The 1,121,392-nt window shown below is 40.1% G+C and overlaps 7 protein-coding genes and 4 long non-coding RNA genes across 34 annotated transcripts; 2 read left to right on the top strand and 9 right to left on the bottom strand.

Annotated features, from left to right (window-relative positions):
- Positions 1-5,087: 5,087 nt before the first annotated feature.
- Positions 5,088-21,978, bottom strand: TNFRSF9 (TNF receptor superfamily member 9). Its single transcript, XM_020974755.2, has 8 exons — positions 21,877-21,978; positions 20,883-21,355; positions 20,290-20,415; positions 18,343-18,480; positions 17,644-17,710; positions 15,918-16,048; positions 12,432-12,563; positions 5,088-10,275 (listed from the first exon to the last, which is right to left on the bottom strand). Exons 2-8 carry the CDS (start codon positions 20,977-20,979, stop codon positions 10,136-10,138), a joined length of 831 nt encoding a protein of 276 aa, XP_020830414.1. The 5' UTR covers positions 20,980-21,355; positions 21,877-21,978; the 3' UTR covers positions 5,088-10,135.
- A 30,377-nt stretch (positions 21,979-52,355) lies between these two features.
- On the top strand, positions 52,356-80,861 carry PARK7 (Parkinsonism associated deglycase). Of its 2 annotated transcripts, none has more exons than XM_020974737.2 (7): positions 52,356-52,464; positions 59,848-60,052; positions 61,083-61,184; positions 62,766-62,825; positions 63,106-63,175; positions 75,839-75,925; positions 80,365-80,861. In XM_020974737.2, the coding sequence occupies exons 2-7, from the start codon at positions 59,963-59,965 to the stop codon at positions 80,523-80,525; spliced, it is 570 nt and encodes a 189-aa protein (XP_020830396.1). In that variant the 5' UTR covers positions 52,356-52,464; positions 59,848-59,962; the 3' UTR covers positions 80,526-80,861. The 2 variants fall into 2 exon arrangements, with proteins under 2 accessions (XP_020830396.1, XP_020830403.1); XM_020974744.2 differs by having other exon boundaries at positions 52,365-52,464; positions 59,913-60,052.
- A 16,137-nt stretch (positions 80,862-96,998) lies between these two features.
- On the bottom strand, positions 96,999-114,989 carry ERRFI1 (ERBB receptor feedback inhibitor 1). The gene is made up of 4 exons (XM_020974728.2): positions 114,800-114,989; positions 100,973-101,163; positions 100,743-100,819; positions 96,999-99,707 (listed from the first exon to the last, which is right to left on the bottom strand). Exons 2-4 carry the CDS (start codon positions 101,092-101,094, stop codon positions 98,509-98,511), a joined length of 1,398 nt encoding a protein of 465 aa, XP_020830387.1. The 5' UTR covers positions 101,095-101,163; positions 114,800-114,989; the 3' UTR covers positions 96,999-98,508.
- Positions 114,990-191,049: 76,060 nt separating this feature from the next.
- Positions 191,050-211,145, bottom strand: LOC110199753 (uncharacterized). Of its 3 annotated transcripts, XR_013482556.1 has the most exons (6): positions 210,923-211,145; positions 209,677-209,762; positions 204,657-204,767; positions 199,612-199,667; positions 198,294-198,372; positions 191,050-193,443 (listed from the first exon to the last, which is right to left on the bottom strand). It is a non-coding gene; the product is annotated as an uncharacterized LOC110199753 (long non-coding RNA). The 3 variants fall into 3 exon arrangements; XR_013482555.1 differs by lacking the exon at positions 199,612-199,667 and having other exon boundaries at positions 210,923-211,139; XR_002322038.2 differs by lacking the exon at positions 199,612-199,667 and having other exon boundaries at positions 191,050-193,412; positions 210,923-211,138.
- Positions 211,146-227,929: 16,784 nt separating this feature from the next.
- Positions 227,930-228,750, bottom strand: LOC144454504 (uncharacterized). The gene is made up of 2 exons (XR_013482940.1): positions 228,294-228,750; positions 227,930-228,113 (listed from the first exon to the last, which is right to left on the bottom strand). It is a non-coding gene; the product is annotated as an uncharacterized LOC144454504 (long non-coding RNA).
- Positions 228,751-247,129: 18,379 nt separating this feature from the next.
- Positions 247,130-257,853, bottom strand: LOC110199747 (uncharacterized). Its single transcript, XR_002322035.2, has 3 exons — positions 257,670-257,853; positions 254,362-254,484; positions 247,130-247,883 (listed from the first exon to the last, which is right to left on the bottom strand). It is a non-coding gene; the product is annotated as an uncharacterized LOC110199747 (long non-coding RNA).
- Positions 257,854-278,100: 20,247 nt separating this feature from the next.
- On the bottom strand, positions 278,101-314,784 carry LOC110199734 (uncharacterized). 2 transcript variants are annotated; one of them, XR_002322026.2, is made up of 4 exons: positions 314,658-314,784; positions 314,385-314,536; positions 313,842-313,948; positions 278,101-280,841 (listed from the first exon to the last, which is right to left on the bottom strand). It is a non-coding gene; the product is annotated as an uncharacterized LOC110199734 (long non-coding RNA). The 2 variants fall into 2 exon arrangements; XR_002322024.2 differs by having other exon boundaries at positions 314,691-314,784.
- Positions 314,785-344,279: 29,495 nt separating this feature from the next.
- Positions 344,280-400,760, top strand: SLC45A1 (solute carrier family 45 member 1). 9 transcript variants are annotated; one of them, XM_020974650.2, is made up of 12 exons: positions 344,280-344,532; positions 351,359-351,491; positions 352,072-352,909; positions 360,019-360,271; positions 371,450-371,877; positions 378,742-378,834; positions 379,056-379,280; positions 383,077-383,816; positions 390,338-390,491; positions 393,750-393,926; positions 396,523-396,647; positions 400,280-400,760. In XM_020974650.2, exons 5-12 carry the CDS (start codon positions 371,478-371,480, stop codon positions 400,544-400,546), a joined length of 2,181 nt encoding a protein of 726 aa, XP_020830309.1. In that variant the 5' UTR covers positions 344,280-344,532; positions 351,359-351,491; positions 352,072-352,909; positions 360,019-360,271; positions 371,450-371,477; the 3' UTR covers positions 400,547-400,760. The 9 variants fall into 9 exon arrangements, with proteins under 9 accessions (XP_020830309.1, XP_078001828.1, XP_078001829.1 ...); XM_078145702.1 differs by having other exon boundaries at positions 360,019-360,219; positions 396,442-396,647; positions 400,280-400,759; XM_078145703.1 differs by having other exon boundaries at positions 371,477-371,877; positions 396,442-396,647; positions 400,280-400,759.
- Positions 400,761-406,591: 5,831 nt separating this feature from the next.
- On the bottom strand, positions 406,592-970,680 carry RERE (arginine-glutamic acid dipeptide repeats). 6 transcript variants are annotated; one of them, XM_020974543.2, is made up of 23 exons: positions 970,408-970,680; positions 757,825-758,294; positions 709,986-710,056; positions 691,358-691,483; positions 638,853-638,958; positions 635,356-635,452; positions 623,284-623,388; positions 583,095-583,143; positions 577,276-577,400; positions 574,876-574,975; positions 553,468-553,566; positions 483,001-483,081; positions 424,168-424,330; positions 423,100-423,192; positions 422,254-422,453; positions 420,351-420,512; positions 419,191-419,313; positions 417,289-418,625; positions 416,751-416,973; positions 415,329-416,052; positions 411,545-411,691; positions 410,050-410,230; positions 406,592-409,574 (listed from the first exon to the last, which is right to left on the bottom strand). In XM_020974543.2, the coding sequence occupies exons 2-23, from the start codon at positions 758,147-758,149 to the stop codon at positions 409,541-409,543; spliced, it is 4,671 nt and encodes a 1,556-aa protein (XP_020830202.1). In that variant the 5' UTR covers positions 758,150-758,294; positions 970,408-970,680; the 3' UTR covers positions 406,592-409,540. The 6 variants fall into 6 exon arrangements, with proteins under 6 accessions (XP_020830202.1, XP_078001824.1, XP_078001825.1 ...); XM_078145698.1 differs by lacking the exon at positions 970,408-970,680 and adding an exon at positions 822,297-822,938; XM_078145699.1 differs by lacking the exon at positions 970,408-970,680 and adding an exon at positions 822,297-822,938 and having other exon boundaries at positions 415,329-416,049.
- Positions 970,681-1,022,926: 52,246 nt separating this feature from the next.
- On the bottom strand, positions 1,022,927-1,042,671 carry ENO1 (enolase 1). Its single transcript, XM_078145696.1, has 13 exons — positions 1,042,654-1,042,671; positions 1,041,927-1,041,979; positions 1,038,173-1,038,285; positions 1,035,912-1,036,006; positions 1,033,246-1,033,304; positions 1,030,472-1,030,541; positions 1,029,403-1,029,536; positions 1,028,646-1,028,868; positions 1,027,005-1,027,202; positions 1,026,217-1,026,418; positions 1,024,833-1,024,941; positions 1,024,505-1,024,563; positions 1,022,927-1,023,373 (listed from the first exon to the last, which is right to left on the bottom strand). Exons 3-13 carry the CDS (start codon positions 1,038,274-1,038,276, stop codon positions 1,023,304-1,023,306), a joined length of 1,323 nt encoding a protein of 440 aa, XP_078001822.1. The 5' UTR covers positions 1,038,277-1,038,285; positions 1,041,927-1,041,979; positions 1,042,654-1,042,671; the 3' UTR covers positions 1,022,927-1,023,303.
- Positions 1,042,672-1,077,300: 34,629 nt separating this feature from the next.
- On the bottom strand, positions 1,077,301-1,113,115 carry LOC110199627 (alpha-enolase-like). Of its 7 annotated transcripts, none has more exons than XR_002322013.2 (14): positions 1,113,015-1,113,084; positions 1,112,540-1,112,580; positions 1,107,130-1,107,223; positions 1,100,512-1,100,607; positions 1,092,783-1,092,841; positions 1,088,623-1,088,692; positions 1,085,272-1,085,405; positions 1,084,774-1,084,996; positions 1,083,568-1,083,765; positions 1,082,567-1,082,768; positions 1,081,434-1,081,542; positions 1,081,012-1,081,070; positions 1,080,543-1,080,870; positions 1,077,452-1,077,528 (listed from the first exon to the last, which is right to left on the bottom strand). XR_002322013.2 is itself a non-coding variant. In XM_020974535.2 (14 exons), exons 3-13 carry the CDS (start codon positions 1,107,212-1,107,214, stop codon positions 1,077,674-1,077,676), a joined length of 1,257 nt encoding a protein of 418 aa, XP_020830194.1. In that variant the 5' UTR covers positions 1,107,215-1,107,223; positions 1,112,540-1,112,580; positions 1,113,015-1,113,084; the 3' UTR covers positions 1,077,460-1,077,528; positions 1,077,653-1,077,673. The 7 variants fall into 7 exon arrangements, 6 of the variants coding, with proteins under 6 accessions (XP_020830163.1, XP_020830178.1, XP_020830172.1 ...); XM_020974535.2 differs by lacking the exon at positions 1,080,543-1,080,870 and adding an exon at positions 1,077,653-1,077,695 and having other exon boundaries at positions 1,077,460-1,077,528; XM_020974504.2 differs by lacking the exon at positions 1,080,543-1,080,870 and having other exon boundaries at positions 1,077,301-1,077,528.
- Positions 1,113,116-1,121,392: the final 8,277 nt, after the last annotated feature.

The following is a 1,121,392-nucleotide window of genomic DNA, read 5'->3' as shown; positions in this document are numbered from 1 at the left end:
TCGCACAAAGCAGTATTCAGTAGTAAGTGTTTGACACATGCTTGTTTTTAAGTTGCACAGAATGATAGAGGTAGAAGGGACTTCTTGAGATGGTTTGATTTAACCCCCACATTTGCTAGATGAGGAAACTGAGGCTCAGAGAATGAAAGGGATTTGCCCAGGGTCACACAGGCACTCAGTAGCATTTAAACGTAGGTAACTCCAAATTCAATCCAATTCCACTTTTCTACTATGGCCTAAGATTTATAAGATCGTATGGCTAGAGCTAAAAGGGACCTCAGAGGCCATCTAGAGGCCAGCCCCTTCATTTTACGAAGGAGGAGGCCCAGAGAAGTGTCAAGGTCAAACAGGAAGAGTCAAAGGTAGGGTCTGAATCCAGCTCCTCTGCACTCTGAATCCCATTCCTATGCCACTATCACAATAGGTAGTGGAAATGTCTTTATCCTCACTTTATTAAGCAATTTGCTAAGTGCTGTGGGTATTTGAGTTATTGTTTCCCTGGGATGTTTTTCCTGGAGGAGAAGATTTATGTAGAGGCACAACAGCTGGAAAGATATGTTGGGACCATTTTGCCTGAGCAACCCTAGGGCCAGGAGCCAGGAGCCAGGTGGGCCCCAACCTTGCCACACCCCAGAAAGAGGAGCCTGAGCATCTTTTGACAGAAACTGGAGAAAAGAAGCAGGACAGGTAGCAGTACTATTCATAAGAGAGCTGAAGAGGTAAAGCTAAAGGGCAAATATTCAAGCCTAGGACTGGAGGTGGGGGCTGTGACTTTCTCCAGAAGGGCCAAAAGCACTTTGATGCAGGAGATTACAACACTGGGGCCTCCACGTTGGGAGTGGGTCAGCCATGTTGTGTTCCCCTCCTGGCTGTGCTGCTGAGGCTATGATCTTTGTCACCGTGACTCAACTCCCCTTTCATCCTAGGAGTTCCTGGGGCCTTCTGAGTCTACAATAGCCCTCTGCCACGTTTGCCTATTGGAGGCCTCCATTTTGGACATGGCCCCTGTGTACCCATACTTCATTCCCCTCCTGGCTGGGCTTCTCTTTGGGAGTCCTCTTTGTTTCCATCCTTTTCTCGTTCCTTCTAATGCCTTGTCATTCCCACTGGCATGTAAGATCGTTGACGGCAGGAACTGGCTTTCTTTTTGCTTTGCTTAGCACAGTACATAGCGCTTCATGAAAGCTTATTGCTTACCTACCGTATGCCAAGGGCAGAACTGGATTAGAACCTGGTGACAGGTGACCATGTTACCCACTGCAGAGAAAGGCCTCATTTGCCATGGGCAAGCTCGTGGTTGGCCACGGCCAGCGATGCTTCCCAGGGCTCCTGTCAGAGCCTGAGAAGCCCTCCTCCAAGCTCCTGGGCTGGCTTTTACTTCTCTCTGGCTAGGGGGTGAGGCAGAAACCCTTGCCAGCTGTGTCCCAGATCATGAAAGTCCTTGGCTTGAGCACCAACTCTGAACCTTTTATTGTGGTTTATTTTCCTAAATAGCTACTGGGGGAAATCCCTATAAAATCCTGGTATGAGGTAGGGGTGAGAGTGGGGGATAGAGATGTGGCTACATAAATTGATGCTGGGGGCAAAAAAAAAAATTGCTACCTACCCTTTTTCAAGCCCATAGTTGGCTCTAATTGGGTGTGGAAGTTTCTGTGGGGGAAATGGGGAAGGATCTGCAGTTTCATTCTATAGAAGAATGGCTTTTATGCTGGGGTTGTCTTCAAGTCAGGGAAATGGGCTTCCCATCTAGATCTGACCTCTGCAGGTACAGCTCCCATCTTTGTAAAGCAGACTGGAAATTTAACTTTAAAAGCATTGTTCTTGAGAACTGCTGGCCTTTGAAAGTGGAGCCTACTGTGTGTGGGGGGACTGGGGCAGCTATTTGGGTTGGGGTGGAGCAGAGATGTGGGGAAACTCCAAACAGCTTAGGGAACTTTCCCGGTATTTGAAATTTTTAAAGAGAACCACAAAAAACACACAACAGAATTCCTCAGGAAGGGAGAGTGATGGAGACACAAAGAGATAGAGAGAGACAGAGGGAGAGAGAAAGGAAAAGAGAGAAAGCAAGAAAGAAAAAAGAAAACTGAAGAAAAATAGAGAAAGCAAGAGAGAGAGAGAGAGAAGGAAAGAAGAAAGAATGAGAGGGGAAAGAAGAAAGGAAGGAAGGAAGGAAAGAAGGAAGAAAGAAAGGAAGGGAGGGAGCAACTAGGTGATGCAGTGGATAGAGCACTGGCCCTGGAGTCAGGGAGACCCTGAGTTCAAATCCGGCCTCGGACCAAACACTTGACACTTGCTAGCTATGTGACCCTAGGCAAGTCATTTAACCCCAATTGCCTAAAAAAAAAAAAAAGAAAGAAAGAAAGGAAGGAAGGGAGGAAAGAAGGAAGAAAAGTTGGAGCTAAATTTTAACAGGCCTCAGAAGCCAGGATAAGGAGTTTGGACCTTGTCTTGTCATGCTAACAATTTAACAAGTCATATTTATAGTGTGGCTTTGAGATTTATAATAACGATAATAATTCACATTTTATAGTGTTTTAACATTTGCAGGGCACTTTATATACATTATCTCATTTGAACCTCACAACAACTCTGGGAGGTATTATCCTAATTTTATAGGTATAACTTATATATATAACTTCTATTGAGGCTTAGGAAGCATCTTGCCTAGGGTCACATAACAAGCTACTGTCTGAGGCAGAATATGTTCTTCAAGTCTAGTGTTCTATTGACCATACTGTGCTGCCTCTGAAAGCACTTTTCTCCCAACCCTGCAAAATAGGTAATCCAAGTACTATTGTCCCAATTTTATAGATGGGAAACTGAGGTTCAAAGAGGTGATCTCAAAAACAAAACAAAAACAACAACAAGAACAACAAAAACAACCAAAGGTCTCCCCATGGTCTTATCAGTAGTAATTATTAAAGGCAGGATTCAAACCTAGGTCTTCCAGTCTGTGTCCTCTGAGAACAGAGTATCACCAAGAGGAAAAGAAATGACATTGCTGCAATAAAAATATGTCAGAACTTCAAAAGATCTGTGGTTTCCTTTGTGTGGGTTGTATTGGTGTCAACAAAACTATGTACCGCAAGATGTTCCGTAGTATATGACTTGTATAACCCTGACCAGAAGTCTTGTGAGACGGTGTGTTCTATTTAGGACTTTTGTGATTATAAAAATGCCTGTCTCTACAAGTGTGAACACTCCAATATTGCTCAGTGGAAAATGTATACAAACTCAAGGAATTGGAATACAGCTGAGATAGATGCCTTCAGAACAGAACGAGAGATCCCCACTGTACTCTGGTCAAAGTACTAAAGTCCATGGAAAGATAGTCTTCAGGCAGGAGAACGGAGGTTTCATGAGAATAGTGAAGGAAGCTTAGGACTAGAAAGGCACAACCAGAGGGTTGTGGGAGAGAATCAGAACGTTCAATAAGTGGCTGTGCTGGGTCCCCGCTACCATTGTTTTTTCTCTGCTCGGGCCCTACCAGGAGTGTAGGAAAAGACTAATTGGACAACTTGAGACTGTCCAGAGCCAGTGTAAGGTTGTGGTTCACTCTCAATCCGAAGAAAAAAACTACCCTGACCCATTGCTCACTTGACCTTGTGCTGAGCCTATATCCAGTTTCTCATTTCAAATGACTTAAAATGTATAAAGTGCTTTACAAACTTAACATGCCAAATAAGGTTGGTTATTATTATCAATTTTTTAAAGCATCTGTTTGCTTTCTATATTTGCCATGTGGCTCAAATAAAAAAAAATAGTTTCTCCAAAGTATTTTGTTCATTGTATGTATGTACTTGGAGGGTCAGGACAAAAAGCAGCTAATTTCAAGACTATCATTACTCAATGACACACGGAGGGAGAGAGAGATTCTCCAAATACTAGACTCTTTCCCAGTCCGGGGCTTGAGGTGAGCAAAGGAGAAAGCAAAGGGAAAAAATCAGATTAATCTAGACCACCTGGAAAAGATGATACAGCAGCTTTCTGGTGGGAAAAGATGGTAAGTAGAAAGTAGGGACAAAGCTTCCCAGAAGCAATGAACTCAGACCACTTACCTTCTATTCATTCTTGTGGGTTTTAAGAGCCCCAGTCCTCCTTGTCTCCCCTGCAGGGGCAAGTGATTACCAAGGGAGAAGTTACCCTGATAGAGATGACTGACGGGAAGAGTTAGACAGATTGGCCCTGATCCTGCTAGAGTGGAAGCCAGGGAAAGAGAATAGCTAGTTCTCTTGGGAGCAAAATTCCTTCTAACCTCAAGCACTTTTAGACATGTAAATTAGGAATACAGTTTTAATAAAATTGATTTCAATGTATTTCATTTTATGCATTTAAGAACAGTATTCTAAGAAGAGGGTCATCATATTGTCAAAAGGGGTCCATGACATGGAAAAGGTTAAGAACCTCTGTGGTAGAATGACCTTGAATTTTTCTCTCAAGTGAAGAATCAAAGGCCTTTTAGAAATGTTTATGGTCTTGGGATTCTGCATGTGAAATTCTAAGAATCTATGGTAAGTTATGTTGTAGAAAACATACTTACTCAGATACAGGCTATGTGAGATAGCCTCTGAGGTCCCTTACACCATGGGAATTCTATGTGTATCTGGAATTCTAAACCCTCTACAATTTTTTAGTTATTCCTATGCAATGGGAAAGTAGCTGGATTTGGAGTCAGGTAACCTGGGCTTGAATCCTGGCTTTGTCACTTACTACCAGTATAACCTTGGGCAAAATCCATTCTTCTTCTGTTGTTGTGGTTGTTATATCTTGTGTTCTAATTTGTCTCTCTTCTTCCCAGCTCCTCTTTAGAGGTCAACATTATATATATATATATATATATATATGTGTGTGTGTGTGTGTGTGTGTGTGTGTATGTGTGTGGGTGGGTGGGTGGGTGTGTAGGTGGGTATGTGTGTGTGTGTGGGTGTGTGTATGTACGTATATATGTGTGTGTGTGTGTGTGTTTCTATACATGTCCATTCCTTTTTTATACTTCAGTTTCCTCCTCTGGAAAATTAGGTGGTTGGGCTAAATCAGAGGGGTCAAACACACAGTCACGTGTAGTCCATCCATAACACTCTCAAATATTACCCAAACCAGATTAAGATATAATTGAGAAATATTGATGAAAATAAATAAAAATACAATAAAACATAGATTATAATAATATGTGGTTTTCTAAGTCAATATACAGGCCCCAGAGATCCTTGTGTCTGGTTTAGAGGCCCCCATCTCTACTTAAATTTGATACCCCTGGACTAAATAGTTTCCAAGGCCCCTTCTAGCTCTAAGCTCTAAGCTTCTATTTTCCTATGACTCCCTCTCCTTCCATGGAGATGAAGTCCATTACAACTTTTGGGTAGGTCCAATTACTAGGAATTCTTTTCCTTATATCAAGTCTAAATTTGCCATTTTGCAAAGTCTATCAATCATGCCAAAAATGGGACATAAAGAAAACATTTTTAAATGCACAAAAGAAAAAAGAGAGGAATAGACAAGGACACAAATAACACTCTTAAATTATTAAATTAAAAATATTTTAAACTACCTAAGTTTATAGTTTCTTAAACAATCATCTTTCCTCTTTTGTATATTGAAACGTTTACATTTGCTTACTAAGTTCACCATAAAAGATAAAGATAATTTTTTACAAACATAATCAAAATAAATACAAGATAATTTGGGAAGGCGGGCACTAGGGCTTAGGTGGGGAGGGTCACAAAAGCCTTCATGTAGAAAGTAGTACCTGAACTGAATCCTCTGGTAAAGACATCGTACTGTACATAAAATCCATGTTTGGCATAGTGTTCTCTCTGCAGGGCATATCTGCTATTCTTGTGGTTGTTGAGTTCTGCTGGCTTTTATCTCTTTAGACATTTGTTGGGCTCTCTGCTTCCCTCTACACATTCCAGAATTTAGCCAAGCAGTTAACAAATGCCAATACAATGTCTCCATGCTAAGATAGTCTGGTTTTTTTTTTAAAAAAGGTAATCAAAGGACATAGACCCAGACAACCATTTGACTTAAGGTTAGAAAATTTCTTGTAACTCCCATTTAACCCTTGATTACAAGTCTGTGTTATCAAAATCTATTTCAAAAACCTTGTCCAAACAAAACAAAACAAAACAGAGGTGTGTGGAGGTTGGGGCAAATAAGTTCAACTCACTTCCAAGATCCTCTGATTGGCATGCAAATCAAAAAAGGACAGAACCAAAGGCCAGGTATAGCACCTGGGTCACATTCTTCCATTTATGAGATCTTCCAGCAAGAAAACAAGTTTTGATTTTCTTTTGGGTACCTCTGCCCAGGACAGAAATGCCTCTTCTCTTTACACACAGATATACACAACCCCACAAGATACCTTAGTTCTGGAAATCAGAAGTAGAGATTTCTTTCGTTGCTGTGGTAAAACTTTTATATCTCTTAAAGTCTTTGTGGTCTTCTTCAATTTTTTTAAGCATCATGCTCTGTAGAAAGGAACATGGTCCCTCTAATAGAAAGCAATTTGTATCTGGATCAAGTTTATGAGTTGAAGCTGTAAGTAGATGGCATATACATAACAGGAAGAAGTTGGTTTTGTCTCTTAGTTCCCCCATTCCTCACCCGAACCAGAAAAGGAGGTCAGAGATAGAAGTCAGATGGCTGGTGGAAAGAACCTTTTAGTTGGAGAAAAGGCAGTCATTATGACTATGGTTTTTCTCTCTCTTTCTCCTGTCCCTGAGAGGAGGGATAAGAAACTTAGGAGCAGAGGGAACAGAGGGATGGAAAGGCTATCCCTTTATAATTATCTATTCCCCTAGGAAAGAAGCAGTCTAGATAGAACAGTTGATACGTCTTAGTCCTAGACTTGCAGTCAGCAAGACCTGAGTTCAAATCCTGCCTCATTCACTGACTAGCAGTACGACCCTAGGCAATTCACTTAACCTCTCTGGGCCTCAGTTTCCTCATCTGTTAAATGGAAGTAATAATAGCACCTATCTCCCAAGGCTGTTGTAAGGATCAAATGAGATGACACATGTAAAGTGTTTTGCAAACCTATAGAAATGATAATGTTGATGAAAGAAAGAATATTGACCTTGGAGTCAAGACCTGGGTTTGAGCCCCAGTGTTTCCACTTAATTGTGTGACAACCTGTATAAGCCTCAAATTCCTCATCTATAAAGTGTAAATAACTTACTAGCTATGTGACCCTGGGCAAGTCACTTAACCCCAATTGCCTAAAAAAAGTGTAAATAATACACAGGGTTATTGTGAGGAAATTGCATGGTTAGCTGTAAATTGCTATGTAAATGTCAGTCTACTGACGATTCAGTTTAATAAACATTTATGATTTACTTATTATGAATCACAGAAGCAGTCTGGTAAGTAGACAAATATATTGGATTTGGAGTCAGAAGATGGGTTCCACCAATTTCTATGAGTCATCTCAGAGAAATCCCACGATCTCTCTGGCTCTCTGTTTCTTCATCTATAGAATGAGGGAGTTGGACAACTCTAAGGTCCCTCCCAGATCTGAATCTACGATTTGCTATTAAAATCTATGACCTTCTATTAAAAGTCTTCCTGTTAAGCTACTTGGCCTATGATTCAAAGACAAAAAACTAGTCCTTGTCCTCAAAGAATTTACATTCTTTTGGGTGAGTTTATATTCTACTTAAAGTAAGGAAAGTTCCAAGTAACCAGAAAATTGAATCCATGCTGCTTGGGGGTAGAGTGGGAGTGGATGGGTAAAGAATTTTGATACAAAACTAAAATAAAGTTCCTAGAACTGTCCATACAGGAAACTGGGACAAAAATTCGGTATGAGCTAGAATAAAGATACAAGGAGAACTTACATTCTACTGAGGATTGGGATGCGGAGAGATACAACATTTAATAGATAATTTAAGGGTGATCAGAAAAGGCTTCCTGTTGGAACCTGAGCTAAGCTCCTGAGCTAAGCCTTCAAGGCTTACCTTGAAGGAAGGTAAGGATTCTAAAAAGAGGAAATAAACAGGGCGTGCATTCCAGACATGGGAGACACAACCTGTGAAAAGGCCTAGAGGTGGAATGCCAAGTTCAGGGAACAATGAGTAGGGCAATTTGGCTAGAGCATGTGAGGGAGGGTAAACTGAGGCTGCCACTGAAAGGCAGGTTGGAGGCCAATTGTGAAGTGTTTGAAATGCCAAGGTGAGGAGTCTGATTAAGCAGTGTGTCATTGGGATTAGTGAGCACAGCACCAAGTCATAGCAATTTTCACTAATAACTTACTCTTGAGGACTACTTCACTCTTTAGTGCCTAAACTTAGCTATTTTCAGGAGGGTAATGACTTTTTAAAGAGATGTACCTGGATGGAAAAGTGTGCTACTTGTCTTCTGGTTAAGAATCCCTGTGGTGGAATGACCTCAGGTTATTTTCTCAAGTGAGGAGTCAAAGGCCTTATAGAAGTACTTATGGTCTTGGGATTCTGCACATTAAATTCTGAGAATCTAGTATTAGGTACGTTATAGAAAACATTCTTGCTCATAGACAGGCTGGACGAGATGGCCTCTGAGGTCCCTTCCACTTTGGGAATTCTATGTGTCTCTGGGATTCTAAGCCAGACACTCTACAGTTTTTTTTGGTTATTCCTGTGCAATGGGAATATAGTTTGATTTGGAGTCAGAGAACCTGGGTTTGAATCATGGCTTTGCCACTTAATATTGTGTATGTATAATATGGATCCATATATTATAATATATATCCATATATCCATTGCTTCTTTTCTTTTCTTTAGGCAATTGGAGTTAAGTGACTTGCTCAAGGTCACACAGCTAGTAAGTGTCAAGTGTTTGGTCTGAGGCTAAATTTGAACTCAGGTCCTCCTGATCCTAGGGCTGGTGCTCTATCCACTGTGCCACCTAGCTACCCATTGCTTCTTTATACTTCAGTTTCCTCCTCTGGAAAATTAGGAGGTTGGGCTAGATCAGAGAGGTCAAACACACAACCTATGGGCCACATGTAGCCCATAACTCTCTCAAGTATTGCCCAAACTAAGCTAAAATGTAATTGGGCTAACCACACTTAGGAAAAATGTGTCTTTTTGGTGCCATATTTAATCTATAACCATAGTACCATTGCCCACTGAATGGCAGTGTCTCCTAATCATGGGCAAAGTAATAGGAAATTCCCTATACTGATAAAATCATAGGTCCAGTGACATCCCACTCACTCATGGTTGAACTATGGGAGAATCAGCGAGCAGCTATCAAAAAAGGGATGGGGAATAAACAGGCTAGGAGATGATGTGTTTGGAGGCTCGCTGATGAGGGGGTGATGAAGAACAATGCATGAGATGCAAGGTTTTATAGATACAGTGTTTTATAGAGGAGTGAGAAGTAGGGAAGAGGTAGAGTAAATGGGATGGGTGGAAGAAATTCGGCTCAAGGCAAGGAAGAGTGGGAAGTATAGAGAGTGGGAAGGGTGGAATATGAGAAAATTGCTCTGATGGGGAGGGAACAGGAGAGAAGAAAAGGACCACAGGCTGAGTAGAGATGGATAACTTTGCAGACTATCCCTGGGGCCCTTTGTTGTTTCTGAACAATATTTATGAGACTCCTGCCTCTGTTTCCCTCATCCACTAAAAGATCTGGTAATAGCATAAGCTAGAGACAGTGTCCTGTGCTGATAGGAATAATACAGATTTACTTTGAGATTTCTCACCTTTTAAAAAAAATTGCTGACATATTGTAGCACAGAAAAACTGTCTGGATATATAGTGACTGAGCTTGAATCAGGAAGAGGCAGTCTCCAAAGTCTTAGTGGAGTTTTTAAGCACTAAGACTTTGAGAATGCCCTGTACAATCAATGAGGAGCTTGAAGGAAGGTGCCCTTGAAATGTCAGGGGAAAGCAGTGCAGGCTTCTAGCTCATTGGTGAATGTGGGACAAGAGTCAAACATCATGGGCAGCTATGGATGGGTTATAATCTGTACTGTTGAAGGGGACTGCCCTCACCAGACAGTTCTAACTCAGAGCCCATTCCGAGACATACTATATCCAATAAAAGGGCTTATGTCTCTCTTTTTAACCAGCACAGTCCCTTTCTTAAGCCCCTTTCCAAGTAGCATCAGCAGACAAGTTTTCTGGTAGTGTCTGATAATGGCCCCAAAACCTTACTACTTCGAGTCTTTTAAAAACAGCTCCAAATGCAGCTCAGATTGGAACTTAATGATTTCACGATCTCCTTGTTCTTCTTCAGGAAACCCACAGCTACAGGCATCTTCTTCTTGGGCAGTCTGCACTGGTTTTATAAAAGCTAAAACAGAAAGAGATAGATGGTTACCTTTGCTTCTCCACCTGGGTGATTCTCCTCTGTTTCTCTTGAATTGGGATATTAAAACAGGTTGGCTTTCTTATTCTCTCTCTCTCTCTCTCTCTCTCTCTCTCTCTCTCTCTCTCTCTCTCTCTCTCTCTCTCTCTCTCTGTTTCTCTGTCCCCCTGTCTCCTAGGCTAGAAGGGCAGTGATCACTCACTGACCAATCCCACTAAAATCAGCATGGAAGCTCTGCCCTGCTCCATTTCCAATCTGGGCTGCTTTGCCCTTCCTCAGTCAGCCCACTGGCCCTTTGTTCATGGAAGGGCTCACCACATCACTGCAGGACTTTGTGTGGACACTTAATCACCTTTAGCCTGACTGCATCTCTGAACTCCTAGACTCAAATGATATCCATCATCCACAGTCTCCCCAGAAGCAGGGTTTTATAGGCCTGGGCCACCAAGCTTGGCTACACCCCAACTTTCAGAAAGGAGAGAAGCAAGCTTTCTCACCTACAAGACTCACTAGTGAAGGGAGAAATTTCTCTTAATTCTTTTCTTGGATTTAAGAATTTTATTTGCTCATCAATCCTTTCTGTTGTGTTGTTCAGATATTTCAGTCACGTTCACTTTTTGTGACCCCATTTGGGGTTTTCTAGGCAGACATACTGCAGTGGTTTGCCATTTCCTTCTCCAGCGTATTTTGTAGAGGAGAAAACTGAGGCAAACAGGGTTAAATGACTTGCCCAGGGGGATTTAAACTCAGGAAGACAAGTCTTCCTGACTGAAGGCCAGTGCTCCATCCACTTCACTGCCTAGCTGCCTTTGGCCCTTTCTATAAGTGACCAGAAGAGAATCCAACCTGGTAAATTGACATGCTTTCCATGTCCCACATGCAGTTGCTACCTGCTATGTTTCAAAGAGACATCTATTTACTTTTCAGGGTATCCTGGACCTCAGACCCCCCCATCTTGGTTAAATGATGAAAGCACCAGAAATAAAAAGCAAAAGCAAAAGTGAAAATTATTGCTTCGCAACCCTAACCCATTCACCAGAGAAAAACTGCTCAAAATAAGTCTAGCTTGGTTTTACACCATTGGGAGAATTCCTCATTTTATTAAGAGCACCCCCTTTTTCTCTTCAGTAGGCATTTTAAAAAATTCTCAGTCTGATTGATGCCTTTGTTACCAATTGATATAAACTGATTTTGTATCACCCTTATTTCTAAATTTTAGAGAGGTTAAGCAGCTTGCCTGTGAACACAGCCAGTAAGCATCGAAGGGGAGATGTGAACCTAAGTCATCCTGACTCCAAGCCAGCACTGCTAACCACTAGACCAAACTGCCTCTCAGTTCTGAAATCCTCATATCAGGTCATCTCTTTAGACCAAGCCTCAAGACACTTTCAGCCTTACTCCTGAATTCTAAAGGCTTCCCTGGCTTTTTTCATTCCCCTCTCAAGGCAGGTGTCTGTTTACCTCGAGGAAGGAAGGAAGCAAACACTTATTAAGCGTCTCTTATGTGCCAGGCATTGTGCAAGGCACTTTGAAAATATTGTCTAATTTGGTCTTCACAACCCTAGGAGGTAGGTGGTATTAATGATAACAATAATAATGATAATAATAGCATTTTTATATTTTATATAGCATGTGCCAGGCACTGTGCTAGGCACTTTGCAAATATTGTCTCATTTGGTCTCACAACACTCCTGGGAGGTAGGTGATATTAATGATAATAATAACAATAATAATAATAGTATTTGTATATTTTATATAGCATACACCAGGCACTGTGCTAAGCACTTTGCAAAAATCATCTCATTTGAACCTCACAACATCCCCAGAAGATAGCTGCTGCTAGTATTATCCTCACTGAACTAATGGAGGAAACTGAGGCAGACAGAGGTTATGTGACTTGCCCAAGGTCACACGGTTAGTAAGCATCTGAGGCTAGATTTGAACTCAGGTCTCCCTGGCCTTGGGCTCTATGAGCCACATCCATGTAGAGCAGAAGCAGTGATGGTTTCAGAGTTCATGGAGGAGTAAACATCTGATCATTCTATTCATTCCTCCACCCTGCTTCTGAGCTCATACTACCATGATCTCACCCATGGCCACCACACTCACTTATAGAAGGGAAGTCTGGGGTGGGTTCTTACTTTGCTTGAGCAGGTAGGGCAGTTTCTTCTTGTTTCTGATGCCACAACAGAACCATGACAAGAGGAGGAGCACAAAGAATCCTGTAGCCATAGTCAGAGCCAGAGTAAAGATAGCTAGTTGACGGTCCTTATCTTCAAAAAAAAAAAAAAATCAGAGGGTGAGAGAACAGAGAGTGGATAGAAAACCTTTGCATGGGGAGCCTGGTTACAAATTTATTCCTAAGCATGATGGAGGATGGTAAACTTTTGCACATTTCTAATATGTTAGCTTTGGGAATTAGGACCCTAAGAAGAATTTTGTGATAAATGAGCATTTTTCCAGACATAGAAATTTAATGGGCTCTCACTCACACACATGATCATATCATATACATTAGACTGTGAGCTTTTAGAGGGCAGGCACTATCTTTTGTCTTTTTTTTTTTTTGGTATCCCTGGTGCTTAGCACAGTGCCTGGCACATAGTAGGCACTCAATAAATGCTCGATGAAAAAAACTCCTAATGACTGATGAAAAATGCTTATTGATTTTATCAATATAGATCAAGGTTCTTTTTATATGGCATTGAAAAATCAGTACCTGCCCACATGTCGAGAAGAATGTTGAAAAATAGGGTAACTGACCATGGGGAGGGGGAGGGGCAGATATGGAGGCGGCAAATGCTAAATTGGCTTCTCTCTTCCTAGGATTCTAACATTCCTGAGCTTCTTCTCTTTCATTGATGCTAGCAATAACTATGATCTTTGTTCTACTGAGATACTCGAAGTGTAGCAATCAATCAATCAATAAGCATTTATTAAGCACCTACTGTGTACTCACATCAGATAGTATGCAAGTAGGTGCTGGAGATAGAAAGTGAAACAATCCCTACCCTGAAGGAATGTACATTCTATAGGACATATTGAAAAAGCCCTTTAGAGGCAGCTAGGTGGCCCAATGGATAGAGCACCAGCCCTGGAGTCAGGAGGACCTAAGTTCAAATCTGACCTCAGACATTTACTAGCTAGCTGTGTGACCCTGGGTAAGTCCCACTGCCAAAGGGAAAAGAAAAAGAAAAAGCCCTTTGAAGTCGGAGAAAAAAAATATTTGAAAGTTCAAGGTAAGATATTACTTTAGAAAGACATTGCTTGAAACACACTGCTTTATTTTTTTTTCTACATTATGTGGCATCCAATTTTCTAATTTATGTAGTTTTTTGTTGTTTTGTATTTGGCATTTTTTTAGATGAGACTGTTAGGAGCTCTAGTCAAGTCTAGTCTAGTCTTCAGTCAAATTAAGTTAACAAGCATTTATTAACTATCTGCTGTGTGACAGGCATTGGGCTGAGCACGAGGGATACAAAGAAAGGCAGAAACAGTCCCTGCTCTCAAGCACGACACGGTTTAATGGGGGAAGCAGCCTATACACTACTATGTACAAGAGATAGCTACACATATATGTATGTGTGTATGTGTGTCTAAATAGTATATATATATATATACATATATATATACATATATATATATAACATTTTATAAGTGTATATCTACATATTCATGAAAAATTGGAGGTACTATCCACAGGAAAGCACTAGCAATAAGAGAGATTATGAAAGGCTTCTTGCAATAGGTGGAATTTTAGCTGAGACTTGAAGGAATCCAGGGAAGCAGAAGGCAGGGATGAGGAGGGAGAGAATTTCAAGAATGAGAGAAAACCAATGAAAATGCCTAGAATTGGGAGACAGAATGTCTTATGGGAGCATTAGTAAGGATGGCAGTGTCACTGGGTTGAGGAGTACATTATGGGTGAGTAAAAAAACTGGAAAGGTAGGAGGGAGCCAGGTTATGAAGGGTTAGGGTTAAAAAGTCAAAAGATTTTATTTATTTGATTCTATAAATAATAGGGAGCCATTGGAATTTATTGAATAGGAAGACACATGAGCAGATCTACTCTAAGATCAATTTGACAGATGCATGGAGATCAGACTGAAGTGGGGAGAGACTTGAGGCAAAGACACCAATGAGAAGATTATTGAAATGGTTTGTTGGTTGGTTTGTTTTTTGGTTTTAGGCAATTGGGGTTAAGTGACTTGCCCTGGGTCACACAGCTAGTAAATGTCAAATGTTTGGTCTGAGGCTAGATTTGCACCCAGGTCCTCCTAACTTCAGTGCCGGCACTCTATCCACTGCACCACCTGGCTGCCCCTAAGATTACTGAAATGGTACAGGCATGAGGCGATGATGTCCTGGAGCTGAGTGGTGGCAGTGTCAGAGGAGAAAAGGGGGGAGTATATAAGAGATGTTACAACAGTGAAACCAATAGACCTTGGCAACTGATTATATATGGGGATGGGGGAGAGAGTGAGGATGGAGTGAGGAGTTAAGGATGACATGTAGGTTGTGAGCCTGGGTGTCTGGGAGGGTGGTGGTGCCCTCAGCAATAATAAGAAAGTTGGGAAGAAGAGAGAGCTTGGGAAGAAAGATAATGAATTAGTCCTTGACAGTTTGAGTTTGAGGTAGCTATAGGACATTCAATTTAAGATGTCCAATAGGCAGATGAAGATTTGAATCTAAAGGATAAAGAGATTTAAAAATCATCTGCATAGAGATGATAACTAAATCCATGGCAGCTGATGAGATCGCCAAGTGAAATAGTATAGAGGGAGAAGAAAAGAGGGCCCATAACAGAACCTTAGGGTACACCCACAGTTAGCGGGCACAACTTGGATGAAGATAAAGAAAAGGAGACAGAGAAGAAGCCATCAGTGAAGTAGGAGAAGAATCAGGATGGGAAAGTGCCATGAAATCCTCAAGAGAAGAGAATATCAGGGAGAAAAGGGTGATCAACAGTGTCACAGGCTGCAGAGAGATCAAGAAGGGTGAGGATTGAGAAGGAAAGATCCTTAGATTTGGAAATTAATTAAATTGCTGGTAATTTGGAGAGACCAGTTTCAGTTGAATGGTGACAATGGAAGCCAGACTACAGAGAGTGAGAGAAAAGGAAGCAGAGGCATTGATTGTAGATGGCCTTCTCAAGGAGCACCTTTTCAGCAACTTATCATCTTACAGAGTGGCCTAGGACACTGTTAAGATGTTAAGAGACTTGCCCAGGGTCATACAATTTGTGTCAGACAGAAATTAAACCTGAGCCTTCTTGACTCTGAGAGCAGTTCTCTAACCACCATGTCATGTCACCTCTCAAGATATATAATAGCTGTATACAAATCAGAATTCTTATTAAGTTTTTTTAAGGCAATTGGGATTAAGTGACTTGCCCAGGGTCACACAACTAGGAAGTGTCAAGTGTCTGGTCTGATGCCGGATTTGAACTCAGGTCCTTCTGACTCCAGGGCTGGTGCCACCTAGCTGCCCCTCTTATTAAGTTTTGAATCTTGGAGGCTCCACTGGGTATCCTTGCTGAGACAGTGCGTGCCAGATGGACTGAGCTACAGCTAGTACAGAACAGCTATGACAGATTCCTATTAATTAGATATTAATCAACCGCTCACCAGTACGCATGAGAGAAGCAGGAACTGTTACAGAGATTGCACCCAGAGTGACATCTGTTTTGGCGGGTCCACATACCACATCTCTTTTATTAGTTCCATTTACAAGCACAACTAATCCATTCAGAGAGCAGCTGAAGTTAAATGAGAAGCAATCAAATAATTAAAACTTGCACGTGATTAATTTCAGAAACCAAAGCAATTACTTCTTTCTATTTGATTTCATGGAAAGTTAATAATAAAATGAATTTGAAGTTAACCTTCAATAAATACTTCACAGGATCATGTAACCTTAGACTTGGACATTAAAGGCTTTCTAATCCAACTCAGAATCCCATCTACACTACCCTCCAATACAGGAGCATTCAGTTTCTAGCTGAATACCTCTAGGAAGGAAGAACTCATCCTCTCCTGAGACAGCCCATTGCTCTCTTGGATGCTAACTGTTGGCAGGTTTTTCCTTCAATTGACCCCCAAGTATTTCTTAGGTTCTGGGAGAATAGATTTGAAATCTCCTACATAATATTAAATGTTATGGAAGATACAAAGAAGATAATAACAGCATCCTTACTCTCATGGAGCTTACAATCTGGGAAGACAAGGACACAAATAACTATAATAACAACAACAACAATAATAAGTGACTCACACTTGCATAGTTCTCTACCTTTTAAAAGCTTTTTTCCTTACAACCCTGTATCTTCATTTTACAGACAAGAAAACTGAAAGCTTAGAAAGTAACATGGCAAAAGTGGTGGTGCAGGGCTTTATATCAAGCTCTAAGACCAGAGCTTTCTATACTATATTACACTGTTTCTCCAATGCAAGATAAGATGTGAAAATGTAATGAGAGATATAGAGTTCTGTGTCACTGAAGCTGCAATCATGGCTGAAATGGCCAGAGAGAAAATGTAGGCAGAGACAAGTACCATGGACAGAACCCAAGGAACCATCAACATTCTTCCAGGGATGGGAGGAGGACATATGGAAGGAGTCATAAATGAAGCAGAGCTATAGGAGAAGTAGGATATTATCACAGAAGCCAAGGGAAGAAAGAGTTTCAAGGACTTGGTAATCAATAGTGTCAAATGCAACAGAGAGATCAGTGAGGATGATGACTGAAAAAAAAAACATTGGATTTAGTAATTAGGAGGCCACTGAATACTTTAAGAAAGAGAAGGTGATGGGAAGAAAGGAGAAGAGATGGAGTGAGTTAGAGGAGGAGGGGAGAGAGGAAGGAAAGGATGGAGAGAGGGGCAGGGAGAGGGAGAGACAAACAGAAAGGAGAGGGAGGGAGGGAGAGAGGAAGGAGAGAAGGAGGGAGAGAGAGGGGGAGAGACAGAAAGGAGAGGGGAGAGAGAGAGAGAGAGAGGGAAGGAGGGAGAGAGACAGATACAAAGGAGAGGGATGAAGAGACAGAGAGAGATGGGGAGAGAGGGAAAAGGAGGGAGAGAGGAAAGGGACAAGGAGGAAGAGAGAAAGAGAGAGGAGGAGGGAAGGAGATGAGAGAGGGAGAGAATTAAGTCAGCAATAAAAGCTGCAAAAAGTGAAGGGTGAATGGGGAGAACTGGTGATATCATTTGTGTTACCAAAATAATACTTTTCCAATATATGGCTTTACCTGATGTACTCTATTAATATGTAAAACTTTAACATTTCTTATCTTAAAATATAAACTTAATCTAGAACAATCATTGAATATATCTAAAGGAAATAATGTTATACATACTTTGTCCAGTGTCTGCAGTTCCCCTGTGTCAGATCATTAAAGGTACCAAAGCTACAGTCCCTACAACCTTGAAAAAAATGAAAACAGAGGTGGAGAAACATAAGTATTTTCATCATTTTAAGTTTCTTTTTTCTTGATGTAAACATCATACTGATTTTTTAATGTGTGTAACTATTTACCAGTTCTTAAAGCCCTGTGATTTGAAATAGCCTTGAGGTTTTCATTCTGATGACAAGCATTTAAGGAAACTTTATGGGAGTGAATATGTTTGAAAATATTGTGATGTAGAATGGATGACAAATATTCAAATTATGCTTTATTAAAAATAATTCCTGATTTACTAGTATGCTTGACTCAGTCATTTATACATATACATCTCATTAAATGTTACATGCAATAGGATCATAGGTTTAGAACTAGAAAAAAAACTTAGCGGCCATCTGAGTCCAGCCCCCTCATTTTACAGATGAGGAAACTGAGGCCCAAGGAGGTTAAATAGCATGCCCAAGATCATACAAGTAGTAAATGGCATAGTCAGGATTTGAATCCAGATCCTCTGAGTCCAAGCCTAGCATTCTTTTCATTCTACCATGCTGCTTAGGAGTCTACCTGTGTAGTTTTGGAACAATTAACAAGTTTATAATTTCTAATAGCCTTTGGGGGTGAGGGTGGGGGGTGGGAGGGTGGAACAAGACTTACCTTTTCCTATAAATTCTTGCCCTTGCTTGCAATCTGGTTGACATCTAGAACATCCTGCTCCAGCACAATGATACCCGGACATACAATCACACTCCGTATCACTTGTTGGAGTACATTCTCTCTTAGTTCTGAAAATACCTTTAAAAAATCCAAACCCATTTGAAAATAGGATATAAATGCTTATTGACAAATTCTATAATGAAACCTTTCCCTCACACCGTCCCCCACTGCACTAGCAGAATGTAAACTTCTTAGGTCACAGACTGTTCCATTTTTCCCTTGTATCTCCAGCACCTCCTGGTGTCAAGCACATAAATGCTTGTTGAGTTGAAATAAAATTGAATATATGACTATAGTAATAAAGTTTCTTGTGACTTTTAGTGCTAAATTAACTCTAAGAACATAATTCCTTCATTTTGGTTAGTAGAAGCATATCCCCATCAACTGTGAAATAGCATTTCACCTGGAATAAACTTTCAATAAAATGCTACTCCTCACATTTTTTTAAGAAACCCAAATTACAAACAGGAAAATGATAAATGTTGGAGAAGATGTGGGAAAATTGGAACACTAATGCATTGTTGGTGGAGTTGTGAAATGATCCAACCATTTTGGAGAGCAATTTGGAATTATGCCCAAAGGACTATAAAAATGGGCATACCCTTTGACCCAGCAATACCACTTCTAGGGCTATATCCCAAAGAGATCATACAAATGGGAAAAGGACCCACATGTACAAAAATATGCATAGCAGCTCTTTTTGTGGTGGCAAAGAATTGGAAATTGAGAGGATGCCCATCAATTGGGGAATGCTGAGCAACTTGTGGTATATGAATGTAATGGAATACTATTGTGCTATAAGAAATGATGAACAGGCTGACTTCAGAAAAACCTGGAAAGACTTGTATGGTCTGATGCTGAGGGAAGTGAGCAGAACCAAGGGAACTTTGTACACAATAACAGCCACCTTGTGCGATGACTAATATTGATTAACTTAATCCTTCCTAGCAACACAAGGATCTAAGATATCTCCAAAGGGTTCATGATGGAAAATGCTATCCACATCCAAAGAAAGAACTATGGAAGTTGAATTGCTATTTTTTTTCTCTTCTGTTGAATTTTGTTTCCTCTTTCTGATGGTTCCTCCTGTTGGTTTTAATTTTTACGTACAACATCACTAATGTGAAAATATGTTTGATAAGAATGTATTGTGTGCTGTCTTGGGGAGGATGGTGGGGAGGAAGGGGGAGAAAAATTTTAAACTCAAAAGCAAATGGAAGTGATTATTGATAAATCAAAATAAATTAATAAAAAAATCCAAAATTAAAAAAAAAGAGAGAATTGTATGCAGGGGAAAAAAAAAAGAAACCCAAATTACTCCATGTAGCTACCACTACAGTAATTTTTAAAATTTCTCAGCACATATAGGAAATAGCATTCATGACATTTGAGAAGTAGTGGGAATGGAGAAGAGGCTAGAAAATGAACATATTCTCTCTCTCTCTCTCTCTCTCTCTCTCTCTCTCTCTCTCTCTCTCTCTCTCTCTCTCTCTCTCTCTCTCTCTCTCTCCCCCTCTCCTTCTTTAACTCCCTCCATCTCTTCCCCTTTCCTCCCATCACCTTCTCTTACTTAAAGAGAACTTAGGGTGTGGAGCATTGTATATACTGTCATTTCTGCTGAATATGTTGCTTGGTTTTGCTGAACTGATTTTTAAAAATCATTGTCATAAGGGATGGCTCAATAGGTAGTATTGGGGGAAAGATATATTTGTAAATGAAAATGGTCTAAAAACATAAGATAATTTTAAGTAATTTAAAAATCATGGGCACAGAGAGAGGCATAATACAACAGAGAGTGAAAGTCTGCCTAGTTCATCACTTCTCTGAAATTGACCCTATATGCATACACACATATTTGTAGATCCATATGCATGTATGAGATCCTACCTTCACATCTCTTGCATATGTCACATGTCCTCTGTTCACCAGCTGTACTAGAGAAACTATTTGGGGGGCACGGGATGCAAGCCTGATTTTTGTTTTTTCCGCAGTCTGTACCATTCCAGAAAGTACCTAAGGGATAAAAGAGAGGAATCAAGGGATTCTGGTAACTTTTGGCACTTTACATTCTTCACTGTAGCGTTCAAAAATATTTAAAGACACAGGGGAAATAAAAATGTAGAAAATCTAGTGGTTCCCAAGTGCTACTGTAATGGAGTTATATTTTGATTAGTGATTGACTGGCTTTTAAAGCTGCACCCTCCACAAGCATGCTTTGGGAATAAACACAGAATCAAAAAGAACAAGACGTAAATAAGACAGAGTTAAAATAGATTATATACATCTTACGGCTAAATTAGAATAGAATCCCTGCTTATTCTGATGACTGAATCCACTAAGAAAGGAATTTTCCTAACTATTCCACTAAAATTATATTCAGAATGAACCCAAGAAGTTAATTAAAATCAGGTAGAGCGGCTCTGGAATTAAGAATCAGTCTGTAGGATAGACACAAACACATCCTTAGTTTTTGTTCTTACCTGCTGGACAGCTGCCGCAGGAACCTCGGACCAGAGTTATCCAGAGCAGCATGACAAGAGTTAGCATTGCCTCCAGTTTATTGTAGCTGTTCACCATTTTAGGGTCTTGGAGAAAAGTGATCCTCAGCAGGTCAGTTCCCACAAAACTTTAGCCTGTTTCCACAATCTTCACTCTCAAGGAAGCACTTTCAGGTGATAAAGCTAGGTTGTGTGTCTCATGAACTAATCGTCCATCTGGAAATTCATTGATTACCTACAAAAATCCACAGATGTCAACCCAGCCTTGTTCTGGAAAAACAACAGAAGCAGCTGCCCTGGCAGGCGAGAGATTCCACAATGCCTATCCTCTTTGGTCTAAGTTTGCCTGGGTTTTCCTAACTGAAAAACCCCTTTCACAGCATCACCTTGAGGCAGGTCCAGTTTCAGAGTTCCCTGGCGATGGCATCCAGAGTTCAGCAATGCTTTCTGCATACCTAGAACAAGACATGCTTGGTCATTTGATCCATCCATCAACAGGCACTATGCAAAGCTCTGGAGATACAAAGACAGAAGTGAAAGCAGTCCCTGTCCTCAAACAGCTTCCATTCTATCAGGCAGAAGTTCCTGAAGAAGGGAGGGGAATAGCTTATCAATGACTTTTTATTTTTTGGAGAAACTTGGTTCTCTCATTGACACTGCTGATCACTAAAGCCTAGAATAAATAAACCAGAAGTTTCAAAATCAACTAAAGTGATCGTTTGGGGGTGGGGCAGCGTCCCTGTGCTCAACCTGTCCTGATACTTCTCGTCCCCTTTGCAGACATGGATTTTTTCTGACATCTGGAGCAAAGCAAAGGAAATGTTAAGCAAAATTGATATTCTCTTCTATAACATCTATTTTATGCTAGGCTCCCAGGACCTGATTGAAGGGGAATCACTGAATACAAACCATAAAATGAGAAGGAAACAGGAAACTCAGAAAGGCAAAAGACGAGGAAGTTCTACCGAAAACAAACCTGTGCAAGTTTCGGGGCTGCGTTCAGAGAGTTCAATTTCTCGATCTTCAGGAACAGAGAGCATTTTTATAGCTAGTGCATTCTAAACCTTCCTCACAAGCTCGGGTGACTCAGTAGGGGCGTGGGGGGGAGGAGGAGCCTCTTGGGAAATCCCCTCAATGATTTTAATTAGAGCTTTATCAAGGCTGAAGTTGGCTGCCCCCAAAATCCCCTAGGGCCCCTATTACCATGGTTAACAAGGTCTCAGTTCATTTCTTGGAAGCAGTCTTTAACTCTCTATTAGGATTTTTCTTAGGTCTCCCTGAGAAATCAAAGGATTTTGTCACTTCAAAGAGCCCTGTAACACCACCTTTTACCCTGCCCTCAGAATGTTTGAGGCCCAATAAAGGCAATCATCTTAACCCTGAGATATCCCCTTGAAACCTGTCCTATCACATGCTGGGGAACTTTGGGAATTTTGTAAGAATAAAAAGGGATGACTTTCACCGTCTATGTCAGCACTGAGCTAAAGCAATTTCCTATAAGTGAGGATCACAGCTATGTGGCATAAATACTGGATTGCCCAATGAGCACTAATATTACTCAGTAAATTTTTGGCGGGAACCTACACCTATGATTTCATCAATATGGGGAACTCCCAGTGTGGAAATTCCCTTTGATGAAGCAGAAGGCAACCTATCTGAAGCTTCATGTCATAGAAGGTAGCCTAGGGCCCTGAGGGGTTAAGCAAGCTGCTCCAGGTCATATAGTCTAGATATATCAAAGGTGGACCATGAACCCTAGTTTTCCTGACTCCATGATCCACCCTCCACCCACTATCACTATGCCAGGCTGTCTCATCCTTATTAAATATCTATAGAAAATGACCATTTTATTATTTTAAAATTTGATTGTTATCTTTTGTTTCTATATCACCTTCATTTCCCAATGTATCTCTCTCCCCTCCCCAACCCAGGGAATGATACCTTGTAACAACCATTTATTAAGTGCCTACTATGTGCTAGGGAGAAACTTGCAAGAAACAAGTAGAAAAGTGAAATCTTTCTCTGTTTTTTCATCTACATCTCTTAGGATCATAGAAAATGGGAAGCTGGAGCTAGAAACCCTGGTAGAAGGATGGATGGATTAATGGATAGAGAGAGAGAGAGAGAGAGAGAGAGAGAGAGAGAGAGAGAGAGAGAGAGAGAGAGAGATTGATTGATTGATTCACAGATAGATACATAGTAGATAGATACATAGATACATAGATACATGCACAGATACATAGATACATAGATAGATAAAATGAGTGAGTGAGTGAGCATACCTTAAGTGCTTACCATGTTCCAGGCACTATGTTAAACACTGGGGATACAAAGAAACAGGACAGTGTCTGCCCTCAAGAAGCTTACATTCTAACTGGAAAAGAAAAAAACATAAAAACACATACTAACTTCATCTCAGTACAGAGCAATGTTATAATAAGGGCCTAGGACACTATTTGCCCTATAAAATATACAGTATTAACAGCTTGGTGGTATAAGGCATTCATATTGAGCATGTCTTGGAAGACAGACTACCAAATATTTTATAAATTCTGTAGTTATTTTGAATGGAATTTCTCCTTTTATCTCTTTTCAGCTGTGTATTCCTGGTGATATACAAGAATGCTGGTGATTTATGTGGATTTGTTTTCTATCCTGGGAATTTTCTGGATTTATTATTTCAATTAGGTTTTTTTTTTTGAGAGCTCTTTAGAGTTCTTTAGATAGACCAGGGGGTGGGGAACCTGTGGCTCGAGACCACATGTGGCCCTCTAGGTCCTCAAGTGCAGCCCTTTGAGTCCAAGCTCACAGAACAAATCCCCTTAATAAAAGGATTTGTTTCATAAAACTTGCACTCAGTCAAAAGGCCACACCCAAGGACCTAGAAGGCCACATGTGGCCTTGAGGCCACAGATTCCCCACCCCTGAGATGGACCACATAAGCATCTTCAAAAAGTGTTTCTAAGTGATTCTGTAAGATTATGTTACCTAGAAGGTTGCAATCTGCATTGATAAAAGGACTCTCCTCCTCTAGGAGTTCCTTCTACTAATGAAATCACAACTTTAGTTCTTATCCTTATTAAGGACAGAGCTAGTAAGATTTAGATTTTTCCATTTCTTAGAATGGATTTTCTTGATGTCAAGAGAAAAGGGAGAGCCTCCCGCTACACTCCTCTCACATGTTGGGTGAGCTGTCTCCTGGGAGGACATGGATCAGATAGACACAGTCAAGAATGGCTTATTAACTGTGTCATTGGATACACTGAAAGAGTAGAATATTACCTAGAATAATCCCTCCAGTCATCCATACCAGGTAACAGGCAATCTGCCTGACACTGTTCTCTGCTCTTCTTTGCTCACCTAGAGCAGCTTGGTCCAGACAATACCTCCAGAGACCATGTTTACCCTCCTCTACTTTCTGCTTCCTTCCCCTCCCTAACAGTTATTCAATCAGCTTTGGAACTCCTACCCTGGGAATGAACAGTCCTGATAGATGAGTGAGTACAAACTCACCTAACCCCTAGTTCTATTTCTCATCCTATCCATCCATTCACCCATCCACCCTGGCCATCCTGCTTCCTACCCTGCTGCCTCACATGTATTTTGCTCCTCTCTCCCTCTCCCCGCCCTTCCTACTCTTGCTCTGGAAACAGCAATTAAAGAATATGATCATTGCTTCTGGAAAGGGCATTATCAATCAATTCACCATTCCTATGGCTTATTCTGTTGAGTAAACTTGTATCCCAGATATAGAGCCAATGTAAAGAGGTATAGCATCTTCAAATAAATGCTTACAGACCTGGCAGAATCATTTCTAAAAGGTCCTTGGAGAATTCCCCTCCCCCTTTGCCTTACATTTTAGTTCTTTAAAAATGGAAATTATTTGGGACAGCGAGGGGGCGCTGTGGATAGAGCACTGGCCCTGAAGTCAGGAGGACCTGAGTTCAAATCCCGCCTCAGACCAAACACTCGACATTTACTAGCTGTGTGACCCCGGGCAAGTCACTTAACCCCAATTGCCTTAAAAAAAAAAGGAAATTATTGAAGAAATAAATAAATGAATGAAAAGACATTTATTAAATGCCTACTATGTGCCAAGCAGTGTTGAGGATATAAATACAAAAGTGATACAGTCTCTGTCCTCAAGGAACTTACATTATGATAGGGGGAAAGTAGCATGTGTGTGTGTGTGTGTGTGTGTGTGTGTGTATGCATATGTGTGTGTGTCTGTGTGTGGATAGGCATCTAGTGGCTGTGGATAGAGCCACCCTGGATAGAGTGCCATCCCTGGAATCAAGAAGACTTGAGTTCAACTCTGATCTCAGACACTTACTAGTTGTGTGACCCTGGGTAAGTCACTTTACCCTCTTTGCCTCAGTTTCTTCATCTGTAAAGTGAGCTAGAGAAGGAAATGGCAAACCACTCCATTATCTTTGTGAAGAACACCCCAAATGGGGTCATGGAGAGTGAGACATGACTGAAAAACAACTAAACAACAACACAGAGACGGTATAGAAAATAACAAAGGAGATGAAATGAAAAGCACGGGAAAAGATGAAATTGTCATAACAGCTCACTCTCACTTTCCTAAAAATCAAGCAATCAATGAATATTTCCTAAGCTCCAGTGGAGAAACTGAGGCAAGAAGTTGTGTCTTGCTGAAGGTCACAGAGGTAGTCAGTAGTAGAAGCGAGAACCCAGGCCTTCTGTCTTCTAGGAGTTTTCCATTTCTCACCCTTAGCCAAGAATGGGAAGTCCAGCAGTAAGCTCTAATGTTGCTTAGCAGATGGTACGCCTAAAATACATTCGTAGTTTCTGGCCTAGCAAATGATAGTCTCATAATCTGGTCCAAACATTTCTTTCTATTTTCTGTTTCTCTTCTTACTAAACAGTACTCTCTGAGGTTAAAAATAAAAAAGGAAGGGGGTTGAAGGTCAGCTTCACCAAAAAGGCATTGTAGACAAGAGGTTAAAGGTTTTGTGAAAAATGCAAAACTGGAATTAGACATATTGTCCAATTTGTAAGCTAGGAGAATGAGACAAGCCAGAGTAAGATGGCAACTGTTTTTAGCATGGGCATGTGTGGGTTGAATTCCTGAATGTGGATGTGAAAAAGTATCTAAATTGATGCTGGAGTTGGAGGGGGGCAGCAGGGAAGGACAGAGGGGAAGGGCACAAGTTAGAGGGCAGAAAAGAGTCCCAATGATTCATGATGGTACTATTGGGTATAGCTGTGAAGAGTTTGTGAGAACTCTGCAGAAAAATGGCTTCAAATAAAAACTCAAAGTTAGAATTATATTTGAGTCACAGTTCTATCACTTCCTAATCAGTCGACCTTGGGTAAGTGAAAACTTCTTTGAGACTGAGTTTCATTACAGCCTAATGATAGCCGGTCAGGGAGCCTTCAGTCTGTTTTGGGGAAAGGAGGTGTTCTGTTCCATTGCGGTCTACAGGTTACCAAAGGTTTTGTATGGGAAGAGTATTATATTTTTCTCAGTATAATATTCTTCCCATACAAAACAACAAAAAAAGAAGAATTCAGAGAAGCTTGGAAAGACGTGTAAACTAACTGATGCAGAGCAAAGTAAGTAGAACCAAGAGAACATAGGGGCCTAAAGGGGAAAAAACATTATAAGACATCAGAATTCTGCTCAGTGTTAATGGTCAATCTTGATCTCAGAGGACTGACCATGAAACATGCCTCCCTTTCTCAGCAGAGACATGGTAGACTCTAAGTAGGGCAGTTAGGTGGCACAGTGGATAGAACACCAGCCCTGGACTCAGGAAAACCTGAGTTCAAATGCAGCCTTACACACTTACTAGTTGTGTGACCTTGGGCAAGTCACTTAACCCTGTTTGCCTCAGTTTATCATCTGTAAAATGAGCTGGAGAAGTAAATGACAAACCATTCCAGTATCTCTGCCAAGAAAACCCCATATAGGATCATGAAGAGTCAGACACGACTGAAATAACTTACCAACAACCAAGACTGTAAGTACAAAATGATGTACACATTGTCAGATGTGGCCAATGCATTATTTTGCTTTACTTAACTGTAGTTCTTTGTTACAAGGGAAGCGAGAAATTAGAAAGGTGTAATACTAATAGCTAGTACTTATATGGTTCTTTAAGATTTGCAAAGTTCTTTACAAATATTATCTCATTCTATCCTCACAATAACTCTGGGAAATAATAGGTACTATTATCGTCCCATTTTTTTTTTTACAGATTAGGAAAGTAAGGGAGACAGAGGTCAAATGATTTGTTCAGAGTCATATAGATAGGAAGTATCTGAGGCTGGATTTGAACTCAGGGTTTCCTGATTGTAAGCCCAGTGCTCTATCCATTATACCAACTAGCTGCCTCAGCAGTTGAAAAGTGCAGAAAGAAAGAAAGAAAGAAAGAAAGAAAGAAAGAAAGAAAGAAAGAAAGAAAGAGAAAGGAAGGAAGGAAGGAAGGAAGGAAGGAAGGAAGGAAGGAAGGAAGGAAGGAAGGAAGGAAGGAAAGAAAGAAAGAAAGAAAGAAAGAAAGAAGGAAAGAAGAAAGAGAAAGAAGGAAGAAAGAAAGAAAGAAAGAAAGAAAGAAAGAAAGAAAGAAAGAAAGAAAGAAAGAAAGAAAGAAAGAAAGAAAGAAAGAGAAAGGAAGGAAGGAAGGAAGGAAGGAAGGAAGGAAGGAAGGAAGGAAGGAAGGAAGGAAGGAAAGAAGGAAGGAAGGAAGGAAAGAAAGAAAGAAAGAAAGAAAGAAAAAGAAAGAAAGAAAGAAAGAAAGAAAGAAAGAAAGAAAGAAAGAAAGAGGAAGGAAGGAAGCAAGGAAGAAAAAAAGAAAAAGAAAGACAAATGGAGATAGAAAGGGGAGGAAATAAAAGGAAAGGTTTGGTCACAAATATATCCCTGAATTGTGGAGAGATTTCTGTGCTTTAACTTTGCTGGTGATGGGAATCTCCCCATCTCAACACACTGAGCTTAGTGTAGGAGTGTTAGACCATAAATTACAGTACTGATCACTCTCTTAACACCATTTCAAAATCACCACCCTAACCAAGCTGACCTCATTCATCCGTCATACCAAATACTCCACCTCATAGTGCTGACATTTAAGCATTCTGTTTTCATTTTGCTGAACTTGACTGACATTTTGTGGCTGAACTCTCTACATGTGACAGATCTGGTTTCCCAGCACTATATTTAGCCCACTTTTCAAACTGAGCCAGAGGCAGGAGCAAATTTAGTGCTGGGCTAAAAGCTTATCTATCAAGGATTATTGGTCCAAAATTAAAGAATCAGCTGTTTTTGCACTGTTCTGATTAGAGGCTGGGCTCCACTTTGCAGGACTATTGTGAGAGTTCATAGATCATAAAACCAGAGATGCTAGGGGCCTTATGTCTTCTGGTCCAACTCTTTCATTTTCAGATGAGGAAACTGAGGGCAAGAAGTGGCAGAGCCAAGAGATAAACCCCAGTCCTCTGTCTCTAAATCCGAATTTTTCCCCATTGTACCCCACTTCCCTGCAATAATACAGTCTGTATTCTTACTTGATTGGCTCATGAGTTAAGCTTGAATCCAAAAGGAAATAAAATATATTTTATCACAAACATGATACTGCCTCAACTAGTAAACACATAAAATTCTGCTGTTGGTATACAGTAAAGTCCTGATTCATGTGGATAATGAATCCCAAAGAGGTCATGTGTATTCAAATTCACATTAGTTGAAGTTATGATTATGTAAATATGGTTATTGGTTCCAGTCCAATGGAAATATGCAGTGAGAATTCTAATTATGTGACCACTTCAGAGGGTAAATTACTCACACTAATCCAGACCTAGATGTATAAGGGGAAGATTCCCCCTTAAAAATATTATTTTTATGTCAAATCATACTCTATCAAATCATGTTCTCCCTGTCTGTTAAAATATCAAACCCTCACTTCCTTCATTAAACCTTCCTAGACTAACCCAATATATACCATTCCCAGTTAGTGATCACGTAACCCTCACTGAAAGACCCCTAGGGAGGGCAAGCCTAATGCCCAGTACTTCTAGAGAAAGAGCATTCCTCTTTGGGATAGCTCTCATTCTTAAGAAGTTTCTCCTTCTGTGGCATCTGAATGTGCCTCTGAAGCCTCCATCCTCTGGTCCTAGTTCTGCTCTCAAGCATAACATGCCTAATCTTACTCCTATCTGACACCCCTTCAAATACTTGAAGGAGGGTATTCTGGGACCCCTTCAGTCTCCTCTTTTTCCAGCTAAACATTTCCCTCCTGGCCCTGCTTCTGAGTATCTAGACATCACCACCATGGCTCAGCTGCCTTTTCACCCTGAAACATCCTCCACCACACTAGACCTCTTCTCCCACTGGTGAGTTCCACCCTGGGCCTCCATTTTGGGAGGAGCTCGAGGTTAGCCAATGCTCATCGCTAACTTTCTGGACTTTGAAACCAACTCCAACAGGTACCTTTCCCCCAACCCCAACACTTCTCAGCTACCTCTTATATGTTGTCTTTCCCTATTAATGATAACAACAGCTAACATTCATATCACATTTACTATGTGGCAGGCACTGTACTAAGCACTTTGTAATTATTATCTTATCTGATCATTACAACCCTTGGAAACAGGTGCTGAAGTTATCCCAGTTTTACAGTCGAGGAACCAGAGGCAAACAAAAATTAAGTGACTTGCCTAGGGTCACACAGCTAGTAAGTATCTGAGGCTATATTTGAACTCAGATATAAGCTCCTTGAGGGTAGATACTGTCTTTCTTTTTTGCCTGTATTTGTAACACCAGCATATAGCACAATGCTTTGCACACCATAAAGTATTTATAAATGTTTGTTGCCTGCCTAAACATCCTCACTTCCTTCAACCAGTCCTTATAGATCATGGTTTCAAGGACTCTTACCAATCCATATGCCCTCCCCTGAATGAGTCCAGATTGTTGATGTCCTTCCTAAAAATGTCATGCCCAGAACTGACCATAATTGTTCTAGAGACTATGCTTCTTGATGAAGTCTGACTGAGATCAAAGAAGCTTTTTGATTGTTAGGTCATACTGTTGACTCATCTTAATTTTAACTAACGACCGGAAATAGATTAGCAATGAGAAAAAAAAAAGATTTCATTCTTGAATTTTTGAAGAAGAGCCCAATCCTCCACCATCTGTAGGACACCCTCGCTAGATCCTGCCATTCCTTGCGAGCTTTCTTGCAAAATTTCTCTTCACTTTCTCTGCCAAACTCCTAGGGAAAAACTGTCTATATTCCCTACTTTCATTTCCTTTTCTACTTCTTAATTCTTTGCACTCTGACTTCTATCCTCAGAGCTCAAGTGAAACTGCTTTTTCCAAAGTTACCAGTGATTCCTTAGTTGCCAGACCTGATGGCCTTTTCTGTCCTCATTCATCTGGACTTTTCTATATCATTTGGTGCTGTTTCCGTCCTTGTCTTGTGGATACTTTCTCTTCTCTGAGCTATTTAAACACTGCTCTCTCTTGGTTCTCCTACCTGTCTTTTTGCCTAAGTATCATCCATATGACATCCCCTAACTATGGGTGTATCCTATGGCTTTGTCCTGGATCCTCCTCTTCTCTCTCACCATCTCTCTCTCCTTCCTTCTCTCTCTGTCTCCCTCCCTCCTTCCCTTCCTTTCTCCCTTCTTCCCTCCTCTCTTCCTCCTTACCTCTCTCTTTCTCTCCCTCTCTCTCTCCCTTTCTCTCTCCTTCACTCCCTCTCTCCCTTTCTCTCCTCTCTCTCTTTATCTCTCTCTTTTCACCCTCTCTCTCCCTCTCTTCCTCCTTATCTTTCTCTTTTTTTCCCCCTCTTTCTCTCTCTCTCTCTCTCCCTCCCCTCTCTTTCCCTCTCTCTCTCCTCTCCTCTCTCTCTCTCTCTCTCTCTCTCTCTCTCTTCCTCCATCAGCTCCAATGAGTTTAATGATCATCCCTATACAGATAACTTCTAGAGCTTTATATTAATCCTGAGTCTCTTTACTAAGCCCCAGCCCCACAATACCACCTATCTATAGGACATTTCAAATTCTATGTCCTGGAAGCCCTTTAAACTCAACAAGTATAAAATAGGATTAATCATTCTCCCTCTCCACCCCAAACCTGCTCCACTACTAAATTTCCCTGTTCCTATTAAGGCCACCACTATCCTTCTAGTCACCTGGATTCACAACTTCACTGCCTCACTCTCTCCCGACGTATCCAATTAATTGCCAAATCTTGTTGTTTCCACCTCTGCAAGATCTCTGACATCCATTCCCTTCCTTGTATTCCTATGGCCATCATCTTAGCTCAGGCCCTCTCATCTAGACTACTGCAACAGCCTTCTCATTAGACTTGCAGTCTTGTCTCTGTCTCTTCCCAGCCATCCTCTACACAGCTGTTACTGTGATTTCCCTAAGGTACAGGTCTGACCTCATCACTTCCTACTCAATAAAATCTAATAGTTCACTATTGTCTACTGCACCAAATATAAACTCCTCAGGTTGACATTAAGCCCTTCATGACTTGGTTCCAAGCTACTTCTCCAGATTGTTTCATGTTATTCCCCTTTGGGTACTCTACAGCACAGTCATTTTTATTGTGCCTTACATACTACACTCTCCCATCTCTCACCTTTACGTATGCTACTTACTCCTCTGGCCTGGAATTCACTTTCTCCTCACCTCTGCCTGAGAGGTCTTAGTCTCTTTCAATTTTCAACTCATGCCATCTCTTCTGATTAGTGTATTCTGTCTGCCCTGATCTGCCCCACCCTTCAATTATTTTATTTTTATCTTGTAAATGTACCCATACACATACAAGTACATGTTGCACCCCTCACTAGAATATAAACTCTTCAAGGGCAAGCACTGTTTTCACTTTCGCCTCTATAGCCCCAGTACTTAGCATAACACCTGGCCTGCAGTAAGTGCTTACCAAATACTCATTTGTTGATTGAATAATTATATCATTTTTAGAGGGTAGAATGGAAACATGCTCAGATATGCCCTGTTTGATTTCCAGTTCTTAGATCACAAGTAAATATTCTCTGCTTGCTTCCAATCCAACCACACCATGGGTAACTCAAGGTTTGGTTCTCTGCAGTGATGAACAGTCTTCTAATGGGCTGCAGAAACAGACCATCTGATGATGCAGGAGTTGCTGGGCCAAAACTGCTTGTGTGTACAAAAGTACCATGGTGGGGTAGGGGTGGGGGGCACAGAACCAAGATGGTGGAGTAAAGGCAGGGACTTACCTGAGCTCTCCCCCAAACCCCTCCTTTAAAAAATTACTCTAAATAAATTCTAGTACACAGTAACAACCACATTGTATAATGACTAACGTTGATAGACTTAGCCCTTCTCAGCAATATAAGGACTAAGACATCTCCAAAGGTCTCATGATGGAAAATGCTGTCCACAGCCAAAAAAAGCTATGGAGTTTGAATGCAGATCGAAGAATACTATTTGCTATTTTTTTCTTCTGTTTTGTTTTGTTTCCTCTTTCTGGTGGTTCCTCCTATTGGTTCTAATTTTTACTTATAACATCACTAATGTGAAAATATTTAATAGGAATGTATATGTATAGCCTATATCGGATTGTGTGCTGTCCTGGAGAGGGTGGTGGGGAGGGAGGGGGAGAAAAATTTAATAGCTTATAGAAGTGATTGTTGACAAATCAAAATAAATTAATTTAAAAAAAACAAATTCTGAGCGGTAAAACCCACAAAAAGACAGAGTGAAACAAATGTCTAGCCCAAGACAACTGGGAAGTCAGCAGGAAAGGTCTGTTGCACCAGGCTGAGAGAGGAGTGCTGTACAGCACAGGTTCTGCTAGTACAGGCCAGGCTCCAGCAAGCCCAGAGCAGACCTTGGGACGACTGAATCACCAGCAGCTGGGACAGTTTCTCGACTTCTCAACCCCTAGATGCCAAAGACAACTTAGAAGATCAGCGGGAAAGCTCTGTTGCACCTAGGTGAGAGTGGAGCTCAGTCTAGCACAGGCTGCACAAGCACAGCCCCTCTCCCCCCTCCCCCAGCTACAGCAAACCAGGAGCAGACCTTAGGAGTGCCTGAATCAGCAGCAGCAGTGGCTCAGCCCACAGAGTGTAAGGGAGTTGAACAACTAATCAGAAGGAGATGACAGGGGTCTCTTTGCTAACACCGAGGCAGGATTCTGTTGCTTTGCCCATACTGGGATCTGGGACACAGTCCTGGACGGCAGTCCCAGGACCAGGAAGAGCACTAGCATAACAGAGCTTGCAGCAGCAAAGAGGGACCCCTCCTCACAGTTGCAGGGCAGAAAAGAGTGCTTGTGGTCACTCACAGACAAGAGCATAGGCCAGGAGAGTAGTAAGCACCTCTCCTTAGATCATACCACCTTGGAGGAACTGAAAACTTACAGGTCCCTAGAAGTATCTCTGAAAACAGCTGCACAAAAACCCTAAAGCATGGGACAATACACTCTTTACCCTAGAAGTAGAGCCCTACTTTAACAAACAATTAAAAGTCAAGCAATAAGGTGGGGAAATGGGCAAACAATGGGGAAAAACTCTGACTATAGAAAATTTTTTGTGGTGCAAAGGAAGATCAAAACACACACTCAGAAGACAACAAAGTCAAAGCTCCTACATCCAAAGTCTTCAAGAAAAATATGAATTGGTTTCAGGCCATGGAAGAGCTCAAAAAAGGATTTTGAAAGGTAGAGTAAAAATTGGGAAGAGAAATGAGAGTGATGCAAGAAAATAATGAAAAACAAGTCACCAGCTTGGTGAAGAAGACACAAAAAAATACTGAAGACAGTACCACCTTAAAAAACAGAGTAAGCCAAATGATAAAAGATGTCCAAAAAGCCAATGAGGAGAAGAATGCCTTAAAAAACAGAATTGGCCAAATGGAAAAGAATGTCCAAAAGCTCACTGAAGAAAATAATCCCTTAAAAATTAGAATTATTACTTCATGAGAAATCAAGAAATAACAAAACAAAGCCAAAAGAATGAAAAAAAATAGAAGACAATGTAAAGTATCTCATAGGAAAAATAACTGACTTGGAAGATAGACCCAGGAGAGAAAATTTAAAAATTATTGGACTACCTAAAAGCCATGATCAAAAAAAGAGCTTAGACATCATCTTTCAAGAAATTATCAAGGAAAACTGCCCTGATATTCAAGAACCAGAGGGTAAAATAGAAATGGAAAGAATCCACCAATCACCTCCTGAAACAGATCCCAAAATGAAAAATCCCAGGAATATTATAGCCAAATTCCAGAATTCCTAGGTCAAGGAGAAAATATTGCAAGGAGCCAGAAAGAAACAATTCGATTATGGTGGAGCCGCAGTCAAGATAACACAAGATTTAGCAGCTGCCACATTAAAGGATAGAGGGCTTGGAATATGGTATTCAGGAGGGCAAAGGAGCTAGGATCACCCACCCAGCAAAACTGAGTATAATCTTTCAAGATTATATACAAGATATACTACCCAAGAATCATCCACCCAACAATACTGAGTATAATCATTCAGGGAGGGATATGGATATTCAATGAGATAGAGGACTTTCAAATATTCTTGATGAAAAGACCAGAGTATTAGCACAGTTAGAGGGATTATATATAGACCAGGGCACAGGTATGCATTGAATATGAAGGTATGATATCTAAAAAATAAAATTAAAGGTTGAGAAAGGGATGTACTGGGAGAAAAAGAAAGGGAGAGGTAGAATGGGGTAACTTATCTCACATAAAAGAGGCAAGAAAATGCTTTTACAGTGGAGAGGAAGAGGGGGAAGATGACAGAGAGTGAAGACCTTACCCTCATCAGAACTGGCTTGAAGAGGGAATAATATAATTATGCAATTGGGTATAAAAATCTATCTTACCCTACAGAAAAAGTAGGAGGGGAAGGAGATGGGGGGGGTGGTAGAAGGAAGGGCAGACTAGGGAAGGGGGTAGTCAGAAGCAAAACACTTTTAGGGAGGACAGGGTGAAAGGACAGAGAAAATAGAATAAATAGGGTGCAGAGGGAGGGAATAGGATGGAGGGAAATACAGTTCTTGTGGTTTTTCCCTTCTGTTCTGATTCTTCCTTCACAACATGAATAATATAGAAATATGTCTAATAGGATTGTACATACATAGCCTATATCAGATTGCATGCCATCTTGAAAAAGGAGGAAGGGGGGAGCAGCTAGGTGGTGCAGTGGAGAGAGCACCGGCCCTGAATTCAGGAGGACCTGAGTTCAAATTTGGCCTCAGACACATAACACTTATTACCTGTGTAACCCTGGGCAAGTCACTTAACCCCATTGCCTAGCCAAAAAAAAAAAATTTAAATTTTAGAAAAGAGAAAGGAGGAAGGGAGGGAAGGAGAAAAATGAATGTTGAAAACTATTTTTATATGCAACTGGGGAAAAAAACTACTATTAATTGTGTGATGACAGATATTGATAAACTAAACCCTCTCAGCAATACAAGGATCTAAGACATCTCCAAAGGCCTCATGATGGAAAATGCTATCCACATCCAGAGAAAGAACTACGGAAGTTGAATTGCTATTTTTTTCTCTTCTGTTGAGTTTTGTTTCCTCTTATTGGTGATTCCTCCTATCAGTTCTAATTTTTACTTACAATATCTCTAATGTGAAAATATGTTTAATAGGAATGTATATATATAGCCTATATCAGACTGTGCACTGTCTTGGGAAGGGTGGTGGGGAGGAAGAGGGAGAAAAATTTTAAACTCAAAAGCATATGGAAGTGATTGTTGATAAATCAAAATAAATTAATAAAAATTTTGAAAAAAAAAGAAAAGTGAAAAAGTGGGGAAAAAAGTGCCATCCACCAACATCCTATTCTCTTTCCTTGGAGGCTTCAAGTGAGGAGAGTATTCTGGGTATTCAAGGGAATCAATGACACTGGGTAAGGAAGAGGCAGCTGGCCAAATTCCCCCCATCTAGTGGCTGTGGGGACATACCACCTCTGTTTCTTTTGCATTTACTGTTTCTAGCTCTTATTCAAACAAGTGTTCCAAGTACCCAGAAAACCTGGTAAGTTTGAGATATCCAGAAATATTGTCAGAAATCCCACCAGTGACCAGAGTTGGTAGAAGCCATAGAAGTAGGAAAGTGACCAGAGAGCAACCCTGACATTACCTTGCCTAGGCAGTCTGGGCCTTTCAAAGCCTGAAAAGACTGCAGGGTAGTAGCTGAGTTAGGCCAGTGACCAAATGACCGGCTTGACCCAATCTTCCACATTGTACCTTTTGAGGAGCCAGCCCAGTTGAGCAACAGAGCAATTTTTTTCCCCTTCAATGACCACTTTCCAATGGCAAACTTCCAAAGACTCTTCAGAGGCCCTGTAGTTATGGAGTTGTGAACTGCCTTCACCACAAGTGTTCTCTACTTGAGTGCCTCATCACCATTGTGCTTTATATTCATGCCTACTCTTCTACCCCCATCCCCATAGACTCTGTGTGTATTTGTGAAAGATTAGGCCCCAGAGTATGGGGGAAATACTTTGTAAGTACTTACTATGTCGTTTAAGTAAATGCCTTTGCTAAAAAGCGAGGCTACTGGCTGATGATTAAGGAGAAGCAGACATGTGGGGGCTCCTGAGCTATAGTGATTGGAAGGTAGCCACTTTTATCCCTAGAATCCTAAGGTTAGTATCAGCTGCCTCTCTGGGAACTCAACCTAGCCATGCTAATTTAAGTTGGGGGAATGAGCCCAGAGGGATTAACACATACGTATTTTTAAAAATTATAACCTATCATTATACAAATTTTTATAGTATATCCGTCTCATCAAGCACATTTAAACAATTGTAAAGATCAGATATATTAAAAGGAAATCATTTGGGTGAAAGGATATGACCACATAATTCATAAAAATGGGAAAAATAAACAAAAGCAATGTTCAACCTCACCAATAAAGATATACAAATTAAAACAACTAAGAGTTATAAGTTCTTGCCTGTTAAAATGGCAAAACAAAAAAATATATATAAATTCAAGTGTTGATAAGGCTGTGGGGAGAGAGATCTAATCATAGGGTCCTGGTAGCAGTATATATTGGGACAGTTTTTAAGGAAAGTTATCGAGCAATACGAGTCACAGAATGGGTGATAACCTTTGACCTGGTAAAACCACCATTTAGAATCTGTCCTAAGAAATAATTAAATAGAGAAAAAGAAGCTTTTTGTGCACAGATATTTATATCTATGTTGTTAAAACACAGCTATATCAACTGGAAACAACCTAAATACCCAGTGTTTGAGTAATGCTAAACAGGACTGCAAATATCAATGCCATGGAATAAAATAAATAAAAAGCTCAATTTTTAAAATGACAAGGAGTGGATAAGAATGGAACAGGATAAGATGTGACTTTGTTTGACTATTTAGGAAAGCAATTTGAATTCTACAATAAATTGTACATACCCTTAGACCCGGTGATACAATACTTAGGCGAGTATCTCAAGAAACTCAAGGAAAGAGGAAAATGCCCCACATGTACAAGAACACTTTCTGGCAAAGAAGTGTGAACAATGTGAATACACATTGACTGGAGGATGGCTGAAAAAATGGGATATGGATATGGGAAAGGGGCAGCAAGGTAGCATCTTGGATAAAGTGCCGGGTCTGAGGTCAGGAAGACTTATCTTCCTAAGTTCAAATCCAACCTAAGATACTTACTAGCTGTGTGACCCTGGGCAAATCACTTAACCCTGTTTGCCTCAGTTTCCTTATCTGTAAAATGAGCTGGAGAAGGAAATGGCAAACCACTCCAATATCTCTTGCAAGAAAACCCCAAATGGAGGGGCAGCTAGGTGGCACAGTTGACTCCTTGGAGTCAGGAGGACCTGAGTTCAAATCCAGCCTCAGACACATGACACTTACTAGCTGTGTGACCCTGGGCAGGTTACTTAACCCGATTGCCTCACTGAAAAAAAAAAAGAAAAAAAAACCAAATGGGGTCATGGAGAGTTGGGCACAACTGAAAAATGACTGAACAACAACAAACAGTAAAGAGTTACTTCACCCTAAGAAATAATGGATATGACAGATTCAGAGAAACGTGGGAAAGCTTGTACAAACTGATACAGAGGGATATAAGCAGGAGCAGGAGAACAATTTGCTAATGGCAACAGCAATAATATGAAGAATAACAACTTTGAGGGCAGCTAGGTGGCGCAGTGGATAGAGCACCAGCCCAGGAGTCAGGAGGACCTGAGTTCAAATTCGGCCTCAGACACTTGACACTAACTAGCTGTGTGACCCTGGGCAAGTCACTTAACCCCATTGTGTAGCAAGAAAGAAAGAAAGAAGAATAACAACTTTGAAAGTCCTCAGAAATTTGACCAAAGCAGCCTGGTAGAGTGGACTGAGGGCTGGAAGTCAGAACAGGCCTTGACTCAACTTTGTCTGACATCCTGGCTCTATGATCCTGGGTGACCTACTTTACGCCTCAGTCATCTAGATCAGTGGGGTCAAACTCCAACGGAAACACTAATCCCTACCTGAGGCTCACTGCCCACTACATATAGATTTAGTTTTCCAATAGAATATTATCTATATTTTACTGTATTTTCATTTTGTTAGATATTTCCCAATGACCTTCTATTTTAGCTTAGACAACTCTCAAGAATGTTGTGGGCTGCATGCGGTTGCTGGTTTTTGACTCCTCTTCCTATATACAACTTTCTAAAACCCTAAGTTGAGAAGGTGCCAACCTGCATTGGTAGATATAGTTTCCTCCCCTGGAAGTTCCCTACACCAGTGAAATCTCAGGTCCAATCCCTCTCCCTGTCTCTATGGAGAGCTCCTCCTTGGAGATGTACATCATCACCCAGGCTGAAAATAAGATTCTCATCCTCCAGTTCCTTTGTCTGAACCTATCTTAGAATCATTGGCTTCTGATCCCAATCATTATAATTTGAATGTTTAATTCAATAAAACACAGATAAAGAACTTTCTATGAACAAGAAGTGTACATGTTAAGGTCAGTTGAGAGGTGACATGACACAATGGAGCCTGGAAGACCTGCGTTCAAGTCCCACCTTTTGACACATACTGGCCACAAGAATCTGGGCCAGTCATTGAACCTCTCAAGGCAGGGGTGGGGAACCTGTGGCCTTCTAGGTCCTCAGGGGCACCCTTTTGACTGAGTCCAAGTTTTACAGAACAAATCCTTTTATTAAGGGGATTTGTTCTGTGAAGTTTGAACTCAGTCAAAGGGCTGCACTTGAGGACCTGGAGGGTCACCTGTGGCTTCAAGTCTGCAGGTTCCCCACCCCTGTCAAGGTAACTTCCAAAAACTAGATTCATTAATTAGGCATACTTTTAATCAAGGCCACTAGGTGGTGCCATAATGCACAGAACACCAGCCTTGGAATCAAGAAGACTCCTCTTCGTGAGTTCGAATCAGGCCTCAGACACTTACTAGCTGTGTGACCCTGGACAAGTCACTTAACCCTGTTTACTTCAGTTTCCTCATCTGTCAAATGAGCTGGAGAAGGAAATGGCAATCTACTCCAGTGTCTTTCAAAAAAAAAACCCAAGGGGCAGCTAGGTGGCGCAGTGGATAGAGCTCTGGCCTTGGAGTTAGGAGGACCTGAGTTCAAATCTGGCCTCAGACACACAACACTCACTAGCTGTGTGACCCTGGGCAAGTCACTTAACCCCATTGCCTCACCAAAAAAAAAAAACAACCCAATATGGAAATCTGTCTTACCCTACAGGAAAATAGGGGGAGAAGGGGACAAGAGAGCAGGGGGGTGATAGAGAGGAGGGCAGATTGGGAAAGAGGGTAATCAGAAGCAAATACTTCTGAGGAAGAACAGGGTCAAGAATAGAATAAATGGAGGGCAGGATAGGATTAAGGGAAATAGAGTTAGTTTTTCACAACATGTCTACTAAGGAAGTGTTTTGCATAACTGCCCATGTACAACCTATATTGAGTTGCTTGCCTTTTCAATGAGGATGGGTGGGGAGGGAGGAAGGGAGAAAATTTGGAACTCAAAGTTTTAAAAACACATGTTTTAAAAAAAATGTTTTCACATGCAACTGGGAAATAAGAAATACAGGAAATGGGGTACAGAAGTCTATCCTGCTCTACAGGAAAATAGAAGGGGAAGGGGATAAGAGAAGGGAGGGGGGAGAGATAGAAGAAAAGGCAGACCAGGGGAAGGGGTATTCAGAATGCATGCCATCTTGGGGTGGGGGAGGGGTGAGAAATTTGGAACTCAAAAACTTGTGGAAGTGAATATTGAAAACTAAAAATAAATAAATTTATATTTAAAAAAACCTATTACACTAGAGGGAAAGAAGGGAGGGAGATGAGCATTGTTTGAACCTTATTCTCATCAGGTTTGGATCAAGAAGGGAAGAACATAATCATTTAGGTAGTAATATTGATAGACTTAACCCTTCTCAGCAATACAAGGATCTAAGACACCTCCAAAGGCCTCATGACGGAAAATGCTGTCCACATCCAAAGAACTATGGAGTGTGAATGCAGATCGAAGCATACTATTTGCTGTTTTTTTCTCTTCTGTTGTGTTTTGTTTCCTCTTTCTGGTGGTTCCTCCTATTGGTTCTAATTCTTACTTACAACAGCACTAATGTGAAAATATGTTTAATAGGAATATATATGTATAGCCTATATCAGATTGCACGCCGTCTTGCGGAGGGAGGCAAGGAGGGAAGGGGAGAAAAATTTTTAAATTCAAAAGCTTATGAACTGATTGTTGATAAATCAAAATAAATTAATTAAAAAAAAACAACCCAAACCCAAATGGGGTCATGAAGAGCCAGACACAACTGAAAAACAAATGAACAGAAATAAACAAAAAACTTTTATTTAGTACCTAGATTGTCAGAGTGAGAGACAGAGTGAGAGGCCAGTACAGCCTTGGATTCAGGAAGACCTTCCTTTGGTACCTACCTGCAGTGTGATCCTGGGCAAGCCACTTACTTAATGTCTCTTGACTTCTAGGCATACTCTTTTTTTTTCTTTTTTTATATTTTTTTTATTAATTTATTTTGATTTATCCACAATCACTTCCATATGCTTTTGAGTTGAAAATTTTTCTCCTCCTTCCTTCCCACCATCCTCCCCAAGATGGCTCACAATCTGATGTGGGCTATACATTTACATTCCTATTAAACATATTTTCACATTAGTGAAGTTATAAGTAAAAATTAGAACCAATAGGAGGAACCACCAGAAAGAGGAAACAAAACTCAACAGAAGAGAAAAAAAAATAGCAAATACTATGCTTCGATCTGCATTCAAATTCCATAGTTCTTTCTTTGGATGTGGATAGCATTTTCCATCACGAACCCTTTGGAGATGTCTTAGATCCTTGTAATGCTGAGAAGGGTTAAGTTTGTCAATATTAGTCATCGCACAAGGGTGGCTGTTACTGTGTACAACATTCTCTTGGTTCTGCTCACTTCCCTCAGCATCAGACCATACAAGTCTTTCCAGGTTTTTCTGAAGTCAGACTGTTCATCGTTTCTTATAGCACAATAGTATTCCATTACATTCATATACCACAACTTGCTCAGCCATTCCCCATTTGATAGCCATCCTCTCAATTTCCATTCTTTGCCACCACAAAAAGAGCTGCTATGAATATTTTTGTATGTGTGGGTCCTTTTCCCATTTGTTTGATCTCTTTGGGATAGAGCCCTAGAAGTGCTATTGCTGGATCAAAGGGCATGCACATTTTTGTAGCCTTTTGGGCATAGTTCCAAATTGCTCTCCAAAATGGTTGGATCATTTCACAACTCCACCAACAATGCATTAGTGTTCCAATTTTCCCACATCTTCTCCAACATTTATCATTTTCCTGTTTTGTCATGTTGGCCAATCTGATAGTTGTGATGTGGTACCTCAGAGTTGTTTTGATTTGCATTTCTCTAATCAATAGTGATTTAGAGCATTTTTTCATATGACTGTAGATGGCTTTAATTTCTTGATGAAGGGAAGGGGAGGGAAGGTTAACACAGCTGCTAAATGTCTGAAGTGAGATTCAAATAAAGGTCTTCTTAACCCCCAACTCCAACACTGTCTATTATACCAAGTTCCCTAAGGAGTGTCTGAATACTAGTAACCTAATCATGAAGATCTAGGGGGTGGGGAAGGAAGGAAGATGATACAAGCAAGTCTAGGCATAAAGAAGATTAACCTGGTAATGATGTGAAGGTAAGATTAGAGAGGGAAAGAGTAGAGATCAGAGATCTCCACTATAAGTTAGATGTTCATATATAAATTTGCAAAACCCCATTCAATCTTCACAGAAGCATAGTGAAACTAATAAAGATGTGGTTTGAGAGCTGCTGAGGTCAGAAACACAGAGGCAAGTGTCAAAAATCACAATAGTTTCATCTATTTAAATGAATATACAGAAACCAAAAGTCAATTTACATTTTTAGAAAGGTTATGAATGGTATTATATTTTTATACCAGATCTGACACGCAATGCTTCATCTGGTTATCTGCCTAGCACTGGAATGAGGAGTTCAATATTCTTACCTAGTTAGCTTTATTTTAGAGAGATATTTATAAAAGTTTCCACTCTATGTATGATAAAAGGAAGACTGGATTTGGAGTCAGAAGACATCAGTTGGAGTCCTGGCTTAGCAGTTTCCCTTTTGCCATCTCAGCATCCTCTTTTAGTGTGTTTCTACCCCTATAAACTGAGGCTGTTGAAATAAAGGATCCAGAAGGTTCCTTTCAAGATCTCATAGTCCATGATCCCATAAAGCTTCTGGAAGGTAAGTGGTTACAGAGTCAGAGAATTCTGAGCCAAAAAAGATTTTAGAGTTATCTCTCATAGTATCATTTATGATTTTAAATCTTCCTTAGGACCCTTCAACTTAAGGCTAGCTTGGCTCTTGCTCTCACTTGACCCTTGCAAAGATACTACAATGTAGCATAGGTCCAGCTAGAGGAATTATCATCCTTGTTTTTACAGATGAGTAATTGGACTCCAAAGAATCCTATGGGACCTGCCCAAAGCCATGCCTCTACTGAGATTTGAACCCTCACTCAAAATGTCAATTAAAATCCTTCAAGTCCACATTATGAAAGAATTAAGAGGAGGGAATAAAGACAAAATGGGAAAGAAGTGAAGGGAAAGAGTGACAGTCACAGCAAGGTAAAGGAGCTCAGTAAATCCTGCAGTGTGGCATGTTACTTTTGAGAGAAGACCCTGTGGAGAATCATTCCAAGTCACCAGTTGACTAGCAATTAATTAATATGTGTTCAGACAGCTTTTATAGGACCTCTGTTGGACATCATTACCAAAGTATGGCTGTAGATTTACTCATTGAATTGAAAATGTACCTACTATGTACATTGTGAACAGCAGCATGAACTAGTGGGTATTTTTTTTTTGAGAGCTAGCCTTCCAGTTGTTAATGGGGGAGGGGAGCCCTTAACATAGTTCTGCTTCTTCCACATTCTGACTGTGGAATGCTGGGCAAGTTACTTAAACTCTCAGTGCCCCCAGACAACTATATAAGACCATAAGTGGCAGAACAGGTACAATTTGGCATTGATAAAGGGAGTTTCCTTACTGGAAGTTCCCTAAACCAGTGAAATCACAGGTTCAGTAAACACCCACCCCCCACATTAATTCGCCTTTCTCACACTGTAGTTTACCAGGGCTGGTGGGAACCCCTGCCCTTCAGTATTCTAATGACCGGCAGTAAGCCCTGCTTGTTCTTTAGTTGACCTTTATTCTTAAAACTTCATAGTGCATTGAGTGGTAGAGCCTTTCACCAAATGTTTCTTTTTTAAAAATTTTTTAAAAAGAATTTTTGTTACATTTTGAACTCTGAGTTGTCTCCCTCCCAGCCCCAAATTAGAAAAGGCCAACATTTGACATAGATGTATATATCAAACCATACAATACATACTCCCACATATCACTTCTTTCTCTAGAGGTGAATAGCATTTTCCTTCATAAGTCCTTCATAGTTGATGGGAATGTTCATATTACTCAGAAGAACTTAGTCATTCCCAATTACTCTTCAAACAATATTGTGGTATGTTCTTTTGGTTCTGCTCATTTCACTCTTCATTATTCCATGCAAGTCTTTTCATGTTTTTCTGAAAACATCTTGCTTGTTGTTTCTTACAGCACAGTAGTGGTCCATCACAATCATATACCACAACTTTTTCAGCCATTCCCCCTTTGATGGACATCCCTTCAATTTGCAGTTTTTTGCCACCACAAAGAGAGCTGCTATAAATATTTTAAAACATAAAAGTTCTTTTTCTTTTTTCCTGATCACCTTGGGAAACAGACTTAATAATGGTGTTTGCTGGGTCAAAGGGTATACACAGTTTTATAGCTCTTTGGGTATAATTCCAGATTGCTCTCCAAAATGGTTGAATCAGTTCACAGTTCCACCAATAGTGTATTAGTGTTCCAATTTTTCCACACCTCCCCAGCATTTGTCATTTTCTCCTTCTATCATTTTAACCAATCTTACAGGTGTGAGGTGGTACCTCAGAGCTGTTTTAATTTGCATTTCTCTAATCAATAATGACAGAGTATTTTTTCATTTGACTACAGACTGTTTTGATTTCTTCTTCCAAAAACTGCCTGTTTATATCCTTTGACCACTTATCAATTGAGGAATGACTCATATTCTTATAAATCTGATTCAATTCTCTATGTCACCAAATGTTTCTTTAATTTTTACGGTGGCACAATGGTACTCATTGCAGTGGATGGAGCTCTAAAGTCAGAGATACTTGAGCTCTAATCCTACCTTTGACTCTTAGTGGAGGTTTGGCTTCAGCCAAGTCCCTTAGGACCTCTCTGAGCCCATTTACCCATCTGTAAAAATAGGGACAATAACTCCTCCAGCAGAACCTGTGCTACATCTTAGTGTCTTTGCAAGGGTCAAGTGAGAGAAAGAGTCAAGCTAGCCTTTAAATGATGGGTCCTAAGGAAGATTTAAAATCATAAATGATACCTATGAGAGATAATCTCTAAAATCTTTTTCAGCTCAGAATTCTCTGATTCTGTAATCATCTGCCTTCCAGAAATTTATAAGATCATGGACTGTGAGAGGTGGAAAGAAACCTTCTGGACGCTTTATTTTGATAACCTCAGTTTATAGAGGGAGAAAACAGAGTAAAAGAGGATGCCAAGATGGCAAAGGGGAAATAGGCAAGCCAGGATTCCAACCCATGTCTTCTGACTCCAAATCCAGTCTTCCTTCTTGTTCAGCAGTGTCCAACTCTTCATGACCCCATTTGGGGCTTTCTTGGCAGTGATCCTGGAATGATTTGCCATTTCCTTCTCCAGCTCATTTTACAGATGAAGAAACTGAGGCAGAGTTGAGTGACTTGTCAAACAACTAGTAAGTGTCTAAGGTTGGATTTAAACTCAGGTCTTCCTGACTCCAGATCCAGTGCTCTATCCACTGTGCCACCTAGCTACACTTCTTTCTGCCATATGTATATACAAAAACCAAAACAAAACACAATGAATTCATGGTCAGCATGCCGAGCAGCTGGTATAGTAATTCTCTTCATTTATGAAACGCCTCTACAACTTTTAACTCAATCCTGGGGATTTGCCTTAGATTTTGAGAAGTTAAGTGACTTAACACATGGTCACAATCCTAATTCAAGTCCTTGAGATTTGAACTCAGGTCTTCCTGATTCTAAGATCAGCATTGACCTTCCCAATGCTGCTTCCTCCCACAAAATTCTATTCATATACTATTTGTGAATGTCTACAGAATCTGTTCAGTCCCAATTAGTTTTCAAATAAAATTACTCCTACTTTGATCTTTTTTATTTCTTCTTAACTATCTCCTATAAGCACATAGATTGGAAGCTGAAAGGGAATAGAGAGATGGTATAGTTCAGCTCCCACTGTTTTAAAGGCAAAGCACCAGAGGTTGAAGGAGAATAAGTGACCTACCCCAGTTCACACAGGTAGTTTATAGGGTGACATGGATCTATAGACCTAAAATGGATCTCAGAAACCATTTTAAAGGTGTGGGATTTGAGACAGAGGAAGATTAAAAAATGTGTGCAAGGTCACACATTTAATTGCCAAAGGTGAGGGAGGTTTGAACCAGAGACTGTAGTGGACAAAGAATAAGCCTGAAAGTGAAACAAAAAATGTATTAAGTGCTTTTCATGTGCCAGGCATGGGAGATACAAATACCAGCAAAAAAGTAAGACACTTCTCCCCTCAAGGAGTGCACATTCTAATGGAGGAGACAGTACACAAAGGGGGAGGGGAACAGCATCCCAACAGGAATGGTATCAGAGTTCTGGGGTATCAGAAGCAGAGTCAGAAAAGGAATTAAGGATGGCTGACCTGGGCTCTTCCTCAAAATGGAGGTTCCTGGAGGAATTCACCAATGAGAGAAGGAGGCTAGGAGAGAGAAGTTCCAGAATGAGAAGGTCAAGAAGGCTTTGGATTCAAGCCCCAACTCTGACATGTATTGGCTGTATCACCCTGGGCACATCACTTAATCTCTGTGAGCTCTAGGCAGCTCTCCAAGATTATAAAATGCAGAAAATGTGCCCACCTGCATTGGTCCAAGGAGTTCCCTCACCTGAAAGGTCCAATCCCAACTATACTAGCCCTCTCCTGACTCCTGAGCTAGGGTGCCCCTGCCTCCTCCTCTTCACACCACAAGGACTCCAGGTACTTATATTCACTAAACCAGATGCTTTAAAATAAAGCTTCCTGGGGGCAGCCACTGTTTTGCTTTTTCTTTACAGTCCCAGTGCTCAGTTAAGCAAGGGCTTAACAATGGTTGCTAATTGATTATAAAGCAGAAAACTGAGAGTGGGGAAACTCCGTGGAAACTTGCAAAGAATGAGAAGAAATGTCAAGTCATTGAAAGTTTTGTGTTCTCTCCCCTCAGTTCCCCACAGGACCACAGACATCACCACTGCTCAAAGAGTCCGAAATATGTTTGAGGTTTATGCAAAAAAGCAGTCCAAGCCCCAAGGTGAATAGTAAAGGTATATCTGCCTGAGAGGTATCTCTTCCTAGAACAGTTCCGCTTGGGGCTTAGGTACGTAAATGAACAAAGACGCCGTGAACCCACACCACATTTTAAAGAAACACTGGCTTGGCTATTTACCTAGGGCCTCATACTTCTCTGAATTTAAAGCTGAAAGTATTATTGAATCAGCTGTTTATAGTAAAGAAAGAGTAAGAACTCATATATATATGTTTAGTATGGGGATTAAAAAGATTTGAGAGACACGGTTTCTGAGTAATTTAATCATTTTATTAATAAGGGCAGCACATTATTAATAAAAGAATGGTCATTTGGCCGTCTATCTTGGACCAAAGATAATCATGGCAAAGGGCTCACAGTTTATATACTCTTCAAAAAGTAGATGTTCCTGAGGGGTAGCAATCAACTTTGATTGGATAACACAATGGAAGGTGAGCTGTATTAAAATGAGGGGCTGAGAGCGATATCATGCCATCCTTGGACAGAGAAACTATCTCTATTCTCAGACCACCCCCAGCCTTGGGCTATCTAGACAAGAGGATTTGTCTCCACCCAAGCTGGATGGAACAGAATTCACCTGAGACTAGAGATTCCTTGTAGAGTTGGGATGGGTCAGATAGAGAAGTTAATTCAATCTGATCATCAGTAACATCTTTCACAAGACTGAACTTTTAGGGACAGCTAGGTGGTGCAGTGGATAGAGCACTGGCCTTGGAGTCAGGAGGACCTGAGTTCAAATTCCAGACACATAACACTCACTAGCTGTGTGACTCTGGGCAAGTCACACAATTGCCTCACCAAGGAAGAAAAGAGCCTGAACATTTTGCTTTTTAAAATCAGGACTTTAGGGGCAGCTAGGTGGCACAGAGAATAGAGCTCCAGCCTTGGAGTCAGGAGGACCTGAGTTCAAATCTGGCTTCAGACACTTGACACTTAACTAGCTGTGTGACCCTGGGCAAGTCACTTAACCCCAATTGCCTCACCAAAAAAAAAATCAGGACTTTAAAAGAAGGGGAGAACTCTGGATCTCCCCCCAATTATTCGTTTATTAATAATCATTTCTGTCGCTAGACATAAGAACATATCTATATGTAAAAGCATCTTTAGCAAATGGTTTATGAACTCATAAAAAAATGGAATCCTTTTTTTGTCTGTGGAAGATCTCAGATAAACAGTGATATAACCAGCAGTGACCTAGGAACAGTGCAAGAGTTGGAAAATGTTTACCAGCAACTTTATTAAACAATGATGCTTTTAGTACATTAGGCAGCTAGGTGGCACAGTGGATGGAGTGCCACGCCAGGAGTCAGGAAGATTCATCTTGAATTCAGATCTGGCCTCAGATATTTTCATGCTGTGTGACCCTGGGCAATCACTGTATCCTGTCTGCCTCAGTTTACTCCTCTGTAAAATGGTCTAGAGAAGGAAATGGCAAACCTTTCCAGTGTCTTTGCCAAGAAAACACCAAATAGGGTCATGGAAAGTTGGACACAACCAAGTACACAAGTTAAATGTCTCTGTACGTTTTCCAATAGGCCAGTTTTAGAGGTGGGATGAAAAGAGCTTTGAGTCTAGACTCAGAAGACTTGGATTCCAACCTTAGACTTGTCCTTTATTACCTGTGTTGACCTTTGGCAAAAACTATTTCCTTTACCCAAAGTTTCAAAAACAAATGCTAAAAAATTGTTTTCACATGCAACTGGGAAATAAGATATACAGGCAATGGAGTATTGAAATCTATCCTGCCCTACAGGAAAATATGAAAGGAAGGGGATAAGAGTAGGGGGTGGGGAGGTAGAAGGGAAGACAGATTAGGGGAAGGGGTATTCAGAATGCACGTCATCTTGGGGTGGGGGGAGGGACAAGATAGGGAGAAAATTTGGAACTCAAAAATCTTGTGGATGTGAATGTTGAAAACTAAAAATAAATAAATTAATGAATATTTAAAAAGAAAAGAAAAGAAAAGAAAAAACTATTTCCCATGCTCAGGGCTTCATTTTCCTCTACTGCAAAATGAAGGTGCCCATGTGGTTGACTTGAAGGTCCCTTCTGTCTCTATATCGATGCTCCCATTGGAAGATTTAAAGACAGAGCAAGTCTGGATCTGAGGAACTAGTTGAATTGTCATTTTATTTTGAAGTGACAAAGTGTTTCAGTCTGAGAGGTTGTGACCCCTCAAAGACTAGAGTATAGGAAGGGGTCGACTGGAATGAATATTCACAGACTCAAGCATTCTTTAAGTCAAGTTGGCAAAAAGTTTATTGTTATGCTTTTCAGCAGGCAAGGATTCTTAAGGATCCTGCGATCTTAGAGGGGTACTGTTAAGGTTTACATAGGATAAAATATAATAAAACATGTGCCAAATATGCTAACTAGGTGATTCAGGGTGGGATCAGGGAGTGGTTAAGGAGTGGTCAGTTCTTAAAGGAACATGCACTTCTTGTACCTACTGTGCAGGCATTTTACCCAGAGTTCACTAGGAAAAGCCCACAAAGGGGGCCACTTGGAGTTGTGGTTTTAGGCCTGCTACATCACTAAGTTAACTAGAGTTCAGTGGTAACTGAGAGTCGTCCAGTCTGCCACCAGTCAATGTCTTGTTTGACAAGATAGAGGTAGGGAGTATACATATGTCTTAAGTCTAGAATATAGATAATGAGGCATCCAGGATGTAGATAATGAGGTAGGACAGTAGTATAGATAGTCCAGTGGGTCAGGATATCTTTATGACCCAGTGCAATGCCAGTTTAAACTAATAATTCCTTTGGGTGCTGTTTGTAACTGCACCAGGGAAAGAGATAAGGGTCTTGCTGGGGCCCATTCATGAGTAATTGCTAGGCACAGTGTCCTTGGGCTAGGGAGAAATCGTCAGAGACAGTATTTCTGAGACGAGGGAGAAATTGGGGTCTAAGTACAAGCACCCAAACACAAGTACCCAAGCACCCCATCAAGAGTAAACATCATCTGATCTACCTTTGATCGTATCTGTTAATAAAGGATTTTATTTCATTAACTCTTGAGTGGCAAATGTTCACCTCAGAAACCTAGAATGAACAGGTGAGGTGGTGTTTTAAGAAAGCAGTTGATACACAAATGAAGCGGTTACAAATTAAAACTACTTTGTGATGCCACCCTGTTGCAGTGTGAGAGGTTGAGAGGTTGTGACCCCTCAAAGACCTGAGTACAGGACGGGTCGTCTGGAATGAATTCACAGACTCAAGCATTCTTTAATTCAAGGTGGCAAAGATTTATTGTTACGCTTTTCAGCGGGCAAGGGTTCTTAAGGATCCTGCAAGAGACTGAGAATGCAGCTAGGGTTTACATGGAAAAGAGCATGGGAAAGAAATGCCAGGGACACTGATGAGGTAATGTAAAGGTGCAGGTGTCTTTGGGGGCTATGGATGGGAAAGTACAGGGAGTATACCAGACAGGGAGGGAGATGACAGAGGTATGGATCTTTGGAGTCTGGCAGCAGGCAGAGTTCTTGGGCTGGGCAAGGCACCCCTCTCCCTCTGTCTTGATGAGAGAATGTTCTGCAACAAGGGAAAGCTTTCTTACAAGACAGGAACTACTAAGGAATTGGGAGACTTCCAGAGACATGATCTGAGGGCTGGGGCCTGAGCAGCCCAGTTCTGTGTAGCTGTACCAGGGAGAGAGAGAAGGGTCGTGCTGAGGCCCATGCATGAATAACTGCTAGGCACAGTGTCCTTGGGCTGGGGAGAAACTGTCAGGGATAGTGTTTCTGAGGCTAGGGAGAAACTGGGGTACAAGTACAAGCACCCAAACACAAGCACCAAAGCACCCCATCAACCCCACACCCATCAACCTGGCAAAAATGATTAAAAGCAGTGAATTTCATTCTTGGGGTGTAATTTGCAAATCTGTAGACTATTATATATAGGAGAGAAAATTGGTGGTAGGCAGTGCAAGTTTCAGAGATGATACCCTTTGACCCAATAATTTCATTACTGGGAACATACCCTGAAAAGGTCACCAAGAGCAGAAAAAGTGAGATCTGTTCAAAGATCTGTTTAGCAGCCTTATATGAAATAACAAAAAAAAAATGGAAACAATCTAAATATCTAACAGTAAACTAACGGTTAAATAAATTGTGGTATAGTACTTTATTATAATTCAATTAAGACAAAGTATGAAGAATACAAAGAAATCCGCTACTGCTCCCCTCACCAAAACCACCATGTATTTATTTTGTATATATCCTGTGTATGCTAATATATGCATACATTGACTCTTCTATTGGAATGTAAACTCCTTGAGGACAGACACCATACAATTTCTTTCTGTGGGATGGGGATACAAAGGAATACATGAAACAATCCCTGTTCTCAAAGAGTTGAATAATAATAACTGACATATAATTTGAAATAATAATAATAGTGACTAGCTACATAGTGCTTTAAGATTTATAAAAATAGTAATAGCTAATATTTACATAGTATTTTGAGGTTTGCAACAATAATAGAAAACATAGAGAGCTTTAAAGCTTACAATCAAAATAACAGCTGATATTACATAGAGAGCACTTTATGGTTTGTAACAAGAGCTGACTGATAGACATCGCTCTAGGGTTTTCACTAAAAATTGCCAACATAAAGCCACGTTAAAATTTGCAATCATAGCTGACACATATAGCAATTTAGGTTTATATTAACAATAGGTCCCATTAGGGCATCAAGATTTTCATTAATAATAGCTGACATTTAGACAGTGTTTTCAAGTTTGCAATGATACTGTAGGCTGACATTTAAATAATGCTTTAAGGCTTGCAAAAATAATGATAGTTGATATTTACCTAACACTTTGAGATTTTCATATGACAACTGATATACAATGTTTTAAGGTTTGCAATGATGACAGTGGATATTTATATAGTGCCTTAAGTTTTGCAGTAATAATGATAGCTGTTAATTATATAATGCCTTAATATTTGCAGTAATACTAATTGTTGACATTTATGCAGCGCTTTAGGTTTGCAATAATGATATCAGCTGAACACCTTGCATACTTTTTCGATAACATTTAGAAGGCTGCTTAAGTTTGTGCTTTTAATAAAACATTAAAAAAAAAGAGTGCCGTTCAAAAATAGACATTTAAAAAGTAAAGTAAAAATTGGCCCTCCCGAGGCGCCCTGCCACCCCCACCCTAGACCATGGCCCTCTCCCAGTCAAAGGTACAGCCGTCAGCTCAGGATTCTAGGCTGCACACACGTGCCCAAGGCCTGCCCCGCCTTCCCCCGCCTTGCAGTCTCCAGCAAGCGCATGCGCAGATATAGCCACGCCCCCTTCACCTAGCCCTTCGCTCACCGGCTGACCCGGCTGAGCTTTTCTCGTCCCGCCCCCTTGACCCCGTGGTGGGCTCGCGCCTGCGCTCGGTAACACGAGACGGGATGGGGAGAGGGGGCGGTTCGTGCTGCCCTTAGAGCGAGCGGGCCGCGGCGACGTCACCGCTTGCGTCACTTCCGCTCCCTCCAGAACTCTTCAGAAGGCGGTGGGTGTGGAGCTGCGTTCGCCGTGCTGGTCCCGGGTCTTCCGCCTGCTAGGCACCTGCGAAGCGGTGAGAGGCGCTCAGGTCGCGGCCCCTCGGCTCGCCCTGGTTGTCAGAGTTTTCCGGCCGCCGCCGCCCACTTCCCAGCCTCAAATGTCAGAACGCTCCGTCCATCGCTTCTCAGCCCCCGCCCCGGGCGGGGAGGCCAGGACGCCCCCGGGGCTAGGCCTTGTCTGCCCCGCGTGACCGTGGGCGGCAGCAATAGTGGGAATAGTGGCCCAGGCTTAACGGATCGCGTCCGGGACTGTAAAGAGCGTCTCGTTAGGTCTTTGGGTCTCAGTTTCGTTATCTTTAAAATGGGGGGAGGTTAGCATTGGATGACCTTCGAAGTCATTCTCCCAGCCCTCTGACCCCATGGTTTAGGGATGCACGGGAGCCCCAGAGGGCCTCGAAGCATTATCCAGCAGGGAAGGAAATAGACCCCAAGAAGCAGCAGGGAAGGATTTGAACCCAGGCCCCCTGACTCCAGACCCAGTTTATCTTTGCTCATGACTAAAGAGTCCTTTTATAGCACCAGAGTAAGCAGTGTTAGTTGATAGGGAATGCCTGGCAATTAACTTGTAGAAGCAGAAAGAATAGCTAGCGTGTGCGTGTGCGTGTGTGTGTATTATACAATATATAATATATTGTATTATACAATATCACATACACATGTACAGCTAGTAAATGCCTGATAGAATTTGAACTCGGGTTTTCCTGACTCCTAAGTCTAGCACCACCTAGCTGCTTCAGCCTGTAGCCTTTACCTTCTGGCCTCTTTTCTTTTTTTTTGAGGGAATGGAGAGGATTGGAGTGAGCTTGGTAAGTGTATGTATGGTTTTGCAAGGGTGGTTAGTGATCTTGTGATTTCACTGCCATAGGAAGTTCCTAGTAATAGAGGAAGTTCTCCACCAGTGCAGATTGGCAGCTTCTCTCACTTTTGGCCTCATAGTTGCCTGGGACACTGAGGTTGAGTAATTTAAATGTGGTTATGCATCTAGTATCTGTCAGAGGCAGGATTTGCAAAGTAATGGGAGCTCAGTTCAAGGAATCAACAGCAAGTCTTGTTAGGCTGAAACATAACCAGGATCAAGGAGAATGTGAAGAATAGATAGAGCCCGATTGTCTGGGCTGGTCTTCCCTGAAGTTGCTCACATAAGGTGGCTGAAGCTGGTCTTATTGGTAGAAGAGAGAATAAGAGAGCCAAGTAAGATTTCTGTGTGGTACTAAGTGTGGCTCTGAGGAAGTCTGCAATGTCTTTATTCACTCAGCCTCTGGCTGCTTTTCTTGTGTCTGTGATCTTTTCGTATCTCTGGAGCAAAGTTTGTGCTATTCGGTTGTGTTGCAAAATGTAGTCTTAGGGTGTAATAAATATGCCAAAGCAAAGTATGGTAATAACTGTTACAAAGTCAGAGGAAATTATAGCTTTCAAGTACTTATCATATTCTCTGTCAGTTGCTGGTCCCTCACAACTTGAAGGGTTCCTAAGCAGTAGTCTAAAATCACATGAGAGGACCCTACACCTTTATGGCTGCTAGATCTGTTCCTTGATGTTAATAATAGCTGGTATTTTTATAGTGCTTTAAGGTTTGCAAAGCACTTTACATAGATCATCTCATTTGATCTGTTGTTATCACCAGAGGAAACACCGTCTTACCGTTAATTGGATTCTAAAGCCCTTAAAGAAAGAGTCCAAATTTATTTTTTGTTAAAGAATCTAGTGCAAGAAACATTTGCCATTTTATATGCAAGACACTGTTGGATGATATAAAGACAAAAACATAGAGCAGTCTCTGTCCTCCAGGAGTTTATTAGGGGTTACCATATTTCACAAGTAAGTAAATGCTACATGACTTGAGGGTGGAGATTAGGGAAGGACTCTTGTAGGGGTGGCATTGAAGGAAGCTAAAGATTCCAAGAGGCAGCAGTGAAGCCAGAGTTCCTTCCAAGATTGGGGGAAAGGTATAGCCAGTGTAAAGGGTCAGTGATGGAATGATCAGCTCAAAGAATGACAGAGTCATCCTGTTAGACTGAATGAAGGAGAGTATGAAATCAGTCTGGGGCCAGAGTGGGAATAACCATCAAATTCCCAGACCCCCAAGTCCACTGTTTCCAGTTTTGGTGTGAGATCAGAAAATCATTTAGGTGAGTTTACTTCCTTTTGTCCTGCCTCTTGTCCTAGGTGCTCACTGTAGCAGGTAGCGCCTTCTGGCTTTGCTGGTGGTGCTTTTACCCAGAGGTATTGATTACTATACTTGGGGACTTGAAATTATTGCCAGTGATAAAATATTAGGTATATTAGCACCTCTTCTATCCGTGTCGTCTTCCATTCTCCACCATCTCTCACCCTAAATATCCAGTCAGTTGCCACATCTGTTCCATTCTGCCTTCCCAGCATCTCTTGCCTCCTGCACCTTCTGAGCTCACACAGTTCCCACTTTAGCTCAGGTCCTCATCACCTTTCACCTAGACTCTTGCCGTACTCTATGGATAGGCCTCCCCAATCCCGTCCTTCATCCACAAGGCTGCCTCAGTGATTTTCCGAAAGTACAGGTCTAACCATGTCATTCCATTGTCTCTGGTGCCAAATAGCTCTTGTTGGCATTGAAAGCCCTTCACAACCTCACCCTTACCTCCCTTTCCAGTTTTTTCTACATTCTTGCCCCTCTGGTACCTGATGGTTTGGCCAGACCTTTCTTCACACACAGTGTTCGTGTCCTCTCTGTGCCTTTGCACTGGCAGTTCCTCATGCCTGGAATTCCTTCCTTCCTTATTAGAATCCCTGACTTCTTTCAAGGCTCAGCTCAAGCACTGCGTTATGCATGAAGTCTTCACTGATCCCCACAGCTGCTAGTATCTTCCCCCCAAAATTACTTCGTATCCACTTTGCATATGCCTACATATGCATCAAGCCTGGCATATAGTAAGTGCCATATACATGGTAGCCATTATTATTGTCAGTGCTAGCTAGAATTTAAACTCCTTGAGGGCAAGGACTATCTGACTTTTGTCTTTGACTCCACAGTGCCTAGAACTTCAAAGATCCTTAATAAATGTTTATTGGTTGGTTAATTCCCTACACAGGGGCATTGCCCATTCTTGCCTACTAGCCACTTTTTTGGGGGGCACATTTCCTTTCCTCCCCATTGTGAACCCTCTATCTGAAGATGTGTATACCTCCCTTCAAGGCATGTATGGGTTCTCCTTTTTGGAACCCACCTATCTGCAACTTCAGTGCTTAGCACAGTTTTGGTCATACAGTAAGTGCTTAATAAATGATTTTAAAAAGTTACCTAAGAAAGGTAGTATAATAGGAGGATCATTTAGCTTCAGTCTTTCTTGGAGAAATAGACTGACCTACATCCTGTTTTTTAAATGGCAATTCTGTAACAGTACTTTTTGATGAATGAGTTGTTTCTATCGTTTTTATTTGTTCTGTGGAAGTCTGATGGGAGTTTTATTCAAACCACTAAATTAAGACATCCTCATGCTAGTGACTCATTATTAAGAAGAACTTAGATGACTATCTTCTTAGAGATAAAAAAAAATAAGTAAAAATGTAACTTCAGTACTGAAACTTTCAGATACACTGACATAAGCATGTAAAACATTGTTCAAGATTATATTTTAACTGCCAGACAGGTGGTTAAGTGCTTGTCAGTCTGGTCAACTGGATTGAGTTTTGAACTTGAATCAAGAAATTCAGATTTTGTTTCTGACACTTAACTGTGTGAACATGGAGAAGTCCCTCAATCCCTGTGTTCCTGACAAGCTTTACGTTTTGTATGGGTTGTGATGCACACAGATTTTTGAGAAGTCTGCAGGTTCACTGCTGGGTGCCATGAGGCAGCTGACAGAAAGGCGTGGTCTCTGCCTTTGGATGCTTTTTGGATAGATACGTATCAGCAGAGAAGAGGATTCGTAGTAGCTAATAACTGACATTTAGGATTTGCCAAATGTTTTGCATGCTTTAATTATACCAGCAGCAGGTGATTAGGGCTATTTAGTGTGGCCGTAAACTCTGAGTGTTTTGAGGGTTGATGGAAGGATTTGAAAAGTTTTGATTTTACAGATGGGTGAACTGAGGCACAGAAGAGGAAAGCAACTTGCTGAAGGAAGCAGCTGGTGGCTTAGCAGTACCCAGAATGCACATTTTCCCTACTCCCAGCCCCGGGCCCTTCCGACTCTGCCACCTTCTTCACAAACTTGATTGGGCCTCGAAAATTTTTCTGTGGTCTTTGCTCTCAATCTCCTAGAGCAACCCCATGAAGTAAAAGGGGAAGAGAACTGTCAGCAGTCACAGAACTTGGTACAGCTGGGATAAGAAGAAAAGATTCTCATGAAGGATGTAGGTCTTTAACTGAACCTGTAAGAATGGATTGTTTTTATATGCAAAAGAGAGTTTAATTCCAGGCACAGGAAAAAGGTAAAGCCCAATGAGGGGGGTGGCTTTCCACTAGGTTTGTGTCACCCAGGAGGCACTTGATGTTTGCTGAAGTAGAAAAAGCAGCATATAAGTACGTAAGAAAAGGTTCTATTTTGTGAAAATGTCAATATAAAACATCAGCACAGATGACAGTGTGACATCAGTAGAGAATCAGCTTAGTATGATGGAAAAAAACCTGACTCTAGTGTCTGAGGAGCTTCACAACTTCTTGCTTATGGGAATGGGCAAGCAGCAGCCCCATTTGAGACCTCAGTTTCCACATCTGCAAAATGAGAAAGGGATTGAATTAGATGATCTCTAAATCCCATGATCTGTTTCTCAGGATTAACAATAACTATAGAAAAAAGCAAGGGGCAGCTAGGTGGCATGGTGGATGGACATTGGCCTTGGAGTCAGGAGGATCCGAGTTCAAATTCAGCCGCAGACAACTTGACACTTACTAGCTTTGTGACCCTCGGCAAGTCACTTAACCCCTGATTGTCTCACCAAAAAAAAAAAATAATATTTACCCTAGGGTTGAACTTTTCTCTTGTATATCTTTAATAGTTAATATACTTTATATCAATTAAATTCCCACTTTGAGCCAGATATTATGCTAGACACTGGGGATAAAAAGACAAATGAAGCAATCTCTGTTCTCAAGGAGCTTACATTCTATCAAGGGAGACAACAGGACATATATAATACAGAAAAAAGTACGAGGAAAAATATCAGTGAGAAGATCCAGAAGGGCTTTATGTAGAAGATGATGCTTGAGATGTGTCTTGCTGAAACAGATTTTATGAGATGTAGGAGACAAGGGAGTGTATTTCAGGAATGGACACAGGAGAGGGGACTGTGTCAGGACTGAAAGAAAAAGCCAGTTTAGTTGGGTTATAGAATATGGGAAGGGGAATATAGAATATATAACAAGACTGTAAAGGTAAGTTGAGGCTAGTTTGTGAAGGGTAGAGGCCTTTAAAAGCCAGAAAAGCTTATATTTTACCCTAGAGGCAGTAGGTAGCCACTGGTGTTTATTGAGTGGGGGAGTAACAAGGTCATATCCGTGCTTAAGGAAAATCAGGTTGGCTGTTATGTGAAAGGTAGATTGGAGTGGGGAGAAACTTGAGGAGAGAGACTGATTAGGGGCCTGTTAACACAGTCTAGTCCAGAGGTGATAAGGGCCTCCAAAAGAGTGGTGGCTTTGTGAGTAGAGAGAAGGGGTTTGGATTCAAGAGATGTGAAAGTAGAAGGGATGAGATTAGTTGGTTGGTTGACTGTGGCATGAAGGAGAATGAGGCATACAGGAAGACACCAAAATGATGAGGTTGGGAGACTGGAAGAAACAGTGTGTGAAAAGACTGAAATAATTGGAATTTGTCCTTGGAATTTTAAGAGGGAATACTAGTATAGTGTGAGATAGTCTCTTCTTTCAATTTCTGTTTGGCCCAAAGTGGGAAACAGATTGGAGTATTCCATTCTTTCCAGTTGGGGAACCTAAGTGTTGCTGATGTAAATCATTTGATTCCGTATATAAAACCATTCAAAAAAAATTTTAAGAGGCGTATTTAGACATGAAAGGAACAAGTTCAATATCAAATGATTCTCCTAAGTCTGCAAGCAGATAAAAAGTAGCCAGTATGGACGTGACTAATGCTTTCCAAGTCAGCATGAGTCCTCTGCCTGTGCCCTGGGGAGGTAACAGGCTGCCTCAAGTTGCCTCAGATTTCCTTTTGCCGTTAGGTAGACTGAGCTGGATAAAATGCAGAGCATTCACTAATGCCAAGTATGACAGTCGTAAATTTGTGAGAAGAAATTCATGCTGGTTGGTGAGATTGCCAGCTTGTCTGTCTTCTCAGAAGGGGAGCAAGGAGAGTGTAGGGAATTCAAGAGCTCTTCACTGCCTGGGGCTCTAGGGGCTTCTGAACTGTATTGGGGGAAATTGAGAGGCGGGGGGCTCATTTTGACCATTGAAAGTTTGGATTCTGTTATTATTGGAGAAGGGCCTTTTTGTGTCATTACATAAAACATTAAATTCGAACTTGGATTGACCTTTACCACTGTCTTGGCTGCTACTTCAGGAATATCTAACAGACCGCTTACTTATACAGATACAGTATGACTGGCATTTTGTAAACAAAAAGTGGAGAAAAACTGGTGCAGCCAAATTGTGAGTGCTGTTACCTTTTTAATATTGCCACCCTTGAGATAATTAAATTGAATTAAAAACCAAGGTTTTGTATTTTGGGAGGCTGGATTTCTCACCTTTGGTATCCTGTGAGTAAATAAGCCCAGATGTTACTTACACTTTGTTGGAAGTACTTCTGGTATAAAAGTTATTGTAGTTCTTGTGACTGAAAGTGTTTGTTTGACAAGTTAACAAAACCCTTCAGAGCTAGAAAGAAAGTAATTGGGTTAAGAACTGGGTTAGAAGTGACTTATAAGTAAAAAACATTTTTTAAAAAATTATATAGTTCACCTTAGGGCTTGATATAAGAGTAATGCCCTGTCTTTTTTTAAAAGTAGATGTGTTATAAAATACTGTCATTGATATAAAAGAGATTCAAAGATTAATTCTAAAAATTCCCCTCTAAAATCTCCAGAGAGAAGTCCTATATATTTTTGGTCCGCGTAATAAAGTTTAGTCACGTCATATTGTGAAGTAGAATTTTCTTCCTTGCTAAAGGAGAAAACCACCCTCTTCTCACTGAAAGGGCATGTCTATTAGTTTTAGTAAGTTTCACTTGCAACAAAATATCTAGACAATGAATTTTTTAAATTGCATTTAAAACTCAGTTGAACTTTTCTAATCTGAGTTGCTCCTATCATGATTCATAAGAATATATTCACTAAACTTGATTTCACTTAGAAATACATAGTAGATCGATTAGTTGACACAGTATTTTGTAAAAAGCATGTGCTTTCAAAAATGTTAATGGATGATAATGTTTACTAGGGTCTGACTGCTTAAACTGTCTTTTCCTTAGGAGGTGTTTGTTCTACTGTCCAAGAAGCTTCGCAGATTTCAGTTTTGTCCATTCTTTGGTTGCAGTAACAGGTTCAGTGGAGTAATTGTGTTCATTAAAAAATAATATTTTTAAAATGGCTGCAAAAAAAGCATTAGTCATCCTGGCTAAAGGAGCAGAGGAGATGGAAACCGTTATCCCTGTTGATCTGATGAGGAGGGCTGGAGTAAGTATGCAGACCATTTCTGTCCATTTATTTGTGGATTTCTTTTATGTCTTTTGACCAAAATAAGATTCCAAACTTGATGGAATTTTAAATAAAATTTAAATCTCCACAGCTAATGTAAGGCTTATTTATTATTCTGCATTTGGTGTACTTGCTGGGGCTGGGGAACAGGACGTTAGGTGGACTTCCTCTGTGAAGGAGATCGTGGAGGTTTGCCCAGATGAGAATGCATGGCTAGGTTTCTCTCTGTACCGCCGGAGGGAGTGCTGCCCCCATTGATGAGGACACAGAGTAATCAGAGGATGTAGTGATCAAAGTGTAAGGCAGTATAGTGAAATAAAACATTCACTACAACTTTTGGCAACATATTTAAACATAGTAAAAGAAGTGGATCTCTTAAAATATCCTTTGCAACTCTGAGAAAATTGTATCAGAGGCCATTGAGTCCAGCGCAAGTTTCCATGACCAAGAATCCCATCTACAACATCCCTGACGAGAGGTTCTCCTGGGAGAGGGACCCTGCTATCTCTGCTAACAGCCAGTCCCACTTTTAGTCTTGTCAGGAAGTTATCTTAGGCAAGACTAAATTGTCCTTTTCTAAAACTTCCATTAATTTCTTGTTCTGTACTCTAAAGTCAAGCAGAAGTCTACTCCTTCCTTCAAATGATATTTCGGATACTTGAAGACAGTTATCATTCCATATTCCTCTTCATCTTGAGGCTAAACCTCCCCCATTCCTTCACCTGAACCTCATATGGCACAGTCTCTAGTCCTTCACTGCCCTGTTTATCCTTCCTCTTTCTAAAATGTGACGGCCACAACTGAAAACAGTGTTATAGAGGTGGCCTGAATAGGGCAGAGTAGAACCAGGTCAGTCACCTCCCTCATTCTGGACGTGAGCCTTTCTTACCGTAGTTTAAGATCTTTGCTTTTTAGGCTGCCACATCACATTCTCGATTCATAATGAATTTGTTGTCCAGCACACTGTCGATTTTCTTAACTAGGTATGGGAATTGTTTTTGTTTTTCAGATGAAAGTCATTGTGGCAGGTCTTTCTGGAAAGGATCCGGTACAGTGTAGTAGAGATGTACTCATTTGCCCTGATGCCAGTCTAGAGGATGCGAAAAAAGAGGTTTGTCCTTTTTCATCAGATACAGTCCTTCAGACATCTTTCATTATGTTCATTCTGTAGTAGTTGATTAGAGAAATTCAGTCATGGCTTGTTCTTTGTTCAGAGGAAGTTTTCTATTACGTTATAAAACATTATCAGGTGTTATCTTGTTTATTACCATGTGTAATTGCACAAAGCTTGCTCATTTTTGTGTTTTCTCTATCTGTACAACAACATAACCTTGTTATCTTGCCTGCTGTTCTGCTCCTTTCTTATTTGCTACCAAAACAGAACAGGGGCCAGAGTGACAAGGATTAGCACTTGATCTCCTAAACCTTTGCTTTTGTCATAATCCTGTATTCCCTTTTCAGAGAAGCAGAAATAGTCACATGTTTACTTTAGGTGGAACATCTGATAAGCCTCTGATTGGAGGAGAATTAAATTGATTGACATAAATTCATCCTCACTATCATTTTCTTTAATTTGATGTGAGAATTTAAATGAGAAAAGTTTCCAGATTTTTCATATTGACCTGGCTAGTGATGTCATCATCAAAATGAATTTGCAGAAACTCGTCATCTGGAAGTTTGGCCAGGGAGATTGCTTTTTTTGGCAGCAGCAACTGATAAAGGAAATCTAAGGGGGATTAGCATGCACACAGGAAATTTTGGGTGCCTTAAATTTGGGGCTGGGACTCTAGTTGAGAATATTTAGTCAATTTTTAAAATGTTGAGAGAGAAAATCAATCTTTTTTAAAAACATATTAATGATAGGGAATGTAGGGAATTTGTATACTAATAATCAAATATGAAGCTTGTTGATGATTTTAAAAATGAAATGCTTAAAGTGAGAAGGAAAAGTCGGTTGTGATTTCTGTTTCTCAGGGTTTTTTTCTGCTGTACTTTGGACAATTTAGGACATTTGACTCATGTTTTTGTACCCAGTGCTACTGGGACAAAGAAAAAGAATTATATCTTTCTGATATTGTTTTTCTTTGTTAGATTTTTTTTTAAAATACAGAAAAATAAGGGTCATGAAAATAATGTTGGTTGCATCTCAATACATTATATCACAGTATTTGCCGTATACTCAGGACTTTGCTAAAAGTGCTATTAGGCCAAATTTCTAACTTTGTAGTTTTAGCAAATTGCTAAGTGGAATATAGTGGAGAGAGTACTAGACTTGGAGTTAGGAAACCCTGAGTTTAAATCCTGCTTCTTACACTTTGTAGCTGTATAATGCTGAGCAAGTCCCTTTACTTTTGTCTGCCTCAGTTTCCTCATAGGTAAAATGGAGTTAATAATAGCACTTAACTTCATAAGGTGGTTGTGAGGAGCAAAGGAGATAATGTGTGTAAGACACTTAGTGAACCTTAAAGCGCTTCATAAATGTTAGCTAACATTATTTTTTGAAAACTGCAGCTTTTGAAGGCATTGAGGACATTAATACTTTTCTCTAAATTCTTTTAGTACATTAGTCACTTTTATCTCAAATTCTATTTTTTTCTGAATGTCCTGTTCGTTTTAGCTCTCACTTTTAGAATATGAAAATATCATTAGACTGTTTCTCTTTAATGCACTTTCTTGTTTTTGAATGTTTTAGGGACCATATGATGTGATTGTCCTACCAGGAGGTAATCTGGGTGCGCAAAACTTGAGTGAGGTAAAGTCTAATGAAAGTGTTCAAGAATATTTACATTTCATATTTTTGGTGTCATTAAAGTCTTGGAGGGAAAGTGATATGTAAAGTGAGACACTCCATAATAATGTGGAGTTCTAAGTTTGCGCATGTCTTAAAAGTAAAAGAACATTTAAAAATGATCAGTTTCTGATTTTTGTACAATATTTCTAAATCCTAGTTGTTTTAGGTTCTCCTTGCATTCTTTATAGAGAGGATTGATTTATGAATTAATGGCTACTTTATGTTACTTTTCTTTTCGTAGAGTGCCGATGTGAAAACACTGCTGAAAGAGCAAGAGAAAAGAAAAGGCCTCATAGCTGCCATTTGTGCAGGTCTGGCATTTTTATCATGCTTTTAAAATGTTAGTTTTCCAAAAGCTCTATGAATAGTCTTTCAGTTTTACAGATTTGTTCTTAAAGGTCCCCTTACCTTTTACAAGTCATAAAATAACTTATTAGGGACAGCTAGGTGGTGCAGTAGATAGAGCACTAGCCCTGGAGTCAGGAGGACCTGAGTTCAAATCTGGCCTCAGACACTGGATACTTCCTGTCTGTGTGACCCTGGACAAGCCACTTAACTCTGATTGCCTAGCCAACAAATAAATAAATGAGTGAGTGAATGAATGAATGAATGAATGAATAAGTAAAATAACTTATTAGGTAAAATACCTTGTACATTCATTTTGGATACATTATGTATGTAAATGTTCTCTCTGTTAGATGTAAACTCATTGAAGGTAGGGACTGTTTTACTTTTGTATGCCCAGTACTTAGCATAGAGCATTCCACTTAATAGTAATGTGTCGGTTGATTGATTTTGATTTCAAGAATAAATAGAGTTGGAGTTTTCTGCTGTTTTATAAGTTAGCATAGTTGTTTTCTGATTCTAGAGAATTCTTCTCCCATTCCCTTTATCATCTTTATTTCCATGTCCTTGGCAGAGGTTCTTTGAAATTGAATAATTCTTGTATTTGGTCAAGCACAGGAAGAAGTTGTGTCACTGTGGTATTAATTAAAGTACTCACCCCAGCAGATGATCTCTGTGCCAAAAAATTCAGCATGAATCTGCTGAAAGTAAATTCATTAGCTGCCGTATATGTGACCTTTAGTTTCATGAGTCTAAGTTGTAACCTTTCTAATTTTAGTGACTTCTCAATGGAATTTTTCTGATTGCTTGGAGCTGCTATTTTCTGATTACATGCAAATGAAAATGATATTGAAAACATTTCATGGTCATACAGTAAACCAGACTTTGAGAGTTGCTTTCTAATTCTGCCCTTGACATTTATGATCCTAGATAAGTGGCTTCACCTTTCCGAGCCTCGGTTTTCTCCTCTGTAACATGGGTATGATAACTGTAGTTCCAACTTCACAGAGTTGTGAAGAGTAAATGAAAGAAAGGATGCACAGACGCTTCGTGAAGTGTCCGATGAGGGTCAGCTGTCATTACCACCCACAATAATGGAGGCAGAAAAACTATGGCCTCTCGTCTGGTAGCATGCATTTCAGTGAGAAGAAGCTACAGATAGCCATGAGGTCTTTTAACTTTTTGATTTGGAAGAGATGCCTAACAATGTCTACAAAGCTGGATTCCAAAGAATAGCAGCTTCAACACAGGAAGAATAATAGTAATAGAGACACCCGGTAATTCACAGAAGACAAAATCCCAAGTCTTATTGATACCAAAGAAGCGTGTTAGGATTTTGTCCTTTGCAGTCAGTCCACCTCAGAAATCATCAAAAAGTAGATAACAGATACCTTGTATTTGTATATAAACTTCAGAGGTGGAATGACAGCAGAGGACAAAATAAATACAGCTAGTAGGCAGTTAAAACCTACAGTAAGCAAGGAGATTGGTGGTAAGGAACCCCTGGCCGCCTTTGATGAGTTCAGGTCAGCAGACCTTGGATTGCCCAAAGTGATAGCTGGTGTTTTTGTTAACTGTCAGTGATCTTTGCAAGATTATGGAGAATAGGAGAGAGGCCATGGGGCTGGAGAGGGGCTGATGACCCCATTTTCAAGGAAAAAAAAAAGACTAGAAGTAGAACACTTTCGTCTAGAATGTATGCAGATTAGAGTGAGCAGAATTGTAGAACCCCCAATCAAAAGGCTGGGTAGTGAGTATCTTAGCAAAGAAGTGGTTCTCACTTGACGGTCTAGACGGAAGCCCTTCATCATCCTGCTTGCCCTTCCTTTGACATCTTCCTACACATTATGAATTGTCCTTCCTAAAATGTAGGCCCAGAAAGGAGCTGGATGCTCCAGATGTGGGGTGAGCGGAGCAGAGGGCGGCGGAAGGGTTATTTCCTTCCCTCTGGAAACTCCATCTCCTTTGAGGCAGCCATGGTTGTTTTAGCTTTCCAGCTGCTTGGTTGTACCGTTGGTCAGTGTTAAGCTTGTGTTAACCTAAAACTCCCTGGCCTTTTGGATGAACTTCTGTCTAGACATGTTTTGGTTTTTTTACTCTCACATGTGTGAAGCTGAGTATTTGACCCTAAGTTTAAGATTTTAATCTCTTTTTAAATTTCATCTTACTAGGTTTGGCCCAACATTCTAACCTATTGGGGTCTCTTTTGATCTCAAAACTGTCAACCAACAGCTTTGTATAATTTGTCAAAGCATGCCTGTCTGCTTTTATTCTAGTCCCTGATTAAAATGTTAACACAAGAATAAGGGCAGATTTTGATCCCTGGGGCCACTACATTAATGACTGTTTTTTGGGCACAGCCATTTAACCAGTTCTGAAAAACAAGCTGTTAAAACAAAAAAATAGTACCTCTGCATAAAGACATTAACAGGTCAGACGGTGCAGTGGCCTTTTACCCTCCGAGAATCAGGAAACATTCAGAGAGATGGTTAGTGTAGAGAAGAGTTGTAGAATACACACCCTGTGCTCCTAATCTGGCATCCTTAGACTTCTATTTGTAAGGCACTCAGCAATGTCTTTGCATCTCAGTAATACTTTTTTTTTTCCAGGCAGTTGGGGCTAAGTGACTTGCCCAGGGTCACACAGCTAGTGTCAAGTGTTTGGTCTGCGGTCACATTTGAACTCAGGTCCTCCTGACTTCAGGGCCGGTGCTGTATCCACCGAGCCACCTAGGTGCCCCCTCAGTAGTACTTTCCATTGTGCAGTATCACTTAAAAATCCACTTAGGTTGCCTGAGTATCAGCTGTGATTTCTACTTTTTCATCCATGTGGTACTGGGTCCAGTCATGTGATATTATTAATACTGACTAGTGATTGTAATATCACACAAAAGTATCATTTCAACTTCAACATTCAAACATTTTATCAAATGCTTTGTATTGAGAAGCTGTCTAATGTGCATGAGTACTGTCAAGTTTGTTGAATTATTCAGTCTCCTTAAGGAGATTTTCATTTAGATGCTAAGGCAAGCCATAGGTATGAAGGCTCAGTTGCCGTAGAAGTACTAAATAAAACAGGAATTGTTAAAAGACACCTGTGTGTAATGAGTCCAGTGAGCGTTTGTGAGGGGAAGCGAGCAGTAGAGATTGGAGAGGGCAGCCTCAGCCTTGCTTCATGCCCTCCCATTGGGAGAAGGAAGCAGATGCTGAGGGAAGAGTAGCAGGAGGCAAGCTGATGAGTGTTTGAGGAAAAGGAGTGCAGTCAGGAATGAGAACTAAAGCCAAGGGGTCCAGAGAAAGAGACAGCTCAGACTGCGGGCTGTGTCAGAAGGATGCTTGGGTTTTCTAATGGCTTTATGAGAATCGCCACAAGGTGGCGCTATGAAACTTCAGGTAATGGTCCCTTTTGTTCAGCTCTGCTTTTCGTTCAGTACCACTGGTGTGCTGGGGCTCCACTTATGTTTGCAGAAAGCACATGTTTAAAGATAACATTGATCTCTTTTCTTTCATTTTTATTCATTCAATTCAGCAAGCGTTTACTAAGTGCCTGCCGTGTGCAGGACACTGCTAGATGTTGGCTGGATAAGATGCAAAGTTAAGGTAAAAAATGTTTTCAGGCATGTTGGACTTAAGTTACAAATTTGCATATTTCAGAACACTGATTTCTTTTTGAGATATTTGCATTTTATGGCTAAATGGAACCAAAAAAATGTTTTAGTATTCCAGTGAATTTAGTAGGAAGAACTTGGAATAAATTTACTCCCAATCCAAAAAATCAAACATTTTTCCTGTCCTAGTCATAGGTTCATAGCTGATTAGAATAAGAAGGAACCTTAGAAATTATCTAGTCCAACACCCTTATTTTTTTTTAAATGAGAGGCAGTTGACAGATGAATAGATTTCATCTTTAAAGAGCTTCGTATGTGTAATAATTGTAAATCAGGGCCTATTCTTGCAGAGAATGTAGCTACTTGGGCATTTGTATGATCTTCTAAATCTGAGAATCAGCTGGTTTTCAAGTAACTTGTAAGGATATTATGTAACTACTCATTTTCCTGGGAATTAGATTGAGATATGAAATATTAATTCACCACAGTAATTCACATTTCTAGCATTTTAGTATTTGGAAAGGACTTTCCTTGCCACAACCTTTTCCTCATTTTAAAGATGAGAATCCGGAAGCTCTGAGACATTGGGTAACTGGCCCATAAAATCACAGAGATTAATGATGGTTTAAGTTGGGATTTTGAACCCAGGTCCAAGGCCAGTGCTCTCTTTGCTACAGTACCTCCTCCTTATGGATAGCTCTTCTAACTTACACTGAATATGAGTGGTATGAGAGTGAGAATGTATCTTAGGAACTTAGAACCATTGCTTGAGAAGGAAAAATACCACGTCATTGTATTTATTTGGGATCCCAGGCCTTAGATGGACACGAGAAAATGTCAAAGAGGATATTTGTAAGTAGCTAGAGAAAAAAAATAATTATACCATTCTGCCCTTCTATAAAGTGCCTTAAATAGAAAATACCAAAACCCATTCTTTGTGATTCCATGAATGACAAAAATATCGAGCTCTAAATGTCCTTTCTAAGAGATGCTTGTTGAATCCCAGGATTGGGAAGCACCTTAGAGGCCCAAAAGGGCAGTCCATAATTGAAACATGAAACACTCAAATAGTATCTCTGACACAAGTATTTATCCAACCTTTGTTTGAACTCCCCAGTGATAGGGGACTCACTATCTTCCAAGTTATTCTATTACATTTTTGGACAGTTATATCAAGGAAGTTTTCCTTATTTTGGCTTGAAATCAGCCTCCGTAACTTATATCTGTTAGTTCTAGCTCTGTTTTCTGGGGCCATGGAAAACAAGTATTAGCCTTTCATATAACATCTCTTAAAGTGGTCTGTGACAGCTGTTGTGTCTTCTACCCCCAAAGTCTTCTCTTTTCTGGGTTAAATGTCCCTAGTTCTTTCAGCCAGTCTTCCTGTGGCATGGTGTAGCGTGACCCTGTATAAGTCACTTAACCTCTACCTCAGTTTCTGTATTTGTAAAATGAGAATAATAATAGTACTTACCTCCCATGGTTGTTGTGAAGATAAAATGAGACAGTATCTGTAGTATTTTGCAAACCTATAAGTGCTAGTAATAATGATGAAGGTGATAAGAGCTGGACTTGGAGTCATGAGAGATTTGGTTTTGTATCCTAACACTTCATGACTGTAACCATGGACCAGTCTTTGTGCCTCACTTTCATCACCTCAAAAATGAAGATGATAATAGTTGGAGTGGCCTAGAATTGCTGTGATGGTCAGATGAGATCGTCCGTGTAAAGTGCTTTGTGAACCTTAAAGTATTCTATAAACGCTAAGCATTATTTTTAGTCCCCTCACCCAGTTGGACTTGGTTTCAGAGGACTTTAAAAAATAAAATTCATGTTCATGTCTTCTATACAAGCTATTTAATTTTTATTGATTTTGAAGGTAGTAGTTTTGGTAGTATGATTTCTGTTTTGAACTTCCTGATATACAAACATGGTAATCAGAAATTATATGTGCAGAGACCAGTTCAAAATGGGATTCATACAGATGGCAAGATCCTCTAGATGTAAACGTTCGCAGATGTTATTGTGCAGATTGTATCAAGTCCCAGGGCACTACTGAGCTTCTTCATTGAATTTTATAATCACTGAAGAGTTCAGTTTTAAAATCTGCAAAGGAAACCCAAGTGGTTGAAAAATGCTTGTTATCCAGACTATGATAATGCAGCCAGACAGGAAACACCAAATTAATATTGGTCTCAGAAGGACACAGAAGATGAAAAATGTGCTGGACACAGAATTGGAAACAAACAATCTGGGAAATTGCTTACTTGCTGCTCTCTGAAACAGAAGCTCACCTTTTAAATGCCAGGATTCTCTCAATAATCTGATGACTAATAGAACATCACTGTGAACTCTGAAGAATCTCAATTGCAATTGACCTAAAGGGTCATAGGGACACGTATGGCAGGTGTGAGTGAGCTGCAGTCTATTAGCAACAGTGACTTGTGTGCAAGAAGCCATATAAGAGATATCACAGAAATGTATGATCAGTAAAGAAAGTGAGCCCATGTTGTAGTGAGAGCAAGGAATAGCCTTAGTGATTGAACGGTAAGAGAGGAGGTAGAAGAGAAGGCCACCTGCAGGTGGATGGATCTTTGAAGCAGGATTTAGGGGAGGACATGCACCAAGAGCTGCATGTGAAGAGAAACTATGAGAGGTTCTTGGGTAAGAAACTGAAAGCTTTGAAGGGACAGATGATATTTTTATCACTGCTACCAATTGTGAGCAAGGGATTCAGAAGAGAGGCAGATTTGGGAAATGAACAGCTGGTTATAAAGATGGTATCTGAAAATGGGATCAACATTTGTGGATCGTGGCTTAAAATACAGGAAAGGGCAGCTCTTGGCAAGAGATGGAATGCACCTCAAAGAGGTTGATAAAAATATGTTTGCCTGGAGTCTTGAGAATCTAACCAGAGAATGACAAACTAAAAAGGAAGAAGAGGAAAAGCTGCCTTCTTTTCTTCACTAAGCTAGGTATACCCCATATTAGCAGAAATTCACAAAAGACAAAATCGAAAGAAATTGGTATCTGCAAAACCCATAGCCTCTGAGATCTATGAAAATGCCCCACAGATATGCGTGATGTACAAAGTGACTCGCCGGGAATGTTTGGGAGAGAGCTGCCTTTGGCACCTGAGGAGTTGAAGTTGGAGCCTACTTCTTTTACTTGTGTGACCTTGGGCATGTCGCTTAAATGCTACTTCATTTTCCTGTGAAAGGATTAGCAGAGGATTCGTGGAAAACATGTTGGAAAATATGGTTCATGATTAAGAAATGAAAGAGGCCAAAGGCTTGTAAACTGCTCAGAAGCTTCACACCTATGTATTATGAATACATTCTTCAGGAAGAGAATGGAAAGGAGGGAGTGCCCTAGGCTGATGAAATCACAGATCCTTTGCTTATTCATGTAAACTTCTAGAGGAAATGATTATCAGAGTTAGTGCCTTTACACTTATTCACAGTTTTTCAGTCAGTGGCTTGTTTGAATAGGTCAGGTTGAATCTGCTGTAATTGTTTGCAGTGTCATCTCATTTTTATTCTTTCTCCTAATTTGATACTGATTTTGACTGTTGCTGTAACTGGTCTCTGTGGTCTAACTGCACCCAGTCAGCTGATTCTGAAATTATATCCTAATCAGTAATCATTGGTTTCCTGTCAAGATGTAGTCTTTCTGTGTGATATTGTTCAGCATTTGCTATGCTTAATATTCAGGCATGAGGCTTCTTAGTGGTGTCTGTAAACCTTCAGTCTTGAACCATTTTTCATAATTCTTTGTTGTGTCCACTTTCACAGTGAAGTCACTGAGTTGTGAAGCCATATATTGTCCAGATTTTTCTTTTATTCAAGATCTTTGTAGAACTTCTTTACTTTTTGCTTTGGCACAAATGTACCGATCTGATCTGTTGAGTTTCAGCATCAGCGACTACTAACTTGTGTAACCTACCTTCTCATTGCTTTAAAATCTTGATGAAAACGGTTGCTTTATGTGTATGTCAGGGATATATTGTTTAAAATATGAGAGGGAAACAAGAAGGCTTTTGCAGGTTATTTTCTCCAGCAAATCACATCTGTGTGTTTGCACAGTTGACTGAAAGGCACAAAGAAAACATAAGGTCTTGCTGTTCTTTGATTTCAAAATCAAAACACAGTGGAGCAAAATGTAGCTTTAAAGGCCTCCTTTGTCTAACAGGGTCTTTTCCCTGCATATGTTAAGAGCATGGAGAAGAGTCCATGATAGATGCAACCACAGAGATAACTCTGTTCATTGCCCCTGATTACCAATATTAAATGAGGAATTAAATGGAGACACATGCTTCTTAAAGGGGTTTACTATTCTCATAGAGGAGGGCCTGCTCAGTCCATGTGAACCAATTTACCATAGATGAAGAAATCCCCCTACTGCTTCTGATTGTGGCTTACATTGTATGGGGGGGGGCTCCTTTAGGAGGTCCAAGACCACTCCAAAGAGATCAGCCTAACAGGTTATGCACAGTCATCTAGGTAGATGTCAAATTACACATTTTCCAAATTATGATGTGCAGTTAGATGTGCCTTCCATCTAGCCCTGCAGTCCATATCCTGTGAGCCAGCATGTAAACTTTGGACGTTGACCTGGGCCCAGAATGAAACAGAAGAGAATGGACTGGATTGCATTTGGAAAGTAAGATGCTGCTTTCTGTAATCACAGGCTGCTCCCTAATACAAAAACTCATCCTTTTAATGACCCAGAGGGTAATCGTGACACACGTGGAGAATAGCAGGAGGCTGCAGAGTATTACTGACCATGACATGTGCCCAAGAAGCACCGTGAATTAATCAGGGATGCTCAGGAGTGCTGGAGGGCGAGGATGGCTGCCTGAACGGAGCAGGTTTGCCCATCTTCTCCTTACCTCATCTAGCACAACCCCGAAATTCATGCCTGAATAATGATCAAGAAGCTACACTAAGAACTCCTACCCCAGAACTTCACAAAAAGTGAACCAGTAACTCCTGGACAACAGCAAAAGGAACTTGCCAGTAAAGTCGGTACCAGCACAGACAACAAGCCTCACCCTCCCAGGGCAACCAGAAACATGTCCCCTGCAGGGCTTTGACCCAAAGCAGCAAAAAACTGGAGGGCTTCTGCCAAGAGAGCCCTGGGGTAGTTGCAAACCCCAGCAGGAACCTTGGAAGTCCAGAAGTGTGCCAGTGTATAGGTGTGGCAGTGACCTGTGCAGGCATGGCTTGGACCAAGACGAGGCTTCAGGGTCCTCAGTGCACTTTCCCAAGATGCCAGAGAGGGCCCTAAAGATCAGTGCTCTGAATGTCAAAGGTCTAGGGTGGAAGCTCACCCTAGGGTGGTGGACATCGTCACAGGGACCCAAGTGACCCACGGTGATACCAAGCAGGGCTGAGCTCTCCCCTCAAAAGGCAGTGAAAGTCTCAATTCAGAAACTAAAGCTGAAGAGCTAAACTAAAGAAAACACCAACCATCATAAAAATGTATTGCAGATCTCAAGATCTCTCAAGGAAAAAAAAAAAAAGAAGGGAGTAATTCCTTAATTGCAAGCAGGGAGAAAATGAATTTTCCACAAGGCCTACATGAATACCTGGAAGAAATGAAGCAAGAAATTAAAAAATCAAATCAAAGCTTTTGAGGAAAGAAACAGGAGAATAAGTAACTTAGAAGAGAAAGTGACCCTTATCCAAATAGCACATTTGCTGAAAAATTGAGTCTACCAAAGAGAAATTAATGACTTCATGAGACAGCAAGAAATATTAGAACAAAATCAAAAGATTGAAAAAAATAGAAGAAACATAAGATATTTTATATCAAAAACAATTCGCCTTGAAAACAGGTCAGGGAGAATTAATTTAAGAATCATTGACCTCCCTGAAAACAAAAACTTGGACATGAATTTCAAGACATCATAAATGAAAACTTCCCAGATCTATTAGAACTAGAGGGCAGAGTGAAGATACAAAGAATCTACTATCACTTCCTGAAAGAAACTCCAAAGAAAAAGTCCCAGGAAGGTCAAAGCCAAAATCCAGAGCTCCCGCATCAAAAGAATTCAGGCATCCAGAAAGGAGCAAATCCAAGTACTACAGTCGGGACCAACCAGAGTCAGAATCGCACAAAATCTAGAAGCTTCTACTAAAAAAGGTGGTCAGCTTGAAATGTGGTGTTCCAGAAGCCAAAAGATACAGGCTGATAACCAAGAACAACTTGCCTGGCAAAGCTGCTTCCTTCAGAAGGGGAAGAAATGGACCTTGAACGACAGACGGTTTTCAAGCATTTGTGATGAACAGAACTCTGCTGAGCAAGAGCGTTGACATGCACACAGAGCTCCAGAGAAACCTGGAAAGGTAAATTTCTTTGAGAATTGGAAGAAGTTGTACGATTTTCTTGTGCTAACATTCTAACAGGGGAAAAGAAACAAGTTTCTCTTTAGGACTCCTAAAATCTGCAACGTATGGAGGGGAAAACAGGTCTTTGGGGTTCTATTCTGAGCATTTTGTAAAAGGGGAAAGAGAAGGGAAGATAAAAGGAGAAATACACTAGGGTAGAAAGGAGAGAGAAGGGGGTGAAACTGACTCCTCATAATCAGGGTTTATACCAGAAGCATATAAAAACATGACGGAAGGGGTGGGGAAGTGGTCTTCAAATAAACCTCACCATCATCTGGAATGGACAAAGGAGGGTTGACTCATTTGGGAATAAGGAACAAATTGTATGTGACTGTAATGGAATATTATTGCTGTGTAAGAAATGATGAAAGAGACAGTTTCAGAGAATCCTGAATATGAACTGATACCAAGGGAAGGCATCACAACCAGGAGGATAGAAAGATGTGTACAAGGACAACCAGATTGTCAAGAGGACTTTTACTGCAGCATGTTATCTACTTCCTGACAGAGAGGTGGTGGACTGGAGTTCCACAAAGAGACGTACATTTTTGGACATGGTCATTCTGTGGATGCATTTTGCTTGGCCATGCTTAATTGTTAGAAGATTTTCTTTGTCTCTCTTTTTAAAATTGTGTGTAGATTGTTGGCAGTAATGATTCCTCCCCCCCCCCAAAAGAACCATTTAAACATTTTTAAAATGTCTATAAGAGAACAGAAGGAAACAGACAGGACAGTTTTGAAAGTAATGTGTATTTGTTTAAAAAAAAGCAGTATGAAATGCAGATTTGTCGTTTCATACTTTTTTGTTTTGCTGTATATATGGAAATGCTCTTTGGTGTTTTAAGTTCTGAATTAAAAAAAAATTTAAGTATGTACTCAGAAAAGGAGGTCACATATCGAGACTGGGAGACGGATAACACCTGACCAACTTGAATGTTGCATTCTGGCACCCAAGAAATGGTCAAAGTTTGGAGGAGGACCACTAGAGCATTAATGGGTCCTCTGGGGAGGGCTCCCGGCGGACATGAGGATGGGAAAAGGATGGATGGTGAATCTGTTTCTAATATAGACAAAGTAGCCACATTGAGATAATGAATCCATTAAAATCAGTTTGATCGTATTAAATTTGTTCCATCTTGTCATACAGATAGCTAAAAAATTGATAGGCTTGTCTTCATCTAAATCAGGTGCTTAGTCAATATTTTAATCATTATATGTATTATGTTTTTGTTAGATGGTGTAGTGGGTAGAGTGCTGGATTCGGAGGCAAGTCGGAAAGGCCTGAGTTTGAATCCTATCTCCCACACACTGATTAGCTGTGCAAGTCTCTGAACCAACTCTTTTAGTCTAGGTTTCCTCCTCTCTGAAAGGAGAATAATAGTGACACCTATTTCATAGGGTGCTTGTGAAGATCAAGTAAGATTATATATGTAAAGTGCTTTGCAAACTTTGAAGTGTTTATAGATGTATGTGTTTGTATAAAAATATTAGTTACTGTAATGTTGATATAGATTAAAATATTAGCTATAAATCTTACTGCCTGATTTACTTAAAAAACTTGTCTGTATCTCATCCTAAGAAATACATGGTTTTTCTCCTTTTAAATTTTAAAAGTAACTTAGGACACTATGTTTTAGGCTCTGAAATTCTTTATTTTTTTTCTTCTTACCGTAAACTTAATCACCAGCAAGCATTCACATTTATACCCAAAAAAGGATTATATACAAAACTATGAACTGTAAATAGTTTTGAATTTTTTAAAAGTATATATTAAATATAACATGGAGTAATAGTAATGACTGTCTCCCTTGTGTCTCTTTCTGAACTTTTTTTTTTCTGTGCATTTAAAAAATTTTGTTGATGTCCTTTTTTCCCTTTTGGGGGGCATCTCTATCACTGTTCACTAATTAGCATCCCTGTCTCTCCCTCCATTGTAACAAGTGTACTGAAACAAAATAAATCAACATGTTGACCTTGTCTCATGTTGCACCTTAAGTCCCTCACCTGTTTGCCCAAGAGCTGTTTCCACTTCAGTCTTCTGAAGTCTGATTGGGCTCTGGTGATCAGAGTTGTTCTGATGTCTTTCAGACTTGTTTTCCTTTTCATTATTGTGATCACTGTGTAAATACTTTTTTGATTATTGCTCATTGTGCTCTGTATCAGTTCCTACGTCTTCCAGTTTCTCTTAATTCATCATGTGTCATTTCTTACAGCTCAATAAATATTACATTGAACTATTTCCCAAATGAAGAAGCACCTGCGTGGTTTCTAGTTCTTAGCAGACAACAAAAAAAATGCTGCTGTGACTATTTTTGTGCATGTACAAGTGGCAGTGCAGCATAGTGACTTCACTGGTACACTTCTAAATTATCTTCTAGGATGGTTACATCAGGTCCCAGCTTTGCCTACAGTGCATTAGTCTGTCCATCTTCCCACAACTAGTCCAACATGGGCCATTTTCATCTTTTGTCATCTTGCCCAGTCCCTCTAGAATCAAAACTTGTTATGTTCAGAATTCTTGATCTGGGCCTCTGGCTGTTTTGTTTTGTTTGGAGTCTTGATGCTGCAGTTTCAAAAATGGTAGTTCAGCACCTGTGCTTAGTAATCCTTTTAAAAACGTATCTGTTTTATAGGACCGACAGCTCTCTTGGCTCATGAAATAAGTTTTGGAAGCAAAGTTACAACCCACCCACTGGCCAAAGACAAGATGATGAATGGAAGTAAGTACGATTGTAGATTTAGTGCACAAAATGCCTTCTCACAAATTCATAATGGAGTGTATCCAACCAGGATCTTAAGCAATGAGTATTCTCTGGGAGTTCCTCCTGTTCAGAAATGGCTGAACTTTCTTCTTTCACCTTTGTTAATTTTTCTTTTTTTTTGAAGGCTGTACAGGTTATAGTATGTGGGTAAGGGATGGAGTGTTTCTGTAGTAAAATGGAAGGTGAAAGGGGGTGGCTGAGACGTGGGTGGAAATATGACAGGATGCTTTCCTGTAGTTGGTTTTAACAAATTTACAGCTATGTTGCAGACTAAAAATAGCTGGGCAATATTGGCTTAGAGTTTTAGCTACTTGAATATTCAAGTTTAAATTCTGTAACCCCCAAAAAAAATTCAGAAAAGGCCACCTTATCATTCATTAGTTAAATTGCAGATAAATGGATCTCTCTCAGAAACCAGTCTTCTTTAGTAGGCCCTTTGAAATTCGGGGGATTTGGATGGAATTTATGCCTGTGGCTCAAGCCTGTTTTGTAAACATTATTTGCCCTTAGGAGAGGAAGTATAGTGATCAAATCAGAATATACCTTAAAAATGGAGTCTCTCCTTCTCCCCACTTCCCATGGTTGCAAGATTAATTTCTTCTCTGCTATTACAACTACAGTTTGTTAAAGGGAGAATTTTAAAGTTTTTAAGTTTTTAAAGTCATGAGTTTAATCTTTAATCTTAATGAGTTTTAATTTTTTAAAAATATTTTATTATTAACTTAATCACTGTCAATAAAAAAAAATTGCACATGGACTAAACCCCCTCCTCCAAAATAATAACTGAAAAATAGTCATAGACACTTTAAGAATTATGACACTTTGTTTTCTTTGTATCCTTTTCCAAAAATTTGCTCCACCAAAAATGGTGGAGTGGGGGACAGTGCTCAGCAGTGTTCATTTGATAACATCCTTGGGATAGGATCCTTGAATTAGTTTTTTTTTTCCCCAGTTATAGTTTTAAGTTCCAAACTCTATCCTACCCTCCCCTTCTGAGATGGTAAGCTGTCAAGATAATGGTTATACATATGCAATTATGTAAAACATTTCCATATTAGTCATTTTGTACAAGATGACTTGAATAAAAGAAAAAAATTGAAAGAAAGTGAAAAATAGCATGCTTCGATCTGTATTCCGTTAATATCAGTTCCTTGGATTAGTTCTTAGTAAGAGCTGCAACAGCAGTTGCAGTGTTGGATTCCTTACAAAATTATGTCAGGGTATAAAATAGAGAAATGCTGTCAAGAAGGATTTTAATGATTTGTTACTTTATTAGCCTGGGAGCCCCCTGCCTGAATGCAGGCTACAGTCCTTTTATGTCTCTGAGAATTGCTTTGGTTAAAAATTTGGTCACTCTGTGGCCCACTGTATGGAAGCTCCCTCTCCAGACTTAGTGAGACTGGGCCTCAGACTGTAGGCCTGGGCTTTGTCACCAGCTTGTACTTGTGCTCCAGGCCTGGCAGAACCTGCCGGAGCCTGGGCTATCCTGGCACAGCCTTTAAGAACCAGGGTCTCCTCCAGGCCACGCCTTAGAAGGCATCGGAGGAGGACTTTTGTGGAGGAAGGTGTATCATAGTTGCCCCAAATTTATAATGATCTGAACTAATTTGGCATGTATGTGATTAGTCAAATTAGGGATTAAACAAATACATGCTAAATTCTGTTTCTCCAGACTCACCACTAGATAGTAGTTAATAGGGAATTTGGTTTTAATTTTAAAACCAAGGTTTAAATTTTTTTTTGTTTTAATTTTAAAGTCAAGTTTCTTATTACCCATGTTGACTCTAGAAAAATAGAATTTAGCATGCCTTTAATTTATACCTAATATTACTAATCACATGCATGCCAAATTAGTCCTAAAACTTGGTCTTAAAACAGTAAATGTCTAAAAAATTATGGGTTTTTTTTTTTAATGAGCAGTTGAAGCTTGATTGTTTAGTATCGAGGGGGGTTTTTTAGGCTTGAGTAGTTAGTAAATTGCATCTAACAAAATGATAGCTTCTCTTGCCTGCATCAGGGTTTTGGGGTTATGTCAACAGAGCAAACTCACAGCTCCAGGAGCCGATTTCTAGTTCTCCATATCCAACTCTTTGTTTTCCTGTGTTGCTAAAAGAATGTCACTGAGGAAATTGAAAAATTACTAATACAGTTTTTATTCTTAAGTAGTTTATTACTTTTACTTCCAAGAATGAGTTTTAAGGTATTCCATGTTGCTCTGGAAATTTTGAACTTTATTATTTTAATGAGTGTTTTTACGTTAAGATAATGAGAAATAACTTTTGTTTACAGTTAATTCTGTTTTGACAAAGTTGAGGAACATAAAACTTATATTTTGTTTCTGAGGTTCTTTAAACCTAATGTATAATGAATAACTTTAGTTCTGGTCAAATGTTTGGGAGGGTGGCACATGAGAATGCTTATTTATCTAAATTCACATAAAGTTATTCAACTCCAGTGGCCCTAGGATCAAATGTACAATCCTGTGGTTGACTCTTAAAGTCTCCGTACCGTGGCCCCTTCCTGCCTTTCCAGTGACTCTGGCCTCCTGGCTGCTCCTCACACACGCCCTCCACCTCCCTGCACCCCGCCTGGATGCGCCCCCTCCTCCTCTCTGCTTCCTGGATTCCTTGGCTTCCTTTGGCTGTCTGTCTCCAGGAAGCTCGCCCCAGTCCTCCACAATCCTAAGGCCTCCATCTTAGCCTGGGTGCCGGGGTTTCCTGTCGTCAGGTGGTGAGCTTCTCAGCTGCTGTTGGCTCACACAGTAGGCACTTGAGTGCGATCTGCATTTCTGAGGAAAGACTGATTAGGGAGTTCAAAAAAAGAAGCAACACCAAAGACACCAGTACTCTAGGAGATAGTCCTGCAGTAGTTGATGTTTTCTAAAATGTTTATTTTGGGGAAGGGGGCTTGCTGAAGTTTTCTAGTATATATGGTTTTTACCTCCCAGCTCCTCCCTATCCCAGCCATCTCCTATGACAAACACTTCAAAGAGTCTGTGGTCCCATTTGGGAGGCAGGTCTGCCCTGTCCAGGAATCAAATGTGGGGATTAAAATTTGATCTTAGCCAATTTGCACTTTAATCAATAGTGGGAAAGAATGATTATTATAATTTTTTTTTAAAGCTACACCATTTTGAGACAGGTCAGTACTATTAAGAACATAGTGTAGGTAATTAAACACATTGAACAAACATTAATTGTGCATTCCTGTGCAAGGCACTCATGGTAGGCCCTGTGGAGAGTCCAAGTGAGAAACCTCTGATTTTGTGGCACTTACAGTTCCATAGGGCAGAGAAGACGAGTGCCCAGCAACAGTGAGAGGAGTATGAGGAGAAATGCAGGAAAAGGTACAGAGTGTGGCCTTAAGTTAGAGAAGGAAGAAATCATCTCCTGTAAGTGGGAAACAGGGAAAGCTTCAAGGAGGGGGTGGCATTTGGTTTGGGTTTTGAAAGATGATGGCAGAAGGGCATTCCAGGCAGAGAACAGAATGAGCCCTTATCCACAGAGGTGAGAAATGTGCTAAAAGGACAACGGCTTTGTTAGTTCCTGCTTCCCACCTCTTCCCTCGCTGATCCTTCCTGCCCATCCTGCTGGCTGCTGGAATCTATTCCCTGTTCAAAACCCTGCAGTGTCTCCCTGTTGCCTGCAAAGTAAAATAGAACCTCTTCAGTTTGGCCTTGAAAGGCCCTCTACAATTTGGCTTCAGACTACCTTTCCAGCCCAATTTCATATATTTACATTCACACACTTAAGTTCCAACCAAAGCTGGGCCCCAAATCAACATGCCGTATCTTGCCTCCAGGTATTTTCCTCTCCAGTGGCATCTCCTTCCTTATCTCTTCTTCTTAGAACATTTCATAGTCCTTTCTAGGTCAACTCTGAGAGTCCCTACTCCTCATAATATTTACTGGTGTTCTCCCCTTCCTCAAATTACTTGGGTTTTTTTAACTTATCTTGCACCCAAGTTGAATCCCCAGTAGAGTGTGTGCTCCTTGGGTGCAAGGATTAGTGCCCATCACAGTCCCCTGCACACAGGAGGCCTTAGTGATGTAGTCATTGGATTTAATTGGCTGTTTTAGAGTTCATTTCGTCATTAATGATTAGCAGTGCTTTGGGGGCGAGTCTTTGGTTATGTTTCTTTCTGAGTTATATATCTCTTCCCATCCCCTAATCTGTATCTCCTCTTTTCTTCACTCTCTTCCCACAGTACTTAGTCTTCTTCAGGCTATAGGTGTTAAGCAAATGATCTTGGCTGACACAGGGTTTTTTGTTCAGTATTTGTTAAGAACCATCCCTCCTAGAACAAAGAATAGAGCAGGCTGGCACTCCCTGTTAGCTGTGGCGTTCTGAGTGATCCAACTTACCACCCTGTGTCCTGTCTTTATTTTCCATTTAAAGATCATTATACCTACTCAGAGAATCGTGTGGAAAAGGATGGCACCCTTCTTACGAGCCGTGGTCCTGGAACCAGCTTTGAGTTTGGCCTTGCGATTATTGAGGCACTCATGGGAAAACAAGTAGCAGATCAAGTAAAGGGCCCGCTTGTGCTTAAAGATTAGAGCAAAAAGCTTTCTTGATTAATAACTTAACAGTCCCTTAGAAATTGCTAATATTTAATTTTTTTTTTGAAGTGTGAAAAGCAGTGTAACATCATTTGAAATGTAGTTGTTCTCAAGGATTGTGTATGTGTACCCATTGCTTTTCATTAAGTTATGTTGAAATTAAAGGACGGCTTAGAAAAATGTCTCCCTGCTTGATGATGTGACTGCAGTGGCAGTTGCCCGAAAGACTGAAGACAGCTGTATGCACGTGTAGCTGCTGCTCAGCCTCTCGCTTTCCTGTTCACACATTTCTGAACCCTGTTGGCTAAATAAAATACAACATTTGGGAAATAATTAGTTGTTGCTTGGCTTTTGTGAAACATGGAGCCTGTTTACAGCAAGCTTGCCTTTCTCCTTTATAGCATTCTTTCTCAGAAGCAAAATACACCGATTCACTAGCAAGCATATTTTTTACATAAACATTGGCTGATGAGAGTAAAGCATAAGTTTAGATGCTTGAACAATGAAATATTTTGTTATAAAACAAAGGACTTTAAAAGACTTGATTAAATTTTCAGTGACTAGCTGGAAAAAGTTATCTCTTACCCCTGCATGGAATACGTGCATTTCAGCATCATTGTACATTTTTGTAAAACAAATTGTGTTTTTCCATTACTTATCTTGAATTTGAATACTAAACTGTTCTCTACCCCCTCCTCCCACATCATTTCCCTCAGTTCTCTTCAGGTTGGATTGAAAGCTTTTGGTGAAAAAAGTGGCTATGGGGCAGGTAGGTGGTACAGTTGGATAGAGCTTCATTCAGCCTTGGAGTCAGGAGGATCTAAGTTCAAATCTGGACTTAGACACTTCACACTTACTAGCTGTGTGACCCTGGGCAAGTCACGTAATGCCTATTGCCTCACCCCCCCCCAAAATAAAGGACAAAAAGAAAGGGGCTGAAATGGGGACCAAATTATGACATGGTCTATATTACCACACCAAGAATTCTGTTAACACTTAGAACAACGTTTGGATTCATTTCATGCAAATAGTATCTTTGCTCCTCTACGACCCCACCCCCATCTCACACCTTCTCTACTGAATTAAAGGGAATATTTTATTCCTGAGAAATTTCCGAGTCCATATTCTCCTGAAATTTAGTTCCTCACCCTGCCTAGCCCATTTCACATGTCTGATAGACCGAAGCTAGTTTCCTACTGCACCATGAGTAAATACAGAGCCTGTGAGTCTGTTGTTCAAGGACCAGCCTAGCTGATTTCTGAGACTCATTACCAGGTTGATGTAAGGTTTTTACACACACACACACACACACACACACACACACACACACACACACACACTTTTTTGGCCACAGCAACTCTTAAAAATTGTCTGCTGTCATATATAGGTTATAATTGGTATCCGTGGTAGGAATGCCCACGTTGAAAAAAAAGTATTGAGCTTTGAAATTTGGAGGCATCCTTACTCAAAAATGAAAGATTATCAATAAGGAAGTAGAAATTAGAGGGGTTTTGCTAATGTCACAGAATTTTATAAATAATTTATTGTTATCAAACATTTATAAAATGCCCTCAATATTGATACCTTGTACTAAATCTAAAACCACTTTGTGATATACAGCAGTTTCTGATGTAAGTGAAGCTGTTCATTGAAGTAGTATCTGCTCTAAGTGGAGACAAAACCTTGGAGAGAATAGAGTAGAGAAGGGAAGTGAAAGTGAATGTATAGAGAAGAAAGAAAATTAATCCTTTGAATGTTTGTCCCCTAAGAGCTGGCAGGAAAGTCCTTGGAGATAGCTCTTTTGGAGAACAGAATTTCAAAGAGTTGTCACATCCCAAACTAATGTTTGTTTTTCCCCAAATCCAATCTAAATTGTTCTGCTACTTGTCCAGAAAACTAGTCTGCAACCCTGTGATCTAAGCTGAGGTTTGTAGTCCGGCATAAGAGGAATGATTCTCTTTTTAGGCATGTAAATAAAATTTTAAAATCTTCTTTATTCCCTTCTCCACCCTGCCCTGAACCCCTTGGGCAGTGTGGCGAAGCCTATGGATTCTTTCTCAAAGTAATGCTTTTAAATGTATAAAACAAAACATGTAAGATTATGAGGGAAACCCTTTATACCAAAATAGTTATTAATTTTTTTAAGTTCACATCCCTGCCTCTCCTCCCTGCAGCCCAAGAACTGATCAGTAGGGGTTCTTAGGACAGCTATAGCTGTCATTTGGACATCTTCTACAATGGTAGCAAACACTTAGGAAGCATTCATCTCCCTAGTTTATAGCTCACTTTATAGTCAAGTGGTTGTAGAACAAAGTTACTGGCTTTCCCAAGGAATATAATTGTATATTTTTAATATATGTTACATATTTTAATTAAATTTCTTGTATAATTTTTACACATAGGGAAGACTTGTCAAAGGAGCACTCTTCCAGAGTAGCATTTAGGGGCAGCTAGGTGGTACAGTGCATAGTGGACCCTCCTGGACTCAGGAGGATCTGAGTTCAAATGTGGCCTCAGACAAATAACACTTATTAGCTGTGTGACCGTGGGCAAATCACTTAACCCCATTGCCTAACCAAAAAAAAAAGTGGCATTTATCTCTGCTTAGTTGAGTTTTTTGTTTGTTTTTTAAATAATCAACAACCAGTAAGCACAGAAGGACTTTTATTCCCTGTACTTTTAAAAGTCAATTGTGTGACCGCAGTGTCTGTCGTGGAATATTATGTAGAGTGTTAACCCCCAAGTCCAGAGGATTTACCACTAGCCAGGAAAGTGATGGATTTAAAATCCAAAATGAGACAACTTTTGGATGTGGTCAAGATGGACTATGGATATTTGTTGGGGGAGGGGGGGCACGAGAATAAGAATTTATTACACACCTACTATGTGCCAGGCACTGTTCTAGTCTCTTTACAAGTATCATCTCATTTGTTCCTCACCACCCTACAGGGTAGGTGCTATTATTATCCCTACTTTACAGTAGAGGAAACTGAGGCAAACAGATGACTGCAGATGACTGCCATCACCTGCTCTCTTGCTGGGGGCAGGGGGGAGATAATAAATGTTTGTAAAAATAATTTTTGAATGCAGACCAAGATAAGTTTTTGGATGATCAGCCCATACAGCTAGTCCATCATTAGTACATGTCTATTGGGCTTTTAGCACAGTGCTGGACACACAGTAAATGCTATATAAATGCTAGCTATTATGTTAATATAATAATGTTATTATACATTTGGGAAACTGAACAGGGCTTTGACTGACATTCATCTTCTTGAAACCAAGACGCAATAATCTAGTGATGGGCTGGCTGCAAAATGTGGCCTGAATACTGGTCCCCAAAGACTTCAAACTGTAGGTCATGGAAAGGCCATGGTGGGTGTGAGCAGGCCACAGCATATCATCAGCAAAGAATTCTGCAGGAGAAGCAGTATAAAAGATAGGATCAAAGAAAGGCATGAGCAGGAGACAGGCTGGTCATTTAGCAAGAGTGAGAGATAATTGATGGACAGCCCATCTGCGTGACTGAGCAGCAGAGCTCACAAACACAGTAGCAGGAGACCTGGAAGAGTGGCCCTTTGTGGAGGACTTAGGACATGGATGAAAGTGAGCCTTGCCTGAGGAGACACAGATGGGTTGTGGTCGGTACTGTTGGAGTGACGCTAACAGGTTCACCACAGCCTTGCTAGCTTTGGCTTTGTGGTTCTATTTGTCACTTTAAGGTATAGTGATATTACATTTTATTTTTTATGCCATTAAAAGGTTCTGATAAATGTGATGAGGGTGAATTGCCCAGTCCGAGAGTCTCTGACCCTGCAACTAGCCCATTGCCCTCCGGGGCAAATAAAACAAATTGAATCCTGCTTCCATATAGCAGCCCTTCACATTCTCTTCCCCAGATTTATTGGGAGGATTGTAGCGATGATTCTTGTATTTGATGGCTTCTGAGGTCCTTTCCAAACCTGAGATTTTTATGATTCTGTGGAATACTCAGACAGCAATGGTGTTCCCACTACACCCCATACTTCCGTCCCATCTAATCTGGCCAAGTGTCCCAAGTTCCCTCAGCACGCTACTCACTTTTCGCTGGACACACTCCATCTTCTCAGGGTCCACCCTAACATTCGCACTGAGTACTGGCCACAACATCCCTGATAAGACCTAGCCAGGGCATTTATACCATCCCTCTTATGTGAATCCTGAACGTAGCCACCAGTAATGGATGTATGTAGTTAAGGCATCAGAAAGCCAATCACCACCCTGTGGCTACTTCTCCTAGTTCCTTTAAGCAGTCCTGGAACTCGCAATGATGAGAATCGCCAAGGAACAGATACTCTTGGGAGTCCATGGGTCGGCCAACGCCTGCAGATGTCACCCCAGGAGGCTCTTTTGACATGGGTCGATTCAGTATTGACTCAGAAGGGCTGCTAATTATTGCTTCAAAATCATCGCTCCCTGCAGTACCAAGTTGTAGGAGAGAACATGTTTACAATCTTCTCTAATGTTAGACTCTAGGGTAGGGTGGTCAGGCTCCTTTTTCTTCCTTTTGTAAAATGTGTGATTAAAAACTCAGCTTTTCCTTACAGCAATTTAAAAAATATACACCTTGTCTACTGAGCTTCTCTGTCTTTCATCCCACATCTCCGGTTGCCAAACGTTGTCATTTCTCATTTCTTTCCCTGTAACATCCCTTGTATATGTCCCCTTCTCTCCACTCACACAGCCCTTATCTCAATTCAGGCCTTTATCACCTCTTAGCCGGACTATTGCATTAGCTTCCTCATTGATTTCCTTGTCTCAGCTTGAATACTGTTTAGAGTTAATAGTGCCTGAATTCTCATCGAAAGGAACAGAATCTAAACTTGTAACAGCTAGGAAAAGCTAGAAAATTAAACAGGAATAGGAAGGCATCATTCTCTTCCTTTCCCTCCCCCACTCATTGAGAAGGTAATAAAAACAAAACCTATTGCAAATACATATAGTCATGCAAAACCATTTTCTGTATCAGCCATATCCAAACAAAGAAGAAAGGAGAGAAAATAAAATATAATATGCGCTCCTGAGCCCATCAGCTCTCCATCAGGAGGTAGGCTGCATGTTCCATCACAAGTCCTTTGGAATTTTTGTTGGTCATTGTGTTGATGACCAGAGATCCTAAGTCTTTTAAAATTAATTATCTTTACAGTGTTGTTGTCATTGTGTAAACTGTTCTCCTGATTGTATTCCCTTCTTTCTGCATCAGTTCATACAGGTCTTCCCAGGGTTTTCTGAAACCATTCCCTTCAATCATTTTCTTACAGTACAATAGTATTCCATCATATTCACATACCATAACGTGTTTAGCCATTCCCCAATGATGGCGTTCCCAAGGCTATTAGATGTGGCAATTAAGAGATAAGGGGTAACTTTGGAGACCACATTTTCAGTTGAATGGTGAGATTGAAAGTCAGATTGAAGAGATTCTAGAAAAACAGAAGAAATGGAGGCGCTTGAGTATAGATAGATGGTTTTTCAAGGCATTTAGCTGAAAACAGATGAGATGACATCTCATCTGGGGTGACAGCTGGGGGTCATGGCAATATCTGGGAGGGTTTTTTAAGGATGGATGAAAGACTTGGGCATGTTTATAGGTAGCAGGGAAGGAGCCAGTAGATAGGGAAATATTGAAGATTAAAGAGAATAGAGATGGTAGTATGGACAAATTTCTGAAGAAGATGGGAGATGATGGGGTCAAGGGTGCATGTAGAGGAACTGACCTTATCAAGTAGAAGGTCTATTTCAGTGTGAAAGAATGGAACCAAGGAGGAGATTGTGGGGGATTATATCAGAGGGCTGGAAGAGGGGGAGAAGAGGAAGCTCTCTAGGAATGGCTTTTAATCTTTTCAGTATAGTATGGGTGAGGGCCAGTTTCCAGCTGAGAGGGTGGGAGAAGGAGATGGCATGGAAAGCTTGGGAAGAGGAAAGAAAGTTTGGAATATCCACTGTGGTAAGTGGGATAGGGAGTCAAAGAGGAGTGGGATTGCCTTGTTGGGGAAGGGACCCATTTGTAGTATTCTCAGATTCTCTGAGAAAGAACATAACAATACTTTCTAAAGTAGGAGCAATATTTTTTCTGCAGGTAACTTTGCCAGATCCCAATGATCATCATAGCATGCATTTTAATGAACAGTTTAAAAAAATTAAAAAAGCATTTTCAGGTACTTATGATGGGTCAGGCACCATGCTAAACCCTAGGGATATGGATACAGAAGCACAGATAGCCCCTGACCTCACAAAAGGGGAGTGGCCGCGGCCAGGGACAGGCATTTTTCCCTGAAAGTTAGCAGGGTGGTGAGTGAGGATCCTAGGGAGCAGATTGACATGCCTCTTTCGAAAATAATGGCTGAGCTGATTTGACCGTGGTTCCCAAACTGGATAAATGAGAGGTGGAGGAGGGAGAGAGGTTTGCAAGGTTGTTGGAAAGTTGGCAAGGCTGGAATCTGGACCAGGTGGGGCAGTCATTGGTTTACACAGTGGGATCCCAAGGTGGAATTTCTGGAGATGAAGGGATTAAAATCTCCAGGGCATGATTTCTGGCCCAGATAGTATTGTCCTCTTTTTTTTTTTTAAGAAATTAAGAAACTTCAGCTCTAGAAGCCCACGGGTGGGTCATATGGGAATAGAATCAGATTTCCTGCCTCTCAGCATAACAGCTATTATACTGATCCATCTTGTCATGTGGACAGATGAGTTACCTACTCACCTGGATCAAACATCACATGGTACAGCTGGTTGCCTTTTGCCCCACAGCCATTTCTGGAGGAATAGGGAAGAAGTCAAAGTAGGGCCATTAGCGGCAACCTGGCTCTGACCTTTATCACCCTTCCTGCCACCTGCCATATTCCTACCAGACTGAAATCCTGGCAGCTGTTTACAAAAGAACTGTATGTCTGAAATTCTGCACCTTTAGAAGAATATGCAGCTCCTTCGAGTTTTCCTGTTAATTAAAATTCACTGCATTTGTCAGACGGCCAGATTGCCAGTCTAGGTTCTGGTCTCCCAAAGTTTTATGCTATTTCAGAGTTTGGTGAAAAAGGAAAACCTGATAATTTGACATTCCACTGAATTAAAAGGAAGAACTTTAGAATATGAAGGTAGGATTATAATCCTGAAGCCTGTCTGAAAACAGACAATTTATAAGAAAAAAAAATTTGGACTAAGTCCTATTTGGTGATAGTGATGGAGTAGGGGGAAAATTCCAGGATTTGGGGGATGGGTGTGGGGATGAGGAGCCTCAAACTTGAAAGCCCAGGTACTGCATGTTGGTTCAAAATGCGAAAAGGAAGATTTACTAAGATTTAAAAAGCATTAGGAGGGAGCAGTCCCAAACACAAACCTTGAGAAGCAGTGACGAAACTACAAGAGACTGCTGTGATATAGCTGATTAAGGGACGTCATTCAAGTCTGCATAGTTGAGTTAAAAAAAAAAAACCTCAACCCAAACAACCCTTAAGCCAGATAAAAATACATTTAAATAGGGCTTTTGAGTATTTTTGTCAGGTTTCTTCTTTCAGAAACAGAATAATATTACATAGAATTTATGGAGGGGAGAAGTTTCCTTACAAAAGGAATGTGTAAGGAGTTTAATCCCATTATCCCCATTCCAGAATCTAACTTTTCTCTCCCTCCCTCTTTCCCTCTTCTCCTTCTTAATTCCCTCTCCTTTCCTTTCCTCTCTCTCTTTCCCTCTCTCCCCCTCTCTTTTTCTCATTCTCCCCTCCCTCCTCTCTCTTTCTTTTTCTCTATCTCTTCCTGTCTCCCTCCCTTCCCCCTTCAGAGCACCCATTGCACACTCATGTGCACTCCCACAGTGTAGGAGGGAATTCCTTCCATCACATACTCAACCAATGGTTACTCCAGCCTTGCCCGAATTGATCACTCAGCACACCTAAAAGTGTTTACTCTGTACCCCATAGGCATCGTGCTAAAATCTAGGGATTCAGTGAGAGAAGACAGAGACAGACAGAGATAGAAACAGAGAGAGAGAGAGAGAGAGAGAGAGAGAGAGAGAGGGAGGGAGGGAGACAGAGAGAGAAACAGAAAGAGGGAGACAGAGACAGAGAGAGATAGAAACAGAAACAGTGAGAGAGAGAGAGGGAGGGAGGGAGGGAGACAGAGAGATAGAAACAGAGAAACAGAGAAAGAGGAAGGGAGAGAGAAAGAGAGAGAGAGAGAGAGAGAGAGAGAGAGAGAGAGAGAGAGAGAGAGAGAGAGAGAGAGAGAGAGAGAGAGAGAGAGAGGGAGAGAGAGAGGGAGGGAGGCAGAGAGAGAAACAGAAAGAGAGAGACAGAGAGAGTCAGACACAGAGAGAGGCAGAAGAAAGAGGAGAAGCCGCCTCCAGTACAGCTTCTACCCAAGGAGTTTTCTATTCCAGTGGAGGAGACCACATAGAAATAAATAAATAGGTCACTAAAAAGCCCCCCCAGGGGAGCTCTCTGTGTTGGGGGATCCAGGCCTTCCTAAGACAAGCCATTCCAGGTCAGGGTAGCTCTGATAATTAGGAAATTTTTCTTTGCCTCTTCCATAGATTTACATTTTTGCAACATGAAACAGGGGCCTTGCAGAAAAAACTTAGCCCTTCTTCCGTGTGACAGCCTTTTAAATAACTTGGAGACAGCGAACACATCTCTCCCCCACCCTGAGACTTTTTCTGCAGGTTCAACATCCCCAGTTCAGGTATTTTCCCCATGGCATGAAGTCAACCCTGGTTGCCTACCTAACAGTGTTGCAGCCAGCTTGGCATCAGGAAGACATGAGTCCAAATGCAGCCTCTGACACTGACTAGCTGTGAGGTTCTGGGCAAATCATTTAACCTCTGCCTCAGTTTCTTCATCTGCAAAATGAGGGTAACAATAGCACCCACTTGTTGGTGTGAGGATTAAGTCATTCAGTGAACATTTATCAGGTACCTGCTACATGCCAGACATTGTGCTAGGCACTGGGGTTACAAAAAGAGGCAAAAGTCCCTGCCCTCCAGGAGCTTACAGTCTAAGGGAGATAACACGCAAATAAATATTACCGACAAGCTAGGTACAGGATAAATAGGAAATAATTAACCGAGGGAAGGCAGTAGAATTAAAAAGGATTGGGAAAGGCTAATTGAGAAAGGTGAGATTAAGAATATTTGTAAAGTACATGACAATACTTAAAATGCAAAATAAATGCCAGCGATTATCATTACTATTGTTACCTCTCTGGACACTCTCCAGCTAAAATAAGATTCCTGCACCTGAGCTCAGTGTGGCAGATGTGGTCTGAACGGGGCACAGGACAGACGGTTGGACTGTCACCTCCCTTGGCCTGGGCCAGTGCCTCTCCCCAGCCCAAGATTGTCATCTGGAGCATTTTTTCCTGCTATCTCACCCTCCTGAGTCATGGAACCTGTTGAGTGTTTTGCAGCTTCTTTCGGAATAGGCTCTTACAAGTCTTTCTCTCTCTGCTCTCTTCTGTTGGGACGTTTCTCCAATGCTCCAGAGCTATGGGAAGGGGGAAGGGTTTGTATTACAAATTCGTCACCTTATATTACTTAATAATCATTTAGTTGTTACTCCAAAACCCGAGCATGGGGTCAAGACCATATATTGGGACAGATTAGACATTCTCCTTAGCCTCTGCCTCCAGCTTTTATTAAATCAGCACTAAAGGTAGTCTACTTCAGCTAGAAAGAAAGGAATCACCTTAATTTTATGGTAGTTAATTTAAATCCCAGTATCCCGCAGCTCAGAGAAACCATTCAGCCCATTTGCTACAGGACAAATTAGCAAGTTTCTGCATCATGTTCTTCTATCCTAAATGTATCCAGTGGCCTGTAGTGATACCCAAATGAATGGCCCATGTACAGTCTTCTCTCTGCAAGCCCAGTTGGTGACTGAATAGCCTTCTAGAAAGTGGTAAAATTATTTTTGTTCAGTTCAGTCATGTCCAACTTTCTGTGACCTCATTTGGGATTTTCTTGGCAAAGATACTGGAGTGGTTTGCCATTTCCCTCTCCAGCTCACTTTACAGATGAGAAAACAGGCAAACGATGAAGTGACTTGTCCAGGGTCACACAGCTAGTAAGTGTCTGAGGTTGGACTTGAACTCAGGTCCTCCTGTTGATAGATAGTAGATACATAGATACATAGATAGACAGAAAAATAGATGGATGGATGGATATAGATATGTATAGATATACGTATGTATGTATATACATACATACATACATACACATTTTTAAAATTCATTTCCTTTGTACTCTCCTATATTTTATTTTCTGCATCTGAGAACAGGTGCAGAGGCTTCCCCAATACTGCCAGAGGGGTCCATGATCCCAAAAAAGGCAAAGATATTCTACAACAGGTACCCCACCTAAGAAAAATCTTTCAGGTATTTTCTAAGTAGAAATAAGTGGTCTTGGGGTATTGTTGTGATAACAGGCAGTATCAGCGAGTGTAGAACTACCCCCCTTTTAAAATTAAGCTACCACTAGTTTTAGTGCACAGTGATGTATAAATAATATAGCCACATTTTATATGCAACTCCGGGTGTGGCATTTCTGTATGATTCAGACAGAATAATATGAGTTTGTATAGATGGAAATGGGCATTTGGGTGGAGATTAAGTAAGGACAGAATTATAATGCAGGATGGGTGGAGGGTAACACCTTTTTTTACTTAGACAAAGGCTATTCACAAGGTCCATATCCAGAATGCTATGGATTTATTTGGCTATATTACTAAGTGCAGGACCTATAATCTTAAAGTCATATGCTGTTTCCAGAAAAAAAAAATTCCATCACAGTAAGAATTGCCAGCCAGCCAGATAGGGTTAGAGCTGCACTGCTCAAAACAGACGTTTGTTTTCTAACGAGCAAGTCAAACAAATGTCCTATCCCCCAGGTTCCTGTAAATAACCAGAAGATGATGTAAATCTGACCGGTTTGTTATTCAGTTTTGTGAGTTCTTGATAAAAGAGCAGGAGCTGAACCAGCGTCACCGTAATTTATCACTGTTGCTCAGTCATTTTCAGTTCAGTCATTTGGAGTTTTCTTGGCAGAAATATTGCAGCGATTTGCCATTTCTTTCTCCAGCTCATTTTACAGTTGAGGAAACTGAGGCAAACAGGATGAAGTGACTTGCCCAGGGTCACACAGCTAGGAAGTGTCTGAGGCTGGATTTTAACTCAGGAAGATGAGTCTTCCTTTCTCTAGGCTCAGCAATCTATCCACTATACCACCTGGCTGCCTTAATAGAAGACAGTAAATGCAATTAAAAAAAATATATATATATATAAGGGGCAGCTAGGTGGCACAATGGATACAGCACCAGCCCTGAAGTCAGGAGGACCTGAGTTCAAATCTGGCCTCAGACCAACCACTGGACGCATACTAGCTGTATGATGCTGGGCAAGTCACTTAACCCCAATTGCCTTAAAAAAAATGTGTGTGTGTATACACACACACACACACACACACACATATACATATATACATACATACATATACATGTCTATGTACACACACACACACACACACACACAAATAACTTTCATCCTCAAGTCCTTCTGCTAACAGGATCAACAGTCGTGCTGCCCTCTCCCCCAACGTTGCCGTCGTTTACTGTGTCTCAACTGCGGGCTCTCACTTCAGGGACATGGGGCAATGACCCTCCACAATCACTGTGCTGACAAATTTCTCACTTATCTTCGGGAACTTGACTTTGGGGTTCTAAGACCAGGTGTGTCAATGGCAATTAACCACAGTGTTTGAGCGAGGGAGGGATTTCAAACTTTGTCGCAGGGTTAAAGACTATGCAGACAACGTAAGGCAAAAGTTTCACTAAAATCCCTGAGTAACCAAAAAGCAACCTGGAGAGAGACAAAATTCAAGGTTATATATCAGGGGAGGGGGCAGGGGGGGGAAAGAGCCGTGTCTTAAGATGTAGAATCTTTGTCATTTTCCCCCTTTGGGTCTCACTTGGTCCAGGGAAGGCAGGACAGTCAGTCAATAAATATTTATTAAGCACCTGCTATGTGCCAGGCATCATGCTAAGCACTGGGGCTAAAAAGAAAGGCAAAAGTGGATAGAGCACGGGCCCTGAAGTCGGGAGGACCTGAGTTCAAATCCAACCTCAGACCAAACACTTGACACTTACTAGCTATGTGACCCTGGGCAAGTCACTTAACCCCAATTGCCTAAAACAAACAAACAAATAAATAAATAATAAAAAGAAAGGCAAAAGACAGCCCCTGCCCTCAAGGAGCTCACAGGCTAGTGGGGGAAGCGATAACTAACAAAGTATAGACAGGGTAAATAGGAAATGATGACCTTCATAGGGAAGGCACTAGAATTAAGAGGGGCCGGGGAAGGTTTCCTGTAGCAAGTGGGATTTTAGTTAGGACTTGAAAGGAAAGAGATGGTTCCAGGTGTGGGAGAGAGCCAGAGAAAATGCCCAGACCCGAGAGACAGAGGTTTCGTGGAGTAGCCAGGAGGCCAGTCACCGGACTGGAGAGTTCGTGTCTGGGAGTCACGTGTGAGAAACCTGGAAAGGCTGGAGGTGGCTAGGCCATGAAGGGCTTTGAATGCCGAAACAGAGGATTTTGTTGATCCGGAAAGTGACAGGGAGCCAAGGGGGGTTATTGAATTGTGAGGATATATGGCAAGTTAACATTTTTGGAAGAGAATAAATTAAAACTGGATCTGTGATTTTATTGAAACGGAACTCCCAGGTAAGGAAATTCCCTCTCTTGTTGCAGGTCGGCAGCAAACCGTCTTGGCCTGTTGTTCAGACCACTGAGAAGTTAAGGGACTGGCCTAAGGTCACACAGTCAGTCTGTGTTAGAAGCAGGTTTTCCTGGCTCCAAAGCCAGCCCTCTCTAACTCTTACACCATGCTAGCTTTCCAGTCTAGAACAGACTTAGAGGAGTCAAAAATTGGAGCATTTCATTAAGAAAATATGAATAACTATTGAAATGTAAGCAGGAATAGGTTAATTGTCACATGGTTAGGCTCATCACTTATTAAATCAAAATTAGGCTGAAATAGTTGTAAGCATCATTTTGCAGAGCAGCGAGGCAAGACTGGAGTTAGGAAACCTGAGTTCAAGTCTAGCTGTGTGACCCTGGGCAAGTCCCTTAACCCTATTTGCCTCAGTTTCCTCTTTTATAAAATGAGCTGGAGAAGGAAATGACAAACCATTCCAGTATCTTTACCAAGAAGACCCCAAGTGGGGTTACAGAGAGTCAGAAATGACTGAAAACAACTAAATAACAAATAAGAAAATGCAAAATAAACCTGATTTAAAAAAGAAAATCCAAACACACATCTCCCCAGTGCTTAGCACATAGTCGGTATTAAATAAATGCTTGTCAACTTGCCTCATCTCCAGACTTGCAGATATTTCTTGTACTTCATGAAATCCATTGTGGAACCTTGGGAAAATTTTTTTTTAATATAGGTCTGTTATAAAGAGTCATGCTTTTCTTGTAACTTGATATAATTTGTATAAAAATGATTCACTTGACTTCAGAATTGTTTATCCCCCTGGGGGTAACTTTGCATATGTAATGAGAACTGAGCCAGTCTACAGTTCTTGGACCATGTGAGTCCATGCCACCCGAGTTCTTCTAAACATTCAGACGTGTAATTAGAGGCCCTTGTGTGAGGATGACGTGGCACACTGACAAGTCTTATCATGTGTCTGACGGAGGTGCTGTGGCTGAGCCCAGTTCCCTCTGCAGCTTACAGGGCTGCCCCTGGAGCCTACTGCATGGCATTAACCCATGGGAGGTGCTATCAGTTTAGCATCTGGGCGGCCTGGAACTCTTTTATCAATTACCAATCAGAGACAGCATGTACAAGAACACCTGTTCACCCAAGAACATTCGGGACAGTCAGGAATTCAAAACATACAGAAAGTGTCTTCCTCGTGCATGCCCAGAGGAAGGAAGACCTAGGTTTTCTAGAGACAGTGTGGAAAGAGCCCAGACTTCCAGAAGCAGCACCCAGTTGCCCGTAGTCAAAGGAAGGCAAGCTGAAGAGCTGTGTATACTGCATGTGATGAAGATGCCTCTGTGCTCCACTGCTGTTCCCTAACTAGACACAATAACACGTAGGGGGCTCCGAGATCTGAATTTTTGGTGGTGGCTGACACACCTGTAAATAATAGCCCAGAGTTAAGTGAATTGGCATTCTATTGTTGAATAGTTCATTATATAATCGAGCATAGATCTAATTTTTTGGCTGGGGGATGTAGGAGAAAATCCTAAGGAGAAACCAACTTACTTAACAAAAGAACTAAGGTTTTTCTGTCAGCAGTCACATGCTTTCCAAAATTTGCTCTCCTGGGTAGGTTTATTTTCGGGAGGTCACCAGTAAGGTGTCTAGAAGAAGAGCTATGAGGAGCATAATAAGAGCTAACTTTCCATAGCACCTACTATGTGCAGGGCGATTTATAATTATCTTATTTGATCTTCACAACGCCGTAGGAAGGGTAGTATGATCCTCATTTTACAGATAATAACTGAAATGTATACAGTGCTGACTATGTGTGCTAAGCAATTTATAATTCTCATTTGACCTTCACAACAACACTGGGAGATAGGTAGCATTATTATCCATTTTACAGAGGTAAACTGACTTGCGCAGGATCACATAGCTAATAAGTGCATGAGGCTGAATTTGAACTCAGGTCTTCCCAACTCCAGGTCTGGCACCCAGTGGCATGTCTTTACAATGAACTCATTTCCTTGAAAAGTCTGCCTGCTTCTATATGGAAACTGATGAGTGAATGGCAGTCACCCGGAGTCTGTACTAGCAAAGATTTCTTTGCAGGTATGTGCAGTGTTGTGAATGTTCTTTGCATAGATAAGGTGAAAGAAGGCCAGAATCTTGGTGCCCCACAGCCGTTATAGATTAGAGCAAAGCCTGGTACAAAAAGATGGGCATGCAAGTTCCCACCCTTTTATTTAACAACCAGATTTCTTCAGACATGCCCAAGTCATGTTATTTCACTTTGCCCAAAAGTAGTTAGGAACTGAAAAGCTTTGAACTACCCAAGTACAAACACATTTAAAAAATGGGTTGCCCACTCTCCCTCGCCCTGCCCACCCACACACAACTCAAAACAGACCCTTTTGAAAATTTTATGGTTGTGTTTGGAAAAACACTTCTAAACCAGAGGGGACAAAACATTCCAGCCAAGCTTCTTATGGGGAAACAGTGGAAAGAAGGGCACGGAGCCCACATTGGGACAAGCACCCCTACAAACACGATGCTCTGGTGTGGGGATGGTTGTCAATCTACCCTTTGCCTTTTGGTTTGCATTCTTCACATGACTCATTTCCCAGAGACATGAAGCCTCGGGCAGCAACGGGGTGGGGATGCCAAATCCTTAAAAGAACACTGTCTCATTAATCCACAAAGCTTAATTATTGTCTTCACCCATTAGATGTAAGCTTCTTGAGGGCAGAGACCAGGTCTTGAGTACCTAACACATATGTGGCCCTTAATAAGTGCTAACATCTACATGTAACTTTGGTATCAAATACTTTTTTTCTCTCCCGTTGCTGACATTTAGTCTGGGCAGACAGAATCAACGCCTGTTAATTCTACTTTGACCATTTCCAATCAGTTACCACTATTTGTCAACATTTGTGTCCAACATCTTAGAAATGTTAGTATCTACTAACTGTGTGACCGTAGGCAAGTCACTTAACCCCAATTGCCTCACCAAAAAGAAAAAAAAATGTCAGTATCCAAATAAAAGCTACCTTGAAATTCTTAAGAAAGGAACAGAATACATGGCAGTGATCTTGGCCAAAGTACGAAGTTTAGAAGGTTAAAAGGAGAAAGATGGATAGATATAAGAGATGCAGGTCAAAGAACCTCTGGATAAAGAGGATAAAGAGAAAGTTTCTTCCTACATTACACTTAAAAGTAGAAATGAGTGAAAACAGAAAAGTGCTGGGAGTAGCAGGATTTCACTGAGAGAACCAGACAATGACTGCAGAAGGTAAAAAGACTATATTATAATGTACCAGGTGATTCTGGATAAAGGGCAACAGACTAAGTTCTTTTGAAGTTTTAGGACCTAATCAGCCTTCTCTGTGCCTGCCTTATAAGAGACAAATCTTATCTCCCAATGATCTGTAACAATCCATTTTCCTGGCACTAAATTTAGACCCTTGCTGGGTGTTAAGCTTTAGAGAAAACCTTCCTGGACATTCACCTTGTTAACAGCTTACACAGATGGGAATCGTTTCCAGTTAGCTGTGTCTGCTGACAACACCAGGTTAACTATCAAAGAGAAATCCAACATAGTAGCTTCCAAGGTTCTTTCCCATTAATCTGAGAAGGGAATACATTCCCAGTGTCACCCCAAGGACATAAAAATATATCAAAATTTACATGAGAAAGTTCAGATAACCCAGAAGCAAGAAACATGACAAATGGTGTCATAAATATTATAACTTTATTAAAATGAAAAGACATATTATTCAAAATAATGCAACAAAATGAATAAAATCCTTTGTCCAATACTGTACACATGATGCAGAAATCAGTGCATTTTCTATCGAATGTTTTCACCTTCATTTAGTCTGTACTAAAATATAATAAGCTTTAAATAGCTCAAATAATATCATTCAGCAGTTTTAAACTGTAAACAGCTCGTTTTTACTGTTAGGAGAACACCATGAGCACCTTTCCTCCTGTGCTTCTCCAGAGAGGAGAAATACACGGAAAGCACGAGAGAAAGGCGAACACAAGCAACACGTGCAGACTCGGAAGCAGTGAATCAGACCTTTTGCTCGGGGTTTTACTGTCAAGGGTGGAAAAAGAGAATGATTCGACCTCTTGCATTAAGACGTACTGTGCTGTTGGTCAGTGGAAGCGTTTCACTTAAAAAAGCAAAACCACCTCCAGAAAATACTGAATAGAAACCAGCAACACAAGGCCAGCTTGTGTTGTACTTCTGGTTATTAATACAGTCTGAAGTTTAAAAAAAACAACAACAAAAAAAAACAAAAACAAAAACCCACCCACCCCAAAATGAGAAGAGTGTCTGGATCTTAATCACTGTTTCATTATTGGCCATTAATTGACAGTGTGAACACCTTGGTGCCTTTCCATCAGGGAGAGGCTAATGCATCTTTCTGCCTTGGGGAGAGAAACTGGCTTTTTTTTTTTTTGTAACGTGCTGTTTTAGTGGATAAAAAGAACTTAGAAGGCACAATGAAGAAAAAAAAAAGAAGTCTAATTCTATGTGACCATTACCTACTCATTTTGCTTTCTTCATTTTTTCCAAGTGTGGGAGATACATACAGGTAGTATAATGTTTCCCAAAAGAAGCCAATCAGACTTTGCGGATGATTTTTGAAATGGGCATAGTACATCCCAGCTCACGCTTCTTGCTAATGTAGGCCCAGGTTTTTGTGGAGAAGTCAAACTCAAAAGAGGAAAAAGAAATCAAATGTCAAAGCCCCCAGTGCCACTAAAACAAAACCTTCTGTGGTTCTGAATGAAACAATACTGTCCTTTCACTTGCTCAGTTTTCAGTCTGGCAGCACAGTCTGATTTCTCCAGCTTGAATTTTTTTATTACTCTGAATATATATATATATTACTCTAAGATAGTAACTAACTGGTTAACCTGTAACTATGGTTATACCACAAGTTCCTATATAGATATATATATAGATATATATAGATATATAGATATGTTCCCCCTCCCCCCAACATCACATCTTTAAATTATACAGACTTGAATAAAAAGACTTTTCTCCAAAAGAAAACTGAGGGATTCTCATAACAACACCTTACAGTTGATTTACCGCCTTCTCTTCAAGGCAGAGACTTCAGCTGTTTACTTTGCCACGAGACCTTCGGCAGACTCGCCAACACTAAGCTTGCCCCAGAGAGCTCACTGCGCTCGCTCTGTGCCACTGCTGAATGATATTCCCAGAGTCTAGGGAGAAACCACATAGGATAAATGCTTGCGTTTCCCCTGGCCCTCAAGGTCCATTTTCGCTCTGGAGTCCAGCTTTTCGGTCACTGCAGCTGTCCTGCAGTCACTGGACGGCAGCTGAACGGGGGCACTCACAGCACTGGTTTCTTCTGTTTCCCTAAAGAACTTCTCGTATTTGTCCAGATACGGCGGCCTCTCAGGTAGTAGGTAATAATGCGTTGAACTCACCTTCTTTCCATTTTCAATGATGGGCAGGATGCAAGGACCCTTGCTAGCAGACCCTTCACTGTTCTGTCTTTGCAACGCTTTGCTGCTGACGTATTTGGGATCGGGGGCAAAGCTCTGTGTAGGGGGCATGACCCCATTGAGGTAAGACGGGAGGCTTTTAGGACTCGGCGTCCGGGAGTTACTCCGTGATAAAGGTTCTCTCGGAGGCACTTTGGGAGGCCTGTCTTCGTCACTGTATGTGCTGGAAGTAACTTCTGCTGACCACCTTCTGTAATCTGGCTTAACTGGCCTGGGAGGTATGGGAACCCTGGGGGGGACCTCGGGTTTATCTTCATCTGAATTAGGAGAAGCACGATGTAAGTGGCTGGCCAGCCTTGGAGCTGGCTTGTTAAAGGATCCAGCCGGTCCTGAATGGGACCTTCGTAACTTCCGGTGGGACTGCTGAAGAAGAGGGGTTGAGTTTTGTACATTTTCGTTTTGGTCAGATGTCGGCCTCCCATCTTCTATAGCTGGGGCATCAAAATATGCGTAATTGATCTGCCCACACCCACGGAAGCTTCGTCTGCCTGGAACCCCGTACTTAAAGACAGAAAGCGAACAGTCTTCTAAGAGGAAGTCTGTGTCTGAGCTCGTTATAAATTCCACCTCACAGTCTGTGTCATCTGGAGAAAAGTCCTCAGAGATAGGCAGGGGGGGAAGGGGCCTGGAACCCCGCTCCCCAGAAGTCACCGAGGAGAATAGGGAAGGCCCGTTTTTTACGGGTGTGAGAGGGGGACTCCTGGAAGCAGCACAGACCCCATTCACAGAGAGTTTCTTAACACCACACGCAACATGGTCCTCTTCACTCTTTCCAAAGTGTTCACTGGGGGAAATAATGAGAGGCGGCAAGCCCGACTTCATCTGAGAGGGAGTCCGGAAACAGTTTTCGGCGAAGCAATGGCCATTCACTGGGACAGGTTTTGAAATGTGCCCTAGAATAAACAGGAGACGTTAATACGAGATCTCGTTTTCCCACTGTGTGTGGTGGAGCCTCAGCTATCTCCACCTTGGGTAGCTCTCTGCCTAACCAAACACCTCTATTAGTGAAATACTTTCCTGGTGTAACCCTGAGAACACTCAGTCAACGATGGGTGTAATTAGAGAACAGAAGATTGTTCATGTGCATGAACTGGTTCAAAGAACAAATTATCTTCTCTATCTCCTTTTGGACATGAGCACAGTGCACACCCACACATCTCAGGCAAACGGTGTGACGTGTGCACAATTCGCAGAAGATGAGCAGCATATAATTTATATGAACACCACACAGCACCGCCTCGCCATTTCAGGCGGGTGACAGCACAAGGCACGCGGGGCATGAGGGAGATAAGGAGAGGACTTGGCCGCTCCAGCCTAAGGACTATGACAGGGATCCCTGGGCTTGGCCCGATAAGCAGCTCTTGACAAAATCTGCAGACCAGGATGTTCACACTAAGTGGACTCTATACCCATCTCTTACTGGCAGAACAGACTTAACCCTCCTGAATCTTTAGCTCTCAAACATGGCGGTGACTCAGGCCAGCACCGTTCCCATGGGAGAGATAAGGAAGCTCATCCAGGCTTCTTCCAGGTAGGGCAGCATCATCGCTGGGATTGGAACTGAATTCCTGACTCTAATAAGCCCACGCTTCAGACTCAGGTTAATAAAATCAGTGGCTGCAGCCTGCCCAAGATGGTGGGTCCCCTTAACTGGAATGTGAGCTCCTGGGAGATCAAGGATCGTCTTGACTTCTAATTCTTCCCCCTGGTGATCTGTAGTGAGCGTTTAATAAATATTTTCCTCATTTCTTAAGGGAAAAAGCCATCTCTATTTCCACCCAGCTGTTGCCACTAGAGGTCAGACGACTGTTTCAAATGTTTCAGACTTCCTCATTTTTTTTACATGAGGCCACAGGACAAAACACTCCTCACCCCCACCCCCAAATGCTTAATTCCACTTGACTCCAACTATCAGGAGAGATACATACCAAAGGTTGTCAGGTGCTGCTGGGTGGTAGAATTCAGGTTGTAGGCCATGGTTATTGGGTCAATATTTAAAAAGTTGCTAAAAAGAAAAACATGTCTCAATTAGTCACAAAAAAGCAGTTGGAGCACTCATGTCTCTTTTAAACAAAACAATGCCAAGGTGGAGCTCAGATCAGGCAGGCCTTGCAGGTACAAGGCAGATTAGGAGGGAGCTCTCTCCCCACTTACTTACTTCTCAAACCCTTTGCGGCTTCCCCAACAGGTCTTCAGGCTTCCCATGGCTTGGCCATTCCGCAGAAATCCAGTCTTTAATGGGACTCTGATTTCCTGAGCAGCAACTCCTGCTGATGACATCGTGCCTTACTCTCAATGCCGACGCTTTTGCACCTCAGGGGTCTTCAGTCAGCCAGCAGCTTTCATTCCCTTGGAGAAGAAAGAGAAGTGAGGAAAGGAATAGCAGAAACGAAGCAATCCCCATTGAAATAGCGCCTGTTTATGGGGCTTCTGAATTTTTCAGGGGAAAATATTTATTCATTCAGGGACAGAGTGATTAGCTAAATGCCCAAGAAATCCCAGATGAGAAGTACTCCTCAGGACTGACGTCACAATCAAAGTTACTGGAGTGAGGGGTAGTAAAGACCATGTTGGTAGACCCCAGGCGGAGGCTTGAAATATTTCAGCAGAGGGGGAGAGAAACAGGGGAAGGGAGGTGGTGCCAACAAAAGCAGACCTGGTAGATCAGCCCCCCTCTGCTGATGGACTTTTTCCTTCCAGTCCATCCTGCCCTTCTCCTCCCCTCCAGGGAAAGGCCCTCTGGAAAAAGTCTTTCACCTCAACATCATCAAGACGGGCACTGGTCAGCAGGGCCTTCATCCAGATGCCCCAACACTTGTAGCTGCGTGACCCTGTGCAAGTCCCACAACCTTTGTGGCCCTCAGCTTCCCCCCTGTTGCGCTGAACTCCCTGGCTCCTGAAACTCCTCTCCAGCACAGATCTATCACTAAGACTTAAAGTCTGAATTAAAGACATATGACTGATTACAAGGCATGGCACCAGGGCAACCTATACAAGAGCACTGGTTTTGACTCAATATTTGTTTGGGCCATGGGACAGGGAGAGAGGTAAGCTATCCAGGGATTTCCTTACTTAAGACTGCTGTTGTTCAGTTAGGTCTGACTCTCCATGAACCCACTTGGGGTTTTCTTGGCAAAGATACTGGAGCAGTTTGCCATTTGCTTCTCCAGCTCATTTTACAGATGAGGAAACTGAGGCAAACAGGATGAAGTGGCTTGCCCAGGCTCACACACAGCTAGTAAGCGTCTGAGGCTGGATTTAAACTCAGAAAGAAGAGCTTTCCCGACTCCAGGCCTGGGGCTCTATGCACTGTGTCACCCAGCTGGCCCTTTCCTTAAGACACCAGTGGCTATTTCTGCAGACCGTCTCATTTCCAGGATCCTGTGAAAATCAAGTTCTGCAGGTTTACTGGCTTTAGAAGAGCTATACTATTCTGTGACCTACTCCTTGCTTCCCTCCCCCACTTTAAAAAATAAAAGCACACAGATGTAAAAGTACATTCTCCACATTCTCCTTGGTGGAATGCTGGAGAATTCAGGCCTTGCCTAGCTCTAAGGCATGAGTTACACAGGATGTAAGTAAATTTTGCCTAATCCAGGGGGTTCCAAACTTAAGGCTGCCCCTTTACTAACTCTGGGGTCCCACTCAGCCCTTTCAAATTTGCCCTATCCTCCCATGGCTCCCCACTCCCCAAGTCATTTGTTCAAAGTTCCCCAGTTACCTGGAAGGTGGATTATCCCTTCGGGAAGAAACCTAACGTCCATCTCATTATCAAGCACAAACTTTACTGAGCACCTAACATCTAATTATTTCACCTAAAGGCCTTAAAAATGCTCTCACATGCTTATTTCATGTCAGAAAGACTGCACGTGTATTGGCGTTCTATGGGTCACAGACTGGAACAGGTCAAAAGAAATCAGTGATGACCTAGCAAAGAGCGTCTCGCTCTCTTTAAACACAAGACCACGATGCAACATCAGCGTTCCTCTTCCAAAGCCAGATTCCTGTGAGCTCACTGCTATACAAGGTAATAATCTGAGCGGCATGCTGGAGACCCATTTCAGAATGAGGCCTGTATTTCCTCCCCCATTTCAGTGCCCAACAAATACCACTTGTTTAAAGTAAAACTACCCCGGAATTCAGCTGGCCTAGGTATGTGTATTAATACTTGCTTGTGGATCCTGAGCAAATGTGTTTTCTCTTCATTTACTATTTCTTGAGTCAAATGAGGCTGGAGAAAGGGGGGAGGGGGACTAGTTTGCCTGTCTTCAGACCAGCTGTCAGCACACTGGTCCTAAGTAGACATATGCTGGTTTTTCTAAGCATACTACAAGCACTGGTGAGACCATAGGGAAAGTATCTGTGGTAATATAAAAATGAAAGGCAAGATAGGAAGGAGAATATGGTATTTAAGTAGTTTGAAAGCACCCGTATGAAGATCACTCATTCAGATTACAGGAAAAAGCCCCAGGCCATTGGAGGAGGCCCAACCCCCACCTGTATGGCCGCCAACAAGCACTCCTCGTAATTACTGGGTCAGCCTCCGTGCCATCTAAATCTTAGCTTTCAACAGAATGATTGTGTAACTATTCCCTGTTCTGAAACTGCCTTGGAATTTTAGGCTTACATTTCAATGGACACTTAAAACTATTTACACATTCTAGGAAAAGTTATTTTTCAATCATTGTTTCCATCACCTACTTGTTAGCTTTCTGAAGGAAAAATTTTTTTATATATATAAAAGAATTGTATTCACTGAGCCAGCTCCTTCCTAACCACAATAGTGCCTTTGTGTATTCATAGAAGGTTGACCTGCCTCTAAATTTCAATGGGGAATTGTGAATGGGCCGTGTTATGAAACTGTCCGAACTTCCTACTTGCTTGAATGGCAGACGTGAGGAAGGCAATATCATTGCATGTTCTCCCCAAATGGAAAATAGCCTTGGATTGTGGATTCAAAAGGGCAATGTGCCACATGTGAAGAAACAAACAATTTAATTTGTGTTCATCGTAGATTATAAGCTCCCCAGGGTCAGGGCCATACCTCACGTTAAAAAAAAAAATCTCTCTACGGCACCTAGCATGTAGGAGAAACTGAATAAATATATCATAGCATGAAACAGATGGATAAGATCTCAGAGACCAGCTGATCCAAAGCCCTTGTTTGACAGGCGCAGACCCCAAGGCTCAGGGAAGTTAAGGGACTTCCAGGTCGCTCAGGAGGAGGTCTGGGATGCAAATTCAAGTCTTCCCAGCAGTGAGCGCTCTTTCCCCTACGCCAGCCAGGAAACCTTAAGGAAGATGAGCCACCACCCCTCCCACTAAATTTTATATTCTAATGTTCAACATCAACAAGGTGAAACCTCGAGTTTAGTAAAGAACCGACCTCAGTTTGTCTAATTAATATTCACCAAAGTGGGCTCCTGAATGGTTCCGTTTCAAATTCAGTTCTGGTTTAGAATTCATTGGAAAGCAAAGATTATTAAGAAAAAAAAAATCTCTGCAGAGAAATTAACACCTGAAAATACAAGGTGTACCTTTTCTACTGCTATGAAATGACAAAAATACGATTAGATTAAGAAGCGCTGGGCAGCACAATCTAGGCCCAGGTCCAAATAATCCAGGCCACAAAAACTAATTTACCAAGCAGCAGTCAAAAACCCAGCAGATCCCGAGGTCATGCTGTCTCAGTATTGTAATTCATAGGCAGCTGAAAGGGGCTCCTGAGAGGTCAAGGGCCTCACCCCTGGTCATACACAGGCATCTGATGGCACCACGGCCAAGCCCGGAGCCGCTTCCACCACACCATACTCTGCCATCATCACATGATCAAAAAGGCCTACACGAGAAAGCGCCATATAATTACGGCCAAATTAAAAGAAAATGTGCTTCCCATTCTTGCCTCTTTTAAAAATAATTACTAGACTAAGGCTCACCGGTTTAGACCCACATGTTGATGGAACCCAGAGAAGGTCTGGATGGAAAAGGACTGGTTTTAAATTGATGTTAATGACTGGCATCAGAAAAGATAAGGCTGAGCAGCAATTCCAGGGAGTGTTGAATTTGAGTGTTATCCTGCTAATTCTACTAATTCTATATTTGAGGTGATTTTCCAGATTCTAAAATGGAATATTTTTGTAGACTGAGTCAAAATACAATGACCTAAAGAGGCAACCCTGGCTTAGAATCTACCATTTCCAGTGCTACATCCTAGTTTATTTGGAGAAATTAGAAGGTACTACAAAGGTCATTTCCGGCTAAATGAATTTCAGGCTTCCCTAATCTTTTGCTTCCTAGTAATGATAAATGTAAAAGGAATTACTATGAATGCTTTACAATTTACAAAGGGCCTTCATTTTATCAATTCAAACATCTATTAAGCCACTAGGATAGGCAAAAGATGTAGCTAAACATGGGGGATTGAAACAAAGATGAATAAAATACCACCCCGGCTTTAAAGAAGTTTACAATCTAATCTGTAGGCTGTGGAGACTCAAAACTGCAATGCAAATGAGGGGATTAGTGCCCAGGGGAAATCCAAGTATTCTCTTCCACCAGGGATACCGCAGGAGAAAGCTTCAGGGAGGGGTCAGCTCAAGGGCCCTCAGGTTGGAAGGCCCAGGCCAGCATCTGGGGAGTAGCTACAAATCCAAGTTCATGAAAGCAATGGAATCTGTGCTGTAAGAAACAATGAACGGCATGAATGAAGAAGCCTGGGAAGACCTACTGGAACAGATACAAAGGGAAGCAAGCAGATCTAGGAAAAACAATTCCCACAAGGGAAAAAGGGGGGGAAAGGCTACAGTGTAGTTCTGGGGAACCTGGCTTGTGGTCTACCTGCCGTTCTTGGTTATGGGGGTGGCCCTGAGGCCAAAGATGGGTAAGGAATAGAGAGAGAAATGAAAATCATGTAAAAATCAAGTCATTTCCAAAATTAAGATATGCTAAGGAAGAAGTTTCAATTGACAAAGGTGGTAGACGGTGTGTATTCTTGGAGTAAGACTATTAGCAAAGGAGAGGTCGAGAAAGAGGTAGAATGACCCCTACCCCAAGGCAGGAGAGGGAGTCGGGGGTCAAAATCCATGGATTTTTAACTTCCGATCTTGAGCTGGAAGACTGCCCTGGAAGACTGCCCGGTGCTGATCTAATCAGTCTCCCATTTCACAGATGAGGAAAGTGAAGTCTGGCTTCTGTAAGGGACTGTAGTAAGTAGCAGAGCAGGGATCCAGTCCCACTTATTCTGGCTCTAAATACAATGTTCTCTTCATTATATCGAGCTGTCCCCTTCAAGTAATTTTACATTAGAAAAACAACAACAAACTTAAGCCTAATACTATGTACCCACTTGAGAAGGATCTAGTTTTAAGTTTATAGTGTTTAGAAAAGCCCTTAGTGAAGAAGGAACTGACATTACTTTAAGACATTAACCTAGATTTGCTCACCTGGCCACCTGATCTCATTAATGAATCTCAGAAGCAATTGGGAGGGGGAGGGGCACATTTTTGTCCTACAACTCACCCACTTCTGCTTGGTGCTTCCTTATTTGAAAGTGTGACGTAATTTCCTTTTTTCAATCTGGTTTTAGAACCTGATTTCTGTTTATTCAGAGTGAAAAATGGTCTCCTCAGACTTTTCAAACATTTCTCTACAAAAACTACTTCCCTAGCTATGAGATTACATACCATACTTAAAGTATCACGGCTACACCTTGGAGAATGGAAGGAGCTCCTATAGGAAAGAACTGAAGTGGCTTTGGACACGACAAATTCCACGGTTTCTGACCCTAAGAGGCTCAATTTTAGGAGACCCCAGACATGACCAGTACTCGTGATTCATATTTGACCTCTAAAAACAACTATTACTGGATTGAAGGCCTCTCGGTACAGTTCAAGAGTTTAGGGGTTTTTTTATCTAAGAAATGATACTCAATACCTACAATTTGTAAAACATTTCCTTCGTAATATCCAAGTAACGTAGGTAGAGCGATTACGCTTCTCATTCTGCAGATGAAGAGACTGAGGCTCAGGGGGGTTAGGACATGCTGATGGTCACACTGGCTAGTGAGCTACAGTCAGGACTCAAGAGCTGGTCTGACGCCCAAACGAGGGCTCTTTGACCATACCACATCTGTTCTAATCAGAACTTGGCTTACTGAAATCAAAAGCTCTGACTTTAGGCTCCTATTGAGATTTTCTTTTAATATAAGGGTTTTTAACCTGGAGTCCATAAACTTGGTTTTTAAAAATATTTTGACAACTGTATTTCCAAGTAATTGGTTTCCTTTGAAATCCTCTGTATTTTACTCAATGTATTTAAAAACGATTCTAAGAAGGATCTACAGGCCTCCCCAGACACTGCCCAAGGGGTCCAGAGCACAAAAAGGGTTAAGAACCTTGGTTTCAAGGAGGCTACTACTAGGACCACTGAGGGAACAATACATGGAATAGCTAAGTCACTGAAGAAGTCTCCTCCACAATAGTCAGCTTGAAATGCCTCAGTCTGTCTGCATTATACAGGATTTAAAGCCCAGTCTTCCGATGCTGTACCCTGGGGTGGAAGATTTGCCAGGGAAGCCCACCTTCTGGCTGGAAGGTTTTAAGAAGACCGGTGATGGGCAGCAAGCACATCTATGAGTCAAGGATCAGCCTCAGCAAAATTCTTTAGGCTCCACAGCAACTCGTGAAGGCCATCTCAGGAAGGCCTACAGGAATCTGGATCTGTCCAAGCAAGAAGCACCCAGATCCTGGGTGGGGATCTTTCCGCCTGAAGGCCCCATGTGGCCCTCTAAGTCCTCGAAGTTCAGCCCTTCAGGGACCACCCGGGGCCTCGAGGCTGCAGGTTCCCGACTCTTGACCCAGACAGATGAAATCACAAATGCCTAAAATACACAATAATCTTTACATCTGATGGTGGTACAAAGATCAGGAAGTCTGAACTTGTGATAATTTACACTTGTGCAGTCATGAAGCTACTTTTCTTCAGGTTTTGAAGGGTTACTGTACAGTGCTGTCCCAAGTTTACAGATGGAAAAAAATGAGGCAAAGAAAGAAGGCCAAACCTAGGACAAGAGGCTGCATCAGTGCAAGCACTTAGAAGCAGAATTAAGCAAAACCTAAAATCCTAAGTCTGATGCTGTTAACCATCAAATCAAGGTTTCTGTGATCATTCTGAGAGATTTAAACTTGGAAATTTAGAGGCACTTTGTTTGGAGAAGTGTTCTAGATTCAGTGTTGGTCAGGAAGACTTGGGTTGAAATCTGTCACTAACTAGCACATCTATGGATGAAGAAGTTACTTAACTTCTCTAGCTTGCATCTTCATCTGTAACAGGGGGATAAATAACACCTGAGTACCCACACCTCACAAAACTGTTAAAGCTTAAAGAAGAATACATACAAAGAGTTTGGAAAACTTCAAAGTACCATATGAATGGTGACTATTATATTATTAGATTTTTTTCTTCAAGAAAAAAAAACAAACCCCAAAATCCCTCAGTTTGACCACCCTAATCAAACCATTAGGTAATAGTTTTACATTCTATAGCCCTCTGTAGTCACTCTACCCATACGTTAGGCCAGCCAAATGACTGGACTTCCAAAGAACAGAAATACAGAATGAGATCTGGCTGCTGCATTAGCTTTCCTTTTATTCACAGCAGAGAGGCCTTTTAAAACCTATTTAATCACTAGATTGTAAACTCCTTGTGGGCAGGGGACTGGGCTTTATCATTTTTATCTTATCCAGCTCCAGTCTAGCACAGTATTTTGTACACAGTGGCCCCTTAAAGTAAGTCAGCATAAAATGAACAGGTGCAGGAAAGGGCATGGGCTGTTATGAATGACCCAATGGGGATGGACCTGCATGTTAACATGAGAAATTCTTTGGAATTATCTTATAGATTATACCAGTATGTTACAGATTTACCAATCAATCTCTCACCCATTGCCAAGACATTGATTATTTAACCTTAATTTTAATTTCATTTATCGATTACTGATACAAAACCACTCAACTGCTATTCTAGGTTCTGTGATTTCTTAGCTATGAATACCAAAGCAGATTCCTGGACTCCTCTGCTTTGCAGTTTTGTAAAAGGTCCTTGGAGTGGAAGGAAGGGGAGGCAAGGGGCTCGTTATCTGAGCTCTGCAAGACCCTTCAATCTTCGTTAAGACCTACCAGTGATTGTACTCTTTGGAATTTAAAGTCGCCGGAGAGCTGGTCCTCTGAAAAGAGACTTTACATTTACTGAGAAGAAAGGATGGGAGCAGATAGGTGTGCAGTGGATAGAGCAGCTGCCCTGGATTCAGAAGGATCTAAGTTCAAGTCCAGCCTCTGACACTTACTAGCTGTGTGACCCTGGGCAAGTCACTGAAACCCACTAGTGTGAGAGAGAGAAAAGAGAGAAAGAGAAGGAGAGAGGGGGAGGGAGGGAGAAAGAAAGAGAGAGGGAGAAAGAGAGAGAGAGAGGAAAGGATGGCAAGAACTCATAAGAAAACTATTTCTGCAACATAAGGCACAACTTTAATGGCAAAAAAAAAGGATTTTTAACTTAGCAATACAAAACTGACTTGAGCAACACTTGGAATGTGCTTAATTTCTCTTGGTCCCTCGAGCTTTAGTATGGTCAGAAGGTTTTGGTTTCTGCATCCACTAAAAAGGATCTCCTTACATGCCAAATCTACACTTTAATTAAAAGAACTTCAAACATGGTTCTTCTCCAGTTCTGCCGGATGTATCAAAGTCCTTCCATCTGGGGCACTTGGCACAAGCCAGGCTCACCCTGAACCCAGGGCGTACCCAAAGGATTTCATTCTAACTCTACTGCACAGTGTGGATCTACGTTCTGCCAAGTCCTTTTGAAGGACCCCAAGCTTCGCCCTGAGACGAAGGCTCACCTTTCTACCACCAGTATTCTTCCGGTGAGGCCATAAGTCTGGCTGCAAGTCATGGAATACTAGAGTCTCTGATGAAGCAGGAATTGAGAGTGCCCCCAAAGGGCAAAGGCAAGGTGCCTGTGCCATGAGCAAGGGCCAATCAACACAGTGCAAGCAAGGAAGTACGTGGACATGGGTGCAGGATATTGGAGACCTGTGTGACCAGTGATGTGCCGGCTAGCTTTGCCCGATGGCTTTCATGGGATGATGGATCACTGGGGGAGGAGAGAGGCAAATATCTGAAACTGAGTATGATACAATCCCCCCGCCAAAAAAAAAAGCCAAGAGAAAAAAAAAGAATGAGCTAGTATAGTCATTAGGGAGAGCAACGGATGCCTGCTCAGACTGTCTGCGTGATCTACTGTTGCCCACCCCATGGTGGAGAAAACGGATATAAAGCTCCTGATGAGTTAAGGAAAACACATCGGGCCAAATCTGTGGAAGGATTAGACCCCCGACGCCCCCTCCCCATGGGCAGGCATGTGCTAGATAGGTTGTAATTTTGTCCATCCATGGCATGACTGTCCCCTGGGCCAGGGCCACTCAGCTGGCATCTGAATCTTGGTCTTCCTGTCTCCAAGGCCAGCCCTCTCTCTACCATGCCATGCTTTATAGATTCAATTCAGCTTACAGTCACAGGGGAGAAATGGAAATTTTAAAAACTGACAACTGTTCGTCTTTGGACTTCTCCCACTACCAAAGTGATTTTAGAAGATGCATCTAAGTGCATAAAGTTCAAAGAAATGCTAACACGTGTTCACACTGATCTAAATCAAGTGTAGCACTGCACAGTCTAAAGCAGTGTGAGTGTGTGTGTGTGTGTGAGATAATTTCCTCTGCACACATTTTTATGGCAAAAGAATTTAGTGACCTGTGGATGTGAAGGTCACTGCAGGGCAAGACCACTTAGTAGAGCTCTCATACCAAGCCATTCCACTCCAGCAGCTTTGGACTAATGGTATTTAATAGGTGCCCTGGCATGCTCCATGTTCTAGAACTGTCAGTGTGAAAGTGTTAGACAAACAAACTGCAAGGCCTAGTAGAAACCCACAAATGGGAAGGGGTTTAGATTTCCTCTGTTCCATGGACCCCCCCCCCCAAAGTTATTAGAGCCACCAGCCCTACAAGGGAGCCAGAAATCTGCTTGACTTCTCATAATTTACTTCAGTAAAACCTCCAAAGACCAAAATCCAAAGAAGAAGAAGGTGCCCAAACCAAGGCCAGCTGCATTTTTTTCATTTGACATTCACAAACACCCCAGGTGGTAGCAGAATAGCTACCAAATCCAGCTTTCCTGCCTCTCCAGGCCGTGTTTTTTCCACTGCAATGCAGGCCTTATGTTTATAAAAAGTACCTTCTTTCTTCTAAGGATCTGGGTCATCATTTATCCTTATAACGCTCTTCTTGTAGATGGTGAAAGGGAGTTAGAGGAAGGTTACTTGATGACTGGCTGAGACCCTCGAACAATGTAGAAGCATTCAGTCCCACAGTAATGTTTGTTTCAGACCCTAAGCTCTTAGAAAGCAAGGAGACAAATCTGTTTGGAATGATCTGTGATGTAACCAATACATTGAGAGGGCAGAGAACTGAGTATTGGGGCTGGAGTAAGGAAGCTGTTGTCTGGTCATTTCAGTTGTGTCTGACTCTTTGGGGTTTTCCTCGGAAAGATACTGGAGGCTCTTCCACTGTGCCATCTGGCTGCCCCAAGTCAGGAAGACCCAAGTTCAAATCTAGCCTCAGACCCTTACTAGCTGTGTGATCCTGGGCAAGTCACTTCCCCCTGTTTGCCTCAGTTTCCTCATCTGTAAAATGAGGATAACAGCACCCCCTTCCCAGGGTGGTTGTGAGGATCAAACCAGATAATTGTACAGTGCTCAGCACAGTGCCTGGCACATGGCAGGTACTATATAAACATTTCTTCCCTTCTCTTTCCTTCAGACTGACATGCTGAAGACATAATAAAACCCTTTCTGTGACTATTGTTCCTAAGTTCTATTTCTACATGAATTTTGCTCTATATCTTACTTGCTCCATGGCATCTCTCCACTGATACCAAATTCAACCCCTCTGATTTAGATCAGCTTTGTGGTCCTCTGGCCAAAATCCATGAGAAATGATGACAACAAAAACTGACCATGACCAAAAACAAACAAAAAAACCCCAACCTCAAACTTTACTAACCTGTTTTCACTCTAATCCATACCACTAGAGCTATTTCAGTTATGACTGCCCCCAAATCTTAATCTTTCTTTTTGTACTCTTTCCTCTTGAAATCTGCTATGCTGCCCATATTTAGATTTCCCCCTGTAATCACAGGATCATAGATCTAGAGCTGGCCACAGAGTTCAACCCAGACATTTTAAAGACAAGGAAACTAAGGCAGAACTGGGATTCAAACCCAGGTCCTCTGTCCCAATCCAGCATACTTCCCACTGTTTCATAATGCCTCTAGGTCCAATCTGACTAGGCCAATAACTTACATTCAGGACCCTGAAGTCACCTGTTTGACCTGCTGCTAAAAGCCTATATTTATGTTATGTGAATAATGCCAGAAGAACACAAGGAGACTGTGTTTATGTAGGGAGTCAGTCATTCATTAGCTTTTGTGAAAGCCTGCCAAACCTCCCTGCCGAAGTGTGTTCGACTAATTCCGACCGGGGAGCATCCTTCCAAATGATTTGGATTAACAGAAGTGTTGTTTCCTTGGTGTAGATACTAAGCTGATGACATTCCAATTCCTGGAATTACCCTTGGCACCACCTTTCCACCCCTCTGTTCAGGTTCACCCTCTAAAGCAACCTGCCAGCATGCAGACAATCAAGTCCATTTCAAGCATGTTAATTTCACCTTTAAAGCTGAAAGGAAGCACCAGCCCAGTTTAACTTCTCTGAAATAATAATAGCATTTTCACACAAAAGTCACCAGTGTTGAGACAAAAGTTTTCTATGGTATGACTTGCTTTCATTCAAGTAATCCATACTTTTCTGTGATCAGAAACCATGCTGGCCAAAGCCAGTCATTTTTACCTACCCTGTTCAAACACTGAAGAAGGGTCAGAAATCTCTTAAGACTAGCTCATCAAAAACGGATATGTATTTGTCTTGGGGTCAGTCAGGTACCCTCCCTTTCTCTTCTGAGACTGTACTAGGGCTTGTCTCATGGACAATTTTATTAAAAAAAATATTAAGTTTCTACTTTGAGGGCACTGTGCAGGACTCAAAAGACCAAGACATAGTCCTGGGCCTCGGGGAGTTTACCATCCAGAAGATCTGATAAATTATATAATTTGTTGGTCCAACACCTCCAATCCCTTCCTCTTGGACACAATTAAAAATAAATGCATGCATGAATTGAGCTGAATGATGGGTACTGAATACTAATGTCAAAGACACATGATAAAGGCTGCATTCGTTTGTGTTCAAATTTGCTATTATCTAGGAATGATCTTGGGTTAGTAGCACACTGGTAACCAAACGAGAGTCGGCATGTTAAACTCAGCCAGATCCTCTGGCTTTGGTCTCCTGCCAGATCTGGTAGTTGTAGCTGAAAAATGGCATTCTAGCTTCAGGGAGGGCAACGTGCACGTCCTGCTTAAGAGTAATTTCTACCTAAAATTGCATTATCACAGAAATGTAAACAGAAAGGCAATAAAAGAAAAGTACCAACGAGTTTGGTTGGATGAGGGCTTCCAGACTACAAAAATACTTATGCTGACTACTTTCTTATGGCAGAATTACCAAAACTTAAAGCTAACTAGTTACTTGCTCTCCTGAAGTGAGAGAGAAGAAAAAAAAAAGAATTTTAACCTCACCTTTCTTCACCCCTGACAGTTGCCTAGAAACCAGTCCTGCCCTACCTGTGTTACAGGTGTACCTAAAGTCACCAACACACCTCCTTTAAAGCTACAGTCTCTTTTCTGACTACACTCAAGTTTATGACTAACAATCTATTCATATGTTATCAAGTAAGAGACTTGTTTCTTTCAAGCAATGATGAAATACTAATAAAGACTTAGCAAGCACCAATCATAGTAGTCGTTTAATTTGTACAGAGCTATGGACCTCAAGACATTGTTTTCTATATAAACACCGCAAATACACAATCGACAGATAAATTAATCGTCCACCTTGTAAGAGCTCCCTAACTCTATTCCTTTTGAATCACAAGGCCAGGGAAACAGTTAGGCACCTCTACAGAAAAGAATGAAACAGAGACACTAAAATAGTATAGAATGTACCATCAGGGTAAAAAAAAAAAAATCACAGACTCCTAAGTACAGGAAACGTGAGCAGAGATTCCTGAAGCTGATCTCGAATCCGATCAGGAGCAATCATGCGCAGGCAATTACCAAATGCCTCCTAGCAGCCTCCCACCAAAGCTTTTAAGGTAGGATTTATGGGCTATAAGGCATTTTAACAGTGTCTAATGCTATAAATAAAACAGTTCTGACTCAAAAGGAAAAAAATACCCCGACCAGAACCCTCAGCCCGCTAATCACTGACGGAGGAGACCTAAAGAAGGCAGGAGACAGGATTTGCTGTATTCCTGTCTCCCATCACGCACCACCTCCGGGCTGGTGCAGAGGAAGGAGCGCGGTCAGGGGGTTCGGGGGGTCCTCCGATTCCCCGCCGGTAAAGCGAGCGGGGGCTGGGCTGCGCGGCCCCCGGGGTCGCTCCCCCACCTCGGGCAGCCGCGGGGTCGGGGTGTGCCGGTGCAGGGCAGTGCAAGGCTGCACGGGCTGCACGAGAACAATAGTCAATGGAATGAAAGGAGAGCCGGCCGGGGAAGGCGCACCGGGCTCCGCAGCCTCGGCGGCGCCGGCTCCCCCACGCGCCCCGCGCCCGCGCCCCTGCCCCCAGCGCGGGAGGGGCCCCGCGCCTCTTTCATCTCGCACATCTGGATGGAGGACCCCCCCCGCACATCTGGAGGGAAGTCACCGCCGCCAGGCCCCGCGTCCCTCCTCCTTCCCGGGGCTGAGAAGCGGGGCCGCCCTCGCAGCGCCGCCGCCGCCGCCGCCCTCCAGCCCCGACTTCAGCTCGAGGGCCCCCTCACCTCAGCGGAGCCGCGGCGGCCACCGCCGCCGCCGCCGCCGCCGCCGCCGCCGCACGGCCGCCAACCTCCGTCCCGCGCATGTCCGTCCCGGCTGGCTCAGCGCCGCGGACAGAAGGGCCGGGACATTGCGCAAGCGCAGACGCCGCTAGCCTGCCCCGAGAACGAGACCCCGTCGATTGTAGGCTTCTGAGCGCCGGCGCCGCCGAGCGCCTTATATAGCGAGGAGGCGGGGGTTGGGGGGCGGTGCCGTGACGTCCTCGCGTAGCCGGGCTCCTCCCTCCTCCCCCACCGCCGCAGGAGCTGCGGCTTAAAGCGGCGATGCCGCGGGGCCCGCGCCGCGGTGGGGTCGAAGCATATGCGCCTTTGTCTCTGGGCTGCTGCTGCGGCTGCTGCGCGCGGGCTCTGCCCACGGCTGCCCTTCGGGGCCGGCAGGGGAGCTGGGGGGGACTCTCCAGGCCAGTCCGGCCCGGGGAAGCCCCGTAACCCGAGTTTTCCGCGGAAATGTGTCGTGGAATTTCCCTCCGTTCCCCCGCACCTCCCGTTGTCAGGGTGGTGGTTGTTTTGGGGAGCCTACAGACTGCTCCCGATGGGTGGAGGATGGAGTGGCGGAAACCCGGGGGAGCACCTTGGGGGTGCCTTGCAGGCTCGGAGCGCAGATGCATTGCCAGACCTGGTCGTCATGCCCCCTCCTCGCTCGAGAACCTGCGCTGGCTCCCTATTCCCTCTAGAATAAAATACAGTTTTCCCTAGAGCCCTTCACCTTGCGGCTCCAGCCGACCTCGCACATCACTGTGGCATCTCAGCCAAACGAGCCTCCCTCACTTAGGGTCATAGCTCAGAGCTGAAGGGGACTCTGCCGTCGATCAATCAATAAACATTTATTAACCCCTGCTAAGTTCTAAGCGCTATGCCAAGCGCTGAGGATACAAAAGAGGCAAAACACGTCCCTGTCCTCAAGAAGCCTACAATCTAATGGGGGGAGACACCATGCAAACAAAGCAGGTTATATACAGGATGGGGATGTTCTCCTTTCTCATCTCATTTCAAGCCTCGGCTCAGATATACTTTCCTAGAAGGGACCTTTCCTGATCCCTCCAACCCCCTCCCCGAGTTGTTAGTGCTATTCCCAGTCCCCCCCCCCATTACTTTGTATTATCTATGCATATCTTTCCCCGAAGTGCAAGCTCCTTGAGACGAAGAATGATTTTTGTTTTTATTCTTCCTATCGCCGGAGCGCCTGGTATAGGCAGTCTTCATGGGTTACTTTGGTCCAGGCTGAGTAAGGCAACAACACCCTCTGCCCCTTTTCCTATCCTTCAGTTGCTAATCCTTGTTACCAAAACAAGACTGTTCCCCTTGGAAAAAGAGTTCTGGTCCTTCCGGATGTGGTGGAGTCAGAAGGAAGTGGTGAGTGAGTGAAGCCCCCACCCAATGAACGCCCTCCTTTGAGGTTCCCAGCTCAGCTGAACCGCAGTCCTTGGGGAAAGCCTGTGGTCCGCTCACTCACTCCAGTACCATTCACCCATTCATTGGTGGAGATGCTTGGATCTTTACTGAAGATGAAAGAAATCTGTTGGGTTTTTTTAAATTTGAAAAACGTTTATTTCTTGTGTTAGGCCTGGGGCTACACATTTTCCCCCCTTTTAAGAGTCCTTGCCCTCTAGGAGCTTCTATTCTACTGGGGCATTCAATGAGTCACACACAGACCTGGGACCAACCTCAGAAACTCACTAGCATTTGAGACTCATATGATCATGGATAAAGTCACTCAGTCTGGGTTTCCTCATCATTCAAACAATCACCAGGCATTTTTAAATCTCCTGCTATGTGCCAGGCCCTGTGCTAGGCATAGAAAGGGCATGTAAATAACAGAAATGAAGCAATCCCTGCCCTCAAGAAGCTTACTCTCTATCAGGGGAGACAATTCTTATAATAACACGTAACAGATGTAAGGAGATTTTTGTGGGAGAAGTTGGGGGGGATCAGGATTAATAACTTCTAGTTGATCTCTGTATGTCCTCGTTTCTTTTCCCATTAGAAGGGAGGTGACTTTTGAGTGGAGATTGTTTCATTTATTGTATTTTTATCCCCAGCAGTTAGCACAGTGCTCAGCACACATTAATAAATATTTAATAAATAAATTTAAATATTTAATAAATAAGAAATTAATTAATATGATAGCAAATATTTAATAAATGTTTAATGAATGCATGCTGATAGATTGATCTATGGGCAGCCAGGTGGAGAGGTGAGAGCACCACCAACCAGGCCTGGCATCAGGAAGACCTGTTTTCAAACCCAACCTCAGATGCTTACTAGCTGTGTGATCCTGGGCAAGTCACGTAACCCTGTTTGCCTTAGTTTCCTCATCTGTAAAATGAGCTGGAGAAGGAAAAGGTAAACCGCTATAGTATCTCTGCCAAGAAAACCACAAACAGGGTCTCAAAGAGTCAGAGGTGACTGAAAGATGAAAAGACTGATCCATACAATGGATTGTTTAGTCATCAGGACCTTAGATGCCAACAGGAACAACTCATTCAATTTACAGATGGGGAAACTGAGGCCATTGGAGGTCAAGTGCACTCGACCAGAGTGGCACAGCCAGTAAGTACATGAGGGTGAGATATGAACCCACTTCTCCCCCAGCTGGAGGCCAGTACCCTGTCCATTCCCTGCTCTAAGGTCTCCCTCACAACTGTGTTGTAAAGGGACTCCTTTTCAAACTTGAAAGTGCTATATAAATAGGAGCTATATAAATAATCAATCATTTCTAACATTCCAAAACCCACCAGAGACAGCAGAATCATGCTTGGCATTTACATAGCTCTTTATGATTTATAAAGCATTTTACATGCATTGTTTCATCTGATCCCCACAGTGATATCAGGTAGGTAACCTCTGTAACTGTCATCCCATTTTACAAATGAGAAAACTGAGGTCCAGGGCGGGCAAGCCTCAGAAGCTGGAATTGAATATATCATCTTGACTCCAAAAATACTTCTTACCCAAGTCGTCAATCTTGTATTTATTTATGATTAATTACTTGGACACTAATGGGCTCTAGCACCTATGGTGAGCTATTGATATTGATTGGTTGGATACTGCAATGAGGATCCCTTTCCTATATTAAATAACCCACATTTGGTTATATTTCCTCAGGTAGTACAGTGGATAGAGCAATGGATCTGGAGTCAGGGAAACTTGAGTTCAAATCCAACCTCAGCTGTGTGACCCCTGGCAAATCATTTAAACCGTCTCCATTTTTAGTTTCATCACCAGCAAAATTGGGATAGATGGCATTGTGGATAAAGTACTGGACTTGGAGTCAGGAAGACTCATCTTCATGAGTTCAAATCTAGCCTCAGACACTTTGCCAGCTGTTGTGACCCTGGACAAGTCACTGAACCCTGTTTGCCTCAGTTTCTCCATCTGTAAAATAAGCTGGAGAAGGAAAGGGCAAACCACTTCAGTATCCTTGTCAAGAAAACCCCAAAATGGGGTCATGAAGAGTTGGACGCTACTGAACAACAAAATGGGAATAATAACAGCATCTACCTCTCAGGGTTATTATGAAGATAAAATGAGCTAACATTTGTTAAACAATCAGTCAACAAGTATTTATCATTGTTTGTCCTTCTTTTTTGAAGAGTGACCAATGATGACTTGTACTTGTGAACTGGATTTAAGTGAGGCAGACTTGTACAGTCCTCAGCTTCACTCTCCTAGAATCTTCAAAGTCCAGTGGCAAGGCAAAAGTATTTATTAAGTGCCTAATCCCTGCTAAGCTCTGGGGATACAAAGGAAAGACGAAAGCCAGTTCCTGCCCACAAGGAGCTCACTGTACAATAGGGGAGAGAACATGCAAACAGCTTGGTATAAAGAATGTGTAATTACCAGATAAATTTTGCGGATAATCAGCAGAGTTAGGAAGGGCTTCTTGCAGAAGATAGGATTTAGCTGGGACCTGAAAGAAGCCTGGGAAGCCAGGAGGCAGAGATGAGGAATGACAGCATTCCAGGCACAGGGGGATGGGAATGGGGATGGAGGGGAGGGATAGCCAAAGAAATGCCAGGAGCCAAGAGATAGAGGGTGGTGATGCAACTGGCTGCATTCTCTCTGGCCTCTGGTGATGCAAGGGAAGCTTATTGTTTAACCGTAAAATAAATAGCACCCTTGATAACAAATCAAGGGGATCAAAAGTAAGGGAGGTGGAGGAAAAGAAAGTAAACAGACAAAATCCCCTCCAGGTCTGAGTGGATCAAATTCTCTGAAATACAGAACATCATGTTGAGCAGCATGGATCCAAGGCCATAGAGAGCTTGCTGCCCTTGGCCTGAATGATGCCCAGATCCAGGTAGACACAGGAAGTTAAGCATTTAGCATGGCACAGTTTCTTCCTGTTTCATATAAAAAATGAAATTCTGCCGAGATTATCAGTGAAATGTTAACTTTCCATTCTACAAGATCACCGACATTTATTTCCCCCTTAACCTATTACTCACTCTTAGAGTTTTAAATTTAATTCATTAACATCCCTGGCCCTTAGGTTAAACATTCTGTGAACATTCCCTAGTTTTGAGTCAATGACAGCATAAATATTCAGCCAGAAAGGGGTCTGGCTGTTATCATGGAATCAGAGGAGGTGAGTTCAAATTCCTTCTCTGCTACTTATTACCTATATGACCCTGCCCAAGCCTCAGTCTCCTCATCTCTAAAATTCAAGGAGAGGGCTAGATGACCTCAAAAGTCTCTTCCGTCTCTAAATATCTTGTGTCTCCTTTTTGAGTTACATAAATTGGAGCCCAGATACTACTCGAAAGACTTTATGCTTGTGTAGAGACTGGTCCAGAGAAGTCCTGGGTCAGGGGTGGTTGAAGACATTACTCTAACCAAGGCAGGTCAGCATTTTCTCTTCCAACTTATAGCTTCAAGAGGGAGCACTGAGAAGTGATCTTGCCTGGGTCATACTTCAACGGGGGAGGACTTGAACTCAGTTCTTTCTCTACTCTCCCCATCTAGACTGATCAACTTATAAATAAAAAAAATTAAAAAAATATTTATTTAGCACGTGTTGTGAGCTGATTCGAGGACATAAAAGGAAATAGTCCTACCCACTAGGAGTTTGCATTCTGGGGTGGGGGTAGGGGTGGTGTGGGGAGATACAGCAAATAAGTATAATTTGGAGAGGAAAAGAACTCTTATCAACTTAACAGAATCAGGAAAGGAAATTCTAGGAGGAGATGCCTAGAAAGAGGCTTTGAGGATACAAGAGACAAAACTCAACCAATGCCTGCCTTCAGGGAGTTTTTGTTCTATTGGGATCGATTTCAGAAGTGGATGCTAAATGTAATCCAACAGGAAAGTAAAATACTTGGGATTTACCTCTTAGCTGTCATTCAATTATTCTTTATATCCCTATGCCTTTCTGGCCCAGGCCAATACTTTCATTAGTGCCTGCAATTCTCCCTGAGGAGGCTCCTATTCCTCAAATCAAACAGCACATAGTAGGGATCCTGTTAGCATTGTAAATTTAGAGCTGGAGGAGATCTTAGAGAGCTCCCAGCCCAATGCCTTCATTTTACTGAAGTGGAAACTGAAGCCCAGAGAGAAGTTCAATTTAATTCGATTCAATAAACATTTATGATATGCCTATGTGCCAGGTACTGTGCTACAATGCCAGAAATACAAAAAGAAGCAAAAGACAGTCCCTGTCCTTGGGGGCAAGGACTATCTAATGGGGATATAACATGCAAACAAATACATACAAAGCAAACCATTTACAGGATAAATAGGAAATAATCAATTGAGGGAAGGCATTGTAATTAAGAGGTATTGGGAAAGGCTTCCCATGGAAGGTAGAATTTTAGTTGGGACTTAAAGGAAGCCAGGGAGGTGTGTAGTTGGAGCAGAGGAGGGAGATCATGTCAGGATCATGTCAGGGTTGGGGGATAGCCAGAGAGAATGCCCTGAGCCTAGGGATGGAGGGTGTCATTCATGGAAGAGCCAAGAGGTCAGTGTTGCTAGATCTAAGAGTGTGTGGTAGGGATGAAGGTAAAGCAGGCTGGAAAGGTGGGAGGGGGCTAGGGTATAAAGGGTTGGTTGCTGTTGTTTGTCCTCTGTTCTCCAACAGGACCACGACTTGCAAGTGAATTGGATTGAAGTGAGGCAGGGCTGTGCCAAGTCACCAGCCTCACTTTCTCCTCTGGAGCCATTTGGGTCCGGTGACCAGATATAGATCAGGATGAGGAGGATGCAGTGGGAAACCCTGGCCTTTTTAAGCTAAGGTTGTTAACAGGTTTCAGTTTGACCGAGGCATTGCTTGTTAGAGAACTGAGATTATAGAAGGCCTGAAGAAGCTAATCCAGCCTCTCATAGGACTTGAACCCAAGCCGATTTCTGACCTGAGGTAGGCAGACCTTCTCTCCCCTGCAAAAATCTCCCTGTCTTTTTGTAAAAACTGTTACCGCTACCTAACAGTTGTTGCCTTACCAAATAACTTGAGATGCCAGTAGAAGCTCTACCCAATTCCTGCTATCCCACCCCCCCATTTATAAAAAACATTCCATGAATAGCTTTTGTCTTCCATGCTTGCAGTATACCCATATGCTATTCTCAGTGGATAAAAAAGGGATTCGATTCAGACTCTGCCAGAGGACACCTTTTGAGCCCATACAAGTCTATCTTTTACTGAATGGGGACATAGAGGAAACCTCAAGTTTCAGCAGGAAACTTGAGCTATTCCAAGTCTCTGAAATGCTGTTGTAACTTGTGATTTGGCCTCCTTGGCAGGATTTTATTCTCCCCTATTCACAGCACAATGATAATCACCAGAGCAACCTTCAAACACGCCCCTTCTTTACAGAAATAAGATGGACAGGATATTTGCCATACATACAGCTGGAGGTTGCAATGTCTTGGTAAGCCACTCAAAATCCAAAAGAAAATTACCAGAGTGAAGAGAACTCACTCAATGAGCTTGATGTCTTCCGTCTCATCCAAGTCTAACATGCAAAAAAAAAAAAAAGGCAGCAAATTGGTTCATTTATGCTGCTGTCAAGACAGGGCTCTTGGAAATCCACTGTGGCTAATAGCTTCCTGAATTTCACCTTTCATAGACTCATAGAGACAGAGATGGAAGGGACCTCAGAGGCCATCTAGTTTAACCTTCTCATTTCACAGATGAGGAAATTGAGGCCAAAGAGAAGTAAATTATCTAAGGGGCAGCTAAGTATCATGGGGGACAGAGTGCTGGACCTGGTGTTAGGATGACCTGAGTTCAAATCTGACCTCAGACACTTCCTAGCTGTATAATCCTGGGTTAGTCACTTCACTCTGTCTGCCTCAGTTTCCTTAAATGTAAAATAGAGATAATAGCATCCACCTCAAAGGGCTGTCGTTAAGATCAAATGAGATAATATTTGTGAGGTGCTTGGCTCATAACAGGCATTATGTAAATGTTTTTTTTTCTTTCCCTTGGCCTAAAGTCACACAGATAATCAACATCAGAGGTAACATTTGAACCCAGGTCCCTGAATTGCAGAGGCAATGCTCTTGACACAGTATCGTGCTTTGAATAGTATTCCATCAGTAATGGCAAATGACCAGATACAGTTTTCAGTCCTTCTTCAGTCATGTCTGACTCTTTGTGACCCTATTTGGGGTTTTCCTGGCAAAGATATTGGAGTGGTTTGCCATTTCCTTCTCCAGTTCATTTTACAGATGAGGAAACTGAGGCAAACAGGGTGAAGTAATTTGCTCAGGGTCACGCAGCTAGTAAGTGTCTGAGGCTGGATTTGAACTTAGGTCTTCCTAACTACAGGCTCTATCCACCCGACTACCTAGCTGCCCTAATGACCAGGTAGGTAAATAATATATTTGAGCAGTAATCTAAAGAGCTTACTAGGAGAAGGCATACTCTGTACATTTCTTTTAGGTAATGTGCTAATATTCGGTTCTGTGGGATATCTTGGGGATGAGCTTATAAAGAAAATACCTCCCTTGAAATATTCCTTTAGTGGTCTTCCAAATCTAATCTGTGTTCCTATACAAGCACCAATGGACTTGACGGAGGTTTCCTTCCTCACTTTAGCAGTTCAGAACAAAAACTAGTCAGGAACAAAGAGGGAGAGGCCAGGCTGAAGTTCTGGGGAAATGTTCTTAGTTTCCTATTTCTAATTTGGTTCAGGATCTTTTAAAGGGGGTTAAATTCAGATTTTAAAAAAATTGTTACACTATGCCTGGAGGTCTGTTTCCAAGACAAAAACAGTATTAGCTGACGGTTTTCTTTTTTTTTTTCTGATTTGAACACAGAAAACTAAAAATAGCTGCTAAAATGCTTAATTTCCATGATAATGGACCAGATTTCTACTTCTGCCCTTACCCTACTTACTAAAGCTTCTTTGAAATCAAAAGAAGCCGTCTAAGGGAGGCTGCCCTTGGAGTCAGGACAGGGATGAGAATCTAGCCCAGACAATTGGCAAACAGAGGGCTTCTTTTCTGAAGGACGTTGAACCTCCTTCGCTGTCTTTTCAAAATTAGCTCTTTATCATAAATTTTTAAAAATGTATCATTTCACATTGTTGTAAAGGCTGCATTAGAGCATGTAAAACTTAGTTTTATAGAGTATATTCTAGCTATAGAGAGTCACAACTTAATTCAGCAAATAGGTAGTAGATGCTTACTATGTGCAAAGCATTGTCTGTTCCTGCCTATAAATAAGACACAATCTGTGACCTCAAGAAGTTTACTGTGTACTGGAAGGGGGGTAGGTAAGACAAGCACACAAATTCAATGTAATTAAACATATATTAAGCACCTAATAAATTCAAGGGCCTGGGCCAGGCATTTGAGAGCCCATATTTTAAAGGGCTGGAGTCAGGGGACCTGGGTTTAAATCCTTCCTAGATGTAAATGGAACAAGGGGCAGGCAGGGTCTGCTCCTAGCTCTTTCTGCTGTGTAACCATGGGGTAAGTCATTGCCCTTCTGTGTGCCTCAGTTTCCCTACCTGTAAAGTTAAAAGATTAGACTACATAGCCTTCAAGGTGTCTTTAACTCTAGAACTATGATCATAGGTGTACAAGGTAATTAACAAAAAGTTATGTCAAGAGGTTGAGATAAGTTATGGGATCAGCTGGGTTCCAAAAGAAGCAGGGGATTTTACAAGGCAGAAGTGAAATACTTATAATATAAAGAAAGATTAGAATAGAGGTATGAGCAAAAGGCTGTGGAGATTTACAGGGTCTGAATGTCATATCTGGGTTAAGGGGAAGGAGGTAGCATTAAGAAAAGCTTCATGAAGGAGATGCCGCTGGAGTTGAGCTTCGAAGGATGAATCCTATTCTGACAGGTAAAGATGAGCACCGGAGCCTTTTTTAGAAGGAGAGAAGAGTGAGGATGAAAACATGGAGTGTGTTTGGGGAACACTGACCAGTATAGCTTTCATTGTCCTGCCTTCCTTTTGGAGCCAGTAGAAGGCTATTGAAGGTTTTTTGAGAAAAGGAATGACATGATTAGGGCTGTGCTTTTAGAAGGTCATTCCAGCAGAAGTAGGTAGGGGAAAGAATGAAGGTGGGAAGATCAGTTAGAATGCTATGAAAATATTCTAGGCAAGTGTGGGTAATGGGGACCAGAACCAGGGTGGTGGCTGTGGAAATGGAAAGGAAGGGACCAATTTAGAGGCAGTATTAGTCAGCAGGACTTAGTGATGACTGGGTATGGGAGGCCAGGGAAAGGAAACATCAAAGATGCTGCCAGGGTTTTAAGCCTAGATGACTGGTGGAGTGGTGGTATCCATGAAAGAAACAGGGAAACTAGGAAGAAGGAAAACCACTGGAGAGCCAAGGTCTCTGACTCCAAAGGTCCCCCCCTTCTGGCACATAGCCCCTATTGGTCTTGAGCCACAGATTCATCACCGACAAACCCTTTGGTGGTCTTTATTTCCAAAACCTCAAGCATCTCATAGTGCAGCCCAGACCTCAAGATTTAGGATTTTGAGCTGAAAGAGATGTTATGTTCCCAAGTCCATTTCCCTATGTCTTCTCCTACATGGTATGAATCTCTATAGTAGGATAATATAGATAGTATATATATATATATATTTTTTTTCCTCGTGTGTGTGTGTGTGTGTGTGTGTGCGCGCACGTGTGCGTGTATAGGTATGGTAGAAAAAGCTCTTGAGTTTGGAGTCAGAGCATCTGGGTTGAGATTCTGGTTCTGATGCTTACTAGCTATGTGACCTTGGCCCGATTACTTCCATTTTCTGAGGCTCAGTTTCCTAATCTGTAAAATGAGGAGGTTGGATTAGATGAACTCGGAGGTCCCTTCCTACTCTAAAATTATAATGACCTAAGATTCCCTTGTAGCTCAAAATCCTGCGATTCCTATGAAAACAGCTACTCTCATAGGAGATATGCCTTCTCCAAAAGCCATTGATTTAGAGCTGGAGGGAACCTCAGAGGTTGCTGCTCCAACCACCCCATTTTATAGGTGAGGAAACGGAGGTCAGAGAAGGAAAAGACCTATCCAAGATCAGAGAGCTCAGATCATAGGCCATCTATGATGGTGGGTTGGAAGGGCTTAAGAGATCATCAGTTTCCACTTCCTCATTTACAGATGAGAAAAGCCAGGCCTGGAGGGATGAACTGATTTGCACAAGGACACATAGATAGTAAGTGGCCTTCTGGTCCAATCTTTTCATTTTACAAATAGGGAAACCAGCCCAGAAATAATCAACTTACCTAAAATCACACAGCTTGTTAACATAAGAGCTAGAAACAAACCCTGGCTCCACTGCTTACTACCTCTCTGTCCTTAGGGATGGGGGCAGCTGGGTGGCACGGTGGGTAGAGCATCAGGCCTAGAGTCAGGAAGACCCTTACTAGCTGTGTGAGCCTGGGCAAGTCAGTTCACCTTGTTTGCCTCAGTTTCCTCATTTGTAAAATGAGCTGGAGAAGGAAATGGCCAACCACTCCAGTATCTCTGCCAAGAAAACCTCCAATGGGATCACCAAGTGTTGGGCATGACTGAAAAACAACAACAACAACCCTCAAGGAGATTATTTCAACTCTCTCATCCACCTCTTCCTCATCTGCAGAATAAAGCCATTGTATCAGACTATTTCAAAGGGCTCTTCCATTTTGCAATGTGTTTTAAATTGGAGGCCGCATGGTATAGTGAACAGGGTGCTGGCTTTGGAACCAGAGGATGTATTCAAATCCCTTCTCTGTCACTTATTATTGGGTGACTTTGGACAAGTTACTTCAAGGGGCCTCTATTCCCTCTGTAAAATGAGGAGGTTAGACCACATGGCCTCCGAGGTCCCTTCCAGCTCTGGAGGTAGGATCCTATAAAAGTTTCATTGACTCACAATTCTACATTCATGCCTCTTCTGCCATGACCCAAACTTCTAACCAACCGGAGAAGGCAAAGAGCCCATAGATGGAATTACTTAACTTAAAGGCATTTCTTACAGCTTAATTTGTGCCAAATTTCTTTTCAACTTTAACCGGCATTTGTCTTGAATTTTAATATTTTCATGAATTTTCCCCAGTTCAATCCCATATTTCCTATAAGCTGGCCAGTAGGGTGTGCTCTCTCCCCTTGCCACATAAAAAAGAAAAAAAAAGTTGTAGCCTGAACTTTTCATTAAGGGATTTTTGTAATTAGAGGTTTCAGTTCCATACAGAAGTAAATCAAAACATAACATCCATAGATCTCTAGATACATGCACATAAAAATATGAAAAGCCAAATTGTCAGGCGAAGGAAGAATGCTTTGAAAAATGCTATGTCCTCGCTCCCCTTAACTTCATCCTGAATTCAGTCATATTAGTCCAAGTATATTCTTGTATCTTGGGGGAAGTAAGAAGGAAGACCAGTTTTTTTAGAAGAAAAAAATGAGATAAACTACATTGATTTTTAGAAATTCAAAATGGTTACTTAAAAATCGAAGAAAAATATTTCAGATGCCAACTTTTTATATTGCAACATCAATTCTATATTTTAACAATAAATTGAGTATGTATGACCTTGCCTCATTTCATTTTTTGGATATGGTGCTTGAAACATGGTCAGTAGTACTGCAATTCTGCAAATAAGAAAATAATTTTCTAATGAATAAGTTCATAGAATCATAGATTTGGAACTGGAAGGGACTTCAGAGGCCATTCAGTCTGACTCAGTTTACAGACAAGGAAACTGAGGCCTAGGGAGATCATATGATCATAAGTCTAGAGCTGCAAGGACTCCAGCGAACCTTCTGTCCAACCCCCTTTTTGCAGAGGAAGAAACTGAGGTCCAGAGGGGTGAAATGATTTACCCAAGGTAAGTCATTTTGGATTTCTTTTATTATAAATCTCTAAGGCATCATCGATTCAAAAAGCATTTGTTAAGTGTCTGTTATATGCAAGACACCCACATTGTCTCTGTACTTCATGGAACTTATGTTCTCCTAGGGAGATAGAGTATATATACCAGTAAGAGTAAAACAGGACAGAATGTGAGGGGGGAAAAGGAGAGAACTAGACACAGTACTCTGGGAAATTTGAGGGAAGAGAGAACACAACATACTACAAAGATAAGGGAAAGCTTCCTGGAGAACAGAGCACCCTAACTGGGCCTTGAAGGGAGAGGATTTTTGGCACGCAGAGATCAGGTGGCTGTATATTCCAGGCATGGGGGTTGTATCATATCCCCCATATCTGTTTGAGAAACGGCAAGTAGATCAGCTAGGGTGGAATGTGGAGTATTTGAAGGGGAATATGAAATAAGGCTAGAAAGACAGATAGGAGCCAGACTGTAGAGGGCCTTAAATATCAGTTTACATTTTATTCTGGAGGCAATAGGGAGCCATTAAAGGCTTTTGAGCGGAGGAGTGACATGGTCAGACCTTTGCCTTAGAAAGATTATTTTTGCAACTGTGAAGCCCCACTATTCCAGAGGGGAAAGACTTGAAGCAGAGAGAACAGTTAAAAGACTGTTAAAAATCGTCCAGGGGAGAGGCGATGTAAGTTTGAGGGAGAGAAGTACTGTGGAAATGGGATATATAATACTTGATAACTAATTGGATGTGGGGAGACAGTAAAAAACGGTTCCAAGGCATCTTTTATTTTCGAATATCTATGAATAAGAGAGTACTGTAATTTTTAAAGTTTGAGATCTTAGAATAATAATTAGTAATTTCCTTTTAGCAGAGTTAATTTAACTTAAAATTTTTTTAATTGATAGTCTTTTAAATATATCTCTCCCTCTTCTATTCAATCAGCTATCTCTTATGATAAAGAACAAAAAAATCAGTTCAGCAAATCGAATCACCATTTCAACTATCTAGGGCTCTTTGCAATATTCCACAACACTAGTCTCTGCTTCTGCAAAGAAGGAGGGCAGATATAATTGCTCAATTCTTCTAGTCAAGTTTGGTCATTCTAATTCTACAATGTTTATTTGCGCTGCCCCACCCAAGTTACTGTGTGTAATCAAAGTCATTTTGTAGATTGTCTTCCTTGTTCTTCTTACCTCACTCTGTATCAGTTCATATAAATTTTCTCATAATTCTCTGAATTCTTCTCATCACATCACTCTTAAGAATTAAAAAGTGAAGTCCCAGAATAATAGCTGATTATTGAAGAAATCCAAATGGAAGTTGCCCTTCATAAATAGCCAATTCAATTCAATATGTGTTAGGCATTAGGGATATTATGATGAAAAAAAAAACAGTACCCCACAAGAAGGTTATATGCTAACCAAAGACACAGCATGTACACAAGATAAGTAAATAAAAAGCAATTTGAGGAAGATGAGAGCCCTGATAACTATAGAGATTAGAAAAGGGATGATAAATAAGCTGTACTTGAGTTGACAATTTAAAGGATGAAAACAATCCTGGCACAGAGACATCAGCGAGACATGATTCTAGTTACTGGGAATGGTCTTTGCAAATGCATGGGGATAGCAGATAGAACATCACATTTGGAGAACAGCTAGGTTAGAAAACAATATGTGAAAGAGGGGAATATGAAATAAGAAAAGAAAGGTAGGTGCAGCAAGGTGGTGCAGTAGATAGAGCACTGGCCCTGGAGTCAGGAGAACCTGAGTTCAAATCCAGCTTTATACACTTGACACATACCAGCTGTCTGACCCTGGGTAAGTTATTTAACCCTGATCACCTCGACAAAAAAAAAAAAGAGAGAAAGGTAGCTTGAGGCTAGGTTGTAGAGGGCTTTAAACACTGGCTTTAGGAGTCTGTATTTGATTGTGGCAGTAATAGGAAGTTGAGAGACTTTTTGAGGCAAAGGGAGTAGTATAGTCATATCTGAGCCTGAGGAGGATGGCAATTGCAAGAAGGATGGGAGGTTTTGGCAGCTACAAGGAGGATTATGTTGTCTCTGGTGGGCTTTGAAATATTAGAAACAGATTAATTAAGAATCATAGCTCCCATCAATATTGCATTTTAAAGTTTGCAAGTTCAACAAGTATTTACTAGATGCCAACTGTAGGCCAAGCACTATGGGATATAAATAAAAAAATGAAGCAGACCCTGAGCTCAAGGGGCTTACATTCTACACCATTTCATACACAGAGAAGTCAATTAAAAATATATATATATATAAATACACACACACGTACACACATACAAATTAAATATGGAGTAACTAGTAGTGGGGCAGAAAACTAAAAACTAGATAAGTAAAGAGAAGCTTCTGTAGGAAGTAGCACCACAGATGAGCTCTGAAGTAAGGGAGGTAAAGCGCCTCCTTATTTATCATATGTTGCAGCCAGTGTGCTCCATTGTTTATCCTTCAGATGTCAAGAGGTTTGAGGAAGGCCTACAGCACACTGGGCCAAACCCCTGTGGCTAATTTAATGGGAAGACATGAGCAAGAGTCACCCAGGCTGGCCAAATATGATGGTTTGGGATCTGTATTGATGGAGAAAATACCTGCACTGATGAGAACAGAACCACCGGAGTTTTTGAAAATGAAACTAAGCTAGAAGAATGAATCTCTAATAGTGAAATTCCAGGCATCACCAATTCATGGGATTTAGAAGGAAGAGCTTTCCGTAGCTCCTGATAAGACTTAGCCTTCTTAAAATAGTTTCACTCAATCAGTAAACATTTATTAAGTTCCTCCTATGGATCAGGCATTATGCTAAATGCTGGGAATACAAAAAGAGGCAAAAGATAGTTTTTAACCTTCCAGGAGCTCACAATTGAATGGGGAGATGATATACCAAAGGCAATATTTACATACAGTTGCTGGGTTTTTTGCTGTTTTTGACCTTGAGTGCTTGCAAAATCATTTAAGATTAAGAGATTTAGACTTAATGTTCTAACCTAGAAAATAATCCTTTGTCCTCAGGGCAGGGACTGTGCATCTTTGCATCTTTGGATCCCCAATATCTGGATTAGATATTGATTAGTACCTTATCCAGATAGGCTTTTAAGAAATGTTTGCTCGACTGACTTAATTTGTGTTCTCAGAAGTGCCAACTGAAGCTTCCCATAGCCAGATAAAGTCACACTAGGAAAGAATTGCTAGGTTCATCCAAAATCCTTAGCATTTCTCTGAGGCACAGGTTTCTTTCTGCAAGTCTTTTTAATATGTCTCAGTTTCTCCACTTGCAAAGTGGCATAGTCTAGTCCGGATTCCAACTCAGGTCCTTGGACTCCAGATTTAGAACTCTTCCAGTATTCTATATCGTGATTTTAGATTAGGGGGTTTACTATATAAATCAGAATGATCTTCTAACATTTAAATTTCAGTTTATCATACTCATATTTAAACAGCTAAATCTTGCTTAAGATCTAGAATAAATCTATTGAGTAAATATTTATTAAGTACCTATGAGGGTGTATATGTGTTTATGACAGAGAGGGAGCTCTTAATTTTCTGGAATGATTTCCAAAGCTGTGTTGAAATGACACGTCTGCCTGATGATGCCGATGTCCTCATTCCAATTAGCTGCGTTGGGTTTTTTGAACAGTTGCTCGGTCTGATTTTCCATATCCCACGTTTTATAATTTCCAGGAACCAATAAGAAGTGAATCTTAATGATTTATTTGTGCAGAAGGAATGAGTTTCCTCCTGGTCTCACATCCGCCGCCCACATGATACCTCATTTGTGATGCTGGGAAGGAACATTTGCAGGGGAAACTTGATGCCCAATTAGTACGTTTTAATCGGAGAGTTGTCCATGGAATTTCCCTCTGGCTTCCTCACGGCTTCTGGAGGGTAGTGGCATAGGGCTGAGGGAAATATTTGGGTTTTGAATGTTGGGGCCCCAGGCCAAAGCAGGGGCTCAAATAGGTGGCATTTTCCAGGTCCTGAATGCAAGACCTCTCTCAGAAGATGTATCATAGTTTTATAGCTGAGAGAGATCTTTGAGACCATCTACTTCCATCCCTTCTCTTTACAGATAAGGAAACTGAGGCTCAGAGGTATGGCTAAGTGACTTGCCCAAGATGACACAGGCATTAAGAGGCAGAGCTAAGATTTGACCCAGGTCTTTATGATTCCAGTTCTGATGTTCTTTCCAATGAACCATACCGTCTCTTTTTTTTTAATTAAAAAAAATTTTTTTTAAGGCAATTGGGGTTAAGTGACTTGCCCAGGGTCACACAGCTAGTGTCAAGTATTTGCTCTGAGGCTGGATTTGAACTCAGGTCCTCTTGACTTCAGGGCTGGTGTTCTATTCATTGCCCCACCTAGCTGCCCCTACACTGTCTCTTTTCATAGTTCCAAAGAGAGACTGAGGACAAAGACTTATCTTACACATTCTTGAGTTTAAATCTATCTATCACAAGCTATGACTTTCTGTGAAGCAGAATTAAGGTAAATTTGCCTAATTTTTTTTTAAAAGACATTTAAAATCCTTCACCTCATTCCTCATACCCTTAAAACCTCATTCCAACCTATCTTTCCAGGATTATTACACAGTACTCCCCTTTACATAGCATTCCTTATGCTCCATCCCCCATCTCTATACCTTTGCACGGGCTGTCCCTGCTGCCTGGAACGCCCTTCTTCACCTTGTCCTCGTGGAATCCTTAGCTTCCTTCAAAGCTCAACTCAAACAACCCCTGTCACAGGATACCTTTCCTGAATCTTTGCAGGCACTCCCTCCCTCTTCCCCCACCAGACTCCCTCATGTTTATACTGTATGTATTTTGTATACACTGCTATGTGCATATATATTGTCTCCCTAGCTAGAATGTAATCTCTTTAAGGGTAGAGACTGTTTCATTTTTGTCTTTTCATGCCCAGAGCCTGGTGCAGTACCTAGCACATAGCAGGCAGCTAAATAAATGCTTGTCGATTGATATTGTAAATCACACCCAGAGATCCATAGGTTGGTAAGACGTGTTTATTACACACACCCATACACACAGCACAGCACTTTATGGCTGCTTTAGAGAATTGAGTCTAACTTAATTGTCTAAAGCAGCTATATTATTATGTTTCATTATTAATACTATTTTCATTTACATATTCACACAACATGAGATCCAGCTTTGGAAGCTTTCTGCTGCTCATCCCTCTGGAGTGCATTCTTACGCCACTAATCTAAAAAATTAGTAGAGAAACTGATCTGTCATGAACAACTCTAAGAAAAGATCTGTAAAGTGAGACATTTAGGTTGCTCTGTTCCCTTTCAGCTCTAGGTCTCATATTCTACCACCTGATGATGCTCGGTTTTTTGTTTTGTTTTGTTTTTGGTGAGGCAATTGGGCTAAGTGACTTGCCCAGAGTCGCACAACTAGTGAGTGTTATGTGTCTGAGGTCAGATTTGAACTCAGGTCCTGCTGACTCCGGGGCCCATCTTCTATCCACTGCACCACCTAGCTGACCCATGATGTTCTGTTTAAAATGAGGACATTTTCCCTAAAGATCTGTTTAGTGCAGGTGGTTTTGGGTCTGAATCTGTGTCTCTGAGCTTCAGTTTCTTCGTTTGTCAAATGGGGATAATAATATTTGTAGGGTCCACCTCATGAGGTTGTTGGGAAGCTCAAATGAGATCATGAGTGTAAAACACTTATAAATCCTAAAGCTCTCTATAAATGTCAGTTATTAATCTATACTTATATTGATTATTATTTCAATACCCTCCAATTTCAGATATTTTTAAAGTTTTTAGCCATAGCTTTCTTTTTTCTTCCCCTTCTCTTCCCTTCCCTTCCAGTCTTCCCTTCCTTGCCCTTCCCTTCCTTTCCCTTCTCTTCTAGCTTCCTTTTGCCTTCCTTTTCTCTTCTCTTTTTCTTTTCTTTTCATCCATATTTGTGCTTTTATCATTATAACAGAACTCTTAGTATGGAAATTCCCTCTCTGATGCAGATTAACTCCAGAGTTTCAGAGAGTGGTCTGAGACCCAGAGAGGTTAAGGGATTTGCCCAAAGTCACACAGCCAGGAGATGTCAGAGGTAGCATTTAAAATTAGGTGTTCATGACTAACAGCAGTTTTTTCTTTCTTTTTTGAGGGATAGGGAGACCTGTGCTTTTATCATTGTAGAGAAATTCCGGGTACATAAATTCCCCCCACAGCTACAGATCAAGAATTCAATGTAAGTTATGGAGAGTGGCTTGCACCACTGAGAGCTTAAGTGATTTTGTCAAGGGTCACAGAGTCAGTATGTGTCAGAGATGGGACTTGAACCCAGGTCTTCCTGGCTTCAAGGACTGTTTTCTATCCGCTACGTCATGCTGCCTCATATGGTTTTCACAACTCACAGTGATTTTTCCTTCTTTGATTTTTCCAAATAGCTAAAGGCAAAACATTTTTCTTGGACAGGATGACTGGTCTACCAGTAAAACACATAACTTAACTCTGACCTTAACTAACACATGATTTCAATTTTGTGTGGCAAAAACTACTAATGTATAAAAGCTACTGCTAAAAAGTTCATTTACCACGACGACCGTAATTCTCCTCTTGCCCGTAAGTTACCAGTCTCAGGATGCCTATGGCCATACAATGGGTCCCAGCTAATGTACATTTCCCAGATGGGGAAAATGCCCATGAAAAAAACTTTGCAATTGCGAGTGGTTAGTCACATTACATTTCCTGTGCTCTCTATTCCTTTTCTCTGGCAATAACATCTAGAATTTAAGTTGCTGAGGGGTATTCGGGAAAACCCACATAAATGTCTAGGATGAGGTTTGGCAGCCTGTGAATCTTAGTGACATAACAGAATGTTATAACTTGAGGTTTCATCAAACAGGGATGAGGCAGGAAATCCCAACCTCTGCCAAACACCCACTTGTTCGTGGCTTGGGTCTCAGGGTCTGAGTTTCAGTTAAAATGGATTTTCTGCCATTTTAATTTTTAAAAAACAACCTTTACTTTAGGGGCTACTTTTTAAAAAAAAGATATTTAAAAGAGTAGAATCTAAGATAATATCTCTCTTCTCTCCCTACCCCTGACATCTTGTATGTATGTATCTAGAGATTTTGTATGTATCAAGAAATGTGTGTTTGTCTTCTCTGATAGACTGTAAGTTCTATGAGGGCAGGGACTGTTTCACTTTGCCTTTGTATTCCCAACACCCGGCATACTGTTTGGCACATAGCAGGTACTTAGTAAATGCTTGCTGATTGATTTATATCTGGAAAGGAACTTAAAGACCAGTTAGTCCAATCCTACCATTTCACAGAAGGAAGGAAGTGAGGAATCCCAGATTTGAACCCAGGCCCTCAGATTCCAAATCTAGGGTTATTTCCCTATAATCAATCAATCTATCAATCAAAAAGTATTTAAGCATCTACTATGTGGCCTGACATTGCACGAGGCACTGGGAATGCAAAGATAGAAATGAAACAATTCCTGCCCTTATCTTAAACCAGGAGAGATATAGTGTACACACACACATACAAGCTTAAGTCTAATACCCAGCTATTATTTTCATATTTTAACGATGTTCCACTGTTTATAGTTTTTCTGGTACATTAAAAATGAGACTAAATGATTTGACTTCTTTATGTTGGAGATGGAAGTGAACAGGAAAAGCAATAATAACACATTTCTAGACCTCTTTCAAGGTTACAAAGCTCTCCTCTCATAACAAACCTGGGTGGAGTAATGTATGGAAATATTACTATTCCCATTTTATAGATCATAAAACTGAGGTTTAGAAGGTCTGACAGTGGCTAGTGGATTGCCTTGTATGTAGTAGGTGCTCTGTTGATATTTGTGGAACTGCTGCATGACTGTAAGTCATAGAACATCACAGTCTCCAAAGAAGTAAAGTTGAAGGTCATAAGGGGCCATGGAGAGATTTATGGATGACTGAGTAAGCTGTAACACATTATACTGGGGAATTACTTGTACAAGCAAAGAGATAGAAAGGATGTGTCAGAGACGCATATAAGCAGAAAGAGCCCAGGAACATAGATCTAGGGATGGAGGGGGACCTCAGAGACCACCTGATTCAATCCCCTCATTTTGCACAGAAAACATAGGGCAGTTAAATGATTTGTCCAAGGTCACACAGATGGTAAGAATCTAAGGCTGGACTTGAACCCAGATCCTCTTACTTGAGAGTCAGTGAGTGCTCTTTTCACCGTTCAGTGATGTCTCTGCAAATGAATGAATGAATGAAGTAATGATGGAAGGAAAGGAGAAAAGAAAGAAGGAAGAAAAAAGAGAAAGAAAGAGGGAGGGACAAAAAGGAAGGAAAGAGGGAAAAGGGAGAAAGAGAGAGAAAGAAAGAAAAGGGGAAAGAAAGAAAGAGAGAAAGAAAGAAGAAAGGTAGGAAGGAAGGAAAGAAAGAAAAGGAAGGGAAGGAAGGAAGATAGGAAGGAAAGAAAGGAGAAAGAAAAGAAGGAAGGAATAAAGTGAAAGAGAAAGTAAGAAAGAGAAAGGGAGAAAGAAAAGAAGGAAAGAAAGGAGAAAGAAAAGAAGGAAGGAATAAAGTGAAAGAGAAAGTAAGAAAGAAAGAGAAAGGGAGAAAGAAAAGAAGGAAGGAAAGAAAGGAAGAAGAAAGAGAGAAAGAAAGGAAGAAATAAAAAATAAATGAATGAAAGAAAGAGAGAGAAAGGGAGGGAGGAAGGAGGAAAAGTAAGGAAGGAAGGAAGGGAGGGAGAAAGAGTCTTTTCTGTGGTTCCAAAGCATTTACCTCACAGTGACTCTGTAAGGTAGATTGTATGAGTACTATTATCATCATTTTGTAAAAGAGGAAGCTGAAACAAGCAGAGATGAAGTGACTTACCTAGGGTCATGCAGCTAGTATGTGTCTGAGGCTGATTTTGAACCCTGTGCCACCTAGTTGCCACTCTGTATTTTGTAATGCTATGTATTTTATTTTACGCATTTAAAAACATGAATTTGGATGGAGAAAATATGACACCTTTATTTTTGCTAACCTCTAATTGAAACTTAGCATTTCCTTAAATTATTTTAAAACATTCTGAGGAGCCCATGGGTTTTGCCAGACTGCCAAAGGAGCCTGTGGCATGAGGGGTCCTTAATCTTTTTTGGGTCATTGACCTCTTTAGCAAACTGGTGAAGCCTATGGATGCTTTTTCAGGGTTTTTTTTTCCTGGGGTGATATTTTCTAGGTTTTCAGAGGTTGATAGGGGAGAGTGAGAGCGACTACCTTTTCACTCCACCATCTTGGCTCCCGGAAGCGGAAGTCCTATGGATGCTTTTTCAGAATAAAGTTTTAAAATATAGAAAATAAAATACATAACATTATGGAGTAAACTAAAGAGTAGTGGAAATAGAGATGTCCTTTTTTTTCCCCATCCGAGTTGACAAAACCCTAGATCTGTGGGTCCCTAAGGTACAACAAGGGTTAGCACCCCTGGAATGAGAGGGAGACAAGACTAGGGACATGGGAAAAGGTCATAAGATCATGGGACAGGATTGGAGGTAGTGAGAAGGAAGGGACCTCAAAGACCAGATTACTTCAACCCCATCATGTTACCACTAAAGAAACTGAGGCCCAAAAAGGTTAGCTGACTTGTCCAAGGTTACAGAGGTAGTAACTGTCCGAGGCAGCATCTGAAGCTCTGACTCTGGATGGACTGTTCTTTCTACTCTCCCACACAGACCATAGATTCAGAACTAGGGGGGACCTTTGAGCTCTCCTGGACCATTCCCTCTCTTTTACAGGTGAGGAGCTTAGCGACGACGTGCCCAAGACAGAACAGTGGAGAGAGCCAAGATTCTAACCCAGGTCCTCTGCCCCCGATTCTGATGTTCTTTCCATTATAGCACTTCACTTTGCCTTTGATGGCCAGGTGCTGAAATGGGAGAAAAGTGATTATCAGGAATACAAAGGTTTCTCTTGTCAAAATATTCAGACAGGAAGGCTCTTTAGGCAGGATGTTAGACTTTTATAACCACGTTTGCTCCAGCGAGGATATGTTATTGGGATCACGGCGTCACTAAAGTATCATCTCGGCATTTTAGCTTGGAAAAAAAAAAAGGAAACTCTTTGTATTTTCAGCTTTGACATCTTACGTTTCGATCCAAGGCGATCCTTTACATACGAGTGTTTGCTTCAGGGACTGGTGGGAGAGACACTCTCAGACAGGGTTGTCCAGCAAATTATAATTCCAGCTTTACCTTTGCCTCTCTGGGGAGGAGATGGAGACAAAACCCCATTTTCTCCAGCTAATTGGACTATAATTCAACCTTATGGCTGGGGAGGTCGGGACATACAGTTTCAGCTGGGTTCTGTATCCTGTCTTTGGAGAACTGGAGAATGTCACATGATTCTCCAGTGGGCCCTTGGTGCAGTATTTAATATGGAGATTTCAGATGCTGCTTTTTCTCTCTCCAAGAGTATCTTTTCTTTTTCAAAGACCCTCATGACTGATTTTAAATACATATTTATTGGTTCCATAATGTAACCAGTCTTTGAAAAGTATTCTAATAACTCTTTAACCTCAAATTAGAGCCCAAGTTACAGTTTGAATGTGGAAAAAGTACATTTCATTACCTACTAAACTATTTAACCAAGTTATTGACTTATCTTCCTGAATTTAAAATGAGTATTTAATCCCGTAGAGATGATAGAAGCATAAAAATCTCTCCATTATGTCTAGTTTTTGTTCAGTTGTGTCCAACTCATCATGACCCCATTTGGGGTTTTCTTGGCAGATATATTGGAGTGGTTGGCTATTTCCTTCTCCAGCTCATTGTACAGATGAGAAAACTGAGACAGACAGGGTTAAGTGACTTGCCCAGGGTCACACAGTTAGTAAGTGGCTGAGGCAGATTAGAACTCAGGAATATGAGTCTCCCTGACTCCAGGCCTGGCACTCTGTCCACTGTTTCACCATATCTAAGAGGGCACTAATTTCAGATCATAGCCACTTGCATTATTACTGGGTAAGCTAAAATTTTTTCTTTGTTTCATGAACTGCAGAGAAAAAAAAATTTAAAGCATAACTGAATACATCTTCCCCTGTCCCTCCCTATACACTGCCATTCAAATAAAATTAAGATTTAGCAGTCTGTGGTATTCTGTTACTTTCCTCATCTGTAGATGTGGGAATTGTGCTAGATGACTTCTAAGTTTACATCTGGCTCTGATTCTATGATTCTATTCATAAACTTATTTTACGTTTTAGCCTAGAAGTCATAGTGAGTCATGGAAGTTTCTTGAGCAGGAGAGTGACACCATCAGACCTGATTTTTGAAAATGAAAGAAGACACATTCAGAGAAATCATTTTCACAGCATCATTGATTTAGAGCTTTGAAGGTACATCAGACACCAATGAGGCTAATCTCCTCATTTTACAGGTGAGGAAGCTGAGTGAGGTTAAGGGACCTGCTCAGGACCATACAGCTAGTAGATGTCTAAGGCAAGATCTGAACCCAGGTCTTCCTGACTCCAGGCCTAGCACTGTATCCACTGCACCCCGAGAGTAATATCAATAAGGATCTATATTTCTTGTGCTAACTTAAATAATTTCATTTCTTTTTTTAAAAAAATCTTCATTCTGACCTATTAACTTTATCAGTGGAGCAAGGATTGGATTGGAGAACCCTCCCTAGGAGCTGGATATGCAAGCTTCTGCTTGGTGGGGGAGGACACATAATCTCATCATGCATGTTCTAAAGGAAGGGGACAATTTACGATCCCCAGAGAAAGAACTGATGGTGTCTGAATACAGACTGAAGCATATTTGTTTTACTTTCTCTATTTTTCTTGAGTTTTTTTCTCTTTGTTTTCTTTCACAACGTGACTATTATGGATATGTTTTGCATGACTACACATGTATAACCTATAGTGAATTGCTTGCCTTCTCAATGAGGGAGGTTGGGGAGGGAGGAAGGGAGAGAATTTGGAACTCAAAGTTTTAAAAACAAATATTAAGAATTGTTTTTTACATGTAACTGGGGAATAATAAAATACTAAATACAAAAAGTTAATTAATTTAAAAAATAAAGGAAGTGGACAGTGTATGTGTCCATTGCCAATTTCATGGGAGGTGTTCTAACCTAACCCTTTGCAGCAATAATAGAGTAAAAGGAAGTTAACAAACTTTTTTTTAAATGATGTGATATAAATTAGTGCTAGAACTATAGGTTCTTATTATTCTAGAATTACTCAAAATAATTTGCGTTTTTAAGATGGTTTCTTACTTTCTCAAAAAACCAGCTCTGTCACTCCCTTGCCCAACAACCCTGCATGGTCCTCTGTTACGTCTAGGATAAGATATAAAATCTAGATTGTGCACAAAATAATCCACTCAGAGCATCCATCTATCCAGCCCCCTTCTTTTGGCAGATTAGGAAATGGAGGCCAAATAAACTAGAGAGGAAATAGGAAAGGTACATCATACTCAGGAAATTTGGAGTCTTATGTTTGTTACTATAATCTTTTGTCTGGATGGGGCTGATGGCTGCAGACAGGAAGCCAGGACTTCAGTGATTTGGGGTGTGTGAGCTTTAAGGGCCAGAAGGCCAGCCATTCAAGGGATAACACAAAAGAGTAAGTGGTCCAAGTGATAAGGGAGGCTGTACCTTATGCAACATGGAAGCCTCTGAAGAATGGAAAATCCCTTGGAGGGAAAGATGCATGGTAGGTGGGAACTGGAAGACTGTACATAACAAGTAAGGAAATGTGAAAAAGAACCAAAAGCATTGAAGAAATGCAAGATCAAAGACAGTAGGCTGCTCATGTGCAGAGAACAAGACAGATAAACAATGGATAACCTGTGTGCCCATCTGGTGTCTTTGGGAAGCTAGGAAAGTGCCCAGCACACACTGGGCAGACCCTGTGGGGCAAACCAATGGATGGACATAGACAAGAGTCATACAGGATGGGTGGGCACAGGTGGGTTGCCATCTGTATCACTGGAAGAAATGTTCATGTCAGTGAGATCCCAGATCCACTGAAGCTTTAAATATGTCCTCCAGTGCCTTGAACAGTGCTCTGTACACCCTTACTTCTGTGCCAGTGCATATTGCAACCCCTCACTTTTGTGGTCCCAAAAGTTCATCCCCTTGTGGCCAACCCTCAGTTCATGAGCACCTATCTTGACTACTTTCCCCAGATTACAAATAATTTGCCCCAGGCAGAGCTGTAACTAGGGCAGGTGGTTGGTGCTTTGTTTCAGGGCACTGAAATTCAGAGGGTGCTAAGGTTCAGTCCTTCAGCAGTTTAGGAAAAAAAAACAATTTAGTAACTACTTAGCCAGAATAATTAGTTCAAAGAAGAAAGTTGCAAATGATGGTTCCCACTGCTGTCCCTCCTCACAACTCAGGCGCATACCTTCTGAGAGGAGGCTGGAGAAGTGGCCTCCCCAGTTGTTTCATCCTGCCCTTCAACTGAATTGAGCTTGTATTTTATGTTATTTACTCTGGGTACAAACGTTGCTACTTATAGCAATTGTCTTTAATTATAATAATAGTTAATATTTATTATATATAAAATTATGTATTATATAAAATTAATACTTTAAGGTTTGCAAACTGCTTTACATATGTGATCTCATTTGATTCTGGGAGGTAGGAGCTATTATTATTTCCATTTTATAGGTGAGGGAACTGAGGGAGAGAGAAGTCAAGCAAGCTGTCCAAGGTCTTATAGCTAGTTAAGTTTCTGAAGCAGGATTTGAACTCAGGTCAAATTTCGTGTTCTACTCACGATGATACTCAGCTGCCTCTCTAGTCCTCTATAAAACCCTGACGGTTTATATATGCCAAAGCTTCTCTTCAAATCGTTGACCATTATTCAACACCCACATGCAAAAAGCTTTGTGCTAGGAGCTAGGGATACAGAGATGACAAACAAAATGATCTACTTCCTGTCTTTAAGGAAGCTGGGATCTAAGTCTTCTGTTGGCATGACTTTGAGAGCCCAGAGTCACTTCTGTACTGACATGAGCCATTGGAGTAGGTAAGTCTTTATTGGAGGGCTCTGTAGACAATAAACACTTAATAAACATTTGTTGAAGTAAAAGGATGGTTAGTAGGTAATTAAGGATGAAAAAACCTCCTAGCTAGCACAGCCACGTTATTAAGTTAAAATTAAAATTTGTTCTGTCAGACAAAAGCCTGCATTCATTTGAGGAAATGCAGAGTTGAAACTGGGAACTTTCTCACTTGGGGTAAGGGAGGAGGGCAGCTTTAAGGACAGAGGGAAAGGGTAGTTCATGGGGAGCCTCTTAGAGGAAAAAGTATATCCCAGAACAGTGTTGTTGGTGTCTTCTAAATCTCGACAACCTAGCCCAAAGCTCCAATCACCCCACCTTAGTTGTGCCTCTAGTGAAATGGTGGTCAGCATTCACTGTCAAACCAATCACTATTTAGCCACCATTTTCAAACAGAACTTTTTGAAAGAGTTGTCAAATCTTTATTGTGGAATTTACTCTAGAAGTGGAGAACTTTTAGAAAAAGGAAATAAAGGATCATGGCGGGATGAAAGAAACCTATAATCCATGATTTGTCAAATTTTAGTGTGAGAGCCTGAGAGCTTTGCCCTAAAGGTACAAAGTCTCTGTTAGCAATTATTCAGATCACTTCTAGAGATTGCTTCTCAGGCATGAAGAGGTTAAGTGTTTCATCTGAAGTTAACTTGTCAGTTCCAGAAACTGATAAAGTACAAGATTTATGACTTCTGGTCCTCCTGACTGTGCTCTTACCTCATAAGACACGATCCATCCGGTCACTCATTACTATGAATAATGTAAATATTTTGCATAGATTTTGAATCAGTACCATAGAGCCACAAAGCCACAAGAACACTGGACTGCTGCTTGGTAGACCAGTACCCCAGTCTTGTAACTGATTTCTAGTTGTGACCTTTGGTACGTCACAGCCTCTCTGCCTCAGGTTCTTTGTGAAATAAGGGAGTTGAGCCAAACGATCTCAAGCCAGACCGTATTCTCCTCCAAATTCCTTGAACTCCTACAGCAACATTTTATGCCAAAACAGAATTTATTAAATTTCAATTTCATAAAGCTAATGACAGACAGCTGCAAAGTAAATGCTTTTTGCCAGCTGAGTTGGATAACTTTAATGGTTCTGTCCTCATACCCAGCCCACTTTTTATTTTCCTCCATTTTTCTCTGCCGAGGAGAAATCACAGACCAGTGATGGGGAGCAAAGAGCTGTTGCCCAAGGTAAGAAAGGAAATGACAAGAAAGCCCCTAGCTGCCCATGATGAATTCAAGTCACATGGGAATAGGGAGGGAAATAAGCATTTATTAAGCACCTACTGTGTTCTGAACTCTCTTCTGAGCACTGTATAAATATTATCTCTCTTTTTTTTTTTGGCTAAGCAATGGGGTTAAGTGACTTGCCCAGGGTCACACAGCTAGTAAGTGTTATATGTCTGAGGCCGGATTTGAATTCAGGTCCTCCTGACTCCAGGGCTGGTGCTGTATCCACTGCGCCACCTAGCTGCCCCTATAAATATTATCTCGCTTGGTCCTTACAGTAGATGGAGTGCTGGCCCTGGAGTCAGGAGGACCTCAGTTCAAATCCAATCTCAGACAATTTACTGGCTGTGTGACCCTGGGCGACTCACTTAACCCTGGTTGCCAATAACAACACCAATTTTAAAAAAATGAAAAACCAACAACAACCACCCTGGGAGGTAGGTACTGTTATCATTCCCATTTTACAGTTGAGAAAACCAAGGAAGAGGTGGTGTCTTGCCTAGGATCACATAACTAGTAAGTATCTGAGGCTGGATTTGAACACTTCCTGACTCCTGGTCCAGGACCCTTCTATCCTTGGTGCTATCTTGCCACCAAGAAGTTGTGTCCTCAGCTACTAAAAGAAGTAGGCGATGTCATAACTGAGTCATCATTAGTGATATTTAACAGTCCTGAAGAAGAGTTGAAGACATTTGTCTCTTTACCTTCTGTGGAGAGTAATGGGACTACGGGCGGCAATATTGCGTATGGCTTCACGGGAGGTTGCTTGGTTTTGAGTCATCTCTTCTTTTCTCTTTCCTTTTTTTCTCCTTTGTCAACTGGGTAGGGAATGGGGAGAAGGATTTACATGGAAATGAAGGTGATGTAAAAGCCAAAATTAGCAATGAAAATATTTAAGTAAATGCTATTTTTAAAATCGAGATTGTGTAGAGAATGAGAGAAAGCCAGGCGTCCTGATTTTCAAAAAAAAAAAAAGGAAAGAAAAATAGCAAACTACAGGCCAGTGAGCTTAACTTCTATTCCTGGAAAAATTCTATAATTGGTCCTGAGCGAACATTGGGAAAGGAAGCAGTGAATATAAAGAACCAGAATGACTTTGAGGACAGATCAGAACTAACTCATCTGATTTCTGTTCATCAATAGTTAACTGATAGATCAGGGGTGCCATAGATACACTGACCCTAGATCTCAGTAAAGTCAATGATGAATTTAAGTGCCTACTGTATACCAGACACTGACCTAAGTTCTGGGGAAGTAAAGAAAGGGAAAAAAATGATTCCTGCTCTCAAGGACTCATAGTCTAACGGCGGAGACAATGTCCAAACAATTATGTCTAAACTATAAGTGGCATAAATTTCAGATTACTCAGTCGAGGCGGGGGGGGGGGCGGGGCGCAGGGGGAGAAAGCATGTGAAGAAGATGGAGAAACATGGGCTGGATAATAAAACAATTAATGAATTTGGAACTGCTTAAATAGCTTAGCTCTAAAACAGGGGGTGGGGAACCTGCAGCCTTAAGGCCACATGTGGCCTTCTAGGTCTTTACATGGGGCCTTTTGACTGAATCCAAATTCTATATTCTAAGGCTGTCCTTAAGGCTGCAGGTTCCCTACCCCTGCTCTAACAGAAGCTATTAATGGTTCAGTGTCAGTGGGTCGGGTGTCTTCAGTGACGTGATGCAGGGATCTCTGCTTTGTCTGGAGTCTGTTGAACATTTTTTCAGTCACTTGGACAAAGGCTTAGATGGCTTGCTTACCAAACTTGCAGATGACACAAAGCTAGGACAGATAGCAAACATAGTAGCCAACAGAGTGATTACCCAAAAAGACCTTCGCAGGGGAGAGCAGTGGGCTGAATGTAAAGGAGAGGAAATTCCAGAGGGATCCATGTGAAGTCTTACAATTGGGTTCAAAAACAATCTTCATCACAGCTACAAGACTCTGGAGGCATGGTGAGATAGCAGTTTGTCTGAAAAAGACCTGGGGTTTATAGAGCACGCAAGCTCGCTATGAGTCAGCAGTATCACGTGATAGCCGATAAAACCACTGAGATCTGGAGACGCCTGAAGAGAGATTTAGCTTTCGGGAATAAGGAGGTAAGAACTATCCTTCTGTCCTCTGCCCTGGTCAGACTCCATTTGGATATTGTATATAGTTCTGAGCACCAAGGGGTGTTGTGGTTTGTCCTTTGTTCTAGAAGACCATGATATCAGGGAGGTGATGCCATGACACACAAGTGAATTGGATTTAAGTGAGGGAGGGCTGTGCAAAATCATCAGCTTCACTTTCTCCTCTGGAGCCAGCTGTGTCCAGTGGCCAGATATAGATCAGGATGACTGGAGATGGCCCAAGTTGCAGTGGGGAACCTTGGTCTTTTCAAGCTAAGGTCTTTAACAGACCTCAGTTTGACTGAGGCAACACCCATTCAGTGGTTAAGGCTTAATAAGAAATGAGGCAGAAAATGGCCTCTTTACCTAGTCAAAAAACAAAAAAACCGTCAAGGGTAAACTAGCTGATAAGGGTCTTTTATTCCCCCTACCAGCTGCACTCCTGGGATTGTACTCTCCCAACCCCTCAGCAAACTTGTCATCCTTCAAGACTGCGTGAGCTTGGTACTTACACCTCAGCACAGTAGCCTCAGTACCCTCTGCCCCTCTGATTGGAGGGCTGGAAGGCAGAGCTAACGACTCCTACCAAAGGCTCCATTTAAAGGCACTCCAAGAGCAGGTACCTCTTCATTTCCCATCAGCTGCCTCCTTGAACTGGACTCCACCATCCCCTTGCCAATCACCTTCTTCCTCCTCTCCCTTCATCCCCCTCTTTTAGCTTCCTTTGTGCATTGCCTTCCCCATTAGATTGTAAGCTCCATGAGAGCAGGGACTGTCTTTCTTTTTTCCTGTTTATATCCTGAATGCTAAACACAATGCCTGGAATATAGTAGGTGCTTAATGAATGTTATTGATTATTGACTAAGATGGAAAAGATAGAGAGTTAGCAGACTGGTGAAAAGCTGAAAGGCTTTGAGCCCATGTCATAGGAAGATCCACTTGAGGAACTGGGAGTGTTTATCCTAAGGAAGAGAAGAATGTGGGGAGTGGGGAGGGTGATGATACCTGTGTTCAAGCATTGAAAGAGCTGTCATGGGGAGGATTAATGAGGAGAATTAGGCAGTTAGATATCCCAGTGGTTATGATGAAGTCTAGAGGTTTAGGGGTACTGGGACCCCAAGATCACAACACGTGGGTCCTCCCAAAAGAATTTGACGCAAGCCTTCCTTCAGCCAGAGACAAGGTTTATTAAAGATCCACCATATTAGCTAGACTCTTAAGGAATCTGAGCATTTGTGAGCTATTGGCTAGATTGTAAAAATCTGAGCAGTGGCTAGATTATAAGAATCCGAGCCCCTTAATGCAGACAAGATGGATCTTATATACAGAAAGCCTGTGGGAAGGATCTAGGAGTGGCCAAGTAGTTTGGGGTGACTGGAGGAGGGGTCTAAGGAGATCTAGATAGGAGTGGCCAGTAAGCTGGGGTGAACAGAACACCTGGAACCTGGACCACATGGCCAAGGGAGAATGGAGCCTATTTAAGATTAAGGGTGGGCAATGACAGTAGGGAGGTAAAACAATGGAGGGCCAGGCTAGGTTTAGGTTAACAGATTGGGCCTAGGCACAATGACAGGCCAGTTGATGGGATTATAGCCTCAGGCAAATGCCAGAGATCTGACCATGTGGGAAAGTCCAGGGTTTTTCCTTTATGGGGTCTAGCTCCTCAGAACACTGGATTTGGGGTAAGTTCAAATCCGTCTTCAGACACTCACTAGCTGTGTAATACTAGGAAAGTCACTTAACCTCTGTCTGCCTCAGTTTCCTCATCTATAAAATGAAGGTAGTTATGATAGGACTTTCCTCCCAGGGTTGTTGTGAGAGACTAAAATGAGGTAATCCATGTAAAGTGATTTGTGAACCTTCAAGCACCCTATAAATTTGGGCTATGGTGATGACGTTTGGGCCGGGAAAACTGAGCTAGGAACAGAGAATGGAACAAAGCGGCAACTTTAGCCTCATGCTTTCTCTCCTCCAGCCTTCACCTCCACTTCTGCTCCATCAGAACCCTGGACTCTGCCCCAGAACCCCACTGTACTCTCACTGGCCAACGTTAGCCTTATCTTGCCTGGCTCCCAGCCTCCATCCCACCTCATGGTCATCGCCATGCCATGCTGCAATGGGAATGTCTCCCTTTTAATCTCCCTCTTTACGGGGAGGGGGTTATCTTCTTCCATTAGAATATAAGCTCTTTGAGGGCAGTCCTGCTTACTTGTATTACTTGTATTTGTATCTGGTACACGTTAAATGCTTAATATATGCTCTGCTTAGCTAATAGGTCATTTATTAAGCACCCACTACCAACAGTAGGTCCCAGCCCAAGCCTCACTTGGTCTTGTTTGGGCCCTGATTGGCTCAGAGCGAATGTAAATAGCAATTCCAGAAACCCTGAGGTTCCCCTTCCCCTCCCATAGTTTGTTTATTTGTTTGTTTGTTTTTGACTAGGTAAAAGAGGCCATTCTCTGCCTCATTCCTTACCTAGTCTTAATCACTGAATTGGTGTTATCTCAGCCAAAAGGAAACTGTTAAAGACCTTAACTGGAAAAGGCCAAGGTTCCCCACTTGCATCTTGGGCCATCTCCAGTCATCCTGATCTGTATCTTGCCACTGGACCCAGATGGCTCTGGAGGAGAAAGTGAGGCTGGTGACTTTGCACAGCCCTCCCTCACTTCAGTCCAATTCACTTGCATGTCACGGCATCGTCTTCCTGACGGACAAACAACTATGTGTCAGGCACAGTGCTAAGCATTGGGGATACAAGGAAAGGCAAAAGACAGTCCCTGCCCTCAAGGAGTTTACAATCTAATCTCATCTTATCTACCTACATATCTATCATTGATCCAACCAGCCATCAGAGGTGTTGCAATGGGATGCCTCTAGGTGTAGTAGGTTCCTCTTACTGCACTTTCATTTCTTATGGTCAATAAATGACCAGTCATGTAGCCCTGTAGATTGCTGACAAATCATGCTTCTTACCTCTTGGAAGAGAGGTGATAATCCAGAGGTGCAGAATAAGAGAGATACTTTCAGACATAACCAATGTGTGGATTTGTCTCGCTGGACTATAATTGATGTTATAAAGCTGTTCCTTTGGGTTGGGGGCAGATAGGGAAGAGTTAGTAGAAGAAATAGGGAGATAGGGAGGAGATAGTTAGTAGAGAGATAGGAGGAGACAGTAAGAGTAATTCCAAAAAAAGAAAAAGAAAAGAACATTAAAATTTCATTAAAAAGATACACTGAGTAAATAGAAGGAACAAAAGACATCAGTGAAGTTGGGTTTTTTTTTAAGACATCAATGATTTTCTTTTAAAAGAAAGAAAGCAATAAACTTCTGAAGAGAACAGAGATTAGCAGGTCAATGTTGAAACCACCATAGGAGATGGGGGAAAAAACCAAGCTTAATATAATATATATAACATAGTATAATAGTATAAGATAATAATGTTATGTAATATGTCATTATAATATAATAGAGTTGAGTTTAGTATCAAAGTTTCAAATGCAATTCTCTTTTTCAGTTCTTTGCATGGGAAAATATTAATATTTGTCTTCTTAATGATAAAAATGAAAAAAATGAACAACCTGTCCTTCTGCTTTAAATAGCCCTGTTCATATACAGACTCAAGTGACTTCAAGTGGCAGTGAATCATGAGATTTGTTATAGTCTCTTTTCAGGGACCTTGATTCATACACAGGAAGGAGAGCCTCACCTGCTCAACCTGGAAAAAGGTCAGCATTGGGAATGCTAAAGGCAGGATGGGTGGGGAGAAAACATTTAGGGTTTTTTTTTTGTTGTTTGTTTGTTTTTGATGGAATCAAACCACCTTTGCCTGGCGTTGCAGGTTAGCAGCCCTTGAGACTGGAGGGAAGGAAGAGGTTAAAGTCAGGAGCAGAGGGAGGGTTGATGGGACCTCCTGCCTGACTTCTAATTAGCAAATCTGGTCTTTCAGGTTGGGCTGGACCTGGGGGATGGCTGCTCCTTTGTTCCCAAGAGAGGGAAAAAAAAGGCTTTAGATGAGCCTGCTCTTTCTCACAGACAGGCCTGGGGTGGCGCATGAACCCTCGACTTTGTTTAATGCTGGAAAGTGTGGCGCAGGGCCTTAGAACAGACTTCACCCTGTGAGGCCAAGACAACAGGATTCCTATTTTCCTAGGGAGATTATTTCTAATTACAGACATGAAAAGTGAAGGGCCTGGCACTATGGGCGCCCAGAGGAGCCTCCAGAATGGGAATCAGAAGGGCGGTGATGGGGAATCTTCATTATTCAATTCCATGAGCACAATGCCTGGAGTATAGTAAGCGCTTAATAAATGATTATTCAAGTGCCTATTATGTGCTATTTGCCGGGCTAGGCCTTGGGGAGAGGGATAGAGGTTTGGGCCTGGACTTGTATGACCTCACTGGGACTGGAAACTCCCAGGTGGGGAAGCTTCCCTCCCAACACTCAGCGGCCGATCTCTGCAAGTGGCCTGGGACACAGGGCTACAGAGGCAAAACTTTAGACTGGGAGCTCCCTAGGGAAAGCAACTACCTGAAGCGTTTTAGTGCTTAGCATAGTGATTTTGACACATAGTAGATGCTTCTTAAACGTTTATTGGCTGTCAGAAATGAAAGAGGGCTTAATCTCAACAATCTTATCCTTCTATTACAGGGGAAAAGCAAAATGTACCCAGATCAATTTATACAAAATCTATACAAGGAGAAGCTAAAGTATTTTTGGTTGGGAAGTGATAGATACAGTATAGATGGAAGATACATTGTTGTTGTTCATCCTTTGAAGAGGACCAATGCCATCAGGAGGGTGCCATGACTTGCAAGTGAATTGGATTTAAGTGAGGCAGGGCTGTGCCAGGTCACCAGCCTCACTTTCTCCTCTAGAGTCATTGGAGTCCAGTGGTGAGACATAGATCAGGACAGCTGGCGATGGGCCCAGATGCAGTGGGAAACCTTGGCCTTTTTAAGCAAAGGCCTTTCCCAGGTCTGTTTGCCTGAGGTAACACCTCTTCAGCAATCAGCCAGAGAAGGGAAGGCACTTACAATTGGGGAGAATAGGAAAGGCATTCAAAGCAACCCTCAACATTAATTGCCTTTTTGAAACTTTCAGGTGGTTTTTATTTTTCCCCTCATTTCATTTGAAAGGAGCCAACAGGGTGTGTGGTTTGACTCCCACTGAGACGCTCGCTAACCTTGCAACTCCCCTAGCCTCTGTGTACCTCAGTTTCCTTTTCTGTAAAGTAGGGAAGAATGATATCTGTGGAACAAACTCCACAGCGTAGTGACACTCCAAGGAGATCTTGGCTATGGTGCACTTTGCAAACCTTAAAGCGTGATGTTAATGTCAGTTTTAGGGTCTTTGGGGGCCTCAAGAGTGCGTATCCCCCTCAGCTGTCTGGTGCCTTGAAATGGATTTCCTACAATTCCTTATTTGTAACCTTCGATGCAGTGGGCAAAGAAGTATGGTCCTTCACACCCTCTGGCAGTGGGTGTTGTCTAGATGGAAAAAGGACAGAGAAATGGACTCTGTCTTTCCGCTGTTTCTTGTCCCTCTCTTCCTGCAAAGCCTCTGGGTTGACCCCAAGGAAGTCTTGTAGCCCCTGGACAAATGCAGAAAACGTTGTTGAAGAGAGTAGATAATACTGAGTGTGTAAGTGCCCCAGGTGGGGGCAGGGAACACCAAGACCAGGAGCACCTCAATCCCTTTGCACTGATTACTCTTAAGTCTTTTGCATTAGTGTGGCAGCTGTCAGAGCCCTGGTCCTGGAGGGAAATGATCTGGGTTCAAATTCTGCCTAAAGGGCTTTCTACACTTATTTGTCTTCCTCAAGTTCCTTTGTGGTAATATTAACCAATAGAACCTGGGTCTGATAAAAGGGAAGATGGTGGGAAAGTCAATCAAGAAGCACTTATTAAGCATCTACTGTGTGCCAGGTACAGTGTTAAGCACTGGGGGTACAAAGGAAGAGAAAACAGAAGGGAAAGGGGACGAGAGAAGGGGGAGATAGAAGGGAGGGCAGATTAGGGGTCGGGGTATTCAGAATGCACGCTGTTTTAGGGTGGGGGGAGGGACGAGATGGGGAGAAAATTTGGAACTCAAAATCTTATAGAAGCCAATGCTGAAAACTAAAAATAAATAAGTAAGTACAAAGAAAAAAAATGGTCCTTGCTCTTGGAAATTCTAATGGGGGAGACAATGTGGAACTAAGTACATATGAGATGTAAAAGGAAGGTAATGTGAGAAAGGAATGGAGGAGTGGGGAAAGGGGTGGGGAGACTGGGGTAGATCTGAATAAAGTAGGATTTGAATTTGCTCTTGAAGAATGCCAGAGGAAACCAAGAGGCAGGAGTAAGGAGGGAATGCATTCTAGGCATGGGGACAGCCAGTGCAAAGGCATAGAGGTGAGAGATGGAGGGTTCTCAAGGAATATAATAATTGCAGGCTTACTGAGCTATAATAGAGGAACACGAAGGGAAGCTATGTGATCCTTACAGTTCGCCCTTGCCTTCTCTTGCCCGGAATCTAGGCCACCTGTTGGAATATAAGCTTCCTGAGGGCCCCCAACTGTCTAGCTTGTGTTTATATCCCCAGCATTTAGCACTGTGCTTAGCACTGTACTAAGTGCTCAATAAATCATACATTCATTGGACAGAGCACCGGCCCGGATTCAGGAGGACCTGAGTTCAAATCTGGTCTCAGACACATAACATTTCCTAGCTGTGTGACCCTGGGCAAGTCACTTAACCCCATTGCCTAGCTTAAAAAAAAGTTGTAAAAAAAATAATAAACCATACATTTATGCATTCATTCATTCATGCATTCATTCATGCACATTGAGATAGCTTGGGGGGTATTGGCAAGTTAGGAAATCCTAGATGATACAACTGAATGCCTAACTCTAGATACATCACAAGTTCTCAGTGTCCTATGCAACTCTCTAAGACTATATGTTACTGGAAAAGGGCCCATCTACCCCCATGAGAGGAAGTTAGTCCCTACACATATGAGATCACAGGGCTGCTCAAGAAATATCATACTAGCTAGCATTGATACAGTGCCTTAAGGTTTACAAGGCGTTTACAAATATTATCTCATTTTATCCTCACAGTAACCCAGGGAGGCAGATGCTATTGTTACTCCCATTTTACAGAAGAGGAAACTGAGACAGGCAGTGGCTAAGTAACTTGCCCAGGGTCGCACAGGTAGTGTCTGAGGCAGGACTTGAACTCAGGTCTTTCTGACTTCAGGATCAATGCTTTATTTAATGCACAATCTTTGCCTTGTTTTTTGAAAAGTCACCTCTGACTCTTTGTGACTCCATTTGGGGTTTTCTTGGCAGAGATACTGGAGTGGTTTGATATTTCCTTCTCCAGCTCATTTGACAGATGAGGAAACTGAGGCAAACAGGGTGAAGTGACTTGCCCAGCCAGGTTCACCCAGCTAGGAAGCCTCTGAAGCCAGATTTGAACTCAGAAGGTGAGTCTTCCTGACTCCAAGCCCAGCGCTCTGTGCACTATGGCACCACCTAGCTGCCTTTAAATGGACTTTGACTATCCCTGGTGAATTAATCCTATGGGGAGAAGCTCAGCACCATAAATGCAGTAGTGAATAAGGTGTTGAATCAGTCAGAGCCTAAAGAAGACTTAAGACAAGGGAAAACCTGTTGGATTTGGAGTCAGAGTACTTGGGTTTGAACGGTGACCTGCCACTTGTTAGCAGGGCCCTAGTTTCCTCATCCGTAAAATGAGAGCGTTAGGCCAGGTCAATTGCCAAGCGTTTATTAAGCACCATGTTCTAGGCACTAAGCAAAGAGATGAGGAAGCCAAGGCCTTGGGGAACTTACATTCCAAAGCAGGAGACAGCGTAAAAATAACTTTGGAGGAGATACCCACAGAGTGGATGGAGGAGACCAATGGTCTCTGAGGTCCTTCCAGCTCGACATGTCTGGTCCTGTGGCACGTAGCTGGTATTGGGCATTTTAAAATTTGATTTGGGGATCCCATGATTGTTATTCCATTGGATACAACAAGCATTCAGGTCAACCCATTAGTTCAATGGATTTGAATTTATTTTCTTTATATACACCCCCCCCCCCCATTGATGGTTTGTTAAATAAACCTTCCTACTTGTAAGGAAAAAGTCTTTTTTTACCATTCTATTTTAGGTAATTCTGTATCTGTTTGTAGGGGTGGCTAGGTGGCTCAGTGGATAGAGTACCAGGTCTGGAATCAGGAAGACCTGAATTCAAAGCTGGCTCAGACACTAGCTGTTTCACCCTGGGTAAGTCACTTAACCCTTTTTGTCTCAGTTTCCTCATCTGTAAAATAAGCTGGAGAAGGAAATGGCAAACCACTCTAGTATCTTTGCCAAGAAAAGCCCAGTGGGGGTCATGAAGAGTCAGATGAGTGACGAATAGCAAATACACATTTGCAAAATAAAACTAATAATAGGCAGCATTTTTATAGCACTTTATGGTTTACAAAGTACTTTACAAATATCTCATTTGATTCTCACAACAACCGTGGGAGGTAGGTGCTATTATTATCCCCATTTTACAGATGAGATAACTGAGGCAAATAGAAGTTAAGTGACTTGCCCAGAGCGGGGGTCACACAGCTAATAATCATCTGAGGCAGCATTCTAACTCAGGTCTTCCTGACTTCAAGTCCATAGCTTTAACCACCACACCACCTAGAAGCTGTCACAAAGGCACATTTCTTTGACTAATCCAATCCCATGCCCAGGCACAATCCTTATCTCTGTTCTCCCTGTATATGTGACCATGTTGTTTGATGCCTTAAATCATGAGGTTTTGGGAAAAAATAAAGATAAAATTAAATCTGTTTCAAATGGTTTTATAAACAATTATTAATTTGTTATCTCCTGCTCAAAAACAGGCATGACTTTTAAAAATCGGATCATGGGAAAATAGTGCTGATAGAGCCCTCAGAGGTCATTTACGCCATCCCTTCCTCCTACCTCCTATCACAGATGTGTAAACCTCCTGGGAGGTTGAGACTTGCCCGATGTTACATAGGGATTTAGTGGGAAAATCAGGATTTGATCCCAGGTCTTCAGACTCCAAATTCAACCCTTTCTGCCACTGCCCCATGAAAAATATATTGTGTTTTTTCATGCATGCTTCCTGCTCTGTTCTTTGACATATTTACTCTAGGGGATAACTGTCTCTTGCATGCATTTTAAATAAGGTGAAATTCCATTAGGCTATTTTTGCTCATCCATCTATTTAGTGAAAATGTTTCTATTTAGTGAAAATGTTTTGGTGAAAAGTAAAATGCTTAATGAAAATCTCTTGCTCCAAAGCAAAGTGCTACCCTTTCAGAGAAAATTCAACAATTTAGCCCTTCCCTGCTAGGGCATTACAGAATTCCTACATCTTGATTCAATAACGACTCAGGTTCAGTAATTAATGTTTTGCAGCACAATTATCAGGGAAGTGTTTATAAAGAAGGACCAGCGTTTCTTAAGTCCAACTCAGAAAATGTTATTTTCAAGAAATTAAGAACAGGCATTAAAATTTGATGAGGATTTGTGACTCATCTAGAGAAATTTATAGTACAGTGACACCTCATTTATCCTTCTTCACAGAGACAAGGATGAGTGAGTAGGCTTGTGACTTCATTGGTAGTCGGAGTCACCAGATGAAGGAACTCTCTCTCCCAACTCGGGTCAGCACCTTCTCTACAACTTAAGAGTCTTTGAGAATTGTGACTTGCCCAGGGTCACATGGCTAGGAAGTGTCAGAGGTAGGAGCTAAGCCCAGGTCTTCCCACGATGCCAAGAAAAGCTGATCTGATATGTAACAGAGAGCTTCCCAGGAACTGTCAAATCTGACCTAACTGCCGTCCACTTTGGGTGATTCATGTGGGGACAAATGATACCACCAGAAGAAACTTAGCCTTGCTAAGGATGATGAAGTCCTTGGTTAAAGACTGAGGACCGTGGGAGCCCAGATGGTATTTTCATCTGCAGTGCTAATTTAGGACAGGGAATTCAGAACAGAAAGACTAATGCGAGAAGCAAATAGCTGGCTAAGAAGGTGATGTCTGAGGATGGACTCTGGGTCTCTAGACCATGGCTTAAACCACGGGAATATTTTGTTCTTAGTAAGATATAGAGTTCACCAAACAAGGATTGGTAAGGGCATATTTGGGGTTTTAAACAGAAAAGGGAAAGGGAAAAAGGAAATTATTAATGTTGATCTAATAAGTCACACAGAAGAAAGACTGGAAGAAGAGAGGACCATTCATTCATGGAAGACAAAAGTCAAGAAGGCCAAGAGCAATAAATCCAGTTTCTCCATATTTCTCCATATTAATGAATAAAGTAAGGGTAATAAATGATATAAATCAGATACCAGAAAATTTTACTTCATAGGTATCTGAGACTTGATCAAACTTGATAGGCTCATGACTGGAATTTGGCTCCTAAAGCCAAATTCAAAAGGATTAGAACAGATAAGAGGGGTTGGAGTAGGTGAACCAGAAATAGTTGAACTCAATAATTCAGTGTCCAATACACTTCCCAACATAAATTATCTAGGAACAAACTTTCTATTTGACAAGAATTGTTGGGAAAACTGAAAGGCACTAAGGCAGAAATAAGCTTTACCAAATTTTCTTGAGCTTTTTTTGTATCAAGGACACTTTTGGTCCTCTGATAAAGCCCTTCTCAGAATAGTGGGTTGGTTTTTTTTAATGTATGATATAAAATACATAGGATTCACAAGGAAACCAATTATATTGAAATAAAGTTATCAAAATATTTTTTAAAAAGAGTTCACCAGTTAAAAACAAGATACCAGATTAAGAAAACCTGCTTTATGATACTACTACTAGATCTATACCTAGTAGATTTTTATCACCAGAAATCAAAGAAAAGGACCCATGTGTACAAAAATATTTATTACAGCTCTTTTTATGGTGGCAAAGAATTGGAAATTGGGGGGTGCCCATCAGTTTCAGAATAGCTATCTACCTCCAGAGAAAGAACCTATGAACTCTGAGAATAGATTGAAGCATATTTTTTTCACTTTCTTAATTTTTCTTGCTTTTTTTTTGCACATTGTTAATGTGAAATATGTTTTGCTTGACTTCATATGTATAATGACTATCATATTGCTTGTGAGGACTGGAGGGAAGAGAGCTTGGAACTGAAATTTTTAAAAAATGAATGTTTAAAAAGTTTTTCTTTTAAAAAAGGACCCCTGTTTTAGGCTAACATTTTATAACATATCATAATAAGCTCAAAATGAGTATTATGACCTGAATATTAAAAATAATACTCATATTTCTTGCCTTCTCAATGAGTATGGGAGGGGTAGAAGGAGGGAGAGAACTTAGAGCTAAAAATACAGATTAAATTTAATTAAAATTCAAAAAAATTATACCATAAAACAATAAATAGCTAACATTTATACAGTGCTTACTATGTGTCAGATAGGCAGATGGGAGATCATATATCTTTTACATTTTTTTTTACATATATCTTTTACAGTTAAGGTTAAAGGGTCAATTTGTAATCAAACAAGGGATAGAAGTAGTTAGAAATGATAAAAGAGATTATTTCAATGACATGAAATTAGAAAGCTTTTTCATGAACAAAATTAATGCAACTAGGATAAGAAGGGAAGCAGTCAACTGGGGGAAAATTCTCATATCAAATATTTCTGATAAGGACTTGATAATATCCAAGATATATAGAAAACTAAAAGAAACACGGATGACCCAAGTCATGCCCAAATAGATGAGTAGAGCCAGAGGATATGAACAGTTCTCAAAAGAATTGAAAAGTATTAATAGCTACGTAAAAGAGTAATGTCACTAATTACAAGAGAAACAAACATCAAAATAACCCTGAAATTTCACCAACTATTCAGTTCAAAGATGCCAAGAGCTAGTCAGTGTTGGCCAGGCAGTGGAAAGACAGGTCCATCCAAGTCCATTGTCTGATGGAGCCGTTAAAATAAAGCACTTCAGGGGCAGCTGGGTGGTGCAGTGGATGGAGTAATAGCCCTGGAGTCAGGAGGACCTGAGTTTAAATCCAGACTCAGACACTTCACACTTACCAGCTGTGTGACCCTGGGTGAGTCATTTAACCCCATTGCTTGACAAAAAAAAAAAAACCCAAAAAACAAAGCACGCCACATATGCCTCAAGGAGGTCAATGCTTATAAGAAAAGCTCCATATATAACACAGTACTCAGTGCAGCCCTTTGTGTGGCAGCAAAGAACTAGAAACAAAGATGTCCATCAAGTGGGGGCAATGACTAAGTAAATTGTGGAACATGAAAGTAATGAGGCAGTAGGGGGCAGAGTGGACAGAGTATAGGCCTGGAATGAGTAAGACCTGAGTTCAAATCCAGCCTCAAATGCTTACTAGCTGTATGACCCTGGGCAAGTCACTTAACCTCATTTACCTCAGTTTCCTCATCTGTAAAATGGGATCCCTACCTTCCAGGGTTGTTATAAGGAAATTGCTTAGCACAGTGCCTGGCACATAGTGTGTTAGGTGCTTAACAAACATTAGTTATTATTATTGTCATTATTATTAATGGAATAATAGTGTGCTGTAAGAAATGATCAATGTGGCAAACATAGGGAAACGCAGAGAGACTTGTATGCAAAGTGAAGTCGGCAGAACCAGGAAAACAATATAAACAGTGACTACAACAATGAGATGAGAAAGAACAAGAAAATAAAATGTTCAAAACCATTATCTTTGGCCCCAAAAACAGATGTGAGCAGACACCTCGGGGCCTTTCTTTATAGAGGTGGGGGACTATGGAGGGGGAACACCTTATGTCTTATCAGACTTTTTTTTTATATGTTGTTTTCTTTTGCTGACTTTTTTCCTTTCTCTTTTTAATTCTCCATTAGAAGGGATGGCTCTCAGGAAGTGAGAAAGTAGAGAGAGATAAATGCAGTTGATGTTAAAGCAAAGATAACAGTAAAAATTTATTTTAAAAAAATCTTCCTCAAAACTCACCTCCAGGAAGTCTTCTACGACTAATCATTAGTAAACAATTAATTGATCAACAAACATTTCTTAAGATCCTACTCTGTGCCAGGAACTGGATAAGTGTTTAGGAGAGCACTGTAGTTAGAGGGTCAGAGTTCAAATTCTAGCTGTGTCATGGTCTGCCAGCTTGACTTTGGGTAAGTCATTTCTCTTGCGGCCATGGTTTCCATGCATGTGAAAAAGGGGGTAAGAAGCTCAGCACAGTGGAAAGAGCATGAGTTGTAGAGTGAGGAAGCTTGGATTCAAATGATGCATTTACCACTTGCCTACCTTGGGCAAGTGTCTCTACCACCTCTTTCCTCAGTTTCCTCATCTGTAAAATGACAGAGTTAGACTTGGTAACCTTTGATTTCTCTTCTATCTCTAGAGTTACGACCCTATGATTAGATGATCTCTAAGAGTCCTTCTAGTTTTCGACACCTTGAATCCCACTGGGCCTGGCACACAGTAGGCACTTCACAGACACTTCTTGGCTGACTTACTCCAAGTCCGACCCTGTAACACTTAGTCTAAAACAGGCATTTTTAGTCAACAAACTAAAGAAGCTAATATTGAACTAAACTTAATTTTTAAAATGAATAACCTGATGAGGTTCAAGGGCACCTCAAAATGTTGGGGTATAAGGTCATCGGGAAAGAATTCCCTCAGGCTGCATCCAAATCAAGTAGAGGCATTTATTGGGGTAACTCACCACACTAAGCAGGCTCCTGCACCCATTAAGAGAGAAGGCAGATCAAGAGAGAGTAGTAGCCCTCTAAGGGAGAGGAGCCCACCAAGGGAGAAGGGGCTCCCCTAAGGGAGATGCTCTTTAAGTGGGACACCCTCCGGTTAAGGAAGATGCCTGAGTAAGGAGGATGCCTCCCCCCCCCCGCCCCATTTAAGGGAGGGGTGTCACTAGCCAGGGGAGGGGAGAGATTCTTATAGAGAAAAAACCTGCAGTGGGCGGGGAGACTAAGGTAATCCTGGACTGTAGTCTCAGGCATTATCTATTATCATCATCATCATCATTATCATTATTATTATTTCATTGTTCAACTGGGGGTGGTGTGGTGTGGCAAAAGTCTGTTAGTTTCAGTTTTTCTCAGACCAGCCTACTTGAATCTCACTGTCTCCTAAAATGGCTTTAAGTGGTATTTGAGATAATGGGCTTCTCAGGGACTACTCTATTTGAATCTCATTAATGCAATTTAACTTTAAATATAAATAAATAAATGTTCATTTATTTATATATTTATAAACATATAAATATATATTTTGTGAAATGCAAAACATCAAAATTTTATTTTGAACTTGGGAAATAAAACAAGCATTTCGATAACATAGTAGAATAGAAAAAGGTGATTGCTCATGAAACTGCAAATCTATTAGGTACAACTTGCTATTCCTTTTAAATATATGAGAAAGTTATCATGTAACTTTTTTCCTTTTTTTCTTTCCCCCAAGATGGCTACCATTAGATACAAATATATATGTGTGTGTATATATATATTATATATAGATGTAAAATTATTCTATACATTCTTCTATTTATCAGTTCTTTCTCTGGATGCAGATGGTGTCTTCCTTCATTGGTCCTTTGCAGTTAATTTTCAATTGAATATCAACTTTTTTTAAAGACAGTAAGGTCTTAAAACTAAGGTCTTCCTACCACCACAGTGCAGACCAGGACTTATTCTGGAACTCATAAAGTTGCTTTGAGCATTTATTGTGCCCTAGGCACTGTGCTAACTCCTGGGAATACAATTTTGAGCAAAAAGAAAGCCAGTCCCTGCCCTCAAGAAGCTTACATTCTAACAGAGAAGGGACACACTTAAAGGGAGATAAAAAGGGGGTGGAGAGAAAAAACCTTCCAGGGCTTGGTCAGAGTCTGGAGCAGAGCTGTTTGTCCTTCCTTCTTGTAGAGGACTATGACTTGAGGAAGGTGATGTTGTGACTTGCAAGTGAATTGGATTTAAGTGAGGCAGGACCTTACAAAGTCACCACCCTCACCGTCTCCTCTGGAGCCATCTGGTTCCAGTGGCATGATGTAGGTCAGGACAACTGGAGATGGCCCTGATGCAGTGGGAAACCTTGGTCTTTTTAAGCTAAAGTCTTTCCCGGTCTCAGTTTGTCTGAGGCAACACTCATTCAGTGACTAAGGCTAGGTAAGAATGAGGCTAAAAATGGTCTCTTTTACCTACTCAAAAACAAACAAACAAAAAATTAATCTGGCAGACAGAAACAGTTGCTATATACACTTACTTTGAGCCCAAACAATGACCAAATGAGACTTGGACTGGGACCTATTGTTGGCCAATCAAAGAGAGCCAGAGTGATTTGGGTTTAAAGCATGGTCCTTAAAAAGAAATGTAGCCCATAAACCCCAAGATATCTTGTGAGGTTCAGCGATCAAAATTTATATTCCTTTGGGCAGAGCACCTGCAGGTAGGGGTATGATTCCCTATGTGGACAGAGGGAAAGGAGGGGGAGGAAGGAAGGAAGGGAGGAAGGAAGGAAGGAAGGGAGGAAGGAAGGAAGGAAGGAAGGGAGGAATGAAGGAAGGAAGGAAGGGAGGAATGAAGGAAGGAAGGGAGGAAGGAAGGAAGGAAGGAAGGAAGGAAGGAAGGAAGGAAGGAAGGAAGGAAGGAAGGAAGGAAGGAAGGAAGGAAGGAGGAAGGAAGGAAGGAAGGAAGGAAAGAAGGAAGGAAGGAAGGAAGGAAGGAAGGAAGGAAGGAAGGAAGGAAGGAAGGAAGGAAGGAAGGAAGGAAGGAAGGAAGGAAGGAAGGGGGAGGGAGGCAGGATGGGGGAACTCTGTTACCCAACTGGAATTGCCCTACTGATGATCACAGATTGTCAGGAGAAGAGCTGGGAGACCAGTGAAGGATGGCTGACCTGAGCACTTCCTCAAGTGGAGGTCATGGGGTCAATTCACTAATAGGAGAAGGAGGTCACAGGGTGGAGGGATCTTCCAGGGTAAGAAAGAAGCTGAGGCATGGCAGTAATGTTTTCATGGGGCACCCAAAGTCCCTGGAGTCGGGCTGAGCTGGGAGAGACGAGCTCGCCCAGGGTTGGACGGGTAGTGTGTGATGGCGAACTCTTAGACCCCTCAGGAGGTTCCCGTGCTGCCTCCTGGGCACTTTAGTTCTAGGCACTATCTATGGCTTTGTAATGGATCTTGAATCTTTTACTCACCCTTGGGAGACAGCTTGGTGAGAGGAAGGACCACTGGACCACAGAGCCAGAAGACCCTGGTTTGAATCCATGGTCCTCATGAATATGTACAAATTATTTCACCTCTCTCGACTCAGTCTCCTTTTCTGTAAAATGTGGATTATAATTTTTTTGTAGTAACTTCCTCCTGGGGCTGTGCACTGTACTCAGTGGGCACTGAATACCCTGTGCTGATTACACCAAATAGCTTTTCAAATAGTAATGTAAGAGGGGCCTCTGTGGCAGAAACACTCAGGATTCGAGGTCTACCTTTGGTACATACTGGCTGTGTGACCCTGAGGAAGTTATTTGACCTCTCAAGCACCAATCCTATTACCCAACAGAGTCCTTGATCAAGTCAGAGTCAGGCGGTAACATTTATTAAGCACCTACTACGTGTCAGGCGCTGTGCTAAGTGCTGGAGATAAAAAAAAGAATAAGACAGTCCCTGCCCTCAAGGAGCTCACAGTCTAATGGGGAAAGTCACTACCTGGGCCTTAGTTTTTTCATCTGAAAAATGAGACGGTTGGAGAGATGGCCTGTGAGGTCCTTTCTAGCTCAAAATCTAAGGTCTTAGAAATCACTTACCTCCCTGGGCCTCGGTTTTCTTACCTGTAAAGTGAAGGGTTTGGAGTAGATGACCTCTGAGGTCCCCTTCCAGCTCTAGGCATAGGATCCTTTGAACTTAGGTCTTGTACAGTTGGAATTAAAATGAAAGGGTGTGTGTGTGTGTGTGTGTGTGTGTGTGTGTGTGTGTGTATGTGTGTGTGTGTGTGTATGTGTGTGTGTCTGTGTGTCTGTGTGTCTCGCTGTCTCTGTGTGTCTGTGTCTATGTGTGTCTATGTGTCTGTGTGTCTGTATGTGTGTGTCTCTGTGTGTGTGTGTGTCTGTGTGTGTCTGTGTCTGTCTGTCTGTCTGTGTGTCTGTGTCTGTGCGTCTGTGTCTGTGCATTTAAAGGCCATTTCAATAAATAGGTGACACCAGCCATCAGTTCTTTTACAGCCAGGCCATGGAAAATACTTCTGAGAAAACAAGACAGTGATTTCCCTGTTCCTAAAGTGTGGTGACCAGCAACGGCTTCCAGGAGACATTCCCAGGAGGATCGTTGGCTTCTAAAGTGATCCAGGTTTGCATCAGACGCAAGTAAAGACTGCCCATTCCTCATTCTCTTATTTGACCAAAGTTCGAGAGCTGGAAAGGACCTCAGAGGCACTCTAGTATAACGTTCTTGGTTTACAGATGGGGAAACTGAGGCACAGATGGGGGAGTGACATGACCTAGTCAGGATTTGAACCCAGGTCCTTTGACTCTTAGGCCAAAGCTCTTGCCTCTGTCTTACACTCTCTTCCAGGAAGTATTAGATAGTAATCTTCCAGATTTATAGAACGAGGTTAATGATTTCATTTTCTCTCTTCAGAGGCAATCAGGGTTAAGTCACTTGCCCAGGGTCACACAGCGAGCAAGTGTCTGGACTCCAGATTTGCGCTCAAGTCCCTCTGACTCCAGGGCCGGTACACTATCCTCTGTGCCACCAATGATGTCATTCTTATTGCACAGGTGACACAATTATATAAGGATCTAAAACTGACCTGGCAAATGGGGAAATCTTTTGCATTTTACAAGTTAATAATTTTTTAAGAGAATGAAGCTACTTTACTACAGGGTGAAGAATCTGGGGGCACACACGCTCTATATCCAGGAATTTACAGGTTAATATTGATGAAGAGCCCAGGCTCAGGAGTCTGAATCCCCCCTCTAACATGGGGCAACCTTGAGCAAGTCACTTATCCAATGTCCCTGCAGGCTTCAGGTTCCTTATTTATAAAAGGGGGGTGGGGTGGACTAGATGGACTCTGAGGTCCCCTCCTACTCTAAATCTAAGATTCCTGTATGACCTTGGATAAGTCATTTAACCTCTGTGGGCCTCAATTTCCTCACCTGTAAAGTGAAGGGATTGGCTTAGATGGCTTCATTAGTCCCAGCGGACAGGGACTGCTCTTTTTTCCTTCCTTCCTATCTCCAGTGCTTGGCACCTGGGTATGTAACAAATACTCATTGCCTTGACTTCACTCTGAGGTTCCTTCCATCTCTAGAGTTATAGTCTGCATAGTTCTTGGGTCTCATCGGCTGAATCTGATCTATATAAAAGGAAAAGAGTAATTAATTTAAACCTTTAAAAAAATTCGACAAGCTATTCATTTTTAAAATAATTTTTCTAAAGAATTTTATTCTAAATGATTTTTAAAAGTCAGAATTTTGTTGTTGTTTGTTTGTTTGTTTTTTTAGCGTGGCTGAGTTACTGAAGGGTTAACAGAAAAGGAGAAGACAAGAATTTGGAGGTAAGGAAAGCCTCCATTCTTCGTGGGCCTCCCATCTTTCCAGGAAGGGAAGTGCCTTGACTGCAGCCCCTTCTGAGCTGCTCAGGAGGGAATTCATTTCCCAGCTGTTTCTATTCATTTTTGTTAGTCTCTGCTCCCACGGTCTAATGGCAAACACCGGATCTGAGCGCCTACAACGCTGCTCCCCAACTGCATAGCTTGGCTCATGGGTGACTCATAGGCAGGATACGGTGAACCACCTCCTGTAACAGCTGGCCAGATGTCACTGCCCATCGGCTGGACACCACAGCATCTGGAGCTTCAGACAGCAGCAGAGAGGAGGAAAACGGGCTGAGCTCTGCTTTCACGGGGAAAGGGAGGGGAACGGTGGAAATTGGGCTTAAAGAAAGTCCTTTTCTTTTTTTTTTAAAATAAGATGGTATTGATATCTTTTGTTTTTACATCACCTACACATCTCCATGTCTCCTTCCCTTCTCCTCCCAGAGTGACATCTCTTAGAAGGAAAGGAACAACATAAAAAAAAAGAATCATTCAGCAAATCTAACCAATATATATAAAAAAAAAGTCCTGAAGTTACTGGCAATGTTTATTTCACACCCAAACCTCCTTGTATCAGCCAACAAACCGGGGAGGCAGCTTTTCTTATCTTCTTTACAATCAGCCGAGTGTAGGAGTGGATAGAGTTCTAGACCTGGTGTCAAGAAGACCTGAGTGCAAATCCTGCCTCAGACACTTAGTCATGTAACTCAGGGCCAGTCACCTAACCTCTTTCAGACTCTGTTTTCATCATCTATAAAATGGATATAAGAATATTTATAGAATAATAATGCTTGAGGCCGCTGGACCTGGAGTCAGGGAGACCTGAATCTGTATCCTGACTCAGACACTTACTAGTCCCTTAGGCAACTCATCTTAGCCTTTCTCAACCTCAGTTTCCTCATCTGTAAATTGGGCATAATAATAGCCTTTCCTTGCAGAGCTGTGGTGAGGAATAAATGAAATAACCTATGTAAAGCACTTGAAGACCTGAGGTATTACTATCCTTATTGCATCTTCGTTTTATAGTTAGTAGAACTAAGACCCAGAGATATGTGACTTGCCTGAGGTCACTTGGGTGGTGAGTGATGGAGCCTCAGAACATTCTGTCTGCCCACAGTAAGCACTTAAATGTTTGTTGACTGACTGTTAATATGTTGTGAGAGATTTCAGAACGATAAGACACAGGTCATACTCTGAAGGCCTTTTTTTTTTTAGGCAATTGGGGTTAAGTGACTTGCCCAGGGTCACACAGCTAGTAAGTGTCAAGTGTTTGGTCTGAGACCGGATTTGAGCTCAGGTCCTCCTGACTTCAGGGCCGCTGCTCTATCCACTGTGCCACCTAGCTGCCTCCTCTGAAGGACTTTTAATCTAGTTGCAGTTACAATACTAACATTTAATAAGGAATTAGAGAATATTTGTTTGGTTTACAGTCATGTGACCCCTTTTTTGGGTTTTCTTGCCAAAAATACTGCAGTGGTTTGCCATTTCCTTCTCCAGCTCACTCTACAGATAAGGAAACTGAGGGAAACAGGGTTAAGGGACTTGCCCAGAGTCACAGTTAGTAAGTGTCTGAGGCTGGATTTGAACTCAGGTCTTCCTTACTTCAAGTTTGGCGCTCTTTCCATTGCGCCACCTAGCTGCCTTAGAGAATACTACACAACCATGACTACTACTCAGAAGGAAGAGATTATTTGGTGTCAGGCTCCACAGAGGAGATAAAAATTTCTTTCAAATTTAATTAACTACTTACATAAGCATTTATTCTCTTTCCTTCCCATTGCCTCTAACTTCTAACTGAACAATTAAAAAAAAACACCCCCCCACACACAGAAAATATGCATAATTAAGCCCAACAAATCCCTACATTTGATGTGTCCAAAAACATATGTCTCATTTTGCATTTGGAATACGTCACCTCTCTTACCAAAGCGTGGTAAGGAAATCTCTCTGAAGGGAAGTTGGGGGGTACAGTGGATAGAGCCCACTCAACGTCCTCCCTCTTAACTTGTAGCTTCTTATTGTTTTGAACACAGCTTTCAAACCTTTCAAAGCTCACAGGTTTCAAGTCAGAGGAAATCATCTAATCCTTGTGTTCCAAGCTCCTTCCCATAAAGACAAGCCCAGAGGGGTCACCCAGGGTAGCAGGTAGGAGAAATGGAGTTGGAACCCCTGTGCTGTGAATCCTAATCCAGTGGTCTACCCATTGCGTCTTACTGCCTCTCTTACCATTCTGTGTGTGTGTGTGTGTGTGTGCATGTGTGTGTGTGTGTGTGTGTGTGTGTGAGAGACAGAGAGACAGAGAGAGAGAGAGACAGAGAGAGACAAAGAGAGACAGAGACAGACAGACAGACACATGTGGGAATCACGATGAGACCTCTTAGGGCACCCACCCCTTTCTTTGCTTTGCTACATTCACCATAGTTTTTCAGCCTCCTCATGACCCAGGGAGCACCTGGGCTCCCCAGCTCCAAACTATACTTTGCAAACCATAATACACAACACTCTATAGGATATCTTCCTGGAGGACAGGGTCATATCAGAGCTACAACTAGGGCAGGTTGCTGGGGACTTTGTCCTAGGAAGCCAAAATTTAGAGGGCAAGGATCATGCTTGCAATTCAGCAGCGTAGATACCATTAAGCTTAACAGTAGCTAGTGATAGTAGATATCACAGTGGGAACAGTTATCACTCTCCGTGCTGGGCACTTGACCAGTAAGCTGCTGGGTGACCCAGTCCAATGTTGCTCCACTCTGCCCCTTCTTGCAATTAAGATGCAGCTCAAACATAGGCATGAGGCTTTCCTGATCCCTTTGACCTCTTCCTTATATTGATTTTCTTTTTTTTCATTCTGTATATAATTATCTGTGAATGTAATATCTCCTGAGAGAATGGAAGCTTGATGAGAGTAGGGGCTATTTCATTTTCATCTTAGTAACCCTGGCACTCATCAAGGTGCCTGGCACATAGTAGGCGTGTAATAACTTGTTGATTTTTTTTTTTTGGAATATTTTTGAGTGTCTTCTGGTGGGGCTCAGGCTTCCAGGTCACTTCCTGCCCACACCGCCTCTACTTGGACTATCCATCACCTCCGTCTCTTCTCCATCAGTAAGCTGGGCTCTGCCCCTGAATCCTTGACCTCTTGTAAGTGTCTCTTTGAGGGCTAGGCCTCTGTAGCCTGTCCCTCTCCATGAGATGTCTCAGATTACTGACCAACCTCTCTTCTTCAAGTGCTTAATAAATGCTCTCTGTTTTTGTCTCTGTCTGTCTGTCTCCCTCTGCTAGGGTCTAGGGATAACAGGAAAACAACAAAAAGAGCCCTACCCCCAAGAAGTTTACATTCTCCTGTGGGGGAGGAAGAAACAACAGGTATATAAAAAAAAAATACAAACTATATACAATCATGAGTTATAACATCAGACTCCTTTGATATTTGAAATCAGACTTTTTGATGTGAGGTGAAACAGTGGATAGAGTGCCAGGCCTGGAGTCAGGAAGATGTCAGTTCAAACATAATTGGGAAATATTTAGCAAAATAAAAATACAAGAAGAGGTTACATTTTTTTAGTTAATTAATTTTCAGTTTTCAACACTCACTTCCATAAGCTTTTGAGTTTTAAATTTTCCCCTCCTCGCTCCCCAAAATGGCGTGTAATCTGATACAGACTCTACATATACATTTATATTAAACATATTTTTACATCAGTCATGTTATAAAGAAGAATTAGAACCAATGGGAGGAACCACAAGAAAGAAGAAACAAAACAACGAAAGAAAAGGAGAGCAAATAGTATGTTTCAACCTGCATTCAGACTCCTTAGTTCTTTCTCTGGATGTGGATAACGCTTTCCATCATGAGTCTTTTGAAGTTGTCTTAGATTCTTATATTGCTGAGAAAAGCCAAAAAACATTGCATTTTAAAACTAAGCCAATACGTATACTGCAGGGATGCTAATGTACAGATTAGTAGTCCCTATTTCTAGTTGAGTGTGACATGACTGCTCTGGGTAACTCTTTTTTTTTTTTTTGGTGAGGCAATCAGGGTTAAATGACTTGCCCAGGGTCACACAGCTAATAAGTGTCACGTGTCTGAGGCCAAATTTGAACTCAGGTCCTCCTGCCTCCAAGGCTGGAGCTCTATTCACTGCGCCACCTACCTGCCCCCTGGGCAACTCTTTAAGAAGAAGATGACAACCTGCATTGGTGGAGGGACGTTCCTCCACCTGGAAGTTCCTTTTTGCCAACGAGGATAATTGATTCAGTCCCTATCTCCCCTAAGAGGTGGCTCTCTGTCTCTTAAGAGATGGAGCTCTGTCTCTTAGGGTAGGTGATAGAGTTAGGGGAAAGCAGCAAGAACTGTATTAAAACAAAACCTATCAATGACAGTTTATTTTAAATAAAAAATAAAATAAATACAAAGTCATTTCAGGAGGGGGAAAGAAATAACAGCTGGGGGATCAGGCGAGTTCTTGCTGATAATATCCTGCTGCCTCCTTACACCCACCATGTTTCTATCTGTTTCCCTTTGAGTCACCTACAATTTTGATTATTCAGAGATGATGGTTTTCCATGATTCACAGACATGTGGCATCACTGAGAGAATTTAGAGGACTGGTTTTGAGGTCAGGGAGCAGTTTGGGATAATTGGATACCCTGAACAGTTTCCTGACTATGATCCCCCTCCCTTTCTTCCTCCCATCCAGTTCAGGGACCAGCCCATACATAATCTTTCTGTAGGCTTCACCAAAGCTACACCTCCAGGTGGATTAGCTCAATGGACCAATTGTATGCTGTAGTCTGGACACAAGTATTCATCTTCATCTGTTTATATTTTCTGGTGTAGATGGTTCATAGGGTCATAGATTTAGAGGAAGAGACCTTAGAAGTCACTGAATCCAACCTCTCCCTTTTACAGTTGAGGAAACTGAGACTAAGAGAATAAGTTGACTTGCCTGGGATCACATAGCTAATAAAATGTCTGAGGTAAGATTTGAACTCAGGTCTTCCTAACTCCAAATCCAGCATTCTATCCACTACAGTGTATACTATGCTGCCCCTCTTTTCAGCATCTGCAGCTCTTTGAAGTGGCCCTATATGTGTGTGTGTGTGTGTGTGTGTGTGTGTGTATGTGTGTGTGTGTATATATATATATATATATATTTGTAGTGAGGTAGCTAACAAGTATTAAGCTTCTTACTATGTTCCAGGCAGGCAATCTGCTAAGTGCTAGGGATACCAAAAAAGGTATATGCATATGTATAATAATGTATATATTAATGCATATGTGCATATATGTGTATATACACACATATCCCATGCCCTCAAGCAGCTTAAATTCTAATGGCGTAGGCAACATGTAAATAACTAGGTACATACAAGATATACACAGAGTGGATGGAAGGAAATCTCGGAAGGAAAGGTACTAGCAGCTGGGAGGGTGGGGAAGGAAAGCTTTGCTTGCTGCAATCAACACAATGTAATCTGAAAAAAAAGACACAGCTAGCTAACCTCACCATCTGTGAAAAAATGAAAGAATCCCTCTTTCAGTCCAACTTTGACTCTGTGGCAGAGGCAAAACCCTTGCACGAGCCTCTGCCTCGCCTCCCAGTTTTATGTTTCATTTGATATTTTTTGCAGGAGAGATTGTTTCATTCTTTCTACTTGTACTCCTAGGGCCTCGTGGAGCATCTGACACACAGAAGGCGCTTAATTAATACTTGATTGATTGCTAATCAGTGCGTCATCCAACAACATTATCTCTGTGTTTGCATCTCTTGAGTAATCTTGTATGCTCTTAACACATGTACCAGAGCCAACTTGCTGGAGGAAAGCCTTTGAGCCTGCCTTTTATTCTTTGGAGCCAAATTTGTTTTGTTTTATTAAAGCCTTGTATCTTCTTCATTTCAAAATATCCTTTCCCCCCTGTAACAAGGATTAAAGAAAAAAAGAGCCCATCAGAACCAACACTGATTATGCCTGATAATATATGCAATATTCTACACCCATAGTCCTCCACCTCTCCAATGAAACAAGTGAGGAGTCATTTTTTAAAAAATTAATCAACAAATGAGAAACAAATGGAATCTTATACTCTATTCTCATGACTGAAAATGTAGTTTGACATAGGAAATCATGTGCCAAAGCTTGTCTGCTTTTCATATGTTTAACACATATCCTTGATATGTATATAGAGTGTTCTTTTTTTTTTTGCGAGGCAATAGGGGTTAAGTGACTTGCCCAGGGTCACACAGCTAGTAAGTGTCAAGTATCTGGTCTGAGATGGGATTTGAACTCGGGTCCTCATAGATTGTTTTTATACCTAAAAGCTAACATTTATGAAGCACTTACTAGTTATCATTATCTCATTTCTTTGATCTCACAAAGATTTTATAGTGAGAAAAAATCAGTCAAGCAGGTTGGAAGTTACTGATAACCTTTCAAAAACTTTTTTTTAAGGCAATTGGGGGTAAGTGACTTGACCAGGGTCACACAGCTAGTGTTAAGTGTTTGGCCTGAGGCCAGATTTGAATTCAAATCCTCCTGACTTCGGGGCTGGTGCTCTATCTACTGCACCACCTAGCTGCCCCTCAAAAACATTTTTTAGGAGGCAGTTAGGTGGCTCAATGAATAGAGCACCGGCCCTGGATTCAGGAGAACCTGAGTTCAACTCCAGCCTCAGACACATAACACTTACTAGCTGTGTGACCCTGGGCAAGTCACTTAACCCCATTGCCTAACCAAAAACAAAAAACCAACCAAACCAAAAAAACACAGCACATTTTTTTCAGAAGCAATAATGCTACAGGCTTTTGTGGAGGGTTGAAATCATTGGTGTCTTCTACTTTGAGATTTATTTTAAAAATCAATCTTTTAGTGTTTTCAAAATTGTATTGCTTCCAGCACAGATTTATTCACTGTGTACTTGGCCCAATTTACCCTCTCTCCCTAATTTCCTTATCTTACATTCTCTCTGCGCATTGCTTTCTGGGAAATTAGAGTTTAGATATGGTATTTCCACTATCCCTCATGATAAGAATAGACTTCTATAGAAATATTGGCAAATCTGTTCCATTTTTCATCTTTTTGTTATTGTCCCTCCAATTTTATCTAAAAATGCTCTTTGTTGAGTCTGATGACAAACTTTCCATAGGCTTGTCTTGCACTCTACATATCGGCACTGGTTTATGCGGTAATATTCTTTGTAATGTTCTGCTATTCTCCAGTTTTTCAAGAGTTTAAATGCTAAGCTGATCTTGCCATGGGCTGCCATGTAGAGCTCCAACATTTGCTAGCTGAGGAGGTTTCTGGGCTCCCTTTTCCTTCTTGGTGTGGTGATTGCTTTGCTTTGGTTAAACTTTCCAGGAGACACTGACAATCAGGAAATCAGTTTTTCTCTCTTTCCACTTTCCATTTTCCAAAGTCAGCAGTTTCTGTAAACACTTTGGATTGTAGCTGTCATAGTCACATTCAGTGTTTCCTCATCTTATTCCTGGCTTCTGATTTGATATGATTTTTGACCTTCGTTCTAACTAGTCAATAGTCTGGCTATACACACACAGAGCTCACTTGGAAATGACTCCCACACCAGTAACTAGTCATTTCCTGTCTATTATAATATAGTTGGTTTCTTTTCTTCCTGCTGTCATTTTCGTTTCTTTTAATTGTGACATTGTTCAGTGTTTATCGTGTTCAGTAACTTCCAACTCTCCACCTGAAGAAAGAATTCATGATATACAGTCAAGAGGCTTCTGACCAATCTACATATTTGTGCTGTGTTTCCTTTTAAAATCCTAAACCATATTTTCTTTTAAAAAATTTTAATTTATGGAATAAAACAAGCATTTCCATAGCAGCACAATAATAAAAAGATTGATTGCACATTAAACTGTAAATCTACTATGCACGACTTGCTATTCTCCTCAAATGCACCACAAAATCATCGTGTAAATTTTTTTCCATAAACCCTATTTTCCAATAACCTTAGTTTGGAGTATCCTGGCAAGTTCTTTATAGACTTTCTCTCCTCCTTCACCCTCTGTAACAAACCACAGGATCGTAGCTTTGGAGCTGAAAAGGACTTTATAGGATATAGAGTCTAACCTCTTCATTTTACAGATGAAGAGACTGAGGCAGAAAGAAGTGAAGTGACATACACAGCCAGTAAGTGTTTGAGGCAGGATTCTTTTATTAACTCTATAGGGTTTTATTTTTTAATTAATTGTTTCAATCAACAAAAAAACCTGTCCTTTCCATTTCACCTCCCACTGCCCCCCACATCTCCTACTGAGTAAGAAAGAAAAATAAAACTCCTGTTACAAACATGTTTAGTCAAGCAGAACAAATGTCCACATTGGACACGTCCAGAAAAATATATGTCTCAGTCTGCTCTCTGAGTTGGGCAGGATTTGACCCCAAGTCTTCCTGGCTCTGAGCCTAGCATTCTACTCCTGTTTCATTCACTCGCCCCAGATGTTGGTGTGTAAGACCGTGGTGGTCTCTTTGCTTCTGTGAGTAGCCCCTGAGGTCCCATCAGGTGTCAGACCTTTGATTCAGTGATAATTTGTACTGCAAGACAAAATGATCACGCATCCCATCAAATGACAATTCATGTTGCCTTTGGGTGTGTGATGAAACCAGCTCTGTCTACTCCTGCATTTGTTTCTCCAAGGAGGGAACCTGTGAGCTATGCTTTCTCACCTGTAAAATTTCCTCATCTGAGGAATCTGACACCACCCCCTCACCAGCTGTTAATACTGTCTCCTTCCTTAGATTTACCTTGAAATTACAGTGTGGTACAGAGGAAAACATGCTGGGTCTGACGTCAGGAGAGACTTGGGTTGGAATCTCACCATGGACGTTTCCCAGCTTCGTGACCCCCAGCAAGTCACATCACCTCTATTACTTTTGGTTTCCTCATCTGTAAAATGAGGATAATAATATCTATCATCTTTTGCCTACTTCACAGGGCTGTTGTGAGGATCAGAGGAGAGAATGCATGTAGCCCTTAAAGGACTTTGTAAATGCCAAGCGTTATCTGGGCACATGCTGTATCTCCCCAGAATATAATCTCCTTGAGGGCAGGGACTGTTGCATGTTTATCTTTCTATCACAAGCACCTAGCATAGCTGCTTGTACCTTCGCGTCTAATCTGTATTTATTTCATTTTTTTCATAGACTGATTTATACATATTATCTCCCCTATTAGAATATAAGCTCTTTGAGGACAGGGACTGTTTTTTACTTTTTCTCTGTATTCTGAGGGCTGATCACTACGGTTGGCACATAGTAAATGCTTAATAAATGCTTATCGATTGATTGATACATATTGAATTGATCTTCAATTTTCTTATGTCTTCTGGTTTCCTTTGAAATGAGAATATCCACATTAGTTTTAATTAGTTCCTTCGGGAATCTTTCAGCTCATTGGCCACTGGACACAATTTCCTATTTAGAATACCAACAGTTAAATTAATGGTCTTTAAAAAAAATCCAAACCTATGATTTAATTGATTTAAGAAGTTTTCTTTATCAATTCTGCAATCTATAGCTGGGGGAACTCTGAGATTAAGTGACTTGCCCAGGGCCATACAGTCAATCTCTGTCAGAGAATCTGAGGCCAACTCTACCTATTGTGGCACACTGCCTCTCTTTTTACAGGTAGCCTAAAAACTGATTCAGGGCAGGTGCTGCCCACTGCCCCCCTTTCACCGTCTTTGAAGAAAGGAAAGGAAGTTAGTTGCACAGGATTGAGAGTCATTTTGCGTTTTTCTTATTTGTCATCAAATGACCATCCTCTTAGCCATCATCAACAACAATAATAACTGAAATACAGAGAGACTGCTAGACTTGGAGTCTCAGGAAGACCTGAGTTCAAATCTTGCCTCTGAAATTTACTTGCTGTGTGACCCAGGGCAACTCACCTTGCCTCTCTGTTTCCTTCCCTGCCAATTGAGGGGAGCTGGACTCCATGGCCTCAAGGGTCCCTTTTAGCTCTAGATATATGATCCTGGGTAATAAGCCCCTTCCTCCTTAACTAAGTGGCTCCTCAGACAGCAGACACACAGCCTTTTTCTAGGACTGTACTTGAAACCTGTGCAGCTGAGTAGACCCCACCAGAGCTTATGCTCCAGGAACAACAGAGCCTTTAAGAATTTGGGCAAAAAAAAATATTGCATCAAATATCTCTGATAAGTGTTTCATAATAGCCAAGATATACAGACAACTAATAAAAGTATGTAGCATCACAAACATTGCCCATCAGAGGAGTCACATGTTATGAATACAAAATTCTCAAAGAAAGAATAGCAAATGATTAACACCTACATGAAAGAATACTGCAAATCACTAATTATAAGAGAAATGAAAGTTAAAACAAGTCTGAGGTTTAACCTTATACCCAGAATGGCAAAGATGATAAAAAGATGGGGATAATCAGTGTTGGAGGGGTGTGTGGGAAGATGGGCACACTAATGCACTTCAGGCTGCTGTTAATTGGTCCAACCATTACAGAAAGCAATTTGGAATTGTGCAAATGAGGTGATTAAAAAGTCCATGCTCTTTGGCCTGGAGATTCCATTACCAAGTGAATATCTGAATGTGCAAAAAGAAAGGTTCTGTATATACCAAAATATTTATTATAGCAGCACTCTGGGCAAAGAATTGGAAATAAAGTAGATGCTCATATCAATTGAGGAATTACTCAACAAAGTGAGATATATTAGTGTAATGAAATACTACTGTGTTGTAATAAATGATGAATGTGATGGCTACAAAGAAGTATGAAAAAATTTGCATGAACTGATGCAACATAAGACAAGCAGAGTCAGGAAAACAATGTATACACAATGATCGAAACAAAATAAATGGAAAGAATGATGATGAAACAATCAAAATTGAATGCTGTGAATTTATAATAACCGAGGTTAGCCCCAAAGAAGAAGTCTGAGAAGACACCTCTCCTCACTTCTTTGTAGAGGTGGAGGAATATGTCTGTGGAATTCCCATGTCTGTGGAATATGACATAGAATATCAGATTTGATCAACATGTTGATCAGATTTGCTGATTTTTTCTTTTTGTACTATTTAAAATTCTTTGTTTTAAGGAATACCTTTTTGAGATGGGAGAGGGAGGGATACAGGAAGAAATCTAGGTGAGGCAAAAACAAAATGCAATCAATAAAATGTATTATTTGTTTAAAAACTCAAATGAATAAATGAACCCAGTTTAATCTCTGCTGTGAAGAGGCATTGGAGTAGGATTTCTGTGGTGGGCCTTGAAGATAATGAATATTTCATTAGTCAATCCTCAAACATTTCTTAAACACCTGTTACGTGCCAGGTACTGTAATGGGCACTAAGGATACAAAGAAAGAGAAAAAGCCTTAATCAGCGTTTGTGAATAAATGCATCTATGAAATACCCAAAGAGTAAGAGAGCTTTTGTGATGCTTTTTCCCATCTTTCCAAAGAGGAGGAGGATGCTTAACATCATAGGAGTATTGACAACGAAGGACTGTGAGTTCTATCAAAATCAGAAGCATGGTATGTATTTTTGGTGATCATGATAAAGGACAGTAAAGAGTCAGGGTGAATAAAGTCACTCTTATGAGTTATTATTACAGCTGAATTTTATATAAGGCTCTCCTGTTTAAAAAGCACTCTCTCTCTCTCTCTCCCTCCCCCCGAAGTATCCATCTTGGTTCTTATAAGTTGTCAGTGGAACGACCCTGTGAACTGGTACATAGAGAGCTAATTTTAGGTCAGGAAAACCTGGATTCCAATTCTGCTTCCAAAACATGCTGTTTCTGTGACCATCACTTAACCTCTGCTGTCTCAGTTTCCTCAGCTGTAAAATGGGGATGATAATAGCACCCACCTCCCATCGTTGTCATGAGGGTCAAATGAGAAAATAATTATAAAGTGCTTAACAAAGGGCCTGGCACATAGTAGGCACTTAATAAATGCTTGTTTCCTTCCTTCCTAAGACTATAAATGTTGCACAGAAGTTAGGACAGGTTCCCTCCAAGAGCTAATAGTGAGCAGTTGGCAAAACACTTTTTTTCCTCAAACAGTGCTGGGAGGTAGGTACCATTATTATCCCCATTATACAGATAAGGAACCTGAGGCAGATAGGAGTGAAGTAGTCATGCAACTAGTGGGTGGCTGAGGCAGGATTTGAACCCAGTATGCTCTACGCACTGTGCCACCTGGCTGCCTAATAATGAACATCATTGTCTGTGGTGTATAATGATATACAGGTCTAGTGCTCAGGTAGGCTTTTTCTTGCTTAAGGAAGTAGTTGCTTCTCTAAAGATCAAGTAGATCACAAGGAAAGAGGACAGATCTTTCTCCTTTTAGTCTAGAAGCACCAAGAAAATAAAAGAGATAGAGAAAGTGCTTTTCTGATTATTTTTTTAAACCAGACCTTGGGGGCAGCTAGGTGGCACAGTGGATAGAGCACCGTCCCTGAAGTCTGGAGGACCTGAGTTCAAATCCGACCTCAGACCAAACATTCAACCCTTACTAGCTGTGTGACCCTGGGCAAGTCACTTAACCCCAAATGCCAAAAACAAAACAAAACAAAACAAAAAACAACCCAGACCTGGCAAAATATTGGAAATTGAGGGGATGCCCAGCAGTTGGGGGGAACGGCTCAACTAGTAGTGGTATAAGAATGTAATGGAATACTATTGTGCAATAAGAAATGATGAGCAGGCAGATTTCAGAAAAACCTAGAAAGACTTGTATAAACCAATGCAAAGTGAAGTGGGCAGAACCAAGAAAACATTGTACACAGTAAGAGTGATATTGTATCATGATCAGCTATGAATGACTCAGCTCTTCTCAGAAATACAATGATCCAAGACAATTACAAGGGCTTCATGATGGAAAATGCTATTCACATCCAGAGAAAGAACTGATGGAGTCTGAACGCACATCAAAGCAGACTATTTTCACTTACTTTATCTTTTTGTGATTTTTTCCTTTTGGTGTGTTTCTTCTTTCACAGCTATGACTAATAAGGAAATATGTTTTACATGATTACACATATATAATCTATGTCAAATTGTTTATCATTTTCAGAAGGGGGGAGGAAGAGAAGGAGAAAAATTTGGAACTCAAGATCTTGTAAAAATGAATGTTAAAAATTGTCTTTACATATAATTAGAAAAAAATAAGATACTATCTCAACAAAATAAAAAATTAAAGAAAAAAAAAACCAGATCTACTATCTCTTTGTTGTAAGGAGTTTCCAGTGAGGAATTGCCTCTGACAAGAGATAGCAGCACCTTCTCTGCAGTTTGCAGTTTTGGAGATTTTTCTGGGATGCTGAGGGAGGTGTCACACAGTGGGTAATACGATAATGATGATAAAAATAATAGTCACTAGCATTTATATAACCCTTTTATTGTTCACAAAATGTTTTACAAATATTATCTCATTTGATCCTTACAACAACCCTGGGAGGTAGGTGCTATTATTTCCATTTTACAGATGGGGACACTGAGGCTGGCAGAGTAATTTGCTCAGAATCACATAGCTAATAAGTGACCGAGGCCAGACTTGAACTCAAGTCCTCCTGATTCCAAGCCTAGAACTCTATCTGCTATAGGTTCCACCTACCTGCCTGTAACCCAAGTGCCAAGCAAGGTGTTTATATACCTAATCAAAAATTAATAGATTGGTAGATGTCCACTTTAGTTTTTATTCCTATGACCCCATCATCTGATTTGGAGGGAAGATATTTCTCTCTCTAAGAGTAGTAGTCTGTAAAAAGGAAGGCAAGAAAAGGAAAGCAAAGAAGGCAAAAAATAATTACAAGCCTGATGAACTAAGACTGAAGTACATTAAAGGAGGTGGCGCAGTAAATAGAGGGCTGGGCCTGGAGTCAGGAAGATCTGTCTTCCTGAGTTCAAATCTGGTCTCAGACACTAACTAGCTATGTGACCTTGTTGGCCTCAGTTTCCTCATCTGTCAAATGATCCGGAGAAGGAAATGGCAAACCACTCCAATCTCTTTGCCAAGAAACCCCCAAATGGGGTCAGGAAGAGTCAGACACAACTGAAAATCAACAAATTTAGAGAAGGGGCAGGCAGGTCATTTCCTCCCCACCCCCATCTAGTCCCTCTCCTAGTCCCCATCCCCATTCAGAGATCTTCAAGTAAAAACCATTGGTGTTGTATTGTTTCAGCCTTGTCCAGCTCTCTGTGATGCCATTTGGGGTTTTCTTGGCAAAAATACTGAAGGGGTTTGCCATTTCCTTCTCCACTCATTTGACAGATGAGGAAACTGAGGCAAACAGGGTGAAGTGACTTGCGCAGAGTCACACAGCTAGTCTGAGGTGAACTCAGGTCCTCCTGACTCTAGGGCTGGGCCTCTACCCATTGTGCCACCTAGATGCCCACTTACTGGGCTGAGTGTGGAGGGGGAATCTTTTCCCTTTACGGACTGGCCTAGGTCCCTTCCAGGTCTGAGTTTGGGTGATTCTGTGACTGCTGCTTCCTGAGCACTGGAGTCCAAGCAGGATAGCATCAGAGTTGTAGCAGGAGGCTGGGGGTGGGGAGAAAGGGGCAGGCAGGTGACACAGTTACCACCATCTGAGTCACTTTAGGAATGTGGGTGGATGCTCATTTCCAAGGCCAATCTATCTGTTTGTCTCTATAATGTACACACAAATGTGTCTATTTGTGCCCAAATCTGTGCATGTGTTCGTGTGTGTACGTGCACAGGCAATATCTCTTCCTCATGGTGTCTCACAAAGGAAACTAACATTATTTCAGAGGGGAAACGGAGGCAAAAGAGTTAGTTAGTTAGTTTGTTTGTTTGTTTTCACTGGGACATCCAAGAAGGGATCATGGCTGCATTCGGGTAAGCCCTTCTGCCTGACGGTCCTTGTGGCCTGCCAAGCTTGCAAGGCTCTTGGACTGTGATTTGGCAAGGTGGTCCTGGAAGGATGAGGAGGAGGTCTGCAACCAGGCTCCCCGGAAAGCTCAGGAGAGCTGGCTAATTAGCTTTCCTGGAGTCTAGGTAGGAGTCCTTTGCCTACACGCTGTTGCAGATGGCATGTTAATTTCCATTGTAATTTGCATTTTGTGCTGATCAGACAGCCCAGCTCAGCTGCTGGAGCGCCAATGCTCCCAGACTAGCTTGCCTAACATTTGTCAATGAATTAATTGAATATGAAGGGGGCAATGGGATGTGGGATCAGAGATGCATAGATTTAGAGCTGGAAGGGCCCAAGAAGCAGGCTGACCTCCTTGTAGAATCATTGTATCACAGATATAGGGCTAGAAGGGTCCTCTGAAGCCATCTATTCCAGCTCACATCTTGCAGAGAAGGAAATTGAGGCTAGGAGAGGATTGTAGAATCATAGATCTAGGTCATGTAACCCAGCTCCTTCATTTTTACAGAGAAGGAAACTGAGGCTAGTAAAGAATTGTAGGATCATAGATGTAGGCCATATAACCCAACTCCTTTATTTTATAGAAAAGGAATTTGAGGCCAAGGGAAAGGAAGGGACTTACCCAAGGTGACCCAGATAATAACCTAGTGCCAGGATTTGTATCTGTGATCTTTTAACTCCAAATCAAGCATTCTTTTACTATACCACCTTGCCCCCTTCCATGGGAGGGCCCCAGAAAGTGTAGGGGCTTTGAGTAAGGGGCTGAAGAGATACACCAAATTCATGTCACAGAGGTTCTGAATGAGTCTTTACTTTTTAGGAAAGCTGTGCGCCTGTTTAAGCCACATGATCGTAAGCTTGTCCCAGAATTAATTAAGTCAAGAAACTTCAGTGGCTCACTATTTTTTCTAAGATAAAATACGGATTCCTCTGTTTTGGCATCTGAAGTCCTTCACAATCAGTACCTCCAACCAATCTTCCAGACACCTACTTCCCCTCATCTATTTTATGGCTCAGCCCAAATGGTCTACTTATAATTCCATTTATAGGACATTCCCATCTCCCACATCAGAGCCTTTACGGTCTGTCCACCATACCTGGACTGCTTGGAGGGCAGGGCTTTCTCTTCGTAGCCCTTTGTATCCCTTGCACAAAGTAGGTGCTTAAAAGATACTTCTTGAATCAAATCTCTCCGTAGTCTCTAGTCGCTAAGTATCAGAAAGGATGTGTCGTAGAAACAAGTCACGCAAATCATAAATTAACATGCTGTGCTGGTAGGAGAACCGATGCCAATTCCAAAATCCATGCAGCTGGATTCATTTTCAGGACAACCCTTGGCAAGTCTTCTGAGTTAACAGAATGCTGTGGAGGTGGCTTTAAGCTGTCACCCAATAGTTCACGTCTTCTCTGGCTCCCATTCCCGCCCCCGTCCCTGGCCCAGGAAGAAGAGATTAATGCTACTTATCATCTGTAACTTGCTGGGGTAAACATTTATCAAGTGCCTACTATGTACCTGAGTATACAAAAACAGACCAGTCTTCCCCGAAGGAGCTTATAGTTTACTGGGTTCATCTTTAATTTCCACTCATTTCTTATAAAACTATTACATTCATGAAAGCAAGACATTTTACCAGTGTCATTGGTAGAAATGGGCCATTTTTTAAAAAACGGTTTGGGAAAATTGCCATCATTTCTGTTTACACGGAGAATCACCAGGATTATGTGCGTCCAACAAAATCAGTTTTCTATCCAAGGACTCTCTGTTTTCATTCTAGCCTGGGCCATTCAGGAACTTTATGAGGCCAGGCTTTATTACAGAGGAACTGTATACAACAGGGAATATACTATACAACCTGCCACCTACTATGTAAACTCTACTTGACGAATGTGGAAAAAACAAAACAAAACTGTGTAGAGCCCAGTAACGGGAGACTAGGAAGCCTTGGGAAATAGTAGCTTCTCCCCTTAACCGAAGGCATTCTAGTAAAAACTGAAAGATCATTTGTTGAGTCTGTTGAATAGGGATTTTTTTTTCAGATACAGGTTGAACTATATGGTCACTGAGGTCCCTACCAGCTCTGAGATTCAATGCCAATATTCCCAGCTCAACATCAGGTACCCCCATTGACATTAGAGACTGACTCTGTTACAAATGGAAGTTTTTCCATAAATCCCAATTCCCTCAAACATCCAGGGCCCATTTAAGTAGAGAAGCAGATGGATTCTCCAACTTCTGAGTTGGAGTCTGTCTTCAGTTCCCGGGAGGCCTGAGCTCTGGAGTTTACCCTGAGTGTCTATCCTTCTAGGGTAGAGTGGGGCCTTTGGTGTTTCCTGTTCTATACAGGGAACCATAAGCTTTCTGAATTATCTCACAGGACATTTCCTGATCTGTGAATCTTGAGACCAGGAGGAACTTATTCCTTCATCATCCCCTGATTCCCAGTCTCCAAGGAACATGTGTGTATTCCATTATTCTCCATGGCTTCCCATGCTCCATGGTCAATAAGTCTGTGAATTCCGATGGAAAACCAAAGGTTAACAGTTCAGATTTATGACATGTTACATCATTTTATTGGAGGGACTGACTCATTAGATCAGTTTATTTAGCAATTAAATAGAATTAAATAAGGGAACTGTACCAACTTACACCATCCCTGGCCTGGCTAACATCCCCTCCTCCCTTTTCTAATCTATAGTCTGATAACAGATATCTTCACTCCTAGGGACAGGGCTAGAATTAGAGATGTAGCATGAGTCTCTTAATCTCTAATACATATATATATACACATATAAAATATTTTACATATAGCACGTGGCACTATATAAGATGCATATGTTATATTTATGCATAATTATATACACATGTAGTATATTATATATATTATATACTATCTATGATATATAGTATATATACTATATATCATAGATAGTATATATGCTATATATCATAGATAGTATATATACTATATATCATATAGATAGTACATATACTATATATAATATCTGGTATATATACATACAATGTGTATATATGCTATATGATATACATATAGCGTATATAACACACACATGTATGTATGTGTGTGTGTATATATATACACATGTGTGTGTAAATATATGTATACACACGCACACACACACACAGGCAGTTAAGTGGCACAGTAGATAAAGCAATAGGCCTGAAGTCAGGAAGCCTCATCTTCTTGAGTTCAGATCTGATCTCAGACACTTACTAGATGTGTGATCCTGGGCAAATCATTTCACCCTGTTTGCCTCAGTTTCCTCATCTGTAAAATGAGCTAGAGAAGGAAATGGCAAACCACTCCAGTATCTTTGCCAAGAAAACCCCAAATGGGGTCACGAAGAGTCAGACACAATTAAAATGACTGAACAGATATACACATACACACATATAATATATAGTGTATGTTATATATTATGATTTAATATATATTGTCATATTATATATGATGTGTCCTATATAATATGTGATATATTATGTGTGATATATGTATACATGTCACTTGACAAAGTACTTCCTTCACAATGATCCTGTTGGTAGGTAATATGAGTATAACTAACCCCCATCTTATGGATGAGTAAACTAAGGCCCGGAGAAAGTGATTTGTCCACGGATCATGAGTCTGATGGGACCTCAGAGATCATTTAGTGCAATGCACTGATTTTTACAAGTTAATCTACAGGCATTTATTTAGTGCTGACTAAGCCCAGGTCCAAGGAAGTCAGTCACTGGATCTTAGAGGCTACCTTGTCCAACCCACTTGTTTACAGATCGGGAAACTGTGGCAAGTTCTATGACTTCTCCAAGATGACGCAGGTATGGTCAGAGGTGGGATTTGAACCCAGTTCCTCTTGCTGTACAGCCAGGGCTCTTCCACTGTTCCCCTCTGCCTCCTAAGCTAGGAAATAAAACAAATCTTCTGATTCTGCATGTCGAGAATTAATTATTGTGATCCCAATCAAAATAAAAGGTATAATGTGTGTTTAGAAATTGTTTCTATTACTCAAGGCTGCTTCTCTCTGGAATTTTCTGGGGGGAAAAATCAGGGTCATTTTTCTCATTTGTCCTTAAAAAAAAAAATTCTCTCTGAGGAGGGGCCTGCAGTGAAGGCTGACGCGGCTGGCAGGCTGGTCATTTGTCCTAAATGTTGGGTCACTTAGGTGTGGGGCATAGTGGTAATAAGGGAGTGAATATGAAAGGTAACAGGAGAGAGGAACACGGAACCCTTAAGGAGACCAAGGCCACTTCTAGCTTAGTCACAGGGAACATTTGCTCCAGAACCCAGGCTCGTGGAGGCTTCTGCTGAGATGTCGATGAGAGCATAATTCTACTTTCCTCCATCCCCACGTCAATCCAGCCTCCATGCTAGGGGCCTGCTACACAGTCAACACATCCCGCCTCGAACACTTGCCACCTGTGTGATGCTGGGCAAGTCACCCAGCCTCCTCCAGGCCTCATTTTCTTCACTTATGAAATAAAAGGACTGGACTACTTGGCCTATGCAAAGGGTCTCTGATATTTCTTATTCATCTATGGGTAAACTGAGGCAAAGTTCTGAATTTTGAGTGGGCATTTTCATTCTTGGTCCCATTTTCTCAGCTTAATGAATAAAATTTTAAAATGTTAAATGTTTAAAAGAAAAATTCCCTCCTGAAACTGAAATAGAAGCTATTTCCCCCCCCCCGAAAAAATACTTGAAAGAAACATGTTATTGGCCTGTAGAATCTCACTCTGAGTGAATTAGAGTACAGTAAATCTGAAAATACCTCCTGAACTGTGGTTGTGGCTTACTAAACAGCAAAATTACTTTAGCAGCTTGGCGCGTCTCTCAAAGGAACCACTTCATGTAGCTGGTCTTAGTATTCCAAAAACATCTTCCCTCATTCCCCTCCAAGCAGCAGATTTCTTGGAAGAGCTCCCCGGAAATGAGCATCTTGAGCTGCAAATGAACGCAGATCCTGGCCAGCCCTCAAACAGCTGTTCTGTTGGGAGGGTGGCTCAGGGAGGATTGATCACGGTTGATCACAGCATTTATCTCTGCAGTGGGCAGCAGTACCATGCAACAGAGTGTACATTCACCCCGGCTTCCCATGTTCAGGTTGGGCAAGAGCATCCTGGGAGGTGTGTCAGTGTTCCTAATATATCCGGCCACCTGAGCCTCACTCATTTTCTGGGCTAAAGGGGAATGTCGGTTCTCCCCCAGCACCTACGGCACATAGTATGTGTTGCCTAAATATTTGTTGCTTGATTAAAATTTGGAAGGTAGAGTTTGAGAATATACCTATGGGACTCAACTTGGCAAAAGAGAGATTGTTTGACTTGGGAATCAGGAAGACTTGGGTTCAAATCTCTCCTTGGACATTTTCTAAGCTGTGTGACCTGGGCAAGGCACTTAATCTCCTGAGCCTCTGTTTCGTCTTCTGTGAAATAAGAGGATTGGACTAGACGTGATCTCTAAGCTCCCTCCCAGCTCTAAATCTGTATTTCTATGACTCAATTGGCAGGAAGGGAGCTGGATTCCCTCTCTGCTACTTTTTGACTAACAGAATAACTAGAGTCACAGTTGAAGAGAGTTGGACTGTCTGTCCAGGCTTATTATTACATGGTACACCTCCCCACTCTTCATTCCAACCCAACTGACCTGCTAACTGTTCCCTGTATGCAATATTCCAATATTCCATTTCCCACAGCCCCTCCAGCATTTTCCTTTGCCAAGCTGATGAGTGTGAGGTAGATTGCCAGAGCTGCCTTAAATTGTACGTCTCTAATTATTAGTGATTAGAGACGGCCCCTCTGTCTTTGTCCAGGCTTTGTAGGCAGAGATGAGGAAGGAGAACATTCCAAGGATGGGGAGAGATGGAACAGCCAGGAGGCCATTGTCACTGGGTCAAAAAGTGTATGCTATTATTATCCTCATTTTACAGAGGAGGAAACTGAGGCAGACAGAAGTGAAATGACTTGTCTAGGGTCACACACCTAGTAAATGGAAATTCCTTGGTACAAGGAAAAGCCTATTCAGAACAGGTAGAATTTATAGCCAGATCTTGACATAGCTAGAGCAAAAAACCAAAAAATTATCTAGCTAGCTGAGACAAAGCTGACGGAGTCATAGACTCAGGGCTGGAAGGAGCCTTGGAGGTCATTTAATCCACTCACTTCATTTTATAGAGAAAGAAAGCTGATATTTGAACTCCTACGCTTCAGATTCCAAGTCTGACATTCTTTCTGTTATACTACATTAATTCAGGCAAGTTTTTAGACATCCCTGGGCCTCATTTTTTCATCTGTAAGTGGAAAGAATTGACCCGGAGAACCTCTGAGATCCCTTATGGCTTTAAATCCAAGATCCCATAAACTCCATTTTTACCTGTTGGAAATGAGAGCACTTTGGTTTTGGCACTGACTTCGCAGGTAACATGGTACCAGCTTCAGTCTTCCTGAGCCTGGCTGAAGAGAACAATTCTAGCAGGCCCATGGGGTTATCATGTTAGTTAATAACTTCATGTCTATGGAGTATCCTGAACCTTCTTGAAATAGTTATATCACAAGAATAAGAACCATTCCCAATTGATAAATGGTCAAAGGTTAGGAACAGACAGTTTTCTAAGGAAGAAATCTAAGCTATCAAAAGCCATATGGGAAAATACTCCAAATCACTAATAATTAGAGAAATGCAAATTAATGCAACTCTGACAATCTACCTCACACCCATCAGATTGGCAAAGGAAAATGCTGGAGGGGCTGTGGGAAGGCAGGCACACTAATACACTGTTGGTAGAGCTATAGCTTGGTACAGCCATTCTGGAAAGCAATTTGAAACCTTGCTCCCCGAATTACTAAAATGTGCATACTTTTTAACCTAGTGCTGACAGTGCAAAGCTTATACCTGAAAGAGATCAAAGAAAGAGAAAAAGAACCATATGTACAAAAATATTTAATAGCAAATCTTTTTATGGTAGCAAAGAACTGTAAACTAAGGGGATGCCTGTCAGTAGGGATATAGCTGAAATCAATTTTCAGAATACTAGTGTGCTTAAGACAATGCCAGGCACATAGTAGGTGCTTAATAAATGTTTATTGATTGATTGACTATAAAGAATGATGGGGGGATGATTTCAGAGAAATCTGGGAAGACTTATATGAAATGATAAAGAATGAAGTGGGCAGAACAATTTCTATGGTGACAACACTGAAGAGAAAGCAATTTTGAAAGATTTAAGAAATCTGATCAATGCAATGATCAGCCTCAGTTTCAAAGGACCAATGATGAAACATGCTATCCACCTCCTGACAGAGAGCTGATGGACTTGGGATGCAGAATGAGATGTTTTGTTTTGGACAATTAGGGAATTTGTTTGGCTTGATTACGCATATTTATTACAAGGCCTTGATTTTATATTTTCAAGGAGTGGGAAGAGATGGGAGAAAGAGAAAATAGATTTTTGTTCAATTTAAAAATTCAAATGAAAAGGAAATAAAGTTATGGCATTGGTTTTATCGTCAATTTTTACTAGGAATACAGAACATCAAAACCTCAAGTGGCCATGGGTGGGAAGACTGTGGGTGTTTGGGAGGATACAGCTGTGGTCTTGGAGAAGAAATGAGTAGCTAGGGAAAGGATATGTGACTTCAGCTGCATGAAGGGGTGGTCGAGAGGTATGGTTGCTATGGCTCTCTTAAAGAAATATGAGAGCTAGATTAGAAGAAATGGAAAGAGTCCACAAAATACACAGCTGGTGTCTACAACAGGAAATTGGGGTCTAGGTGTTTTAAAAACTCTACAGGTATATCATAAAGAATCCCAGAATTGTACTGGACCTGGGAGGTCATGTAGTTCAACTACTGTCTGAAACAAAAATCTCACCTTTGTCATGTCCCAATAGGAGTCATAGAGCTGGAATTCTGAATTGGAAAATGCTAAAATGAGAGAGGAGGGTCGCCTAAGTCCAACCATGTGTCCTCCATGTCACATTCAATAAGCTTTTGCTTGAAGAATGAAAGGGGAGCCCAATACCTCTCCAACACTCCACCTTCCAGCTCTGCGCCTTTTCCCTGGCTGTCCCCCATGTCTGGAACGCTCTTCCTCCTCACCTTTGCCCCCTTAGTTTCTTGGAGTCTTTCAAGACTCAGATCAAACACCATCTTCTGCAGGAGGCCTTTCCTGTTTGCCCCAGCTGCTAGAAACACCCTCTCTCGTATTGCCTTCCACCTAGTCTGTTTGTATGTACCTAACTTATCCACACTTTGTCTCTCCCGTTAGAATATAAGTTCCTTGAGAGTGAGGGTTTTTGGTTTTTGCTTTTCTTTGTATGAGATACTTACTCCCTGTGTGAGCCTGGGCAAGTCACCTAACATCTCCCAGCCTTAGTTTCATCATCTATAAAATGGGAATAATAATAGCCCCTACTTCCCAGAGTTCAGAATCAAATGAGATAAATACCTGTAAAGTGTTTAAGCACAGCCCCTGGCACACAGTAAGAGCTTAATAAATGCTTGTTGACTGGCTGAGCCTCAAAGGCAATCCATTCCACTTTTGGACAACTTTGACTATTGAAGTTCTTCCAGACTCCAAGCCTAAATCTGCTTCTCGGCGTCTCTCTCCTCCACGCCCCCATTCCAGTTTTCCCCTTTGAGGCCATAAGACTAGTCTGCCTTCTATATTACAACCCTTCAGATGCCCTTGTCCATGCCAATGACAACATCGTTCTGTTTCTGCTTCACGCCTTGATTGTCCACTTCTGGTGCCTGGATTTTCTCACGTGAACATATCTTGTAAATTTTACTATTTAGTCTTTCAGTCCTGTCCGATTCCTTGTGACCCCATTTGGCATTTTCTTTGCAGAGATACTGGAATAGTTTGTCATTTTCTTCTCCAGCTCATTTGGCAGATGAGGAAACTGAGGCAAATGCGGTCAAATGACTTTCCCAGAGTCACAAAGCTGGTAAGTATCTGAGGCTGGATTTGAACTTAGTGAGATGAGTCTTCTTGACTTCAGGCCCAGCCCTCTATCCACTGGGCCACCTAGCTGTCCCTTATTTTCCTCATTCTCTTTTTTTTTTCTCATTCTCATTTTCAAGATGAAAAATGAGACAAAAACAAAAAACTGCTGCTCAAGATGACAGAATTACAATTAGAAGATACCTCAGGGTATCTACTACACACACACACACACACACACACACACACACACACACACACTCACACACACACTAACCCCTCTTATTTTATAGATGAGAAAAAACTAAGGCCCAGGGACCTAAAATGATTTGCCCAGGCTCACACAGGAATTAAGTGTTGGGGAAGGGGTGGGGGGGTGAAATCTGAACCCAGGTCCTATTGTTGCTGAGTTGAGTTGAATCAAGTCCAATCTAAGTTAAGCTCTGTAATGGCAGGAATTGTTTTCTTCTCGTCTCTGAATCCTCAGCACCGTGGTACAGTGCTTGGCATACAGCAGACACTTAGCAAACGCTTGTTGGATTAGAATGGACTAGAAAGAAAGCATGGTGCAGCGGAAAGAACGCTAGATCTGAAGTCAGAGGATCTGGGTTCAAATGTTACCTCTGCCATTTGCTATCTCTGTGCCATTGGATCTCAGTTTCCTTATCTCCACTAGACGGCCTCTGATGTTCCTTTTGGTCCTGAACTTGTGAATCCTGTGACTTGGGTTTGAGGTGGAGAAAGTCCAATTCCCAGATTTCTGTTTAAGGTCAAGAGAACTGATTGAATCTGAAGGGAAGGGAAAGTGATAGTTGGTGAGCCCAACATGACCCAAGGTTTTGAACCTTGGCGACTGGAAGAACGACAGTATCATTGATAAGAAGAGGGAAGGTCGGAAGGGTGGACTGGGCAGCCTTTATCTGTGACCTGGTCATTCATTAACAAGCCTACCTCTCAACTTGAAAACTGGGAGCACTGGCCTCAAGCGCTCAACCTACTGGCCCATTCAAAATGGCAGCCCAGCACCCATGATGGGGCAGTCTGCCAATGCCCGTGTTCCTCAGTACCATCTAATATTGCAGAATTTGGTCAGATGTCTACTTCTTGTCATGTCCCACGCTCTCTTGGTATATGTGTGTGTCAGCATGGAAATGGACATTCGTGTGGTGGTGGATAAAGGTCACACATATACGTGCTTATTTATAGATAGCTTGCAATTACATCCGCCTTGCTGGACTCAGTGACTCACCTCTACCCTCATTAACTCAACCTTCAGAGTCGCCCTTTAAAATAAAAAAATCAATAAAGAGATGGCTCATCCCCTTCACTTTCCATGCTTTGACCAAAGACAGCCCAGATTAAGATTGAATTGAAAGACCTTTTGAGAACAACACAAAAGCATAGGCCTCAGAATCCCAGCATCCCTCCACCTCCCCAAACCCACAGACCGAAATGAACATTAATGGACATTTGTGAATGCATTTCTAAGGGAGACATTAGAGATTACCTCTACATCAGCAGCCCTGGTAAAGAAAAGGGCAAAGTGTCTGGAGGTGGTATGGTTGAGACACTGAACTTTAACCCCAGATTAAAAAAAAAAGTGGTTAAAATTTTGTTTTCTTAGTCTTAAGGAGAATCAGAATTCCAACTGAAGAAAGAAGGTCAAACAAGTAGAGATGGGAATAGCAGCCTATTTGAGCCCTGTTTTGTCGGGGAATAGCTAAGAGGACCAGTTAGAAGGTCATTCAGAGCTGGCTCCCTGTTCTTTGGGCAGGGTGAGTAATATTTTCCCCAAGAAAGTGGGTTGAAGTTAAGAGGAAACACTGGGATGTCTGCCAATCTGCCAATCCTCAGTCATCCCAATGGCAGGTGTCAACAGAAGGCCCACTGTGTATGGACAGACCAAGAAAAAAAAATAACCCCTGTGTTGTAGAGGACTTCACAACCGAATTTATAACCAATCAATCAACATGCATTTATTTATTAAGTGCTACTGTATGCCAGGCACTGAAAATGAGAAACAAGCATTGATTAAGCACCTATTATATACCGGACACTGTGCTAAGCGCTTTACAATATTATCTCATTGGATCCTCACCACGACCCTTGGAGGTAGGTGCTGTTATATTCCCATTTTGCAGTTGAGGAAATTGAGGCAAAGAGATGTTAAGTGACTTGCCCAGGGCCACACAGCTAGGAGATGTCTGAGGCTGGACTGGAACTCAGGTCTTCCTGATTCCATGCTCTATCCCCACCTAGTTGCCTCTAGCTGGGCAGGGATTCCATGAAGGAGACACACGAAGCTACCCCTCTAATAGAGGGAACAATGAGTGTACATCTCAGTGCGCAAAGTACAAATGGAGAATAAGGAGAAAACAAATCCTAAGCAGTGGGAGAAATTGGGAGAAAGGGAGTTAGCATTTGGGGGATGATGAAAGGCTTCAGGCAGAAGGTGAAGCAAGAGGGGGACTCCATGCAAAGACTAGAGGAGAAAGTGCACTCTAGGCCGCCGGGATGTCCAATGCAAGTGGAATTGGGAGCCAGGCCATGAAGGGCTCTCACAGCTCAACAGAAGAATTTGTATTTGCTTCCACAGAAGCCATAAACTGATGTTTACTGAACAGGACAATGACCTGGCTAGATGCAACTGAAGACTTTCTAGCTTGGATGCATATAGGTCCAGAGTCATAACGAAGGTGGAGATAGCTATGGGTCCCTTTTACTAGGGGACCTGAGTTTAGAGGGCGTTGACAGTGTTTGAGTCCTTCTGCAGCAGAGAAACCACACAGCCTAAGTACCTGGTTAGCCAAGACCATTAGCCTTGTTAGAACAGGAAATGACCAGATGGCCCTTCTTTCTCCACCCCTTGGTACCTGCACCCAAGGAGAACGCCTCCTCCCCAGCCTCCTTCCCAACTCCCACAACCCCAGGGCTTGGGTAACTTTTGCTCCTATCCCAGGAGTGTTTTGTAAAGTGCAAAAAAATGTTAGTTATTGCTGCTTCTGGGTATGCCCCACCAATTTGGCACTGGAATATAGGCTCTTCAAGTCACCATGCACTATTGACCTCATTTTTCTTCCAAAGAATTTATGGTTTGCAAAGATTCTTAATCATTATATAGCAGGTAATCGAAATAATTCTTCCCATTAAGCTTTAAGAGACGCTTGATTGACTTGCCCTGAAGTTTAAGTAAATTGGTGTTTCCTACCAACACCCTGAAGGCAGATTTGAAGTTTTCCTGGGCTTTGGGTCATAAAGCAAATTCTTTCATGGTTTGCTTCCCTTCTCCAGGCTGATACAGGACCAGGCAGCAGCAAGGGTGTAAAAAGCCAGGCCATTCTTAGAAGAGATAGTAACATCCTTCATATTTATGTGGTCTTCTGGATAAGTTTTCTACATGTTACAGTGGCCTCTGAATTGGTTTCTCTGCCTCCAGCTTCTTTTCCCCTTGATCCATCCACACAGCTATCAAACAGTGTAATGGCAATAGCAACCCCCTCCTTCCCCAGGAGAAGATTTTCACTGGCTCGCTACTGCATCTAGAACGAAGTACAAAGAGTGGGACGTGACTGAACAACAACCATCAACTCTTGGGGGCAGCTAGGTGGCACAGTGGATAGAGCACCGGAGAACCTGAGTTCAAATCCCGCCTCAGACACATAACACTAGCTGTGTGACCCTGGGTAAGTCACTTAACCCCCATTGCCCGACCCAAAAAACAAACAAACAAAAAAACCCCATCAACTCTGAGATCATGTGAAGGTAAAATAATATAGTAGATAGAGAAACAAACAGAATCAGACAGACCCAGATTCAAGTCCTTCCTTTGACATATACTGACTGTGTGACCCTGGGTAAGTCACTTAACATCTCAGTGTCCCAGGGAGATCCTATAAATTGCTGAGCAGTTGTCAGCAATGAGGCACAGGGAAGAAAGAAAGTGTTGGCTTTAGAATAGGAGGACCAGAGTTCAAATCCTTGGTGACTCTGGCCAGGTTACTTAACCTTCCTTGGGACTCAGTTGCCTCATCTGTAAAATGAGGGCGATTGGATTAGTTGGTCTCTGAGGCCCATTCTATATCTATGACCTTTATTGATATTTGGTATTTTTTCACATCAATCAATCAATAAGCACTTATTAAGTGCTTACTGTATGCTCCACTGGGGATACAAAGACAAAAAGCAAATATAATTCCTATTTACACTCTAATGGGGAAAGGGGGGGACAACTGGTCCATATAAATGCACATTACAAAACATATTTATAAATATGTGATCAGGCCTTCCTTCTACGCACAGCCAGGAACTTTTAAAGCCTCCTTCTGACTACGTATGAATCATCCACTTAGAGTCTTCTAATTGGTTGCCGGATGGGAAGAGCTGATGATATGGGCTACCACACCTGGTTAAAATGGAAGCTCCCAGATAATGGTCTGGCTTGGACAAAGTCCTCTAGGTGGCAACATATGTTGGTCCGTCTCCACCAGACATGATTTCAACAATTATCACCATAGATTCAGCTAGCTAGGCTTATACCTGGCCTCTAGTTACCTTTGCCTATCTGGTGTGGTTCCTCCTTTTGCATCAACTTCGTAAGCATCAAAAGATTAGTAGCCATAGAGATTAACACAGCAACACTAAGGAAGAGATCGTTCCAAGCAGTGACAAGAGTCGGATAGCTGGAGAGGGGTTACCAAAAGGAGGTCAAACTGGGCTATTTGACAGTTCGATGCCAGTAGAGATGAGTAATTGGTAGTGCTGCAAAAACTATTTTGTGTCCCAAAGAGGCTTCAATATTAATTAGCCTCTCAGCTGATTGTATTACCACTAATAAGTTACTGAATCTTGTTTGAATCATTCTGTTAATGTACACTGTGTTTCTCTTATGTTTATTGTTAGTCGCCGTGTAGGAATAAATAGCCTGTCATATACTTGTGCATATTGTGCACATCTTTCACTTTCCCCTTTTTTAGGGAAACTTGAGGATTGTCCACAGAGTGGCTAGGGTGGGAGTGATGACTCAATGAGTGTAAGAATGGGAAGCCTAATTCCCTCATTGAGAAACTGGGCTTTCCCAAAGCTGAATCCAAGCTAACCACAGCGGCTACATAAAGGGTGGTGATACAGATCACCAGTTCCTGTGGACATATTAAGAGATTCCTCTGGCCTCTAAGTTAGAGAGATACATACAAAGCATCCACATAACAATGAAAATCACAGGTCCAATAAAAATAAAATAAAATAAAATTTACCTCTGTCCCACTATCAATCTTGCATGACCACTGCCATATGTCAATAAGGACTAAAGTAGGTAGGTAGGTAGGTAGGTAGGTAGATAGATAGATGTTAAAAGCTCAATAAGTACTTTATGTACCATATACTGTGGTAAATGCTGGGTTACAATTAAAAGCAAATGAGATAGTTCTTTCCCTCTCAAAGAATTTGTATTCTGTTGGGGGGAAGACAATACACAGAGGGGATCTGGAAAGAGAGTGGGGAGGGTCCGTATAAAGAATATGGCTGTTGTTGAGAAGTGGAGAGGGAGTGGAGTCAGGAACAATGTTAATGACTGAATCTTTTACAATTTGCTAATACTCATTTCTTGGAAGTAGGTTTCCTATCAGCTTTACAGCCTTGAACAGAACAATATGGTGTCCTTGACCTGGAGAAAATTCTGTTCCATGTTTTCCAAACTACCCTAGCTAGTTTGAAACAACCAATCACCAATGGTAGCTGTCTTCTTTCCAGTGTTATTTCTCTTCAATATCTATAGGGTTGAATGTCAGGGTCAATGCTTCCTGGCTCAAATGACTGCTCAAACCAGATGGTCTCTTTTCAAGTTGGTGACTCATTATTTTCTGGAGTAGGACCCGGGCACATGCACACACACACACACACACACACACACACACGTTTCTATTAAAAGAGGGGAGTTGGACTGCATACTTGTCTCCTAGTTAAACCTCCCTGTTTATATTCCTATTTCTCCAGGCATAGATTTTTAGCATAATTGGTCCAGCTACAGTGAACACCAAGTTTCTGGAATGATTCATCTCACAGTGACTTGGAGCCCCATCTGGCTTTTAAACAAAGATTTCCAAGAACAAGATTTTGGAAGGAAAAAAACCCCACACACAACAAAACCCGTCCTTATTATGATAGCACTAAGAGGTTATTTTAAATGAATGAGTAAGTATGTTAATGAACAACAGAGAGACTTTAGAATCTATTCTCGTTGAATCCCAGGAAGAAGACTCAGAATCTGGGCGATTTCTTTGATGATTCATCTTTTTTTTTTTTGGTTGCAGTTTAAAAAGTGGTACATGAATCACTGGTGAATGGTTCTATTGCCTCCAGTTCCTTAGGAAAGAGCTTATTTATCTGCTGACTTTGAAACTCAAGTCCGGAGCCCCAATCTATCCTTTTGGTCTTCCTCCTGGAGAGAGTCAAAACCTAAAAAAATTATTCTGAAAAAGAGAATTTGTGAAGAAAAAGAGAATTTGTTCATGTGAACAGAAATAGTTATAGTCAACAAGCATTTATGAAATACCTAGTATGTACCAGGCACTGTGCTGAGCACATTAATAATAATAATAAAAACATCTAATTTGATCCTTACCACAATTCCAGGGGATAGGTGTCATTATTATCTTCATTTTACAAACATTGGGGAAGTTGGGAAAGCCAAGGTTACAAAGCTAATTAAGTGTCTGAGGCTACATTTGCACTCAGGTCCTTCCTGATTCCAGAGCCAACACTCTGTCCACTACACCACAGGATACCTGTACAGAGTAAGGCAAAAAACACTGTCCTTGTTCCCAAGGAGCTCACAATCTGTAAGTGGAGACAATATGCAAACAATTAAGTACAAACAGGATTTAGGATAAAATGGAGATAATCCATTGAGGGAAGGAATTAGCATTTCCCAGAATGGAAATTAAGGTGATACCCACTTACTGAGGAATAGTTAAACAGACAAATGAAGGTTGAAGGTAATGGGATATTTCTGTGCCATAAGAAAGAATGAAATGGACTGTTTCTGAGGAAGAAATACTCCACATGCTGACACAGAATGAAACGTGCAAAACGAGGAGACTATACAATGACAATACCATGGTGAAACCAAACAACTTTACAAGACTTTAGAACTCTGATCGTTAGAACGATAAAACACAGGTTGAGAGAAATAAAGATGAATCATGCCACTCACTTCCTGCCTTGGAGCTGAAGGATTTAAAAAGCAGAATGACACATTTTTGGGCATCGTGGCCAATACATATTTGTTATGAAGGTTTTATTCATTTTTTTTGTCATTCAATAAGGGGGTGGGGAGGAAGTAGGAAGGAGAAGCAATAAATGTTTGTAAAATAAAATAAGTAAATTTGAAAAATAAACATGGTTCACTCATTTTGTAAATGAAAGAGAATGTGCATTCAATAAATGTTAATAGCAGCTTTTTTTTTGTGGTAGTGGCAAAGAACTGCAAACCAAGAGGATGTCCATCAACTGGAGAATGGTTGAACAAGTTACAGTGTTTGAATGTAATAGAGTATTATTGCATCCTAAAAGAAATCTTGGACAGTATGAACTGATTCAGAATAAACTGCACAGAACCAGTGGACAACTTATTCAATAACAACATGAAAGAGACAAACAACTCTGAAAGACTTAAGAACTCTGATCCATGCAGTGACCCATCACAATTCTAGAGGGGTGGTGATGAAATATGCCATCACCTCCTGACAGAAAGGTGCAGCTTGTGTAACTTGAGTGGCCTGGACAGATGAAGTTTGGCTCCCAGAGAAAGGTTATAAGCTCCCTTTTAGAATGTGAGTAGCCCCGAGGAATCAGGGCATAAGCATGGCGGATGTATATCTAATCTGTGTTTGGCTCCTGATGCAGACCCTGCTGCCACCTTCTGCCATCCCATGGAGAAAATCCTAGGATGCTTATCAGATGGGAAGTCTCAAATCCCTCAGACCCTTCAGAACTTGTAGATTCCTTCTCCAATTCAAAGCAGGATGGGGGAAGGAGACCTAGGACAAAGCCAGAGGAGAGAGCTTGCCTTTTCCTCCAAGCGAGATTAGTTGGAAAGTCAGGGAGGTTAGCTGGAAAGTCACAGTTACTCCAGTTTTTGGACTGCCTAAAATTCTAACTAGCTTGATAATTTATAGATAAATGACCAAATTTCCGTGGTGTCTTGGAAAACTATTCCTGTGCAACATCTCTCCAATTCGCTCCAGTTGGAAGAATTTTCCACGTTTAGTCTAAAACCTATGGTTGACTGAGCATCTTGTCACTTTAATGGGGTGGGGTGACTTTATTAATTTACCCAGTCATCTTACTCTTACAGAGGTTATAGACTCAAAGTACAGAATGAAACCTACATTCTCAGAGACCAATTTGTTTTGCTTGAATATGCATATTTGTTACAAGGGGGTTGTTTTTCTTTTTTTCTTTTCCATTAGGGATGGAGAGATGAGAGGCAGAGGAGGAATAATATTGGGGTTGCCAAGAAAGGAAGAAATTAAAAAAGGGCCATAGAATCATTTTTACAACACACAGAAGAGAACAGAAGAAAGGCAAGAGGGAAACACAGATAAGTAGGATAGCCCTGAAAGTTACACATTGAATTTATTATATACTTAAAAGGTCATCATACTAGAGGCACAATTTCATGTGTAATTCTATTTTTCTGTTCTACTTTGCATTTGGAAATGTTCATTTTATTTGGAGTTAAGTTCAAAAGAAAAAAATATTACCATTGAACCTTGACCCTTCCTCCAGGAAAACCTTCAGGTAAGAAAGTTTAGGAATAACTCCATTGATAAAATGTAAATCAGTTGAGGGCAGGAACTGTTTCATTTTTTCCCTTTTGTATCTTCCCTACCTAGGTTGCCACATAAGGCATCACTTGTTGATTAAATAAGGAAAGACATGACCACAGCCTATTTTTGTCATAGGATCACATAGGTCAGAGCTCAGAAGGAGTTTGGAAACCATCCAGTCACAGACTGAGAAATGAAAGGGACCTCAGAGCTCATCTACTCCAGCTCCGTCATTTTACAGTCAAGGAAACTGAGGCCCAGAGGAGATTACATTCCTAGCCCAAGGCCACACTGCTTACACTTGTCAGAGAGAGGATTTGAACCCAGGTTTATCAATTTTATTTGCACTCGAAAGAAACAGAAAGCTTATAGAAAGAACTGAGTTTATCTTTGAAATTCAGTTTTGTGGATTCCCATATTTCAGTCATTTTCTTGCCCAACAAACTCAGTGGATTTGAGATATCTTTAGGGGAAAGGAGTAGGGAATAGGGGAAGGAGATAAGCATTTATTAGATGTCTACTACGCCATAGGCACAGTGCTAAGCATAATTTGGATCTACTGGCCAGGAGGGATATCTTTTCCTAGGACAAGAAAGAGTAGCTTGGATCAAATGTTCTCCGTTTTCAAAAAAAGGAACTTCTTAACATTTTCTGGAGGAGTGATTCCCAACTTGTGAACTGCAGTTAAAGGATGGGGTCTGGGGAGAGAGACTAAGGAGTTCTTTTTTTTTTTCCCCTTGGCAAGGCAATTGGGGTTAAGTGACTTGCCTAGGGTCACTCAGCTGGTAAGTGTTATGTGTCTGAGGCCGGATTTGAACTCAGGTCCTCCTGACTCCAGGGCATGTGGGGAGAGGGGAGCTCTATCCATTGCACCACCTAGCTGCCCCCCCTGAGGAGTTCTTTTAAGGGCTCCATCCGTATAACCACCAAATATCTCCAACAAAATATGTAGATGACAAGCCGTGAGGAGGGTCGAATTTCTGGCAGTTCAGGAAGAAGAAAAAGAACAACAGTGCTTTTCCTGGCTTGTTTACTGCCTTTGAACACCCTTACCACCTAAAGTCTGAGGTCTGAGGCATGTGTTGTGAGTGTTTATTTATGGGTCTGGTTTTGCTGACAAGTATTAAATATGCATTAAACAATTAAAACATGCAGCGTGACTCAGGATCATAAACACACAAACCTTCCTTCTGGTAGGCTGAAGGTCTCATGCATGTGTACAAACGTATGTTGTATGTGTTGTTTCAAGACTGTGATCTCATTAACGCTGGGAGCCCATAGTACAGAAATTGATCAGCATCTCACTGTGCCCTTACAGAGTTGCCTGGGGCACTAAGAGACAGAATGAATGGCTGACCCAATCAATCAGTAAGCATTTATGAAGCTTCTACTAGGTTTTTGTTGAGTTGGCTCAATCTGGTCTGAATCTTCATGACCCCGTTAGGGATTTTCTTGGCAGAGATACTGGAGTGGTTTGCCATTTCCTTCTCCAGCTCATTTTACAGAGGAGAAAACTGAGGCAAACAGGATGAAGTGACTTGCCCAGGGTCACACAATTAGGAAGTGTTGGAGGCTGTATTTGAACTCATGAAGATCAGTCTTCCTGCTTTCAAGGCCTGTGCTCTACCCACTATGCCACCTAGCTGCCCAGGTACTGGGTTCTAAACACTGTGAATATAAATAAAGGCAAAAACAGTCCTTGCCCTCAAGGAGCTTATATTCTAATGAAAGAAGCAACATATAAATTGTTAGGTACCTATGAGACAGATGCAGAGTAGAAAACTGAGAAGAGGAGGTGAGGGGGGCAGAGCATTCCAGGCATGGGAAAGATCCAGTGCAAAGGTGCAGAGGTGGGAGAGGAGCCCCATGCTAGAGGAGCAGCAAGTAGGAGAGTGAGGAGGGTCATATAGTGTAAGAAGACTAGAATGATTGGGAGGGGCCAGGTTGTAAACAGACAACATGCAGCCGGGCCACCTCCTACTTTCCAGTCTTCTTACACCTTCTTGCCCCACACATACTCTTCCAGCCAGTGATGCTGGCCTCTTGGCTGTTTCACAAACAAGAACCTCCATCTCTGGACTCTGGGTGTTTCTCTGACTTTCCCCTACGCCTGGAATGCTCTCCCTCCTTCACTCCAACTACTGACCTCTCTGGCTTCTTTTAAGTCCCAATTAAAATTCCCCCTCCTATGGGAAGCCTTCTCTGACCTCTCTTAATTCCACTACCTTCCCTCTGTTAATTATCTCCTATTTATCCTGTATATAGCTTGTCCATACCTATATGTTTGCATTAGATTATAAGCTCCTTGAGGGTAGAGGCTGTCTTTTGACTCTTTTTGTAACTCCAGGGATGAGCACAGTGTCTGGCTTAATAAATGGTTATTGAATTGAATTATTGAATTGAACTTAGTCTTATAGAGTTGTCTACGGTACTGATAGTAACTTGTCCAGGGGTCCATAGATAGTGTGAGATAGAGGATTTGGACTTACATCTTCCTGGCAACCAAAGATGGTGATCAGGCTGTGTCAAGTGAGGATGAATTGAAGGAACTGGGTATGTTTGTTTAGTCTGGAAAAGAAAAGATTTAAGGGAGACCTGAGAACTGTCTTTACATCTTTGAAGACCTGTCATGTGGAAGAGAGATCTGACTTCTGTTTGGCCCCAAAGGACAGGACCAGAAATAAGGGTTGGAATTGCTTGGTGCCAGGAAAAACACACACACACACACACACACACACACACACACACACACACACACACACACACCCCTTCCCAACAATGAGAGCTATTCATAAGTGGAATGAGATTCTGAGAGACGTGGAGAGAAAGGAAGAAGAGGGTTCCTTCCTTGGAGGTCTTCCATCAGAGGCAAGATGGCCCCTTGTTATGTATGTTGTAGTGGGAATTCCTTTGGGTACGGGTTAGACTTGACAGCTGCTGGGGTCCCTTCCATCTCTCAGATTCTGTGATTCCTGACTTCTCCATCCTCTATAATGGGATACTTCCTCTCTCCATATATTGTAATTTATATTACTCTTCTTCATACATACACAGTAATAATAATAGCTGGCCTTTTTATAGCACTTTAAGGTTTGCAAAGCATTTCACATGCATCATCTTATTTGATCCTCACAACAGCTCCGGAAGGTAGGTGCTGGTATTATCCCTATTTTACAGATGGGGAAACTGAGGCTGAGGAAGGTTAAGTAACCTGCCCAAGGTCACACAACTAAATAAGTGCCTACAGCAAGATTTGAACTCAGTGTTCCTGACTAATTGCAAGGTTCTATCCATTGCCTAGCACAGATGCTTTTGTTATCAATAAAATGGAAATTCATATAATGTATATTTGTTAGTCCTGGAGAGCAGGGACTGTCTTCTGCTCCCCTTTTTTAGCACAGTGCCTAGAACTTAGTAGAGCTTAATAAATATTTATTGATTGATTTTCCAAGTGTTTTTTTTTTTCCCTTCTAAATGTAGTAGGTGGAGGGGAGGGTCAGGAGGGAGCGAGAATAAATTCCTGTTAACTGGAAAATAAAAAATCACTGGGATAGTTTTCAATATCAATGAAGATTTTCAACTGTTCTGATGCCTTCTTAGGTTGAGTGACTTGCCCAGGGACACGCAGCCAGGTATGTCAGAGATGTCTGTTTCTGACTCCAAAGCCAGATCTCTTTCTACTTTGCATGCTTCTCCTCATACAATGACTTACATATAATTACAACAAATGCAACTGGACCTCATAATGAATCAAACAGCCCATCTCAAATCTTTCAGGTGACCATGGATAGAGTCACCTTTGCTTACCTGTTTTTCTTCATCACAGAGGAGTTTTCTGGTTGGGGGTGGAGAGGGATAGGACTCTGGGGTAGGAAGCATATAGGAAAATTATCAGGATGTAAAAATATAAGAATGTCAATAAATATTTAAAAGGAAATTCACTCGAAAGCACTACTCAATTCATATTGACCTTTTTTTTAAAGCATTACGTCTTTTTTATAATATGAGGGATCCTTGATGCTTAAAAGAAGGAAGGAAGAAAACAAGCATTTATTAAGTGCCTACTATGTGTCAGGCACTGTGATAAGCATTTTACAGTTAGTGTCTCATTTGATCCTCACAACAGCCTTGGGAGGTAGGTGCTATTACTATCTCTAAACGAGGAAACTCAGGCAGATAGAGATGGAGTGATTTGCCCAGGGTCACGTGAGTGAGTGAGCTAAGATCTGAACTCAGGTCTTCCTAATGCCAAGTCCAGAGCTGTGACTTTAGTCACTGAGCTGTGCTGGAAAAGATTGGAAATCTGTTCTCCAGAGAATGCTTCTTATTGAGGAAGTGATACAGAGGAAATTCTGTGAACTGTCTGGAAGAGTACTAGCTCCTCCTTTCAGATCCAGACCGGCTCTTTTTGGGGTTTTTATTTTGGACTTTGAGATTCCTTCTCTTTGACCAGGAAATCAGTAACAACATCCTTATAGGGAAAGGTTCATTTGGGGTCACAGGTGGGGCTCCTTCAGTGAGTGTCTATTTCTCAGCCCCTATTAGGTAATAGGAACGGCCTGAAAGGCATTTTTTTTTTCATTCTGTGTCATTCAATGTAAGTGAGTCAGTGGTAATGTTATTTACCAAGCTCTGCCTTAGTAAAAGCTAAAATCATCTATTCTTTATAAACCATTACTATGCACAGCATTTTTTTTTCTTGGTGCTAGGTCAAGGTTAAGGTTTGTTTTTTTTTTTCATTCACAGTTGTGCATGGTTGGATTATTAATACCAAAACCTCATGCCTTTACATCCCATTGTTTCAGAATTTATGACCATTTGGACCAGAGAGAAGTTTCTCTTCAAACTGCCTATGGAAAAAATGTCTATGGTGAGAGCAAGAAAGGAGAAAATTCTAAAGCTTATGGAAAATAATCAATCAATCAATCAATATCCATTAAATAAATACCTACTAAGTGACAGGCACTGTGCTAAGTGTGGACATATCATGAATCCAGCTGTCATTTCCCATTTCCTCTTTACTGAAATATGGTTAAAAACCAGGAAAGAAATTGACTTAGCTGTCACACCACCTGTGCATTCAAATTCTTGCACTTTAGTCAGAGGAGAGCCCTTTGGGCTCTTACTCAGAGCTCTATTGACTTTTATTTACTCTCCTATCCAGCCTATCTTTCCAGGCTGATTACACACCACTTCCTTTCACACACCGTTCTCTTCAACCAAGCTGGTCCACTTGCTGTTCCCTATACACATACCATCTCTCACCTCTGTACCTTTGCATACATATAGAACGATCTCTCTCCTCTCCTCCGTCTCCTGAGGCTCCCATCTCCCTCCAAGGCTTAGCCTGATCACCATCTCCTTCAAGAGACCCTTCTTCAATTCCTCCAGTTTCTGGTGCCCCCTGGACCCACCAATAGCTTTGTATTTATTTTATATGTAACCTATATTTACCTTTCCTGTGAAGGGTGCTGAATCCATCAAATTAAATCAACTAGCATTTATTAAGTGCCTGCCACATGTCATGAACTATATTAAATTCTGGGTATATAAAGAAAACACACACACACACACACACACACACACACACACACACACACACACACACACAAACTGCCCAGTTACTTGAGGTAAGGACCGATTTCATTTTTCGATCCTATCCTCTGTTCCAGGCACAGCTTTTCAAAATATTTGTCAAGTGATTTAACTTATATATAACTCCAATAAGCTTAGTTATCAGGTTTCTAAGCCCATAGAAGATTAGAAACAACACCTCGGAAGGGAGATGAGTATCTGGTAATACGTAAGCAAATGGAAACGAAGGACAGGTTGACAGTCTGGCATTAAGGGAGGAGACAGATAATACCAACAAAAAAATGTAGAAAAAAATACTGTAATTTGGGGCCATTTAGTGTAAGAGAAATAACCCTAGACATCTCAGTAGGCCCTAAGGGCCTGTCTCTATTACGACACAATCCAATAATTGATGTTCTTGAGAACCTCAGAAAAGGTTAAATTCAGTTTAGGAAAGAAGGAAAGTAAGAAGTTTTAGAAAGATTTCTATTCAAAAAGGCAGTTAAAGGTGAGGAGTGGAGAAGGGGGTGGGGATGGCTGCAGCACACAGCTATATATAGGAATTTGATATTAACTTCTACTCAGAGTTTTTCTATCTTTTTGTTTTTGTGGTGACCCAGGTCTTTACAGAAGATAATCTGTCCCTACTCACTTTATCCAGTCTGGTTGCTTTTTCTCTAATGCCTGATAATACAGTGGATCAAGATTGGCAGCCTTCTAACTCTGTCTCTGTCTGTGTCACTGTCTCTCTCTGTCTCTCTCTCTGTCTCTCTCTGTCTCTCTCTCTCTGTCTCTCTCTCTCTGTCTCTCTCTGTCTCTGTCTCTCTGTCTCTGTCTCTCTGTCTCTCTCTCTCTGTGTCTCTCTCTCTGTGTCTCTCTCTCTGTGTCTCTCTCTCTCTGTCTCTCTCTCTCTGTCTCTCTCTGTCTCTGTCTCTCTCTCTGTCTCTCTCTCTGTCTCTGTCTCTCTCTCTCTCTCTCTCTCTCTCTCTCTCTCTCTCTCTCTCTGTCTCTCTCTGTCTCTGTGCCTCTGACTCTCTCTCATTTTCAGAACTTCCATTTCATTTGCCGCCTTTGCATAGCTATCTCTTCTCTGTGGTTTACCCCCATCTGTATTTGTATTCCCAGAATCCACTAATCTCCTTGCCTTTAGGAGTTCAGGACCTGGCCACAGCCTGCCTCTCTATCCGAACTACAATTCCCATTCTTGAGGGATTCGGTAAACCATTGGTCCCTTGAAAACCCCGGACTCCCAATTCTACCCTTTCCAACTTGTCCAATCTACAGCTGCTATCCACCTCAGTCCTGATCAGGGATGGTCGCTCCTAAGATCTCCCGTTGTGGTGGCCCCTCCATGATCTTGGTGCTGAAATTGCAGTCTCCAGTGCTAATCTCCCATCTTTCTTTCTCTCTCTTGGTTTTATTTCTCCTGAGCCCTCTCTTTCCCCTCTCACCTCACTCCCCAATCTCTCTCCCCTTTTCTGCTCTCCCAGGCCAGCTCCTGGGCTCTGGTCTGATTTTCCCCCAATCACAGTTTTAATCCTAGAGATAACTGATTCAACAGTGTGTTGTCCTCCCCCTTGTCTCCCGGGCTCCCTCTTCCTTCTGCTCCTAAAGCCCTTCCAGTCTTTGACCATGGATTGCCTTTGCTATCATCTTTGCCTGCTTCTATTCTTGCAATATGGAAGGAAGTCATGATTCAGTTGTGTCCACATTTGTCCCATCTATTTTCAGCTGGGTCCTTGGCTGCTCGGATGGCATCCTTTGTCTTCTTTGATTGACTCTCTATTATGCACCCTGCCCCCACCCAACAGATGTTCTAAACCTACTCTGGTCTCCTGAAGCCTGCAAGGCTTCCACCCCCACCTCTCAGGAGATGACCCATGTTTTTACTGAGTCCCTTACTTTATTGAGAAAACTTGAGTCCAGTTGTCCTCTTCATCTATAAAACACATTGTCGATTCCCTGCAATCCTCTCTCTTTATTCCAGTCTCCAAGACAGAGGTGACCCTTCACCTGGCTCTTAATCCCATGCTCTTCCTCTTTCAGTAATCCCGAGACCCCACACAACACACACACACACACACACACACACACACACACACACACACACACTCCTATCAAGATAGATGACTAATAGATGGGTAGATAGAACTCCCATTTCCATTCTCTCCATATCTATTGCTCTTTCCTCTAGGCTACAGACATATTCAGTTCTACCCTATCCTTTAAAGAAACACACACACACATTCACTTGACCCTACAGACTGCCACTGTCTATTTCTTATCCTTTCACTGACAAATTCCAATAATTTTCCACAGTCACCTGATGCCTTTACTTTTTCCCCTCCCACCCCCTTCTCAGCCCCTTGCTTCCAACCCCATCACTCTACTGAAACTGCCATCTCCATCATTATCAAAAATCTCTTAACTGCTAAACCAATGGCATTTCCTCCACCCACGATGACCTTGACCTCTCTGTGGCTCAGCCGGGATTCTCTTTCACGACCTCCTGAATACTCTCCCCTCCCTTGACTTTTGTGACTCTTTTTGGGCAAGATTGTCTTCCTACCTGTCAGACCACTCCTTGTGAGTTTCCTTTGATGAATCATCCATTCATTTCCGGTCCCTTGAGCAAAACTCAGTCCTAGCCCTTTTTTTCTCTATACACTCTCCCTGGGTGATCTCACCAGCTCCAATGGGTTCATATATCACTCCACAGATGACTCCTTATTCTTTACGTTAGAATTCTACATGTTAGAATATCTTATTTCCTCTTTCGGATTCCAGTCCCAAGTTTTCAGCTTCCAGCTCTAGACATATCTTGGAATGTCCCAAATAGAAGTGATTGTATCCACCACCCTTCCCTTAAACCTATCTCTTCTCCAAACATCTCCCAGACAACATAGTTGGTCTAACATACTCCCAGACAACCAGTTGGACTCATCATCTTGAAGTCATCCTTAATTCCTTCCTTTCTCTCAGCTGAAATGTCCATTCAGTTGCTAAAACTTGGGTAGCCTGTTTCTGTAACATTTCTTGCATCTATTCCTTTTTCTCTACCCATGTGAATTAGCAACCCCAGTTTAGACATGAATCACACCTGCCCTGGATAATTGTATTAGCCTCCTAATTCCTTATTCTGCTTTCAGTCTCTCCTTCTTCCCACAGTTACTGAAATTAGCTTCCTAAGTCACAGGTTGGACTATAGTATGGTTTAGTGCAAGAATATTGTTGCTTTTTGTTTGTTCATTTTAGGCAATTGGGGTTAAGTGACTTACCCAGGGTCACACAGCTAGTAAGGGTTGAATGTTTGGTCTGAGGTTGGATTTGAACTCAGGTCCTCCAGACTTCAGGGACGGTGCTCTATCCACTGTGCCACCTAGCTGCCCCTAGTGCAAGAATATTGGAATCATAGCATTTGAATCTTGGCTTTGCCTCTTACTACATTTTTAACTTTGAGCAAGCCTATTAAACTCTCTGGACCACAGATTCCTTAATGACAAAATGAGGACTTTTGACCAGGTCAAAATCAAAGGATTATAGATTAGAATCAGAAGGAACCTTAGAGGCCATTGAGTCTATTTTACAGATGAGGAAAATGAGGCAGAGAGAAGTTAAGCAACTTGGCCAGGGTCACACAGCTAATAAGTATCTGAGGCAGGAATTGAATGCAAATCTATCCACTGAGCCACCCAGAAGCTTCTAATTCTACGATCCTATAACAACCTCTGGTTCAGAAGTTAACAAGTCAGTGTTTTGTTTCCTCTTTCTGGTGGTTCCTCCTATTGGTTCTAATTCTTACTCACAACATCACTAATGTGAAAATATGTTTAATAGGAATGTATATGTAGAGCCTATATCAGATTGCATGCTGTCTTGGGGAGGAAAGGATGAGAAAAATTTAAAACTCAAAAGCTTATGGAAGTGATGGTTGATAAATCAAAATAATTAATTAAAAAAATAAAATCAATTTAAATGTAAATAGTTATTTAGCAAATTTAGTTGGTGGTATTAATGCTGAATATTGTTCTAATTTTTTAAACAATAAAAGACAGATGCATGAAAAAAAAGAAGCCAAGTCAACTAGAATTCATATATTTATTTTCCTATATACATTCTCTCCCCAATATGTTTTTGTTTCACTAAATATTTCTCAGTTACATGTAAATTTTTTAACATTTGTTTTTTTTAATATGAGTTCATAATTCTGTCTAATCCTACAAAACATATTCCCATATTAGCCATGTTGCAAAAGAAAACATGGACCAAAAAAAGAAAACCAAGAAAAAAAAGTTTAAAAGGTATGCTTCGATCCACATTAAGACTCCATCAGTTCTTTGTCTGGAGGTGGGTAGCATTCACAGTTGATCACTGTTACTGGGTACAACATTCTCCTTGTCCTGCTCACTTCACTTTGCATCAATTCATGTAAGTCTTTCCAGGTTTTTCTGAAATCTGCCTGCTCAGCGTTTCTTACAGCACAATAAGATTCCTTCACAATCATGTACCACAACCTGTCAGCCATTCCCCAATTGATGAGCATCCTCTCAGTTTCCTGTTCTTTGTCACCGCAAAAAGAATTGCTATAAATATTTTTGTACAAATAGGTCCTTTTCTTTTCTCTTTGCTCTCTTTGGAATACAGACCTAGTTCAAGTAGAATTTATTAAGCACTCGTTATTTGCCAGGCACTGAGCCAAGTGCTAAGAATACAAATATAAACAAGAAGAAAAACAGTCCCTACCCCTCAAGGAGCTTACGTTCGAATGGGGGGAAGATAGTGTATAAAATCAAGTTAAAAATGGTGTGTGTGTGTGTGTGTGTGTGTGTGTGTGTGTGTGTGTGTGTGTGAAAGGCACTCCTAGAAAGGGCATGGAGGAGAAATTCAAAGAGTCTGAAATAGAAATGGGAGAAAAGCAAAGGAATGAACATGGGGCTGGCCTGGCCACTTTCTCAAAAGGAAAATGGTGCAGTGGATAAAGGGATCCTGAATTCAGATGCGGCCTCAGACACATATTAGCTGTGTGACCCTGAGCAAGTCACTTAACCCTGTTTGCCTCAGGTTCCTTATCTGTTAAATGAGCTGGGGAAGGAAATGGCAAACCACTTCAGTATCTCTGCCCAGAAAACCTCAAATGGGGTCATGAAGAGTCGGACATAGCGGAACCACAACAATAAGGGACCCAGCTTTTATCTGAGTTTATAGCGTATTCTGCAGGTAAAAAGGAAAGTCCTTAAAGGAGCTCACTCTCATAGGCTCACAGAGGAATCTTTTACAGGTGAGGCCCAGAGAGATAAAGAGACTTCCCCAAAGTCACCCAGGTAGTAAGTGTGACAGACAGGACTCAAATCCAAGACCTCGGACTCATCTTTGTCTTTCCTAACACAGGACCTTCCTTAGACATCGTGTTTGTTGACCAGATTTCACAATGTTCCAGCCTAGAGGGATGACTTGGCTGTCTCAAATACTCCACATTCCTTTTTGAGCTCAGACTCTCCTAACCCTTTACTGACTTCAAGGCTCAGCTCAGGTGGTACATTTTCTGGGAAACTTTTCCTGAACCCCCTCCCCCTCTCAGTTTTTAGTGCTTCCTCAAATTACCTTGGATTGACCCGGGGGGGGGGTTGCTGGTAAACATTTAACAACTGGCTCTGGGAGGGGAGAGTACACAAGACTCACTTTTGAGTTAAATCTGCATTGTTTGTCATTTTCTCCATCACTTTCTTTAATTTAGAAAATCAACAAAACAATAAATGAAGCCCTGATTTGGAGTGTTTGAGGACTTGTGTAAAAGTTTGCTGAAAATCTAACAATTGGTTTAGGGAGTTTTCCAGCCCTAGGCAAATTATTTAACTCCTGTCTGCCTCAGTTTCCTCATCTGTAAAGTAGGGATAATATCACTTACTTCCCAGATATATACTATATCAAATTATATAGTATATGGAAAGGGCTTAAACCTTAAAGGAAACCTTAAACCTTTAAGGAAAACCTTAAAGCATTCTATAAACACTAGCTATTATTATGAAGATATCCTTTTTTTTTTAATGGGTCAGCACAGTGGATAGAACACTGGGTTTATAGTCAGGAAGACTTAAGTTCAAATTCAACCTCAGATACTTCCTAGCTGTGTGACTCTGAGCAAGTCACTTCACTTCTACCTGCCACCATTTCCTCAGCTGTAAAATGGGAACAATAACAGCACCCACCTCCCTGGGTTGTTGTGAGGATCAAATGAGATAATATTTATAAAGTTTCTAGCAGTGTCTAGCATGTAGTAGGAATTTAATAAATACCTGACACTGGCTTTAATGTTTGCAAAGCACTTTACATTGTTTCATTTGATTCCTACAACAACCTTGTGAGGTAGAACCTATTATTATCCCGATTTTACAGACAAGGAAACTGAGGCTGATGTGTTAAGAGACTTGCTTCCTGTCACGTAGAGTTTAAAGAAGGATTTGAATCTCAATCTTCCCCATTCTTTTTCTAGCACTCTATGCAATTTGTTTGAAAAAGATCTGAAGGCTTTAGTGGACTTCAAGCTCAATACAAACCATATTCCATGTGGCAGCCAGGAAAGTTAATCTGATATTGAACTGCATTTAGAAAGGCAGGGCTTCCAGGAATAGGGAGGTTAAAGTCCCTCTAGCCTGTCCAAGTCAGACCATATCTGGAATGGAGTGATTCAGCAATTAGCACAGTGCCTGGCACACAGTAGGCACTTAATAAATGTTTATTCACCGATTTTAATTCTGAGCAGCATGTTTTAGGAAGGACATTGATAAGCTGGGGAGTGTTCAGAGGAGATAATAGTGAAGGACCTTGAATTCATATCACGTGAAGATTAATTTAAAAGACTGGAGATATGTAGCTTGGAGAAGACTCATATGGGACATGATTTGAAAGGCTGTCGTGTGGAAGGGGGGTTATATTTGTTCTGTTTCCAGAGGAGAAAACTAGGAGCAATGGATCGGAGCTGCAGGGTGCGCTAGATGGATCGCTGTGCCTGTGGTCAAAAAAGACCAGAGCTCAAATCCAATCTCAGACACATACTAGCTGTGTGACCCTGGGCTAGTCATTTGACCTCAGTCTGCCTCCGTTTCCTCAGTGGCAAAATGGGAATAATAATAGCACCCACTTTTCAGGGTTATTGTGAGTATCATATGAGATAATATTTGAAAAGTTTCTGGCACATAGTAGGAGCTTAATAAATACTTGTTTCTTTTCCTTCCTCCCTTTCTTCCTCTCTTCCTTCTTCTCTTCATTCCTCTCTCCCTCCCTTCCTCCCCCCCCTTCCAATCTGAAAAGGAATTGTACTCCGAGGAGGTGGTGGATATTGGTACCTCCCTGGAGTTCTTTCATGGATGGCTCACTTGGCACAGGGATTCCCATTCAGGTATTATGAGTTGGACCAGATGGACCCCCTTCTTATTCTGAAATTCTTTCCCTCCTATTTGGGTCTGTCCAGTCATGCAGTTCCTATCATCTAGCCTATGAGAGTAGCATGAGAGAATTTGTCACATGCTTGGCTAAAATCCAGGTAAACCATAGTGTCATCATGCCCTAGACCTACTTATCTAATCAGCCTCTCAAAGGAAAAGAGGAAATGCCCTTAATTTAATATGTTCTAGAGTTCTGCTGAGAACTGAAGTCAAATGCACTGGCCTATGGCTTGCAGGCTCTAGTCTTCTCCTTTAAAGAAAAATTGGGACATTCGTCCTTCCTTTGTCCTGTGGCACCTCTTTCTTCACCATTTTCCAGATTGGCAGGTGCAACTATTCATAATAATAGCTAACAAGTTTGCAAAGCACTTTCAACAACTGATCTCCCCAACAAGTCTGGGAGGGAGGTGGTGTTGTTATCCCCATTTCACAGTTGAGGAAACTGAGGCTGAGAAAGGTGAGATGATTTGCCCAGCTTCACATAACTAGTAAGTATCTGGATATGAACTTAGGTCTTCTGGCCTTCAAGTTCCCTTCATCACCCAGCTGCACTAGGATACAGCTTTTCTGCATCTGATGACTTGAGCTCTGGTGATAACTCGGATATTATAACTAGGTGATCTCTTACACCTTCTAGCTTTTCTTAGGCTTTGATTTCCTGAGAACCATGTTAGTTATGTCTTCTCTAAGTCCATACACTAAACTCATTGGCAGAGGGAAAAAATAGAAGCAATATTGAAGTTGGTCATCCACAATCATCATTTCATCTGCCCATTCTCTGCATCAGCCCCCTTCCAAAAATTTTTAAAATCCCCCCCCTTTTTTTTGGTGAGGCAGACACGGTTAAATGACTTACCCAAGCTCACACAGCTAGTAAATGTCTGAGGCTGGATTTGAACCCAGGTCCTCCTGACTCCAGCCACTGCGCCACCCAGCGGCTCCCTACAAAAAGAAAGTCCCTTTTTGTTGTCCATAGTAATCCTTGCCAACCTCAGCTCCCCGTGTACTAAACGCTTCCAAGAGATTCTTACGGCCACTTCCACTTCAATTCTGAGCACTCATCACCATATCCTCCTAATTTGTCTCTCCGATTCTGATTTCTCCCCTCTCCAATTCATCCTCCACATACCCACCAAATCAATACTCCTAACGCAAAGAACTGACCATGTTACTCCCTTGCTCAAGAAGATTCTGTGGTTCCCTATCGCCTCTAGGAACAAACTCAAGCTCTTCTGTTCACTGTTGAAAGCCCTTCCCGAGTTGCCTCCAGTCTACCTGCCCAGACTAAGCAAACTCCTGAGTTCTGCCAGACTGTCCTATTCGTTTATCCCCTCTGCATGGCATTTCATCTCTCATCTCAACGCCTTGGGACAAGCTGTCCCTCGTGCCTGGAGCGCTCTCCACACTCACCTATGATTTTCGACTGTCTAGCTCACTTCAAAGTTCAGCCTAAGAAGCATTGCCTAAATACTCCTTATTATACCCTAAGGGTCTCCCTCTTTTTCACGTTTACTTTATGTGTATGCATTATTTCCTCCAATAGAACATAAACTCCTTGAGGGTAAAGATGGTTTCATTTGTGTCTCTGTTCCTCCAATGCCTAGCCCAGTGTCTGTCCTGACCCCAGGTATATGCTCAATAAATGCTCATTGAATGAATACAGCGCCATCCCACACTTGTGGATTCAGTATATGACTCGAAAATATTGCTTAATGAGTTCTCTGGGTGCCTACCTCAGTCTCTTTAGACCACTCTCCCTCTGTCCTCCAGGGAATTATTTCTCTTTGTACCTTTGGAATTTCACAGTTTTATCCTTCTCCTGGGCTGAATTCCGTGGGAGAAATTTTAGCGTTTTTGATTCTGCCTATCCTTTTCTCTGGTCTCTTCAAATTCTGCTCTCTGGAAACTGAGGCTGCCGCTTTTGCTGGCTTCCTTCTCCTTAACCTCCCGTTCCAAGATGGGAATCCCCAAACTTCCTAGTACCTTTCTTTGTTGATAAACTCCCCATCTGTTGGCCCCAACTTCAGAAGGTTATTATAATTATCATTAATTAATTATCATTAATATAAAATTATCATTAAAGTGGGCCAAGAAATTCTTACCTGCCTTGCTTTTGGTGGAGGGAGAACTCTAATCAATACTGGATCATTGAAGCACCCCTCCGTATGCCTCCGTGCTAGCCAGACTAGCACCTTGCTAATTACACAGCTGCTGCAGGGTGTTTTGAAAAATACAAATGTAGTTCACTCTCAGCAGGTCATTGCAAAATATCCCTTGTCCTTCATACCTGCTAGAAGCCAAATGGACAGGAAACGTGTTTTTGCAATTATTTTGATCTTCATGTAGTAGGCACTTCATAAATGCTTGTTGATTGACAAATCATTTGTTTTCTTTTTCAGAGGTTTTCAGAGGTACCAGCTAGGTGGTACGGCCAGGAGTCAGGAAGACTAGAGCTCAAATCCAGCCTCAGACACTTACTAGCTGGGTAATCCTGGGCAAGTAATTTAACTTTCATTTGCCTCAGCTTCCTCAGCTGCAAAATAGGGATAATAACAGTACCCACCTCCTGGGGTTTCAATGAGGAGCAAATGAGATAACTCTAAAGCACTTAGCACAGTGTCTGGCACATAGTAAATGTATACAGCTATTACCCTCATGTTCAACTGTCTACTTATATGCACAAGAATATACATCAAACTGATCCGTCTCCTGAACTCATGTATATCTTCCCTGTGTTCATGGGTCTGTCGTATACTCTATGGTAAATTTTGTTAATGCTTCTCCCTCTATTGCCTTTCACCCAAATACCCTCTTCCATGCTTACCCTTCTCATATTCCTGGATTTCCTCAGGTTCATATTTCTTAATATACAATGCTACTCTACTGCCTTTTTATTATTTATGATCTTTTTGAAGATGATATACTCTTTCAGGGCCATATTTCTCTAGGTCTCATTGATGCTAATGGGATCAATTTGCTTCATTGCATTGGGACCTCTAGCTCATTACCCGGCTTGTTACACTTATTTTGTATTTGTGTGTAGACATCTGAGGCCATTATAGGGTTCACTGGTTGTTCCTACACCTACGTAGGAATGAAGATACAAAGAGGAGGTAGTCCAACTCCAGACACCGCCTTGCCCAGGAGACCAAGGGCTCATTCACTAGCCTGGTGGGGGAAGGGCACTTATCTCTCCAAGGGCAGAAGCTCAACTTTCCTACACTCAGTGGCATTCTGGTAAATATTTAACAACCTTCTGTCCAGAAAAAAAAAGTATACATACTTTTAAGTTTAATCTGCATTAACATTTTTTCCTCACTTTCTTAAGTCTAGACAATCAACAGAGCAATGAATCAAGCCCTGATTGTCAGTTTGCCAATTTCTGAGGTGGAAATGCTCACCCTGAAAATTTAACCACAAGCTGACTCCAGCACACCTCAAAACCAGCAGAGAGCAAAGGTGTGAGAGGCTGGGTTTTCCCGTTTAGTATCTTCAAGGTCAGCAGCTAATTAAAAGTATCCTTAAAGAAGATAGGAAATAATCTAAGGATGTCTGCACCTGCTCTGAAGTGGCGGGGAAGGAATGGCCCCTCTAGCATTCAGTGCTACTCACACCTTCGAATTAAATATGTGTATGAACATATATACATTTTAATGTATACATAGTGTATAGAAATTGTTTTGTAAACCTTAAAAACCCTATCAAAAGGTGAGCTACTAACAACCTGGATAAGAGGCACTGTGGTGTCATGGCTAGAGATTTAGCTTTGGAGCCAGAAAGACCTGAGTTCAAATACTACCTGAGTCAAGGTGATTTCCACCTCCACCCCCCATTTGGGGAGGGCCCTCATCCCTGCTACACAGCTTTTACATTAGGGAGGGGTTCCCTTCCTCTTTTCTATGGTATTATTTCACCCTCCAAGCTTTTGTTACTGGTGAGAATTTACCTTTTCTTACTTTCCACTTCTTATGCCCTTTGAGTCTTACCAAAAATACTTCATCCCCCGTGATAACCTGAAGAGCAGAAATGCATTCCTCCCCTAGGGTAGAGATCCAAGGCAGTAAAGTTGCACCTTCTTTACCTACAGAGCTACTGAGGGGCATTCAGGGAAGCAGAAATCTAGCCCACTCACCGCAGGTCACTGAAAAATCTCCCTTGCCCTTCGGTCCTAAGTGAAGACAAATTCATAGACAGTCGTCTTCTTTTTAGGGAGCTCTCCTGGCATAGCCTCATGGCTAATGTATAGGGTAACCATCTTGTTTGTGAGCTGGAGAAGCAAACTTGGGAAAGGCAGTGTGGTCCAGTAAAACCAGGACTCAGCTCCTCCTCGAGGCATCTATTACTTGTATGACCTTGAGTCACAACCTTTCTGGGCTTCAGTTTGTCATCTATAAAATGCGGAGGTTGGACTTTATGGCTTCTAAGGATCCTTCTGTCTCTGAATTTAGAATCTAGCATCCCATGGGATCCACACATTGCCTAACCTCGCTAGTGCTGCTGATCTCCTGATTCTTCCTATGATTGCCCTGGACACTGAACTCTCTGCCCATCTGTGTATGTGCTGGGGTGGAGGGGGATAGATAAAAAGTTAAGTGAACAGACAGGACAGGGCGAAAGTAAACTGTCTAATGAAATCTGCCCGCTTTGTTTTACCTGTCCCACTAAATCCCACCTTCTAATTAATTTATTTTGATTTATCAACCATCACTCCCATATGCTTTTGAGTTTAAAATGTTCTCTTCCTCCCTACTACCCTCCCCAAGACAGTGCACAATCTGATATAGGCTATACATATACATTCCTATAAATCCTACCTTCTAAAGGAAGTCTTTCCCTTTCTCTTAATTCTCTTTCCATCCCTCTGTTGATTATTTGCTATTTACCCTGTCTATAGCTTGTTTGAATATATTTGTTTGCTTGTTGTCTCCCTCTTTAGATTGTAAACTCCTTGAGGGCAGGGACTGTCTTTTGCCTCTTTTTGTATCCCCAGCCTTTAGCACAGTGCCCTGCACACAGTAGGTGCTTAATAAATGTTTCTTGACTGACTTCTCTCTACCCTCCGGACATAATAGCTTTTGATCCTTTTTTCTAGGTTGTTGGTTGGGTTGGGTTTGTCAGTAAGTAATCCTGTGACTTTTTCTTTCATCACTCTCAAGTATTGACTTGGCTTTCCATTAGCATAAATCACCCGAGGTCAATAAATTGTTGATCATAGCCCTGGACCAGTCAAGTGATGATTTTAATTATTTGTTATCCCTACACTTATGGCAGAAGTTGACTGGTGGCTGTGGACACAGGAGCAATGGAGGATGTCGGCTAAAGAGCCACATGTTACTTCTTTCTCTGGAGATGTCTGGATTTATTTCTAACCAACAAATATTAATTAAACATCTACTGTGCACCAGGAGCTCTGGTAGGCCCAGGGATACAAAGACTCAAAAAAGAAACAGGAGCTGTCCCCAAGGACGTTGATTACAAAGCAAGCTTGGAGGTGAAGACCTGAGTTCAGATCTAGTCTCGGACACCAGCTGTGTAACCCTAGGCAAGTCACTTACACTCTGTGTGCCTTGATTTCCTCTTCTGTAAATTGGGGAAAACAATGGCATCTAGCTCCCAGGGTTATTGAGAGGCTCAATAATAATAATAATGAGCAGTAATACATCACTTACTGTGTTCCAGGCACTGTCAAAGCGCTTTACAAATATTATCTCATTTTATCTTTGCAATGACCTTGGGAGGTAACTGCTACTACAATCCCCATTTTACAGTTCAGGAAATCAAGGCAGACAGAGGTTAAGTGACTTGTTCAAGATCATACTGGCGGTAAATGTTTGAAGTTGGATTTGAACTCAGGTCTTCCTGACCCCAGGCCCAGTACTCTATTCGCTGTACCACCTAGCTGCCTATTAATGACATTAATATCAATAATAATTGAGATTAACCACCTCTAGATATCAAGCTAGTCAACTATTTCTCTTCCTTATCTTTTTTCTTCTTTTTTCCTCCCTCCCTCCTTCCTTCCTTCCTGTGTGGGATGCCACTCAAATTAAAAAAACACAGAGGTATCCAAGGAGAAACAGAAAATTAATTTTTATTTGCTATTCTTGAGAATAGGGTGTCCCTCCACCAGAATGTTCTGATGAGGGGAGACAGAGACAGAAACAAAGAACCAGATTAAATAGCCCTAATGGGCAAATCCCCCCTCCCACCAACTGTCCATTACTCGAAACTCTACCATAGAACAAAGGAAATAGTATACATCTCTATATTTCTCAGTTTGCTGAGATAATGTCAAAGAAGCAATTAAAAATGTGCAGTCAAACTAGATGTTAGCCAGGTCACCATGACAGAAATACAGCTTACAAACGTAACAACTAAACAGACTTTAACTACTGATACATGTTGTACTGTGAAGCCGGCACCATGACAGAAAGATAGTTTACAAATGTAACAGCTAAGTGCAGGGAAGGTTTCAAACTTTAGCTACTGATATGGCACTAAAAAAAAAACTTACAGAAATCTATATCCTACCTCCTGATCTTATTACCAGATTTAGAATAGTCTCATCCCAAATTTTAGTTACACTGAGAAGCCTTCACTGGGACATCCCATTCATTCCTTTCCTTCTTTCTTTCCTTCTTTCCTTCTTTCTTTCCTTCTTTCCTTCTTTCCTTCTTTCTTCTTTCTTTCTTTCTTTCTTTCTTTCTTTCTTTCTTTCTTTCTTTCTTTCTTTCTTTCTTTCTTTCTTTCTTTCTTTCTTCCTTCCTTCCTCTCTCTTTCTTTCTTTCTTTTTCTTTCTTTCTCACGGCTAATTTGAACATTTGTTGTATGTGTGTGTGTGTGTGTTTGTATTTGTAATGGATTATGTTTTTCTTGCCTTCTCCATGGGTGTGGGAGGGGGAAAGGAAGGGAAATAATTTGCAACTGAAAACAAAACTGAATTTTAAAAAATAATAATGGTATTAAACGAGATAATATATGTAATGTGTTTTGCAAACCTTAAAGTGCTATATAACTAGCTATTATTATTGTGAGAAAACATTACAAAGTAATTTAAGACCAAAAACTTTCACTAATACTATTGAGTCATTTTTCAGTCACGTCTGACTCTTTGTGACCCCTTTTAAGGTTTTCTTGGCAGAGGTACTGGCGTGGTTTACCATTTCCTTCTCTGGCTCATTTTGTAGATGAGGAAACTGAGGCCAACAGGGTGAAGTGACTTGTCTGGGGTCACACAGCTAGTAAATGTCTGAGGCTGGATTTGAACGCAAGAAGATGAGTCTTCTGACTTCAGGCTGGGCAACCGTACCACCTACCTGCCCATCAGGAAACTGGGGCTCTGGCAGCTGAAGCACCTCACCTTGGGTCAGACCGGTAGTAAGAGGCAAGAGGGAAGATTCAAACTCAGCCTACTCTGGGCCCAAACCCAAAGTTCCTTCCACCATGCTGAGCTGCCTGCAATTCCAACATACCTCAGGAAGTTCCCAAGAGCTATCCTATGGTGCAGCAGGCTGCCTCAGGCAGGAGGTGGGAGGTTTGCTGTTTCCCAGAGGCAAAGACTTGATGACCCTTTGTCTGGTGTGTTATAGTGATGGATTCTTTTTGTTGTCTGCTGGGCTGCAGATTCTGCAATAGATTTCTAATAAACATGGCATTCAACCAACCAATATTTATTAAGTACTTTCTAGTGCCAGGCACTGTGCTAAGAGCTTTGGACAATAATAACTGCTGATATTTATATAGGTCTTGCTACGTGCCAGCCACTGTGTTAAGCGTTTTACAAATATCATCTCATTTGACCCTCACAACAATCCAGGAAGTTAGCTGTTGTTATTATTTCCATTTTACAGATGAGTAAACTGAGACAATCAGAGTGAAGTGACTTGCCCACACAGCTAGTAAGTATTGAGGTTGAATTTGAATTCAGGCCTTCCTGACTCCAGGATGTCACCTAGCACAAATTAAATAGTTCCATCCCATCAAGCACTTAGCACAGTGCATGGCCCGAAGAGAGGCTTAATAAGTGTTTATTGACTGAATCACTGAAGGGATTTACATTCTATGGGGAAGAACATTCCATACCTAGAAAATGTATACAAACTACACGTAAATTCAAATTAATTTGGGTTGGGGGGAAGACATTAGCAGCTAGAGATAGTCAGAAAATGCTTCATGTGGGAAGAGATCTGGCAGGGACTTGGGGCAGAGACAAGAAACGGGAGGCTATTGCATTAGCCCAAGCAAGAGGGTGTCACCTTGGGCGTTAGAGTGGTGGTCATGTCAGTCAGTCAATTATCATTTACTAAGCACCTACTATGTGCAGACACTGGGCTAAGTGCTGCAGATGCAAAGAAAGGCAAAATGCATAGTCCCTTCCCTCGGGGAGTTTACAATCTAACTAGGTACAAACAGCTACTTACAAAGAGTGTGCAAAATGGAAGTATGCGTGGTACACTGGGGCACTGAATCTAAGGAGGACTTCCGCAGAAAGGTGAGCCTGAAGCTGATACTTGACGGGATGAGTGGTGTTGGTGTAGAACGGACAACCGATTGGGTATGTTGATCTTCTGTTCGACAAGCATCTGTCAAATGCCGACTGTGTACTTCGGAGGATACAAATGTAAACCAGCCCCTGCCCTCTAGGAGTTTCCATTCTTCTGGAGAAGCTTCCAGGCAGCAGCCTTTGGAAATGTCTGAGCAACAGCAGACTGGCTACTCCCATGGGCTGGTGACCTTGGAGGTAACCCCAGGGACAGACAGTGGAGGTGGGAGGGCAGCCATCTCCCTGGGCACTCTGGAACGGGCCGATACTGCGCTCCTCCATGGGTATAGCCCTGGGCAGACCGCGGGACAGCTGATTGACTCACGTGGGCGACTCATTCTGGAAGGGCTCTCCATAGCTCAGGGTTCTGTTTTGCTTTAGCATTATAAAAACCACTGCCAAACGACAGCCACTGGGAAATAAATGATGCTATGTCAATGGGATAACAAGTTTTGATTTCAACCTGTTGACATAAGACCCAGGATTCTGAGAACTCATCAGTCATGCACATGGAAGTTTGGCTTTCTTCTGTGCTTATTTTGTCCTGTTATTGTCCTTATATTGTCCTGTTATTTTATTGCATATTACATTGTCCTTATTTTGTGCTCTTATTGTCCTACTATCATATATTACATTGTCCTTATGTTGTCTTTATTTTGTCCTCATATTGTCCTATTATTTTATTATACATTATATTGTCCTATTATTGTCCTACTGTCATATATTACATTGTCCTTATGTTGTCTTTATTTTGTCCTCATATTGTCCTATTATTTTATTATACATTATATTGTCCTATTATTGTCCTACTATCATATATTACATTGTCCTTACGTTGTCTTTATTTTGTCCTCATATTGTCCTATTATTTTATTATACATTATATTGTCCTATTATTGTCCTACTATCATATATTACATTGTCCTTATGTTGTCTTTATTTTGTCCTCATATTGTCCTATTATTTTATTATACATTATATTGTCCTATTATTGTCCTACTATCATATATTACATTGTCCTTATGTCATCTTTATTTTGTCCTCATATTGTCCTATTATTTTATTATACATTATATTGTCCTATTATTGTCCTACTGTCATATATTACATTGTCCTTATGTCATCTTTATTTTGTCCTCATATTGTCCTATTATTTTATTATACATTATATTGTCCTATTATTGTCCTACTATCATATATTACATTGTCCTTATGTTGTCTTTATTTTGTCCTCATATTGTCCTAATATTTTATTATACATTATATTGTCCTGTTATTGTCCTATTAATGTCCATAGGAGAGAAAGGTTAGTTATTAAGGACCTGGGACCTGGGCCAGCGCTCAGAGGCTTGTCTCTGGGGTAATCAGCAGCCTTGCCAGCCAGTGCCGGGAATCCCAGGGGTCACTCAGAGCTTCTTGCTTGCTCAGGCTGACATTTGGACTGCCAGCTAAGCAGATTAAATAAACTCTTACAGGCTAATAGTAAAAGGTTTGAAAAAACAAACAAAAACCAGAAATCACCCCAGGTTTTATAGCAAAGTTTCTGCCTTTGCTTTTTTGTTCCTTTATTATAATTTCATTTTCACATCATATCATGTCACATTCATTACAGTATATATCATGTGAAATTAATTGTATTATATTATGATGCCACATACTGCCATATTACATTTATATTATATGTCATTTTGATTATATTGTTATATATTATATTCTATTAATTATATTATATCCTATTAATTATACTATGTTATATATTGTTGCTCATTCATATCTAATTCCTAGTGACCCCATTTGTGATTTTCTTGGCAAAGATACTGGAATGTTTCTGCCATTTCCTTCTCCAGCTCATTTTACAGATGAAGAAGCTGAGGCAAACAGGGTTAAGTGACTTGCTTGGAGACACACAGCTAGTTAGTATTGAATCCAGATTTGAATTCAGGTTTTCCCAATTCCAGGCCCAGCACTCTATCCACTAGGCCACCTATCTGCCCCATATTTTATATTAATTATATATTATTTTAGGTCATGTCATGTTATATTATATTAATTACATTATAGGTTACATTAATTATATTATATATTGTGTTAAATTATGTGATACATAGGTGTTATATTACATGTGTTCATTAAAAGTTCTTCACTCCTTTCGATCGAGCCCAGTATTCAGCCAGTCAATCAACAAACATTGTTAAGGGCCTACTGTGTGCCCAGCACTGTGCCAAGCTCTGGAGATACAAAGAGAGGAGAAAATAGTCCCTGACCTCCGGGAGCTCACAGTCTATTGGGGAGACACATCACAAACACAGGGTGAGGTGGATATTCTTATCAGAGGGAACAGCAAAATGTATACTCTTTGAGGGCAGGGGCCATCTTAATTTTGTCTTTGTGTCCTCAAGGCTGAGTACCAGAGGCCAAGCTTCCGTCCAAGTCTTACTTCAGGAGGCCTACCACCTATGTGATCCTGGACTATTATTACCCCCATTTTACAGATGAGGAAATTAAGGCAAACAGAGGTTAAGTGACTTGCCCAGGGTCATACAAGTCCCCCAAAGCAGTGCTTCAGGTGACTCTCTAACACTAAGTTAGAATAGTTGCTTTTCCCCTGTGGTCACTGGAGGTGCTGTAAATCAACTCTGGTATTAAAAAAAAAATCTCAAAGGCCTAACACAAAGCAGAGCTTTTATAATTGCTTGTTGAACTAAATCCCAGAAGTTGGAGGAGTAATGGGAGAGCTGTTTCATGAACAGAACTAAACATTAGAAATGAGCTTGGGGAACCATAATTTTTGACCCACAGAATGAGGCCTTCTTCCTGTCTTGGCAAAAGAGGTTGATTTAATCATAGGTATTAATAGCAGGATGAGAATTTCTCTTGGTTTGTCTAGCCTCACCTTGGATTACTTGAACTGCTAAGGCTGTTGGGTATAAACAATTGAGAACTTCAGTTTGAATTGATGGTTGCCCATAACCACTCCGAGACATAAATTTCTTAATTGTTCCCAACTTAGAGGAAGACATAGCTTTGTTTGGGGCCTGGAGTACTAAGGAAGTAGGTGGTGTAAACACTTCTCTCAATTTTTGTTGTGTGTGGCTGGTGACAAATCTATGGTCTTTGTACCACCATGATTTCTGCAGGTTGAGCCTTTAACTCTGTATATAGTAAGTACTTAATACATGCTTGTTTTCTTCTATCTTTGGGCCCAGTCGTCCTGATCTGTATCTTGCTACTGGACCCAGATGGCTCTGGAGGAGACAGTGAGGCTGGTGACCTTGTACAACCCTCCTCACTTAAATCCAAGTCACTTGCAAGTCTTGGCATCACCTTCCTGATGCCATGGTCCTCTTCAAGAATGAAAGACAAACAACAACCCTCTTTGGGCACTGAATATTTCCTAAAAGAAAAAAGAAAAAGCAACGCCCACAATGATGGTCATTTCTAGAGTGCTTAAAGGTTTGTAAAGCACTTCATAAATATTATTTCATTGTGTTATCAAAACAATCCTTCGGTAGATACTATTATTATCCCCATTTTACAGATGAAGAAATTAAGGCCAAGAGAGGTTAAGTGATTCCCCCAGGATCATACAGCTGGGAAGTATCTAAAGCAAGATTCAAAATCAGGTCTTCTGGACTCCAGAAGAAGTGCCTGATTCATGGCTTGTCCATGCAACTCAAATCCTGCGGAATCCTGGACAGAGTGCCGGCGTTGGAGTGAGGAAGCCTCACGTTCAAGTCCACATTCAGACACTCACTAGCCATGTGCCTATGGACAATCGCGTAACCCTCCTGAGTCTCAGTTTCCTAATCTGTAAAATGGGGATAATAATAATAATAGTACCCACTTCAGAGTGGTGTTGTGGGGCTCACATTTTACAATATCTCTTTGTAATCTTTAAAATATTATGTAAATGATACTTATTGTTATTTTTTTTACATCCTTACAACAACCTTATGAGAGAAGCTCCATGACAATTATGATCCTCATTTTACAGATGAATAAACTGAGGCTTGAGGGCAATGAAGTGACAGTCTAGAACCCCCCCACCTCACTTAAGCTAATAAATATCTGAGGCATGATTTAAACTCCAGTCTTCCTGACTTCAACTCTCACTACTTTATATGTACTATGTCATTTTGAAACCTTACCTACAATTCATGACCTTCAGTCAGTGCACTGGAGCTTGCTTTTACTTCACGGTTATACTCCGTAAGTAATTGGGGGTGGAGGGTACATTGAGGCAGCTAAGCGGCTTTGTCCATATAGGGCTGAGCCTGGAATCAGGAAGACTCGAGTTCAAATCTGGCCTCAGATACTTACTAGCTGTGTGATCTTAGACAAGTCACTTAATGTTTCCTTAAATATACAATGGGGATAATAGCAGCCCTTATTACTTTGAAGAGTTGTTGTAAGCCTCAAACTAGATAATATTTGTAAGGCATTTAGCCCAGGGCCTGGTATATAATAGGCACTTAATAAATGCTTCTTCCTCTCTTATTCACATTCCATGTGTAAGCATTTCTTATTTACTATGCATACATTTGTATGCTGAAACAAAAGTTATTTTAGTATGTTCCTAAATGAATTCAGCAAATGTTTATTAAACATCTCTATGTGCCAGGCATTATCCTAGACACTAGAGCAAGACAGATAAAAAATTTAAAAAGAAAGAAAAGAAAAGAAAAAGAAATAGTGCCTGCCATCAAGGAATTTACATTCTACTGGGAAAGAGAGTAGTATATCACATGTCCACAAGTATAGTTCAAAGAAAATTGAAGTGGGAGAAAGCACTAAAAACCATGAATGCTTTTATTGAGTTTTTACTATGCACAAAAACATCTCCCTGAGGGTGCTTGAATAGTTACAAGGAGATGAAAAATGCTATTCGCCTCCAGAAGAAGTGATGGAATCTGAATGCAGATTGAAGCACATCGTTCTTTTACTTTCTTTATTTTTCTTGGATTTTTTGTCTGTGTTTTCTTTCACAACATGACTAATATGGAAATATGTTTTGCATGACTGTACACATATAACTTTTATCAAATTGCTTGCCTTCTCAAAGAAGGGGAAAGGAGGGAGGGTGGGAAAGAATTTAGAACTCAAAATTATAAAAACAAAAATAAAAACAAAAATGAAGGTTAAAAATTGTTTTTATGTGTAATTGGAAAAAATAAAATTAAAATTTTTAAAAAGGAAAAAAGAGAGTTATAAAGAATACAGTAATTTGGTTCCTGGAGAAAGTAGGACAAAGGTCACCAGCCCTTTTCAGTCTTCTCCATCCCATTTCCTGTGATGGTTTTCATAGACCACAACTGGTATTATGGAAATGGAAAACAATTGAAAGGAATTTTCTTACTCTTAGTCAGAATTTAGTCTGAGACACTACCTTCCCTCCTTACCTCAGTCAAGCAGTAAAGGAGTTTAAAAGTCAGGCTTAAATGCATGAGATCTTTTCTAGACAGCAGACTGGGCACTGCTGGCCAATGTCTACATCTTAAAAGAACTGAAAGAGATTGAGGCAAGGAGATTTTTAGAGCCTGAGAACCTAGCAGCTGCAATAACAGCTGAAGAAGAAGAAGAAGAAGAAGAAGAAGAAGAAGAAGAAGAAGAAGAAGAAGAAGAAGAAGACAGTGCAGATAAAAATTCATAAATAAAAGCAGAAAACAATGGCATCCCCAAAGGATGTGGTTTTCTCTATAGAATATTACAGAATCTTAGAATTAGAAGGGTTAGAGGCCATTCAACTAAATCTGTACCTGAAAAAGAGTCCTTTCAATGACATACTTGACAAGTGGTCATCCAGTCTTTGCTTGAAGTTCCCTAGTAAGGGGGAGCCTCCTATCTCCCAAAGGTAGTATATTATTATTGTTATCATCACCTTCATCATTATCCCAAAGCAGTTCAGGGCAGGAGCCTAAGCCGGAGAACCTTCATTCCCCTCCCATGTAATCTTCTGACTTTTCAGACTTTGCCACCATGCTTCAGCTGCCATCTCACCCTGGAACTTGCCTCCTCACCCTGGAATATCCATCCATCCATCCCAGCCTTCTCACCATGGGACATCCTTCCACCATGCTAAACCCTTTCTCCCAGTGGTGAACTCCTCCTGGGGCCTCCATTTTGAGGAGAAGTCTAGACCAGCCAAAGGTCACTTCTCTTCTGGCTTGGCTTCTGCCTCCCCTTCCCATTTTTTAGCTTTTATGTGTTATCTTCCCCCATTAGAATGTAAGCTTCTTGAGGGCAGTGACAGTCTCTTTTTTCTTTAGGGCTGTACCCTCTCGTGCTTCGCACAAGGCCTGTCACCTACTAAGCACTTAAAGTAATCTTTTTTTTTTCCTTTTTTGGTGAGACAGTTGGGCTTAAGTGACTTGCCCAAGGTCACACAGCTAGTAAGTGTCAAGTGTCTGAGGCCGGATTTGAACTCAGGTCCTCCTGACTCCAAGGCCAGAGCTCTATCCATTGCACCACGTAGCTGCCCCTTAGTAAGCACTTAAATAAATACTTGTTGCCTTGCCTTTGAATTGCCCCTGGCCATGCATGTTCCCTGATTATATAAGCTCCCTACACATGTCCCTTTCATGAATGTTCCCTGTATAAATCATGTCCCCTGCTGGTGGTGTGGTAACCTGTGTGTTTGTGGACATTTTTTGTCACTTATTTACCTCTACTGCTTGACTAAATGTTTTTTGCTTTGTACTGCTATGCTTTCTGGTTTAAACAAAGTAACACATCGGTGGAGTCTCAGGGTCCAAGACTTTGAACTGACACTGACTCAGAAATACCTCAAAGCTGGGGCAGCTTTCTGAGGGTCCGTGCATTAAGGGAGGTGTCAGGTGTGGCACAAAGATTTTCAGTCCAGAATTCAGGACCTTTTCCATTGCTTTCTTCTATCTAATCATTCTGCAACTGCCATAAATTAGCAATCACGTGCACTTAATGACCTAGTGCCATCCAGTCATCAGCAGCTCACACACTTGGCAGCAGGGACTAATTACATATTGTACCAGATGAGGTGAGAAAGCCATAATCTGTAGTTACTACTTTGAAGTGATTAGGTGCCAAAGGTGATGATTGCTGTTGCTCCACGTAGACTGGGTATCTACGTTTTGCTAGCTACTAATTATGAGCCTTAAATTGAAGCTTGGGATGGAGAAGCAACATGACTGGAGACAGTACCCCTTAAAATCCCACGCCGATGGGAATAAACCTCAGGAATATTTCTTGAGGCTTTGGGAGTGGGAAGAAAAGCAGAAGATAACCTTGGTAACACCTCTCGTAACTGCCCTCTCCTCTCCTCTCCTCTCCTCTGACGCTGTCGCTGCCTGGGTGCAAGTCCTCAGCATTTCACGCCTGGCCTGTTGCAATGGCTGCTGGTGGGTCTGCCTGCCTCAACTCTTAACCCACTCCAGTCTGTCTTCCACTCAGCTGTCAAATTGATCTTCCTAAAGCATTGGTCCGGCCACGTCATTCCCTCTCTACCCATGACTCCCTGTTGCCTTTGGGAGCAAATTTAAAATCCTGTTTGGCATGGAGAGCCCATCATAACCTGGCCACTTCGTGCCTTTCAGGTCTTCTTACACCTTACTCCCCTCCAGGGGGCACTTACCTGCTTGCTATCCGTTCCTGCCACAAGACAATCCATCATGTGACTCTGGGCATTATTCCTGACCTCCGTGTTGCCTAGAACTCTCTCCTTCCCTATCTCTCTCTCTCTCCCTCCCTTCCGCCCCGCAGCCCCCCCCCCTCATTTCCATGGCCTTTTTCAAGCCTTAGCTTAAGTCCCACCATTTATAAGAAACCTTTCCTGGTCCTGCTTAATCATCGTGCCTTCCCTCTGAGACTATTCCTAATTTATCCTGTCTCTATCTTGTTTGTAAGTAATTCTCTGCATGCTGTTTCCCCATGAGACTGTTTGCTCCTTGAGAGCAGGGACTGTGTATTTTGTCTTTGTGTCCCCAGAGATTAGCACAGTACCTGGCACACAGTAGGTGATTAATAAGACTCAGTGACTGAATCAGCACCTCTTGTCTAGAGTTTGGCAGTGACCGCTTAATTGACCTTGCCCTGGGTCACTCCCTTCTGCAGTCCATTCTTCACAGAGTCGCCACATTGATATTCCTAAAACATAGGTCTGATCGTATCACTCCGCTGCTCAATGAGCTCCCGGGGCTCCCTATTACCATCAGGATCAAATGCAAACCACTCTGTGTACCAGCTGGCTCTAACCTACCCTTATAGCTGGAGATGACACTGTCCATCTCTCTCTCTCTCTCTCTCTCTCTCTCTCTCTCTCTCTCTCTCTCTCTCTCTCTCTCTCACACACACACACACAACACACACACACACACACACATGCACACACACAAAATCAAAAGTGAATGTTGCCATATTATCAAGAAGAAGCATGGCTTGAAAGAAGAGAGATGAGAAAACACTCCTACCCTGTCCCTTAGCAGAGGGGGAGGCTCACAGGTGTTGGATACTGCACATGTTTTCAGACTTTCTTGGTGTCCTGGATTAGTTATGCTACTTTTCCATTTCCTTTTCTTTCTTCTTTTTTTATTTAAAAAAAATTTTTTTTTGTTATATGAGATAGCTCTCTGGGAGGGGAGATGGAGGGATTCTGGGGAAAACTGTAACGATGTTTAAAGAAAGACATTAAAATAAAAACTTTAAAAACTCATCCTGGGGGCAGCTAGGAGGTGCAGTGGATAGAGCACCAGCCCTGAAGTCAGGAGGACCTGAGTTCAAATGTGGCCTCAGACCAAACACTTGACACTTACTAGCTGTGTGACCCTGGGCAAGTCACTTAATCCCAGTTGCCTAAAAAAAATCATCCTGAAGCCCTCTGCCCCCCTCTATTTCTGATATTCATAGGAGCATTTTCATCCCACTGGTTAGAGCACTGACCTAAGCAGTGGTGTCAGCTGCACCAATTGGCCAGCATTTCCAAGTTCATTCCAGGCCTTTAAAGCAATCTTTGGAAGTGTCAGGGCACAAAGTCCCCCTCCTTCACCCCCAGCCCCGGCTGTCCTCCTCCCCTTGCTGTTGTGTCCCTGACATTGATGATGGGTTAGACTTCATGTGGACCGTTCTTAGGATGGTAATAAGATGTAGCAGGCAGAAGGAAGCAGGCAGAGCGAAGAAGACAGAACAGATGCTAACTGCAACAATGTAGCTAGTTATCATTGCAGTTCTCATTCTCATCTTAGCTGTAGCTCCGATAACAACAGCTAATAGTTCAATGGCATCTACCATATGCCAAGCACTGTGATAAGCACATTACAGATATTATTCTAGTCTTCCTCACAATAACTCTGAGGGGTAGGTGCTCCTATTATCCTCACGTGATAGATGAAGAAACTGAGGCAGTGTCTCAACAAGGCAAACACTGATTAAGCACCTACTATGTGTCAGGTGCTATATCCTGGAGATACAATAAAAGGCAAAGACAGTCCCTGCCCTCAAGAGGCTCACAGTCTAATGTGGAAACAACTATGTGCAAACAAGCTGCATACAGGATAAATAGGAAACAATCAATAGAGGGAAGGCACCGGAATTAAGAGGGATGAGGAAAGCCTTCCTGCCCCGAAGGAGCAGTGCCTGGCATAAAGGAAGAAAGTACTCAGTATAAACGCTTGTTGGCTGACAACTGTTGTCAAGGCAGACAAAAGAGTTGCTTTTTGCAATTGAAAAGAAATATTATTTTATTGGTGTTATTACTGTTACTATTCTCAAGCAAGGCCATGTTGTTCATTTTAATGGGCGAAGTGGACGATAATGTTTCCCAATGACACAGTACTTTGCTGAGCTCCACCATTCCCTTGGCTAGTCAGAACATGAGACCCAAACTCTCTGACTAGTGACTATAGGAGTTCAGGATGGATAAAAGAGTCCATGCTTTCCCCCTCCCTCCACCACCTGCCCCACACCCAACAATGAAGAAGTTAACATGTTATTCCTAATAACAATAAAACGTATGTACACACAATAAAAGGGGTATCTTTCTTTAAGATGTTTCAAAGTTGACTCCGAAATCCAGATCCAGCTTCTGGAGAGAGCCGGTCTGCTGGAATATTTACAAAAGCTCGCAGGGTTTTTCCTCCCACCTGGAGATGAAAAATGAGCAGGTCAGTTGTCCTGTGGGCAGCATGTTAAGCGAAGCTGGCCGTCCATGCCCTGTTTATTCTGGAAATAAACCCTGGAAAATGCCTTACACTGTTCTCCAGAGACCTGGATGAGGGCCTGATTCAGGGCATGACAAATGAAAACAAACCATCCTTTTGCAAAGTTGAGTCAAATCCATTGAAAAAGAAGGGAAAAAAAGTATTTTCAGAGACCATACCTAGGCCTGGAAGATGAAAGTGTGGGGAAGTCATATTACAAAATGGGTAGGACCAGACAAAATAATCTAATACATTTTGTAAATTACTTGGAAGATGAAGATTTCCTATAACCATAAGGTTCTCCTATGAGGATCTTGCCTGTTTTCATAAATTCTAAATGCCCTGGTCAAAGTCACTGATTGAGAAGAGTAACAAAAGATGACAGTTGTTTAAAGAATATATATGCCCAAAACAGCTTTATTTATTTTGTCAACCATGACAACGATTCTCAAGAGTTTACTTTCTTTTCTTCTCCACACCCAGGGATTTTAAGCCTGAAAGCAGATATAACCAAGGGGCCTTGAGAATCTCCAGTGTAGCCTGGGTGCATACTGGGTAAGCAACTGGAAAATTCTTCTTTGTAGACTGAAAAAGAAATGAGTGGTTAACATTGAAAAAATATTATTTGAAATAAGGCCTTTACTGATTCAGTTCCAGGTATTCCGCTCCTTTCCCTCTTAAAATTACTCTGTATTTTCTGTATTTTTCCAATGCTTAACAGAATGCCAGTACTTATTGATTTGACTTTGTAAATAATTTACTTACTTGTGTAATTGTGTATCTCCCAGTAGATTGTAAGCCCCTTCAAGGCAGGAACTTTTTTTGTATCTTGATGTCTACTACTCTAGAGCTAACTATTATGTAGATAGTAGACACTGGGCTTGATTGGATTGAATCAAATGATTTGCCCAAGGCTGCTAATAATAAAGTTGGCAGCCAGGTGTCGCAGTGGATAAAGGTATAGAGCCTGGAATCAGAAAGATTCATCTCCTGTGAGTTCAAGTCCAGCTTCAGACACTCCCGTGGGGAAGTCATTTAATCCCATTTGCCTCAGTTCCTCATCTGTAAAATGAGCTAGAGAAGGAAATGGCAAACCACTCCCATATCTTAGCCAAGAAAACCTCAACTGGGGTCACGGACAGTTGGGCATGACCAAAATGAGTCAACAACAAAGCTAACAATAAAAATGGCCAGAATTTATATGTGCTTTGAGATTTACAAGGCAAACACCTCATCTGACTCTCACAACTGCCTGCTGGAGTAGATGCTATCATGGTGTTTATTTTACAGCTGAGGAAACTGAAGCTCAGTGATTTTCCAAAGATCAATACAGCTCATAAGTGCAGGAGACTTGATTCAAACCTAAGTCCCCCTTGACTGCGAGGCCAGGGCGCTTGTCATTGCGTCACCTTGCCCTTCTCTCTCAGATTTTAAACAAACAAACCAAAAAACCAACCCGATTCTTGTGGATTGCTTGATCAGGCAGCCCTTTCCAAATTTTCAAGTCACTGATTCATCATTAGTGGGCTCTGCTTAAATTTGGGTAAATCAGCCACAATCTACTAAATGTCTATATTGGAAGGTTGCCTTGAAAAGAAATTGGATTGTTTTCTCTCTTTATTAGATTTTAACTTCGCCAAAAGGAGAGAGCTCTCATGCCTTCATTTTCCCGGCTGTCACCCATTCCAGAGCCCAGTGTGCTCCCCCAATAACTTTGCCTTTTTTCTACCTAAAGCTAAATGCTTGATAAATTTTTAGAAAGGCAGGATAATGATCTGTTTCTGAGCAGTGACTGTGAAATGGAGGGGTGGGGAAAGCAGTGTAATTTCCTCCCTCCACATTCCCAGTCCTTCACAGCCAGTGATTATTTATCTGCCTAGAATTTGTTAGGTGTGGAACTTAAACCATTCTGATCAGATAAGAGACAACTATTTTTTCTTCACTTTTTTTCACAAGGTGTAGCAAAGCTTTTTAGGATCACTTCTGTTCTTAACCAGTCTGTCAGTTAATAAGCATTAATTAAGTGCCTACTATGTGCCGAGCACTGTGAGAAACATTAGAGATACAAAGAAAGGCAAAATCAGTGTATGCCTTCAAGGAGGTCACAGTCTAATTGGGAGGGTGAGGCGGGGAGAACAACATGCAGACGACTGTTTCAGTCATGTGCAATTCTTTGTGACCCCATGAATTTTACTGTCCATGGGCCTTCCTCGGCAAAGATACTAGAGTAGTTTGCCATTTCCTTCTCCAGCTTATTTTACAGATAAGGCAAACAAGGTTAAGTGACATGCTCAAGGTAACACAACTAGTAAATATCTGAGTCTGTATTTAAACTCAGGGTCTTCCTGACTCCAGGCCCAGAACTCTATCCACTGAGCCACCTAGCTTCAGATCATTTCTAGACATGTAAACAGTATGCAGGATAAATGAGTACTAAACAGAGGGAAGGCACTACTATTAAGAGGGATTGGGAAAGGCTTCCTGTAGGAGGTAGGATTTTAGCTGGGGCTTGAAGGGAGTCAGGGAAGCCAAGAGGTGGACAAGAGGAAGGAGAGCATTCCAGGCGTGGGAGATGGCCAGTGAAAATGTCAGCCACTTTCTACATGTGGCTTTTCATGATCCCTCTCTTCCCCAGCTTCTAGTATCCTCTTTGCCCCGGGAGACCTGAGTCAGGAAGACCAATTCAAAAGCTCTTGCAATAGTCCAGGCATGAGATGATGGGGGCCTGCACCAGGGTGGCAATTGTGTGATTGGAGAGAAGGCAACATATATGACAGACATTGTGAAGGTAGAAATGATAAAATTTGACAAGAATTGGATATGTAGGTTGAGTACAAGAGAAGAGTCAAGGATGACACCTTGATTGCAACCAGGATGACAAGAAGAATGGTGTTGCCCTGGACAGTCATAGGAAAACTGGGGAGAGGAAAGGGTTTTAAGGGAAGGAGAATGAATTCTGTTTTGTACGTGTTGAGTATAAGGTGCCTCTAGGACATTTAGTTCAAAATGTCCAAAAGGCAATTGATGATGCTGATTCAGTGCTGAAGCTCAGAAGAGAGACTAGTGCTGGCTATGTAGTTCTGGGAATCATCTTCGTAGAGATGATAATAGAATCTATGAGAGATGATGAGATGACTAAGAGAGATAGTATAGGGAGAAAAGAGAAGAGGGCCCAGGAAAGAGCCTTGGGGACATCTCTCATTAAAGGATATGACCTAGGTTGAGAAGGAGGGGGTCAAAGAGAGGGGAGAAAAGCTAGGAAAAGGCAGTGTCATGGCAACCTAAAAGGAGAGAGTATGAGAAGGAGGTGAACAATAATCAAATTGTGTAGCTAAGTGAAAAAAAAATAGACCCAGAAAAATGGCGTACACACTAATTAGAACACCACCAACAATAATAACGAACATTTATATAGCATTTAAAGGTTTGCAAAACTCTTTACAAATATTATCTCATTGGATCCTTACAACCGATCTAGGGGGAGATGCTGTTATTATGTCCCATTTTACAGATGGGGAAAAAAAGGCAGACAGAAGTTAAGTGACTTGTCCAGGGTCACACAGCTAATAGGGGTCTGAGGCCATATTTGAACTACAACCATATGAGGAAAATTGAAGGAGGAGGATCAGAGAATCCAAGAACCATTTAATCTCTCTAGGCCTCAGTTTCCTCATCTGTATAATGAAGGGGTTCAACTAGATGGTCTCTGAGGACCCTTCCAGCTCTAGAGCTAAGATCCTATGGTGACCTAGAAGGAATGCTAGACAAATTGTTAGGATACTTCAAGCATAGAAATGAACTGATTCCAATGTAAATAGCTATTAAGCAAATTTAGTTGGTTACATCGATGTTCAGTTTTAAGCTTTGAATAAAACATGAGGCATGGGACAATAAGAAAGAACAGTACAGAGGACTTGGGTTTGAATCCCAGCTCTGCCTTTTAATATGTGTGACCTTAGGCAAGTCACCAGGCTTCTCTTGGTCCCTGGTTCCTCATCTGCAAAATGAAGGGAAGGGTCTAAAATGAACTCTAGGTCCCCTTTCATCCCTATAGCCATGAGCTTATGCTCCTTTGACGTTTAAGGTACCTTCTTACTCTCAATCCATCAAACTATGATTAATATAGATTATAAAACAAGAGGCAGATGGGACTCATTAGCCATGTAGTTTAAACCTCTCATTTTACAAAAAGAAAGAAAGAAAGAAAGAAAGAAAGAAAGAAAGAAAGAAAGAAAGAAAGAAAGAAAGAAAGAAAGAAAGAAAGAAAGAAAAAGAAAACTGAGGGGGTAGGAGGGTTAGTCAAGCAGATATTAAATCAGAGGTGGAATTTGATTCAGGAGCCCGTAAATAAAAAGAAAAAGGATGGAAGGAAGGAAGGAAGGAAAGAAGGAAGGAAGGGAGGAAGGAAGGGAGGGAGGGAGGGAGGGAAGGAGAGAAGGAAGGAGAAAGGAGAAAGAAAGGAAGGAAGGGAAGAAAGGAAAGAAAGAAGGGAGGGAAGGAAGGAAGAGGAAGAAAGGAAGGAAGGGAAAGAGAGAGGGAGGAAAGGAGGGAAGGAAAGAGGGAAGAAAGGAAGGAGGGGAGGAAGGGAGGGAAGGAGAAAGGAAGAAGACTTAAGAACTCTGATCATCTTAGTGATCAGTCATGGTTCCAGAAGACTGATGATGAAGAATGCTACTAGCCTGCTGATGGAGAAGTGATGGACAAATAGGTAGACAAAGACATATTTTTGGAGACGGCCAATATAAGATTTTTTATTTTTGCTTGATTGTACTTAGCTGCTACAAGGATTTTGTTTTCCTTTCTTCCCCGTCCCCCACCCCCACCCCGCCCCGCCCCTCGTGTGAGAGATAAAAAGAAATTAATGTTTGATTATTGGGGGGAAAATTTTAAGAAGAAAAAGAAAAAAAATGAAGGAAAAAGATAGAAAAGGAAGGTGGGAAAAAAAGAAAAAGGGAGGGACGAAGGAATAATAGTGATAAAAATAATAGTAGTAGTTAATGTTTATATAGTGCTTATGACAAAGAAAGAAAAATTTGAATTTTTCCAAAACTCCTTCATTTTCAAAATTCCTGCAGCATTTTTCAAGTAATCAAGAACTGATAAGGCCTCATTCCTTTTCTGATATTCTTCAGGAAATTGTCACGTAATTGAGACAGTTCCAGGAGTTCAAAACACAGAACCTAAAGATTTTAGCTAAGTGCTCATTTCCTATCTGACGTTATTTACTCCTGAGAGCAACTAGAAACACCAGCTAGTCTTTTGCTCCAGTCTTGACCTGAGGGGGAAAAGATGAATGAACCATCTTGGCTCTGCCCTGGGCCTCTCAGATTGCCGACTTCCTGTTAGGTTGTGAAATAGAAAGGTAAACATTTAATTGAATGTGGCTTGCAAGTAACAATCAACCTTATTGTGGAATGAATTCTGGTTTCCTTCTTTTTTTTTTCTCTCACCAACCTTTTTTTGGGTGAAGACAAGGGACCAGAGGAGAAAGTCTTGGCCAGCCCCAGGTATTTTAGCCAGAGGTCAAAGTCAGAACCACCAAGCGAAGCATGCCTTCGGAGTCCCAGGCCCAGGGGCTGGGTCAGTGAAGTTCTTTGTGGAGTGTCCACACCTCTCCTTGTTAGCTTGAAGTGTCCTCAAGGTAAGTAATGGCATGCCTTGAAGAAAAGCCACTAGGAGGGCTTCAAAGGCTCCAAAGTTGAGTTACTTTACAATTTGAGTGAGGAATTAAGGATTGACATAAGTTGATGCAATTCTGAATTCTAGGATCAAAGATCGAGAGTTGGAAGACACTTGGTTGTTCTTCAGTTGTTTCAGTCCCATCCAACTCTTCCTGACTACATTTCGGATTTTCTTGGCAGAGATACTGAAGTGGTTTGCCATTTCCTTCTCCAGCTCATTTTACAGATGAGGAAACTGAGGCAAACAGGGTGAAGTGACTTGGCCAGGGTCACACAGCTAGGAAGTGTCTGAGGCCCAGATTTGGAGTCAGGAAGATGAATCTTCTCACTTTGGGCCTATAGCTGTCCATATAAAATTACCAAGGAAACCAATTACAGTGAAATATAGTTATCGAAATATTAAAAAAAAAAAAAGACGAATTCATGGTTTGTTTTTTCTTCTGATACTTAGCTCCAGCTTTCATTCTCAACATTTCTGATTAGACAGACAGACAGACAGACAGACAGATAGATAGATAGATAGATAGAGATAGAGAGATAGATGGATAGATAGATAGAGATAGAGATAGATGGATAGATAGATAGATAGAGATAGAGAGATAGATGGATAGATAGATAGATAGAGATAGAGAGATAGATGGATAGATAGATAGATAGATAGATAGATAGATAGATAGAGATAGAGAGATAGATGGATAGATAGATAGATAGAGATAGAGAGATGGATAGATAGATAGATAGATAGAGATAGAGAGATAGATGGATAGATAGATAGATAGATAGATAGATAGATAGATAGATAGATAGATAGATAGTAAGGCCCCTCTGTTGCTTGATACACAAACTCTGAATAAAAATTCATAAAGTATATGAGCGGGAATGGTGTTCCTTACTTGCAGAATAGTTTAGTGTCTAAAAAGGTTTCTGTAAGGAACATTTTATTCCAATATCACATTGACTTAAATTGTAAAATTGGATTGGTGTTCTGATGACAGTACCTGGCACGTAGTAAGGGCTTAATAAATTTTTTTCATTCATTCATTCACTTATTTATTCACTCCTCTGGAGAAATTATTGGCCTTAAGACCATAAGGTCATTTTAAGGTCATACTTAAAAATTAATCAAAGCTTTTCAATCCTATATCTAAGGGAAATACGATATTTAAATAATCGAATTTTAGAGCTCAAAGAGACCTTTGAAATCATCTGTTTCACCTCTCCCTCCTAGGTTAGAAATGAGGAAATCAAGGTCAGGAAGGAAGGAAACAAATATTTATCAAGAGCCTATTATGTGCCAGGCACTGGGGTACGTGCCCTATAAATATATCTCATTTGATCCTCACAATGACCCTGGGAGGGAGGTGCTATCATTACTCTTATTTGACAGATAGGAAACTGCCCAGGGTCACCTAGCTAGTAATTCTTCTTTTTTTGGGGGGGGGGGCAAGGCCATCAGAGTTAAGCGATTTGCCCCGGGTCACACAGCCAGTAAGTGCCAGGGGTCAAATTTGAACTCAAGCCCTACTGACTCTAGGGCTAGTATTCTATCCATGGTGCCACGTGGCTGCCCCTAGCAATTCCTTTAGATGGGATTTGCACTCAGATCTTCCTGACTCCAAGGCCCAGCTCTATCCACTGCACTACCTAATTGCCTTGGTGTAAGCTAATGAAAGTTTCTTACCCGAACTATTTGAATGTGAGTTAGCCCCTACTAGTTTGAGTGAGTTATTCAGATATTTTGAAGAAACCAAAAAGAATCCTCGGCATCTTGAGTACCCTCCAGAATACTTAACTAGGTTTGTCTTCCATGAGTGGTGAGTGTCTGAGGTCAGATCTGAACTCAGATTTTTCTGATTCTAGTCATGGTGCTCTATTCACTGCACTGTCTAGTTGACCTCTGTTGGAGTGTTCTTGGCAAAGGTACTGGAGTGGTTTGCCATTTCCTTCTCCAGATCATTTTACAGAGGAGGAAACTGAGGCAAACAGAGGTTAAGGGGCTTGCCCAGGGTCACACAGTTAATAAATGCCTGAGGCTGGATTTGAACTCAGGTCTTCATGACTCCAGGCCCGGTGCTCTGTCCTCTGCACCACCTAGCTGCCTTACCTATTGATTGGGGAATGACTTTTTTAAAAAGGCATATAAATATTGCACAGTATTATTGCTTGGTGAGAAACGATGACTCTAAGGGATTCCGAGAATCATGGAAAGATCTGTATAAACTGATGTTGAGTGAAGTGAGCAGAACCAAGAGAATAATATGCCCAACGTCTACAACAACATGAATGAAGAGATCACTGACAGAAAGCTGAACTCAGGGCAACTGAAAAACCAAAGATGGTCTTGGAGAAAAGATAATGAAACTGCCAGGTAGGGAGGTGGGTGTGACAAGGACAGAGTATTACCTACATTGTCAAACGTACTTACTGTAATCAGACTGTTTTTTGTCTTATTTGTTTTTCTTTGTTACAAGAGAAAATTTAATTGGGTAAGAACAGAAATGACTAAAAAAATCAATTAATTAATAAAATATATTGAAGTGGAATGAAAGTATCTGGAGAAAATGAGTTAGTTTAAATCCTTTAATATTGTATTAAATTGCAGATTAGATATGTCAATGACTCATCCCTTTAAGATACTTCACTTTCATGTGGAGCAGTTTGGTATTATATGTACAAAGAAGTCATCATTCATTCATTCATTCATTCATATTTTGCTGGACCTGTCATCTTTAACAACATTCAGAAATAATTTATTCCTGATAGACAAGACCAAAGCATTGTTCCTCTCATTCCCATATATCAGCCACCATGAGTCAAACCAAAAATATGACCAAAAAGGTATTCATTTTTCTATCTTCAATACCTTCTGCCACAGTCTCCTGCTTTGTGGATGATACATGTTTCCTTTATATTGTTTGTATCATTACAGAACAAGGACTCATGAAAAAGACCACGGTCCAAGGATTTTGAGGTCATTTGTTCCTACAGAAATTTTTTTTTTAGGCAATTGGAGTTAAGTGACTTGCCCAGGGTCACAGAGCTAGTAAGTGTCAAGTGTTTGGTCTGAGGCTGGATTTGAACTCAGGTCCTCCTGACTTCAGGGCTGGTGCTCTATCCACTGCGCCACCTAGCTGCCCCTTTCCTACAGAAATTTCAAAAGGGAATGGCAGTGTTTTGTATCTCTGTCTCTCTCTCTGTCTCTCTGTCTCTCTCTCTCTGTCTCTCTCTGTCTCTGTCTCTCTCTCTCTCTCTCTCTCTCTCTCTCTCTCTCTCTCTGTCTCTGTCTCTCTCTGTCTCTGTCTCTCTCTCTCTCTCTGTCTCTCTCTCTCTCTCCTTCTCCTTCTCCCCTCCACCCAGAGGATAGCAGAAGGATGGCAGATGATGAAGCCTGAGGTGGGAGGGAAGCTTTAGTAGTAGGGATATGAGGAAAGGCCTCAGGCACCAGGTGGGACTGCAGAGTATCCTAGGGAATTAGGGTTCTAAGAGCAAGACATGAGATGGAAGGAGGGCACTCCGGTGAAAAACCATGAAGACAGAAGTCAAAGAAAGGATGGCAAAGACTAATATCTGACCACACCTAGAAGAGACCATAAAGATCATCAAGTCCAAACCCATCTCTTTACCTCTGAGGACACCGGACTTTAGAGAGGCTGTCACGTGTCCATGGTCAGCAGCTTATTATCAACAGTTGGGGACAGACTCCAGATCTCATCTTCCTTCCCATTTATTCTCTTTACTCTTCCACGGCCAAGATGTCAGTTGAATGATATTTCCACAATGGTTCTACTGTTCCACTAAAGGAACATCTCAGGAAGGGGTACACTGGGAGAGCTGACTGTTAAATTTTCAGTGTGAACATTCACACCTTGGAAATTGGTAAACTACAAATCAGGGTTTGATTTATTATTTTGCTGATTGTCTAGATTGAAGAAGGTGATGGAGAAAATGTTATTCATGCAGATTGAACTTAAAAGTATGTTATGCTTGCATTTTTTTCAGAGAGCTGATTGTTAAATATTCACAGGCACTCTCTAGAATCACATGATTATGCAAATAAACAAAGACCTACAGAATAAGATATCTGTGGTAGAATTCTCTGTCCAACTCATCCCACTCAAACAATCCACCTATTTAGAAACTCATGACCATGATCTTGGGTTTAGTGTCAGAAGAGACCTTAGAGGTCATCTAGCCCAGTGTCTTTGCAAATGAGGAAACCAAAGGCCTAGCAAGATGAAATTACTTGTCTAAGGTCACACAGTACTAAGAAGAAGAGACAGGGTTGAACTCATGTCTTCTGATTCCAAATCCATCGGTCTTTCCATTGAGCCATTATTTTTCTGTGTATTTTGATTTTTAAAAAATGGCGTATAAGGAAATACCAGTTCAATATTGTTACATAGATTCAAGAGGCAGCATGGAATATTGAATAGAATCTGGCAGACTGCATCAGGATGACATGGATTCAATCCTTCCATGAAATGAAGATGAAATGACATGTTATACTATAAACTGGTGAATATATTATGTGTGGTCCAATTTATCAGACTAGCTGTCCCAGCCTAATTCACTTTATTTCCCCACCATCTTCTCGCCAATTGTCTTGCCAACATAAACCCTCTGCCACCCCCCCCCCAAATTTCCAGCCCTAAACAGCTAAATGTCACAGTAGGTAGAGCATCGGACTTGGATTCTGTGTAACTGAGCAAGTCGCTTAATCTCTCTGTACCTTGGTTTCTTGATCTGTAAAATTAGGGTAATAATAACACCTACCTTCCAGGTTGTGATGATGTGAAATGAAATAATAATATTTTTAAAGTGTTTGCAAACCTTAAAGTGCTATATAAAAGCTAACTATTATGATTATCAAATCAATATTGCCACTGTTACTGGAAAGGAAGGCAATCTATTCTCTTATTCGTTCACTTGCCATTCCTATAATTTTCCAAACTACAATATACCTCCTTGGCAACTAACTCTCCCGTATACCATGAAGGCAGGGACTATATTTACTTTTGTTTTTTTATACTTTTGTTTTATACTATGTGTAAAGTATGTAATAAATGCTTTTTCATTCATTCACTTTGTAAATGTGGGCTATTATTAAATATATATATATATATATATATATATATAGACACACACATACATGTATATGTGTGTGTGTGTAGACTGTAAGCTCCATGAGGGCAAGGACTATCTCATTTTTGCCTTTGTATCCTCAGGATCTTGTACAATGCCAGAAAGTGCTAAATAAATGTTTGTTGAATTGAATTAAAACTGAAATTTAAAGCAGGTTGTGGTATCGTTGTTGTTTTTAGGCAATTGGGGTTAAGTGATTTGTCCAAGGTCACACAGCTAGTAAGTATCAAGTGTTTGTTCTCAGGCCAGATTTGAACTCAGGTCCTCCTAACTTCAGGGCCGGTGCTATATCCACTGCACCACCTAGTTGCCCCAGTATTGTTTTTTTTTTTTTAAAGTAACCTGTGGTACCCACCCACTGTCCACTGTCCTGGCTCACACTCAGTCTCCCAGGTTGAAGTCTCCAAAGAGTGGCTGCTACTCTTAGTATTCTAGGGTCAACCCTGAGGGACTGTGCTTCTAATACTGTAGTTCATATGCCCTCATCATTGTGCTTTCCATGAACAATCAGCCAGGAGACTATAGTTAGTTTTTTAAAATGGTATTTACCAAATAATTGTAGCAAGATCATTGGTATAAAACATGACCTCCAAAAACCTGGGGCATACTCTCCCACAATACACAGTTTCCACAGGGGGAATAGGCTCAAAATTAGGTACCATGGCAGTGAGGCACATATGTAGAGACCGTTTATGGTAGAGAGGTAACTAATTAAGTCCTTTTACATCTTTGTTGAGTCCTCATTAAGTTCCCTTTAGGGGTAGCTCTCTGCTAAGCCCTAAAGGTCTGTGCCTTTCCAAGGCCTTGAGGTTCTCTCAGGCACAAGGGATCACAATCCCTGAAGTTGCCTTTCTCACACATTCTGGTACTAGAAATCCTTTTTCCCTTTGGATTACTATTTCAGCATATCCATTTGTCTGTGGTATGTTCCTCTACTGCCAGCTGAAGACATTGTCTGCTACCAGTCCAGTCTCTCTGACCCCAGCTGGGTGCACTGTACGTTAGTGGTCTAGGCTCTCTGAGGATATGAACAATGAGGCAGAGGGAGGGAGTATGAGGGAGAGATAGAGAGCTGGGGGAAGAGAGAGACACAAACAGAGAGGGAAGGGGGAGAGAGAAAAAGCGAGGTGGGGAGGGAGAGGGAGAAAGAATGACAGAGACCGAGATAGAAAGAAGAGGGAGACAAGGGAGAAAGAGGGGGAAGGAGAGAGAGAGAGAGAGAGAGAGAGAGAGAGGAGAGAGAGAGAGAGAGAGAGAGAGAGAGAGAGAGAGAGGAGAAAGGGAGGAAGAAGGGAGAGAAAGAGAGACCAGGCAGAGAGAGAAAGAGAGAAACTTTCTCTTCCCCACTCCTCAAGGATTCCCCCTAAGAGGCTTGGCTCCAATTCTCCAAGAAGAATCTTCAGTTTCTTCTTCCGCCTCTGGATTAACTCAATTCCTCCAAGCATTTGAAGCCCCCAGGAGCACCGCTAGCTCGTTTGATTAGCTAATCACAGTTCCCTTCACTTTCTAACCAAAGAGATTTGCACCTCATAAAAGGTGCAATTTAAAACCTCTTCCTGTCCCTTTGAGGGTAGAGTCAGTTGCAGCGTCTGGGCCTTCTACTGTTATTTTAATTGAAGAAGGGGAAACAATCACCTCCTCCCTATCCATACACTCACAAGTGTCTCAAACCATCCCAAGGAACTCAAATTATAAACTGCCCAATGAAACTAGAATAAGGTAAGCTCTTTGAGGGCAGAGGCTGGTTTAGTCTTTGTCTTTGTAAACCCAGTGCTCAGCACTTTGCTGGGCACATCACAGACCCATAATAAAGAAATGCTTGTTGAATTCAGTAAAACCAAATTATTTGTAGTTTTGTCCAATGACAAGGACACAAGGGCCACGTCACAGATGTTGGCAGCTGGCCTTGGAGTCAACAGCTGGGCCTGTGGTTACACTTCAGTGGATAGTCAGCATAAAGAAATTGTGACCCCTGAAAAACAGTGTTTCTCTTATTCAGCCTAAAAAGGAAATGATTACACTTCGGACTGACATACAAAGTGAGGATAAAGAATGGTCTTATTAGGATTGCAACGCCGTCAGCAAATTCCTGCTTGTTATTGTTTTAGCGCCCCAGCTCTTGGGTTCTCACATTCCTGGTGGGTGTATTTATTTTGGCTTCATGGAAGCAACAGGGTCACTTCAAGTATGAAATTCATAGCTGGCTCTAATACAGTTTTTGTAAGGAATTGTTGCTAGATCTTAACTGGGCTTTGGATACTTCAGAAAGAGATATGGATGGGCACTCCTGTTCACCAGATTCCAAACTGGGAGGGCCCTTAGTTTCCTCCTTTGTAAAATAAGGGTTCATCTCTCTGATCCTTTCAAGTTCTAAAGTTACTGTTAAGGGATTCAGTTCTTTCCCCTACCATACACTGCTCCCTCCACTGAGAGAGATTGTAACCCATGCAATCCTTTTTAAACTGCCTTCCAGAAGCAGCCCCAAAATCCCCCCATCATTTCATAACCAGGCTTCTGGCAATATTGTGTCTCTGGTTCTAAGCCAGCAACTTCAACTTCATATAGTGACCTCCACATGCTGAGAAAATTAAAAAACAAAACAAAACATTATTTGAAAAAATTTCTGGAGTAATTATATGATTTCTATAAAATTGTGTTCAAATCAGAACATGAACGTTTAATTCAACATTTATTTATTTGGGGGGGGGCAATCAGGGTTGGGTGACTTACCCAGTATCACATAGCTAGTAAGTGTCTGAGGCCACATTTGAACCAGATCCTCCCGACCCCAGGGCAAGTGCACTTTCCACTGTACCACCTAGCTACCCCTCCTCCATTAGATATTTATTAAGAGGCTACTATGTGCCAGAAAGGGGGCTAGGTCCTGGGAATGCAAATACAAAAATGAAATGCCTCCTTACCAGCCTTCTAAGAGTTTACATTCTATTAGGGGAGAACAGCATATGCAGAGATAATGGAGTCACTGATAAAGGGAACTTTCTCTACCAATGCAAAAGGACACTTTCTCTGCAGTTTATATAATCTTAGAGAAGAGTCCCTGGGGTACTGAGATGTTAAGTGATTTGTTCAGGGTCACAGAGCTAGTATATGTCAGAGGCAAGATTTGAACCCAGAATAGATTGGAGTAGGGAGAGACAGGGAGACCAGCCTAGGCTAGGAGTGATGAAGGCTTACCCTATAGGGATGGCTATGTTAGTGGAGAAAAAGAAGAAGAAGAAGAAGAAGAAGAAGAAGAAGAAGAAGAAGAAGAAGAAGAAGAAGAAGAAGAAGAAGAAGAAGAAGAAGAAGAAGAAGAAGAAGAAGAAGAAGAAGGAGAAGAAGAAGAAGAAGAAGAAGAAGAAGGAGAAGAAGAAGGAGAAGAAGAAGAAGAAGAAGAAGAAGAAGAAGAAGAAGAAGAAGAGGAGGAGGAGGAGGAGGAGGAGGAGGAGGATAGAGCCTTGGGAGACAACCTGTTGTTGGTGCCATGGCAGAGTTGATTTGACTCTGATTCCAGAATTGGAAAAGGAGAGAAGATGAAGGTTACATGTCTGAGAATAGGAAGAAGAGGGAAGCATGGCTGAGGCCTGCCTGAAATAGTGGGCCAGGTGGGTCAGTCCCCCAGGGTACAGCAGGACTTGGAGATGGGAATGGGGGTGGGGAAGTTCTAGAGATAAAAGAGTTTTTCACCCTCCAAAGTATGATGTAATCCTGGGGAAAAGGAGGATGGGAAGATGTCCAGAGAGCAGGGAGATAAGAATGGGGAAACAAACTTTCTTTTAATTAGACTTGCATACTATGGCATTTTCTCTCATTCACTTTCTTCATCAAATAATGACAGAAGTGTGAATCAGTGAGAGGAATGATGGCCTTAGAGTCAGAGGCTCCCTGGGTTCAAATCCCATCTCTGCCACTTGATACTTGTATGAATGTGAGAAACTCATTTTCACCTCTCTGGAGCCCCAGAGGGGTAGATCGGGTGGGTGGGGATCAGAGGCTGAACTAGACTATATATAAGGTCCCTTCTAAAATCCTTGGTCAAAGATCCTGCTGTATCAAGAGAAAGCAACTGATCTAAAATGTAGTCAATGAGAAATAATGTCAACTTGGAAATTGGGATAAATGGAAATATGCTGAAAGGGGGATGTTGTGTTTGACAAAAGCAAATAGAATTATTGGTGTGCATGCATGGAAAGCATCTGCCTCACCAGCCCTGACTTCTTTGGGGCTCCAGTCCCACATTTCCATGTGCCAAGTAGGGTTTTGCCATCTGGTTGCCTGTTGTCCCCCTCAATACAAACACAGCAAAAATCTAACTGATCATTTCCCCCCTCAAGTTTGTCTTTCCTCCTGACATCCTAAGAAAAGCTTAGATTTTTCTGGTGCTGGAAGGCATGCAAATGTTTTGTCATATATATATATATATATATGTATGTATGTATGTATGTATGTATGTATATGCGTATATACATACATACATATAAATACCCACTCATACATATGTATATATGAAAAACTTTGCACACCTTCCATTATATGTGTGCGTGTATATGTATATATAAGTGTATATATATGTGTATTTATGGGTGTATATATATCTAGATAGATAGATAGACGTGGCCTCATTTGTTCCTTTCAACAGCCCTGTACAGTTGCAGTTTCTATTTCTATTTTACAGACGAGGAACTGAGGCTCAGAGAGATTAAGGGATTTGCCCAAAGTCACACAGCTAAATGCCTGACGCACAATTTGTCTTCTTGGCTCCAAGTCCAGTGAAGTATCCACTATGTCACATTGACTTTTGTATTTCTGCTTTTTTGGGTCTTCAGAGCTTTTTTTTTTTTTCAGGAACTGTTGACTAATCATGCCTTCCCTGTCCTGTATTTGTGAAGCTGATCTTTAAAAATGGAAATGTAGAATTTTACATTTTTTTTTTACTAATAAAGACAATCCATAGCTAGCATTTGCGTGCGTGTGTGTATATATAAATATGTATATATGTATATATATATATAATATGCAAATATATATGCACTACAAGGTTTATAAAGTACTTTACATATATTACCTTATTTTGTTACCAGATTGACCCTCTGAACTTACAGGAACTGATTTGAAACTGAGACTGAGACTCAATACCTGAGGCTGAGGTAAGTGATTTACCTGGGGTCACTTAGCTAAGTAAGGGTCTGAGGCAGGATTCGAACTCAGATTTTCCTCATGCTGAATGTAGCACTCTGTCTGCCAAAAGCTAGTACATTTCCTCTTCTTAGATTTAGTCCAGTGAGATTTCTTTTGTGTGGGTGGAAGGACTCTTCATTTATCACCTGACACATTAATTATCCCTCCCAGCTCTGGGTCATTCACAAATCTGCCAAGACTGCCTTCTATGCCTTTATCCAAGTCCTTGATTTTAAAAGGTGAACAACCCAGGCCCTAGCATAGATCCCAGAGGCACTTCACTAAGACCTCCCTCCAAGCTGACATTATTAATCCATTTAGCACGCTCAACGGGAATCACAGTAGGGCTAACTAGCAGAATTTGAGAATTGTAAGAAGTTAGTCCAACCTATACATGAAAGGAAACTCCCTGATCACAGGTCGTTGTTAAGCCTTTTCTTGAATACCTGCAAGGAGAGGGTAGGGGAGAACCCACCACCAGCCTATTCCACTTGGAGATGGCTCCTCATTGTTAGAAAGTTTTTCCTGACACCAAATCTAAATGACAAACTTCCACCCGTGGAAGAGAACACATCTAATCCCTTCTCCACTGACAGGCCTTCAGATATTTGAAGACAGCTCTCATGTTCCTCGTCCCCACCCCACCACCCACCCTCAGTCATCTCTTCTCCTGACTAAACATGGCAGATCGACATGTTGACTAGGAGCAGAATCATCCGAGGGTGACTGGGGAATGACCCAAATGGTCCCCCAGTCATCTAACTGTACTGTCATCTAGATTAATCTTTCTCCATCTGCCCCTAATGATCACACGAGAGACATTATCTAATGCTCTGTCAGAATCTAGGGGCCCATATCTACACCATGACCTTGACTTACCAGTCTGGTAACACTGACAAAAACGGAAATGAGGTTAGTCCAGAATGACTTGTTCTTATGAAGCTCTTGCTGATGTTCCGGAATGGAGCTGCCAAACCCCAGAGAATGACAACCCAGGCTGCAGAAAGGATTTGTGGGTGTGATTGTTGAACTAACAGCAAGGAATCTTTGAACATTTGTGGAGAACCAGAGGGGCACTGCAGGATTGTAGAGAACCAATGAGGCTTTCAGTTTTTAAATAGGTAGAAAAAGACTCCCGTTTGGGTCCTGGGAGCTTGATTTTGATTACTGCGAAATAGACTGTACTAAAAATAATAAATGGGTTGGGTTTTTTGGGTTGCTTTTTGGTTATGGTTTGTAAAGCACTTTGCAAACATCTCGTTTTCTTTTTCCCAACCACCCTAGGAAGTAAGTGCTATTCTTAGCCTCATTTTACAGAAAAGAAAACCGAGATAGAAAGAACTTAAGTGACTTGCCCAAGGTCACACAGACAGTAAGTGTCTGAGGCAGAATTTGAATTCCGTTCTTTTTAATTTCAAAACCAGTATTCTATCCGCTGCACCTCTGAGCACATTCTAGGTAGCTGTTTTTTTTTTATTGTTGCCCCATCTCAAGGACTTTCCCCTCCCCTTCCCCCAGAGAACTTTCCCCTGTAACAAAACAAAACAAAGTAACACATTGACCATGGCTGCCTTATTCTGCTACCATGGATCAAAGTTCATCTTGTTTGCCCCTCACAGAATGTCAGCTTCTGGAGGGAAGTGGTTGGATTTTACTTATCTTTGTACTTGTAAAACCTCACACAATACCTGGGTCATCCATTTAATAAATACGTGCCAAATTGAGCTGAATCGACTATCATAAAAAGGAAAAAAATAGTCATACACACAGAAAGAAATCAATGAACCAACAGACTTATCTGGAACCCACTCTGTGCCTGGCTCTGTTTCGTGCACTAGGGTCACGGATCAAATAAACGAAAGGATCCCCACTCAAAAGGAACTTAGGTTTTAATGGCTGAAACAACAAAGAGTAATCAAGCAGAGACGTGCTAGAGCCAGCTCTTACCGGGTTACAAAAGCCCACTATTAAATTTTCATCGTGAGTGTTCATGCCTTGGAAATTGGAAAACGTTACAAATCAGCGCTTGATTTACTGTTTCTTTGACTTCCTCTAGACTTAAGGAAGTGGTAAAGAAAATGTTAAAAATGGAAGTTAAACTGAACAGTCTCTTGCATACGTTTTTTTCCCAGAGAGCCAATTGTTAAACACTTATCAGCACGTTCCTTTTATAAGCATATAAAGGACAGTTATATATAATACATACTTAAATAATATATAATGTAACTTATATGCAATACTTATGTATAATATACATATATAATATTAATAAATACAGTAATTAAATACAGGTAGTTTGAAAGAGAGGGTGCTAGCAGCTGGGAGGGAGGATTAGGAAATGCTTCATGTAGAAGGAGGTGTTTGAGCTTGGTCTGGACAGGGAGTCTATGAAGCAGAGGTAAGGAGGGAGTGAATTCTAGCGCATCTGTGGGATGACCGAAGGAGCAAAGGCATGAAGATGAGGTGTGTAAGGAACAGAGATGGCCAGTGTGGCTGGACTGTAGAGTGTGGGAAAGAGAGTAATATACGAGAAGCCGGGAAAGATAGGCTGGTGTGTGTGTGTGTGTGTGTGTGTGTGTGTGTGTGTGTGTGTGTGTGTGTGTGTGTGTGAATGGGGGGACTTGAGGGAGGAAGAGGTTTGGGATATCTTCTATGGGGAATGAAAGGAAACCAATGAAGGAGGAATGAAAGGACTGCCTGAGTACCCAACCGAGGTTAGATAACTCTTTTCTTACTATTGGGAGGAAATGGATGCCTTAATTGTAAAAAAAAAACAACTTTGAATAAACATTTCCCTCGTGGGTGTACGATGGGGATGGGGGTGGGGGGAAGTCAATCAGGGGCTTCCCGGAACAGAAGACATTCAATTTGGATTCCTAAGATGTGATGCTAACGGGTCATCTCTGTTAGGTTGCCTGGTACATAATAGACGCTTAACAAATGTTGGTTGAATTGAGTTAGATTTTTTTTTTTGTTCTTTGATGTGGTCTAGAGATTATACCATCTGAAAATGACTGTGTGGTGGAAAGATTACTGCCTCAAGAGTCAGAGGTACTGGGTCTGGCTCCCAAAACTGCTGCTTACTCCTCGGGTAATCATGGGCCCTTGTTTTCTCTTTGTAAAATGAGGGGACTGGACTCAATGGTCTGTAGAGTATACCCTCTGCTCCAAATGTGCAATCCTATGAGACCATAGAGCCTAGTGTGTGTATTTTGTACAACGGAATTTTTTTCTTCTTGTTTTCCTGAAAGTTCAGACATAAAATATTAAGGCCTGTTTTCCTTCATTTAGATAATTGAGTATTTATTGAATCACCCTGAATCGATCCCTTCTGCCAAGTTTTGTCTCTCCCATGACCTCCCTCAATTCTTTACCATTCAGCCTCACTTTGTTTTTTTTTTTTCTCAATATATTCTACTCTTCTATGGGCTTTATATTTACAAATGTAAATAGGTCAAATCTCAATTATCCCTTTAAGAAAAATGCCCTGCCAAAGTCCAAGTATGTAGTGTCTACAATATTTTCTTTATCTACTAGACTAGTAACCTGTCATAAAAAGGGAAATGAGATTAGTCTGGTATGAATGCATTCATTCATTCATTCATTCAATAAATATTTATTAAGTTCCTGTTGTATGCCAGGCAGTGTACTAGGAGAGAGCAATATAAAGAGAAAAACAAAACAATTCCTGCCTTCAAGAAGTTTATATTCTACTAGTGGATATAGATTCCCACAAAATGCATACAAAGTCATTTCAGAGATGAGGGAAATCCCTAACAGCTGGGGGAGTGGGGATCAGGAAAGGCTCCATTTCCAGTAACGGAGAGAAGGCAGAAAAACTCTAGTTATCTCTTCCACATTTTGAGGGTTAAGGGTGTGGGCCCCAATGATCTGGAAAATCCATGCAAAAAATTTTGGCCCTCCCTTCATACCAGAGAAGAAGCCTGAATTATTATGGTATTGAAAGATAAAATGTGTTAATATTTTACAATACTATAATATATTTTATGCATTTCTGAGTTTCTAAACCTTTTCTGTGTTGTCTGCAGCTTCTGCAAACCCCCCCCACCAAAACTGCCATTTAATTGCTTATGCCAGCCTGAGATATATTGAAACCACCATGGGAAAAGCCATGATGTGGAAGGGATAACTGTACTTAAAAAAAATTTTTAAATTTGATCTCATTTACTTTTTTATGTCACTGACATTTGCCAATATATCCTTCCCCATTCCCTTATAAGAAAGTAACTTTAAAAAGAAGAGAAAAACAAAGCAAAACAAAAACAATTCAGCCAAACCACCAGGTACAATGAAAAAGTCTGATATGTATTGTTCCACATCCTTAGTCACCAACCTGTAAAAAGAAGGTAGAAAGGCACCATTGTTTCTCACAATAAATAAAAACAATCAGAACCCACAAACCTCTGTGACTAAGTGTGATAGTGTTTAAGCTGATTTCTAGTGTTTTTTAAAAAAATTTTTTGTAATATAAATTACTGTATCATTTAAATTATATATATATATATATATAACATGGGGCAGCTAGGTAGCTCAGAACATAGAGCACTGGGCTTGGAGTCAGGAAGATCTGAGATCAAATCTGGCCCCAAACACTTATTAGCTGTGTTACCCTGGGGGCAGGTCACTTAACCTCTATTTGCCTTAATCCACTGGAGAAGGGAATGGCCAACCACTCCAGTATCTTTGCCAAGATATGGACACCACGGACAGATTGGTGTGCTATGGTCCATCGGGTCACAGAGAGTCAGACATGACTAAACAACAAAATTATATAATGCACATGCAAATTTAATTTAAACGACTGTATTATTCATCCCGTATATTGTTCTCTTGGTCCTGCTTTCTTTTCTCTGTACCAGTCTATACAAGTCTCCCCATGTTTCTCTGAGTTGTACCCCAATACATTCATATACCACAATTTACTTGTTCAATCGTGTCCTACTCTTTGTGACCTCATTTGGAGTTTTCTTGGTAAAGATACTGGAGTGGTTTGCCATTTCCTTCTTCAGATCATTTGACAGATGAGGAAACTGAGGCAAAAGGTTTCGACTTGCCCAGGGTCACACAGCTAGTAAGTGTCTTGAGGCTGGATTTGAACTCAGGTCTTCCTGACTCCAGGCCTAGCATTCTATCTACTGTATCACCTGTCTGCCTTTGCCCCACCTCCTTAAAATGTATTTCTCAGGAATGAATACAAGATTCTAAATTTGATCTGATCAAGGCAGAGCACAGAGGACCTCCCTCACCTCCCTAGGCCTGGATATTGTGCCTCTCAAAGCAGTCTAAGATGACATTAGGATTTGAACTCAGGTCTTCCTGACCCGAAATTTAGAACTCTATCTATTGTGCCACCTACCTGCCTCTGTATCTAATTCATATTCTATGAGTACATATGGGTTGGATTTCATTTACTAGGCTACCATTTTTGTGAGAGCAGTGATCCTGTGTTATTTATTTTTGCCTTAAACGACTCTCATTATGTTTAAAGGACTCTCAGTAAATGTTTGTTGAATTTCCTGCTATTTGGATTTGGTATAAACAGGATTCTGATGGCTCCCATAGTGCAACCTGAACAGAATGAAAACCAGTTACTTTAAAATGAGAGGCCACATAGCCTAGTGGGTAGTGCTGGGCTTGGCATCAGGAAGGTGTGGGCTCCAATCCTGTCTTGGACACTAGCATAAGCAAGCCACATAACTTCATTTAGCCTCGGTTTCTTCATATGTAATTTGAGAATAACAAGGGCACAGAGGATTGAGGGCTGAACTCCAAGTCAGGAAGGTTGGGTTCAAATCCTGCCTCAGTTGCTGGATGTGAGACCCTGGGCAATTTGCCAAGTGGCCAGCTTCTTCCGTTTCCTCCTTTCTCAAATGGGGATCGTAAGACCTATAATAGTCATTGTGAGGGGCAGGAGACATAGTGTAGGTAAGGTGTGACATAAATGCTGATTATTTTTCTAAGAAGGAAGAAAGCTGTAGCCTTATTGATGGAGCTTGGAAAGGGAAACAGTAGGACAATTTATTAGCATTAAAAGAAAATCTTAACATTACTGGTCTTGCAGGCGAAATCATTGGGAAGCTACAGCTATGGGACACAAAAGAAAAGAAAAGAAAAAGAAAAACATGTTGTCCTAAATGTCACGGTGCAGTTTTAATAAGCTACTGTAGCTGCATACTACACAATATGCATGTGAAATATATCACGTATGATATACATAGATTAAACACCTATGTATTGTATTATGGATTTGCATAGAAAGACTTAAAACAGCTCTAAGACTTGGATACCATAATGTATTACAGATAATATGTGTATATAACAAAATATAAAGATATAATATAGTATAAAACACATTATATACTAAATAAGTATCTTTATTTATGTTTCAGGGGAATGAAATCACATTTGTTTCTAGATATGTGATTTCACTGATAGAGGAAACTCCTAATAAGGCATCTCCCTCTATCAGTTCAAATCAACATCTCTGCAACTTTGAGAGCTGCCTAGGACCCCCACCCCCCACCCCCCGAAACCCAAGGTCAGAGAGCAGGTGTATGTCAGAGGAGGGATTGGAAAGGCAGGTCTTTCTGTCTGGGAGGCCAGCTCTTTATCCACTACATGTTGTTTCTCAAGGCATTTATTATTAATGGTTGATTACTGTTTAACAATTTAATTTATTATTTATTTTACTATTATTATTTCACAATTGTGCTGCTAGACTCAAAAGTTACTATGATAAAGAATTATTCCGGTTCCCACAATGATCCTCAAAATTCATTCTGATAAAACCAGGCAAGATGGGATGAGATAGTCTGGGTAGCAAATTATATTGAGAGTATGTCTCATGCTCGATTTAGCCTTAGCCTTGCCTATAAGAGGGGAAATGTGTGTGTCACTCTTGGCTTCACCTCAGTTTCCTCATCTGCAAAATAAGGGGGGGCTGGACCCAAAGATCTCTGAGGTCCCCTCCAGCTCTGAATCCCATCACCCTTTCACTTACAGGCAAAAACAAATACTGGCTGTCATTAACAGGAAATCAAATGCTAATTGTCATCATTAACCTGCAGGTGCCCTTGAGCCCTCACTTGGGAAAGCTAGCTAATTAAAATCAGATTAGTGAGGGTGGAAGGGAAGATGTGAGCTCTGAACGGTCTTGATTGGTTTACTACATGCAGACAGTGAAAGTCATACTAGGCATGAAAAATGGTTCTAAATATCTGTGAAGGGAAAGAACCAGAAAAACAAACTCAGTGACCACAGGAAAGTGGGGGAAGAAAGAGAATGATGATGGAAATACGAAGCCATTTGGAATGTCACAGCCACAAACCTTTGCTGCTTATTCAATGCTGTTGCTCAGTCGTGTCCGACTCTTCATGACCCCATTTGGGGTTTTCTTGGCAAAGATACTGGAGTGGTTTGCCATTTCCTCTTCCAGCTCATTTTACAGGTGAGCAAACTGAGGCAACAGGGTGAAGTGACTTGCCCAGGGTCACACAGTTTGTAAGTAGCTGAGGCCAGATTTGAACTCAGGGAGCTGAGTCTTCCTGACTCTATGCCCAGCACTCTATCCAGTGTGCCACCCAGCTGCCTTATACAAATGTGAGCCATTAGATGGGGAAACTGAGGCCAAGAGCAGTTATATATGGTCATACATTAGTTAGCAGAGACATATCCTCCATGAGTAAGGTAATAACCCCCATCCCTGTCCTTGTATTTACAGACATAAAATCTCATAGTTGGAAGAGTCCTTGGAGGCCACCCAATTTAACTTATACCCTAACAAGAATCCTCTACAATATAGCTAATGCAAAGTCACCTAACTTTCCTCCCTTTGGTGAGTTCAGATACTCGATCATAGTTACCATGTCCGCACCTCCTCACCCCACCTACACCTACTGTCAATCTTGTCTTTTCCAGTTATCCTCTCCCATTTCCTTCAAATGATCCTCCTGTATGGCATGAGACTCTTCACCACCCTGATTGCTCTCCTTTGGATACTCTCCAAAATATATCAATGTCCCTTCTAAAATATGCTACCCAGAGAGGACATTAGTCCTCTAGATGGGGGTTTAACCAGGATGGAGTACAGCACCTCCTCATTCCTGGAAGTCAGGTCTCTCCTAACGCTTACTAAGATGTGAAGGAAACTTCTTGCCTCATGTCAAGTCTACAATATAACCCCAAAGAGGTCATCTGTCCTCTGCTTGAAGACCTCCAATGGTGGCACCATGGGGAACCAGAAGCTTTCAGTCCAATAATCATCTCTCCCTTTTATTTTCAGGAGACCCAAGCATTTTAGCTCAATAGGGGTCAATGGTGTACTCCACTGACCAAGAAAGCGAATCATGTTACATATTGCTAGCTTCCAACGGACAAAACTGGTCTGCTCTTTCTGATTGTAACACTTTCCATAGCTTTGTTTCCCATAACTGCCATTCTCTCCTTCCCTCTCTCTCTCTCTCTGTCTCTCTCTCTGTCTCTGTCTCTCTGTCTCTCTCTCTGTCTCTCTCTCTCTCTCTCTCTCTCTCTCTCTCTCCTCTCTCTCTCTCTCTCATTTTTATGCTGACTAGTAGTAATTTGCTCAAATTGTTTTAGGACTCAGGAGCTGAGTGAATTCCAAGATATTGCTTGAATGACTCATGGGCTTGTCAAGGAAAAAATCATCAGAGTGATTTTACTTACTGGTGCTCAAAGATAAATGGGGGGTGGGAGAAATTAACGTGTCCCAGCAGGGAGCCCATTCCGTCAATGGTGGTGATGGGGGAGGAACAAAGGCTCCATTGGGGTGGCTGGAGGTGTTGAAACCTCTTCCAGATGTGCCAAAAAGGACAGGTGCGGGTGTTTTCTCTGCTAAGGGGCAGGGGAACTGCTGGGTTTTATGGGCTGCAAACTGCTATCAGCAGTTGATAAGCAAGGTTCTGAGTCATTGATTCTCCCGTGATTGAAGAAGAGCAATTGCACAAGCTCTAAGCTGTGAAACACGTAATCGTGAATCACTGGCATGGGCCATGATTCCCAAGAAAGCTGGAGCATGATGTTCAAGTTTGGTTGCTCCCTTCCAGGAAGGACACTGACTAGCTGGAGAGACTGTATCTACAGGAGGTGGACCTGGAGACTGGGTACGTACAAGGCACAGGTGAATGAACAGAAGATGCTCAATCTGGAGGAAAGGGCTTCAGAGGAAAACTAGACACAGAAGCCTAGATCTAGGGCTCAAAGCAGCCTAAGAGATCATTAGATTGTGAGGGCAGGGAATGTCTTTTGCCTTCCTTTGGATCTCTAGTGCTTAGCACAAGGTAGGTACTTAATAAATGCTTATCGATTGACCAATTTAATCTAATTTATTTTACTTTTATTTGAAGTCAAAGAGGTTAAGTGACTCACCCTAGGTCATACAGGGAGTTAAGTGTCAGAGGTGGGATTTGAACACAGAGCCTCTCCCATTTTACAGATTGGAGAAACTAAGGCCCATAGAGGCTCAAGGGTCATAGGACCATAGATTTAGAGCTGGGAAGGACATCAGAGTCATCTAGTCCAATCTTTCCTTTTACAGATAAGGAAACTAAAGACCAGTGAGGCTAAGTCATTTGCCCAAGGTCACACGGGTAGTTGGTGATAAAGGCAGGATTAGAACCCACATCTTCTGACTCCAAAACCAGCACTCTTTCCAATCGTCCAATCTATACATGAAAAGAATTCACTCTATATGTATCCTCAAAGACACCATCTATCTTCTGCTTAAAGACCTGGTCTTGGGGTCTTAGGGAACCTCTAATTTCATGTGACTCAATGGTGTGTCCTGTCCACCATAAACACTAATCCAGTCCCAGATTGCGGTCCCTGGAGAGCCCTTGTTGGGGGAAGTTTTTCTGTTACTGTCAAACTGACACCTTAAAAAGGTCAAGGTCTCCCACTGTGTCTGGGGCCATCTCCAGTCAGTCTGATCTATATCTGGCCACTGGACTGATGTGGCTCCGGAGGAGAAAGTGAGGCTGGTGACTTTGCACAGCCCTAGCTCACTTCAATCCAGTTCACTTTGCAAGTCATGGCCTCACCTCCCTGATGTCATGGCCCTCTTCGAGAGCAAAGAACAAACACCAAAGATATTCCTTCTAAATCTGCGACTGAGTTTTATAAGTTGCAAATGGCTACCATTCTGAGACAGGATGATAGACGCAGAGCTCGAAGGCCCTTTGTTGTTGTTCAGTCATTTCAGTCATGTCTAACCCTTCATGGCCCCATCTGGGCTTTTCTTGGCACAGCGGTTTGCCATTTCTGTCTCCAGCTTTTACAGATGAGGAAGCTGAGACAAACAGGCTGAAGTGACTTGCACAGGGTCACACAGCTAATAAGGGACTGAGGCTGGATTTGAACTCAGGTCTCCTTGACTTCAGGTCTTTCTATCTATCTACTGGCTGGCATGTGGAAGAGGGATTAGCCTTTTCTGGTTGGCCCCTGAGGGCAGAGCTGGAAGTAATGGTTAGAAGTTGCAGAGAGGTGGACATAATGAAGAAAAAACTTCCCAAACCTGGAAATTATCCCAAAGAAGAATGAGATACCTTGGGAGAGCTTTCCCGATTCCCCCTTGAATCTACATATCCCCTTTTGTGTCTACTTATCTGTATACATGGTACCCCTCACTCTGCCCCCAGTGGAATGGAAGTTCCTTGAAGATGGGGAATGTTTTGATACAATCATAGATCTAGGTTTAAAAGGTACCTCAGAAGCCATCTGGTCTAGTCCTTTCATTTTTACAAGTGAGGAAACTGAGGTGCAGGGAGTTTAAATGACTTGCCCAAGTCAATACTTACAGGTAGTAAGTGTTAGAGGCAGGATCTTGAACCCAGATTCTCAGATTCCAGGGCCAGTGTTTCTTCCACAGTACCATGCCACTGCCTTGTCCAACTCATTTGTACAAATGATGAGACTGAGTCCTGGTGAGGTAACCCAGAGGTTGCAAGTAACAGAGCTGAGATTTGAACTCAGGTCCTGTGGCTTCCATGCTCTTACATGCTCTTCCTCCCTCCCTCCTTCCTTCCTTCCTCCCTCCCTTCCTCCTCCCTTCCTCCCTCCCTCCCTCCCTTCCTTCCTTCCTTTTTGCCTTCCTTGGCAATTCAGATTAAGTGAATTGCCCTGGGTCCTCCTGACTCCAGAACAGGTGCTGTCTGTGTCTGTCTCCCTAGGGCTTAGCACAGTGCCAGGCCCATAGAAGCCACTTAAAAAACATTCATCGAATTGAATTGAATTATGCCCTGGTCACTTCTGACAGGCTTCCTTCTACTCTGCACCCTTGCTAAAGGATATGTGTGACTAGAGGCCCCCGATTCATGGTCCCTGAGGGTTGTGTCAAAGATGATTGATTGGCAGCTGAGGAAGACAGGTCACCCACTTAGCAAGCTTTTAAAGAAAAGAACAATGTTCATTCTAGTTCTTTGCTCTCCTCTTTTGAATATGCGGCTTGAGACTCCTACAGCTCACCTTTCAACTTTCTCTCCCTTCCCCTCCACAACAGCAGCTCAGGAGGCTATATAGCCTCCTGTGACAATGAGTTCACATGCTTGTCTAGGCTGGCCTGAGACTGGTCCTCAGGTCTCTCAATGACTCCTTTGCTCTATGTCTTCTCCTCTGAGTACAAGTGACCTAATAGCAATGCTGAGATGGATGTTTTTAGCCTTGGCAACTACCTTAGTGAGATCAAGAGTTAAAACATTCCCGAATCAGGTCCTGGCTGACCTGTACCCTTCTCACAGGAGAAGATGACTACCACCAGCACGTTTGACTGGCCAAAAGAGCTGAACTTTGAATGCATGCCTGGAAAGTACTTTGTACTTGTATTACCTCTCCAGAACCACTTAGATTATAGAAATAAGCCATATTTAAGCTTTACGTAAGACATTTTCCCTAGGGCTCTGGTATGGGGGCATAAGGAATCATAGAGTGCCCCTCCCAGAAAAAGCCTGAATCCCTTCTCTTTGGGGACCACACTGCGCTAGGACTGAACCTATGCCATGTAAATCCAGAGAAGGAGCCCCTTGTGAAAGGGGGCTGCTCCCAGGATACAGGTGACATTATCTATCTATCTATCTATCTATCTATCTATCTATCTATCTATCTATCTATGTCAATAACATATGTACATATATATGTATATAATTTATTCATCTATATACATAATTTCTCTCTGATAGACCACATGCTGTTTGAAAGAAAGGACTGTTCCTTTTATCTGTCTTTAGCACCTAGCCCAGTGCATGGTACATAAAAGATGCTTAATAAAAGCTGGTCACTTGCTTGATTGTGAGTAAAAAATGCTAAATATTAGAAAAAAATACTTATAGACTTGGGCCCCTCTATAAGGGCCTCCTATTGTTTCTTTTTAGCTCTAAACAACTCCCTCTGAAATTCACACCCTACCTTTAAACTAGCCTTGGTCAATTCAGTCCATCCATTCCATTCCAATTCAATCAATTCCATTCAATTAGATTCAACAAGCATGACTGAATTATGGTCCTGCTGCTCCAAGCATTGTGTTAATAACAGCTAGAGCTTTCAGGTTTGCAAAGTACTTTCTAAATATCTCATGTTATCCTCTCAACAACCACAGGAGATAGGTTTGGTTATCTTAATTTTACAGTTGAGGAAACTGAAGCAGACAGAGATTTAGTTTCTTGCCCAGGGTCACACATCTAGGAAAGGCCACCTAGCTGTGCTAGCCCCTGGATATACAAAACCAAACTCTGCCCTCCCTCAATCCCCACCCTCAAGGTGCTTCCATTCTATTGGAGGAAAACACACGTGGACAGATAATTCGATGGATGCAGAGATTAAAAAATCAAAGCTATCTCTACCTTCAAGGAGCTTCCAAAACATGCACGCATCAATAACCCCAAATAGCTACAAATTGAGTACAAAGTAATTTTAGGGTGAGGAAGGACTAACACTTGAGGGTAACAGGTAAGGACGAGTAGATAGAGGCAAAATGACTATTGTGATGACCATTTGGTTGGGACTGAGAGAAGAATTGTCTGGGGCACTAAGATATCAAGTGACTTGTCCCAGCTGACACAGCGACGATGAGACAAACTCAGAGGTCAGTTCTTTTTCTCTCTCTCCACTCTGCCCTTCTATTCCTCCAAATACAAAATGCATACAAAGGAAGAACCAAGAAAGAGAAGCATGGGGGTTTAACAAATATGTAACTGGCCTTGCAGTCAAGAAGTCCTGGGTTCAAATCCTGCCTCAGGCACTTAATAGTTGTATAACCTGGGTAAATGATCTAGCTTTTCTGTGCCTCCATTTCCCTATTTCCAAAGAAGGAGAATTGTTGGATTTCATAGCTTGATCCCTTTCAGAGGATCTATAAAAAGCTATGTTCCCATGATAATTTTTGGAAGGGAGCTCTAATCCCTGGGATTTTCAAGAAAAATGGACTTGCAGAGCCTTGAAGGGAGCTGGAGATTCCAAAGGCACGGGTGGAGGAGAGAGAACATTCCAGTCTCCTGTGCAAAGGCCAGGGCAAAATCCTGTCTCAGTGAAGATGGGAGTGAGAATAAAAGCATTGTCAACAAATGATCACGATGATGGTGATGATGGTGGTGATGATGATGATGGTGATAGTGATGATGATAATGATAAAAAAAAAAAAGAAAACCTCCTGACCAGCTCAGATTTGACAACCAACTTTTAAACTATGTAAAACAGAAAAAAAAAAAACCAACCAGCAGCTATTGCTTGGCATGAGTCCAAGATACTTCGCCCACAAACTGGTTTGGACCAGTGAGACAGGATGTTCTCTGGAGCAAAGATCATGTGATTACACCGTGTGAACAAACAGATGGTGTATCATTAACAAGGTGTAAGGCTGCATTTTGGAGACCTCGCCATGGTTAGTGACCCAGACAATTTAATCAGAAAATGGCACAAGGCAAAGGTTTATTCTGTTTGGAACAGATTTCATTATTTAAAGAAAAACAAAAGCAAGAAACTGTGCCTTTCATATTTCAAAAATGTTTCATTAATGGGTTGGTTTTTAAAAAAAAACCATTGTTACTTCCCAATATTCCTCCCCCTCCCTGACAATAAAAACCTATTTTAAAGGGAAACAAACCAGTATACTCACCATGTCTGTTTAGTCATTTTCAGTCAATTCTGACTCTTCATGACCCCACTTTGAGTTTTCTCAGCAAAGATACTGGAGTGATTTGCTATTTCTTTCTCCAGCTCATTTGACAGATGAGGGTGGAAACTGAAGCAAACAGGCTGAAGTGCCTTCCCCAGGGTCACCCAGCTAGGAAGTGTCTGAGGCTGAATTTGAACTTAAGATTAGTCTTCCTGACTCCAGGCCCAGCACTATCCACCGCAGCGCCACCTAGCTGCCTCTGTACCCATAGTCTATCACTTTTGTATCAAGAGGAAGGGGCCAAGTGTGACATTTGAAAAGACGTTGGCTCTGAAATTGGAGGCTCTGAGGTTCAAATGCCCCTAAGAAGCTTGGACAGATCACTTAGCCTTTCTGGGTCTCATTTTCCTTTTCTGTAAAATGAGGGGGTTGCACTAGGTGACCCTGATGTCCCTTCTGGCCCTAAATTTATGATGCTATCATCAGTCCCCTGGAGATGTAAGCACCATAGGGTCATACATTTGGAGGTAGAAGGGAACTTTAAAGACATTATACAAATGAGGAAACTGAGGCAAAGAGATGGCAAGTACCCTCCCTTTGCATCATCCTACAGCAGCCTGGAGTGTTGAGGCAATGGGGATTTGTGTAAAGGAGACTTGACTCAGCCTGAAGGTCCCAGGTTCAAATTCTGACTCTACTTGCTTCCTCCCTGTGTGATCCTGGGCAAGACCATTCTTCTTTCTAGTCTCCTCCTTTGTAAAGTGAGGGGTTTGGATCAGATGACTTCTAAGGTCCCTTCCAGCTTTGGTTCTATAATCCTAGCATCTCTCTGGCCTCAGTTTCCTCATCTATAAAATGAAAGGATTGCATTGGATGACCTCTAAGGTTCTTTACAGCTTTCACTCTATGCTTCCATGAGTTCTCTGGATCTCATTTTTCTCATCTGTAAAACAGACTCCATAGCCTTTTTTTTTGGGGGGGTGTTAGGCAATGGGGTTAAGTGACTTGCCCAGGGTCACACAGCTAGTAAGAGTTATGTGTCTGAGGCTGGATTTGAACTCAGTTCCTCCTGAATCCAGGGCCAGTGCTCTATCCACTGTGCCACCTAGCTGCCCCTTATGGCCTTTAACATACATCCTTTCTAGTTCTAAACCAATGAGCTATTGTGCTCAGTTCTGGGGACCACATTTTAGGAAGGGTCCCAATAAGCTGGAGTGCTTCCAGAGAGGAAGGTAACCAGGACGATGAAGGGTCTTGAGTCCATGCAACAAGAAGATGGGGGGATGCTTAGCTTGTGTAGAGACAAGACTCAAGTTCTTGAAGGTGATTTTTGTGTATGAGCGATCTATTCTAGCAGGTAGCTAGGGAGCGCCATAAGTGCATAGAGTACCCAGCCTGGAATCAGGAAGACCTGAGTTCAAATCCAGCCTCAGACACTATGTGATTCTGGGCAAGTCACTTCATCCTGTTTGCCTCAGTTTCCTCATCTGTAAAATGAGCTGGAGAAGGAAATGGCAAATCACTCCAGTATCTTTGCCAAGAAAACTCCAAATGGGCTCACAAAGAGTTAGACATGAGTGAAACAATTGAACAATGATGCTCTATTCTAGAGATTTGCTGATATCCCTTCCAACTTTCAAATTCTGTGATTCTGCTATGTATTAACCTCGTTCCTTTTGGGGCAGAACCAGGATCCATGGGTGAAGGTTGCAGAGTTGAATGTAGGCTAGATGTCAAGACAAACTTCATCCCAACTAGAGAAGTCCCTAAGTGGAATGAGCTGTCTGAAGAGCTGGTGAGCACCCCTTTCTTGGAGGTTTTCATGCAAAAGAGGGCTGTCTGGCTGTCAGAGTTTCTATAGAGGGGATTGTTTGTTTTAGGCACGAGTTAAACTATTTGGCTTCTGAGGACCCTTCTAGCCCTGACTTCTGGAGATCATTCAATCCTCATAACACCTCTATTAGGCAGATGACAAAGCAGATAGAAGGACCAGCCCTGGAATCAGCAAGATCTGGGCTCAAGATCTGCCTCTATTGGCTGGGCAACTCTGAGCAAGCGATTTAATCTCTCAGTGCCCCCATCAACTCTCTAATCAAGCAACATTTATTAAGTACCTGCTGTATGCCAGGCACTGTGCTAAGCACTGTGGATACAAAAAGAGGCAAAAGACAGTCCCTGCCTTCAAGGAGCTTACAATCTAACTTGGGAGACAACATGCAAACAAAAATATACAAAGCAAGCTGTATACAGGATAAATAGGAGATAATTAACAGAGGAAAGACACTGGAATTAAGAGGGGTTGGGTAAGGCTTCCCAAAAAAGGTGGAACTTAAAGGAAGCCTGGGAGCTGGCTAAGACTATGGCCAATCTACATCTGTGGGGCTAGTTACACTGTTGAAATTATAGGCCTCAGACCTGCTCCTCCACCCCCCCCAAAAAAAAAACCCCAACCCATAACTCTGTGAAGTAGGTAGGGCAAGTATTATCTGTCTTGTACAGATTAGGAAACTGAGGTTCAGAGATGATGATTCACTTGCCCAATGTCACAGAGCCAGGAAATACAAAATTAAGACTAGGCCCCAGATCTTCTGACTTCTTGGGCAGCAATTTTCTCATTCCACTCTCATTTCCTCTCAAAATAAAAAGCACAGATTTGCACATCCAGTGCAAATCCTCTTCAGAGAAGAGACCTCAGCAGACACCTAGTTTGAACCGTACCTGAAAAAGAGTGCCCCCCTCCATGACATACCTAACCTCTGCTTGTAGACCTCCAATAAAAGGGAACCCACCACTCCAGGCAGCACACGCCTCTTATCAATAGGAAGACTTTCCTTATATCAAGCCAGAATTTGTCAGTCATTGTTTCTACTTATGTCCCCAGGAGCTACACAGAGCCACTGAGCCTTCTTTCTTATGAGACCCCTCCAAATACTTGAAGACAGCTCTCACGTTCCCCGAGTGCTCTCTTCTGCAGGCTAGTGTTCCCATATGGTGTGACTCCAACGCCCTTCTCCATCCTGGTTGCCCTCCTCTGGACCTTCTCCAGTATGTGAGTTTCCTTCCTAGAAAATGGTGCCCAGAACTGGACCCAGTATCGAAGGGCCATCACTAGGGAAGACACTGGTGGGGGCTTGTGGACATTTGTACTGACACACATCCCCAAAACCTCTTAGAGCTATCTCTGGATCTCTGAAGCAGCATTGCTCTATGGACCAAACATCAACTCCTGTGAATTCAGTGATCACTTCTACAAAGATGGTTCTCAGATCTGTATTTCCACCTTTATTTTCCTGAGCTACAATCAAGAATCACCAGCCTCCTCTTGGATATCTCTAACTGGACATCCTATAGGTATCTCAATCTTAGCATTTCTGAAAGAGAATTCATTTTTCCTACATAGACTTTGACTCTTTTCACCTTCCCTATTACTGTTGAGCAGACCACCATCCTTCCAGTTACCCAGGCTCTTAACCTGAATGTAGTCTTTGACTTCTCCCTCTCACTCACCCCAAATATCTGCTCTGGTGACAAACAGTGTTATTTCTACCTTCATGGTATTTCTCATCTAGAAGGCCCCTCTCCTCTGTATATACAACTGCCACTTAATACAGACCCTCATCATCTCATGCCTGGACTCTATTATAGTTAATCTTCCTTAGGTCTCTCCCTGCTCTGATCCATCTACTCAGCTACGAATGTAATTTTTCTAAAGTTTGGTGTTCAGTAATTTCAGTCTTGTCCAACTCTTCATGACAAAGATACTTCTCGGCAAAGATACTGAAGCAGTTTGCCATTTCCTTCTCCAGCTCATTTTACAGAGGAGGAAACTGAGGCAGACAGACTAAAGAGACTTTGTCCAGCATCACACAGCTAGTAAGTGTCTGAGGCTGGATTTGAACTCAGATCTTCCTGACCCTGGGCCAGGTGCTTATCCATTTTGTCACCTAGCTGCGCTGTTTTCTAAAGTTTGGCTCTGACTGTGTCAATCCCTTGCTTAATGAACTCCAGTGACTTCCAGGACCAGATACAAACTCCTTTGTTTGGCATTTAAGACTGCGTAACCTGTCTCCCTCCTCCCGTTCTCTCTCCTTCCATACACCCTACAATAGCTGACTCACATTTTTCCATCTTCCATCTATCTCCATGCTTTGCGTTGGCTGTCTCCCATGCCTGGAGTGCATTGGCCCCTTATCTCTACCTCTTTGCTTCTCTGGCTTCTTTCAAGATCCAGCTCAAATCCTACCTGCCCCAAGAGGACTTTCCCAGCTGCTAGTGCCTTCCCCTCTCAGATTTCCTTCCATCTACCCTGTATATATCGTGTACATACCTAGTTATTTTTCTACTGTCTCTCTCATCCTAATGAAGCTTCCTGAGGGCAGGGGGTGGCTTTTACCTTTCTTTGGTTCTCTCGTACTTATGAAAGTGCCCAGCTGGGACTCAGTCTCCAACTGACTTTGTCGTCCTCTGGGCTATCTTAGGCAGCAGAAAGCAGGTGCTGGCTAGACCAGACATAGCGGTGCTATCTTTCCTCAGCACTGTCCTCATCCTGAGGGGTTTCTTGGGCTTCTTTTCTCAGAGTGAGTGCTTAATTAAATGTTTGCTGACAAACTGACATTAACATAGTGCTTTAAAGTTTGCAAAAACCTCCACACAATTATCCCATATGAGTCTCACTGAAGCTCTATAAGAACAGTATCACTAGTGTCAATACTCCCATTTTAAAAATGAGGACACCGAGGCACAGAGCAGTTAAGTGACTTGCTCCGGTCCAGAGGCAGGCCCCCAAGTCCACCCCTGTGTCCATTAGGCTGCCCTGCCCCTCATTCTTTGTACTTCTCAAATCTTGCCTTGCATCATGGTTATTTGAGCACCTGTGTTATTCTTTGCCCTATTAGATTGACAGTGTGACCTGTGGCTTTACAAACATTATTTCACTTGGTCCTCATAATCACCTTGGGAGATGTTATTATTATTTCTACTTTACAGATGAGGAAACCAAGGCAGGCAGAGAGTTAAGTGATTTGTTCAGGGTCATTCAACTTGTAAGTTCTGAGGCTGGATTTGAACTCAGGCCTTCCTGACTTCCTGACAGAGTTCTGTCTACTGAGCCACCTGGCTGCCTGCAGGAGAAAAATGGGGAGAAGAGAGGAGTGAACGCTAGCCAGCCTGGAAACCTTTTACCTGGGTAGATTATCCTTTGGCACACTTGCACCATTTTTGAAGCATTCAGAGACCTGCCATATTTGGATCTTGGCTTATGTCTTTTTAAAAAAATTATTATTTTTTTTAAATAGTTAATTAATTTATTTTTAGTTTTCACCACTTACTTCCATAAGATTTTGAGTTTTAAATTTTCTCTCCTTCCCTCTCCTCCCTCCTCCCCAAGATGGTGTGCAGTCTGATATAGGCTCTACTTATACATTCATATTAAGCCTATTTTCACATTAGTCACGATGTAAAGAAGAATTTGAACTAATGGGAGGAGCCATGAGAAAGAAGAAACAAAACAAAACAACAAAAGAAAAGGAAAACAGTCTGCTTCCCTCTGCATTCAGACTCCATAGTTCTTTCTCTGGGTGTGGTTAGCATTTTTCATCATGAGTCTTTTGGAGTTGAGAAGAGATAAGTCTATCCAAGTCAGTCATTGCCCAATGTGACTGTTACTGTGTACAGTGTTCTCCTGGTTCTGCTCACTTCACTCAGCATCAATCCATACAAGTCTTTCCAGGTTTTCCAGAAGTCTGCCTGCTCATCATTTCTTATAGCACAATAGCATAGCATTACATTCATATACCACAGCTTGTTCAGTCATTCCCCAATTGATGGGCATCCCCTCAATTTCCAATTCTTCCAATTCCAATCCAATGCCACCACAAAAAGAGCTGCTATAAATATCTTTGTGCATGTGGGTCCTTTTCCTGTTTTTATGATCACTTTGGGATATAGCCCTGGTAGTGGTATTGCTGGGTCAAAGGGTATGCACAATTTTATAGCCCTCTGGGCATAGTTCCAAATTGCCTTCCAGAATGGTTGGATCAGCTCACAACTCCACCACCAATACATTAGTGTTCCAATTTTCTCACATCTTCTCCAACATTTATCATTTTCCTGTTTTGTCATATTAGACAATCTGATAGGTGTGATGCGGTACCTCAGAGTCGTTTTGATTTGCATTTCTCTAATCGATAGTGATTTAGAGCATTTTTTCATATGACTACAGATGGCTTTAATTTCTTCCTCTGAAAACTGCCTGTTCATATCCTTTGACCATTTATCAATTGGGGAATGACTTGTATTCTTATAAATTTGACTCAGTTCTCTATATGTTTTAGAAATAAGGCCTTTATCAGAGACACTGGTTGTAAAAATTGTTTCCCAGTTTTTTCCTTTCATTCTAATCTTGGTTGCATTGGCTTTGTTTGTGCAAAAACTTTTTAGTTTAATGTAATGAAAGATATCCATTTTGTATTTCATAATGTTCTCTGTCTCTTGTTTGGTCAAATATTCATCCCTTCTCCATAGATCTGATAGGTAAATTATTCCTTACTCTCCTAGTTTGCTTATAGCATCAGTCTTTATATCTTAATCGTGTACCCATTTTGACTTTATTTTGGCATAGGGTATAAGATATTGGTCTATTCCTAGTTTCTGCCATACTATTTTCCAGTTTTTCCTGCAGTTTTTGTTAAATAGTGAGTTCTTATCTCAGAAGCTAGAGTCTTTGGATTTATCAAATAGTAGATTACTATAGTCATTGACTGTTGTGTCTTGTATATCTAACCTATTCCACTGATCCACATCTCTATTTCTTAGCCAGTTCCAAGTAGTTTTGATGATTGCTGCTTTATAATACAATTTAGGATCTGGTACGGCTAGGCCACCTTCCCTTACATTTCTTTTCATTTGTTCCTTCGATATTCTGGACCTTTTGTTCTTCCAGATGAATTTTGTTATTGTTTTTTCTAGCTCTATAAAACAATTTTTTGGTAGTTTGATTGGTATGACACTGAATAGGTAAATTAATTTAGGTAGCTCAGCCTACCCATAAGCAACTGATATTTTCACAATTACTTAGATCTGACTTTATTTGTATAAAAAGTATTTTGTAATTGTGTTCATAGAGTTCCTGTTTTGGGAGGTAGATTCCCAAATATTTTATAATGTCCACAGTAATTTTAGATGGGATTTCTCTTTCTATCTCTTGCTGCTGGGCATTGTTAGTAATATTAGAAATGGCAATGATGTATGTGGGTTTATTTTATATCCTGCCACTTTGCTAAATTTGTTTATTATTTCAAGTAATTTTTTACTTGATTGTCTAGGATTCTGTAAGTATACTGTCATTATCTGCGAAGAATGATAGCTTAGTTTCTTCTTTGCTTCTTCTAATTCTTTCAATTTCTTTTTCTTCTCTGATAGCTAAAGCTAACATTTTTAGTACCGTGTTGAATAATAGTGGTGATAATGGACATCCCTGCTTCATCTCTGGAGATCTTGGCCTCTGGAGAGGATTTCATTCTTATTAGGACAAAAATTAGGATCATAGATGTTGAATTGGAAGGGACCATATGGATTATATCGCCCAATCCCCTCATTTTGCAGAGGAGAAATAAGGTCACCCAGGTCCTCTGACTCCAATGCCAATGTTCTTTCCACAGTAAGGATGCAATTCAATTCATATAAATCCACAGACATTGAGTAACCATTGACTACCTGCCAGTCATCATGCTAGAGAGTAAGTATAAGAAGATAAAGAAATGAAGTGGTGCCTGCCCTCAAAAAGCTTATGTTCTGCTGGGGAGATGCCCAATCATTTAGAGAACTGGTGAATCTAGAGAATCTCTGTACTATACCTGTGGTCAGGACCTTTCTCAGAATGTTGCCAATCGAGCTGTAACTAGGGCAGGGTGGCTGGGGCTTGGGCCCAAGGATAGCAAATATCCAGGGGGCACATTTCCTTTCTCCAATCATTCCTGTGCCTCCCAGTCCTCCTCCATCCCTGCAGAGCCTTAGCTCACCCCTGTTCCCTTGTTTGACCTTGGGCCACCACCACAAAGTGGCATGGTTGGGGCATAGTCTGCTTCAGTTGCTTACAGTCATGCTTGAGGTGGGTGGTCTAGCCCCACCCAGACCCCCAGTTGAGTTTACCCTGGGGGCCAGAATTTCTAGCTATGGCTGTGGTTTCTTGAGTACAGGTTTGATGATCTGGAGCGCATTCCTAGGATGTTGGAGCTGTGAAGTGGCAACTCTGTCATCTCCTCATCAGTAAAAACCCCATCAGCAAAATGATGGGGTTGGCCTGGAGGGCCCCTGAGGTCCCTTCCAGCATTAGCTCCATAGTCCCATGAACCTCTGGCATCACCTTGTCTTTGAATCATGTTGTTTCTTGTAAGAGGTCATTAACTTCCATGCAAAGGAAGGCTTTGGACTCCCCAGCCCACAGACATTTGTAAAGCAATAAACTGCTTCCTTTCATCAGCCTCTTGTGTGTTCCTGTGATGTCAGGTGACACTGGCATTGTATTTCAGGTAATTAGTAGTGTTGGGGCTTCCTGAAATCTTTTGTTTGCATATCTGGATCAGAGCAGCAGATCAGGGCAGTGAATGATGTGACTTAGCAAGAATTCAAAGGACTGAAAACCATGGCTTGGGGTGATGTGGAGGGAAAGAACTCTGGTTTGGAAAGAAAAAAACAAAAACCTAGAATAACCAGATCATTAACCCTTCTTTCCTTTCTCCCTCTTCCCTCCCTCCCTCCCTCCCTTCCTTCCTTTCTTCTTTCCTTTCCTCCCTCCCTTCCTTACTTCTTTCCTCTTTCCCTTTTTCCTTCCCTGCCTTCCTTCTTCACTCCCTCCTTCCCTTCCTTCCTTCTCTTCCTTTTTCCTCCTGTATTATTATTGTCAGTCAATGAATAAGCATTTAAGTACTTGCTATAGGCCAGGCACTACTCCCAATAAACCCTGGGAATGCAAATACAAGCAAAAGCTTACATTCTAATGGAGGAAGACAACACACACATCATCATTGATCTAACTTGTAAAGGATTTGAACTATTTTTTGGTTCACACCCTTCATTCTGCAGATCGACCTGACCAAGTTTCCACCGCCTCTGACTCTAGATCTAGCATACAACCCACCACACCATGCTAATTTGATCTTCACCATAACCTATGAAGTGGGCTGCTATAATTGTCCCCATTTTGCAGATGAGGAAACTGAGTCCCAGAGAAATGAAATGGTGGTGTAGCGTCTAACAGGAAAGAAGATGAGGATTCAAAGCTAGTATGGTACTAGTCACTGAGCCCCAAACAACTCTGGAAGTAGTGGGGCTTAACCTTCTTTTGGTCATGGTCCCCTTTCGCAGTCTGGTAAAACCTATGGGACCCCTTCTTACCATAATGGTTTGTTGCCTATGTTCATAACTGAAGAAAATGCTAAATTTCAGTTAGCTAGTAAAAAATAAAGATGGAATATTTCTTCTCTCATCTGTGTTCATGGATCCCCTAAAAGAGCCCTGACTCTAAGATTACCTGGTAAGTTAGAAATGGGTTAATGGAGGGTTTCCCACAGTGACAAACATTCCAGTTGTTTGATGAATTAAGCCATAAATTAAACATTTTCGTGTCTCTTCCCTCAAACTGCAGAAGCCCTGAAATCTGTTGCCTAAGCGTTGTTCAATAGAGGGCTTTGACATTCTCCAGGCAGATGTGGGATAGACAGCACCTCTATGTCACCTGTTTACTCATTGATCAAGATGGAAACTGACGCCAGCTCACTGAGCGTGTGCCCAAACAAACCTGGCCCCAGCGACTTGACCATGTTTGGGGTCACTTCTTACAAAGGTTTCTTCTGGCATTCCATGAGCATGATGCCACTTCCTCTGGTCTCCTTTATACACCTCAAATTTCCACATCTTAAAAGGAGAAGGGGGGCAGCTCAGCAACTATCCGGGGTGGAGTGGATGAGCATAATTTACACAAAATTATGACATAATATGGCAAAGTGACAATGGTCTGAGAAAGCATTTCCTGGTGGGGACAGTGGCTTTTCTATGAGAGTTGTTTTTGAAGGAAGTTGAAATATAATCCAAATCTACTTACTAAGACATCAGGGAGGTGGTTCAGGCAGGGAAAAGAGGAGGCAGGAAAGGGGATTCGATTTAATGTAAATCAGGGAACTAGTACTAAGTACCTAGTTGGTTGGGTATGGTGTGGGAGTTAGGGAGACTGGGGCTCAAGTTCTGCTTCTGATACACCCTGGCCGTGTGATTATGGGCATGGCCTCTAGGCAATGCTCTAACACCAGTGTGTTCCCTGCCAATCAGTCAGTTAAGAAACATTTGTTAAGCACCTACTATGTACAAAGCAGCTAGGTGACTCAGTGGATAGAGCACAGGGCCTGGAGTCAGGACAACTTGAGTTCAAATTTGGCCTCAGTCACTTACTAGCTATATGACCCTGGACAAGTCACTTAACCCTGTCTGCCTCAGTTTCCTCACCTGTAAAATGAGCTAGAGAAGGAAATGGCAAGCTACTCCAGTATCTTTGCAAAGAAAACCTCAAATGGGGTCACAAAGAGTCAGACGTGACTGAACAAGAACAACAAATATGCAAGGCACACTTCCCTCGGAGAAGTCTCCAGTTTATCCTGTCTATAGCTTTGCATTTAGTCATTAGACTCTGAGCCCCTCGAGGGCAGGAGCTTTTCTAAAAGTCTTTCTTTGTATCCCCAGCACTTAGCAAAGGCCTGGCACACAGTAGGGGTTTAATAAATACTTGTTACCTTGACCACAAGAAAAAGCAATAGCAAAAGATAGTGGAAAAGTTATCCTCCTTCCTTTTCCTTCAATATTTCAACCGAATGCCATCTTTGTCCACTGGTAGGTGATGGAATCCATGGAAGTAGTATGATATAATAATAACAGAGCTTTAAGGTTTGCCAAGTACTTTATAAATATGATCTCTTTTGCCCTCATAACAACTCTGGGAGGTAGACGACATTATTATCCTCCTTTTACAAATGAGGAAACTGAGGCAAGATAGAAGGTAAGGGGTTTGCTCAAGGTCACATAGCTAATAACTAATAAGTGTCTGAGGCCAAATTTGAACTCAGGTCTTCCAGACTCCAACTGTGATGGTCTATCAAATGCATCACCTAACTGCCCCATAGTGACTAGAGCACTGAACTGCTTGTCAAGAAGAACTGGGTTCGAATCCTGTTTCCAGTAATGGTTGGCTTTGTGACTGTGGGTAACTTAATCAACTTCTCCATAAAAAGGGAATGCGGTGTCTGTAGTGCCTGCCTTCCCTCAAGGGGTTGGTGTGAGGATCTACTGCAGTGGGCCCCCTGGCAAGGCTTGGACTGGCTTTGCAGACCCTGGGAGTTGTAGTTCTCTCCAGTTTGGAAAGAGGAAGCTGACACTGGATCAGGACTGGAGGGCAGGAGTTCTGAGCCTCTCCCAAGAGGAAGACAGAAGTGGAGGGGTTCCCCCACCCCACCCCAACAGCCCATACAGATAAAGCAGCAGACTCATCATGGTGACCTGTGGTGGTGATATTTACAGCTATCTGTCCAAGCCTTCATGGAACTCCATAAGAGATTACCACCAAACAGACATGCAGAGGAGTATATGACTGTCTTTCTTTCTTTCTTTCTTTCTTTCTTTCTTTCTTTCTTTCTTTTTCTTTCTTTCTTTCTTTCTTTCTTTCTTTCTTTCTTTCTTTCTTTCCTTTCTTTCTTCCTTCCTTCCTTCCTTCCATTTCCTTCTTCCTTCTTCTTTCCCTTTCTTCTTTCCTTCTCTTCCCTTTCTTGTTCTCATCTTTCTTTTTCTCTTCCTTCCTTCTTTTCTTTCTTTTTCTCTCTTTCTTTCTTCCTTTCTTTGTTTCTTTCTTCCTTCTTACCTTTCTTCCTTTCTTTCTTTCTTTCTTTCTTTCTTTCTTTCTTTCTTTCTTTCTTTCTTTCTTTCTTTCTTTCTTTCTTTCTTTCTTTCTTTCTTTCTTTCTTTCTTTCTTTCTTTCTTTCTTTCTTTCTTTCTTTCTTCCTTTCTTTCTTTCTTTTTCTCTCTCTCTCTCTTTCTTTCTGCCTTCCTCCACACCCAGAGTGCTGAGAGAATAGCAGACCAGAGGACCTGGAGGTCCTCACCCTCACTTCTTGCTTTACTTCAGTGGGATGTGCTGGGCACTCGTCATTTCTAAATAAAGATTCTGTTAAATTCTGTACTTGTTAGAACTCATCTGATTTCTCATGAACACCTGTGGCTGAGCCTGTCCTGTTTCCTGATGTTCCTTTGTTCATGGCATGAGGGTGTGAAGCGGCCTCAGGAGACACCAAGGATAGCATGACCTTTCCTAGCATAGGCTTGGGATCTCAACTGCCAAGCCCATTGCGCCCTAACTGGGGGGGCAAAATCACAAGCCATTCATGACTACGCTTCCAGGGACAGAATTACTATAACCTTGGGTTGTTTAAAAATCATCAGATACAACTCAACATAATGACAAAGGATTACCCTAGCATGTTTCACTGGAATACAGATCTATACTCAAAGGGGAGCTCAGAAGTCATCTAGTACAACTCTCTTATTTTCACAGGAAAGGAAACTGAGGCCCAGGTTCAGTGATTTGCCCCACATCACAGCATGGGGGATTGACCCCTGGTTCTCCAATTTTTGAGCCAGTATTCTTTCCTCTGTACCATATTTTGACAAGAAGATAGCATCCTGACTTAGACTGGGTTCTTGAGCAGTGGAATGACATGTAAATGCAATATATCAGGAAAATTTGTCTGGCAGCAGGATGAAGTATGGACTGGGTAGAGAAGAGACTCAAGGCAGAGAGACCAAGAAGGGAGACGTGACAATGATCTGGTGATGAAGTAATGAGGATTAGGAAAAGAGCAACAGCCGTGTGGATGAAGACAAAGAGTGACTCTAAGAGCCATTTCCAAGAAAGACTTGGTGACATTTAAGACATGAGGTGAAGCAAAAGGAAAAGTCAGGGGTTTCTTTATGGTTTTTAGCCAGTAAGGCTGGAAGAATAGTGGTATTGGAGACAAAAATGGGGCATCTTGCTTTGGGAGGAAGATGATGGGTTCAGTTCAGGACACATAGTTCGAGATGATTATGGGATGTCCAAATGGAGATCTCTTACAAAACAATTGAAAAGAAGGGTCAGATATGTATATTCAGAAGTTATTAACATAAAGGTGATGGTTGAAGCCATCACCTCATGAAGAGATGAGTCTATGAGAATGAGAATAGAGTGATGGAGGCAGAATCTGAAGATGGAACCGTGAACATTCAGCTTCTATCTTTCCAGGTTGAGTGCACATAACTCCCTTTCATGAACTGGCTATTCCACATGCATGAAATTCCATTTTCCATCTCTGTACCTTGGCAATCACTGTCTACCATGCCCAGAATGCCCTCCTTTCTTAATTCTTCCTCTTAGAATTTCTGACTTCCTTTTAGGCCCAGATCAGGTGCCTTGTACATGAAGTCCTCCCTGATGTTCTACCCCCTCTAGGGATAATTTCCTGACTTCCACTCACACTGGAAGGCTGGAGCCCAAGAAAGTGGCTGATTGCTTCTCCCCTCAGAGTTTCAGGGCAATTGCAAAGGGCTGAAGTTTCTAACACTGTAAATCTTGAGCCCCTACTGGTAAGCCCCCTATTGATTATCAGCCAATCTTAATAGCTTTTAGAAAGGGTATTTACAAATGTGGTATAGTAAGAAGTGTTGATATAAAACATCTCTCTAAAAATCAAGGGCACATACTCCCACAAATACACATATATTCATGAGAATAGTGGGATCAGGATGGTGTTAAAGCATCTGAGATACATACGTGACAAAGAGATAACTTGAAACCACTAGATACTAGAAGTTCTTTTTTGAGTTATTAGTCAGCATTCTTTTCTGGGCAAGGAGTCCCATTCCTTGAAGCTTCTTCCCTCAAGTGGCTGATTTTCTATCCATGTGTTTTTATGTTTTTCCTTGGTATGTTTCTTTGTTTCAAGATGAATCATTGTCTCCTACTAGCCTCTCCAATGACATGGCCAGGGGTGGAGGAGAGAGGAGAGGAGGGAGGAAGAGAGAGGGAGAAACTCAGTCCTTTCCCTCCCCAAGAAGATCCTCCCTTGAGAAACTGACTCCAGATCTTTACCTGGAATACTCGGCTCCCAAATACGAATCAGAGTTGTCTATTGCTAAAGAACTCTTCTACTTTTCCAGGAGGTAGGAAAGGCTTCCAAGAGACTTAGGAGCCTGCTGAAGAGCTTTCACTTTTCTCTTAGTCATCTAGAGGATAATCTGGAAGGTGAGAATGAGAAAGAACATGCCATGGTACTGTAAGTTACGGAACAGTTGCTGGTTGGTACTCATAGAGGCAATTTTCTCATTGGGAGCTCCCTAGATCAGTGGAATTACAAATCTGCTAAAAAAAAAAAAAGGTAAAGGAAGTAGGTGAAGAAATTTGGCTTTCACAATGAAGGAGAGATTATATATAATTTTATATATATATGTGTATATATATATATACATATGTATGTGTGTGTGTGTGTGTGTGTGTGTGTGTGGAGAGAGAGAGAGAGAGAAACAGAGATAGAGATGGAAGGAATGGTAAGGAAAAGTAAAGTGGGGTGTGTGTGTGTGTGTGTGTGTGTGTGTGTGTGTGTGTGTGTGTGTGTGTTTTAAGATAGTAGAGGTTTATGGGGCAGCTAGGTGGCACAGTGGATAGAGCTTCAGCCTTGGAGTCAGGAGGATCTGAGTTCAAATCCAGCTTCAGACACTTGATACTTACTAGCTGTGTGGCCTTGGGCAATTCACTTAACTCTGATTGCCTCACCAAAAAGCAAAAAAAGAAAACAAAAGATAGTAGAGGTTCAAACATATTTAAAGGGGAGAGGGGAAAAAGTCTATGGAGAGGGAATTTGTAGATGCTAGTTAGAAGAAGGGCAGCCTGGCCTAATGAATAGTCAGCCTTAAAGTCAGGAAGACCTGGATTCAAATCCTGTCTATGACAAATACTATCTGTGTTACCTTGGGTAAGTCATAACTCTCTAAGATGATAAGTTGGATCTAGATCAACAAGGGAAGTTCTCTACACCAGTGGAGAACTAGGTCCAAAAGTTAAAAGGGGAAAAACATAGAAAGAAAGAGGGCAAGGTTTGTAAAGGGTTTGCCCGGATAACTTAGGCAAGCTGGGTAGTGAGTCCAGAATCAGCCTAGAGGAAAGAATGATCCTAGCTGATCCTAAAAACACAGTTAGTGTTCAAATACAAACAGTAGTTAGTTCATAAGAATCCTTCTTTCCTTCACACACACACACACATATACACACATATATATACAAATATCCACAGATACACATGTGTGTATATAAATACATACATACATGGGTTAGAATTGGCAGGTCCCCTTTTATAATCCTGCCACTTTCATTTTCCTCCCAATCCCAACTCTATCCTCTCAGCCTACAGGTTATCCATTTCTGATTTTTTTTTCTCCTTCAAGAATATTCTCTCCTTCATGTTTATAAAAATGTCAGAGATTGAAGAGCACATGGCATGATTTGATTCAAAATATTAAACAGGTCAGGAAAAGATGGTGAAGATCACAGAAATCACAAACTTGGGACTTTTAGACCCTAACCCCCCTAGAAATGGCTCCAGGGAAGAGACACTTGTGGGAACAGATCCTAGAGATGAGAATCTACTGCCTATTTTTGAGTCTACATGGTAGTGTTTGTTTTAGAGAGGAGAGAAACTTCTTTGGAGTCTGGAAGAAGGAATGATGAGGAAGAGGGGGAGGATGTAACAACAAATTCTTACTACATATATTTTTCTACAACATTTTACATTTTATATTATTTCACTTGATTCCTGTAACAGGTAGGAAGCTCAGACACCATTTTCTTGATTTTATAGATGAGGAAAGAGGCAGCTGGGTTCGTACATAGAGTGCTAGGCCTAGAGTCAGAAAGACCTGGGTTGTAATCTTGCTTCTGACATATACTAACTGCGTGACTTGAGAAAGCTTTTCAATCTCTCCAAACCTCAATTTCCTTTTTTGTAAAACGTGAGCCCTCTGAAATCCCTCATAGGTCTAGCTCTGTAATCCTAAAATGACCTTAATATGTACAGTCTGGTTGGTACATCATGAACTCAAAAAATACACCAGTAGAAGTAATAACACCAATGAGTAATTCACAGAATGATTCTTAAGTTATTTACAGAGTAAGCCTGTAAAACAAGAAGTCATATTCTAAGTCTGCGCTTCTCATTCCATGGTTCTCCCCCTTCTTCCCCCACCCACATAATATTTAATCTTTACCATTACATAACTACATTAAACCAGTGCTCAGTATGTGACATCAATGTAAACAAGTTATTGATGCTTCCAAAATAGGAAATGAAGGGTGGAAAGGACACAGGCTCCAATTACAATAATTTCATACAGAAGTTTAACCAGAGTAAATAAATCGCCATAACGAGGAGACCAAAAAAGCCTAGAAACCGACTCAGTCAGGAAACCCTTGATCTCTTTGCCAAGAGTAAAGATATGGCAGCCAAGATCAACAAAAGATTAGAATGTTACAGGGAAGGATAGTGGAAGATTATAAGCTGTATTACCTTGTGAAGTAGAGACAAGTAGTGGAGGGGAAAACAAATTTAAAGAGAGACCTAACTAATCATCTCAGGGTACTTAAGGATGAAACAGGAAGAAGGACAACACACAGATGAAAAATAGAAAAGATCTGTAAATTTCATTATGGTAAACTCTTTTCCCCCTTCAAGAAGAGTTAGAGCCATAACATTAGGACTCTAACCTTACAGTCTTTGAAGTTTTGCCAGAAGGAGTAGAAAAATGGCATGGGGTTGGGGGGAACACCACAAAGGTGGGACAGACAGTTGAACTGGACCAAGTCCAAGTACACATGGTAGGGATAGGAATGTAGAGGACATGTAGTTTTAGGGTCATTGAGGGATTCAATCTCCAGTTATAAGAAAGAAGGGAAAATACCAAAGCAGCAGGAGGAAAAATTTGGAGTTTGTTAACAACAACAACAAATGCAACTGAGAGAATGTCAGTAATCGTTTAGTTCTGTTTTCTCAGGTGTACACATTTTATAAGAATAATTTCCATACGTATTGAAACATCCTTGTTGAGGGTAAGGAAAAGACAGACTTTCATAAACCATGTTCCACCGTAGGCCACAAAATTACAATCACACAATTAACATGATTAATCTGTAAGGAATGCAAAAGTAAGGTCTAGCTGATGTCAAGCCCACAAGGAACATAAAGAGCAAGAAGAAGGGTTTGAATCTAAGTTGTTCGACTAAATCCAACACTTTCCACTACCCACTTCTGTAGGATCTGATGAGTTGTATGGCATAAACACAGACAAAAACTCATCTGGAAAAAAAAACTCATCTGTACATAGTACAGATTGAAGGGGTCACCATTAGACAACAGTTTGAAAAAGGTAAAGGGATTTTAAGAAATGTCTATGAAGCCAATCTATGAAGCAAAGTCAACCAAAAAAGCTTTTGCATATATTACTAGAAACACAGAGTCTGAGCTGAAGGCGCTTTAAAGAGCTTCTCACTGAGCCCCCTCATTTCTGATGTGAGGAGACCCAAGCCCAGGGTCACCCAGGCAGTAACAAAGCTAGTTCCTTTGAGGTCCCATCCAATACTTTCCCCAATAAACCACATTGCTTCTCTAGGACTCTGGTGCCCAGAACAAGAGAGGTGAAAATCTTATTGTACTCTGCCTCAACCAGATGACTAGAAAATCTGAATATGGTGTTTGGTTCCAGGCATCACTTTTTAAAAAATTAAATTTTATTGTTCTCTTTTGTTTTTACATTACCTTAATTTCCTAACATGTCTTTCCCCAGAGAGTCATCCCATATAACAAAGGATTTTTAAAAACACACAATTCAACAAAACTAACTGATACATCACCTGAGTCTGGTATCTCATGAAGCGTCCTACTGCTATAGTTCCTCACGTCCGCAAAGGAAGGAGAGAGGTACATTTTCTTATTTTTCTTTGGGGCCAAACTTCATCTTCATAATTTTATAACATTCAGTTTGGGCTATTTTTTCTCCTGATATAGTGATTGTTCTTTTTTCTTGGACATTGTTAAACTCATTGTGTGTTCTTTCCCTGGTTCTGCTTACTTCACATTGCAACAGTTCAGTCAATTGACCAATCAATAAACATGTATTAAGCACCTACTATGTGCCAGGCACTGGGCACAAATCCTCCCAAACTTCTCTATGTTCTTATTAGTTCTTTTTTCTTATAGTGCAATTAAGAAATTTAAGTCCCATTATGTTCATGTGCTACAATTTATCTTGCCATTTCCCGATCAGTGGGCATCTATTTTGTTTCCAAGTCTTTGCTACTACAAAAAGTGCTGCTGTCGATATTTTGATACATACAAGGCCTTTGTTTTTCGTCATTGACTTCCTTGGGATTGACCACGCCTGGCAGTGGGAGCTCCTGGAGGTTGATGAATATGGAAATCTCAGTCATTTGGGGGCAAAATTTCAAATGGTTTTCCCAAGGGGTGAGACCAATTGACAGATCCTCCAGCAATGTCCCAATGCCAGAACCACCGTAATGTTTTAGAAAGACATTGACACACTAGAAAATCCAGAAGGCGACAAAACTGGAAAACATGTTACTTGAGAATCAGATGTAGGAACTGGGAAGGGTTAGCCTGGGGAAAAGAAGACTTAGGTGAGGCGTAAGAGAACTGCTTTCAAGTATTGGAATGGATGTTGAGGGGAAGAGCAATGGGACTTCGGCTCCGTTTGTCCCTGGAGGGCAGAACAAGGACCTGGGAGCAGAAGTTTCAAAGAGGAAGACCTGGACTAAATGGAAGCAAAGGCTTCTTCCCAGAACCACCCAGAAGTGCAATGGGGAAGCCATTAGCTAGATGTCACAAGCAGAAGCTGTTGGGCATATTGAAAATAATATTCCTTCTCCAGGTTCCGGGTGGAATAGATAACTTCTAAGGTCCCAGCTCCCCCATTGGATTGTAAGCTCCTTGAGGACAGGGACTGTCTTTTGCCTCTCTTTGTATCCCTAGTGCTTAGCACAGTGCCTGGCACATAGTAGGTGCCTAAAAAAAGTTTGCTGACTGACTTTCCATCTCCCAAGATTCTGTGGTGTGGTTTGGCATAGACTGTAACTTTCTATAATCCAAGAACATCCGAAGATTCTGTGATTTCATCAGCCTGGGGAGATCCTGGTGTGGAACTCAGCTTACCAATGCAGATCACAAACTGTCTATAACTTAGCAGATGAATTCTAGGAAGTTGTCGGAGGCACAGAAAACTTAAATGACTTACTTAGGGAACACAGTCAGTCAGTCAGTCAACAAGCATTTCTTAAGGATTTATTTTGTACAGGGCATTATATAAAGTGCTGTGTATACAAAGAAAGGCAAAAACTCACTTCCAGCTTTCAAGTATCAGTATTCTAATGGGGGAGACAACATGCAAATGATTCTGCAGATACAAGGTGTAAACTGTGCAAACAGAAGGATGTGGTTGTGTTGTGGTTTGTCTTTTGTTCTGAAAGAGGACCATGACATCAGGGAGATGATGATATGACTTGCAATTGACTTTGATCTGAGTGAGGGAGGAAACAGAGGTATTGGGTGGTGACCCAAGCTAGGCTCACGGTACAGCAAGATTGGCATTAGGATTTGTAACACTGATTTATTATACCATTTCCAGTCAAGTGAGCCTTGGTCACTTGGCACAATCAGATCTTTGAAGAGCAAAGAAAGCTAAGTCATGATTCCTTCCACTGTAGAACTGCCCCTACAGAGTGGTGGTTCTCTGAGCAACTGGAGGAGGCTTCTGGGAGATAAAAAGAGACTGAACTGGAGATACCTTTCGAACAGCCTTGGACTTGCAGCCCTTCTAAATAAGCCAAACCCTACATTCTGTAGAAAGAAGGAAATGTTTTATTGCTAAATTCTCAGAATTTAGTCAGGAAATCATTTGTGACTCAGAGGGAATGATAATACTATCTGTCTTGAACCACTTTCTGCTTCTGATCATTCTTATGCAATCTGTCAAGGTTGAAGTGAACTTCTCAGTTTTTATCTCTCCCTCCTTTGGGGTGTTTGACCGAGGCTGCCTTCCCCTTTGCCTGGCTTGGTTTGATAACTCCTCTGTGTCAGAGTCCAGAAGGCAATGCTCTTCTGTAGACTAAAAAAAAAAATAACCCAGCATTAATAATCAGGCCCCTTTGGGCGAGCTTAGGAGACTCCTCTCTGCTGCATAAAGTCAGAGAATCTCATCTAGTATTTCATCCTGGGAGGATAAGACACAAAATTTGGGGATGTCCATGCCTGCCAACCTCCCACCAATTTAAAGCAAGACGCCTAGAAGAATCTTTTTCTAATAAGACAAATAAAATAAGGTTTTTGCTGTTTCAGTGAGTATATTGACCTATTTGCTGTTCCTCATCAAAGAGATTCCGTTTCCCCACCTCCACAGGCTGTCCAGCTTGCCTGAAATGCATCCCTTTCTCACCTCAATAAGAATCTGTTCAGTCACATAGATTCTTTGTGACCATAGCACACCACTACCGTCCATTGGATTCTCTTGGCAAAGACACTGGAATGGTGTGCCACTTCCTTCTCCAGCTCACTTGACAGATGAGGAAACGGAGGCAAACAAGGTGAAGTGATTTGCCCAGAATCACACAACTGCTAAGTGTCCAAGGCTGGACTTGAACTCAGTTCTTCCTGATTCTAGGTCCAGATCTCTCTCCACTGAGCCTCCTGTCTCTTTTCAAAGCTTGGCTTAAGTGTCACCTCCTACAGGAAGTTTATTTACCCTTGGAAATGACTTGGACTCTCCTTAGTATCTACTCTGAAATGATTTTATTGGTATATACATTGTTGCCTTCCAACAAAATGGCAGTAGCTTTTTTCACTGGTATCCCTAGGGTCTAACACACAGTAGGTGCTTAATACGTGCTGGGGGGTTTCCTAACACATAGTAGGTGCTTACTATGTGCTTTTTGAGTGAATGAATGGTCATTGCTCAGGTCTCAATGGTGTGAGTTTTCTTTCCCTGTATTAGCCAGGTAAACTGGCTTGGCTTAGATTAAATTCAACACTTATCCCAGATATTCCCTGACTTGATGTGCTTGTAACATTCAAATATCAGTTTGGTCAATGGGAAAATTCCACCTGGGCATTTGCCTCCCTCTTTCCCACTTGACTGGCCATGGGGAAGAGGCAGGTCTGTCACCTGACTGACTGGCCTGCCCTCATAGGGGTACCCAAAAAGGTGCCTTGAACTGTGTTTGGAGATGCTGCTGTGACCTCTCTAGGAATATTATGACCACACTCAGCAATATTATGAACACCTGAGTAGGTCAGGTGATAACTCCCTGGCCTGTGCAGTTTCCGGCCTGGTGTATGGGAGCAGTGCAAAGCGGACGGTATCTCATCCACAGAAATGGGTGTGGGCTGGAACCCGGGGGGGCAATGCAGGGATTCTCAGCTAAGGGACTGCCCTAGAGAGAGGTGTCCTCAGCCTGGACAGGAGAACAGAGCATGTCAAACATCATTCCCTTTGCTGCAGCAACTTTGGGGGGTAAGGAGGGGGGAAAGGGGGGAAAAAAAAGATCAAATTAGATACTAAGTGTAAAGCACTTAGCACAGTCCCTGGCACATGTAAATGCTATATAAATGATAATTATTACTATTGTTGGGGCAGCTTGGTGGCGCAATGGATAGAGTCACCAGGCCTGGAGGCAGAAAGCCTCGTCTTCCTGAGTTCAAATCTGGCCTCAGACATTGACTAGCTGTGTGACCCTGGGCAAGTCACTTCACCCTATTTGCCTCAGTTTCCTCATCTGTAAAATGAGCTAGAGAAGGAAATGGTAAACCACTCCAGTACCTTTGCCAAGAAAATCCCAAAAGGGGTCATCAAGAATGGGACACAACTGAAAAATGACCAAACAACAAAATGATTATTGTTGTTATTGTTATTATTAAAATGTAATTGGGAAGTATTTAACGAAGCCAATAAAATACAATAGAATATAGATCATGTAAGTAACTATGCTGGCTGCAGCAATCCTTCCATACGGTTTTGTTTCCGCCTTCCATTCAAGTTTGACACCAATGCCTGAGAACATTGAAGGCATGGCATGTGTTGACTGCACATGAACTCTGCTCCTACTGTAGCCCATCTTTATAGTCTGGAGTCAGTGGGTGGCACGTACCTATGTAACCCATGACTGGGTGGGAGTGGAGAGCAGTCCCCTCCCACAAGGGGAGTCAGGCTTTTCTCCTACTCTGGCTCATTTACCCCACCCCAAAGTTTCAGAAAAAAATCCCCACAACAAAGCTTATCTGTGACTCACATTGAAGGACTCTGTAAAAGGGATTAATAGGGTTTTTGCTCAAAAGGTATTTGATGTACAACTAGAAAGGTATTTGATGTACAACATAGATAAGGTATAGAACATTATTTATTTCCTCTACTTCAAGATAAATGTTCAAAATACAAAAGATGATAAGCCATCACCATCATTATATTCTCTCCCAAAGGTAAAAGCACTTCATGGGACTGCAAGACAGATGCTTCACTTTATCTCTGACCTGTACTGACCTTCTGGATAGACAGGTCATGTGGCTTGGGGAGTGGGAGGGGGAGGAGGGGGAGGAGAAGGGGAAAAGCCTTTATCGAGCACCTACTATGTACTAGGCACAATGCTGAGTACTTTACCAATACTATCTCATTTGATCCTCATAACAACTCTGGGAGGTAGGTGCTCTTATTATCTCCATTTTCCAGTTAAGGAAACTGAGGCAGATAGCAGTTAAGTGACTTTCCTAGGGTCACACAGCTAGTGTCTGAGGCAGATTTGAACTCAGGTCTTCCTGACTCCAGTTCCCAGCACTCTGTGCACTATGATGCCACCCATCCACAGAATCCTTTGTGCTTTCGGAGTCCTTTCTGAGTCAGGTTGCTTCTCATGGCAGTGACATGACTTCTTCCCTCAGAAGTAGTTAGCTTCAGGAAGTCTCTCCTGCTGGACAACCACCCCCAACTCAGTAAGCCACTTGGAAGGTGGCCACCAAGACTGGAAATGTCCATCTTTCAGGGTCACTTCTCAGTCACCTGCGCTTAGGGAAAGAAACACAAAGCAGACGAGAAAGTCAGGGATTCGAGGTTCAGTCTCAAAACCTGCTTCCACTGTTTTCTACTCTGATTGATCAAATGAGATAAAGTACTTAGCCTAGCGCCTGGTGCTATACAGGCTTGTTCTCTTCACCCTCCCTTCTCAGCGACATATTTTAGGAAAGACATTTATGTGTGGGAGAGAATTTCCAGAGAAAGGCAACAAGAAAGGTGCAGGACCCAAAGATCTCCATTCTATGCCCTACTACGTTCTTATACACACCATACATGGGCAACAGCATGCAGCCTGGAGAAAATACTATGCTGCCTTTCCAGCACCTCTCAAATGAAAGAGAGTCTAAGGTTCTCTCCTTTCCTTTCTAACCATAGCTCGCCCCCCTCCCTCAGCATGTTCCTTCCCATAAGGTTTAGATTTTCAGGGTTTTCAGTGGGTGCATAGACTTTTAAAAGCCCCAGAGGCAGAATGAGGTCTACATTTTCAGATAGGGCCCATGGATCAGTCTGTCATATGTACTTGGCTGCCATGGCTGCAGAGGGGAAGGGAGAGAAATACCTTCCTTCCTCATCTCCTAACAGAAGTTCAAGATAGAACTGGTAGAATCCCAAGCTGCAAGTTCAAAATGGTGTCAATAGAGAGACGGAGCAATTAGCCTCTCTTTTTGTAGCCTATCCATAGGGAGGCTCTGCTAATCATCTCTAACGCAGACCCCCCAGTCATGGGAGTCTATAAGGGGTTGCTAAATCATCCCCAAAAGACTCCTTGCCCACCCCCACAGAACCGGAGTGTATCCTCCAGGGAGGTACCACAGCCCAGAAAATCAGGAGATCTTCCTGGATTATCCTCCTACACATACCTCTTCTTCTGTGACCTCATGGATGTGTGTATACATGCATATATATATATATATATATGCATACATATAAATATATGCATGCAAGTACACATGTATGAAATATGTATATATATATATATATGTGCATGCTTGGGTGTATATATGTCTGGATCCGTGATTTCATCATCAAAGAAATTCCCCATACCAATGCATATTGGCAATCACTCAGACAACTTAGAGTTGTCTGGGGAGACATGTGGGGTAACAAGAGAGTGACTTGCTTGGGTCACATGACCAGTTTGTGTCAAGCTAGATTTGAGTCAAGGTTATGGTGATTATGAAGCCTCCTGGCTCTCTGTGCCCTCTGCCATTAGGATTTTCCTATTCCCCCTTTTCTCTTCCCTTCTCCCACTCCTTCTGATGCCTTTTGTCTTTGTATACCCAGGCCCTACATAATCCCTGCACTTAGTAGGTGCTTAGTAAGTACCAATTAGCATGGCATGACAAACATGACATGCACAATGATTTCTAGTAACATCCAAGATATTTGCTCCCAGCAGGGCAAATGCTAGGCAAAATTACTTTTCCCAGCATCACCAGCTATAAAAGCCAAATTCAAAACTTATTTCCAAGGCAGCAGCTCATAAAAAAAAAAAAGATCTGGTGGTTTTAGTGGACCAAAAACTCAATATGAGTCATCAGTGTGACATGGTCACCAAGAAAGCTCATGTAACCTCAGGCTGTTAAAGAGAATCATAATACCCAGGCTTAGGAAGGTGACAGTCCAGGTTGTACTCTGCCCTAGTCAGGACAACATTAGAATATTGTTTTTACTTCCCATTAATCAAATAAAATAATATTCCTCAAGTGCTTAGCACAGTGCTTAGAACACAGTAAGTGCTATATTAATCCTCATTCTCTTCCCTTCTCAGCGACATTTTAAGAAGGACATTTGTATGGAGGAGATAATGCCCAGAGAAGGGCAGCTAAGATGGTAAAGGACCCATAGCTTAAATATTTCCCTTTTATGCCCTGCATCTCTTGGCAGAGAGGTGGTAGACTACAGGGGCAAAATGAGGCATACATTTTCAGACAGAGCCCAAGGACTAATGTTTTGCATAACTATTTCAAAGGCAGGGATATAGAGGGAAGACATTGGGAAGTGACAGGAATATTTTTTGAAAGAATATCAATAAAACCCTTTTTGAAAATAAAACCAAATTTCCTTTTCCCCACTCTAGTGCCCCTCAGAGGCTCAGAGCCAATGATTGCTAATTGCTAACATAGGATCAGATTTCTTCCTGGGGTGGAAATTCCCTGTGTAATAGCTGAAGGATTTATTTACTAACCTGGCCTCCTTTGCTTGTCAAGAAAAGGCTATGAGATGCTGTGAAAGCCCATGTAACAGAAACCCTAACTGTAAGGTAGAGCTCAGACATAGATACTTTTTAAAAAAAAAAAAGCTTGCTTGCTTGCTTTCTCTCTTTCTCTCTTTCTCTCTTTCTTTCCTTCTTTCTTTCTTTCTTTCTTTCTTTCTTTCTTTCTTTCTTTCTTTCTTTCTTTCTTTCTTTCTTTCTTTCTTTCTTTCCTTCTTTCTTTCCTTCTTTCTTTCTTTCTTTTTCTCTTTCTTCTGTCTGTCTGTCTCTCTTTCTTTCTTTTTTTCCAGTTGCCACACAAACATACCTTGTCCAGATTGGTCTTAGGGAAATGGTGACATCCTGTGGCCATCTGGAGCACGATAGTTTCAGAAGCAGCCACCATGAGCTTCCTCATTGCTAGAAGCCTTATTAAAAATCTAGTATTTTAGAGTCAGTTGGGCCAGGAGGTTTAGTGGTAATTGGAGCATTGGAGCTAAAATCAGGGCACCTTGTTCAAATCCTGGCTGTCCTCCTTATGATCTGTGTTACCTTGGACAAGTCATGTCTTCTCAGTACCTCAGTTTCCTCAACTGTAAAATGAGGTGTGCCTCTGAGGTACCGTCTGGCTTTAAATGTGTGATTCTGTGTTAGCAAGCTTCTACCATGACCCTTTATTTAATAGATGAGAAAGAGAAGCCCAGAGAGGAACAATTATGTGAGTTGAGTTAGAGTCAGACTTAACTTTCCTCTAAAATAAATTGTCTCTGAGTAACAGCTGAGTCCCTCTCAGGCCGTATAAAGATTCAGGTTATGTATATTTGGTATATACTTACATGTGCACATACTGTGTCCTCCAATAGAATCTAAGCACCTTGAGGGCAAGGATTGTTTCATTTTGGTTTTGTATTCTGAGCACCTAGTCTGGTACCTGGAACTCAGTAGGTGGTTAATAAATGCTAGTTGATTGATTGCTTGATTGGTTCAAAACCTGCCTTTGACACTTACTAGGTGTGTGATCATAGGCATATCATGACCTCTCAGAGCCTAAATCTTCTCATCTGAAAAATGGGCATAATAATACCCAGGGTAGCATTGTTAAGGCAGTATAATATAGTGAATAGAGAGTCAGTCTTGGAGACATGAAGCTCTGGATTCAAGTCTTCTCTCTGACACATACTGGCTATGTGACCTTGGGTAGGTTACTTAATTTCTCAGTGTCCCAGGCAATCCTCTAAGACTCTAATTTGTGATGAAGGTACCAACTTGTATGGATAGAGGAAATTTCCTCTCTGGAAATTCCCTGTATCATTGACATCACAGGTCTTGTCTAATAATTTTTTTAAAATGCTTGCAGTACCTAACTCACTGGATTGTTGTATGGCTCAAATGAAATAATGTGTGCAAAGTAACATGGACTATCAGTTCCTTGAGGGCAAGGATTATTAATTTTTTTTTGTCTTTGCATTCTGAGCACAGAGTCCAGCATACAGTAAGTATTTAATAAATGTTTCTTTGTTCATTAATTGATAAAGGGCTTTGCAAACTTAAAGATGAGATAAACATGTGTAGTAGCAGTAGTAGTAGTAGCAGTAGTAGTAGTAGCAGTAGTAGTAGTAGTAGTAGTAGTAGTAGTAGTAGTAGTAGTAGTCTAAACCTGTGATTTCATTGTTGTTAGGAACTTCTGGTGAGAAAAAGGTTCCCTTTGTTAGTGCAGATGGCCACCTGCAGGTGGACAAAATGCAGATGGACACCTGCTCTGCAACGTAACAGTTTTAGAGAGTTTTCTGGGGCATTGAGAGGTTAAATGATGTGCTCATCACATGGATAATGTGCCAAAAATAGGATGCCAACTTCTACTCTTTACCCATGTTTCAATACCACCTCTCATTTAAAAAACTTTTTTCCTCTTTCTCCTCTTCCTCAGTTTCAAAATCCAGGGCTTTAAAAAATATATGTGCCCCTGAAAACCCTGCAAATCTAAACCTTATGGGAGGGAACATGCTGAGGGGGATTATGGTTGGAAGGGAAAGGAGAGAACCTTAGATTCTCTCTCATTTGAGAGGTGCTGGAAATGCAGCATGGTATTTTCTGGAGTCTACATGTTGTCGCCCATGTATGGTATGTATAAGAACATAGCAACTCTACTTTCAAATGCTGAGCACCACAGTACATCAGAAATCTCCCTGTTGAGGGTCATCCTCCCTGCTAGGTGAGCCAGTTTGACCCCTGTTTGCCTCAGTTTCCTCATAGCAGACAGAGTGGTAGACCTGGAGTCAGGAGGACCTGAGTTTAAATCCAACCTCAGATATTGACTAGCTATGTGACTCTGGGCAAATCACTTAAACTTCTGCCTCAGTTTCCTCAACTGTAAAATGGGGATCCTGGAGAAGGAAATGGCGAACCACGCCAGTATATTTGCCAAGAAAACCCCATAAAAATGGGGTTATGAAGAGTTGGATGTGATTAAACAACTTAACAACAGCAACTGTTCTGAACTTTGAAAGGAAGAGATAGGGAGAGGTATTGAGAAAGGGAAGTGGTGGAACTCTTTTTAAAAAGCGATTTCTCGTATCCATTAAAGTAAATAATTTGATTTCCCCGTTTCCAGTTTCACCATTAAAGTTGATACACTATCAGAGCCATAACTAGGCAGGGGCAACTGGATCTTTGTCCCACAGCACCCGATGTCCGAGGAGTACATTTCCTCTCCATTCCCTCCTCGCCAGTTGCAGCCTCCCCAACAGTGGCCCCAGAGTAACTACAAAAGTAGTCATTATACTCTACAACAGACCACCTGGACAGGAGGAAATAGATGAGGATTTTGGGAAATAGATCATAAAGGTGGATTGGAGCCATGATGTAGTCATGATAGGGGATGTCAACTATCTGAACAGCTGCTGTGGTACTCTCTCTGCCAAAGCAGAGCAGCTAGGGATTTCTTGGCTTGATTTAGTGATAATTTCATCCTTCCAAAAGTGGGGGAAGGACAAGAGGAATTGCCTTTCTGGACCTAATTCTCATCAACGAGAAGCAATTCATTTTTTAAGCTGAAATGATGAGAAGCTCGTGGGTGAAGCGACCACCCCATCTTTAAATTTTTTCTGGAGGAGAGGAAGCCAGCCATATTCTAGCACAGATTATAGATTTTTGTCAAGCAGATTTCACAGGGTTTAGAGACAGGCTAACCAGAATGCCATAGACTCAAATTCAGCCAGACAAACTAGCCCAGGAAGCATGGGAAATCCTCAGAAATGAAGTCCTGAAGACAAAAATAGAAATAATTCTAATGAGGAAAGGGAGTAACTATCTGATGTGGTTGCATAAGGAATTCTTCAATCAACTTTTAAATCGGTTTTTAAAAATCATGGGCAACTGGGTAGCACAATGAACTGGGCTTGGCATCAGGAAGTCTCATCTTTCTGAGTTCAAATCCGGCCTCAGACACTTACTAGCTATATGACCCCGAGCAAGTCACTTAACTCTGTTTTCCTTAGTTCCTCATCTGTAAAATGGGCTGGAGAAGGAAATGGCAAACCACTCCAGTATCTTTGAGAAGAAAACCCCAAATGGGGTCACAAAGAGTCAGACATGTCTGAAATGACTCCGCAACAACAGAAGATGAAGGTAGGGGCAGGTATTGGGGGAGTATATAGAAAAAGGTGGTATGTTTTTTAGGAATGGAGTGCCAAAGTGCAGAATAAGTTGAAAAACAGTGTTTTGGGGGGGAGCTAGGTGGTACTGCAGACAGAGTACTGGCCCTAGAGTCAGGAAGACCTGAGTTTAAATGCAGCCTCAGACACTTACTAGCTGAGTGACCCTGGGTGAGTCACTTAACCCTGATGACCTCCCCCCCAAAATAGTGGGGGTTTTTTAAGCTATATTAGGGAAAAGAGACAGATTAGGTCAAAGAAGACATAGTATTGCTGCTTCGGTGTGGATGGAATAGTGATAATTGGTGACAAAGACAGGATAGAACTCAATTCACATTTCTTCTGTTTTCTTTGGTGAAAAGAAAAACCTTTAAACTGGAAAAAAAAGAGAGAGAGCAAAAATGACTAGTGGGAATTCATTAGGGATCATCTAGATGATCTTGATGACTTCCCATTACCTGGCCCAGACAGAATAGATTCCAGGTACTGAAAGAACTGGAAATGTGATTGCCCAGCCCCTATGTAAAAGATCTCCAAGACTACAGATAAAGGGTCAGGCAGAACTGAAAGAAGGAAAATACTTTCCTGATTTTTAAAGAAAGAAAGTAGCACCTACACAGCTCATGAGTTTGACTTTGATCACTAGTAAAATTCTGAAATGTATTAATTAAAGAGATGGTGAATATCTGGAAAAGGAAGTGGCTTCAAAAAGAGCCAACATGACTTTATCAAGAGCAGGCCAGGCAAAGTTAATCTCATTTCCTTTTTTCTTTCTTTTCTTTTCTTTTCTTTCTTTCTTTCTTTCTTTCTTTCTTTCTTTCTTTCTTTCTTTCTTTCTTTCTTTCTTTCTTTCTTTCTTTCTTTCTTTCTTTCTTTCTTTCTTTCTTTCTTTCTTTCTTTCCACAGAGTTACCAGACTGATATATCAAGGGAATGATGTGGATAAAGTTTACCTAGATTTTAGTGACGCATTTAGCAAAATTTCTCATGACTGAGGACAAGATGAAGATTATGTGGGCTAGACTATTGCAGGTGAATTTTGAACTCCTTAAATGATAAGATTCAAATTGCTGTTGTTGTCATTCAATTGTTTCAGTTATATCTGGCTCTAGGTGACCCCTGTTTGCCTCAGTTTTCTCATCTGTAAAATGAGCTGGAGAAGGAAATGGCAAATCAGTCCAGTATCTTTGCCAAGAAAACCCCAAATGGGGTCACAAAGAGTTGGACATGTCTGAAATGACTCCACAACAAATCATTGGTTTAGATAAAGGCATAAGGAGAAAAAATTGCAAATCTACATTTTGTTGTTGTTATTCAGTCACGTCTGATGAAATGTAGTAAGGATAAATGCTCTATCTTACACTTAAGATCAAGAAATTAGCTTCACAAGTATGAGATGGGGGAGATACATCTAGATAGTCATTCTTCTGCAAAAATCTGGGGGTTTTAGTGGACTCCAAGCTTAATATGAGTGAACAGTGTGTTGTGGCGATCAAAAAAGCTAATACCTTCTCAGGTTAAGAGAGGCAGCATCTAGGACTAAAGACATCACAATCCCTTTGTCCTCTGTACTGGTCAGACCATGGCTGCTTATTGTGCTCTGTTCTGGACAACATAGCTTAAGAAGGACATTGATAAGCTTCCATTTTGGACAACCTCCTCATCTCCCTCTCACAGGAAATTTGGACTCAGTTATTGGGGCACTGATAAATGAGTTTTCACCTTATCTTGACTTATCTATGCTACTTTCTGTCCATTTCCAAACCACAGGCATGGCTCCCCCTTTTCTAGTTCCCCTTAATGTGTTGTGCTCTACCATTAGAATGTCAGCTCCTTGAGTGCAGGGATGGTCTTGCTTGCTTGTGGGTTGTTATTTTTTTTCCCTATCAGAGCCACCGCTTGGTACAACGCATTGTAATGCTTAATTAAACACTCCATTATTTGTCATTATCATTCATTCATACACTGCAGAGCATCCAGAGAAGGGCACAGCAAATAGTGAAGAGCCTTTAGTCCACATCATATGAGAATTTGTTGAAGATCTGTAGATATCTTACTAGCTGTGTGCCCTGGGCAAGTCACTTAACTTCAGTTGCCTAAAAAAAAAAAAAAAGAAGGAAGATCTGTAGATGCTTCTCCTGGAGAAAAGAAACCTTAGTGAGGACATGACAACCGCCTGTCATGTAGAAGGAGGATTGAGCACATTCTGCTTGTCCCCAGAGTGGTGGGGATGGGGGCAGAAGAGCTAGGAGCAATGGGTCAAAGTCCTAGAGAGGAGATCTAGGCTAGATATAAAGAAAAAACTTACAGCACCTAGCATTTGGCACTTTCCACCTTAGGCAGGAGTGGGTTCCTCCTCAGTCAAGGCTGCCTACCAAAGACTGGGTGATGACTCTCTAGTTCCATTCTAAAGAACATTCTTACTCAGATGACCTCTGAGTGTTCTTCCAACTCTAGAATTCAGTAATCTTGTGAAAAATAGTGATATAAAAGCAATGGCAGAATAGTATAAAAAACACCTGTATCTTCACCCTAAGCCACATAGAAAGAGGGCTATTTGTTGCAGTAATTGATTACAGCTTATTTGTTAAAGTAAAGGACTCATGATTATGTTGAAGGATTCATCAATCTGTCACCCCAACAGTGATGGAGACTGAAACCCAACCACACTTTCTCGTCCTATGTAATTCATCTCTAGGTTCTCCATAAAGGATCCAATCACCATACTTGAGTCCATCTTCTTGCTCTTGTAGTATCTTGAAGGTATCAGCACACTACTTGGACTGTCCATGGGAGGTCTTTCTGTTTTAGTCTTTGGCTGGCTCACTTCCTTTTCCAATCGTGCATTTCCTGGATGATGCCTTTGAGACCACTTCTTGCATACTAATCATCCTTGGGAATGTATTACAGTCTACTTACACCCACCATTCATCTCTCCCCCATTAGTCACTCACGACTGTTACTTTTTGGAGATTGTGGTGTGCCATGATTCTCAGCCATACAGTATCACCGGTACTTTCCTGTTAAATTGAAGGGGTTTTGTGTCAGATAGTAGCAGAGGATGGCTTAGCATGGCTGGGAAGGTTCCTAAGTGCGATCCAGCCTGCCTTCTTCTTTTGGTTCCATTCTGGGTCCAACTCATTGTTCATTCACAGTCTATTGAAGATATAAGGGCCATCTCAATAGGTGATGCATATATTTATAATGGTTGTAGGCTATGATAGTCATCAAGGTCAGTGAATCCAACCCCTACATTTTGGAGATGGGAACCTGAGGTCCTCAGTTCCTCAATCTCTCACTCCACCACTCCATCTAGTTGCCAAGTCTTCTCATTTCTACGCATTCTACACATTCACATCTCTCATATCTATACCCTTCTCTCCTCTGACACTGCTACCACCCTGGTCTAGTCTTTTGTCACCTGAATCCTGGACTATTGCAATAACCTGCTACCTGGTCTTCCTGCCTTAAATCTCTCCCTACTCCAATCCATCCTTGGCTCATCTGTCAAACTGATCTTCCTAAAGTGCAGGTCTGACCATGTCACCTCCTCCTATTCAACAAATATCAGTGATTCCTCAAACCTCCAGGATCAGATATAATATCCTCCATTTGGCTTTAAAGCCCTCCATAATCTGACTCTTCTGCGCCTTTCCTGCCTTCTTATTTCTTACACCCTACCCACCTCTACTTACTCTGCAGTTCAGTGATACTGATTTCCTTCTGTTCCTCAAACGAGACACTGTATCTCCCACCTCCTGAAATTTTTACTAGTTGTCCTCTATGCCTGGAACTCCCTCCCTATTCATCTCTTAACCTCCTTGGCTTCCTTCAAGTCCCAGCTAAAATTTTACCTTTTATAAGAAGCCATCCCTGATTGCTCTTAATTCTAGTGCCTTCTCTGTGTTGAATATTATAGATATGATGTGGTTGTTTGTGTGCTGTCTCCCTATTGGATTGTGAGCTCCTTGAGAATAGGGACTGTCTTTGCCTGGCACTGTAAACATTTTGGTAAATATCTGTTGACTAATTGACTTGACTCAAGTATAAACATCTCTATATCATGGTCTGGACCAGGGGTGGGAACCAGTGGCCTCACAGGACAAATTTGTTCTATAAAATTTGGATTCAGTCAAAAGGCCACACTTCAGGACCTAGAAGGTCACATGTTCTGTAAAATTTGGATTTCATCAAAAGGCTGCACTTAAGGACCTAGAAGGCCATATGTGGCCTCAAGGCTATAGGTTCCCCACCCCTGGTCTGGACAACAGCCATTCTTCATCCAGGTGGTTTTTCCTGCCTAGCTGATCAGGCTGAACTCTTCTGAGAGGCTGTGGATCTCATGAGGGATGCTTCGCTGGATTCTAGAGCCTGGGTATGCCATTGCAAAGAGGCAAGGTTGGCTTGATGGAAGGAAAACTTCTCGGCCATTAGAGTTGCCCATAAGTGAAAGGAGCCACTTTGGGAGGAAATGGGCTCCCCAACTTCAGGTTCTTCAGAAGCTGGAGGAGGGCTCACCTATGTTCCTTGCCTTGTATCCAGAATTCCTTTTCAGGGATGAGTTGGATTAGGTAGCTGATAAAATCACTTCTAATGTTGAGATTCTGTCATTTAATTCAATCAGCCCTAAATCAGTCCCAAACAATGAGCAACTAGATGAGGTAGTGGTTAGAATGCTGGAATTGGAGTCAGGAATACCTGAGTTCCTTTGTAAGCTACTGTATTTTATTCTATGAATTAAAACACATGATGCCAAGAAGGGGCCCACAGGCTTCATCAGATTGACTGCCCAGGGAATCTATGATACATGGAAAGAACCTCTGGTCTACGAAGAGCTGCCAGGCCCAGGGCATCCTCTTTTTCTTTTGGTCTCTTGTGCTTCACATCCTCCATGAGAGTGGCCAACACCTTTGGGGAACATACTTCTCCCTGTTGTATATCTTGCTAAAATAGTTCCATTTGCCAAAGTGTCTTGTGTGATCTTAACAAATAGGTAGGAGATACCTCAAGGGAGGTAGCTTTATCTTCCACTGAATAAAATTGGGTTTTCCTGCCCCTCACTGCTCTGGGCAACTAACTCTCTGTGAGTATCAGTTGTGAAGAAGATTCCAATCCGCCTTGGTAGAGGGAATTTTCTCATCTGATAGTTACCTATGCTAGTGAAATAATCATTGGTCCTGTTCTTATCCCCTACCTCCTCATACATGCACTGGCTCCCCCCTATAGGTCAGGTACTATTTCACTTTTATCTTAGTATGCTCATTGCATAGCAGGGTATCTACTACATGGTGTTAAGAAGACTTGAGTTCAAATCCTCCCTTAGTTCCCCTGGGCAAGTCCCTTCAACCCTGTGGGTTTTAGTTTTCCCATCAGTAAAGTGAAGACAATAACAGCTCCTGTCTCACAGGATTATGGTGGGAATCCTATGAGAAATCCCATGTAAAATGTTTTACAAATCTTAAATACATGGTTGCTGTTGATTTTTTTAAAAACCCTAATTTGTACTTGGGTTCCATTAAGGGAGGTATAGTGTCCAGGACTAGGAGGTGGTAGATCCACTGTACTCCGTCTTGGTCAGACGACATCTGGAACAGTATATTCGGTCTACGAAGAACACTGGCCAGCTGGCCAGTGTCCAGAGGAGGGCAGCCAGGGTGAGGAAGGGCCTTGAGTCCATGCCATGTAAGGAGCAGCTGAAGGAACTGGGGCTATTTACCCTGGAGAAGAGAAGACATAGGGTTCTACTATTCCCTGTCTATTTACTTAATCCACATGGTTCAGAATGTTCCCGGGCTGTTCCATCAGCCTGTGTGCTTTTTGCTCCAGCTACCAATCCCAGGAAAATCAGGCTCAGATGTGTTCTTGGCTCCCCCAGAGCTGACAAATCCTCCAGCAATGCACTCATGGAGAGATACTATCAAGGCATCTTCACTGGAAATCCAGAGTACTTTCGAGTACTTTGTCCTAGTTAGAATGCCTCCTTCTTAGGGCTCGATGTGTTCAGAGGCAGCAGAATTCTGAGTCATTCCTCCTTCCTAGTCATGACATATTTCTGGGAATATGAAGAACGCTTCAGAGACGTGACATTCCTTAGCCTGGAGTTGTAAGTCAATTCCCCACTTCCTTTCTAGTCATGTTGCATCATCCGTGAGAACAGGACTGAACAGATCTGTTTGAATCCGACATGCCTTAGGAAAGAAACGCGGGCAGGCACACACCATGGGGCTCCACCCCTCCCATTGGAGGCAAGTCTGATTTCTCCTGCCCAAAAGAAAAATGGGTTACAGCTGTGCTCTGTACTAATGATGACATAGACTTGGACCAGCACCCTCTTAGACTAATCCATCAATTAATGTACCTTGCACAAGAACTGAAGATAGATGATGAACTGGACCCAGAATCAAAGAGGAGGAAATAGAATGGACTGCTTTTTGAAAAATTATCTTATAGTTTCCGCAGCTCAAGAAGCCAGGTGTATTGTACAAAATTCCACCATCACAGTAAATGACGAGATCATGTCTAAGATACGTTGAGAAGGAACTATAGTTCCCTTAACATAGCCCAAGAACAAATTAGGGGTGTTTTTTTGGTAAATTACAACTTAGGGTTTGTAAAAATAGCAATATTGATAATAATAGTCAGGTAAGAAGAGAAACAAGGGAGAACAGAGTGAAGGAAGCTATCAGGGGGAGAAAATGCAAATTCTTTGAGCTTAAGAACTATTGAATTCTTTTTATTTATAACCCCAGCACCTAACACAGTGCCTAGCACATGGGGGTGTTCAGTAAATGTTTCTAGATTCATTGATGGATTGCAGAGGGCACCTAGGAGGAGGAGATAATTAACCATGTCAAGGAGGATGAGTACTAAGAAATGTTGGATACACAGGAACAGCTAGTGGTGCATTGGATAGAGTACCAGCCCTAGAGTCAGGAGAACTTGAGTTCAAATCCAGCCTCACACAACTTATTAGCTGTGTGACTCTGGGCAAGTCACTTCAGCCTGTTTTCTTTAGTTTCCTCATTTGTAAAATGAGCTGGAGAAAGAAATGGCAAATCACTCCAGTATCTCTGCCAAGAAAACCCCAAATGGGGTCACAAAGAGCCATCCAGATGTAACTGAAATGATGGAACAACAAAATTAGAGACAGATGGACAAAAGATTTGAACAGACAGTTTTCAAAAGTAGAAGCACCAGTTTTCTTAATCATTTGTAATCACCTGTAAAAAATGCTCAATCTCATCTCTATGGGTGGTTAAGATGGCATAAAAAATGTTGAACATGGGAACTGAGGAAGCAGGAGGCCCCAAGGATGAAATCCAGGGTTGAAATGAGAGGGAGATGACAAGCCAGGTCCTGGAGAAAGGAGGGGGAAGCACCTGATAATCAATAAATCACAGCACCAAAGGGCTCGACCATGTGATTGACAGAATTATAACAATAGCAATAGCAGCAACAACAATATCTCCACTGTATAGGAGATATTTCCCTGTTAAGTTGGGTACCATAAAGGAGTGTGAAGGCTTGAACCCAAGGCTAGGCTGCTGGCTGTGCTCGCTAGGACTGCCCGAAGTCTCCTGGTGCTGCTATAGACCAGAGCTGCCACTCAGCTCCTGCAGCTAGCTCTTCTGCGGTGCATGGGAGCCCAGGCCAGGCTGCACTGCAGGCTGCCCGTGAATTTGTGGAAATACATTCCCAAGCACAGGAAGTGGATGCAGCAGGGACCTGGCAGGGCTCTCTCCTGTAGTTCTAGTTTCCATTCCTTTCCCGTGAGCCAGACTTCTCCAGGCCCTTATCAGTTTTATTTTGGTGCCTTTAGATGTTTTCAAGTGCACACTTGTCTGTTTGCACGCTCCCTCTTGACTGCCTTGTGCCTGGGAGAAACTCACATGATTATTTATAACCCGAGTTTCTTTTTTAACTTCAGCCTATGAAGTTGGGACTTCCTGTGCTGCAAAAAAAAAAGCGAGTCTGAACAGTGGCAGGTCTGGTGGGGTAAATCCAGGCCTTCCTGCTGTCTGATCCATTGAGTCTGTCATCTTGTTTTCCTCTCAGATCTGGCTGGAAATTCTTTGGCTCCAGCCAAAGGAGTTAAAAGGGGAGAACGGCAACTTGGTCCCTGGGCAGACTTCTGCAAAAAAGGAACATAAGGACATGGCCTCATGATTTCTTTTTTAAATTTTAGGGGTGGCTTTGGCCATACTGTGTCAAGCCCGGAGTCAGGAAGACCAAAGTTCAGATCCAGCCTCTGTCTGCCTCAGTTTCCTCATCTATAAAATGGAGAGAATAATAGCCCCTACCTCCCAAATTGTTGTGAGGGTCAAATGAGATAATAATTATAAAGTGCTTAGCACAATGTCTGGCTCATAGTAAGTGCTATACAAATGTTAGCTGTTGTTACTATTATTATCATTTTAAAGGATGGGAGATGTCTTAGAATCCATCTTAACTAAGAAATGCTGATTTTAACAGGTTTTTTTCCTTGAGCAATGATAGATCTAGGACAGGGAGGGACCCTAAAGTTAGGATCCTACATCACAGGACCAAAGCTGAAAGAGAGCACAGAGGCAATCTCATCCAACCCCCAATCCTCTCATTTTTCAGATGGGGAAACTGAAGCTTAGAGGGGTCAAGTGACTTGCTTAAGTTCACCCATCTGGGGAGTATCAGAGCCAGAACTAGAACCCAGCTCCTCTGCTTCTGGATATAACATTTCCCCCCCCACTCCGTGGAAGAATTTCCTTAAAGATGATGAGGGTCAGAGTCACAGTCCAAAAATGCTGGATTTGGACTCACTTACTACCTATGTGACTGTTGGCAATGGACTTCATTTCTTCAGGCCTCAGTTTCCTCATCTGTGAAATGAAGGAATTAGACCAAATGGCTTCTGAGGTTCCTTCCAGATCTTAATCTATGACCCTGTGTCCCAAATATTTTAATTTGCATGATAAAGGAGGCTGTGGAGAACAAATCTGTAAGTAGCATAGTAGATAGGATACTGGGCTGGAAGTCAGAAAGATCTGGATTCAAATCCTCCCCTCAGACACTTACTAACTGTATGACCTTAAGCCTCAGTTTTCCCATCTGTAAAATGAGAACTGGATGACCTCTGAAGTCTCTGCCAGCTACTGCCCTTTGCTATACAGATCATAACATTAGAACTGAAAGATATATCAAAGACAGTAATAATTGCTAGCATTTATATAGTACTCTAAGGTCTGCAAAGCACTTGACAAATATTATCTCATTCTATCCTCACAACAACCCAGAGAGGAGGTAGATGCTATTATTTTCTTCCATTTTGCAGATGAAGAAATTCAGACAAATAATGGCTGAGTGTCTTGCTCAGTATCCTAATGTCTGAGGAATGATTTGAACTCAGATCTTTCTGTCTCCAGACCTAGAGCTCTATCCACTGCACTACCTCAGTGGAAGAATATTAGCACTGAAAGGAATGGAAAGAGAATCTATTCCCCACCCTTAATTTTATAGATAACTGAGACGTAGAAAGTTGAAATGACTTAATTTTGGTCATATACATAGTAAGTGGCATACTTGGGATTAGAACCCAGCTCCTCTGATTACAATACTTGGGGGCTGGGACTTTCAAAATAACCCCTATTTACTAGTTTATCTAGGGGTAGAAGAAGTTAGCTAGGAAGAACATTTTTAGCCACTGGTGGCCCATGGCTTATGAATCTATTGTAGCCTACTTTAATAAAGAGAATGGAGGGATTAGGTGACTTTCTTTATAGGAGCAAAAAACTGGGAAACAAAGGAGATGCTCTTCTATTGCAGAACGCCAGTGATACACAAATGTAGTGGAATGTTATTGCACCAGCAGAAACAGTAACTGAGGAATTCAGAGAAGCATGAGAAGATTTGTGTGAATTTATGCAAGTTGAAGTTATCAGAACCAGAAAACCAATAGATACAATGTTCACAATGTAAATGGAAAGAAAAACAAAATAACCAAACCCAAATGTTGTAAAGACTGCAATGATTAAGCTTGGACCCAAAGAAGAGAGATAAGAAGGTTTTTTCATTGTCTTCTTTGCAAAAATGTAGGATTACGGGTATAGAACATTACATATAACATCAGACTTGAATGATATGCTTTTCAGTTTTGCTGAATTGTTTTTCTCTCTCTTTTTAATTCTTTGCTATAGGTCATGTTTATAGGGTGAAGAAAGGGATATGTTGGAAACCGTTGGTAATGTAAAAATAAACACGGCAATAATTTTTCTTAAAGTGATACTGTTTTTACACATTAACTCAATGATGCTAGGCATATATCCCACAGAGTTCAAAGACAGAAAGTAAAGCTCTATATACACCAAAACATTCCTAGCATCAGCTTCTGCAGTGGCAAAAAAAAAAAAGTGGAAGTAAATTAGGTATCCATCAGCTGGGGAAATGGCTAAATGAATTGAAATATATGGATGTATGAAATTGTATCACCCTTTAAGAAATGACAAATTTGAAAAATTCAGAAAAACCCAGGAAGCCTTATATGAACTGATGCAAGTGAAGAAGAGTGAGCCCCCCAAAAAACCCCACTATAAACAATGATCATATTAGTTACCTATAAAAAATACTAAAAGACATCCCAACCCCATTTCATTGTAATGACCAATCATTGTCCTGCAGAACAGAAGATAAAACATCCCTCTCTCCTCTTGGTAGAAAGGTGAGGGAGTATTGGTGCAAGATATTGTCAGATGTGGTCACCGTATTTTTTGGCTTTGCTTAATTGTTTTTTGTTGAGAGAGGATTAAATGATTTGGATAAAGTACATTGGGAAAAGATGGTGGTATAAAAAATGGTATCAATGAAGCTTTAAAAATAAATGGTTTTTTTTAAACTCAGTAACACTTTTAGTAAGGCAGTTAAGTGGCACAAAGACAACTTGGTGATGCAGTGGAGAGGGTGCCAGGCCTAGAATCAGGAAGACCTGAGTTCAAAAATGACCTCAGATATTTACTAGCTGTGTGACCCTGGGCAAGTCACTTAACTTCTTTTGCCTCAATTTCTTTATCTGTAAAATGATCTGGAGAAGGAAATGGCAAACCACTCCAGTATCTCTGCCAAGAAAACCCCAAGTGGAGCCATGAAGAGTCAGACACAACTGAACAAGAAAAACATTTTTGCTAGTTGAACAAAGATTTATCCTATTAATTGCACAATGAAGATTTTCCCTCAATTCATTCATGTTTGTTTGGGATTGGGTCATGATGTAGTGGAAAAAATGCTGAATTTGGAGTCAGAAGACATGCACATACAAAGACAAATGCGACACAGGCCCTGCCTGGACTTTAGAGGCCAAGTTCAACCCCCTCATTTTGCAGATGAGGAAACTGAGCCCCAGAGTAATTAAGTGACTTGTCCAGGATCACACGGATCTTAAGTATTTGAGATAGGTCTTCCTGATTCCAAGTCTAGTGCTCTATCCACCATTACTTGACTGAGGGTAAGGAAGGCTGGAGGGAAGTTGAGATGTAGTATTCGAGTACTCATGACTCCCAGAGAGATAGGAGATAGAATATCATGTGTTGAAGGACACAACATAGGCCGGTGTGGCTGGCCAACAGAACTCTCAAAGAATAATATGTAAGAAATATGGAAAGGTCAGCTGGAACCTGGTTGTAAAGACCTTTAGATGCCAGTTAAAGGGTTTGTACTGGATCTTAGAAGCCACTGGAACTTCTTAGGCAGTAGAGGGACCTGGTATCCACTGAAGAACTACAGATCCTTGAAATATCAAAATGTTGAAATGAAAGATGCAACTCTGTCTTCACTCTTATTCACTCCTCTAAGCTGAGAAAGTCTTATTGAAATGTATAAATATGAGAAATGTTAAGAGATACCCAAAGGTCAAAGAGGAGTTATATGGTGGGTATAAGAGAGCTGCAATTCCACTATTCCAGGAAAATTCCCAGCCATGCTGCACTTAATTCTAGATTTTCCAGCCATGTCCTTTTTTCTTTCCCAGATGCTTTGTCCCATCAAGGAGAGCCTTTCTCACCTTTCTCACCCATTCTTCCCCTCTGGAACTATGATCACATCAACTCTGCCTGGACAGCTTGGGTCAATCTATACCCCACAGCTCCATTCAGCCTCTCTGTAACTTTCTAGAACAAAGCGCCCTCCCTTTCGCCACCATTTTCCTTTATCTGTTATATGTAAGCTCTTTAAGGGCCAGGACATTATCTGTGTGTTTATGTTTGTATCCCTACTAGGTGTCTCAGTGGATAGAGTTTCAGGCCTGGAGTCAGGAAGACCTAAGTTCAAATGCAGCCTCAGACACTTATTAGCTGTGTGACCCTGGGCAAGTCACTTAACTCAGTTTACCTAAGTATCTCTGCCAAGAAAACACCAACTTGGGTCATGAAGAGTTAGATACAACTGAAATGACTAAACAACAAAATACTAAATTTGTATCCCTAGTACCTAGCACAGTTCTTGACACATTGTAAATACTTAACAAATGGTTTTTCACTCATTCACCAACCAATAAATTGCATAAGAGAAGCAAAGTAAAGAATGCCATCATGGGAAAAGAGCTGGCTGATTATATGGTGAGAATAAGGGAAAACTAAAGGGCAACCCCCATATATGCATTACTAAAGATGGGGCTCCATTGATTAGCCTGCTCACTTAAAAGGATTTTTTTTTATTGTTGTTCAGTTGTTTCAGTCTGTCTGAATCTGCACGATTCCATTTGAAGTTTTCTTGGCAAAGATACTGGAGTGGTTTGCCATTTCCTTCTCAGCTCATTTTATAAATGAGAAAACTAAAGCCAACAAGGTTAAGTGACTTGCCCAGGGTCACACAGCTAGTAATCGTCTGAGGCCAGATTTCAACTCAGGAAGATGAGTCTTCCAGATTCCAGTACTGGCACTCAATCCACTGAATCACCTAGCTGACCTAAGATGAGATAAGAACATTTCTTGATTGAATCAATTAGCTGAAACCAAGTGTGGAAAAAGGCCTGTATATCTCCTTGAATCAATCAAAGTCATTGTGTGAGAAAATTGGTCATGCCCTGAGGAATTAGTGTAAAAGAAAGGAACTATCACAATAACTGGAAGAGATTCTGAAATTCTGGAAGCATGGAGTTAAGCAAACTAAACTTCTAGCACAACTCTGAGGAGCAAAGCTAGTATGGACCTGTGGCAAAAGGAAATGTGGGATGGGGTGGGGCAAGGGATGGTCATTGGGTCTCCAGGTACCTTAAAGCCAAAGACCTAGGCAGGGAGAAGTCCCTAGAAAAGTTTGTCTCTTTCCCTATCTTCCTTCCCCCCCCCCCCCCCCGGGGTTTGTCTAACCACAGGCGCTATAATATAATCAACCTTTTCTTTACCCAAACATTTCCAGTAAATTGATTTTTGCCTCAACCACAAAGAGACTAGGTTGGAGTTTATGAGAGACTGTTATAATTGTAGGCAAAGAGCCCAACTTCTGCCTGTTGGGAATTTTCCAAACTGGAGGCTCAAAGTGATTGTGACTGGACTGAGAACTTTTTTATGTGAAATGAACTCCCTAAAGTTACCTGCCCAAAGAGGAGGTAACTATGTGAGCCTTAAGGTCCATGATATTCTTCCCTAGACTTTAAATGTGGTAATTATTATAACAGGATGTTAAGTTTGCAATGTCAAAAGAACTCAAGAAAGACACCCAATATGTTGGGTGGACCCCTCTGTGAAAGAAAAGTCAGTCCCAAGAATGAGAGGGGTGGTTAGGTCACAATCTGCATCACTGGGGTGAAAACTCACATTGAGGAGGTCACGGATCTATCAAAGTATTTCTATGTTTTGCAAAAATGTTTCAATATAAAAACTGATTATAAAATCATGTCATGAATTCATTAGTTGTTCAGTCATGCCCAACTTTTCATGACTCCATTTGGGGTTTTCTTGGCAAAGATACTGGAGCAGTTTGCCATTTCCTTCTCCAGCTCATTTTACAGGTGAGGAAACTGAGGCAAAGAAGGTGAAGTGACTTGTCCAAGGTCACCCACCTAGTAAGTATCTGAGGTTGGATTTGAACTCAGAAAGATGAGTCTTCCTGACTCCAGGCCCAGCCCTCTATCCACTGCAGCACCACCTAGCTGCCCAGTTTACTGGCAGTGCTATGCTAATATTCTTTTTGAAACATAAGCTCTTTGAGGGTAGAAACTGGGTTTTTTTTCCCTTTGTTTTCTAGGTATCTGTTGTGCCAGGCATATGGCACAATTTTTTAAATGGAGGCTGTGATTTCATCAGCATGAGGAACTCCTTGATGGGGAAACTCTTTCCCTTTCTGGGGATAGTGACTTGAGGTCTTAGAGAATTGCCTAGGGCCAAGAGTTTAATGACTTGCCTAGAGTCACATAGTTAGGATGTGTCAGAAGAGAAACTTGAACCCAGCTGTTCCTGACTCCAAGGCCATGCCTGTAGCCATATTACCCTGCACTCTCTTGGAGCTGGAGGCATGTTCCTCAAACTGAATCAACTTGAAAGCCAGCCCTTTCTTCCAAGGCTTTCTGAAAAAGGGTTGAGCTCAAAATTCTGAGAAGGGTGGCATGTGTGTGCTTGCCTGAGGGATTTCAATGTCAACATGTCCTCAGAGATTTCCATCTTTTTAAGGTTCGGATGCCGTTTTCAGAGGGTTTTTTTTCCTCCCCTTCCATGGTCATTTTGAAGGCTTTGGTTAATTGGCGATGTGTCTCATCTTGCATCAAAAAGCCAAACACGGACCCTGAATAAACATGTCCTGGCTCTATTTCCATGGACCCAGAATAGACAGACTGTTATATTATCTCTCATGAATCATGGGCTTTTGAATTTATTTTACATTTATTCTGAAACAACACAGATCTGCCTCAAGTCATTAATCACCAGCTTTAGATGGGCAGGGTAACTGTAAAACCCCATTAGTTCTGCAGCTCATTAAAAAGGGGGAAATAGAATCAAAAGCTCTTCTTGTTAGGTCTCACGTTCTTTCTTTCCCACCTTCCAGAAAATGGGGTCCAGGGTAGCATGAGTGGATGGCTTGCAGATGGAACAGTATATGGCAGTAAATATTCCAGTAATGGGAGAGCCTTGCTTAATCAAGCCACTATAGACACACCTTTAAGTCACATTGTGTTTTGTTTTAGGTAAATGGAGAGGAAAAGATCAGGGGAGAAGCACAGAAGGAGAGTATTACAGTCTCCTACAGATATCTATATCTAGATAGATAGATAGATAGATAGATAGATAGATAGATAGATAGATATCCTTCTCTAATTCCCCCAGCTGCTAGCACCCCTTCCCCAAAATCGTTGTTGCTGCTGTTCATTCCTATCTGACTCTATGACCACATTTAGGGTTTCTTTCCAACGATACTGGAGTGTTTGTCATTTCCTTCTACAGCTCATTTTACAGATGAGGAAACTGAGGCAAATAGGGTTAAGTGACTTGCCCAGGGTCACCACAGCTAGGAAGTGTCTGAGGGCAGATTTGAACTCAAGGTCTTCCTAACTGCAAACCCAGCACTCTATCCACTGAACCACCCAGTTGTGATAGCTTAGGTGTGAAGTACTGAGGGCCTGTAGCAGGAGTGTGACATCTGAGAAGAGAGAAGGGGACAGATACAAAGTGAATGTAGGAGGGACAAAACTTGGTCACAGATGTGTTAGAACGAGTGAGAGGGAGGAGTTGAGGATGACAGGGAAGTGGTGAACCTGGATGATTTGGAAGATGGTGGCATGCTTGACAGTAATAGGGAAATTTGGAGGAGGGGAGGGTTTTTTTTTTCCCGGGGGGGGGGTGTTGGTGAAGATACTATGTTATGTTTTAGACCTGCAGATCTGACCATGTCATCCTCCCCATACTCATTAAACTCCATGCAACTGATGTGGTTTAGAGGTTCAGGGGTGCTAGGACCCCAAAATCACAACATGTGGGTCCTGTCTGAAAGAATTTGACCCAAGCCTTCTTTCAGCCAAAGACAAGAACATTATTAGAACATCCATCACATTGGGCAGACTCTTAAGGAGTCTGAACATTAGTAAACTATTGGCTAGATTATAAGAAACTGACCAGTGGCTAGATTCTAAGAATCCCAGCATCTTAATGGAGACAAGATGGACCTTATATACAGAAAGACTTTGGGAGGGATCTAGGAGTAGCCAAATAGTCTATGAGGTAATAGAACTCCAGGGGTGGCCAAGGGAGAATGGAGCCTAGATAGTATTAAGGGTGTGAAGTGGCCTGGGGCCATGGGGAAGTATGAAATTATAGCCTCAGGAGAACACCAGAGATTTGGCCATGTGGGAAAGTACTGGGTTTCCTTTTTGGGGTCTAGATGGTCTAGATCCCAACCCCATCACAACCAGCCTGCTAGGGGGAAGAAGACATTGTGCTAGGCCCTAGGGAGAAAGAGACAAAGCAGTCCCTTCCCTCAAGGAGATTATGTTCTATCAGCAGAGATAACATTTACATAAATGTAAATGGAACATTTACAAAATAAATACAGAAACCAAAGTGGCTATCTGCATACTATGTGGTTTATGGAGGGGAACTAGTTTACATAAATATCTACTCATGCTCCAAAGTCTTTCCAAGACAGCCCTGATCCCAGCTCTCCTGGTAGCAGGCTGCCCAGCCTCTTCCACACAGGGAGACACTGCCTGAGGTCCTCTGCACATGTATGTGCCAGGCCCTGTTACACTGCTCCTTTTGGATCAGGGGAAATCAAAGGTACAAATACTGGATTCATACAGGCAAGGCAGACAGAATGGATTTGAATATGACTCCATCATCTTCCATCTGTTTTATATTACAAATCTAATGAATTGCCTGATATGTGTACCATTAAAAAAATAAATACAGAGTAATTTCGGAAGGCAGGGCTCTAGTACCTGGGGTGGGAGGAGGGGATTAAGAAAGGTCCAGAGTTGGAAGTAATGCTTGAGTTGAATCTTAAAGGGGGAAAGAGATTTTAAGAGGTGGAGGTGTGGAATGAGAGCATTCCAGACTTGGGAGAGGCCCAGTACAAATGCCGAGAGATGAGAGATGGAGTGTTGTGTATGAGAAACAATGCACAAGCCAACCTGGCTAAATTGAAGAGTTCAAGAAGAGGCTGGAAATGTAGGCTGACACCAAGTTATGAAGGACTTTAAATTCTAAACAAAGGAATTTATCCTAGAAGCAACAAGGAACCTGAATATATTGGGTAGAGGAGTAACGTGGTCAGATTCATCCTTAAAGAAAATCTCTTTGGTATCCATTTGGAGGGAAAGAAAAGGCTGGGAGACCAATTAGAAGGCCTTTGGAATGGTCCAGGCTAGAGGTGGTGAGGTTCTGGACTAAAGTGGTGGCTCTGTGAGTAGTCAGCTGGGATTATATTTAAGAGGCATAGTACAAGTAGACATGAGATTTTGCAACTGAACACATGTGGTGTGAGAAAGAGTGAGATCATCTACTCTAACTGGACCTCACATATCTTGTATGTACATAGCTATTTGCTACTAGGTGGCCCGGTGGGTAGAGTGCCCTGCATGGAGTCAGGAAGACTCATCTTTCTGGTTCAAATCTGGCCTCAGACACTTATGAGCTGTGTGACCTTAGGCAAGTCACTTAACCCTATTTGCCTCACTTTCCTCATCTGTAAAAATGAGCTGGAGAAGGAAATGGCAAACCACTCCAGTATCTTTACCAACAAAACCCCCAAAGGGGTCATGCAGAGTTGGACAAGACTGAACAACACATAGCTATTTACATCTCTTTCCTTTTAAAAAAAAATTTAAGGCAATTGGGGTTAAGTGACTTGCCCAGGGTCACATAGCTAGTAAGTATCAAGTGTTTGGTCTGGGACTGGATTTGAACTCAGGACCTCCTGACTCCAAGGCCAGAGCTCTATCCACTGCACCTTACATCTCTTTCCCTGCCCCTTTAAAATGAGAACTCCTTGAGGACAGGGGCAATGTTTTAGCCTTTCTTGGTATGCCCAGCACTTGGCACAATGCCTGGCATATGGTTAATGCCTAATTTTTTTTATTAATGCCTAAGGGTAATCCTAGAAAACTGAGAGAATTTCATCTACAGAGATGAAGTTGGAGGGCTCTAGCCACTCATTAAAGCTGTCGGCTGAGAAATGGAGGGTATATGATGTATGTCAGTGCTGCCTACACCCATGATAAAACCACAGATCATTTAAAGAAAAAGTAGGAGGGCAAAGGGAAGCAATTTTTTCTCTATCAGAGATATCGAGCAGATTTAGAATTTCACAGCAGTTACATTTGATTTGAAGATGTCAGCGTCAACATCAAAACATGAGTATCCCTTAGCCAAATAATTGTTTATAAGTTCACAATGTAATCCAGATGACCTAGGACTCCAAATCCCTGGCTGATTCCAAAGGGTGAAGCCTTCTTAGACATGAACATTTTTGACCAGCCTTCAGCACATTGGCCAGTGCGTGGGCTCCTACCCAAAGCCAATGTCTCCTTTCAGATGCCCAGAGTGGATCTGATGAGGTTGGGATCTAGATCCCAGAAAGGAAAAACCCTGGACTTTCCCACATGGACCTCATGGACTACTTGGCCCGTCCTAGATCCCTCCCACAGTCTTTCTGTATATAAGGTCCATCTGGAACCCCTAAACCGCATCAGATCCATTCACTGTCCAGATGACTTCCAGGATACCTTTTGGATAGCATGACTAAGATATTATGTATGTGGAGGAAACAGGTCACTTGTTTGCATCCTCGGATAAGTATGTGGCATTTGATAGAAAGGCAGTGTAATGTGTGGACTGAGAGAGACCTTGGGGTCAGGAAGCCCTGGGTTCAAATCCTTCCTAAGACTATAAGTGGTAAAGAGAGTGTCATTATGTACTGGTGGAGTGAATTTACTCAGTGGGAGGTCCCCAAAACCAATGAGTCAAAGGTCCAGACTAGGAAAAATGTATAGATAAACTACAGGGGTGACATCCTTCTGATACATGTTCAGCATTACTTTTCACCATTTGTTTTTCGTACTTGACTGATTGATGAATATATCTGGGTTGTTATCTTTTTAGTAAAATGTCTGGAAAATTTCTCAGCCTAAAGAACAATGATAAAATAGATAATTCTACAAATTTCATTCGACAGCAAAAGGCCACTCTGAGAATCGACAGCTCTTTGTAATGCTAAGAATGAAGGGGATGTTTCCTAGAGTGCCCTCTAGTTCACATCAACCTGCATTTATTAAGCATCCATTACGTTCCAGCTGCTGTGCTAAGTGCTGACACAAATTAAAAAGTGAATCAGGACCTGCCTTCAAGGAATTTACTTTCTTTGGACAGGAGGAAGAAAACATGTACATAGACAAACAAATAAATGTAAGGTAATACAATATGCCTCTATTTGAGGCAGAGGACAAAGTGCAAGGCCTAGCGTCAGGAAGACCTGAGTTTGAATCTAGTCTCAGACACCTGCTGATCAAGTGACTTAACCTCTGTTTGTCTCAGTTTCCTCATCTATAAAATGGGTATAATTATAGCACCTACTTCCCAGGGTTGTGAGGAGCAAATAAGATATTCATAAAGGGCTTAAAACAGTGCCTGGAGCGCAGTAGGTGCTTATTAGATGCCAATTTCCTTCTTACTTTCTCCCAACTCCAGTGAAAGAGCAGCCACCACCTTCCAAAGCAATCTATCCCACATTGGGACAGCTCTTATAGTTAGGAAATTTCTCCTGTTATCAAGCCTTTTTGCAGATCCATCCTCTCATTCTGTATTTCTTTTTCCTCTCCTTCAACACCTCTCCCCTGAAGGACACAGCCATCTCCTGCAGTCCCAGAAAGTGATCTCAGAGTCATTAAACCTTTGAGCTGAAAGGACCACCTAGTCTAACTTATATCAGAACAAGAACCTCCCCCAACCCATATAATACACAAATCTAGGGGCACCTAGTCTCTGCTTCAAGACCTTCAGGGAAGGGGAATCTTCAGTCTTTCTCTGAAAGCAAACCATTACATCTCCAATTATTATGATCTTTCTTCCTAATTTACCACTTTGCAACTTCCACCTGTAACTCCTAGTTCTGTCTTCTGAGGCCATGGAAGAAGAAGAAGAAGAAGAAGAAGAAGAAGAAGAAGAAGAAGAAAGAAGAAGACTTCCTCCTAAGTCTTCTCCTCTCCAGAATAAACAATTTGTGGATCACTTAGCCAATCTTCACGTGTGATGGACTCAAAGCCCTTCACCATCTTGATTCATAGGATCATAGATTTAAAGCTGGGAGAAGCCTTAGTGATTTTTTTTCCCTCTGGATGCTCTCAAATGTATAAATATCCTTCCTAAATGGTGGCATCCAGAACTGAACACAACACTCCATGTATGGTCTAACCAGGCCAGAGCATGATGGAACTCCCACCTTCTTATTCCTGTAGGCAGAGAACCTTGGTTCCAATACAGCTCTTACTATGTCTGCAAACATGGGCAAGTCACTTAGCCCCTCCGGCACTTAGTTTCTTCATCTGTCAAATGGGAGCTTTGGATCAAGTCGCCTCTAAGTCTCCCCCAGGTCTAAATCTATGATTTTGATTCGGCCTAAGACTATGTTACTTTCTATGGTTGTTCTATCACACCATCAACTCACAATAAAGTTGTACTATATCTGCTAAGATCTTTTTCAGACAAGTTGCGATGCAGTCATTCCAAAGAACAACTTTAACTCTACGTAAATCCTATTTGCAATGATTCCTACCTGTTCTTTCATTTACACTGTCTCAAATTAGTCAAAACATTTAGTACCCAGAAAACAAGGGAACTTGAAATGCCAGCTAAAGCAAGGGCCAATTTGTCAGCTTAGAAAAAAAAAGTGGGCTTTCTGCTTTTCTCAACCATTCAGTTCTGAGATGGTTTGGTTATCTTCCCCCATAACCAATATTTAATCTTTCCAGGCAACACCTGGAAATCTCCACTCTCCTCATATCAGCTAGTTTGCAGACTGTGTGCCCAGGGGCTGTTTGCCTAGCATCCCTGTGTTTTGATTCTCAGAAAAAGAGGACTGGGACAGAACACTCTGTCATATCAACAAGTCTCCTCCAAGGTCTTGAGTAAGAGAAATTGGGACAGGAAGCAGACAGTGGCCTCCTTGCCCCAGGTAACTGCCTGATCATGTAAACAAACAGGGTACAATGGCTCCCTGTCTATGGGGTGATAAATATTTATATGCCAAGCCTTGTGTTTGGGAGCACTAAAGCCATTCCTCAGATCAAACATCGACCTTTGGGATGCAAAACAGGGGGCTTGATTTTGCAGGTGATGTAATTAATTTCTGTGGCTTAAAGGTGTACAGTGAACAAGAGAAATGAGTGTTTCTTTTTTGTTTGTTTTTGTTTTTAATCACTGCTTGGATAGTGACTCAGCAAGTAGGCACAGTTTAGAAGAAACAGTCTTCCGAGGCTGGGACTCATTTAGAATCAAAGTGCCAATACCTAGCCCTAGCCTTTTCTTGGTGGCAGCTAGTGGATGTCTCTAGAGTTTATGAATGCCCTGCCTAAGCTGTGGCACCCAGAACCAAGCACAGATCACATGCGTGATCTGATCAGGGCAGAGCACAGTGAAACTTTCACTTCCTCTGAGAAACCAAATGGCCAAGTAGTTTTGGATGAGTCTAAAAACCATGTTTTCTTGATGTTAGAGGAATCAGTGTCTATAGCATCATAAAATCACAGATCTACAGTCACAGAGAGGCTAAGTGTCTTTCCCAAGGTCACACAGCTAGTAACTGACAGAGCCCAGAGGCTGATTTTCACTTTGTTTCTCGAGCTCCAGAGCCGAACACAGACCCTTTTGTGTAGTAAGAAGGAGCTTAATAAATACTTGTTGGTTTAAGTAACTGAGGAGAATATAATAGATGATGAAAACCAGGGGAGAATAAAAGGATCGCTGTACAGCAGTGAGAGCCCAGCTGAAATTAAATAACAAAAATTTGGAGTGATTCCATTGTTGTATGACTTCTCCAAGAGTGTTCAGCCAGCAGTGAGCAGGAACAGAAAAGGCAGATGATGATGGCAGTAACCCGAGGGTGGGAGTTGGCAAGATGTGACTGGTGATAAGACAAGGGGATGATTCCAAGAGAGCTGATTGTATATCATTGAATTGGTCACCCAGAACATTCAGACTGTGGTGGGAAGGAAGAAGAGACACAGGAAGCTTATATCGTACTATCACAAAGGAGGGGTGGAGGGCCTGGAGGCCACAAGGAAGATAAACAATAGGCTACCAGGGGTGAGTCAGAAGGAGAGATTCAAAGTTCTGGATGAGAGAGGTGGAATTATCCAATCAATTGATGTGCTAAGCTCTGGAGACCCAAAGACAAAAGTGAACAGTTCCTGACATCAGGAACTTACATTGTAAAGAAGGAGACAACACATAGGCATAGAATATAATGGGGTTGGACTGACCTGTGTGGCCCAGTCCTTGGAGAATAAACAGACATTCCCTGCCTGGTTTCAATCTACATGATAATATGGAAGCTTGAGGGTGAGCCTAATTCCAGGCATGAAGACTTAGGGGTTTGTACTATGTGATGATGATGAAGATGATGATGATGAAGAAGAAGATGATGATGATGATGACATTTCTATGATACTTTAAGGTTTGAAAGCATTTTACATATACTAACTTATTTGATCTTCACAAAGACTTTGGCAAGTAGGTGCTTTATCATCTCCATTTCACAGATGAGGAAACTGAGGCTGAGAAGTTAAGTGATTTGCTTTGGGTCACCCAGCTAAAGAGTGCTTGAAGTAGGATTTGGACTCAGTTCTTCTAAGTCCTGCACTCTAAGAATAGTCTAATTATTGGTAGAAGCTGGTAGAACTAACTGATGCCTCAGGGTTGCTGAGCTGGTTCAGTGGGTATGCAAAAAGGGTGACCCACCTCTTCTTCAGTCTCTTTCCTTTGTGGCTTCAGGTGAGGGAAGACTCCTTAAAATTTCCTCCCTGAAAATCAGGAGTAGGGGTGGGGGTGGAGAAGGTATCTGCCCTGTCTTCCACCTGACCACAGTGGTATGAGCACATGGCTGTCATTGTCTTTGTGTTTCTTCTTTCCTGATCTTAGGTGGGTGGATATTCCATGACTGAAGTGTCCAAGCAACCCTGTTAATGCAAGTCTTCCAAAGGTCCTATTAGAGTTAAAAGCTGAATGGCAACAGTAATTGTAGGCTCTGCTGGAGGGGCAATGGATAAATGCAGATGAGTCTACAATAAGAGTGGAGAAACATATTGAGGGCAAATAGACATGGAGCCAACCACAGAAAAGTAACTTCAGTACAGGAGACTCTTCATGGCTGAGAGAAATGCTGTGCTCTAGAAAGCCAGTGACTTCGGAGCCCAGCAGAGAGCTTAATAGAACTTCACAATGATGCTACAAAGGGAGAAAAGTACTTCCATGGAAGGAATTTTGAATTACCCCTTTGTATTCTCTATACAGGTGCCTCACTACCATCATACATCAGGTTTTGGCTCATTCTGCTCATGGGTATTGTATGTATTTGTGGAAGAATCTGCCCCAAGTTTTGGGGAAAATGTTTTTGTACCAACAATTCTTACTATACTTTCTTAATAAATATCTTTCTGAAAGCTAATGCAGTCAACTATTGATTGTCAATGAGGAACACATCAGTGGGGGCTTACAAATTAGAGTGGTAAAATACATATTCCCTCAGAATTATTCCTATAACCCTAAGAGTAAGTATCAAATAACATTCTGTGTACCCCAAATCTCTAGTGCAAGTACAGATTAGTGCAAGTACAATGAACATCTACAAGATGTATAAAAAAATGAAATAATAACTTGGGTAATTGTCATATCAAGGGCATGATCATCTTTGTGTGTGGCTGATGTAGAGAGAAGATGGAAATCAAGGTTGTTTAGGAAGCTGATGAGTTTGGAGAAAAGAGTGTTTAAGGGGACTTCAATGGGCATATTAATTTTTCAGATTGGAGGGCTGGGGTAGGGATGGAGAGGAAATCCATGAGAAAGGAGGGAGAATGAGCTTGTCATGGCAAGAACTAGAAAGCGTCATGGCGAGAACCACAGTTCACAACTTGGATCCATGTCAGGAGTTTTCTTTGATCGCTACAGGGGAACTCAGAAAGAAGAGTCCCCCCAAGCCAAGCATACAGGGAACTTTAACACTCCTAGACAAACAACTTGCTTTTGTCTCCAGTTAAGCTTGCAAATGAAGCAGGGCAATTTGTTTTGCTCTGTGGTTGTGATGGGGGCAGGGCCCCAAGCCAAAATCTTCGCCCCTTGACCCAAAGGGAATCTGACTCCCATTTGTCTACAGGCCCCAGCCCCTCATCTCCCTTACCTTTTCATCTTATTCAGATGTGCCTTTGCCCCTTGACCTAAAAGAATCTGGCTCTCTTTTGTCTATGGGCCCCAGAAAGGACTTACTCTGGTCTCAAATGGTTCCTTATCAACTCCCCTTATCTCCCTCTGAAAGCCCTAGCTCCAACCTTTGATCTTGTGCAGATGCCTTTCAAACTTCTGCCTTCCTGTTCCCTCCATTAGCTATTCCCATTCAATCTCTCAGACCTTCCAATTGAAATTCTCACCTAGACCCTTTTCCCAGCCCCCTTCTCTGGCCACCCGAAGTTACTTCAGTGTATAAAAATTCCACCCTGGCCCCCATTCAGGTGCAGAGAATCTCAAGCCCAAAAGGCTAAGACTTTCTCATGCCCGCTCATCCTTATGGGCATTACCTGGCCTATGCAATTTACCACTAATAAACTTTTCCTCTGGCTGGAAGAAGATTTGAGTTGAATTCATTCAGGCAGGGCCTGGTACCGTGATCTTGGGGTGTCCCCCAGGAGCACCCCAAAATTCCTAGACCTCTTCAGTTGGCCTTGCAAGCAAAGTGAGGTGACTGTTGACCTTGCAAGTGTAGCAGAGTAAACCTTTAAAAAAAAAACAAAACAACTTTTTTTAGCACGGCATGAGGCCAAATTCTGAGAAATGTATGTGGCTTCTTATTTTTGCTGAATTGAAGGATAGTTTTAAGATAGCATCACTAATGGACACTCTATGGGTGTCCATAATCTAAAGGTTGGTTTATGATGGCAACAAGGAGATGGAAGGCAACATGGTGTAGGAAATAGAGTGTTGGACTTGAATCAAGAAGACCTGGGTTCAAATCCTACCTCAGACATTTATTTTCTGTGTGAACCTCTATAAATCTCTTAATCTCTCTGGGCTTCGTTCCCTCATTTGCAAAATGAGGGAGTTATGCTAGATGACTTATAAGGATCCTTTCAGTTCTAAACCTGGGCTCCTATGGACTGGAGATAAACATGGATAGATGGGCAAAGGGACAGTCTAGACATGAGTGATGTGCAAGACAGGACTAATTTTATTCTTTTCCCAGAACTTCAGGAAGCATATAGGAAGGAGCACCTAGTTAGAGAGAGTAGCCAGGGATAAATCATCTTTTAGGATTTCCAGTATCCCAAGAAGATAAAAACAATTTTAAGGGAAGAGATTTAGGATAATGGAAGAGTTTGTTAGCAATGGACCGAGGGGCTATGGGATATAATAGAGCATGAAATGGCATGGAACATGGAAGGGAAAGGGACAAGAGAATGAGGAGAGATAAGAGACAGATGACAGGTAGACAGAAAGAGGGAAAGAGGGAGGGAGTGAGACAGAGACAGAGAAGAAGAGGAGAGAGAGAAGAGAGAAGAGAACAGGAGAGAGAGAGAGAGAGAAGAGAGAGAGAGAGAGAGAGAGAGAGAGAGAGAAGAGAGAAAAGAGAGAGGAGAGAAGATTGAGAGAAGAGAGAGATGATTTTCACTTCAGCAAACGTTGACTCTAAAATATGTTAATAAAGAGAGTGGGAAGTGGTCATTGTCTTCCACTGAATGAGAAATGACCAGTCTTTAGGATCAGTCATTGTCTAGGAGCCTGCAATCATTGAGCATGAAGTCAGTGCAGGCCCTCACTGCCTCTGACTTTCAGAAGGCTAGGACCCTTGTGGCAGAGAAAGAATAAAGTGGTGACTAGGTCCCTGGGAACCAGGCTGAGCTCATGTTCTACATCCATTTTGGAATCCTATCCCAAGATGACAGGGGATGAGACAAGCACTGGAAGTCCCTTTTGCATGGTTTAAGCACTCCGCTTCCAATCTCTGAGCCCCAAAGACCTCCTCACCCCCGACCTTGGATGCTTGGGATCTGGGATGGCTTGAACTCAAGCCGGTACTGTTGCCCTGTATGTGTATAAGCTAAGATGGCTAAGACGAACCCAAGACCACAGATGACATCATGTCATAGGACGCTTGGACATTTAAGCCTTGCAGGACACCCACAAACAGACACAGCAAAGATAGGTGTATCCAATCTCCCATGTCTACTGCAAAAAATGTAGGAGACATCTTGAAAGAGCTTAACAAGCTCCCCCAGACACATATTCAGTTGACTTCCATTAGAAGGTGGGCGCAGTGCAGGATAGTGAGAAATACATTGGGAAATAGGAGTCAGTTGAATGCAAGCCACCGGGGCTAACATTAGCTTCCTCAGGACAGGGGTTGGGGTTTCTTGGCGTTGTTTGTTTCGCTGCCACACCCCTACCCCAACCCCTCTTCCCAGGCATGCCAGCCTCTTTGCTGCTCCCCCAGCACTTGACATTCATCTCATAACTCTAGTTCTTTAGCCTGTGATTCCAACCTTCTCCCCTCAGCTTCTTAGGATTCCCTGCTCCCTTCAAGGCTCAGATCAAGCACCCCTCCTTCCACAAGGTCTTTTCTTATCTCCCCTATGTCCTCCCATGACATTCACTTAATACATATTTTCTGTTGGCTGATATGTGTTTAGATTACTTTCCTCAGTCCCTGGGGCCTTCTCCCTCTGTAATATCTCTCTGTCTGCCAGCCCCCTGCTTCCACTGATGAGTTCTTTTCAAGGCTTCCATTTTGGGGATAGACCCAGGACAGACATACTTCATTCTTGATTCTAAGGCCTTTGCCCACATGCTCCCTCCACCTTCCCTTTCATGTGTTATCTTCCCCCATTAGAATATAAGCTCCCTGAGGGCAAGTCTTTCTTTTTACTTGTATTGGTGTTCCCAATGCTTAGATTGGAACATAGTAAGCTCTTAATAAACGCTTGTCATCTACTCACCTTACCGTAGAATGTAAGCTCCTCGAGGGCAGGGATGATTTTCATTTTTGTCTGTATCACCGATGCCTGGCTCATCGCACGACTGATCAAATGTTCATTGGACTGAACTTCGTTCAGGGTGAAGAAACGAAAATGGCCAAAGGCTTATGGTCTATTCAGAAGAGTCACCTCCACCCCTACCCTACCCCCCACTCCTATCTGTCCTGAGTACCTCAAGAGGAAGGCCAGAACTTATCAAATGTTGCAAGTGCCAAACTACATCATGGAAAGAAAAGAAAAAAAGGGGAAAAAATGGATTTTGTCTTATCCACCAGGAAACAGCTGATTGCTAACATGGGAGTCATCTCAGAATCAGTGCACAAGCAAATTATCAACAGGCTAGATAGAGCCAAGGTCAAAGTAGATACCAAGTTAGAAGGAAAGATAAATAGAAGAAACTGCATGCAATCACAAGGACTTGACTATAGCCTCTTTGCACAATGGAACGAGCAAATGAGTGAATGAGTGAATGAATGAAAGAAAAAGTATTACTTGAACACGTACTTCGTGCCAAGCACTGTGCTCAGCATTGGGCTTGTGATCTGGTTCCTAAACTGGTCTTGTGTTTCCTCTTTCTGCCCAGGTGGTGTGTAGACTTCGCTCTTCACCCAAATGCTCTCCACCATCCTTCCTCATTCTGGCTTCTGTGCTTCCTCCTGAAAGTACACGTTCTTATTATACAGCGCCTTCCCCTTGATCTATCCTGTTTGTACCGTCTGTACCTTTCAGAACCTCTATTCCTATCATGAATGCCATCCCCCCAAATTTCAGGTGTACCTCTGGAGTTGGTTCTCCCATCTGCCTGAATACCTGAGCAATAGCTGATTACAAGGTTTGGGACCTCTGGGGCAGGGGAAGAGCACCCATTCTACCTGTAAGATCAGATTTGCCCCTTTGCATCAGGATCTCGAGGGTAACTTGCTTATTACCTGTACTTTGTGCATTTTTGTACAGACGTCTGAGGTCATGGATTTTCCTGTTCCTTCCTTTCTTGGATTTTGTCTTCTAGGAATTCTGGCCCCCTCTAGGTCTTGGGGGATGGGATGAGAATGGGCCATATGGCCTCTGAGGTTCCTTAGATGATAATGATGATGGCTAGCACTTATATAGCATTGAAAGGTTTGCAAAGCACTTTTATATATGTTAGATCATTTAATCCTCATAATGACCCCATGAGTGTCCAAGTGCTATGAATATCCCTACTTTGTTATTGTTGTTGTTGGGTCATTTCAGTCGTGTCTGACTCTCTGTGACCCCTTTTGGGGTTTTCTTGGCAAAGATAATGAAGTGGTTTGCCATTTCCTTCTCCAGATCATTTTACAGATGAGGAAACCAAGGCAAACAGGGTTATATGATTTGCTTAGGGTCACACAGCTAGTAAGTGTCTGAGGCCAGATCTGAACCTGGGTCTTCCTGACTCCAGGCCTGGCATTCTATCCACTGCCCCACTTAGCTGTATTATTCCTATTTTACAGGTGAGTAAACTGAGGATCATAGGTGCATGATGTGACACTAGTCACTGTTTCATTGGTTTTCTTGCCTCTATTATTATCCACAAGAAACTTAATTTGCTCAGTGAGACATGAACAGAACTCTGAAGATTTTTTTTTAAAGTTTAACATTTGAAAATGATAAAACTCTGAGTATTTCCAGGTGCAAACATTCTTAGTCATTGATAAATATCAGAACTTTGGAGATGAAAGCATTTCCTCCTAGTAGAGTCCAGTGACTCCAAGAATAGCAAGAAAGAGGGAAATGTTCCCTGTGGACAAAAGCAGAGGCCTTTAAGCCAACAGACAAAAACTTCCAATGTGGTAGAAACATCTTTCTTCTGATTTACCAATTACCCTTTGAATGCAGATGAAACATGGGTTCCAGAGGACAAGGAGAACGGGAATAAATCCTTTTCTTTCTTATGCCTCTAATAGAATGTCTCTCTTGCTTGGACCCCACTGTTTCCTTTGCTGTCCAGAATTCTGCCCCAAGAGGTGAGGCCTGGACTTCGTCAGTGACTGGCCAGCACACCATGGAGATCTGCTGGAAGAGTGTGTCCTCTCGTTTTAAGGGTAAACAAATGGCATTGTTGCCAGGAAATGGCCTCCATGAAAAGAAGCTTAGGGAACCTGGAAAAGCTGTTTGAGCAGGCAATCTTTTCAGGCATAATCTCCAAGTCCATTAGCCTCATTAGCTAGAGTTAATGGCATGAAACATTAAGCCTTTCAAAAGACTCATAAAATGTGAAATAGGGTCAATCCATCTCTGAGTGTGGAATCATTAAATCTCTCTTCTTTTCTATTATGTCCAGGGCTTTGGCTACAGTCCTCCCCAAAATCCCATCTCCTCCCCCTCTACAAATACCCCTTGTTTCACCCCTACTGTTGGCTCAGTATAAATCTCTTGTAAGACAGAAAAGAAGTTGAAAAAAGAGACAACCTTTTTTTCTTGTCTTAAATATTAATACTTAGATTCCTTCAACTGTCCCATCCTATGGAACGCATTCTGTTTCCCCTCCCCCGCACCCCCCCCCCACACCCCATCCCTGCTCCAAGCCTCCTTATTTCTGCTGAAGGAGGGCAGCACCCAGGCTTGCAGCCTTAAATAGTCTCACTTTTATACTGGTAACTCGGGAGCCTAGAGCAGAGTCCGGTACATGATAAGAACTTAGAAAATGTCTAATTGATTAATTGATCATTAACTCCTCCTGCTCCCTCAATCTCCATATCCATTCCATTGCAAGCCTGGTTGATCTGACTTAGACAACACCTTTCCCATCCATCCTCTTGTGTTTAATCACACAGCCCCAGTCCTAGTTCAGGGCCTCAATATCTCTCACCTTAACCATTGTGATTGATATCCTTGTCTCCAATTTCTCCCCTCTCTGATCTTTCATCCACATTTCCTCCATATCCACATAGCTACCAAATTGATATTCTTAAAACAGAGATTAATCATGTCACTCTCCACAATGAAAAATCTTTGCTAACTTCTCCTGTGATTTCTAGAATAAAATATAAAAATCCTCAGCCTAACATGTAAATTCCCACACAATCCAGCTCCCCCTTATCTTCCCTTTCCTGTTGTACATTACTCCCCTCCACGCACACTGTGACCAATGCAGACTAACTGTTTTTTACAAATAATACTTTGTCTCCTATCTCCATCCCTTTGCAATCTGTCAACCCCACCCTAGAAAGCTCTCCTGCCTCTTCTTTGGGTTCTAGAGTCCAGGGTCTCCTCCTTCACCACTAAGCTCCAGGGACACCTTCTCTCTGAGACCTCTATGGATTTCCCCTGGCTATTAGTACTTTTCTCTTGCACAACTACCTTGAAATAATTTTTGTATGTTCTGAAGGTACTTATACATGTACACGTCTCCCTTGTTAGAATGTGTGCTCCTGGAGAGTACAGACTGTTTCAGTTTGTCTTCACATCCTCAGTATTTAGCATGGTGACTGGCACACAGTAGGTGCTTAATTAATGATTGTTGCTTAATTGACTGATTGCCAAGTTTTATGAGTTCTGTTTGGCAGGTGATTATCAGACAGCTTGTTGTCTGCTCAGTTCAGTCACGTCTGACACGAGATCCCATTTGGGATTTTCTCAGCAAAGACACTGATGTGGTTTGCCATTTCCTTCTCCAGCTCAGTTGACTGATGAATGAGGCAGACAGGGTCAAGTGACTTGCCCAGAGTCACACAGCCGCTAACTGTCTGAGGCTAGATTTGAACTCAAGAAGATGAGTCTCCCTGACTCCAGGCTTGTCACCTACTGCCCTCTCATCAGATAGCTACATTCTCCCCTTTTTTGGCCCTGCTTCTAATACGTGTCTTCCTGATCCCTCCACCACCACCACCACCCCTTTTTTTGGCTGTGAATCTGAGATGGGTAGTATCTGTCCCTTCTACTCATTGTTTTCTGCACTTCGCAGTTATGTGGAGTCAAGATTCTATCCCATTCACATCTGAAGATCTAGGAAGGAAATGGGAAGAGGGAGTGACTGGAAAGGAATGTCTCCATCTAGGATTGTTTCATTTCTATTTCACTTTATCCTATGTACAAGAAACTATTATTCTAGAGATGTTGCAGAGATCAAAATAACAAGATTTGACACCTGCTTGCTTATGTGGGGGGAGGCAGAGTGAGGAGTCAAGGAAGAGACCAATTGCAAATCTGGGCGACAGGAAGGAAGGCTGATGGAGCCTTCTGGCTCCCAGAACATGTTTTCCCTTTGAAAGATGCCAGTTTATTGGAATTTCCACAATAGCTCCTCTCCTCCTTCCTCCTATTGACTTACCTTTCAAACACAGACAATTCCAGTGTTCTCCCCACTGGATGGCATGCATCCCACAACTCCCCATCCACCCCCTTTGAAGAAGAGGAGATTATCTTCACAAAGCCTGACTAGCCAGAAGAATGACTCAAATGAGAGATATCTTGAGGAAGGGGGAGTTTTCTAAACCAAATTATAACTAGGTTAGAGTGATGGAGACTTTTCCCCAGGACACCAAAATTTAGAGGCTGCTGACAATAATATAATCGTTTAGCAAATAGAAACTACTAAGCGTAGCCCCTAATTAGCAAGAATAGTTAGAACAGGAAGCTATCAGATGGTATTTTTCCACTGATCCATCAGTCAGTTATTAAAATTTTATTAAGTGCCTACTACGTGCCAGTACTGTGCTAAGCACCCGGGCTACAAAAAAGGTCAAAGCCAATCCCTGTTCTCAAGGAGTTAACACTAATGGAGGAAACAACATGCAAAGAACTATGTAGAAACAAGCTATAGACAGGGTGAATTGGAAATAACATGGGGACTGGGAAAGGCTTCCTGAAGAAGGCTGGATTTTGGCTGGGATCTGAAGGAAGCCAGGGAAGCCAGGAAGCAGAGATAAGGAGGAAGAGCATTCCAGGCATAGGGGAGAGTCAAGGAAAATGCCCAGGGTCAAGAGATGGAGCATCTTGATCATGGAACAGCAGAAGGCCAGGGTCACTGGCTCCCTGAACAGATTAGAGGGTTTGCGGCATGCTGGAAGTGAGCTACTCCCTTCCCTGGCCCTGCTCTGCTGCCACACCCCCTCAGTCTCCACTAGTGGCCTCCCCAACCTCAAGGTGAACCAAGAGCCTCTGTTTTCTCCTTACAAGATGGTGTTTTGGAATCCTCTTTTATCTTCCCAAGTCCAAAGTCTCCTCTATGTCAACTGTCCCAGCCCTGGCTCAAGAATTGCTAGTGGTGGCCCAATTTTTAGGCATATTTTAAGTGTATAAATTCAATCCCCTGGAAGTGCATATAGGAGCCGGTAAAAGCACCAGCAACAAGAAACCACAGAGACTTTACCCCTGCTCTTTTCTGTTAGATTAAGCCCTCCCTTTGGGCCATGCAAAGCCAAGTGCAGAGTGTGGTCCTGTCCCCCAGAGCCCTAGTTCACCTGTTCTCTCCATTTACCTGCTCTCCCAACTCTCCTATGTTAACCTCTCACCAAAAATGAAAATTCCAACCCCCCAAGTCAGACACGTAGGATCATAGATTTGGAACTGGAAGAGGTCCGGTCCAGACCTGTTATTTTACAGGGGAAACAAAAGCCCAGAAAGGTTGAGTAAGTAGGTGTTGAGTAAGGTGCCACAGCGAACAAATGTCTGAGGCAAGATCTGAACCCAGCTCCTTCTCACTTCCAGTCTTGTGCTCTAGCTACAACACTGCATCACAAGAAAGGAGATGACTAGCTTTGTACAAGGGGACACTCATCCTGGCAGGCCTGTCTATGGCTTTAGGACTGAGAACTGGAGAGATGTCCTCGCTGTAATCCTGGGTATTGAAGAGGAGTCAATAGAGAAATCTATTCTTCCAAAAATCTATTCTTTTGGTGGGAAGACAATCAGGGTTAAGTGACTTGCCCAGAGCCACATAGCTAGTGTCTGAGGTTAAATCTGAACTCTCGTCCTCCTGACTCCAGGGTGAGTGCTGTATCCACAGCACCACCTAGCTGCTCCCTCCATACCTTTTAATGTGGGTGAGCTTTTTTTCTCTCTTTCCTGAACAGCCAACCTCATTCACTCAGCAGAATTTTCTTTGCTATCTTTTGGAAGATGCTAGTGAATAGACAATAATTAACTTGTCCTCTTCTATATGGTTCACGAAGCCAAATTTTGCTCTTCCTCTCCTGCCAGGAGAGGAAGGACATAGTCCGTAATCCCAGGTCACTAGTAATTAGCAACCAGCATGTGTCAAGAATTTCATGGTCAATAGGGACTGTATTTCTATAAACATACACACACATAATCTCTGTGCCATGTAGTAACCCCAAGTCAGTCCAGGAAAATCTTATTCGTATTAACCGTGAGTCATAGGGTCACAGATCTTGAGCTGGAAGGGCCTTGAGAGAACACCTAAGTCCATACACCAGAGTTATGAGGGCTCTCTCTCCCCTAGCCACAGACAACTGAAATGACATTTTATTTACTTTGTAGATAGATTTTGTATTTAATAAGTATGGTTATCTAGCAATTAATTATAGTTATCGGTAATTAATAATGGCTATCATGAATAGTTAATAAGTCATTTAAATAGTTAATAATAGCTATGGTTAATAAATAATGATTATTAATAGTAATAACACTTATATAACATTTTGAAGTTTGCAAAGTGCTCATATTATCCCATATTTTAAGTTTTCATCAGTGTTGTGTTTGTGAGTCTTTTGTGTTTTAAGTCTTCTTAAAGACTTAAATAAAGTCTTTTATTTAAGACTGGGGGAAATAAATAGCAGTCCTATATCTGAACTACATTGTACATTGAGTACCTTTTTAATTCCTTTTGGACAGAGCTTGAACATAAACTGAAATTAAGCTTTAAGTGATTTTCCCTGGGGCTCTAAGTTGGGGTTATAAAGATCCTAAAAGTGTGGGGGGAAAGGTCCTCCTGGACTGAACCTAGTCTGACATTGAGGCCAGAGCTAGGATCGCAGTGGGAAAAGGTACCCCCCAGCACTCGGGCCAGAATCAATCTGTTGTTACGCTTAACTGTATAAATGTTATGAAATGGGGAAACGTTGCAAACATTGTAATGTTAAAATAGTTTATACTGTGGGAAGAGAAAAGAGATGTTTCCTGGTAGTAGAATGGAAACTTCTTGAGAGCAGGGACCTTTTCCCATTTTTGTCTTTGTATTCCCAGTTCCTAGTACAGTGTCTGGCACACTTTAATTAGCGGCAGGCTTGAATGTGAGTCACATTTGAACTATAGTTTTATTTTTCCCAGGAATGACTCTGGGAAGGCAAACAAAAGGATCATGTTTTCAGCGCCCACGTCTCCAGAATGAGCCTGTCCATGGAAACTCAGACCTTGGGAAGCTAGAGCATGGGTACTCAACACTCCTGAGTCTTACATCTTCCCAGTTCTTATAAAATGGTTGGGAATAGGTACCCTCAATAAAAACCATAAGATCATCGACTTAGAGCCACAAGGGACCTTTGAGGCCATGTAATCCAAACCCTGGAAGGGGTAAATGACTCAACCTAGAGTCACGCATAGAAAATGGCTATACCAGGATTTGAATACAGTTTTGCTGGCTCCAAAACCAGGGATCTTTCCATTATACCACATTACTCACTATTCTCTATCAGACTTTCCTAAGGTGATCATTGTCCAGAAACGTTCACACATTAACCGTAATTCTTTCCTTAGAGTTTAATGTACACGAGGAGAAAAGTCCCACCATCTGCTCCCCACTTTGTATCCTCCAGCCCATCAAGGTTTATACTTGGACCAGAGGTGACATGGTATGCCTGCAATGCTAGACCTGGAGTTTGGAAGACCTGGATTCAAACTCTATTTCCAGTACTCACTAGCAGTGTGACCCTGGGCAATTCACTTAACCTCTCTGGGCTTCAGTTTCTTTATCAGCAAAATGGAGAGAATAATTGCTGTAATACCGACTTCAGGAAGTTGTTGTAAGCATCAGATGAGATGTGCATAAAATGACCTACAAACTGTATAAGGACATAAGGGTTGAATTTTGTGACTCCGCGGGTGTTAGGAACTCTCAAATGAGGAGACACTATCGCCTCATGCAACATATGGTCTTAAAAAGTTTCCTATAGTGCTCACTGAGTGGTTAGGTGACTTATTCAGGGTCACACAGCCAATAGATGTCAGAAGCAGGACTTGAAGCTAGGCTTTCCTGGTTCTGAGACCTGCTCTCTCCATCATGCTCATACTGCCTCTGTAAACCAGAAATTACTGTGTAAATGTCAGTTATTTCTTTGTGTTACATGCCTTTTGTGAACAACTAGGTGGGGCATGATAATGATAATAATAATGATAATAGCTAGCATTTGTATAGCACTTTAAGGTTTGCAAAGTGCCTTACAAATATCTCATTTGATCCTTTACAACAACCCTGGGAGGTAGCTGCTATTATTATCCCCAATAAATGGATGGGGAAACTGAGGCAGACAAGTTAAGAGACTTACTCAAGGTCACACAGCTGGTAGGTGTTTGGGATGAGATTTGAGCTTAGATCTTTCTGACTCTGGGTCTAGAACTCTATCTACTGTGCCACCCAATGGCTTACCATAGCTTGGAGACAGTTTTTTTGGGAAAAAAAAATCACCCCTAGCTAGAGGGCGGAGCCAAAATGGTGAAGAAAAGGCAAGAACTTGTCTGAGCTCTCTCCCAAACTCTCCAAATAACTTTAAATAATATCTCAAAATAAATTTTGGAGTGGCAGAACCCACAAAAAGATGGGGTGAAAAAATTGTCCAGCCCAAGACAATTTAGAAGGTCAGCAGGAAAGGTCCGTTGTACCTGGGTGAGAATGTAGCACAGTCCAGTGCAGGCCAACAAACCAGCAGTAGGCTCTGTGTATGTGTGTGTGTGTGTGTGTGTGTGTGTGTGTGTGTGTGTGTGTGTGTGTGTGTGTGTGTTTGTGACTGAATCATTGGTAGCATTGACGGTTTCTGGACCTCTCAGCCCACAGATGGTAAGGGGATCAGACAACTGGTCAGAAGGACTACAGGGGTCCCTTTCCTGGCACCAGGGGCAGGACTCTGTTGCTTTGCCCATATTTGGATCTGGGTCACAGTCCTGGGTCTCAGTCCCAGGATGAGGAAGAGCACTAGCACACCAAAGCTTGCAGTTGCAAGGGAGCAGGGACCCTGGTCACAGTTCTAGGGCAGAAAAGAGTGCTTTTGGTCACTCACAGACCAGAGCAAAGGCCAGGAGAGGAGTAAACGCACATCTCCCTAGTTCATACCACCCTGGAACAACCAAAAACTTACAGGTTCTCAGAATTACCTCTGAAAACAGCTGCACAAAAAAAATTAAAGCTTGGGACAGTGCCACCTCCACCCCAGAAGTAGAGCCCCACTTTAGCATAGAGTTAAAAGTCAAGAAATAGGCTAGAAAAATGAGCAAACAGTAGAAAAAGATTCTGCCTATATGCTGACCAGTTATTCTCACAATAGGGAAGACTAAAACATAAACTCAGAAGAAGACAACAAAGTCAAAATTGCTATATCCAAAGCCCCAAAGAAAAATATGATTTGGTTTCAGTCCGCGGAAGAGCTCAAAAAGGATTTTTAAAATCGAATAATAGAGGTAGAGGAAAAATTGGGAAGGGAAATGAGAGTGATGCAAGAAAAATCATGAAAAAAGAGTCAACAGCTTAGTAAAAGAGGCACAAAAAATACTGAAGAAAATAATACCTTAAAAAACAGAGGAGGAGGGGTCAGCTAGGTGGTACAGTGGATAGAGTACTGACCCTGGAGTCAGGAGGACCTGAGTTCAAATCCAGCCTCAGACACATGATGCTCACTAGCTGTGTGACCCTGGACAAGTCACTTAACTCCAATTGCCTAAAAAAAGAAGAAGAAGAAGAAGAAGAAGAGGCCAAATGGTAAAAGAGGCACAAAAATCCAATGAAGAGAAGAATGCCTTGAAAAGAAGAATTGGCCAAGTGGAAAAAGATATACAAAAATTCACTGGAGAAAATAATTCCTTAATAATTAGAATTGGGCAAGTGGAAACTAATTACTCCATGACATACCAAGAAACAATAAAATTAAATTAAAAAAATGAAAAAGTAGAAGGAAATGTAAAATATCTCACTAGAAAAACAACTGACCTGGAAAAGAGATCCAGGAGAGATAATTTAAGAAGTACTGGACTACCTGAAAGCCATGATCAAAAAAAGAGCCTAGACAAGAACCAGAGGTTAAATAGACAGGGAATGAATCCACAGATCACCTCCTGAAAGAGATCCCTAAATGAAAACTCCCAGGAATATTGTAGCCAAATTCCAGAGCTCCAGGTCAAGGAGAAAATATTGCAAGCAGCCAAAAATAAATAATTCAATTGTCATGGAGGCACAGTCAAGATAACACAAGAGTTAGCAGTTTCTACATTAAAGGATCGGAGGGCTTAGAGTATGATATTCCAGAGGGCAAAAGAGCTAGGATTACATCTAAGCATCACTTACCCAGCAAAACTGAGTATAATCCTTCAGTGGAAAAATAGATATTCAATGAAACAGAGGACTTGTAAGCATTCCTGATGAAAAGACCAGAGCTGAATAGAAAATTTGACTTTCAAATACAAGACTCAAGAGAAGCATAAAAAGGTAAACAGGAAAAGGAAATCATAAGGGATTTAATAAAATTAAGCTCTTTACATTCCTACATGGGTAAATGGTACTTGTAATGCCTAAGAACTTTCTCATTATAGACAGAAGGCATGGGTGTAGATTGAATATGATGGGATGATTCTCTAAAAAAATGAAATTAAGGGATGAGAAAGAGGAGCACACTGGGAGAAGGGGGAAGGAAGAAGTAGAATGGGGTGAATTATCTGACCTAAAAAGGCATGAAAGAGCTTTTAAAGTGAAGGAGAAGATGGGAGACACAATGGGAGTGTACACACTTAATTAAATGGTCAAAGGATGTGAACAGGCAGTTTTCAGATAAAGTAATCAAAGCTATCTATAGTCATATGAAAAAGTGCTCTAAATCACTATTGATTAGAGAAATGCAAATTAAAACAACTCTGAGTTATTACCACACACCCATCAGATTAGCTAATATCAGAGAAAAGGAAAATGACAAATGGTGGAGGGGACGTGGGAAAATTGAGACATTAATGCAATGTTGGTAAAGTTGGACATTGATTCAACCATTCTGCGGAGCAATTTGAAACTATGACCAAAGGGCTACAAAAACTGCATACCCTTGAATCTAGCAATATTATTACTAGGTCTGTATTCCAAAGAGATAAAAAACAAAAAGGAAAAAGATCTATATGTATAAAAATATTTATAGCAACTCTTTTCATGGTGGCAAAGAATTGGAAATTGAGGGACTGTCCATCAATTAGGGAATGGCTGAACATGCTGTTGTATACCATTGTGGTGGAATACTATTGTGCTATAACAAATAACGAGCAGAATGCTATCAGAAAAACCTGGAAAGACTTACATGAACTGATGCAAAATGAAATGAACAGAATCAGGAAAACATTGTATATATAACAGCTGTATCATCTGATGATCAGCTGTGAATGACTTAGCTGTTCTTGGCAATATAAACAATCCAAGACAATTCTGAAGGACTTATGATGAAAATGTTTTCCATCCCTAGAGAAAGAACTAATGGCATCTGAATGCAGATTGAGGCATACTTTATTTTCTTTATTTTTCTTGGTTTTTTTTCTGTTTCCTTTCACAAAATGACTAACATGGAAATATGTTTTGCATGACTACACATGTATAACCTATATCAAATTGCTTGCCTTCTCAACGATGGGAGGAAGGAAGGGAAGGAGAGAGAGAATTTGGAACTCAAATTTTTTTTTAAAAAATGAATGTTAAAAATTGTTTTTCATATAATTGGGGGAAAATAAAATATTAAATTTACAAAAAAAAGGATATGAAGGACTCAACAAGAAAAAATAGAAATAGAAAATAGAAAAAAAAAAAGAACCTCTAGCCATAAATATGGACTAGGCCATGTGTTCTTTCCTCCAGAGAGGATTTGTCAGACTGTTCTGGTTTCTGAGTGTTGAGAATGGAAACTGTGAGCCAACAGAGTGTAAATTGGGCAGGCCATCACTCATTTCATTGGCTGAATTAGAAGTACAGATGAATCACAAATACCATGGAGATGTATCTATTTTTTAAGCACTAACTTTTTTTTTCTTTTTAATGGAATAACCAAGGATTTATAGAATGCAGGGGCATTGGGAAAGGTGCACCCAGGGGACATGAAACAAAACCGGTGAGCTGTCCCAGGCACAGGCTGACTCCTGGCATTTGTCGAGCCAGCAATTTTCTCAGTATCTTGGAAGCAGTTAAAGGACAAAACACTGGTCAGGAGGGAGAGGGCAAGCTGACAAATAGTAATTACAAAATAGTCTGTGATGTTTTAGGACAAGTTTGTTGAACTTAAAATAGATTTTCTCCCCTCACTTTTTTTCCCTTCAGTGGTCATCAGGCTTAAAAAACACATATCCACATATATTCTTGTTTGACACCAACACCAAGAATGAGGTCTGGGCCTTGGGAGATGGTGGGCTGTGTACTCTCCTTCATCGTCCTCCATTATGATTTTGGTGGGGTTTTGTGTTATATTTTCTTTTTAGGCAATTGGGGTTAAGTGACTTGCCTAGGGTCACACAACTAATAAGTGTCAAGTGTTTGGTCTGAGGCCGGTTTTGAACTCAGGTCCTCCTGACTTCAGGGCCTGTGCTCTATCCGCTGTGCCACCTAGCTGCCCCTTTTCTTTTCTTTTTCTTTTTTTTTTTTTGAGTGAGGCAATTGGGGTTAAGTGACTTGCCCAAGGTCACATAGCTAGTAAGTATCAAGTATCTGGTCTGAGACTGGATTTGAACTCAGGTTCTCCTGACTCCAGCCTCTCTTAACTTTGCATCTGTGCCTACCGGCTGATTTCAGCCTGTTCCATGGGGTACAGCCCTAGCTATATTTGTACCAACACATTCATACTCATATTCATAGGAAGTAAGATCTCCAGGAACCCAGAAAACTGTCACATAGCTTTGAGACATAACAAAATTAGTGTTGGAAAGAATCTTGGATATGGACTCTGAGAACTTAGATCTATATATGCCTTCTTTGCCACTTCGGTGTTTAATGTAAGGCCTGGCATATAGCAGGAGCTTAATAAATGTTTATTGACTGACTTATTGACTTTCAACTGTGTGACCTTGGGCAAGTCACTTTACCTCCTTGGGCCTCAGTTTCTTCATCTGTAGAATGAAAGAGATGGACCAGATGACACTGGAGGTCCCTTCCAAGTCTAATGCTTTGTATACAGTATATTTATTCACATGTTTTCTCTCCTATTAGATTGTAAGCTCTTTAAGGGCAGGGACTGTCTTTTGCCTCTTTTTGTATCCTCAGCACATAGAACAGTGCTTGGCACATAGTAGGTGCTTAATACATGTTTACTGATTGCGTGATTAAAGCTCTGCTCCCATGCTGCCACCAGCTTATCAACAACTCTGTTTCTTTAATATTGGAAGCTGTACTTTCCAGCTTCTGAAAAAGTATGTCCCAATCCCCATTTGGTGCAATCTTTATAGCAATCTTCTGTGCAACTATGAGAGAGAGCAGAGAAAATTTGTTCCAAAAGAAGTCTCCTTTGTATCACTCTGTGCCCTTATTGTTTTAAAACCGGCTCTGAGGATTTTCATTTCCTCACCTCGAGGTCTTTAACATTCTTTCACAGACTTCTCACCAGTTTGAATGAGCCACATTGTCCTACAAAGCTGGAATTCCGAGATATAATGATTATACAAGTCATGCAATCAACAAACATTTATTGAGTCCTAACTAGGGAGAGAAAGGAGAGCTTAGAGTCAGCAGGAATTCTGGACAAAGTTCACCAGCTCCACCCAGTGCTTCTGGCCTTCATGAGTGAAGGTCCAGGGTAATTTGTATAGAGCTAGAGGCCAGGAGCATGGAAGCTTAAAGGAATTTTCTCACCCCAACACAAATGGCAGAGGGGCCTGAGGGAGTTGAAATTAGGAGGAAATAAAACAGTGTAAGAGAAGGACTTGACCTAAAGGCTTTTGCTAGATGATTGGGCATGGCTGTGGATATGATACACAAAAGCTGAAATACCCTTGGGACTATGTGCTAGCAAGCACACAAGAGTTGTGCTTGCTCTCTGAAGGAAGAGGCCCCATAAAAGCTGCAATTCAGTTAATAGCCATCAGGTGACGGTATAGTGGAGAAAATAGCCAAGGCTATATAATGCAAGTAGCTCCCATAGAACAGAGAAAGCAGCCTACAAGTTGACCAAACTAGCAGGTGATCTTAAAAGCTCTGCAATGAAGCAGCAAGTGGAAATTTTAGGGGAAAAAAAAGTGTTCTGGATGGGAAACATCAGGAGTGCTTGGTTGCTATTTGGAGACTTGCTTCTTTCCCAATGCGATAAGATTACTCAAAAACCTACTACTGGCGAAACAAAGATAAAAATGATTAATTTTATCCTTAAAGAACTTCCTTGAGGGAGGGAGGGAAGATATGTAATAGATATGTAAATACCATCTATAAATACAATCCTTTCCAACAACCCAAAAGGTACATGGACATCACCAGATGATCAACATTGAATTCTGATTCATTATATACTTTGTAGCCAAAAGTGAAGAAGCTCTATACAGTCACTTAAAATGAGACCTGGAGTTGACTGTGGCTCAGATCATGAGCTTCTTGCTGAAAAATTCAGGCTTAAATTGAAGAAAGTAGGGAAAACCCTCAGACAGGATAGGTATAACCTAAATAATATTCCTTATGAATATGAAATGGAAGTGATGAATAGATTTAAGAGATTAGATCTGGAAGATAGAGTGCTTGAAGAACTTTGGACAGAGGTTCGCAATACTGTACAACAGGCAGCAACAAAAAAAACATTCCAAAGAAAAAGAAGAGCAATAAAGCAAAATGGCTGTCTGAGGAGGCTTTACAAAAGGCTGAGGAAAGAAGGAAAGGGAAAGGGAAAGGAGAAAGGGAAAGATATACCCAACTGAATGTAGAATTCCAGAGAATAACAAGGAGAGATAAGGTTTTCTTAAATGAGCAATACAAAGAAATAGAAGAAAACAATAGAATGGTAAAGACCAGTGTTGGGGAACCTGTGGCCTTGAGGCTACATGTGGTCCTCTAAGTCCTCAAGTGTGGCCCTTTGACTGAATCCAAACTTCATAGAACAAATCTCCTTAATAAAGGATTTGTTCTGTAAAACTTGGACTCAGTCAGAAGGCTGTAGCTGAGGACCTAGAGGGCCACATGTGGCCTCAAGGACACAGGTTCCACACCAAGACAAGAAAGCTCTTCAAGAAAATTAGAAGTAGAAGACATTAAAAAGAGCTGGCAAGAATATACAGAAAAATTATATAAGAAAGATCCTAACATGACCGATAGCCATAATGGCTTGGCTACTGATCTAGAGACAGACATACTAGAGAATGAAGTCAAGTGGGCTTACTAACAATAAGGCTAGTGGAGGTGATGGAACTCCAGCTGAGCTATTTAAAATCCTAAAAAATGATGCTGTTCAAGTGCTGCACTCAATATGCCAGCAAATTTGGAAAACCCAACAGTGACTACTGGATTGGAAAAGATCAGTTTATTTCCCAATCCTAAAGAAGGGCAATGCCAAAGAATGTTCAAATTACCAAACAATTGCTTTTATTTCACATGCTAGCAAGATTAGGCTTAAGATTCTGTAAGCTAGGCTTCAATAGTATGTGAACCAAGAATTACCAGAGGAGCAAGCTAGTTTTCAAAGAGGCAGAGGAACTAGAGACCAAATTGCCAACATTCACTGGATTATGGAGAAGCAAGGGAGTTCAGAAAAACATCTACTTCTGCTTCATTGACTACATTAAAGCCTTTGACTGTGTGGATGATAATAAAATGTGGCAACTCCTCAAAGAGATGAGAATACCAGATCATCTTACTTGTCTCCTGAGGAATCTGTATGCAGGTCTAGAAGCAACAGTTAGAACCAAACATGGAACAACTGATTGGTTTAAGATTGGAAAAGGAGTATGGCAAGGCTGTATATTATCACCTTATTTAACTTATATGCAGAGTACATCATGTGAAATGCCAGACTGGCTGAATCAAAAGCTGAAATTAATGTTGCTAGGAAAAATAGCAACAATTTCAGATAAGTAGATAATATCACTCTGATGGCAGAAAGTGAAAAAAAATTAAGAAACCTCTTGATTGGTATGAAAGAGGACAGTATGAAAGCTGGCTTGAAGCTTAACACTAAAAAAAACCCCTAAGATCTTGACAACTGGTCTCATCACATCCTGGCAAATAGAGAGAGAAGAAATGGAAGCAGTGTTAGATTTTGTATTCTTGGGCTCAAACATCACTGCAGATGGCAAATGCAGCCATGAACTAAAAAGATGCTTGCTCCTTGGAAGGAAAGCTATAACAAATTTGGACTACATACTAAAAAGTAGAAATATCACCTTGCTGACAAACATCTGTATAGTCAAAACTATGATTTTTACAGTAGCAATGTACGACTATGAGATCTGGACTATAAGGAATGCTGAGTGCTGCAGAATCAATGCTTTTGCATTGTGGCATTAGAGAAGACTTTGAGAGTCCCTTGGACAGCAAGGAGATCAAATTAGTCGATACTTAAAGAAATTAATTCAGACTATTCACTGAAAGGCCAAATACCGAAGCTGAAGCTTAAATACTTTGGCCACATAATGAGAAGACAGGACTTACTGGAAAAGACCGTAATGTTGGGAAAGATTGAAGGCAAAAGGAAAAGGGGATGGCAGAGGATGGATGGATAGATAGTGTCATGGAAGCAATGAACGTGGGCTTGGACAGACTTTGGGAGATAGTGGAGGACAGAAGGTCCTGGCATGCTATGGTCCATGGGGTCATGAAGAGTCAGCCACAAATGAAAGACTAAACAACAAAGAGACAGTCTGAGAAATAGGCAAATAAATCTAGAAAGGGAGTGAAAAGTAACAACTAGGGAGATCAGAAGAGGTTTCCTATGGGGTGTGGTACCTGAGCTGAGCCTTAAAGAAAACCAAGGATTCTAAGACGAGGAGGGAGTGAATTCTAGGTGTAATGGGAATCCAGCAAGGATGGTTATGTCCTTGAGAGAAAATAGGTCCAGGGACTCTGGTCACTCCCCCATAAGGCTAGAGTTCAAGGCTTCACTACTACCTCCCATAACTACCACTTCCCAAAGACATGCAGTTATTTCTCTGGGAAGTCTTGCAAAGTTCTCTACCTACCCTCTCAGAGGCTTGAAGGTTGACACGTGATGGCTTTCTGGAGATGGCTGCATAGATATGGAGCCTGCCTCCTCAGGGACCCAAGTCTGCTTCCTGGTCATCAGCATTGGGCCATGTTAAGCTCTCCTTGGCTCTCCTTCTCTTGTAGATCTGTGTCTTCTCTTTTTCCCATAGGTTTATACATGGAAGACTGGAAGTGACTTTAAAGACCACCAAGTCCAGATTAGATCAGGGGCCAGATCTACAATAGCCTGATCTATTCAATTCTTCCCTGAATGCTATGACTCTATCAGCCATCCCCAATGAAGCAACATGTACCCATGCCAAAAGGACTTTATGTCTCCTTTGAGGCAACATGATCAAAGCCCTAAATAAGGTGGTAGTCATTGGGAATGTAGACTTATTAGCTAATCAACTAGTCAGTCAATAAATGCCTACTGTGTGCAAGGCATTGCTCTTGATAAAAGATGAAGCAATCCCTACTCTCAAGGACCTTGCATTTTAACAAGGGAGACAGTGAGAATATATATAAGTACATAAGGGTAAATATGGTGATGGGAACTGAAATCAGGATTTCACTGGTATATAGAACTCCCAGATGAGAGACCTCCTAGCCCCTTCCTCATAACTTCTCATCTTAGATAGAGTTACTGAGAGTGCTAAGAAGCTAAGTAATTTGCCTGTTGTTGTTCAGTCATTTCAGTTGTATCTGACTCTTCTTGACCCCCTTTGGAGTTTTCTTGGCAAAGATGCTAGAGTGGTTTGCCATTTCCTTCTCCAGCTCATTTGACAGATAAAGAAACTGAGGCAAACAGGGTTTAAGTGCTTTGCCCAGGGTCACTCAGCCAGGGGCTAGATTTGAACTCAGGTCTTCCTGATTCCTTATCTAGATGCCTGTGCACTATGGCATCACCTAGCTGCCTTGTTAATTGATTAACTAAAGAAGAGAAAATTCATGAGAGTACAAGAACTGTCTTCCAGTCTATGAAGAGTTGCCAGCTGGAATGGGGCCTAAGCTCCAGTGTCCTGATGGGCCCCAAAGGACAGAAATAGAAGAAATAGGTGGAAGCTTCAAAGAAGGAAATATAGGATTGATGTCCTAATGATGAATGCTATCCCAAAGTGGAATCCAGGCCAGTCTAATCCATCAAACATTGATTAAATATCTATTATGTTCCAACACTGTATCAGACACCAGGGATATACAGACAATTAAAAAATAAATAATCAATTCCTACCCTCAAAAAAGCAGTTCCCTACATTTAAAGCTAGCACCATTTTGTTCCCTGCCCACCCCCTCAGGTATAGGTTGGACTAGATGGTTTCTGAGATCCCTTCAAGGTCCAAGATCTTGTGATTTTTTCCCCCCCAGTTGTCTGTTTCTAAAGACTAAGCCTAAATAGGAGCTGCAAATACAGGGTGATGCAATGCAAAGAACACCAGATTTTGAGTCTGAAGAGAGCAGTCTGATTCTTAGCCTTTCTACTTACTAGCTGCATGGCCAGAGGCAAGTCACTTACTTACCTTGCCTGGTCCTCAGATTTCTGATCTGAAAAATGAGAGTCATGTCCTTCTTGCTCTTCTCAGGTTCAGTGTGGCTATTTTAAGTGATTAGTTATTCAATTTATAGCTCAAGGAATGCAAACTTCCTTTCTCTTGCTAGACTATACACTTGATACATGGAGCCAATAGCAATAATAACAAGAAGAAGAAAAAGAAGAAGGAGATGAGAGAGAGAGAGAGAGGAGAAGAAGAAGAAGAAGAAGAAGAAGAAGAAGAAGAAAGACAGGAAATGATATAACAAAGAAGAGAGGAAGAAAGTCAAGGAGTGGCCCCATCCACAAATGGGAAACGTCCTCCTATACCTCCAGGGAAGATATAATCTATTATTGGGTTATTTCAGTCATATCCAACTCTTTGTGACCCATTTGGGGTTTTCTTGGGAAAGATAATGGAGTGGTTTGCCATTTCTTTCTCCAGCCATTCTGCAGATGAGAAAATTGAGGCAAACAGGGTTAAGTGACTCACCCAGAGTCACACAGCTAGGAAATGTCTGAGGTCAGATTTGAACTCAGGAAGATGACTATTCCTGACTCCAGGCTAGGCATTCTATCAACTGCAGCACCACCTAGCTGTCCAAGACATAATCTAATTTCCTTGTAATTTCCTCTGATTCCCCTACCCAGAACAGGTAGGAGTCATAGAATAGCAGATACTGAGCTCTTTAAGACTTATTTTGATTATACAATAGCCCAGCTGAGATAGGAACAGAGATAGGTGCTATCATTCTCATGTTTCATAAATGAGGTGCACCAAGGCCCAAAAAAGAACCATGATCATGCAGATCAGAGATCTGTCAGAGAAAGGATTTGAACCCAGATCTCCCTGTTCAGGATTCTTTCCACTATACCACTATAGACTTGCCTCTCACAGATTTAATCAAGGTACATTTTAATGTTTTTCCTCAAGGAAAGACCTTTGGTCTATTAAGAATGGAACCTTTTGTCCACCATGAGGCAGTTATTTCCAGGGTAGCTGGCACACAGGTAAATAGCACTCTTGTAACAAGGTACCTTTGTCCTGGTAAACACGAGTGACCTTGGTGACCAGGAGAGTAGGAGGTGTAGTTCTGGCATTATTCCTCAGTACATCGGGAGAGATGGAATGTTTTCAGTAATTATTAACTGCTCTGAAAAGGTTACAAAATTACATATGGCAAAAAAAACCCAAAATCTTTCAATAAAATTTTTTTCAAATGCCCAAAGAAGTTATTGCTAGTTGAGAAAGCAATTGGTGCTTATAGAAGAAGTGGAACGATAGTGAGAATGCTGGGTATGGAAATAGATACCGTCTAGGATATTTACTAGCTGTGAGACCCTGGTCAAGTCACTTAATCATTCTCAGCCCTCAGCCTCAGTTTCCCTCTCTGTAAAATAGGAATAATAAATGTGGTGTAATGGAAAGTCAAGAAGATGTAGGTTTGGGTCCTGTATGTGGCACATACTAGCTCCATGACTGGGTGAGTGATTCAATAATTCTCAGTAATCTTGCCAACTGTTGTACTATAAATTCCACAGCAGCTGCCTTCCTGTATTGATAGAAGAGGTTCATTCATTGGGAGTTCCCTGTGCCAATAAAATCACAGGTCTGGTAAAAAAAAATAGCATTATAACTTTTAGGATTATTGTCAGGGTCAAATGAGATATGTTTGTAGTGATTTGTAATCCTTAAAGCTCCATGTTAATGTCAGATATTAGGATATATGTCATAGGCAAGGTGCCAGGCACTGAGATAAAAAAATAAAATAACGAACAGCCCTATCCCTCAGTGTTTACCTTCTAAAGAGGAAAACACTATATACACATATAAAGGTAAACACACTATATTGATCCAAGGAGATTTTGGAGGGGGAGGGAGGGAAGAATTTATTTGCTAGAGTTAGGGTAAGGAAAAGCTTTGTGTGGGAGGTGGCATTTAGCTGAACATTGAAAGAAGCCAGAAAGAGGCAAGGAAGGCATGCATTCCAGGCATGAGACACAGCTTATGCAAAGGCAGGACAGTGGGGAAAATAGAGCATCACATGTCAAGAACAGCAAGCTCCGTTTTGCCAGGCCACAAATTGTGGGAAGCCACAATTGACTTCAGAAATTCTGCTTCCCAAGGGACATCCAGTGTTAAGGAACTTAAACCCAAAAGTCCAAGGGCAAGTTTGTCTGTCAATCAGAAGGCACTGAAAAAGCTCTAATGTGGATTTGGAAATCCATACCTACTATTAAGCACTTACTATATAGTGGACACTGTGTTAGGTTCTGGAAACCAAAACCCGCCTGGCCTTGTTTCCTGCTTTCCAGTCGTCAAAAGCCCTGCCTTCTCTAGTGCTGGCTCATCCTACAGTCTGCTCACCCTGGAATGTGAAGGTCTCCTCTGCAGGGCTGGCCCCCCTCCTTCTCCCATTGCTGAGTTACTCCTGGCGCCTGCCTTCTGTGGAAAGATCCAGGTTCACCTGCTTTCCTCACCCTCCATCAAACCCTCCCCTCACACTGAGTATCATCATTCTCCCCCATGTCCCCAGTGCTTTTCAGCTCCCTTTTTTTGTTGTCTTCTTCCATTGGAATGAAAGCTCCTTGAAGGCAGGGGGTGTCTTCTTTTTGCTTATATTTCTAGCCCTAGCACTTAGCACAGTGCCTGGAACATAGCAAGTGCTTAATAAATGCTCATTTCCTTCCTCGTAAACCAACTCAAGTCAACAAGCATTAATTTAGCACCTACTAGGTCCTGGCCACTGTGTTGAGTGCAGGAGATGCAAAGAAAGGCAAAAACAGTGTCTGTTTTCAAGGAGCTCATAATCTAATTGAGGGAGAAAGCATGCGAATAACTATGTATAAGCAAGATATAGACAGGAAAAATGAAAGATAATCTCAGAGGAAAGGTGCTAAGACTGAGGAGGACTGGGAGCTTCGTCATAGAAAGAAAGCCAAATTAAGTATCTGTGTATTGGACTTCTTAGAAACCGCAACATTTCTTTCTTTATATTTTACACACACACACACACACACACACACACACACACAGAGATACACATATAGTCTATATTGGGCAACTAGGTGGTGCTATAGTGCATAGAGAGCTGGGCCCGGAGTGACAAAAACTCATCTTCGTGAGTTCAAATCTGGTCTCAGACATTTACTAGCTCTGTGACCCTGGGCAAGTCACTTAACCCTGTTTGCCTCAGTTTCCTCATCAGTAAAATGGGCTGAAGAAGGAAATGGCAAACCACTTTGCCATGAAAACCCCAGATGGGGTCAGAACAATCAGACATGACTGAAAAATAACAAAAGGAATGCCAAGGCCACTAGAGTTGGAAGAGGACCTATGGCATCCCTTGCTTGTGAATTGGATTTTAAATGAGGCAGAGCTGCACAACATCCTCAGCCACACTGTCTTCCAGAATCTTCAAAGTCCAGTGGCAAGACACAAGTCAACACCACTGGTGAAGTCAGGGATATGGGATGCAGTGGATGGCCTTGGCATCTTCAATGCCTGACCAAGCTATAAGCGCTCCACAGCAACTGTTTCAGCCACCCTCAAGACCGTTGAAACAAATTGTTCTCATCCACCCATCCCACTGGGGGATGTCTTCACGTGCTTGGGGTAGAAATCCTCCTAACTCATCCACTGGCGGAAGGCCTGTTGGTTCTCCTCAGCCTGGTTTAGCCTGTCGGCTGAGACAACTTTGGGGTAACAGTTTTGGTTTGGGGGGTCTATGTGGTGTTCGGGGGGACTGAGCCCTTTTTAGGGCTGTTCTTCTACCTTTGGTGTCCACCTGTCCCTTAGTTCTCATCTGTGGCTCCCAGAAGCTGTATAGCATGTTTAGTGGCCCCATCCCTAAAAACCTTCTAGGCTGGCAACTAGTGAAGGGTAGGTCAAAAGAATAGATTTAATCTTAGCCTAAGGGCTTCTTCTGACTTTAACTGGCTGCCCAAAGGCATCCTATCCTCTGGGCAGAGGTTAGCAAACTACATTTACATGTCAAAACTATTCTTACCTCCAATAGGCTGGCTGATGTTGGCTCATAGACCATGGAGGATTAAAAGAAGCAACTTTGCCTAGCAAAGAAAAGGCTTGCCATGTTTATGTGTGTGTGTGTGCATGTACATTTATATGTGTACATACATGTGTAAGTATACACACATGTAATATAATAAATATATACATATATAAACCAGGGAGTGTGTGTATGTAAATGGCGTCCTCTGATAAATGTGAGCTCGTGTTTGGCTGGGATTGTTTCATTTTTGTCTCTGTATCCCCAGTAGCCTAACGCAGTGCCTATCAATCAACAACATTTATTGAGAACCTAGCAGGTGGGCTCAATAGTTGCTTGCTTGAAATGTGTCTGTTGGGAAAATAGGGGGAGAAGGGGGACAAGAGAGCAGGGGGATGATAGAGAGGAGGGCAGATTGGGAAAGGGGGTAATCAGAAGGAAATACTTCTGAGGAGGGACAGGGTCAAAAGAAAGAATAGAATAAATGGGAGGGCAGGATAGAATTAAGGGAAATAGAGTTAGTTTTTCACAACATGTCTACTATGGAGGTGTTTTGCATAACTGCACATACATAACCTGTATTGAGTTGTTTGCCTTTTCAATGAGGGTGGGTGGGGAGGGAGGAAGAGAGAAAATTTGAAATCTAATGTTTTAAAAGCATATGTTTAAAAAAATGTTTTCACATGCTACTGGAAAATAAGAAATACAGGAGATGGGGTATAGAAGTCTATCCTGCCCTACAGGAAAATAGAAGGGGAAGGGGATACGAGAAGGGAGGGGGGAGAGATAGAAGAGAAGGCAGACTAGGGGAAGGGATATTCAGAATGCATGCCATCTTGGGGTGGGGGGAGGGGTGAGAAATTTGGAACTCAAAAACTTGTGGAAGTGAATATTGAAAACTAAAAATAAATAAATTTATATTAAAAAAAAAAAGAAATATGTCTGTTGATTGATTGCTTACCAGCGATTTCACCCTAGTAGATGGTAGCAGAGGGCAGTAGATGATTAAGGAAAGGGAAGGGAAGAGAAGGGAAGAAAGGGAAAAGAAGGGAAGGGGAGGGGAAGAGAGGAAAGGGGAGGAGGAGGGGGAAAGAAGGGGAAAAGGGAGAGGAGGGGAGGAAGGGGGGAAAGAAATAAACCTTTATTCGGCACCTGCTATGTTCTAGGCACTGTACCAAGTGCTTTTTACAAATATCTCATCTGGTGACCAAAACAGGCTGAAGAGCAGAAGACCAGCATATGGTAGCAGAGACTGGCTCAGGAAACATCCCAGCTAGGGACCCAGAGAAATGATGTGACTCAAAGCAGAAAGTATAGCCTCAATGACCAGCAGAGAACTATGGGAATCAACAGAGTGATATCATCAGGGAACATCACTGGCTCTGAAGTGTCAGGGGTGTGAGTTACCTGTGCCTGGCCACACCTATTCCCATGTGAGTGCTCTTCACACATGTAGCTAAGTCACATGTTACCTGCATGTGTTCTCATCTCCTACTCCGTCTTCATGAGTGAAATCTCCCACTGGTGTCATGGTAGATAACCTGTGGTAGAACATGCTCCTTTGAGTATGAAGAAAATCTTCCTGTTACTTAATTCGCTATCGTTTTTGATCAAATGTCATTTCCTCTGAAATATAATATCCCTTTTGGCCAGATTAGTAAAAGTAAACACAGCAAGTTACTTCAAGTTTGAGGTACTTTGTAAGGAAGCACCCATTCGGTGTTCTAGCCACAGCCTGCCTTTCCAGACATTGCACATTACTACTCATTATGTACTCTATGTACCAGGCAAACTGGCATCCTCGTTATAGACAATCATAAGCCAGGCTGTCACCCATGTCTAGGACACTTTCCCTTCTTCCCTCTGTCTCATAGAGTCCCTGGCTTCTTTCAAGACTCAGTTCAGTTGCTACTTCAAACAAGAAACCTTTCCTGATCTTTCCTTCCCTGGTCATTAATCCTCTCCCAATATTCCCCAAACTCCTTTGCATATATTTTGCATTGAACTGTCTCTGTACATGTGATTCTCTACCACTGCCACCCTACTCTAGAATGTAAGCTCCTTGAAGGCAGACATTGCTTTTGTTTTTATCTTTGTATTGTGCTTAGCACAGTGCCTAACACACGGTTGCTGCTTGATAAATGTTTGTTGAACAGAATGGAATAGAGTTCCTGAGTATTTCCTCCTACCTTTTAGAATTAAGACAAAGAATGGGCAGCGAGGTGGCACAGTAGAGAGAGCGCCAGCTCTGGCATCAGGGGGACTTGTGTTCAAACATAATCTCAGACACTTACTAGCTGTGTGATCCTGGGCAAGTCACTTCATCCTGTCTGCCTTAGTTTCCTCATCTGCCTAATGAGCTGGAGAAGGAAAATGATAAACTACTCTACTCTCTTTGCCAAGATAAACCCCAATGGAATACTATTGTTCCATAAGAAATGATGAGCAGGCAGACTTCAGAAAGACCTGGAAAGACTTACACGAACTGATACTGACTAAAGTGAGCAGAACCAGGAGAACATTGTACACAGTAACAGCCACATTGTGTGATGATCAACTGTGATAGACTTGGCTCTTCTCAGCAATGCAATGATCCAAGACAACTCCAGAAGACTCATGATGGAAAATGCTGTCCACATCCAGAGAAAGAACCATGGAGTCTGAATGCAGATCGAAGCACACTGCTGGCTCTCTTTTTAGTTGTTGCTGTTTCTTCTTTCTCGTGGTTTTTCCCTTTGGTTCTAATTCTTATTTACAACGTGATTAATGTGAAAATGTCTAATATGCATGTATATGTAGAGCCTATATCAGACGGCATGCCGTCTTGGGGAGGGGGAAGGAGGGAGGGGAAGGAGGGGGAGAAAATTTAGAACTCAAAATCTTATGGAAGTGAATGTTGAAAACTAAAAACAAACAAATAAATAAATAAAAAGATAAACCCCAAAATGAGGTTGCAGAGTATCGGACAAGACTGAAACTCAACAACAGGAAAGACAAAGAATAGCTCCAGTGATGGGTCTCTGCCCAAGACTGAAATGGGAAAAGCAAACCACACTCCAAGCTCCAAAGGGCTCTGCCTTTTTGCAGGCAAGAGTGTAGGAAGCTCCCTCTCCTTTTGTGCAGCCTGCAACACGTCCAGTCCCTGCCAACCTGATCTCTGGGTTCCCTAACCTCCTGCCTGATTCCCCAGGCTCCTTTCCCTTGCCCCAAAGCTCCTCTTCCCAATTAATGGGGTCCGTTGCCTCCACTCTTGTAGCCCTCGAGTAAAGAATCTAATTTCATTTGAAAAAGACAACGGCTGCTAACCAGGTGGCTTCTGAATGGACAAGCTGGATCCATTGAGCAGAGCTGAAAAAAACAAGTTAAATGGGGTTTAAAAAAATTTCTCTTCAGGAAAGAGAACAACACCGTCTGTGTCGGTGCTATCGGAGGAATTTCACTCAGCAGGAGCGACTGTTTTCCTCAGAGAAAGGGATTATGGAGCCCTTGAGAGGAGTTTCCAAGAAACAGAAAGAGTCCCCATTCAAGGAGAGTAAATAATGAGGTGTCTGTCTGTTGGCCACTGAAAGGCTAAGGCCCACGTGAAGCTGGAAGCAGAGAAGGCGATGAATGTGCTGTCTGAGGCGGCCTTGATGAAAGACTCAAGCAAAAGGCCCTCATCCAGCAAGGACGACAGAGCAGGAGGGGACAGATGATTTGTGGGAGAAGAGTGTCACCTAAAGCCACCCTCCTGGGGCCCCAGCCAAGTGCAAATGGGAACCGAGCTCCCTCTGCATCCCAACTCCATTCAATATGTCGAAAGCACCAGCCGAGAAAGAAAAAAGCTTGGTCACTTCTGTTCTATTTCAAGGGAGAAAAATCTTAATAGTGCAAAAGCTATACGTTAGGAATGATGATAATAATGATAGGTGACACATGTAGCAATCTAAGTCTTGTCAAGCACTTTACCTACATTATGAAAGATACATACATAAATGTAATGAGATATATTTTCTCATCTTTTAAAAAAATATACACAATATGTATATTTGTACAATATGAATTGTATATTATATGAGTGCATATGTACACATAAACACATGAGTATATATTCATATATACACCCCAAATATGCATATATGTATATGTATATATTTACATTCATAAATACACTTGCTCATATATGCATACATACACTCACATATACATAGCTCGTATATGTACATGTGTGTATGTATAGATACACTTATAGATACATTCTCATGTACACAATCATATATATGTATATGCGTGTGCACACTCATTTATACATGTGTGTGCATATATATTATAGATGAAGTGGGTATAGGTTTCAATGTACTGATTTGTCTGATGTTAGATCAGATACAGTGCTAAAAAGGTGCACTCTGGGACAACTGCACCTACATACACACACACACACACGGCTCTTAATTTCTCTGTGGGTTCAAAGGTAATCTAACAGGTATGCTTTGGAACATATTTGAAATTACCAAAGAATGCAAAACACATTTTTTTCTCTCTACTTGGAACCCTCATTTTCCCCACAGGGCTTTCTTTCCCTCAATCTCACCAATTTTAACTTAAAAGATTTGAAAAGTCATTAGTCAGTCAATCATTAAGCAATTATTAAATGCCTACTGTGTGCCAGGACTGTGCTGGGGATACAAAAAAGGCAAAAAGAAGTCACCTCCCCTTAAATATTTCACAATCTAATGAGAACAACAAGCAAACAGATACGTACAAATAAATTATATACGGGATAAACGTTTTTGTTATTTTTGTGTCCAACTCTTCATGATCCCATGGGTCATCGAATGCCAATACTATTCATGGGGTTTTCTTGGCAAAGATACTGGAGTGATTTGCCATTTCCTCCTCCAGTGGACTGAAGCAAACAGAGGTGAAGTGACTCGCCCAGGGTCACACAGCTAGTAAGTGTCTGAGGCCACATTTGAACTCAAGTTCCTAACTCCAGGCCCAGCATTCCATTCATTGAACCACCTAGTTTCCTCCAGAATAAATAGGAAATAATTAAAAGATGGAAGGTACTGGAATTAAGAGCCGTTGGGAAAGGCTTCTTGTAGAAGATGGGATTTTATTTTTTTTATTCATACTATATTTTATTGCAACTATCACTATGATACAAAGATCATGAACATGGAATTAAAAAGAGATATGAAAATATGAATGGTAATTTGATTATTTGTAAGGATTTTATTTTGTTTTAAAGTAGAAAATATTGCTCAGACAGTTTTACTCAAATGATTGCATATGGTTGTTTTATTTTAATAATTCAATAGATTAATCATGTTAAAAACATTTTGATAGATTAAAGCTAGATCAGACACTGAAACACACCTTTAAAAAACACAATCATTTGCATTTACTATGGAAGATACCTCTTCTACACAAGTTAAGGGAAAAAATATTCAAAGTTGTAAAACAGGTAATAGAGCTGTCTTTATCTATGGAATTTCTGAGGCAGGGTCTGAAAAAGAGTTAAGTAGGAAGTAGGCTGAAATAAAGGAGAAAGGTTGAGTTAAGAATAGAAAGCAAAGGGGCAGCTAGGTGGTACAGTGGATAGAGCACTGGACCTGGATTCAAGAGGACCTGAGTTCAAATGTGGCTTCAGACACATAACACTTACTAGCTGTGTGACCCTGGGCAAGTCACTTAAATCCATTGCCTAGACCAAAAAAAAAAACCCCAAAAAACAGAAAGCAAGATTTGAATATAGAAAGCAATGAAAAGGACACAGGGAAGGGACTTAAGACCCAAGCATGGTGTTTAGAGGTCTTGGAAGGAGAAAAATAAGCAAAATCTCAGGTCTTTGACTCCATGTCCTATCCCAGCTCTGCTGCTTACAACTTTTGGGACCCTAGACAAGACACTTAACCTTTCTTCCTCATCTGTAGAATAAGGAGCTTGGACCAGATGACCTCTAATGCCAAGAAGATGGGATTTTAGTTGGGACTTGAAGGAAGTCAAGAAAGCAGTAGGCTGAGGTGAGGAGGGAGGGCATTCTCATCATGGGAGATAGAGAAAATGCTCAGAGCTGAGAGATGGAAGGTCTTGTTCCTAAAGCAAAAAGGGGGCCAGTGACACTGTAATGAAGGGGAGAGGGAAGGGATAAGATGTAAAGACTGGAAAGGTTATGAAGGACTTTGAAGCTAAGCAGAACACTGTGTATTTGCTCCTAGAAGTGATGGGGAACCACCGGAGCTTATTAAGCAGGGGGTGACATGGTTGGAACTGTGCTTTAGGAAAATCCCTTTGGTGGTTGAAAGGAGGATGGATTGGAGCAGGGAGAGACTTGGGGAAGGCAGATCCACCAGCAGCTATTGCAACAGTCCAGGTGTAAGGTGATGATAAGGGTCGGTACTAGGGTGGTGGCAAATGCCAGAGGAGAGAAAGTGGTGTATTCGAGAGACTATGCAAAGGTGAAATCAACAACAGCTTGGATGAGGGGTGGGGAGAGAGATAGTGAGGAGTCCAGGATGAATCCTAGGCTGGGAGCCTGAGGCACTGGGAGAATACTGTTGAACTTGTAACTGGGAAGTTTGGAGAGGGGAAAACATGCTTAGTTTAACATGTCTACTGGACAGCCAGTTCAAGATGTCTGAAAGGCAGTTGGAGATGAGAAAGTGGAGATCAGCAGAGAGGTTAGGGCAATGTAGCTAGATTTGAGAATCATCAGATGGTAATTAAATTCAAGAAAGCTGATGAGATCACCAAGTGAAGGAGTACAGAGGGGGAAGAGAAGAGGGAACAGGAGAGTCCTATGGGACACCTAAGTTTGGAGGGCATGATCTGGATGAAGACCCAGAGAAAGAGACTAAGAAAGATCATTCTGATAGGAAGGAAGAGAACTAAGAGAGAGGGTTGCCCCAAAAATCTAGAGAGAAGAGAGTATCAGAGAGAATAGGGTGATCAACAGAGTCAAAGGCTACAGAGAGGTCAAGAAGAATGAAAACTGAGAAAAGGACCTTGGATTTGGCAATTAAGGGATCCTCGTAACTTTGGAAGAACGCAGTTAGTAGTTGGATTGTAAGGGGTTAAGAAGAGAGTGAGAGAAAAACAAGTGAAGGCACTTATTGTATATGACCTCAAGGAGTTTTAGCCACAAAGGGCGTAAGAGGTGTAGGATAATAGTTAGCAGGGATAGAAGGGGCAGGTGAAGATTTTTTGAGATTGGAGGAGACTTGGGCATGTTTGTAGGCAGTAGAGAAGGAGCCAGAAGAGAGGGAAAGATGGAAGAAAAGTGAGAGAGAGAGAGAGGGGATAACAGACAGGAGACAGGATAGAATAGGATTACTTGTGTAGATAATGGGGTTTGCCTTGTAAGAAGTAAGGTCACCTCTTCATGTGAGATAGGGTGGAGGAGGTAGTGATAGAAGGCATCTGAGTGACTGAAGATGAAGAAGAGAAGAGGGATCTCATGGCCTCAATTTTTCTGTAAAATATGAGTCATCCTTCTTACCTGAAGAGGACCCATGACATCACCATGTCAAGGTCAAGGTACAGTGTGTTCATCTGTGGCTGAGCAGTCCAATACAAACTTGGAAGGCTCTACCACAGGTTAGGCATAAAAAGCTCCTTTCAACATTTGGGATAGAGATGTCTCTAGATTTGCGCATCTCACGTTTCCCTTTGTGCTACCACAATCTACTTTATTCATAGAGCACCACACCTTCTTTGATGCAAGCAAGCCATGCCCGTGGTCCTGTGCCAGCATCTCCCCTGTCTCATGATCAATGCTAAAGGTCTTCAGGGAGACCTTGAGAGTGTTCTTGTGCTGTTTCTTCTGACCTCCATGTGAGTGCTTGTCTTATTAGTCGGTGTGGTGGGGGGTAGTCATTGGAGTTTTGAAGAGGGATGAAAAGGTTTGGAAGAGCCAATGTAGAGAGTGGGAGAGTGACTTGATAAGGAAGGTGTAAAAAGATTGCCTACCAGCAGTGAGGGCCCAGTTGAGCTTGTGCAACATAAATTTGCCATACACTCAGTCAGAATGGTTGTGTGATTTTCTTCACCATTGTTCAGCAGCACATGTATAGGAGTAAAGACAGCAGACCATAGGAGTGATCCAAGTCTAAGGCTTGGAAAAATGCAATTGGCGCTATGATAAGGAAGCTAAGAACTCAAAAGAAGAGAATGCAGAGCTGAATTGGTTCACCAAGGGGTCAAGATAGGGGAAAGAGGAGATAGTGGCTAGTACGGGGGTGATGGTCTGGGAAAGAACTGATAGCTGAGGAGTTGGGGGTCACAGTATGGACAAAGAGTAAGGTTTGGTTAGGGAGGATAGAGGTAAATCAGATAAACTGGTGCATTTGTAGGTGATGGTTAAGACAAAGGACATGACCATCTTTGTGTGTGGCTGAGACGGGGTGGAGGAAAAGGTCATGGGAAATGAGTAGGTTGGGGAACTGTAAGGTTAGGGTGCGTGAAGGAGAGTCAGTATATATGTTGTTGTCTCCTCCTTGAGGGCAAGAGTTGGGAAGGAGAGAAAAATTGTGAGCCACGTACTAAACTCATTAAAGAAGGAAGGAAAGTGAATTGGGGTTCCTGTAGACAACAGTCACCAGGATTTTGATCGAGTGGTAGATAAGGATTGAGTGAACCCTAAAGGAGAAGAGGTTACTGAGTAATGGAGATAAGGCGAGAACCTGGAAGTAGCAAAGGGGAGTGAGGAGCAGTCCAACTTAGTGGAATTCCAACTCTAAGTCATTGGTAATGGTTTGCAATATGTCTTCACCTCACACCATTGTGCTGAAGCTACTGTCTGCAGTGTTACCAACAATCTCTTAACTGCTAAATCCAATGGCTTTTTCTCCATTTTCATTGACTGCTGCAACTTCTCACATTGTTAACTACTCCCTCCTCCTAGACACTTTCCTCCCTTGGCTTCTGTGCTTCTCCGCCTACCTGTATTACACTTTCTTTGGCTACCTATAGGAGTCATCCTTCTCCCATTGTCTAAGGGTGAGCATTTGGCTAGGCTCTGTCCTGACCATCTTCTATTTTCTCTCAGTGACCACCATAATAGGTTCAATCACCATTTCTTTATTTTTTCTTTTAGAGTTTTTTTTATTAATTTATTTTTAGTTTTCATCATTCACTTGCATAAGCTTTTGAGTTTTAAATTTTCTCCCCCTCCCTCCCCATCTTACTACCCAAGATGGCTTGAAATCTGATATAGGCTCTACATTCCTATTAAACATATTTTCACATTAGTAATGTTGTAGGGAAAAATTAGAACCAATAAGATGAACCACAAGAAAGAGGGAAAAAAACAAAACAGAAGGAAAAAAAAGAGCAAATAGTATGCTTTGATCTGCATTAAAACTCCACAGTTCTTTCTCTGGATGTGGATAGAATTTTCCATCATAAGCCTTTTGGAGGTGTCTTAGATCCCTGCATTGCTGAGAAGGGCTAAGTCTGTCAACATTAGTCATTGCACAACATGGCTGTTACTGTGTACAACATTCTCCTGGTCCTGCTCACTTCGTTCTGCATCAGTCTATACAAGTCTTTCCAGGTTTTTCTGAGGTCTGCCTGCACAATAGTATTCCATTACATTTATATACCACAGCTTGTTCAGCCACTCCCCAGTTGATGGGGATCCCCTCAATTTCCAATTCTTTGCCATCATAGAAAGAGCTGCTATAAATATTTTTGTACACGTGGTTTCAATCACCATTTCCAAGGATATGATTTATAAATCTACTTTTCTAGTCCTAATCTAAGCTAGCTCTGTGCCTGAGGTGCAGAGATAGCTACTGAGTCTATGAATGGAGTACTGGGCCTGGAGTCAGGAACAACTGAGTTCAAATCTAGCTTCAGGTACTTCTTAGTTGTGTGATTCTGGGGAAGTCACTTAACCTCTATCTGCCTCAGGTTTCCCATCAGTAAAATGGGGATATGATAACCCTTACGAGTCTTGAACGAGACAATATTGGTACAATGCTTGTCACATGGTAGGTGCTGTAGAAATGCTCATTTCCTTCCTACTCTCTTCTAAATAGCAATCTCACACTATTAGCTGCTCACCATGTCCACCTGGATCTTCAACAGGCATCTCTTAACTCAACACGTCTAAAGCAGAACTGATGATATTTCCCTCCAAACCTATCCTTCTTCCAAATTTCCTTGTTGATATTGTTCCAATCACCCATTTTCCCGATCTCAGTCATCCTTACCTCTTCCTTCTTCTCAGTCCTCACATAGGATGTCTGAGTTGTACTAAGACTTTTGGGACACCCTGTAATCAATCAGTTGCTAATACTCCCTCCACAGCATTTCTTGCATTGCCACTCATACTCTCCCCAGCCTTATGTAGGCCGTCATCATCTTTCACTTTGACAACTACAGTAGCCTCTTAATGAGACTGTTTGTACCCTGTCTCTCCCCTCGACAATCCTTCCTTCCCACAGCTGCCAGATTGATATTCCTAACGATGTCACTCCCTTGTTCAAAAAATGTTTCATGGCACCTAGGATAAATACAAGCTCTTACCTTGACATTTAGAGCTCTCCAAAATCTGACTCTTACCCACCTTTCCAGAACTACTCTGTGCTATTCTTGTCAGTCATTTTTCAGTCATGTCCAGTGCTGTGTGACCCCATTTGGGGTTTTCTTGGCAAAGATACTGGCGTGGTTTGCCACTTCCTTCTCCAGCTCATTTTATAGATGAGGAAACTGAGGTAAACAGGGTTAGGTGACTCACCCAAAGTCACTTAGCTAGTAAGTGCCTGAGGTCAGATTTGAACTCAGGAAGATAAGTCTTCCCTACTCCAGGCCAGCCCTCTATGCACTATGGTGCCCCCTAGCTGCCCCTTCATACTATTCCCCTTTATGCGTTGCTCAGACCAGGCAAACTGGCCACCTGTTCCCATACGTCTTCTGTCTTTGTGCCTTTGAGTGAACAGTCCCCATGCCTGGATTGTACTCCCCTCTCCCCCCATTCCCTTCCTTCCCCTTCCTTCAAAGCACAGTTTAGGTAGCATCACCTACATAAGATCTTTCTCTACCTCCTTCAATTGTTATCATTCTCTCCCTCTTAAAATTACTGCCTAAACTTGGTTGTTACTTACTCGTATACAAATTGTAGTAGATTATAAGTTCCTTGAAGGTGGGAATCATTTTTACTTTTTCTTTCTATCTCCAGCCTCTAGTCTAGTGACTTGAACATAGCAGGTGATTAATAAATGTTTGGTAAACTGGTGAGAACCATGAAACTTGGTGTTGTTTTCAGGGGCCCATGTGGCTGAGGGGGTCTAGGCTGCATTTGTATTTACAGCACCACCCAGGGCCTTATCTAGTATTTAATAAGCATTTTATGTAGTTGTTCAATTGTTTTTCAGTCATGTCTGACTCTTCATGATCCCATTTGAAGTTTTCTTGGCAAAAATACTGGAGTTGTTTGCTATTTCCTTCTCCAGCTCATTTTATAGATGAGGAAACTGAGGCCCAGGGTCACCCAGCTAGTAAGTGTCTGAGGCCAGATTTGAACTTAGGTTTTCCTTACTCCAGGCCTGAGCTCTACCCACTGTGCCCCCCTAGCTTCCCTTACAATTATTGTCTCATTTGATTCTCACAACAACCCCGAGAGATCACCCTGCACAAATGTTTGAATTGTTTTATTTTGTCCGCAAAGGGGACAAAAGAACTCTACACTCAAATTCATCATTGCCTTTTAGTATGTTCAGGGTTTTTCCTAACACGTATGTTTTTCACTGAGGTCTGCCTCCTAGATCAGAGAGGCCGCAGGGGATATTTAGTCAGGGAGAAGAGAAGGTTCAGGTGGGGATGTGGTCATTGTCTTCAAATAGTGAAGGACTGTCAAATAGAAGAAATATTAGCCTTGCTCTGCTTGGCCCCAAAGGAAAGAACAAGGAGTATAGGATGAGTTACACAGAGGCAGATTTGGGTCTGGTATGGGTGAAAACCTTCCTAGCCAGTAGAGTTCAGGAGGAGAGGGCTCCTCTTCCCTGGAGGGTTTGGGGTGAAGGCTGAATGAAATTAGAGAGGGAATTCTTGATTAGATCTGGGTTGGACCAGTTGGCCTCTAAGGTGCTGCCATTTCTGAGGTTCTCAGACTCTTCTGGTTTGTAGTCATAGAGAACGGAGAAAAATAATACATGGAGAATCTGGAGGGCTAAAGACTCAGGGGCCTCTAGATGGCACCAGAGTGCATAGAGCACCAGGCCTGGTGAGTTCAAATGTGGTCTCAGACACTAATTAGTTAAGTGATCCTGGGCAAGTCACTTAACTCTGTTTGCCTCAGTTTCCTCATCTGCAAATGGCAAACCATTCCAGTATCTTTGCCAGGAAAGCCCAAAAGGAGTCATGAAGAATTGAACACAACTGAAAAATGACTCGACAACAAATATAGGCAGTGGAAATACAATAGGGAAATACCATAGATGGTGTAACACATGAGGCATTAAGTTGGGGAGACCCGAGTTCAAATCTGGCCTTTCTAGCTGTGTGGTTAAATCACTTAACTTCAGGACAGCTAGGTGGCACAGCAAAAAGAGCACTGGCCCCGAAGTCAGGAGGACCTGAGTTCAAATCCGGCCTCAGACCAAACACTTGACACTTACTAGCTATGTGACCCTGGGCAAGTCACTTAACCTCAATTGCCTAAAAATTGAAAAAAATTAAAAACAAATAAGCAAATAAATCACTTAATTTCTATCTGCCTCAGTTTCCTCATCTATAAAATGGTGGTCATAATCTACGTGTGCATGTGTGTGTGTGTGTGTGTGTGTGTGTGTGTGTGTGTGTGTGTGTGTGTATCAAACCAAAAAAGGTTTCATTTTCTTGTAGTAGTTTTGTTAATTGCACAAAATCATATTCCATTAGCCTCTCAGGGTGGTTGTGAGGATCAAATGAGACAATATCTATAAGGCACTTTGTAAACCTTAAAGAGCTATATAAATGTTAGCTATTATTATATCATTATTATTTCTATAGCTCAAAATACTCTAATAGGAGGAGATAGCAAATCACGTTTGCTACAAAGATCATTTTATTAATTGGAAAATTTATGTGAAATGTGTCTCAAGTCAAAGAAGAACCTAACCTTGGAGATGAAGAACCTTGTGTGCATGTGTGTGAGTGTTTGGGGTTCTGGAAAAAAGAATAAAACTGTAGTTAAATGCTTCTAATTCACCAGTTTTTTTCAAAGACTGAGTAAATTCTAAGCATGAAAGGGGCTAGTCTCAACAGAAATTGCCAAATGAATATGTCCCTCGGGCGCCACCTTGTGAGCAGCTGCAAGATCACAGCCAAGCCTGTTAACCCCTAATTCATCCTGACCAGTATTTCTTGATAGAAATGGATTCCTTTTTTTTCTATTCTGGGGTCAGCCACAATCAGCTGTAAATTATATCTTTTTTTTAGTGCCCAAGGCAAATTCAATGAGACATAAATCAGGGATTCTGAGGGCAAGCGATATGAAAAGTGCCTTCCAGTGTACTTTCTAAGACAAATTGAGTTGGAAGGGGAGACAGAAATGTTGGAACACAACAAGGCCAGAATGGGGGAGCTAATCTATGGCACAGTATACTGCTGAGGGAATGTAAATACTGACAGTGCCTTCTATATTGTGGTAGCAAGGTGAAGGGCACATAGTAGGTACTTGATAAATATTTATTGGTTGATTGACTGGTGCCCTGGGGCAAAGTATCAGTCACCTCATTCTAGTTACAACTCTAACCACAGTCAAACGTAGATTGGCAGAATTGAAATTGACTTCCATATCACATCTAATTCATCTTTCTATCAATCAATCAAAAAGTATTTAGTGCCTATAATGAGGTAGCATTGAATATAGTGTGAGTACTTGCTAACTGTTTATGGAACCCAGGTTTCCAAAAGGGCTGTTTTTTTGTTTTTCGTTTTTTGTTTTTGGGGTTTTTTGCACATTGCCGCATAAGTGTGATCACAGACTGGTAGGGAGACTAATGACCTCCTTTGTTCCTACCTGAGGTAGTGGAGCTTTAGAAATAACAGACATTCTTCATTCCTTCTCCAAAACAGAGACACTTCAGTTCTAGAGTTTCTTGAGAGACTCACGGAGAGAGAAGAAAGACTTTGGAAGGCAAAGGGTAGTGGCAGGGAGCCTGCAACATATCCTTAGATTTCCATCTTGCCTCTGTAGAGACTTTGGGGGATTTCTCCTTGGATGAGATCGGTCTCTTTTTCCAAGCAGAAATGAAGAATGTCTCTTCTCAACAAATTCTCGCACCCACTCTGCCCCTCACAGAGGCAAATCATTATTCTCATTGCCAATCCAAAGTCACACCTAAGCAGTAGCATGTTTGAAACTCAAGCTATGTCCAAGTGCACAAGAAGCCTTTGTAGAAAACCATCATGATCTCATTGGAGAAACAGTTCTGACCATACTGGCCCAGAAAGCAGTGTGGAGACATATAGTAAGGGGGCACCTCTCAGAGGCAAGAATTTTAAAAAGAAGGAAAGATATAGTAGAGAGGAGAAAATAGCTGTTCTCTGCACTATGAAAGCCACATCCTACAGAGTTTGAGACATCAAGGGTTTACCTTTCCCCATATTATGCAGACTTTTATCATGGAGGTAGCAGCCACAATTTATATGTGAGTTTTGTCTCCATGTCTAGCTTGGGACTCAACGTGGACACATTCTTTTTGACCTCGGGCAGATGTCATCCCATCTACACCAAGAGGAAGTGGCCAATTCTAGATACCCCAGCAACTCATAAGATAAACAGCAATTCCAATCCAGAGGTAGAGGTAGGTCACCTTTATACACCATATAAACAGGCAGGCAAGTCCTACACTCTTTTGGCTCTAAGATAGTACTGGGGAGTCGTGGAAGAAGTTAGCTTGGGGTGATTGTACTGAATATACTTTTAACTGTTTGTCTTGATGTATTGTGTTTGGTAAAAATGAATTGTTATTGATGTTAATTGGGTCATAATTTCAATCAATCAATCAACATGTGTTTTGTTCCAACTATGTGCCAGGGCACTGTGCTAAGCACTGGGGATACAAAGAGAGGCAAAAGACAGTCCCTGCCCTCAAGGAGCTCACAACCCAATGAAGGAAACAACAGGCAAATAAATATATACAAAGCTAGCTATACACAGGATAAATAGGAAATAATTAACTGAAGGAGGGCATTGGAACTAAGAGAGGTTGAGGAAGGCTTCCAGTAAAAGACGGGATTTTAGTTGGGACTTAAAGGAAGCCAGGGAGGTCAGGAGGTAGAGCAAAGGAGGGAAAGTATTCCAGGCATGGGGGGTGGGGTGGGGAGGGGACAGTCAGAAGGAATGCCCAGAGCTGAGAGAGAGTGTGTGTGTTTTGTTTCTAGGAGGAGGCCAGGCAGGAGTCAGGGAACAAGGTGTAAGAACACTGGAAAGGTTGGCTGTTGTCCTTTCTTCTCAAAGAGGACCAAAATGACATCACTGCACTAGACTCAAGTTATGGTGTGTCTGACTACGGATGATCAGACTGATACGAGCTTGGGATGCTCTACCACACGTTGGGCACAACCAGTCCATGTGGACATGTGTGGTGGATTCTCTAAATTTGGCCGTCTTGCATTTCCTTTGAGCTACTTCAATTCTGCTTTGCTCATACAGCCCAGCACCCTCTCTGAGGTGGGCACACCATGCTGGGTGGTCCCATACCAGTGTCTCCCATGTCACATGATCAATTCCAAAGTTCTTAAGAGACCTTGAGAGTATCCTTGCGTCACTTCTTCTGACCACCATGTGAATGCTTGCCCTATGTGAGTTCTCCATCAAATAGTCTTTTTGGCAAGCATAAGTTTTGCATTTGAACAACGTGGCCAGCCCAGAGAGTTGTGCTCTCTGAAGTAGAGTTTGAACGCTTAGCAGCTTAGTTCAAGAAAGGACCTCAGTGTCTGGTATCTAATCCAGCCAGGTGATCTTCAGAATCTTCCTAAGACAATTCGAATGGAAGTGATTCATTTTCCTAGCATGGTGCCAGTAGACTGTACAGGTTTCACAGGCATACAGCAATGAGGGTGGCACAACAGCTCTGTAGACCTTCAGTTTGGTAGTCGGTCCAATACCTCTTCTCTCCCATACCTTCCTTCAGAGTCTCCCAACCACTGAGCTAGCACTGGCAATGGGTGCGTCAACCTCATTATCAATGTGTACGTCCCTGGAAAGTACACTGCCACAGTAAGTGAACTTATTCACAGCATTCAAAACTTCTCCATTTGCTGTAACCAATGGTTCCATGTATGGATGGTGTGGTGGTGGCTGATGGAGCACCTGTGTTTTCTTGGTGTTAATTGTTAGGCAAAAATTAGCACAAGCAGCAGAGAATTGATCCACACTTTGTTGCATCTCTCTAAAAGGAGACTGGAGGTAATAGGGAGTCACTGGAGTTTTTTTCTTAATAAGAGAGTGAAATGACCTGACCTGAGCTTTAGGAAAATCACTTTGACTGCTGAATGGACAGTGGAGTTGAGTGGAGTGAGAGCCCTGAAGCAGGCAAACCAACCAGTAGGCTATTGCACTAGTCCTGGTGTGAGATGATGAGAGAAGAAAAGGGGGGCATAGTTGAGATCTAAAAGATGCAATCAATTTCCCTCAGTATCCCTCCTCCCTCCTCTCCCAAACAGCCTTCCCATAGAACAAATAACACAATTTTTTAAAAATAGGGAAAAATCATTATAGCTGATCAATAAATCAAGAAAATGTGAAAATATGTGGAACATACCACAGCTGTGCACCTCCTACCTCTGCAAAGGGCAGGGGTGTCCTCTCCTACCTCTTCTTTGGGGCCATATTTGTTCTTGGTGATTTTCTAACATTCACTCTTGGTCTTTTTGTGGCTATTCTTTCCACTGATGTTGTCATTGTGTAGATCGTTTTCTTGGCTCTATTTACTTCACTCAGCATTCGCCCGCATAGATCTTTCTATCCTTCTCTATATTTATCACACATCTTTTGTTACAGCACAGTCAGATTCCATTACATTCATGTGCCATAATTTGTTTAGCCATTCTCTAGTCTACGGGCATGTGCTTTCTTTCCAATTCTTTGCTAGCACAAAAAGCGCCAATATAAACGTTTTGGCACATATGGAAACTCTCTTCTCACCAATGGCCTCCTTATCAATGGCCTGTCAATCATATCCTTATGGGATATAAGACTAAAACTGAAATCTCTAGGTCAAAGGGTATAGACATTTTAGTCATTTTGTTTGCATAAATCCAAATTGCTTTCCAAAATGGTTGTACTGATTTACTGATTTACTCTACTCACAATGCCCTTAGGGTGCCTATCTTCCCATAATCCTTTCCAACACTAATTATTCCCATCTTTTGACAATTTTGCCAATTTTCAGGGTGTGAGGTAAAACCTCAGGGCTATTTCTTTTGACATTTCTCTTATTATTAGTGATTTAGAACATTCTTTCATAGGCAATCATTCATGATTCTTCTTTTGAGAACTGTTTGTTCATAGCTTTTGACCACTTATATATTGAGGAATAGCTCTTGTGTGTGTGTATGTTAACATATACATATGTATGTATATATATTATATGCTAATTGTTTATTAGCTTGGATGCCAAGCTCTTATAAGAGAAATTTGATACAAAGATTTTTCCCCATTCAACTCCTTCTCTTATTGTATACATTAATTTTGTTTGCACAGAAAATTTTCAATTTCCTGTAATCAAAGTCATCTATTTTATTTTTTTCAATTCCCTCTATCCCTTGCTTGGTTAAGAATACATTTCCTACCCATGGTTATGAAAAGTATGTAATCTGTTTCTCTTCCAAGGACTGCACCTTCATTGGACAGTTCCTCCATCAAATGAGTACTTGGTTTGGAGATATCTATTAAAAATGTTGTTCTTATGTATATATGTATATATACACATATACACACACACACACAAACACACACATACACACACATTTGTGTGTGTATGTGTGTGTATGTATATGGAGAGGTATATATATTTATATATATAAAGATTATATATATATATAATATATGATATATATATATATATATATATTATATATATATATATATATATATATAATATATATATATATATATATATAGAGAGAGAGAGAGAGAGAGAGAGAGAGAGAGAGAGAGATGTGGAGAGAGAGAGATTTGTTCTTCAGTCTTTTTCAGTCACGTCCAACTCTTCATGACCCCATTTGGGGTTTTCTTGGCAAAGTTTCTGGATTGGTTTGCCATTTCCTTCTCCAGCTCATTTTACAGATAAGGAACTGAGATAGACAGGGTTATGACTTGTCCAGGGTCACACAGCCAATAAGTATCTAAGGCCAGATTTGGACTCAGAAGATGAGTCTTCCTGACTCTAGGCCCAGCACTCTATCCACCTGGTTGCCCATATATGTATATATATTTTTATCTATACCTATCTATCTAAAGTTAGATACAGCTATATATTTTTTGATGTGGTCAATGTAGAACTTTGCTTTGCCAGACTATACATATTTATTATAAGAGTTTTCTTTTTCTTTTGCAGAGAAAAGAAAAAGAAAATAAACACTTTTTTATTTTTTTTAAATTAAAATATAATGGACCAATGCCACAGCTGGATAATTGTGTCCAGTAGTTCTGTCTACAATGGTGCTCTGGTTCCAATACAGCTTATACTGAATTCTCAAGGGTATCTGGGGGTTTGTATTTGTAGTCAGGGGATTTGTCATTCATTCATTTATAAAGTCTGGAGGAAACTGAGGCAAACAAAGGTTAAGTGACTTTCCCAAGGTCACACAGCCAGTAAGTTCTGAAGCTGGATTTGAACTCAGTTCTTCTTAACTCCAGGCCCAGATATCTAGCTGCCTTATTGTATTGATGGCACGTTTTAAATAAAGAACAGTTTTCTATGTGAACACCAACTATTTAAACATCCTCACTATGCTTAGATCTCTCGTATAGATTTGCAGTGTGTGACTAAGACATGAGTGAAGAATTGAGTCAAAAGCTTTGGGGTAATGAATTAAGAGAGTGTAAATGTTCTGGTCCTTTTTAGTGACTTATTAAATTATCACTGAGTCAATAATGACCTGGTCCTTACTACCACCCAACTCTTATAACCTGTTTGTGTCTTAGACAATATATAATTTTCTTGCATTGTGTGTGTGTGTGTGTGTGTATGTGTTGTGTGTGTGTAGAGAGCGAGCAATACAAGCTGTGAGTATTTTATATACAGCACACAAAATGTAATTGGCTTCTTTGTGGTGTTGTGTGGTGTCTTTGGGTAATAAATAGGGGCTTTTTGTCCTTTGTTTTTGAAGAGGACCAGTGACATCATGGGGTGATGTTGTGACTCGTAGGTGAGACAGAGTTGCACAAAGTTGTCGGCCTCACTCTCCGGAGTCATCAAAGTCCAATGGCGGGACAAAAATCAAGACTGGAGATGGTCTGGGATGCAACGGATGGTCTTGGTGTCTTCGATGCTAAGCACTCCACAGCAGGATAAATGCATGACAATTGACATTAGGAAAGATGAGATAGAAAAGGACTCATATAGAAGAAAATTTTGCAGTAGCTTTTTTTTATTTGAAGAAGAAAGAATTGGAAATAAAGTAGAAGCCCATCAACGGGGGAATAGCCAGAGCTGTGCTGGAGCCAGCTCATGCCTCACAAGATCTGATAGTTAAAATTCCAGTGTGAACATTCACACCTCAGAAGTTGGCAAATGTTACAAATCGAGGTTTCATTTATTGTTTTGTTAGATGTCTAGCTCTAAGAAAGTGACGGCAAAACCATTAATAATGCAGATTAGCCAAAACTCTGATGGAATTGAATCCACTAATACAGTCGTAGAACTGCTACAATAGGACTACGATGTAAGAACACTGGAATCTAGAGTACAGAATGTTATAAAACGTCCAGGTAAAAGAAAAGGGCAAAGTTGTATCCGTTTTCTGTGGTTTGCAAACAATCACAAGGAATGGAAGGTGTTACAAAAATAGAAACAGAGCTGCTCAGATTGAGGATTGCAATAAGAAGCGCCTACCTCTCGGCAGAGCAGCCATTCCCACAAAAGCTTCAAGTTTATTTAAGGCAGTGAAAGAAATGGAAATGAAGTGGGCAGTGAAGAAACTTTTAATGTGCGCATTGGCCAGATTGCTTGTTTTAAAAATCAGGTTCCATTACATAACTTTAAAATTACCAGAAAGGCCAGCCAGGACATATAAGGACATACAAGGCAGCTCGGTGACAGGGTGGATAGAGCACCAGACTGGAGCCAGGAAGACCGGCTTCAGACACTTCCTCCTACCTGGCTGACCTTAGTCAAGTCACTTAAATGACTCAGTTTCCTCAACTATAAGATGGAGATAATAATAACCCCTACCTCCCAGGGTTGTTGAGAGAATCAAATTAGGTAATAATTATAAAGTGCTTAGCACAACATTTGGCTCACAGTATTTCTTTTTTAAAATTTCAATAGCTTATTTTTTCCTCCATTACATGTAAAAACATTTTTTAATATTCATTTTTAAACACATGGTAAGCATGATGTAAATGTTAGTTTTTAGTATTAGCTAGGGCATTTAGGTGGCGTGGTGGACAGAACTCCAGCCATGAAGTTAGAAGGGCTTGAGTTCAAATCCAGCCTCAGACACTTACCAGCTGAGTGACCCTGAGCAGCTCATTTAACCCTGTTTGCCTCAGTTTCCTCATCTGTAAAATGAACTGGAGAAGGAAATGGCAGAGCACTCCAGTATCTTTGCTGAGAAAATCCCAAATTGGGGTCATGGAGAGTCAGATGTGACTGAAACAATTTGACAACAATAAATTAGACAGCTCAATAGTCTGATGTTTTGTAGAAAATAATCAAGGAAGGTAGATACATTGATTAACAAACTCTTAATGTAGGTGAAACAGGCTTACTCTGGAAAAGAATGCCTTGTAGAACTTACACTTGTAAGAAAGAAAAAAATTCCATCTGGATTTAAAGAGTCCAAGGATTGCCTAACACTTTTATTGGGAGGTAATGCAAAAGATGATTTAAAAGTAAAACCACTGTTTGTTTATTGGCCTCTAAATTCTTGGGCTGCTGCCCCCATCGAGATGCTTTCCAGGTCTTTGAGAGTCAAAAAATAAAAAAGCACGGATGACTAAAGCTGTTTTCAAAGACCGGTTTGCCCCGCTGTTAAAAAATATTATAGGGACAACAATATTGCATTTAAAGCATTGCTGATTTAAGATAATGCCCCCAGGTCATCCAACTATACTTGGTTCATTGTGTAAGAATGTAAGCATGTAAATTTCCCAAGATGTGTGTGTATAAAGATTGTTAAAAAGAGAAAACACTGCAGGGGTGGGGAACCTTTGGCCTCAAGGCCATATGTGGCCGTCTAGGTCCTCAAGTGGGGCCTTTTGACTGAGTCCAAGTTTTATGGAACAAATCCTTTTATGAAAGGATCTATGCTGCTAAAATATTTTGAAGACAATAACAGCATTTTAATTGTATCATCAGTGTAGGCTCATCTTTAAATATGATATTCATTATTTTTATTTTAAATTTTAAATTTTACTTTAAAATAAAGTGCTTTCAAATATTTTTAATATTTTCTTTACATCTGTTTTAATAGCAGATGTATTTTGTAATTACTTTGTAATAAATTAACCAGAAATGCATTTTTCATGTCCTTTGCTATTCTGTTAAATGAATAAAGATAGATTATTTTAAGTTTTCATTGTGTATTTCCATTGGCCTGGAACAAATTGCCATATTTTACATATAATTATAACCGAATAGTACCGCCGCTTCATGGAATTCATTATTTGCACTACTCAGGACTTAGCTATAGAATTAAATTTAAAAAAAAAAGAAACTGGAAAAACATGTTGCTAGTAATTCATGCACCAGCTCGAAGCTTTTCAGACAATCATCATGGATATTGTCCCACCTTCCACTTTCCGATTTGTAGAGAAGTTACTCTTTCAATCACCTTCTCCCTTGACATAACCACTCTGTTGCTCATTATATTAACACTAATGAGTTTTCTAGCTTCCTTTGAATCCAGTGGCAGTTTCATTGTGTTAGATTTCTTGCAATCACATGAAGATCTCTCATCCCATTCCCGCATGCTTTGACCTTCACCATTTCACAGGCTCCGGCCAGAGCAAAACCGCTTTTGGTCAAACTCCACAAATCCACTAGCAGCTCTGTATTGGCAGCTTCTGTTATTTCTCTGGGAATTAATGTGTGTTTGTTCCAGAAATATTTCTGTAAGCACTTAGGCACGTAGTGAGCACTTAATAAATGCCTAATCATTCATTAATTCCTTCATTCATTTTTAACCTGCTGTGTGCTCTGAAAATATTCATAGCAGAGTTCTTTATCTTTGTAGTGTATCCTAGAACCTTGGGCACTCTGGTAATGCCTCTGGGCCCCTTCTCAGCAAAATGCTTTTAAAAGTATAAAATACATAGGATTACATGTATTGAACTATATTAAACTAGTTATCGTTATCTATCTATTTATGTCTCCATATATATATAATCTATATCTATCCATCTATTGACCTATCTATCCAACCATCCATCCCTCTATCATCTCTCCATCCATATCTCTCTCTGTCTCTCTGTCTCTCTCTCTGCCTCTGTCTGTCTGTCTCTGTGTGTGTCTCTCTGTCTCTGTCTCTCTCTGTCTCTCTGCCTCTGTCTCTGTCTCTGTGTGTGTGTGTGTGTGTGTGTCTCTCTCTGCCTCTGTCTCTCTGTGTCTCTGGCTCTCTGCCTCTCTCTCTCTCTCTCTCTCTCTCTCTCTCTCTCTCTCTCTCTCTCTCTATGCCTCTCCCTGTCTCTCTGTCTGTTTCTGTCCCTATCTCTCTCTGTGTCCCTGTCTCTCTCTGTCTCTGTCTCTCTCTGTTTCTGTCTCTGTCTCTCTTTTAAAAACACCTCAGGTTCAGAACCCTTGACCTGTATTATTAATCTTCACATTCCTCTTGGAATCAGGAATATTAACCCTAGCATAGTCACCCTAGGGTGAGCAACACTGTTTTTCATTAATATTGTACAGGTTTTTGTTAGGATCCAATTCCACATCTTTCGTGATCCATCTCATGCTCCCCAAACCCATGTTCAGGCTAGTGTTACTCAGGTGTTCATTGCTTAAATGCCTTGCCCCCAGTAAGCTGTGAGTTCTGGATGCCAGCCTCTGGAACGCACACAATTACAGCTTTCTCCTCAACAGCATCGGTATTGTTATTGCTGCTGTCGCTGGGTTTTTGTGGCTAGCCCCAACACAGCCAGGTTCACCATCTCCCATCTTGCAGTTGCCCCTTTAAGGAACCGGGCCCAGACCTGCTGATGCTTCTGCAGAAGCTCCCCTGGGCCGAGAGGCAGGAGGACCGGAGCAGTGATGTCATCGGCAGCCTCCCCAGCCACCACGCAGGCTCCTTGAGCCGGAGAGATGATGATGCTGCAGGAGGGACAGCAGCCAGAGCCTGGGCCTAGGAAGCACAGCCTGGGATAAGGCAAGTCAGTCAAGCAGCTCTTGAGAAGGGATGCTGCCCCCTTTCATCACAGGTACCACCATTTCCTACTGCACCGACCACCTTCCCCAACCCCCACCCCAAGCTTCCGAGGATGCCAGGGGGAAGAATGATGCTTCCTAGCTAGGCCCCTGAGCAGGAAAAAGCTACCCCCAAAAGGGGGGACTGGAGCTTTGGCAGGGGGAGATCTTTGTCTTTTGTTGATTATTTCTAGCGAATTTCATTGTCAGCAGAGAGATCTCCCAGCAGCCCTCTGCCGAGCAGAAATATTCAGCTAGGAGAGACAAGGAGCCTTCTGGGGACAGCTGTTTTTTACACCAGGAAATTAAAGTCATGGGGGGATGGCACGATAGAAGGAGCCGGGAGAGTGTAGCTGTGCCTCATGGGTGGAGCAAGAAGTTTCTCCCATTGCCCAGCCAGGTTAAGCTGGCTTTGAACCCTGCAACCTCAAGTTCACCCAGGGTCCTTTGATAGACAGTTAGACAAACCTCCACCACTCCCCTCCTTTTGCCGGCATCTCAGAGCTGAGCTTAGCAAATGTGATCCAGTTTTGGTGATTCCTTGCGTTAAGAATAGCAGAAAGGCTGGATTTTGGCTGGTGAAAAAGAGGGCGTGTGTTGGGGGTGGAGGTGTGCGCCCATCTGTGATTTTCCGAACATACGGGTCTCCAAATTCAATTTAATTTATCGCCAGGTAGAAAGAGTGTCTCTAAAATACTGGATACTTTCATAGCTATCTTTGTTTTCCTGTTGACCTCATTACTCAGCATTTATTGGGGAGGCAGAGAAAAAAGGGTACAAAGTGCTCCACAAGACAGAAGGAAAGATCGCTAAACAGGAGACTCTCCGAGTGAATTGACTGACGTGTCTGGAAGACCCAGGGCAAGGGAGAGTGACGTCCCCAAAGGAGAAGTGAACTACTGACCACAAAACGGCCAGTCACCACTTCTGCAAATCTTACCTGCACTTCTCTTTAGGCACCAGAGCTGATCTGGGAAAGGTTTCTTAGAAGGAACTTTTGAATGAGGCTTGGCCATAGGAGGAGGTGACTCAAGTGAAACAGCTACCCGTGATGGTGTAGTGTGAGGGTACAAGGGGGGGTCTTCCCCGTTTAAGGAGACAGTTGGGGAAGACATAGAGAAATGGAAGCAAAATTTCCTTTCAGGGCAATTTTAAGCACACACACACAAAAAAGAGACAGGTGCGGCCCACTTCTATTAATACGGTTTGAGATGCTGGCTTCCTCCAATAAATCTTAAGGCGTTTTATAAGCTCAGTGATTTCCTTGTACTGAGAAAGAGTTCTCCCCAAAGTGTCTGACTTCTCCGGGGCCAGGGGCTTCAGTGTGTTTCCTGTTGATTGAGGAAAGGCAATCTAGTATTTCTAGGTCTGCAAAGGGCTTTTTCATAGGTTCCTTGTTCGATCCTCACAAAAAATCCTGTGAGGTCAGTGCTATTGCTAACCTCGTTTTACGGACGAGGAAGAGGAAGCTCAGAAAGTTGAATCGACCTGCCCCGAATCAAATTGGTAAGGAGTATCCTAAGGCAGCATTCGAACTCAGACCTTCCCGATGTCAATTCTGGGCTCTATACAGTACGCAGCTCCCCCTCCTACCCTCCTGGGATAGCTTAATGAAGACGATCTGAAATAGGAGACAAAGGTTAATTTCGGATTTGAATTAGCATGTAGAATTCTGTTTGGGCTTTGAAAAGATGTCAACATAGACGAGTTCTAATCTGATTAGATTTGTGGTGGATTTCCACTCCCACTTCCAACCACCATGTAGTTAGATTCAAATATGAAAAACTGTAGGGTTTCTTTTTCCAAGTAAACTTTCTCAGGTATAGCTTTGATCTAGTAAGGATGTTTTATTATCATCATAGGATATTATATTCCCCCTATCACCATAGGGTAGCTAGATGGTACAGTGGTTAGAGCACTAGGCCTGGAATCAGGAAGACCTGGGTTTGAATTCAGCCTCAGACGTTTATTAGCTTTGTGACCCTGGGCAAGCCACTTAACCTCAGTTTCCTCATCTGTCAAATGGGGATGATAATAATAGTGCCTACCTCCCAGGGTTGTCATGAGGATGGATCAAGTGAGATAATAACTGTAAAGTACTTAGCACATAGTGTTTTACTATTAATGTAGCTATTATATTAGCTATTGTTACTCATCCCCAGGTAAGAAGAGTAACCCAACGATAAAAATCTCACTTCATCATAGGATCCTAGAATGAGAGCTACGAGAGGCCTTGGAGATCAGTTCCAACCCCCTTCCTTTTACAGATAGGGAAACTGAGGCCTAGGGAGATGACTTAGGGCAGAAGCAGGATTAGAATGCAGGTGCTGAGATTACAAGGTCCCTTTCCTTTCTCACTTAGGCTCAACCTAAAGTCTCGTTTGTTTGACGTGAGAATTTGGCCTCTAGGCGTAAGTCTAGTGAGTTTCTAAAATGGTTTAGCACAGAATATCATGGAATCTAAGGACCGTGGCATTGGAATAATAAAAATGACTAGCATTTGTATAGTGCTTTACAAACGATCTCATCTGATCCTCACAACACTCTCCCTGAGAGGGAGGTACTATTGCTATTTCCATTCTGCAGATGAGGAAACTGAGGCAAATAGAGGTGAAGTGACTTGCCCAGCATCACACAGCTAGCAAATGTTTGAGGCTGGATTCAAACCTAGGTCTTCCTGACTCCAGGCTTAGAGCTCTATCCACCGCCATCTCGAGTTCTTAAGGTCCTCGGAAAGGACCATCTAGTGCAGCCTTCTTTCACACACCCAGAAGTAGCCACTGAATCTTTGTGAGTGAAGGGGAGCTCCCCGTTTCCCAACACAGTGAAGTCCACTTTGAGGCGACTCCCCCTCATTTGAAGCTCTTCCTTCCACTGAGCTGAACTTCGCCCCTTGGTTTCTACTGCTCACAGCAGCTTCCAACCAAGCAAGACAAGTCCTATCCCTTCCTCTCCCGGTCCTTCAAATGTTCAGTAAAAATTGCTCACATTTATAAGCGTTTGGAGGTTTGTGAAACACTAAATAGAGACGATTTTATCGAATCCTCACAGCAGCTCTTGCTAAAACCCCCATTTTGCAGATGAGGAGACCAAGGTACACAGTCAGATCCCTTGCACAGGCTCACACAGATGAAAAGTGTCAAACCCGTCTCTCTCACAGCAAGATCACGCTTCCTTCTCACTTCACTGGTCCTTTTCACCTGAGAAGAGCTATCATTGTCAGTGGGGAGATCTCCTAGCAGCCCTCTGTGAACAGAAGTCTTCAGCTAGGAGAGACGGGGAGCCTTCTGGGGATAGCTATTTTTTACACCAGGAAATTAAAGTCATGGGGGCGTAGAGAGGGAGAATGGAAAGGTAGAGGAAGGAGCTGAGTTTGTGAAACAAAAACTTTAAGATTTCTACATCGGCTCTGAAGGTCAGCCTTGCTTTTAGACCTTAAGGTACCCTAAAACACTTAGCAGGCACTTTTAAACTTTAAACTACTACATCAATGTGATGTATTATTACTGTAAGTTTCATCCTTGTGGGGGAACTCCCACTGTGGGAACCCCATCCACCAAAGCAGACTGCCACCTCAATTTTCTTTTTCTTGGAGACTTGCATGGCGGCACCTAAAGGTTAAGGGACTTGCCCAGGGTCACACAGCCAGTAATTGTTAGAAGTGGACTGAGGAAGGCCTGCTTATTTATACTACACTGCTTCTATTATGTAATACCATTTCATATTATTATGATTAATTAGTAACCACAAATAGGGTCAATATTATTACATTCTTAATGTTAGGTAGCTAATGGATAGAGTGCTGGGCCTGGAGTCAGAAAGATCTGGGTTCAAATCCAGCCTCAGACACTTACTAGCTGTGTGACCCTGGGCAAGTCACTTAACCCTGCTTGTCTTCATCCACTGGAGAAAGAAATGGCAAACTACTCCAGTATCTTTGCTAAGAAAACCATATAAAAAGTATTGGCATGCTATGGTCCATGGGCTTACGAAGAGTCAGACATGACTGAACCACAACAGTCATGTTAATACGATTATAATAATATGATGGACATGATATAACAATGTTATAATTATATACTATATTATGATTCATAATAATATAATATGTGATTGATATAATAATGATTTATATTAAGATAGATAGCAATGTTAGAGATGACAATACTGTTTTATTATAAACATATTAACGTGATTACAATAATAATTATCTAGCTTAATGTCAGGGTACTTAGAAACTTCTATGCCCCCATATTTCCCTGTAGGTTTGATAATGCTGGGGAATATGAGGGAAGGAGGGACAAGGAAGCAGTTGGAATCCAAGGCAAGGAAGGCTAGGGTGGGGTGGGGCTGAGGGACTGAAGAGCTTTGCCTACTGAGAAAGGAGAGTGGGGGTAGGGTGCTTAGCTGTCCCTGCCTCCCTCCTACAAAAGGCCTCCAGTCCACTGGATGTGGCTTCTGAAAAGACATTGGGCAATTTTATTCCTTTGTTGTTTTCTTTAGTCATTTCAGTCATGTCTGACTCTTCATGACCCCATTTGGGCTTTTCTTGGCAAAGATTCTGGAGGGGTTTGCTGTTTCCTTCTCCAGATCATTTTACAAATGAGGAAACTGAGTTAAATAGGTTAAGTGACTTGCCTAGGGTCACATAGCTGGTGAGTATCTGAGGCCACATCTGAACTCAGATATTCCTGACTCCAGGCCCAGTGCTTTATCCACTGAGCTATCTAGCTGCCCCATTTTTATTCCTTACTGGCAGTATTAATCTGATCCAGATAAATCTCCCATATGGGTCAAGAGAGTCACTGGTATCTGAAAATGAAACTGATCACTATGGAAAATAGTGGCAGGGGGGGATGACAAATATCATAGGATGCAAATAAACTGAAGACACAGTTAAGTTGAAGGATTAAGGCCCGTGCGGGGGTGCAGTTCTCTTAAATCGGCAGCCACAGGTTTGGGGTCAGAGGAAGTGGGTTTAAATTCTGGCTCTTTCACTTACTTTGTGGGCAAGTCTCCTAACCTTGCTGAGCATCAATTTCCTTACCTTCCCCTTATGAAATGGCTGGATGACAATAGTAATGTCAAACTCAAATAGAAATGGGTTCACTAAACTATGAACACCCCAATGCTTACTGACTTCGGTTTTGTTTTGGATTTTGGAGGCAACCCGCCAATTGTGATTTGCCCTGGGTCACACAGCTAGTGAGTGCCTGGCACCGGATTTGAACTCATATCCTTCTGACTCCAGAGCCAGTGCTCTATCCATGGCATACTGACTTTGAAAATCATATATGAACATTATCTATGTTCTATTGCATTTTTTTTATTTTAAAAAATATTTCCCAATGCATTTTAATCTGGTCCCACCAGGAGAGTGTTGCCGGCCCTATGCTCATACCTCTGGAATAAATAACCTTAGATATTCCTCCCAGCTCAAAATCTATGATTTCATATGGCTTAGCAAGCACCCCTCCCTTAGGTCTAGCCCCATCCTTATTTTGCAAAGGGAAGGGGGTAAGTGCCTTGTCTACGATCTCCAAACCCATCACTTATAGAGCTGAGATCAGAATGTAGGTCTAGGGTCTCTAAACTTCTGGTCTGTGAGACAGCTCCCTGGGTCTTCCCTGGTTCCAATACTTTTTTTCTAAGTAACTTTCTCTAGTGGAAGTTAATGGATTTGAGTTGAAGGATCAGATTTAAATCCTAGCTCAGCGCCTCATCTCGTATGGCTTTGAGCAAGTCACATATGTATGGGCCTCAGTTTCTTCATCTGTAAAATGCTCAACAACAAATTAGATGTTCTCTAAGGTTTCATTTACCTCAAAGCCTAGTTTCCTATGTTTCTTTCCATAATGGATGATAAGGATGGGACAAAAAAAGGATTCAACCTTGACAGAAAAAGTCTGGAATGAGGATTTGGGAAATATTTGTGTACAAATTATAGAAAAGATGCTTTGTGCCCCCTAGAGATCAGGACTCCAGCAGCTGATATTAATATGAAAATATTATCACATCATATAATAATTATATATTATTAATACAATATTAATGTAGCTCTTTAGGGCTTTGAAAGTTTTTCACTATGGTATCTTATTGGATCCCCATAATAATCTAGTGACATAATTACTACATATATATTATCATTATTATCAGCATTTTTATAGATGAGGAAATTGAGGCTCTGCGAGGTCTAGCATAATCACGGCAGCTAGGCGGCACAATGGATAGAGCACTGGGCCTGATCTGAATTCAAATCTGACACTTATTAACTGTGTGACCCTGGGCAAGTCACTTAACTTCAGTTTGTGTCAGTTTCCTCAACTGTAAAATGAAAATAATAATTATACCTATATCCCCTAGGTTGTTGTGAGGATCAAATGAGATAATATCTGTTATGCCCTTAACACAGTTCCTGGCATGTGGTAGGTGCTATATAAATGCTATCTATAATAATAATAATTATTATTATTATTGCTTGAAGCCACTCAGCTTATGTCAGAGGCAGGATTTGAACCTGTCTCCTCTAGTCACTTGTTTCTAGTGATAAAGATATACAGTCACAGTGGAGCTTACTTCAAAGTTTATAGCTTTGAAAGAAAGATGAAAAGAGACACTCTGTTAAGCTGGGAGTTCCTCGAGAGCAGCGATAGTTGGGTTTCGGGTTTTGGGGGGTTTTTTTGCCATTGTATCCTCAGCACTTAGCACAATGCCTGGCACATAGTAGGTGCTTAATAGATGCTAGTTGACTGACTGATTAATGGACTTTGGAGTAATTTACAAGTGTTATTCCCCATAAAGAAAGGCAACACTGGGAATAACAGAGAGAGAACTAGCCTTGGAGTCGGGAAGAGCTGGATTCAAGTCCTGCTTGGGACTCACACGAGCTCTGAGAGCCTGGACAAATCACTGACCTGTCATTGCTTTTCCAGTACAGAACAGCTGGGCTTTGAATCAGAGAAACTGGGTTCAAGCCCCATTCTGTCCCTTCATAGCTCTATGATGTTAGCCAGTCTGTTTCCCCATCCATGAAGTGATTTCTAAAATCCCTTTTAGCTCTGCCTCTATGGCCCCATCATCCTATAATCCTTACGTAACCCAGAGCAGAGCCTTCCATCTCTGCTGGCCTCAGCTGACTCACACATAAAATGAGGGGGTTTAACTGGACCCTTCCAACTCCTTCATAAAACCATGACCAAGGAAATTTCCGTCTTTGCTTAGATGCTGGACAGCTTTCTCTAAAGTGAAAGGATAGAGAATTTGAAGGGTGATGCTCAGGTAGATTAAATGACTTGTAGACACACAGCTTAGGTTGGAGTGGGATTTGAACCCAGGACTTCCTTTCACGATTTGAACCCAGGATAATAACAGACAGCATTTTGTAGCACTTTACGGTTTGCAAAGTGCTTTGTATATATTCTCTTCTTTGACCTGTCCCTTTTCCTGAGCTCTTACTGTGCTATTTATCTTTTGACCAAGTCTTAGTATTAAGAGTAGCTCACACTTCTGAAGTCCTTTGTAAGCCCTGTGAAGTGCTCACTCTTCCAGTGAAATTAAAATATTGATTAGAGAGACAAGACGGGCAGCTAGCTGGCACAGTGGATAGAGCTCCAGCCTTGGAGTCAGGAGGATCCGAGTTCAAATCTGGCCTCAGACACTTGACACTAACTGTAACTTCACAAACAAATCTTTGACTTTGTTCTGTGAAGTTTGGATTCCGTCAAAGGGCCACACTTGAGGATCTAGAGGGCCACATGTGGCCTCAAGGCTGCAGGTTCCCCACCCCTGGTCTAGACAATAAATGCTTAAATTGAGAAATGCTTAAAATTCTTGGACTCCACATTCATATCTCTTTCCACTCTGTATCTCCCCATCTTCAGGGCACCATGGGAAGTCAGGGCCCTGGGATCACAGATTTAGTTTGTCATGACTCTGTAAAAGACACGCCCTCCGGCTTGGCTCCCAACAACCTCGTGGCTCTCCTTAGCTGATGGATGGGTAGGATGTTTGGGGCCTCCTTCACCTCCTCACCTGAGCAGCTCTAGAGCACAGGTGACGACCTCGGGTTTTAGAGGAAGGCATGGGCTCTCTCACAGGCATGTCTGCTTGGTTTTGCGTCGTGATGTCATAGTCAGGGAGACCCTGGGGATTGATCGGTGATTATACAGGTGTAGGGTTCGGAAGTTTCCAGGCATAGAAGATTCCAGGAAGGGGCAGGAGGAAGGAGAAATTAGGCAGGAGAAGGGACGTGTCTATAGCAGAGAGCTCCTGCCGCTAACAAGCCTTATGGATTTCAGACAGGCCCAAAGTATCAGAGAGGTTATTTTGGACTATCCCACACAATTTTTTTTCCTACTAGAATCATCAGGAAATGTTGTTCAAGTATCACTGGGGGTAAGTCCACGCTGTGGACCCCTTCCTATGCCTGTTCCTAACTCCTTTCTAACCCTCCTCACTCTCCTGCCTCTCACCACCACCAGTACCACTTTATTCTACAATGTCACCATATTGTTACAGAATTTCTCAATTTCTGTTTCTGGGTTGGGAATACGGAGATGCTTAAAAGGCACCACCGAGTCATGGTGGTCTCAGATATGAAATTAAGATATCAAAGTGAGCAATGAGCTTGGAATCACAGGACCTAAGGTTGAATGTTGGGTTGGGCAAATCATGCCCTTCTCTAGGTTTTTGTTTCCATAAAATGAGGGGGCTGGGCCAACAATCTCTAAACTGGTGCCTACAGCTATGATCTCATGTAATTAAACGTTGAAACTTTTTGTGATTTTAAGATTGAATTTATTACTAACTAAATATGGCTCTCATCATAAGATAAATGATTCATGAAGGATTTTGTCAGCTTGGGGAACTCAGTATAAGAATTCTTTCCATCAGCCCAGATCATGACCCAGCTGTGACTTAATAAATAAATCTCTAGCACCTAGTAGGCATTTAATAAGTGCTGATTGATTAGTAACAGGCTCACAATAATGGAACAACCCCTGTGCCAGGCTACCTCTAGGTGGGGTCCATGCAGTGGGGAGAAGAGAGAAATAAATGATGAATGATGAATTGAAATGGAATCAGTCAGCCAGATAATCTTATGGACCCTTGTAACTTGCCAGTCTTGGGTAGATACAACACCATAACTAACTTTTTAAACTTCTTTCTCTGGGTTGTCTCCTGTATTCATTTTCTACAGAGAAAATTCATTTCTATCAGAGAAAGGTGAACTAGATTGCAGAGTAGTGGGTTGAGTGGCTCACCTTGAATCTAGGCAGACCTGGCTTCAGTTCTGCCTCTGATCCTTACTAGCTATGGAAAAACCATTTGGATCCCCTGGGCCTCAGTTTCCTCATCTGTAAAATAACGGGTTTGGGCTAACTGACCTGTGAGGTCCCCTCCAGCTCTGGGTCCAGGATCCTTGCCCCCTCTGGGGTCTACCTCTCCCTTCCGACACTAAATAGATGCTCTCTGAATCTGACCACACAAGGTCCCTGAAGGCTCTCTTTTGACATTTTTGCTCATGGCCAGTGTTGATGGGAGAAGGATGACAAGGGCTTGATTCAACCTGCCTTGGTCATCTTGGAGTTGTACAGAACCTCAGAGTAGAAAGGGACCTTGGTCCATTCAGCGTAACCCTTAGCTGAAGGAATTCCCCCTCCCCAACAACAACCAGGCCCTGCTGAAAGCCATCCTGTGAGGTCTTCCCTCCCACTCACCCCCCAGGTGGTTCGATGTCTTACTCCCCCTCCCAGCTGGCCTGTGATTTTGCCTGTCTCTCTAATGTGAACAAACAGATTTTTTTAACCTAAAAGGAATAAATGAACACTACAGGGAAATATTGGAAATTATTCAGACGAGTTAAATAAGATGAAAACATAAGAAGCTCCTGCTGACTTGAGAATTTTCTTGATCAATTAATCCACAAACAAGTATTAGGTGTCTGCAGGACACTGGCCTAGATTAGTCCATGGAGATACACCTACAAAAGTGGAACAAGGGAAGAGCCACCACATTCACAGAGAAGTGAATGCAAGATAAATATGCAGCTTTGGGGGTGGCCCTAGGATTATGAAAGGCCTTTTGTAGGAAGCAGAGGTGAGGAGGAGACACATTCCAGGCATGAGGGGACAGCCCACAGGGAAGATCAGAATACTGTGTTCAGAAAGTGATCCTTGGCTGCCAGAGCTCCCCCTCTCCTCGCCCCAAAATGTTCTTGGATTTACTTTGCATATATTTAGAATCAAGAGCTGGAAGGGACCTCTGAGGCTATCTAGTTCCACCCCCACCCCCACCCCCTGCCCATTTTGTAGATGCGGATGCTGGGGCCAAGGGACAGGGAGTCAGAGTGGATGTACCTGTTGCTTGCCCCAATAGAATGTGAACTCCTGGAGGGCATGGAAGGTTTCACTTTTGTCTTTGTGTCTTCCACACCTAGCACAGTGTCTGACACTTATAAGGCATTTAATAAATACTTGTGGATTGATTGACTAATGGATAAATTTATGGATGGATGGAGGCAATGGGAAATGGATAGATGGATGGAGGCAGGGAGGAATGGCTGAATGGATGAATAGAAGGATGAATGGATGGAGGCAGGGAGGAATGGATGGACGGATGGATAGATGGATGGATGGATGAAGGCAGGGAAGAATAGATGGATGGATGGATGGATGGATGGAGGCAGGGAAGAATGGATGAATGTTTGGATAGATGGATGGATGGAGGCAGGGAAGAATAAATAGATGGATGGATGGATGGAGGCAGGGAGGAATGGATGGATGGATGGGTGGTTGGATAGTTGGATGGATGGATGGAGGCAGGGAAGAATAGATGGATGGATGGATGGATGGATGGAGGCAGGAAGAATAGATGGATGGATGGATGGATGGATGGAGGCAGGGAGGAATGGATGGACAGATGGATAGATGGATGGATGGAGGCAGGGAAGAATAGATGGATGGATGGATAGATGGATGGAGGCAGGGAAGAATAAATGGATGGATGGATGGATGGAAGCAGGGAGGAATGGATGAATGGATGGAGGCAGGGAAGAATAGATGGATGGATGGATGGATGGAGGCAGGGAGGAATGGATGAATGGATGGATGGATGGAGGCAGGGAGGAATGGATGAATGGATGGATAGGTAGATGGATGCCAGTGCACACATCTGACTTCTCTTTCCCACAGGAACATCCACTGACTTTCCTTTCCTAGGATGATCCCTCCTACGACTGGGACCCCTCCTCCAAGTGAGGTTCTCTTCCCTACGTTGACTTCTCAAGAATTTTGGAGGTCACAGGTCTCTGGTTACACAGGAACTGTGACTCGGCACATCAGTCATCGGGCCAACAACTTTAAGAGACACCCTAAGAGGAGGAAGCATATCCGGCCCTCTCCACCCCCACCTCCAAACACACCCTGTCCTATAGACCTGATTGACTTTGGAGACCTGCACCCTCAGAGGTCCTTCCGGGAGCTGCTGTTCAATGGCTGCATCCTCTTTGGAATTGAGTTCAGCTACGCCATGGAGACAGCATATGTGACCCCTGTACTGCTCCAGATGGGGCTCCCTGATGAGCTCTACAGCATGGTCTGGTTCATCAGTCCAATTCTAGGTAACCATTAATTTCCAATATTCTTCTGGTATTTTCAGGTCTTACACAATAAAGGCAATAGCTAGCATATTTATACAGCATTTTAAAGTTTGCAAAGCTTTGTGTATATTAATTAATCAATCAATAATCATCAAGTGTCTACTATGTGCCAGGCACTGTGCTAAGCACTGGGGATACAAAAAGAAGCAAAAGGTAGTCCCTGCCTTCAAGGAGCTTACAGTCTAATGGGGGGGGAGACATGCAAATAAATACATGCAAAGCAAGTTATATACAGAATAAATAGGAAATAATTAACAGAAGGAAGGTCCTAGAATTCAGGAAGGTTGAGGAAGGCTTCCAGTAAAAGATGGAATTATTGTTGGTACTTGAAGGATGCCAGGGAAGTCAGTAGTCAGAATGGGGAAGGGAGAGTATTCTGGGCATGGGGGACAGGCAGAGAAAATACTGGAGCCAGGAGGTAGAGTGTCTTATTCATGGAGTAGACAGGAAGCCTGAATCAGAGAGTGCGTGTTGGGGAGGAAAGTATAGGAAGACTGGAAAGGTAGGAGGGGCCCAGGTTGTGAAGGGCTTCTAATGCCAAAGTATTTTGTATTTTCTTCTGGAGGCTATAGGAAGTTGCTGGAGTTTATTGAGTAGTGACCTGAGCTTCAGGAAAATCCCTTAAGGAGCTGAATGGAGGATGGATTAGAATGGGAACAGACCTGGGGCAGGCAGAGCCATCATCAGGCTATTGCAATAGTCCAAGTGTGAGGTGATGAGAGCCTGGACCGGGAGAATGGCAAGGTCAGAGGAGAGAAGGAGATGTATTTGAGATTCTGCTAAGGTGAATTGGCAGACCTTGGCAGCAACTTGGATGTGTGTGTGTGTGTGTGTGTGTGTGTGTGTATGAGAGAGATAGAGAGACAGAGAGACAGAGACAGAGAGGAATCCAAGATGACCCCTTGGTTGTGAGCCTGAGGGACTGCGAGGATGGACTAGGAGGATGGTGTCACCCTCTTTGGTACTATTATGATCCCTGTTTTACAAAACAGTCAGCCAAGGCTGAGAGAAATTAAGTGATTTGCCCAGGGCCACACAGTAAATGTCTGAGACAGGATTTGAACTCGGGTCTTCTTGACTCCAAGTCCAGTGATCTACCCACTGGGCCCCCTAGCAAGCTACTTTTATAATTACATCGCATTTATATATACATACATACATATATGTATACATATATGTATGTATGTATGTGTGTGTGTATATGTGCACACACAGATAAATGAGTCTGTATTCATGGTAGAGGGAGCTATGTGATTATTGATGACATGGTGGGAAAAGTACCAGCCCTGGATGTAGGGACTCGGGTTCAAATCCCATTTCTGCTTCTTACTCCCTTTGGGACCTTGAGCAAGTCCCTTCCCCTATTTGGGCCTTGGTTTCCTCATCTGTGAAATGAGCTGGAGAAGGAAATGGCAAACCACCTCAGTATCTTTGCCAAGAAAACTGTATACTGGGTCACGATGAGTCAGACCTAACTGAAAAGGACCAAACAACAATAAACTCTACATTGATGACGCCCAGCTCAGGTTACCCTGGTAGTCACAGCATCAAAGATGGAGGGGGAAGACACCTCAGAGGTCATCTGTTCAAGCCACCTTGACTTGACCCAGGCAGGTAGGTGGCGCAATGGATAGAATGCTAGACTTACAGTCAGGAAGACCTGAGTTCAAATTGTGCTGCAGACATTTACTAACTATGACCCTGGACAAGTCACTCTCTCAGCCTCAGTTTCCTCATCTGTAAAATGAAGATAAAAATAACATCTACCTCCCAGGTTATTGTGAAGATGAAATGAGATTATATTCCCAAATCACTTTGCAAACCTTAAAGTGCCATATAAATTCTAGTTATTATTATTACCCAAGGTCACAATGGTGAAGATAATTACAATAGCTGACATTTATATGATGATTTAATATATGCCATGCAGTTTATATATGCTATGTCATCTGTATTTTGTTGTTCAGTTGTAACCAACTCTTCATGACCTCGTTTTGGGGTTTTCTTGGTAAAGATACTAGAGTGGTTTGCCATTTCCTTCTCCAGCTCATTTTTAGAGATGAGGAAACTGAGGCACACAGGGTTAAGTGACTTGCCCAGGGTCACACAGCCAGTAAGTGTCTGGAGCCAGATTTGAACTCATGAAGCTGAATCTTCCTGATTCCAAGCCCAGTGTTCTATCCACCTCATGACCTAGCTAGCCTTATCACCTGTATTACATATATACATTTACCATACATGTCATCTCATAGCCTCTTAACCCTTTGACTAGATACTACATGCATCATTGTCTCCATTTTGCGGTGATTGTTATTCAGTCATTTCAGTTGTGTCCAACTCTTTGTGACCCCATTTGGGGTTTTCTTGGCAAAGATACTGGAGTGGTTTGCCATTTCCTTCTCCAGCTCATTTTTACAGATGAGGAAACTGAGGCACACAGGGTTAAGTATCTTGCCCAGGGTCATACAGCTAGGAAGTGTCTGAGGCCAGATTTGAACTCATGAAGTCTTCTTGACGCCAGGTGGGGTGCTCTATCCACTATGGCACCACCTAGGCTCAGAGATTTGAAGCGACTTGTCTAGAATCACAAAGCTAAATAAGTATCAGAGATGAGATTTGAACCCAGGTCTTCCTGAGAAGTCCAGTATTTTATCTAATATGCTTTCCGTGACCTTTGAGGTCTCTTCCAACTGCATTCTGATTCTAGCTTTGTCATCTTTGTCTTAATCTCAGTTTCCTTCCCCTTAAATAAAATGATGGGATAAGACCAAATCAAGTCAACAAGGATTTATTAAGGCACTGTGCTAAGTGTTAGGGATACAAAGAAAGGCAAAAACAGTCCCTGCCCCTTTGGCTTCAAGCAGGTGTGAAGGGCAAGGGGGAATTTGCAGTTCCTGCCCTCAAGAAACTTCCAATCTAATGAGACAGAAAATATGAAAACAACTTTTTACAAAACAGTTATAGACAGATAAATTGGAGATAATCACAAAGGGAAGTCACTAGCAAGAAAGGGGATTGAGAGAATCTTCTTGTAGAGTGTGAGATTTCAGCTGGGGCTGGAGGGAAGCCAGGAGGCAGGGATGAGAGGAAGCCATCCAGACATAGGGAATAGTCACTGGAAATGGCCAGTTCCTGGAGATGATGGAGTGTCTGTGAGAGGCACAGCCAGGAGGCTAGTGTTGCTGCATCACAGACTGTGTGGAGGGGGAGTGAGGAGACTGGGAAGGCAGGAGGGAACCAAACAGAAGCAAACAGAGGGTTTTCTGTTTGATCCTGGAGGTAATTCAGACTTGTGCCTTAGATGACTTTGATGGCTGCATGAAGGATGAACTAGAGTGGGGAGATACTTGAGGCAGGAAAGCAGTCAGCAGTCCTACACCAGGGGATGACAGTGCCAGAGGACAGAAGGGAGCGTAGACAAGAGATGTTATGAAGGTAGAAATGTTTAGGGGGCAGCTAGGTGGCGCCATGGTGCATAGAACACCGAGCCTGGAGTCAGGGAGACTCATGTTCCTGAATTCAAATCTGCCCTCAGACACATAGTAATTGTGTGACCCTGGGCAAGTCACTTCACCTTATTTGCCTCAGTTTCCTCATCTGTAAAATGATCTGGAGAAGAAAATGGCAAACCACTCCAGTATGTCTGCCAAGAAAACCCCAAATGGAGCCTCGAAGAGTCAGACACAGCTGAAAAATAACTGAACAACAATAGAAATGCTTATTTAGACTTGGCCGCAGATTCTATCCTGGTGCGGTAGGGGGAGGAGTCAGAGAGTGAGGAATCAAGGATGACCCTTGATGCAAGATGGGGTGACTGGGAATATGGTGGTCTTCTAGAGAAGTTTGGAGGAGGGCAGGGATTGGGGGGGAGCGAGCAAGTTGTAGTTAGAACATGCTGAGTTTGAGGTGTTCATTGGACGTCCAAGATGACCAGATAGATAGCCGGAGATGCAAGACTGGAGGTCAGGAGAGTTTAGGGCTAGATAAATAAGTCTGAGAATCATCAGCATAGAAAAGGTCTGTCTAAGATTCCTTCGAGCTCTGATGTCAAGACCTGGGGTTCTGCTGAAGATGTAGAATCATTAGATTTAGGGCTGAAAAAGATATGATACATCAACCAGTCTTACTGCCTCATTTGACAGATGAGACAGCTGAGGTCCCCAGAGACCAAATGACTTGCCCAAGGTCTCATAGGTAGAAGAAGACAAATCTGGGTCCTGAGAAAAAGGAAAGCAGCAAGAAAAGGCAGTAAAAGACAGTGTAAAGAGCATTAGCTTTGAAATCACAGGTTCTGTGTTCAAATCCTGATTCTGCTATTTACTACCTATAGCACTCTGGGCTTAAGCTTCTCTTCTTTTTTTTTTCTTTTTAGTGAGGCAATTGGGGTTAAATGACTTGCCTAGGGTCACACAGCTAGTAAGTGTCATGTGTCTGAGGTCAGATCTGAACTCAGGTCTTCCTGACTCTAAGGCCAGAGCTCTATCCACTGCGCCACCTAGCTGCCCTAAGCTTCTCTTCTTTCAAATGAGGTGGCTGGTCAAGATGGTCTCCTGCAGCTCTGTATTTTAAGGTTCTTTCAGCTTTTAATTTGCATTGTCCTGAATTAAGTTTTGTTTTGTCCAGACAAGACCACACAGCTGCTGTGTAACAGTCTTTTTAAAAAAAGTATTTTTAAATTCTGAACTTAACAAATACCCAATAAAATGAACATTTCCGCATATAAAGTAGAATAGGAAAAGAAGTTTGTACATAAAACGATAAATCTCTTATTAGGTACAGCTTGCTATTCCTTTTATATAACAAATCCAATATATAATTTCTACAATAAATTATTGTATTGCATATAATTATATTATCATATTATTGCAGTATAATATGTAATCATTGAAGGTATATATTATATATAATTATATCATAATAAATTAGACACATCGCAATATAATAATACATTAGATATTATGATATAATTATATAATTTCTGATTTTGTTATATAATTAATACAATCATATATTATATACTTTATATGATTATATATGTCTATCATTTATATAATAAATTCAATATAGTATTACATAATCAATAATGAATTCAACATGTCACTTTCAAAGCTGTCCTGCTAGTCTATGTTCTATCTCCTTCTGTTCTCTTTTTGTGCTTTGGGTGGGGGGAGGCATTAAAGAATGTTTCAGTGACCCTCTTTTCTTTCTTTTTCTTTTCTTTTTTTACAGCCCAATCACTTTTCCCCTCCAATCTTTTGCCCAAATTGATTTTTTTTTTTTAGCAAATATGCAGTCAAGGAAAACAAATCCCCATAGCGGCTGTCCAATTCAATATATTGGGCTCTTCAGAACACAACATAGATTGTGAGCTCCTCCACCGAGGCCTTTCTTGATTCTATTCTGCCCCGGTCTCACCTGCTATATTGTTAGTCCAAAAATACATGTGCCATTTTGCATCTTGAGTCAATCCCTCTGCAGACAGAGGTGGGTAGTGTGCTACATTGGAAGAACTATTGATTGGTCATTGAATTAGCCAAACACCTTGTCTTTCAAAGTTGTTTTTAACACACAATCTTAAGGAGTTGTCTGGGACACCGGGAGGCTAAGTGACCAGTGCCACCTGGACCATCTATGTCAGAGGCAGGATTTGACCTCCGGTCTTCCTGACTCTGGATCTAGCCCTCTGTCTACTATGCCATGCTATCTTAAACTTGCTTATGTTCATTTTGTTTGGTTCTAAAGGTGGGCCAAGTGGGGGTTATGCCTTGTTTTCTATTTTAAATTCCTTATTTTAGACCCCAGAAGGATCACTAATCTAGGAGGCTTTACAGCTAATAGGCATCCTGGACCGCTTTGGGAAGACAAAGCAATAGGGCTGAAAGTTCTCTGGGAGTGGGTGACCCAAAAGGAAGTGATTCCTAGGAATCCTCTGAGCTGTCACAGCTACTTAGGAGAGGAGGCTAAGTAGAAACTTTAAAGGAATTCTGAGAGAATCATCTTTATTCCAGAGCTCATGGTTTCTCTACTGACTGACATTTCAGGTGTTCCTTTCACCCAACCCCTCAAAATAATAACCAAAATAACTAGCATTAAGGTTTTCAAAGCACTTTACAAATATTATATTTTTCTTACAACAATCCTGGCAGATAGGTATTATTTTTATCATCCTCATTTTCAGCTGGGGAAACTGAGGCAGGTTAATTGGCTTGCCTAGGGTCACATAGCTAGGAATGATCTGAGGCAGGATTTGAACTCAGGTCTTCTTGGCACAAGATCCAGTGTTCTACTCCCTGTACCACCCAGCTGCCTAGAAGCCACACGGTTCTTTAAAACACAACTCAAGTATGACCTCTTACATCAAGGCCTTTCCTAATTCTATCCCACCCCTATCCTACCTCCTACTGTTAGCATTATTTCTTCTTACAGTTACTTTGTGTTTAGTTTACTTATTTATGTATGAATTTTTCTAAAATAAAATATTTTAGGGCAGGTTCTAAAACTCTGTCCCTCTCTGTCTTTCTGTCTGTGTCTGTCTCTGTCTGTCTGTCTGTCTGTCTCTGTTTCTGTCTCTCTTTGTGTCTCTGTCTTTTTCTGTGTCTCTGTCTCAATGTCTGTTCCTATCCCCCTCTGTATTTCTCTCTCTGTCCCTGTCTCTCTTTCTGTGTGTGTGTGTGTGTGTGTGTGTGTGTATGTGTGTGTCTCTGTCTGTCTCTGTGTCACTGTCTCTGTCCCTCTCTATCTTTCTCTCTATCTCTCCTTCTCACCGGCTCTTTTGGACGCCAGATGTGAACACAAGTGATAACCACGGCCATCTTTCTGTTGCAGGCTTCCTACTGCAGCCTTTGTTGGGTGCTTGGAGCGATAGGTGCACTTCAAAGTTTGGAAGGAGACGGCCTTTCATCCTGGTGCTGGCTATAGGTTTGTGCTTTTGCTATTTTAATTCCCCCTCCTTGACTCCCCAGGGATCTCCAAGGATCAACCCTCTGATTTCAGAAAAGCCTAACCTGGTGACGAAAGCAGCTGTTCGGGGAATCCCCACCTGCCTTACTCAGGGAGCAGCTGGTTTGACTTTTGTGTTTTCACCTTCAGACACTCTCCTGGGCTGAGATGTAAATCTTTTTTTCCTTCTTGTGTTCTAGGTGCACTCCTGGGACTTTCACTTTTACTGAATGGGAGAGACATTGGCCTAGCTCTGGCAGACACTGTCAGTAATCATAAATGGGGCATCATTCTCACAGTGTGTGGAGTGGTCCTCATGGATTTCAGTGCTGACTCAGCAGACAACCCGAGCCATGCCTACATGATGGACGTATGCAGTCCTGTGGATCAGGACAGAGGACTGAACATCCACGCCCTCTTAGCAGGTACTGTATTGCTTTCAAAAGGCCAATCATGGCCTTGCTCAACATGGTACCATGACCCTTATACACTGAAGGTTGTTGAATGTGATTTAATTGAATTAACTTCTTACATAACAAAAGCTTCTTAACCATTAAAACTATCTCAAACTTGAATGAGGGTAGGAAGTAATGGGAGGGTCTTCAAGCAAAGGTTGGGTGATCATTTATTTGAGGAATTGTAGAGAACAATCTGTTTTGGGCGCCTGTTAGACTAGCTGTTCTCTGATATCCTGTGATTATGCCTCAGTTGGGGATGAAAAGCAATTCTTTGTAGTCTGGTGGAAAGGGATGATGATTTGCACCAATGGAAGGAATTGCCCCACAGATGAGAAAAGAGGTTAATCCAAGTGGGAAAACGAAGTTCTTGTAGTGATTGAGTTCCACAGAATGCCTGAAAGAGTGAGGCCATTTACAGGTCAGAGGATCATAAAGTTGGAAGATGTCCAAGAAGACATCAAGTCCAACCCTTTCATCTTACAGAAGAGGAAACTGAGGCCCAAAGTCATTAAGTGACTTGCCAAAGGTCAAACAGGATTTCAATTCAGCACTCTTGACTCCAAATCTAACACTCTTTCTTCAGTCAAGGAAAAGAAATAGCTACATGGCTTATTTTAACATCTGTATACTTCTAATGGAGCAGGAGGGGTAGTACAACATAGTGGATAGAGCCTCAAAGTTAAGCCCCAGGCTCAAGTACCACTTCTGACTCACATTGCACGGATGACCCTGGGGAAGCCCCTCAGCCTGCCTCAGTGTCCCCAGACAGCTGTCTCAGTCTGTAAGTCACAAAGCAGATGCTGATCTGCTTTGTGGGAGGGAGTTTACTCACAGGGAGGAAATGCCAATGAAATAGAAGGTCTAGACCGAAAAAAAGAATTTTCTAATGAGAGACAGCAGGTCTCACTTTGCATTCAGGAGGATTTGGATTTAAGATCTGCCTCCAATACATGTAGGATCAGAGGGAGTTTCAATATTGCTAGTTCTGATACTGGTGAAATCATAGATCTGGACCAAATGAACAATACTTTTAAGGTGAAGAGTATTAGAAATGAAACAAACAAAAAAGGAGCTGTTATGTACAAAATAAATACAAGGTGACTTGGAAGAGGGAAGACCACATTCAATGGATGGGGGCAGGAAGGTGATGCTTGAACCAAGCTCTGAAGGGAAATTCAAAATTTCCAGAGACATATAGCAAGAGGGGTGACCAGGGAAGGGAGGTTTAATCTGGGGGCGAGGGGGTTGTCACAGGAACAGTGAGTGGGGAGACGGGACAATCCATTTTCCTGTCCTTTCCAGAAGAAATGGTAGTACTGATTTGATGATTGTTTTCAGAGCAAGAGATGAAAAGGGGGCATGTGTAGGGCAAGGAGGTGTACTCCCATGGCAGGACGGATGGTGACATGGCCCAAGACATCATGGATGGATGGATGGGTGGATGGATGGATGGTTGGGTGGATGGGTGGGATGGATGGATGGATGGATGGATGGATGGATGGATGGATGGGTGGATGGGTGGGTGGATGGATGGGTGGTGGGTGGGTGGTGGATGGTGGATGGATGGATGGGTGGTGTGGGTGGGTGGATGGGTGGGTGGGTGGTGGGTGGGTGGATGGGTGGATGTGTGGTGGGTGGATGGTGGGTGGGTGGGTGGGTGGAGGTGGTGGATGGGTGGGTGGATGGGTGGGTGGTGGTGGGTGGTGGGTGGTGGGGTGGGGTGGTGGGTGGGTGGATGGGTGGGGGATGGATGGGTGGTGGGTGGATGGGTGGGTGGGTGGCTGGGTGGGTGGGTGGATGGATGGGTGGGTGGGATGGGTGGGTGGATGATGGTGGTGGGTGGATGGATGGATGATGGGTGATGGATGGATGGGTGGGTGGTGGGTGAGTGGATGGATGGATGGATGGATGGATGGATGGATGGATGGGTGGGTGGATGGGTGGGTGGGTGGGTGGATATGAAGCATGGTCTGGGGCAAGTTATTCATGGTTTTTAGGTGATTTTACATTCACTCAGTAGCCAATCAAGCTCCGCTTGAGTGGAGGTCTGAGCTGAACAGATTAACTCACCCAGGGAAAAGAGGAATGGTCTCTGGACCCTATGGGGTTATTCCACGTAGGAGAGCAGGAGCAGTGAAAAGACAGCAAAGTATTCAGGCTGGATGGATGATTACAGTCAATGAGGATATTAAGGGCTAACATGAAAAACATTAGATCCCAGAATTTTAGGTTGGAAGACACCATTTAGCCTGAATCATAGATGAAGAATTCCTTTACTATGTACCTAACAAGTGTAAAAAAAAAATTAACACTGTATTCTTTATTTCAAATACAGCTCTGTTGAAAGCATTTTGTTTAACAATTGTTCTATATCCCAGTCATTGCTAACAAATGGAAAAATGTCCAAATTGCACCTCCCTTTCTCCTCATTGCCCTCCAACATGGGTATACCCCAAGATGATTTCAGATAAATTTTGTAGGATTCCTTCACAGGAAAAAAAAATCATGATGTATTAAAATGGAATTTGTGGTTAACATTCTAGAATAATAGTCACTACTCAATTCCTTCCTGGACCACCACCCCCATCAGGGATTGAAAGGAAAGTGATCCTGTGATCAATATCACAATACCTTCTGATAGCAGAGGAAGGCCCTTCCTCTGAGCAGCTTAAAGGATGCTTGATTCAGGGAATGGGGAAGGCAAGAATCTAAACAAGACATGACAAATTTGGTCACTGTCCCCACTCCATTTCTTTCTTTCTTTCTTTCTTTCTTTCTTTCTTTCTTTCTTTCTTTCTTTCTTTCTTTCTTTCTTTCTTTCTTTCTTTCTTTCTTTCTTTCTTTCTTTCTCTCTTTCTCTCTTTCTCTCTTTCTTTCTTTTTTATTTTTGCTAGGCAGTAGGGTTAAGTGACTTGCCTAGGGTTACAATGCTAGGAAGTGTCCAAAGTCACATTTGAACTCAGGTCCTCCTGACTCTATATCATGCTCTATTGGGGCTGCAAGGTGGCACCATAGTGCACAGAGTGCTGAGCCTGGAAGCAGGAAGACACATCTTCTTGAGTTCAAATCTGGCCTCACATACTTACCAGCTGTGTGACTCTGGGCAAGTCACTTCACTCTGTTTGCCTCAGTTTCCTCATCTGTAAAATGAGCTGGAGAAGGAAATGGCAAACCACTCCAGCATCTTTGCCAAGAAAAACCCAAATTGGGTCATTAAGAGTTGGGCATGATGGAAACAAATGAACGACAACAACAGAATCATGCTCATATTCGTACCCTGCCATTTGTTTAGACATTTTCCAAATGATGTGGTCCTGCTTTATTTCCATGTTGTTGCTACCACAAAAAGTGAATATTTTTACACACATGGGACCTTTCCCTCCACCTTTGACTTCATAAGGAATATAAACTGTTTTCTCCTCTCCTCCCCAACCCTTCCTTTCCTGCCTTTCTTCCTTTCTCTCCTCTCCCCTCCCCTCCCCTCCCCTCCCCTGTCCCCTCCCCTCTCCCCCTCCTCCATTCTCCCCTCCGTTCTCCCTTCCCCTCCCTTCCCTCCTCTCCTCTCCTCTCTCTCCTCTCTCTCCTCTCCTTCCTCTCCTCTCCTCTCCTCTCTCTCCTCTCCTCTCTCCTCTCCTCTCCTCCTCTCCTGTCCTCTCCTCTCCTCTTCTCTTCTCTCTTCTTTTCTCTTTCTGTCCTCTCCTTTCCACTTCTCCTCTTCCGTCCTTGGCAAGGAAAGGGATTTAAATCCTATTTTTCTCATCAGGTCTTGGAGGAGGCTTTGGATATGTCGTTGGCGGAATAAACTGGGACAAGACCAGTTTCGGCAGAGCCCTGGGGGGGCAGCTGCGAGTCATTTATGTCTTTACTTCTGTCATCTTGAGTATCACCACAGTGCTGACACTCATCAGTATTCCAGAGAGGCCCCTGAAGCCCTTTACCAAGAAGAAAACTGTGATGAAGAGCCCAAGCCTTCCTCTTCCTCCTTCTCCCCCTGTTTTGTTCGAGGAAGGCACCACTGACAATCTGGGCTCTCAGAATGCAACTCATTTATATGCCAGTTTTTCCAGCCCTATTTCTCCTCTCAGCCCTCTCACACCCAAATATGGCAGCTTCATCAGCCGGGACAATTCTCTGACCGGAATTAATGAGTTTGCTTCTTCCTTTGGAACTTCTAATATTGACAGCGTACTCATAGACTGCTTTACTGCGGGGCACGATAACTACCTGGCCCTACCTGCTAGCTTACCCAGGCAGACCATCAGTGTCAGCTTTCCAAGGGCCCCTGATGGCTTCTATTGTCAAGAAAATGGAATTCTGGAAAGAGGGGCAGTCTCAGTAAGTCATGGGCCAGAAGGAGATACGTTAAGGGTGGGCTCTTTGGATGCTCCAAAGCCTCGATCGTCTGGGATACTGAAAAGGCCTCAGACATTAGCCATCCCAGATGCTGTAATAGGAAGTTGTCCAGAAAGTAGCAGGAGAAGGAATGTGACCTTCAGTCAACAGGTAAGAGCAAATAAAGGGAGGGGAGAGGAAGATCTAACAGCATTTGTTAGTGAACATGATCTACTTAGAGCTAGTATTTAGGAATTACTGCAGATGAAGCATGGGTGGAACTTAAAAAGAGGGAAAATGAGCTTTGATATGGGGGAAAATTACTAATCGGAGCTGTCCAAAAGTGAAGGTCTGCCTTAAGAAGTAGTGGGTTCCCTTCACGAGAGGTCTCAAGCAGAGGCTGCAGGCTCATTTGTCAGGCATAGTATAGTGGGAATTCATTTTTCAGAGTTGAGTGGGACCAGAGAATGGCTGAGGTCTTTTCTACCTCCACAATTCTATGAGGCTGTGAAAGTAGCATGAGCTGCTACAGGAGGTAGTGAAGCTCCTCCCTGCCAGTCCTTGAGTGAAGGAAGTCTGGCCCGTCAGCTGTTTGTTGGGTATATTGGAGAGGCCAGAACAAAAACTAGGTTAAATTTTTGGGATGTGAAAGCTGATGCCCTCCTTCAGCAGCTAAGAGGAATGGAGTTTAAAGCACTTGGTTGAAATTTTTTTCAACTAAAATTCAATTTTCTCTCCCTCCCATCCTGTACCATAGGGAAAAACAAAACAAAACCTTTATGACAATATGCATAGTCAAGCAAAACAAATCCTTGCATTGGCCATGTCCCAAAAGTCTTGTATCGATCTCACTCTGCACTTTGAAGGATCACCGCTCTGTCAGGAGAGCATTTGGCTAGATTTTAAGAATCAGAGCATTTGGCTAGATTTTACCACCTTAATGGAGACAAGATGGACCTTATATATAGAAAGACTGTGGGAGGGATCCAGGAGTGGCCAAGTTGTCTGGGGTGACTGGAAGATCTGGATGGGAGTGGCCAGTAAGATGGGGTGAACAGAACCAGGGAGAATAGAGTCTAGATAGGATTAAGGGTGGGAAGTGGCCAGGGGCTATCAAGAGGTAAGGAACAGAACTGGGAGATTGGGAGTAGACACAATAAAAGGCCAGTTGATCGATTATAGCCTCAGGTGAACTCTAGAGATTTAGCCAGGTAGGAAAGTCCAGGGTTTTCACTTTTTGGGGTCCAGATCCCAAAGACATGGTCTTTTCCTTTTAGGGGTTCAGATCCCATCCCCATCATTCTCCCCCTCAAACAAATGGGACCCAAATTCTTTTGGGGTAAGGGGTGAAGGTCTTGGCTTCTGAAACTGCATCCTGCTGGCAAGGAGCGTAGAGCTGTCCCTGCCTTGAGGGGGTCCCAAAGAGGTTAACTGGAACCAAGGGCAGGCTGCATCCAGGGGATGATGGGGGGACATTGGCTGGTACCCACTGTTTGCTACCAACTGTAGGTGAATGTCCTGTAGACACAGGATGCAAATCTGACAGAAAATACTGCAGAGCCCAGATATAGGGAGAAGTAAAAGTGTAAGAGCCCCATTAAAATCATTTACATTTGACCTGCATGATTATCTGATTTTGTTGCTTTTTCTAAAATGTAAGTAACACTTTTGCAGGTAGAAGTTTTCCACCTCTGAGTTCAATAGTTATACAAATGAATTTGCCAAGAGATTGACTTTCACTTCAATTATCGCTGAAGTTCTCTTTCCCAAGTCAAACTGAAGATGTTTCTGATTTAATTTCAGTTGGGTATTGAATGACTACACATTCAGGTCAAAACAGCAAGATCTCACACACTTGCATTGATCTTTTACTGACCACTTGGTCTGATTGTAGAAATTTGCTATAGAAGGATAAAGCAGGGACTAGATTTAGGGCCCAAATATGACAGGATAAAACATCCTTAGCTCTGTTTGGATTCAGATAATTCAGTTTTCCAACCATGCAGTATCAAATCCACCTCATAGCCAGACTCAGGAATAGCCAGGTGGGTAATATTCCTTTTCAAAGGAACAAAATGGGGAAACTGAGCTAGCAGGATCCCCTCTTAGACTGAGACTAAAATTGTCCTCTCAGCTTTTCCCGATGCTAACTTACCACCAGTTTCATGTTCTCTCTGAGCAGCTTGTGGCATTTCTCTCAGATAGTGGATTATTGATTATCAATGGATTATTATGATCCATCAGACAACTGAAAATAAAATACGAGAAGGAATTTTTGTTCAAAAGGGTAGGACAGGATAACCTTTGGGTTCTCTTCCAATTCTGAGATCCTGTTTGAGTCTGTAAAGTGGCAGTTGCCATATTGTAAGTAGGTATTAGCAATTACATGTGAAAAAAAACCCCAGAAAGTCTTGTAAATGGGAAACTCCTAAACTTCTATAAAGAGTTATGCAGGCTCAACATTTGTCTAGAGGTGTGTTAGCTTTATATCAAGCTGACTGGATGACCAAAATGAATACAATTCAATAAACATTTATTATGAGTCTACTATAAGCAAGTTACTCTTACGCTGTGGGGAAACAGAAGTGAGATTGAAATAGTTCCTGCCTTCAGAGAGCTTACATTCTACAAGGAGATACACATGCATAAATGAGTAAGTGAAAAGTATACAGAAAGTGATTCAAAGTTACTTCATAAGGGAGAGAGAGTGCTAATAGCAGGGAGCTTTGAGGAAGCTTAGGATACCACTGGGCAGGAGGGAGGGAATCAGCAGACTGGAGAGGCCACTTCCATGGAGGCACAATGCCAGGAGATGGCGGATCATGGAGAGGGATGGCTGGCAGTTGAAGAGCTGGGGAAGGTAAGAGTATGAAATTAGGATGGGATTGTGTTCCTAATGCCAAGAGGAAGAAATTGTACTTTTATCTTTTGGGCCAGAGGGACACACTAAAGTTTGGTGACCCAGCCAGCCAGAGATGTGTCTTAGTAATATTCATTTGGCAGCGTGTAGAAGACAGATTGGTGAGCGAAGAGACTAGAGTCTGGAAGATGAATTAGTAGCCTATGATAATAGATAAAATGAGATAAAATTTAAGCATCTTGCAAACTCTAAAGTGCCATAGAAATGCTTATTGTTATTGTTGTTAATTATCCAGGTGAGAGGTGATGATTGCCTAAAATAGAACAGAGGCTTTGTAAATGGAGGAAGGAGCCTGAGGGGACAGATATAGGAGCAACTTGACGACTTATTTGATTGGGCTGTGGAGGGAGAGAGAAGAGTTAAGGATCAGTACAGAGTTAGGAAGGGGGGTGACAGGAAGGATGATGGCATCCTCAACAGAAATGGGGAGCCTTGGAGGAGGCATAGATTTGGGGAAAATAAGTTTCTTTTAGGGCATGTTGAGTTTGAGACACCTATGGGTCATCGGATGGAGATGTTCAGCATCAAGGAACTCAGGAGAGAGTGTGGGGCTGGATTTGGGGAATCATCTTAAAGGAGATGATCATTGAATCTCTGGGATGTGATTAAGACACTGAAGGAGAATGTAGAGGTAAAAGGGCCTAGGGCAAAGTGACCAACCTTTAAAATGCTGGCATACCTGAAGAGAACACCAGTAAAGGAAATACACCCTAGACAAGTTGTTGGGTTTGTCATGGAATATTTTAGGACCTTCATTTATTTCTTGAGCTGACCATCAGATATCTTAACTATGGGTATATTTGGTTTATTGTTGTTTGCCCTTCGTTCTCGAGGAAGACCAACGACATCACAAGGTCTTAGAAAAGGCAGTAACCCCAAGAGATAAAAAGTAAGCATCATACATATAAAGACTGAAGGAATCAGTTATCTCAAGTATCTACCATTAAGTCCCTGAAGAAAATAAGCGATGCTTGGAAGGATGGTGAGTTGACTTCTTTTTCCAGGAAGATAAAGCAACTCTCGAAGAGATCAACCTCTACTTAAATGCCTGTTGGCTGGGTGACAAGAACACAAACTAAATCCTGGGTTTTATTTTGCTCTGATTGGATATGACCTTGAGCCACTACCTAAAGAGGCCATTTTACTATCTGTAGAGTAGGGTTAAAACATTGATGTGGGTAAAGGGTGAAGGTGATTCAGTTTAAGTCAATCCAATGAGCATTTAGTCATTGCCTGCTGTGTGCAAAGCACTGTGCTACCTCCAAAACAAGAATGAAACAGTCGTAGTTTCAGAGATGGAAGGTTCCAACCCACATAATATGCAGATGAGGAAACTGAGGTCCAAAGATGTGAAGATGTCTAAGTATCAACAGGTAGTAAGTGGCTGAGCCAGAATTTGAACCCAGGTCCTCTAACTCCCAGTCTGGAGTTTTGTCTACTACACCTCATGTTCTACAAGTTTCCTCCCTCAAGGAGCTAACAGTCTATTGGGGCACTTGCATGGCTAAATAAATACAAAGTAATTTTCAGGAAAGTGGGGGGGGAGCACCAGTAATCTGTGTAATCAGGGAAGCCTCTATGTGGGAGGTGGGACTTGGGGTGAGCCTTGAAAAAAGCTCAAGTTTCCAAGAGGAAGGAGAGTATTCTGAGCCTGGGAACACCCTCGACAAAGGTCCAGAGCTGAGCGATGGAGTGTTGAGTCTCGGGAATAGTTAGGAGGCCCATTGGGAAGTGGGGAGGGATCATGTGAAGCAGTGGTTTCCATATGAATTTTGACCTTCAGGGACCCAAGGTCATAGTTCTGCAGTCAATGACCCTGCAGTAACTGATAAAGTCTGCCACACCAAGTATGACAGTGATACCAAGGCTCATACTAAAATGTGTATCTGGATGCCAATTTGAAATGTAAACACTGCATGTCCCAAGGTGGATAAAGGCATGGTCTTTATGCAGGAGGACCTAGGTTTGTAAATTATCTCTGCCCCTAAGTACAAATACAACCCTGGACAACACTTCTTCTCTCTGGGTGCCAGTTTCCTTATTCATAAAATAAAGGGGTTGGATTAGCTGATCCCTAAATTCCCTTACAGCTCTAAATTGTAGTCCCTCCCCCCACTCCAATATCTGCTGACTCTTAAGTTGATTTCAGACCTGAGTTCAAATTTGGCCTTCAGACTCATAGTAGCTGTGTGACCCTGGGCAATCACTTGACCTCTTTACATCAGTTTCCTCATCTGTAAAATGAGGATTTAAAAAAAAAAGCATCTAACTCCCAGGACTGTTTTGAAGATGAGATGAAATAATATTTGCAAAGCGATTAGGGATGTGCCCAGTGCTTGTTACATGCTATATAAACAACAACAATAATAATTATTGTCATCATCATCTCAAAGAGTCACAAAAGTTCAGACTTGGAAGGGACCTCAGTGGGCACCCTTCCCTGTAAAAGAAGGCCCTCTGCCATGTTCCCAACAAGAGTCACCCAACCTCCGCTTAGAGCCCCCCAAGGAGGGGACCCCACCACTGCCCGAGGCAGCTGATTCCGCTCTTAGGTAGCTCCAATTGGTAGGCAGTTTTTCCCTTTTATCAAAAGTCTAAATTGTTTTCTTTGCAATTCCCCTCTCTCTCCCAATTAAGGCACTTAATTCTATCTTCAGAATCTAAACAGAATAAGCTTAATCCCTCTTTCCTGTGACAACATTCTAAGTTTTTTAAGACAGCTAGGTGGCACAGTGGATAGCATGCCAGGCCTGGAGTCAGGAAGACCCTGGGCAAGTCACCTACCCTTATTTGCCTCAGTTTCCTCATCTGTAAAATGAGCTGGAGAATGAAATGGCAAACCACTCCAGTGGTCATACAGGGTCACAAGGAGTCAGACATGACTGAAGTGAATGAACCACAACAACATGGTTTCCCCTGGTACTCCCCTCAAGGCTTAACTTCCCCAGTTCCTTCAACTGATCTTTACATAGCACAGATTCTAGTCTCTTCACTGTGATGGCGACTTAAAATGTTTCTCCCCTCTTTGATTCTCTGTAATGCCAAAGGTCACTTAACCTGAAGACCTAGGTTCAAATTCTGACTCTCCTGTTTACAAGTTGTGTGACCTTGAATAATTCACTCTGTTTTCTCATCTGTAAAATGATGGGGTTGTACTAGCTGGACACTGGGGTTCCTTCCAACTCTAAATCCTTCCACCCTAGGTCTGTCCTTTTCCAAATAGCAGAGGAATACTGGAATGGCCACCAGAGGGTGCATAAGCCATCACCTGGTTTCCATTTTCTCCTCCTTAGTCCCTTTTAGCTCCAAATCTCTGCAACTGTTAGCAGTGAGTTCATGCTGGCATGGGGAGCCTGCAGCCTCGAGGCTGAAGTCTGACTGAAGTCAAAGGGCCGCACTTGAGGACCTAGAGGGTCACATGTGGCCTCGAGGCTGCAGGTGTCCCCATCCCTGGTAGAGTGTCCTGGATCCCTCCTACACATGTGGCATGGAAGCTTTGACCTGTTTCCTTTCTGACTTGGGTTACTCCATTCCTCCTTGGGTAGCCTGGCGCTCCCCCAGCCCTACTTTTGTCCTCCTGCAATTCAGACCTCCCATCTCAAGTGGCCCACCAACCTCCCTGGGAGCAAGGACCGCAAGCATTCTGCCCCGTCTTCTGATTCTAGCCTTGTCCTTCCTTTTCTCCTGATTTCCTTCGAACGAGCCAATCCTTTGGCTGTGATGATCGACAGCCTTGCCGCTAGCTTGATTTCTGTGCTTTTATTCTTTACAGGTTGCTAATATCTTACTCAATGGTGTTAAATATGAGAGTGAGCTGAATGGCTCTGGGGAGGTCTCGGAGCAGTCGCTTTCCTTGCGGCGTCTCTGTTCTACCATCTGCCATATGCCCAAGGCTCTTAGAAATCTCTGTATCAACCATTTCCTGGGTGAGTGCTAACCCCATGATGGCTAAGGAAGAAAGGGGAAGTCCTGACCACAAAGATGATGTTCAAGGTGGCTCCCCCATGGAAGGTCCTACCATTAAAGTTACTCTTTGGAGTTCATGGGATGTAGATCTGGAAGAAACTTCATAAGTCATAGGTTCATAGATTTTGAGCTGGAAGGATCTCAGAGGCCATCTGACAGATGATGAGGAAGGTGAGACCTCTGACTTGCTCAGAGGTATACAGGTGGCAAATGGCAGAGTTGGGATTGGAATCCAAGTCCTCTGCTTTTGAATATAGAATTCTTAAGGCACCATCTCCAGAAGGTCCCCTTTAATTCATTTTAAGCAGCTGGTTGGCACAGTGTGGATAGAATACTGGATAGAATTCAGGAAGACCTGAATTCCAATCTTGCCTAAGTCACTAACTAGCAGTGTGACCCTGGAGAAGTCACTTAACCTCTGCTTGCCTTAATTTCCTCATATATAAAATGAGAATAATAATAATAACACCTATCTCTCAGTCTTGTTTTGAAGAATTATATGTGTATTAAAGAATATATTTAAAGCATTTTGTAAACCTTAAATACTTATATAAATGCAATTATTATTACTGATTTTTCAAAGTAGCTAGCTGAAACTATGGTACAGAGTCATTGTTGAGCGGCAAGGTTATGACAAAATAAAGAGGAGGGTGAGTCTGAAATCAATACAGCTCCATTTCCAGGTTCACCTGCCCCTTCTGAGTCCCTAAGAGGGAGATACCTATTCCTAAACTGATTAGGAGGACGTATAAGAGTCAATGATAAATTTTTATTTTTATTTTTCACTTTTGCTTTGGGCCAAACCAATATTAAGCAATTGTAGATGGGCCAGAGAGCTACAGCTTCAGTGTGTGACATGACAAGCAGGTACCCAAGACATTCATAAAAATAGTTACACAAATCAATGTTTTGGCCTCTTGCAAATTAAAACAGCCAGTTCACCCCTCTGACGCTTACTCCCAATATGACCTTAGGCAAGTCACTTAACAGGAGCTAGCATTTATATAGGGCTTTAAGGATTGATAAGGGCTTTACATATGTTCCCTAATTTGATCCTCACAACAACCCTATGACGCAGGAGCTATTATCCCCATTTTTTTTTACAGTTGAGGAAACGGAGGCAGACAAAGTGAAGTGATTTGCCCATCGTCATATAGCTAGTAAATGTCTGAGGCTGGATTTGAACTCTGTCTTCCCGACTCCAATCCTGGTTCTTTATCCAAGGCACCATCAGTTGCCTAGCATTTGAAAATTTTTAAGAATCCCCAAATCTCAGAGTTGGAAGGGGCTTCAAACGTCCTTTCACCTGAGCCATGCAACCCTCTTTGCATCATCCCAGATAAGTGACCCTAAAGCCTTTACTCAAAAACTTCCTGGGAGTGGGGTCCTTGTACCTCTTCAGGAAGCCCATTCTTCTTTCTGGTAGCTTACTATTTTGAAGTTCGTTTGTCTTTTTTTTTTCCCTGCCATGAAACCTAAACCTTTGTTCACTGTTGTGCCTACCCATTATCCCCTCTGGGCCAAGAAGAATAAATCTGAACCTCTTTCCACTTGACTGGAAAGGGAAGGGAATAAACATTTATATAGAGCCTACTATGTTCCAGCCGCTGGGCTAAGCACTTTTTACAAATATTATCTCAATTGACTGTCCTTCATATGCTTAAAGACAACTATCACGTCCCTCTACCAATTCCCCCACTCCCTTGGGCAAGTCACATAACCTTTATGATCCTCAGTTTCCTCATGTGTAAAATGACTTGATGGACTAGATGACTTCTAAGATCCCTTCCAACTTTATGTTCATGGTTTCTCTTCTCCAGCCTAAATATCCCCAGTTGGGGCAATTAAATAAATAGACAAACAAATAAATAGCTGAACAAACAGATAGTATATATGTTAAGAACATACATACACACACACACACACACATACACACACACACATATATATATATATATATATATCTGTAAAATGTTTGTATGTATACGTATATTTTGTTATAGGAAAAAGAAAAATATCTCCCTTCAAGTTTGTGTGGTAGGTTATTGTTGCCAAATAAACCTATCACAATGTAGAAGTTAGGTGAAAACCTAGGTTTATATGCTTAACTACAGGTTCAAGGGTTAGAAAAATAACCCTAAACCAAGATTAGGGTTCTAACAAGGCTTTTTATAGACAAAAATTACATCAGAGGGAGAAATATCTTTTATATATAGCTATTGAACACATCTTCTTAGACCATAAAATTGAACAGATTTAGTTAAATGCTATCTCATCCATCTCCTAAGGAGACAGACCTAACAAAAGAGACTATAGGTAAACTAAATCAGGTTACAGATTAAACTGACTACATTGAGAGAGTTCACAATGGGCTGATTGAGAAGAGGAGATTTACACGTCATAAAGACAACCAAAGGTGGCCAGAAGAATCCTTCCACAAATAGTTACATAAATCACTTTGGGAAGCTCAAGTTCCCTTTTGGTTTCTTATCTCAAGAATCTCAAAAAGTCTTCCTTTAATACTACCATTCTATGAGTCAGAATTTTAGCTAGGTGAGGTTAATATTAACAGGAGACAGGTTTCATTTAGCCAAAGGTTCCAGGAGGAATGACATAATAAAATGAAATACAAAAATTCTCATAACAGTATCTTATTGCAGTGATTACACATTTGTTGAATCCCTCTTCTATGGGATAGCTTTTGAAGTCCTTGAGATAGTGGTTTCTCCCTTCCCCTTTTCTCTTCTTTTGACTAAACATCTCTACTTCCTGCACAGATCCTCATGGACTTTCACCATTTGCATGTTCCAAAATGAAGGCATTAGATGAAGAGGGAGTGAGGAAGGGGTAGTACTATCTAATTAATGATACACAGATGGGCATAAGAAGCCCTTCTCTGTGTGATGTTGTGAGGAAGGGCCTATTATGTGCCAGGCATTGTGCTAAGCACTCTACAAATATTATCTCATTTGATCCTCACAACAATCCTAGGAGGTAGGTACTGTTACTATTCTCATTTTACAGATGAGGAAACTGAGGCAAACAGAGGTTAAGTGACTTGCCCAAGGTCACACAACTAGTAAGTATCTGAAGCCAGATTTTAAATCAGTCTTCCTGATTCCAGACCCAGTGTTCTATCCACTGCACTATTTAGCTATAGGGTGAGAGAGTAGGATTCCTGTATTAGAAACTTTTTCTACTTATGTCTTTTCTCACAGGGTGGCTCTCATTTGAGGGCATGCTGCTATTCTACACAGACTTTATGGGTGAGGTGGTCTTCCAAGGGAACCCCAAAGCCCCTCACATTTCAGAAGACTATCAGAAATATAATGCTGGAGTCACCATGGGATGCTGGGGGATGTGCATCTATGCATTCAGCGCAGCATTCTATTCAGGTATTCAGGGCAACCACATGACCCAAACAATGTTTGTTGTTGCCTACAATGGGCCAAGTACTGTGCTGGGTGCTGGGGAGACCCAAGACAAGAGTGAAGCAGACCCCACCCTCAAGGGGCTTGCATTCTCCCGGGGAAAACACAGACACAGATAAGTCAACATACAAATATGCAAAAGTGATTTGGGGGTGGGGTGAAACTCTAATTATTGGGGGTGGGAGAGGGGTTCAGGAAAGACCTCTTACGGGAGGCAGCTTTTAACTTGAGCCTAGAAGGGAGATGGTGAGTCCCAAGAAGTAGAGTTGAGGAGGGAGAGTATTCCAGGCATGGGAGCCAGCCGCTGCAAAAGCAAGGAGATGAGAGACGGAAAGTCAACTGAAGGGCGTTGAGAGCATCAGGTAGGTCAGTTGGATTGAAATGGAGGACAAGTGGTCAGACTAGAAACATGGGTTAGAACTGTATTCCAAAAGGCTTGAAATGCCAGACAGAGGCAATAAGGATGTCATATCAGTAGACAGATTGATAGGTAGATAGTTACACAGATATCTGTTCAGAAGGAAGTAATAATAACTAACATTTGTAGAGAGCAAAGTACTTTACAAATATTATCTCATTTGATCCTCACAACCCTGGGAATTAGGTGCTATTGTTATTCCTTCTTTACAGATGAGGCAGGCAGGTGAAGTGACTCGCCCAAGGTCATATAGCTAGGAGGTGTTTGGGGCTAGATTTGAATTTGGGTCTTTCTCCCTCCAGGACTGGTGCTCTATCTACTATCCCACCTAGCTGCCTCAAAAAGGTTAGGTTCCAGATATCTTTGAAATTTTGTGTAACATTTAACTGGGCACTGAGATATTTTAACAGTAGGTCTATTTGTGTCTTTTATTAAATGTTCCAGACCCTTTGGAGAAGACACAGCTTCTTTTGACAGTTTTCTTTTGTATCAACTTCCCACTAACTTTAAAATGATAGATTTAACACCCTTTCTAAACAGTCTCCTCTTGAAAGAAGACTATGAACATTTTTTGCTGTTGTTTTAAACTTTGCCTGCTGCTATCAAGTGGGAAATGTAGTACTAAAACTATATAAATGTGAGTTGTCAGTATTAAATTTTCAAAATTATGTTCTATATTACTATAGCTATTAATTAGTATTATTGGGGGTATTTTTCATTTAGTGAAAAGTTTGACAGTAGACCATTCTATGTTAAATGATTTGTTTGAACACATGTGCAATTCCCTATTTTTAGTTTTGTTGAGACACTTCTAAATTATTTCAGATTAAATTACTCATGAAAGTAGGTACACTACAAATTAAATTTAATAGGATACATTTTAAAATGCATTGTAATAAAGTATGTTGTTATTCTCAATATACATTCTAATAAAGTAAATGTATTTTTAAAATCCTGTAGTAAATAAATACATCTTAATCCTTTGACCTACAAAAAAAAATTCCCTTGTTAGGTAACACAATCAAACACTGATCACATAGATAAATGGAGGTGGAAGATTTCTTCAAAGTTTCTTTGTAGGTAGAGAAAATTAATCAATATATTTTAAAAATATAATAAAATAAAATCTTATAAAATCTAATGTTTATAAAATGTTATAAAATCTAACATTTGCATTCTGCATGTGAAACTGCTGCTGAGGATTCTCATCAAGACAAAATGAAAAATGAACTTGACATGCAGTTGATAAGGGATGTTCCCATATTATAAAATTGGTGACCCCATGACTACTTGCACTAGATGGGGTACCCTAATTTTTACAAATGGAGAAGGCATACGATCTTGCAAGGCAGTGACAAGATTTACGGTAAAGATATAAATGGTCCTTTTTACACTTAGACCCCAAAGGACATTCAGCCACTGACGACCCTCAGGGCTGACATTTCTGCAGTGCCAACACTTTCTGTGACTCCCAGCACAAAAACCTTGAGCAGTTGAGCTTTCAATAGCAAATGGGGCTGTGGCAGCCGACTCATATTTGGAGCAAGCTTTTTGAAAAACTGCTACCCCACTGGATGAAGGGGAACATCTAATGCTTTCAATTTAATTCAATCTAGCCAGCATTTATTAAGAATTACTTACTATGTATGGTTCAGGCATTATGTCAGGTGCTAGGGAGACAAAGGAAAAAACTGAAACTCTTCCTGCCCTCAAGAATCTTACCTTCTACTTGGGGATGGGGAATTTACAAATATGTAATACACAAGGTCATTTCAAGGAGGAGTGGAGCGCACATTAAAGGCTTTGTGTAGGAGGTACTAGCTAAGACATGCTTTGAAGGAAGCTGAGGATTAACAGGAGTCAGAGATGAGAAGGGAATATGTTCCAGGCATGGGAGACCACCTGTGAGATGTCACGTACCAGGCTAGTTTGACTGCTACAGTCAAAGTGAAAGGGAATGGTATGAAATAGTCTAGGAAAGGTAAGTGGGAGACGGGCTGAGGAGTTCATGGGATGTTTTATGATTTCTGTGGTGGTTCACTATCTTTCTCTGTTTTGTAGCAATGCTAGAAAAGCTAGAAGAATACTTCAGCATTCGCACCCTGTATTTCATTGCCTATCTTGCCTTTGGATTGGGGACAGGTCTTGCCACACTCTCCAGGAATATCTATGTGGTTTTATCACTATGCATAACATATGGGATATTATTTTCTACCCTCTGCACCCTCCCCTATTCTCTGTTGTGTGATTACTACCAGAGTAAAAAGGTAAGTGGTACCTCACCCTGCTCCCCTTCATAGTCATGAAAAATCTTAAAATGGAAACTTGTTTTACTTAGGCCAATTTCAATTTTGCAAACCTTTTAGGGTTGATCAATACACCAATCGATACACCTGAGTCCCGCCTGAGGCAGACTGCATAGAGGACTGCCTGGGGCTCACAGGGACCTAACCGACCTGACCTTAGTGCCTCAGAAGCAGAATTTGAACCCAAGTTTTCCTTCTTGATTCTAAGTAGAGCATTCTATCCACTACACCAGATGAAACAACATAATGTAAAGTGCTTTGTGTACCTTAAAGCATTATATAAACAGTTGCTATTGCTACTATTACACCATACAACCTTTCTAGGAGAGAGACCACTAAATTGGTTTCTTCTTACCCTTTCCCTCTCTGGCCACTCTTTCCAATTCTTTTGCCAGGCTCCCTGTAGTTGCTGCCATGTTTGTATAGAAGATTGAGTTGAGTGGGGTTGGAAGAAAAGTAAATCCCTCCCTCCCTCCCTCCCTCCCTCCCTCCCTCCTTTCCTTCCTTCCTTCCTTCCTTCCTTCCTTCCTTCCTTCCTTCCTTCCTTCCTTCCTTCCTTCCTTCCTTCCTTCCTTCCTTCCTTCCTTCCTTCCTTCCTTCCTTCCTTCTTCTCCTCTAGGTTGTTACCTATCCATAACTACTTATATCTGGGAGCCTGAAGCATCCTTTTCTGTGGAGCAATTTGGTGTTGCCAACTGCATCAACCTGGACTGGGGCTCAGATTCCCTCACCTACCAAGTCCTGGTTTGGCAGTGAGCGGATGGGTCACCTATATATAATACTGGGAAGCAGGGTTCAGCACTAAGCGGGCAGGTTCCATTCCAATATGCCACATTACTTATGTTAAAGAGAGGTCCTTCCAAGTGCTCAAGTATGGCAGTTATCTGTGAAGGGGAAAGAAACCAAGAAATGCCCGCCTGGGCATACCTGAATGTATCGTACATGCCACCTGGTGGCACATGAGGATGCTCTGCTGCTCAAGCTTCAGCACAGTGAGGAAAGGTCCCCCTTTTCGCTATGAGATTCACTCTTGGCAATCACAGGCAAAGAGCGGGCAAGTTAATGTTGACTCTAGAAACAAGCCCAGTTGTGTCAACTCAGCTGAAGTGGTGACTTTCTTTGTTGACCAGGCTGTGTGTTAACAGCTGCTAGAATGTATAAGTGAACCCATTCTAATCACCCTGCTCTTTTGGCTTGATTTCTTCAGTGAGGCCACAATTCCATGTTGGCAACATCCAAGCACTTTCTTCCCGAGAGAGCCGGGTCACGCCAGGGGCGCTGACCTCCTCCTGAGCATTGCCCCTAGCCCAGGTGACACTGCAGCCCCCCCCCGTTAAAGGAACACGGCTGTCTTCAAGAGACTCCAGCATACAGAGTAGTTGTGACTCTCTCCCTTGTAGTTTTAATTAATGTGAGTACCCAGAAGTCCTGATCACCCTAACCATTGGATTGGAATTGGATGTACCCAGCCCTCAGCAGACAAAAATGCTGTTTCTTACGGGCTGTGTGGCTTGTGGGCTTCCAGGAGAGGCCATCAGCTCCCTCTTCAGAGGTCAGAACAGAATCAACCATCAGCTTAGATTCTTCTGTCAATAATATGGGTTTCCGAGGGACATGTTGGAAAGTCTTCCAGCCATCTCCCCAAGGGAAGGGGTAGCTGTTTTCCTCTCATAGAATGTTATTGTATTGACCCTGTCATAGAACAGAATGGGGCAAGGGACGCATCTCTGATAGAAGCAAGGCCTGAGGACAGTTTGATTTCTAGATTCCATGGTGACCCCAGTAGCAGCAGAGGCTTCTGATTCTGGATGCCTTACCCTTTGGGACCCATTCTTGCCTTAAGAGGTTATTATTATCCTGCCCCTCTGAGGCAGAGATTCAGTGCTGCTCTGACATATATCCTTAATCATGCATGTGTTATATTAAAATGATGTAGAGAAAACTGGCTATTGAATGAAATAACACAGGCAAAGCCTTTTGTAAACCTGTAAACCGTTTGTAAATACATGTCAGCTATTAGGAAAGGTTTCTTCTCCATACAAATAGCTCCGGGCTAGGACAGCTCCTGGCTTCTGGGCACAATGTTGGCACCTAATTAAGGGTAACTGACTTCTTTCAGAGGTGATTTCAGCAACACTCATCATATGACCACAAGGCTGCTGGTACTTGTCATTAGAGAAGATGGACTAGAAAGGGATTTTCAGGCAGTCTCTAACTTACCAATAGGATGTATTCACAAAGTTCACCTGAAACTTGCATTTTCCCAAGGAAACAAATCGATAAATGGTGATTGACTCCCTCAGCCATCCCACAGAAATCTATTAAGCCCAGGGGTTCATGACCTTTGGTGTGTCCTAGACCCTTTTAGCAGACTGGTGAAACCTATGGACCCCTAATATGTTGTCTAAACTCTAGCAGTGACAGCACCATTCTGTGGGTTCTAGGTCCTGGGGCAGAGGATGTGTGACTTTTTTCTAACTAGAGGTTCTTAAAGACCTGTAGGAGTGAGGGAGGCCTGTGAACTTGTTTAAAAACAAAACAAAACAAAAAAAAACCCCAACACATTTTGATAACTGTATTTCAATACAATTGGGTTTTCTTTTTAATCCTATGTATTTCACTTGATACATCTTAAAATATTATTCTGAGAAGAGGTGCCTAGACTAACTGCCCAAGGGGGTCTAGGATACATGAAAAGTTTAAGAATTTCTGTTCTTAAGAATTTCAGTTTTAGAAACAGAATCAGCGGTAAAGTAAGTTGAGCTTGTCTGTGACATCCTCTTAGTTCCTGGTGCCCTTTTCTCCAGGTCCCGCAGGCCAGTCTCTCACTGTACTCGTTACCTTACTCTTCCCTTTCCTCTGTAATCACACACATACATACACATACACAAACACACACACACACACACACACACACACAAACACACACACCCCCTTGGCTTACCAAAATACTATGAAAACATTATCTTCCTCTCCTCTCTATTGGAAGGCTCCGTTCCTCCATGCCATAAATGCTTGGTAGGCATTAGGGAGAAAGAAAGCTGATTTAATTCACTCTACACATGCAGCATGATTTTAACCCTTTAAAAAAGGAGGGTGCTTAACTTAATCTATGCTAATTCTCATTAAGGAGAATTTCTCTCACAGATATCCTTCCAAAAACACAGTTTCCATTTTTTTTTTAAAGCGAAGGGAAAACAACATACCCAGACTCTTTTATTTTTTTGAGTTAGTTATTTCGTGAATGCCGCCATGTCCTAGGCCCGGAGTCTCATGGTTTGGAAGGAGACAAGCAGCTCGCGCTTCTCTGAACTTCATCTGGCTTATGGCCCGGATTCTGTGGGGGGTTGTCAGCACTCTGAAGACGAATACAGAACTGTTGGGCTATTTTCCTGCTCAAGGCTGGCAGTAGAAAACCTGAAGATGTCCCATGGGGGCTTCCTGGTCGCCTTGACATTTGTGCAGATGAATTAGATTCTCTTCTGTTGCCGTTCCAGAGCAGGTTTTATAGTTGAAGAGTTAGTAAGATGGATTATGCATCGTTTGGTTCTTCATTTCTTTTTAACTCACATTTTTCTTCCTTTTTGAATCAGTTTTCAGGGTCAACTGTGGATGGGACCAAACGAGGAATGGGGGTGGACATCTCCCTCCTGAGCTGTCAGTACTTTTTAGCTCAGATTCTCGTCTCCATCATCATGGGACCATTGACCTCAGTGGTGGGCAGTGCCAATGGGGTAATGTACTTCTCCAGCCTTGTGTCTTTTGTGGGCTGCTTGTACTCCTCCCTTTTTGTTATTTATGAAATTCCTCCCAGTGAGGAGTTAGAAGAGGAACACCAGCCACTTCTGCTGAACATCTAGTGCCCCGAGGACCTCTGTTTTGGTACTAACTTGTAACACGGGTATTTTGAAAAGGGGCTAGTTAAGAGCTGACCAATGGAATGACTGGATTATCTTGACCAGCCTCCTCAACCGGTGTACAAGTGGAAAGATTTCCTACTGGAATGTAAATATGTGACAAGACAATAAATAATAGCAAAGAAAAAAAAACCCACCAAAAAACTAAGTCTGCTCTTTGTAATGGTGAGGGGTCATCCCAGCGGGGTGAATAGGGGAACTAATAATGCCTCTATTCATCCTGAGGTGGAAGAAGCATCCATTGCAAGGAAGAATGCTGACTGTGTGTTTCTCCTGTGACAGAAGAGAAGTCATGGATCCCAGCATTCACCATTCAATATAAAGCTAATTCCTGCAAGATATTCTGGGAGGCATGGGGCCTGCTTTCATTTTAGATAACAAAGGGGAGCTCAGCTAATTTCCCTTGAGATATATATTTCCTGGTCAGAAAGCCTTGTTTTATCCCTAAGATTCTTACATAAATGTACAGTAGTATATTTATCACTTAACTAGAGGAAGTCAGAGATCACAGAACCCAGTTCCTCCATTTTATGAAAGAGGAGACTGAGGGGCAATGAAAGGGAGGTAACTTGACTGAGGCTAGAGGTACAACCAGACCCTTGAGTCCGGTGTGTTCACTTCATAATGTTGCCTTTGCTTTGTAATGTGTTGTTTTTGTGAATCACCAAAGGAATCCACAATTAGAGGTAAGGAGAGTGATCATGTATTGCATTTCCTAGTCAAGCAACATGATGCAAATCTCAGAATCTCCCAAACAGGTAGAGAGGGTCAGAGGAGTCTGGGAAGAGCAGTAGAAGGTCGTTTTGGTGTCGGAGCTGCATTTTAGCTCAGAGGCAATGGTTCAGCAAATCTCGGTAAAGAAAATCACCCAATCTTGGAGGTGAGAATAGGTGTTGGTTTAATAGGAAAGGGTATCGTCTCTGAGATTATGATCAAACCATCCAGAAGATATTATTAAAGTTGGCATTAAGAGATAAGGGGTTTCTCCTCGGCATCCACATATTTTTAAATATCTTTAAGCTTTTTGGCCAAGTTTGGAATTTCATAATTCTGACATCCCAACTACATTGCCAAGGATAAATCTAAGCAAAAGCTGAACCACTGTGATGGTGGTGACAGCAAGGGCTGAAGCAATATTGGGGCTAATAAATTCTATCCCTCCAAAGTATCCTTCAAATATCAATCGTCATGGATCTGGTTATATGACAGATTAAAGCGTGTGCCCTGTCTTGGACTAATGTAGGAGAGTCTCTCTCCCTAGAGCACAGCTGCTAGCCCTGTCTCCCTATGCCTCATCAACTGATGAGAAAATAGCACGGGGTAGGTCCTTGTTGACTGACAGTTAACAAATAGAATCCAAGAATCTCCCTTTGGAGAAACAGTTGGTTCATCTATTCAGGGTGGAATTGGCCAAAGGTTACTAGGCTGGTTTGGGGAAACTTCTCAAGATATTTGTGGGCCCGCGTCTAGTTGCTACTCTGATTACATTAGGGTTATATTATCTCCCACTAGTTTCCAGCCAAATTTTTTTCCAAATATGATGTTGGGTTTAAAGTTAGAGGACCTGGGTTCAAATCCCAATTTTGCCACTTACTACCTGTGTGATTTTGGGCAGATCTTTGTAATCTATAAAACGAAGGCTTTTGAGATCTCCGTCTTACCCTGAGTACACAGTACTCACTGACACCCAACCCCTAGTTTTCTAATTCTGACTCTACACGGTAGATATCCCAATAACATTCACTGAATAAATGAATGAGAGGCAGCCTGTTACAGTGGATAGAGGAGAGCGCCATCTTGGTTCCTGTTCTGCCTCAGACATTTCCTGGCTGTGAGACCCCCAGCAAGTCATTTCTCGATGTCCCAAGCAAGTCTCTCAATTGCAAAATTAGTGTCAATTAGCACTAGCATCAGGAGTTTCCTTGTTAGGAGCTCCCTTCACCAATGAAATAACTGGTCTGGCTAAGGAAAAAAAAATATAATGATGATGTTATGAGCCTGTAGTGTAACCCCACCCACGACATGGTAAAAGACAAAAGCTTTATCCTCTTCAGGTGTGGTGAAGTCCCTCTCCTTTCTTCTTCCTCATCCTGTATCACTCACATACCACTGTTTCACATGAAGAGGTGACCTTACTCCTTACCAAGGCTAACCCCTCTCTACCTGCACAAATGACACCATTCCATTGCATCTCCTCTAACAGACTGCCTCCTCTGTCATCCCCACTCTCTCACATCTTCAATTGCTGTCAACTGGCCCCTTCTTTCCTTCCTGCCTGCAAATATACTCATGTCTTCTTCCCCATCCTGAAAAAAACTTTAACTTGATCCTTCCATACCGTTAATTATCGTCCTATTTTTCTTCTGCCCTTTGTAGCTACACTCCTCAAAAAGGCTGTCTACAACAGGTGCCTCCACTTTCTCTTCTCAACCCCTTGCAATCCAGCTTCCAACCTTATCATTCTACTGAAATTGTTCTCTCCAAAGATACTGATCTCTTAGGTGCCAAATCCAATGGCCTTTTCTCAATCCTCATTGTCAGGAGTCTGACCTCTCTGCACCCTTTGACACTGATCTCTGTCCTCCTCGATACTCTCTTCTCTCTAGGTTTTCAGGTCACCACTCTCTCCCATTTGCTCCTACTCTGTGTCTTGCTGGAGCCTCTTCCAGAGCGTACCCACTACACGTGGCTCTGTCTGGGGCTCTCTTCTGTTCTTCCTCTATCCTACTTTTACTTAGTGACCTCATTATGAGCTCCCACGGGTTTAATTACCAGCTCTATGCTTCTCAAGTCAGCCCATCCTACACCAACTTCTCTGCTGACCTCTAATCTCACATCTTAAACTCAACATGTTCAAAACTGGACTCACTATCTTTCCCCTCAAGCCCTCCCCCCCAGTCCTAATTTCCTTATTACCACAGAGGGCAAACACCATCCTCCCAGTCCCTCAGGTTCACAATGTAGGTGTCATCCTTGGCTCCTCCTAGCTCTTGCCCCCCCCCCCCATAATCTGGTGCCAAGGCCTATTGATTCCATTTTGGTAACACTTCCTGAAGGCAGACCCTTCTCTCCTCTGACCCTGCCACCACTCTGCAACAGGCCTTCATCACCTCACACCTGGACTAGCTGCTGGGGGGGTCTGCCTGCCTCAAATCTCTCCCCACTCCAATCCATCTTCCATTCAGGCAAAAAAGCGATTTTCCTAAAGTATAGGTGTGATCAGGTCACCATTCCTCCTGCTAAATAAACTGTAAATGGCTCCCTATGACCTCCAGGATTGAATACAAAATCCTCCGTTTGGAGTTCAAAGCCCTACATAACCTAGTCCCCACCTTTCCACTCTTTGTTTTTTTACATTTAGCCCCCACCCCTACTCTTCTATCTGATGACAATGGGCTTCCTGGCTATTCCATACACCAAATACTACAACTCTGCCATCCTCCATGCCTAGAACTTTCTCTTTCCTCATCTTTGCCTTCTGGATTCCCTACTTCCTTCAAGTCTCAACTAAGATCTCATTTTCTACAGGAAGTCTTCTCCAAACCCCCTTAATTCTAGTACTTGACAAACTGATGTGGTCTGTTATTGTCTGAATACATCAGTGTTCAAGCAGCGTGTTGGCAGAAAGAAAGCAGCAGTAACCTGAGTGGGCTTAAGTGCTGGTATTTGTGAGAAAAGTGCCAAGACCTAGGATGTGAAACTCCGTCTTTAGTGACAGTATGTGATAAGAGGCTTTCTTAAAGGCCCTAGCACTCGAGGGGAATTTACATCAACACATACATAAGCCTAGAGTACTAGGTCCAGATCCCAGCTGCAACACTAGCCTGGTGATCTTGGGCAGGTCACAATCTGTGTCTCAAGCCACTCCTAGAAGGCATCTAGCCCAACCTCTACATTTTACAGACGGGCAAACTAAGGCCTAGGGAGAATAAGTGATTTGCTCAAGACTTCACAGATGTATTGCTGGCACAATGTTCCTTTGGGTACATCCACACTCAAGAGGTCCTTTGGACTATGGCACCCCTAAGTCTGAGGAACTTGGCTTTTCTGCATAAAAAGGTGGGGAAGGGGCATGGACTGTATTTAGCGCAAAGCAAGCTTGTGCAGAAAGAAATGCTTTAATCCTGAAACAGCAATTTGGGGGGCTAGAAGTCATAGAAAAAAACACACAGAAATGAAGTTAGGAAGAAAAGGGTACCTTTTCAACATACAAATTACAAGAGTAGACACAGGTAGGTTGTACTATATTGCTTTTGTATACAAACACTGTAAAAACAGAACAGTTTGTTGAAAGGACTTACAATTGACTAGTGCAAAGTGTCTTTTCTGACAAACAAAATTTACATATCCAGATTAGGAAAACCAAGTCGGTTACTTTAGCTCTCTTGGTTAGAACACAGAAACAGTTTTGTCTCATCAAATGATGGTATTTTGATTAAAAAAAAAAGATATTCTATGGTGACTAACAAGTTCATCAGGTTTGGGCATTCGGTGTGCCCACTGAGGACTGAAGGGGGACATCTGGCTTGGTGGTAGGTGCAGGGATGGTAAATGCCTTGGCAAGAGGAATTAGTCTGGTTCTGTTGGGGTAGAGGAGGAGGGCAGAATTAGGCTCAACATAAAGAAAACCATCCTAACAATTACTCCTATGCAAAATTAACACAGACTGTCTCCGGAGTTAGTACAACGGCTAAGCTGGGCATGGTGGTACACACCTGTCACCCGAGCTACCAGGGAGGCGGAGGCTGGCGTACCTCCTGACCTGGGGAATCCCAAGAAGCCATGGACTGAGCCATCTGGGCGCCTGTCTGGCATCAATATGGTGAGTCCCTGCAAGTGGGGACCACCTGGTTGCCTAAAGAGGGATGAAGCAATCCAGGCTGGAAAGTGAGCGGACACACAGCCCCTTGCCCATCGGCAGTGTGATGGACCTGTCAGCAGCCACGGCACTTCCAGCCTCAGTAAGACAGAGAGAGAACCAGCCTTTAAAACAGCAGCAAATGGCTCTACGCCCCCTGTAGGTAGGCATGGCACTTGTTGCCTCCTCTAGGGCAGATGTGTGCCGCTGCTGCCCTCCTGTGGTGGTTTTCACACGTTTAATGGATGACCGACCGTTTCTACTTGGGGAAGATCCCCTTCTTTCTCAGCTACGGGCCCACACCAAAGCTAAGTGGGAGCCAGGGGGTGGTCTGAAAGAGAGGCGGAGGAGAAGTGGGAAGAGGGAGAGTGAGGAGGGGAAGAGAAGAAACAGAGTGGGTGGGTGGGGGTGTTACAGATGGAACCAGGAACTGCTTCTAACCCTACACTACAGTAGCTGTTTTCTTCTTCTATTTGAGAAAAAAAGGGGAAGGCAGAAGTCAAGCATATCTACCTGCCAGGACAGCTCTGCTCTTCACTTTGTATGCCCCCAATGTACATCTCTCCCTAGCTTGGGGGTCCTGGGAAAAACTCCCTTCATCAGGGGCTCTGCATCTTTTGCTGGGTCGTGGACCTCTTTGGCAGCATGGGGAGTTCCATGGACTCCTCGGAACAATGTTTTTAAGTGCATGAAATAAAATACAGAGTGTTGCAAGCGAAGCACTTATATTGAAAGTGATTCAAAGCTTTTTCGAGTTCATAAAGTTCTCTAGAAGTAAGCACAAACATCTATAATCAAATGCATATAAACGCAGTCACCAGGCTAATATGTTAGACACACGGAGAGCCGACCCTCCTTTTGCTGGAAGTACCAGGGACGAACCCCAAAGCTCTCCCTTCCCCTGGAGCCTTGGCTCCTCTGGTGCCAGCTGTCCCTTCCCTTGCCTCTTAAAGGAGACGGCCCCTTTCCCATGCCTAGCAGATGGAGGAGGCAGGCAGGGCAAAAGCAAGGAGCAGGGCGATGAAAATCAGGCTCTGGCTCTGAAAGAAGCGTCTTGTTTGTCATCTCAGGGCCTCCCCAACCTTTACACCCCCAAGTAAAGAGACACGTTCCACTGGCCAAGGCCGGGATTCTGTAGTGTAGCTTGGTTTTATTTGTCCACAAATATTTCAAAAAAATTACAAAATACTCAAATGGAGAGAACACAGAAGTCACGATTTCTGGGTTTCTACTCTGTTTACACTGTGTTATCTCATGGCAAACTACTCATATGTACATTAAGCTTCCAGATATATATAAATGTAGCAAATCAGAGTGGACACTGCATGTGAGGCCGCAAAACAAGAAGCTCGACCTTGACAACATTGAACAAGATACGTTTGAAACACAAAACAAAAAAACAAACCTGAAACTTCAACTGAAAAGAGGGTGAATGAATCCCAAAGGAAACCATGTGTCTGGGTCACTGGAAAAGGGCATCCAACACACCAACTACAGTCAAGAAACTGTAGTTAATCAGCTAATTTATTCGAATAAATCTCAGTGTTTCACCTTGGGATGCTGGTGGCACGGAGACTAACACACAATTAATAAAATGCTGAACTGATAAAGGAAACTCATGACATCTTAAAAAAAAATTAAAAATCACTGAACTCTCTTTTCTTTGGGAGAATGGGAAATAACAGGATGGGGGGGGAGGGGGAGAAAGCAGAATTAGTTTAACAGTCACCATCTTACATCCATCCCAAAGGAAAAAAAGACACAAGAAGTGAGGGATGGAAGAGGTGGCAGTCCAGTGTTCTTAATTCTCCCTTCATTTTGAGGTGGACTTGCTCCATTAAAAATTTAGGAGAAAATGCGTGCGCAGAAGGTCAAGATATTCTGATGGCATCATCAGATTAGCCCCCGAAGGCCCTGTCCCTGACTGGTCACTTTTGAATGTGAATGAGTTAGCCAAGGAACATCTACCACTAAGCAGCTGAGGGTTAAGGCAGGCATGGAATGAGAGAAAAGAAAAGCAGAAAACTCTTTCAACAGAAACAACCCACGAAGCCCAACTGAAATCCAGGCTATAAACCCATGGGTATAAAGAAGGTGGAATCGCCCCTGATGCAGGTTTTAATCCAGAACTGAATGGACAGAGTAACTCTGCCCAAGAGTGTCGCTGGTTTCTGCGTCAGAACATTGGCTTTTCTTCCTGCCGGTCATAGTGGCCTGAGCACTGACATGCCGTATGTTTCTTAAAAGCCTGAACGATTCGCTACAAGTTCATCCACCATGGTCCAAGAGAGTCTTATGACACGACCACCACACAGAACAGTTTAAATGGCAGAGATATAGCCCTCAAGAGTTTGAGAGAAAAAGAACGGAACAAGTTTTGCACCAGTGGAAAACAGGGTCAGCAGATGCAGACATCCCCTGGACCTCCCCAACCCTTGGCTTCAGTGAAAGTGCATTATATGAGCAAGACGATGCAAATGGAGGGAGGTGATCCTATAGAGCTTTGCTTCAAAAAGCCGTGCCACCTGACCTCTTTATTGCCCAGAGATAAAAGATGAGCCGCAAAGGCTCTCCGAGTCTGACCTGGGTTATCCCACAAGGGTCAGCTGCTCCTGAGTCAAGAATGCAACGCTGCCCACCTTCGTGCATCTTATTAAACCCACGGTCCTGACTCACTCAGATACAGTCTGCACCTATGGCAATAAGGCTGTTTCCAAGGAATGTGGGAGGGGCAATTTAGGGCTATCCTTTTAAAATTCCAATGTGTTGGCATCTTAATTGTATAATCTACCTTAAAAAAAGAACTCAAACACAGCCTATCTTTCAAATCCTAAGTTGTTTGAGTTTTATATATATATACGTGTACACACACACACACACACACACACACACACACACACACACGTTTTTGGTAGCAAATCCCACACTGTTTATGAAACTTCAAAGGGAAGTCCTGGAAAATTAGTTCATTTAACATGTCAAATGTGTGTGCTAAGTTCTTGAGCGCGTGCAGCTACACATGCGTACACACACACACACACACACACACACACACACACACACACACATCCCTACCTTATCCCTCAGAGAAAGAGTATAAACAACCATTAACACCAAGGTGTTAATTAAAGTGGATTTAATTCCTGAATTCCTGTTGCAAAGGGAAGAGGTTCATTCAGCGGATGTCTGCACCACTGGCCAAGCATACTCCCAAAACCAAACCAAACTGAAATGACAATCAAGGAAAAACATGGAGAAACAGCTTGTGACGTTAATCCCTGCAAACCCTGTGATGCTCACTGCTGCCAGCAAATCAAATGCCAAGCTTTTGCCCATTTTAAATTAGTAACACCCATCTTTCCCCTTTAATTAAAGGGATAATTTTATATATATATATATATTTTATTAAAAAATCAACTCTTGTCAATAGCTGGTAGGAATTCACGATTAGTGACGTGGCTGGAAAAAAATATATCAGAATAGTAGTTTGTGGAAGAAAAAAATGGTTGTTTCTGTTTTAAAATTATTATATTTACAGACTTAAAAAGCCATGCTGCAGAACTGAGCTCTCTGTCAAATTATGAAGATTTCCTACAATGTATTAAAATAAAAGCAGATTTTTATTATAGTTCTTGGGCTCCAAACTCATATGCCACCACCTATCTGTGATCCTGGCGTCTTTTTTTTGCTTATGTTTAAAGATATGTCTAACGGTCTCTGCACACACAGTGATGGGTGTGAGCTGGATTCTAGCACCTACTGTGAAATCGAGGAAGGAAAAGAAAACATGAAACCAAACGCCAAGATTGCAGGCAAGATTTCTGAACGTTCCGCCTAGTCCAGGACTCACTCAGCTCCTGAGGAGGCTGTCATGCAGGGAGACCTGAATCAGCCCGGAGGCGTCCTCTCTACCAATGAACACTAGTACGCTGGGAAGTCTTCAGTTGTGGTTTTTTTTTAAATAGATGAAGAAATCTTCAGAAGAAATTCTCTTTGCTTTTGCAGCTCCTGTCGTATGTAAAAAATCCCATCTCTTCCCCCATAACCTGGGGTTTCTGCTGTTACAAATAAATAACTTCTTATAACTGCTTGTCACCTTCTTTCTTCAGTCGACTAAAAGAGAGAGAGAGGAACATCTTAGCCTTTGGCTCTGGTGACCTTACAAGAGACTGGCCCTGGCCCAGAGGTCAGAGAGTCAAGATTCTACAAGCACACTTCTCCAGCACAGAAAACCCCAGGCTTTGTGTCTTCTACCTTCCTGAACCCCTTGAGGCACTTGGGAGTGCCCACTGGCACAAGAATCCTCACCTTGGTACAATGGCATTGGGAGCTCCATAAGGCCATGCAGACACAAAGGCCTCCTAGTTAACTGCCAATCAGGTCAACAGAAAGCATTTCCAATGTTAATTCTACATAATCCCCTTTTAATTAAGATAACAGGAACTTAAGTTCTACTGCTTTTCCTTTAAAGCTTTGTATAAAGTTTGGGGTGGCTCAGGAAAGGAGCTGGCAGCAGAATTCAGACCGGCTGACTCCAGGAGGCGAGGCTATGGGCAGCACCACCTTTAGAAAGACAGGAGGTCCTCACCTGTAATAATCTTCCTGACTCGGTAAGTGCCCACCGTGCATGTGGGGGTGGCCGTGCAGCCACTGCTGCTCCATGGCCAGTCTCTGCAGCTCGGCGGACTGAGCGTGCATGGCCTGCAGCTGGTGGGCGGCTGACATCGGAGGTGGGATGGCACCAGGCAGGTCACGTGGATACGGGGTACCTGCCACAGAAGGACAGTCAGTTACTTTCATCTGCCACATCTCTGCACCAGCACAGTGCACAGCTCATAGTTAAATGCTTGCTGATTGTTCCATGTGAAGGGGTGAAATGGTCAATGGAAATTAAACCACTGTTGCTTTAACAGTTTGGTTTTTTTTAAAGGCAAAACCTGTCCTTGCTTTCAAGGAGCTCACAATCTAAAAGGGGAAACAAAATAAAAACAACTATGTACAAAGCAAGATATACACATGATAAATAGGAGAGAATTAAAGAGGGAAGGCACTAGCATTAAGGGGGGACAGGCAAAGACTCAGCATGGAAGGTGGGATTTGAGCAGAGAGAAGACAGGAGATGGAAAAGAAGAGAGGGAGAATTCCAGGCACAGTGGACAGGCGGTGTCTCTGAGTCACAGAAGACACGGAAGGGAATGAGGTGTAAAAGATTGGCAAGATAGGAAGGGCTTTAAAGTCCAGAAAAGGACTTAATATTTCATCCCGTAGGCAAGAGGGACCCACTCGAATTGAACGAACGGGGCATGATGTGATCAGAGCCATGCTTGGGGCTCATCTGTTTGACAGCTGAGTGGAGGAGGGAGGCCAATCAGAAGGGAGGTGGTGACAGTCTAGAGCAGAAGGGGGCATCAGGAAGCAGAATGACAGAATCTGACAACTCACTGGCTACAGTGAGGTGAGACACAGAGAGGAGGCAACGCTGAAACTGAGGTTCCAAGTCTGGGTGACTGGGGAGATTGGCAGTGCCCTCCCAGTAACAGAGAAGAAAGGAAGATTTGAAGGGAAAGATTTTGGAGCTCAGTTTTAGGGGTGCTGAGTTCAAGATGGAGACTAGATGTCAGAGGGCTTAGGGATGGACAAAGACATGTGAGAACCATTTGTGTAGAGATGACTGATTCCATGGGAGCCAAGATCAATGAATGGAGGAGCAAGCCTGTAAGAGCAGAGTACAGCATTTTTGAGCTGGTTCAGAGTAGGTGAGACTACCTTCCTCAGACCTGCGCAAGATTGTTGGCACCCCACCTCCCGATGTTGTAGAGTGCTTCCCTCACTCTGACAGAGCCACCGGGGCCCTTATAAGACAGGGAAGCTGCTCATGATATACAGGATCAGCATGACTACTCCCATGTCCTTTCTGAACATGAATATAACATCAGAGTCAAGGTCAGCCATGAGGGTAGCACTGGAGCTCAAGTCCTGTGATTCCACTTCCAGGCGCCATCACAGTGCGCCCTGTCTATCAGCAGGTTGAAGACAACCTTTGAGAGAGCCTTCTGCAGACATGTACAGATGAGAGTTCTCACCGAAAACTGGATGTCGAAGCATCTCGTGCTCATGAGGTGGCTGCCCGAGCAGAGGGTTGGGGAGGGTGCCAGGGGGATAAGGGAACCGAGCCAGATGAGGGCCAGCTGCTAGGGGGTCTACCAGTGGGTGCACAGGACCTGCTGAACCTGGAAAATGGAGAAAAACCAGAAGGAAATATGTCTTATTAGCACCGAAACTTCATCATCATCACTGGGTCTTGTTATTTTTATGACACATAATAATAAGCAGCATTTGCACAGACTGGCCTTTTGTTACAGCTCTCAATGGTCAGCCCCCTCTAAAACCATTCCTCTGGCACTCCCATCAGAAGCAACGTCTGCTTGTCCAACAGTCTTAGCTGTTAATGCAACCACCTCTAACTTTTAAGTTCATTCCGTAAGGAGACATATGTAAGGAGAGAGGAATATCAGAGTTGCATGAAGACAAAGGGGAGAGAAAATCCCTTCAGTAGGAGCTCCTTCTGGGTTCCCGGCCCACCACAAGGGGGATGGCTTGTCTGAGCTGTGCTTGGCAGGTGCCTGTCTGTGCGGGGAGGGGTCAAGCCTGTAAGAAGAAGCCTCCAGCTCAAATGCCTGGATCACCACAGTGCCCCAGAGCCCAGCTCCAGCTGCTTCCCAAGCCCTCCTCAGGTGACTAAGCCTAGGCCATCCTTTCTGTCAGTCCATACAGCTTTTGTGTGGCATGCCACCAGAAAGTCTGTTGTCTCTCATGTTTGAATCTTATCTTGGCTGCAACCCAAGGCAACTGGGCAGACTTCTTCTTCATGGAGTAGGGCTCAGGTGACCCTTAGGGGATATGACACGACCAGAATGTCTAGCAAGCTGGTGGTGACCTTGGGAAAAACTTCGGGCATCTATCCCACTTCCCTGGCCTGTATAGATCCTGCTGCCTCTCCTCCCTGGGAAAACTGGAATGCAGCTTTATGTGCTCATCTCTGTCTCTCTCGCCAGCTCAGCCTGGGGAAGCCACAAACCACAAAGATGAGCTATGCAAACACTGACCTGCTGGAGCCACAAACACGATGTCCTCATGAGCCAGACCCTGACCCGGACACAGCTTAGCCCCACTGTGCTCCCTGGAGCTGTTTCTGGAAAGGCTTTGGTCAGCTCCTTTGGTCTCTGCTGGTCGGGCATAGAGGCCAGGTGTTGCGGGCTCTCCCTTTCCCCTTCTCTTCTCTCTGTCTCTCTCTCTCCCTTAACACTGTACTCCCCTCTCTTTGTCTACCCTGCCATAGTTCTCTTGCAATCCTTTTCCCCTATGTACTGCCCTAAGCCAAGCACCAACCCCCTTTCACACATTTCCATGGTACTTTTGGCTGAAAAGGTTTCCCAGAATTCAGTCTGTTGTCTCCAAGTCCCACCTGGGTCTCTGACTAATGACTCCTCTACTTTGCAACATCTATCGACTCTTTCTGGTCTACAAAAGGTGCTTTTCCTATTCTGACCTTATAAGTCAGGGTTAGCCAACATAGGAATTTAGCCCACAGGCTAAGTTTGGTCTTCTCTTCCATTGTGATCAACAAGCTAATCAACTGGTTAACTCCTTCCAAGCTTTGCCCGGCATTTAGGATAGACAGACCATTCTGTTTTACTCCCAGCTCCACAAAGATCTATACCCCAAAGACACCGAGAAGGGGACCGACGCCAACCCCGGCTCTCTGTCTGAGAGTGCGCTCTCCAATCTCTCCTGTCTTTATCTTGTTTGCACGCAGCTGTTTTCACGTTGGCTAAAAAGCAGGACCCGTAGCTGGTCTGCCTCCTTCGCACTCTCCAGGGCCTAGCACACACTTCATAAATACAGACACAAGGCCACACTTTCACTCACAATGTTCCCAGTGCTTTACACAAGGGAGAGGCAGGCCATTCGTGATGCATTTGCTTAAGGTGCAAAGAGGGCAGGGACTGGCCTAAACTTCCCATTTTCCCCTCACTGAAGGTTAGCGATCTGCACTTATGTCACGTCAGGGTATGAGGCAGGGTCAGAAGTAGATGACACCACTATACTATTAACTTGGCAGCTGAAGGAACACTTATACCCGTGATACCACGCAAGTGTCATCGGCCGTACCTGCGAATGGTCACCTGATGACAGCTAGAGGGCCCTGGCAGACCTGCCAAGTTTAGTCTTTCTCCCACTGGTGGCTGTGGGGCTGAAATCCTGTCATACCAGGACGAGGCACAAGTCTCCCCCACCCCCACCCCGACCCCAGGAAACACTGGGATTTCCGTGCTGGAGGCGCAGGGGGTCTGGTCTGACCGCCACACTTCATCTCATTCGGGCTGCGGGTCAGTTTGTCATCTCAGAGTGACCACGGATCAAGTCAAAGGGACCGGGCCATTCAAAAGCAAAGACCCAGAAACATCCCAAAATTAAGAGGTGTACATACGACTGGAGCTCTTGGCACTCCTGCTGCTGAACTGGGGGGGAGTGAGGTCTTCACATAAATCCTCACCAAATAAGAAGTTAGTCCCTGCACGTTCTGCAGCTTGCATGGCTTTTGTTCATCAGCACACACCCTCTAACACTTTCTGGGGCCTCTGTTTTTCTAGAACAGTTTCTCAAACTGAGGCCCTTGAATTTTACATACACATAACTGGCTTCCTTTGCAATGCTATGTATATTTTACTTCACACATTCACAAATCTTCTTCTGTGATGGAGTCTGGAGACATTGCCCAAGGGGTCCCCGCCGCACAAAAGGTAAACTCCTGCTCTAGAGTGTCTGAGGACACACGATCATGGCCAGGGAAGCTGGAAGGGACTGTCTAGTCCAGCTTCATTTCCTAGATGAGGAATTTCATGCTCCTCAAAGTGATCCGTCCAAGGCAGCAGCTGGGGCGGATGCCAGAGTGCATCGAGCGCCAGGCTGAGACTCAGGAAGACCTGAGATCAAACCAGACCTCAGACACTTCCTGGCTGTGTGACCTTGGGCAAGTCGCTCAACTTCTGTCTGCCTCGGTTTCTAGGCTCTGCCTTGCAGGGTCACTGGGAGGATCAAATGAGGCAATTATAAAACACTGAGCACTGTTCCTGGCACACGGCAAGCACTCTGGAAATGCTTATTCCTTTCCGCATGTCACACAGTGCCAGAGCCGAAATTGAGCCTCTCACTCAAGACTGCCTGGTTGCAGGGGGGGCAACAACAGCTTTTTCCTCAAGCTTTAACAAGGGGAGCCCCCTCTGCAGGCCTCTGCGCACAAGCCAAGCCAAGGGCCAAAGCCCTCCTGCCTCTCTTTGTGTCTGATGGCCCAAGGACTGGGGATGGGGGTTGGAGGAGGCCCTAAGGTGACCCCCTGAATGAGGGGCAATGGGATTTAGAAAACCTCACACACGCGCCTATCCCCACCGCTGGGGCTGAGGACACAGCCCTGGGGCTCCTTGTGGCTTCCTGCAGCAATCAAGGACATGCCCTTTTATAGAGTAAAGGTAAAAGCTGGAGGAGGCAATGAAGTGGTGACGAGGCCCCTGCTCAGCTCTCTGTGTGTCCTGCCTTGTCCCCCGGCCCCCCAGGTGCACAGGACCACCAGGCCCGGTGGTCACTCTCCTAGGCTAGACAGAGTCCTGTGAGGGGCTCTCAAGGAAGGATTTCAGAGCATGGAGCTGATTTCTCCTTTGGCACACTGGCTCCCTACGAGAGTCTGGCCACCCAAAGCCAACATCTAAGGCCTTGAAAGACCCTCTTCCAGCTTCTGAGCCTCTCAGAGGCCAACGCGCTTTCCCCACCCACTGGCTCTCCTTGCCCTATGAACCCTCAGAGGCTCACCTTGATGTAAAGGATCCTGCTGATGGAGATGAAGATGCGAGTGTATGTGTGAGTGTTGATGGTGATGGGGGGTCACGTTAAACATCTGGAGCCGTGCAAGGGGGTCGTTAGTCAGTGAGGCCATCCGCTCAGCATGGATTCTCTCAGCTGCCAGTCTATCAGGGTAGCTCATTTCAGGCCGCAGCTGGGGACCAGCCAGGGCGAGTCTCTCCCTCTCCAGGGGGTTCAGCCCCGGGTGGAAGGAAGCAAAAGGGTGAGGTCCTGCAGCAGGAGGTATTGTGAGGGCACCATGCCGGGCAAAATGCTCCATGGGGTTGGTGGCCGGGTGCAGGGCATCCAACTCCGGAGGCTTCACCTCAAACCCTGGCTTCATCCTCTCCCGGAGCTCGCGTTCCCGGATCTCCCGCTCCCGGATCTCTCGTTCTCGGAGCTCCCGTTCCCGGATTGTGGGATCCACATTGTAGAGGCCAGGCATGTGATAGGCCAGGAGGGGATCAGTGGGGTTGAGGGGTACAAAGAAAGGATGATTGCGGTTGGTAGGTGACATCACATGGGGCCGCGCATATTCACTAAGAGTCCGAAGAGCAGGCGTGTCGGGTCCGATGTACGGAGGGACGGCAGCGATGGTCGTTGGCGGCGGTTCGAAGGATGGCCGCATGTGGGCAGGTCCACTAAGCTGAGAGTCACTGAGTCGGCTTTCGTGGGAGGAGCTGGATGCCTTCTGCTACCAGGAAAAGGGAGGAGGAGGTTACCTGATAGGAAAAGCTTCGGCGGGAACGTGCACAAAACCAACCCTACCACAGAGAGCAGCAGGGCTCCTCACTCGGGAACACGCCCTGCCGCTCTATTTGGAGAGCCCCCAAAACTACCCTGTAAGTGCCAAGTCTGGGCCCGTCAGCTTCTAGTCCAGACAAGGAAAGTCACTGGGGGAAATAAGGAACGCTCCGAAGAGGGAAGTCAGGGCAAATCCTGTTCTGGGGACATGGGCACAGGAGGAAGCAGAGGAGAGTCTCTTGTGACAGTCACTCTGCCTCAGTCTACCATGCCACTAACAACATCAGCCATGATCTGGGGGCAAAATAGCCTGGAAGCTGATATGGCTGATGAAAATATATGCTTCTAGGTTCTCCTCAAATCACCGTAAAGACGCTAATCATCGGTGCCGTCCAGGGAGCGCTCTCATCCGAAGCTGGCAGCGACCCTGTGACAGGGGCATTGTTGCGGGTACCGTTATGCCCCCTTTATAACCAGTCAATGACGAGGCGAGGCCAGGCCTCCCTGATTCGCAGCCCAGAGCTCTCGCCACTGCACGGCCCCGGTCCCCAAGGCGGCCAGCCCGGGGCTGTGATCCTCCGCCCCGGGCCTTGTCCCAGCGCCCTCTCCCCTGACTGGCTGCCGGCCCTCAGGAGGACCGTGACTCACCGCGGCCCGCTCTGCTTCTCGCTCCCGCTCGCGCTCCCGCTCGCGCTCTCTTTCCTTCTCCTTCTCGCGCTCCCGCTCTTCTCGCGCCTTCTGCTCTGCCTCTCGCTTGGCCTTTTCAATCGCCTCCTCCCTCTTCTTGGCAAGTTTGGATCCCGACAGGGGCATGAAGTAAAGGTCAGTTCGTGCACACGAGTTGTAGCCCCTGTCCAAGTGTTTGTAGAACCTGGAAGGGACCAAAGACTCCTCAGGAAAGAGAACACACGTGTCTGTGAGAGAGGATTTCTGCAGGGCTCCGGGCAGGATCAGACCTCGCTGCCAAAGCCGGCCGGGGCCGGCTCTCCCCGGTACCCGCCCCACTCACCGCCCAGCCTGAGCTCAAGCCTGGCGGAGCTCAGGACGCCTGCCTGGTGAGAAGAGTCCAGGTGAAACGGATTTAAGCAAAACTTTTCCAGTGCTGACCCTGACCTGGTAAAGCAGGTCCAGACTTGCCAGCGAATGGTGGCCAACAGAACCCTCCCTTCCTTGCAGGTGCCCTTACCTCGCAGACTGGCTGGCGTGGCTTGGTGTATCCACTACGGTGGGCTCGGGGGAAGGGCTTCGGGGTGGGGGAGGGGGACTTTCAGGCTCCTCCGTTTCGTCGGGTGCCTCCTCCTTGATCTGGATGGGCGGGATGGCGCAGGAGGTCACAACAGGGACACTTCCACCAGAGGTCCCGGGCGTGGAACAGGATGGCTGGGATGGAGCACTTGGCCCAGACGGGGGGGTGGAGGTGGAAGGGCAGGATGGAGGAGTGATGGGAGGGGGCCCCCCGGGCACAAAGGGGTGCTGAGAAAACGGAGGCTGGGGGGGAACCTGGTGAAGGCCTGAAGGGGGATGGCTGGCTACCGGTGGGAGGCTCTGGCTCTGAGTCAGAACTGGGGGCTGGGCTGGAGATGACTGTAGCGGCTGACTCTGGGGCATCAGCTGTAAAGGAGGCGGGTGAGCTGAGGGGGGATGATGTGTGGACAGTGAACTCAGGGGCTTCAAAGCAGGAGGAGGTGGCAGGTTGGAGTTCATGGAGAACGGAGAAGGTCCTGAGAGATGAGGTGGGTGCTTGTGGGACTGGGGGGTGGGCAGCTGTGGGATAGGGGTCGTGGGAGGGGGTTTTATATGAGGCATTGCCATAGGGGCAGGAGGAAGCGGCTGAGGAGGCTGCAGGGATGGCTGGGAGGCCTGGACCTGTAAGGGGCCATGAGGATGGGCAGGAGCTGGTGTTGCGGGGAGTGGGACCTGAGCCTGAGAAGACTGAGGGGCAAGGGGGAAAGGCTGTGGTGGTCCCGGATGTGGCAAGAGAGGCTGTGCCTGTAGGCTGTGAGGTCCAGGGGGCACCTGGCCATGAAGCGGCGGCTGTGCGTGAGACTGGGAGGAGGCAGGAGCCTGTGGCTGGTTCTGCGCCACGCTCGAGGGCTGCAAAGGCGGCTGTGGGGAAGGGAGTTGGTGTGGATGCAGAGCCGGCGCCTGCTGGATGTGGGAGTGGGCTGCAGATGGACCAGGGGCCTGAGGCTGGCCGGGTGGCTGAGCTACGGATGGTGAAACCTGAGGCGGGGCCGATGGAGCACCGGCCGGTGTGGGAGCTGGGGCCGGGAGCTGGGCTGCCCCCGGAGGAGTGGAGGGGGCAGCCTGGGCAGGGCCGCCGGGAGCCTGCACCACTTGCTGCTGGGCAGAGGAGTCTGAGTCACTCTCGTTGTCCTGAGGGCTGGGGATGCTGGGGGAGGTACTGCGATTGTCTTGGTCAATGTCCTTGGGGTCACTGCTCCCTTCATCATTAACGCTGCGACTGTCCGAACTTTCTCCTTCTCCCTCGCCCTCCGATGGAGAGTTGGGCCGGCTGATCTCCTACAGGGCAGAGAGAAAAGGGAGACGTTCAGCTAGATGTAAGGGAGGTGGTGCCCTTTCCGATGACTGCTCCCCACACTACCATGAGCTACCCACGACCAGCACACCAAATTCTTGTCTCAGGGCAGACCTGGCTGCGTGTATCCCAGCTTGGCTCCCCCTTGGAGCACGTGCTCCTCAGCTGGTTCTCAGCTTGCTCAGCTGGGGTGGCATTCCAAAGGCCACCTGCCACTATCCCCCAAACTCATGCTCTACGACATATTTTTATCAGTTTGCAAAAATTTTACTACCAGAAATCCTTACTATTAACTTAAAAACGGACTCTTCATTCTCTTCCTCTACCCTTCCATCTGGTCTTTTCACTTCTAGCTCTCAGATCCCCAAACCCTGAGCTGCCAGGCTGAAGCTGGAGATAGAAGAGTCAGACCTGGGAGTCAAGTGACTGGTCACTCATATTCTCTGGGTTGGAAAACACTGTTCTAAGTAAAAGGAAGAGATGATGTGGGGGACCACCATGGAAGTCACTCCCAGCAATACAAGGGCCCAAACGCTCCCCAGGCCTCACCTGGGGGCTGTGGGTTTTGGACTTCTTTGCGCTGGTCCTTTCGGGCTCCTCAGTATCTGATGTTGCCTTTTCTCGCTGACGCTTGGTGCTCTTGAGAGGTGAAGATGCTTCTTCCTTTATCTTCTATTAACAAGAACCATGCAAGGGAGAGGAGACATTAGGGCTTGAGCATAACTTCTGTTCCATCATTTTAATTGAAATAGAAAGTAAACCCCAATAGATTCTCAGGGAAGGGGCTGTAATGAGGCACAGCTTGGCTCGATGGGAGGAGAAGGCTCTCCCCAATGCAATGGGTTGGCCATGGCCCCTTCCTTGGAAGTCTTCCAACCAAAGATTGAATATACCCACTTTGGGCATATATCTTGTTGAGGGGAATATTGTTCAAGCCCACAGACTCCATAGGCCCCTTCCTGTTCTGAGACCCTGTGACCCTTGTGGCAGAATTTCAGGTACGAGGACACCCTGAGATGGTCTACGCTGAGGTGGCAGAGGGAATGCTGAGTTTGGGGAACAGCTAGGAGCCCAGTTTAGTTGGAAATGAATGAAGGGGAATAATATGAAGGCGTCATCATCATCATCATCATCATCATCATCATCACAATAATATTAACATGAATGAGGAAAGCAGTAGGGCAGAGTGGCAACAGCACTGTGCTGAGTCAAAGACTGAGGTTCAAATCCCAGCTTTATCACTTGATAACTATGTCATCTTGGGCAAGTTAAATCTCTGGGCCCCAAATTTCTCATTTCCAAAATGAGGGTACTGTACTAGATGGCCTCCAATTCTCTTCTGGTTTTCAATCTTTGATCCTATGCTCCCCCAAAAGGATCCTTGACAGGGGCTCTTAAAGGCAAGGTTGGGGGGGGGTGTCTACTTAATCCCAGAGGCAATAGGAAACCACTGAAGATTTTTGAGAAGAGTAAGACTGGCATATTATTTGACAAAGTTAGGTTGGAGCATTATTTTGGTTATTTTGCTAAAAACATGAAAGAGAATGAACCAATGAGGCCTAGACTTACACCTACAACAGAAATTACTGAGAGGGATGGGGCACAAGCATCTGACCACAGACATCTTCCATCTACCCAACGACCAGTAGGGAAGCAAAACAGGGGGCATGCAGATCGCTGGTGGGGATTGCGCCTCCATTGGCACTCACCTTTGTGGATTTCTTCACAGAGTCTGCTTTACTGTCATTGCTCGAGGTGCTGGCTGCACTAGGAGAGTTACGGCCACTAGACCGGATGTCTTCATTGATGGGCGAGGCTCTACCATCAGGGCTAGCAGGTTGCTTTTTACGGCCACTACGTAGTGTAGACATCTAGCATTCCCCAAAACAAACCCAAAGACAGTATTAAGGTTAGAATGACCTTCCAGTCCCTACTAGACTCTACTCTATTTGACTGAAGTGACCATGAAACTCTCAGAAAGCAGTCAATACAGAGAGTGTTTGTTAACCGAGCAAATTACTATCTCTTTCTTACTAATTAATCCCTATCACCTTGGGGGAAAGGGGAAAGTGGTTATACCATACGTAGACATTTTACAGGTAGGGAAATGTGCAGTGGGAGGCAAGTACCCTAAGAGGTATTTCATATAGAAATAAGAAATACAGCACTGCCCCCTCTTTCCCTCTGTCTCCTCAGCACAAAATAACATTCTCTCAAGCTCATCTAAATCAAGGTTAAAAAATGGAAAACTAGGAGCAATGAGTCTTCCTTACTCTGTTCTAGAAGGCCCAAGAGGGTTTACACTGAAATCATGGTAATCCTGAGCTCTGATGAAAAGCATCATTTTTTTTACTCAACGGTGTCTGTTAAAAAGGAGAATATCAGGAAGATGGTAAGCTTGCCTCCAGCTTGCATGCCATGAGGACAACCAGCCACACCACAACTGCATCTTTGTTTTCAATTACTATGGAGCTTTAATGAAGTGCCCTGTGCTTCTTTTGTGGCTGCATGGATGTTTAGCCATCAGGGAAGCCATGAGCTCCATTCAAGCTAGAAGGGAAGCCTGACAGGACGACACCAAGACAAGGTAGGAGGGAAGGGCTGTGCTCAGTGCCAGGCTGGGTGAAAGCATACCACCCTGAAGGCAGAGGCTTGGAAGAAGATCAAGTCATAATGACAGGACCAGAAAAGAGGACCTACTAGCTCTCCTGGTGAATGTCCTGGCCACAATCTGAACCCAGAAGATAAGAAAGGGAGGCAGATATGAGGACAGGAAAAAAACAAAACCCTGTAAAAGTCTTCAAAAAATGTATGGAGAAACAAATCCTCAGTGTGAAAAAAAAAAAAAAGGATGGGAGTGGGAAAGAGAGAAGGGAACTTGTCAACCTACCCAGGGAAGAGGCAGGTTCTTGCAAGGAAGGCCAGAGAGGCAATGACCTGAGAAAGCAGCCCTGAACTGGAAGCCAAGACCAGGGCTTTTCTCTCAGCTATTCCTATCACTGAGCGAATCATTTTACCTTTAAAGGTCTTCTTAAATTTTTTTCCCATGTACAAAACGGAGTCTTTTCCAAGCCTGGCTTCAAAGAAAGGCTGTGAGAATGCCCCTCCTTCCTTTCTACAGATTTGAAGGGCCATTGGTGCGGAACACATGGGGGGTATTGGCTAGTTTTGCTGAACCGTTTCCCCCTCTTTATCTTTTATCATTCTGTTATAAAACATGATTCTCTGGGAAGGACACATTTGCAAATGAAGGGACTATGAGAGCAAGAAAAACAAAATTTTAATCACCTAGATAGGAGTGTACTTTTATATGGATTCTAGTATTATTCCTTAGTGTCTTGTAGGACTTTGAGCATCCTGATGGCACTGAAGAAGGTTAAGAAAAGTGCTCTGTAAGCCTTCAAGCACTACAGAAACATGCACTAGGATGAGAATTATGAATAATGAAATGGCACGTTCATATTGCCTAAGTGGATGATCACCACCACAGGGAACGGATCAGAGATTGACAGAGGTCTAAGTGGACAAACGTTTCTGGAAGATTTTCTGCAGAGGCAGAGCCCTGGAGATGATGGGGCAGGGAAACGAGGATGTGAGGCCTTCAGGGCGTACCGAGCCGCGACTGCGCCGGGTCCTCATGCTATGCTTTCCACTAAGCCCATCCTCTTCCTCTTTGACAGGCTTGAACATGAAGGGCGGGGGGTCCACTGGCTTCTCAATCGGGGGGAGTTCGCCGTACTTCTTGAAGTGGATCCGACAGTCAGTGCACAAGAGGATGTTTTCTCGGCCGCCGTGGTGCCAGTCTTTGGAAGCTTCACAAAGGGTTGGGGGAAGGAGTAAAACACAAGTCAGTACGTCCCTGAACAATGAGGCTTACCAGAAGGAATGGCCACCTGGAAGCAGTCTGCTCTGACAGGGAGACAACCGGAACCCCAAATGCCACACCTGCTCAGGCTGCAATCTCAATGTGCCATGATAGAACCTTCCAGGACCAAGGACTGGCCTATTTCTGGGCTCACTTACAAGTGGCTCCCACAGCCATGTCTCTGTGAGGTGTCTGATATGCCGTTCAAACACATACTGCACATGCCACCTTTCCCGCCCATCTCCTCCACACCTTCCCCCCTTCCCCCAACAAAGCCCTTGAGCATCATGTCTGTGGGTTATGGGCAGGTTCTCTGCACTTGGCATTCAGAGCTCTATACTGATCTGCTAACCAGAAAGTGATTATCATGAGGGACTTAATATGGCCAGGGAGAGTTTACTGTATCCATTCCTCAACTTTTTCACTTATGTTGGAATTCAAAGTCAGAATAAAATTGTTATAATGTCACTTATTTCAATTCATCAAATGTTTAAACCTTAACAGCACTGAGACCAGCCTAGGCTAGTAAATCTGCCCAAATAAAGCCAGCGCCAGAACAAAACAGGGTGCAACATCCGTCACGCAGCACGTACTGGTGGTGAAGCAATGACGACAGGCGTAACCCTTCAGCTCCTGCTCGCTGTCCTCACTGTCAAAATCATCCTCACTGGCGGAGCTCAAGTCCACTGAAGAAGGAAAGCAGAGCACAGTTGGGGGGAGGGGGACAAAAAGAAAAGTTCAGATTAGAATTTCCCCACTGGCTAAAATGGAGCAGTTTCTTCGAAGAGCTGGATTCTCAGCTGTGCCCGGTGAGGCTGAGCAGGGAGAAAGCTCCTCTGCCTTTGCTGTCCTCCTATGGTGGGGCAGAACTAGGAGTTGCTTCTCAGCCGGTTGTCTTTGGAGAACCACAGTGCCTTAGTTTCTGAATGTGTAGGGGCCCAAGGCTCCCAGATGCACATGGCAACAGTGGGAGGGCTTGCCTAAAGGCTAAGGCAAGAGTTCAATCTGCAAAGTGGCTTCTTGCCTCTCTGGTGTCCCCTACAGCATCACCTGGATAGGAATGTCTGTTCTTGTTCTGATAAAGAATGTGAAGTGGGCCAGGCAGCAGCAGGCTATGTGTGTGAGAGATTTAAATAGGTACGTTGCTCATGTGGGTAAAATGTCATGGCCTGGAACACAAATGTCAAATGTGGGGCTTGTATCAGGCTATTAAAATGCCTCCTGGACTGTGGTCAACAAGATGACTTTGGTCAGCCACTTCTTTGTGTAGTCAGAACAAGTCAGTCAAATCATCTTATGCTAATATTCTCAAAAGAAAAGCTTTCTGTCAAGTGGCGAGAACTGTAAGCCTGACTACAGCGGACCCTGCGAGCGCCCTTGGCCAGCCCTCTGCTCATGGACTCAGAGAACGTCGGGGCTGGAAAGGCTCATGCGTGCCCTGGGACACCTTCTAATCCTAATACTTCCCAGTTTCCTGAGGACAGAGGAATAGTGATCTAATTCAGAAACACGTAAACACACATACACTCCCCAGCCATAGAGACAGCTGAGAAGGGCCCTTAACTTCTATGTCCAACTCTATACAAGTGTGTGTCCTGTCCCCACACCCCCACTCTCCCAATCCCGCCAAATATTAGCCAAGGACTCTAGCCTTTACTTACAGAATTCACTGGAGGGAGGTCTGGAAGGAGTGTTGACTGGAGTAGAAGCTGTTCGAGTTTTAATCCTCCGAAATACAGCCTGCCTGCGGTGCCTCCGGTGGGCCCGGGAACTAGCAGCTTCTGGGGTTTTCTTCCAATAGTAATAAAAGGTGATTAACTCTCCCTGCAGAAGAGAAGAGTTGAGTGTCAGTTGGGACTATGGTGGAGGAACACCTCTTTGAACAGTTTCCTCTTTCTACTGGAAAGTGGAAAATATGGTTTAATAACGGGTCCATAATGCCATGGCAACTGCTCTCCTTACGGCAGGGAGGAGCCCTAGTAGAGAGGGCACATGTACTACCCCCAGTCTGTTTGATATAACTTCTTCCTGGTCTCTGACAAAGTCTCATACACAGCAAGTACACAAACCATGTTCGATACGCACACAAAGGGGGTCAGATTATGGTTTGTTACTAGTATTTTGAGGAAAAGCCACTCCTGCTCACATTGTCAGCTAACAAACCAACCCTGAGTTCTGGCTACTAGCTTGTCCCCTGAGGCCACTGGTCCAAGGCAGTTGTGTGGATCAAAGGACGTTCAGGGACTTCCCTAAACACTTACAAAGTATGTACGAAGTTGGGAGTGAGAGAGGACAAGAGCTGACACTTGAACTTTACTCTCACACGAACTGGTTAAAGGAAGGAAGAATATTTACACATATGCACAGTTGGGAGCTGAAATCAGTCAATCAATAAACATTTATTAAGGAGTTCACAATCTAATGTGGAAGACAACAAGCAAACAAATGTGTACAAATAAGCCACATACTGGACAATCAGGAAATAATTAAGAGAGGGAAGACACAAGGCTTCCTGAAGATGAGATCTGAGTTAGGAAGTCAGGAGGCAGAGCTGAGGAAGAAGTGCATTCCAGGCATGGGGGAAAATCAAAGAAAATGCCCAGGGCTGAGTGTCCCCTCTGTGGAACAGCCAGGAGGCCAGTGTCACTGGATTGAAGACTACGTGGCACGGAATAAGAAGACTAGAAAGACAGGAGAGCACCAGGTTATAAAGGGCTTTGAGTGTCAAACAGGACTTTGGGTTTGATTCTGGAGGCGACAGGGAGCCATTGGAGTTTACTGAATAGGGGAGTGACATGGTCAGAGTTGTGCATTAGGAAAGTCTCTCTGGTGACTAAATGGAGAATGGACTGGATTGGAGAGAGACTGAATCAGGCAGAGCCTCCAGCAGTCTACTGCAATAGTCCAGGTGTGAGGTAAGGAAGGTCTGCATCAGAGTAATGGCAGTGTTAGAGAAGAGAAGTGGGTACATTTGAGAGATGTTGCAAAGATGAAATTGATGGGCATTGGCCATAGATTATAGGAGTGAGAAATAATGAGAAGTCGAGGAGGAGACCTAGGCTAGGAACCTGAGGAACTGGGAGGATGATGTTTTCCCACTGTAGTAATTGGGGAGGTAGAAGGGGGGTGGGTTTAAGGGGAAAGGTTATGAGTTCAGTTTTGGACATGCTGAATTTAAGATGTCTACTAGACATCCCATCTGAGAAGTGTGAAAAGCAACTGGAGATGCAAGAGTAGAGGTTAGGGCAGGATAGATACATCTGAGAATCATCTGCATGGAGATGACAAATTTTTACCTCCATGAGCTGATGAGATCACCAAGTAACATATAGAAGGAGGGCCCAGGATAGAATCCTGTGGGACACTTATGGTTAGAGGGCATGATCTCAACTTCTTTGCAATTTAGAATCTTAGAGAAGTGCCTGGAGTAACTTGGGGCCTGGTTAAGTAATTTATGGCCAAGCTCTCACAATCAGTATATGTCAGAAGTCTGACATCTTCCTAGCTCCAAACAGTGCTCTCTAAGAGACAGACAGCTATCTTGAAATATATATGATACAAAGGTGCATAAATATACATATCAAGAAAGATATGGGGGGCAGCTAGGTGGCACAGGGGATAGAGCACCGGTCCTGAAGTCAGGAGGACCTGAGTTCAAATCCGGCCTCAGATCAAACACTTGACACTTACTAGCTGCGTGACCCTGGGCAAGTCACTTAACCCCCACTGCCTAAAAAACAAAAAAAAAATTTTTAAAAAGAAAGCTATAGACCTTTATGTACACACAGAGTTAAAGTATGTAACTTTTCCTCTGATTTTTAAAAATGTGGCTATAAACATGGTCAGAAAGCATTCCAGGCGAGGGGAATGTCAAGGGCAAAGGTGCAGAGAAGAATAAGCAGAATATGTGGAGAGATATGCCATGGCTTGGATGAGAGAGTAAAGTATCTCTAAGAAAGATTTGCTTACTAATCACAATCCTAAATTAAGTGAAATTAATTTTACGAAGCTTCACATCAAGAATACTGATAAAGATTTTAGCTTCAAGTTAAAGAAATATTACCCCCAACATAAGAGCTTTTTTGTAAATTTTAAAATTTCAATGTGAATGTGGAGTCAGGTGGACTCAAAAACCAGCTCACATTATGGTTTAAAATATAAAAACATTTACATCTAGACAGCCTGAGTTCCAAGTCAAGTTGATGTGATGATGAAAATGTCTTGCAATTTCAAGATCTTGAGAAGATACTGCTAAAAATGGTATAATGCTCCATCTAGTCTTTCACTGCACAGACTTTCAGCATTGCCCAGTATAGACTTGTTACCTCCCTCCCTTCTGCATGTTTTGAATCTATAGCTTAACAAATCAGCAAAAACACCAGGAAAAAACATTACAATCTGAGAATCCATTCCTGTACGGCCAGAAAGAAAATCTTCCAAGAAAGGTAATGTCATAGCAAGAAAACAGCACGCTACCTTCCCCCCATTCCCCAGTGGGTAAAGTTGTGAATTGGTCTGGTGGATCTGAAAAGCAATTTGGAACTATGCCCAGGAAGTTAATAAACTGCACATCTTTTTACCCAGTGATACTGCTATGAGGCCTATACCCTAGGGAGCTCAAAGAAGAAAATGTCCTAAATGTACCATCACAGTTTTTGGCGGGGGGGGGGGAGACACCAATTGAGGAACAGCTGAGCAAATTATGGTATATGAATAAAACAGAATGTTATTGGGCTGACAGAAAGGAGAAAACAGTTCCTCCTATTGGTTCTAATTCTTCTTTTCAACATTTACAAAATATGTTTAATATGAATGGAGCCTGTATCAAATTGCATGCCGTCTTGAGGAGGAGGGGGGAAAAGTTTAAAACTCAAAAGCTTACGGAAGCGAATGTTAAACACTAAAAATAAATGAAAAAAATTTAAAAAAAGAAGAGAAAAGAGAAAGCAGAAAGCTGAGAAATCCGATAAGATTTATACAAGCTGATGCAGAGTGAAGTGATCAGGAGAACAACTTGTACTATTACAACAACGCTGTAAAAACAAACAATTTAAAAATGCTTAAAAGCTCTGGTCAAGGCGCTAACCCCTGAGGAACTTACGGTGAAGGACGCTGCCTATCTTTTGACAGAGAGGCGATGGGCCGATATGAAGAAGGGGACACATTTTCGGACGTGGCCAACGTGTGAATGTTTTGCTTGACTATGAACACTTGATACAAGGGCTTTGTTTTTCTTTTTCCATGAAGGAAATATATGTTTGATAAAACTTTTTCGTTAAGAAAAAAAGTAGCCCTAAAATACTGCACACTTCCCCAAAAGAATGACCTACCAGGATTCCTTTGGCTCCAGTGAATGGCACTTACGGCCCTAAAGGACCGAAAGCAGACACAGTCAAACAGGAAGAGGAAGTTAGAGCCTGTAAGATTACTCTACTTTTTAGTCTTGCTCTTTTAGCTCTCCACCTCTTGGGTTTATCTCTTCAGTGCTGTCATCTAACCCATCTCTGCCTCACTCTCACTTATTTATCATCCTCCCCAATGCCTTCTACTTCCATTAAATTAACAGAGTTTTCTAAGTGATTTACATGTTATCTTATTCAAACCTCACAATAACCCTGTGAGAGAGAGGCTATTATCATTCCCATTTTGCAGACGAGGAAACTGAGGCAGAGATTTGCCCAGGAGTCCACAACTAGTAAGTGTCTGAGACACGATTTGAACTCGGGTTTTCCTGACTCCAGGCCAACATTCTGTGCACTGTGGTGCCACCTGGCGCCTCTTTCCACTCTACTCACTTTAGAGTGCTCTGGTCACTGCGCATCTTTTCCCTTTTTCACTCAATCTTCATAATTACTCGTATGTGTGTATGTGTACGCGTGCTTGCGCACACATACAAAGTCCTATTCTGATGCCTAATCATGGCATGGAGGTGCACTTGGGCTCTCAAAGGCTCTGCCAGTAGAATGTAAACTCTGAAAGGTCATAGCAAACACGCAAGATATCAAGCACAAATCAGGAGACAGACATTCTGCTTGTCATCCATGGACGGGCCTAGCTAATTCTGGAGAGGTTCATCACCAGAGAAGCTGCAAGGTGATGAATTCTTTGACCACAGCAATTTCAAAGATGATCTACTAATGGGGCATAGGGGAGTTGAGATCCGCGGTAGAAGGAAGAGAGTAAGTGCCTCAATGAAACCACAGGTGGAAGAAAGTATTAAGAATACACACACAAAGTATTAGGAACAAGTGCACATGTGTGCATGCGTGCGTGCGTGTGTGCTGAAGTACACACAGGCCCACATAGCGACTCTTTTTCCATTCCAAGTGTTAGGAAACACTTGTGGCTGTCGTCACTGCCATCACTCTATTCCTTCCATTAAAATGCTTCAGTTGCTTCAGGACACAAACCAGCCTCCTCAGCAATACTCGTTCAGGCCTTCCAACAAATGCCGCTGGCTCCTGATGAGGGATACCTGTCCTCAGAGGGACTGAGCGCCCTGAACACCGTTGGTACAAACAGGAAACATCGAGTCCATGATTTTCAGATCTTTAAGTCAGATGAGGGGCCAGACAGAGAGAACAGTAACAGCAGCAGCAGCAGCAGCAGCAGCAACAGTAACAGTAACAATTCCAGGCAGCATGAGCCACACATGTGAGGAGCAGTAAGTCCAGGCTGAAGTCCTGGCTGTGCTCCTTACCTGGAGGCAGAGAGCCTGGGTTCAGATCTCAGTCTCTGTGGGAAAGAAATGTGGCCTCTCTGGGCTTCACCTTCTTCTTGTACATGAGAGAGCTGAACAAGAAGGGATCTGAGAAGACTCTTCTAAGGACTATCCCAGGCCTCAATTCTCTGCTCTACCATTATCCTATGACTGCTCTGGGAGATCTGAGACATTACTTTACCTCTCTGGGTTCAGTTTAGTTTTTTCATCCTCAAAATGATGGGGGAGAGGATCAGGTGGGAATACCACCTCATTCTATTCTTCCCCTCCTCATTCTCCATCCTTTTAGTCACATGACTTTATCCCCCCCTCAATTTTTTAACATTTTTATTTAAAATTCTGGGTTCCAAATTCTATCCTGCCCTCCCTCCCTGAGATGGTAATCAATCAGATATAAGTTATACAAGTGCAACCGTGTAAAACATTTCCATATTAGTCATTTTGTACAAGAAGACTCAAATAAAAGAAAGAAAAAAGAAAAAGAAATTCAATCAACATCAGTTCTTTCTCTGGAGGCGGATGATATGCTTCATCATGAGTCCTTTGGGATTGTCTTGGACCACTGTACTGCTGAGAATAGTTAAGTTAGTCATAGTTGATCATCGCACAATGTTGCTGTTACTGTGTACAACGTTCTCCTGCTTCTGTTCACTTCACTATGCATCAGTTCATGTACGTTTTTCCAGGTTTTCCTGAAATCATCCTGCTTGTCATTTCTTACAGCACAATAATACTCCATTACAATCATATACTAATTGAATCATCTATTCTGTGGCCCACAGTGAAGACCTGCAACATACATGTCAGAGAGATGAGAACGGAGCTGCAAGGATAATCTTTGGTACCTGAAAGCAGACCTGTCTCCTCCTGGCTATCACATGTATGAGTATATGGACATCTACACGTACATGTATGCATGCATGCTTGTACTTCCCCTTGTACTTTCCCTTCAAAATGGGCCACAAGTGCTGCCGCAGTGGATGGATGGCCCATCATGGGACCTCATGATGCTATGGCTGCAGAACCTCTGGATCTCCTTCCTACTTCTTTCCTCCTTGTCTTGGAGACTGATTTATAGTAACACTTTTGTCAGAAAGAGGGAACGAGTTAAGAGACTGCAAATTGTAGACATGTGATAAAAAGAAGTCAGAGTCACCTCTACTTGTCTTCTGTCAGAAATCATGTCTGTAAAGTTACTTCAGAGCACAGTCACCCTCTCAAACCACTCAATGCTTCCAAAGGACATTGTGTCCCTCACTAAAGCTGAAAAAGTAAACAGGCTAAAAAAAGCCACATGGTACTACAGCAACTACTCACTCATCTGTGCCAGTAAAGCAAAACTCAGGCTCCTAATCCTACATACTGAAGTTCTGTTCAATGAGGTGGAATCAATGGACCAGGCCTCCCTTGTCTTCCCCTAACTGGAAATGTGGTCATTGGAGAAGACTGGAATTAGAGTACAGGGCTAAGACGGAAGAGATGAAAATCAGGCTACAGTGAAGGGAGGAGAGAAATGAGAAAGAATAAGAGGAGGGGGGGGAAGGGGGAGAGGGAGAGATGGAGAGAGAGACGGAGAGAGACAGACAGAGAGAGAAAAATGGGCAGGGCAGAGAATAGTCATTTATATAGCACCTACTAGGTGCCAGGCACTGTACTAAGTCCTTTTAACAAATATTATCTCATTTTTAATGAAAAGGAAGGGGTGTTGCCCCTGTTTCTGAAGAAACCCTGAATTCTAAACCCCAACTGTGCTCTCTGTCGATTAACATTGCCCCCCTGCTCCTGTCCCCAACGGAATGAAATGAGCTTAACAGCAGACAAAGGTCAACGTCATCAGTATCACCGGGGCAGTTTTAAAGGCAGCCAACAAAGCAGTGTTAGCAGATTTCACAATCTGAATACCACTGATCTTAAACTGATAAACACAGACTCTGAAGGGACCCTTCTACGTCAAGTTTAGGATGAAAGTTGATGAGAAAACGTAACAATATAAATAAAAATTCCAGGCCAGGTTTTATTAGCTGTCTGACTTGAAATGTTGTAATGTCTACCTAAGAGATTAAACATCAGAATGGAGTGAATCTGAGGGATTAGAAACAGCATATTGGTGACTACATGGGTGGCAGGGTCTTGAACACAAACAAAAGAACATGTCGGGCAAGTTTTAGTTCTACAAATAGGGAGTGAAAGAGCTCCTGGCCTCTCTGGGAGTAAAGTCAATTCAACTTTCATCAAACACGCATAGTGTATGCTGCAGAGACCCATTGCACATAAATTCAGGGCACAAAAGCTGCTGCAGAAATCAATAACCTACTGAAACATTAACACAGGCAATCATTGATCAAAAGTTCCCTTTACAAAGGCAGCCTTGCAAATTAGCTTCTGCTTTTGCTCGCAAGCAAACATAGAGGCATAAATGCTGTCGACCTGAATGGCCTGTAATGATCATTTTGTTCCTGGTGATCTCACCTCATCTCACAACAAGGTCTTCTAGTCAACACATCTTACGTCTCTGGGCTATGACTGCTTAATAGCATGAAGAACCAAAGTGGTTTAGTGCCCAGTGAGGGAGAAAGGGGTGGGGGAAGGGGGAGAGAAGGTCATTTTGAAACCTCAGTGTTCTGGGCAGCAGTTGTTGCCAAGAGAAGTGCTCCTTACCAATTAGTCTATCTTTAGCAAATGTTAAAACACTCACTCTCTCTCACTCCCCCCCCCCCGCCTGTGTCTGGGCTGGATTTTTCCATCAGTTCATCCACTAAAAGTCACCAATAATTAAGATAATCTGCTCATATACTGAGTTATCAGTTTTGTCAACTTTGGATCTCCCCTTCCCCCAACATATCCTACCCACCAAGCAACCACAACCTCAGAAATGAATACAATTGCACTCTCCTGATTTAAAAAAAAAGAGAGAGAGAAGCAGAAAGATAGGTGGAGGTGGATAGGTAGGAAATAACAACAAAACCAAAAATATTACACACCAAAGAGAAGAATTAGGAAAGGGTGAATGTGTAAATGTTAGCTCAGCTATCCCCTGTAAGAGGAGAGACTGTGTAGTAAGTCAGGTTAACAAAAGGCTTCAGACATTGGAAGAACCCTCAATTTTCAGTTACCTTCTGCAACGAAGCATCACTGCTAACAGGCCCAGGCCATATGTAATAATTGGCTGGGGGTGGGGCGTGAGTGGGAAGAAGGGAAATGTTTCCTTGGCCCAAGGCGCCAGCTCTCCTCTGGCCCCATTTGCATTTCTCTGCCCTCCTGTGTTATGCAGCAACTCAATCAAGATTGCTAACACACCATAAAATGCTGGGGCCATGGCAAGCTGTATTAACCACTCAATTCCCTCTGCAACACACACACCACACGTGCACACGCGCGCACACACACACACACCACACGCACACACACACACACACACACACACACATCCCCCTCCACTGCCAGTGTGGCCCTGTCTGGCTGTTTTGCAAATGCTCCACAAAAAGTACGTGCTGTGCTACTGTGTGTAGCCCCGGGTGCCCACGTGTGTCTGGATCTAAGAGCATCTAACAGCCCTGCCACAGAAGACTAGCTTATCAATTTCCCTGAGAATATTTGCTATGGTAAAACAGTTGGGGGAAACATCAACATTGTTCTTTAATTTCTCCTGGGCAGTGCTCCTCCAGGGGGAGGAAATGCAGTAACTTGTTCTACCAATGGGGAAAAAATTTAAGTAAACCAAGCCCCATCTCTTCCTTGGATTGACAGGGGAGTAAGAGTGTAACAGAGATTCCTTGAGAGGAATAAAGGCGGCCCTATAAAGAATTCCAGGAATAAAGAGATCCTGGGTCAATCCTAGAACTCCTTCTATAGCAGGAAGTTTCCAAAATTTACTTTATAGACAGTAGCAAACACTTTCTCTTGCTCTGGCTTCTTTACTGTATGACCAATTTAAAAATGAATGAAAGCTAGCACAAGCTTGGGAAGGGAAGGAACCGGAATCAACTGCTTTCGTGCTGGCTCATCCAGAGGTCATGCATTACAACTTCCAAATTAGCTCTCATTTATAACATTCTATTTTCATTATTATCCAAACAAGCCATGGCACCCTAGAGAAAAGGGGGGTTGGTGGAACAATGTTCCAGAATTCCCAGTGACCTAACTCCTAACACACATTGAAAGGAGCCTCTGCAAAGGAGGGCAGCTGCTATTCATGAATCAAGGGCCCTAATCCCATGAGAATCCACTCCCAGCCCACCAGGAAGAGTCGAGAGTAACATCCTAAATTCTAGTGAGTTAACAAGCACTTTTATCTGAGGAACTAGGTACCTAAAGGAATTGTTACTTAAATTTTCGTTCTCACAAAATCCCTTCAGATTAAACAGAAAGCAGAAATCAGGATATCCTACAGGTTAGAAAAAACAAGGAATCGACAGAGCCAGCTCACCCAACAACATACAGCAAATCTACCTACAGGCTAAAATCCTGCTTTTTGTAACTGACTACATTCTAGAGACCTTGGAACTGTAAAGTTCCTTCTTAAAAGCATTTTTCAAATTTTCATTACGTACTGACAACAGACAGGTCTAAATGAGAGGACACAAATGCCTTGGGCACGGTATTTAATAGCACCCAGATAAATTCTACACTACCATCAGGAAAATGTCAATGGGCTGAATCTGACAACTTTCCTTGACCTGAATTAGACAGGGAAACAAGGAACCAGGCAGCCCGAATGCGCATACTCCTCCGGAAGAACAGGGAGCAGGGTAGCCTGAACCACCAGAACCTGGTATCGATACAGCATTTTCCTTTTCAGACTTTATTAGAGGTTTTTAACCTTAGCAATTTTGTTCTTGTGATCCCAAACTTATACATTATAGTCAATTTTGATAAATCGGCTTTTGCACATTCTAATTAAGCAACAGCATAGGACAGACTGTGCAGCAGTACTGATTAATGAACAACATGACTTACACACTGATGTTCCCAAGTCACTGGTGTTGGAAATCAATGCATTTGGGAGAAATTTTGCTTTTTACTTTACAAAACAAAAAAAGGATTACTTATTCCTGTGCTACAAAAGCATTTTCCCAAGAATTTGAGGGCACATACTAATTTAATAGCCAGTCAACAAGCATTTATTAAGTGCTTACTTACTATGTGCAAAGATCTGATTTTCAAAGAAAGCAAAAATGTGGTCCTTGCCCTCAAGAAGTGCAAATTCCAATGCGGAAGACAACATGCAAACAGCTGTGCATACAAGAGACATACAGCCCACATTGAGAGTGGATTGGCTGTTGTCCTTGGTGCTGGAAGAGGACCAAAATGACATCACGACATTGGGGTCAAAGTGCAGTGCATCTGACTGTGACTCATCAGACCTGTACAAGGTTGGAAGGCTCTACCACAGGTTGGGCACAAACAGTCTGTATGAACAATATGAATAGTAGAGTGAGAGGGAGATTGGGAGGGGAGAAACATCAGGAAAGGCCTCCTACAGAAGAAAGGCAGGATTTGGGTTGTCTTAAGGAAGCCAAGAAAGCTAGGAGGCAGATGTGAGGTGGAAGAGCATTCACAACATGGGAGACAGCCCATGAAAATCTCCAGAGTCAGGAGATGGAGAGTCTTTGTGTGAAGAATGGTAGTGCCAGTGTTGCTGGATGAGGTTAGTATGGAGGGGAGTAAAATGTGAGAAGCCTGGAAAGACGGGGGGGACAGGGGAGGAATGGAGACGAAATGAGCATCTTTCTAGTGCCTACTATGTGCTAGGCATTGTATGTTTTTATAAACATCATCTCAGTTGATCCTCACAACCTTTCAGAGAAAGTGCTATGATTATCATCCCTATTTTACAGTTGAGGAAACTGAGGCAAACAGAGGGGATCACTTGCCCAAGGTCACGCAAGCGGTTAAGTTTCTTGGGCTGGATTTTAGCTCAGGTATTCCTGACTCTGCCCAGCCCTCTGCGCACTGTGGCACTGCCTAGCTGCCTCTAGGCAGGAAGTGGTCAGGTTGTGAAGACCTTTAAAAGCCCAAAGGAGGTAATAGAGAACCACAAGAGTTGACGTGTGGTGACATGCTCAGACCTATGTCTTTGGAAGATCATTTTGGAAGCTGAGTAGAGGATGGCAGGGAGGCCAGTTAGAAGGCTAGCTATTGCAAAACAGACTAGCTGTGACACGATGAGTGCTTCACCACAGAGGCACCTCTGAGTGCAGAGACGACAACACAAGAAATCTCTAGAAAGGGAAAACCAAGTTGTACCACAGAGAGATGTGGCAACTAGCGACGCCTTTGATAATAAGGGTGATGTTGGAAAGGGGTGGGACTTGTGGGAGACGATGAGTTTGAGATGTCTACAAGACCACCCAGTTTGAGGCAGCTGGTGATACAAAAACAGTTCTTCCAGAAGCTTACATTCTACCGAGGGCACAAAATGTACAAAGATGAGTAAAATTCATAAACTGTCACATTCAGAAAAATTACAAGCTAGCATTATCAGCCAATCCTGCAATTATTAGGAATTGCAATGTTGGTGCATTTTTGTAATTATTTTTACTTGTAAAAAAAAAAAGTCCCCCCACTGCACTCCCCAGCCTATCTGGTTCCTCATTTGATTGTCTTAGGAAAAGGGAGAAGTGAAACTTACCAGCCAGGGGAGAGTAGAATGTCTTTTAATCTTGCATTTTTCCAAGGCCAAACCAGCATGTTAGAAGTATGGCCTTGGTTGGTTCTGTATGTACTGCCCTTGTCCCACAACTCTTGCTCTGTGGCCCCTGTCCACAACTCTGGTTCCAGAGAACTCAAGAACTAGATCTGACCTAGCATCATAGCCCTTGAAATTTCCAACAGGACTCCTAGGGAAGAGATTTCCAAGCCTATATCTCTTGATTATATTCTTCAGGCCAGCTTAGAAAGGAAGACAGGAAGGGAAATGGAGACACACTAACCATTAGGAGGCAAAGGCAAGATAAAGCCAAAACACAAAGGGGAAAGTGCGTACAGATAATGTCTAAGGCACCTTTCCAATAGTATTGGTCACTCTGATCCTAGAGTATAGCTGATGTCCTCCTTTTTTCACCATATTCACAAAGTCTCATCAGATTTCTCATTAAAGAAGTGAATTATCTCTTCATTTCCTTCTGACAAAACCACCTAAATTCTAGTAGTAGCTGCAATTCACATTTGGATGACACCTTATAGTTTGCAAAGTATCCTTCTCTCAACTACTCCATGAGGTCATAGTATTACATATCAACCTCATTTTACAGATGAGGAAACTGAGGCTCTTAAGAGAGAGTGACTTGCCCATAAAAGTTATTAAGTATCTGAGGTGGGATCTGACCTCAGGTCTCCTGAGTTATAAGTACTCTATTCACAAAAATGTACTTGTATACAATCTTATACAAATTATTCTTCTTTTACTCTTCAGAGAGGAAAGAGATGGGACTTAAAAAGGATCGATCAAATCTGAGGGCAGACAATGAACGGGTCAGATGCTGGACAAGCCTGAATAACATTGTCAAATATCATTGCCAGCATGGAGAGGCAGCTGTCTTTTTCTAGACTAGGCAGACAGGAGGCTGATCTAGGCCAGCAGGGAACTATCTTCTAGTTGCATGGGGTCTACATGGAAGGATGACTCTGGTAATTAAAGCTCTTTTAGACTCCTCCTTTCAGTCCACTAAGTGAATCCTCTAATCCCAAAAGAAACCTAAGATACTGCTGGCTTGTTCTCACTGGGATGATACTCTATGTTTTGCAAAGCATTCTCCTCTCAACCCCACTGTGAAGTAGGTAGTTAGTGCAAGAACTACTAATCTTATTTCACAGATGGGGAAACTGAGGCCAAACATCTAATGACCTCAGAGTTAGCTTGGTAGTCCAGGACTGGACAGGGATAAGCCAAGAAGCATCGTCCACACTTGATTCTAGGCTGATGGCATGAGCCTGCCATAGATTACCTGAGCCTGGACTCCACCTTCACCTCCCTGCACAACAACAGCTGGGCTCGAAAAAAGTCCAAGTGGAGGAGGCTGCTATCAAGAAACTCAGTGCTCTTTTTTTTTCTTTGTCACTTTAAGTTCTACTTGAGGTAGGTAGTATAGGAAGTAACCTGGAAGATGAAAGCATCTGGATGCTTCTGAAATTACTTTTTTTCACCTGCACATGACATAACACAAATGTGTTCTTCATGGTTCACCAATATGTCGCACCTTGTGAAAGGCCACCCTCCAAAGTGCTAGGTCACAGGACCAACCTTCTTCAAGAGGATTGGCTAAGACTCCCACAGAGATGCCCTTCAACCTTCTGTGCTGGGCTTTCACAAAGCACTTCTTCATTTTATTAAGGAAAAAAAAACTCTAAAGCACAAATAAATCAGATGTGAGTCAGCCCATTTCTTCTGTGCAAGAGGCACAGGCAGTGAGAACCCTCAAACTCAAAAGAAGCTACTTTTGTTTGCTTCCTCCTAGTTCCCTTCACGCTTCCAGAGTGTTGTTCTCAAGCCTAAACCTGAGATGATAAAAAAAAATACACCCTTGTTTAAATTGCTTTACAAATATTTTCTCTTTTGATCTGTACAACAACTCTTGGAGGTAGGTGCTATTACTGTCCCAATTTGACAGATGAGGAGATGGAGGCAGACTTCAATTAAGTGTCTTGCCCAGGGTCACATAGCTAGTGAATACCTAAGGTCAAATTTGAACTCTGGTATTCCTGACTCAGGTCCAGTATTCTATCCAGTGGATCATCTAGCTGCGACAGATCTGTCCTCTGGATCGAATGAAATGTTTTCTAATTAAATTTACTTCACAGCCCTTAAAAGCTGGGCCCCTACCTGTTAAAAAAAATCAGCAAACTTTTTTTTTTTTTATGAGGATGACCTGAGATTGAGGGCTGCCCCACTCCAGGGACAGACGTACTTTACCCCTGGGTTGAAATTATATCAGAGGCACATTGAAGAAAATCCCTTGGGGGCGAGCACACATGTGTGAACAAGCAAGCACTCACAGACATACACACCAGTGAAAGGCCAAACATTTTACCACTTCTTGCTCCTAACTGTTTCAACCATCGCAAGATACGTCACAATCAGCATAAGCAAATCGATGTTGAGGTCCTTCCTACAATAACCACAATTCTCACTTAACTGATTGCTATACCTAAAAGTGGCCTGCTTAGGAAGGCATCTGCTAAGAAAAGAGAAGCTCTCCAGTTTACTTTTAGATCTGACAGAATTATGCCACGGAATCATGCATGTAGAATCACCCGGGCTTCCTTTGCCCCATCCACAGATCAGGGATGGTTATTGCCAGGGGAAGGCTATCTACCCCCTCCAGGCAAAGTAGAATCCTTCAAAGGAGGAGGTTGGGGCTCAGCAGAAAAATGACCCCATATCAGGGAGTCACTTTGATCACACTTAATAAATTAACAGATTTTTAAGAGTTGGGAGGGCCCTCAGATGTCATCTGGTCCAACCAACACCTGCACAGGACTCCCCTCTACAACATCCCTACGTAACAAGGGTACAGATGAAGCAATGGGAAGACAAGCTTAAAGTTTTGCTAGAACAGGGAAAAAAAGAAAGAGGCCTCTCCCTACCCCCACCCCCCAATCTGAACTTATTAAAAAGAAATTCTCCCAAACACTGCCAGAAGTCAGATGCAGGCCCACAACACCTGGGATACCTAAGGCAAGCCTTATACAGTGATAAAGGCATCCTTTATGAGCAACACTCAGAAAACAAAGAAGCCATAAAAAAAAAAGATCACTCAAACCTTGGGTTTTTTGTTTCTGACTTTTGCAGCAAAGCTCTATCAGCTCCTTGAGTGTTCCCACCCTCTCCCCCATAAGCTAAGTATTTCATTATTTCCTGAATTCATTTTATCAGAGTTCAGGAACAGGGCAAGTGGGATTTCACTGCTGTAAACTTCTATCACCACCACAGTACGTTTCTCACTGTAACTAACCTACAATTTCACCAGTAAAGGAGGAGGAGAAGAGAGGGGGGAAGAAAGAGCTATAAAGCTGTTAAAACCACCCTTCTCCATCTCGTAAACATTTTTCTACTTATCTGCCCTTCATTACATGCACAATCTTATTATCTCTGCTCAGCATCAAAGTGACATCCGTCAGGGTCACCCTATAAAATATACATTGGCAATGTTACATTTAATGACAGGAGCGGGAAGAATGATGAAGGATGGGAGAGCGCAGAATACTGCAGGACATTTGAAAGGGATCATCAGTTCTATCTGTGCATTTCCCGAGGTGATAATTGAATGACAGGGGCTAGAGGGAAATCCATCTTTGAGCTCAAAAAAGGATTGTTAGGAGAAAAAGAGTTTTGTATTGGAGTCATGTAATGGCTGCCAGGCTCCTCATAAGGCTGGCTCCAGATATTTACGGCTTTTATGTACACACTGAAAATTATCAGCCATCATCAGCTTTTGAGAGTCAAATGTAAGAATCAAGGACAGACTTACTCATGACCAAGAATGGACTGAAAAGATATTTAATGTTGTTGCTCACTTCCCCTTTAGCTAATATAGCACAAAATAAATGGTATAAGAATACAGGCATGGGAAATTGCCAACTCCAGGCAGTCAGTCTGTCTTTCTGGCTATGAAAGAGCTGGCATGATCATCTTCCTCTCCTATATCTTGACATTAAGACAATACAACCTAATTTCACAAAAGACGGAGAATATAGCATTTGGGTTAACTTCTCCTGCAAAGTGTGGGTGCATGTGTACACATGAATGACAGACTGATTTTCCTGGTCCTGTGATAAAGTGGGAAGCTAGGTATTATGACTTCAATTCCTGGAATGAACGATACAGCAGACAAGCAGGTTTTCTGCCAACAACAAAAAGGTAGCAATAACATATTTTGGGGAGGCGTGGAATGACCTAAGTCCAGGCACACACATCTCCCCAAAGGAGGCTTCTGGACTAATTTGAGAAAAATGCTGAGGGAGCTTAACAAAACAAATTGATTACCACCAGATAACAGGAACAACACTCATCTGGAGGGAAGACAGAGAGTACCAGAAAGGGGGAAGTGAAAGGACAAGGGGGGAGTCACTAGCTACTCCACAGCTTTTATACTCATCGGAGCAACATCAAAATCTCCACCACACCTGGTTGCAAAATCTTCCTGATGCTATGTAGAGGACATCCTGGTGCAGTTTCTGTATTCCAGTGTCAAAGTTACTGTTTTCAATTAAATCAAATTTTCTGTTAAGTTAAAGGACATAACAATCAGTCAAATGGAGGCACCAAATGTTGGCACCACTAACATGTATGAGGGATACCACGGAGGTGCCTTCTAACTAGCTCTGCTCCTTAGAAGATCTAAAAAAAAATTTGCTGGCACTTCACTGGGGACATAAAGATGCTTGCAAGAAGGAAGAAATGATCACAAGACAAAGAGGTAGCAGCTGCTCCATTATTTAGCACGAAAGGAACAACCCCCCTCTTCCCCCCCACCCCGGACTCCTGTGGAGATGAGCTGTGAACTCCAAACTTTTCCGATTTGTTCCCATGTGACCAAGTAAAGCTGGGCAAGTTGCATTAGATTTTACATTTCCCTCTAATGCATGTGTAATCAGTCTTGAGAGACCTTAAAAATCAAGGGGTTTAAATTCCAAGGGCCTTACGCATGTAAAAGGCCAAGCACAAGAAGGGCTGGCACAGGACTGCCAATCTCAATGAAATGACATTGGACTAACTTTACTAGATCATTTTTGGGCATGAAGAGGAGAAAGAAACCACCTGAAGCACTCTGGTTATGGTTTATAAGAATGAACTCTTTGCTAAAGAAAATGGACTTGAATGACTTGACTTTAGCCCTTCTTATGGCTTAGGTATAGGTTCCATCAGAAGTGGATCTACACTACCTGGATAAGACCCAGAAGCCTGCAGTTGGCACCAGGCCTCCCACTTGAATATGTGCAATAAACAGCTTTAAAAGCCAGGCCAGGTGTATGAGGCCTTCCAATGGGGAGGGGGGGTGAGGGTGGAAGGAGAGGGAAGACGGGAGAAGAAAGAAGAGGGCAGGCCCCCCCAGTCTCATTTTTGCTTTAATGAATTAACCCTGGAAGAAACCCCAGGATATTTCAGTGAAGTGGCAGCATCTTACATTGTTTCTGGTTCCCATCCACATTTGACAGAGGGGTAGTCCCAATAAAAAAGACAGCCAACATTAAGTAAGTCTATGTCGCATCTGTGAGGCCGCATCACAAAAAGACATACTTTGAAAAGAGCCAGGTTGGATAGGGTCCTCTCAGAGAAGGTACCAAAGGCAAGGACAGATGTACACATGGTGGGGAGGGATCTCCAAGGGCTGCTGGGGGAGGTGGCTGGGGGGAGGGGAAGTCAGACTGTCTGGACTTGGCTTCTTCTTCTTACTTGCTTCACTTTTCAGTGATCACCACATTTTTCTATTGGTCATGATGATATCCCCACTATTATCAGGCATAGAAATGTAGATTCTTAAGAGTTGGTAGGGATCTAAACGACCATATATATGATTACATAGTCCAAGCTCTATCAAAAAGGAAGCCCCACCATGTCACAGCTGACAAGTGGTCAGGCAGCCTCAGCTTGACGGCCTTTCTAATGACAATGCATATCCTTTTATGACCACCCATTCCACTTCAGGATATCTTTAACTGTTAGTCACTCTTGTTCTACCTTTTACTTCCATGCCAGAAGAACCTGGTTAAAAGAGCACTGCTAGGAAAGGGTATATTAAGAAAAAAAAAGCAGCAGGAGACAGTTAATTTCCCTCCTTTGTCCTCCTTTCTTGTGACTATTTTTGGGGCTTCTATGCACCAACATATTTAGGACCTGTCCCTACTGTTTTGCAAAATAGTTTTTTGTATAGCTACATATTGCAATTAAAACGCTGCAGGTGATACCAGGCTTTCACTGTCTTCAAAAGTATATCAGGCACATTAACGAATTCTGCATTTTCAATGTTACAATACAAAAACAAAAACAAAAATAAAAACTCAGGAGAGCGGAGAGTGAGGACCTCTGGAAAAGTCCACAAAACATACTTTGTCTGTGTTATTGTAAATGGTCAAAAGCTCAATAAAGCCTCAAAATCAACTGTACATCAGAGCTCTTAACAGTGATGGAGAGCAGAAGTGAAAACAAAAGTTTTCCGTCCCTAGGAATTAAAGAGTGCTCTCAATCTCAAACCCAAATCAATCCACAAAAAAGCCAAGGAATCTAGTAGTGAATATCCATTGCCAAGGAAATCATGATTGATTTACACCAAGTTTACTCTCAAGACTTTTCTGTTTGTCCCCAGCTACCTTTTCACTCTAGAAAGGTCTCTTCACCTGCAGTTCCCTGCTCCAACTGGCAAGTTTCTGCCTGGTACATCCATATGAATAAGTGTCCAAGCCAACCCTACTCACTTCTCTGCTGGCTCTGCCACTGACTCTCCAGACCTTCTCCACTTCCCCGCCGCCACCCCTACCCCCGGCCTTTCAGCTCACTTTTAAGTCTTGATTTCCCACCTCTTCTGATGTGTCCTTGAGTAAAGTTATCACACCAATTCAGAAAATCTATGAGTTAGAAAAATCATTAATGCACCAAGCAATAGTATATTTCTACTCTGAAGAGTCTGGTGGCACTTGTGAATCTTTTCAAATATGGGACAGACAATGGCAGTCCAAAGATTACCTGCCAGCACTTCAAAACTCTTGGGGGTTAATAAATATTTCTGTAGGTCTTTATTTGTTTATTTATGCATTAAGTAAAGTTCAGGTCTCTGATTCCCACTAATCCATTTAATTAGTTAAGGTAGTTCTAAAAGGAAAATTACTTTTCCATCTCAAGAGAAGCTAGTGTAAAATCAAAGCAGGTGTCGAGGTGTTCATGTGCCAATGTGTACTCTGATTTTCAGTAGAACAGATGTTCTTGTTTTCTTTAAAGATCTTTGATGACCCACACAAGCTTTGGCTTGACATCATGCCAGGCTATTTTTGTCCACTACTATTTCTATAGCTAGTTGTTTTTTCTTATCATATCACTTGGAGCCTTCTGGACCAGTCACTACAGCATATAAAATAGTGGTGAAAATATAAGCCTTAGGCCTCATTTCTAAAATATATACAGAATTAAGACAAATTTATAAGAACACAAGCCATTCCCCAACTGATAAATGGTCAAAGGATATGAACAGACAGTTCTCAGATGAAGAAATTAAAGCCATCTATAGTCATATGAAAAAATGCTCTAAATCGTTATTGATTAGAGAAATGCAAATCAAAACAACTCTGAGGTGCCACATCACACCTATCAGATGGGCCAACATGACAAAACAGGAAAATGATAAATGTTGGAGAGGATGTGGGAAAATTGGAATGCTAATACATTGTTGGTGGAGTTGTGAAATGATCCAACCATTCTGGAGAACAATTTGGAACTATGCCCAAAGGGCTACAAAAATGTGCATACCCTCTGATCCAGCAATAGCACTTCTAGGGCTACATCCCAAAGAGATCAAACAAATGGGAAAAGGACCCACGTGTACAAAAATATTCATAGCAGCTCTTTTTGTGGTGGCAAAGAATTGGAAATTGAGAGGATGCCCATCAATTGGGGAATGGCTGAGCAAGTTGTGGTATATGAATGTAATGGAATACTACTGTGCTATAAGAAATGATGAACAGGCTGACTTCAGAAAAACCTGGAAAGACTTATATGGTCTGATGCTGAGTGAAGTGAGCAGAACCAAGAGGACTCTGTACACAATAACAGCCACGTTATGCAATGACTAAGATTGTTAAACTGAACCCTTCTCAGCATTACGAGGATCTAAGACATCTCCAGAGGCCTCGGGATGGAAAATGCTGTCCACATCCAAAGAAAGAACTATGGAAGTCGAATCGCTATCACTTATTTTTACCTTCTGTTGAGTTTTGTTTCATCTTTCTGACGGTTCCTCCTATTGGTTTTAATTTCTACTTACAACTTCACTAATGTGAAAATATGTTTAATGGGTATGTAAATGTAAAGCCTATGTCAGATTGTGTGCCGTCTTGGGGAGGGTGGGGGGGAGGTAGGGGGAGAAAAATTTTCAACTCAAAAACATATGGAAGTGATGGTTGATAAATCAAAATAAATTAGGGGAAAAAAAAGGATTTGGGTCCCATTTGTCTACAGACCCCACCTTGGACTCTCCTTGAACTCTCTCACTTAGGCAAGCAGTCTCTAGTGTTTGCCTGAGGCAAATCCTATCAACTGGCCTTTCCTTCTCACCTCTGACCAATACCACAATTCTCTGTTATCCTTAACCTAGTCCAGCTCTCCATTGTCTATTACCTCCTGACTGCCCCCCCCTTCCCACCCTAGATCCTCCCTAGACCCCTCCTCCAGTCACCCCAAGCCTACTGGTCACTCCTAGATCCCTTCCACAGTCTTCCTGTACATAAGGTCGATCTGGCCTCCATTAAGGTGCTCAGATCCTTAAAATCTAGCCAACGGTTGAAACTTACTCTAGCCTGCTGGTCAAAATGAGCATCACCAATGTTTAGATTCCTTAAGAGTCTGGCCAATATGGCAGATCTTTAATAACCCTTATGTCTGGCTGAAAGAAGGCTTGGGTTGAATTCATTTGGGCAGGTCCCACGTCTCTTGCTCTCAATATTTTGGGGTCCCAGCACCCCTGAACCTCAACAAGAAATGTTCTAGGGTTATTTTTTGGGCTAACCTAATGATTCAGCTGATGGCGTCAGATGAACCCAAAGTAAAGTAGGCCCCTTGGGGGGGGCCTAATATGTTCCTCGACCAGTTCCTGGGAATGGAACAAAACATCCAAAACTAATTTACTATCAGCCCACAAAGGATACCATGAATCTCAGAAATGTTGAAAAGAATCTTAATGGTATAGGAAAAAAGATTTATTTATTTATTTACTTCGCCACCCAGACTGTTCTAGAAACTCTTTCTCTTTTCTCTCCCCTTTACAAGATACTGAATTCTCCTGGTTCTCCTCCTACCCCTAAGGGCTTCTCTTTCTTCTTACCTTCTTTATTCCACCTCAAAATGGACAGGTTTTCTTTTCAGGTCTTTTATCTTTCAAAACTTTAATACTTGGAAATCTTCTCAATTTCCTGGGCTTCAACCTTTCTAGGTGATAACTCCCAAATCTGTATTTCCAATTCAAACTTCTGCAAAGGAGTAGGGGGAGTTATTTCATAATCTGTTCTTTGGGGCCATGCTTATTTTTCGCAATTTTGCAGCCTTCATTTTTGATCATTTTGCGGTCATTCTTCACATTTCTACTGTCTATGGTTTTCTTTATTTCAACAATGTTCCTCATTTCTTACAACACAGTCACATTCCATGACATTCATGGACTACAGTATATTTAGCCATTCCCCAATCTATGGGCATCAACTTTGTTTTCCAATTCTGCTAACACAAACAAGTACGGCTAAAAATATTCTGGTATATAGGAGACCTTTCTATCAATTAACTCTTTGGGGCATACACCTAGTCAAAGGCATATTTTAGTTACTATTTGTATAATTCCACATTGCTTTCCAAAACAGTACCATTTCAGTTTCACTAACAAACGCGTAAGTGTACCTCCCTTCCCACAGCCCCTCCAGCACTGACCAGTCATCTTTTGTCATCTTCACCAATTTGCTGGGTGTTAGGTGAAATACCAGAGTTATTAGTTGGATTTGTAATTCTCTTTTCTATAGTTGTTCTCTATTTGCCCAGTCCTATGCAAGGTTCATTAAGAAATGTTTCAGAGACGTTACAAAGGAAATACAGACTTAAAATAACTTGTCTATTTTCTGTTAAGGGCAAAACCAGGGTGCAATATAGAGGGATGACAAAGATGTTATCAGGTGCGTATGCCAACAAAAATAAAGTTGGAAATGGAAAGAGTTAAAAAAGATGTCAAATTTCAAATCCTCCAAGTTCTTCTCTTAAAAAAGGCTTCCTATCTCCATGAGAACTTGATTATGTTGTGCTGCCAGACATTAGGGGTTGTAATGTGACTTTGCTAGACATTTTTCTCATAGTAGAATTTTTCTTTTAATTTTTTTTTAAGTCTCAGTCAAGGCCCCCCCAAAACATTTTCTCTTAATATGACGTTCAAAAAATGTGGTCCTTCAGACACATTACACAGGAATTTCATGGCATATAATTGCCACTTTCTTCAATTTTGAACGTGCACTTCAAATTTGAGTTTTCCCAAGATATGCTTGTCTAAGTAAATTCTCTAACCTCATCCCTAGAGGTTCTTATCAGGACAACTGTGCTTTCAAGTGTTAGAATAACACCAAGGAGCAAACAATACTGTTAGAGAAAGCTGCATGTATAGCTAGCTAGCTAGCTAGCTAGCTAAAGAAGCTGACACAGAGAGACACTGAGGCATCATATCAAGGTACTGGGACCCTGTATCACATTTATCTCAACCAATTTAAAACAGCCATAGCTACATTTCAGAATAAGACTAGAAAAAAGCCTATTCTGCAGAAGGAGGTGTCTGGAAATCAGGCTGCTAAATAACCTAAAGAATAGGTAATGTCAAAGGTTCTAAAAGATCCTGGCAGGTAACTGACTAGTCCTGACCCAGAGGAACAGAGAATGAAACAGTTTGTTTCCTCTTAGGTGAGAAGGGGAGGTTGACTAGAAGGTAACAGCAAGTTGTATATCCTGAGTTGATTGGTGTGACATGCATCTTTCCTTGTTACAAGGAAAGTTTCTATGGAAAGGGAGAATTTCTAGAAATGACTGTGGTGTAAAAAACTAAAAGCATCAATGCTGCTGGAATTGATGAAAAGGCAAAATCAGTGCCTTTCTAGCTGGTGTAAATGGCAGAAACAACCTTTTATCCCTGTTTGCTAAACATTTCCTTTCAGATGTCACCTCAGACCTTAAACTCAACTTGTCTAAAAACAAGATTATCACCTTTTTCTGCCCCAAACCAGCATTCCTTGTCTCCTGAATTCTTTATATATGACCATTCTCCTGGTCACTGAGGCTTTAAACCTGTGTCCTTTTTGACTCTTTTCTCATGTCCCCATATCTAACTTAAAAGTCAATTCAAGAAGCATTTATTAAGCAACTACTATATGTCAGGTACTGTACTAAGCACTAGGGATACTAAGAAAGTCAAAAGACAGTCCCTGCTCTAAAGAAGCAATAAGCAAACAACTATGTACATATAAAATATATGCCAGATAAAGTGGAGAAATCTCAGAAGGGCAGCACTAGCCTCAAGGAGGGTCAAGAAAGGTTTCCTGTAAAAGGTGAGACTTCATCGAAGTCACAGATGCCAAGAGGCAGTGATAATAAGAAAGAGAATTCCAAGCATGGGAGGGAGCCTGTGAAAATGTAAGAGATGCAGTGTCTTGTGGGAGGAAGAACAAGAAGGCCAATGTCACTGCAATTCAGAGTAAGATGTAAGATTGGAAAGGGAGGAAGGGGCCAGTTTATGAAAGGCTTTAAAAGCCAAACAGATTTGAGGCTGGGAGACTAATCAACAGACTATTATAATCCTTCAGGCATGAGGTGATAAAGGGTCTGCACCAGAGAGGTGGCAGTGTCAGAGGAGAAAACCAGGTGTATCTGAAGTGATGTTGCAATAATGAAATCGACAGGTCTTGGCAACAGACTGGATACTTCGGGTTAAGGAGAGATGGTGAGAAATAGGGAATGAGCCCGGGAGACTGGGAGGACTGCGGTACCCTGGACAGTAGCAGAGAAGCTTGGAAGGGAGGCAGCATTTGGGGGAAAAGAGAAACAAATTCAATTTTGGATATAGTGCGTTTAAGATGTTTATGGAAAGTACAGTTTGAGACATCAATGGATGTCTTGTCAATTCCTCCTTTGATTCACAACAATAATGGAATTTACATAGCACTTTAAATGTGCTTCTTTAAGCTTCACATGAGCTCAGATAGATCCTAAGTATTATCTCCCTTTTATTTTTTTTCTTTTTTAAGGCAATTAAGGTTAAGTGACTTGCCCAGGGTCACACAGCTAGTAAGTGTCAAGTGTTTGGTCTGAGGCTGGATTTGAATGCAGGTCTTCCTGACTTCAGGGCTGGCCCTCTATCCACCGTGCCACCTAGCTGCCCCGATTATCTCCATTTTACAGCCACTCAGAGGCACAGCTTCTGCACCTTCAGAACAGCTTCCTAAGGGTCAAGGCTAAGACCGCGCCCAAGTCTTCTTGATGCCCACCTTTTGTTTTCTACGCCGTGCTGCTTCTACTACTGCTGCGGCATCAAGTCAATGTCCTTATCTTACGTCTGGCTTCCTAAAACAGTCTCTTAACTGCTTTGCCTGGCTCTAGTCTTTCCTCCTTCTAATCCAGCCTATCTATACGTGCTAAAAAAAAATGTTCCTCAAACATCAGTTTCACTATATCACTGTTACACCAGACCGCTGACAAATGTCACGGACTCTCTACTGCTTCCTGAACGGGATCTTGATTTGCTCAGCAATTCAGGCAGCCTATAATCTGGCCTCAAACTACCTTTCCCACCACAGCTCCCACTTCTTTCCAACGTGACCTTGCCACTCTCCAAGTACACCAGTTTATTCATGGTCCTTCCTCTTGCTCATAACTAGTGAAACTATTTCCCCCACCTCTAGGGGTCATCCCCATCCTCTCCAATTCCTAACCATTCTTCAAGGTCCAGTTCAAATTTCATCTCTCCCCCTCCAATGCTGCCTTGACAACCTGGACCCACAATAATCTCTTTTCTCTCCCCTTAATTACCAGAGCACATTCTGTTTTGAACCTTAATTTTTTATAATTTCACCCTATCATGCCTTTAAGTCTCCTCTCAAATAGACTATAAACCCATAGGGCCCATGTCAATCAACATGTATGAAGCCCCAGCATATGCTAGGTACTGCACTGGGGTAACAAAGAAAAGCAAAAGCCAGTCCCTGCCCTTGAGGTTCTCAGTCTTCTATTTCCGCCTCCTTCAACGGGACTTAGTGCAATCTTCTGCCCCTAACAGGTGCATAATAAATATCTGTACTGTGCTTAATAGCCGTTGATTGAACAAATGGAAGAAACTGTGGCCAGTTCTTCAGTCTTGTTAAAGTCACATGCTAGTAGCAATTCCCAGTCATACACAGTTAGAGAGAAGATGAATTTATATTCTGGGCAGTACATGCTATGCATTTTGGATGTGAGGATAAGGAGCAGTTTTGTATCTTCTACTAGTCAAACAGCAATCTGTTTACGGAAACTTTAATGGACTGCCTGTCAGTGAAATGTGTATACTACCTAGTGCTCCTTTCAAGAGCTTTGCTGAGTTTTGTGGGATATATTTTGCTTAGTGGGGCCACCCGTCCTAAACTCAGCACATCAATGGTAGAGACATACAGTCTACTGACTGGAAGGACTATTCCCCATGTGTACCACAGACTAGCAAAGATGCACATGGATTTGCAAGATACTCCGATGTGTCCAAGAGGACCTGCCACAATCCTCAAACACCTGCTGTGTACCATCAGTAAGTCAATCAGTTAGAAGTTCTAATTCCAAATCTCTTCAATATCCACTATAGGAAATGACAATGGTTTCAAATGGATGGTTTCAAAAATACTTGAGAACATATACAAAATGATACCGAATAAAGTGAGCAGAACCAGAACAAGTTATATACTATCAAAGAAAAACAACTTTGAAATTATCAACCATAATTCCAGAAGACCACGACAAAGCCTGCTGACCTATCTCCCGATAGAGAGGTGCAAAATGAAAACGTACATTGCTGGACATGACTGATGTGGAAGCTTGTTTTGCTATACTGGATATATCTGTAACAAGGGGGTAGAGGGAAGGTAGGGAAAGTAGGGGAGGGGCTTCATTGAAGCATTTAAAAATGCACAGGAGAACAGAAGGTCAAAAAGAATCACTGAAAAGCAGGGGAGCTTTGAAAGTTGTGTGCTGAATTATTTCATATTTGAAAAGAAAAGCTGTACATAAGAGATTTACTTTTTCATGTAAAATCCTCTTTTCCTGTTTTATCATGTACATGGAAATGATCATTTTATTTGGGATTTACTATGTTCAGAATTTCTTTAAAAGTAAAAAAAAATTGTTATGCTGACTTTATTATATATAATATAAATTCAGAGCTTCATAATTCCTTTATTTAGACACAGCTAGTTGGCTAAGTGAATAGAACACTGGGCCTAGAGTCAGGAAGACTCGAGTTCAAATATAATCTCAGACACTTATGAGCTGTGTGACCCATAAAAAAACAGAGATGATAATAATAGTACCTACTTTACGGGGCTGTTTTGAGTATCAAAAGAGATAATAGTTGTAAAGTGGCTTGCATACAGTAGGCACTTAATAAAATGTTCATTCCCTACTTTGTATGTGAAAAATGCTTGTTTTATTAGCGGTTGTTAAATTAAGAATAAACAAAGTTGTGTTTTGGTTTTTTTTTTTTAAACTTTCCCTCCAGTGGTCAGGTGGCAAAATACACCCTTACTAACTTGACAACTGGAATTATCAATAAAAATGAGATGAGGAGGAAGAGAGGAAGGGAACGACAAAGTACTTAAAATGAATCTTACAGTCTCTCTGAAAGAAGCTTCATTGTTATTCCCACACTAAGTATTCAATAAACTAAGGATGCTTTCAATTTTGTGGGCAGTTCTCCATTAATTAGGAACAAATCACAGCAATGACAGCTGCCTCTCTTAAAGGGACCCACTGCTCCAAACAATGCATGATCTCCAATTATTCAACAGCACAGGAGTTCCTGAGTCCCAACAATTCCACTCTTCTGCTCAACCCAAATCCAAAGCTGGTAACAACCTGCACTGACAGCAGAGCAGGACTGAATTGAATTTGCCAGAACTACTGACTACCAGGGGCCAAGGATGATTGTGATGATTTTATTACTCTAATGGCTGCTTAGTTTTTCCTTTCCCCGTCCTTTTTTTTTTTAAATTTTTAAAGTGGATACAGAAATGGGTAAGGGGCAAAACCAAGGAGAAAAGAATAAATACCACCCCCCAGGAAAATCAACAAGCATTATTAAGCACCTGCTATGTACCAGCCTCTGTACCAGGAACTGAGGATACAGAGAAAGGCAAAAGACACAGTCCCTCACCTCAGGGCAGCATGCAGACAATATGTACTAACAAGATATCTATGGGACAAACTGGGAAGGTCCTAAGATGAAAGAGGGCTGGGAAAAGCTTCTCGCAGAAGGTGAGAACTCAGCTGAGACCCGAAGGGATTCAGGGAAACCAAGAGTCAGAGATGAGGAAGAGAAGGTTCAGGCATGGGGGGGGAAGTGTTTATTTGCAGTAAACTGGTCAGATGTTCCACCTGCTCTAACAGGTGCATTCATGTCATTGTTGAGGACTGACTCTTGGAGAAACGTCCATTCCCTTTATCATTTGGCCACAAATACGTCACCTGCCACAGTAGTGGCAGTAAGTTAATTTTTAGATCTCAGAACTAACAGGACTGTATTTCTAAGGTCATCACACAAGCTAGTCTCTTTTGAAATTCTGAGTGAGATTCTGAACCCAAACAGCTCTTTTTAAAAAATGGGTGGTAAATGTACTTGACAAAACAAAACTCCAGCTTTAGGAAGCCACATCAGCTGGACAGAGTTTAGATTTTGGACCCTCTGCTGTCACAAGGACCTTTCCCAGCAGAGGCAAAAGAATATTTTCCTTTCTATACCCACATTACTCTCTCCTCACCAAATTCTTTTAGGCTTATTCTAGTCTGAAAGAGAGAGAAAACTACAAGATACAGCTGTGAAAAATATCTTTTCCTTCTTAAGTCCAAACAGACTATATTGCTTGGTGTTACGGACTTTGGTTTTATGTAGCTATATCAGAATAACTTTTATTTCTGCAAAAAATGCAAGGAGGGGAGGCGTGCGCACGTCTAGATGACACAGTGGATAGAGCACTGGCCCTAGAGTCAGGAGCACCTGAGTTCAAATCTGGACTCAGACACTTGACACTTACTAGCTGTGTGACCTTGGGCAAGTCACTTAACCCCAAATGCCTCACCCTTCCCCCCCACCAAAATGCAGTGGACAAAGAGGTCATTAGAGGGACTCTATGAGTTGTTCTGCTCACTCCTGATCTAAAGCATTATCTCACATCAATTCTGCAAATTCCAGGTGGTTCTTTCAGGGAATTGGGCAATAAGAAGCAATGCTGAAAAAGATCCAAGGAAGCCATCATCCTTTCAAAAGAGGCCTCCACTTTGGAAAAAGCTTAATTCATCAGGAAAGCAAGAATTGAAGGTGGATTTCCTATTAGTTACTATTAGTGATTAAGAAGTTTCCAATCTTAGGGAACACTTTAAGTAGGGTCCATTTAACCATCCAAGGATTTAGAAGTTGTGCTAATAACAGATATTGAATTATTCTTCAAAAATGCGTGCACACACACACACGTACAGGAAAATACGCAACCTGAGAAAACTGATTTGCTACTGAAGACCTCTTTCATCATCTACTGAGAATTTTACTTTAAGAAAACATTTGATATTTGGCTTGTAAATAGTGCACAGAATGTCTCAGGTCTAAGAAGGTCTTTATAACAAAATTTCATTAGAAAATAAACTTTTCAATAACCTGCAAGTAAAAATAGTAATATGATAATATAGATGAACTCATCATAAGCACCCTAGTAGTAGTGAAAGCCTTTTTTCCTACAATGTGGCATTTTTGTTTCTTCAACAGTATTCATGAATTTCCTCTGTAAGAAAAAAAAATATTGCATTATGTTGTTAATTGACCTTCAAATTTCTCTGGTTTTGCATTAAAAAAAACCAATGAAAAGGCACACGGAATGTCTTATGTAAGGAACAATAAAAAGGCCAGTGTCACTGGTCTTTAGAAGGTGTGTGAGACTGGAAGGGTGGGAAGGTCTAGGTCTAGGTTATGCAGGGCCTCACAAGCCAAACAGAATTTTCTATTTCTTCCTGAGGATAATAAGGAATCACTAGAGTTGATCAAACAGAGAGGTGACATGGTCAGACCTGTGCTTTTTTAGGAAAATCAATTTGACAGCTGAGTGGAGGTGCCCTTGAAGAAGACAACCAGAAAGTTACAATAGTTCAGACACGAAAGGATGAGGGTCTATACTGGAGCAGCGACAGTGTCAAAGGAGAGAGGGGAGCATACACAGTAAATATCACAAAGGTAGAAATGACAAGACTTGACCACTGATGAGCTATAGGGGATGAGAATGAGGAGATGACACCTTGGTTGCAAGCCTGGTGACTGGGAAGATGGTTGTATTCTGGACAATAACAGAAAGTTAGGATGAGGTGAGGGTTTAGGGTGAAACATAATGAGTTCAGTTTTGGTCATGTTGATGTCTGGATACTCAGTTTGATACGTCCAACAGACCACTGAAGATGTAAGACTGGAAGTCCGGAAAAAGGCTGGGACTGGACAAATGGCTTTGAATCATGTGTAGCTGATGACCTTATCAAGTGAAATAGTACAGAGGAAGAAGAGAAGAAAAGAGAGCCCAGGACAGAGCCATGGGGAAACATCCATGTTACTGCATGTGACCTGGATAAAAATGCATCAAAGGATCCCGAAATTTAGGAACTAAAAGCATGGACTTAAGGATAGGAGGGAAGGTTAGCCACCTTGACACAATTATTACCATCCTCTCAGATTTTTGGTGTAGGTAGTGACAGGGCCTCTGCCTCAAAAATAACAGCAATGATAGAAAGAATAAAGATGAAGGTGTGTGCGGAAGGATGCCTCCAAGGTACTCCCAAGCTTATTTTGTTTTTCCTTTTTTGTCATTTCCTCAAAATAACAACAATGATGACACTACCTATCCAATTAAATAGTATCTAAGATTTGAACATAATTATTTGGGATCATTTCTTTTATGGCTAGATTGTTATAATTCACCACACTCTGGCTTTCCCTCTGTAAAATAAATAAAAGAGTCCACTAGGGATAAGACATTTCTTTTAGTAGTGATTTCTTTACTAAAGAGTTTACCTGCTTACATGAAGTTACCAACTGGAGAAGGATGCCTCAGGTGAAGAATAAGTACAAATCATGTTTCTGGTTCACTTATAAACAGTAAAGAAATAAGGATATACTGAATGACGTAGTTTTTGTTTTTAAAAAAAATCAATGGGGCATGGGCTGCTCCCCCTGCACTCCCCTTTTTAGCGTATTTCAGGAACATTCCTTAAGTTGTATCTTGCCTATGCAGTATGTGGGTGCCTAACACATGTTTATTGTCTGATTGGTCATTAAAAAACTACTTCATAACTATTTACAAGAAACAGAAATGCAGGTAGGTAACAGGGGAGAAAAGATAAAATATGCAGAAATTATGAGAATGGTTTCTTTTCAAAATGTTTTCTCCAAGATACAGCATATCAGAATGCATTATCTTTAGGAATAAACTATAAACCTTTAAAATCTGGTGCATGGAAATATATTTAGAATTGAATGCTATTAGCAATAACAACTTACTGAATATTCCAAACACTATCCTCTAATCTGGGGGAGCGGCAAGGAATAGGAAAGGTTTCTGGGAAGGTATAGGTACAGGATCAGAACTCTATCAGACAAATTATAAACTGCAAATAAAAAGGATAATGCTATTAATCCTGTTAACCAAAAAACCTGTCCAACTAACCCAAACCCACACACATAAAAAAACTCCAAACTATACAGAACACACATGGTGCTGAAACTTCTGTTCTGAATGAAAAGGGACTGGAAGTGAAACCCAAAGTCATAGCTCTTTCTTGAGTTTGTACCACAAGTCTTTGATGATGAACTCTCCAAAGATAACTAGTTGGTGTCAATATTGTGAAAACCACTGGTCAGAAATTAAATACTTCACAGCATTGTTCAGAGCAATGGGAGGAAGGAAAAAGGCAATCTAAGGTAAACATATAAGACAAATGAGTCATTAATGTCTTGCAATGTTACTAATATGTTGTTTCTTCTTCAGTGATCTAACACAGACATATAAAATTGAGCTATTCAGGTGTCCTATTAGGAATAGCTCTTAAAAAAACCCACACACACCCCCAAATTGAATCTGATTAGTTTAAAAGCACTATTTACAGTTCAATAATCAAATTTTTTTCCCCCTGCCTGATAAAATATACCCACTAGATGAAAATATCTAAGTGCAAGCTAATGTATATACTATTGCCTCTTTTCTACCCTAACCTCTTGGCTGTTTTCTTGGCTTTACAGAAAATGCCATGATGAAATAATTGATCTTTTCTGTCAACACAGGACAGCTGCTGTGACTATACACAGTCCACCCCCACCCCCATCCTTCCTTTTAGTAGCTTTAATTACTGCCTGAAACAAAATATTTATAAATCTCAACTAGCCATTGCATCCATCTAAAAGGGATGAGGAGGCAGTAATGAATTATGTTCAACGTTTGTTAAGCCAGCACTAGGGCAAACATCTGCTACAAGGCTGTGTTGAAAACATTTCTATCAACTCGGCCATCTTGTCTGGAAAATTACAAACCCTGGAGGGATATTTGCTATTAAAGTTTCAGCCATTCGAAGAGCAGCACTCTGAGCGATGCAAGTGACACACATAGAATAACACTGCAGCAATGAATATTCTGTGCAATTTTAGGAGGCATTTTCAAGGATTTCTGTACTTCACAAAGCAAGATGACAATTCCAGTCTATGCACTCTATAGACAAAAATGAGGTTAGTATTCACCAACAATGGGTACTTCTCTAAAATAAAAGGAACCAAGAAGCTACTAGAAAGAATAATGATGTATTAATTCATTCAATTACAGTCTAGAAGGCACTGTAGCTTATTTTTATAAGGGGCTGGAGGGCTAGGAGAATCAGAGAATTTTAGAATGAGCAGAAACCTTACGATAATCTAATCCAAGACCCTTATTTTACAGGCAAGGAAAATGAGGCCCAGAGAGCCCCTGGGCAGAGCTGGGACCAGAGCCCAGGTCTCCAGATTCAGCAGTCCATTTTTCCTTCCTACTCCTCTAATGCACAGAAGCTCATAATATCCTCTTCCTTATTTTCAATAGTGCCCATTTCCTGGATTTTGAAAGTTTTCATTTTAGAGAGTAAACTTCAAAGTTTTAGTTTACTATATTTAAACAGTTTGCTATTTTACTAAAATAGTTTACTATTTTCCTTCACTTAGAAATTTCTACTTTAGCCTTCATTTAGCTTCCAGGACAATTTTAACACTTTCTGGACTTATCTCCTCTCTGTGAAGTTCAGTAATACTTTCTGCAAAAAAACCAACCAAACAAACAAAAAAACCTCCCCTTTTCTTCTAACTCATTAAAATAAAGAAAGCTCATGCATGTTCTTGCCACCCCCACTTTCCAGCCCCAAATAGAGTTAGGAATAGGTCTTCCATATTTAATTGGTTCTGTGCCCAGTGACTGGCACATCTTGCACACCTGAGACTCATTCCAAGGACCCTGGGTGTAGGAGTTCTGGCTTCTATGTTGGCTAAGGCATTGTACTTGATACTTAAGTTCTTATATTTGTAAAATGGAGCTGGCACCTGCCCTGTGAGGTCCCAGGCTGTTCTGAGACTTGATTATCAGAGATCTAGTAAAGGAGAAAGGGATTTAACTAAATAAAAGACATCACTAGTGATTCTTTTAACCCTCAATTTTTTTGTGAAATGAGGAGTGAAATCACTAACTAAATTATACAATTATGACAAATGACAGGTTTGAAGGATAACAATAAATATGGATCTCTTAATGTTAACGCAGAAAATCATAACAGTGTTGCACAGGGTCTTATCCCTTACAGAAAGTCAAAGTACAATCTTGCAGATTATACAAAGAACACATTTCTTTTTATTCAAGTTCATTTTCAATGACAATTGGGTGGCCAAAGCTCCATCTTTACCTTGCTGGTGCATTTGTACTAAGTATTTGCTTTCATATATAACAAGAATACTTTATTCACCTAATAGCCAAACAGAAGAAGAGACACCATGCTCGATGAGTAAGTCACTCTACCATTTCCCCTTGGTTTCCAAAAATGGGAGGCGAGCCCTCCAGAGAAAATGCCTGAGTTGGCAAATGGAATATCTTTTCTGAGGAATACTGAAGAGGCCAGTGTCTTTGGATGGAAAAGTACAAGAGGCAGGAGGGGTATAAGGGTAGAAGAAAAATTGGAAAGAGTTGGAATAGGTTATGAAGGGCTTTGAATGCCAAAGGATTTTGTATTTGATTCTGGAGGTGACAGGGAGCCCCTGGACTTTACTGTGTAAGGAGGGGATGACATGGTAGGACTGGTGCTTTAGGAAAATCACTTTAGCAGTTGAATGAAGGATGGCCTGGAATGGTGATGAGAAATGGACTTGTGGCAGGTGAATCAACCAACCGGCTACTGCAATAATCAAGGTATGAAGAGATATGAGCCTGTACTAGCGAGTAGCAGTACCAAAAGAGAGAAGGGGGCATTTTGGAGAGATGTTGCAAAGGTGGAATCGACAGGCCTTGGGAACAGATTGGGGTGAGAAAGAGAGGAATGGAGGGTGACATCTAAGTTGGGTGACTGGAGGAATGAAGGATGGTGGTGCCCTCGACAACAGTAAGGATGTTTTGGAAGAGGGGAAGGGTTCAGAGAGAAAGATAATTAATTCAGTTAAGATAACAACATCCAGTTTGAGAAGTCCAAAACACAATAACGAGGGAATTCAAATCACTAGGCATTTCCTATCACCTTCTGGCTTTACTTTCTAAATTTACTTTGCATTCTGATGCCCTGACTCTTGCAAAGGTATGTGAGGACAACATTTAAATTTACCTTTCAGCTTGGAGAAGCGACTTCAGAAAGCACTGATGATATTCCATCTACCCTTGTTTTCCTCAGTAAGCTTAGACAAATCTTTTCAACAAGCAAACCAAACACATAACACACAATTCCTAATCGTGTTATTTAACAATAGCAGGCCCTGTATTTTAGAGATGGGATGCAATTGATAAGCATTCTACTGGGTCTCCTCAGTTAGTAAGTCCCAATGGAGAGGATAAGAAGAAAGTGATCATGTTCCTGTTTTCCAATGATTTTACTTGAGGAAGAAGGTAAAGCTACCTCATAGCCTTGAAAAAATGATTCACTGAAGATCACGTGAGGAAAGAAAAAAAACTACCAATCAAGGCTAAGGCTTATGTGGGGTACCCCTGTAGAATAATGACTTGAATATATTTTAAAGCCTCTGAAATAGCTCCAAAAAGCCTTGAATACAAGGAGCTAACCTCAAGTCCACTTGTCCTAATGTCCATCTACCTTAAAGGTAAAATTTGATGCGCAAGACAGAAAGACCTCACAGGAGGAGTCTGCAAACTAAAATTAAAAATAACACCACCAAAGAACGGGTGATTTTTCCCTTGGTCTCTGACCACATTAACTGGCTTGGGGGTCACCTTATTTCCTGCACAGCTGTCCAGGCATCTGAGGCTATGGGAAGTATGGGGTAGCTAGAAAAGGGTGAGGGGAGATTTGAGGGAGAAAAAGGTGAGGATGGAGGGAAGAGGAATGGTGACTCAGCAAAAGCAGTATTTTTACATATAGCTTCAAAAGGGATGTTGTCAGCACACACATCAGATTTTTTTGTTGATGACATTTCTTAAATTCTCTCAAGTAAATGCAAAACTTTTGGATTTCCAAATTTTAGGAGATGTTAAATAAGTGAATATAATGGAATTCTTTGCAGGTAAGGTTCCTGAGGTTTACCACATATAAAAAAGTGTTTTATGGAGAACTGCTGTCAAAGGTCAAGGACCAAGGAACACAAAGCATTAAAAGTTTCTTAAGGAGAACAGTTAGCTAATAAACCTAATTAGCAGACTGCCAGATTTCTAATTTGATAAGACTTATAGTACCTAGTATTAATATAAAACACACTCATATAAGCCTGGACTTTTATAGACTTTTGACCACATATTATTATGTATTTCTATCTTGATTAGAGAAACCCAGATGACCAGCAGGGGCAATTTAGCAAATGCCTCCAGTCAAATGCCTTCAAGTAACTTTAACATTAATAATTAACAGGAAGCAGGACAACACCTGAGTGGACACAATCCCTTGGGAGCAAGTTTTGTTTTGTTTTTTTTTTACCTGTTGTCCTTCAAGGGCATTTCAATAAGACAAAACAAATTCTGGCAGATGCAGTTCTATAGACAACTGGAAGGGGTTGGGGACACTGCCTCAGGGAAGTACTACAGGGCTGGAGCCCTTACAAAAGGGCTTTGGCTTAATCACTGGCTCCTTTCAAGGGAGACTCCAGCACTGCTAATCAGTTTTGGTGCCACTTACAAACAGATACTTTTTAAAAGACTAGGTATATACTTGAATTGTAGCTGCTATGAAATTTGAATTTGGCATTGTGTTATCAAAACAACAAATGTCCAAAACTAATAAGCAATTTTATGGGGCATCATACGTGGCTCAGACTCTATGGAGTATGCATGAGAAACAGCACTAGAGAGAAGAGTGAACCTCAGAAGATCCAGAATGGAAATAAGGAGCCACCTCCTACTTTTCCAGTTCTGCTTATCTGACCTAGAAAAATGCATGACGAATAGAGGATAATAAACAATGTCCTAAGGACTGCTCAGCTGCAACCAAAAGCACCTTGCTTCCTTTCAACTTTGGGTAACAATGTACATACTGAGCAACATATGAATCCAATTTAATTTTAACTGTATGAAGTATCTCTCATTGTTTCTTTCAGTAAGTACCCCTGAAAGGGTCAAAACTAAACTCAAATTACCTAGAAACAAGGCTAATAATAACCAGAATAGATACAGTAGCTTTCTCTTCACCCTTGGTTCATGTAACAAAGTTTATTCCCATTTTACAGATAAGGAAACATTCAAAATACAGGGTAAGATTAAAACTAGCATCAGAACTCAGGAATGCTAAATATCCATATCTGTGATTAGATTTTATATACAGCCAGTGATGGCAAGTCTACTTCCTGCAGTGAAGGAGGATATGAAAAATTAAGACACAAGCCTTCCCTAATACTTCATTCCTTCCCAGGATCCACTCTTGACCCTCTGCATGTTTTCTATACCTTCCTCTCTCCCCTCCTCTCCCAGGGGGAATCATACACTTACACGTGGGTGCTCTGCCCAAAGGAATACAAATTTCTTGAACTAGCACACAAGAGAAACCGGGCTTCGATAAAGCCCACTGAGATTCAAATGGAGCTACTTGACTATGCCCAAATCGCTCAGGCTCTCACTGACTGGCCAGTAATGAGCCCCAACCCAAGCCTTAGCTGGTCATTATTTGGGTTTGGTTGGCTCAGAGTCAGTGAAATAGCAATAGTTTTTGTTCTGGACAGAAACCCTGAGGGTCTTCCTCTCCCAGCCTGATTCTGGCTTTTTTTGAGTAGGTAAAAGAGGCCATTTTTTGGGGCCTCATTTCCTACCCAGCCTTAATCACAGAATGAGTGCTGCCTCAGACAAACTGAGACCTGAGAAGGCCCTTAGCTTAAAAAGGCCTAGGTCTCCCACTGCATGGGGCCATCTCGCAGTCATCCTGATCAATATCTTGCCACTGGAACCAGATGGCTCTGGAGGAAAGAGTGAGGCTGATGACTCTGCACAGCCCTCTCTCACTTACATCCAATCCACTAGCAAGTCAGGACATCACCTTCCTGATGTCACTGGTTCTCTTCAAGAACTAAGGATAAACATCTTGGCAAAGAAAGTCCCTCATCCAGAAAGTTCACTCCACCCCTAGATTTCTCACACTGGAAGTACTCTTTGCCCCTGTGGCCCCTTCTTATTGTCAAGTACCTCTCAGAAACTTCCCTTTTTAGGAGAACACCTAGGACAGCCATGCCTTTATATCTCTCCAGGCTCTGCTCAGGCCTCTCAGTCAACCTTCGGACTAATCCCCCCCCCCCCCCCCCCCCCGGGCTTTTCAGCTTTCAGAAGATGTGTGGTCTTCATTAGAATGTAAGCTCCTTAAGGGCAAGAACTCTTCTTTTTTCTACTCATAACACTAGAATAGTACCTGACACATAGTAAGTGCTTAATCAATACTTAGCTGAAAAATATTTGATTGAAGTGAAATTTCAAAATCTGAAAACAAGTAATAAAAAAGTCAACATTCTAAAACTAAGCTACAAAACTTGCTTCTCCTCCTGATCTGGCAGTTTCTGTTAAAGGTACCAACACCCACCTCAGGAGTTAAGGCTAACTCCTTTCCTTGATTTCTCAATCACAAGATCCTGTGGTTTTTTTCCCTTTCTCTCCACTATCTTGATCCAAATACTTTTATAAAATCCTATCTATGCTATCACAATAGCTTCATTTACTTCTTTGGTCCAGTGACATTAGCCTCCTTGCAGTTCCTCAAACAAAACACTCCACCCTGGACATTTTCTAAAGTTAATCCCCATGTCTGGAAGACTCTCCCTCATCTCCACTTCCTCACTTTCTTCATGTGCCAACTAAAATCTCGTCTTCTACAGAAAGCCTCGTGCCTTTCTTCTCGATTATTTCCTATTTATCTTGTTTGTAGCTTGTTTGTACACATTTGTTTGCTTGGTGTCTCCCTCCATTGGACTGTGAGCCCCTTGAGGACAGGGATTGTCATTTGTCTCTTTTTGTATCCCCAGCCCTTAACACTGGGCTTGGCACACAGTAGGCACTTAATAAATGTTTATTGACTGACTTTATACCTAGTAGCCCTACTGCCTTGCTCCAAGGCTTATCACAAAGACAAGGCTCTCTACAGCTCAGCCCCAACCTACCTTTCTAACTTTATCTGCCCCCAAATGACTTCTTGGGGAGACTGACCCAAACTGAATGCTGGGCTCTTTCCCCTCAGGCTCAGTAGACAGCCATTTTGGATCATGGCCTACCTCCATTTGTTCTGCTGTTCACTGACTGGACTCTACTGTGCTACAAGAGTTTGGCCAACCTAGCCTGAGAAAGCTTCTGCACCCTCTGTATTCCCTGGGTACTCAGAGAGTGTATGTGGTGGATCAGAGCTGAGTCCTCTGGCAAACCTGTAAGGTCAGCAGCTGCCAGAGTGGTGAGTGGTAGGCAGTGGCGAAGGGGATGCTGAGTGAGCACATGAGAGACTAGGACTAGGAACTATTAGTTCATTGACATGCTACCTTGCTTGGGTTCTTGGGTGTCCTAGACCATGGAGTAGCTGAAACAGATTTATCTGCTGTGCATAATCCCCATTTTAGTTTTTAGAAGTCATGAGAAGCAGAGAAAAAGCCTAGTACAGGCAGTAAAAAGATAGTTTAGGGGCAGCTAGGTGGCGCACTGGATAGAACTCCAACCTTGGAGTCAAGAGGACCTGAGTTCAAATCCAGCCTCAGACACTTGACACTTATTAGCTGTGTGACCTTGGGCAATTGCCTCAAAAAAAAAAAAGGTAAATAAAAAGATAGTTTAGATATGAATCATTGAATCATTTACTGCCTTATGTTTTTTCTTCTGTTGCACTGAATTAGTACTTAAATCTTATTATTTCTCCTCCACTAAAGTCCTCTACAGATGCTTCACCATGGTACAGTGGTGACCCTAGGTCCACGAAGCTTACATAGTACAAGTTCCTACAAAACTACAAAGACTTCAAGTATGGGCCCAATGATGTGACAACAAGACTGCTGAGTATGAAGTGGCTCATTACAAGCTTGAGGATGATGAAATTTTGGCTGTAGTATTTCTCCAAAACTATCTAAAAAAAAGTAGGGGCTTCAATCTGTGTCAACTGATCTAATCAATGTCATGACCAAATACAATTCCAGAGGAATGATGATGAAGCCTGAGACAGATGTGATGGACTCAAGGTACAGAATGAGATACGCATTTTTGGACATGTACAATATGGGGTTTTATTTTACTTGAGTGCATATTTAATGCAAGGACTTTGATGGGGAGGGAGGAAGATTTGCCAGAAAAGAAAAAAAAATAAAAGAGGTTAAATGAAGAATTTTTTTTAAATGTACAGAAAAGAAAAAGGAAAGTCAAAAGGAAACACAAAACTCATCTAAGTTCCATGCTGAATTTATTGTATATTTAAAAAGAAAATCAAGTTGTATATAATAGACTCATAGCTTCATTTACATTCTTTTTAAAATTCTACTTTGTATATGAAAAGGCTCATTTTATTTGGTGTTTAAGTTCAGACCTTGAAAAAAATCTGGGTCATTTGAGAGAGAATGTAGACCCTGTTAAACAATGTCGGAGATACTTGAAGAGTTTAAGTCCTGTTGTTATATCATACATCTTTGGGATGTCTCCCCGCATGAGCGTTAAGCTCCGAACAGACAAGGGGATGTTTCTTTGTAGCCCCTATATCAACTTGTATATAGTAGCCAATCGCTGCTTATATGCACAGGCATGTTCCACTCTAAAGAACATTTTACAATCAATTACCACTAGGACAAAAGAATCAAATCCACTTCAAGGTTGCTCTGAGCATCACCTGACTGTAACATTGGGCGTTATGAATTAACTGCCTCCTGGAACTGCTGTTTTCCCAGAGATGATTAGCAGTGTTATACTGGCTTTGCCTGTAGTCTTCTATTTGAACTCATGTCCATAAAACCAATACTTTTTGGTATTAGATTTTACTCGCAGAGTTAGTGGCACATATTGGTATATATTTTACTTATTCAGTAAAATCATTTGTGTGCATTCAATCTTTTACATAAAGGATGATCAACTGGCAAAGACTTGGCTTCTCTGATCAAGACAACGATCCAAGACAATTCCAAAGGACCCATGATGAAAAATGCTCTCCACCTCCAGGGAAAGAATGCGGAACTCTGGCTGTAGATTGAAGCATTTTTTTGCCTGTGTTTTCTTTTGCAACATGTAATATGGAACTAGGTTTTGCACGATGTCACATGTATAATCAATATCAAATCATTTGCCTTCTCAAGAAGTGAGGATGTGTAGGACAAAGGGAGAGAATTTAGACCTCAAATTAACAAAAAAAAATGACTGTTAAAAAATTTTACATGTAACTCAGAAATATTTAACAAAATAAAGAACAATCTATTTTAAAAAGTATTTTAAGCAGCCCTTGCCACTGGGGAAACAAGGAAACCAGGATACTTACTACAACCCCATGATTTACTAAAGACACACAAAGATTTGGCACTAGAACTATTAGTAAGTACATCCAGCCCAGTCCCTACTCACTAATTGTTGACACAACTACATCACTTCCCCATTTATTAAATGTGTTAGGTAACTACCCACCAAAACACATATTTAATCTGCATCAGAACAAAGAGGCATGGCCTTGGAGACAATGATCAAAAGACCACAGAGTTTTAACTATGGTAATTATGGGTCTGGATAAATCATTCAGCCCTGTGATGAATCAGGGAAATCAAGGTATAAATGTGTACACTAATGACCTAACCTTAAAATTACCAACATATGTTCTATATTTTAAGGTTGCTACTGTCTATCAACAGCTGGGGATAATTTTTGTTCCATTACTCTATGCTAAAGAACAAACTACTTTACTTACCAAGTTGCATTCTACACATTTTTTCTAAAAAGCTCAAATTGGGAGAGAAGAAAAATTTGTTTTGTGGAAACCACCACTATTTCTACATATTTGAAAACTGAGTAAGAATACACTGTATCAGATGGCCAAGAATTATAAACACTAGAATTGTTAAATCAACAAAAACAAGACAGAATATAGAAGATGAAGAAGCTTTAGATGTTGGAATCTGTCCTCATGTCATCATAAAAATGGCCTAAGTGAACTAATGCAGCCTGCAGAAGCATACAACACAATGTACAGGTCACCATATGCTTGTGGCCCAGCCAGCTGGCATGATGCACCTTGACAGTGATGGAGTTCTTTCAGCAGGCTGTTGCCTGGTCTGCTGCAGAGACAAAATGCCTCATCTTGCTCAAAGTAACAGTGGTTCAGAATCAAAACCCTGATTTCCTGGTTGTTCATATCACTTAATGTAAAAGCAGTAGCTATGGCTGCCTTTTTGTCAGAATGGCTAGAGTCTGGACATGATCCTGGAACCCCTGACAATTGAAAATATGAGAAAACAGCACTCTTCACTAACATGCAGAAAGAATCCACAGGTACAACCATCTGTGGGTTCAATTAAGTTACACGGCCTAGTTGTATCACATGAGAATATTCAGAGACCAGAGATTTGGAAATCATGTAATACAACCCTCTTATTCTGCATGAGTGGCAGAGCCAGTATCAAAACCGAGGTGCTCAACCACAAATCCATGGCTGCTTCTCCTCTATTCCACTCAACATGAGGGCCAAATGGGATCACATCTATTAATGGGGCTAGACCTGGAAAGCCTTATGTCCATGTAAATGTAAAGTAATATATAGTGTGCCAAGGGGCAGCTAGGTGGCACAATGTATACAGCACCAGCCCTGAAGTCAGGAGGACCTGAGTTCAAATCCGACCTCAGATCAAACACTTGACACTTACTAGCTGTGTGACCCTGGGCAAGTCACTTAACCCCAGTTGCCTAAAATATACATACATATACACATACATATGTATACACACACACACACACACACACACACACACACACACACATATATGTAGTGTGCCAGTACTGCCCAATAGAAGAAGCACTGAAATCAGTTATGAGACTTGGGTTCAAGTTCCAGCCATGACATAGTTTCTAGTTATGTGGCTATGGAGTTCTTGGGGTGTCAGTTTCCTCTGGAGAAATAAAATGTAGATAATAATGTATATTACCAACTCCATGGGGTTGTGTTAAAGGATAGCACATCTCTAACACTTTATGGTGCTACATGAACGGGAGCTTTTATTATATACTGAACAGCCATAACTTTGTAGAGGGACCCAAACGTGAATTTTAAAATTTCTATTTTATTTTTAAGACTTGCATCCTCTCTCCAAAACGTAATACCCACCTATCTGACAAGAGTGAGGGTGAGAATGTAGCTTGATGATTACCATCATGACAGGGAGTCAGTGACAAGAAGTAAGTCACTATGGGTAAAGCGCTCAACCTTTCTGTACCTGCGACCCTACATCCAAACCTTCTGCATATACACAGAGATGCCAGAAGGAGTATGAAGGCAATCTTAGCTGCCCTACTAGAAAGTATAGTAGTTCACTCTATAAAAATTTTTAAAGTTCCATATACTTTGTTTCTGCCCTCCTCCCACCCCCCAACCCAGGTAAGCTTTGGTACAGTGAAAAGGGCACCAGCTCTGTAGTTCTAGGCCTTCGGCTACAACCCTGCCTCTGACCCCATCTTTGGCAAGCTGCTCAACCTTCTTAGGGTTCTAACATCAGGAGGTTTGGACTAGATAGCCTTGAAGGGTTCTTACAACTCTAGTTGGTCTACAATCCTATGAAAGACGGCAAGAGAAGCAAGAGTACAGGGCACAGAAAATGAGTTAAGTCTGTGCATCTTCTCAGCTTCCTCTCCCTACTGGAAAAGTCAGAGCACAGTGCGATCTGACAAAATGGAGCAGCTTGTATGAAGAAGCTTTGGCAAGGTTTACCTTTAAAGTCACAAAAATGGAGTACAAAATTAGGCTTATGGGAAACAAACTTAGTCAAACCCTGAAGAGTAACAAAGAGCAAGAGAAACATTTTTATTGTATCACAGCCCACACTCTGGCCAAGAGCCCAGAATTTTCATTGCAATTTTTCTAAGAAAAAGAGATTTGACAACAGCATTATCAAGGTCCTAGCTGAGGATATCTTATGGCACAACCAAAATTTGTGGGAGGTCAGCCTTTCAGGAAGTCAAAAACCCAGCATGTGGAAAGAGTTAGAACTTTTATGCAGTCAGAGTGGTTTTTAAACATGACTACTGTTCTGTTCTGAAGTCTCAGAGCTTCTCAGATCATTACAGGAGAAAGAAAGGCACAGTTGGGAAAGTAAATCAAAAGTTCCTCTGGGATGTACAAATGCTTACTTGGAACATGCTTTAGGGCACAAATAGTCTCCATATTAAACAAAAGGAAGGACTTTTCAAAATAGAAGAGCAAAACAATTTCTCATTTTATTATGAGCCAAGCATTTTCTTGTTGGTTTAGAGGTTAGACACATTATATACGATGATTCCATTCCTGCTGTGAGCTGGGGGAAAAGGAACCCTAAGTGGGCACAAAACAAAACAGAAAAGTCAACTGGGAAGAGGAGCTAAAGGGACAATGACACAATCTCTGACATAGTTTTCCACTGCTTTAATTCAACAAACATTTATTAAATGGTTACTATGGTGGATAACTGTGCTAGGTGTTGGGGGAAACACAAAGACTGAGATAAGACACAATGCCACCCTCCTGGAACACATTTCAGTCATATCCTTTCTCAGTATCTGAAAATGATATTCCAGCACCAAGGGACATCTCAGTTGCATCTGCACTGGGACACAAGGAAAGCTAGGCAAACAGAGGTTTGAATGCATAACAAACACAGGACACATTTCTGAGGAGTAGTTCAGCTGTTACAGAACCAGCAGAGGGAGGCCTAGTTTAGAAAACTGCAAAGATAAGCCAGTTTTGTGTGTGTCCAGAGCACCAGCACCAGTCGGGGTCTCTAACCTTCTCTGCCCCTGCTCACGTTTATTACTAAGGCAAGTGCTAGACAGAACATAGTTATGGGTCAACACCCAAATTAATTCACCAATTACTATCTCCAGTAGGGGATGTTGGTGGTAGAAAGTGGGACCACAGACCTAATACAGCAACTGTTCTATTAATGGTTGCTTTGGGGGAGTGCTCTGAGGGACAGAGTTTAAAGCAGCTATTTAACCTTGGAAATGTACACATCCCACTATATTACTCATGATGACATCCACTGATCCTTCTTTAAAGTGCTACATATTTCCTCAGTCTGTTTAAAAGAAAAACAAATTTAGCTTAAAACAACTGGTTTGAAGCCAAAGCCCTAAGCACAAATGAAGACATCCACATACGACATTATTATGATTTTAATCTCAACCATAGTTACAGAAACATATAGAAATAATGGAATTGGGCACTGATTAAGTGCCAAGGTAGTGTGGATATTATACCTGAGGAGAGTTTGGTTTAGGAGCTGGCAATTAAAGCCAATGGTGTGTTCCACAAAGAATGAACGTTTTATTTCATGGACGGTTGTGTCCTGGACAAAAAAACAGGAGGATAGTCTGGCCACTAGCAACCTGCTCAGTTCCAACCTTGGAGGCTACTGGTGCACCAGTTATTTTACGTGCTAAATCTTCAAATGCTACGTGCCTAGGCTGAGTATGTGGCCCCAAAGAGGCACAAGTGACTGGAGGTAATTTCCACCTCATGTGACCTAAAAGCATGTTATTTTCTTCTTATATACTTACATTTTAATTTTTACTAATTTGTGTATGGTCTTATTTCTTTTTAACTAGACTGCTAGGCTCCTTGGGGACAAAGTCTTTATTTCATTCACTTTTATATCTCCTTCAGGGACTAGTACAGTGCAATGTATAAAGTAGGCATTCCAATAAATGTCTGCTCAATAAAAGAACAAAGTAAGATTCCACAAACGAAGCATGGACAAGTATGGAACACTGGCACTATTCTTTTCAGGAAAGGCCTTTTTTTTTTTTTAGCAAGATAGGGATTATTAGCACAGTTTCTGATACATCTTTCATATTGCTAGTGCATAGGTGATTATGATTACTCGCACTATTAACATATCAGAGGCAGGCTAGCACAATGGATAGGGGAATGGCTTAGAACAAGAAAGTTAAGTCAAGGCAACAAGCAGTAAGTGCTTACAGTGTGCCAGGCACTGTGCTAAGATGCTGGGGATACAAAGAAAGGCAAGAACAGTGCCTGCTCTCAAGGAACCCCCAGTCTAATGGGAGAGACACTTCCGAGGACAGTGCTCAACCCCTGGGATGTTACCGATCTTTCCCAAATATGGACTATGGACAAATAGAACCCACTTGTGAGGAGGCCATGTCAGCTTAAAGATTTTAGAAGGTGAGACATTTTTCACCCTCATTCTGGAATTGTAAACTGTAACTCTCTCCTTGGGGAGAGAAGTGGCAGCACCCCCGACCTGGCTCAAGGGGGCAGTGACTGTAGCCTTGGTGGTGTTCAAGTCCTGGCTCAGGTGGGCAGACCTCAGGACCTGATAGAAAGGGGTAGCATCTGGACAGGGCACAGAGAACTCAGTAGTATCTTAACTACCTTAATAATGATGACCCTGACCTGTGATAAAGATCAGTGATTATGCAAGAGGTGACACCTCTGTAGCCTTAATACTCCTAGTGATGCTCCTGCTTTATTGTGTGAAATCATAAATCTCAGGTACGGTTTACTTTTCCAAAAGTACATAACAAATCCCACATGTTACTTTCAAAGCTTGGCTATATTTCCTTATGAACTGCCTTCCTTTCTTTGGCTCACTTTTTAAAGTTTAATTAAAAAAATTTTAACTATCAAAAATTTATTATCTCCTTCCTACCACACCCTCCATTAAAAAAAGAAAAACAAAATCCTTTTAACAAATATATGATCAATCAAAACAAATTTCTGAACTGATTATGTTTAAAAAAAAATAGGATAGCTATTTCAAACATAATTCCAGAGACATATTTTTGCTTCCTGTAGCCTGGCTCATATTGTCTCTCTAGTCCAGGGGTTCTAAACCTGGGATCTGTGAACTTAAAAAAAAAAATACACACACACACACACAGCGCCTAAAATGCCCAGCTCTACTAAAATTCTGACTATCTTTAAAACCCTAGCTCAAATTTCACTTTTTCTATGACATTCTGCCTTCACTGGGTTCCAGGTCCTATGACTTTTCCACACCACACAATTGTTTAGCGTATACTTTTACTTTCTTGTATATTTTACAATAGTTTAATTTCTACAAATAAACTGGGTTCTTGAGGGCAGCAATTCAGTTATAAAGGAAATATGGCCTACTGGGTTCTTTTCTTGGCCATGCAGTTGGCCAGTTCAATGCATACGGCCTAAACCAACCGACAGAACCAGAAGAGGCTAACAGTGCTGCACTGAGTGAATGTTTATTGAACTAATGAGACAATAACGCTGCAATTTTATTACTTAGGTACCTTGGTGGCACTACACCATTTTCTGCTTCTAGAATCTGCCCCGTTGTTGAGCACAGATGTGGTTTGATACTTGAGAATGAATTTGAAATTAGCACCACCCACACTCTGGTCAAGTGAGCTAGACAGGCTAACTCAATGAATGATTTCCAAGACATGGACAAAAAGCGTAAATACTCTCTATATAGCTTGTACTATACTAGTCAAACTTAACAACTAAGATCCTAAGTATGTTGTCAAAGAAATTTATAGACTTCAGTAATCAGAGTTCACATTTCTAATGCTTCAGAGTTCACTTCCACAAAACAGGGACTGGGGACACTGGGTGTGGACCTACCTCCCAATAACCATTCAAGCAGGAAGTACAGACTAGTATGAATCCCCCCAATTTTTCATGAGAAAACTGAGGCTCAGAGAATTTTAATGACTTGCTTATAATCATACTGTTAAGCAAATATTGCAGACAGGATAGGAGAAATAGCCTGAGATTGTCTAACTTCCTGCACTCCTTCCACTACATCACGCTCCCTCTTTATTACTTTTAAGTTAAGGGTCCAAAATAAACAAACTGGACTAATGAGTTGACATTACTATTTGCCAACTGGATTTCTGCTCCTCTTTCATGAAATGGAAACCAAATGCAAATGGAATCACCGTTTGTCCATGGAATTCAGAGGACCTATTTTCTTGTACATGCTGCTCTCTCTGTGCTACCATATCATAATCTATAAGAACAAGTCTGACATAAGGAAGGGAAGGGGACTGCTTTCCTAGATGAGCAGGGGAGTTTATTATTTCCTCTTTCAAAGATGAGGAAAACCTATTTGGTTTGTCAGATTCATTGAAATCCAATCTAGAAAATTCAGGAAGAAGTTAACTTTTACAACCTGATTCTCTAGATTATCTATCTGCACCACTCCAACGTCATTCAAATCTCTGATTCACTTTGTATTGGCTATGTACAGAATTTTGATGGGCTTCAGAACCAAGAAATGAAGGAGGCCTGTTTCTGGTCCTCAAAGCTAAATTATTTCTCCTCCAAATTGCAAACTATTATTCAAAACAAAAATATTTTCCTAAATTATGAGATCATCAACCTCTGAAATGAACCAATCAAAGCCTTCTGAACAGCAGAGCTCTGAAAAGGGCATGAAGATGTAGGCATTCCTACTCCCTGGATGAAAGATAATCTAATCTGATCTTTGCCAGAGGAAGAAAGTACCTAAGTCAATAATTCACAAACCCCCAAAGAGAAGGCAGGTGCTTATACTACACTCCCATAAAATCCTCTTACACTAAGAAATACAAAATCATTACATAATAATTACTTCTTGCAACAGTAAAGCAGAAGGCAACTTATCGTCGCTGAGCCAGTTTCTTTCAAATGTTGTATTAGGGAAAAGGTTAGACATTAGGATGGACACATGTTAAAAATAAAAGTATCCCCAGGACCTTTGCTTCCGGGGAAACTCAGAACCATCACAACAAACCACCACAGCAAGAAGATTCAAAGGTCCAAGATTTCTTCACTGGAGCTTCATTCCAACCACGCAGACAATTCCAGAGAATGCATTACCAAGATAATAAAACAGCCTAAGAGGGTGAATTTCTAACAGATGGGAAAGGGAGGAAATCTGTAAATGGTCATGAGAATACTGCCAGACCACTGAGAACATGAGAGGGGTGTAAGAGCAAATCCTTTAGACGAGTCCTTTAGCTCACATCTCCAGTGGGCATCATTTATACTAAAGATTTGCTTCACTTGGTCATTCTGAAAACAAGCTGCAATTGGCTAATGGCTCCCTGTTGTTGATAACAATATGTCATCCTCAGTTAGCTCACTAAACCTGCTGATAAAAATAAACAATGGACTCAATCTTATAAGTAACCTAGAAGGCAGAACTGTGGCACAAAAGATGGACCTGATTTACTGGCCACAATAAAGAGAACAGGGAAGTCCAGTGCTGGCATCATGCACCCAGGCCCTAGTTCTTTCTCTGGACACTGTCGCTAACAAGGTTTTTCTCTCAATTATTCAAGCAAGCAGACTATGGCATAGGCAGTCAAAGTGTCAAATGCTTTCAAAAAGCATCATTTTAGCAGACTAAATTACAGAAAAGAGAATAAACCCACAGAAGGAAAAACAGAAAACAAAAACACAAAACAAACAAACAAAAAACCCAGGACAGAGAATTTGCCTTGAAAATGAAGGGGTCTGAGCCCATCCACAGGGCTCCTAACTACACACACAATGCCATTTCCCCCTCCGCCACCATTACTTTCATATACCAATTTGCAAAATGTTTTTATAGGCATTATCTCAGTTTATCCTGATAGTGTTTCTAGGTTAGACATCACATTCACTTTAGGGATAAGGAATCAGTCTTAGAAAGGTTAAGTGTCTCATTGGGGTCTCACTGTTAAATTGCAGTCATTGTCATAATACCCACAATACAAGGCACTACTAGAAATTCAAAGACATGTAAGACAGAGTCCCTCATGCGAACCAGGAACACGGATTAAAATGGCAGGGACCTGAACCCAAAGAATATGACCAAAGTTAAATTCTTATATGGCAGCTATCACACAAATAAACTGAAATGGGCTACCTAAATTCATGGTCAATCTAACCTTTTTATATATATATATATATAATATATATGTGTATATATATATTATATATATATATAATATATATATGTGTATATATATATATATGTGTGTGTGTGTGTGTATCTTTTATATGTATGTATATATGTATCTTTTTATAGAGATATCTTTATATATTTTATAGAGATATCTTTAAATACAGAATATAAATGACAAGACACTTTGCATCCAGAAAATGATCAAAAGTATAAAATAAACAAGTGGTTTGCAGTTCCTTTCTATGACAGGTGCTTTGGAGACCACAAAGCCATAACCTTGATCCTTAGAGTAGTAGCATGTCACATTGGCAACATATTGCCAAAGCTGAGAGAAATGACAAGGGCCTCCAGGGAATAAGAAAACTGAGAGAAAAAATAAACTATTAGAAAACTGGACACAGTGGGACTACTTGCTGCCTTTGCCCCAGGAGAGTTGGGACTCCTCTGGCTACCTGTAAGAGACAGGGGCTTCTTCTCTTGAGGTCACAAGAGCATGGTGACTATTAGAAAACTAGGTCGGACAAATTTAAAAAAACAAAAACAAAAACCCACCCCAAACCACCTAAGCCACAGCAATTTGTGGCTCACTCAACAAAATTAGTGTGTGCCATCATTTTAGACAAAATACTAATTACTCAAGGATCAAGATACAAGCAAGCCTTTTTAACCTTTGTATCTTCCCTAGCACTTAAATATGTATGAAATTTTGTTTGTAGAATCTTCGGCAAAAAAATTTTTTAAAACCGTTTCTTAAAAGATGTGTACGCGCACACACACACACACACATATATCTTTTAAGAGTAATATTTTAGTCTTACATGTGTGTTTATTTCTAAAGAACTTATTATTAGCACTTGAAAGCAGAAATAGTTCTATGGAGTTTAAAAAGTTGAAAATCACTTATTTATAATATAAAATGTTGACTGAGCACTGAGTGGATAAATATCCTGAATAGCTGTAAGTAATCACAACTTATAAGTCTTTTTAAAGACCATTTCAACCCTTCCATTTGTTTTACTACTCTATAAAGAAGCAGTCTGCATAGGCCTAACGGCCATAAATGTCTCCATCTACAAGTAATATGGGCACCCACAATCCAGTCAAATCATTAGGAATACAGGTTGTTGAAGACCAACAGTAAATAAATATCTCCTTCCTTGGAAACAGTTTTATGCTCAATGCTACTTAAAAAGTTCATGGTGTTCTTCATTTGAGTATGGTTTCTACAGGTTAAGCATTTCATAAAAGTAAATTACTTTCTCAGCTACACTATTTCTGATACACAAAGCAAGCCTGTGATGTTCTGAGTAGGTATAAGGTTTTTAGGAGACCAGATAGTGAGGCCCAGTCAACTAACCAAGCTACAAAGTTGTGAATAAAAACCAGACTCCTCCCTCTCCCAGGTGCAGCCTCTCCCAACACCCACACTAAGTATTTCTGTTATGAAAATTGCCCAGTTGGACTTACTGTGCAAAAGAAAAAAACAAAACAAACTCCCCCCCGCCCCCCCACCGGCCCCCAGTGTCCTTGCTTCCAACCGGACTCTAGGCCAGCAGGTCATCCTTTGGGGTAACCAAAAATGGGTTTTAGGCCCTCAGACTTAATAGACTGAAGTCTAGTTCCTGTGTTGAACAGAAATAAGCCTTCTACGCTGTGATGGCTAGAGGACAGCTGTCCCTGCTGTTTATGTTGGCAGACAGTTGTGTTTCTAATGGAAAATTTCAGCTCTGTCTGTACCAATGGTGGACCAAATTATCAAGGAAAACGAGAGGCATATAAGCGCTTTCTCCCTCTCCCTCCTCCTTTCCTGCCCCTCTCCCGACCCGACAGCCTCTTAAAGTGCTCACGCAGTCTCTCCAAACGGAGCCAGCACAAGACTGCAGGCAACGGGACAGATCAGATTTTGGGGTAGAGAGAGTCCACATGTCATCCAATCCCATTCTCTCACTCTACAGGTGAAGAAAAGGCTCAGAGAAGGAAGTGAAGACTGCCTGGGATGGTGGGAAGGGCCCTGCCTCTGAAACCGGAAGTACGCGGCCTGAATTCCAACTCTGCCAGTGTCGCCTTAGGTCAGTCACTATCTCCTTTTGGGACCCAGGTTCCTCATCTGCAAAGGAGGGGCTTTAACTCCACTTACCTCTAAGACCTGTTAGAGAATTCAAGCTAAATTAAATCTGTTTCTTAAGTCCCAGATGACACAGGTCTTCTGATTTCAAATCACCTGACATATTGAGCGTCAGTGGCTGCATAGTTCAGTGGCTAATAAAATCACAGACTTGGAGTCAGAAGACCTGGGTTCAAATCCCACCTCTCACACTGATCATCCACATGACTCTGGGAAAATCACTTAACCTCACAGTTTCCTCATGTGTAAAATGAAGGGGTTGGCCTAGAAGGCCTCTGAGGTTCCTTTGGCTTCTAAATCTATGATTCTATAAAATCAGATGAAACTGTAAATATGTAAAGCGCTTTGCACCCTTATCATGGCTGCTAGGGGAAGACCATCATTCAAAATAAAATGCTTCTTTGAAGAAAGCAAGACAGCATTTCTTCTGGTATAAGTCGCACATCAAGCCTCCAGGTCAGAGTTCAACATGACGGTAGTGATCTTCATGTGGAACCAAAACACTGGGGGCCAAGGAAAAGAAGTTATGTTGAGAAACTCCACTGCTGCTCATGACAGTTGAGATCGACAGAGTAATGGGGAAGAAAGAATCCAGCGGACTTTGCTTCTGCATATACTGGACTGCTCTGCAGAGCCGTGGGCAGTTTTGGCCGGAGAGGTCTGAGATTTAAGTCCGATGACCTTCTCCATGCTATGCCACTGATATGAGATATCAGCTCTTCAAATCACCCACCTGCTCAGGAATCCCACACTGTAGATTAGGTAACATGAGATTAAGCACTACTGAAGCCAGAATTAAGACTGTTTATCTAAAACCACAACCTCAAGTTATATAAAACTTTATGCTGCAACCTCATACTGGAGTCATCCTGCCTCCCAATATTAACAGAACTTGGCTTAGTTAGTCCTTGGGTTCTTTCCCAATAGAATTCATTTTTTACTAAGGGAATTTGCTGCCTGAAAGAGTTATTTTGCCTAAAGAAAAGAACAATGCATATTCAGTAGTTAGGTACCTATTTCAGAAACTACATTCCCAGATATATGACTAAAACACAGGTGGCTGATTTTCATGTTGTTTCCTGAATTGAAATTTTAAATCTCAGATCCCTGGCAGTCTTTTAACCCTGATTTAAAACCACTAAAAACAGCTATCATTTCACTGAGCTCTTGGTAACTGTTCCATCCAACAATCAAAAGACATTATTCCTACTTTTAAAAATTAAACTTTATTGATATATTTTATATTTGCATCACCTTTATTTCCCAATTTCTCTCTCCTCTCTGTTTCTCCTCCCAGACAGCCATCCTTTTAACAAAAAATAAAAATAAAAACGGGGAAAAAAAACAGTTCAGAAAAACCAACCAGCACATTAACCAAGTTCTATTATTATTTGTGGTGTTCCATACTCACAGTCTCCCACATCTGCAAAGAAAGGAGGCAGGAGACAGAAAGACACATTTTCAATGGAAAAAAAAAAGCAGAATGAAAGTGAGATTTATGTCTTCATAACCCACTAATTTAGCTTTTCAGAAAGAACAAGTGCTGCCTGCAGACTCCTTAAATCTGAAAGCAGAAGGTGTTTCCAGTAGAGTTCATCTCAGGCCAGACAGCCCCATCATAGGTGTTGCTGTGCTAGGTGCTACCCAAATGGGAGCAGAGGGCAAGAGAGGTTCAAGAGCATGCCTGCACTCTCCTCCTCTTGCATCCCCCCAGAGGCTAAGAGTATTAGTTTCATGACACTGCCTTACTCTAAAGAAGAAAAAAGGCAGAGATCTTTGTCTTTTTTCTAAACTTTGTTTGTTTCCAAGACAAGGACTTTGATGCCAACCCACAGAGTCTTCACTGTCTAATATCCATACAATCTGATCAACTGAGAATACAACTTACATGCAAATCAAAATTTATTTTATTTTCAAAATCCAAATGTCAGATACTGACAACCTTAGAGTTTCCAGAGGAATTTCTGGAGATGAATGAATGTTGTCAGCTGATGGGATCTATTTTACCAATTTTTGACAAACTGTAAAGCATTCCAAAGTCAAACAAAAATGATTTGGGGATTATCTACTCTTTTGGGTTATTCGTGTAATATTCCAAGGCAAATAATCCAAAAATGACAGTCATAGCCTATTTTTGCAGGAAAGTAAACTAATCAAGAGTAGTTGTGTAAATCATATAAAGCTCAAATGTGAATCTGTGGCAGAGCTTGAAACAAAAGCCAAGGGACGTAGTTCTCAATCTCTTGCTCAGAAGCCCAGATATCACAGGACATTTATTTTGATTTATACAAATGCACTTAACACTATGGCCTCTGATGTGGTTAGGGCCAAGCAGTGTCTGGAGAGAGAGGACCTAACTAAAGCAAACCTGGAATGCTCTGCCAAGATTTCTACACTTAACAACAACAACAACAAATTAAATGCCTTTGTCTACCTCATATATGTTTTGAGAGAGAATGAATGAGGAAATATGAGAGAGTGAAAGCATGAGCGATTGAGAGACAGAAGTCAAGAGAAAGATGGCTGAGATAAGGATAAGGAAAAAGACTGCACACACACACAACCACAATGCTAAACGGCCTACACGAGCTCTTACTTGCACATATTCTCTTGGGTATGATGAGGTTAACACAACACCAATTCAACTAAAACCTCCAGAACCATGTTGGTTTTCCTTAATCAAGACCAGCATTCCCATTTCAGCAGGGGGCATGCTCAGAAGAGTCAGGATTTAGTTGCTATGAAGCCAATACACAAACCTAAAAAAGAATAAGACAACTGGGCATTCACATACTCCCCAGAAACCTCTCAGATGTTCCTGCATCAAGACGAGCTGGTAACACTAGAGACTTCCTCACCAGAGCTTCAAGACATTCTAATGGTTTGGCACTTCTCTCTATACCCTTTAGGGTTTCAGAAAGACTAGAAGAGATTTCTACAAAGCCAAAATGGAATTCTCAACAAAGTAAAGTACCACATTTTGAGACATGCTCAGTAAATTATGGGTGGGGAAAAGGAGACAGAATTCAGTCCTTTCCATAGGTTGAGTTTTTGTTTGTGGTAGTGTAACCTCAGAAAAACCATTGAGGCCTTGTGCACACCTGGGGCTGAAGAGCTCCTGGCTCTTGTGACAGCACGGCTTCCTTTATTTCACATCCTGAGGATAAAAAAATGCCACAATGGGCACTCTGGGGAACAAAGTAATTTCCCAGCTTTTGACAGGATCTGATCAGTCGTGCACAAAGGAGATGCCTGAAGAGATGTCACAATATACTATGGTTCTGTACAAGGACAAGAATAGCACATAGGTCTACTGACCCTCCAGCTGAGAAGGCAGGTTTTTCAGTTGTCTCTTACACTCTTCTGATATTTCAAATCATTAGGAAGTGATTCTAGTAAGGAGAATGGAAATGTTGAAAATGTCTAGAAGACTGAAGATTTAGTGTGAGAAAGGGGTGTGCCTTTAATAAGTAATCTCCTAAAAGAAGTTTACTCACAATCAAGTTCTTAAACAAGCAAAGCTGGCTGCCTACAAATTTCCTTCATCTTCTGTACCAGGAGAGAAATAACCTTTGTCCTCCCTCTTGTGGGCTGTGAATGATTAGCTGGGGTGTACTGACAAATAAAGAGAAAGAGAGAGGGTGCCTGGAGGCCAGGATGCTTATGGTTTACCACACTGCTCATCAAATTAAGGCAGAATCTTTCAGAGATCTACAGAAGGGTTTTTTGAGTCTAGACGTGTGATGATTTCATTGATAGAGGGAATCCCTATGAAGATGTTCCCTCCACCAGGGCAGATAAACAAGTATTTTTCAACTTAAAGACATAAGAAAGTCACCTGGGGCATTGAGAGGTTAAATGAACTGCCAGCAAAGGGTCACACTTCTCTCCACATTATGCTGCTTCTGTGTAACATGTAACAGGAATATTTGGGGTTTTTTTTTGGCTAGGCAATGGGGTTAAGTGACTTGCCCAGGGTCACACAGCTAGTAAATGTTATGTGTCTGAGGTCGCATTTGAACTCAGGTCCTCCTGAATCCAGGGCCGGTGCTCTATCCACTGCGCCACCTAGCTCCCCCAAACAGGAATATTTGTAAGGGACTAACAATGTTATACAACAGCAGAGAATCTTCCAAAAGTCTTAGTGTAGTTTTAAGGTATTAGAAGCTCAAACTCCACTAAAACCTTTGGGATGCCAAGTACATACATTTCTCTCTCTCTCATTCTCCTCCCTCCCCAATCTCAATCCTGGCCCTATCCCCCAACCCCTATTTTTTCCCTTTTTTTAAAAATGGAAATAGCTCTTCCAGATTTTTCTTTGCTTCTCCTTTTCAACAACCATACCCGGCTGAAGAGATTGGAAACATCAAGGTTTCTTGCTGCTATGAGGAAAACTGAAGCAATACCCAGAATGGTCAAAAGATGTAGACAACAGAGAGGTTTTAAAAATTATTAAATTCTGGTTAAGAAGGAGGATGTTGAGAAAGACTAAGAGGACAGGTACCAGTGATGAATCTTATTGTCATGTACACATTCAGTCACTAGAGGACTAAATGCAAATGGGGGAAGGGAGTAGGGAAGGAAGAAGGGGGAGCTATTTATTAAGTCATTCATCAATCAAGAGAAGGGGACTGCCAAAAGCCAAAAGATTAAGTATGGCACCATGGAAAGTGCCCTGGGTTTGGGGTCAGAGGACCTGGGTTTAAATTCCAGTTCTACTACTTAACACCTGTGTGACCTAAGATAAGCCACGTCACCAAGCCGGATGCCTCAGTTTCTTCACGAGAAAGTTGTACTACATGACTTCTGAGGCCCCTTTCCAGATCTAAATCTATGACCCTAGGGAAACTGAGCAACCTTCTCTAGGTCAAAGATTAATCCATTTACATGAAAGCAGGCTAACACCAGTTTTTAATGGCTACACTAACAGCTCTTGAAATTCTTGTTAAATCTCGGTACTAAAATTTTAGTTAATACCATATATCCTGTATCACATTGTACTGGCTTTGCATTTTTTCTCTCTATTTTGCGGTACCCCAAGTTCAAATTCTGAAGTACTAGCTTGCTTGCATGGAGTGCATGCTGTGTCTGATCTGATATACACTCAGAAGTGTACTATGTACAGTAGAGACAGGGACTTAGGAGTTTGGGGGGGCCCCCCTAAGTGGGATCTTGGTGGTTACTTTACCAAGTAAGCAAACAAAGGTCCATATTGCCCCCATCTTACAGATGAGGAAGCTGAGGCACAGCTTGGTTAGGTGACTTGTTCAGAGTCACCAGGACAGAACAAGGACTTTGCACCAGGTGTTCAGGCTCCTAATACAAAGCTCCTTCCAGCAGAACATGGACCTTGATGCATCAGACCTCGATGGACCTTAATGGGCACTTCTCTTTTATACTATCACTAAGCATAAATATGCAGGCTCTGACTCAATCATTATAAAGTTATGTAGGGGGCAGCTAGGTGGCGCAGTGAATAAAGCACCTGCCCTGGAGTCAGGAGGACCTGAGTTCAAATCCAGCCTCGGACATATAACAATCACCAGCTATGTGACTCTGGGCAAGTCATTTAACCCCAACTGCCTCACCAAGAAAAAAAAAAAGTTATTTCAAACTTCATACAGATGGAAATGGTAGAAAGGCCAAATTTTACATTCCCTTCCACATTAACAATTGCCCCAATTCCACAGTTCTGGTAAGATTTAAAGAAATAAATTGATGGCACTGCCCTGCAGAGTGTTATGATTCTAGGTTACCTTTTAAAAACTTCACTTGCAAAGCACTTCACCTCCATTTTACAGAAAAGGAAACTGAGGCACAAAGTCACAGAGCTTGTAAGCTACAAGCAGTGCCAGCATGAGAGCTAGGGCCACAGACTTAGACCTTGATACTGAATCTAGTCTTTTTGTTACCTCTTCTGGACATGTGATTAGAGGCAGGTGGGATTGCAGGAGACAGAGTGCTGAGCCTGGAGTCAAGAAGACCTGAGTTCAAATCTGGCCTCAGACCAAACTGTGTGACCCTGGGCAAGTAACTTATCTTTGCCTCTGCCTCTACCTCTACCTCAAAAGGTTGGAGACTAATATCTCTAAACAGTGCTTAGCACAGGGCCTAGCACACAGTGGGTGCCACAAAAATACTTGTTCCCTTCCTTTTCCCTTTCCTTCTGGACCATTCTTTTCTCAATATTTTCTGAAACAAAAAATAGCAATACTTACTATAATTGGGCAGGGTGGAAAGAGCCCCTCCTGCAAATCAAGAGATCTGGGTTCTAATCTTGACTGTCACTAAACAGTTCTGTAACTTTGGATAAGTCATTGACTTCTCTAGGTCTCAGTAAACTCATTTGTAAAATGTAGTAACCATATGATCTCCACAAGTCTCTTTTAATGTTAAAATTTCACAGTCTCATAATTTATCCCCTAATTAATACTAACTATCAACACAGACTTTTCTAGGCTTTGAACCTCAATAAAGCATCTGCATTCTTTTGCTGATACTGCCACATGTGAGGTCATGGTTTTGACAATAGGGCAGTGTTCTGGAAAAAGAAAAGAGTGCTAGCTCTACTACTTACTACCTGTAATAAACTGGGTAAATCACCTTTCTGAGCCTCATTTTCCTAATCTATAAGATGAGGGGGTTGAACTAGATAATTCCTAACGTCTCCTCCTGTTTTAATGATTCTATGTATGCCCAAAGAAAGTCCATTATATGTGGAAGGATGGAGGAGAAATGAAATTAAACAAATCAAAACCTATATTAAAAAAAAAATCAAAGAATAGTCAATTTTCATATGGCTAAATTCTCAAACTAAATGTTTTTTCCCCCCAACCATCAAGCCATTAGTAATTTTGACATTGATACACCGTATAGAAAATGAAGGCCCAGGCAAAGAGACTGGAAGTTCCATCTCACTAAGCCCCTGTACCCCTTACCTTCCTGGGTGGCACAGAAAGGTCTTCACCCATAAGGAGATACCACCCGCACAAGCTTTGAGGGAGGGCAGGCAATGATGTAGAAAACAATGCTTGATTTCTCCTGGCATTTCCTTTATGTAACTGCACTTTGAAGAAGTACAGAACAATTTTATTTCCCAACAAGCCCTCCTACCTCAATGTTTGACAGGAATGGGAGGTGAACTGATCCCCAGCTTTGTGAAATTCTAAGGCAAAATCTGATGGAAAGAACAGTCTTTCCAGATAGGGATGCTAAAGAGTTAAAAGAACTCCCCAAACCAGGGCAACATTTCATAGAAAAACCAGCAATAACTAGCAGAAATGAACACGTATTTATAATTTGTTTTGTTTTGTTTTAGGCTTTTGCTAATTACCAAATTTAAACAGTGATATATGTGAATTATCCTACCTCATCGACTTTATTTAAAATTAGATCTGAATTCCACAAGCTCACTAGCCCTCTCCTTCCCAAAGGCCACTTCTTATGATTACAAAATAACTATTTTCTTCAAGGTCGTAAGTATTGATTCCTTTTATTAAACCACTTGCTGCCTAGGCTTATGATATAAACTCAAAAGTTGATTTTTTAAAAAGGAGAATAATTATGCTAGCAAGAGCTCTCTTTTTTCCGGTGGCCTGCTCTAAACACAGTCCAGGGTTAAGGGAAACAATTTATTAGTCCAATCCAAGGGTGAAAGGCAGCAGGAGAGTAGAGGCACACAGCCTTGGGAGCCGAGCCACCCCCCCAATCCCCAGCTTCACGGAACACCGAGCCCTGAGCCTCTCCCCCATTCCTGCACGCCGAGCCATTCCCCTTAAGTCCTCCCTTCCCCTCCCCCCACCCACGGCGGACCACTCTCCCTCCGCCCCCGGCGCTCCAAACCAGCCCCCCCCCAGCTCCCCTAAGCGCCCCCCCTCCCTGTGCCGAGCTCCTTGGTACTCTCACTCACCGTTTCCTTATTGGGAAGCAGCTCCTTTCGGATCCTAAAGAAGTTCTTGCCGTACTGTCGGAGCCCCTTAATGAAGCGTTTCTGCGTTAAAAGAAACAAATGGGATGTAAAAATTTTTAAAAATAAGAATAAAAGCAACAACAAAAATTAAAACAGGTCAGCAAAGCAAATATCCTTTTACTCAGCACAATAAAATGAATAAAGGTTTCGGGCTAGCTAGGGAAGCTGGGTCACAGCAGGGTCCCTCCTCCTCCAGGGACTGAGACCAACCAGCACCGAAAGGGGGGGGGTCAGGAAAGCCTTCGTCCCAACACCAGCAATGGCTCACAAACAAGATCAGGCACTGGCGTTTCGGGAAGAAACTTGGGGCGTTTGCAGCTCCCTACAATCTGTCCGGCCAGGGCCCGGCTAGAGCCCGCGAGCTCGCGTTTGTTTCTCAGTGGGGTCAGCAGCACAAACACTCTCCGCGTTTCATCAAAGCAAAGCGGAAGCGAGCTGCTTCCCATGAAGAGGGGGTCTTCTTCCAGGGCGAAGGAGTAGGAGGTCCGGGCAGATCGGCAGTCCGGGGACTTTCCTCCAGCTGGGCTTCCTAGAGCTGGAGAGGAACTCAGCCCAGGAAAGCTGCCCTGGGCAGCTCCCGGGCCTCCCTGCAGGGCCTGGGGGCTGCCCCCGAGAGCCCCATTCTTTTCCCCTTCCCAGAGCAGCCCAGCCCTCTCTCCCTCAGGCCGGGTCCTGGAGGGTCCATGCAGGGTGAGGAGAGGGGGCAAGCAAGGGCTGCACCTCTCCTGGAGCGTTTCCCATCTTTTGCAGGCAGCAACTGGAAAGAGGGAGGGAGGACGGAAGAGAGGGAGGGATGGCAGGAGAGCGAGAGAGAGGAAGAATGCCCGTACCCCTCCCTCCAAACCTCCCCCTCCCCCAGCCACAGGTAAGCCCAGCCAGGTGCCCTACACAAGTCTCCAGACGTGGGGAGCAGCCGTCGCCACCACCGCCACTGCGGTGGTAAACCAAACCCGCTTGTCACTAGGGGCTCTGACACTACAAAGGGGAGGGAGGAAGAGGAGGAAAGGGGAGGAGGAGGCTTGGAGGTGGCGGCAGCGGCTGCTTAGCATGTGATCCCGGCTGGGCAGGGCTGGGCAGGGCTGGGCTGGGCTGCTCCAAGACAGTCAACCAGCTCCCTGCAAAAGGTGGCCTGGATCCCCCAGCCCCATCCTAATCCAATTCACTACCGGAGGGGAAAGCTATCCCTGGATGTAGCTTCCCTCCGGAAAACACTGCAAGAAATGAGGAGTCAAATGTAGTCACCAGGGAATGTGGCACTGGGATGAAAGTCAGTTCTCTTCATAACTGCCACTTCGGCCTCAGTTTCCCCTTATAAGAGAGGAGGGAAAAAAAGCCCTATCCCCGCACAGGTGCTTCGGGGAAAGGATCGTCCTAATTTGTGATGGGCCTTTATTCACCCTTTGAAGTGGGGAAGTTTCCCTAAATGAGCAAGCTAAAATATTGCTCCACTTGTGAATAATATTAGCCTAGTGGAAAACAGTACCACTGCATCTCCGATCTGGTCAGAAAGAAAACCACTTCGAACCAACTCCAACCACGATTCCCAGGTCTGGAAGTCTTTCCCAATTTCCTCACTTGTCCCAGAGATTTCCCAGTTGAAATAACTTTCTATGTAAGTTGTATTTACTTGTCCATATACATATGTATATTTCTCCAAAAAGATGTTAAGCTCTTTGAAATGACTTTTTCCTCCCCCTCCCCTTTATATGTCCAGCACTTTGTTACTCTAAGCTTCTCTCCACCCCCACCCCCATCCTGACTGGCTCTGAAACTCCCCTGGAACAAGTTTCCTCACCCTGGTCATCCCCTACCCTGCACCCATTTTACATCTCATGTTTTGAAAACTATGATCAGGTAACATGACCTTTGCTGCTGGATATGGTATGTCAATCAACTAATCCTATCACTTTGTACTCCATTCCCCAGTAACTTCCCAGACCAAAACACCTGTCCCTAGCCACCTTTTCCCCAGGGTGAGGTCTCTAATAAGAATCTTGAGGGCAGGAAATGTGCTTTGTATTTGTATTCCCCTTATTTAGAACAGGCCATCTCACACAGTAAGCAGTTAAATGTTTTCTCATTAATTAGTTTATTCAAGACCCCACATATCTGTGCTAGGCTAACCTAGAACTAAGAAAGTAGGCTTGGTCTTTGGTTATAAAACTGAACCAACCTCAAACACCATTATCCCAATCTTCAGGTTACTCCCTTATAGAGGTAGAAATTACTTCCACTTTCAACATAATTCATATTCAGTTGGGAGGGAGGGTAGGGCACCTACACCAAGCAAAGAACACAATAAAGCTGCAGGAAAAAAAATGTGAAGGAAGGAAAATTATGAGAGGGAGCAACACCTGAGAGAAGGAGGTAAAGCTAGTTTTAAGGCAACTTATACCCTGTCATCAAAACTGACTGTCTTCTGAAATCAGCAAGATTAAACTGAATACCAATTGTGTGTTTAGCCCTGGGTGGGATAAAAGAAAAGGACCTCAAAGAGCTCACCACAAACATAGCTGTTGTTTTAACAGCAGGATAATTCTCCAAGAAACCTAGGCTCAAACTCACACCCATCTAGAATTCTGTCCTGTTCTATTCACTTTTCCTAACTAAATCAGTCACAAAGTCCTGTCTATTTTTCTTTCAAAATATCTCTCCAAACCATGCCTTGCTTTTCATTCCAATAATCAGAACCCCAGTTCAGGCTCTTATACAAGAGGCTTCTAACAACAGGCTTTCCCATCTCCAGTTAGTCCCCCACTGCCAACCCATACTGCATACCACTTTAAGATTAATCCTCCTAAAGCACCAATTGTGTAGAAAGTATTTTTTTTGAAAGGAATTGTTTTTATTTTGTAAAATTAAAAGCCTTTATATAAATAAAATCAACGCAGCTAGAATAAAAAGAAAGGGTCTGCATTGGGGGAAATTTCTGTATTGAATATCTGATATGTCTGTGGACCAAAATCTATATGGAATTGACAGAAGTCTGCCTGATAAACAAGTGATTGAAGGACATGAATAATTTTTAAAATAACTGTAAACTATGAACAGCTATCAGAAAAAAATTTAAAAATCACTAATAATTAAACATACAAACAAAAAACAACTCTAAGGTATCACTGTCATACACATTAGGTTAGCAAAAATGGCAAGAGATGGCAAAATTCAGTGATGGAGGGGCTCTGAGAAAACAGGTATGCTAACTCACTGCTGGCTGAATTGTAATCATTCTAGCAAAAAATTTGGACTTACAGAAGGTAAGTTATTAAATGGTTCATGCCCTGTGATTCCAAGGTGGTTAACAACAGCAACTTTTTAGGACATCAAGTCTTCATTATATAAATAAGAAAACTGAAGCCCGAAGAGGAGATTGGGGGGGGGGGTTGTTGCTCAGTTGTTTTCAGCCATGTCTGACTCTTTCTGACTCCATTTGGAGTCACTCCACTGGAGTGTTTTGCCATTTCTTTCTCCAGCTCATTCTGCAGATGAGGAAACTGAGGTAAACAGGATAAGGGACTTGCCCAAGGTCAGACTGCTAGTAAAAGTTTAAGGCAGATGTGAACTCAGTAAGATAAGTCTTCCTGACTCCAGGCCCAGCGCTCTACTCACTGCACCATCCAGTTGCTCTTCAGGGGTACATGTGTATGCATATGTAAATGATGGGCAGCAATAACCAGTATACAAGGTAATACAGATAGTAAGCGATAAAAGCAAGGCCTGAACCTCAGTCCTCTGATTTCAACATTTTTGCCCTGCCATACTTCCTCCTGAAAGGAATCACATGTAGGACAATACTCAAATTGTGATGTATGTGAAATATTTTAGGAGAAATATATTAATTATTTATGGTAAAAGATGGAAACATAATGTGCCCAATGATGGGAATGGCCAAATAAACTTTAGCATATGAATATAATGAAATATTAGTACAATACAAAGAATCATGATTATGAAGACTTCAGGAAAACATGGAAAAAGCCTTATTTGAAAGGACAGAGTAAACAAAAGACCCATCAGAATAGCCACAAAGACTACAATGATATAATTAAAGATAACACTTAAAAAAACAAAAAACAAAGAATATGAGAACTCAAGTTGAATATAACAGATGATATCAGTGATATACTTTCAAAGATAAAAATATATATCCTACCTCTTAACAGCTGGCAAGATAAACAAGAAAATTCCATTTATTGTCAATAATAATCAAGCCAGTAATTGTTTTGGCTAATTTTTTCAAGGGACTGTACTATGAGGGAATATCTGGTTGTTTCTTGAGAATTATCTTGCATCAAAATGAAATGTATGAAAAAAATCAATTTCATCAAGTTAAACTCTCCCCAATACCCTCACAACATATATCCCTTAAAAAGTCTGATTGTTCCCTAATACCTATAGAATAAAGCTCAATGTACCTCAGCATTTGAAGCTATATGCTGCCTGAGCCAACATGATAACAAAAATAATATGGGATATTCACATAGGTCTTTATAGTTAACAAGACACTTTCTATTTATAATCTCATTTAATCCCCCAAGAGATGTGTGAGGTAGATATTACAGATATTTTATCTCCCTTTTATACATAAAGAAACTAAGGCACAAAAAAGTTAAATTTCTTCTCCAAGATCATACAAGCAAACAGATCAATAACACACTTCTTAACTAGGCATGGCAGAAAAAGAGGTAAAAGTCAGTCTCTGCCCTCAAAGCGATCACAATCTAATGGGTGAGACAACAAACATATATATGTATGTATGCATGTATGTGTATACACACACACACACACACAGATACAGATATATAAACAGACTATATATAGGATAAAGAGGAATTCTAATTTCCCTCATTTTGTGTAAAAACTAGGGCATCTTATGAGGTCACTATGGGTGGAAAAGAGGCAGGAGATGGTAATTCAGCTCTTGGCTTCATCAGTCAGTCAACTAATCCATAAACTTTATTAAGTGACTGAGGATTAAAATTAAATTCTCTAAACCCAAATCCAGTGCTCTTTCCACTGCACTATAGCTGGCTTTTATCAATATTATTTCCAATTGATCACACAGAGTCTTGACTCCTATGCCACCGGAAAAAAAATGAGGCCATTTGCCAAAAGCTCCATCTTCTCCCCAGTTCTTCATGTCACATCATTTCTTACCTGGTTGCGCTACTTTGGGACTTCTCTGACTGACTTCACCATATCCCAGGAAGCCCATAAATTGGGATAATCCCATCGTCCTGTAAGATCCCAGGAGCCTAAGTACTCTACCTCATTATTATCCTCTGCCTTTCAGACTGGAGGGTAGGTAATTGAACTCCAAACCTCTTTTCTTTTTTTCTTTTTCTTTTGGTGAGGCAATCAGGATTAAGTGACTTGCCCAGGGTCACATAGCTAGTTCAGTATCAAGTGTCTGAAGCTGAATTTGAATTCATGTCCTCCTGACTCCAAGGCCAGAGCTCTATCCACTGCACCACCTAGATCCCCCCAAACCTCTTTTCAAGAAGAAGGTTCAGCTTAGACATCTCATTTCTCGCCCCACTGCACTAATGTTGAGACTTCTCTAACTTCTACACCAGGCCTTCAAGTTGAATATCTTCCTCCCATTCCCTTTCAGCTTCCTTTTGTGTTCAGTCTTCCCCTACTAAATTGTAAGCTCTTTGAAGGCAGGGGTTCTCTTTTTCTTATCTAAATTCTCAGCATTTTGCACAGTGCTTGGCATATGGCTGTTCAATCCTTTCAGTGATGTCAGACTCTTCATGACCCCATTTTTGGATTTTTTAAAAAAATTTTTGGCAAAGTTACTGAAGTGGTTTGCTAGTTCCTTCTCTAGCTCATTTTACAGATGAGGAAACTGAGGTAAACAGGGTGAAGTGACTTGCCCAGGGTCATACAGCTGGTTAAGTATTTGAGGCCAGATTTGAACTCAGGAAGAAGAGTCTTTCTGACTTTAGATCCAATGCTCTATCTTCTGTGCCACCTAGCTATCCACTTGGCACATACTAGGCACTTAATAAATGCTCACTATTAATTACTAATGGTTACTATTAATTGATCGGCATTACCCAGTTGGAGGCAGTTAGGTGTCTGGGTGGACAGAATACTAGATTTGGAGTCAGGAGGATCAAATCCAGCTGCAGACACTAGCTGTATGATTCTAGGCAAGTCACTTAATCTCTGTTTGCATCAATCCACTGGAAAAGGAAATTGCCAAGAAAACCCCAAGAACAGTATTGGTATTCATGGGGTCACAAAGAGTTAAATATCACCGAATAACACCACCACCCAGATGGCTTCTGCAACTATTCCTTCCTTTACACTCATCTCACATGAAGAGGTGGCCATTCTCCTTGCAAAGGCAAACTCCTCTATCAAGTCCTTTTTTTTTTTGGTTTGGTTTTGTTTTGTAGGCAATTGGGGTTAAGTGACTTGCCCAGGGTCACACAGCTAGTAACATGACAAATGTTTGGTCTGAGGCCGGATGTGAACTCAGGTCCTCCTGACTACAGGACCACTATCACCATCTAGCTGCCCCTCAAGTCCTTCTTAATCTTAGTGCCTTCAACCTATCCTGTGTACACTGGTTTCGTACACAGTTGTTTGCTTATTGTCTCCCATATCTTTGAAGAGAGGGCACAAGTAACTTCATCCCATCTTTTCCAATTGAGTGCCCCCTCTATCATCCCTACTTTATCTTTTAATATTTGATTGTTCTCTGCTTCCGTAATGTCTACAAACATGCTCATGTAAGTACCATGCTCAAAAAACCCTCATTTAATCTTTCTATCCCCACTAGCCATCCTCCTATGTCTCTCATTCCTTTTGTGGTTAAACACCTTGAGACAGGCCTCTACAATAGGTGGTTCTGACTCCTTTTCTTTAACTCTCCTCACTCTTTGCAGTATGGCTTCCGACCTCATCATTCAACCAAAATCAAATTCCCCAAAGTTACTAACAATCTCTTCATTGTCAAATCCAATGGCCTTTTCTTAGACCCCCTCCTTCCTGAACTCTCTACAGCCTTTGGCACTGTGGCACTGTGGATCACACTCTCTTCTTGGTTATGCTCTTCTCTTGGGGCTTTTGAGTCACCACTCTATCTTGGTTTCCCTCTTATCCACCTTTATTGGGATGTTCTTGTACTTCACACCCTCTAAAGGTGGGAGGCTCTGTTCTGGGCCTTTCATACAATTTCACTTGGAGATCACATCAGCTTTCATGGCTTCAGTTATCATCCCTCTGCATGACTCTTTACGATTTATTTGTCCAGCCCCCACCTTTCTTCTGCCCTCTATCTTCACATTTACAACTAAGTTTTAGACAATTCAAAGTGGATATCCCCTAGATATCTTAAACTCAACATGTCTAAAACAATCATCTTTTCCCAAAAACTCTTGTCTCTTCCAAACTTTCCTAATGCTGTAAAAGGCATCACCATTGTCCCAATTTTCCAGGTTCACAATCTATGTGTCATTCTTGACTCCTCAATTCTCTAACCCCACCCCATATCCAATAAATGGTCAAGTTCTGCCTCTAAAATTTTCCCCATTCCAATTCATCCATCACTAAGCTATCAAATGGATCTTGTTGGAGCACAGGTACACCCACATCACTGCCCCATTCAGTAAATTCTAGGGGACCTCTATCACTTCCAGGATCAAAAATCCTTAGTTTGGATTTCAAAGCCCTTTATAACCCACCCCCTTTCTACTTTTCTAGTCTTACACTTTACTGCCCTCCACATACTCTATGATCAGACTGTGATGTCCTTGCTGTTCTTCACACAAGGCACTCCACCTCCCCACTCCCAGCATTTCCAGTGACTGTCGTCCATACATAGAATTTTCCTTGCTTATCTCTGCCTTCTGACTTCCTTCAAGTCTCACCTGAAGTCTCAGCTTTTTCAATAATTTTCAAGTCCTTCTTAATCTTAGTGACTTCTAATATCTTCAACTTATCCTGTGTTTAGTGGTTTTGTACATGGTTGCTTGCATACTGTCTCCCCCATTAGACTGTGAGTTGTTTGAAGGCAGGGGCTATTGTTTCACTTTTTTTTTTTAATATCCCCAGCACTTAGCACTATGCCTGACATGTAGTAGGAAATTAATAAATGTTAGCTGACTGACATTAAACCAAATCAAACACTTTAGACAAGGGTGTCTTTTCATGTCTACTTTTTTTTGCCTTCATTCAGGCTATGGCATAGTTCTTTTAGAACCACTAAGAAAATCTCTGAAAAATTCTACTCATTCTTTATTGGTGAAGCAGGGTTGAAGACGGAGTATTATAACAGTTTCATTGATATAGGAAATGTTCAGTTTGGAAACTCCTTTTCTCAACGCACACTTGCCAATTAGAGCTAGCTGCCACAGACAAGTCCAGTGACTTGCCAGGTCACAAAGACAGTATATGCCCAAAACTGGATCTGAACTTAGGTCTTCCTGACTCTGAGGCAACCTGCCCATCCACTTTCTACTCTACATCCACCTTTTCTACTCATGTAGGGTTCAAGCTTAAATGAAAGCAAAACTGATCTGGTCTGCCCTTGTCTCCCTACCCCGCTCCCACCTGGATAGCCTACCATCACTCCCTAATAGCAGGAGGATCGAATCCTCTTTTGGACCTTCAGAGTTCTTCATGATCTGCCCTCCCCTCCCTTTCTGGTGTTCTTGCACCTACTGCTTGCCACATACTCCACGATCCAGAGACACCGGCCTCCCCCTGCTGCTGTAGGCAGAAGATGCTGTCCATTCAGACTCTAGGCATTTTCACTGTCTGCCTCTCATCTCTGGCTTCCTAGCTAAAGTTTTATACTCTGCAGGAAGCCTTTCCTGATTCTCCTGATTCCTGATGCTCTCCTTCTGACATTGCCTCTGATTTATCCAGTCTATATCTCATTTGTACGGAGAATGGCTCAGGCCCGGACGCCCGACGCCCTCTCAGCTCACACTCAGCCATCTCTCCCCTCTGACCACAGGGTTGGAGGGGACACTGAACTGTATACAAGCTGAAAGAGCCTGCTTTTATAGAGAGCGCAAGGCCTTCCCAACGACTTCACTCTACATCAGCAGCTCTGCTGGGTTTGACTCCACCAAACACAATGCCTCCGTGCTGGATACTTGCTGGCTCCTTCCTCCCTTCCCCTGGCTTTTCAGCTTGCTTTTCGGTGTTGTCTTCCCCATCAGATTGTCCTCCTTGAGGACAGAGACTGTCTCTTTTTCTTATTTGTATCCCTAGTATTTAGCATAGTGTTTGACACACAGTAGGCTCTTTTTCCCCCTCTTTTTTTTTTGGGGGGGTGAATGGGGTTAAGTGACTTGCCCAGGGTCACACAGCTAGTGTCAAGTGTTTGGTCTGAGGCCGGATTTGAACTCAGGTCTTCCTGATGTCAGGGCCAGTGCTCTATCTACTGCGCCACCTAGCTGCCCCTACACAGTAGGCTCTTAAATGTTTACTTAATTGAAAACTGAATTATACATATTTGTTTGTTGTCTCCTCCACTCGAATATGAGCTCCTTGAGGACAGGGGCTGTCATTTGCCTTTCTTAAAATCCTAGTGCCTAGAAAAGTGCCTGGCACATATCAGGCACTCAATAAATGCTAGCTGACTTACTATTTTTCAACAGGATTTCCCTATTATTTGCTCCTGAATCTCATCTCACAATTTTTCTAGATTTTTTAAAAATATAGTACGGTATTCAGAAAAAAAAATTTTTCTTACCAATGTTGTCAACAAATAAGCATGATTTGTGGTCTTCACTGTCTTCAGTTTTTTTCTCATCTTACTGCTATGCCTAGCATTTTAAAAATTACATCAAGTAACAGTGAGGAGAGGGGCCATACTTGTTTTACTTCTCTGTTCAACTAAAAAGCTTATATAGTATCTCCACATTGTAAATAACGTTCGCTTTTGGTTTTAGAATATACTTTATTACTAAAAATAGACATTTTATATCTAGACTTTGCAGCAATTTTATCTGAGTGTTTATATTTTATCAAAGGTATTCTCTATGGTGACTAATGTAAACTTATATCTCATTCGACACTGAATCTATCCTCTCTGTCAGGAGGTAGGCAACATGCTTCATCATAGGTCCTCTGGACTCATGGCTGGTCACTGCATTGATCAGAGGTTCTTAAGTCTTTCAGAATTCTTTGTCTTTACAATTGCTGTTGTTACTGTGTAAACTGTTCTCCTGGTTCTGCTCACTCTACTCTATCAGTTCATACAAATCTTCCCAGGTTTCTCTGAAACCCGCCCTTTAGCAACAGCACATTAATAATGAATTATATTCACATACATAATTTGTTCAGCCAATTCCCAACAGACGGATATTCACTTAGTTTCCAGTTTTGTGCCACCACAAAAAGGGCTATTTTTTTAATTTGTTTATTTGTTTTTCTCTTTCTTTCATATCTACTATTAGAGGTCTAGTAGCAGCATTGCTGGGTATTCAAATGGTAGAGACTTTTGGAGGCATAGTTCAAAACTTGCTTTCCTGAATTCTCAATCGATTCACAGGTGCACCAACAGCATAAAAGTGTGCCTGTTTTTCAGCTGCCCCACCAACATCTGTTATTTTTATTTTTAGTCAACTTTGTCAATCTGACTGGTGTGAAGCAGAACTTCAGAGCCACTGTAATTAGTCTTTCTCTTCACCCCTTGTTTGGTACTGAACTGTTTTTCAACCTATAGTGGTAAAAAGCGATTTCTTCCTTACTCTTCAACTTTGTTTATGATATAACCTTCAACATCCAAGTCAAGTATCCATTTGGAATTTACCTTATGAGATGTTTGTTGTTGTTCAGTCGTTTCAGTTGTGTCCAACTCTCTTTGTGACCCCATCTGGGGTTTTCTCAGCAAAGATATTGGAGGTTTGCCTTTGCCACATTTGAACTCAGGCCTTCCTGACTCCAGGCCCAATGCTCTGAGTGTGTGACTATGTCGCCCCCTAGCTGCCCAAGATGTTGATCTATATCTCATTTTTGCCAGACTACTTTCCAGTTTTCTCAACAGTTATTGTCAAATCATGTCTTTATTCCAGGATTTGAGGCCTTTGGATTTAGCATTATGTCACTGTGTTCATTTGGCTCTGTATGCTATATAACAAATTTGTTACATTGACTGACCTCTCTATTTCTTAACCAGCACTAAACTGTTTTGATGATTATTGCTCTGCAATATAGTTTGATACCTGGTACTGCTTGGCATTCTTCTTTTCCACTTTTTTCATTATTTCAATTAAAGTATTTGATCTTTTCTAATTCCAGATGAACTGTTACTATTTTTTCTAGCTTTATAGGGAGTTCTTAACCTGGGTTTTTTGAACTTAAAAAAATTTTTTTGTTTAAGTATTTCAAGATAATCAATTTCCTTTGTAATTTTGTTATTTGACTTTATGCATTTAAAAACATTATTCTGAGAAGGGTTCTGTAGGTTTCAACAGACTGAAAAGAGTAGGCCCACGACAAAAAAAAAATTGAGGAACTACTGCTCTTTGGAGTAATGACATGGCACTGAATATATACATTAACTTCTTTTGGTTTACTTATTTATCCTTCTGCCTTCACGATCTTCTCTGTTGGTTTAACTGCTCTTGAGTAAGGTAGGTTATTGTTTCAGGATTGTTTTTTAAACTTTTGGTCTTCCAGTTTCTTACGTCCCTAATCACCTGCCTCTGGTTTCTCTCCTTGCTCTTTGATAGCACCATCCTCCTCCCCAATTCTACTGCTTCACAGATTTCCCAAGGTTGGGCATCTTTAGTGCCCCCTTTAAGTTGACAAATGACAAATTTTGCAAGGGTTGCAAGAAAACGGATAGCTACCATTGAATAAACAATGACAATATCATGCCTATCAAGATAAGCCCCTGAGATATACATGACTTCGATTCATATATCACATCATAAAAAAATAAGGAAGTAACTTTTATAACTATGGGTAGGGTAAGATATCATGACCAAATACAGGATAAAAGAATCAAAAAAGATATCATGAATACTTTTTGTCATATAAAATGGAAAAGCATGTAAATATTTACTGCAGTTCTTTTGGTGGTGATAAAGAACTAAAAAGTAAGAAGCGGCCAAAAATTAGGGAATGGTTGAACGAATTATAGCACATTAATGTAATTTAATATTATTGTGCTCTAAGAGATGACAGAAGGGATGGCTTCAGAAAAACCTGAAAGATTTATATGAACTGATACAAGTGAAGTGAGCAGAAGCAGTGGAACCGCTTAGACAATAACAATGACATCATATTGAGGAACAACTCTGAAAGACTCACAAACTTACAAACTCTTATCAATGCCATCATCAACATGATTCCAGAAGAGACGAAGAAGGCCATTTATCTCTTGAATGAGAGATAATATACTTGCTATGGAGAACACGATGTACCTTTTTGCACATGCAAAGCGCAGGAATTTCTTACAAGGTTTTTGTTTTTCCTTTTGAAATGGGGTGGTAGAAGTGAGGAGAAAAATAAATGCTTGTTAATTGGAAGAAAAAAAGAAGAAGTAAAACAAAGGGATCTGTAGGTATTGGTACCTGACCAGAATAATTTCCAAGAGAGGACAGGCCCTACCTGGATTTCTGGTCCCTTTCCCCTTTTCCCTCATCTGGCTGGTTCTATTGGGTCCTGTCATCCTTTCTCATGGTCTGCGCTGTTTTTAGCTTTACTTATGTCTTCTTGACTCCCCCTCCCCATGGTTCTCTCTTTGCTTCAAGGGACTGTGAATAATTCAAGGCTTGCTTCATTTCAGGGAGTGGACTGGTCAAGTAAAGACTGAATTCCAAGTTTGTGTGCGCTTACAACACCTGGGACACCGAGTGGCCACAGGTATGAGGACGCTGAGTAAGAGCTCCAAGTATGTAAATCTTTTGATGTTATTTATTTCATGAGGTTTTTTTTTTTTGGTCTTCTGCTTTGTTCTTTTATTCACAGTTGCTCTATAAATAGCACACAATTCCTTTTTCTGAGGTTTTCAGATTACAAACGGTTACATAAAGCAACCATTGTACATCATATAACCAAGCCTAGTGTTTATGGAACTTCTTCTACCTTTGAGCAAAAAGATGCTTGTCAGTAACAACCACTCATGGCTCCACACTCTGCCATCAGGGGCTCCGTAGAACCTTGAGTGACCATCTACTGACAGTGGATCAACAATCAGACAAGACAGTTTCCTTAAGTGGACTGAGTGCAGCACTTCACTTGGGTTCACATCTCCCCTCTAACACTCACCAGCTGGGGTGCAAAGAACATTCTTGCCAGAGAGTGGAGTCATTGCACCTTCTCTCCATTGCCCACGATTACTTTTGTATCCCCCTTAAGCAGCAGCCTTTTCTAGCCTGTACTACATCTTTTGCTTTTCCCCAAGGTAGCATACAAAGTCTCTTTTGCACCGAGTTTTGTTCTCCAGGCTGAGCATTTCTGGCATTATGTTAACAAGATCGTGTCACACTTTTTTTTGTTCATCCTCCATTACTTATCCTTCTATTCATCTTTTAAACATATCTTTAAAGTGTTAGATAAGTTTTAGATGCTTCACATTGATATGTTTTAAAAACTCCCTTTTGTCCTTCTCATAAGAATTGTTTCTATTTGTGTCTCCAGAATTTTATTCTTGAGAGCTTCACATGTCTTCTAGGCTGATTTCCTCTGCAGAACTTTAAGTCATAAGATCCTAATTATTTTTACTCTAAACCATTTGAAATCTACTCTTCCAAAACCGTAACCCCACGTCAGAACATGCCAATCTTCCCTCTCCTCTGTCACAAATGTACAGATAAATGGAATCCTCCACCATGCTGCCGGCCTGGATTGATGGTTTATTTTCTGAGCTCTATTTCCTCTTTCTGTACAGATGGTCTGTAGCTCCTCTGATGACGATACTGCTTGTGTTTGATCCCCTTGATGATCGCCAAGACACTTTCCAACAATGCTTCTACCTCTCTCTCCATCCCCAGTTTCTGGTTTTCCTCAAGAGTATGTATTCTTAATACAGAGTACAACTCTGCAAATACTCTCTGCCACCTAATGATCCCCTTTGCCAAGCCTTTTTATTTAATTGTTGTTGTTGTTGTTATTATCATTATTATTATTTGGTGAGGCAATTGGGGTTAAGTGACTTGCCCAGGGTCACACAGCTAGTCAAGTGTCAAGTATCTGAAGGCGGATTTGAACTCAGGTCCTTCTGAGCTCTATCCACTACACCACCCAGCTGTCCCAAGCCGGGCCTTTTTAAATAAGAGCTAATGACCCCCTTTCAGAGCTACATCATAACCCTGGATTTTACATCAACAAGTCTCAGTGACTTCTACCTTGTCAAATTAGCCTGCTCATGTTAGGAACTCTAATTAAAGTGTACCCATTTATGTTTGTTTATAGACATATGACACCATGTATAGTGCCTTTCTTGGATTTTGCCTTCTGTGAATTTCTGGAAGTCTACTATTACTCTTGTATCTATTTTGTAGACACTATCCATAGATATCTTACTTGATAGATACACATAGAAACATTGTTTCCTTCCCTGACCTTTTTTGTTAGAAGTCCTTTAGATTAGATTTGGAAGTTTCTTTTCTGAATAGCTAAGTCCATGCAAAGTACCACCAATAGAGTATTAATGTGGTTGTTTCCTCACATTCATTCCATTTCTAACTATTCCTATCTTTTGTTACCTTTGTCAATTTTCTAGGGATAAGGTAAAACATTAGGGTTACTTTGATTTGAATTTCTCTCCTTTCTTAGTGATCTGGGACAGTTTTTCATAATTTTTAATAGTTTTCCTTTCTTTTGAGAACCATTTGTTTGTATACTTTGACTACTTAATTACAGGAGTCTTAGAGACAAGTGTTAGTTCCCTCTATATCTTGGATAATCAATTCTTTATCAAAGATGTCTGATGCAGAGATTTTTGACACCCCCCCCCCCCATGGACAGCTTCCTCTCTTTATCTTTACCTACAGAGATTTTGTTCTTGCAAAAGTTTTTTAAAATTTCATGTAACTGAAATTATCTGTTTTGTCTTTTGTGATCACCTCTATTACTTGTTTAGTTAACAATTCATCCCCTACTCAAATCTATGAAAGTACCTGTAACAGTTTTCTACTTACTATTTTTATTAATGCTATTATTTTTAACACCCAAATTATTTATTCATTTGAGGGTATGTTGCTATTTAATGTAAGATATATGTATAAACCTAATTTCTACTGAATTGCTTTCTAGCTTTCACAGCAATTCTTGTCAAATAAGGAATTCTTCCACAGCAATGGCAAATATATTCTTATTGGCCCTTCTTAGATGTATTCCATCATTGCTAGAAGAATGCCATTCTGATACATATTTTAAGTCATGGTCCAGATTCAAACTCCCAATTTTCTCATACCTTCTCAATCAGTTGTTTACTTTCCTAATTGTTCCCTTTTTTCTGCATCTCCTGCCATCCACAGGAACTAATGAAGAAAATGTGACTTGCACTCCCTGTGATGTTTAGTTTCATGCCCAACACTTCATAATCTTTAGTAACATTTTCTAGGGTTCTGCTTTCAATACAATTTGTGCCCATGTGAATCATCAGTATTGACAAGTTTTTTAAACTTCTCTATCTTATGCTAAGGCATGTCATGCTCAGAAAGACAACATAAATTTCCATTGTTATAATAAGATGGACAAACAGCTACTTTCAGTATGTCTCTCAGTAAGGAGCAGCTAATTTTGAGAACTTACTTCTTATATCTCAGACTCTTACTGGCCTTTCACTCAAAGGCCCTGTGGATTTACTTCCTTATTCCTCTGAGGGCAAGCAGTTGTTTCTTCCTCAGAGGGTCCCACTGTCTCCTCAGGGAGCAGATGATGTCTGTTCTGAGGCTCCACACCTTTTTAATTGTTCATAGTTCTAAAGTGTTACTGAGGTTTCAACTAGGCAACGGGCTCCTGGAGAACAAGCCTCATATACTTGTTATATAGCCCCCCAGAGAACGGCGAGCACTCTCATACCCCACATACACCTCAAGTGCAGAGGAATTCAGTTCAACGATTGCAAGCACTACTATGGGTTATGTGCATAGAACTAGGTGCTCAGAAAATACTCATTGATGTAACTGTTCCTCCATTTCAGTGAAGATTAGTCAATAATCATTTTGAAATGAAGTGAATAGAAGAGAAAAAAAAGATAGAGGAGAAAAACTTATAAACAGTAAATGAAGTAAAATGTAATGAAGGAACATTAAGACATGTCAGTGGCACTCACTGACTGGTATAAAGGATACAATATACTATGATTTTAGCTATATAACTCAAGTATATACTCTAGTCTTCTCATTTTAAAAAGTTATTTCCTTCCAGGGAACAAATGGGAGAATACCTGAAGAAGACTGCCTTCTAATCTAAAGTATTATTTATTATAAACAACAATGACAACTAGTACCTATGAAGGATACTTCACACTTTGTCTCAATTGATTCTTATGACACCTGGGAGTTAAGTACTAGAGGGATCATTCTCACTCTGAAGATAAGGAAACCTAGAGTCAGAGTTAGACTCCAGGTCCTACAGCTAGTAAGTGTCAGAGGTAAGACTGGAAATCAGGTCTTCCTAAATCCAAATGCTTCAGGCAGCTAGGCTGCGTAGTGCATAGAGTACTAGGCCTGAAGTCAGGAAGAAGCAAGTTGAAATCCAACCTCAAACCTTGTCTGTATATAATCCTGAGCAAGTCACTTAACTTTTGTTTTAATATCCTCATCTATAAAAGAGAGATTACAATAGCACCAAACTCCCAGGGCTGTCATCAGAATCAAATGAAATAATAACTTAATAAATATGTTGACAGGCACTGTGCTAATGCCTGGTACATAGTAGGTGATTAACAAATGTGTTTTCCTACCTCCTTTCCCTTTCCACTGTGCTGTGAACATTAGAGGAAAAAAAGGGCCAGGAAAAGAGAGCAATTAATTAAATGGGTTCCAAAAGATTTTTCATTGATCAGTCACTGTTAGAGGAGTAATACTGAATTTCATACTGAATTTCCCTATAATAACCATGGTATACAATTATGGCACCAGAGATGTGCCTGGGAGGAGCTAAGCTATTTGGCTCTGTACTCCCTGGGACCATGAAGCTTCATCTTTAATGCTGTCATCTTCAATTTGGTGAATCTTTGTCCTGACACTGTACTTGTACCCCTCAACTCCTCTTCCTGCCAACTACACCCCTTGCTGTAAGAATTGTAATCAGATTAATGCTACAACAGCTTCCAGAAAGGGCATGTCAATGGCACGTGCATTTGATCCATTTATCATCTTTGTAATTTCCAGAAAAGAACTCCATTCCTCAGCCACCACTCTCTCTGTAAAATACCCTATTAGAATTTAGTCTCCTTCCAGAGGTTGAGCCAAGATGGCAAAGAAAAGGCAAAGAATCGCCTGAGCTGTCCCCCAAGCCCATTCAAAAAATCTTTAAATGATGCTATAAAACAACTGCTAGAGTGGCAGAACCCACAATAGGATGGGATGAAATAATTTTCCAGCCAAAGACAACTCAGAAGGTCAGCAGGAAAAGTCTGTTGCACCTGAGTAAGAGTGGCTCCCAGTCTAGTGCAGGCTGCGCCAGACAGTACAGATGCAGCCCCAAACCAAGAGCAGGCCTTGTAGAGCTGCTGAATCTGCAGCTGCAGCAGCTGCTTCCGGAGCTTCAGCCCACAGATAGTAAGGGGGTTGAACAACTGGTTGGAAAGAGATTATAGGGGTCTCTTTGCTAATACTGAGGCAGGATTCTTATTATTTTGCCTATACTTGGATCCAGGTCGCAGTCCCAGGACAAGGAGGAGATCCCAAAATGAAAACTCTCAGGAATATTATAGCCAAATTCCAGAGCTTCCAGGTAAAGAAGAAAATACCACAAGCAGTCAGAAAGAAACAATTCAAGTATCATGGAGCCACAGTCAGGATAACAAAAGATTTAGCAGCTTCTACATTAAAGGATTAGAGGGCTTGGAATATATTCTGAAAGTCTAAGGAGCTAGGATTACAACCAAGAATCACCTACCCAGCAAAACTGAGTATAATCTCTCAGGTGGAAAAAAAAAAGGATATTCAATAAAATAGAGGACTTTCAAGCATTCTTGATGAAAAGACTAGCGTTAAGTAGAAAATCTGACTTTCAAATATAAGAATGTTAAAAATTGTTTTTATAAGTAATTGGGGCAAAAAAAAATACTAAATAAAATTTTAAATACATTCTAAAAGAAATAAGAATTTAAGTCCCTTGAGAGGAAGAGCTGTGGTCACCTATGTGTATCCTTTGCACTTGGCACATAATACGGACAATAAATTTTTTTTCATTCTGTGTGGTGGAAGGGACCCAGGGTTGCTACTGAATAGCTAGTTGTTTGATTCCAGGCAAGATTTCATCCTCCTTGGGAATCAGTTTTCTCAGTTATAAAACAAGAGTTTAGAACAGATAGTATCTGGATTACATGGTGTCTAAGAGATCCTGAAGATCTAATAGCAGCATGATATGAGTGAAGAATGGCCAGTGTGGAGTTGTGGCAACACCCCTGAGCTTGTAATCAGAGGGTCTAGCTCTAAGTAATGGCTCTTCTGTGAAATGGCAGCAACTTGACCAAAGCTACTCGTGGGCCTCGGTTCTACCATCTGTAAACAATGGGAGGTTTTGGCTGTGTAGATAATGCTTTGGTTATATGATTTTGATAAACCATGGTAGACTCTACTACATATACAAAAAACAAACCCTAAAGACAAGTACTACTACTACACCTCAAACAGAGATGACACGCGTTTTGTAGTTTCTAAACTATGCTACTGAGAATGTACAAAAAGCAAAAAGGATATGAATGTGCTATTTAAATACATGGATGACTCTCACATTTTTCCCTATTCTGTCTGATTTCTCACCCAAATTCTAGCCTGAAACTTGCCAAATGCACTTGGTTGTTCCAAACTCCTCACGGTCTCCCCTAACCCTCATCAATACCACTCTAGAGAAATCCTCCTGATTTATCTTTCTTTTTCGGTCAAAGGTTCTTGCTAAGTCACTCAAGCTGAACACCATAGTCACTTTAAAATTTCTCCCTCGTCCTGTCTGTGCTGAAATATTTTTTAAAAAATTGTTCAATTCATTACTTAAACACCAGAAGGAAAAAAAAAACCACCCAGCATTTCAATATATAAAGTAGAACAGAAAAAGCTGACTGTTGAATATGTGAATCTCTGTTTTTTTCGAAGGTATGTAATAAATTCACCATATTACTTTAAAAACTGTGTTTATCTGTGCTTCTTTCTGAATATTCTTCTCTTCTATGCATCTTCTTTTAAATGCTTTGATAAGTAAAAGCACAGCTGAATCAAAGAATATACAAAGTTAAAGGACTTTTGCAGCATAGGTCCAAATTGCTTTCCAAAATTGACCAATTCACAGCTGCACCAACAGTGCAATAGTGTGCCTATTTTTCCACAGCCCCTCTAACATCTGACGTTTCTCTTTTTGGTCAATTTTGCCCTTTTGACAGTGTGAGCAAGAACCTCGGAGTTGCTTTAATTTGCATTTCTGGCAGCAGAGGGATGGTGTGGATAGAATAATTGACCTGGAAAGTCAGGAGAACCTGAATTCAAAACCCACCTGAAAGATTTACTAATTGTGTGAACTTGGGCAAGTATATCAATCTCTTATTCTCTCATTTCCCTCATCTTTAAAATGGAGATGATAATAATATCACCCACCTCACAGGGAGGGCAGCTAGGTAGTGCAGTGGATAAAGCACCTGACCTGGAGTCAGGAAGACCTGAGTTCATATCCAGCTTCAGACACTTATTAGCTGTGCGATGCTGGGCAAATGACTAAACCCTGTTTGCCTCAGTCTCCTTATCTGTAAAATGACCTGGAGAAGGAAACAGCAAACTGTTCCAGTATCTCTGCCAAGAAAAACTCAAATGGGGTTATGAAGAGCTGGACACGACTGAAATGAATGAACAGCAACAACCAGCCCCCAAACTTCTTGTAAGGATCAAATGGAATTCCTCTATTTCATCTGATCATTTTTACTTTACAGACCTTAAGGTGTTATATAAATGCTATGAGCTATTTTTCTAATTAGTAGTGATTTAGAGCATTTTTTCATGTGGCTATTTATAGTGTGAATTTATTCCTTGTGCAATTGCCTATTTATATAATTTAACAATTGAGCAATGGCTCTTAATTCTTATAAATTTCAATTAATTCATATATATACTGGACATGAGACACTTCTCAGAGAAACTTGCTTCAAAGATGTTCCCCCAAGTAATCTGCTTACTTTCTATTTCAGTTCCATTGATACTGTTTGTGCAAAACCAAATTTTTTATTTAAAAAAATTCATATTCATTTGAGCCCCAAATTCTCTTCTTCCAGACCCTTTGCCACCCACTGAGAAGGCAAGCAATATGATTTCTATTATACATGTGAAATCATATAAAACATACTTCCATATTAGTTATGTTGCAAAAAAAAAGAAAAATTAAAAAACCCCCAAAGCCCTTCATTCTACACTCAGATTTCATCAGCTCTCTCTCTCTCTCTCTGGAGATGGATAACATCTTTCATCAGAAGTCCTTTGGAATTGTCTTGGATCACTGTATTGGTCAGAATAGCTAAAAGTCTCTCAGCTGATCACTGTCACAATATTGCTGTTACTGTATACAATGTTCTTCTAGTTCTGATCACATTACTTTGAGCAAAACCTTTTAAATCTGGTGGCATCAAAACTGTCCATTTTATCTTCTCCATCTGTTTTCTAGGTCTTGTTTTTGCTATAAAGCATATTTCCTTCAATTTTTTTCGGCTTTTACTTTGTTTTACTAGGGTTTTTTAATTGTCTCAATTTGGTCCATTCTAATTTTCATGTAGTTTGTTGCTTGGGCAAGGCTTTGTACCTCCTGGGCCAAACTGTTCTTTTTTTTAAAAAATTTTTTCTTACATAGTTCACATTTCTTTTCCATTTTTTCCCCATTAACAGCACTCTAACTTCATTTGTAAAAAACATTTTAAATTCTTTTAAAAAAAACCTTTTGTCATCTCTTCTAGGAGTTTTAGTTGAATTTGAGCCCAAGATATGTTTTTCTTTGAGGATCTGCTTGTAGGTTTTGGAGTCATTCTGCTCTGGGTTTGTGTCCTGAGTTCCCTGGCAACATAATAGCTTTTTATGGTTCCATTCTTTTTGTTTGTTCATTGTCCTAGCCTATCAGTCTGTATTAGGACCAGGCTGTCTATACTTCTGGAAGGAAGGTCTGGGCTGGTCCTAGTGCAGCTTTCTTGGGGGCACTGAGTGTTGTTATTATTCCAAAATCTCAGGGATACGTCAGGTTTGGGACCTGCATGCCTTCGGTGATCCCCAAGTGGTATAATCCACCTGGGTTTTAGTCAGAGCAATAGCAGATTATTGCTAGATTCAGCCACTATCAGTCACCTGAGAAGTGCAGCTGATTCACAGTGACAAAACTTCATTTTCCCCTTCAATCTGTGAGCCTAACTCTAGTTATTACCCTGCAGGACTCAGACAAGGCCAAAAGTTGAGACTAAGATTCCATTCCACTCCTGGGTTCTGAGAACCTCCCCTAATGTTCACTTCTGAACTTGCCCCTCTCTCAATATACAGCCTAGGGCCCACTACTGCTCCTTGCTCTAGAATGCTGTCCCTGGTCACAGCACCCTCCTTAGTCCGTGATGCCAGTCACTTCCCACTCCAGTCCATCCTCCATTCAGCTGCTAAAGGGATTTTCCCATAGTGCTGGTCTGAATGTCATCTTCAACCTCAGTTAACTTCTGTAGCTCCCTATCACCTCTAAAATCAAATTCAAAATCTTGTTTGGCATTCAAAGTCCTTCATTACCTAGCTCCTTGCTCCACATCTTTCCAGTCTTCTTACACATCACACTTCACACTCCACTTCCACCCCCACCCCCATCCAATACTCTGAAATCCAGTGACACTGGCCACCTTGCTGTTCCTTCAACAAAATACTCCATATCCTGACTCCAGGCATTTTCTCTGGCTGTTTCCCATGCCTGGAATGCTCTCTTTCATCTACCTACTGACCTCCCTGGCTTCCTTCAAGTGCCAGCTAAAATCCCACCTTCTATGAGAAGCCTTTCCTAACTCCTCTTAATTCTAGTGTCTTCTCTCTGTTAAACATTACCAATTAATATTGTATATAGCTTGTTTGCACCTATTTGTTTGCTTTTTGTCACCACCATTAGATTGTAAGCTCCTCAAGGGCAGGGCTTGTCTTTTGCCTTTCTTTATATCAATTAGCAAAGTGCCCGGTACATAGCAGATTCTTAATAAATGTTCACTGGTACTGGGTAGCAAAGCTATCAGATAGCACTGCATTGCTTTCACAGTGCTACAATATGGGTCACTACAGAAGCCCCTCCTTGTGCTGGCTCTGTGGACTGTTCCTGGTCAGACCTTGCCTGCAGACCTCTCTGTTCCCCTATGCCAACTTAGGCTAGAAAAGTGACTCACTATGACTTCCCTTAGATTTCCTTACATCAGGATTCAGTCTGGCATCTTTTCTAGATCTGTTTGAAGGAACTGGTGGGGTGGGGACAGGGAGATCACCCTACTGCTTCCCACCATTTTGGCTCTGCCATCTTAGAAGCTATGCTAACAGCAGAAAGATTGATTAGGGGTCATCTGACTGCCATTCCTATTATCTTTTTTTGCTAGAATTTGAAGTTTCCTGGCTTTTTGATGGTTAACCCTAAGAAAGTCAGAACATTAATAAAAAAAATTATAAGCAATTTGATGGTTAGATTTTGAAAATGATGATGCTTCTTGGGGAATCACACTGTTCCCACACATCCCCCCTTTCCCTTTTCTATCAGTAAAATATGGACTCCTTGAGGGCAGGGAGTATCTGGTTTTGATTTTATACCTCTTATACTCAACACAGTGCCTAGCATGCTTAATAAATGCCTGTTGAATGAATATGACCTCTGATTTGTGAAGAGCCTTGTCTCCATTTTGTCCTAAAGAATATTCTGATTGACTCTGTTAAATGATTTAATGAAATATAGTTACATAATGTATAGAGCCACCATTAGTTGGCACATTTGTTTTAGTTCTTTGTGATAAAAACTTCCTTTTCCAAATTCAAATTCTAATACTAATTTGAACACTAAATTCTTTGGTCACTGGAACCCACTAAAAAAGGGAAAATATAAAATGGCTCTTATTCTTACATGATGCTTTCTGCTTCTGCAGTGACAAAGCTATGAAAAAAAGGACAGAGAGTACAAGGTAGCTAGGTGGTGTAGTAGACAGAATTCTGAACTTGGATCAGGAAGAGCTGAGTTCAAATCCAGTCTCTTAATACTAAATAGCTGTGTGACCTGAGTAAGTCACTTACTTTCTGTTTTCCTCAGCTTTTTCAATGGAAAAATTAGGATTAAAATAATATCTACCTTGCAGGATTGTTGTGAAGATTAAATGTGACAATGTTTATAAAATTCTCAGCACAGTAGGTGCTGTATAATTTTCACCTTTTCTCCCTTCTTTCCTTTCTTCCTCCTTCATTCCTATCACAGTTCTTATACTATCTATAAATATTTACCTAAATGAGACCTCTGAACAATGACTAATGAGTGAATATACTATTAGAGGATCTGAACCGTTTCAGTCACAAATAAAACTATAAGGAAGTTGCAGCTAAATGGAAGTATGGTTCATTGGTATTCCTTGAACCACTTGGTGGAGTTAGTTCTATCATTCACCAGCTGGTAACAAAAATCAATTTTATAAGACATTTTATTGTTTTGGGTTTTTTTTTTTAACTTTCAGTGCTTCTAACTTGCCTATTTCTGTTGAGGTAAGGAGGGAGACATCATCATTCCTGACTGTCACCCAAGGTCACAACCCAGATGGCATCATGGATTCTTTACTTTCAGTCACCTTCTGCCCCATTTCCAAAAAGTTGACAAGTGCTATCAATCCCACTCCCTAAACAGCTCTTGTATTTATCCTCTTATTTCCATCCACAATGTGCAAGTGCTAGAGTCTAGAACCACATTACCACATTTGGACTATTATCATAGACCGCACTGGTCTTCCTTCCTCCAGTCTCTGTATTCTCCCATACGTCCTTAACACAAATGCCAAATTGCTATTCCGAAGCAAAGATCTGACTATGTTGCTCAGCTCAAGGAGCTTCAGCAGCTTCCCACTGCCTTTCACTTAAAAACACAAAATTCTCTGTTTAGCATTAAAAACCCTTCACAATATGGACCTCATTGATATAATTAAACATTACTCTCCTTAAGCAGAGATACTCCAGTCTCAGTCTAGACCTGACTTTTCAGCTCCAAACTCCACACCTCTGAATAGGCTATTTGCCCATGAGAAGGTGGCCCTCCTGCCCTAACTCCCTTCAAAGCTGAGCTCAAGTCATCCCTTTCTAATAGAGACCTTTTTTGATTCACCACATTGGCTTGCCTCTCCACTTCCAAGTCACAATCTATTCATTTTGCTAAATCCCCAAGTAACCCATGTGGGAGGATACTGTATTCCTCCAAGAAAAGGTCAGCTCCTTTAGAGCAGACTGGTATACTTCTGTATTGGTACACATGGCTTCTAACACAGTGCCTTTGTCAGAGTAAGTGCTTAATAAATGCTTGATTGGTCATGGAAAGTATCTGCAAAAAGGCCAGAATAAAAATAATTACACCTTGGGGCAGCTAGGTGGCGCAGTGGGTACAGCACCGGCCCTAGTGTCAGGAGGACCTGAGTTCAAATGCAGCCTCAGACACTTGGCGCTTACTAGCTGTGTGACCCTGGCAAGTCACTTAACCCCAACTGCCTTGCAAAAAAAATAATAATAATAATTACACCTTTATACCATTTATTGCAGAGATGAATGAGTAAAAAAAATTCCATAAAGCACTTAAGACCCTCAAAATTTGTTTAACACATACTTTAATATGAGCAGCTTCAATGTAAACATGGGAATAGGTGCAGTGAATATGAAGCACATTGGAAAAATATGGCTTAGAAGCAAGAAATGAAAAGTCAAAGATGTATGTATGTATGTGTGTGTATATATGTATGTATGTATGTATTTATTATGAAAACACCTTACATCTAAACACTCTACTTTATTCGAGAAGAGAACCAGAAAGGATCTATACATGATGAGCACCAAACATATCACAAAAATAAAAGTGACTTTACTTTAACAGATAGAAAATTACTTATTACTGATGTGGAAATTATTCTGGAATCAGTGGTTTAAGTGTAGTCACAGCTACTGACTTATCTGAACAAAAATAAAAGTTATGACAAAGCTATAAGAATATAAATGAAAATAAAAGGGACATGGATAGATGAAAATATAGACACCAATTACAACAATTTCAGAAGATTAACAAACACAAATCGGTTGTCATAACAGGGAGAACAAACAACAGGGTCTAAAAACTACCTTAGTAAACACTTGACATTCCTCAAATGGAAAGTTATGGCAAGTCAAGGACAATGAACAGAAACACATTTGTAAAATATGATGGGAAAAGTTTTGTGGGAGATTATGAGAAGCATAATGTCATAAAACAGAGAAGCAGTAGAGGCAAAAATCATTTAAAAAAACCTTCGTAAAGACCCGGCTAAGCAAGGTCATTTTGAGGACATTTAAGGGAGTAAAACCAGAAAGAAAAGAGATAGAAATATGTCCAAAGATTTTTATAATGAACTTCGTCATTTAGTTTTTATTATCAATAGTCCCAAGGAAGCAAAAAGAAATGGCACTGGTGAAAATAAAGATGAGAAAAACAATACAAATATATAGAGTATACTATACAGTATAGGTATATAGAGCAGAGTGGATTCAAACCTGGAGTACAATAGTGGTGAGAGACATACATAGGATACATTTGCGGCAAGGGGTAACTCATAACGCCTAGTACTATACAGTCTAGAAGTCCTTTCTCTCCCGCCCCCACAAGCCTCCATCACAAAGCGCTCTGAGATTAGACTTTTCAAGCTCGGAATAACTTTTTCTTTAATACACAAGCCCAAAAAGTGTGATGGAGTTTCCAAGCCAATGATATGAAGCTTCCTGTGTGGTGTTAGTTGCTTTCATCCAATGACCAAGGCCCTATAATGTTCTCAAACTCATTCACACATTGTTGTGGGGTAGCAGGAAATTAACTTAACACATATTTTACACTATGTGATTACACCACCTTCTAGAATCACATCAGTTGAGGTGGGAGGGAAATGCCTTACTTTAAACATATAAAAAATTTTATGAGAATATAAAAGTGTACATTGAGGGCATTTTGATGACAAGATAATGGGAAGAGTTTTGTGAGTACCTTTCCAGAGCAGACTAACCCATCTTTACCATTACACAATTGACCGGAAGACGTGGAGAATAAAAATACCATTGACATCAAGCTTACTTTTTGTGGACTGTAACAAGCATTTGATGCATTAGAGCAAGTGTGCTTAACCTTTCAATGCTCTAGACCCTTTGGGCAGTCAGTCAGGTGAAGCCTATGGACCCGTCTAAGCATGTTTTTAAGTAAGTGAAAGAAATGTTAGATTTCAGTAACAATTTAGTGAAAATAAGGATGACTTTTTCCCACTCAAATTCAAAGACTCTTTTAGCAAAAATCATGCCTTCGCTTAAAAAAAAAGTGAATAGCTGAAGGGATAAAAGATGAAAGGCAACATGATTCAGTGAAAAGTCTGGAACCAGAAAATCCAGTTTCTACTTTTGGACCTAACACCTTTCCTAATTTTGATTCCTTCACCTGTAAATATGAAGGGATGTGCCTCTGAGATTCCTTTCAACTGTGAGCCTATTATCCCAATCGTCCCTCCCCTAAAAAAACAAACAAAAACTTGTGGAATCTCACAAACTATCCTTTTAATATGTTCATGTAGTAGGAGAGATCATTTAGATTTGATTGAGAAGCAGGGATATGAGACAGACTCTGGCAATGTCAAGGAAGCAGGAGATGGAGGATCAAGCTTTGGAAACAAGGAGACCTGTGTACTTGAAATGTAGAGTCTGTGAATGGGATAATGGGAAGTTAAGTCTGGAAAGGTAGATGAGGGGCCAGACTGTGAAAGACTTTGCATGCAAGGCTGAGGATTTATATTTTATCTTCAATAGAAGAATACCGAGCAAGGGAATAACCTGTTCAGACTTGTGCTTTACAAAGATTACTCTGAAAGCCATGTAGAGGAGGGATTTGAAAATGGAAAACCTGGAAGCTGAGAGACCAATTAAGAAGGTATCATAATGACTTAAGTAAGAGGTTATGAAAACTTGAACTAAGGTGTCCACATAAGTGGAGTGAAGATTACAGAGATGAGAGGCATTTGCAAGTAGAACGAATGAGATCTGGCATCTAACAGGACAAGAAGGAGACAAAAGATGCAAGGATGACTTGGAGGCTACAGACACTGGTAACTAGAAAGATGACAGTAAGGTCTGGAGATAATAAATATTACGTTAGATGTGTTGAGTTTGAGATGTCCAAAGAGGGCTGGTTATATAGCACTGGCATTCAGAACAGATTGGGTCCATAAATTTGGATGCCATTTGCATAGAGATAATAGCTAGACATTGACTGAAATCTTGGATGAAATGGTTTCACTTGAATGGTAGGGTCAAAAATCAATCAATCCACAAACATTTTTTCAAGACCTGCTCCCTGCCAGGCAAGTTCTGGGTATATAAAGACAAAAGTGGAAAAAAAAAGTTTCTGCTGTCAAGGAACTTTGTTCTAGGGGTGGGTAAGGTTTGCAAAGGGCAGCTAGGTGATGCAGTGGATAGAGCACTAGGCCTGGAGTCAGGAAGACCTAAGTTTACATTTGGCCTCAGATGCTGTGTAACCCTGGGTAAGTCACTCGATCCTGTTTGCCTTGGCTTTCCTCATCTGTAAAACAAGCTAGACAAGAAAATGGCAAGCCACTCCAGTACTTCTGCCAAGAAAACCCCAAATGGGGTCACGATGAGTTGGACGTGACTGAAACAACTGAACAACAACAACAATATCAAGGCTTGCAAAGCACTTTACATATATTATTTCATCTGATCCTCACAACAACTTGTAATAAAGGTAACATTTTCCCATTTTACAAATGAGACAACTGAGGCTCAGGGAGGTTAAGTGACAATATATGCATAAAAATTGGAATATACAAAATATTGACAATATAGCTACTATGGGCACAATGGACTGAGATTTGGAGTTATCCGAAAGACCTAAATTCTACTCCTGCCTCAGACACCTTTCAACCATGTAACTTTGACAAGTTATTTCACTCCTTGTGACTCAGTTTTCTCACCTATAAAATGGGGATAACGGCAACTATCAGGAGAGAGGATTCTGGGAAGAAGGTGAAACAGGTCAGAAAACTTTTGGCTTTCCAAATTTCCTCCACAAAAAAAGACAGAACTTCACCTCAGAGGGAACCTACAGAAGCAGAAATAAACAAAAGTCAGAATAAAACAGTTGTTCTCCTAAGACAACTTGAGAAGACCCCAGGAAGGAAAGACCTGACCTCCAGGGGCAGAGGTTGCACCAGAGTGAAGGGCAAACATCTCTAGGACAACTTTATGGAATCAACAAACAACAAGCCCTAGGGGCAGCTGGGTTGTAGACAGCCTTGGCCTTAGAAACTTCCATCTCAGGGACAGTGTGGGGATCTGATAGCTGAGTAGGAGAAGACTGAAGGACCTTCCACTGTCGAGGGACACCAAGCATAGCTGTGCTGCCCAGAGGCATTCCAGGCTGGGCTGCTGCCATAGGGGAGGAGGAACTCCATACACCTGGCGAGCGCAGCAGCAGAGGGCCTGGGATGCTGCTGGCTGTGGGCACTTGCAGGAGAGCAGAATTCCAGGGCAAAGAGGACAACTGTAGTTTGTAGCCACGGAGACCACAGAGAGCAAGATCATTTGCAGGCCAGCACGGCTGGAGGGCCTAGCTGTGGCTTTGGAGTTGAGAGGACAGCACATGGTTGAGCACCAAGACAGATCTCAGAAAAAAACAGTACGAAGGACCGGAGGCTTGGGGCTTCATTCCCCATATCTTGGGACTACAACCTGATTACACTAATAGCTACTAAAAACAAAACAGAACAAAAATAAATAAATAAGTATGAACAGGCAAAGGAGAAAGAACCCAACCATCCGTAGCTACTATGGTGATAGAGAAGATCCAGATTCATATTCACAGGAAGATAATGGAGCTTAAAAAGTGACATCTTTTTCAATGAGAAATGTCAAATGGTCCCAAGCACAAAAAAAGTTCTAGGAATACCTTAAAAAGGACTTGAAATCCAGCCATGGAGTCAGGAGGACCTGAGTTCAGATCTGGCCTCAGACACTTGACACTTACTAGCTGTGTCACTTAACCCCATTGCCTAGCCAAAAAGCAAAAAAGCCAGAGAGACAGAGAGAGAGAGAGAGAGAGAGAGAGAGAGAGAGAGAGAGAGAGAGAGAGAGAGAGAGACAGAGAGAGACAGACAGACAGACAGACAGACAGACAGACAGACAGACTTGAAAACTAGAACTGGAGAAAGGGAAGCTAATGATGTTCTAAGACACCAAGAAATAATAAAACTAAATCAAAGGAATGAAAAAAATAGAAGAGAATGTGAAACATCTCAGCAGAAAAACTGATCTGGAGAACAAATCAAGGAGAAATACTATAAAAATAGTAGGACTACCTCAAAGTTACATTAAAAAAAAGAATCTTGATACAATATTATAAGAAATTATCAAGGAAAAAGTGCCCTGAAGTTCTAGAATAAGGAGGCAAATCAGAAATAGAAAAAATTCACCGATTACCACCTGAAAGAGATCCCAGGAGGAAAACTTAAAGGAATTATCACAGCCAAGTTTCAAAGCTCCCAGGTTAAGAAGAAAATGTTAGAATCAACAAGAAAAAAATAATTTAAATATCATGGGGCTACAATATGAATTACAGAAGACCTAGCAGCTACTACATTGAAGAACCGTAGGTCTTGGAATACTATATTTCATAAAGCAAAAGAGCTGGAATTACAACCAAGGGTAACTTACCCAACAAAGTTAAACATAATCCTGAATGAAAAATAAATGGACATTTAACCAACTGAAAGACTTTCAGATATTTGTGACAAAAAACAGCAGAACTTATGGGAAAATTTGACATATCACATCCAGGAGAAATATAAGGTAAACATTAAAGACCAATTATAAGGGACTGAATAAGGTCAAATTGTTTACTTCTTATATGTAAAAATATTGTCTGTACTTTTATGACTGTCATCATTATTTGCATAGTTTGAAAGAAAGGCTTAGGCTGAGATGAGTGATAGGGTGATTCTAAAAAAAAACTATGTAGGGAGAGAGAAAAAGGAGTAATTATCTCATATAAATAAGACATAAGAGGAAAAACTGATACAGAAGAAGCTAGTAGGGGGATGGATGGGTAGTGCTAGAACCTTACTCTCATGGGGAATGGATTAAAAAGGGAACAACATATCTATCTAGAAGGGTATGAAAGTCTTCTAAATTCAGAAAGAAATAAGAGGGCAAGGGGAAAGGGTGAGGGGGAAAGGATAAGGGAGGAATTCTTAGAGGTATGGATAGGTTAAGGAATAGGAGGGCATGGTAGCAGGTAAAAGTAAAGTAGAGGAATAAGGAGGAATAGGGCATATAGAGTGGGAAGGATAGTGAGGAAAAACAGGAAGGAGGGAAACACATAAGTAATTATAGTTTAGAATGTGAATGATAAATTTACTCATAAAATGGAAGTGGACAGCTCATAAAAAATTTGAATGCAACAATATGTTCCTTTCAGGAAACATGATAAAAATGAGATACAAAGATGAAATAAAGGGTAGGAATAGAATTCATTATGTAAAAAATGTAGGGGTAGTAATCATGATCTCAGACACAGTTAAAACTAGAAGATTTAATCAAAAGAGAAAAATAGGGAAACTACACTGTGTCAGTAATATTATTCAGTATTGTTTTAGACCATTTAAAGTAACCAGACAGTATAAAATACCAGAGAGCATGCCTGCCAAAACACACAGGAACTATATGAACATAAACATAAAACACTTTTTATACAAATAAAGTCAAATCTTAATAAAATTAAATAATAGTTATTGTTCATGGGTAGGTAAAGCCAATATAATAAAAAACAACAATTTTACCTAACTAATCTATTTATTTAATGCCTTCCCAATTAAATTACTAAAAAAAAATCTTACTGAGTGAGAAAAAATAATAACAAAGTTCAAAGTTCATTTGGAAGAACAAAAGGTCAGGAAATTCAAAGAAACCAGGGGGAAAAGATGTAAAGTAAATAGATTGTTGAAGTGTAAAATGGATAATTGTGATTACTTTAAATTAAAATTTTCTTGTATAAATAAAACCTATGCAGCCAAGAATAGAAAGAATGCAGAAAATTGGGGGGAAAATACTTTCATAGACAATCTCTCAGGTAGGATATGATTGGGTTGGAATATTTGCTGTGGTGTAGGAAATGATGTGCTGGTTAATTCAGAAAAACATGGAAAGACTTGGTTGGTGGTATAGTGAATAAGGTGCTGGGCTTATAATCAGGAAGATTATAGTTTGAATGCAGGCTCAGGCATTTACTAACTGTGTGATTGTGGGCAAGTAATTTAAGCTCTGTCTGCCTTCGTTTCCTCAACTATAAAATGAAAGTAATAATAGCACTTCAGAATTAGGGTTTTTGTGAGGAACAAATGAGCTATTTGTAAAGTGCTCAGCACAAGGCCCACTACATAGTAGGCACTATATAAATGCTTATTCCCTTACCTCCTCTCATTGGCTGGTGTAGCCCGAAGGCAGGCAACGGGTTAGGGGTTACTGAGGGTACCTGAGTCAGGTCTTGGTATCTCATATCGTGGAAGACAACTGAAGTTGATTTATCTCTGATGCATAAATCTATCATAGCACACAAATAACTTGTATATATTTAATTACAGAATACTCCTTAAAGAAATAAAGAACAGGGGGGCAGCTAGGTGGCACAGTGGATAGAGCACTGGCCCTGAAGTCAGGAGGACCTGAGTTCAAATCCGGCCTCAGACCAAACACTTGACACTTACTAGCTCTGTGACTTTGGGCAAGTCACTTAACTCCAAATGCCCCCCCCCAAAAAAACCCAACTCAAATAAATGGAAAAATATTCAGTGCTCATGGCTAGACTGTGCCAATATAATAAAAATGATGATGCTACCAAAACTAATTTACACACTTAATGATAAACCAATCAAATTACCAAAGGGATATTTTATAAAACTTGATAAAATAAAAATAAATTTGAAAAGGCAAAATATCTAGAATATTAAGGGAAATGATAAAAAGAGGTAGAGACAAAAGGGGAATACCATTTCCAAAGTTCAAACTAAAGTACAGTCATTGAAACCATCTGGGAGTGATTAAAAAAATAGAGAAGTAAGAGAGATACTTAACCCAACATGTTACATGTTATTCCACAATACATTCTAAATGGATATGCAACCTTAATATTAAAGATCATGGTATAAAAAAAGTCAAAAGAGAATCAGATCATATAGCTCTCACAGTTATGGACTGCATATTCTTGTTTTTATTTTTAGCTCAATTCTATCATTTAATTTTTTCAAATTCAACTCTAATTTTTAAACAGAGATCAGCCTTCTCTCCCTTCCCCATCCTTTACTCCCCACTGAGAAAGTAAGAATAACAAAACCCCTGTTACAAGCATGTACGTTGGTAAATAAAGCAAAGCAATAAATATAGAAACATTTATCAGTAAATCAAGTAAAGCAATATAGAAACAATTATAGTGAGAAAACATTTCTCACTGACAATGTCTAAAAAATATACGTCTCAGTCTGTGCTATGAGACCACCACTTCTCTGTCAAGACATGGGCAGCATGTATAATCACAAGTACTCAGGAATCATTGATCAGTTTCCAAGTATTCTTTCTTTTTTCTTTATGTTTTGTTTTAATCACTCTGATCAACCTTCTTACCATTCCAACACAACATCCCCGCAAAGATAGGGCAAATACAACTCATTATCGTGTATAATTAATCAAAACCAGTGTCCACATTGGCCAAAAAATATTGCCTCATTCTGCATTCTGAATCCTTTAACTCTCTACTAGAGGATAGGTAGCATGTTTCATCATTAGTCCTCTGGAATTCTGGTTGATCACTTACACTGTTAAGAGTACACTACAATTGGGCAACTAGGTGGCACAGTGGATAGAGCACCGGCCCTGAAGTCAGGAGGACCTCAGTTCAAATCCGACCTCAGACCAAACACTTGACACTTACTAGCTGTGTGACCCTGGGCAAGTCACTTAACCCCAATTGCCTAAAAAAAAAAACCTAAAAAAACAAAATTAAAAAAAAAAAGAGTACACTACAATAAGTATTCCATCCTATTTAACATATTATAACTTGTTCGTTCATTCCTTAATTTATGGGCAGCCTCCTCAGATTCTCATTCTTTGACATCTTCAAAAGAGTTATAAATATTCTTTATATATCCTTAGAATTTGTTTTGCTTAGGATTAAATTCTCCTTTAATCTGTCCTCCCTCTAATTCCCTTCATTTCTTCTCTTTCTTCCCTTCTACTTCACTGCTGAATGAAATGTATTTCTGTAGCCAGCTGTATATGTCTGTGCATTCTTTGCTCTTGACCATTTCGACTGAACATGCCATGTTCGGTATACATGGTTATTTGTATACATGGTTATTATCTCATTATGAGATTAATTCTCCTTAACCCTCTTTTCTCTTCCTCCCCTTCTCTCCCAAGTACATTCCACTTCTCTTCTCTTTCCATTCTTTCATTAAATCATCAAGACATAATAGAACCTCTCCCAAACCTTGTCTTATTGGACTCCCTCTCTGATCCCTGATGATAAAGAGTTCCGAGGGGATACATGCATCATCTTCCCATGTTTAAGCATTGTTTAGTTCTTTTACCACTGTTCATTCCTATTTACCTTTCTACATTTCTCTTCATTCCCGCTTTTCTACTCTGAATTTTCTCTGCAGTTAGGGTCTTTTCATTAGGAACACTTAGAAGTCCTCTACTTCATTAAAGAACTATTTTTTTCCTCCGTGGCATTATACTCAATTTTGCCAGTTAAATTATTCTTGACTATACAATCATATACTTTGTCTTCCGTAATTTCATATTCTAAATTCTCTGTTCTTTTATAGTGGTAGCTATTAAATCATATGTGATCCTGCCTGTGGCTACTTAGTACTTTAATTCTTTTTATAAGCATGCTTGCAGTGTTTTTTCTTTGACCTGGGAGCTCTGAATTTTGGCTGTAATGTTCTTGAGCATTTTCATCTTGGAATTTCTTTTGGGATGTGATGAGTAAATTCTTTCTCTTTCTACTTTGCCCGCTTGTTCTAAGAGATCTGGGCAGTCTTCTTTTAAGATTTCTTGAAGTATAATGTTTAGGCTCTTTTTTGGTCATGGTATTCAGAAAGTCCAATAATTCTTAAATTTTTTCTCCTCCATCTGCTTTCTAAGTAAACTGTTTTGCTATGAGATAGATACTTTAAATTTTCTTCTATTTTTCAGCCTTTTGAATTGTTTTTAATATTTCTTGTTGCCTCAAGAAGTCATTGGTTTCTATCTCGTCTATTCGAATTTTCAGGGAATTTGTTGTTTGGGCAAGATTTTGCATCTCTTATGTCAAGCTGTTAATTAGCTTTCCAATTTTTTCTTCCATAGCTCTCATTTCTTTTCCAATTTTTCGTCAAGTTCTCTCTTCCCCTTTATAAAAACAAAAATACTTTAAACTCTTAAAAAATAGTCCGATTTAACAGTTCTGGAGAGCAATTTGGAACTATGCCAAAGGGTTATAAAACTGTGCATACCCTATGACCCAGCAATACCACTTCTAGGTCTGTATCCCAAAGAGATCATAAAAATAGGAAAAGGATCTACATGTACAAAAATATTTAGAGCAGCTCTTTTTGTGGTGGCCAGGAATTGGAAATTGAGGGGATCCTCATCAATTGAGGATAATGGAATACTACTATGCTACAAGAATTGAAGAGCAGGCAGACTTCAGAAAAACTGGAAAGGCCTACATGAACTTATGTTGAATGAAGTGAGCAGAGCCAGAAGAACATCGTACACATTAACAGCCACATTGCGCAATGACTAACTTTCATAGATTTGGCTCTTCTCAGTAACGCAAACATCTAAGACAGCTCCAAAAGACTCATGATGAAAAATGCTGTCCATAGCCAGAGAAAGAACTATAGAGTCTGAATGCAAACTGAAGTATGCCATTCGCTCTCTCTTTTTTGTTGTTGTTGTTGTGTTGTTTCTTCTTTCTTGTGGTTCTCCTGTTGGTCCTAATTCTTCCTTACAACATGACTAATGTGAAAATGTTTAATATGAATGTATATGTAGAGCCTATATCAGATTGCATGCCATCTTGGAGAGGGTGGAGGAGAAAGAGGAGGAAAAATTTAAAATTCAAAAGCTTATGGAAGTGAATGTTGAAAGCTAAAAATAAATAAATTTTTTTTAAAACCTCTTTGATTCGTCTCGTCCAAGAATTTTCACTGAGTTTGACCTGAAATTGAGTTTTTCTCTGAAACATTTCTTGTAGATGTTTTGAAGTCATTTGCTTCTATATCTGTGTCTTGAGCATCCTTGCCACCATAATAGCTCATTATGGTATCTTTCATTTTGTTTGTCTGTTTGCCTATTCTTCCAGTCTATTTCCTGGTTTCAGACATGATGTTAAGGCAGTGCTCTGTGGCCCTTTTGGAGGGAAGGTTGGGGCTAGTCCTGTTGTTGATGCCATAGGGTCCTAAGGGTTGCATTATTCCAACATCTCAGGGGTTCTGTAGGCATTCAGTGCTCTCATCATTATCTAATCCAAAGGAAAGTCTGATTGCTATCCCCTTGGTTTGAGATTTTCAAGTTCTGACCTGGATTACGGTCTACGCAAGAGTAAACTAACATTAGACTCTGTCTCTATCAGTCAACTGGAAAGTTCTGTCAGATCAGAAAAGCAAAATTGTAGACTCGGCCTTGGTCTGAGGTTCTTACTCTGATTATTTCCCTACAGGGTGGGCTAGACCTTAGAAATGAGATCCTTCTTTGCTCTTGAGGTCTGTGTCACAACCACTGCTGCTATGGCTGCTACTGGCTTCTTAACTTGCTCCTTTCTGTGTATACTGCCCAGGGTCTCCCTAACCTCAATGCTGTGCACATATAACCCTTCTCTTTCCACCCTGGATCTGCAACCTGTAACTCAGTAGGAGAAGACAAAACTGTCAGTTGGCGCCTATCTGCATCACAGTACCCCAGTGTGGGGGTGGTAGTGTCCTGGACATGACAGAAGTTTAGAGGAACTCTGGCATTGACAGTTATATATCTCATATAACATAAAATTCCAAGAGAGTGAAAGATGACACTGCATACTTTGACCCCCTCTCCACCACCCTCACAACAACAATAACAAAATGACTAAAGACATTAGTAGCTACTAAACAGCATGTCTTTCTTATTTATGAAAAAAAAAAGTCTACAAAAGCAATACATTTCTGGGCTATTTTCCACAGTAGATCCTAACTTTATAGAACTATATTCAAACAACACAACTCTTTTAAAAAACCAAGAATGTAAAATGTCATTGAGTCTATTTTTTTAACAATAACAATAGCTATCACAAAACTCTTTAAGGTTTGCAAAGTGCTTTATAAATATCTCATTTAATTCTCAAAAGAACCCTGTGAATTAGGTGGTATTACTATCCGCAGTGATGGTGAAGGAATTAAAGCAGGCAAAGGTTAAATGACTTACCCAAGGTCACACACCTATGAAAGGGTCTGAGGCCATATTTGAATCCAATTCTTCCTCGCTCCAGGTCTAGTGTTCTATTCACTGTGCCAGGTAGCTGGCTTAAAAAAAGCTTTTGTTGCAGGACCTTGGCACAGTGCCTGGCACATAGTAAGTGCTTAATAAATGCTTACTGATTAATTGAGTAGGAAAAATGCATTCTTGAAGGCTCTCTACAGGAATATCAAATATACATGAAAATTATACAAAAATAACAGATTTAACTATAGTTATAATTATACAATGATCTAAGTACTGATATAAAAGTAAGGTATATTCATCTAAGATATTCCTCATGAGAAAACGCCTCATGTCCAGCTCAGTATGCTCTTGAATCTGTTTCTTTCCCTCTACCCATATGACCCCCATCTTATTTCAAGTCCTCAGTACCTCTTGCTTGGACAATCACAGAATGCAACAAATCGGTCTGTCTTCTATAATTCTTTCCCCTCTCTCTTCCATCATCCACACAGCTGCCAAACTGATATTCCTAAAGCACAGAGCTGTCCATAACAACCCTTTGAATAAGAAGCTCCAATAACTCACTATTGCCTTTAAGACCCATGACATTACCCACCTCCTATCCATGATGGCTTGAATATATTTTGACCTCTGACAATCCTTTACTTCTTTCAAGGATTAGCTCAAGGAAGACCTCTTAAAGGAGGCCTTCTTGAGTTCCCTAGTTGTTAGTGTCCTCTTCCCTGCCCTCCAATTATTTTGTATTTCTTTTTTACATGTTATATTTGCCTTTTTGTGCTGGCCTGCCCACCACCCCCCAAACAACAACAACAACCCAACGGGAGGACAGGACCTATTTAGTTTCTTTTGTGTGCTCAGAGCTCAGAACAATGCAAAGCACATAGTTAGTACTTATAATCTCCAATACAACTACATGTATACACTTTTTCCTCAGTTCATAGGAATTAGTACTCAAAGTGATTCTCACATCAATAGCCAGGTCACCCACAATCCAAGGCAATGTGCAAAAAGCTGATTTCCCCCTATAAATCAACTTGGTATAATGTCTTAGATGTCATGGGAAACTTCTTTGTTCAAAAATCATATGTCCAAAGGTTTGCGTGACTAGATAGATAGGTAGGTAGATAGACAGATAGACAGACAGACAGACAGACAGAGTCTACAAATGGTCAGAGTGAGACATTCTTCCAGGCAAAGACAAGTCAGGAGGTTAGAAAGAGAGATCTATGACAAGAAGGTGGAGGCTGGCCCAGAGCCCATGTGGATGAAATATCAGCAGCAATAGCTTGGGAGTTCTCAAGCCATACATGGTAAGAAGACCTGGCAACTGGTTAGAAAGAGATTACAAGGAACTACTGCGTTAGCACTGAAGATAGGACTAGACACTATTTGGCAAATCCATCGCCTATCCCCACTGCTGGAAGATAATTCAAGGTGAGAAAAGGAGTACACTCAGTAAAAAGGAATCAGGACGTTGAGGAACAGTTATCACTTTTGGTCACACGGGATCAGGGACTTGAGGAGGGATATAATTTCTGGTTCCAAGGGAGCAGGGGCTCTGAAAAGCAATACTGATTGCAATCCCAAGGGATTAGAGGCCCTTCCTGGGTAAGGAGCAGAATACAGACCAAGAGAGCAATGATCATCACTTTGAACGCACAGAAAACTTTGAAATCCCAAGAACCAGCTCTGAAAACAGTAGTGTGAAAAAAGCCTGAAGCTTGGGACATCTCTTACCCCCATACTTTAACGTTAGTCCAACTTTAACATAAAATTCAGAATCGAGAAATTGGGTGAAAAATGAGTGAACAAAAAAAGAAAAAGAACCTCACCATGGAAGACAGTGAAGTTAAAACAGCTACAAGCAAAGCCCCCCCCCCGGGGGGGGGAGGATATGAATTGGGCACAAGTCCAACAAGAATTTCTGGAAGAGTTAAAAATCTATTTTCAAAATCAAGTAAAAGCAGTAGAGGAAAAATCAGTAAAGATATGAGAGCAAATGAATAAAATTATGAAAAAACAATTAACAGCTTGCACCAAAAAACAATGAAGAAAGTGATGTCTTAAAAAGCAGAATTGGCCAAACAGAAAACAGAGATACAAAAGCTTGCTGAAGAAAATCATTCCTTAAAAATTAAAATTGGGCAACTGGAAGCTAATGACTCCGTGAGACATCAAGAAACAACAAAAGTCAAATGAATGAAAAAATAGAAGAAAATGTGAAATACATCATTGCCAGAAGAACTAACCTGGAAAACAGATCGACAAACTATGATTTAAGAATTATTGGGCCACCTGAAAGCCATGATCAAAGAAAGAGCCTAGATATCATATTTCAAGAAATTATCAAGGAAAACTTCCCTGATATCCTAGAACTAGAAGGTAAAAGAGAAATAGAAAGAATTCACTGATCATCACCTGAAAGAGATCCCAAAATGAAAATTCCCAGGAATATTATAGCCAAATTCCAGAGCTGCCAGGTTAAGGAGAAAATATTTTGAGCAGACAGAAAGAAACCACTCAAATACCATAGAGCAAGAGTAAGGATTGCACAAGACTTAACAGCTACCATGTTAAAGGAGCAGAGGGCTTGGAATATGATATTCAGAAGGAAGGCAAAAGAGATGGGATTACAACCATGAATAACCTATCCAGCAAAACTGAGTATAATTCTTCAAGGGGAAAAAATGGATATTTAATGAAATACAGAACTTTTAAGCATTCTTAATAAAAAGATCAGAATAGAAAAGTTGATTTTCAAATAAAAAACTCAAGAGAAGCATAAAAAGGAAAACATAAAAGAAAAATCATAAGGGATTCAACAATGTTAAACTATTTACCTTTCTATGTGGGAGGATGCTGAGGGATCATCGAGCTAGAGCTGGAAGGTGCCCCAGCAGTCTTCTCATTAAACCTGTTCACTTTACTACCGAAGACACTGAGACCTTGGGGGGGGGGCATGCGCCGCCAAGAGACTACCTAAGATTAAGTACACAGACCTTGCCTCGGGGCTCTTGTCTTCAAGAGATGGCTTACCTTGACTGTAACCAGGCCACCACACCACTTCTTGGCCATTTCCACACAATGCCAGCAGGTGGGTACTGCCCCCATCTCCCAAAAGCATCCCTTTAAGTGTGGTGTTCTCCAATTAGTATGTTTTAGGGGGCGGGGGCAGTTTTGTTGGCTTTCATTTGTATTCCCAGAGCAATGTTTGGAACTTATGATTTTTGTTCGCTCATTCATTCATTCATTCACCATTTGTAGAGAGCAAAATTAACTGCATTTTTTGAACTTTTCTGGGTATAACAGCAATCTTGCTTAGAATATGAATGGAGAAATCAGACGGTGGGCGTAACTGAGGAATGAGGTTTCCCAGGTCAGTATCAGCAAATGTTCAAGGGAGTGGATAAGGAATTCCAGATATTCTATTGCAGAGAGGAGAGAGTAGAGGAGAAAAAGAGAGAGAGACAGAGACAGAGAGACAGAGAGAGAGAGAGAGAGAGAGAGAGAGAGAGAGAGAGAGAGAGAGAGAGAGAGAGAGAGAGAGAGAGAGAAGGAGACTAGAAAAGATCTAGGTATCTTGAAGGAAGTTAATGATTCTAAGGAGAGAGTATATTCTAGATGCAGGAGCTAACCTGTGCAAAGTCACTGAAGTAGCAGACCAAGAGTTCAATGATGGAACTAGAACTAAGTAAAGCAAGAGTGGGGTAGAGACACTGGGAATGGGATTAGTGCTAAACAAGAGAATAGAAAAGATGGATGAGTAGAAAGTTGTGGTAAGAACTTCAAAAATCTAGAGCCATTCAAGTATCCCTGATGGAAAGACTAGAACTGAGTAAGAACTCTGAAATACAAACCACAAGAGTCCAGAGAAACCTAGAAAGATAAATTTATCTGAGCATTTGTTAGAAGCTGTATGATGATGTAGGGCTAACCTTTTAAAAGGGGGAGACATTTTAACATGCAAGATTCCTTCAGAACCTTAATGTCTGAAGAGGGTATTGAGGGAGTTAAACTAAACAAGCAATGATTCTGTTCGAAGGGTCTCAAGAGGGGAAAGAAGAAGGAGGATTTAAGGTAGAATACATTACGTGGAATGGAGGAAGAGAGCTGCAGAACCTGTTATTTCTCATAAGCGAAGTGGGTCAGAAGAATACACAAAGATGGAGAAAGCGGTGGAGGGAATGGATATCCGATGAAACAGACAAAAGAGGGCTGAATATACAAATAGATGAATACTTACAAATGGTTTGTGTAAAAATACATCAAACTCAACAAGGAAACAAGCAAGGGATGGGTGGAGGTTAAGAAGGTAGATGATACCAGGTAGGGAATAGTCACAAGCAAAACAAAAATTTAAAAGCAGGGATTAAAAGGATTAGGGCAGGGAGACAGGAGAACTAGAATCTAAGGGGGACCTCGGATTGCCTATCAGATCATTGGGGAATGGTGTAAGAAATTATGATATATGTAAATATAAGGGAATATTATTGTGCTGTAAGAAATAATGAAAGAGACAATCTGAAACAGTCTAAGTAGGATGAACTGATGCAGAGTGAAGTGAGCTGAGCCAAACCAAATAAAAATTTATGTGAGGATGGCCACACTATAGAGAAAAACAACTCTGAGAGGTTTAAGAACTCTGATCTAAGTAATGACCATGTCTCTGGAGAACAATGATGAGACAATGTTGCGTGACTCCTGACAGAGGTGATAGACACAAGGTACAGAAACATACATTTCTGGAGATGGCCACCATGTGGACTCATTTTGCTAGAGTATGTTTATTGGTTTCTGTTTCCCTCCTGCCCCTACTTCCTCTGGGTTAATTAGGGACAGGAGGGTTGAAGGAAGAAGACAACTTAACACTTTTTAAAAAGAACAAAACGAAGCTTAAAAGTAAGCACAGACAAGTAGTATAGTTTTGAAAAAAAATGTAGAATTTATTGTATACTTAAAAAAAACAAGTGGCATGAAACAGATGTTCATTGTTTCATACAGAATCCTTTTTGTGTTCTGCTATGTGCATGGATATGCTCTTTTTGGTGTTTAAGTTCAAAATAAAGTATAAAAGACCAAAAAATGTTTTTTAAAAAAGTGAAAGAAAATGACAAATTATAAGTCAAAGGCCTAGGGCTTAATATTATATAAAGCTGGTTTTCCAATGACTTTAACCATGCTTTAGCAGTCCTTATGATCTGCTCCATTTCAAAAAGGGAAAATGAGAACATCCAGAAGCTGAAGGACCTCACCTAAGGCCACACACTCACTCTCCTCCTCTGCCCACTGGGGAAACCCTGCACCAACCGGCTCTCATTTGACCCTTTGCTCCACCACAAAAAAACATAATGAAAAAATTCTTATTTGGGGGTAGCAGAAAAAATAGGGGAAATAGGAATGATAATGTCATTTATCACTTTTGATACACATGAAATATTCATTCATTCATACACACACACACACACACACACACACACACACAACACACACACACATACACACACCCCAGCAATAAACGGAATTCTCTATGATAGTAAACCTACCAGTATACCTACAATACAGCAGCATACCCACATGTCAAAGAAATTCCCTAAAGGGAGTATCACAAGATCACAGGATGTTAATGAGCCCCTCCATGGAGCCTCTCTATTACCTTTTGTTTCAAATAACAGTGTTCCCATGACACCTCACACCTAATAAAAATATTGGTATTAAACAAGCGTGAGCACAGCTGTGTGTAAATTATATATACATAAACATTAGATTTCTATATTTATACAGAATTCAAACACTAATACCATTTTATATATACAGTTGGGTAATCTAAGCCAGGATACAGAGAGAATTAGGGTTTCAATATATTTATTTATAATTTTTTTGCAAAAAGGATACTTAGCTAATGTTTTAGAGATTAATCTGTACATCTTCTCCTCTCACTTCCACCCTTTAATATTGCAGGCAGAATGTAATCAAGAGACACCTTCCTTTCATTTGTAATACTATCGAAATTTAATCTATAATGGGGCATGTAGCTTTTTGGAGTCTTGGTTTTGAAGAGAAAATCCAAACAGCAAATTTAACAGTAAAAGCTTTTTTTTTTTAATTAAAGGATGAGTAGGGCAGTGAAGGCAGAAGGAAAAAGTAGGAAGAATCTTCTGAAACAGAATTAACCAGTAGCAAAATGGCAGCTTCCTCCTTTCTACCTACACTGATCTATGTGCAGACTAAAAGAAAGACTTAAAATACCTGTTAGAAAAGAGCATAATATTGAAGGCGAGGCACTATCTTGACAGGGTGTTTTTCCACCCCTAGACTGATTTAAAAAAAAAAAAAGAGGAGAAAGGAGGAACTATTCTATTTGTCAAACATTGCTCCTAACCTTATATTTTAAGGTCAGCTATCAGCATTTCATAATAGCTAATACAAAGTTAGTATGGGAGGAAGGAGTCAGGAGAAGTGGATTCTAATACTAGATCCACCATTCCATTTACTATGTGACCTTGGGCATATCCCTTAACCTTTCCTGCCCTCTGCTTCTCCTTCAGAAAGCTCTTTCAGATCCTATTATGAAAATGATGAGTAAAAAGTGTTTCATATGTACTCAGACTTAACAGTATTCTTAACTCTTACTGCCTTTCTAATATCATCTTCACAATATCCTTCAGGAAATTACTTAATCCCAAGCTAATATATGGGCATCTAGACATACATACAAGGAAAAGGTCTCAGCGTAAGCCTCAATAATTTTCATTAAAATTTTTTGAATGATGTACCTCAGATAAGGCTTTCTACTTAGCTTTTCTTCCTGTTTTACTGTTTGTATCACTCCTAGCCTTTAAAAAAAAAAGAAGAAAGAAAGAAAGAAAGAAAGAAAGAAAGAAAGAAAGAAAGAAAGAAAGAAAGAAAGAAAGAAAGAAAGAAAGAAAGAAAGAAAGAAAGAAAGAAAGAAAGAAAGAAAGAAAGAAGGAAAAGGGGAAAAAAAAGCCCATTTCTGCTGCTTGGGCTTGCCATGCTTATAGTCTCACCAATAAATCATCTACCAATTTGGACTTGGAAAAGCACTGGCCACGGTTTGATTGCTCCAACTCCAGGTTGCCAAGCAACCAACACAAGAGGGAAGTCTGAGAAGTGCTGACAGACAGCCAAGCGGCTGAAACAACAGACTTCTCTCTGTCAAAAAACGTGTTACAGAGAGCCACTTCGCCGCCTCTGCTCTCTGCTCAACACTACATGATTGTAAGATCAAAATCAAAAGGCTATTGTAATAAACACACACTTCCTGCTCAATTACTAATTGTTAAAAAGCTTTGGGGAGGCTGAGATCACACAGTGTATGGCAACAGAAATGTGATCCTGTAAATGAGATAAAGTCAATTGCAGGCTAGAAATCTGATCTAAAAGCAGCCTGGTAGCTTCAAAGACAAGGACCAGGGGCATGAATTAAACTGGTCCTCATGAGAAAGTAAAAATTTAAATGTCATTGTCAAAGGTTCAAAAAAGAAATAATGCACACTGCCCAAACAGCTAGAGAAGCCCCACCTCCAACTGTTCTGTCACATTAATCTGTGGATTATGTTTCTGCATCTGAGCTTAAGCAAAGGAAGAGGAAAGGTGTGGGTTTCCCCTTGAGGAAGCAGAAAAATGGCAAAAAAGGGAGAAAAGGGAGGGCAGGCAGTGCTTCCTGGAACACTGCCTAGACTCCCTCAGGATCCTTCCAGTAGAAGCACAGAAGTTCAGGCTTGTTCAGTTGGGTAGTCACTGAAGTGGGGAAAAAATATACAACAGACTCTTCACCAGGATCCTCACCTGCTAGACTATAATTGTTATTCTTATTTTTAAAAAAATGACTTGTACTACAACCTGGTCCTCACCTACTTTCCAATATTCCAGTCAGAAGGTCGGTTTTGCTGAGGTATAGAGTAGGCAAAGGAGAGTAATATGTTATGAAGCTGGAAAGGGAGACAGGTTGTGGCCAGGTGTGGTCAGAACTGTTAAGGACTGTTTTGTTTTGTTTTTTTAAGGCAATTGGGGTCAAGTGACTTGCCCAGGGTTACACAGCTAGTAAGTGTCAAGTGTTTGGTCTGAGGCTGGATTTGAACTCAGGTCCTCCTGACTTCAAGGCCGGAGCTCTATCCACTGTGCGACATAGCTGCCCCAGTTAAGGACTGTTAAGCAGTCCTCTGAACTTGTCTTTTTGAATTGCCATATCTTCTAAAAACACCAGACCCAGAGCATGCAGGAGGCCCTGAATGTGTCAAGGACAAAGCTCCCCCAGAGCTGACATTTGTTGTTGCATCCCAAGCTAGACTCCCTATGTGTCTTTGGGGGGCATCAGCTAGACTGTGCTAGGCTGGGTTAAACTTGGGCAGCTGGGGTCCCTTGCAGATAAGTGGACCCTCCTATCTTCATAGTCTAGCACTCCCCAAGGAAAAAGAATGTAGCTTCTGCCATCACATTCTCCTCCCCATGGGGAGTGGTCTGGTCTTTTTTTCCATCTTTGCTGCACCATTCTCCCTTCCATGCCATGTAACTTCCTGGTATCCCCTCCTCCCCTTGTCCTGCTATTATAAATAAACCCGGTTTTCACATAAGTCTCGTGATGTTGTGATTGCCTGCTGACAGCATATATCAGGGCTCTTTTCTTGAGGCCTTCATCTTCCTAGCACTTGGTCATCTATCAGTAAAGACTGAATGCTAAGAAGAAAGCACTGAAAATATTTTAAAGGCCTTCAGAACCAAGACTGGAACTCCTTCATCTACACAGAATAATCTTGGTCACACCCTTGCCCCATTCTCACGTAACTGAAAATTGTAGATATGTTATTATGTGATAAGTTTGTAAACATACTTCAAATAAGAAACTATAGCTATTTCAAGAAAAACACCCAAGGACTTTTAAAAGGAAAATTTAGTTGAAGAAATGACAAGTCCCAAAGCTAGACTACATCTGCCACCCACACAGGCCATGTTAAGCCTTCTTCCAGATTATGAAGAAGTTCCATTAGGGAAAAACCCCTTCCTCTATGGAAGTACTATTCTACTGAACTTTATATTATTACTGTTGTCATTATTCAGGGGCCAGTATTCCATTACCAGAGTGACTCTCTGCATGTGGAGGTAAATGGAAAAAAGTCAGAAAGAGGATGTTTTCAATCAAGAAACAGAACAAACCACCATCACCAAAACAAAAACCAACCCATAGAAAGAAGCGACAAGAAACAATGGTCAACATCTGTCCAAAGGAAATCATACAGGCAGGATATCCTGGCCTTCCTCTGACTAACTTGTCAAGTTCTTGACCAGCTGATTGTTGAGTAGCTCACTGCCCTCAGACAACAGATTCTATTTGGAAGCGTTCTACTGTAACCTCACCACAAGCTACATCATTCAGGCAAAGCCCTACGCTGTAGGCAGAGAGCTTCTTGGACTCAGCATTAATTCACACAGGTAATGAAATGGATAGAGTGCTGAACCTAGTGTTATGAAGAACTGAGTTCAAATCTGACTTCAGATCCTTACTGTATGCTAGTCAAGAACCTCTGCCTTGCCTCAGTTTCCTCATATTTAAACTGGGGATAATAATAGCACCTACCTTCCAGGGTTGTTGTAAGGATAAAATTAATTAACATAAAATGTTTTGCAAACCTTGAAACACTGTGTAAATGCTAGATATTATTATCAATTATTATTCAATATTTATTAAGCTTCAGTTAAGTGCACAGCACTGTTCTAAGTCGGGGAACAGGTAAGAACTTAAAATAAAAGATAATCCATACCCTCAAGAAACTACGGTGTATAACAGTTAATACCTTTAAGCACTCCTCCCCGCCCCCCTTAGAAAGTCAACGCCCTCAGGGCAAGAACTGTTTTTTCTTGTTTTTCTTTTTTAAATTCCTAACTTTGCACAACATTTAGACCAGGGGTGGGGAACTTGTAGTCTTGAGGCCACATGTGGCCTTCTAGGTCACTGGATGCAGCCATTTGACTAAGTCCAAGTTTTAATAGAACAAATCCTTTTATTAAGGGGATTTGTTCTGGGAAGGCACTTGAGGGCTTACAGGGACACATGTGGCCACAAGGCCACAGGTTCCCCACCCCTGGTCTAGTATGTAGGAAGTACTTAATACACACTGATTAGCTAGGATGGCAATACAGAGTTAATAAGAAAGAATAGAAATCTGAAATAACAAATCTGATCCAGAAAGAACTCAAGAAAAGTATACAAGGCCTATGGACATAGACTATACATTTTAACATATGAAAGAAATTCTCTCCAACAACTGTAATACTGAGGTTCAAGCTTGAGGTTCCCTTTATTTCTCTTCATGTACAAAAAGATCATAAAAATGTTTTGCGGCAGTGTCCTTTTCTTCACTTCTTTTAGATTTAAAAATACTCTGTTATCAGTTCTTTTTCTAAAAACTATTTTCAAAGAAGTACCTAAATCACGAGAATAGATTTTGGAATTCAAAGAAATCAGGCCAAACAGTTCTAGTCCTGTGGCAAAGTTCTCTTCCTCTCCTTTCGGTCAAATTCAGTGTCTTATTCTAAAGCTTTTAATGGATCTAGGTCCCTGAAGTAATTTGTTTGGCTGTGACTATAATCAGAACGAATACTTGACTATGAGAAGTGACTAAAAAAAATGTCAGCTAATGGGGTTAAGCCAATTGTAACCACAGGAAAGACACAGAAGAAAAGGTGCTGTTCACTTTTAAGAAGTCAAAAATAACAGTGGCATTATTTGCTTGACTGTTCTTAGAGTGGGTGGGAGGACCATTTGGGAAGTACATACTTATGCATAAGTATACATATACTTATATATAAGCTTTTATTTCAAGAACCCACACACTCAACACAGGCTACATCCATTCCCTCTATACGTTTCTGCCAGACAACACCAAACCTAGTCCTTCCTCCTCAGGGGGTAATGACAGTTTCCAATTCATTGGCAAGAACATTTGAGCACCACAATGTGACAGAAAGTCCCAAGCCACACCAACTGCAGAAGGCAGCGCTCATCACGTGAGCCTGGCCGTCACAGCAGAGAGAAGTAAAGTAACTTGTGTTGCATCTTTCCTTTTGCGTAAATGTCTCAGAATACTTTAAAAATTCAGCTTCTTCAAAATTGCATTAAATATAAAAAAGCAACTTCAATAAAAATTGAAAAGAAAAGAAATGGATAACAATGGAGACAATACCTCAACTACTGAGGGCATCATAATAATGGATAAGCAGGTAAAGGCAGGTTCAAAGGCAGACACAACAATACTGTGTGTCTGCACGTCTATCTGTTTAGACAAATATATATGTGTGTGTGTATGTCTATGTATGTGTATATACACACACACACACACACACACACACACACACACACTCTCTCTCTCTCTCTCTCTCTCTCTCTCTCCCTCAAGAGATTTCCTCTCTCTGCACCTCTCCCCCACCATGGGTTTCTAAAGTTGTCTGTCTAGCATAGAAGATACTGCTCAATTCCACACCTGAGAAATCTCATTTATAAAGCAAGTGAGACAAACTATGCCTGCTCTACCTCCTCCAATTCATAACAAATGGAATGCTTGATTTGAGTGCTTGAAATTGTTCCAGCTCAGTGGAGGGTAACAGGATGAGATGCTTATTGACTCCTCTAAATGCATGAACTACTGCTTGATTCATTCACAGGATAGCCTAAAAGCTATATAAATCCAAGAGGATACTTTCAGTATTTGACAGGTGTAGAAAGAGATGAAAACCGAGTGTGAACTGAACTCTAAGGCAGAGAATTGACTGTGGAAGGTCTGAAATTATGGAGGTGAGAATAGAGACAAAAATTTGAGAAGTTTAGACACGAACCAAAGCCTTGGCTGGCCCAAAGGAACTGTATATCTTGTGACTATTATAGAACCAAGGAAATTTCACCGATATGGTATCCAACGGCATGGAGGGTACCAAACTACTGTCTGAGTTACCAAGATGCTTTGGGACAATATCCCCTCATGGAATGCTTTTCCAAAGTGATGAGTAGTGAAGGTACATAGAAATGTATAGAGGAGGACGGATCCTGAATGCCCCACTAATGCTGGCATTTAATATCATGGCTTACGGGGAGATGAGTTAAGAGTCTGGGTCGCCACACTGTAAATGTTTTTCCTCAACTAAGAGCTTTTTCAAATGTAAAACTTAAAGCCTAGTTTGATTTGTATTGTCCTAACTAATCAGAAGTCCTAGATGGGCAAAACAAATGGTTAATATTTAGGATCTATGCGTCTGATAGAGAAAGATGTTTATTACCAAATGAGTGACACGCCACAGGCTTAAATTAAATTACGGCTCCCGAAGAGAATTCAGTTGCTGACAGAATGGCAAGTGATTTAAGTAACATAAAACAGAACAACTGGTGATGGATCCCAAGTTTTTCCCTCACTTGATTATAGCTTATAATGGAACAAATCATCATTTTTTAGCCTAGCTGAATATGGTTGCTCTGGTTGTGCACAAAAGAGACAAAGCAATGTAATCTGCTTCATTAAAATGTATTTTCATGTCTTCCAGAAGATTTAAAAATTTTTCTGGTGCTGGTAGAAAAAATACAAAAACAAAATTTATCGTGCATATATAGTCTATAAGCTGTGACATTTGGGACCCTTATTGAGTATTAGATAAGCAGGAAGAACATGCATTATATTTGACAGGATCAAGATTTCTTACATAATTATTTCATTATTCTTTCCAGAATTTCTTTGGTTCACTTTTTACTTTTTTAAGCAGGATTTTAGATATCATAAGAGCAGAGTTTAAAAAAATCTTGCTCACTTAACCCAATAACCATTAGCAAATATCTACAGTGGATGGTTTTCAAAAAATGAAGAGCAATAAAGCTCACATACATCAGTAAAGACCAAAAATTCAACTTGTCAACAAAGTCAAAGAATAGATATGACAAGTCTCCTTAATTCCTGAATTAGAAAACACTGTCAGTACTAAGTCCCATTACCCTTTATCAACCCACATCAAAAGAAGTTATTTCCCCCCAACTTTTTAAGTGAGAATAGTCAACAATGTGGCTTGTTTTCTTTTCTTCTCCAAGCAGCTCAAGTGTTATTAATTTGAGCAGGAGAACCCATGTCATAAAAAAAAAAATCCAAGCAAAATGCTAGGTGCTTAATACACTTCAAGGACTTTATCTATTTTTAGGTTATAAATGCTTCACTGAAATCACTAATGTATTTCCCATGAGAATGTTTCGAAAGTGTTCTTCTCAAAAAGCAATGATGTAATCTCAGTGAAATTCAAAAACGTGGAAGACCCTAAATGTGCCTGTTATGTGCGGGGGTCCTGCTTCTTTGGTGGAAATACTGTCTTAACCTGTGGTTAAGACATTTTTCACTGAACCCTGCCAAGATCTACAGTAATGTTCAAAGGCTTCATAAATACTTCAATGCATATGTAATGTAAAAATCTTATTCTTGGGTTCAAAAAGTTAACTTTACAGTAATTTGCCTGAACAAAGGCGTCTGGGTGTTTTAGTGACCTGCTAGCTCAATATGTGTCAGCAGTGGAGTAATAACAGAGGGCATTTATAAAATACTGAAAACTCTTTCCATATGTGATCTCATTGGATCCTCACATGCCTCTGGGAGGTGGGGATTTATCATTATTCTTATTTTATAAATGAGGAGACTGAGACTGAAAGAAGGGCAGTGATTCACATCTGACCACCAAACTGACTCCTGACATGTGGCCCTAACCTTCTTCCATGGCCAAGATCACAAAGTCATTCAAGGGTCTCGGGCCACACCTTGAATGCAGACCCTGCCCTCCCCCCCACTGCATCCCTGCTGTCTCAGTGATCTCTATCATCCTTCTCCTTGATGTTCAGCATCACTCCCCTTACACTAGCCCTCATTAGTACCGACCTGGAATATCACACTAGCAACATTCACAGGTCCTTCACAGGTCCTGCCTGCACTATTCTCCCTACTCCAAGCCATCCATCTGCCAGACTGGCTGTTCTGAGGGACAGATCAAGTTGCACCATTTATTGAATCAAGAACCTTCAATGACAATCTATTAATTATTCTCTAAGTTTTAGGTTCCTTTGCCTGACCAGGGGGGGAAAAAAAAGCTCTCCCAAGGACTACACCAACTGGCTTTATTTCACACTACCATCTTCCATGTTCTCTATACTCTAGCCAGAGTGAACTACTTAAGACTTCCTCAATGTACCCATGCTTTCCTAACCCTAGGACTCTGATCACATTCTTCTTTCTGCACACTTTTTCCTGGTACCTGCTGAATTTCATTTTGTTGTTGTTAAGTCATTTTTCTGTTATATCTGACTCTTCATGTCCCCATGTGGAGATTTCTTGGCAAAGATACTGGAATGGTTTGCCATTTCCTTCTCCAGTTCATTTTACAGATGAGGAAATGGAGGGCAACAGGGTTAAGGCTTACCCAGGGTCACACAGCTACAAATAATTAGCAAAAGTTAACAGGGGAGGGATTCATTCAACAAATGATCAAAGGGAAGCAGCCACAGGTTTGGGGTATCTGGAAGGAAGCATTAGAGATCAGAGGTATATCACACCCAGGCAAAGCAGCAGATATGACTGAATAAGACAAAGGCTTCCTAGAGTTATTAATTAATGCCCTTTCCAGCTTGGGGAGGGGAGGCCAAAGGCCGTGCTTTCTTAGTCAAAGTATCTTCAATAACACAGAATTGTTGACAAGACCTACTTTCTTTTCACAGTTATATTACTTTATCCCAACTGACCATAAGCCACATGAGTAATCAGTAAGTATGAGAAAAGCCAAGCAGATGAAGATGTTTCACAGTATGGGCTAGATGACAAAGAGGGCCCAACTCATCTCTCAATGTGCAGAACTCAGAATAATACAGTGGTACCAGTACTCACCCCTATTCTGAATCACTGCCTTTTCATGGCAGAGGGACTTGCATAGCTCAATGAAACCAGCAGCTATGCTATACAGGCTTACTTAAAAGACAGATGGGTCATAAATAGAGAGTTCTGATAAAAGGTGATCCACTGGAGGAGGAAATAGCAAAGATGATCCAATATCTTTGCTAAAAAAAAAAAAAACCATGGAAAGTATTAGAATGATAAAAGAGATGACAACAGAAGATGGGTCCCTCAGGTCAAAAGGTTTCCAATACACCTCTTGTATTAATAAAGTGGCTGGGCTAAAGTCAAAAGGAAGCTCAGCTGCAGATGTGTCTCGTGATGAAAGTCCAGTGCTAGAAAAGGCAATATTTTACAGGAACTTGGAATGTAAGATTAGGGAATGGAAATCTGTGAAAGAAATATTAAACTTTAACATGTTGGGTGTCAATGAACTTAAATGGATGGGAATGAATTAATTTAATTCAGGTGATCATTACATAGACTACTGTGAGCAAAAATCCCTTAGGAAAAATGGAGTAGCCCTCATAGTCAATATAAGGGTGAGAAAAGCAGTACTGGGGTATTCTTCAAGCTAGGCTTCAGCAATATGTGAACCAAGAATTGCTAGAGAAGCAGTCTGGATTTTGAAGAGGTAGAGAAACTAGATACCAAACTGCCATTCACTGGATTATGGAAAAGCAAGGGAGTTCAGAAAAACATCTACTTCTGCTTCACTGACTACACTAAAACCTTCGACTGTGTGGATCATGACAAAATGTGGCAAGTTCTCAAAGAGATGAGAGTACCAGATCAACTTACTTGTCTCCTGAGGAAGCTGTATGCAGGCCAAGAGGCAACAGTCAGAGCCAAACATGGAACAACTGACTGGTTTAAGATTGGAAAAGGAGTATGACAAGGCTGTATATTATCATCTTATTTAACTTATATGCAGAGTATATCATGGGAAATGCTAGGCTGGCTGAATCAAAAGCTGGAATTAAGGCTGCTGGGGGAAATAACAACACTCTTGGATATGCAGACAATACCACTCTGATGGCAGAAAGCGAAGAGGAATTAAGAAGCCTCTTGATGAGGGTGAAAGAGGAGAGTGTAAAAGCTGGATTGAAGCTTGACATAAGAAAAAAAAACCAAAAAACTAAGATCCTGACAACTCATCTTATCATGTTCTGGCAAAAAAGAGAAAGAAGAAAAGGAAAGTGTCAGATTTTATATTCTTGGGCTCAAAGATCTCTGCAGACGGAAACTGCAGTGATGAAATTAAGAGATGCTCCTTGGTAGGAAAGGTATGGTAAATCTGGACAGCATCCTGAAAAGCAGAGACATCACCTTACCCAGAAAGGCTCATATTATCAAAGCCATGATTTTGTCAGTGGCTATGTAAGGCTGTGAGAGTTGGACTATAAGGAAAGCTAAGCGCCACAGAATTGACACTTTCAAATTGTAGTGATGGAGAAGACTTTAAGAGTCCCTCTCAAAGGACAACAAGGACATCAAACCAGCCAAAACGTAAAGAAATTAATTCAGGTTCTTCATTGGAAAGTCAAATACTGAAGCTGACACTTACATGCTCTGGCCACATAATGAGAAAACAAGACTCACTGGAAAAGACCCTGATGTTGGGAAAGACTGAAGGCAAAAGGAGAAGAGGGCAGCAGAGGATGAGATTAATATATAGTGTCATGGAAGCAATGAACATGAATTTGGTCAGATTTCGAGAAATACTGGCGTATAGAAGGGCCTGGGGTGCTATGGTCCATAGGGTCATGAAGAGTCAAACACAAATGAGTGACTAACCAACAAACCAGTACACAAATATTAAGAAGGGAGACAGAGGAAGCAAATGACAATATCCTAGACCATTAAGAACGCTGCAGAAGAGATCCCTGTGCCTCCTCAGGCTGAGCAATAGGTTCCCTTTCATTTGCAATGCTTAGCATTGAGACACTTTCCTCAGCTCAAAAGACGGCTCCTTGTGGTGTTTCACTAAAGAGGTTCAATTCACATGTCTAGTCCTTAAGCATGGAACTAGTGAAGGAAAGGATAATTCTTAGGCATCTTCCCTAGAGTGGCCTCTAACAGAAGATTGTGACTCCCGCTATACACCTTCTGAGAGGCTTAGTCTCTACGAGGTGGAGAAGCCCATTTCAGTAAGCAAAATATACAACCCTGGTTCTCCGAAGCCCGAATTTCATAAGATAAAATCTATCAAGATATGTCAACACAGGTTAAAGTGCCAAATAACACAGTTGGCCCTTCCACCCTCAAGGCACAGTGAGGCCTACCTGAGGCCAGCCCCTCACATGAACAACAACTTTTCCTCACATTGGCCTAGCAGATGGAAACTTGGGCATTTATCTCATCATGAAGTTTCATTCTGACTTGCCAAACCAGGCTCATAATGGCTCAGTTAGCATGTTCTCTGCCGCTCTCATATCAGCAGTGAGGAAAAGAGGCAGAGATTTTCCCCAAAATCAATCATGCCGAAGTAAGAATACAATCAGACTGATATAAGTAGTATCTATCCAGAAGCAAACCCTTAAGGGGACATAGAATTCTGCCTGGCCTATTTCTACTTAACACTTTATTAAGGATTAATGTGTGTGAGTTCAAATGAAAAAATAAAAATTACTTAAAGTTCATTAAAACAAGCTAGAATAGATGCCATCAGAATTGTTCTAATTTTTTGATTCTATAAAGAAGAGACAATCAGGTCCATGAGGGCACACATGTCTCTTTGGTGTTGCGTATCTCATCTAGCATAAAACACAATGTTCTGCATATAGAAGGTAGTTAATGTTTGTTAAACAGAAATCCAAGATGTTTCGACTAGGTTTTCTTTGTTCACTGACAAGCTAAGATATAGCAGAAAAATAAAAATTCCAGGAACCCCAAAATTGGAGAGTAATGTTATTTTAAAATACTTTTTATTTACATTTATCTTATTTTCAAGTCACCTAGATTTCCCCTATAATTCTCCCTTCATCCTACTGTGTTTCAAAGAGTCATCCCCTTATAACAGAGAATCTTTATGAAGAAAAAGGGGAGAAAGTAGAAGAAAAAAAAACCCAGCAAAACTGATTACTACAGCAAAAAACCAAACCCAAACAAAAACCAAAAAAACTCATATTATATGCAATGTTTCAGAATCTTGGACTTCAACCATTGCAAAGCAATGCAAAGGGGAAGAGGGGAGGCATATGCAGGGACAACTGTTCTTTCATAATGTTTCATGGGATCGAACCTTCTTCAATGTAATTTTGTAACATCTAGTTTTTACTGTTTTGTGGTTGTTATTCATTCCATTTACACTGGTGTAATCAATCAGAGTCTACAGAGGCAGCTAGGTGACTCAGAATTGAGACTGGAATCAGGAAGACCTGAGTTCAAATCTAACTTCAGACACTTACCATCTGGGTAACCACAGCAAGTCACTTAAGGTCTGTTTTCTTAACCACTGGAAAAGGAAATGGCAAAGCACTCCAGAATCTTTGCCAGGAGAACCCAATGGACACGGTCATGAAGAGTTGGATGTGAATGAACAACAATAAGAAGTCATAGTAAATACTGTTTACCTGGTTCTGCTTATTTCAGTTTTCATCAGTACATAAGTCTCTCCACGCTTCTATGTCTATCATGCTTATCGCTTTTTAAAAGGGTTTTGGTTTTTTTTTTGCTTTTCTTTTCTGGTGAGGTAATCAGGTTAAATGACTTACTCAGGGTCACACAGCTAGTAAGTATGAAGTGTATGAGGCTGGATTTGAACTCAGGTCCTCCTGACTCCAAGGCCAGAACTCTATTCACTGTACCACCTAGCTGCCCCTTAAAAAAAGTTTGTATTGATATTTTCTGTTTATTATCCCAAGTATCACTCCTCCTCTCCCCAAGGAACCATCTCATATGACAAACAGGATTTTTTTTAAAGAGGAAAAAAAAATCAGCACATTTAATCATTACAAAGAAAAAGTTGGACAGCATGTACAATATTAATAACTGCAGATCTCCCACTCCCATTAAAGGTTGGGATGGGGGTGTTAGCTTCTATCTCTTTATTGAGTCCTACTTAATCTTTATAATTTTGTTACATTTGCTTCTGATTTTTTGATATGTCATTCTTTTAATTTATATTGTTGTGTTACTATGTATATTAATTTTATGGCTCTTCTTACTCCACAATGCATTGGTTCATATAGATCTTTCCATGCTGCTTTGTATTCTTCACACATTTCTTATAGCACATAATACTCCATCACATTCATGGACCACAATATGTTTAGCCATTTTTAAACTGATGAGTATCTATTTCGAATTCTTAATTATCATAAAATGTGCTGCCATAAATGTTGTGGAGTATATAGGGACTTTCTTCCAGATGGCATCCTTAGTATACAAGCCTAGTAATGGAGTCTCTGGTTCAAACAATATGGCCATTTTAATTAATGCATAATTTTAAATTGCTTTCCAAAATGAGTAGACTATTTCACAGCTCCACCAAAAATGTGTAAGTGTGCCTATAATTCTATAACCCAGGGATGGGGAACCTGTGGCTTTGAGGCCACATGTGACCTCCTTGGGTGTGGCCTCTTGACCTAGTCCAAGTTTTACGGAACAATTCATTAAGGAGTTATACAAAGGGCCACACTTGAGGACCTAGCATGTGGCCTTGAAGCCACAGGCTCCCCACCCATGCCATAACCTCTCCAATATTTTGCCATTTTTGGGTCATCTTTGCCAATTCAAGGTGTGAGCTGAAACCTCGGGGTTGTTTTGATTTTCATTTCTCTAAATAGTAATTTGGGGCATTCTCTCATGCGGTTGTGAATACCTTTCATTTCCAATTTTGAGAACAGTTTCTTCATATTCTTTGATGTCTTATCTGTTAACATCAAATCCTCATCAGAGAAATTTGACACAAAGATTTTTTTCCCATTTGACCACTTTCCTTCTCTTTATTAATGTTGTCTGTACAGAAGCTTTTCAGTCTTAAGTAATCAAAGCTATCTAGTTTACCTTTTTTTAATTGTTTCTATCTCTTATTTGGTTAAGAATATATCTCCTACCCAAAGCTATGAGAAGTATATGATGTTTCTCCTCTAATGTTTTTTATAATACGATTTTTAACAAGATTGCATATCCATTTGGAATGTACTGGGGAATATGGTATAAAGTGTTAGTCTACACCTAATTTCAGACAGAATGCATTCAATTATTCCCAGCAGTTTAAAAAAAAACCCATCAAATTTGTTTTCCATTTTGTCAAACAAAGGGCACTGAATTCAATTGTTCTTGAATGTGCCTTGTCTAATCTGCCCCCCCCTTCTGAGTTTCTACAAGTGCTATTCCACATTCACCCCCATTTCTTTTTATCACTTCTCTTGATATTCTAGATGTTTTCCTTCTCCAAATGAATACTGGCATTACTTTATCAAATTCTATAAGGTATCTCCTTGGTAATTTGATTGGTATAACATTAAAAGTGTAACTTAGTTTTGGTAGTATTTTCATTTTTATCATATTGGCCCAGCCTAGAGCTGAGCACTGAATATTCTGCCAGTTATGTAAATTGTTCTTTATTTCCCTAAGGAGCACTTTCTAGTTATTTGAAATGGGATTTCCCTTTCTATTAGTGCTTTTTCTGTTTTGCTATTATTATATAGAAATGCTATTGATTTTTGAGAATTTATTTTGCAGTTTGCTTCTTTGCTAAAGTTGTCTAAATTAGTATCTTTGCTGATTCCCTAGGATTTTCCAAGTAAATCATCATATTGGCAAATAGGAATAGTTTTCATCTCTTTTTAAATGATCTTTATGGCTTTAATTTTTTCTTTTGACTTACTGCTATTGCTAACATTCCTATAACAAATAAAAGTGGGGAGAGTGGGTATCTTTGCTCCCCTCTCATATTTACTGGAAAAGGTTCTAGTATGTTCCCATTACGTAGGATGCTTGCTTTTGGTTTCAGATAATTTAATTTTAATGACAATTTTGAAAAGTGCCTCTATGCCTATACTTTTTAGAGTTTTTAGCATTTGAAAAAGTGTTGCACATTGTTTTTTTTCTGCATGTATTGAGATGATGGTTTTAGATGTTTGGGTTTTTAATGTGATTAATTATGTTGATTGTTTTCCTAGTGCTGAATCACCTTTAAATGCCTGGTATAAATCATATTTGGTCATAATGAATGACTTCTTGGATATATCGTTGTAGTCTGATAGAATTTTGTTTAAAATTTCTGAGTCAACATTCATTAACAACATTAGCCTATTACTTTTCTTTCTGTGTTTTATCATTTCCTGGTTTAGGTATTAGAACTATATCTGCCTCATAAAAGGATTCTGGCAGAGTGCTTTCTTTATCAATTAAAAACATAATTTGTGAGTTATTGTAAATAAAACTTTAAAAGAGTGATTAAATTCTCCTTTGCATCCATCGGGGTCAGTCTCCTCCCCCTCCCCCCCAATAGTTCCTTTACAACCAGATTTATTTCATTTCCTAAAATTGGGTTATATAAGGTCTCTATCTGTTCTTCTGTCAGTTTAGGCATTTTATAATTTTAAAGATATTCTTCTATTTCTTTTGTGCGCTCAGATTTGTTAGAATATAACTGTGAATAATATATTCTAATTATTTTTTATTTCTTCTGTTTTTGCCTTGATTTCATGTTGTTCATTTGCTATTTAATTGATGTGATTTTCTGCTCTCTTCTTTTTAATCAGATTAGCTAAGAGGTTATCAATTTTATCCATCTTTTGGAAGAACCAGTTTTTAGTTTTATTTATTATTCTTACAGGTTCTTTTTGTTTCCAATTTATCTTTCCCTATCTAATTTTTAATATCTTCTCTTTTGTACTTATTTTAGGTTTATTAGCTTTCTAATTTTTAAAATGCATATTCAGTTCATTAATCCTTTTTTAAACATTTTGTTAATTTATGTAAGGGCACGATTTTTCTACTGAAGACCACTTTGGCTGCATACCAGAAATTTGGGTATATTATTTCAATATTCTTATTTTCTCTTACATAATTATTAATTGTTATTATAATTTGTCCTTTTAACTACTTTGGTTCCAGGGTCAAGTTTTCTTTTCAGCCTATATCTTTTGTTTATGGTTCCTGAACCATTACTATTTTTATTGCATTATGGTCTGTAAAGGACATATTAACTATGTTTGGTTCTTTATATTTGTTTGCAATATATTTGTGGCCTTATACACGGTCAATTTTTGTAGAATTTCCATGTGGCAGAGAGGAACGTGTATATTCTTTTGCTGTCCCATTTAAGAGATGCCATGTATCTTGTAACTCTAATTTCTCCAGCAAGTTTCCATATTTTTCTTTTGTTTACCTTTTGGCTCCTGTCACCACTGTGTTATTCTTATAGCTCAGATAATGTTTTCTTTATGAATTTGGATGCTAAGGCATTTGGAGTGTATCAAGTTTATTACTGACATCAGTTTAGTGTTCATGATTCCTTTCAACACAATATAGTTTCCTTGTTTATCCCTTTTTATTTTTTGAACTTTTTTTTCTATATCAGACAGGAGGACGGCAACTCCTGCTTTTCTGAACTCACATGATACATTAACATTTTTTTCCATACCCTCCATTTATTTTGTCTGTTTTTTTTAAAATATGTGTTTCTCATAAGCAACAGATTGTCAGATTTTTGTTTTCTTTTACAATCTGTCACTCTTTTTTATTTTATTGGATAGTTTAATCCTTTCCTGGGCAGCTAGGTGGCCCAATGAATAGAGCACTAGGTTTTGGAACCAGCAAGACTAATCTTCATGAGTTCAAATCCGTCCTTAGACACTACCAGCTGTGTGACCCTGGGGAAATCACATAACTCGGTTTGCCTCAGTTTCCTCATCTGTAAAATGAGCTGGAAAAGGAAATGTCAAACCACTCCAGTACCTTTGCCATGAAAACCCCAAACAGAGTCAACAGTCAGGCACAACTGAAAAATGACTGAACTTAATCCTTTCTGCCTCTAATATTGGTTTTTATCTCAAGTAATGATGTTTCCCCCTCACAGTATTATTATGTTCCTTCAATTACTTTGCCTTAATCTTTTTTAAGGTAGCCCTATTTCCATTGAGTATCTTCCCCCCATCCTGATTTTCTCCTCTCGTTTCTTACCCTTTTCTTTTTGAGGTTTTACGTATTAGTTGCTTTTTCTCTCCTGCTTTTATCAGGTTATATAATTCTTCACCCCTTTTCCCCTCTCAGTTAAGTAGATTCCCCTTCCTTTCCTCTCTTCAACTAATTCTATTCATTATTTTTTTTACTTTAATTTTTGCATCCCTTTCTAAGGAGGATCTTGCTCTCTTCATGATCCATCCTCTTGTCTACTCTAGTCCCTCATTCTCTGATGCATAACCACTATATTTATCAGTTTCCCTCTTTTCTCTGTATTCCTCATGCAATCAAAGCTTTTATCCTAAGCTCTCCCCTCTAGGTATTTTCTTCCACTTCCTTGTAAAGCTTACCCCACGTATCTCCTTTTTCCATTGTGATTAGCTCATAGAAAAATGCCAATGCTCCACGGTAGGGCTCCTCCCCCATGGCATCCCTGGTTATATAGCCCATCATTTATCTATAGCCCCCATCAGTTACCTTTCTTTGCCTATTTGACTCAAAATCTCCTCCCAGGATCAACCCATGCTCTCTTACTCTCCCAAGTCCCAGGTGCCCCCAGAAGTTCCAACTCCCTCCCAACTCCCAGGAAAAGTAGACTTCTCAAGAACAAAATGCCGAAGGACACACCCAATGCAAGGTCCCCATATCAATTAATAGATCATCTCTCTTCACACACAGTAGCATGCTCCCACTACCAAAGTATGGCCTCTTTCCTTTCTCCCATCTTCAAATCTTCCTTCATCTTCTCTTTCTGAGATTACAGGGGTCACCTTCCTCTCATTGCTAGCCTTTGTTTTGGCCCCAGCACATCACACATTCCTCTTCATCCTTCCACTCCTCTCTCTCCCTTTATGTGCCCATGTTGCAATGTAGCCCCACAAAAAAGCCATCAATTCACCTACAGGCAGGGTGTCTGTTCAACATGCCACCCCACACACACCTGTCCCTTCACTGTTACTCTCAACAGCCTCCTGCCTTTACCCTGTCTCCTTGTGTACATTTAGAAAAAAATGTCTTTGCTAAGTCACTTTGCTGTCATACTGTTACTGACCTCGGCTGTTGCATTTATTCACTCCTTCTGTATTTCTGTTGTTTGGGGTGTTCAAGAAGTTAATAATCTCTTTAGTTCTGGTTTTCATTCTAAAAATGTTTCAAACCCCTCTTTATTACTGAACATTGGGTTACAAGCTCTTTGTCCTTTTCTTATTTGCATTCTCAGTACTTTGTATATTGCCTGGCACATAGCAGTCACTTAATGAATTTATATTGAATTTATTGAATTGAACATCCATCTTTTTTCATGTATGGTTAAACTCAGATTAGTAGGGCTGAATCCTGAGCTTCACTGCTCTTTGGAAAACGTTATTCCATGACTTTCTACATTTAATTGTTAGTGCAGATTGTCTTGTGTATTCAAATTTCTTTTCCTTTGTATTTGTATCATGTCTTTATCCTGATCTTTTGCAGAACTTGTTTCTGAATGCAGTGTTAAATTTAACTAGTATATATGTCTTGGAGTTTATAGCCTTGAGTTGTTTTTGGTTTTGGGGGGTTTTTTGGGCAATTGGGGCTAAGTGACTTGCCCAGGGTCACGCAGCTAGCATGCGTCAAGTGTTTTGTCTGAGGCTGGATTTGAGCTCACGTCCTCCCGACTTCAGGGCCGGTGCTCTATCCACTGTGCCACCTAGCTGCCCCTGGTTTTGTTTTTCTCAAAGTGATCTGTGAATTATTCAATTGGTACTTCATTTTCTGTATTCAGAAGTTCCAGGCAGTTTTCCTGAATTGTGGTATTAAAATTTCTTCTTCTGTCGTGTTCTTTTCAGAGACCTATGATTCTTAGGTTGTCCCTATGCATTGTGTCTTTAAGATCAGTATGTTTTGCTTATATAATAAGCACATTTTAATAGCTAATATTTATACAGCATTTACTATGTGCCAGATACCATGCTAAGAGTTTTACAAATATTATCTCATTAGATCCTCACAAGGACCCTGAAAAAAACAGACAATCACTGACCCTGAGCTCATTCAGCATCCTTCCCCTCATTTTTCATGCTACTAGCCCCAAGGCTGCAACAACAGACCCAAGGACAGGTTGGGACTTAAAACAAAATCTACCCTCACACTCCAGTGCCCATCCTTCTGTCCATGGAGACCCCAGCTTCAGGCTATAGAAGTTATCCTAGGCTCCGACAACCACTGGGGCTTGGGGGTAGGGCCCATCCCTTCTGAAACAAAAGCCTACAGGGTGCTCACATCCCCACAGCACCAGTGCTACAAAGCTTTGAACTGCACTGAGAGAGCCTAAGTTGCTTTATCTTTGACATATAATTTCTGTTTTGGAGAGATTTGAGAGGTTGGGAGTGATCAGACAAAATATCTAGCCCTCCATCTTGTTGCTCATGTGACCCATTATGCTCATCCTTTCTTGCAACAGAGTGATATTCTATTATATTCATGTACCACAATTTGTTATTCGCTCCCCAAATGACAGTCAACAACTTTGTTTCCAGTTCTTTGCCAGCACAAAAAGTGGTGGCATAAATATTTTTATATATTATGGCACCTTTCTTTTAGTTGTTGATCTCCTGGTACATGCCACCAATGGAGTTGATGAGGACACTATTCCTAATTTTTCAGTTAGTCTTATCAATCAAAAAACAAAACAAGGGGCAGCTAGGTGGTGCAGTGGATAGATAACAAGCCCTGAAATCAGGAGGATCTGAGTTCAAATGGGGCCTCAGACCAAACATTTGACACTTATTAGCTGTGTAACTCTGGGCAGGTCACTTAACCCCAAAGGCCAACAAAACAAAACAAACAAACAAAAAAGACATGGTCCCTGCCTTCAAAGAACTCACATTCTAATTACGGAGGCAACATGCAAATAACAATGTACATATAAGATATCTATTAAGTGTAAATAGAAAGAAATCTTGTAAACAAGCAGAAATGGACCCAGTCGGAAAAAAGGGAAGGAGGAACAAGAAGACTAATGACTTTTCCCAGCTTCATATTCCTATTAAAATGCTTTTATCTTAATAGAGTAAAGCAATTTTGAGGAAAAAATATAAGGAATACCAACACAAAAACACTTCAATCGGTCTCCAAAAAAATAAGAATATTAATGACAGGCAGTTCACTAATTTAACCAAAACAAACCAAAAAACCACCCTCTGACATGTTATGAGAATAACATGGGATGGACTACAATTAAGAACCTTGAATCAGAAAAGAAATATGGAATTTGATAAAGGAAAGATGGTTCCTCTCCTGAGATGTTATAGTCAACGCTCAGATAATTTTACCACCAAGAAATGGATAGATAGGCTTCCACACCTACAATGTAACAAATGGACATTCATTTGCAAGATGAAAGAGAAGCTTTTGTGTGAAGGTCACAGAGTCAACCAAATGTTTTGGTGATTGAGTGTGCTGCTCTGCAGTGCCCAGATGCTCTGTGATTAAAAAACATCTTTTCTCAAATCTCTAAAACAATACTGTTAAGACTTCATTATCTTACTTTCCCCCATCCAGAAATACTCTGGATTATGCTGATGGGAATTCTAGAAGGCAGGTATGAACCCGTGAGAAATATAATGGAGCTCAGAGATCGTCAAATCTAATCTCATTTTACAGACTGAAAATAAGACCCAGAGAGGCTATGTACCCAGGCTGAGGTCGAACTGCTAGTAATTGATTAAGCCATTACGAGAAACTAGGTCCACTAACTTCACCCCAGTTCAAGGTTCCCCTGACTGGATCATATTATTTCCTACTGTAATAATGAATCCTTAACATCCCCAAACTGGAGTTTAGTGACCTAACATCACTCATAAGCAGGTGTGATGCTTTCTAACAGCTGAGCACTAATGGCCAAAGTTCTTCAATGGAATAATGGAATTGAGAGCAACTGTCAGCCAACTAATTAAAAATGGGTCAGCATTATTTAGAAGGTCGGCATTCTCAGGCTACTGGGATCATTACTGGTTATCTACTTGGGAGAGCCTTTGATTTAAGCTGAAACTAAGCCAAGAAAGAAGTGACTGCTGGAAGGGTCTAACCTTTTTTACACTATATAGTCTCTATTTTTTTTCACCTTTCCTGCTCTCCCATTGCCTGTTTCCAGACTAATCTCAGTTCTCACCTGTGAAACTCTCCAGCTCTATATCCAACACTGCTGTACATATACAATGGAACAGACACATTAAGATTGACTATAGCTCTGTTGCTAAGAAACTATAAAGGAGAGAGAAAGTATTCTGGTCCTCCTCATTTATAAAATAAGCACTTTGCCTGTGGGAGAACAAATGCAATCTCTCAAGCCCCCTTGTGTCTTGCTCTCCTTTTTAAATGAGCCCAGAAAGATGATAGAGAGCAGCTGAAAGCATAAGCCATCTCCATTTTTTACATCCTCTCAAAAATGAGATGGAAAACAGAGTTCCAACAACCAACTGCTATAGTATTTATTAATCTTTCAAACTGTAGGTTTTCCCCCCTTGGCAACAATGAGGAATGTACCATAAAATGACTCTCTAATTTAAAAATATTCTTTGGAACACCTAAGAATAATTTAGTGCATATTTAGTGTTCTATTTGGGTTTAGCTTCCTGGCATCTTTACAGAAATGTAACCCTCTGAAGAATGGCATTCAGCCAATTAAAATATTTTTAATACTTTTCACTTTGGACTTAAGAGTACGGCAAACATTTAATACTAACAAATATTTAGTACATGGCAGCAGAGATGATGAATCAAAAAACATATGTTGGTTAAAGTAAATAAGAAAATCATGAAATTGTTTTAAAATAATAAAAATAACAAACCTATTTGGCAGTAGTAGAAAGATCAAGACTGAGAAAACAATAAAGTCACATTTGTTGAAGCCAAGGTCACTGACTGGATAATATAGAGGGCAACTTTTCTTGAAAACGAAATGCTGAAATACTTTTTTTTTGTGAAATTTCTATGTCTTCCTTCTACTTGTCCTATTTCATTTTGCAAAAGATTTTTTTTTAAATCCTTCTTTACAGCTGGGTAAGCAGTAGATTCCTTCTACAAACTAATGGACAAAACTGACTTTCCCACATCATTTTTTTTTGCATATGACTGATTTTAATTCATTGTCTTATTTCCAAAAGGACTTGAAAATAAACTGCTCTGTTCACAATACTGAGGTCTTTAACCAAGAGTTTGAGATCAAAGGCTAATCAAAACACTGAAAACAGTAAAACACATATTATGATAATTTTACTTGAGTCCAAATTTTAGAAAATTTTAATATTCTGATTTCAACTATGGAATGTGTTAAGAATGTATGACCTATCTATAATAATCAGCTTCTGGTGTACATAAAACAATATATTTTAAAATATCTAACTCTGTCATGCTTCAGTTATGTTGTGTGTATATGTCATAATTTGTACCTAGTTCCTTTTCTTGCTTTCATATTTAATTATCACACTACAAGAACATGTATGACACTTCCCTTAAAAGGAAATTGGAGGGTTAACAGAGAGGGAAATGAGTCTACTTTTCTATCCATTCTCACAAAAATCTGTCTCTCTAGAACAAGAAGGGTTCATGATAACAGGTAAAGTTATTAGGTGCATTTTTCAATTTTCTCCCTCTTCACACTGATTAAAATGTTGCTTGGAAATTGACAGTATGATTCAGTAGTATGATTCAAATATGAAGTCTGGGAATTACACTGTTTTTAAAATTAGTCCCATCAGAATTAAACAGTATTGTTAACTTTACTCGTGCTATGAAATTTAAATCTAGACACCACCTTATCTTCCAATATTAAAAACCCATTTCATGATTTAAATGGAGACTGATACTGTAAACCTCATTGAGAAAGAACTCTTCTTTGGTCTCCCCACGCCTGCCTTATTGTCCATAGCTTTCAAACCAGGAACAACCCCTGCTGTTACCAGAAATATACTTCGATTTTGCTGTGAATTCTATTTTCTACAGCTGCCAAACAAATAGTAAATAAAATTCATGGTATTTTTGCCCCAGTAAGCAGCTCTGTCTTCCAGCACATCCCAGACACCTGGCTTCAAAGAAATGAACAATAAAAATATGTTTTCCTGAGCAGATATTCCAAAAAGAGTATAACAAAGGCATTTGGAGATGATGCTGGAGAAAGAAACCATGCTAATAATTGCATGCATTTTGTGTAAGTAATCCCTTGAGCAGGCACACAGATTCATTGGATTACAAATATTCAGAAAATCAGTTTGCTATGTCACATCATTTTTGGAAGGGTTTTCTATTATTTATATATTATATATCATTATATATTTATATTATATCATTATATTTATGACAAATTGAACTTTAAACTGAAGCCAGGACTTAAGATGTTTTAAAATTTATTAACTTGCAAGTCCACATACAGGGCCAATTAATGTCTATCATCACCAAGGATGAACAAGTTTGAGATACAAATGTAAAAGGTTATTTAAACCTCGGTTGCTTACCTCAAATTCATCACATCACAAGTGGTATAAAATATTTAAAGAGTGGAGTATTTCTTGAGAAAAGCTACAAATTTTCAGAATGAAATGGCAACATCCTGCACTCAAAGTGAGCAAAAAAAATTTCACTTTTGATGTAATCCTTTGCTTCTTTTGCAAAAGCTAAATTCAATAGCAAATCAATTTCAAATATCAAAATGGGCTTGGGTGAATGGAAAGCAAAACAGAAAACTGCAATTTAGCTAAAACTTAAATGGCAAAAAACTGAAACGTAGGCCAAACTGCCAGACTTTGCAAGGAAAATATAGACCTTGAATTTTAAAGAGAATTCAATTAGCATCACCAGTGTTTTCCATAATCAACAGCTGAATGATAATTAAAGAGGCCAAACTCACACAGCAGCAGAGGAATCCCAGGGCAGCAGCAAGCAGCCCAACAGCCAGGAAGGCTGCCTTCAAGCTTACATGCATAAACAAACAGAATGAATAACTACCCAAGTGTGGATGGGTGACTTAATCTTTTTCGATTAGCTGCAGCTCAGCCTGGGCCCTCTGTGTTATTTAAATGTGCTCATCATATTTAATTAAAAACCTAATAAACTAAGGACTTAAAAAAAACCTTCTGATCTAAATTATTCTCTCTTCCTCATTCCTAACATTAACATGGGTGAATGATAACATAGCACTTTAATTTTAAACAAACAAACAAACAAATAAATAAATAGATGGATGAATGAATGAATGAATGAATGAGTGAATGAATGAATGAATGAATGAATAGATACAAGTATGTATTGGTTAAAGACATGTGCTTGCTATGCACAGCTTCTACAATCTGATCTAATTTCTATTAATCTGATTCAGAAGACAGTGAGGCAGCCTGGAAAGCTAGTTTTCAAGTTGCTGTAGATAACTTTTATCTATAAGAACACTCAGGCATCACCTTCTGTTTGATGGAAACCTATACAAACTTGACTAGGATTCAGCAAAGCTTATAAAATCTCAGTCTCAGGGCAACTTTTATAAGAAACTTCATACATACACACACACACACACACACACACACACACACACAATGTTAAGAACTACTGAACTGAAAAAAATTAGGTTATTTGAGACCTTCTAACTTAAGAATTACTACTATCCAATGAATGGACTTAGAAGGAAAGACGGAAGTTTGGAGCAAAACTGATGCTTTTGCCACAAACTCAATGCTGCATTTAACAAATGTGTTCCTCTGACACCTATTTTATAGAACTGCAATGTACATACAGAAATAGTATTTTGTATCCTTAGGATCTGTTCTTGCTTACAATCAACTCCTGCCAACTCCCTCAATTCCCAAATAATACCCACTAAGGAGAAAGCTTAATAAATGAAACAACAAAGATAATCTATTACATTCTGGACAGTGTGTTACATATTACAAGATATAAAAGTCACAGGCAAGTCACAGTCCCTGACCTAAACAGTTTCAATCTTACTGAGAAGATAAGACAAATACATGTAATGTAACTAGAGTAAATAGCAGAATTCAATAAAACAATACCAAAAATATCATGAGTTATTTTGGAGCTGTCAAATGGACAGCGAAGACACCGCTATAGGAACAAATGAAGAAGAGCTCATATGGTCATTTGAGTTGGCCTGAGAAGATTTATGAAGAATGAAGAGTATGCACTGGGTCTTGAAGGATAAGTAGGATGGGAGTAAAGGCAGGATAAAATCTAAGAGGAGGAGGAAGAACATTACATCAGTAGAGACCAATCTGTCAGAATTATATCTGATTCCTCCTTAACTCTACTTGCAGAGTTGCAGAGATTTATGCAGTCAGGTAGAACAACCAGAATGTCATAAGTATGCAAGACACTAGGAGAAAAAAAAAGGAAGGTAGATACTAATTTCTCTATGAAATTAATCATAATTAAGACCCATTTCTTCTCTGATTCCTGTGGTTCACATAAGTAGATAAAGAAGATTTTTTTCTTCCCCTAGGCTGAGCCTAGTTGTAGGAGACTCTCTTGTTATCTACTTAAAGGCTCAAGGTCAGACTACATTCATGGTCGTGTATGCCAGCCTATACATCACATATACTTACTGTCATTCACACTCAATTCTCTCTCTCTCTTCTCTCTCTCTCTCTCTCTCTCTCTCTCTCTCACTCACACACACACACACACACACACACACACACACACACACACACACACCTGGGAATGGTTTGATCTCTGGCTCATTAATGGTTAGATGACTGACAAAACATTTTTCAAAAGCTGGCTGCAATAGAACAAGAAGCAAATGTGATAAAATGAGACCAAAGTGACAATGATTTATGGAGTTAATGATCATCATTCCGTACTCAGGGTGTTCATTTTTTGGAACAATGTTTTATTTTTCAATTAACCTTGTGAGTGTGTTTTGTAAGGCTCCACTTCTCATCATTTAATTCTGACTGCAATGGTAGTGCTGTCAACATGCTGCCACCACAGAGGCAAGAGCTAAGTGTTATATATACCAGATGTTCTAGGGCAAAAAGGGTATTTATATATCTGAGGGTAGGGAATTTAGGGAAGAGGGTAAAAGCTGGAAGGCAACATCAAGGTAGAAGAGACGGGGCCGAGGTAAGAGGCATTTGCAATTGTACAAAGAGGCCAAATAAGAAACTAGTGTGTCTTTTATGTTTCAGGACAGGATAAGCAAAAGAAGATTCACTTGAGTAATAACCCTAGGGATCTCTACAAGGATTTCTACATTCAGAGCTCTTGACTTTCCTTCTACTGTCCTAGTAAAAGTCAAAGATTCTCTTTTATTTCACAATAGCTTCTTCAGACACCCCTTATTTCGAAAAGAGTAACCTGGTTTAATCTAAACGGATGTACCTAAACTCTTATCTACTTCAATCAAAAATATGAAGAATGAGGACTCACATAACTATGACAATAACAACAAAAGAAGCTTCAGTGTTTTCAACCTGAACTGTGGTATGAATAATTTTTCGGTGATGCAAAAAGAAACTTTTCATATTTTAATTAATCAAGGATTTGGGAATTGGCTATTTTTTTTAAACTACTAATTTCATCACAAGTCTGACAAACTAGGAATTCACACTGAATTGGCTACCTCAGTTTTAAAGACTTCCAATGCCAAAGGCACAAGGCTTCTTTCAAATTTCTTCAGTCACTATACTAATATATGTTCACTTCTGGGACTAGTGAAATACACAATGAAATGCTGAATTGTTTTGTTTCTCAGCATGCTCCAGAAGAGAGGTGTTTGAGTCAGCCTAGAGAGGACAAGGACCAATAAGTGATGTCCCTACATCTGTAACTGCAAAAACACAACGCATCCAGAACTCTTTAACAGTAACACCCTAATGTCACAATAGCTCAGGTCTGCACAACTTGCAGTCTGCAGGTCACTTACAGCAAACCAAAGGATTTCTCACCACACCGCGAAAAATGTAGTGGAAAACATCCACTGTATGTGGAGGAAATCTTTTGGCATCCTGCAGGCAGGTAAACGGCCCGCTGGCTGCAAGTTGTGCAGGCCTGTAACAGCTGATGAAAGTCTTACTTTTTTAAATCTCTGCCTGTGTGACCATATGTCTATGTGTGCCTGTGTATCTCTGTGCAGCTATGTCTCTTCTCTGCTCACAAATCATTTCTTCATCTTAGTCTCCATCATAACTCTAACATATGTAATATTCAAATATTCAAATTTTATATTCCCAGTTTTTAATATTTCACCCCTTTTAGCAAAGCAGCTAACCAGAAGGAGGCACAGCCTTAAATGAGAAAAGGACCACTTACAGAGGGAGCTATCAATCCCCTGGAGCAGGAGGGAGGAACCTGCAGCCTGGAGGCCTCACGTGGCCCTCTAGGTCCTCAAGTGAGGCCCTTTGACTGAATCCAAACTTCACAGAACAAATTCCCCTGCCCTGAAGCTTCTGGTGAGTCTTCACATTACTTACCACCTCATCTTCAGTCCAACACTTCTCAATCAGTTTGGGCACAGGCTTCTTTACCAGGCGCTGGAGGGCTTTTCCGGCATCATAGTTGCTTTCATGTAGCTAAAAAAATAATAAAAGTTTCAGTCAGCAAATTATTTGTAAACTAACAAACTACAGATAAATCAATAGAGGAATGCTGCCTGCATTTGCTGTATCAGATAGAATAAATTAATGGACAACAGTGGAGGTTCATCTTTATAAATTTCACATTTCAATTTGCCCTCATCACTTTTACCTGCATAAACTGTACCTTTCCTTGGTGAAGTAGAAGGGTAAGGGAAATGGTTAAGAATCATACTCCAAAGTACCCCAAAGCCAAAATAAAATGTACAATTTTATAAGATACTAGGTTTGCAGATAAAAGGATCTCAATATTTTTTAAAAAATTTTTTTTGGCTAGGCAATGGGGTTAAGTGACTTACCCAGGGTCACACAGCTAGTAAGAGTTATGTGTCTGAGGCCAGATTTGAACTCAGGTTCTCTTGAATCCAGGGCCGGTGCTCTATCTACTGCGCCATCTAGCTGCCCCCAGATAAAAGGATCTTTAGAAAAATATCATACTTCAATTACAGATGAGGAAACTGAGGCCCAGAAAGGGGATGTGAGCTGCCCAAGGCCACACAGGTGGCAGAGCCAGTAACAGAGCCAAGAAGGGAACCCAAACATTTAATGCAAAATACCACATGCAGCCTGTCCATTATATCATGTGCCCTTTTAAATCAGAACACCAAATGCATTTTCTCCCTCCAGGCTTCATTCTGTCATGGAGGTTATGCCATGGTGGTGGAAGACGTGGCCATATCAAGCCACACTGGAAAGATTTCAAACACGGAGATGGCAAAAGACAAGATGTCTGTTGTTTTGACTACCCACAATGCTTTGTGAAGCTCAAGTGGAGAGTGTTAAGGTATATATTTTTATAGCAACATTAAGTTCTTCCAACCTTCCCTATTACTGGAACACTATCTTCTTCTCAGTTAACAGGGCCCTCAACTTTGGGATCATCTTTGACTGTTCATTTTCTCTACACATGTCAAAATCATTGCCCCACCTTGCTCTTTCTACCTTCACAACATATGCCCTCTTTTCTCCAATCCTCTCCACTATCATCCCTCCTCACTGTTGAATCTTTAACGTATGCTTATCTATTGGCTCTTTCCTTGCTGCCTACAAATATGATCACACTTTCCTCACTGTTTAAAAAACAAAACAAAAAACCCTCTCACTATTACATTATCTGCTAGCAATCATCTTCTACCTCTCAATTTCCTTTTTAAGTTAAATTCCTTGAGAAAAGTGTTTACATTTTGCTTCCTACCTTTCTTCCCTTCTCATTGATTTAAACATTTCAAAATCTAGCTTCTTGACCTCATCATTGAACTGAAACTGCTCTCTCCAAAATCACCAATGATTTCTTAATTGCCAAATACAATGGTCTTTTCTCAATCTTCATCCATCTTGACTTTTCTGTAGCTTCCAACAGTTTTTCGGTGTTCTGGTACTTCTGAACACTCTCTTCAGGTTTAGTGGCATTGCCTTCTCCTGTTTCTTCTTCTACTTATTTAAACACTCCTCAAGTCTCCTTTGCTAGATCTCCCTCCAGTTTACATCGTACTTATCTTCCAAGGTTCTGTTCTGGGATTGTTTGTCTTCTTCTTCTATACTATCTTGCTTGATCTCATCAACTTCCGTGGGTTCAATGATCACCTACAGGCAAAAAACTCCCACATGTATATATTCAGCCCTAACCTCACTTTCCTGACTGTAGCCAAGTATTACCAACTTCTTCTTGGACATCTTGAGCTAGATGGAGGAATTTAAAATTCAGTATATTCAAAACAAACTCATTACCTTTTCCCTCTGAAATTCTCCCCTCTTCCCAACTTCCCTATTATTGTTAAAGGCAGCAACACCGTCTCCATTACCCAGGCTCATCCCCTAGCATTTCATCCTCAACAACGTTCAAATTCATTCCATACATTCAATTTATGGTCAAGTTTTGTTCTTCATTTATGTCCCTTTCTCTCCACTCACACAGCCGCCCCGTACCCCAACCCATTCTTTACTCAGCAGCCCAAGTGATTTACCAAAGTGCAAGTGTGTCCTTGTCACAGCTCTATGTCCTACACACACACACACACACACACACAGAGTCTCTAATGACTCCATATTATGTGCGAGGTTAAATATGAAATTCCCTATTGGGCATTTGAAGCTCTTCCCAATTTAGCCTCTTGCTAACTTTCCTTATACTTCACTCTAAAAGGTACTCTGTGGACCCAGTAACACTAACCTTCTTGCTGTTTCTCAAATAAAACACTTCATCTGTCAACTTCATTTTTTTTACTAGCTGCCTCTCTTGCAGCTAGCTCTTTGAGGGCTGGTCCGTGTTGTGGTCTGGCACTTTTCTAGGTTCATATTCTCCATTAATTTTCTAGGTTCACTTCCCAGATATGGAAAAGAAACTATGGGAAATGATAATTAGTGTTTTCTCTTCACAGTCAAACTGAGCTCAGAAAAATGAGACTAAATATGTCCTAAAAGTAGGGCATACAGACTATTCCTATTTGGAAATGACACTGAAAAAGCAACTTTACAAAAAGGAAGGCCTAAGCCATGTATCTCTCTACTCCATCAGCCTCTAATCTCTGCAAGCAGCTGGTAAGAGATATATTAAGGTATGGCACCATCAATCCTCCCTTGCCTGGCTGTAAATCAAGAAAATACATTGCCTATATTACATCACCCAGGAGAAACTATTGCTTCTAAATGCATCACCATAGGTAAAGTTTGTAGTGTTTAAGAGGCTATCTGCTTATCCATTTACTTCTCTTGTTCCCCACCTTCATCAGCTTTGTGACTATACTTCTATACCGGCGGATGCAGGTCAGACTTACGACTTCCAAGTGAGCAACACATTCCTAAGAGACGAGCTCTTTTCTCTCTTTTTGGTTTTGTCCCTTAGGCCTGAGCAAATGTCATCCTGTTGGTTCTGTTCTGGTTCCTGCTTGCTCACTAATGCACTGGCAGTGATTACTTCAGTCCGTGAGAACAGGCAAATGCTGGGCCTGTGTGGGGCCCAGGTCTGCAGGTGCCCAGCCCCCTCACAGCTGCTTGTTCTATACATGCACTTCTGGTGTGCCAGAAAAATGACTTGTTTCTTATCAGAAATTATTAGATGTTTATTGATATTCAGTACTACTTTTCATGCAAAAACAAAACCAAAACCAACCTCTTAATGACAAAGGGAGAGAAACTCTCTCTGCTAACTTAAAGCATTATTAGGCATTTTTTCCCTCTCTCCCTCTACATGAGTGAATCATCCAGAGCAAACTACATTTAACCAGGAGACCTGAGAATTTTACCTTCTCAGAAGCCAGAAAAGTTGACATGTCTAATTTAAAATGGGGGGGGGTGGAACCCTACAAAAGAATGGCAATCAAAAGGCATAGGTTTTATTCTCCAGTCCACTGTTATCTATTTGTATGGGTTCAACAATTCATTACAACAACCTCTGTGCCTTAATTTCATTTATCAAATGGATATAATTCTCAGCTTTATTACATGAAATTGTGTGAAATTAAAATTAGACAGCAAAAGCACTCTGGAAAATTAAAAATACCTTAGGAATGTAAACAACCATTTATTACGATAGTACTCTGAATTTAGATAAAGGGTCATCCTCAGAATACTCTAACAACTTACTTATGTGGACCATATAACCTAGGTGTCAAGGCCTAAAACACTTCTGAGTACAGCTACAACCAGACTAAAGTGTAATTGGGGAATACTTAACAAGAGAAATAAAACTTCAATAAAACAGATGTTCACATATAGGTCACCAAGTCAATATGCAGCCTGCAGGGATCCTTATGTATGGTTGAGTGGTCCTCACTTCTGAGTCTGACGCCACCGTTCTAACCTGTCCATGATTAGCACATGGGAAGGATCACTCTAGAAGAAGGAAAACATTTCTTCGTAATTGCTGGTGTTAGATCTGTTTCTCTCACTCCGCCTGACAGATCATTCCCCTGCTTATTACTCTCAGTAATTTAATATATATAAGTCGTTTATTGGCAAGCTACTCAAAAGAATAAATAATACCTAATGATGACTGCCTACAGTTTAATTAACTCATGACTGAACTTTTCACAGTATTGCTATAAACATTAAATTACTGCCCTTCTTCAGAGCTGTCATGGAAGGAGTCATTGTGTTAATTGTTAACCAGGCAGCTGAAATCATTCTTCAAGATTATAGACCTATACTCACACACACAGATACAGAATAAGCCTTAACTCCTGCTTTAAAAAAAATGTGTTATTTTTATATAACTAGCACAAGGTTTTAATCTAAATAAAAATCAGAATAAGCACATGTCCAAACACCTCATTTGTATCACAACAGTCATTAAACGCCTCTGAATCTTTGGAAAATTTGATTAGCATAAACTCTGCATATTACCACCAGGTTTCAAGTTCCTGCTCTGGCTTCTCATCTGAGCTGCCATTTTCTGACTGCGTGATGTTGCAAATAAATTTTCCTTTTGGCATGGCTCAGCTGTCAGGCACCTCTGTTCTATAATGAACCCATGAATTACATCTCCCTGGTCTGACATTTCTGGTCTCGCACATCAAAATATTGTTCTTCAATTGTAATTTACAACTTAATTTAAATGTCCCTTTGACTGTGACCTTTTTAGATCAAAATGGTATTGCATCTGGCAGCTTCGACTCCAGCAAGGCATCCTGTGGCAATTATAGTCATTAGGATGGCTGTAGAAAAGTCTATCTGAGGTAGACTGCACAATATTAAATAACTGGAGTCCATTAAGAACATTTTTGGGTTTCAGAATCTTTCCTCAATTCAAAATTTGTTCCCTACACATGGGAAAGAACTGCCAAAAATCCACCTGAATTTTTGTGGCAAAGAACAAGGGAAGCAGAGCCAGAGAAAGATGCAGTCTCCCCCAAGCTCTCTCTACTTAAGCTGTACTTGTCACTATATTTTATAAGGAAGAAGCCCTCTTCTTTTCCTTAATATGTCGATCCTCAAAAAACATTCAACACAATCCTTATTTCAGTCAGTAACAACACATGTTCATTCATCCCTTCATCTTGACTATCAGGGAGAGTTCAATTCAGGGGCAGCAGATATAGAAGGAGCCATTCACATCCCAGAAATGATGGTGATACAAAAACAAAAGGCATCTAAAAAATTTTTATATTTAAAAACAAAACCGAAAAAGGCTAGTGGAGGAAGAAGTGCTGGCTCACTAGTACTAGTTTAAAAATATAATTTCCTATGATTAAATATCTAAGCACCAGAGAGTGGAAGATTGTTGAGACATTTCTCTAAGTGAATATTTCAACATCAAAAATAAGCCCCTAGAATGGCAACCCTTGAGGCATGTAGAGAAATAGAAGCAAATCACTTAGTTAATTTTCTGGAAGGTATTAAATACTCACTGAACACAGACTATGACTTTGTTGAGCTGCAGAAAGATTTCAACAACCCTAAAAAACCTATTATTAATTCTCTGTACTACCCAGTACCATCTAGTGGTACCTGCTGCCAGACCAACTAAACAGGTTTTCTTTCTCTAACAATGAGAGTAAAGGACATTGACTCTAAATGGTGGTAAAGGGAAACAAGTACAAAGAAGTAATGGCAATACTTGCAGAGAAAACACACTTTCATTCAGTTTTCCATTTTACTGAGTATAAAAGAGCTCATGCAACATTCCCAAAACGCAATCCAATATGATGAGGCAGCTTTTCAGAACTGGTTAATGAACCTAATCTTACTTCAAAAAATTTAATAAATGCTTCATTCATTCACTCACTATTTAAGGTAAAATACAATTTACCCACATACAATCATCTGTACTCAAAACCCTGCTTCCTTAGAAGCACAGAATCCTAGAAATATGAAATGTTAGGTCACCTAATCAAGTTCTCCACCTAATGCAAACATCTCTTTTCTAGTCACATCCTGATACTGCTCGAACATTTTTTTGGGGAGGGGGGCCTCACTATTTCACAAAAGCAAACTGATCTATTGTAAGGTGTTCAAAATATAAGAAAGTATTCCTTTTATGGAGCTGAAATTGAATTCTGCCTTCCTAAAATGTCCATTCATCTCTAGCTCCTAGTTAGTCCTCCAGAAAAGACAGAACTTGTTGGCACCCTAAGTGTCTGGCTTAGATTAGAAGTCCCTGGAGGACAAAGATCTAGCCTAAATAATGTTGAACCAAGATGATGCAAATGCTGCATGAAAACTGGCACTTAATTATAGCATTGTCCTCATTAAAAGTCATTATAATCTAGTGTGCTATCTGCATTTCATTTGTTAGATTATATATAAACAATCTCAAGCTCTTGACAAAGGTAGATAATTATTATTGGTACATAGGATGGCAACTGGGACAAAATAAGGCAAGATGAATGTTTTGGTTGGGGAAAAAATACCTTTAAGAGAGAGGTAGGAAACATGTAAAATGGAAATCTATTCTCAAAATTATGTTACCGGGGGTGGGGGAAGAAATCCTTCAGTAAAGAAAATTAACACCCCTCCAAAAAAGAAAGAAAATTAAGACCCAATTAGGAAATACTCTATTGCTTCACCCCCAACTTCGGCATGCTGACTTTCCTCTATCTTCATATCAGGTATCACGTGGCACATCTTCCCAAGGAGGTATCTGTCCTAACATCATTCCTCCAGCATAATTTCTGGCATTGAAACTAGTGTTTCTTAATCTAATCCCAAATCCAGGTCTTTTATTGTTATTCAGATACTGCATGACCTGGTTTCCCAATACTAGAACAACGAGTTGGCAAGCACAGACTTGTAATTTGCTGAGGAACTGCTTCCTTTGCCAGAGGAACATAATCCAAGTATTTTCTTCACTTTAGCATAAAACTTATATAAAAATCAAATACTCCTGCTAGTCTCAATAATAGATAATATTAATTTCCCATCTAGCACATTCTTACTGCTTACATTTTAGTACATTTTAGTAACTAGAACAAAATAATTTGATTTTTTTCCCCTTTTGCATCTGCTATGTGGTCTCACAGTTCTCACAATGCTAACTTGAAAGCAGAAGCCAGTATAAGAATCTTGTAATTTCAATGCATGAACTTGAAAGAGGATGTCAGCTCTGTTGAGAGAAATGTGAAATTGATTTACTTCTGGCTTAAAAGTCATGACTTACAGTATGGTCCAAGAGGTCCAAGTAGAGACACTGGAGAGAAAGTGGGCAGGGGTAGAAAATAGTATTTAACTTCAGTATGGACTTTATTTTCTCTACATAATTTCCCTCCCCCAAAAAAGGTTATGCAATGAAGGCAATGAAATATTTGAAGTTGTCCCCTCCTTCCACCATCCCAGAGCCTTCCAGCCACACAATGGATTATCTTTACTGGATTATTTTTCAACAAAATCTGACCTATTCAGACTACACCTTACAGGAAATTATCCTTATCTATTCAGGTCTTTGCAAGATAACTCAAAATTATTTACCTATCCCAATTCAATCTAACTTTCTCAAGATAAAGTGTTGAATTAATCCCTAACAGCATTAAAATGTATTGATTACTCAACTACCCTAACTTTTGAAATGACTGCAATACAGTTCCCACACTTGCTAGACAAAGCTGTTATACAGTACTCTCTGGAAAACAATCCTCTAAAATAAATATATGCTTTGCCTTCAACCTCTCTAAACAATTTCAAGGTACTGTAAAGTTGGAACGGTCAAATACTCCATTACAGGCCATTAGCAGTAGCCTTTTGGCTCCTGGGCACAGTGAGGCTGATATTCTTTTAAAATGAACAGTATTTATCTCACTGGGCTGTTATTTATTTAGCATCAGAGATATGCAAGCTAATTATAGATGATATAGTTATAAGAAGAAAGACCTTTCATGGGAGAAGCTTGCCCTATTAAGGGCACAGTACAGTCTAAGCAGTAAGAATGGCTTGTCCACACGAGTTTGTCATCATAGTAATTTCTAGCATATATTTAAAGAGTTTTCTTGGGTTTTCATGTTTGGCTTGTCAGTAGTAAATGAACAAGAAAGTCTATTCTGCTAGCAGGTTAAGACAGATGGTAATTTGTATGGGTGACATCTCCCAAATAGTGGAATTTTCCAAAGTTGATATAACAGTGCCACATTTGTCACTCAAAACAATATGCTACCATGTAACACTGTGTTCTGCAAATGCAGAATAATCTTATTAGCAAAGGGAAGCAGGCTTTAGCATGTATTAGCTGGAGTCTCACCTGGCCACTTGGCTTTTTAGAGAAAGAAGAGAGAAAAATCACACTGGAAAATAACCACAAATTGGCATATATTGGCAGATGCCAGGATATCCAGTTAAAGATAGAGACCAACTACAACCCTGAATTTTTTACCCATTTATAATCATATCCTCATTTTATCAAAACAATAGTAGCTGCTCCTCTCTTCTCAGAAGGCAAAAGACAAAAACCTAACAACTGGGCTTTATATGCAGAAATTGTCTTTCCCCTTAAAGGCAAAAAGAGCCTCAAGAGGAGGGGATAATCAGGCGGGGAGATAGCCAGCATTTCAAAGGCAAAAACAGGCTGATAAATATACTAGCCGTTAAGACCAGCCAGAGAGCTGGTTAATAGAAGCTGCCTTCTTAGGACATGGTCTTGAGAGGATCAGAAAGCAAAATATCAAACAGAAAGTAGACTATCAAAACAGATAGCTAACTATTCCTCTTTTTAAATAAGGGCTAGAATAAAAATGTGTAATTTAACCTAATGTTCACTAATACAAAGAACAGAAACATACATGCTTTGATATTTTCTTAAATCATCATTAGTATGATTATTAAATCCACCGATATAGTGCTTGGGGAAAGAAAGAAAAAATTCATAGTCTAAGCAATCCAAGATTAAAGAAACACATATCTTTAGCCTACTATGGAAACGATCAATGAGAGAAAGTCAGCTTTAGGTTTCTTCAGTGCTAGAAACGATCATGATGTTCAGCATTACCTTTGAAATTTTCTATGGATTGGCAGATATAGGACACCAACATACCACAGCAGAGCAATGACAAATCTGCCAGTGCTGATGTTTGGAAACCTCCTTTCTCAGCAGTTTTGAGAGATTTTGAAAATAAAAGCCTAGGCAACATCCAAATGTTCTGTTCATAAAACATCTAAATATCACTCCCCGTGACCAACATTTGTTTTAAAAGAAAAGCTGGGGCTGCGTTCTTTTCATTTTTGCATCTGCTGAAGAAAAGAGACAATGCTAAACAGAACATGCAGAATATCATAGCACAGCACCCAGCAAAAGCCTCGACTGTTCCCCTTGAAAATTAACAAAACCATTTCCTATATTCTGGGTATTAATTTAAAAATTCAAGCTAATGTATTTAAAAGCAAAAAAGTTATTTTCGAAACTCAAAAATATTTAAGCCCCAAGGACAGGAACAAATCAGTGAAGAACCTGCAAAGAAACAAGGAGCCAGAAGAATAAGTCTACTTGCAACGCTTCCATTTCTGGGAACACACTGTTCTGTTTGCTTTTTTTTGTTAGGACTTGTCCCCCTGTTCCATTTTGAACATGGAATTAGAAATTAACGAAGGTGCACACTCAATGATAAGGACTTCTTTTTACGTCATTAATTACATCAGTGAACCATAATTTTCAGCCCATAACATTCAGTCTTAATAGCTTCAAAAATTTTGTGCAAATGCACAGTTTTCATCTTTTCATGAGAGTATATGCTATAAACGTTTCATATAGTGAACTAATTTTTTGGCTTTATGGAGACCACAGAAACAAAAAAATCAATCCTATTTTTAGTCAGAATACACTTTAAAGATTAGATTGTAGAGAAGAAAGAGTGAGGGCTGATTGATTACTTCTATTAGAATTATGATTTAAGAGGATGGAGAATGAAGTATAATGTGAGAGCTTAGTTCTCCAGAAGAAAAGAAAACCTGGTTACCAAAATGAAAAGTGAATCTTGGTCAGAAAATGCTTGGCAATCATTTAGCCAAACTAAGCTTCTTCTTCACCCTATAGCACAAAGGAAAGGAGGGCTCGTTAAAATTTAAGTAAAGGAAAAGTTAAGAATAACAAGAAGTCCAACCAGTATAATCAATGCAACCAACAAGTTAAAGGACTGGACCAGATTTTATGGGAAAAAACAAACGAAAAAACAATTAAAATGCTAACACAGATCAGGTTTCTGCTTATATCACCTTTATGAACTATAATCATTTGTTTAAGAAAAGTATCTTCAGTGGAATTATCATCACCATCCCAAAGTGTGGGCTGGCTTAATTCAACATTTAGCATGCACTGACATATGTGGTGCTACTCATGCACAGAGATAAACAAGGTTATTCAGACATACTGTCATTTACTCTCGACAACATAAAGGTAATTGGAGGCATACTTTTTTTTTTTATCCAAACCAAACACCCCAAATGTAAGCAAGTTCCCGGTACTTGTCTTTTTCAGGGGTACTGGCAAAAAAAAGCTGGATCCCCAGAGCAAGGGCAATGGTTCAGTGCTCCTCTCCACTGCCTCAAGGGGGCGACACTAACTCACTGTATCAAGGTGCCCAACCCAGCTGGAAGAGCGGGACAAACAGGATACAAATACACAGACAACTGCTCTGAAGTTCAAGCTTAACCATCTTCTTTATCTCTTAAAATTTTTTACTTAAAACTTGTTTTTTCAATGATTAATAAAAAGCAAGCCCCTTCCACAGCTATAGAATTATATAGAGCAAAGGCGTCAAACACAGCTGGGTGTGGCCTAGACCACTCCCGACTCCAGTGTGAACCAGAATAAAATGCAAATGGAAAGTAGTTAACAAAATGAATACAAACACAAGAAAGAAAAAGGGTAACTTAGTCAGCAGGCGCAGTGCCCAGGGGGATCCTTATGGACATCGGTGCCCTCCTTTCTGAGTCTGTCATCACTGGTAAAGAATGCCCCCTAAGTCATGGCTTCTGTCACCACTACAGAAATCCTCAATGGAGGACACAGTAAGCTAGTATTCCAGTATCATAAAAAGCTATGACATTAGAATGGGTACATCCTCCAGTGTTGCTTGGCCTCACTAATATCATCAAAAAGCAGCACACGTGGTATCGTGGCAGCACAGCTCCACGCTCATGCCCCAAACCCTCTGATCTGTAGCTCTCTGGCGGCAGTAACCTAACAATGTGCTGCCACTAAACAAGACTGCAAAGCAATCTTCTGTTTTTCAATACCTTCACCTCCTTGGGGAGAGAGACTGAGGGCAGCCAGGGAAGGGCTGAGACCTGCTCCTTCTCACCAGAGAACAGCAGAATATGGGCATGATGTTCTGGTACAGACTGTAGTTGTAGCAAAAACATTGCTGAGCAGCTATCAGAGCAGTAGCATGTAGATCAGGTTATGGTGCCCTGTTACAGTAGGAGAGTTGCTGCTGGGTGGGGTATTTAATAATTTCGCATTAGAGATTAACTTTCTTAGATGGTAATTCATCTGGCTGTTATCTCCTGGGACTTCTCAGGTGTTCTGGAGAGAAAGGTCCAAGCACTTTATCTCTTACGCATAATTCTTATCTTAGGTACCACTGAGAGTTTAAGAAAACTGGACACTTACTAGCTGTGTGACCCTGGGCAAGTCACTTCACCCCAACTGCCTTAAAAAAAATGTAAGAAAATGTTTAGTCCTCCATCTTATGGGATACATGATTTACATTTAAGTTGTCCTCCCTCTCCAAAAGAATAAAAGATTCTTGAGGGCAGGGATTATTTCAATTTGTCAATGTATCTTAGCGCAGGGCCTGATATATGGTAAGGACGTAATAACTGCAAATTAAAAGGAAAGAAAGGGATATTAATTCTCTGGAATACTAAAAGCGTAAGTGAAAAAACACTGCCTGAAAGCAAAGGAGACCAAAAACAGGGCAAATAAAAGCTCAACAGCCAGTGAACACGCAGTGTAAGGGCAAAGAGCCTCACATACCTCAACAGTACCTCATTGCGTCAGCATAGTACAGCATAATATAATAACTAACATTCATCCCTGAATTATTAAGCAAATGTTAAATTAGGTTCCGTTTTGTAAAGAAGTATCTTTAAAACACTTTCAATTTTTAAAAAATGCAATTAAACAGGTAAACTTCAGCTATTCTGAAAATTCTCTTAGGTGGAATACCTTAGCCCCAGATTAGTTCTTAATCATTAGTCCCTGATGGACAGGGAAACGGCAAACCATTCTGGTATCCGGTATCTTTGCCAAGAAAACCCTAAATTGTAAGACCTGACTGAAAAACAATTGAACAACTGATACCCAGAACAGTCAAATTCCTCATGCACAGCAGAAGTCTGGAGAAAAGGCAATAAGGTAAATGACACCTATTCTGTGGTCCATGCCTGCCCTCCCCATTCCCCCAACATTGGAAAGTAGTTCTCCAAAGAAGAACTGTGGACAGGGAAGAAGTATTTGGGTGAGACAGCAGACAATCTAAATAGAACCAGCATGATCCAGGGAAAGAATGCTGGACCAGATATCTCAAACAAACTGTGCCTCTGCTATGGTGGGATAATGGATCTCATCTTCCTCCCATGTAAAAGTCAGACGCTGACCTCTTGTGACCCATCTAGTTCTATGATCTTATGATCAGCAGGAGTGGCTGGAGAAAGGAAGAAGGCTGAGCCAAATGTTATGTAACACAGAAGTAGGAGGAGATTTGAGCACTGCCCAGATCAGGTTAGCCCTAGACACAAGGGACGGCTGGTTATGGAGAGAAGAAGATGGGGAAAAAAAAAGACAGTGGGAACAGAAGACCTGCTAACATTTTGGTTAGACAGTAATGACAGCTAGCTTTATAAGGTAAGAAGAGTAAATATAACTATCCCTGTTAGTTATGGAAATAGTAATGCCATGGCCACAGAGCTAGAGTCAATCAGTGTGTACTACATACAAGCACCAAGATGCTGTTCCCCCTCACCAGTTTCAAAATTTGGGATTTAAGATGCTTAGTCAGTTAGATGTTAATATAAATACCAAAAGGTAAGCTACTTGAGAACAGAGACAGTGAATTAATCATTTCTGGATCCTCTCAATGGAGTGCACAGTATGTTACATATACTAAGTACTCAACATATGTGTTTTAAATGAACAACTGATTGAAGCCTGTTCTCCAAACAATTCCAAACTAGGTTCCTTAAATGCTGTCCTTGACACCTATAGTTAAGAAAAGGCTTTCTTTAGTATTAAAGTCTCAATTTCCTCAATTGAAGGGACATTTCATAGGAAATATTACTTATCAAAATAAACTATTTTAGTTCTCTGATGATAATCATCTGATGAAGTCCATTCAAAATAAAGTCAGGAATGAATTTCATGGGTCTTGTTCACTAGATAATTAATTCTCATTTAAAAAGAGCAAAGAAGGCTTGAAGTTAAACTTGAGACAAAGCTGTAGAACAGCTAACAAGAGTCCCTTCAAAATTTAAACAAACTTCAAAAGGTATAACTTCCACCAAAAAGAAGGAAGGAGTGAAGCAGGAAAGTCTATCTGTGATCTAGAGGAAAGAGGACTGGCAGAAGACCTGGTTTCAAATCTCAGCCTAGCCATTTACTGGCTGTGTGTGTCATCTGTCAGGTCTTATAACCTCTCTATGCTTCAGTTTACTTGTCTGGAAAACGGGGGGAAAAATACCTATACTACCTGCCTTACAGACGACCAGTTATGAGGAACAAGTGACATAATGGATCTGCCGTACAGAGCTATAATTAATAAACAGTTCTTTCATGATCTCTATCACCTTCCAATGAAGCATGTGTATATGCCTCTAAAGACAAGTTTTTTTAAAAAGTGAACTAGTGCATTAAGAGGCCAACAGTTCTCCAATTCAGAGGGCTCAAAAGTTTTCAGATTGTTGCTCAAAATATGAGAAAAGTTGCATTAAAATACAACTAAGTTACCAACTAAAATATGAACTTCTGATAGTAGACAATCACTTGAAGGTGTTGTTATGCTAGAAATTCTAGCCAAGCATCCTCCTTCACATTCATTTTTATCAGAGATAATCAACAATAAATTCTACTGGAAGACACACTGCCCTTTTATCATTATAAAGAAAACACCAGGAAGTAATATGTCACATTCATTTATATGAGGTACTACTCTAAAGTTTACTGCATTTCCAAAATAAGAAACTGTATATATAGCATATCAATTCTTCCCATTAATCATTTATATCATGGATCGAAATTTTGAAAAAGCACCTTCATTCCAGCTAAAAAACAAAATAAAACAAAAACAGAAACAAAAAACAAACAAAAAACCACTCAAGAAAGCTTAAAAAAGAGTGTTTAGCCACTAACCAAATTTGACATTCCTTCTGAGTGGATGAGCAGTAGGAAGAAAGCAGCACAGGTGGGACATGGAGGGAATGTCAAGCTTATCATGATCCTATGCTTGGGTCAAGTGTCAAATAAAAAAAGAGCCACATGACAACCCACTGTTGTTTAGAAGAACAGGTTTCATTTCAGACTCTGTTAAGTCATTCCCATTATATATCAATTCCAGATCCTGGATAGTTTAGTCCATTTAAAGTAAGCAAATAGGAAGTTTCTGACAGTTTTCAAAGGTTTCAAATGGCAGATTTTTTTTTAAGAAAACAAAAAACAAAAATGAAAATGATCCTTCTTAACTGAATGGGTGATTCCTACCTCTTCTTCCTCTAACCCCAAAAGCTTATGATATCTTAAACTCTAGGAGATCTCATTTGATTTAATCTTCAACACTAATAAAAGTTAAAATATAAGCTTTATTGACTAGGGACGCAAAAAAAATTACTATGCACTCCTCAACATGTACATACATATAATATACTACAGCTATCTGGATGTGCAGAAATAGACTGAATAACTAAAATGTAGTAACTTAAAACAATATAGAGCCCTTGGGGCCTTGTCAAATTAAAAAAAAATATGTATTTTACCCATCTATAGGCCACTGCTGGTCAAAGAGAATTATATAATATTACCTAGCTACTGAAAAAATAATGGAAAAAAGTTTTGAGATAACTGCCATCAATTATTTGAAGATCCCTCGCGTGAAAGACAGATAGACTTGTTCTGTTTGGCCCCACACGGCAGAACTAGGGGCAAGAGGGTAAAAAGCACAGAGGCAAATTTAGGCTAATGTCAGAATGAAACTTCTAACAGTCAGAGCTACTTAAAAGAGAAACTGGCTACTGTGGGAGAACAGAATTTTCTTCCCCCTGTCCCCATGTGCATGAGCGCGCACACACATGAATCTAAATTATACATATATATATATATATATACACACACACACACAAACACACACACACACACACACACAGAGACAGACACAGAGAGAGAGGGGGAGAGAGGGAGAGAGAGAGAGAGAGAGAGAGAGAGAGAGAGAGAGAGAGAGAGAGAGAGAGAGAGATACTTAATAGCTACAGAACTGTGAATAACTCACTTAACTGCTGGTTGCCTCAGTTTCCTCATCTGTAAAATGGGACAATAACAGCACCTACCTCTCAGAACTGTGAGAGTAAAAGGAGATAGGATTTTTAAAGCACTATATAAACACTAGCCATTGTTATTAATGAAGGTTCTTTTTCTACCTTGAGTTTGACTACATTAGCGGCTAAAATACCTTCCCACTTAGAAATTCTGTAATTTTGAAATTACAAAAGAACGGGAGTATGATGAAGCATAAAGATCAGTTTAACATAAATCTCAATTTAAATTCTTGAGCTCTCAGCAACGCTCTAACTTCCATTAACCTCACTTTTTGATAGGGTCAACAGCCTGAGATGCAAGCAATGCCTTAACACCTACTTATTTGAATAGATATGGTTATATTTGTATAGATACAGTTTACCTACATTTTAGTATAAGTTTTAACAAAATCTCTTATGCTTTCCTCATGGACAAGACGGGCTAAGCATGAAGAATGTATGCCACCAGGAAGTATGAAAAGTATGTCAATTGGGTTAGGAGAGTATTTGGTAAAGAAATATAGAAATGTTCCAAAAGGAACAATGCTGGTGAATGTGGATTGTAAAGAACTGCTAAGAGAGGAGGAGATGGAGTCAGGTGGAAAAGTCTAAAGAACCTGTCGTAGAGCATCAAAAAAAAAAATTGAAAGATCCAAGAAAAACTTCTACTGATAAGAACCAAATGAATGGGGTTTGGATGAGAAACCCTTTTCATACTGAGCAGAAAGAAAAAATCAATGACAATGACCTAGTGAAAGATGAGTTGATTGGTTTCCACAGCAATTAGAAACTATGAATTAATTTCCAATCAATGAAGCAACATAATTTTGGATGTATCCTTGAAGAACCATGCTTACAAAATGTGATCACGAGCGCTTATAAGAACTTATCTCTGTTAATCAGGCTCCTTTAGTCCTACTCTCCAGCAAATCCAAAGAAACAAGCCGAAGGCTGAACATACTATGCAGACATCTCTTTCAATAACTATACTGAGAAAAAATATTGCTGGTTGACAATAAGAATCTTAACTTTATTATACTAAAAATGTTATGTGCAAGATAAATTTTGCTTTATAAAAATTAGTTTCTTCTTATGTGCATAGGCATGATGAACTTCAGAATTTCTTTTCACTCATATTAAACAGGGGATACAAGAAGGTTTATTCAAAGTCCCAGGGCTAGACAATCATATGGTTAAATTGATTTCAAAGTAACTGAAAGATCAGACAACAAAAACAGTAGTTAATAGTTGGGAAACCTTTGGCAGGAGACACCTAGGGAATCTATGCTTGGTCCTGTGCTGCTCAGCACTTTTTATCAATGACTTGACTAAAGCATAGGTGGCACAGGCATCAGGCTCTTACACGTATCCCACAGCAGCTCTTTTTCTAAACCTTTACTCTCGTTTCCTATAATTCAAACCCCAACCTCAGCAGAGGACTGCATCTGCTTAACCGGAAACAAAACAAAACAAAACCAAAAAATGGAGGCAACATATTATAAGTTCCTTCTTCGCAATTCAAACACATCTAGATCATCTCTCATTCTCTCAGACCCTGTTCCTCATTCTGAAGTGATCCAGCTTGCCACCTCCTACTGGTAGTACTCTTGATGCCATTCCTCCAAATCTCTTCCCAAAGTCTGCCCCCTTAAATCTTCTCCCTCCATTCTCTTTCATGACATTACCTTCTCTGGGGACTCCACCTATTTGATTTTTCCTCTAGCTCAAGTCCACTAACCATGGGTGTCTCCCAAGGCTCTACCTTGGATACCCTCTTCTCTTTTCACAACATTCTATATAATTGGTGATCTCATCAGATTTTATAGATTCAATTAACCTCTCTATGAAAACGGCACCGAGATAGATACAGATATAGATATGGATATATAGACATAGATATAGACATAGACATAGATATAGATATAGATATAGATATAGATATAGATATAGATATAGATATAGATTCCCCCTAGTCTTTCTTGAGCTAGGCATTTTAAACTTAACATGTCAAAACCAAAATTTAACTCCCAAACTCTACCCTCTTCCAAGCTGCTTTATTACTATTTAGGGCACCCACACACATTCGGTACCCAGGCTTGCAGTCCTGGTGCCAACTTACAAATCTCCAGTCCACTGACAAATCTTGTCATTTCTGCCTTTTCAATGTCTCTTGAACACACTCCCTTATTCCCACAGCCACAACCCAAGTGCAGGTTCTCACTGTCTCTCAACTCGGTTGGTTACAGTAAACTCCCGGCGGATCTCCTGGCTGTACTCTCTCCTCGATCCATCCAGCCTTCACAGTGCAGATCTGACCTTGGGTCACAAGCCCAGGAAATAACTTCTAATGGCTCCTTGTCCCTTCAACTCATCATTGTCATTTGGTCTGCTTATGTAAGAAGGGACCAAATTATCAGGTATTTTACATGCCAAACAACCGAGATGGGACAAGGAGCCATTATATGGCAAAGTTCCCCCCTTACCTCTAAAGTTAATGTGATCATTAGTTACATGGAAAGATACAGTATCAAGGGAAAAAGAAAGCAATGGTCACAATGCACAGTATCATGGTCAGGTTATATCCAGAACATGGTGTCAATTCGAGGTAAAATATACTAAGAAGGATCTTGATAAGCTGAAGAATATTCACAGAATGGTTACATCAGCATAATTAAGAGCTTCATGCCAAATGATGATATTCAGAGGAAAGAACTGGGTTCATTTATTCTGGAGAACAGGCAGGGCCAGGGGAACAGGAGCATCATCCTCAAATGCATGAAGGGATGTCATGTGGTAGTCCTGCAGTGGGGGGGAATCCTGCTCATGCACGAGTATGCACTGCTTAGTCTTGGGGGTCCCTTCCAACACAAATTCTTTGAGTGGGAGGGAAGTGATCTAGGTTTAGGCAGATACAAGGGGTATTAGCTAAAATTTCCTTTAAATAGAGTACAATACACTAAATGTCCCATTAAAAACTTCCAATGTATTTCTTTAATCCTTCCATCTAGATTCACTATAGATCTAGGTAAATGTCTTTTCCCATACTAACATTTTCCATATTTTCATCAAAATATCCCCAAGCTACAGCCATCACTTAGCTTAACTTTTCTGCCCAATCCTTCCACTATTACTTACTATGACCAAGGGCCTCTTCATCCTCCACCTCTTACAGAATGTAAGCTGCTAGGTTGGGAATTTTGGTTTTTATCATTTGTCCCCAATAACTGCCTTTTATAAGGGAGACATTTAATAAATGTTTGCTAAATTCCCCTTCAGAATGATCATTTCTCAGCACTAACTGGGATTACCCTCAAGAAGATGATATATCCATTGCCAACCTTTCTAATAAACTCACACAGCAGAAAAGAGAAGTCAGCACACTCTTTGCTTCTTAAGGCCACTTTCAGACCTTCCTTCTGCTGTTCTCTCAGTAATTTATCCTACTCAAAAGTTTACAGCACCTACTCACCTACCATTCTCATGACATCAGAACATTAACTCAGAGGCCACTCTCAACCTCAAACTCCATCATCTTTGGTGATGTCAATATTTACATTAAGGACCATTTTAACAGGTTTGCCTTCCAGTTCAGTCTCCACAACTCAAATCACCTCTATCTCTATTTTTTTTTTGGTGAGATCTCCAGTCCTTCAATTTCATCTTTCTTCCTCCTCAGTTACTCCTATTAGGGCTTCACTTTTCTACCTTTGGTCTTGATCTAACAGTGAGCCCATAAATTTAACAAGGCACTTTGGTGTAGTCCCCGTGGTTTGAATAAAGCACAACCCTCCCCCTATGAATTCCCATTCCCCTTCTCTATTCTTAGTACCAAACTGCTCCGTGCTACTGAAGGAGGTCAAGAAAATAAGCTGTTTCCACTCATGACCCTGTATGAGCATGTTCCTGTTTTTATTGCCTTATATTAAATAGTACTTTGGGATTTACAAAAATGTCATACATACATTCTATGATGTAATATTCACACTACCACAGTGAGGAATATAGCGCAAATACTAACTTACAAATGAGATTCAGAAAAATTATGACATGTGCTATAGTAAAACAGCTTTGGGTGGAAGGGTTGGAATACGAACATAAGTGTTCCAAGTCTAGAGTTTTTTCCATTGTATGATATTGTCTCATTTTTTCTTTTTCGGGGAGGCAATGTGAGAGAGGACAGAGACGAGAAACTGAGGCCTGAATCCTTGTCCCAGCTTTGCGGATAACCTGTCATATATAAATGACGTCACTGCTCAGATCATCAGCTTCCTCACTTCTGAAATTAGGAAGTTTGATGAGCTGAGCTGACCCTACCCTTAAATGATCCTTATAAAAATCTTTTAAAGAAGCATGGCACAGTGAAAAGAAAAAATACTATTAGGTTAGTATGTTTCAAAAATGCCAAAAAAAATTCGTTGGAGGACTTTCAAGAAAAAAAGAGAAAGAGACTTACATGGAATATCTGAAATGAGAAGAGTTACATGTAATGACTTGTAATCAGCATCTTTTGATATTTAGCACATCCAACAAGATCAAAAAGACCAATTCAAAACGTGATACAACATAACTTGAGTAGCCTGAGATGACAAAGTGTGCTTCTCCTCCAGACGAGAGCTACAGAAGGAGCCATATATCTCAATACACAGTCAATGTTCTGATGTTTTCCTTAAATACAGTTTGTTACAAGTGAAAGGAGTCTAGAGGAAGGAGATAAAGTAATGCCAAAAAAAGAAGATAGAAAGAAAAAAAAATCAATGAAATACAAAATACACAGAAGAGAGTATAAGGGAAAGTCAGAAGTGACAACAGATGAACAGGACACTTTTGACACCATGGTGTTAAATTTAACATATGTTAAGTTCCTAGTTTCTATTCATATATAACCTCCTTTTTCTGATCTCTGTATATTAAAATGTTAATGCATGCTAAGTTTATTAAAAAAAAAAGATAAAACTTAACAATACCTGAAGGGCAATCAATTTTAAAAAATGAAAAACTTACACAAACTCTAACTAAAAGAGAACAGGGTGGAGGGGAGGAGGGGGTGAGGTGGGATGCAGTTTAGGGGGCAAAAGGCTTAGTCGAACAGAGTGGTTTACTTTCTTTAAAATAAAATACCTTAATTTTTAAATATTGTTAGATATATACTAGGTAAAAAGCATGCCAATGGGGCAACTCGACAGGATTAGGAAAAAGATTCTCTTATTCCCCATACCATTCTACTACCATGACTTTTTATATCATTAAAATTGTTACATCTTTCCCAAAAAGACTGAGCACTGGGCAACACTAGAGTTGCCATGACAGACCACGCACAGAGCAAACACGCACACACGCTCGCACACGCGCACACGCACTCGCACACACACACACATGCACATTTTACTTCTCGATAGCCTCTCACTCCATGTAAATCGCATTAAAATCACATCAATTCAGCCCAGAATAAGTGATTCCTATACCAATCCTTGAGATTTGTAGGAGTACTGGGCCTAGGGCTGTTAATTAATTAAAAAGTCCACCGCCATACGTCTGCACGGCATTAACTTTAAGATTTCCCAGCCCTATAAACAAGGGTAATGTCATCTGATGTTCAGAAAACCCGTGGAGCATATTTGAAAGGTGCGCTCACAGAAGTATAGTTGGGGATCTCGCGGTCACATCAGAATCTAATGCCCCGTCGCTCACCTTCCTGCGATTTCTGGACAAATGGCCTCCTTCACAGACTCGAGGCCAGCTCAGAATGATAACCCGCTTCGCAGCCTCCCCCTCTTCTAACACAACAAGGAATCCTCCCTTCCCTACTGGGGCAAGTTCGAGCAGACTTACAGTGTTGAGTGCATTGAGTGTGGTGTCATCCCGAGAGGCAGCGACGCAGCCGTCCTCAGTGGAACCTCCGTCACACATTCCCGCAAAAGCCGCCATGCTCCTTTGTAGGAAAAGATGGGGGGGGAGAGGGGGGGAGAAGCAGAGATCTTTAACCCTTGGGTTACCAGACATCTTCATTTGTATCAACCAGGCTTTCGCTAGATATTTAACTGGAGTTCTCAGGGGTTTCTGACTCTTTTGTGGATTACATCAATCCTAATCTTCTATCCAAGTTCCAAGAGCGGGTCATGTTTGATCACTGTATCCCTATGGTCTAGAACACTGCCCTGGATACATTAAGTGCTTATATAGTACAAATATAAGTGCTTATTGAATTGAATACGTTACATAGGTAGTTTAATACAGTAAAAGTAAATTCATTTATTTAAAATTTTTATTTAAAGACAATGAAATTCTACCTACCTCTGGCAAAAATAAAACAGGAAAACTAAGTAAAAAAGAATGGCTTCTCTAGAGCACCAAATTAACACTTGGAAAATGTTTAACAAAAATAAATAAAAATGTGCACTACGTGTACTTATGAGTTACATGGTGCGGGCATACATAATGCCCATTTGTGATTTTCTAAATCAATATGTGGCCTGCGGAGTCAATACATCAATAAGTCAATAAGAGGCCCACTGCTTTAGCACATTCATCTAGCAAACATGAGCATTTTCACTTTGTAATTTATGTTCACTTTTGCATTCTACCATGTAAAGTCATGCTTGCCACACAATCCTGTCTGGTTCTGTATATAGCTCACGTATTAACATGGCAAAGCGACATATAACAGAGGTTTCAGTATACTGCAATTCAGCAACCAGATTTCTTCAAGTCAACTGAAATCATCTTTTATTTTTTTCTGAATGATCATCCCATAAAGCTAGCAAAACACATAAAACCATTATGGACTTTTAAAGAAATTAAAATAATTTCTATATAATCATTCTCTTTGTATATTCATATGTTGACTACTAATTTTATAAAACATGTTATAATGTCTACCTATAACAATGTATATTTGATTATCACATATAATTTAATATAAATAACAAACTGGAAAGGGATCATGATGTCAGAGATAAAAAGCTAATCAAAGTCAGAAATGTCTGCATTCAAGTTCCTCCTCTTACACACAGAGGTTACATGTCCTTGGCCAACTCACTTAACCTTTCTGTGTCCCAGATAACTCTCTAAAATGATAAGTTGCAGGGCAAATAGAGGTTGCTTATACCACTGATGTTACAGGTGCAACAAAAGGAATTACTATAATGAAAATGAAATAATAAGATTTTTATGGCTCAAAATGGCCTTCAGCATCAAGTAAAACGCTCTCATTTTTAAAATAAAGAAACTTAGAACCAAAAAGGAAAACAGATTGTCTAAAGTCACCCAAGTAGTAAAGGTAGCTCCAGCATACATCCTGAGCCACACATCAGGGGTATATTGCTTTCATCACACCACAGTCGACATTATAAGAAGGTATATTAAAGCTGTACTAATTTCCTGGCTCTCAAAAGCATGTTAATGGATAGCTCTGTGATAGAGCAGAAATAGGTTTCAACTCTTGATCTACAGACTGGGAATTTCCCACAGGTATTCACAGGATCACAGATTGAGAGCAAGAAAAGATCTTCATAATCGACTATTGCAGCTCTCTTGTTTATAGACAAGGAAGCTAGAACCCAACAGGAACCAGAGGAAAAGGAAAAGAACACAAGAGTGACGGGACAGAACAGAGATTAGAACCCACGACTCCTGACTCCCGATACTCCGACCAGCTGATTCTGTGAGCCGAGGAGGGCCACACTGAAGATGCCGGTGAGATGCCAACCAGACAAAGCACTACCATACCGAGCCTCACTGCGTGATCGTGTCTCGCTGAGATTCCAAGGGAGATTTAAATGCTGAAGCAAATGCTTCACCGACCCCAGAAGGTGACCCCGGAGGCTAAGAGTATCCCCATGTGTAGTTCTCTTTGAGAATCTCCCTTTGGAAAGACAGTTTCAGGACAGGATTGAGAACAAGAAGCACAGCCCGGAGAATCCCCTCAGAAAAATGCAGAAGTGGATCCAAACTCGTGTCGACCTCGAGACAACCGAGCACTGCTGGCTGGCCCAGAAGGTGAGTCCAGCCTGGGGCTACGTGGAGGACTCTGTCACCGACAACCTCGAGGGCGTCAGAAACACTCCAAGTGTCTCTCACAGAGTTTGATTGTGAGCCAGGTGGCCTCCGAGAAAGCTTCCAAATCGGAACTTTTCCGATGGAGGCTGGCAAGGCCCTCCCCCTGAAATTCCCCAGCACTTTCTTTGCATGAAACCCAGAATCAGAAAACAGAACAGGCCCCATTCCCGTTACCTTGCTGCCCTCAAGTACATCAGTAAGTCACAGTCATTAACTCCCGGCATCCAAACCAGCTCCTCATGTTGGGTCACAGCGTCACCGTCTGGGGAAGGAAACGGCTGCAGTTCGGGAAGTTTGGCCTAGAAAACAAGGACGCAAATTTCCAGAGGAAGACACAAATCAAAGAACTATCTCACTAGGAAGGCCTTGACCAGAGATATCACTTTTTATGGAACTCACTGAGTCGTTCCCATGCAGGAGTCACAGTAGTATCTCGAGTCAAATGAAGTATTTGTAGAGCATTATATAAATTCTAAGGTTTGTGGATATAACAAGTTCCTATACCCTAGCAAGATACCTTACACACAGTGGGCACTTAAGAAATGCTTGCAGAATTCTAAATGACAATGTAGTAAGTATAAACATAAAATAGAAAAATTCAAAAAGTTCCATGAACTATCTATTTCATCTCTATTTAAGGGACAATCAAACTACTTCCACTAATCAAAAGGAAAACTATTATCATCATTTATGAATGAACTAAAAATGGATTCTTATAAATGAAGAACTCTGAAAATATAAATGTCTCAGGAGATAGGTTTCATTTATAACAATTTTATTTTGTAAAAAACAAAGTTGAAATAATATCAACTTTATAAAGTATGTCTTGAAATTAAAACTACAACAGATGAAACCAAAGAAATTTGCTGAAACATTTAGTGAAATAAAACAAAATAAATTAATGGATGCAATTAATAAAATTAGTCATTCAAAGTATCAGAAAAGAACTGAGTTTGGAGGGAGGTGGAGAGAGAATCTTTAAGGCCTATGACTATCTTTTACAGTTGTTAACATAGGACATTTTTTGGCAAACAATATATATATACTCAAGCTAACGATCATAAACCACTGGCTCACAGGCCTTTTTTGTTTCCTTATCTCCCCCCCCCCCCCATTTTATTCATTTTTCCCTAGGAACACATAAAATATATTTGTCATTGAAAAATATGTGTACTGCTCTTTGAGGGGGATTGGGGCTAACACTGGGGGTAGGGTAAAGGTGGGGGTGGGAGTAGTGTATATAAGATTCATACCTAAATTAATCCTAATTTTTCACGCTAGAAGTAAAAATTTAAATTACTAATTAGCTCTCTAAAGGGTCTTTTCAACATATGAGTAAATTATGAGGCAGGCTGCTTTGGTAGAAAGACCCATGAAGTGAAAGGCATGGGTTTAAATCTCAGTTCTGTTACAGACACCAATGGTAACAAGCACAGTGCTCAGGATTAGGAAAATGAGCCTTACACTGTCCCCCTTTCATCAGAATACACAAGAAATATTGTGCTTCAGTTTAGGAAATTGCACTGCAGAAAGGACTGAGATATACTAGAGGGTGTCAAGAGGAAGGTATTAAGGATGAAGGTCCTGAAGATGGAAGTCATGGGATGTGTAATAGGTTAATTAAATTTATTCTGCCTAGCTCCAGAGGGCAGGACTGAGAACAGTAATTATAAATTGAAGAATGGAAAATTTAATCTTGCTGTAAGGAAAAAAATATTAACAATTAAAACTATCCAAAAATGGAGAGAGCTGCTTTGTGAAATGGGAGTAGGGAGATGAGAGAACCACCCTCACTGGAGGATCACAAGGAAAATTGGATGAACACTTGTCAAGCATATTATAAAAAGGATTCTTGCTCATGCATATATACATAAATATATATATATATATATATATATATATATATATACACACACGGGGGGGGGGAGAGAGACACACAGAGACAGAGACAGAGGGAGGTTAGCCATAGTGGTTGCTGAGTTCCTTTCACTTTGGAGTTCTGTAACTATTGACAAAGTTACTTAATTTCTGAGTTCACTTATTTCTAAAATGAAATAGTTAGACAAAATTATCTCTAAGGACTCTTGCTATCTCTGAATCCTGTGACCAAACCACCAGGAAAAAAGTAGCACTGAAAAAAAAATGCAAATATAGTGACTTATACCATAATTAATTATATTAAATATTCCTTAAAAACCACCATGGTATCTTCCAGTTTAAAAAAAAATTAAAGTAAAATGGTCATAGTGGTTTTTATTAGGACTAACTGGCTACTCTTTTTCCAACAGTTTTCTAATTGAGTGCCAGGTACAAAATTCACTGAAATAGGTTTATGATCTGCAACTGAAACTTAGAGACAGCTTTACACGGAAGCACTAGAAAGAGCCCAGAGACAGAAACCAGAAAACTTACGTTTTGATCCTAGCTCATTTACTAGTAATCTCCCTTCATCTCAGTTTCTTCACCCGCCAAATGGATAAGAGATTCCCTGATGTGCTTAATTTCTAGAGTAAAAGGACACGTGGTACAACTGGACTAGGAATCTAAGAGGCTAAACTGAAGTTTTCCCTCTGTCCCTAACCTGGCCTCGTGTGACCTCGTAAAAATCACCGAATCTTTCTGGTTTCAGATTTTTTCTTCTGGAAAACAAGGGGGCTGGACCAGCTGAACTCTTCTGGCTCTAAATCAACATAATCTTTGGGTCTGTTATGACACATTAAATGTGAAAAGTGCTTTTGGAAAGGGAAAAGCACCAAATACATACAAGGGAGCAATTTTTCAGTCCTCATGCTAGAAAACATTTCTTGATAATAAGACACACACAACAGTTTGGGAATGACAACTGATTAAAATAAAAACTATTTGTTCTTTAATGAATGAATGAAAAAGCACTAATTATGAGCTATTTACCAAGCACTGTGATAAGCACTCTGGATACAAATGTAAAATGAAAGACAGTACCAGCCATGAAGGAGTTTACTAAAATTTTAATAAAATGAAAAAACAGATCAAGGAAGTGGTGGGTGGAGGAAGGGAAATTTTGATATGATAGGATATGCCAAAAACAGACAGAACCCTAAAATGCTGAATTCTAATTTTAAAAAAGAACACAAGGTCTGAAAAACTATCATTAATAAATTTAATTTAATTTTACAAATGTAAAATTTAAGGTTTGCAAAGTGTATCAACCTATCTAAGGACCATTTTTCTCCAACCAGTAACCTGCAAGAAAATCAAAAATGAAGATTTCAAAATTTAAATATATAACACTACAATACTGATTTTCAACTTTTTTCAAGCTATAAGAAAACTGCAAATTAGTAATTCTGCTATTGGGACCTGGATGGAGGCAGATACTGGACTTATGATCTCCAAAATTCATGGTTCCTAATGATAAAAATAACTGTGAAACAAATAGCTTTTCAGTACTCTCTGCCATGGGGGCCCTCCCTCCTTCTGACTGGAATGGAGGTGCGGGGGACGGCTGGGAGGGGAGGCAGAAAATTGAACATCCACATATTCTCCTCCTAGATATTCTACCATTTAAAGAGGGCACCCAGAGAATTCACCTCATCATTTCCCACCCAGTACTTTGCTGGCCTTGATGATCTCTAGAAACTCAATTTCCAAAGATGAAATCAACTCTGAAACTCTCACTTTCTCAGAAAAAATTCAGATCCAGGCTGCATGATTTCACCCCCCTGTGCCAGATTTTCAGCATCATTTTATATGTTATCTCCTCCATTAGACTGGAGGCTCCATGGTGGCAGGGGCTGTTTTTTGTCTTTCTTTGTATCCCCAGTGCTTAGTACAGTTGCTGGCACATAGCAGGCAGTTAATAAATGCTTAGTGAGAAAGCAGAGGAGGCAAAAACAGAGATGGGGTCAAGAGGGAAGCGACTAAAATAAATAGGATAAATAGGAACCAAGAGCGATACAAAGACAAGTAAAAGAAGATGGGAGAGAAAACAAGAAGGAGAATTCTTGTGAGGTATTACAGAAGGCAAAAGTAAGAAGGGTGAGACCAGAAAGCAGACAAGTGCTGTACCACCTCCCTCAAAAACCTCAAGCTCACTATGAAAACATTGATATGGTACCTAAACCAATGTGCAATTACTAGGTTCTTTCAGAAGTAACTTTCTACTGTCCAAAAGACAAATTCTGAGAAAAAGAATGCAGCAAGTTTCAACTAGAACAACAAAAGAGCTGTCTTAGCTGCTGGCCTTCACTTGAGCTGGCCATTTTTGAACCTGCTTAAAGTCCTGGTTCATTTGAACAGAAGCACTGATTTTATCAGCCAGTTTATCAGCCAGTTATCAACGTGGCTTCAGTCTTGCTGCCACTGAAGAAACAGAAGCCTTGTGCAATACAGCAGTCTATAGGAGGTGGCCTTTCTCCCATCCAAGTCTAACATCTTAATGTGGAACCTTTCTATGCCTTCATTTCCTAATCAGTTCATCAGGAAGGATAATTAGCACCTAACTTCCAGGTCTGTAGTAAGGATCAAAAAAGAGAATCAACATATACCTTAAAGAGTTACATTCTTCTAGGCATTTGATCTAAGCTCCTCTCCTTTTCTAGCACACAGGAAACTCAACCATTCCCCTTCTCTCCTTTTTTTTTTTTGGGGGGGGGGTTATGTTTATTATTATTATTATTTTTGGTGAGGCAATTGGGGTTAAGTGACTTGCCCAGAGTCACAAAGCTACTGAGTGTCACGTCTGAGGCCGGATTTGAACTATGGTCCTTCTGACTCCACGGTCGGTGCTCTATCCACTGCACCACACAGCTGCCCCTACTGTCTCCCTTCTCTCTGGATTCTGCCACCTCTCCTTATCATTTACTTAGGATGCCCAAGTCCATAAAAATCTCTTCTCATGACTCAAGCATCCTTTGCCTGTTGCCTCCAACAATGCTGATTGCTTTATATTCCTAGATACTGTATCCTTTGAGGCTTATAACAATGTTTTCTCTTGACTCTGTCAGGTCATTTTTCTTCCCTCTCTACTCTCCTCACATGTTGACTTCTTCAGCTTCCATGGATGTTAACTAACATCACCAGGTAAAAATTTGGAGTAATTTACATATCGATCAAGCACAATTCTGTTTTCTGATTACCAGTTTTATATCTTCAACTATTAGATATTTCAAAAAGAATGTCTGATAGGCATCTCAAACTCAATTTGAACAACACAGAATTCATTCTATTTTCCCTCAAATCCATCTTTATTCCTAACTTCCACCTTTCTATGGGTGCACCACTGACTTTGGTCTCACACTCAACATGTTCAGTCGTTTGCTAAATCTTGTCTTTTCTCCCTCTGCAATCTCTCTCATATCTGTTTACAAAGGTAACTCCTACCCTACTTCAATTCCTCATCTTCTCTCATCTGGACGAATTACAAGAGCTTCCTAATTGGCCCCTCTGCCTCTCCTGACTCTAACCCATCCTCAAATGAGTATCTCCCCGTGAATTATTCTCCTACTGAATAAGCTTCAGAGACTCCCTATTGTCTCTAGGACCAAATATAAGCAGGTGTGTTTGATTTTTAAAGCCCTTCTCAATCAAGCCCAAAGCTATCTTTCCAAATGTATGAAATAGTCCTCCCCCCTGCCACTCTGCAGAGCCTGGCCAAACTTCTCACTGGTCTTCACCCACAACACTCCACGATCTCGTCTCATCATCTCTGTGCTGGCTGTTTCCCCATACCTAGAATATGCTCCCAACTCATCTCCATCTCTCAGAATGCCTTGTTTTCATTAAAACTCAGCTAAAGAGAGACTGTCTCTGTATCAGACCTTCCTGATCCACCCAGTTACTAAGTACTTTCTCTTCTCTAAGTTTTTACTTTGTATTCACTTATCAAGGTACATGTTCTTATCCCAGACAGAACAGAAGCTCATGAAGGGCAGATGCTATCTGACTTATCTCTGACTCCCTGCACCTAGCAAACAGTGGATGCTTAACAAACGCTTAACTGATTGGCTAATTACCTGATGGCTGGGTCCAACACGGATTTCCCCCTGGGTGCTGTTCAGTCTCCTGTAGAGGAAATCAGACAGTCAATCAAAGGTATAACAGTTTTAATACAAATCTTCACATACAAATAAATAAAAATATAAATATTAGCAAGACAGAAGGGACTGGTGGGGGGGGGGGTTTGAGTGTGTATTCCCAGTGCCCAGCACAGTTCCCTACAGACAGTAGGTATCCAATAAAAGGTTACTGGATTGACTTTTCAGCCAGAAAACGAACCACAACAACAAAATGTCTAAGAGGAGAAGGCCTTTCAAAATGGACTGAAGCATTTCGGGATGCTACTTTTAGCACCTCAGGCCCACGTCTCCAGTCCAGCGCCTCACGGGCTCCCCCTGGAAAACTCCATAGGGTATTTTCCTTAATGACACAGCAGCGCACGCACAAGTGAATCTTGGGGCAGTTGGACAGTCCTTTTGTTTTACATCCATGGTTGAGAGATTTGGACTGGCACATTCCCTATGTCAGTGTGTCTGAGATCTGCTGCACTCAATCTGCAAAAACCAGTAAAATACATAATTATCACAGTCCCTTGTCCTCCATAAACCTGTCGTTCAGCTGGGGAGCTAGCATGCGAATTTAAAATGAGACCCAAAAACCATATGAATCACTATTATCACAAGTACAAAACATGAGAAATAGGATCTAGAAGAGTAAAGGAGACGGGGAAAAAGGAAACAGATCAGCTAGACTGAATTATTCAGAACAATACTTCCTGGGAACAAGCATTTCAAATCAGGCTGAGATATGGTGAATGCAGAATGGAATAGAGGAGAAACCTAAAAAGAGGAAGGATCAGCATACACAAAGACAGTATGCAGTATAAAATAGGCTAGAAGAGATGTTCTACTTTGGGAAATGGTGCCAGATAATTTTGGAGAGGAACAAGCAAAAAGAGAGAAGAACGGGGAGAGGACCTACACTGCCATGGTCAAGAGGAAATTTTGTATGATTCAGTAGCAGAGTGGTATGTAAAAGGGAGAGAATGAAGATTATTTTGGTATCTTTATTACTGGATAAATTTGTAAACTGGAAACTAGAAGCTGGGATATTAGCTAAGGGATTATTTCTGATTTTTTTTAATTAAGAAGTTTTCCAACACGCTTTATATAAAATATTTAAAAATACAGGATAAGTCTCCTAAATCATGAGAAAATATAAATGACATTAGAATGTGTAGATTAATGTTTTCTAGTTAACAGGACTCCAGAAAGGGAACTCCACAGTACTGACTTGTGCCTGGTACAAATTTTTTGGATGGCAAAGCGGGAAAATAGAATAGATTCATAAAGATAACATGAGGAATTTAAAAAGAGCCTATTTCTAAAAAATATCCATTTTTTTTCATTTATGATTAAAAAAAATTACATGTGACAATATCATATACCTCCAGTGACTGGAGAATAAATGGACAAATCTGCAGGTGGTAGAAAGCAAAATCAGTTGAATTAGAACAGTAAACACTACAATTACAACTACTGTTTAAAAGAGAAACAAAACCAAAGATAATGGAAGCAAAGACTCAAAGGTGGATATTGAGCAAAAGATATTTGTAAGTTTATTTTGCCTATAAGCTCAGAACACAATGGCTATGGTTACACAAGAGAGAGCAATCATAAAATTCATAAAGGATAACCCAAATGGATTTTAAAATGCCTGTTATCTAAATAACATACAATTGTATGATCAAGTCACTGGACATATATATGTACTCATGCATATTGATAAACACTGTTCATCTGCATTGAGTGCCTAGCATAGGAGGAAGCTGGGCCAAGGACTGAATAAAAAGGAATGAAATGGCAGTTAGGACCAGCAAGGTGTCTCCTGGTACTCTGCTTTAGCGTGCCACAAAGAGAAGGTCTAGATGAAACCTTTCAGGGTGTATGCTAATATGACAGGCAGCATCTAGCAGAAGAAATGGCCACAAGAACATGTCATATCAGGACTAACCGAAGAACCTCGGGCTAATATGGGGATAAAGGTAGCCTGGAGAATGAAAGACTGGGGATAACAGGAAGAAGGAAACATAATAACCATCTCCAATGATCTGTAGTGTAATCACGTAGAAAAGAGACTCAACTTGTTCTTTTTGGCTCCAGAACACAGTACTGGGAAAAAAGGCTGGAAGGTATAGAGGAAAAGGTTTCATTCTGACACGAAGAAAAAATTTTTTAGCTTTTAAGAGTTATCCAAAAGTGAATGAGAACTTGTTAAGACAAGGCTGAGAAATTCCTGATCTAGGGTGCCAGAGATTCTGGATGGTTTGGGTATACTTGGCAACCCCTGCAACTCTGATGTGTGGTAAGCTGGACTCTGAGAATGAGCCAACCTCCATGTGAGAATGTGTAGGGATCCCAGGCTGCTTCAGAAAATTCAACCTCTTCTTTTTCACACCAATGCTGTGTGTGCTGTATGAGTAGAAATCCTGAGACACCACAACATTGGCAGAATCAAAGCTGGAGGCAACCCAAAGGACAATGGAAAGATGTATAATGAACAAAAAAGCTTTTAAAGGGAATATAATAAGTGGGCTGTGCCATGTGTCCAATGATGGCTGACATACAAAAAGTGGCATAAGAGACATGATCTGGGTAAACAATCAATAGAACAGAGAGTCAGACATTTATCAACACAAACAACACAAGTTGTTTGATTTAAAATGCTGGTATTGTAGTACGAATTGTTTTCTAGGTTCAGCTCATTTAACTGCAACAGTTCATATAAGTCTCCAAATTTCTCTGAAATTATCCCCTTCATTAGTTTTCCTTTACATTCAAATAACATAATTTTTTGAGCCATTCCACAACTGATGGAAGGGAGGAAACAAGCATTTATTAAATGACTATTATATTCAAGGCCAAATTGATGAATACCTTTTTATTTTTCAATTCAATACCATCACAAAAAAGAGCTATTCTAAACATTTTTGTAAACATGAGTCTTTTTTTCTTCAACCTCTTGGAATTAAAGTAATAGCACAACTGATTCAAAAGTTTTTCCAGACTTTGGTAATCTGAACTAATGATTTATTATTAAATTTAGTTTGGTAACTAACATAGTGAGGTCATTTTGGTCCCCTTCAAGAAGGAGGGACAACAACCACCTGCCAGAACACTACCCAGCACGTACAGACTGCTCCGAGGATTACAAAGCACTTTCCACATATTATCTCATTTTATGCTCATGAAATCCTGACAGACAGGCATGATTATTATCCCCATTTTACAGATAAAGAAACTGAAGCAGACGGAGCTTAAGGGTCTTTGCCCAGGGACAAACAACTAGTATGTATCAAGGGTTAAATCTGAACTCAAGTCTAGCTGATTCCAGGTCCATCACTAGAGTCACAGCACCACCTGGCTTCCTTATGTAAGCTCCTTGAAAGAAGATCATTTCTTTCCTTTTATTTGTATTTTGAGTACCTGGCACATAGTAAATTTTAATAAACACCTACAAAATACTTTCATTACTTTTCCATTAACAATTTGTAAAACACAATGTAGGGAATGTAGTAGGTATTACAAGTACTACTATTTTCCTCTTACAGATGAAGAGACTAACACTGAGAGCACTTGAACATAGGTCTCGTTCTAAACTAAAGAATGAAATAAAATTCATTATGAGAATACATTAAACATGTATGAAGCAACTATAATTCAATCTGACATACATTTATCAATCTTCTTGTATAGATTAAGCACTGTGCAAGATACTGGGCAACAAAAAAGGGAAAACAATATGGTCCCTGCCTTCAAGGATTTTATAAACCAAGAGAAGAGAATGACCCATGTACACAAACAAATATGATACAAGGCAGCCTAAGACAGAGGCAAAGAAAAGACTGAGACAAAGCAGTCTAAGAAAATTTAAGGACAGGCAGGTGACATCTGAGCTGGATTATTAGGGAAGAGAGGATTTCAAGAGGGCAGAAGTGAGGAAGAAATGTCTTTCAGGAACGAAGCAGTGACTTTCAAGCACAAATATGCAATGTCCTCTGTACAGACAGAGGCAGAAGCATGCCAAATAAGATTAAGGAATAGCTCATTCTACTTAGCTGTAGTACAACTTGTGTGAGAGAAATAGACTGAAATAACACTAACAAGTTCATAGAAACCATACTGAAGAAAGAGTGAACGATAGGCTAAGAAGTACTTTAACCAGAAGTAAAAAGGGAACCACTGAAGGTTTTTGATCAGAGAATTGCCATAGTCAGACTTATGCATTAAGGAAATTTACTTTGGCAGCTCTGTGAGATATAACAGGGGTCATACCATTAAGTGTGCTCTAAGTTGCCATGGCAACCTTCAGGGAAACATGTGCTCACCTCTAAAAGACTTGGTGCTTTGGAATGATGCCATAAATCCTGTTTCGTGGTGTGGCTGGATTTAGAAAGGAGACATTTAGATCTCTATTGTATGTGTGCAGAGAAGGGAGGAATATACAAGAAATATGGAGATAAAAATAACAAGATTTGGTAACTGATGGCATATGTGGAGTGACTGACAGAAGTCAAAAATGACACCAAAGCTATGAATGTGGGTGAATGGTACAAGAGGGCACCACCAACAGAATATAGGAAATTGGTTAAGTAATGTGGTTCTAAGGTGGAGGCAGGTAGGAATATGAAGATGAACTTAGTGTACTAGGCTCTATGCTGTTAGAGAAACAAAGTATAAATAAGCCAGTGAAAACAGTCTTTGAAATCACAGGGCTTGCAAACTAGTAGACCAAAATAGAATACATTCAAAATTAATCTATTTAAGTATATAAAAGAGGCCCAAGCAAACTAAGATAAAGAGAGAACAATCATTACTGGTGGGGGTGGGGAGAGCTTTTACAAAAAAGGTAGTTTTGAAATAGGCTTTGAGTAGAGCAGGATTTTAATAGACTAAAAGGTATCATGGTATTCCAGGCATAGTGTATAAAGGGAGAAAATAAAGAGAGAAAATGAGATCTAAAATGGAAAAGCAAAATGATAAAAAAAAAATTACAGAGGTCCTAGAATGCCTAAGAGGTATGAATAGCAAAAAGAAATTATTCACAAATTAGTGAAAGTGGAAAGTCCAGTCATGAGGCTATGACAGTATTCTAGGCAAGTGGTAGAGGGGTCACATAACAGGGTGAGAAACAGGGAGATGAGAGTAGATGGATGTATGATCTGGGAGCAAGAAACTAAGCCTGGTTTTGGTTGTTGAATCTGAGATAACATTAGCAAAGTCTTTTAGGCAGTTCAAGATGTAGATCTAAAACTGAGGACTAAAGACACAAGTTTAAAGCACTATCAATGTAGAAATGATAAACGGAAGGAGAGCAAATGATAGAACGCTGAAAAATGCTACCAGTAAGGAGTGAGGGAAGAGTCAGCCAAATGGTTAGAGAAGTAGGTTGAGAATCATGAGACTGAAAGAAGAAAAGCTAATGCACTCTAATGGGACAGTGAGTGGGTAAGGAGTGAAAAACAACCACTAAATTGAGGAAGTCCTTTTCACCACAAAGAGAATAATTTCGGTAAGTTGGTAAGGATGATAACTAGATTAGACAAGGATAAAGAGCAAGGGGGTTAGCAAAACATCAAAGGCAGCAAGTAACAGACAATTTTATCTGAAAGCTTAGCAATATCAGGAAGATAAAAGCTAGGATGGGAACTGGAGTAGGTAAGGAGGGTAAATTGACGAATTTTTTAATATATTTCTTGAAGGGGAAGAGCACTGGCGAAAGAAAAATAAATAAGAAAGATTATGGATAAGTGATTGAGGCAAGATCTTAGGAAAGATAAGAAAATACAAATCAAGAAAAACAGTGCAGGAGCTGACACTTTAGCCTGGACATGCTATTGACTGAAACAAAAAACAAAAGCATAAGTAGAGACAAAGAGGTTCCAAGTTGTGGAGGGAGAGGAAATAGGAACCAGTATGTGTTGAGGAGGTTTCTACAGCTCACTTTCTTTAAACCTTTACAACCATCTAGCTAGCTGACAGCATCTAGGCCAGCTGAACCTGGAAGCAAGGATACTCTGCACTCACACATATTGTGTGCAGGTGTGTGCATATTCTGAAATCAAATCAAGGTCCAGGGTAAAAAAAAAAAAATCGGATATGAAGAATAGCGATCAGACTGTGCCCTAGATCAGATTTCTTAGGATCCACTGAAAGTATGCAGCTCCTTAAGTACTTGAAAAATACAACTGACTTGGTGTCTAAAGAACGCATTGACACAAGATGTCAAATAATATGAATGAGAACCATAAAATGCCCCAACACTCACTCCCTTCATAATCACAGAGTTTGGCCAAAATACAAAGCCCCCAATTCTCGAGGTAAAGTTAGAAGAATGAGTTTAAAAAAAAAAAGCCTACACAGGTAATTAAAAAAAAAACTATTATGGAGACAGGAACACAAAAGCCAGAAACTTAGATAAAGAGGATAATTCTAAACGATATTTAATCAAGCAAAGTATCAAAGAAAATCACACCATGTTAGAAGAAATAAAATGTTAAAAGAAATAAAACTGAAGAAAATTCAAGATTATTAAAAATCAATTTAAAATGATACCACAAATGAAATGAGAGCTCTAGAAGAAAGAATTGGACAATAAATGTGAACACTGGAAGAAATATTTGGAAGGAGAATTAACAATTTAGCACAAGATGTCAAAAATCTTATTCAAGTAATAGACTTCTTAAAAATTAGAAGGAACCAAAGTTAATGGCTCCAATAGAACATTAACAAACACTTATTAAAACGCAAAAGACATATAAAAAATGAAAGATGTCACACAGCAAAAACAACTGAGCTGAAAAACTGGTAAAGGAGAGACAGTTTAATATTTCACAGATTAAATTAATGCCATGATCTGCCCTTCTGCCTTTTCCCCCCAAAAAAGCCAGGATATGATGTTTCATGAAATCATTGGTCAGATAAATTAGAATCAATGGAAAAATGAAAACACAAAGAATACAGTCAACTCCTAAAAGAAATATAAAAATAAAAATTCCCATGAATGTTATAACCAAAAACTACAGCTTCAAGGTAAAAGAAAAATACCAAAACGATTCTGAAACAAAGAGTTCAAACACTAAGGAGGCACAGTTAGGATTACACAAGATTAGACAGGTATTACAATAAAGAAGCAAATACGTTGGGATGACAGTACAAAAAGCAAACGATAAAGTCTTACAACCAAGGGGAAACAGGTGTACATGGACTTAAAACGAAATAAAGAACCTCTGATCATTCCTAACAAAAAGACAAGAAATAGATTTTTTTTTAAAAGACAAAAGAAAGTTAAAGAAACATAAAAATGTCAATGTCAATGAACAATCAGAAGGGATTATATGAGGATGATGGGTTTATATTCTAACAGGGAGTAAGGATACTGGTGCTCCCTGAGAACTTTAATGTCAGCACTGATCATTAGATTGTTGGTTTCTTGAGGGCAGAAACTGCCTTTTGCCTCTTTTTGTACCCCCAGAATTTAGCCCAGTGCCTGACACATAGCAGATGCTTAATAAGTATGAACTGATTAATCACTGAAAGAGTTATATAAGAAACAGGACCTGGAAGCGTTTTTTGTTTTGTTTTGTTTTTTATTATGTTTTGAAGATGATATGACAAGGAAGGAGAGGAAAAGTAATACATTAGAGAACAAAAGTAATACATTAGAGGAAAATAGGGGAATGTATTATATCACATAACATTTGTGTGTTTAAGTAGGAAACTATAAAACCAAAAAGGAATGAACATTAGATTCTCGTGTACTGGGGCAGCTAGGTGAAGCAGCAGATAGAGCACTGGCCCTGGATTCAGGAAGACCTGAGTTCAAATCCGGCCTCAGACACATAACACTTACTAGCTGTGTGACCCTGCGCAAGCCACTTAACCGCATTGCCTAGCCCACACACACACAAAAATAATAATTAAAAAATAGATTCTTGTGTGCTATTTGAGGGTAAGAACTGTGTTTTGACTTTCTTTGATCCCCAGTGTACTTTGCACACGTTGCCTGGCACGTAGTGTTTAACAAATGCTTACTAACTAACTGATTGAGGAATGGGTAGAGGCAGCAGCCACCACTGGAATGTCATTTTTACCAGAACCGGTCAAAAAATACACAGAGACACAGAAAGAATTTGGTACAGAAATACATTGAACTCAACAGAAAAACAGAAGGGAGCAGGGAGGGGGAAAAGAAAAAGAAGGAGGGTACATTCAGGGAGAAATTAGTCATGAGCAAAACAAACCCGAACCCTTGAAGGGTCAAATATGAAAACATATTTTAAAGGTGTGAAAAAAAATTAAGATCCTGTTGACATTTGAAGAAGAGGGGGGGGGGGGAGATACTGCTTGCACTCATTCATAAAGCTACTTAGTGCAGAACACATTATTTCTTTCATGCTCTGCTATTTTTTATAAAGTGGGAAATGGGAGTGGAGGGGAAAAAGGTATGAGAATATTATGAAATGAAATACAAAAGAAATGATTAAAACTACTAACAAAAGAGGGGAAGGCAGGGGAGGGGGGACAGGAAGGGGAAGGGGGAGAAAAAGGGGAAAGGGAATGAAAAGTTAAAGACATCAACAGAATTTTAGAAAAGTTAGACATGATACACCTGTGGCTATTATTCAATGGCAACAGAAATGAGTATACTTATTTCCCAGTACTGAATGTTAATTGACAAATACCGATCTTATATCAAAGCATTAAAGCCTCACAAATGTAGCCAAATAGAAACCTCTTTGATTGACCACAATGCACTAAAATTATATTCAACTAAGGCACACTGAAAAATGGACTAAAAGCTTCAAGAATCTCAAGGGAAATAAGGGAAAAAAAGTAGGAAGGGGGCCAAACAGTACTAGATACCAAATTATACTATGAAGCATTCATTGTCAATTCAACTTAGTATTTGTTAAAAACAGAGGTTGATCAGTGGAACAGATTAGGTATACGGCATGCAAAAAGAAAGGAATACAGTGACCTAGTGCTTAATAAACTCAAAGACCTCAGCTACTAGAGCACAGGCTCACTTCTTATCAAAAAATGCCAGAAAAAAAAATGTAAAGGTATCTGTCAGAAATAGGTTTAGAATACATTCTATACCAGGATAAGCTCCAAATGAATGCATACTTTGACAAAAAGGATAACATAAATAAAGAAGAGAAGCAAGAAATAAAGTGCCATTCAGACCCATGGATAGGGGAAGAGTTTATAGCCAAACATGGGGTACAAAGGAGAGGGAGGCAAAAAAAAAAAAAGATGAAATGGACAATATTATATAAAATTAAAATTTTTATAAAAACAAAACTGATGTAGACAAAATAAGAAGAAAAAAATCTTTGTAGGAAGCTACAAGGAAAAAAATCTCAGAATAGATTGAAATGTATAAAAATAATAGTTATTTTTGATTGACAAATGAACAAAAGATATCTCAGTCAATAAACATTTACTAAGCACGACATGCCAAGCATTATGCTAAACACTAAGGATACAAAGAAAGGCAAAAGAGGTTCCTTGCTCTTGAGAAGTTTATAATCTAACAGTGGATACAACATGCAAATAACTGTGTACAAACAAGCTAAATATTGGAAATACTCAACAGAGGTAAGGCACTAGCATTTAAAGGGGAGATGTAGAGAGACAACAGAAAGACAGAATTTTAAGTGAGACTTGAAGGAAGTCAAGGGAAGCCAGGAAGGAGAATATTCCAGGGATGGGGGACAGTCACTCAGAATCAAGAGATGGAGTGTCATATGTGAGGAATAGCAAGGAGGCAAGTGCCCAGTGATTCCAGGTCACTCACAGCCAATGGAGGGAAGTAAGGGGGTAATCAGATTTTTTTAAAATTTTCTTTAATTTTTTAAAAACTTAAATACACAATAAGAAAAGAAAAAGAAATATAAACTTAAATACAAAACAAAAAAAAGAAAAAAGCATTGTCATGTGCACAGCAGAACATAAGAGAGGATTCAAAATATATGGCAATAAACTTCCATGTCAAGAAAACCTATATAATAAATAACTACAGATTATGTTCAGAGCTGTCCATCTTTACTTCCTTGTAAGTTTTCTTCTGTTCTCTGCTGTGCACTTTTTACTTTGTTCTTTCTCTCCTCCTTCTTCTCCCCTTCTCCTAAGAAGTCTACATACATACACACACATATATACACACATACATGCAAATATACTTAGATAGCTATAATCATACTCATATGTAGACATACAAATTCATATGCATCTATGTAAGACTAGCAGATGATTTTGAATGTAAATCTTGGAAGTGATAGGGAGCCACTGGAGATTTTAGAGTAGGTGGTGACATGGTCAAACCTGTGATTTACAAATATCACTTTGACAGATGAATAGAAGATGAACTAGAGTGAGGAGAAAACTGAAGCAGGAAGACCAACCAGCAACCTATGTCCAGCTGTGAGATGAGAATAGCTTATATTAGGGTGGTGGCTGGGTCAGAGGAAAAAGGGGAGCTTTCATGGGAGATATTATAAAGATAAAAACGACAGGTCACAACAACAGATTGGATATAAATAGGCAGATTTCAAAGGAAGAAATCTACACTAACAATATAACCAAAGGGAAAAAAATGTTTCAAATAACTAAAAATTAGAGAAATTAAAATTAAGGCACCTCACACCTATCAGGCTGGTGAAAATAAAAATAAAAATTATGACAATAGGAGGGTTAGCAGGAAAACAAGGAAGCTAACTATAGCTGTGAATTGGTATAGCCATTCTGTAAAACAATTTCTAACTACGTCTAAGAAGCCAATACTCCAAAAAGATCAAAGAAAGAGAAAAGGACCCAAATGTAAAAAAATATTTATAGAAGCTCATTTTGTGGTGGCAATAAACTGGAAACTAAAAGGGTACCGCCATCAATTGGGGAATGGCTAAAGAAATTATGATATATTGAAGGAAGGAAGGAAGGAAGGAAGGAAGGAAGGAAGGAAGGAAGGAAGGAAGGAAGGAAGGAAGGAAGGAAGGAAGGAAGGAAGGAAGGAAGGAAGGAAGGGAGAAAGGGAAATAATTTCAGAGAAATCTGAGAAGACAAGTATGAAAAGATGAAGTCAAATGAGCCAAATCAGAAAAAAAAAATTTACACAGCAACAATAACTTTATAAAAACAAACAACCAAAACATTTAAGAATTTTGATCAATCCAATAACCATCGATTGAAGAAGACTGAGGGCGACGACTGCCTCCTTACAGAAATCAATAGATTCAAGATGCAGAATGAGACATACATTTTTGGACATGGTCAGTGTGCTAATCTGTTTTGCTTAACTATGTGTATTTGTTAGAAGGGTCCTGTTTTTCCTCTCCCAGTTTCCCCCAGGAGATGCGTAAGAGGGAGAGAAAATAAATGTATGTTACTTGAAAAAAATTAAAAATCAAATTTAAAAACTGTTAAACTTCATTTCAATGCCCAACTCATGAAACAGGAAAGAAATGTGAAAGAAATGTAATACTGCATACACACAAATGGATAAAGCAACATACTAATGAAATCACAGTTCTTTCAAGGAATCCAAGTAACGTGAATATAAAAATCTCAATCTCTCTCTCTCTCTGTTTTCTTTATGAATTTTTGTTGCTGGGTCATTACTCAATTTTTTTTTTGAGTCATGAAGTAATAGAAAACTTAAGAATAATGTCAATACCTTTAACTGGTAATAAGGGGATTTCTCTGGATTGTTATGTAATGCCATACAGTCTATGGAGCTGGCTTTGCAACCAGGAAGACCTGAGTTTAAATGCGCTTCTGACCCACCCTGGTTGTCTGACCCTGAGTAAGTCACCCAGACTCTCACATTCTGAGTAATTCTCTAAAACTACAAGTGGCAAAGGAGGGGCCAAGCAACCAAGGATCAAGGATAAAGGTATAGTTTCTTCATCAAAGAGTTCCTTGCCAGTGGTGTCAAATTCAAAAAGAAAGGGATTTCTGCAGGCAGCATACTGTAAGGTTAACATTATCTACTGTATTCCAATTTATTTTGTTAAACATTTCCCAATTATATTTTAATCTGGTGGACCACACTCTGGAATTCTGAAGGCCTTGAGTTTGAAACCTCTGACCTATGTCACTGCCATTATGTAGACAATGCACTTCAGGAGGATTTTTTATTTATTATTATTATTATTTGTTTGTTTGATAGCTGAAGCAGAAATCTGAAGTGTACAAATCCCTGCTGTAGAGGCTAAAATATTTAACATCTCCAAAAGTCAAATTACATTGGTAAAGAAGCAATTACAATACTAATAGTAAGTCACTTTATTTATTCAAAGTGTCCCCCTCCCCAAAAGAAAAACCTCAACACCACATTTATGAAATTGGATACAAAAGAAATTGATGCAACAAAGCAGTATCCATAGCAACAACAACTTAATATTTCACTCCTCTTCAGCTGCAGTGGATTAAATAAAATGACAAGATGTTCCCTTTGAAAAGTAACCTGTTGCCATAGAAACGTTGTATTCTATGAAGTAAACAGGGACTGGACAGAAAGGAGCTGGAAGCCTGCAACTGAATAACAAAAAGGCAGAAGTGTCCATAGCAATACAGAAAACAGGAGCACTAATCCAAGAAAGGCTTCTCGTGAAGAATCTTGAGACAAGGAATAGGATGAATGCTTGGCTACTACCCTTTCAATAAAGGACTAATGGGGAAAATGAGCACACTGTCATCAGTTCCACCAGAGAAGAGGCAAACTAAAGAAAGAAATAAGAAATCAGTTAAGTATTATGTCAAACCTTCACTCGTTGTTCACCCAGGATATCAAATAACCCTGCAGGAATAACTGAAACTGCTTAAGAGGAAGACCCTAAAACTGCATATAAAGGAGGGGCATGATTAAAATTTTTACACATGGAAGAGACCTTACTAGTCATTTAGGGCTGGAAATGACTTTAAACTAATTTAATCCAATAATCTCATTTTATAAACAAGGATGCTAAAGCCCAAACAGATTAAGTAGTATGTTCTAAGTCAAGACTAGTAATGAAACCATACATAAGAGCAAAGCCAAGGGGTGCAGCCACTACCTCCAATTACATAAACCAGAGATCTTTCCATTGTGACACCTGGACTCTGCCAGGGCTTAAAGAAAATGTACCTAAAGCAGATAGTAATTATGGGATGGAAGAATGGTGGTATTATAATCTAACAAAGCCACTCTGTAGAATCTAGAGATACTGTCTGCTAGTAACACTTTGGCCTCTGGTTCATTCACAAGCCAACAAAGAATCTCAAAGACAAACAAACAGGCCCACCATGACCAAGCTGGTGTGACCACACTGTCTTCACCCCTGCTCCATAGCAGGTAGACTGTATGATGGAAGACATCATACAACCACCCTTTTTTCTTAACTACACCTCTGGTTCTTAAACTGCAAGTCAGACCTTCTACGACTGATGCTGGGGTAGCTGCAGAAGTGCTAAGTACTATCAAGAAAATAGTACTCTATAGATGCTATCTGGTTATTTGTAGAAGTGTTTACTGAGAAGTTTGCTAGATTTAGAATCATGTGTAACAAGCTCATTAAAAAGGCAAAAAATGGCAACATTAACCTTTTCAAAATGATCAGAATCTTACTCAACCCTGAGGTTCAGGCTGGAGAACAAAGGATTTTTAATTTGCTACTCTTCATTCTATAAATAGTCCCGTGGTGGGGAGAGAAAGAAAGTCTTCCCTTTTCAAGAAGCCACTAAAAACTCCAATGTGCTAACAAGTACTTTAATTACAGCATCTGAGTACTCTGATGGAAAAGTTTTAGTAAGAATGTTACTCATGACAGAGGGAAGGAACAACCAAAAAGCCTAACTAAATATCTTCGAGCAACAAAACTCATCCATCATTCATATATTCACAGAATTGTACCGATAGTAGATATTTAATAAATGTCTGTTGAAATTAATCTTACAAGTTAGAGCCAGGACATGATTAAATCCAATACTCTTATTTTACAAATGAGGAAACTGAGAAAAAGAGATTACATCATTTCCCCAAGGTCATATGATAAATTAATGCCACAGGCAACATAAGAAGCCTGGTCTTCTGATTCCTAGGTCCATCTTACCATGCTGGGAAGGCACATGGGAAACATCTGCTGTAGGATATGTGAATTTATATTCATATACCTCTACAGATCTACTCAGAAATGAGCTGTAAGAATCTCACTGGTACCACACAACATAGTAAATATGACTTTTAAGCATAAGAAGTAAATAGAAGAGAAATGAAATAGGAAATCAGGGTCAGAATAAAGATGAATATAATAAATCCATGACCCACTAAATATTAAGATCAAAAAGAGTCACCTGCAATATGCACCAATGGTTAAATGTTTTCTAATATATTTCTCAAACTGGCTATCTTCACTCTTGGCTGGGCCTATCATAGCATTCAAGAATCCAGATTCATTTGCTGCCACAAAAGGCTATCAATTAAGGACCCAGGGATGGACCGTCTATGTCTGTTATTTGAAGAACAACCTAATTTCAAGAGTGACTGATTATCAGAAACTGACAGATATCTGCATGCACTATATCTCATGAACATCATCTAGTAAAGCACGGAAAGATTTACATCTATAGAAAAAACATCCATCTACAATCAAGGAGCCTCCAAGTCCCAAAATAAGTCTGCTATCCTCAATTACATAACTTAGAAAAAAATCAATCGAGTTCCATGCTAATCCATGATACTTTAGGCTCACTGCCTACATCTCTGGATATTTCTACTACTTATGGTTTATTTCGCTAATGATAGTAAACTAATGTCTCTCCCATATTAAAAAAAAAAAAGCCAAAATGGGATTTTTGCTCTCACATTGAGGAAAACCAATTCCTAAGTTAATCTTTTTGCCAGAAATTCTGCAGGTTTTCTACAACGGGGGGTGGAAAGGGGGAGAAAGGAAGGGAATAGGCAGTTATACAGCCCCCACAATGTGTTAGGCACTGTGCTAAGTGCTTTGTACTGGATATGATTTCATTGGACCCTCACAACCACCCTCAGAAGTAGGTACTATTATTATTCCCATTTTACACAGAAAATGAAGCAACCAGAGGATAAATGACTTGTTCAAGGCCACACAGCTAGTAAACATCTGGGCCTGGATTTGAACTCAGGTTGTCCTGACTCCAGGCCCAAAGCACTATACACTGTGCAACCAATCATTAATATTGAGACAGAACTTCACCATTTGCAAACAGAATAAATATCATATCTGCCACATATCGCTAAAAGTCTAAAAGAACTAAAGTTCCTGCTGGGAAGTCCGTGGGATTTATTTTCAAAATTTTCAAAATATTTTCAAAAACCTGATCACCTCCATACTTCTCTTCAGTGCAACCATGTGAGGAAGGAGGGAGAAAGACACTTACAAGTATGGGTATTACTATGCAGAAGAGGTATGAGTAAGAATGGTTTGTGTGTGTATACACATACATACATACGTACATACATGACCAAACACATCACATTTGCAGGTACTGAAAGAAAATTTCTTTCTTAAAAATAATTTTGAGAAAAGGATAACAATGTAATACATTAGAGGAATGGGGTCAGCAACAGTATTTGCAGATCTCATGCCCCTACGTATTGGTATACTTTTTATGAAATAATTTCTTTTTCCAGTTCCAAAAGAAATTCTCAATATATGATTTGTCAACGTGACCAATTAGAGAATATGTTGGTGAAACTTAACCCCTACCAACCATAATTCCAGGAAAAGTCAGAAAATTTACTATTTAGTTACGGCCTTTAAATCATCCCAAGTGAAATTATTTGGATGACTTTGGGCTCACATCGGAAGGGTCCCAGAAATTATAATATGTGAGCAAATTCATCCTCCCTTTTTTGATTAATTTTGTATTGAATTTGCATACTAGGCAAAGTATCTGTATCGTACTGTGTTTAAAAACTTTCCAAACACAGCATACAAACTCTTTTAGGGCAACAGCAGTCTCAGTTAGTTTACACTGTATCCCAGCACCTAGAACAGCACCAGCCCCATAGGTGGTACTTAATAAATGTCTGTCAACTTGGAAATGACTAATTTGGACTAAACGAATATAACTAATTTTCTGAGGATGTCATCCCCCTGTTCAGTGAGCTCCAGCAGCTCCCTGTTGGCTCCAGGAATCCGTCTCAGCCATTTGTCCAGGGTTATTCAATGGTACTCCTGTTAGTGCACCTGATACTCCTACCACATTGGTCTGAGTTTCCTTCTCTCATATGGCAATCATCACTGCCAGTACCATCTCCCATGTCTGGAATATCCTTTCTTCTCATGCCCACTAACTCTCTTCAAAACTTAAGAGTCACCTGCTATATGAGACCCTGCATGATTTCCCAGCTGTTAGTGTCTACCTCTTTTCCTATTCTTTCCTTTATATGTACATATGTATGTGTTTCCTAATATTTGTACTATAGAAATAGATGTCTTCCCCAACAGAATGTAAGGTCCTTGAAAGCAAGGCCATTTCATTGTTTTCTCCATATGCTCAGTGTTAGGCACACAGTAGCCAGTGCTTGATTAGTGAAAAATGGGGGAGAAAGGATGTTGACAGACAACAGAAATATTCTAACTGATCAGAATAGTTAAGGAGCTCCAGATTATGTCATTTGAGGATAAGTTGAAAATATTAAGTTGGAGAAGAAAAGATAGCTACTCTCAAGTAATCAAAGGCTATCATGTAGAACACAGACCATTTGCTACAATGTGTTCAAGTTGTAAAGAGGAAAATTTTAGCTCAAAGAAGGAAAAACTTTCTATTCATCAGATCTCTCCAAAAGTATATGTTGTCTTGTCTTAGTGGCTTCCTTCCCGCCCCGCCCTCACTATAGGTCTTTTTTTTTGGGGGGGGGCGCCTAGGCAATGGGATTAAGTGACTTATCTATGGTCACACAGCTAGTAAATGTTATGTGTCTGAAACCGGATTTGAACTCAGGTCCTCCTGAATCTAGGGATGGTGCTCTGTCCACTGCACCACGTAGCTGCCCCTCACTATAGGTCTTTAGGCAAAGTCTGATGATCATTTGTTCAGAAACTAATAAAGGAAATTCTAGTTTGAATGTGGGTTTAATTGTATGGTCCATAAAGTCCCTACCAACTCTGAAATTCTGTGATTTTAAAAAGAAATCCACAGATAATCACCATATTTCATTTTACCCAATAATATCTACTTCCTCTCTTCAGGTCTCATCCAGATGTAGATCTATGAACTTATTTTATGGGATATATTTTACCTCATTATAGAGGTTGGAAGAAAAATGAGAGGGAGAAAACTCCAAAGCCAAACATAGCATGGGGAAGTAAAAGGGAGCTGAGGTAGGATAATGAAAAAATTTAATAAACAGATATAGAGTAACATGGGCTGAATAGAATAATTTTAGGTTTTGTGTGTACCAGTTTCTCAAGACAGCCCAAATTTATTCTTCTTCATAGATATGAAATACAGTAGAGACAGGGAAAATTGAGAGGAAAACACATCAAAATTGTCATTCCTCCTTCTATTTTCCAAAAGCTTATCTGTACTGCAACCAGCTGTAAAAAAAAAAGGGGGGGGAGAGGTTAAAAAGCTCTCTCTTAACAGGGAAAATAAAAGAAGATACAAAATTAAAAGAAAAAACATAACATTCAATGTCTTACACAAATTGTCACAAAGTGAAATCTATAGTTAGATACTTTAAAAAAAAAGATTCAAAAGGTAGTTTTAATTCTCAGATTCAGAATTTAGATTTTAAAAAATCTTTCAGAAAAGCTAATTTTATAAAATGTTACTTTTATTTTTATGTATAAATGGAACAATAGCAAAAATTTCAATTAAGCTAAGCAAATATTAAATTACTACAACGTATAAAGCATTTGTTTCCTACAGACAGCAATATTTCCTGGTCCCCTGGAACACAAGAAATGGGGTATAAGCCAAAAGAACAACCTCTTGCATTCAATTTGCATATCACCCCAAATAACATCCCTCATATCTGACCTTAGTATCACAACTCCACACTTAGCACATGAAGGTAAACAAAAAGACTTAATCCAGAAGCATTAAGGAGCCTGATGATACTCCCATTCTGTTTCACTTGGGCGTAAATGACCATCTTCTTTGTACGACAAGTATATATAAATTTGACAAGAGACAGATTTAATGATTACGATTAATTTAAAGTACCATAAACGTGAAGGGTAGCTCTCTGAAAATAGTTCCCATATACCAGGTGCAGAGTAAGTTCTACTCCCCAAAATTACAAGATCACCAAATCTCAGGGTTGGATGTACTTCAAAGACCATTCGATTCCAACCCACAATTGAACAAGAATCCCACTAGAACATAGTCGCCAAGTGGCTGTGCAGTCTTTGTTTGAAGATGTCTAAAGTAAAAAGTGGACTCACTATCTCCAAAGTTGGCTTATCCCCTTTTAAATAGCTGTAAATGTTACACTAAGCCTTAAACATGTCACTGAAACCTTCTGTGTACTGATTCTATATTGTTAGTGAAACAAAATTAGTTCTAGGCCAAGGCTGGGTCAAAGTACCAAGAACCATGTAACACCCCCATTCTCAATGGAATTCTATGCTAAAGTTTATATTTTAATCACTGAGTTAGTAATAGTATTCATCTTAACAAAAGCTTTAGGTACTAAAATTGGAGGACATAGCTTATAAAATACTTCCATTGCAAAGTCTATATTTGCTTTTGGTATTTTAATTTTACCATTTCTGTTACTATTATTTTAGGTTTTGCTTAGTTTTGGTTTAACTCATTAAGGCTTAAGGGGGCCAATGAAATATTAGATATTAACTTACTAACTAAATTATCAACAGGAGCTATAAGCCTGAGTTCTTATGGCCTTAATCTTCATGGTAAAGACACTTGTCCTCAAGTTCATGGACAGGCAAAAAGGAAAAGTGCTACAGCATAACAATGTAGGTATTGCTAGAAGCAATATTCTATAGTAAGAGGAAAGCAAAGCTCTTAAAACAATTCAGTTGTATCACAATACAATTCTTTAAAATGGATAAGCTTATTACGAAACAGAAATACCTTATAACACTGTATTAACAAACAAACCTTTCTCTAATTCCAATCCCAAATGATGATATCCTAGAGCCCTAGTTTCTCATGAATATCTTCAAAATTCTCAACAGTACATACCACAATTTAAGTTGCCACCAAAATAAAACATCCTACCTGAGGCACTGAGGATGGAACAGGAAGCAACTCAAGCTTAAGAAGGTAAGGCTGCTCAAATTTCTCACTATAGAGATGATGGTTTTGTTTTTGTTTCATTTGGTGGTTAGAGGCATAAAGAAAAGAGGATGATAAAAGAGATATAGAGATATTTTTTAAGTGCATGTGTTGCTTCAATCTTTCAAATATAATTCCAGTTGAAAGTCTAGTATAGAAAATCTCATCCGTGCAAAGTTGAGAACATATATCTCCACTGTTGGGTAGGGGACAACGGGGAAGGAAAACATACACAATCAGACAAGGACACCGGGTCAGTTGGTTTTGCTAAACTTTTTTTCTTCATTATAAAGAGGGGATCACTGTGGGGAATACAGAAGAGATTTCCATTAATGACTGTAAAACTAAATTATTTTAAAAACTATTTCAAAGCTCCAATATGGCTTCATAATTTTTACTTCACTTCCAAACATTCACCTAGAGGCAGAGGGCTGGAAATGAGCAGTAAAAAAGTAAGAGGAAGTGGGGAAAAATCATTATTATTTCCTTTCTAAACCAGAATTCAAATAGAGGTCTACAGTGTACTCAAAGTGACATTAAGCCTATATATCCTTTGTGACCAAGTACTAAAACTAACCTTACAAAAATATTTCCTGGAGCCACCTCTAAAAAATGTTGGTAATAATAATAACTAATAATGACAATATGAAGAAAGCTAATTCATGTGGCACTTTAAGGTTTGCAAAGCACTTTATCAGTATGATTTCTAGAAAGCAAAAGATTCATTCTGAATAAGGTTCTACCCAGGTCTCTACCTTTCCCCAGGCCAGACTTGTGCTTTTGCTTGCACAAAAACTGCAAAAGAAATGGCAAAACTCAACCCCTATGATTACTAGGACTCACATATTCTACTATGAAGGAATGACCACCTAGACCAGGGGTGGGGAACCTGCAGCCAAGAGGCCACCTGTGGCCTTCTAGGTCCTCGAATGCAGCCTTTCAACTGAGTTCAAGTTTTACAGAATAAATCCTTTGATTAAGGTGATTTGTTCTATGAAGTTTGGATTCAGTCAAAGGACCACAAGGGCCACATGTGGCTTTGAGGCTGCAGCTTTCCCATCCCTGACCCAGACCTTCACAATGTAAACCAATCCACCTGACTACTAATCAACACAAGAGCAGTTTTTCATAAACCCACGGAGTCTAGGATACTGCAGTTAAAGTGCAGGGCAAAGAACACTGAATTTGGAGTCAGAAGATATGAGCTAGTGTCCTTGCTCTTCCCCTCACTACTGTGTGACCTTGACCAAGTCATTGTTCTTTTCTGGGCCTCAATTTCTTCATCCATGAAAGAAGGGGTTAGGTTATTTCTAAGGTTCATTCCTGTTCTAAATGCCTATGATTTTAGAACTGACAAACATTTTCACCCTATTTTTGCCTATCAAAGTCTGGCAAAGCATAGACACATGTAAACACAACAAGTTTCCCTTAAAGGAAACTGACAACTGTGAAATGGCATTGTTGAAATTCTACAACTATTTGCTGCATCTGAGTAACAACCGAGGAGCAAAATGTACATGCTACCTGCTTCTCTATGCTTCAGAAAAATATCACAGAAACTATAATTTCCTCTAGGAAAAGATATTCAATCAAAGCAAGTTTCCACCCATCTTCCAAGTAACCAGTAGCAGACTACTTAGCATCCTCCCTAAAATATTGTCCAAGCAGTCTCTCAAAGGCCCAAACATTCCTTAATAGCGACAGGGAACAGAGCATCTTGCAGATTAGACCTACAGCTCCCTGAAGGCAGGCAACAAACCTGGACCCATGCATACTGAGCATAACAAGGGGCAGGGGAAGGAGATGGGAAGCAGAGAAGAGGGAAGAAGGGAAGAAGGGAGGGTGGGAGGGAGGGTAATTCACATGGCCTTACATTCTGCATTTGCTCCATGCATCTCTGAACAGGGTCAGTTCTTTCAGGCTTGCTCTTCATGCATTCAGAAACCACCTGCACAGCTAGGCTGGTATGTATTAAAGGTTCTTAGGAACATGCATTATGAATAATGAGATGATTTCATAAACATTTTCAGAAGTCAGAAACAGCAGCAAAAGCCATCCCGGTTGGGTGAGGCCAGAGTAAAGTAGCCTACCTGCAGGGGCTGAATGGATCATCCATGCCTAACAGCCGCTCTTGTGGATCTAGCTGTATTCCTGAACCTCTACTTACTGCTAAAACTCTGCCTTTTTCTACTCTAACAACTCAAAATGGAGGCACATGCAGTCTGAGAGACCTCAGAGAGCTTTCACTGAGCTTGTGCTATGACCTAAGCCTTCACGCAGAACGCAGAAACTTCCCCCCAGACTGACAGGACTGAGCATGTGCTGTGACCCTCCCTCATCCATACACTGTCTCTCACCGCAATCAATCTCAACCCTGCTGTTTCCGTAAATAAAGCACAGCCAGCAGACTCTGCAGCTTCTCCCTGCATACCAAGCTAGTGTGCAGGGAAGTGGGGCCGCTGTGAGGGGTTCTAAGACAGCCAACAGCATGGGGAACATCCAACCTAGTCATCAAGAGGCTTTTCCGTAATTTCTTGCTGGCAGAGCAGTGGGGAGAGTGCATTGGGCAGCTGTAGCAATCAAGAGACATTTGAAACAGAGACCATCCCAATTCTGAAAAGTCCACAAGAATCAAAGATACAGAAATAGATGACTTTACCATAGTGTTTTTATATGTTGTTATTTTTCAGCAAAAAAACAAATATCACAGGACATGCTAAAAAGTGTCAGTAAATAAACCACATAAAAATCCAGCCACATTCTTTTGGAAGGCTTTCAGAACTTGTAATAGCGATTCTAATTGAAATAGTTCCTCCAAGGTTTACCAGGTGCTCTCCTCCTCAGACTACCTAGCGAGGCTGTCAGTGCAAATGTTATAATTCCCATTTTACAAAGGAACAAAGGGATGCTCTGTTTAGCAACTTGTCCTTTATTTCAGGCATTTAGCAAAAGACCACACAATTTAGGGAAAGTCACCATGCTAACGATTGCCAATATACTCAAATAAGAGCCAATACTAATATTCCTACAGGACAGTAAGATCTGCAAAGCCTCTGGAGACATTATTTCATTTGATTCTCAGAAACGTCCTATGGCATTACTACTACATTACACAAATGAAAAAACTGAAGTGAGACTTGAACCTAGGTCTTCCTGACTCCAAATTCAGCAGCATTTTGTACACTAAACCAGGCTGCCTATACTATAAGATGGTTCAAGACCATTATAGATGGCATATGCTAGTATACTGAATGGCGATCAGGATCAAATTCATCATCTCAAAAGTTCAGTTCCTTCTGATGCAGAAAATCCAGGAGTAGAGAATGATAATGATAACAATAACAATAACAATAATAATAATATAACAACAATATCTAACATTTACATAGGGCCTAATATATGCCAGACACTGTGCTAAGCATTTTACAAATATTATATCATTTGATCCTCACAACAATCTTGATAGGTAAATACTATTATTACCCCCATTTTACATATGAGGAAACGGAGGCAAATAGAGGTGAAGTTACTTGCATAGGGTCACACAGCCTAGTAAGTGTCTGACACTGGATTTGACCTTGGTTCTGCCTGACTCCAGGGCCAGTCACCTAGCTACCTTATTGTACTGGTGTCACATCTTTCTGACTTTAGGTCCACAGCTCTATCCACGGGGTCGCCTAGCTGCCTCAACCTTGAAAAGAGAGACCTAGGGTATAGATATCTTAGGAAATACATGGATTCTATGCCCAAAAGCAGTTTGCTTCTGAGACTTCCTCAATGTGTGATGAAGGGCAAATCATCCAAACCCCATCGAGAATCATGCCTTATGTTTTAGTGGGGGGGGAAATGAAGCCATTTGCTGTAAGCTCTCTGATATCCTCTCCTCATCTCACTGCACCAATATGTGAGCCACTCTCTTTTAATTCACAGCATCTCCTATGAGGTGGCCCTTCCTGCCAAAACAAAGCCCTCTATGAACAAGTGATCTTATTCCATCCCATCTTCTGCAGCGGACTGTCCCTTATATCATCCTCACACGCTCACATCTTCAATTTCTCCCTGACTGCTTCGCCACTACCTACAAACGTTCTCATGTCTCCCCTGTCCACAAAAAACTCTCCCTGCATGCTCCAGTCCCACTAACCTATATCGTATATCTTTTGTGACTGAAGTCCTAGAGGATGCCATGTATACCATATGCTTCCATTTCCTTTCCTCTCACATTCTTCTGAATAGTCAAACTTCTTGACCTCATTCTTCCACTAAAATTGCTGTCTCCAAAGTTACTACTGACTGTTTAATTGTTGAAGGTAATGGCCTTTTCTCAATCATTATACTTCTTAACCTCTCTGCAGCCTTTTACAGTGTCAATCACATTTTCCTTCTTGAAACTCTCTTCTAGTTCTTTGCTGACTTTTATACTGTTCTTTTTAGTCATTTCTGTCATGACCTGACTTGGGGTTTTCTTGGCAAAGATACTGGAGTGGTTTGCCATTTCCTTCTCCAGCTCATTTCACTGATGAAGAAACTGAGGCAGAGAGGGTGAAGTGACTTGCCCAGGGTCACACAGCTAGTAAGTGTCTGAGGCCAGATTTGAACTCAGGAAGACTCATCTTCCTGACTTTAGGCTGGGCACTCTATGCACTGCACTACCTAACTGCCCAATAAAAAGTCTCTTCTGATTTTTGCTTACTTTTATGACCAGTCCTAAGACACCTTTGATGGATCTTCACCCAAGTTACGCACCTTAAAGATGGGAGGCCAACCCAGAGCTCTGACCTGGGACCATTTCTGTTCTCCCTCTACTTAGTGATATTATATGCTCCTCTAGATTTAATAATTATGATTCACATCTCCACTAACCCAGGCCTAACTTCTTTCCCATGCCTCTAGTCTCACATCTCTAACTGCTTCTTAGACATCTTGAAATGGATGTCAGGTAGACTTTCTAAACCCAACATATCTAAATCTGAACAGAATTTTTCACCTCCCCTCTTCCTAACTTCCCCATTTCTGTTGAGGGCACCATCATTCTCCCAGTCAATCTTCAACCTCTCACTCTCTCTCACATCTACATCCAATCTATTACCAAGGCCTGTTGGTTTTATTTACGTAACATCCCTTCACTACACCATTTTCTTTCCTCTGACACCACCACCATTCTGGGGCAGGCCCTCATCTTCTCAGGCAAGAACTACTGGCAACAGGCTGCTGGTTGGTCTCTGCTCACTGAAGTCCAACCTCCACTTAGATGTCAAAATTATCTTCTCAAAGTCAAGGCTGACAGTGTCATTCCCCCCTCACCAACCTCAAGGATCAACTATAAAAGTCAAAGCCCTTAGTACCCTCTGCTATGCCTAGGCTTTTTACACCTTAATGTAGACTGGACATTTTTAGTGTCCTGTATGCCTGAAATACTTTCCCTTCTCATCTCTGCCTCCTGGCTTCCTTGAAGCCCCACTTAAAATCTTACTTTCTATAGGAAAACTTTCCATACCCGACCCCCTCCATTCCCACTCATTAATTCTGGTGCCTTCCCTTGGTAGATTATCTCTAATTTATCCTGTATATAGCTTGATAATATGTAAGTGTTTGTATATTGTCTCCTCCCAATAGATAATGAGCTATTTGAGAACAAAAACTTTTTAACTTTCTATTTCCAGAACTTAGCACAATGTCTATCACTTCCTCACGTAACATCTCAGACTCAGTTTTATCACTTCAAAAAACATAGATAAAAATATTTTTAATAAAGGATAATTGCCAATTGAGTACAGAACAAGGGACAGTTTATACTGAGGAATGATTGTGATATAAAACAAAAAAGTACACAAACAAAACTATTTTTAAGCTAAAATGCATAGAACAAAGACAAGTTGTAATAATATCTACAGTGTTGTTTAGCTCTATATCCTAAAATAAATGCAATCATTCTCTCCAGGGGGGAAAATGATCTGGATGATTCCCATTAATTACTTTAAAAGAGAGAGTTCTGAAGTGGCATCATTTCCTTCATCTTTAATATACAAGGTTTGGAGACAGCAGAAAGGTCAGTGATAACTGTGGACAGAGAAGCTCCAGTTGGATGATGAAGCCAGAAGCAAGGCTGCAAAGGATTTGGAAGAGAGTGAGAGGAAAAGACATAGAGGTCACCAGTATGGATAGCATTTTTCTGAAAAGAGAAGGACAGACAGAGGAAGACAGCTACAGGGAATGGTAGAATCAAGTGCGGATTTTTTTTTTAAATGATGGAGGAGGTGTTATCATATTTGCAGGCATCAGAGAAGAAGCCAGTAAACAGAAAAGTATATAGAGAAAAAGAGTTTAGAAAAAGAAAAAAATGGTAGAGCAGCATGTGGGGGTCAGGAATGACTGGAGGACAAATCTACTACAGAAGACAAGTAGGGGGAAGGATCACTTCAAAGACAGGAAACACAAGAGTTTACAAGAAGAGGGGCTGGCACTGGAAAGAAGGTATACCTTTTCATTCAAATTAGGAAGAAAAGAAGAGATAGTAGAGGGAAACTGAGTGATATGAGATAAGGAAGAAGACAAATGGCTTCTATTGCTGGTGGAGTATAAGGCTAGGCCCTCAGCAGAAAGAGTGGGAGAAGAAGGGTTGCTGTAGGAAGCCTAAGAAGAAAAGATTTACAAAAGCCACTGTGGTAAATGCAAAAAAGAACTAATTACAGAGAAACTGAAAGATGGCTTCACTGAACTACTACTGTCTAGATCAGATTAGACTAGATAAAATAACATGAATTGGTAACGGACACATCAGAACAGATGCATGACCTCTCCTGGTTCAATTCAATAACAATAGTAATAGTAGTAGTAATAGTAAAATTTACGTAGCACTTTAAGGTTGCAAAGGGCTTTATAAATATCACCTCATTTAATCCTCACAATAACCTCTGGACAGGTAGGTGCTATTACAATTCCCATTTCACAGGGAAACAAGCTCATAGAGGTTAAACAATCTGCAAAGGATTATATAGGTAGTAAGTGCCAGAGGCTACATCAGAACTTAGATCTTCCAGAGTGCAAGTCCAGGGCTCCTATTTACTTCACCACCAGGTTATATCAGTATGTTTAGCAGCACGTAAATAGAACAAAAGAAGAAGCAGGTAGTTGGACTATTTCATGGCTGGAGTTTGGCAAGACATAATGAGCAATGTGATAAAGTGATGAAGGGATCTGAAAATAGAAAATACATCAGGATTGAAAGAGTTCACTAAGGGATCAAGAAAGGAAAAAGAAACTTTAATGACTTGAGAAAGAAGAGTGAGGTGGAAAGAATGGACATCTCAGTGAACGAACACACACACACACACACGTTAGAAAGCACAAAGGAAAAAGGACTTATAAATTGTTATAATCAAATAAAATAATTTCAGAACTCTTGAACGTGAAATGTAACATTTGTGGGCAATGGCAAGACGAAGAGCGTAACCATATTTGCCTGATACTTTATATCAAAACAAAAGCAGCTCTTTCTGCTTTGTGTTTTCTTCCCTGAATACAGGTGACCAAGCAGGAAGCCTGGAACACAAAAGGAGTTTCTAACCTTGGCAGCAACCATATGAGTTCAATACCTTGAGAGCTACAGGACCTAGGTCTTGAGAGCCAGCAGGAATGGCCTCTGAAAAAACTTCTAGAAGATGAGACCAATCACACCTGACTTGCTAGAAGGAAGTTATGAATCTTAAATGAAATGCTCAGATGGTAGAGGGCTGAAGTAAAATACCTGTCGAATAAGCCCACAGTGTTTTCTATCATAATGTCTAAGTATCAAGCTCCTGAAAAAATAACAAGAGTTTTGTGCTACTATTTGATGATTTCATTAGGTGTCAATGTGCACTTTTGGTCTCTTGTATTTTAAATATTTCTTCTATGGTACAGGAAATACCTGTACTATACATAACCTACTTTGCACATTGGATATTTTTCTAGAAGGAACCCTGTTAATGAATTTTAGGTAGACACTAGACAAGAGATATCCCAAAAGTTTAAGAAATATTCCTCAGAATACCCAGAGTAGAAGTATAATGAGCCACAGTGTATATAACAAGAGACTGATATGCCTGTTTGAGGTCAGGGTTCCCCAGAACATGTTCTAGTCCAATTGAGCTTTAATGGAACAGGGTGCTCCTACTTTCTGGGTTGAGAGTCTTTGAAAAAAAAATCTTACCATATCCAGTTGTCCATTTAACTTTTTTATAAGGTGATAAATTAAATGTAATCTCTTAATATATTTTATGTTCTCAAATAAACTGTTTCAAAACACTAACAAAATGAAAACAACACTTTTGGGTCCACAAAACTGACTATGACACAAAGGAAATGCCAACCCTCCCTTAAACAAGTTTCAATTTTAATTCAACACTTGAAAGTACATTCAGGTATTCACCTGCATGGAAAAAAGTTACTACCCTCAACATCCCACAGCATTTTTTATTAGAGTACTAAGAAATAAAGTTCTCAACAACAAATGACAGTAGTTGAACCGAATAAACTAGAATAAGAATAATCTACGTGTTCAAGGAAGACACAACATTAAGCAAAAGAGCAACATTGCAAACAATTAAGTATAAACAGGAACAACAGCACAAATGGAACATATGAGTGTCCTAAAGGAAACTGACACTTGGGTTAAACCATTGGGGTGACCACAAGGGCGTTGGAGAGAGAAGGAAGGCAAGAGAGGAATGGGAGAGGGAAATAAAGACGAGAACAAAGGGGAAGAGAAAGGAGGGAGGGGAGACAAGGGACAGAGAAAAAGGAGGTAGCTAGGGAAGAGGGAGGAGGGAGAGATAAAGACCCGTCTCTCAAGGAGCTCCCATTTTAATGTTGGTGACAACATACTGTGTACAGAACAAGATACAAACAGGGTATACTGGAAATAATCAACAAAGGGAAGGGACTACTGGGATTAGGAAAGGTTTTCTTTAGTAGCTTGAATTTGAAGGAATGCCAGGGAAACAAAGAGGTGGAAATGAAGGAAAGAATTCCAGGCATGGAGGACAGCCAGAGAAAACATTCAGAGCTGAGAGATGAAGGTTGGAAAGGTGCAGATTATGAAGGACTTTGAAAGAAAAGCGGATTTTATATTTGATGCTGGAGAAAATCCATAGCCATTGTAGAATGGGAGAGTGATAGAGAAATTACTTCAGGAAGATCACTTTGACAACCAAATGGAAAATGGATCGGAGTGCAAAGATTTTAGACAGGGAGACAAACCAGAAGGCTAGTGCATTTGTTCGGGTGTGAAGTGAAGGGAACATGTATCAGGGAAGTCTTGGGAAAAGGAGGGATGGAGAAAAAGAAGGCAGGAAATTATCTCACGTGAAAGAAGCATATAAGCAAGAATTTTTATAATGGAGGGGGAAATAGGAGGTGGTGGAACATGTGAACCTTACATATCTGAACTGGTTCAGAAAACATATACACATACAGAGTTGGGAATAGTAATTCATCTTACCCAACAAAGACACAGGAGGGGAAGGGACTAAGAGAAAGACAGGGAGGGTAGTTTAAAGCAGTGTCAGAAGCAAAATAGACTTTTGAGGACGGGACAGAATAAAAAAAGGGAAGAATAAATGGAGAAAAGAATGGAAGGAAATATACAATTAGCAGTGTTAACTGAATGTGAAAGATATGAATTCGCATATAAAATGTAAGAGGATAATAACAGAATGTAATAGAAAGCAAAACCCAACAATATATTGTTCACAAGAGACACTCTTAAAACAAAAGGGCACTAACAGAGTTAAAATAAGGGGCTGGTGCTGAATATTATGCTTCAGCTGAAGTGATAAAGTCAGAGGCAGCAATCATGTTCTCAGACAAAGTAAAAGAAAAAACAGACCAAATTAGAGATAATCAGGGAAACTACATTTTGCTTAGAAGTAACAAAGACAATGAAGTAATATCAATACTAAACATCCATGCATCGAATGGTATAGAATCCAAATTACTGAAGAAAAAGTTAAAAGAATTACAGAAGGAAATAGACAAAAAAGTTATACTAGTAGGGAACTCAGTTTATCGCTCTCAGCCCTAGATAAATCTAAATAAAAATAATTAAGAAAGAAGTCAACAAAGTGAATAGAATTTATAAAAAGTTAGATATGATAAGACTCTGGAAAATACTGAATGGGAATAGAATGGAGTACACTTTTTTGTCAACTGTACATGGCACCCTCACAAAAACCTATTAGACACTGAGGGCATAAAAACCTCACAAACAAATGCAGAAAAGTAGAAATAATAAATACACTTTTTGGACCATAATGCAATAAATTACAATCAATGAAGGGCATCTGAAGCAAAATTAAAAATTAATTGCAAACTAAATAATTTAATCCTAAAGAATTAAAGGGGCAAAGAACAAATCATAGGAACAATAATTTTATTAAAAAATAAGGAGATAACATATCAAAATTTGTGTGATACAGCCAAAGCAGTATTGGGGGGGGGAAGTTATATCTCTAAATGCTTATCTCAAAAACAAAAGGGAAAATTTAAAATTGAAGGTTAGGAAAAAAATCAATGAACTAATATATAAAACTAGGAGCAGGTTTTATTGGGGGGGAGGGAGCACACAATAAAACATTCCATTAACCATCAGTTAATAACCATTAATCATCAGTTAATTTCCAGCATCAAAATTGAAAAGGGTGAATGAAGATGAAATTAAATCAGTTATTAGGAGCTATTTTCTCAACTATATGCCAACAAAATACAGTCTAAATGAAACAGATGAATATTTATTAAAGAGAAAAGAAAAGAAAGTACTTAAGTATACTGATATTGGGCAGGGGGGAGGAGAAAGAAAGTGAGTAAGTCATAAATGAGGTCCCTGAGATAAAAATCCCAAGATCAGAAGGATTTACAAGTGAACTCTATTAAATATTTAAAGACCAATTAATTCCAATAATATATAAAGTGATTGAAAAAATAGGAAAAAAACATCCTACCATAATCTACCAAAGATACAAATGTTTTGATAGCTAAATCAAAGAGAGCAAAAATGAAGAAACTATAGACCAATTTCCCTAATGAAAACAGATGCAAAAATTTTAAATAAAATACTAGCAAGGAGATTACAGCAATAAATTACAAAAATCATACACTATAAACAAGTAGAATATATACCAGAAATTCATGGCTGGTTCAATATTAGGATAGCTATAAGCATGATTGGCGATATCTGTCACAAAAAAATATGATTAAATCAACAGATACAGAAAAATACTTTTGACAAAAAACAATACCCATTCCAATAAAAAATACTAGAAAAGCATAGGAATAAATGGCCTTTTCTTTAAATTACAATTATCATCTATCTAAAAAAAAGCAAGCATTATCTTAATGGGGTTAAACTAGAAGCCTTTCCAATAAGATCAGAGATGAAGCAAGGATGTCTATTATCACCATTATTATTTATCATTGGACTAGAAATACTAGCAATAAGACCAGGAAAAGAAATCGAAGGAATAAGAACAGACAAAAAGAACACAAAACTATTAACTTTCGCAAATAACATGATAAGAGAACCTTAGAGAATCAATTTAAAAACTAGTCTAAACAGCAAACAATTTTAGCAAGGTTGCAGGAAATAAAATAAATCCACACAAATAATCAACATTTCTATATGTCACCAATAAAACCCAGCAAGAAGAGACAGAAAGAGAAATGCCACTTAAAATGGCTGCAGGCTATATAAAATGTTTGGAAGTCTACCTGCTAAGACACAGACAGGAACTAGATGAACACAATCACAAAACACTCTTCACATAAAAAAAGACAAATCTAAACAATTAGAGAAATAACAATAGCTCGAGGGAAGGCCAAACCAATATAATAAAAATGACAATACTATCTAAATTAATTGATTTATTCATAGCCATACCCAACTGCCAAAGAATTGTTTTTTAAAGCTAAAAAAAAATCATCTGGAAGAACAAAAGTTCAAGAATATCAAAGGAATCAATGAAAAAAAACATAAAAAGGAGATTTAGCAGTACCAGATCTCAAAGAATTGCAAGATCTCAATACAGGAGGTTTCTCAAGTATTTCATACTCTCTGCAATTATTTTAAATGGAAATTTTCTTTCTATATTACAAAGCAGTAATCATCAAAACAATCTTAGACAAGAAATAGAGCAGCTGACCAATGGAATACATTAAGCATACAATATACAGAAGTAGAAGACCACAGCAACCTAATGTTTGATAAACCCAAAGATCCAAACTACTGGGGCAAAAACTCACTATCTGACAAAAACTAGTGGGAAAATAAGAAAGCAGTCTGGCAAGAACTACGCATAGACCAACATTAAACACCATATACAAAGGGAAGGTCAAAATCAGTACATAATGTCAACATAAAGGGTGATATTATAAGTAAATTAAGGAAGCATGAAATAAATTACCTTTCTAAGGTAAAGATTTATGACCAAACATGAGAGAAAAAGGATCACTAACCATAAAATAGATAATTTTGACTACATTACAGCCAGTTCTCACTATCCCCTCCCCCAACCTCCAGAACCACAGTGGCTTGAAGTGTTTTGCCCCACACTCACACGCCCTGCCCCTCCACACACACTTCTCACCAGAGTGGCTCCAGGAGCAGAAGACTCCTGGCACTAGGCTGCACTGGTGCTCCAGTCGCCTGCCACTGCTTGCCAGGAACCAGAGCCAGGTAGATGCATGATCAAAATTCAAACTTACATAAATCAAGAACTGTGTATGTTAAAAGGGTTTCTACACAAATAAAATCAATGCAACCAAAATCAGAAGAAAAATAGGAAACTGGGGAAAGAATTTCACAAGAAGTTTCTCTAATAAAGGTTTCATTGTTCAAATATATAGGAAACGAAGCTAAATTTATAGGTGCCATTCCCCAACTGATAAATAGTCAAAGGGATATGAATAGGGAGTTTTCAGAAGCAGAAATTAAAGCTATAAATGGTCATATGGAAAATCACTAATAATTAGAGAACTACAAATTAAAACAACTCTTAAGTACCACCTCAAATCTATCAGACTGGCTAAAATGACACTGATTAAAAAGAAAAATGGAAGTCAAAACAACCTTCAGGTGTCAATGCACATCCTGCAAATTAACAAAGGGGAAAAGATGGAAATAGTCAATACAAGAGAGACTCATGGGAAAAAAAAACTCACTTCAATGAATTGCTGATGGAGCTATTAATCAGTACAATCATTCTGGAAAGCAATTTAGAATTCTAAAAACAAAATTACTAAAATGGCCATATTACAAGATTCATGCCCAGGAATTCCATTTCTAAGCTTGGATGCCAAGTAGGCCACGATAAAAAGAAAGTTCCCATATACACCAAAATATTTATAGCTGCACTTTTTGAAACAGCAAAGAATTGGAAATAATGCAGATGCCCACTGACTGAGGAATATCTAAAACTCTATGGTACAAGATTGTAATAGAATATGACTGTACTATAAGAAATAAGAAATTTAACAAATGCCAAGAAGTATGGACAAGATCTATGAGTTCACTGCAGAGTTAAATAAGGATACACAAGAAAACAATATTCACAACGACTACAATGTAAATGGCAAGAATAATAACAAAAAAATCCAAAGTGAATGTTACAAAATTGCAAAGAACAAGCATGACTCAAAAGAAGAAATATGTGGAGGTACTCCCACGCTACCCCTTCGCAGAACATTGCATATATTTTTGATGTACTGATCACTCAATGATAATTTTTTTTCCCCCACTTTTTCTCATTAAGAAATACTATCCATAATACGTGATAGCTGTCTGGGAGGAGAGGAAAGAGAGTTTCTGGTGAAAATTATAATGAAGTCATCAATTAAATTTTTTTTTAAAAAAATCAAGAAAATATGCTTAGACAAAGAAATCTAGGAAGTAGAACAGGGAAGCATGATGGATAGGATCTAGGTAGAAATCAGTGCAAGCAGAAATAGAGGCATACTAAAGAATGAACAGAAATAGAGAGAAGGAACAAATCTGATTTCAGGAAACTGATTACAAATTTTGCATAGATGCATAATATAGCAATGATGAAGGACCTTAACTATCTTTGCTTTTGATTTGGACAAAAGCAGAGCATTAATAATTTCCTGTCTTAACTTGCAGATAATTTCTTCCTTCAAAAGGAGGAACCACCCAATAGAAATTCTATTCTGGAATTGACATCTGCCAACAATGTGAAAATTGGTGGCTAGGGGAGAAATGATAGGAACTTGGAGGGTGGAGAGAGTGATCCTTCCACCTTTCGATTTGTGTTAGCAGAAAGATACAGACTGACATAAAACACAGATTCAGGAAGAGGAGGTTTCAAAGGATTCAGAGCAAGTATAGGAAAGCTATCATGGTATAAAATTTTCTGCAGGAGAAATCAGCCCAGGAAGACTATCTCAAGAAAACAATTCTAAAAGATATGTCATTCCTATGAGTAGGAAAAGGAAGAGTCATCAAAGAGAATTATGTAAATATTTCCCCCAACTTTTTAACATCATAGCTGCATGGAATTTATACCTGAATTAAGAAAATAAATGAGTAACCACTTAGAGAAAGTATATTGTAGTGGAAAAGCCAAAGCTCAAAGTGGGAAGAGTTGAGTTCTGGCCCCAGAACTGGCAATCACTATGTGGCTCTGGGCAAGACAAGCAGGAAAATATTGTGAAAAGAGAATTGGATTATGAGCCAATAGGGCAGAATTCTTCTTTTAGGTCTGTTACTAACTGGCTGCGTAACTAATGCATACCCCATACTTTTACCAGGACTCACTTTAATGTAAAAAAGGGGACTGTATGAACTCCATTTGTTACAGGGGGATAATAATATATAGAATGAAACAAATGCTTATTCCATCCTGTGATTATTCCTTCAATTCTTTTTTCTTATTTTATTGTGATAACTAGCTTTTATGCTTCAATATTGAAGAGTAATGAGTATAACGGACATCCCTGCTTCACTGCTGATCTTCCTGGAAAAGTCTGTAGCTTATCCACATTACAGATGATGCTAGTTCCTGGTTTAAGAAAGCATTTATCCCAGTGCTTTCTTTTTTTTTTTTTAAAGCAGGAAAGGATGTTGCATTTTGTCAAAAGATTTTTCTGCATTTATTGAAATACATGTGATTTTTATTGTTATTAATATGGTCAATTACACTTATAGTAAATCTTGAACCAGTCCGGCATTCCTGGTAGAAATACATCCTAGTCATAATATATGATCTTTGTGATATACTGCTATAGTATTCTTGCTAACATTTAAAAATTTTGCATCAATATTCACTGAATTGATTGGTATATAGTTTTTCTTCCTGTTTTCACTCTCCCTACTTTAGGTTTCAAGATCATATTTGTGTCAAAAAAGGAATTTGGTAGGAAACCTCTGTTACCTATTTTTTCCAAATAGTTTATGAAGTATTGGAATTTCTTCAAATATTAGGTACAATTCACTTGTAAATACATCTGGTCCAGGTATTTTTTCCTTTGGTAATTTATTTCTAGTGCTACTGATCTAAGAAATTTATATTTTTGTAGGTATTCATCTGTTTCATTTAGATTGCTAGTTTTATTGGTATGGAGTTGGACAAAACAGTACCTAATAATTGCTCTTATTACTTCTTAACTGGTTGTGAATCCATCTTTTTCATTTCAATACTAGTAATTTGGTTTTCTTCCTTTAAAAAAATCAAATTAGCTAATGGTTTATCTATTTTGTTGCTGCTGTTTTAAACACCTCCTGGTTTTGTGTATTAATTTACGGATTATTCTGCTTTCAATTTTGTTAATCTCTTCTGTGGTTTTAAGGATTACTATTTTGGTGTTTAATTGAGGTTTTTTATTTTGTTCACTTTCTAGTTTCTGGGTTGCACGCCGTTTGCTGATCTCCTCCTCCTCTCTTCTACTGAGGAAAGTCAAAGGACTGCACTTAAGGACCTACAGAACTACATGTGGCCTCAAGGTTGCAGGTTCCCTACCCCTGTAAATCTGGTCATTCTGGAAATTGAATCGGAACTATCTCCAAAAAGTTATGTAACTAGGCATATCTTGTTACCCAGCTATATCAATACTGGGGCTATGCCCACAAATAAAGTTTTTTTTAAAAGAAGCAAAGGCCCTTTATACAAAAATATTTATAGGAGCTACTTTGATGGTAGCTAAATATTAGAAACTAAACTCCTAATGAAGAATGGTTAAACAAATAATTAGATGAAAGCAACAATTTCAGAGGAAATTGAGATCTCTACAAACTGATACAGAACAAAGAGAGAAAAACTAGAACAATTTACACAATAATAACAATATTATAGAGAAAAATAAATTTAAGACTTTAGAATTCGGTCAATACACTGAGAAACAAATCCAAAAAATGAGAATGGAATATGCCGCTCACCTCTTGCCAGAGTGGTGAACTTAAAAATGTAGAGAGACATTAAGTTTTCAGACACAGACAACATGTAGATGTTTTTCACTGGACTATGTATTATGGACTGAGATCCTTATTTTTAAGGGTTTCTTTTTAAAAGCTGCTTAGTGGAGGTGGGGGTGAATAATGGTAAGAATAGATTAATACAAAAAGAAATTCTGAAAAGAAAGAAAATCCTAAAATGTGGTTTGTACATGGTTTCACTCTTAACACTGTAAATGGCTTTCTAAAAAGCGGTTTTAAAAATGTATATGCTTGTTAATATTCTTTATTCTCTTCGTTACATTAACAATTTTTGACTGTCAAGCCTCTTACAAAAAAGCTACATGGCAGCCTACACAGGCTCTCCAGCCCAAAATTAGTTCAAATGCCTATGTCACAAGGTCAACACTTACCAAACACCTTAGGGGAAAAAAGAGAGTGCACACGACTATAATTATGATATTGATGACCATGTGTTTTCTATAAAATGTTGCATGTCCAAATTTGCTTTGCTACATAATACCAAACAAATGGAATTCAATTGCCATTTCTAAACATATTTTGTTTCAGATACTTCCAACAAAGCAAGACTTTTAATTTTATTATCCTGCTGACAGAAGGAGCAAGCTTGAGATCGACCTGTGCACTTAGCAGAGATAACTGAAATGAATGAAGCAGAAATGAATAAAAAACAAATAGTTTGAAAGCAACACTCCAAATTAAAGTCCAATTAGATAAAGTGTTCAACATCTGGGCTACTATTTCACTCAAAAATCCCTTTCATCTCATGAACCTCTGGTCTCACTCTTTCAACTATAAAATTCTGTCTCAATATATTCCTTGTATGATTATATTTGGTTTCCTTTTTTGACAAAACAAATCACGGCCCTGAGAATGTATTAAAATGGTAGTACAAAGACAAACTAAAAAATGACCATATCTTCTAGCTGAGAGGATCAAAGGAATTAATTTCAAATCCCTAACAAAGCATGAGAAAAGAAATTTAACCAATTACAAAGAATCACCCATTCCCTATTGGTAAGATAATATAAGTAAAGGAAAATTACTGTCATAACACCAATAAGAAGAGGAAAGTCATAGACACCTAGGCTCATCACCAAAAATGTCAGTCAATAAACACAGGAGAAATACAATTGCCCAATAAAATGTTCAAGGCATTGGCATAATTGGGGGGGGGGGCACGCAGACAACTCTACTTTCTACATTGATTGGTCCAAAATTCCAACATTGTTTGTGGTTATCATACGTCCTCATCAAAACAGATGGGCATATTTCATTTGGAAAAATGCACTATCACCTACTGGGAACCAAAATATCATCTACAAGCAGAAATTAGCCACTAGAAATAAAACAGTCTGAAAAGACAATGCTTCTCAGTGTTTGGAGTCAGTATTTTAAAAGCCATCCCCCCGCCCTCCCAAAGCAAGGGCATCCAAAGTAAAACTACTAACTTTTTAAGGGGAAAGGAAAAAAATGGCCCCCAAGTTCCTAGGCAACACCTGAAGCGGCAATCCTTTCCAAGTGTACTGGCCATGCCTGAATGAATCTTCCTCTGAGATCATTCCCAATTTGTAATGTATATATCTGTATACATAGCTGTTGTCTTCCCCGTTAAACTGTGAACCCCTTGAGAACAGAGAATGCTTTTTTTGCCTTTCTTTGTAACCTCAGTGCTAAGCTCCATGCGTGGAACACAGTAGGCACAACTGACTGAATCAAAGTAGTAGGGAAGAAATCATTTGCTAGCGAGAGGTTGAAGATGGAAGATAGAGGATGGAGGACTGTGGATGCAACATACAGAAGGTAAGGGTAACTGGGATCAAGCTCTCAAAATGGGAGTTAGGAAAAGAGGCTGTTCCTGGAAAGCAGAAGATTTGCCAGAGACCAAGGGGAAGGAGAAGATTTGGCTTATATCAAATAATTTCAGGATGAAAAGAATGAGAAGAGGAAACTCATGTAAAAAGTTCTATTTTCCTCATTAAATAAAAAAAGCAAAAATACTCAGCTGAGAGAAAAACGGGAAAGAGAGGAGGAGAATATCTGGCACAGTTTTTTGTGGAAAATGTGAAAGGGAATCTAACAGAGAAGAATAAAACAACTGCTTTACTTGTTGTTCAATGGCTGTCAGTCGTGTCTGACTCTCTGTGACCCCTTCGAGGTTTTCTTGGCAAAGATAATAGAGTGGTTTGCCATTTCCTTCTCCAGCTCATTTGAAGGATGAGTAAGTGAAGCAAACAGGGTTCCGTAACTTGCTCAGGGTCACACAGCCAGCAAGTGTCTGAGGTCAGATTTGCTCTCATAAGTTGAATATTCCTGATTCAAGGCCCAATGCTCTATCTACTATGCCTCCTAGCTGCTCACCTTTAGTTGGCAAGTTAGCACTAATAATTTACCAATTAGATAAGTGAATGCTGAAAAGAATACCAGGAGATAAACATGTTAAAACCACAAGGCACCTTGTGAATGAACATATACCAGACAAGCATGCACCCTTCTGTCTGGTTTCTTGGTAAAGTGTACTTGGCATGTTTTTTAATTAAAAATAAAGTCACCATTGTGGTTTTCTTCTCAGCAGAGGCTGGAAAAGGCATAACTGCTGATGAGAAAAAAAGTCATCCTTTATAGCACTAGCCCTTCTATACAACACCTCTTTAGCTCAAAGAGAATCATGCCAACATCCACACTGCAGCTCAGTGTTTTGCTACTAGGAATCCCATAAAGAAGGGACAATGACTTGCTTCCTTCTATCTGATGAGGTTGAAGGCCCAAACAAGCAAGTTGAGATTTTCCCATATTTCTCAGCAATCTCAATGAAAAGAAAATGCACACAATAACAAACTGAGCAAAAATATTTTATCTGGCTTCATATTATATATTAAATAGAAAATTTAGAAATTTATAGAAAATTAGAAAATCATATATTAAATAGAAAATTGTTTAAAGAACGCAAAAGACTATTCACTCATTTCTGCTAAGTGGCACAATACACAGAGCACTGGGCCTGAAGTCAGGAAGACTTGAGTTCAAATTCAGTTTCAGCCACATACTAACTTAGCTGTGTGACCCTGGCCAAATCACTTCAGTATGCTTAAATTTCCTCATCTGTAAAACAGGAGTGATAACAGCACCTACACCTCGTTGGGTTGCTATTGGGATCAAATGCGATAATATTAGTAAAAAGCATGTAGGACAGTGCCTGGCACGTAGTAAGTGCTATATACCTGTTAGCTGTTATTATTATTACTAATTAGGTAATCTTTTCACCAAGTTTCTTTTCATTTACTTATATTATTTTCCTCAGAAGGTAGCTAGGTGTTATAATTATGAATGTATTCTATTGGCCAAAACCTAGAATATTTAATATACTGTTACTAAGTCAAACTCCATTAAACCAATCTCAATCATTCTCTTCCCACTGACATTTATCTAACATAGAGCCCTTCACTGCCATGCATATGCACTATAAAAACAGTCCCCCAATCAACCTTTCTGCCACTCTAATCAATTCTTTTCACAATTCACAGATAAAAATTTATGCATACTTACTCAAATCACTCCTCTGCTAAAAATCATGTAGTGGTCCAGTATTCTAAACGAAGTCCAAACTGCTTAGGCTGGTATTCCAGGCCTTCCATAATCAAGCATAGCCCTAGTTTTTAAGTCTTATCAAAGACTACAGTCAGTTGAACTTTGTCCGACATGGACTCAAGTCAAAAACTGCAGCTGTAAGTTTTTTGGTCACATCATTCTTCTTGCTAATGTATTTCAATATCACTTAAGAATTTATCAATCTGTCCTAAATTAGATCCCATACATACTTTTAAAAGGGCCAGTTAGTAAGTACTGGTGAAAGCATACAAACTCATCATCAAAAATGGATAAAGGTGATGAGCTTCTGCAAACATTACCAGAAGAACTAGGGCTATTCCCTGCATTGTGATATGAAAAGAATGAAGTCTCACTGCAGATATGTTATTTCTCCTTCTGCATGGCAGTAATCGGCCATTTTTTAATCTAGTTCTGAAAGAGAATCTACAAAAATTCTGCCTCTACCACATCTCCACTGCTAAATGCAATTTTCATCCTGGCTTTCCATCTCCTGTTTGGATAATATATTGGTGAATCTAACTCACAACAATAAGCTTGTCTTAAATATGACCACTGTAGCATGTAATTTTTCTGTATCCACTTTCTGTAAATTTTATCCACGTATGTGTAGAGGCATGCATGTGTGCCCACAAACCAAACAAATATCAAGCAATCTGTTCCCTTCCCAAGTCTTAGGATCACATTTCATCCCTAGGAATGAGCCACTAGCTTCTTACATAAATTTCAATTGAAGTGACAATGGCTATTTACTGAAAACTGATTAAAACTTAAATAAATTTGTTTAAAACGGAAAAGTGAATTACTTACCTTGTCTCTGGATTGTAGCCTAATATATAGAAAAATGAATCCACACGAGCTTTGAACTCTCTGGCAGCAAATATGTCAGAAAAATGGGAGATATTACATTTCCCTCTGAAAATTAAGAAAAGAAAAGATATCAGGTAAATTTTTTTTAAATTACAAGTCAAAATATTCTCAAGAAAGGACAAACATAAACTCCTTAGAGGGTACTCAAGGAGAACATTAAAAAAAAGAAAGCTATAACCCTTCCCCTCATCACACATGACATCACATCTGATAGGGATACTCAGAGCAGCCCAGAGCTAGAGGAGATGTCAGAGGTAATCCAACCTAACACCTTTACTTTCAGAAAAGAGCAACCTGAGGGCCAGCGGAGCAGTGACAACAATTATTGGTAGGGCTAGAACTCAAACTGGTCTAGAGGAAGAAGCACAGACCTGGTGTCAGATTCAGAATCTACTGCTCAATGAATGCTCATTAGGATGCACCACAACTCTGCTCATTCTGGGCTCTCAGAGTCTACACTGGATGGGTTACACTCGGTACTGACTGAGTAGGGAGACCAAGGCCCATACAACGGTCCTCTCTGGGCCTCAATTTCGTCATGTGTAAAATAAGCAAACTAAACTAGATGATGTCAAAAGTCCCTCCCAATCTAAATCCATAATAGTTGATTTGCAGAACCCAGCTATGTTTCCACATCATCATTAAATTATTCAACAGTATGCAAATATATTAGTTAAGTAAATAAAAATATAGTCAGTCACTAGATGCCAGGCACTGTACTAAGCACAGGGGATACAAAGAAAGGAAAAAGATAGTCCTTGCACAGCTCCCAGCCCAATGGAAAAGACAACGTGCAGATAACCGTGTATAAACAACTTACAGAGAAGATAAATTGGGGATAATCAATAAAGGGAAGGCATGGAATATTAAAGGTTTCATACAGGTGGGATTTTGGGAAGGACATTAAAGAAGCCAGGGAAGCCAGGGAGCAGAAAGAAAGGGAGAGAATACTAGGCATGGCACAAAGTCAGTGAAAGTGGCCAGAGAAGGGAGACAGAGTTCAAACAGCAAGAAAACCAAGATCCGTGGATTTCAGAGTATGCGAGAGTGTGCAAAGTATAAAAAGAACAGAATGAGGGAGGATGGACAGGTTATGAAGTGCTTTGAGTAAGGGTTATCGAGGACAAGCATTAGATTTTAAATTGGATTACAGAGGTAATAAAGAAGCCAGTGAAGTTATTTAGAAAGGCAATGACAAGATCAGACCCAAGCTTTAGGAAAATCAATTTGAAAGCTTAAAGGAGAATTGAATAGAGAGGAGAGAGACTTCAAATATAGATTCAAACAAAACATATCAGAAATGGGAGTTAAGAGTGAAAAGACAAGGATGACAGCATGGTTGTGAGCATGGATGACTGAGAAGATAATAACTTTGACAATAATAGGGAAATTAATAATAGAGGAAGGTTTGGGGGGAAAGATTAGTTTTGGACACATGAAGTTTAAAATGTTAATGGCACTGGTGTCAAACTCAAACAGAAAAAGTTATCTGTGGCCTGAATATTGACTTAGAAAACCACAAATCATCACTATCTATATTGCATTATAGTTGTTGTATATTTATTTATTTTTTTTAAACATTTCCAAATTACATTCTAATCTGTATTGCGTCCATGAATTTGAAATCTCTGGATGGACACAAAGTCCCAGGTCTCCAGGCAGTGAGAAATGTGAGACTGATAGTCAGCAGAGAGATTATGGCTAGATAGGTAGATTTTTAAATCATCACCATAGAGATGATAATTGAATCCATGCAAGCTGATGAGATCAACAAACAGGACAAAGACAAAAAGAAGAGTGACCAGAACAGAGAAATGGAAACTATTCACTTTTAGTGGACATGACTTGTATGAAGATTCAAGAAAGGAAGGCCAGGAGTGGTCAGACAGGGAGGAGGAGAACAAGTAGAAAGTGGTGTCCTGACAACTTAGAGAATATCAAGGAGAAGAGGGTAATCAATAGTGTCAATGGCTGCAGAGAGGTCAGGAAGGATGAGAACTGAGGACACTAGATTCAGTAATGAAGAGATCAATGGTAACTGAAAAGAGAGCAGTTTCAGAGAAAGGTCAGAAGCCAGACTGCAGAGGGTTAAGAAAAGAGTGAGTGAACAGGAACTGAAGGCAGCTACTGTGGACAGTTTCGCAAGGTGATTAGCCAAAAAAGGTAAAAGAGATATAATAGTTAGTGCTGAAAGAATGATCAAGGGAGTTTTCTGAAGGATGGAGACACGTTTGCAGGTACTAAGGATGCAGTCAGTAGATGGGAAATAGCTGAATATTAGTGTGAGAGTAAAGATGATAATAGCAGTAATCTGCTAGAAATGGGCTGGAATAAGATTGCATGGGCAAGAGGGTTTTCTTAACAAGGAGAAAGGTGAGCTGTTTTTGTGGAACAGGGGTGAACAAGGAGATGGTGGCAGAGGGTGTCTGGGAGGTGAGAGCTGAAGAAAGAAAAAGCAACTCTCCATCAGTGGCCTTGATTTTTTCAGCGAATTATGAGGCTACAGATTCTCAGCTGCAAAGGTGGAGGGAAAGGAAAATGCAGGAAGTTTGAGGAGGGATGAAAGGCTTGGAAGAGCCACTGTGAAGAGTGGGATAGTGAGTTGAATAGGAAGATACAACATGATTATGATGAAGCAATAAGGGCCCAGTTGAGATTATGTAAGTAATTTGAAGTGGGTCCAGTCACATGGTTTTGTGATTTTTCTCCAGATTCATTCAGCAGCACATGATTATGAAAAAAGACAATAGACAATGGAAAAAATTCAGGGCTGAGGGTTACAGCTGACCAAGATCAGCGAAAAAGGGCAAGAGATTTAAGGGGAGACAGCATGCAGTCAAACTGGTCAAGGGGTAAAGACAACAAAGAGAAGAAAACTCTCTACTCTTTCTGTACTACCAAGAAATTTGCTGTAAGGAGAATATTTTTATGAGGATAGGTGTTGAGTAGATTTACTAGGCCCCAATTTTTTCTCCTTAGGCCAGATGTTCTTAAATTTTTTTGTGTCATGGAACCTTTGGCTGTCTGCTGAAGTCTCTGAATTGTTTTCACAATCATGTTTTTAAACAAAGAAAACTAAATCTATAGGACTGAAGAAAGAAAAGAAAGGGAGGAGAGCGTATGCAGTTTTAGGGTGCTAGTCTGTGAAAGAACTAAGGATTCAAAGTAATCCTAAGTAATGATGAAAACACAAGACAAAGGGAAAAGTGGAATGACAACATATTATGACCAACTGTAGGAATTTTACAGTTCATGAACACAAATGTGGAACACTGGTAGGTGATGGATAGATATGGGGCATGACTATCTCTGAGTATTGCTATAGTGAGGTAGAGAAGTAGGTCACAGGAAATGAGTAAACTGAGGAACTGGGAGGTAAAACAGAGAGAATAAAAAAATACATATGCTGAATTCTATTACGAAGATAGTGTTTAGAAGAAGAATAAGGTTGTGGTTCACTGAGGAAGTCCCTAAACACACTGAAAGAGGAGGGCACAAAACAGTCACAAAAACTGTGATTATATGACTCTCAAAGAAGAACTTACTGAGTTGATGGAGGCAGAGGATGAGCTAGGAATGGCAATGGAGAGCAAGAAGTCTTCCACATTTTTCACCTTGAACAGTGAATGAATGGAATGAGTTAAAGTGTAACCAATGCAGGGAGACTGTGTCAACAGGACAGTCAGGACTAAGCAGGAGCCACAAGATGAAAAGAGAGTAAAAGGAAGTGATTCAAGACAAAAGCAACTTTGCTGCCTATGGAGAAATGATTCCAGAGAGCACAGTGGAAGAGGTAGCAGCCTTAGAGTGGGACACTGGAGAAGTAGTGGGGTAAGGGGGTAGGGGAGATTTGATTGAAGAAGATATTCTGGATTTACAATGGGAAAAGGGAAAAGGCAGGGGGGAATGAAGAACAGGGTTTGCATTTATTTCTCACATATAAAATTTGCTTGTGTATATTTCATTTCCTCTTTACTAGAGTGGGATAGGAATTCCATGATGAAACTGCCTTTATTATTCATAACATGAGAGCCACTAAGTATGGTGCTCAGCACCCATGATTTAATTTATTAGGTTACAATCTGACACTTTTCCCTATGTTCAACTGAATAGCCAAAAAGTACTCCTAATATCAGCCTGATAATCTCCTCATCCATGAAAAATGTAAGCACTAAAAATAAAATTAATTCAGGGGAAAGCCAACAAACCTGAAAGCAAGACAGCAGTGCAAACAAGACAATACAAGTTAACAACAGCACTTCAAAAAAAATCACAAAATCCAGTTTTCCTTTTTAGCTAAAAAACTGTAGGAAAGAAAGCATTAAATGTATCATTGCACATGTTGCACCAGCCTGACTCATCTGCTTGCTGTTGCTCTACCCTGAGCACTTAGCGCAGTTCCTGGAATGTACTTAATTAATATATTCTTGTTGACTGAATGGCTGACAATATCTTCTCTCTCTTCTCCTTGCCACTAAACTGGATTTTGCCCATGTCTAGAAAGGTCTCCTTTCACTCCTTTGCCTTTCAGAACTGGATTTATTCAAGACTCCACTCAAATACCACCTTCTCAAGAATGCCTTTATGGTCCATCCAGTTACTAATGCCTTTCCCTAAAGATTCATTCGGATTATTATGTACGTTATTTCTGTACTTATTTATAGGCTTGTCATCTCCTTTGTTACAATGTAAGTGCCATGAGTTAGGGACTGTTTCTGCTTCTCCTTTGTATCTGCAGTTCTTAGCACAGAGCACGGCACAAAAGATTAGATGAATGTTTGCTGACTGATCAAAAACAAAGATCTTTTGCCATCAATGCTGTCGAAGATTTTTTTAAAAGCTGTCATAAAAAATTTTCTTCTTCTTTGAGTTTTAGAAACGACAGAATAGAAAAAAATTACCCATAAGAAAAGCAAAAAATTTTTCTTTTCATTTTCTTTTGTAAAACCCTCAATGAAACATATTTATAAGTCAGAAGCTTGGAATCCAGTAATCCACATACTAATGCAAAGAATATCATACATGATGATCAGAGTCTTAGCTATGGCAATACTAGTACTAAAGAAGCTACATAAACTTTATAATACTGATTCTATGGAAAATCATGCAACCAGGTACAAATGGAAATACTAAGTACAACATATCTTCCCCTAATCAAAGAGGAAATTAAAAAAAAAATCATCCCAAGTTGGATTCTAAAAGCAACCAAATATTCCTTTCATTCTGCAACTACCAATTTCTCCTTCTCCTCCTCCTCCACCACCACCACCACCACCATCATCTAATGAGTACTTAATTAAATGCCTGAATTTATGAATAATCATTAAATAAGACAGGTAGGCAATCAACAAATATTTATTAAGAATTTACTATGTGCTCGGTACTATGTCATCCTTTGCTCTGCAAGGAGCTAACAATGTAATTAGATATGAGGGCAGTGAATGTACAGTCAACCAACTAGCATTTATTAAGAGCCTTCTACATGCTTGTCACTGTGCTACTCAAAAATAAATGAACAAGGGGCAGCGAGATGGTGCAATGCACAGCACTCCAGCCCTGGAGTCAGGAGGACCTGATTTCAAGTGTGACCTCAGACACTTGACATTTAACTAGCTGTGTGACCCTGGGCAAGTCACTTAACCCCAATTGCCTCACCAAAAAGTAAAACAAAACAAAACCAAAAAAAACCAAAAAACAAAAACCCCACAAAACAAAACCCTAGAGTCCTTGACTTCAAGAAGCTCCCAAATGGGGGAGATAACATGCACCATCTGTGTACAAATAAGATAAAAAAAGAATAGAGGAGAGAAGGGGACATGTATGAGAGATGTTAAGTGGAAAGAAAGGAAAGATTTGAAAATTGATTGGATAAGGGAGGATGAAAAGGATGAAAAAAAGAGTCAAGGAAGATACCTGGGCTGTAAGCTTTAAGCAACTTCGAGGATGGTGTACCCTCAACAGTAACAGGGAAGCAAACAGGAGAATGCTTCAAATCTTGACTCTAATGTTTGCTAGGACTGTGACCATTGGAAAATCAACACCTCTCTTTCAATTTCCTCATTATAAAATGAAGATAAAAATACTGGCAATATCCATCTCACAGACTTGACTTAAAGAAAGTACTTTGTAAATGAAGAACTAAAGAAATATAACCTGTTACAAATATAATGAAACAATAAATTTTGACTTTGTATAAAGCACAAAATGTGTATGTACATTAAAGTAACATCATCAATCATTATTAAAAGAGCCATTAACCTTACACAAACATCTCTGATGATTCTCATATCTACCCATCCTACCCTAAACTCTCTGACCTCCAATTCTGCATCTCCAACTGTCTTTCAAACAGCTCAAACCATATGTGTATTAGACACCTTAAACTAAATACGCACAAAATAAAATTAATTATCTTTCCCCCTAAACTCTCCCCTCCCTTCTACCATCCCAGTTCCTCTGGCTCACAACCTAGGTGTCATCCTAGATTCCTCACTATCTCTCATCACCCATGTCCAAGTTCTTGCCAAGGCCTGTCGATTCCACTTTTGCAACATCTCTTAAATATGCCCCTTTCTCTCCCCTGGCACTGTCATCAACCTGGTACAGGCCCTTGATTATTACTCCCACTTTGATTACTACAATAGCCTGATGGTAGGTCTACCTTCCTCAAGTCCCTCCCCACTCTAGTACATCCCCTATTCAGCCACTAAAGAGATTTTCCTAAAATTCTGGTCCAACCTTACCACTCCCCTACTCAGTAAACTCCATTACCTCTTATCACATCCACAATCAAGTACAACATGCTTCTATTAGGCATTCAAAGACTAGACTCTTAGGCCTTTACCAAACAACTTACTCCACAACTCCTTCCCTTCAATACAGTGGCACTGACCTCCTGGCTGTCTGATGAATGATCCTCTACGTCTTTTCAGCTCCATGAATTTTCTCTGGCTGCCCACCATACATGGAGTGCTCTCCCAGTGGCTTCTATGGCTCCCCTTAAATTCCAACTATAATGGCTCATCTACAGGAAGCCTTTCCCAACCACTCTCAATTCTAGGGAGTTCCCTCGCTGAGTACGTCCTATTTATCCTTCACATGGAACGATCCGTATATAGTTGTTCATCTGTTGTCACCTCTATTAGATCATGAGCTCTTTGAAGGAAGAGCCTGGTTCTTGCCCTTCTGCGTGGACAGCACTTAGTACAGTGTTTGGCAAGTAGTAGGTGCTTAATCAATGTTTCCTGACCGACTGATCTTGTCTCTTTTGTCCACCCGTTGTAGACTATTTCATTTTTTTTTCTTTGTATCTTTAGCACCTATCAAAGTGATTATAGATCTTGAGCAGGAAGGAGCATTAGAAATCAACTAGTCTATCCCTCTAATTTTACAGATGAGGAAACTGACACTCAGACACGTTAGGTGATTTGTCCAAGGCCACAGGTAGTAGACATCAAGAGAACTCTGCAAAGAGTAGTGGCTGAATGCTGTTGTTGTTCTTCCTTCATCTTCCAAGAGGACCAAAGACCTTGTGATTGGATGATTTCTTGACTTGCTTCTGAAGCAGAGTTACCTCACTTTCTCTTCCAAAATCACCAAAGTCCAGTGGCAAGACAAAGGTCAGGACTACTAGCAATGACCCGGGATGCAGGGGATAAACTTGGTGTCTCTAAAGTTTGATCAAGCTCTAAGCACCCCACAGTGCCTGCTTTACCCACCTTCGTGGCCACTAAACAATTTGTTCTCATCTACTCATTCAGGGGAAGTCTGCACATGCTTGTGGTAGACACCCCGCTAAATTCACCAATCACTTTGTGGCCCATCGGTTACCTTCAACCTGGTTGAGTCATTCTGCCAAGATGGTTTACCAGGGTGTGGCCAAGTGTGCATGCTACAGCTTCTTGGAGCCACAGGTGAGAACTGGGTGACAAGTGGACACCAAAGGTAAATGAGCTTAACATATAGAGGGACGTAATAGATGCTAACAAAACTGAAGGAATGTGGAGGCAGTGTGCTCTCATGGAAAGAGCTCTTTTCTCAGAGGATTATGCCTCTCCCTCAGTGAGAAAAGGAGACAGCTGGACTGAGGGCTGCTGGCCAAACTTTCAGTTACAGATCTATTATCCTATGACTCAACCCATATTTCTCAATGGTTTCTCAAAATAATCTATCCCCAGGAACAGATAATGGAGTCCTAGGGTTCCATATATACATATATACTTATACATATATATATAATATATACATATATATATAATTTATTTATTTATTTGTGTGTGTGTATACACACACACACACATATATATACACGCAAAAATATATACAAGATAGAAACAGTATTTGACAATCTATAAGACCTAAGGAAGCAATGAACCTGTTTCACCAAGAGTTTTTTGCTTTTAAACCCCATAGATTAAGGGAGGAAACAATATGGCAACATAAAAAAGCAATGGTCCTAGAGTCAATGATCTCAGTTCAAATTCAGCTGATGACTCTTCATGTCGATTTGGCTAAGTTCTCCTCAGCTCACAGCTCCCATATTTATAAAGGGAGACAGGTAGGCTAGATGAGCAGAGTTCCCTTCTACCTTTAAACCATCTGAATCTATGATTATTATGAGTACATAAAATACTGTGACAGAAAAATGTGGTGGGAGAGAGCTGGTTCTAGATTCTGAAGCAGGACCTAGAATACTGCTGCTGATTCTTACTATCTGTGTGACCACAGGCAAATCACACAACTTCCCTGGGTTTCCTCATCTGTAAAATGAAGGTGATGGCCTAGTTGACCACTACAGTTGTCATCAGAAATATATCTAGAAACTTGTGATAATAATAACAGCTGTGGTCCATCACTCTAAGGAATCTTGAAATTTGTAAGACTAGGAATAGCTTAAAAGCGGGGGGGGGGGGGGGGGGGGGGGCAGCTAGGTAGCGCAGTGGATAGAGCACTGGCCCTGAAGTCAGGAGGACCTGAGTTCAAATCCGGCCTGAGACCAAACACTTCACACTAGCTGTGTATCCCTGGGCAAGTCACTTAATTCTAATTCCCTCACCCAAAAAAAAAAAAAAGCTAAGAGATGGTAAGAAGTATAAGGGTAATTATACAGACAAATAAATTAATCTGATAAAACCCATGTGACATTTCTGTATCTGGCTTATGCCTATAAAACTTAAGAAGTATCTGAATTAGAGCAAAAGAATTCTTTTTCGGGCAGTCACATCTTACCATTTTATAGGACTAGGTGATATGAAAAGCCAAGCCAAGGCCACTTCAACAATAGTAAGTTTATGAACAACTATATCACCCCTGGGGAAGTCACTTAACCTCTCTAAATTAAATAATATAATTTATATGAAATAATAATTATTATTAGTTGTGATACAGGTCAGAATACTTGGATGAGTCCTGGCTCTGAGACTTAACTGTGTGACTTTGGGTAGTTCTTTTAACCCTCCTGAGCTTCCCTTTACTCACCTGCAAAAAGGGGATCATGGTAATTGCACTCTCATAGGACTGCTGTGAAGGTTTGTATAAACAATAAATTCTTACAAAAATGTAAGTTATTATTATTTTTACATGGAGATAGCTGGGTGGCTTGGTGGATAGAGCACTGGCCTAGAGTCAGAAAGATCTGAATTCAAATCCCACCTAGCTGTGTCACCTAGAGCAAATCACTTAGTCTCTGTCTTAATTCACGGAAGAAGGAAATGGCAAACCATTCCGTATCTTTGCCAAAAAAAAAACCACATGAGGTCATGAAGAGTTGGACACGACTAAACAATAACATTATTTTTGCTGATATTCAAGATGCCACGAGACTTAAATAGGTTAACCTCTCTCTGTGATACTGTGTGATCAATACAATTTTCCAGATGGTAATGATAGTGGAAATTGAACCTAGAAAATTATTAACTTAGAGGCCTAGCTATTCTTGTTTAGCACTTCTAGAAAAAAGTGATTTTCCAGTTAAACCAGGACTAGCAAATACCTCAAGCGTCAAGGCCACTCCACTGAAGGCCCACTCTGCTGCCTCATCATGGCTTGGCAGTGGCATGTGGCTCATGAGGAATACGCAGGTGGTGCCTAAGCTCTGACGCATCCTCCTGAAGTACAGAAGTTTCCAGTATGATCTTGCAACAGACTAGAGGAATAGTGGTGAGGTTAATCCTCAGAAAGGAGGCTACCAGGCGACTGACTTCTTTTGTGATGACGTCAATAACAAGATTCTCTATTAAGGAACAAAGAGCTCTTATGGAGGGACAAGAAGCTGGATCACTCAATAAAAAAGAGTCTTCCCAGGCACATAATAAACACATTAAATAACTGATCGTCTTGTGCTTCATTTTGCTGGAAACAGATACAGGCAGTTGCATTTTATTTTGATTACCAAAATATTTTAAAAGATAAATTTTGTAAAAACATTTTTTTTCTAAAATGGCCAAAATGTCTTCAAACAAAACTCATTATTTAACAATGGAGATCAAACTGTCCAATTAAGGACCTGTTCAGGGACATGGAATTCAAACGTTGATGTCATCTCAAAACTCTAAATCCTACTGGCTAGAAGAAGTGTGAAAGGAGGGGGAAGAACCATATCATGTTAAAATCTTTAACCAATTAGCCCTGAGATGGGAAACTATTTACCACAGCAAACTATTTCAAAATCAGACTGAAATGCTTCATTATAACTAGATCAATGGCACTTGTAAAAGTGTTAGAAATCAAGTAAAAATTCCCCAGAAGAGTGAAGTACAAAATCATCATACAATACAGATTAAACTTGCAAATCTAAGATGTTCGTGACGTCAGAATACTGGCCTTATCAGACCAATCATATCACATATATTTGTTTCAAAAGACCTCTAAACTGCTTAACTTCTTAATGCCCAAGCCATATCATAATGGGGGGAAAGGGGAGTGAGGGAAATGGGAAAGAACAAAAAAGAAGAAAGGGAGAATGAGGAAAAGAAAAAAAGGAAGGTTCTACACATTTGATTTCTAAGCCAATTCAATTAAAAAACCTACGTCAATCAATTCAAGCAAACTTCTCATTAACTTACAATTTTTTTCCTACATGCAAAATGAATGTTAGAAATTACCTCCATGGAGCCATAAAAAAGATTCTGGAGTGTGGATGAAAGACTATCACAAAACACTGAAATTTTCTAAGTTTATCTAAAGCTCTCTAAGTCCAAAAAAAGACTCTCTCCTCTAACCCCTAACATCTCCCACTCCCCCACATTAGAAGTTAATGCTAATTTGCCTTGCAGTAAGCGCCTTTCTTGAAGTGGCTTTAAACAAGGAAAATCCTTTCTAGATGCTTTCAGTGAAACACCATCTGAATATTTTTACTAGAGAAATTATTCCATCCACATATGGCAATATCCATTCCAATTACTGATAATTTAAAGGCAGCAATGGCCAGAAAAAAAATCATTCTTTATTGGAGGAAAAAAAAAATTATCCGCTTCCTCTTCTACTTCAAAGGCCAAAGCATTTCATTTAAACACAAAATCTACCTAGAATAAAAGTTTTGTTTTGTTTTTTCTCTTGAGCATAAAACACAGATGATTAAAATATCTCTACAAATTGTCTTTACAGTTCACATGCAATGGCTTTAGACACAGAGTTTAATAAATTTAACTGGGTGAGCATTTTTTAAGGCAATGTCAGATAAAATGGAAGAGAAGGTAAGAAAAAGAAGAGGAGAGAGGAGAGAAGAAGAATTTAGATTAATAAAGGAAGAAGAATGGGCCTCTAAAAGATGAAATGCAATAATCTCTTGCACATAATATATCAATTAGTCAGGGTGCCAGCATCAGAATTTTGGAGTCGCATCTTCCCAGATTAAATACTTGCTCTTGATTTATTATCACACATGCTTAAAATAATTAAGTACAATAAGTGGAGCAATCACCTCTAGAAGATAACATGGTAGACTGAATGTTTTTCACTGTACTGAATGTCTTCTACTTAATATGAGACTTTCATCTAAACTCTGCCACTTACCGAAGGGCAGCAGCATGGTAAGTGTCAACATAATCGGAAATGAAGAGCTCTCGATTCTTGATAACTGGGTCTGTAATGACAAGTTCTCGTCCAGAATCTGTTAGAAAAAGAAGGGCATAAGATAGGGGTTCTTAAAACATCCATCTTTCCTAAACCAACCACCTTACCTCCTATTCCAATTTACTACCATTTTTTAAAAAAATCATTGAAAATCCCCAAATTTATTTTAAACACATATAAGAGAATATGATGACTTGAGTGGGGTGGGCATCAAGATTGAGGACTTCATTAGTATGAGAAACTCCTAAGGTGGAAACTTCTTTCACCAATGAAAGTCAATAACTCATGTAAAGTATGGTGGTGGAACAGTTGCCTGTAGTACTGTTAAGAGATTTACCATGGTCACAAAGTAAGAGTCAATCAATCAATTAATAATGAAAGAGTAAGGCAGCACTTATTAAGCACTTACAATGTGCCAAGCACTGAGAATACAAGTAAAAAAGGGAAGATAATCCTTGCATTCCAAGAGTTTACAATATAAAGGGATAGAAAAATAAATAGTAAACTGGTGGCCAAAGAGGGACGTTTTGCTCTAAAGTGTCAGGGTATGCTAAATAGATCCAAAAGGCTATAAATTGGCACATCCTTTACAGAAGTACAATGTCAGGAGTATGCATTAGAGGCATGACTTGAACCCAGGTCTTCCTGCATCCCAGGCTGGCCTGTTATCCATTCATATCAAGTATGCCATATTGCTTTCACATAGTGATTTAGGGTAACAGTATTATGAAGTGCTATATAAAAAGTCCCATGTTAACAATTGGGGATACAAAGACAAAATGTTTTAGAGTCTCTGTCCTCAAGGAGTTTACACTCTGTTATGGGGGTTACAACATGTTTAAAAAAAAAAAAGGAAATCTGAAGACTACACAAAGTAATAGAGTAATTTCCAGAAATTGCTAATGTCAGGGTGGAAGAGAAGAGGTAAAGAAAAGGCTTGAGTTAGAGGGAGCAGGTCAGCGGAGGCAGTGAGGGGAAGTGGGGCATTACAGGAGGGGAAAACCTAGTTGTGCACAAAAGCAGGCAAAGATATTGATGGATGGACTGCAAGACAGAGACAACTACTAGTGACCAAGTCAGTCCAACTGGAATGGACAATGTATCAAGAGAAATGAAGTAAGTATGAAAAGGTGAGTTGATATGTATTATAGAAAGCTTTAAATGTCAGGCTGAGTAGTTCATATTTTATCCTAAAAGCAAAAGGGAGGCAGAAAGGAGTAGAATGTGACATGGTCACCAAAAAACATATAAAGTCTTAAAAGAGCAGGAGGGACATTATCAATTCCAAACTACAGAGCAATGGAGTCTGTTTGGTTTGTTTCTAACAAGCAACTATAATCTGATTAAATTGAATGAGTTCATCATTCTCAAGCCAAGGAGTCACACACCTGCATACTGGCAATTGCTGCATCTAATGGATGAAATCTGCCCCCAAAGCACACTAATTCTAGCCTTCAAAAGTTCAACTTTTAACTTTCTATCGAAAGTAAGCAAATTAGCCAACATACCTATATTTTCTATCACAACTCCTTTGGCATGAGCTCTCTGTCAAAATTTAACAAAATCTTAGCTAATCCTGCCCATTATATTTCTTATTTATAAAAGATCCAATTTTAGAAATGGTTTTCTGATCTCCATATACATTTTTCTTTGGCTTACTAAATACTGACTTTTCCCATGTTTCTACAAAATTTCAACTATAGTTCCCCAAAATTATCCTTTCTAGTTGTTCCTCATTACTGCTATACTATTCAAAGAAAAATTCAATCTCCTAAAGGTCTGTCCTACAAACCCAGATTTCTAAAAGGAACTTTGAACCAAAGGCTGGGAAAATACTCTGCTGATAAAGGAAGGAAAAAAATATTGTCAGAACAAGTATACTCTAGTAGGATCTAAGTATATATCTTAAAAGTTACTCATATATTGACAAATTTAATCCTTTTTTAGTAAACTAAGAAACGTTTTTAAAAAGAAAACTATAGATTCAATTCTGCATAAATGATTACAATGAAACTACAAAGAATAGTATTCAACAGAAAAGTTGTATCTCTTTTTTTGAAAACTTTAAGATTCAAAGAAGAAAAGTCTAAGATGAGACGTCATGTTTCTGCTAAATTTCATTTGAATTCTTACATGGTAAAATTAGAAAATTTATTCTTTTTGTCTATAGGTATAGACACATGTACAGTAAAGCTGTAGAATAAAGTACAAAGCTAGATAGAGGACAGTTTTGAGCACTATATTTTATACAAGCAGGGAACTAAGGCTGGATTGGCAATCATGAAATAACATTAAATTTGGACAAATTTTATTGTGAATAGAAAGAAACAATAATAAAAAACAGCACAATTCTCATCAAAAAATACACTCAAATACATCACTATTGTGCTCTGAGAAAACATCTACATCAACAAAAATTAATTTAGTAACAATTTCCAAAGAAATAAGTTACAGTTTTTTTTTAAAAAAACAATAGCACATTGTCGAGGTTAATGTACATCCGTGAACCTGCAGAAGGAAACAGCTTTTATAGCTTTTTTTTCCATAATACTGGGGCCAGGAGAAGAGAAGCAAAAGTGACAATATAATCCTATACGGTTTACAGTCTTGATCATAGGTCAAAATGGGGGGGAGGTGCGGGGGGCAGCCATGGAGATTTTTTTAGGTAAAAAAAATGGTGTAAAAATTATGATGCTACTATCTCTTAAAACAACAACAACAACAACCTCTTATTGACTGTTCTGAACAGCAATTCAAAGGAAAAGATAAATTAACACACATAAATACACATACAGAGTCCAGGCCTGTGATTGTAGTAGTTTCAGATAAGGAAACCTCCTCAGTATCTGCATCGCAACTGGTATCTTAGGCACTGACAAATTAAGTAGTTTTCCCAAGGGCACCTGACAAGTAGTATGTATGTATGGTTCAGAGTTCTACACTGAATCATGGTCATACTGACTCGGTACACTAGACAAAGCAATCTCTCAAGGGTTTTACACATACACATACATACACATACGCATACACACACACACAAGCACGCATGCATACACATAATGGACATAAGTCTTGGAAAACATCTTTTTATAAAAATAAATATATTCAGAGTATGTGCCTCAAATTTACTGATGTTACAAAAATCACTTTACATAACACACCTTAATTTAAGTCAAAAAGGAGAGGTTTTTTTACCCTTTTCAATTCTGCAGTCTGAGTAAATGAATTAGTTGTATGATATCTTAATCTATAAATCAAACACCTTACCCACCTCTTCCTGCAATGCTGTGGGCATTTAGAGTCTAGCTGACAGAAAACTGAAGGCTTTGAACTAATATTTAATATTGATTTATTTCCTGTGCTACTCTTGAATAACTTTTCTTTGGACTCTCCTTTGCAAACACTAAATGGCACTAACAGTAGGGAGCAGTATTTACCATTTTCATTGTGCCGGTCTTGAACCAAATGCTGATAGACAGAATCAGGAACTTCAGACTGACGATAGTACCATTTGACATTCATAAGAAGATGGTCCCTCTTGCTCTGAAAAAGAAAATCTAAAGCATTACTGGAAAGAAATTCACAACAACATGAATATACTCATTAAAGATCACTTAGCACTTTAGTCCTTGGGGGTTCCCAGTAAGGAAGGCAAAAGGTACAAGTCAATTACCTGTGGGTCAGATCCTATTATTTAAAAATAGAGAAAGAAATAAAATCAAAAATACCTCAAAACAAAAAAAAAAGTCTAAGCCCTGAATAATGACCATTTATACAATATTTGATGCAAAACATCAACCAGAAACATGCCAAAGTTGGGATGTCTAGCTAAAACAGCTTAGTTGAACAGCCTAGTTAATCAGAAAACCTTTTATATTTTGTACCTTATGTCAAACTTCTATAAAATGTGTATTTCATCCTTTCTGTCTTGATCCAGTGGACATACATGCATTAAGAACCAATGGAAAGACAATGTAGTAGGGATAAAGATAAATATTAAAAATATCATAGTGGTACCTTCAAACAACTCATATTCTTTGAGGTAGAAACGGAAGCCCAGGGGCAGGCAAGCACTTACATAAATAAATATAACACAAGAGAAAGTTGAAGTAGATACAGGATAGGTCCAAAATGCTTTTGGAAAAGGTGAAAAAAGAAGAAAAGGAGGTAAGATAGCAGAAAGGGCAAGGACTCTGGAAACAAAGGGCATAGGCTCAAAGCCTGACTCTGAAACTGACAGCCAATGTGACCTTGACCAAGTCACTTTAATTCCCTGGACCTCAGCAGCCTAATTTGTAAAGTAAACATGCCCCTTCTAACTCTAGATTGAGGGATCCTATAAACACTTTTAAGTTATCACGAAAGGTTTCCTGGAGGAAGTGGCATCTGAACTTGAAGAGAAGCATTAATTGTGACAGGCAGATATATGAGCAATGAGTAGATTTTAGACATAGGGGAAGGCCAATATGAAGACAAAGCAGTGGGAAAGGGCATGTCACGTCCAATTTGACAGGAATGTGGACTGTAAGAAGAGGAGGACTGCTAATAAACATTAATTTAATAGCTGGAGCTTTAAATGTGAGATCTTTGTCTAATAACCAAAAAGGGAACATACTAGTAGAGGAGCTGGAATCATCATGTCTACTTCTATTATAAATGAAATGAGTAGAAAAAGGAAAAATGAAAGAATAGCTCACGAAAAGGCAAAAAAAACCCAAAACATTTGGCAGAATAGACTTTATTAAACATCAAAAGACAATAAGAAACATTATGTGATGTGACATTGAGCCATCTTGTACTTCAGTGCTCTGATTAATATGTGCAAAATTCTACCATGAAAACAATAGAACCTTATGCACCAACATCAATTGCAGATGATGAAGACGTAGAAAACTTCAACAAAGAACTCAATAAAAATCTCTCAAACTTAAATCAACTGACACTTGGTGATGTTAGTACAAAGAAAGGAATGTGAAGATGGTGAAGAAAAAAAATCAGAACGCATGAGTAAGGAAAAACTGAGAGAGGCCAGAGACTTATAGAATATATAGTTACCACAGTGAGTCAGAAAGTCACTAAGCAGGTGTTAAGTATCTACAATCTGCCTAGAACCGAGTTAAATGCTAGGGATACAAAGAAAGACTAATGACGACACCTGTTCTGAATGGGTTCCCAATTTAATGGGAAAGAAAACATGAAAACAATTATGTACAAACAAGACAAATAGGAAATAGTCAATAGAAGGAAGACACTAACATCAAGAAAGACTTATCATAAAAGGCAGAATTTTAACTGGAACTTGAAGGAAGTCAGGTAGGCCAATAGGTAGAGATAAGAAGACGTGTATTCCAAGCATAGGGAACATCCAGAAGAAATGTCAAAAGTCTAAAGATGAAGTGTCCTGGGCAAAGAACAGCAAGGAGAAAAGTGTCACTGTGTCACAAAATATACAGGACGAGGAAAATGAAAGAAAAAGAGGGGTCAAGTTGTCAAGGGTATTGTAAACCAAAACAGAGCTTTCTATTTGATCCTGAAAGTGATAGGAAAAGGAGAAAAGACCTCAAAAGCAGGGAAAGTAGTTAGGAGGCTACTTTAATGGTCTAGATGATAGGCGACAGGAGTCTAAACTAGGATTCTAGGTATGTGAATAGAAAGAAGGGGACATAGACAATACACATTGTGAAAGAAGAAATCACAATATTTGGCAACAGATGGCTATGCAGAGGAAGCTTGAGGCTTGAAGGATAACAACGAACCTGAAGGTAACTGGGAGGGTGATGGTGCTCTCAGCAGTAATAGTAAAGTTCAGAAGAGTGAAAGATTGAAGAGAAAAGATGAGTTGTTTTGGTTAACTTTGGGGTGTACACAGGACATATAGTTCAAAATACCCAAAAGATAAGCTAGAGATTCATGATTGTAGTTCAACAAAAGAGACAAAGGCTGAATTCTTAAGATCTGAGAATCATTCACAAAGAGATCATAATTGAACCCACAGGAGATGAGATAAGCAAACAATATAAAGAATAAAAGCAAAAAGGGCTGAGGACAAAGCCTTCAAGGACATCCACGGTTAGTAGACATATACAGATACAGAACCAGCAAAGAGAAATGAGAAGTCATGTAGAAAAGAAAACAAGAATAAAGTAGTAAGATGAAAGCCTAGAGAGAGGAGTATCCAAGTGGAAAAGGTGATTAACCGTGTCAAATGCTATAGAAAGGTCAAGAAGAACAAGGACTGAGAAAAGGCCATTATATTTGAAAATCAAGAGATCACTCATAATTTTGGAAAGGGTTGCCTCAGTTTGAATGATAAGGACAAAAAGCCAGGCTTCTGAATTTTAGAAGAGAATGAGAGAAAAGGAAACAGCCAGTATTAATGGCATATGTCTAGAAGGGGAATTGCTGGGTCAATGGACATAGCTATGTTAGTCACTTTTTGTGCCTAATTGCAAATTTTTCTGTTAATAGTTGTACTAATTCTAGGTCAATTAATATAGCTATTTCAGCCATCTAACTTGCATAATTACAAATTACTTTCCTGAACTGTTGTACCAATTCACAGCTCCACCAATAATATCTTAATACACTGGCCTTCCTAAAACCTCTCTAGTAATGCCTACCCCTAATTTTTCTATCCTTACTAATTTTCTTGATAGGATAGGAAAATTCAAGGTTGTTTAGATTTGCATTTCTCATTATTATTTACTGGGAACATTCTTTTATATTATTGGTAATCATTGGCAATTCATCTTTTGAGAACTGTTTATTCGTAACCTCTATTTCTCTATTGAGATTTTTACATGTGTTATTTGTCAATATATATTGGATATCAAACCCCCAGTAAAGTATTTGATACACAAATATTTTCTTCTTAAACTAAATGTGTTCATTTTGTGCAAAAACTTTTCACTTCACTTGATGAAAATTATCTAATTTATCATTTGTAATTCCCTCCACCCCTTGTTTGGTTAAGAATATTATACTCAAAATTGCAAAAGGTAGGTAGTCAGCTCTCACTTAAAAGGACTGGATCCTAGGAATTTCCAAAAATGAAGTCATTAATGATAAATAAAAATACAGTTTTAACAATGTTAAGACAAATTTATAAGACCAAAACTTATTCATGATGGCTTTATTTATAGCCAAAGGCTATCAATAAACAGTTCTAAAAAAGAATTACAGGCTATTGAAAGCCATGTAAATGATACAAAGCAAAACAACTGAGATTTTACCTCACACCACAAAAATCAACAAGCATAACAAAAAATGAAAATGGTCAATGTGGGGGGGGGGGAGAAACCACATTATTACAGTGCTAGTGGAGCTGTTAATTTATACAAATATTCCAGAAACCAATATGGAATTATGCTAAGAAAGTAAATAACTCATAAACTATGTATAAGAAATGATAGTTTAAGATTTGCACAGTACTTCATAGTTTTTCTCATTTGATACTCACAACAATACTATATGACATAGGTATAATCTCAATTTTACATATGGATGACAAAACTGAAGCAGAAAAGACTTAAGAAATTCCCCTGCTAGGCAGAAACATAAAGAAAATCAAAGATAGAAAGAACAGTACCATATACAACAAAGTATTTCTGAAAGGGCTTTATATGGTGACAGAGAAGGGGGAAAGGGCTGAACGAGGGTAGATCCCGAAGCAATAAAAATAGCTAAAGAAACTATGATGACATTAATTTACTGAAAGATTACTATAAAATAAACAAGGAGAAACATCATGAATATGAGGAAGCATGGGAGGACATATAAACTAATAGAAAAATGTCACAAGAACCAGCAAATCAACATATCCTATCAATGCAAGGTAAATGTAAACAAAAATAACAAATACTGAATTCAAATGCTGTGTAATTTTAATTACCAACCTTGGTCCTGAAGAACAGAAATAAAAATGTACCTCCCTCCCTCCCTCCCTGCTTGGTAGAGATGGGAGATTTAGATCACGAAAATAATATATAGTATACAATTTGATAGATGTTTTAATTTTGTTTAAATACTTTTTTATTTTATATTCTTCATTGAATGGGAAGGCTGAGGTAATGTAAAAACAAAGGTTGATACATGAACTTAAAAAATTAAAATTGTTTTAGGGGTAGAAAAGCAGACTGGAGAGAATTATGGAAGAAATGAAAAAGAGAACTATAACTATTCTCTATAGCAGAAACACAATTCTACTCTCCAGTATAGATCTCTCATTTCTTTTGTAAATCTGCTACTTAGTTTCCTAAGAATTTTTTTCCTCATGCCTTTTTTCCTGCACAATTATATCAACCAGACTTCTCTATAAATCACTTCGTGCATTTGCTCACTTTGAAAGATCTACCCTATTAATAAAAGATATTTTTCATTATTTAAGCCAGTACTTTTATTTTCACAGTTAATATCTGAATGCTTCAATGATCTAAGGTCCTTTGGTATGACTCACCATTTAAGGAACAAATCAACAACCCCTTCAACTTCTTAGCTGAGGTCTAAAAGCAGACATAACTGCAGCAGCTAGCAGCCAACTCTCTGGGGACTAGTCTTTCAACACTTAACTAGGCTAGTCCTAAGATAAAGTACTTAAAGACCACACATATATCTCTTATGCTCAGTTTGGACTTGTTTAACCATTTTTCCTTGACATGATCTTCAAGAGTTTAAGAGTCATGGGGCAGCTAGGTGACGCAGTGGATAGAGCACCAGCCCTGAAGTCAGGAGGACCTGAGTTCAAATCCGGCCTCAGACCAAACACTTGACACTTACTAGCTGTGTGACCCTGGGCAAGTCACAACCCCAATTGCCTTAAAAAAAAGGGGGGGGTATGTAAAAAAAAAGTTTAGGAGTCACCTCTGAAGTTTAGAAATTTCAAGACACAGAAGGCAGTAAAAATGTGGTACAGCACTACATTTGCTATATCCAAAGACCTGGGTTCAAATACTGGCTCTATGACTTACTAAAGCATCTGTGCAACTTTAAATCATTTCACTTGCTTGGGTCTCATTTTCCTCATTTGTAAAGTGAAGAAACTCTACTAGGTGATTTTAAAGGCCTCTTCAATCTCTATTGTGCTTCATGGTTTAAAAGAGAAGTAGGAAGCAAGTACACAGATTTCACAGGTAAGGAAACGGAGGTTCAGAGAGGTTAAGAAATTTTCCCAAGTTCATAAAAGTAGTAAATGCTAAAGTCAAGCCAAAAATCCAGCCAGGCTTCTTGTTTCTGAAGCACTTTAAAAACATTATCTTATTTTATCCTCATCACAGCCCTAAGAAGAAAAGTACTATAATTTTTCCCATTTTACATAAGAGAAAACTGATGCTGACAAAGGTTAAATGACTTGTCAAGGGTGACACAGTTAAATGTCTGAAGACACAATGGAACTCAGATCTTTCTGACTGCTTGCTGCAGCTCTCTAGAAACATGACCAACTGGCTATATCATTATCTTTCTATGACACAGCACAAAAAAAAATTCTGGATGACAAAAATGCAAAGAACAACGACAAATGATACTGATACGGTATGAGAAGATGTACCTCTTCCCCTTCTTTGAGGGAGTTGTGGAGGATAGGACTTTTCATGAGGAGCACTGAACATACCATCAGTTTCAAATGATATGTAATGTTAGTTTCTATTCTTTGTTACATGGGATGGCTCTCTGAGGAAGGGTAGAAAAGTAAGCGGGATGTACAAAAGATCAATTAAAAAAAACGAATCCAGATAAGAGATTTTTCATCTACTCATAGTTTTCAACACTTTTGAATAGGGAAAAAAAAAAAGACTGAATTACCATTAAAGCAGTTTTTAATTTTTAAAAGCAGAGCAGATAGGAGAGTAACCAAAAGATAATCCAATATCTCATTCTAATTAAAAATTCTCCTTAATATTCAACTATCTCAAAAGAAATCAGGAAGGCTATGGAAGAATATTAAGAATAAAGATATCAAAGGTACACCCAAATTGCAAGCGCAGACAGAAAAGGTTCAAGTATGGACTTCATATAGTCGAATGAGCAGAATGGCAAGGCACAAAATCCAAAACCTCCCACTGAGTAACTGTATGTGCAACTGTAGGAAAACTTCATGACTCATGGAATCATTCTTTTTTTTTTTAAACACATTTAAATTTGCTACATCAACCAGGGATTCAAACCACCCCACCTGCTGGCCCCCCATCCCAACCCCTCTCCAACACCTTTTGGGCTTGAAAATTAACCAAAAAGATAATAGAGCATGAAGCTTTTCAATCGAGAAGTTTTAAAATATGTAAGTCTAGAATACATACTTTTAAACATTTCATAATGAAATCTTTCGGATGATTCAAAACATATTTGAGAATATTTTTTAAAGGAAAACTAAAATTCACGTGGAATATGTTATTTTCAAAGTAAACACATTTATTTTTTGTCATGGTTATATTACATATTAAGTAAACCAATATTTACTTTTTACAGAACAGTTCTATCACTTCTTTAATCCATGCTAGCCCACTGTCAGAGTCAAAATTTCTTAATCCAAAACACATTAATTCCAGGTAGATTTTTAAAAGTTGTACTGAAAAGTGCAATACCACCAGAAAACCAGTTAGTGGCAGCATTGTGTCATATAAAAAAATCTTGAGATTATCTCGGCTGAAAAACAGCAAAATTCAAAACATAGAAGCATAAGGATTTATGCTCAAAATATATATGAATAGGCTTAAGCCCTGAATTATGATTTCAGGAAATATTTCATTTCAAAAGGATGAAGTATATTGTGGTGAAAGAAATCAGGTCTAGAATCCAAGAACTTTGCCTGTAGCTGTTTAGATTGGGGTGGCAACCCTACTTTCCCATCTATAAAATGAGGGATTAAGATCAAATTCAGGGGTGGGGAATCAGCAGCCTAGAGGCCAGACGTGGCCCTCTAGTTCCCCACCCCTGAATTCTAGATTGTCTTTTAACAGCTAAAGAGAGAGATAAACCAGGAGATGAGATAAAATTTCCACAATTGCTAATACCAAAAACATAGAAGGTAATATTATCTAACAATAACAACCTGAAACAGGTCTGAATTAAAAGAACTTTTTTTAAAAGTCTGACTCGAAGTAACAGCTACATTAATTGAAGATAGTAAGTCTTCCTTTTAGTTTAGTTCCTTTCTTCAAGTCTAAACTTAAATTCTCTCAACTACCAGTGCCTTACACTCTGAAATCACCTTCCACCAACTCTGCGTGCACCTCATATAGGTGCCAAGCTTCTAACAAGCTGTCTCTCCCTTTAAAATGAAAGCCCCTTGAAAGGCAGGGACCATTCTCTAAGATGTCCCAAGGGTGTCTGGCACATAAAAAACCTTTAAAAATGCTTTTTAATTCCCTGATTGAAAATTATAAAGACTGAGTCCCTGATGCCAACTGCTCTAAAGCCCTCAATTTCAGATGAATATGGCCTGTTAACAAAATCACAGAATTCTGAAACTAGAAGAGACCCTAAGAATGATATACTTCAAGATTCAAGTAGGTATGGCTTCCAAAACCAAGATGCATACGCTGCAGGGCACTGAAGGATAAAATGGTTTAGGCAAAAAATAAGGGAATAAGAAAGTCTCCACTACAGATACATTCTTTTTTCAGTCAGAATCACGAATGTTGGAAAAGAGAGACTAAATAATATTTTGGTAAATGAAACAATGTTAAAGGTGTCATATGATAAGAAAGAGTTTGCTATTTAAAGAGAACACTGGTGGAACTTTTTTATGGAGAATAATTTACTCTGGTTAACAATCTTACTTCTAGTGCATTTGGTTATTCAGTAAAGATACCAACAAATGAGTACTTTCAATTACCAAACAATAGAATAGGAAATGTTTTCAGAGGTACATGAACCAAACAACACAGGAACAAAAAGCCCCTCCACTACATTCTCAACACTGCAGGATACAAATAAAAAACATGGCCCATGCCTTAGGTGTTGAGCCTGGTGGAGAGAGAAGAGCACTGAAATTATTGTTTTAAGACCTAGATTAGAATCTTTGGCAATGGAAATGAAACATACATGAAAGAATGAGACAATAACCAGATTTTAAGTATGAAGGGCTCAGCAAAAGACTTTTTTGCTAGGATTTGGTTTTAATATTGATCTGTAAATTTGTTTGCTTTATACTTCCCTGGTTTAGATATCAGGATCATATGTCTCAAAGCACTCTGTTTCTCAATTTAAGAATAATTTTAGAGTACAAGTATTAAAGACACTTAATTCTTTAAAAGTCTATTCTAGTTTTCAGTTTTATCAATTCTATATTCTTTTTGTTTTCCTATTTAACTATTCTCCAATCTTCATTATTTCATCCACTGTACTTATTTTGGGATAATTTGTTGATTTTTAAAAAAAGATCAGTGAATTGCATATTCATTTGATGCTCTTTTCAATTATATTAATGTATTTTTTTCTGGGGCATAAATTACCCTCTAAAGGCTGACTTACATGGATCCAAAAAAATTATGAAATACTGTCTTTATCATTCCCTTTAACAAAACTATTTGTATAGATTGCCTTTTGAACCATTGATTATTTATGATGTCATCAGGTCTAAATTAATGTCTGTACTTTCACTTTTGTTCCCAGTATTAATTACTATTTTTATATTATAATTTATGATATTTAGAATTTCTACTTTTTTAGATTTATTTATTGTGAAGGATAATGCCTATTATATAAAATAAGATATGGTATTGCAAAATATGTATATTCATTAGTGGCTTCCTTCAGCAGATTCTATAAATCTCTTAGCTTGAAATTATTGAATCATTTATTCAAGGGGTTTTTTTCCCTTTTTTTTAATGCTATTTATCTAACTCAGAGTAGTACACTAACATTTTCAAAAATTATTTTGTTAGGAGCAGCTGGGTGGCGCAGTGGATAGAGCACTGGCCCTGGAGTCAGGAGGACCTGAGTTCAAATTTGACCTCAGGTAGATAACACTCACTAGCTGTATGACTCTGGGCAAGTCACTTAACCCCAATTGCCCTTACACACAAAAAAATTATTTAATTATCTGTTATTCTTTTAAATGGTTAAATGATATGCCACTGGAGGATATATATTTAGTACTAATAATGGTTGCCTATGGTTTGAGTATGACAGCCATCTCTCTATTAATAAAAACTTTTCATTTTTACTTTCTCTTCTAATATGACTTGTTTTCTTATCTAATGCATGACAAATTTTGTCACATGACTTCGCATCATTTTTAAGGCAACTTGACAATCATTTATTATGAGCTTATGTAGCAAGCACAGTGTAAGCAATGAGGATACAAAGGCAGGCAAAAAACAATTCCTTCTGCAAGGAGCTAACAATCTAATGGAAGAAATAACATGCAAACAAGTATGAACAACATGAGGAAGGTAAAATGAAAATCTCAGAGAGAAGGCAGTAAGATTAAAGAGCGAAGGGAAAGGCTATTGAAAAGGTAAAAGAATAAGTTAGAATTGAAAGAAGGCTGAGAAGCCAAGAAATAGGGATGAAGAACATGGGAGTGACTCAGTGAAAATTCCCAGATTCAGAAAACAGAGTCTTGGAGGAAGAACAGCAAGGAGGCTTATATGAAGTATGAGAATACCAGAAAGGTAGGTGGCAACCAGATCACATGACAGATGTCAAAAGGAAGGATGGAAACAAGCGTTCATTGAGCGTGACTGCGTGCTGTGCGCAGTGCTGAAGACTCAACATTAGTCATGTCATCTTACCTCACAACAACTCTGTGGAACGTGCATCATTATTATTGTTGTCGTTGTTGTTATTATTGTTCACGTTTTGCAGTTAAAGAAACTGAGACACAAAGAGGTTAAGTGACTTGCCCAGGGCCACACAGCTAGCAAGTGTCTGAGGCCACATTTGAACTCAGGCCTTCTTGAGTTCAAGGGCCAACACTATAGCTACTCTGCCACCTAGCTGTCCAAAGAAAGATGAGGACTGAGAAAAAGCCATTGGATTTAGCACATAAAAATTCATTAGAAACTTTGGAGAAAGTAGTTTCAGTAGAATAAGGACAGAAGTTAAAATGTTGAGAGTGAAGAGAGTAAGAGGAAAAGAAGTGGAGGCACTGACTGTAGATTGCCTTCTTAATGAGTTTAGTGACATGAGAGATTAAAGACAAGAAAGTGAGGATAACAGAGGGGGGCAAATGTATTGGAAAAGACCAGAGAGAATATGAAACCCTTGGCAAGGAGAAGGATCAGGTCTTCACATGAGGCCAGGGTGAAGGAGGAGACAGTGAGAGAAGGCAACTTCGTGATGTGAGACGAGAAGGGAGGAGAAGCGGCTCTCAGCACAGGCCACAATTATTTCTGGAATTACAAAGCAAGGTTCTCAGCTGAGATAGTGATGGGAGGTGCAGAAAGGGGAAACTGAAGAGGGGTGGAAAGGTTTCAAAAAACTGCTGTACTGAATAAGACAATGAACTAATTAGGGGGATCTAAACAGAATACCATTCAGTAATGTGGACTTTTGAGGTAGCAGATCCAGTCAACACAGCTTCATGATTCTTGTCCACCTTCATAGGCAAGGGGGAGTGACCCAAAGATGAGCCTTAGCGGAGTACTATGAGCACTATGGTCCTGCAGAAAGACACTTAGGAGGACAGGGAAGAGATTAAGATGGGGAAAGGAGGAGTGTATCTCAAGTAGATGTGACAGCATAGGACAGAACAACTATTTGAGGAACTGGACGTTATGGTGTAGATACAGGACGGGGTTTGGCTTTGGAGGGCAGAGGGAAAGGTGAAATGACAACATACTGTAATGAGACAGGGGAGTTTCAGAGTTCATGAACACGGAAATGGTACATTTGTTGCTGATGGTAAGATCAAGGGTCTGACCATATTTCTGTGTGCCTGAAGTGAGACAGAGGTAATGTGAAATAAGTAAATTGAGGAATGGTGGTGTTAAAGAGCACATGAGGGAGTAACAAATTTTATGTTTAGTTCATTTAGTGTAAGGACAAGAGTTAGGGAGAAGAAAAAGACTATACCAGGCTCTGAATTCACTGAAGAAAGGAGGGAAGTGTTTTGAATACAGTCTAAAGGAACACTAGGATCTTTGCCCTCTAGTATAAGGGATCCTAAAATTTCTTTGTCCTACCTAGAATATCCTGTTCCTTATCTCTGCCAACTGGCTTCCCTGGCTTTCTTCAAGTCCCAGCTAAAATCCCACCTTCAAGAAAAAGCTTTTCCTAATCCCCCTTAATATCAGTGTCTTTCCTTTGATGATTATTTCCCATTTGTTCTGTATATGTCTTGCTTCTACAGGGTTATCTGCATGTTGCCTCCTTAATTGGACTGTGAACTCCATGACAGCAGGGATTGTTTTTACCCTTTTTCTCTTTCTTTCTAGATTTTTGTGACACCACACTCTCCTCCTAGTTATCTGACTGCTCTCTCTCAGTCTCCTTGGCAGGATTCTTATTCAGATCACACCCTCCAACGGTAGGTGTCCTTCAGGGTTCTGTCCTGAATCCTCTTTTCTTTTCCCTCTATCTTTTATTACATGATGAACTCCCATGGATTTAAATGCCATCTCTATGATGGAGACTCTCAAATCTCCCTATCCTGCCACAAACCCTGTGCTGATTTCCAATCTTCTACCTCTAACTGCCTTTGAGACGTATTGGGCTGGGTGTCTAGTAGGTCAACTTAAACTCAACATGTCCAAAACAGAACTCATTATCTTTCTCCCTAAACCCTCCCCACCTGCTACCTTCTCTATTATAATAGAGGTCATCACCCTCTCAGCCAATCAGGCCTTGCAGCCTAAGAGCTATCCTCTCTACATGTCTTACCCCCATCTCTCCAATCTGTTGCCAAGGCCTGTCAATTTCGCCTTTGCAGCATTTCTCTGACATGTTCCCTTTTCTCCTCTGACACTGTCACCACTCTGGTGAAGGTCCCTCTTCACCCTTAAACTGAGACTATTGCAACAGCCTGCTGGTGAGTAGGCCTGCCTCATGCCTCTTCCATTCCAATCCATCCTCCATTTAGCCACTAGCAATCTTCCTAAAGCACAGGTCAGGCCATGTCACCCCCTACTCAATAAACTCCAGTGAGTTACTGTCACCTCCATGATCAAACACAAAATACCCCGTGGCACTTAAGCCCTCTCCTACCTTCCCAGTCTTCTTACACCTTACTTCCTGCCACTAACTCTTCAATTCAGTGACACTGGCCTCCTGACTGTTGGCAAACAAAACACTTCATCTCTCACCTCCAGCATTTTCTCTGATTATCCTTTATGCTTGGAACACTCTCCCCTCCTCTGTTATGCAAACTGACCTCCTGGACTTCCACTAATTCCAAACAAAAAAACCATCTCTTATAGGAAACCTTTTCTGACCTCTCCAAATTCCTAGTGCCTTCCCTCTATTAATTATTTCCTACTTATCCTGTATATAGCTGGCTTTTAAGAATGTGTTTGCATGTTGTCCCCACCATTAAATTATAAGCTTCTTGAGTGTAGGGACTGTCTTCTGACACTTTTTGTATACCCAGTGCTTAGCAACAGTGCCTGACACATAGTTACTGCTTAATGAATGTTCGTTGAATGAATAGACAAAAAAGCAGCACTGTAGGATCCACATCCAACTGATGCAGGGTAAAGTAAACAGAGTGAAGAAAATAAAATCTTAAATACGATGTAAATCAGAAAAAAAGCATTAAAAAAATTAGAAGCTGGGGCAGCTACGTGGCACAGTACATAGAGCCTTGGAGTCAGGAGAACCTGAGTTCAAATCTGGCCTCAGACATAAGACACTTACTAGCTGTGTGACCCTGGGCAAGTCACTTAACCCCGATTGCCTCGCAAAAAACAATACAAAACAAAAAGTGCAGTCAAAAATTAGAAATCAATGTTAGAAAATTATCAAGAATAAACATGTTTTCAAAGAGATATGAGAAGATACTCCTATCCCTCTGCAGAGGTCAGAGGCTAATAAATGTTGTACATTGCATATATTTTCATACTTTTTCAATGAATTGACCAACTATATCGATCCTTGGGATAAGGAGATGCAGGGATACTGAGGAAAATTATGGTGATGTAAAAATGAACTAAACATACCAACAAAACTTTTTCAAGTCAGAAAAGTCAGAATTTAACATAGTAAGAATTAAGGAACAATTTGAAAGATTCTGGGAAGAATGACCCAATCAAAGTGATGATTAAGGAAGACTTATGTGGTAGGAGAATGCAGGACTGAAAAATCAAGATGAATTCAGGAAAGACAGCTGGGAGGCTATTTCATGAAAAGGATGATTTACCTTGCTAGAATACTGCCACCCAGCTCCTATATTCAAAATACTAGTATACAGAATTAGATTCTTTCAGTAGTTGGTTAGGATGCAAAATTCTCTATGTAAGAGAATGTGTGTGGATGTATGTATGTATGAATGCATGCATGCATGTATGTATGTATGTGTGTATATGGATTTTTTTCTAGAATTTTTCTTTAAATTTCAAAAAGTCATTAGTAGAGAAGAAAATATTCCTTATTAGACAAGGTCAGAAATTACTTTTAATGAAGTGACAGAACCACAGATTTATCTTAGCCCAAATTACCTCCTACAACAGATTAGGAAACTGAGCCCCTGAGAGGTCAAGCAACTGGCCCCAAATTCCATAGGTGGTAAACACCTGACAAACAGGATGTGAATCCAGGTCCTCTGATTACAGAGCCTCTACTCTTTCCTCCAATCTACATAGTATCAAAATTATCTCAAAAAACTGTTAACTTCAATGCCAAGGAACAGAAAGTTTTATGGACAGGGCTTAAATGCTGGATTAGAGCAACATTCCATCCAACCTAATATTCTGTTGGGGCCCATGCAGCATAGTGTCTCTCTACATGGAATTTACCTCAAAGGTCAGGGATATAGCGTGAAAACTATACCTTATCTCTAACAACTTGATTCTCCTTCCATGTATTTATGTATAGCATTGTTACATTTATTTGTATTTTGGAGGGGAAAGGAAAACACTGCATATTTTATAAACTCTATCTAAACAGAGGCCTCCTATCCATTTGTCCTGAAACTATTCTTGCCAAGTTCCTTGAGGTACTAGATACCTGCCCAATGGTGGTAGAGATATTCATACCTTCATTGTCCCTTTCCAATGTGCAGGAATGAAGACTGTTCCTCAAAAGGTCGCTGTAGACTCCCACAGTTTTGTTCCTCCACAACACAAATCAAACATAACATGCAATCTTGTCAACTAGTTATTCGATGTTCCAAGTTTTATACAAAAAGTCGAAGCAGAGGGAAACTTGTACAATTCACATCTAACTGAAGCAGTCTATTCTGAATGAGGAAAACTGATACTGGTACCAAATTTTTAGAAAGAACTATTAAGTGTCTGAGGCCCCAGATTTGAATTCAGGAAAATGAGTCTTCCTAAGCTGAGGACAGTACTCTATCTACTGTACCATTTAGTTGCCCATGACATTGAATACTCATATAGTTTGAGAAGTGCTGATAGGGGGTCTCGAGTGGAAAGAGTTTAAGAAGCCCTGGAGAAGATCTTTAGTGTGATAGAAAGTGAACTGTTTGTGCAATATTTTTGAGAGCACAAAGCACTTTCAAACTCTTGATTTGATTCTCAAAATAACAGCATGAAGTAAGAAAGGGGCAGTCAGGTGGCTCAGTGAATAGAGCACTCACTACACTTGGAATCAAGAAGACTCATCTTCCTGAGTTCAGATCTAGGGCCTCAGTCACTTCCTAGCTGTGTGACCCTGGGTAACTCACTTCACTCTGTTTGCCTCAGTTCCTCAACTGTCAAATGAGCTGAAGAAGGAAACAGCAAACCACTCCGACATCTTTGGCAGGAAAACTCCAAATGGGATCATGAAGAGTAGAATATGACTAAATAACAACAAAAATGAAGTAAGGGCAAGAATTATAATTATTTTACAGATGTGGAAAACGAGGTTCAGAAAAATTAAATGATTTGTCAAAAGTCATAGGCTATATTAAGTGGCAGACTTGAAATCATGTCTCTCTGAATTATGCTATACCACCTTCCTCTCTACATAGCTGTCTCTTTATGAGAGGATCCTTGTAGGAAAAGCTAAGGAATGAGGGTAGAGTGCAGCAGGAATACAAGAGAGATAATTGTATGTGTTTACAAAATGAAGATGTAAAAATAACAGGTTATTTGTAAATCTTTAGACAGATGATGCAACTGAAAATGGGCTGACAAATTAATTCACTGAAATGTATGTTGCACTGAAACAAAAGATTTTTTCTAATTATAGCTTCTATTTAAGATATCTCTCTACAGTGACTATATTTTGACTAATTAAAAACATAACCTGAAAAATATTTCCAAATAGGCAGGAAAAAAAGTTTCAGCATATCAGTGGCCAAATCAATCTTTTGACTGCTATGGAAATTACTGTCAACCAATATTTTTTTTGCCTACAAATGAATATTGTTAAAAACTCAGGAGTTTTTAAACATATTACCTATTTACTCACCAAGAACATAACTAAAGTGATCCTTAGGCAGGGTTAAGACTTCTAGGCTTTCAATTTCCTCATCTCTATAAAGAGGAGATTGGATGAGCTCATACTTTGAGGTCCACTTCAATTGAAAATTTCCTCATGTATAAAACGTGTGGTTCAGGGCCAAGTAAGTTCTACAATCCCTTCCAGCTCTACCTGATTCTAAGCTGTATCTGATGCCACAAGGAGAAGAAGACTATTATTGTTATGCCTAATAAATAAAAATATATTTTAAGGTAACATATGGTATGAAAAGCATTTTCTTCACAAGTCAATAGCATAAGTACTATAAATATCACCCACATCTTTCAAATAAAGAAACTATAGCTGAAAGATTTTGAGTGGCTTACCCACAATAACATGACTAGAAACAGACACAGACACAACTTAAATGTTGTAGGGAGTGTGGCATGATAGAAATAACAGTGAAGTGAGAGTCAGAAGACCTAGGATTAAAACCTGGCTCTGCTACTTAGGTTCCCATGTGATTCTGGGCAAATCATTTCATTTCTTTGGATCTCAGCTTCCTAGCTGGTAAAAATCAGGATGCTGGATTAAATCTTTTCTAAGGTTCTAATGCCTCTAAATCTTAGAATCACAAAGGGGCAATCTGCCTCAATTCTAATTCCTTCTTCCACTATCATACTGCTTACCGCAACATAATAAATGGCTGATTCACCATTGCTCATATTGTACATGCCATAGATCTGTTCTACTTTCAAATCAGGGTGAAAACACTACCTTTAAATGGGGAGAGGGAGGTGTGCTTTCTTGCATGGACAAACCTTAATCTGTGATATTTCAAGACAGAAAATTAACTAAAATATAAATTGTTTTTATATTCTATTTCAGTAATCCCTAGCGTCATATTATCCATTTAAAACCTGGGAGGCTAAAAATGAAGTTATTTTAAGTGCACATAGAATAACTCCATGACAAGTACATTGTTGAAGCAGCTTAGCTGGCACAGTGTTAAACCACCGGACCTAGAATCAGGAAGAACATTGTTCAAATCCATCCTCAGGAATTTAAATAGCTGTGTGACAATGGGCAAGGCATTTAGCCTATTTGACTCAGTTCTGTAAATTGTAAAATATTTATCCCAATAGCTTTCTTAGAGATCATGGAACTAAAAAACACTAACTATACAAAGAAAGTCAAAGCAGGACAAAGAGTAACAAAATACTGCCCAAGCAACAAACTTTCTGAAAATTAGAATGGACCAATTAGAAGCCAATGACCCTATGAAATACTAAAGTCAAAAGACAGAAAAATAGAAGAAAAATATGTTATTTCAGAGGAAAAAACTGACCTAGAAAATAGACTGAGGAAAAAAAATTTAAGAATCATTGGACTCCCTGAATCCTACGGTGGGGGAAAAAAAAAAACCTAGACATGCTATTTTAAGAAATCTTAAAATAAAACTGCCCAGATCTCCTAGAATCAGGGGGCAAATGGAAATAGAAAGAATCCAATGGCCACATCCTGAAAATGCTTTAATGTTCCTGGAACATTACAGCCAAAATCTATAGCTTTTAGTTAAAAGAAAACATTCTACAAGCAAAAAGAAAAAAAGGATTCTAGTACAAGGTGTCACAGTCAGTATCACACACAATTTAACAACCACCACCTTAAAGGAAAGGAGAATGTGGAATATTATATTCCAGAAGGCAGATTATATAGGCAAACAGCCAAGAATAATTTACCCAGCAAAACTGAGTATTATAATTCTAGAAGAGCAAAAAAAGGAGACCTTTAATGAAGGATAGGGTTTCCAAGCACTCATGATGAAAAGACCAGAGTTATGTAGAAATCTTGAAACACAAAGGAGAAATACAAAAAGGTAAACATAAATGAATGAAAATGAAGGAATAAACAAGGATAAATATTTTTTCTTTAAATATGACATGACGTTACATATATGCCCTGAGCCCTGTCATCATCAGGGATCACAGAGGGAGTCTAATTAAAGAAAGTCTGAGAGTGATTCTGTTCTGTCTTTGATATTTTTAAGAATGGAAAAAGAGAGGAAGAGGAAATATACTAGGATGGAGCAGAGAAGGTGGTTATAGAAAATTATCTTTTATAACTGGAGTGTGCAAACACATAACTACACAAATCAGGAGGAAGTGAAGAGGTTAGTGACCGAGACTTTAATTTCACCTTCATTTGAACTGTTCAAAGAGAGAAGAAAACAAACACACACACACACACACACACACACACCCTGGATATAAAAATATATTGTACTTAACATGAACAAGAGGGAAAGGGGAAAAGAGGGAAGAATGAATTAGTGGGACAGTAGATTAAACAAGGCATTTAAGTAAAACAAACTCCAACTAAGGATATACAAAAATATTTATAGTTCTTTTTTATTTTTATTTTTATCTTTGGCTAGGCAATGGGGTTAAGTGACTTGCCCAGGGTCACACAGCTAGTAAGTGTTAATGTGTCTGAGGCCGGATTTCAACTTAGGTCCTCCTGAGTTGAGGGCCGGTGCTCTAACCACTGCACCACCTAGCTGCCCCATTATAGTTCTTTTTTAAAGAATGGGAATCTGAGGTGGGGGTCATCAAATAAGGAATTACTGATCAAGCTGTGGTGTATGAATATGATAGAATATTACTAAGCTCTAGGAAATACTAAGGGGGATGATTTCAGAGAGACCTGGGAAGACGTGTATAAACTGATGCAGAGTGAAGAGAGTCAGGAGAATAATTTATATAATGATAACAATATAGTAAGGATAAGCTAGGCAATGGGGTTAAGTGACTTGCCCACGGTCACGCAGCTAGTGAGTGTTATGTGTCTGAGATCAGATCTGAACTCAGGTCCTCCAGAGTCGAGAGTCGCTGCTCTATCCACTGCGCCACCTAGCTGCCTTTATTCTGTATATTTTAAACAATGTCTGCATCCAGAGAAATAACTGATAAATAGAAGTGTGTATAGAATGGTTTTACACATACACACACACATATACACACACATTTGTTTCTAATAGCAACCACCTGTAGGGCAAGGTGAGGGGAGGAAAAAAGTACAAAAAGGAAAGTTACACAATTATCATATATTTAAAGGGACTAGCAAGTTGGACATAAGAGATTTCACGTTTCATATACAATTACTTTTTTTTTATTTCTTAAGTTCAGGATAAAATGAAGGTTTTTTAAAAAATGTTATTACCTGTTACTATTTCATGAGATTGTTTTCCAGAACATACTGTAATTCCATGCCAGTTAGCTCTATCTCTGAACCCTCTGATCCCCATACACATGATGCTCTCTCCTCTTCACACGCACATCTTGGAACATCTAAAGCCCTTCGACTCAAGTGCCTCCTCGTACACAACCCCTTGGCTGGTTGGCTCTGCTTTCCTTACTCTCTCTTGTCCCCATCAAGGTACTCTGGATTTACTTCCCAAATACTGTGTAGTTACCTATCTGTTGATATACTTCTCTCCCATTCCCCAGCCTTCACCAGCAGAATAAGCTCCTGGAGAGTGGAACTGATGCAATCACATACTTGCTCTATGCACAGCACTGCTTTCTTTCTTGTCTTTGAATCCCTAATACACTGACTATGACACATAGTAGGCATTTAAGTAATGTTTGTTAACTTGAATGCTTGAAAACAAATCTACATTCTCCAGAAATTAAGCATTTTTTACCAACCTCAATAATTTTAAACATCCTATTTTAAACTTCCCCAAATTAAAGCTCATATACAGCAAGGCAACTCAATAATATTTTATCAGTAGTATCTTGTAAGAAAACAAACTTGGAGGATCTTTCTGTGCAGATGACTGTGTTTTCTTTTACCATTTCATCCCTCCTTTAGACTTTCCTAATTTTTCCCTTTATGTTGGCGGGATTTGCCAGACAAATATAACAGGAACCTACACTAACCACTGTCAGAGAATAAAATGTTTGATGATATCTGTCAGTGCTACAAGTATAGATGTGTATTCAAACGCTGCTAACTGGTAAACCTAAATTTTCTTAAGATATAGAAGCACGTTAAAAGCATTCAGTTATAATCTCAACTGCATTAGAATCATCTGTTCTCCTCCATAAATTTGATGTTTCTGTGGTGTTAGATTCAAATACATTTGGAGTCTTCTAACATGAACCCGGACTGCAAGGTCTCATTTTGAACATAAAGATGGGTTACTAAATGTTATTCTACGAAACATACTTGCATCAAAACCATCACACTGCTAAATTCCTACTATTCATTATCTGAAATATTACAAAAGGAGTACACATGCACACATACAAATACACACATTCACACAGACACACACGATTCATTAATAGCCTGTAATTTAAATCACCATTGAAGAAAGCAATAAGCACTATTTTTTTTCACAGCTTTTTTTGTTCATGTTTGCTGCTTCCACAAACTCTACTTTGATTACAGATTATGTTTTTCCCCCACAGAAGCAAATTTGGCAGCAAGCTGCTGACATAGTATGGATGAACACCCTCCCTAACACACTGCCTTATTAGCATTTCTATTGCTATTCAGCACACACAGACATTCTAAATCAAATACACCCAGTGTCAGGAACAATAAGCAAACAGTTACCTAATAACCAGCGGTATTAAGAATGCATTGAACTAATCTTTGAATATATGCTCTAGGAATTAAATCTGATTCAAGTTTCTTTAAACCCTTAAATCTGAAGAGGTAGTAGTGAAGTGGAATCATCCACAGGCTCCAAACATTTACCATTAAATGTCACACTTATAGTACACAGTTCACATATAATTAATTGCTGAACACAAACAGTCACAGTATCTATCACTTACATTAAAACAAGTAGTACACAGCAGTGATGTCTGAAGCTATCATATGGTTTAAACAGATTCTCACCTTTTAAATATCATGGGCCTTATATACTGGAGCATCTCAATAATGGGTTTGGCCCTTTAACAAGGAAAGACAACCAAGCTGAAAGAAGAAACATTCAAAAATGAAGACATGTCACAAAACCCAGCAAACAGCTGGGACACTTACCTCTTGGGTTAAAATAAAATGCCAATGGGATGAGGATGTTTCATGTAGAAAAATAAACACATGAAAAAGGACTTTTCCTTTCCATCTCCAAGGTCACAGAGATAAATCCAGAGAAATCACAGTATTTATTCATAATTCTCAATAAAGGTTGGGAGTGGCAAAAAACAAACAAAAAAAAAGATATAACCACCTCCACAAAAATTTTATTTATTTTGTACTTGTTAAAAGATAAAGACACCACTTCTAAATCTTATGCATGGCAGTACAGAACATATGCTTGTGTGACAAAAAAAGTGACGGTATGGGGGGGAGGGAGAGAGAGAGAATAAGAATGAATGTGTGTGTGTAGTAGATGGCTCAAGTTTTTAAGTAAAATATGTAATACAAGAGTCTTTGAAGAATTAAAAAGGAATATCACAAAGGGAAGAAAGAAATACGGTCACACAAAGAGTTGGACATGACTGAAAAATGACTCCACAAAAATCACAAAGGAGGCAATGAGAAGTAACATGGTAAATATGAAAGGACTATAACATATAACAAATGAGCAATTGAAGGGAAAACAATTATAAAATATGTCATTAAGGAAATGTATGATGTAACAAAGCATTTTTACTTGGTAAACTCAAAATGTTAGAAGAAAACAAAGAAAGCTTCCAATGACAACAACAATGCTCTTCTATTGTGTTTTAAAGTATGCAAAATGCTTTATAAATATTATCTCACTTGATCCTCACAACAACCCTGCTAAGTAGATGCTATTATTATAGCCATTTTAAATGTGAGGAAAATTGGGAAGTCAGAGAGGTAGTGATTTGTCTAGTGTCATACAGCTAAGTATATGAAGCTGAATTTGAACTCAGGTCTTCCTGACCCTACAACCAAGGCTCTATCCCAGGGGTGGCACTGCATCACCACCAAAATCCCACAGGATGAATAAACATGAATAGATTGCAGTCCCTATCAACGAATGGAATTTCCCAATCAATGAGGTGTGTATGTGTGTGTCTGTCTGTCTGTACACTTATCCATAATTTTAAAGGTACTTTTCCAGTCTCACCACATTAATTCCTTTTTTATGAAAGTTGGACCATGTTCCATAAAACCAATTCCTAAAACTAATCCTTTGAGAAACTTCTTTTCCTACTTGGCTCAGAAAAAACTTTTTTGTTTTAAAGGCTTATCCCTTGTGATCATTAGTATATAGTATGGTTTAAGAGGGAAAAATTCACTATTTAAGTGGACTGAATCAAAAAGGAATCCATCATCCATGATTTATAACAGATGAACTCACAAATCTCAGCCCAAATTAGAAGCATAATGTCAGTAATTACTGTGATAAAAACGGAATCAACCATCCATGGAAGCAGGAAGATACAATCAGAAGACAGATTTGGAGGAAAAGGATGTGGGTCCTAATAATCCTATACCTGCAATTTACTCTATGACATTAGGTGAGTCAAAACCCCATGGAGCCTCAAGAGACTTCATCTGTAAAATAAGTGGGTGTACTAGATGAAGTACAAGGCTCCTTCCAGGTGTAAAACTTCAATCCTATGATGCTAAGATTGGAACACACAGAAAAAAGGTACTTTGTATGAAAGATTAACAGGCCCAATGATATCTACGGTCACCTTTACAGTAAGGATAACACAATGCTTTATAGTTGCTCTTACTGTTTATATGTAAATAAATACCAAATAAAACAACCTGAAAAATGAATTTAGAGCCTGATATCTCATCTGAAACAACTAATTGAAAAGATAATATAAGGAAATCATTAGCAAGAAAATTTTCAACTGAAAAATAACTAAAAACAGGAGAAAATGGAAGACAGATTGGTATCTACCACTTCAACGTATATAATAGAAAGAAATTAAAATGCATTCTAAATTATATTAACACATAGGACTCTGAATTCTATGCACACTCTATGGATTTAAATAAAAACTCTTAAGTTTTAAAATGTCAAGTGAGCAAAAGATATACCAAGGATTCTTAATAATTCATTTGGCTTAAAATGTATTTCAGGAGATTGCTTCTCTCCTATCCCTTTGATGTGGCAAATCAGCATCTGGGAAATAAATATTTTCATTCAGTATCATTTCATCTATAAGTGATCCTAACTCTCTAGCAAGGTTTTGGGAAGATGTTAAAAAGCATAATTACTTTTAAAAATCTGGAGAATAGTTTACCTTCATAAAAATCACAGTATTTGAGAGTTGGGAGGGATCTTAATGGCCACCTAGCACAACCCAGTGCTTAGCATAGTGCCAAAGGACAGAAATGGAGGAGTGGATAAATGTAGCAGGACATTAATAGCAGCAGAGTGACAATGGAGAGACCAATAATTTCTAAATGTGCATGAGAAGACAGTGGTGAAGGCTGAAAATTGATACAGGAAAGAGTGAACAGAGTGCATCATGGACACAACCTGGTGACAACATGCCAACAGGTAAATCAATGCTTCTTTTGTGGAACTATATGACAACATGGGAGGGTACATGGGGGGGGAGCAGGACAAGAGAGGATTGAGTGATATGCAAAGGGTCAAATTAAGGACAAGCAATGAGGGAAAGAGAAGATCTTATACGGAAATGGATTAACATAAAGTTGGGGGTGGGGGGAAAAGGAGGAAAGAAAAAAGACCTAACTTTGGAGGTGGGAGGGGTTTCCCACTGATGAATGCTTCTATAGGTGAGGAGAAATAGTTGGTGAAGAGGAGGACCTTACATGGAATGAGGCCTGAAGCTTAAAAAGTCTATGGGGGAAGGGGAAGGGGAAGGAGAAGAGGGGGGCGGCACCAGTGCATTATGGGTGTGTCCCTCTTCCCCCTACCCCACCCCCACACAGCAGGGGAGAAGGTAGCTAGAATCCCTGGGGGCAACTGGCACCGGGAAGAATGGGAGAGCAAGGACACACGGAGGCCATTTCCAGGCAAATGTAGGAGGGAAAAGGTCAAAAAAGACAAGGCATTGCTCAGTAGACTGAATTATAAGAGACTTGGTTGGGGAGGGGCCCTACCATGAAGCAGTGTCCTCTTTGACAAATGCAAGATTGGCATTATTCTCGAAGTGAGGGCACAATAGAAAACAATAATCCTGAGTAAGCCCAAGAAGGTAGAGAGAGCGAGCATCTAGAGGGGAGAGAACAGAATAGATACCTGGGAAGCTTTGACTATATGAAGAAGGAAAGAAGGAAAGAAAGAAAGAAGGAAAAAAAGAAAGAAAGAAAGAAAAAAAGAAAGAAAGAAAGAAAGAAAGAAAGAAAGAAAGAAAGAAAGAAAGAAAGAAAGAAAGAAAGAAAGAAAGAAAGAAAGAAAGAAAGAAAGAAAGAAAGAAAGAAAGACAGACTAGATAATTTTAGGAATCATGAATCAGAGAATGAGAGTCTCGAGTAAAAAGAAAATTAAGATAGATGATGAAGAAAGTGAGAGAAATCTTTTTTTGGAAAAGGGAGCATAAAAATTAAATCTCAAAACTATGGAAGAAAACTAGTTGAAGGAGGATAAGAAGGGGCTATTTACATGACTGAGAGGAAAAAAGAATGGGAAGAAATATATAACCAGATAAAAGTAGGAGAAAAAGCAAAATTAATAAACAAAACCCTAAAGGGAAATAGGTAACAAATGGGAAGAAGGGATCAGGAGGGGAAGAGAGCCCATGAGAACAGGGTCACCCTAAAATAAAAAGATGACAGTAAAGCAACTGAGGGAATACAATATGCTGTTTACGACAGACCAAGAAACTTGAAACTTCTGCAGACACAACATAAATGCATCGAGGATAAGAAGGAAAGTGGCTGAATGGAGAAAAAAATTTTCATATCAAATTTTTCTGATAAGGGTTTAGTATTCAAGATATGTGTGTGTGTGTGTCTGTATATGACTAATAACTATTCCTCATAGATAAATGGTCAAAGGACATGAAGTTGTCAAAAGAAGAACTGCAAAGTATTCAGAGCCACATAAAAAAATGCTCCAAATCACTAATAATAGGAGAAATGCAAATGAAAACAACTCGGACGTTCTACCCTACAAACTGGCAAGGATGGTTCTAAAAAAAACAGCAACAGTCAGTGTTGGAGGGGTCGGCACATTAATGCACTGCTGTTAGAGGGCATGAAGTGGTACAAACATTTTGGAAAGCAATTTGGAATTATGTGAATAAAGTGACTAAAACAACTATATCTTTGAACCAGAGATTCCATTACTAAGCTTATTCCCCAATAAAACCACTGATAAGAGAAAGGTCTCCATATACTTCCAATATTCATAGTACAGCATGTTGTGAAACCTAAGACAGAAACAGAGTTGATGATGTGCATGTAACAAAATCAACTGTATAATAAGAAATGTTGTATGTGATCTATATGAACTGATCCAGAATGGAGTAAGCAGAGCCAAGAAAAAAATGTACACAATAACTACCACAATATAAATGGAAAGAACAACCAAATACCAATAAACCAAAAGTAAAGGTTCTTCCAGGGTAAGGAGGCTGCTAGAGCACACAAACGAATGTAAGTACTTTCCAGGATGATACGGTTGTTGTGGAATAATGGAATAAAGAGTCCAGAGAATCATGACAATGGCTGGCCAAGACTTTAAGAATGCTAAGCACCAAATGCTCCCGTAGAGCTGGCCCAGCCAGACCTTTCCATCCTTTTTACGTGATGTCACTTTACACACGCAAGGATGCAGCTACACTGACCTGCTGCAGGCTGCCTCAAGGACAACATTCCTCCCAGTTCCAATCTCCATAACTTTGCACAGGCTGTTCCCAATGCCCTTCCCCATCTAAACTTTAAATTTCTTGAGAGACTTCAGAAACAGAGAGAAACATAGGGAGACAGAGAAGAAGACAGGTATCTTGTACCTACTTATTTACATGTTGTCAACCAGATTAGAACATGGTTTTTCTGTTTTTGTATCTACAGTCAGTGGCTGGCACATAACAAGCACTTAATAAATGTTTGTTGCCTAGCTCTTGACTGATCATACCTAACCTTAAAACACAGCTATGCCACAGATTTTCTCTGGAGGTTTATGTCTGGCCTCAATGAGCACTCTCTGACAAGAAAATGGCTTTATTTAAACTACCTCTCCTATATTCTACATTAAAAGGCATCAGAAAAAGTGATAGGGAGGTAGAGGGTGGGGAGAAGAGAACTGAAGTAACCAAAATTAGACTACATAAATAGGAAAGGAGTCCAATGGACATACCCTGAGTAATAAAAAGCAAAACTTATGCTTGAGACAGAATTACACAGGAGTGCAGAAAGCAAAGGATGATTCAGTTCCTTTATGAAAATGTTATCATACATTCTGCCACCAATCATAAAATTTCCTATTCATGAATGGGACCAAATGATTTAGACTACAAAATGTAATGCAAATGGGTAGGTGTTAGGAAAAGAAATATGTACTAATGGGGTGAGGGTTTCCAAATATATAATAATGTTAAGCACAGAACAAAGAGTAAGAATCCACCACAGCTTGCATTAGTCAGAATGGTGTTCAAAAAAACACAGTGAGAACTCAAATTCAAGGAAGAACTAATTCTAAAGACAAACATTCAAACTGTAGGTTAAGATACAAGGAAAACTGCAAGTTTTCTTTCATGTTTTTTTGTCCTTGCCATTCCACAAGAATAGAAACAGGTTACAAAAGTACTAGTCTCCACACAATTTACAATCTCAGATAGTTTGCTGCAGCGTTAGATTCAAATGTTCTGCATGAACTAAGGATTTGAAGACCACATATTTGACAAACAGCATACCTTAAGTGCTATATCTGCAGGAATGTATCTTCTAATTTAAGTACATTCAGTGGCAAAGTGGTAATAATATTCAAATAACAAACCTTAAATTAAGTCCCTATAGTATGACAAGCACTAAGTGTTTGGGAAAAATAGCAAAGTAATGCAAACACAGTTCCAGACCTCAAGAAACTTACAAATCTAGGAGAAGAGCCAACACCCCTAAAATATACAAAAGGATAGGAGAGTCCTAAGATTTCCTGAAAAGTCAGAGGAAATGAATGTAATAAGGAGATAGATGGTCAGAGAATGTTGCATGAAGGGACAAGGATTTAATTTTGGTCTTAAAAGCTGGATAGAATTTGAGAACCAGAGAACTGGGGTACTGAGAATCATGTGAACAGAAGATATGATATATAGGTAAAAAAACACTGGAAACATGAGAAACAACAAGGAGTCTAGTTTAGATAGAGCACTGCTGACATGAATGGAAGTCGTATTTTAGAAACCATTAAGTGGGGTGAAAAAAAAATTAAATTATAAATAATTGGAATAGAAAATATGGGGGGGGGGAAGAGAATCCTTTAAATATATATACTGAGAGGCTACGAGATAGCCCTGATCACTGACCTTGTTTTTATCTTTTCTTTGTTTCCCAGCACTTGGGATAGGTCCTGGCAAATCAAAGGTGATTAATAAATGCTAATCCAATGACTGATACCACTCTTCTAAGGTTAAGGTCACTGAAGACCTGAGTATATCCTGCCTCAAACACTTACTAGCCGGGTGATTCAAGGCAAATCACTTAACTTCTGCCTCAGTTTCCCCATCTGCAAAATGAATATAACAAAAGCACCTACTTTCCAGGGTTTCTGTGATAACCAAACGTATTTATAAAGTGCTTTGCAAATCTTAAAGTACTATATAAACCTCAGCTTTTATTGTAAGAGGCAGCAAGGTGACACTTCAGTGATAAAGCATGGAGCTTGGCATCACATAGACCTGAGTTCAAATCTAGTTTCAGAAACTTGTTAGGCCTTAAGCGGGGGCAGAGCCAAGATGGCAGAGTGAAAGCAGTGACTTGCTTAAGCTCTCCCCCAAACCCCCCCAAATACTCATAAAAAATGGCACTAAACAAATTCTGAAGCAGCAGAACCCACAAAAAGACAGAGTGAAACAAATTTCCAGCCCAAGACAACCTGGATGATTGATCAGAAAGGTGTATCACGCCGGGCTGGGAGCGCAGTGCAGCGAGGGAGCGCAGGCGGCAGCAAACCTGGAGCAGGCCTCAGAGGACTGAATCACAGGCAGCTGTGGAGGTTTCCAGACTCCTCAACCCACTAATGCCAAAGACAACTTAGAAGGTCAGTGGGAAAAGTCTGTTTCTGTCGGTGCTGAGACAGAAAGGTGGGGTCTTAGCTTCATTCCCCAAGAGCGTGGTCCTGGGGGGAGGGGGGCAGCTGCTTTCGGCCCACAGACTGAGGGGGAATCCAGTGGCTGATCAGAGAGGGATTGCAGGGATCTCTTTGCCAGTGCAGAGGCAGGAATCTCTTGCTTTGCCCATGCTTGGATCTGGGTCACAGTTCTGGGCAGTGGTCCTGGGGTGAGGAGGAACGTTGGAGCCTGGAGTGGCTGTGGAGAGGAACCCCTCCTCACAGTTACAGGACAGAAAGGAATACTTGTGGTCACAGGCCAGGAGAGGAGTAAACACCTCGCCCCTTATCATACCACCTTGCAAGAACTGAAAATTTACAGGTCCCTACAAGTAACGCTGAAAACAGCTGTACAAACCCCTGAAGCTTGGGACAGTACATTCTCCACATTGGAAGCAGACTCTTACCTTAACAAAGAGTTTAAAACTCAAATAATAGGCCGGGATCATGAGCAAGCAGCACAAAAAGAGTCAGACTATATTATCTTACTTTGGTGACAAAGAAGATCAAAACATACAACCAGAAGAAGACAACAAAGTCAAAGCTCCTATATCCAAAGCCTCCAAGAAAAATATAATCAGTCCCAGGCCTTGGAAGAGCTCAAAAGGGATTTTGAGAAGCAAGTAAGGGAAGCAGAGGAAAAACTGGAAAGAGAAATGAGAGTGATGCAGAAACTTGTTAGTTGTGTGACTTAGGGCAAGGCATTTAACCCACCTGCTTTAGTTTCCTCATCTGTAAAATGGGAATAATAACAGTGACTACCTCCCAGGGGTTGTTGTAAGGAGAAAGTCAGTTATTTGTAAAGTAATTTGCAAATCTAAAAGAGCTACATAAATGTGAGCTATTATTAAATTACACAAATAGGAATTTCCTCTTTGCAAAAGCCATGTTTGTTCACTGCAGAACCTCACTGGGGGTTATTAAGTGGCCTAACAACTACTTCTCAATATGGAGCTTCCATTTTTATACTTACTCCACGTTCAGAATTGAAATACGGAGGCAGGCCTGTCAGTCGCATGTATCAACACACTCCAATGATTTGCCAATTGACAAAGCCTAGGCCTCACATGAAATTTTCTTGATCTAACTAAAGGGTTGTTTTGTTTGTAGTTTCCATTTTCCTATGCTACTTTAAGGAAGTAGATTTACCCAAAGAACATTTCTGTTTCATTCAAATACATTTCAATGCCTGTGTTCAACTATAATACCAACACAGTAATTTTGCTAAAAATTTTTAAATAACTATCAAGTTGAGGGGGTTGCTAAGTAATTAGTCTCCAAACTTTTCTGACTCAACTATATCTTCCTCTAAGAGTCTGCAGCAGTTGAAGGTTTTTCAGCCATTTCTGATGTGAAGAACTGAGCATCAGCCTCCCAAAGGTTTGTTCACTATCAAGAAGAGAGGCAGTAAAAGTCTTCCCGCAGGGTATTTGAAGAAAGGGCTGGGAGAGATTCTGTCGCGTGGCCATCACATTCACTACATCTTGTTAGAGAGAATTTCAATCTCAAACTACATGGGCCAAAACGAAAGGCAGACATCAAACTACCTGTCTTGGCAGATGAGGAAGATTTTTCTCTCTGAAATAGTAGCAAGGGTGAAAGAGGCTCTCAGGGATAAAACAAGAGGAAGATATTCTGAGAACAAAGAAATCCTGATTTTCACAGCAGCCAGTGAATACTTCTGACCCACTGTATGGATCATCATTTTTATACTGAATAGCACAACTGACTATGTTAATTTTATCAACAGAAAAAGATAATCAGAAGTCAATTTAAGCCTTTAGGTGTACAAAACCTTGAGCGGGAATATACCAACCACATAGGAATGAGTCCAGGCAAAGTAACAGGGGCTTCAAAAAGGTCCAGTGAGGAAAGCAAGTAATTAGATTGGTTAAGACTTTCTATTTAATGTTCAACCATGAGACAGATAGTGATGTTCTATCCAGTAATGTCTGAGAGGCCTGCCTCAGGGAAGCTGAACTTATGGCTTGAGGAAATCCAGAAAGGAAGCAGAAGCTGATAATTTGAGGCAGGTCTTCTCCAGGAGAAGAAAAAGGAAAAAAAAAAAAGTCTTCTAAAGCACTGCTGAGACCTTGGGAAGGACCTGAGGCAAAGACAGAAGTTATGAAGTAGGAGGTATGAATTGGAGATTCCACTGGAGGTGTCTGAATTGAAGAGGTCATAGGCTGGTAGCTTGATTAGGGCTGAGGTCTATTCCATTTCTGATATCCTGGAGAACTAACTCTTAAACCCAACATTTTCAAAACTGAACTCATTATCTTTCCCAAAATATCCTCTCCCCTTCCAAACTTCCCTATTACTGCAGAAGGCATAACCATCCTCTCAGTCACATAAGCTCACAAATCTAGGCAGCATCCTCAACTCCTCTGTGTGTGTGTGTGTGTGTGTGTGTGTGTGTGTGTGTGTGTATCTGTCTCTCTCTCTCTCTGTCTCTTTCTGTCTTTTTCTCTTCCTATAACCAAGCTGTTACCAAGGCCTGTTGATTTTACCTTTATAACATCTCTTGCATACAATACACCCCTCCTTCTCTCCTTTCTCAATGCCACCACTCCAGTTCAGGCCCTCATCACCTCATGCCTATACTATTACCATAGTATACTGCTTAGTGTTTCCAACACAAGTCTTTTCACTGTAGTCTTCCTAAAGCACAAGGCTGAACCTCTCACCCACGAATCAATAAATTCTAGTCATTCCCTATCACCTTCAAGATCAAATATAAAAACCTCTTTGGTATTCCAAGTTCTTCATAACCTGGCCTCTCCTACCTTCCCAGTTTTCTTATACCTTATCCATAGCCCTCTCTCCCCCCACAGACTCATTGATACCATGACACTGATCTCCTATCTCACCCATTCCTGGAAAGTTCTCATCCTCCTCTCTGCTTCCTGGACCCCCTGGTTTTCTTCAAATACCAGCTAAAATCCCACTTCCATCAGGAAGCCCTTCTCAATCCCTCTTGATTCAAATGCCCTTTCTTTGATACTATCCCCAAGTTATCCTATATATAGTTTGTACACAGTTGTTTGAAAGTTCTCTTCCCCCTTGTACTGTGGGCTCCTTGAGAGCAGGGACAGGGACAATCTTGGTTTTCTATGGATCCCCAATGTTTAGTATAGTGCCTTGCACATGATAGGGCATTTCATGAATGTTTACTGACTATATAACTCCTCCACTGGTCCTATTACCATGCTCAGTGAAAAATGGACATTTAAGAACTGGTAATTTATCATTCATAGTTAACAGATTTCAAGTTAAAAGGGAACTTTATTTAATACAACCCCATCATTTTACACCTAAGGAAACTGGGGCACAAAGAGGTTAAGGGACAAACCCAAAGCCATTCAAACAATAAATGGAAAGGACAGGCTTTAAATACAAGTCTTCTGACACTAAATCCCGTGTTGTTTCTACTACCCAAAATGTCAGGAATCAAGGCTTCATCAGGAAACAAGAAAAAAAAAATAATTTGCAGAATGGTTTAAAGCTAAGATGTTTAGAGCATTTTCTTTCTTACAGCATTACAAAGAGAGAATAAACTAAGAGTCTAAAGAGAAAAACATGCACCCAAGTTGAACATGGTTTTTTTTTTTTTGGGGGGGGGGGTTTACAAAATCGTCTATTTTTTTCCAGAAGTTTTCAAGTCCAACTGAAACATGGTTTGCAAAGGAGACCAAAAAAGGATTCTGAATACAACCCAATGTACTTTACAAAGTTTTATCAAACAGACAAAAGACAACTCCAAACTCCTGAAAAATTATGCCATTTTGAAAGGTGTTCCACTGTTTTATTCTCCAAGACACAACTGAATTTCATTTCTGTTAAGAGCCAAGGTACAAGTTTAAAATGAACTATAACTCATAGCAACAATTTATTTGCAAGGTATACAAATGACAAATGTCAAACTTAAAACTTCTCCTTCCTACAGACTGATATCCCCGTATGTTCTCAACTCAACTCATTCTGATCTCAATGATCACATCCTATTTTCTCATATTTGAAATTTGCTTTAGTTCTCAATGTTTCCTGAAAATACTGAAAGTTATGCTTTAGAGATAGTCAATGGAGAAGTGAATTTAGATGGACAGCCATGGAGGTGTGTATTAGAGGAGGGATGGAGAGTAGTGACTGAGAAAAAAATAATAGAGCAGCTGTACAAATGTTTAAATACAGAGAAGAAAACAATGAAATTCACAAGAGGATAAAGAGAGGAGACTTTATTACCATCACATTAAATTTAATATAAACTTAAAGTCACCAATGTTCTCTAAATTGCTAAGTCAATAACCTCTGCTTAATGTTCATTCTCCTTGACTTCTCTGAATTAAACTGACAGCTGGAACTCATGTGGGGCAAAAATCTGAGGCTGGGAGACCAATCAGCAAGGCTATCACAATACTACAGGCATGAGGCAAAGGATTAGGGCCTGCACCAGGGTAGTAGCAGTGTCAGAGGAGAGAAGAGTGAATACATGAGAGACATGACAAAAGTAGAAGTGAAAAGACTTGGCAACTTTATTAAGTTACTTTTTTAAAAGTGCAGGTGACAAAGCAATTTTAAATAGGAAAAGCTCCAGAACAAAATAAGTTAACATAAAATCTTATGCAAAGTTTATCAATAAATATTAACATATATACTCCCAACATCTTTTAAAGTTTTCAAAAGATTTGCCATTGAAATCTGAACACTAATATAATTCTATCAATTTGACATGATCAAATCTAGGCAATTTAATCCAAAAAGGACAAATAAAGTATCACATAAAATTTTAGATGGTCTTCTATCTTATCAATTAATAAAAAGCAATAAAATTAAATTAATTAATCCAATGAAAAAATATATTTCTAAGCCAGTTCAGCTCACATTTCAAACAGAAACTTTACTGACTGTCAAAATGAATGTTTAATTAATGTTTACAAATGTTGGATTCTATATTTCCTAATGTTATAGATACACTGGTATTTTCTAGATTGATCAGTTCTTAAAATATTGAGTTGGCACAAACTTAAAATGTTTAATTTTCGCAAATATTGCTCCTCCTGGCTTCAATATCTTGCATAATATTGTTAAAAGAATCAACAAGCCTATACAGAGATAACTTGATGATATACAGACTATCAAGACTTATAAGAGAAAATCCTACCTTCTACAAGAAGCCTTTCCAATACCATCTTCCCTCTGAGATAGCTACCAATCTACCCTTGATAACTCTTGTATGTATATAGGCGTTCACATTCACACATATACACTGCAAATCATTACTCTGCACCCTCCCACCCATTATACACATATCTTGGCCTAACATTCTCAAGGTCTCCTAAATTACAGCCATAACAGTAATTTTTATTTGTATGCTAAAAAGTTCACGTTTAAGTTTATAATAAAAAAGGAAGGCTATTTTAAAAGACAGGCACATTAACGCATTGTCGGTATAGCCATGAATTGGTAAGTAATTTGGAATTATGCTAAGAAAGTAATTAAACTGTCCATGTGCTTTGATTCAGGGTTGACACTGAAGACATATGCCCGGAGAAAGTGAGTGATTAAAAAAAAAAGCCTTCCATATTAGCCAAAATGTTTATACTATCATTTTCTATAATAGCAAAGAATTAAAAATAAAGTTGATTCCCACTGATAAGGAAATAACTTTAAAAAAAACCTGTAGGATGTGAATGGAATATTACTGTGTTGTTAAAAAAAAAAAGATAGCTACTGTGAATACAGAGAAGCATGGGAAGACATAAATCGATGTAAAATATGATAAGAACCAAGTAAAAAACACAAAATGACTTCTGCAAGATAAACAGGAAAAAAAATAGAACTGAAAATGAATACTATGAAATTATACAACCAAGCTTAACCCCAACAAAGACGTATGACAACGTAACATTGTTCTTTAGTTTTGCTGAACTCTATAATTTGTGTCTGTTTTATTTGTGAAAAGGGATAGCTAGCTCTTCAAGAGAGGGTTTGCTCACGTTGTGAATCATTGGTGATGCAAAAGTAAAAGATATGAATAATTTTTAAATGTCCCTAAGGCCTCAAAGGCCTATGGATATAAGTCCTTATCTTTTTCAACAGTGTTAGCTAAACTTGGCAGTTTAGCATAATTTTACATTATTTTATTCTCAAAACATCTTTAAGAAAGTACAGGCACCACAGTTCCTATTTGATTGGGGAAACTGAGGTTAAATGGCATGCCTAAGTTCACCTAATTAGAGAGTGATACCAAAATTAGGACCTAGCCTCCTGACAGAGCTGCTCACAAAAACATGCTACAAATGCACCTTTCATAACCACAGTTAGAAATTGCCTAACTCTATCCTCTACAAAATGCTTTCAGTATGAATCAAGGAGCATGTTGTTAAATTATTAAATCATCAGCTACATCACAGTGTGAGACTATAGCAAACATGTCCATCAGCCCAGACAGATAAAGCCAGGTAAATGGGTATATCTGAGGAACATCTCCAATAGTAACTGTGAAGTAAGACAAAGACCAAAATAACTTCTCAAGCACGTTGCACAGGAGAAAGTTAAGGGAACTAGAAAGGGGTGAGAAGGAGGGATGAAGGAGAGAGGAGCAGAAAGAATGACAGAAGCCCCTCCCTTTCTCCAGAGGCCACACCAAGCCCCTCAGAATCCTCCTCACACTAGCTATGTGACCCTGGAAAGTCACTTAACCCCAGCTGCCTAAAAAAAAAAAAAAAAAAAAAGTCCTTCAAGGGGCAGCTAGGTGATACAGTGGATAGAGTGCCAGCCTTGAAGTCAGGAGGGCCTAAGTTCAAATCTGGCTTGAGACACTTGATACTAGCTGTGTGACCCTGGGCAAGTCACTTAACCTCAACTGCCTCACCAAACAAACAAACAAACAAAAACAACAACAGAGTCCTCCTCATTATGGATGCTCACTTCTGCCTGGGTATCCCCAGGCAAGGTGCCACAGCCCCTCCCAGAACCTCTGTTATAAGAGTGCCCAGGCTGCCCTCAGAACTCTGCCAACCTGCCCCTTCACTAGGTGCCCTTCTGCCTTCCTCCACTCAGCCTTCCTGTCACCTTCCTCCTAGGCCTGGTCTTCCCCATTAGAATGGACTCCTGGAAGGCAGAGGTATGTCTTTCTTTTTGGCTTCTATTTCTATTGCCAGCACATAGTAAGCACTTAATAAATGCTCGCTAACAAAATGAAATGAACAACATTTACATAAGTGTGAATAAATAAGGAATAATGGCATTTTTTACGGGGGGGAGTCTGAGTATAGACAACAAAAGTTTAATCTTGTACTCAAGGAGGCTAGGGTTCAAGCTCTACTACTGTTGTGCATTTGCTATTCCTTAAGAGTAGTTATGTAATATACTCTCCTGGCATACAAATATGTTCCTCATGACCTAATGACAAGAGGACATTGACTCTGAACAGCTCTTTTAGAGGCAATAAAAGACTGCAATAAACTTCCCATTCTCTTTTGTTAGCAGTGCTGTGACTACTGTTAAGTGCCTGGCTAGAATCAGAGGTGGAGGTGGTAACTATCAAAAGGAGTTCTCTCCTAAAGCACAATAAACTAGCATCTACAGAAAATCATCTCGAAATTTCATTACCAACAATCTACGGCTAAGTTACCTAACTGACCCAAACATCTTTGGTGTTTTGGCATCTTTTGTGGATAAAAGAAAAAGGCAATTTTTAATTAAATGCAGACATATCTTTGGTGGGCTGACGAATATTTGCTTGCAAAGTTCAAAGAAATATTTAAGAAAAATCAGAAAGTAGAGCTTGATTGTATTTAATGCATATGTTTAAACTTTTACAATTTCCATTTACAAATAAGCTGTTGGTCAAATTAAAAGAAACATAAAAATGAAAGGTAAATTAAATTATTCTCTGCATCTGACAATATTCTATAAACTGACATTCCTGGTTAGAAATACAATATGGTCTTTAAAGGTAATATACCTGATTTCTTCCCTAAACCGAAAATCACTTAAATGACGGAAAAAATTCAAAATGGGGAGCAAGAGGTAAGTCACTTTCCAAGACTAATAAGGGAGAGAGTGAAATCATTCATCATAAACTACAAACCACCATCAACCATAACACATTCTTGAGGTCATTAAAAAAAAGAGAGAGAGAGAGAGCAGTGATATCATCGGAGTTTCTCACTCAGTAAAGTACACAATGTTCTACTCGCATGTCAGTTTACTAATGAGAATCTCATTTTAAAAAAAAAGTTTGTTTCTTTGAAGGGGAGACAGGAGAGAATATGGAAGAGAGAGCAGCTCAATTCCATGTTACAGTGACTTGCCTGACAATATACCCTCCCAAAAACAAAACAAAACAAACAAACAAGCAAACAAAACCAAGTAAATGTGAAAAAAGGATCCTATTCAGTGTACCAGACTCAGGCCAGAATATGGCATTGATATGCACAATGAATCACATTGACATATTTTTTAATTTATCTAAGAAAACCCATTTCCAGTGAGAAAAAAAATTTCACTAATGAATTATCTGTGATGACTTATGAAGTCATGCAGTGTATATCCTTAGAGATTTGATGGTGACACAAAAAAATCTGACAGTGTTCAAGTACCCCCTGATGACCTGAGAGAAAATTTCAATTTCAGTAATCCTAAAGGTCAGAAACATTTTTAGACATGACAGAATCCCTTGACATTTGCAAGTCAAAGCAAAAACTAAGTTTCCAGCTCAAACTGTGTCCCACCAAGGTTTTAAAAAGAAAAATGTGAGAACTTAAAATTTTAATTTTGTGATGTTCTACAGAGGTTATTATCATTTTGCATTAAACAGACCCTCTTGTTTACATTACAAAAAAAAAGTTACTATTGTTTTCAAAACAGGTAATATCTACTACAGGGAAGCTAAGTGGCACAGTAAATAGAGGATCCTGCCTGGAGTCAGGAGAACTTGAGCTCAAATGCTGCCTCAGATACTTCCTAGTTGTGTGACCCTGTGCACATCACTTCACCCTGTTTGTCTCAGTTTCCTCATCTATAAAATGAGCTGGAGAAAGAAACAGCAAAGCGTTTCAGTATCTTCGCCAAGAAAACCCCAAAGGGGGTCATGGAGAGTCAGACACTACTGAAACAACTCAACAACAATATCTACCATACAGTTATCAATTCTCTAAAATTATGACCTGGAAATTGGGCCAATATGAGGAAAGAAAAGAAAGTTTTAAAAAATCTTAATAAAATCAGGAGGGGCAGCTAGGTTGCCCGGTGGATTGAGCATTGGCCCTCAAGTCAGGACCTGAGTTCAAATGTAACCTCAGATGAAACACCTGACACTTAACTAGCTCTGTGACCCTGGGCAAGTCACTTACCCCAACTGCCTTTAAAAAAATTAATAAATAAAATCAAGGTGGTTAAAAAGAAAACCAAAACTTTGTTATTAAAGAAAATTATTCTGAAACCTTTATAATAGCTCCTTGTGATAAAAACAAAACTTTACAACAACATAAGTTGTAGGATGATATGTTACAGGCTCTCCCCTTCAAAATGGGAAATAAACCATATATCACAGCCAATAAGGGGAGCACCATGTGACTGACAATACAACCAATTTTGTGTTAATTAAAAAAAAAAGAACATAACAGAGTTTTCCTATACTATTTTTTAAATCATGTATTTAATGAGACTTCTGTTGGTTTTTCTTCCCAACGAACCATCTAGGTAATAAATTTCTAGTTAAAATGGTTTAAAAAAAAACAAAACAAGAAAAAAGCTTTTGATATACTATCTTGCTCAAATTTATTTCCTCAGTAAGTAGTTGGGAATGGCATGGATGAGACATTTATTTAAATCTATCATGAGACACTTTATTCAGTATGCTTTAACAAAATTAACTTTGAAATGATGCTTTAAAGTTTACAAAGCTCTATACATACATATGTTATCTCATTTGATCCTCACAACAATAAAGGGAGACAGGTGCTAATATTATACCCATTTTGCAGATGAGAGAAATAAGACAGACAGAGGTTACACAGCTTGCCCAGTGTCTCCTATCTAGTAAGGTTCTGGGGCTGCATCTGAACTCTGGTCTTCCTGACTCCAAGTCCAGTGTTCTATCCACTGTACCATCTAGTTGCCTACTGTGTGTCAGGCATTGTGGTTGGGATACAAAATCAAAAACGAAAAAGTCCCTTCCTTCAAAAGCTTACATTCTACAATAATGTTATATAATAAACATATTTTAAAAATACAAAATAAATACAAGGTGGCAGGAGAGGGGGCAGTACTAGCAGCCTGAGGAAAGGGGGTAGGATAATGGGCCTCAAGGATTCTTCCTCCTACAAAATATATACACTTTAAATGTTGTTCAAATTAAATGAAAATAACAACTTTCTTAATGAACCCAATGGTCTAGATGATTTTTTTAACCTCAAAATTTCTATGAGATTTCATTTTCCCCAAGCAGAACAGTGTCAAGCACAAAGGAATCACAACATCCCAACATCCAAGCCACTTCAAAGCACCAGAGAAATCACAAAGCTTTCCAGACCTGTTAAGGCAAAAAGTATGTTCCAAAGATGTCACTGGTATACACAACCCAAGGAGGCCTTTTTAGAGTCCCAGGTCTGTTCATCATATTACTGCCACATGCCAATTTTTTTACTCCTAACATTCTCCCAAACTACCTTAGTTCTTTGGGCTGTCTTAGGGTGAGTGGCCTGTAATTCCTGATTTAGACAACCCTAAAGCAGCAGTGCCTCTACTGCTCTTGGCATTCATATACTATCTATCCATTTCTTTTCTTCTTTATTCCTGTAATTAGGTGTTTTCAAAGATTTACTCACTGTGCCTTTTTATTAATAAATTGCTTTCCCTATCCATTAAAAATTTTAAATCAAACCACTGAATGGAAAAAGTCTAGGAAACACTCTTTGATACAAAGTAAAATTCAGTTTTCACCTCCCATCAAAAAATAAATTAAAAAAAAAGACAGAGACATATTTAATATCTGACCTTATCAGTTTTCAGCTGAGTACCATACAACTCTCAAAAACACCCATTTAGAGATACCAAGGCTCTGGATATTATCTTCCTTTCCTAAGATAATATACCATGAGGTTTCAGCTTTTCCTCCTTCATTCCCACTTGGAAGTACCCACGGAGTCTTCGATTCTCAATTAGGGCTTGGAGAGAAAACAACAGGAGCACACGGTGCCCACAACCCCCTAGAATCCAAATACGTAACTGAAAACTCTACAAAAAAACTCAATGTTGACATTCTCTAGAGCGAAGAAACAATCTCAGAACCCACCAGGCACCCAAAAGCCATGGCCTGCACTGATGTTACCTAGGGGCTAGAAACTTTCCCTTTGCTTTCACATCTTCAAAAAGTGTACTGCCCTTTCCCAAAAGTTGGTAGCAAGAAGCCTTCAACTCTTAAATGTTTCTTTGGAGATGATGAACCACTAGGCTTTATCATCTAATTGCCCTACAGATTCAGGCATTGTCATTGGACCTGCAGTTGAACTTCTTATGTGTTCTTTCCTCTAACTGTAATAGGAGTTCCTTGAGAGCAGGGACTGTCTCGTATCCCTAGAGCTTACCACTGTGTTTGGCGCTCTGCTTTCTACTCTATGTGCAAAAGATTTCAAATGAGCTGATGCAACTGACACCTTCCATTCCCTGTACAAAAAATGAAAAATCCTCACACAAACTGCTTCTACTCTACAGCACCCTCAGGTAAGAAATCACTTCTTCTAAGACCTGTCACCAGCAAAGGATACAAGGGCAAAGCCTTTTTATCTCAATCCCAGCTCCCTATCCTTGGCCCTTGGATTGGGATAGGTAAACTTTGCAATGCAGTATTCATCAAATGGTGGTCGTTTCTTCCTTTACTAAAGCAGACACAAAGGATCAAGCTGTTATTTTCCTACAAACTGTCAGAAACTCCACTAGACACCTAACAGGGCAATCAGTTTAGAAACCACAAAATGAGGGCATCACCAACCTCTGGCATAATTTCCTTTAGGAGAAACATAAAGTACAGAGTACATTATTCAATATGTCATGTTAAGGTAACATGTCAAATGGAATTGGTAATTGGTAAGCTATCCCTAAAGCAATTTGTTAAACACTTCCCCCCAATCCAACTGTACCTCCACCCTCCCCAAAAGGAAAAGGAAATATGGAGGCAAGGAGAGAATATGAGGAGCACAAGACTTTGCATTCAAAAACCTTGGTTTGATATAGGCAGGAAAATACAAAGCTATCCAGGCAAGAGTAAATCATGGACCTATAAAGGAACATTGTAAAAAGAAAAGGAATTATCAAAATGGATTCATAGACAGATTGGGTAATTTTAATACAAAATGCCCAGCAAATCTGTGTGCTGTAGACAAATCACCAGCTGAGGCAAATCCCTGATAATGAAACATTGTAAGAAGGGCCCTTTTTAATAATTTAGCCTCTGTCAAGGAGTTTGTATTGATTCTTGTTTTCAGCACAGGGAGAGAATGTTATCTTCAGCCTTACAGCTCAGTGACAGCATCAGTGAATTTAATCACTGAACCACTCCTGCCATGCAATCCTTAAACTGTCACCTCTGATTCTTTGTCATTCCCTGTTCATTTCTTCATAACGCCATCTTTCCATAGATTCTCTCTCCTTCTTAACCCATACTGACCACAGCAGCATTTCAAGGTTCCCAGATTAAAGGTATTTGTCAATCCTCATTTGCCAGCCATTAAAAAAGAAGAATTCAATACAGCCTCAAATAGATGTTTGAATCCCATCTCTTTTATAAACAAGTCTGCTCAGTATCTTAATAGCAGACTTCTGTGAGGATCAGAGTTATAGTGTGCCAATCCCTGGACAGCTGCTCTATTGAATGTTTTGAAAAATGCAGCCAAAAAGAGATGAGTAACAGGAATAAAAATCTCAGTGAAAAACAAAATAGATATATAGCAATTTCCTGTTTTGTTTTGTTTCCAATCTAGAATAGAAAAGTCAAAAAACCCTCTAAGTAGGAGGGAATACTGGCCATCAAACTGGTACCACTGATGTCTTCCTATGTCCAAAGACACACATAACACTACTATCCAATTTTTGAGGAAAAATGCAAATGCTATCTTATTAACCCATTGTGAAGACAAGGTCCTAAATGATATTAGTAAACAAAGTAAAAAAATCAGGAGAAAACCAAAAACTAAAATTTGACTTAGGTAGAGGTGTTTTTGCTTTTGTTTGTTTCTTGGCTGGAGATGGAACTTGGGACACATCTCTATTCTGATTTCATTTGAGTTCTCACTAGATCCTTTTCATGATCCCTTAGATCCTAGTAGGGCTCCCAAGAGTCTTTACAATCCAAGTCATCATATAAAGATTTTCTCTTATGGGTCACCAGCCTGCATTTCACAATTGTCTTTTGTATGCATTTCTTCCTTTCTATCCACACTATTTAAGTTGATACAAGGCCCTGGAGCAATCCTGGTGAATACTCCATTCAAATCAAGTGTCAAGGAGAAAGCACTGCAGACAAGATGCTTCAATCAAGTAAATAGGGCAGCATTATCACAACTGATATTGTATCCTGATGTATGGCAAGTACATCGTTCTGCCCTGTTTTAAAAGGACTTGTAAGCAACTGATACTCAGATTCAATAGTGCGGCCAATCAGTATTTCAAACAAGATAATAAATAATCAAATGAAAACAGGAACGTGATATATCAACTTCAGCACTTTTTGAAGCAAAATGTGATCACGAATGTAGAAGTATGTATGTATCTAATCCAATAAACATTTCTATAGCGCCTGCAACATGACAGGCACTATGCTAAGCAGACATGGAATCTAAACAGCTTCCAAATGATTACAATATTGAAATCTTGAGAGAAACAAGATCTGAATCATAATATTGATCTCTACTCACTAGAACTATTTAAGCTGTGGTGATGGAACACTTATATTTGGTTTTATTTCGCTGTGGTGGGGACAGGACAGGGGAGTAGGGAGAATTTTTTTTAAATTAGAAACAAAATATTTATATTTGCTGGGATGTATTTTGGCCAGTCATTCAATTAGCTTTCAATAATAACTGATGACTACCATTCCCATGTAGAAACTTTTTGTTAAAGTTATTATTTTAACACTATTCTTCCATACACCTACATCTTTATTGAGATGATCAAACCATAAACTGAAATTTTAAATTCATATACTTTAATCTAGCTGGGGGGGGGGGGGAGAAGGGGAGAGACAGGGACACTAAATACTACTTTACATTGTTTCATTCTCAAGTGACACAGTATACCATCGCTTTTTTCTGATACCCTGGATTCAAAGTAAATGTAAATCCATCCCCAACTGTATGCTTTGTTATCCTTTCAATCCAGGGGATTTCTTGCCTTGCAAAGGATACAAAAGCTATCTAGCCAGGATATTTCATTTCACTGACACTCTAACTGGAGTTCCAGGTAACTCCCACTGCCATGAGCCAGCCCTTTAGCCTATCAGCACTTCAGCGTCTCTATGGATTTGTAAATGGAAAAGAAAATTTCTTAAGGTGATATAAAAATTTCATTAACATTTTATCAGAATGTATTTCCAAAAGTAGGTAATATGATTTGTTTAGGTTTGGAAGCTGGCAGATCTGAAACATTTTTAATGCTACAGGTGCCATATTAGTAATTCCTTCAATACAAGAGACAAAAGTCTAAATAAAAAACAAGAAACTCAAAAACATAGGGAAAATTTAGTAAAAAGTAGAAAGGGAAAAAATGGGAGAATATGGACTTTAAATTTTAGTAAGCAAGAGATACTTCTTTTACCATTAAATTTAATAGGCCTCTCTTCCTAAACATAATTTATGTTCATTTTCTATTACAATTACAATTGTAAATTGATTTTATAGTTTGATTTCAACTCACTTTACATTCTCATGCTGATTCTTACATAAAAAGTTTAAAATGGCATGGCTTAAATTAGTTATCAATAATTATGTAATATAGTAATATGGTGGGCATTTCTTACCCTGATAATTTATTAGCTAGATTCTAATTACTGTGTCACTGTGATTATGAATTGGTTCACCTGTTCAAACATACACGAGGGTGTTTCAATTTATTCTTCTTTTTATTCAAGTTTCTCAATGGGCTTTCTCTATATTGACATCTGAAGCCATTTGAGACAATTTAAAAACACAATTATGGCCAGATCAACCATATTTACAGTTAAGTTTCTTGGGTATCTTTGTTTTTTAAGGCTATTTTCTTGATGTTCTGTGAACACATTTAATCTGTCCAGATGCTGCTATTGCTCTATCAACCAGCAAATACCAATTATATCAACCAATAAATAAGTTAAGAACAAAGTTCTTCCTAAGATGTTCATGTATTGTGCCCACTCCTCATTCTGAGTTAGGTTGAAAAACTTAAGAATATGGATCAATGCAATGATAAAAAAAAAAAGTTCAAAATAATTAAGATTAAACATGCCATTTCTCCTGTTGGCAGTGATGACTTTAAATTGCAGAAAGACACACACATTTTTCACACATGACCAATGTGGCCGTTTTGATGAACTATACAGCAAAGTACTGAGGGCTTTATTTTTCAGTATAACTGTTGTTTAATTTGCTCAATCAATACTTGACTTTATCATCTATTTATTAAAAAAAAAAGTTTCTCACTCTTCTTCAGAATACACTGTGTAAAAAAGCAAATGTACGAACTCCATGCATACATGCCTGCCTGTCTGTCTGTCTCTCTCACAATGGCCTTGGTGTAAGTATTTGAATGTATTTTTTACTGCGGTACAAGAGTGGATTTTTATAATCTATGCTAATGTACAAAATAAATCTACCAACGGTAGCAATTAAAAAAAAATAAGCAAGCATTTCAACCTCTTAGCAGACCTATCAAACAATAAAGCCAAAAGACTTGCCCTTTCATTTTTATTTCCTGACCCTAAATACCATTGAGTATCATACACACTCAATGTAGATTTAATCACATTCAGATGCAAATAAACACACTAATTTCAAGCAAAATCAGGGTTTTTTTTTCCTTTTACAATTTGTATGTAGTTGCTTTGCCCTTCTGTCCTGCTAAGTCAGGAAGATATCTCACTATACAGCTCACAAGAAACAAAAAAAATTAAGACATGAACTAATTCAACCTCAAGAATTTGTTAACAATAATCTCCCCCTCCACTATTTCTTGAAGAGAGAGTATATATAGAACCTACTCATTGCCACCCCCCACCACTGTGAGAATACTGTGAATATTCAATATTTGTGTAGGACTAAAATTCCAAGACTGTATCCAAAAATATATTTTCTTCATTTTCTAAGAGAGTGTTTTTAGGACAGTCTCCACACTGAAGACTATTTTAAAATATGCAGTATCTGGTAAGATATCAAGATGGAAAAGAGAATGGTAGCAGAAAATTAATGACCTGAAGTCAGATAATGCCCTAGACAAGAGGCAGTTGGGCTGCCAGCTGCCACCATGAATGCTACACAGACTTTCTAATGGATTTTTCACTTTAGTTCCCAGAGATACTTTGGTACCTAAATTTTAAAAAATCACTCCCTGTTACTCTCAATTATCTTGTATTAAAGATGACACAAAAAAATGTTGCCACTGAAATTAGTCTGAATCATAAAACGACAATAATAATTGAAAGAAAATTTAGGAGCCCACTTAAAAAATATTTCCATCTCTATGATTAATTGTGATGCTCTTAAGCCCTTGAAAAGAAGGGATTATCTTCCTGGAACAATATAGGAGGAAAGGGGAGGGGAGAAGGGAAAGAGAAGGAGACAGACCAAAAGTTCAATTTAAAAATGACAGGGTATCTTCCAGATAAAGCAGGACAGAAGAGCAGAGCAGCTATGAATAAATTTAAAAAGAAAACAAGAAAAAAAACTATTTGTTTTTCTTCTTCTTTTCCCATGTCAAAAATTACTATTTGTTATATGGGATGGTTCTCCGAGAAGGGATGGAGAAATACTGGGGAAAATCTATGGTTATGAAAAATATATACATATATGTATACATATATACATATATACACACACATATATATACACACACACATAAATTTATCATTAAAATTGCAATTAAGCAAACTTCATTTATCAAAGTGCAACTCAATCCATTTCTTTTCTTCCCTTCTAACAATCAATCAATACCATAATCTCCTAAAAAGGGAAGGAGCATTTCCTTTTTCTCTTTGTATCCCTAGCACCTAGCACAGTGTCTCACACATATCAGATGCATAATAAATGTTTGTTCAAATGAATTAAAATGAATTCTATGAATCATGTCAAGCAACCATAAGGAAAGAGTATCTTCATTATTATTCTCACTGAATATTGTTAGGTAGGTAGTAAGAACATCTTAATGTTATTATGGATCACCCATAGTAACACTAAAAAGGCAGCATCTCCTAAGAGACTAACTAATATGTAGTTAAACAGGCAATAAGGGAGAGTCCTTCCTAGACTACCAACAGAAAAAAAAAAGCCAAAGCACAATTACCTTAGATTCAAATGAAATCTAGAAGATGACATTTATGTATTAACTGATTTTTCAAACATTTAAAAACATAGTGAAGGACCAATTCCACCATGGCCACACAGGACATATTTCATCACCCTTCTTCTACAGCATAGTATAGTATTTTTAAACTATCACAGTATGAGGTATCTCCAGTAACCCACCTCATTAAAGCTCAAGATGGATAAAGGGAAGCTCTAAGTAAATTTAGTTGCCTTGAAAGAATATAATATTATGCACATTAATTTTTAGAACCCTGGAATCAAGGTCACAGTCACTATATCACTTCCATTTCTGGGAAGACCAAATAATTTGAAATCACTAAGTGTCCATTTCTTGAAAACTCAAAAGCAGACAGGGAGAATCTACCATTTAATTTGTTCAAGTTACTCATCAACTCACCAAATTTTATTCACAGAGTATCACAGATTAATAGCTGGGTGAAAAAAAAAAATCACAAGACCTATTCCAACCCATTCATTATAAAGAGGAAGAAAATGAGGCGCAAAAAGGTGAATTAACTTGCTAGGGTTACACAGATAGTAAGTTAGTACTCTCAGCAAAGAAGGAAAAATGGGGTGAGAATCTGAGCCATCCGGGAAGTGTTTTGCACCCAGCACCCTACATAAGCCTACAGTGGGTGTTCAATAAATTGCTGATGGATTAGAGAGTCTTTCAAATCAATCCAGCTGTTATTTCTGAGATTCCCCCCAAGTTAAAAATAAATAAATAAAATTTAATTTTAATATCCTTTAAAATAATGGTGTTCTTCAAGGACCAGCAATCCAAAAGAAGCTGGTAAAGATAGAAATGACTACAAAGAGTTCTAGGGAAAAAAAGATGTTTTATAAAGCATGATACAGACATCATGAAAATTCTGTTAGGAAGATACCCCTTAAGTGCAATATCTCTAGCCACCCACTGCAGCACTGTTGTACGTCATCAGTATGTGACACATCCTTTAATGGCAGTCTTAAACACATAGACAGATCTGGCTAAAAATGGAAATTGTAAGTAGTCCAATTCAAATACAAGGGCATCTTATTCACCTAATGAACAGGAACACAGAAGAAACAAAAAATGGGCTATATTCTCTCACACTGAAGCACATTCCATTAGACAGAAAATAAATGTTCATTTTTTAAGCCAGTTTTACAGGGCTGCATATCTTCTACTTTGGAAAGAATTTAGGTTACACTACCGTGTAATTTGTATTTCAACAACCTGGTATTGCAGAGAGCTGAGGGCAGGGGAGGGGATAATCCTTGTTCCTGAATCCAAGAGAAATCTAAGGAATTGTTTTGCAGCTTTTTGTGTTTCTTTCCACTTATCTACCTTCTCACAAGCCCTAGCAACAGCCTTAAGACAGCTCCTCCCCCCCACCGCAAGCAAGAATTAGCCTTCACAAGAAAACATTAAATTTAATAGTTATTAGACACAAATAAAAAAGCTCCCTTTACAACATCAATATATACAAACCAAAGAGAAAAGTTAAAAATCTGTAAAGTGAAATGTGTGAGAGTGTAGGTGATCATTAATGTGAGCACAGAAACACCAAAAACACCAATTTATACCTGAACATTGACACTAAAACCTTAAATTATGATGAGGTCAATGCTACTCTATAAAAACTAAATTAACAAAAATAAGTCTATTAAGGAAGACAACTCGTGTATTATAACAAGAAACATTAATGAGAAACTCTGTAATCAATTTTTTCCCCTAGCAGCTCTATCATTACACTGTATTAGATCTGTATGCCTGTGGAATTTATTAAATCTCTCCACATGGTGGGGTCTTTGCCAATTGGATCTGGTTCAGATCCTGCTAAAATGATATTGGCAGCACTCAGCACCTTTAAAGAACAATCAATAAAGTTACATTTGTGCAGCATTGTCTTGACTATAGAATGAATTATGGTCTTACTCTAGAATCTCTTTCAAGCTCAAGTATGATCATCTATGAGTAGACTACTACTCATCTGTACATTTAAATCTATTGTAAAAAGAGAAATATTAGCACTCAAATTTTGGGAGTCAGTCATGCAGGATTAATACCAACACAATGTAATGGGTAAAATTATAATTAGTGCAGCAAATGCAAGCTAGTGAACAACATGAAAATTGCAAAAAATAAATAAAACAGTATACAAATCGAATCATTAGAAGGACATAGTGAGAAAATCCTATTATGAGAGAGATATTGCTTACATGTGAAAAGAAACTGTTTGATAAGCATAGTAAATTTGTACATCATACTTATTAGTAGTTACTTTGTCCCCAAAAACAAAATAATACATACATCCTAGAAAAGAAACCATGTACAATTTCATCATTAGATTTTTTTTTCTTAATCCTCTGTCTTAGAGAAGCTCTCAACTATAAACATGCATCCTAGACATTGAATTAAGTAAAGCACCAAAGGTCTACAAATCAATCATTAGTAGCTAAATAATAATTACCCATTTATACCAGCACTAAAGGAGTGAACATAACACTAAAGGAGTGAACATAAAACTAAAGGAGACAAAACTGTCCTTTTTTGAATCCTTAATTACCATCTCAGCTTAAAATTAAAATGAGGTATTATTTTAAAAATTTCTTAAAATCAGAATGTCAGAGCCGAAAAGGACCTTTGGTTCAATCCCATCACTTTACAAATAAGGAACATGAAATCCAGAGAAGTTGCTGTTGCATCACCCAATTAACCAGCAAAGCCAGCCAAGGCAATAATTCAAGTCTTCTGACGACTTCTATTACGCCATGCTCTTCCACCCAATGCCTGCTTACTTGCACACACACCCCCAAATTGGGTGGCTTTTATTTCCCTTGGGCTCTGTCATTCTACTCATAAGTGAGTCTAGACTTCCATCTCTCTCCTCAACACTTAATTCATGTCTTATTAGCCCAAAATGTATACAGGTCTATCTCATCCTGTTGTCTCCCTTTTGCAAGATACAATGCCTCTCCACTCTTCTGCTAGCAAACTCACAGAACTTACGATCTTCACTCACAGTATTCTATTTTCCTCTTTCATTCACCTACCTCTTAATAATGTGAAATTTAACTTTTCTTGCTCTATTATCTGGGAATCTTGCTGCCTTTCTGAGAAAACAAAGGAGGAGAATCTCCTGTAAATTAGTCTAAATCTGACCAATTTCTTTCTAGTGGCCCATCATAGGAAAATGATACTGCCAAAGGAACAGTATAAAGATTATAAAGGCCTGGGGGGCAGCTAGGTGGCACAATGGATAGAGCACCAGCCCTGAAGTCAGGAGGACCTGAGTTCAAATTTGGCCTCAGACCAAACACTTGACACTTACTAGCTGTGTGACCCTGGGTAAGTCACTTAACCCCAACTGCCTAAAATTTAAAAAAAAAAAAGTTAAAGATTATAAAGGCCTGGGCAAAAAAACAGAACCTCATGAGGTGAATTTTTCATCATTCCTACTGATCAGAGGCATATTTGGGAATAGAACATAAGGTTAAAAAGGTAGTATCTCAGAATGACAATTGGATTTCTGGATCAAGTTTGAAATAAGGAAATTATGGGATCTGGGCAATGGAGTATGCACTAAATGATGGAAAAATATATTCATCTGAAAATTTTCAAATCCAATCAAATGGGTTTAAAAATCATAAGAGGGGGAAAGAAATAGGTGTCAAGATAGCTACAAAGTGTAAAGAAAAACAGTAATAGAGACATTCAGTAATTTACAATAAAACACAAGAAAGGAGTCAACAATGGAACTCAGACTCACAATCATAAAGTATGATCATTAAGCAAAGGAAATGGATAGCAATAGATAGGATACATGACCGCATTATGGCTCTAGATGGATATACTAGCAAGGAAATTTAGTAACCAGAAAGAGCAAGTATTGGGGAGAAAACTTGAATGAAGATAAATGGAACAAATATTAGCTCCAGCTAACACACTCCCTTTTCTTTCTGTTAAGAAACGGCAAACTGTAAAAGCTCAGTTACATATGTTATCAGTCAGAAACACCATATTAGTTTTTACTTAACTGAATTTCTAAGGAAAGGCACCACAAAAGGCTGTTTACTGAGAGATGAGTGTTATATCAAAATTTATCAACAGAAAACAAAGATCAATAAGGGAATGAATAGAAGCAATAACATTACAGCTATGTAGGCAGAAAAAGAAATAGATGACTACTTTGCAAAACAGATCACAAGCGTAGTGAAGAAAAATTATATTGTAATGATGGGGGCAGGGAGGGTGAGAGAGAGAGAGAGAGAGAGAGAGAGAGAGAGAGAGAGAGAGAGAGAGAGAACTCTAACTATCATACAAAAAACATGGGACAGTAGATAAAGCAAAGAGCCTAAAAGGGCAAATCAATATACCTCTTAGAGCCTCAATTTAGATAGATAGATAGATAGATAGATAGATAGATAGATAGACAGACAGACAGATAGACACACATATGAAGGATAATAATTACATATCCATTGTCCAGCTCAAAGAATTGTTTTGAGGAAGGTGCCTCACAAAGTTTAAAGTGCCATACAAATGGGTGCTCTATAGTTTTATGTCCTGACCCATGGGCATCTACCTCCAGTATCTGTGTTCTAACTCTTTATTTACCCACTACAAAGCTATCATATTTGTATCACTGAATACATTTCTGTCAAGACTCTTTGACAAAACAAAAGCATTTAATAATTTTCCATCTTGCTTTGATATTTTTCCTCCTTCAAAAGGAAGCAACAAGGGGAAATAGTTGTATGGACAAGATTCTATCCACAAAAGGTGAAACTGGTTGTTGAAACACACATGATGGAATATGGCCGGGGAAGAGGAAGTTATCATAGAATTCATGATACAAGAGGACAGAAATGTTTCTAGGCATTGTCTGAAATGAAGCCTATATCTCAAGAGATGAAATTCAAAGGGTTCAAGGAAAGGAGAGAGACACAGGTTTTCACCCCTAAAAACTGTTGTGTGACAGTGTGGAATTGTGTAGGGAAAGCGCTAGATCTGGAGTCAGGAGACAACAGGGTCAATACCTGGCTGAGCACTGTGTGACCTGAAGGAGGCCATTTTATCTCTCTGGGCCTCAATTTCCTCATATGAAAAATGAAGTTGTTGGATTCCACAGTGTTCTACTATAGGTCCCTTCTACTATAAATTTACGGTACTAGCAAGTCAGGCTAAGAGGGATATGAAACTCTCAGGAAAGAAATTTTGATGACATAAAGAGAAATAATTCTTATGAGGAAAGGAAGAAAAAGGACAGGACCCAGCCTTGAGGTAGATGGAATGAAAACTGAAGACAACAATAAGGCAAAAGGAAATTTTTTTAAATTTTGTTTCTGTTTTCTGTGTTAGGGAGAATAACTTTGGGACTGGAAAATAGGGAACAAAAAAGGCTACTATGGGTGTTGAAACCCAAAAGAAAGGAATACTCAAAAGGAACCTCGGTGTCTTTGGTGCTCTAATCATGAGACTTCAGTGAATTTCATATGCTACTATTGTAGCCCAATTTGATCTCTCTTTTCTCTAAATTCCTGCTGCATTTGGTTGATACCTGATTTTAGCACTGTACTGTTTCATTATTTGATAACTGTTGCATAAACTTTAGAATTAAATTCTAAGCCAATTGAATGATGGAATTCTGTCTCATATAAAAACACATAAACACACTTAAAGCTTCCTAAATGAACCAAGAGCAAGAAAAATGTCTACTAAATACTATCTCACTGTAAAAACTAAACCAACACATTATTACCAATACTGGACACTGAGTGGGGGTGGGGGGGGAGGGTGGAAGGGACAAGAAGATGGGAGCTGGGGAGAGAATACAATCCCTAAGTTTATGTATAATACGTGCTAATATGTCACCCTGTAACAACTCAAGACTTTTACATATAGACTACATCTACACCAGAGCAGAAAAGAGAAGTTATTTAACAGGTTACAATTCCGAACGGGATTTCTCTGATCCAGATCTGGAAAAGTCATACCACCATTTGTGTTTTTAATCATAAGAGCATAGTTTTAGACAGGAGCAAGTTAAATGCCCCCATTTTACAACTGAGAAAAGAGGCCCACAAAAGAGAAGTGGCTTGCCCAAGGACAAAGAGGATTCAAACAGGTCCTCTACTCAATGGTCTTGATACTACACTAAGCTAAAACAATCCAAACAAGTAGATTACAGCTATTTCTCAGTCACAATAGCACAATTCCGGTCAAGGTGGCCTGGAAGAGAGCACATAATGTAACCGAGATTTATGTGCCATAGATCCCAATGAGTTTGGGGAAAAGCACACTTGGACTCCACACTTGGACTCAAACTTACCCCCATCTTTCCCCACTTCAGGTGCCAACCTCCATACTCGCTGCTGATTGCCAGCTCCTGCTCCTTGCAGCAGCCCAGCATGCTCTCTGCTGGTGCCATCATACCCCACCACCAAAACCCAAAAAGTCTGAAATGGTCCTAGAGGGGTAAGGCAATTCCCGTATTTTGTGTCCTCTGTGCATGTACTTTTTTACTCCTTTAAAACCACATACAATACAGCACATTTCAAAGGGGGCTTTGGGGACAGGTAATATTCCTATTTTATACCCTATGGGATATAAAATACTGATAGCTTTTAAAAACGGGATTCTCCTTACCCCTACAGGCCCTCTCCCGGCTTCAGTAAGGTGATGTGGTGGCTGTGATGCCACCGGTAGAGAGCATGCTGGGGGGTCACACAGAGCAGTAGTTGGAGATCTGCAACAGGCCTGCGAGTTGTGAACCTAAAAAAGAAAAGAGTCTTAAGTTAACAAGCCCAATGCCCCTCTTGTCCTGGTTGTTAGGGGCACTCAGCAGAAAAAATTAGATACTGACAAATTCCTTTAGCAGATCATCTTGGTACCTCATATGTAACTGCTTGTGAAGTTACTATTTGAACCAATACCACAAGTGGCCTTTCTGAATTGATCAAAACTTTGCCTTTCAATCATTTTCTTACACACAAAGATATATCCTTGCCTAGTTCCACATGTTAATGAGCTGTTTGCCAATAGGCGGCATAGCATTTGTCTCTCAAGAATAACCGTGATGAAAATAACCACCTATGATCCTATATAAAAGCAGAGAATCAATGGAAGACCTCAAATACGTTAAATAACAAAGGAACTTTAAGCACACAAACTATGCATACAGACAGAAGCTGTAGAAATGACCAGCACACATAAACTAAGCATTCAGGACAAAACGTAAAGGGAGGTTCTGGAAGGCTGAGAAACAAAACAAGGATTCATACTCGAGAAAATGAGGACACTCCAAAAACAGAGTAGCTTTCACTGGCTTCCATCATTTCTCTACAATTCTAGTTATAGTTTGCATTCATACAATAAGGGTAGACTAACGAGCCAGATTTAGAAATCTGGGCTTTAAACAAACCCAAAAAGAGATTTCTACACCCTGCCCAAAATGCTGACAGGTAAATTTAGCAACCAAAATCCAGATCACAAAAAAGGAATAAAATAAAATTTTATTTTGGGGATATAGCTGAGTTAACCAGATTTATTTTTTAAAGAGTCACACTAAGTGAGGAAAGATAGTTTAAAAACAAGCTGGCCTGTGTCATCTTTACTCCAACAACGAACCTCATAATTCAGAAATGATCCGTGGCATAGAGTTTGAATATGCACTAGCTAAACATTATATCCAAAATGTCTTTTATATATGTAATATGTAAAATGAATAAATAAAACACAACCCAAAAGGTATCTGAAATCAATTTAAAAATTTAGAGGAGTCAAATCATTATGCAACCTGAATTTTTACTTCTAGGCATTCTTCAATCAAGCAAGCAAAAAGCATGCTATTAAGAACATACTAAGGCATGCCCATGCACTGTGCCAAGTAACAAGAATACAAAGAAAGGAAAAACAGTTCCTACTCTGAAGGAGCTCACATTCCAATACAGATACAACAGGTATATAGATACATACATACCAAATAGATACACATATAAAAGATATATTTAGAAGAGCTGAAAGGTTATTTCAGAATGGGAAAGGCTTCCTGTAGAATTCAGCCTTCAAGCGAAGACTTAAAGAAAGCCAGGAAACTGAGAGAAATAGGTAGAGGGACTGAAATAAAATATTTTTAACAATTTTTTTCTAGGTGGAAAAACAGAACCTTGAATACCACTGGGAATCACTTTGGAAAGCAAGTAGAATTAATCTTTTTGAGAATTCATGTTATCGACCACTTAGAATAAAAAAAGGCAGGTCTTAATAAAGAATTAATCTTTTTGAGAATTCATGTTATAGACCACTTAGAATAAAAAAAGGCAGGTCTTAATAAAACAAGCTTACATCAGAGATTTAGAAATAAAAAAGAGAACTTCCTGTTACTCATTCTCTGATGACTTCTAAAACTAGAGTACACTACAAAAAATACTGTATTCAGAGTTATGAAATTCAACAAAAGGAAGATCTTAGCTGTCAAAGAAAGATACAATTATCTTCTGTGCTGCATATTCTATTAATGCAAGGAAGTAAACTACTTTTTAAAAATTATTTAAAACAAAAAGGAATGTCAAGTTAACCTTCAAAAGATTTGATTAAACAGAACACTTCATTCCAGCATTCTGGTTAATTGAGATGAAGTTCATTAGAGGGTTCATTGAAAAAAAGATTTATCTATATTGAAGCACAGATAAGCGGACTAACACAATTCAGCAAAGATTCAACAGCACTGCTGAAATCAGGTCAATAAGTACATCAGCTGCCTTGTCACGCTTGGTTTACAACATCTTTGGGAAAGGTTTATGCTGCAAGACCATGTGCTGAGGCAGAGTATACAGTCCACATCATTTACAGATCACACACAGGAATTCTAAGTTTCTAGTATTTTTGTTAGATACTGTAAGTGATAAAAATAGGTTAATAGTGTAGAAAGGCAGTTTTCAAAAATAATGTGTGTCTTGTTTTTTAAGAAAAAGAACAATTGTTAGAATTTTCTACTCTGCTACAGAAACCAGTTTTGATGTTTTCCAAATGTTAATGAAACAAATAATTAGATTTTTCCCCATGACATTTTAGCCATAATATTTCAAAACAATTATATCATGGGAAAAATAAAATACTCTATATCATAGAAATAGTCAATTATTGTTAATTAATATTAATAATAAAATTAACCCATTTGGTTCTACCAAGATGGGCAGCAATAAGAGGGAGATTGGCTGTCAGGAAGTATAATCTAAGATTAAATTTTTAAAAAAACAGACCAAAGCTATTTAATCCTTTATATTCTGGCATCAATATTTTCTTTTCTCGAGCCATCACTTGATTAACCATTTCCCATTTTCAGGCTACCATCAGCATTCCTCAATAAAGTTCATTTTACACCGAAGAGGAAAAGATATTCATGGAAATATGCCAGCCGCAACTGATTCCTCAAAGGGGAAACAAAGAAAACATAATAATAATGTTCCTCAGTTGACTACTTTTATCACCATCTGGAACTGAAGGATTTCACCTTACTCTTTTTCCATAGACCTAAAGAAATTACAAACAATTCTCATATTTACTGAAAGGGGATAGAATTTAATTCTTACACTACTGACACAGCACTCTAAAATGAGCACAGTACCTTTCTTTAGCATGTGACACTTCGTGGGGGGGCATGGTTCCTAAAAATAAGAGCCTCTAGATACTGCTAGTCAAGGCAAAGTTATTTTAACTGAAGCAAATTAGCAGTGAGTATCATCTCCTCACTCTAAAATGTTACTTTCTACAGAATTTCCCCTGAAGTATAAAAAAATTAAAGGGAAAGTAAATAATAACTACATAAAACAGGGAATATGGGTCAGGCAGCAGGGTTCCAGTCACACCTATGACACACGTTGGTTTGTGTAAACCTGGGCAAGTCCCTTAAACTCTCAATGCTCTAGTTCTCTACATTCTAGGTACAGAGAAGGAGCTGATCTCTTTCAGAAAAGGGAGCAACCTCATCAAGAAGTTCCTGGATCAGTGAAATCACAGGTCAAGTTCCTGGCCAGTTCCTATGTGAATGCAAAACTAGTAACTAATGTTAAAGCCCCCAAAATCGAAAAAGCACACTTAGTGAATCATAAACAAACCATAAATACTCCTGAGTAGACAGGCCTATACAGTACTGACTATTATTTAGGAAAAAGTCCCACAGGAGGAAAGTAAGGAACACTCTGCAGGAATATTATAATCTTTGTATAATTCATTCATTCTTCTAAAGTAAGAAGCTATCAAGATTAATGCAGTTTTACAAATAGATTAATCACCATCCCAAGACATGAAATAGAAATTTTTTCCCAAACTTGTAAGCCCATTCTGTAATACTCATAAGTATACTTAATTCTCAGTTAACCCATATTAATGAGGGTCAGCAGCTCCTTATGACAGACAATGGATAAATTAATTAAAGAGCATTTCATTTAGAGTACAGAATTGGAAATAGAGGGAATTCCAATGGAAATGACCAGAATTCTGATTTACTATTTAAGAATTTTTTTAAATGAAGTTATTTTGAGATACAAAGCATGAACTAGGAGCACAAAAAAACCACATTAAGAAAAATGTGGTATCTAGCTACAATCAATAGATTAAAGCATATTACCAACAATTTATATGCAAGAAGTAGAGTAAAAAGATATATATAACCAGAAAAGGAGGTAGGCCAATCATTATGCATAACTGAAATATAAAATACAGACAGCCCCCATTCTTTACTAATACTCACATAATAATTTAGCATTTTAGAGAAAGGACTCCTATGTAGGATCTATAAGACGTCATGGACAAGTGTCCTATGGGAAGAGAAAGATGAGTCACAACGAAGGCCTGTGGATGAAGGATAAATGAGAGTAAAGAGGCAAAGACAACACCAAGGTTGCAAACCTGGGTAATAGGAAAGATGTTATTTCCCTTGGCAGAAATAGGGAAGTTTGGAACAAGGGTACAGACATAAGAATAATGAATTGTTTTAAATATGTTGAATTCAAAATGCCTACAAGATATCCAGTTCAAAATGTCCAATAAGCAAATGTCAGACTAGTAGAGAGGAAAGAAGAGGATTAGATATATAGAGTGGAGTCAGTCATCTGCATAGAGGTAATAACTGAAAACTGAAGAACTGATGAGATCACCAACAGAGAGAGAGAGAGAGAGAGAGAGAGAGAGAGAGAGAGAGAGAGAGAGAGAGAGAGAAGAGAAGAAAGCCTAGGACAGAATCTTAATAGAACTCACAGTTAGTGGACTTTACATGAATGAGATCCAACAAAGAGCATGAGAAGGATCCATAAGACTGGTAGGAGAACCAAGAGACAACATTGTCACAAAAATCCAGACAGGAAAGAATATCGGGGGTGGGGGGGAGAGAATGTCAAATGCTGTAAAGAAATCTAGAAGGATGAAGACTGAGAAAAGGCCTTTAAGTTTTATAATCAGAGCATCACAAGACTGTAAAAAGGCAATCAGATTTGACAAATATGCTAACTTTGAAGAAGGAAGTATCATTTAAAAGATGAAGTCAGAAAACAAATTGGAGAAAGTGAAAAGAGAGGAAATAGAGGTACAAAAAAAGAAGAATTTTTTTTCAAGGAGTTCATCTAAGATGGGGAGAGTAGATAACAGAAAGAGAGATAATAGAGATCAATCAATAAACAAACACTTATTAAGAGCCTATTATGCGGTGGGTACTGTGCTAAGTGCTAGTAAGGTTTTTTTGTTTTTGTTTTGTTTTTAAGGACAGGGGAGAGAACAAAGAAGCAGGAAAGTAACTAAAAACATTAAATGAGCGAAGTTGCTAAGGAGAAATATGATAGAGAAAATGGGATCAAGTGAACATGACAAGGGGTTGGTTCTTGCAAGCAAAAATACTCCACCTTCATCAGAGACTGGAATTTTAAAAATAGTAATAAGGGACTGTGAGATAAGAAGAACTGAAGGAGGAAGAGAAGAAAATAAGCACTTATTAAGTGCCTATTATGTGCCAGACACTCTGTTAAATGCTTTACTTTACTCCTTCTCAGGAGAAAGAATGTGGCAAAAATTGACTTTTTTCAGTTAAGTAAGAAGGTCATCAAGCTTAGAGGGTCAGGGAACGAGATGTCATGAAAGACTTGACAAGGCAAGAAGGTTTGAAACAGTCCCTGTGGTGAGTAGGATAGAGAATAGTGGATATACCTATCTGAGGGTCCAGCTGAGATTAGATAACTTCAATTTGCAGTGAACCCAATTAGCATAATTTAATTATCTCTAATTCTACTCTTCAGTACATGCTAGTAGAAGCAAAGGAAGTAGATGGTAGAAAAAAATCCAGAGGTAGGATATAGCAAAACATAAACAGCAACAGGGCAAGGGAGCAAGGGATAAATTCAATATACTGTAGAGCTGAACTAATTCTCACAAAGGGATCAAGACTGGTAGAAGAGAGGTATAACCAGAGTTGGAGTGATGGCCCAGCAAAGTAATAATGGTTGAAGAGATTGGAGGTCATGATGAAAATGAATAATATGAAGAAATAGAAAGATAAAAGATTATGATTAGATAATGGAATTTTACAACTTTTAAACATGGAAGTAAAATATCTGTGGGTGATGGTAAGATCAAGAATGTGAACATCACTGTGTCAAGGTGAGGAAGAGCAGAAGAGTAAATCATGGCAGCTGATTATATTGAGGAACAGGGCAATTAGGACATTTGAGGGAACACCAAAAGTACTTGAAATTCAATTAATATGAAGATGGGAATTAGGGCAAAGAGGAAGAGGGAGAATGCCTTATAGATAAAAAATTACGAGGATCTGTGCAACAAATTTTAATAGAGTGATCTTAGAAAGAAGATAGGTGAGTGATTAAAGAGGAACTGTTTAGAAGCAGAAATGGGGAACAAGGCATACTGGGACTTCTCTATGGGACCAGTGATTAAAAAAGGTGCAACCATTACTGAACAGGGTGGCCAGGGATGAAGGTCACCCAAGGGGGAAACCAGGTCTCAATGAGTGGCAGAAGATTTAAAGAGTAAGGAGAAGGTGGCTAAAATGAAGATACATTTGTTAATTCCAAGGTGTACAAAACAGGTGGGCAGACCTGGACATTAAAGAAGTAAGGACTGACGGAATGAAGAAGGGGAATGAAGAAGGAGACAGCTGGGGAGAAGAACAGACTGTTCTTCAGCAATCTGGGGTTCAGTATCATTTCAACTAAGTAGAATAGGAGATGGGTTAAGAACAGGCCAACCAAAGAGGCTAAGTGCAGAAAAACAGTGTCAGTAGATGGGAAGAGAACTGCTGACAAAGGCAGGCAATTATAAGATTCAAGACAATCCCACACCTATAGGCTTCTGCTCAGGCCTCAATTGCCTGACCTCGAAGATACAAACACTGCTGTGCCTCATGGCAACTGGAAGCCGAACCAAAACTTTATGAGAAGGAAAAAGAAGTCTGATATCCCATAATCATTTCAATGCAGCTCTCACTGTGATTTTATCAAAGCAAGACATTCCAAGAGCCCTAAAGGATAGCTTTTAACTAAGTAAAACAGAGTTACAGTGTAGAAAGAGCAATGTTCTAAGCCCCACCCTCACTGCCCGAGCAAGTCAGACTGGTTTTTCATTCAAAGGTATTAAAACTACCTTTGAGGCTGAATTGGCTCAGAGGACTAAAGCTTAGGCTACTAACCTTCCAGGTTATGAACTTCAAGATTATGACCAAAGCCTAGCAACATGAGTAACACTGGGAAACTGCTTAAGTAAATCAATGTTCAATACCCCTAATTACTTGGACCCCACCTCGGGTTTGATTTGAAGGACAATTTGGTGTTTGATTTCGTTTAATATTATCAACTGAAACCAGAAGGGAATGAAAGAATCAACTTAAAATAAGATTCACAAAACTGGTTTAAAAAGAGGCTTCCCTGCTGCCCAACCCCAAGCCTGCCTTGTAAATGTGAGTGAGTGAGAGAGTGAGAGAGAGAGAGAGAGAGAGAGAGAGAGAGAGAGAGAGAGAGAGAGAGAGTGTGTGTGTGTGTGTGTGTGTGTGTGTGTGTGTGTGTGTGTGTGTGTGTGTGTGTGTGTGTGAGAGAGAGAGAGAGAGAGAGAGAGAATTATAGCTGGTCTTCATGTATACTTCTTTTTTTTCTTCTCAAGAAAGTAATCTTAGGGGTGCTGTTTTAATTTGGAGGCAACCTATGTAGAATCATGAAACATGAGAGTTCAAATAGTTCAACTCTTTATAGGAACAGAAATTCACTCTACAATAGTCTCCACTTGAAGACTTTCAGGATTTATTAGATTCTTGGATCTAATTCTTCCCAACCTTAGTTTGGACCTTGGGACTCATTCTACACTCCCTAACTGGGTCTCTCTCCCTAAACTATGCAATTATGTGGTTCTATGGGAGAAAAATTACTTTTTCCCATTGTGCAGTAAGAGTACTTAATGAGAACAACTAAGAACATCTCCTACTAAAAAATTAAAAGGTGGATTAAATTTCCTCTGAAGAAAGAACAGTTCATTTACACAGAAGAGGAAAGGAAAGGAGGGGTGAAGCATTATTAAGTACCAACTATGTGCCAAGCAATGTGCCAAGCTCTTTTGATCCTTACAACCCTGCAAGGCGTTATTATTATTTCCATTTTTCAGATGAGGAAATTGAGGCAAAAAAGAGGTTAACTGTTTTGCCCAGGACCACATAGCTATCAAGTATTTGAAGCTATATTTGTATTCAGATCTTCCCAGCTCCAGGTCTATACTCTTAGTACCACAAGAAATACCAGAAAACCAGTAGAAAAATTCCCTTTTTGAAAACGGTATCTCTTACTATTTAGAAAGCTCACAGCCTCTAAATAGAACAAACAACATATTTAGGGCAAAAATTAAAATATAACTTGATCATGTAATTGAAAAACCTATAAGATAGCAGACAGTGAAAACTTCCTTCCTAGCAGTTCTCTTCAGTTAAGATGCCCTAATGTGACAGTATGACAAGCTGTCTCCCCAACAACAGTAAACTATAAACTCCTTGAGAGCAGGGACTATATTTAGTGTAACGTAAATTTATTTCAAGAAAGCAACTGGCATCCCAATAATGTGAAAGAATGACTTCTCCTTTTTAATTGTGTTCCCATCTAAGCCTCTCAAGCCCTAATTACCACTTCTGACCCTGGCAGACCTTCAGGCAAGTCACTTTAACTCTCCTGGTTAGAGCTTCCTCAAGTGTAAAATAAAGGAGTTGGACTGACCTTTAACAGTCCTTACCCAGATTTAATTCTATAATATGATTTAAACAGTGAAGGTTCACCAAAACTCTTTTCTACTTTCCAAAATGCTCAAAAGTAGTTTAAGAAAAAGGCTAAAAGATCAGGCCTTGGAGTCAGGAGGACCTGAGTTCAAATCTAGCCTCAGAGCAAACACTTGACACTTACTAGCTGTGTGACCCTGGGCACATCACTTAACCCCAATTGCAAAAGAAGGAAGGAAAGAAGGAAGGAAGGAAGGAAGGAAGGAAGGAAGGAAGGAAGGAAGGAAGGAAGGAAGGAAGGAAGGAAGGAAGGAAGGAAGGAAGGAAGGAAGGAAGGAAGGAAGGAAGGAAGGAAGGAAGGAAGGAAGGAAGGAAGAAGAAGAGAGAAAGAGAGAGAGAAAAGAGAGAGAAAAGAGAGAGAGAGAGAGAGAGAGAAAGAAAGAAAGAAAGAAAGAAAGAAAGAAAGAAAGAAAGAAAGAAAGAAAGAAAAGAAAGACTAAAAGAAATCTCTGTTTAACAAAGGAAAATAATGACTATTAAACTATCGCCCTTAATTGAGGTCTTAATCACTTCTCCCTCAATTACTCCAATAGGCTCCTAATTGTTTTCCCTCTTCAGGTCTCCAGTCTTCCCTCCACAGTCACCAAAGTGATTTTCCTAAAGCATAGGTATGACCCATGACATAGCCCTACTCAATAAAATCAATCTCTCTCTCTCTCTCTCTCTCTCTCTCTCTCTCTCTCTCTCTCTCTCTCTCTCTCTCTCTCTCTCTCTTCTCTCTCCTCTCTCCTCTCTCCTCTCTCCTCTCTCTCCTTTAGGATAAAATAGAAATTCTCCTTATTGGCACTGAAAGTCTTTCACAACCAAGTTCAAATCTATTATTCTTCTTCCCACATTCTATAGTACAACCAAAATATACTCCTTGCTCACCAGTGCCATTTCTAGACTCTCCCATCAACTACCATCATTAAGCAATCTCTCCTCCTCTAATATTCGTTCACCACTACCCACAGTCAGTACCCAATCATATCATGAAGTTGTCTATTACCTATCAAGTCACTAGCCATACTCTCTCCTTTCTTAATGAGTTCAGTGCCAGCCTCACAATTTCCCTCTCTACAACAACCCCTGTCTTCACATTACAAGACTTCAAAAATAAATGTTGCTATTTCTTCAAGCATTCTAACTTTTTAGTCTCTCCATCTACTCAATTACATCTTGACCTCATTACTACTGCCTTTGACACTAAAAGACTCTCTATTTGGATACTCTCTCTCTTCTCTGTTTCCATGACAGTGCCTTTTCCAGATTTTCCCTCCTACCTGTCTGTCTCCCTGGCTGGATTTTCACAAAGGGCAAACCCACTATCCATGGGTGTCCCCCAAAGCTTGGTCTTGAATACTTTTTCTGTTCTCCCTTTATATTACTACATTTGGTGATCTCATCAGTTCCTGTAGTTCAATTATCATTTCTATGCCATAATTCCCAGATCTATATATCCAGCCCTAATCTCTCTCCTGATCTCTAGTCTTAAATCACTGACTATCTTTTGGACATCTCTAAATGGATGTCTTATAGGCATCTCGAATTCAACATGTCTAAAATAAAACCCATTATCAGTCTACCCCAAAACTCTCTTTTTGTGAACTTCCATTTTACTGGTGAAAGCACCATTCACTCAGGCTCATAACCTCTCTGTGTGCCATCCTCCATTTCTCTCATACATTCACCCCACATAGCCAATCTACTGTCCAGTATTATCTCTAACTTCACTCCATCCTTACATAAATCCCCTTCTCTGGACTCACATTGCTACCACTTCCATGGAGATCTTCACCACTTATCACATGGACTTGCAATAGCATCCCTAATACTTGGGTCCCTACCCCATAATTATTGACCAAAGTCAACTAGTCTCTCCCCACACCAATCTGCACGCGGCTGTCACACAAGAGATCTTCCTAAAGTACAGGCCTAGTCATCTCATCCCTATATACAATAAGCTTCAGTAGCTCCCTATTATTACCTCCAGGATAGAAACTCTTCTTTTTTTGACATTTATACCTCTTCATAATATGGCTCCTCTGTCTTTCTGGGCTCATTACACATCCTTCTCCTCCACAAACACTGTCCAGCCAAAGTGTCCTATTTGCAGTTCCTTATACCCAATCCTCCCAATTCCATGCCTATGCTTTTGCCCTGGCTGGCTGTCTCCCAAGGCTGGAATGTTCTCCTTCTATCCTCTAACTCTCAACACCCCTGACTTCCTTCAAGACTCAGCTCAAATGCCAACAGCTACAGGAGGCTCCTCCTGATGCCACAGCTGCTGAGGCCTTACCCTCTCAAGTTCTTTTTATTTCCTTGGCATCTATCTTTGCTGTGCCTGTACAGATGTGTCATCTCCTCCAGGATACAGGACTGACTTTGCTGCTTTTCTTCAGCCCAACAGGTCAGCACCTAGCCTGGAACACAACCGGCTCTTATTAAACATCTGGTGAGTTCGGGTGGTTCCTCCCACATGACATTCCTCAACCTCCAGGTCCCAAGGGCATGAAATGAACTCCCTCTTCACCTCAGGCTCTTGGCATCCCTAGTTCTCTTCTACACTAAGCTCAAAGATGATCCCCACTTCCTAGTGCTTTCCACCTTTCTCCTCCCTTTTACACACACTTATTATTTTGCATATATTTACACATGTACATATAATTTCTTCCAATAGATGGTAAGATTCTTGAGGAACTGTTTTGCCTGGCACACTAGGTAGGTATTTTTAAAAAGCACTCGTTGACTGACATTGATATTTATGCTGATTTTGTAAGCTCATAAATTAATTGCTATTCTTGAAGCACTTTTTTTTTGGAGGTAGTGGATCTTCTCATTGTGAGGAAAGAGTAAAACATATGCACCACTAAAAGATTCATGCTCACAGATTAATTAAAAAACTAGGGAAATGTGCTTAGCAAACCAAAGGGACAAGTATTACTCCCAAGAAAAAGCAGATTCCAAGCATATTCCAAAAGAAGAGAAGTAGGTACCAACGCCCAAAATGATCTGAAGGGGTGTGCTATAGATAACTCAAACTAACTGATTTTCAATGTGAGCGTTTATACCTCAAAAATCATCAAACAAGACAAATCAAGGCTGCATTTAATGTTTTGTTGTATGGTCTAGAGTAGACTCAAAGTGAAGGAAAATGTTAATGAAAATCATTCTAAAGCTTCTGTCTTCTGGCCATAATCAAAACCCAATTCTTTACAGAGGACACAGTTTTCTATCGTTCTAAGGAAGGAAAAAGGAGCATGAGCCATTCATTTTAACTCCGTGGAAAAGAGAATTGTCTCATTTTCTAAAGTAGCACTCACTAGCTTATTGAGATCCTTAAAAGAAGAGGGTTATTTTATTAAACTTTTTATCAACCTACAATGAGAAACAGCAGGCTGTGCAAAGGTACTCAATAATTAACTGTCGAACTAACAAATTGCTTAACTCCTTCCTCATGTCCTAAAGTCACTGATATCATTGAGGACTCCAACAATGACAGTGATGACCTTACACAAACCTAGGCTTCTCAATTCCATTTCCTCGTGACAAGACAGTTCTTATACTCACCTGGAGTATATCCTTCCATTATTTAAGAGCACAGTTTCTCTTCATTCACTGCTTTCCTTCAACTGTGATTTCAAGACTGGGATAGACTGGCTATTCTTTATTGGACCAAACTGCTTAATCGACCAGCCGGCCCTCATTTTATCTAGCCTTAAGCTCTGATTTCACCCTACTCCACAACCTTTACTATTTACATGATGGACTTAACTCTTTCCATTTTCTTCCTTCATGCAACAAATAGTTCACAGACTTCGATCACAAGTATTAGTGTGCTCTTTCCTCTCCTTTTTTATAAGCTGCTAACTACTGCAGTTTTTAAATCCTATATAAGCACCTGGCTCATTACAAATGAACTCTTCTTTTTTTCACCTACTCTCACTGAAATCATATTCCCAAACTTTCTCCAATTCCTTCTACTATGCTAAGTTGTAGCTAAGAATCTTGGAACCTACTTCAATATTTAGCTCTGAAGTACTGTTAGTCGCCTTGCTTCTACATGCTCTTGGTCACAACAGGAATCAAGTGAGAGTGTGAATGGCTCAGAACAAACTGAGTATCACTCTTAGGAAGCAAATTCATTTCCTAATGCCAGTAAGCTCAGGAGTACCTTCATAAATAAAAAAAAAGTAAATTCTTATCAATTGCAATTTAGAATACAAACTACACTGCAGAGTACTTCAGGTACCCTTCCAAATCACTACTTTTCTCTATTACTGTCTTTGAGTAAGAACTGTCATTTCACAAGAATTCATCTACTCTGCTCCAGCAGTAGAGAACAACAGTTATCATACCAGACAGCTATCAGTAGCATAGATAGGATGACATATTCTCCAACAATGAGGGAATGCCCTAATCATACCGATGGACAAGGATTGAAGGATGCTTTTCTCCCTTAATCATTTAACCTTAATCACCTTAACACCTGCCTCCCAAGTGACCTTCTCCATTCTACTATTATTTTTCTCAAGCCTGATTCACTGCAAAACAAAAACTCTCCATTATCACCACACAGATCAGATCATATCGCCCAAGACCAGCGACTGCACCACAAGGCCCTCAATTCCATGACTGTGCAGACTCCATGAGCCTCACACACTAGAATTCTTGTTAAAAGGATCTCTGTGACCAAGTCTTATATCTTATCTTCCATGGTTTCTAGATCATAGAGGACTCATACCTAGCACATCATGTCATCCTATAACCCACACACCTCAGAATACTAATCAAGTTATATAATACCATACCCTAGGTAGGATTTTCCACTCTTAATCTCTGAGATTTAATCATCAGATACCTAGTCCAAAACAAATGAAGGAAAAAAAAAACACCAAACAACAACTTCCCCTGAAATCTATTTCTCACTCCTTTGTGTGGCTTTGAAAGACCTCCACAATCAGGCATGAATCGACATTTCTGGAAGAGTGCAAGGTACTCCACAAACTTGTTGGTTGTGTCAAACTGGCTTTACTGATCTCTGTGACATTCCAGCTGCCATTTCTGGCCATTTGCCCAGGATGCCTGAAACACTTGGAATGTATTCTCTGCTCATGTATTAGATTCCTTGGTTTCCTTTAAGTATTACCTTTTGTAGGAAGCTAGAGAACACTAGACTGATCAAGTAAAAACTTGAGAGACTGAAAGTGATTGTATAAATCATTCAATTCAATCAGCATTTATTACGGGCCTATATATACTAGGAACTACGACAGAGGCTTACTCTTAGCTTAGGGAAGGGAGCTAAGGATACATAACATGTACACCGAAAATTAAAGGGAATTTCTGGTGGAAGGGCACTAGCAACCGAAATAGCTCCCTCCAAGGTTACCGATGATCCCTTAAATGCTCAATCTAACAGCCTTTTCCCTGCGTGATCCTTCTCGACTTCTCTACAGCACTTGATACTCTTGATTCCTTTACCTCCTAGACTCGGACTCCTTTCTGAGTTTTCATGATATTCATCTCTCTCAGTCCTCTTGCTACCTCTGTGATCTCTCTACAGTCTCCTTTGCTGGACTTTCATCTCTGTCATATTCAGACATCTCTGCATACTACACCAGAGGTCTCTATCCTGAGCTCCAGTTTCATATCACCAAGTGGCTATTAAATGTTTTGAAATGGATATTCCATAGAATTTCAAACTCAACCATTTCAAAACGAAACTCATTATCTTCCACCAAAACAAACCACAATTCTGAATTTGCCTAATACTACTGAGGCCAGCATCATCTTTCTTGGTGCTGCAGTGAATGGAGTGCCCAGCCTAGAAACAGTAAGAACTGAGTTCAAATAAAGCCACAGACATTTGCTTGTGTGACCTTGGGGAAGCCACTGAACCTGTTAGCCTCAGTTTCCTCATCTGCAGCATGGTGGTGATAACAGTACTTAACTCCCAGGGTGGTTACGAGAATCAAATGAGAAAATTTTTGTAAAGTACTCAGTACAGTGTCTAGCACTTAGTAGATACTATGAAAATGTAAGCTATTATTATTATGCTTGACTCCTCGTTCTTACCATGCATAAGGTCAAATCAGTTAGCAAATACTGTCACATCAGTTTCCACAACATCTCTCAAATAGGAAGCCTTCTATCTAATCACACAGCAACCATGCTCATTCGGGCCCCATCACCTCTTGCCTAAACTACTGCAATACCTTCCTATTTTATCTCCTTACCTCAAGTACCTCCTCACTCTAATCCATCCTCCATACAGCTAGGAAAGTGATTTAGCAAATTCACTTGTCAGATCATATAATGTCTCTACTTGATAAACTCAAGTGACTCTTCATTTTCTATATGATCAAATATAAATTCTTCAGTTTGACATCGAAAGCTCCTCAAAAGTGAGACCATTCCTGCCTTTCTAATCTTTATATATGTAACTCCCCTCCATGAACAAGAGTCAACCATAATAGCCTATTTTATTTGCTGATTCACATTGAGGCCACACATTAACCATATCATACCTTTGCACTGGCTGTACCCCCTGAGTCTAGAACACCCTTTTTCAACTTCCATCTCATGGAATCCCCAGTTACTTTTGCAAACTCAGTTCAAGTACCTCCTCCTAGATGAAGTATCTCCTCTGATTCTCTCAGATTCTAATACCACCTCCCAAAACTACTTTCTATTCATTTTGTATATATGTCACACACACACACACACACACACACACACACACACACACACACACACACACACGCATGTACACATCTCTCCAATGTTTTTATAAACTCTGTGCTTGGCACACAGTAAGAACATAATACATTTCAGTTGAATGATTAATTTATACTTCTAATAGCCAAGGCTTCAAACATCAACGATATTTTTGAATCTTGCCTTAGTAAACTTCTTATGGGCAAAAATGCTACACCTCATTCTTACTCTTACGTAAAAGAACCTCCTCTCCCCCACCTGAAAAACATTTAAACAATTTTGGGGGATGAAAAAAAATTTAATTAGGACTGAATAAAATTTTATTGTGTATGTATGCCACCTCATATTCTGAAAATGTCCACCTATTTAAAAAATTCTATGCTACATACAAAAATACAAAGGTTTTCCAAATTACTAAGCTAGGGAAACATTTAGATTAATATTGTGATATCAAGGTTAGTAATGACAAAAATGAGCAAGAAGAGAAATAGTTCTCATATTTAAGAGGTCTTATTTTATCCTTATTTAGCCTCCTTTCACACACATACACACACAGACACACACACACACACAGTCACACACACACACACACTCCCAAAATTTTCTAAACCTACAGAAATTTTAAGTGACCCCAAATATGTGAAAATATGCCATACTGATAAACCTAAATGGTGTTTCTGTAATCTTAGATATCCTTCTCATTGAGGCAGAAAATATTAGGATTTGAAGATATCCTAGCTATAGCCCAATCCCTACATTATACAGATAAGGAAAATGGGGCTCAGACACAATATGTGGCCATTAATGGAATAAAGTCAGTAGCAGACCTGGAACTAGTAGAACGCAGGCATCGTGCTAGAATCGTGCTCCGTCTAAAATAACAGCATACTAGTTACTCCTCCAAAGTGGTCAACACAAAGGTGTCTTTGAATCTCACTTTCCATATATTAAATGCCAGAGAATGCAACTAATGATACATGTGAATGGATGCCTAATTTTCAATTTATGGTCTTCTCTTAATTTTTCACAAATATCTTTTAAATTGTTTCCCAAGCTAAATGTGCACACAATTAAGAGTTCTTTAACCTAGACCTTTAAAAAATATCCAAGGTAGCTAATCTTCAGCCAGAAATGAGAATGTTTTAAACCAACACTGTAAAGTGGTTGATTCTGATTCCAAAAACAGATTCACAGCTGTGTCTCTCAACCCACTTCTGCATTATAACTAAAACGATAATGTACTTAATTAGCCAGTGACATTTCAAAGCTATTGGGCTTTTTCTTGCTCCACTTGACATGTTTTGCTGATGGCAAAACCAAATTGCAATTTGAAAAAAATTTTTAACCTAGCAGAGTAATTATGTATATATCTCCTTCAACTCATTCTTGCCTAAACCACCCCCTGGCCCAAGCGAAAACTGAAGGAAATCTGCCTTAGCAGAAGTCCAATAATAACTCTCCTCCAAAATCATCATACAGCAATCATAGTCTTCTTGAGGAAGAAATTCATTTCTAATATGACCTGTTTCAGGAAAGATTCCCTTAATGTTCACAAAAACCAAACTAAAGAAAATGGAAAACAAAAATAAAAAAGTGATTTCTTCCCAAAGCAGAGATCAGCACAACTGATGATCTCACATAACCAATCAAAATGTGTGATGGAGGCAGGTCTAAAAATAACAACATAAGAAATAGCACTGTGAAGTTTAAAAAGTCATCCAAACATTTTGCCCTCTGCTCCACACACTGTTTCTGCAGGCGTCTTGAATGTGTTCCACTAGACTAATGCTGACAACAGATGCTTCCACTTTTATTGCTGTTAACAACCTGAGCAATTACTGGAGCTCAGCAGCAACTTCTTGCTTAGAATGGCAACGATTACATTGTCATCTGTCATTTCATGGGGGATTCCATTCAAACATGAAGGCACCTGCTACTGGGTAAAAACTGTACAAATGGGGCTTAGTGAATTAGTGGAAACTGGTAGATAACAAAAAATCATTACAACTTTATTCCATAGTTAAGCTTTGACCAGGATGTATTGGCATTGACTTGGTTTAGTGACTATCATGTGCACACAGGAAAATGGACATGGAAACAGCAAGCAGAAAACAAGTAATTCTAAAGGGAAACTGTCCAAAAATTAAGACTGAATACTTGTATTCTCAAGTGTTAAGGCAGCACGAGAAATGTTGCTGGGAAAGGAAGATAATGTCAATAACAAAATCTAAATAAGAAGGAAATTCATGTCTAAATATAAATATTATATTTTTTTAAAGCATTTAAAACAAAAGAGGGCATTCAACTAAACTGAAGCCCTACTACAGAGCTAACTGGATGTGAGAGAGGGAAAGGTTGCCCACCAAAGAAAAGAAGTTCTGTGAGTAGAAGGCAAACAATTTATGCTAGCCACATACTGGATACAGCATGGGTTTTTTTCACTTCCCTATTTTATTTTATTTTTATATTCCTCTCACTTTAAGAACACAGAGCAACAAAAATATTCCTAAGTTAGATGTCTTTCTAGACTTAAGTCCTTTATATTAACTATTTCACAATATTTATAGGACTATTAATCAGAGCCTTGAATATCACTGTTACTAGAATACACAATGTCTGAAATTCAGAATTCAAACTGGTACATACAAATGTTCTTTCTGCTACACAAAATAAGGTTGAAGAACTGAGGCAGTGCTATTCTGAGGAAGACAAATGTTCTATGTATTCTTATATCATGTTTCTAAAAACAGACCCAAAGATTATTATATTTTAATATTCATGAATGCTTTAGAAATGTACTTCTGCAGGAAAAGGATATAGTCCAAAAATCCCCAACAACTTCTAGTTACTTGCTATGGAACTATTATGTAAAACCAGTCTAAAACCTACTCATATTTTCTTCCTATAATATTTATCAGCGTTCCTACTAACAAATACCTAAATTCACTTTATTTCAGGCTCTGGAGAACGATTACGAAAAGAAACCCTGAAATTCAGTGTAATGCTAAAAAAAGATGTGATCATAAAATGAAGACTTAATCAATACCTACATAAATATTAAAAAGCAAAGAACTCAGCAAATGCTGAAGACCAATGGTAAAGTGCATTATGGAATTATCTCAGTTCTCATCCACCGTGCAATCAGTATATAAAGGTTACATCTGGTTCCAATATCAATAAGTAAAAGGAAGCAACTGGAGCGTTAAACTACAAAAGAAAAGGCACAAGGGATGGAGTGAAGCAAAGAACACAGTAAACGCTTACCAGTTTGAAGTCTTGAATGCTACAGATGAAATATGGAGTATTTGGCCGTCGACTCTCAATATACACACAGTCTTAAAGAGAAAAAAATTGAAAACTATGTAACAATTCTCTAGAATAAAAAAGACAGTGCTCATTAAAGGCACTAAATAAAGCACACATATGCATACAACACATATATAAATATCTGGAAGTAATTGTTAAAAATAACATGCAACAATTATTCAAGAAAAACAACAACAATAAATGTCTCATATTTTTAATAACACCTTTCTCAGAGGTAACAGAACTTTACAAATATGTCACAGAATCCCTTTTTTAAGATCTTGCAGTGAGACCCAGGGAAATGACTGGCTAAAGGACACAAATTATACATTTGGGGCAAAGCTAAAACACAATTCTTCTTTCTCTAGGTTAGAATTGAAACTACCTGTCCATTAAGAAGAGATATATTTGCTTTTTAGAAAGTATTAGTTTAAACTCCAAAAGACCCATGATGGAAAATGCTATCCACATCGAGGAAAAGAACTATGGAGTCTGAATGCAGATCAAAGCATACTATTTGCTTTTTTTTGTTTGTTTCTTCTTTCTTGTGGTTCCTCCCATTGGTTCTAATTCTTCTTTACAACATGACTAATGTGAAAATGTTTAATATCAGTGTATATGTAGAGCCTTATTACAGTAATTTACAAAATTTACAAATTACAGGCCATCTTGGGAAGGGGGTAGGAAAAGAGAGAAAATTTAGAACTCAAAATCTTAGGGAAGTTAATGTAAAAAACTAAAAACTAATCAATTAATTGAAAATAAATAAATAAAAATAAGCATATTTCATTGTTTTTATGTAACATAATTTGTTCAGCTGTTCCCGAATCTCTGGGCACCTAATTTGTTTCCGGTTTTGGTTACCACAGGGGGAGCCACTGTGGATATTTTGATGTTCACAAGGGTATTATTTTTTATCAGTGACTTGCCTGGAGCGTGTCCTTACTAGTGGAATTTATTGGTCAAATGGTATGGATACTTGAGCCACTTAATTTACACAATTTAAAATCGCTTTCCAGTTTGGTTGTACTAAATCATAGATCCACAAAAATGAGTTAATATTTCTGTCTTTCCCCAAAGTCTTCAACATTGACTTCCCACTTTTTGGAATTTTCTCTGGTTTGCTGACTGTGAGATAATCTCCCTCCAGGGCTGTTTTTATTTGCATTTCTCTATTATTAGTAATTTGGAACCTTCATGCATATGGCTGTTATTATTTTTTTTTGGGGGGGGAACCATTTATTCATTTCCTTTAACCATCTAGCTATTATATTAATGGTTTTTGGTTGTATGTATTTCTGTTCAGTATCTTTCTTTTTTGGATACCAGGCATTCACATAAAAAAAAAAGATACAGTAAAAAAAAATTAGGCTAATCTGAACGGACATTTTATAAGGGAAAAAAAATGCAAACAAGTCTCCATTGAACTTGACCAACAGGATAACTGGTATTAAAACAAAGGAAGGAAATAAAATGTATCTAATCTCTTGTGGTTTATTTGCTATTAAAACTCAAAGCAGACACATTTTCTTTTCTAATTGTAAAGAAAAATAAGGCAACCCATTACAGTTAAAAAGAAGTAAACTAAATTAGATTTTCCTCAGGGAAGAGAGCTTTCTCAAATTACATTTGACATGGCAGAGGTAGAGTAATTATTTCTGCAGCTTACAACAACTGGACTTTGAAAAACTACACTAAAATAGGTTCTGCTGTATTATGAATAACCTCATAATAAATGTAACAAAAGTAATGGCTTAAAAGCAACAAACAATTGCATGTTAAAGCACTAGAACAGCTGCTTCTTAATGATAAAGCTCTAAGGGGAAAGCTATGAACTAGTTACTGTAAAACTAGGCCACCTCAAGAGTAAAGCAAATCTTCTGCCAATAGTCTCTGTGCCCTTTTCACTCATAAGTGATTACTTGAGTAAACTATACTCATCCGTTCTTCTTTTCACCCTTCATGAAGCTCCTTAACAGGTACAGCTTAGGGGGCAGCTAGGTGGCGCAGTGGATAGAGCACCAGCCCTGGATTCAGGAGGACCTGAGTTCAAATCTGGCCTCAGACATATAAAACTTACTAGCTGTGTGACCCTGGGCAAGTCACTTAACCCCACTGCCTAGCCCAAAACAAAACCAGATACATCTTACAACGATTCAACTGCTGGACAACACACAACCAAGTTTCTCTGCCATATTTATCATACCAGACAATAAGGGCCAAGCAGAAAGCAGAAACCATTTAAAATCTTCCACCCAGATGAAGGTACATTAAGTATTAAGCACTGGTACTAAGTAGAAGATTAGGAAAGACAAGAATGATGAAATTATAATATTCCAATAGCCTCCTACTAGATCTCTCAACTTTAGCTGACTCCACTCTTCAATCCTTTCTCTAAAAAACTTGCAGATTTAAATATCTAAAGCACAGATATGCCAATATTACTTCTCTTCCTCAAAAAGTTACAGTGGCTTCCTTATGCCTCAAGATCAAGTACAATTCCTCTGTTTGGCGCTGAAAGGCTGGCCTTTATAGCTGACCTCTCAAGGGTAACTAAACATTAATCCCATCTATGTACACAGTGGTCCAATGGATCTGGCCCTGTGGTTCCTCAAACGAGGCATGATATTTCCCAATTCTTCTTACAACTCCCTCCAGCATTCTACCACTAAGCATGGTGAGCCTCCTTCAAACTCAGCCTCAGTTCCCCATGGTACATGAGGCCTTTCCGGATGTCTCACGTTACTGGTACAATCTCGATCCTAACCTCCATTTAGCAAAGTGACCTAGTTGTATATGTTGTTATTCAGTTGTTTCAGCTGTCTGCAACTCTTCACAACCCCTTTTTCAGGGTTTTCTTCACAAAGATCCTGGAGTGGTTGGCCATTTCCTTCTCCAGCTCCTTTTACAGATGAGGAACCTGAGGCAGACAGGGATAAGCCACTTGTGCAGGATGATCACACAGCCAGGACGTGTCTGAGGCTGGATGTGAACTCCTAAAGATGGAGTTTTCCTGATTCCACGCCCAGTGCTCTACGCACTATGGCACCACCTAGCTGTCGGCATATGCAGTTGTACACATTCTGAACTTAACTGTGTCCATCTTTTACCCACTATAAACCATAAGCTCCTTGAGATAGGGATTGTTTCATTTTTATATTACTATTGTGAGGTGCTTAATAGATACGTCAAAGCTCTTTCAGGACAACCTTCCTTCCATTTTCCTTCCTTGCACATAGAATGCGTTTAATAAGTTCTGCAAATTAGTCATACTGACAAAACCATTTATTAAGCATTCTTAATATCCCAAGTAAAAAATATTTATCCCTCATATGGCTCACTGAACTTTTCTAACAGCCTCCTTTACTTTTTCCAAGTTTTTTATTCTAAAAATAAATACAAGAGCATTTCACTATACACAAAACCCAAGAGGATTGTATATGAAATTGTGAATCTCTAATACAAATTGCTTGATATTAATATAAACATAAATTCCACACGTTGCTTTCTTAACTGTCCTGCTTATTTGTTCTTGCTTCTGAACTTCCTTTGGTACATTTTTTTTAACAAGTTTTAATGTCCCTCTTTTTTTTTTTAAAGCAGGTACTACTGCTAACCTTGTCCTGCCCCCAAACCTTTCCCCAATTAAATCCCCCAAAAAAATTAAGGGAAAAAAAATCCTTTTCATAAAAATACGAAATAAAACAAAAATGAATCCACCAAATGTGAAGTCGGAAAAATTTATGACTTGAGTCAATGATCTCTCAATTAGGAGGTGGGTAAAATGCTTCATCACAGAACCTCTAGAAATAGGGCTGGTCATTGCAAAGTCGTTAATTCAAAGTTGTTTTTCTTTACAATGTTCCTAAAATGAGCTGTACCTGGCAATTACACTCTCCGGCCCCCACCCCATCTTGGAAGCTGAAACCATTAGATATTCAGGGTTCTATCTGGTATCTCAGCACAGAATGGTATGGACCTCCACACCACACTGTTACCAATCAAGGTAACTGTTACTATAGGGCTTCCAGGTCCCCATTCTGAGTATGTATCCAACCCCTCTGGAGTGTGCTTTCTCAGGGGATCCCTTCCACTCTTACTTCAAATAGACACAGAGCCCTATAGGCTACATATGTACGTTGCCTGTATCTGCTGAACTGTTTGATGGAACAAATGTTGCCTTAGCTAACAAAAGCTCAATCATTATTCAGTTTGTTGTGAATCTGATATTTTTGCTGAAGTAGGTAGCTGGAAGCTGGGCAATCTGCCTACATCCAGTCTTGTTGGCCTGAAGCTTGCCCACATTTCTAATCCTCACTACTAGACTGTGCTCTTTAAGAAGAGGAAGAATAGAGACTTCATAAATGCTTATTAAATTTAATGCTAGCAATGAAACATGCTCCCAAAGCCAATATTCCAAAATATCTTTATTACTTCATTCAATTAACTACTGAAATCACAACACTTCAATGAAATCTTCCATGAAGTAGTATACTCTCTAGCATACCCTCTATAAACATGAAATAAATACTCAATGTCCCACAAAATAAACTTATTTCCTAGTATTGTAGCAAGATTTCAGTATGGTCCATTACCTATTCTTTTCTCTCATGATCCTTTATGCATAACATCATTTTTGCAAATATTGGATTAATTCAGAAAAATGGATTAATTATGTCTAATTCTATAGAGCGCAACAGTGTTTCATGCAGAGTTTTATATGAACAACAGCAAGAAATGATAGAGAGCTTTAAGATTTGCAAGTACATCTCATTCGATCCTCAACAATCCAAGGAGGGAAGTGCTTATTGCTATCCCCATTTTACAAATAAGGAAAGAGGTAAAAAGAAACTAAGTAACTTGATCAGTGTCTGAGGCAGAATTTGAATTCAGGTTGCCCTGCCTCCAGGTCCAGCACTCTAATCTGATATGCCACCTAGTACTCTTTCAATACAGAATGAAACATTAAAAATAACACCATACTATGCTTGACAGTACTTATATGGTAGTGTGGCAGCCCCCCCCCCAAAAAGGAAAATGCCCATCAATTGAAAAACAAAGAATCAAGCTGTGGTACAGGAATTGTCATCACAATATAACAGCTTTGAAGAATTCAAGGAAGCAAAGGAAGACAGGAAATCATGTAAAGTGAAATCGATCCAGGAAGATAATTTTAGACCAAGATTCCAAGAATGTAAATGTAAAGAACAAAAAAATTAAGCTAAACGCCGAACAATTATAATGACCAAGGACCAATGGCCTTAGAAAATACAAAAATATATATATTTTTGTTCCTTCTTTACAGAGCTGGAGGGAATACAGCTATGGGATATTTAATAGAATGTCAAAAACAACTGATGTGCTGGTTAGTTTGCTAAACTTGTCTTTTTTTATTCCTTGTTATGAGATCAAAGGTGGGGTGATAGATTTAAAAATAAAGGCTAAATAGAGAAAATAACAATTTTTAAATTACTTTTGATTATTAACAATTATTTTTTATTTCCATTTCTCCTCACTCTTCTAACCTAATATAACCCAATGAAAGAAAAAAGGAGGAGAAAGAAGATTAAAATGTCATGCAAAAAAGATGAACTTTTGTCCTTCTGGAAATCTTTGTTTCCATATCAGGATCCTCTACAGCAAATTCATGTGGGAAAATAACTACTTCTTAATATAAACAGATTATTTTCTGAAGTGAAAGAGAAAATGTCTAATAAACTACAGGGAGACATTCACAACTATCTGACTAAAAACTGAACTGGAACTTAAGAGGTGGCAGCCTGTTGAGCAAAGGTGGAGGAAAACTGACACAATCTCCTCTGATTGATACTGCTCTCAGGGATGAACCCAGGTTTAGTTTGGCAGATTATAACCACAGAGTGGGAGGTAATCCTTTCACTTCAATGGTAATGCCTTGTCACAGGACAAAAAGTCACTTCCTACTGAGTGTTTATGAAGTTACCATAGCAACCTGACAGATCCAAATCCACATGTCAACTTCCAATTGAATACTCTTATTTGTATAACAGGCTACTCTATCAAGTAGTCTCTTACTCATCACTACTTCTGTAGTTAATCATTGAAGGGAAGGATTTTGATAATGTCAGTTGAGCTCAGTGTAAATTTTTTAAACCAACGAAACCTGATGCTTATGTAATACAATGCCATAAAGATTAGAAACAGGAACAATAAGAATTCATGGTTACGCTGCTTTCTCATAAATTTGTCTAATAAGAACACTATGGGCCAAAATTTCAAAGATAAATGCAGAGTATGAACACAGATAACAGCAATTATGTCAATAATTTTTCTTTAACTAAACAATCCACCCACTCCAATTTCAACTAAAAAAGAAAAATACCTGTGAACATAATTTGTTATTCAAGTTTCAATGTAAAAAAATTAGCTATTTTTATTTTTCTTAGTGATTTTCATAAGAGGTTTTGAGTTAATGTTGAATATATTTGAGGAACAGTAAGGTGATCAGCATCACTGGACAGAAGGTAGTTGATGAGGAGTAAAAAGACTGCAATGGAAGGAGGGGGCTAGTTTATGAAGGGCTTTGAATACCAAGGAAGGGGATTTTGTATTTGATGCCCAGGGTAAAAGGGAGCCAGCAGAGTTTACTGATTGGGTAGGTTGACATAGTTGGACCGGCACTGTAAGAAAATCACTTCCTTGGCTGAATAGAGGGTGGATTACATTGGGAAGCAATTAAAGCATGCAAACTCATCAGCAGGTTATTATAAAAGGCCAAGGACTAGGCTAGGAAGGCAAGTAATAGAACAGTGGCAGTGACAGACTAAAGAATTGGATCCCTTCCAGATATTACAAAGGTGAAATCAATAGGTCTTGGCAACAGACTGGATATGGGGGTGGGGAGAAGAGATAGTGAGGAGACCAAGACTGACTCCTCCTCCAAGCAACCTATCTTATTTAATCCCCAGAATGGGAGTAACACCCTCCCTATTATTTTTAGAGTATTTCGTACTCCCTTTTCTAAGGTAGCCAAGTGATACAGTTCATAAAGTGCCTGAAATATAATCAGGCAGGCCTAAGTTCAAATCTTTCCTTCAGCATTTAGTGAGTGACTGCTTTCAGTCTATGTTTCCCTTATCTGTAAATGGAAATAATAAAAGTATCTGGATCAAAAAAGACCATACATGTAAAGCACTATGAAAAACCTAAAGCACTACATAGATGAAATTATTGATGATATTATTTTTGAACATATTTTCAACTGAATGTAAACTCCTTGAGGGTAGGAACTGATTTATTTTGGGGTTTCTGAACTTATCTTTATCTGCAAATAATCTGTCTCTGAACTCTGTTCATCTCCAAGGACCTAACACACTGCCTGGCACATAGTATGAGCTTATAAAAGCATGATAAAAATAGATTGAAGAGTAAAATGTGATATTTTCTATGTATTGCAATTCTTCAGGAAATGAACAAGTGTACATAAAGGAAAAGAAGTCTATTTTCTTCTCTATACTAAATGACAACATGAAGCGGGGGGGGGGGGGTGTACTCTGATACCATAAATTACAACGAACTTCTTGGCATCCTTCCTGACAGGCAACAGAAAGAATACATCTAATATCTAAACAATTCAACAAGAAATTCCTGTTACCACAAAAATAAAAGCTTTTAATCAAAATTTGAAAAAGGTACTCAGCCACTAGTCTACTGCTTTAAGGTATTTGTTCTCATCCAGCATTTGCCAAAGTTCTCATTCAATTTTGGGGCTATAATATATAATGCACTATATATCTCTCAGTTTTTCTTACTATCAAATAACAAAAAATTCAAAATAAAAGGAAAAAAAAACCTGTTCATCTAAATTAGCAATAGAAGTCTGATACTAAATGCAGCTGCAAAGAAATGAAGTATGGGGCCTTCTATCTCTTTTTTTTTTCCTGGGGGAGGAGGCGATATATCATAATAATTGCAAAGTGTTTAATTTTAGTTTTGCTCTTTTTTTTTTTTTTTGGCTAGGCAATGGGGTTAAATGGCTTGCCCAGGGTCACACAGCTAGTAAGAGTTATGTGTCTGAGGCCAGATTTGAACTCAGGTCCTTCTGAATTCAGGGCTGGTGCTCTATCCACTACGCCACCTAGCTGCCCCAGTTTTGCTCTTCTTTCTAGACATCTTGTGGTACTCATTCTGTACAGTGCCTTCCTGGTTCTGATTGCTCACTATATATCAGTTCATGATTTTCTGTATTAGTTTTCGTCACTTCTTATTTCACAGTGAATGACCCTGAAACATTTCAAGTTTCAAAAGTCCAACAAGTCTTTTATCACAACCCATTATTCAAACTTCCCTGTTTTTGTGGTGGTTATGGCTACATTCGCTGTCTTCGCATATACTTCTCTCAGCATTATCCTAAATTCGCCTTCATCCAATATATATATATAATGAGTCGCCAAATCTTTCCATTTTTGCCCCCACTACATTTCTCATAACCAACTCTTTCTACTCAAAAAGCTACTACCTAAATACACCTATCTCCTCAACAATTCTTACCTACATGAACACAAGAGAACATGGGAAAAGAAGAAATCATACAATGCCTAACAAAAAAACAAAACAAAAAAAAGGAACAAAACCCATTAGAAAATCAGGAACAGGTCAGAGTGTACACGTCTCAATACATTAGTGAAAAAATGCAGTAATAAGGATAAAAAAAATTAAATCCATGAGAAAGTTACTGCAAAGAACTTAAAGAGAGAGGAACAGATTTAAAATATAAAAAGTCTGAAGCAAAGGCAAACAGAAGTGACATATAAAGTAACAATGCTAAAAAAAAAACATAATCGCTATAAAAGCCAGCCACTGACCTGAAATATAAGACACGTGGGCAAAAACAATTTAAGAATCATAGCTGTTCCAGAAGAACATGACAAATCAAAGACCATGAACACCATAATACAAGAAATAATACAAACTGACCACAATTTCTGAATGTAGGAAACAAAGAATGAATCAAAAGAAAACACAGATAGTCTAAGGGAGATGGGGGAGGGGGGGAGAACGGACCTCCAAACTCGGAGATATATAATAATTAAATTTAACAATTTAAATGGTCAAAATAATTACTCAAAGGGCTAGGAGAAAGACGATCAAGTATAATAGGAAAAATAGGAAATGTAAACAACACAAGACTATTCCACATGCATAATACAGCACAGAAGAGAATGGAAATCTATATTCCAAAGAGCAAAATAACTAGCAAACCTAAACCTTATCATCAAAACAAAAAGATGAATTTTAAATAAAATGGAAGCATTTGAGGCATTCATACAAAACCAAAAAGAGTGTGAGTAGAATATTTAACTAGATTTGCAAGATAGGTAAATGAGTTCAATTACCATAAAAATCATAACAAATCAACTAAATTACACCTTAAAAATTTTTTTAAGTTTTTTTGTTTTTTCTTTCCTTTTTAATTTAATCTGTCCCTTCCATTATATCCCACCCAAATCTGCCATTAAGCAAATGCAAAAAAAAAAATAATAATCTGAAAAAGAAAATCTTCAATATATATGTGTATAATATAGCAAAACCTATTCCCACACTGGCCATGTTGGAAAAATGCACATTCCTATCTACATTTTAAATTAACCACTTCACTGACAGTAGGCAAGTAATGTGTCGCTGTCATTCTTTTGAACTGGTGGTTTATCACTGCATCAATCAGAGTTCTAACGTCTTAAAGTTGTTTTCTCTATAATCTTCTAATCACTGTATTTTGTTGACCTCCAAGTTCTACTCCCTTTGCTCTGCAACAGCTCATAAAGGTCTTCCCAATTTCCTCTGAAACTCACAATTTTGTGATTTCTTTAGGCACAATAGCTTTCTACTACATTTTTATTCCACGATTTGCTTACTCAGTCCATAACAGGTGGAAACCTCATTAAGCTACAATTTTTACCTAACAAAAAAAGAAATGATATAAATATTTTTATACATATAGATATTTTTTCTCTTTTGTTGATTCCACTGCAGTAGATACTTTTAGAACCACATGGGTTTTGGTTGCTTGAATTCATATCTCCACCAACAAGGAATAAATATGCTTGTCTTCTCATAGCCCCTCAATAATGTCATTTTCCTCTTTTGTTATCTTAGTCAATCTGATCAGTATGTTATGAAGCTTAAGGGTTGGTTTAATTTACATTCTGATAGTTATTACTGACTTAGAATTTGTTTTCCCCATGTGGGTGTTGATACCTAAATTTTCTTCGTTAGAAAACTCCTCTTCCAAAAAAAGAACAAAACACCTCTCTTCACAGGAGGTGAAAGGTTTAGTATCATAAATATAAATCAGTTCCTTAATAGATTTTAGATATATGAGCTTTAACAGAGAAACTTGCTGCTACAATGTTTTTTCCAAATTATCTCTTTCTTTTTAATTTAAATAACAACAAATTTCCTTTTACAATAGCTTTCAAAATTTTATATAATCACAATCATCCATTTTATGTTGTGTGACCCTCAGAATTAAAGTTTGTCATGAACTCTTCTCCTCACCATAGAATTAAAAAGTAATCTGTTCCTTGCTAATTTGTTTATAAGGTGCCATTTTATATCTGTCATGTATAAATCTATAGAGTTAATCCTGGTATCTAAGGTAATCTGTTGGTATCTATTTAATTTCTAACAAATACCTGGTATACACTTTTCCAAGAAGTTTTTGTCAAGGAATAAATTCTTCCTGCAGTAACTAGGTTCTTTGGGTTATTGAATACTATGCTTCTGTATGGATTTTTCTATGTTGTGCATCTAATTTCTCCATTGGATCAATTTCTCTTTTTACACTTTTAACAAACTGTTTAAATGATTACCGATTCTGATATTCAAAGTTCATTTTGCTTCATACTTTTTAAATTATTACCCTTGAGATTTTTGAATTTTATTTCTTTTTTTTTAGTACAACAAAATATTCCACTGCTAGTGCAATTACACCAGCCCTAAGTCAATGAATTAATTTAGGTAATTTTGTCATTTTAATCGTATTGGCTCAAACTACCCATAAGCGATTAACAGTTTATTATTTAAGTCTGTCTTTAATTACTCAAATAATGTCTTCTATTATTTCACTGGATTCATATAATTCCAATGTGAATCTTAATAAGTACACTGTGAAAGATATACCTTTCATAGTTGTTTTCAACTGAAATACACTTCCTATTGAATTTTGTTCATAAAATATGAGAAAACTGATTTATGTTAAACGGAAAGAGAAGAGGAAGTATTTTAATCTAATCAATTCTCTTAGGAGGGGAAAGAAAAGGAATGAGAACTAACAAAATAAAGGAAAGAAAATGAAAGTAATAATTGAGCAAACTCTAAAACCTAGGTAAAAGGCTGATAAACAAGAGGATTGAATTATTATAGAGGAATAAGGTGGGATCAAAGATGCAACAAAGTAGCTTATGCAAAAATGATAAAAAGGACAAAGCATTGATTTAAGCAGGTATGATGATTACCACACTTTTTATAAAAACTAACTATGGAAATAGGTGGGGGAGGAGATGGGGGGAGCGACAAATTTGTTATAATATTAAGGCGATTTCACTAAACAATCCAATAAAATGAAACAGGCAGAATGGATAAGAAAAAAACCCAGATTTTCATTCTAATAAGGACACCTAAAATTGCAAGACAGACAGTGAATCTAAATGAGAAGCAACAAAATGAAATTTAATATGAATCAAATAAATATAGAAAGGAATAGCTGAAATCATACTGTCACACCACGTAAAAATAAAAATTCACAATAGATAAGAAAGTATAGTATGATTTTTAAAAATACACCAATATTAATATTAAATACCTGTGTACCAAATGGCAAAGCTATCTAAATTCACTGAATGAAAATTATTGGCCAAAAAGGAAGATAAAAATGCTAGTAATGCAATAACAGAATGAGGTCTAATATTCTTCGCTCAGAGATGGAAAAACCTAACAAAAGACAAATAAAAGGGAAAACATAAAACTTAACAATTAAAGAATCTAAAGAAAAAAGATTTACGGCATCTTCAGAATGAGACAACTAAACACACATATTTATCAGTCCACTGCACCTTGAGACCATGTATAAAGGCATAGAGGAATTGCAAATAAATAGGAAAAAAGCAGAGAAAACATATCCCTTCTAGGTCCATAACATAATGAAACACAGACAAACGACAGAACTAAATGAAGATAAATAATGAAATACTAAATAATGAGTAGGTTGAAGAAAAAATCTGAGAAACAACTAATACCTATGTGAAAGGCAGTGATAATGCTGACAAAGCACACTGAAATTTCTGGGATGAACTTAAAGCAGTCTTCAAGGAAGAAATTGTATCACGAAAACATACCTTTACTTTAAAACATAAAAAAGCATGAATGAAGTTACCATGTAACTAAAATTTAGGCCAACAAATGCCACATAAAAACTGAAAAAAAAAATTAAAAATTAGGGAAGAAATAAATTGAAAACAAAATTTAAAAAAAAAGACTGTAGGAGATGGAGCAAATCTACAAGATAGTTGTTTGAAAGGAACAAGAAATGTAATGACTTCTAGACAACCAGATTAAAAAATTAGATGAAGGAAAATAAAATTAACAAAATAAAAAATAAAAAGTTGAAATAAAAAAAATTATCAAAATCTACTATACCCAGATGCAAATAAAACAAGATTCAAAATAAAAAGATTACAAAAATATAAAATATCCATATTATCCCAATTTCAAATGGAGTTATTAAGTGGCACATACTCAAAAGTAATTTGAACTACCTATGAAGGCAGTATCTTAGGAAGAAAACAAAAACAAAAACTGAAACGCTGATGCAGATATATTTACAGAAGAATTCTGGCACATTTTTAAATAAAACTTTTGCATAATAAAGAATTTTTAAAGGACAATCAATACAATGGAAATTACTTTCAAAATTGAGAAAGGAAACTCTCTAGAAAGTTTCTTTTATGAAACAAATATAATCATAATGCCCATAGCAGGTAAGGACGAAGGGAAGAAAGAGGCCTATACAAAATATTAAAAAAATTTTTTAAATAAAATCCTCACTAAAAGACTAAAGCAATTTCTACAACAAAATCAGTGACTATGATCAAGATGGATTTACATCAAGGTTGCAACACTGGTTCAAGTCCGGAAAACAAGAAAAAGCAGAGAAATACATGCTTCAAAAAACAAAAACACCTAAGTATTGGCCAAAGAAGGATGTTTAAAATAGGGGGAAAAAATCTATCTAAACCAGAAAGCTAAGATGAATGCAGTAAGGAGACACTAGAACTTTTCCAAGTAAGTACATGAGTTAAGAAATGGATGCTTCCTTTCATTGCTATCATTTGCCACAATTCTAAGAATGCTAGCTAGCAAAGACCTGGGGGGAGGGAGATCTGTCTAAGCAAAGAAGAAATAAAACTAGCACTATTTTCTGATGACAAGACAGTTTATTTAGAAGATCCTGAGCAACCAGAAAAGAAACTAAGATAACACACTAATATTCTTCAAAAATTCAAGCTACAAAATAAACCCACAAAAATCAACTTTCTCAACTGTCATTTGCCATAGATCTAGAAATATTAACAATAGCAACAAGACGACAAAAAATTATGTATAGATAAAAAAGAAGAAACTATCAAAGATAGATTTAATAATCAAAGCAACATCAATTGCTCATAGGGAGTTTGAGTCAATATAATAAAAATGACAAAACTACCTAAATTAATTTACTTATTTAGTGCTATGCCAATTCAATTAGCAAACTAATACTTGACAAAGCTAGAAACAATTCATTTGGAGAAACAAAAGATTTAGAAACTCAAAAAAAAATAATAATTTTAAAAGATAAGAAAAAAAATTGGACTCTCAGACCTCAAAACATATCATAAAGTAAAAGTCATCAAAAGCATTTGGGGGACTGCTAGGTGACACAGTAGATAGAGCACCCGCCCTGCAGTCAGGAAGATCTGAATTCAAACGTGGCCTCCGAGACCTGACATTTACTGTGTGACCCTGGGCAAGTCACTTAACACCAATGGCCTCACCCAAAACCAAAATTGTTATAGGGTTTTTTTAAAGGAAGAATATAACTAATAGAAAAGACTAACAAGGAAGAAACAATAAATCAAGTTTTGATACAGCTGAAAAAATAATTACCTAAGAAAGAACTCCATATTTGTCAAGTATAGCTGAAGAAAAAAGAAGTATTACAAAATTAGGATGAAACCAGTATTTAAAGCATACACTTTCAAATGAATTCAAAATGGATACATTCTTTTAGAATGAAAAGTCATAACATAAAACAAAGAAAAACAGACCACACATGAGCTATTATTATATGTAGTACTTTGAAAAACAATATAATATAATGGAGAGTGCATGAGATTTGGAATCAGAGAACCTGAGTTCCATTCCGAGCTCTTCTATTTAGTACTAGGATGATCTCTGGCAAATCACTTGACTCCTTGGGATAAAAATGTTCTCATCGATAAAACGAAGGGATTGGACTAAGTTCTATGCTTTCTCAGAGAGCCTCTGAACTCAACCTGAGCTTGGGAATCACATAAGTATAGTGTATTTCATATATATTTTCTCATTTCATACTTGCAAATGCCCTAAAAGTAGCAGAACTGGTACTTTTGAAACAAACTTTCCTTCCCCAACATCCTACAGTTTATTGAACATCAATGGGCGGATTTAAAGAGTTCAAAGAGAACTTAGCCACCACTAATATGATTTGAATTCACCCTTTCTATATCCCTTCTTTTTCCCTCTAATTGGATCAGGAGGAAAAAGTCAAGGTGTATGCCACAGTACCAGAAGTTTGTTGGTATATCTTCAATGTCTGTAAAACTAGTTTTCTTCTAGGTCATTTTTGCCCCCAATTTTGGAAAGAGACAACAGAAAGCAGGGGATGACTGCTCATACATATACTGGTAGAGGTCAGGAAGTCAAGTAATTAAAAACTGGGCATTTCTAATAATTATAACATAATATACTATCAAATGACTAATTTCTTATATATTTATAAGAATAAGTTTCTGTTATTCCATCACTCAGTCATGCCCGACTCTTTGTGACTCCATGGACCATATAGCACACCAAGACCTCCAGTCTTCCAAGTTCATGTTCATTGTCCATGGATCCTTCAAGTTCATGTTTGTTGTTTCCATGATATTATCTATTCATCTCATCTTCTGATTCTCCCTTTTCCTTTTGCTTTCAATCTTTCCCAACATCAGGGTCTTTTCTAATGAGTCCCAGCTTCTCATTATATGGCCAAAGTATTTAAGCTTCAGCTTCCGTTGTTTGGCCTTCCAGTGAATAGCCTGAATTAATCTCTTTAAGTATTGACTGATTTCATCTCCTTGCTGTCCAAGGGACTCTGGAAGTCTTCTCCAGAGCCACAATTTGAAGATGTCAGTTCGGTGGTGCTCACCTTTCCTTATAGTCCAACTCTCACAGCCACACATTGCTACTTGACCTTTGTCGGCAAGGTGATGTTTCTGCTTTTCAGTATGCTGCCCAGATTTGCCACAGTTTTCCTTCCACGGAGCAAGTGTCTTTTAATTTCATGGCTGCAGTCACCATCTGCAGAGATCTCTGAGCCCAAGAATGTAAAATCTGACACTGCTTCCATTTCTTCTCCCTCTGCTTGCCAGGAAGTGACAGGAACAGTTGCCAAGATCTTAGTTTTTTTGGATGTTAAGCTTCAAGCCAGCTTGTACACTCTCCTTTTTCACCCTCATCAAGGGGCTTCCCAGTTCCTCTTCACTTTCTGCCGTCAGGATGCTATGGTCTGCATTATCTGAGATTGTTGATATTTCTCCAGCAACCTTAATTGGGCCTTTGGATATATCTAGCCTGGCATTGTGCATGATGTACTCTATATATAAGTTAAATAGATAAGGTGACAACATACAGTGTTGTAGTACTCCTCTTCCAATATTAAACCAGGCCATTGTTCTAGCAGAACAACTTATACATTGACAACAATGCAGTTAGGACAAACAACTTTAAAAGGATTAGGAATCCCAATCATCATAGCCCCCAGACACAATCTGACTAATGATGAAATATGCTATCCAGATCTTGATAGATTTTGAAAGATTCAGAATACAGAATGAGATAATGATTTTATTTTTTGTTTTTTGCTTGGAAATTGTCAATGCAGACATTTGTTTTGTTTGATCTAAAAATCTGTAACAGAAGTTTTGTTTTTCTTTTGTTCTCATTTGATGGGAACAGGGGTTTGGGTGAGTGGGAGAAAAGGCGTATTTCTGATGATTGGGGAAAAAAGCAAAGTATAATAATAATAATAACCAAAAACAAAAAACAAAACAAAAGAATCATTTATTAAGTCCTTAAGATGTGCCAGGGATTCTGCTAAGTGCTGGGAATAAAAATAAATGCAAATTGAAAACATTCCCTGCTGTCAAGGAATTTACATTTTCATAGATAAGAAATATTTAAAAGGAAGCTGAAAACAGATCCAAGACTAGGTGAGAGATGATGCTTTCTTGAGCAACATGGTGGTGAAAGAAGCCCAGAGAGTCAGTAGCAGAGCATGGAGACAAATGGAGGAGTTTCAGTGGCTGGACTGCTTGCCCTTTCTTAAAATAGAGGTTCCAGAAAGAACTGACTTAATCAGATGAAGCATCTGTTGAAGAAGAAGGATCTTCAGAGTGAGGGTGCTCCTAGGGGACTGTGAAGAAGGAAGTTCAAATAAAGACGACAGAGGAATGAGGGAGTAAATACTTAGAAATGGAGGCTACTTGAGGAAGTGACCAATATCCAGAGAAAGGGGCCATCAAATTAGAGGGCTTTTCCATGGTGAGAAGGTTGGTGAAGTATCAATGGAGAAGGCATCTTCTGGGGTAAGTCAACTACTATGATATGGAGGGGAAACATCTAGATTGTCTGAAATGGAGCTTCAAGAAGAATGAAGGAGCGAAAATAACTTACTTCATTAAAATGGAGATTCTGAAAGGATAAACTGACCAGTCAGGGGAAGGAAGTTGCTAAATGGCAGTAATCTTCTAAGGAGCATAGGCAACTAGAATAGGCTACTGGCTAAAGAATCTTGCAGCTTGAGAAAACTGGGTGTGAAAAGAAGGAATTCCAGAGAGGCAGGAATAGAGCCTCTAGTGGAATGGAGCAATAAGCATGGCTGACTGGTAGGAATAACTGGTCAGAGGAAGTGCCACTAGAGGGAGCAGAATCTTCCATAGTGAAGGTCTCCAGGAGAAACTCAGCTGGACTCATTTTCTTTCCCTCTAAAACCCATATTTTCTAAGCTCCCTATTTCTGTTGTAGTCATTCTTCCAGTGTCTCAGTTTCACAGTCTTGGCATTATCTTGGACTCCTTACTCTCCCTCAATACACACATCCAGTCAGTTGCCAAATCTTGCCATTTCTACCTCCATCACATCCCTTACATTTTATCCTTTCTCTCCATTCCTATAGCTAATACCTTAGTTAAAGCACTAATTATCTCTCTCCTAGATTATTGTAAAAAGCCTCCAAATTGGCATTCCTTCCTAAAGTGTCTACTCCAGTCCATTCTAAATACTGCTGCCAAATTAATTTTTCTCAGCTGTCACTCTGACCATGTAATTCCTCTACTTATCCAACTTAATAGAGTTGGCTTCCTGTTGCTAAATATAAATTCTTTTATGTAACTTTTAAATTTCTATACCAAAATAAGTAAATAAATAAACAAATAAATAAGGAAGAAAAATTAATCCCTATGCCACTATCTTTTCAACTTGTCTTTCCACTCTGAATGGACATTACTTATCCTCTCATACCTCTTCATTCCAGCCCAACTTACGTTTTTTTTGTTATTCATGCAGGGCACTCATTTCCTTTCCTTGTCTGACCTTCTCCCATGCCTGAAATGCACTCTCTTCTTACCTCTACATCATAAATTCCCTTTTTTTCCATTCATATTCTTTTTCTGACACCACATTTTTTATGTAGCCTTTTTTGATTCCCCAACTATTAATGCCCTTCTTCCCCCAGTGCTTTATATTTCACTAGTCTGTATATACACACACATATATGCTATTTATCTTCTTCTGTGTATTTGTTATTTTACCCATTGTAATGTAAGCTAATTGTGAGTAGGGGTCATTTAATTCTTTATATTTGTAACTGCAGTGCCTGGCACACAATTAGGTACTTTATAGATACTTGTTTATTGATAGGTTTAACTAAATGCTACTTCCTCATTTTATAAATGGGGAAAGTGAAATATTTGTATGTATGTATGTATGTATGTATGTATGTATGTATGTATGTATGTATAAAGTAATATTGTCATGATCACATACATAATAAATGACAGAGCTGGGGTTTGAACAAATCCGGTGTTCTTTCCCACCACATCATGATTCCTCTATGGGTTTGTTCACTGTTGGCTTGAGGACTGGTTTCTTGAGTTCTCATTCTTCTGCAGTATAGACTTTATTTTTGGAGTGTGCACCTCACTTAAAAGTATTATAATTCTTACAAAATAACTGTCATTACTTTTTAAAAAGCGTTTCACAACTCATCTTTTTCAAAAAGCTTCCAGACAGGTGTTATGGACAAGATTACATGGAATATAAAATGAATGTCTTACAGTAAAATTCCTTTTACCATTACATCTGCATTAAACCAGCTCTGCTAATTTCTGGAATCATATTTGAATATGATTTTGTATAGAATGCATCTCAAAGCTTGTATGATCTAAACAATAAATGTAATCTTGCCTCGCGTTTTAGAAAATAAGAGCTATTTAAGGCCCTTAAATGCCAGTACCTTGCTCACAAGTATTCTTTTGCTTATAAAAGTGAAAGGTGGACAGATACCACATTGCTAGACAAGTGGGACAGGTAAAACAGGCAGTTTATTATCAACCTTTTTGCACCACAGAAAGAGTCAGAGCCTGAAAATGATGTCATTGTTATAAAAGGAAAATTACTATATTTGAAATGTTTCAGAGATAAAAATCTGTAATTATCAAAGTGGTGATTGCAAAATAAGTTTTTGACTCATTCATGAAATGGCATTGCAAACCTGTCATTTAGCTTTTTATATGGTTAGAAATTTTTGTCACTATTTGGTATCATTTTCTTTAAAAGTGATTAGATTTTTTAAAAATGTTTTTACATTTTTTATTTTAATAATAACAATAATGATAATAATGTCCTAAAAGAGAAATTATCCCTGAACCATGTTTTGGATCATTCCTACTGTCAGAGAATCCAGTTGTTAGAAGTGAGGAGATAGATCTTTTCTTTCCCCAGGTGGACATTTGTGTAAAAGCATGGAGACAGGAAAACAGTGTGTCATGTTTTAGCCACTGCAACTAGGCTATTGTACTCAATTACAGAATGCATGGAGGGGAATAAAGTATAAGAAAACAGGAATGGTAGGAAGGGGCTAGGTCATGAAGAACGTTAAATGTTCTCTGGAGGAGTTTATATTTGATCACCAAAGTAATAAGGAATCATTGGCATCACACTGAGTCGGGTAATGACACGATCAGAACTGAGTGTAGTGGAGAGAGACCTGAAATGGGAAAATTAGTTAGAAACTTATTGCCATAATTGAGGCAAGAGCTGATGAGGGCCTGAACTGGGGTTGTCAATGTAGGAGTTGAAAGAAGGACACTAACATGTTCTGACTAACTACAGCTCTCTATCCACTGGATCACCTAGCTGCCTCTATCAAGATGGATGAAGCCTGAGAAAAGGTTGTAACATTCGGCAATCAAGAAATCATTGATAACTTTGCAAATAAGGATTTCAGCTGAATAATGAAGTTGGAGGCCAGGTTAAAGAGAACTGAGACGAGAGTGAGCCTAGAGCAAGTACTGGTACAGTATATATATGCATTTTTTGAGTATTTAAACCACGTAAGGGAGGAAAGATAGCTAGCCTAGTAGGATCAATTCAACTTTTATGATCTCTGTGGTCTCTTTGAGCTTCCAGTGACTGTAGAATTGTTGATTTCTGAGGCCTCTTTAAGCAATCAATTTAAACCTGCCCATCTCTTGTAGGGCCATGTGTGCCCCATGAGCAGAGTGCAAGAGGCTGGGCCAGGCATCTTCCTTTGGCCCCCAAGAAAATGCCCCTGCCCAGAGAGTCTACTACTACCTGCGGCTGCCTCATAGTCTGCCTCCTCAGGTAGGAACAGAGACCCTGAGCCATCTCCTGCTGACTGCAGCATCTCCACTAAGGAAAGGCTGCAAGGTACTGGCATCTTCCATCTATGCCAGTATCTACTTTCTGCTGCCAACACAGCAATCTCACAACTGGGATATGGAGAACCTCTAGTGCAAAGAAGAATAGCTTTCCCTTTGACTTCAGGCCTTCCATTTCCTGCAGCACCTCTCCCTTAAAGGAAGAGAAACAGGACTTCTTTTTCCTTCTATGCAGGTTCTCCTTCCATCTCCTGCTGGTCCCTTTTCCTGCCTAATTTCTACCCTTGTGGGGGAAGAGGAGAAATGAAGCAGGGCCTTCCATCTGGCCATCTGACTGCATTCCTCCCATCTCATGTTGCACTTGCCCTGATCCAATCTCCAACCTGTGCTGGCAAGAATGATCCCCTCCACTAAATAATGAACATTCTCACACCTAATCATACCCTTCACATCCCAGTGATTCTGAATCCCTGTAGATCATCTTCCAAACTCCATTCCCCACTCCTCATCATTTAGTTCCTTATTCTTATCCTTCTCAGTGCTCCCAGCCCAAAGTTTCAACCATTCACAACCCTGCCCTTTTACTGTGCCTCTTCCGTAAGCAAAGAACTTCCCTCCTTCCTAGATCTTTTCCTTTTTGACACCTTCCATCTATTTGCTATTACTGAAACCTGACTCCCTCTGATGATGCCTCTTCCTTGGCCACCACTTCTAATACTGAGTGCACCTTCCCTCATTTGCCTCAACTCACTGGTTGATGTTATGAAGTTGGAATACTCCTCACTTGCTATTGTCACTTCCAGTTTATCCCCTACCTCTGTCATTCAGTAACCTTTTTTTTCCTATTAGGTCCATGGTATTTATAAATATAATCTAGTCAAAATCCTGGTAGCCATTATCTTGTGTCTTCTCTCTTTAAACTATTTCATATTTATCCCGTATAGAGCGTGCTTTGAATACGTTTGTTAGCAAGGTTCCTGGCACATAGCAGGTGCTTAGTAAATCTTCGCTGATTGATTAATGTTGTCTCCTCTATCAAATTTCAAGATACACGAAGGCAGGGACTGTCTTTTGCCTCTTTTTCTGTTTGTATTTTGAAGTTCTCTTTGTAGTTGGATTATTGCAGTACCCTGCTACTGGGTCTCCCTTAAGTCTCTCCTCATTCCAGTCCATTCTCCAGTCAGTCACTGAAGTCATTTTCTTAAAGCTCAGGCTTGATCACTTCATAGCCCCTGTAGGGCATCACTCATCTCCAACCCCAACCTCAGTAAACTCCACTGGCTGCCTCCTATTGCCTCCAGATTAAAATATAAAATTCTCTTTTGACTATTCAAAGCTTTTCATAACCTAGCCCACTCCTATTTTTCCAGTTTTCTTACACCTTACTCCCCAACATATACTTTTTGATCCAGTGACGTGGACAGCCTCCATCTTTTGTCTCTGGCATTTTCTCTGCTTGCCCCCCATGTCTCAAATGTTCACCATGTTCCATTCTGACTATTGATCTCCCTTGGCTTCCTCTGAGTCCCAACTAAAATCCAGTCTTTACTGGAAGGCTTCTAATAAGTCTCTTAAGTCTAGCATCTCTCCTCTGTTAATTGGTTCCAATTTATCCTGTCTGTACCTTCTTTGTATGTATGTATGTATGTATATATACGTGTGCGTGTGTCTGTGTGTATACACACAGACACACACATATATTTGTTTGTCATTTCCTCCATTAGTTAGTGAACTCCCTGAGGGCTAAGATAATCTTTTGTCTCTTTTTATATTTCTAGTGCCTAACATAGTGCTTGGAAGTAAGCAGGTGCTTAATAAATGTTGGTCCATTGGTTGATTGAGGAATTATCTCAGATGAATTACATAATTTTTTTTTTATTTTGAAGTTATCAGGCCATTTCCTCACCTGTCCAGGTGAATAAAATACAGGTTTTTGTCGGAGGCTTGTTAGAGACTAATGGAAATTTTAGAAACATCTCCTGTACAAATTAGGATAACAAATCAATTAGAGAGGAGTGGAATGTCTGCCTACCTGTAGTTAAGACCTAGTTCGGGCTCCATGATGTAAATCTGTGGTGCACCAGTCAGTATCATTTCATTATTTCTTCCTCTTCGATTTGGCATCATATGAATAGGAGGCAGAATAAGTTTATGGTTGGCCTAATTCATAGTTGTGGTTTTACAAGGGAAGATCACTGAGATGATAGTGGAGCATGTGATTTTCAGGTAGAAGATAGTATAGAGTTGGTTCTCTGTGTGTGTTGATGCTGTGGGAAACAACTGAGTAGCAGAGAGTAGAAGGTCAAGATGAGAAAATACCAAGAATATATGGAGTAGAAACTGAAGGCATGTTAAAAAAATGCAATGATAAAAGTTTATGATCAGATAAATCAATTTTAGAGTTGGTGAACATGGAAATAGCTACAGCAAGGTCAAGAATATGTGTGTCTGAGGCGCATCAGATGAACAGAATGTGAGAATTTAGTAGATTTTGATATGGAGAAGGTAGAGTATTTGAGGAATACTGATCAATATGTATTTAAATGTCCTCTGGTATGAGCTGAGGCATGAGATGCAGGGAAACACCACAGTCAAGCACGAAATTAATTAAATATGGAAGAATTTCCTCTAATTCATTGTTAGCTGAGGTATTCAAGATGGACTAGCACTTCTGGTGTGAGGGCTTGCTGAGCCCTTTTTAGCTCATCCACCTTTGGTGACCCCCAGACAGCTCTCACCCATGGCTCCAAGAAGCTGTACCATGCACAGCAGACACACCCTGCTCAGCTATCTCAGGAGATGGTATAAACCAGGTTGTGAAGGTAACTGATAAGCCTCAAACCTATTGGTGAGCTAGGGGAATGTCTACCCCAACCACGTGAAGACTTTCCCCAGCGGAATGCAGAGATGAGAACAATTTATTCCAATGACCATGATGGCAACTAACATAAGTGCTGTGGAACACTTAGAACTTGATCAGATATCGAAAATGCCTAAGTCATCCACTGCATTCTGGGCTACAGCCAATTGTCCTGACTTCTGTCTTGCCACTGGACTTTGACTACTTTGGAAGAAAGAGTGAGGCTGAGGACATTGTGCAGCTCTGCCTCACTTAAATCTACCTCACACACAAGTCAAGACATCACCTGTGATATCACTGGTCCTCTTTGAAAATGAAGAATAAACAACCTGTCCCTGAACTGCGTGGTAGATAATAGTTTAGCTTCAGATCACAAGAATTTACTTAGTGAAGGTAATAGGAGAAGAATGGGCCCTGGGAGGATCCTAAATCCCTAATCTAATCAGTGAATCAGGGGATACATATCAGTGTAATTCCACTAACGGAAAGAGTAGCAAGTGAAGCAAAGTCATCAGTAGGGATTCTTGAAGGCCAGAAGATGGAAGGATTCAGAGGAGCTGGATTCTTATTCTGTCTCTAACACTTAACCGTCTGTGTGATCATGGACAAAATGACTTGATCTTGTTGGTTAACGAGCATTTTAAAAACTTGACTAGACCAAATAAATCAATGACTTCATTAGACAGAAAAAAATTGGACAAAATCAAAAGACTGAAAAAGTTGAAGAAAATTTAAGTTCTCCTATCAGTAATGACAAATATCTCCTTTTATCTTTAAACTAACCCTTGGAAGTAGGTATTATTATCATCGCATTTTACAGATAAGGAAATTAAGGGAAATAGAGGTTAAATGACTTGCCCAGGGACACAGCTAATCAAATGTTTTACAGGAAATGAAACAAAATAACAATAACAATTCATTTCAAGATCTATATTATGCCTACTATACATTTAGCCTCCAAATGTAAATAACAGCTTTGTTTAGCATTCATAGCCACTTTAAAGACATTTCTATCCCTAATATGGAAGTACAAATGAATAATTTGAAATATGTTCAAAAAGTGGTCCCAGAGTAAATAAAATAATTGAATATTACTTGTCAGAAATTTCATTTTTTACTTTTTCTAGAAACTTTTTTCTTTACTGGTAATAATAGCACATCATTTGAGTTTGGACCAAATAACAATCAATTTCACTAGCTATTGTTGGCAGGTACTTAACCTATGGATCAGCCATTTTAAGGAGAAATTAGAGATAGGAAAGAAAAGCCATTTGTTTGCCACATGTTTAGTTTTGCAAGAAAGCCATATAAAACATGGTTTTGAATGCATAGAAAGTATAGCAAAAAATAATTGGTGTGGGAAACCATGTAGCTTGATGCTTGAACTGCTTTCATAAATTTCTGAACTGTAGACTATAATTAACTGTCATTAATTTTGTTGAATAGAAATATGTTCCATTTACTGTACCACCAGGAGCCAGGCTTGAATGAGTTTAAATAAATGAAATCTAAATTATACTGACAGTCCATTAAACAGCCACAGAAACCCCTTAAAGAAAATAGTTTCACTATGATACCAGTTTATAATAAAATAATTTGCGAAATATGAACTACAGCCTAGCCATCCTGAACGCTCCTGTGTAACTCAAGAGAAAGCTGCAAATCGGTTGAAATGCTTTTTATAAAAGGGAGCCTTCTGTGTATTGTTTTCTAGGAAGGAGCAAGCAGTGTTGCTTGAAATCTGCTCTGTGGGATGTTACCCTAGGAGATCTGAGGAACCATTCGTTGGTTGTCAGCCATCTGGGGGGAGAAGAGGCTTCCTTCCACCCCACCTGCCAGAGGAGGGCTTTTCTCCTTGAAATTGTTACATAGCATTTCTAGTGCCCTAATTTTTTTTGCTGTTTTTTCCCCCCAATTTCAGTCATTTTAGTCCTATACTGTTCTTATTCTTTGAGCTAGAAACCTGTTATTGTTACCATTATTAACCTATATTTTTAGATTTTTTTTTATACTGCTGCTTGATTTGTAGGTTTTTATGCCCCTAGCCAAGAAAAAACATGGTACATTTTCAGAGCAGGTATGTTTTTTGAAGATCATTTTATATGCTTAATTTTTGAAATTAAAAATTGATGGTGACAAGTAGCAAAGGAGCTAATGTGATACAGTGGAAATAAGGCTGGATTTTTTTTTTTCAGTATAGATTTGAGTTTACTCAAGTCTTTGTTACCCTTGAAATGTCACTTTACCCATTTTGAGCCTTAGTTTCTTCATCTGTAAAATAGGAATAATAATAATAGCAATTATTATTATTATACCTTTCTCACTGTTGTTGCAAGGATCAAAGGATATCTAAAGTATTTGGTAAAACTTTAAGTCTCATAAATGTCAGCAATTATTGTTATTTTGCATATATTTTTGCATTACAGTTTTATATTTATTATGTATTCTAATTCAGTGATCAGAACAATACATTCAGTGATGTCTGAATCTTAAAAGATCTCTTCCCAGGTATGTTTCAGTTGCTATTCCGTGGGCCATACTCTCATTTGTAAAATGAATATTCTAAAGGGAAGCATAACTAAATTCACCCTACATAAATTATTTGGGCCTCAGTTTTATTCTACTATTTTTTTTAAATAATCTGGAGGAAAAACATTTTTCTTGTTGTGATACAGGGCCCCCAAACGGAGATGAAAGTATTGTTAATTCTCATTCTCTCCTCCCTTCCACCCCCACAAATTTCCTAGGCCTAATTAGTATACTGCACTGCTTTTAGCCCATTTGAGGGACATGAAAATTCTATTACAAAACTTTTAGGCAAAGAGAATGGAAAAGACTATGAACGGACTTTGGGAAAAATGATTAAGAGTCAGCTGTATAGCACTTTGTAAACCTTAAGGTTCTCTATTTTTACTATTAATATAGCATGAAATTGAGGACCTTCATCATCCTGGTTACCCTCAGCTCTCAAATAGAACAAAACTGTACTGACCTCTCTGGCTTCACAACTTGAGTCCAAACTGAAATTCCATCTTCTACTGGAAGGCTTCTCCAACCCTTCTTAATTCTAGCGCCTCCCTCTGTTAATTATTTCCTATTTATCCTGTATATAACTTGACTTGTATATATTTGTTTGCATGTTGTCTCCTCCATTAGATCATAAGCTCCTTGAGGGCAAGGACTGTCTTTTGCTATTTTTTGTATCCTCACACACAGTACATGCTTAATAAATCTTTATTCATTAACTGAGATATGTTCTCAGCAGGGCACACTACACTTTGACTACAACATCTCTAATCCTCTATGCTGCCTTCATTCTAATCTGAAGATACATTAGGTTTTATGATGACTCTATCTCAGTTTTTTATCATATAGCACAAATAATGCACTAAAGAAACTACAACAAACTACCCAGACTTTTTTTCAAAATAAGTCAAAGTCTGGCCATGTCTTACTTATTCTGTATACATAAGGTGGATTTTTTTTGACATGTGCTTAAAATTTTGCATTTATATTAACTGAGTTTCCTCTATTATATTAGACTCAGAGTTTTAGTTTGTCTCTTTATTATTAGTGAAGAAAAGGAAAACTTTTCAATGTGTTAGCTTTTAGGAAATCTTTGTGAGTAAATACAATCTCGACTCCTAATGTCTAAGAATACATGGTATAAATAAAATGGATTCCACCATCTTTGTCAAGAAAACCCCATGGACGGTACTAAAATGATAAAAGAGATGACACTGGAAGATAAGCCCCACAGATTGGAAGGTATCTAATATATATGACGACTAGGGAAAAGCAGAGGACAACTATAAGAAGCTACAGCACTAATGAAGTGGCTGGGCCAAAGTCAAAAGGAAACTCAACTGTGGATACATCTGGCAATGAAAGGAAAGGCCAATGCTATATGTAGTAATAAGATCTATGAACCAAGTTAAGTTGGGTGTGGTCAAACAGGAAATGGAAAGATTAAACTGAAATCTTAGGTGTCAATGATCTTAAATGGACAGGAATGAGGGATTTTAATTTAGATGACCACTACACATACTGCTTTGGACAACAATCCCTCAGAAGAAATACAGTAGCCCCTATAATGAATAAAAGGGTGAGAAAAGCAGTCGTAGGATATGATCTCAAAAATGATGACTGATATCTGACACCAAGGTAAATCATTCAACATCACAATAATATCTATCCTCCAACCATGGATGACAAAGAGGACAAAGTAGATCAATCACATAGAAAAGCTCTACACAGTCTGTTAAGACAAAAGCTGAAGCTGGTTGTGGCCCAGATCATGAATTTCTTATTGAAATGTAGACTTAAAAGGAAGAAAAGTAGAAAAAATCATCAGACCATATAGAATTAACCTAACATCCTTTATGAATATGAGGTGGAGTTAGTGAATAGATTTAAGAGATTATATCTGGTAGAGTGCTTAAAAAAGTGTGGATCAGGGTTCACAATATGGTACAGGAGGTGGCAACAAAAAACATTCCAAAGAAAAAGAAGAAGTAGAAAAAAAACAAAATGGCTGTCTGAGGAGGCTTTACAAATAGCTGAGGAAAGGAGGAAAGGGAAAGGAGAAAGGGGAAGATATATCTAGAGAATAGCCAAGAGAAATAAAAAGGTTTTCTTACACGAGCAATGAAAGGAAATAAAAGAAAATAATAGAACAAGAAAGACTAGAGATATTTTCAAGAAAATCAGAGGTATCAAGGGAAAGCTTCATATAAAAATGGGTATGATAAAAGACAAAAAGAGTAGGGAACTAACAGAAGCAGAAGAGATGAAGAAGAAGAGGTGGCAAGAGTACATAAAAGAACTATATAAGATAGATCTTAACACCACTGATAACCACAATGGTGTGGATACTGATCCAGAGCCCCAGAGATCCTGGAGTATGAAGTCAAGTGGGCCTTAGGAAGAATTGCTTACAATAAGGCTAGTGGAGATGATGGAATTATAGCTGAGCTATTTTAAACCCTAAAAGATGATTCTGTTAAAGTACTGTACTCAATATGCCAGGAAATTTGGAAAACTCAGCAGTGGCCACTGGATCAGAAAAGATTAGTTTATGTCCCAATATTAAGGAAGGGCAATGCAAAAGAATGTTCAAATTGTGAAACAATTACTCTCATTTCACATGTCAACAAGGTTAGGCTTCAAATCCAGGAAGCGAGGCTTCTGCAGTATGTGAACTCAGAATTGCCAGAAGAGCAGGGCTGGTTTTCAAAGATGCAGAGGAGCTTGAGACCAAATTGTCAACACTGGATTATGGAGAAAGCAAGTGAGTTCCATAAAAACATCTACTTCTGCTTCATTGACTATACTAAACCCTTTGACTGTGTGAATCATAACAAAATGTAGCAGGTCCTCAGAAGAGATGAGAGTACCAGATCATCTTACTTGTTTCCTGAGCAGCCTGTATGCAGGCCAAGAAGCAGCAAGTCAAGATTTGTTTAAGATTGGAAGAGGAGTACTACAACACTGTATGTTGTCACCTTATCTATTTAACTTATATATAGAGTACATCATGCACAATGCCAGGCTAGATATATCCAAAGGCCCAATTAAGGTTGCTGGAGAAATATTAACAATCTCAGATAATGCAGACCATAGCATCCTGACGGCAGAAAGTGAAGAGGAACTGGGAAGCCCCTTGATGAGGGTGAAAAAGGAGAGTGTACAAGCTGGCTTGAAGCTTAACATCCAAAAAAACTAAGATCTTGGCAACTGTTCCTGTCACTTCCTGGCAAGCAGAGGGAGAAGAAATGGAAGCAGTGTCAGATTTTACATTCCTGGGCTCAGAGATCTCTGCAGATGGTGACTGCAGCCATGAAATTAAAAGACACTTGCTCCGTGGAAGGAAAACTGTGGCAAATCTGGGCAGCATACTGAAAAGCAGAAACATCACCTTGCCGACAAAGGTCAAGTAGCAATGTGTGGCTGTGAGAGTTGGACTATAAGGAAAGGTGAGCACCACCGAACTGACATCTTCAAATTGTGGCTCTGGAGAAGACTTCCAGAGTCCCTTGGACAGCAAGGAGATGAAATCAGTCAATACTTAAAGAGATTAATTCAGGCTATTCACTGGAAGGCCAAACAACGGAAGCTGAAGCTTAAATACTTTGGCCATATAATGAGAAGCTGGGACTCATTAGAAAAGACCCTGATGTTGGGAAAGATTGAAAGCAAAAGGAAAAGGGAGAATCAGAAGATGAGATGAATAGATAATATCATGGAAACAACAAACATGAACTTGAAGGATCCATGGACAATGAACATGAACTTGGAAGACCGCCTCAAGCTCTACAGAAATGTCTTGCTAATGTTGCTATTAAAGAAATTCATATATGACTAGCACATGAACATTTTCCCCAACAAAGGGAACAGAAAGCAATGGAGCCTTGAATCAAGAAAGGTTACAGACAATGACTGAAATATATCTTAGAGATTATCAATTACCTCCTCCTTTGACTGATCAACAAATGAGAGTAATTGCTATTATCTGTATGTGAAGAAATCCAACACAATACAAGACTAGTTGGCAGATGAAAAATGTTTTATACCACTAGTAATTCATAAAATGCTTAAGGCATGAAAAAATTTCTTTGTTAGAAGAGGAGGTCAGGAAAAAATTTTTGGCACTGTATGAAAGCATAATGAGGTGCCTCCAGAAGTGGTGGGCTCTACCTCCTTGGAGGTAACCTTCAAGTGTAGGCCAGATCAGGGCTTCTTAAACCATGGGTTGAAACCCCACGTGGGGTCGTGAAAAATTTGGCAACAGTAAAAGGTTTCTGAATGGGCAATGAGCAAAAATTAATTCAAAATCAAATGCATAATGAATCTGAGGTGTCTCTGGCAGCGCTTTACAGTGTTGCATCACGCAACTTCACTGCAGCCTTGGTTCTGAAAACAAAGCATGCACACTTTGCACTGCACACTCCACTAGGCTACTCAACACCAATGGACACTAATGAAAAGTGAAAAGGGGTAGCAAGTGGGAAAAGTTTAAGAAGCCCTAGATTAGACAACCACTTCTAATTATCTTAGGTACTCTCTTCACGACTGGATAGAACTAGATAAGTTTCTGAGTTCCATTCCAAAACTCAAATTGTGTTGATTCTCTTTTATACCCGGACAAACACAGACCTTCCAAAGTAAAACAAAGAAAACATGCAAATACATGGATACTCATTAGAGGTCAGCACATAAACCTGGGTTCAAGTTCTCCCTCCTGACACCTATAAGCCTGGGTGACGCTGGCAAGTCACTGCACCTCTCAATGCTCTGACCAAGTCTCTTTCTCTCTAAATACAGACCAGATACATTTGGCAGAAGGAGCTTCTTCACCCAAGAGTTCTTTACCAAGGAAATCACAGGTACAGCCCCTATCTGGTTTTGTGAAATTGGAGGGCTCTATCACTGCATTAACTAATTAGTAAAGCATATTATTTTGTTTTGTTTTTTCTCTAGGCAATGGGGTTAAGTGACTTGCCCAGGGTCACGCAGCTGGTAAGTGTCAAGTGTCTGAGGCCACATTTGAACTCAAGTCTTCCTGACTCCAGAGCCGGTGATCTATCCACTGCACCACCTAGCTGTCCCACAGTATAGCATATTATTATGATCAGAGTTACTGATGTGGCACACATCAACAAAGTGAAGGATATTAAGTGAATCCTTATACCAATAAAAATCCTATACTTTTACAAGGCTTTAAAAGTGAATCATTGATGAAAAATCAATCATGCTTAAAAAATAAAAGAAGAGCAAAGTTATATAATAAAATTGAGTTCCCAGGCACTACCATCACCAATTTAAAAAAGAAAAAAATGAATCTAAGGGACTAACTAAACATCCCCCCACCCAAGACCAACCTCTACTGACTAATTTGAAGTGAGACATTAATATTCCATCTGTCAAATCTTAACAGTTGCCCAATATACAAAGAAAGACAGAACAATGACTGCCACAGTCACAGAGGGATACAGAAGTAGATCATTGCCTTTTAAAGGTAACTGACAATAAGCCACATTGTGCATTACAGAAATGATACTACTTGAGAAAACAATATGATATAGCATTACAAAAATCAAAATGCCTACTTGAGCCTGAAGGCATGATCCTAGTGTGTGGCAAAATCAACTCAGAGTAAAATGAAATTTTAAAATAAGCAACTTCTTTTACATACAAGATAACATTCCAAATTTTATGCATCTCACTGGCTATCTATATTAATTTTTTTTACACTTTTCTAATGGTGAGAAAAATGCAAAATAATTTTTAAAGTACCAGACAGTAACAAACAAAGGAATGTAACTCAGGGTCCTGCAGTAAGAATTTCATTAAAATTCAAGTGCTCAAAGTGCTTAAAAGAACCTACTCATTATTTTTATTGCATTTTCTTGCTAACTAAAATTGCTATTGCAAAATTTATGGTACTACAAATCTAACAGAGTAGGGTAGAAAAAGAGGGAAATGGGTCAAGAGGAGAAAGAAGTCAGTCAGTCAGTCAACAAGTAATTATTAAGTGCCAGACATTGTGCTAAGTGCTAGTGATAAAAAGGAAGGCCAAAACACAGTCCTTGCCAGTAAGGAACTTATATTCTATTTAGGAAGACAGCACACAAATAACACATATACATTCATTGTGATATGTATATGTAAAATCTTATATTACGTATTTATTTTATGTCATGTTCAGATGTTTAAATTTTTCTATAGTTCTTAATACAGTCATAATTCTTTGTTTTATACATACAATTACACAAAGATATATACTTACTATAAAAAGAAGGCAAGAATTTGTCTAGTTATGAATACTGAAGTTATTTAGACTTTTCCTAAGTCAAAATTTGAAGGTAACTCATTTTCATTTTTAGAACATTTGAATTTAAGGTAAAGAAATTATTTTGTACACACATGGCAAAACAATTTTCCAAGTACAAAACACCGCTTCATCTTAAATTCCCTAGAAAATATTTTTAATTCTGGCAAGTCTAGTTTTCTCAGCTGGTTAAGTTGTCAGAATAAAAGGAGGGTGGTATCTGGAAAGATGACAAACACATAGGTCAACATCAAATACAAGCCAATCTCTGTCAAGGCAAGAGCCAAATTCCTGCATTGCAATTTAACTCAAGTTATCCAACTCAAATACCACCATGCCACTTCAGATCAAAACTGTTCTCCTTTCAAAAGAAGAGGTTTTTGCAAACTGTTAGAGTATAACAGATTAAACAACTCTATCAGCAATTTCCTCAGCTGTTACAATGCAAAGGCATCAATGTATAATTATTACAAATGGAACATTTAACAATTAATTGAGCCAGCAAAAGCTAAACCTCAGGAGCTTAGGAGTTCAAATGCTTGCTCAATAAGCAAAAGGGCAGCAGATTTTAACATAACTGCAGGAAATCTCAGTCCAATTAGACTCTAGGTAAACATAAATCTTGTTCCACTGTGACTGGAATTCTATTCGTCACAGTCCACTAAACTGATTTTAGTAGCAGATTCAGAAAGTTAGCAAATGCTGACCCAGCACCCTCTGTTGTAATCTCTACATGTTACTGTACTAATTCAGCATTCTAGTCTACATGAATAAGCAGGTGTGGATTGGAGACACTTTGAAAACTTGTTTTTACTGTGACCTTTCTTTTACTCATATACTAACCTAATTCACTTTCTCTTATTTTTCAATACATGTACAGATGCTGACTAGAAAACAAGGCTTTCTCAAACAGAAATCAGGCTCAGAAAACTCATGTTCTCAAGTATCTTCACTTGGAATTGTAAATATCTCAAGCGGATAACACTGTAGCCGACTATACCCTGTTATGGGTAGGCAAAGGAAATGAGAGCCTGATTGTTAACTAACCCCAATAATGAGGTAAAGGCTGAAAGATGATAGAGCTATGACATCTCCCTGCAAAGTCCACAAGTGCCAGAGAACTCATGCTTCTGAAAATAGCCCACTAAACTCTTGGAAAATCCAGTTTTTAAGGAAATGTTTCTTTGTATGAAAGAAAATCTATCTAACTGAAATTTCCACCCATTGTTTCTGTCCCATTGGGCTACAAAGGCAGCATAATGTGGCAAAAAAAAAGAAGAATGTTGTATTTTGGAGCCAGTAAACCTGGGTTCAAATGCTACATTTAAAATCAATGAGGTCTGAGCCAAGTTACTTAAATACTATGAGTCAATTTATAAAATGAGAAGGTTGAAATATTAAATCTAAGATCCCTTTTCACACCAAAACTATGATTCAATGGTGCCATGATCATTTTATACCCAGCAATCATTCAGATACTTAAGGCAGCTATCATTGTGGCTATCACTCTACCCTACACCAGATTCTTCTTTTCCAGGCTAAACTACCTCCAGTTCTTTGCACTTACTCTTGTATGGCATGACTTTCTAGTATCCTCACCATCCTAATGAGCTCTGTCTACACAGAAATACATGTAATCAATGTTCTTCCTAAAGTATTAGATCTACACCTAGCCTTCTCATCCGTGAATGCCTCCAAAAAGTAATCATTTAACACAGTCCAGTGAAAAGTACACTAAATCAAGAGTCAGGAGCCCTAAATATGATTATCAAATCTGCTGATGCTTGTATTAACCTAAAATCCTGAGCTTTTGATCTGGCTATTCCTCAAATTCCTCAACTGTGTAACAATAAGGCAGGAATACAGAATTTCTAGATGTCTTTAGTCTTAGATTCTCTCTACTTATACAATTCTACTCCAAAAGAGAATCAATGTCCTAATAAGTCACCAGTCTATCCAAAACACTGTCAAAGGAAAGTCTTCTATTCCCACGAAATATCTCAGATTTTGTCACCAACTGCTACTGGAAAGAGCACATACTGATTACCTAGCCACTGACAACACTGTTATACTGGATTATTAGAAATTCTTTAAGTCTCTGCTGACCATTTTAAACTGTTCCAGATGGCAAATAAAAAAATTACCTTCCCAACATCAGAGAAACTTGTAATTGGGGACATAAAGTTTTTAGCTTTTTGTTCTCAGTCACTTATCTTGGTATCCACTGAAAGTCCCCCCATTATTACAGGCAGGGCTAGTGATTCTTGTAAGTGGAAGAGGGAAAGAATATATGTAGAAACAAAGGGGAGGTAAAAAATGAAAAATACTAACAAAAAAGTCAATATGAAATGAAAATATGCACCATAAATCTGTTTAATAGGAACATGGGCAAAAGTCAATATTAGGAAATATGCTATTCCTCTTTATTTTGGTCTAAAAATTTTAGAAAATATTTCTACATATAGTTTGAGATTTGATTCGAACTGGCTTACAAACGGTGGTAGGAGAGAGAAATGGATAACTTGTGATTTTTGGCAATCCTTTTCACCACTCTAATCAATTCACTTTCCCACTTACCACAGTAGCTATTCAAATCATTATCACCTTTTGTCAAGCTTACCCCACTAACACTACCTCCTATCCCAATGTATCAGCTGACTTTAGCTAAAAAACTTCAACCCCTCCCCCCCAAAAAAACGAGGTCATTTGCTGAGAATTCCCTATTTTCCCTTCTTTTAATGCATAAAACTTCTTTCCCAACTATTGTTGCCTCCTTCCCTTATCTCAAGTGAAGAGGTGGCCCCTTCTCCCTGCCCCTGAACACCCCTTAACAAGCATCTTGCTCCCACTTAACCCTACATTCTCTATGGGATTGGCCTCTATCCTTTTCACTCTCTCTATTATCTTCAATCTCCCCCAATCTCCAGTATCTGACTCTGAGACATACAAATGCATCTCTAATCCATAAAAAAAAAAATTACTTGATCTAATCATCCCTGCTTTCTATCATTCTATATCTCTCTTCCCTTTCTTAAATTCCTTAAGAAAGTTTTCTACACTAGATCCTTCACTTTCATTACTCTCACTTACTTATAAAAACCTCTGTAATGTAGCATTTTATTGTTGTTCAGTTGTTTGAGTCATACCAGACTCTTTGTGACCCCATTTGGGGTTTTCTTGGTAAAGACACTGGAACTGTTCGCCATTTCCATCCGCTGTGCGACCTAGGCTAAATCTGATGGCTTTTTCCTTAGTTTTCAGCGTTCTTGACTTTTCTGAAGCAAAACTGTGGAATATCCTCACCTCGATTCTAGGTTTTCATTATGTAACCTCAGAAGGTTGAAATCAGCAAAAGAACCAAAAAGAGAACAAGGAAGGCCAAGCACCACACCCAAAAATGTAATAGGAGGCATAGCCTGGATGTGGCAAGAAGCCCCAATTCCAGAACTAAGTCTGAAAAGATATTGTTTTTAAAACTACAACAATAAATAATTATTGCAAATCTAACTTGATGAATACCTTCAAGCAGAGACTGTCTCAAGTGGGGAAAAAATAGGTCTTGTATTAGAACAATTTCTTAAAAAGCAAGAGTTTAAAAAGTATGAAAAAAATAGAAAACAGTAACTTTTTGAAGAAGGTAGCGAATGTTACCCAAGAAACGGTATTCCTGAAAACTAGATCAAATAGAAAGGATTCCATGAGACAGCATGACATATTAAAAAAAAAAATCAAAAGACTGAAAAAATATAAGATAATGTAAGCTATTTGCTAACATTAACAACTAACTTCAAAAACAAGTCAATGAGAGAGAATTTAAGAATCATAAAACTTCCTGAAACTGGGGGAGGGGCCGAAGAGAGGGGAGGAAACTGAACACTCTATTTCAAGAAATCATAAATAAAAACTGCATAGATCTATGAAGACCATAAGACAAAGGAAAAAGAAAAAATTCTTTAAATCCACTGATCACCCCCCAAAAGGAAACCACAAAGAGAAAATTTTCAGGAACATCAAAGCCAAAATCCAAAGTTCCTACATCAAAGGAAAAAATGCTCAAAGAAAGAGAAAAAAACCAACAGTTTAAGAATCAAAGAAAGGCAGCTAGGTGGCAACAGTGGTCCTGGAGTCAGGAGGACCTGAGTCCAAATTTGGCCTCAGACACTTAACACTTAATTAGCTCTGTGATCCTAGAAAGTCACTTAACCCTGACCACACCCAAAAAAAAAAAAGTATCAAGGAAGCACAGTGAGGGTCACTGAGGACCGGGCAGCTGTTAATATACATGAGAACTGATCCTGAAAAATCAATATTACAAAAAGCAAAAGATATAAGTTTACAAAGAAAGATAACTTACCTTACAAAGGTATGCATAAAACAACGGCAGGGAAATGCACATTTAATAAAATAGGGGACTTTCATGCATTTCTGATTTAAAAAAAAAAACAGCTGAATAGGAATGCTAAAATGCAAACAGGCAAGCCTAGAGACACCTAGAAAGAAATTTATAACAGCAACTGGAAAGAGATGCAAAATGACAAAGTGCTAAAATTCTAACAGGGGAAAGAAATGTGTCCCTTCAGAACCCTAATCTATTCAAAGGGTATTGAGGAAGTAAGAAAAATAGAAGTCTTGGAGGTAGATTAGTTTTGAGAGCTTTAAAAAGGAAACGAGAAAGAAGGGTCACATCAGGAACACGAGTAGAGACTGGAAGAAAAGCAGATGGAATCTTCCTATTTTTAGTAAGTGAAGTGTGTGAGAAGAGTATACAAACAGAGAGAAAGAGGCAAGACAAGTATCTGAAAATGACCAAGGAAAATGGAATATATACATACAGAGAGAGTTTGGGGGAGAAATACATCAAAACAGACAAGGACACATTAGGGAGGAAGGCAAGGCGAGCGTCCAGAGAATAGCACCAGGAACTAAGTATCTGCTAGTACCACTTCCTGATCAGTCAACCTGGCAGTCAATCAAGATTTAATAAGCACCTGGAATATGCTAAGCCAGACACTGTGTGATAAACACTGGAGATACAAAGAAAGGGAAAAAAACAAAAACAATTAGAATTTAATGAGGTACTCAAGATCACCTCTTAAACAACTGGGGAACGACTCAACAAATTCTGGTATGCGAACGTAATGGAATAAGACAACACACCAATCAACAAGAAAAGAGACAATTTCAGAACATCATGAGTTGTATGAATTGTTGCAGAGTGAAGTGGGCAGAGTCAGAATAGCAATTTATTCAATGACAACAACACTGTAATAAAAAATAATAATACTTTTTAAAAGCACTCTGATCAGATCAAAGAACAATCATGCCTCTGAAAGTCAATGGTGATGTCTACTGTTCACATCCTGACAGGAGATGGATAAAAGTTGAAGAGACATTTTTGGAGATGGCAATTGCGTGGAGGCATTTCACTTGATCATGCTCATTTGTCATTACCAGAATTTATGTTTCCTTCGTTCGTTCAGTTAACTGGCACGGGGTAGGGGAAGTATCAGAAAGAATAAGGGTCATAAGGAAAGAAAGGTTAGTGATAGAGATGTAAACAAGAAGGGTGGAGTCACTGAGAACAGAAAGAAGCACTAACAAAAGCAGGACAGTTTTGAAACATGTAATATTTAGAATACTTTTTTTTAAAGTGAACAGTATGAAAAATAGAATCCTCTATGTTTTCCTGTGTTTAAGGAAATGACTCCGTCTGCTGTTTAAATTCAGAATAATTTCTTTTTCTAAAACAAAAAAAAATTATGATCCTAGATAAAAGCCCTCACAGCACACTTGTTTAGGAAAATGTATACTTTCAAAACTGGAACAAGAAATAAATAGTCTTAATCGGCTTTCAATAAATCCTAAAATCGGAAAGCCACTTGCTTGTATCTTCTTTCTTTCGTTTTTTAAATCTATTGCTACATGTTGACTGGGGCAAAGAATGAAACTTCCCAACAGCTAAGAGAATATAAGAGAAAGAAATTAATTTACCATCCTGACCATGCTAACACTAGAAATCACTAGCTCATGCTGAAGAAACCTGTAAGCAAATCTGGCTGCACATTTGCTGTGCAATAAATCAATCTGTTACCATGGCAAACTCATCTCATCAAAAGCAAGGTAATACTTGGCAGACAAAGAGGGGTTAGAACAGACAGAGGGAATGTTCAATTGGATCCAAAGAAGTTTGGGGGTTTTTTTACCCTTAAACACATCCATGTCATTTCATTGCTAATAGAAAGGGCCAAACCACATTCCTTGAAGTAGTATTAATCTGGATAGTAAAAGAAGTTCTTATTTTTAAAAGTTATGTGTAGGTGACACCTAAGACTAGAATATGAAAATAATGAATTTGTCCAAGACAATTTATCAGGCAAGCCTTCTTTTCTTTACAGGTCTATAAATCTATATAAATCAAATTTGTCTCTTAAAGACCTAAGATATTTTGTTTATTAAATAATGTTTTGTCTTCAGCATATTAATGCCTACCTTGTTTCCATGGGTTTATTTTATGAGGATTGAGTTTTGCTGATACTCATTTTCGTAATTTATATATTTTATATAATTTTCTATTTTTTGCTACAAAAAATGCTACAAATAAATAGAAAAAGACAATGTACAACTCATAACTTAACTGTTGTTGAGAATGCATTTTGTGTATGTTAAGGGCTAAGGAATTCCTCTGAGTGTTTCTACAAAGTATCTGTTGCATAATTAAAAAAAACTAATTGTATCAACAAATTTCTAAAATCCAGACACCTAATAAGAAAAAAAAAAAGTAAACACTCAAGGTCTACTATTTTAAGTGCAGTCATTTAAATAAGACATGAATTGCTATATAATGCAGGCAGTTGATCAGCTTGGAAGACTGCAACTTAGTACACAATGCCTCTGTGAGGAGAAAGTAATTTTTTATCACTAACTATAAATGTCATTTTGGTTATTTATCCTGGAAAAGAAAAGGGCAAGATGTAAGAAAAATTAAAGCAAAAGTATCAAGGGGCATACAGTGCCTATTATCCACACCAATGTAACAATTACCACAATAGCTCAAACATAATACAAATATGCCAGTGGATCTATGATCTAATCAATCTAACCAATTATTCCCATCACAACCCAGTCATATCTATCTGATACAAGTTTGGCCCACGTCCTCACCGCAAGATATTCACCAAATGTGCTGCTGGGCATATTTCAGTTTTCCTGACATTCCAAGAATATCAAAGAAACATACTGGCTATGAACCAGTTACCACCCCATGCTCCCCAACTAGCTAGCCTATCTTGTTGCATCCTAGGTTTCTCTAATAATATCTACACTATTCATAATTCTTTGTTTGGGCTGGTTATACTGGCCATGTACTTCTCAGATGACCTTTAGGGAAATAAGTGTTCCTCAACTTCAAATTTTTGGAGCCATTAATGTACCAAACTTGAAGCCATGATTGTTACTGAATGCTTAGTGGTAATTAAAAGATGGAAATTTACATTAGGAAAAAGTTTCAGGTAATCAAAATACTCCAATTTCACTAAAGCAATTGACCTTGCTTTCTATCACCTTTTCAATAGCCTGATTCAACCATCTCAAATACTGAAGAGAAATATTCTAATGGATTAGCACCATAGTTTCCCATACAAATGCATATATAACCTAAGACAACACGCATTCCTAACACTCATGCTTTTTCCTGCAAGGATAGTTAGGACCAATACTTTTCAACAATTATGAATCTCATTCACGGTGCTCTGCGACATTCAAAGGCTTCATATAATTGACTAGATTTCATGCACAAACACAACCATTTAGAAAACATCGTCTTCAGGTGGATGGGCCAAAAGTCAAGACCTAAGTTCAAATTTGACCTCAGACACGTACTTGTTATGTGACTCTGGGAAAGTTATTTAACCCCTGTTTACCTCAGGTTACTCATATGCAAAATGGTGATAAGAACAGCCTATACTTCCCAGGGCTGTTGTAAGGATCAAATAAGGTAATAATTCTAAATGGCTTGGCATACAGTAAGTGCTATATAAATGCTAGCTGTTATTATTAATATATAAGAACTCTTATTTTCTCAAACCCTACATCTGCTACCCTTGATGAGAGTGGCACACATCTCTCGATTTTATGCTTTTACTGACATTAACGATCAAATCATCATTAAGTAATATTATCTCTGTCAAGGAATTTAGTATCACTTAGATACTACGTGCATGGCAGATACCTTGTTGAGGAAAGCTTTTGATGGTTTTTGTCCATAAATAGCGAACAAAGTAGGATCCTGTATTCTCCATATCTTCCACTGTTTTGTTGTAAAGATGAGGTCTAATTTGGAGCGCTGATTATGGGAGAAGAAATAGCTTCAGGATAACCCTGACTAGTTAGATCTTTCCCACCAAGGCATTCATTAAACTGGTTTTTCCCTCTACTTGTTGTTTATGTTTTGTAAGATGATACTTCTCATAATCTTTCACCACCCAGGGTAAGACAATATTTTTTCCTTTTTTCTTTATTCTAAACTTAACAAAAAACAAAAAAAAAGAGCATCTGCATATACAATGTACAATGAAAGGAAAGGACTGAACATGAAAACATGAATCTCTGTAGTGTAGATCTCACTTTTATTTTAAATAATGTAATAAATTTAACATATAACTTTCAACGCTGTTCTACGTGACTGTGATTCCTTCAGGCCTTCTTTCTATTCTGTTTGCAAGGAGAAGAAGGGAGCCAATTCATGGGCAAGCAATTCCTCTCATCTCCCAGCCTCCATAATTTTTTTTTTCTTCAGAGGGGGGGAAAAAAAAAACAGAAAAACAAAACCCTTGGTTACAAAAGTTTTAAAAATTTCCACACTGGCCACGTCCAAAAATATCGATCCCATTTTGCACCTGGAGTCCACAATATGTCTGTCACGAGGTAGGGAACACATGCTTCATCACAGGTATTGTGTAATGTTAGTAGGTCATAAAAATGATCAAAGTTCTTAAATCTCAGTTGTTTTCATTTACACTGTGGCTGTTATTTGATAAATTGTTCTAAATTCTCTGCTTCATTCATTCTGAATCCGATCACATCTCAGTTCCCTCAGAAGTTACCCTTTTTGTCGGTTTTTTTCTTTTTAACAGAATAATAACGAGAACATCAGATTGTATTCTTGTGTCATGGTTTGTTTGGCCATTCCCTGATAAATACATAACTAGTTTAAAGTTCTAGGCCACCATAAAAATTTATTCTGAAAATATTTCTTTGCCTATGGGTCCTTTTACTCATTCTTTGATCTTTTCAGAATATGGGACTAGTAACATTACTGTTGTTTCAAAGAGTGTTTCAGTTTAGCTGTAGCAGAAAAAGGATACTTAGTAAGGATGGGCATTGAGAAATTCTTGACATGGTGCAACTGAGAAAAGGTTCCAGGGAAATCCACCAGCCAAACACTGTAGAGCTCCTCTAGGCTCTTCTGGCTGTTTTATCAGATAATAAGGAAAATATGTCTACAGTATGAGCCTTTAGTCCCCAGGGTCAATCAAGTCTTGAGGGATATCTCAGTAACTTTTTTAGGAAAAACTAGACTAACTTACATAGGAGCAGAGGTTAACATACTGCTTTTACCACAAGAACTAAGATCATTTCTCAACTTCTTTTTTCTCCTTGACTTGATGGACATTAAATGTTTGTAAGATACTGTTATTACTGGTGTAGATGTGAGTTCCATTTGCTTCCCATTTTTTTCTTTTGGTGCCCACTATTTATTTAAATGCTTCAAAGCTGAAGTTATTTTAATTATGATTAAAACAATTTTAATGATTTTATGTTTCTTCTTTCTTCTAGCTTTGAATTCCAATTGTGGAAGTCAATGGTTTGAAGGCAAAAGTGATTCAAAAATGGTTCCTCTATCAGTAATGAGCCATTTACTATTCTTAAAAAATAAATAAATAAAAATTTTAAAAATAAAAATAATAAATTCCAATTTTTCTTACATGATTCGAGGTTTATTTTAACTTACATCTTCCAATCCTCTTCTCAAAAAAAGTACTAACAGTACAGTAGATAGAATGCAAGATTTCATTTCAGATAAAGATGATTCAAATCATAGTGTTGGCACTACCACTGGTATGACGCTGGACGAGTCACTTAATTTTTCTAGCTCTCAGTTTCCTACTTTATAAAGCAATAGAGATTTGAGCTAAATAATCACAAAGAGTTCTCGCCCCTCCAGATTTAAATCCATGACTCCACATAAAAGAATAAGCCTTTTATGTAAGTCTGTACTTTCCCCTAAGCCCTATCTTCCAACATTTTCATCAACTTTTAAACTTAAGTTGCCAAGAATCAAGGTTTAAGTTGATTTAATTTGAAGAGTCTTAACAAATCCTAGATGGAATTTTGTTACTACTTTTTGTTACTACTACATCCTCTGCAACAGATATTGGCATGTAGAAATAACAATTTCTATGCAAATACTAATTATAAGTATTGAAATATAAACTGAAATATAAAAACATAAATGATATTTCTGGGACACAATAAAATTAAGATTGCCAACTCCTTTATTTACTTCTCTAAGAAAAAAAAAAACTTGAGCAAATTTTCCCATTAATCTGAAACTTCTTTTTGACTTCTGATTTTATTTATAATGAGAGTAAATTGATACAATTTAGGTTCTCCATAATTCAATATGTCAACTAGATCAAGGAAAATATATCTAACATTTAAAGTATCTGTTCCTAAGTTAATATTTACAGACTATCTAAAAACTGCACAATTCTCAGCACTCTGGCTTTTTGCTACAATGTCATTAGCACTTCAGTGGAAAAAGAGAGAACTGCAGGACCAACGGCCATTGTCTTTTTCTTTGTTTCATAATTTGCCAGTTACAAAGAATCATCAAGTGGTAAGATTAATGGTAAGGAACACTTCTGTACTTAGTAGCCCTCAAAAAGCAAAGATGATCTTTTGCCAGGATAGTACTTAAACAGTACCTGAACGGTAGAATGTGCCTGGGCTTGTGGCCCACTGGCATAGAAGCCAGGAAAACAAATAATCTCCACACCAGGATGAAGCATGAGAATGGGGCTCTGTGGAGGCTGCACAAATGTGTGTGACACAAGGAAAAGAAAGAATAAATGACAAATTTGAGTGATTTACTAAGTCAATCAAGCCCAATGATGAAAACACTATCTGCAAAACTCTTACCAAATACTATGCTATGTGAAGTTCCTACCAGGTTGGCAACATTTCATCCCAGGACAATTATACTTTATGAAATTTAAAATTCACTAAACTAAGTCGAATCCAATCACTCCCATCTTTCACAGTTTCACCTGGGTAAGAATGTTACACTTCTATTGTACAGAGGAGTTTACTGTGTTAAGACTCTCAGAACACTAATAAAAATTTTTTAACACTTTACTACTTCCAAGCTTACCTAAGCTACTGACTTCAGCACTCCCCTGGAAGTTCATTACTGGAATAATTTCATTATCCTGTAAAATCTCATCAGCCTTGGTTCTCTTCCTCATCATTACCCTTCTTTCCTGGGACTGGAAGGTGGGACCATGAACACCAAACTTCCAATTAAGGAGAAAGCTCAGCTCAGAAACATACCGACTCTGAACTTTCTACAAATGACTTCTACATCAAGCCCCTTTTCCTTACCCTGCGTATAGGAGATGGAGTTGTGAATTAGCACACCCATTCTGGACCACAACTGGAATCGTGCAATTAAAGTGGTTAAAACATCCTTATTCCTAACCCAGAGATTCCACTACTAGGCAAAGACACTGTTAATAAGAAAAGAAAAATTCCATACATAACAAAATATTTACAGAAGCACTTTTTGTTGGCAACAAAGAACTGGAAACAAAGTCTATCTATACATAACGAATGGGAAATGAATAAAGTGGTACGTGAATGCAATGGAAGATTAGTATGCTGGAAAAAATGATAAATATGATGGATCCAGAAAAATATGGAAAGATTTGCACGATCTGATACAAAGTAAATTGAGTAGAGGCAAGACAATGCAGGCAATAATGACAAAATAATCAAAGGTAAACGCTGAAAATTTACAACAAGAGCATAACCCCAAAGATGACATCTCCCCTCATTCCTAAGAACAGGCAGAGGGAACAGAACACTGCAGATAATTTTTTTAACTTTTTTCAATATACTGACTGGTTTTCCTGGGTTTTTTTCCCCCTCTTATACCTGTTTTTCTTCGTTTCTTTTAAAAAAGATTCTTTGTTAGCCGGGACAGCTCTCAAGTAAGTGGAATTGAGAGGACTACAGAAAAATAAAGGCAATGTAGAAACAAGTTAGCAATAAAAATTTTCTTCAAAAAATTGTTGTGGTGACTTTATAATGTAAGATTCTTAAAGTTCAAGAAACTGATTTTGTTACTCTCTCCTTAAATCTAATCTCTTTGTACTTCCCTATGTGACACATTCTATCTTCTGCCTCAGTACCATTCACTGCACACTGGATAACCTCATGTCTGGACTACTCTTTTATCTAACCTTTTATCTCTTGGAAGCCCAGCTCCTCTTCATAGCTCACCTTGACTGTCATCTCCTCAAACAAGCCTTCCCTGAGATTCCCCAGTTGCCACTATCATCCTCCCCTTCTTAGACCTGGCCCCTTTATTAACTTGGTCTATTTTGTAAATATACTATATTTACTTACCTATATACGTGTTATTCATCATCACTGCCACCAAAAAATGAAGGTCCTTAAATGGAGGGATTGTTTTGGTTTTGGCCACAGGTCTACCAAGCACTGTGCTTGGCACAAAATTTACAATTGTTAAATTGCGTTTAACTGAACTGAGCAAAAAAGCTACATTCGAATTAGGACAATCAATACAAGAAAATAAAAGACATGCATTTATTCATTCTCTGTAGCCACAACTCTCACCACATAATAGTTCAAATGTTTATATCTGAAGGTCAAGTACTTGACCAAAAGGTAACACTGATGGTTGAAATAATACTGAACAAGCAATCAGGAGATTAGGGTCCAACTCCACTTTCACACTTGACAGCTGTATGATCATGGACAAGGAACTTTTCCATCTCTGGCACCATTTTCCTATTTAGGAAATGACCATGACATTGTAATAGCTATGATTTGCCTTGCTTAGAATACAGCACTCTGTCAACCCTAAAGTATTATCTAAATGCAAAATAGCATTAAGAATTAGCTTTAGTCAATTCTACATCCCATTCCTACTTGGAGATTGTTGCTTCAATTCCACAAAGATCCATAATATCATCAGTGGTTATTGCCCCACTCACACAGACCTGAAATCTTCTTGACATACAAGACAGTCTTTAAAAGTTCCTGTGATGATTTCAGAAGGATCAGTGATGAGGCATGCTGCCCACCTCATGAGAGAGAAGTGATGGACCAATGGATACACAGTGAGACATTTATCTTTTTTTCTTTTTTTGCTTTTAGGCAATTGGGGTTAAGTGACTTGCCCAGGGTCACACTGCTACTAAGTGTCAAGTGTTTGGTCCAAGGCCGGATTTGAACTCAGGTCCTCCTGACTTCAGGGCCAGTGCTCTATCCACTGCACCACCTAGCTCCTCCCGACATCCTCTAGACAAGGCCAAAGAGGGATTTTTTTTTTGCCTTGACTACATCTATTTGTCATGTGGATTTTATTTTTCCTTTTTTCAAATACAGGGAAGAAAGGAGGAAGATAGTGAAAAGGGGAGAAAGACTAAAAGGGACAGAAAATAGATCTTGTGAATTTTTTCATTAAATTTTTTAAATTGCTATGAATCAAAAAATTCATCATCCTAAAACCTATCCTTCAAAGGAAAAATTGATTTGCAAATACTTAAGCTGAATCTTTTTTTTTTTTGGAGTTCCAAATTCACTTCCTCCAGCCCTTCCCCTACCCATTGAGAAGGCAATCACTATGATATCAATTATACATGTGAAGTCATGCAAAACATATTTTCCTATTAGTCATGTGGCAAAAATTTAAATTAAATTTTAAAATAAGATTAAAAAAGCAAGAAACAAAGAAAATTTTTAAAAAGTTTCAGTCTGTACTCAGATTTTATCAGTTCTCTCTGTAGGTAGATGGCATTTTTCATCAAAAGTCGTTTGGAATTATTGTAGATCACTGAACTGATCAGAGTAGCTAAGTGTCTCATAGTTCATCATCGTTACAATACTGCTATTATTGTGCACAATGTTCTCTTGATTGTGCTCACTTCACTCTGCTTCAGTTCATATAAGTCTTCGCAGGTTTTCTGAAACCATTCTGCTTGTTATTTCTTATAGAACAATAGTATTCTATCACAATCCAATACCACAACTTGTCCAGCCATTCCCCAAATGATAGGCATTCCCTCAATTTCCAATTCCTTACCACCACAAAAAAAGAGTTCCTATAAATTGTTTTGCACATATAGGTTCTTTCCCATCTTCTTTGATCTCTTTGCAGTACAGACCTAGTAGTAGTATTGCTGGGTCAAAAAGTAGGCACAGCTTTATAGCCCTTTGGGAATTGTTTCAAATTCTTCTCCAACGGGCTGCTAGATGACGCAGTGTATAGAGCACTGGCCCTGGAGTCAGAAGGACCTGAGTTCAAATGCAGCCTTAGACATTTGAAGCTTACTGCGTGACTGCAAGTCACTTAACTCCAATGCCTAGCAAAAAAAAAAAAAAAACCAAACCAAAACCAAAACAAATTGTTCTCCAGAATGGCTGCATCAGTTCATAACTCCACCAACCACGTAATACGTTATAAAACATAATAGAAATAATACATGAAAAGCACCCCAATTTTCCCAACTCCCTGCAGCATTTATCATTCTTCTCAGAGTTGTTCTAATTTGCACTTCTCTAATCATTAGTGATTTTGAGCACCTTTTCACATGACTATTGAAAGCTCTGATTTATTCTTCTTAAAACCTCTTAAAACTGGCCATTTCTCAACTGAAAAACTGCTCTTATTTTTAAAAATTTGGCTCAGTTCCCTAGATATTTGAGAAATGAGGCCTTTATCAGAGAACCTTAGCTGAATCACTCAATGTTTGTGGTATTCTCTAATAATGCTATCAAGACAGATTACTGATAAAAACATATCCATGCTGCTTTCACTTCCAAAAGGACTAAATGTAGCCCAGCTTCTAATACAATGAATTGAAGCTTATGTAAATCCCACTAATCAGTAACATTAGAAATTCAAATAAAACCATCCTTGCTAGTTTCCTGGCTTCAAAAATCAAAAGTATACGTGTATATATGTATATGTATGTATGTACACACACATATATGCATATACATATACATATATATAATATGAATATTATAATATTCACACAGAGCACATTAAGAAAAACAAATAAAGAACCCACCAAAGAATGGTGAGATTCCATGACTTGCTTTCATGGTTGCCCTTTGAAGTTTTTGATTAATAATCTGTTGATGAGCAGTGTATTGTTAACATTCTATTGGTTACTCAGAGCCAACATACCAAAGACCCAAACAGTTTAGCTGTTACCATTGACTTTAAATTGAAGGATCTGAGCTTCAAATCCTTACTCATAATATATCAATTACTAGCTATAGAATCTAGAAAAGTCATTTTATCTCTTTGGGCCTCATTTTCCTCAATATACAAAACAAAGCAGTTAGAGAAGATGAACTCTCAGGTCCCTTCCAGCTCTGAAAATACTGAAATTCTATGAAATTTCTGAAAACATGGAGAAGATAGATATGTTAAGGTTTCTGAATTAAGGGTTTTGGTTAAAAATGAAACTCTGTGAGTTTTCCATTGTTCTTTTTATCCCCTATTAAGTTACATAACCTTTACCTAAAATTTTGACACCTACAAATATGTGGGAGATAAAAATGTTATGTTTCTCACCTCCTGGTCTGTAGACAACATCATCTTCAGTAATGAACGATGTTATCTCCCCAGTATCCGTCCTCTCATAACGAGATTTCTTTTTCGGAGGCTTCTTTTTGCTCTTCTTTGCAGACTCCTCTGTTGTGGCACTGTTATTGTCATTGTCCTCATCTTCACTGTGGTCACTTTCTGCGTAATTCTTGGCTCCACCTTCCAACGTGCAGCTTCGACGAGGTCGGGAGTTTTCACTCTCTCTTGTTTTGTCCCTCTTTTCTCTTTCCCGGTCCCTATCACGGTCCCGGTCCTTTTCTTTGTCTTTGTCCTTCTCTTTGTCAGCTGTCATGATTCGCCACGTGCCTTCTTCTGTCCTCTCACGGCTGGGCCTCCGTGAAAGGTAGACAGTGAGCCTGGGCTTCAGTCTTCTGAATTTCTCACTCAATTCCAGGAAAAATCCAACCACTCCAACAACCCCACCGTTTCAAAAAAAGCTGTTAGGAAAACAAAAACAAAAACAAAAAATGCAGTTAATATTGTATTCTGACTTGCTTTCACAACTGATTCCATATTAAAAAGAGAAAAAAGAAAAAGTCTATATTAAACTATCAACCATTCTCAGTATATTAAAAGATAAAGAAAAGTACAACACAGTAACATATTAAAAGAACCCTTTGAAAGAAAATTTTACATTTTTACTCCTAAAAACTTTTGACATATGTCAAGAAAAGCAGGACTAAGTTAATTGCTTGAAAAATAATGCTATCCTCAGAAACTAAAAGTTTTAAGGTTTCCTTCCCTAATTATTACTATAAAGTACCATATAAATACGACCTAGTATTATTACTAATAATAATAATTCTCACACATACACACATTGATATAAAGTCTTTCTCCATAACGACCATAAAGAGAAAGGCAGTCACTGATAAGGCTCAAAGTGACATAAAGGTAAACTTCAATTTCCGCAATTGTTACTTTTTCATTAAAAAATAAAAGTATATAACTGTGAATCATTTTTGCAACACATAATGACTATGTAAAGAGAGAGGAGAAAGGGGAGAAAAAGTTAAAAGTTCTCATTTTAATTCAAGGAGAATGCACCTTGTAACCCTGATCTGAGAAGGTCATTGTGAACCAACTTTCTAAAAAGCCCACCATCACCGAGATACTTCTCCCTCAATAGTTTAATAGTATCGACCTAAAAAACATACCCATTCTGCCAACTTTTTTTTTAACATAAAGTCACCTCCTGCAGATAAAGTCTAAAAGAAGAGCAAAATCTGGCCAATTACATACAGTAGAAATAGGAGGAAGATAAGACAAACATGAAACAATTTTCAAATTATCTCAAGGAAGGAAAAATAAACAAAGTGAGGAAAAAATAATAAATTATTTAATCCCCAAAAAGCAACCAAAACATCAGTAAGTACTAAACAACATGCCTGATTTCCATTTAAATAAAGATTTTATGATAAAAATGTAAAGAATACACACGCACACACACACACAAATACGATGAATGTTGCAAAATTATAAAGGTCAACTGTGGCTTGAAAGAAAGATATGAAAGGACACTTTCAATTCATACCTTTGCAGAGGTAGAGGTACACAGATGTTACACAATGCACATGCTTTTTTTACTTTTTCAATGTACTGAATCAGTTGTGCTGACTTTTTTACCTCTTTTATTGTCTTAAGACATACTATCTAATACCTGAAACAGCTCACAAACAGCAGGAGGGAGAAGGATTCTAGGGGAAATTATGATACTGTCAAAAACAAAACAAAACAAAACAAAAAATCCTATCTTTAAAAAACATTGTACAATTTGTCCATGGACACAGACAATATCATTAGGAAAATATGTATTCATGCATAATAGACATTTTCTAATTCTCTAACTAAACATGTTTAGGTTCACCACTGCATTACAGAGTAGTTTATAACACATCTCTGGTGAGGACACAGGACCAGAAAAGGAAGCAGACCAGTAATGGAGGAAGAATGTGATTCAAATGGAATGCCAGAGTGCTAATATGGTGTCCCAAAAGTATTGCAAGATCTAAAGGAAGAACTGTGGAGACTGGTAAAATCAACAATAAGATTCTTGTAGTCTTCCAAAGAATAAAGAAAATAAATTATATATTTTTAACATAACATGATTCTTCTAAATTATTATAAAAGGACTTACACTTCCACTTCTCTTTTGCCCTTTCTCATTCTACCTTACACTTGTGCAATAGAAAAAAGGAAGTCAGAGAGCAGATTGACACGCAATTATGTTGAGAAGACCACAGAGAAAACATCTTACAAAAATGAACACAAAATTGGTCTTCTTTTCTTAAACAAATGATATCTTCTTACCAAAATATGTTACAAGGCACTGTTAACTCTTTTCAACTTCTGTGATAAAATTCCTATAAGGAATATAAATACACACACATACATATACATATGTTCATACACACACACACACACACACGTGATAATATACTCATCATCACATATAGTTCAAACTTTCATTCATGAAATTTAAAAATTAATTTGCTTAATAGTAATAGCTAAGACTTATATAGTGCTTACTTTAAAGCACTGTTTTATAATTATTAACTGATTTGATCCTCACCCCTGAGAGGCAGGTGTTACAATTATCCTCATTTTATAGGTGAAGAAACTGAGACAAACAGAGGTTAAATGACGAACATTAGACCACAAATTTAGTAAGTGATTGAGATCACATTTGAACTCAGATCTTCCTCACTCCAGGTGCAGCACTCTATCCATTGCACCATCTAGCCCCTCTAAACTTAAACAGAGAACACCTTTTCAGGTGGACAGATGATCACAGATCCAGTGACATATTTGTATTATGTTTAAGTTATTGGGATAATTGTTAAATTAGTGTGAATAATAGACACTGTGTGAGACTTGATAACTTTGCTTTCATTTTTCTTATATCTTGCCTTTTTCTTTTCTAGTATAAGCAAAGTGATTTTTAAAAAATTATTTTAGGATTATGAATTATTTGTGCCCAAACTATGGTAGAACTTATCAAGCTCATATTGGTCTCATCAGCCACAGTTGGACACCCAGACCTCTGACTCAACATAGTTATGTTGTTTTGGTCCTCTTTGGAAGGCAATGAGCAAAAACAACCAACTTTAAGATTAGGACAAAGAAATGCTTCTTGTCGAAGGCGGGATATTAGCTGAAACTTGAAAAAAGTCAGAGAAACACAGGATGGGGAATAGACATGGAAAACATGCAGTCAAGAAATGAAACTGCAAGGATAGCTAGGTGGTGCAGTGGATAGACCTCCAGCCTTGGAGTCAGGAGGACCTGAGTTCAAATCCGGCCTCAGACACATTTTTTTAAAAAAACTTACTAGCTGTGTGAGCCTGGGCAAGTCACTTAACCCCACTGCCTAACCAAAAAAAAACAAGAAAAGAAAAGAAAAAGAAAAAAAGAAATGAAACTGTTTATGTGAGGAGCAGCAAGGAGGCCAGTGTCACTGTTGGTTGGTTGTTGTCCTTCATTCTCAAAGAGGACCAAAATGACATCATACTGATGGGGTCAAGGCATGGTATCTCGATTGTGGCTGATCAGACCAATATAAGCTCACAAGGCTCTACCACAGGTTGTCCACATGACATGTGGAGTGGAGATGGCTCTAAATTTGCACCTCTCGTGTTTCTTTTAAGCTACTGCAATTTTGCTTTGTTCATAGCACACAGTGCCTTCTTTGACGTGGGCACCCCATATTAGGGCAATCCTATAGCAATGTCTCCCATGTCTCAAATTATTCTTGATGCCATTTTCATTCTTGTTGAAGGCATCCAACAACATTGCTGAAAACATCAAGCTAAAAAGCATGAGAATAAGTACACATGCCTGCTTCACTTCCACGGTGACTGGGAAAATGCAAGAGCATCATACACACCAAGACTGGTTTGACAAAAATGATGGGGAAATTCAGAAGCTGCTAAATGAAACACAAGAACTCCACAGGGTTTGCCAGGAAGATAGTTCATCCATTTCTAAGAAAGCAGCATTTAACTCCATCCAAAGTAAAGTACGATCAATGCTTAGAGAGACGCAGGCGGATGAAATTGAGTTCTATGCAGATAGATGTCCTAAAGGCTATTTATGGGCCAAAGACCCATCTCAACTACTCAGCGCTGATGGAGCCATATTGATAAGGGATAAGAACAAGATCCTGGAGAGATAGGCTGAAAACCGCCATAGTGTTCTCAGGAGATTATCATCAATCAATCAGTGCTGAAGCCATTGACCATATACTTCAGGATGACGTCAATCCCTCTCAAGCTGAACTTCCAACAGAAGAGGTTTTGGGGTGCCATTAAGCTCCTCTTATCTAGCAAAGTGCCTGGTATTCTACACCAGCCTAGATTTATAAGGCAGGGAGTCTATTGCTCATACAAAAGCTGACAGAAATTTTCTGGGTTATATGGCAAGAGGAGGTTATCTCCTAGGCATTCAAGGATGTCCCTCCATTGTCCATCTCTATAAAAGAAAAGAAAATAGACTGTCCTGTAACAATGTGGGGAGGGGGAAAAGGGTAGAGTGAGAAGGAGGGTCCTCTCTCTTAGGCATTGCTGGCAAAATTCTTGCCAGAATCCTCCTTAATAGGCTGATCCTTCACCTGGAAGATGGTCATCTACCTGAGAGCCAATGTGGCTTCAGAAAGAGCTAAGCACAGGCCAATATGGTGTTTGCTGCCCAACTACAGGATTAATGTCAGGAGCAGAGCAGGTTTGTAAACAACATTCACTGAACTGACCAAAGCCTTTAATACTGTCAGTCATGAGAGCTCATGGAAAATCATGGCAAAATGTGGTTACCCAAAGAAGTTCCATCAGTATTCTACATCAGTTTCATGACGGCATGCTTGCATGGGTTTTGGATAATGGATGACACTCTCCCGCTTTCCCAGTGTCATTGTAGACTACATGGAAGGGAATAAGGTATAAAAATACTGGAAGTGTAGGAATGGGCCAGATTATTAAAGGCTTTGAAATTCAACAAAGGGGTTTTTATACCTGGTTCTGGAAGTAATAGGGAGTAATTGGAGTTTATTGCATCAGGAGGGGGAAATATACTCAGACTTGTGATTAAGAAAATCACTTTGATAGCTGAGTGGAAGATGAACTGGAATGAAGAGACACTTGAGGCAGGTAAACCCACCAGCAGACTATTGCAATAGTCCAGGAATCAGGTAATTAAGGGCCTGCACCAAGATGGCATCAATGTGAGAGGAGAAAAGGAGGTATATGGGAGAGATGTGATGAAGGGAAAATTAACAACATTTAGCTATTGATTGGAGGTGTATAAGAGACGGGAACCAAGTATGATACCAGATGCAAACCTGGACAAAAGGGAGTGGTAACCTTGACCATACTAGGAAAGTTGGAAAAGGGGGACAGTTTTGTAGAAAGATGAGCTCAGTTTGAGACATGCTGAGTTTTAAAATGTCGGTAAGGCATCCAGTTTGGGATATTTAAAAGAAAGTTGGAGATTAAATTCAGGAGAGAGGTTAGGGCATAGGAATGATAACTGAAAGTATAGAAGCTGATGAGATTATCAAGTGAAATAACATAAAAGGAAAAGGGAAGACAGCTCAAGATAGGGTTTGGGGGACAAACAAGGATTATAGGCATGACCTGTACAAAAATCCAGTAAATTAAAGTGAGAAGTGGCCTCACAAGTAGAAGGTGAACCATCAGAAAGTACTATCATGAAAACATACAGAAAAGATCGTATCAAAGACAAGTCAATGAACAACAGTGTCAAAGCACGCAGAGGGCTCAAGATGCATGAGGATTGAGAATAGCCACTGGATTTGGAAATAAGAGATCATTGGTAATTCCAAAAGGGCAGTTTCAGGTGAACAATGAGGCTGAGAACCAGAGTACAGAGAGCTAAGAATAGAATGAGAGGGAAGGTAGTGAAAGCATCTATTATAACTGGTCTTTTCCAGGAGTTTAGTCACAAAAGGGAAGAGAAATACCAACAGCTAGTAGGAATGGACAGATCAAGTGAGGATTGTGCAGTGAAATTAAAACATGTTTCTAAAAAGTATGGAAGCAGCCAGTACACACCAAGTGACTGAATACTGGCGAGCAAGTAGGAAGGACAGAGAGGACAACTGGCTGGAGAACTGGAGCAGAAATGCAGAACTGTTTGCCTTGAAAAGGAGAAAGGTTTCCCCTTTATGTGAGATGGGGGTTGAAGCAGACAGTGCCAGAAGGAAAAGGTGTGGAAAAGCGGTCGTGGTTGAGTGGGACTGTGAATCAATTAGTGAAGTATAAAAACTTACTTACAACAGAGGGGGTCTAGCTGAGATTGTATACCAAATCTGTAAAGGAAGTTTAGCAAATGAAGTAGTAACGGAAGTACCAAGATTTTTTATATTTTTCCCAGCTTGGTTTTGTAGCACACAAGTAGAAATAAAAGTATCCAGTGATGCAAGCAATCCAAGGCTGGAGTTTGGAAGAGCAAGGTTTTCACTATTATGAAGAGGCAACAAACTTAAGAGGACAGTGCAGCACTGAACTGGTTTATCACAGGATCAAGATGAGGAAGGGAACAGTGTAGTCAACGCCAAGGGTGATGACTTGGGAAAGAATTCAGGGCTAGAAGGATTAAAGATCTCAATGAGGACAAAAAACAGGATGTAGAGTTGTAAAGCAGTTAAAGAGGTAAATAACTGATTATGACAGATAAAAAAAATTTAATAATTTATGAACATGGATGTGGAACATTTATAGGTAATGGCAAGATCAAGGTATGACCACCTCTGGAGAAGGTCATGGGAAATTTTTTAAGTTGAAGAAATGTGAGGTTAAGGTGTTAGAAGGAGTAGCAATACAAATGTTGATGTATCCTAGAATGAAGGCAAGGGCTGGAGAAGATAAAGATTGTGCATCAGTCCTTGAACTTACTGAGGAAGGAAGAAGTGTCTATGGACAATGGCCATGAGAACCTTGATTGGGAGGTATATTGGGATTGAGTTAATCCCAAGGAAGGAGAGTTTACTGAGTGATGGTGGAGGAGAGACAAGAAGTGACAATGCATGAAACAAGGAGGAATACATCATTTCTACTATAACCAGTGAGTTGGGAATTTGAGGTAAAGTCCAAATACTGTGGAAACAGTAGCCAGGAGAGCTGTATCATCAAAAGAAAACCAGGTTGCAGTGAGTATACGAAGATGGAAAGAGTGAGAAAGGAAATGGTTCAGGATGAAAACTAGTTTGTTACCTATGAGGCAGGCATTCCACAAAGCACAGGGGAAGAGTTGAATAGCTTTGGAGTGGTGATTCAGGGGATGGAGGAAAGAGGGGAAGAAAAGGTGACCTGCTGGTAATGGGAATAAAGAATCAGTCAGTGGGGAATGGAGAACAAAGTATAAATAATGGGAATATTTCACACCATCTATAAACATGATCAAAAGTCTTCAAGACAATGTAGTACAACTAGCATAAAACCAAAGTATTTACTTTTCCTTTTTGGCAGATAGATTTTGAGATTGGATACTTCAACTTTCTGAACACATTTCAAGACAAGGAGCCTTACTACACAGGCATGGAATTTTTGCTCTCAATGAATCATCTCTTAAACAGGCAGTAATAAACTCAAGTCTCTGTGGGCCACTAGTCTTAGCAACTGAAAACACACAGAGACATTACTTTCCCTCCTGGGATTTATTCTGGAGCACATACATTTTCTAACATAGGTGAAAAAATATCAGCTATTTGTAAAACCACCCTCATTGACACTGAAAACCCACAAAGGTCCAGAGGGAGTCCATGAAGGGGAAAACAGTCTTAGGGATGAAAACTGCCAAGGCATTCCCTTAGCTATACAATGCAGAACAAAAATACAAATATGTAAATTTAAGGTGAGAATATCACTTCTTCCCTTGGCTACCGAGTTTAAGAGATTTCAAAAAAAAAAAATAACTAACAAACATTAACTTTAAAAAAACTAATACAATTAAATAAGGAGGAAAATACAAATTCAATCTGTTCTTCTACCTTGTCCCCTTTGAAATCACATTCTGTATATGTCTAAATATGAGAACAGCAAGCTCATTTCTGAAATAAATGTATAATGAAATAAGAAAATGTGACAACAAAAAGACAAGATAGTTTTTTTTAAATAAGAATTCACATTTATATATAACTCTTAATTCACATCCAACGTTGTGGCATAGGTAGTATATCACAGACGAGGAAATTGAAACAAATATTAAGTGACCTATTCACATCAGGTTAAAAAAAAGAGGTCTAGAAGAAGAACTCAAAATCTGGCACCATTTTCACTATTCATACAAAGTCCCTCACATGCTGAAGAGTCAGCTATACAAAGAATTAAAGGAAATTTTCTATTACCTATAATAATCCCAAAGAGAAGAAAACTGAAATCCTAGTTCACTTCAAAACACAACAGAAAGGTAAAACTTGCAACATATTTACTATCTTAATTTTTATTACTTGAGCACACACCAGCAGGTTAATAGCACAAAGTGACTAGAGCAATGTGTCAAGCTACCTTAAGATTTGCTAACAATAATTCATAAAAAGAATACCCCAAACTATGAAAAATCAAAAGGTGACTGATACTGCTACATGTGACTTCTAGACAACACTCATCTATGATAATTACTCATATCCACCGAATTAAACACAATGATCTCCGGAACTAAATTCTAGTAAAATATATGAGTAGAAATTTTCATCCTTCCTATCATCAATGCATCCAGAGAAGCTGGAAATTCAGACATAGGCACTATTTTAACAAAAACTGAATGAGGAAAAAACAGTTAACATTTGAAATCCTCTAGGAAGCTACTTCTTCATTTCCACCTGCCCTGAATATGTATGGCTCAAGTACTTACTCTATATGTTAACATCTCTGGCCCTGATTTTTCTCTCTTGTAAAACTGAGGTGATTGGAAAACATCATCTTTACAGTCTCCCTGGGCTTTGTAAGTGTCATGATCCTTTGGAAGCACAAAAATTCAAATATATACTACCATGTTTTACTTCTTTTGCCACATAATGACATAAATAATTTATTTACCGCAAGCAAAGTGACATATGAAAAACTGGTTCACAACACAAACAAAAAATACCCATACCTAACCATGAGGAAATCACCTAAAATGGATACAGTGAAAGACAAGGCCAGAAACTACTGATAAAAACAAACGACAGAGCTTAACATAACTGGCAAGACACAAGTGCAAATTGTGCAAGTGAACCAAAGAAAAAGGCAACTGAGTTTACCAACTAAAAAGCGCTCTGGATTCCCCTAAGGGTTTGTTTTCCCATGCCTCCTGAAACTTTCACGTTTACTTAGCTGTATATATGCTGCCCCTGTAGAATGCAAGTTCTTTTACAGCAGGGATGGAAATTTTGCAAATATTTCTATTAATCAAGTATGTGCTTATTTCTGGTGCTAAGGGGAAAACAATTTCATTTAATTTCAACAAGCATTTATTTGATTCTCTACTACATGAGAGATGATGAGCATACAATGACAAAAAGAAAAATACTTTCTGCCCTCAAAGAATTTATAATCTCCTGAATGAAGGTAAAAAAAATCGTACACAGAAATAAAAACAAAATCTAGCATTATGAGGATATTGATAGGGTGGGCCCAACAACTGGGATAATCAAAAAAGACCTGGTATAGAAGGCAGTCACTGAGCTGAGCTCCGACTTGGTATAGAGAGATACAATTCAAGGAGCTCATGATCTAGCTGTAAAAATCTAACTTGTTTGGGGTAGCTAGGTTGCACAGTAGATAGAGCTCTGGCCTTGGAGTCAGGAGGACCTGAGTTCAAATGTGACCTCAGACACTTGACACTTTACTAGCTGTGTGACCTCAGGCAAGTCACTTAACCCCAACTGCCTTACCAAAAAGCAAAAAAAAAAAAAAAAAAGAAGCTAACTTGTTAAACCATTTTAAAACAATTATATCCTAAATCATATCATACTAATTCTGTTTACAACTAGAGTTCAGCTAAAAGGGGCAGGACTAATGGAGAAGGTAAAATAGGAGCTGGAAACCTGAATGAGTAGTACATGGATAAACAGAAAAGAGCTCAGCATTCTGATAAGATTCAGAACGAGCCACAGGTGACAATACAGTGACACACTCAGCTCAACTCAAGTAGAAGGCTGTACACTAAGGAAAAGTAAGGAAATAAAAAGTAACTACACACCAAAAAATCTGAAGTGAACATGGTAAAATTATAAAGCCCAAACATGATTCAAAAGAAGAGATAAGAGAACTGCCAACCCACTCTTTGGGCAGGACAGACAGCCACAAGTATTGCATTTACATGTGTTTTCATTCTTTTCCAGATACATTCAGATGTATTTTTGTTTTCTGCTTCTTTTTCTTTTTAATCTTTAAAAAGTATTATTTGTTAAATGGGAAGAACAAAGAAAGGGAAGAGGATAAGCATTTAGGTCATGTTTAGCATATACCAGGCATTATATGCTAAGCCTCAGCTTTATGAATATTACCTCATTTGATCCTCACAACAACCTTCTGAACCCTTAACAGGTGTTGCTATTGCACCCATTCTACAGTTGAGGAAACTGAGGCAAACAAAAGTTGAGTGATGGGGCAGCTAGATGGTGCAGTAGTCAGAGCACCAGCTGTGGAGTCAGGAGGACCTGAGTTCAAATGTGGCCTCACACACTTAACATTTACTAGCTGTGTGACCTTGGGCAAGCCACTTAACCTCGATCACCTCACCAAAAAACAATAAACGAATCAATTAATAAATTAGTTTTTGAAAAGTTAAGTGACTTACCCAGGGTCACACAACTAGAAAGATCTAAGACCACTACTAAACTGAGGTTTTCCTGACTCCAGGCCTAGATCTCTAGCCAACCTCACCTAGCTGCCTTATATGGGATAGATCTATGAGACTGGGAGAGATACTGAGGAAAGCCGTAAAGATGTTAAAACAAAAAGAGATATTAACAAAAACTTTTTTTTAAAAGGGGGAGGAGAGAGTATTAGTAAGTGGGGATGAGATTAGAGAGGGCCTTGAAAGACAAACAGAAGAGTTTGGCCTAAATTTGTTAGACTAGTAATCTTGAAACTTCCCTACCAGTAAAAAAATTTTTGAATATACTCACTTCTTTATCAATTATAAATATGTTATTATTATGCTAATAAGTATGTGCATCATAGAACATGAAATATAAATTTTAAAAAGCTAAGAAAAAAATGAAATAATACTTGATCTCAAATCAAATAAGAAACCACTGAAATTTGCTTAATAGGAAAGTGACTCGATCAGATTTGTGCTTTAGGAAAACCTCATTAAGAGCCTGAAATGGGATGACACCTGTTTCTGTTTAGATATGTCAGATAAAGGGTAGTGAGGAGTCCAGGATGTGGCTGAAACGATGGTAGTGCTTTGGATTTTAAGAGAAAAGTTTGGAAATGGAGTAGGCCTGAGGAGAGAGGGAGAGAATGCAATGACAAAGGCACAATCCATCTGTGCATATTAATCCCGTGTCATTAACTGTCCCACTGGAAATGAAAAGGAGACAAGTAGGGCTCTTGCTAACTAGTTACTCCCACTGAGGGCAGAGTCCAAAGCAAGGCACCTGCTCTAGCCACAAGAGGATCTGGGTAACAGGGCACAGGACAGAATGTTCCCAATGGGATCCTACCTGCTGCCTCTGAGAGTGTTCCGGACTCCTCAGGAGGCCAAGCCCTGGCCTCCTTGGGATATGGTGGAGATCCTGTACAAGCAGCCTGGGGGTCAGGCCACAGGCCCAGATTTGGGGAACACTTATACTGTTAGACAAGTTCTAGACAGGGGAATTAACACAGCAAAAGCAGTACTTCAAGAAAACTAACCCAAAATGACTGCAGGGTGTTGGACATTTTCCACAGAAGTGTATGAGGCATCAAGGTAGTCGTGGCAAAAATTAGTTTAACATTTTCTGGCTCCTCAATGATGATAAAAAGGGGCCAGAACAACAAAAATGCTTCTGATCTGTATTTTTTCATCTAAAAGGTCTGTCATAAAATGTTTCTATTCTACTTCATCTTTAGAAGCCCTATCTATGAAGGTGAAACCATAAGCACTCCTCCTGCAAGAAAGTTGAAGTGAATTGCTGAGTGGCAGGATTTCTGTGCCATTAGCAGCAGCTGCAGTTGTAGTGCTCCGCCCCCACCCTCAAGGCTCTTTGCAGCATGAAAATCTGCTTTGTGAAAAGAAGACAAACCCATTTGGGCATAAGTAACAAAGAAATGATCATATCTAACAATGATCGGTAAACAAACATTTACTAAGAGCTTGAGTGTCAGCCCCTCTTTGGACAAGAAATGAGACCTCATAATTGTCTAGGGAGGGCACACTTGAACACCCAAAAGAGGGTCACTGTTGCTGTAGTCAAGCAAACACCAATCCAACAACCCAATTTAATGGATTGAAAAGTTACTCTCAAAAAGAAAAAAAAAGTATTTCACACTGATACGAACAAGCTATACTGCAAAAAGTTCTTCATAAACCCGACAAGACAAAATCAGATAAACAAATGATTTAATTAAGCTCTTACACTGGGATCCCAACACAATTATCTGTACTGAATGACGAAACTGGATAAGTCATTCTGTGTATTAACTCATTCCCTGTAAGCAGGACTTCATGAAGGAAACCTATTAAGCTTCAATTGAATACATGAGCCCTAATACCAAAAAAAAAGAGCTTCTGTTGTATCAAAACCTAGGAAGTACCCGATAAAACATAATAAAAATGACACCCAATGCTTTTCCACAAGTCTATCAAGATTCCTAGATTCCTTGCTGTGAATGAATCAAATGATATATGTAAAATGTGAAGCTTAAAATCTACCAACTAAACAATTTCTTCTTTTTTTTCCTTAAGAAATGTCAATATAACTGTGTCCAACTTCCTTGCAAAAGATGAAGGAAGACCATTTAATGTGAGACTAAAAGACTAGAGATTCTAGTTTAGAAAGCACAAACCAGAGAGAAAATGTTGGAAATTGAGCCTTTTTCCAGAGTTTGTACTGTAGGGGCTACAAAGAAAATTCAACATTTACTCAGCACCTTCAAGGCACTGTGCTGGGCATTCCCTACTCTCTGTATTCCTTTGAAAAGAAAAATAATGAAGCACAGGAGGGCTTTTTTCATACAAGTAACTGGGAGATGACAGCAAACTTAAAACCCCACCTATTTATTTTACCTTGGCTACATTCTAAGATTGTGAGTCCTTTTAATCAGTGTGTTTGGTGAAATTTACCAGTCTCTGAAAACAAAACTGCTTACCTTCATGTTATTCGTCTATCACAGATGTTTTAATGAGTTAAGCATTTTCATCATTTCATATATAATTATACTTGGTTGATATGAAATCCATAAAGTGAGGACCATTACAAAAATACAACATTGAGTATTTTTGTTCTCCAAAATAAACTATGTTAATATGTCACAGATATTGCCAAGACAGTAATTACACAGATGTTTAAAACTGGATTTGGACAACAGAATTAAATGCACTCACAATCTGAGTGTTCCTGGGAAGCCCTAGGGTTTGGTTTAGTAACCATATTACTCCCTAGGGGTTAGCCTGACCAAGCCACACAAAATAGAAAGGGATTTGACAAGAGTTTTTGTATCACACAAATGAAAAAAATTAGTGCTTATACTTCCACAAAATGAAGAAAATGAATTTCCTATGAAAATAAGTCCCCACACTGGCATGAGATTTCCTAGATTCACTTTGACAAAATATATGGTTGTAAGTGACAGGAAAATAGCAATAAAAACCAAGCTGCAATATTTAAACAAAATACTGATGCTCTGGTTAAGAAATCTTTAATCTTTCTACATCCAAATAATAAAAGGGCATCTAGATGCAAAATTCTAATAATACTTGTGGCCCCTGTATTACTAGAAAATATGTTTAATATTTGTAATAGCAAGATTCTCATCGTGGAGAAAAAAGGTTTTACTTCAGTTGCTGGGCCAGAGTCAGATCCTGTCTCAGACACAATATTCTTTAATATTCAGGAACTCTGGATTACGGCTAGGGTAAAACCAATGGATTTTATATGCAAGAAGGCTAAAAACAGATCACTTGGTGATGGTTTATTTCAGTTTGAACAGAGTTCCAAGGTTCATGTTGACATGCAACTATGGTTCCCAACTAATGGCTTCAAAAGAGAAAATTGAAGGAGCCATATTATAAGACCCAGTTTAACACATATGCACTAACCCTAATTTACAAAAGCACTTATAGCTCACTCTTAATGCAAGGGTTCATATCACCACAAGGTGGGGAAGTCAGCAAACTGACCTGAACAGTTAACAGGTTTTATATAAACAGACTGAGCATAAGACAAAGTTTTGCAAAAAGGCTTGTTCTCTGATCAGATTTGGAAAATTTCAGTCTCAAACAGAATCTGTCATTTTTCCATGCCTGGACTGTTCTAGACTAGTATGAATCATTTCATTGATCAAATCCAGTATACTACAGTCTTTGTTGAACTTAAGTCATGCAAATGTAAAGACCCATAAAAGATAGCTGATTATGGACGTCAAACAGATAGAAAATAGAGAAAGCTCAACTGGAAATCCCATAGACCATACCACAACTTTTGTTGTTCTGTTTTTCATTTCTAATATGATCATTTCCTAATTAACTCCTTCCTTCTCATCTGGGGAATTGCCCTTGTAACAAAGGCTTGGGGGGGAGAGGGACAAAGCAAGTTCAAAAAAGCCAATCTAGAAACTGACAGAAACTGAAAGCATATGCAATGTTCCAAACCCAGTTTCCTACATCTTTGTGCTGAAGAAATAGGAGATATGTTTTCCAAACCCCTCACTAGTTGTTTGTTCCACAAATTCCAAATGGTATAGCTAGGAAAAGTGATTATTCATCCATTACATGACTGTCTAACCAAAATATGACACTGTCATTACATCCCACTCTATTATAAATGACAATTTTTTAAAAACTTAGAAAAAGTCATGGTTTCAGGATTTCTTTGACAAGAAGCTTTAAAACTAAAGCAAAAAAAACATTTCTTGAAAACAAAGAATTGGAAATTAAAATCATTACACAAGAAAGCAGACAAGAATGTAGAAAAAAGTAAAGATGAAAAAAAAACCCCTACATTACCAAAATCAAAAAGGTCCAAACATTGACAACATAATGGAATCTAAAAGTGGTCTTTATGGTTGCTACAAACCATTCTGCTTTGTCAGGAGAGGCTTATTCTACCTTTATAGGTATAGACTTCTTATTATACAACAAACCCTATGTTAATGTCGTAGTTTTAAATTCCTTAAAGCATATATGTGTGTGTGTGTGTGTGTGTGTGTGTGTGTGTGTGTGTGTGTGTGTGTGTGTGTGTGTGTATCCGTAAGAATTATTTGGTAATCATAGAACAAGCCATAGAAAAATTTAGATTTTACAGAGGCAAATTCCTGGTACTAAAGGTATAAAGTCACACGCACAGACAAAAATCAAGACTCCAATTTTAAAAAAATGCTCAGTTGATTAAAAGCTAAATAACCACTCATGAAGGAAAAAAAAGATGGAAGAACTGCTGTCACATCTTCAAATTTAAAAAATTACTAATAGTAAGCTTTATTTTAAAGCCAAAAAAAAAATCCTTAAAGCTGGCAGTGTTAGAAGGTTAAAGGCTCCACATTTTCAGTTAACTAGTCAAAAATTCATTTTTAGACCGCTTTTCTTGTTCTTCCTACCAGCTTCACTGTGAAGAAAAAGAGACAGAACAAAACCCCCAATCAAATTGATAAGAAAAACTCAATAGGGCAAAATATAGGAAAATTTCATGGGTTTAAGAGCACCAAATGCTTTGGGGGATGTTGAGAGAGAAGAACAGAAACACTGACATCTATAACAATTTTTTGACCCACAAGTTTATCTTAACATTCCAAAAATTATTTATTTTAATATTTACTCAACCAGTGTCACGGAGACAAAAAGTGTTTACAAGTAGAGGAAATCTCAATCTTTAACACCTGAGATGGAAAGGATAAAAATAAGATGGGGATTCAGCCACCAGAGATTCCCAACACTAAACTTTCTTTTAAGCAAATAACTGCAGTCGTTCCTACCTTTCAGGGGAAATGACCATTCTTGCCAGTGGTGAAATACTCCTTAAGCACAGGACAGGCATACAAGATAACTTGAAAGTAGCAAAGCAAGGGGCAGCTAGGTGGCACAGTGGATAAAGCACCAGCCCTGAAGTCAGGAGGACCTGAGTCCAAATCCGGCCTCAGACCAAACACTTGACACTTACTAGCCATGTGACCCTGGGCAAGTCACTTAACCCCAATTGACCGCCCCCAAAAAATTTTTTTTTAAAAAATGAAAGTAGCAAAGTACACATATAGCAACAAGGTGAAAGGAGATGAATATGCTATGGTTTCTCAATATTCAACTCAAATAATGAAATGGATCTGTGATCTTATCAACTGAGGATTTCCTGCCAACAATGGAGATTACAACTTATCCATGACTATTTACCCTGCGAGGGTCTCTTTCATGTTCTCCAAAAAAGAAATCTTTACAGAAGATCCATCAAATGTGAAGGAAGCCATCCTTGCTTTCTCCTTAGTATATCAGTGGAGCAACTCTGCACACCCACGTCAACCCTCATTCACACCAGGTCACAAGCACATCTTTCTTGAAGATATAATTTTTTTGAAATACAATTCTTTGATGACATCATTTGCTCCTTCAGAGCTGTTCACTGGTTATTTGTTTGAATCTGCTCATATCCATTACTCATTTTTTTCAACTACCCTATATGTGATATAGTGGTAGTGGTATTTTACAGTGGTAGTTGTATTCAAGTCTCACTGCCATATAGAAACAAAAGTAAAATGTTATTGAAAATATGAAACTTTACCATTATGAGAAGCATGGAATCAGAAAAAACTCTCTGAAATTTTCTGCAAGCAACCCAGATTGATCTCTTCTATCTTTTCTTAATTCAACACCCATCAGTATGGTCTGAATTAGAGACAGAGATGGAAATAGGGATATACTCTCAGAAAAGCTGTTAATTTGGGTACACGTTGAAATCTAGGCAACAGACATTCTAAATTCATTTGATCATATCTGTGTGGATGGACAGGTCATATACTCTTTTCGGTGATCATACTCGTCCAGAAGGCTCTGCAATGTCTTGAGGCATGAACACATATATTAAGATGTCAATGAAAAATAGAAAAACCCTGGAGGACCTTTTTATTCACAACGAATCCCTTCAGTTCTGGAATCTGTGCTGTATCTCCATCACAGAGAGGAATGCTTTTGGTGAACATGTATCCTTATTTATGCCTTTCCCAATGATTATCTTCAGAGGGTCACTGATTAGTGTTATTTCTATTCATATACCTTCAAAGGAATCTTGAACGACTTTGATATATGAGCTGGAGATAACCTTGTTGTACAGCCTCTACAGTAAGATTTTCTTCTTCTAAGTAAAATGGTTTTCTGTAATCCATAAACAGTAAGCCCAACAGAATCTTATGTTTTCTACAACTCTAAGTTAACTATGAGATGGCAAAAACATGGTCTACTGATAAATATAATTTGTGAAAGTCTACTTGTTCTCTCACATTACTTGTGCTCTCAAATCACATACAGACAAGTCATTCCCCAATTGATAAATGGTCAAAGGATATGAACAGGCAGTTTTTCAATGAAGAAACCAAAGCTATATATAGCCATATAAAAAATGCTCTGATTAGAGACATGCAAATTAAAACTACCTTGAGATATCATCTCACACTTACCAGATTGGCCAAAATGATAGAAGGGAAAAACGATAAATGTGGGAAGGGATGTGGAAAAAATGGGATGCTAATATACTGCTGCAATTGTGAACTCATCCAACCATTTTAGAGAACAATGTGGAATTAAGCCCAATGAGCTACCAAACTCTGTACACTCTTTGACCCAGCAATACCAGTATTAGGGTCTATTTCCCAAGGAGATCTGAGAAATAGGAAAAGAACATATATGTTTAAAATATTTATGGTGGTTCTCTCTCCTGGTAGCAAAGAACGAGAAATTGAGTGGCTGTCCACTCAATTTAGCTGAACAGCTAAACAAGGTGTGGTAAATGAGTCTGATGGAACACTATTATGCTGTAAGAAATGATAAGCAGGCTGATTTTACAAAAACATGGAAAGACTTGCATGAAAAAATGAAGAATGAAATGAGCAGAACCAAGAGAATATTATATACATAACAGCAATATTGTTTAAAGAATAAGTGTGAAAGACCTAGTTATTCCAAATAACATAAATACTCAAATGAACTACAAAGGACCTATGAAGGAAGATGCTATCCACCTTGAGAGAATGAACTGATAAATAGAAATATGCAGAGTAGGGTTTTACACACTCACACACACACACACACCCCGGTGTCAAATGGTAGCTTTCTTCAGTGCAAGATAAGAAGAGATGGATACAGCTGGGAACATAAAACATAACCAAAAATATTGAACTTTTTTAAAAAATTACATACAGATGACCATCAAAGTTTTGTATGGGGAGAAAATAGTCAATAGATAAGTGGTTCTTATTGTTTTCTTAATAAACTGTTGTTGAGATTTTTTCTACATTTTTGATGTTTTCCCTCCTTTAGATACCTTAGAAATCAATCTCTTAAGGTGCTCACAGGTACATCACCAGCAAGGACCTTATTTTTATCTATTTCATCTAATCCCAATGCTTTTACTTCTTTGTTCTCTTTACAGCCACTTCCCTCTTCAGTCATTAATTCAGAGGCTGCAATGTTAAGTTCCAAATGTGGTGGTTCTACTATCATTGATGGAGAAAATTTTATCGTATTATTTTTCACAAATCTTTTCCTGCTTTATTCCATTTGAAGTACTCTTTCCATTTTCATCCCTGAATGTCCTTAGAATGATTTTGTTTAGTTGATTATCTTTCCAGGATTTCTTTAGCATGGTTTTACCCTTCACTGTGTTTCTCTCTGCTTTCAGACCATATTACTTATAATCATCTAATATCCATCCTTGTAAAAAATTACTGATGAAATTATGTTACACCTCGAGATCACATTCGGCAGCCATTTATTTCTCTGTTTGGCAAGTAACTAGAAAGTCTGCTCAATAAGACACAACCACTGGATCTTTTGGTCTCCTAGTAGCAATTTATATTCACTGAGTGAAATTAAGATGTTTAATACTGATGTCTGTTTCCTATTCACTATACTTTATTTTCTATAAATCTGTAAGTAATTCAAGGTTAAATGATTTTCACAGACAAAGCATTTATTACAAGCTTACTATATACCAGGCACTAAACTAAGCACTGGGGAAACTAATACCTTCTGTCTTCTCTCATGGGGCTTAGATTCTAATAGGGGAACACAAAAGATAAAGCTCTAGATATCAGCGCCACCAACTCCTTTCTTTGCCTCTCCAAGGAGTACGCAGGAGTCAGACGTCCATTTAGCTGTAATTTCCTTCTTTCTTGTACTTTTGTATATAACAAGCGCTCATAACTTGAGTTACAATAAACAGATTCTAAAAAATATTTTGGTAACTGTTGCAATTTTCATTTTAATTATATGCATTTAAAAAAGTTATTCTAAGAAGAGCTCAAAAGATTTCCACCAGAATACCAAAGGGGCCCATGACTTAAAAAAATTTAAGAATTACAGGTTTATAGGGAAAATGTCAAGACTAACAGAATTCAATTCCTTCAGTAAACTCCACCCAACAGTAATTGGACAAGCGTCTCACATTGAGATCGCCAACATTCAAATTAAAGTTTCTCACAGTTTAAGCACTGTGTGACTCTTGGCAACCTCTGCCTGTCTTCACACCAGTGCTGCCATTCTATGAAGAAGCAGAAGGGAGTTCACAGAGGGCAAATTTTTACTGTTCTAAATTCTATTTTCTATTGTTTTATATTTAATCCCACCACTTAATTGGTTTATGCAACCATATAGTCTGATAATGGAAAATAATGAGCCAGACGATTTTACATAAGATCTAGCTAAAAGCTGCAACTGGCATTTCTAAATTGCATTAATATTTTAATTAATTTTTTTCCAAGAATGAATTTTTCTCTCCTCACCTCTACCTCAATACTGAATAAAAGAAAAAAGAAATGCAAAACCGCAATAAAAATATACTTTATCAGGCAAAATAAATTTACATACTATGTCCAAAAATATGTCTCATTTTGCATATTTCATCTATTCCCTCTGTTTCAGAAGTCAGGCATCATCCTTCATCACTGTACTGTGGAATCAAGGCTGGACACTGTGTTAATCTGAAACCTTAAGGCTTTCAAAATTGTTCCTTTTTTTTTTAAAACAACATTGTTACTGTATAAATTGTTCTCCTAGTTCTGCTCACTTCACTTGGAAAAGTTCTACAAGTCTTTCCAGGTTTCCCTGAAGCCATTCCTTTCATCATTTCTGAGAGTACAGTAGTATTCTATTACTTTAATCTATCATAATTTGTTGAGCCATTATCCGACTGATGATAAAAAACTAAGGGCACTCCCTTAGTTTCCAGTTCTTTACTACTACAATAGAACCGCTAAAAATGTTTTTTGTAAATATAGGTCCATTTCCTCTTTCTTTTCTATCTTTGGGATAAGGCTTATTAGTGATATCACTGGATCAAGGCATCACAGTTTAGCAACTATTTGGGTATAGTTCCAACCTGCTTTCCAGAATGACTAGACAAAGTACTTTAGATCTGAAAAGTACTTTACATACATGATCTAACCGTACATACATGATCTAACCAGATCAATTAGGCAATCAGCCAGCATTTATTATGTGCAACGTGTTGTACTACGATAGGAAACATAAGGAAAAAATGAAAAGTCACCTGATCGAGAACCTTACATTCTAATGAAGAAGGCAACATTTATCTAAGTAGGTAAAGACAAGACTGAGTTTGTTTATTATTTCCAATTTATCCTGCATATAGCTGGCTTCTACATAACATCTGTATGTTGTCTACCCATAAGATTGTGAGCTTCTTAAGGGCAAGAAATGTGTTTTACATTTCTTCATATCTCTAGCACTTGCACAGTGCCTGGCACATAGCAGGCATTTAACAAATACTCACTAACTGAAAGTGACCTTAGAGGGAAAAGGCACTAGTAGTTTAAGAATCATGACAGGCTTCCTATAGAAGCTGGCATTGGAGTTGAGTTTTGAAGGAAGGTAGGGATTCCATGAGGCAGAAGTAAAGTGAAAGTACATTACATTAATGGAGGAGAGCCATTACAAAGGCATGGAGAAAGGAGAGGGTTATATGTGAAGCATACCAAGTAGGTCATCATAACTGGGCCATAGATTTTGTAGAGAGTGGCAGTGTATAAAAAGACTGGAAGAGTAAGAGAGGGCCAGGCTCTGAAGAGTTTGAAAAGCCAAACAGGCATTTCTATTTTATCTTATTAGTTACAATAGGGAGACTTGAGGTTAATGAGTAAGGAGGGGATGACAGAGTCAGGAAAATCACTGCCAACAACTCTCTGAGATGTTCTACACAGTATCCCCATTTTCAGATAAGGAAATGCACGCTCATAGAGATTCTATGATACACCCCCAGTCACACAACTTAAAAGAATCAGAGTGGGAGATTTGAAGCCATGGCATTCCTGACTCCAAAATCCAGTGTTTCTACTGTATAGTCTCTACAGATGAAATGGAGAAATAGAAAACTGACATGAAAAGGGATCAATCTGCCTGCACTTCTACACTCCCAGTCTCACCGGGAATGATAACATAACTACTACACATGGACAATTAGTACCTCACACTATTCAATTAACTTTGTGAAGATGTAGCAATAGCATTTAAGCTGAGGACAGCCATAAAGTAGCTATCATAGATACAAAAAGGCATGATGAAGGTGATCATTTTAAAGGCATTCAAAAGTAACATTATAAAGACAGGGAGATTTCAAAAGTGGGGGGAGAGGAAAGGAGAAAAAAATAATTGACACTACCATACCCCACCACACCCATGGGGGGGGGGGGGGAGAAGAGAGAGAATATATCAGTAACTATCAGTCCACATAGCTACTTCTTTATCTCAATAAAATCTTTATTCAATTATGTATGTCTTTTTGTGGCCTATGCAAACATCCAGAGTAACTCAATTAAATTTCTCAAGACTTCCTATGTCAGACCACATCTTGTTGCAGAATTAAATGAAACGTATAGAGAATATAAGAATATTGTTACTCACAAAATAGCATTAGACTTGTAAAGCAAAATACAGTTTTAAAGGCTCTCTTTCTATGCACTGTACATTTTAAAGTCAAACAAGATTTTTAACGTATTCCTGTTTTTAAAAAATTGGTACAACTATCGTTGCATATCAAAATCAATATATACTAACCAAACAATATAGAGCACAAATCAGACTATGTCACTCCACTGCTCAATGTAACTCCAATGGCTATCTATTGTTTCTGGTTTCAAATGCAATCTCCTCTGTTCTAACCTGACAGCAACCTACTTTCCCAAGCTTATTATATATTACTTCCCTCCAGGCACACTACAGACCAAACTGGTCTTCATCTCCCATAGGCCTGGTTTCTTTCAAAGCTAAGCTCAAATAATGTAGCTTTTCCTGATTTCCCCTCCCCAACCCATGTTAGTGTCTCTTCCCACAAAACTAACTTTTATTTATTTTTTTGTATGGATTTATATGGCTACATGTTGTTTCTCTTATAACAGCAGGAGGCACAGGGAACACCTAATTTTTGTCTTTGAATCCCCTACACTAACACAATAACTGGCACAGGGCGCACCTTAAAAAACACAGTTACTGATTGAAAGATATGCTTCAGAATCAAAATGAAGAGGCATTCCCCAGGGGTGGCAAGGTCTCTCCAGATGTTCCTATGAGTGGATAACATCAGATGATTATATCAAACCTCAAATAGCACGGCAACTCCTCAGTAAGAGCCATGGTCACTTGAGAGACATCAGTGTAGCCATTCAAATTGAAAATACAAAGCACATCAATAACTGAAGGTCTGTGGCCTAAATTATTATAGGCCAATTCCACTGGAGGTAAGCCCAGGAAGCATGCGCGTGTGTGTGTGTGTGTGTGTGTGTGTGTGTGTGTGTGTGTGTGTTGTGTGTGTGTGTGTACAACACATACTAAGGGAGAGGAGGAAGGAAGACCTAATTGAGACCAGGCACTTCCCATGGAGCTGAACTGAGGACTCAGAAGTGAACAGAAAGGAATTAAGTTATACTGCATAGAACATTTTCAATGATCACAAGTTGCAAAAGCCCAGACTAAAACAATGACTTGAGCACAAAAAACATCACCAAGGACATGTATGACCCAAAAAGTCAGCAGTAACAGATAACCAATACAGTAAGAGTACTACATCAGTATCCACAAGTTATTAAAATAACCAGAGGGCCTTCAGGGCATTAACTTCTCTTTGGAAAACATACTGAAAGGCAGAGATAAGAATCACAAAGGACAAAAAAGTATAGATGAGGGTTATCCATATTACTGAGGTATAGTATACCTTTTCCACAGATATCATGATTATATTCACATAGGACTTTAAGGTTTACGAATACAGAAAAAGTAATGCTGACCAGTAATCTTTCTTTTAAATTACACTCACAAACATAAAGATGTCAAATACTACTGCATGTTATCTTTGAAGATTAAGAAAACCAAGGTGATATATGTGTGTGTGTGTGTGTATGTGTGTGTATGTGAATGAAACAAAGTGATTACCCATAATAAACCTATTATACACACACACACACATATACACACAGATATATAATCCCAGAATTTAGGATCCAGGTATTAACTACTCTAAAGCCTCACTTTACCCTGTAGATGAAAAATGAAGCACAGATTAATGTATTTGCCTGACGATAAAGAGGGAAGGGTCTAACCCAGATCTCCTAGTTACTTGCTCTTTTCTATTATACTACAAAACTCCTAGTTCTTGCTCGTGTCAACATTATTTATTTTGCTTATGTCAAGTCAAAGCAAACAGTTTTAATACTTTGCTGTGTCACTTAATGAAGAATCTACAACTTTGAATACATGATACATCAAACTTCATAAGGTCACTATTTCCTAAGGAGGAGTATAAAAGGAAACAGCAGCTATCCCCATGTCGTTCCCATTCTCTAGACACACCCTTCCTTCTTCTACTGTCCCCTCTCCACCATGGGGATAAGTCTAACATGGCCTAACAACTTTACAAATGAGCTTTTCTAAGCCTAGGGATCCTGAAAATTCAAAAGAAAGGGAAACAGTAGGGCAGCCCCTACCAGCCCACAAATACATGACTTTCTGTACCCTAAAACTAGACTGCCAGGGCTGACCTTAAACATAGGAAATTCCCAGATCTCAGAATATGAGCCTCATTACCACATTCTACTATTATAATTCCATAGGCTCTGGAATGATCCGAAAAGGGGATATAGATAGATATAGAGATATATGTATATATGTATATGTGTGTATATATGCGCACACAACTGTCTATCAACTGTTAAAAGGAAATTTATAGAAGTGCTATAAAAAAAGGGGAAGGGGATGAAGATGGAAGATGGGGATGAGGCTGCAGATGGGGATGGAGATGGGGGATAGGGACAGAGATAGGTACCTGTGATTCATTTGCACAGGAAATCCCCAATGAAGAAACTATTTCTACCCATGCTGGTGGGAACCCTCTCTACAAATGAATATACCAAGTGCAGCAGAACCAGATTAAAAAGTAACAGAAAAATTTTTAACAAAAACACAATAGAACATACATCAGGTTAATATGTTATTTCCTAAGTTCCCACAGGGATCTTTATGTTTATGAATTCCATTTCTATTTGAATTTGTTTGACAGCACTGGTTTAGACTGAGAATTGATGTGTTAAATGACTTGCCACAGTAACACAGTCAGGATCTATCAAAGATGGAATTTGAACCCAGGTGTTCCAAGTTCTAAGACCAACTACATCAGAAAAGCCACTCAAAACAACAATAATTGCAGACAAGTTAATAACGCTTTTAAAGAAGAGAAATATTTACATATAAAATGTACGTAATCACATGCACTCCACATCCTGCCCCCAATAAAACATCTAATGGTGGTAAGTAATGGACAGTCCCTTCCCATCTTTCCCTTTTGGGGATGCAACTAGCTGTAAGTTCAAGAAAGAAAATAAAAATGCCTCAGAAAACATTTTCCTGATACTAAGACTAATTTTCCAGTCATTTACCCAATAGAGTACAAAGGGAGGGTCAGCATTCATCAATACTGAAAACAGAATGCTAAAGATATTGTCTATTCTAAGAGACACCAGCTGACCTAAACATCTCCAGTCTCCATGACTACACAAGTACTCGTTTAATTGTTCATAACAGGTTTAAAAAAAATAATTTGTAATTTACAAAAGTTAAGCATATATCAATTTCTAATGAAAACAACTCTACTTCATTGTTCAGTCACAGGCCAATATATGAATTCAACAAAAAGAGCAATCAAATCTACTTTGACCACGGCATGAATCTGTTTTACAAACATATTTTTATTAATACCATGACTCACTTCCCCCAAGGGATTTTATCTTCAAAATGAGAGATTATATGCAAGACCATTTTTTTAAAAAATGCACTGTGAGGCAAACAAGACAGTAAAGCCAGCAGAGTTGAGAACCAAAGAAGAAAAATAGACATTATGTTTATGGAATGGGAAAAAAATGTTAAGGACATCTTAACTCTATATTTCAAAACTGAAACCTACACCTCTGGGGGGTATTCTGTAGCACTGTACCTAACAGCGCCACCTTCTGTTCGATAAACTGAGGAATGATCCATTTGGTATCAAACATTAGAGACATATTCTGCAAGTATCACTGACATAAACAGAACTATTGGGACTATTTGGAAGTTATTATTAAAAAGGAACAGTAAAGAACAGCACCTTTTGCTAACAAATGCTAGCTAAAAGTTTTCAGTGCTTACCCCAGCCAAGTTTAAAAATATAAAGAAACTCAGTAAAACCACTGTAAAGTTGTAAACATCACAAAACAATAACTCCAAGAATAATGAAAAAGAATGTAAAGAAGTCCCCGTGGGTTTTGCTCCAGAAAACTAGACAGATAAATCTTTTAACAAGATTTGAACTGGTCAGTTGGTTTTAATCAACACAACAGTGTCATTCTTCTATAAGCTTTTGGTCTGACATTGCAAGATAAAAAGACACTGTTCAACAAATGCTGAAATTCAAGTTTCTTCAAAAAACTCCCCCAATTGTGTCAAAGAAAAATTAAGCCTAGGAAAAAAGCAACATAAATGCTTTGCTGAATAAATGAGGTGGGGATCATGTCAAACTCTGTTTATTGGGGAATTTAAATAATTATTGAAAAGACTATAGTCTCTAGTAACCCTAAGATTCAAGCCACACTAGGGAAAATAAATCCCGATAGCAACTGGCAAATACAGCCTACAGGCTAATTTGTAACTATGGCATAGGCTTAGAGTTGCATTTTCAACAGACATTCTTTGTTTCCAGCATACAAAGTTCTTGTGAACTGTTTTCACTGGAAAATTTCCATTTTGGTTACAAAGTTTATTTAATCAATTTCCCAAGGACCTATAGAATAAATAACAGGACCTCTTTCTTTATTCTCTCCAATTTAATTCAGCAATTTATTACTGCATTATGCCCACAGAACACCTATAAAATTTTTGATAACCTAATCTTAAATCTTTTAAAATCAGCCAGGATAACAGTTTTTTGAAGACAGTTTATCTTCTCGGGCTGCTTTTAAGTAAGCACTATTGAAACTAGTTTGCATCCATACTAACAGCAACCACAGAAAGACTAATAATAAAGCTAGTTTGGAAAACATCTTCAATTAAAAAAAGATCAGAGAAAACACCACTTGTAATTCACTCATCACCAGAAGAAAAGACAGAATACAAGGGATCACAACAAAATAGGGAGAAAGGACCTACCATCTTATTCTTATCTTTGTCTACACACCTCAGGTTTCCCACAATTATGCTGCCTCCCCACCCCAACCTCACACACACACTAAAATCAGTGATCCAATTCACCATCCCTCTCTTGGTCTCCCAAATCTGAAGCCTCCTAGCTCTTAAGGTATCCTAGGAAGCAGGAATGGGAGGGGCACAAATCACTGAAGAATCTAAATGCTGTGAAGTTTTAATCCGTTCCAAAGAGTTTTGGCCCTCCACAACTCAGAGATTAATGGTTACATGATAGTTACAAGGTGTATAAATTACTTAAAACAAGAAACAATTTTGATATGGTTTCTTTCTGTGGCAGTAAACAGTCACATGTTCCTGCTACTTCTGAACGTAAAGGCTGACTGACAACTCTGACCAGATGAAACAATACTGATCTCCACTTTCCATTATTCCCCTGTCAACTGAACACAGAACTTTGTGCCCAGAAAAAGTATTTCACTGCTCTTTTATGCTGTTTTTAGTTTTGGGGGTTTTAAGAAGGAATACTACAAAGATTCGTGAAAAAAGTCACTTTCAAAGAGATATTTCAGTCACTTAAATCCAATTCATGCACAAGTCAAGACATCAACTGATGTCATTGGTCCTCTTCAATACGAAGGACAAACAACAGTCTATCACATACTGACGAGTTTATTGGTGTTAGAAAGTCAAGCGTTTCAAGAATCGTTAAAGCCTATAATGAACTATACTTAGATATACAAAAGAAAATGCAGTTGAAAATGAAAAACACAATGAACTGACACACAATTGCTGCAAAAGAGTCTAACTAATCCTCAGAAAACAAGCAAAAATAAAGTTCTTCAAAGAAACTGCTAAACTGGCGAGGTTATTCCTAATTCCTCTAGAGGTGTAAGTTCTTGAAATTGGAAGAACAGTGGGACATCTCTAATTACAACAAAGAAAAAACATGTGCCAGAGGCAAGACAATACAAAGACGAGAGTACTGAGGATGAGAAAAAAGTGATTCTTTTTAGCCACCTAAACTTACTTTTTCATTCAAGACTACATCAAAAATACAGAAGAAATGTAAGTGAATTTGTAAAATTTAGATTTCTTGATCTATTAAATACAAACCTAAAAGAAATGTTTTTGAGATTGCTTTATTAACTAGCTGGGGCTTTGGGATGGGAGCAATACCATAAGATTCTTGAGATTTAAATGGCTCAGTGGATTAAAGTTAATGTGTAGATTTCTGATCAAGAGTGTACAAACACTGAATAACTATGGGACACTCAGAAGCAGGGAAATTGGGTTCAACAGAATCAATATGTCTCACTGATTATTCTCGATGAATATACTTTCCCTACAATGGCTAAGCAGATATTTTTTAAAACTGTGAGACCTACAAATGTTTAATTCCAAAACTGAATCTAAACTACAAGGAAACCATCCTGCAACACTCCACATTCTCTGAAAGGACTCCACAGGTCTTATTTGGCATAGACGTGCAGTCTAAGAATTTATAAGTAGATGGGACCTTGGAAGTCAGCAAATCAAACTTGCTCATTTAGGATAATGGGAAGTTAAACTCTAGAGAAGGAAGGAGATTTGTTCATGTTTTGCACATATTAAGAGCAGTAGAAAAATAAGGCCCAGGCTTTCTGAACTCCTAACATACCTACCATCATACCTATGACAAACTCATAGAAGCAACTGGAGAATACTGGCATTCTCAAATATAAATGGTGATAATGAACATCGATCATTAAGTGATGTCAGTAAACCACAAGACTTGAAAAATCTTGCTTTGATTCCACTCTGCTTCAACTACAACCTTCATCTCAAATTCTTTATGTTTTCTTTTTCATTTTTCTAATGAAAACCAGTTGAATTACATAAAATCATTAAGGGATTAAATTTGGATGGGATTTTTTTTTCCCAGAGAATAGTGCAACGAAACTCATTGGCCGACTATAGAGATATTCTACAAAGGTTATTCAAAATGTCATTCCAAGAGGAACATCTTCCAAGTCTTTCATCAGTAAGCAATATGAGAAACACATTTATCCCACGGCCCCACCATTCCAGTGGTACTCTAGAGTACTTCAGAGTATTCCTTCACTAAAAATATCACAATACTTGGTCAATGAACCCAAATGTTCTATGAATGTACTATGAATGAATGAATGAAAGAAATAAATCACTTATTCCACAATCTTCACTGCCTAAACTAAGCAGTTATAAAAGTAATCTTTGTCAGAAACAAGCCCAAAATCAAACACTCCTCAGTTTTACTAATGGTAATGACAAAAATGCCAACAACAACCTACCAACAAAAGCTATTAAATACCATTGGAAAATTCCAAATTGAATCTCCTTGATATCTGATTCAAGAGCCTCACCCTTTACCAATTCAAACCTGATGATGAAGGATGGTTCATGTTCTGCTTTAAAGTAATGTTTAGCAGCACACTGCATATCAATTAGTAATAACCCTGAGTAATCAATAGGAATACGCTGTTCAGCTCTATGGTAAAAGTTAACAAGGAAATTACTGCAATATTAAAAGAATCCCTGATATCAGGGTTAAAATCCCTCCACTACTAAAGCAGATCAAACCCTAACAGATGGTTTCACTGAGTTACGGGTGGAAAAAATTCATAATCTGGTAGCCAAATTCGTGGTGATTAGACAATAAATACAGTCCATTGCCAAGCCTATACTGAAAGTTTTTCCAGTTTGTGAAGCCCTGCCAGAGTAGGGGTTCTTCTGGCACTGCCTTGAAACAACCAGAATCTCTTTCACATTAGAGTGAGACTTAGCAGGCCTTTAGTGGAGCTTGCAACCAATCTGTCTTGGTTTTCCTCCTCACTATTTGCTTCTCAGTCTCTTTTGCTGGATCCTCATCCAGTTCATTCTACTACAGTGAGCCCTTTGCTCTTCTACCCCTACACTACTTCACCTGGTGATCTCATTAGCTCCCAAGGATTTTAATTATCATCTCTATGTGGATGATTCTCAAATTTACCTATCCTGTCCCTAAACTCTCCCCTGACCTCCAATCTTATATCTCCAGCTGCTTTTCAAAAACCTCAAACTGGACATCCAGTAGACATCTTAAACTCAATTTGTCCAAAACTAAATTCATTCTATTTATACCTAAATGCCCCACCCCTTCTAACTTCCCTGTCACTATTCAAGGTACAACCATCTTCCCAGCTCAACGTGATCCACCTCCCCCCCAGCCCCAACCTAGGTGCCTGCCTCAGCTCCTCACAACCTTATACCTCCCATATCCAATCTATTGCCAAGGCCTATCAGTTTTACCTTTGCAACATCTCAAGATTATGCCCCCTTTAAAAAACAAATAAGACAAATAAATGAATGAATGAATGAATGAATGAATGAATGAATGAATGAATGAATTCAAAGAAAAAACATTATGCCCCCTTCTTTGCTCTGACAATGCCACTACCCTGGTACAGATTCTCATCACCTCTCACTTGGAACAATGCAACAGACTGCTGGTAGGTCTGTCTTCCTGAAATCTCTCCTAATTCCAATCCTTTCTCTAGAGAATCAGCTGCCAAAATGATTTTCCTAAAGCACAGGTCTGGTCATATATCACCCTCCCCACCTACTCTCCTCTTCACTACCACCCCCAACTCAATAAACTCCTCTGGCTCTCTATCACCTCCAAGATCAAAAACCAAATTCTTAGTCTGGCTTTCAAAGCCCTTCCTAACCTAGCCCACCCACCCAATCCCCACCTTCCCAGTCTTCTTACACTTTACTATCCTCCATGTATTCTTTGATCCAGGGACACTGGTTTCCTTGCTATTCCATAAACAAGATACTCCCTTCTGTCCCCATGCCTTGAATTCTCTTTCTCCTCATCTCTACCTCTAGGATTCCCTGGCTTCCTTCAAGTCCCATTAAAATCTCCCCTTCTAAAGGAAGCCTTTCCCAATCCCTCTTGATTCTACTGCTTCCCTTTTTAAATTATTTCCTACCTTAAAAAAAATTTTAAAGGGGCAGCTAGATGGCACAATGGATAGAGCACTGGCCCTGAAGTCAGAAGGACCTGAGTTCAAACCCAGCCTCAAACCCAAAACTTGACGCTTACTAGCTGTGTGACCCTGGGCAAGTCACTTAACCCCAACTGCCTTTAAAAAATTTTTAATTATTTCCTATCTATCCTGACATATAGCTTGTTTGTACATATTTGGTTTCCTCTATTAGACTGTGAACTCTCTGAGGGCAAGGACTGCCTTTTGTTTGTTTTTATCTCCCTAGCCCTTAGCACAGATCCTAGAACATAATAGGTGATTAAAAAATGCTTTTGGAATGACATTCTTAAAGTAAAATGACAGGGTGAAAATTTGTGCTTTTAAAAATATATCTTGGGGCAGCTAGGTGACACAGTGGATAGAGCACTGGCCCTGAAGTCAGGAGGACCTGAGTTCAAAGCTGGCCTCAGACCAAACACTTGACACTTACTAGCTGTGTAACCCTGGCCAAGTCACTTAACCCCAACTGCCTTAAAAAAAAAAAAGTAAAAATACATCTTAATCTATATTTGTGCTTTTAGTTTTTAAAAATAAAATTCTAATTCCACATTTCATACACCATAACTACATGCTTATATCTCCCTCTTCATTCCAACCAGCTCTGAAAGAAAACAAAAGAAAATCATATACTTAATTTTCAAGATCTCTATAACAAAAGCATGAAAAGGATTTATTCCCTCCTCTTTGTGGGATTCTAAATTTTATACTTATGTGGATCTCTTAAGGTATTTCTATGTAGAGCTAAGTGCACACAATTAAAAACCAAGTATCAATCCCCTCCCTTCTAATCAACTCTAATAACTTTAAGCAGAGGAAGCCACAGTAAAAGGAAGCCCAGGGACTCACATTAGCAATGACTGTAAGGGGATGGATTACATTCCTCTAAAGAACAGAGTGAGATTTTCCCATGGCAAGCTCAGTCTTCATTCTTCCAGAAATTTGCCAAACTTGACCTTAGAAAAAGTAAGGAAGCATTTTCCTAACCATTTTTCTAAGCATTTTTATCTAACTCAGACCCACCTGTAAGGTTTTTAAATCACAGGCTCCATTCTCACATAAAAACAGCATTCTTCCTTTACAAACTTCCCATTCCACACAGATCTCCTTTGACTCAAAATATTACGCCATCATTTTAAAATCAGGGTCGGGGGATCTCCTGACAGACAGCTCCATGTAATAACAGTTTGGATAAAATCATGTATGTCTATCCCCTCTAGAGGAATTTCTAACTATCTCCAGTTGCTCTGCCAGTATGAGGGAGGCTGCACATTTTTCTTCATAATAAAAACAAAACCCCAATTTCTGCAAAACTGGTAAGTTACCTCCATATTTATAACACAAGTTGACAGGCAGTGTTCTGTATTTCTGCAAAATGTGGGCTTTTAGCAACACATGTTTTCAATCACTTATTCCTCAAGGATGTTTGAAATATCTTCAAGCATTCTCTGAGTACTTTGCCAATTTCATCTGCCACTTGTACTGATTATCAGAGGTTTGCTTATGGGGAACAGAGAAAAAAGGAAAAGTGAAGGGAACATAAGGGGGTGTGTGGGTGTGGGTGTGGGTGTGGGGGGGGGGTGTGGGTGTGGGTGTGGGGGTGTGTGTGTGTGTGTGTGTGTGTGTGTGTGTAAAATGTGTCTCTATGTGTCTGCTAAAAGGAGCCAGTTTCTTGATGTGAGGATATTCTGAAATATTTTTCTTCAGCACTTGTACTACAAAGTACAACAAAATGTATATCTGAAAATTAGCCAAGATGCACCAACTTCAGGAAGAAGGCTTCTCAATCCTTCTAACACTATTCTTTCTGCAAGTTTGTTTTTTTATGGTTTTCTTCCTCTCAGGGGGATGAGGAAGGTGGGGGAGGAAGGATAAGAGCTCTGAACAACAGGTTTAGAACTATGCTAAAAAAAAATTATAAATTAAATCAAACACCACACTTCCCCTACACTTACCATGTGACATGTCAAAAAAAAAAGTCAATTCAGATTATAGAAACCATTTGATCCCAATGTTATTGCTTAAAAACAAGATACCACTCTATACACTGCTACACTGCACCCTTATTAAAGGCACACGACAGGAGAGACTGGCTCCCTGAGTGACCTATAAAGGGCTGGTGGGATCACAGGAGTAATTAATTCTCCAAGAGATATGATGAAATTTGACAGAGAATAAAGTCAATATTATCATACTACTTTTCAAAATAACCAATTTATCAATGTAGATGAATGTGGGGATGGAGAACACAGGGAGTCAGAAATACTTGTGGGGAGGCAGGGGGGAAAATATGATTCTGTGTTTGTTGCTTCAATAAAAGTAAAAAAAGAACAGGAATCCCTTGCTCTAGTAGTGAGAACTAAATCACAATGCTTGTTCTTGGAACAAGTAGCACTGTAGAACAGCATTAACTTCACATCTGTACAGCCCTTCTTGATTTCAAAATGTACTCAGTAAGGAAAAAGAGCAAACACTTGGGTGGGACTGCATCTATTAAGATAAAAAGATCACCCAAGTGATCAAGAAAAGGGGTCCTAGACAATTCATAATTAAGGCCAGTGTCCAGGAGAGCATGCAGCATGAGAAAATACTCAATGCCTGGAATAGAAGGTTTTAGGTCCTAGATAAGAACTGTAAGCAATACTACAGGACCAATCACAAAAAGTCATAAGGGAGTGGAGAGTGGGGAAGTTTGAGGCCTGGGCATTGAGACAGAAAAGAAAAGGCTTAGGTTAAAAAAAAAACTGTGCAAGGGGAACTATGGAATGTAATTAAACGCTTAAATAGTCTTTGGAATTAAAGACCTCATTGCACCAAGAAGAAAGGAAAAGGAAAAAATTACACCAGTTAGAAGCTCATGTGAAAACACTTGCAATTTCAAGACAAGAGAGTATCCTTTTTTCACCCTACCAGAATTAATAATCATTAAGCACAACTAGTGAAACCTCATCAAGGATGTGGGGAGAGGGGAAGAGAGGGTAGGGGAGGTGGTGGACTGTTTCACATTAACATGGGTCAATTTTGTTAGAATACATCAAGAAAATCTCTAACATCCTGTCAACTGCTAAACAGAGGTCAAAATTTTCCATCTCAACAATCTAGATAGAAGAGTTTGATAGGGGAAAAAATGAAAAGAAAGTGAAATAAAAGTGGAAATTTCAAAATTTTTCATTGCACAATTAAAAGTAGCAAGGGACAGAAATTCTAGCTATGAAAAGGAGAATTGAGACATTCTGAGAACACTTTTTTTGGACTTTCATAGGCATTCCTTAGGAAATATTGTCTGGACTTTATACAGAATACAAGAAAAAGATTTAACATTGCTGAGTTAAGAAAAACTGTCAAATCAACCTGAAAGGGCTGGGAGATGGTAAAAGACAAGAATGGAGCAGAGAAACCTACAATAGATTTTATTTGCGAGAACCAAAAAACTATTGGGTATCATAGATCACTACAGACTTTTAGTTATTTTCAGCAATTGGAGATAGTTTTCATACATGTTTACATGAAAGTTTTTTTTAAAAATAGCAAATGTTATTAGATAATATATTAAATATTAATATTTGTTATTTAATAAGAAAATTATTAATTTAGATAGTTCTTCGTAGAAATGGTTCTTTAAACTGGCTAAACTTTAGCTTCTACAATAAATACTTAACTTTGGCCATTTAACACTGGTAAAACTGCAAATACTTACCTAATTTAAACACTGTCTACATATATGTAGGTGTGTGTAACATGTACACACACACACACACACACACACACACACACACACACACACACACACACCCTAGATGTACCATATATGAAATGCTGGGTGAAATCTAAAACTACAGTACCTTAAATTTGTCCTATATTAAGTGTTTTTAAAGTCCCAAAACCCCAAAGCTAAACATTTCTATGTGGCACATATTTCAGAACACTTTCCATTAGAGCACTAGAAAACAGTCGATTTCTGGTACTATGGCATCACAGAAATAGTAGTCACTTCAATAGGAGGTTCTTGGTTAACCTCCATAGATATTTCACTAGGGGAAACCCTCTCAAAAGAAAACTAATAGTCACAAAAAAAGGCAATTTCTTGGGTATTGAGGAAGGTCAGAGCAGCAAGAGAAGAAAAATCAAATAGATTCTTTTATATGATAGAATTTCCCGAGAGAGAGCTGATTTTGGCAAAGATATGTATATCTTAAGGATTTAAATTTAACAACTTCTGTCTATACTTAATGCTCGACAACTCTACTCCTTTTCTAAAAGGTCAAAGAAATGAAGTTGAAAAAGGCAATGTAGTCTCACATTGGCTTAATAAAACCTTACAAAAGTCTTCAACAATCTTTGTCTCCACTCCCTCTCCTCACTACCCACTGAACCTCAAACTCCCTATGCCCAAAACAGAGCTCCTCTTTCCCACAAAACTTTATCCATTCCCCAACTCTCATTACTATCAATGACATCACATTTGGTTTGTAACTTGAGGGTCATCCTCAACTCCTCATTCACATTCATCCCCAAGTCTCAACTTGCACTCACCCCACAATATCTCATCTATTGCCAAGTCTCATTATTTCTACCTTCACAACATCTCTTCACAAGAGCTACTACCCAAGTGCAAGCCTTCATCACCACAGGCCTGGACTACCCTGATAGACCTCCATTAGCCTCCCCATCTCCACTCTCTCCCTGCTGCAATCCAGACAATAATTAGCCGCCACAGTGATCTTCCTAAAAGCTCAAGTCTAACTGTGTCAACCTCCAACTTTATAATAAACTCCAATAAACTTCAACGTCTCCCTATTGCCTCTAAAATCAAATAAATCCTCTTCTTGGCAGTGAATGCCCTTCACAACCTGGTCCCAGTCTTTACTTTCTTTACTTTACTTTCTTCTATGCTATGATCCACCTAAAAAGGCCCTCTTACTGTTCCTACCCCAGACCACTCCACCACCCTCTCAGAATCTCTGTACTACTGGCCCCAGGCCTAGAATGTTCTCCCTCTTCACCTCTGCCTTAGATTTTCTGACTTCCTTCAAATCTCAGCTCAAATTCCTTTTGTAGAAGGCTTTTCACAATCCCCACTCTTCTTCCCTCTAAGGTTAACTCCCAACTACTTTTTACATATCTTGGATATACACGGTTGTTTATAAGTTATCTCTCTCATTAAAATGTTAGCTCCTTAGGGACTGCTTTTGTCTTTCTTTGTATCCCCATATCACAAAGTCAAGTACATGAGTGAATGAATGAAGCACTTATTAAATGCTCACTATGTATACATAACAAGCATACAAATGTTTAGTGACTGACTGATATCTGGAAAGAAAGAAAAGATGCTATCAGACTACATCGGCATCACTGTGTAAAGGTCTAGGTCCTATATTTTTGAAAAGCCTTTGCCAAGTTACATGTAAGTCCATAGAATGGCTACAAGCATGGTGAGAGGATTCAAGGAACTGAGTGTTTTTAGTCCAGAAAAGATTCAAGAATGATTAAGCTTGGCAAATATTTGAAGGATTTTCATGTAGAAAAAGGGTATTTTTTTTTTAATCTCCATTAATGGGAAAATTTTGTCAGAGTCCTATCCATAAGGAGAAATGCCAATAATTGCCATCATTTGAATATGTTTGTTTTTAAAACCACTCTTTTTTTTTTAAGTCAGCTGACCTCTTGCTGTTTGTTATCCATATCTGGGCACTTTAAACAGCTAGGCTCTGAATGAAGTTCGGAGTCTGAGAAAAAGAGGTAGTTATAGAAAAGAAGAACCCTATACCTACACCAGAGCATGCAAGAGGAAAAGGTATTTTCTCTCCTTTCCTCACCCCAACCAAGCCCCTTTAGGCAAGTAATCAGAGTTACTGAAACAGTAGGAAACAAATAATGTTATCAATCAGGAAGCACGGACATAAATTCCAAGCATATATAGACAGAGCCTGAGATGTGAGGGAGGAAGCAGCTTCAAGGAGTTTTATTCCTGGTAACTGGAAATTAAACTGTGGAAAGCAGCAGACCTTGGGAATCCAATACGAATGTTCTATGAACAGAAAAAGGACATCCAGACCCTATAGTACACTACAGTAGTTATGTGCTGCTTTTGCCATATATGGATCCTAAATGTGTGTCTCACTACATTTTTTAACCTGCTTTTCCCATGGATACTATATTTTCCCTTAATTCTAGCAGCTTTTTGACCTATCCTTCATGATATGTTTTGATTACAGCCACATTCATGACAGATAAGTGGCATGGAGGAGTGACCCTCGGACTTAGGGGGGAAATGTCTTGTATTTACTGTTCTAGTTGTGTCATTTCAGTAAACTGCTAAGAGCTGAATCTACTGGCTAATTGTTAAAGGTTAAACACACCAGATAAAAACAAAAGCTAGTGTTCCAAGTGCAGCCCCACAAGTTTATTCCTAGAACCTAAAATTGCTAAGCAGTTACCCTCTGGGGAAACCATCCATGAATGTGAGTTTGGGTTAGGTGATCTAAATTTAAATACACATAAATTGAAATCATCTCTACTAGTAATGAACATATGCGGCTTTAAGGCTTACAGAGTGCTTTCCACACATTATCTCATGCAAAATTCACAACTCAAGATACTTTCCTTAATTTTAGTCAATTGCTCAATTTTTTTCCCTGAACAATAGTCTATTTTGGATAACTTTCTCCTCTTCCACCTCTCCTACCATACATAGCTTTTCTCCTTTACTATCACATTCTTACTATCTAACCATTCTGGAGGGCAATTTGGAACTATGCCCAAAGAGCAATAAAACGGTGCATACATACCCTTTGACCCAGCAATATCACTCCTACATCCATATCCCAGACATCCAAAAAAAGGGAAAAAGGACCTATTTGTACAAAAATATTTTTAGCAGCTCTTTTTGTGGCGGCTAAGAATTGGAAATCAAAGGGATGCCCATCAATTAGGGAATGGCTAAACAAGCTGTGATATATGATTGTAACGGAATTATTGTGCTATAAAAAATGACAAGCAGGATGATTTCAGAAAAACCTGGAAAGACTTACACGAACTGATGCATAGTGAAATGAACAGAACCAGGAGAGTGTTGTACATGGTAATAGCAATACTGCTCAGTGAAGAACTGTGAATAACTTAGATATTATCAGCAATACAATGATCCAAGACAATCCCAAAGAACTAATGATGAAGTATACTATCAGCCTCCAGAGAAAGAACAGATACTGTTTGAATACTGACTGAAGTATGCTATGCTTCACTTTCTTTTTTTTTCTTTTATTTGAGCCTTCTTGTACAAAATGACTAATATGGAAATGTTTTACACGATTGCACATGCACAACCTATATCCGCTTACCGTCAGGGAGAGGGGAGGGATAGAATTTGGAACTCAAAACTTTAATTAAAAATATTTTAAAACTGAAGGGAAAAAAAACACACTTTATAATCATTAGATTAAGTATGACTATTCCTGAATGAAATGAGCATTTGATCTTTTCCTTATACCTTAGGACAGCCTAGATTTCAATATTCTTGAAAATTTCTTAATAATGAATATGTTAAGTTACATGTAATTTTTCCCATTGATTTATGAAATAGGGTATCATAAATACTTAACACATAATATAGTAAAACCTTACTATCAAACAAGTTTTGAATTGCATTATTAAGCTCCAAAGTGCTACAAAACATTATGCAAAAGCATATGGGTTTCTTTCTTTTTTTAAAGTGAAACTGTCCCAAGTTTTATGTTCAACATTAAAAACCCCTTTGTAATCTTTCTAATCAGATTATATACCACACAGTTGAGGGGGAGTGGGGAGAGGCCTACAACCAGCTGTTATTTGTGGACTTACCTCTCCTGGCTTTCATGAATCACAATTATCCACCATGCAATGCAACTGAATCAAGCTTTAAAAAATTCACATTTTTACAAACACTTTTCCTACAATAACCTTCCTAATGCACAGATAGAAAATTATTGTATTGAGGAATTAGAGCTATGAAAAAAAAAAGAGAGAGAAATAGATCAAAAAGAAGCCTGTTTCAATCATATCAACCATGGATACATTTTTAGTCACAAAAAACAAACAAAAAAACAAAATTACTCTATAATGAGTAGATAAAATAAGTGCCTACTATACGTCACTGGGAATACAAAAAAGAGGCAAAAGTCAGTCCCTGCCCCCAAGAAGCTTACGATATAAGGAGGTCAACAACATGCAAACAAACATATACAAAACAAATTATAAACACAGAATGGAAAGGAAATAGTTAAAAGAAGGAAGGCACTAGGAAGCTGAGAAAGGCTTCCTTTAGAAATAGGATTTTTAGCTGGGACTTAAAAGCAAGTCAGGGAGGTCAATATTCAGAGCAGAGGAAAGAGAGCACTGGGGACATTCAGAAAGAATGCTGAAAGCCAAAGACTGGGCATCACGTTCCTGGGATAGTTAGGAAATCAATTTCACAATATTGAAGAGTGCATATTGTGTAGTAAGGTGTAAAAAGACTGGAAAGGTAAGAAAAGAATAAGTTATGAAAGGCTTTGAATGCCAAACAGGGCATTTGTATTTGATAATGGAGGCAACAGGAAGTAAGCCACTGGATTGGGGGAGGGGAGGATAGGGATGTGGGTGGGGATGGGAAGAGATGTGACATGGTCACACCTGCACTTTAGAAATATATTTTAGCACCCTCTACTACTACTTTTCTACTAAAGTTATACAACCAAAGTATTTAAGAAATTTTATTACAAGGGGCTTCTTTAAACCAAAACATTTCTTTCTGACCTATCCCTTTCTCTATCCTTCCCCTTTCTCTTTCTTGTCTCTTCCCTCTCAAAACATCAAAAATGTATAATTTTCTCCATTAAAACAGATCATAACTAATTCATATTGCCTTCATCAATGATCATCTCACCTTCTGACCAACATTCTTTCTGGTGATTGGTCTCTGCCTACTGAAAGTAACCACATTCTAAGGCATCTCAGTTTCTCAGGCCACGTTAGAGACAGTGCTCCAGTGGCATAGATCTGGACAACCCAGGAGGTATCCATTAGCACAAGAACTGAGCAGAGAAATATTTTACAACATACAGTTATTTGTGTATGGTCACCTTCCTGGGGAGATCATAAACTCCTTTAAGATAAGGACCATGATGTAAGACATCTCAAGTTTATGTAACACAAGAGGCATTCAATAAAGAGTACATGAATAAATGAAATTTTATGCCATAAAGAATTTGCATAGGTAGGACCCTGGAATGCCATACAGATCCTAGGATCATCAATTTAAAGCTAGAAGAAACTAAAATGTTATCAAATCCACCACCATTCATTTCATAGAAGGAAACTGAGTACAAGGTAGACCAACTTAGATTAAGCATCTCAAGAAATGCTTTGTAACTTTCAAGGTGAAAAACCTCTAGTAGGCTAATAGAGCTAGTTAGTATACAGGCTAGTCAGTAGATCCTGTCTTTCCCTCACATAGTGAAAAGTTGACAAACAAAATTGACCATATGCTATTAATCTTAAGCAATCAGTTTTCAATTAAATCTCTTCACAGCTAGCCAAACTTGTCTTTTTTCCTTCCACTCCATCTATGGGAATGCCTCCCTTCAAGATAACTATTTCCATTTTAAAGGGTCAGACAGATAGTAATTGTTACATTTGAACCCAAGTCTTCTGATTCCTGGGTTAGTGTTCTTTCCACTGCAATCATGCTATCTCAGTAGAGTATACTAATGGTTTCTTTTAAAACACCTTAAATATTTGCTTTTTGGTCCTGAACATTGACTCCTAACTATGTTTCAAGTCTAATTCACCAAATAATATACTCAAATAGAATGTAAAGTTGCACAAGATAGGAACCAGGTCTTTAACTCCTTTACATCCCTTAGTGTCCACCACCTGGCACTACTCCTTAACACAAAGAGGTATCAGAACAGCATAATAGCCACAGCACTTGTCTTGGACAGAGGAGAAGTGGATTTGCACCCCAAGTCTGGCATTTACCAGCTATATGATCACAGTCGCACCTTTCTAAGCCTCAGTTTCCTCCTTCTAAGAAGTAAAGACAACAGTACTGGCACTGAAACCAAGCTTCAGAGCTATGTTACAAATGGTTCTGAGGACATGCTATAAATTTTAAAGTACTAGAGAAATATGAATTATGATTGTTATTAGGTCATTTTTCAGTTGCGTCGATCTCTCCATGATCCCAGTTAAGTGTTTTTTCAGCCAAGATACTGGAGTGGTCTGCCATTTCCTTGTCCTGCTCATTTTGCAAATGAGGAACTGAGGCAAACTGGGTTAAGTTACTTGCCCAGGGTCACACAGCTAGGAAGCGTCTGAGGCCAGAGGTGAATTCATGAAGTTGATCTTCCTGACTTCAGGCCTGGCACTCTATCCACCACGCCACCTAGCTGCCCCTGTGAATTATTATTAAAGGTATTCAATAAGTATTTGTTGGTTGAATTCAGCACAAGATTTAGGTACAAAAAGCCTACTGAATTGCATATTTAATGTGGAAACTAATCATGTGAAAGAGGAAAACTGTCTAAACAGCACTAGAAAATCTGTCATTTGATTTTCAAATGCACACCCGCAGCCTTGTGCCTGAGTCTAGCAACTGCTAAAATTTAAGATGTGAAATTGGCAGCAAAAATAAGAAGCCAAGCACTCTTTTACAAAAAGGCTGTTGCTCTACCATTCTATAGACTGCTTACTTTATTTGTGAAATCTCTGGGAAATCAGTGTAAGAAAATCTGTTTGGATCACACAAAGACATCAAAAAGCAACAACTGCACTGTGCGTCACAACTCCTACTCTTTAATGTGGACTGCCCACATTTCTTAGCAAACTGCTGGTCAAGAAGAACACGCATAAAGCGATGCACCGAATTACAGGACTTCTGCCAGTGTCTGCCTAGACAACATAATAAAACTGCTGCTGGGCTCCAAGGTCTGCCCTCATTCTACAGATCCACTCAGTAAAGGAAAGCTACGCAGCTCGATTCTTTGAGCTGCCCTTAACCTAACAGCTGGTGAGCAACACTACCAAGAGTAATATCAGATGCATTTGGGAAATGTACTGAAGCCTTGCACCTTAGACTAGAAACCATCACAAACTGATCAAAAAGGCCCTCGAGTCAAGAGATACACACATACTGAAATGCCTATAGCACTTCATAGAAGTCTGCAAAACGTGCTACATATGTCATCTGACTGGGGCCCCACAACCACCCTGAGGAGTCAGGTACTTTAAATGTTAGTATCTCCATTTGACAGAAAAAGAAACTGAGCTTAAGAACTCACACTGTGACAGGTAAGACTTAAAACTGGTTCTTCTTGACTCCCAGTACAGCACTCTAATCCCCACGTGAGTAAGGTTGCCTTTCAAAATATCAAGTATTCATTCTAATCCAATGCAACAAGTTTATTAACTTATTAAGGATCCACTAAGTGCAAGGCACCGGAGACACAAAGACCAAAATAAACATTCTTAGCCCTCGAGCATTCAGAATGGAAAAAGGTATGGAAGAGCAAAGCTGGTTCAAATGCTAAGCTTTGAGTCAGAAAGACCTGGATTCAAAATCTGCCTGAGACAGGAATAACTGACAAGTCACAACATCCTCAACCTCCATTTCCTCTTCTCTAAAATGTGGATCATTTTTTCATCTACATTCAGGGTTGATGTGAGAAAGAAATTATATCATCTATGTACTTGGTAAACTTTAAAGCATGATCTGAATGGCAGTTACTTTTGTTACAGCTGTTGTTATATTCACATCAGGGATATCCTAGAAGGCCCTCTTTGCCCAATTCAGATAATCTACAACGCCATCAATTCAATACATTAAAAGGCAGCATCACTGACATCAGAAGATCCTGAAAGCAAAATGCTTTCCCTCAGGAAAATACAGGGCTTTACAGCACCTGGGTTAAATATTTGTCATCTATGTCGAACTGGGGGATTCCTGGAACAGACAAGACGATCTCCCAAAACCTTTCCAACACCAAGGTTCTATGACTGAAACCTAAATTCAAGTCCCAACTTGGGCACTTAGTAGAGCCCTTGAAACCTTGCATTAAGTGACCTGACCTCAGCCTCAGGTTACTCATCTATAAAATGGAGATACTTACCAAAGAGTTAGCAGGAGGATAAAAAAGGATAAGGCACGAAAATAAATTTGAAAGCCTTAAAGTAAAATGTAAATATGATTATTAAGACATGATTTTTAAGAAGGCTGAAATTAATGCGTGAATACTGAATACAACACAACTTATAGAATTATAATAGTAACACAAAAAAAATGTTCACCACTAGTCCATAATCGAAAAAGAGCTGGGAAGAAGGCAAGAGAAACTATACAAGCCCATCAGACCTAAATCCCCTGACCATATTTGGTTTAGCCCAAGTCAACGGGATTGATGCAATATTCAGAGAGCACAATGTTGCAACTTAAAGCAGTCATCCTTTAGGACCTGAGAAAAAGTTGATTTGTAAAGGCTATTTATCCATTAGTTATTAAAAAAAAAAAGGCAAAAACTTCCTGTTGTGCTGTCTAAACAGCATTTTTTAACTACCTTGTGTCCAAGTACTCGATGCTAAAATCTGTACTGAAGGCACAGTGTGCAAACAGATTCTTTCTGGCCCTTATTTCAAAATCTAGTCTCTAATCCATTAGGCTTATGATAGCCTGGGAACTTTTTAAAAGAATATGAGTATGAACTTAATAATTTGATCCTTTTAGAATTCAACTAGCAATCAGCACATATTGCCAAAGTTTACCTTAAAAACCCAGTGAAAATCTCTTGGCATATGTGGCAGAGATGTCTAAAACTCACCTTCTAATAAAGAAACAGAATAAACACAATTAGGTTTTTTAAGGACCTATTATGTGTCAGGCATTGTGCTAGGTCCTAGAGATACACATATAAAGAATGAAAAAATCTCTACTCACAAAGAACAATTAATGTGGAAGAAAATAAGTACATGTAAAATATATATATATGCAGCAAAAAATATAAACGTTAATGAATACCAATATATACAAAGCAATTAGTACAAGATATATGTATGGAAGAAAGAGGGGTGGGGGAGGAAAGCTTCATGCAGAAAAGATGGTGAGATAAATGTTAAAAGTGGTAATAAAAGAGAGTATATTGTAGGCATAGGGGATAGTCAGTGCAAAAGCCAGCAGATGCCTGCCCTGGGCGAGAGACAGAGAGATCAATCTGGCTGGAATTCAGAATGAAGAAAGAAGAGTAATGTCCAATGAGACTAGAAAGACACATTGGGGCTAGACTACATAGCTTTAAAAGCTAAACAGAGGAGTTTATATTTGATCCTGAAAGTAAAAAGAGGGATGACTCACATGGTGAGATCTGCATTTAAGGAGAATCATTTTGGCAGCAGTGAGTGGGATGGACTGGAGTGGGGAGAGCCAATGCAAGGAGACTAATTAGGAAGTTATTGCAATAATCTAGAGGTAAGTAGTGACCATGGCCTGCAAGAGTCTGATGTGAAAGACAATCTGGAGATAGAAACAACAAAATCTGGCAACTGATTGGATATACTGAGATTAAGAAACCAGGAAACTAGAAGGATGGTAGTATCTTTGACATAAATCATGAAGTTTGGGGAAGGGGAAGATTTAGGGAAAAGATGAGTTCCAGTTTTAGACATGGCTCTAGGACATAAAATTCATAATGTCCACTAGGCAATTAGTGATGTGGAACTGAAATTCAAATGAGCCTGGTGAGGAATAGATAAATTTGAGATTCATCTGCACAGAGTTTGTTAGCTATTTGTTGGTCAGTCGTGTCTGATTCTTTGTGACTCTATTTGGAGTTTTCTTGGCAGAGATATCAAAGTGGTTTACCATTTCCTTCTCCAGCTCATTTTACAGATGAGTAACTGAAGCAAACGGGGTTAGGTGACTTGCCCAGGGTCACATAAACGGCAAGTATCTGAGGCCAGATTTGAACTTGGGAAGATAAGTCTTCCTGACTTCTAGCCAGGTAACCACTATCCACTGCTTCATCAAGCTTCCCATCCAAAGGGTAGAAACTTAAATACAAAAGGTTATATCACAAATTACAGGAGAAGGGAAGGAAGTACCTTTCACAACTATGGCGAGGAAGAAAAAGCTGCCCTTTTGTTAGTTATAATAACATAGCTAATATTTATATAGTCCCTGAAGATTTGTATAGTGCTTTACATTATATTATCTCACTTTATTTTCACAACTCAGGTAGATGATTTTATTATTTCCATCCTACAGATGAGGAAATTAAGGTAGACAGAGTTTAAGTGACTTGCCTAAGGTCTCACAGCTAGTATCTGGATTTGAACTCAGCTTGAACTCACAGGAAAAAATAACAAATATTGATTACACAAAAGATCTACTAAGGAAGGCAGACCACCCTGAAGCTATGGTTACAGAAATACAAATAAAACTTGAGTGAAAAATGTAATTTTTTTTAAAAAAACACCCCAAAATAGGCGGTTCAAATGATATTTTCCCCCAAAGAACTACTTGGCTTTCCTCTTTAACTACTAGCTTGTATATGACTACCTCCCATTTATTTTTAGTTATTCTCTTTTTATTTAATTCTGTATATACTTAGATAAGTACTTGTTTTCTTGCTAGAAATAAAATTCTTAAAGCTTATATAGTAATTGTTTCATTCTCTGTATTTGTAGGTCCAGTGCCTGGATGATGCTAGGCATTTAAATGTTTTTTAATTAATTCTCTTCCCACTAAAATCCTGTTACTATTCTCAGTATGTAAGTCCAATATGAAAGCTCCCATATTTTAAGGCAAAGCAAAGACTTAAATATTGTAAAAGTAAACATGCTCTTTAATTAAATAATACTGCTAATTCAAACTTTCCATCTTAGTTTACTGTCTAGGCTTTTTTAATTACCTAGCAACCTACATCACAGCACATAGTTTATGATTTTCAAAACAAATGTGAAAGAAAGCTAAAAGGCAACTGGTGAGTGACACCATTATCTACAGAACATGTCTTCTCTGCTTTTTCTCCAGTATTTCTAGGGGAGATATCATTACTGAAATGGTGTTGATTTTCTAGAACACTGATTTGAGAGATCTCTTTTAGGACACAGTTTCTAAATAAACATCTTAATGAAAAAGTAAACACATACTATAAATAAGTCTCATTATATAATTACATGAGTATATGTGCAGATACACACACAGGTGGTAGTAAACAAGCTATGTCAAAAAATTCCAACTGTACAAGGCGACCCTCACATTTGTTAAGACCATTGCAATTAGATTATAAAATTGTAAAATATCATAAAGTTTATAGAACGTTAAAATTATTTATATTTTATTATATGTTCATTTGCATATATTTGTTATATTGCATATTACTTATAAATGTATGTTTATTACATCGTATATTTTTAAAATTACAAAATGTCAGTAATTCTAACGTCTTTATTTCCCTTCTTTCAAAGATAAACCCTACAGACCCCATTTACAAGGTCCAAATGTTTTCTGCTTCAGCAATACATAATAATGGATGGCCCCAATCAACATATAATAAAAATTTTAAATAGATGAATTTAAATGAATTGAATGTATACAAACTTTTTTACAGACTGGTATAGTATTTAAACATCCATTTTTAAAATTTTTATTTAACTACCATGTAGATCCCACATAAAACCAATTTTAGAAACCAAAGATTTCTATAGTCCACTTTGGGTGGTACAGCTTGCCCTTCAGGTAAAATAGCACTCAAATGATATCATAATATTCCTAAGTTTGTTTATTTTGTTTTGTATTAAAGTAGAATAAGCTTGTTCTGGCTGAAAAAAGAGAATAGAAATAAGAACATGGGATGAAATTAAAAGGTGAGGCTCCATTTAAAGAGCATCTTCCTAATAATCAGAACTATCCAAAAATGGAACGGGCCAGTGTAAGATGTAGTATGCTCCTCCTTATACTAGAGGTCATCAAGTAATTTGGCTAACTGGGATCTGTAGGGACGATTCTTGTACAGTTGAACTGAGGTCCCTTCATCCTATCATATCACTCCACCAGAATGTGTACCTATTCCATGTTTGACAGGCGCCTGCATCATCATTTCATTTCTCAGTCTGCATTCCAACTTTCTATTACAGCCAACTGTCAAAATTGATATCTGTGTTCAATGACAAAAATTAACAAAAATTAATGTCCACTTCCTTTCCATAATGATAGTTTGCCCAGTTTACCATAAAATTGTTAATTTCTTTAATACCACATTGACATACCAATAGTTAGAACCTGCTTTTTCACCTTTAATTTAACTCAGTGACGATCCTCAGCAACCTTCTCACCTCAGATGTTCTCTTTTCTGTCCATGCCAAAGCAAATAAACCAGAATAAATTAATTCCCCTAGACTCTCTAAGCAGTTATTCTCTCTCTGGATCTGAGAAGACTGGAATGCCTGGATCCTAAAAGTACTCTGAGAAGGCTCATAATAACAATGCATTGATTAATTTCCCCCTTGGGGAAGGGAGAAAATCAGCAGCAGCTCATCTGCAACCTATATTAGTAGAAAACTGCTGAGAACATAGAGAAGTTAAGCAATTTAAGTGCCCAGAGACACACAGACAACATGTGAAAGAGGAAGGACCTGAAGTCAAGTAGTCCTGACTCCAAGGCAGACCAGCTTATCCACCGCACCATGCTGCCTCTCAACTTCCTCTTGGAAAGCTTAATTTACAATTTCTTGGTGACGGTGGCACAAACTTAAGGCAGAAAAAACAGTTTTCCTGAGCAAACATCAGAGAGAGAGAGAGAGACAGAGAGAGAGAGAGAGAGAGACAGAGAGAGAGAGACAGAGAGAGAGAGAGAGAGAGAGAGAGAGATGTTTCCATATCTATTAACCCCCACCAGAGAAAATGAGAGAGCCATTTTAGATCTGTAAAATGTTAAACAATGGGAAAAAGGAAGCCACTATCTTTAGAAAGACAGAGTCAATAATGTTGAAAGAAATTGAAGCCAATTTTCAAACAACATTTGTAATTACTTTACTGTCCCATGAAGGGATAAGCAGTCTCTAAACAATCTAATAAGCTTGAGTTGCTTGTAACTCCTTTATATGTACCTTTTTCTCTACTTTATATGTACCTCAAACTATAAACAAAACCTAGGCTTCTCAGCCTTAAGCAAATTACAACATTCTAATAATAAACATACCACTTAGCTATACTCTTCCTTCACAAGAAAGCTAAACTTACACACAAAAGATTATCTAAGAGCCTTCAATTAATCAGCAGGAACTGCCATATAAAAATCTATTCCAAGCTCTATTCTCAAAGGAATAGTTTTATTATCAGGAAGTGGAAATCTGATTTTTTGGCTTCTTTGTTGAGATTTCAATAGGAAATGGAGCAAATACAGTATGTTTTGACTGCTTGTAAAAAGTAAATTCTACAGGGATTTGTTACTGTGTCAGATTCAAGGATAGGTTGGGGACTGGGGAGAGGGGGAGGTTGTCTTTTTTTTTTTAACTGAAGTTTATAGCTTCTTGCATTCTTTTTCAGTCACTTTGATACTTTCATTGCATCTCCGCCTACTGCCAGACACACTCAATCCCTCAGCAATGAGTAAAATGAAAAAGAATCTTCTAGTTCTAAATAACTTCAAATAAAATAGCTCTTACAATCTACATGTGTGAGGGTAAATTCCAACATCTGAAGAGAAACTTATAAATAGTGAGTAGCAATAAATAAATAAATAAATGGCTGGACACAGGCTAAAGATAAATTTTTAAAGAAGGATAATTCAGGCAAAGATTTACTGGAGTTAGGATTCTACAGAGGAAATTTAAGATGTCAAATAGTTCAGATATAGTAAGCCTTGAAAAGGATTTTAATTGGCCCTCTGGTCCAAATCATACCTAAACAAGAATCCTGAGTGTAGCAAAGCCTACCCACAGCCATTCAGACTCCATGGAGGATAAGTATCCAGGATGGTGAGGGGTCTGCAGGCTACACCTTAGGAAGGATGACTGCTTGGATGAATTAGGGATTCTTATTTTAGCTGGGAGAAGAATGGGGGTTGAGGCGGATGGGGGGGGTGAGCCCAAGAGTGAACAGAGGGAAAAAAAGAAGGTATTTAAGTATTTGAAGTACCTGTCTTGTAGATTGGACTTGCTCTGCTTAGCCACAGAGGGCAAAATAGGAGCCATGGGTAGAAGGAGGCATCAAGGAGTTGATGTCAGAAAAAACTTCCTAACAATCAAAGCTGCCCAAAAGTGGAAGGCAGTGCATCTGTGACTCATGTGGAGGTAGGAGTTGCACAAAACTGCTTTCAACTTTGAGGTTTTGTGATTCTGTGAGTACTAGATTTGGAGCCAGGAAGACTTGGACTCATAATCCACCTCAGACATTTACATTTGCTAGGTCTGTGGCTTAGGGTAAAATACGCAACCTCTCTGAGCTGGTTTCCTCAATTTGTAAAATGGGGATTATAGTTGCAGTTTGTAACTCATGGGTCTCTTGTAAGGAAATAAGAAAGTAGTCCCAATATCCTGTAAACTTTAGGGTGTCATGTAAGTGACATTTAATCCTACAACAGAAATGTAGACTTTTAGAGCTGAAAAAGAACTTAATAGATGATCTAGTTCAACAACCACCATTTTAGGGGCAGTTAGGTGGCGCAGTGGATAGAGCACAGGCCCTGAAGTCAGGAGGACCTGAGTTCAAATCCGATCTCAGACCAAACACTTGACACGTACTAGATGTGTGACCCTGGGCAAGTCACTTAATCCCAATTGCCTAAAAAACAAACAAAAAAAACCAATCACCGTTTCACAGAGGAGGAAGCCTAGGCCCTTACAGGTAAAGCAATTTACCCAAGGTCACAGCAGAGATTACAAAAAAACACCTTCTGACTCCCCAGTCCTCTTCTTGCTTCTTTAATCAATCAAATCAATGTATGGAACAAAGGGAGATTTCCAGACACTTAAAGCAATTCCACAGCAATATTTTTAGCAAAAAAGGATAAGGGAATCATTAGCAGTTAAAAACATTTAAAAGCTGCAAGTTTCCAATTGTTATTCTAACAGAAAAAGAGAGAGAATGGATTGCTAATTAAATTGCCTAAGGTAAAGTGCCTCTACAAACATGCTAAAAAGATGATGCAGGTGAAAGGAGAGTCCCTCATTACACATTTCTTGGAGAGGCCTGGCTCAGTGATCTGGATCCAGAAGCTTGTAGTAGGAGGAAGAGAATAGATTACATTCCTTTGGGAAATAATGGAACACACTTTCAATGCCTCCACACTGCTCCCCAATCAGGAAAAAAAAAATATCTTTTTAACAACCTCATCCTCCCAGAGAGGCCTTGTGGCTATAAATCATGATATACAACAATCTCTGAAGAATCAAAATTCCCAGTGAGCCCAAAGGCAATGGAGAGTACAAGATGGGTGTCAATATGTGGCAGGCAACTTACTATCAAAAGTGACTCACTCACAAAGAACTGGCTTTCACTAGGATTTCACTAGGACACAGAAAGTAGAAAAAGGCATTGGGCCAGTCACAGCAACAGCAGCAGCAGCAGGCAGACAACCTGAGTGCTTCACCGGTGCCCATAAAAATGTTAAAAGAACTACAGAAGACCTCTGCTGAGTTGGAGAGATCCTCCACAGAAGGTTCACAGAAGAACATGGACAAGAACCTAACTAAATAAGATGTGGATGGACTACAACTACCACTGAAAGGATTCCCCCCCACCCCAAAAAATAAAAAAGCCAATCAAGTTATAGAACTATTAAAGTATTTAAATGGTTAATAATATCCCATTGATAAGTATGTGCCCTCAAGTTTCCTCCTTATAATAAATAATAATAAACTACCTCCTCTTCCTTATCCTCTTGTTGTTTGTTAAGCAAAATCAGGAAAGGGAAATGACACAACTCTAAAAAATAACAACACTACATTTTTTATTTACTACAAAACCTTATATTGTTGCATCTGAATTATACCCATTTTCACAAAAGAGCATAATCACACTGAATCATTCCTTTGAAGTTTGCACTGTTCCCTCTGGAGGAAGCCAGCAGCAGTGCTACTAATGTAAAATTTACAGCCTTCTCCCCAACACCAGAGGAACAGTAGGAGAAGCCGGAATTCTAATCCAGCTGTCAAATCAGAAATGCGAGGTTATAATATACGTAGAAAATCCACTGCAATAAAATATTATTTATTCTTTCAATGAATGTGCAGTCACTCAAGTCCTTGGGTTGACAAAGTTTTCTAAAGAAGTCATTATTAATTATTCAAAAATGTTTTCAATACTCTTTGTCCCTCTTCATTCAAAGGTCAAAACTCAAACTGCTTCCTCCAACATACTCAGAATTGAATGTTAATTGCCAGAGTTCTCTCAATGAAAATCTAACTTTATTATCATTCAACCTTTGTTGTTATAAGAGGTGAACATTCACTCAATGAGCACATATTTCCCCCAAAGAGGAAATTATACTCTGAAGAAATCGTATGACTACGAAAATATGATGGCTAAGAAGGTAAGAAACTAGATGAAATTAAATTTAAATCTAATTATTCCCTCATCAGTACCATCTTTTTTTTCAAATTATTAGTACGTTAAACAAAAAGTAAAATATAAATTATTCAAATGCAAAATTTCAAAGTGATGAAGACTACATTTATTTCCCCAATGTCTAATTTAGATTGGAGTTCTAAATACAGCATTAATAGCTCTGTATGCCATTTGCCCAAGAACCAAGAACAATGCCCCTAAATATACAACTGTACATTCATTTTCACAAATGTCTTATAAAACTGTTCATAAATTACTAAGCAAAACTGCTCCAGTATGTGTATATGCATAGTGCAAAAATAATTAAATTTTAGTAACATACGACATCCCATTAACTATTAAATACCTTCAAAAAAAGTGCAAGATTTTACTTTTTTGTGTTCATGTGCTATGACAAAAATAATTTTAATAAAAGGCAAGAAGCAGAATAAGGCTTTATAACCACAGCAGAAGCTATTTAAAATACATCTAATATGGCCTTTTCAGATACAAAGATACCAGTTAATTACAAGTAAAATAACATCACAATGTTACCTATCAGGTTGCCACATCTGGGCTGATATTTCCAAAGAGAGAACAGAGTTTAGGTCTGACATCAGAACAAACTTTCCAATAACTACAGCTACCTCAAACTGAACTAGGCGGCCTCAGAAAGCAATGATTGGTTTCTTCTTTCTTGGAAATTTTTCAACAAAGGCTTCATATGACCACTTGTCAAGGGTACCTTGCAATCATAAGTTCCTTTTGGGTATGGGAAGAATTAGGCTGGGATAATAATTAGTTTCTCTGGCATGATAATCCCATACCCACCCTTCAAAAATAGTCTGTTTTCTTTCACCCACTGGAAATAAAGCAAATACCTTAAAGATTTTTGCAAAGCAGAAATGTGACCCAACCCACACATCCTGAATGCACACTTAACTGCATTCAACTGATTTAAAGTCATTTCACTGACCTTTATTAAAAAACATACAGAAAAAGGAATCATTTCTGTGGTGGTTCAAAACTAGCAGAGACCTGAACATACCACTGTTCCTAACCAGCTATTTAAAAATTATTAGCAGATAATCTGGTGAGCTAGTGGTAAATACAGCTGTGAACACAGCAGCATACACCATCTGCAGGCTTTTGACTTAAGTAATTTTTCAAATGGCACAAGCTACTTACTGAATTTTGTTACTTCTGTGGCACAATACTCTCACAGAAATTGGGCCTTACTTAATGAGAGTTGCAAAAAGTAATTCACATCACCAAAAAGAGAAGTAGATGAGAGATCTAAATGGTCATTCTTGTTACATATTGTCTATTTCAACCTTAAATGGTTAGAACCACCTAAAGCAATGGGAATTCTACTACTCATTTTATGTGTTCTAAAAGTTCTCGTAGTAATCCTGGCTAATAATGCCTTACATTTACAAAAGTTTGTACTTTTTCAAATGCTTTCATCTTTATTATTTCATTTGATCCTGTACAAAGTTGATGGATAAAATTTTTAGGAGCATGGGAAGAACTTAGTACTTAGATTCTGGTACCAAATCCATTTAACAGTCTTAAAGTTCTAGTTCCAACACTAATTGTGACCTTAGTCAAAAGGCTGAGTCTTAGTTTTTTGTATCTATTAAAAAAAAAGATAATATAATCATAATACCAGCCTTTAATAAATGAAGCATATATTGATCTAAATTTTGCAAAGTACTTTAGCTATATTGTATCATTTGACCTTCACAACAACCCTTCAAAGTAAGTGGTCCAGATTTTATTATCTCCATTTTACAAATGAAGATACTGAAGCTCAGCAAGGCTAAATGGCAGGCTAGCCAACTAGGATAGCCCAAGAAGGTTGAGCACTTAAGTCATTATTTTCAATCATCTCTTCCTCTGAAGGTGTTATAAGGACAAGTAAAATAATATGCACAAAGATCCTTGTACATTCAGGACTTTAAATGTTTCGTAAATTGAACTGAAAATGTTTTAAAAGTGACTTTTCAAAAAGAAAAAAAAACTTACGCTACTCCCTGCTCAAAAATATTTAATGGCTCCTGAGTGCCTACTAAGAATAAAGCCCAAAAAGGGCAGCTAGGTGGCACAGTGGATAGAGCACTGGCCCTGAGTCAGGAGGACCTGAGTTCAAATCCAATCTCAGACATATACCACTTACTAGCTGTGTGACCCTGGGCAAGTCACTTAACCCCACTGCCTAACCAAAAAAAAAAAAAAAACAAAACAAAAATAATCATAATAATAACAAAACCCAAAGTCCTTACTCTAACATTCATAACTTTCCTATACTGTGGCCCCAAACAACTTATTTCTTTCTTTTTTTTTTTTTTGGCAAGGCAGTTGGGGTTAAGTGACTTGCCGAGAGTCACACAGCTAGAGTTACGTTTCTGAGGCCACATTTGAACTCAGGACCTTCTGACTTCAAGGCCAGTGCTCTATCCGCTGCACCACCTAGCTGCCCCTGCCTTATTTCTTTCTAATAAGCCACTTAAGTTAATATGTGTTACTGTATGTTAAGCACTGGACTATACTATTATATCTAATGGAAATGGTCTCACAACTCTACCCTCCTACCATCCAAATTCAATCCATTTTTCAAGACCCTTTAATTTACCTTAATTATCTTCTCTCTTCAATCTCTCTCTCTCTCCTCTGACCTCAGCCTTCCACACTCTCTCTCATGAAGACCTCATGCACTTTCTGTGGGCTTTCACATTACCTTTGGGCAGAGGACTCCCAGATAAATGTCTTAATTACTTTCTTCTTTCTTGGAAGCCTATGCTCACAAGTCATACAGTGCACTGCACATTTCCATTTGAATGCTCCATTTCAAACTCCTATGACTGAAGACTCTCCATCTAACACCTTTCTTTGGTTAAAACTGCACTTTAAAAGACAAAGTTATTAAATCAAATATGGCTCTAAAATTGGTGATTACTTTTTAAGATTACTTTTTAAGCCCTAGGCCTTTCTACTCAAATGTATAAAATCTGCATTTCAGCCCCATATTCGTATCCTCCAGCCCCCCAATTATAGATGTGTATATATGTACATAGGTAGGGAGGTAGCTAAGTATATTCCTAGTCACCATCACCGAAAGTTCAGGGACAGCTAAACAGCAGAAAAAGTGGAAAATTCAGATAATACTGGGAAATTTTTCTCCCAGCTTTGTTTTTTACCAGTCACATAACTTTGGACAAGTCACCTGGCCTGTAAGATTTAAGTTCTTCATCTCCTAAAAAAAAACTGTATAATACCTGACTTACCCAATTCACAGAGTTATCATAAGAATCAAACATATTATAAATACACTCTGCATATATAAGATATTCTTATTATTATCACTCTCATCATGTGATGGATTGAGGCGACATGGTAAATCAATTCATAATAGGCTTTCCTAAACCTTCACTAAGAATACCATGAATTTTTGGTAACATGCTTTATTTCTAAGTGAGAAAACAAGCATTTATTAAAGGCCTACTACTATGTGTACTACACTGAGTACTTTATAAATATTAGCTCACTTGATCCTCACAACAATCTTGAGGCAGATATTATTTTATCATTATTATCATTTCTCCTTTTACAATTCAGTAAAATAAAGTAGATAAAGATTATATGACTTGCCCTAGGTCACAAAACTAAGAAATGTCTGAGGCTAGATTTGAAATGGGCTCCAGGTCCAGTGCTTTATCCACTACCTAGCTTCTAACACATGCTGGGTTTATTCTATTACATATGCTTTTGAGAACTGTTGCCTTCTCACTGGCTATTCCATAGCTTTAAATACCTGCCCCTTCATTTTTTTTTTAATTGTGCCCTTCTTTGGTCACAACGCAGCTCACAATGCTATTTTAGTGCCTTCCCTATTTTAATAATTTCCTATTTATCTTGTACATATTTCTTTGCTTCTTGCCTCCCTCCAATAGATTGTGAGCTCCTTGAGGGCAAGAATTGTTTTACCTCTTTTTGTATCCCCAGAGCTTAGCACAGTGCAGGGAACATAGTAGGCATTTCTTTTCCCACCAGCTAATCTACTTGGTCTTCACTCCATGAACATCATGTTTCCCCTAGATTAAGCTCATCACCAAATAAACCTAAAATAATTTTGCAAGATAATTTTCTGAAAGATCTTACACTAAATTAATTAGTAAAAGAGGGCAAATAAAAGATTTACAGTACTCTCTTAAACCATTTTTTCCCCATTCCTATTAAAAAGTCATCAAGTTTGTCTGGCACGACTTGCTTTAATAAAGCCAACTTGCTGACTGGTCATGATTTCACTGTTCTATAAGTGTTGACTAATTTTTTAAGCTACTATTGTATCAATTATAAAGATCAGGCTTAAATAATGTTACTTCAAAGGCTACCCTCTGTCATCTTATTTTTGATTATATTGGTTGTTTCATGGGTTAAACTCCTTACAGAATTCTATCTACAATGAAAAAAAAATTTGGACAAGGAACAAAGTTTCAACTTATACAAAATTAATATGCTCACCAATGGCTTTTTTTTTTTAACAAAAATCACGTCTACTTTTTTCTAGGCTCCAGGTATCCCCAAGTATCTGTGATTATACTAGACAGCACTGCCCTATTCTCCATATTTTTCTAACAATACTGGATCAGTAGCTAATTTTGCAAAATTATTTGTTCCTTGTCTAAATGCTTTTTTCATTGAAAATGAAATTCTACCAAGAGTTCATCTTTAATGCACTGTTCTTAAAGTTATGTTAAATAGCTAAAGCTTTAGATTTTCAAATACTCATGACTTATACATTACTTCACCACTTTCCTCATTAAGTTATATTAAAGAAAATTTTCTTAAACTTCCCCAATTTTGCTTTCAAATTTGATAAACTATATCTGTCACTTTCCTTACTACAAGCAGTTAAGCACTTTCCAATGACAAGGCTTAGCACCAATGCTTGGTACATAGTAGGCATAAAAAAATATACTGACTGACTGGTGGTTAGGGGTATACCAAGGGTTATGACCAGAACTCTCTCATAGTATAGGAGAGTAAATAAGGCATGGAAGTAGTAATGGATACATGTGGCATCTTAATCCACAACCTAGTGATGCTCAGGAGGCTGCCTCCAGCAGCTCTAACTAGACAGGGTACTCACAGGATCCAAAAGAATGGGGCCAATGTATCACAGAGCATAAGAGTAGGGGGATACAGAAAAGCCAGGTGAACTTCAAAAAACACACTATCATCACACAGCAGCCAACTTTGGTATGATTGAGTATCAAGGCTTCAGGTGATGAGTATCTAGGTAAACTCTTCAGACAACAGATAACAATCTTTACTGGAGCCAAAAACAAAAACAGTGAGAGGTCAATCTTCAAGATATCACAAAGAGGGAAAGATTCCAAAAGAATGAAAAAGATCACAGATGGTACCATTATTTTTAAAAGGCAACCAAGAAGCCATAACCAACAACCAAACCACATGCCAACTTTCAGGTCTCTAAAAACTCTTTATGAGAAAGTCCTATGCACGCAGATAGTATTTGGAAGAAAACATTATGATGAGACCAGAAAGCTTTTGGGAACTGATTTTATAAATGTCGAAAATACAAAATGTGGCTGTATCTACTGTTGGTTGACTACCCAAAAAAAAAAAAAAAGCAATTAATTCATTCCTAGCTTACTTCGAAGATAGCTCAAATACTACCTTCGGCAAGAGGCCCTTCCAAACTCTTCCTACTGCTAGTGCCTCCTTTATGAAATTACATACCACATACCCTGTCTTATGTCTTACTTGTACATTATTGTTTCTATGTTGTCTCCTTCATTTTAATGTGAGCTCTTTGAAGGCAGGGCCCATGTTTTTGCCTTTCTTTGCAGGTGAGAGAAAAGTATCACAGTTTCTGACATAAAGTGCTTAATAAATGCTCACTGACTGACAGCTCTTCAGAAAGCATGGTCTCCAAAATCCCAGTTTTCAGGGTACACAAGCAGAGCAGATGACAATAAGATGGTTGGGGTGAAGCACAGGTAGAGCTTGGTCCATACTCCTAATACTATAGTACACAAGTCACCACCAATGTGTTTATCTTTCCAGAGTCACTCAAAACACACAAATTAACTCAAAGCAAAGGAATTTGGACAAATTCTGGTAAAACATCTTCTGCTTAATTGGGATGCACTTTCCCACCAAATGCATATGGTATTCATGGGAAGAAAGTCAGGAAGCAAATATGGAACACATGCAGCCTGGAGAAATGCAAGGACGGGTAACTTGTATGTCTAATGCTGCCGTGCACCTGTGGTGGGAGTATATAGACCAATTAACACAGAACCACACAAGTACTGCATTATAATACGGACTCTTCACCAGTGTTTGTTAGTCCTCCGCAATGACTTTGGCTGTACCAGAACCCAGACACAGCACAGACAAGAACTGAGAAAATGAACAATGATGACATTGTGTTCCAGTGTAAATTATCCTGTCTCAGATTGTTTCTCCCACCTCCTCAGAGGGGGTACCTGGCAGTAGAAACCAGGGCATGACACTATCATATAACAGACTGCATCTCCCCATCTCCCCCATTCACCTGAGCTGTTCTAGGTAACAACTAACGGCCTGGCTGCTTGGAACTGACTCTTTCCCACCATTTTACCTCTTACCCAGCTTAGAGGAAGATTGAACACTTAGCACTTTCCATCTACCTCCTCCACTCCTTCCTACATTACTCACCACTCAAAGGTCAATTAACTCTACTTCAGGCAATCTTCTCCTAAAACATCCTCATTCAAGTCTCTCCTAAGCTCCAATTCCATATAATCAACTACCTACTGGATGTGCCCCAGACCTCTAAAACTCAACATGTCCCAAACAAAACTCATAATCTTTTCCCAAAACCCACCTCTCTTCTGGATCTCCCTTTTACTGGTGCAGGTACCACCTACTTCCAGTCACCCACACTCACAACTCAAGATTCAGCCTCCACCCTTCATTCTCCTCAGGATTCCATGTATCTAATCACCAGCTAAGTCATGCTCATTCCACCTCTACCCATCTCCCCTATTTATTCTCCTCTCTCTACTCAAATGACCACCCCCTAGTTCAGGACCTCAACACCTCTCACCTGGACTATTATAATACTATTTTCTTTTTTTTTTCTTTTTCTTTTTTTTTTTTTTGCTAAGCAATGGGGCTAAGTGACTTGCCCAGGGTCACACAGCTATTAAATGTCTGAGGCTGGATTTGAACTCAGATCCACTGAGCCACCTAGCTGCCCCTATAATAGTTTTTTCAATGGGCTCCCTGCCTTAAGTCTTCTCTCTCTAATCTATTCTCTATAGCTACCAAAGGGATATTTCTAAACTTCCACTATTCCTCTGTTTAAAAAGCTGTTGTGAATGTTCTCAGGGAGGGTACAGGGAAGGGAGGGAGGGAAGGATAGAAACTGGAACTCAAAACTTTAAGTAAAATGGTTTTTTTTAGTTGGAAAAAAAATTTTTAAAGGCTCCTGTGGGCTCCCCTTGGTCATTTAAAGCCTTTCACAAGCTGACCCCAATATACCCCAGCAGGCTTATAGTACATCATTTCCTTCACTTAGTCCATGGTCCAATCTAACTGTCATCTACAAGTAGCATGGTACAGTGGAGAGAACAAGGGCTCTAGGGTAAAGGAAAGTGAATCCAAATTCCAACTACATTTACTGCTTGGGTGGGCTTATCAAGTTACTTAAACAAGCTTCAATGGGCCTCAGTTTCCTCATCTGTAAAAAAAAGGGCTTTGGAGTATATGATCCTTGAGGTCCCTTCCAGCTCAATATCTGTTACCCTACCTATGATCCTATGATCTTATGAACTAACTTATCGCTTTTCCTTACACATGATAATCTATTTCCTATCTCAAGACCTGCCCAACTCTGCCCAAACCCTAGATTGCTCTGCTACCTTAACCCCTCTCTCTTGGGAGATTAGCTTCCTTCAAAGATTCAAGTAAAAACCATGAGGACTTTTCCTGATCCTCACAACTGCTTCCCTTCCCCCAACATTACTGCTCATTTACTTTGTTTATATATTTATTTACACACATATATATGTTATTTCCCTTAATAGAACATAAGGTTCTTGAGAGTTGAGGCTATTCTTATCTCACAAAAATATTCCCCATTTCCTAGCAGTGCTTGGCACATTAAAAAAGCTCAATAAATGCTTTATCATTCATTTATTAATAAATGCTTATTGATTGCCGGAAGCAGCTAGATCGCTCAAAGGACAGAGGATTGGGCCTGGAGTCAGTAAGACCTGAGTTCAAATCCAGCCTCAGATTTCTTTTTTTTTTTTAAAGCTGTGTGACCCTGGACAAGTAACTTAGTCTCTGTTTGCCTTAATCCACTGGAGAAGGAAATAGCAAACCACTCAAGTATCTTTGCCAAGAAAACTCCACGGACAGTCCATGGGGTCACACAGAGTCAGACACAACCAAATGACTGAACAACAAGAAGTAACTGCTGATTGACTTGTTTTCCTTTCCCAATATTGTCCTTACCCTCTCTTCCCCCATCCAAACTTTTTACATGCAAATAATGACATAATCATAGCTGATAAATATAAAAATATTGCTAATGATACATCTGTACCAGGGAAAAAAGATTTAAGTCTTAAAGTGAAATTAGACATTAAAGAACAGCATTAACCTCTGAAGTTCTTAAAAGTTCACTTTGACATCTATGAACTCCCCATTTACCTCTTCTCTCTTAAACCTACTTTTCTTCAAGTACCAGCAAAATTTAAAAAAAAACTATTCCCTTTTAAAATTAGTATTTACCAGTATTTCAACAATATTATTTTTTCACTGTAAGCAGAGCATTTCACTCATTACTTGACTAAAAAAAGGAATTCTGTAGGTTTGCATGGGAACCTAGCCACCATTAAGGAAATATCCCTCAACTTAAATGAATTTGGAAATAAAATTCATTTATGCATTAGGAACTTTCTGTATGTTTCAAATTTTAAGCAATTTCTCTAACTGCTACAAGATGTGTCAATTATATTAGTAGTATATCATAAAGCAGTCATTGGTTTTATAATATGTTTCATTAAAAGTCACATTTTCTAGAAAATAACCTACTCTCTTAAATACTCTGCCAGTTCTCCAAAGAATTAATACACAGAACTGCCTCATCACCCAACCAATCTTTTCCTCCAGCCACCCTGACCCTGCCTTCAATCAGTTAATTGAGTTTCAGGTAAAGGCACCACATTAGCCATGTGGATAAACAGATTTCATGCATGTTTGCTTTTATGTCTTTTGCTCCTTTTAAAATATGCAAGACTACATAATATTGTCAACAACCACTAGGTACTCGGTTTCTCATAAGCTTGAAGAATACTCTTCCCAACACAAAAGTAGATGTGTAAAGAATGACCAGACTATTAAGTACCGGGAAAGGTCGTTGATGATCTGTTTTATAGCTTATGATAGTCTGACTCAGTCATAGACTGATATTCAAGACAAATTATATCAGAAAGGTAGACAGACAAACAGACAGAAGAATATGACAGGATGGGTTAGGATAGGATAGACCAAGGGTGCGGAACCTGTTGCCTCCAAGCCACATGTGGCCTTCTGGGTCCTTGGGTGCAGCCTTTTGACTGAGTCCAAGTTTTACAGAACAAATCCTTTTACTAAAGGGCTGCACTTGAGGACCTACAGGGTCACAGGAGGCCTCAAGGCTGCAGGTTCTCCATCCCTGGGGATGGGGAAACCCCAGAAACCTGAGATAGACAAAGGTAGAATGGCAGGCAAAAGAGATAAACAAACACATTCAGTATGGAAACTTACTTTTGCCAAGTTAAATTTGGCTATAAAGGTGCTATAAATGCGGCTAAACAAATTTCTAAGACATGAAGCTGCCAGGGAAAAAAAAACTTTCAAGCTCAGCACTTGTGTGTCGTGAGTTTAAACAAATGAAAACAGGCCACACTTAGTAAGGTTGATATGTGTGTGTGTGTGTGTGTCTGTGTGTGTGTGGGGGGAGGAGAAAGAGAGAAGAGAGAGAGAGAGAGAGAGAGAGAGAGAGAGAGAGAGAGAGAGAGAGAGAGAGAGAGAGAGAGAGAGAGAGAGAGAGAGAGAAAGTGTGTGTGCATGTGTGTGTCAGAGAGAGAGAGATATCAATTTTATAATATTAGACATAGTAATGCTTATTTCATAGGGCAGAAGAAATACCCTCCTAGGTCATTATAAAATGGTTGATTTCTTTGCCTGATCTTAAACTACACAATAGCTAGCAAAACTCTTTGACCTTAGAACAAGCTGGCTTGTGCAAAGTCTATTAATAAATTACTTGGTTTCCCTTTTCCCCCTCAAAATCATAAATAAAACCTCTTACAAATTAAAACTGACATGAGTATATGAAAGCATGTGTTCTTTCATCACATGAAAAAGAGGCAAGCAGGGTGATGGAGAAGGATTAAGAAATGCATCCAGCAATTTTATAAACCATTCAGTGTTGAATAAAGCTACAATGAGGAAAGAAGCCCAATGCACTGAGGCCTAACAACTGTATACATAGTCACATTAGTTAAAATAAAAGGCTAGCTTGCAACACACAAGCATTTTACTGAACCTTAATGGCAAACTTAAGGAGCTCTGCCCTCCTTTACATTCACTGCTCTCCAATCCCCAAACTATACAGCATGGGAAAGTCACATGTCACTGAAGACATCTAGAGAAAAATATTTTTGTATGTATAATGCATATGTGCAAGCACTGAGAAATAATCACAAATGCTTAAACTGCAATTCACCACAAACCATAAAATATAAACATCACACACACACACACACACACACACACACACACACACGTGCAAACACATGCTTAAAACTGGAACTCGCTACAAACCAGAAAACATAAACACACAAACACGCGCGCGCGCGCACACACACACACACACACACACACACACACACACACACACAAAGGAAGTGGCTCAGATACATTACGTCAGCTTTTGCCTCAATTCATAAATGCAAAACCACAAAATTAGACAAAAATCTAAACAGCCTTTCTCTGGAAACCTGCTTAGAGTGAATGCATGCAGTTTAAGTCTTTAAATATGTTGCTGAACAGCACTCGCTGATGCATCACTTTCAACAGCCACAGGGAAAGAAATGGTGTAATCCTAGTCAATTCTATCGTGCAGCCAGATCAAATAACATTTCAAGCACTGCCTGCCAAGCACCAAGCCCAGCCAGAGTACAATAAGCACTCAAGTACTCTGGACTCAAAACCACCTTTCACTGGTCCCAGAGATCTTTGTAAAATAGTTTAAACACAACTAAATTAGAGGATTGAAAAAAAAACAAATAAAAGCTTCTAAATGTTGCTCCCACACAATTCTGAACTTGCTATTAAGCATCTAAAATGTCTGCCTTATATTATTTTGCTAAGGAATGTCAATATTCAAAAGTGCTCTTTCCTGAAAGCATCCAAATACGACCCACAAATAAAAATTTGAGTTGACTATGTCTACAAGCAACTGCCTAGAGATCAACTGCTTTGCACTGTAATATTATTACAGACTATAAGTTTTAAATAGTGTTTACTTTAAATACAAGTTCCAAGCAAAAATTTCCAGAACCCAATGTTTAAGTTTCACAGCATCAAATTTTGAGACTTTGTCAACTCTGCCCTCAACTTTTAATTATTTTCTAAGCCTAAAACTAACAAACCCTCCCCCCTCAAAAACCCACAATTACAAGAGGAAAAATTAGTCTTCTTGTCCACCGCCATTTTCATTCACATGCCATTAAAAAAAATTTCCATATGGCTGAAAGGAGGCTTTCTAGCCAAACAATGCCCCACGGAGAGCAGTGCCACATGTGCTCAGGAGAAGCCTAAAAGCTGGTTGTAAAACAAAGTGGAGCTGGTTTCTTTCTCAACAAACAGAAAGTGGTCAAGCAGGTCTCCAGTCACTTCAGCTGAGAACAAGATTTGGGTAAACATTTTTTTAAGCCACCACCTAACACCAAAGATTGCAGCAATTAAAAATTAAAAGATTCTCCCTCTAGGATATTCCTGCACTTTAGCTACTGTAACAAAAGGCATTCGGATTATATTGGAAAAGTAAATTACATTTTTAAATTCAACGGCACAAAAGTGTTTTATGGACAGAAGCAGATTAAAAGAAAATTTTTTTTAAACCAGCAGCAGGGAAAGGCAAGAAGTGCTGCTGAGGTAACCAAGGTCTCAGCTCATCTACACAAGCCAACTTTTCTTGCTTAGAGGTAAAAATAAACACACAGTAGAGTATTTCCTCTGCCCAAATGATGTTGGGTACTTTATGTCGGGTTTCTGGGGCTTCAGTAATTAAAAAACAAAGCCAGAAGTATTTTAGTGGTTATACAATAGACTCATTGCCTATTCCTGGAAAGACACTTCCATATTAGATCCTTCAAGAACATGTTATGAGGTCAACTTTCAACACTGCACTCCTTTTTAGCAACGGGGTATAAGCAACTTTTGAGCATCACATATTAAAAAGTCTATAGCAAGATACAAATCCCAGACTCTTGAAACCCCCAAATTCACTAGAACTCACTTATTCTGACTTCCCGGCCTACAACGGGAAACCTTTCCCACCCCCTTCCTAAACAACTCCTCTCATTCACAATCCCCGAGTTAATTCATGCTAAGGTTCCTGCCCCAATTCCTCCTGGCACAGTCCCTGGCCACTTGCATGGCCCTCACTTCACCCCCTCTGCCTGCCTTGGGTTTTAATCTTGCCAGTTCTTGGCAGGGGATGGGCCAACGCCACTTGCCTGCAGTCTCAGCAGCTGTTACAAGCTGACCCCAGCGGAACTCCTCCTCCTCCTCCTCCTCCGGAGCCAGCAGCAGGGCTGCAGGGCTGCTTCCAACCTCATAGGGGACCCTACACCAAGTCGGGGCCCCAAAGCAAGGGATGAGAAGAAAGCAGGAAGGTGGGGAGAGGAGGAAGGAGCAGGGCAGGGAAAGGAGGGGGAGGGGAATGAGATGCACTTGCTAAACAAAAGGAGGCCCCCTCAGCTTCTCAGCCGCGCGGCGTTGCTCCGGGGCCGGCCGGGAAGTGAAGAGCATTGCCCGACTTGGAGCCTCCCTCCTGGCGGCGCTCCGCCCGAGTGCAAAGCTCCCCAAAAGCGGCCTGGGGTGCTGCGGTCCCCCACTCGCGGACAGGCGCTCCGTCCGCGGCCACTGCGGCTGCTTCCGGCAGCCCCAACACAGACACCGGCGGCCGCGGCGGCTCAGTTCACTCCAGCCTCAGCAGCGGGGCAGACAGTTCCACATGCCTGTGACCCAAGCTCTTGTCTTTTACCCAGACACCAGAGGAGAGAAAGAACAGCCTCCGAGAGACAGGAGACGGTGGTGAGGAAAACCCGGCGTGGAGCCCGGGGAGCCACGCTTGCCAAGCTCGGCTCCGCTGGGCTCCGCTCGGCTGGGCTGTGCTTGATCCTCCCCACCACCTCCTCCTGCTCCCCCCTCGTGGCTCCCCCCTCCCCCCTCCTTCGCCGGCCAGGCACTCACACTACGCTTCCTCCCGCTGTTGCTTTATCCCCTCCTTTCTCTAGACTCCCTTCTCTCCAGTCCTCTCTCCCTCCCCCTCCAAGAGCAGCCGGAACCAGGAGGCTGCGTGATTGATGGCAGCTCTTAATAGCGTGGTCAGCTAGAAAATGCATCTGCAAGCAAGATATTAAAGAGGCAGCGCATCCCCGAGAGTGATCAGCAGTTCACACATCCTAGAGCTAGAGCTGCTACTGCTGCCGCTGCCGCCACCGCCAAGAATATTAATGCAAACCACCTACTGACGTCTAGCAAATGATGATTAAAAAAAATAGTAACAGGAAAAGACACACAAAGCATTTGTTCTAAAGATGCACAAGAAAAAGATGCATTTCTATATGTCAAGACTATTTCTGGCTCCAATTTTGGTCGCAATTTTCAAATACCGTGAAAGCCATTTTGTTAAAAATCTTCCTCTCCCACCCTTTTCCACAGCAGAATAAAGATCCATCTGCTAAGGGAGGCATGGCTTAAATTGGGTTTGATTGAAATTCATCTAATAGGGAAGCAATAAATGCACATTCCTTAGCATGTGGCTTTAAATGAACATATACAGGCATTGGCTACCAAATTACAGTCTCCTTCATTAATTCATTTTATATGCATCTAAACAAAATTACCAAGTGTCAATTTTAAATTAGTTTCCTACCTACCAACAGTGGAAAAACTAATAGATTCTATTAAAAATTAATTTTAAACTAAATTGATGCAATTCATCCCATAATAGTAATGACCATTTTTTTAAAAGAGTTGTCACATACTACAGAAGACTAACATTGTATTATACTAAACTGTGTAGCCTAACGAATAAGGGTACCCTCAGTGTCAACTCAAAATAAACAGAAAAGTTTTCAGTTATCAAACTCCAATGATAAACTTCAGGTGTCATTAATACTACTTTGAATCTTCAGACTAGCCATTTCAAGAGAATCTGAAAGCGGTTTTAGAAATATTTAGTCTTTCAACACCCCAGAATTTTGCTAAATTATTAGATTCCTTCCTGTTTTAGAAATAGGTATCTGTTATATAAAAAGATTAAGGAATAATTTGCCCAAAGTAACAAAACAAATCAGAATAAGAGCTTAGGATAGAACCCAAGGGCTCCCAGGGAGACACAAACTGGGATGAAACTGACATACTTTTCTTGTTCCCAGATTATTTTTCCTGGACTCATACTATCCTCAATTTTAAAGAAAATTCAAGTTATAGAAATGGATAGAAACATACATCTAAAACTACAAATACAGCAAATACACAGATAGCTGATGAAGTAGAAAACTTGCCACTCTGAAAAGGCTTCTGTGACCAATACAAATTGAAGGTAGTAGTACTATATTGTGCAAGTCTGTCTGCTGCAAAACCCACTGTACATTAACGTCTCAATAAGAGAATAACCTGAGGGGAATGTGCTGCCTGAAAATAAACTTCATATCCAAGCCACTTGGCTTTGTGATAGCACTGTGCCTATCAGAGATGAAATCAATCCCAAAGTCAACCTACAGACCCTGTATTTAACCCAACCATGCTTCCCATTTACCAATTCATTAAACCATGAAGCACAACAGAACCAGAAAAAGTACTTTTTTCCTTTCAATCTACCTAAGAAATCCAGATTCGACCTACACTAGAGAATGCTAGTGAGAAAAGCAACACTAATTTCCAAATTAAAATGGTATACATTCAACAATCCTCTCATCTCTGGAAACTATGTTGAGGTTGAGTCTAAAGGAGGAAAGATATTTATTATTATTTTATAGACTGTGGCACCAAAAAATAAATGTGTATGGAAACTCAGTGATATCACAGGACTCCCTGAAGAGCTCTTTTCAATATATCATATAAGTTGTTTTTGTTTTTGTTTTAAAGAAAAAGCTAACAAGGTAAGTAGAGCAACCATTTATTAGAGCTAAATCCTTCATAGCCTGCAAATTAAGCAACATGCTAACAGGTAAAAACTACAGACTGAATTTTGTTCCTGAACTCTGCACATTTACACACTACACTGCATAAAGGTTACAACACATGCAGGCACAGTTGAACACAGTTTTCTTTTGAGACTTTTCTAACAAGCAAAACTCTTACTAAGTTCTCTCATAAGAATGGGAAGGGAAGAAGTATCTTCAGCTTTTAGCACTCAACATTCTTTTCCTTTTTCTTCAATTTCTTCCTGTCTGAAAACTTTCCTCTATCCTCACTGGTTGCAAAACCTATGCTCTCTTGAACTTAAGTATTTCAGCTAGTTGACAGTCAAATAACATAAGAACTCCTCAACATGTTGGTGATGAGTATAAAAAGTGATAGATCTGCTTATTAGAAATAGAGATTATTAGAAGAATAATCTTGTGTATTTTATACAAACCCATGATCAGACAATAAGCATAAGTACCAAAGGTAAGTCCTGGCTTAGAAAAGGAATAACAATTAGCTATTCCTTACCTCTTTCATTTTCAATATTAATGCAACTGATTCAACATGGCATAAATTATTACAAACATCGTCTCTGACCTGTGCATATCATTTCTTCTAGTTGTCCTCAGCTCCAATCCAACATAAATCCACGTCCTGGTTTCACAACAAACTCCATTTATCAAAACAACCCTGTCATGTTGAGTACCATTAACAGATAATGAAAGGAGACAAGGGATGCAGTTACAAGCAAAGCACTCAGTATTCTACAGGCCTAAGCATGCAGACAAGTGAGCTGACATCTGACTTTGTCCTAACAATTATAATTAAGTAAAAAACCTAGTTAAAGTAACACTAGTGCTATGACCCAGAAATCTAAAATTTGCCAAAGTCCTAGCAAAATCAGATCCAATGCAGTAAGCTGCCCCATAACCCAGAATAACCCTTTTTTTCTGTCTTTTGCTTAATCACTTTGCTCTTCAATTCCTAAAGAAAGAACAAAGTGAGGAAGACTGTGCTTCCCTCTCTCACAGGCTACAGCCTAAAGAAGCAAACCACTCCTCCCTTACGAAACGAGTGGGGCTGAAGGGCAAGGGAAGACAGCTTTACATCAGAGGCAAATAACACCCAGAGAGACTCCTGATAGGGTTCATTAAAATTTCAAAACTGTCAGAATGCCAGAGGAAAAACAGTTCAAATCTTTCCAGAGAAAACCCATTGAGCAAACTGAGTGAACAAACCAAAGGAACCTTGATATTATTACACTGGTGTTACTTTGCTCAGACAGCCAACAACTGATATTTGCAAATGATGCTGGTCTGTGTTTTTCTCTAACAGAATATGCAGCAAGAACTTTAAGCAGACCAACTTTTCTTTTCACCAAGTCACTAAAACAGATCTTCCAATTAACTATATGCATACTGAAATACCAAAGTTACTTAAGTGAAGGAAAGAAAAAAAAAATTTAAGTATCAAACAGATAGCTCCACTAAAGGCCTACACTGATATCTCGGTGGGTTATGGAGATAATCCTGGCTTCTCAAAACTTCCATCAGTGAAGCACAAGCTGGGAAGGCTTCAAGCACTGGCCTACCAACAAAAGTCATCCAAATGTATATAGCCTGCTAGGCTATATTCAGCTGTTTGATCACCAGATAATATTTTTGGCCATAGCAGCTCATGAAGACCATCTCGGGCATGGAAAGGTTGTGACCCATGCAGATATAGCACCTGTGATGATGAAAATCCCAGATCAACTGAAGCTGAATTTCAAGTTGAAAATGGATAAGATTTACTATTAACTTCATAAAGATCATTCTTTCAACTTATTCCGAGTTAAATAATAAAGTCCACCTAGACAAAGAGCTAAAACTGATGAATTTCAGGCAATATGAATGTCTGAAAATGGCTACAGATTTTGACTGAGCATTTGAGCAGTTCTCAACCTAGGCAAAGGAACCCATACTTCAGATCAATCCTAATCTTGTATTCTAGTAGTCACTTCTAATATACAAAGTATTTGCAGCATCTTAGCTTCATTCATATGTAGAATTAGATTGGTATATTTTACAAGCCTCTAAAAATGTTTCTAATAAATTTGTATATTACATAAATACGCAACAGCTACAGATTTCTAAGTGTATATCTACATTAAAAAAAATAATTTAAATCCATAATGATTATTTCTTTAAAAGGAAGGTAGGAATCACCCTAAAGTATATTTGACATGAAGAATAGCAACCAAATAATTATAGGTAAAAATTGCCAAACCAAAATTATCCCAAAATATCCCTCAGCCTTTTCCTCTGGGGAAATTCAGTCTATGAACTTTTAAAAAATTAAAAATTAAAATAAATACTTGGTCCCTCAATTCATATATTTGCAAACTATAAATTCTACTAAGTAAGGTCAGTTGCATACATGAATTTTTTTAAAGAATTTTATTGTCAGTCACTTAGATTATCAAATCATATTTTTCATACTCAGCATTCACACCTTCACAAAGTTTTTCTTTGTAAATAAGAACTTTTTGCTCTCCTTTCTGTTGCCAATCTTGTAATTTGTCTGTTTACATGTCACATTTTCCCTGTAAAATGTAAGCTTCTTGATGACAACTGTGTTAATCCCAGTGCCCTGCACACAGTCATTCCAAATACAAGTCCACTGAAGAGAACTGGAGACAAGGGGAAAATCACAGATTACATGTGGCCTAAGAAACACACATAGACTGGAACAATTAATTAAGTGAAAAGCACCAATAAAAACTTATAGTGTTGGTTTGGGATATATTCAAAGAGTAAGACTTATACAACAACCAAAATAGTATCATAACTATCTGTAGGATTCTGAAATTTAGAAAGAGTAATGAAGAGTTGCAGGACGGGGGGGGGGGGGGGGGGGGGAGGAAGTAAGCATTAAGTAGACAAGTAAGTATAATCTCATTAATGCCAAAAAACAAATATTTTCTCTTTTGCACTTGGCAACAAACCTTATTAGTCATAATTAAATTTAATCTCAACAAAGGGTACCAAATTCTAAACTATGCACTCTTTTTAAAAGAGCCAAAGAAAACATAGGAAACCACAATTAGAACAGGCTGACCTGTATCAATATTGCAAACAGCACACACACCAAGCCTGAGATAAGAAGCAACAAAGGGTAGTGGAAAGATCACAGTATTTAGAGCTGGAAAAGACCTATATGATCATCTAATCTAACTCCCTCATTTTCAAAAGATCAAACTACTCACCGGTAAATTCTACTAGCATTTGAACTGTGTTAGTTTGGGCAAGTCAAACTGCTTTTTACATAGAAAGCACCTCAAGACTTTCACAATACCTCACATATACTACTCCATTAGATATTCACACAGGGGAAGCCCCCCCACCCTGGGGTTTCTACACACACCTTACCCCATCTTATAGTTAACATAATTGGGGCTAAAGAGGTTAAATAATGGGTCCATAGTCACACAGCTAGTGGATCAAAGGCAGACTTTGAACCCAAATATCTCCAGACTCTATCCTCAATGGTTTTTCTACCACACCACACTACCTCTCAATCACATTCTAGTCCTTAATTTCCTCATCTGACAAATGGGAAAACTGTACTAGTTTACTTTTAAGGTCCTTTCCCAACAATCTACAATCCCTATGTATTGTTGTTGTTCAGTCGTTTTTCAGTCAATTCTGACTCTTTATGACCCAATTTGGGGTTTTCTTGGCAAAGATACTGAAGTGGTTTGCCATTTCTTTCTCCAGCTCATTTTATAGATGAAGAAACTGAGCCAAACAGGGTTAAGTGATTTGCCCAAGGTTACACAGTTACTCAGTATCTGAGGTCAGATTTCAACTCAGGAACTGTTCCTGACTCCAGGCCCAGTACTCTGTCTGCTGTGCCACTTAGCAGTCCCAAATCCCTGTGTATAGATATAAATTATGGTCATGTTCAAAGTTCACAGTTCCTAGATTCAAAATAGGTTCATTTACATATGCCTTTTAGAACCAATTATTTTTTTAAAAAGATATATTTTTACTAGTAATTAAACACTTTTGAATACACATAAAAATCATTTGGTTGTTGTTGCTTTTTATTAGTAACAAAACTGGCAACGTTGCTAAAATGCTTTCTGGAAAACTACAAGGTCCCAGCCTGGATGTTTCCCAACCATGGAGCCAACTCTTCCAATGGAAGGGAGACTTAAACCACCACCATCATTGGATGAGCACCTACTACAAACATGCTAGGATATTTAGGATTCATCCGTTGTCCTCTGTACACAAAGGTAATATTTCAAGATATATAACTTAATCAAGGATATAAGAATGAAAAAAAGCAAGGATACAAGGATGGGGATGAGGGGGAGAAGAGAGAAGCCTTACAGTAAAGCAATGAGCATTTATTAAGTACTTATTATGTGCCAGGTACCGTGCTAAGTTTAGCCTTCATGTAACTAAAATTATAGGAATCTACTTTAAACATATTTAATAACATTTCCTCTTACACTTCAAAATTTACGAGTGATGAGATTGGAAAAACGAAGTTACAGAGTTCCAAAGACAATTGTCCTTTGAAAGAAAAAAAAAATGAGGTGCAGAGATCTCTCACTCAGTGCAAGAGTTATAGATAAAATCACAAAGAGGGTCATATAGATGAATGAGCTGAGGAACTGAGGGACCTGGCAGGATGTTTAAGATGAGATCCCTTATGCACTTAGATATCTACTAAATGTAATACATTCAGTTGTAGGATCCAGCCAAGTTGCTAGGAAGCAAGTTGTGAGAAAAGACTTAACTCAAAAACACAGCAGGAATCTTCACAGCAAGAAATCAAAACATAAGCCAGGCCAGATATTTCAGCAAATAATATAAGGTCTACAAATCAGAAACATTAACTTAGCTATTATTTTTTCTTCTGATTTGTTTCCCCTACTACTTAGCACCTAGTAAGAGAGGTTAAGCATTTCCCTTCTATTAAAAAAAAACACACACACACACCATACCAAGCATCTATCAGGAAGACAAAAAATGGAAACTAAAGATTGAAAATAAAAGAATATCACTTCCCAGATTAAATACAATAAGCAGAAAATTATATTCCTCTAGCAATTCTCTGGTTCAAGACCAGGTACTTCCTTCTGGAATTATGTGCTTTTATTTTGGGAAAGAGAAATTCAAAAATACACATTCCCATAAAAATTACACACTTGCTAAGATGAAATTAAATGCCACATTTGCAGCAATTTTCAACCAAAAAACCAGCGGTTTGCATTTTATCATGAAGTAAAAACACATGATTATGAACATCCACATTTAGGAGAAGCTGGATATAACTCACTTTTCCAGAAAAAGCAAACATTTGAGCAAGCAGGAAACAGAGCTTAACACAAAGGAAGACCTAGGCTACCCTTTTAACTTGTGTATTATTTGAGTAATTCTAACAATAAAAACCAAACACTCATCTTCCCCTAAAATCTTCAGGGTATGTTAACTTTACAATGGAAAATATGATACCCCTATCAGCAGGCTCTGGTATGTTTAAACTATTCTAATGTAAAGCATGCTCATTCTCACAAGTGAAAGGAAGTGACTGCCAAATGCTTCCTTTACAATCTCTTCAAAATAGGGCAGATCCTTTAATGTGAGATTTTCCTGACATTCCAAATGTAGTAGACACTGAACAAACAGAAATGCATTAAGTGCTGACCTGCTTGCATAATCTTTTATTGAAGGCCCAGAAGAGATCAGAAATGAGACCAAGTTATTTACATTTTGGGGGCATTAATCACTTTTACATTCTAGGGCTTTAGAAAAATTCAACAGACTTTTTAAATGATAATAACCACAGGATGTAACCATAGCTATATTAGTCTTTTTCTCAGGAGAACAAGATAAGCTTTAAAAAAACAGGAAGTTTGTATGGTTAAAAAATGTGTAACAGGAGTATTCTTGGTTACAGTTAGATGTCATGATGGCCTGGAGTTTACTTCTGTCAGGCAAGGATTCACAGTTGAGGAAATTACCAAAAAGATATCACCCAAAATAAAAGAGCAAAATCAATGAAAACAAGAATTAACCAAAAAAAAAAGAAAGAAATCTAAATTACAGAGTCTCTATAAACACAGTGAAGACCAGAACTAATCACAGAAGGGATCCCAGAGATCTAGCCCAGCCCTCTGTCCAGTCCCTTCAACAATGGTCCACAGAATTATATTTTCCAAGTTAGAAGGGATCAAAGAAACCATTCAGTCCAACCCACACATGGTTGTTCACCTTAGGAATTTCCCACCTTTCCAGGCTAGCCATTCTCCATTTGGACAGATAGTTCTCACTGTTAGGAAGCCCTTTTTTTCACCTTCTACCTCTGGCTCCTGGTTCTGCTCTCTGTGGTCAAACAAAACAAGTCTAATCACTCTTCTACATGACAATCTTCCAAATACCTGAACACAGCTACCATCTTTCCCCTGAGTCTTCTTTTCTCCAGGCTAAATATGCCCAATCCCTTCAGTAGATTCCCCAATTCAATCAAGAATTTAAGGCTCTTCACCATCCTGGTTGCATTTTCTGAACAAAAATTCAGATCGTCAAAGTCCTTATTAAACTCTGATGCCCAGAGAGCACAATGCTCCATAGGACGTCTGACAAGGGCAGAGTACAGTGAGATTATCACCTCCTTGTTCCTTGAAGGTATGCTCCTCCTCCTAATTCTGCCCAAGGTTTCATTAGCTTTTTTTGGCTGCCATATTACAGTGATAAATCATCTTTCTTACAAGTGGTCATCTAAATTTAAACCAATGCCTTCTGAACTTTTTTGATTGCATATACCTATCAGTAAAAAATGTTTGAGCGCATAACAATATATGTATGTTTCCTTATTTACAAAATATGTGCCTTTACTATATTAAAAATTATTTGCATTACAAAACTTACCCAAAATAAAAATTTAAAAAGGATAAGAAATGGTGAAATAATATTTTTACTAGAGTCCATGGGGAGCCAGTTTGCTTCAGAGGGTTAACTTGTGTAGAGAATAGATTGAAGCAGGAAAGAGACCTGAAACAAGGCAACCAATTGGGAGGTTATTGCAACAATCCTTTTGGAGGTGATCAGGGCCTGAACTAGGGTGGTGTCTGTCAAAGATGCCAACAAGGTTGTTGAAATCTGGTTGATTAGAAGGTTACTGCATACCAGACAGCCAACAGGGAAATTTGTGAGAGAGGTAGGGTGGGGGTGGGGGCAGTGTTACAGATAATGTAATGATAATCTGCAATTCACATCACAATTCTGTGTTCCACCCCAAATGAAAGGCAGGAGGCAGGGCAGAATTATTACTAACAGTTCAATGCCCCAAAGCACAGAATACATCTAAACTAGGAGGGAATGTGATGGCTGGGCCTGGGAGGTGAAGGGGGAGGTTAGGAGCTTGCACAGAAGAGAAAGAAGGAGAATCAAGGGGGAAGAGAAAGTAGGAATCATCATGTTAAAAGCAAACCCACAAATAGCATCCAAAAAGGATAGGATATGAGGCAAACTAGGTGGCGCAGTGGATAGAGCACCGGCCCTGGATTCAGGAAGACCTGAGTTCAAATACAGCCTCAGACACATAACACTTACTAGCTGTGTGACCCTGGGCAAGTCACTTAACCCCACTGCCTAGCCTTAAAAAAAAAAAATTGGGGGCAGCTAGGTGGTGCAGTGGATAAAGCACCAGCCCTGAAGTCTGGAGGACCTGAGTTCAAATCTAGCCTCAGACCAAACACTTGACACTTACTAGCTGTGTGACCTTGGGCAAGTCACTTAACTCCAATTACCTTTTTAAAAAAAACATAGGATGTGACCTATGATTCTACACACTGACTGGTTGATCACACATACCCCCTGGCGGGTTGTCACTCCCGACTTTGGAAACCAGTTAGGCTGGTAGAGGTGAAAGAAATATTACTACTTTACAATGCAACTTATTCCATGTTATTCCATGGTAACAGTGAATAAAAAACTCTACCTCCCTGTTCTTTCCAATGACCTGTCCTAGTCCCACCCTCTGGAGCGCCACAGAATAAATCTAAAACATCTAAATTTAATCTAGTGTTTAAAAGGTAGAAAGGAATAAAAGAAGATTGTGTGTGTAACCATTTATAAAAGGTTAAAAAAAACAACCCTATGGTAGCTTCAAGTTAGCCTTTGAGCAACAGTTACCAATGGTTTTAAGAAGTGATACTCGTCAGTTTATACAAATTTTCTATTGATTAATAACCTTTTTAAGTCACTATACTAACATGAATCACTGGATCCAAATGTTAGACTAGCATCATTGCTCCTGCAGGCACATTCTACACTGAAAATCTGAGTCAATTCAGATTAACAACCAAACCTTTTATTCCTAACAAAAGGCTTGCTTTTTTGCTTTGAAGAACACTGTAAAGAGATTATGTTAAAACTGTATCATTCAGAGAAGACCACATTCTCAGCCCACGCAGGTAGCAATTTGCTTACAAAACTTCTATTTGATACTTCTATTTTTATCATCCTGCTATTTTTTAAGTCCATGAATTTATGTCTACAAATTCAAAAGCATATCTATCATTACTAAAATCCATTTTAAAGTAAGTTATATTTCATATATTATCAGAACCATATCAAACAACCAAATGGGCTTCTTAACACCTAGATCATGTCCATTTATCTTCCATCTGGCCTCTGAAAGCAGCACTTGGTAAATTATATTTGACAGCATGTATTCGAAAGATGAGGTTAAAAAAAAAAACAAAGAGCTTTTATCTTCACAAAGGTTTGCTTGTTTACTTCATGGATGTGTCAAGAGGGAAACAATTTATATGGATTCATATTTTCTATCAATAGTCACAATTTAATAAGTTTTCTGTAAACCATTTACCCAGCCAGTATTTCTGTAGGTTATTTTGCCACTATCCTCAAAATATTCAAGCAAAATTGCGTCAATTTAGAGCAACTTTGCTTCCTTCTGTTTCTTCAGAATGAGTAATACAGCTGGCACAACTATCTTGACAAATGTGATGCCTCAAACTAACTACCCACCACCATCCCAAATCCCCCAGATACCTTTCTTTATGGCACACTAAGAAGATGTGGTTTCTAAAAGTTTTTCTTGGTATTCGTTTTCCCCCTCTTTAGGCTGAAAAATAAGGGGAAACAAATGTCACAACTCTTGCAGTAGTTCTAATAGAACTGTGCTGTACTGAATAGTCAATTATCCCTAGAGTTAACAAGGGCACATTCACAGTAACAAAGGACAGTGAAAAAGAATAGTGTCAGACACTGAATCTCACTTGTTTAACCACTATATCAAGCTTAAAGACATTTTTAAAATATAACACTTTTCTAATAAGGGAACTAAAAAAGAAAGGGTAACAGTAATAACCTAAAATGTCTAATAACAACTTGATCACTTAAGCACAGATTAAGCAGACTACAGTCAACTCCATCTGCATATTATTCTATTAATCCACAACAATCAACCTACCATACACATCAAGAATCTGAAAAAAAAAAAGTTTTTTCAACCAACACATCAAATGAACACATCAAGTTTGGGGGGAGAAAGGGAGGTGAGGGCAGAGGCAAGGCAAAGTAGTGAAAGTTGTAGGACCCAGTGTTAATATACCAAAATAATACCACCATGACTTTTAACAGACTGGAGGGTTACTACTTCTATTATTTATCAGTTTTGTGATCCTGGCAAAGTCACTTCTACTTCATTGGGCCTCAGTTTCCTCATGTATAAAACTAAGGAAACGGACTCTAAGGTCCTTTGTAGCTGTAACAAGTTCTAATGTTCTTTGAACATTAAGCCTGTATTCATTTAGTAACAATAATAATGAAAGCTATCATTTATATGACACTTTAAAGTTTGCAAAGAGCTTTACAAACATCTCATTTTATCCTCGTAACAACCCTGAGAAGCACATTTTACAGATAAGGAAACTGAGTTGGAAGAGTTATAAAAAAACCAGGGAAGGATCAAAGCAGCTTCTGAGATGACTGGGAAAGAAATGATAGAGGAGCAGGAATACTGCCCTGCTGCATGCACTGAGGACCTCAGTTGAGAGGAGTTTTTTATTTGTTTTTTTACTTCTTCCAATTTCCTTCAATCGCACTTGAGTAGGAGTTAAGGAAGTAGATGGTGGGAATAATGGTAGGATCTGGCAAGGCTTGAGCACTAATAAGACAGGACAGGAGATTCAAGAGGAAAGAATAAGGATAGAGTTGAACTGATTCACAAAGGGGTCAAGACTAGGAAAGGAAGAGAGTATCCAGATGATGACTTCAGGCAGAACTAAGAAATGGAATGACTGGAAGTCTTGGTTAGAGTATAGAACAGGTTTAAGAAAAGAAAGGCATTGGGAGAGATAGAAGATAGAAGACTATGATTGGATAACGGGTTTTCAGCATTCTTTAACTAGAAGTGGAACATTTGTAGGTGATGGCAAGATTAAGGGTATGACCACAGTGTATAGCCAAAACAGAATAGAGGAGTGGATCACAGGAGTAGAAAGAGGAACTCAGCAGGTAGGGTATTTGAAGGAACATAAACACATATTTTGAAGTCAGTCAGTAAGTGAGTAGGGTATTGTGTACATGCAATGAACTCATTTGGGGGAGGAGGCGGCGGGGGCGTGGGGAGAATGTTTTAAGAGGAAGCAAGATAATGGTCACCACAATCAGGACTGGGGAATAAATCTGGATATGGTGAACCTTAAAGAAGCTCCTGAATTATGGCGTAAAATGTCAGAGTATAGGTGACAATGGGAAACAAGGAGATGAGTATTGTGAATCCCCCATGAGAACCTGTGAAGCAAGGGGTATCAAAGAAAGTGTAACAGTAATGCAAAGAATGGTCAAGGATGCCAAGTCAAACAAAGAGAACAGATATGGAATGTGATACTAGGGGGTTAAGGTTCAGGCAGACACATAGGAGGCATTTAATAAATATTTAATCTGGCTTAGGCAATCAGGGGTTCAGTACCATTCGAATGTAGAGAATAAGAGGAGGTGAGGAATAACCTAGACTCTAGGGAATGAATGTACCATTGGATGGACAGAGATGCACTGATGAAAACAGGTGATTAGAAGGTTCAGGGTCTCTTTTCTACCCTGGCCTTTGAGGTTAGTAGAAGGCATTGCTGTATCTCTCAGGGGCATTTCTAGGTGGAAGAAAGAGGCAGGCAATGTTGCAGGATTACTGGGTCAAGAAACACAGGTCAAAATAATACCTTAGGAGTGACTGCAATATTTTAAGGCCCAAGAACAGAGATCAAGAGAGAAATGTTAAGCTGAAAGCAAAAAGTTTAGTTTAGTTTTGGACTTGTTCAATTTGAAGTCATGGTAGAGAAAAAATCATTTTTCCTGGTCCACTTTTTATCCCATTCATAAATTGTGATATTCTAAATAGATATTCTAAACTGGGAGTTTATCAAATGCTAATCTGTGGAATTCAAAGAATCACAGAATTTAGTGATAAGAGACTTATGCCAGATCACCTATCACACATTTAGAAGGAACTCAGAGATTATATAGCCTAATGGAACACTGTAAGAATGTCCTTTAAAATATCCCCAACACGCAGGGGGAAAGAGGGGAGAGATAGAAAGTAACCAAGTATGGTTTGGAAATGACCATGAATTAAAACCAAATGATGGAATGTATTACTGAGAAAGACTTTATGCTCAGGTTTTTCTGCACTAAGAAGCTGTCAGAAATGCAAAGATGTCTCTTGAATTTAACCTAAATAATTCCATTGTCCTGCAAAGCAAAAGGATGGGTTAATACTATAAATAAAACTCTGCTCCAGTGCTCTAGAAACTTTCCAAGAAGGACAAAAATTATGCTTTCAGTATTTGTATTAAAAGGCATGAAGAAACTAAAAATAAAGTTAACATCAGAATATGGAAAAAATATATAAGTAAAAACCCAGCAATCAATGAAATATCAAAGATGACTGGCACTAAATAGTATCTGAAGTAATCATTACATTTATGATCAAGATTATTTAAAAAAAATAACAATGATACTTTCATGTACAGAAAACTAGCATTTGAAGTTTTTACCACTTCATCCCATAGTACCTGAACAAAGCATCTCTAAAATATTTTCAACAAAGAATAAAATAAAAATGGCACAGCCTGAGACTATAGGTGGGACATGGTAAAGGGAGAAGGAGATGTGTCCAAACTCAAAAAAGACTGAAACCAGATTCAATGCAAATATATCCATCATCCTCTCCGTATACAAGGAATTGGGATAAAATCCAAGTTGGTGAGCTCAACAAAGAAGAAAATAATGAAAAGTTAAAAGAAGAGAGATTGAAGTTTTAGACAAATTATTTCAGCAACAGCTTTGCACAGCACCCTTTGAACTTCCCCTATGGGGTAGGGATAGAAACAAAGACAAAAAGAGACCCTATCCTCAAGGAGCTCACAATCTAATGGGGGAGAAACGTGCCACAAACAAGTAATTTACGGAGTGTGGAGGCAAGGTTCTGAACAAGAAAGATCTGATTTAAGGTAAAGGAAAGTAGATGTTAAATACCAGATGACATGGAATGGAAATATTTCTAAATAAGTAATAGCTAGCATTTATATGGTGCTTTGAAGCTTGTAAAGCACTTTACATGTTACCTCATTTGATCCTCAGTAGGTCCTAGTCTTTGCTTAATTTCACAGATGAGGAAACTGTCACAGGAAAGTCTCACAGATGAGACTGAGAAAGGTTAAGTGACTTGCCCAGGGTCACATGCCTAAGTGAATGTTTGAGAAAGGATTTGAATTCAGTTCTTCCTGACTTCAAGTCTAGCACTCTATCTACTGTGCCACCTAGGTGCTTCAAGTAATTTATTATTGTTGTAAAAAAAGAAATTTGAAGGTAGGCCTTTGTTTCAGGAGAAGAAGCTTGAGAGTAAATAAAAGCACTGAGCAATTTTCTAAAGTTAAAAATCCAAGCCATTCTTTTCCTCCAATTCAATTCTAGCCCCAAATCATTGTCCATCTTCACATTCTACTCAAGATGTATCAGCTCTCTAGATTATCTATCCAACTGTAATATCTGGAAATTCTGGCATTCTTCATCTACTTACCCTATAGGGACAGGTCAAACAAACTCTTGAGAGATTTTAAATGGCTCTGAAATGTTTCAGGGATTGATACAATCAGCATAACATCTCCCACAAAGAGAAGTTTCTAGAAGATTTCATAATCTATACAGAATCCTTCTTCTAATGGATTCTCTACACAGGACACACTATCAGGGTTGGGAACCTGCAGCCTGGAGGCCACACATGGCCCTCTCAGTACTCAAGTTCAACCTTCTGACTGAATCAAAACTTCACAGAACAAATCCTTTTACTAAAGGATTTGTTCTGTAAAACCTGGACTCAGTCAAAAGGCTGCACTCAAGGACCTAGAAGGCTACAGGTTCCCCACCCCTGCCTAGATAATAAGAGCAGACACTTTTGATAAACACATGTCTATTTTGACATATTTTGGGACAAGCTAGATACTAAAATTTTAAGGGCCAAACAAACTTTGTTGTTAAATCTTTCAAAGAATCTTATGGTTATAATATATACATAGGAGACAAATTGTTAGAGAAGAGCCTATGATAGAAGGCAGTACTTTTCTGTACAAAATCAAATACTTTTGTTATAATCAAAGAACAATAATAAGAGTAGGATCTCAAATTTTCTAAACTTTTTAATTAATCCATTACTATAAGGATGTGATCTGCTATACAATAAAGCTTACAAAAACCTGCCTATTCCCTTTTAATGCCTGCCAAAATGCTCATTTTTTATCTAAATATATTTCTTAAAAATTAATATACCTTCATAAAAGCAAATCACTCTTATGGGTGATAATCTGAAAAAGTAAACAGAAACTTGTGAAATGATTAAAGGTCAAAACATAGCAAATGCAAATATATTTTAAAATATAAAATTGTAGATTTGTGAGCCAAATGATAAGGCTAAATGGTGAATAAATGGAATCAATTTCTACTGTACATTACTAGCCAATTTCCACTCACAGAAACCTCTTGGAGGGGAAGGGAGGGATTACAATCCTTAGGCACTTTTTTATATGTTACCAGCAAAGAAATCATCATTTTATTGAAAAAGTTTAGTCAATTTGGTGAATGCTCTCACTGCTTTGAAAACATTAAGTTGCCCCTCCCCCCCAACCGGGGGGGGGGCGCGGAGGGGGAACAGTCAAACATGTTATCTTAAGCACAGGAGCCAACAAAAAGCAGTGATAACTTTTTCTAGCTGAAGGGGTCTGACCTATTTCAGTTTTTACAGTGATGCTAGGGATGTTTGAGTGGAATATCGCCACCTGCTGTCAGAATTCTTCAAAGACATCTGCAATGAAATACAACTAATCCCCAAGAGTAGTCAAATCTGTCATGTCAAAAAGAGAGGGGGAAAAAAAACACACAAAAGCAGTCACACATAAGCCAAAATCAGTGATGTGACGGCAGGCCCTAATCACTATGATTTTTTTTCCCTCTAGATAAATGATAAACACATCACTGCCTGAAGTATCAACTATGATGAGATAAATGTCATAAAGCAAAGATATAAATATTTTACCTGTCTTCAAAGAATTTACCTTAGATATTTTTAACTACTTGCAACATTTCATCAGATTAATAATACACATGCTACTAAGCAAACCACACTCAGTAATTAGCAAAAAGTCTTAAAAACATACTTGGAGGGAAAAGTTCTAACAGATGTTTCCAAGTACTTTTGAGCAAAAACTACAAGGCAATCCTTAGAATGTGTACGCACTGTATTTTTGAGAGTCATCTGAACACAATTCCTAGCCTTTGATTAGAATATTAACAAACTGTTGAATTTTAATGCCTGTGTTTTGTCAATAAAAAGTGTTCATGTGTTCTTTACAAGTTCATTAATAATCTAAGAAGACCTAAATTAAAGCTTGGCAAGCAGCTTCCTCATGAAACAAAATCTGCTCCTTCTGGTTTGCAAGAGCAAAATGTGCCAAGTGTGGCAAATTAAGATGTAAACACATTTTAAAGGTTAAGCTTTGAAAGTATTCAATGAGTCAAAGAAAGGTGTATCATTAAGCAAAGGCAGCATAAACAATGCAGCACCTATTTGAGTAAGGTTTTATTTTACATTTTTATCAAGTTTCAGATAATTTTGCAAAGACCACAGAGGAAGGGACAGAAACTTTAAAAAGGAAAAGATACTCTCCCATGTATCCAACAGAAAATAACTGAAATGTACAATATTTTTTCAGAATAAAACTGGGGAGGACTCACAACATTAAATAATTCACAAAGAAATACAACCATTGTGCTAGTTACAGTATGTGTGTTTAGCTTCAATAGGAAGGCTGACATGTATATTGCAAGTAGTGATTGAAGAGTCAATTAAGTAGTGGGAGAGTGCTTACAGCAAAAAGTTAAACTAAAAATAATCCATTTACAGGGAAATAGTATGACGAAAACTGGCTAAACTATAATCAAAGTCTGTATTTCCAGTTTCAATAGTAAACACAGTTGTTAAGAGTGGTTAACACACAAGACTATAACCGCATGCAATTTCAAGCAAGTGACATCTGTTTTACCTATAGCACTTTGTTAAATCCTCCCTGCATTCTGTCCTGTGGGACTGAAGGAGAAAAGAAAAATACACAGTCACTATTCAAGGGGGGAAAATGGACTAACATTATCAAGGATGAACAGAGTAATTAAGCTCTCCTCCTCCATTACCAGGGTTACAAATGCATTAAGAGTTCCATTTATAGCACTGAAATTTTCCAAAGCACAAAGTCAGTCTATGGGTAATTAAAAAGCACCTACTGCATTCTATGCGATGGGAATATAGAGAAAGTCAAGAACATAGTTCCCTGCCCTCAAAGGCTAGCATTCCAATGGGGGTGACAACATGAAAACAATTATGTACCTGGAGTATATAAACAGGATCGATGGAAGATAATCTCAGAAAGACAGCACAAAACAGAAGTGATGACTTTTAAGAAAAATTGTCTTGGGGAAGGTAGGTGGCGTAGCAGATAGAGCTCCGGTCTTGGTGTCAGGAGGACCTGAGTTCAAATTTGACCTCAGACACTTGACACTTACTATGTGATCCTGTGCAAGTCACTTAAGTCACCTATTGCCTCGCCAAAAAAAAAAAAAGTGTCTTGCAGAAGGTGGAAGATGAGCTCAGTTTTGCAAGAAGAAGGAAAGCCATGAGGCAGAAATAAGAAAGAAGAGCCTCTCTCCCCATGCATGGAGAGTGAAACCAGTGAAAGTTCAAGATATAAGAGTGCATTGGGCAGAAAACAGGGAACAGGCCACTATATTCAGATCAAGAAAGGAGGAGTGAGGAGAGTGCAAAGGATAAGAAGATTGGAAAGGTAGGAAGGGGCCATATTATGTGGCTATAAAAGCCAAATAGAGACATTGCAGTTTATTAAATTGGGATTGGAGGAGGTTGGGTGTCAGACCAATGTTATAAAAATATCACTTTGAAAGATGGAGAGGACTGAGGAGATAGCGGAGGCAAGGGAGACCCACAAGTAGGTTACTGCCATAGTCCAGATGTGAGGTGATAAGGGCTGCAAAAGGGCAATGGGCCTGTTAGAGGAAAGAAGGGTTATAAGCAGTTTTAATTACATCATTCACTTGAAATACAAGATGTCCCACAAGTCTTGCTGCCCTTTGTAAGCTTTAATACCTTGACGATGTCCTGAAGAAATATAAGGTAAACATTAAAGACCAATTATAAGAGACTCAGTAAGGTCAAATTGTTTATTTGTTATGTGTGAAAATGTTATCAATACTCTCATGACTGTCATCATTATTTGGGCTAAGCAGGGTATATGCCTGGGTAATCCTAAAAAAATAAAGCTACCTAGAGACAGATAAAAAGGAGTAATTATCTCATACAAATGAGGCACAAAAAAAGAATTAATACAGAAGAAGGAAGTGGGGAGGGTGGGGGGAGGACTCACCAGGTAATTCACAAACCTTACTTTTATTTGAAATAGGTTAACGAGGGAAAAACATATCTAGAAGGGTATAAAAATCTTCTAAATTTAGAAAAAATTAAGAGGATAAGGGGATAGGATAAGGAAGGGAACTTTTAGAAGGGTATGTAGATTAAGAATTAGGAGGGTGGAGGAGATAAAGTAGAAACTCTTAAAGTGGGAGCAGAGTATGAGGGAGAGACTCTTAGAGGAGTAGGTAGTAGATTAAGGAATAGGAGGGTAAGGTAGTAGGTAGAAGTAAATTAGATAAGTGAGGAGGACTAGGACTAGGTAAATAGGGTGAGAAGGATAGTGAGGGAAAATAGGAAGTAGGGAAATACACAACACTAAGTAACTAGCTTAGAATGTGAATGGGATGAATTTACTCATAAAATGGAAATGGGAAGCAGAATTGATAAAAAAAAAAAAACAAACCTTAACTCAACAACATGCTATTTTCAGGAAACAACAAAAATGATACACACAGAGGTAAATAAGGGCTAGAGTAGAATTTATTATGTAAAAAGAACAAGGATAGTAATCATGATGTCAAAGTTAAAGCTAAAATAGTTAATCAAAAGTAAAAAATAGGAAACTATACTATGTATTACCAATATTATTTTAATATTGTTTTAGACGATTTAAAATAACTAGACAGTATAAAATGCCTCAGAGTATACCTAACAAAACAGAAACAGGAATTACATGAACATAAATATAAAACACTTTTTATATAAAGTCAGGTTTAAATGGAGTAATATTTATTCTTCATGGGTAAGTAAAGCCAATATTAAAAAATAACAATTTTACCTCACCAATCTATTTATTCAATGCCACCCCAATTAAATTACTAAAACAAAATATGTTGGGGCAGCTAGGTGGCGCAGTGGATAGAGCTCCGGTCTTGGAGTCAGGAGGACCTGAGTTCAAATTCAGCCTCAGACACATAACACTAACTAGCTGTGTGACACTCTGGGAAAGTCACTTATTGCAAATGGCCTCACCAAAAAAAAAATAATAATAATATATTATTTTACTGAATTAGAAGAAAAAAATAAAATTCATTTTAATGAACAAAAGGTCAACAATTTCAAAGAAACTAAGAGGAAAAAATTTAACAGGAGATTCAGCAGTACTAGACTTTATATTATAAGGCAAGAGCATTGTCAGAGTATAAAATGGATAATTTCTATTATTTTAAATTAAAATTTTCTTGTATCAATAAAAACCAGTGTAGCCAAGGAAAGCAGAAAATTGGGCAAAAAAAAACTTTCACAGACAATCTACTGCTATAATATAAGAAATGATGAGCTGGTTGATTTAGAAAAACATGGAAAGACAGATCTGTAAAGAAATATGATATCCACCCTCCACAAAAAGAAATGACAATTAGAAATATCCATGGTACAGTCTCACATATATGTATGTGTGTATATATGTGTGTTTATAGGTATTTACATATGTGTATATAATTTAATTTAATTGTAACGGGGGGGGAAGGGAGATAAAGTAAAAAGCGCACAGCAGAGAACAAAAGAAAACCTAGAAGGAAGCAAAAGCTGAGTAGCTTTGAAAACAATGTGTAGTATTTATTATATAGGTTTTCTTGAAATGGAAATTTATTGTTTTATATTGAATCCTCTCTTACGTTCTGCTGTGTATATGGAAATTTTTTTCTTGGGCAAGTCAATTGACATCTCTGGTTCTCTGCTTCCTCATATGTAAACAAAAGTGTCAAACCTATGATTTTTAATGTCCTTTCTGACAGTAATAATTAATTATTACTGAGAGTATTAATAAGGCCAAATTTGAAAACTCAAGTCTTCCTGATTACAGGCCCAGTGCTCTGTGCACTATGGTACTCCCAGAGGTGTATACCTGCCACAAGTCTCTTTCCACTCCAATCCATCTTGTATTCAGCCACCAGTGTTCTACGATTCAGATCCTAACATGTAAAGCTCCCACAATCAACATATTCCAGTGGCTCTCCAATTCTAGGATCAAAGATAAAATCCTTTGGTACTAAAAGGCTTTATAGCTTAACCCCACCTGCATCACTTTCCATTCCAGTTATACCCTACATTCTGGATCCCCTTACCCTGCTACCCACCCTGCAAGTACTCTTCCATACAGTGACACTGGTCTCCTTCCTAGCGAACATACAAGATACTTAATGTCTCGGCTCCAGGCATTTTCTCTGGCCATGCCCCATGACTCAAATGGTTTGCCTCCTCACCTGTGCTTCCTGGCTGACTTCAAATGAAATCTCACCTTCTTCAGGAAGTCTCTTGATTCTAGTACTTCCTCTCTGTTAATTATTAATATTTTATGTAGTTTGTACATATTTATTTGCTTATTGTCTCCTCAATTCAATTGTGAGCTCCCTAAGGGCAAGGACAATCTTTTATCTTTTCTTTGTAACCCCTAGCACTTAGCACCCTACCAAGTACAGTGGTCACTTAAGACTATTTTTTGCCCTTTTCTGTATCTCCAAGTGCTTAGAAAAGTGCAAGTGCTTCTTCACTGAACATGACTGTTCATCTAACATGCTATTAGAAAATAATGAAGATAATTTAATGTTTTCTTGATTACTCAAGTACATGAATAAGCATCTATATTTCTCCTAAAGGCTGACAGTACTTTATAGTGGAAAGCACAGTGACTCAATTAAAAATTAAAAAAAACCAAACCTGAGTTCAACTCCTACCCATGATAGCTATCACCTATGTAACTTTGGACAAAATCACAACCACTTTGGGAATCTGTTTCCTCACTATAAAATGAGGGGTTGAATTAGATTATTTCTGAAGTCTCTTCCTGCTCTAGCTCTATGATCTTATCAGCAGAGATGTATCTGGTGGTGATTAACATATAGGAAGTGCTCAATAAATCTGCAGAATTGAAAAGATTTCTTCTACATTGCCCATTATCTTCTCTTAATCATATTTCTTCCTAAATAATGTCACATATTTTCACTGACTACTGAACAGTGCTCCTAGCAAGGGGATTACGTTTGGGAAAGCCATGGAACAACATCCAAATTAGAAAATCCTCACACAAAAAACCTAAATAAAAATTAATAATGCAAAATAAGTCTTACATTCCATCATAGCAATTAATCTTCACAACTGACAGTCTAAGCATACTGTATAAAAACAGTAACTAAAGAAAAAGTACCATATAATTTAACAATTCTTTCCTCAAAACCCAGAAAGTAGAATATTAACCTTCACCTAAAATTCCCTCAGAAGGAAAAGGGGCTATACCACAAGGTCTATAGGCCAAAGAAATCAAAGAGAAAAATTATTGCATGTACAAAAATAACTATAGCAGTTCATTTCATGGTAGCCAAAAAATGAAAACTGAAGGGTTATCCTGTTATTTAAGACTAGCTAGATAAATTGTGGTTTAGAAATGTAATGGAATATTATTAGGCAATATGAAACGATGAAATGGACAATTTCTAAAGCTATGTAGAGTCATGTGAAAAAATGTTCTAAATCACTATTGATCAGAGAAATGCAAATTAAAAACAACCCTGGGGTACCACCTCACATCTATCAGATTGGCTGATGTGACAAAAAGGAAAAATAACAAATGTTGGAGAAGATATAGGAAAATTGAAACACTAATGCACTGTTGGTAGAGTTGTGAACTGATCCAACCATTCTGAAGCACAATTTGGAATTATGCCAAAGGGCTACAAAACTGTGCATACTCTTTGATCATGCAATACAACTACTAGGTCTATATTCCAAAGAGATCATAAAGAAAGGAAAAGGACCCACATGTAGAAAAAGATTTATATCAGCTCTTTTTATGGTGGTAAAGAATTGGAAATTGAGGGAATGCCCACGAACTGGGGAATGGCTAAACAAGTTGCGGTATATGAATGTTATGGAATACTATTATTCCATAAGAAATTATGAGCAGGCAGACTTCAGAAAAACCTGGAAAGACTTAACATGAACTGATGCTGAGTAAGGTGAGCAGAACCAGAGAACACTGTACACAGAAACAACCATTGTGGGATGACTGACTGATAGACTTGGCTCTTCTCAGCAATGCAAGGATTTAAGACAACTCCAAAAGACTCAAGGTGGAAAATGCTATTCACATCCAGAGAAGGAACTGTGGAGTCTGAATGCAGATCAAAGCATATTATTTTCTTTTTTTGTCTGTTTTTTCTTTCTTGTGGTTTTTCCCCTATTGTTCTGATTTTTCTTTCATAACATGACTAATGTGGAAATGCATTTAACATAATTGTACACATATAGCCTGTATCAAATTGCATGCTGTCTGGGGGGGGGGGAGTTTAGAATTCAAAATCTTATAAAAGTGAATGTTGAAAACTTAAAATTAATTTTTTAAAAAGGAATGGACAATTTCAGAGAAAATTGGAAAGACTTTTACGAACTGATGCATAGTGAGGTGAGCAGAACAATTTTTACAATGACAATATTATAAAGAAAATAAAACTTTTTAAAATGTTAGAAATATGATCAATGCAATGATAAACCACAAGTGTGAAGTGATCAACTTAAAATCTTTAAAATCACAAAAGTTTTCATATGTGGCTGATGTGGGATTGGGAGGGATGGGGATACTACATAAATTGTATCAATTCAAATATTTACTAGCATCTAGAACTTGTCAGGCTGTGCTGGGGTTGAACCAATGACTTCACAAGGGCGGTATCTTGATTTGCAAGTAAATTTGTTTTGAGTGAGGCAGAGTTGAGCAAAGTCATTAGTTCTCAGCTTCAGAGTGATAAGAATCCAGTGGTAGACAAAGGTCAAGACACTGGTGAGGCAGTGAGAGACCTTGGCCTTTCAAAATTAAGGTCTTTGCCAGGTCTCAGTTTGTCTGAGGCCAAGTCCATTCAATGACAAAAGAATACAGAGGGCCTAATATACCATCACGAAGACATCAATCTGGGAGGAGAAGACCCTCAGAGTTTCAGACCCAAACAATTGCTATTTACATTCATTCCATTCTATCAGAACATAAGCCAGAATCCACAGAGGCTAGGCCTATTATTGGCCCTTCAAAGAATGATTGGGGTTTAAAGGTTTAGCCAAGTAGCTCCATTTGAAACACAAAGGGCTTTTTTAAAGCCTGTTTTTCCAGAGCTATATTTCAAGAAACAAAAATAAAAGCTGCACAGGACAAAAAGTAAATTGTCCCAGCTTCTTGGGAAAAAAAAATAACAGGTGAAGGAGGAGAAAAAAGAGAAGGAAGAGGAGGAAGAGAAGAAGGAGAAAGGAGGAGGAAAGAAGGAAGGAAGGAAGGAAGGGAGGAAGGGAGGGAGGGAAGAAGAGAGAGGAAGGAAGGAGGGAAGAAGGAAGGAAGGAAGGAAGGAAGGAAGGAAGGAAGGAAGGAAGGAAGGAAGGAAGGAAGGAAGGAAGGAAGAAGGAAGGAAGGAAGGAAGGAAGGAAGGAAGGAAGGAAGGAAGGAAGGAAGGAAGGGAGGGAGGAGGAGGGAGGAAGAAGAGGAAAAGGAAGGAAGGAAGGAAGGAAGGAAGGAAGGAAGGAAGGAAGGAAGGAAGGAAGGAAGGAAGGAAGGAAGGAAGGAAGGAAGGAAGGAAGGAAAAGAAAGGAAAAGGAAGAAAAAGAAAGAGTGAAAAAAAAAGAGGGCTGCATTTCCCAGATCTTGTTCAAATTGGCAGATTGGGTTGCCAGAGGGCAGCTACTACTACTCTCAGATAGCACAGTAAAGACAGTTAATACAAAACCTGCTAAGAACCTGATTTACTCTTCTCCACAAATATACTTAACATCCTTGGGAGGAATAAGCTTAAACTACAATAGTAGTAAGGCACAAGTGCCAGGCTGTGCTTAGCATATCGGAAAAGAAAGGAAAGGGATAGTCCCTATTCTCAAAGAGTTCACAGTCTAATAGGGGCAAATAAAATGTAAAACAAGATATATGAATATGATAAATTGTAGATATTCTCAGAGGGAAAGACTAAGATTAAAAGGGAATGGGGAAAGCTTGTTGCAGAAGGTGGGACTTTAGGAAGGACTTGAAGGAAGCTAGGAAAGCCTGGAAGTAGAGATGAGGAGGAAAAGAGATCCAGGTTCAGGGACAGCCAATGAAAATTCCTTGAGTAAGGATACAGAATGTCATTTTGAAGAAGAACAAGGAGATCAGTGTCACTGGATTGTTTTTGAATTATTTTAATTTATTTAATTGGGAGAGGGGAGAGGAGTGGGTAGGAAGAGTAAACCAAAACAAATATTTATTACTTGAAATTTTTTTAATGAAAAGAAACTCTATGAAATAAACAATAGCCACACTTTCAAGTTTATGTAAATCTTAGCTCTGACAATCTCTGCATGACTTTGGACCTCATGTTACTCATCTCCAAAATGAGGGGTTAGGATTAAATGATTGCAATGTTCATTGTAGCTCTAAATCTAGCCATAAGATATTTTTAGGATCCTACTTTCCCCTATGTATTCTGAACACAACAGCAAGTTGTATTATGCCTTTAGCCAAATAAGTTATCTTTTCTTTTTAAATCTGAGATTCAGGGTCAGATAAAGTTTCTTGACCACCATTCATTTGGTCAGTCAATATAGTTCCTGCTTTTCAGTCATTAACCCTAATAAAAAAAAAAAGACATGTTCATTCATTCAACTCACAAATGAATTAAGTTATAATATAGTCCATTTGGTAATTTGGTAAAAGTAAACCAGGAATAACTTCAGCACTTGGGTTTACAGAGAGGCAGCCAACAGTTTCCATTAGAACCCAACCTCCTTCAGTGAAACAACCATAATTTATTGATGGTCCATCATTTTCATTAACATCATATTAACCAATTAACAATTAGAAGATGAGGGCAAACCTGGAGCAAGACACAGAAAACTTAACTCTACCTGAATAAAATGTCAAATTAGAGGAATATACAATCCTTTCATTATCTGAATGGGCTCCTCTCACAAACAGATTAGTAATTATATTGAATGGCCATGACTCTATCTAAATGATACAGGTCCATTTTTCCCCTAAAAGAACTTCGGATCCGAAAACTCAAGGAGCAGTTAAAAATAAAGTAAGTGAACTTTGGAATAAACAGTCCAATTATTTTTGTTTCTTGCAGATTCTGTTTTTTACCATAGCCTCAAAGATAATTAAGAGGGTTCAATGTTGATTAAACCATTTTTATAGCCTGAGATTGATTCCTATTAGTTCAGACTATGTTGGATGCAGTGATTTTTACTATAATCAAAAACAACATTCAATTAAAGAATTACTCACAGTATTAAGAAAAATATGTCAGGTACAAAAAGTATCGGGGGGGGGTGGCTAGGTGGCACAGTGGAAGAGCACCAGCCCTGGAGTCAGGAGGACCTGAGTTTAAATCCTACTTCAGACACATAACACTCACTAGCTATGTGACCCTGGGCAAGTCACTTACCCCCACTGCCTTGCAAAAAAAAAGCAAAAGCAAAAAAACAAAACAAAACAAAACAAAAAGTATCAGTGGCCAAAGCATTATTCCTGCCAACGGAAGCTAAAAGTGGGCCAGCTACATTTTAAACTTTTAAAGCAAGGAGTGGAAAGAAGATAATCTCAACAGCAGACAGTTTGGCTCTTGTCAATGTTTTAGATAAAAAGCTGTGATGCTAAGAAAGGTTCAAAATTAGAGATCCGCCACCTTCCAGCTCTGAATCACCATCATTACATTTCACAAATCATTAGGTTGAGACAGCATACAGCAAAACAAGAATCAAAGGCTGAAATAGCCTAGCAGGCAGCTCTGGCCCTTAAATGAAGCTTTTACATCAAACAGTGCTCACATTACAGCCTTTCACCAAGCTGTGCTATAAATCAAAGATTGTGTTCTGCGGTCCTTGGCATTCTCCCACATCTAATATCTAAGGGAGACAAGTTGTAATCTTTTATCAGGCAAAATTAATTATCTCCAGAATCTTTTAAATTAACATTAATTTTGTTTAGTTTATATGTCTAACATGTATGAGGACATATTTATTTTATATTTACACAGAAAAGAAGTATTTTTGCATTCACCAGTCATTTAAGGAGCATCTATTTATTATATGCAAGGCACTATGCTAGACACTATAGGGGATGAAAGAAAAAAATAAAATATGCCCCCTTATAGCTTATAGTTTACAGATAAATTGTTAGCATCCACTGAAAATCTCAATATTAAAACTTCCATGAACCTCTCCAAAGACACAATACTCTCTGGATTCTCCTATTTATCTAGTCAATTTTTCTCTGTCACCCCTTGTGCCGCGTTCTCTGCCTAACCTCCTTAACATAAGCATTCCCCAATGGCACATCCTTGGCCCTTTTCCTATTTCTTGCTATACCAGGGTCTCTTAACCTGGTGGTCCATGAACTTGAATAGGGAAAAATTATCTTTATTTTCATTCACCAATATACCTAATACATAACATTTCTTTCAATGGTCAATTTTTAAAAATCTTTTTTTTTTTAACATTCTGAAAAGGGGTCCAGAGTAAGCACCAGACAGCCAAAGGAAAAATTAAAAAGCCCTCCTTTACACCCTTCCCCTTCACAATCTTATTCACTACATAGACTTTAACTACTATCTATATAAAGATAACTCCCAAATTCCTGACCTCTTTTAAGTGACAGGCACACATCATCAATTACCTTCAAGACATAACTCTGCAAATCATCTACAAGTTGGCAACAAAGACACTGAAGAGTGTCCATATCTTAGAATAAGAGAACCTAGTAAAGGTACTAGAGATGAAAAACCTGAAAATGAGCAGTCATAGGAGGGGACATATGGTAAATGAACCTCTGGTACTTGAAAGACTGTCATGAAAAAATGATCAGCCTGATGCTGCTTGTTCCCAAGAACTTGCCCTACCCTCCTTTCCATCAGTCAGGTGTACAATTTCACTCCTCAACTCCTCTATTTTCCTCACCCCTCCACACCCACATCTCATCAGATGACAAGTCCAATCAATTCTTTACTACATCTCTCCCATCTGTCCCCTTGTCTTCACACACAGAGCTATTACCCTAGTTCAAGTCCTCATTACTTTCTACCTGAACTAATTCAGTAGCTTCCTAATTGGTCTCCCTGCTTCTAGTCTCTCCCTTCTCATATTCATCCTCTGCACACAGCTGCCAAAATGATCTCCCTGTAACCCAGGTCTGAGCATGTCATTTCCATACTCCAAAATCTTCAGAGGTCTCCTACTACTCCTAGTATAAAATATAGAGAAGGTGGAGTTTCTCGATTATTACTTTTGCTTTCTCTGCCAAGAATAATGATCTTTGCACTGGAAAAGAAAAAAACAAAAAATGGATAACAAAAAGTTTTGATATTCAAAAAAAGGAGAAAGACAGCACACCTTGAACAAGATGAACATCCTCAGGTACCAAAATAACTGGCAGATGTGATTGTTGAGGCACTACCAGTGTTACATGAAAGAATGGAAAAGAAAGGTACTATGTACAGGCCTGGAGGTAGGAAACTGCCCTACTTTTGTTTGTTTTGTTTTAAAGGAAAGAGAATGGAGTCTGAAATGGGTCAGTGAGCTTGACTTCAATTTCTGGAAAATATGAAGATATGTTATTAAACAGATGGTTAGTGAGCATTAAGAAAAGGAAAGAATGATTCACAAAGAGCTACTATTGCTTTATAAGACTAGATCATACCAGATTAACCTTTTTTCCTTCCTTCTGGGGAGGAATAGTGTTACTAAATAGACAGACTGGGTAGGAAAGGAAGGGAAGGGGGGAGAAAAGGAAGAGAAGGAGGAAGGACATACCAGGCTCCCCTTCCTTGGAAGTCTTGAAGCAGAGACTGGATGACTAACTTGTCAGGTTTCTGACTCTAGGGATTTTTGTGCAAATTTAGGTTGGAATGAATCAAGGGTTCTTAACCTGACATCTATGGATAAACTCCAAGGAGTTCATGAACTTGGAAGCAAAAGAAAAATTGCATATTTATTTCAAGATAATTAGTTCCCTTTGTAATGCTATGTATTCTATTTTATACATTTTAAAACATGATTCTCAGAAGGGGTCATCCATAGTCTTCGCCACAGTGCCTAAGTGGTCCAGGTCACAAAAAAGATTCAGAACCCCTGAACTGGACAGACCTGGACTGGACAGGAGACCTGGACTGGACAGGTCCCTTCCAACTCATTTTCTGTGATTCTGATATTACTCTTATCTATACAATCTATGATTCAGTCAAACTGCAACAAGCACCTGAACGTGTCCTCTATGCCTACAGTCAGGCCTTTGCCTGATGTTCTCAATCTCCACCTTTACCTTTTCCACTCTGTCCTTTATAGCCCAATTCAAAGGTTCGACTTCCTTCGGGAATCTTTCCTTGCTACTTCCACAACCATTTTGATTAGGATCTCCAGTTTCAGATAGCACTTTGCTTTGTAACTGTCTAATGCTCTTATCATATAACACTGTACCTTATAGCTATAGATATGAAGTATCTTTTCTCCTAGGGGAAGAACTGTCTTAGCTCAACTTTCTATCACTCTTAGCACCTAGTACATACAGTGCCTTTTTAGATGCTTGTTAAATGTCTGTTGAGTGAGTTAAGATGAGTTGCAAGGAATAAGGTACAGCAATGTATGAAGGAAAAAGGTTATCCCAAAAAATGGCACATACTCTAATGCAGTGGTGTCGAATTCAAATAGAAATTATCCTGTAGCTGGCAGTATACTGACCAAGAAAACCAAAAATTAACATTATCTATGAGGTATTGTAGTTTTTATTTATATTGTAAAATATTTCCCAATTACACTTCAATCTGGTTAGGGGACTAGGGGACTGCACACAGCTTGTGGCCTAGGTGTTTGAAACCTCTACTCTAATGATTAAATCTGGAGTTATAGGACAAATTCTTGGCTGTTATTAGACATGCTGAGTACGTGATCCTTCCGCTATCTAAACTCTCAATTCAAAATGGCCTAACTATAACCCTATGTCATGTGTTCTAAAAGCCTCAAAGTAACAAAGCATCACATGTAAACACAGTAAGAGGTTTATCTGGATTAACAAAGGAAGACATTTCATTATAACTAGTCTTTGAGAAACCTGACTCTCTTCTTGAACAGAAACAAAGAAGTTACTGCCACCAGTGATTAGAAATATGGAGATAGTGCTTAAAAGTACGGGGCCAAAGTCACTTATAACCACAAAACAATTCAAGAAACCAAAAACAGAAAACTGAGGGAAAGGAAACTGTTGAGTGTTAACTAAAATTCAGGTTTCACACATCACTTATACTAACAGTTACTTGAAAACAGGATATTGACAAATACCTGATGTCAGTGATATTTAAATTTCAAGTGAAACTCAAAAGAAAAAATACTCTAATAACTATTCTCTGAAATACTTCATTAGAACTGACAAATTGCAGTGAACTGAGGAAAACAGATGTTAAGTATTAATGCTAAAGATACTAAACAACATAACTTTTAACTGGAAAATGAGTGGCATTAACTCCAAAGATTATATTAATTACAAGTTTAAATAACGCAAAATAGGTATTCTTTGTAATATACAGGATTTACACACTTTCTCTAGTTTGTAATGCAATTACATACTATATTAGAACCTAAGATAATGGGAATCCTGATTCCCTGATTTTATTACTGAGCCCCCAAAATCAACAACTTTCCCTTAAAAAGATTTTTTTTGACTTATCTATGTTCCCTGCCTATTTCCTATTTTAAATAAATACATTAAAAAATAAAGAAGCAAGTAAGTAAGCAAGATATAGTGGCCAGTGGATTTGAGGTCAGAAGACCTGGCTCCACTCCCAACACCGGCATCTATTATCACTTCCTTTGAGAAAAGGTCTCTTTTCTCTTAGCCTGAGAAATCCCTTCCAAACTGAAAATCTATGAATCTATATTATACATCCTATATAGTACAAAACTTCATTTTCTAAAGGTTCCTAAGTATTTAATCCATCTCATTTGTTCTCTAGTTATTACATATGAATCACTACACTTCAAGGATGGGAAAAACTAAGATCAGTGAATTTCTGTCAAGCTTACATACAAAGACAATGCTAGAGGGAAGATGAAAACCAACCTTCCAGTAAAGTACTTTCCAACTTGACAACTCCCTCACTGCCCTGTTTGGATGCAACTACCATAAATGACAGATTTATTCGACATCATAAGAAATTCTGGTTCTGTCTTTTACCGAATAAAATATGGCCAAGGCAAAGTTTTCTATAACTACAGAATGAAATCTAAATAAAAGAGTCACATCACCGGAGTAAAAAAGAAAAAAAGACAAAATATTGCTGTGATACATCAGCTCGTCATTTTACACCAATACAAACACCAGGACTGGAGTACGTTGTCAGGTGTTTTTTTTAACAGTAACTCTAATTATTTGCAATTTTATCTAACAAACAACGATTACCTTCAACACTTTAATGTAGTAAAAGAAATTATCCCATTAATGTATGAGAAAACTGAAGGCCTTGAATGTTTGAAGCCGGAAGTTACTCAAAAAGTATCACATTCAGAAATAAAGCCAAGAACCTCAATTCCCCGCCTACTCCCTTAACTACTAATTACACCCCTTCTAACCTAGTAATGACCACTAGGAAAGGAGAGTACTATGAACTTACAATTATGAATTTTGAGCTGAGCTCCAAAACTTTGAGAAATTCTAGTTAGCTTTACCTTTCATAAAATAAAGGGGGGAAAAGATATAAAAATATCCTCCAAACTTCTAAGACATCAAAGGGTACTTTCCAAACTATGAGTCAGAAACATATGGATTAGATTTCCCTCCAAATACACAGGATTTAAAAATTAAGGGGAAAAGTGACTGGCAAAATGTGTTTTGGGTTTTGTGAATGAAATATATTTGAAAAGTTGTTCTGAAATGTTCAACATAGACATAGACGTTCACTCACCAATTACGTAGCTAGTTTAACACACTCCCACTTAAAAGTAGTATTTAAAATTTTGTCATAGACAAGTCAAATGTAATCTACTTATTTAAATTTTCGGCCATTTAGATTGCTTTCTAAGCAAATAATAACAATAACAACAAAATAATAATCACAAAATATAAAATCAGATATATTCTCTTCTTTTCTAAAAGTACTACAAATGGCTGAAAAGCAAACCCAATAACTAATTCAACGAGCTCAATAAGAAAATTCAAGCATGTTACAGTCTCAAACTGTCTAAACCTTGCAAAGGAATTCCCTAGGACCAAAAAATTCAGAAATATCATCTAGAACAGCCTTGTTTGACTTTCCAAACCAAGCCAGAGCATTTCTTTCCAAAACTTGATTTTTACATCAAACTGGAATATGTTGTGGTAAGGAAAGAATTTAGATGGTTTTTAATGGTTCTCCAAAGTGAAATTGAAGCTTCACAGACCATGTTATACACGCTGAACTATAGAGCTCTGTCAAATTTCCTTTTTGTGTTTTCCAGGCCTAAAACAATTAAACACCAATTGTGAATGCCCTTCAAAGACTTCAAAGTTCTTCCACTATTATCTGGAAGGTTGGTTTTTTTTTAATGGATTATTATTTTAGATATAGAAGCCTACAACATGCCAATTATTCATGCTTGTTAGGGGATTGCAGGTACTTTCCCAAATGGCAGGTAAAAATCCAAAACAAAAATGGCACAAACATAACTGAATTTGGAAAAGGAGAAACATTATGAAAACCTCCATATGATTTCCAGGGTTTCAAAAGTATCAACCAATGCAACAAATGTAAACATAACAAATTCACAAGTAATTCAGAGGAAATATGGGGTGGAAACCTGGCAATGGCCCTCAGCATTCTGCCAGTCTACACAGCTTGGTGAATCAACCCCTGGCTCCAAGCTGGCCTGTCTTGCTCCAAAAGCTACCTCTGCTATTTTCATCCAGTTCTCCCTGCAACAACTCTTCTCTTCGCCTCGGGGCTCAAGGAGCTACAACAGGAGCCTTGGTCACCATTACTTCTGGTTACCACACAGCACTCACCCTAACAACTTCTCTTGCAACCCTAATGAGAGCATGAGAAAAAAAAACATATAAAAATCACTACAACATAATGCCTCTCCAATAGTTTACAGACCTTTCTGGTGATGATATATATTTGTTCTGCATGTATGGAAATATGGCTTTCTACACCTCTCATATTATATAGCAGGTTTATCATAAACACACCATCTAGAAACACATCTAGAGAAATACAGCTCTCTCTCCATATTTTCTCTATCTAGAGAAACATAGACATTTCTAGCAAACATGACTTTAAGGGGGGGGAACCCTACATTGCTTCACTGTCAAAAATAGTATGTCTGAGGAAAAGAACAATATCCAATTTACAGCATTCTACTCCAACACCTGCCATAAGGAAATCTCACTTGGCCAGATACAAAGGACTTGTTCAATTCCTTGAGAGATGGTAAACAGACATTCCAAGTTAATGGAGCAATTTATCTCCTTAATTCTGATAATGAATAAAACTGACATTCTAACTAGTCTTAAAGCAAAAACAGTCTTCTCCCCTAATCAGAGACATAAGAAGGTAGGGTGATCAGAGCTTACCCTTACAGCACTGAGACTGAAAGGGTGCGGAAAACATCTGTACTCCTTAAACAAGTAGAAACCACTGAACTTATCAGAGCACCCAGTTAGCAAGAATAGTTATAAATATAAAAGATGGTGGAGGTCTGCACTGCTCACGCCGCTGGTGGCAGACTGTCTACCACACCATTCTCTGGTATCCTGGAAGCCTTTACTTGCTTAATATGCCTTGTACTCTGAGGTCTCTCACAATTCCTACTGAATTTGTGGATTTTTTTTTATTCTGCTTGCCTTGGGTACATTGCTAGGTTTGCCCTAGAAATCAGAATTATTGCAGTTTTGCCTCCAAGTTAAAGAGATTTCTTCCACATTGGATCTTCCTAGAGCATTGTATGGATTTCTTCTTTGCACCACATTTATATATGTCACATCCTCTTACCCTCAACAATAAAGGATAAGTTTCTGGAGAGCAGAAGCTGTTTGTTTTTGTTATTGTTTTTGGTTTTCATTTTTGAAACTCCTGAGATGCAGCGGATAGAGCACCAGCCCTAAAGTTAAGAGGACCTGAGTTCAAATCTGGCCTCAGACCAAACACTTGACATTACTAGCTGTGTGACCCTGGGCAAGTCACTTAAACCCACTGCCTAGCCAAAAAGAAAAAAAAAATCCATAGGAAACAACGACAAAGAATAAGCAGCATTCATGAGCTCTGCTGTTTCTCTATCGTAGAAAATAATCTTCAGACTAAGAGGTATAGAATAAAAATGGTGAACAGGGGATTAAATCCCAGATAAATAACAAGAAGGTAAGAAAGCAGCTAGCAGCCTCCAGGGAGGTCAAGTCTCCAGTCCTGAATGAAGGATTTGCATCCAAGGGCACTGAAAGAACCTGCAAATGTGATTGTCCTAGAGTTGCCCTTCCAAGCATATTCTTATCATTATCATAGAGGACATCAACAAGTGCTTAGTAAGCACTTATTATGAGCCCGAATTGAGATAAACTAAGCACTAGGGAAAGAAAAAAAAGGCAAAAACAAAGTCCCTGCCTTCAAGGAGCTCACATGTCAATGAGGGAGACAACATGCCAATAACTACGTGTATATAGATAGAGATAGAAAAATAGATAGATAGATAGATAGATAGATAGATAGATAGATAGATAGAGATAGAGATAGAGAGATAGAGATAGGAATAGAGACAGAGACAGAGATACAGACAGAGATAGAGATAGAAATAGAGATACATACAGAGGAAATGGAAGGTAATCACTAAGGGAAGGCATGAACAGTAGGGCAAGAGGGGGCAGCTAGGTGGTGCAGTGGACAGAGTACCGGCCCTGGATTCAGGAGGACCTGAGTTCAAATCTGACCTCAGACACATAATGCTTACTAGCTGTGTGACCCTGAGCAAGTCACTTAACCCCACTGCCTAAAACAAAACAAAACAAAACAAAAAAAAAACAGTAGGGCAAGAAGACCAGGAAAGGTCTCTTGCAAAAGGCAAGATTTTAACAAAGTCTTAAAAGAAGCAAGCAGGTAGAGGTAACAGGGCAGAGCAATCCAGGCATTGGAGACAGCCAGGGTAAAGGCAGCTAGTCAGTGGCTGGAGTGTCCCATGCAAGAACCAGAAAGAGGGCCAATGTTGTAGAGTACACAGAAGGGAGTAAAGTGTAAAAAAGCTGGAAAAGTAGTAAGAGGTAAGGTTATGAAGGGCTTCAAAAGCCAAAGAGAAAGACTGTATATGTGATCCCAGAAGTGACAGGGAGCCAATGGAGTTTATTGATAGGAGGCCTGGGGTGGTGCCATGGTCAGACCTTCTGGCAGCTAGACTGATGATGAATGAGAATAGGAAGACTTAAAGCAGGGAGACTAACTAGCAGGCTATTGCATCACTCCTAGAGAATACAAAGAAAGAAGTTAAAAGAGTGTTGAGAGTCAGCTAGGCAGGAGTGGAGAGAGTCCTGAACTTGGAGTCAAGAAGGTCTAAATTCACATCTGGCCTTAAGAACTTCCTAGCTATGTGATCCTGGGCAAGTCTCTTAGCCTCTGCCTGTCTCTGTGGTATAATAACTGCACATACCTCATAGGGTTGTTATAAAGGTCAAATGAAATAATATAGGTAAAGTGCTTTGCAAACCTTAAAGAAATATATAAATATGAACTGCAGCTGATACTACTAATCTTATTAGGAAGACAACATATACACATAAATTATATACAAAATAAAATATACCACTCCCTACCTACCTCAAGAAGTTACAGTGATTCCCTAATTAGTCCCTCTAGGATAAGACACACAATCCTCAACTTGAAATTTAAAGCTTTCCAGTTTGACTTCCATTTGTCTTGCCAAACTCTTTAAAATCACTCCCTTTTACAACCTCTAAACTCCAGGCAAACTGACCTACTAGTTACCACCAAACCCTATACCCTATCTCTGTCCTTTGTATATTTACACAGGCTGCCCCTATCCCTCCCCCTCTAGGAATTCCTGGCTTTATTCAAAGATTAGCTCAGGTCCTATGTTTCATACAAGGCCTTTCCTGATTCCCTTACTTCAGCCATTTTGGACTTTTCCCAGTTGCCTGAAATCAGTTTAAATCTACTTTGTATAACCTTTATATTTAGTCATCTGTGAATTTAGTCATCCCCTACCTCCCTTTAGGGCAGGACCTATTTCACTATATCTTACCCCTCTCAGCTGTGTTTCTGACTTCCACAACATGCTGCAGTTACAGTCTCACTTTTAATGCCTGGGAGCTCCTCACCACCATGCCACTCCTTTTCTCTGAAGGAGAGTTTCTTCCAAGGCTTCCATTTGGGGGAGAGCCTCCAGTCCATCAATCTTCACTCTCTTCTCCCAATTGTGCTTCTGACCAATACCCCCTACCCAAAAAGTACCCACACCTATTACATAACGCACTTACCTGTAAACATGTGACACATTAAACACACAAAGGACTGCACTTGTACAAGACTCCTGACCCTCCTCTAGTTTATCGAAATTTAAATATTTGTGTGCCAAAATTCTTCATAGCAAAGGACACTATGCAATTAGCAAAAGGTAGAGAAGCCCACTCCTAAGCGAAACCTTTTCCTAATCTGCCCTCCCCACTTCACTCGTTGGTGTTTTCTACTTCTTCAAGTACACTGGTTGAAACTTAAGTATTTCTATGTTATGACCCACCAACAGAACGTAAGCTCCTTTAGGAAAGAAGAGGGGGGGAAGAGATTCCTATATTTTTCTTTGTATTCCCTCAAAAGTTCCCTGGATTAATAAAAAAAAAGTTCAATTGAATTGTGTTAGGAAGACCCACCAAACACCAAAGGTGAATGGCTCCCCCATTACCTTGTGATGGATTTCCCAATAAACTGGCTGGGGGAGCACTAACACAAAGAGTAATTTGCACCAGGCATTTTCTCAATGTACTACCAGAAGTTTTGTAACTTAGCTATGATGGTCTTTGAGGAGATAATTTAAAGGAAAAGAAAATAAACATTCTACATTTGTAGTGCACTGATTTGCATTCACATGACAGTGTTTTACGTACAATGCTTACTACCTACATGAAGAGTTTACAGCATTAAGGTAGTTCAACAACTGTCAAGGCAATTTTACAAGATGGGTTTCCAGATTAGCAATGATGATGGACACACATATAACTGGCCTCAGGAGTGGGTTCTAAAAGTAACGTCAGGGATTTTAGTCAATGATCTATTCTTGTTCTTTCCAAACTGTTATCAGTATAAAACACGTTACATTTTTTAAAAGCTAGAATTTCAAGATAAAGTTAATTCTCAAAGTGTAGCTAGGTGGCACAGTAGATACAGCACTAAGCTTGGAAGGCCAACTAGGTGGTACAATGTATAGAGCGCCTGGCCTGAAGTCAAGAAAACTCATCTTCCTGAATTCAAATCTGGCCTCAGACACGTCCTAGCTGTGTGACCCTGGGCAAGTCACAACTCTCTTTGCCTCAGTTCCTTATCTGTAAAAGGAGTTGGAGAAGGAAATGGCAAACCATTTCAGTATCTTGGCCAAGAAAAAGTCAAATGAGGTCACAAAGTCAGACATGCCTGAAACGACTGAAGAACAACAACCACAAAAATTCTCTTAAACAGCTGATATACTTTCTTTACCTAGTTCTATCCTTATGCATTCTGGTCCTAAAAGATAGCTCTAATAGCAAGAATACCTTTGCTCTTGTATCTTGAAAAAATGTTGATGGTATATGACCGCAAAACCTTTAAAAATGAAAAATGAAGTATCTGAAGTAGAAGATGACAAAGAGGAAGAGAAGGTAAAGGGGGAAAAAACTTTAAAAAGTGAACGGGAAAAACAAAACAAAATTATTTGACTATTTCCTGTCCTTTTGAGACATTACAATAGCAAGAATGATTTTTGCTGGGAATTCAAATTGCAAAAGGAGATCATCATGTAAAAGCAACCTGAGATTCTGACAGCTCAGAAATCTCCAGATAATTTTTGCAATTTCAGAAAGCAATAAAGAGGGTCAGCCAAAGGATCTGTCCTTTTCTGAATTAACCACTTTGAAAACATATTTCAAGTCAAAATTGAAACCTCTGGAGATACCTTTGCCACCATGAAGTGTGCTAACGCAGCAAACAAAAGCAGTTGGGAACTCATGGGGATCAGTCCCAAAAGGCAACCATGGATTCAGTTACACATGAAGTTACTAATACTTTAATCTTGACATCAAATATTTTTTAAGGCTTCATTTGAAGTTCTAAATAATAAATTAGGAAAGAATATTTGGAGACTGGATTTTTATTCTGGTCTGAGGCTTGTAACCAAAAAGAAAAACATCAGAATCATGCAACAAGTATTTTGATGGTCAACATTTATAATGTTCATAGAACCATAACACAAATTCCTGCTGCAACACTTCTGAGGTTTCCAAAAGCATTCAGAAGCTAAGTCATAGAGATAGTTAATACCCAAGAGTAGTTCTACACTATATTCCTCAGAACTCTTATTGTTAAAATAATTTTTATATCTTTTGATTTAACATAACAGATATTTCCTAAACATCACATATCCACCTATTGTCCCCAAACTCAATTAACTTCAGTATCTCCCCATTATCTCTTGAGCAAATGTAAATGCCTATGTTTGATATTAAAAGCTCTTTACAACTTGGCCCTTTCCCTGTCTTTCCATCCTTATTACACATTACTACTCCATGAAAAACCATGATGCAATAACAATGACCTTCTCAACATTCTACACATACTACAATCTATCTTTTATCTCCACATCTCTGCACTGACTGTCCCCTATATTGGTAATACCATTCTTCCTCAACTCTCATGTTAGCAACCTTCCCTCCAAGAACCGAATCTGATTTGTACCCAGGCTAATGCCTGGTACACACTTGTACATTAATAACTCCTTGATGGACTGCTTAACCCAAGTAAACCACTTTACAACTTTCACTCCTTGAGAAAAGGCAGGAAACATCCTTTAACTTTGGTGTCATGGTACCAAAAAACCATGTGAGTGACCAGAGTTTTAATGTTTTTTCTATGTATAAATTGTTCTTCTGTCTTTATCACTTCATACAAGTCTTGCCTTGTTAACTTCAGAACTCCTGCATAAGTAATTCCAGTTTATACTTAAACAAAGCTAATCCTGTTTCTGAAAAGGGGTAAGAACTGAGAAAGAGAAAAGGGGGGGAGGAACCATTAAAAAAGGTCCTTTTTTTCATTATATTCCTGAGCTACTTTCAGTTATAGCTCACAGGAGATCTACCTGACAAAGAAAGGTTTTATCTTATGTTACTGAAAATCTATGATTATCCCTCTAATCTTTCTTTGAAGAGTGTATTCATCCATTCTCTGAAGGGACTCAGAAGCATAGTCAGAAGATGTTCAGTGCCATTCCAAGCTATAAGGGACTAGGGAATAGCCTGGAATTGCCTTTTCCCTTTAAAACAAGAAAGAGAAAAATTAAATTGGGGCTCTTTGGTGAACTGAGTCGTCTTTTCCTTGAGATTCTTTAGCTAAAGCATACCCCACTGGAGTTAACTTGATATTAGAAAAGAATTAAGTATCACAGAAATATCTAAGATGTTCAAAAATAGTCCAAAAGGCTAATCACTATGAAAAATAACTGAAACTAAATACCACTGGTCTACAGAAGGTCTACAATAGAAAAGGTTATTTTTAAGTATTAAGCCTGAATCATTCTTTGCACGATGAAAAAGTCCATAATATTGGGCTCCAAAATATTTCCAGAAGAGAAGCAGTTAGAAGAAATAAAAAAACTTATCTGAAATTATATGCTAGGAGCTAGAAGAAATAAACTTGTCTGAATTTATATATTTCATAAAGATTAAAATATTACATAGAATCACAGAATTGAACATTTGGAAAGGATCTCTGAAGCCATCTAGTCTGACCCCTCTATCAAAGCAAGCCCCACTATAATATTCTTAAAAAGGGGTTCAACCTCAGCTTGACAGATCTACAAGGAATTGGGTGGGGCGGGGGGAGATCTACCCTCTATCTACACAGCCTATTCCATTTTGGGACATGTTGCTCTAAGTGTTGGTTGATTGTTCCCAGTGACTTCTTTCTACCTTCCCGTTTCTGTCCCCTAAAGCCAAACAGAACAAGGCTAATCTCCCTTCAACATGACAGACCTTCGAATGCTTAGAGACAGTCATCATGTCATTTCCCTTTCCTCATCATCACTACCACCCACAACTCAGGGGCCCTTAACTCCAGGCAAAACATATTTAGTTCTTCTACCAATCCTCCAATGTCATGAATTCAATGCCTGTCACCAGTCTGATTTCCCTCCTCTGGACATACTTCAGTTTACTATCAATGTCCTTCTGAAATCGTAGTGCCTAGAACTGAAAACAATACTTCAGATGAGATCTGATGAGGGAAGAGTACAGTAATCCAAGAATGTAAGTCAAGTTTTGAAAAGTGGGACGATATCTGCTCTTCTCTAATCTTGAGGTAATTCTCCCATTTTCCAAGATCTTTCAAATATCACTGGCAGTGGCTCAACAATCATACTTTCCAGGTTTTTCAGGAAGTAAAGATGCTGATCATCTGGTCCAGGTAAATGAATTTCTCAAGGGCAGCAAGATGCTCCATTATTATCTCCTTATTTGTTTTGTGCATCATTCTCCTGTCGGTCTCTTTTGTTATGTTGTGTCCTGTATAAAAGTCATCCTTTTTCTTTTCTATATTAGTCATATTGTAAAAGAAAACAGGGACAAGAAAGAAAGAAAGAAGGAAAGAAAGAAGGAAAGAAAGAAAGAAAGAAAGAAAGAAAGAAAGAAAGAAAGAAAGAAAGAAAGAAAGAAAGAAAGAAAGAAAGAAAGAAAGAAAGAAAGAAAGAAAGAAAGACAAAGTTGAAAAAAGTATGTTTTGATCTGCATTCAAACTCTATTGAGTCTTGTATTTGAAAGTCAAATTTTCTATTCAGCTCTGGCCTTTTCATCAGGAATGCTTGAAAGCCCTCTTTTTCATTAAATATCCATTTTTATCCCTGAAGGATTATACTTGGTTTTGCTGGGTTGTTGACTCTTGGTTGTAATCCTAGCTCCTTTGCCCTCCAGAATCTCATATTCCACACCCTCTGATTCTTTAATGTAGAACCTGCTAAATCCTGACTGTGGCTCCACAACATTTGAATTGTTTCTTTCTGGCTGCTTTCATTATTTTCTCCTTGACCTGAAAGTTCTGGAAGGAGTTTTAATTTTGGGAATATCTTTCAGGAGGTGATTTGTAGACTCTTTCAATTTCTATTTTACCCACTGGTTCTAGACTATCAAGGCAGTTTTCCTTTATAATTTCTTGAAAGATAATGTCTAGGCTCTTTTTTTTTTTTTGATCATGGCTTTTAGGTAGTCCAATTATTCTTAAATTATCTCTCCTGGATTTATTTTCCAGGTCAGTTGTTTTCCCAATGAGATATTTCAGATTTTCTTCTATATTTTTCATTCTGTTGAGTTTATTATATTGTTTCTTGATGTCTCATGGAGTCATTAGCTTCCACATGGCCAATTATGCTTTTTAAGGCATTCAATGTATTTTTGTGCCTCTTTTACCATTTGGCCAATTCTGTCTTTTAAGATGTTGGTTTCTTCATTATTTTTTGTTCCTTCTTTACCAAGCTGTTGACTCTTTTTTTTTTTGGCTGATTTTTCTTGCATCACTATCATTTCTATTACCAATTTTTCTTCTACCTCTCTTATTTGATTTTTATCAATTTTTTTATATTTTTTGAGCTATTCCAGGAATTGGGGGGGGGGGACGTGCCTGAGACCAATTCACTTCCTTCTTTAAAGCTCTGGATGTAGCAGTTTTGACTTGTTTTCTGAGTTTCTGTTTTGATCTTTTCTGTCACCATAGTAACTTTCTATGGTCAGGTTCATTTTTTATTGTTGTTGTTTGCTCACTTTTTTCAGCCTATTTCTTGACTTTTAACTATGTTAAAGTGTGACTCTGCTCCCAGAGTGGAGGGGGCACTGTCTCAAGCTTCAGGTTTTTTGTGCTGCTATTTTCAAAGCTAGTTCTGAGGGGTCTATAAATAAGTTTTCAGTTTTCCCAAGGTGGTATAGATATAAGTGTGGTCATTGTTCTCCTAACCTGTGCTCTGGTTTGTGAACAACCATAGTCTTTTCCACCCTGAAACTATGACCAGGGTCCCCATAACCCTGTGGCCAAAAGCTCTGATGTGCTAATGTTATTCCTTGCCCTGAGCCTGAGACCCAGAACTGTGACCATGATTCATATATGGGTAATGCAACAGAGTCCTGCACCCCGGGCCAGCAAAAGGACCCCTGTAACCTCCATCTGATCAGTAGCCCCACCTCCTTACCATCTGTAGGCTGAGAGCTCCAGAAGCCAGCGCAGAAACTGCTAATTTAGTCACCCCTAAGGTCTGCTGCTGGTTTCCTGGCGATGCTACACTGTGCTCCACTCTCACCCAAATGGGACAGATCTTTCCTACCAACCTTTTAAGTTATCTTGGGCTGGAAAATTGTTTCAACTCATCCTTTCGTCAGTTCTGCCACTCCACAACTCACTTTGAGGCATTATTTAAAGTTGTTGAGAGGGGAATTTGGGAGAAGTCAGATGAGTCCCTGAGTTTTCTCCACCACCTTGGCTTCACTCCTCTCTCCATTTTCTTTCAAACAAAAAACAGGCACAAAACAATGGGTGGGTAGAAGATGTGCCTTCTTCCCACTGCCCCTTATTAACATCCCATCTAACCCAAGCAAAGGCCCTGTCCCTTTCTTGGTCCTTTTGCTACCAATAAAATTTAAAACAAACAAGCCTGATGTTACTCTTAGCTCCTCTCAATCCTGAGCTCCAGAACTCCTGTTTATTATATTACAGGCTAGGCCAAGCTTTCACCTTCATCCTCTGTTACCTGATAGGTGAGTTCACTAGACATCCACATCATGTGGCTCAGGCAAATTTTATTCTTCCAGTTCCATTAGAATTGTTTTCCTCTCTGCCCCTGAAATTTCATTCTTGAGCATCTCCCATTTTTCCTGGACTGTCTCCCCTGAAGCATTTTCATCTGTGAGATCCAATCTATCTCTCTTCTGAACCTTTTCCAAGAACCTAGAATGCATGTCAAACTATACACAGATTTCCTCTCCAATACAGCTGGCTGTGGCGCCAGGAAGATTTAAGTTCACATGAAGTTCTTTCTCTGCCTCTCAGAAGTACTAGCAACTTTCTGAAAATCTTAGCTGTAGAGAAGGTGGCCTCTTCTAATAATAGCCAGAAGCTCCTCATCTTGGAGTTCCTTACACCAATTATATAACAATCCAGACCCTAGTCCCTTTATCACAAACTACAGGATGGAGTCATCTCTTCCCAAACTTTTCCTATCCTTTCTACCCTTTATATACTTAAATGTGAGGTGAGCTCAATAAATATGATAAATTTAAGAAAATTTTCAAAGTACTTGATTTTTTAAAATATGAACAAAAATGCTTTTAGGTTTATGTATAAGCTTTGAGTAGAAACAAATTCAGACACAGTAAGGAGAGGAGTGACTAACATGTATAAAAATGAAAGTTTACTTACTGACTACCCATTACTCACTTTTCCAGTTTATTTTTAAAGCTGTTTAACTATTCAGCATACTATTACACTAATTTTTCTTTAATTGTAAGAAGCAACCCTAATCATGGAGGAGTTTACTAAATTAATATCTTTATGTATGAGCCCTGAAAAGGATACTAGATACTTCCATGGTTTCTTTAAAACCAAGGAAAATACAATCTAAGTTTTTTAATTACAATGCAGAATTTCTTCATTTTTTTGATTATGTAAGGGCATCATCATCCTTCTAGTAACCTAGTTTTGCAATTTCAGAGTCATACCCAACTTCTTACACTCCCCCTCGCCTTCATATACCATTATCATTTGCCAAGTGTTGTCAATTCTACCCCCACAAAATCTCTTGCCTAAGCCTCCTCTCCACTCACACAGCTACCACTTTAGCTCAGCAATCTCATCTGGACTATTGCAATATCCACCTAACTGGGCTCCCTACCTTAAAACTCTCCTCTCTCCAAAGTGATCTTCCTATAGCACAGTTCTAACCATGTCATTCTTCTTCTCAATAAACAATATAAACAACAATGGGGAATAACAAGGAGTACGTCAAGTTTGCTGCTCTCTTCATCCCCACCACTACCACGACTCCTCCAAAGAGATCTAGAAAACAAAGGACACCAAGTCCATATGGAGGAAAAAAACAAAAAATGACAGCGCCGTTTTTCCAGCCTAGGTCTACATAGGAAGAAAGAGAAAGGGAGAGGTCTATGTAAATCAGGGTGGGGTATAGCTAGGAAAGACTGTGTGAGGTACTCTAGTGCAAGAAGAGGCTATGCACCAGGGCAAGAAAAGGGCACAAATCCAGGAAAGCTGGGTGTAAACTTATGTAGGATACAGGAATAGGTGCCAAACTGGCAGCTTTGTGACTCACTATCCAGTTTCAGGGTGGAATGAAAAGGTCCTGCAAGGGAGCAAGTTCAGAAGTAAAAAACAGTACCTGTGAGTTTAGAACCCCCAAAGATAATCAGGATCTCAGTCCAACCTGCACAATGGTCAGGACCAGATCTAAGTCAGGACTTTGCAAAACTCAGACCAAGAAGGCAACAATCAGACTCTGCCCTAGATCAGACTACTTTGGGAGCACTAAACGCCAGCCGGTCTGCAGCCTGAGTTGTCCCTGAGATCTAGAACAACATTCAACATTCCAAAAAGAAGCAGGAGGACTTGTCCAGACATTCCCTCCCAGAAGGGCCAAGAGTCTAGCCCAGTGATAAATTGCAAAGTCAGGAAATAGGCTAGAAAGATAAACAAACAAATAAGAATTCCACCATAAAAAGCTATAACCATAGTGGGGACATTCAAGATATAACCAAATGACTCCAAAATATCAAAAGCAAAGTTTTAAAGAAAACATAGCCTGGGCACAGTAAGTTCAACTAAAAGTCTTGGAAGAGATGAAACAAGAGGTTTTAGGGATTTTGGGGGGGTTTTTTAGGGGGGATTATTTTTTATTTTTAAGTTTAAATGTTTTTATAAATGAAACAGGCACTAGAAGTAAAAAAAATTGAAAAAGAAAGTTACAGAAAATGAATTAGAAAGGGAATTGATTGCTCGGTGTAAGAGGTTCAAAACCTTGCTCAAGATACAAACTCCCTGAAAATTAGAATAGATCAAACAGAAGTTCTGCATGAGAAAAAGAAATATTAAAACAAAGTCAAAATACTGGGGGGGGGGAAGTATCTCATAACAAAGATAAGTGACTTGGAAAACAGATCAAGGACTGATAACTTGAGAATCATTGACCTACCTGAAAGTCATAAAAGAAAAAAGAAGTTCCTAGACATCATATTTCAAGAAATCATAAATGAAATTTGTCCAGAACTCTTGGAACAAGAAGGAAGAGTAGAAATTTTAAAAATCCAGTCACCTCCTGAAAGAACTCCAAAATTAAAATTCCCAGGAATATTATGGTCCAAATACGGAGCTTCCATGTCAAAGAAAAATATTGTAAGCAACGGAAAGATTCAAGTACTCAGAAGGCACAGAAAGTATCACATATAATTTACCACACACTAAAGGATTACAACCAAGAATAACATATATATAGCAAAACTGAGTAGCCTATAATCCCTCCTTGGGGGGGGGGGGAAGAGAAGAAATTGACTTTTAATGAAATAGAGAACTTCCAAGCATTCCTGATGAAAATACCCAAGTTTTTCAAAAGTTACGGCATGAAAACATAGGAGTCAAGAGAAATATGAAACGGTAAAATGAGCAAACAATGATTAAGGAACTAAACTTATGTTCTCATATGGGAAGAAAGTACATACAAGGTCTCCTCAGAACCCTATCACCATCAGAGATTATAGAAGGAAGCTAATTAGACAGGCAGCCTGAAAATGATTGTTATGTCTTGATGATCTTTAAAAAAGAACATTAAAGGAGAGGAAGGATAGGAAAAAAGTATTATATGTAATAGGGGTTATGCGATCAAGGTTAAAACAGAAGTTTACACAAACAAGGAGGAAGGGATATGGGGGAACAGGTAACAAGTGAACCTCACTCTCATGTGAACAGGTCAAAGAAGGGAAGAATGCACATGTACGCAGCTGGGTAAAGAAATACACTTCACTGAACAAGGAAACAAGAGAGAAAGAGAAAAAAGGAGAGGAAAGAATAAATGAGAAAGTAGATTAAGGAAAAAGATTAGTCTCACGCAAGGCAAATCTAAGGATATACAAAAATATTTCTAGCAGCTCTTTTTATAGTGGCAAAGAATTTGTTTTGTTTGACTATATACATTGTTATAATGGGATTTTTGTTTCTCTTTCTCAATGTTGCTCATCTAACCCTGTAAAATGAGAGAATTCTACTTCATATTTTACTACAAAAAACTGAGGCCAATTATTACACATTCCCTTTTCCCTTTCCCATCTTACATCTGACATTATTTCCCTACTATCTTTTCCTTTACTCTAGTATGATGACGTTGCCCTTCTCCTTGCCAAGTCCAATCTCTGTATGAGTATCCTGGATTGCCTCCCCCCACCTGTATACTCCAGATGTCTGCTTTCAAAATAATCCTCTTTCTCTCTTTAACCTTCAATTTTCCCCCAACTACTGGTTCTTTCCCTGCTGCCTACATATATATCCAAGTGTCTTGCATTTTAAAAATAAACCTTCATTAGATCCTACCAGCCACTGATATCATCCTATATGGCTACTCCTTTTCTCAGCTAAATTCCTTGAAAACGGGGCAGCTGGGAGACACAGGGGAAAGCACACTGGCCCTGGAGTCACAAGCAGGACCTGAGTTCAGACACTTACTAGCTGTGTGACCCCAGGCAAGTCACTTAAAGCCAAGTGCCTCTTCCCATCCCTCCAAAAAAAGAAATTCCTTGAAAAAAATAACTACAGTGTCTCCATTTCCTCTCCTCACACACAATTTCCTAACAAATTTGATAACCTTTTCTCAATTTTCATCCTTCTTAAACTCTTTGAAGCATCTGACACTGTTCATCATCTCCTACATACTCTCTTCTCCTCTCCATAATTTTGTGACAATGCTCTCTCTTCCTTCTCCTCTACCTACCTATATGATCGGTTTTTTTTCCCCCTCACTCTCCTATCCCTCAGTAATTTTGTATATACTCAAAGGCTCTTTTCAGAGACCTCAATTTTTTTTTCTCTACATTCTCTAACTTAGTGATCTCCTCAGTTCAGATGGGTTCAACTAAGCAGATGGCTGCCAGATCTATGGATCCAGCCCACCCTCTCTCCCAAGCTCCAGTTCTGCACTATGAACTGCAATTTCTTACAAGGTGTCTTATAGGAAGCTGAAACTCATCATGTCTAAAAAGAATGCATTATCTTTCCCCACAAACTCACCCCTCTGCAAAATTCACCTATTGCTGAAAGGGGTACTACCAATTCTCCCAGTCATCTATGTTCAAAAACATAAGGTCATCTTCAGTTCCTCACTGCTTGAACACATATCCAATACCTCCCAATCTTATTTCTCTCTTTTTAATATCTCTCATATACACTGCCCTTCTGTCTGATTACACAGGTGTGATCAAGCCCTCATCACCTCTTGTCTGAACTATTGAAAGTTTTCTAAATGGTCTTCCTGACTCAAGTCTCTCTCCTCTCCAATCTACCCTCCCCTCAGCTGACAGTGATTTTCCTAAAATGCAAATCTAACCATGTCACTCCTGCCTAACGCTGCTTAATACCTCTAAGATAATACACAAAATTCTCTGCTTTGTCTGTAAAGATATTTATAACCTGGCCCCTTTGCACCTTTCCAATCTCAATACTTTACTTTCTTTCATGAACTCTACTGTTTCTCATATACAACATTACATCTTCTAACTCACGCCTTTCATTGGTTGCCCCTATACCTTGGATGTTCTCTCTCCTTACCTCTCCACCTACTGGCTTCCTTGGCTTATTTCAGAGTCCAGTTCAAATTCCATTTTCTTTAGGAGGCTTTTCCCAGTCCCATTCCCTAGCCTCCATTGTCACCTGACTGCTAGAGTCCTCTTTCCTCTAAGATTACCTTCTATTTAATCTTTATATGTCTTCTGTATATAGTTGCTTCTATGTTGTCTTTCCTACTAGAATGTAAGCTCCTTGAGGGTAGGCATTATGTATTTCTCTTTTTTTGCATCCCTTGCACTTAGCATAGGTCCAGACACAAAATGAATGCTTATATTTTTGGTGACTAAGGTCACAAACTACTTAGTGACCATTTTAAAAATAAAACCCAGGTATAATATTGTGCATACCCTTTGATCCAGCAACACTATACTGCTAGATCCCAAAGAGATCCCCCAAAAAAGGAAAAGGACCTATATACAAAAATATTTATAGCAGCTCTTTTTATGATGGCAAAGAATTTGAAATTAAAGGAATGCCCAGCAATTAGGGAATGGTTGAACAAGTTGTGGTATGTTATTGTGATGGAATATTATTGTGCTATAACAAATGACAAGCAGAACAGTTTCAGATGAACTGATACAAAGTGAAGTGAGCAGAACTAAGAGATCACTGTGCACAGTAACAGCAATATTACATGATCAACTGCGAATGACTTAGCTATGCTCAGCAACACAAGGATCTAAGACAATTCCAAAGGACTTATGATGAAAAATGCTAACCATCTCCAGAAAAAGAACTGATGGAGTCTGAGTAAAGATTGAAACACAATTGTTTCACTTTCTTTATTTTTCTTCTCTTATTGGGCATGGGGGGGGAGAAAAAGGTAGCTGTGTTTTCTTTTGCAACATGACTAATATGGAAATATATTTTGCAGGACTACACATGTATAATCTATATCAAATTGCTTGCATTCTCAAGGACAGGAAAGGGAAGGTAAGGAGAGAATTTGGAACTCAAAATTTTAAAAAACAAATGTTAAAATGTGTTTTTACATGTAACTAGAAAAAAAATAAAATATAAATATTAAACAACAACAACTAAAGTCCAGGTCTCTTGGTATTCAGTACTGTCCAGGGCTATTTTTCACTTATCCTCAACACATACTAGCATTTCTCATTATTCATTTGTGCTGTTGTGCTGTAGTTTATCCTATTCGTTTTAAAAACATGTGTTGAATGTCTGTATTTAAAACACTGCGCTAGGCAGAAAAGGATTAATGACTCTATAGGAACCATTCTTTCTTGTTTCTGGACTTTTACTCCAATTACTCCCTTCCACTCTCCCCTTTTCTTGCAACCTCCACTTTTCAGTCTTTTCTGGAAGCCTTCCCTGCTTAACTTCAAGCAACTCTTTTACTGAGTTCTCCTCAGGACTTCAATAACAAATTTCCACTATATTAACTACTTACATTCCTCTCCATGTAGTCAACACTTTGAATTTTGCACAAAATTATATTAAAGTTCCCTTGTTGTAATTTTAAATGTTGTAACACTTCTAAGAGATTTCCATTAGGTTTGTTGTGGGTTATTTTGTTTTGTTTGGGGGGCAGGGAGATTGCACCTTTATTTTATTAGTTAACAGACACTGTTGTGCACTTATAGTCATATCAATCCACAAGTATTTATTAAGCACATACTATATGCTAGTAACTGCTAGATACTTAGAGATAAAAGTACAAAGAATGAAACAAACCCTGAATGCAATGAGTTTACATACTGGAAAAAAAAAACACTGAGTTACTGAAACAAATCCAGGATGTTGAACTTTAGAAGCCAACAGACTTCTGAACTCTTTCCACTTTATGCTGGGAATTTTTTTAAAATTTATTAAAATGTTATAAAATGTGCATATACCCAAATGACAACTTTTCAATATAGAGGCCTGCATAGTACTGTCCGGACTCAAAACAAGCTAACAGTACTAATTAGAATTATCTTCAAAGCATCTACTAAGTGGGAGAAGATGGAAAAAAGATACAACTACAAATCAGCCAAAAAAATAAGAGACAAAGATTTCTATTTGGAGTTTCAGAACTACAGTAAGTCAGGCCATGTTGTCTCTGAAGCTTACAATTGCAATGTATTGCACTTTGAAAACCTTAAAGCACTATATAGATGCTCACTATTGTTGTTATTATTATTACTATTATATTAAGTCAGACATTAAATTTGTAAAAATATGTAAAATGATGTCATTCTTCTCACTAAATCCGTTTTATAAGACAGCTGTTTTTCATTAAAAAATTTTGTCAACATGTAATAGAATATTACTGTGGTTTATCAATGAATTAATAAATATTTAAAATTTTCAACCAGTTTAATTTCTGAGATGGTAGCTTATTGATAGCCACAGTCCATATGAATAAGAGCTCTCTGGGGTCTTGAAAAATTTTTAAGAGTACAAAGGGGTGCTGAGCTGAAAAAAGATCGGGAACTGCTGCTGTAGGGTAAACTTTAGGTTGTATTTCCCCTTACTAGTGAGGTGTTTAGACTAAAGCTGAATGACATCTTGATTGGGTATATTGCAGAGGGGATCCCAGCTCAGGTAAAGTTTGGATTAATTGGCCTCTAAGGCATCATCTACCTCTGAGATTTGTGACTGTATGATTCTCTGCTTGAGGAAGGAAAACCCTTCATTCTTTTTCTGCAGCTCTTTATTTCAGACTAAACAATTAGGGAAAGGCAGTATTTAAAAAGCTACTCATCAGAGAAAAAAACCAAGCAGCTGGTGTTACAAATTTTAATTACCATACTGATTTATGATAAACAAAAAGATTATACTTCTTTTCAAGGTGAACAGTGAGATCCTAATGTACTATGTTCATGAAAGGATAACAGTTTATTTACCCACAATAATGAAAGTCAAATATTACAGCATGATATTCTTCCCTTGCATCAACTTGTTTACCTAGCCATAGATCCAGAATTATCATTATGCAAAGCAAACAATCTTCTCAAGCACTGTGTCACCATCTTAAGTCAAAAGTAGCCCCGTTTGACATATACTCAAAGTGTACATCTTGTTTGCTTGCTAGCCAGGACTTGGTTGAGATCTGCAGAAAACCAAAAGATGGACAGCTAAACTGACATCTGTAATTACGAAACCGGTCTGTGAAAATCTATACAGCTAAGTTGACAAAAATGAGCAGCTATTTTGTCCTCTGTGATCAGAGCGTTCTTTCAAGCCAATTCTTCTTGAACCCTTTTTTCCCTTCAAAATAAAACGGTAAATAAACAAGGTTCCTACCTCTGTACAGGCAGTCACCTTTTAAAAATACTTCAATCTAGTACCTAGCCACTTTTCACTGTAATATATCCATGGACTGAATTCCATTAACACACACAATAAACTGATACTACTTTCAAGATCACGGTAATTTGACATTAACTCCTTAATCTTCCTAACTCAAGACACGTTTTACTGACCATTTTATTAAATTTTGTTACTTAATTGTACACGAGTTCAAATACAACAATTGCTATGTCTTTATCTGTGAATTATAAGGTGGTTTTCAGTATGTTATTTACATAGCTAAAGATAAGCCATCTTTTCAATATCAAAACATGGGAAAACATTATAAAGTGGTATTACAATAAAATAATCTTTCCTGTCCAAAAAGTTAACTATCAAGAACGTTATCACTTCAACAACACATCACTAATACTCACCTCTATTGACAGTAAAATAATTAATATTGATACTTGATTGAGAGTGCATAGCTTACCAAAATGAAAACACAATATGATGTACACATTACACCAAGAAGCTACCAATTCTTAATAATAATGTCCTCTACACTACACACATCACCACTATTTACTTATTTATCAATTATATACATATACTACTGTCCCATCTTTATTCCCTTCCACACATGCTATAATCCACTGAACACGGAACCCAATCTTTTCCCATCCACACTGTCCCCCATACCTAAAGAGCTCTATCATCTCAGCCACACCTCTTGGTTTCACTGACTGTTCAAGACAAGGCTCAAGTCCTCCCTTCCACAGGAGGCCTTTCTTCCACCACCACCCCACTTATTGCTAGTGCCTTCTCCTATAATTTTCTATCTTTCTATATGTATCATGTATATACCTAGTTATTTACATGTTGTATCCACCATTAGGTTATGAGCTGCTTGAAGGCAGGGATTGTTTTTGCCTTTTTTTCCTAATTGAACTTAGAATAATTCTTAAGACATCATCGACATCAACATCAACATCATCATCATCATCATCATCACTACCATCATAGTTGGTATTTATATAGCATTTTAAGATTTGCCAAGTGCTTTATAGATATTATTTCATTTTATTCCCACAACAAAAGAAGTGCTATCATTATAGGTGTGGCTGAAAGAAGTTAAATGATATCCCCAGGGTCACACAGCTAATAAACGTCTGAGGCCAGATTAAAACTCAGGTTTATTCTGAATCCAAGTCTAGCACTTTATCTACTGCAACATTTAATAAATGCCTGGTGATTCACTCACTGACAAAACAGAGCCAAGTTGAAACTATCACTTTCCTTGTACTCTTAACATAACCCAAGATTATATTAACTTTTGGGGTTGCCATACCACACCATTCCTATGGAGTCTGAGGTTCACTAAGCCCCCTCCCCAGATATTTTCCAGAGAAATACTTCACTATCTTGCACTTTAAATACTGGGGTTTTTTTAAACTCAAGTGTAAAACAATACATTTATCCCTATTATGTTTAATCTCTTCTATCTGGCCCAACATCCTTCACTGGCAAGATCTTTTTGAGTTCTAATTCTATCATGCAAGCTAATAGCAAACCATGCTACTTTCAGATCATGTGCAAATTTGTCATTATGCCATTGATGCCTTAATCAAAGAAACCGATAAAAGTTTTAAGCAACACTTACATTAAGCACAGATCCCTGAAGCACTTCACTGGAAACCTCTATATACCTTATATTTCTTTCTCCCCACTGGACCTTATTTCTGTATCCCACCTACCCAATTTCTATAAATAGCTATTACATGTGAACTGACCAGTTACACTCTTCCAGTTACACTCTTGCAGTTGTACAGTTCTATGAACTTCCCATTGGTTCAAACTCAAGTCTTTTTTTCTTCAAGAAAACAAAAAGCCATATGGTTATAGCTGGAAGCCCCAGATAAATTCTTTGTCTTGCCCCCACACCTTAAAAAAGCATGAAGTATTTGCCATTATTGTTTTTCATCTTTCAGTTTCTGTGACATTTCTGTCACATACAGTCATCATGTAATTGGCAAAAAGCTAACAGGCAAAGTGTATCTTAAAATCAACATCATCCCAGGAGAGGTCTCTGGAACGAGCTTGCAAACACAAAAGGAAAGCCTTCCATATGGGAGTGGACATATATTATGGAGAGATGCCAAAAGTACATGAAATTGTGAATTTTACTACTTATATTGTGCTCTGTATCCTAAAGGGTTTTACGAATTTAAATGGATGCCCAAACTACACAAGGGGAACACTTCATTGCAGCTGAAATGGACCACTGTAACTGTTCAAGGGTGAAGCTACACGGAGGCAAAAGTCCTAGAATCATATGCCCCACTGAAACACAAGGCGCGAGTGAAGGGGGATGCTGAGGATCATGCTCCCAAATCCTAATGCATGAGAAGATTTATGCTAACTACAAGCATTCGATGGTCTGATGTCTTCTTTTAAGACACTTCACTTACAGGTAAAACCTGTTTCACTATCTTGCATATCTCAAATACTATGTTGAGATTACTAATGCCAAGCAGGGCTTAATCTTAAACATTACCTCCCAAAGACAATGTAGGCTAAAATATAACAAAAGGGATATGAATGATGAACCTATCTAGGAACAAACAATAGTAGTTGAATATGCCACCTGGAGAGCCCAATAAAAATTTAAGAAGACCACTCTTCACATTACTCCACTGGCAAAATACAGATATTCTCCAGAACAAAACACGGCATCAAATGTTCGGATGCCTCCCTTTCTCCAGCAGCCCAAGAACCAAGGGGCAGAGAGAAGAGTGAAGTCAGTCAATAAGAATTCAATACGAAAAAAAGAAGTAGCATTATACTTAGTGCTGTAGTAAGAAGTAAAAGAAGTAATATAAATGGTCTCTACTGCAAAATGTAAGTTATGAGCGAGGCACCACGTACCTAAGAAATGGCAATAAAACTATTAAAATACAGCACACAAACAAGCAAAAATGATGAGTGTACACTGTCACGTGTAATCAAGGAGGGCTTCCTGGAAGAGAGCTAATTTGATCCAAGTCTTAAAGGAAGGGGATGACTGGATTGGCAGGTAAAATTTAAAGCAATATGAACAGACTAATCAAAAGCACCGAGGGGGAGACCCCACCAATCTTGTGTAGCAAATAGTAGCAAACCAATCAAGAAGTTATGCTGGGGAATAACGAAAAAAAAGGTTAGACAGGGCTAAGGGAATCAATTGATGGAGGCTTTGAATGCTAGGCCAGGAACCTGTGACCACAATAAGTAACTACTGCTGATTTTGTAGAAGAGTTGGTTAATGAAAACTGATAACATCCTGGAAGATATGTGTACATAAGCATTATCTTTTAATCAATTTCTAAATTATTTTGGTAACTTTCTTATTTTACCCTTTCCTTACACACACCAGCAAAAACAAAAGCCCTTTGATGATAAAATAGTACCAGGACACAATTCTCTTGAGATTATTTGAACATTAATGGATGATGGATTAGATATGGGTCTCATGTGGCAAGATCAGTGTTGACAACATGTAAGAATATTTATAATTTGTAGTCAACATGTTTTGAAGACTTAAAAATCATCACTAAGAACAGCGCAGTGAAAAGATTTGGTGACATAACCTGAATTCAAAACCAAACTTGATACTACCTAAATGACCTTCGGCAAGCAAATTTACCTCTCTGGGCCTTGGTATCTTCATCTGCAAAATGGGGTGATATGATGACATTATTTCTGAGGTCCCTTGTAGTTCTAAATCATATGTGTTCTCCTATTATAAGATTTCTCCTAAAGTCATACAGTGATTCAATGTATGGATCTCAGAGTCGAACCTGGACCTTTTGATTCTCAACCCAGTGCTAGCAAGATACATCTCCCAATATGAAAAATTTCAGGAAAATAACTGGAACCAAATAAAAATCTACCTTAAAGATTCTATTAAAAAGACAAAAGTCTTCCAAATACATAGTGTTACACTAAAAATAAATGAGATCCTAAATTACATGAAAGTCTATAGAGAAAATACCATAAACTTTGTTCATCAGAATTAAGCTTGAAAATTAGCAATGTGATTTCATTTATTTTTCTCAATGTTTGACATTTATAAAGCTCCTAAAAAATATGTCAAACATCAGTCTAAAAGTGTGAAAATTATAATTCGTTTAAGCTACCAAAACGCAAAATAAATTTTAAAATACTCTACATATATATACATATACATGTGTGTGTGTGTGTGTATAACACTTCTGAAAACATACATTTGCATCCAAACTATGAAACCTCTCAAATTCATCCCCTTCTCTCCTCTGACCCTGTCACCCCTCTGGGGCAGACCTTCATCACCTCCTGTCTGGATTAGTACAACAGCTATTGGCCAATCTGCCCACCTCACATCTCTCTCCACTCCAGTTCATCCCCTATTTGGCTACTAAAGTGATTTTCCTGAAGTGCAAGTTGGTCATCCCCATCACATCCACCAACTCAATAAATTCCCATGGCTCCCTATTGCCTCCAGATCAAACACCGAAAGCCCTTCCTAACCCCCTCCTACCTTCCCAGTCTTCTCACTTGCTCACCACCATGTACTCTGATCCAGTATGGCTTCCTGGCTATTCCACAAACAAAACACTCCATTCTCTTGGCTCTGGGCATTTTCTCTAGCTGTTTCCCATGTCTAGAATCCTCTTCTCTATTCGACTCTGACTCCTGGCTTCTCTTAAGTTCCAACTAAAATCTCATCTTTTACAGGAAGGTTTTCCCACCCATCTAAACTCTTAATTCTTCCTTCTTTTAATTATTTCCTGTTGATAGCTTGCTTTGTATATGTGTGTTTAAATGTTGCCTCTACCATGAGACAGTAAACTCCTTAAGAGCAGAGACTGTCTTTCCTCTTTTTCTGTCCTTCAGGGCTTAGCACAGTAGCTGGCATGTAATAAGAGCTTAATAAATGTTTCCTCATTGATTGATTTACTATGGAAATACAATTGGATGGACAGGTAAGTTCAGAATTGAATTGGAAGGATGAGAATATACTCCACTGCACTTAGGAAAAAGCAAAAAACACAAGCCCTTTCTGCAAGCTGCTGACACAAAACTCCATATACAAATAATGCCCTAATAACACTATCTGACTTTGAATCAAAGACCTAGAGGAAAACTTCTAGCATGCACTGCATGGATCGTCTATGAATGATTTTGGAAAGACAAAGCCAGAAGTCTCCTATCAAGGACTTACTAAGTATATAAAATCAAGGTATACAGAAGCAATATGGCATGGTGGATAGAGCTCTAGAGACGGGGCGAAATGGACTTGGGATGAAAACCTGCCTCAGATATGAGCTATGAAAATGTGAATAACTCACTCAACCTTTCAAAGCCTTAGTTTCCTCAATTACAAAATAGAAATAACAACAATAATTGTTGTTTCTGACAGGATTTTGTGAAAACAAAATTAAATGGTATATGTAAAAAGTATTTTGCAAATTTTAAAATGTCATGTAAATGTCAGTTATTACTATTAAAACAACTCCCTGACCCTACAATAACCAGAAGTTGGCGGGGGGAAATCCATCAGTAAAAATTGCTCCTTACATCAAAAATTTCATGACATCACCAATGATGTAAATCCATACTGACCCACACATATGGTATACATAATTAATAACTGACATTTCTATAGTTTGTTAAGGTTTTCAAAGGGCTTGTACACATTAAACCCAAATGAATTTCATCACAACCCTGTAAAGTATATATATTAGATATTATAATTTCTATTTTATAGATCAGGAAACAGAGATTCAGAAAGGTCAAGTGACTTGCCCACATTGACACAGCTAGTAGCAAAAGCAGGAGTTGAACACAGATCTTTGAATCTCATTATAAATATATATATATATGTATATATATATATATATATATATATATATATATGTATGTATATATGTATAAAATCATTAAATCTTAGTTCTCCAAAGACAACTGAGAGGTCATTAAGACCTGCTCTCTGCTTTCATACACTAGGGACTGAGGTCTTGAAAGGTGACATGGCTCAAGGTCACACAGGAGGGAGAAGAACCAGAATCTGAAGCCAGAACCCAGACTCCAAACCTAGCATCAGTCCAGCACTCTACTACACAAACTCCCTCTTAATTAATCATTAACTCAGAGTGCAGTTTTTCTTAAACTCCTAATACTTTCCTAGGTTAATTCTAAAATGCCATATTCTGTGTATCACAGCTAGTAAAAATCAATATCACCATCCAAGAAATGGCTGAATAACTGTAAGTGCCAATGTTTGAAAATTAAGGCTTACTATGGAAAATGTAATAAAACAGAAATGATTTTACTGTTTCAATCAACTGTGACACATCCACCTCAAAATGGCTGTCATTAGCAACCCTACATAGCAGCAAGTATTACCCTCTTCCTTGGAACTGTGTTTTGGCTCTAAGAAAGGAAATTAAATGATTACTCAGATTTAAATTCTTACAGTCCAAAATACCATCCTCTATTCTGAAGTATGTTTAGAGTCAGGTCTTCCTCTTTTATTTCTCACTCCATCTCTGACATGCTCTTCGATCTTGAAAACACTGTTTTATACTATATCTCAAGACATTAATCTGTGCAGATGTGTATGTTTGAACTAAGAGAATCACAATTTGAGGTGCCTGATCATCTTGGATGATCCAGCGCAACAGGAATATACCAAAAATTGCAGGGACAATTCTTAAGAGGGGGAAAAAACCCTTTAATCTTGTGCATAGCTCATAAGGTCTATGATAGCCTTCATTCTTGACACATTTTCGTCCATTTTAAACACATTTTCCTTTATAGAGATTTTATTAAAAATATGCACAATAACTGTACAAAATAAGAGTTTATATGGTAGTTATGATCTGTTTCATGGAAGACAGTGCCATGCAAATGAGCCCACAGAATAGTCAACATTCAAAAAATAATAATAATGCTCCATATCATAAAAGGGAAAATTAAATGGTGAGTGGAAAATGGTGTTGGGATAGCTCAATTTTAAGACCAATAAATCACAAATTTCTTACATTGGGGGGTGAGTGGGAGGGTGCACATGGGAACTGGGAGGAGGGAATCAACATAATTTGGAATGGTATAGAAGCACTTTTTTTCTATAAAAGCAGAGTTTCAGAGTTAAAAGTTTGCTTGCTTTGCAGAAAAACAGCACTAATTCAAAAATCTATTTCTCCTCTATCAACCTGGAGAGACTCCTGAAAATAGTCTACTTGAATCTCAAACATAGCAAAAGGCCTTGAGTAATAGTTAGGTATATGTTCATGAAGGAATAAGATTCAAAATTAGCAAGATCACAACCAGGCTATTTCACTCTTCTAAAGCTAGCATTTACATGCTTGATAACCAACAGAAATTCATAAGAGCTCTTTATTAAGAAATTCTAACAATTAAGAGCCATTAGGATGGACAAACTTGGACTTGACTTGAGCAAAATGGTTTAGACCTTCCTGATGACGTTCTCAAGTGCAGTCTGGCTGATTTCAAGGAAATTTGTTATTAGCAAATTTAATTAACAGCTTTTGTGTGGCTGCAAAGACCCACATTGAGACCCTAAAGCATTAAGACCTTGAATAAAGATGACAGCCAATCAGTGAACAACATTCCTGCAGCTCCTCCCTCTCAATACTAAGAATAAATTATTTGGCATTAAAAAAAAAATTCCCATTCCCTTCCATACTTCATTACGACTACAAAGGATGAATTTGTAATGGAAACTTTTTTTTTTAAAGAAACCTTTGTCAAAAGTGGCTCTATTCTCCTCTACCCTATCTATCCTAAGATCAATACCCTCCAATTTGCTGTCTCCCCAATTCTCTCTCTTGAGGCAAAAAAAAAAATCCATATCAAACTGACCTATTGGCCATTATTTTACATTTATCTGCTTCACTGCACCTTACTCTAGCCTTTTAAAAAGATGTCTGCTCTGCTTGTTTATTTCCTTCTTATCTCTCTGATAATCTCCTGGCCTCTTTTTGGGTACATAATGCAATTTTAATTCAGTAATGCTATATTTCTGCTATTAGGATCATTCCATAAAGAAGTGAACAAAAATAGAATGTCACTTAAGATATGGTAGTAGCATATTTTCTGTCATTTTCTCCACCCTCCTAATATTTTAATGGTCTTTAACGCACCTACTTACTTACAGTGTAACTAGAGACACATATTAATCAATCAATAAGCATGGATTAATGTTGTACTACAAAAAAAATGAAATAATCCTACACTCAAGGAGCTCACACTGACTTACTCTGGGTCAGTAAGACAACTAAAATGTTATGTTGCCAGGCACTATGTTAAATGCTAAGGATACAAATAAAGGCAAAAACCACAGGCCCAAGGAGCCTGTGGAGGAGACAACACCCAAACAAGACATGTACAAACAAGACAGCAAACTAAATAAACTGGAAATTTCAGAAGGAAGGTATTAAAGTTAAGGAAGCCTGGAAAGGCTTCGTGCATAAGGTGGGACTTTATCTAAAACCTGAAGGAAGCCAAGAAAGCTAGGAGGCAGAGATGAGGAGGGAGAGCATTCCAGGCCTGGGGGACAGCCAGTGAAAATCACTAGAATATTGTGTGAGAGGAACAGAAAGGAGGGCAGTCACTGCACCATACAGAATGTGAAGCAGAGTTAGGAATAAGAATACTAGACAAGTAGGAAGGGGCTATGTCATGAAGGGCTTCAAAAACCAAAGAATATTTTATATTTTATCTTGAAAACAATAGGAAGCCACTGGTGTTTACAGAATAGGGGGTAATATGGTCAGACCTGTGGTTCAGGAAAATTATTTGGACAATTAACTGAACACAAGATGATTGGAGTAAGAAGAGATTTGAGGCAGGAAGACCAACCAGTAGGCTAGTGCAATAGCTCAAGTGATGAGAGCCTGCACCATCAGAAGATAATATATGCATAGGTAAATATATATAAAATATATGCAAAATAAACAAGACTGGCTAGCATTTATAAAATGCTTTAAGTACTTTATATATGTTAACTCATTTGATCTCACATCTCTGTTAGGTAAGCATTATTCTCCACATTTTACACACGAGGTAGACAGAGACCAACTTGCTCACAGTCACATGGCTAATAAGTATCTGGAACAGGATTTGAACTCATATCTCCCAGATTCCAGTTCCTACCCACTACTCTACTTCCTAGCTGCCTATATAATTAGGAGGTAATTGGATGGGTGGGCAGTGGAGTCCTGGCAGCTGAGAAACCAAGAAAGGTTTTATTGAGAAAGTAACAAGAAGATAAAGAGAGTGTGCAATCATTCAATGAATTCATATTATACACCCAAAAGGTTCTGAACTAGAAGAGGGAGCCTTAGAGATCATATAGTTCAACATGTTCACTTTTCTCAATAAACAATATGAAGCCCAATTAGGTTATATGTGTGACTCATCCCATATCTCACAACCTCTAAGTACAGGATGGTATAATGAAAAGAACACTAGGCTTGGGATTAGGGGAGACCTGGGTTCAAATTGCAAATACTAACTTACTACCTATGTTACAAAGGGCAAGCCTAAACCTGTTCAGTTCCTAGTTTAGTACTGGTTTGGATATGATAATCAAAACAGCTTTATTGCATTTGGCCATCTATCAGACACCAGAGCCTAGCTAATGCGGACACTTTAGCATTTGCCTTGCCACTGTATCCACATTACGACCCTCTCCTCCCTGCTTTATCTTTTGTTCAGTAAATAATAATCAAATCAGTATTATAATTGCTAGAGGGAAAGAATATGATGCTCTACTGCCCTACAGTTTCATTCACAATCCCTGGGAATACTCAGATCAAATCTCCCCCCTTCTCTGGCCACCACTCCTTGATATGTGCTGTATCCCCTTGGAATACTGAAGGAAGAATGCAAATATAGAGAAGTGAAGAACAATTTGAAAGAAGAGAAGCAAAAAAGCAGTAACATTAAAAGAAAATATACTCTCCATACAAGCAAAACAGTGATCTCAAAGACAGGATGCACAGGAACAACTTAAGGATTACTTACTGTTCTCCCAGAAGACATGACAAGTCAAAAAATTTGAAACCATTATGCAAGAAATAAAATTGCCCAGAAATTCTGAAAACAGAAAACAAAGTGCCAATCAAAAAATTCACAGATCATCTCTAGAAAAAAAGCCCAAGGTGGCAAACTCCAAGGCACCTAGTGCTTAAATTTAACAATTCCACCAGGCAAGCACTCATGAGAAAGAACTTGAAATTTAAAGGAAAGGAAATTCAAATAACATATGGCTATTCTGCACCCACCAGAAAACACAAGAAGGAATGGAATGTATTCTGAAGAGCAACAGAGCACAAGATTCAGGCCAGGTAATCTAATCTGCAAATCTGAGTCTAACCATAAATGGGGGGGGGGGTGGACATTCAATAATAAAGAAGTATTTGAAATATTCATAGAAATAAAACCAGACCTTTAAAAGATTATTTCCTCTTCAAACACCTCAGACAATGGAAATACAAGAATGGTAAACTAATACGACAACTAAGGACAACAAAAATAGACAGATAGATAGATAGATAGATAGATAGATGAACCAACTGAATGACCATTAAATAAGAGATTTCTTTTGCTTACAGATCAAAGTATAAGTCAAATAAAAATAAAGATCAAGAAATAGGGCTAAAACATCATATACTAATCCTTATGACACCTCGCCAACAGGTAAATAACAAGATGTGAGGACACATAAATGTGGGGAGGGGAGGAAAAAGATACAGGGCGACTATATGATGTGCCCGATCAAGTGAAATGCTAAATATGAAAGGAAAATAACTCCTTTAATCTCTCAGGAAAAGACTACAAGAGAAGTAAGGTAAAGAAAAGGATTGAAAAGGGGGAAAAAAAAGGAGAAAACTTGTTTCAACGGTGGGAGGGCATACTACTGATGAATGTTCCTATGGGTGAAGAAAGATATGCTATATAAAGAAATGGAGACCTTAAAATAGGTATCATCTGCAGGAATTTGGCACTAAGAAAATCCACTCTTCTCGCCTGAAAAGAGTCAGTGCTCCTGGCCGCAACTGACAACCGTTCTACAAAATCTTAAACTGTAAGGAGATTTTACTAAAGCATAAAGGAAGCTTAACTCTAGCATTTTACAAGAGAAGCTAGTTAATCCATGTGAATTTTAAATGGCAGATGCTGGATGCAAGAAGTCAAGTAATCCTTTGGAATAAATGGACTCCCTTCATATTTTTCTAATTCTACATGCAGAATCCATCCACAACCACCAGTTTGCCTAGGTTTCCCATGATGTAAAATGCAGTTAGTTCCACATTTGCTTTGAAAACTTTACTTTGTTCCAACACTATTAAAATATTAGAAAACTATTTCAGCCTAACACAAATTTTGTGTTTGCTTATGCACGATTTGTTCCGGGAGAAACGTTCAGAGAATACAGAAAACTGCACCATTTCACAGTAACTCAAAAGCTGCAAGCCTTCCAATACTCACTCCAACAAGCAACTCGCAGGGTTTTTTCAAAGTAACAGACCACATTTATGGTATGTCTTTGGTGTAGCAGAAGCTGCAGGAAGAGAACAGCTGTTCTGTCCCTACTCTCTCCCCTAGCCCTAGTTGTAGCCCTAGGCCAAAGTTACAGAGGGGAGGGTGAGGGAGAGAGAAAAGGTTAAACAGCAACCCAAGGCCCAGGATATAGTCACTACTTATTGTGGTATTTGTTATTTCTTAAACATTTAACGTATATACTGAGTTCAAATCCGGCCTCAGACCAAACACTTGACACTTACTAGCTGTGTGACCCTGGGCAAGTCACTTAACCCCAACTGCCCCAAAAAAAGAAAAAAAAACATTTGACATATACAAAACAGCTATTTTTATTAGATTCCAATTATTTTCTTTCATGTATAATTGATTCTTTGATGTGCATTTGAAAGCTGTGCTCCTAGTTTCATTTTCTTGTAATCCTTGTGGTTATTATTAATTACGGCCTATGAAGTATTAATAATAACTAACATAAAGTAGCACCTACTACGTGCCAGACACTGTGCTAAGCATTTTACAAATATTATTTCATTCGATCCTCACAACAACCCTGAAAGGTATTATTATTCCCATTTTATGGATGAGGAAACGGAAGCAAACAGAGGGTAAGTGATTTGCCCAGTATCACCCTACCAGAAAGCATCTGAGGCCAAATTTGAACTCAACTGTTTCGCTGACTCCAGGCCCAGCATTCTGTGCACTGTGCCACCTAGTTGCTTCTATTTTGTCACCATATTTTGCACCGTATTCTTAAGATGTGAATGTGTCAAGTTGAACTGACTATATATGGAAATCAACATCGTACCCACCAACCATCCACTCCCAAAACATACGCTACCTTAGTGCTGGACAGCATCACACACCTGACGTGGCAAAATGCAGCAGGCAGTTTTTAGGGAGGGAGAACAGGTCTGAAACCACTTCGACAACAGAATTTGGTCTTCCTCTTTGGTCACCCCTGAGCCAAAGTCCAAATCTAACCTCAGACACCCAACAGCAGTGTGACCTGGGCCGGTCGCTTAACCTCGATGTGTTTCCAAATCCTCAACTATCAAACGCAGACACGAGATAGCACCTATCTCTCAGGGTTGTCGTGAAGCCAAACGAGAGATCTGCAGAAGTAGTTAGCACAGTGTCTGGCACACAGTAGGCACTTAATACATATTTATTTCTTTTCCTTCCCTTTCCCCGATCCAGGCCAATGTATAAGGAGTTCCTACCCAATAACAAGGGAATGTTCAGCAAAGTCCTACAGAAAATATAAATTATTTCCCCTCCTCACAGCTGCTAACTTCTACAGAGATAGAGCTCATCCTCATAAAAGCTGTGCTAGTTTGTCTTAATTCCATTATGATCCCTCTAGTGTATTAATACCTTACCTTCAGTAATTCTCTACGAATCTGCTGGTAAAGCTATTAATCAGGATGCTAATTTCTAAGATTACTTTTAAGAATGGGCAGAATGTCAGTCTTCTCAAGAATAACCACTATATTATAAACCATGAGCATTTTCATTCCCTTGTTAAAATGTTCACTTGTTCATTTTTTTTTTTGCACATTCATTAAATGTGCTGTTTTATCACTAGTTTGCCAAAAATTGTATTCTGAAGTTTCTTCCAAGAATAAGATATTTTCTCCCTCAAAAGACAAAAGAGAGAGGAAGGCTTCAAGTAATCATTAACAAAAAGAAAAAATGTTAGGGTTGCAAATAAAACATAATCTCCATTCCTGTGGTTCCAAATGACAAACTCTCATTCTTTGATTCCCATTGACACTCTTCTCCCTGAAATCATTTTTATCAAAAAAGTAACTTGTTAATTTCTGCAAACAAAAGCTACTGTTTGTGCCAGTGACTACTACAAATTAAAATCAGATCATTTCAAAAACACCAATAATGTTGCTGAAAAAGAAAAAAGATATGGAATGAAAATGTCTTATACCAATTGCTATTGTCTTTGTTTCAGATGCTTTGAGCTGCCTTGAACAAACACTGGTGTTAGGCACAGCATTTGAAGACAGTCTTTTCATCTACCATGACAGCTGAGAATGTGTTGGTACCAAATACACAGTAAATGCAAAAAAGTATTCCTTTTAATAAACTGCCATGGAGAAAGTATAAAAACTGTTTCAAGCTGAGGACATATTGATGGGCACAGAACCCTCCAGGCTTTCGGCAACTCACACAAGTACACTGATCAGGATTACCACAGCAACCAGTATCCATCAAAGACAATCATCCCAAGGAAGTTCCAATGAGGACTGGATTCTATGAATATATTCTAAAACTACTAAAGACTGGCAAATGGAAAAAAGGAACAGGAAATACTGAGCAAATGTCATATCCATTGACCAAAAGTCATTCCTTACCAACTACCTTTGCAATGAATTTATCAGAATCCTATCAGAAAGGAAAATACTTTGAATTACCCCAACATGTGTACAGACAACATCTTAACATACTACCACAGGCAGAAAAATAAAAAAGATGGTCACCTATATTAAAACCTTTTTGGCTACCAACAAATTGGATGTTTTTTGCCTCCTATGATCAGACAGGAGTAGTACTTTTTCTTACTAGTTAAAAAGATAAGTAGTTTAAATGATAAGCAATAACAGCTCAACTCTATAGCTTTTTTAAGGTTTGCAAAGCACTTTACATACGTTATTTCATTTAATCCTCACAACACTGTGAAATAGATACCATTGCTATCCCTATTATAAAGATAAGCAACTCAAGTGAGGTTAAGTGACTTGTCCAAGGTCACACAGTGTCTAAGGAAGGTCTTCTTCACTTCAAGTCCAGAATTGTATCTACTTTGTTCTTCTCAACTAAAATAGACACAAAAAGAGAAAGTGGACTGGAAAACATAACAATTCAGTCTGCTTTAATTTTTTTTCCCACTTAAGCTTCTTCCAAATGAGAGCTATTCAGTGGAGGGGTTACAAGAGAATCAAACAAAATAATGTCCATCTGTAGGTAACTGGATTTGGGGAACTAAGCTGTCATCTTTTGTTTGAATACCACCCACATTTTAAAACCAAATAAAATAGCTAGCTCTGACTTTTAACACAACACTTTTTTAAATGCCTCTTGCTATCTTAGACATTCCTTGCTTGACTTTTTTAAAGCACCCACAAATACTAGCCAAGACACGTTTTGGGAGAATTTATTCTTGTTAAAAGTTTTCTCACCCAAATGACACTCTGAAAAATGATGGTTATTTTGAGGCTTATGGCCAAGACAACTTAAACTATCATTTACATAGAAACTGGGAATACTGGTGTGATCCCTGTATGAAAGACCTTTTCACACTCTGACCTAACATAAAATCATTCACACGTGTGTGCATGCACATATTTTAAATTCAAAATCCATCTGCATTTTCCTGTTCACTATGAAATTAAACTATCCTCTTTATCATGCTTGAGAATGTTCCTGGATTCATTCAATTTTTAAGTCTCATTGCTTCAGCTTATTGCTCTATATGAGCATTCACTTCAAAACCTGTTATCAAGTCACAAATTAATCACTATGTGAAGCTCCAAAGTATACCCACATCTAACTTCTATCAGATTGGCCAAGATGACAGAAATGGAAAATGACAAATGCTACAGAGGATGTGGAAAAACACATAAACTAATGCACTGCTAGTGGAACCGTGGAGTGGTCCAATCATCCTTGAGAACAATTCAAAACTACACCCAAAGGACAATAAAAACTGTGCACTCCCTTTGAGTCAGAAATATCACTATTACGTCTGTATCCCAAAGAGATCAAAGAAAAAGTAAAGCGTTCTCCAGAATGGTTGGACCAGTTCATAACTTCATCAGTAGTGCATTAGTGTCCCTATTTTTTCACAACCTTGCAGCATTTGACATTTTTCTTTTCTGTCATCTTAGCCAATCTAATAGATGTGAGATGGTACCTCAGATTTTTTTAAATTTGCTTTTCTCTAATCAATAGTGATTTAGAGCATTTTTAACATGACTATTGATAGCTTTGATTTTTTTTCTAAAAACTGCATATTCATATTCTTTGACCATTTATTAAGTGGGAATGGCTCTTATTTTTATAAATTTGACTCAATTCCCTATATATTTGAGAAATGAAGCCTTTATCAGAAAAGCTTGCTATAGATTTTTCCCCACTTTCGACTTTCCTTCTAACTTTGGCTGCATTGGTTTTGTTTGTGCAAAAGGTTTTTAATTTCATGTAATCAAAATTATCCATTTTACTTCCCATGATCCTCTCTATCTCATTTAGTCATAAACTCTTCCCTTATCCATAGATCTGACAGGTAAAGAAAGCACTCTTACACCTTTGAACATCACTAGAGGAAGTGTTAAAACTGAGCTGACTGGTTATACCACAAATACATGTTATTCAGTCTCGACTGGGCTCTTATTAATGCACAATACTTTTACTCTTCCCTACTCAGTTCTCTGTAGCAATGCTAATAGCAGCTATACCAAACTTTCTCTTCTCAAGCTACCATCTCTTCCTCTTAACAGGAAACTTTACCCATATTTGCTGAAAATTCTGAGGTCAAATGTCATGAGCTCTCTTCTTCCCAATTCCACACTTCATATCACCCCAGCATCTTCCCCTATATCCACATTACAAGGGAGAAACTAACTCCAGGTAAACAGATAGGTTTTCAAGGGGGGAAGTTCCTAGGCTGGTATGTAGATAGAATTTCACAGGGGAGGTCCCTAGATTATTGAGCAGACAGGGTCAAAAACTACTGGGGGTGAGGAGATGCCTATAGACAGTAGCATCTTCCCTCCCCTCCCTAAGGCAGCTAGAGCACAAAGGTCTATTTCACAAATAACTGAAGGCTGCACACTAGTGATACAGTATCTAGTAATCCCCTCACTTTCATATATAAAACTGCCCCATTCTGGAGACCTGGTATGTCCACAAACCTTGCAAATTCTACCATATCTCTATGGGGGAAAGGTATATAAGAGTAGGCCTTGGCACTCAACTGAACCAGAAACAAAAGTAGCAACATGTTTGATTGCTCTGTATTCTACATCTGTATCCTATAAGCAAAGCCAATTGTTCTTTTAAAGCCTCCTCGCTTATGCCGGACCAATCATTTGTGCTATCTATAGGCCTAGCAGCCTAGCCTTACAAATTTTTCCTGGGCTTCCAGCACATAAAGCCAATCCCTTTACTGGTGAACTTGTTCCCATCCTATCCCATCTCCTCCAGCAGTTTGCCCTTCTGGTCACTTCCACTCCCTAATTTTCAATTTCTTATCTACTAGCTCCTTTCTTACTTGCTTCAAATATACCTAGATCCTCCTTATCCTTGGAGTGAGAAAAAAATACCATCACTTGAGGGTTTACTATCTGTTCAAACTATTGGCTTATATCTTATCTCCTTTTCATAGCCAAACTCCTAGGAAAGGCTGTCTATACTCATTGTTTCCACTTTCTCCTCTCCCACTCACTTCTCAACACCTTGCAAGGGACTCCATTCCCACCTATCAAGTAAAACAAACAGCTCTGTACAAGGTCACCAATGACGTTTTTACTGCTAAAATCAATAGCCTGTCAGTGTTCATCCTCCTTGACTTCTCTGAATTTGACCCTGTTCAACCTCTTCTCCCCGAGTCCCTTCTAAAGACTCTTCTCCCTGAATTTTAGTGACACAGCTGTTGGGTCCTTCCTGCTCATGGGACCAATACTTAGCAGCCTGTTTTTTAGGATCATTCATGTCCCATCCCCTACAAGTTGGTAGGCCATACTAGCAAATAGGAAGTGAAAACTAGTGAGGGAAATTATCACTTCATTCAAATATTTGAAGGGCAGCAACATACTTAGTCCTCTTAGGTTGAGAAGACAGAAACAGGAATAATGGGTGCAAGGAAGAGAAATAGGTTTAGAGGATACAAGGAAAAACTTCCTACCTAAGAGTAGAATGGACTGCTTCAGGAGGAAATGGGCTCTCCTTCACTGGAGATCTTTGAGCAGAGGCTATCAGACCACCTGTTAGCTATGTTGTAGAGCAGATTCCTGTTCAAGAACAAATTGTACTTACTGTGCTCTGAGGACCCTTCTGATTTTGAAATTCCATATTGCTACAATCATATGGATTAAAATGGAAATTTGTTTCTTGCTCTCCTCTAGCATCCTCTCACAAATTCTGCTGCAGCTACCATGGAGAAGTAGGAAAATAAGAACAAATGGAACTACAAATGCCTCATAAGCCAAGGCATCTGCTGAAATCACATTGCCTTGTTGTTTTATCAAAGCAGCAGGGAACTTTTCACTGTGCAAGCGTGCCCTCCTGAGGAGATGCCATCTCAGTCATGGAAAATTAATAACCTACCACTTCAAGAGTAATCATGAAAATTTAGCCTGACTACATTTAATTTAATAAAGAAAGAAATGAGAAGAGAGAATGTTCCTTTCTTTTTCTCCAGTTGAAACATCTACCCACAGGTATGGAGAGAAAGTGTTCATATAGAGTTATTCCTCTCACTTCCTATTCACACACAAGGCTTTTCTGAAAGATATTTTGATAGGGGTATACCCCTTGCTTCTTCCAAGATTAATGAAGAATACACAAATAAAACTGATGGTACACTGGTTATTTTTACTCCATGGTATTAGGAAAAATAACACAGAGAATGTAAAGAGTTCCATTCTTCAGAGAAACCCAAAGTATTCAGTTTATCTCTGCAGCAGCTCTGTTAAGCTACATTAGATGGCTAGTCTATACTCCATTTAACAGCTACCCAAAAAAGGTTAGATAAATGGTAAAACTGGGAAGAAAGTCTGCTCCTGAAAGCCATTCAATCACATAGTAAGAATATCATCCCCTATTTAGATGCAAGTGTATCAAATGATTTCTCGGTGATCAGTACCTAAGTATCCACAAAATCCCACAATTTCAGAGTTGGAAGAGTCCTCAGAAGCCACCCAGTCAATCTATGAAATAAAAAAAAAAATCTAAGCTTGTCACCAAATAAAATTAGCATTTCCAGATACAAATTAGAATAGAAAAAGAGGACTGATTGTACATAACATTGTAAACTTCTGTTCCAATCAGCTCTCTTTTCCATGTACGCATTTAATAAATTTAACATGGAACCTTCAATGCTGTTCTACTTGTCCCCATTTCCTTCTGGCCTTCCTTCTGTTCACTTCTGTGCATTTTGTAAAAATGTTTTAATGACCCTTTTTATTACTTTTCTTTCGGCAATCTTATTTCTAGCTTCATTCACATCCCACCCACCTGCACAGGAAAAAAATTAAGCCTCATAACAAATATGCTTAATCAAGCAAAAGACATTCCTATATGGGCCATGCCCAAAAATGTGTGTTTCATTCTGAATATTTAGTACCTCTTCTCTGTCAGGAGGCAAGCAGGATGATGCTTCATCATCAGTTCTCTAGAATTACAGTTGGTTAATCAGAGTTATTAAGTATTTCAAAATTGTTCTTCCTTACAATGTTACTGTATAAATTCTTCTGGTTCTCAACTTATTCTGCATCAGTTCATAAAAGTTTTCCCAGTTTTTTATGAAATCATTTCTCTCATCATTTTTATGGCACAGTGATCCATTACATTCATATAGCATAATTTGTTCTGCCTTTCCCATGAAGGGCAACACTTTAGTTTCCAGTTCTGAGAGAGGGAGAGAGAGAGAGAGAGAGAGAGAGAGAGAGAGAGAGAGAGAGAGAGAGAGAGAGAAATATCTTTATAGAGCTCCATTCTTCCTTTTTTTTTTAATCTCTTTGGGGTATAAGCCCAGGAATTCATTCACCTTCTGTGAAAGAGACCCTATGACCCTCCTGAGGTAGTCCACTCCATTTTTGGATAGTTCTGAATGTTAGGAAGTTCTTCCTCACATGTAGCTTAAATCTTTCTCTCTATGACTTTCTTCTACTGCCACCAGTTCTAACCTCTGGGGCCAAGCAAAATGCAGCTTTCAAATACTTGTGCAAATGTTTCCCTTAAGTCTTCTCCTCTCTTTGTCTGCTAAATAGTCACCATTCTTTCTACATATAGTCAATTGAAAAATCTCACTCCAGCTTATGAAAAAAAAAAAAGCAGAAAGCACACTTTAATTCAATTCAATAAATAGTGATTGGGCAACTAAACAGGTACTCCCTATAAACAATGAAGTCATAAGTCCCAGTTGCTCTCCCCCACATACTCAGCAAAGCACTGTACTAGGCATGAGGATAGAAAAGCAAAAATAAAAGCAGACAATGCCATTAAGAAGTTTCAATACTACATGAAATTAACAAAGCTTTTCACCTTTGACTTGAGGCATGATATAAGAATCTGAAACCTGTAGTGGGGGGAAAAAGCAGATTTGGCACTTGACTGAGATTCAAGTTATCCTTAATTTTGCTATTTTGTGGCTCTGTGCTCCTAGCAAGTCACTTAACATTTCTGAGCCTCAGTTGCTTCTTCTTTATAAAGAGAATAATATTTCTATTAGCTATCTCAAAGTTATTTCACAAAAGTACTTTCTAAATTTTCAACCACTAGGTAAATAATTATCACTTCCATTTTGGATTTGCAAAGGAATTACTTTTACTTCTTTGGGGTTAGAGAATCTGGACTACAAAACAGTATCAACACTTCCATATTATATCTTTTGCTTATGATCTTTTTTCATTTATTACAAATATTATACCTACTGATTCATCAGTTTTGCCATCTAACATGCAGAGAACATATCATAACACGACAAATTCACGTTATATATAAATGTATCATACACCTTTTCTTTTCAGATAACAGACTAGTCTACAACTAAAACCTGCCATACATTTTGTGGTGAAAATAGAGAATAAATTAAGTTTATGCTTTAAACTGTGTTAAAAGTTAACCATTAAAGATATTAATTCAAAATATAAAATGTTTTTTGAAAAATATTTCTGCAAAGATGCCAAGACACTATTTGAAACAGCTTTTGCTACCACCATGTTGAGACACGTATATGTCTTTTACTTAAAGAATTTATTTTTAGAATAATCTATCTTGTAACTATTTGAAAGAGCTATAGAACATGTTTTAATAGTACTAAATGAAAAAGAATCAATATTATTTTAATTTTTAAAGATCTGTTTATGAAATGTAATCATCCTTCATTAAAAATGTAAGCTGTACTTCTGCACGAGGTTAGTGTAAATGATTCATAGTTTGATATGTCTCCAGTATAATCTCCCTCTCCCGGGAGCCTCCATCAGATGCTTCATCACACTATTCAAGCTATTATTAAAAATGCTTCCCCTGATAAAAAGAATCTTAACACAGAGATCCACACCCTTATTTACCATCATCTCTCTCCATATTTGGCTGAATGTTACCTTCCTACAGCTAAAAATGATTCTCCAGATTTTCAAAACTCACCTTTCTTTTTAACTAGCATTTTCAAGACATTTCACGATCAATTCAGCACGTTTTAAAAAGCTTTAATTTACTTATGTTGATATTTTGGCACGGATGCTGCTACCTCTCATACTGAAATTAAATACAACCTAGAAATTCTTTACTGGATTGGAAAGAAATCTCAAACATTGATGTCTTCAAAGCCATGACTACTCAATTTAAAACTCAATTGTATTCTACTTTAAAATGCTAATAGAAGCGGCTGCTTCAGTATAGCAGCATCTGGCTCATTATAACATTCAGTTTTAAAGAATAAATCCTTAATTATTAAACTCTAGTGTTCAATTTCTCTCAGATAGATAAAATAGGTTCACATTACTACAATTACAAATACCTTGAATAAATTGGTTACAACTAACTTCATGGAAACCACCCTTCTCTTTTTTCCAGTGACAACTCACCAGCTGTTACAAAAGGAATTCAAGTACATAATGAGAATATATTTAAAACATCACACAATAAGTTTCTTGAGGATCTTGTTGTATGGAGATGCTGCCTTTTTTGGATAACAAATATTTTATTCTGCTGCTTATTGAATAATAATGCACAGAATAATCTGGCTGTTATCATTACTCGCCACTTTTTTCCAGTGTTTAAAGTGCTATATATAAATGCTAGCCGTCATTATTATTATTATTGAGTTTACCATAATAATAAATTTTTATATAATTCTGGTTTTACAGAACAGATTCAACCCCAATCCAACTTTGTATATTTAAGCAAGAGATATTGAACACATTTATCACACACTACAGTGTCCACTATAGGCAGATCTTCCTTAGAGTGTACTTGGTTCAGACTTTAATATATGCCAGGGATTTTTTTCTACTTCTATCCCCAACCTCCCAATCTGCCCCCCCCTTTTTAATCAGCAACATCGACAATACTGACTGAATATTTTACAATGGAGTTGCAGAGTGTGTGTTCAATCGTTTGGTTTCCCAGAAGATTCATTACAGTTACATTAGAAAGTCAAATCAGGCAATTCTGCAGTCTGCTGAAAGCTAGCATATGAAAGAAGGTTAATACAAAAGAATTTCATTTTAAATAGAGGACATTTAGGACTTTTAAAAGCAACATTATGATAAAAATTTCAGACTGTTTGTTCTGGTTTTAGCACATGCTTTTCAAGTCTAATTTCAGAGATGTCTAGGTGATTTTCCAGGGAAAAAATGAGAGTATGTATATAGGGAAAGGAAAATAATTTGATGTACAAGGTTTGCCATCTTAATTATGCTTGTGCCTCCCCATGGCTTGAAGACTCACACTGCAGATAGATTGTTTACACTCACTCATGGGTACAGCTTCCACATTAGGCAATTACTCTGATACAACAAGAGTCAAAAAAAAAAAAATCAAGGTGCATTCACTTAATCCACTTCAAAGGCTTAGGGTGCTTTCAACAAATATATTTTAAACGTAAGAAAACTAAATTCTTTTTCAACTGCCAGGCAGTAATACATGCACATGCATTAATGACAAAATCAGTAAGCAAATCATAATTTTCAGGGTTAGTAGCTGGTTTGGCAAAATCTCGACTGTTAAACAAATACATGTAAATGACTAGTTCTTTGTTTACATGCTGCTGCCTTTTACTAAGGTTTCCCTTCAATCCAAATAATCTCATTTATTTGCTTTGTCTCCCCTGATTTCTAGTTAGCCAAGAAGAAAAACCAGATCCTTCCTGGAATGACAGGAAAACTGTCAGCCTTTTCACAAGTAGAAGTTGTGACCCAGAAGGCCCATTTCAGTGCACTAACACAGGTTCTCCTTGAAATTGCACAGCCCAAGTATCAGGTCCATAGTAAGAAAGCAGTTAACAACTATGGAAGGGACACTACAAAAAGAAGCTACTTTTGGTGCTAGCTCTGGCAACAGCACAGACAGACTCTTGGCCTTTGGCTATGCTTAATTTAATATAAAGCTAAAAGCAATCAAAACATCTGGTGCATCATTGATTGTTATCACAATAAATTACAATCAACATCATAAAGAACTCATTAAATATTCAGTTTATAGAGGGTATCCCAAAAGTCTCAGTGCAGTCTCAAGCTTTAAAATGGCTTTTTTTTAAAGTCTTTAAGCTCTGATAATTAAAGTTGTACCAAGTCTTTTGAGACACCCTGTATTCTCCATTTCACCTAACACATAAAGCCAAAAGCTCTAGATTTCCTTCTGTTTTGAATAACATCTGAGAAAAGATGTACTTCACAGATTATTACAGTCATCGTACCTGAAAGGGGAGGAAAGAGTTGTTATGTACAGAAACAAAACTAAATAGTACCAGGAATGTATCATTTTTTTTAACTCAACAAATTTACAGGCACCTTGCAATTGAGCATAAAAGAAATGACTAACCATCTTCTTACTACATATCTGGGGAATCACTTTATAATCATATAAAACTTAAGTAAATCTTGGACAACCCTCCCTCAGAAAAGATAATGCACTAGATTCTCTTTTCCAATCTAAACCCAAACATGATCTTCAGAGAATACTCTTTCACAACCCTCTTTTTTTAATCTCTCCTGAGCAACACACTCCAAAATAATATCACCAGTGATACCTTCAATCAATAGGTACACACAGAGCAAACCTCAGATTCCTAAATCAAATTCCAGATCATCCCACATTTGGGGGCAGAGAGAAAAAGGGAAAAGTAATAGCAAGAGAGTTCAAATACTTCAAGTTATTAATATGGAAAACCATAAGAACAAAAATAATCATTATACATAATAAATGTAACAAAGAAATGGAATATTCTATTGAATATTGAAAAATGCAAATAGACAAAACCATTTTTAACAAACTGGAGTACTAAATATACACATTATATTGAAAGTCCTAACTGAAAGGGGCACTTTTTAATGTGCAACATTCAAATTATTGTATTTTTTATTAAATTATTCTGAATGACAATGGGTAAGCAGTTTTTATTTTACTTTTCTGCAAGTGCTATGTAAAATTAACTTCACTCACAATCTTTTAAACAGTAAAGTCCTACCAGCCCTATTCCGATATGTGTAGAGAAGATGGCGCTCCATATCAAAGACATAATAAATTCAGCACAATCAAAATGAGAACCATATTTCTGTTTAACTTTTCACATCTTGGCTCAAGGGCTGTAAAAAAAAAGTTATTAAAATTAATGCATCAAACGACCATAATTCTGTCCTTTTTATTACTAGTAATATTCTTCCTAAAATATTAGTGAGCCTTGCTATACCAGTATATCTTTATGAAAGTTCCTGCTGAAGAATAAGATCACTTTAAAGAGAAAAAAATTGCAATTATAATAATTTGATGCAGATAAGAAATTCACTTTCATTTTAGAGGATCTGAAACTTTACAAATTATTTCCTCATTTAAAAAGCCATCTCTTTTTCTTCACTGCATCTAACACTGCTTATTAATGCAAACAAGGAAGCCATCTGAACTTCAAAAAGGCTGTATTTTTTAAAGTGTCAAATGACAAATTAAGAAAACTTTTTTCATATTCCCTGTAAACAAAAATTACTCATTAAAATACTCATCATCCTACATGAACATTCTCCAAGCTAAGTGTTTAATTTCTTTTTGGAAGGAAATATTTAAATGCAGGTTGGTAATAGTCCCCTGTATCAGTGAAATCATAGATCTAGGTCCTACCTCCCAACCTAATAACAAAGAAATTCGGTGCTAACAACTTTCACACTGCTCACCATTAAGTGAATGAATTTTGAGCCTTTGCAAAACTAATCTCTCTGCTGCAAAGTCATACACAAAAAAGGATCCTAAGCTTTGACCCTCCATTTTCTCAAAGGGAACTTAATTCAAGAAAAAGGGGACAAAAAGGGAAAATCAAATATTTCTTAGGAACATTCTTCTTCTTTGCAACTCCATAGTTCACAAAAATATCTAGGTAAGTGAAAAGTGATTTTTAAATGGTTATTTATTCTTAATGTCAAACATTTAATAAGGTAAAAGTCACTAAAATGGACTTCATCTGATCTTCACCCTCCCCCCCAAAAAAGTCACATACTTAATACACATATTCAAGAGCAAGTCTGTTCATCAAAGCCCTACATTTTCCTTCAGAATAGGTAAGTTTCATGAAGTGCACTTAATTGAGATCAAGTAACAGGGATGCTGCTCAATCTGACATGCTAGATACTTTATAAAAGGAGTCAATCAAGCTTTCTCATAAAGGAAAAGAAATATAATTACAATAATTTGATATAAAAAATTAAAACAAAAAACCAAAAATTGTCTCTTAAAGATTCAATTCCATAAAAGTGGGAAGTCAGTCACTAGTAACAATTGTTTTATTCAATAAAATTAAAAGATTTGTTCTTTTACTGTCACTTTTTATTTTTCCCCTGCCACTTAAATTTATCAGAAGCCTGATAAGTGAAGAGAGAAAAACCAGAGTTTTTAACTAAATCAGACTGTCCACTTAGGAGAATCACTTACTGTGTGAGGTGGAAAAGGGCAGCCTCCTTTGAACAGGAAAGGCTGAAGAACAGATTCAACTATGAGAATGAAAAAGATCAAAAGCACACAAATGAAACAAGCCAGGGTTCCTCAGGCCTTTGTTTGCAATGGCTTAAACTGCAGGAATAAATTTCAAAGGGAGAAAGAAAGACTTTGCAGTTATCAAGCCAGGCAGTTAACAGAAAATTTCAAAGAAGCCTCTTGCCAAGGTGAAAGACACAACAATCAGAAATAGGACAGAGACACCATTATCCTTTCCTCTCCCGTACTGAAAGCATCATCTGTTACAGTAAAGAGTAAAAAGAGCTGGGTTCTAGTCCCAATTTAGCAACTGACTCATTGGTGTAACTGATTTTCTGTCTGATTTCTGCTTAGGTTGCAAGCACACACAAAAACCTAACTAGTGAGAACCATATTCATAATGTCTAGAAAATACTGAGTTTCAAAAGAAAAACACTCAGTTAAATGACACTGTACCATGGGCCTACAAATTGTATTCAAAATTCAAATTACATTCTTCTGGTTAAAATGCATTGCATTTGAATAAACAGAGGAACATAGGAGCATGTGTGGTAGCCAGAGTGCAGGTGTTTTGTGGGTTTGTTATTGGCTTAGAGGAGTTAATGGGGGTGGAGGAGTTGGGAACTAGAGAGTGAAGGGGAGGTAGAAGGTTTTACTTCATGACTAAGAAAGAAGAAAGTAAGACACAGAACAAACAACATCAATCATGGTGCTCACTAAGTACATAGCACTGTCACTTTATTGGACAATTTTCTCACCACAGCTCAAAGAAAAATGACATAATGACCTTAACTCTTCTCTTCTCATTTAAGAAAGTGTATTTCTGTGTATTTCTGGATAAAGCCTCAGGAGGTCTCTGGACAATGCACTCAGAAATATGAAACATGAACTGAACAACAGTAACTGACAAGTTATTTAAGAACATTCTCCTAGGAAAGTCTGCTGTTATCCAAATACTTGGAATTTCTGACAAGAGCTAGGGTCCTTTATCTTATATAAGCCCTTTGAGGAATGATTTATGGAATAAAGAATGTACTGAAATACAGAATTGAACATCTTATACATGCTGCTAGACAAGAGGATATAAAATACATTAATATTAGCCTTAATAAAATTACTATTATGCAGGTGAGTTAAAAATACCATCTGTTATGGGGAAAAGGCTGGGAGAGTTAAGAAAGGTAGCCTTCTTGTATTTCTTGTATCTTGCAGCACTGGATATGGAGCGAAAACGACCTGGTTTTCAAACCCAACTCTTGTTAATTATTACCCATATGAATTTTGAAAATGTAGGGATTCAGCTTCCTTATCCATAAAACGAGAGGAGTGCAATAGAATATCTATCTCAAGTTCCTTCCACTTCAACAAATATTAAGTATTTTCTGAGTGCTAAGTACTGGGAAAATGAAACAACCAAAATCTGCCTTCAAGGAGCTGACACTGTAATGGAAACTAGAGCAACTGCGAGTTTTAGGAAAGCCATCAGAAAATGGCCTAGTGGTACCAGAAGAGGGGGTACGTTCTACTATGGCCTACATAAATGTATGCATGAAAGAGATGGAAATATTAAGTTTAATGAATAATTGGAAGTCTAACTTGGTTGAAACAAAGAGTATAGACCGGAGTATTGTGAAATACCAAAAAGCCAAGTTACCAGACTTAGATAGCTTTGGGTGCCAAGTTCGAACTTACATTTTACCCAAAAAGCAACAAAAGGTTTTTGAGGAGGAGTGAAATGGGCAAAACTAAGCCTTACAAAGATTACTTTGGCAGCCAAAATTAGAAAAGAAAAAAGAGAGAATGGAGTCCAGAGGACCAGTTAGGGAAGAGGTAGTAGGTGTACACTGCTGGGGAAAATGCAAACTTTTAGTATCTTTATGGAAATCAATCTGGCATCATACATAAAAAAAAAATCACAAAAATAATTATAATCTTTTATCTAATAATTCCAATGTTGGGATTAGAAAATGAAATTACTTTTTAAAGTAATTTGTTAAAAAAAATTTAATATCATTATACGCAACTGGCAAAAACTAAAAGGAAACTGAATGTCTAACAGTGGGGGAATGGCTAAATTAACTGTAGTGAATTAACATAATGGAATATCATCATGCAATTAAGCCCAACAAATAAGAAATTCAATGACATTTGAAAAGGCCTTCTTCAAATCATATGGTCCACGTCTGTAATTCCATTGGTGTGGGTAACTGAAACAATGCCAGGGGAAGGGGAGGTGACATGAAGGACACAAGGAGAAGAACCAGAAAAAAACAAGGCATATGATAATTCTGGTCCTATAAAAGGAAAAATGAATGTGAAAGAATGAAAAAACAAAACATCCTGATGCAGATGCAGAGGGAGTCAAGGAAAAGTTCCTAAACAAATTTAGATGGTTACATTAAAGTTCAATGTAAAGCCTTCTCTGTGTGTGTGTGTGTGTGTGTGTGTGCGCGCATACATGCAGATATACGTATGATTTTTTAAAAAAAGATACTAACACAACATTTTAGTAAAGACATCAGTAAATAGTAAATTAGCATCTGGAAGAAAGCCAAGAAGATGCTGAAAAGTGTTAAGATTTTGTCATGGGGCTCAAGAGAAAGGACAGGGGAATGTTCTTCTCTTTAGAGAAAGAGGTGGGTGAAGAGGGCAGAACAAGATAGCTACTTTCAAGTATTCGAAGGGATAATATATGAAGGATAACACTTGTTCTGCGTGGCAACAAAAGGCAGAACTAGGAAAGATGGGAAGAAAGTACATAAAGTTAGATTTAGATGCAATGTAAGGAGAAAAACTGTTTAACAACTGAAGCTGTCCAAAGTTATCTAAAGTAGAATCACTGAAACAATAAATCAACAAGCAGTTATTATCAGCCACTACGTTAAATCCTGGGGATACAAAGACATAAATGAAACAGTAATCTACCTATTTTCAGAAGAAATCAAAGCTATTTATAGTCACATAAAAAATGTTCTAAATCACCACTGATTAGAGAAATGCAAATTAAAACAACTGAGGTACCACCTCATACCTATCAGATTGGCCATGAGGCAGAAAAGGTAAACTGACAAATACTGGAGGGGATGCAGGAATATTAGGAAACTAAAGCACTGTTGGTGGAAGATCCAACCACTCTGGAGAGCAATTTGGAACTATGCCCAAAGGGCTATAAAACTTCATACCCTCTGACCCAGCAATGCCATTAGATCTGTATCCCAAAGAGAGCAAAGAAAAAGGGAAAGGTCCTATATGTACAAAAAATATGTATATCTGCTCTTTCTTCAGTGGCAAATAATTGGAAACTAAGGGGATGTCCATCAATCGGGGAATAGCTGAATGAGTTGCAGCATATGATTGTGATGGAATACTGTTGTGCTATAAGAAATGACAAACAGGATAGTTTCAGAAAAACATGAGAAAACTTGTATGAACTGATACAAAGTGAGGGGAGCAGGCCAGGACATCATTGTACACAGTTATAACAATACTGCACAATTGAAGCTATTCTCAGCAATACAATGATCCAACACAATTTAGAAGGACTTATGATGAAAAGCACCACCCACCTCCAAAGAAAGAAGTGATGGAGTCTGAATGCAGATCAAAGCATACTTTTTTTTAAACTTTTCTTCTTTTTTCTTTCGGGGGGGGGAAGGGGACTAATATAGAAACATGCTTTTCAGGACTGCACATGTATAATCCATATCAAAGTGCTTGTCTTAAGAAGGGTGGAAGAGAAGGAGGGGAATTTGGTACTCAAAAACCATTTTTAAAAAGAATGGTAAAACATTGTTTTTACATAATTGAGAAAAATTAAATTAAAACATTCACACACACACACACACACACACACACAAAAACATATCTGTCCACAAGGAACTTACATTCTGATGTACATAGAAGTGTGGGGATGGGGAGGGTACTAGTACCTGGGAGATTAGGAAAAGCCTCATTATGATGGTGGAACTTGAGCTGAGCTTCGGAGAAACAAGAAATTCTACGAGTAAGAGTGAAGAGAGAAGAGAATGTGTGTCAGGTGTAGAAGAAAGACATAGAGTTGGAGGTACACTATTATGGGTGAGGCCATTTGGTTGGGCCATTGAGGGGAAAAGAGTATACTATATGAGACTGAAAAAGATTGTAAAAGGCTTTAAAGCCCTGTACTTCATGAAAATCACTTTAGTAGCTGGGCAGAGGAGAAACTAGAGAAGAGAATAATTAGACTAATAAAGACTAATTAGATGGCTATTTTAATAATCTAGGTAAGAAGTGATGAGGGCATGAATTACAATGGTATCCATTTGAGAAAAGGTAGTAGATGCAAAATATGCTGTGGGAGTAGAAATGATAAAACTGTCACAAGAGATTGCATACGTGTAGTAAGACAAAGTGAGGAACAGTGGGAAACTTTAAGGTTTAATAACTTTTCTGAAAATAAATAGGAGAGTTCAAAAATAGGCTGGTTGGGGCAGAGTGAATAATGAGTTATTTTGGACATACTAAGCTTGGAATGAGCTACCTCAACGGTTGGTTCTCTCTTCACAAGAGGACATTCAAGTAAAGACTATTTGCAAAAATTGTGTTAAAAGAAATTTACATTCATATATGGGTTAGACCAGAGGACTTCTGAAGTTCCTTCTAACTCAGAACATGTGATTTCAGTTTAAGAGAAAGATTGGAGCAAAATACTGGGGATTCATCTGCATAAAGATAACTGAACCCATGAAAAACAGATAATGTCACTAAGAGACAGAGAAGCAATAAAAAGAGAAGCACAATAAAGAAACTTAAAGGATAATAAAGTTTAGGAGGTGAAAGCAAAAAATCCTCTGAAATGGCGAGAGAGGTAGGAAAACGCAAAGTCACCAAAAACAAGGAAGGAGAGTATGCAGGAGGAAAGAGTAAGGATGGTCAACAGTGCCAAAAATTAGAAAAAGGTAAGGAAAGTGAGGACCAAAAAAAGACGAAAGATTAAATAATAAGAGATAACAAGGAAAATCTCAGGGATGAGTCAAATGATGGAATCAGAAAGCAGGTCACAGGAAGTCAAAGAGTTGTGAGAAAGTAGAGATAGTGAGTTTAGAGAGAGACTATTCTTTCTAGGAGTTTGGCAGTAAAAGGCAAGAAAAGTATAGGAGATGGGCAGGTTTCTGGTTTTGAATTTTTAAAAAAAATATAGGGGCAGCTAGGTGGTGTAGTAGATACAGCTCTGGCCTTGGAGTCAGGAGGATGTGAGTTCAAATCCAGTCTCAGACACATGACACTTACTAGCTGTGTGACCCTGGGAAAGTCACTTAACCCGGACTGCCTCACCAAAAAGCAAATATTTATATATTGGCAATGCCCTAAACATGTTTGTTTGTAGACCGTGAAGAAGTTAATATATAATGAGAGATATAAGATAAAAAAGAAAATCACCAATAGGTCAAGATTAAGGTGAAGATATAAGAGGACAGGATCAAGAACACAAACAGAATTAGCCTTGGTAAGAAGGAATTCCACTTCTAACTCAAAGACTAGAGAACAGAAAAGGACAAGTGAAAATGGGGGAATCAGGAGCAGAAAGGAGAGGTTTGTGCTATAAGAAATGATGAAGGGTATGGCTTTAAGGAAACCTGGGAAGACTTGTATGAACTGATACAACGTTAAGTATGTGAGCAGAACCAGGAAAACAATTCATACAATAACAATATTATAATATACTCCGAAAGACTTAGGAACTCTGATCACCACAATGACCAACCACAATTCCAAAGGACTTGAGATAAAACATGCGATTCACCTCCAGAGAGAAATCTGAGACCTCAGAGTACAGATTGAAGCATGTTTTCTTTCTTTTTTCTTTATATTTGGACATGGCTAATGCAGTAATTTGTTTTGCATGTTTATACATGTTTGCAATATATTTTTCTTGTCTTCTCAATGGGTTGGGGAAGGGAAAAGAGGGAGAGAATTCAAAACTTAAAAATAAAACTAAATTTAAAAACCAAAAAGGATTGCAGTTCAACATTGTGGACCCAGATGAAATTAAATAACATGAATTTGTAGAGAACCCAATCTACAGTTTTGTGGCTTTCTCCAGCAAAATTCACTAACTCATGAAGTACGAAAAGAACAAAAAAGGTGGAAGGTGGGAGTGACCCATCTCAAACAGGGTTGACAGGACATAAGCAGCACTTCGTAACCACAGGGTTGTAGTAGGTCAAAATGACAAATAATTTCAGGATGGAGAATAATACATAGTTGAAAAGGTTATACAGAGGGCCAAGATTATGAAAAAAATAAAAATAAGATCAGAGCAGAGCAGAGGTGCTGAATTGGGATAACAGAGAGACAGAGGGAGACATCAGAGTTTGTAGAGAGGAAAAAGCACAAGTTTAGTAGGAGTGAGGCAGAGGGAAAACAATGAAGAACATGTAAGAAGAGCCAGGATTGGAAAGGGTTTAAAAGGATGAGAAGATGTCTGGAAAAATCTAGCTGTCTTTAATGTCATCATAGATGGAAAAATATGAGATATAAAAGAGAATTTATTAACAATACAGTGAGTTCCAAAGGGCAAAATGAAAAATGAAGAGGATGACAGAGCACATGGAATAGTAGAGCTAACCTAGTTAGGATCCTTCCTTGTTTTTTTGTGAATTTGCCTTTTCCCACCTCTCTCCATTTCAGAGAGTTTTTTGCTGGATCATCTTTCACCTCCTAAACTTCATTATCCCTCAGGGTTCTTTATTGTGCCTCTCTATCTCTCAGTGACATCATCTGTTTTTCATGGGTTCATTGGTACTGACTTCCAGGAACATAGATCACAACTCTTCTCTTTAGGAATGTCTTCAATAGGTGCTTCAGCCAGCACAGAGAAGTTAATATAAGATAATTTGAGGAAAGGTAAAGAACTAACAATAGGGAAACTAGAAACGGTTTCCTGAAAGAAGTAGCCTTTGAACTGAGCATTGAAGGAAGCCAGATGCTTTCACCCAGGACATGGAACCAATGAGTGAATGTACTCCAGTCATGGGGAGCTGCCTGTGAAATGCACAGAGATGAGATGCTGAAGTTTGGGAAACAACTACTAGGTTGTATGGCTAGACCAGGGGTGGGGAACCTGTGGCCTCAAAGCCACATGTGGCCCTTTAGGTCCTTGAATGCAGCCCTCTAACTGAATCCAGACTTCGCAGAACAAATCCCCTTAATAAAAGGATTTGTTCTGTAAAACTTGGACTCAGTCAAAAGGCCACACTCAGGGACCTAGAAAGCCACATGTGGCCTCGAGGTCACAGGTTCCCCACTCCTGGGAGAGAGCACACAAAGAGAACTATGAAATAAGGGTGAAAATAAGATGGGAATAAAATTGTGAAGGTCTTCTCACAGAAGGCAACAAGGGAGCTGAGTCAAGGGAAGTTAGAGATTTTAAGAAATGGACCTGATTGAACTATAGACCAGGAAACAATCAATCTTCAAGCTTTTATGAAGTACCTGTACTAAGGATGCAAAAATAAAAGTGAAAAAGTATATGCCATCAAGGAGATTATATTCTATCAAGGAAACAATATGCATAAATGTAAATATAGATAAAAATAAATATACAGGTATTTCTTATACTCTTACTCTGTGCCAGGCACTATGCACAAAAATACAGGAAATGGAGGGGGCAAAGAAAAGCAGAGTTCCTGCCCTCCTACAGCTTACATTGTAATATAATATGCAGTCTCGCATACAAAAAAAATATGTATATATCAAGTAAGTTGGGAGAGCACTAGCATCAGAAAAGTCCAACTGCAGGAGATGAACTCTGGAGGAGATAGAGGTGAAGAGGAAGTACTTTCCAAACCTAGAGAACAGCCCATGAAAAAGCAGGGAGGAGAGAGATGCAATGTCATATGTGTGGATCAGCAAGACGGCCAATTTGGTTGGACAACAGAGTACATAAACAGGACAGATCAGATGATAAGACTGGAAAGGGAGGTTGGAGCCAAACTGGAAAAGGCTTGAAATGCCAAGCAGAGTAGTTTGTATTTAATACTAGAGGTGACACAAAACCTCTTAAAGTTTCCTATTAAAGAGAAAAGCAACTTGAGTGGTACTGAAGTTGTAAGTCTGCATGGCTGGGACTATAGTGAAAAAGAAATGGGGAGATTTGGAAGCAGTAGGTTTTAGGTAGAAAAATGAATTCTGTTTTAGATATGCTTAGTTTGTGATGCCAATGGGATATCCAATTCAAAATGTCTAATATGCAGTTGGTGATTCAGGATCAAATCTCAGGAAAGCAACCAAGGCTGGATATATAGATCTGGGAGATGGTATCTAGGAGAAGAGGGTAGTCAACTAGGTCAATTGCTTCAGAAAGGTCAAGGATGAAGACTGAGAAAAGGATATGGAACGAAGAGATCATTGGTTACCAAAACAGTTTCAGTTCAGCGACAAGGGAGGAAACCAGACAGCAAGTGCCTGAACAAATGAGAGGAGAAGTAAAGGCATTAAGTGTAAACAGTTTTTTCTAGGAGTTTGGTTGAGAAAGGGACAAGAGATATAGGGAAATAAAACAGCTTGAGGGGATAACAAGAATCAAATGAAGGTTGTTTCATTGGTTTTTTTTTTTAAAAGCATGAAGACCTAGGTATTTGTAAGCAGCAGGGAATAAACCATGGTCCCAGTATTTGGCAAAGTATCTTTAATTCTAGGCAAACAGGTAAATTAGGTGAACAGTACTTTGCCTACATTTTCAATATGGCATTAGTATGGTTATGCTGCTTCACCCTCTGCCTCTAATCTGTGTTCCTATTGCTCCCTTTTTGTTTAACTCCCATCTCTTGGTCAAAGAGCACCTTAGAACAGACAGGGATTTCATCTGTAATGTTTCTACACACAGCACTCGGCCAGGAGTGGAAACAGCATGAAACTGATTACTGCTCTCCTTGATTTCGCACAGCTTCAATGCTGCCAAAGCCATCCGGAAAGCATTCAGTGCAAGAGGGAGCAGTAGTAACAATCCTCTCTGTAGGATTCTGTAGGATTCTCACCATCACTTGTTTTTGGTTTTTTTGTTTGTTTTGTTTTGGGGAGGAAGAGTAGAAGTTGAACAAGAATGCTCAATAATGTTTACCAATCCCATGTCCGACTTAGATTTCAGGATAGATGAATTGGATCTATATTCAAAATCCCCCCAAAAAGAAGCCAGATGCATGAAAACCCACCGATTGTCCAGCAATAATAGTACTTTATTTGGATAGTGCCAAAATAAAATGTTTCTAGGATTCACAAGTCCTGTGATAATGGAGGAGTGAAATAGCAGGAAGACAACAAAAATAAAATCTCAAACTGAAGTACAGTACCTTTGTGGTCTCCCAGACCACAAACCTACATCTTAGCTGCAAAGACTTCCTGAGACTAAATCTGAATGGCCCAATTACCTCTTTTGCACTTCAATAATTCAAGGATCTGTGATTTATTATTGTGAGTTCTTTCTTTGCTAAAGTAGATCACAGCTCCTTTATGCCATTTTAGACGTCTAAATGTAGTGGCTTACGAAACCTGTAATAAGACAATCAGGCAACACAAACAAGAGTGGAGAAGCCAGAGCACAGAACTCAGAAATCAGAGCAGCCTCGAAACATACTGCCAAAAGGGCTAGGACCCCTTTTGTGCAACTGTGAAAACAGCAAATACAATGTACTGTTTGATTTACAAAGAAAAATAGTATCTAGAATTTTCTTTTAAAAAAATTTTTAGGGGAATTATGGCAAGGATTACATAGAATAAAGCCCTGAAAGGCTAAAAAGGGTTTGTCTTTTTTTTTTTAATTGATTTGTCAAAATACATCTGATTTTTTTGGAAGGAAAAAAATCAAATGAAAAATAGGCACATGAATTTATTTTTAAAACACCAAATCAACAAGAAAATCTACCGTACTAAAAATGAAATTAATTACAATTTTGGGAAATTGAAAACACTACACCAATATCTCATATACCTGCTACATCTACAAAAGTCAATTTTCAGAATCATAGAACCCAGCATAATCATTTTGACTAATCCAGAATGATCAATTCTCAGACCCTACAGGAACCTGGATTAGAGAATTACTGATTTGGAGCTAGAAGGGACCTCAGTGGGGCAGCTAGGTGGTACACTGGTTAGAACTCCACTGGTTAGCAGGAGTCCAGTTCAAATCCAGCCTCAGACACCTGATACTTACTAGCTGTGTGGCTCTGGCCAAGTCACTTAACCCCAACTGCCTCACCAAAAAGCAAGAAAAAAAAAAAGGGACCTCAGAGATGAGCTGATACAGTCAAAAGAATGCTGTATTTGGAGTCAGGGGACCTGATTTCAAATTTCAGTGCTGCCACAGAATACCTACGTGGCCTTGGGGAAATCATTTAATCTGAGTCTCATTTTCTCAATCTGTAAAATAAGGGATTAAATAAAATAATTTCTATGGTCCCCTACAGCACCAAATATATGGTCCAATGACCACATAACTGTAGTCTAACCCACTACGTCACACGAGTAGTAAATAACAGCACTAGAGATTGAAACCAGATCCTCCAGTACTCATTCTAGTATGCCAACATCAAAGAAAGATTAGTTTATGTTCAATTTATTAAAAATATATGCTAATACATTTTAGAAACATTTTTAAAACAAGTATTTGAAATGAAAAGGGTTAAAAAATAAAAAACAAAAACAAAGACAAAAAGAAATGAAAAGGGTTTTCTGATTAAATCTTTAATCAGAAAATTCAAATTGTTTGTTCTTATACATACTGTTTGCTCCTATAATTATTAAAGTCTTATTATAAGATGGCAGAGTAACAAATAGAAGTACAGCAGAAATCTCTCCAATACTACCTCAAAGAAATCTAAAAAACATACCAGATGGCAAAGAATTGGAAACTGCCGGGGGGGGGGGGTATCCATCAATTGGGGAATGGCTGAACAAGTTGTGCTAGATAAATGTGATGGAATACTATTGTGCCATATGAAATAAAGAGTGGATGGTTTCAGAGAAACCAGAAGACTTGAACAAACTGATACAAAGTAAAATGAGAAGAACCAAGAAAACAATGCATAGAATAATGGCAATATTGTAAAGATAATTAACTGTGAAGGGGGAGCAGTGGCAAATCCCAGCCTGTGTACAGAGCAAGGAGCTACTTCAGAAGCAAGCAATGGGTGTGTGGCTCCAATTTCAGGAGGAGAAAAGAGGTCTTTAAAAAAGCTTGCAGGCCAGTCTTAAGTCTGCAAAGGAACAACAAGGGCAGGAATTAAGATCAAACGGGAGCCTATAGTTGTCATCCTGACCCAGTAGAACTTCCCAGATGGCCAACAGTGACTGACTCCAGCAATAGTCTATTGGTATTCCAAATGCAGTATAAGTATGTTACAAAGACCCAAACCTAGGTGAGGAACTTGCCAAACTTGGCCTGGGAGGCTGTGATCAGATTTTGCCTGAATCAAACCATTTGGGGAGCATAGAAAGCTTGTAGGTCCACAACCTGAGCTGTCCCTGGGACAACAGAATAAAACAACATTCCATATCACCTCCCCCCCCAAAAAAAAAAGAAGAAGCAGGGGCAGTCAGGGTCTGTTCTCCAGAAATTGCATAGAGGCCTGTAAACAAAAGTCTGAAGGAAGGAAGGGAGGGAGGGTGGAGATCATTCAGGAACACCAACCACAGAAATCCAGAAAAAGAGAATAATTTCAAATATCTACAATTAAAGCTTCAGAGGAAAACACAGTTTGAGCACAAATTCAACTAAAATCCCTGGAAGAGATAAAGCAAGAGTTTAAAATGTTTTCATAAATGAAGAAAGAGCACTATAGACAAAAAGTTAAAAAAGAAATGAGAGTTAATACAAGAAAAAAGGGAACTAACAGCATTGCATAGGAGGTACAAAACCTGGTAGAAGAAACAAACTCCCTGACAATTAGGATGGACCCAAATAGAAGCTACACTCCATGAGACAACAAGAAATATTAAAACAAAATCAAAAGGCTGAAAAAGAAAATAGAAGAAAAGGTAAGGTGTCTCACAGCAAAAATACTTGGCTGGGGGAGGGAGGGAGGTCAGACCTCATATTTCAAGGGACCATAAATTAAAGTTGTCTAAATCTATTACAACTGGATGGGGAAAAAAATAGAAAAAATCCACTGGTGACCTTCTTAAACCCCAAAACTTCCAGGAATATTACAGCCAACATCCAGAAGTTACAGGTCAAAGAAAGAAAACAAAAATACTGTAAGCAGCCAGAAAGAAGGAATTCAAACACCCAAGAGCCACAGTTAGGATCACACATGATTTAGCAATCACCACTATAAGTAAAGTACTTGGAATAGGATATTTCATACATACATAAAGAACAACTTACAGCACAACTCAGCATAATTCTTTAATTCCAGAGGGGAGAGGAGGAGTGGTGCTTTAACAAACCAGAGGACTTCCAAGCATTCCTGATGAAAAGGGTGGCTTAGAAACTTTAAATTGCAAATATAATTTGATCAGAACCACATCATCAGGGGTCAGATTAGTTGCTGTTCAGTCATTTTAGTCATTTTCAACTCTATGTTACCGCATTTGGCCTTTTCTTGGCAAAGATACTGGAGTAGTGTGCCATTTCCTTCTCCAGCTATTTTATACATGAGGAAGCTGAGGCAAACAGGGTGAAATGACTTGCCCAGGGTCACGCAGCTAGTTTCTGAGGCCACATTTGAACTCAGGGATTCCTGTCTCCAGGCCCAGTGTTCTACCCATTGTACTGCCTAGCTGCCCTATCAGGGATCAGAGAGGGTAGCTAATTAGACAGGGGGCACAGGACTGGTACTGCCATATTTTAATAACCTTAAAAGAATAATGGAATGGGAGGAGGGAGGAGAGCAATACACTGGAAGGGGAAAAGGGAGAAGGATAGGGGAAATGATCTCACATATTTGGGGTTCAAAAATATAAGTTTACACAAAAAGAAAGGGGTATGGGAGAGCAGGTGACAACTGAACCTTACTATCATCTCAAGTGGTCAAAGGAAGGGAAGAATACACATATACAGAGTTAGGTACAGGAATCTATTTTATTCAAAAAGGAAATAGGAAGGAAAGGGGAAGAAGGAAATAAGCATTAATTAAACACCTACTAAGTGCTAGGCACTATGCTAAATGCTTTTACAAATATATCACAACAACCCTAGGAGGCATGTGCCATTATTATCCACTTTTTTACAGTTGAGGAAAGAGAGACAAAGGTTATATAACTTACTCAGAGTCACAAAGCTACTGAGTGTCTGAAGCTGGATGTGAACTCAGTTTTCAGTTCCAGGCCTAGTGCCCTATCCACTTTGCCACTTAGCTGTCTCATAGGGAGAGGGGAAAATAAAAGGAAGAGTAGTATATGAGAGGGATTGGTCTTTTTTTTTCTTTCTTTCTTTTTTTTTTCCTTGCAATTGGGGTTAAGTGACTTGCCCAGGACCACACAGCTAGTGTCAAGTGTTGGTTGAACTCAGGTCCTCCTGACTTCAGAGCTGGTGCTCTAGCCACTGCACCACCTAGCTGCCCCGAGAGGGGATTAGTCTTAAAATGAAAATTTTAAGGATGTACAAAAATACTTACAGCAGTTCTTTTTGCAGAGGAAGAATTGGGAAGAATTGGGAACTAAGAGAGTACTCATCCATTATGAAATGACCGAACAAATTATGGCATATAAATATGATAGAATATTAAAATACTATAAGAAATAACAAAGAGAGTTTCAGAAAATAGTTTCAGAAAAATTTGAGAAGACATACAAATTGATACAGAGTAGAGTGAGCAGAATTAGGAATACAATTTTATACAATAATAATATTGTAAAAATAAACAACTTTTAAGATTTTAACAGAGATGAATTCAATAACCAACCAAAATTCCAGAGGACTCATGATAAAATAAGGCTATCCATCTACTGGCAGAGGTAATGGACTCATCATGAAGATTTAGACATTTGTCAAATGTGCCAGTTGGGGGAGGGGAGCGCAATAAAGGAAGTGGAAGGTAAAGGAGACCAATTTTTAAAAATTTTTATTGTACAGCTTAAACATACAGTTTTCAAAGAACTTTCTTTTTGGTCCATAATCACTGAACAATGGCTTTAAAGATGAAATCTCTGTGACATGCTAATTTACAATATTGTAATAGTTCTGTGTTTGAATAAACCTGAATACATCCCATATGCTTAGTGGTCATCTTGAAGCACTTACACAAATTAAATTTTATAAAGTAACATTTAGAATTCTGTCAAAGGATAAGAATAGCTCACAAAAGAAATGCAAACTATTAACAAATTTTTTTAAATGCTCCAAATCATTTATAAAATAAATGCAAATCAAAACAACCCTGAAGTTTCACCTGATTCCCTGCAAATGGACAAAGATGACAAAAAATAGGAATAATCAATATTGGAAGGGTTGTGGCAAGATAGGAATACTAGTGTAAAATTCTATATTGTTGTGAATCAGCAATGTGAATTGTTGTGAATCTGTACGATCATTTTGGAAAGTAATTAGGAATTATGAAAAAAGTGACCACAATTCTTAGACCCAAGATTTCACTACTAGGCTTAAACCTCAACAAGATGATTAATAAGAAGAAAGTCCTCATATACAGCAAAAAATATTATTATAGTACTTTTTGTGGTAGAAAAAAACAGGAAACAAAGTAAAAGCTTAGAGACTAAACAAATTGTGGTACATAAATACAACAGAATGTTGCTGTGCTATAAGAAGTAACAAATACGCAGAGTAAACACATGCCACTTACTAGCTATGTGACCATGGGCAAGTCACTTAACCCCAATTGCTTAAAAAAAAAATTACACATGGTGTCTTAGGGGCAGCTAGGTGGTGCAGTGAATAGAGCTCTGGCCTTGGAGTCAGCCTGAGTTCAAATCCAGCCTCTGACACTTAACACTTGCTAGCTGTGTGACCCTGGGCATGTCACTTAACCCTGCCTCACCAAAAAGCAAATAACAAAATAAAAACAAGAAATAACAAATATAAATTTAGAGGAACATAGAAAATTTTTCATGATGTGATGCAGAAAGAAGTAATCAGAGTCAAGAAAACTACAAAAACATAAGTGGAAACAACCACAAAAAAAATTTTTAAACACAAATGTTGCAAAATTATAAAGAACACGCATAGCCCCAACATATAGATGAGAAGATACTCCCAAACCAATCTTTTACAGAATTGGGAGGTCCACAGGTATGATACACCTTGTACCAATTTTCAGACTTTTTCTGTATTGATCAATTTTGGTGATTTATCTTCTTTTTCTTTTAAAAATATTATATGCAATGGTTCTCTGGGAGTGAAATACTAGAAGAAATTTTGGTGATGTAAAAGAAACTCCACAAAATATCAATAAAAACTTATTTTTTTAAATTATTTTATCAGAGGAAGTACTGAAATTATGCTGTCATATATTCATTTTAGCCTCCTTCACCAAAGCTAGGAAATATTTTTAAGCTGAAAAAATTATTTTCAAGCAGGCAGGGGAATATGACATGCTTCCATGGAAGACTCAAATACCTGGCATATACCTTCATCTTTAATTATATCAAGAGTTTTAAATATAGTAAAATAAACATCTTAGTTCATCAAATTTTTTTTAAAGATTTTTTTAAACACTTAAACTTTAGAAATGTCACTACTACCTGGTAACTCAATTTAAAGATCCACAGGACAAACACCTGTCTCCACTCTAAAGTTCAATTCAAGTATACAAAATATCACAGCCTTTGAAATGTTATAGTAACAGTTTGAAATTTATATTAAATCTTGTCCAGATGGTAAGCTGTCCATAAGTAGTCTCATGCAAAGAAGGAGACTGCCAGAAATAAGCTTGAAATTTTGCAACCTACTGTTAATTAGTGGCAAGGGCAAGCATATAGTCAATATAGAAAAGAGAAGCACCTCTATTTAGAGGAAAAGAAATCATAGATGATGAGCTTTGGGATTCTTCAATTTATTAGATCCTTGGGCATGGTTTTAGTCTCCTATTAGAAATGATATCAATTTTGTTTAAATTTTGTCATTCTGCCTGCAGTAAAAATGCAATATGGTTATCAGTTTTTCTTTTTAAATTTTCTTTTTCATTAAAGTTGGTTCTTACATAACATAGTTTCTCCACATATTACCCCAACCATAGAGTCTTTCAAAAGAATTCAACCTAAACACAAAAAGAATCTCTATTATAATATAATCAACCTTAAAGAAAGCTCAGCAATTACTTGAAGACCTCCAACAGGGGGAGCTCACACCTCCAGAGGCAGCTCATTAAACTTTTGGACAGCTCTAATCACTAGGAATTATTTTCCCGAAATCAAACAGAAACTGGCCTTTTTATAACTTCCACCCAAAATCATATTGCTTGTGTTCTCAATGGGTAAGGGAAGAACTGCAGGTAGGGAGAAAATTTAGAACTCAAAATTTTTTAAAATGAATGTTTAAAAAAATGAACATTTCCATATATGAGAGAAAGAAGAATTGTATGTGAAATCATGAATTACATATTTAGTTTTATTTATATATACATATTAAATTTAGCATGGTAGTACAAAAAACTAAGAGATAAAAAAATTCAGAATGTGAAAGAAACAAACGACCACTTTCTTACTATGTTATTAAATTTAATATATACTCTTTAATGACAAAATGTTACATTAAAAAGTCCCCAATTACAAAACACTTTTCACACAAATAAAGTCAGATCTAAACAACTGGAAAAATATTAATTGCTCATGGGTAGGCCAAGCAAATATAATAAAAATGACAATTCTACCTAAATATATTTATTCAATTCCATAGCAATCAAACTATTAAAAAATTATTTCATAGAGCTAGAAAAAAAAACAAAATTCATCTGGAAGAACAAAAGAACAAGGATACCAAGGAAATCAATGGGGAAAAAAAATAGGAAAGAAGATGGTCTAGCCATACCAGATTTCAAACTGTATTACAAAGTGATAATTATCAAAACAATCTCGTACTGGCTAAGAAATAGAATGCTGGATCAGTGGAATAGATTAGGTACACATTACAGTATAGTAAATGATCACTGTAATCTAGTAATAAACTCAAAAGATCCAAGCCTTTGGAACAAAACCTCAATGTTTGACAAAAACTGCTGGGAAAATTAGAAAACAGTGTGACAGAAACTAGGTACAGACCAACATCTCACACTGTATACCAAGATAAGGTCAAAATGAATACATGAGTCACACATAAAGCATACCATAAGCAAATTAGGATAGCATGGAATAGTTTATTTGTCAGCTCTAGGGACAAGGGAATAATTTAGGACCAAAGAAAAATAGAGAGCATTACAAAATGTAAAACAGAGATTTTGATTATATAAAATTAAAATGCTTTTGCACAAACAAAACCAATGCAACAAAAATTAAAAGGAAAGCAGAAAACGGGGGGGGGGGAATTTTTACAAGAAGTGCCTCTGATAAAGGCCTCATTTCTCAAATACATAGAGAACTGAATCAAATTTATAAAAATACAATTCATTCCCCAATTGATAAATGATCAAAGGATATGAACAGGCAGTTTTCAGAAGAAGAAATAAAAACTAACTACAGTCATATGAAAAAGTGTTCTAAGTCACTACTGATTAGAGAAATACAAATTACAGCAACTCTGAGGTACTACCTCACACCTATCAGATTGGATAATATGACAAAAATGGAAAATGATAAATGTTGAAGGGGATGTGGGAAAACTGAGACACTAATGCACTGTTGGAGTTGTAAACTCATCCAACCATTCTAGACAGCAATTTGGAACTATGGCCAAATGGCTATAAAACTGTGCATACCTTTTGATCCAACAATACCACTGCTAGGTCCCAAAGACATCCAAAAAGAAACAAAAGAGAAAAGGACCTACTTATACAAAAATATTTATAGTAGTTCTTTTTGTGGTAGCAAAGAGACGCCCATCAATTGGGGAATGGCTAGGCAAGCTGTGGCATAAGATTGTGGTGGGATATTATTGTGCTATAAGAAATGACAGGATACAGCACCAGCCCTGGAGTCAGGAGGACTTGACTTCAAATCGGACCTCAGACACTTGACACTTACTAGCTGTGTGACCCCGGGCAAGTCATTTAACCCCACTGCCTAGCCAAAAAAAAAAAAGACAATGATAATTTCAGAAAAACCTGGAAAGACATGAACTGATGAAAAAAGGAAGTGAGCAGAACCAAAAGAATGCTGTATACAGTAACAGCAATATTGTTACAAATGAAGAACTGCGAAGGATTTAGCTGTTCTCAGCAATACAGTAATCCAAAATAATCCCAAAGGATTCATCATGAAACATATTATCCACCTCCAGAGAAAGAACTAATACTATCTGAATACAGGCTGAAGCATGCTATTTTTCATTTTCTTTCTTTTTTTATTCTCGTCTTCTTGTACAAAACGACTAATATGGAGATGTTTCACATGACTGCACATGCATAAACTATATCAGATTGCTTACCATCTTGGGAAGGGAGGAGGAGAAGAAGAGAGGAGGGACAGAATTTGGAACTCAAAATGTTTTTTTAAAATGTTTTTAAAATTGTTTTAACATGTAATTGGGGGAAAAACAAAATATTATTTAAGAAAATAAAATGAGCTGGAGACAGGGAGAAATTCCATAGTTCTGAATATTTAAAAAAAAAATTCCACCCAGTGCTCCTAGTTCTGCCCTCTTAGGGCCAAGTAGAACACATCTAATCCACATTTCCAATGGACACATAGCTGCCCTTCAAATACTTGAAGATCCTATTATGTCCTCATCCTTGTCTCTTTTCTTCAAAATAAATATACCCAATTCCTTCTACTGCTCCTATGACATGGACTGAAGGTCTACCACATCCTATTATATTCCTCTATAGAAATTCTTAAGCTTAGCAATGTTTTTCAATGGTGTTGCCAAGAATACAATACTATAAATGAACTCTAACAGGGCAGAGTACAATGGGACTATCACCTTCCTACCCAAGAAATGTTTTCTCACTTAATGTATAGCCCAAGATTATACTAGGTCTTTTACCTCTAGAACTGCAGACTATCCATTTGTCCCCGTTTGGACTTGTGAGGTTGATTTTTTGACCCAAGTGCAAGATTTTGCATTTATCTCCATTAAATTTCATCTCATTAGAATGAGACCAAAGCTCTGGACTATGAAGTCTAGATCCTCTTTGGATCTTGACTATTGTTCAGTGTGTTAATTATCCCCTCTTCCAGTTATATGTCACCTGCAAATGTGATGAACGTTCTAATACCATCTATGTTATTAAAGTCCCTGATAAAAATGTCCCACAGCACAGAGACAAGCACAGACACCTGGGGTAGCCACTGGAGACCTACTCCTACTTTGACTTTGAGCTATTAACAGCAATTCTTTTGACTTCAGTAACCCAAAGTGTTTAGAATCCATCTAATTCTGCACTTTCACCTTGTCCACACTTCTCCATCTTCTCCACAAGGTTAATATAGGAAATGTTATCAAAAGCTTTCCTAAAACCTAAGTAAACTACATTCAAAGCATTCTCTTTTACTAAATTACTAATCCTGTCAATAAAGGAAATGAAGTTATAGTCTGGCAGTGGTGATAATGGACATCCTTGTTTCACCCCTGATTTTACTGGAAATACTTCTAGCTTATCCCAATTACATATAATGCTTGCTGATGGTTTTAAATAGATGCTACCTAGCATTTTCAGGAGGGTTCCATTTATTCCTATGCTCTCTAGTGTTTTTAATAGGAATGGGTGTGGTATTTTGTCAAAAGCTTTCTCTGCATTTATTGAGATAATCACATGGTTTGTTAGTTTTGCTGTTAGCATGATCAATTATGCTAATAGTTTTCCTAATATTGAACCAGCCCTGCAGGCATGACCTGTTCTTGATGGAACCATGCTGGCTCCTTGTAATAACCAATTCTCTTTCTAAGTATTCGCTGATATAACAAAGAAAAACAACTGGATAACACTGACCAGTCCAACAACATAAACACTCTGTACCAGAAAATTTATGGCATGTAACCAGTTCCTCACCCTTCTATTAATAAATCGCTGTGATTCAGTTTGGGATTTCTCTGGGGTTTTTTGGTAAATCATGAACCTGATACATCAAAACTACAACATATCACTAACATCTATTATAGCCTATCAAGTAGATATGAATTTTTAAAATAATATAAGGTATTACAACCTTATCAAATTGCTTACCATCTTAGGGAGGAGGAAGGCAAAGGAGGGAGTGAGAAAATTTGGAACTCAAAATTTTATAAAAGAGGAATTTTAAAAATTGTCTTTACATGTAATTGCAAAAAAATAAAATACTATTTAAAAGAAAAAATAACAAAGGATATCTCTGTTGCACTCTTCTTAGTTTCTTGTCAGCTACCAAAAAAAATTACTTAAGTCCACTATCCAATTATTACAAAAATGCTGTAAGATGTTTATTAACTCACCATATGAAAAAGCAAGTAGAGCTAAATAATATTTTTCAGAATCACACTTTTAAAGGCCCCAAGATACTACGGAATCTAAAGGATACAATTAAAGAAGTGATAAATTTAGTTATTTCATAGTATTCATATGTGCAAGATCATTTTCTAGGTAAATGTTTTCAACCCAAATATTCTGAAAAATATATCAAGTCCTCAAGAGCATCTAATATGAAACAAGCATCTTTCGTAAAAGGCAAAAGATTTATACGATCTGAAGAGAAACCAGAGTATAACAAGCATCTTTTGTGTTATCAATGCACTTTCCAGTACAAATGGATGGTCTGATAAGTGATGTTATGAAAATGCCAATTTCCTTGAGTCTTAATGTTTAATAATAAAAAATATGCAGATAACCATTATCTTTTTCACTGATATCTCAATAGATTCAGCATATAATAATCTTAACATAAAAACGGCAAAAAGAAATGTCAAATATTAAATATAGGTGCCTATAAAGATGACTGGTTTAGAATTGTGTATAGCTCCAGTCTCAGATATGGTGAACTTTGACTATGAAATATTTCCAGCCATCTGAAGAGTTAATTTAATTGTAGTCAATCTATTTTTCATACTGAATAAAAACTAATAAATTTACCACTGTACAACAAAGTTGGTGCTAACAAAAGTTAAAAGGGTCAAATGTGAAATATCATTTAAGTTCTCATTGTGTGCTCTACCTTAAACATATAGGTACCATTTCAGTCAATCAATTCTCCAAACTAAAGGAATTTTACTTGATTTATATAACAAATAATATAGTGAGATATAAGATCATAACTACAAAATCAGGGTGACATAAATTAACACCATATTAGTTAGGATTTAAAATGTGAAATCCTTTAGAAATGTTAGAATCTTAAACAGGACTCTTTCCTCTAACAGTAGAGGCTCTTTCTAAAGTAAATCAACTATTTTGACTGACTTGATAAAGTTACTCAACCACCCACCCACAAAGCACTTGTCAACACTATGAGAAAGGACTAAAGTTGCATCTATAAATGATCAACTGATGTTGCTGAATTAGCAACAGCTATTGCATAGACATATTCTAGCTTGTGTGAGGAAAAATAACTAAAACGAATGTAGTGTTGGTACAATATTCTGCTGAAAGTGCTATCATTTGTAAAATATTGGAAGCAATGTGACCATGGAAAGTGCCCTAGATTTAGAGTCCAAAGATCTAGGTTCAAATCATGACACTACTATCTACTATTTAGGTGACAGTGGGCAAGTCATTTAACTTCTCTGGGTCTATTTTCACTTCTGTAAAATGTGGTTGCAACTGATGATCTCTGAGCTCCTTTCCAAGATCTATGATCCTTTGATCTGATTACCTATTTCTCTGACAAGAAAGAAAACCCAAAAATTTCAGATTATGGGTTTTTTATATTTTATGGACAGTAAGAACTCAGTCAACAAGCACTTTTATAAGTAACAAGGAACTATGCTAAGCACTAGGGATACAGAAAGCCAAAACAGCATGAACCCTTGCCTTCGAGGAACATGCAAACACCTATGTACACACCAGCTATATAGAGAATAAATAGGAGGAAGGTAATCTGAGAGAGAAGGCATGAGCTGTTAGGGGGACCAGGAAAGGCCTCTTAAAGAGGATGGGATGTGATTGAGTCTTGAAGAAAGCCAGAAGGCAAAGGTGATAAGATAAAGCATTGCAGGCATGAGGAACACCTAAGCTAGTGAAAAGGCAGGGAGTAGGTAAATGGAGACCATTAAGAAACACAAGTATGCTAGTGTCAGTGGATCACAGAATATATGGAAGAGAATAAAGTCTAAGGCTAGAAAGGGAGGATACAGCCAAGTTGTGAAGGGCTTTAAATGCAAAGCAGATTATTTCATATTTGATAGTGAAGAAAACAGAAAGTCACAGGAGTTGAATGAACAGGGCAGTAACATGGTCAGACCTGCACTTCAGAAAGATCACTTTGGCAGGTGACTGGAGGATGGACTGAGGTAGGGAGACAGCTGAGGCAGGCAAATCAACTATAAGGCTATTGCAATAATTCATGTATAAGAAGATGAGAACCTGCACCCAGGTGATAGCAATGTCAAAGGAGAGAAGGAAGCATATACACTCAACAGTTGCAAAGGTAGAAATGATAAGTGACAACAGATTGGGGTGATAAAGTGAGAGACTAATGAACGCTAAGTTGTGAGCCTAAATAACTGGATAGTGGTGCCTTCTATGATAAGAAGGAAGTTCAGAAGAGAGTAGGATTTTGTGGAAAAGATAATAATTTCTGTTTTGGCATGCTTAGTTTGAGATATCCACAAGACATGCAGTTGGATATGTCTGATAAATAAATGGAGATGTAAGACTGAGCTGAGAAGTTAGAGGTACACAAGTAGATAAGAATCATCAGCATAGAGATAATAATTGAAACCAAGGGAGCAGCTGAGATCACCAAATGAAATACTTGAGAGGGAGAAGAGAAGAGGGTCCAGAACAGAACCTTAGAGAACACTCATGGTTAACTGGTATGACATGGACAAAGATCTGATCTGTCTGAGAAGAAGCACTTGGACAGGAGACCAGGAGAAAACAGTGTTAGGGAAACCTAGAGAGGAGAAAGTATGTAACAGAAAGTGAGCAACGGTGCCAACAGATGAAAAGAAGTCAGGAAGGATGACACTAAGAAAAGGTCACTAAATGGAACAATCACAAAGTCATGGGTGACTTTGGATGGAGCAGTTTCAGTTGAAAGATAACTTCAGAAGCCAGATTGCAAAGGGTTTAGAATCAAATGAAAGGAGAAGTAAATGCCCAAAGGAAAACTGGCTTCCTCAAAAAAATTAACCAAGAAAGGAGAGAGATAAAGGATAGTAGCTAATAAGGATGGCAGGATAAAGTGAGAATTTTTTAAGAATGGCGTGACATGGGTGTGAGTTATAGGCAGCAGGGAAGAGTCAATAAATAAAGATTGAAGATCGGAGAAAGAGTGGGAATGACAGTGGGCACAATCTGCTGGAAAAGGCAGAGGTGACGGGATCAAGGATGCACGAAGATAGTTTAGTCTCAGAAAGATGAGACACTTCTTCATGAGGAACAAGGGTGAAGGAAGAGATAATTTGAGGGGGGTGGTATGCATGAGTGACATAAGGAAAATGAGGAAAAGAGGGAGCTCTCAATGAACAAACACAATTTTTTCAGTGAAGCATAAGGTAAGGTTGTCAACTGAGAAGATGAACAAAAAGGGTATTATGAGAGGCTTGAAGAAGAATGAAAAGGCTTAAAATAACCATGTGGTGAGTGGGAGATTGAAACAATTTGTTGTTCAAGTTATTTTTCAGTTGTATCCAACTCTTCAGGACCCCTTTGGGTTTTTCTTGGCAAAGGTACTAGAGTGGTTTGCCATTTCCTTCTCCAGCTCATTTTACTGATGAAGATCTGAAACAAACAAGGTTAGGTGATTTGCCCAGGGTCATGCAGCTACTAAGTGTCTGAAACTAGATTTGAACTCAGTCCTTCCTGACTCCAGGCCTGGTGCTCTGGCTACTGTACCACCTAGCTGCCCAGATGTTCCCTAAGCACTCTCTATCCACTGTGCCACCTAGCATGTAAAAGTACTGCCTTTATAACATGAAATTGTGAGATGCTTCACAAGCTTCTTTTTACCTTGAGTAGTTTTTGATTTGTATGCTTTTGTTTATGTGGATGAAGAGCATGACTTCTGTTTCTGTAAAATGGGCTCAAATGTACATTTATTAGACCTATGTTGAAATGGCAATGCAGCATCTACTCACTGCAGAACTGAAAGGTAACTAATTGTAGGTGGGATTTTAAAATGTGTACATCCTGCTACTTGGGTTTTTTTTCCTATGTTTTATTTCTTTTTTTTAATTGTAAGAATGACATTATGAGATTAAAATACTGTGTGTGTGCGTGTGTGAAAGAACTACCTGTCAGCAATATTTTAAAACAAAGGATTGGAGAAGGAAAAAAAAAATTAAAGTATTGTCTTGCTATAATGAGGGACCAGCTGAGATTAAATAACATAAATTTGTAGTGAAACCACTCAGTATGAAGGGAGAGAGGGAGGGAGGGAGGAAGGAAGAGGAAGGAAGGAAGGAAGGAAGGAAGGAAGGAAGGAAGGAAGGAAGGAAGGAAGGAAGGAAGGAAGGAAGGAAGGAAGGAAGGAAGGATAAATGAAAACTGCCCAGATTTCTTAGAACCAGAGGGAAAAGTAGAAATAAAAATAATCCAACAGTCACTTCCAGAAAAAACCTCCAAAATGAAAATGCCCATGAATATCACAGCCAACATCCAGTTTACAGATCAAAGAAAAAAATATTGTAAGCAGCCAGAAAGAAAGAATTCAAATACCAAGGATAGCAATCTGTCAGAATCATTCATGATTTAGCAGTCACCACTATAAAGAAGTAGAGAGCTTAGAATACAATATTCCAGAAGGCAAAGGATATATAAGGCTTACAACCAAGGATAGTATACTCAGAAAAATTGAGTATAATCCTAAAAGGGGGTGGGAGGGTGGAATGAAACTCTAATGAAAGTCCTGCATTCTAATAAAATTCCAAACATTCCTGATGAAAAGACCAGAACTGTTGAGAAACTTTAAAGTGCAAACATAGGAGTCAAACATGAAAAGGTAAACATTAACAATCATGTCACTAGGAACTGATTGCATTCTAGTGTGGAGAAAAGATATATATGCCCCTTCTGAACCCTACCTGTCTAATTAGACAGAAGGCCTCAAATCTCTCATGCCTCAGTGGTCTTAAAATAAGAATGAAAACAGAAAAGAAAGTTAGGGGAAACTGTATTATATAAGATGCACAAGTTGGAGTCTATATTAACTGGAAAGAAAGGCTGGGGAAGTGGTTGATATTTGAACTTCTGAACAAGTCAAAGAAGGGAAGAAGACACATATACGCATACATGGGTAGAGAAATATATTTCACTCAAAAGGGAAACAGGAGGGGAAAAGGAGAAAGAAGGAAGCAGAGACAGAACAGATTAAGGCAGGGATATTCCTTCACTGGAGCAGCGAGGTGGCACAGTGAATAGGGTCAGTCCTGGAGACAGGAAGACTCATCTTCCTGAGTTGAAATCTGGCCTCAGACACTTACTAGCTGAGTGACCCTGAGCAACTCACTTAACCCTGTTTCCTCATCTGGAAAAAGAACTGAATAAAATGGCAAATAATTCTAGTAACTTTGCCAAGAAACCCCCACAGAGGGTCATGAAGAATCAGACATGAGAAGACAACAACAAAATTCCTTGAACATTTATACAGATAGTATATACCATCCTTAGCTGTTGGCTTTAAATTATTTACTTTTTCATCCATCTTAAATACTCAACTAAACTGTAAGGCCCTCAAAAGCATGGACTAATGTCCTCTATTTCCCTACAATCCTATTCACGCATTAGGGGGCTTTTCTTCTTTATCTAGTTTTATGATTTCACACTCCTTTCACCAATGCAGATCTGCAATTCAGCCATGTCTTAGAGCTGTCTGGTGCACTGAGAAATTAAGTGAATTGTCCATGGCCAGATACCCAGTATATGTCAGAAATAGGAACCAAACCCAGATTTTCTGACTCCAAGGCCAGAGCTCAGGATTCACTACACCTAGAATGCTCTCCCTCCTCATCTCTGCTCCCTGGCTTCCAGATGGAAGACCAAACTCGCTTTTCTTTCAGCCATCAGCCAACAAACATTTACTAAATTCTTACTGTGTGCCAGGCACTGTACTAAGCACTAGAAATACAAAGAAACACAAGACATTGCCTGCTCTTGAGGAGCTCACAAGCTAATAAGGGAGACAACATGCAAACAACTATGTAAAAACAAGAAAGACAGGATAAATTAGAAGTAATAAAGAGACAGAAGGCATTACAATTAAGAGGAATTGGGAAAGGCTTCCTATTGAAGTTGGGGTTTTAGATGGGACTTGAAGGAAGCCAGGGAAGCTGGGAGGCTGAAGTGGAGATGAAGAGGGAGAACATTCCATGAATGAGGGACAGCCAGTGAAAAATGACCAAACTAAGGAAATAGTGTCTTACTGGAGTAATACCAAGAAAGGAAGCCAATGTCACCAGATTTCAGAATAACTTGGGGGCATAAGACTAGAAAAGAAGAGAGAGGCAGGCTATGAAGGGCTTTAAACTACCACCAACCCTCCCTCACCCCTTCCTATGAAATTACTTTCCATTTAATAAACAATTATTTGCATGTTGTCTAGTCCATTAGAACTGTGAGGCCCTTGAGGGCAACGACACTGTTTTTGCAATGCAATGCCTAGAACATAAATAAGAACTTAAATGTTTGCTGAATGACTGAATACCTGCCACCTAGTAAATTAAAAATGCCATATTGGTTTGTAAGAATAAAAGCATCATCAAAATTGTAATTGATTTATTCCTCTCACCAATTAAGTCAAGGTTTTTTACAAACATTTTTAAGTCTAGACTCAGTCTTCTGGCTTTCTTAAAATAATAGATGGTTCCTCTTTTAGTTTCCCTCAAAAAAAGAATCAGAGCCTACTTTCTAGTACTCTAGATCAACTTTCTACGGTTTATATTTCACTTTTGAGAAGTGATTTCAACATATGGTTCAAGTAAACATCAGATTCTTACATAGTTTTCATACCAATTGCAATAATCCCAGAGTTAGCAACATCTGTTTTTGATTCATGATATAATTATACTTCTATTTTCAATCCCACAAATTGACCCCTTATATAAATTTTCTTCATCTTGAATCTCATTTTAAACAGCCTTGGGACGTTCTAAATTTTCTCGTTCAGATGAAGTTCTTTTTCAAGTATTTCTGACCCTATAATTTTGTTTTGTTCCACTATAAACAAATAATGCCATTTGACTTAGACTTATGGGTCATTTGTCTCTGTTCAGGATTAACCATTAGCATTGTGCTTTTCCATAAATAAAGATGCTTAATATACTGATTAAGTCATCTCACAACCAAAGTGAGACCCTCTCTTCCTTAGACACAAGACAACAAGCAGTAAAATGAATGCTTAAGGGGATGTTTCAAATGCAATAACAAAGAAAGTTATCAATATTTAATCTAACATTTGTAATTAAATCTAATCAAATTGGTACAGTATACAGCTGTTTCCATTTCTAAAAGCTTTGGTTTATCTGAGAATCCAGATTTGTTCTTTGCCTTTATGAACTGCTAAACATACTCAAATATTTTTAAGTGTTACTTGTTATCTTTCCTTGTTATTATAGAACTAATCATATCATAATTTATAAATAAGAAAACAAGTTTCTAGGTTCAATTTCAACTAGGTCATAAAAAGGATAGCATAATTACAATACTGTTTTATTACCTACAAAGCACTTTTACATGTGATTCTTACAACATTCCGCAACATTTACATTCATTCCATTTTCTCCATTTATGTGGCCACTTCTCTACTTCAGCCACTCATGACTTCTTACCCGGATTATTTCAATAACCTCCTTATTTTAATAGTATTGTATTTTTTCCAATTATACATAAAGACAATTTTTAACATTCATTTTTTTTGAGTTCCAAATTTTTCTCCCTTTCTTCTCCTCCTTCTCCCTCCCTAAAACAATAAGCAATTTGATATAGATTATATATGTGCAATCACATAAAACATTTCCATATTAGTCATGTTGTGACAGAAGAAACAGACTAAAAAGGGGAAAAAAAAAAAAAAAAAACCTGATAGTATGCTTTGATCTGCATTCAGACTCCCTCAGTTCTTTCTCTTGAGATGGACAGCATTTTCCATCATGAGTCCTTTGGAACTGAAACTCATCATATTTCTGGGCATAGCTAAGTCTATCATAGTTGATCACTGCACAATGTTGCTGTTACTGTGTACAATGTTCTCCTGGTTCTGCTCACTTCATTCAGCATCACTTCATGTTAAGTCTTTCCAGGTTTTTCTCAAATTCGCCTGCTCATTATATCTTATAGTACAATAGTATTTCATTTATATACCACAATTTGTTCAGCCATTCCCCAATTAATGGGCATCCCCTCAATTTCCAATTTTTTGTCACCACAAAAGAGCTGGTATAAATATTTTTGCACATGTAGGTCATTTTCCCTTTTTTATGATCTCTTTAGGATACAGACCTTAGTGGTATTACTAGGTCAAAGGGTATGCAGTTTGACTGCCCTTTGAGCATAGCTCCAAATTACTCTCCAGAATGGTTGGATCAGTTCACAACTCCACGAACAGTGCATTAGAGTCCCAATCTTCCCACATCCTCTCCAACATTTATCATTTCCCTTTTGTGTCAATAACCCCCTAATTGGTCTTCAGCTCCTATTCTCTCCAAGCTATCCTCCCCACAGCTGCAAAATTTAAATTTAATTCTAAAAGTACCTTTCCATGGCACTTCTCCTATTCAAAATTCTTCAGTGGCTTGCCTCTGAGAAAGAATATACACTTTTCAGCTCTGTGTAATTTGGCTACAAACGTATTTCCTATTATTCCCTTTCAGGAACACAATCTAGTCTCAAGTCAAAATGGTCTAGTAGTTGCTTCCTGAACTCCACATTCCATCCTCTAGCTCTATGTCATTTCACAAGTTGCCTCTATGTCTAGAATTCACTTTCTCTATACCTTTAATTCTTAATTGGGGTGGAGGACGTTCAGGGAAGACTAGTACCTGTGGTGTGGGAGCTGCTTTCCACCTTTGGTGTCCACCTGATTCACCCAACTCTCACCTGTGACTCCAAGAAGCAGCAACCACACCCCAGTAAGCAGACAGACTAAAACAGGCTGAGGTAACTAATGGGCCACAAACCTGTCAGTGAATTATGAGGATGTCTACCCCAAGCATGTGAAGACCTCCCCCAGCAGAATGGGCAGATGAGAATAATTTGTTCCAACAGCCATGAAGGCAGCTAAAGCAGGCACTGTGAAGTGCTTAAAGCTTGGTTAGACATGGAAGATGCCAAGGTCATCCACTATATCCCAAGTCATAGCCACTGGTCTTCATTTTTGTCTTGCCACTGGACTCTGATGACTATTGAAGAGACAGTGAGGACAACAACTTCATGCCACTCTTCTTTACTTAAATCCAATTTATGCACAAGTCAAAAGACATCATCCATACCATTTTACTATTTTTACCTACCTCAAAGTCTCGTGATGATAGGCAAGTACAAAGCAGCAGGTACAGAAACAGTGGGAGCTGTAGTCACAACCCTACAGACATACAGCCCAGGCCACAGGGTCATCTTCTCACTGACTGAGGCAGCAGTGGGATCTAGTAGTCCCCTTAGCATCTGCGCAGCCTTTTTTTAAGGACTGCACTGCTCACCTCCTAGAGTAAGGGGCTAGAAAATGTCCCCTAAAAATTATCTGCTTCATCCAACCCTGGCTTGCTTGCCATGGCAAATGGGGATGCAAGTCTAAGGTGGAAAAATAAATAACGTACAAAAACTTTTGCAAAGATGAGTCCATTCATCAATGGCACATGAAATGTACACACATTTATGGACAACAACTTAAAAGACAAACAGTTCTTATTGCAAGAGAACTCAGCAGGTATCACATCCAAATAGCAGCCCTGAGTGAAACAAGGCTGGCAATGGAGGCCAGCTCATCAAAGTCAGAGCTGGATACATGCTTTTCTGGAGTGGCCACAGTGATGGGGAGCACTGTGAAACTGGTGTAGGTTTTACAATCAAACTAATCTAGTTAACAAGCTTGTATGCTTCCCAAAAGGAGTGAATAACAGACGCATGACAATGCAATAGCCCCTTAGGGAAAGTACCGTGTACATATGCTCCACCATGACAAACCTTGATGAGCTCAAAGAAAAATGTTATGAAAACCTGGAGACCCTCATCATTAATGTGCCAAAAGAGGACAAGCTAATAATTCTGGGTCACTTTCATGCCAGAGCAGGCACAGATTATCATACATGGCAGGTAGTCCTTGGAAGGAATGGTGTCAGAAACAGCAATGGTCACTTACTACTGAAGACTTCAGTACCTCATAACTTTCTCATAAGTAACACTTTCTTCCATTTGCTTAAACACAATAAAACTTTCATGGATGCACCCACACAGCAAACATTGGCATTTAACAGACTACATCACTGTAAGGAAAAGAGACAGACAGGATATGAGTGACAGAGGCAGAGTAGCAGAGTCCCAGACCATCACAAAATTATCCTCTCCAAGCTAAACATTCAAGGCAAGAAGACTACCAGAAGACTTAATGTCAACAGATTGGAGCATTTCTCCAAGCATGAACTGTTCACTTGGAGGGAAAGCCAACACACAATTGGCAACAGTAGAGCGAGAAGGAGTGGGCAACTTTCAGAGATTTGGTCTACAGCACCAAATTTACTCCTGGGTCAGAACACTCACAAACATCAAGACTGGTTTGACAACATGGGGAAATTCAGAAGCTGCTAAATGAAAAACAAGAACTCCACAGGATTTACCAGCAGGATATTTACCCTTCTCTAAGAAGGCAGCATTTAACTCCATCAAAAGTACAGTATAGGGGGGCAGCTAGGTGGCACAGTGAATAGAGCTCTGGCCTTGGAGTGAGGAGGACCTGAGTTCAAATCCAGCCTCAGACATTTAACACTTACTAGCTGTGTGACCCTGGGCAAGTCACTTAACAACAATTACCTTGCAAAAAAAATTTTTTGTAATTAAAAAAAAAAGATGATGACACTTTTAGGGTCTCTCTGAAGAACTATGGAAAAGATTATGAGACATGGGAGACACTGACACAGGACTGTCCAACGTGCTGTGCCCCCATCAAAGAAGGTGCAGTACTCTATGAGCAAAGCAGAATTGCAATAGCTCAAAAGAAATGTGAGATGTATAAATTTGGAGACATATTCACTCCAAATGTTCATATAGACGTATTTGTGCACAACTTCTGGTAGACCCTTTCAGACACACTGTACCTTGACCACAACTCAGTGATGTCACTTTGGTCCTCTTCAAGAACAAAATACAACAACCAATTCTTAATCTCCTTCAATGCTAAACTCCAACCTGAAGCCTTTCTTAATCCCCTCCCCCAGCCATTCCCTCAGTGCTATCACCAATTATACTGTATTTATCTGTGTACATATTATATCTCCTACTTAGAATGCAAGTTTCTCAAGGGCAGATGGTTTCTTGTTATCCTTGTATCCCCAGTGCCTTGACAATAGTAGATTACAGAGAGATAGCTAAATTACTTATTAAGCACTTAACAAGTGCCAGGCACTTTACTAAGTGCTAGGGATACAAATGCACACAAGCAAAACAGCCCCTACTCTCAAGGAGATTATATTCTAGTGGGGGGGGGGAAGAGGGAGAGGAAAAGAGGAAAAACTAAGGTACAAGTAGGCAACTGAGGAGGCCAAAAAGAAGAAAGAGGAGGAGGAAAAAAGATCCAGAGGGAAAGCAGAGTAGTGAAACAAGTGGGACACGGCCTGGGACCCTCCTGAAATAGTAGTCTCCAAAGACAGTTATCAATCAGGCCTCAGGGCAGAGGCTCCTTCAAGCTGACAAATCAGCTGGTGAAGCGTCAATTAACATTTATTAAACATTTACTATGTGCTAGGGACTGTAATAAGTGCTGGGGATACAAAGAATGGCAAAAATAGCCCCTGGCATCAGTCTATGGGGGAGACAACATGGAAACATAGATACAACGTAAATAGGAGATAATTTCAGCGGGAAGAGGCATTAAAGGGAAAGCTTTTTGTAAAATGTGGGATTTTAGCTGAGATCTGAAGGAAGCCAGGGGAGCCAAGAGGTGAAAACTAGGAGGGAGACTATTCCAAGCATGAGAGTAATTCAGTGAAAATGCCAAAAGTCAGGAAAAAAAGAATGTCTTATGCAAGGAACAGGAAATAGAAAGAAGAAAAGTAGTCCAAAGAGTTGTGTTATGATTAATAAATGTTTGTTAAATTGAATACTATAAAGGAATCAGGACAGGTAAAAAAATTATTCATCCAAGACCACCAGTCAGTAAGTGGCAAAAGACTACAAACCTACTTTTTTTACTCTTAGGCTGACTTCCACTACATCCATTATATAGCAGGACGGACAAGAAGTGGGAAAAAAAAGCACCGCGTCACAAAGGAGAAAAGCCTAAACAAGGAACCAGGTTCTATATCACAAGAGGCTTTCAACTAGGGACTAAGATGATTGCTTTTTTTGGAATACTGTAGAGGTGGTCAGTTTCAAGTAGGGGTTGCACTAGATGACCTATGGTCCCTTTCAACACTAAGATTTTATGATTCCATCATCATCATGTCAACACTGCAATCAATTAGCCATTACTCAAAAGTGTTTACTATGTGCCAGTACGTAGTAATCTCACTGCACCTGTTTCTTCTTCACCTATAAAATGATGGGTTGGGATTTGTATACAAAATGACAGAAAGCCAGAGCTAGAAAGTATGGTAGAAATCATCTAGTGTGATCTCCTCACTTTATAAATTTAATAGCTGAGGCCCGGTGAGTAGGAATGGCTTGCCCAATGTCACATAGATAAACGCTGCAAAAGTGGGACTCAAATCAGGGTATTAGTATTCTAATTTCAACTTAAAATAATCTTTCCATTATGCCACAAACCTCATAAAATAATATGTGCATAGTGCTTGAAAGTCAGCAAAGTGCTTCATCTTGAATATCTATCTCTTTTGCTCCCTCCAAATACAATGTCAGGTAGGTACTCTAATTATCCTCATTCTACAGAAGAGGAAAGGGAAGCTGAAAGGTTAAGTGATTTGCTCAGGGTCACATATCCAGTATCTAAGGAGGAATTCAAACCCAGGGCTTTCAGATTCCAAATGATTGCTCTAGTCACCACATCAATAAAATTAAACAGAAGGGGAGAGGGAGGGGAGAGGGTTACCAGCATAGCACCCTGTAAAGAAAAGATTACATGTTTCTTAAGGATGAAAATTTGTCTTTTTGCTTTTCATTCCTCAGCCAGCCTCCACTGCTCATAGAATAGTATTCAGCAAAGTCAATGTTATTAAATGACTGCCCTTATGCTAGCTATCAAATTAAACTCCTAATATCCATGAATTTGTTGATTATGTGGTCAGTGTCAAAATTTGGTACCAACTGTGGACAGACTGAACAAGCTGTTATCCTCAAGGGCGAAAGCAAGTGCATCAGTTCATTAAGATCCATCTGCTGTGGTGTCTATTCATGTATAGAAAATTACATCTTTCACATGCAACTTGGGTGGCAAAGTTGCTTGAAAATTCTTTTACCTTGAGGTTGGGTTTTTTTCTTTCTTAGTTTTTCTAAAACATTTTCCCATTCTACATTACTGCTAGATGCCATAAAACTATCATTTCTGAGGAACAAACAAACTCTGGCTCTGGATATGATTACAAATTTCTGTACCAAGTACCTAAATCATACATTTTCTTAGGGTTTCTATAACTCCCTCTACAATTTCCCCAAAATGGGAGCTCCAAAGGAAAATCATTCTTATCAAGGGTATTAGAAATTACATCAATTTTTTAAATTGAAATTTGACCTTTATATAGGTTTGAAGGCTAAAGTAACATTAAATTTTGATTGAGAGATCTCAGCCAAGCAAAAAATTATAAGCATTGAGTTACACTTTCAGCTGCTGAATAAAGAAAAGTCATTAACCAAGTCCTTTCATTATAAAGAGTTGATGACACTTGAAATTCTCTATCTGGGGTGCTCATTTATTTTCATTTTTGTTATTAGTCATGTGTCCTGGCAAAGATTAAATTTTTATCTCTAAAGAAAACACTACAGTAGCATGGTACAGAGAACACTGAATTTGAAATTGGAACCTTAGCTCTAGTCCTGACTTTGCCACTAACTTGCTATGTGAACTTGGATACTTTGTTCAAACACACACATATATGCAAGAAATAAAGTACTGTGACATATTAAGATAATGTTAGCCATTTGTTTCCAAAGAGTCACAAAGCAAGAGTTCTAAACTCCCATGATTAATGGCAAGTTCTTTTCCAAATTAGTAGGGGGGAGGGGAGGGAGAGATAAGGATCTTTGATAGTTCATCCTTGGATCTTTTGTACCAAAAATATACAACAGAGAAATAGAGAAAGAAGAGAATCAAGACTAGATATGAAAGGTAAGGAAGGGCTGTAAGGAATTTAAACCAAGGCCACTGTCACCAAACTCTGCTTCTTGAGATTCTGAAACTCAATATGTGCCTGTCACCACCCTAGGGAGAAGTGGAAAACACAAAAATCTATGCCCCTTCCCTCACGGAGCTTGTAAATCAACTGGAGAGTTAAAACTAAAACAGATTAAATGATCCACAGGACTAACTAACAATAAGTAAAATGGAAATTTAGATAAAGGCACCACCAGTGTGGACTACAGTAATAAGATAAACTAGACCTTGAAAGATGGAAGAAGCTGAACTAGCAGAGAAGGAAGGAATTCTAGGTTGAGAGAACAGGAAAAGCAATGATGCAAGTATCTTATCTGTCTATAAAAGTGTATGTTAGGAAGTAGTAGAAAATAAAAGGTGGATGGAGTGAAGATTATAAAAGGTTTTAAAAAGCCATACAGAAGATAAAATAGAGATCTCACCCAAACAACTCTCATGCAAGAAAACAGGATCGCTTTTGTCTGCCTACAGAAAAGCAGCTTTATCCAAACACTCTGAATAAAAAATTTATTATGTCACTTAGATCTTACTCCGCACCATTAGATATTACCAGAAATAAACTCACAGTGATAATACTCCCCCTAGACATGCACTTTTCAGATGAAGACCTCAAAGTACTCTACCAGCACCTTTCATTCAGTCAACAAACATTAAAACCCTACTATGTATAGTGCATGGTCTACGGCACTACAAAGAGAGAAATAACAAGACAACACAGACCCTTTACTCACTGAGTTTCTTTCCAATCTGCTGGGGGAGGTAATATATACAACAGTAAATACAACACAAATTAGAATAAAATAAATATAAAGAGAGGCTGTACATTATAGTGAAGAGAAAGCTGACCTTGGACATCTCACACATTACTGGCTATGCAACCAACCAGTTACCTTACAGTGTCCAGACAGTTCTAAGACTCCAAACTGAAGGTGGTTGGTTTGGATTTGTGGAAGAAGTTTCTATACTAGGACTTTTTTACACTTATGGAATCCCAGAACCAGACCTCATCAACAATATAGACTGCTGAGATCAGATGAGGGAGAGATCACTTTTATCAACTTTCCATTTTAAAAGATCATAAGAGGCCCTAAGACTATCTATGTTTTAATTACCAAATCATGCTCCTATTTAAAAAAGAGAATCCAAAGATGAAGAGTTAACTTCCCTATGATTTTGTGAAGAAAGTTACTACATGGCCTTCTGTTATATATGTGCTCAAAAACAGAAATATTTCTAAATCAAATACCTAAGAACACAAAATTGTCAAAACACAGTACCTTTTACAGTATTACAGTGTTTAAATTCCAGACCTTCTGTTTTACTGGGAGAACACCAAGAAGGTTCTTTCTATTCCCAACCAACATTATCTCTGAATGAGTCCAAATTTACATCAAGCATCTATCACTGCTATTATTTAACATTTTTACCCAACTCCTACTTCCAAAAAAAAAACTTGAGATGGCCTACAAATTAAAACATAAGACAAGTAAGGTCAGACATTTAAATATAAGACAGAAGAGAGTCCCCTCAGGAAGCAAGATTAATTTTCAAGGATCAGTGTATGTGTTGTGTTAATAAAATGTTTATGCCTTAAGATAAATCAATTGATAAACTCCAGGTTTCCAAAAGTCAAACACTTAATATTGTGTGACTATGGACAAGTCATTTATAACTTCTCCAAGGCTCAGTTATCTCACCTGTAAAAAAAGGGATAATACTAGTAATTCCTTAAGTTGAACAGTAGTTGTGAAGATGAAATGAAATAATGTATGCACAGTGACAAACGCAGCACTACATAAATGTTAGTTTTCCTCACTGTCATGATTTCTTGACACCCTAAGAACATTCACGATCCTTGGATAACCTAGGCCTATAACTAGAAGCAGCAGAGATGAAGGATCATCATCAAAATTTTTCACCTAACCAATCTAATCCAATATAACCCTAAGCATATTATTAAATACTTTTCTTTCCCAAACTAAAAACTCTGACCCCTAAAAGACAGATGGAAAGAAAAACAAACCATAAGAATCTTGGTGCCCATTATTAAAAGGTAAACAGGTGTTTACTCAAAATGTAACAACATTGTTTGTAAGGTCTTTTCAAAACTTGCATCAGCACAGAATGGATGTCATTTACTTCCAATTCTTTAGTATGAACCATAAAGCATAACAATGAAAGGCATTCAAGCACAGCAAAACTTGTTAATGGATTCTGATAACAGCAGAAAGCCATCCACTGCATTCCTTATTACTGCTTCGATATTTCACAGTTAATGCTAAACAGAATTAGTTGAATATAATCATACTAAATACCAGAATTCAGTCCATTATTTATATAAACATATATTCTTCTGACATTCCTTTTATGTAAAGTAAATGACCATTACAAATGAGAATTTGTGGATCTACTGTGATGAAACCTACCCTTCTTCACCAGTAGATGAATTTTCCAAGTTCTTTTGCCCCACAACTCGCTGGCAATGTCAAGTATGTAAACCCTAACGGCTGCTTATTTATTTCTTCTGGGCATCAAGGGGGGGAAGGGTAAAGAGTACTACAATAACAGGCTGACCTGTTACTAAACAAAAAATTATGTACTATGAGTTATTTTTTCCAACAGCGATGACAAACTTTCACTGATCCAATTACAAACTTTAATTCAGTCAGTTTCCTATGTAACCAATTAACATATTTTTGAAGAAAGCTAAGTAGAATCAATGCCTGGTCTATGACCAAGGAATACAATAAAGCTAAGTGGCCCATGAAGAGATCATTACCATACATAAATATAAATTCAGCAGTTGTAATCTGAGCCTAGCACTCTATCCACTGCACCGACTAACTGCCCCAAAAGTTAGCAAGTATTTAACAAATGTTTGGGGACTTTGTATATTTCCAATCTCTACCTCCTTTATAAACCCTCTTTACATTTTCCCCATTACAATATAAGCTCTTTGAGGGTAGGGGATTATCCTGCTTGCTAGTACTTGTATCTCTAGTGCTTAGCATAGTGCTATATAAGTACTTAATAAATGATTCATCATGCATTTATTCATTAACTCATCATTCCTATGCAACACATTTGTCTAAAAACCACATTTTTAAAATCTCTTCCCATTAACCACTGATGCACCTAATTTTCAAGGAAGTAAAACAGGATAAACACAGAATAGGCTTAATTAAAATACTGAATTATACTGAATGCTGGGAAAGCTACTTACTATAGGCTTTCACTGAAAAAAAGTTTAAAAATGTTAAACTGAAGAACATTGATAATGAGATACAGAATAACATAATTACCATTTACTAACTGCCTACTATGTGGGACAAAAAGGAAATGATCCCTACTCCTAAGAAGCTTATATTCTAATGGTGAGAAAACTACAGTCAGTTCTGCTATAACTCAACATATGGGACATAAGCATTCCCAAAAAGTACTGCGCTTGCAAAATTGCACAATAAAAACCACAGACCTTATGGGGAAAACATGGTTAAGGACATTAACTCAAAAATTTCATAAGTGACACACACACACACAAAAAAGACAGGACTCTAATAAAAACAGTAGCACAGTTTTAAATATGTTAAATGGTTAAGAAATACAGAAATAGGACAGCTAGGTGGCACAGAGGATAGAGTACCAGCCCTGGGGTTCCTTGACACTTAACTAGCTATGTAACCTTGGGCAAGTCACTTACCCCATTGGCTAGCCCCTCACCCCCCAAAATACAGAAATATCACAATAAACAGTAGTTGTTTCTGAGGCCTCTGGCTTCTGCTAGATCTGCACCCTGGGCTTCACAAGCAAGCTGAGCAGGCCAACTGAGGCTCTGGAGGAAAGAGAGTGGAGGTGGTGCCAACCAGCCCTCCCTCTCTGAGTATAGTTCTACTTCACCTGAAGATATATCACAAATATGGCAATTTTACCATGAAGACATGAAATTTGCTTGTGAAAGTGAGCATCCAAAGTGAGCAGAAGGAAGAAATCATGCAAAAACAAACTCGAAATTCACATTATGCTCAAAATATTCCCTAATATATCAATCACATTGGAACAAATTCATGCTTTCAAAACCCATGTTATAGCAAAACTAAGTATACATTTTAAAGCACAAACAGAATACATATAAAAAGAATAAAGTAATTTAAATACAAGGTAGTTTGGAAGAGAAGGCACTAGCAGTTGGAGAGAACAAGAAAGGCTTCGGATAGAAGGTGGTGACTAGGCTTCATCTGGGTTCTATGAGGTGGAGGGGAAGGCAGAACACAATCCAGGACAGCAAGTGCCAAGGCCAAAGAAAGGTGGAGCACCATAAGTAGGGAACAGCATGAAAGTCAGTATAACGAGAGGGAAAAGTCTGAAGGCTTGGGGTCAGGATGGAAAAGCATAGTAAAAGCAAAGAATTCAATATACAACTTCATTGTTTCCACAAATTATGATTTGCTTTGCTCTTAACATGTCACCTCTTTGGGGTAGATATAGAGAGAACTTGAAATGAGAATGAAGAAATGTGTTATTTCCTTATTCAAAATAAAATCTGGTGAAAACTTCATGCTGTTTGCTGTAAAATATAAGAAAGCATTTCTCCTTTTTTTAAAAAACACTCAGAAATTGTACCATTTGGCTACCTGATGAGAAATCACCACATTTCATTTAGAATATGGCATTTTTACTGTATTTATTGTTGTTGTTTTTTAATACAAGACTATGAAAATAATTTCTTTAAACAGAAACAACTACTATTTCTATATGTAGTCCACGAAATAATTTTAAATCCTCAAAGCCTAATTCTCTTTTGAACTTTGAACTTCTTTCATCATCAGAAAATACCTGTCTCAGAACTATGAAATTTAATAAACATGATACCTTTTATCAATTACTTCAGTTTCTTGGGGTGTTTTGGTTTTTTTGTTTTGTTTTGTTTTTTGGCTTTGTTTTCTTTACCCAAATTGCTCTGGGGAAGAAGAATATAAATAAAAGAATATTTATTTCTGTCTTTTTATCCCTCTTCCACTCTAGAATTCCTCCACAGAGAATAGGGATCAGTGAGCACAATTCACCTCTTACAAACTGAATTTACATACTTCTTTTCCCAATGTAGACTAGACTACTTCCTGTCCCTAGGAACCAAATAAAAATAGTACCAATTTCATAGTACCAGAATGCCTGTCCTCACTAGGTGTCATCTTCCCAGATAATCCTCCTAATCACATCGTTCTCCCTTTTGAAAACGTGCCTATGGCATTAAGTCTAAACTTCTTAGCAAAGTCCCTTATGACCTTGGTTCCACTTTCCTTAGCCAATCTGACCTTCCATCTCTACTCCAGCCAAGTTAAGTCTCCCAACAGCCCATCTGTCACACACAAAGAGAGCAGGCTTCTAAGCATCCAAACCAGACCTCTCCACCACACTCTCATTGCTGTCATTCTACCTTTGTTCATGATGTCCCCCCATCTTGGAATATTCTCAAATCCCTGTTCAATCCTCTCCCATATATCCAAGTCCTACTCATGCTTCAAGGCCTATTTCATCAATGAATTCTCTCCCGTGAACTACTCCACTACTGTAGTCTTCGTGGATGTCCTCCACTTTCTGAATTTATATCACATTTATTTTCTGTGCCAGATAACTGAGCACTTAGTAATATGGTCTTCTATGTTCCCCACAATCCAACTGCAATGCCTCATTGAAGACAAAAGTGAGCACAAGCTCTAGCAGAGCCTGGTAAGCTAAAATAACCCTAAAACTTAAAAGAAATTCTACCACTCTATTTATCAAGGGCAGAAAAAAAGCAAAGCTTCTGTCAACAAGCATTTATTAGGCACTTATTATGTGTCAGGTCCTGAAATGCAAAAACAGTCTCAGCTCTAAAACAGCTAAATCAATGGAAAGGGTGCCTTCATTACTAGATCAGGCTTCTATGAATAAATAATGCAAAATAAAGGGAAATAATCCAACATTTGATGAGACATAGGACCCTGTAGAATTTGAGAACATGGAACAACACTATTCCTGAGTAGTTAAAAAGAAAAATGAGAATTATGAAATTATAATTTATGTTCTGCACAGTCAAAATAATGAAGAGAACAGGAAAACTTGAATTTTCAATGGCAAGCCTCAACAAAGGAACAAAAGAGAAAATAATAGATTAGGAATGCGAATACACATAAATGAAGGACAACCTAGAAGAGAAGCAAAAAACAGTAATATTAAAAGAATATGAGGGGGCAGCTAAGTGCTGCAGTAGATAGAGCACCGGCCCTGAAGTCAGGAGGACCTGAGTTCAAATCCGGCCTCAGACCAAACACTTGACACTTACTAGCTGTGTGACCCTGGGCAAGTCACTTAACCCCAACTGCCTAAAAAAAGGCAAAAAAAAATATGGAAAAAATAATAAATAAATGAATGAATAAATAAATAAATAAATAAGCAAACAAACAAACGAATAAAAGGAATATGAGCTCCTGGATGGAGGGCAGGGGCTATCTTCTTGCTTGTATTTGAGTCCACAGAGTTTAGCACAGGGCCTGATACATAGAAAAGTTTAATAAATGCTTATTTATTCAAATGTGTCTGAATAATTATCACCTCAAAATAAGGGACATGGCTTTTACTACCTTCAAAGAAAACAGAACACAAAAATATAGTACCCATCCTGTGTCACCAATTTTCAGAACTAAATGGGTATGAAAGAAAAGCTAAAGCTGGCTCAATCTCCCTCCTTAACATGCTTTATCAGGATCCAACAGGCACTTTTCCCTAGATCCTTTTTCACCTAGTATTCTCTCTCAAGTCTGAAAAGATTTAAGGAAACAGTGAAGACTGAAGGGGGAAGTGCTTCAAAGAAGCAGGGGTCTATTTTGATATTGGGGGCTTAAAGGGAAATCATTACACTGAGATGCACAGACAACACTGAAACCCACCTCGATGACAGCTATATCAAAGGCATAAATTTCTAGGAATCATAAATCACTACAGTAAGCATATCAACAGCATGTGGTATTCTGCAAAGTGCTTTGCAACCTGAACATTTCCATCCTCAGCAGTCCTTTGATATGCTCTAAAAACATCTTGATATCAAAAGGCACGCCTACATCAGCCAGCTGGCAGTCAGAAACCTAGAAAACTGTAAAAATGAGGGTAAGACTCAAGTATGATGGATTTTGGTATTTCAGAGATAATCCTCTCCCCTATTCTTCTGAGAAAGTGAGGAAAGCATGACCACTTCCTACTACATCTGATTTTTAAACACCCACCTCAAAACCCGAAGTATAATTAATGAGCACAAGTTATGTTAACAGCTGTATATAATTCCACCTCTCCTTTCACACTTTCAATAAGAAATGCAATCTCAACCAAAACATCTTATCTCAAATAGTTTTTACAAACATCTCCCACCATCCCCCCAAAAAAAGGCAAAGAAGATGAAGTTTAAGAAGCCTCACAGTTTTCCTCTCTGAAAGATGATGATAGTATAATGAAATAATCCCATAAAAGAGTATATGGCTTCAGGGGCCACAAGTCACCTTCAACTCTACAGGAATTCCAGTAAATAGCCCTGAGCTGTGGTACAGGTGAGAAAACTCTTTCACTTCACAAAGATAAACTGTTACAGAACAATTTTCATTTCATTCTCAGTACCAAAAAATGGTAGCAATGGTACAGAGGTTCAGATTTCTGAGACTAAGAACCCCTAGAAAAGGAATTACTAATGCAAAAGGAAAACAGTAAATTAAAAGTTGTCTTTACATTATAGTACCATAGACTTACAAGAAGAATCCTTAAAGACCATTTCTTTACTTGCAGAAAAGGTAAGTGGGGAGTTAAGAAACTTGTTCAAAGTCATGCAGAAATCAGCAGCCTGGCCAGAATGCAAACCAAGGTCCTCTGACCCATCCAGGCCCCTTTCCACTCCACATATTGCTTCTCATAGTCATTGTTTCCTTTTGAGAAGTCTCTTGGTCCAAGTAATAAGAGTCTTAAAGACAAGGAGCTGGGTACAAAGAGAGCCACTGGAACTAAGTCAGTAAGAGAGACTGAAATAAAAACATTTAGAAACACCAGCACCAAGTGTTGACTCACTGAGGGTCTCAAAACAATCCTTTCCACTCATTTCTCAAACCTCAACCTTTGTTCGCTCCTACCTCCGCTCCCAAATACTTATGGCTGAACGAAGCTTGAAAAAAATTGACTGGAAGATTTTTTGTTTAGTTGTTTCAGTGGTGTCCAACTCCTAAGTTAAGCAAAGGTACTTAACTTCTCTGTGATTTGCTCCAATTTTTGTTTCAGTGAATCTGACTTCCTATTAAAAAACAAAAACCAAAACCATACTGAGTGGGTCTACTACAAATTTATGTTACATTTACCTCAACTGGGGTCTCACAGCTGCAAGGTAATCCTTTTACACCTAATTAAGTCAATATCTCACTCACCAGAGCAGTTATTCCAAACCTTTTCATCCCCCCTCAGATCTCTTATGGATCTTCTTTTCCCACCTTCTCAGTTGGAAACCTGGAGCTGTGTTTGGGTGTGAAAGTGTGTGTGTGTGAGTGTGAGTGTGTGTGTGTGTGTGTGTGTGAAAGAAAGTGAAAAATTACATGCTTCAGTCTATACTCAAACAATAACAATTCTTTCTCTGGAGGCAGTCAGTATGATTCATCATTAGTCCTTTGGGATTATCTTGGATCACTGTATTTCTGAGAATAGCTAAGTCATTCATAGTTGATCATCATACAATGTTGCTATTACTGTGTACAATGTTCTCCTGGTTCTGTTCACTTCACTGTGCATCAGTTCGTGTAAGTCTTTCCAGGTTTTTTCTGAAATCATCCTGCTCATCATTTCTTATATCACAATAATATTCCATTACAATCATACACCACAGGGGCAACTAGGTGGTGCTAGGTGGATAGAGCACTGGCCCTGAAGTCAGGAGGACCTGACTTCAAATGTGATCGCAGACCAAACACTTGACTCTAGCTGTGTGACCCTGGGCAAGTCAGTTAACCCCAATTGCCTTTAAAAAAAAAAAAGAAAGAAAAAACAATCATATATCACAATTTGCCTAGCCATTCCTCAATTGATAGGCATCCCTTCAATTTCCAATTCTTAGCCACCACAAAAAGAGCTGCTATAAATATTTTTGTACAAATAGGTCCTCCCCACCCCTTTTTTAAAAATGTTTTTGGGAAACAGGCCTAGCAGTGGTATTTATGTTGGATCAAAGAGTATGCACATGAGCATAGTCTGAAGCCTCATTTTTTACTGAAAAAGTTGAGGCCATTTGTTGTGAGCTCCCTCTGGTCTCCCACTCATCTCACAACATCCAGAAGTCTTTGGTCACTTATCTCCTCTTTCACCTCTGTCTCACATAATCAGGTGATCCTTCTTGACAAGACAAGTAAGTACCTCTACATGCACAAGTGTTACCATTCCATCTCATCTTCTCCAGCAATCTTCCCATACTAATATTCCCACTCTCTCAGTTATTTTAAAAATCTCTCTCATAAAAATGTGGTCATGTCTTCCTCCACCCTCAAAAAAGACTACTGCTTGATCCATTCATCCTCAATAGCTATAGTTCCATCCCTCTCCTCCCTTTTATGGCTAAACTCAAGAAAGCTGTCTATATTAGATGTCTCCACTTCCTTTCCTCTCACTCTCTTCATAACTCTTTACAGTCTGATTTCCAACCTCATCATTTAATCAAAACTTTAATTGCCAAAATTTTAATCTCATAGCTTTTTCTCAATCTTCATCCTTCTTGAACTCTCTGAAGCCCTTGCTAGTGTCAATCACCCTCTTCTCCTTGATAATTCACTCTTCTCCCTCGGTTGTCATGAAATTTCTCTCTCCTGGTTCTCTTCCAATCTCTCTGACCCTTTCAAGTGTCCTTTGCTGGATTTCATTGAAGTCATGCTGTCCTGAGCTCTCTTTTGTTTTCCTTCTATACTATTCCTTTTTTCTTTCTTTTTTAATTGAGGTTAAGTGACTTGCCCAGGGTCACACAGCTACTGAGTGTCAAATGTTTGATGTGAGGCTGGATTTGAACTCAGGTCCTCCTGACTTCAGGGCCAGTGCTCTATCCACTGCGCCACCTAGCTGCCCCTCTTCTGTACTATTTCACAATGATCTCATTAGCTCCTATGGACTCAATTATCATCTCTGTGCTAATGATTCTCAAATCTATTTATCCAGTTCTAACCTCTCTGCTGACCTCCAGATTCAAATCTCCAACTGACTATTGGCTACTTCATATTGAATGTCCTATAGACATCTTAATCTCATATCTAAAACTAAACTCATCATGCCCCCCCACAAATATTCCCCCTTCAGAAAAATTCTACCATCCTTTAAGTTCCCTAGGCTTCCAACCTAAAGGTCATCCGCAGCTCCTCATTCCTTTGTACCCTCTATATCCAATGTGTTGCCAAGATCTGCCAATGTTACCTATGTAATATCTCTTGCATAAGCTCCCTCCTCTCCTCCAGTACTGCCACCACCATCCTCACTGCCTGATGCCAGGACTATTGCAATAGTCTATTGATTGTTCTCCCCCTCCTTCAAGTGTCTGTCCCCACTACATTCCATTCTCCACTCAGCTGTCAAAATGCTCTTCTTCAAGCACAAGTCTGACCATGTCACACACTCTACTCAATCAACTCCAGTATTTCCCTATCACCTCCAGGATCAAATGTAAAATGTTGTTGGCAGGGGCAGCTAGATGGTGAACTGGATAGAGCACCAGTCCTGGACCTGAGTTCAAATCCAGCCTCAGACACTTACTAGCTGTATGACCCTGGGTAAGTCATTTAACAACACCACCCTGCCCCAACCCCCACTGCCTCTGGGGGAAAAAAAAAAACCTGTTGTCATACAAAGCCCTTCATAATTTGCTTCCCTTTACCTTTCCAGTCTTCTTATACCTTAAGCACCTCCCCCCCATTCTGTAATCCAATAAAACTGGTCTCCTTGTTTTTCCTCAAAAAATTCACTCCATTTCCCAACTCTCGGCATTTCAAGTGGCTGTCCCCCTGAGCCTAGCATGCTCTCCCTCCTCATCTATGCCTCCTGGCTTCCATACAGTCCCAGCTAAAACCCCACCTTTTATTGGAAATCTTTTCCAGTCTTTTAATTCTAATGCCTTCCTTCTGTTGACTATTTCTAATTTATTCTTGAATAAAGCTTATTTGCACATAGTTGTTTGCATGTTATCTCTCCACTAGATTGTGAGCTCCTTGACAGCAGGGAATGTCTTTAACCTTTCTTTGTATCCTCATCCTTTAGTCCAGTGCCTGACACATAAAAAGAGTTTAATAAATGTTTACTGACTAATTGACATAAAAAATGATTACTACTTCAAAGGCTGAGCTAAAGGAGGTGTCAACTGAAATATGCCCCTTTGCCCTAAAGAAAAAATGAAAGCAAATGTGAATTTCTAAATTTAAGCTAAAATAATGAAGGCTAACCCAAAACGGAATATACACTCAGGGAGGAAGTCTGTTAGGATACCAAAGTACTTGATTACTTAGTTAATTGGCATCCATTAGCATCCACATGTGAATTTGCTCAGGCAAAGAAAAAAGATAATCTAGAGAGATGATAACCTCATCTGCAATATCTATAATGAAGGAATATGATTTTAGTAAGATACAGCTTTCTTAGCTGTCAGAACTAAAGCAGTGCTATGAGACATTAAAAGAAACATACATTAACACATACCTTCAAACCAAAAGATTAAGTCTCTAAGATGCAACAAAAAATAAAAACACCAACACCTAGGGAAAATACTAGTGGCAATGATGTGACAGTGTTACAATTAATTATTCCCTCAGTGTTATGGATGTATTAAGATCCTTGAGATCAGGGACTGTTGGATTCAGTAGACCGTAATATGTTTAAATGTGTTTAATTGAACTTAATTCTTCATAGTCTTCAATTAAAATTAACTTTAACTAAACATCTTTAGCTTAGGTTCATTCCATAACCTTGGCATAAAAGTATTTTGCATTCAGCTAATCAATTTACAGACTGTTAGCTTAAATGCCCTCAGGTAATAAAAAGTCATGCCTTCTTAACATGCCTAGTAACTTAGAAGAATTTTGACATCCAACCAATTCCCAAAAAATAGCTACAAAAGATATTTAATATTGGTGGAGTTTGGAGGAAACCAAGACTGTTAGTGTAAACTTTCTGAATAGCAATTTGGCAATATATAGCGATCTCTTAACTAGGATCACAGCCTTAGGGAGTTATTGAAAGGAGGTATGCAAAAGTTAGGTGCAGTTAAAAACAAGATTTTTCTTTTTTCTATTTCTTGTCTTTTCTATAACAGTTTACTTTTGTTTTTCAGATAAAAATATTGTTTTAATTAATCTGTCCCTCCCTACACCACCCCCATTAAGGAATTTTTTTAAAAAACCAAATCTCAAATACATAGCTACACAGTCAAGCAAAACAAATTCCCACATTAGTGATGTCCATTTTGTTGACATTAGCCATATCTCTTTACGCATTTTAAGTTCATCACCTCTCTATAAGGAAACAAGTGGTGTGTTTTATCTTCATTCTTTTGAACTCATAGTTTATCATTGTTCTTTCAAAGTTGTTTTTCTCAATAACGTCATACAAATTGTCTCAGTTTTGCTCACATAACTGTGCATCAATTCACAAAGGTCTTCCCAGTTTTCTCTGAAATTGTCCATTTCATCATTTCTTATGGCACAATAATATTCCATTATATTCACATGCCACAATTTGTTTAGTCATTCTCCAATAGGAAGACATGCTCTTAGTTCCAATTTTTGGCCACCATAAAAAGAATTGCTATAAAATTTTTTGTACATATAGATTCTTTCCCTCTTTCTTTGGTTTCTTTGGGGTACAGGCCTAGTAGTGGTATAGCTAGGTCACAGGGCATAAACATTTGGGTAACTTTCTGGGCATAGTTCCAAACAGCTTTCCAGAATAGCTGGAGCAATTTCATATATCCACCAACAATGCTATTAATGTATACTTGCATTTGTTTTTCCACATCCCCTCCAATATTTGTCATTTTCCTTTTTTGTCATTTTTGCCAGGCTATAGGTGTACAGTAGACCTTGACACTACTTTAATTTGCATTTCATGAATTATTAATGTTTTAGAACATTTTATGTGATTGCCAATAGTTTTATTTCTTCCCTTTGAAAACTATTTCTTCACATACTTTGACCATTCATCTAGCAGGGCAGATTTTTTCAATGTATTTTGCTGATAGTTTTTTCTTCTTTTTCCTTTCTTTTTTCTTTAAAAAGTCTTCATTAAGAGGGATGGCTCTCTGCAAAAGAAGCAGCTAGTGCCACGGTGGATAGAGTGTTGGGCTGGAATCAGGAAGACCTGAGTTCAAATCCAGCCTCAGACACTTACTAACTGTGACCCTAGACAACTCACTTCGCCTGTCTGCCTCAGTTTCCTAAACTGTAAAAGAGATAATAACAGCACTTGTCTCACAAGACTGTTATGAGGATTAAATAAGATAACATTTTTTAAAAGTGCTTAGAACAATGCCTGACACATAACAGCCACTATATAAATGCTTATTCCTCTTTCCCTTTCCTTCTGGAGGAAGGGGAGGGAAAGGATCCAGGAGATAATTTAGGAAGCTGAAAATAAAAGATATCAATAAAAATTTATTTTTAAGAAAGTTATGTGCTGTATGAAAATCACAGCTACGTTACATGTAATGATGAAAATTTGAAAACAATCCATATGTCTAATTGAGGAACAGCTAAATTAACCGCATTTATTAAATACTTAGCAGATGTCAAGTATTGTGCTAAGTGTTAAAGATATAAGGACAAGAAAAGCAATCTCTGTTCTCAAGGAACTTATATTCTAATAAGCAGAAAGCAACGCTCACAAACATAAGTAAATACAAAATGAATTAACAACTGAGGGCAGACCTCTTATAAAAAAGGCAGCACTTGAGCCTGAAGAGGGCTAAGGAAGGCAAGAAATGAAGAAGAGGAAGGACACCTGGGTAATAAACGGCCTAAGTTAGGGTGACAGAATGTCAGAAGTGAGGAGCTAGGTAACCCAGCGCCAAGTTACTTCACTGCTCAGTGCTTCAATTTCCCCACCTATAAAAAGGGACAACAGTACCTACTTAACAGCATTGTTGTGAGGATAAAGATAGCAATGTGATGAATACTATGGCACTATAAAAAAATCACAAAGATGAAAAACAATAAAATATGGTGGCACAGTTAAGAGCATCAGCTCCAGATGTGCAGGACCTAGTATTATCCAATCTAACCTCTGAGGCTCCCTCCAACACCAGAGCTATGATCCTACGAAGAGATTCATATCAAGTCATAAAAAGGAAGACAGAAGTAAAAGATTATATCTATAAATTACAACTATTTTTATAAAAGTACCAAAACTTAGACAAAAGAGATGAGGACACAGCAAATAAATATTTTTGGGAAAGTTTGCATTATACGTTTTTATCTTTCTCCCCCTTTTAAATCAAGAAATTCTGATTGACATTTTAGTACGTGTTCTGCTTTTTTTTGTACTTTTTAAGTGTTATTTATTGGCGTGGGGGCAGGCAGGGAGAAAATGTCCAACAGTAAAAATATCCAGTAATTTTTCAGTTCTAAATACCCTCATTTATCAATGTAAGTGCAGATATATGTAATTCTATTTTATTTGTATAATGCTTTTATATTTTCAAAATGCTCTCACATCTATCATCTCAGTTAATGCTAATAGCACTAGAAAGATCAAACACAGAAAAGTTAAGATCACACAGCAAGTCTGTGTTAAGTATGGGACCAGAATGCCTACCTCCTAATACTGGGCTCTTTTACCTATCTTTTACTACAGTATAGGTAAATACTAAAATACTAGCTCTTCCAAAAGAACAATGAGGCACCATATACAAAAATCTTATTTATAACGTGTATTGAACACAATATGACTAATATGAAAATGTTTTGCATGACTGCACAGGTATAATCTATATCAAATTACTTATTTAATGTCTAAGGAAGGGGAGGGGCAGGCAGGGAGAAAATTGAGCTCAAAAATTTTTAAATAAATATTAAAGTGTTTTCCTACATGTAACTGGAAAAAAATAAAATGTTATAATATATATGGGAAAACACTATAATAAATACTTTTAGTGATTTTTTTAAAAAGCTTGGATAATGGAACAAAGTCCTATGCAGTTGATTAGTTTAAAAGACCTACAGTTAATCCCCTCAGACCAAAACAATACCAAATTTTCCAGTACAATATTGTTTCAAAGGTTATAAAGTTTTCCTAGAATCTTTGTTTTCTCCTCTATGAATCTTGCCCAATAAATGTTTTATATATATAATATATATTTTAGGCAACTGGAGTTAAGTGACTTGCCCTGGGTCACACAGCTAGTAAGTGTCAAGTATTTGGTCTGAGGTCAGATTTGAACTCTTGAGTTCAGGGCTGGTACTCTATCCACTGCACCACCTAGCTGCCCCCTATATATTTTTTTTTAGCAAAGTTTCTCCAAGTCAACAATACACTTTCAAATGGAAATGAAGCAGTAGCTCATAACCAAGGCAGAGAAAATCCTCATTCAACCTGCCAAAAGTCCACAATGGTAACACTCTAAATAGTCATGCTGCTGATCTAGGTATTAGCATCATGTTCCATCTCTCCCCAAAGAATGAAAATACAGTATTTTTTAAAAAATTAATGAAAAAACACAAATCAAAAAACAAGGAACTCCAAGGTAGAAAATATAAGACACAAAAAAGAATACTAACATAATACGTAAAGTAGAAAATTTTAAAAAGGATATTTTAATAAATGAAAAGGCTAAAGAACTCAAAAAGCAATGAAAAGCCCATTCACAAATAAACAGAAAGGCATGAAAACTTCAGAGTAAAAGAGAATTGTAAAAAATTTTTTTTTAATTTATATAGACAACTAAAATTTTAAGACTATTAAATTGAGGCGGGTATCAACATGTAAAAGCTAGGCATCCCCTCCAAGAAAGTTAGAAAGTAAAAGCACAGAGAAAAAACATTGAAAGAAAGGTAGAGTGGGTCAACGACACTCCAAGCAGGCAGACAATACTCAGATTTTGTAAGGAGGTGTTTTCTTCTGACCAAAAATTAGAATTTTCTATTAAGTCAAAAGAAGCAAACAGCCTATTGCACAAGGTGCCTAACAGTGAACCTCAACAAACTATTTCCCTTAGTTTGTTAACATGGGATAGTCTCCTCAACTTTCCTGGGGAAACTAAAAGGAATTAAAACTACAAAGCCTATTTATTAGTTCAAAACTAAGGCTAAAGAATAGAAATAATCCGCTCTATCCTATCAGTCAAAACACTCATTTCTAGTGTGCTCTCCCACCAACTGTAAAATAGTTAGAGGACTGCCCAAACCAATTTCAGCCCTTATCATATCTACTCTTAAGTTGGGATGAATAATTAAGAACAATTCATCTTGTATTATTAATTTTTAAAATAAAAGGCAGGGCATCACTAGCTGACATAAAGAAATCTTTAACAATAAAAAGAAAAAGCAGAAAATATTCACAGTGACTCTATTCCAGAAAAATCTCACTGCAATGACTGATTTCCAACCATCCCAAAAACAAAATAAAAAGATTTACTAATTTATAACACTTACCATATAAAAGTCAACTTTCCACCTTAGAAACCTAGCTAACTTAAGATTTGAGTTTAAAAACTGTTTTCAGAAAACAGTTGGAACACACCATGCATCCATATTGAACAGTTGGAAATCAGTTTCCACTAACAAAGTTATTTAAAAGAAATCTCTCCCCTCTTCAGACTGAAGCACTAAAATTCTAAAGCAGTTGTCAGGCATCATTCTATTTTAGAATACAGTTAAAGCCAGCTCAATTAGACTACCAGTTAAGAGAGTCCCAAAACCTCAAGAAATAACATATACATTTCTTTCTCATTTCCCAAGACCTTAGTCTCCTATGGTAAATTATTTAAGGAAAGGGTGTTTTTGAGTGGAAGAACTTACACTAAGTTTCCATTTAATTCCAAGAACTAATAATTTATTTAACACCAAGTATAAAGCAACGATTGGCAAAATTTCTTTTTAAAATGCATGGCACCCAGAAGGAAGTGCTTGAGAAAACATAAAACACATCATGGCCCATAAAATGTCTCTCTTGACTGATAAGTCAAAAAAATACATGTTTTAGAAGATTATTTTATTTGAAGGTACATGAAAAATGATAAATGAAGACCATATGGCTGGTTAGAGTCCAGGATAACCCAGTGGTTCAAGCCGTACCTTTGATGAGATGGCAGAACTCATTTAAATCTCTTTATCCTTTTTGACCCATTAATCACTTTTCAATAAACCTATATGCCCCTAACCACTAAATGGAAATATTATCTTCCCTTAAAAACATGTAAACAAAATGTAAAGTAACTGCAACTGACAGGACATGTAACATTTCACTCTTATAAAGAGGTCTTCAAATTGAAACAAATATTTGCTGAGTGACTACTACTGCTGAAGTCAATGTAATCTATAACAAGAAAAGTCACTGCTCATTAACAAAAAGATTATAAAATGCTTCTAGAAAACATGTTTTAGAAAAAGTTAAACAAGACTTCATTAAGACTTTTTCATTCTCCTCACCTAAATATGAAAAGAGGCTATCCAATCAGAAAAGAGTAGTCAAAGAAGTGTACAGGGACACGTGACAGTTTTAGATTGGAAAACAAGCAACACAAATGAAATATTTTTCAGCATAAGACTTGTCAAAGCAAAAAGGAATAAGATACATGTTGCTTTCTTCAAGATTCAAAAGAACCAGAAATTATGAGAAGGAACCTCATCAAATGACAAGGGGCCTGGAACCTCAGGATCTAGTCATTGTTATCACAGCAATGAAGCTCATGATTAAACCAAAAATAGAATGTTCCCCTCTCCTCCAAAAAAACCCAATATTGTGAAGATCTGTGTCTTCATATTAAAGAATCAGACTTTCAACAGCTGAGTACAGTAACTAATAATGCTCTAAAGACATCACTAGGTTCAGATATACTTTAGTGCAAATGCAGAACACTATAGGATCTTAGTTCTTGAAAACAAAAATAATGCCTCTGTACAATAGCAAAGGAAAAGATGGCTAGCTGGTGCAGTGGAAAGAAGGAAGACTCGTCTTCCTGAGTTCAAATCTGGCCTGCACTACTAGCTGTGTAACCTTGGCCAAGTCACTTAATCCCATTTGCCTCAGTTTCTTCAGCCATAAAATGAACTGGAGAAGCAAATAATGGCAAACCACTCCAATATCTTTGCCAAGAAAACCCCAAATGGGGTCACTAAAAGTCAGACAGACTGAAAACCAACTGAACAAAAAAGATAAGGTGTATTTTCCACATGAACTAAATCAGAAAAAGAGTAACATCCTAAATGTTTGATACAGAGCTCTCTTTAATATCAATTGTAAGAATCTATTTACAAGGCAAGAGCTAATTTATATAAAACTTCCAACAGCTAGAAAAATCTAAAACAAAAATGGATTTGTATGCATTCTGTTTTCACGGAATATAAAAGCCAAATCAGCTAAGGAAGGGTTTGTTGGTTTGTTTTTTAAATCAGTTTTCTATATGCATCATAACCTACTTTTCTGTAACTTCCAAGTATAGAATTTGATACAATAATTTCAATTCAATTCAAACATTTATTAAGTAGCTCCTATGTGCAAAGCACTATGCTAAGTGTGAGGATTCAAAGAGGGAAAGTAAGAGTCCTGTCCTCAAGAAATCTACAATCTAACTAAGTAAAGTAAAAATCTAAACTGTCACTTTAAAAAAAAAACCTGAAAAGGGATGGGGGGGGAGAAGAAATGAAATCAGGCAAAGTTTCATGGAGAAGGTAGCACTTGAGATGAATCTTGAAGGATTCAACTAATTAATGAAGATAAACCAAAAGTTACAAGATTCTAAAGTTCCTTTTGAATCAAAGAAAAATTATAACATTACATTCGCTAGCACATCAAGCATTCAACAAGGATTTATTAAGGGTCTTTCTTCTATGCTTCAGATACTATGCTAAGCTCTCAGGATACAAAGAAAGGCCAAAGACTTTCAAGGAGTTCCCAGGATAGCAGGGGAGACAATATGCAAACAGCTACATACAAACAAGCTATAGACAGGATAAACAGATGATCAACAGAGGGAAGTCACTAGAATTAAGAGGGACTGGGGGGGGGAGGCTTTCTGTAGAAGGAGGAATTTTAGCTAGAACCTGAAGGAAGCCAGGGAAGACAGAAGGTAAGAAGTGAGGAGGGAGAGCATTCCCAGCATGGGGGGGGGGGTTGTTTTTCAGCATTTTCAGTCATGTCTGACTCTTCATGAAGTGTCTTGTTTGAGGTAGAGCAAGGAGGCCAGTATCACTGGATCACAGAGCACCGGGTGAGGCATGAGGTGGGGAGTGAGGGCAGGTTATGAAGGGCTCTGAATGCCAGAGGTTTTATATAGGATCTTGCCGATATCAGGGAGCTTGAAGTTGACTGAGTAGGAGATGCGGCGTGATCAAACCTGTGCTTTAGGAAGATCCTTTTGACAGCTAACTGGAGGATAGACTAAGAGTAGGGGACAGACTTGAAGCACGGAGAGCAATGTGAAATGATGAGGGTTTTGTACCAGGGCTGAGGCAGTATTAGAGAAGAGAAGGGAGCATATTTGAGAGATGTTGTGAAGGTAGAAAGGGATTGGATAGGGGATGAGGGGGAAAAAGAGAGAAAGAAAGAAGGGAGGAGCTAAGGATGACACCTAGGTTGCTAGCCTGAGAGACTGGGAAGATGATGGTGCCCTCAACAATAATAGAGACATTCTGAATGGAGGGTGATTTGGGGGGGGGGAATGATAATGAGTTCAGTTTTGGACACGTCTAGTTAAAGCTGTCTATGGGACATTCAATTCCAGATATACAACAGGCAAATTGGTAACGCATATCTGGAGGTTAGGAGAGGTTAGGGCTAAAGAGATCTGACAATCACCAGCATAGAGATGATAGCTGAATCCAAAATTGACAATAAGTGAAATAGTTTGGAGGAAAAGGGCCCAGGACAGAGCCCTGGGAGACACCCATAGTTAGCAGTAGTGAAATGGACAATGATACAAGTACAGGAAAAGGAATGATCAGGCAGGTAGGAGGAGAGTCAGAAGACAGCAGTGTCATGAAAAGTTAGAGAATCATCAAAGAGAAGAGGGTGATCAACAGTGTCAAAGGTTACAGAAAGGTCAAGAAGGATAAGGAATGAGAAAAGACCAGGAGAATCCGCAATTAAGAGATCATTGGTAACTTTGTAGAGAGAAGTTTCAGTTGAATGATTTGGTTGGAAGCTAGACAGTAGAGAGTTAAGGAATAAGAGGAAAGTAGAAGCACTGACTGTAGGCAGCCTTCACCAAGAATTTAGCCATAAAAGGGAGGAGACAGGGGAGATAAAGGATGAAAGGTTCATTGTTAAATCTGCTTTATTATGTTCTCATTTCTGAAGCTGATAATCCGGATATGAAATACATGGTTACAATATATAATTAATCAGATCAACCCATTCCTTAATCATACAAAATAAACATAAATTCACTGTCTAGTAACATTTATGGAGGGCTGCTCTAAGATACAGATTAACCTTGTTCTGATAATTACTTAGGCAACAGTTTCATTTTTTTTACTTCTAATCAAAATGGGGAACTAACATAGTACTTTTTACCTAACTACATTTTCCCCTATCCTCACATTATCATTTGTGTATATAACTTATCTTCCCCAATACACTATAAACTCCAAGAGGACAAGGATAGTATTTTATTCTTCTCTGTATCCCCCAAAGTGCCTTGTACATAGACAGGTGTTCAATAAATATTTTTTAAATGAAAAGTTTCATATTCGGCTGACAGAGCAGAAAGAATACAGGCTCTGGAGGAAGAGGGCCCAGTTTTAAACACTGCTCCTGAGCTCAGAGATACATGACTAGAGCAAGTCCCTTCACCTCTCTGAGCCTATTTCTTCTCGTGTAAAATGGGACTAGACTGAAATGACCTTTAAGGCTCCTTTCAGGTCTAGACCCCATGATCTGACACCACATTTTGGTGAAATCTCATTACAATGAATTCAAAGAAGCATTCTGGTTCCCCCTTACATTCACATACTTTACCCAGAAGCCTCAGGGTGCCTATTATTTATACTAAGAATTCCAGATATTCCAACAATAATCTTCAGACACCACAGTTAATAAAAACATTGGAATAATTCAAAATCCTAATTTTCTGGATTTGAATCAGGTCTATCACGTCCTGATTTAAATTTGCATGGCAAATTGAAAAAAAAAAAAAGGCTTTGCCTCTAGTATAATAAAGAAATAAGGCATATCTCAACCCCACTCCCTTTCACCCACTTTCTGCAACTTTCTGTATTTAATTTTCTTGTACAGCTTCAGAATTTACATAACTTTCTTTTCCAAATAAGTAATAAAGTAGCATGAATTTCAAACACTTTCTGGCTCCCCTGCCATCCAATACATTCTGACTGTTTCTACCCAGCCTAAAAAGATACAAGGGTCCTTACTCTTTCATGAAGCTTTTGCAGACTGTCAGATAATAGTCTCTGCTCCTTGCTTCTATCCTAATTACTCAACCAGCTGTTTTCAGTTGTCATAACCTAAAGACCTCCAGGCCAGTTTTACTTGGGATCAGCTCTCATCAAGGTGAGGAAGAACAAAAGCACATGAGACTGAGACTGCATCAGCTTGGGGAGAAAGTTTCTTTCCTTAATGTTCGTGTTCTCTCTCCTCTCTACCACGACCTCATGGCTTTTGCTTGCTGCCTGTCTAACTATATGGACATCACACTGCCAAATTTTCTTCGCCCTTCTGTGTCAGTGTAATAGAGCGCTCAATCTGGAGACAGAGGACCAAGATTCCAATTTCAGCTTTGCTACTACCCTATTTGACCTTAGCCAATTCCCTTCCCCATAAGAACATGTTTCTTCCCCTGTAAAATAAGAAAGGGGTTTAGAGTTTTAACTAAACAATCTCAAAGGTCCATTTTAGCACTAAATCCCAGGCTCAGTAGAGTTGGATTACCTAACCCCACTGGTGCCCAGGCCCTTTAACCTGATGCTACATATTACACTAAGAGACACGGATTACTCCAGCCTATAATGATCTTTTTCCCTTTCTGGATGCATAACACTCATCATGTTTCTACCACTTAATCATGCATTGTCTTGTATTCAGAGAATTTTATAGCTAGAAGGGACCTTAGAGAATATTTTGTGAAAATCCCTCATTTATTGTGTTTGTTATTTAACTTCTATGCTTATGTTTTATCTACCCAGATAAATTCTCAGAATCTCAAGGTCAGGGACCATAGCACAGACTTCTCTGTATCACCTGCCCCCACCAGTGACTTACATCAAAGGCTCATGGTGGACTTGAGAGTATTAACAGAATAGCGAGTTGTCTAAAAAAGATCACCTTTGCACATCTCCCAGTTGCTGCTACACTGGGCTGAATACCCAGGTATAACAGCATACCCAAGTGTACTCTTCAAAAGTCCAAGTCCTACAACATCACTTGAGAATTCTCAATGAATCAGGAATTTGCTACACGGTTTATTCTGATTCCCTCAACTGTAGGCATTCACTGAATTTAGATCAAATCTTGCCTCTGACACTACTAACCTGTGTGATGTTGGGCAAAACCATGTAACATCAGAGGGGTGCACTGGAAAGAACAGTGTCTCTGGAAGCAAGGAACCTGGGTTCAAATCTCACCTCTCCTGCTTCCTACAGTGTGGCCTTGAACCACTCACTTATTCACTCTGACCCTCTTCTTTGAAATGAGGGAGCTGGATTAGATGGCCTCTAAAGGCTTTGCCAGGTCTAAATCTATGACCCTACAAATATCTCAAGAAATTTTTTTTGCCTACTACTTGAAAAGAACTGCACTAGGTGCTAGGAAATACAAAAACAGACAAATATAACACAAATAACTAGGACACAAATAAAAGTATTAATAAATGCAAAAGAGTGGTCCAGGTAAAGTCAAATGAACAAGCATTTATTAAGGACCTACTATGTGCCACACATTATAATAAATGCTGGTAAAGATGATATGAGAATTAGATAAAAGAGAAAGAAGATGGTGATATATGAACATTTTACAGCCAACATTGTCACATATGTAAAATAGATGCACATGTTGTTCTAATAAAATAATGATCCCTAAACAGAATAATTGTTATTATATAGTCTCAGGATTTAGAGCTAGAAGGGTCCTTAAAAGATCAATTAGTTCAATATTTATGTTACTAATGAGAAAACTGAGGCCTAGATGGGTCAAATGACATAAAATGGGTTACCTAAACAGCAGAGCTGGGATTTAACCTCAGGTATATATGACTCCAAATGGAGTACTTTTCTACCACATCATGCTTCCTTTTTAGGGCCAAATATTTATCACTTAGAAGGTATCTTCAAAATTATAATGGAAAAATATGAAGAAAACATCCCCACTGTTTGTTCATCCAACATTGCTTAATTCAGACTTCCATTTTCAAGTCTAAACTCATTTATTTAATGGTGTACTGACAGACAACCCTTCTACCTGGTAGCCAAGAAAGGGAAAAAAAGGCAACTTAATTTTTGAAAAGCACAGAGTCAAGGTTCAAAGGCATGATTTTGATTTTGAATTCCTACATTTGCTGCAGGAAAATTTATAAAGCAAAAGGCATCAATCCAAACGTAAATATACAGTTGGGGGTTTTTTGTTTGTTTTTTGCTAGGCAATGGGGTTAAGTGACTTGCCCTGGGTCACACAGCTATTAAGAGTCAAGCATCTGAGGACAGATTTGAACTCAGGTCCTCCTGATTCCAGGGCCAGTACTGTATCCACTGTACCACCTAGCTGCCCCCAGTTTACAGTTTTAATTTTAAGGAACATGGGCAATCCAAATCATCCCCAAACTCCCTTCTAAATTCAAAGAAAGCAAACAAAATTACCTTCCTTATTTTGACATAACTTGAATACTACCTTCTACATAAAATCTTTCCTGATTCCCTCCCTAATAACTTATATTTAATTTAACTACTCTGTATTTACTTTCTTTTCATTTGTGTTGAAAAATCAGGCCACCTTTCAGTGAAAACATTGGACCCAGCTTTACTGTATAACAAACCTGGAACAATACTACTTTCAAAGAATTAATAAGTATTAGAAGGCAATGGAAAGGTAGATGACGGGTATGAGCAGGCTGCAACATAAAACCAAGTAAGAACTCTAAAGAGTGGGAGTAAAGGTTGTCATCAAAAAATTATAGGACCAAAATAAAAGATGAGCTGGTCATGTAGCAAAATCAAAGGATGATATATGGACAGCCCAAGTACTCCACTGGTTCCCCCATCCTCTACCCTGTATCATGTCAGGAGAAAGCAAGAAAGGCCTCCAGCATATTGGGTGTGAACTCCCTTTAGCAAATTTTCAGAATATGGAAAAAGATTTCAAAGTCATCACTTCCTGTTTATACATATTCAATCTCTCCCTCTCCACTGGCTTCTTCCCACACACCTGCAAACATAGCCAGGTCCTCCCAATCCTAACTTTCCCTTGGTCCTGTCTAACTTTTTCTGGCTGTCCCCATTCCTCTCTTAGCCTTCATCTCCAAATTTCCTGAAAGATTTGTCTATAAAAAGAAGGAAGTTCAGAAGAGCATACAAACAGAACAATGTTTAAATTACCATGTTAAGTCTAATGTACATTTTTGCAAACCTGTTTTAATAGACTCACAATTTCATATACAATTCTCTTTCTCTGACTTTTGTGTATGCAGATGTTCACGTATGATGATTTTCTACCTTATCTAGTTCATGTTTTTCTTGTTCTTTTGGGATGGGGGAAGGGAAGAGCAATCAGAATTAAGTGACTTGCCCAGGATCACACAGCTAGTGTCCCAGTCCATATTTGAACTCAGATCCTCCTGATTCCAGGGCCAGTGTTCTATCCACTGTGCCACCTAGTTGTCCCCTAGTTCATATTATTTAAAGTAGCCTAAAGTAGAGTCCTCTACTTCCTCACTACCCGTTCTTTCCTCAACTTCTTGTAATTAGGCTTCTACTTCCCCACCACTTACTGAATCTGTTTTCTCAAATATCCTCCTAATCATCAAATCCAAAGGTCTTTTCAGTCAACACGCTCCCTGACTTTTTTCTTCCCCTCCCCATCCCATCCAATCGATGTTCTTCCTTTTCTTTCCTTCCCTTCCCTTCAGAGACACCAGCCTCTTTTGGCTCTCCTACACTTCCTCTAACTCAAGGGTTCTTAGCCTTTTCTGTGTCATGGATCTCTTTAGAAGTCTGGTGAAGCCCATGGAGTTCTCAGGATCGTGATTTTAAATGCACAAAATAAAATGTATAGGATTATAAAGGAAACCAATTACATTAAAGTATTTACAAAAATATTTTAAAACAAGTTTATGGATCCCAAGTTAAGAGCCTTTGTTCTAACTGTTCCTGTTGTCTTTGTAACCATTTTATGTGGCATAGCCACATAGGATCCCCAAGGATCTGTCTTTAGCCCTTTTTTCCTCCTAAACAATTCTCTCCTGAGAAATTCTCTTCTGAGTTTCCAATCCTAACTCCCTAAATTCCTACTTCTCTAATTGTCTTACTAGCAACTCAAACTCACCATGTCATGTATTTTCCCCCCTAAAATAGCACCCCCTTCTGTCTTCTGACACCCTTATTCACATGGTCAGAACCTTGGAGTTATATGAATGGAAAAAAAGCACTAATTAACTACTTACTATGTACCAATCTTTGACTAATCCCTCTCTCCACGACATCTCTCATATTTATAACCTCTTTTCTATTCCAATTGTTCCACCCTAGTGCAAGACTTCATTTCTAGATTATTAGTGGCCTCCTAACAGGTCTGCCCATCTCTAATCCCTAACCTTGCCTTCCAAATCCTTCAGCCTTCCATCAGAATCTTTGATGCATCTTTCTTATGCATAGATCTACAAGTAACACTCTTCCATTTATAAAAATAAAATAAAATAAAATAAACCTTCAGTGATTTCTTCCCATCTACTATATTATGATCCTCTCTCCACTGCCCAGCCTCAGCCAAAAAAACCTAAAACCTGTGTTCCTTTATCTCACACTGTTCCTATGAAGGAACTAGCCTCATTCTGCCTCTCAGCCTACTAAATTCCTACCAATCCTTTAAAGTCCAACTCACATGTCATCTCCATTTCTGAAGCGTTTCCTGATCAAGAACAATCTTTCCTTTCAAATCTCACACAAAACTTTAGTAATTCTCTAATGTACATATCATGTAATACTGCATATCAATTATCTGTGTTTGTCATTTATTCTTCTACCAGAATATAAGCACCAAAAGAAAACAGAGGGAGGAATAGAAGGGATGGAAGAAGTAGTGAGGGAAAAGGAAAAGAAAAGAGAGAGGAGACTGAGAAAGGCAGTGGTCAAAAGCAAAACTCTAGTAAGAAGGGAAAGGTAGAAAGGAGAAAGAAAAGCATAAACAGGGAGGGGGGGAGGACAGAGAGACAGGATAGAGAGAAAGACACAGATAGTAATCACAACTGTGAATGTGAATGGGATGAACTCTCACATAAAATGGAAGCAGATAGCAGAATGGATTAAAAACCATAATCCTACAATATGTTGTTAACAAGAAACACATTTAAAATAGAGAGATAAACACAGATAGGTAAAAGTTAAAAGGCTGGAGTAGAATATATTATGCTTCAGCTGAAGTAAAAAATGCAGGGGTAGCAATCCTGATCTCAGACAAAGCAAAAGCAAAAATACAGCTAATTAAAAGAGATGAGGAAGGAAACTACATCCTACTAAAAGGCACCACAGACAATGAAATAATATCATTACTAAACATATATGCACCAAGTGGTATAGCATCCTGATTCTTAGAGGAGAAATTAAGGGAGTTACAGAAAAAATAGACAGCAAAACTATACTAGTGGGGGACCCCAACCTCCCCCTCTCTGAACTAGATAAATCTAACCACAAAAATAAATAAGAAAAGAGTTAAGGACATGAACAGAATTTTAGAAAAGTTAGATATGGTAGACCTCTGGAGAAAACTGAATGGGGATAGAAAGGAATATACTTTTTTTTTGGCAGTATTGACCATGTACTAAGGCAGAATATAAGCTTCATGAAGAGCAGAGTTCACATTTTATCTACACTGTCTTCCCCAGGACCTAGCACAATAACCCACACTTATTAAGTTTTTAATATTTACAGAAGGGGAAAGAAATGCTTAATGCTGGTCACCAAGATTAGTTTTAAGTTAAACTTATAATAGAATTATATTTTTATGAGTTATATGTATAATTTATAACAGACTGGAGACCATTTTATAATCAATGTACAAAGTCTGCCCATTTTACAGGAATTTGTGATTTTGGTATTTTAAATTATTAAAGAAGTTTATGATTATTGTACTTTCACTTTTATTATCTTGATTTGATGCCAAGTCTTCAGTCAAGAGCACAAACTCCAAATACATTGTTCCTGTGGGAAAATACAAGCTGCTTAATGATTTAGTTATGATATGGTTTCCAGGATTATATTGTGGCAAACTGAGGAACACCTGTATATATTTTCTTTTATTAATAATAATGCCTAGCATTTATATAGTGCTTTAAGGTTTGCTAGTACTTTGCAAATAGTATTTCATATGTAAAGTGCTTTGCAAACCTTAAAGCACTATATAAATGCTAAATAGTGTTATCATCCTCACAACAACCCTAGGAGGTAGGTGCTATTATTATTCCCACTTTACAGAAGAGGCAACAGAACTCAAGTTACTCCCCAGGGATTACCCAGCTGGTGGGTATGTGAAACCAAATTTAAATTTGGGTCTTTCCCAGTGCTCTGTGTACTGTGGCACCACATAGAACCACAACTTTTCAATAACATACCTAATTCATAAAGTACAAGTATATTTGCTGTCTGATGACATCACCAGCCTTCCATATCTCCTACATTTGCAATCTTAGCATTACTTTTCCTTGACTCCTAACTCTTCCTCATCCCTCCCACCCCCACATCCATTCAGCTGTCAAATCTTCTTTCAATTTCCACACCATCTTTAACATCTAACTCCTTCTGGCTACTCATAGGGTCATCTTAGTCTGGAAATTCAGCACCTCCAGCCCAGACTATTCCAATACTTTTTTGCTTGGTCTCCCTGACTTGTCTTTCCCCATTCCATTTCATTCTCCAGAGACACCAAAAGTGATTTTCCTTAAACACAAGGACCTATAGAATCTCCCTAGCCAATACCCTCCAATGGTTTCCTATTGCCTCTAAGATAAATTCCTCTCTTTGGTATTTAAAGTCCTTTACAAAAGTCCTTTAAAGTCTTGGCCCCAACTTTTCCAACCTCATTATAGACATCAATCCTCTTCTTAAACTCTGTAGTTCAACCAAACTGAACTTTAGGTTGTTTCTTACACACAACCCTCCATTTCCATCCTCTCTGCCTTTGTTCTGGCCCTCTCCCATATCGGGAACGCCCTCCCTCCATACTTTCACTTCTTAATATCACTTATCTAAGATTTGACTGAAGCACTACCAACGCCTGTCCCCCCACATACTAGTGCCCTCCTTCCAAAATTAACTTGTTTTTATTTTGTAGATAATCTGTGTATAGTTACACATAAATATTTTCTCTCCTGATAGAATATAATCTCCTTGAGGGTAGGGACTGTTTCATTTTTGTCTTTGTATCACCATAGCCTAGCACATAGGAGATGCTTAATAAATACTCTGTTGATTTGATTTGTCCCTACCCTCAAAAGCAGTGGTTTCCAATTTTTTTTTCCTTACAGCAATATGGGACACAAGGTATTTCAGCACAGTTAACATTTAAGTTGCCAAGACAGAAAGGCTCCTGGGCAATTGGGACTCCAGAGCCATTATCCAAGGCCTAGGGATTCCTCCATCTTTCTTTCCTTCCCCTCCAGGAATCCCTCACTTTCTATTCTTTACTTCCCCAAGACTCACATGGAAGTGAAGTAGGAGGTTTTGCATCTCTATACACAGCACTGCTATGGTGATCAGCAAACTGTAGCTGAGGACAGGAGCTAAGGCACTACTAGGAAGTTGTGAAGTGTGAGGAAGAGTTTCACAGGACACCAACAAAATCTGAAGTACATTAATGTGCTTTGGTACACCCTTTGAGAACCAATGCCTTAAAGAATTTATAAGTTAATGGAAAGAAGACTAATACTATTGTAGCTATCTAGATTTGAGATGATTAAAGCCAGGATTAGAGGTTATCTATATAAAAGGGAAGGAAAAACCTGAAGACAGAGATAGGGGGAAAAATCTGTGTAAATTAATGACGGGGGGGGGGGGGGGATGAAGGAAGTAGAGGTCAAAGAATTCATTCAAGTCATTTCATGAGAATGGAAGATTGTCTAGGCATAGTCCTAGAAGGCCAAGTTGAACGGTTCAACCATCTTCTCATTGTAATACTGCCTTTAAAAACGTCAAGAATTATGAACAAAACACCACAATACTGACTCATGAAGGTACTAAGAACCTACTTATAAAGTTCTACGGGGCTGGAGAGAGTATAACATCATTTGGATAGGAAAGTGTTGTTACCCACTGTCTCACTGTCACCAAGAATGGGGAAAAAAAGGAATACATGTTACAAAATCATATGGAAACAATAAAACTATTATAACCTAAAAGAGTCAGGCTATGTGAACTAGGGAGAATCTCCTAAAGTAATATTAGCACCATATTGAATAAGACAGCAAGAGAACAACCACAGTAGAAAATATAAGAAAATATTAAAAAGAGAAAAATGTTGGGCTACAAGCTAAAGGAGAAAGTGAACAAACCTCCAAGCCATGTGAAAAATCGGTTTACAGTTGAACATTTCCCATGGTTCTTCTTGTCTGACGTTGATGCTTACCCTAAGGTCTTAAAGGAAACAGGATTTGGGGGAGTCTTATAAAATATCAAGTGTTCTTTCATGAAATAGAGGACAAACTTTTAAAATCTATTACCTTCAACCATTACAATTTTCCTGGGAGTAAATACATGAACATGAGGCCTTTGAGTCCCTTATAAAATGGCTTATATCATTGTTGGATCTAAAAATATTACATATTAGCATAAACATCCAACAAATAATAAGAGGTTCCTAGTTCATTATCAGCTGGGATAGTCATATGATATGTTAATACCTATGAAATGTAAAATATTTCAGCAAAATACACTAATTATGAAATATGAATGGTACATAACAAGCACCTGTAATCAAACATTAATTTAAATGGTTTAAGTTAAAAAAATTTAATTTTTCTTAACATTTGGCAAATATTCAGCTTATTTTTTACTTAAATGCTTTAGAAAGACTGAAACACAAATATTCTGTTGATGGAGCTATGAATTTGTCCATTCTAGAAAACAATTTGGAATTATGATTTTTTAAAAAAGATTAAGATGTCCACACCCTACAACCCACAGATCTTACTGTTAGGCAGCCACCTCAAGGAGGAATCTGTGTTTGACAGAAAGGTCCTATATATACCAAAATATTCATAGCAGTATTTGTGTTAGAAAAGAACTAGAAAAAAAGTAGATATCCATAAAATTGAGATTAAGTTTTTAAAAGGAAGTACATCAATTTAAATTGAATGAAATAAATGGAATGAAAGAACAGTATGAAGAATCTGGAGAAGCATGGGAAGATCTCTATGAACTGACGGGGAGTACCAGGAAAACATTTACAGATTAACTCCAGCAAAGTAAATGGAAAAAAACAATAAAATGAAACTAAACTGTATGATTATAATGGCCAAAATAAGATCAAGCTAAGTCCCAGAGAAGAGTTTAGAAATATGTACCTCTTTCCTTTCAGTGCAAAGGTATTCAGTACTTTGAGAACACAGAGCACTCAGGATTCTGGCTGTAGATGATTGCATGTAATCAGATATGGTTAATATGTTGGTTGATTCTGCTAAACTAGTTCCCCCATCCCCACTCCATCTCTTTCTTTTTTTAATCTTTGTTATAAAAGATGGCTTACGGGGAGGAGGAGAAGGGCGATATATTTGGAAATTCATGTGACTTAATAACAAAAGGTATCAATAAAAAATTTAACATTAAAAACTGAAAAATTTAAAGCACTAGAATCCATTTAATATTTATTTTCTTTCCTAAAAACAAAAGGTTCTTTGAAGTACATTTAATGCAGTAAGCAGAACCAGGAAAACATTATAAACAATGAATACAACATAAGTGGAAAGCACACCAGTGAAACTGAACGCTGTTAAATAGTAATGACCAAACTTTCTTTGGAAAGAAAAGATATGAGAATGCACTTCCCTCTCTTCTTTTCAGAGATGAAGGATTATGGGCACTTAACACTGCATATGTCAGACGTGGCTAATGTATTGATTGGTTAGCTGTGCTGAACTGCTTTTTTCTTTTTTTTAGTTTTTGTTATAAGGAAAGGTTTTCTGAGAAGGAATGGGAAAGAGATATAGTGGGAAAGAAAGATGTGGTAAAAACTAAAAGATATACAGTTTTTTTAATTTTTAAAAAAGTAACTTCACAGAACTTGAAAGTTAGGTCTTTGGAATATTTATCAAGATCTAATTAGTAAGCAGTCAAAATAAATCCAGGAGAAATTTCTAGTCATAGGGGAAAACTCGTGATCAACTAGAGCACCGCACCATTGGACATTTATCATACGAGACAACGGCATGTTGTTTCTGGGTTGTTTTTTTTAATTAAGTCCATAACCAGGCTACATTAATGACTCACTAAAATTTTCTGCTATCTTAATCTCTAAGTCTGCTACCAAAAAGAAGCAGTCAAAAGCAGTTAGTAGGAAAACTTGCTACTCCTCAAAAAGCATAGTGTGTTATTTTATTCCTTTAAACTGGTTTTTGATTACTTACATTCAGTCAAGATGTTAAAATTTCAAATTTAATTTTAAAAGTGATAAGTATTTACTAAACCAATACAATATATAACCATCTTTCGGAAAAGAGAAATCTAATTTTTAAGACCACCATAGCTCCTAATGTTTCATAAATATTGAATATTTTAAACATTTACTCCAGAGAGAGCCAAGCTTTTCAGAATTTTGCTTTCTTCTAGTGAATTTAAAATTCTGGAGACTCACTGAGTTGGAGTTAAAAAATAAGCAAGTAATTCAATGATTTAAATTATCTTTTACTTGTCTTCTCCTTCGTTACTTAGATTTCCTTGCAACTAAAGGAATACTTACACGTAGGATTTATACACCAAACAAACCTACAACTACCTAACAAAATTCTACTTGGGCAACAAAATGACCAACCAGTCCCACTTTATTATACTTTTCTTTTAATAGAAAATGCTTTGTAGTTTTAGATTTTTATCTACTACAAACTAAGTCTTAAAAGCAAAGTTAATCAAAGGTACACATAACTTTTCAAAGCACTGCCTGGGATGAGAAAGGAAAAGCTTATCCTATATAGTCAAGCTCTTTTACTTCATTAATACTCTAACGTGTTCTAATCATTCTAATCTGTTCATCTCTTTAAAAGATAACACATAAAAAAGACTGGTTTGTATGACGTTAATAAAAAATCCTTTCAGATACGTTTTTTCTAGTCTGTTTTCTTTATTAGCATAATAACTTTATCACAGTTTGAAAAAGTCTGGTGGTCTTGGGTGCTTCGGTTGAAAAAGAGAGAATTGGAGGGGTATGGGATATGGAGTATGGGAATGATCACTGTCTTCATATATTTGAAGGTTTTTCTGGTGAAAGACTTCTAGCCTTCAGAGGGCAGAACCATAACAGAGAGACTTCAGCACTTTAGACTTCAACAGAGAAGACACACTTCAGCTCAGTAAGGAAAAATTTCCTAACAATAAGACTCTTCAATAGTGAAATGGGCTGCCTCCTAGGATGGTGACAACTCCTTCCCCATCTGGGGCCTTTAAGGCCAGGCAGAATGGTTACTGTCATGGATGGAGCAGAGGAGATTCAGACTTGAGGGCTGCACTGAAAGGTTCCTCCTAATATTAAGCTTCCATGATACTCAGCATTTCACACACTACTATACCACTCCACCAACTCTGCAACTCAAATTTCTGCTTAACTAATAGAATCTGTCACACTATAAGAGTTAAATTAATTTTGTTTATGCATAGTAATGTACTTATTGAAGCCCAATCCTCTCAACCCAAAGACATGAGATTTCCTCTTTGATTTAAACCTTTTCTACCTCCACACCCAAACCCAAGAACACCTGGGCCAAACCTTATCATCCAGTGCTCAAACTCATTTTTTTCAATAGGATAACTCTCTTCAACTCATCTAAGACCAAAGTGAATCTAAAGAGCATTCAGCCTTATTATTGGAAAAGATTTCCATTCTATTTGCTATTTCTACAGCCTAGAATTTGAATAATTGAACTTAATTATTTTGGTTTCATTTTTTTCCAAGTTCCTCCATTTCTTATAAAATGTTACAGACAATCAAATCAGGGCAGGCCTTGAACAATGTATAAAACAGTTCCTGTCTTAACAGAGCAAAATCTTTTGTCAGTGGATAGACAATACTGTAATAAAATCTTTAGCCCAGCCCGTGTGTGTCGGCAGCATAGGCAGGTAGCATTTGCAGAGCATTCAAAATAAAGTTAAGCTACAGTCATTATTTCCCTCCACCATCGTTTTCATCTACACACTTCAAAGACATCACCAGTAGAAGATGCTACCCATACCAAAACCAACCCAGAGAGCAATGTAAACCCAGATGCTCTCTTTAAAGTCTGTCCCAGCCCAACTTTCAAAGCGGCCTTCATACCAGTCCCATAATCATAGGCCTAGATCTTCACTTATAACTGCTGTTTACAAAAACTGGCATTTAAACAGCAAACATACATAAATATGTAAATAACAAACTTGGGGTTTAAACCTCACATACATACACACACACCCCCTTTCTCATCAAAGATTAACCCAAATCTAGTTTTAACAAGCTATGCCCTACAAAACAACCAAGAAATCTCTTCTCTCCCTAAAAGAGTTATGGCAAATATATGTCAAGGGGAGTTGATATTCCTGTTCCCCAAAAAAGTCAGGTGCAACTGAGAGAAGAGGCCAAGGACAGTGAGAAGCTACCGCATGTATGCCCAATATAAAGTGCAGGATCCTGTCTTCAAAGAAATAGCAGCAGAGAACAGAACTAAGGGTAGGCAAAAGGTGGAAGTGCAAAAGCCTGAATCTTTTTTTTCTTCTGCTCTTTAGTTTCTGATTTACTCTTTGGCCTTTTTGGTGACTGTAGAAAAGACCACATGAGAGGAGTAAAAGATGTGCTTAAGACAAACAGCACCTTTACCTTCCCCCATTTTTCCTCTTCTTTCTCCCAAAAAAAAGAGCTGTGTTTGTCTGTGCAAGCCTAGTCCCAAATATGGGAGAGAGAATGTGTGTGGAAGAACAATGAGCTCTCAGCCTGGGTATTGTGTGTATGTGTGTGTGAGTGTGTGTGTATGTCTTCCCTTGGACCTCAATAACAAGGAAATCTGCAAGCCAGCTCTCCACCTAGCCTAAGATACCAAAACAAAAACTGGTTTATAATTTACAGTAGAATAAACTCAGAGAGCAAATCCAAGGAAAGAAATATTTACCCAGAGATCCAAAGATGTTTTTATTATCACACAGATCTATTCTCCCCTCCTCACCAACAGCCTGAGAATGAACAAGCCAATGTACACAAGACAAAAAAAGGCCTTCATTTCAAATTGAAAGCAATTATTAAAGCTGTTGCAAATCTAAACATAGGATACAATGATTTGTATAACATAAAAAGGTCTGTTACGCAAACTACGAAGTTTTCCTTTCACTAGTTATCTATTTTTTCTTTAATAACAAAACAAAAATGCTTTGGATAAGGATTCTTTCTTTCAAAAGTACTTTCTAAAATGCACCTTAAAATAGTAACACATACTGAAACATTTAAAGCACCCTGTCCCTCAAGGACACATATTTTGCTTGTCAATGTTATAAGTCTGTAATCCAGAAAAAATGCAAGCAAACCTTGGAAAAAAGGCAGAGGAGAATGACAATTCAACAATGAATCATTTTGTTTTCTTCTTAGCAACTTCTAAAACAACCAATTTCAGATGAAATGCAATGTTATGTCTTTCTCCCACCCAATACTGTGGGGAAGTACTTATGTTCTTTCCATGTCCTTTCATTAAAAAAACAAAGTAGAAGAGACCACCTTCAAGAACAGCAAAACTGAATATGACAGCAAGGCTTTTATTTAGATGTATATGACTGCTGATTCTGTATTATGTACAAATCACACAAAGCAGACAAAAACTTTAAAGATACAGTACAAAGGGCAAACTGTCCCCTGATGGGAGGATGATAGTCAAGTTCCCCTCCACTACCCCAGACTCTCCATATTCATTCAAGATATTCCCAGGCTGAATCATTTGGTTCCTTTTCCTCCCACAGGTCACAGTGATTCAGTCACAGAAAATAATTCAACCACCGACATCTAAAACAAGAGCAAGGAAACAGGAGCAAAAGAAGGGAAAAGGAAGCGAGTGGCATAGATACATAGTTACTTTCCCCTAGATTAGGCCAGATGAAGTCCTTTGCCCTTTCCTCCCTCACAATGGGTCGTCCCTGCGTCTTCTTCACTTTCTCCAACTTAGAGAATTCAGACACCAATTCAGAAACATAGCCCACAAATCTGGGGTTCCCACAGTCCAAGTGATTTACTCCCAGTTCCCTTCCTCCCCCACCCAAGGACCCCTCCCCAGCTCCTCGGGTGGGGGTGGGAGGACCAAAAACAAGGAGGCGGCGAGTTAGGGACTTACCTTTCCCTAATGTCCTATACCATTCAAAAGGGATTTTTGGTGTGGCCCAGCTGCCTCTGAAAGTTGAAAGGGGGGGGTGGGAGGGGTTAGGACTGCGGGGGTAGTAATGTCTCGTTCAGGGCAGCTTGTGGGGACGGAGCTGGCAGGCTAGGAAAGGGGAATGAAGGGGTCTGTCGGGAGTGAGGGAAGGGAAGAGAGCGGCGGGGTGCAGCCCCCTTTCCCTTGATCTTTAATGAGGTTTTACACTAAGCCCCCCCTCTCTCGGAGCTCAGACAGCCCAGAGGGATGGATGCTTCAGAGGCAAGGCTCCAGGAGCATGTCTTGTGGTTGGTTTCCTGGGGGAGGGGAGACGGGGGGGGTCCCCAGGAGGATGCAGAGTGTGTGGGGGGGGGTGATGGGGAGGATTATTTTTGAAGGGGGGGCCGGCTTTTTCTTTCTTATTCTTTCTTAGATAGACCAGGAGGGAAAATGAGGCAGAGACAATGTAGGAGAGAAGAGGAGGGAGGAGGAAGAGGAGGAGGAGGAGGAGGAGCTGGAGGGAGGAAGGAAGGAGGCGGGGGCCACTGAGGGAACCACACTGAAGGCGAGTGTACCCGCGCGCGCGCGCGTGGAGCAGAGGGCGTGCGGGGCGTGCGTGGGCGCGAGCGCGTGCGGCCGGCGGGCGGGCGGCGGCGGCGGCAGCTGGGACGGCCGGGGCGGCTGGAGCGGAGGCGGCGGCGGCGGCGGCGGCGGCGGCCGGGGCTGAGGTGGCTAAAGCGGCGGCGGCGGCGGCGGCGGCTGCAGCTAAGGCAGCACCAGACCCTCCCCTCCCCCCGGCCCCCCAGCGCGCGTCTGCCCAGGACCGGCCCACCTCCCAGTATCGAGCCTCCGCATTGGCCCAACCCGGGCCCATGACCCGCGAGGAGGCTGGGCCAACCGAGGGAGGAGGGGACGAGGGATCGGGATGGTACGGGATGGCGGCGGCGGCTCTTCTCGTGGAAAGAGAGGAGAGGAGCAGACCGAGAGGGGAGAAGAGAAAGGGGAAAAAAGAAGGGAGACAGGAGAGAAGAGCGGGGAGAGCCAGAGACTCCAGGGCTCGTGCTCGCGGGCTGGAGCGAGGGAGCGCGCCCGCGCGAGTCCCTGAGCTTTCTGCCGGGGAGGGGGAGGGGGGAGGGGCCCCCTCCCTCCGGGTTCTGCTCAGCTCCATTCCTCCCTCCTCCTCGGGAGGGGGCGGGGCTGACCTCGTGCGCTCACCTCCTTAAACACCACTGCGCCCCCCCAGCACACGAGCACTCGTTCTCGCGTCCCCAGTAGCCCGCTGAGCCCAACCCCGGCGCGCAACCAACCGCTCTTCCGCCGCGGGGGGTGGGGAGCACATCCCTCCAACCCCCCCCGAAAAAAAACACCGGGCCAAGTCAAGACTGAAGAGATTTGTTCACTACCCCACACGCCACCCCCGCAGTGAGGGTTGGGCGTCGTGAGGGGAGGTCTATGGAAAAAGCAAACGCGCCCCCCAAAGAAAGAAAAACACCTCAGAGGAAAAGATTGAGGAGATGAGATTTGAGTTCTTCTCTCCCCAGGAGTAAGGACTGGGTTATGACTTTATGAGGAGGGGGAGAGTGAAAGGAAAAGGTCCCTTTCCCCTTAGCCCCCATGAAAAAAATATCGCACAGAGAAAAAAAAATTATTTCCGCGCCCTTCTTCCCGGTGAGGAGTGGGTTTTGTTTTTATTGGGAGCAAATATGTTGAAAAACTCGGAATGCACCTCCGAAAACACCTCCCAGAAAACCTTTGGAGATGGGAGATTTATTGGTTTCCCCTTACAGAGAAGGGAGAGGTGGGTTTTGTTTTTATTAGAGTAAGTGGGATGGATGGGGATAGGTCTGTTGGAAAAACTAAGAGCAAAGCTTTCCCCTCCCCCCTCAAAAGGGACTAAGGAGGTTCAACCTTTGTTGAGATTCCTTGATTGCCCTGTTCTAGAGGAAAGATGGGTTTGTTTGCTTCAGAAAGGATACCCCACTAAATAAAAAAAAAAGTAGCCTCCTCCAAAACAAATAAAAAAGCAAAACTCAGGATATGGTAGATTGGTTGACCGCCTTCATCTCACGAGTGAAGGATGGCTTTTAGAGGGGAGGTCTGTTGAAATCAATGTTGGGATGGAAACCCTCAAAATACGGCCCCCACGCCTAAAAAGAGCCCCCTTTCTCCTCTCCAAAAAGAAAAAAAAACCATGAAGCCAAATTCAAAAGATCAGAAATTTGTTGATTTGTCCCTCTCTCCCGAAAAGAGTGGCTTTTGTTTTCAGTAGAGGAACTTCTGTTGAGATATGGGGGCAGCCCCCAAAAAAGAGCTATACCAGAAAGAGAAAAACTCCGGAGGTGGAGATAACTGCTTAATTTTTGCTCAAGAGGAGCTAGGAGGGAGTGTGTTTTGTAGGTATAGGAAAAGGTCTGTTGAAATGCTGGAAAGAAATACTCCCTACCAAAAAAAAAAAAAACACAAGCACACACACAACACACATGGTACAATTCAGGAGATAGATTCATTTATTTTCCCCCACACCCCGCGTTGATGAGTGGGTTTTGTTTTTATTAGGGAATGGGCTTTTGGGAAAGAAACAGCCTTTAAAAAGCTTTCCCCAGCCCCTAAAATTAACCTCATCCCAAAAACAGAAAAACCGACACAAAGCATAACTCAGAAGATGGGAGATTTGTTCCCACTCAAAGGACCAAAGAATAGCTTTTGTCTCTAACTGGGGTCGGAAGTGGGGTTTGGGGTTGAAAAGTCCATGATAAAAACCACCACACTGAAAAACTCAGAAGATGTGAAAGTCAATCCACACTGAAAGGAATGTGAGATGGAGTTTGTTTTATTAGAAAGGATTATAAGGAGATCTATTGTAAAGCTGGAGCTGGGGTAAACCCTCCAAAAAAAAGAAAGAAAGAAGGAAATCCTGCAAAGAAAGTCAAGAAATGGAAGATCCATTGCTCATTGAAAGGAGTGAGGATTTTGCTTCTATTAAGAGTTTAAGAGAGGTCTCTTTAAAAGATGGCAGATAATATTCGCTTTAAAAGCTGCAGAGAAAAAAAAACTAAGGAGGTGAGCAATTCTTTGTTTCCTTCAGAAGAGAAAGGGATGGATTTTGTTTTGATTTGGAGAGCTTGTGTAGAAAATCTTAGAGAGGATCCACCCTCCAAAACAGCCTTCACACTCTTCCCCCCAAAAAAACTGCCTTTCCTTAACAACCACACTGAAAACTTAGATGAGAGAAAGCTGCTGAAAGGAATGAGGGGTATGTTTTTTGTTTTTGTTGAGGTGGAGTGAGTTCTGATGAAAAGCTAGGGAATGTCCCAAAAAAATACCCCTCAAAAAGCACCCCACATAAGGGGCAGCTAGGTGGCACAGTGGATAGAGCACTGGCCCTGGAATCTAGAGGACCTGAGTTCAAATGTGGCCTCAGATACTTGCTAGCTAGCTGTGTCACCCAGGGCAGGTCACTTAATTGCCTAGCCCCCCCAAAAAAAATCACCCAGTAAAAATCAGGAGATGAGAAATTCATTAACTGCACATACACAAAGAAGTGAGAACAAATTTTGTTTTGGGGGGGATTGGAGAGAGAGAAAGTCTATTAAAAAAAAACCAGGGAGCAAAAAAAAAAAAAAAACCCAGGGCACAGAGGGCAACTGGAGAGATAGGATGCTTACTGAAAGAACTGAGGGTGGATTTGATTTTTCTTACGGGAAGGTTTTTTTGGTTAACCCCCCCAAAAATGAAGACCCTTCCCTTGGGGGGAGCGGCAACCAATGAATCATCTGAGTTTTACCAGTGTGATGGTTTTCACAGGGTATTTTGGGGGGAAGCCCCCAGGCTTTTCCTCAAAACTCACCCTACCTCAATGAAAACATAAATATACCCCTCACTCCTTTCAGCAGCTTTCTCCCATCTAAGTTTTGCAGGGTGGTTGTTAGGAGAAGGCTGTTGGGGGTGGGGCTCCCTCATATTTTTCACACACCTTCTCCAAATCAAGACCCGTTTCTTACTCCTCTGAGGGGAGCAATCAGAGAATTGCCCACCTCCTTAGATTTTTTTCTGTGCAGATTTTTTTGGGAGTGTATTACCTACCAACTTTTAAAGAGACCACCCTTCAAACTCTTTGCCTAGTAAAAACAAAACCCTCACTCCATCTCCTCCCTCCTTATGGGAGGGAATGTTTGTGTTAGGGGAATGGGGGAAAGGCTACTGAAACTCTAAGGTGGTACCTAAAACAGTTCCCCCAAACCATTAAACAGCAAAATTCAGGTGTGAATTTCACCAACTGAAAGGAGTGTGGAAAAGCTAGGGGAAAGCTTCCCACAAAAAATGTCTAAAAAAATAAAACAAACACCACTATGCATTGTAAGACTAAATAACTGTGAGATTCACTGAGAGGAGTAAAAGATAGGTTTTGCTTTTATTTGAAAGGGTAAGAGGGGGAAATCTGTCCCCTCCAAAAACCCCACCATCATGCAGACCAAAACTCAGAAGATGGAGTATTTGTTGCCCTCTCTGAGAAGTGAGAGGTGGGTGGTGTTTTTATTAGGGGAAGAAAAAGATATTTTTGAAAATCCGAGAGGACAATTGACCCCTCTTCCACCCACCCCCCAAAATCATACATTCATTGAGAGAAATGGGCTAGGTTTTGTTTTTATTGGGGTGATGGTGAAGAGGGAAAGGTATTTTGGTAAGGGGGAGTGGTGTACTGTGTAACTAAGATACTGCTTCATTCCTGAGCTGCTTCTTACAGCCTCAGAAACAGCCCAAGTGGGAGGGGTGGGGAAAGCTTTCTCAGGGAGAGGTGAAAGAGGGATTTCAGGTTTGGTGGTTTGGGGGAATTTGCTTGTTTATTTTACAACCTAAGGAAACACATCCTTGTGTGAGTCCAGCCCTTCCTTTCTTTGCCCTGTGCTTCTTCTGCTTCTCAAGCAGACTTTCTGAAAAGGGGATGTAAATCTTGAGGACAAGGGAGAAGGGCAGCCCAAGCAGCAAGGCGCCGCAGGCTCTGTCCTGGTCTCCTGAAATCTAACCTGATTCGTTCAAAGGCTGGTCAGTAGTCAGGTAACATGGAAGGAAGCCTTGTACTTCAGAAGCTTCCTGGTAAAAATGACAAATCTAGCTGCTAGCTTTGACAGGGGCTGACTGGACAATGTACAAAAGCAGAACTGACCACTTTGAGTTTTATTTCTAAATAGAAGGGAAAGGTCAGAAGCAGCTCTACCTCCAGCTGAGTACCTAGGAGATTTGGGACCAGTCCCTTTCTAGCTCTATGCTGGGAACCAGCAGAAATGAAGAAAATAATATTTGACATATTTTTTCATCATTTTTCTTTTAATCTTTGAAGAACTTAATTCCTAGCCCCATTTCAGGTACCACACTAAGTTTATTTAGTTATCTAGAGGTGTGTCAAAATTCTCAGAACTAATTTTACTTAAACATTTTAAAGCATTAATTTATACCAAATAGCACTTTTTCGAAAGTGTCATTTTTTTTAAAAAGGGTATCTCATTTCCAAAAAATGTGTGCAATATCTATTTCATAGTATTATTAAAAATGTACAAAAAGAATTTCTAAAATTTCACATTCCATGTACTGTATTTTATAGCCATTGGAAGAATTTTAATTAAAAACAAAGTTCCAATGAACAGGATTTGAAATCTAGTTCATCGGATTCAACAAAATCTATATTGAATATTTACTAAATTCAAGGCTCTGGGAGAAGTCCAGTGTAAATTAATCCATTATTGATTGAAAATGTGCAGGTAAACCTTTATTAGGTATGTTTTGGTTGCTATACAATGCATTCTTATTTTAGTACTTGTGAGCCATATGTAAGAGGGTAATTCAATGATAGCACATATTTCAAACAAAAATTCTCTGTTCATTTATTTCTAATCAAAATGTTAATTTGCTCTTTGGCAGCACTACTCAGGTTATAATTTCCACATTCAACAGCTTCTAACTTTCAAGAAACAATTTAGCCTAATAGATCATTGGACAATGAACCAGGAGATCTAGGAATAAGTCAATTTTACCACTAAGCTTTCTGGGAGACTTCCAGCAAATAACCTCTGCTGCAATTTCCTCAGCTATAAACACTAATACATGTTCTTTACATAGCTCACAGTGTTCATGTAAGAACTGGATTTAAAGAAAATAATAAAATCAATAAAATGCTTTGAGCATCCTGGATTTAACTGGAACTATTTAACATCCATTTGAAAATTATAAAGTGAAAAGAGCATGTGTCCAATCACTGTAATTTCAATGATATCTACATGTAAAAGAAGCACTATTTCTACTCCAGGTTAAACTATGTAGTTCTCAAAGGGATATTACTCTATGAGGATGCCTCTGGAGTAGGTATTATGTATATGTTATCATTCAGTTAAGAGGTTTGAGAATTACTTTGGGAAGAAGCAGTGCAACAATCTTTAGTGATTAATACTAATTTTGCTCACTCATAAAGATGTGGCAACAGAAGTATCTGAAATTGATATACCTCCTAATTAGTTACCAAGTATAACTAGAAGACATCACAGTCATGCATACAGCAAATAAGCTCTTTTTCCCCCCCTTAGGCAACTGAGGTTAAGTGACTTGCCCAGGTCACACAGCTAGTAAGTGTCAAGTGTTTGGTCTGAGGCCGGATTGGAACTCAGGTCCTCCTGATTTCAGAGCTGTTGCTCTATCCGCTGTGCCACCTAGCTGCTCCAAAATAAGTTGTCTTTAACCTTAGCAATCATACATAGGCAGCTAGGTAGAGCAGTGGATAGAATGCCAGGCCTAGAATCAGGAAGACTCATCTTCATGAGTTCAAATGTGGCCTCAGACACTTACTAACTGTATGGCCCTGGGCAAAGCACTTAGCCCTGTTTGCCTCAGTTTCCTCATCTATAAAATGAGCTGGAGAAGGAAATGGCAAACCCCTGCAGTATCTCTGCCAAGGAAACCCCCAAGGGGGCATGGAGAGTTGGATGTGAGTGGAAGATAGCTGAACACACACACACACACACATACAATCACAAATAAGAATATACCCCAGTGAAATGCCACAAGACCAAAAGGCCACAGTTTTACATCCTTTTCCAGGATCTAAGAAATCCTTAGCTTAACAAATGTAGTCATTTTCCCTACTACCGCCACCACCAAGTTGGATGGGCTTCCTGAAGTCTCTTAAATGCAGTTTTAAAACATTTATTAAGTGTCTTCTATATGCATGGTACTGTGCCAAATGGTAAGAATACAAAGTCCACAATTTAATACGTCCTACCCTCAAGTAGCTTACATTCTACTGAGGGAATTACATCAGGTGACCAGATAAGGAGATGATAGCATTAGGAGATGGCAGGGTCTTACTTCTGGGAGAAGATATTCTGTATCACCTACCACCTGAACAGGAACAGACTCTTTCTATTGGCTATGTATCCAAAACAGGCCACACTTCAATAAGACTAATCCAAGATATTCTCACTGTCTTTCTAGCCAGGAGTTGAAGGCCCTGTTCACCCCCAGCATGGATACTTTGAGCTAAGCCAAGTGGGAGAAAAAGGCTACCTTCCTCACCAGTCAGGCCTTTTGGACCTGAAACAGATTTGGAGTTTTGGTCTATTTTGTTTGTTCCTTTCAGTTCTAGGCACAGGTGATAAGAGTCCCTCAGGACCTTGGAGGTGGGACTTGTGGCTGGATGTTGCTAGCAGTCCAGCAGGGAAACCCAGAAAAGCTAAAAGTACAGGAAGGCTTTGCACTTGGACTTCGCACTTTGTGGAAGCATGCCATATAGGACCTGAGTTTAGCTGTAAATCTATTCCCCCTCCCCTCCCTAGAGACTGAGATGGCAGAGAACATTATGCTCCTTCCCAGGTATTGGGGTAGATGTTTGAATATTTGTAAATATCTTTAAATATTCCTTCATAAAAACTAATCTGATTAAGTGGTTAAATGAAACTGGGATGCAAGGGACCCCTAAAATACAGGGAATAAAATCAGTGGGACTTGAGCCAATGACAGTGGTACCAGGACATACCCCCCATCCCCACCCTCACCCCCCAACCCCCGCCATTACCTTTTGCGTACTAGAGAACCCTGGGAGACACATACAATTTAACACACATATACAAAATAAATACAAGAGACCGAGAACATTTTAAAACATAGGGCATCTGGAAAGGTGTCGTATATGTAGGAAGAGGCATATGAGCATTGAAGGAAGCTAGGAGGTGAGGAAGAAGTGCATTCCAGGCGTAGTGGGGAGAGCCTGGGGGGGGGGGAAGCACACAGTCTGGACAAAGAAAGTTGTATATAGGAAACAACTGGGAGATGCTGTTCTCAATAAGCTTTAGAAAACATAAGTTGCTTTCTTGATTCTTAAAACATGAGAAGGTACATTTGAGACTTTATTAAAGTTTCTATACTACATCATAGAAGCAAAATGGGAACTAGCTTCCCTGTGCAGAGGGACACAGGGGATATCATGTCTGCACCCCAGAGATGTCAGTTTCCATGAACATTTGGATTATTGTTCCCTGGTAACTATTCTTAACAAATCACCCAAAGAACTCAAGCTTTAAAACAAGTAAATTATTTTTGCCTTAAATGCCTCAAGCAGACCTACTGTACTCTAACAACCTTATAACATACTTCAGCCTTCATGAATTTCCTGTTCCTGTGCATTTTCCCTGAAAATAGTCTCCAAATTTCTGTAGTGCAAAAATGGGCCAATAATGAGCTTCAACTCACCTTCAATTACATTTATTCAGGTTGAACGATCAAGCAGCTTCCATTCCTTTCTCAGTGCTCTCCTGGTGATCATGCCACTGCCAGCTCTCACTATGCATTTACTAACAATGTATTTGCGCTTTATAATTTGTTGTAAAACAGAATTGTTCCCGTCTCCAACCTTTTCCCTCAGGGCAGATAAGTAACATCTGGATAGCGTTCGGAAGTTCGTGCAGTGAGCTGGAATGGAGAAATGGGTGATTATTGGGTTTGTTATAGAAGGCATGTGCGTGTGTGTGCACAGAGATGAAACAACTTTTCAAAAAAGGAACCAAAACAGAAAGCCTTTCTTTGCTTGAATATAATTCTGATTATGGGATGTGATAAATGGATCTATGCTGTTCTGTATGTCGATTTTAGTTTATTTCATCCAGTGTAAAATTGGGTCTGGCTAACATGTTACAGATCTCTAAGGAAAACTCTGGTACTGCTAAAATCAGCATCAGTGATTCAGTGGAACTGACACTCTTCCCTTTTGAGTCAATGCTTAGCAAATGCCACAACATGTTGTCTAGGGGCACTGGGCTGTAGTCTTTCACTTGAAATCCAAACCCAACATCTGACTCCTGACCACTTGCAGTTATTAAAAAAAAAAAAACTCAAAGGACTTTGCATAAGAATGGAGGTGGAGAGGTGGGATGTCCTGGCCAAATTCCAACTTTGATAATTAACAGTCATCCTCCTTAGTCTTCCTGCCACTTCAATGAGATGTAATATTCCACAGTTCCTGTTATAAACAGCTGTGTACTGTTAACTGTGTACTGCCAAATAGCTAGTGAATTCCACCCTAGAGGAAGTTGCATTTCAAAATGAATATCTTCTCCCACATATTTATAAATCACTTAGGTATACTTTGGCAGAAAGGTATTGTTTTCTAAATATATTAGGAGCATAATAAGCAGGGACTTATAAATTATCTACAAGCCTTGTTTATAGATGTAAATGCCATCTGAGAAGAATATGAATCACATAACAGCTTAAGAAAGGGAGGGAGTTTCTTTTCTGATACAGATAAGTTTATTTTGCAATTAAAGAATAAGGAAATAGTTTCTAATATTTTTGCTTTAGGATTCACAATTAGTTGCCTTTTCAAATCTGGTTCGTGGGTAGAAATGACCAAAAAAATAGATATGAGAAAAAAAAGTGGACCAGTTATGCATTGAGATAAAGGATAACAGATGGACAGCCTGAATGCTACCCTGGGATCCACCAAATGTGAAAAGAACTGGAGGAAGGCCTGCAGCATGTTGGGTGAATCCCCTAAGAAGAATTTAGGGAAAGATCTGGACAAGAGTCTCACAGGATGAGAAGGCGTGAATGAGTTGTCGTTAGCATGAGCAAAGTATCCACATTAGTGAGATCACAAATATCATGCTTTAAACAGTCTTTGTTTTGGTTTTCTCTAAAAGCTGTAGGGATAGTCCTTCAATTTGACAGCTTTATTCTAAAGAACCCTCACCTTTCCAAAGCATAAAAGCAATGCGGAGTGTGCAGGACCTCAAATCAGAAAGACTCATCTTCCTCACTTCAAATCTGGCCTCAGAAACTTGCCAGCTATGTGACCCTGGGAGCAGGTCATGACTGAAGTGACTCCACAACAAAAATCAGCAAAATGTTTGCTATATATTTCATTGGATTCCAATTAATTTCCCTTATGGACTGAGAGGGGAATAAGCATTTATATATTGTCTACTATGTGCTAGGCACTGTCATAAGTGCGCTTTACCAATATTTGATCTTCACAACAACCCTGAGAGGTAGGTGCTGTTATTATCCCCATTTTACAGTTGAGCAAACTGAGGCAAACAGAGCTAGTAAGTACCTGAAACCAGATGTATCAGGTCTTCGTGACTCTGGATCCAGGGCTATACCCACTGTGCTACCAGCTGTCTCTCGTGGAAAAGCTTCCGAATTGTCTCCTTGCTTGCAGTCTCTCCCTTCTCTGTCCTTTGCAGAGCTACTAAAGTAATCTTTCTAAAGCACACAGGCTGATGATATTGCTCCCCTGCTCCAGAACCTTCAGTGATTTCCTACTGACTCTAAGCTAAAATAAAAATCGATCTGTCATGTCATTCCCATTCTGATTCCCACCTACCTTTCTAGGCTCATTTTTACATTACTCTCCTTCATGTTCTACACAAATTAACCTATTTGTTGCTCTTTAAATTTAGCATTCCATCTCTGGCCTACATGTCATTGCACAAGTACATCCTCATTCCTGAAGTGCACTCCCTTCTCAACTCTACCTATTAGAACCCCTACCTTTCTTGAAGAATCAATTTCTATGTCACCTCCTACAGAAAGCCTTTACTGATCCTCCAATTTGTTAGTACTTTCTCCCTATTCAAATTATCTTACACTTATTTAACTTTTTACATTTTGTATCCCTCAGTAGAATGTAAATTCCTTGAGGTCAGAGACTGTTATTTATTTTTGCCTCTGTATCCCCAGTATCTTTGTTTCATGGGTTGGGGCTAGAGATAGACAGACAAAATGAAAAACAATTTCTACCCCTCGAGGAGTTTACATTTTAATGATTCTCTGGTCAGGGTCAAGTCCTCCAGACGACCCTGTTTGCAGTTAACATTGTGCTAATTTCATTATGCCTTGGAACATTACAAAACCTTCTAGAAGAGATCTGTAATCACTCAAAGGAGTTTGATCTGAGCACCCACACATGAAAGATCAAGTGAATGAAGAATGCTTATTGCCTAGACTGCAACATGCACCTGAACATTCAACCTATAGATTTTGTCTATGAGTAGATATACTTGGGATAGACAGTTCAGAGAGACAATGAGGTGGACCTAACATTGAACATGAGGAAAGTGGGCTGATTCACCTTCAGAGAGTTACAAATTTCCTTTCATACCCCAAGCTTACCATGAAATAAAAAACTACTACTTCTACTACTACTACTACTACTACTACTACTACTACTACACTACTACTACTACTAGTACTTCTCCTTCTACTACTACTACTTCTACTAAAAGTATACCACAAATAATAATTAAAGCTAGCATTTATGTGGCTCCTTCAGTTTTGCAAAGTGCTGTACATTTATTACCTCTTTTCATCCTCACAACATAGCTAGTAAATGTGTGAGGCAATATTTGAACTCAGGTTTTCTCACTCCAAGACACACACTCTAGCCACTGTGCTACCTAGCTGCTTATGGAGCTATGCTAAGATCCTACCAATGTTACTGTATTGCAGTAAGACATGGAACACAACAGTGTCCAAAGAATAAAAAATAAATAGCACACAGAAATCAATGGAGGGATGCTTGTTGGGTGGGAGCAGATTTTAACATATAACCAACAAGGCACAAAAAAGAATGACAGGAATTAAGGACATCATCAAGGAATTGTAGTATAGGAAGGGAATATGGGCTATTCATATGGTAAAGGCTTCTCTGGTACCTTTGCAATTGTCAAGAGAAAAGAAAAGACGTCCAGTCCTACAGGAGGCACACAGGAAGGACAGACGTGACTGGGCTGCAGTCTGTTTTCTGGGAGGCAATTGCAAATCAATGAAATTGAGGATCTATTTGAGTATCTTCAACACTAAGCCCAGCATCTTGCATAACTCAGTTGAATCTTAATATCATGAGTATGTCCCTATCATTGACCATTATTGTTGCTTCTCCTTTTTGTCCCACATTCAAGGTTTCTTTATTTCAGAATGGTCCCCAAACTTGGCTCCTCTTATTTCCAGATTTCCCCTCTAATAATCAAACATCCAGAATAGTAGATACTAATCTTAAAAGCAGGAGATGAGCTGTCTGTCCAAAAAAACAAAAGAAAAGAAAATTGAATATAATCAGATGTAGGTTTTTGATACAGCTTTTACATACTCCCTTATACTTGGTATATAGAATAGAAGAGGCCAAGGAAAGATGAAAAACAGTTAAAGTAGCTTAATTTTAGCTTTTGTCAGTGGGAATTTTTTAAAAAATCCAATTTCTCTAAAGAGTTCTAAATTATATGGGGGAGAGGCAACAAACACATCATGAAAACAGCTATTGTATTTAATTAATAAAAAGAGGCGGCATGGCATTATGGATACTAATTGTAGTCAGAAAGACCTGGGTTCAAGATCCACCTGATACACATGCTAGCTGTATGACCCTACACAAGTCCCTTCAGCTCTCAATGCTACAGATAACTAAGACCAAAAGTTGCAGAGAAAGTGCCAACGTGGTAAAGGGAGTTTCCTCACGTAGGGGTGCCCTATATCAATGAAATTACAGGTTCAGTCTCTATTCTTTGTACATGAAGAATGTCCTCAGTCTATAAATGTGAGAACAGCAATGGTAAGGCCAAGCAAATTTATATTGGCTCTAATTTCAAATGGCAGTTTGTGACCTAATGAATTCATAGTTCATGGGATCTAGAACTAGAAGATACTATATTTAGTGCAAATCCTTCATTTTAAAGAGGGCGAAACTGAGGCCCAGAAAAGTTAAGAGAATATGGCCTAAAAATGATAAATGTTGGAGAGCATGTGGGAAAAATTGGGACTCTAATGCACTGTTGGTGGAGTTGTGACCAGATCCAACCATCCTGGAGAAGAATTTGAAACTATGCCTGAAGGGCAATCAAACTATGATTTTGATTTGATCCAGCAATACCACTACTAGGTCTGTATCCCAAAGAGATTAAAAGCAGGGGAGAGTAGGGAGAGGGGGAGAGGGCCCACTTGTACAAAAAATACTCATAGCAGTTCTTTTTTGTGGTGGCAATGAATTGGAAATTGAGGGGATGCCCATCAATTGGGGAATGGCTGAACAATTTGTGATATATAAATGGAATGGTATTGTCTTATAAGAAATCATGAGCAGGCCGGTTTCAGAAAAACCTGAAAAGACCTACATGAGCTAATGCAAAGTGAAATGAGCAGAACCAGGAGAACATTGTACATAGTTACAGCAACATTGTACTATGATCAACTATGAATGACTTAGCTGTTCCTAACAATATGATGATCTAAGACAATCCCAAAGGACTCACAAGGTGCCATCCACCTCCAGAGAAAGAACTAATGGAGTCTGAATGCAGATTGAAGCATACAATTTTCACGTTATCTTTTTTGTGTTTTTTTTTCCTTTTGGTATGTTTCTTCTTTCACAACATGACTAATACGGAAATATATTTTACATGATTGTACATATATAACCTATATGCTTACCATTTTAGGGAAAGGGGAGGTGAGGGAAGGAGGGAGAAAATTTGGAACTCAAAATTTTTAAATGAATGTTAAAATTCATCTTTACATGTAATTAGGCAAAATAAAATTCTAATAGATTTTAAGAGAGAGAGAGAGAGAGAGAGAGAGAGAGAGAGAGAGAGAGAGAGAGAGAATATATGGCCTATAATTAGCCTTAGTTTGAAAAAATAGCCTCGGTCTGATGACTTGGATAGGTCAGACAGCCAACCTAAAATCTAAGAGGAAGATGGATACTACAAATAAAAGAGGTTATATTGGGTCTTTCTAATTAACAATAAAACAGATGAATACCAAAACCCGTTAGAAACAGCTGCATCCTGAATTCTTGCCATCAAAGCAAAGAAAGGCATACTGCCTGAGAGATTGCACACCGACAAGGTGAACTAGTGTTAAAGATTTACAAAATCAAAGCTGACAGCTACCCAATTGTGCTTTAGGAGATTCTTGGATAGATTAAAAGAAACAACCCTCCACCTTGGAGCCCATAATAAAACCCTAATGGAAAACATTAGAGACAAGTTTTTATGACAGCAGGAAAATACTCCAATCTTCCATTTCTGTACAGACTGTATAGAATCTTAGAGCTGGACAGGAATTCAGAGGCTGTCTAGTTCAACTCGCACTTGACTGAAAAGCTCCTCAACAACATCTCCAACCAAAGGTTACCCACCAAGTAGTCATCTTAGAGACGAGGCAAAACCTCTGACCTTGAGTTAGGAAGAAGGAGCACCAGTGCAGACATTCATTTTTCTGATCAGAATTAGATAACTGACTGTCACCCTTTGCTCAACAAGTAACATTTCCGTTGTCTTCTGCAAGGTGTCACATTCTAGGAACAGAATTTAGCTAGATTCAGTTCAGAAAATAACTTTAGTATTCACAAGGCACTCTCACTTACGTACTGTTGTCCAACAAAACCTCTATCACCCATTGTGCAGAAAACATTTAGGGTCATCATGACCTTCAACCTCATCTGTCGCAGGGTGACTAACCAGCTAGTTACACAGCATGGTTCCCAGCTGATCATTTTTGTTAAATCAATCCAAAGTCTACAGATAACTGGTTTCCTAGGAGACTTCCTTCAATGTAAACATCAACAAATTAAGTATCAGGGAAATCAATGAAGTCACATTCAGATAGGAAAACAAATGGTAGAGAGACAAACTGGATGGGGGCTCAATAGCAAAGCTACTGGCGGCAACCTGTACCCATAAGGGAAGACAGGGAGTGAGGCAATAGAGGCTGCTTTGTGCTTTGCAGATCTTAAGCTTTCTCTGTCTGTCTGCCTGTCTGCCTCTCTGTCTCAGGAAAAGCAACTCAGTCAAGCAACTAGTGCACAGTGATTAGGCCTCCAGCATGTAGCTGGACTTAGTTACAAAGTTACCTGACATTTAGCCTTGAGGTGCATAAGATTACATTCATCTGTAAAGAGACAAAATAGCCTCATGTCATCTTATTCTTTCCAACTATTATGAGTTCTAGTCATGCAAATCTGTCAGTGCTTTCGTGCCTCCACATCTTTACTCAAGCTGTTTCTTATCCCTACTAGAATGGCCTTTCTTTTTCCTCTTTGACTCTTGATATACCCATCCTCTGAAATTAAGACAATCCGACAAACATTTATTAAGCGCCTACTATGGAAGGCGCTAAACTAGGTGCAGGGATAAAAAGAAAATGAAAAAGCCCCTGCCCTCAAGAAGGGCATGTTCCACTAGGATTGATACAATGTGTAAACTGGGAAGTATACAAAATCATTTGGGAAGTGAGAGAACACTGACAGCTAAGATGAATCAGGAAATGTTTCCTGTAGGAAGGCCCATGAACTGAGTCTTAAAAAGAGGGGCATGGAGAGGAGACAGCTGGGTGATTCAGTCCAGATCACTGGCCCTGAAATCACGAGGGCCTGAGTTCAAATCCAGCCTCAGACACTTACTAGCTGTGCCACCCTGAGCAAGTCACTTAACGTTGATTGCCTGAAAGAAAGAAAAAGAAAGAAACAAAGAAAGAAAGAGAAGAAGGGATTCTACTAGGTGGAGATGAGGAGGAAGTCATTCAAGGTATGGGAAACAGTCTAACTCAACAAAAACAGAGGAGGCAATTGCTAGGACAAAGAAGTAGGAGGTGTAATGTTGTTTGGGGAACAAGGAGGTTACTTTAGTTGAAACATAAAATGCATGCCAGGGAACAACATGCAAAAAGCTACAAAGGTAGGCTAGAGCTAGATTGTACAGCTTTCAGGGCCCAAGGGAGGAGTTTATTTTAGATGCGGAGCCACTGGGGTTCTTGAACAAGGAAGAGCCATAGTCAGACTTCTACTGTAGGCAGATTTGGGGGCAGATATATGGAGGGCAAACAGAAAAGGAGAAAGATGAAAAGCTGAAGGCTTTAGTTACGAGGCTGTTTCAATTGTCTAGATGAACAGTAATGCCCACCAGCTGCCAGGACAGCGATGATAATTCTGAAGTTGCAAATGTGAGTCCCTGACAGGATCATGACATGCTCAGGAGAAAGAAGGAAATTGGGAGGAGTGGGAAGGTACTGAGTTCTGTTTTGGGTGGGTTCAGTTTGAGATGCCTATGAAACAGCCAGACAAGTAATAAATAAGTAAATCCAGTGGTGGAGGATTAGAGCCCTGGTTGAAGCATAAACCTGGGAATCATCTGCATGGGGATGATAATAAAAAAAACATTGGAGTTGATAAAATCCAGAAGTAGTGTGCCAACAGAAGAGAGGGCTTGGGCCAGAACCCTGGCCAGTGGGAGAGACAGGAGGAATGAAAGTAGAGAGGAGGCATCCATAGTCAAAGATTAGGACTTGGTTGATCCAGCAAAGGAACTAAGGAGTGGTTAGAAAATGAAACAGGGGGCAGCTAGGTGGCGCACTGGATAGAGCACCAGCCCTGGATTCAAGAGGACCTGAGTTCAAATTCTAACTCAGACACATAAGACTTACCAGCTGTATGACCCTGGGCAAGTCACTTAACCCCATTGACTAGCTGAAAAAAAAATGAAGGAGTGGTCAAACATAGGAGAAGACTTTGGCATGAGGGATAGTTTCAAGAAAACTCAGGGAAGACATGGAAGGTATAGTCAATAGAATCATGTGCTGCAGAGAAGTCAAGAAGGATGAGAATGGAAAACAAATCAGGATAGTTCTGAGTTCAGCCCTCTGGAGTCAAGGAAAGCAGGTTCAGTTCTTCCTTCATGTGACAGCCCTTGAAATCCCCAGGTAGCCATCACTCTGACCTTCTCCTCTCCCTATGGTTTCTCCTCTGTAGGCTAAATACCTACGTGTCCCTCGCTTGATCTTCATATGGAATGCACTTGAGGCCCCTCACCGTCCTCCTTGCCTTCCTCTGGACATTTTGCAAATTATCAATATCTTTACTAAAATATGGCACCCAGAGGAGCTACCAAGCAACTACTGTATAGTTTTGGAACAATAATAAATATGTGAGCAGAGTTGGACTTTCTTCCCTTTTTATAACATCCTTATAACATATAATTCTACTAGTGAAATCATTTAGTCATATTGTAAGATCAGCTTTTTAAATTCTTGTCTATTTATAGATTGGTCGCCCCAAATGTGGACCAATTCAGCTTCACCAATAATTGAATAGAGAATGTTTCCCCACAACTCCGTTTAAACAGAATTGTATCATTTTATGCTATTCTAGTAATTGAAGAAATGCAGGGGTTTAATGGGGAATTCTCACACTTGGACAAATTCAACTGGGTAGAAAGGAAGAGAAATGAGTGACCACAAAAGACCCCAGGGCTGGTGGGGACAACCATCACCCCTCCTACTGGGCACCTTGTCTGCCATGTGTCTCCAAGCTGGGGAGTGTATGGGCAGCATACTCTGGTCCAGAGCAATCACTCATCTTGGTGGGAGGAGGGGGAGTAGACGTGACCACCACAGGCTGAGTGGGGAATAGGGAGTGGTTCTAAGACAAAGGAAGGGAGAGAAAGGGGCCATTTCTTCCCCAGGGTGCCAACAACCAGGGTGGCACCTTTTTCTCTTGTCCTAGTCTCTGCACCTCATCCCCCTCAACTGAAACAGGGAATTAGCTCACCCCACTCTTCTGCCCCATGAATGTCAGCACCTTGGGACAGAACACATCTGATAACAGATGCCTCTTTTACTAAAATTTCAAGAAATAAGATCATCAAAAAGAAAAATGAATCTTCTCCAGAATAGGAAAAATTATCAGTTTAACTGACTACGGTTTTAAGACTTTCAAATCAACACTCCTCCCTTTTCTGAATACAAGCTTGGTTCTAGTGTGTGGTAATTGCTTTACATTAATATGTGTGAATGGCAACCTCTTTTACTCTTGGCCCTGTCTTTCTACCTGCCTCCTGACCCAAGAATATATAGGCATGAAACAACCAATTCATTGAAAAGTCATAGGAAGAATTAATTACCTCAGCCAAACACAGCAATTGATAAATAGAATAATGCAAGGCAGGAAAAGGAGAAAAGAGGGAATATATAGGGGTTTTTTGGCTTCTTCTTCACTATTTCTGGCTTCATGCAGACAACAACGTTCTCAAACCAATCTGAGTCCTGGGTGCACCGCTGTTATTAGTGAACTATCAAGAAATCCAGGGGGAGATTGAATGGCTCCTCTGTCCTCATTTTATGAGAGGCCATGGACAAGTGTCCTACAGGATGGGAAACAATTTTCACCATTGCTGAAAATACTTCATCTAAAGAAGTATGAAGTATGAGTTTTATAATGCACAGGAACACATAAAATTCTAAATATGATCTACTTTGTAAATTTTGCAATATCAATCCTTACTGACTAAATTTAATCCTAGGTACTCAAAGCAAGATTTTCCCAAGTGGAACTGAATTTTTTTTATAAAGAAATGACATTTAGTGTAAAAAGTTGTTTTTATTTATCTGTCTTAAGTTTCAATTCCACAATAACCCATTACAATTGTTTGTCTCTGTGTAGTCATGTGTATTAATCAGCTATATATTTTCCAGAATAATTTTCTTTTGTGAAGGATTCCAAGTAATGAAAATTAGCCGAGGTTGACTTATGATTTATCGAAGCCCAGATACCATATATAGTATCAAAGGGGAAAAAAAAGCTGCTTTAATTGAACAGCGGTTTAAAACAACCTGTCATGTATTTTTGTGCTTTTGCTGTATGCAATAAGAAGACAGGATGTCCATCTGTGGCACAGAATACTGATCTTCCCAGAGATTCATTTCTCCAAGTGCTGAAGCTACAAATGACTAATGAAGGTTTTTCCCCCCCGGAGTGGGATGAATTGCACATCCTTACACATGCCTATTTACGTATTCTGTTTATACCCTGGGGGAATAAAAAGTAGCTCATTCTTGTTTTTTATCTGGTAAAATATCACAGTTTAATTAAACTATTTGGTTCGTAGTCCAAAACAGCTTCTTTGCAATGTCACAAAAGTTATGGAATTTGTGAATAATGTCAAGGCTATTAAGAAAATAAATTATGACCATTATATATTCATATATTATGTTTTACAGTTCATTATTTAACTAATTTTTTCCTTAAGGATTTGTTTTAAAGATTAATTATATTGGCTACCTCTTAGCATTACTTATGGTAATTTTCATAAAAATCACAAATTGCACCCCATTTCTCTCTATAAACCTGTGAATATCCTCCTCTGAGTCTTCATCTAGATAGAGCTTATCCTGATTTCTGGAAACCCGTGACAACAGAATGCAAGCTTCACCAGGTCTCATGAAACTTTAGGAAAGGTTTTGAGTATAGGTCAAAGAATGACTTCTGTGACTATTGCCTGAGGAACACACTAAGTTCAGAGAGGCTCATCTCTTGGTAATTATTTCTTCTGCGGGGGTGGGGGTGTGTGCACAGCAATTCATGAGGCTGACTATTAATATGTGAAAGGGCTGCCATGTACACTGATGAACTCATGGATCCTGAAGCGCTGAGTTCTCGGCCAAATGGCTAGAGCTATACTTGGGGCTGAAGGGAAGTCCCAAATGGCAGATCCTTGGTGACATGCCAACTCTGCTCTTGTTCAAGAGCCACCCATCCATTATTACCAAATTCAACTCGTCAAAATCAAAGTAGTATATATTTTGAGGCAGCAACCTAATTAAAAAAGAGAAATCTTCTTTTCCCTTACCTGCTAAGTCACAGAAATCTGTCATTTAAAATGGACAATAGCAAAGCCCATCAGTATTAACGATGAATGGCATTAAAATAGAAAAAAAAGATTAGCTAGTTTATGTGAACAAAATATTTTGTTCTGCCTTGTTAAACTGATTGAAAGCACAAAAGTAAACTTCAAAGGGATTATTGTTATTATTATGAAAATAAATACATATAACTTTTATAGGGCAGTTAATTGTCCCCTAGGGAAAATCTGAGCATTTAGTGGTTAGGTGCTTATAGCCAGCTCTCTGAAATACTGGCCAAGAATAAACCCATCACACAGGCAGTTGTGAAGCCTGGAAGAGAACAGACTTATTTTTTAAAACTATCAACCTGGGGATTCACTCATGCAAATCTAAACAACTCAAAACACAGTCGTCCCCCCCCCCCCGTTTTTATCTCAAGAAGATAAGGAATTCTGAGCCATCTATGGTATCAGACCATCACACTTTTGTTTCTTAGGTCTTAAGCAAGACTTCATTCTGGGAACAAAATCTTGAAATTAATGTGTGTCAGAGAAGAGTATCATTCTGGATTTAGCAAGCACCTTTGAAGACCCCACAATGCGTTTACATATCATTAATTCACACAATATTCCTTTGGGGTTGGTAAATAAACCAAGCTGCATTAAGTAAGACATTATTTGAAGGGGTCACGTTGGATTAATGCAGCAGAATCCTTCCATTTTACAGGAGACAAGGATGCAACACGTTTAATTAATCAGTCGGTCTCAGGCAGAGGACTGGACTTAGTGACCATAAGCAGTTCCCAACACATAAAATCTCTCTCTTCCCACTTAGATTTGGTCTTCCTAAAACAACCTTTTTAAAGTTATCCATGTCTGCTGATTCAACACATGGTTCCTACATGGAAGGCATCCAGTTATTTACTCACCTTGGCAAATAATTCATAATACATCTTAAATATTTAAAGGATTTGTGATTTCATCAGGACATAAATACCTTTCAATAAGATCGCAACCCCTGTTCATTTTCAGCCTTCATGTGTTGCTGTGATCAAAACATTAATCACCAAGCCCATGGTGAACTCCTTGTAAAATATAAAGGATGCTTTGTGCTTAGAAGAGAGTTGCGCTACCTACACAGGAGCTCGGGGTTGGGCAAATAGCAAGTGTTTTGAGTATCTGAGGCATAAACTTTAGCCCACTTCTACCCCAGGCTTATTTCTGTTTTCGGTTAAGATCTATCTTTGGAAAAACAGGCAAAATGGAAGGGACAGAGTTGTGTAAGTGGAAATAGCAGAATTAGCACAACAAGGCAATCCTTAAACTGAGTCCTAAGCCTCAGTTTCACATGTGTAAAATGGACATGATGATATCTATAGTAACAAATTCACAAGGTTATTGTGAGCTTCAAACCAGATTTTGCATGTAAATCTCTTTGCAAACCTTTAAGTGCTATATAGATATCATTTTATTTTTCTTAAATTATAAGTAAATTTATTACTTTCTAAGTATACTACTGGCATGACTGATTTAACAACTGTCAAGTACACTGCTGTGCACCCACCCTGTGGGCTCATGCTAAATACTTATTGGTGGGAGTAAACAGATGAAATGATACTGATTTCTTTTTTGGTAAGATGACCATCACCAGCAGTTAGAGGCCAAAAGCTGAGTCCTTTGGTGGGAGGGCTCCCAGTAACAGAGACCCAGAGAGCTCTAGAGAGGGAGACCTAAAAGACATTCTTATGGGCAGAGAAATGGCACCCTAGTTTAAAATCAATGCGATATTCACTATTTCCCAGCAAGATTATTCTCTTAATGTTATCTTTTTCAACTTGAATCATCACTTTTTTTAATTTTGACTCAGTAGGATGAAGGCCACATCTCATCTAGTTTAGAAAACTCTGTATGAAATGAATAATATAATGACAAATGAATTATTACTTAAATTGAACCATTATATGGTCCGAAATGGAGTTCACCACTGAGATTTCTGCCAAGAGAGAAACAGAGAAAGTGTAGCAGAAAAGATTTTGGTCTTTGTTCAAAGACCAAGATAAACCTTCACCACACACACACACACACACACACACACACATACATACACATGGACACACACACAGAGCAAATCAACATGTATTAATTAAGAGTCTACCGTGTGCCAAGTATTGTGCACAATTCTAAGGGTACTGAGGACAAAGAATAAACCTATTTCTACTCACAAGGAGTTTCTAATGGGGGAAGATAAGGATACATAAAAATACAGATAGCATAAATATAAAGTTAATAAATACAAATATATAGAAAGTAGTGGATCGGTTTGGAAGGAGGGTGATAGTAGTTGGGGAGATCAAGAAAGGCTTTGCATCTTAAAGGAAGAGATGATAGTAAGGAGGGAATGCATTCTAGGCATGGGGGATGGCCAGTACAAACGCCCAGAGACTTCTGATGTTTCGTCTGTTCACCAACATCTACAGGTTCACAACATCTAACATACTCAGGGAAGAGTCAGGTAGGTCACTTACAAACATGTCTTTATGAAAAGCAATCCAGAAAAGAAGAGGTTGAATAGACTTTAGAGTTTCCAAGGACCATCAAGGCTACAGGGAAAAGCTTGTTTCCTCCCTCTGCAGTTCTGTAGTGTTTTCTGATCCCTTTTAGAAGCAGTGGATGGTGCCAAAAAGTTAACATGCTATCAGAGCCACTACTCCTGCAAAATCCATACAGAAACCTGCTCACATCCTGCCGTGTAGCTCAGCACAAAGTGCAGTAGGGCACTAAATGAATTTTGCAAGAATCTCTCTTGTCTTCAGTGACTGAGTTCACTTTGAGCCAGGAGGAAAGGAGCCCAAAACAAAACACAAGGAAGAGAAGCAAGGCTCTTAAAACGTGGGTTTGTGTGTGTTCTACCTGCAAAGTGCTGCCCTTTGGGAAGACACTCATGCTGTCGCTGCTCCCTTCCCTGGTCTAGTGGCACTATTATCTTTGATGAAATCATTTTAAAAGAGATATGGGAAAAATAGCTATCGGAAAGGGATTTCCCTTTGCACATGCTACTGTTCCATTCCTTTCTCTTCCTCTGATTCATGAATTTTAGCAAGCTGATGGTTTGTATAAAGGAATGCAGAATCACGCAACAACTCAGAAGTCAATCAAAGACAGGGAAAGCCCCAAGATGCCTTCTTTGGCTTTCATGGTTTCTCATAAAATCGCAGTGCTGATGGATCTTGAAATAATCTAGTCAGACCTCTCAGCCCAGACAGAACTCCTTTCTATAGCAAAGGGGACATGGTCAGGGGGCTTTCAATCAATGTGATAAGTATACACTCCTCCTATAGAGCATGGGCACACCCACTGGTGGGAATATAAGCAGCTAGGTGTCAAAGTGGCTAGAGTGCCAGCCCTGAAGTCAGGAGGACCTAAGTTCAAATCTAGCCACTTGCTAGCTGTATGACCCTGGGCAAGTCATTTAACCCTATTTGCCTCAGCTTCCTCATCTGTAAAATGAGTTGGAGAAGGAAATGCCAAACCACTCCAGAATCTCTACCAAGAAAACCTCAAAAATGGGGTCATGGAGAGTCAGACACGACTGAAACAATTCAACAATCCTTGTTAGGAGGAAATAGACAACTCCTCATTGGTTTTCAAAGACTGGTGCTTCCTACAAGAAGGCTAGGACTCAGAAAGACATTCTAGAATCTAAGGAAGTGCTTCTCTGTGCTGAAATTTAAAAGGGGGCAATAGACTACTCTCAGTCTTTTTGCCTTCTTTATTTGTAGTCTGACTTTTTGACCTCAGAGGTGTGGGTTGAAGGGATGCTGATTAACCCTCCCCCATTCCCTCCCGAAGTAACCTTGGACTTGGCCTGGAGAAGATTGCCCAGAATGCTAGGAGGAGGAAACCATGAACCATCACAAGCTATGAGAGGGAACCAACATGAATCCAGAGCCTGGAACAATGGAGGTGTTTGGAGCGTGAACCAGAGACTGGTCAGACTCTGCACCGCTGACAAGTGGGAGCAGAGAAAAAAGCCAATGACAGCCCTTTTTTCTTCCTCCCTTCCCCCTTCTCCTTCTCCACTCCAAAGAGTTTCCCTAGGCCTAGTTAATCCCTTCCCTTTCAGCTCCCTATTGTTCTGTTTGGATGTTTGAAAAGGGCAGTGGAGTATTTGAGGGCATTGTTCTCCTGAATGTTCAGCATTACTACAGAGCTTTTAAAATATGATAAAACCTGTTGGCCACCAACAAAACCTAGACTATTGATTAGATTTTACTTAATGTGGATATGTGTGGAGATATATGTGTGTGTGTGTGTGTGCGCGCGTGTGTGTGTGTATGTCTATAATTTTATTATATAAATATATATTATGAAATAAATATAACTACATCTTATTTTCTTTATTATTATATTATTTAATGTGAATACACAAACATATATGAATGGAAGAGAAGAGACATTTTGTCCAGTTAAGATAGCCTACGGGGCTGGAGCAGAGAGAAGAAAAGTGTAGATTGGAGTTAATTTTTTTTTTTGAGTTAAATTTTCCTAAGCTCAGAGAAACACTTAGGACCAAATAAGATAAATATTCTGAGATCTGTATCCTTTCCCTTTTGTGAAAGAAATCGCGAGCTCAGAAAGTCAACAGTCGGAGAGGGAACAGGTATTTTTATTTTGAGGAGCTTCAGAGGTTTGTCACTTTAGCAGGCTTCCCAAGGCCGTTCAAAAACAAGTAACATCCAAAGAGAGGAGGAGAAAGTCAAGGTGCCCTGCCTGAGCAAAAAGAGCTTTAGCTGAATATGTCCAGCTAGCAAAGCAATGCCATCAGGGCCTACATCTGTCAGGAGCTCCCCCCAGGGAGCTAAATACTTTTTTCCTGTTCAGAAAACAGAGCAAAGCACAGCAAATCAGATCTGTATTGTAGGCTGAGGGTACATGTTTGCATGAATGAACACAGTCCCTTTTCCCAGGAACTATCAGACAACGATTAATGGTGGCCTTTGGGGCAGAAAACATACATGCTTGCCCACACCTTTTTGAATACAGGTCAGCAATAGAAGAATTTATAGTGGACTTTCCCAGTCCAAAAAGAGGGCAGCAGCTGGGACAATGATAGAGTTCCTGCAGAAACACATGATAAAAGTCAATATATATGTGTACCCACATAGCCCAAGAGAAGAGCTCCTGAACCTCAATTTCCTGTGTGGAGGAGAGATTTTTATTTCCTAAGGGATGAGATCTGAGAATCTAGCCTTCTAGCTAGGAAAGGAAGATGATTTGGATGATGCTGTATTCGAGGGCTGCCTTGACAGAAACCCTACATTTGAGAGTCCTGGAATCTGGCCTTTTAATCACTGCCTTATCCATAACTGGTGGGGACCATCTCCAGTCATACTGATCTGTATCTTGCCACTGGACCAAGATGGCTCTGGAGAAGAAAACCAGACTGGTGACTTCGCACAGCCCTGCCTCACCTAAACCCAATTTACTTGCAGATCATGGCGTCATCTTCCTGATGTCATGGTCCTCTTTGAGAATGAAGGACAAACAACAATATGTGTAAATGATACTTAATAAATAGGAAATCAAAATGAAGGTTCCTTGATAGAGGGAACAAATCACAATAGAAATTAGAGGGGTCATAGAACCAAAAGAAGTTGTTTTTATAAACTGTTTGGATATTTTACTTATAATAATATAATATGATATAAAATATTATAAACCACTTGGACTTGTTTTAAAAAATGCCTCTCCAACTCTCCAAGGTATCAGAGGTAATGAAGTGTTCCTTTTAAAAACAATTACAGAAGGATTTTATTGTGAAAAAAAAAACCCTAAGAGAAAAAAAAGGATCTGAAAAGCCAGAGGAGAATCCTGACCTTTGTCGGATGGCTGGAGGGTGAAAGAAAGTCACACATGGGAGAAAGAAGGGCCAGCCACTCTTCTCTTTTGTCACGTGTACTGTCTAAGCTTAAGTGCACTGTCTCCTAGACTTTGTATGGACCTGTGCAAGATGTCGTGGACTTTTGGCGGGGGAAATGTTTAGTAACAACTGTTCTTACTGAACCGCTTTAGTAAATACTTTTTATAAAAGCTATTTAAAGTTGGCTGACTAAATTGATTCTCAAGTGATAATCTTGGGGGAACATACTGGTGGGGGGGCTCATGATCAATATATTGTTTTTGATCAGTCATTTTTCAGTCATGTCCAACTCTTCCTAACCCCATTTGGGGTGCCACCAAGCTGCCCCAAACATAAACTTTTCAGTGTAGCAGCTAGTGTTACAGTGAATGAAGTGCTGGCCTTGGAGCCAGGAAAAGTTGAGTTCAAATTCTACTTAATATACAACTTATGTAACCCTGGGCCAGTCTACCTCAATTTCATCATCTGTAAAATGGGAATAATAATAGCATCTACCTCCCAGGGTTGTTGTGAGGACAAAATGAGACAATATTTATAAACTGTTTTGCAAATCTTGAAGTGCTATAGAAATGCCAGCTACTGTTATTTTTAAGATAGAACTGTTGTGGCAATGAAAAAGAATATAATCTGCTTAGTAGGTAAATTGTTCAGATTTTATTGCAAACAGCAGCAGCTGGGAGATACACATTCCTTTCCAGGACTTAGCACAGTGCCTGTCAAATAGTAGGTGCTTAACAAATGCTGTTTGACTTAAATTGATTTTCCAAGAAGTGGATCTAGAAACACCAGTCACACTATAATACGTACATATAGTGTATACTTTGAGACATTTATCTCAACTACCACTTATACTCATGAGCTGGTTCCCTGGAGCTTAGCTGCTACATCCCCTAAGGGCTCCAAGAACAGGTTGGAAAGGTATATTTTCTAGAGCTATATATCATGGGCATTGGGCAGCTAGGTGGCACAGTGGATAGAGTGCCAGGCTTGGAATGAGGAAGACATCTTCCCAAGTTCAAAGCTGGCCTCAGATACTTACTACATGTGTGATGCTGGGCAAATCACTTAACCCTATTTGCTTCAGTTTCCTCATTTATAAAATAAGCTGGAGAAGAAAATAGCAAACCACTTCAGTATCTTTGCAAAGAAAATCCCAAATCAGGTTAGGAAGAGTTGGACATGACTGAAAAATGACTGAAACGAACATGAGCCCCCACCAGTGTGTTCCCCCAAGATTATCACTTGAGAATCAATTTAGTCAGCCAGCCTTAAATAGCTTTTATAAAAAGTATTTACTAAAGTGGTTCAGTAAGAACAGTTGTTACTAAACATTTCCCCTGCCAAAAGTTTATGACGTAGTCTTGCACAGGTACATACAAAGTCTAGGAGAGAGCACACTTAAGCTTGGACAGTACATGTGATGAAGGAGAAACACAGCTGCTAATTGCTGGGAGGCCTTTTTTCCCCTTTGAAGAGGGCTCAAGAAGTTTCCAATAGGCACAGTATAGCTCCTCTGATGGGTTCCTGGTGCAGCCATGAATCCATGTCCAGTGGATTTCCTTAGCATCCAGTACAGACACTGCTATCAGCTGATTTGGGGCTGCCACTAAGATTCTGATAGAAAGATGTAAAGTCCAAAGTCCCCTTATGGCCAAAGGGGTGAGGGTGAGGAAGATATGTAGATCAAGGCAATAACACATTTGCTGTAATCTCTGGAATAATGTTTGTTCCCAACTAGTTTGATATTTTATAGATGACCCCTAGAGTATAACCAAGTTTCCTCAGCCAATCTAAATATGATTCCTGTACAAGATTCCTACGTAACTTACTAAGTGCCTAAGGATTTTTCACACTTGGACTAAAGCCTGTGACTGATTGGCTGTTGTAAACTAAGGCCTATGATTGAGACTGATTGATTGTTTTCCCCTGGTTAAGATACCTAGGTATCATCACTTAAAGTGTGGTAGGGTGATTAACTTGGTTTAGCCAATCAATCCCACCCTTACATATGGTTATGAATATATGGAAGCTGAGTCAGGGATAAAAAGCTAGAAGACTTTAATGAGGTCAGAAACAAGGAGATAAGAAGTTGCAAAGATATGTTCAATAATCCCCTCAGAGTACACAATCCTCAGAACTGACATTAAGGAAGAGAGGATTTGGGGACAAGATTATACAACTGCCCAAATATATGTATATTCAGTATATGTGTGGCTGCTTGCATGGGAGCAAATAGGATAGGCAGAGTTATATTCATGTTTGGAAGGGGATAGGATCCCATCTCTTTGCAGGAAACAGTAGTTTTACACATCTAAGAAACCAACTCTACAAGTATTCAAAGTTTGCACATAATAAATGTGTTTTCTTCATCATAAAACAAGGGAAACAAAGCAACAGGACCTCTCATTCTTTCACAGAGAAAGTTCTTGTGCATTGAATTTGTGTATTGTCATTGTATGGAATATAAAATCATAAATAGTGGATTAGGCAGATTTTAGCTACAGATTTAAAATGTTCCCATGCACAAAGAACAAAAAAATAGGATTCTATATTATTCTATATTCTATAATATTCTATATTATTTCCTTTTTTGTCTGGAAGATAAAGGAAATACTATAGATATAATTTACCTAAGTATCTCATCCTACTCTTATGGAAAATATGATGAGATATGGGATAGATGGCAATACAGTTTTAATGGCCAGAGCCAAAGAGAAGTCATTAATGCTTTGATGTCAACATAGAAAGAAGTCTTGAGCAGCATACCCAAGCTGTTTAATAATTTTATTAATATCATTGATAAATATGTAAAGATCATGCTTATCAAATATGCTGATAACATAAAATGGTAAAGATAGCTAAAACAATGGGTGACAGAGTGAGGATTCAAAAAGATCTTAATAGGGGGCAGCTAGATGGCACAGTGGATAGAGCACTGGCCCTGAAGTCAGGAGGACCTGAGTTCAAATCCAGCCTCAGACCAAACACTTAACATGTACTAGTTGTGTGACCCTGAGCAAGTCACAACCCCAAATGCCTAAAAAATGAAAGAAAAAAGATCTTAATAGTATTTTTGGACTGAATATGATAAGATGAAATATAATAGGGAAAAATGTCAATTCTTACAATTGGGTTCAAAAACCAATTTCATAAATAAAATGTGGGGGAAGTGTGGCTAGACAATAGCTCATCTGAAAAAATCTGTGGCTTCTGGTGGACTGAAAATACAATATGAGTCAACACTTTTGTATGGCAGCCACGAAAGTAAATCCCATTTTAGACTGCATTAAGGAAAGTTTAGTGTTCAGGACCAGGGATAGTTCCACTGTATTGTACCCTGGTCACAACTCAACTGAAGTATTACTTAACAATTCTGGGTACCATGTTTTGAGAAGAACAGTGATAAGTTAAAGACTCTCTAGAGGAACGTAATCAGTGGTGAAGGGCCTCAAATTCATAAGAATTGGTTGAAAGGACTAAGGATACTTAATCTGGGACAAAGGCTTGGGGGGAGAGGAGGCCATGATAGCTATCTCCAAGTGTTTAAAGTATTGTAGGGACTTGGATTCCAACCTAAGGAGTTTTTGTCTTCTTTATACAATGCTGATTCCTACTAGTGACACTCAGGGCTAAATACTTCCGGAGTTCTGTGGTAAGACTTCTCAACTGAAAGAACCAAGATTCTCATCTTGTAACATAGTCTGATATTGTAACAGGATCTATTCCATGTTGTAAAATGCATAATAGATACAATCTAATACTACACTTTGCCTCATTGGTGCTTTAAGGGCAATAAGCTTTTTTAAAAAATAGTATCATTTACTTGAATAGACCATTGTCTGAAGACTCTACTAAAGTCTTTCTCTAATGCCTTGTTATGGTGTGAAGCAGGTTTTGAGTTCTCCAAGGCCCTGCCAATAAAACAAAAGCTCCGGCAGGTCTTACCAAGAGGGAAAAACTTTGACTTGGTTAGGTTGTATGGGAGAGAGGGAGTGGAGGAGGAGAAGAAGAGGGAGGGAGGAAAGGAAGAAAGAGGGAAGGAGAAAAGAGAAGAAGGCTTAGGGGGTAAGGAAGAGGGAGAGTGAAGGGGACAGGGAAAAAGTGAAGGTGAGGGGAAGGGGAGAGGAGAAGGAGGAAGACAGGAGAGGAAGAGGAGGGAGGGGGAAGGGAGGGAAAAAGAAGAGGGAGAGGAGAGAGAGAAGAGAGGAGCAGGAGAGGGAGAAGGAATTTATTAAGCACTTAGGTGACAAGAATAATGAATTTTAGAGGCAGCATGATGTGGCTGACCATGGAGTTAGGAGAAACTCTCCCTCTGATTCTTACTATCTGTGTGATGATGGGCAAATCATTTACCCTTTCTGGACCTCATTCTCTTTACCTAAAAAATGGGATAATAACTCTGGGATCCACATCAAAGAACAGCTGTAAGTATAGCTCTTCGGGGGAAGAGTTTGATGGAGTTCCTTTCAAACGCAGTCCCTTCTGGACAACTTCACCAACTCCGTTCTGCTGCTGGCATGTCCATTCACTACTTTTCTCTCTCTCCAGGTTCAACCACTGCTTAGAATATTCTTGAAAATTACTAGAATTGCAGATACTAACTCTCACAGGCTCAGTCTCTGACCTCATCCTAGAATAAAATCAGGGAACTCCCTTTTCCAATGGGTTAGTTTCCCCTCTCTCATTCTCAGACTATAAATGTATAGGCTGAGACAAAATCACTGCTAATGACCATGTAATTGATTTGCTGTATCAAGTAACATAAAAGCAGAGAGAAACATTCAAACACCCTTCTAGCTGGTCTAAGAGGCTTTCCTGAAGGAAAAAAAAAGATTGAGATTTAAAACCTGGTAAGAGCAGCAGGAGGAAAAAAACTGTCAATTTGTCTTCACAGTGATCCACTCTCACATCTTCCACAATTTCTAGAGGGCCTGCTATCAGCTCCTGTCCACACTTGCCATGAGTCAATCCTCTCTCCTCTTGGTCTCTTGTCTGCTGATTCATTCACTCACATCTCACTCCTGCCTCTCTCCCTCTGCTTCCTAACTCCTCAACACTTGGAAAGAGTCTTTTTTCCAAGGCCATTGGAACCCCCAACAACTCAACTCTCTCATATGCCTTCAAATAATCTCATATAAGGATTCTCTATCCTCCAAAGAAAGTCTCTATGATCCTGGGCAGATCTAGCAAAATCTCTGCAAGTTGGGACTACATAATGAGACAGTGCTAGGAAAAGCATGTGTAAACCTTTAACTTCTATATAATGTCAGCTATTGTTATCAGCTGTTATTTTTACCTTAAACCTGGACAATTCTCAAAGACTGTCATTTGAGTCATAGAGGAGTTAAGATCACTTGGGTAAAGGGAGTATACATACTAGTGAAATCTCAGATCCTCCAAAAGGGAGGAGATAATGTTAGGCTTTAGCTATTATATAATAATAATGTTTTATATTCATGATATTGTATAATAATAACTCATATTTACATGGCACTTTAAGCTTTATACTTATACATAATTTGACCTTCACAACAACCCTGTGAGGCAAATGTTCTTATTCTCATCCCTGTTTTCCAGATGGAGGAACTGTGAGTCAGAGAGAGTTAAAAAAAAAAACCAACTTGCTCATGGTCACATGGTTAGCAAGGCTGGATTTGAACACAGAACTCCTAATGCCAAGTTCCACACTCCTTCTGCCATGTTCCACTGCCTCACCTTATTGTTCCTCTACCTTGGAGGGCTCTTTCGTAGCTGACAAGGTGCCATAGGGTTTAAATGGGATGAAAACCCACAACTCCAGTCCTGATGAGATGGGAGACCACCAGGCCGTACCACCTGCCCTGCTCCTACCTCTGAAGATCCTCTAGGCATTAAAATCTGCCATTCTTCTTTTCTCTGTGGTCCTCTGACAATATCATCTTAACCACTTAGGAAAAAAAAATCTAAGGACCTTTGGGCTTTGCCACCTTCCATGTAGCATGGCCTTCTTTTATGTGCTACCTCCCCTAATGAAAGTGTGGACCCTTCAAGAGTAAGGACTGTCTAGCTTCTTCTATTTGTATCTCAAGCTCATACTTGGCACATAGTAAGCACTTACTGAGTGCTTTCCCATTCATTCATTCATTCATTCATCCATCCATCTATCCATCCTCTAAAAACCCCTGTAAGTAGAGAAGGAAGATATTATTTCTAGTATGGATAGGGGCAGGGATTATATGATTCCACTGGTATAGGAAACTTCCAGGTGAGGAAACTCTTTCTACAAGTGAGGACAGCACCTTCTTTGAAAGAAGTTAAGTGACCTGCCCAATGTCACACAGCCAATATGTGTCAGCACCAGCCATGCGTTGACTCTACATTATCCCCATTATACAGATGAGGAAACATCTGGAGAGCTTAAGTGACTTGCTGAAGGTGATACAACTAGCAAGTGGCTGAATCTGGACTAGAACCCTAATTTCCTATCTCCCAGTCTAATCTAGTGTCCTCCTCATGCTATCAGGCTGCTTCTTTCTGACCTCTGAGCCTGGACCACCAAAGTGCCACTAAGTAGTATTGACCAGAAATCTCTGACTTTTTTTTTAAGATTCTTATGCGGAAAAGGATAGCAATTTAAAATTTCACCATATATTCCTTCATTTAACAATATTTCTTGAACTCCCATTACGTGCTAGTCATTACGACGAGCATTGCAAAATAATAACAACCACCATCACCACAACAGTAAGAATAGCATTTCACATTTCTAGAGCATTTTAACGGGTACCAAAGGAGCAAGAAAATAAGCATTTATTAAGCACCTACTATATGCTTGGTATGCTACAACAACCCCATGACCTAAGTGTTGCTATCATTCTCATTTTCAACTGAGGAAACAGAGGCAAATGGCGATTAAGTGACTCAGCCAGAGGAACACAGTTAGGAAGTATCTAAAACTGGATTTGAACTCAGGTCTTTGTGGCTCCAGGCCCAGTGCACTATCCACTGAACCACCTGACTGCCAAGTACCTTCCTTCCAACCACCCTGAGAAGTAGGTGGTGCAAGTATAATCCCCATTTTACGGATGAGAAAATTGAGGCTCAGGGAGATGAATCCAATCAGCCAACACCTCCTTCCCAAGGTTGTTATGAGGATCAAATAAGATAATAATTTTATAGTACTTAGCACAGTGCCTGGCACATAGTAGGGCTTAATAAATGCAGGTGTTATGGTGGTGGTGGTTGATGATGATGATATTATAGCCAGGATATGATGGATTACAAACCGCAATCTCAGCAATATGAAGTTGCTCAAGACCCAGTCCCTATAGTTAGGATGCAAACCCACCAAAATTTACTTACGATACAATTAAGGCAGCAGCCCAATCCCCTCTCCATCCCAGGGAATCATTGTAAACGATTGCTGCTGAATCTCAGCACATCTGCATACACCAGGGTGCCCTCTGGCCTAAGATGTCATCCGTGTCCAACCCAGGGATCACCTAGCTGTGGGCTAGCTCCTTTGCACTCAGTTAGCTCCAGGGAAAGGAGGAGAGTGCCATCCCAGAACATCCAAGAAGTTTTTTGCAATTGTTCCAGTGTTCTGGTCAGATTCCCTGTCGGCTTCTTTCAACCTTGAAAGTGGAAGGCTATTAAAAATGAAGCGCAGAGGGAGCCTGGCTGATTCTGTGTCTACACTGAGCCGTGACTTTGATTTTAAAACACAACCACTCCACTGGCTTGCCTATGACTGACACTCTTTTGGGCAAAGGCTGGACATGGGCATTATTAATGATTTCCCATGGTATTTTTGAAAGTCTCGCCTTATATTGCTCAAATGCCACATGTGAGAAAGGCTTTCTCTACTTCCTCAAATGTCCTTCCTACAGAGTGGCCTCACATGAAACCAATTCAATTCAGTTCAATACAACAAGCCAAGTACCTACTATGTGCCTGGAATACAAACAGCAAAACAGTCCCTACCTACATTTTCTTGAAGGGGAGGGATACAACATGTGAATAAGTAAATGCAAAGTAATTTTTAGAGGCGGGGGGTTCTAATAAAGGGGTTGGGGAGCTCAGAAAATTACTCCCTTGAGGTGGCTCCCTTGAAGGAAACCAGAGATTCTATAAAGCAGAAAGAAAGGATAACCCTAAGACTGGGGGGGGGGTGGAGGCAGAAATGGCATAGGACAGCTAACAGGCTCTATTGACTAGAGTACATGGAGGGAAATGTTATGAAAGAAGACTAGACAAGGAGATGGGAGATTGGGGAGCACTTGAAATGTCAGGAGGAAAAGTCTGGGTTTTACCGTAGAGGAAAATGCTGGTGATTTTTTAGTGCCAGATGGGAAGGGGTGGGATCACAGTCAGATCTATGTTTTAGGAATATCAATTTGGCAACTGTGTGAGCATTGAGAAGTCGATGGAGGTAAAAAATATTGCGGAAGTGGAATCAATATCAATTGGCAGCTGAGTGTATAGGGAGTGGGAGCAGAAGTCAAGGGTGGCACTAAGGTTATAAACTTGACTGACTAGAAAAACAGCAATACTGTCAACAGAAACAGGTAAGTATGGAGAAGGCACAGGCTTGGGGAAAATCATCCTGAGCTCCATTTTGGACAAGTTGAGTCTGGGCTCCTTCTCTCCAGGTGGAGCTGTCACTGGTCCTGCAGTCATGAGAAGTCCCACCTTTCCTAGTTACTTGGATTTTCAAGGAATACCACTTAGAATAATAGCTGACATTTATGGAGAGAACTTTAAGGTTTATAACCTTTGTTTCATTTTATCATCATAACTACCTTAGGAGGTAAATGAGTCTCAGATAAATAAAGTGATTTGACCAGGGTCAAACTTCTGCAAGTCTCAGAGGTGGGATTTGAACCAGTCTTGCTTTCTGCCTGTTCTCCACTCCTGCATGCTGCCTCTCCTATGACCTGGGCCCTGGAGCATCAGGTACAGTAGTGTCAAGAGAAGGTAAACATCTCTATAGGGATTCTCTTATGGAAATCTTAATTATGCATCAGTCGGCTAATCTCACCCAGTGGTTTTCATACAGGAGGAAATGGGCCATAGGAAACTAATTCTGTGTCCACAACAATACCCAGTTCTTCCAGAGCCCAGAGCATAACAAGGCAAGCCCCAGGCTCTGTTGTTGCTGCAGGAAGACTATTTATACAGCGCTGATGATTCCTGGGCTCACACAGGCACAATACAAAGATTTACAAGAGCCGTCTTGCACAGCAGACCTCTTTCCGCCAACCAGCACTTCCCCTTCTCTCTAGAGGGTGGCTGATTGATTGGATGCTGGCAGATGAGATGAGGCCGAACATTCTGTTAAAGGGGGAAGAAAAAAATAAACCCCAAGCATCCAGATCAGCAGGAAAGGGAAGCTAAGTGTTTAATACTCCCTCAGGGCTACCATTTCACAGGCTGTGGCTCAACCCAAAGGCCCAGGGACCAGGCTCCTTTGTCCAGCTGTTGTTACTGACAGGATAGGAGGAAATCAGAGAGACTGTCCCTGGTGCAGAGCTAGCTGGTGATGCCAGCAGCCCAGCCCCAGGGATGACTTGCCAACAGACTCTCCTGGCCACATCTATGCTGACATGAGCCCAACCCTGGAGGTTTGGATGCAGTCCAGGTCTGGGCCCAGGGGAGCACGAATTTGTGCATTTCAATGTCTGGTGGATAACCAACCACACAAACCTGTCTCCTTGTGCTCTTAGGATCTCTCCAGTCCAGCAGCTCTCGCGCACTCTCTCTCTCTCTCTCTCTCTCTCTCTCTCTCTCTCTCTCTCTCTCTCTCCCTCTCTCTTCCTCTCTCTCCCTCCCTCTCCCTCTCTCTCCCTCTCCCCCTCCCTCCCTTCCTCTCCCCCTCCCTCCCTGTCTCTCCCCCTCTCCCTCCCTCCCTCTGTCTCCCCCTCTCCCTCCCTCCCTCTGTCTCTCCCCCTCTCCCTCCCTCCCTCTGTCTCTCCCCCTCTCCCTCCTCCCTCTGTCTCTCCCCCTCTCCCCCCTCCCTCTCCCCTCCCTCCCTTCCTCTCCCCCTCCCTCCCTGTCCCCTCTCCCTCCCTCCCTCTGTCTCCCCCTCCCCCTCCCTCCCTCTGTCTCTCCCCTCTCCCTCCCTCCCCACCCCCTCTCCCTCCCTCCCCACCCCCTCTCTCTCTCCCTCTCTCTCCTGCTGATGAACACAGGCCTAGTCCCAGGAAACCCCATTCCTCAGCCCACCTTTGTGTAGTGGCTTCAAGAGCCCCCCCAGCTGAGTGAATTCTGCTCATTTGGCTTCCTTCTGCCTAATTCAGGTTGGGGGGAGGGCGAGGTGGAGCTCTAGGAAGCTCACCTAGCTTTCCTTACTGGTTAGTCCCCATCCTCTAAAGAAAAACTCCTCCTGGTCGGGTTTGCTATTTGCAAGTCATCTCTATACTGGGATTCCCAGGGGTTCAGTGTGGGATCAAGGAGGGTGGGTGATGGTGGGGAAAGTCACTTAGCAGGGTTCCATCTCTGACCCACTGGGAGAGCCTGGTGCCTCACTAAACCTTGCAAAACTGAGGCCTACGTATGTAAATTTGGCTGCACCTGCTGTGGGGAAATTCATTGACTTCAGCTCCTTGTCAACACCCACTCATTCATTCACACACAGGTGTTCAAAAACACTAGCACAGGCGCCCCCTGCTCCAGCGCAGGCAGGTGGGGGGGGAGGGGAGGTTCCCCTGCTACTGGAGGAGAGCGAGCAAGTATGGCATACAGCCCTGGGCCGGCTTAGACCAAATCCCTCCTTTTACTCCCTTTTATCTACAAAGAGCAAAAAATAACTCAGAAGCTATAAACAGGAGCACTTAGATCCCTAGAGCCTCTTACACATGAAGGCCTATGGTTTTCTTTCTTTCCTAGCCTGGAATGAGAAAAACAAGGGAAGGGTTATTCTCCCCTTTCACAAATGAGGTAGGTAATTGAGGGTCAGAAAGAATAAATGATTTGTCCATCTGCTGCTCTTGGTGGGAGAACCTTCTCCTTGTCAGATTGACCTCATTCATAAAGAAGCCAGCTTCCCTCTGAGAATAGAGGATTTCCCTCTGTTGTTCCCCATCCTTTGGACAAGGGCAGAATCCAATGTGACTCAGAGTTGTCTGAGTGGAGACCTAACTGATGTCCAGCTTTGGGCCAGGGCAGATGGCACAAACATCTCTGCTAGGTTAGGAAAGGGTAGTGGCCCCAAGTGATGGAGTTGGCATCAGGGGGCCTGAGTAAAAATCCTGGCCCTTCCATATGCTACCTCAGTGACCAAAGGCAATCCATTTCTCTTTTTCCAGACCTCAGTTTCTTCATCTGTAAAATGAGAGGATAGGACAAAATTACCTCTGAGTAGCCTTCCAGCTCTAAACTCTTATAAGTGTACCCCTCAATTGAGGGAAGGGGTCCATCTTACAAGGAAAGGACCAATGCAAGGGAATTCTATGACTTGACTCCATTAGTACCATTTCTTTTGCTGGGCAAGAGCCAGACCTACTTCCCACCCCTCACCCCTAAGTAACAAGGGGTCACCGAATCTCAGAATTGGAAAGCACAGACCACCTAGTCCAACCCATAATTGAACTAGAATCCTCTCTACACCATCCCACAAGGAGTCATCCAGTCTCTGTTCAAAGCCCTGCAGAGAATTTGCAAAGAATGATTTGCATTCAGTGAAAGAAAAACTTCCAGCCAATTAGATGTATACAAATTCTTTTCTGGCTTTTCCAAAGCCAGTTCTCCTGAGTAAAACTGAGGCTGGGTAACCAGCAAGTACTTTGAAACACCCTGAGGTGGAAGTTTCACATCCAGTTCTATCCCCCTGTCTAGAGTATACATGGGATGATAGAATTTTAGATTTGGAAGGGAACCTAATTACAGGGTCAGGTAAGTCCCCCATTTTACAGGTGAGGAGGCTGAGGCCCAGACGGGGTCACCAGCAGATCTGTGGTCTCAGCCAAGACTCATTGACAGATAACCTGAACAATCCTGAGGCTCAGCGTCAGCCTTTCTGCCTTCCTCTCATCCAGGCCTGGTTATTATTTCAATTCGATTAGGAAGCAGTTCTGACCACTCTAATCACAGTGCTGGAAGTTCTCTGTTTAATTGGAACAATGAAGTGTCAAGGACGGTAACAAGAACAAAAAAGGCAGCATGAACCCCAGGGAGTCGGTGGGGCTCTCCTCCTCAAGTCCATGTCCTTGACTTGGCTTCTCTTCTGGTCCAAGAGGAAGTTAGATGCATTTGTTATTTCCACTTCCTTCCCTGGGGTCCCCACCCCCCTTCAGGTAGCGGAGCAGTCCCAGCCAGCTTCTTCCTGCCATGTCCTTCCTTACCTTGTCAAAGAGGAGGCCTCCTGGGGAAATGGCAAGGGAAGGAAGGAATAGTGAGGGTCCAGGGAGATACAAGAAAGGGAAAGAGCAAGAAAGCCGTAAGAACAGAGAAAACACACAGCCAAGACCGACTTCAGTGAAGTCAGGATGTGGCTGTGTCCAAGAAACTTAACTTTCTTATATTAAGAAAGTTGGTGATCAAGTAGAAAGAGCCCTAGATTAGAAGGAAGTCCTGGAAACTAATCCTAGCTCTGCCCTTTATATGTGTGTGTGAGACCTTGGGCCAATCACTTCCCTCCTCTGAGATGCAATTCCATCCTTATAATATAATGATAGCAATAGTAATAATAATGTTCATTTTATTTCATCTTCATAACAACCTTGTGAGGTAGGGGTTGTTACTATTCCCATTTTACAGATGAGGAAACTGAGGCTCAGAGAGGCTACACCAGGATCACACAGAGAGCATCTGAGGCAGCATTCGAACTCAAGTTTTTGCTCGCCCCTGGTCACATGCTCTACCCACTTTACCACCTAGCTGGGTTGTACAGACTATCTCCAAAGTCCCTTCCATCTATAAATCTTAGGATAGATTCGAGTGTAAGGACTTTGAAAGCACCTCTCTTAAGTATCTTGAAGCCTTTGGAAATTAGCCTCTAATTCATTTAGAGAGATCCACCCTCTACATTTCCCTGATGCAGTGAGTAGAGTAGTTGCCTTAAAGACAGAAGACTCTGAGTTCAAATTCTGCCTCAGACATTTACTAGCTGTACAATCCTGGGCAAATCTTGACGTCTTTCACCCTCAGTTTCCTCATCTACAAAATGGGGATTATAATAGCACCTACTTCCCAGGGTTGTTGTGGAGATCAGATAGATGATATTTGTAAAGTGCTTAGCAAACCTTAACGCACTATATAAACCCTAGCTATTATTCCCCGAAAAGGGATTCTCTTTCAGGTGACTGCTGTCACAATTGGGGTTGAGTGACTTACCCAAGATGACACAGCTAGTAAGTGTCTGAGGGCAGATTTGAATGCAGGTCCTCCTGGGCCCATATTCTATCCATTTTGCTCCCTAGCTGAGCTGCCCCAGGTGACTGCTGTCTTAAAGAAAACCATTTTAAAAATGTCACATAGTTGGGCCCTCCAGCTTCCAACTACCAATATTTTAACAAACTGATAATGCAAGCAAGCAAACAAACAAACTTGTCTATTCCCTTCTATCTAGCTTTGGGCACCCCAGAGTCAGCAATGAGCACAGCCCAACAGATGGCCGGAAGCAGCCAGCATGCAGGTGCAGGTGCACAGAATTGCTCTGGACGGGGCGTGGGGGAATCAGTGAGACAGAGCAGCCTCCTGGGGACTCCAACAGACAATGGAAGGACAATTGCAAAAGCAGAGGGAAAAGAGAGTGCTTCTTTTCTCCACCATCTGAGTCCTGGCTGAATCCCCAAAGCTCAAAGGTCTCTGTTTTCCTTGAATGCCAAGTACAGTCAGCATACAGGACAATGGCTTACCCCAACCCTTGGGGGAAAGGGGGAGGAAAGGCTGCCTCCATCATTGCTTCAAACCCCTCCGAATCAGCCGTTTAATGCCAATGCATTAAAACCTAGATATCTGGTGGGGGTCACATCGGCTCTCCTGAGAAAGGAGATTTTTTTTTTATACTCCTGCCATTCTAGGGTCTTTGATTCAAAGCAGAAAAGCAGTTAGAGGATATTTAAATCTAATGCTCTCATTTTACAGATAAGGAAACTGAGACCCAGAGAGCTGAGGGATTTGCCCAAGGTGTCATAGGTACATAGATTTGAATTCAGGCCTGCTGACTCCTTACAAATGTGCATCACACAGCCTCCATTGGGGGTCCTCTTCTTCTAATTGTCTTGTGCTTTCTGTTTTCAGTTTGCCAGATGACTGAAGGCATTCTATGATGTTGTTGCAGCATTTGTCCTTGTCCCAGGTTTTCTTGGTAAGATCCGGGGAAGGTAGATGTTTACTTCATATAGGATCATAGATTTAGAGTTCAGAGACTAAATATTTGTCCAACTTTCCTCATTTTACAGGTGAGGAAGTGGAGACCCTGAGAGGTTAAGTAATTTGTTCAAGGTTCGACAGCTAGCAAGTGGCAGAGTCTGGATTTGAACCCAGGTCTTCTAACTCCAAACCTGAGACTTCATCACAAAAGCCTCTCTTAGCCATGTACTTCTTAATTCTCTCCAGGAGAATTCAAACTCTTTGAGGGCAGGGTGCACCCCAGTGCTGGGCACGTTATTTGCTTTCAGTCACGCCAGACTCTTCACAACCCCGTGGACCATGCTGTCCATAGGGTTTCCGTGGCAAAGATACTGGAATGGTTTGCCATTTCCTTCTCCAGTGGATTAAGGTAAACAGAGATTAAATGACTTTCCCAGGGTCACACAGGTGGTAAGTATCTGAGGCCAGACTTGAACTCAGGTCCTCCTGACTCCAGACACAGCACTCTAACAATTGAGCCACCCCACTGCACTTAACTCCAGTAACATGAGTGAGGAGAAGCATGGAGTCCCAGGAGCCAGGGATAACCCTTGGGCACATAATAGACACTTCACAACTACTTGGGTTGGATTTGAATTGAATTGAAAGGGGGCATGATTGGAATGAATAACTCAGTTGAGTAGATATCAGTATTACCATATGGACAACACACAATATACTTCTGGTCAGAAGACAAGTTAGTGATCATCTCTTCACATATCCTAGATCTCTCCTAGGTTCAAACTCAATCTTTGATCTGGACTGCTCAGCACCTACCCTAACACCTTCCTTATTAGGTCTGAAAATGAGCTAGTTACAGCCTCAGCATCATCAGCATCAACATCAGCATCATCCCTGCCCTGGGTACCTCATGTTGGTGGAGTGAACCCTGGATCACAGCAATCAACCAATGATCAGCCCATCAACGAGCATTTATTAAGTACCTCCTAGAACTCAGCTTCCTTACATGTACAGTGAGCAGGAAGGACCATCTGATCTCCCTTCCAGGTCTAACTCTCGAATCTGTCATGGTCCAGTGGACCTGTGATGGGTACAGTTGAGAGATCCCCACCCCTAGTGGGCTTCACAAACTGTTCCCAGCCTTTCATCCTGTGTGATTCTTGTTTACATCTTTCCATAAACCTTCCACAGATCTCCTTAATGCTCTAGTTCTTTTTAATACTCTGTGGATACAAGTATTGTTATCATGCCCCACTCTTGAAACATGAACCTTGCCCTGGACCTTCCAATCATGCTTCTGTCTTTTAAGCTGCTCTTCCTGTCTTGACAATAGGGGCACTTACTCCTGCTCTATATCTTTCCATTGCCCTATGGGGTCACCTATACCTGAGACTTCTTCAACAAGAACCACAGCCATTGCAGGGACTAAGAAAACAAAAATATTTACTACTTTTTGAAGTTATATTGGAGGCATGGGAGGAAGACTGTCAAGAAGAAGAATATTCCTAATAAGATGCAACAGGAGCTGAAAGAAAAGAGTATGTAAGCTTTTTGAGGGCAGTGACTGTTTAGCTTTTGTCTTCATATCCCCAGCACCTAGCATGGGGACTGGTGTACAGTAGGTGCTTAACACACGTTTGTTGATAGATTGGTTATAGTTGGTCAATTCAAGTGACCTGTCCAAAATCTCTTAGTTGTAGAGAGAGGGCCAACTATCTTGAGTTATATATTTATTTAGCATTGAAAGGGCCCTCAAAGGCTACATAGTCCAAACTTATTTTATAGATGAAGGAAATGACATCTAGAGAGGCAAAGTGATTTGTCTAAGATAATACAAGTAGTAAGTGGCTGAGCCTAGATTTGTAGGCCTTCTGACTGAAAATCCTTTACCCTTTCCACTGCATCTCAGTGCCTCCCAAGCAAATGAATATGCAGTCATTTTGGTCCAGGTGGATAGTTGTCTTGATTACAAAGCCACATTTATTCCAGCAACATGAGAAGGGAGAGATATGGGGGTCCCAGGATCCAGGGATAACCTCTAATCAGCCCAATGTGATTAAAGGTCTTGCATGAAATCCAAACAACCCCTCTGGTTTCACTTCAGACTCTCCAAATGGGCAAAGATGACAAAAGATGGGAATAGTCGATGTTGCAGGGGGCTGTGGGAAGACAGGGATACTAGTGCATTGTTGGTGGAGCTATGAATCAGTACAACCATTTTGGAAAACCATTTGGAATCATGCAAATTAAGTGACTACGATGTTCATCTCCTTTGATCCAGAGACCCTGCTGTTAAGTTTTACCCCAAAGAGACAATTGATAAGAAAAAAAAAAGTCCCCATATACACCAAAATGTTTGTAGCAGAACTTTTTATGATGGCAAAGAATCAGAAACATTCCCCACTAATTGGGGAATGGCTAAACAAATTGTAGTACATGAATGTAGAGGAATATTACTGAGCTATTAGAAGTGATAAATATGATGAATACAGGGAAGCATGGGAAGACTCACATGAACTGATGGCATGGGGAGTAAACAGATCCAAGAAAACAATACACACAATGTACATTTATAACAATCCATATTTACAACAACGTAATTGGAAAGAACCACAAAAACCAGAAGTGAGGGGCAGCTAGGTGGCACAGTGAATAGAGCACCGGCCCTGGATTCAGGAGGACCTGAGTTCAAATCCAGTCTCAGACACATAATACTTACTAGCTGTGTGACCCTGGTCAAGTCACTTAACCCCATTGCCTAGCCAAAAACAAAAGCAAAAACAAAAACAAAAAAACCAAAAATGAATATAATTTTTAAAAATATAATAAACATATACCACACAATGAAATTACTATAACATACAATAACATTATATATGATGTGTAATATATAATAATATACAATAAAAATATAAACTAAACATATAATTAAAAAAACAAACATGGTGCTACAAGAAGACACTTTTACCTCATCCCTTTGCAGAGGTGGGAGGTTCTTAAGTGTTGTCCATTGCACATATTCTTAGATTTTTTTCCAATGTATTGATCAGTTAAGATGATCTTCTTTTTCTCCTCCTCCTCCTCTTCCTCCTTCTTTTTCCCTTGTTATATGGGATGGTTCCCAGGGAAGGAGAGGGAGAGGGATACTGGGGAAAATTGTGATGGGGTAAAAAACCAAAAGATATCAATAATATTTTTTTACAGGGGCTTTACATGGTATTTGCCTGGTTGTCTGGTGTATGAACATCTGGGGACTTCTCCTTTCTGCCATTATGTCATTTGGAATGAAGAGCCATTACCATTAGTTACCATTGTGGGACTAGTCATAGAAGGGCAACAACTCTCCAAATGAAGGTCTGGGATCCTTGAAGGGTCAGCAATGATGTCAGATACTCGGAGTTAGCAAATTCTATAGGGAAAAGAACTGGCAAGAAGAGAGTTATGAGGAGCATCTCTGAATGGAAAGGATCAGGGGCCTCTTTGGTGCAGGATTAAGGCTGTCAAATAGATACAGAATCTATAAAAACAAAGAAAAGGGGGAGAGTGAAGAGAATATGAGCCAAGGGGGATAAAAATAAGACCTGAATGTCATTACACTGTCTTTAGTTTGGGTAGGAAATACAGATTCCTTCTCTTCTTGCGCCAGAGCGCGGGCCCCGCCCCCTTTTTTCAAACAGTCACTTCCCAAAGACTTCCCTGCCCAACCCTGCCCAACCCCCAACTCTCCCATTAACAAATAAATACCGGCAAAATAAATTAACCCTGGAGTCAGACAATTTGGGATTCAATTCTATCTCTGATTTTAAGCAAATCCACTTAACCTTCCTGGGCCTCAGTTTCCTTATCTGTAAGATAAGGGTAAGGGCTGGGCTAGATGGCCTTTGAAGTTTCTTCTAGTTCTACAATTCTGTGATCTCTATCTGAATATATATGCACCTATAGCCCACCCACTCTCTGACAAGAGGTGGGAGGCATGTTTTGCCATCCATCTTCTTATGCCAAAATTGGTTGGTGCACTGATTAGAGTTGTAAAGTTTTTATAGCGTCATGGCCATGGTTCATGGTTCAGCTTTCCTGACTCTGCATCGGTTCATACAATCCTTCCCAAGTTTACCCAGAGCTCTTTTCCAACCTTTCCCCCCATCGATAGATGGATCATTAACTGTCCTATTGTTTTAAGCAGCATCATTCTGAGCTCAGTTGAATTGGGATGCCAACTTAGAACAAACAGGGTTGGCCTGGAAAGCTCAGTATACTGAGGCAGGCAGAGAGCTTTGCGGAGTGGGGCGGCTCCTCTCCGTGCCTGAGGCCATTTGCTGAGTAACTACCCAGTGACATTGACATGGGTTTAGTTTGGCTCCACACTGGGTTTGGAAGGGCTACCTTGACCATTGGTCAACTGCAGATGTGTTCATTTCACTGGCCACAGGGATGTGGGGACCTTGCAAGCAGATGAGACTGACTGAGAAGCGGATCAATCCCTTCTGGCCAGCTGAACTCTGCTGGAACTCATCCCTTTTAGAGAAAACAGCTACATGAACCAGGCTGGCAGCATTCAGCTGCCATCTTCCTTACTCAGATGTATTCAATTAAGAAAAAAATGACTAGGGATTTGGGGTTTTTCCACAGTTTCTTTTCACAGGGTCCCTCGGCTGCTTCCCACATTGTCTCCCTGAAAAGCCAGCTTCCAGCCCTGCCTGATCCCCGCCAGCCACCCAATTCAATTACTAAAGGCTTTACAATGATTTCCACTCTGATGTCAGAGATCCAGGAATAGTGAGGTCAGAAGCCAACCACAGACAATGAGGAAAAATATGCACATACAGTGGAAAGGGTTTGGAATGTGAATTATTAAATCAGGAAAGGATGAATAACACCATAAAGCACGGCCCCAGGGGCTAATAAAACATGCTAAGAGACCTGCAGGAGATAGCCCAGGTCTTTCCCTTCCGAAATAGAATACTTACCGCATTACTGGTAAACTATGGTGAACTTCAAACATGTGAATTCCATTTAGAGAAGACAATACAGTGTCTGTGTCTTTTTATAGTCTCTTCCTATCGTTAATGCTCAACTTAGCATAACTTCCAAGAAACTAGAATGAATTTTCCCCGCTAGCTTCTGTCTTTCTACTAAGGGGTCTCTTTCTTAGGTAACAAAAGAACAATTGGTTTCTCAGTTCTTTAGAGTCTAAACCTGAATGCTATTTGCAGGCATACTTACCTCTTCTGCTATATTACAAAGACAGGTCTCACAACTAACTTTTTTTGACTTTTGTGTTTCCAAAGCTGAAATCAACATGCATACTCAGGACACAGCACCAGACCAAGCCATCCTCTTCTGGGGCATAAGGGAGACACTTCGAATCTAGTGATAATCATGGTCATGCTTTTGATGCTCAAGCACTACCTATAGTGGCAGACCCAAGAAAAATGGAGCAAGAACAGTGGGGAAAGCAGAACAAGTTGGGCTTCAGGGGGAACAGCAGAAAGTGGCGACCTGAGGTTGAGGGGGCAAAGTGAAAAATTGAGACTCTTTAATTTTCTTTGCCTTTCCCACTCTTCAATCTCATTCTGGTAGCTAGGTCTCTGAACTTGTTTAGAGAGCATGGGCTCCATCAAATCGGGCTAGGGAACAAGATGGTAGAACTGAGATGAGATTTTCAGTTTTCTTTCCAAAGGATAATGGATTGCTTCTAGGATGTTGGACTTCTTCATCCAATCAATCCATAAGCACTTATTAAGCACCTACCATATGTCATGAACCATTCTAGGCACAGGGGTTACAGAGACAAAAGACCAAAGCCCCACCTCTTGAGGAGTTCACATTCTAATGGGGAGACAATATGTTTGTACATAGGTATACTCAATAGAGTTACACAGTAACTTTATACAGGAAGACAGGCTTGGGGAAGAAAGGGAAAGGATTTCTGCAGAAGGTGGCCCTTGACCAAAGTCTTGGAGGAAACCAGCAAATCTAAGAGGCAGAGATGAGAAGGAAGAGTAACCTAGACAAGGAGGATGGAGTGTCATGGGTGAGGAACAGCAAGGCCAGTTCATCTGAACCATAGAGTACATAAAGGGGAACAGTGTGTATTAAGGTTGGAAAGCTAAGATGGGGACAGGTTGTGAAGAGTTTTTAATGCCAAGAGTTTATGTTTGATTTTGCTGCTGTTTGTTTGTTTGAATGAATGAAAAACATTTGCTGAATATCTCCTATGTGCAGGCACTGTGCTAAATATGGAAGCTACAAATATAAATGCCAAAACAATCTCTGCTCTTAAGATGCTTGCATTCTGATAAAAGAAGAGAACACATATAGAGAGGGGAACGGTGGAGACCTAGGGAAGTTGATTGACATGTTCTTTCCTGAAGCAATAACAATATTGATTTGATCATGGTTCTCAGAGCAAGACACAGAAAGCAGATCTATAGTCATATGAAAAAATGCTCTAAATTACTATTGATTAGAGAAATGCAAATTGAAACAACTCTGAGGAACCACCTCATACCTATCAGATTGGCTAATAGGACAGAAAAGGAAAATAACAAATGTTGGAGAAGACATTGGAAGATTGGAATACTAGATGCATTGTTGGTGGAGTTGTAAACTGATCCAGTCATTCTGGAGCACAATTTGGAACTATGCCCAAAGGGCTATAAAACTGTGCATACTCTAATCCAGTGATGCCACTACTAGGTCTGTATTCCAATGAGGTAATAAAAAAGGAAAAAGGATCCACATGTACAAAAAGTCTCATAGCAGCTCTTTTTATGGTGGCAAAGAATTGGAAATTGAGAGGATGCCCATCAATTGGGGAATGGCTGAGCAAGTTGTAGTATATGAATGTAATGGAATACTATTGTGCTATAAGAAATGTTGAGCAGCTGGATTTCAGAAAATCTTGGAAAGACTTATGTGAACTGATGCTGAGTGAAGTGAGCAGAACCAGGAGAAAATTGTACACAGTAACAGCAACATTCTGAGACAATCAACTTTGATAGACTTAGCTCTTTTCAGCAATACGATGATCTAAGACAATCCCAAAAGATTCATGAAAGAAAATGCTATCCACAGCCAGAGAAAGAGCTATAGAGTCTGAATGCAGATTGAAGCATGCTAAGTTCTCTTTTTTCTTTGTTTGTTTTTTCTTTCTTGTGGTTTTTCCCTTTTGTTATGATTCTTCTTTCACAACATGACTAATGTGAAAATATGTTTGACGTGACTGTGCATGTATAACCTATATAAAATTGCATGCTGTCTTGGGGGAGGGCGAAGGGAAGGGAGGGAAGGAAAAAAATTTGGAGCTCAAAATCTTACAAAAGTGAATGTTGAAAACTATCTTTACATGTTATTGGAAAAAATGAAATACTATTAAGTGGGGAAAAAGGAGACAGAAAGCAGGGAGGAATGGATAGTAGCAAGAAGCTGGTGGGGGCAAACAGCTGGATAGGATGTGACATATGGTGTGGTTTGATAGAACGGATAACTTGAGTTGGCACAAATCTGGTGCCAATGTGAGTCATTAATCTGGACAATTGAAGTTCCAGAGTGAGAGTTCCAAAGCTTGGTGAATTGAGCTCCCTAGGGCATGGTCTTGGGAGGGTCCAGTAGTTTGGTGGATTGGCAGGACAGATGGCAAGAAGATGACCAGAGCGGATAGTTGAATAGGCTGTGAAGCAGTGTTGAGTAGATGGGTTATCGTGGTCAGATTGGCATTTTAGGAAAATCACTTTGGCCATTGCATAGAGCATAACTGGAGTGGGGAGAGATCAAAGGGAGGGAGACCAATTAAGTGGCTTTGGCAATAGCCAAGTCAAGAGGTGATGATAGGGGCAGCTAGGTGGCACAGTGGAAAGAGCACCGGCCCTGAAGTCAGGAGGACCTGAGTTCAAATCTTGCTTCGGACCAAACACTTGACACTTACTAGCTGTGTGACCTGGGCAAGTCACTTAACCCCAATTGCCTAAAAAAAAAACCCAATAATAATAAGAGGTGATGAGGGTGGTGTCTCCGTGAGTGAAGAGAGGGGACTTATATGAGAGGTGTTGTGGAGTTAAACAAAATTTGGCAGCTAATTGGATGTGTGGTAAGTGAAGATTGGTTGGGAACCTAGGAGAGAGGAAAGATGGGGGGAACCTTCAGCAATAACAGGTAAGTTCAGAAAAGGAATGGTGAGGAGAAAAAAGAATGAGTTTTGGATGTGCCTATAGGATATCTAATTCAAAATGTCTAATAAGCAGGTGGTGATGTAGAGGCCTGGAGCTCAAGAAAGAGATCTGTAGATCTGGGAGTCATCTGCATAGAGGTCATAATTAAATTGATGGGATCTAATGAGGTCATTGAGATAAAGCATGTAGAGAGAAGAGTGAATGGGGCCTAGCATGGAGCCTTTATTCCACAAAAAAGAGAAAGAACAGGGACATCTAGGTGGCGCAGTGGATAGAGCACCAGCCCTGAAGTCAGGAGGACCTGAGTTCAAATCTGACCTCAGACCAAACACTTGACACTTGTTAGCTGTGTGACCCCAGGCAAGTCACTTAACCCCAATTGCCGAGAGAGAGAGAGAGAGAGAGAGAGAGAGAGAGAGAGAGAGAGAGAGAGAGAGAGAGAGAGAGCGAGCAGTGTCACCAAAACCCAAGGAGGAGAGAGTATCCCGGTGAGGATACTCTCAAATATTGTCAAATTCTGCAGAGAGATCAAGAAGAATGAGGGCTAAGAAAAGGCCATCAGATCTCATAATTAAGGGATCATTGGTGATTTGAGAGAACAGTTTCAGTTGAGTGAAATAGTGAAGGATGTAGAAGAACTTGAGGAGTGGAGATGTTGAGTGGAGATGGCTTTTTTTTTAAGGAGTTTAACTGAGAAAGGGAGGAGAGGTAGGTATAGGATGGTAGCTTCATGAGATGGTACAGTCTAGTAAGGGTTTGTTTGTTTTTTAAAGACGCAGGATATTTGGGCATATTTATAGGTAATAGGGAAGGAACCAGCACATAGGGAGAGATTGAAGATTAGCAAGAAAGTGGGAATAGAGACAAATTACTGGAGATAGGAGGGGACAGGAGCAAGGGTAGACATAGAGGAGTTGGTCTGGGTGAGATAAAGGGTCACCTCTTCATAAGAGACTGGATTGATGGAGGGAATAGTGGGTGATGAAGCAAGCATTTTTAGATGAAGGAGAAGAGGAAGTTCATGGTGAATAACCTTGATTTTTTCAGCATAGTATGAAAGGAGGTCCTCAGCTGACCTTTTGTTTCAAGGTAAATGGTCTCCAAACACGAGGAAACAGAAGCAGCCTTTTACTGGGCTGCAATGGTAAATTTTCAATAAAACCTTGAATTGACCTCTGAATTTCTATGGGCTCTTGTACTCACCCTTTCTATTCTCCTAGGAATGATAATTATCTTTGTCTGCCAGACATCATAAAAAACTAAGCTGTAGAAAAATGTGAGTGGGAATTACCAGATGTTTCAGTATCTTTTTTAAATGAACAAAATGCTAACACTCCTGAAAATTCAGCCCTTTGTATAAACATTTGCTGTAGAACACCCAGAGGAAGACAAGTTATACCTGTTTTAACTTGGCTCCACCCCACTTTCAGGCCTTGATAGGGTCATGTTTTTTAAAATGTAAGGTAGCCATCATAGCAATTCATGAGAACGTCCACAAGAGGTCAGCCTATTCTCCATGGCTGAATCTCATGAAATATAATCAGGTCACTAATAAATTGGGTTTGTTTTGTTTTGTTTTGTTTTGCGGGGGTGAGAGACAGGGAAGAGAAGCATGCAAAAGAAGATGGGTAGGGATGAGTCAAGCATTCAAATAAGGAAAAATGACTTTTCCTAACCTCCCAATGCATTTCTGAACACAGCAGTCCATCTTAAAAAAAACTCTATGGCAATTAGAAACAGCAGATCTCAGCCAGGAGCAGATTATGGTCACCCACCTCCTCCCACTCCGGCATTTAATATTTGTTGAGAGCACACACATTGCTAATATCCTAGAACATCCAAAGTCCTGGATTTTACAATACATGAGCTGACATTTCAGTAATGGATCAAAGCCAAGCTTCCTGGCGAAGTTTTATTTTATCCTCACCCCTTGAAAATATCTTCTACTGGTCATTTGCCTTGTGGGCCTGGATAACTCTTGTGCAATTCAGAGAATTCATCTTCAGAGGCCACACAAAAATAGGGTAGGAAAGTACTCAGCTCCTGGCGATTATCCTAGCTTTGGGGGCACTTGGAGAGGCTGCTTCCTAAAGCTGCTTCTGACGTGTGATTTGCACCATTAGCTTCTCTCTCAGGACACTGTCAGCTTTGGTGATTGTAGAATTTAAAAGTTTAAGAAAAAAGGATACATATGTGTAAGCAAGCCCATGGAGATTAGACACACTCCTATCTTAAAGCCACTTAACCTAGTTGTTGAATTGTGATCTATATTTTATCCAGTCTTGAGGGCTTAGTTAATAGTCTTACTTGGCTTCTAGATCCAATCCAACCACTAGTCTCTTGGGAAATGAAGTATTTCCTAACTCCAGGCCTCTAAATAGCAGCAGCTATCTCTTGCTGTTATCCAGCTGACATTGTGTTCAAGCCAAGCCTGCCTTATTGGGGTAACTCATGCCCCATATTTTCATTTCCACCTCCTTCCCTTTGCTGAAACTGCCCTTTAAGGCCCTCTTCTCTTCTTCCTCCATCTCACTAACGTCATCAGCTCCCACAGATTTAAAGATCATGTTTGTGCAGAGGACTCCCAAATCTTCCTGCCCTTGAACTTCAAGCCCACATCATCAATTACCCCCATAGGCTATCTCAAACTGGACGTCCTAGAGATATCTAAAACTCAGCATGTCTACAACTGACCTCGTTATCTTTTCCCCTGAAACCTCCCTTCTTCCAAACTTCCTTATTTGTCAAAAGCACCACCATCCTCGAAGTCTCCCAGGTTCATAATCTGGGCTCCCTCACCCCATATATCCAATTAATTGTCAAGTCTTGCTGTTTCTACCTTCACACGTCTTAGCATCTGATCCCTTCTCTCTACTCACAAAGTCACTCCTTAGTTCAAATCCTTACTTCCCACTCAGATTTCAACATCTTCTAATTGGTCTCCCTGCCTAGTCTCACCCCCTTCAGTCCATCCCACACTGTTACCAAAGGGATTTGTCTTAAACACAGATCTGACCATGTGACTTTCATATTCCATTAATTCCAGTGGTTTCCTACTGCCCCTAGATCAAATATAAACTGTTTAGCTTTTAGAGTCTAACAGGATCTGGCCTTAACACATCTCTCCAGCTTCAGTGGACATTCCTTCCCTCCTCCTACTCTGATCTAGCCACACTGACCTTCTTCTGTCTGCTCTTCACAATCAAGACACTCGATTTTTCATTTCCCTGTCTTTGTACTGGACACCTCCCAGTCTTCTACCTTTGAGCTGCAGCTCAGGCACCATGACCTTCTAAACGAGGCCTTTCCAGATTCTCCCCTATCTGCTAGTACTTCCCTCTCAATTATTTATATTAAACTTTGTATCTCTAAGCTTTATGTTTGTGCTTTTTAACATGCAAGTTTCCCCCACTGGAATATAAACTAATTGCAAGCGTGATTATTTCACTGTCTACTGAGTTCATGGTAGACATTTAATATTTACTTGAAATAATCTGACCAATCCAAGTCTTTTTACATGAACACCTTGTTTCCAATATCCAAAAGGGAATACAGCTGCTTTCTTCCCATATCAACACAGGATTCAGAAATCTGCAGCTTAATCTACTCCACCTCAATTCCTCCCAAAATGCTCCCCAGTCTTCTTTGCTCATCCTGACAACTATTTTGGCGACTTTGATCCAACCCATTTTCCAGGACCTAGCCTGAGTCACACGTATACCATGAGGCACTGCTCACCTGTGCTCACCCTGGGTCCTCGCCTTAGATGAAAAAACTTCTCCCCCAAATTTCCCATTTCCACTGACAGCACCGTCGTCAGCATCCGTCCCCCCAGTCATCATCCTTGACTTTTCCACATTTCCATCCCCGCCAACCTCATCAGTTGCCACATCTTGTTGATCCACCTACACACACACTCTCTCTCCCTCTCTCTCCCCCACCCACCCCAGAAACAGAAACAAGATGTCTTCCAGTGGGTCACTGAATACTTTTATTCTGCACATAGAAGCCACTAGAGAGCTGGCCTGAGGGCTTGTCGGGGGTGCGTCACAAGTACATGGCTCCACACATCAACACTGGCGTTGGGGGTGAGAACAGGTCATTCTATCCCAGTCACAAGATGATCAGGGTTTTCTGACAGAGCGCCACCTCATCAGGCAGTTTCTGGTAAGACAGGTCTAATGAAGCAGTGAGAACATCATAGAAAGGTGGAGGGGAGAAGTTAAGCAGCCGAGGCCCCTGCCCCCAAACCACACTGGTCTAGTACTTGGTACTGCCCATTCTTAGGACAGGAGCAGACGTCTACAGGGGTAACCGGCGCCTGTGAACTCTGAGGCTTCCTGGCTTACTTGGCCCGAGGGTTTCTGAAGTTCCTTCCAGCAAATTTAGCCTTGCTGCCCAGCTCTTCCTCAATTCTGTGGGAGAACAGAATACAGAGAGACGCATAAGCACGAAAAAAGCCAATGCAACCAACACATCTGTATCTATGAGTACTTAATACCCACAGCCACTCAAGATTCCCATTACTGGGCCATGGATGGCTTTAGCACTCTTGGGTATGGAAAGTTCAGAAGACCCTCCAACAGTCTACTGAGTTTCTCTATCCCTCTAGAATAAGGCCTTACAAAAAGCTGAATGGGCACAAGCTCCTGAAAGTAGAGTACCTATTCTCCAACATACCCCACATAGATATCACACAGTGGCATACAGTAAGCACTTAATATATGCTTGCTGACTCTGTCATGTCTTGAACACATCAAAGGGAATAAAAAACCCATTTTCCTTCTCAAAAAATTTGGAAGCCAAGTAATACTTTAAAGATGGAGGGATACTGAAAAGATCAGGTATGTGTGGAGGCAGGCAAATAAGGAAAGAGCACATTACAAACGGAGCTGGAAAACCACTGTCATAACCATGATTTTAAAAACCTCTGACCTGGGAAGAGGCTCAAGGTCTGAGGAAAAACTCATTAACCAAATACAAAAAAGATGTCAAGTTTAGTCATGTGTCAAAGCACTTTGTAGAATATAAATTCTGAATTTTATAATCCTCTGGACTAGGAATACACACATGTTGAATTTTAAAAGCCTTGTTGAGTTCAGGGTGCTTTAACAGGGAGCAGTGAGGAAACGGGGAGCAGAAGAATGTGTGATAAAGCCTGATGCCATTTCCTCATCTTCAAAAATGAAGCAGAGTTTCCATCTATGATCAAACCAGGACAGTTTGATAATCCAGGTCAAGAAAGATCTTTGTTCGTTCTCTTAATTACCAGAGGGTGGCAGGAACAATGAGAAGAGGACCTCTTCTTAAAGCCCATAAAAAGGAATTAAAAGCTTTGCTGGGACGGGCGGAGTTAAACGGAGTAGGAATACTTTGTACTTTCCTACAGAATTTTGTCACCAAAGAAAGCAATTTGCAGAGACAGCCAACATTTACTTGAAAAACTGACAATTCCAAGAAATCCTCTGCACTTAACAAAGAAAGCCTTGTAAGTTTTTTTCCCCCTCTCCAAAGGCCCCTAGAGGAGTTAAAAAACATCTCCTCACCTGAGAAGCTGGTTATACTTGGCCAGACGCTCAGATCGGCAGGGGGCACCAGTCTTGATCTGGAAGAAAAATCAAGCCAGGAGTTACATGTAGATTTGTATTGTGAGGACAAGCCCAATACTAGTCATAGATCCCACAGGCGACCTATTGGGGGAAAGTTAGGGCATCCTGCCCTTTAAGATGACAGAAAGGCAGAGCCATGTATGGGTAAGGTACGCTTCCTTATGGAGGTCTCTCTCTAGTTAAATATATATAATTATCAGTATGCAGCTAGCTGAAAAAAGCATTAGAGCAAAAGTTAGGCGCTACTTTTGGAATAAGTCCTTACCTGCCCAGTGCAGAGACCCACCACCAGGTCTGCAATGAAGGTATCTTCGGTCTCCCCAGAACGATGGGAAACCATTACTCCCCACCCATTGGACTGAGCCAGCTTGCACCTAGAAGTCACACAAGAAAATTAAGCCAAGATATTTCTATCATGATTTCCTTCCACTGGGATAAGAGAACTCGAGAGTTACTCCCAATCTATTTCCTAGAATTAGGGATTTTTTCCTTTCAGATTTGGGTGACTTGTATAATAATTCAGAGAGCTCTCAGCAGATCCAGCAATGTGAGAATCAAATACTATGACTCAGGACTACTTAATTTTAAGAAAGAAAACTCTGAGTAGAGGTCATGAAGGAGCTAAGAACCGCGCCCTGACTCCTAATGCAATGTCTGATCCAGTCTGGAAAGTCACCTCCCACTCTTCTCAAAATCCCCACCGCACCTCACCCCAAACAATGATGCAAGTAACAGTAAGGTAGCACATCTGACAGTCGTCTATGTACCTCCCTATGAAGGGTGATAAGTAGATTCCCTCTATCCCTTATAACTTGATGCTGAAAAGAGAACTAGTCTCAATCTGAAGACCTGAGTTCATTTGAGCACTACAACAACAGGGCCTTAGGCAAGTCACTTAAAATTTAAGTCTGTTTCCTTATCTTTAAAATGACAACACACTTATTTTTAATCTAACAGGATGTTATGAAAAGCATTAACACGAAGAAGTCACTTCATAATCTAAATCACTACCAGAGTTCCACAAACTATTGAATAAATCAGTAATTCACATGTGGGAAAGTAGATATTTTGGCAATTAACTACTGAGTGAAATTCACAGTAATATTCTAGGGCCAGATCCAGCCCGGCAGTATACCAGGCTGAATTTAGCACAAAGCACCTACTGTCTGGTTGGGCCCTGGACTAGGTTCTGATTATCCTCAAATTCTTGACACCAAGGCAAAGACTCTTTGAAAGTTGTTACTTCAAGATCATTCAAAACTTTCTCAAGTTTTTAAGGTAAAAAGCTTAACCCAGGTGAGCAGAGCGAGCCAATGCCCAGCAGAGAAATGCAGGAGCCAAATTGAATGTCTCGAGACTCTTCTCAAGAACTGCCATTCGTGCTGCACTGTTACACAACACTTCACACACACAACCTTACAACAACTCTGAGATGTCGTTAACATGGCTATTAATTTCACTTTACAGATGAGGAAACAGGCTCAGAGGTAACTCAGAGGTGACTTGACCACAGTTATCAGGGCGAGAAGTATCAGGAGGAATGGGGTAGGTCGTGTTTCCTTTCTCCTTGGGATGAGGATGCCTCCTTAGAAGCCTGAATCCTACTCTCCCTGCCAAGGATATTCCTGCTGTCTCTGCATAGGACTTACGCCTGGAGAGATTCAGTCACAGAGCCAATCTGGTTCACTTTGAGGAGGAGACAGTTGCAGGCTTTCTCGCTCACAGCTTTCTCAATGCGCTTGGGATTGGTCACTGTGAGATCATCCCCTACCACCTGAATGCCCGCAGTAGCAGTGAAATTCTTCCAAGCTTCCCAATCATCCTGGTCAAAGGGATCTTCAATAGACACCACTAAGGAAAAAGAAAAGGCAAATGCGGATAAACGCATTACTGAATTTCAATGTCCATTTCCCACAACCTAGAGTGGAGCCCAAAGGAGCATGGGTTCTTGTGCTCAGAATTCAGCAAAGATAGTTTCCCTGTACAACCACCAAACTCTTAACAGGGTACAAAATTTTCCTGGACTTCTGGAAGAGATCTTTAAAAAGCAAACTCTCATTACATGGAACAACCTTCCAAAGAGCAGCAGTAACAAGAACCAGCTAACCTCTTAAATCTCTATGTGCTTTCACAAGGCTACAATTGTGCTTCATAGAAAAAAGACCTAGGGAGTAACTGGATCGACACATGCATAACCCCAGCTGCTAAAGTTCATGAGCTGCCCTGCCCCATTCTGTTCCTTAATCACTAAAAAACCTGGTGCTCCAGACCATCTTGCACACTCCTCACAGAATCATAGAAAATAATCCAAGTCCATCATTTTACCAATGAGCAAACTAACTTCAAGATGTTAAATAGCTTCTTCACAGTCCTGTAGCTGGTACAGGGAACTAGCTGCTGGGGAATAGTGGCACACCCTATACCAGGTGACTCCTACCTGGATAGTCCTTGATGAAACTCTTGTAGATGTCCCCCAGCTCAGAAGGGGAGATGTATCTGCTGGAATCATCAGGAGACTTGAAGTCCAAGTCGTATTTCCCGGATCGGAAGAATTCTGAGGCAGCAACATCCATGCCAATTACGACCTTATCAGTATAGCCAGCCTTACCAATAGCATTCTTTAGCAGCTCCAGAGCTGGAAGAGATGGCAGCAGCAAAGGAGGTAAGAAAACACTGGTAGGTGAAAGTAGCAATCTCACTTCAATAGGTATCAAGCAGGGAGTTTAACAGGGAGGGCAAGGAGATACTCTCTCTCCATAGAACTTCTCCTGTTCCTAGTTCCAGTTACCTTTGCTCTCCCTGCCTTGGTAATGAGAAGCTGTTTCTAACTGAGGGTAGCACGGCCCTTAGAAGGTCACACAGCGGGAAATTGGGTAAGGTCTTTAAGAAACTGTCTTCCCCATCGACAACTGGCCCAGATTTATAGCTCAGGAACAGCTGCATTTACCAAGCTACAGTTACAGTAAGCAGCTGAGATCAGCCCTTTCAAGAGCTTAAAGCAGTTTAAATGGAATCAGTGGCTGAAAATCCAAGAACAAATACAAGTACTGTGGAGGTGGAGGCCTGAACGCCAAGTGGCCCAGCTCTATCAGAACCCACAGACAACTGTGTCTTCTGATGCAGCACCTCCCTGTCGGAGGAAGGTGCCCCGGACATGATATACGTGTATGTGGGTATGGGTATTTTCTCTCTCTTTGCAGGGTCTTCCTGTCTCTGATGGTGTGTTCCCGATGACTCAATTCCCCTAAAGATGAAAAACGGCTAATCCCTTAATGTTTCCTTCACCTTTGCCTCCTGTTTACCCAGTCCCACCTTTTAACTAGACCTAAGAACTAAAATCAGTACAAGTAAATGAGACAGCATTATTATAATTTAATTAAATAAATTTTACCATGAGTTAAAATTAACTCAGAATATGTCCCTGAATATGGTCTAGATTTCTCCACTGGCAAAATAAAGATTGGGCTAATAGATGGGGTACAAATACTTCCAGCTTCACAACACACAACCTCCCTCACTGAAGAAACTTATCATATCATTCAGTATGAGTTAATTAAATTCTTAAGGAAAGAAAAAATAGAAGAAAAGCAACCCTATTTATTAGGATTTCCTCCTTTATAAGAGGGAAGGAGAAGGCCTACTATGATTAAAAACTCATATACAAATTGGCTTGAAAAATCCCATCTTTCTCTGGAAAGCAGCTGTTTCGTAGAAATTAGATGCAGATCAATGCAAAATGGCTACACAGGACTTAGAAGATCAGGGGAAACAACGACCTTTCAGATCTATGGATAGGGGAAGTCATAACTAACCAGAGAGGATCACAAAAGACAAAAATGTTAATTCTGACTTTAAATTACAAATCCAAACAACTGAAGAGGAAATCAGTAGCCAATTCTAGCCAGAAGGGAAAATGGACTTGAATGAGACAAACTTTTTTTTTGTGACAATTACAATGTGGGAATTGGTTTTGCTAGACTATGTAAAGAGTACCCCTCAAACTCTTCCAGAACAAAATCATATTGGGACCCCAAGATTGTAAAGTGCAGTCAGCTCCCTGAACTCCCAGACTCTGTACCTTCCTTATTCTCCAGGATGTTAGGAGCAAAGCCACCCTCATCCCCTACATTGGTGGCGTCCTGTCCGTATTTCTGCTTAATCACACTCTTCAGGTTGTGGTAGACCTCAGCTCCAATGCGCATGGCCTCCTTAAAGCTGGCTGCTCCAACAGGGAGGATCATGAACTCCTGCATTGCCAGCTTGTTACCGGCATGGGAGCCACCGTTGATCACGTTGAAGGCCTGAGGAAAGATGGGAAAGATCCATTTGATGCATCAAAGGATCTGACTATTCTAGGGTCAGTAAAGGACAAATACCCTTGGGATGCTGAGTCGACAGTCAGTGCTATCAAGCTCAGCGGTCTGAGCCTTCACAGGGAGTACAGCCCACTGGTAAAGTCCTGGTGCCATCTGTGCTGGGATTATCCCGCCCAAAGCACTGAGACACGCTTCTGGATTTACCTCTATAAATGCTGCATGTAAAGATCTAGAAGAACAAACCCATTTAGGAACCAGAAAACAACAGCCGGCACTCATACAGGGCTTTAAGGTTTGCAAAGTACTTCACAAACAATGTTTCATTTGATAATCACAATCACAACACTGTAAAGTAATGGCGGTACTGGTTTTCATTTAGAGATGAGCAAAAAGGTCCAGCCTTACCCGTGGCCATTCTAGCTAGTGTTAGTGGTGGGATTTAAACCAAAATCACATATGACGCTTTCTCAGAATAGCGTCTGGGCCACAGAGAAACAACAAAATAAACAAGCAACTTACAGGAACGGGCAGGATGACCTCATCATTGCCTGCAAGGTCAGCAATATGGCGGAACAGGGAGACACCTTTCTCAGCAGCTCCGGCCTTACAAACAGCCAGAGACACTCCCAATATGGCATTTGCACCAAATTTAGCTGAAATGGCAAAAAGGAGATTGGTTCAATAAAGAGTATTTTCTGACAAGTTACTCGTCCTATTACCAAACGTCTTCATGCTGCCTGTTCCTAGTGAATACTCTCTACAAGTTCAACTTAATCTTTGGTCTATGGTGGTACTGAAAAATGTTTTGTGCAAGAGCGTGGTCGCTGTTCTCCATTTAATCATTTTAAAGAAATTTATAACAAAACTGGAACCATTTTAGTTTCACCTTAACAACCCCTACTAAATGTCTTCAGCAATGCCATTTATCTGACCATAATCCTCTTCCTGACCTCCCATCCCTCCAGCCCTCAGTTCTTTCCTAGGCCACCCTCCCCCTTCCCTGTCTCAGCCATCTAGTCCACGTTCACACGATTCCCTACCCTCAAATTTCCCATCTCAACTTACTGCTGATCACACCTTGTCAAACCCCAAACTTAAATCCCTCCTCCTGATAGTGCTGCTGCATGAAGCTGGGGCCAGTACAAACTGAGGTCACAGTATCACAACTAGGTCCTTCCGGTAGCAAGGCAATCAGCCTCTTCCCTCCTCACTTTCAAGACCTTGTTTACATTATAACCAAAGAGACCCTTGGACAGGAGCTTCTCTTCTTAAAAAATGTAATTTTGAAGATTTGTTTACGGGTAATTCAGAAAAAAATAAACATCTATATTCCATGATTCTACACCACCACCACCACCCCGTCGTTCTAAAGATTCTGCCCCTACAAACACACCCTGCTCTTGTGGTCCCCCAAAAAGCTGAGGTCTTCTGTCAACACAAGGCTATCTATCTAAGGTGCCTCTATCTACAGAAGACAGACTGGGCAAATGTTCTTTACAGAAGACAATGATGCATTGTTTGTGTTTGTCTCCAGATATGGAGAATTCCATGCCCTTTTGGATCAAGTGCATCAGTCTAAGTGACTCACATTTATTCTCAGTGCCGTCCATCTCTATCATCAATTTGTCGATCTTCTCCTGCTCCACAACGTTCAGTTTCTGCAAGGCAGAAAAGAAAACAAGTTGCCAGAAAGGACTAACTTTGGCCACTTCACCAGTGGCTTTTGAGGCCTGAGGATGGTGAAAGAACTACTGGAATGGGACAGAGGTCTAACAGGATCACAGAACTGGATGCAGGAAACCTTGGATCTCATCTGGTACCTCCCCTTCCTCAGGCCTGAAAAGTGGCTTGTCCAAAGTTACAACCTGAGGGGAAGAAATAGCCCCAGAACTTAGAACCCCTCACTTCCAGAGTACCTCTAGTTCCACTCATTCTGCTTTGTAAGAGTTGTAACAATAGTTGTAAACAGACATCCACTTATGTCCAACACGCACAGGTTAGCAGCTGGACTTGCAATCTCAATGACATAGGGGATTTTTCGTGAAATTCAGTCTAAAGCTGCTAAGATGGAGCACTAGGAGATTAAATGACTTGCTCAGGATCACACTGCCAGTCTGTGTCAGAAGTGGGACTAGAACTCAGGTGTTCTTGGCTTTGAGACCAGCTCTCTATCCACTTTACCACACTACCACAAATGGAAAAGATTTGACTAATTATTTGTACTCCTCTTGCTATGGGAGATAAAGATTAGGCCCACCTCTACTCTTTTCTGTAACTGTCCTCCTTGCTAAGAAGTATATACCAGGTTCTTTTAAATTTATCTTCTATTACAGGGATAATAGTTAAAAGGCATGCCTTGGGGGGCAGCTAGGTGGCACAGTGGATAGAACTCCAGCCTTGGAGTCAGTAGGACCTGAGGTCAAATCCGGCTTCAGACACTTGACACTTATTAGTTGTATGACCCTAGGCAAGTCACTTAACCTCGATCAACTTCACCAAAAAGCCAAAAATTAAAATGAAATAAAAAATAAAAGGCATGCGTGATGCCCTTAAAAAGTACAAAGTCTGGCTAGAGATGTTAACAGATATGAGATTATGAAATCACATGACTGATTTTCAAGAAATCATAGCATTCATCCATTCAAATATTTTCCTTCAAAGCGCTTACTCTGCAATGCTTTGTGTGTATTCCAAAATTCATATTTCTCACTTATTTTAGGGCTCTTCTGGAACTGCCTTTAGAGCCTGCATGTTCTTTCAAATCTCACTTCTGCTCATACAGTGTAACAATTTTTGTACCCTCAAAAGTCACTTGGAACCTAATCTGATGAAGAGGTAATTAATCGAGGTAATTAATCAAGATGAGCACCAAGGGGAAGGAACAAAGTGACCTTAAAGTGACAACAGTTGGTTTTCTTGCAAATTGTAAACCCTGGAAATTAGCTAAAAAGGCTAACCCCCGAGAGTTCTTATCCCCTCCTGAGCAAAAGAAGCATATCTAGAATAAAGCCTACACATGATGCTCCAGAGTGATGACTTTGGAGGACAACATTCATTTAGATGAATAGACTCTACCATGCTTGTTTAAAAAATTAGTTAAATTTCTTAACAGGTATCAGGGTGGGCTGAAGTAGTGGGGAGAAGGCAACATGATGGGCACAGGACTTAAACTGAGCCCTGGACAGTTAGTATGTGAGAAGAGAATGCATGCATGTCAACGGGGGAGACGGTATTGATGCAACCCAAGGCAGAAAAGAGAAGAACATTGTATCTCGGGAGTGTGATAAAGAAACCTGGCTGGTAGTGGGGGTATACACTAATGTAAGTTGATATAAGTTGAGGCCAGAGTAGGGAGGACTAGGTTGAAGCATTTGTAACAAATATGGTCAGCAAAAGAACCGTTGTAGGTTCTTGACCAAGGGAGTAATACGATAGCAGTCATGTGTGTAATATGTGTGTGTCTGTTTGTCACTGGCTTGCAGGACAAATTATTTGGGATGGCATACAGTAATTCAAGCATGATATTAGGCCTAGGGAATGGAGAGGGAAATAGGAATACGAGACGTATTTTAAAGGCTGAAGCAAGGATTTGCTAAAGATAAAATCATGAAGAGTGAAAAGTTATTGGTAAGCCTGAGGTTTCTAGCATAGGACAATGGTACTACTATCAATATAAAGAGGAGAGCTGGGAGAGAAAGCCAGTTCCTAAAATCAGGTTATCTTTGTAACCATTTAGAGTTAAGGGAGTTGAGCAATGCTCAGGGGTTTAGCTAAAAAAGTGAAAGGAAGTTTCTTAAGATTAACAACAATACCACCAGGGGAAAAACGTAGGTTTGCTAAAGCAAAGAAAATGTCCTTTGAATACTGCTATAGTTATCTGATGAAATCTTGTCCCAAGAAGAATGCTGATTTCCAGAATAAGAAAAACTCAGTCCTCAATAAAGAGGTGGTCTTCCCTTTCTTTCTGCAAAAATGATTTTCTTAAAATAATAAATAAATGATAATGGTCTAGTCCATGAGAAATGAGCAAGTGGTTCTAGCTTCCAACTCCATTTTCACTGGAAGGAGGCTCTATTACAGCCCTTCTCCCTCATTTATAATTTCAAGCAAAGGTCAAAATCCTAGGAAGGAAACTAGATACAGGCCCTCAGATTCGAGTCTCACCTCTTTAGTGATTTAATCCCACCTGTCATCAGAAGGAAAAGCAAACAGCCAGCTAGATATCAGGTTAGGCTGAATAATTTTCATGCACTGGATAGAAAATCCCACAGGCTGGTTTCTCCAGCTCTTGAGACTTTTAACAAAGAGCAAAGGCCACTGAAATTGGGAATGTGTATTAGTTAAAATGAGGAAGGAGCCTACCTTGCTAACCAGGGTCGGGGCAATAGTTTTATTGATGTGCTCAACCGCTTTTGAGACACCTGGAAGGAACAAGCAAATCAAATCACTGACATTAATACACAGGCCAAACAGGCATTGCTAGATGATTACTACTAATGGTCAGCATGGGGATTCGATCCACCATGTGACTTTTAAAACAGCTTCTTTTAGAATCCCCACTTCTCTTTCCCATCAGCACTTTCAGGCTTTCCTGCCTAATCTGAGTATTTTCCGAACAGGATCCCAAAGAGTTAAAGCCCCAGAGAGCCACCATCTAAGAATGCCTGCTGGCAGGTTAATTGGAAGACCATGCACTGGAAATACCATCTGCAGACAGACTACAGTCAAAGCTTTACCAGTCCATTACCTGGGTACATAAGGCTGTTGCCAGGAACTCATTAACATACTTAATGGGTCTGGAGACACCTGACCAGGCAAAAGAGTGACAGAGAAGGAGAAAAGGAAAAAAAACACTCAGAAAAGATCAGACAGTGTAGGACACAAAGTAATGAAAAAGCAGAAAAGGAAGAGAAGAATGAATCAGGACCCTCAGGCTTAGTATTTGTTCAATAAGTATTTATTTTACCTCCCTTTGACTGAACTGTGATGATCTTGTGGAGGGAGAGGGAGAGAGGAAGAGACAGGGAGAGGGAGAGGGAGAGGGAGAGGGAGAGAGAGAGAGAGAGAGAGGAAGAGACAGGAGAGGAGAGGAGAGGGAGAGGGAGAGGGAGAGAGGAGAGGGAGGGAGGGAGGGAGGAGGGAGGGAGAGGAGAGAGAGAGAGAGAGAGAGAGAGAGAGAGAGAGGAGAGAGAGAGAGAGAGAGAGAGAGAGAGAGAGAGAGAGAGAGATATCAAGGACCATAGTTTAAATTACTCCTATTTAGACAGATACTGAGGCACCTTGAAAAAGTGTGATTTAAGATATTTAATTAGAAAATAATTTGATGCTCTTTAATATGTCTTCCCGCTTTCCATTCAGTGACATAATACACCCAAACAAGAGCTCCCATTTCTACAGTGTTGTATTTGCCTATGACGGGCTTCCTCCCCAAACCCCTACTCAGTGGGGCCAGTAATCTGCTGCAGTGGGCACAAGGCCCAGCCTAAACTCAAACTCATCTCTTCTGACTCCAAGGTCCAGGCTCTTTCCACTGCAATCCTCCTTCCAGCAGATAGGGAGATTCTTTAATTACAGAGATTCATTTGCTTCTGGAGCTATTCCCCACCTGAAACTTTAATCCCCAGTAGAAGCTCTGCATTTGTTGCTAGGAAAATTGTTGCAATTCAACAAACAGGAGAATTAAGACTTGGGTATGGAATAACTAACACTTGTATACAACTCAACTTCATGGGAAGATTTCTTAAAACAGAGGAAGGGAAAGAGCAATCTAAACTCTTTTATAGTAATGTTCCCTTTAAAAAACAATGAAAGCATGGAGTTAAGTCTTTCTCCAAAAGATTTACTTTCACGAACCTTGTTTCAATTTCCAAAATATATCTGTCTTTGCAAATTTGCTATTTAGGAGATTCTAGCCTCTTCACTGCATCCCATCTCAATTTTACCCGAGAAGAGAATATGTGGGTTGTTGTAACGGAAATGAACATATTATATGCATTATTTTCTACAACTAAGACATGCCTCTTACCTTACCTAAATATTGTTAATTCCCCAAAAATGCAAGGATAGGTGCCCAAGGGGAAAAGCTAATGCTGGTTCAGGGTCAGGAGGCAATGAATGGGCATAACTAGGGCTACGAGCTCATGGCACTCTAGCCTTGAGATGGAGGGGGCAGAACTGCCAAGGTGGCCTTAAGTAGGGAGAAAGAAGTCCTGGAATAGATAAAAGGAGCCAAATTAATGAGTCAAATGACAGGTGGCCTGGGAAAGGGGGGGCCACCCCCCCTCCGGCTTCTGGAATAGCCAGGAACTAAATATTTTGGTGAATACTGACTGAGTTACAAATGGAAAACACCAAATCTGTTGCCACTAGAAAATTACATTGATGTTACATTCCAGCTCCTACTATTGAATACTGAGGTCCAACTCTAATGAGTCAATCAAGAATGGAATAGGATGATACTAGTTCAAATCAAGACCCCTAAGACCCCCTTTTCAACATTCCTGCAACTGATCAACATGGCCCAAAACAAGTTCTTGGCCTGAAAACAGGAAAAATGCTATTCTGACAGGACTGTTGTCCAATCCTAAGGTTAGGAAATACTATTAGAGTGTGTTACATTTTGCTGTATCATCTTCTAGAACTGCAAAAAATGACTTGCTAACAGAGCTAACAATTTCGGTTTTGCTTTAAAGAGCTACTAAACCCCCCTTTCATGCATGCCTTAATTTCAACAGCCTAACCATAAATGAATTATTGAGGATGTTACTGACCAATATAGGAGCTAGCTAAAAGACATGTTATAGGATAAAGGACACACAATAAACATGAGAAATGTAATTTTCCCCAGTTGGTTCAATGACCTACATACATGTTCATCACTCAAGTCAAAGTGCCCAGTTAGAGACTCATCCTTAAACAAACACCAATAGGTGAATATTGTGGAAAAGGAGGAACAGTAGCAGCTGCTGTGACTTTGGGGACTCCCAAGAATAACACTCCCAGCATGGAAGACAGTGAGGTTCCCTTACCTTTCCCCATGTAGCGGGTCTTATCATTATCTCGGAGTTCCAGGGCTTCATGGATACCGGTAGAAGCACCGCTGGGCACAGCAGCTCGGAAAGACCTGGGTGGTTTTTTTTTTCATGTTTTTTTTTGGGGGGGTGGTATAAGGGAATAGAGGGAAAAGAAAACAGTAATATATTAATAAGTTAGGTGTATATCACAAAGCCATGCAAACAGTCATCCCTCCCATTCTAGATGGCAGAAATGACAAGGACGCCATGTTCTTTTCACTTTCCTATATCAATGGAGAGAGCTTACCTACATAAGTCTAGTTTCTTCTAGCCTCCCCTAAAACTCATTCTCATCAAGTCCAAGTATTACATCATTCACACGGTTACACGTAGGGTTAGACCAAGTAATAAGCTGGGAGAAGAGCCTGGGAAGGAGACAACACTGCGGCTACAGCACTCTTACATCAAGCTGAATCAGGCAGCCAGCTTTCAGTCGTAAGGCTGGTTCAAATATTCATCAAGCAAGCTCATTCAACCATTCAGGAAGCAAAATCAGCTCAGCTGGGCCAGGGAACAAAGTCTATTGTGACTGCTTATTGCATCAGGTACTGGAACAACAGGAGGTCTGAAGAACTAAGATGGAACACCACCAAAAAACAGCAGACAAGAAAAGGCACAAAGCCTGGGAAGTAATCGAACCTGAAAAGAATCTGAACTATGCAGTTCTACAGATATAGAAAGCCAGCTGGCTAGGCTCATGCCTACAACAGACCAAGAAAAAAGGGAAAAGTGAGGAGGGGCCCTAGGGAAATCATGTTTTAAAAATGCATTTCAAAGATCTGGCTATAAACCTATAGGCAGGTGAGGTTTTTAGGCAATTTTTGCTTTCCCTAGGATTTTCCAGGGAAATATATTTGCATATATTTATATGCAAAACTAGTGGGTATGTCTGGGTTATAATGCAAATGGCTGATCATAAGTAGAAAGAGTTAAAAGTGCACAAATCTGAAGCTAATATCTAAACTCACCAGGAAATTGAGAACTCTCAAGGTTCTCAAGAGCCCCTTTCTAACAACTGTCTAAAGGCATTCATCCCCTAAGGACTCCCCAATCAAGTCTAGTCTTTTTTTTTTTCTTTTCAAAAGTTCAGTTTATTTCTCTTTGGCCAGTTTAACCTTCTGACCAAAGACAGCAGCCTTGAATCATGAAGGGATGCCCAGCCTACGTGATGTGAAGCACGTATACCCCAAAGACATTTACTGAGCATGCCTACCTCAGAGGCTGGTTTGCTTAGCTACAGAAAGCAGTTTGTGGTCAACTTCCTCATAAAGGACGGGGCAAACCGTGTTAATGAAAAGCGGAAGATTACACGGCACTTTTTTAATAAGAAGGAAGGAAATGAAGATAGGAAAAGAAGAGGGAAGAGTTTTACTAGCTAAGTTATGGTTCACAGTGAGAGGGACTCAGTTCTCACTAACCAGCAGTATGCTAAGTAATCCCAGGGTGACCCAATCTGAAGCTCATTTTTCACCTATCTCAAGGCCCACCATTTTTCAGAAGAAGGGGCAGTTGGGAAAGGAAGGGGAAGGGAGAAAACTTTTTTTCTTTTTTTGCTTTTTGATGAGGCAATCAGAGTCAAACGACTTGCCCAGGTCCGAATTTGAACTCCGCTCCTGCTGACCCCAAAACAATCTCTTTTTAAGAGCTATTTAAGAGCTCCCACTCACATTTTACTGAAGTAACAAAACCTCAATGCTTCCGCTTCCTGGGGAGATCTGCAAGAGCCGTGTGAATCAGCACAGGGACTGCAAAGTTTCCATGGCGGCTCTGCCATCTTATTTCTCTGTCCCTACTTTGGTTACAAAGTAATGCACGGCTACATTTTAAACCTGTAAATACCTGGCCTCTTTCCTGCAGGTCAAAGACAAATCCAACTGATGCTGATCTACAACTTCAACCCACATCCATCTGCTCCGAATTCTGGAGGGAAGTCTTCCTCGCTCCTCGCCTTGCTCCCGGGTCTCCTTGTCTGAGTGAGGACAAGCTGAGCACATTCGGAAGTGCCAGCGTTCGCCTGTGCGTGCCCCACCCCATTAGTCATCCACAAGCCAGAGCTTATCCATATGTGCCAAAGACTATTAAAATTTTTCTTACGCACAAAGAAGGAAACAAGCACTTCACTTAAGTGCCTACTATGTGCTAAGTAACTTACAAATATCTCATCTGAAAGTGTACGGCGTGGCTTGCATTTTAAAAACACACATTTGGGACCAGACAAGTGATTGAGGTCTGCACCTTTTTCAGTGTAGAGATCAACTTCAACAGTGGGGTTCCCACGGGAGTCAAAGATCTCTCTTGCCTGGATCTTGCAAATAGACATGTTGAGTTTCTGTGGGGAACAAAGTTCAAAGAATTAACAGAAGTCATCTTTCAGCTCTAGTTTTGAGATATACTTGCCCTAGCCTCAGTAAGGAATACAAAGGTGGATCCTACTCTCATAAGTATGCATGATCTAGCAAGGCAGCCATGACGCATACGTAGATATTTACGATTCAAGGAAGCAAGTGATAAGAGCCAGGTGAGTAGTACAAACCAAGAGTTTTACAGGAGTACAAAAGTATTTCCAGCAGGAGTGAACATTTAAGCTAGGCCTTGAAGGACGGATAAAATTTCAGTAAAGGACAAGAGGGGAAGGAATTCTATAAGGGAAGATGTAAAGGCTGACTTGGGGCCAGCCTATGAAAGGGCCTTAAATGTCCAGCAAAGGACCCTGGACTTTTCAGTTAGGGGTGCCTTTCAAAGTTTGCAGACTGGGGAAAAACACAACGAAAGCAGTTTGGCAGGAAAAAATGAAGATTAAACTGGCAGGGGCAGGGCAAGTCTACAGGCTGAGTAGTATAGAAATTGTAATGCCCTATATAGTTAGGTATTCCAACAGTCCAAATGGGATAAAAAAAAGACTGGAATCTGAGCGGTAGCAATGGGAAGGAGGAGTGAAAGGACCAAAGCCTGGGAAAAGAGAAAGATAGTGGGCCCAAGATGAAGACCTGGGTTCTAGTTGTGGCTGTCAATCTCTAAGTCACTTCAGGGAGTCAGACTTAAAGAAAACAGCCCTTGCCTTCAATGAGATTACATTCAGTAAATGTCCAACAGAAAATCATGGAGCTCAGAAAATGCTTTTAGGGTGCTCACTGTAATTTTCTCATACCAGTTATGTTAATAATAACCTAGTGGGGTCTTTTTTGCTCCTGATCAGCTGGTTCTAAAGCATCAGTTTCTAAAGTCTTCATTTTCTCCATATTTTGGGTGATTTAATAAAATTCTAGGTAATTTAAAAAATATCCTAACCCAACTTTTTCAAGAGGAGCACATCACACAACTTATATAAGATTTAAAACTTAAGAGACTGGGACTGTGGAGTAGGAGAGAGAGCTAGCTGGCTCAGGAGTCAGAAGACATAGCCATATTTTGGCTGTGGGACCCAGCCTTAAGATTTAAGCAATTCTTTAAGATGTTAAGAGGCAGAGAAAGTGCCAACCTGCATGGAAAGTTTCTTCATCAGGAATTCCTTATATAAAAGATAGTTTCTCTCCCTTCAAATTGAGAAACATGTCACAACTTGCAAATGGGAATTATGACTTGGGAATGATACAACCTTGACACACTGGAATGCTTATGGGGAAAAAAGCTCTTCTTAAAAGTTGAGAAGAAAAAGAGAAGAAAACCCAAATGAGTCAGAATGGCACACAACCTTGCCCTCGTGGAAATGAGCGGAAGCTCTGGGAGGGCCTCATCTCAGCAGCTCCACGAGGCAGCTCCGGCTCCAACTGTTCCTAGTCTCCCCATGGCCCACACTGCAACAACTGTAACAACTCAGGGAGCTGAGGAGGCCTGGCAGAAATTCAAGTCCCCAAACCATTCCAGAGCTTGCCTGTCCTGCCCCATATTCTCGGGAATGTGGAAGCAATAATCAGCATAGCAAATGGAGACACTAAGCCACTAGTTTGATCCTACTGGTCTAGACTGCCAAAGTAAGTCATTCGCAGAGGTAAAACATTCAGTTAACTCCATGCCATTCATGATCACTTTAAAATGTATTTCTAAATGCCTCAGATTATCAGATTGTAGTATAAATCCAGCTTTGTCTTCATTAATTATATTTTGGTTATGTGAGTGAAAACACGTGCTCTTTTAAAATGGCACTACATCCACCTCAATTTCATTTTAAAGTCTCACAGGTCTCATGGCATCCTATTTTGGGGGAATTATTATAAGACAACCGTTGTCTTGGGGCAGCTGGGTGGCATTGAGCATTGGGCCTGGAGTTCAAAATCGGCCTCAGAAATTAGATGTGACCCTGGGCAAGTCACTAAACCTTGTTTGCCTCAGCTTCCTCATCTGTAAAATGAGGGATGGAGAAGGAAATGGCAAACCACTCCAGGACCTCTGAAATCCCCAAACGGGGTCACAAAGAGTCAGAGACCCCACCTAAGACACCTGTCTTAGGTGCTATATTGCGGGGTTGAGGGGAGAGGGCACTTGTATTTACTGTTTTTCAGTAAAATGACCTATTAGATAGAGAATCATTCTGGAACACACATGGTTCTTGTGATTTGCTTTTTATCTTTGGATTAAACCATGTACCAAAGTAGGTAGTATACTAGGCAAAGTCATGGCCTAACTTTTGAGCCAGGGAAGAAAGTTTACCAATAATCAAGAATATATTCTGGAGGAAAATAGTGATCAGGAAGCTATGGGCATTTTACGAGGTCCTGTTCTAGAAGATGAGAATGGTATTACAAGAGGGGAATAAATAAAAAAGTCCTTCCAGCGTGAACTGTATACTCTAGGCATTCTGGCTGGTGTAGCTCGGTCAAAAATAAGCATCATTACTTGCAGTTATTATAAGTTACAGTTCATTCCAAAGCAATCTAGCTGGACACCAAACCACTGAATTGCAATCACTGAGCCAGCTCCAATCACAGTAACATTCTAGACTAAGAAGCCATCGGGGGAAGGTTATCATACCTATTCACAGCCCCTTCCTCCATTTTAGGAAAGGGACTGGTTTTATAGACCATGAGGCCGCAAGAATCTGCATCTGAAGAGACCTGTTTCAGTTCACAGAATAAAAGCTTAAGGGGGGGGGTGGGGAGAGAGAGAGAAGAAACCCACCAAAAAGGACTCCATCATTTTTTCCTGCTTCTATTTAAATTTAGTCACTTGCACTTCTCAGGGACTTAGTTTCCTTATCTGTAAAGTGAGGGGCATGGCTAACGATGTATGATCTATGTTTAGAAAAAAGATCACACCCCTTTCCTACTTCCCCCCAAAGATGGGCACTTGCTACTGATAAATGAGAACCACTGCCCAAACTGCTTTGTAATTTATTCCTTTTCATTGAGTCCCTTTCAAATGTTGTTTTCTAACTCTAAGGAATTAGGACCACCTTAAGGAATTACTCCACTCCAAGTCCTACAAGAATTACAAGAAATCACTCCTAGAGATGCATCTTCATTTAGAGTCCATCTCCCTGGGAGAGATAAATCATCGTGAGCCTTGCAGATAAAATGCCAGGGATTTGTTTCTCCCCCAAAACTGCAAGGGAAATGTGTTCATTCCCGCAAGCGTCTTATCTACTTCTTACCCACTCATCTCATCTACTTACCCACATCCCCGCAGTCACCCCACTAAGTCTCTACCCAGGCCCCCCTCGATCTGGGTGACCTTGAGTGAGGCACACCATTCCTATGGGTCGCAATTTTCTACTTTCTAAAAAAAGGGGGTATGTGGGGCCCAAATGACCTCTAAAGTCCTCTCCCCATGCAAAAAGTTGTCCGACTCGAAGGACTCAAGGGCCCAAGTGGAGCGGGCCTTCGGACCGGGCAGGGGGAGCCACAGCGGGCCACGGGAGGGAGATTGGGGCCGGCTCGGGCGAACCCAGAGGAGCGGAGACCCCCTTCAACCCCTCCCCCCAAATGCTGAGAAGCCTAGCGGGGTGACGGCCCACGCCTGCCGGGCCCCCTTTACCTGGAATGGTGCTTCCTCCGCTGGGCTCAGAGAACAGAGGCCGAGGGATCTAGCTACACCAAGAGGGAGTGTTAAATAGGCGAGCTCACCCCAGGGAACCCCTCCTTCTCCTCCAGTGGCTCCGCCTTCCTTTCCTCTTCGCTCCCCTAGCAGCGCCGCCTCCCCCTCCGAACTTCCGGTCTAGGTTGGAGGGGGTGGGACTCAAGTACCACCTCCCCTTTCTCCCATTTGCCTATCCCATAGCGCCACCGGCTGCGTGCTCCCTCCTCCATTGGCGGAGCGCGCAGTCCCTCTCGCCGCAGGCCCCCCGATTGGGCAGGCGAGCTCACGGCCGGAGTTGGGCTGCAGCAGGAAGGGGAGCCGCTTCCAGCCTTGCCCCTCCCACAGAGCTAAGGCGGGGGGAAGATAGGGGTGGGGGGGGTCGGCCTCGGAGCTCACGTACTCTCCGTTCTGCACGGTCTTGGTCCCTGGCCTTCCTCCTCGCAAGGTCCACCTGCTCTCTAGAGACACTGGCCCTCTTCCTCTCCCCTCCCCTCCCCCCACCCACGCCCCTCCTTCCAGTCAGTGCCATCTGCGCCTGCGCAACCATCAAACCGTTAGGCCGGCTCGCTCTCGCGTTGGGCTGCCTATGTTTCTGCAACACCCCCCTCCAAATTCAGTCCCCTCATTCTCTGCGGGGGAGCTCAGCCATTCTGTCCTCCAAGCGAGGGCCAGGAAAGGGACTGACCGACAAGCTCAGTACCGTGGCGTTCCAGAGGCGTGCTGGGCCTTCTTGGGAGGAATTGCTGCCCGCCCCTTAGAACGCACCAGTTATTCATTGTGGCAATGGAAAAACCCCAGCCCCTCAGATTCCCCGCCTTCCGGGCAGCCGCTTGACGAGACGCGCAGGCGCAGCGGCCATTGGCGAGACCTGCAGTGCTGCGTGACTGAACTAACGTAGCATCTACCGAGCTCGCGCTCGCGTTCCCGAGTCGGGGGGAGGGGCGGGGAGAAATGAAAGAGGCTCGCGCGTGCGCAGGGGGAAGGACGGAGGAAGAAGCCCGCTCCTCCCTGGCCTGCCCCTGTGGGGCTTAGAGCAATTCAGAGAGCTCTCCTCCTCCTCTCCACCACCCCACCCCCACCCGGTGCCTGACCCTGGAGTTCTTTGACTCCCACTGCGGCTCAGGACAAATTCTGGCTTGAGCTGCACCTCAGTGGCACTGTACATCCAACCTTATCGGCCCAAGATTCTCCTCTCCTACCCAACCGATGGTCCTCCATCCTTGCCTCGAAGACCAGGCAGCCCAAGTTGTTTGCATGTTGTCTCCCCCCTTTAGAGGGTGAGCTCCTTGAGGGCAAGACGTGTCTTTTGTGGTTCTTTGTATCCCCAGCACTTTGCACCATATCTGGCACATAATAGGTGTTTAACAAAGCATATTGATTGACGGACTGACATTCTACCTTTTCACTGCTCTAAGTGTTAAGTTTCGGCTTCCATGAAACCTGAACTTGCCTTATTGCAGCTTGTTGCATGCATTGCTCCTGTGGGACCAAAGAGAACAAGTAAATCTAAACCCATTTTCAAATGCGTCCCTTGAAGACAGCCAAAATGTTGTCTCTTCCCTCCTTCCCCACTTTCTCTATGCTAAATACCCCATTTTCTTCAAACTGATCCTTGGAACTCAAGGAGCTTCAAGATCCTGGCAGTCCCCCTTCGCACAATATCCAGATTATCTGGACAGTAGTTTCACAGGTATAGGGAGCTCTGGGGTAAGAAAACACCATCTACCAATGCAGCTTGGCACTTGGTAGAGGGCTGCCTGGCTAGAGCCCCTAGAAGTTCAGTGACAATTTCACTATAAAGGAGGTGGGCAAAGGATCATAGACGCAGAGCTGGAAGGTACTTAAGAGGCCATGAAGTCCAATGCCCACATTTTGCAGATGAGGAAACTGAGGCCCAGAGAGGTCTGGCAACTTAAGCAGCATTACACAGACAGAGAAGAGGGTCTGAGAGCTTCCGGACCACAGGCTCCTCACTCTATTTCAGCACATTGCCCCTCTAAAGGAAAGGGGATTAAGAAAGGAATTACTTAATCTAGAACAGGGGGGTTGGGTTCCTCTCTCCCCTATTCCTAATGACCAAGGTCCACGGCATCAGCAAAATGTACTTTTAAAAAGGAGAAAAAATAAAACTGGATGACAGGGTGACCAGGAGCTGGTGTGGACCCTCGGTAGGCAATGACAAGGAAGTGACTAGACTTTGTACCATGTACCATGCCACACAGGGCTCTGCAGACAGTCAGGATAATAGCTCATATCTCTATAAGTGTTTGAGGTTTACAGAGTACGTCCTCCCCCCCCCCAAACACAATGTAATGGGTTAAACAGTGCTAATGTTATCCTATTTTATAATGAAGAAATTGAGGCTCAGGGGCTAAGTGACTCACCTAGGGTCACATAGTTTGGAGGTGAGAGCCGAATCTAGTTCTCTGCCTCTCAATCCACTGCTCCAGTTCAACCATGCCTCAATTTAGGTATTTAAATGTTTGCTGCTTTTGTCAAATGCATTGACCTTTTAATCTTACTTTGAGGGTCAGCCTGAGGTAGTGGAGAAATGAGTCTTAGTGGTTTGGTTATACTCTGTAGTCACTGTATGCTACTCTGCTACTAACTTTCTGTGTTGCATTGGACAAATGATTTCACCTTTCTGTGACTCAGTTTCCCATTCTCAAAGATCAGCAAGTCAGACTAGACATTCTCAAGTCCATCCCAACTTTAAAACTCTTATGGATGTCTGTGATTTCACAATTTAGGGCCAACCTCAGTTTTCTAGTCCTAAAACTCCCATAAAATCAATCTTCTGTGAAGATTAATGAGCTTTGCAAAAGGTAAGACCTGGAAATGGAATAATTTCTCTGTAGAATTTGCACATCCAAGCCCATGGGCACATTGAAATGCAGGCTTAAAAGGTGAACAATGTCACCTGTCCGTCTGGCAAATAAAATAATCTGCTAGTTTTCCCTTCCAGTCTGAGATGCAGGACACCAGAAAGATCAGGGAATTAAGATCAAATAAATGGTTTTTACATTTAACAAAGGCCAGAAAGGTTACCCAAGCTGATTTTTTAAAAAGCAGAATTTGTGGCTGTGGCAGCAAGATGTTGAAATGTCAGCCCCTCTTAAAAAATAACATCCCAGCCCCATGACTCAGCAAGTCATTTTTGCATCTGCCTGGATGCCTTGCTCACTCACTCGGGCTTCAGGAAACTGAAGACTTATTATTTCTCCTGTGCTCAAAGCAAGCCCTAGGGGCCCATGCTGCGATGGTTTCAAATATTCCTTTCTCCTTTTATAGTGCATCCAAAAAGAAAAAAAAAGGGAGAGAGGTAGGGGGGGAAAGAGACATCAAGGTATGATACAAGGAAGCCTGCCCTGGCAGAACCAGTTAATTCCAGCAGGAAACAACAGTACAGAACAAGATGAGCTCCAGACAGCTACAGTAGCAAGCTTACACCACACTCAAAGTCATAACAAACTTTGCCTGTCAAACTGTCACTCTCAGGCTCTCTGTTGTTAATGATTAGAGGATGTGTCCTCAAACGTTATCTGAAATCCAGGGGGTGCTGCACAGTCTTGCTATCTTTCCAGGCATCTGGGTGCTGAGAGTCCAGGACCTCAGCCAGTGGCTTCCAGTGGGGCACGCCCCACTCTGAAGCACAGACTGGATTCAATCAGGGCCTCAAAGGAGGGGAAAAAAACTTGTGAGATCAGATTAAAGGCTGAATGGCTTTTTGGCAATTACTAAATGGAATTCCTCTTCTCCAGTACAAAAGCATTTTGGACAGTGATTTATTCTGAGTCTGTGAATTTTTTAAAAAATATTTTGATAATTGTGTTTCAGGCTAATTGGTATTCTTTGAAATCCAGTATATTTTATTTGAAAATATTATTCTATACTATTGTACTATGGGAAATAATGAGCAGAATGCTCTTAGAGAAACCTGGAGTTATATGAACTGATGCGAAATAAAATGTACTGTGTACAAAGTAACGGTAATATTGTAGGATGATCAGCTGTGAATGATTTAGCTATTCTCAGCAATCCAAGACAACTCTGAAGGATTTATGATGAAAAATGCTATCCATTCCCAGACAAAGAACTGATGGTGTCTGAATGCTGATTGAAGCATACTTTTAAAAAAAATTTTCTTTATTTTTCTTGAGGCTTTTTTTCCCTATGTTTTCTTTCACAGCATGACTACTATGGAAATGTTTTGCATGCCTACACTTGTATAACCTATGTCGAATTGCTTGGCTATTCAATGAGGGGGGGGATGGGGGATGGGGAGGGATAAGAAGGGAGAGAATTTGGGACTCAAAAGTTTTAAAAATGAATGTTAAAAATTGTTTTTACTTTTAACTTGGGGAAAATAAAATACTAAATGAAAACATTCTAAAAAGCGGTCCAAGGGGCAGCTAGGTGGCACAGTGGATAGAGCACTGGCCTTGGATTCAGGAGGACCTGAGTTCAAATCCAGCCTCAGACACATAACACTTACTAGCTATGTGATCCTAGGCAAGTAACTTAACCCCATTGCCTAACCAAAACAAAACAAAAAAAAGGGGGGTCCAAAGACTGCCAAAGGTATCTGTGACCCCAAACATTTTAAGAACCTCTGATTTAGGATCATAGATGTGGAGCTGGAAGGGGCTGTAAGGATTAGTCAGTCCTACTGCCTCATTTCAGAGAGGAGGAAACTCAAGCAGGGGCAGAGGAAAATCCTTGCCCAAGATCAATATGATAGGACTGTAGATTTTGAATGAAAGGGACTTCTGGAAATTGAGGCTCATGGAAGTGATTGATAGAGCAGGCATAACTGGGGCTCTCCTGCCCCCCTTCTTCCAGACGATCTTGGTAATATACTGACAATACTAAATTTAGTAGTTTTCTGAATTCTATGAGTGTGTTTTACAGTTGTTTGGTTTTTTTTGTTGTTACCCATTTAGAGTCTCTACGAGCATGAGATTACATTCCAGATGACAGATTTAGAACCAGAAGGGATCTTTGAGGTCACCTTTTCGTCCTCTGCAATCATTGTCCTGGCTTGCACCAGAATTAGCACTTCACAATCAGTACCATCAAAATGCCATTTCATCTTCCCTCTTAAATAACCAGCTTGCTAACTCTAACCCTTAACTCGATTTTCTATCTCAAGCCTCTGGGCCTGGGCTGAAGTTTGGCCCCTGCCTAGAATGCTCTCTGTCTTCACCCGCCTCTTGGAATCTCCAGCTGTCCAAAAGGCTCAGCGCAGGTGCCCCTTCCATTTGTAAGCATCCCCCTCTTATGTCCCTAAATTACTTTGCGTTGACTTTGTATATGAAATTGAGCACTGGCATATGTACTGAACACGTTTGAGAATGCACCCAGGAAAGGCTGGGGGGGAATCCTTCTTTGAGAGCTGTGGTTATGTGTAACAGAAGTGCCTAGGAGAATATGAACAGAGAGTTCTCAAAAGAAGAATTGTAAAGTATTAACAACCATATGGAAAAATGCTCCAAATTACTGATGATAAGTTAAATATAAGTCAAAACATACCTGAAGTTTTATCTCACATATTGCAAATTGGCAAAGATGACAAAAGATGAGAATAATATTGGAGGCAGTTGTGGGAAGATAGGCATACGAAGGCATTGTCGGTGAACTGTGAACCAGTACAACCATTTTGGAACACAACCTGGAATTATGCAAATAAAGTGAATAAAATGTCCAGCTCTGACCTGACGATGCCACTGCTAGGGTTATAAGGAAGATAAGAAGAAGGTCCCTATTTCCACCAAAATATTTATAGCAACACTTCTTGTGATAGCAAAAAACCCCAGCCCTGAAACAAAGTAGATGCTTATCAACTGGAGAATGGCTTCAGGGATGGGGAACCTGCAGCCTTGAGGCCAAATCCAGGTTTGTTCTGAGAAGTTTGGATTCAGTCAAAGGGCTGCACTTGAGGACCTAGAGGGTGGACTTGAGAGCACAGGTTCCCCACCCCTGAGCTAAACAAATTGTGGTATGTGAATGTAAGAGAACATTATTATGCTTTAAGAAATGAAGAATGTGATGAAAACAGAGATGCACGAAAATATCTACATGAACTGATACAGAGTAAAGTAAGCAGAACCAAAAAAAACCCAAACAAACAATACACATGACTACAGCAATATAAACAGAAATAACAATCACCCAAACACTCAAACGTGAATGCTGCAAAATTACAAAGAATAAGCACAGAAGAGATATGAGGAAACACCCTTTCCTACCCCTTCCAGAGTTGGGGGGAGGGGGTGTGAACAAGTGTGGTATAATGCACATATTGCCACTTCTTTTGATGTATTGATCAGTTTTGCTCTTTAAAAAATATTTGTTATATGTGATGACTCTCTGAGGAATCTGGGAGAAACTTTGGTGATGTTTAAAAAAAAAAGACATCAATAAACACCTATTTTAAAAAACAGAAATGCCTTGCAGAAACTTTTGGAGCCTGTATAGACATTCCCTTGGAGAAGGAAATGACAAACCACTCCAGTATGTTTGCCAAGAAAACCCCAAATGGCGTCAGAAAGAGTCAGACACAACTGTAATGACTGAACAACAAAAATCGACATTCTCTAACTGGTTCTGGTTGGGAATGGCTGTCTCTTTGATTGCCTGAATAGCTGGAATTGGAAAGAGCAGAGTCTGAATCCCAGCTCAGTCCTGCCTGTTTGAAAATGAAGGTCAAACAAGTACTGGAACACCTTCCAGAGACCAGAGCCTCTGCGATTCTTCTCAGCTGCTCTATATTGGTGGATCTCGGCTCTTCGTTTTGACTCCTTTGACTCAGGTGAAGGTTTTAAGCCCTTACTCTGAGGTTGACACATGGCCCCATAAAAACAAGTCTTGTTCCTTTGCTTCTGCACCTGTTTTTTGATTTTAGGCAAAGGCATTGGATACTAGGATCTTTCAAGTTTTAGAAGGTCAGGAAAATGAGAAAGATGGCAGTCCATTAGTCAAATCCAAGCCAGCTTTTGTAGTCAGCTCAACACAGATGCCCAGATAAGCAAGTGACCTTCAGACCCAGGCCAGAGGTAGGACCCATCCAGGAGCAATGCCACATTTGAACAGGAACTTAGGGGGATCAACACAGTGTAGAAACTCTGCTAAGTCTGGGGAAGGGCCCCCAGAGTGGTCCAGGAAAATGTTTGTATTTCTTTTCTTGCTCTATCTTTGAAATAAACAAACCTTTTAAAAAGCTAATTGACGTGAAGTGGTTAAATGGAGCTGGGGCACTAGTCACTGGCCCTTAATGGGAGGAATGATGGAGGAAGTGCTGGGGGCTTGAGCTGATGGCTTTAGAAAAGAAACCTTATAGCTCTCAGGGGAGATGCAGTAGTCCCGACTGGTTTAGAGAGTCAGCTTTTCATTGCTACATGTATATTTTGTATTGACTATGTTGTACCTCTCCCTTCCTCCTCAGTAAAATGTAAGCTCCCTGAGGGCAAGCAGCTCTCTCCTTTTGAAAGCTTTTAGGAAGGAAGAAAGGAAGCAAGCGTTTATTAAACACCTCCTGTATGCCAGGCACTACACTAAGTGCTTTACAAATATTATCTCATTTAATCTTCACAACAACCCTGAGAAGTAGGTGCTATAATCAGCCGCATTTTTATAGTCAAGGAAGCGGACATAGAAGTTAAGTAACTTGCCCAGGATCACATAGCTAGCAAGGGTCTGAGGCAGGATTTGAACTCAGATCGTACTAACTCTGGGCCCGGTGCTTTATGCACTGAGCCCCCAGCTGCCTCTGCTTGGTGTGTGCCAGGCTAATTGGTGGGGATTCCAGACCGTGAGCCATCTTTCTATTTAGCCACAATTTCGTTTTGGCTTTGGCTCTCATTTTTAGAGAGAATGACCAGGTTGATACAATTCAATTCTTTCAGTATTCCACCTTCTTGTCAGCCATGGGACAAGGACTTCGTAGTACCAACAACTAAATTTGTGTTTTTTTGTTTGTTCAGTTGCTTTCAGTTGTGTCTGACTCTCCATGACCCCTTTTGGGGTCTTCTTGGCAAAGATACTGGAGGGGTTTGCCATTTCCTTCTCTGGCCCATGTTACAGATGAGGAAACTGAGGCCAACAGGGTAAAGTGACTTGCCCAGGGTCACACAGCTAGGAAGCGTCTGAGGCCAGATTGGAACTCGGGAAGATGAGTCTTCCCAACTACAGACCTGGCATTCTATCTGCTGCACCATCTAGAAGTTCATGCTTATACACAGACTAAACATGATGGAACTCTTAGCACTCTCTGTCCCTTTTTCTGCCGCTGCCTCCTTCACTGGAGCAGTGATAAGTAGCCACATAGGACTAAGGACCATTTTGTGTTTTTTCTTTATTTCAGTGGTTGCTGTGTACAAAGCAGCCAGTGTCTTGGGCATGAGGCTCTGTGTATTTAGCTAGGCTGGCCCTAGAAAAGCAGCCATAGACTGTGCCCAGACAAGACTTGAAGTTTTTCCAGCTCCTTAGAGTCTGCCAGAGCTCATGCAACAGGGCTATAGCCTTTGAATGAGTAACACAGGGAAGATGAACAGGAGAGCAAACAAAGTGATTTTTCACTGGAATATACAGAAAGAGGAAGTTGATGAGTTCGGGAAAGAGATTACAAGCCTGGCACAGATTCCCAATATCGTAATTACAAGAGCCTTCAGTTACCCATACATCTGTTGGATCTCTCTCTCTCTCTCTCTCTCTCTCTCTCTCTCTCTCTCTCTCTCTCTCTCTCTCTCTCTCTCTCTCTGTCTCTGTCTCTCTCTCTCTCCCTCTCTCTCTCTCTCTCCCCTCCCTCTCTCCTTCTCTGTCTTTTTTCTCTCTCTGTCTGTCTGTCTCTCTCACTCTCTCTGTCTCTTTCTGTGTCTGTGTCTGTCTCTCTCTTTCTCTCTCTCTCTGCCAAAAGCATAGCAGCTAATAACTCTGCCTTGCCTTGATAATAATTTCACGGTAACTGAGGACTGGTGCCCTTGGTGAATACAGTCCCCATGTGAAAGAGGCCAGAAAGCCTGCTTCTGAAAGAACGCTATGATTAATGAGAAGTCCCTGCTCCTAACTGGGAGCTGTGGCTGGTTCTTTTCTGCTAATCACAAGATGCAGAGACAGATTGTTGATTGAATACCTGCATAGCAAGAGCTCTGGTGCACTAATCCGCCAAATTAAGGCAGTGCTCACATCTAGGGTTCTGGGCCTCTTCCCTGCCTGGGGGTGTTCAGTGAGGAGGTAAAAGCTTTCTGGCTTCTCCAACCTTCATCTCCCCTTTGGGGTCACTACTGTGTGGTCCCTGCTGTTGCTTTTGTCTCTATTGCATGTTTTCTCTTCTGTTTTAGGTGATTGGAGGCAGCTATAGCCTTGTAAGCTTCAAATGGTCTGAGAGGAGGGTCACCAGGGAGTAGGAGCCAGAGTGGATGCTGAGTTTTGTGGCCAACTAACCCAATAGCTTGGACTCAGGCAGGGATCTTTAGGACTCGACCCAGCAGTAAGGCTCCAGTCTAAGGAATGACAGAGGGACCGGGAGAGATAAGGACTCATCCAGAGGCTATGCTGCATTTGGAAGGGAACTTGATGGAACCAATTCCATGTGGAAACCGCTTTGAGTTTGAACTCACTCTCCTCAGGGACCAAGGCAATATAGCGGAGAGTGCGATTTCAAGTATTTGGGGAAAATATTTGTACTTTTGCTCTTGCTGTATCTTCATAATAAATATCCCTTTGGTAAAAATTCAGTGATGTTAAGTACTTAAAGTGGAATCAGGGGGCCAACAGCCAGTGGTTAAAAGTGAGGATGAGTCACCAGAATGTGTGCTTGAGCAAACAGCAGTAGAGAAAGCCAGCCTGGTTCCGGAAGAGTGAGTCTAGAGTCCTGGATCATTCCAAAGGAAGGGGAGATTCTATTCTGGATCAAATGCTCACCAATGGGAAGAATTGGTGGAAACTCTTTCCTGCAATTTGTTAAAGAGGAGAGGAAATCTGGGTATACAATCTAGAGACAATTTCAAAGCATTCACAGGAAGGATAGGTAAGATTCCATGGACTAAAATTCTACAGTGAAAGTCAGCTCAGAAGGATAGCCTCAGGAATGAAATTCTGAATACACCAAGGGAAACAATTTCTTCTATGGGGATGAAAAATAGGAATTATCTCAGGAGAACAATGTGAATATGCAGAGAGCTAGTCAACCAGCCTACATTAAAAAAAAAAACCGGGGGTGGGGTGGAGTGTATAGAATATGGACGCCCTCCCCCCAGGGTACATGGATGAATACACAAAATCAAGATCCTGTAAGAATAGTGATGAGAAGGGCAGCTAAATGGCGCAGTGGATAGAGCACTGGCCCTGGAATCAGGAGGACCTGAGTTCAAATCCAGCCTCAGACACTTGACACTTATTACCAGCTGTGTGACCCTGGGCAAGTCACTTAACCCCATTGTCTAACAAGCAAACACAAACAAACAACAACAAAAAAAGAATAGTGACAGGAGTTAAGACACAGAATTGAGTTAAGATTGGTAAAGAAATCTAAATGTAACATTAAATGGTGGTGAGGAGATCTCAAATGGGGTATTAGTAATATAATATTAGCCTCTAGGAGCAGCATTCACGACCTCAGTAATACCATGGCTTCCAGCAGCTTGTTCTTCCAAGAGTCAGGGAGGAAGTGAATAAGCATTTATTAAGTACCTACTAAGTGTCAGGAACTGTGCTGAGCACTTGCAAATATTAATTATATCATTTGATCCTCACAACAACCCTTTGTGATAGGTCCTATTGCTATCTCCATTCTACAGTTGAGAAAACTAAGATAGAAAGAAGTTAAATGACTTGCCCAGGGTCCCATAGCTACCTAGTAAAGCTCATTTGTATGAACTATTGGCTGGCTAGCCCTCCAGGAAACTTCCCAGTCTAAAACTGAAGAGCTGGTGTAGACAATCTGTGAATTTCAAAAAACCCCTCAGGGTCATCCTTTATGCATACTCTAATCTCAAGATCAATATGGTTCTCAAACCAATGACACACATTCTTTTGTAAAAAAAGAGAATCATCAGGTGCATTGGGGAGTAGCGAAAAGAGAACATGGTGGGGTTTTTTTTTCATCTCCACTAAAGAAAGAAGGACCAAAGCAGGAATAGGATCACTACTAGAAATAGATGGGACAATGATAACTAACAGTAAAGAGAAGGCGGATTTGCTCTATTCTTAGTATACTTGGGGTTTTTTTTCTGCCACAGAGAATGACCTTTGAAAGGTGTGAAGGACAGAATCAAAATGGCCAAAGGGAGTCAATACCCAAGATAAGAAGGTAATAAGAGAACCTCAAGGTGCCCTTGATGAATTGAAGTCACCTGGTCCACAGTAGTTATGGCCTTGGGTACTGAAAAAATACTGGTGGCTGTGATTTTCCAGCCACTAATAGTGATATTTAATAAATTCCAGAAAATGGGAGAGGTACCAAAGGATAAATGTCTCAGTTTACAAAAAAAAAAAGAGGAAGAAGAAGAGTAATGTCTGCAAACTCCAGATCAGTAGTTTTGACCTCAATTCCTGGTTAAATGCTATAACAGATTATTGAAGGGATGGTTAGTGACTATATTGAAAAGGAAGCAGTGATCATAAGCTCCTGCCAGGTTAAGCTTACTATGACTTACCTTTTTTTTTTTTTGACAGGGTTACTAAAGTGATAGGGCATTTTTATATTAAAGATATATTATATCTAGATTTTATTTTATTTTTTCTCTTTTCAGACTGGGTCTCTCCATCTTGCCCAGGATGGACATACAGAAGGCAGAAAGCAGTTAGTTCTGGTTGTCTGGTGATTTTCCTTTGTTTCTCCTAACTGTAATGTTCAAACAAGTTGATCTTCTCTCCCCACTCCTCCCTTCCTCTCCCCACGCCTCCCCTCCCCTCCCCCCCCCTCCCCTTCCCTCTCCTCCCCTCCCTTCCCCTCTCCTCCTCCCTCCTGCCTCAGCCTGTCTGGTAGCAAACATTTGAAAAAGTACTCATGCTGCCTTTGTGGAACAAATGGAGAAATATGGGCTAGAGCTAGATAGAAGTAGATGACCTTGGAACTGGTTGAATTACCAGACCCAAATAGCACTTGTTAATCGTTAAATGTCAGCTTGGCAGGTCTCCAGGAAGGTGCCCCAAGATGATGTGCTTTGCCCTGTGTTGTTTTCACAGTTTCAGCAATGACCTGGATATAGTTGTAAGGCAATACCGTTTCAAATTTCCAGATGACACAAGGCAGCTAAGTAACTAGATGATAGCCAGGATCCCAAAAGATCTTGACAAGCTAGAACATTGGACTGACTCAAATAGATGAAATTTAATAGCCCTAAATGCAAAGTCTTGGGGCAGCTAGGAGGCACAGTGGATAGAGTGCTAGATCTGAAGTCAGGAAGACTCATCTTTCTGAGTCCAAATCTGACCTCAGGCACTTAGTAGCTGTGTGACCCTGGGCAAGTCACTTCATCCTATTTGCCTCAGTTTCCTCATCTGTAAAATGAGCTGAAGGAGGAAATGGCAATCCACTCCACTTTGCCAAGAAAATTCCATATGGGTTTGTGAATAGTCCAACAGTACTGGACAACAAATGCAGATTCTTACAATTGGGTTCATCTTCCAAGGAAGCATGGTCCAGTGGAAAGAATCTGGGATTTGGAGTCGGAGAGCCTAGCGACAAATCTTTGTACTTTCTCTTAATACTATGATATTGGACAATGGACTATGATATTGGACTCCCGGGGCTGCAGTATTCTCATCTGTCAAATAAGTAGGTTAGAGGTGGATTACATTGGAGGGTTCTTCTAAAGATCACAAATACAAGATGGAGGAGGCACAGTTAGACAACAGCTTTTCTCAAAAAAGACGTGGAGGGTTTAATAACCTGCAAGCTCAAAATGAGTCAGCGATATGATGTGGCAGCTACAAAAACTAATGCCATTTTGGGTTCATTATGAGAGGTAGTGCTCCCAGGAGTAAGGAAGTGAGAGCCTCCCTCTACGCTGCCCTGGGCTGACTACACTTACAGTATTGCATTTAGTTGTGGGTGCTGTGGCTGAGCAAGAACACTGATGGACTGAAGAGCAGGTAGGAGAGGGCAAACTCAATACAGAAGGTTCTTAGATTCTTACCATAACAACCACTCTTGCACTGGGCATTTTTAGCCTGGAGAAGACTTGGGGCAGGGTGAGGCATGACAGCTGTTTTCAAGTATTCTACAAACTGTCAGATGGAAGAAACATTAGATTTGCTCTGCTTGGACCCAGAGGGAGGAGCCAAGGTCACCCCAGGTGGAAGGCGCAAAAGGCAAATTTAGGCTGGATGTCAGGAAAAGCTTCCTGACAAATTCGTTGTTGTTTTCAGTCATGTCCAATTCTTCATGACCCCATTTGGGGTTTTCTTGGAAAAGATACTGGAGTGGTGTGCCATTTTCTTCTGTAGCTCATTTTACAGATGAGGAAAAATGAGGCAAACAGGGTTAAGTGACTTGCCCAGGGTCATACAGCTAGTAAGTGTCTGCGGCTGGATTTGAACTCAGAAAGATGTCCTCCTGACAATCTGAGCCATATGTAAATGGAATGGGCTTGCCTGGGAAAGTAGTATATTCCCCAACCCCATTGGAGGTCTTCAAGCAAAGACTGGCTGGTCAGTGCTTGGATTTGCTGTAGAAAGGACTCTTGTTCAGGCATAAATAAGGCATAAACAGTATGTACAATATTTCATCTCCTATCTCTGCCTTTGCAATAGTGGTCTCCCATGCCTGGAATGTATTCCATCCTTACCCAGGCCCCATAGAATATCTGACTTCCTTTCAAGATGCCACTTAAGGGTAGCTAGGTGTCGCAGTGGATAGAGCATTAACCTTGGATTCAGGAGGACCTGAGTTCAAATCTAGCCTCAGGCACATAACACTTACTAGCTGTGTGACCCTGGACAAGTCACTTAACCCCATTACCTAACCACCCCCCTCAAAAAATGCCACTCAAGCACTAGTTTCTGCATGAAATCTTTCCAGATGCCCACTAACTGCCAAATCCCCCCCAACCCCAGTATTTTGTGTTTAAGTCTTGGCATATATTTATACTTATCTACTTCATACTTTTACTGTATATATTATATTATTGTATATATAATTAACTAATTGTATATACAATTTCTTATTGGCTCCCCTCATTGTGAACAGGGATTATTTTATTCTATGCACTTTTCTGCATCTAGTAAATGCCTGGCACATAGTAGGTACTCAATAAAGACTTGACTGATTGATTCCAACCTTCAAATTCTGTGACTTTATGACCCAGCGTGACCTCCATGCCATGATAAGGCATCAGAACAGGATTTTTCTTCTGACAGCATAGTAAAATATTACCTTTACTTCCAGAAGCCATGGTTTATTTGGCTGTTCCCTAATTTTTTGTTTCCAGTTTTTTGCAGCCACCAATAATACTGCTATGAACATGTTTGTACCAACCCATCTTCCAAGACCCAGTTTTTTTTTATGAAGTTTTCCCTGACTAAACTCAGACCACACAGATTCCTCACTCCCCTGAACTCTAATTGTACTCAGTCAGGCTATAAATTTAACCATTAATCGTCTTCTAATTGTTTCCTATATTAATCATATGCCCTCAACTAGATTATATATTACTTAAGGAGAGGGAAAATGTCTTATATTTCTTTCAGCTCTCTAACACTTCCCCCAGCGCCCTCTACCCCAGTTGGCTAGGAACCTTACCATCAATCAATAAAGATTAGAATGCTAAGATTCATGCACTAAAATCCAGTAAAATGAAACCCAATTCATTATAGCATGGCATGGCGGTGACCCTGGATAACAGAAGGCTGTGCCAGCACTCTGAATTTTGGCTCTGGTACGTAGGTCCTACCCAAGCTTGGAGATTGAGCTGAGGTGTCTATTATCCAAGGACTAGACTCATGCAATTCAGAGAGCTTCGTTATCAGAAGGGTGGGTGTCCAGGAAGAAATTCTTTTTTAGCTACAATAACTCAGGGTTAGGGTTTTTAGTGTGTGTGTGTGTGTGTGTGTGTGTGTGTGTGTGTGTGTGATGGACCCCTTGAGCAGTCTGATGAAGCCTACAGACTTCTCAGAGTTATGTTTTTAAATGCACAAAATAAAATACATAGGATTACAAAGGAAACTATATTGGAATATAGTTAACAAAGTAATTAAAAAAAAAACACAAGTTCATGGGCCCCAGGTTAGTGATCCCTACTCTAAGGTATGGTGTCTTGCAAGATGGAGGGTTGTGCAGGAGCAGTTTCTGACTCTGGAGAGCTAATACTTTAATTTTCAGGTGAGCATTTACACCTGGCAAAAGTTACGTTGATTTGTTCTGTGGATTGTCTAGGTTTAAGAAAGTGGTAAAGAAAATGTTTATAATGCAGAATAAACTTAAAAGTGGGTTGTCAGTAATTATTTTTTTAACCCAGAGAGCTTGTTAAAACATTTACTAGTATTCCAAGAATTTCCAGGGTCCTTGCTAGCCACTGCACAAACAAGCCAGCGCAGGATAAAGCTGGACATGTACGTCTCAGTTTATTTATGCACTTAAAAGTGTGACACACACCATCTATAGGTGACAGGCATGTGTGTCTCACAATCCCACAGATGACACATATATGCATATATACACGTGTGTATACATATATTCTCTTTCCTGCTGAGCTATGTGACTTAGCATGTGTTAACTGAGAGAAAGGAAGAAGTTTCTTACAAAGCAGAAAAGCTGTGGAACAAAAGGTAATTTTTAAGAAAAGAGAGAATGCTTAAATTACTACAAAAGAATGTGTGTTTTAGTAGCCATTTACAGCAGATCAGAGGAAACAGTATCTCAACTAACACTTGTTAAGCTCTTATTACTCCCATATTAGAGAGGATAAAGAGAAAGGGGTGAGTTGCTGGAACTATTCAAAGTCCTAGGAGTTTTCTTTTATGATCTGAAAGTGATTGGAGGAAGGGAGGTAACAAGGAAAGAGAAATTCTGCCCCAGTCAATGAGGCATCACCCAGAAAGGCAAAGAAACACAATAACAACAAATATAAAATGAGATGGAGTCACTTATGTTCTCCTAAAAATCCACTTTTCAACACCAACATACCACTGGAATAGCCTGTACCAATCTCTAATCATGGATCAAAGTAGTGTTCTGATAAATAATGGCTGTACAAAAGCTAGATACTCTCATGGGGTCTGCCAACATAAATTTAGAGCTCTTATTGGCTACATTCACTGAAAGAAGCTGAAGTCTAATGCTGTTGTTCTGTCCTTTCAGTTGTGTCTGACCCTTCGTGACTGCATTTGGCAAAGATACTGGAGTGGTTTGCCATTTCCTTCTCAGATGAGGAAATGAGGAAGATAAGGTTAAGTGGCTTGCCCAGGGTCACAGAGCCAGTAAGTAAGTGTCTGAGGTGGGATTTGAACTCCTGACTCCAGGCCCAGTATTCTATTCATTGTACCATCTAGTTGTCTAATAAAAGAATCTAAAAACCACCCTATGGCTTACCTACTCAGTTCAATATGGTGGCAGTGTAGTCTAGGAGTAAGAACATTGACCTTATTGAAGGAGTAGAAGGAAAAGGAACAAGCATTTATTAAATGTCTACTATGTGCTAGGCACTGTAGTAAGTGTTTTACATATATTACGTCATTTGGTCTTATTTGATTCTCCTAACAATACTGTGAAGTATTTCATTTTACACGCTCATTTAAGTTCTGGCTTTTCCAGAGCTCTGGAACTCTTTCTTTCTTTCTTTCTTTTTTAACTTGCTCTAAAACTGGTCAATTCACTTAGCCTCTCTCTGAGCTTCAGTTTTTCATCTGTAAAATGAAGGTGATAATTTCAGCAAGGGCTACAAATTTCTTTGTCTCTTTCAGCCTCTCCCCAGGGTGTGTGCTGGCATTAAAATCACCCAGGACCACCCTCTTCCTGCTTCCCCACGACTTTTTTTCCTAAATGTTTTAGGAAGTAGCCCTGGGTAATTTGAATAATCTGACCTAGATGGTCTGGAGGGGAAAGCAAATTAGGGACCGAAGGACTTTCTGGTAGAGGGGTGGGGTAATTCCAGGGAACTCGTCTATCCGACAGGCTGAGCTCACTCAAGGGAAAGACAGACTAGGGCACTGTGGGAGAGAGAAGACCAATGATTATGAGTCACCTTGAGCCTCCCAGGGTTGGGGCATGGAAACTTCCTTGTGTGAAGTCTGAGACAGTGTGGAAAGTGAACCAGAGGAAGACTAAGAATAATACAGGTGTGTGTGTTTTTGAATTGTAAATATCTCCAGGGTTTCCGCCCCAATGAGCCAGTATTTTGGGGCAAGGTAATTAGCGCCATCTGCTGGAGGATGAGGTGAATGGTAAAACCAGGAATGAATGAAAGAATCCAACAACCTGGAGCTGAGGAGAGTTGCAGGGAAGAGCTGTGGGAGGAAGAAGATGAAGCGGAGGAATGGGTTGATCACCCCTGCTGGGAGCTAAGAATAGCTTCATCAGAACTGTGGAGGACAGTGCTAAGGAGCAGCAATGGTATATCTGCCAAGAGCAGTAGGAGCTGAGAGTGTCAGGAAACCATTAACATTTCACAGAGGAGCCACTCAAGTGGAAGAACAAACCTGGACCACCCATGGCTGGAGTATAAATCATGGAAATCATGCAAGTCTTTGGGGAGAGGGTTGCTCACTGGGGATATTATTGCCTGTGGCCTCATCTGTGAATTCTATGTTTCTGTTACCTCGTAAATAAGCCTGCTCATGTTATGAGCCTTGTGAGCCCAAGTGATTATAAGGGGAGTTGGTGATTACCTTTGAAGTTGGTGTCATATTGAAGTTCCTAGATCATCCATGTCGGGGCAATGAACCAGAGAAGCAAGAAGTTTTCCATAGTGTACCTAGGCCCTTCATATCAGGAGAGAGCTTCTGATAGAAGGCTTATATGATCGGGGGATCACTTGGATTTCTTTTTGGTCATTATTTAGTCTTCACCTTGGCTTCTATTTCTCCTACTCTTTCTTTTCTTTCTCTGTGATATGGACTTGCCAGTAATACTGATAGGTACTACTCAGCCAGTGCTGCTAAATTTTACAGTTTGGTGTCTAAGGGGCAGAATAGTATAACGAAAGCCTATCAGATTGAAGTCTGGAGACTTAAGTTTAAATATTAGCCCTGAGACTTAATAGATGTATAACCTTGGAAAAATTGTATAACCTCTCTGAACCTCAGAAATGGAGCCAATAATACCTACTCCCCCTACCTTATAGGGTTATTGTGAGAATAATGCTCATTACCTTTTCAGATTACTTCATATTATTTTATATAAAGAGAGACAAGAGTCATGGATTAGGAAAGTCAGCCTTGGAGCCAGGAAGACTTGGATTCAAGTTCATTCCTCTCTGGGCTCCACTCCTGACTCTTCCAATTTTTAACATGTCACAGCAACCTTCTCACCCTGAAAAGTTCATTTGCCCCTGCAGCCTTCTTACATGGGAAGTCCTCCTGATGGGGTATGGGCCCAAGCCTCTCACCTCAAAAAGAATTTGGGTCTCATCTTCCTACAGGCCCCAGAAAACCCTTGAACTCTATTTGAACCTTTACCTGGTCAAGTCAGTCTAGCAGTTCCAATCAACTGGCTCTTTCTTATCCCCTAGGCCCTATATCCTAGTTCTTTGTTAAGCCTAGCCCTCTAGTGTCTATTACTGGCCTAATAGCCCTGGGTTATATTTCCCATCCTTGATCTCATCCAGACCCCATTCAACCTCTTCCTTATCATCTAGGCCTTATCTTCCAGTTCTTTGTTACCCTAATAAAGCCTAGCCCTCCATTGTCTATTCCTGGATGACCCCATTCAACCTCCCAGACATTCCTATAGGGATTCTCCCAGGACCCATCCCCAGTCACCCCAGCTTCAAGACCCTCCCTAAATTCCTTCTCTAGTACTGGCCACTCCCATCAAGACACTCCTTCTCCCAGCCCCCCCCCAGTCACCCCAAAACTACTTGACCACTCCCAGATCCCTCCCATAGTCTTTCTGTATATAAGATCCAACCTGGCCACCTTTTAGGGGCTGAGACTTCTTCATGCCTACTCATCCTTACAAGCATTACAAATATTCAGATTCTTTAAGAGTCTGGCCTCTATGGTTCATCTTTAATAAATCTTGTCTTTGGCTGAAAAAGGCTTGGGTTGAGTTCTTTTGTGCAGGACCTGTGTGTCGTGATTTTGGGGTCCCAGCACCCCTAGCATCCAAACCTCAACACACTTACCTCTGGCCTTCTCACACTGGAAGTCCACTCTAACTTCCCCTCATAGGTTGGTTCTTTCCAGAACTTCCATTCAAAGGAAAATGTTTAGGCCAGTCATGTCTTTATTCCTCCTTGAGTTCCATTTCTGACTCACTGGAATCTTTTCAGCTTCCTCTCCTTAGAATGTAAGCTCCCTGAGGGTAGGGACTCTTTCTAACTGTATTTATACTTCCAACCCTTAGTATGGAGTCTGGCATATACTAAACACTTAAATAAATGATTGTTGGCTGCATCAAGCCTCTCTCTCTCTCTCTCTCTCTCTCTCTCTCTCTCTCTCTCTCTCTCTGTATGTATGTTGCATAACCCTGGACAGTCACAGTCTTTTCCAGTGTTCTAAGTAACTCCTTCTCTAAGACTCTCAGTTATAAAGAAGGTGCCTACCTGCATCTGCAGACAGAGTGTCCAGTCTGGCCATTCCCTATACCAATGAAATCACAGGTCCAGTTGCTGTTCTTACTTTCTATTTACCTATCTTTGCACATGTTGTATTCTGCCATTAGAATGTAAGCTCCTTGAGGGCAGGGACAGCTGTAGTTTTCTCCTTTGTATCTCCAATCTGCACAGTAGATTGACACATAGCAGGTGCATAAGATTTATTGACTTGAATTGTAAACCTTAAAGCACTATGTTAACGTGCATTTTTATTAACCTGAACTGAGCCTTTTTGTTTCAACTGGTACAAACTGGGTGAAGTAGGGACACAAAAGGAGTCACTTTGGGGGCAGCTAGGTGGCAAAGTGGATAAAGCACCGGCCCTGAAGTCAGGAGGATGTGAGTTCAAATTCGGCCTTAGACACATAACGCTTGACACTTACTAGCTGTGTGAGCCTGGGCAAGTCACTTAACCCCAACTGCCTAAAAAGAAAGAAAAAAAAGAGTCACTTTGCCAAGAGCAAGGGTATATTGGAGCCAACTTGAATAGGCTCTCAAGACCTAACTGATAAATTTTCAGGGTGAGCCTTTATATTTCAGAAATTGACAAACACTGTAAATCAGGGCTTGACTTACTGTTTTGTTGATTTCATAGACTTACAATGATGGAGAAAATGTTAATAAGGTAGACTAAACTTTAAAAGTGTGTCATGGGGGGGGCAGCTAGATGGCGTAATGGATAGAGCACCAGCCCTGGAGTCAGGAGGACCTGAGTTCAAATCTGGCCTTAGACATGTAACATTTACTAGCTATGTGACCCAGGGCAAGTCACTTAACCCCAATTGCCTCACAAAAAAAAAAGTGTGTCATGGGTATATCCCCATCACCAAAAAACAAAAAACTGGTTGTTAAATATTTACCAGCATACCCCTGGCCAAAAGTGAAAATTGTTCTGGTTTAAGGGGGAAATGGAAGGAACCCATCAAAGAATGAACAATTAAGATGAGGAAAGGAACCCACCAGAGAATGAGAGAACAAAAAAAAAAGAGTAAAAGGCAAGGATCTGAGTTATTTTTCCCTTGCTTCGCCATTTGTTTTTTTATTTTTATTTTTTGCTTCACCATTTGTGATTTTCATATTGTTCACCAGAAAGTTGTATGTTCCATGGAGACTGGGAGATAAAGAGGAACATCTCTTTCTAGGTATTAAGATGGAAGGGAGTGATGAGGTCATTCTTCTCTTCATGGAATCTTATAGCACACCACCCACTTGGTCTGAGAAACTTTCATTTAGAGTTCCCATGCCAGTCAAATAACCATGATTCAACTTTAATGAGAAGAGTTACATGATCAGGTTATTTCATAAACATTGACTAATTATGGCTCCCACCATCTGTGAAGCTGTTAAATATTATTTTCTTTCTATAGTGAAACGGAGGTTGGAAGGTTAAACAGTTTGCATGACAGAAAAGAGAAAGAGAAGCTTTGTGATTGTGTGTGGGTGTGGGTGTGAGTGTCCAAATCTGATTTCACCAGCACGAAGAACTCCCACTGTAGAAACTTTAAATGATTAAGATTGTCCTTGTTGACTTGTTTCAGTCCTGTTTGACTCCCTGTGACCCCATCTGGGGTTTTCTTGGCAAAGATACTGAAGTGGTTTGCCATTTCCTTTCCCAGCTCATTTTACAGATGAGGAAACTGAAGCAAATGAGGTGAAGTGACTTGCCCAGGGTCACACTTCTAGTCAGTGCCTGAGGCCACATTTGAACTCAGGAAGATGAGTCTTTCTGACTCCAGGCCTGGCACTCTATGCACTATGGCACCACCTAGCTGCCCTGTTAGGATCACTAGCTCTTCAGTAATTTACAATTTAGGGTTGCCTAGGGGCACTGAGAGATTAAGTGATTTGCTTATAGTCACTAAGCTCTTCTGAGGCCTGAGTCAGGGCTTGAACCCATCTTTCTAACTCCCAAGCAGGCCTTTTACTTGCTATACCATGCTTCGTTTTCATGAGAAGCATACCCCAGGGTTAAAATCTAGAAATCTCAATATCCAGTCAAAAATATCTTGGTTCCCCTACTTAACAGAAAGGCATTTTGTTAAACAGGATGTCCTAAAAGTGCATTGCGCTAAGACTTGTGGGACAGCTGGTATACCCTAAATCAGAGGAGGTCCCCCAATTTTTCCTGACATGGAGTTATCCTTGATTTCTTTTCAGGTCTTCTTGGGGAGAAAGAGTTCAGTTATGGCATTGAGTATAGGCCAAATGAGAGGTGGGGGTGGCTGCTGACCATCCTCTGCCCCACACCCTCAAAAACACACCTTGGGAACCCCCAGGATCTTTGAGGTAAAGGTGTGGTGGTGACAACTAGAGTGATATAGAATTGCAGAACATGAGAATGAAGAGAAGTGATTTCAGAAGCCATGGAGTCACTGGTACCTGAATAAGAATCCTCTCTACAACTTTTCCAAGTGGTCATTCAGCTTTGGCTTCAAGACCTACAGGCATCACGCTGAAGCAGATTTCTATAGTGCTCTAGGCTTTGCAAAGCATCTTCCTCAATGTAATCACGTGAGTTATTATGGGGTTTTTATCCATATGAGGAAGATGATGCTTCTAGTCAAGGGATAATCCTGGCTATTTCTTTTTTTTTTCTTTTTTTCGGCAATTGGGGTTAAGTGACTTGCCCAGGGTCACACAGCTAGTAAGTGTTTGGTCTGAGTTTAAATTTGAACTCAGGTCCTCCTGCCTTTAGGGCCAGGGCTCTATCCACTGCGCCACCTAGCTGCCCCAATCCCTGCTATTTCTTGCACTAGACATTCTACCTTCTGCCTGGGCATTTCTCCTGATGTCCCCTGAGGCTGGAATTCTCTCCCACCTCCAGAATTCCTTGGCTTTTTTCAAGTCCCAGATAAAATTCCACCAAGCGCTTAGCACAGCGGCTGGCACATCGCTGATATTTAATAAATGCTTGTTGATTTAAGGAGTTGGATGGCTTGTCCAAAGTCCCACAAAAAGCAAGGCTCAGAGCTGGGAGCTGAACCCAGGTCCTGATTCTAGTTCTTTCTTCTCTACCACTTTGCCTCCCTGAGGAGAGATTTAATCTTCGGGAAGTTTTCCCTTATGCAGTTGTTTTTCAGTTATATGTCACTCTTTGTGACCCCATTTGGGATTTTCTTGGCAAAGATACTGGGGTGGTTTGTCATTTCCTTCTCGAGCTCATTTGGCAGATGAGGAAACTGAGGCAAATAGGATAAAGTGACTGGCCCAGGGTCACACAGCTGCTACTAAGTGTTAGAGGCCAGATTTGAACCCTTCCTGACTCCAGACCAACGCTCTATCCACAGCCCTATTTAGCTGCCCTTATGTTAGTTTTCCTTCATCTTAGCCTCTTTGCAGCTTTCACCAATTTGCCTGTAATTCTGTTTCCTGAGCATCTTAGTCTCTGCCCTCAGGGAGCTTGCATTCTACAGGGGCCAGGGGGAAGAGGAGGAATGACCAGTGCACAGAGAAGTAAATAAAAAAAAAACACACACAATGTGATTTCAGAGCTGAGGAGAGTATTGACGAATTGGGGGAAGGGGTCAGGAAAGACATGAAATAGGAGACGGCCCTTGAGCTGAGTCATCAGATGGAGGCAGGGATTCAAAGAGACAGAACTGAGAAGGAAGAGCAGTCAAGACGTGGGGATTGCGTGTGCAAAAAGCGTGGAAAAGGGAGACAGAACATTGCATGTGAGAAAGAGCGAGGAGAATGTTTGGGCTGGAACATAGCGTGTTATGAGGCGTTGGTGAATTGCTTTAAATGACAATCGGGGGAGTATTTGAACCTAGAGGAAACAGGAAGCCACAGAAGCTTGAGGCGGGGAACCGCGTGGTGCGTTAGGAATATCAATAGGTTAGCTCTGAGGATGGGTGGTGGGGAGGGGAGAAACCAGAGGCTTCCTTTGTTGATTCCTTTCTGCTCCAGGGCTCCCTCTAGAGGGGAAATGACTCCTTAGAATTCAAAACAACCAATTTAATTAAGCTTTTTGAAAATGCAGATGTTTCTTTGCTTTTTGTGGGGGAGGGTTTTGTGTTGCTTTTAAACACACATCGCTTTCCTCTTAAGAGGTAACACACACACACACACACACACACACACACACACACACACACACACACACACACACACACACACACGGAAATCATCCTCTTTACCAGAGTGAGCGTCTTGCATCTTTAATGCAAGCTATAATTAAAATGAATAGGTAGCAAACGTGTGCCTGTCAATACTAGGATGGTAACATAAAGAGGATTTTAGGCCATAAATGGTTTTAGGAGGTTTATAAAACCATGTTTAATCAGAAACCAGAATTAGTGGTAAATCCAGGATGAAAAAAACCCTATATTTCTTTTAAAGTCCTCTGATTTCAGAGGCAGCTTGCAGCGTTTGCACTAGGATAAGGAAGAATTCATACGTGGAGAAATATTCATGGCCCCTCGCAAAAGGAAAAGTGACCTTGAAAATGAATCGGTATCTTTGCCAGAATATAGTGGTCTTAAAAATGATATCGAAGATAATGCAACCCAGTCAATAAAGGAAGGAAATACGCACTTATTAATTAAGCACCTGAGTGCTAGGCACTTTACAAATATCTCATTTAATCCTCAAAATAATCCTGAACAGTAAATGCTATTACTATCCTCATTTTGCTATAGAGGAAACTGAGGCAGACAAAGGTTAAAGTGATTAGCCCAGAATCGCACAGCTAATAATTGTATGTTAGGATTTGAATACCGTGGTCCAGGCTCCAGAACCAGCACTGAACAATCTAGTAAAGAGAGGGGTCTACAGATTTGGAATTTGGTATTTGCATTTACATCCCTCCTTTGTTCCAAGGAAGGATTTAGTGTCAGGGAGGGGTAAAGGGGAATAACTAGTGTGAAAGCAGATGACATTGTGTAAAATGAGTCCCTGAGCCCTCGCCTCCCTATCCTTTTGGGTACGTGACAGGGAGCTCGTAGGAATTCTCTTTTGAGTCAGCTCTTGGTAAGGAGGAGCCGAGACTGGCCACTAGCCCCGCCCCTTGAAAACCCTGCACCTATCGGGATTGCCTTTCCTTTAATAAGAAAGCCAATCTATAAAAGCAGCGGGAGGTTTGAAATCGTCCCCTGGCCTCTTTCAACGCACTTTGTGGGTGCTTCCTATAAAGCTCTCTTTGCCTCATTTCTCCTGAGATTGTTTGCTTCATTAGGCAGTAATCCAAGATTTGCTTTAAACAGCACCTCTAACACTTTTCTAACGAATTTTTAATTTCAGGGTGATGTAAATTATTCTTAGTGAGATTATGGGTGGCGGGGAGGCTGTCTCCTTTTAGTCGGAGTAATCAACGGTTCTCAGTCTTTGTTGTTCAGTCGTTTTCAGTAGTGTCCCACTCTCTGTGACCCCATTTGGGGTTTTCTTGGCAAAGATACTGGAGTGGTTGGCCATTTCCTTCTCCAACTCATTTTGTGGCTGTTTAGTCATTCAGTAGTGTCCCCAGGGACTATAGCACGCCAAGCCCTTCTATCCTCCACCATCTTTCAAAGTCTGTTTATAAGCTCATATTCGTTCAGCTCATTTTACAGGAAACTGAGGCAAACGGGGTTAAGTGACTTTCCCAGGGTCACACCGCTAAGTGTCTAAAGTCAAATTTGAATTTAGCAAGATGAGTGCTCTATCTACTGCGCCAACTAGCTGCTCCTGTTCTCAGCCTTAAGTACTTTAAAAAATGTATCTACACCGGTTAATGCGGCATCGTAGCCCTCTCTTCATTTATAGCGTCAGGTTGCTAATTTAGGGTTAGACGTCTCATCCTGGTGAGTCAATCAATAAATGAATTAATAAGGAAAGCAGCACTTTTCCCTCTCACTTTGTGAACCTACTGGTTTTCTTGGCTGTCATAAAAGGCAAGTACAGGAAGGCCCCAGAGAATTTCGGATGCTGAATACGGCAGCCTTTCTTTTACTTTTCAAGACTATACTTACGGCAGCAATTACTATTTGTTGGAAATGTGTTGGCTGAAAAGGTAGATTTCTGAGCACTGCTTTCCCACATTGTCCATTTCCTGGGGCTGTTCTTTGTTTTGCAGCCCGCACCAAGCTGCTGTTGACCCTTTGTACAAAAAGGGCCATTCCGTTTTCTCATTGCCACCTACCAGGCTAATATAGCTAATGCTGTTTCTTAGGGAGGAACAGCACAAAAGCCCCCAGATAACAGATGTGAAAGACTGGCTTGGAGACCAGAGTCTCAGTTCAGGGGCACTTAGAATTGGAGCTCGCCTCTCTTACCTGGAAGAATGGCTGACTTCCCATGGGTAAGACATCACCACTACAACTCTTAAGCATTTTCTTCGTGATTCCAGATTTGTTTTCCAGATTTGTTTTTCAGATGAGTTGCTTTTCTTGGAAAGAGGTCCTTCCTGACTTTGCCATTCTGTTCTTTGATTCTGGCTCTCTCAGAATAAGCTGTGGCCCTGAATGCTGAATTCAAGGTCTGAAGGAATCTTGTGGATTCGAATTTCCTTCCTTCTTTCTGATTACAAATCACCTCACTCTGTTAGAAAAGTAGCATTCTGCCCACAATGAACTTCATTGTGATCAAAGCCAGTACTGGGCTTTTGTTAGAAACAAGTTAGCCTACCTCAGGGGTGGGTAATCTGAGGCATTGAGGCCACAGGTGGCCCTCTAGGTCCTGTTTGGTCAAAGGGCCCTGCCTGAGGACCTAGACGGCTACATGTGGCCTACAGGCCCCAGGTTCCCCACCCCTGGCCTAAGGTTTGGACACACACACACACACACACTCACAAACGACCAGAGATGAGATCTGGAAAAGACCTTCAATGTTATCCTGTTCCACCCCCTTATTTACAGATATGGAAACTGAACTCCAGACAAGTTTTGTGACTTGACCAAGATCACACACAGGTAGTAAATGGGAGAGGGGATTTAAATGCAGGTCCAGAAATCTATCCACTGTACTATGCTGTTGTTTTTTCTAGTCTAACTCCATTTTACAGAGGAGAAAACTGAGGTGCCCTGAAATAAAATAATTTGCCTAACTTGTTCCACTAGAAAGTGACAGAGCTCATATTTGAATTGAAGTCCTCAAATCTCATGTTTTTCACCTTTTCAAAGTCTTTCATAGGAGAAGGTTGCAAATGGCTGCCTGAGACACACTTCCAACATTTTCTTTTTTTGCTAGCACGCCATCTTGTACATTTAGCCCACATATTGAGAGAGAGAGGTTGTTGTAAGGTTGACTTCTGGGATCATAGGTTAGTAAGAATGTTGACAAGCCTGGAGTCAGGAAGACTCCTCTTCCTGGATTCAAATCTGGCTTCAGACACTTACCAGCTGTGTGACCCTGGGCCAGTCATTTCATCCTATTTGCCTCAGTTTCCTCATCTGTAAAATGAGCTGGAGAAGGAAATGGCAAACCACTCCAGTATCTTCATGACCTCAAGAGTCAGACGTGACTGAAATGACTGTACAACAGCAACAACTTAGGAGACTCAACTGAAGGAACTGGGAGTGGTTAGCCTGTAGAAGAGAAGGCCATGTAGAGGGGCCATGATAGCTGCCTTGAATCAATTAATTTGTGTTTATTAAGTACCTACTAGGTGCCAGGTACTGTACTGAACACTGGGGATGCAAGGAAATTAAAAACACAGTTCTTGCTCTCAAGGAGCTCACAGTCTAATGGGGAGACAATGTACAGACAAGATATATTGGGGGTAGTCTCAGAAAGAAGGGAGGACTGGGACACTGATTCACTATTGGTAGAATTGTGAATTAATCCAACCATTCTGAAGAGCAATTTGGAATTATGCCCAAAGAATTATAAAACTGCCTCTACCCTTTGACGCAGTAATACCACTACTAGGTCTGCTTCCCAAGATGATGAGGGAAAAAGGAAAAGAACCTGTATGTTCTAAAATATTGATAACAGCTCTCTTTGTGGTGGCAAAGAGCTGAAAATTTTGGGGATACCCATCAATTTGGGAATGGCCAAGCAAGTTGTGGTATATGATTGTGATGGAATACTACTGTGCTTTAAGAAATTATGGGCTCGATGATTTTAGAAAAACATGGGAAGACTTGCACAAAATAATGAAAAGGGAAATGAGCAGAACCAAGAGACCACTGTAACAGCAATGTTGTTTTCAGAGCAACTTTGAGCAACCGAGTCATTTTGACTATTATAAATACCCAAATTAACTACAAAGGACCGATGAAGGAAGACGCTATCTGAATCCAGAGAAAGAACTGATAAATAGAAGTATGTATAGTATGGATTTATATATGTACACACATACACACATATATATTTGTGTCTAATGGTAGCCATCTCTGGGGGGGGAATAAAATTACATGATTATTATATATTTAAAAGGAAAAGCAAATTATATATAATAGAGTTGAAGCTTCATGCGCAGTCTTTTTTTTTAAATTCTACTTTGTTATGGAGATGCTTGTTTTATTTTTTAAGTTCAGAATAAAAAAAAAAGTTAAAAGGGACAACTGGGAAAGGCCCTTGCAGAAGGTGGGATGTTAACTGAGACTTGAAAGGTAGAAGGGCACCAGGCTTTGAACGCCAAACAGGGCTGAGCTGAATATGAAGTTTAAACAGTGAATTCCATCTTCTTAGAAGTTTCACTCCCTTTAAGGAGGGTGATGAGTACATAATCCCTTTTCCCGTCGGGGCTGGATTGTCTCTGACTGAGCCTGGGTAGGTTGGTTTATACCTGAGTGAGAAGGTCTCGGTTGGCCTTTCGGAGGAAAGAGGAAAAACCTTATGTGGACTACACTGACTGGGTTAACTTCCTAGGCGAGCCTGGCAGTTCACTCGAGGGATCCATTTTCTGACAACTTTGGCCTTTGCTGAAGATGGTGAGGAACTTGGTCTGGTGAGCATCTAAGACTGCTTCCTTGCTTTGATGGATCTGGGATCTCGTCAGGAAGGAGGGCACTCCTTTCTACCAGTTCACTTCCCAATTCCTCTACTCCTCCTCATCCGCTTCCATTCTTTTCCATGTCTTTCTATAAATTTGCCAAGGAGGATCTACCCAATATTTCAGCAGTAGCAATGCTTTAGGGGCATAACTTTTCTATTCTGTCACTCAACTCTTGTTATATGCTCAGTCCAATCACCTTTTCAAGGCCTGCGTGTCTTCAGTGACTTTTTTTTAGACAAACCCTTTCAAGCACATGTTCACAATGGTAACACACTGCATCTTACTTCTACCACGAATCTGTTCATTGCTCTCTGGATTTACCTTCAGTTGTGATTTTTTCCGAGACTGCGATGTTCCCTAATTTGAAGCCATTTAAGATAACTCAGAGAATACTGGTGTTAAAAAGATTTGCTTTTTCAGCAGTGGGCATTTGGGAATCAGTTTTCCAACTGTTGTTTAACTTGATCTCTTCCTGTTCAATTCTGGTCTCAACTCATTTGCTCTCTGAAATGCCAGTACAAGACATTCATTTCTCTTTTTTTCTCAAATGTTCTTAGATCATTTTCCATTTTCTTTTCCTCTTTTGATCCCCTACCTGGTATTATAGGTAGTACAGTGCATTTGAAAATCAGGAAGACCTTAAGTTCAAATCTGGCCCCAGACACTTCCTAGCTGTCACTTCACCTCTATCTGCCTTAGTTTCCCCCACTGTAAAATGTGGATAATAATAGTACCTATCTCACAGGGTTGTTGTAAGGATCAAATGATATAATCTTTGTAAAGCGCTTAGACAGTGCCTGCCACATAAGTGCTTATAATAAAAGCTTGTTCCTTCCTTTGGCAGTACAATGTAGGCTTGAGACCAGGGACTGTACTATTTTTCAGGTTTTGTATCTGCAGAGCCTAGCACTATGCCTTAAGAAGTGATGCCTAGTAAATGTTTGTAGAACTGTTGAATACGTGTATGTGCATACAGATGGCCTGTCAATGGACTGTGTTATCTGACTGGGTTTCATAATGCTGGGCAATATGTGTTTTATCATTGATGCAGGGGTTTAGAAGCAATCTGCTTTGAATGACTTTAGATTTCATTGCAGAGGCTTTGTTGTGTTCCAGGGTTCAGTTTAATTAGTCCTCTCTGAAGAGGAGCATTTAGAGAATCACTGACAGGGAATCCTTCTCTTTGGATTCTGCACAGGCTTCTCCACAACACTGGAAACCACGGGGCAAGCTTATGTTTCCCTGCTTGATGCTTCATTTGAGGATACCCAGGAGATTGCTATGTTATCTCTATGGTCACATCTGTTATAGAAGCGCATATGATTTTGACATATGTGAAACTATTGGAAGGTGCATCTATTCTACCAAATTATATATGAAATGCCAAGCCTATCTTTCACTAAGTCCAATGGTTTAAACCAGCAAATGATGTACTCATTCATCTGTATTGTCTACTCCTCTCAGGAGGATGGTGGACTTGTTTTTTTGGTGGAAGGGTATTAATGACCTCAGTCGCCTCTCTACCCCACTAAATGAAGGAGCCCCAGGAAAAGCTCAACAAACTTGAGCTTTTCTGAGTTACCTTGTCAGAGTAAGACTAGCAGCAATCCCTTTTCCTTTGTGCAGAAACCAGCCAGCCCTGATCAGCAAGTGGCCAGCAATTCCCCTTTCGTTCTTTTTTTTTTTTTTTGGCTAGGCAATGGGGTTAAGTGACTTGCCCAGGGTCACACAGCTAGTAAGTGTCAAGTGTCTGAGGCTGGATTTGAACTCAGGTTCTCCTGACTCCAGGGCTGGTGCTCTATCCACCTCACTGCTCCCATATTTCTTATTTCTAAAACAAGGCGGCTGGATTAGAATGATCTCTAAGGTTTATATACAGTAGTGTGCAAATTAACTGGGACAAAATAAAATGATTAAATTTATTGATAAATTTTATAACTTCATATGCAATAGGTCCTTATTTTGTTGCAATCACTCCTTTCACACAAGTTGGTATTGAGTTCATAGGATTTTTAATTCATCATGAAATCACATCACTCTTGATATAAAGAGTACTTTGATGAACAGGCCATTTTTCAAAGTCTAACTTTGATTATAGCCCATAGATTTTCTTTTCTTTTCTTTCCACACACCACATATAGAACATTGATTTTGTTTCATTAGTAGGAACTTGAATAAAAAATCTTTTACCTTGCTTTGTTACTAGGCATTCAAACTTGCTCTAGCATCAAACAGGTGGCCAGTATAGTCCAAAGAATCCCTACAATCCTTGTAAAACCAAAGTTTTATTATGGGGGAAGGAGCAAGGGTTTTTCCTCTGGAGTTTCTTCCAGGTCTAGAGGTAACATGAAGGCCCGGTCTTCCCCCTACTGCCTGCTTTTATTATTGGGTTAAAGGCTGAAGATGGCAAAGAAATCTTTTTTAAGGCCTGGCCACTAAAACTAGTGGTGGCCAAGTGACCTCAGAATTTCTGAGGCAGAGTTGTCTGCCAGAGAGTGGAGGGATAGGAAGCAGATCAAGTCCCAGAAGCTTCTCCTAGATCCGTTGTTCAGCCTGGTCCTGTGGGGAGAAAACTGGCGAAGGAGTCTTCTGGGGTGAACTGGTTGATGTCCACATCTCTATGGGTTCCTCTGAAGCTCAGCAATCTTGGGCCACAAAAGTTGCAAGGTCTGGGGATGCCTGACAGGCTGTTGACTTTCTTTCCAAAATCATGACAGAGACATAGCATAAGACCATCTCCATAGTTGCTGCAAGGTCAACAACTGGTTGGTGGCACAAGGGCAGTCAAAGTCACTAAAGCCGGGTGGACCCACACACCAGTCAGGCCACAGAGGCCCTGGGGTACGGGCCAGGGCCTAGATGGACCCACCCACAGTGGGGGGAGGTAGGATAATGGCAGAAGGCCCAAAGACAGGCCAGACCCCAGCCAGGGAGGGCCCTGAGGGCACATCCGTCTCCTGCAGCCCCTCAAAAACTTGTCTAGCAGTTCAAATAAGGTGAGTTTCTAAGCCATTAAAGTATATTTATTTCCATGGCTTGGATAAATTTCTTAATTGTGGTCGCATCTTTTGTGATGTGTGGCATTGTTCAAGGCTTTGTTACAATGGTCCATTTCCATATTGGGACTTAATTCCGGAACAACTTAAGTGCATTTCAGTATATCACTATGTTTATATCAGAATTCATAATTTCCTCAAAGGGCACAAGATTCTCAGACCCACTGGAAATTTTTTTAAGCCTTTTTTTTTTGGTGGATGCTTTATTTTTAAAATTAATTTATTTTGATTTATCAACAATCACTTCCATAAGCTTTTGAGTTTAAAATTTTTCTCCTCCTTCCTCCCCACCACCCACCCCAAGACGGTGCACAATCGGGTATAGGCTATATATATATATATACACATACACACACACACACACATACACACACACACAATATCACACACACATATATGTATATACACATTCCTATTAAACATATTTTCACATTAGTGATGTTGTAGGTAAGAATTAGAACCAATAGGAGGAACCACCAGAAAGAGGAAACAAAACACAACAGAAGCCAAAAAAATAGCAAATAGTCTGCTTCCATCTGCATTCAAACTCCATAGTTCTTTCTTTGGATGTGGACAGCATTTTTCATCCCAAGGCCTCTGGAGATGTCTTAGATCCTTATTTTGCTGGGAAGGGTTATGTTTATCAATATCAGTCATCGCACAACTTGGCTGTTATTGTGTACGATGTCCTTTTGGTTCTGCTCACTTCATTCAGGGATGCTTTATATTTTAAAGTGTCCATTTCCTACAGGCTTATCTGGACTTCGGACAATGGTTTCGGATTATTCTTGAAAGTGAATTTCTGTAGTTTTGTGGCCCTTTTCCCAGTTTTAGTAATCCAGCCTTTGTATTATCTTAGTGTTTTTTCTTCAAAAGTTAGCAGCTTTTTTTTTTTAAACTGGCTTTCTTGACGTTCTTCTAACTTTAAGAACCGTATGAAGCACTACGGAGGGCTCAACACCCATCCCTGGAGCCTCCGGGTCACTCCGAAGAACTTTGCTTATTTTGTGAGGATTAGTTTGTTTCCCAGAGATAGTTTGTCAGTTGCTGGCATTATATTTCATTTTTGGCCACACTTTCCTTTTCGCTTTGGTATAACTGCTCTTATGTCATTATTGGCTTGAATGGTCCTCGAAAGCACTTGACTCACCTACACCACTAGCTGCTGCCACATCTCCAATAGTCATTGAAAATGTATGCTCTTTAAGAGCTACAACTTTTGTCCTTCTTCTTGAAGCAACAGCCATTCTTAAAGATTGTAGGCTGGAAAGCGTGGCAAAAGAGAGCGATGGAATGTATTTATAGCCCGAAAGGCAGCACTCAGCTGATAGAGAACTAATTAGAGATGGGGAGGCCAGCTTGACTCAGTTTTACTCAAAGTTGGATGTGCCGAGTTAGGCTGGTGTCAGCATAAGCAAAAGCCCATGGCCCTTGCCAACGCCGAGTGAAACCGTGTCAAAACGGTTGCTTGTCCCAAGTAATTTACACACCATTGGAGCTTGAAATCCTATGATCAGATAACTGAAGATGTAATCTGAGGGAGAAAGTCATCTATGAATGCCTGGTACATTCCTTCTTTTCAGCAAGGATAATGTATGTGTGAATATAACATTCTTATAAGGGTTTTATAGAGATAAAAAATAGGTCTATCGGCTGGTGGTCTTTTCCATTCTTTTACAATCTTCCCCTTTTGCAAGTATCTTGGAAATTCATTCCTTTCTGCCTTGAAATAGTATCACAGCCAGTGCAGTTTCCCTTGACAGTTGGTCAGATCCCACCATGCTTCCTGACTTTTATCTCCTTCAATGGGCAAAATATCCTCACATCAGTCCACAGGGTACTGAAGCAGTCAGGTTCAAGGGCAGGGATGTCAGTACTGTCGCTGATGAAAACTGATCACCGGACACACCCAGCAGAGCCTTCGACTGACCAAGATTCTTAGAATGAGGCAGCTTAGGTGGTTTTCACACCACACTCTGCAGGCTGATTTTCTGATTGACTATTTCTCATCTCTATTGTAAGGAGACAGCCTTCAGTCTTTTATCACAGTGTCCTCTGAAGTCACGCAGGTGAATTTGTACTCTGATATAGCATACTCTCTCTGACTGGCAAGATATTTTTACTGGCTGAGGCATTTTCTGGCCAAAATTCTTTCATTTATTGCTAGAATATCAATATGGATGTGGTTTATTTCCTCCAATAGAGAGTTTAAGAATTGTGTGGTTCTTAATACCCAATTCCCTTTTGCCATTAGAAGTGTAGCAACAAATAAGGATTGTATGTGGGTCTCCTGGGTTTCCAGGACCTGCCTGAATTTTGTTGACCTGGCCTTCTTGAACCCAGGGTCGCCACCTTACTACAATGAAATATCAGAGGACTTCAGTGAAGAATTTAAAAATGTACTTAGACACTGACAAAAATGTGTAACACTGGACAAATTTTGAACAACCTGACTGTGTAGAGAGCTATAGCTGAATATAAAAGATTATTTGAACTTTAATTTTGTTTTCTTAATGAACACAGACTGTGGTTCTTAAGAAGAACAGTGTTAGTCATACAGGTGAACTTCCTCTCTGCACTTAACATTCTGCAAGGTACTAACTTCTAAGGCCTCCAGTGGGGATTTGGGACATCAGTAAAATAGCATAGCTTATTCCATAAAGATGGAGAGGTCCTAAGTTAAGGGATTCATGAGGTTACAGATTTAGAATGGGGATTTAGATATCATCTATTCTAAGCTCTTACTTTTAGAGATGAGGAAATGGGCCTGGAGAAGTGACCTGCCTAGCTTCCCATAGGTCATAGGTTAACTGAGTTGGTATTTGAATTGAAGTCCTCAGACCCAGCATGTTTCCCACAACCCATGCTACTCAAGGGTGGAAGTCAGATGGGTCTACATTCTTCAATTAGTGAACATTTTCGTGTTGTTTTTCATCAGCTCATCATTCATGATTTATGAAGGTGTACTCCAGTGCTATAAGCCACGTGACCCTACACACACTATGGACCTTCTTTGGGCTCCAGTCTCATCCAGAACATGAATGAGGGGTAGAGAAGACCTTCCTATGTCCCTTTCTGGCTCCCACCTCTAGGTGGCACTTCTACTTTCTCTGGCCACTTGGATGGTGACAGTGGTAGTTTTCTTTGGATGACATCTGGTTGGAGGACTTAGTTAATGGTCTTACTTGGCTTCTAGACCAAGTCCACAATCATTGATCATCTTAGGAAACTCAACTATCTCCCATTTCTATTTGCAATAGCCTGTAAGTTCTTTGAGAGTAGGGGCTATTTCAACTCTGTCTTTGTATACCTAGCATAGTGTCTGACACATAGTAGGTGCTTAATACTTGAACAGAATTGAAAGTTTCCTATATTCAAGCCCTTTTAATTGTAGTAGCAGCTGGTTTTTTGCTACACTCCAGACCTTCTGTTCCAGCCATTCTTGTGGGTCACTCCTCCCCAATTCTGAAATTGGGCCCTCACCCAATACAATTAATTAACCTCCAACCTATGAATACAAGCCCTGAACTACCCTTCTCTCCCTCATCTCTGTCCAAGTACAATTCTACATAGGTGATATCAAGTATTAGTGATCACTCCAAACATTTGTTCAATGACAAAGGGGTAGAAAGATGATTTATTAGCCCAGTAGGACCCTGTTCCCCCAGAGATACAGCCACGCCTTCCCCGTGGGTTACCGATGGCTTCTGACATGGCACATAAAAACTGCTAGGGTGGTGACTGTGGAAGATCCATCAGTCTGGCAAGCTGTAGTGGGTTTTCTGAAGTTCCTACCAGCGAATTTAGCCTGGCTGCCCAGCTGTTCTTCAATTCTGCAGAGAACAGAAAGAGTGAAACCCAACATGTGTCAAATTCTAATGCCATAAAATTCCTTGCTTAGGGATTGGAGCAAGTAAAGTAGGCAGTGCATGAGATGGAAAATGGAAATGATGCTACCTGCTTCCTCTGGGGGTTGGGTCACAGCAGATAATTCACAAACCTTCAAGTGTAATAGAAAGGTTAGTGGTTCTTATAATTACCCCTCTAACCCAAGTGGGTCAAGAAGGGCCAAATGCTCTGGCACATCCCTCTCAGGATATGGGGAGCCCAGAATCTGGCCAGTTTCTCTCCCACTCTAATCACAGTTCTCAGCAACTTCCTTTAGCACAACTTCTTGTAAACGATCTTCTTATAACATACTATGTCTGATTTTCCCATCCTCTGGCCGCCTCCTAACCCACAGCCCCTGTGACAGAGGGCCAGGGGCCTCCTCTCTGCCTGGACCCCACAGCCTCGGCTGCCAAGTTCCCAGCATCTAGTGATGTCACTCTGTCCGGACTGGTGCTGTCCTCTGTGGGCCTGTATGGTCACCTCCCCTCCTTTCTCACAGTGGCGGTGGGTTGGGGGGAGGTGGCTGTCCTGTTCCCTGCAACCCCAGCTCTCATTCTTGACAATTCCAATATTCACACTGATGTCCTTCCAAACATCCTGTCCTTCCAGGTGATCAGCTGGCTCGTGTCACCCCATTTCCATCCCATGCCAGCCACGCGTAGGCATGGCTGCATCTTAGATTTCTCCAGGGCCCCAAACTCTGATCATGATTTCCATCTTCTCATCTCTCTAAGTCACCCCAATCTTTGACTCCTCAGTCACTACCCAAAATGGCCTGTTTTGATTAATATCTGTGCAAATCCTGGCTCTCCTCCCCTTTTATCCCTCCCTCCTTTTCCTCTTCCTCTCCTCACTGCCCCCCCCCCATACTGTTCCTGGTGATTTTTACATATTGAGACTTAGAAGACTGTAATAATACTGCTAGGAAGAGTCAAAAGTATATCCTGTATTCAAATCAGACTTCTTTCCTCTTCTCTGGGCTCTTCTGGCTGGTCTAGGCTACCAAATCAAAACATTCATGTAAAACTGTGTTTAACAGTCAATTCCAGGAAAGCTTCATACGTACACTATAAATATGGATACACAGACAACACTTTCCTTGAGTCGCATATTAACTATAGCATTGTACATCACAATGAAAATGTGTGACTTAAGGGCAATAAATCTAAGCACATATATACCTTTGCAACCTTTATATTGTAAATAATAAAAAGTTCTGCTTTAAAAAAAAAATCTTCTACTCTATCACACAGCTACCAAAATAATCTAACAGACAAAGACTATGTCACTCTCCTGCTCACAAACCTTAAGTGGCTCTCTACTGCCTAGAATGGAAAGTAAAACTAATGACCTTGAAGCACTTAGGTCCCCCCAAAATGGGCTCCAACCTCCCTTTCTAGCTTGAATTCCCATTACTCCCCTGGACTGCTAGCTGTTTCCTGAACTTGCAATGTGAGGACAGTAGCTAGGTGGTGGGTGCAGTGCATACAGCGCCAAGCCTGCAGTTGGGAAGAATTAGGTTCAGATCCAGCCTCAGACACTAGCTGTGTGACCCAGGGCAAGTCACTTCACCCTCTCTGCCTCAGTTTCCTCACCTGTAAAATGAGCTGGAGAAGGAAATGGTAAACCAGTCCAGTATCTTTGCCAAGAGAACCCCAAATGGGGTCCTGAAGACTCAGACACGACTGAACAACAAGAAGAACAAAGCCTTGAACATAGTTCTGAATAATAATCAATAGTCGGCATTATTCTCTTTGCAGATGAGCATGTCCAAGCCAGAAAAAACAACGGAAAGTGCTGTTCATGCTCCCTGGGCTGAATCCAGACCCTAAATTCCTAGGGTTGAGGTCTACCACTTAGCACCACTTAAGGATTCCGACCAGGGTGCTTCTCTGTCCCTCTGAGCCTGCATTTCCTTCTTGACAAGTGTGAATAACAATATTTACAACTCCCTACTTCACAGAGCTGTGGTGAGAATCAAGGGAGATAATGCATGTGGAGAACCTTGGAACATCCAAGTGCTAGGCCACACGGACAGAAATCTTTTACAACATAGAAATAACGGCACTTTTGGAAGACAGAAGGTAGATCTGGGGCAAACTGTGGCATGGAAGCTGTGAGAGAAGATCACAAGATGAACAAATGTGACAACTAGTGTTTTATATAATGATTTTCAAAACTGGAGTTAGGAGAATAAGGGAAGAAGCATTTACTAAGGATCTACTATGTGTTGGGCACTGTGCTAGGTGCTTTACAGATATTATCTCAGTAATACTGATCCTCATAACAGCCCTGGGAGGTAGGTGTTATTGTTATCCCCATTTTACAGATGAGGAAACTGAGGCAAATGGCAGTGAAGTGACTTGCCCAGGGTCCTATAGCTAGTAAGAATCTGAGATTGGGTTGAGACTCAGGTCATCCTGAGGCCCAGCGGTACACCCCAGCTATGCCACTCCTCTCAGGGCAGAAGAAAAAAAAATAAACATCGAAAGCTAACAAGACATGAAGTTTAGTCACACGTCACAGCAATCTCTAGCAGATCAATTTTAAGATTGGCAGAATTTTCCTTGGCAGGAATATGGAAAAATACAAATCAACTGAACTGAAGGAAATTCACTGGGCTTCCATAGCCTCCCCCCCAGCCCAGCTCCCCTCTCCCCAGTATCGCCCACACACCAACGGATCAAAGTGACTTTGAGAAAATCCCTCCATCTGTCTGGGTTTCAGGCTCCCATACACAAAGATAACTAATGATAAAACAGAAGCACAATAATATGGGCCAGGGAAGGCTCTAACAGCTGGGGATTCAGGAAAGAAAAAGAATTCCCATCCTGTCCTTTGGGACAAGGCTCCTGCCACCCCTCTGCTTGGTGATAAAGGTGGCGATACAAATAGGCATTTCAACAAAACCACAGAATTTAGAGCAGGACAGGACTCTGGAGATTGGTTAGTCTACCTTCCCTCCTTTTGTAGAGGAGGCGACTGAGGCGCAGAGAGATTCAGGGAATTCCCCAGGGCTCACAGCTGCTTAGGGAGCAGTGCTGGACTCCAAACCAAATGTGCAGAGTGTATCAATTGGGTTCTCTTTTCCCTGCACTGTGCTTCCTCATTCACTTAAGGGTACAGAAGAGTCTGAGACATCCCTTTGTTCTAAAAAGGAGAGGCCACCAGAGCTGGATTGTTTTTGCTGAACTGCGTGTGGCTGGTCAGGACACCACCATCCTTCCAGAAAAAAGGCCTATGTGCTCAGTGCTGCATTCCCTCCAGGCATCCTGGGTCCCACCCTATGGGAGGAGAGCAATAGGTTGGGGACTATATCACTGGAGGGAGTACCCCCATGGGTAAGGTCACAGACTTAACCACTTAAATACCAAGGAAAGAAGAGCTTTGTTGATTTTCCCTCAGAGGCTCCCAAAACGTCTCACCTGAGAAGCTGATTATACTTGGCCAGACGCTCAGATCGGCAAGGGGCACCAGTCTTAATCTGGAAGAAAGCAAGTCAGGAGGAATCCTTGTAGCTGAGCACAGACTGGGCAGGCTCTACAGGTGGGATGAGTGACTGTGGGAAAGGGCAGGGGGATGTCAATCAGGACCTGAATGACTGTGAGACTCCAAGGAGAAGCCCAAGCCTAGAAGAGGCCTTCACCAAGGACATGTTGGAAAGAAGCTGGGAAATCCTGGCCTTCTGGTAGATCATGGCTAGGTAAGGGCAAGACACGCTGATTCCATGAAGTTAAATGTCACTGTCATTTCAGGAAGATGTCCGGGATGTTTTATGTCCCAATCACCCTGAAGTCTGGGGCTGGTAGGATGCAAGGAGTACCTTCAGCACAAAACATTTCCTTACCTGCCCAGTGCAGAGACCCACCGCCAGGTCTGCAATGAAGGTATCTTCAGTTTCCCCAGAACGATGAGAAACCATTACTCCCCACCCATTAGACTGGGCTATCTTGCACCTAGATGCCCCACAAAAAAGACAGAAAACACATGTGATGACATCTTAAGCAAGTCACTTCCTTTGTACAAAGCACCTGTGCTCGGCACTGAGGGAGACAAAGTTTAGGTCAGACCAAGGAGCCCAGGCTAATGGGGGATACAGCACATAACAAAAATGAATAGGCTATAAGGAAAGAGTCTAAGAGGGTCCCAAAGTTCTAGGTCGCTGCTGAGTGGGCATAAGTAGTGGGAAAATCAAGCAAGGCTTCGTGGACTGTGACATTTGGCACCTGGGTAGAAGGGAAGGCATTCTAGGAGTCAAGGATGAAAAAGTGCAGAAATGTGAAAATGAAGTGTGTGAGACAGTTTGGCTAAAGCCCAGAGGACCTGGGGAGGAGCAGAATGCAGACAAGAAAGGTCAGGCAAGGGGCCCCAGATTGTGGAGGGCCTAAATGGTAGGCTGCATGCCATAGTTATAGGAAGTTGTTGAAGAATTTTGATCGGCAGAAGGATATAAGCTGATCTCTGTCTAGTTTGCTCTGGCCTGGAGAGAGTAGAGTGGAAAAGGCTACTGAAAGTGTCCAGGGAGATGGTCACAAGGGCCAGCCCTCAGGGAGCTGAAGTGAGAATGGAGAGGAGAGGACTGATGGAGGGAGAATCAGTGAGTCCAAAAAATAGACAGATGGTGAACAAGGCTCTGGGAAGCACACCCTTTAGTTCTCAGTTATTTAAAGTTCAGTTTGTCGAGAAAGAGGATTCCTGACCATAAGCCCATCAGACTCTTTCTCACACGTTGGCTAAGATCACAGAGAAGTCACCAATGGCCCTTAGAAAGGCCTCATCGCTTGTTCCCATGGCCTCTGGCCTGCTCTATGTCACTTTAACGTCCATCATCAAGATTCCATAGCCCTGGCCCTGCGATGCACAGCTGGGATCCTGAGGGGCTAAGAGAAACCTTAGCTTTTGTCAGCGGGCCAGGCCAGGGCCAGGCTGACGCCAAACTGGGCACACTCTGCCTCCTCACGCTCTTGCCAGAGGACTTACGCCTGGATAGACTCTGTGACGGTGCCTATCTGGTTCACTTTGAGCAGGAGACAGTTGCAGGCTTTCTCCCTGATGGCCTTTTTGATGCGTATAGGATTGGTCACAGTGAGATCATCCCCTACCACCTGGATGCCTACAGAAGAAGTGAAATTCTTCCACGCTTCCCAGTCATCCTGGTCAAAGGGATCTTCAATAGACATCACTAAGGGAAGGAGAACGGAAAACATGAATGGGGTATACTGACGTTGCTGAATTCCAATGTGTGTTTTACACAGAGAACCCTCAGAAATAGCTTCTCATTTAAGTATAGGTCAACAAACCCGAGTTTCTCTGATGATCTAGTCCTTTATTAGGGCATAAGAGACAACTTGGAATTTTGGGACAAGAAACCTTCAAATCAATCTGTGTTGCTTTAAGTATAACAGTAGGGAAAAGAAGGAAAAGAGAAGAGAATAAGTGTTTACATGCTTAGTGACTCCTCTGTGCCAGGCACTTTTAAAAAATATTATCTCATTTGATCTTCAAAGCCATCCTGCTAGATAGGTGCTACTATTACCCCCATTTTACACATGAGGAAATTGAGGCAAACGGAATTAAGTGATTGCCCAGGGTCACATAGCCAGTAGCTGAGGCCAGATTTGAACTCAGGTCCTCTTGCCCGAGCTCAGCCTTGTGCTCACTGTGCCACCTAGCTGCCTCTGCGTACTGAAGGGGAGTTAGAAGAGCCACACTGCTTCGGAGATCCCTGGAATCCCAGGGTTTTAATGACAGTGCCCCAAAGACTCATTCTACAACTTTGGGGGAAGGCTGTGAGTGGACTCAGCGCTTGTGCATATTCCATGGTCCATATGTGCATGGACCACGCCAGGGGCTCATGGCTCCCCACAGCTCCCGTGGCCACTGACTGATTTACTACTGAAGAACGTTGGGAGCTGGAGTCTCCAGTTCTACCCTGCACTCTCCTAAGCCAGGAGATGAAAGCCCGATCCTAAGGGCCTCACCTGGGTAATCCTTGATAAAAGACTTGTACAGGTTGCTCAGCTCCTTAGCAGTCATGTGTCTGCTGGGGTCATCAGGAGACTTGAACTCCAGGTCGTACTTTCCATCCTTGTAAAACTCCGAGGCAGCAACATCCATGCCAATGACAACTTTATCGGTGTGGCCAGCGTTACCGATTGCTTCTTTCAGCAGTTCAAGAGCTGGAAGACATGGCGGCAGGAATAGCAACAAGAGTAAAGAAATAGTTGGTCCATAAACCATGCTGGAGCAATGGTTAGAAATTTTATTCCAAAGGAATCAAGAGGGGAGAGGATGAAATGTTCTTTCCATAATTTGTCTGGTTCAGGGCTCCAGCTACTTTTGCTCTCCCCAGCCTGGAGGATGACAAGCTATTTCTAAATGAGAGGGACACAGCCCTTAGAACTAGGTCACACAGTGGGAAATTTGGTCTGGTCATTATGAAGGGGTCTTCCCACTGATGAGTGGCCCAGATTTAGAGCCCGGGCAGGTCTGTCTGTCAGTAAGCATCTGAGATAAGGCCTTTCATAGAAGCAAAGTTTAAATAGAACCAGCAGCTGAGGATCTCAGAACAAGTAAATGGACTGTGGAGATGGAGGCCTGAACCAGAAGAGCCTCTAACCTTGGCCATCAAAGAGAGATGCCACAGAAATCTGTGTCTTCTACAGGAAAGTCTCCCATTGTCAAAGGTTGTGCTTAATCAGTTAAGTATTATTAAGGTTTAATTAACCACAATGACTGGGGAAAAGTTGCAAATAACTCATGACACCTTTCCTGAACTATCATTCAGACCTCTTCAGGAACAAAAGCACACAGTCAGCCTCATTTAGAGAAATAATCAGATTAGGTGTGTCTAGTTATTTGAGGAAGAACAAAGGAAACCATATTAGGATTCTTTTGTTTTCCTTGGTGAAAGGGAGGGACTAGCTACTGTGTGGCAGCTTCAACCCCAGCCCCCACACCCTGGCTCACTAAGGCACGTGCTTTTAAAAGGGCAGAAAGAATACAGCTTTCCCAACAGTTGGAACTGACATATGAGAATAATCCAGTAAAGAAGGAGTCCAACAGAGGGCTGACCCTGGAGCAGGAAAAAGGTGAGATTCTGACTCAAAAACCCTCTTGGAAAAATGCACCAGGACCCCAGGGGCCTAAATAAACTGAGGTTGGCTTGTTCCACTCAATGTTTTCACCTTCTTTATTCTCCAGGATGTTAGGAGCAAAGCCGCCTTCATCCCCCACATTGATGGCATCTGTCCCAAATTTCTCCTTAATCACAATCTTCAGGTTGTGGTAGACCTCAGAGCCAATGCGCATGGCCTCCCTGAAATTCTCAGCTCCTACCGGGAGGATCATGAATTCCTGCATGGCCAGCTGGTTACCAGCATGGGAGCCACCATTGATCACGTTGAAGGCCTGAGGAGGAAGAGGGACAGTGACCACAGTGTGTGATGGAGGCTTGTCTGGGAGCTCTGCTTCTCTGGGCCAGCTCCACTGAGGCAGAGACTAGCTAGATGAAAACTCTCAGCCAGTCTAAGTCTCCCTTCAAGCCACAGAGATGTTCCCTTGTATTCACTGCTATCGATGCCACTTGGGCTGATTCCCTTTCGAAGTGGAAATCATCAGGCCTCTGGAGGCCTTAGGTTCCTGTAGCCCAGAGAGAATTTAGAGGCCCCAAACAAGAAACCTACTGGCACAGGTAGAACGGTCTCTTCTTTACAAGCAAGGTCAGCAATGTGGCGGTATAAGGGGACACCTCTCTCAGCAGCTCCAGCCTTGCAAACAGCCAGAGACACTCCAAGTATGGCATTTGCACCAAATTTACCTGAAATAGGCCAAGAGATCTGTTAAAATAAAATATTTCTTTAAAGATCATCCATCTGATTCCCCTTTTTTTTTTCTGTTGCCTCTTTTTAACATACAAGAAACCATACAATAACATCAAAGGCCTAGTTAGCATGTGCTCTCTAATAGTGACACGGAAAAATATTTATGGGAGAATATGGTAGTTCTTACACAAAAAAATCGTTATTTAAGCAAAGTAAATTTGTGTTGCTATCTTTGGCTTTTATATCTCCTTCAGTCCCAAATATATTCTTCCCTGCTTCCTTCCCTGTCCTTCCCAGTAAGCTCATTCCTTGTAACAAAGAATAAAAAGAGAGAAACAAGCAATTTGGCCTGGAGTCAGAAAGACCACATTTAAAATCCAGCCTTGGACCTTACTGACTGTGTGACCCTGGGCAAGTCACTTCACCTGGTTTGCCTTAGTTTCTCCATCTGTAAAATGAGCTGGAGAAGGAAACGACAAAGCACTCCAGTATCTTTGCAAAGAAAACCCCAAGTGGGAGCATGAAGAGTCAGGACACGACGACAAAACCAGGACATCCACTGAGTTGGACACTCAGGCAATGTGCCAGCCCCTCCTCTGCAATTCTGCCAAGAATTTTCTTCTCTCCTCCTCGAGGTCGCTCCTGGTCATTATAATTCCTTAAGCAGTGTTCTGCTTGGTTTTTTGTTCTCTTGTAGCAGTCAACTGTGCATACTGTATTTCTGGTTCTGTTTACTCCCTTCTGCATCAAGTTCAAATGAGCCTTTCCATGTTTGTCGGCATTCATCTTATTTATCGTTTTTTTTAATAGTGAAACAACATTTGATTACATTTATGTACCACAATTTATCTTTTCCCCAGTCAACAGGCAATCTGGTGTGTTCATTTCAGTCGTGTCTGACTTCATGACCCCATTTGGGGTTTTCTTGGCAAAGATCCTGGAGTGGTTTTCCATTTCCTTTTGCAGCTCATTTTACACATGAAGGGACTGAGGCAAATGGGGTGAAGTGACTTGCCCAGCGTCACACAGCTAGTGAGTGTCTGATGCCAGGTTTGAACTCAGGAAGATGAGTCTTCCTGACTCCAGGCCTGGTGCTCTATGCATTATGGCACCACCTACCTGCCCATTTATCTATCCCAATTCTTTGCTGCCATAAATATTTGAGTACATATGAGACCTTTCTTTCCTCCTGCTATATACTTAGCAATGGAATCTCTAGGTCAAAGGGTATGGACTTTCTTTTTTGAAAAGCACAATTCCAAGCATAGAATGAAAATATGCAATCTGTTAACTATTGACCCCTATAAAGCACAATGTAAGTCAATGAATATTTATTAAATGCCTACTCCCTGTACATAGCACTACTGTGCATGTCGGGCTGGAGGAAGATAAAAAGATTTACATAGAGTTTCTGTCCTCAAGATACTTACAGTTTAGTAAGGTGTGACAGCAACACAGATGGTGGTAATAGCCATGTAACACGCTAAGTACATTGGAGAGAGAGACAAAATAAAGGAAGTCTGAAGGCAAAGGTGGCTCAGTAAAGGATTCCAGGAGGAAGTGATGTTTAAAGTAGGCTTTAAGAGATAAGAGAGGGGCATAAAGACCTTTCTTGCACAAGGCACAGTGAAAGAAAATGTGCAGAGGCCTTGGAGGGTGGCTGCAGCTTAAAGATTCCTAATTCTTTTGGGGATATCAGTGCCTGGGGGCGCTTCTTTTTATTTTTAAAAATCAATTTAGCTGACATACCCACTGGCTTCGCTGCAGCCTTTTTTTAAATTAAAAAAAATTTTTTTTAACAGTCTGCCAATCAGAAACACAAACCATCTCCTGTTTGGGCAGGGAGAGTTCTAAACAGGAGGACTACACTTTCAGTTGATTTCCTCAGCCAAGGGAATGGGATTTGAATTTCAGCTTTAGCAAATTCTATAACCAGGGATTCTAAACCATGAAACACACATTGGCTATTTCCCATAGCAAACCTTTCCCTCTAGAGTTTTGTAATTCTTGTCAGGGCAAATCCAATTGAATTCAGCAAACAAGACTTATTAAGTACTATGTACAAAGCACCGGGCTAGCTACTGCAGATAGAGGAAGAGACAGAAGAAGAGGGAGGGGGAAGGGGAAGGGAAGAAGGAAAGGGGAGAGGGAGAGGGAGAAAGGGAAATGGAGGAAGAGGGGGAGAGAGAGAGATCCGGGTGACCTTAAGTTGCTTAGCTCACCCAGAAGGGGGGCAAACAGATAAACACACCCAAGGGTGAAAGCCCTGAAGGGTACACTGTAGGTCCAGGGGAGGGGAGAAGAGGGAAAGCTGAGCTCCCAAAGGTTGAGCAGCAGGAATATCTTTTGTCCTACTATATCTCAGATACAGATCTCTGGGATACAAAGGAAAGCAAAGTCCATTCCGAAGCAGTTAAATGCTACCTAAATACATCTGGCAGGAAAGGATGTGCATACAGCTAGGGACTCCAGGACAACCACCATGGGCAATACAACCCTTGTTCATTCCTTCAGTCATTTCAGTTGTATCCGACTCCATGTGACCCCATTTGGGGTTTTCTTGGCAAGGATACTGAAGTGGTTTGAAGCGGTTCTTCAGCTCATTTTACAGATGAGGAAACGGAGGCAAACAGAGTGATGTGACTTGCCCAGGATCACACAGCTAGAAGTATCTGAGGCTGGATTTGAACTTCCTGACTCCAGGCCTGGTGCTCTATCCACCGCACCTGGTAGCCCAGGTCCCCAAAACTGCCAAAACCCCAAGATTTCTTTATGGCTACAGCTGGAAAGGAACAACAGACACTCCACTGGCACAAAGGAATCCAAACTCTTTTTCCTGGTAATACAAGAAAACTAGAAGGAGCCTCAAGAAGTGCCTTTCCTTACTGTCAGGGAAGACTATGCAAAGACACGCACCCTTCCCGACTCCACTAGTAGGGTTCTCAGGCCTCTCTCTGGTCCCCAGGCCGGGAATGCTCTTCCTCTGGTCCCTCCCTCCCGGCTTCCCAGGCCCCACCTTCTGCCAGAAGCCAGTCCTAATCCCCTTCCTCGCTAGGTAGGGCCTTCAGTCAGACCAGTTCCCATGGCCACCTTCTCTATCTTGTTCGTACACAGCTATGGTCACCAGTAGACTGTGTGCTCCTGGAGGGCAAGGACTGAGCTCAGCCCAAATGCTCGCTGACTTGACCTCTCATTTCCGTGTTAGTGACTCACTTTTATTCTCAGTGCCATCCATGTTCAGCATTAGGTAGTCAATTTTCTCCTGCTCCACGACATTAAGTTTCTGTAAGGTAGAAGAGAGGTGTGCTGTAGGGAAGACAAGCTCCCCAGGATGGCAGCCTGCAGGCAGTGACCCAGCTTTTGGCAGGGGTCACTCCTGAATTGTTAATCAGTGATCAGTTGACACACATCTGATTGGTCTTAAGGAACACAAAATCTAAGAGGGAGTAGTCAGTAAATCAATTAATTAGTTCATTAAAATATTCAATGAAAATCAGTCGCACGTGAGACACTTGTGTACGCCTGCCTCCGATTTCACCTTCATGGCTCAGGGTGATAAAGACACATCCGACTACTTCTTGTCACCATTTTCCTTCCTCTACTAAGACAGCATCTGATGAATAACCAGACATTGTCCGGGTGATCTCTGTGAATATCTGAGGGGGATTTGGGCAGTACCGGACACTCCTTCTGACCCCAGTGCAGATCCCAAGCCCTCCATGATGTAGTAGTTAAATCTTAGAGAGTTGCTTGAGGCACAGAGCTTAGCTGACGTGTCCAAGCTCCAAATGCACACAAGCGTCAGAGGCTGGGTTTGAACCCAAGTCTTCCTAATTCCAAGTTCATCACTGTCGATTATACCAGACTACACCTGTCAGGAACAAAGGCATGGTCAACACTGAACAGCCATGTGCACTGCACCATGTTGAGAGTCAAGAGCGGTGATGCACAGCATGCTCTCTGCCTTCAATCTCTTTATGGCTTAAAGAGCACTCTTCATCCTCCTTCCTCTCACCACTGGTGGTTCCCAGTATAGTAGCGGAGGGCCACCTGCTCCGCCAGCCCTGCTGAGCGCCACTGAAAACGAGTTTCTATCAACTGGTAAAGAAAGAGTTATTCTCATCATTATACCACACTGGGACCACAACATATTCAAAATATCATGCCATTTAAAACTTTTTTTCAAATATCCTTTTACCTTTAATTATTATTATTACTACTGGCAAAATTAGGATTTTCTAAGCCCTTTCTTTGCCCCAGCCAAGCCCTGACTGCCTATTCCCCAGGACGTGGCCATGGGCTTTTACAGGGGGAAATAATTCAATTTAATTCAGCAAAACATTCACTCACTGGTCTGTGGAAAGCACTGGGGACACCTAAATAAAATAATCCCTGACCTACTGGGATCTGGACATAAGGGTTTGGATTCACAGTGATGCAGGGAATAAGAGGTCTTTTTGGGAGTTGCAAATAATACAAGGTTTGAGCTAACAAGAGTGAAGTAAACAACCTCCCAAGGTAAATATTAAGGTTGCAAGGCTTGCTTTGGACAGCTAGGAGGTGGTGCAATGGACAGAGCTCCAGGCCTGGAGTCAGGAAGACTCATCTTCCTGAGTTCAAATCTGGCCTCAGATACTTACTAGCTGTGTGACCCTAGGCAGGTCACTTAACCCTGTTTGCCTCAGTTTCCTCATCTGTAAAATGAGACAGAGAAGGAAATGGCAACCCACACCAGTATCTTTGTCAAGAAAACCCCAAATGGGGTCACAAAGAGTCAGATATGATTGAAATGACTGAACATCCAACTATCCATCCATCCATCCATCCATCCATCCATCCATCCATCCATCCATCCATCTATTCATCTATCCATGAGTATCAAAGCTGAATCAATATCTAAGATGATGAAATTTCAGGTGATGAGTCAGGTAAGAACTGGGAAGACTAAATAGCAAAGACTTGCTAAAGCCAAAGGTGGGTCATTAACATTACCTGCTGAAATAGGGCAAATGGGAAAATGTCTGTCCCTATAGGTGCCATTTTTGGACATGGCACATTGCTTAATTATGTACATGATCATTTTATGTGATAATGCATATTTGTGATGTATTTTTTTTCTGCCTCATTTTTTTTCAATGGAGGGGTATGGAGAGGGAGAAGTAGAGTACCTTTAGCCAATAAATACCATTACTAAACCTGAAAAAAAAGCCTGTCCCTAGCTCAGATGGAAATTCTCTGCCCCCCCCTTTTTTTAAGCCCTAAAATAGGAAATCTGCAGTTCAGAGAAAGTCCCAGAATCCCAATGTGCTGCAGAGGCCAGTGCCCAGTGCTCCAGCGTCTGAAGGCTCCAGGAGGGCCCTCTGGAAGCTGCCCCGTTCTGCTTTTTGACAAAGCTTTCTGGCACCAAGCCTCAAATGGCCTCTTCACTTCTTCTACCCCAGCCAGGAGAAAGTAAGCTCGTTGAGGGCAGAAGTGCATCATTTCTATCTTTGCCTCCCCAGCAGCAAGCCTAGAATGGTGCCTTAATAAAGGCTAGCTGAGCCGAGGTGAATTCTGCCCTCTGGGGCCACACAGAACACACTGAATGAGATGGCTTTCCAAGTACTTGGAGGTGGCTCACCATGCCCCTTGGAGTTTTCCCTTCTCCAGGCTAAACATCTGAAGGTTCACTCAAATTATTCTCATACGGCGTTAACTCTGGGCTCTTCATGGCCTTGAACTCAATCTCCAGCCACCGCTTCCCTAACCCACGGTGCCCAGACGTGAATGCAGTGCTCTCGATGGGGTGTGCACAGAAGAAAAGAGCCTGGGGGTGCAATCAGGGGACCTGGGTTCAAATTCTGCCTTTTTCACTTGCTGGGTGTGACCACAGCCAAGTCATTTAACTTTCCTGGGTCTCATCTTTCAAATGATAGGGCTGGACTAAATGACCTCTAAGGTACCTTCCAGCTCTAAACATACAGTGCTCTTCTTGGAAGCTCGGCCTCCAACCAAAACCAAGCTTTTTTTTTTTTTTGGTGAGGCAATTGGGGTTAAGTGACTTGTCACACAGCTAGTAAGTGTCAAATGTCTGACGCTGGATTTGAACTCAGGTCCTCCTGACTCCAAGGCCGCAGCTCTATCCAAACAAGCATTTCTGAAGTGGCTGCTGTGTCAGGCATCTATAAGCTGGGTATGATGATACAGACAGAAAAGAAACCCAAGGAGAAGAACCCTGAAGTAGTTTGTATTCAACTGGGAGAGGAAATGTTCAGACATATAAGTTTACATAAAATATTGGTAAAATAATTTCAATGTCGTTTCACTGTGGGAAACACTAACAGCCAAAGGCTGTGTGTGTGTGTGTGTGTGTGTGTGTGTGTGTGTGTGTGTGTGTGTGTGTGTGTTCCAGGCGTGGCAGGACAGCCCATTTGCTTGGCTACCTGTTACCTTCTCCTGATGACTCCAAGTGAGCTTGTAGGGAAACAAAGACCCGCAGAGTGTTTTTGAGGGAAACTATTGTCTTACTATTCCTCCTTCACCTTGAGAATTTGAACCCAAGTATAAGACTTTACATCTATCCCTATTAAATATAAATCAGATTACATTTCATAAGTCCAATGGTCTAGCCCAGTGGTGTCAAACACAAAACAGAAACAGGAGCCACTGATCCATACATAAGGATCTCTATGGGTTGCATAGCAACTTGATTTTAAAATGTAATGTTATGTATATTTTATCATATTTTATTTTGTTCAATATTTCATAATTATATCTTAATCTGGTTCAGGCTGAGTGTTGCAGGCTGCATGCAGGCTTCAGGTTTGACATCTCTGCTCTAGCCTGTTCAGATATTTTTTTATATTGACTACCATTCACTGAGTGAGCTAACTTTACTGCATTTGGGGCATCTATGAGTTTGATTAAGATGCCATCTACACCATTATCCATCCAATTCATTGATAAAAATGTCAGGTGAACATGATAAGGGAATAGTGTTTCTAGGTCCCTCCCCTGCTTCACTGTGAAAGAGGGAGAGGGGGAGAGAGAGAGAGAGAGAGAGAGAGAGGTGGCTCAGATGAGAGAGAGAGAGAGAAAGAGACTTTCATAGCTCCCCCTCTCCTTATAATTTCAACTGATGCTCAGAGTCTTGGGAAGGAAGATGGATACACAGGTCACTCAGACATTAGTATCAGCTTTTTTCAGAGATTCTCCCATTTGAACCTATTAAAAAGACCTAATAGGTCAGAGTGGGCTAAATCATTCCCAGGTATTCAAAATCTGCTGATTTTTCCAGCTTTTTTTTTTTAAGAAGGAGGAAAAACGACAGGAATTTGGAATTACTCTGATTGGTTACATTATTACGTATTAATTAAAATAAGAAAGGCTCTTACCTTGTTAATCAGTGCTGGGGCAATAGTGTGGTTGATATGGTCAATAGCTTTTGAGACACCTGAAAAGAAGGAGAAAATGAAACCACTGACATCAACGTGTAGTTGTTCCAAAGTTAGAGTGGAACACAAAGTATGCAAGCTATTTCATGATGCCTTGAAATTCCCACCTCTTTCCTCACCGGATCTTTTGGGCTTTCTTGCCTCGTCTGGGTGATTTTGCCTCATGAATCTAGGGGGTTAAAACCAACAGATGGCCATGCTCTTGGAAAAGGAGGCATACTAGCTGTCCTCAAGTATCCAAAGTGTGGTCGTGTACAGGAGAAGTGAGTTTAGTTCTACCTGGGCCCAGAGGGCAGAACAGAGAGGCAAATTTTGGGGAGGTAACTATTCAAGCTATACAGAAGTAGACTGGGCAGCTTCAGGAGAGAGCAGGCTATGCCTTATTAAAAGTCTTCAGGCAAAGGCTAGGGCAACCTCCATGTACCCCTACTCTTTCTTGAACAACAGTTCGCTTTTTAATTTGGGCAGCTGCCTTCTTAGCAGAGGCTAACAGAGCCAGGATGCTACCCTTTGGTTCGTTTTTGTCACACAACTGGCCTTTTTCTGGATGGCATCTGTCATGCCACTTATGTGCAGGGCTTCACTGGCCTTTCCCCTGGACTTGGGGTCAAATGCAATTTCAATTCTTTGGAAACCATGGTGCTCCACGATGTATAGCCACCCATTATCACTAGAAGAGTTCTGCCATTGAACTTGTCCTTCCCATTGCAAGTCATAGTCTGAGCAGGCATTTTCCATCCATTGAATTTTTCCAATGTGGATCGTTAGGCTGATCTACTGAGGAGTCTGTGGTAGTAAGAATGCATCTCTGGTTTGGGGGGATGGTCTCTATGTTCTAGCCATGCTCCCTTCTGCCTGGCACTTTCTCCCTTTTTCTTCCATCTTCTATGCTGGCAACTCCTAGCTTCCCTATAAACCAGGTGAGATCTTGCACCACCACATGAAACCCTTAGCCCTCCTCTGAGCCCCTGAGATGCCCTGAAGCATGGGATGATGGCAGACTCTGGATCACTTTTATAGAGAGTACTGAGGCTCTGATGTTGCATACCAGAGAGAATGTACAGCTATGTACAAATTTACTGCAGAAAATGATGATTAAAGGTACAGTAATCTTAGGCCACACAAACCACATTAGGCTTGCTCAAGCGCTCAAAAGAATGTTGGTATAAATCTATTTAATGACAATTATAGCTGTCTGAAAAGCAGGACTTCCCAGTTATTCACAATAAAATTTGCCAGAGAAGACAAGCCAGGAGAGAGGGCTGTCAGAAGAAAGGCAAATTAGCCCAAAAGGACCTTGTGCCAGCATCTCAGGTACTAGGGACTAGTGTGAAGGATAATCTGTCTAAGCCAGTCCCAGCTGTGAAACCTGCATTCCAGAACGCTGTTCAATTTCCTCCTTCTGCTGGGATTGGGGGGGCTTGGGCTGAGGGACTGAGGGCATCAACTAAACTATCCCTGCTCATCTGCTACCACTGTGGGCAGAATGGACACTTGACTTCTTCCTCAGCTAGCTCTATTTCTGTTGTTGACATTGGATTATTTAAGAGCTTTAGCTGGTCTTCCTGTAGTTTGGCTCTTTTATATTTTTAAGGTATTTCTGTAGTTCTTTTATGTTCTGATTTTGGTGACACGCCACCGTGCAGAGTTAATTTTCACAATTCTTTATTTTTCTGGTTTCGGTGTGATTCTACACTGTTCATCTGCTATTTTGCTGATCTGATTTTGTGCTCTCTGGACATGACTTCTGAGCATCCAAAAAGACAATCAATTCAGCATCACAGAAGCTGATTTCGTGGACACCTGTGGGAACCATCCTCAAAGCTGGTGTTTATATGTGAAGGTTTGCTAAGTGCTGGACAAACATCATTTCATTAGAGTTTTACAACATGTCACCTGCTTCCTCAAACTCCAGTGTCACTGCCAGGATCAAATAGAAAATTCTGTGCCTGGCTTTCGAAGCCCTGCATAACCTAGTGCCTCCCACCTTTCTAGTCTTACATATGACTCCCCCACACATACCCTTAGATCCGGTGACACTGGCCTCCTGACTGTTCCATGAATAAGGCCTCCACCTCCTGGCTCTGGGGATTCTCTCTGGCTGTCCCTCAGGCCTGGAACGCTCACCTTCCTCATCTCTATCTACTGGCTCCCTTCAAGTCTCAACTAAAATCTCACCCTCTACAGAAACCCTTTCCCAATCCCTGTTAATTCTATTGCCTTCCCTCTTTTAATGATTTCCCATTTATTCTGTATGCATGCTGTTTGTACACAGTTCTTTGCATGTTGTCTTTCCCATTAGATTGTGATCTCCTTGAGGGCAGGGGCTGTCTTTTGCCTATCCTTGTATCCCTAGTGCTTGGCACAGTGTAGTAGTAGGCCAGGGGATTCCAAACTTATTTGGCCTACCGCCCCCTTTTAGAAAAAATTTACTCAGTGCCCCCTGGAAATCTACTTTCTTTAACCCTTTAACATGTTTTTAAAAAATATTTGAATCATTTCAAAAAAATGTAAAATCTTTTTTTAAAAAAATGATGCATCTTAAATTTAATAATTTGTTGTAAATTTGTTGGTTTTTTTCCTGCATTAAAATTTTGATGATACAATATTGCATCATGTAACCATACAGTATAGTACTATAAACAACTCATCACACACACACACACATTCTGGCCAATGCATGCTACACTTCCTGAAAATGCGTGACAGGATCACCTACTAACACTTGCTTGTTAAGACCTGTTGTCAGACTTGACCACTGATAGGTTATAACTTGCATTTTATGTGTTTATTTGGAAAATAATGTAATCACTATGACTTTAACTCCATTACACAACAGATAAAACACATATGAACAGTTTTTCAAAATTTTCTTCTCTTCTCTTCTTTCCATATGCTTCCACTGCCCCCTTATTTTTTTTCCCGTCCCTCAGTTGCACCTGAGGCTACCAGCCCTTCCTTGGATCATTCCAGTGCCCCCCAGGGGGCAGTATTGCCCACTTTGGGAACCTACTAAGTAGGCCCTCAATTAATGTCTACTGACCGACAAGTAGTTGCTGTTAACATTATTACATCATTTTACAGATGAAGAAACAGCTAACAAATGTCACAAATGAGATCTGTACCTACATCTTCCTGCCCGACCTCAGCATCAGCTACAAGATGCTGGGTAAAAGAACTCCCGTCAAGGCCTCTGCCCCCATTTCTCCAGGACTCACAGGACCATGAGCTAAAATGCTGATCAAGACTAAGAGAAAAGAAGACTTGGCTGTGTTTGAGAGAACCTGCCAGGTGACTGTCTGGAGACGCTGCAAGTCAAACTGGAAGCCTGCACGTCTAGGTGTATTTCTTTTGAGAGGACTAGGTCTCCACAGCTTCAGTGAAGGGTACTTCTCACACAGGAGTATGTTGTAACACATCTGGTCTTTCTAAGAAAATGGCCAACGTGACTGTACTATGCATGGGGTTTCTGCTTTCACTGGAACACATTCCAATCTCCTCCAAGCTCTCATCAGGTACAGTGGCCAGCGAGCAGAACCCCAGGAGCCAAAAATCTCTAAGAAAAAGAAAGGAGGGGGCAGCTGGGTGGCGCAGTGGATAGAGCACCGGCCCTGAAGTCAGGAGGACCTGAGTTCAAATCCAGCCTCAGACCAGACACTTGACACTTACTAGCTGTGTGACCCTGGGCAAGTCACTTAACCCCAATTGCCTAAAAACAAAAACAAACAAACAAAGAAAGAAAATGAAAAGAGTGCTGGCAGAATACATAGAAGTTTTCTGCCATGCCAAACTTCAAGGCCACTCCTACAGCCCTCGGCATCATTAAGGGGTTCTAGAGGTTTGCACAGGAAAACTCCCTAGGTCTCTAGGGACACAAAGGTCGCCTAAGGAAGAAAATCTCCTCTAGGTCTCTTGTGTTTTCAGTGCACTTTTCCAATCAGACTGGCCTATAAGTGTTCCCTATATAGTGCTCAACTCTAACCTCCTCTGGGCTCGTGTCCTCCACATCTGAAATGCACTCCCATCTCACTTCTGTCTCTTCCAAGCACAGCTCAGGGATCATATCCTACATAGGAAGCTGCTCCTGGTCCATGCTCTCTTCCCTCTTGAAATCACTATGTACACTTCCTATTTACTTATCTCTGAACAGGGTGTACCTTCCAACAGAACGTAAGCTCTTTGAGGGCAGGGACTGTTTTGTCTTTGTCTCAGTATTGCCGTCACCTTGAATACATTTGTTGAATTAAATGCACACACTACCTTGTTTACTGCTGAGCAATCTGAGAATAGTGTTGACAAATGACCCTCTCTGAGGCAGCAGGCTTACTATGGAAGGGCCGGAAAGAGCTGTCAATGGCACTGCTATTCAGTCTTGTGAACCTTAGGCGCTGCTTGTGGTTCTGCTGGGGAGGAAGACTAAGCCAGCTGCCAGATGGTTAATACGTGAAATAAATACGTGGATTAGTGTGCCATACTCTGAGGCCAAAAAGTCTGGCAGTCCGTGGCTCTCAATGTTAGGCCTGAGCAGGAAACATTATCACAGGCAGCTCAGTGGTGCAGGGAATAGAGGGCTAGACATGGAGTCAGGAAGACTCAGAAACTCTCTTGGGTGACCCTGGACAAGCCTTGGTTTCCTCCTTTGTAAAATGGGGATAATAATAGAACTCACTTCCTATATTTGTGAAGAAGTTCAAAGGAGATCCTCTAGGCCAAGTACCTTGCTTAAAGCATTATATAAATGCTAGCTATTTTATTATTTTAGAGTCCAATGGTAAATGACAATAAGACAGCTGCCTTCGCCTGTCGTGTTTGAGCACATGCGAGGGATCTCCACGTCATCTGCTTGTAGAACAAGTGGAGTACAATATGAACTCTTGGTCTCCCTTGGTGACATCATCGTGTTTGGGAAGGTGTTTAAATGATGCCATAATAGATTTAAAACCAAAAGGGATTTTCGTGTTCAACGCTCTCATTTTACAGATGAGGCTCAGAGAGCTGATGTGATTTTCCCAGGGTCACACAGTAGGTAGCTGAGGCAGGACTTTGATTCAGGCCTTCATGACTCCAAGTTCAGTGCTCTATCCCCAACATCATGTAATCCTGAAGACGTCTAAGCTAGAGCGGTTGGAGACTTATGATCTAAAGATAAGCTTCCTGAGAATAGGAGCCATTTGTGCTTTTGTATTTCAGGGGCCTACCAGAGTGTCCTCTACATAGCACATGCTCAATAAAAGTGTTTGTTGTTTCTCAGAGCATCTTTTGAATATATGAGTGACACTGTCTCAGTAGGGAGTGTTACTGACCCTGGGAAGACAGAAGCACTTACTGCCTGACCACATCCCAAGGCGGTGCAGTGATTAGAACACTGGGCCTGCAGGCAGGAAGATCTGAATTCAAATCCGGCCTTGGATGCTCACTAGCTCTGTGGCCCTGGGCAGGTTACTTCATTGTTCTGCCCTAGTTTCAACTATAAAATGAGGATGATAGCAACAGTTACCACTCAAAGCTGCTGTGAGGATAAAACGAGGTATTTGTAAAGTACCCTGTAAGGCTTGAAGTGCTATGTAAATGTTGGTTATAATTCTTATTAACTGACTCTATTTTTAGCAGTGGTAGTAATTTTGAAGATCTGTGAAAAACAATGCCAATAACACATAGCCATAGCCCATGTAGGTCTTGCCAGAAGAACTAATAGGAAGAAGACCCGAAGAGAAGTTCAGGAAGTGTTCTGCACAAAGGAGATTGCTGAAATGAAAAATGTGACCAGATCTTCGGGAATCTAATCAATTGCCTCACAAACACACACACACACCTGGGTTGCCTTTGTTAATTCAGGTAAGCTTCTGCCAAGTAGGCACAGATGCCAGCCTGGAGAGCCTGAGGGCAGTTTTGTACAAGGAAAATGGGGACTACCAGAAACCAGGGCCATTTACCACCTGGGGACTCAATGATGGTGAGACCCATGATAGGAACCTTAAGGCTGAGTTCAGGGCCTTCCAATAAGTGACTACTAAAGACTTTTTACGGAGCACCTTTTAGGGTTGGGGAGGCAAGAAACCCCTGACTTCTGACACTGGGCACCAAGTTGAATGCTCCCAGACAGAGGTAGTAGCACAGGCAGATAGCTGTCCAGGACAACTATGAGAATCATCATCAAATCCCTGAAATGTCTTCAGTTCCTGATAATTCTTGGATGTGACCAGCACACAGCACAGGCCAGGAAAAAGCACAGTGAATGCGAACACTCTGTCTGTTTCCTAGTCTGATCTGATCCATTCAAAAACTGTAGTGATTACTAGGGAGGATGTGAAGGTGCTAAGATTCCAAGTGGGGCCTCTGACATGGGAAAGTGGGGCAGTCTTGGGATTCCTCTGGAAACATCTGTGGAATTAAACTACATAGCTCTGAGCCAATCCTTTATATCCAGGTATAAAAGGGATGACTGCGGGCAGCTAGGTGGCGCACTGGATAGAGCACCGGCCCTGAAGTCAGGAGGACCTGAGTTCAAATCCGGCCTCAGACCAAACACTTGACACTTACTAGCTGTGTGACCCTGGGCAAGTCACTCAACCCCAATTGCCTAAAAAGCAAATAAAATAAAATAAAATAAAATAAAGGGATGACTGGCTGCAGGATGGTGATAAATGACCTCTACCAATGGCCAAAAGGAAGGGCTATGAATATCAGAGAATTAGGCCTAGATGACCAAAAGCCAAGCTACTGTCTGGGAGTGGCAGAAATGGGAATTTATTAATATCATAGTATCATGTCAACTAGTAAGAGACTTCATATAAAGTACGCTGAGGCAATCAGTGCTGTCTAAAGCCTACCAAGTTATGAGTCACTGGTTCTGAACTTGAGGGGATTTCTGTGGATCCTCTGGTCCAATTCATACTTGAATAGGAATCCACTCCATACCATACCCACTACGTGGAATCCAACTGGGTGTTTGTTTGAAGATCTCTAGTGAAGGTTCCTGTCCCTCACCCACTGTGAGGTGGCTACTCTGAGCATCATTCTCCCTCACTTACGCAGGCCCCACAGTTGAAGTGTCTTGCCAGTAAATCCAGAGCTGCAAGTGCTGGACTCTCCTGATTCCAAGCCCAGCCTTCTTTCTACTATGCCCCACTGCCTTTGAGGGCAGCTACTGAGTCAAATTAATAGGCCACAGGTCCTCAGTCTGACTTTATCTGTCTAACCCAGTATTTCACGAATGTTTACAACCCAGTTTACATAGCACTCTACAACCTATGGGGCACTTTTCTTAAAGTATCATTTGTGGAAACTGAAGGGACCTAGCTCAGGCTCAAGCTGTGCCAAACCTGGGATTAGAACCCCACATTCTGCACTCCCTGTTGCTTCCTGCTCCTTAAGTGCCATATACTTCAATAGGAATGTGCTGCAAAACATCTGAAGATTCCAAAATCATAAGCAAAAAGAAGCAGGAAAAGCTAAGAAATGCAACTTTCTTACAAAGTCTAATGACATATATATATATATATATATATATATTTGCCATCAACAGTAAATGCCTGGGGTTAGAGACTCCTTCTCATATACAACCACAAATATATAACAGGTGGAAAACTACTGAAGTTGGAGGAACAGCACCTGATTTCACAGTTTAGGATGCCTCCTACAAGGAGAAAGGATGCTGCCAATCTTTTACCTTTCCCCAGGAGGTAGCTCTTATCATTGTCTCGGAGTTCTAAGGCTTCATAGATGCCAGTAGAAGCGCCACTGGGCACCGCAGCTCGGAAGATACCTGTATGATAAGGAAAAGAACAGAACAGAGTGGTAAATGAAAAAGTGAGGTCAGCTAGCACAGACATCCAAACCCCACGTGGGTAACTTCCTCTCCCACTCACAAGGCAAGGGCAAAAAGGATGGTGAGTGGCCTGGAAGCCATGCCCTATAATGAGTAACTGAAAGAACCAGATATTTGGTCTAGAGAAGATTTAGGGAAAGGCATGCAATAGTACTGAAGGAATGCTCCGTGGAGGAGCTGTTGGGGTGGTTCTGCTGGGCTCCCAAGGACAGAACACGGAGCAGTAGACATAAGTTTGAGAGGCAGATCTCGCTGATTCAAAGAGTTGGAAGGGAGCTCAGAGATCCTCTGTTCCAACCAATCTGAACAAGAATTCCTCCTACAATGTCGTGGTGGCCAAAGGATTAAACTGGCTAAGGGCTGGAATGATCCAGCCTGACCAGGAGCTGGCTCAGGTCCCAGGACAAAGTCAATTAAGGCAGGTACGGGCTTAAGAGAAGCTTTGAGGTCTGCTCTTTTGCCCCTTCCCTAACTCCTGCTTGGGTCACAACCTAAGGACTGATGTTGTCAGAATTGGACAAGAGATAATCAGGGAAACTTGTGGTTATGGATAAAGCTGGAAGAGGAGCAGATCCCCAATACATGGGGTGGGGGGCAAGCATGCGTCTGGCATCCCCATGAAGCTAATTTTGGAAGAGAGAGAGAGGGGCAGAGGCTGGGCAATGGCGGCAATGCTGATGCATGTTAATTACTAGGGAATATGGATAAAGAATTAAAATGTAAAATCCAGGAGGGACCATTGAGTGACTTTAGAGAATGGAGAGGAGAGTAGAAAGTGACTTCATAATGCTATCCACATCCAAAGAAAGAACTTTGGAGTTTGAATGCATATCGAAGCATACTATTTGCTATTTTTTTTCTTCTGTTGTGTTTTGTTTCCTCTTTCTGGTGGTTCCTCCTATTGGTTTTAATTCTTACTTACGACATCACTAATGTGAAAACATGTTTAATAGGAATGCATATGTATAGCCTACATCAGATTATTTGCCGTTTTGGTGGGGTAGTGGGGAGGAAAGGGGAGAAAAATTTTAAACTCAAAAGCAAAAAAAAAAAATGACTTCATGAACATGATGTCTGGCACTCAGATGTTAGTGGAAGGACTCAAGACTACACACACAATAAACTCATCTTCTACACATTTTAACTAGTGCTATGTGTCAATAAAGGACTTTGATAAACTCAAGTTTAAGTTATTCCATGGCTTTGGGAATGGTACTGGGAAGTCGGGCAGCAAAGAACATTACCAACAATGAGTGGCCAGCCAGGCTCTGTCTGAAGGCCTCTAGCGAGAAGTTACACATTATTTCCCAAGGAAATCCATTCCACTTTTGGGATGCTCCAATTGTCAGGAAGTTTGTCCTTATACCAAGCTTAAAACTTCCACCCACTGTTTCTACTCACTTCTACCCACTACAGCCAAGCAGAAAGAGCCCAGTCTCCCTTCTACCTGCCAGAGCTTCCAACACTTGAATGCAGCGTCCTGGCCCCCAGAGTCTCCTCCTCTATTGGCTAAACATCCTATAGGTCCCTTCAACTGATTCTCCAATTGGGCACTCTGTAGTTTTCTCACCATCCTAGTTACCTTCTTCTGGATATGTTCTAGCTTTTCTATGTGGCTTTTCTTTTCTTTTTAGGCAATTGGGGTTAAGTGACTTGCCCAGGGTCACACAGCTAGTAAGTGTCAAGTGTTTGGTCTGAGGCCGGATTTGAACTCAGGTCCTCCTGACTTCAGGGCCGGTGCTCTATCCACTGTGCCACCCAGCTGCTCCTCTATATGGCTTTTCTTAAAATGTGGACCCAAGAACTAAATCTAGTTTGTGGCTTGCCCAGGGCACTATTGTCAAGTTAACAGCATGTTAATGAGCACTTATTACTCACCTACTACTATTACTTGATAGGTAGTATTTCTATGGCTCTTTAAAGTTGGCTGTTAAGTCATCTGATACTACGTATGGGGCAGGGACTGAGCTGAGCACTGAGGATCCCCCTCTCCTTTGTTCTGTGTATTACGTCTCTCTTAATGCTGCATAAAATAACACCAGTTTTTTTTTTTGATGCCACATCACATTTCTGACTCAACCAGGCAGGATGGTGCAGGGTAAAGACCACTGGATTTGGAGTTAGAGGACCAGGGTTCAGATCCTGGCTCTGCAACCTGCTGCTTGTGTGACCTTGGGCAAGTCACTTAACCTCTATGAGCTTGCTTCCCCCCACAAATGAAGGAGCAGACTGGATAATCTCTCACTTAACCTCTCAGCTCTAAATCTATGAACTTCCTAGCAATTATGGAATGCAATTACACATAAGATTGAGTTTACCCCTCCAGTGGAGACAGGATAGGGCAATAATTGGGGCAATTATAGAGGGGATTCCCATTCTCGTTCTGCTTGGACTGGAAAGTGAACAGATCAATAAAACAGTTTCTAAAAATGTGACTGGGAATTCTGGACCACAGTTTAAAATACTGAAATAACATGCTCTTACTCAGGAGTGGAATATACTTAAAGGCTGGTAAGAATATATTTGTGTAGGGCCTTGCACATTTAATTACAAAAGGGCTTCAAACTGAAAAGGAAAAAGGAGGGAGTTAAAATGCTTATGAAAACCCACCAAGATGGCACCATCTACAAGGAGCTACTGTACGAAGAAGAAAGCAGATCCTCAGAAATCACCAGAGACCAAACTGAAGAAAGAAGCCACCAGTAAAAATCGTGGTTCCGGTTATTTACACATGTTTAAATGCACAAAGCATGAGTAGCGAGTTAGGTGATTTAGAGACCGGGACGTATGGAGACTTCATAGCTATTACCGAAGCTTGGTAGGATGAGATCCATGACTTGAATTAGTTTTGAAAGAGGATACCTTATTCAAAAGAAATCACAATAGGTAAAAGGGAATGGGGATGGCATATGTTGAAAGGAAATATTCATGAAGGGAAATCAGGAATAAGGGGGAGGGCAGAGCCTGGTGGAGGTCATCTGGGTGAAGGACAAGAGGCAGAGAGAAACAACAGACATCATAGTATATTTCAGACTGCTGGAAGATGGAAGAAATACATGAGGAAATCAGGAAAATGATGATAAACCTAGCATGGAGGGATGACATATTAAGTACTGGTCTAGATTTCTGCTGGAAATTCTCTTTGACCACAGCAGGACAGCTTAATAACTTCTTGAATCAATGTCAATTTCATCTTCAAAGAGCAGAGGAACGAAGGAGGGAAACTTCTATTTTGGATAGGATTCTCACTAATGAGGAAAAACTGCTGGAGTGGAAAGGACTGGAAACTTGGGAGGAAGTGCACATTACATTTTGGAATATGTGATAGGATATAATCTGTCATACTCCCTAGATTCTGGGAGAACAGATTTCCATGGGTTCAGAGAAAACATGGTAGGAATCCATGACTAGGGCAGCTAGGTGGCACAGTGCCTAGAGCTCTACCCTTGGAGTCAGGAGGATCTGAGTTCAATTCTGGCCTCAGACACTTGACAGTAGGTGTGTGATCCTGGACAAGTCACTTAATCCTGATTGCTTCACCAAAGAGAAAAGGAAAAAAAAAAAGGAATCCATGACTTAAAATTCTACAGTGGATATAAGCTTAGGTCTGGGAGAAATGGGAATTTCTAAAGAATGACATTCTGAATGGAGATACAAGAGGGAAATAATTCCAATGAGGAGGGAAAAGAAGAGTTGTCTAAAGCAGGGCTTCTTAAACTTTTTCTACTCTCGACCCCTTCCTGCACTTCTTAAACTGTGGTCACAACCCATGTGGGTCTCGACCACAGTTTAAGAAGTGAGGAAGGAATAAATGTGAATATACAGAAGGGTATATTCTTGTTCAAGTATGGGCTTGACTATCTGGCCTCTGAGTTCCTTTCCAAGTAGGACAGTCTGTGAGTCACATATGACCCAAGTTAGAAGGAAAAAGTAATGGAATCTAACTCCCCCCTCACACCCAGGAATAGTGCTGACTGCAAGGCTGTTGAACTGTTTTGCTACTAGCTAAGAAGCTTCTGGGGGTATCAGGTAAAAATACCCTCAGTTCTGCTGTCATGCAGATTGGCTCTTGTGAGATTTAAGCTATTATTTGGCATAGAGCTTTTGCTGATGAGAATCTCTTAAAGGTCTGATCGTGATCATTATTTTACAGGGAATAATGAACATGGAGATTTAAAAACCACCACCACACAGTAAGAGGGAACTACAGAGAGAGCTTGATGAGTTTAGAAGAAAGATAATAAGGAAGAAAGGGAAAAGTCTCTTCAATGAAGACAGTATTTGCTGTTCCCCTGTGAGCAAAAAGCCTCATTCTATAGGCATGTGGCTATAAGATTTTCCTCCAAGGCCCCCTTTATAAGTGAATCACACAGTTGGGACTTAAGAGGTCATTTAGTCTAAGCTTCCACGCTGGAAGGAGAAATACTTTCTACAAACACTTGGAGAGGTGGCCATGAAGGCTGAGGTAGCTGGTGGTGTGGTGGGTAGAGTTCTGGGCTTAGAGGCAAGAATTTCTGAGTTTACATCGAGCTGCAGATACTTCCCAGCTGTGTGTCTCTGGGCAACTCATTTAACCTTTGTCTACCTCAGTTTGGGGATCATAATTCAGCATCTCCCTCCCAGGGTTGTGGGGAGGATCAAATGAGATAATATTTGTAAAGTGCATGTGGTAGGTGCTTAATAAATGCATGCTCCTTTCCCTTCATCAAGGCTTTGCTTGGACACTTCCAATGACCACACACTAACAACTATTCCAATTTTGGACAGGCTATGTGGATTCTTCCTCCATTATGTTCACCTTCATAATACATGGAAAAAATATTGGGAAAAGAGCTTGGGTTTACTCTATATTTGGAAAATTCTTATTAGAGAACAATTTTTTTTGTCTTTTTTTGGTCTGGACCCAAGACTTCATTAGTGAAGGCAATACCTGGCATGGGAACTCTCGCTGCAGGCAGTGATCAGCAAAACCCCTGTAACTGCCTAAGAGCCAGGTCACTCAGCCAGCCTGTGTCAAGAGGCAATGTCAACATAGTTCACAGAATTCAAGGTGGGGAGGGATCTTTAGAAATGCCATTCCGGTTGAGACTAACCCAGCTTCCTTAAAACATTCTCCCTTTAGTCCCCTCCCACTTTTATCTCTAGACCTCTTGGTTATTAAAAAAAAATTCTATTAATTTCTGCTAGGCCAGTTTCACACTCTGACCAAACAGCAGAGCCTCACATCATGAAGGGAATGATAGAAGGCATGTACCCAGAAGGATTGACTCTTTGAGAGTACCTACTTTAGGAAGCTGGCTTAACCCTGAAAGCAATCATGATGAAGTAGCAGAAGACAGACTCTCATGTCAGTGAAAGGCACAGATTTTTTGGTAAGCAGGAGGGAAAGAGGTAGGGAGAAGAAAGGGAGGCTTATAGAATCCTAGAGTTAGAAAGACATTCAGTCCGACCCCACCACCTGATTCATGAATCCCCTCTATACCATCTCTGACAGGCTAAAGGGTTTCAGTAGTCAAGGCAGAACTCACAGTGGGACAGACTCAGCTCTCCCCAGGAAGCAGTATCCTTAGTACCACTAGTATCATTTAGCCTGGAGACTGTTTCCTTTTAATTTTTCATGTATAAAACAGTTCAGGAGGCAGCTGTAAACTAAGACACAGGGGACTACAAAAAGGGGGAGAAATCTCTTTGAATTAACAAAAGGGATCTCCTTAAGAACCCCCAACCCTACTGTTTGCCAGGAACACCACAAACACTGCCCCTCCTGCTTCCTGAAAAGAATGGCAGTGGCCACATAATTTTTCCAGAGGAGTTGTTTTGTCTTACCTCTGTGTTCCTACTCTCTGGTTACAAAGGGATTGTGTCTACTCAGATGCCTCACACTGGAGCAGGGGGAACCCTGGTTTCTTAAAGGCTAAGCCAGCAGGATACAAGCAAGGTGCTCCTTGCTACAAAGTGATGAATTATTTTGGCCATAACAACTCATGAATATCACCTACTATGGATTATGAGCTGCTTCAGAGAAGGGGGCACCCATGCGGATAAAATCAGATCTTTGACGGGAGTAAGAAAATATGGAAGTGAACATACTCTACGTATTTGGCCTCATACTTATCCAGGCTTTTCCTTTTTTCCTGCTTGTCAGACAAAGCACAGTCCAGCTGGCATCCTTACAACTCCTGTCCACATCCATCTACTTTGAATAAAAGGGTTTCTCCACAGTGTCCAGAACACTTGCTTGTTTGATCACGAGGGAACACCAGGTTATCTACCAACCAAGCAAATGAAGGCCCCACTGGGCAACAAAGACGGGGATTTGCACCTTGGAGACATTTTTGAGGTAGAAGGTCTTGATTTGATCTTTCCGCCTCACCTCTTTGTCCCTAGGAGCCATTCTGTGCCAATGTTAACGTATCTGGAAGAGGGCCTGGGGACCAGGAAGGCAAAGGGGGCATGTACCTTTATGAGTGTGGAGATCAACCTCAACTGTGGGGTTTCCACGAGAGTCGAAGATCTCCCTGGCATGGATCTTGGTAATAGACATGGCGAAATTCTGTGAGGAATAAAGATGAATTAAAAGTTTTAGCACGTACCATCTGCATGTTTTCATTTGTCCAACAAATATTTGGGTGTCAGCTTTACTGAAGGCACTATGTGGAGTACACATTTATACAAGACATAGTCTTACCATAAAGGAGTGTAGGAGAGACAAAACACACATACAAATATCTCTGATAGAAGGCTGGATATGGTGAGATTCCCGAGTACGACAAGCCAAGTACTGCACCTGCTTAACATCTCCTCCCAACTGATTCACTGGCATCTCAATTTTACATCCAAAACAGGACTCATCTTTTGGCCAAAACCCACCCCTCCCCCAACTTCTCCACTTCTGTTAAGGGTTAATAGTCAGCCAGCTAGCATCGTGCCTCTATTTATTAAGTGCCTGCGACGTGACAGGCACTGTGCTAAGTGCTAGGGATGCAAAGAAAGGCAAAAATCCCCACCCTCAAAAAGCTCACAATCTAATGGGGGAGATAACATGTAAACCACTAGGTACAAATGAGCTATATACAGAATAGGAAATAATTAACAGAGGCAAGTCACCAGAATTAAGAGGGACTGGGAAAGGCTTCTTGTAGAAAATAAACAGAAGGAAGGAATTAGAATCAAGGGGGACTAGGAAAGCCAGAAGGCAGAGGTGATGGTAGAGCAACATAGGCCTAAGGGGATAGTCAGTGAAAATGCCCAGAGTTGGGAGACGGAGGGTCTTCAAGGAGGTATAGCAAGGAGGCCAGTGTCACTGGGTTGTAGGATACATTAGAAGGGGGGAATGTAAGATGTAAGAAGACTGGAAAGGTAGGCAGGGGCTAAGTAGAAGGCACCCCCATTCCTCCAGTCACTCAGGTTCAAAACCTTGGATTAATCTTCAACTCTTCTCTCTAACCTATCCAACAGGATATCCAATATCCTAACCTCACCTCTCTCCAATATATCCAATCACTTGTTAAGTCTGGTTGGGGGCCACCTCCAGTTGTCCTAATCTATATCTTGCCACTGGACGCAGATGGCTCCAGAGGAGAAAGTGAGGCTGGCGACTTTGCACAGCCCTACCTCACTTCAATCCAATTCACTTGCAGGTCATGGCATCACCTTCCTGATGTCATGGCCCTCTCTGAGAACAAGGGAGCAACAACAAGAAGTCTGGTCAGCTCATCCTCCTCAAGATCTCTTTCTTCTACTTGGACGACCACTCTAGTCCAGGCCCTCATTACCTCTTGCTTGTAAGTTCCATAACTGATCTCCCTGTGTCTAGTCTCTCCTAACTCCAAGCCATACGACCATCAAATTGATAGGCCTAAAGTGCAGGTCTCACCACATCACCCTTCTGCTCAGTATTACCTCTGCAGCTCCACTATTAAACACAACTCCTCTCTTTGGCACTGAAAGCCTCTCCCAAGCGGGCTCCAATCCCCCGAGTCAGCCTTATTATATATTACTCCCCTTCACACGACGGTCCTGTCAAATTAGTCTTGATTTCCTCATACACAACCTTCTCTCTTCTCTTCCTGCTTTTGCTCAGTTGTCCCCCCAGCCCAGAATGAATGAATGAAAAAGCATTTACTAAGCATTTTGTGGTAGGCACTGTGCTAAGCACTGGGCACACAAGCAGAAACAAGAGAGACAGTTCCTGCCCTCAAGAAGCTTATATTCAAAAAGTGGAAGACGGAACAGAAGAGGGAGTTGGTGGTGGTGGTGGTGTTTGTCCTTCATTCTTCTCTCTCTTTTTTTTTTTTGCTAGGCAGTGGGGTTAAGTGACTTGCCCAGGGTCACACAGCTAGTCAGTGTCAAGTGTCTGAGGCCAGGTTTGAACTCAGGTCCTCCTGACTCCAAGGCCAGAGCTCTATCTATTCGTCCTTCATTCTCGAAGAGGACCAATGGCATCATGAGTGTGGTGTCTTGACTTGTGTGCTGAATTGGATTTGAGTGAGGCAGGGCCAGGGAGAAGTGCTTTGGACATGAAGTCAGAAAGAATGGTCAACTGAGTCAGAAGGTATTTGACTGACGTATCCTTACTAGGAATGGCAGCATTGATATAATAATATCCTTTCCTCCAAACTAGAACTGGAAAGGAGGGAAGGAAATGTGGTGAAGAGGTCACATGTTGCAGACATGATAGCCTAGGCAAGAGAAAGCGAACTGCTCAACAATCAGTGGCTAGAAACCTAGCAGGAGAATGGGAAGTGTGGCTTAGAGACAGTGAAGAAGTGGCACTCCCTCCTCAACAAAGCTGACCTCAAATGCCACCTTCCACACGACGCCTTAATTGAATGCCCCAATTACTTTTTACTGTATATTTATTTGTATGTATGATGTTTCCTCAAATAGAATGCAAGCTCCTTGAGGGCAGATATTGTTTCACTTTTTTTTCTCTGAACCCTGAGCACCTAGGACAGTGCTGGCATAAAGCATTTAATAAATACACAATTGATTGAAGATATCGTTCCTGTTTCCTCCGTTGTTTGTGCCTTCCACCCCCATCCCTGAGCTTTTTAAGAAATATATATCCTATGTTTTTACTGGTTATATCAAACACTGAAATAATGTAAAACCCCAGGGAAGCTACCTATAGCCACTCAAAAAAGCTGGATATAAACAACCACACAAAGAAACCAAGTGGTTGAAGGCTGTCTATTGACCAGATTATGCCATGCAGTTGGATGAACAACCTATAGAGCTTGCCTAACATTATGTCCACTGGGGACAAACAATACAAATGGATGAGCTGGGTTGAGGGGGGAAGAATGGATTGGATTACCTTCAGAAAATAACATTTGAAAGCTCCTTTAAAGACCCTAATATTTTATATTCTCCAGGAAACAAAGGTCTGCCTTTTCAATACCAATATTCTGCCAGTTACATCAAGCCCCAGAAGAAGTACAGGGTAGTGTGGAAGCTGATCCGGGTAGCTTTGCAGGGAGGAAGAACTAAGGTCAAGTGTGCCTGAGAAATACACTGACTGTGTGACCCTAGCAAATCATGGAACTTCTCAGTGCCTCAGGATGCATATCTGCCTAGGTAGAAGGAGTTTTCTCCCAGGAATTCTCTATACTAATGGAATTAAAGGTCCAGTCCAAAAGCAAATTCTGTCAACGTTCAGTCAATGTCTTCCAGGATCTCTCTGGTAGAACGATGGAAAGGTGGGTTTGAGCAGGCTGCCAGAGATAGCCAATGAGGAACTCTGATGAACAGAAGTAAAAGATGATGTCATCACAGCCTATAGGATGAAGGCTACGGATTACAAGGGAATGGTCCACTCATCTCCTCTCAATGTCAGCAGAGGCTGAGGAAGGTCTCCAAAATGTCAAGTGAACCACCTGTGGCAAACTGACAGGAAGATGTGGATAAATGTTGCCCAGAAGAAGAATGACTGGGTTAAGATTTATATCATTTGAGCAAACATCCTGATAATTCGGTCACAGATCCATTTGGGTGAGTATGTCCTAGAACCTAGCCCAGTACCCTGGACATAGTGGGAATTTAATATTTGCTTGTTCATTGCACGATCCTGTATTTACTTATCTATGAACAAATTATCCCTCCCAACCCCCGTAGAATATAAGTTCCTAGAGGGCAGAGACTGTTTCATTTTTATTTATATCTCCTTTACCGAGTACACGGTAGGTCCTTAATAAATAATTGTTGATTAATTGAGAACAGAGAGAAGGATATTTCATGCCAAGGTGATTAGAGAAGACACCACGGTAATAAGCAGCATTTGAATGGAAGAATGGAAGGATTTGAAGGACTGGGGATTTCAGTAAGTAAAGATGAGAGAAGAAGGCATTCCAATTACAGGAGGAAACTATGATGTATTTGTGAATGGACAAGTAGACCATATTGGCTGCAACATCTAGTTCTTTGAAGGGAAAAGTGGAAAATCAGGCCACCCTTTTGGAATTAAAAAAAATCTAATTAAAATGAAATCCTTAAAGCCTTGGCAAAGTACACTGGAAATATAGCTGACTTTAGAATTAGAGAAACTGGGCTTGGATCCTAGCTCTCCCATTTATTACTGCTGTGACATGGGTAAATCATTTCACTGGGTCTCAGTTTCCTCACCTGTAAGATGAGATAAACTAAATATTGTCCCCTCCCCAAGGCACCTTGAGCTATGATGAATCTGCAATTGTATGATCTTTTAAGCTTTCTGGCCTGTTTCCTCTGGTAAGAAATGATGGGCTTAGAATAAATGACCCCTAACATCTCTTCTAATTTCAAATCAAATGAAATAAATACATGAAGTGCTTGGGAATGTTATAATGTTTAAAAAATGTGAGCTATTTACTCTAAGCCAGTTCAACATGGGTTCAGGTCTAACCTCTGATACATACTGGCTGTGACCCTGGGCAAGACACTTACTGTCACAGTTCTCTAGGCCAGCAATGTCAAACTCAAATAAATTAGATCCCTGTGGGCCCCATACTGACTTAAAAAAACACAAATTAACATTATCTACACTTCGCATTTTTATTGAGTTAAATATTTCCCAATTACATTTTATCTGGTTCTGGAACCCTGAGTTTGACACCTTTACTCTAAGCCTCTCTCTATCACTATAAGTTGCAGAGAAAGTGCCAACTTGCACTGGTGAAGTATTCCCTCTACTAATGAAACCACAGGTAAAGTCCCTTTCCTGGAACAGACCATGATGCTCAAATTTGACTGGTGCTATGAGAAAGAGTAGGTCACAGAACAATGAAACTGGAGGATGTTGGAGACAGGCAGAGTCAAGGTAGCCCAGTCTGGAATAGGAGAATCCGTGTTTGAATGCCAGCTCTGTCCCTTGAATGTTGTCACCCATTCCCCACCCCCACTCTCTTGCAGCTGAGCCTCAGATTCCTCATCTGTAAAATGAAGAGGTTGTTAGAGATGCCACCTTGGGCAATTCCCATCCCTTCTGTAAAATGTGGAAGCTGGACAAGATGATGGCTTCCAGGTTGCTGGGTGCCTTGAGGCAAATGCTACTTTCCATTTCTGGGTTACCTTGACTGTAAAAGGAGAAGTTGGGCTCAATGGTTTCGTTGGGCCGTTCCAGCCCTAGGGCTGTGAATCTAGGCCTAGATCATAAAGTCCCTTTTAGAGATGAATGAGGCTGTGAGCCTTCCCCTCTAAGCTTACCTCCTTCCTACTCTACACAGATTCTGTATGGACTTGGTTATACACTTCTTGGCTCGCCCATTAGACTGGAAGCTCCCTGAGGGCAGGGGCTGTTTTTGCTTTTCTTAGCATCCTTAGCATCAGCAGAGTCTGGCACACAGTTGGCGCTTAATAAAGGCTTGCCTCTGGCAGGAGCCACCTTCCTTACCTGGTCTTGAGGCTTCTTCGCCTTCACGAAGAGGAAAAAGGCTGTGGATGGGGTTGACACCAATGGGGTGCATTAACTACGGATTCCTTCTCCCACCTCTCTCTCTCTCTCTCTCTCTCTCTCTCTCTCTCTCTCTAATCTATCTATCCATCCATCCATCCATCTATCTATCTCTTTCCCTCTTTCCTCTGTTCTCTCTCCCCTCCCCCAAAAGGACCAGCCCAGGCCAGCCTCTTTCTCCCTCCATCACTCCCGAGCCACACCCTCCCCGTCGGGCTCCTCCCTCTCCTCCTCCTCCTCTCCCTCATATTTCCGGTCTAGGCTTTGGCGGAGGGGGCGGTACTTTTTTTAGACTCCCCCCATCACCTATTTGCCAATCCCCGGCACCACCCTTGCATCCTCCCTCCCCATTGGTGGAGCGGGCAGTCCCTCTCGCCCCGGCCTCCTGAGTGGGTGGGCCGCGCAGCTCACGTACTTTGGCAGAGACTGGCCTCCCTCAGGGCCGAGTGCTCCTTTGGTCCAAAATCTCTCCTACGACACCTCGGCCCTCTTCCCTAGCCCCCCCTTCCCTCCCCCACCCCACTGGGCCCCTGCCCCCTTTGCCCTCGCCTCAGCTACCCCTCATGCCCGATTTCCGTTCAACCGGTTGGGGCCGCGTGCGAGTGGCGATTGCGCATGCGCACCCCATCCCTGCTCTGGGTGGGCGATGGGGTGGTGATGGAGAGATTGCCGCACTTTGGCTCTCAGCCAGGGCTAGGCAGACAAACGGTAAACCTTTATTAAGCTCTTCCTCCGAGCTAAGCACCGGGAGTGCAAAGAAAGGCAAAGGAGCTCACTGTGACAACATGTAAACAATGTGTACAAACAAGATATAGAAAGGATAAATGGGCAATTATCAACAGAGGGAAGGGATTAGAATGAAGAGGAATTGGAAAAGGCTTCCTGTAGAAAGTGGAATTTTATTTGGGAATTTTATGAGAAAAAGCCAGGGGAGCCAGAAAGGAGGCAGAGGTGAGGAAGGAGGTGGAGGCCAAGGGCCGTGCAAGGGGGATTTTTCGACATCACGATGAAAAGATGGTAAGGGCTAGTATTTATAAAGCTTGTTAAGGGTTTATGTAAGTGCCTTTGTTCCACACAACAGCCCTGGGAGGTAGGTGCTATTATCCCCACTTTAACAGATGAAGAAAGTTAGGCAGTTAAATTACTTGCTTAACGTCGCACAGATAGTATGTATCCGAGGGAGGATTTGAAGTCAGGTGTTCCTGACTCCAGGTCCAGAGTTCTCTGCTGTACCACCTAATTTAGAGGGCACAATACGAACCAGGAAACATTTAGAACCTAGCTAACAAGATTAACATTAGAAGGTCCAGGCTTATCAAATATGCACATTTTAAAATGTTTTTTACTATAATATTTTCTGTCTGTACAAATGTATGTTAATTACCAATAGTTACAAGCATCCCAAAGAGATGTTTTTAAAAAGGGAAAAGGACCTATTTGGACAAACATTTACAGCAGCTCTTTTTGTGGTAGCTGGGAACTGGAAATTGAGGGGATGCCCATCGATTGGGGAAATGACTGAACAGGTTGTGGTATATGATTGTAATGGAATATTATTGTGCTATTAGAAATGACAAGCAGGGTGATTTCAGAAAAAACTTGGAAAGACTTACACGAACTGATACAGAGTGAAATATGCAGAACCAAGAGACCATTGTACACAGTAACAGCAACAGGGTTGGATGATCAAGTATGAATGACTATGCTATTCTCTGAAATGTGATGGTACAAGAGAATCCCAAAGGACTCATGGTAAAAAATGCTATCCACCTCCAGAGAAAGGACTGATGTTATCTGTCTACAGAATGGAGTATTCTTTCTTTTTCTCTTCTTTCCTTCTTCCCTCCCTCCCTTTCTCTCTCTCTTTCTTTCTCTCTTTCTTTCTTTCTTTCTTTCTTTCTTTCTTTCTTTCTTTCTTTCTTTCTTTCTTTCTTTCTTTCTTTCTTTCTTTCTTTCTTTCTTTCTTTCTCTTCCTCCCTCCCTTCCTTCTTCCCTTCCTTTCTCTCTCTCTTTCTTTCTTTCTTTCCTCCCTCCCTCCTCCTCCCCCTCCCTCCCCCTCCCTCCCTCCCTCCTTCCTTCCTTCATTCCTTCCTTCCTTCTTTCGTCTTCTTGGACAAATGACTAACATGGAAATATTTTACATGATTGCACATGTATAACCTATATCAGATTGCTTCCTGTCTCAGGGAGGAGGGAGGGGAGGGAGGAGGGCATAGAATTTGGAACTCAAAACTTTAAAAAAACCTCACCAAAAATGAATGTTAAAAATTGTTTTTACATTTAGTTGGGGGAGGAATAAAATATTAAAAAAAACAATTAGAAGCAGTTGTAATTTTACTTTGAAATAAAAGCTTTCATCTTATTATCTCTATTTTCTTTGCCTTAGGGATAAAAAAAATGCACTGTATCAATTGAGGCAGCTTGGTCCTTCAGAGTGTTATTAAATTCTGTCCTTCTTAAGAATAGGTACTTAGACCTTGATCTCACTGGTACAGGATACTCCCAGGTGAGGAAACTTCCTCTACTACTGCAGGCTGGCATCTTCTCAAGAATTTATATTCTTAGGGAGTTGCCTAGAACACTGAGAGGTCTAATAATAATAATAAATAGCATTTATATATCCTATTAAGATTTGTGGAAAGCTTTATAAATATCTTCACAAAAACTTTGTGAGGGAGGTGTCATTATTATGCCAGTTTTATAGAGGAGGAAACTGAGGCAGAAAGAAGTTAAATGACTTGCCCAGGCTCACACAGCCAGTAAATGTCTGAGGGAGGATTTGAACTCAGTTTATCCCAACTCCAAGTCTAGAGCTCTAGCCAATCCTGGACCTAGCTGCCCAGGACCCTACTCCTAATACATGTTAGAGGCAACACTTGAATCCAGGTCTTCCTGGCTTTGAAACCACTCCCCTGGCCACAATGCCTGAGAGGCAAGAGGAAGGTAAGTAAAATAGGAAACTCCCAGCTCGCTCAGGGTTAACACTAGTCTATGAGCCACTATAGTAATTAATTACCCACTCAACTGAATCTAGCTTAATCACTCCTTGTATTATTTTCCCATCATGAATCATGAAGTTGATTTGAGGGCACTTCACGCTGCCCACACTGGAGGTGATGGAAAAGTTGCTAATTACTGCTCTGATCTTCAGCACCTAGCTTAGTGTTTTACATGGAGTAGATGTGCAATAAATGTTAATTGAACTGAATCCTCAAGCCTGGATGACCACTTATTGGAGAGAATACAGAAGGGATTCTTGGTCAGGTATGGGTCTGATTAGATGAGCCTTGTGAGCTGCTCAATTTTTCAGCCTGTCAGTTCAGCCCTTGCTTAATGACCTTAAGTGAGAGGGGAACCCACTGACTCCCGAGGCAGCTCATTCTGTTTCCGGAGAAGCTAGCATTGATAGGATATCTGTCCTCACATTAAGTTTATGTCTTCTGTCTCCGACTTTCACTGACTTTCCATTCATAATTCCTAGTTCTGTACTCCAGTGCCAAAAAGAACATGTCTAATCCCTCTTCCATGACAGCCCTTCAAATATTTGTAGACAGTTAACATGGCCTCCATAACTCAGTTCTCTGGGATAAATATCCCTGCTCCCTTACTCCTGGCATAGAGCGATCTCAAGGCCCCTTTCCTATTACTGCTTCTAACAAGTTGATTATTCTGGTGATGAGAAACCATATGAACCCATTTCCCCTCTATTCATCCTGCTTTCCTTGTTCTCTCATTTTTTCTTCTTGTTTATGGCTTCACCTTGTCAGCTGTACTGGTAAGCACTGCTCATCCCTTGCTAGTGGTGGCCAGGGTCACAAAGATCCTTAGGTTGGAGTCTTAGTGCCAAATGAGTTTAAGGTTAGACCATTACTCTTACAGTTAGTGTGCAATATTACTTGAGGTAGGGGTGCTGGGAGAAGATTTAATTTGAAAAAGACAAAGGACCTTTCAGAGAAGGAGCAGTCAGAAGCTGAGATAAAGACAAAGAATTTAAAAAAAACAAGGATCAGAGTTCTCCCTTTTGACCTGATTTCACCATATGTCATTTTCATGCTGTCAAGATTAGACTAATCAGAATTTTCCACAGCGGCTGTGTGTGAGAAGCATGAAAAATTAGGAAAATGTAAGTCATTCTTTTTAAAATGGAATTCCATAGCATGGAAAGCAGTATACCAAATTTGGTCCAAGCATCAACCCTTCACTCCATATTGCCCCCAACATGCAGATAATCATAATTAGAATTTAATGAGAATAGTTCTGCCATCCGGGTGCTTAGTAAACATTAATTCATTCTGGCTTCCACCACCCTGTGAAGCAGCTAAACCTTATATCCTTCCCACAATGAAATTGAGGTTGGGAGGTTAAGCAGTTTTTATGATTTAAAAGGAGGATCCATACTGCATAGTTAAATTAGAGCATGGGCTGAAATTAATTTTTGAATTTCCAAAAGTTCGACTGTTCTTGGCTTTGGCAGATAGATAATGGGAGATTGTATGAGCCTTCCAGAATTGGGCTTGTGCTTTTGTTTGCGATGTTGAGCTCCACTAAACACAAATACAAATAGGGGAAAGAGTTGTGATTTCATTAGGGTGGAGAACTCCCAGTGTGGGACACACTTTACCATGCAGAGATTGTAGCATTAGGTAACTTGGTAGATAAGTCCTAGGGACTTAACTGAGCACCTGGAATGACTTCTTCATGGTCAGAAGACTTGTAAGTGTCAAAAGTAGATGAACCTGAGTTCCTAATGCCATTCTACTCTTTCCTTTTTGACATGTTTCCTTGAAATGTGGATCTCAGATTTAATTTTCTTGCTCCTCAAAATACAGCTTCTGGACCTCAAAAGAGCCCCTCCCCCCATTTTCCTAGGTTCAGTCCTGAGACTTGATTGTGACCTCTTTGCAATATCTCATCAATTTTGTGGGGGGCGGAGGGAGAGGGGCAGGAAAAGGAAATATTAAAGAAGGAAGTGCTTAATTAAAGTTTTCCCTTAGAGAGATGATGGCTATAAGAAGGCTCCGACTGTGAGGAAGAGAGCAGGAGTCTGCATGATACTGAGGATACATGGTTCAGATCTTAGCAGAAGTATTTCAGTTGAGGCCCCTGTGGTCCTAACCACATTGCTAACAGTAGCTTTTCCCTTATATTATGGAGTCTTGGGGTCTAGAAACACTAGAAAAGCAGCAAGGAGCCCTAGCAGCCTTGGGCAGGGACCCCTGATGAAATTCTTGGAGTCAATTTGGGTTTGGGTTTTCTCTCAGCAGTTTTTTAAACTAGCATGCACATTCCAAAAATCAGAGCACTTTGTATGCAGTTGTATATTCTTTTCACTTGTGTTTTTAACAGAGCTGTAACTAGAAACTCTTTCTCTTGGGGCAAAAACCGATTGTACTTTGGAGGAGGGGGACAGGTGAAGGTGGTTGGTGTGCAGAGGACAGTCCAGCTGCAGGTGTGGTCATTCTGGGAGAGGGGACAGCTTCTTTTTTCACCCAGGAAGTCTCCTTCTAACTGCGGTGGGGTTTGGGGGAGGGGCAGGAGGGCTCTTGAAGGGGCGGTCTGAGCTTTTGGAGGACCACAAAGGACGGCAGTTGGCTTGGGAAGAAATTACTCCTAATGCCCCCGATGTCGATATCCAAGGACAAAAGCTGGTTCATTTCAGACTGAGTACAGCTATGGCTTCAAAGTCAGAGAAATGGCTAAAGATGAAGAGAATAACACATGCCTGTATTTGCTACGGGGATCTGTGGCTGGTACCAATTAGCCAGCTCTTTCACACTTTTCCAAGAGTCATGTGGTTAACATACCATAAGGCATCTCTTTCTTGTTAACACTTACTTATGGTAAGCTTGCAGGATATAGAATTGAAGCTGGCATCCTTTCAACAACACTCAGGAAGAATTTATTGAGTGCCTGTGTGGGCAGATCCATGTCTTAAAAATGGCCAGAAGAAGCTCTGTATTCCAAGAATGCTCCCTTCACTGACAATATAACCCATGATTGCCCCTGGATTTCCCATGTTTTGCTTAGGCCACACAGTGCAGTGCTGCACTGGTTGACAAAGAGCTGGAAAATGGAATTAAGAAAGCTGCTGTGCCCTTTGGGAGGCTGGCAGAGAGCCTGTCAGTCACACAAAACTTTTACTCATTCTTGGTTCCTGTGTTCCCTATACCTGCCTTTGGATGGGCAAATCATAGATTTAGAGGTGATCTAGAACAATTCCCTGACTTTAAAGATGGGGAAACTGAGGCCCATGGTCACACAAGTAGAGAGTTGCAGAGATCAAACCCAGAGTCTTCTGTCTCGAAAACCAGCGTTCTTTCCACTGTACCGCAACTGACCTCCTGGCCTAAAGCCCTAGCACATTCTGTATCGTTTCACAAGTATGCTCATGTGTAAGTTAGTCTATTTGGAAATATGAAAAGCGAAGACAGTCCAAAACCTTTACAAAGTTAGAAGCCAAAGGAAAATATCATATGTGCCTCTTCAACACACAAATAAGACAAGAGGCAGAAAGCCCCCAAGTCGTGGGGATTGTTCTGTTGCCATTTTTGATAAGAAAGTTTTATCTTAGAGTTGACCCGATTTTTATGAAGCTTTGCCTTTAGAGCAGCTTAAGACGAAAAGTTTCAGGGATGAGGTAGAAAGACTAAAAAGGAAATGGAGGAAGAAGGTGAGCTGAGGATCAGAGCCAACCCAAAAAAGGAAGGAAATAAAAAAAACTTTTGAAAATTAAAAAAGAAAAAAAGAAAAAAGGAAGGAAATGAGGAGGGAAACAGCCATCTCACCTCTAATGTTAGCTCCTTCTTCACCTAACCATGGTTTTGCCTCACCTCCATCGGTTTAGTGCTTCTGGGTTATGGGTCACACTGAATAATGCCTGAGCTGCCATGGTGAGAAAGTCCCCGCCACAGAAAGCCCTCCACTCTTCTGTTTCTCGTAGTTCCTGATGGGCTTTCCGCTAGATGGCTGTTCAGATCCAGCCTTTTCCTGACCTGGTGATTTGTCTTTTAATCCAGGATTGCTCAGAGATAAGGGCATCCCCGTGAATGTTGGAGGCAGCATTGTCTTTTTTTCTGAAATCTGTATCCTTCCTGGGCTCCCATCTTCTCCCTCTCTCCATGCTGCTGTGAGATTCCAGCAGAATGTAGGCTCCCTGAGGGCAGAGACTGTTCTCTTTTTGTCTTCTGTATCCCTAGTACCTAACACTGTGCCTAAACATAGCTATTTCCTATTAAGCACCTATCACTAGGAGCTTTCTAACAATAAAGATGAGCTGGCGTAGTGGAAAGAAGACTGGATTTGGGCCAGGGGATGATTTTGTTGTGAAGATAAGATGAAATAATATTTGTAATATACTTTGCAAATCTGAAAGTGCTATATAAATACTAGCTATTATTATTATTATTTGTAAAATTTGTAATATCATTATTTTTAAAGTTCAATTAGATGACTTCTTAGGGTCTGTCTAGCCCTAAATCTGTAGTCAGTTACTTATTGGATGGAGTTGGATTGACAAAGGCCAGCAATGAACTTCGGATGTTCTCATAATGGTATGCTGAAGCCGGTTGACATACTCTTCTTCTTCTTCTTCTCCTTTTTTTTTTTTGCTAATACCATCTTAATACACAGAATGAACACATAGCCCCCAAAGGGATTGTTCTTGGGAAAGAAACATCCAGTTGGTAATTGGGTTATGCTGAACATGAAGTTCAAATTTAGTAAACAAAGTCAATTTCATCTCTTTGGAGACTTGTGTTTCCATTAAGTGGGGCTATGAATGTCCTTTCCTGTGGTTGTTTTGTCCCTGATTGAGCAGGTTAGCTTGAACACTGCTGGTTCCTGTCTCTAGGAAGAAGCCAGTGAAAAATGTGGCTTGGTTCAAATTGACCCTGGAAATTTTTAATTACAGAGTCTGTGCTCTAGCTGCTCTGGCCTTGGGGTTGCTGGAGGTGATGAAGGAACAGAGGATGTCTCAGCCTACTGAAGAACTTCATCCTTTTGTTAAGTATTTTAAAATACATCATCTGTAGATGTAAGAGTTGACTGTCTTGAGGTGGCTTATAGAGAGGCAAGAATAAACATCTCCCTCCTTCAAGGGAGGGTTTGATTCCTGCCAGGAGAGGAAAGCAAGAAGTTGGGATCAGAGGCTGACCACTTTGTTCTCCTCAAAGAGAGGGGGTATCACATCAGGATTATATCTATCTGCTCCCTCAAATATTAATTAGAAATTATTATAGTTATGATAACCAATAATTAATTATTAAGGAATGTAATTTTTGGGTTCAAGCTCCAGCTCCTGATCACTGTTTCTTAATGGGGAAAGAGGGAGCCCCAAGCTCTATCTCCAGGGTTTCAACCCTTTTCTACCCAATGCCAGTTCCACAATGAACACACATAGTAAATAAACTTATTTATCCAAATCAATGGCAAAGCAGGCATAGTCTACATATGAGAGTGTAGACCAGATGATACAGAATGAAGGAGTTTTTTTTATTGGGAGTGAGATATCTCAACTCAACCAAGAAAGAGGGTCTCTAATATGACCCAAGGGAAAAATTCTCTGAAGTCTCTAGAGTAGCAAAAGGACATTATGGAGACTGCCAGCTCCTCTCATGTTGGCTATTTCCCAGTCTTTTTCTCCCTTCAGCAGCCTAAAGGGGAGGGGAAAGGAATAAGTGTTTATATAGTATCCACCATGTGTCAGGGTCCATTTTATAAATCAGGAAACTGAGGCAAACAGAGGTTAAGTGACTTGTCCAGGGTCACACATCTAGTAAGGCCCAGCACTCCATC

This window comes from Phascolarctos cinereus, unplaced genomic scaffold, assembly GCF_003287225.1.
Source record: "Phascolarctos cinereus isolate Bilbo 61053 unplaced genomic scaffold, phaCin_HiC Scaffold_726;HRSCAF=1367, whole genome shotgun sequence".
Classification (NCBI taxonomy): domain Eukaryota; kingdom Metazoa; phylum Chordata; class Mammalia; order Diprotodontia; family Phascolarctidae; genus Phascolarctos; species Phascolarctos cinereus.
The sequence above is the reverse complement of the archived record's forward strand: the minus strand, read 5'-3'. Positions and strand labels throughout refer to the sequence as shown.

Bases quoted from the DNA above. Each gene is read 5' to 3' on its own strand.
- ERRFI1 (XM_020974728.2), bottom strand. From the start codon at position 101,094: ATGTCATCAGCAGGAGTTGCTGCTCAGGAAATCAGAGTCCCATTAAAG. The intron at 100,820-100,972 runs GTAAGTAAGTGG...TTTTCTTTTTAG, and splicing joins AGCCGCAAAGGGTTTGAGAA to CAACTTTTTAAATATTGACC. The intron at 99,708-100,742 runs GTATGTATCTCT...TGTTTATTCTAG, and splicing joins GCAGCACCTGACAACCTTTG to GGCACATTTCAAAACCTGTC.
- TNFRSF9 (XM_020974755.2), bottom strand. From the start codon at position 20,979: ATGGTGAACAGCTACAATAAACTGGAGGCAATGCTAACTCTTGTCATG. The intron at 16,049-17,643 runs GTATGTATAACA...ATTTAACTTCAG, and splicing joins AACTGCAGACACTGGACAAA to CTGCTCTCTGAATGGATTAG. The intron at 10,276-12,431 runs GTAAGAACCCAC...TTTCTGTTTTAG, and splicing joins GCCCTACCTGCTCAAGCAAA to CTTTTATAAAACCAGTGCAG.
- PARK7 (XM_020974737.2), top strand. From the start codon at position 59,963: ATGGCTGCAAAAAAAGCATTAGTCATCCTGGCTAAAGGAGCAGAGGAG. The intron at 63,176-75,838 runs GTCTGGCATTTT...TCTGTTTTATAG, and splicing joins CATAGCTGCCATTTGTGCAG to GACCGACAGCTCTCTTGGCT. The intron at 75,926-80,364 runs GTAAGTACGATT...TTCCATTTAAAG, and splicing joins AGACAAGATGATGAATGGAA to ATCATTATACCTACTCAGAG.
- ENO1 (XM_078145696.1), bottom strand. From the start codon at position 1,038,276: ATGTCTATTTGCAAGATCCAGGCAAGAGAGATCTTTGACTCCCGTGGG. The intron at 1,033,305-1,035,911 runs GTAAGGGAACCT...TGTTCCTTCCAG, and splicing joins GACCCGCTACATGGGGAAAG to GTGTCTCAAAAGCGGTTGAG. The intron at 1,024,942-1,026,216 runs GTAAGTCCTATG...TGTGACTTCTAG, and splicing joins GTGACTGAATCTCTCCAGGC to GTGCAAGCTGGCTCAGTCCA.
- LOC110199627 (XM_020974513.2), bottom strand. From the start codon at position 1,107,214: ATGTCTATTACCAAGATCCATGCCAGGGAGATCTTCGACTCTCGTGGA. The intron at 1,088,693-1,092,782 runs GTAAGAGCCTTT...TCTACCTTACAG, and splicing joins CCCCAGCACTGATTAACAAG to AAACTTAATGTCGTGGAGCA. The intron at 1,081,543-1,082,566 runs GTAAGTCCTCTG...TGGGGCATCTAG, and splicing joins GTCACAGAGTCTATCCAGGC to GTGCAAGATAGCCCAGTCTA.
- SLC45A1 (XM_078145704.1), top strand. From the start codon at position 371,478: ATGATCCCTCCTACGACTGGGACCCCTCCTCCAAGTGAGGTTCTCTTC. The intron at 378,835-379,055 runs GTTTGTGCTTTT...CTTGTGTTCTAG, and splicing joins CATCCTGGTGCTGGCTATAG to GTGCACTCCTGGGACTTTCA. The intron at 383,817-390,337 runs GTAAGAGCAAAT...TATTCTTTACAG, and splicing joins ATGTGACCTTCAGTCAACAG to GTTGCTAATATCTTACTCAA.
- RERE (XM_020974543.2), bottom strand. From the start codon at position 758,149: ATGACAGCTGACAAAGAGAAGGACAAAGACAAAGAAAAGGACCGGGAC. The intron at 635,453-638,852 runs GTAAATACTGCT...TTTTTCTAACAG, and splicing joins AGACCGGCACAATGAAAATG to ATTCTGGACGAGAACTTGTC. The intron at 577,401-583,094 runs GTAATTAGCCAA...CTTGTTTTCTAG, and splicing joins GTGTTGGACCCAGCCATCAG to GCCAAACTTCCCGAACTGCA.